General features: G+C 42.3%; 3 protein-coding genes, 5 non-coding genes and 1 pseudogene across 8 annotated transcripts; 2 read left to right on the forward strand and 7 right to left on the reverse strand.

Moving 5' to 3' along the window:
• The first annotated feature begins 194,029 nt into the window (after nucleotides 1-194,029).
• On the forward strand, nucleotides 194,030-787,053 carry LOC126225410 (prolactin-releasing peptide receptor-like). The gene is made up of 7 exons (XM_049942212.1): nucleotides 194,030-194,212; nucleotides 500,493-500,672; nucleotides 626,522-626,613; nucleotides 671,383-671,532; nucleotides 724,511-724,633; nucleotides 773,987-774,121; nucleotides 782,050-787,053. Exons 1-7 carry the CDS (start codon nucleotides 194,030-194,032, stop codon nucleotides 782,255-782,257), a joined length of 1,071 nt encoding a protein of 356 aa, XP_049798169.1. The 3' UTR covers nucleotides 782,258-787,053.
• On the reverse strand, nucleotides 516,036-516,109 carry Trnat-ugu (transfer RNA threonine (anticodon UGU)). The gene has a single exon. It is a non-coding gene; the product is annotated as a tRNA-Thr (tRNA).
• Trnat-ugu (transfer RNA threonine (anticodon UGU)) lies at nucleotides 516,142-516,215 on the reverse strand. Its single transcript has one exon. It is a non-coding gene; the product is annotated as a tRNA-Thr (tRNA).
• On the reverse strand, nucleotides 516,248-516,321 carry Trnat-ugu (transfer RNA threonine (anticodon UGU)). The gene has a single exon. It is a non-coding gene; the product is annotated as a tRNA-Thr (tRNA).
• Nucleotides 516,354-516,427, reverse strand: Trnat-ugu (transfer RNA threonine (anticodon UGU)). The gene has a single exon. It is a non-coding gene; the product is annotated as a tRNA-Thr (tRNA).
• A 31,855-nt stretch (nucleotides 787,054-818,908) lies between the features above and the next one.
• Nucleotides 818,909-919,957, reverse strand: LOC126238097 (uncharacterized). The gene is made up of 8 exons (XM_049947767.1): nucleotides 919,802-919,957; nucleotides 901,294-901,501; nucleotides 888,358-888,643; nucleotides 881,474-881,642; nucleotides 874,846-875,124; nucleotides 831,025-831,222; nucleotides 823,863-824,028; nucleotides 818,909-819,776 (listed from the first exon to the last, which is right to left on the reverse strand). The coding sequence occupies exons 1-8, from the start codon at nucleotides 919,946-919,948 to the stop codon at nucleotides 819,637-819,639; spliced, it is 1,593 nt and encodes a 530-aa protein (XP_049803724.1). The 5' UTR covers nucleotides 919,949-919,957; the 3' UTR covers nucleotides 818,909-819,636.
• LOC126212889 (5S ribosomal RNA) lies at nucleotides 887,928-888,045 on the reverse strand (annotated as a pseudogene).
• Nucleotides 919,958-1,025,458: 105,501 nt separating the features above from the next.
• LOC126225576 (luciferin 4-monooxygenase-like) lies at nucleotides 1,025,459-1,066,251 on the reverse strand. The gene is made up of 4 exons (XM_049942213.1): nucleotides 1,065,982-1,066,251; nucleotides 1,056,027-1,056,224; nucleotides 1,052,192-1,052,357; nucleotides 1,025,459-1,025,598 (listed from the first exon to the last, which is right to left on the reverse strand). The coding sequence occupies exons 1-4, from the start codon at nucleotides 1,066,249-1,066,251 to the stop codon at nucleotides 1,025,459-1,025,461; spliced, it is 774 nt and encodes a 257-aa protein (XP_049798170.1).
• Nucleotides 1,066,252-1,139,515: 73,264 nt separating this feature from the next.
• Nucleotides 1,139,516-1,139,590, forward strand: Trnas-cga (transfer RNA serine (anticodon CGA)). Its single transcript has one exon. It is a non-coding gene; the product is annotated as a tRNA-Ser (tRNA).
• The last annotated feature ends 13,843 nt before the right edge of the window (nucleotides 1,139,591-1,153,433 follow it).

The following is a 1,153,433-nucleotide window of genomic DNA, read 5'->3' on the forward strand; positions in this document are numbered from 1 at the left end:
TCGTCCGTGATGCGAAGTACAGTAAGTACTGAATATTATTTTAAATTCGATCACCAGGATAGTGAGCCAAAACCTGTATCCAAAGTGAATGAAGAGGATTTTCTATAGCAACGTAGAGCTAAATTTTTCCAGAATGACTGTGTTTAGTATTCACAATTGCAGTGCTTTACAGTGTGATAGGCTGCAATCCGCTGGTAGGATTTACTAAAATGTATCACAGTTCTTTGAATATAGCGGGTGATCAAAAAGTCAGTACAAATTTGAAAACTTTATAAAACAAGGAATAATGTAGATAGAGAGGTAAAAATTGTCACACATGCTTGGAATGACATGGGGTTTTATTAGAACAAAAATTTAAAAAAAAAGTATTGCTAGACGCGTGAAAGATCTCTTTCGCGCGTCGTTTCGTGATGATCGTGTGCTCAGCCGTCACTTTCGTAATGCTTGGCCTCCCAGGTCCCCAGACCTCAGTCCGTGCGATTATTGGCTTTGGGGTTACCTGAAGTCGCAAGTGTATCGTAATCGACCGACATCTCTAAGGAAGCTGAAAGACAATATCCGACGCCAATGCCTCACCATAATTACGGAAAGCTTTACAGTGCTGTTCACAACATTATTCCTCGGCTACAGCTATTGTTGAGGAATGATGGTGGACATATTGAGCATTTCCTGTAAAGAACATCATCTTTGCTTTGTCTTACTTCGTTAGACTAATTATTGCTATTCTGATCAGATGAAGCGCCATCTGTCGGACATTTTTTGAACGTTTGTATTTTTTTGGTTATAATAAAACCCCATGTCATTCCAAGCATGTGTGTGTATTTGTACCTCTCTCTCTACATTATTCCGTGATTCATTCAGTTTTCAAATTAAACTTACTTTTTGATCACCCGGTATGTTGCTGCACTTCCTGAATTATCAGTTGGGGCGCTATTACGAGAGCATGGGGATGTGTCTAATTAAAATCATGTGGCTAGTACACTGTTTCACTGGCGTAACCATAGAAGAAAATATACGCCAAATCCTCAATGTGAAATACTGTCCTGTCATAGTTTTTCAGTTTAGCTACTCGATGAACGTACTTCGTGCTGCGCGTCTTTCTGAAAATAAGTTCGTAGTCGATCCCACGTTTGTGCAATGTGGTCCAATTCGCCACAGATTATTTACGTCACCAGCAAAGCTCCCTTGTACAGACTTCCTTTTAGTTAAAGGTTGTAGCTCATTTTTAAAACAAAATAAGCAATCTGCAATGTAATTAACGGAAGGAGATAAATGTGTACTTACCTCAGATTCTGACATTCTATTTAATTATCATTCATTCGTTATTTACGTTCTCTTTTTACTTCTACTCAAAAAGTAAAGAAACGGAACCAGACTTGATCCTACAAGATTTCTGCCTCTTAAAAAGTAAACAATCAATTCTAGCTGTGGCGTGCACCATTTTTCGTTATTTTTTTATTGATTAAACGAGAAAAACCGAGACAAGCGAGACCACAAAATTGAAATAAAGTCTCTAACAATACACGTGAATAGGGACCACGACGAGAATACGAAGACGCTTAAGTAACACCTTCTTTTTATTGGTAAAGTTTACCGAAAGCAACGTAATAATAACGAAACATTCGTACAGAAAAGGGATTCTACAATTCATTTATCTCCTTAACCATGAAATGCCAAATACTGCATATTCACAAAAGCCTCACGACAGCGTGGCATCTTTTGCCATGTCCGTTGGACCATATACTAGTAAAAGGCACAAGGGAGCGCGTCATACTCGCTCTCCACCACGTAATGAACGTAATTACCGATAAGCAACATAACCATATTGTTCTTCGTTCTTGGAAAGAAGGTTGAATCGGGAGGCTGCCGCTTCCGTCGTCCTTGCAAGAAAAGCCAATTAGCTGAGGTGCCGACTCCAACGCCTTTGTCTGCAGGCGACCTGTCCATGACACAATGTATCCGTTTCATAGTAACGACTGCAGAAGTCTGTGTCGCTGAGGCCAATGCGAAAAGGTCGAACATTGGTGGGAAGAAGTTATCGACTACTTGGTACCACGAGGACGCCATTTTCATCGGAAAAATAAGTAGGCCGAGACTGGATCAAACAATATCCTAATCTGTCTCTGACGCACGGACTGCCCAGAGGAAGCTCGATTTGGAAACGTCCAGCGACAAACAGCATTTTGACAGAGAGATATGACTGGGAAGTAATATCAACTCCAAAATAACTGATATCAAGAAGGAACTGACAAATATACCTTAATTTATTATTTATTCTACCAACCTCTGCTGGAGGAGTAAAGTTCGCAGGTCGGAGATAAGCAAAAAGGCGATCTGTTAGTGATTAGAGGACACGAAGACACGTTGAAACAGTGCGCAAAAGATCTAAAGCAGAAGTCTTGGACTGAACATCAGGGAGGCCGAAAACTGTCATCAGCCGAGGTCTCAACTTACCCGATACTCATTGTAGCCAGAGGTTCGAGTCCTCACTCGGGCATCGGCGTGTGTATTGCTATTAGCATAAGTTAGCTTAAACTAAGTGATGTGTAAGTTTAGGGACCGACGATTTCCGCAATTTGGTCCCTTAGGAATTCACACACATTCTCTTCAATGGCTTCCTCCACACCCTCCTGTCAGATTCTGAGTGGAAGGAAGAGACTGCTATGGCTAGAAGTACCTCTGACTGTTGCTTCCCAGGGCCACTCAGATAGTCTTATCGCTGGATTCAGAATTTATGACTCCCAGTTTATCCCTCTCCCAGTTCTCTGCTGCCTCCACTACGCCCCCCCCCCCCACCCCCCGGGTACAAGTTCTCTACAGGTTACACATGCAATAATATGAAAATATACTGCCCACAATTACCTCGCGTAAAAATGTCATTAGCTACACTTGCCAAATGTAGTACTAGGGAACACTGAGGTCATGACCTAAAATATGAAAATTAATCTAACAATGTTGTTAACGTGAGAGCGTGGAGTGCTACGTCTCGATATCACTCGTGTAGCTGTTTGACAACACTGACACAGCATAGTCACTAATATCGCTAACAAGCGAAATAATTCTCTTTACATGCATCATTAGTATATCCCCATAAGTATGTACACAAATATCTTACACTTTGTAAAGACATTGCTTTTTTCTTTTGTGTATTACCTTGTCATTGTAGCTATGTATCATTTATTTCAACTACTCTTCAGTCGTTAATACGTCACATTGTTTCTTCATTCATTTTGCTACTGTTTTATATTTTATATTATACGAATATGAATGTTCTGGTGTTATATGCTTTTTTAAACTTTGGTTAGGCTAGGAGAAGTACTGTGTCAGAGAGAGAGAGCGATCGACTATCGTTAGGGAGCGTGCGAGTTGTGGTATCGTGGCCGGCTCGCGGGTAGAGAAACGTGGCAAAGTTCGGCGCGAAATACGGCCATACGCGGAGGAAAAATTAATTACAGTGCGTCCGCTGTGTTAATAGAAGATCGTGCATTATTAAGTGAACAGTAAAACCTGAAAAGTATATCGAGTGTTTGCGGTGACGATTTAACATACTGTGTGTACTTGTGACAATTAGCCTTGAACCGGACACCATTGTCGTGTGGAGACACTAACTGTTAGAATTGCGTGAAAGTGGAACGAACCAAAATGTTAAGTAAAAGAACAGTGCTGTGATTTGATCAAGAAACATTTATTATATCATCCAAACTGCCTTATAGACGACGACGTAAATTGAAATGATGTTTAACGGACTGCTATAGTGATAAACACATGTGACTGTTTTCCTGTGGCAACACGGTGAAAGAACTGTGCGAAGTATTGGCATTAACCGGCTATATATCGTAAATACGAAAGACATTGCATAATCTGACCTACCCGCACCGCGTGACTAATAAACATTTAATAATAAAACGTCGCGCGTGTAACGACAACGAACACACTGGAACTATTATTATCGCGCCAGTGCTGCCAGCTGATTCGACTTCAACGGAGACGTGGACCATCGCCGTAACTGGAATATTAATGAAACAGGAGGACCCATCATTATCTTCACGCCACGAACCAGGATTAACTTCACACATCATCCGCGCGGACCACCGCTGACGTCAACGCACTGCCTGCAGCAACAGCTAAGACATTAAAAGAAAATTATTACGCTCTGTATCATTTCAAAATTAAAGACAATTGCAGTTAAATTATCTATTTTAAAAATACCGTCACAATATCAAGGTTCAATTTTGTTTAGTTCCAATAAATATTCTTTCCGTTATTTCGTCTTGTTAACAGTTTTGAAAACCCGCCAAATTAAAGTTCAATTAAAATAATTTTCTTTCAAAATTCTTCTCAGACGTTTTGCAGCTCATCATAATTTTATTTTAATGTTTGTGTCTAACTTCTTTTGGAGGGAGTACATATTTCATGTTTTGTGGAGTAAAATTAGCTACCATAAAATTCCGTATATTACCAGCTGATGCTGTCCGTCATTACAGCTTGAAAACTGACCAATAGTACTTTTGCACCTATTTTCTCATTGGCTGCCAGCTTCACAACAAAATTACATATTTCTTGGGCATCTAGCAGATGCGCGATGTCTATGTAGGCCCCTAAAGGATATTTTTTTTACTTTTGCAGGTTTACTGGAATTATGTTGACTTTAATTGATGATTTGGCCCCCGTTAAAGTAAGAAATCACATCTATACAATAACTGTACTGAATTACCTAATTTATTTTTTTATTACATAAACATTGGCATACCATATTTAGATTAAAATTGGCATCTTATTGGCCCCACATAAGATTCTGCACGTTCTGACAAAGACTATGCCAATTTTCTTTTTCGTCCATGACTAACAGGGGTAGTCAGATTCCTTGCATAGGTCATGTTTTATTATTTAAAAGGTTTTTTTTTTCAGAAGTAGAGAACCAGTTTCTCTACAACTTGTGTTACGTTACCAACTGTCATACAATGATGCTCACGAACAGGAGCTGAGGTACTATAATCTGCAATACACGATGAGCCGAAACGTAATGGTCACCTGCTTAGTGGTGAGTCAGACCGTCTTTGAAACGCCGCCGTACAGCAGCAATTCTGCTTGCTCTGGTTTCGTCAAGTCCTCCGTAGGACTCCGGTGAAATATGGCACCAGATGTGTACACACGGGTCACGTAAATCCCCTAATTTGTAATCCTGATGGTCTCGTATCCACTGCGGATTGACGACGTCGCTGTACGAACACGGGAACGGTAAGGCGTCGTCTGCTGTGAAGGCCTGTGTTCAACAACATGTTGTGAACAATGTGTGCTCGCAAACAGGCGCTGTACTGTGTCTGCCACAGATCGCCGCCTATCCTACTTTAGTGGGTGGACAAGGCTCCGACCTCAACGTTCTGCGCTGAACCTTGGATGTAGAACACCTTGTCGTCTTCTCGTTGTTTCACCACTCTTGCACCGCCCATCCTTTGTGCTGTCGACAATAGCATGGAAACAATCGATCAAGTTGGTCGCTCGTTCCCATGTACTGGCCCACAACAATCTGATTTTCGTCAAAATTGCGTGTGTCAGTGGACATTGTCAACAGTGGACAGTATTACCCCTGGAATAATTCCTTATTCGTCTCTTACCAACGTATACAGGGTGTATTTCAGTTAAATATTAAGTATACAGTCAAGGTTATAATGCGAAAGTTTTAGAATATTTACTTATAGGTTTAGTTCCTCATCGATACGAGGTACCATCAAACAATAGTTCATAAAAATACCCCATTGCTACAAATTATTATATCATGAAGCTTTTTTGTATTTTACTGTTAGTGCATTCGTTATCGCCTTCCATCTGCTATTTATTTGGCATCAAACCACCGTTAGTTTTCTCTTTACTTAGTTTTTGGGCTTAGCTTTTGGGCTTTCGTTTGCAATGACACTATTAAATAAAGAAGATAATAGCGGATTTTCAGTTTCAGCCACACTCTGGTAAGGAATATTCAAATGGCTATAAATGTTAATGTACTAACTGATTGCCTACATAAACCTGCAGTACTGATTTTGTGCGCTTGAATAACACTGAAGCATATTTAAACGATAACTTGCTATCACTGACGGCAACAGCTTAACAAATGCTTTCGGCAAATCTCTATGAGGTTAGTCTCGTGTCTGCTCTTGCCCATGATAGGTGACGTAGCTCTACACACACACACACACACACACACACACACACACACACAGAAGGACACACGGCACACATGTACAGTTTCACAGTTAGTTAAGACAGGTACAAATATAAAACTGTGGCAATATTTCTAAATCCGATTAGATCGATAAGTCACATCTTTGTCTTAACTGTATGGTTATACACATTTGTACGTCATTAGAGATGCTTTCCTTATGAAACATTGCTAGACAATAAACTCTTATGAATTATTTAACAGTCAGTATGCAAAAATTAATATCGAATGGAAAAGGATATTATAAAGATTCATACGATCATTACTACACTGTATGGGATCATGTGTGTCAAATTCAGTTTCGTTAATACGTGACGATATGAAATGTTACATATGGTTGCGTCCAACTCGTTTTTGTAGGTCATTTTCTTGTCTCTATGTGTTCACTCCAAATTTTGCAATTGATTTTAAACTAACTTTTCGATGAGTTAGAGACTTGAAAATTTAAACATAGTTTAGAACTGAAAGACAGATCAATATTAACTCGGTTGCTTCTCAGTATGTTGGCTAGATATCCTGATTAGGGTAGAAAAGTTTGGTAACACCTGAGATAGTGGTTGGCCATTTCCTTTTCTATCTTAGACTGCATAATTTAATTTGAAAAACCAGTGAGGTTTTAGTGAATGGGATGTAATATTGTCTTGACGAGAAAAGGACTTGCATACTGTTTGGACATGAATTGTTGTGAAGGCGATTATCTCAGTGAGGAAGAAAGAACACTCTGCCATTTTTATGTAACTTGTTTATAGTCTTTTCTTGTTATCTGTTTTTATGCTTTCCTTCTTGGTTCTGTCGGTAAAGATATTTTTTCCATGGTAGTCTGTTTATTAAACAATAAGTTACGATGAGAAGGACTACATTGAATTGTGCTCCATCATATTAATCACAAGATTACGCAGTAATAGCTCATCTAACGTTGAGTTTTTGTAGTCAGAATTAGCCAGTTTGGTTGCGATCTCTGCAGCTGTCATCGTGGCCATCAGATTGAGATAATTATTACTTATATGTAGTATGTAAAATCTACTTATGTTATATTGCCGAAATCCGATTTTATAGTGCGATCATATATTGTCACACATATAATTTTAAATCTCACCCTCATTTAGTTTAGTTGAACCAAGCCCTTTCATTCAAAACGTAATATTTTTTGTTCAAGTTTCCAATTTGCTGCGTGAGAGGATATAATTTTTCGTAAGACACTTGTAATGACCAATTTCGACGTAGTATTTTCTATCATCGAAGTGATGAGCGTTTTATGTGATCTGAAACCATGCTTCGTTAATGACTTTGGGCGTTATTTAGTCAGAAATACCGTCGTCTTCTCTTCAAGCAACAGGTGTTTCTCTCATGTCTTGGTTTTCAATGACTTCTTATTCCAAGTGTCTTCAGTCTTATCTGGGCAGGTATTCTTTCACCGCTCTTTCTTTCGAGATTTTCGTTCCAGATGCCCCTACTCCCTTTTATTTTATTGAGCGTATTAGATACGTTATTCCCTGCACGCCGATCTTTATGCAGGAAGTTGCGGGATCTCGTCTGTTCAATACAGAATTTCGAATCGAAAGACCTTTCATCCGTATAAATTTCCAGTTGTTATGTTGTGGAGTAACCAGGGGCATCGTTGTGTCAAAAATCTACGAATACCAATCACTGAATGCTGGCCCCTATTTTAACTGGACCAGAGGTTGTTCCGACACGTCAGTCATGGGGAATGAAGATGACGTAATATATCGCCGGAACTTGTTGCTTGGCAAAATAACAACTGTAAATTCAGACGGATGAATGGTGTTTTGATGCGACATTCTAAATATACGAGGCGTGTTTTTTAAGTAAGTACCGTTTTGAAATTAAAAAAAGACGTGCTAAGGTATCTCAATAATTTTATTTTTACATGAAAGCCTATACCTTAATCTGCGTACTGACGCCATTACAGTGATTCTTCCTTGTTTACGTTATGTAATGAGTATTTAAGATGCCTCCGATAATCGTGAGTCCCACCGACTGTGAAATACGGGCTGTTATAAGATTTCTTAGTCCGAAAGGCCTAAAAGCGATCGATATTCATCGTGAGATCTGTGCAGTTTAGGAAGAAAACCTTATGAATTATGGAATGGTAAGAAAGTGGGTGAGAGCATTTAAAGATGGCCGCACAAATGTGCATGATGAAAAACGGAGTGGGCGTCCTTCGGTCGTTAATGAAAGTTTGGTGCCGTAAGTGGACAATAAGTTGAAAGAAAACACGCTTTACGATTTCCTCCTTGTGGGAGGACTTTCCTAATGTTTCTCGTAGTGTTTTGTATGGCATTGTGACCGAGCACTTGAATTACCGAAAATTGTGCGCACTTTGGGTACCGAAAATGTTGACGGCTGTGCGCAAAACCAAACGTTTAGACAGTGCATTTACTTTCCTTGAGCGGTACCACAACGACGGTAATGATTTCTTAAGCCAAATTGTTACTGGCGATGAAACATGGGTGGCCTACGTCACACCACAATCAAAGCAGCAGTCCATGATGAGAAAGGGCATCGTTTTGCTGCAAGACAATGCCCATTCGCATGTGACGAATCTGATCAAAGATCTCATCATATCTTTTCGATGGTAAACTCTCTGTATAGCCACGATCTTGCGCCCAGTGGCTACCATCTGCTCCTGCACTTGAAGAAACACCTGGGCGGTCAGCGTCTTCAAGACGATGACAAAGTCAAAACAGTGGTGATGCAGTGGTTAACAAGTCAGGCGGCCGACTTCTATGAGGAAGGTATTCAAAAACTGGTACAACGTTATGACAAGTGCCTCAATATTGACAGAAATTATGTAGAAAAGTAGATTAAGGTACAGGCTTTCATGTAAAAATAAAATTATTGAGATATCTTAGCATGTCTTTTTTTAATTTCAAAACGGAACTTACTTGAAAAAACACGTCTCGTATTTAGTTCTTACCTAAGTTCCTAATTTCGAAATCTGTTGTCTCTTGTGCATCTTTGACTGCTCTTAGAAATCTTATCTCCGGTGCTTCCTTCTATGCTACTTTCTTGGCGTTTATGTGTAACACACGATTCTCTTTCATAAATAAGCGTGGGAACTGCCATTGTCTTTTGAAAGTGCAATCTTGTTTCTCATCTCGTTTTATTCTTTAGACATCTGTTTATTGTTCCATATATACTATCTACCAGAATTCGCTAATATCTTCTCTATGTCTTTGTCGTGTATTCCTGTAGTCGCCTTCATTTCCCGTCAGCAATGTGACATCGTCTGTATATAAAAGGCAGTTCATGCGGTAACTTATATTAATATTAATTCCCCCTTTAAAATTCCCCTTTCAATTCCCGACTGCATCTGAATAAACGTTAACACGTGTGAGTGAAATGCTGCTCACTCGTCTTGCTCCTTTCTTTACGGTTATAGGGTGTGCCAGAGTACCATTTATGACAAGAATTTCACTTATGTATTTCTAGACACATTTTAAAACGTCCATTACGTGTCGTAGAAATTTTCTTTTTCTCATAATTCTTCACAGTTTCTATCAACATTATCGAATGCCTTAGTAAAAATCAATGAATGCTAAATGGCTTTCCACATTATACACTCTCCGTTTTTCGATTAATTGTTTAATTCTAAGTACTGCATATGTTGTTGTTCTGTCCCTCCGAAAATCCCCTTTTTCTTCGCCTAAATAATTGTAAGATGTAGCCTTTAACCCTTGTTCACTATTCTTGCATAAACTTTGTAGGCGGTGTCCAGTAAGCTCACTCCTATATACACTCCTGGAAATGGAAAAAAGAACACATTGACACCGGTGTGTCAGACCCACCATACTTGCTCCGGACACTGCGAGAGGGCTGTACAAGCAATGATCACACGCACGGCACAGCGGACACACCAGGAACCGCGGTGTTGGCCGTCGAATGGCGCTAGCTGCGCAGCATTTGTGCACCGCCGCCGTCAGTGTCAGCCAGTTTGCCGTGGCATACGGAGCTCCATCACAGTCTTTAACACTGGTAGCATGCCGCGACAGCGTGGACGTGAACCGTATGTGCAGTTGACGGACTTTGAGCGAGGGCGTATAGTGGGCATGCGGGAGGCCGGGTGGACGTACCGCCGAATTGCTCAACACGTGGGGCGTGAGGTCTCCACAGTACATCGATGTTGTCGCCAGTGGTCGGCGGAAGGTGCACGTGCCCGTCGACCTGGGACCGGTCCGCAGCGACGCACGGATGCACGCCAAGACCGTAGGATCCTACGCAGTGCCGTAGGGGACCGCACCGCCACTTCCCAGCAAATTAGGGACACTGTTGCTCCTGGGGTATCGGCGAGGACCATTCGCAACCGTCTCCATGAAGCTGGGCTACGGTCCCGCATACCGTTAGGCCGTCTTCCGCTCACGCCCCAACATCGTGCAGCCCGCCTCCAGTGGTGTCGCGACAGGCGTGAATGGAGGGACGAATGGAGACGTGTCTTCAGCGATGAGAGTCGCTTCTGCCTTGGTGCCAATGATGGTCGTATGCGTGTTTGGCGCCGTGCAGGTGAGCGCCACAATCAGGACTGCATACGACCGAGGCACACAGGGCCAACACCCGGCATCATGGTGTGGGGAGCGATCTCCTACACTGGCCGTACACCACTGGTGATCGTCGAGGGGACACTGAATAGTGCACGCTACATCCAAACCGTCATCGAACCCATCGTTCTACCATTCCTAGACCGGCAAGGGAACTTGCTGTTCCAACAGGACAATGCACGTCCGCATGTATCCCGTGCCACCCAACGTGCTCTAGAAGGTGTAAGTAAACTACCCTGGCCAGCAAGATCTCCGGATCTGTCCCCCATTGAGCATGTTTGGGACTGGATGAAGCGTCGTCTCACGCGGTCTGCACGTCCAGCACGAACGATGGTCCAACTGAGGCACCAGGTGGAAATGGCATGGCAAGCCGTTCCACAGGACTACATCCAGCATCTCTACGATCGTCTCCATGTGAGAATAGCAGCCTGCATTGCTGCGAAAGGTGGATATACACTGTACTAGTGCCGACATTGTGCATGCTCTGTTGCCTGTGTCTATGTGCCTGTGGTTCTGTCAGTGTGATCATGTGATGTATCTGACCCCAGGAATGTGTCAATAAAGTTTCGCCTTCCTGGGACAATGAATTCACGGTGTTCTTATTTCAATTTCCAGGAGTGTAGTTCTTGCACTATTGCGGTCTCCCTTTTTAAACGATGATATTGCCTTTTATTTTAACCATTCTTCACGAATAGCTCAGTTTCTGCAGCACATATAAAATAAATGTCTCTTTTTTTAGTATGGTGCTTCCAATATGTTAGCAGTTCATCGCTTCTGCCACCCATATCAGTAGCTTTGCTATTATTTGTGGAGTCGACGGATTTTGTACGTTCACCCATATATAAATCATCTACACATTCTATTTCAATTTCTTCCCCAACTGCAACTAATTCACTTTTCTTTGTTGCTTATGTCTTAAGAAAATTCGTACAATCGCGCTTCCAGTCGTACCAATCAATCTCTATTTTTATATGAATTTCGCACCAACAATGTCACGTAGAATATAACAACATATTAACAGAATCCACTGAATTCGTTTACACGTATGTAAAAAATTATGTAAAATCATTACGTATATTATTTATCGCTGAAAATGTGCTGTGTTGGTTCCTGAACCAAAAATCTTTGTCACGATATTGTCTGAGAGTGTTTAACAACTTATATGTGCTGTATTCGCAGCATTTAATCCCTCCACAATTCCCGAATCTTGCAAAACATAATTTTTGTTGCCTCCTATTTAATTATGTCGTTATGGTGTGATAAGTTAGATGACCATTTATTTTATTTTGTTTCGCTGTTTAATGCTTCCTTCCCAGAGGCCGACGATATATTCCCCAGCAAAATTATCCAATAACGTCTTACAAAAGTTATAATTTCTTTTGTCTAATAACATTTCAGACGGTTGAGACAACGCTGAAGCTCGAAGCAAAATCGGAAAATTGTTCAGGAGTATTCCACAATGCACTTTCTCAGAGAATGGTGGGAACTAGCTACGACACAATAGAAAGTTAAGCAACATGAAGTGTCTGTTCTCACTATAGTTAATTAGTGGTTCCCACGGAAACCAACATCAGCTTCTGGAGTACTTGTATAAAGCGTTCTACTAGGATCATAATGTATGGCTGGCTGTTTGTATGAAGCGTGATTCCTAAGTTCCGCGTAGGAATACACTGTTATGGAGTAACAAAAAGTTCATCGGTCGAGGTAGTTTTCCGTCGAAGTTCAGTGGCCTGAGAACCTCATTGTAATCAGAAAATATTTGCCAACGACGACTATCTGCGACCATGTTAGCATCTCTGTGCCCTACTTCACAGTAGCGGAAAAGAAAACATTCGTTTATAGCTTCGATCTAGTTCCGTTCGCTGAATGACGATGCCGATATTACATTCTAGATGTCCTCGTATCGAAAATTCTCCAGATTTCCAGCGTTTGCTACGTCTTTTATTACCTTCGAGTAAAGATTTTCTTGAGAGCTGAAGGCGTAAATGGAAGTATCTGTACAAAAGCTTTATCAATTTTTTTAATGACTATAACGTTCACGACTTACCATCCCACGTCTCATAGCAGAAATTCTTCTCTCTCTTTCTTTATTGTTGATACTAACACCTACCTGAAAATAATTCTCATTGCTAAAATCTTGGATCTCTTGCCTTCCCGTACATTTCCATGCACCGTAAGATTTCTTGTGGAGTATCTAGGCCACGTAGATGTATTTGGACCAGTGCTGCATTTTAAGTAAGTAACTACTAGCTGTCTCATTGTAAGCATCGACTGCTGTACTATATTGTAACTGGTGCGTTGCTTGATGCAGTTGACAGTTCGGATGGGAAAAATGGTTCAAATGGCTCTGAGCACTATGGGACTTAACATCTGTGGTCATCAGTCCCCTAGAACTTAGAACTACTTAAACCTAACTAACCTAAGACCCATCACACACAACCATGCCCGAGGCAGGATTCGAACCTGCGACCGGAGCGGTCACGCGGTTCCAGACTGTAGCGCCTAGACCGCACGGCCACACCGGCCGGAATCGGATGGGAAAGAGGTAAGACATTTTTATTAAAAGAAATACATTTCGTAGAAGATATCCACGATTCAGTGCATAACTACTGTAGTGAAGTATTTAACCAATGTTTCAGAAGTCACTGGTCGTGGACTGAAAAGAAGGTGACGCTATGTTAAAGACTATGGAAGTAGTGTTCTGGTAGAGTAGTGTTTGCATCCTACTTCGCTCATGCAGATTCAGTTTTTCGCCGCGATTTACTTCAAGTGAATGACAGACTGGTGCCTTCGACAGGATATGATTGCTATCCATCTACTTTCTTGTAGAAAAGGAGTTTACGCTCTGCTTCTAATCCGCAGTGTCTCTCGCTCTTAGACGGTGGGCTATACCTACCTGATAATTCTGTCAACACGTCAGTTAGAAGGGAAAGAAATTCAGACTACAGAGCTGATATGGAAGATTTTTGTTTGATTGTTCAAAGAGATGCAGCCATAGCAATTCCCATTCATACCATTACAACTCTGCATATGAAGAAACATAGAACGTGTGATGTATTACTTCGGCCGTAGGCCTAAGGAAGACATAAATGAATCACAGAATGAACAGAGTAATACCACATTAATATGAAAAATAATGATTCATAATATTCTCACTATTCATGTGCTTGTTCAATAAATGTGACGGAAAGTGGAGCCTGATGAACCATTTCAAGTGAAAATCGTAACTTATATTCACAGATGCGGGTCTAGTCAGTACGGAACATGGAACATTCATACACTTTAGCAAGACATTTCAATATACACTCCTGGAAATTGAAATAAGAACACCGTGAATTAATTGTCCCAGGAAGGGGAAACTTTATTGACACATTCCTGGGGTCAGATATATCACATGATCACACTGACAGAACCACAGGCACATAGACACAGGCAACAGAGCATGCACAATGTCGGCACTAGTACAGTGTATATCCACCTTTCGCAGCAATGCAGGCTGCTATTCTCCCGTGGAGACGATCGTAGAGATGCTGGATGTAGTCCTGTGGAACGGCTTGCCATGCCATTTCCACCTGGCGCCTCAGTTGGACCAGCGTTCGTGCTGGACGTGCAGACCGCGTGAGACGACGCTTCATCCAGTCCCAAACATGCTCAATGGGGGACAGATCCGGAGATCTTGCTGGCCAGGGTAGTTTACTTACACCTTCTAGAGCACGTTGGGTGGCACGGGATACATGCGGACGTGCATTGTCCTGTTGGAACAGCAAGTTCCCTTGCCGGTCTAGGAATAGTAGAACGATGGGTTCGATGACGGTTTGGATGTAGCGTGCACTATTCAGTGTCCCCTCGACGATCACCAGTGGTGTACGGCCAGTGTAGGAGATCGCTCCCCACACCATGATGCCGGGTGTTGGCCCTGTGTGCCTCGGTCGTATGCAGTCCTCATTGTGGCGCTCACCTGCACGGCGCCAAACACGCATACGACCATCATTGGCACCAAGGCAGAAGCGACTCTCATCGCTGAAGACGACACGTCTCCATTCGTCCCTCCATTCACGCCTGTCGCGACACCACTGGAGGCGGGCTGCACGATGTTGGGGCGTGAGCGGAAGACGGCCTAACGGTGTGCGGGACCGTAGCCCAGCTTCATGGAGACGGTTGCGAATGGTCCTCGCCGATACCCCAGGAGCAACAGTGTCCCTAATTTGCTGGGAAGTGGCGGTGCGGTCCCCTACGGCACTGCGTAGGATCCTACGGTCTTGGCGTGCATCCGTGCGTCGCTGCGGTCCGGTCCCAGGTCGACGGGCACGTGCACCTTCCGCCGACCACTGGCGACAACATCGATGTACTGTGGAGACTTCACGCCCCACGTGTTGAGCAATTCGGCGGTACATCCACCCGGCCTCCCGCATGCCCACTATACGCCCTCGCTCAAAGTCCGTCAACTGCACATACGGTTCACGTCCACGCTGTCGCGGCATGCTACCAGTGTTAAAGACTGCGATGGAGCTCCGTATGCCACGGCAAACTGGCTGACACTGACGGCGGCGGTGCACAAATGCTGCGCAGCTAGCGCCATTCGACGGCCAACACCGCGGTTCCTGGTGTGTCCGCTGTGCCGTGCGTGTGATCATTGCTTGTACAGCCCTCTCGCAGTGTCCGGAGCAAGTATGGTGGGTCTGACACACCGGTGTCAATGTGTTCTTTTTTCCATTTCCAGGAGTGTAGTTCGAAAAAAAGCTGCTAAATCACGCCGTCCGTAATTCTGCAATAAAATCACAAGTTTACTGGAAGAGAGGAAGTGCACTATCATTATTAAAACTATAATCGTGCTGGGGAGGGGGAATCAGAAGCTGATTTCTGCCCCATTAATTATGAAAAATTTCCCATTTTACATGTACGTGGCCATGTAGAAGCTGTTCTGGTTGAGTCTCACGAACTTTATCATTATGTGCAACAGAAAACTTCAGCTTACTCTAGTCATGTAGCAAAAATCAGAATGTGGCATTAACTTTCATCCACGTTCATCTGTATTACCAACTCATTAATGCGTTAAGGATTGGATAGGACCATAACGGATAACAAGCGGTTTTCTTTTAAATATACCATTCATTATTTTGTTTCCAAGGAATGACAGATTGGAATGAATCACGCAAGGAAAATACGCTTTGCAACACAATGTAGATACGTGGTCACAACTCCCCCCCCCCCCCAACCAAAAAAAAAGCAATGAATTTACTAAATTACTACAAAGAATAGTTAATATTCTATGGACAGTACGTACCGTCACATACTGTCATGTGGACTGGGAAAGCATAGATACTCACACACAAAAATAAATAAATCAATGAAAAGATAAACAACTCTACCTCCATGTTTCACAAGAGTAGGCATTGCTCTTCTCTATACATTAAGTTGCATGTAAAAGCATTTACATTTGGACGTAGGCTTTGAGTTTCCTTTTTATTGTATATGTTTAAATAGTTTTATTGCAAGTATCAGTAGATTGTTTGTAACTGCCGATTCTCATTTTGGTATAGTTAAGTGTGTATAGCGTAAGATGGGAAGGGAAGAAAAGTTCATGTACAGTCTGTTGTTCAATCTAACATGTTTATAAGTTGCAAATTGTAATTACGTATGCGTCATGCGCGATAGTACCTTAGTACTGACGCTAGACAGCGTTAACAAGCACGCTCTGTGAAATAAAACCGTACGTGACTTGAGTGTATCTTCGCCCAGGGTTGGAATTTTAAAAAAAATACTGTTTACGAAAAAACTGTATAAATTTTGTAACCGTTAATATTACTTCTATCTGTAATGACGCATCAGCCATGATGGCAGCACCACACGGCGTACACCACCTAGCGCCAAATAGTTCTCTTCAGCGGGAACGGCCGCCAGCATCACTCATCGAAAGTAGCACACACTCTGAGTTAAAATCTCATTTTGACACGTGGAACTGTGAAATTTATGTCGCTTTTGACGTTACTTGACAACATTGTTAAAGTTGTTTGTTCACTTTGTATCAAATGGTATGTTTCACGTCTTAATTGTCTTCTTCCTATATGGCGGTTTAGTGTAGGGGCTCCATTGATACACATGAATAATTTGGCAAGACTGTAACAAAATACATTTGTCACCAGGTCATCTGAAGATGGGTGGAACCCGAAACGAATAATGAACAAGAAAAACGGATCCAGAAACATCCTGCGACTATTATTTCGCCACCAAACATCTCTTTTAAAGCCATATATATTTTTGAGGAACACAGAGATTATGATAGAAAATAGCGTAATAACAAGCCCGTTCCTTCGTCAACGAAACCGCAAAGAATCTGTGTTGAGAAACGTGTACTCTCGTAACCAGTAATCTAGTACTTCTTGCCATCTTACTTCACTAATGCTGACATCAGCATACCAATTTACGTTTTCAAGCTCTCTAATTTTTCTACGCAATTAGGGGATCTAACATTACACAGCCAGACCCGTAGAATACAACATTTGTTTTCCTTTATGACAAAATGTTTCTGAGTAGCCCCCGCCCAGAAATGCAAGTAGTGGATTATTTTAGCTCCGGAATGTGATTCTCTAGAGGATGCAATCGTAATAAAACCACATACTAGAGCTGCATGCCTTCCAAAATTATAACGTACCTTGTTCTAGATGTTTCTAGTATCGACATAGCAAAGTTTTTCATAACTGACAACATCGACATGCAGCTCTATTAAAGTTTATTAGAAAGTAAATGGGAAATTTTTGTCACTGTAGGAATAATTTGTACCGCGGTTATGGATGTCCTATCTAGAGAAACAGAGCACGGTCAGTGGTGACTGTTGTATCAAACAAAGAGAACATGCAGCGGGAGAGTCACTGTTGTTCTTGTGGTCTTCAGTCCAGAGACAGGTTTGATGCAGCTCTTCATGCTACTCTATCCTGTGCAAGCTTCTTCATCTCCCAGTACCTACTGCAACCGACATCCTTCTGAATCTGTTTAGTGTATTCATCTCTTTGTCTCCCTCTACAATTTTTACCCTCCACGTTGCCCTCCAATCTAAATTGGTGATCCCTTGATGTCTCAGAATATGCCCTACCAACCGATCCCTTCTTCTAGTCAAGATGCTCCTCAAATTTCTCTTTGTTCCAATTAGTTATGTGATCTACCCATCTAATCTTCAGCTTTCTTCTGTGGCACCACATTTCGAAACGTTCTATTCTCTTCTTGTCCAAACTATTTATCGTCCACGTTTGACTTCCATACATGGCTACACTCCATACAAATACTCTGAGAAGCGACTTCCTGACACTTAAATCAATACTCGATGTTAACAAATTTCTCTTCTTCAGAAACGCTTTCCTTGCCATTGCCAGTCTACATTTTATACCCTCTCTACTTCGACCATCATCAGTTATTTTGCTCCCCATATAGCAAATTCCTTTACTACTTTAAGTATCTCATTTCCTAATCTAATTCCCTCAGCATCACCCGACTTAATTCGACTACATTCCATTATCCTTGTTTTGCTTTTGATGTTCATCATATACCCTCCTTTCAAGACACTGTCCATTCCGTTCAACTGCTCTTCCAAGTCCTTTCCTGTCTCTGACAGAATTACAATGTCATCGGTGAACCTCAAAGTTTTTATTTCTTCTCCATGGATTTTAATACCTACTCCGAACTTTTCTTTTGTTTCCTTTACTGTTTGCTCAATATACAGATTAAATAGCATCGGGGAGAGGCTACAACCCTGTCTCACTCCCTTCCCAACCACTACTTCCCTTTCATGTCCCTCGACTCTTATAACTGCCATCTGGTTTCTGTACAAATTGTAAATAGCCTTTCGCTCCCTGTATTTTACCCCTGCCACCTTCAGAATTTGAAAAAGTGTGTTCCAGTCAACATTGTCTAAAACTTTCTCTAAGTCTACAAATGCGAGAAACGTAGGTTTGCCTTTCCTCAATCTATTATCTAAGATAAGTCATATGGTGAAAATAGCCTTACGTGTTCCAACATTTCTACTGAATCCAAACTGATCTTCCCCAAGGTCAGTTTCTACCAGTTTTTTAAATCAAATGTAAAGAATTCGTATTAGTATTTCACTACTAAATAGATTTACATTGGCCGGCAGTGGGGTGCTCAACGTAGTCTACCTACTAGCACTCACCTATCCCACAAAGTTTTGTATTACGATTATATCACACAAATGTATTCTGTGGCCCATCCAAGCAAAATAGCTCTGAGAATGATGAGCCATTTGTACACTAGCTCATCGAACGAGAAGGCCATTACATAATTTGTCTGCCAGAGTGATTCATGCTAAAGTAGCTGCTTCATACTTTACATCTAGCATATTACGCATTAAAGTAACAAGTACAGTAAATACAGGGATTTATTGACATAGTTTCCAAATGGGCTTTCCACTGCATTGTATATTGAGAACGTTTCGCCAAAAAATATTTTCTTATTGCATTCAACTTATCCTTTACAAGACGCCAACATAACAATGTCAGAAGTCAATTTTACAGAGATACTTGAAATCATTGTACTAAATGTAACAGTGAATTTAAATCATGGTCTTAAAAATTTACAGTTCTTTAATTCAAATTTACAGTTATTTAATTCGTTTCCAACGATCATTTCCCATAGCCAGAATTATACAGTAAACTTTAACTTTCTAGAGATGTTGAATGAGGTTGTAGCGCCGTTAAGGTATATTGTAAGAGTGTCTTTGAAAACACGACATGCATGTAACTGCCATTGCCACTTTAAATCCTCGACAAACAAAAAATGTGGCCTTTCTTTCTCGGCCATACTTCTATGTTTAGCAAATTTTAGTTATGTAGAAGGAATGGTTAATATCATGAGATATCATATCGTTTAATATTTTGAGTTTCGGGTACCTAAGGCGCAGTGCCCTGTGGTTAATTTCTTTTCTGTTCCTTGGAATGTGACTTACGTGCACCATGATCAAATAACTCTTACTAACCTACAGTAGAGAGAAGCGATAGGACGGAACAGCAGTTAAGCAAAATACAAGAAAAACGAGTATCACTATAGTCAAAAAATCGTCTTGAGAGATTCAGAAATTGTTTAGGTATTTTAGATAATTCACGTTTACTGTTCTGTCTCAGTTGGATATTTGTAATTAGATTGCATGTTTCGATCGCTCTAAATCATCTTCAAATCTAAGTATGTGCGTCGGCTACCCGTCTTGCCTACTCAGAACCACATATCAGAGTACTGTGATACTCTGATATGTGATTCTGAGTAGACGAAACAGGTTGCTGATGCATCTACTTAGATCCGAAGATGATACAGAGTGGTCGAAACATGTGATCTAATGAAAAATTTGCAAATGAAACAGAACACTAGATGCAAATTATCTAAAAGAATAAAGTTTCTTTCCTTTATTTTAGATTTGACCGTTTTCCTAGCTCTGTCCACACAAGTGACCTCTAAAATGATATCAGATGATTCATTGTAGTTGTAGAATCGAGTGAGATTACATGTCATCAAAAAATATTTATCACTTTTTGGCCAGTACCAACCTCAGTTAGCAGTAGAATCTGCATTTAACACATCCACAACTACGTCTATATATCCGTCTACATCCACAGAAATACAGGTTCATCATTGAACTGTTATGAATAACTGAATTTCATGTACCCTTACCTTTTTGTTGTCGTTTTAGACACGCTGAAGACACTGCAGTTAATAACAGCCAGCAGCAGTCGACGTCTGTCTTTTCGTATACTACCACCAACCCCTTTGCCGAAGACTTCCTAAAGAGCAGGCGTCGAGTTCCTTGCATGATGCACACGTTGCATACATGTGACAGACTAATGGAAAATCAGTCTCAATCTTTCGAAAACTATTTAGTATTTACCATTATTCTACCTGCATGTTCAACAAGCTACTTAACAGAATACTGAAAGTTATTTGATCTCACTCGATCGATCGTTCGTTTATGAACGTTAAAATGTTTTCCTGGTTTTTACTTAAAATTGAATGTATTGTCCTCTGTTACAAAAAGGTTGAACTGAAATTACTATTGTTAACATGGAGTCTTAGGGCAAACATTTAGATAAAGATAAAACGAACTGGCGTTCACTGTGCAAGAAATTATATCAAAATTGTTACTCAAAAACCACTACCAAAATCAAGCTGTACACTGGCCAAAATATTCAAACTTAGAAATTTCGTAGAAATACTATGAAACTCACACTGTTCACTGGCCCTTTAAAAATCTGAATTACGTAGGAAATGCTTATAATCTGCACAATGAAAAATAAGATGAGAAACGGAAGAACGAACAAAAAAAGGAAAGAATCTCATCTGAAAAATTACACCATGATCAGCATCAACAGCACAGCATGAAGAAATCGCATCAGCTAAAATTTGCTAAAGAAAAACTAAGCTACTGGGAGAAAGATTGGGATGATTTTCTTTTTCTAAAAAGAATTATTACTTGAAATGAAAGTATTAATGCATTCATTATTATGACAGTGCTATGTTTTAAACCATTATTTCACAAGGACATAAAACTCAAAGAAACCCAAAAACTTACAAGTCAATGCTTCTACGATTACGTAAATTGTAACGAATTAAACTGAAATGACCTAAACTGACGTGGGGAGTTCGAATGTTATGTTGCAAGAATCGCTAGCAATATCAGTACGCACCAGCAAAATTTATTACCTTAAAACCATATCCATAACGCAAATCCATTCTCTCTATTTCATAAATTCTGCGTCTGTAAGTGCTCTCATCACATTAAAAATTACTGGAAATATTATTCAGCAAAATCCTCCTACGCTAAAAATTCTGTTAGCTTACTCCACGTCCAACACTCGACTATTCTCCTCTCTACTTCTGAGCGAAAGATACAAAAGTTCAGGGACACTACCGTCACTGCCGTAAGTCGACTATTCCACATATGCCACAAGCGACTGCTTCATTCTCGTAACATGTAATCTCCCCTCATTCTGAAACTCTCCGCAAATAAGTGTCCAGCCCACCTATACAGGGTTTTACAAAAAGGTACGGCCAAACTTTCAGGAAACATTCCTCACACACAAAGAAAGAAAATATGTTATGTGTCCGGAAACGCTTACATTCCATGTTAGAGCTCATTTTCTTACTTCTCTTCAAATCACATTAATCATGGATTGGAAACACACAGCACCAGAACGTACCAGCGTGACTTCAAATACTTTGTTACAGGAAATGTTCAAAATGTCCTCCGTTAGCGAGGGTACATGCATCCACCGTCCATCGCATGGAATCCCTGATGCGCTGATGCAGCCCTGGAGAATGGCGTATTGTATCACAGCCGTCCACAATACGAGCACGAAGAGTCTGTACATTTGGTACCGGGGTTGCGTAGACAAGAGCTTTCAAATGCCCCCATAAATGAAAGTCAAGAGGGTTGAGGTCAGGATAGCGTGGCGGCCATGGAATTGGTCCGCCTCTACCAATCCATCGGTTACAGAATCTGTTGTTGAGAAGCGTACGAACATTTCGACTGAAATGTGCAGGAGCTCCATCGTGAATGAACCACATGTTGTGTTGTAATTGTAAAGGCACATGTTCTAGTAGCACAGGTAGAGTATCCCGTGACGTGGTCGTGACGTGGTCAACGTTACCTTCTACAGCAGCAACTTCTCTGACGCTGACGTTAGGGATATCGTCAACTGCACGAAGAATTGCCTCGTCCATTGCAGGTGTCCTCGTCGTTCTAGATATTCCCCAGTCGCGAGTCATAGGATGGAATGTTCCGTGCTCCCTAAGACGCCGATCAATTGCTTCGAACGTCTTCCTGTCGGGACACCTTCGTTCAGAAAATCTGTCTCGATACTAAAGTACCGCGCCACGGCTATTGCCCGTGCTAATCCATACATCAAATGGGCATCTGCCAACTCTGCATTTGTAAACATTGCACTGACTGCAAAACCACGTTCCTGATGAACACTAACCTTTGATGCTACGTACTGATGTGCTTGATGCTAGTACTGTAGAGCAATGAGTCGCATGTCAACACAAGCACCGAAGTCAACATTATCTTCCTTCAGTTGGGCCAACTGTCGGTGAATCGAATAAGTACAGTGCATACTGCGAAACTAAAATGAGCTCTAACATGGAAATTAAGCGTTTCCGGACACATGTCCAGATAACATCTTTTCTTTATTTGTGTGTGAGGAATGTTTCCTGAAAATTTGGCCGTACCTTTTTGTAACACCCTGTATATGTCCACTCAACACTCTAAAAGCAACTGACCGATTCATATTGAAATCCTGTAACCGATTTTCGTATAGAATTTCAGTTTCGAACTGGATAAAAACAAAGCTCGAAATCGAACTTTCACTTTAGTTGTTGTGATTTAATTAATTACTTAGATTAGGATGTATTTTGTCACTCTGAGTCTGACAAAAGAGACAATTGTGCAGTGCACTGGACTTGTAACAGAGCAACAGGAGACACCTCAGCCAAGCAGGTCGGTGACTGATGGACGGGACGACGGCCTGGGTGGAGTAAGGCTCTTGAAATCGTGTAGGCCTACAAGCTACAGGAGGCTTCAGGCATTGTCCTCCCACACGACTGCTTGCGGCTAATGTCCAGCCTGAGGGGTATACGATACTATGTGTGGGAATCAATCGGGGGTACCTTTCCACGTTTCTGACTTCTTTTGAAGATAAGCATCTGCCACTTTGAGGTAGCGAGGGCCACAGGAAACAAACTCTGGCCTTGGAGCGGTCCTCTCTGAATTTATCGAACCCAGTTGCAAGACTGTGGGCACTGGTAGGATAATATGTAGTTGGTTCAGGTATGTGTCACGTTAATATGCAGCACTAAAATGGTAGTAGAAAAGAGTTTCAGGCTGAAAAATACGCCCTATTTTTGGCGGTTTCTCTGCTGGAGGGAAACTTCGTGACTGGTCCACACAGTGGTTTGTAATTTTTCGATTGGTGACTTGCACCTTGGCGGCAAGAAATAGGCAAGAAGTGAGTCCTGCGAGGGAAGCAGATCGAGGTAGGACGCGAAAGAGACCACATCGTATTCGGGTTGCTGTACCATGGTGTCCTGATCAACTTGACATAGCAGTACAGTAGAGTCTGTCACATCTTGGAGCCCTCGAAAGGTGTTAACGATTCCGTCTTTGTTAAGAGGCCAGCACGTCTGGGACACACAGCTCATTGTAGCACTGTCATGTGAGGATTGCCCAGAAAGTAATGAACCGCATTTTTTCTTAAACAGTTCTTTATTCAACATAATGAGAATTACAGACACGAAAGAAATGTGTTTTATCTACAAACCCTATTTTTCCACTTAATCTTCATCCCATTCTATGTTTTTCTCCAGCGCGAAACAAGGGCGTGTATGCCTTTTCGGTACCAATACTTGTCCTGGTTGCGGAACAAGTGGTTCTCTGTGTGACGCACCTCCTCATCGTCCTCAAAGTGTCTTTCACGAATGGCATCCTTAGGTCGGGGTTGTCTAGTGTAACAGCAATCGCGGAGTTCCGCCGAACCGCCTTATGATGATCTCATCCAACGTGCCCATCGACTAACTATACTTCTGTCGATAGCAGATGCTCCATAGACTTTGCGCAAACGTTTGTGAATGTTCCCCACAGTTTCTTTCTCTACAGTGAGAAATTCAATAACGGCACATCGCTTGTAACGTACGTCACCTGCAGACGCCGTTTAGAAACAGTCGTGCAGCTACGTTATCTGTCGGACGTGACGGAAACTTGTCGCCCTCTCTCAGGAGACTTCAAATAATACATACATAACGTTTCGCATTCGCAACATTGTTTTCGGCTAAGTAAAAATACGTGGTGCATTATTTTCTGGGCAACCCTCGTATTTATGGTGAGCATAAATCGCAGCACTGTCAGAGCAGTTCAATTTGTTCTAACACTAGTGGAATCCAGAACGATCTTCTGTTTCATCTGCTTTTGTACTGAGAATTAATGTATGGGCTTCCAGGTTTTCGCAACTAACTTCCAGTAATTTTACCGATCCAGAATTACATTATCAAATAGTTGTCAGTCATCTTTGAACTCCGGGAAGGAGTAAATTCTTAAGAGGGCAAAAAGTAATTTAATATTATAGGTTGATCCCGTGCAGGTGTTTATCAATAAACGCTAGTATTGAATCTAATCCTAGTTTCTGTTCGATCATGCACTCACTTTCAGCTGTAGGCTCCTAATCTGTATCCAGGACGATGTTAGAAATCAGATGAAAATCATATTTGATGCACTGCTCCACTCAGCAGGAGTCGAATTTTGTGCAAGTTCACCACTTTGAGTGCAGTGCCTAGAGCCGTAATTTCTGCGTTATACATTTAACTTTGCGCACTTAAATTTAGAGATTAGTTCTTAAGGACGTGACCTGCCCACAAGTAGTTCTGATTGGTTAAGAGAAATGCTTCATCACGGGATTTTTCATACGTTGTCTTGATTATTAGGAGAGCCCTTTAAAGAAGAAAAAGTGAACACCTTGAACGAATAGAGATAGGACGTTCATATTCGCGAAAGAACACATGCGGTGCACGCACAGGTGTTTCGGAGCACAACGTTCACCGTACATTGTTGAACATGGACCTCCGAAGCAGACCGTCCCTACGCGTTCACCTGTTGACCCAACGACATTGTCAGTTACGATTGCAGTGGGCACGAGAACAAGTGAATTCGACCGCCGATCAGTGGAAACATGTCGGCTCTTCAGGCGAATCACATGTTTGCTACACTAGGTTGGTGGTCATTTCCAGAAAGCCGTCACCAAACCTGCAGCGCGCCACAGTCGCAGGCTGATGGCAGCAGTATTATGCTGTGGGAGACGATCTCCTGCGCTTGCATGGAACTTGTGGTAGTAATGGAAGACCGCTTCTAACCACTTGCACCCCTTCATGCTTGAAGTCTACTTCGAGACCGATGTCATCTTTCAGCGGTGTAATTGTCCGTGTCTCGGATCCAGAACCGTACTGAAATTGTTGGAGGAGCGTTATACTGACCTCACGTTGATGCCTCGGCGACCAAACTCGCCTAATATAGATCCTATGGAACCTATCTGGGGCGCTATCGGGCACCACACCGCGTATCCAGATCAGCGGCTCGTTATTTTCCCGAATTACGTGACCTGTGCGTAGATACCTAATGCTACATACCTCCACAAACCTGCCAACAAACTGACGGATCGATGAAAAGCAGAAACAGTGAGGTATTTCATTCCAAAGACGGATAAACAAGCTATTACGCAGGTGATCATAATGTATTAGCTCATCAGTGCAAGTTTACGTTGTAAACACTCCCATGCACATGCGGAATCTACATACAGTAGTTAGATACAGGTACAACTGTATAAGACTAAAGTCACTTGAGATGCGGTTTGACATTCGATGGACTAAAAAGACTAAGACCAGTTCATGACAAAGTAAATAATATTTTGCGCAGCACGCAGGCGAAGTCTAGTAGTGTCAGGCATAGGCCTTAATATGAGGTAGCAATTTCTGAGAATGTGCGTTTGGGGCACATCAGTATACGGTAGTGACATTACAGGAATTACCCCAATTTACTTTCGTTTTATCCTGATGGTCGGTTTTCAAATGCATTCACGTGCATATACGGTAATCTGTGAGTAGTGCCTCGCTGGTACATGAGAGAAGTTAGCATTCACTGCAGTGTATGAGAGATTGTCGTTTCTCAGACCTTTTGTTGACGTGTACATTAAACTACATTTTGACTATCAGATGGCGTGAGTAGTCCACTCGCTGAAGTCATGGGTACATGGCCGCTGCCGCCACCATTTCAACTTCTTTTTGTGCTCCGCACCGGGCAGATGGTTGTCTGTGAAGCACAGCTGAACTGCAAACTTTACGCAGGGGGTTCCATGGTTTTCTTAAAGTAGTGGCAGGTGGGCAGCCTGTGTAGCCCATGACTTGGGTATTTCAGTGTTTGGAAAGCCGCGTATCTGTCTTCATGCAGATCCATGTGTGGTGCACCCCTAAACCTGGACTTTTGTAATGTGGCTTTTAGGATAAAGAATTGTTAATTCTTTACGAATTTCATTCTATTTACGTACGTCGTACTCAGCAAGAGGCTTTCTGGAGGACATACGGTTAAAGAGGATGTTTAACACATTTTAATCTATTTTAACTTTAGCATTGCATGCTTCATGAATTCACATTTTAATATACATATAGGGTTTTTTTCCAAGAATTTCTGTTAGTTCTGTTTATCTCTGCTGGTCTTAAGCATGTGATTAGGTATTTGTATTCATTTGAAAATTTTTCATATGCATCTGAAGATGGAACATACGTCCTGAAACCGGGTAGCGTTGTCGTTTTTAGGAATGAACAATTTTTACAGCTGTAGTGGATTTATCAGTGGCAGTGAATGACAGTTGTGGATGTCCTGTGAAGTGAAACTGAATAGGGGAAGGGACAGGACGACAGAACATTTGCAAACACACCAGGGATTAACTTCCACGCTACTAGAGAGATCTGTAGATTATAAAAACTGTTGTGGAGGACAGAGATGGGAATGTATCGTGCAAATAATTCAGGATGTATGTTGCAATTGCTACTCAGAGTTGAAAAGGACGGCACAGGGAAGGAATTCGTGGCGGACCGCATCAAATCAGTCAGAAGACTGATGATTCAAAAGAAAAACTGTCTGCCATTTAATGTTACGATTTATGCATACTATTTCCACTGAAACAGACGTCATTATAATGTCAATTTACGACTTTTTACAGTTTCCTCATGAGCAAAGGGTTAACGAAGACATTAGCAGGAAGGTGGAGGTGTGCCGAACTAACACTGAGTCCTTGTGTCTGCCCCCCAGATTGGAGCGTGCTAAACCCCTTTGCTAAAATGATACGGAGAGCAAACGCAGGCGAGGGAATCTAGCGAGCGCTTGTCCTCGGATTAGCAAGTTTGCCCTTAAGCCCTGCATCCGCGTGAGCCTGCTAATGCCATCTCCTCCAGCCCTTTCACTTGCCACCTCGTCGTGTGCGGGCTCTCTCACAGCAGTCGCGTCGCGGCTTTCCGACCTGCACTGCATTCAGCGCTCTTTGTCAAACGTCCGTTACAACGTCAATCTCTACAGGACTTCCGAACCGCAAACATATTCTCTTCCGCTACTGAATGCGACAACCAAGATAGCTAATACTTTATCCCGTAACTCACGTTGTATACGTAACACAAGAAGGTACAATGATAGCTCGATTTTACTGTGGTTTCTTACGGATATATACACTGAGATGCCAAGTCATGGGCTTCATCCTATTATCGTTTCGCACCTACTTTTACCCGACGTAGTGCAGAAACTCGACATGACATGGGCTAAACAAGTTTCTTGAGGTCCCACGCAGAAATACTGGGCCATACTGTCCCTACAGCCGTCCATAATTACGACAGTGTTGCTGGTGCAGAGTTTTGTGCATGAACGGACCTCCCAATTATGTCCCATTAATGTTCGAAAGGATTCAAGTCGGGCAATCTGGCAGGCCAAATGATTCGCTCAAACTGTCTATAATGAACTTAAAATCATCCACGAACAACTGGGCCTGGTGACATGGTGCACTGTCATCTACAACAGGCAATGGTTGTTTGGGAACGTCAAGAACATTAATTGCTACTAGTGGCCTAACGTAATCAGGACTCACTCCTTTCCATGTAAACATAGCCCACACCATCATGATGCCAACAATAGGTTCCACAGTCCCTGCTGACAACATGAGTCCATGGCTTCGTGGTGTCTACGCCACACTCGAACCTTCCGTCAGCTTCCACCGACTGAAACCAAGACATCTTACCAAGCCATGGTTTTCCCGTCGTGTACGGTTAAACCGACATGGTCAAAAGTCCATGGGAGGCACTGCAGGCGATGTCATGTTCCTCCTGTGCCAACCTCTTCATCTCACAAGGGAACCTCCCCATCGCACCCTCCTCAGATTTAGTTATAAGTTGGCACAGTGGATAGGCCTTGATAAACTGAACACAGATCAATTGAGAAAACAGGAAGAAGTTGTGTGGAACTGTGAAAAAATAAGCAAAATTTTCACAGTTCCACACAACTTCTTCCTGTTTTCTCAATTGATCCGTGTTCAGTTTCTCAAGGCCTATCCACTGTGCCAACTTATAACTAAATCTGAGGGGGGGGGGGGTGCGATGGGAAGGATCCCTTGTCAGAGCAGCACTTGCAATCCACGACCTCAGTTATGCCGGCCGCGGTGGTCTCGCGGTTCTAGGCGCGCAGTCCGGAACCGCGCGACTGCTACGGTCGCAGGTTCGAATCCTGCCTCGGGCATGGATGTGTGTGATGTCCTTAGATTAGTTAGGTTTAAGTAGTTCTAAGTTCTAGGGGACTGATGACCACGGCTGTTAAGTCCCATAGTGCTCAGAGCCATTTGAACCAACCTCAGTTATCTGCTTGATGTTTTCCAATCTCTGTCTTTCTCAACACCTTGCAAGTTATTCCCTTTGGTCTGAACAGATTACCTGTCATCCTGTCCCTTTTCCTTATCAGTCTTTTCCAGATATATTCCTATCCTCGCCGATGCTGCGTAGAACCCTCTCATAAATTACCTTATCAGTCCACCTGGTTTTCAACATCCGTCTGTAGATACTGTCGAAATTTGAACATAGCCCAGATCACAGCAAGACAATCCCTTTCTGTAGTTGAGTAGTTTCTCTCGGCTTTTGTAAGTGTCCTAGGAGCATAGGCTATAACCTTCCCTTTTCTATCCGAAATTAGCACCAGAACGGAACCGATCCCATACCCACTGGCATCTGTGTGTAGATCTGTAGGAGATCTCTCATCATACACACCAAGTACAGGGTCACAGGTCAGAGCTTTTCGCATGACATCGAACGAATCTTGTTGAGCACGACCCCAGATAAATTTAACATCAGATTTTAACAACACATGGAGTGGCCTGGTTTTGATACAAAAGTCTTCGATAAAACGACGGTAATAAGAACATAATCAGAGGAAGCTTCTCACATCTCTAATATTTTTAGGAATAGGAAATTCCGTTACAGATATCACCTTTTCTGGGTCTGGCCGCACACCTTCGTTTGACACAAGGTGTCAAAGTATTTTGATTTCTTTTGCTCCAAAGAGACACTTTCTTGGATTAAGTTTCAGCCCACTTTGATGAAGACACTTAAGAACGGCCCTCAGTCTTTTTATATGTTCATCAAATGTCTCTGAGAACATTATAATGTCATCTAAATAGCAAAGACACATCGTCCACTTCAGGTGGTGTAGAAGATTATCCATCATCCGCTCAAAAGTTGCTGATGCATTATACAAATGGCATTACCTTAAACTCATACAGGCCCTCAGGGGTGATGAATGCAGTTTTCTCACGATCAGCGTCATCTACTTCGATTTGCCAGTATCCTGAGTGCATGTCCATGGCCGAGAAAAACGTAGCCCCCTTCAGACAATCTAGTGTACCGTCAACTGGTGGAAGAGGGTAAACGTCGTTTTTAGATATCTTATTAAGCTTCCTGTAATCAACACAAAAGCGCCAACTTCCATCCTTCTTCCAGATGAGGACCACTGGTGACGACCATGGGCTCTGCGAAGGCTAAATGATGTACCTCGTCGCGAACTATTCGACGTTCCGTTGCTGACACACGGTATGCTCTCTGGCTTATTGGTTGATGGTCTCCAGTGCTAATCCGGTGCTTCACCGTCGATTTGTCTAATTTGCTCTTAACCTGTGGTTTGAAGCATTCAGAGAACTCTTGAAGAATGGCAAGTAGCTTCTTCTGCTGTTCCTTAGTGAGATCAGGTGATATTAGAGCTAGGAGAGCTTGTCTCGTAGTGGTAGCGCTAATTTCACCCACAGACTCGGCATGGGAGGTTTATATGACGCTCAGCTGTTCTTCAGTTAACAGCTCAGCGTTTGCTACGCACATGCGTCTTGGAAGGATCTGCGGTTCTCGGCGACAGTTAACTATCCACAATTCACCGAATCCGTTCTTAAACGAGACAACAGAGACTGGGATAACCAAGTTACTCTTCAGTGGTATGCTTCTCTTACATTCCACTACAAGATCCATGGATTGACGCATGGCATGACACTTGACAGATACCTTTCTAGCGCTGACTGCAGGAATGATCACTTCATCCAGCACACATAGTCTCCACACACTCGGATGCGCATCTTCCTGTCCACAGTATCTCGTCTCGTCCACCATAATCTTCGAGCTACCACAATCTATAATTGCTTGAGAAGCTTAAAAAAGTTCCATCCGAGAATGACGTCATGACTACACTCTTGTGATACGATAAATTCTAAGGGCTGTGTATGGCCACTTACGCCCACATGAATGGTACATATTCCTGAATATTTTACATATTTCCCATTAGCCACCTTTAGCAGAGATATTTTGTTGTCAACGAATACGGTTTTCTGCAACTGGCGGTGCTTCTCCGAAATGACTGAATATGATGCTCCAGAGTCCACAATACCTTAGGCTAGTCGGCCATCCATGAGGATATCGACGTAGTTTCCTATAATTTGTAGTGATCGATGGCGGAGGTTCTTTCTCTTCGGCGGCCTCACCTCCAAGGAAGGTCGCACCCTTTATTTTTCCAGGTTGCGGCGGCTAGGTGATCGGCTGGAGCTTCTTAACGGCGACGGAGACCTTGATCGGCGTGTTGGGGAGCGTCCTCTGCAGCGGCTAGCTTGCGGCGATGGTGACCTACGTTGTCCTGCACCTACCTCTTCATGTTCATCTTCGTCATCCCGGAGTTGGCGTCGACTAAGATCGGTCTGCAGTCTTCTGGCGCGGGCCTTCCTCAGCAATAGCGAACCACATGTCCCGGTCGTCCGCAGTAGAAACACACCGATTGGTTATCCTGGGTCCTCCAGACGTCAGTCTTCCTTGGTATCCAAACAGGTCCCTCATGCGGCATTGTAGGAACGTAACTTCGACTGGGTCTCGACTTTTTCAACGCTTTCAAGGGAAATGAAGGACGAGAGATTGGGTTTAATGTCTGTTCCACTTCCTCCCTCATGACCTCTTGAAGTGTCTCGGTTTTTTGCTCGCCGTGCAATCCAAGTGCCTTCTGAAATTCCCTCTCGTTAACTGACGAAGAAAACTTGTGAAATCAGTTGCTTCCTCCATCACAGACATCGATACGACGTTTGGAAGCTGTTAAAACTTCTTTCGTCTAATTCGTTCTCGGTACATTGCTTCGATATACTGGCACCATTTTATGAATGCTGTCGAAACTTCCTTCAGGAGTAGGGCTTGATACGTGTCTTCAGCAACACCCTTCATGAGATGTGCTACTTTGTTTTCCTCCTTCATTTTAGGATCCACTATTTTACACAGTTCCAAGACGTCTTGAATGTAGGATGCTGTTGTTTCTCCTGGACGCTGTGCCCTGCACTTTCATTTATTTTCAGTCTTGCACTTCTGTCGTGTGTCGCCGAAATACTTGCGCAGTTCCGCCTGGAATACTTCCCAGCTTGTGAACGTCTCCTCGTTGTTCTCATACAATTGTTTGGCAGTGCCTTCCAAGTAGAAAAATACGTTAGCCAAACACACGGTGTCATCCCATTTGTTAAATTTGGTTACACGCTCATATACCTTCAGCCTCTTGTTTGGATTTTGGCCGTCGTCAACAGAGAACCGGGAAGGATGTCTCATGTAGTGGTACACAGTTGCTGTCATCGTAGCGTCCTCTTCTTCTTCTGTCTCCGGGAGATTGCGATCTGTTGAATATGGCTCGAACTTGGTTTCTCGCAACGTAAACAGTGGCTCTGTTGTGGCCTGATGGAATCAACTGTGTCGTCAATAATGTGCGCTATCACAAGTTCCAATACCTAGCATCTCCACCAGAATAATGTCATGTAGAAGTCGGTGTAATTAGATGAATGACGAACACTAACTTCACTCAACGAAGGTTTATTCAGCACTTGCACATACAAGAGCGCGGAGTGAACTGCTTCCGGCCAGAACCCATACAGTATTTATACAGCTACAGAACATTCCAGTACAATGATGCTTGACATTTGTATATACTTCTAAAATGTACTCGAACCGAATATAGAAATTAAAATTGTATAGTCCAGTGGAGCTTTGAACTCATGACGCTCCATTCAACACTTCAGCACCATATCCACTACACCACGGAGCTACTCAGCTTATCAAGGGACAATATTATTCTTGTCAGGAGCTTGGATACATGAACTGTTAAGCTGACTGTGCGATAATTCTCGCAACTGTCAGCTCTCTCAGGCTTTAGAATTTGTGTATACTTTTTTCTGATAGTAAGATGGTTTGCTGCCAGAGTCATACATTCTACACAGCAACGTCGGTAATTCTTCTGCTGCCACTGCCCCCAATAATTTTAGAAATTCTGATGGAATGTTTTCTATCACTTCTGCCTTATATGATCTTAAATCGTCCAAAGCTCTCTTAAACTCTAATTCTAATGCTGGATCCCCTATCTCATCTAAATCGATCCCTGTTTCTTCTTCTATCACATTAGACAATTCCTCCCTGTTTTAGAGTTCTTCAGTGTGCTCTTTCCACTCATGAACTCTCTCTCCTCTATATTTAGCAGTGGAATTCCTGTTATGCTCTTAAGGATAATACCCTTTCTTTTAATTTCACCGAAGACTCTTTTGACTTTCGTGTATGTTGAGTCAATCCTTCCAACAATCATTTCTTTCTTGATTTCTTCAAATTTTTCATGGTGCCATTCCTTCTTAGCTTCCCTGCACTCCCTATTTATTTCATTCTTCAGTGATTTGTATTTCTGTATTTATGAACTTTCCTGGCCATTTTGTATTTCCTTCTTTCATCAATCAGCTGAAATATATCGTCTGTTACCCATTTTTTCTTCACAATTACATTCTTCGTACCTAAGTCTCTATTTTCGTCTCCTGTGATTTACTTTTTTAAGATGTCCATTCTCCTTCAGATGTACTGTTTATTGATCTATTCCTTATTGCTATATCTGCAGCCATAGATGACTTTCAATACTCAACTCCTTTCTCTATCTCTTCATCTCCAGCTTGTGACGTTGGCATGTATACCTGAACTATCGTTGCTGGTGTTGGTTTTCTGTCAATTCTTGTAACAACAACAATATCACTGAACTGTTCACAGTAAAATATTCTCAACCCTACCATTCTATTCATAACGAATACTACTCCTGTTATCCATCTTCTGCTGCTGTTAATTTTACCCTATACTCATCTGTCTATAAATCCTTGTATATCTTTCCATTTAACTTCACTGGCCCCTACTGTATCTAGATTAAGCGCTTGCATTTGGCTTTTCAGATTTTCTATCTTCCCCACCACGTTCAAGCTTCTGACCACTCCCCGACTCGTAGAACGTTACCCTTTCTTTGGTTTTTCAATCTTTCTCTCCTGGTCACCTCCACTCGGCAGTCTTATCCCAGATATCCTAATGGGGAACTATTCCGAAATCTTTTGCGAATGGAGAGATCATCATGTCACTTTTTCAATTACAGGCCACATATCCGGTCGATACATGTTATGTGTCTTCATTGCCGCGGTTTCCTCATGCCGTTGATCATTATTGATTCACCCGCATTTATTGGCAGTTTCCCACCCCAAGGACCAGAGAGTGCACTGCTCCCTTGTCCGCTCTTCCACCCTCTTTGGAAAGGCCGTTGGCAGAATGAGTTGACTTCTTATGCCGGAAGTCTTCGGCCGCCAATGCTGATTATTTGTCAATATTTAAGGGGGTTAAGCTGGTTTAGAACCCAGAACCGTTGACTTTATGATTACTAATCAAAGATACTACGCCTAGATAACGGGTCTATTAAAGCCAATATATCCCGTGCAATCCTAATGTAGATGTTCGTAATGTCTCACACAGTGTTTTCTGCGTTATTTTACACAGTGTTGTTTGTCTGTTAACACTGACAACTCTACGCAAAGGTCACTACTCTCAGCCGTTAAGTAAAGGCCGTTTCCCAATGCGTTCTCTGTGAAGAGATGTAATGCCTGAATTTTGTACATTCTGTGCACCCTTGACACTGTGCACCTAGTAATATTTAATTCCCTGACGTACGAGTAGCTCCTGCTACCACTCTGCTTTCAAAGTATATTTATAAGATTTCCCACGTGAATATGGACGCACGACGGAAATAAACATAATTTATATATAAAATCCATTCTTTAGATGTGCGTCAAATCACAATAAAAATATTTTTCAGTGTACATCTGAGGCCATAAAGTTTTCCATAAACTTGTCCCATCTCATGGAGTCCCATCTCATGGAGAAGTAATTAATAATGTTGTGAAATACTGATAAACATGAACCTAAACAAATCGTAATGTAATGAATTCAAATCAACAATAACAATAATCTGAGTGATAGCATTTTTTAAGAAAGGACAGAGCACAGTGGGACTACCAGTTTTTTATTCTCTTTGTAACAAATTGTAGGTAAAACAAATTAATAGTAAATATTATTGTTAGACAATTTTTCAAATTAAAATCAGTCTCTTTTATATCAATGTTCACCTTTATAATATTTTACCTGTAATCACTGCATTACATGTTGTGTAATTCGTTTTTTGTCCAGCTGGACATGTTTTTAAGAATTAACGTTTCGATCCAGAAAAACCGGTTATAAATTTTTAAGTTTGACCTAGTAAGTGAAAGATCTCAGATGGAAACTCAGTTCTAAGCAGAGAAGGGAAAGCAGAAAAGTTGAAGGAGTATATAGGCGGTCTATACAAGGGCGATGTACTTGAGGACCATACTATGGAAATGGAACAGGATGTAGATGAAGAGGAAATGATAGATATGATACTGTGTGAAGAGTTTGACAGAGCACTGAAAGACCTGAGTCGAAACAATGCCCCGGGAGTAGACAACATTCCATTAGAACTACTGACAGCCTTGGGAGAGCTGGCCCTGACAAAACTCTACCATCTGGTTAGCAATATGTATGAGACAGGCGAAAAATCCTCGGACTTTAAGAAGAGTATAATAATTCCAATCCCAAAGAAAGCAGGTGTTGACAGATGTGAAAATTACCGAACTACCAGTTTTTAGTCACGGCTGCAAAATACTAACACGAATTCTTTACAGACGAATGGAAAAAATGGCAGAATCCGAACTCGGGGAAAATCAGTTTGGATTCCGTAGAAATGTTGGAACACGTGAGCCAATATTGACCCTACGACTTATCTTAGAAGATAGATTAAGGAAAGAAGAATTTACGTTTCTAGCATTTGTAGACTTAGAGAAAGCTTTTGACAATGTTGACAGGGATACTCTCTTTCAAATTCTGAAGGTGGCAAAGGTAAAATATAGGGAGCGAAAGGCTATTTACAATTTGTACAGAAACCAGATGGGAGTTATAAGAGTTGAGGTGCATGGAAGGGAGGCAGTAGTTGGAATGAGACAGGGTTGTAGCCTATCCGTCATGTTACTCAATCTGTATATTGAGGAAGCAGTAAAGGAAACAATAGAAAAATTCGGAGTAGGAGTTAAAATCCATGGAGAAGAAATAAAATCTTCGTTGTTCGCCCATGACATTGTAATTCTCTCAGAGACAACAAAGGACCTGGAAGAGCAGTTGAACGGAATAGACAGCGTCTTGAAATGAGGATATGAGAAGAACATCAACAAAAGCAAAATAAGTATAATGGAATGTAGTCGATTTAAATCGGATAATGCTCAGGGAATAAGATTAGGAAATGAGACACTTAATATAGTAAATGAGTTTTGCTATTTGAGGAGCAAAGTAACTGATGATGGTCGAAGTAATGAGGATATAAAATGTAGACTGGCAAGGAAAGCGTTACTGAAGAAGAGAAATTTGTAAACATCGAGTATAGATTTAAATATCAGCAAGTCGTTTCTGAAAGTAATTGTGTGGATTGTAGCCATGTATGGAAGTGAAGCATTAACGATAAATATTTAAGACAAGAACGAATAGAAGCTTTCGAAATGTGGTGCTACAGAAGAATTCTGAAGATTAGATGGTTAGATCATATAACTAATGAGGAAGTATTGAACAGAATTGGAGAGAAGAGAAATTTGTGGCTCAACTTGACTAGAAGAAGGGATCGGTTGGTGGGACATGTTCTTAGGCTTCAAGGGATCACCAATTTAGTATTAGATGGCAGCGCGGAGGGTAAAAATCGTAGAGGGAGACCAAGAGATGAATACACTAAGCAGATTCAGAAGGATGTAGGCTGCAGTAGGTACTGGGAGATGAAGAAGCTTGCACAGGATAGAGTAGCATGGAGAGCTGCATTAAACCAATCTCTGGACTGAAGACAACAACAACAAAAATATTTAACGACTTCTGTGACCTAGTGTATCACATTGCGACGAATAAAACAGATTTAGCTGATATCATTTATTTAAATAGGATTTTTTCTTATTCTTGACGACTTTGATCTTGTATAGAGGTAGGATCTGGGAATAGTAAGGTGCTGGGCGAAAATAAAATAATGTCCGAAAGGAAATTATTTATTTATTTTCCTTAGAGGTCGATTTTTAATTTACAAAACCAAGTAAGATTTGCTCACACCCAAAATTTATCAATAATTTTGTCTAGCAACAGTTTTGGGAACACATATCAGCAGACAGCTGACACTGGAAAATATATCTATACATGTTTGAAGCAGACGGAATAGACTGTAGAAGCAATAAATGCCAAAAAACATGTCAAAGAATTAATATTACTAAAATAACATAGAAGTCTATGAAGCAGCCTGGGAAAGTTGTTGTCCCACTAATATGTACAGAAGAAAATAACATCAATAATTGGCAAAACAAATAGATATAACTGCAAGTAAAAATTTATAAATAAAAACTTGCATGCACAACTGTAATGCAACCAGAAGGCATTGTTTTCTCACTAGTTTCAACTGTCACGAAAAGTAGAAAAACTGGAATGATACACACCTCTCCGAGGTAGAATTTTACATCAACGAAGATTAATCGCATAGAAGAAAAAATTAGTATTAAAATCTTCAAACTTTATAAAAACAGCTGTGAAGCATTCAAACTGAATTTCTAGTTGACGACTATGTGTAACAACATGAAACAGAAAATCTGAAATAATATCTGAAGTAACAGCTATTTAATGACTTTCTTCACAGATACATTCTGAGTAACCATACTTGACCCATTAGTCATTAGTGACAGTTACATAATTATACATGAGAAACTATAACTCCTATGTCCTGTAGAGCAGCACATTAAATATATTATGGTATCACAAGGAAACAATTATCATCTGCACTGACACTAGCAAGGAGCAACTAACTTTCACATTATATGAACATATTTTGGTTTATTTGTAAGATATACACATTCTGTGTCACATACACATAATTTAAGGTGTACTGTAAAGACAATTAACTATAAGGGAGAATTTTTGTATACATGAGAGGTTTCTGGTGCAAGTGAACCTCGAATTGCAGTTAGCTATGTACAAATATACAGAATCCAATTGTATTTGTATAAAATCTGAGAAGGAAACATAAGGAAAAATCCTCAACATTTAATATGGTAGTTATCTTTCATATCAGACTCTTGTATCTTAAACCTGCTGCTTTCATATCAGAAGAATCTGTGGGCCACATATGGTGTTGGTGTATATTTTTTTATTTTCCAAAGATATTCTCACTATTTCTAATAGAGATAAACTATCATCTTCTATACTACAGTCTTTTATTTGGCGTGCGGTGGATAGATATTTCTTCATGTTTTTATGTAACTGTCTGTCTCCACATTCCCTGACTTTTATTTACTTCATTTAAGTACAATATTGACTCTGTTTCTTAATTCTGTCCAAGCCTTATTTTCATTCTCAGCTTTTATTTCACTCTAAAGAAGACTTTTACTGTTTGCAGCTCATGTTTCAATTTTATTGTGCCTATTACCTTCATAGGTGCTGTATGCTACCATATCCTTCTCGTTTTGTCTTTGACTCTGACATGTTCCATAATTTCTTAAGTTTCAGCTTGCTTCTGTGTACGTTTGTGTTGTTGTTGTGGTCTTCAGTCCAGAGACTGGTTTGATGCAGCTCACCATGCTACCCTATCCTGCGCAACCTTCTTCATCTCCGAGTACTTCTAAGAAGTGGAAGCTTACTGCTTCGGATACTAATTTCTAATCAATAATGGTTAGAAACTTTTCTTGTGCCACATATGCAATTTTTATGTTGACAAACTAAAACTTTTTTTTTTAATTCAAAGGTTTTTAAGACAGAAAACTATCTCCTTTGTATCTTCGAAAGTCACATCGTAGTTCCATCGTTATTTTTATCTGAGCCTGTGTCATAACCATCTGGTTGTAAATTTAAAATGATTCATTCAACGCTAATATTCATCCTCACCCCCTAAAGGTCTTCTTTCTTAAGCTTTCCAGTGTGCTGCACACGATCCGTCCATGATGAGGGGGAACTGTTGTCTATTGCATAATACACAAACTATTCACTCTCTGCTATCTTAAATCTTTTGTTTCTACCATATAGCCTTTAACTTGCACCTAAATTAATTCAGTCGGATTATACTGACATTGGTGTGGGTGTAAACATAAAACTGTTTGACCACATTTGTGTACAAGCAAGCCAAGTTCACACTTTTTGTCTCGCGACTTGTTTTAAATAACAAGATGCAGGAGTTCAGCATGAATGATAATTGGCATTGTCCTTTGCAGTCGCCGACTTGGGAAGGAGGCTAGAAACTGTCGAGAGAACCGCTTTTTGAAAGAGACAGTGTCCACGTACGAAATGCAGTCGCCGCTGTTTTTCGTGGGCACTCAGGAGCAAAACCAGAAGAAAGTTCGTATCTGTTCATTACATCTAGTTTTTAAATTTCTGTGGCAACTGAGGCTAATGTGGCCAACATCTTCCTCACTGCTGCAGGCATAGGAAGATGAAGTGACCACGTCAAGGCGGCAGAGATGATGCCAAGACCTCCCTTGACTGTAGCGAAGACATGATATTGTCACATAAAATTTCTGTTGTACCTACAATTTTGATACGAAGGACGTGATGGGACACTGGGCACCATTGTGGCATAGTGCCTCCCTTTAATTTCGTAGGACTTTTGGAGACCTCATTCCATCGGACCCTGGTTATATCCTGATGTTATAAAGGGTATCGTTGGGTGGCACCGTATCATATTTCACTGGACCAGTGTATACAGCTTCCTTGTCCAGAGTATCTATTTTCTTATTTATCTTTCATTCAACTGTGCGCTCACATACAACATAATAGTTGTCTTGTTTAAGAGGGCAAGCTTCTACATTGCTCCTATAAACCGATGTACTAGATATTCCGTATGTTGATTTTTGTTTCTATATTAATGTGTACTCTTCGTTTCATTAGACATTACGTGGGTGGCCTCATCCTGTGTCTTACTGTCTGTCGCAGTGTCTCTCTTGTTTTTAAATTTGGTGTTGCTTATGCTCTGTACCTATTTTCATAATAGGCAAGTTATGTTCTGATTTTGTGGCTCTTTTTGTATTGTATTGATGTTATACACTCATTGTTTCTGGCTATTAACTGTATCGTTTCTCATTCTTTTTCATCGTTTTCCCTACCGTGGATAATTTAATTCAGTCTGTGTGTGTATCTTGTGTTGAAGGTTTCTTTGATGTGGCATATATGATGGAGTCTGTTGCTGTTGAATTTCTGCAAACATCAAATATTTGTCAATATAAAAGATGACAGCCAAAAACAGTTGCAGAATAAAATTTTTTATTAAAATTCTTGACCAAGGTTTCGGTACATATAAATATACCTTCATCAGAAGTAAAACTTCCTGAACAGAAAGACACATTCATTAGAAAAGCCATATCAACGAAAGTGAGAAACAGAAGCTTAAGTAACGGTGAAATTACCAAAGTAATACAGGCACAAAATCTTTAGTACTTACTAAAGTTACATCATGCAATGGAGAATAATAAAACAATTATGCCAAAGGCGTCGTCAGTAATTAAGACATCATCTCCATTTGTACAACATGTGTAATGGGCACAGGGTCAAAGCGAACAGTTTAGCACCATTACTTCGCCTATGAACTATTGAGACACGAGTGTGAAAGCACTAGGGCAGATGGTTTCGCCGAGAGAGGGCACTTGCATGTGCCAGACTCGCGCATATTAAAATCCATGAATACATACATAAGCGCATAAAAAATTGTTAAAGGTTGTGTTAATTCAAACTCTGTCTTAATAAATAAAACGTATCAGGCCAATTAAAGACATTTATGTAAAATAGAAATGTAGAACCAATTTACCTGTGTCCTAGTGTCAAACGGATAAAGCTTGCGCTTGGAACATCTAACGAGAGAGGGCACTAGTGTAATGCGCGAGGGTCTCGCGTAACGTAGGCAGTGAAATACATACTAGCGAAACAACCAAAATGTTATAATAAAACGAAACCAACTGTCATTATGAATAAAACATAGTAGTCATTTAACCACACATACACATTGAAATTCATAACTAACAAACATCAAAATACGTAGAATCCCAACAAAACAGGAAAAGCGCATTTCACCGGCATCAACAAGCAAGAAAATAACTACTAGTCAGCCAGACTATATTACATTTAGGCAATGAGGGGTTTGAAATTGTCTAAAAAAATTTTGTTTCGAAGCTGCACCTGTTCATTAAGAACAAAACCATCTTTTAGAGACAGATGCTTGAAAATCTCTATTTCTTCGAGCAAGTCTAGTTTGTAACCTTTATTAGCTTCATGAAGCAGCTCTACGTCGTCCATTTCACGTGGCGTGTGCCGTAAGAGCCATAGATGTTCAGCAAAGGTGGAATTATATACGTTTTCCCCATTATGTATGTATTCATGGAATTTAATATGCGCGAGTCTGGCACATGCAAGTGCCCTCTCTCGGCGAAACCATCTGCCCTAGTGCTTTCACACTCGTGTCTCAGTAGTTCATAGGCGAAGTAATGGTGCTAAACTGTTCGCTTTGACCCTGTGGCCATTACACATGTTGTACAAATGGAGATGATGTCTTAATTACTGACGACGCCTTTGGCATAATTGTTTTATTATTCTCCATTGCATGATGTAATTTTAGTAAGTACTAAAGATTTTGTGCCTGTATTACTTTGGTAATTTCACCGTTACTTAAGCTTCTGTTTCTCACTTTCGTTGATATGGCTTTTCTAATGAATGTGTCTTTCTGTTCAGGAAGTTTTACTTCTGATGAAGGTATATTTATATGTACCGAGACCTTGGTCAAGAATTTTAATAAAAAATTTTATCCTGAAACTGTTTTTGGCTGTCATCTTTTATATTGAAGAATTTTAACAGTTGCTGTTGCAGCCATGTTTAAAATCTTGATCAAATATTTGCTTATGTTCATCTCTCTTTATTGTAACTAAACGAACACTGTTTTTACCCTCCTTTCAAAATTCAATATTGATATTTTTGCACAACCTACGTTTCAGATTATAAGCCCATTTTCAAGTACATTACTGATTTCTAAAGATGATCATGCACAGATAAACATGATGAAGAGGCAAAAATAATCATCTCAACTTCTTAAGGTATCAATGTATAGCTTAACGACCGTTTCTTAACAAATTTCATACATTATTATACAATCACCTAATACACTACAATGACTGGAATAATGTAATCCATCAGCCAAAAGCTTCTAAACTATGTAGGACTGGGGGCAAAGTTTTGTTTCTATCCTGGGGTTGTGATGTCATCTAAAGGAGATGAATAATTGAATTGGGTTTCCTCATTTAATAATAGGCGTGGGGAAACACACAACTATTTTTTTAATTTATAAAATTTCTAATTGGTTGAGTTTAGCCTCCTTTTCCTCTGTGTGTAGGACTTGCACATCTATTGTGTATTCGTCGTTATCGTTAAATCAATATTCTGCAAAGGCATAATCAGGCAGGGGGATAACGGTGAGCCCATTGCCAGACCATATGCTTACTGATAATAGCACCCTTGAAGGCAGACATAATTTTCATTTAAACAAAATTTCACTGTACTAATAATGCGCAGTTGCTCTTCTGGATTTATGCTGTGTGAATACATTGATCGTGACGCAATATCTATAAGGTCTTTCACTGGAATACACGTGAACAAACTATGCACATCAAAATAGACTAATTTTGCATTTGTTGGAATCTTAACATCTGTAACCTTGTTAACTAAATCTAAACTGTTCTTAATGCTATATTACCCTTTGAAGTTCACTTTCTTCTTCAAGATGGTGTTGATTCTCGTGGCAATCTTGTCTCCTGAAGCTTGTACTGGAGATACCACCTAGCAGACTGGAACTTTTCGTTTTTTGAGCTTTGGTAAACCATTCAGCTTCGGTGCTCCAGGGTTCATTTGCAGAATGCTCTTACAGCCATGTTCAAAAAAGATACTGCAGCACTTGTTTATTATCTGCTTAGCCTGATCGTTGTAACTAGCTGTTTTTTCTCTCTGTAGTTTTTGTAGCTGCAATGACTAGAAAAAATCCTCTACCTTGCTTGCATAATCCGTTTTGTTTAACATCATTGCAGTCCCTCCTTTTTATTGTAATTTCCAAGAAATGTTCTTGTTCTTTTGCGTCATTTCCCATGTTGAGTTAGATATTTTTAAGTATATGCTACGCAACAAAAGGTTTTTTTTTCTCTCTGTTAATTCGGTATCTGTGAGTTTGTATATTTTTGGATGGAATACATGTTGATGTGTGCGCTTTACTTTGTTGTATTTCCATTGCAAGTTGTATTTGGCAGTGACTATATTTCAGTGTTTTGAGTATGTTCTTCTTGTGATGTTTCAAATTTTCTGTGTCATTCGAATCACAAAGGTTCATATTTCTTTTAGGTGCTAGCATAATCAGTGCGTATTCATGTACAGTGATTTTTTTCATTTATTTGTTCCTCAGTTGTTGAAAGACCTCGGTGTATGTTAATGTTTTGTTGTACCATTAGGAGTTTTCATGTCCTGTTCTGTGTTAGGCGGTTCGTACCTCTGTTTCATTAGATCTTGAGCCAACGTAGAATGACTATTATTTCATTTCCAGTTCCTTATATGTTCTTCATAGAGTTTTCAAGTTGGTGCCTGTCATTCCCAGATACACTGATTTGCAATGTTGACATTTCAGCTGGTTTATACTAGCTCCTTGGTATCTGTTCGACTAAAAAAAGTAAATGGAAAAATTTAACACACGAACACAAGTCAACACAAACAGTAGCAATATACTCAAGGAACAACGATTCCACGTACCATACAGGACAAGAAACACACGACAAACACACACGCCAAACACTGACACACAGCAAACAACCGAATATGAAGCTACCCACAGACACTACAAGACAAAGAAAAGGCGAACAAACACCATGACACAGCGAACAGTAAATGTGAGCTGGTCAGAGGAAGGTGATAAGAAAACGCGGAAAATCAGACATTTTCCTATACGCAGATTAACTAAGTACAACTTCACGACAGCTCATATGGATTAATAGGATCAAAAATCGTAAATAGAAACAAAAAGTTCTGCAGCAGAATATTGTTACTCATATAGCAACAAAAATCTATATTAATGTAAAATATGTACAATTACTATGAAATGCAATTATTATACACGTAAAATAATCATGTATTACAGACCATAGGAAGTACTTCAGAAACAGGAGGAAGTGAAACGCATTTGTCACAAATGAATCTGCCTTTCCATTTAGTTGCATAGTCTCCGAAAATAGTGAAGCAACTAAGGATCTTCAGAAAACATAAAAAATGATGATACTTTAGTTGTCTATCGGATTTCGTCCGTTCTGTTTCTTTCTTACTTTCTTCTTTCCTTTTCATTTTTCTTTCCCAGTGTATGATCTGAGTTTGTAATACAGTTAGTACAATATAAACTAATTTAAAAGAAAATGTATTGCTGTAAATTGTTACGAAATGGTATTTACATGTTCATTGCCCTATTGCCTAGGTGAAGTGAAAGAACGTCTGATGACTCATATTTGGCCTCTATATATGAAGGAAAAAAACCAGAAAAATAGCCCTGGGGCTGTTTGAAAGTAGTGTAGCAGGGGCATTCTAAGCTGAACGGAAATATTACTTTTGAAAAGACTGAGAAAAGCTGCCAATTATTATGATGCCAAGAAAGTAGTGGATTCATTTCTGTTGCGTGACGCTGGAACTGGTTGACTGCAAGGACATAGTCTGGTATTTAGTGGCATTGTGCAGAGAGGGACACTCAAGTAGCACGCCATTAACCTGAACATTACAGAAATGGTGGCCCTTCCCATTAAGGTGAACTCTGCGTACATTAAATGCAAGACGTTACTTAAGGACTATTTGCAAATTCCTCCTTCGGGGAACTAACAACTTTGTGCAGCGGACAGGGTAATGATCCGGGGCACTGGAGCAAATGTTGCATTTAGCTCCCGCAACTCCTGCTAGATTTCAGTGCAGCTTCCAAGCATCCCGCGTCCGACTAGTATAATGGAAGCGGAAAACAAAAGTTTGAACTGTTTCTTACTTCAAAATCAGCACATGACACACTTGTCGTTTCTGTTTATTAATCATTTATAAATACCAGTCATTCAACATTGGTTCATTTGAAACCATTGATGGTTTATAATGCAGCTGTTTCTAACATGAACAAAACAGGTAGCGGTATGTACCTCTTTGCAGCAGCTTTGTTCTATGGCTACAAATATACATTGCAATCAATGGCAGAGTGATAAGTTTCACCTGTATACCAGCGTACTAAATTACAATACTTACGAGAGATGGGCGGTGAGTGTAGTAAAATAGTGGTGCAAATAATAATACTACAACATCCTCAACTGTATTTCGCGCAAATATCTTCTAACTTCCACCTTCAAGCGTTCCGCGATCAATAGCTCTCGCCACCTCCCCTGGAACATAATCTTTGACATGAAGGGGCGTGGCATGTTAGCTGCAAGTGCCGATTCCGGGGAGAAGCAGGGTGGGCACCAGCAAGGACAGATAAGGTCTGTGAGGCAGCGAGCCGGCTGTTTGTTTTACAAACCGTGTGACTTCCAGTTTGGTCGGCTATTATCTTACGGACACTACGGACCTGTGCTGGAAATGGAAGTGGACACATTATTCCTTTGGCTGATCACCTCTGGAGCCGAGCGATAGGTCGTTGTTATCCACACATCCTCTGGCGGTTCCAAGTTTTTCCACAGTTTCTCATCACACAGCAGCTTTGTGTGCCCGGTGAGTTATTTTTAATTCGTTCCTTCGGTGCCGAGACCTCGCGGCATTTTTAAAGTCTCTTGCTCGCCGCCGTGAGCGTGATAATTGTGACTGGCTCGTTTACTGCTCGTGTTTATGCCTTACTGCTTCTATATCGGATTCGGTTCAACCATCTTTTGTTGTCGTTCTCTGTTCCTGTCTGGCCTGGCGATTTGAGGAACGTGTCACTTATATCACAACATAATAACTTACATTTGGTAATTATCTTAGAGTTGTTATTTGATGGTGTGTTTTACATTATTGGGGTTTTGTAAATTGCTTTAATGTTTAATGCGTCATTATTTAGGAAGTTCAAACTATCTTTTTGACTTGTATGTTGTCCATTAAATCGCCAAGTCGCTTTCTTTGGTTATTAAGACCCCGTAAGCTTACGCGTCTTATCGGGGTAACTCTTGCTGCATGTGTTTTGGTGTGGTAATTAAAAAACAGTCTTGATCGCAAATATTTTTTTAATCGGAGTGATCGGTTTCAGTTGTTAAGGATCATCTTCAGACTCCAGAAAGGCAGGTGGACTTCCATGGAGCAGGCTGCATCGATCCACAACGCTGAACTGCCTGCTGAGCAGATAATGATTGCTATGAGCAAGTACATACTTATGACTGAACGCAATCGCGTTCGGTCATTGCACTTCTTCGCAACGATCTGCCGACTTCGCTGTATTATATGCAAAAAATAATGTAAATTATCCAATCTATAGGAGGTAAATTTAAAATAATTACAAAAGTTCTCAACAGATAACACATTTAAGTACTCTAAAACCAGCAAACAAAGAAAATATGTGTATTTTACAAAACTTACACAGCATGTTCGCTTGCTACGACAAACTACGAAAGAAAAACAAAGTGAGTGACAGCACGCAAATTTAAGGTAAAAAAAAGGTAACATTTTTTCGTTCTCTGTCCTGTTTCACTGACCATTTCAGTAAAGACATGTGTACTTGAGACTGTTTCTTTTCAGATATTAATGAAAACTTATGGTTCCTACAATAAATAACAGTTCATCGTCCCTGGAAGGCTTGAGGCTATTCCATTAGATGAAGAGACTTCAAGGCTTTGACCATAAAGTCGGGGATTTCATCAGTTTGAATACTATTAAAAGGCAATTTGATGAAAATAAATCTCAGTATAAGATACATAGGTAATGCTCGTTGTATAAGTACATGGTTGCTTTCCATTTAACAGTCACACAACTACAGGTAGAAAAAGAATAATATGTTCACAAGATAGTACGTAGTTAGGTAAGGCATCATGCTTTTCTTTCTGTAATATTAGTCGATTAGTGAAACTGCAGCAAGCAATGATTGTGGATAAGAAGGGTCCTTTCTTTGTTGATGTGTGTGTGTGTGTGTGTGTGTGTGTGTGTGTGTGTGTGTGTGTGCGTGCGTGCGTGCGTGCGTGCGTGTACAACAATAGATTCTGATATTTTACAGCATATGGCTTTCAAATTTGTTTTCATGTTCAAGGAATCGCTGTTCAAATATTTTCACTGTTAAGTAATAACATAAATCTAAACTCTAAAGTGGTTTTTACATCACTGAGAAATTCACAGAAATTTCACTAGATGACATATTAACTATACGTTTTTCTGATTCTCTTTGACTCTGCTATGGCAGTTATGATCACTTAGTCTTACGGAGTGAACTGGAGGTCTTCATGTTAACATAAAGTATTTTTCAAACAGTAGATTAAATGATGGTTTCATCTAACAGTTAATTCATGTGACACATTTGCCTACATATTATATCTACGTGGAGTACATAGACTTTCACGTCGTGAAATATCCCTTCATAGATCATTAAAAAACAAAAATAACACATCATATCACAGAACGATATACTAGTGTACAGTCATACAGTAAAACCTACAAAACATCATATTTAGGTAAATTCTTGTTAGTTGAGATTTACCTTACTGAATATAGATTTTTAAATCTCTGTGGTGACAGAGGCCTTAACCTTATCAGAATTAGAATAAGATGAAAGACAGAATGCTTTATGAGGGATTTTCACATCTCTGAAACGGCCACTGTACAGCAGTTTCCACTTTTTGATTTTGGACTTAGGGAGAGAACGTTTTGAATATTTCCTTAATAAAATTAAATCCCCTTCAGAAAAGGTTGGACTGCGGCCTGGCCACTTGTCATAAGCAGTCTTTCTCACTTGAGCAGAAGTCCTCGACGAAGTAACTCCTTCGCAGACATTTTCCTCTCAGGCGAGTGTCAATTGCTGCGCGAGGAAGCGGGTTTACCGATTCTTTTTTCTCTTCCTTTTTAAGCTGGAGTTCGCCAGGAGTGCGTCCTTTGAAAAGGTGCAGTAATATGAGTGATACGCTCTTTATCTGTTCAAAGGGTATAACAAAACTACAAACCAGGATTGCAGGTTAGGTGCATAAGTTTGCATGAACCTGTTGAAGTACCACAAAATCTTTCCCAGAGTAGTTCGTTTCAAGAGGAAATCGGGATACCAAAATTTGCTTCATATTACGTTCTTTTAGAAAAGATCGCCAGATATTGCCAATAAAGTTTGAGGCGTTGCTTTGGGTGTCCCACATCGAGACAAGTAATCTTCCTTCATTATTTAAACAACAGCCTCTGCTTTAGTTGACTTGGTTGTGTACAGCTGTACATGTTTGGAAAATAAACCATGCATAGCCATGAGGTATTTAGTTCCTCCTCTAACTGGACGGTATGGCCCTGTAGCGTCAGTTTTCTGGTTCAGACGTTTGTATTGAGTGCAGTGGTACATTTGTAGACAGGTTGATCCATTTCGGTCTCTGACAGACGGGGCAGGTTTGTAGTAAATGGTGCCCACATCTGTGTAGGTTTAGCAGATAAAAATAGGATGTAATTTTTCGTTTACACTTTTCCAACCCTCACCTGTACCCAAGCCATATGCGTGAGACGTTCAGGTGATCCTGATGGGTATGAGGCATGCACACGTGCCATGATCCCTATTCAGGTTTGTGCAGTGAAACAGCATATCATTATTCAAGGTGTAGAATTTTGTTAGTTATTTGAAGGTTGTTGCTGGACAATTAGTTTTACTCTCCGCCACCAGTGATCTGCATCTTGCAGTGCCCACATGTTCTTACACATCTCGAGATAACAGCCTTGAAGAGCAGAATATTTCAATAGATTTTGTAATCGCACATCTGCTATAACGCAGACTCAATGCATTCGGACAACCCCTGCGGTAGTCTTAAAGTGCATCAGCAATCACATTCTCATTGCCTCTAATATATGAGGACGTGATTTCTGAACTATATTATTTCAAGGAAAGGTGTCATCTGGTTAGTCACGGATGACCTAGCTTGCAAGTCAGAAGGGTGATTAATGCTTATGGTCACTATAAACTTTAATATCACGACTGTAAATGTAATAATTTAACATTTTAAAGATGCGATGACAGTCATGGCCTCCAATTCTTTCACCGAGTATGTACCTTTGCATTCAGATAACATTCCACTTCCAAAGCTGATGACGTTAATTTCGTTTTTTTCCATCCTTTTATACTAACTGAAACAGACTTGTTCCAAGTCCAGAACAGGACGCATCTGATGTGATGCAAAATACTCTTTCTATATCTGGTTGATGGTGTATATTTGAACACACATAAGCTTGCTTGATTTTGTTAAAAGGTGCCAGGCATTATGTTGTCTATATCCAGGGAGCATTCTTCTTTAAAACATCCAACAATTCTTGATTATTCAGGAGCTGGTTGAGAACAAATTTTCTAAAGAAAGATGTCGAACCATAGCATGCCTTCAACTATTTCTTCGTCGTAGAAGCAGGGAACAACTGTATAAATTTAGTTTTATCCGGAAGAGGAAAAATCTTGTCAGTATATATATTATGGCCCAAGAATTTTATCTGCTTCTTAACAAAGTTTGATTTTTCAAAGTTGGCAGTAACACCAGGATCTAAAAATTTCTTTAGCTCTCTCTCTCTCTCTCTCTCTCTCTAACAATATCACATGTTCCCACCATGTAGGAGCAGCAATCAGCAGATCATACATGTAAACAGTGACCTTTTCTAATAAATCACTTCGAAGATGAGGAGGCTTTGAAAACTTCCATGCATCAATGGCTTCCGAAGCAAGACCTAGCGTTTTACCACAGTGGAATAAATGCTTTTGTTAAAAGATCGATCAAACTGGGGAAAGGGACGGAAATTGTATTCAAAAGTCATAAATTAATCGTTAGTGTTGTGGCTTTCAACCTGCATTTGAAATTCTTGCCAAATAAAAAAAAAATGAAAGAAACAGGACGCACTAATTTTTGACTGACCCTCCTACTTGCCCATGCAAAACATGCAGTCAGATCAGTCAGCGGAATGGCTCAAAATCATTGAATCTTAGGCGGAAACTGTCAGTTTTCAGGCAGCCGCGTCAATGGCGTGTGGCTGTCAGACGGCGGGTAGTTTCCGACTAACAAGGGGAGGCCGCCAATTGTGAAATTCAGATTCGATTCATACTGCGCATAATAAAAGCTCATGGCCAGAGGTGGAATGTGGCAAAGCACCAAGATGCACTTCTCAGCCGTTGTCAAGAAAATCGATGGCTAAAAGAAACCGTTCCGGTGAAATACTCTCTACGATTAATAACTGTCTCCAGCGTCGTGGCGCAGCTGTAAGCGCTCGGGTTTGTGATCCAAAGGTCGCTGGATCGAATCTCGCGCCATGCAATTTTTTTCTATAATTAGTTTTTTGTAATTCAAATATATATACTATTAAGGAATGCTTATGCATGTTGGTGAAGGCGGATCGCTCTCCAATTGTACCGCCTCCATTTTTCCGTTTTTTTAACAGGGTGTACCAAAGCTCTCCCGTCCGCACTGATTTTCGACGATGTTATAAGTTGCGCCAGGGACCGCATCTACCTTCTTTCGAAGTTAGCAGGCAACTACGCTAGTTATGCGGCGGCTCGTTTCGGCCCATTCAACGTCTGTTCTTCAAGTGTAACGAGCGAGTAACGGAGTTTATATTTCATATCTGCCACAGCACATTTGTGTTAGTGGGGTCTCTATTCTAATTCGAACGTTTGACTTACGCTATACGTATTCGTTTTGGAATATCGTTTCTACGGCTTCCGTTAACTATACGTGGTTAACATTATGAAGACAATTAATAACATTTGTGAAATACAACTTTGTTTACGGAAAACATAATGATGTTCGAAGTCGCCAGTTTTTCCACGGCAAACGACTTTCAACAACTTATTATATGCATAATTGTTGCAACTGATTGCCGGGAATTATATATATTTGAATTACAAAAAACAAATACTAAAAAGAAAAAGGTTGCATGGCGCGAGATTCGATCCGGCGACCTTCGGATAACGAACCCGAGCGCTTACCGCTGCACCACGACGCTGTAGAAAGTTATTAATCATAGAGAGTATTTCACCGCAACGGTTTCTTTTAACTGTCGGTTTTCTCGACAACGGCTGAGAAGTGCATCTTGGTGCTTTGCCACATTACACCTCTGGCCATGAGCTTTTATTATGCGCAATATGAATCGAATCTGAATTTCACAATTGGCGGCCTCCCCTTGAAAGATGCAGTGGTTTAGAGGTTCCACTGAATCCTCTGACCACTTGTTATGCATTATCAACTACAACAATTTTCACACTTGTAGATGTCATTTCAACGAGCTGCAACGTCGTGAATTCAATAAACAGTAATTACAACTGAAGCGGATGTCATTCTGTTAGTAATTACATTGCTCTGCAGTAGCCCAATGAAAACCATGGGCCCGTAATATTCAGAAAATACCCTCTAATAACCTAAGAAAATTTGACGGTGGATGCCGGATTCACTGTGCACTTTCTTGTTTGTGACATCCTTTCACTAACAGTCCCCGTGCCGTCAACAGGCTGCCGCCGCCACCCCCCACTCACCCCCACTCGCGCCACCACACAAACACGCGCGCATCACGTGCAGCTTTTGTTTCAGGAGACTGGCGCTGTTGGCTGCTGGCACGGGCCCCCTGCCTGCGTAACACAAGGAGGAGAGCGAGGCTAGGCGCCATTCACGTAAGCGCAATAACACTAATGGAGGCGCTGGCTTCTGGGGCCACTTAGCCCGGCGGGCTTTCAGGCCCGACACAAAGAAACTGTCAGACACACGCGCTGCCGCTAACGCATTATCGGCCCAATATTGTATCCCACAGAGAGTGTCCAACACTGTCGAGTTTGTACCATTTTAAATCCACTTTGCATGCTTTCCATTACTTGAAATTATTTTTGAAATCATCCACTACCTCCGAAAGACGATCTTTAGGAATGGAGCATCTACTGTAGCTCGGTAAGTGTAAGCAGATAAGAAATTAACCTAGGATCTAGGGCAGGGCTTCCCAACCTTTTCAGCTGGTGGACCCCTTCTTCAGTCGAAAATCTATGCCGGACCCCTAGTCAGTCAAGAGCACAGTAACTTAAAATTTCAGAGCGAAACCCATGGGAATTGAAAGCTTCTTAATGCAAGTTCCATGTTCCCAATTACACCCCCCCCCCCCCCCCGCAAAGAATCAATAGTCTTTGGTTTAGAGATGAATGAAAACAACTTGAAGGTCAAAAATCGACTTATGAAATAGGTAGTGCACTGACAAAGCAAGTTTAACATTTAATGATGGCTTGGGGCCGCATACGTGCCAGCGAGCGCTGTAATTGGTCGACAAAGTTCGCTTCGCGCATGCGTAAAAGGTTTCACCGCATCTACTGCAGTGAGCCGAATAACAAACGACCCCTGTATTGTTGCGAAACAGTCGATCAGAATAGCCGCATTCTCCGGCACTAAACTGTGTATGCGTTCTCACATAGGGACCGCAAAGGCTGCATGGGAATACGACCTGAAGTAATACACGTTTTTCACACGAAAAAAAGTGATTAATTTGATTTTCGCATTTTTATTCAATAATTTTACTCATTATTTTACACGATTTGGTGAAGGGTGGCCACGGACCCCCTAGGGGTCCGCGGACCACACATTGGGAAGCCCTGATCTAGGGACACATCTCTCCCTTTCCTACCATTTGTCCCGTCGAACTGGATCCGCTCTTTTCCTGGTTTCACAAGTATATAGCCAAATAGTGTTTCATCTATCTAATAAAGAAAAAAAAGTAGATTAAGAATGTCGTTACAACTGTAAACCTGTATCGTTCACTTTTGCAACCTAGCAACCGAATAGCGAATCGCGTTCTTTCATCATCATGCTCAATATTGTTCTCTACAGAATAGCAAAATAGCAGTCAAAATTACGAGGGCATACTGAAAAGTAGAGCCTCGCAGTTTTTAATCTGAAAACGCTGAAAGCTTTTTAAATAAGTTGTTGTTTTTGTGGTCTTCAGTCCTGAGACTGGTCTGATGCAGCTCTCCATGCTACTCTATCCTGTGCAGGCTTCTTCATCTCCCAGTACCTCTTGCAGCCTACAGCCTTCTGAATCTACTTAGTGTATTCATCTCTTGGTCTCCCTCTACGATTTTTACCCTCCACGCTGCCCTCCAGTCCTAAATTGGTGATCCCTTGATGCCTCAGAACATGTCCTACCAACCGATCCCTTCTTCTGGTCAAGTTGTGCCACAACTTCCTCGTCTCCCCAGTTCTATTCAGTACCTCCTCATTAATTATGCGGTCTACCCATCTAATCTTCAGCATTCTTCTGTAGCACCACATTTCGAAAGCTTCTATTCTCTTCTTGTCTAAACTATTTATCGTCCATGTTTCACTTCCATACATGGGTACACTCCATAAGAATACCTTCAGAAACGAATTCCTGACACTTAAATCTATACTCGATGTTAACAAATTTCTCTTCTTCAGAAACGCTTTCCTTGCCATTGCCAGACTACATTTTATATCCTCTCTACTTCGACCATCGTCAGTTATTTTGCTCCCAAAATAGCAAAACTCCTTTACTACTTTAAGTGTCTCTTTTTAAATAAAAGAAACGTTATTGAAAATTTACGTCTTTTCATATCAGTTCTAAGGATTTGCAGCCTTCTGGCGCTAGAGAGCTTAGAATTGTAGCGTGTAACATGGCGGTGTGTAACTTAACTACGTCGATGGGTAAGGAACGACGTGTTGTAATTGAGTTTCAAATTCAGGGAATTCGTCCAAACATGGAGCATCCTCTCCATTAACACGACAACGCCAGGCACTACACGAGTGCTGTGACATCTGCAACAATCCGACACGTTGGGTTCACTGTCACCGAACATCCTCCATCAGTGTCGACTTGGCGCCGTACAACTTCCATCTGTCCCCAAATCTTAAAGAACAGCGTCGAGGACTTCAATATGATAATGATGACACAATGCGTGGCTCCTTTAAGAAAGTCAGACATTCCACAGTGAAGGTTGGAAGAGATTAGTTCACTGCTAGGGTGACGACGTTCAGAAATAAATATGTAGACATCAAAAATAAAACAGAACACCTTGAACCACTATAGATAGTACAGGGTGTTTAAAAAATGACCGGTATATTTGAAACGGCAATAAAAACTAAACGAGCAGCGATAGAAATACACCGTTTGTTGCAATATGCTTGGGACAACATTACATTTTCAGGCGGACAAACTTTCGAAATTACAGTAGTTACAATTTTCAACAACAGATGGCGCTGCAAGTGATGTGAAAGATATAGAAGACAACGCAGTCTGTGGGTGCGCCATTTTCTGCTGTAAGCGTGTGCTGTTCACAACGTGCAAGTGTGCTGTAGACAACATGGTTTATTCCTTAGAACAGAGGATTTTTCTGGTGTTGGAGTTCCACCGCCTAGAACACAGTGTTGTTGCAACAAGACGAAGTTTTCAACGGAGGTTTAATGTAACCAAAGGACCGAAAAGCGATACAATAAAGGATCTGTTTGAAAAATTTCAACGGACTGGGAACGTGACGGATGAACGTGCTGGAAAGGTAGGGCGACCATGTATGGCAACCACAGAGGGCAACGCGCAGCTAGTGCAGCAGGTGATCCAACAGCGGCCTCGGGTTTCCGTTCGCCGTGTTGCAGCTGCGGTCCAAATGACGCCAACGTCCACGTATCGTCTCATGCGCCAGAGTTTACACCTCTATCCATACAAAATTCAAACGCGGCAACCCCTCAGCGCCGCAACCACTGCTGCACGAGAGACATTCGCTAACGATATAGTGCACAGGATTGATGACGGCGATATGCATGTGGGAAGCATTTGGTTTACTGACGAAGCTTATTTTTACCTGGACGGCTTCGTCAATAAACAGAACTGGCGCATATGGGGAACCGAAAAGCCCCATGTTGCAGTCCCATCGTCCCTGCATCCTCAAAAAGTACTGGTCTGGGCCGCCATTTCTTCCAAAGGAATCATTGGCCCATTTTTCAGATCCGAAACGATTACTGCATCACGCTATCTGGACATTCTTCGTGAATTTGTGGCGGTACAAACTGCCTTAGACGATACTGCGAACACGTCGTGGTTTGTGCAAGATGGTGCCCGGCCACATCGCACGGCCGACGTCTTTAATTTCCTGAATGAATATTTCGATGATCGTGTGATTGCTTTGGGCTATCATAAACATACAGGAGGCGGCGTGGATTGGCCTCCCTATTCGCCAGACATGAAGCCCTGTGACTTCTTTCTGTGGGGACACTTGAAAGACCAGGTGTACCGCCAGAATCGAGAAACAATTGAACAGCTGAAGCAGTACATCTCATCTGCATGTGAAGCCATTCCGCCAGACACGTTGTCAAAGGTTTCGGGTAATTTCATTCAGAGACTACGTCATATTATTGCTACGCATGGTGGATATGTGGAAAATATCGTACTATAGAGTTTCCCAGACCGCAGCGCCATCTGTTGTTGAAAATTGTAACTACTGTAATTTCGAAAGTTTGTCTGCCTGAAAATGTACTGTTGTCCCAAGCATATTGCAACAAACGGTGTATTTCTATCGCTGCTCGTTTAGTTTTTATTGCCGTTTCAAATATACCGGTCATTTTTGAAACACCCTGTACATTACTATGGTCTGCAGAAATAATTAGCATTTGAATCATGTCGGTCCTAGGGTTCAAGGTCAATATCGATATCGTGGTGCTACACCATCTACTGGTAAAATGTGCCCGCACTTCTCGTTATCGCTATAAACTGAAGGTAATGGATCTTTGTGACTTCAGCAGAAATGAAAAATGCCTCGCAGACGTATGCACGAACCGTACCATCAAATCACTGAGTTTGAAAGAGGACGCATTATTGGCACGAGAGAATGTGATGCATCAATTCGAGAAATTGCTGCTTGTGTTTCGCGAAGCGTTTCGGCATTGCAACTGGTGTGTGCCGAATGGTACATGGAAGGTCGTAGAACACAACGAGATGGGTAACGCCGCACCACCCAGACCATTCCCCGAGAAGAACGACACCTCATCCGCATGGAATTGCAGATCTGCGTCCTCCTCGGCCAGGCCCCCACAACCGCACGAGTGGTCGACTGTGAAGAGCGGACAAATTGAATAGCTGGCCGGCGGCCATTAGAGTGGTAAACTGACTGGCGGAGTTCGAATGTTTATACATCGCTTTTGGTTATAAAATGCCTTCCCTTGAGTTAGGTCGCAAACATAATGCCTCATTTAAATACGTTACCACAATATACTTTTTAATTTATGAACAAACGGCAACTAGTCACTGTTTATGAATTTATATTACGTACTACATGGAATCTGCCGCAGCTAAAAGTTATGTACTGGACCCCTAGCATTTTTCGTAGTTCATTTACGATCAGATGTACGCAAAATGCGTCAAAATACTCGAAGATTTGCCCACTTTATTGATATTTACTGACTCTACCTTGCTTTAGATTTTATGACGAGAAGTGCGTTATATGTGGAATAGTGCTTTGGCAACTCACGACCAAATTATCGAGTTTCGACCTAACCTAGACCATGAAAACACTACCGATCAGCCAACTTTCTTCAAATTGATCAGAACATATAAAATGGTATTCTGTCGGTCGGAAATGTTGCCTCCTGACAGCGTGTAACCATTTTTGTAACAGCTGTGGTTTTGAGAAAGGAAACCTGCAGATAGATGCACAGACACTATGCTAATACCGTGTTACAAAAACATTTATTAAGCAAGTCCACTGACATACAAAACAACTTCAAATATTCAAATACCTGTGAAATGTAATATTCGTTCCTTTCTCGAATCTATTTGTACAATTAATCGCTGCACAACTCTTCACCATTGTACTTCTTTTGATTGGAACGTACAGACAGTAGAATTACGAGTAACAAATACTGTATGTACGCCCCAACAAATATACAACGTTGAATCAGGGTCTTCATAAACAACAATACTACACAACACATCTTTTTTTTAATCTCATTTTGTTCGTTTTCTTTTCTTTGTATTTGCTCGAGGCGGACGTCGAAACACACCCGTTTCAGTTCGTAGCTGATCCATTAACTCAGTTTTTTTATTTTATTACAGAGGGCAGCTAGCCCTCCGACCGAACACTCTGAATTACCGTGCCGGCATCAGACTACAACCACTATAATGGCTTCCAGCCGAAGGTTCAAATTATCCCGCGACTGCAGCGCTATCAGTGAGTCTAGTTATTTTTTACAAGGTCTTTGTCCTCGGCTGTGGCGACACAGCGGACCACATCGTACACGGAGGTGACAATCCGTTGCCGGTTATTACGTCACGCGTTACATGCCAGTCGTCCACTTCTCCACTTACCTTTGAAGAATGTGCAGAAACATGCTAGGTGGCAATGATGTATGTAACGACGACATTGAGGACAGTATTGGCATAAAATAGTGTTTTCGGACGAAACCAGGTTCTTTTTGTTTGAAAACGATGGCCGAATTTTGGTTCGCGGCAGACAGGGCGAGTGGCATCACAGTGTCTGAATTCGTAGAAGACATACAGCGCCAAATCAAGGCCTTATGGTGTGGTCTGTTATTGGGTACAACGACAAATCGCAGTTGATGCGTGAAAGATATTCTGCGACCCGTAGCCATATCCTTTCTGCACAGCACCCTAGATTTTTCAGCAAGACAGTGCACGGGTTCATGTCGCTGCACGAACACATGAATTCTTGGTGTCACGGAATGTCAGCCTTTTGCCCTGGCCTACCAGAGCACCAGACTTGCCGCCAGTCGAAAAGTTGTGGGATATGGTAAAACACAAGTGCAGCGCTGTGCCCCAAGGCCAACAACCACAGATGAACTTTGGAACTAGGCGAACGCAGCATGTATAGCTGCAGCACAGGTTGCCATTCACGTGTTACACGTGTCGATGCTATTACGCATCGAACAAAGTATCAGGTCCCATGGCGGACCCTGTGCCAACTAGGCAACAGGGTACAGGCTGAACTGAGAAGACTGAAACGCTTATCATTTCTGCTGAACATACTAGTCCTATACAAGTCCTATGTATAAGAACGTCCCATCTCTAGTCGTTCATGTTTCCGTTTTTTTCAGAACGTGAGTGTACTATGCGAAATAAAGCACTCATTTTTTCTCTGTCTCGGTTCATTGCTTTCAACCATTAATATTTTTAGCTACTAATTAAATGGTAACCACAAAAAACTAGACTGACATTTAAGTGAGCACTGTTGTTGGCGGAACATAGGAACACCTTTTGAACGTCTCAGAAATGTTACAATTGACACAAATTGTTTTAGTCTGAATTATTATCTACCAATAAAAACGACTTTAAAACGAGGATGCGGACTACAGCATTTCTTTTTAAGGCTCATTTCCAACCTATCCCTACTCATCAGCTATCAGCTGATTGCATTTCCGTCGGGTGTCTCATCGTTTTCCAACGTAATAGATTAGATGTGGAGACTTCTTCGCGCCACACTCACCGCATGCCATTCTCCATACCCACTTTCAGTCTCTGGTCAAGCCAGCCGGAGTGGCCGAGCGGTTCTAGGCATTCAGTTTGGAACCGCTACGGTCGCAAGTTCGAATCTTGCCTCGGGCATGGATGTGTGTGATGTCCTTAGCTTAGTTAGGTTTAAGTAGTTCTATGTTCTAGGGAACTGATGACCTCCGCTGTTAAGTCCCATAGTGCTCAGAGCCATTTAAACCATTTGAATCTCTGGTGAAAAGTATCTGGGAACCATGTCTCATGCAGGAACAGACCACTAGACATCGCGAGAGAAGGACTCGTGAGAATAAAAGAACTTTCCTTTTTTTTTTTTTTTTTTGAGTCATTAGATTTCTAACTGGTTTGATGCGGCCGGCCACGTATTCCTCTGCCGTGCCAACCTCTTCATCTCAGAGTAGCACTTGCAACCTACGTCCTCAATTATTTGCTTGATGTATTCCGATCTCTGTTTACAGTTTTTGCCCTCTACAGCTCCCACCAGTACCTTGGAAGTCATTTTCTAATATCTCAACAGATGTTCTATCCCTTCTCCTTATGTGTTTTCCACATATTCCTTTCCTCTACGATTCTATGCAGAACCTCTTCATTCCTTACCTTATCAGTCTACCTAATTTTCAGCATTCGTCTGTAGCACCACATCGCAAATACCTCGATTCTCTTTTGTCCCGGTTTTCCCACAGTCCACGTTTCACTACCATACAATGCTGTACTCCAGACGTACATTTTTAGAAATGTCTTCCTCGAACTAAGACTGGTTTGATACCAGTACACTTCTCTTGGCCAAGAATGATCTTTAGGCCAGCGCAAATCTGCTTTTGATGCCCTCCGTACTGCGTTCAACATTGGTGAATTTGCTGCCTAGTTAGCAGAATTCCTTAAAACACCTAATTCCTGACCGTCAGTCCTGACATAATTCTTCTTCACTTTCACCCAGTGAATCGTATCATTGATATCCATCACCTTTAATTCTAAATCCACTATTGAGCCTTTCTTTTCTTTGTATCATTGCTTCTTCGACGAATAGATTGAACAGTGGGAGCGAAAGACCACATCCCTGTCTTACAACCTCTTCAATCGGAGCACTTGGTTTTTTGTCGTCCACACTTATTATTCTGATTTTCCACGTTAATTCGTGTCACTGCTTTAATGATGAGAGCATACTGCAGAAATATTGAATTTAGAAAGAATGCGTAAGAGACTGTCATACTGCTGCAATGATTTGAGAGAGTGTCATTCCCTCTTGGCTCATGTACATATTGTAGATTATCCGTCTCTCCATATAGCTTGCTCCTATTTTTCTAAGAATTTCTAACTTCTTGCACCTTTTTACGCTGGCGAACGCTTTTTCCAGATAGACTACTCCTATGTACATGTTTTATTTTTCTTTAGTCTTGCTTCCATTATCAACAACAACGTCAGAATCGCCTCTCTCGTGACACCACCTTTCGTAAAGCCAAACTGATCGTCGTCTAGCACATTCTCAATTTTCTCTCCCATTCTTCTGTTCATTGTTATTGTCAGCAACCTGGGTGCACGAGCCGTTAAGCTGATTGTGCGGTTTTTCTCGCACTTGTCAGCTCTTGCTGTCTTGGGAATTGCGTGGATGATATTTTCCCGAAAGTCAGATGGTACATGGCCAGACTTTTACAATCTATACACCAACATGAATAGTCACTTTTTTTTTTCTTTTCTTGCGCTTCTCCCAATGGCTTTAGAAATTCTGAGGGAATGTTATCTGTCACTTCTGCCTTATTTGATCTTAAGTCCTCTAAAGCTCTCTTACAGTCTGATTCTAGTACTGTATCCCCTATCTCATCTAAATCGACTCCTGATTCTTTTTCTCTGACATCAGAGAAATCTTCCCCCTCATAGAGAACTTCAATGCACTCCTTCCATCAATCCATTCTCTCCTCTGCATTTACCAGCGGAATTCCATTTGCACTCTTAGTGTAACCACCTTTGCTTTTAATTCCGCATAAGGTTATTTTGACCTTCCTATATCCTGCGTCAGTCCTTCCGACAGTCATTTCTTTTTCGATTTCCCCACATTTTTCATTGAGCCGTTTCGTCTTAGTTTCCCTGCACTTCCCATTTATTTCATTCCTCCACGACTTACACTGCTGTATTCATGAATTTCCCTGAACATTTTTGTACTTCCTTATTTCATCAGACAACTGAAGTATTTCTTCTGTTACCCTTGTTTTCTTCGCAGTTACCTTCTTTCTACCTGAAATCTGGTTTCGCAGGACAAAGCGGATCAGGTTGTTGAAAGGGGCCAAGACCAGTTACTGTTTGTTACACAAGAAAACACAACTATTGCTTTTAAAACACAAACACATTCTTCTTTAAAACAACAAGGATCAATTAACGGCTGAGAACCCAAGTAACTTCTCAGTAACAAAGGGTTTAAATAATTCATTTTAAAACACAAGGATTTAGACAAACGGCTGAAGGGCTTACTTAAGTAAAATTAAAATATCTTCTCGGCTTAAGGCTCAAATAATATTCCAGATGACCAAAGCAAATTCTTTAAAAGGTAAGCATTTGCAAATTTCGGCTAAAAGCTGAAGGCCCAATAATTATTCAAAATAGTTACAGACATAACTTAAAATAAGCATTTCCACAGTGCGGCTAAAAGCCACTTTAAAAACTCAACATAATTAAAGAGAAACCTTAAGGACAGAAATTTACACATTACGGCTGAAAACCACAAATTTTAAAACAAACGCGGCTGAAGGCCTAAATACAGAGCAAACAAGAATTTTAAATAAAACACGGCTGAAGGCGTAATCTTAAAATACTTCCCATAAGGTTCGGCTGAAGGCCATACACTGGCCGGCCGGAGTGGCCGTGCGGTTCTAGGCGCTACAGTCTGGAGCCGAGCGACCGCTATGGTCGCAGGTTCGAATCCTGCCTCGGCCGTGGATGTGTGTGATGTCCTCAGGTTAGTTAGGTTTAAGTAGTTCTAAGTTCTAGGTGACTGATGACCTCAGAAGTTAAGTCGCATAGTGCTCAGAGCCATTTGAACCAGCCATATACTAAACATAGAACAGACAAAATTGATACACGGCTGAAGGCCTGGCGCAGTACTTGCGACAAAAGAAAATCACAATCACAAACAACAGAATAGTGGTGCTCAGAAGTGTTCCAAGGATTGGTCTGGGGAGGAAACTCTAACAACAGTTTAGGTGAGACAGACAGGCAGGCAGCCAAGCGTAACACTAAATAATCAGGTGGCAGCACGACCTAGGAACGGCTGAAGTACCAACCATCAACCTAATCATTCCCTCTGTCGCAACCGACCGACTGGTTGCTCCAGTGCGCAGACAACATTCATCTGCTGAGTGGAAATCACAGAAGCGACACACATTTCCACTTAAACACTTACACCAAGATATCCGATAATCCTAAAATCAATCACCATGGAACAATAACGAGAAATGACAAGTCGACACACACAAAGTTTCCGAAAGCGGCCGGCGACCAAATACACGTCGTCTGATGAGACGACCGAAGGACCGACCGACCAAGGTCATTCCCACTCAATTTATGAGGGTCGGCAAGTGTCGGGCGAGTGTGTCCGGAGTTCACTGCAGTTCCGACTCGACTCAACTCCATGTCCGTTCGGAACTATGACACGGCGACCCGGGCACACTGGCTCGGACCCAAACATGCGGAGGTAACTCTTGCCCACTGGCCACGACATCTCTGCACAGGGAAGGAACCGACCCACGTCCGTCAAGATGACCAACTGACGAGGCCAATAAACGGTCAAAAGACCAAATACACGTTGCCTGATGAGACGACCAACCGAACGAGCAACAACAGCCTTTCCCGCTCCAATCTCCTTCCGTCGGACAATTTATGTGTGTCGTCATCGGTCGGCGAGTACGGGCTGTCGGATCTCACTGCTACTAAGTCCCCACTAGCTTGATGTCCGTTCTCAACTCGGACACACGACGACCCGGAGACACTGGCTCGTACACAACCCGGCTCAGTACTTATGTTTTTCTTTGCAATTTCTGCGATTGCTCTGTTTAGAGATATCCATTCCTCTTCAACTTTACTGCCAACTGAGTGATTCCGTATTGCTGTATCTACAGCGTTAGAGAAGTTCAACCGTATCTCGTCATTTCTTGATACTTCTGCATTCGACTTCATTGCGTATTGATTCTTCCTCACTAATGTCTTAAACTTCAGCTTGCTCTTGATCACTACTAAATTGTGATACGAGTTTATATATGCTCCTGGGTACGCCTTACATTCTGATTTCGTAATCTCTGCCTGACCATGATGTAATCTTACTGAAATCTTCCAGTATTACCCAGCCTTTTCCAAGTATACCTCGTCCTCTTGTGATTCTTGAACAGAGTATTCGCTATTACTAGCTGTAATTTATTCCAAAACTCCTCTCTCATTTCTTGTCCCAGGCCCATATCCTCTTGTAATCTTTTCTTTTACTCCTTCTCCTACCATTACATTCCAGTCTCCAACGACTATTAGATTTTCATCTCCCTTTATGTATTGTATTATTCTTTCAGTACCGTTGTATACTTTCTCTAGCTCGTCATCATCAGCTTGCGTCGTCGGCATGTATATCTAAACTTCCGTTGTCGGTGTTGGTTTGCTGTCGTTTCTGATAATAACAAAGCTATCGGTAACTGTCCACAGTAAAACACTATCTGCCATACCTTCCTATTCATAACGAATCCTACTCCCGTTATACCATTTTCCGTTGCTGTTGATATTACCCTATACTCATCTGACCAGGAAGCCTTGTTTTCTTTCCATTTCACTACACTGACCCCTACCATAGTTAGCTTCAGTCTTAGCATCTCTCACCGAGCGAGGTGGCGCAGTGGTTAGCACACTGGACTCGCATTCGGGAGGACGACGGTTCAATCCCGTCTCCAGCCATCCTGATTTAGGTTTTCCGTGATTTCCCTAAATCGTTTCAGGCAAATGCCGGGATGGTTCCTTTGAAAGGGCACGGCCGATTTCCTTCCCCATCCTTCCCTAACCCGAGCTTGCGCTCCGTCTCTAATGACCTCGTTGTCGACGGGACGTTAAACACTAACATCCTCCCTCCTCCTCTTAGCATCTCTCTCTTCAGATTTTATAGTTTCCCTGCCACTTTCAAGCTTCTGACATTCCACGCCCCGACTAGTAGAGCGTTATCCTTTCGTTGGTTATCCAATCGTTTTCTCATGGTTACCTCAATTTGGCAGTCCTGTCCCGAAGATCCGAATGGGGGACTATTCCGGAATCATTGGCCAATGGACAGATCATCATAACATTTTTTTCAATTACAGGCCACATTTTCTGGATAGACGTTATGTGTTTTTGATGCAGTGGTTCCCACTGCCTTTTGCATCCTCATGACGTTGATCGTTGCTGGCTCTTCCGCCTTCATGGGCATTTTCCCACCCCACCTCTATCCACTCCTCCGCCTTCTTTGACAAGGCTGTTGGGAGAATGCTACGGTCGCAGGTTCGAATCCTGCCTCGGGCGTGGATGTGTGTGATGTCCTTAGGTTAGTAAGGTTTAAATAGTTCTAAGTTCTAGGGGACTGATGACCACAGATGTTAAGTCCCATAGTGCTCAGAGCCATTTTTTTTTTATTTGTGTCTGCATGACAATTCTCCCTGTCAGAAAGCAGCATCTGTGAGGCAAAGTGGTTTATACTCAACGAAATTTCTGAAATGGAATGACCTGTCAGATATCCCGACCTGAATCCAGCGGAACTGTTTTAGAAAGCGTTAGAAAATCGAATTTGCTCCAGGCTCCAACATCGAACATGGCTGCCTTCTCTGGCTTAAGAAGCAACGAGCTGCCGTTACACAGACACCTCACTGAGTGTCCCCATAACAGATCAAGCAGTGAAGAAAGCGAATTATGTACGCACCCTGTGTTAATAGTATGATTTTGTTTTAAAGTCGAATCAAGTTATCTGCCTCACACGAGAGTTGGGTACTGATGGATTTCTTGACAGTTTATTACAACTATATTATCAGCTAACGGATACAAAATAAAAATTGTTAATACAATTCAGAAACACATTTCACGTATAAATACATAGTTCACAATGTCCCACACATAGCGGAACGGATCAGAATTTCCTATAGTTTTACAACGAGTCAATAGACTGCGATTTTAGTAGAGATTAGCATAAACTACCTTAAGTCGGAGAGAGTATGAAACACAATAAGTGAATGTATGTAGAAATATGTGTACCTGTCTTTATGCTGCGGTTTCATTTCTGACGGATACACTGTGCGATTACCAAACGCAAGCGCGCACTGCAGGCAGTTCGTACGCCTGCGCAGCGCTCTCCGCTAATCGAAGAGTTCGCACAGTTTTGTTGTCACCAGTCTAGGTATTTCCATCGTGATCTCAAATAAATGCTGCGCTTTTATGATTTATCCTACACTGAAAAAAATAAAGTAATACATAAAATAATGGCCAAATGAGCGTATGGAATCGTTGGCCGGGACGCCCCATCCGGGGAAGTTCGGTCATCAAGTGTAAGTCTTTATTTCAGTCGACGCCACATTGGGCGACTTGCGCACCCGTGACGAGGATGAAATGATGATGAGGACAACACAATACTTAATCCATAATCCACAAGCGGAGAACATCTCTAACCAGGCCGGGAATCGAACCAGGGCCCGTTTGTATTGGAGGCGAACACGTTATCAGCCAGCTTAGTAGGCGGACAACAATACTTAAATAATTAAATAAATAAATAAAAACAGCAGGCGCGCAGATGTTTTAAAACCAACTGAAAATTCTGGAACCTTACGCTATGTAGCTTCCAAACTTCAATTCAGAAAAGCGTACAGATATTTTCTTGTACAGATCACTATGCAATTTAATTGAAGATGTGTAGGCTCTTTAATGAAGTACTGTGCGCCATCTGGCTGTCAATTGAGTAAGAACTGTTCTATGTGTTATTCTATTTTACTGTTCGTGTACCTCTCTGAGGTGGGAATTCGGGGCAAGCGCAGCATTTTTTCTAAGCAAGCGGGGAAAACTACCTGGCACTGAAACTGGCCATTGTACCCGACCAACGCCGCGAGGGCATTATCGTGGTGTGGCTCACCTCTGTCTCTCAGTCAAGAGAGATGAGTGTTAAACAATATGAGAGGATATAATTCTGAGTATGAACTGTACGAAATACGTAACTTTTTAGAGCATTTCTCACGGAGATTACTACCGGTCTGGATAAAATATTTTAAAACTGAGTTGAAAGCAATCTTGCTCTCTTGTTCTAATTTTAATCTTCTTTTTATTTTGCACATAACAATAATAATAATATTTAAGGAAATTTTTTCGTGACTGTAATTTGATAAGGAACTGTTAAAAACTATTTTACAGTATGTTACAAACAACAATTTTTAATTTAATGCTTGTAACTACTTTTATTGATTTTTCATCTCTGCCACATGTTACGGAACTGTATGCACTATTTCACAGCATCATCTACAGTTTTAACTGCTCATTTTTTTTAATTTATGGCTGCGATGATGGATTCATGACGTTTTACGACAGTATCGTGCTTGTAACTACTTTATCGAATTTTTCATGTTTTTTACGTGTTATGAAATTATAAATAATTATTTCATAGTTTTGAGACTCTTTATGTTCTTCAGTCATGGCAAACACGATCGACCCGTGACGCTTTTACTACAGTTTTGTGTCGCAATCCAGCTTGCCAACAGTTCTCGGCAGATCGGATGGTCACCCACCCAAGTGCTAGTCCAGCCCGACAGCGCTTAACTTCGTTGATCTGACGGGAACCGGTGTTACCAGCGCGGCAACGCCGTTGCCATAAACTTACCTTACTTCTTGGTAACTGTTTTGTGACGGCCTTCGTAGCTACAACACTTCGCTGTAGAAACGGCCTACGAAGTCACCGCCACACTTTTAATAGCGGGCCGACCGGTCCGCTGGAACAGTGAACAGAAAGATGAAAACCCAAACACTCGGATTAAATGAAAGTCGGTACTTATCTTTATTAACGACGATACAGAACACAGTGGTGAACATGGTCTACAGAAATCTGTCTAGTTCGAGTCGGAGCGGCTTGGTCAGCGTCGGCTGACGACAAACAACAACTCTGCTGCGATGAACACACAACTGACTAGCAGGTACACAATTCGGTGGCGAGTATACAACTGAGCGGCGAATCCAGAACTGTCCTAGCGCTCGCGACTCCAGTGCTTAAGAAGCCAGAAGCCAGCGGTGGCGCGCGCAGACTTGCGGCGATTTCCTGTCTCGCTGGCGCTGCTTATGCGGACGGCGTCCGGACTTTGATGCTGCCAACCTTTTTGGCAGCGGGCTCGGTTGGCATTACTGGCTAGGATATAACAAACTGTGTCACATGCATCTATGGTGTGTGAAATGCATTTCTACAGCTCTTTACCTGCATGCCAGTACTCCTTGACCGCTGGTCGTAGTCGCAGGTTTGAATTCATCTTCCGTTAAAATGTGCATATCTACACTTCTTCGCATGCACCATGGTAACCATCGACGTCACACATGTTTTATTTGTACTTTTACCTCTCTCTATGAGCAATATGAAAAATCTGACATGTTCCTCTGTATGCCTCCCTACATTCCAGGACTCTTAACGTCAGTCGCTGTTTTCCGCTGGATGGTCCATACCGATATTTCCATTTGGGGTGTAGATTCGTCACCCGAACGCTGTCTTTGCAGGCGTACGGTCTACTAGTTATCTGATAATCTCACAGAATGCAGTCCACATTATCAAAGCCGATTACCACTGATTGTCTCTCTTGTAAATATTTTATTACATTTCAGTGAAAGCTATGTTGTGACAGCTACGTTTTATAGTGTAATGGATGCATTTCTCCATTTGTTATTAACTTTTTGTGTAACTAGTCCGTGAACATAAGTTCTTTCCTTAAGCTTTGGCCTAATTTTGTGCACTTTATATTGAAGTAGATTCACTACATAAAAAAATAAATACAATAAAAAATAACGAATTGAGTCAACCAGGATGAAAATGAAATTCAAAATGGTTCAAATGGCTCTGAGCACTATGGGACTCAACTGCTGAGGTCATAAGTCCCCTAGAACTTAGAACTACTTAAACCTAACTAACCTAAGGACAACACACACATCCATGCCCGAGGCAGGATTCGAACCTGCGACCGTAGCGGTCGCGCGGTTCCAGACTGTAGCGCCAGAACCGCTCGGCCACTAGCGGCCGGCAAAAATGAAGTTACGATGACGTGAAATTACGTTAGTGAAAACCGTGAAGAAATGCTAAACTTGTGGTGAAATGAATGTATCATGACAAATGACAACACTTACTTTTGTATCATTGTATCTTCATTGATTTCATTCCCATTCACTAATTTCTGTTCAGTGAATTTAATTCATGTGATTTACACGATGTAACGACAATATACCTGTAGAACTTTGAAGTGCTATAGGATAGCAATCTCTATCCGGAAACGTTACCCTTTGGACGCTACAGAACACTGAAGTTGAAGGATAAATGGCCTGCTGCTAGGCCGCCCTTTTGGCAGCAAACGCCATTTGGAACGCAGGCGGACCGCAGGCCCAAATCTTCGCTGTAGGCCTGACACTGCTGTTCACGTCACGTGGCGTCCAAATAGTCCGCGGCTGTCACAAGAACACCGCCGAGACCGCTAACAGCAGACATGGAGACAGCGGCAGCATTGCAACAGACGTCTGCTTTCGCGGGCGTAGCCTTGCGATAGGTGTTTTCCTCAGTGACAAGGACAGTATGTGAAGTTGGCGGTTGACGTTGCCGGACATGAGTTCCTGTTCTCAATTCGCTCGTGAAGACGCTCTGTAAATTCCTCAGGAGCTAGCTGATATTTTTGCCTACTCCTATGCCAAAGCAATCCCCAGCGTTCCTCCAAATGGCGTTCCTTCAGTGTCGCTATTCCCACATAAGGTGTGTTCAAATAGACTAGCACCTAAAGGTGTCCGACAGCAGCTAGATCACGTCTAGCGCCAAACACAGAGCCTTCGGTTAAGCCATCAGACAGAAAAATGGCTCTGAGCACTATGGGACTTAACTTCTGAGGTCATCAGCCCCCTAGAAGAACTACTTAAACCTGACTAACCTAAGGACATCACACGCATCCAAGCTCGAGGCAGGATTCGAGCCTGTGACCGCAGCGGTCGCGCGGTTCCATACTGTAGCGCCTAGAACCGCTCGGCTACTCCGGCCGGCCATTAGACTGAAGTTCTATGGCGTGACGTTGGCATCGTTTAGTGGTTGTGTCATTATTTTCTATCATACTTCGCTAATCTACACAACTGTTGTCTGCAAAAAGCTTTCTCTAGCATTTTCACGACGCCCCTTCATCTCCTTTAGTGGTACACTCGCCTCTTTTATCATATATGAAATTGCAAATTACGACGACTAAAATAGACGTGGGAATTATTTGGACGGTCGCAATATAAACTGTGAAAACTATGAAATACTTTCCCCCTGATTGCCTTATTCCCCTAATCAAAAGCCAGAAACAGAAATTTTAATGCTCGCTAATCGATCGATGATGACTTAGATCCTTTGGCCATACATGTAAACACTATGATGGTAAATCCAATGACCGAAAAAAAGTAACAACACCCAAAAGTAATTTATGTAGACTGATGAAATTTCGGGAATACATTTGTGTAGGTAACAAGGTCAAGTAGTTAAATTTACAACGTCACAGAGTAAGGTAAGCACAAGATAAGCCATTGTAAATGTGAAATTCTGGTACATTAAAAACTTGTGTAACTGCCAAAATGTTGAATGCAAGCATACAAACGTGCAGTCATTGCGTTGTACATGTGCCGGTTGTCATTTTGTGGATGGAGTTCCATGCCAGTTGCAGTTAGTCAGTCAGTACAGGGACGGTTAAAACTGGAGTTGTTTTCTGATGATGTCTCATGTGCTCCATACCTGATGATCGAGAAGGCTGAGACAACATGTCGACACTCTGTGGAGCATGTTGAGTTACAACACTGGTATGTGGACGAGCGTTATTCTGTTAGAAAACACTTCCTGGAATACTGTTCATGAATGGCAGCACAACAGATCGAATCACCAGACTGACGTAAAAATTTTCTGTCAGGTTGCGTGGGATAATCACGAGAGCGCTTCTGCTATTGCACGAAGTCGCATCCCAGACGGTAACTCCTGGTGCAGGTCCAGTGTGTCTAGGAGGCAGACTGGTTGTTTGCATGCCCTCGACTGGTCTATTTCTAACCAACAAGGCCGTCACTGGCACAGGGGCAGAACCAGGTTACATCAGTCGGTAGACGTCCAACCTGCCCTCCAATGAGTTCTTGCCTGATACTATTGCAGTGGCAAATGGCGGTGGTTTGCAGTCAATGGAATGCAGTCTGCAGCGCGTCTGTCTGCGAGCTGTCCGTGGTGCCAAATGCTACTCAAATTGCTGCTATAAATGCAGTACGATACTCCAGAGCTCCCTTGCGTGGTAGGCGCTAACGCTACCGCAGCGCTACGGAGGCGGACAACGCTTCTACAAGTCATTCAGTTCCTCAGAGCTAGAAATCCGCTCCTTGGTCGCGGAGCCATTCGATAACCGATCTGTGAACGTCCTCGTAGTAGGAATATCTGCGACTGCTGCGAATCAGTTCTTCGACTGCCTCGACATTACAGTCTGTTGTCGATATCGATGGCCTTTATTGCTGATCAGCATTACCCACATCTGTGCGGCCTTGGTCATATTCTAACACCATTTTATCAGAATTTCGCGGGGAATAGGTGCCCAATTTAGAAATTTTCCCCAAACGAATCTTACTTATCTGCGTATTTAAAATTCGGGGCACATGTCCAGCTGCTGTGCTATTTCATACCCACACTGTGACGCACCTATTATTCGTATCGAAGCAGTACTGTGTCAGTAGGGAACCCAGAACACGTACTCTGATCATATAATGTGTGGCTTTTGTTGCGCAATGGACTTACTATGCGGAGACATGGTAACTTGCTTTTTGACGTATACTCGTGGTAATCTAAAGTCTACCACTAAAAATAAAAATGACAGACGGTCATTTTGGAGCTACTGACTCACAGGGAGTTCAGTTTTTCAAAACTAACTATTCAAAATGTATAAGCTTTAAGCAACGTATGGCCACGCACATGTGCGTGGAAAGATGCAGTAAAATTTCGACAGTTACAGTTGGTTATTTATTTACGATTTAATAAGCTGATTTCCGATATCGGACGTTATCTGACGTCTTCAGTGCTTCTTTATTTTGTCGACCTGTATGACGTCGACAACATTAAAGTACGTTGCGATTTATGTAATTTGAATCTGGCCATTACGAACAAAACTGGTAACCGACTATATTAAAGCGAAAATAACAAAAAGATAATGATTATTAAAAAGAAAAGTGTTAAAACAGCATACTGTGATGTTGTATGGTTTATTACGCCCACTTTCAGAAAAAAAGATCATGCGTTGGTCACTCTGACGTGCCCTACAATTGGCGTTGATTATCCAATGGCCGTACTGTACTGTCAGCCGCTTTCATGATTGCTGCGGATCATATAGTTGAAGGTAAACACACATCGGCAATTGTTTCAAGTTGATAATATGTCAAATGAAGGAAAAGCGACGGGAAACATACTGTGACGTCACACGTACCAGCGGTGGCAAACTATTATCGCATCAGATGTAGGTAAATTAGATTAATGAGGCTTTGAGGCTCGCGATTGTATTACTACATGAAGTAATTAGAGTGTAATTTGATTCATCGCTTTGTACGTGTTCTGAGTGCAGACGAGAGATACCAAATGGACAATAATATTGCCCCTATATAGACATATTGTTTGCTTTGTTGGCTGTAATTGCAATTAATTTAGAAGTAAGTGATTTTCACCACTATGGTATTGTCTGTTGTAAGGGAGACCTTTGTGTTACACTAGAATGCTCAATCGCGTATAAATGCACCAGAGAGGTGCCAGAGAAGCGGTTCTGGCCGCTACAAGAACTCAGTGACTGGCAACCAGATCTGACTGAGCAGTCAATAGAAGAAGACATAAACGAGCATAGGTTGGCTATCAAAAAGTGGACTCCTCTGCGCCGTCAGCTACTTTCTTCGAAACTCCAGAGCAAAAGCTGCACCTCACCGGAACCCGAGTTCTTCTGCCGCCAAGAAGTGCTACTGTCCCCTATATAGGGTAGACCACATCGTCTTGTTGGTTAAGCCTTCCTTGAGACAATTTAGCTGAGTGATACAGGCATCAGATGGTCGACAAACGATGCCGGTTAGTCAGAGAAACAGTTAATGTCTTGGTACCCACTATATGCGTTAAACAACAAATAATCTGGAGTTATTGTGTCAACTTGTAATTACGATCGCATCTGCGCAACAGACGTGAAGGAATCGTGTTTTAAAGAAGCAATGTAAAAGGGCTGTTTGCCGTTAAGATAAAAGTTACAAATCTTTGTTGGAGAAATGCTCGCGGCAACGTTATGTTGTCAGCTAAAATAAAGTGCTATGATTTATTACCATGTTCAGTGATCATACAGTACCTCTCTCATTTGCCCTCAATTACAACTTATATTTCTTCATTCAGTACGTGCACCTGATTACTTACTGGCGTTCACTTCCAGGATCTCAATCATTTTTATATAGCCCCAAAAAGGTTACCTTTCACAATCAAGTCCGTGGTAGAGGGATAGGGGTAGACAATCACCACAGTTTCGCAACAGTTATTATGACGAAAGCAGAAATGTAAATACTGTACCGTTGAGACAAGTCGGACAGCAGAATGCTATCCTATGTGACTCTGTATAAAATGAACACAACAGGCCGCGTGTGGGAAACTAAATCCCGTCAATGAGGAAACAGGTTCTCACAGTGCGGTAACAGTAACACAGGCAGTAATAAAAACACAGACCACAGTCAGCCAACACACCCAAACAGGAAACAGGGATGATGAAATAGGAACATAGAGTACCAGTGATGTGTTGAACCACTCCCATAATATAATGGACAGCATTTTGGATACTCTGGAAAAATGGGTCAAAAAAGAGCAAGAAAGCGCTATACATAATAGAGTGGGAAAGAAATTAACGGGTTTCAGTCTGATATTGACGAATATAAGGTAAAAGCGTACATCTTCGACAATGATGGCAATCTGTTGGCTAAAGTTGCATTAGAGGCAGTAGAGGCAGTTTTGCAAAGTTTTAAAGCGGAAGAATTGGTGAATGAAGGGTAGCAATAATAATGAGGTCAAGGAATCTGATAGCTGCATTGACTTGCCGCAAACTGTAAAAGCTGGCGACAGTATTATAGGTAGCAATATTGCACAGGGACGCAGTTGCTCTGAGGCAGAGAAAAGTTTAGCTGATGTGCAGCAAACGGAAGTAGAGGGACTGGTCGAGTGCTTTTATTTAAAATTGGTGGACAATTTGGGAAAGGTATCTAAAAATGTAGAGGTTTGTGAACCCAAGAATCTCAGTTTGAATGTACTCGCAACTGAAAAATTTACGTTAGCTGGGAACAGTTCGGGAATGATTTATTAGAAGATGTTTATGCGATACCTGTTCAGAGCAAAATAACTCACCCTGTTATAAAAACTATCACCTCAGGAGTAACAGTACATCGTCTTCTTGACAGTGGCAGTGAAGCAAGATTAGATTAGATTAGATTAATACTTGTTCCATAGATCATGAATACGACACTTCGTAATGATGTGGAACGTGTCAGGTTAGTAAAAGATGTCTGTACAAGATGTTACATTACACAAAATATTGCACGACACTAATGTTTAAGTTGGTTTTTTCCCCTCCCTTAATTTATATCTAAAAATTCAGCCAATGAGTAGGAGTTGTCATCTAGAAATTCTTTTAATTTATTTTTAAATGTTGGTTGGCTATCTGTCAGGCTTTTGATGCTGTTTGGTAGGTGACCAAAGACTTTTGTGGCAGCATAATTTACCCCTTTCTGTGCCATAGTCAGATTTAACCCTGCATAGTGAAGATCATCTTTTCTCCTGGTGTTATAGCTATGCACACTGCTATTACTTTCAAACTGGGTTGGATTATTAACAACAAATTTCATAAGTGAATATATATACTGTGAGATTACTGTGAGGATCCCTAGATCCTTAAATAGATGTCTACAGGATGACCATGGGTGGGCTCCAGCAATTATTCTGATTACACGTTTTTGAGCAATGAATACTTTTCTACTCAACGATGAATTACCCCAGAATATGATGTCATACGAAAGCAGTGAATGAAAGTAGGCATAGTAAGCTAATTTACTGAGATTCTTATCACCAAAATTTGCAATAACCCTAATAGCATACGTAGCTGAACTCAGACGTTTCAGCAGACCATCAATGTGTTGCTTCCAGTTTAACCTCTCATCAATGGACACACCTAAAAATTTTGAAAGTTCTACCTTAGCTACAGACTTCTGTTCAAAGTCTATATTTATTACTGGAGTTGTGCCATTTACTGTACAGAACTGTATATACTGTGTTTTATCAAAATTTAAAGAGAGTCCATTTGCTGAGAACCACTTAATAATTTTGTGAAAGACATCATTTACAATTACATCATTTAGTTCTTGGCTTCTGGATGTTATTACTATACTTGTATCATCAGCAAAAGGAACTAACTTTGCATCTTCATCAATGTGGAATGGTAAGTCATTAATGTAGTTCGAGGAATCAGCTGTTGTTTTAACATTTCATGAACCACTTATTTCAACTTTCTGCATTCTTCCAGATAAGTATGAATTAAACCACTTGTGCACTGCCCCCCTCAAACCATAATGATTTACCTTATCTAAAAGAATTCCATGATTTACACAAGTGCTTTATCCCAAGAATTTTTTTGATTCTGTTCCAAATAAGTATGAATTAATGGTCACGAAAGTAAGTGGTTCGAAAATAACAGGTGCTACTGGAAACGTTTCTAGACCAGTATAGCACGAATATTTGATACCCATTGGTATAGGTGATAATGGATCGTCCTTATTTAATCGTGCTCGGTTTAAGTGTTGATATATTAATAGGTACAGATTTTTTAACAAAGTATCAGAGGAGGATTGATTTTGACCACAACAACTTAGTTTTAAGCTTACCTGACTCTCAGGTAATAAAAGAGCCTTTTCTAGGAAGTTTTATAGGCGTTAAAATGAAACCTGGGATCTGTCTATTAGAGTGATGAAGAATAAAGAATACTTACGGGAGATATTGAATTCAGTAATAATGTGCAAGTTGCTACTGCAGAAGAGAACTATGTACTAAAAGAGATAGGTGTTAAGATACAGCCAACTAACCAAATTTCAGATAAAAGGGCTTTGAACAGAAAACGAAAACATGACGCAGAAGCTTCCCCCACGAGTTTTAGCATTGCTGAACTATTACTGGTGAAGACTAAAGAAAAATCTATAAAAATTTCAGCACAAACAAAGACGTTTATGCATGTCTATCAAGGACCATTCACAGTGACAAGAAAACCTCATGCGAACGCATACCGCTTGAAAAGCCAAAGAGTAAGAAAGAACTAGGTCTACGAAATATTGTGGATCTGAAGAAATATTGTAGATCTGAAAAAATTTAAAAATAACATTAACTAGATACTATAGGAAGTATGCCACTCTTTGGCGGATACACTGTTTGGCGTACTATACTGTCCCAGCTAGATGAAACTTTATTTCCCTTTCAAGTTTCATTCCCATCTTCTGTTCTATTGCAGAAAATAAGGAACATATGTCTTCATGTTGTACATAGGCTATTAGTTTGTTGTGTCTTCCTAGTGAATAAGAATGTTTCCCGAAAATGACTATACCAAAATGATGACTTACAAAAGAATGTGACAGGTAGGTTGCAGAAGTAAATTCTAAAGAGTAAAATAATAATGGGCCACTTTAGTGCTCCAATAATAGAAAAAGCATGGCTAAAATAAATAAATAATAACTAAGACACTATGCATTAAGAGAAGTTATTGAAGCTGGAAATGCCTAAAATCTGATCCAGTAGACTCTGCATAAAGTAATAATTTTCAATTGGGAATAACGTTGTCTGAAGGTAAGAAGAGTAAGAATGTGGTGCCCCTAGTGGAAAGCCGAAGTGTTTTAATATTAATTACAGAAGATGTGTGGAAGTTGTGTCAGGATCACACCAAATGTATAAGTAAATAATGGGGTCAGTAGGCTGATGAAGAGAAAAGGGAGAAAGAAGCGTCGAAACATATGTATAAATGAAAATGGGGATAGACAGAAGAAATGAGGTCAATAAGCTGACATATGTGGTGAAATGGTGGAAAATTGATGAGTAATTTTCTTCATAGCTCATAAAAATGTTTGAGAAACGCTTAGTCTTGCTTAAGGCAGAAGGTTAATTCAGTGATAAATACAGACAGCAAAATCCAACAAGTGTGTTAAGGAATGCAGATCGTAAAGCGTTGATATACTATAATGAAACCAGCTTTCTAATGATTTGTACAACAAAGCAAAGTAAGTGGTATCGAACGAATAACTTCTGTAGCCTACTAATCCATACGATAATTGAGCCAAATGGAGGTAAAACTTACGAAGGTGTGCCGGGACTTAACTCAGTTCACTGCTAGTAGCGCCACGTCACCATAACGCGTCTGTGCGTAGCACACCAGTATTGCACCATAATTAAGAACGAAATTAAAAGTTCAAGTTGCATTTTCAAACTTAGTCAAGATATGCTTTAGTGTAATAATGCTTAAAATGTCAAGCCTCAGATCGATTAGGTCAATATTTCTACCTAAATACATTGTTTTAAGAAAAAAAATAAGTGGCGCTAAATATTAAAGCTATGGAACCAGAAATTGGTCATAATGTGCCGATGTATGTCAAAATTAACTGGTATAAGTCTGAACGTGATTAAAGCGATATTACAGTCAGAATCCACCGTTTTAAGAAAAATTTACGGCTCTAAATATTAGACTTACAAATGTGAGAATTTGTATGACGCTTCAGTTCAACATGAAAATAATAACTGCGTGACCCCATTAACCTACTTCTAATAGTTGTCGAGTAATTTACTGAAAACTAAATTTTGAACAAAAACGTCCGTATTTGTAGTAGATTAAGTATCTGTTATATTAATGCTCATGTTTTGGTTACAGCACATGATGAAACCTGTTACATAGTAGAGCTATAACAAGTTTTAGGACCTTGGTGTTAATAAGAACCAATACAAGGTGGCTTAAAGTTGTAGTACAGAGGTGATGTTCTACTGTCAGTTACGTTCTAAGAACTCTAGAAGGCAAAGTTTTAATGCAGGAGAGCTAAAACTTATTCTGTGATTTAACTAACTTACATGCATGCAAAAATTACGAAGATTATAAGTTGATTCATAACATTGTTATTAAATATTGTGTGTCCTAGAAAGCAACCATTTAGAGACGCGCTGCCTCGGATGACGTCAGAGACAGGCTGTCACAAAACGGTTATTTTCAGTAATAATAGAAAGTGAACTCGCGAGGACTATACACCGTCCGGATCGCTTACATTACGCAAAAGTAACTGTTGGTGTGATGATCATATAGTTAACAATTCCGTGTCGCAAATGGTGACAATTATTTTCCACTTTTGTGGCGAGCGTTTATTGTGATTATCAGTAGTCAGGGCGAAAGACAATTTACTAGGAACTTTCCGTAGAAGTCGCCTCTGAACAGCTCGTAGTGCTGTTTGGGAAAGAGAGATTTTCGGTCAGTATGAACATAATGAATATTACAACGTTGTGCGTGTGAAACTTTTCCAATTGTAAGTATAAATTAGAACACAAAATCTTCCTTTACAATCGCAGTCCTGATCCCGCTCAGCAAATAGGGAAGAGAAACATTTCTTTCAGTGCGCTGGATAAGAATGTAGACCTGCACACTGGGAACTATGGCCAGTATGTTCTACACCGCTTTCTGGCTCACCACAGAAATAGTTGCCAAGCTCTCGTAAAAGACGGCGAACAATATTTACAATTTCAGTTTTCCACTATGGTTTATGACTTACGATTATTATCATTATTCTAATCAACCCGCCGCCCCACAGAGTGTTTTTCCATTAGTTTGACAGTATAGTTGATAAACTTTTCTCACAAGTTTCAGTTGATCAGATTCTTCGGTTTTGGTAAAATAAGATTTTATTTGTACAACATATGTACAAACTTAACAACACACGACACTTAACATCAGATTCCCTAAATAAGGAACGTACTGTGGTTATACCCCTTCCTTCCATAAAGTTTAGAGAGTGTATTAACAAAAACAGAAGAGTTAAGACTGTGGTTTTAATGTTTCAGGTGCTCTGCATAGCCTCCTCTCACTTGAATACAACACCCAGGATATGTATCCCTGTGGTACAGTCGAAACAGAGCTTTTTGGAAGATTATTCAATTGGTGGCTTGAATGTCGATTTGTCGTCAAACCATCAATATCTTCGTTTTGTTTTATAATAGGTTCGTATTGATAATATAAAGTTTTTTCGTCTGTGATAATTTTCTTCCAGAAAGAAATTTTCCACGTCCTGCATTCAAATAAAATCTTGGAAGACGTCCACGAACAGTGTTTTATTCCTAAGTAAAGAATGTGCTGAAAAAACTCGACACAAACGTTTCTCTTCTTAAAAACGTTATGGAGAATATAATGAACACTTGATTTAGAGATGTTGGTCCACTGCGATTTGTGACACAATGTCCTCATATTATTGCCATACGTCAATTGTTTAACACTGCTAACTCACAACTGACTGATCTGCTGCATATCTGTTGTCTACGTTTGGTAGTTGTATGCTGAAGTCATTTATACGCCTTGAATGAAACTGATCTCGACACTGTTTTGACGGACGTTGTATGCTGGAAACAGTAGCCAAGTAGAAACAGCTCTCAGGCTCCTAAGTTTATGATCAAATAATATAAAAATATCATAAACTTTATTCCGCAGCGCCTCTTAATGGAAGTGGAACGGGCGCGAGATTTCTCGATGTGCTGCAGGGCTGTAAACAGTATTGAATACTTTCCAAAGAAGCACAAGCCATTTGATTCCTGCAGAGCGAGTACAAGTGATAAGCTAGTAACTCCGAACCAGCCACATCAAGAAGTTACACCTATGTTTAAAGTTTCGAGAATCTCAGGAGGAAATAGCATTAAATCGTACCAGCGTGCGAGCTCCAATAGCACTTCAACAAGTCAGCTATAAGAACACTCATACTGATGGCAGGTATTTATAAAAACTTCTGGTCATTTTGTAAGTAAACCTAACAGTCAAAGGCGAAAATATTGTCCTTCACTAAATATTACATGACTCTAAGCACAGCGCAGTTTTTTGTGTGGGTGTTGCAAAGGACAATGATCAATGAAATGGGTTTTAAATTAGCTTATGAAAGCTGTTGACATATTGAAATATAGAGTACAAGTGTCAGCAACTTTTAATAAGCTTGAAGAAAAAATGATAGATGGAAAGAGGAAGATAACACTTAGAAATTCAATACTTCATGGACGGACTTTAACTGCGGTTGCGATTGTTGATTACAGCAGGAAGACCAACAGATGTAGACGTGGCATGAGTGAAAGAGAACTGGACTGAATCGATATTGTGGTCTTTTAGTTCCTGATTTTCTTACCAAGAGCATCCAGGATATACAGTAGTCCGTGTTTCATAGTTTTTATCATTACAACAATCTATAGTGCTCTTATTATGTTAACAATGACGTATGGAGGAGATAGTTGAACAAAACTCGATAAGTAGCGAATTTTGGTGAAACACAGCACTGGGTACAAGTGAAAAGGAAGGGGGGGGGGGGAGTATGTAATCGTTAGGAATGAAAATGAAGAATAAAATCAACTGTACTTCAAAAGCTTAAAAGAGCGGAATAGGAGGGATGTTGAAAAACTTGAAATTCACAAAAGACAAATAAGTGAGGAAGGAAACTGGAAGGGAGATATAGACCCATTGTCCATGTGACAGGAAATTTAAGGCTGTACACAAGATCAAATGGCCAAGGATTGTGAAGGTATTTGGCGGTGGTTTAGTATAACGAGCAGCCAGAGAGACTTATTTTTACGCTTCGTATAGCCTAGCGGTATTTGGAATGTCCGTTTTCCTCCCGGGGTTTTGACCTCTGAGCCATTTTGCTCTGTTGTACAGAAGAGTTATAGCTCTGTAGTATAATTTGTACATCGATGAAACTATACGGGAACCAGAGTATTTCGATCACAAATCAAATGTTATGGAGAAAAAATTACTCTTATATGTGACTCGCATATTTAGGTTCAGGAAAAGCACTGACCGAGCGAGGTGGTGCAGTGGCTAGCACACTGGACTCGCATTCGTTAGAACGACGGTTCAATCCCGCGTCCGGCCATCCTGATTTAGGTTTTCGGTGATTTCCCTAAATCGCTCCTGGCACATGCCGGGATGGTTCCTTTGAAAGGGCACGGATGGCTTCCTTCCCCGTCCTTCCTTAATCCGACGAGACCGATGACCTCGCTGTCTGATCTCCTCCCCCAAACAATCCAAATCCAATCCAAAAGCCCTGAGTGTCGTACCCGAAATTACAAAAGGAATGTTATTTTACCTACTATGTTAGCATTGAATAAAATAAGAAAACCACCATCATCACAAAGTAATGTGCTCAAATCGGTAGGATAACTCTCATACCGATTTAAAGATAAATAACGGTAGTTACAACTTTTCGAACATATATTTGGTGTACATTGCTTGCAGATTCGTGGTAGATACTTTTACATGTTCCATAGATCATGTGAACGATTCTTTTATCGAAATAAGGTGTAACGTGTGGCTTTACAAGATATGTGTACAATATTAGTGTTAACATTAATTAACCTATTTGTAGTCGTATTCATGCACCTATACATAAAAACTGGGTCATTTTCTTTTTATTTTTTTATTGAATTTATTTAGTTTTTGATGCTACCAGATTTGAAATAAAAATTCGTCCATGGAATAAAAGGACGTGTACAGCAGAAATGATTTTGGGGTAGGTTTAACCATTGCTTTCCTACATCTCAGACATTTCATGTAATTAGCTACGTTTTTGATGCTGCGTACTGAACTATAGTCTCAGCCATTGAGACATTTAGCTATTAGTAATAACGGCAATTCTTTTTACTGGTGCTGTATGTATGGACATCACCATTCTTATCAAATGATAGATTGGTTATGTCGAATTTACTGTGGATGTAGTGGACACAAGGGAAGAATGAGTACCTATTAACACTGGTCGTAATCGTCATATCTTCAGAGCTACGGTTCACTGTCACTGTTCTATTCTTCGTAACTTGTGCCCCTGCGACCGCCATCCTTTTCAGTGCAGCCTTCCAGCTTCTATCTCATGGAATCGCTCCTTCGTTGGAACACCATTAGTTACTACCGGATTGCGTTGCAGGAATTAAACACCCATTCTCGTATTGTATCCACATAATGCATGGGGACCGCACACACCAAGGTCTTTACGTGTTCCTAAAGCCAAAAAAGTACAGGGTTAATTGTAGTAGAAAGGGCAGGCCAAGGTATTTGCCCTTCCCGACCAATACATCCCTGCTGAAAACCTCGTATTAGATGTCACTTCACCCAAATTTGAAAATGAGCGGGTGCCCTATCATGCATGTACGACATTTGCAGTCGTTCATGTAATGGTACATTCTCCAGCAACACAGGTAATTGGTTCTGAAGGAAGTGACGATAGTTCTCATCAGCTAATGTATTGTGAAGAACGTAGGGTTCAAAATGGTTCAAATGGCTCTAAGCACTATGGGACTTAACATCTGAGGTTATCAGTCCCCTAGAACTTAGAGCTACTTAAACCTAACTAACCTAAGGACAGCACACACATCCACGTAGGGCCCCAGCAACCTGTCCAAGAGGACTCTTGCCCTAACGTTGTTAGCAAATGTGTGCTGGTGTCGTCTCTCTTAAAGTGCAAGCGGGATGTCATCAGCAATTTACGATGCCGTCTCCCGTGAAGCCCATCTCATCAGCTACCACCTTCGCCGTGATCTACGTTTCGTGAGCACACAGTTGGAGAAACCACTGGCAAAATTGTAACCTGTCGGGCCATACTGAGGCAGCAGAGCTTGGACTCGCTGCACATAATAGGGATACAGTAACTGTTTGCGGACGACTGACTAGACAACAGGGTCATTAAAACCTTCCGCTATGGCTCTTACTTGGGCCCTCGTTCCAGTATTGTCCTCGACATGTTCTGGTACCCTCTCATCCATATCAGGTGAGAGTTTCGGTTCTATTTCACGCCCTCCTGTGACGTGATCACGGAGGTTTGCGGCATTAACACACACGTGAATAAAACAGTCAAGGGTCTCTTCTAAGACCTCTTCAATTCGGCAATACCTCGCTGATACCATTCCTCATTAACTGAGAATTTTAATAATGTACCTTTACAAAGAAAATCTGGAAAGTAGACCTAGACACCTGGCAGGCACACGACCACTCGACATCTCTCCGACGCATTCCTGTGCATTCCTGTACTAGCCCTCATCATAGTAATCTATCAGAAAGCCACCTTTAAAACACAATTGTGCTTTGTAAGGAGGAGTAGCAGCGATAGGAGCAAATGAAGAAAATCTTCCCAACTACACCACATAAAAGTGCTCCCCCCCCCCCCCTCTATCCACGCTCATTACCACCACTATCCAAGATTCGAAAAGCCAATGATTTAATACGAATTGTACAGAATGGTGTACATAAATGAGTTTACGATAAAACAAGATTTTTACTGGTTACTGAATATTGTCTCAATAGATGAGCGTTTGGGACGAAATGGCCTACTGGTATTATTTGGAAATTTGTGGTAAGGTCTATGGGGCCAAACTGCTGAAGTCTTCGGTCCGTAGGCCTACATACTACTTAACATACTTTAAGCCCGAGGGAGGATTCGAACCTCCAACCTGCGACGGGGGGGGGGGGGGGGGGGGCGCACGAACGGTGACAGCAGGACGCCTTAGACCGCACGGCTACACCGCGTGGCGCCGCCTGGCCTGGTATAGTCTATTCCTCTCCAGTCGACTTTTATTGTTCGTAAGACGTATAACACAGCTCTATTTGCCTTTCCCGTTTGCAGATGTTACGTCGGTATCTACGGAAAAGCGAGAGACAGATCTGGTCCAGGGAAAAACCCTGTTGAATCGGTAATTAATAAAATGTTGGTACACGAAAAAGCATCGACACAACTTGTCGTGACTTTGACTGCTTTAAAATGGCACGTAAAAATGTAAAAGACAATCTTGTTTCAAAATCTTCGGAAAATTTCACTGCTTTCATTAAGGTATAAGTCAACATGTCAAATATCTTAAGGATCTGCAAAAGCGACGTTTTCGTATGAATATGAAAGAACTGCGCAGATTGGCGTATCAACTCGCAGAAAGAAACGGATGTCATTACCCTTTCTACAACGAAACCAAAATGGTTGCAGAAATTTAGTCCATGCATTTACTGCTCGCCAATCACATTTAGTTTCAGGGAGCAGGACAAGCAGTGTACTCGTAACTCGTGTGCTGAAGCTCAGCTTACCTGTAAGACTGTAAGATGTGTCGTAGACGAAAAAGAAGAAAAGAAAAAGGGAGGGGGTCTATTCTGTCCCATGGACGGGGTGGAACGTACTTAAAGACCCTTATTTAGTTTACTGATATAACAAACGAAATATGTTACATTTAGTCATCAGCATTTGCAAATGTCATTAGCGAAATGTTTGAATAAACAGTTCCTAATTTTTCTAGAAATGTTTTTTCATCATTGAGATCTCCAAAATTTGTTCCAAACGTTTGGTGGTCCTTTCCGCCGCATCTCCTCTACATACTCTCTTCTTTAGCTTCATCATCATCATCCTCCCCCTCGTTCTCGTCTGCCTCGCAGCTTTCATTTCGAACAGATTAAATAATATCTTTCTTATCTATGACCTCCGAAACTGGTTCTTCGTTGTCGACTACTACCCAACGCTTCAAGTATTCAAGAGTGGTCAAAGCAAATGCGGCGGTCAAAGTGTACATGTTTTAAGGTATTGAAAATTGTTTTGTTGCCTCTGGAAGTCAGACACGCAACTATCAACAAAGCTTGGGTGACCGTGGCCTGGGTTACGTTGCGATCACAGTGTCGGCTAGAACGGCTGTCAGACGCATCGCCAGAGGTCGCCTTAAAACTTCGGCAGTCAGCTTGGTCACAGTGCGTCCGATTACCGTCAGTTTTTGGCAGGTTCAACGAGATGAGATTAACTAAGAATCTATTCTATGTATGAAGTTGGTTAGATTTTAATCTCGTAGGGCAGGATGGTTACGACAACGCCTCTACTTATGGAGGTGAATGTTACATTGCGGCTTTTGTTATTAAAAAGACGCCGTAGGCATGTGAATAAGCTCCATCCGTCTCGAAAGACCGTGTTGAGTACAGTGCCGTCTTTCTTCGGTTATTGGAGTTATCAGATATGTTTTTGTGGTGTCACCGCCAGACACCACACTTGCTAGATGGTAGCCTTTAAATCGGCCGCGGTCCGTTAGTATACGTCGGACCCGCGTGTTGCCACTATCAGTGATTGCAGACCGAGCGCCGCCACACGGCAGGTCTAGAGAGACGTCCTAGCATTCGCCCCAGTTGTACAGCCGACTTTGCTAGCGATAGTTCACTGACAAATTACGCTCTCAATTGCCGAGACGATAGTTAGCATAGCCTTCAGCTACGTCATTCGCTACGACCTATTTATCTTGTGATGCATGTACCGTCAGACCGATGTTCATCAATTATGGATTAGTTAAGTATTCCAGAAGCTACGTACTATTTTTGCTACTATAAAGACCTTGTCCTGTTCCAGACCTCACGCCATCCTGCGTGAGCTTAAACGCGTGCCCTTCGGCCTCCCGTCCTAGTGGATTGGCTGTCTTGCCAGTCCACAAAAGTTTTTACGAACATGTGAGACGCTCAGTCCTCTTTGGCCGACTCCTGTCGTCGCCGATATTCAATAAAGTCGGACCTACTGTAACCGCAGCCTTAGCCATAAATTTCTGTTAATCATGTTTCGTCTAAATCATTTTGCAGTTCGTTTTATCTTTTGGTGACTTTACTTGACCGTAAAGTATAGCACAATCTACAGACAATCTAACAGAGCTGCTGACACTGTCCCGTAAATCGTTTATATACATCAAGAAGAGCACGGATGTACAATACTTTACTGGGGAACTCCAGATGTCGTTTCCGTTTTACTCGATGACTGTAAGTTAACCCAAGCTGTGTCCTTTGAGGCAGTAAATCACGAATCAGGTGGCGACAACTGCGATGACACCCCGCAAGAAATATGATTAGGAGCTACTTGTGACATACGGAGTCAAAAACCGTCTGGAAATCTAGTAGTATGGAAGAAGTTTGAGATCCTTTGTCGAAAGCACTCATTACTTCGAGTTAATAAAGAGCCAGATGTGTTTGAAAGAATTTGTGTTTTTTAAATCGCTGTTGACTACATGTCAATGGGCAGTTTATTTCCCGTTAATTCATAATATTCGACCCCGGTATATGTTGTAAAATCTTACTGCCAACCAACTTTAGTGGCATGGTTCTGTAGTTCAGTAGGTTACTTCTATTCCCTTTCTTGTGCACTAGTTTAAGCTGCGTACCTTTCCCATCCTTACGCACGGATACTGCATACGATTGCTAAACATGGAACTGTTACATGAGCATACTCCGAAAGGAATCTAATTGGTATACAGTCTGGACTGAAAGGCTGGCTTTTATTAAATGATTTGAGTTGTTTCGCTACACCTTGAGTTAGATGGCATGGTATCTATTCGAACTAGCTCTAGGCATCTAACCCATGAAAGTGACGGGGCCTTGATCCCGAGATGCGGCTATTATTGACACACAGTAGGTGACCTCTCCTTTGCAAACATTGTCGTGAAATGACAGTCTGAGTGTAAATGATTATCACTTATGAATAGATGTTCTAATTAGACACTCACAACGTATGTGTGCCAAACCCTGTGTCCCATTGTTAAAGATACAGGGGCGGTGACAACTTTGTGCCTTGTGTAGGGCGCAAGCGAGAGGGCTTTGAGCAACTCGTCCATTCATACGCATTAGCGCCATTATTAAATATACAGGCTCACCTGATAAGCCTTCTGCATTGATTGCGTAGCCCACTGGGTCTACTGTTTCATTTAAGATGGGTGCTGACTGGTATGCTGTTGATCGCAATCTACAGATGTTGGACAAAAAGTAGGAAACACCAAAAATACAACACATTAGCATGCCAAATACGGTGCAGAAAACCCGTTGGCGTTTAAAGCAGCTTCCAGAAGTCTTAGAACGGATAAATACAACATCTGTACGGTTTTCAAGTGTATGTCGTACCATTATTCCTGAAAAATAGTGGCAAGTTCTGGTAACCATGATGGAGATGAATAGCCACTACGCATCCTTCCCTCCGAAGTAGACCTCAAAGGCCACATAATGTGGTGATTTGGTGTGGTGGACAAGGGAGATGCGAAAATTCATCCTTGTGCTCACAAAACAAGTCATGGAGGAGGCAAGCAGTGTGTGCAGGGACCCCAACGTCGTGGTCGTCGAACATAGCACCGCCCTGGAGGAACAAACATTATACCATGGGATGGGCCTGATGAGCCAAAATAATCACATTATCGTTTGCAGTAATGCCACCTTGTAGAGTAACCACGATAGGATTTTTTAAATTGGACTACGGACCTCTTGACGATTAAGCAGTTTTATCGCCATGGGACAAATACTGCTCTCTAAACAATAACCGAACTAGATAGATGTGCCGGAAGCTGTGGTCGAGTGGTTCTAGGCGCTTCAGTCTGGAACCGTACTGCTGCTACGGTCACGGGTTCGAATCCTGCCTCGGGCATGGATGTGTGTGATGTTTAGGTTAGTTAGGTTTAAGTAGTTCTAATTCTAGGGGACTGATGACCTCAGATGTTAAGTCTCATAGTGCTTAGGGGAATTTAAACCATTTGATTTAGATAGACGTAATTACACTCAATCTTTGGTTTGTCTTGTCAACATATCAGAATAGAAGCTTTGAATACACATCTCACAGTTAAAATTACGACGTAGTCGACAAAGTGACTATGTAACAGTGCTTAGCGGTAATCGAAATGAGCACAGCCATCACGTGGATGTAAATTATTCATTCATTGTGTAGACTTCCGAGTGATTGTTTCGATGTCACAGAAACGGGAAAGCGTTTTCTGAGAATCGTAAACTAATAATTATTGATTGTGTGCAGAATGGTGAAACTACAGCAAGTTCGTCACGTGTTTCTGGTGTACCTGAATGAGCGATCAGTAATGGGTGAAAGAAAATAAACTTAGAAGTTTGGTAAACACAGTTGAAAGTAATGTGCAAAGGGACAGAAAAAGGACTAAACTAGGAAAAGACGGAGATCTTGACGAATGCCTTTCACTTTCAGAAATGAAGGTACGTCGCTTTCCAGGCCAGTTATTGAAGCCCAGACTGAAAATTTTAACTTCGATTTTCCTGGCAAAAAGGATATTATAGTTTCTGATTCGTGGAAAGTCCTCATGGAGTTCGCCAAACGACCATGGACGTAGAAGCAAGGTCTAGCGACAGTGAATCTGCTTCACAGTTTCCTGAAATTCTACATTTTTCTAGCAAGTAAAAATGTCATCATTACAGTTCAGTTATAGGCGCTGAAACAATGCTTGGATAACATGTGACATTTTCACCAACTGGATTCAAGATGAGTTTGTTCCGTCAGTGAGGAAGCACCTACAGGCACTTTGGCTGAGAGAAGTCTACTAATACATGATCACTGTCCAGCTCATCCACCTGCTGCTGTGTTGCAATCAGAAGACAAAATATAAAATCTTCCTTTTTGCCAAAAGGAAACACGATGACATTAATTCAGCCGTTGAATCAGGGCATCAAAAGAGCATTCCAGGCTCATTATCGGCATGAGCTGCTCAACTCAGTAGTAAATTCAGATGATGAAACGGAAATGTTCTTGAAATCTGAAACCTTAAGTGTGTTGCGTATTCATTAGGCCTGGTTTAGGAAAGCAACGGTCCTACCACAATCAGGAATTGCTGGGACAAGTGTTCATTGAAGAACATGTAACAGAAAAACCTATAGTGACGTAGATTTCAACAGCAGTGATATCCAGTCTGCATGTGATGCTTTATAGTGCATCATCTTGAATACTTGAAGCGTTGGGTAGTAGTCGACAACGAAGAACCAATTTCGGAGGTCATAGATAAGAAAGATATTATTTAATCTGTTCGAAATGAAAGCTGCGAGGCAGACGAGAACGAGGGGGAGGATGATGATGATGAAGCTAAAGAGGAGAGTATGTAGGGGAGATGCGGCGGAAAGGACTACCAAACGTTTGGAGCAAATTTTGGAGGTCTCAATGATGAAAAAACATTTCTAGAAAAATTAGGAACTGTTTATTCAAACATTTCGCTAATGACATTTGCAAATGCTGATGACTAAATGTAATATATTTCGTTTGTTATATCAGTAAACTAAATAAGGGTCTTTAAGTACGTTCCACCCCGTCCATGGGACAGAATAGACCCCCTCCCTTTTTCTTTTCTTCTTTTTCGTCTACGACACATCTTACAGTCTTATAGGTAAGCTGAGCTTCAGCACACGAGTTACGAGCACACTGCTTGTCCTGCTCTCTGAAACTAAATGTGATTGGCGAGCAGTAAATGCACGGACTAAATTTCTGCAGCCATTTTGGTTTCGTTGTAGAAAAGGTAATCACATCCGTTTGTTTCTGCGAGTTGATACGCTAATCTGCGCAGTTCTTTCATATTCATAGGAAAACGTCGCTTTTGCAGATCCTTAAGATATTTGATATGTTGACTTATTCCTTAATGAAGGCAGTGATATTTTCTGAAGATTTTGAAACAAGATTGTCTTTTTCATTTTTACGTGTCACTTTAAAGCAGTCAGTGTTGATGCCAATGACAGTATGGAACCAAGGATTACAGACGTTGACCATCAGTATATAGAAAAGGCTCATTTGTAATTACTAATGTGCCTACAGCCAGCCAGAATGGCCGAGCGGTTCTAGGCGCTAAGTTTGAAACCACGCGACCGCTACGGTCGCAGGTTCGAATCCTGTCTCGGGCATGGATGTGTGTGATATGCTTAGGTTAGTTGGGTTTAAGTAGTTCTAAGTTCTAGGGGACTGATGACCTCAGTAGTTAAGTCTCATAGTGCTCAGAGCCATTTGAACCACTTTTGTGGCGACATCTTCGAAAAACAAGTGGCAGTCATACATGGCTCAAATAGCGAGCTCTTGTGTTTCAGGTAATGTTTCACGTATAACATATAATGTCAAATATCTCCTCAAACAAGGAATGAAGTTTGTTAGGCCACAAGTGCCAGATAATGTTCGATAACGAAGAACAGCTAACCTCAGTTCTTAGTACACTGGATGTTTTCAAACAAGTGTCTAGTTCCTGCCTAATACGTATTTTGCAGTGATTGACATTGTCTTCATCAAAATCATCCAACACGTGTTGTGAAACAACGTGTAGACTGCGTTAATTTATTTAAATGAGCAAATTTCGGTTTCACATGAATGAGTGACGTACAATGTAAACTGCTGATAAACTGTGCTACTCTTTAAACTGGCGCAACAATAGCTCAATGTAATTCATTTTGAACCGAAATGGTGTGTTTTACAGACTTGAAGAAAAACTTAAAGTAGTGTAGGTGGACAGCAATAACTGCTAAGGCATACTTCTTGGCCGGCCGGAGTGGCCGTGCGCTACAGTCTGGAACCTAGCGACCGCTACGGTCACAGGTTGGAATCCTGTGTCGGGCATAGTTGGGTGTGATGTCCTTAGGTTAGTTAGGTTTAATTAGTTCTACGTTCTAGGGGACTAATGACCTCAGAAGTTAAGTCGCATAGTTCTCAGAGCCATTTGAACCAACCATACTTCTTGCACTTTTCCCCAAATCTCAGTGTAGGACAATCTTGGCTCTCATTTGAACTCTCATCGCACTTGACCATAGATTAAATGCTGAAATGAATATAGGGACAACAGGAGGAACTGGGCATGTGGGTTCTGGAGAGCTTCTGGTGATTGAGGTATGGCTGGTTGGGGTTTCTGGAAAATGTACGGCATTGTTTAGGCTACATAAAGCCATATTTAGATTTCAGAAGGCAGTTGTCAAGCTGTTTTTCACAAGCTATGACGGCACAAGTTATTGATGATATGATTATTGAAAGAAAATAATAAGTTAAAGCAGTAGGCTTACCTGTTGGTTGATGAAGTACGCAAACGCCCCTGAATTAAACTCCGATAGCACACAGCTATCACGGCGAGAATCTGCAATATTTTTGGAGGAGGAGCAAATATTTGAACAAAGAAGCTCGCTGGCTACAGCACATTTTCGTCGAACGGAGCGTCCGTTTATTTGCTCAGGCGCGGTACATAAGTCGTGTGCCACTACGCGGTACGCTCCGCGGAAAACTTGGCGAGGCAGCTCCCGGTTGGCGTTGCGATTTTCGTTGCAAGCCTCCATACAGCTACTACTAATTAAGCAGTAACACATTTGAAACAATATTATTAAGACTTTGGTTTCCATAAGAGGCCTAACGTACTTGTACTCTATGTCATTCTTTTTACAACTGGACATTATGTTACTGCAGTGTGAACAACTACACTACTGATTCGAAAAAGTGAAACAGCAAAATCGAGAGATGCGATAACAACGAAAATTATTCTACCGATTATGGACGTGACGTGATTAGCATTATAAGCCTGTACAGACACTGACTGTGGAGAGGCACTGCCACGTGCTGCAATGAAAGCCGCTAGACGTCCTGGTATGGAAACAAAGAGCGACTGAACATGCTGCTGGGGAATACTGCACCGCGAGGTTTGTTGGCGCATCCATAAAGCACCAACTCCGGCTGCAGGAGGATCTGAACGAATTGACACTGGGGTTTGTGGTAACTGATACGTACTCTTGCTGTCTGACCACTCACCACCAGACATCTGAGTTGAGCTTGTCTGCAGTTGTGTTTTCAGTTGAGCATTTTTACATTATGCCGTTCCCTTTTTTTTTTTCAGTCAACTGTCTTCTGACCGGTTTGACGCGTACCTCCACACGATTTCCTCTCTCCTGCCAACATTTTCGTCTCAGAGTAGCACTTGCAACCTACGTCCTCAATTATTTGCTAGATGTATTCCAATATCTGTCTTCCTCTACAGTATTTACTCTCTTCAGCTCCTTTTATTAGCATGAAAGTTATTCCGTGATGTCTTAACAGATGCCCTATAATCCTGTCCCGTCATTATGTCAGAGTTTTCCATATGTTTCTTTCCTCTCAAGCTATGCCCAGAACCTCCTCATTCCTTACCTTATCAGTCCACCTAATTTTTTACATTCGTCAGTAGCCCAGATGTACTTTATCAGAAATTTGTTACTGCAGTTAAGGCCTATGTTTGATACTAGTAGACTTATCTTGGCCAAGAGTCCCCGTTTTTGCCCAGTTCGTGGTCGTGCGGTAGCGTTCTCGCTTCCCGCGTCCGGGTTCCCGGGTTTGATTCCCGGCGGGGTCAGGGATTTTCTCTGCCTCGTGATGACTGGGTGTTGTGTGATGTCCTTAGGTTAGTTAGGTTTAAGTAGTTCTAAGTTCTAGGGGACTGATGACCATTGATGTTAAGTCCCATAGTGCTCAGAGCCATTTGAACCATTTTGAACCCGTTTTTGCCAGTGCTAGTCTAGTTCTTATGTCTTCTTTGCATCGTCCGACATGTGTCATTTTGGTGTCTAGGAAGCAGAATTCCTTAACTTCATCAACTTCGTGATCAACAATTCTGATGTTATGTTTCTCGCTATACTCATTTCTGCTAATCCCCATTACTTTCGTCTTTCTTGGGTTTATTCTCAATCCATACTCACTCATTAGACTGTTCATTCCATTGAGCAGATGTTGCAGTTTTCCTTTGCTTTTACTGAGGAAGCAATGCTATCAGCGAATCTTATCACTGATATCCTTTCTCCTTGAAGTCTAATCACACTCCTGAACATTATTTCCATTATTGTTCCATTGATGTGTAGATAAAACAGTAACCACACTCTTTTCAATCCCAGCACTTCATTCTTGATACTCCACTCTTATTATTCCCTCTTGGCCCTTATAACTGTTATATATTACCCATAGATCCCTACAGCTCACCCACATTTCCGTCACAATTTCGCACATCCTGCACCATTTGGCATTGTCGACCAGGTCAACAAATCTTATGAACGTGCCTTGATAAGTCTTGTTTCCATGATCAACCGCAACATCAGAACTACCTCTTTGGTGCCTTACATTTCCTAACACATTCGAAATGTTATTTTCTTTTTCATTCTTTTTTCATTACTCCTGTCAGCAACTTGGATGCATGATCAGTTAAGCCGAGTGTGCAATGATTGTCGCACTTGTCAGCTCTTACAGTCTATTGAAGTGATCGATAGTTTTCCGCAACACAGATGGTACATAGCCAGACATATATTTTACAAACGAATGTGAATTGTCGTTTTCTTCTCATTCCCCCAGTGATTTTAGAAATTCTGATGGAATGTTATCCATCCCTTCTGATTTATTTGATTTCAAGCCTTCCAAAGCTCTCTTAAATTCTAATTGTGGTTCAAATGGTTCAAATGGCTCTGAGCACTATGGGACTTAACATCGTAGGTCATCAGTCCCCTAGAACTTAGAACTACTTATACCTAACTAACATAAGGACGTTACGCACATCCATTCCCGAGGCAGGATTCGAACCTGCGACCGTAGTGGTCGCGCGGTTCCAGACTGAAGCGCCTAGAACCACTCGGCCACACCGACCGGCCTCTAATTCTGGAATTGGAAATTTGTGGTAAGGACTATGGGACCAAACTGTTGAGGTCATCGGTCCCTAGGCTTACACACTATGTAAACTGACTTAAATTAACCTACGCTAAGGACAACGCACACACCCATGCCCAAGGGAGGACTCGAACCTCCGAAGGAGGGAGCGGCAGGAACCGTGACAAGACGCCTCAGACCGCACGGCTACCCTACCCGGCTCTAATTCTGGATGCCCTATGTCTTCTATAGCGACTCCTGTTCCTTGTTTTGTCACATCAGACATTCTTTTCCCCTAATGGAGGCCTTCAATCTAGTCTTTCCACCTATCCGCTCTCTCTTCTGCATTTAACAATGCATCCTAATTGATACAAGCCTTGCTTTTAATTTCACCGAAGGTTGTGCTGTGTCAGCCCTTTCGATCATCATTTATTTTCCTATTTATAAACATCTTTCATGCAGTTATTTCGCCCTAGGTTCCCTGCACTTCGTCAGCGAACTGTATTTCTGTATTACTGAATTTCCCTGAACATTTTTACTTCCTTAGTTCATCAATTAACTAAGGTATTTCTTTTGTTAGCATGATCTTCATCGTAGTTATCTTCTTTGTACCTACGTTTCTTCTTTCCATCTTCTGTGATGGCCCGTTTTAGAGATATCCCTTCCCCTTCAACTGAACTGCCTGTTGAGATTTTTCTTATTGCAGAATCTATTCTCTTAGAGAACTTCAACTATATTTCTTCATTCCTTAGAAATTCCGTATCCAACTTCCTTGTTTATTGATTCTTTCTGACTAGTCTCTTATACTTCAGCCTACTCTTCATCACTGCTAAATTCTGATACATTTGCTCCTGTCTGTCCATGATGTACCCTAACTGAAACATTCCACTAGCTCCTGGCCTTTTCCAAGCGTATCTTCTTCTCATGTGATTCTTGAACATTGTATTCGATATTACTAGCTGAAATTTGTTACAGAACTCAGTCTTTCTCCTCTCCCATTCCTTGTAACAAGCCCGTATTCTCCCATACCTCTTTATTCTACTTCTTCTCTAAAAGAGTATATTCTCTAAAACAGTATATTCGTATCCTTCCACGTACTGAGGTACGCGTCACAGATACTTCTCTCCATTTCACTTCACTGACACCAACTATATCTAGATTAAGCCTCTGCATTCCCCTTCTCAGACTTTCTAGCTTGCCTACCATGCTCAAATTTCTGACATTTAACGCGCCGACTCGCTGAATGTCATCTATTTGTTGGTTATTGAATCTTTTTCTCAAGGTCACCTCCGCCTTGGCACTCCCCACCGGGAGGTCCGAACTAAACATTATTCCGGAATCTTTTGCCAATGGGGAGATCTTCGTGACACTTTTTCAACTTCAGACCACGTGTCCTGTGGATACACAGGATACTTTAATGCAGTGCTTTCCATTAACTTCTGCATCCTCACACTGTTGATCGTAGATGATTCTTCCGCGTTAAGGGACATTTTCCTACCCTAAGAGCAAGAGAAAGCCCTGAGCCTCTGTCTGCTCCTTTACCCTCTTTGGCGAGGCCGTTCGAAGGTTTAGGATGACCAAACCCCTTATAAATGCATTACTTACTCACATGACGTGCCGAGTGGACAATCAGCGATTAGTTTACAAAGCGCGTAATTAATTGAATAGATTAACGGAAAACGAAGGTAAGAAAAGAATGATCCCTCAGGATAACTATGTAGCACAACCACAGGATTAAGATCAGTTCAAACCCGTTTTATGTCGAATGGTGACCTTAAAATGGCTAATATGGAAACACATTGAAGCAAAAAGCGATGAAACAATATGTACTGCTTTTTTGTTATTAACAGTCCTCTGAGTGTTTCATGCGGCTCACCGCGGATTTCACTCCTGTGACAATCTTTTCATCTCCGAGGTGCAGTTGCAACCTACTTCATCAGTTATTTATTGGATGTATCCCAGTCTCTGTGTTCCTCAACACCTTTTACTCTCTAAAGCTCCGTTCAGTATCATGGCAATTACTACCTGAAGCCTTAAAAGGTGTCCTACCACTCTGTCTCCTCTTCTTGTCAGTGTTTTCCATAGATTCCCTTCCTCGCCGATTCTGCGGAGAACATTCTTATCCCTTACCTTACCAGGCGACCTAGTTTTCAACATTCTTCTGTAGTGCCACATCTGGAAAGTTTCGATTCTCTTCTTTTCCGATTTTCCCTCAGGCCATGTTTCACTAACATACAAGAAACATATGCTTCAAACGTAAATTCTTAGAATTTCTTCCTCAAATTAAGGCCTATGTTTGATACTTTTCTTGGGAAGGAATGCCATTTTTGATAGTTCTATTCTGCTTTTTATCACTTCCTTGCTCTCTCCGTTATGAGTTATATCGCTATCCAGGTAGCATAACTCCTTAATTTCATCTACTTCGTAGTCCTCAATTCTGACGCTAAATTTCTCGCTGTTCTCATTTCTGCTACTTCTCATTACTTTCATTTTTCTTCGATTTACTCTTAAGATTTATTCTGTAGGTGTTAGACCGTTCCATTCAATAGATCCTGTAATTCTTCTTATCCTTATAGGAATTTTATTCATCGAATCTAATAACTCATGCCGTCTCACCTTGAGCTTTAATCCAACTCTTGCACCTTTCGTTTAATTTCTTCACTGTTTCTTCCAAGCACACACTGAACATTTGGAACGAATGCGTACATACGGCCCTGCCTTAAATCCGTTTTACTCTGAGCACTTCGTTCTTGGTCTTCCAGTCCTTCCCTCTTGGTTATTGTACATACTGTATATTACACGTCTTACCCTACCACTTACACATATTTTTTTCTGACAAATTCAAACGTTCCGCACGGTTTTAGATTGTCTAACGCTTTTCACTCTTGTTTCCAGTACCAGCCGCACGTCAAAACTCTCTCTCTGGTGCCTTTACCTTTGCTAAATCCGATCGTCATCTAACAGACCATCAGTTTTCTTTTCCAGTCTTGTATGTGTTACTCTTGTCTGCAACTTGGATGCAAGAGCTGCTAAGCTTATTGTTCGATAATTCTCGCACATTTCGGCTCTTGCAGCTTTGGAAATTGTGTGAATAAGGTTTTTCTGAAAGTGTGGTGAGATATCGCCAGTGTCGTACGTTCCTCGTACCAACGTGCATAATCGTTTTGTTGACACTTCCTCCAATCCCCACAGCGGGCTCACCATTCGTAATGCGTTCGTGCTTGGCTACCATCGTTTGCAGCGTCTTTTCCCTTCCAAGCCGCATGTCTAACCTCTTGCTGTTCTTTTTCCACTCCCTAGGGGAACATATCTGGGGTGATTTTGGAAATGTTCCGTACTGTCCGTAGCTGACAAGAGAACAGCTTCACCACTGTTTCTTGTTCCCTTTAACTGTCTTCGTTCATCTTCTATTCTTCCTCCGCTTTGGCGTTTGAGGTACCTCCTTTTCTTCTTCCTCCCTGTCCGCTCCTGAAGGCCGGCCCACGTTTCTGACGCGTAACAGGTGACTGGGTAACGCCTAATTCCCAGATGGACAGGCAGGGTTCGCACGTAACACCACGCACAGGCCAGGCACAGGGAGGGGTAATTACCTGAGCTGCTACCTTCCCAAATAGCCGACTGGTCCTTCTGTCAGGTGTTCGGGAGGTGTGACCTGAGGAGTGAACAATCACCAAAGGCGGGTGGAGTGAGCACTTCATCAGAGAAGCTGCACAATCATGGAGGATTTTCTCGCAATGAGCCAATCATCTTTACACTTAACGTCTACGAAAAGTAAACGAAACGAGGCTAACGATTCAAAGACACTTCCAGCCGCACCATGATTCCTTTTGGTTTCAAGACGGTCAGTCCTTTACAACGGTAAAACCGTTTATTATTCAGAAAGTTGCTGATGCAATTGCCGGCCCTGTGAAGTCCTGCTCCCGTTTACGGAATGGCACTTTGCTTTTGAAGACTACTCCTAATTCTCAAGTATAACAACTGCTTGCTATTTCGCTTCTCCAAGGCTATCCTGCTCGTGCCAAAGCCAATAGAACTCTTTCCATTGCGTTACTTACACTCAGCTACTCGACGGTCTGACCGAGGCTGAAATCCAAACATACCTCTCTGATCAGGGTGTCACTGCCATCCACCGGGTGATGAGAAAGGTAGATACCTCCTCAGTGCCCACACGCTCTGTTTTCCTCACCTTTGATAGAGTGGTGCTTCCGTCCAAGAACAAAGCAGTCTATGACGTCATCACAGTCCGATTGCAGATTCCAAACCCCATGCGCTGCTACAACTGTCATTGTTTCAACCGCACTTTCATATCTTGTTGACACCTGGGCAAATGTGTAACCTGTGGTAGGGATGCGCATGAGGGTGATTTTCTGCCTGCTTCTCTCCGCTGCAGCAACAGCAATGGCCACCATGCCGCTCCTCTCGAGGCTGTCCCGTGTATCTCGATGAGAGGGCTATCAAGGAGATCAGGGTAAAGGAAAAAGGTCTTAACTGGTCGCTAACAAGTTATTGGCTAGTGGCAAACCCTGTGTTAGACCGTCTGGCACTTACAGTACTGTCCTTAGTACATCTCGCTCCATGAAGGACATGGCCACGAAGACATGGGACCTCAAATTCATCTCTGAGGTTGTGAAATCGCCCAGTGTCGTGGTAGCATCGCCGTTTCTTCGTCCAGCTGCGCAACAAGCCATCAAATCGCCAGCAGGCCAGAAAGGTGAGGAAGAATACTCACGTAAAGGCTTCCTACGTTACTCCAGCCAACCAAACCGGACTCTTCCTCTGGTATCTGGAAAGGCTTGAAGAAGTCCAATAAAGGCAAATTGTCTTCTCCTTCGCCAGCTCAAAGACGCTCTTCGACGGTATCTTCACGTAGTACCTTCGCGCTGCTGGCCTCCGTGTAGGCAGTGCGCACCACCAACCGTTTCTCTGCGTTGGACTGCGCAGGCCGTCGGCACAAGGAAGCCAACACTTCTGTGCACCTCACAAAGCAGGATCTTCCTGCCTCTGTGCCCTCTCGCAGCGAGTCTTCGCAGACTGGCACTTGGCAGCCGCCGAGCTGACGCCCCTTTCTTTTTTCATCATGACTCTCCTCTGGTGGAACGTTCGCGGCCTTAGATCCAAGAAAGATGATTTACAACTGCTTTTAGAATTTCAGCGTCCTTCGGGAAAAAAAGCGACGTCCTCACGATCGCTTTGAGATTTCGCATTTCTTCCCAGCCCATTTTGATATTTCCCCCGAGGTCGGCATTCCGTCTTGTGGGGAGTCATGCTGCTCATAAGGGATGACGTTCAGTGTCAGTCCACCTCCCTGACTACCCGTCTTCAAACTGTTGCAGTTCCCCTCCTCCTTCCTCAATTGTTTTTTTTCCCTTTGTACCATTTGTATCACTCCATCCAGCGTAGATTCTGTCTAGCTTCTTGGGCAGGTACCTCAACCATTTCTGCTGCTCTTTGACATTAATGTGCACTATTCCCTTTAGTATTCTCCCAGAATCTGTCAGAGAGGGTCTTGGCTGACCTCCTTAATCCACTTAACCTCTTCTGCTTTCACACAGGAGCATCCACATATCTCTCTGGCTTCTCACACCCCTATTCCCATTTGTACCTATCTTTCTACACTGCCCAGTTTGCCCATCGTCTGACTCCTTCCCCACCTGCGTGCACGCCCACATGACGCCTTGGTAAGGCCGTTTGGCGGCTCTACTCCTTTCTGGCTACCTTTGGCGAACAAGAATTCCGCAATGGTGATGACCAGATGAAATATCATACAAACGTTATCCTTACCGCTCCAGAACGTTCCATTCCTCACACTTCCTCTTTACCACTCCATGTTCCGGTCCCTTGGTGGACTGAGGCGTGCTGCGACGCAATTCGCGCGCGGAGACGTGCTCTCCGCGTTTTTAACCGTCATCCTACGAGCCAAACTGCATTCATTATAAACACATGCGTGCACGGTGTCGTTACGTTCTTCAGCATAGCAAAAAAGGTAGCTGGAATACATTCACAAGTCCCTTTAACAGCTCCACTCACTCCCCAGTCGTGTGGGCCGATCGCCGACGTCTCTCTGATCCATTCCCCATTTTCCGGCCTGACAGTAGCAAACGATGTCATTGTCTACATCTGTATCTACATCGATACTCTGCAAATCACATTTAAGTGCCAGGCAGAGGGTTCATCAAATGTTTAAATGTGTGTGAAATCTTATGGGACTTAACTGCTAAGGTCATCAGTCCCTAAGCTTACACACTACTTAATCTAAATTATCCTAAGGACAAACACACACATCCATGCCTGAGGGAGGACTCGAACCTCCACCGGACCAGAGAGGGTTCATCGAACCACCTTCACAATTCTCTATTGTTCCAATCTTTTATACCATGCGGAAGGAACGAACACCTATATCTTTCGGTACGAGCTCTGATTTCCGTTATTTTACCATGGTGATCGTTTGTTTCTCCCTATGTAGGTCACTGTCAAGAGAATGGTTTCGCATTCGGAGGAAAAAGTTGGTGATTGGAATTTCGTGAGAAGATACCGTCGCAACGAAAAGCTGCCTTTGTTTTAATGATGTCCAGCCCAAATCCTGTATCATTTCAGTGACACTCTCTCCCATATTTCGAGATAATACAAAACGTGCTGCCCTTCTTTGAACTTTTTCGATGTACTCCGTCAGTCCTATGTGGTAAGGACTCTGTTTCTATATCGATCATCTTGGGCCGCCATTTTGCGAAAATTTCGAGCTCTTCGCTCTATCACCCTGCCTTCCTCCATGGGAAACTTCTCTGAAGTGTGAGTGCTACAATGCCACCTTTACTATGAGGGAGCTAGATCATGCTCTCACTTCATCCCGATCTTCTGCCCCAGGGCCAGTCATTGTTCAAATTCAGATGTTGCAGCAACTTTCTCTTGCAGGCAATCACTTTCTGCTTAATGCTTACAACCGCATCTAGGCAGTGGGCACGTTTCCCGGACGCTGGCGTGAGGCCACTGTCATATCCATACCTAAGCCCGGTAAGGAGAAACACCCTCCTTCTAGCTACCACCCCATCTTTCTCACCAATTGTGTTTGCAATGTGGTGGAACGTATGTTTCATGCCCGGCTGGTATGGTGATTCGATTCTCGCAATTTACCAATCACTGCACAGTGTGGATTTCCAGCACGTCGTTCTGGAGTTGACCATCTCGTCACTTTTTCCACCCATGTCTTGAATATTTTTTTGCCGAAATCGCAGACTGTGACAGTGTTTTTTTCGGTTTGGAGAAAGCCTATGACACCTGCTGGAGAACTGGTATCATCCGTACTCCCTACACGTTGGGCTTCTGTGGCTGTCTGCCCGTTTTCTAGAGGAATTTTTAAAAGACCTAGTTTTCAAGAGTTTGGGTTCTGCCTTGTTGGGCACATTTATCCACTAAAACATTGTGCCTCAGGGTTCCGTCCTGAACGTCGTCCTCTTTGCTAACTCCGTTAACCCTACAATGGACTGTCTCCAGCCAGGCATCTCTGGCTCCCTTTCTGTTGAAGATTTTGCCATCTATTGCAGTTCTCCAAAGACCTCACTGAGTGGCGTCTTCAGCGATGTCTCGATCGTCTTTACTCATGGAGCATCGATAATGGCTTTCGTTTCTCCATTGACAGAACCGTTTGTATGAATTCCTGGCGGCGCATTTAGCTTCTTTCACCATCTTTCCCTATTCGGCCTGTTGCTCTTCCGTTCATTGAAACTGCGACGCTCCTGGGGGCTCATGCTCTATAGGAACCTCTCTTGGTTCTCCCACGTGTCTTACATGGCAGTCCACTGGACACAGTCCCTCAACGCGCTACGTGTCCTCAATGGTACTTCCTGGGCTGCAGATCGAACCAGCCTCCTCCGTTTGTCCCGGTCCCTTGTCCTTTCGAAACTAGACTATGTTTGCTTTGTTTATGCGTCTGCACGTCCGTCCCTCTTACGCCGTCTCGATATTATTCACCATTGTGGCATCCGTTTAGCCACTGGCGTCTTTTTTACTAGCCCGTTTGAGAGTCTGTATGTAGAAGCTGCTAAACTACCACTCTCCTACCGTCGTGACTTTCTCCTCAGAAGTTACGCATGCCCTTTGTCTGAAATGGGACGCCACTCATCCTATGCTTCCTTCTCTGATGCCTCCTTTGATCACCAGTATGGGCACCTCCCTCTTCTCTGTTACCTCTTGCAGTCGGCTTTCGGCTCTTGCTCTGACAGCTTAACTTCATATTAGCTGTAACTGCCCCGGTGGGTGTGAACCCTTGACCATCTTTGCTTCGTGTGGCGGCCCGTGTTCACCTTGGTTTCTAAAGACACTACTCCAGCCTCGCTCAGTCGCCTTCAGTTTCACGAACTTTGGATGGAACTTGGCGATAGCACCTTTGTGTACACTGATGATTCTCGGACTGACCATGGTGTTGGGTGAGCCTTCGTCACTGGCGCCGATGTTTTTCGGTGTCAGCTTCTGGTACACTGTTCAGTATTTACATCAATGCTCATCACTTTGTATCAGGCCACGGAGTATATCCGGTGACATCTGCTCAGACTCTCTCAGCGTCCTTCAAAGCCTCTGCGTGCTCTACACCGTCCACACGTTAGTGCAACGGGTCCAGAAAATCTGTCACTCACTCAACCTTGATGGAGCCATTATGCTGTTTACGTCGGTTCCTGGTCATGTCGGTCTGACAAGAAACGACACTGCTGAGTCTATTGCCAAGGCTGTAGGCGTCGTACCTCAGCCCACTAGTTCTTAAACTCCCACCGATGATCTCTGTGTTGCAGTTTGTCAGGAGGTGGTATCACTTTTCCATCGCCACTGGTCCTCCCTTTATGGGAATAAGCTCCAAGTCATTAAGCCTCTCCCGGCGGCTTGGACGACCTCCTATCGGCTCTCTCGCCGCGAGGGACTTAACTAGATTGTGTACTGGACACTGCCCTTTTAGCAATTTCCATTTGTTAAGTGGCGCTCCCCGACCACTACGTGCACATTGCAGCCAACTTTAAACTGTCAGCCATTTCTTGACGGAATGCCCATTTTTTAACCGTTTACGTTCCCGCTTGGGTTTGCCGTCTGAGTTATCGGCCGGTTTAGCGAACGAGACATGGGATGTCGATTGCGTGTTTCTTTTAATCCGTTGTAGCAATATGGCGAAGGCTATTTAACTTTAAGTTCTGGGCCTCCGTTTCCCTATGGCGTATTTTATAGACCTCTCTCCACGTCCCTGCTTTTAGCTGTCTTCTCTTCTGTCGATTGGGACTAACATGTAGTCGTTTTTATCTCCTCCCTTTGTCTTCGTGTTTCACAGTTTTGCAAGGCGCGTATGACCATAGTTGTTTTTGCGCCCTAAAACAAAACAAATACAGATACTTCCTCTAGTTATTTCATAAATTCTAATCGTTTGTTATCAATCGCTTCTACTTTATTTGATTATAAATATTCCAAAGCTCTTCTATATTCTGCTTCTAATGCTGGACCTCCCATTTATCTCTGTTTCTCCTTCTATCACGTTATCAGATAAGTTATCTCACAAAGGCCTTCTACATGTTTTATTCCCACCTATCTGCTTCCCCCTCTGCCTTTAAGAAGTAAAGGCCGTTTACACTCTCAGTGTTAACGCCATTGCTTTTAATTTCATTGAAGATTGTTTTGACTTTCGTTTATTCAGAGTCAGTCCTTCATACAATCATTTCTTTTACGCTTTCTTCATTTTTTCCATGCAGACTTTTTGCCTTCTGTCGTTCATTGACTGAAGTATTTCCTCTCTTACCCATGGTTTCTTTGCAGTTATGTTCCTGGTACTTATGTTTTTCTTTTCAACTTCAGTGGTTGCTCTTTTAAGAGATGATCGTGCCTCTCCAACTGAAATGCCTGCTGTGTTATTAATTACCACACTATCTATAACTTCAGAGAACTTCAACGGTTTGTCTTCTTCCGTTAATGTATTCGTATCCCATTTCTAGTCTCCTAGACTTCGGCCTACTTTTCACCATTACCAAATTCTGATTTGAATCTATCTCTACTCCTGCGGATACCTTGTAACGCAGTTTCTGATTTCGGAACGTTGGTCTGACCGTGATGTAATCTAACAAATTTATCGTATCTCCAGCGCTTTTCCAAGTACGTACACGTCTTCCTCTTGTGATTGTTGTGGGGATTCGCTATCATTAGCTGATATTTACTCGTATCTCTGTCCTACTACCAATCCCATTTTCTTCGTAACTGTCGACATACGAAGGCTATAGGTTTGTTGTTCTCATATTGCACAACTCACTGAGAAATCCAGCGATGCTTGAGTATTTGTGCGTTCCAATATTCTATCAGCCACTTCTACCTTTGTTTCCCACTTCTCCTGAACTCTGTCTTACCAACATCTCTTCCTCCTCTCTCTGTCATATCCTCCTCCCCCTCTGTCTGTCTTCATCATCCTAACCCTCTGTCTATCCATCCCACCTTTTTCTATCGATCTTCTCCTCCCCAGTGTCTCAGTGTACCTTATCCTCCCCCTCCCTCGCTGTCCATCTCCTAGCCCCACATCTTGCCATTTCAACACTCTCTCTTTCCATCTCCTCCTCTCTCTCTCTCTCTCTCTCTCTCTTACGTCCTGTTCCCACTCTCTCTGTCCATATCATAACCCACGTCTCTCTGTCCATCTCCTTCTCCCCTGACCTCTATCTCCCCTGTCCACCTCCTCCTTCACTCTTCACCTTTCCTCTCATTCCCTCTTAGTCCATGTCCAACTCCCCCTCTTACCAACATCTCTTCCTCCTCTCTCTGTCATCTCCTCCTCTCCCCTCTGTCCCCTCATGCTCCCTCTCTTTGTCCTCCTCTCTACCACACCCCTTCTCTGTTCATCAACCCCTTATCACCCCCACCCGGATGTGGGGCTGGTGGGTTTTAGTTGAACAGCATTCCCTTCCAAATAGTAAGTAATATGTGTACAACGTTTGATTGAAATCGATCCAGAGGCTTAAGAGAAGATGTTCAACATATCCTTATGTATCATACATTGCATACAGATATGTCATATGACTGGAAGACGGATGTTACATCTATCTATAATATTCAACCATGTGGCTCGACCTTTGGTACCGAAACACTTTAACAAAATAATTTACTCGATGCTGTGCTCATTGTCGCAACTTGATTGACACAATCATGAACTGCCCCAATACGAGGCAAACTGTTCTCCATACGAAATGTATTACGAATAAACTAAACACATTTTACGTCAGCCGCTAAGTGATCTCATTCTCAAATACTTGGATGATATTTCTGAGTATTTGCATTTATTTTTCGCCCCCAGCCCAACACATCTGAGAGTAGGGTGATTCCCACCGCCATAGTGCTTCTTTCCAGATAGCTCATTCATACGCGAAAAGCCGTTGTGTAGATACCAGTGTTGTTTTCTTCACAAAATCGTTGTTTCATTAACATATAATGTACGGGAACGAGAGAAGTCTGAAAAAAAGCTCGTATTGAGACATGTCCATTTGTAATAAGTATCACATTATTCTCTATTTAAAACCTTGCTTTCAGTTCCTGTGGTGCATATAGATAGGTTGATGTGTGAATATCTTCAGTAATCTTTACTATCATTCTCCTCTGCTATATCAACTAAACGAGGATATGTAACAGCATGTCTAGCTAAAATTCTCTCCTCCTTCTGACTGCGTTATAAACACTTCCTTAGTCCCACGTTTCTTTCTCATCTCTTCGTTAAGTCTCAACTTTTTATTTAATGTTCTTCTATATACTTAAATTTCAGCGTCTTTCAATTGGACTGTATTTCACATTGCATAAGCGACTTTCGACACTGATTTTATTAACGTTTACGCTGAATGTCGGTACAGTGTCGACTTTAGCGATGTCACTAGCGAGATTATGATACATCAGTTGTCCAAAATTGCGATTTATTTAATCAGACAAATAAGTTTTTCAAATTAAGTACATCACAGTTTGCATCATAATCTCAATAGCGACCTCGTGATAGAGTTGCACTACGGTTTCACAACAAATAATATAAATTTACCAGTTGGATAACTACCTTGTAATGAATGGCATTTAGATTTGTTAAAGAAGTGGTTGTCCCTTATGTATTCTTTGCTTTGTAGATATTAGCAATCTTTCAATTCTTCTACAGTATCATGAAATTTATTGTTCGTTGATTGCCAATAACTTCTCTCACCACCAACAATCCCCGACACCACTGATCCCTTAAAGAACCGAATCCCAAGCCATATTTAAACTTTATTGGAAGTCGCTAAGTACTCTCATTATCAAACATTAGATGATAGTAGTCTAGGTAATTTGCGCATCATTTTATGAAAAGCTAGTTTTTCATTTGTCTCAACGTCCACGTTTTGCAAGTAGCGTTAATGCTAAGGAAGTAGTCATTATCTATCATAAAAGTAAGTGTACAATGTAAGTGCCACTAAAACTCAGAAACGAGGGCCGATATGATCATGGTGTAGTAGCCCTCTATCCCCATCCATGAAGAAGGTTCCCGTTTTTACTTGAAGGGCGTGCTTTTTAAGATATAAGGTCTGGACAGAAATTTCTAGAACGTTACAGAACATTCGAGAGTATTCGAGAACATTTCAGAATATTTAAGTAGATTCGAAACATTCCACAACATTCTAGAATGTTCCACAATGATCCGGGATGTTCTGGAATGTCCGAGAATAGCATCCTGGAAGATTCCAGAATGTTCGGAAACATTCCGGACCATTCCAGATCATCTTCGAACATTCCAGAACACTTTCCAATGTAATGAAATGAGCTGGAACATTCTGTACGATTCGAATTTTTGTTATGTTCTTGAATTTGCCATTGTTGGGGCCACCCATTGGTAGAAGTATATGTAGCAAGACCCGTCTTGTGTTCGAACGTCAGTTTCTTATCAGTGACGAAGAGATAAACCAAAATTGTCATCCAGTGAGTAAATAAAAACAAAGAGTGAAGTGTGAGTGGTCAAAGCGATGCAGTGTCTGAATATAAATCGAAAATAAAGTCTGAAAAGTGTGTTATGTGTATTTTGTATATTTTGTATATTTGTTAGTAGCAGAATGATCTGATTTTTATTTTAGACAATGCCTAAACGTAAAATATGAGGAGACCTTGCCAGTTTTGAACCAAAACGGCGAAAACAAGAAGAAGAGCGAAAAAACGAAACAGACAAAGAGCGCGAAGCCCCTTTAAGTTCCCAACGAACGAAAATGAACACCATGAAAAGCAAAGAAACCGAAGAACAACAAACAGAACGGATTGAAGAATCAAGAATTGCAACACAATCCTATAATAAAAGACTGTGAATCCTTGCAAGCTATGAAAATATCACCCTACCAGAAGCGCTGGCGAGGACAAGTAAACAGCACAGCCTAATAAATGAATCAGTCCACTACGACCCGACAAAAGAACAAAAGAATATAAGAAACACAAACACGTCTTAATCGGAAAAATGGGTAACATTTGCCAGTCTTTTAACGCGAAAAAATTAAGTAGAGAAACAACGGGATTCTATTACCACCGTTGGAAACACCGCCTTAGGAAATTTTGCATTACATGAAAGTCGTATCACTAGAATAAAAACATTTTCTTCAAAATATAAAATCGTACAAGGCTTACTTCCAAATGACTTCTTTTGGTGTCACTTCGACCAACACTAATAGAGATGAAGTCGATTATGTTTTTCCCATTCAAGGATAAATCTATTACAATATATGATCATTGTTACCACTACACAACGAAGACCATAAATTTCTGCAAGTATATTTCATCGGAAATAAATAAATATAAATAAGTAATGATTCATAAATATCAGTGGATTTAGACAAGTAGTCCAGGATGTACAGAGGATCTTACAGAAATTCAGCCAACTGATACACCTGTTCAAAACAGCACTAGGACAAATGATTTCTGATGCTTATAAAGCTATAATTCAAGCCGACAGAAGACCACCTGGAAAACACGAACGTCGATTTAATGCAGTACGGTTAGACGACGTCGGTAGCGTAATTGTGCACAGTTAAAACACAAGCCTTGACATAACTGCACAACGAAGGAGATATGAACTGCAACACATTGCACACGCCGTTCATATGATGCCCTCCAATATCCATTAATATTTTTGCACGGAGGGGACTATATAATTTTAATATGAAACAAATCCAACCTGTAACAGGCATAGAAACAGACAAAAAAGTTACTTACAAGGAAATAATTGTTTACCGTTTCCTGAAACAGAGACAATGAAACATACAATCACATTCTCAACACTCACCATTTATTCCGACAATTCCTGGTAGATGTGTATGCAAAAATAGAAGCGGGACATATGCTTTACGTAAGACTGAATCAGAAGAAACTACGGACGAATACGTCCATCTTCTAGGCGCAATCATAAACGACGGAAACATTGACGACGTTGGAAGAGTGGTATTCTAACCCTCATCATAAATAGGAAGTCCGAGACACATGCACGAACACACTGAAGATGCTACGAACTACATAAGGAAATATTGGTGACCTGACCTCTTCATAACATTCACTTGAAACTCGTCGTGGCCAGGAATCAAAGAGCAGCTTGAATACTGACAAGCCCCCATACATCGACAGGACATAATAGCCCGATTTTTCCACTTGGGTTCCTACCAAAATGGATTTTTATACAAATAACTTATAGAAAACAGCATAATAATCATTATAACAAATATAGTTGTATTAATCACACTCACACTTTATAATCATATACGAATTAGAATTCCAGCACTAATTGTATCATACACCGAAAATTAGTGATCAATAAAAATAAAGTCACAAAAATTTAGATTCGTTCTTCCTATAAAAAGCAAACGAGATTTATTTAAATCATCACAAAATATCACATATTTGGAACCGTTGCATGCTGGGTGCACAGGATCGAGTAGCGAAAACGAGGACTGCCTCACTCACACAACCTCTTATGGCTACACGACAGAATTTATCCCACGGATATCGAGAATGTCAACCAACTTGAATTTCGCAATCCACAAGAAGATCCGGAACTGTACGACAGTATAGTGAAAAGTATGATTCAGGGACCATGCGGGCAATTAAAGCTCAGTTCGCCATGTATCAGTAATGGAAAATGTATAAAAAATTCCCAAAACGATTCTTGGACGACAAACCATAGTTGATGGCTATCCCAAATACAGAAGATGATCACACAAAACCGGTGGCTCCACAGCAAAAATACGAATACGAGGCAGCGACGAATTGTAAATAAATAATCAATGTTTAGTACCATATAACACTCTACTTTCGAAAATGTTCCAAGCGCCATAAAAGTACAATACAACAATTCAGTGAAATCCCTCAAATATATCCGTAAGTATGTCAACGAAGACAGCGAACAACAAAACAGAAACGATCAGATCCTCATGTACTAAATGGAAAGATAGATCAACAGTAACTAAGCAGCGTGGAGGATTTTCGGGTTTCCCATACACGAACGCGAACCAGCTGTGCAACGCATAGCAATACATTTGGGGAATGGGCGGGAAGTTTACTTCACAAAAGAAACCTTCAGAAAAATTTCAGGAAAACCACCTCAGAACACAACATTAACAGTTGTTTACCAACTGTGTCAAACGGATAAAAACAAAAAGTTCAAATGGCTCTGAGCACTATGGGACTTAACATCTGAGGTCATCAGTCCCCTAGAACTTAGAACTATTTAAACCTAACTAACCTAAGGACATCACACACATCCATGCCCGAGGCAGGATTCGAACCTGCGACCGTAGCGGTCGCGCGGTTCCAGACCGACGCGCCTAGAACCGTCGGCCTCACTGGCCGGCCAAATGGATCCATTCGGTAAAAAACATTACTACATGTCGACGTCCCTATCGTTATAAGAGACCACAACAAGAAAAATCTGTAACGACGAAAACAAGGATCTCTGGTAGAAGATTATCCGGAATTATGAAAACTGACTCCCTATGCCGGGAATACACCGTACATCCGAACAACGTCGAATGATTCTATCTCTGGATGTTGCTTCACGAAATACGGGACCAACGAGTTTCACAGATCTCAAGACTGTTGACAGTTACCCATGCAAGACGTACATGCGCCAACGCTTATGACTACTGGAAAATGACAGCCACTGGGAATTAACACTACAAGAAGCATCGCTCAAAGGCTCATCTGAACAAATGAGAGCATTCTAACAACACGTGACCCATGGAATCCAAACCTTATGGGGCTCCTTCAAATGGAGTATGAGTGATGACGTACTGTACCAAACGCGATAAGATCATTCTGGGTTGACCATCGAATTCAGCTACGAGATCTTCAATGAAACACTCATTCCCCTAGAAGATAAATGTTTAGCAATAAACAACCAGTTCTTACTAAAACCTTCGATGAAAGCACCACGAAAAGATGCTATCAGAGTCCTAAACTTGAAAATTACAAAGGAAAAAAGCTACAGCACAACGAACTATTTCAGTACGTCGCTCACAACAAAACATTCCTCAGTGACAATTAACAGGAAATTTACAACGTTATCATGGATCCACAACAACAGTGGTGAAATTATTTATTTGGACGCACCAGGCGGTACCGGTAAAATATTTCTAATAAATCCATTGTTGGTGGGAATACGTGCTAAAAGACACATTATACCTACACTGGCATCATCCGGCATTGCAGCTACACTTCTGGAAAGTGGACAAGCTACCACAACGCCTACAGCTACCGTTAAATATAACCGAAGAACAATGCCAGGCATGTAAAATCTCAATAGCATCTGCACGGGGCGAACCACTAAAGCTACCTAAAATTTTCTCATGGGGAGAATGCACAATGGCACGCATAACAAAAAAAAATCACTCGAAGCCATAGACAGAACATTACATGACTTGCGAGAAAACTCTGAAGTGATGGAATGAGCTCTGCTCATACTCTGAGGAGGCTTTCGATAAACACTTCCAGTTCTCCCCAGGTCAACACCATCAGACGAGATCAGTGCATCCTTAAGAAAATGTCATCTGTGGCCATACATACAGATGCTGCAACTGACAAAAAATGTGAGAGCTAAATTGTCGAAGGAAGAAAGAGCACCACGTTTTGCTCATTAGCTTGTACCACTAGGCGAAGGCACCTTTCTTGACGACCAGACCACCGGCCTCATTATACTCAACAGCGATTTCTGCAACATAGCCACTGCCGAAAATAAACTCATCGACCAAATTTATCCAAAAATTGTTCACAACTACAAAAATCCGGATGGGCTGTTTGAAAGGGCAAGTTTGGCAACTAAGAATAATATTGTCGACGATTTCAAAAGAAAATTCCCGGTGAAGAGAAAATGTAAAAATCGATCGACACGATGGTAAATGTCGAAGGAAGTGTAATCTTCCCTACGGAATTTTTAAACTTTTTGCAAGTGTAAATGCCATTACACTGCCTTCGTATTAAAATTGGATCTCCGATCGTACTACTCAGAAATCTGAAATTACCAAAACCTGTGTAATGTGTTTTTTACCCCTTACGGTTTTACGTTTATCCTTTTATTCCAAGTGCCACACAGTCTCATATCAACTCCTTGAGCGAAGTTGGGTAGCCCAGATAGTAGAAGTAATTACGTACTAGGCAACGCCAAGTAGTCAACTAGTAAATTACAGCGTTATGCCTAATGCTGTAGTTTCATGGTATAAACAGCGAAAATACAGTGAGTGATAAATATTTTTTTCATTATTTTGTAGATATCAGTGGGGAAGCACTTTTGAAAATGTTTCAGTTTAAGTGTAAAGATTTTTGGAAATTTTTAAGTACTCCCATTTGCATCTGTTGTATGAATAGAGTCTGGATAATTTGCGCAGAGTGAGTTTCGTTGTCTCAAGACATACACAGTGTTCAGATTTGAAACCTGACTTATTTGTTTAACCCTTTAACGTAAGGCTTAATCTCTTAATGAGTAGATTATGGCAGCATTTGAAAATTTTAAGTTTGTTTAGTACTTGTATTAAACACACAAAATAAGTTTCTTTTGCCTTTGGAAGCAGTTGAATAGGTAACATTCCACTAAAAATTTGAGACCTTTAGTCATTTGCTAATACAGATTAAATTTCAAATAACTCGAGCTAACTTCACCTTTTCTCACATGTTATGTTAACTAACCACGCAAGCAATAGCCCTAGCCCTACCACTGATCCTTGTTGCCGGCCGCTGTGGCCGAGCGGTTCTAGGCGCTTCAGTCTGGAAACACGCGACCGCTACGGTCGCAGGTTCAAATCCTGCCTCGGGCATTGATGTGCGTGATGTCCTTAGGTTAGTTAGGTTTAAGTAGTTCTAAGTTCTAGGGGACTGATGACCTCAGATGTTAAGTCCCATAGTGCTCAGAGCCATTTAATTTCTGTTATCCTTGTCCTTATGCACAGAGTGCTCCCTGTAGTAGCTCGAATGTAACTCTTGCAGGTACAGTTACATGTGTAGAGTATTGAATAGACGTCGACGCGACCGGGCGTATTGACGGGTGGTGGGTCAAGAAATATAAAATCACTTTCAAACGAACGCAGCCATGATAAACGATGTCATGTTTAGATAATGGATATGTGTTCCGTCGCAATAGGTGTACGAACAGTTATATAAATATTATTGTGGAATACGTGTGTCGTGTCGTCTAAACTAACAATCAGCCGCTTCGGGGCGATTCTTGGGAGACTTGAGTATACACGAGCGAGATGCTTTAGTGTGAAATGTCAATAGAAGAGAGAATGTACGTTAAATGATAATATTTTGCGAATGATTGAATATTCGCTTCGTTGAGGTGTCGTGAACCTACATTCATTCGCGTCGCGAGTCGTACTCGCACTCGGAGACGACGAACAGTGTGTTGCGCAATTATTATGAATTGTGCGTACCAGGACAAAAATTATATGTTTATTTCAAAACGATATCTATCGAAAATTAAAATTATGGGTAGCTATAGTCTGTGAACAGAGAAGACCGAATTTTATGAATCTTTCTGTAGTATCGATAGACTAACAGTTTTACCAGAATTTCTTGTTAGTGACTGCACAGTCGCCCTTCTCTAGCCGTGCGTATGTCAACACTTTCTGTTAGTGCACAGGATCGCGTGGTCCAGCGTCTAACGGGTCAACATAGTGTGTGTGTGTGTGTGTGTGTGTGTGTGTGTGTGTGTGTGTGTGTAGTCCATAGACTCCAGTTTTTGTTCGGTCACATACAGCCACTGAATGTCACTATCCTACTGTTTTTACGAAAGTTTGTCTGTTATGGCTTTTCAGTTTTATGATATCCATTAGGATCTTATAATACTAGAAATTACCTGCATGCTAGCTTGCTCAAGGCGCCTTCGCCTCATACAGAGTGGTTATAATTAAACTTACACTGCGTGCTGCAGTATATGTGTTGTTAATGGAGTTTATTGTCACGACTGACCTCTATGCATTACAACTGCATGCAGTCAGTACGGGTTTGGACGAGGTGAGCTAGGTTTCACCCGTAAGGCTGTTTTCAAGGCTACAGCAATGGTGCCGCAGCTACTTGTAAATGTCGACGCGTTAGTGCTGTATAGAGAGGTTTGCCTTCCACAGCAGGGTTGAACAACGTGATTGGGAAGTACGAACTAAGTGTCGATTTGGGAATTGCTCGTGCGATAGGCGCACGGCCAGTTACACTTCAAATTGCTAAGGAAGTCACGGTTGCCATAAAAAAAAAGTTCAAATGTGTGTGAAATCTTCTGGGACTTAACTGCTAAGGTCATCAGTCCGTAAGCTTACACACTACTTAACCTAAATTATCTTAAGGACAAACACACACACACATGCCCGAGGGAGGGCTCGAACCTCCGCCGGGACCAGCCGCACAGTCCATGACAGCAGCGCCATTAGACCGCTTTTTTTCATTTTGTTCGTTATTTACCGTTGTGTTTGGTCGTTGCAGACGTCGCCAAACATCCTGTTCAAGTTCAGTGGTTGATCCTTCCACTCAGTTTTTTTTATTACAGAGGCCAACTGGCTCTCTGACCGAACACGCTGAGCTACCGTGCCGGCTACCGCTCGACTAATTCCACGCGGCCCGGTTGCCATAACTCAGAATGCTGTCGCAATGTGTGATCTTCGAGCAGTGCATGGACTATGTCACAACTGCTGAAGTTCTATGGTCCATCGATACTTCATCAGTGGTAGAGCAGTCTCTAGCACTGTTCCACGCTGTCGTGGATGCAGATCGTCGTCACACTGAGCAATGTTTCTAACATGGAACGTAGACATGGTTCGAATTTAACAAATGTTGCGCTCTCATGTGAAAATTAAAGTATGTTTCTTCCAATGGTTTATTCGTTATGTTTCTTCTGCGTTTCATCACAAATGTCTCTTCAAAGTTTCGTTGTCCTACGATGGTTTTTCTCTCAAGTAGCGAAGTTTTAATTGTAAACACCCTGTATTTCTCGTCTTGTTCTTGCACACGGTACCGAAGACGTCCTGCATTTTATATATAGTATGGATGTGTCGTGATTTATTTCTCGATTATTTGTTTAATTATCAATGGGAAAAATACAAGTGCAGCCGATCTACCCCTAGGAAGACGGGCAGCTCTACTGTACAGTATATTAATGATGGCAACCTCTTGGGTAAAATTTTCCAACGGTGTGCTCTTCGAATCTCTGGCCTGGAATTAGTCACGTGGTTGCTGTCATGGGGGTAATTAGTCAAGTACGGTGGCCCCAACAATAGGATTTCTCGCACGTAAGTAAAGGGAAATGAACACAAAATCCGCTTACTCTCTAACCTGTACAATAATGACAGAGTGGCCTTCCCACTGTGTGGCTGATGCGACGCACCCCTTGGACATGCACTCAAACAGGCGCTCTTTCCCCGTTGGTCAGCACTAGCCTAGCCCAGCTCAAATGCCTCACCTGTTCAAAATGGCTCTGAGCACTATGGGACTTAAAAAATTTGAGGTCATCTGTCCCCTAGAACTTAGAACTACTTACACCTAACTAACCTAAGGATATCACACGCATCCATGCCCGGAGCAGGATTCGAAATTGCGACCGTAGCGGTCGCCTGTGGTAATGTTCTTATCACGTAGTAGGCAGCGAATCTGATAAGCGAGTCTTAGGCAAAGAAGTGATGTTGGTTTAACGTTAAAATGACATAGACTGGAAAGTTAATAAAATAGGGCTAGCTGCGAAGAAACACTTAACTGTTTGTAGGTTCTCGATACGTAAAAGCCTTTTGATTCTTTGCCCCTAGATTTTCTGCGTTACAAGCGTCAACGTTGTTTTATTTTTTCGAGTATCTTTTAAATATAGTCGTCATCAGGCGTTCTCAAATACTGGAAACTACAATCACTACAAAACAAAAAGAGATATTTGAATTTCTTTTTTTCCAAGACCAACTCATTTGGGTAAGTTTTACAATAACAAGGTAAAGCAGTTGGCAAAAAATTTCGACGTTATTAATCACATAATTAACACCAGAAAACTGCCCTCCAATTTCAGTATATGGTTACGGAAAGTGACCGACGACCACTAGGCAGATGATGATCGCATTTTGACTTGCGATAAGGGTCAGAAGCCCATCGCAGGGCAACACCTTAATTAGAAGCTGTTCCTAATGTTCTAGATTTCAGGCCATCAAGAAGCTGATAACTTTCGTAGTAACAATGACTCCCAGTCGATGTCCAACTTCTTCCACTTATAACAGCCATGTACCAAGAATAATCCTCTCTTCTTATGCCACATGAAAAATGAAAGAGTCATTCCGTCTTTTTCGGCTCTTCTTCTTTTATTCCTAAGCCTTGTGACATTGAAGACGCCCCTAGCAAATGCACTAGTCCTACTGCTTACTGAAGACGTCCAAATATTTTTCTTCTTAACGGTCAGCTGCATAACACATGTTTGACAACGACGTAATTATTTCAATAAATGCACAAAAGTAGCTGCTTATTATAACAATTATTTATTTACGACGGACTCTCGACATTTTTCCCCATTTTCAAGTACGTCTAAACTGACATGATATCCGTATTACGTCACTGAAACTTCCTGGCAGATCAAAACAGTTTGCCGGACCGAGACTGCAACTGTTTGACTTTCACGGGCAAGTCTTCTACCAACTGAGCTACCCAAGCACGACTCACGACCCGTCATCACAGCTGTACTTCAACCAGTACCTCGTCTCCTACCTTCCAAATTTCACAGAAGCTCTCCTGCGAACCTTGCAAGACTAACCGTACTGGATGAAAGGATATTGCGGAGAGCCACAGCCTGGGGGATGTTTCAAGGGTAAAATTTTCACTCTACAGCGGAGTGTGAGCTAATATCAAACTTCCTTGCCTATAAAAACTGTGTGGCTGACCGAGACTCGAACTCAGCACCTTTGCCTTTCGCAGGCTAGTGCTCTACCAAATTTTTGTTTTGTTTTTGCTGATCTCATTTTGTTGGTTGTTGGTCGTTGAATATGTTCGGGGCGGGCATCCTATGATGCTTGTTCTAGTCAATCGTTAATCGATTAACTCAGTTCTTTTTTTCTTTATTACATAAGGCAGTTAACCCTCTCACCGAACACGCTGGCGAATGAAATTTTCACTCTGCAGTGGAGTGTGCGCTGATATGAAACTTCCTGGCAGATTAAAACTGTGTCCTCTGCCGCAGTTGCCCGCGAAAAGCAAAGGTCCCGAGTCTGAGTCTCGGTCCGACACACAGTTTTATTCTGTCAGGAAGTTTCACTTCAGCGCACAATCTGCTGCAGAGTGCAAATTTCATTCTACATATTACGTCATTAATGAACTTACACCTTTCACTGTTTTAAAAAGATAGTAGATGGCTCTGAGCACTATGGGACTTAACTGCTGTGGTCATGTCCCCTAGAACTTATAAGTACTTAAACCTAACTAACATAAGGACATCACACACATCCATGCCCAAGGCAGGATTCGAACCTGCGACCGTAGCGGTCACGCGGTTCCAGACTGTAGCGCCTAGAACCGCACGGCCACTCCGGCCGGCAATAGTAGATGACGCAATATACTCAATATATTGTATAATGCAAACATATATCGTCGTAAAAGTGGAACCAGCAAGCTGCTGTCAAATCGTAATCAACGTTGTATTTTCGGTATATGAAGCCATGTATGTTCTTCTAAGAACAGTGCCACAGGACAGTTCACTAAAGACCTAATATGGATGTCACATTAGCCTACACGTATTTGACAATGGTTATAAATGCCCAAAAGAGTCCATCGTAAATAATGATTTGCTGTCACAAGGAGCTTTTTTGGTGGATCTACTGAAATAATAACGTGCGAATATAAAAGGTGTTTAAAGAAGCGTAACTTATTCCTACGGGAGATAACATTGGCCAAGACTAGAAGACACGTTCCCATAAACACACTTACGAAAACCACTACTTGTTACGATGTAGCGCATTTTATTTGTGACAATGGGTAGTGTTCCGTGGTGAAAGCCATCACAAGAGATGGCATAGTAAATGGTAGTCATGGAGATGAGACATCAGGTTCACTTCAGTATTAATGTACACTATCTGACAAAAGGTTTCCGGACACCGTTTAGTGGACATTAACACATGGGATGTTAAGCCTTGATGACGGCTTGGTGTCTGCTAGGTATGAGAAGTCTGAATGTCTGTGGAGGAACGGCGACCCATTGATAATCAAGAGCCGAAACCAAAGAGGGTAATAATGTTAGACGTCGGAGTGTGGAGGAAGTCGATGTTCTAACTCATTCCAAATGTGTTCTTTTGTGTTCAGGTCAGGACTGCGAGGAGGCTAGTCGTTTTAGGAATGTTATTGTAGTTCATATTTAGGTTTTCCATGATATGCGTAAATCCCTGAAGGCGAATGTTGGGAAGGTTCTTTCGAAAAGACACGACCAATTAACTTCCACAAGCCGAGCTTGCGCTGCGTATCTAATGACGATTTCATGCTATTTTTTACAATTACCCTCAGAAATGTTCGAACGTCCGTGTCTTTCAGTATGTGACGTCTCTCTATTTTGGATTAGCTGTTGTGGCTGTTTCTTTGCGTTTCTATTTCAGTCACAACTGCCGACTTTTTCAGCTTTAGAAGGGTTGAAATGTCTCCACTAGTTTCAAACTGATGCGAGAAAAAGTCGTGGAATAGCGACAAGCAGTTATACAGATGGTGGCAGTATCACGTACACAAGATATAAAAGGGCTGTGTGCTGGCGGAGCTGTCATTTGTATTCAGGTGATTCATGTGAAGTGGTTTCCGACATGGTTATGACCGCATGATGGCAATTTACAGATTTCGAAAGCGGAGTGATGCTTGAAGTTAGACGCAAGGGACATTCCATTTCGGAAATCGTTAGGGAAATCAGTATTCTGAGACCCATAGTGAGAAGAGTGTGCCGAGAACACCAGATTTCAGGGTTTAACTCTCACCATAGACAATGCACTGACCAACGGCCTTTATTCAACAACTGAAAGCATCGGCGTTTCAATTGAGTAGTCAACGCTAAAAGACAAGCTGTACTGCGTCAAAAACATCAGAAATCAATGTGAAACGTACGACCGACTGATCTGCTAGGACAGCGCGACGAAAATTGGCGTTAATGGGCTATGGCAGAAGACGACCGACGCGAGTGCCTTTGCTAACAGCACGACATTGCCTGTAACGTCTCTCCTGGGCTCTTGGCCTTATCCATTGGATCCTAGACTATTGCAAAGCCATGGGATACTCAGATGAGCACTGATTTCAGCTGGTAAGAGGTGATGGTATGGTTGTAGTGTGGCGCTGGTCCCACGGAGCCATGGACCTAAGTAGTCACCAAGGCATTGTGCAAACTCGTGGTGGCTCCCAAATAGTATGGACTGTATTTACGTTGAATGAATTGGGTCCTCTGGCTCAAGTGAACCGATCATCCACTGGAGATGAATACGTTCAGCTCCTTTGAGACCATATACAATCATTAATGGAGTTCATGTTCCCAAGCAGCGCTGGAACTCTTATGGATGATGGCCACCCATATCGCCGGTATGAATCACATCGAATCTTTGTAGGACGTAATCGAGAGGTCAGTGTTTGCATAACATCCTGCACCGGCCACATTTTCGCAATTATGGACGGCTATAGACGTATCAAGGCGCAGCTTTCCTGTTGGGAACTTCCAACGACTTACTGAGTCCATGCCATGCCGAGTTGCTGCCCTACGTCGGGCAAAAGGAGGTCCGACACGACAGTAGCAGGTGTCCAATGACCTCTGTCACCTCGGTGTACGGTGCTTCCTCGGTCTCTGCAACGCTGTACGTACGTCACGCCACGGAACACTCCTGGACACGTTATTCGCCTTGGGGCTTCCCAGCAATTACAGAAATGATGGGAGATTCAATGTAAAACGTTTCAGGTAGTACATGACTGAATTTTTTTCGGACTTGAGGACATCTCGCTTTTCTTAATGGAATTATTTGATGTTCGAAGTCGGAAATTCGTTTTTCGCTTTACGGACTTATTGTCAGTAGCCTGAAAACATGCAAGAAGCGTTTTTTGAGCTTTTGCTAGCCGGCCGTTGTGACCGATCGGTTCTAGGCGCTTCAGTCCGGAACCGCCCTGCTGCTACGATCGCAGGTTCGAATGTTGCCTCGGGCATGGATATGTGTGATGGCCTTAGGCTAGCTGGGTTTAAGTAGTTCTAAGTCTAGGGGACTTATGATCTCTGATGTTAAGTCAAACAGTGCTTAGAGTCATTTGCACCAGTTTTGAGCTTTTGCTGAGTTGTCGTTGAACCAGCGCCGAGCCTAACTCTAAGAAGTTGCAATCAGAAGGCACAAACCTTCACAAGTTGTGACACAGCCATACGACCTTACCAAGAGACAAATTACAACATGGTACAAGTAGCAGCTTCTCAACGTAAATTACAACTGAATGAAGACAGTAATTGCTTTGGAGGCACCTTTGCAAACGGCGACCGCCATTTACGTCTGAGAAATTTGCTGTGTGCAAACCGTATCAAGAGTTTCAACTGATTACGATTTAATTTTCCCGGGTGGCATGCTCGCGTAGTACGACATTACCGGACGCAACACTGCACAATCGCGTAACGTTGAAGGCGCTATTTTCTGTGGTTGCAGAAGAGGAAGGCAGACTTCCTGAGAGCGATTTGAATTTCTCAACGCTAGTTAATAAGAATCAATGAGATGTCACTTCAATATTTAGTGAGTCATTAATCAATGTTTAGTGCTGAGATTCCGACAAATGGGTGCTGCTCTACCTAACTGGAATCCGCTGAGTCGTGACCACCTTCAGAACAAGAGTAATTGGCCCTAGGAAGACCCGGTGTCTTTGATTACATTCACCCGTCACCGCAGTCAGAGAATATGCTGGTGCCAGGGGTAGTTGGCAGCGCCCGCAGCGGCTGTATAAACACGTCGGGACTCCCAACAGCTGTGTCCGCCTCTACTCGCGCGGACCAACTTCAGTAGCAGTCGTTACAAATCTTCAGCAATTAACAATTATCCTGTGGGTCCGGCACACTGTTTATAATCCTTTTGCAGCTTGGATTATTGTTACTGTATATTCAGCAAAAGACTACGTAGGAAACGCGTATATCTATTTTAACGTTGAGTACCTAATATTAATTGTTTTAGCGTCTGTAGTTACATTGTGATAATGAACAAAGGGACGATCATATCATTTACGGAGGAAGGTATGACGAAGGAGAGATTTATGCCGAAAGTAATTGAACAGCCTGCAGATGATTGAAAGGTTTACGTAATCTGATCAAAAAATGAATGAAAGTTTTATGCTGTTTCAAAACAAATTTACACACAAAGATAATAAAATCACGAATTTTGAAGAGCGATTGAATGATAGATTTTTAACTAGGGAAGGGAAAACGTCCGAATTTACATCTCGGATAAATGCGAGAATGGACCGCTTAGAACCAATATTAGATGTGGCGTTTAATCACTTTGCAGAGATAAACTTTTGGTGGTAGCAGAATACAGGGTGAGTCAGGAGGAAATGTACGTGCTTTGAGACGCGATAGTATTAGTGATTCTGAACAAAAAAATTAATATGGACATGTGTCCTATTGCGAATGGTTTCCGAGATATAACACGTTTAATATAACTTTTGTACTTTTTCTTTAATAACTCGAAATTCACACACTCCAACGAAAACGTATCTCAGTACACAATTAAACTAAATTAAATTTGCTACAAAAATGTCCTATTTATTTTTTGTCTAGGATTAACACTTTGCTCGGAGAGATCGCGAGGATACTGAAAATCACGCGCGACGCGCGTGCGCTGTAGCTTACGCAATTTCTGTAGGCCACTTTGAGGTAGTTTCCCGGCTTGAAAGATCACAAGTGTTCTGTATCAAAATGTTCTCTCAGGTTGCTTTAATATTACTGTGGTACAATGAATAATACAGAAAATAAATAGAAATGTATATTAAAAGTGGTCTATCTCAGAAATCATTCGGAATAGGATCTACGTCCACACCAAGTTTATGGTTGAGAATCAGTAGTGCTATCACACGTCAAAACACGTACCTTTCCTCCTGACTCATCCAGTATAAACTTGACAGCAAACTATGCACATGCAATAAAAGCCACACAAGATGATGGGCTTAAGAGGATAGATATTTTGAAGAAAGAACGTTTAAAAACTAAAGCTAATTTACAGAACTACTTTCAATACCTCACCTACGGAAATTTACATGATCTCCAGCAATTTGGAAGAGGAAAACTGTAACACGCATACAAATAACGGAGGTATCGGCTCACTGAATTCGGATTGTGTTCGTCTCGAGGAAAGAAAAGAACTTCGGTGTTGATTTAAATACGTCTAAGTCACTGTTTCATACAGACGAAGACTTTTCCGCTATGTTGAGTAGAAGATTAAAGAATAACTTGCCAAAGTTTTCCGTATCTGGTGATATACTCCAGGTGATTTCTTTGAAAGGTTCAAAGGAATACTACCTGAAGGGTGGAGTGTACATAATTGTATACGACATGTAGTCAGTTGTTTAAGAGGAAACGACGCACAACGGAGCACGCTCAAATTCCAAGATTCTGTGGAGCACCATTTCAATAAAGCTAAGCATCTAGTTGGCCACGCTAGGGAAGAACATTTGCTGGAAGTAATTATATGTCGATTACCTTGACGAGTAGAGCGAGAATCTGTGTTGAAATATATAGAATGGCCAGAAGTAAATGGTTCAAATGGCTCTAAGCACTATGAGACTTAACACTTAAGGTCATCAGCCCCTAGACTTAGAACTATTTAAACCTAACAAACCTAAGGACATCACACACATCCATGCTCGAGGCAGGATTCGAACCTGCGACCATATCAGCAGCTCGATTCAGGACTGAAGCGCCTAGAACCGCTCAGCCACCAGAAGTAAATGAACCGTCCCAGGTTCTGACGAGGAATAATATTAAAGAATTATTAATTAAAAAAGAAAAAAAGAGGAAAAATAGGTGAAAAACAGGTACTCCAACATCCTATAAGGCAAGTGACCTGGTTTTAGTGAAAAACCATAAAGTATTTCTAAGAATAATATGTTGTTAACTAAGTTTTATCCTTTGTATGGAGGAGCTTTTGCAATTACAAGACTGTTACACCCTAAAGCAACAATACTGACCGACCCAGTTACAAAAATCGTGAAAAATATGAATAATACTCAAAACTTAACCCTTTCATAACAAATAATAAGTGATTACTTGATGTCAATTTTCAAAGTGTCTTTGCCTAGAAAAAAAAGCACACAAAAGGAATTTAAAATTCTGTTTTCATATAGCTTTTAGGTAAAAGTTGATAATAGTATATAATGTGTTTTACTGCCTAAGGAATCAGGTGCCTAAGCAGACGGTCAGGGGCGAAATAAGAAGTAGTAAGCAAGGATGGGATATGGTAAAGTGTAGAAATGAGAAGATGTGCCAGGAGGCGATCTCTATAGAAGTTGGCGGGATAGTAAGATGTAGGATAAAGTAATCGAAAGTGGTTGTGAAAGTACTTGCAGTGGTACAAAATAAATAGTACTTCTGCAATGAGTAATATATATATATTCATCTGAGAGTGGCGCTTGCAACCTATGTACTCAATTATTTGCTGGATGTATTCCAATCTCTGTCTTCCTCTACAGTTTTTGCCCTCCACAGCTCCCTCTAGTAACATGGAAGTCACTCCCTCATGTCTTAACAGATGTCCTAATTCTGTCCCTTCTCCTTGTCAGTGTTTTCCACATATTCCTTTCCTCTCTGATTCTGCGCAGAACACCCTCGTTCCTTACCTTATCAGTTCACTACATTTTCAAACATTCGTCTGTAGCACCAAATCTCAAATGTTTCGATTCTCTACTCTTCCGGTTTTCCCACAGTCAATATTTCACTACCACAACGTTATGCTCCTATTCTCAGAAATTTCTTCCTCAAATTAAGACCTATGTTTGATACTAGTACACTTCTCTTGGCCAGGAATGCCATTTTTTCATTGTTAGTCTGCTTTTGATGTCTTTCTTGCTGCGTCCGCCATTGGTTATTTTGCTGCCTAGGCAGTATAATTCCTTTGTTGCATCTACTTCGTGACCAACAGTCCTGATGTTTGGTCTCTCGCGGTCCTCATTTCCACTACTTCTAACTTCTTTCATCTTTCTTCGCTTTACTCTCAAGCCATATTCTGTTCATTCCATTCACTGATATTCTTTCACCTTGAATTTTCATTCCACTGCAGAACCTTTCTTTTATTTCCATCGTTGCTTTTTCGATGTACAGATTGAACATTAGGGACGAAAGACTACATCCCATTCTTACACCCTACGTAATTCGAGCACTGCGTTCCTCTCTTATTATTCCCTCTTGGTTTTTATTCGTCTCTACCTATAGCTTACCCCTATTTTTTTGGTCCATTTTGCATTGTCGTACGCTTTTTCCAGGTCGACAAATCCTATGAACGTGTATTGATTTTTCATGAGTCTTGCTTCCCTTATCAACCGCAACGTCCGAATTGCCTCTCTTGTGCCTTTACCTTTCCTAAAGCCAAACTGATCGTCATCGTAACACATCCTCAATTTCATTCCATGTAGACTTTCACGGCCGGCGTCTTCATCAGTAAACACTTCCGGGCTAAGTTGCCGTGGTCGATCTGTAGAACGTCTTCTCCCTGACGTTTCGTTCTCAACTACGGAGAACATCTTTCGAGGTGAGTCAACGACTGACTCACCTCGGAAGATGTTCTCCGTAGTTGAGAACGAAACGTCAGGGAGAAGAAGTTCTACAGATCGACCACGGCAACTTAGCCCGGAAGTGTTTACTGATGACATCCTCAATTTTCTTTTCATTCTTTTGATATTATTATTGTAATCAACTTGGCTGCATGAGCTGTTAAGCTAATTGTGCGATAATTCTCGTACTTGTCAGCTCTTGCCGTGTTCGGAATTGTGTGGATGATATTTTTTCGAAAGTCAGGTGGTATGACCCCCCCGAATCATACATTCTAACCACCAACGTGAATGTTCGTTTTGTGTTACTTTCCGCAACGTTTTTAAAAACTCTGATAGAAGGTTATTCATCGCTTATGTCTTGTTTGCTCTTAAGTCCTCCAAACCTCTTCTAAATTCTGATTCTAATAATGGATGCCCTATCTTATCTAAATCGACTCTTGTTTCTTCTTCTATTACATCAGACGAATCTTCCGCTCATAGGGATATCATTGTACCTATCCGCTCTCTACTCTGCATTTAACAGTGGAATTCAAGTTGCACTCTTAATGTTGCCACCTTTTAATTCCACTGCAGGTTATTTTGAGTTTGCTACACTCCTGGAAATGGAAAAAAGAACACATTGACACCGGTGTGTCAGACCCACCATACTTGCTCCGGACACTGCGAGAGGGCTGTACAAGCAATGATCACACGCACGGCACAGCGGACACACCAGGAACCGCGGTGTTGGCCGTCGAATGGCGCTAGCTGCGCAGCATTTGTGCACCGCCGCCGTCAGTGTCAGCCAGTTTGCCGTGGCATACGGAGCTCCATCGCAGTCTTTAACACTGGTAGCATGCCGCGACAGCGTGGACGTGAACCGTATGTGCAGTTGACGGACTTTGAGCGAGGGCGTATAGTGGGCATGCGGGAGGCCGGGTGGACGTACCGCCGAATTGCTCAACACGTGGGGCGTGAGGTCTCCACAGTACATCGATGTTGTCGCCAGTGGTCGGCGGAAGGTGCACGTGTCCGTCGACCTGGGACCGGACCGCAGCGACGCACGGATGCACGCCAAGACCGTAGGATCCTACGCAGTGCCGTAGGGGACCGCACCGCCACTTCCCAGCAAATTAGGGACACTGTTGCTCCTGGGGTATCGGCGAGGACCATTCGCAACCGTCTCCATGAAGCTGGGCTATGGTCCCGCACACCGTTAGGCCGTCTTCCGCTCACGCCCCAACATCGTGCAGCCCGCCTCCAGTGGTGTCGCGACAGGCGTGAATGGAGGGACGAATGGAGACGTGTCGTCTTCAGCGATGAGAGTCGCTTCTGCCTTGGTGCCAATGATGGTCGTATGCGTGTTTGGCACCGTGCAGGTGAGCGCCACAATCAGGACTGCATACGACCGAGGCACACAGGGCCAACACCCGGCATCATGGTGTGGGGAGCGATCTCCTACACTGGCCGTACACCACTGGTGATCGTCGAGGGGACACTGAATAGTGCACGGTACATCCAAACCGTCATCGAACCCATCGTTCTACCATTCCTAGACCGGCAAGGGAACTTGCTGTTCCAACAGGACAATGCACGTCCGCATGTATCCCGTGCCACCCAACGTGCTCTAGAAGGTGTAAGTCAACTACCCTGGCCAGCAAGATCTCCGGATCTGTCCCCCATTGAGCATGTTTGGGACTGGATGAAGCGTCGTCTCACGCGGTCTGCACGTCCAGCACGAACGCTGGTCCAACTGAGGCGCCAGGTGGAAATGGCATGGCAAGCCGTTCCACAGGACTACATCCAGCATCTCTACGATCGTCTCCATGGGAGAATAGCAGCCTGCATTGCTGCGAAAGGTGGATATACACTGTACTAGTGCCGACATTGTGCATGCTCTGTTGCCTGTGTCTATGTGCCTGTGGTTCTGTCAGTGTGATCATGTGATGTATCTGACCCCAGGAATGTGTCAATAAAGTTTCCCCTTCCTGGGACAATGAATTCACGGTGTTCTTATTTCAATTTCCAGGAGTGTATATGCTGAGTCAGTCCTATCGACAATAATTTGTTGTCGACTTCTTCTCATTTTTTATGCAGCCATTTCGCCCTAGCTTCCCTGCTCTGTCTACTTATGTCATTCCTCAGTGACTTGTATTTCTGTATTCCTGAATTTTGCTGCGTATTTTTGTACTTCCTCCTTTCATAGATCAACTGAAGTATTTCTTCTGATACCCATGGTTTTTCGCAGTTACCTTCTTTGTACCTATGCTTTTTTCCCACTTCTACGATTGTCATTTTTAGAATTCTCCATTCCTCTTCAACTGTACTGCCTACTGAGCTATTCCTTATTGCTGTGTCTATAGTCTTAGAAAACTTCAAGCGAATCTCGTCACTCCCTAATACTTCTGTACCCCACTTCTTTGCGTAATGATTCTTCCTGCCTAATCTCGTAAGCTTCAGCCTACTCTTCATCAGTATTACATTGTAATTTGAGTCTGTATTTGCATCTGGGTACGCCTTACAATCCAGTATCTGATTTCTGAATCTCTGTCTGACCGTGATGTAATCTAACTGAAATGTTCCCGTATCACCCGGCCTTTTCCCAGAATAGTTCCTCCTCTTATGATTCTTGAGTAGAGTATTCGTTATTACTAGCTGAAGTTTATTACAGAACGCAATTAGCCTTTGTCCTCTCTCATTTCTCGTCCCAAGCCCATATTCTCCTCTAACCTTTTCTTCTATTCCTTCCCTCCAACTACATTCCAGTCCCTCATGACTATTAGATTTTCATCTCCCTTCACGTTCTTTATTACCTTTTCAATATCCTCATATACTTTCTCTATCTCTTCATCTTCAGCCTATGACGTCGACATATCGCTGACCTGTTCGCAGTAACACACTCTCTGCCCTACCTTCCCATTCATAACTAATCCTACTCCCGTTATACTATTTTCTGCTGCTGTTGATATTATGCTGTACTCATCTGACCAGAAATCCTTGTCTTTTTTCCATTTCACTTCACTGACCACAGCTATATATACACTCCTGGAAATTGAAATAAGAACACCGTGAATTCATTGTCCCAGGAAGGGGAAACTTTATTGACACATTCCTGGGGTCAGATACATCACATGATCACACTGACAGAACCATAGGCACATAGACACAGGCAACAGAGCATGCACAATGTCGGCACTAGTACAGTGTATATCCACCTTTCGCAGCAATGCAGGCTGCTATTCTCCCATGGAGACGATCGTAGAGATGCTGGATGTAGTCCTGTGGAACGGCTTGCCATGCCATTTCCACCTGGCGCCTCAGTTGGACCAGCGTTCGTGCTGGACGTGCAGACCGCGTGAGACGACGCTTCATCCAGTCCCAAACATGCTCAATGGGGGACAGATCCGGAGATCTTGCTGGCCAGGGTAGTTGACTTACACCTTCTAGAGCACGTTGGGTGGCACGGGATACATGCGGACGTGCATTGTCCTGTTGGAACAGCAAGTTCCCTTGCCGGTCTAGGAATGGTAGAACGATGGGTTCGATGACGGTTTGGATGTACCGTGCACTATTCAGTGTCCCCTCGACGATCACCAGTGGTGTACGGCCAGTGTAGGAGATCGCTCCCCACACCATGATGCCGGGTGTTGGCCCTGTGTGCCTCGGTCGTATGCAGTCCTGATTGTGGCGCTCACCTGCACGGCGCCAAACACGCATACGACCATCATTGGCACCAAGGCAGAAGCGACTCCCATCGCTGAAGACGACACGTCTCCATTCGCCCTCCATTCACGCCTGTCGCGACACCAGTGGAGGCGGGCTGCACGATGTTGGGGCGTGAGCGGAAGACGGCCTAACGGTGTGCGGGACCATAGCCCAGCTTCATGGAGACGGTTGCGAATGGTCCTCGCCGATACCCCAGGAGCAACAGTGTCCCTAATTTGCTGGGAAGTGGCGGTGCGGTCCCCTACGGCACTGCGTAGGATCCTACGGTCTTGGCGTGCATCCGTGCGTCTCTGCGGTCCGGTCCCAGGTCGACGGGCACGTGCATCTTCCGCCGACCACTGGCGACAACATCGATGTACTGTGGAGACCTCACGCCCCACGTGTTGAGCAATTCGGCGGTACGTCCACCCGGCCTCCCGCATGCCCACTATACGCCCTCGCTCAAAGTCCGTCAACTGCACATACGGTTCACGTCCACGCTGTCGCGGCATGCTACCAGTGTTAAAGACTGCGATGGAGCTCCGTATGCCACGGCAAACTGGCTGACACTGACGGCGGCGGTGCACAAATGCTGCGCAGCTAGCGCCATTCGACGGCCAACACCGCGGTTCCTGGTGTGTCCGCTGTGCCGTGCGTGTGATCATTGCTTGTACAGCCCTCTCGCAGTGTCCGGAGCAAGTATGGTGGGTCTGACACACCGGTGTCAATGTGTTCTTTTTCCATTTCCAGGAGTGTAGATTGAGCCATTGCATTTACGTATTCAGATTTTTTAGCTTCCGACATTCCACGCCCCGACTCGTAAAACGTTCTCCTTTCGTTGGTTATTCAATTCTTTTCTCGTGGTAACCTCCCCCTTGGCAGCCCCCTCCCCCCTCTCCCTATATCCTAATGGGAGACCATTCCGGACTATTTTTCAAAGGAGGTATCATTATCACACTTTCTCAATTACAGTCCACATGTCACGTGGATACACGTTATGTGAATTTAATGCAGAGGATTCCATTGCCTTCTACATCGCCATGTCGTTGATCATTCTTCGGGCTTTAGGGACAGTTTCTCACCCAAGAAGTAGAGAGTGCCTTGTACCTCTCTCTGATCCACGACCGTCTTGGACTATGCCGTTGGCTGAATGAGCATGACTTCTTATGCAGGAAGTCTTCGACCACCAGTGCTGATTATTTATCAAAGGTTAAGCAGTGGTGGGTTTGGAAGTCGGGACCGAGGACGTTTTGATGACAAATCAAATACGCTACCCCTAGACCACAGGTGCCTAGACATAAGAGAATTATTACTTTATGAGTATGTGAAGAGTACATAGTTGCTCAGTAAAATTAATTTTCTCTCTTCATAGTTAATGTAATGAATGATTGAGCTTATTAATACTTACCCTTCAATAAGTTTCTACGTTTTATTGCATTTTAGAGATTGTCCACGGTACATGACGTGTTTGCTCTCCATCTACCAAACACCTCTCAAAGTTTCACCGCACTTTGTAACAAAGTCGTAAAAATGAAACGTAGGTTAATAATCTCTGACCATTATTTATGGGATAGGAACATTCTACAGATTTTCGGGAAATATTTCTGGGTGTGGGGTTTGTGTAGTTTCACAGGGAAAAGTTGTTATGAATAGAACAGTTGGTCAGTAACCAAGAATCATGTACAGACTTTTACAGGGCACCAGTTGAACCAAAAGAGTTCCAGTCAAATAATGTTACTTCGGATGCTGTGGAGGCCTCATTAATTTCATGATCAGTTTAATTTAAGTTAGTTCTTAGGATACAGAAGATTCTGAAAAGAAAGGGCCTCCTTTCAATTAAGGGAAGAAGCTATTCTCTAGCATTGACAGTTGAAGTAAAAGTATAGAGACAAGACTCTTTCCCATTCGCCAACTCACATGCAAATATTTAATTATCGTGACATACCACAACGAAAGGGTTTAATTAGACACCTAGAAATATAGTGTAAGTTGACTCACCGGAAATGTTGTACGCTGTAGTGAAATGATGTAATGATAAAGGTCCTTACAGGACCTGTATCAACGTTCCAAGAAATCTAATGAAGAAGCTTCTATATGCACAATAAGCTACAATCACAAAAAATGGAAAGTAATAATATTTAAGAATTGAAGTGTGATGTGTTACTGAACCTCAAATGTTACAAAAATGGTTCAAACGGCTCTGGGCACTATGGGACTTAACATCAGAGGTCATCAGTCCCCTAGAAGTTAGAAGTACTTAAACCTAACTAACCTAAGGACATCACACACATCCATGCCCAAGGCAGGATTCGCACCTGCGACCGTAGCAGTCACGCGGTTCCGGACTGAAGCTCCTAGAACCGCTCGGCCACCGTGGCCGGCTCAAGTGTTACACAACTCACAATTTGATGAATACACCATAAGTACCACATACTAGTTTAAACACACTACTGGTAAAAACGACTATATTTGTGACCCAAAGTCATAATTAAAACAAGTAGTTATTATAAATGGACTATACCTATAAAGAAAAACAAATCAGAAAAGACAAATAGGAGATGTAGTGTTACCACTTCTGGTTTGTCTAATGAGTTAGTTACGTACGTAAGTACTTTAATGTTTTCCACGATTACTCAATCTTGGACGTGGCATACATGTGGGTGGACGTGGTTTTCTTTTCAACATATACGAGTCTTTGAATAGCGTTAGTACTGTCAGCGGCCTGGCATGATCTAGGAAGCGCACATATCTTCAACTAGGTTCGGCTAACACATAATTAGCGTTTGCTAGTTGAAAAATTAGCGTGATGCTGTTGTGGTTTGGTGGGAATTTTTATGTTTGAGGTACTCCTAGTGCATGGAGTGGCGGCGGGGCGTCGCCTTACTACGTGCTTGCGTGATATGATAGAACATTTTGACGTCACGCGCATTGCCAACGACTGCAGGAATAACTGTCAGCTTTCGTTAGTGTTAGATGTGGGCTTCCCTCACACGGGTGCCTGTTCATCATATTCTTAGCGGCAGAAATACACCAACTGCAAGTGCCATTGGTTTACAGGAGCACTTGTTAAATGATTGTTACCTGCGAAATCTTTGTAGCAAGGAAGAATATGGATGTTATTATTCATCGTAACGCTGGCAGCAATTTAAGCTGTCCTCTTAGATTCCTGCCGATCCACACGTTAGTAAATTGCCACATTTTCGAAAATACACAGCCAAATATTTATTTCTTCTTTCGTTCTCTAACCACATAAAAATGTTAAATAACATCGAAAATTGCATAAATATTGGTATGAGATTCACAAGAAAGACGCAGAATGTGTTAACAGTACGAAGACAAATAAAAATATTAGCATGCTGTGAGATGCGAAGCTATATCTGTCAGTTCCTAACCCACCACCTTCTCCATCAGGCTACAGCCTACTTCGGTGATGCATGTCTAAAGTCTCAGTCATCGTATTAGATCTTGCAGGCTTATATCGTTGAAGTGTTATTAACTGACATTTAGTGATAAGGGTGACATGTTTGTGATACATTTAGAATGTGCCATATGATGATGATATTTGGCTTATGAGGCGCTCAACTGCACTATCATCAGCGCCTGTTACAAAGTCCCAATTTTTACATAGTCCAATTCTTTTACACAGTCCAATCTAGCCACCGTCCCGGATAATAATGATGATGAATTGATGAGGACAACACCAGGCCGGGAATCGATTCCGGGACCCCGTGATCCAGAGGCAGCAACGCTAGCCACTAGACCACGAGCTACGGACAGAAGTTATAATACGAAACAGCTAAGTATTCCAAAACAAATATGATGCGAGCCGAATCGATTGTCGATATTGTGGTATGCCTCGCGATATTGCGCGTGACGTCAAAATGACTTCACGATTACAAAAGTGTTGCGAGACGAGTATTACCACGCCACACGACGTGTTATGGAGCTCTCCCGGAGAAATTCTTTCTCAAGCGGCTTCTCAACAATCAAAGAATAGATGAAAGAATCTATATAAAACGTTTCAATTAGTGCGGAATTGATGATGTTTCTGACTTGACAACACCTCGCTTCCGTTAATAGAATAATTGAATGTTCAAGGAATGATACATTGCATAACAAAGAGAGTCATTATTCAATATACTTTCTTAGCTTGAAAACATTGAAAGAAGAGGTTATTTTTTTTTTTTAATTTTGCTGTGTTTAGTCTGACCAGCTCCAGGGCTAACTGCAGGAAGTTTGACTTCGTCGGCACCAACTCTCTCAGTGTCTAAAGTTGTCAGAGGCTTGTCTACAGTAACCAGTTGTAAATGCATGTAAGATTCAGTAGTTATGGAGAGATGAAGTTGCTAGCACATGATTGATTAGTGTAAAGAGCTACATCGAACCTGTGGTGTCACCGCCAGACACCACACTTGCTAGGTGGTAGCCTTTAAATCGGCCGCGGTCCGTTAGTATACGTCGGACCAGCGTGTCGCCACTGTCAGTGATTGCAGACCGAGCGCCGCCACACGGCAGGTCTAGAGAGACTTCATAGCACTAGACCCAGTTGTACAGCCGACTTTGCTAACAATGGTTCACTGACAAATTACGCTCTCATTTGCCGAGACGATAGTTAGCATAGCCTTCAGCTACGTCATTTGCTACGACCTAGCAAGGCGCCATTATCATTTATTTATCTTGGGATGCATGTACAGTCAGACCGATGTTCACCAATTATGGATTAAAGTTAAGTATTTCACCATCTGCGTCCATTTTTCTAAGTTCTAATTTCCTTGTCATTTTCCAGACCTCACGCCAGCCTGCGTGAGCTTAAACGCGTGCCTTTCGGCTTCCTCCAAACCCCGTGAATTGGCTCCTGCCAATTCATAACAGAACCTGTCTTTGAAACGATTACCAGAAGAACCATAACAACATTGTCAGTCAGCGATTCACAGCGAACCACCTTGTCCCACCAACTTTTTGGCCCACTGTAGTTATAAATTTTCAGTAAATGCCAGAAAAACCATCGAGCTACTGTCTGCATCCGTTGTATGCACAGAAATTTGCAGATACTTGGATCATTCGTCAAACCCACTGACATTAATGGGACTACCCCCCATAAGTTCGTGAATAGCCTTATTAGCGAAAATGACAGATTGTGCAACGTATCGTAACACTTCATGATGTTGATTTAATTCTAGTTAGCCATAGGAATATTGAAGTTGTGTACGACATAGATGTTGCATTTTACGCTTTCACGATGACATGTCTTGGCAGCTGTTGAGTCCCTCCAGGTTGTATGGTCGTAGTCCTTGAAGCTTTGCCGTTCCTGACGTTTCGTCCAGAGCATCTTATGAGGTGCTCCTGGTGCTGTTGAGTCTTGCTGAGTGGATATTCAGCGCAGCCACGAACGAAAAAATTCCATTCACCACGACCAAACAGCCCGGAAGATCGACCAGCAATTCTGCGCCGATTTATTGTTCCTTCTGATTCACATTCTTTTCTTTAAGTTTAAAAACGGTAGTTACAAAACGTTCGATAAAATGAAAAATTGCCAACTGTTTGGCAAAGTCTCGATGGCAACATGTATACGATACGTTTCCAAAGTAAAAGAAAGTTTCAACAGAAAACGTGCTTTCGGGATTACGTTATGTGTTAAACGTTAGTTGTGAATTTTATTCTCTTACTTACATAAGAGTAAGTGACTATATATATATTGCACCGAATCAGTTTCGGAGGTTTTTTAAAGAAAAACTAACAATGGTAACTATAGTCACTATGGTCTTCTGAAACGACTAATGTATATTTTATGCTAGAAGCTTGCTGTTCATTTTCATGCACGTTGTAATTACCACCAACCTTCATAGAGGAAATTTACATTTTTTAAGCGCAACTGTTTTTCTATTAAATTTTGCTGAAAGTTTAGAATGTCTTAAAACCGAAATAAGCCGTAATAGCGTCACTCTTGAACGGTAGCATTCACATTTCTTTTATCTTTGCCCTATTAATGTACTCCATCTATTGCATCTACAAAGGAAAAAGTAATTAATGTTTGAAAATGCGACCATTCATTTGTATCCAGTCAACCGTTGGACTTCCTGTTCAGTTTAATGGGCACACGAATAACAAAGGAAAGCAATGAAACTTTTCCAATACGAGACGAACTGCGCGCTGGAGAATAATGCTGAGGATTAAAAATAGCTGAAAGGAACAGAGACATTCTCCTGAAGATGAAGATATCTTTCCAAAAGAGATGCTCACTCTGATATTTTAATATCCAGTAAAACGGACGAGGAGAGACAGTACAGAAAGACGAAGTAAAATAATTGTAAGTTTCCGTCAAATGTTAAATGCAAAATCAGCACCAGCATTAACATTTGACGATGCCACTATGGCTGCAGTACATTAGGACTTTGTTTTTATAAAACAGATCTGATGATGGTCATTATAGACCTTAACCGGTAATCTGTTAACAAAAACGTTTGGGACCATAGACGTAAATTAAAGGAAACTTTTTGTATACACGGGTCACTGTTTTATTTGCTACAGTGTCGCAGCTTGTAAAATAATTGTTTTTCAGAATGTGTTTCAAAGTATCACAGCAAATGACATACGGATTTGTGGTCCCAGCATGTGTGGCGTAAGTGTGCTTCTAAAGAAAAATCACCAACTACACTTCACATACCCACTGTGTAAGTTGAAGCTTTATTTTTTGATCTGTTAACTACAGCAAATCAAAACGGAATCCAATTATTGTGGGGAAACCTTTACCCGTCCACAGCTGCGAACTTTACATTTGCTCCTAAATTTTGTACACTGGCGTTAATTACATATAATCAGAAAATCGAGAGTGCCTAATGAGACGTGTTACGTCTCTGAAGCTCATATGCATATCGAATTAATTAAAGAAATTGGACTCGAAAAGTAATTAAAAATATCTCTTTCGTAAGTACTGACTCGTTGTTACTTCTGACGCTACGGTATGGTTGAAACTGATTTTCGTCAGATACTTCCATGTCTCCAATCACTTCTATATAATGTTGTTGAATGTACCGAAAATATCGTTGTATTCTACTTGATGCCTCGGAGAAGTTTTTAAAAGCAGCTACCACATCTACGAATCTATTAAAAGACAGTTCTGTTTCAGCCTTGGCTGTCTTGTGACCACACACATTTACTTTCACCTTATCAGCTAATATCAACGACTTTTCACATTCAAGTATTTTCCTAGCATTTACGGTATATAACTATATATTTAAAACTTATACCAGTAAATAAAGACATGTAGACGGCTGACGCCGTTACCAAAGGGCTCGAAACGTTCTTGGCCGGTTTACTTAAAATTTTTACACGGTAGCGTAATAAAAATTTGGAGGGACATACACAATATTGTCCAAAGTTGGAAGCAGAAGTTTCGAAAATTTTTGATCGTCATATATATTCTTTCACTTTACGTCCTTTTTCTTTCTCATTTTTAATAGGAAAGAGGGAAGTTGTATTACTTCACGTTTTTACACGATACTCTAACACTCATTTGGACGTGCACTATACATTTTTCAAACAATAACGTGCATAGAATGAAACTTCCAATAACGTACATGTTTTCTATTGAAACAAATTGTGAGAAAGAATATGCTGTACTGTGAAAAGTATGCCCTTGTTGTTTCCTATTGTGCAGTCGGTTTAATTTTAACGACGATAGCAGGACATTTAAATCATTAGACAAACTCTCTCATATATATTCTTTCTCTTTACGTCCTGTTTTGCTTTTCTTTTATCGTCGCAATCAGTTTTAACAGAAAACAGAGAAGTTTTATTTATGGCTTACGGGAGTGTGACTGGACTACTACTGTGGAATATGCATCGTCCGAAATTTTGTTATCATACCCGTTTGCCGACTAAGCAACGCGAAATACTGTCATTGAACCTACTGACCTCACAGATCCAGCAGCGTGACGGGTCTCTCACCTCCTGTATACCAATCACCCACACCAATTTATTGTAAGCGTCTTCAAATCCCAGTCAAGGTTTCGTCGAATATAACAACAAATAAGGCTCACGTTGCTTGAGAGAGGAGTAGGGGGAAGTGGACTTACGGCAGGGAGGCGGTGGAAATGGACATAGATGGGATGTGGAGGAGATGGGCCGAGAGAGAGGGATAGAGATGAAGAGAGATAGGAGGAGGAGAAGAGAAATGGAGTGAGAGCAGTGACTGACGGATAGAGGGGGAGAAGGAGACAAAGAGAGAGGAGGAGATGGACAGAGGGGGGGGGAGGGGGGACGGGAGCAGAAGGATATCAAAATGTATGTCCAATTCCCATGCGTATTTAGCAATTGTGAACCATTACCTGTTTCGATAGTTGCTTATATGTACATACCACATCCTCATAACTTCACGAAATCACCCTGTATAATTAACTAATGTTAATTCATCTATCTAGCATCAGGCTTTTAGCGAATGAGACCATATCTGCCAAAGGATATAAATATTTAAAAGAATTTTTAAGTGTGTTTTTAAATACACTTTAGGACACCCAATACTTACCCTATCAAAATTTAATAAAACTCTATTTTATAGGCAGATCAGGTCGCAGTGAAAATAAATGACTGTAGGGTTAATGCATGGCAGATTTCAAAATTATTATTAAATAATCAATACAAATATATATATTATGGCCTGTTTGACTGGGCAAAAACACTCAGTAAGAAGGCAAGTTAGGAAGAAATTAAGTGTCTCTCATCTCATCACTCAATGGAATTAGTTCATCATGAAGGCGTGGTTGTCAAATGTGACATCGATGTGATGGATCGCTCACCTGTTGTCTGTTTGTGTGGATGTGGGTTGACAGGCGGTAGTTTCATCTTCAGCGTTCTGTGACTTGACCCGTTCCTTCATCCACATGTGCTGATCTAAACTCTCAGGTGTTCTTGTTCTTCTGCAATAGTTGAGTTGCCTTGGCGATTAACCTGGAGAAGTACAATATCTGGAGAGTGTGCAGTCGGCTTCTTAAAGACTTGAGCATCGGAGTAGAAATGATATTCATGCACCATGAACTGGAAAATGAGTACCTCTTACATTGTCTATAGACACTGGAATGAATGCAGGGATGTGATTCGTCCGAAATCATAGTCGACAGTAGATTGACGTGCCTCCAGAAGGCCAACTGACTCTCTCTCCTCCTGTCCTATTCTCCTCTCGGCATTGCTCTCTCAGGCTGGCCGTTGGTGAACCCTATCCATTGATACTCCGATCCACCAGTTCGTATAGCTGACAGCCTGCTCGCCAACTCATTAAAAGTCCTCATTTGATTGACCACTTAATCTCACTGATTTTCTTGACTACCAGTTGTTGGCTGCTTCTGCTTCGCCATTTTGCTGCTGGTCTCTCTGCTGAATCTTCCGTCGTATTGCGTTTGTTGTTCGTGGGCATATTTCCAGTCCATGCCTCCCAATATTAGTAGTGTGTGAAAATTTCCAACCTTGCGACGGCTGACGTGTAAATTGGGATCTCCCGCCTTGTCACACTATTCCTTATTATGGTATTACCTAACGCTGGCTTCTGTCTCCTAAGTGAAATGCGCAGCATCAGACATTGACTGAAGTGCCTTCCTACATTCCTGAATCCTCAAGTAAGCATCTACTCCAAAACTAACACACTTATTTGTGATAGGAATATCTGCTGTGTGCTCAAGTGTCCCCATGTATTTTTTACTCAGTGGCAGACTCTTGCTGGGTGCCACACTTTAAGAGGGTCGGCCATTTCTGAGCGAGGCAAACACTTCAGTTAAGCCACTAATGCCGTGCCTTTGGAAAAGCCTTGCATTTTGGTTGTGACTTAAGTGTCCCTTCTTGTAATGAGCGACAGGCAACTGAGTTTTACAACTATATGGTTGACAACTGTCATGTCATGATTTTATAAAATTTTTACTTAATTTTGTGTTACACCTAAAATATAGTCACTGATGACGAATATGATGCTGCTTTGGTCTAATGGTGATGCCGGAAGCGTGTGATAATGGTCATGTTCATGATGGAAGGGGGAATGACGAGTATGAATGGAGCCTTGTGGAGGTTCAGGGAATGAATAATGGCCATTGAGTGGGAGCTAAGGGAAAGGGTGGAGGAATGGAGGGACGGTGTGTGGTGGAGAGTTGTGACTAGGGCTGGACAGAAGGGCATGTCTCAGAATAGATTTTATTATAGGATTGTGGCTAGTGGGTGTAGATTGAGGTTCTGGGGCGAAAGATGGATAAGTCAAGAAGATACATGGATGGTAGGGTAGTGGTTGTAACGGCGCAGCAGTGTACCTGAATTTGGAATTAGTGGACAGGAATTGATATATAATACACATGTTTTTTTGACATATGTCATTGCTGGCGTAGTAGATTCGAATGAGAACACCGATCTGTACTCAACAACCATTTGACTAGCATTTCACTATTATGTCATACGTAATTAATTATTAACTCATGTTACACAGAACATTGCTGTTCAACAGTTCATAATGACACTCTCCAATGTACAGTCATTAACATTTAAAGGATCTCAACAAGTTACCACTGCCCATCTGATTTAACCATTCGCTGTGTGCAGGGGACATGGTGCCTTATTATAGCTTAAGTGCTGATGGGTTTAACATTACATCATGTATGTCTTCTGCACTTCACACATAAACATACGTTCAGGTTTACGTCATTTCATGTAGTAAGTCACTCTATAAAATTGAACTCAAAATTTTAAAGACAGCTGGAGACACTGAAATTTAGAAACTTTCACAAAAGTACACCACGTTATAGTTCTGGGTGGAGATTTTAATTTGCCGGATATAGACTGGGAGACTCAAAAGTTCATAACGGGTGCCAGGGACAAAGAATCCAGTGAAATTTTTTTAAGTGCGTTATCTGAAAACTACCTTGAGCAGTTAAACAGAGAACCGACTCGTGGCGATAACATATTAGACCTTCTGGTGACAAACACACCCGAACTATTTGAAACAGTTAACGCAGAACAGGGAATCAGCGACCATAAGCGGTTACTGCATCGACGATTTCAGCCGTAAATAGAAATATTAAAAAAAGGTAGGAAGATTTTTCTGTTTAGCAAAAGTGACAAAAAGCAGATTTCAAAGTGCCTGCCGGCTCAACACAAAAGTTTTGTCTCAAGTACAAATAGTGTTGAGGATCAGTGGACAAAGTTCAAAGCCATCGTACAATATGCGTTAGATGCGTATGTGCCAAGCAAGATCGTAAGAAATGGAAAACAGCCACCGTGGTACAACAACCGAGTTAGGAAACTGCTGCGGAAGCAAAGGGAACTTCACAGCAAACATAAACATAGCCAAAGACTTACAGACAAACAAAAATTACGCGAAGTGAAATGTAGTGTGAGGAGGGCTATCCAAGAGGCGTTCAATGAATTCGAAAGTAAAGTTCTATGTACTGACTTGGCAGAAAATCCTAAGAAATTTTGGTCATATGTCAAAGCGGTAGGTGAATCAAAACAGTATGTTCAGAAACTCTGTGACCAAAATGGTACTGAAACAGAGGATGACAGACTAAAGGCCGAAATACTAAATGTATTTTTCCAAAGCTGTTTCACAGAGGAAGACTGTAGTTCTTTCTCTAGATTGTCCCACAGATGACAAAATGGTAGATATCAAAATAGACGACAGAGGGATAGAGAAAGAATTAAAATCGCTCAAAAGAGGAAAGGCCGCTGGACCTGATGGGATACCAGTTCGATTTTACACAGAGTACGCGAAGGAACTTGCCCCCCTTCTTGCAGCGGTGTACCGTAGGTCTCTAGAAGAGCGTAGCGTTCCAAAGGATTGGCAAAGGGCACAGGTCATCCCCGTTTTCAAGAAGGGACGTCGAACAGATGTGCAGAACTATAGACCTTTATCTCTAACTCGATCAGTTGTAGAATTTTGGAACACGTATTATGTTCGAGTATAATGACATTTCTGGAGACTAGAAATCGACTCTGTAGGAATCAGCATGGGTTCGAAAAAGACGATCGTGTGAAACCCGCTCGTGCCAATCGTCCACGAGACTCAGAGGGCCATAGACACGGGTTCCCAGGTAGATGCCGTGTTTCTTGACTTCCGCGAGGCGTTCTATACAGTTTCCTACAGTCGTTTAATGAACAAGTAAGAGCATATGGACTATCAGACCAATTGTGTGATTGAAGAGTTCCTAGATAACAGAACGCAGCATGTCATTCTCAATGGAGAGAAGTCTTCCGAAGTAAGAGTGATTTCAGGTGTACCGCAGGGGAGTGTCGTAGGACCGTTGGTATTCACAATATACATAAATGACCTTCTGGATGACATCGGAAGTTCACTGAGGCTTTTTGCGGATGATGCTGTGGTATATCGAAAGGTTGTAACGATGGAAAATTGTGCTGAAATGCAGAAGAATCTGCAGCGAATTGCCGTATGGTGCAGGGAATGGGAATTAAATCTCAATGTAGACAAGTGTAATGTGCTGCGAATACATAGAAAGAAAGATCCTTTATCATTTAGCTACAATATAGCACGTCAGCAACTGGAAGCAGTTAATAATATAAATTATCTGGGAGTAGGCATTAGGAGTGATTTAAAATGGAATGATCATATAAAGTTGGTCGTCGGTAAAGCAGATGCCACACTGAGATTCATTGGAAGAATCCTAAGTAAATGCAATCCGAAAACAAAGGAAATAGGTTACAGTACGCTTGTTCGCCCACTGCTTGAATACTGCTCAGCAGTGTGGGATCCGTACCAGATAGGGTTGATAGAAGAGATAGAGAAGATCCAACGGAGAGCAGCGCGCTTCGTTGCAGGATCATTTAGTAATCGCGAAAGCGTTACGGAGATGATAGATAAACTCCAGTGGAAGACTCTGCAGGAGAGACGCTCAGTAGCTCGGTACGGGCTTTTGTTGAAGTTTCGAGAACATACCTTCACCGAGAAGTCAAGCAGTATATTGCTTCCTCCTACGTATATCTCGCGAAGAGACCATGAGGATAAAATCAGACAGATTTGAGCCCACACTGAGGCATACCGACAATCCTTCTTTCCACGAACAACACGAGACAGGAATAGATGGGAGAAGCGATAGAGATACGCAAGGTACACTCCGCCACACCTCGGCCGGTGGCTTGCTGAGTATGGATGTAGATGTAGATGTAGATGTATTATAATAACACAAAAGTCGGTGTAAAATACATGGACATTTATTAGCTACGTTTAAACCGCTTCATGTCAATAAATACTCGGATAAATTTCTGTAATAAGATTATGCTATGTAATTCTGTCTGTCCGTACAATTTATTGTTCCTGTCTCACCTCGAGTACCTCCATATCTTTTCCTTTCATCTTTGTTGGTAGCATTTGTAGGTGTTTACCGACCTCTGAAATATTGCAGCTGTCTCTTTCAAACGTGTTGGCACTGTTTAATTATTGATCTGTCAATCTAGTGTGCTCTTTAAAACTGGTTTGAAATTATGTATCTCCTGTCCACGCAAAATTTTTGGTACACATCACAAGAAGATAATTTTGTAGATATTCTGACATTGAATATGTTTTGTTGTGCATCAACCTATTTAATGTATGTTCAGTACGGAGGAAGTTATTTAGGTTTCCTTAAAAATAGTGATAAAAAGGATCTAGCGCAATTCTATCCGAATTTTTACCGATGTATGGTACTAAGGCGTATTTAGTTTTACTCACTTCATCTTCTCTAATTATCTGCTAATACTCTATTTATTATATGTAGATTCAAACTGTTGCTTCGAGCTACTTCTCGCAAAATTTCCGTTGTTTATCGACCGCACGTGATAGCTTGCATTACGGAATGAAATTTGCAATGGAGAATTAAACCCGCTGGTGTAAGCTTGCTATATGTTAAAATTACGAATGTTAAGCAGCAGCCAAAGGTGAGGATTTATCATAAAAATACACAACGGATGTCAAAATCTGTACTAAATCGTTCCAACAAAACTTGCATAAAATCCATATTTCAGTTCTGACTACACCGCGTGATTAGAATTCCATTAACAAACGGCGGGCAGACAGATAATTGTTAAATGTGTGCCCCGTAGCTGAAAAAAGTGGTTTAAAACCACACATAGTAATCAGATGATTCCCATACAAATTAAAGACAATAAACAGAGGCAACCGACACGGAAATTACCGTGGCTGGAGAAGAAGTAGTGCGTAACAATATATACGCCTCGGTTCCGTAGCTTGGTAAAATCTTTTCTATTTTTATTTTATTTATTTATTTTCAGATAAAAATCAGTTTCCGTACTGACCATATACTCAGTAGATAGATACATCGCACGAAAAACAAAATGAATGCTTTGTCAAGATCAAAGCTCTACAAAATTAACTGCGATGGATGCCAAAAAACCGCTGCGGTCGCAGGTTCGAATCCTGCCTCGGGCACGGATGTGTGGGACGTGCTTAGGTTAGTTAGGTTTAAGTAGTTCTGTGTTCTAGGGGACTGATGAAATCTGAAGTTAAGTCCCATAGTGCTCAGAGCCAATTGAACCATTTGATGCCAAAAATTTTATGTAGGACAGATGGGACGTGATACATTCACCAGAGTTAAGGAGAATACTAGTTTTACTGAGACCAATATTTCCACAGAGGCAATTTTTTTTAAAGAACGAAGGAAGCAAGATTGAAGTTTAACGTCCCGTCGACAGTGTGACCATTAGTAACGGAGCACAACCACGGATTACAAAAGGATGAGGAAGGAAATCAGTCTTGCGCTTTTTAATAAGAACCTTCCCTGAGTTTGCCTGGGAAATCACGGGAAACCTTAGTCTGCACGGCCAGACGCGGATTCGAACCGTCGTCCTTCCTAATGCGAGTCCAATGTACTGACCAGTGCGCCTCATCGCTCGGTGTATTTGGCAGAGGCAGCCCACAGTACTTCAGAGGCCGACTGAGTCCTACAACTGTTACATACAATTAAAAAAGCAAGGCCTATGGATGTACTCAGGTAAAGTAGACTTTTTAACCTATTTAATTGTTTTGTTTGTTTTATTGCATGATATTATGTAAAAATAATTTTAAAAAGCAAGGCTTATGGGTGTACTCGGGTAAATTGAAATATATATATATGCATGCTAACAGAGAACTGGCCAATATGTTGAACGAGCAGAGAAAATTACGTTGCACAATTTCACCAGGATATTTAATTAAACTGAGCGTCATATGTATAGTAACAAAGTGCTCAAATTGGTTACAATGCTGTTTTTATATTTCATGCTCCTCACACCACGCGGGCTGGGGGTGGTTACAGACTGCGGGACTTTTTATACAGAATTTGAAATACAGTTTTTTAACGTTCAATTAAACTACTTTAACAATTTAAAATACAGGAAAAAATTTGAATGGCGTTAAAAATTGAATGTTTTCAAAAATTAAAATACAGATGGCGAGTTGCTTTGGTTAAAAGATTTGCTGAATGTTTAAATTAATGAGACAGAAGAATGAAGTGGAAGACTCCAGGAGTAAGGGTATTATGGTATTTGTAGGTTTTGTGTGATGTATGGTATTGATTTTACGTGAGTGGGTGTTTGGTTGAGGGACCTGGGAAGATGATGGGGGTTAGGGAGAACCATGTCTCAGGATATGGATACTGTGGTGAGGATACAAGCCCTGACAAGGAGCTTCCCGCTAGATGTGGTATGACGGGTTTATATCTGTCTGGGGTTCATGGTCGGCTAAGGAGAGGCGATTAAAGTTGCATTTTGGCAGGAGGTGTCGAGTGCGTGGGAGTAGTGCTGTGAGAACGTGTTGGTACGGGGGAGTAGCAATGTCGGAAAGCAGGGGAGCAACTACACAGAGCTTAGTGTCAAGCATTCGTAGGTGTCCAAAACGGAAGTGTGGGGAATTTGATAAAATGATAGAACATTAATACTGAAGTTGGTAAGCCGTCCGGAAAGTCTAGAAGAACTGTGTGGCATCACAGGATCTGCAGGTCTTGAGAGAATGTTGTAAGGGCACAAAACATGATACATTTGCACAGTGGACAAGAGATCGGATAGGATAATTATAGAAGTGCAAGATTGTGGAAAGGTAAAATCATCATGTTCAGCCGATTAGTAGTTTTAGCATTTTGAGTCTACTGTCGCCTTTGTGTTGCTTGTTTAGTAGGAGGTTTATAATGAGGTGGGTGCTATTACACTACAGCTTACAACTTCGATATGCTTGAGACAAACTTTAAACTTCAGTGTTCGAAAATGTTTTTGAAAACTTTGACACCAGTTTTATATAAACACAAGTTAAATGAAATCTCGCAAGCACGAACTTATTTGTGTATGCAACGTAAAAGACGTACTCGATGTAAATGTTAATGTCACAAACAAAACACTAAGAATATTAAAGGACTAACTATTCTACTTGAACGTTTCTATATCTGTGCTACCGTCTAAGTATAATAATTCAAAAGAAATTTTCTTACTTGGCACCTCAGTGAATCCTTTAGAATTTAATCTGACTGTGTATATGAGGTAATTTCATGCGGACTCTAGACTGTATATAACCGTAAACTATACTACATATGAGGCTTCTGTGTTTAATGTATCTAAAGTACCTAGCGATATGCTCACATGCAGAGGGCGGTAGTATCGCGTAGGGCACTGCATTTATACTCAAGTGTTTCATGTGAAATGGTTCCCGACGTAACCGCTGCCGCACGATGAGAATAAACATGCTTTGAACGCGGAATGGTAGTTGCAGCTACACGCATCGGACACTCTATTTCGGAAATCGTTGGGAATTCAGTTTTCCGAGATTCACAGTGCCAAGGCATTACCTTTCACTACGGAAAACTCGGTGCCAACGGACATCACTTAACGACCGACAACAGCGGCGCTTGCGTAGAGTTGTCAGCACTAACAGACAACCAACACTGCTTGAAAAAACCGGAAAAATCAGTGCGGGATGCACAACGAAATTATCCGTTAGGGCAGTGCGGCGAAATTTGACGTTAACGGGCTGTGGCAGCAAAGGACCGATGTGAGTTTCTTTGCTAACAGCTCTTAAACATATGGGACCCTAGACGATTGGGAAACCGTGGCCTGGTCAGACGAGTCACGATTTCAGTCGGTTAGTGGTGCTAGTAGAGTTTGACTGTGACGCAGACCCCACGAAGCCAAGTACTGAAGTAGTCAATGAGGCACTGTGCAAGACGGTGTGGGCAGTGTATACATGGAATGGACTCAGTCCTCTAGTCAAACTGAACCAATCACTGACGAAATTATTACGTTCGACTACTTGGGGACCATTTTGAGTCATTCATGAACTTCATGTTCCCAAACAACGATGCACCAGGTCACCAGGGCATAATTATTCACGATTGGTTTAAAGAACATCGTTGACAATTCAAACGAATGATCTGGTCACCCAGATTGTACGACATGCATCCAATCGAACATTTATGGGACATAATAGCGAGGCCAGTTACTAGACAAAATCCTGCATTGAAAGCACAACCGCAGTTATGGACGGCTATACTGGCAATATGGCTAATTTTTTCTGCAGGGGCTTCAAACGACTTGTGTGTCCGTGCCACGTCGCGCTGCTGCACTAGGCCGGATAAAAGGAGGTCCGACACCATATTAGGAGTTATCCCATGACTTTTTTCACCTCAGTCTACTGAGTACATTATGTTTAATCCTCTCTGGCCTGCCACATGTGACAACTGTATTGCTGTACAAATTTTATACGTGGTCTCAGTACTTGGAATTACAAACACATACATAATCAATGAACTAAATAACATCTTAATGTACATCGAACCACTTATTACTTCATGGAATGTTATCTGAATCGGCAACCATTGTCCGAAAGTACACAAAAAATTTTCAGTTGTGACCCTAATAATCACTTGACTTAGCTGTGTGATAACGGATAGCAGACAAATGCTTTGCAGCTGCATTACACTGCTGCAAGCTGAAATAAACTTATTTAAATGACTGTTGCCATGTCCTGTACAAGACTGCTACGCGCGATTTTCAGACAAAGTTAACAATCGGATATCGCAAGTTGCAATGCGTGTCCGCAAGTCTGTTTTTTTGGTGGATCAGCAGAGAAATTCCAAATCTCTGATATATAATATACGGCTGCCATTTACAGACATCACTGATAGCGTAGTATACACGACCGAGAGCAACATTACACACTCGTCAACCCTTTGAATATCACTGCTGCCGTGATACCGGACGTAAATATCTAATAATTGAAAGTCTTTAAAGTTACTTTTCCATATTCTTAAACCAGCTTAGAAAAAGTGGAAAGTATAAATACTTACAGACAGGTGCAGTGAATCTGAATATTGATAATATATTTCGCATTATAATGATTTGAAGCGGAGATTGTTTTACGACGAAACAACTACTTTAAAAGAGAGAGGACTGGAAGTGATCCGGTTCTTCCTTGAGTCTTTGCATATTCTGTATTACTTCAAACAACAGAACCAAGTAGCAAACAAATCGAGTTACGAAATTTACGAAGCCAAACTGAAAATGTTCCCTAAATACGACATCCAACTTTCTGCAAAGCTAGTGCAAGCAGTTGGATATTACTTTCTTCAGTTTATTCCAAGCTGCGCCAGCAGTATTCAGAAACCAGTCTCCACACCAGTACACATGTCTAAGTCAGCCAATCTCGACACCCAAATCTCTCCCTCACGGACTGAGTACTTGACTAAAACAAAAGGGGGAACCCAGAGAGTCTCCTTTATACACGTACTCAGGGAGAGAGTTTACTGTCGCCAGTATCACAGATAAAACTACTATTTCTCATAATGTAATAGCCTTTGAACTACATTACTGGCCATTAAAATTGCTACACCACGAAGATGACGTGCTACAGACGTGAAATTTAACCGACAGGAGGAAGATGCTGTGATATGCAAATGTTTAGCTTTTCAGAGCGTTCACACAAGGCTGGCGCCGGTGGGGACACCTACAACGTGCTGAGATGATGAAAGTTTCCAACCGATTTCTAACACACAAACAGCAGTTGACTGGCGTTGCCTGGTGAAACTTTGTTGTGATGTCTCGTGTAAAGAGGAAAAATGCGTACCATCACGTTTCCGACTTTGATAAAGGTCGTATTGTAGCCTATCGCGATTGCGGTTTGTCGTATCGCGACATTGCTGCTCGCGTTGGTCGAGATCCAATAACTGTTAGCAGAGTATGGAATCGGTGGGTTCAGGAGGGTAATACGGAACGCCGTGCTGGATCCCAACGGCCTCGTATCACTAGCAGTCGAGATGACGGGCATCATATGCGCATGGCTGTAACGGTGGTTCGTGCAGCCATGTCTCGACCCCTGAGTCAATAGATGGGGACGTTTGCAACACAATAACTATCTGCACGAACAGTTCGACGACGTTTGCAGCAGCATGGAGTATCAGCTCGGAGGCCATGGCTGCGGTTACCCTTGACGCTGCGTCACTGACAGGAGCATCTGAGATGGTGTACTCAACGACGAACCTCGGTGCCCAAATGGCAAAACGTCATTTTTTCTGATGAACCCAGGTGCTGTTTACAGCATCATGACGGTTGCATCCGTGTTTGGCGACATCGGGTTAACGCGCATATGAAGCGTGTATTCGTCTTCGCCATACTGGCGTATCACCCGGCGTGATGGTATGGGGTGCCATTGGTTACACGTCTCGGTCACCTCTTGTTCGCACTGACGGCACTTTGAGCAGTGGACGTTACATTTCAGCTGTACCCGTGGCTCTACCCTTCATTGTCCGCAGCTCGTGGTCTCGCGGTAGCGTTCTCGCTTCCCGAGCACGGGGTCCCGGGTTCGATTCCCGGCGGGGTCAGGGATTTTCTCTGCCTCGTGATGACTGGGTGTTGTGTGATGTCCTTAGGTTAGTTAGGTTTAAGTAGTTCTAAGTTCTAGGGGACTGATGACCATAGATGTTAAGTCCCATAGTGCTCAGAGCCATTTGAACCATTTTGAATCTACCCTTCATTCGATCCATGCCACAGCCTACATTTCAGCAGGATAATGCACGACCGCATGCTGCAGGTCCTGTACGGCCATTTCTGGATACAGAAAATGTTCGACTGCTGCCCTGGCCAGCACATTCTCCAGATCTCTCACCAATTGAAAACGTCCGGTCAATGGTAGCCGAACAACTGGCTCCTCACAATACGCCAGTCACTTCTCTTGATGAACTGTGGTATCGTGTTGAAGCTGCATGGGCAACTGTACCTGTACACGCCATCCAAGCTCAGTTTGACTCAATGCCAAGGCGTAGTAAGGCCGTTATTTCGGCCAGAGATGGTTGTTCTGGGTACTGATTTTTCAGGATCTATGCACCCAAATCGTGTGAAAATGTAATCACAAGTCACTTCTAGTATAATATATTTGTCCATTGAATACCCGTTTATCATCTGCATTTCTTCTTGGTGTAGCAATTTTAATGGCCAGTAGTGTATATTGTTGGCACACTTCGGTAAGCTCGATCCGGTGGCACTGGTAATCATTGTGAACAGATCATTGTAGTGCTATTTTTATTATAGACTGGGCAGTGTCAAATAAACTCGTAGAGAGAAATATCCTGACAGGGTAAGCGTCCCATCGCACCCCCTCGGATGTAGTGGTAAGTTGGCCCAGTGGATGGCCGGTGAAAACCTGAACACAAATCAAGCATGGAAACGGGAATAAGGTGTACTGAGCTGTGAATAAAGAAGCCAAATAGAAACAGTGAATGGTCTAGGTTCAAGATGTGCAACGTCAACAAATACTATTAGAAAAGCTGTCGTGGTTATGTAGTCACGGTGTTGGATTGCGAAGGAGGAGATTCGTGTTCAAATCTTTCTCGTCCAACTCTCCCCTTTTTTTTTCAGAAAATTATGGACTGTCCGTCAGTCATAGACGCGTCTCTTCTCTGTAGACCAACTTTGTCTGTGTCTTGTAGTAACGCCCACTCGCAACAGCGAGGTGTAAGAGATGGACCTCCAGATGTACGCACCTCCTATTTGTTCTACACAAGAAACACACGTTATGAGTTTAGCATCCCGTTTTGAGAGTGTTGACTCTTGAATTCGTTTGTTGTAAGGTTTATTTTTGTTTTCATTTCTGTGAGAGGTCTATGCGGTAATTCACCTCCTCTCACTATTCGTCACATTTACTTGCGGCGGTAATACACTCCTGGAAATTGAAATAAGAACACCGTGAATTCATTGTCCCAGGAAGGGGAAACTTTATTGACACATTCCTGGGGTCAGATACAGCACATGATCACACTGACAGAACCACAGGCACATAGACACAGGCAACAGAGCATGCACAATGTCGGCACTAGTACAGTGTATATCCACCTTTCGCAGCAATGCAGGCTGCTGTTCTCCCATGGAGACGATCGTAGAGATGCTGGATGTAGTCCTGTGGAACGGCTTGCCATGCCATTTCCACCTGGCGCCTCAGTTGGACCAGCGTTCGTGCTGGACGTGCAGACCGCGTGAGACGACGCTTCATCCAGTCCCAAACATGCTCAATGGGGGACAGATCCGGAGATCCTGCTGGCCAGGGTAGTTGACTTACACCTTCTAGAGCACGTTGGGTGGCACGGGATACATGCGGACGTGCATTTTCCTGTTGGAACAGCAAGTTCCCTTGCCGGTCTAGGAATGGTAGAACGATGGGTTCGATGACGGTTTGGATGTACTGTGCACTATTCAGTGTCCCCTCGACGATCACCAGTGGTGTACGGCCAGTGTAGGAGATCGCTCCCCACACCATGATGCCGGGTGTTGGCCCTGTGTGCCTCGGTCGTATGCAGTCCTGATTGTGGCGCTCACCTGCACGGCGCCAAACACGCATACGACCATCATTGGCACCAAGGCAGAAGCGACTCTCATCGCTGAAGACGACACGTCTCCATTCGTCCCTCCATTCACGCCTGTCGCGACACCACTGGAGGCGGCCTGCACGATGTTGGGGCGTGAGCGGAAGACGGCCTAACGGTGTGCGGGACCGTAGCCCAGCTTCATGGAGACGGTTGCGAATGGTCCTCGCCGATACCCCAGGAGCAACGGTGTCCCTAATTTGCTGGGAAGTGGCGGTGCGGTCCCCTACGGCACTGCGTAGGATCCTACGGTCTTGGCGTGCATCCGTGTGTCGCTGCGGTCCGGTCCCAGGTCGACGGGCACGTGCACCTTCCGCCGACCACTGGCGACAACATCGATGTACTGTGGAGACCTCACGCCCCTCGTGTTGAGCAATTCGGCGGTACGTCCACCCGGCCTCCCGCATGCCCACTATACGCCCTCGCTCAAAGTCCGTCAACTGCACATACGGTTCACGTCCACGCTGTCGCGGCATGCTACCAGTGTTAAAGACTGCGATGGAGCTCCGTATGCCACGGCAAACTGGCTGACACTGACGGCGGCGGTGCACAAATGCTGCGCAGCTAGCGCCATTCGACGGCCAACACCGCGGTTCCTGGTGTGTCCGCTGTGCCGTGCGTGTGATCATTGCTTGTACAGCCCTCTCGCAGTGTCCGGAGCAAGTATGGTGGGTCTGACACACCGGTGGCAATGTGTTCTTTTTTCCATTTCCAGGAGTGTATATTCTTACCACATGACTCATGTTCTATAACAAATGTGTATAGTGTGACAATTTCAAAGGCAACTTAACGGGGACAGACGCGTCAATGACTGGACTGAAAGTTCATTATTTTGTGGGAAAAAAGGGAGGGAGGGGGATGAGAGATATTTGTACACGGACATTTAGCTTTGTGGTCCAAGTCCATGACCACACAAACACAACGCCGTGATTCTTCCAAGTGGCTCGATGTTGCATATCTTAAGTTTGCACCGCTCACCGTTCCTATTTTTACTTCTTTTTTCACAGTTCAGTACGTCTTCTTGCTGTTTTCATGGTTGACTTATGTTCAGTGTTTGATGGGCCATTGTACTATTAAATATTAGGTGGGTGCGATGAGGAGTTTCCCGTGTGAGCAGTATGATATCAGTTTTAAATTTCTTTACGTTCGCTACTACGGCAAAAGTGGTATTCAAAAGGTTTACGAGGGTGGAATGTTGTTATTAGTCGTGTATACTATGCTATCAATGATACATGTAAATGGTAGCCGTATATTGTACGAGTATATCAGACGGCTGGAATTCCTCTTCTCACCAGGCGGTACAGCATGAGCTATTAGCAAGCAGCTTTGGAATCGGAAGAGCATCCTCGCCGTGATTGTCGCCCTGTGCCGTCGTTTTATCCCGACGTCTGTAACGTCACTCCGCGCCGCCGCTGCATTCATCATCTGCACCGTTGTCGCGTATCCTCACCATCTCCATCTTCAGCACTCTGGGTCTTCGTCACCGACGTTACCATCGCCTTTGTCTCTCCTATCTCACCATTCTCGTCGCCTGGTCAGCTCTTCGACTCACTGCCATCATTCCCTGTTTTCCTCTTACTACTGGTTACCTACATCGTCATCGATAGACAACCTGTAACGTAACAACTTAGAAATCCACAGCGCTGATTTCTAAATATGTTTTTTTGTTGTTGTTGTGTTCATATCGAATCTTCAGCCAGAACAACTAGTCATCTGGACACAATATTTCGGCGGTCAACGTGGCCGCCATCTTCAGGTGAGTAGGCCGTTGCAATATCTCGCCGAAATTGAAATCAAACACGCCTCGGCGGCTCCTCTATACACCGACCGTGGGTTCACCGCGCGTGGGTTCACCGCGCGTGCGCGAAAGTAACTGTCTTCTGGCGACAGGCACAACAGAGCACCGATGATGAAAGTTCACGGAAACGATAAACCGATATCAGACTGTACTGACAATTTTTGAAGATCGAGGCAAGGACCGTTGTTTATTAATGTCAACCAGAACAGGATTCCAAACTCTTACTTTAAGGATACTCCTTATCTCTGTTTATAATATTGTCAGATAGCCAGATTTCAGTGGCTTCTTTCACTAAACAATCCCAATACCGTGACGCACGGCAACCACTTGTGTCTCATCGTACAACATTTTATGTCCTTTCGTAAGACAGTGTTCCGCCACCGCAGATTTTTCTGGCTAAAATAAACGCGCGTGGCGATGATGCTCCACGCAACGATACTTGACTGTACGAATCATTTGCCCAATACAGACTTTCCCGCAATGGCCGGGAATCTTGTAGACTCCGGGCTTTCTCATATCCAAATCAGCCAAATGGACCGCCAGGTGGACCGTCACGGCATAACACGAAGGAGACTTGTACTCGGCTAGTCATCGTCATAGTTGAAAAAAAATAGAAAGATAAATAAGAAAAACCTAGCTGAAAGCTGAGACAAGTAACAGTTATTAAAGTTTCAGTTGTATGAAGCACAGTATTTAACCAAAGTGTCTACGTCTAGCAATTTGAACATTATTTACTAAAGCAGCGCTTAACAAAGTGAAAGTCAGTAAAAGACTTTTTTTTTATTTTTCCAGTAATGAAGAAGCTTTTATTTTATGCAACTGCAATCAGTCAGAAGTGTTTGTTAAGTCTTGAGTAAATAATGGTAGTAATCGTAGAAAGTGATTTTCAATAACTGTTAATGAATAACAGCGAAATTTGAAGTTATCAGAGATCAACAAGTCTGCAAAATCAATCCCAAATTTGGACGTACTTCTGCAACTGAAAATTAGCTTTGCAGATTACAATTGAAAACGTCACATCGAAGAAATCAGCTGACAGCGTAAAATAAATGACTGATACGAGTATTTACTACAACCAAGTTTGAAAAAGGCATTGTATTTCCCTGTTCCGGGTTAGGCATTTGAAACGTTGACTATACAGCCAAATATACAAAAATAGAATATCGTGTGTCACTGCTGGTACTTCCTCTGTCTTCGCAGCTGAGCCACACAGTGTGTGTCGTGCAGGATATAAGTAAAGCGAATAAAAATATTTGGGCATTAAGACTCCAGGTACACGTAGCTTCGTTGGAGAAACTGAAGCAGACTTGCTGCTGCAGTCTACAACTGTTTATTCTTTTATGATGGTGAACAGCGATCGCCCACTAGCAAAAGTAGCTGATTTTCTTTGGGAGAAGTCATTTGATCCTCAATTGCTGTAATTGTATGACATTTTGCGTTCCACTTAGAAGCGCTTAAACAACAAGTTGTCGCTGTTTGTTGTATTTATGTATTTCAGATAAATTTCTACAGCGAGACATCACTCCATATACCTTGAAATACCATGGAAGTAACTCAGTGAATAACTGAACTGTAGTATCACTTGTATTATGGAATTTTCTAAGTGATGATATAAACTCGCGCGCGGTACCTCTAAGCATTTGCAGTCATAGTTAGGGTATAATACATAGAAACTGTATATAGTTCCTGTGTATCATAGAAACTAAATACAGTTTATTGAGGTATAGACGCTTGTAGAAAAAAAGAGAACAGAGTATCCGGTGTTATAGGAGTTACTGCAAAATCCAGTCATATTTACAGAGAACTGGGTAGCATGCACCCGCTTATCACGACGCCATTGCACACGTTCGCCTGGGAAGGGTGTCATAATGCCGTTGTATCATCTACTGAAGCGAAATGTCCCACAACCATTGCAACTGTATTGTGATGTCTTGCATACAAGGATAAGTGCGGACTTGTCCTCCAAGCTGATCCCACACATTCTCTATATGGGACACGTCTGAGTATCTTGCTGGGCACGGGGGGTACCTCAACATCGCGCAGACCTGTTGACGGTGATAAGATGGGGCTATGACAGACATGGTGGGAATTGTAGACGTCAGAAGTGGTCGACGGGAGCCTTGACAACGAGTACGCATTCTGTCGTGTTCCCAGACCAATATCGGGCCAAAACTTCATCAGATTTTCCTAGTAATCTTGACACTGCACCATTCGACCAACTGGTCAAAAGGAGACACTCAATGAGTCTTCTTTCAATCTCAGATGTTGATAAAGGCGTTTCCCATGACTACGTGCGATCTTCGACATCTTCACAGTGGTCATTCAACATCTGACGCTGTTAGGTGGCCGTTCCCCCTGTCCCAGAATATTGCCACTCTAATCACTTATGGATCTGCCAGTGGGGAGTATATGTAAGAATTGACATTGGACCACGTCTTCTTGACACTTTGCTTCCTTTTCTCAGGCAGTATTTTGTAGCAAGCGGTAAAAAATTTGCTTTTACAGCGTCCTATGGATGGCATCGTTTAAATAAGGACACTTTTTGCTAAATTTTGCTGCCTTATTTGGCAGCTGTATACATTGAGCGAGATGTGTGTACAGTTCACGTCTAAAGTTCTTCCATATTCGGTTTAAACCAAATGTACTCAGTTCATCTCTTATGTGTGATATTATTGGCTACTAACTGTAGCCGGCCGGTGTAGCCGTGCGGTTCTAAGCGCTACAGTTTGGAACCGCGTGAACGCTACGGTCGCAGGTTCGAATCCTGCCTCGGGCATGGATGTGTGTGATGTCCTTAGGTTAGTTAGGTTTAAGTAGTTCTAAGTTCTAGGGGACTGATGACCTCAGATGTTAAGTCCCATATTGCTCAGAGCCATTTGAACCATACTAACTGTAGCGAACATCTCCCACTACACTCCGTACAGTCTGTAGCGGAGGGTACTTCTGGTAAAACGTACCTCTTTCACTTGTTAATCGTCCGTGCGAAAATGAGTACGGTAAACTTGCAAATGAGCTCCAATTCTGTATCTTGTCAAGATCATTTCGTGAGATATATGTGTGAGGAATTGCTGTATTGCCTGACTCCTCTTGGAACCTACAAAACAGAAATTATTCCCCACACAGACATGAAAATTCACTATATCCTCGCAGATACTGACCATTTCTCCCTGTGCTTTTTTCATATCAGGGCTCACTTCTCTTTTCTGTTTACTTCTCCCAGTTCTCCGTAAGCAAAACTTAGCCGTCATGATTCCCGCCAGTGTCCCAAATCTTATGCTTCCACAAAGCAGAACCACTCATACCGAAACACCAATTTCATCAAACACCTTGCATACTGCCTCACCTCCATAATACTGACATATCCTTTTCTGATGCAGGTTAAAATGTAAAAATGTGTGAATTACTGAGGGACCAAACTGCCGAGGTCATCGGTCCCTACTTAACTACTTAAACTACTTAAACTAACTTATCCTAAGAACAACACACACTCACCCATGCCCGAGGGAGGACTTCAACCTCCGGCGGGTGGGGCCGCACACTCCGTGACATGGGGCCTCAAACCGTGCGGCCACTCCAGGGGGCCTGATGTATGTCCCACTACTCAGTGCAGTGCGATTAAGTAGTTCATCATTATTACCTGAAATGCCTCCAGCAATTCTGTTTGAAAAGACAGCAAATATGTTTTATATTATCTTCAATATGGGAACTGTCATTATAATAACCTTTATAATAAGAATATGTTATCAATTCAGCATTTTAAACTCTGCTTGTATGTTCTGCAAATACTCTCTGCTAAAGGATCGGTAGTTGAACCGCCGACCTGCCCTCAGAGGGGATAACATTAGCTTACGACAAGGAACAGAAAAAGGAAATAAATTTCATTATAAAACCTTTGCCTTTAATAACGAAAGAAACATGATCGCTAACTTCCGGCTCTTTGACTGAATTTTGAAAATGATCTAACCTCTCTGTGCTCAGGAAGTCTTAACATATTTCTGTTGAGCGTTGTCTGTGAGACTATTTGTTTGAGGAAGTCGTCTTATAACGTGTTTACATTACGTCGCAAAACTTCTTATAGCAGTAGCCCTGGGAGTAACGTCAAATTTTCTACGCTGTAAAAACAAAAAGGTTTCGAATATGATTTAAAATGGTTCAAATGGTTCTGAGCACTATGGGACTCAACTGCTGAGGTCATTAGTCCCCTAGAACTTAGAACTAGTTAAACCTAACTAACCTAATGACATCACAAACATCCATGCCCGAGGCAGGATTCGAACCTGCGACCGTAGCGGTCTCGCGGTTCCAGGCTGCAGCGCCTTTAACCGCACGGCCACTTCGGCCGGCGAATATGATTTACTCGTGACTCCAAAACATATTTTAAATCTATTCACTGCCTACGCTTTTTGGTTAGTTTGTATATTGTGTTGCATGGTGTTAGTGGGGTGGTATGTGTTTCAGGGGATTGTCTAAGTCTGGGCTTTGTTTTAATAACAACAGTTTACAATGTTAGTGTCAGAGAGCAAGCGTAAAGAAAGAAGGCAAATACTGGCACTCGATCTTCAAATATTAAACTTCTAATGGAAAAATAAGAAAAGAAACAAATAATCACCCCGCAATACACGGAATAGTATTTAGTAGATCAGAATGGTGGTCATCAATTGTAAGAGGCGTTCAAAAAGTTTCCTTTTGAGGACGTTACTGCAGCGTATACGGGGTGGTCCATTGATAGTGACCGGGCCAAATATCTCACGAAATAAGCATCAAACGAAAAAAGTACAAAGAACGAAACTCGTCTAGCTAGAAGGGGGAAACCAGATGGCGCTATGGTTGGCCCGCTAGATGGCGCTGCCTTAGGTAAAACGGATATCAACTGCATTTTTTAAAAATAGGAACCCCCATTTTTTTATTACATATTCGTGTAGTATTTCTTTAGAAATATGAATGTTTTAGTTGGACCACTTTTTTCGCTTTGTGATAGATGGCGCTATAATGGTCACAAACATATGGTTCACAATTTGAGACTAACAGTTGGTAACAGGTAGGTTTTTTAAATTAAAATACAGAAAGTAGGTACGTTTGAACATTTTATTTCAGTTGTACCAATGTGATACATGTAACTTTGCGGACTTACCATTCTATTTAGTGACGAAGCGTGATTCACCAACAGCGGTAACGTAAACCGGCATAATATGCACTAAAGGGCAACGGAAAATCCACGATGGCTGCGAAAAGTGGAACATCAGCGACCTTGGAGGGTTAATGTATGGTGCGGCAGTATGGGACGAAGGATAATTGTCCCCCATTTTATCGATAGTTTTCTAAATGGTGCAATGTACGCTGATATCTTACGCAATGTTCTACCGATGTTACTACAAGACGTTTCACTGCATGTCAGAATGGCAACGTACTTCATACATGATGGATGTCCGGCACATAGCTCGCATGCATTTTGAGCATTTATTGCATTAATGTGGTATTTACAGGTAATTACGCTGTAACAGCATGCGTCCTCTGAAATGATAAGTCCGCAAAGTTACATGTATCACATTGGTAGAACTGAAATAAAATGTTCAAGCGTACCTACTTCCTGTATTTTAATTTAAAAAACCTACCTGTTACCAACTGTTAGTCTAAAATTGTGAGCCATATATCTGTGACTATTATAGCGCCATCTATCACAAAGCGAAAAAAGTGGTCCAACTAAAACATTCATATTTCTTTAGGTACTACACGAATATGTAAAAAAATGGGCGTTCCTATTTTTAAAAAAACGCAATTGATATCCGTTTGACCTATGGCAGCGCCATCTAGCTGGCCAAGCATAGCACCTTGTGGTTTCCCCATCCAAGCTAGACTCGTTTCGTTGTTTGTAGTTTTTTTGCTTGACGCTTATTTCGTGAGATATTTGACCTGGTCACGATCAATGGACCACACTGTATAGTACGCTCAGGCTCTAAACGTGTACAACTACACTCCTGGAAATGGAAAAAAGAACACATTGCCACCGGTGTGTCAGACCCACCATACTTGCTCCGGACACTGCGAGAGGGCTGTACAAGCAATGATCACACGCACGGCACAGCGGACACACCAGGAACCGCGGTGTTGGCCGTCGAATGGCGCTAGCTGCGCAGCATTTGTGCACCGCCGCCGTCAGTGTCAGCCAGTTTGCCGTGGCATACGGAGCTCCATCGCAGTCTTTAACACTGGTAGCATGCCGCGACAGCGTGGACGTGAACCGTATGTGCAGTTGACGGACTTTGAGCGAGGGCGTATAGTGGGCATGCGGGAGGCCGGGTGGACGTACCGCCGAATTGCTCAACACGTGGGGCGTGAGGTCTCCACAGTACATCGATGTTGTCGCCAGTGGTCGGCGGAAGGTGCACGTGCCCGTCGACCTGGGACCGGACAGCAGCGACGCACGGATGCACGCCAAGACCGTAGGATCCTACGCAGTGCCGTAGGGGACCGCACCGCCACTTCCCAGCAAATTAGTGTCTGTTGCTCCTGGGGTATCGGCGAGGACCATTCGCAACCGTCTCCATGAAGCTGGGCTACGGTCCCGCACACCGTTAGGCCGTCTTCCGCTCACGCCCCAACATCGTGCAGGCCGCCTCCAGTGGTGTCGCGACAGGCGTGAATGGAGGGACGAATGGAGACGTGTCGTCTTCAGCGATGAGAGTAGAGGTGTACAAATTCCCCTTGCAGCCTGCTTGCCCCTAGCTCCTCTGCAACCATTCATGCAGGTCAGCCTGCCGCGACGTAAACACAAGAGTACGCATGTACTGAGGCATAGTGGGTAATGCGACCGACTTGGGCTCCTGCAAGCCTGGGCTACCTGGGTTCCCGCAGGCCTGCCAAGCTTCACGGGACCCGCTCAGCTTGCTGCTCCTGATAACAAGTTTGATCTGTCAAGGTACCGTGACTAGACTAGCCAGGTAGTTAGCCCGCAGTTCATTTATCGCAACGGTGGGGGCAGCACAATGAATATTTCGAACTTTAGTGAGATTGAAGAAAAATTGACAACTGGCGAATACATGCTGGTAAGGAAACAGAGCACAAGTGCCCCATAGGAAACGTTTTCGTGTGTTTATGAGGCCGCTTCAAATAAATCGGTAGGTGTGTCTCAATGCAAACTATGTAAAAAGCTCTTAAGTACTTATTCAGGAACATCGAGTATGTTACGACATGTGTGCAAATTTGACAAGCAGTTCCCTCACTCCGTAAATATCTTGAAAGAGGACAAAGATTTAGTGGCCAAAAAGGGCGTCGAAATGTGTGCTAAGGACCTGAGACCATTTAGCAGTACAGAGGGAGAAGGATTTCATGGTAACCCGCAAACGATGTCAAAATCTTTTGTAAGGTACTCTATTCCATGCACTGTCCGAAATATTATGTAGACAGTAATGTTCCTCTTGATGGTCAAGTGTGCAAAATTTCTTCAAGATCGGAATAAAACTGTAGGTTGGTGTAGAAGTGTGTAAGTAAAGTACCCTCCGCCATGCAACATTCATAATTTTAAGAAGACAGCGCCCTTCATCCTGCTTTGAATACCAAGTATGCCAAATTTCATCAAGATCGGAATAAAAACGTACAATTTGTCGAATTCCGTTAGGTAAAGTAACCCCTGCCATGCACCCTACGAAATTTTAAGTAGACTGTGACCTTCCTCTTGGTTTCAAGGTATAGTGTGCAAAATTTCATCAAGATTGTATGCAATACAAACACACGGACACAATGAAAACACACTTTCAGTTTTTCTCAAATTTTCCAATTTTTCGGTCGATTTTCGAAAAATTTTATTTCATAAAAACCTTGTTCTGAGAATTACGAACACAGCAAAAAAAAATTTCCGAATTGGTCCAGCCGTTCTCGAGTTTTACGCTTATCAACGCATTTGGCAATTCATTTTTATTTATATAGATAATAAAACCGAAATATACGCTTAAAGGAAGAATGTACAAATAAAACCCAATATTTTTTGACCTGAAATTAATATATACATATAATGTTAGGGTTTGTCTTTTGGTGCTCAGGTAAAATAAAAACTTTTAATTAACATTCATAGTACGACAATGAAGCGCGCAGACTAAACGGCTGCGTAGCGCAGCTCAGCAGTAATATGGGCAGGCAAGCAAGTTTCCCGCAGCCTGCCCGGGTTGGGTTCTGCTTGGCTTGGCTGGGAATGAAGCAGCCTGCCCGTTCTGTTGACATCGCGCGGCGGCCTGCCCGCCTGGCCACCGGGCAAGCATGGGCGGGTTAAAAGCGGAACATGTACACCTCTGGATGAGAGTCGCTTCTGCCTTGGTGCCAGTGATGGTCGTATGCGTGTTTGGCGCTGTGCAGGTGAGCGCCACAATCAGGACTGCATACGACCGAGGCACACAGGGCCAACACCCGGCATCATGGTGTGGGGAGCGATCTCCTACACTGGCCGTACACCACTGGTGATCGTCGAGGGGACACTGAATAGTGCACGGCACATCCAAACCGTCATCGAACCCATCGTTCTACCATTCCTAGACCGGCAAGGGAACTTGCTGTTCCAACAGGACAATGCACGTCCGCATGTATCCCGTGCCACCCAACGTGCTCTAGAAGGTGTAAGTCAACTACCCTGGCCAGCAGGATCTCCGGATCTGTCGCCCATTGAGCATGTTTGGGACTGGATGAAGCGTCGTCTCACGCGGTCTGCACGTCCAGCACGAACGCTGGTCCAACTGAGGCACCAGGTGGAAATGGCATGGCAAGCCGTTCCACAGGACTACATCCAGCATCTCTACGATCGTCTCCATGGGAGAATAGCAGCCTGCATTGCTGCGAAAGGTGGATATACACTGTACTAGTGCCGACATTGTGCATGCTCTGTTGCCTGTGTCTATGTGCCTGTGGTTCTGTCAGTGTGATCATGTGATGTATCTGACCCCAGGAATGTGTCAATAAAGTTTCCCCTTCCTGGGACAATGAATTCACGGTGTTCTTATTTCAATTTCCAGGAGTGTATATACCTCCTATATGTATGTTTCCGAATACTGGTGTCACTGTACGTATGACTGTATTATCCAAACGTGATTCTTATTTTTCTCCTGTTCCGTATAAGGTATTTACAGTCCTCCTCAAATATTCAGTTCCCTGTCCGCAGTTCTTGAAATAATCTTGCAGGATATTCAAAAATTCTTTATTGTTAATTTAGATACATAGTTATTGATATAGACTGTTTTGGGAGTATCCCAAATGCGTACCAGCGGCGTTATATCATTTCTTATTGTACTGCCAGTAGGAATTTTATAGCATAGTACCTCTGTGTATCCTGTGTTACAATTTCGTCTTGTTTACTCAGTTCAGTATACCTTGGTTGTAAACCTAGTTTTATGTCACAATTAGTCTATGTAACTTAGTAACAGCCGACAACAGAAGCTAATGTAGACTCCAGATTCTGAAAACAAACTGTAATATAAAATTTCTAGTGTTGAGATGGCTGTCAGGGCACGTTTCGAAAGCCAATAAATAAAAAAAAATGAAAACACTACTTTTTTGAGCATTCCATCACACAATCTCTTCCCGTTATTACTAACTAATATTCAAGCTTACGTCATGTTTCTATTGCTGTACTACACTTCTACATCAAACTGATATATATTTCTATTACACTCAACGCAACTCCACTAACTTCTGACTGCCTCCAGTCGACTCCAACGACTAAGCGAATATCATAGACGCGCGTGTACACTCGAGACCAGAGCAACGCACTGACAACACGACATGACCACTCACTGACTCCCAGGTTATCAAAACACTTGGCCCCAGTAGACATCGCACAATTGCAGAAAACAATGGGTAATTAGAAAGAGCCAATACCAGCAGCATAACTAAGTTTTATTCTATTGTTTCGCCTGCATTCGATCTTGTGAACTCCGCGGCCGTTAATGAATCTTGGTGAGTAAAGTAACCAGGTACATATGATTTTATTTTTATTTTAGAGCTACAACCGGTTTCGGGCATTCCTGCCCATCTTCAAATGGCTAATGTTTCCAGTTACATAATTGTTGCCAACTGCAGCATGTTGGCAGTCCGTTAGTGCAGGAGACTGTATGAATGTTTAGTACCGCTTCTATATTGTTTCGATGATGCCTGGATTATTTTATACAGTAGTACACAGTTACATATGTTCCAGTGGACTGTGTTTCGTCTTCCAATTGCCCTATACTGTTGTATTGTAAACTGCACCTTTTATTTAAATTTTTTTAAATCAACTCGTAGCAGAATTTCAACGAAATAGTATAATCATCAGATAATTTATACATACATGTGCATACACATTGCTACCTCACATACAGAAATTAGGATGATAATTACAGTTTATAAGCTAACTGAAACCAACGCAAAACTAAAAAAAACGTAGATGGTCGGACGAGGTCAACATAGTTATTCTATTTTAGAGTTAGGATTTAATTTATTTCATGTTGACATCATAAGAAAATAGGCTAGAACATAAATATATGATAACTATACTTACGATTATTTTCAGATGTAAAATATAAATAATATTATTGGGTATTAAGGGTGGCTGTTTAGTGTATTTATTTAGACCTCTGCTTCTTTTCTTCCGTTGTATTTGTTATGAGCTATGTGGTGCAGATGGTTTATATTGCAGTGAGGCAATTTTTGTTTTGATTACTCATCGTTTAATTTCTGTGAACAGCTTTTCATTCAATTATAATGTTCCACTGACATTCAGTTATCAGTTGATTTATGAAAAATGTCCTGTAACCTACTTATTCTAGAACGTTCAAATAATACGTTCATTAAGTTCACTCATCGTGTAAATCCTTTTTCTGTTTTTAGCATATAGCACCTTCACCATATTTTCTTAGCTTAGTTTAGGTCTTTGCCCAATAAGAATACATTGGTATCTTTCTACAGTAGATACTCTTTGGTCTTTGCAAATAAAAATATCGAGTTAAAGAACATTCTAAGGCCCAGAGTAGCGTGGTGAATATTTTGAACTGTGTTTCATACATCACAGCCATTTGTTTAAAATATGTGTTCTGTTTACAGTACAACAGCTTGTACATTGTCCTATAAGAGTATAGACCAAAGCAAGAAGAAACACCGTCCACCGGTACATATGTAAGTGTACACTACTGTATCGTCTGATATCTATATAAATTCATCGATAATAGCGCGCTTTTTTACCATCCAAGCAACATAAAAGCGGCAGCAACCATCCACATATTCTTATAAGTGCTGGAGCTGACAAGGTGCTGCCATTGACAACACATATCTTGAAACATTAGGTATCTGAAGATGGGCATCAATGCTCAAAACGGGTTATGGTTCTAAAATAAAAGTAAAAGGATTTTTAAATAATTTGTTAGTTGCGCTGTTAACCAATATTAGGTTTCTTGCTTGACAAAAACTACAAAATTGAACTATTTTTATTTGCTTGATATTAACATGCTCTTTATTTGTCGCTACTTGAAAAGTAGGAACATCTTGTTCTGTCAAAAGCTTATTTATGTACTGAACTTCACTGCGAGTAGGGGCTAGTGTAAGGGACAGGCATACGGTTTTAAGTACCATGTCGAAAAAGTTAAGCGGCGATCTTGAAACTAAGTAATATTAGTCTTTCTCTACACAATCACCTGTCAGTGTGACACATATTTTCCCAACGACGGATAACTTGGCGGAGACCTTGATCGTAGAAGTCTACATTTTGACTGTTCGACCTCTAAAATCACAACGATTTCGTTCTGAAAGTTCCTGTTACGCAGTGCTGTTCTCATTTATGGGAAGAAGAAGAAGTCATACGATGTCATGTCACGAGAATATGTGAGAGAATGGCATATTTGTTAGCCCAGACAAGGGGAATGTGTGACTGGATCCTGCGCAGAATGAGTAGATGCACTGTCGTGGCTTAAAAGCAACACCTTGGACAGCATCAGGCGACACTTTGTCTTGACTACCTGTCGTAACCTCGTCAGGAGATTTCCGTAATAAGTGCCTGTGTGATGGTTTGATTCTTACGACTACAATCCTTTAGTACCATGCCTTGGCAATCGTAAAATAACAGGCGGCTTGGTTATGGGTCTTCACATTTTCTCGCGGTGGTGAAACCCTAGTTTTCAGTGTTTCTTTTGCACCTTGTTTGTATATATGTATTAAAACGGCGACCTAAAAATGATGGAGAGGCTTAGTCCCGCCGTAGCCATCAGTGGTTCACAACCCCACAACAGGCAATAGCAATCAACCCACCCTACTGTGGCCCCACAACGAACCCAGGGTTATTGTGCGGTTAGGCCCCCACTGGATCCCCCCCCCCTCCTCCTCCCCCCTCCCCCCGACCTCCCGGGAACGTCTCATACAAGACGAGTGTAGCCCCAATGTTTGCGTGGTAGAGTAATTATGGTGTACGCTTACGTGGAAACGGTGTATGCGCAGCAATCGCCGACACAGTGTAACTGAGGTGGAATAACGGGACCCAGCCCGCATTCGCCGAGGCAGATGGAAAGCTGCCTTAAAAACAATCCACAGGCTATTGAAAAGTGACCCACCAGTGATTTTAATTTTTTTTTTTCCACTATAGCCTCGAGTGCGATACGCTAGTTCTCAAAGAGTAGAGCCTCCATTCCTCTTGCGATTCCTGGTTCATCATAGACCAAAGGTCTGCCAGTTCGTTCTTCGTCATTTATACTTTACTCCACTGGTATGTCTTCGCCACCTAACCGCTTTGTCACACACAGTCCAGTCACTTTAATGTCATCAGTCACTTTGATGTCACCAGTCACTTTAATGTTACCAGTCACTTTGATGTCACAACGCCTATTTTCAACGTCAGTATGCAATAACCAATCACGGACTTCATGTCATGTAGCAGCAGTGGAGCTTATTTATAGAGAATGTCGGGGAACTTAGAGAACAGTACAGTCGTTGTCGTACTGAGGAAGCGGAGCAATTTGTCTGACGTCCAAAAGGGTATGTCTGATACGTCCGGCTTAACCCGCAGGACAGGAGAGTTAGTTTAAATTGTGGAAAGGGGCCAAAATAAGGGGCTGTCAGTTACACTCGAACATACAACTTCATTATTTGATCAAATATTAGAAGAGCCCAAAAAAAAATTTTTTTTTTTAAACACACAGCTGTAATCTTTGGGACTTAATTACCGCTGAAAGCCACCTTAATTTAAAAATGGCTGAAGGTCAATAACTTAAAACGCAAGCATAATCAGAAATTTAAAAGGCAAGACTTATCTTACAACAGTTCTTTATTTAGGCGGAAGGCCCAAAGAATCTGAGATTTTCAGAGCAAACAATTTGAATTCAAAATCGGCTGAAAGGCCTTATGTAAAATAGTTCTTAATTTGGCAAACCAAAACAGAAATTTAGAAAGCAAAGCCTTATCTTAAAAGAGTTCTTTATTTAGGCTGAAGGCCCAAAGTATCAGACATTTCAGGAGCAAACAAGTTAAATTAAAATCGACTGAAGGACTAACACTTAAAACTCCATAACATTAATTTTTTTGAAATACCAAAGGCCTTACTTGAAACAGTTCTTTAATTTAGACTGACGGCCTTAAGAGCAAAACAACTCAAACTGAAAATCGGCTGATGGCCCAACACTTAAAATTCAACAACATTAAAATTTTAAAGGGGGGTAGGACGTCAAACGTGACGACTTGGAGCAGGAGAGGCATCACAGGACATTTTAATTTCCAGTGTCTATACTTTTAGAAATACATTCATAAAACGTTGTCAGCATCACCAGGAAGGATTCAGGATTCACACTCATTGCCGTAGAAGTTCGAAAACATAACAAAATAATTTTTTTACGTGTGGAATTTCATCATTTTTTCACTTACTAATAGCTGCATTTGTTGCTATAGGTACACTTTTCTTCATAAGTTAGAGAGATTCTTCGATGAATTTTGTACAGCATACATACCATACTTACAGGTGTATGAAACTCTAGAATTTATTTAATTTATGAAAAAAACGAATGATCCGTTGTATTTTAAACATCATGTTTAGAAAAAACACAAATTTTGTAGTTAACTACCTCAATTTTTACCATAATTTTTAATAGATTTGGATTTTTATAGATTTGCCTTAAGGGCAAAACATCCTTAATTTAAAAACAAATATCGGCTAGACGCCATTCGAGTACAAATAACAAGAACAAATTTTAAAAAAAGTACACCCAAGACCGCTCAGATGTTCGAGGGTCGGCCTGGAATTCAAACACTAATGTTCGCTTAGGTGAGATAGGCAGTCAGGCCAACCATTCACGATCCGACGACAACCTAACCAACTGACAGTCAACAGACCCACTGACGAGATAACTTCCACTTCACCCGACCAGGGCACAACAGGGAGTTAAATGGAACAACGTAGAAGATATTGGCGCCCACAACCAATCATACATGGAGCTCTCAAACTACACACTGTGCTGGACAGCAACAACACGATGAGGAACCTACACTGACCGAAATTTACGTCAGCGGCCAGGGAAAAGTAACCGGAACGTTAATGGCCACAAGGCAGAAGATTCCGCTGGTGCGCTTCAATTCAAATGACCAAATACAGTGAAACTCCACCGGAGGGTGGCTATAATTTCTGACTTGAAAACCACATTGTTGCTCGCGGGAATATCCCAGCAGCTGATAACGAACTCCAAACAACACAATGTGAACAGTCTTGACTTGCTGGTAGATTAAATCAATACTCAACTTCCGTGTCCAGGGTCGGTGATCTTGTAGCAATGGGAACACACTCTGACACCGCGTCGAGACCGCCAGCGGCCCCGGCGAAACTACATCCCGCGGAGAAATCCTCGCTGCTCCACGCCAATCGACAGATCGCCCAGGCCCGGAAACGGTGAAAGGACCAAATATACGTCGGCCGATGAGACGACCAACCGAACGACCAACCAAGTCGTCCCTCTCCAATCTGCGTCCGTCGGACAGTTCATGTGAGGCGCCAGCAGTAGGCGAGCACTAGCTGTCGGCCCGTCACCGGCGCTCCGTCCCTGACTTCACTGCTGCTGCGTCCCGACTGCACTGCTGGTCCGTCTACAGACACACGACGACCCGGAAATACTATCGGTCGCTCCAGAGATGGTAGGACAGTGCACTTATCGATACGCACTGCTGCTGCCGCTCACAGGCAAGTAAGGCAATAAGTTAGTGATGCCAGTAAATGAAATAAGAAAATGAGGCGGCAGTACCGTAATAGAAGATGACAATGAATAAATGGCATGAACACGAGCCGTGCACGACTCAATGTCAATGGCTTTAGTGGCAAAAGTGGAAGCATTTCCGAAACGGGTAAGTTTGCAAACTTTTCGCGTGCCGCCGTGCTTGGGAAACGCCTCCCTGGTGCACCACAGGGCATAGATGACAGGGGTGAGCAACGAATGCGTAGATTTGTACAGGTGAATAGACGTGCGACTCTCGAGTAACTGACAGCCCAGTTGAACCAAGGGGCTACCAACGATCGTTCGGCGAACATTGCTGCGTATGGACCTCCGCAGAAGGCGTCTGGTTCATCAACCCATGCTAAGTGCTGTTCAAGGGGACGGAGGCTGGAATTTGCACCCCGTTACAGCAAATGGATGTCCACTGAGTGACAACAGGTGACTTTTTCATATCAATCACGTTTTACGCTCCATCGGACAGATAGCCATTGGCGTGCACGGCCCTGCAACAATCGTCGGAAATGTCGAGGCCGGATGACGGAGTGTTACGTTCTGGAGAACGTTTTTGTGACATTCTCCCGGTAATCTTGTCATAATGGATGGCACAGCGGATCAATACAAGTATGCATCTATCCTCAGGGCCATGTTGATCCCTCCACACAGTTTGTTTTTTCCTCGGCGTGACGGTATTTACCGCCATGAAAATGTAATGTGTGACACTGCCCGCTCTGTACGGGCGTGGTTTGAAGAGCACTAGGATTTATTATTTTCTTGTGTCAGAAACGTTCAGGGACATATACATACATTTTACACAGTTATGATTAAATTACTTTTGAGCGAACCTTGGCCACTTACAGCGCATTTTCTATTGCTTGTTGAAGATCAGTTTCTGTACAGGAGACTGGGCCCAATCGACACCGAATCATGTGGCGAACTGTCTGTTCTACATCTACATCAACTTCTACATCCATACTCCGCAAGCGACCTGACGGTGTGTGGCGGAGGGTACCTTGAGTGCCTCTATGTTCCAGTCTCGTATTGTACGTGGAAAGAAAGGTTGTCGGTATGCCTCTGTGTGGGCTCTAATCTCTCTGATTTTATCCTCATGGTCTCTTCGCGAGATATATAGGAGGGAGCAATATATACTGCCTGACTTCACGTTGAAGGTATGTTCTCGAAACTTCAACAAAAGCCCGTACCGAGCTACTGAGCGTCTCTCTTGCAGAGTCTTCCACTGGAGTTTATCTATCATCTCCGTAACGCTTTCGCGATTGCTAAATGATCCTTTAATGAAGCGCGCTGCTCTCCGTTGGATCTTCTCTCTCTCTTCTATCAACCCTATCTGGTACGGTGAGCAGTGCTCAAGCAGTGGGCGAACAAGTATTTGTTTTCGGACTGCATTGCCTTAGGGTTCTTCCAATGAATCTCAGTCTAGCATCTGCTTTACCGACGATTAATTTTATATGGTCATTCCATTTCAAGTCACCCCTAATGCCTATTCCCGAGATAATTTATGGAATTAACTGCTTCCAGTTGCCGACCTGCGATATTGTAGCTAAATGATAAAGGAACTTTCTTTCTATGTATTTGCAGCAGCTTACACTTGTCTACATTGAGATTCAATTGCCATTCCCTGCACCACGCGTCAATTCGTTCAGATCATCCTACATTTCAGTACGATTTTCCATTGCTACAACCTCTCGATATACTACAGGTTCATCCGCAAAAGGACTCAGTGAACTTCCGATGTTATCCACACGGTCATTTATATATATTGTGAACAGCAACGGTCCTACGACAGCCACCTGCGGCACACCTGAAATCACTCTTACTTCGGAATACTTCTCTCCATTGAGAATGACATGCTGCGATCTTTTATGTAGAATTCTTCAGTCTAGTCACACAATTGGTCTGATAGTCCATATGCTCTTACTTTGTTCATTAAACGACTGTGGGGAACTGAATCAAACACCTTGCGGAAGTCAAGAAACACGGCATCAACCTGGGAACCCGTGTGTATGGCCCTCTGGGGAGTGTTGCGGACGAATAGCGCGAGCTGGGTTGCACACCATAGTCTTTTTCGAAACCCATGCTGATTCCTACAGAGTAGTTCTTCTTCACTGTTACACCGAATATCATTTCGATCAGTGTATCCCCATCTTGCCAAGTTAACTTTTGATCCTCCAACTCCGGAACTCAGAAGTTCCGACTACTCACCACGATTCATTGCAGGAAACGTATTACCATTGAATTGCCCCCTCTGTTTATCATTTGGATAGCCACTGAATTGCTATTTATTTATTTAATGGGATAATAATAATTATTAAAAGGTGGCAATTTTATTTAAGCATTGATTTCACTCTTTCGATTGTTGCGAGTCAGCGATAGTGCAATGCTGCTCGCTTTGGAGAATACACATTTTATAAGAATTATTTGGTCCAGGAAACACTTTTGCGATCACGGTTGCGATTTAGACGGTATTCGCGTAATTGTACTGATTAAAAGTTATCGTTTCCGAAAGACGCAGGTTCGATTAAAGCTGTGTGCACTTTTGCGCGTATAATGAAAATATTCATAACACGTCGCGTAACAAAAAGAAACATGCGAATCACAACCGTGATCAAACGAAGAAAATATATGATAACATAAATGTTCTTCGCTGTTATTCAGGACAGGCTCAGATTAGACCTTGCAATTTTTAGTTATAGGAAATCACAAAGCGTTACACCTTCGAGATATTTGTTTTGAATAAACTGTATTTACCTTCTCTCTCTCTCCTTTTACAGCCTTTATACCTTCACATCGATTAAGGAACTTTTCCTTCTCTACCGACCAGTACGAGAACAAAATTCAGACTCAACCAAATGTCTTACATCGAATTATTACATGCTTAACCCTTAACAATCATATATAGTTCCGTAGTACAAACAATGCTAATTTACTCCGTGCACTGGAAAGTCTTTGATACACTGAGCACAAAAATGAAAATAATAAAATTATAATTACATTTTTAATATCATGAATACTTCTTTAAATCATGAAAATAAGGTTTGACATCGTCGTAATATTAATTTTCATCGTTGTAGTACTACAATTCCCCCTTTGGATGTACAGTCACACTTGTTTGACTGGACATCCAAGCAGGCTTATTTTCATTGTCTGTTCTGTTTAAAGTTCACTGTGTTCTTTCACTTGGAAGCATGTGCTTTGTTTACTTTTGAGTCTCAGGGATTTTGAGTTACGCTCCCCCATTCGGGCAAAGGCCAAAGGGAAAAAGCCCGGAAAAAACCACGGCGGAGCGAGCACATCTTCCACACCCTCTTTTTTTATTTTCAACATTTGAATATTCACTTCGTATGATATTTAATAATGGTACAATTTCGTGATAGTGCTGCTGGTAACGACGGCTGGCGACTTGGTGTACTGTAACACCGATGTCTCGCCCCATCAGGTAAGTCTGCGATGACGTGGCAGGGTGCGGCAGGGGATGGCGGATGATGTCACTGCAGTATGCTGTCCTCACCAACATGTGTGCTCAGCATCCCAGCCTACAGTCACATGAAATTCAAACAGCAGTATCAGTTCCTTAAATTAACATCTAAATTACATCATATTTCACGCACTCTTTCACTCAACAAGAACATTTTTTTTTTTTTTTTTTTTTTGTTGTTGTTGTGAGGTGTTCGACTGTTTGTGAGTTTCTTTATCATGATGCACGTCCATTCGTCCTTCCGACGTAACTGACTATCTGCAATTAAAGGTTCATGTAATTCCGTTCCAACATTGATACAGTTCTGCAACGGGTTTAATGATATAGTCAGTAGCAGTTCCCGACACTGTTACGACTCACCACTGTTGCTGACTGATCGATAAAAACACTTGCTCTTGAGTGTTAGTTTGCCTGGAATGTTACGTCCACGCATGTGGTCCCAATAACACTCTGAATATTTGGCATTACTAAACACTCGTAGCACAAAATTTTGAAACGAAATCATGGTAACACAACGCACTCATTGAGCGTCCAGTTTTGTGTCGAATTCCACTCTTTCGCCAGTGAAATAAAGTTCGTACGCGTAGAGGATAATGTTCACAGGAAGTCTCTGTTCATAGGTCATCTGTGACATGTTCACTCCACCACGTAGTCACTTGATCACAGTTATCAAGTCTGACAAGGTAAAGTCCTTGTGCTACCCATAAGAATGTCTTTACACAGTCTAGTTATATAATGATAAATAACTGAATGATTGTACATATCAAATGAAGTACATAATTGTAGTCATTTACAATATAAAAGCAAATCCTAAGTCATATATTTTCTCGAAAAGGTGCTCCTCGACTTACAAAGAATTGTGCAGTGATAAACACAAGTCTGTATATGTTTGTCTGTGTAATGATCTGTTCAGTCATGGACAACATCTTGTTCGACCTGGTTTATAGCTCATGCAAGTCCGAGCACCAACTTACGGGGGAAAATTTGTTAAACCTATACGTAACTCGCGTGAACTTCACATGTTGTAAGTGTATCCTGTACACAGTCTGAAAGAAAAAAAAACATAACCTGCTCACCCTAGTGAGTTCAAAATAGTTAACAATCAACAAAATGAAACGTTTATTTTTTAAAGTCACTATATCCTACTGTTGTGTGAAATATGCAGTTCTGTTCACTGTTCGTAGTTTCACACGCATAAGTTCCTGAAAGTTTACTAAATCTCAACAAGTTTGTATCATGTTTGATTAAGTGTCTTAGGGTGGAACCATCTTGAAGCAATTCTTCTTCTCCTTGCTGCAACTCGGCGTCCTCTTCTCCGTCGAACTGGAGCTGAAATTTTCTTACAACTAATTGGTATTCTGTTACTGCTTCCCTTTTCGCGCTGGGTATTGAATACGTTTGATGGCAGTAAATTTCATGGGGAAACACTTGCATGTCGTACACGTAACCTTTAATTAGTCCAGGTGTTTTTCAAAAATACTTTATGATAATTAGTAAGTGTGTCTAATAATTGCTTTTGTTGCAGACTGTCAAGACCAGAGGATTGTTGTACTTTTTCTACTATTTCAGAGAGGTGGATATTCTCCTCGTCCTTCACATCTTCCACGACCGGGAATGTACTGCAGTTGAAACTATCTTGAAACCGCCACAAATGTGCGCGAATCGGTTCTATCTTTAAAATTTGACAATAGTTGCCATGCAATTCTTTGGTCTTTACCAAGTCTAACCTGACTCTCGTGTCACCAAAACACATGCTGCATTCACCCTTTGCGAGATCGATTATAGTTTCCGTCTCTCGCAAAATGTCTAATCCGAGCAGACAGTTCACGGCTAAATTCTTTACAATAAGGAAGGTGCACTCTTTGGCTCCCATTCCAAAATTAATACAAATCCGTGTCTGTTCCCGAACTAGTTGGGCTTTCTGACTAATGGCTCCTGTAACTCGACAATTAGTGACTGGAAAAACCGGAATATTTCTAATCTTCTTTAAGTGGAGAAAGAACGATTCATTCAGCTCAGAAACAGATGCTCCAGTATCTAAAATCACCGTAGTTTGAATACCATAAATATCACAAACTATAGCTGCTTGTACAACTTCCCGTTCAAACAAATTACACTTCTTCCGAAAATCTTGACATAATTCCTCTCGTATATCGACTCCGTCATTATATCTTAACATCTGCATAGTTGTACTACGTTGCTGAGCAACATCAACAGAATTACTCCTACACACTGCATCTTTAGCGTCGTTCGACCCGGTCGCTGCTGATTCTTTGCGACACACATTGTTACTACAGCTGGTTGTCTGCACGCTTGGTTGCTCGTTATTACTAACATCATTCATGCAAGTGCCCCCTAGACACCCTGCGACTGTCACACGGGAGCAGAATGTCGTCGCATCTAGTTTGACTGACTGGTACTGGTTGATGGTTGCGGTTCACTTACCTCAATGATCTTGATATTTTGATTCGGTGGTTGCCATGGCTGCGCATTCATATGCTGCTGCAAGTTATTTGACATATTTGTATTGTACGGGGGTTGTACATGATTGTTATTGTGATATTGCGGTGGCCTAGGCTGCTGCCATTGCTGTTGTGCATAAATATGTGTTGACCAATTATGTGGTGGTTGCATGTTTTGCTGATTATTTGAAAAATTACCGTTATTGTAATTGGCGTTAGCTCTAAAATCTCGTTTCCGTTTCTTTGAAAAGTTTTGTTATTGTTTTGTCCGCTATTGTTCTGAGGATGATAATTGTGATTCGGTGCATTACTGTACCGTCCATTTGTGTTCATATAGTGTTTCTGCCATCCTGAATAATTCGGACTATTCCAATGATTTTGATTCCCATAGTAGGTGTTTTTATTACTATTGTTCTTTTGGTTTCGTCCATTGCCATTACCATTACCATTAGTCGACGAATTATTCCCAAAATGGTGTCTGTCCTCTTCGATAACCAAATCTAAAGAGTCCAGTACAGATAGAAAATGTTCCACGTTGTCTTCAGGAATGTGAAAGAATTTCTCCTTTAGATCACGCGGTAACTTCTCCTTTAATTTCTTTAAAACATCACACTCAGGAATTGGTGTGGATAAATATTTCACTTCGTCCAGATACTTTTCGAAATATTTCCGCAAAGTACCGCCTTTTCTATTAAATGGCTCAGGACTATAAACTTCTTTTCTTAATCGTACTTGTACCCCATGCGACCAATACTGTTTAGAAAAGCTTGTTCAAATTCATCGAAGGAGCTGCATTGTTCAGCTTTCTGTGTCGCGAACAACGCTGGCTCACCTTGAATATGGGTAATGGTAAAGACAATTTTCTGCCTTTCGTTCCAACTTTTTGGCATTATTCCGCGGATCTCTTTGATAAACACAATTGGATGGGATCCGTTCTTATCATTGGTAAACTTCTGAAACTGTGAATTCTTCACTAAAGCATCCTGAGTCACCAGTGATTGTGTATGGTCCTGATAAACGGATGTTACTCCACGTGTTGGATTGAAATTATTGCCCGTCTGCACCCTACTTTCAGTTAAAGGCGTTTCATAATGATCTGGGTGTGTTTCTGTGATACTAACACACTCCGGTGAACTGTTATGAGATGTTTGCATACGTGTTTCATTAAGCACTTTCTGCACGTTTTGTAATTCAGTCTGGAGTTCATGAATCTTTGTGTTGTTTTCATGTATCAGTTGTGTTCCTGCTCGTTGTAACATCACAGGTAGTTCCTTCTGTATAACAGTACTAATTTGTTTGTCTTTGTCATTTAGCCATGTGTTGAATGTGGTCAAAACGCGTTCTTCTTGTTCTTTGCATTTTTGTTCTATTACGTTTTGATTATCAACCGTAAGGTTTTCTATACGTGTACTTATGTTGCGTATTTCTGCTACCAAAGAAGTGTGTGTTTGTTGTAATTTGTCCACATCCTGGGTTACTTGCTTTACATTCTGTGGTAAGTCATGGTATGTTTGTTGCATACTTGAAATGTTGTTCTGTATAGCAGACAACTGGGCATCTATTTGTTGTCGCACCTGGCGACCGTGTTCTTTTAACAGGTTTTCAAGCTTTTGATCTATCTTTTTTGAGAACTGTGAAAAGCTTATCTGCGTACACTCGTCTAATTGACTGATGCGTTCATCCAAGGTGCTAATCCGTTCATCTACTCTGCTAATACGTTTATCTAAATTATTATTAATCTCAGTTGCAAGCTGTTTAGCAGTTTCTTGTTCACGCTGTATCTGTGATTGTTCCTGTATTTTAAACATTTGTTCCATTTTCATCATTAAGAGAGAAAATGGATCCATTACTGTTTGTTTTGGCTCTACCGGTGGTAAACCGACTGTAACTGGTGTTTCTTGTGGTTCTGCTTCAGTATGCACTTGAACTACCGTCTGTATTCTGCCTGAGTGTTCTACAACAGATGGATCACTGACTTTAATATTAGTGTCCTGTTCTATATCCTCTGTCTGATCTGAAAAAATATTATCAATCTCTACATCACTAGTTATTCCTTCCTCCTCTGAATGTTCTACAGTTACTTCCTGCTGTGTAGCTTTTATTACACGTAGCACTGTTTTCACCATGTTTGCAAATGTTTGGGGGCAAGTCTAATCGGGAAAACGTCACACGCAACACATCAATTATTCCGTCACACAAAACATAAAATAATTACTACACTGCACCAGATTGGAATCAGTACTATAAATGTTCGCTTTCGTTTGATTAAAATTCAGTTCCAATCTCGTTCAGTTAACCTGTACTGAAAACACTTGATGCTGTATTTTACTGATCCTTCTCGCAGTTATTTAAATATAATTGACTCTTATAGCTTCCTAAGAGGACACAGCCACTAAATGTAATTTTTTTTTCGTTACGTGAGTAATATACAGCACCAGGTTGAAGAGGATGTGCTTACTTTACGCAGTGATTCGTTCTGCTGCCGCTGGGATGGAATGGTACAGCTAAAATATCGTGCTTGGGGTCATCGTAGATTTCCGCCCATTACAGCATGAAACAAATACAAAAAACACTCATTAGCACACACATACAAGCTAGTCCTGTCACGGTCGCCACTGAATTGCCCCCTCTGTTTATCGTTTGGAATTTGTTGCTATTTATTATCGATTGCTATTTATTTATTTAATGGGATAATAATAATTATTAAAAGGTGGCAATTTTATTTAAGCATTGATTTCACTCTTTCGATTGTTGCGAGTCAGCGATAGTGCAATGCTGCTCGATTTGGATAATACACATTTTATAAGAATTATTTGGTTCAGGAAACACTTTAGCGATCACGGTTGCGATTTAGACGGTATTCGCGTAATTGTACTGATTAAAAGTTATCGTTTCCGAAAGACGCGGGTTCGATTAAAGCTGTGTGCACTTTTGCGCGTATAATGAAAATATTCATAACACGTCGCGTAACAAAAAGAAACATGCGAATCACAACCGTGATCAAACGAAGAAAATATATGATAACATAAATGTTCTTCGCTGTTATTCAGGACAGGCTCAGATTAGACCTTGCAATTTTTAGTTATAGGAAATCACAAAGCGTTACACCTTCGAGATATTTGTTTTGAATAAACTGTATTTACCTTCTTTCTCTCTCCTTTTTACAGCCTTTATACCTTCACATCATATTAGGGAACTTTTCCTTCTCTACCGACCAGTACGAGAACAAAATTCAGACTCAACCAAATGTCTTACATCGAATTATTACATGCTTAACCCTTAACAATCATATATAGTTCCGTAGTACAAACAATGCTAATTTATTCCGTGCACTGGAAAGTCTTTGATACACTGAGCACAAAAATGAAAATAATAAAATTATAATTACATTTTAATATCATGAATACTTCTTTAAATCATGAAAATAAGGTTTGACATCGTCGTAATATTAATTTTCATCGTTGTAGCACTACACCATACGCACGTGTATGGACGTGCTGCGCCACTATGTTTTCGCTCTTGTTTTGGCTTGCTACGGTTACGTTTCGGAATGATTTTAGTGTCCACCACAACTACATATCACGCATGTGAAAACAACAAAAATTTACTACGTAAGTTAATTCTTTCGGAGTGGTAGTTAAAAGTTTGTGGCTACCGCTGCTGCGTGACGCAGGACGCAGAAAGACGGAAAACCACTGGCATAGAACGAAATTAAAATTATATTAATAAACTCAGCTGCTAATGGGCGTTAATATATATTAACGGGGGCAGGTGAAAATGTGTGCCCCGACCGGGACTCGTACCTGGGTTCTCCTGCTTACATGGCAGACGCTCTATCCATCTTTTTTTTTTTTTTTCGTTGTAGATCGTAGTGTGTAGTCGTTGTGGACGTCACGTGACATCCGTTAATGTTCGTTTGTTAATCCTTCCACTCAGTTTTTTTCGTTACAGAGGCCAACCGGCTTCTGACCGAACACGCTGACCTACCGTGCCGGCTGCATCTGATCCACCGAAGACACAGGGGATAGTGCGACTGCAGGGACTATCTCGCGCACGCCTCCAGCGAGACACACATTCTCACCTTGAATGTCCACACACTACATTCGTAGTGTCCCACCCCAACACACTCATTACTCGTGGAAGACATTCTTACCAAGTCCCGTAAGAGTTCGGGGAATATGTGTGCATCCGCACAGAAGAAGGAGGTCATGACCGGTGTTGCCAGAACTGTATACTTATATGGATATGGTGACCGTTCTTTCAGACATGTCGGAAAGAACAGACACCATATTCATATAAGTACTGGCATAGAAAGTTGGCTCAGTCTTTTACAGAGAGAAAAGGAAAGCATGTCGTTTGCGTCTATGGTAAGGGAAACGAGATTGTGGCGTGATAGGTCCCTGAAGGCAGAGCAGAGTCATACCACGCCACACACGTACGGGGCGGGCAGAGCAGCGGCACGGCGCTTGCGCGGCGCGTGGGGCGGTGGAGGCTGCGGCGGCGGAGGCGGAGGCGGCGGCGGCGGCGGCGTGGCCAGCAGAGTCCAGTGCGCCGCCAAGTCCGCTCCCGGCGCGTCCGTGCCAGCCCAGCGCTCGCCGCCGTCGCCGAGTCGGGGTTACGACTGTCCGGAGGGCTGCCGCGCTGCTTCCAGGTACCGAGCATTACGAGCACTGCGCACACGCCCCGCCACGCCTTGCCCAATCAGCATTCGTCCCTTCCTAGCAAGTATGCCGTCCTCGGCTACTTCTGATCCACTGGACGTGTCGTATTTATTTCTCACTTCTTTGCCTTCTTCCTTCTGCAACTAGACAGCTGCACATTCCAGTTTCGCACTTTCATCACACATTGTATTTCTTCTTCGCTGCAGCAAACTATTGCAATACTTCCATCTTATCAATCGTTCGTGCCAAACGGTATTTTATTTACTGTATACAACTCTGTAAATTATTATTTGCAGTATCTATATTCTGTTGTTACCCTGTCCCCAAATTGGTACCAACCAATTAGTTCCTTCAAGAAGTTTCAATACACCTAATCATAGCTAATAATTTTGCTTTCTGTACGTTGGATTATGGGCACTGTAAGTGTAGCTTGTTTCCCTCTTTTTTTTTCCCCACACAGCCATATTTCACTTCGCTGTGTTTGCTGTTTATTCGAAATCGATCTCGAACCCTTTCGTTGTTTCATCTTCAGGCACTTAGACGCAATTAAAAAAATTAATAATTCTTGCATTTTCTGCATTAGAATTTGGTATGGTACACTTGCTCACGTATTTCATTTCGGTAACGACGCCCAGGAGGCTGGAGATTTTGCAATAAAAAGCAACAAACTCAGACTCAAATAAAGTAAACAATTAACTCAGCTGAGTTGAAAATTAGAATGAGAATAACCTTAGTACTCAACAAGAAAATATATTTCCGCTTCCTGTTCATTATTGTTATAATTATTATTATTATTACTATTATTCCTTCTGAGATGGGAGCCAGTTCCCACATCAATGTCGTACAGTAGTCGTCGCCACAGTCTTATACTGATTTAGCGATGTGTCCTTGCCGGTGTTAATATATAGCGTTAGTTATATTGTACCACATATGTATTGAATGAAATCAGTGGATCTTATTTGTTTATGTTCTAATTTTCACTGCATATTATGTCGTTCGAAACGCTTGAAAGGTTCCATATGTTCATCATAGATGCAAATCGTTGTTCTACGTTAATTTTGGGTAGTGGGTCGCATTATTAGGGAACGCTAAAACAACTAAAACGCCAACGTTTCGACCGACTTTTCAGCAGTTCTTTTCCGGGCGACTGACTGCTGTCTTATTTTTCAAACTGTCCATATTTCCTAGCAGGACATGGCTTCCGTCGTTTGTGTTGATTCTATCGTATTATGTTTTCTATACAGTAAATTCAGTTTAAGGAGTGCTCTTTGGAGATCATTTTACTTTCACATACGACTGTGTAATAGTTAGCTACCGACATCGATATTAGTATGCTATGGAGACATTTGCTCTGATTTAATTAAAGTCCCCGTATTGTTTTAGAAATCGCTCCCTGAGAATAATTCAATTTATTTATCAAGTACTGTTGTACGAAGCCTATGACTTCGCTTCTAATTTTTCTTTGATTCTGATCTTTGTGAACGTTGCTGACACAACCTTCAAGTGCTTTGGTTAGCAACTTTTATTCATTACAGAGCCTAGTTCCTTTCCGTCCCTCCGCTACTGAACCTTTTCCACATTTAATAGAGCAATCTAAGTGAGTCTCTCTTCATATTTCTTTAATTTATTCAGTATATAAGTTATACCTGTTCAATGTAGTCCATCTCCACATCCATTATTTTCATCAAATGAAACGACCTCAGTTATCGCTTAAGCTTGATTGTTTTTTGGTACAATTATTTCTACACGCCTGACGCCAGGGTAGATGAAACAAAGATAAAATTTTTTTTCGAAGGTCATAAAAGCTTAAGCCCTGCAGGGTATCAGTTACAGAATTCTGGGTACGCTTAGCGAAAATTGTAACGTATGGTGGGGCGAGATTAGTTCACAGCACTCCGATGTACAACCAATGCCGCAAAAGTAAAGAACTTCATTAGCTGCTGTGTGAATATCGGCAGCATCTTCATAATTTATTCACAAACTGTCCGGAACAGGAACAACTCAACGTCACATACCTGTCATGGCTACCTCCACCAGCACCAGTGAGATCAACAAGTGGTAGGAACGTCACTGACATTTTCTGCAACAGTCACTGCCGCAAGTGAGGAAAACTTCTTCACGGACGGGGCCACTGTAACACTGCAATTTTAAAAAACGATATTCTCAACACGTAGGCGAGGAACGCAAATGATCAAAACGGGGAATAACTGATGTCGATTCGAAACCTAGCAGTTTATTCTGTGGAATCGATAGAGGGCTCACTGTAAATGGTCTTCGTTCTCGAGCTAAACGTACGGTTGCGCCGTCAATATGATTTCTCTGATATCTCTTTCTCCCTCCTACTCACGCCACCGTTCTCCCACTCTCTCTTGCCTTTATTTTTACAGACTGCATCACATAGCGAGCTAATCATGTCAAACGATGAACCATTAGAGACTGTTGACAAAGTTCCTGCCGCCTAACGTTGCAGAGTTTCTCATAGATGCCCACGGGAATGACCTTACTGCTTCGTCAATAAGTTTTTCTTCGTGATATGTAGATCCAGTATATATGACGATAACATAGTTGTAGATGGCAAGACACAAATTGCGACAGTGCCACAGTTTAGCCTTGAATTACATCTCCCGAAAAAACTAAGAGGACTGAGGTGAATTACCTACACTTTCATCGTCACGGACGATGGCAGCTCGGCCTCTAAGATGTCAAAAGAAGGCATATTTGTGAGGTACGTTGCCGACACAACAGTCACTATTTCTTTTCAGTACAGTTCCTTGTGTTGAGAACAACTTATGGTTTATTTCAAATAGGCTCAGTTTGAACCCCAGCTTCTAACGTAGATTCTCAAACCTGCAGCTGTTGTTGGACATACTTCTCTTGTTGTCGTTGGTTGTCCAAGGTAGCAGGTCCAAGTTTCCCTTCCTTGCTTTTATTTTTTTTTTTTTTTTGAGGTGACCTTTTACATTTATGAATAACAAATAGCAACTACGAGTACGTGTAATTTTTGTTGATTTGGCTTCGAAAGCGGAAACAACAACGATAGCTGTTTGCACTAAAACCAAACTATTTCGTAGCTTCATGATTGGCCAAAACAGTACAGCACGATCTTCAAAACAGCAATTCTGCAGCAGCAGACAGCGTACCTAGGCTACGACCGCAACAACCGCCCACTGCGCAACAACCGCCCACTGAACTACCTATGTGTTACTACAGAATGCCTCCTCCTCCCCCCCCCTCCCCCCTTTGCCTTCAGCTCAGGCTGCCACTGTTAATGTTCGTGTTCTTTTAAGCAGCACTGATGAAATTCGGAGCCCGTCACCAACTGCAGGTGCTCTTCACATGCAAGTTATGTTTATAACATACCGATTGAACTGTGTATATAAAAACAAATATTGCTAGAATATCCGATATCAATAAAAATGTGAATGTTCCTTTGTTCAAGGTCTTTAATCTCGGAAAGTTCTTCACCTATTTCTTTGCATTGTTGACAGAACGTCACATTCGAATATGCGCGTGTTTTTATATACCTACTGGAGTGTACTCTTATTATACTGCTATATGACAACAATTCGTTCTTTAAGGTTGCTACCAAAAATATCGGGAAATACTTGATTGAAGTAATTCAAACTTCTGCGTGATTCTCTAATAAACGTTCGGACAGACATAAGCTACCTATTTTTAAGTATGTATGGTATGTAAATACACACAAACTATATAAAGGGGAAACGTTTTAGTTAAAGTCTGGAGACGTTATTCACCGACTTCCTTCAAATTTTGAAACATACGCTGGTAAACCGTCAGACAGAAATATTCTACAAACATAAGTAATGCATATATTTAAAATATCTACAACTGTCGTAAGACGTGTTGATAATTGTTATCAAAAATCTTGAATAGTTCTTGACCGATTTGCTTCACATTTTTTCGCAATGCTCTAATGAACATTCGGACGGACATAGGCCATATAATTTTTGTACACACACACACACACACACACACACACACACACACACACACACACACACACACACACACGCACGCACATACATACACATACACGCACGCTATGTGTGTGCGTCTGTGTGTGTGCAAAAGGGAAACATTTTTACAATTTTGGTAAACATTTTTGGAATACAGTGGTCAATAGATTATTATATTTTAACTAAAGTTCAGTCTTGAACACAACACTTATGTCTCAATAACATAGGTGACCAGTTTCGGTTATATTTATATAACCATCTTCAGACCCATGGCTCCCTTGGAGGATGATAGGCGGAGCTCTCTTCAGCTGCTATGAAGTCAACAGTTAACTTCGTAGCAGCTGAAGAGAGCTCCGCCTACCATCCTCCAAGGGAGCCATGGGTCTGAAGATGGTTATATAAATATAACCGAAACCGGTCACCTATGTTATTAAGACATAAGTGTTGTGATCAAAACTGAACTTTAGTTAAAATTCGATAATACTACTACGGATTCTGAACTTACAGTAACAATAAACAAGGTTCAAGATCATAGAGAGAAGCGGAGAAGTAGATGTACAGAGGCGGAGGAGGAGGGGAGTAAATAGACACAGAGATGGGGAAGTAGTAGACGGACAGAGAACTGGGAAGAAGGAGACATAGGTAGAGGGGGAGAAGGTCGTTGGGTGAGAGAGAGAGAGGGAGGGAGGGTTGGATGAGGAGATCCAAAGAGAAAGGGGAGGAGGACACGGACAAAGAGAGAGGGAGGAGATGGACAGAGAGAGAGAGAGGGAAAGGAGTCTGGGACATATTTCCAATTCCCACACATATTTGTCAACTGTGACGCGCTGCTATTGTGTACACCGAAGCATTACATTTGCTCCAAGGCCTACGAAACTAAAATAGGAAAATGCTCAAATGTGTGTGAATTCCTGTGGGACCAAACTGCTGAGGTCATCGGTACCTACACTTACCCACTACTTAAACTAACTTATGCTAAGAACAACACACACACCCATGCCCGAGGGAGGACTCGAACCTCTGGCGGGAGGGTGAAATACGATTTAGTGGAGACAAAGTATTACGAAAGCTCTAGCTATAACTTTATCGAAATTTTAATTAATTAATAGTAACGAAAACAACTTTTTTTGAACTAAACCCAGCTGTTAAGAGTGGAGATATCTTACCTGTTTCGACTGAAATACGTCAATTCCTTCAAAACAGCTTTTCAAAGTAAATGTCAAAATTAAGGTGAACAGTGTTTTCGTATCATGCTTCGGAGCATTAGTTGATAGAAACTATTCCACACATAACCTGTTACCTCATTGTGAATAAGAGGCGGTTCAGACTTCTTGTAAATAATGTTAGTAAAGCTGTGGAAAATTTCTGAAAGGGAAATTAAACACGTAAATTTGAACCTCACGACGAAATCCGATGAAGAATATACAAGCAAAGGAATGTAAAGTGACAGGTACATTCAAGCAATTTTGTTTAGTGTCCGAAAATGCCTCTTATGTTACATAAGACCTAAATTTTAGTAGGCAGAATTTAGGCTGGACAAAATATTATTCATCTGAAGCAATTTATGTAAAGCGTGGCGATTCGAAGAGAATTGTATCACAGAGTGCTCGCGAACCTGAGGACACCCCGTACCCTACGAAACAACGGCACAGTGTGGAGCACCGGCGATAGAGGCCGGATGCTCTGTTAAGTCTCCCAGGTAGGCACTGAAAGAAGCGATTTCAACTTTTGGTTGATTATTACGAGAATCTCTCTCAAATTACTCCTACTTGTAGTTATTAGTAGTTTTAGTGGTTTTCGGCATATTGTTTAAAGAGGGCACAAAAGCCACAAATTCATCAAATAGAGACGGAATTTTGCGCTTGGGTGGTATTTAGACCTATCCTTCGTTGTACATATATTCTCGGTTTGTCTAGCGTTTATTAGATCTGTAGGTGTTTCCGTTTCGTAGCGGTAATGGAACGCATTTTTGTTATAACTAAACAATCGACAATGGCATAAAAAGCAGAAACAAGTTGCTCGACGAAAAATAAGTATAGTCTACGTACAAATATTTGGCCTTTATTCGATATTATTCAATAACAGAAAAGGCCATTTCTCAAAACCTGAATTTATCTTAAACAAATTCATTCGTTATCGGTAAATATTACGAAGGTGATCAAGCGAGAGAGATATGCAGATTGAGACTACCTACGGTGGTGCATAATTAGCCCCTAATAATCAAGTATATATTGACAGTACAGTGAAACTGAATATATGACGTTATCACTTTACTAGTTGGCAACTGCAGCTAATATACAGGATGATTATAATTAAAGTTAATTAGAAATAATTAGAAATAACACCACTGGTCGGAATGACGTCAAATTGCAACGGAATATTATCGGAGGATGCGGAAAACGTATGGCAGAAGAAAAATAAATAGTTATAATATGTAGCAGTAGATGGGGCGCTGTAAGCATCATAATTTAATAGTGATCGACCAAAAATGACAAATGAAACATACAACAATGCCTAAGGCGTACGTCTGACGTTAAACAAACTCTACTTCTCAGTGTGCATCGGTGTGCAAGTGTGATACTGTTAGTTACATAAGCCCATCCACCACGGTAAGATCATGGGAAAACTCGGTTTACAATTGTCCTGAGGCCAGAAACCACATAAAAACATCACTCACATCGGATTTTAACTGTGGTGACGTCAGAAACCGCATAAAAAGCATAAGTCACATCGGATTTTAATTGTCCTGGGACCAAAAACCGCATCAATCAAAATCAAATCGGATTATTAATTTCCGTGTAACCGACGCAAAACATGTCCAGTATGCTGTCCACCGTTTTCTGCAAAAACTTGTAATCGAGAAACAGCATTTTCCACAACTAATCGAAGTGTTTCCGGGGTCACGTTCAGAATGTGTTGCGCAGTGCGTGCCTTCAATGCAGCTGAGCTTGCAATCGCAACACTGAACACAATATCTTACAGATAGCCCCATAGCCGTAAGTCGCACGGATTATGATCAGGTGATCGGGACGGCCAGGCTGTAGGGAAGTGGCAGCTGGTAATTCTAGCATTTCCGAAATGGGGCTCCAGCAGCTGCTTAAGTGGATTTTTAATAACCCTCTCACTCCCCGGCGTGAAGCCAGCCAAGTAAGAGAAATTAGCATACCGAATTTGTTTGGTTCACTGCTGGCGGCTCACCTCCAACTGCGCAACGCTACGCGCTGTTCACATCCAACTGGCCAACACTACAATAGCGACTATTCCAACAATGCGAACCAGCCACAGACTTCACACAGCACAGTCAGTGATTTTCATATAGAGCCCTACGTGGCGTCACCAACATAAAAACCTGAACAGCCTACTTACAGGATTTAGGTTATTTGTAATTGTAATCCCTAAGTATTTAGTTGAATTTACAGCCTTCAGATTTGTGTGACTTATCGCGCACTCTAAAGTTAGTCGATATATTTTAGTACTCATGTTAATAGCTTCACACTTTTCTTTATTCAGGGTCAATTGCCACTTTTTGCACCATACAGATATCTTTTCTAAATAATTTTGCAGATCGTTTTGGTCATCTGATGAGTTTGCAAGACGATAAATGACAGCATAATCTGCAAACAGTCTAACAGGGCTACTCAGATTGTCTCCTACGTCGTTAATATAGATCAGGAACCATATAGGGCGTATAACACTTGAGGAAAGCCAGATATTACTTCTACTTTACTAGATGACTTTCCGTCTATTAATATGGTTCAAATGGCCGTGAGCACTATGGGACTTAACATGTGAGGTTATCAATCCCCTAATACTTAGAACTACTTAAACCTACCTAACCTAAGGACATCACACACATCCATGCCCGAGGCAGGATTCGAACCTCCGACCGTAACAGTCGCCCGGTGTGACTTTCTTGACAGGGAATTACGAATCGCCGGCCGGAGTGGCCGAGCGGTTAAAGGCGCTACAGTCTGGAACCGCACGACCACTACGGTCGCAGGTTCGAATCCTGCCTCGGGCTTGGATGTGTGTGATGTCCTTAGGTTAGTTAGGTTTCAGTAGTTCTAAGTTCTAGGGGACTTATGACCACAGCAGTTGAGTCCCATAGCGCTCAGAGCCATTTGAACCATTTTTGGAATTACGAATCCAGTCGCGCAACTGAGGCGGTGTTCGACAGGCACGCAGTTTGGTTATCAGACGCTTGTGAGGAACGGTGTCGAAAACCTTCTGGAAATCTAAAAAATGTGGAATCAATTTGACATCCACTGTAAATAGCGCTCATTACTTCATGAGTATAAAGTACTAGGTGTGTTTCTCAGGAACGATATTTTCTGAATTCGTGCTTAACCTGTGTCAAAAAATCGTTTTCTTCGAGGTAATTTATAATGTTCGAACACAGTGTGTGTTCCAAACACCTACTGCGAGTCAACGTTAGTACTATGGGTCAGTAATTTTTGAGCTAGCGGTTGTATGTAATTGTTAAATATGAAGCTATTGTGTCAGCATACTCTGAAAGGAAACTGACTGCTACACAATATGGATCCTTATTTAGTGACTTCAGCTGCTTTGCTACACCGAGGATATCTACTTCGTGTGTTTCTCATCTTGGCAGTTGTTGTTGATTGGAATTCAGGATTATTTACTTCGTCTTCTTTGGTGAAGGAGTTTTGGAAAACGGTATTTAATAACTCTACTTTAGTGGCACTGTCATCAGTGACTTCACCGTTGTTATCACACATTGAAGGCATTAATTACGTCTTTCCACTGGTATGCTATATGTATGACCAAAATCTCTTTGGGTTTTCTTCGAGATTCCTAGGCAGAGTTTCGTTGTGGAAATTATTAAAAGCATCTCGTATGCATTCTAATGCATAAGAGTGTCGCCACCCGGCAATAAACTTCAACCAAACGACAACACATTTCACGAAATAATTCTATTCGTTGATGTAGAAATATACAACTGTTTTTGTAGTCGTGCCAGGTGTTCACTGATGATAACTCTCCACTCCTGGATAGGACACTGTTTCCCATCGAGAAGTTCAGGGCATCGAGGAAATGACGAGGCGACGCTTCCATAGCTGTGTCCTTTCCAAGAAGGCCCTTATGGTATCAGTGACCTCCATTACTTAGGGTTTCTACCTTCTATCTACAAATTCATATTATTTTAGTTTCAAAGATGTTTCAAGGTATGCTGTGATGATCATAAAACGGTCATCAATCAATGAAAGATGACGCTCAGCTTTCCCTTTGCACAAAAAGAACCATTTCTACCCCTTATTTCCAATCATGTAGCCTATTAAGCCAGTGGAAAAAAATGGCTCTGAGCACTATGGGACTTAACATCTATGGTCATTAGTCCCCTAGAACTTAGAACTACTTAAACCTAACTAACCTAAGGACAGCACACAACACCCAGCCATCACGAGGCAGAGAAAATCCCTGACCCCGCCGGGAATCGAACCCGGGAACCCGATTAAGCCAGTGGACTTGTGTATGAAAGAGTGAAGATTGGTGTTCAGAAGTCAGATCATTGTGTAATACTTGGAGAGTATTCACGGCACGTAACCTAATTTGGTGAACTACACTGATAGCCACTTGCAGTGCAGAGAACAGTTTTTCAGGAAAAATTTTAGAAGCTAGGGCTGGTCTGTGGATCATACGAGAGTCAATTATGATCACGATATTTTTCTTTGGCAATACTTAAGAAGCCAATACGTGAATTTAACATGGTTGGTGCTCCGTCGGTGCACATTCCAATAACTCATTCCCAAGACAAACTGTTATCAACAAAAGATTCATTTACGGCCGAAAATACATCGGAACCTTCCGATTTTGTTGACAAGTTAAAAAAAATATTTCTTCCATTATTTTCTTCTTCCACAAGTCAGTAATATACTGAGCTAGATCAGTTGAAACGTCACACCGCGGCAAAAAACGGAAATTTTCCAGTCTTTTAACTAGCTGTTCTTTCACATTCGGGGCCATTTCTTTGATCTTAGGTATCACTGTTGTTTGAGAGGGGTATCTTATCGTATTTCACCGAATGTCTTCTCCAAAAACAGTCCTGGCTGCTTTAAGAATGTAACATTTGATTAACGTTTCAACAATAGTATGACGGCTAAAGAAAAAGAAGACAAGAGAGAAATTTTATATGCCGTTTCAAAATTTTTTTCATTTTCATGCTGTAAGGTTCCAGTAGAGTCCAGTTTCATATCACTTAAAGAATTTATTTCTCGAAGGGAAGAACTCTTTTACTTTAATTTTCAATGCCGGGTGAGCTGTTGTTAGATGACCTTCAAGACACACGGGTCAGAATGTGTCGGTGCAGAAGACGTTTTCACTCAGTGGTTTCACATAATTTACATAGTATTTGTTTTTCTTTTTTATAGAGCACAACAGCCATTAAACTGAATTAAGAATGTAGAGCACGAATTGAAGAATGTGTTGAGTCAGCATTAACTTGATGACGCACGAGGCAAAACTGATGTTGCCAACTCTACAAAAGATGAACTCGCTAACTGTAATATGAGGACAAATTTCTACTTTTACTGAGCTGTCCGTGCCCGACTGCCTTCCCCCCCGCCCCCACCCTAGTAAATCTACCGCGCCTTCCCCCTCCCCCCCCCCCCGATCCAGGTTGGGGATCATTGATTCAGTGCAACAACGTAAGGCCGGCCAGTGTTAATTACCGCCTCTTTCGAAGTCGTTAAGGTCCTAGCGTACCTGGCAAGGATGAGAAATGTGTCACCCATTGACTCGTTGCAGAAAAGTGATTTGGGGAAATGCTGAAAAAACCAAAATCCGGATAAAAGACGGATGTATGAACCCTGGCTTTTTAAACAAACATTCACGTAATTTATTTCAAAGCTTCAAACAAAAAACGCATGGCACCTGCAATGAATATCTCTTATGTAGTTTCAGACAAAAATATACTCCCTTGATAAATTATTTAACGACAATGACGCGTTTCGCCCTCTTAGGGCATCATCATATTGAGTAAAAGTAGCCGGAAATGTGCACGATCAGACAAAAAACCTCATTAGTGTAAAAAAAGAAATCTCAGCCCCAACTCGAGATTGATACAAAAGTAGAATAATTAAAAGAAATAGAAGAATTACAGAATAACTGTAGGGGTACCATCTTCTCAGCGGATAGGAATACTTCCAAGAATCACAAGTGTCACAAGACGTATTTTGTGAGTTCACGCTTTAACTGTCACATATAGTGAACTGTGCGGTGAGTTCCACATAAACTACGCATGGAAGTGACATTAAAACGAAAGTATTACCTCAGTTATGTTTGCTGTGTATTGAATTCGAAAATGAGTTGTCATGGAACACTGTATACTACAGTTTCATACAGGAAATGATGTCTAAAACATAATATTTCGTTTTAAAACAAAATTATGTTACATATTATGAAAGAGCAACGAATCGCTAAACATACTTAGCGATCTCATGCTTTAAATGTCACTTCAAATGGCTCTGAGCACTATGGGACTTAACATCTGTGGTCATCAAACATCTGTGGTCATCAGTCCCCTAGAACTTAGAACTACTTAAACCTAACTAACCTAAGGACATCACAAACATCCATGCCCGAGGCAGGATTCGAACCTGCGACCGTAGCAGTCGCGCGGTTCCGGACTGAGCGCCTAGAACCGCTAGACCACCGCGGCCGGCAAATGTCACTTGTATCAAATTTTTTCGTACATACTACCTACATAAAGAGATTGCTTTGTATTGTCAGTGAAAATATATTGCACTAGGGTTTACGTTGCTTGATCCCTGTCCGAATCTTCGCTAATCTGCTAGAGTAATCAAGTCCGTTTCTTTTTTTGTTGATATAGTGACATCAAGATTCATAAGATTACAGCTTAGTTTATAGTAATCTTAGATTTGTTCATTTACGGATCGTTCGGTTTCTGGCTGCTGGTATTAAATATCTAAGTTTGTAAAATTCAAGAATTCATAAAACATTAACCTGTTGGTAAAGAAAATCTAAATTCTACTCTTAACCTAATACGTGGCAGCAGTTCAGATGCAATAACAATACTTACAGCAAATTGTTACTGCTGATGAAATTGTAATGGTCTGAATAGCATGAAGTGAAATGTAGTATTTTAGAAAAATTATGTTTCTGCAATTTTGTCTTACGCATATCATAGCTTCTTTCTAACGGAATTAGTTATATCTTCCCACTTCTCTCATTAAAATGATTTTCTTTATAGCATAAAAAAGCTTTCAATTAACTTTGGTAACTTTATTATGGACTATAGACCGCGGTCCGAGGTATATTTCTCTCGTCGGTTCCTGACGTCATTAGGTCGCTGCTCACGGAGTCGTGCCGATGTGTGCCTTGGAGCTTATAATGGGGAATACTTGCCGCTGTTTGCTTTACTTATCCCTAATACCAACAAATTGTCTAATTTCAACCCTTCTGCTTCGCTTTTAAGCTTTTTGAAAGAAATTTCCGCCCTTTCGCTGCAGATTTGTATTCATTTCTTCCACACAATTACGAATTTAGTTTCATAGTCAGTCTCAATTGCAATCTGAAATCTCAAAAAAAAAGTCCGAACTGCCTAAAAAGGCGCGTCAGAGTAACGCATACCTGGTCTTACATTGCCAGTCGTCGTATTAAAGGATTTGAGAGCACGTCAAAGGCACATAATGTGGCTGACATTGTGCGTAGCAAAGAAACATTAGCGAACTGTAATGGATACAAATCTACATCAAACTGTGGAAATTTCGTTCAAAAATTTTTGCATGACTGCTGTCCCTCTATAAGGAAAAATCATTAAAATTTTATTTTTAAATCGTTTCTGTGCTTCTAAATTTCATTGGCCTCTCTCAGTGATGGGATCTTGGTATAACCGTAGTATCGGAGAAACAAATGTTTTGGTTCCTTGGTCGGAGTGAATGAACTGTTACTGCCGACTTATCCGTGTCATGGAGGCGGCTGCCTTTGTGTTTCTTAAATCGGATGTTAATGCCTCTGCCTCTTTCTGTAGTTCCTGTAGTCCTGATGTGGCAAGTGGCGGACATATGCCCTTTGCAGTGCTAAAATGTTGGCGTACCTTTCTTGTTCGGTATAAACACACTGTCAATAACGTGTCTTCTGAGTACTCTGCTTATGCGACCTGGATGCGGTTAATTTTAAGGTAATTTTCATCAGTGAAAGGTTGTATCCTGGTATGTGGGACAAGCTTCAAGTAGCGAACCATGGAGGTAAATTCTGCAGTATCAGTTATTAGGCAGAAGCATAACAGAGTCGATAGTTAGCAAAACAAGAGAGTGACGTCCATACCATCAGACATGAATCCTATTGCTATTAATAGGTCTGACAGAGCTCTTTTTTTTCGTCAGAGGAGGAAATTATGCGGTTGCAGATTCCAGAATACCAGAGAAAGACGTTGTTGCTAACATCTAGCTGAAATACATCTTGCATGGGTACGTGTAAAGAGTGCGGCTTTCTGTGCTTGTTTGAGACTGTACATCAGGAGAGGCCAAGACCTCGGCTCGTGGGCCATGCCCGGGTCGTGTGCCTGAGTGCTCAGCCTCGTTTCACTTTTCCCCCACCGCAACGGCGCGCTGTGTGAGCGCGAGGAGAGGGAAGAGTGGAAAACAGCGAATGCGTCGCATTTAAATGGCAGTAAAGACCTACTGCATATGACTTGGTCTTGTTTTTCACATTTCTAAACACCTTGCAGTACAAACAACACAGCTTATCACTATTAATTAATTACGTTTGGCGCGCGAAAGGCATAATATAATTGCTATCTGGCACAAAGTGTCGGCATATGGACTAACGCAGATAATTACACAGGACGTTGCACTCAAGTTGTCACGTAATCATGACTTAATTAGTTTCATAATCGAAAAAAAGTATTTTACAGAAATATGTTGATCTAAATATTACTGACTTTTGCAACCTCGTTATGGAGACTTCCAATTTAAGTGAGAAAGACGTCGTGGACAGTTTTAACGTAAAACGTATTCTATCAGAAACTGTAATTACCTTGCAGATCAATCAATTACATTTGCACAGGCATAGGGCGCTTTCTAATGAAACGGCAAACGCTCTCGAAAACAGCACGAGAATAGACGTAAGGTTAAAAGTGTCCTCAAAACTTTTATAAAACTATTGTAATTCTTGTAAGGCCACAATGAATTGCTCAGAACTCGAACTTTCTTCGCCGCCAGTGACCTAAGGAAACTGGATTGTCTTAGTCACATTGTGACCCTCCTGAAACGTCTTTTTCTCTTTAAATGTATCCCCATCAAATCAGAAAGAAGTTATCTTGCAGTGTCCTACAATGGGCAATGCGGATTCAAGTCTACTTAAAACGCAAAGTCTCCAATCCATTCATCTCATTTTCGTTCCTGCACTACTTTTTCTTTCACAATCTCAACACTAGCGAGATTTAAATTGAAGAAGTTCCAGGCGTAGCCCTTGACTTAACCAACGCACTTTGCAGTAGTATGTGGAGTCTCCGTACTGTTCGTTCATTTCCACTGGTAACTGTTGCAGCCAACATTGAAATAATGAGTGCGACTTCAGAAACTTTACTATTGCTTCAAGGGCTCCATCCAGCAAATTGAGGACAAATTGCTTCTTGATGTACAGAACAATGAATCCCGTCTGCCGATCATTGCAATTGAGGAGCGCCGGAACAAAAACCCATAAATGCGCATTTGCTGTTAATATAGAAAGTAACAAATAGTGATCTCTAAATGGCTCCACAAGCTATAAAAAGAAGGAACACACCATAAAACACTTGATGTCGCGTTGTGCTGAAAATTATTTTGTGGCAGCATGTATTACTATTCCCGTATCTCCCCCCTACAGCTCAAACACGCGAATACAGCAAAAGTGGTTATATCGGGTTTTAATCCGGCGCTCCTCAATTTTTTGGTCTTTCATTGTCATCTAGAAGTTTACATTATTTCTTCATGGTACTGTGTCATTTCGTAGCAAATAAGCAGTACCCGTCGCTTATGCGAATTGACAGTTCCCATCCTTCTGTTATTCACGTTCATTTTAAAGGATTGTGGCGATATATCTCCAGAGTGCCACTTTTTGTGCAGACAGCCACTGGACCTGTGAAAGTCCATCATAGCACGAACAAATAGCGAAGGGTAAACAGCGTTGACCGCACGCTTCTGCCGAACTTAGCAAGGTGTGTCGACCGAAAAGTGCCGTACTGCAATGCTAATACACATGTCGCGCTGAGCGGGTATTTCCGAGAAGAGCCGAGTAAGGCCGAGTGAGGGGCCAGCCCTTGGCCCGCCCGTGGCCCGCGCACGCTGCACGCGTGACGTCTGGTGCGCCGTGACCGGCCCTGCTGTAAATGCTTTCTGACTCGTTGCGGTCACTGATGACGTCGCAGCACTGGATGACGTAACAGTTAGGCTTGGAAGTACGCCTTAGGTCAGGACCTAATGCCCATAAAAAAGAAATAAACAACGCGTAAATTTCCGTCGTGAAAGATTTCATTGCATGACTTCAACAAACATCTCTTTCCACTGAAGATGACGAGCTATATAAAACATATCCTAAGACTAAAGTGCCATCCATTGGATACCGATGTTGCGCAGCAAGCACTGAGTATTCAAATGTAAAGAAGTGCAGCAGTCAGTCGCGAGATACATATTTATTGTAAATCTGTATTTCGAATATAACATAGTCATCAGCGATGCATTACCAGGAAAGTAATATAGGAATCACCATGGCAGAGCGTAAACGTGTGAACTGACACTGTTCTTACATGTCAGAAACAGATAGCTTCACTTTTGTTTCAGCCATGTAAATGCTAACGTCAATTGTCTCGTGTTTATGCCGCGCGGGATTGGCCGAGCGGTCACAGGCGCTGCAGTCAAGGACTGTGCGGCTGGTCCCAGCGGAGTTGCGAGTCCTCCCTCGGGCATGGGTGTGTGTGTGTTTGGCCTTAGGATAATTTAGGTTAAGTAGTGTGAAAGCTTAGGGACTGATGACCTTAGCAATTAAGTCCCATAAGATTTCACATACATTTGAACATTTATTTTTGTTTTAATTTTTGTATTGAAGTACACATTTGAACATATTTTTGTCACGTGTTTATGCTCTCAGATGGTTATGCCTATATGACTCTTCTGGTAACGCAAGCCGGCCGCGGTGGTCTCGCGGTTCTAGGCGCGCAGTCCGGAACCGTGCGACTGCTACGGTCGCAGGTTCGAATCCTGCCTCGGGCATGGATGTGTGTGATGTCCTTAGGTTAGTTAGGTTTAAGTAGTTCTAGGTTCTAGGGGACTGATGACCACAGCAGTTGAGTCCCATAGTGCTCAGAGCCATTTGAACCATTTTGGTAACGCAAGTATGATGACTATGAAATCTGCAATCAAATACGAATTCTGCGACTGACTGCAGTACTTCTTTGCATCTGAAGATAGTAGTTTCGTTTTATGAAAAATAAACTAAATACTTATATCCTCATTTTGTTTATTGTTGTCCTATTTTCCAAAAAAATGTAAGCTATAAAATAATAATCCGTAAAGGGGCAACAAATAACTTCAACAATATCCTAGGTTACAGAGAGCAGTGGAAAGCATTATCACCCATTTGAGTGAGTAATTTTTAGCCGCCCGCGTGACCGAGTGGTTCTAGACGCTTCAGTCTGGAGCCGCGCGACTGCTACTGTCGCAGGTTCGAATGCTGCCTCGGGAATGGATGTGTGTGACGTCCTTAGGTTAGTTAGGTTTAAGTAGTTCTAAGTTCTAGGGAACTGATGACCTCAGATGTTAAGTCCCATAGTGCTCAGAGCCATAAGTAATTTTTGTCTTCAATTTTCAAACAGATTTCTATGGAATTACCTTACCATCGGTAGGTGAACAAAACTCTTGGAACAGGTATGACGAAAATTAAAATAACTAGTTCCACTCTGCACAAGACAGTGTTTGACAGCCTGTTTTCGCTCCGTACGAAAAGGTATGGTAATTAATCATACAGTAAGAAATTCAAAGCCTTCCCGCCTCACCCCATCTAGTAAAATTATTCCTGGAAAATGTCACTTCAGCATTGTCATTGTTGTATGCTTCTAACTCTTTTAACTCAAGTAGTATAGAAAAGTATTTAAAAACTCAGAATAGAGAGACATTGGCATGAGTTATGTTATCTGTTGTAGGAGGCGAAGCTGGTTTCGAGTGGTGTGGTCCACTCGAAATACGGCGACGGAGTATCGTTCCTTGGCGTCAACACCCGGCAATGGTGAGCACAGCTGGTTGGCTCGTGTGTTGGATTGACTGACTCTCTCCAGTAGTGTAGGACTTGTGAGAAAAAGAACTGCCGGCAGCGCTTGACACGCGTAAGCAATGCGGATAATTCCTTTGGATAAGTACATGCAAGTTTTCGTGTGTGTACGCTGTTGTGCGAGAGACGTACGTAAAACTGTGAAGCCGAAACAATGCAAAGATGCAATTCCAGTGGTGTAATACCCGTTTTGTGTATAACTGTAGGATGAAATAAGAAGTGGACAGAATTCAGCATCACCGGCTTGTGATCAACTAAAGTTCGTAAATGTGTTAATACCACGGTTCGCTCTAAGGAACGCAGATAGTGAGTAAAGAGTCGTGTAAAGTGTTTGACGTGACAGAATCAGACACCCGGTAACAGGAAGAAGAGGAGGGTCGCCATGGAGGATGGAGACATATGGGGGAACGGCGACTTCCTGCAGAACCTGCTGCGGCACGTGGCGAGCGCGCAGGCGGGAAGCGCAGCGCCCGACGCTGGGGGCGGCAACTCCAGCCTCGAGCTGGAGCAGGAGCAGGAGGCGGCGGCCGTGGCGTGGGCGGCGCGGCCGCAGGTGAAGGGCTCCCTGCAGGCGGCGTGGCCGGCGCTGGCGGCTCTGTACGGCCTGCTGGCGGTGGCCGGCGCCGCCCTCAACGTGGCCATGCTGGCCGCCGTGGCGTGCCGCGCGCAGCTGCACGACCGCGGCACGCGCGCCCTCTTCGCCAACCTCGCCGTCGCCAACCTGGCGCAGGCGGCCGCCGTGCTGCCCGCCACCTTCGCCGTGCTCATCCTCAACAACTGGGTCTTCGGCCGCACGCTCTGCTACTGCCTGCCCATGATGCAGGTAGGTCAGCTACTCACTTCTGTGCAAGCTGTAAGCTGCAAGCCGTGCAGCCGGCCGAGTCCGTTGGAAGTGCGAAACGTTTCGGTAAGATTCATTCACATCACCTTCAGCAGTCAGAATCTTACCGAAACTTAGTGTTTCCAGTCATGGTTTAGACTTCTAGAAATTGTGATATTCGAGCAATTTCAAGCTCTTCAAACGTCGCATGCATCACACACTTATAAACGATATCCCATTGGTTTTTACTAGGAGACCCGTGCGAATCTGTCGCACTTTACTAACCTTAATAACTGACAGTATTTGGAATAAGTAGTCTCTGAGATATTAGGAGCTGTGGGAATGAAGAGAAAACATCTTGGCGCGGGCGCAAGACAGTGTAGTTCAGCGCCCCGTCCGCGACCGTGTGTCGCTAGTGCCGGCATAGGAGAGAGAGAGAGAGAGAGAGAGAGAGAGAGAGAGAGAGAGAGAGACCGCACAGCACTGCTCTGCGTTGGACTGTCCCGCGGTCAGATCTAACGTAAAAAAAATATTCTATTTTAGAATTAATTTTATGTAAGGGATATAGAGTCTCATTCTTACTGTTAGTAGTTAGAAGTAAGTATTTTTTGTTATACTTCGTGCTACAATTTTTTGTATCCCTTTTCAGAGTTTAGAAATCGGATCCTTAGTTTGCTGTTTTGTACGTAATAATTTTAACTGACCAAGTTTGAAAACTTATTAAAATATAATTAAGGTTATAAAGCTCTTTAATTCTTACAGTCAACATTGTTAAAGAAGACAATTAACATTTTACACGTTTTTCTTTTTCGAGGAAACGATTTTGTCTAGGCTTGGTGCAATATTCCGTGAGACTGCTAACCTCAAAGAATTGGTCAAATTTTTACCGACAAGGGATGAATGGTTCTTAGTTTAAGCAAGCTTTAAAAGAGAGAAAAAGCGCTCAAAGATATACGTGGAACCAAACATTGAGACAACTTTGGCCGCGTGCTTGTGCAAAAGAGGATATTTCTCTTGGGGAAGACAACTGTAGAAGTAATCCAAACTTTTACACTTAAGAAAGCGGTCCTTCAGGCGGATATAGCACTGTAAGTCAATCAGCTCTAGTTGAAGCACTTGTGAGACGTCCTCTGCCCGAAGGGAAAAAGGGGGAACAAATATACCTATCGGCTGGCGTTCGGGCGGTCCGCACGGCCAGGTAAGCGGCCCGGCCCGGCCACTGCAGCGACATACGAATTCGCCCGGAGCGCTGGCCGCGGGCGATCGCGGGCGCTAGCGCCCCAGGGGCACAGTTTGGACGAGCCTAACATACACTATGTGATCAAAAGGATCCGGATACCCCCAAAAACATACGTCTTTCGTATTAGGTGCATTGTGCTGCCATCTACTGCCAGGTACTCCATATCAGCGACCTCAGTAGACATTGTAAAAGAGCAGAACGGGGCGCTCAGCGGAAATCATAGGACTTCGAACATGGTCAGGTCAGTGGGTGTCACTTGTGTCATATGTCTGTACGCGAGATTTCCACACTCATAAACACCCCTAGGTCCACTGTTTCCCATGTGTTACTGAAGTGGAAACGTGAAGGGACACCTACGGTACAAAAGCGTACAGGCCGACCTCGTCTGTTGTCTGACACAGACAGTCGACAGTTGAGGAGGGTCGTAATGTGTAATAGGCAGACATCTACCCAGACCATCACACAGGAACTCCAAACTGCATCAGGATCCACTGCAAGTACTATAACAGGCGGGAGGTGAAAAGCCGTGGATTTCATGGTCGAGCGACTGCTCATGAGCCACACATCACGCCGGTAAATGTCAAAACGACGACCCGCTCGATGTAAGGAGTGTAAACATTGGACGATTGAACGGTGGAAAAACGTAATGTGGAGTGACTAATCACGGTACACAATTTGGCGATCCGATGGCAAGGTGTGGCTAAGGCGAATCCACGGGGAACGTCATCTGCCAGCGTGTGTAATGCCAAGAGTGAAATTCGGAGGCGATGGTGTTACGGTGTAGTCGTGTTTTTCATGGAGGGCGCGTGACACTATCACAGCACAGGCCTACATTGATGTTTTAAGCACCTTCTTGTGTCCCACCGTTGAAGAGCAATTCGGGGATGGCGATTGCATCTTTCAACACGATCGAGCACGTGTTCACAATGCACGGCCTGTGGCCGAGTGGTTACACGACAATAAAATCCGTGTAATGGACTGGCCTGCACAGAGTCCTGACCTAATTCCTGTAGAACACCTTTGGAATGTTTTGGAACACCGACTTCGTGCCAGCCCTCACCGTTCGACATCGATACTTCTCCTCACCGCAGCACACCGTGAACAATTGGCTGCCTTCCCCCAAGAAACCTTCCAGCACCGGATTAAACGTATGCCTGCGAGAGTGAAAGCTGTCATCAAGGCTAAGCGTGGGCCAACACCAAACTGAATTCCAGTATTACCGATGGAGGGCGCCACGAACTTGTAAGTAATTTTCAGCCAGGTGTCGAGATACTTCTCATCACATAGTGTAATTTGGAGCAACATTTTTTACAGAGCACTACTATATCTCAGTGTAAACTATATTTGACATAATAGTGTAATATTTGTGCTCTTTTGTTTTCCAGTATCTTGAAGAGATAAAAATAAGGTTAGTTGATTTTGTGACCCTTAAAAAGGCTACATGTAATATTATCCATTAGTGAAGCCGGATTTGTTAAATACGATCCTGCTCTTTGAAGATTTTCTCCAAGAGTCTTCGTTATAGCGATAGGGGATGCATTTTTAGTGGTCTTTTTGTCAACTGAAAATGCATGCTTGGATCAGATGGTGTTAAGTTTCTCCATTGTATAACAACAGTTTTCCCTTTCTTAATCACCTGAGCATTGTAAAATCATTCAGTTTCGTTATAGTTATGCATTCCCCATCGACTACGCCCTTTTTAGATTTCAGGTTTCTTATCAATATGACAATAGTGTTTTCTTTATGTTACGGGAACGACGACATATCTACTGTATGTCAGAAATCTAAAGTATATATATAGGGTGATTCAAAAAGAATACCACAACTTTAAAAATGTGTATTTAATAAAAGAAACTTAATATAACCTTCCGTTACACATCATTACAAAGAGTATTTAAAACGGTTTTTTTTTCACTCAAAAACAAGTTCAGAGATGTTCAATATGGCCCCCTCCAGACACTCGAGCAATATCAACCCGATACTCCAACTCGTTCCACACTCTCTGTAGCCTCTCTGACGCCTTTGGATAGCTGCTGTTATTTCTCGTTTCAAATCATCAATGGTGGCTGGGAGAGGTGGCCGAAACACCATATCCTTAACATACCCCCATAAGAAAAAATCGCAAGGGGTAAGATCAGGGCTTCTTGGAGGCCAGTGATGAAGTGCTCTGTCACGGGCTGCCTGGCGGCCGATCCATCGCCTCGGGTAGTTGACGTTCAGGTAGTTACGGACAGATAAGTGCCAATGTGGTGGCGCTCCATCCTGCTGAAATATGAATTGTTATGCTTCTTGTTCGAGCTGAGGGAACAGCCAATTCTCTAACATCTCCAGATACAGTAGCCCAGTTACTGCTTGCTGGATGCGTGCTACATTTTCATCACTCGTTCTCGGCCGTCCAGAACTTTTCCCTTTGCACAAACACCCATTCTCTGTAAACTGTTTATACCAACGTTTAATACACCACCTATCAGGAGGTTTAACACCATACTTCGTTCGAAATGCACGCTGAACAACTGTCGTCGATTCACTTCTGCCGTACTCAATAACACAAAAAGCTTTCTGTTGAGCGGTCGCCATCTTAGCATCAACTGACGCTGACGCCTAGTCAACAGCGGCTTAAGCGAACAAATGTACAACTAAATGAAACTTTATAGCTCCCTTAATTCGCCGACAGGTAGTGCTTAGCTCTGCCTTTTGTCGTTGCAGAGTTTTAAATTCCTAAAGTTGTGGTATTCTTTTTGAATCACCCTGTATATATAAACTCCCCTCGTCGGACCGTACGGAATGAGAACGGCAATAAAGGTTTTCATTTCGCTCCATAATGTTCTTCACAATTTCTTCATTTATTTTCGTGCCCTCTTCGTTTTTGGAGACAGAATTGATGTGTTGATAACCTTGACGTTTTCGGCATTAATGGATTTAGTTGGTAATATTTTCTGAACTATGTCGTCTTGTAAACTGTAGAATTAGTTTGTAATCTTTAAGGAGTCCGGTGAGACTTAATATTCCGTATCAAGTTGTCTATTACCTATTTGTAGAGTAAATTACTATGTTCTTGAAACTTCCTGGCAGATTACAACTGTGTGCCCGACCGAGACTCGAACTCGGGACCTTTGCCTTTCGCGGGGAAGAGCAGTAACTACAACCAAATGTAGAGCAACGTTCTCCAGTGTGAATATTTAAGCTCTGTGGCCAACTTTGACTTTGACTGAATTTTTAATTTTTGTGTTTGTTCTATTATGAATCAGAAAACCACGTATAAGTGACTGTTTTCTTGTTTTTGTAGACAATCTGATGAAGCCCCAAATGAGTGAAACGCTTCATTGACATTAAATAATTTCGCATCCAAGACTGTTTCTGTCCTGAAAGAGCTGTATGCTTCGATGAGAACGCTTACATACTATATTCTGGTGCATAATATCAAACCTTGTGTTTATTGCGATGTTTCAGAATCTACAGGGTGTTAGAGAAAGGTACGGCCAAACTTTCAGGAAACGTTCCTCACACACAAATAAAGAAAAGATGTTATGTGGACATGTGTCCCGAAACGCTTAATTTCCATGTTAGTGTTCATTTTAGTTTAGTCAGTATGTACTGTACTTTCTCGATTCACCGCCAGTTGGCCCAGTTGAAGAAAGGTAATGTTGACTTCGGTGCTTGTGTTGACATGCGACTCATTGCTCTACAGTACTAGCATCAAGCACATCAATACGTGGCTCTGAGCACTATGGGACTTAACAGCTATGGTCATCAGTCCCCTAGAACTTAGAACTACTTAAACCTAACTAACCTAAGGACAGCACACAACACCCAGCCATCACGAGGCAGAGCATCAAGCACATCAGTACGTAGCATCAACGGGTTAGTGTTCATCACGAACGTGGTTTTGCAGTCAGTGCAATGTTTACAGATGCGGAGTTGGCAGATGCCCATGTGATGTATGGATTAGCACGGGGCAATAGCCGTGGCGCGGTACGTTTGTATCGAGACAGAGTTCCAGAACGAAGGTGTCCCGACAGGAAGATCTTCGAAGCAATTGATCGGCGTCTTAGGGAGCACGGAACATTCCAGCCTATGACTCGCGACTGGGGAAGACCTACAACGACGAGGACAACTGCAATGGACGACGCAATTCTTCGTGCAGTTGACAATAACCCTAATGTCAGCGTCAGAGAAATTGCTGCTGTACAACAACGCTTCTCAACAATAGATTCGGTGACCGACGGATTGGTAAGGCGGACCAATTCCATGGCATCCATGCTCTCCTGACCTCAACCCTCTTGAATTTCATTTATGGGGGCATTTGAAAGCTCTTGTCTACGCAACCCCGGTACGAAATGTAGAGACTCTTCGTGTTCGTATTGTGGACGGCTGTGATACAATACGCCATTCTCCAGGGCTGCATCAGCGCATCAGGGATTCCATGCGACGGTGGGTGGATGCATTATCCTCGCTAACGGAGGACATTTTGAACATTGCCTGTAACAAAGTGTTTGAAGTCACGCTGGTACGTTCTGTTGCTGTGTGTTTCCATTCCATGATTAATGTGATTTGAAGAGAAGTAATAAAATGAGCTCTAACACGGAAAGCAAGCGTTTCCGGACACATGTCCACATAATATATTTTCTTGCTTTGTGTGTGAGGAATGTTTGCTGAAAGTTTGGCCGTACCTTTTTGTAACCCCCTGTATAGTAAGTCCCTGCGGTAATGTGTTGAGTTTGTGAACCGTTGCATTCTAAGTGTTCCTACAGCAAAGCTTACATTGTACTCGCAATTTTGGTGGCCTGGATCTTAATTCTAAATTCAGCTAACGATGACAGACGTGTCACTCGGTAGACTACGAAACATCCCATGTCTTGTTTGAATCATAGCTGTCGCTACCCTGGCCTCTTGGTGTGATCAGACGTGAGAAATCTTCTGTCTCTCAGGAAACAGACTAGAGTTTTGAAAAGTGACTGGGGAGGACGGAAGAGCACAAAAAGTAAGTGGAATGACTTCCTGCGACTGGGCCATGACACAAGTGTATATATTGGGAAATAAACTTCTCCTTCATACGTTCATGAAGTGTCATTAACGTAGCAATACTACATAAAACAGAACAGTTGTAGGGACGTTAATTCTTGCTATTTTTGTGTATGTTTCATCTTCAAACAAGTATAGACATTTTACACATTCTTGTTAACAGAATGTGTTAGCACACTATCCGTTATCCCATTACGTCATCAAATTAATGTTGTTTCACCACATGTTCCTTTCTTTGTTGATTCTTTGGAGATATTCCTTATTTCTTATTTCATTAGTCCACTTAATTTTCAATACCCTTGAACACCAAGTCTCAAACACTTCGATTCTCTCCTTTTACGTTTTTCCCACAGTTCATATAATGTTATGCCCAGACGTATACTCACAGAAATTCCTTTCTCAAGTTACGGCCTGTGTACTTTTGATACAGTATACTTCTCTTTGTCAGTATTGTACTCGTTTCCTGTGCTAGTATATATCTTAAATCCTCCTTGCATCGTCTCATGCTTTGTTTTCCATTGAAGGTAGCAGAATTTCAGAATTCCGTAACTCTCTTTACATCTCAGTGTCCAATTTTGATATAAAATTCGTTTCTAATCTCAATTCTTTTACTCCACAATACTTTCTTCTTTCTTCCGGTTACCGTGCTCACTTGTTACTAGTCTGTTCATTCCTTTCAGCAGATTATCTAACTCTTCCTCACTTTCGTAGTGGACAAAAACATCATTGGCCTGTCTTACCACTGATGACCTTTCACGTTAAATTTCAATCACACTTCTGAATTTTTCTTTCATGTGACTAATTGTTCATATGCAGGTGAAATGGTGGTGGAGAAAGACTGTATCCATGCCTTATTCTGTTTTTAATTCGAGCATTCGTCTCTAAGTCGTCGAGTCTTACTGTTGCTTCTTCAATCTGTTACACATTCACTATTACCCATCTTCTTCCACAGCTTACACCAATTTTTCTGATGATTTAAATTATCTTACACGAATTTACAGTATCAAATTTTTTCTCAGTCAACAAAGCCTATGAAAGTCTTACTTCCATTGCCACATGTAACTTGAGAATTGCCGAGCTGATGGTTTTACCTTTCCTAAAACCAAACGGGTAAACTTATAGGAGATCTTCAATTTTCTTTTCCATTGTGTTCATTAAGTTGGATACTGATTGTTAAGTGTGTCACGCATTTCCCTACCCTCGCCCCACTCCTCGCCCCCCGCCCCTCCCCCCTCCTCTCACTTCGGAAAGATAGTCCGTTGGTACGTCCTCAGTTTTATAAATTTTACGGGCTAGTTCCCCCAGTTATTTTAGAAATCTCGAAGGAATGATACTCATCTTCAGCTTTGTTCTGTTGAAAGTTCTGTTCACTTTTAATGGTAGATCGTTCAACTGAAATCCACTTCTTTCACGTAAGAAGCTGCTTCCCTTCCATCGCAGAAGCCCCCAATGCACTGCTTTCACCTGTTCGCTCTCTCCTTTAACATTGGATTTACTTGTGCAATCTTCATGTTGCTGCACATGCTTTTAAGTTCCCTTAAAGCTCTTTTCCGTCTCTAATGACCTCGTTGTCGACGGGACGTTAAACACTAACCTAACCTAACTTAAAGCTCTTTTGAGTATTACGTACACTGAATCTGTCTTCCCGACACCTGGTCTTAGATTTCTTCATGCTTTTTTTCTGCAGTCGTTTCGTTTACTTCCTATTGATTTCATTTACATGCTAAATCCGTTTCTTTTCTTGATCAATTGGAAATTTCCTTCTTTCACTAATCACTGTTAACCACAGTTTCTTTTGGATACCTTTCCAGTCTAACATATGCGATTATTCGTATTAAAGATGTCCATTGCATATCAACTAAATTACCTAATACTGTATTCACTAACAGAGTATCTACAGCCTCAGAGGGTTTGAACACACTTCGCCATTCATCAATAATTAATTGTCCTATTTTATTGTACGTTGCTTCTTCATGATGATTCTGTTGAATTCCAGCCTACTATTCATCATTACAAAATTACTATTTGATTCTGTAGCTACTTCTCGTTACGTATAACCAATCAATATATGATTTCCGGATTTCTGTTTCGAGATAATATAAAACATCTCATATCTTCCGAGTGTCTAAATGTCTCCCTCATGTTTTTTTAAAGCCTTACTTGATATTAGAAGCTAAAATATTATGGAAGTCAAGCAGTATTTCTCCTGACATTTCCTGTTACTGATTAGCCATTTACCAAAGTGTTCTTCTAGCGTCATCACCATTTTTTTTTTAAAAAAATGCAAGCACATACGCAAAAATATCAAGAGTTAGTTCAAAACTGTTCAAACGTGTGTGGAATCTTATGGCACTTAACTGCTAAGGTCATCAGTCACTAAGCCTACACACTACTTAACCTAAATTATCCTAAGGACAAACACACACACCCAAGCCCAAGGGAAGACTCGAACCTCCGCCGGGACCAGCCGCACAGTCCATGACGGCAGCGCCCCAGACCGCTCGGCTAATCCAGCGTGGCAAGAGTTAGTGTCTGTACACATGTTCTGTTTTGTGTATTATTGCTACGTTAACGATATTTCATTAACGTATGTAGAGGAAATTTATTTTTCAATATATACACATGTGTCATGCTCGTTCGATGCATTCCCTTCACTTTTCGAAACTCTAGTCTGTTTCCTGTGAGATAGAATGCCTCTCACCACGTTTGATCACGCCAGGAGGCCAGGTTAGCTACAGCTGTGATTCACAGAAGACAGGGGATGTTAGGCAGGCCACCAAATAACACGTCTGTCATTGTTAGCTGAATTCAGAAACAAGACCCAGGCAAACTGATTTTGCGAATACAATGTTAGCCTTGTTGTAGGAATACTTAGAATGCAACGGTGCATAAACGAAACTCATCATCGCATCAAGTTATTATAGTTTCTAAAACGTCACCTTCAACACTAGGTTTGATATTAAGCATCTGAGTATGTTTATACTTTTCTTCTCGAAGCACACAGTTCTTCGTCTGCAGCAGACCTATGCATTATACACCCCACGATAATATCCTTCAGTGACTCAAGTTGTCTACAGTCTCATATGCCACATTTACGTGCGTTACTTCGTTTTATGTAGACGAATGTGGCCCGTGGGAAGATACAGTGCTGAACATGCAGCCATATTTCCTCCTCTTTGGGAATATTTGTCAAGCACGTTTCACATCGAGTACTCCTATTATCCCATGCGTCCAGCTAAACTTCCGTTTTTCATTTCCAGTCTGCCTACAATATCCCTTCCCTTTATTTTTTACCGTCCGGGAATTCATTTATTGCTCCTCTACGTCCTAAGATACGATCAAAGAGCCAAACCTTAAAATCGTCATTGGAGGGTGTCCTGGTGTTATACGGTAAGCCCCTGCTATTTGCAGTGAAACTTCTCTCGTTCACGTGGCGAAGTACTTCCTCATTATAGCCGAACCCTGGCTACATATTAAATTTCTTCTAGCAGCACGCTACAGCATCAGTCACCGTAAGCAGTTATAGCTTTACCATGCGTCCTCCCGAGCGTTCGTAACATTTTTGAACTGTTTACATCCAGTATTACTGTTTTATTGGCCAGTAACGTTAGATGTCATTATGTAGTTCGCCGGTCCGCAAAGAAGGTAATTACTAGATGGAGATGTTAAAATATAAGTAAAATAACAAGTCATTCACGAACAGTGTGCAGCAGCCGTAGGACAAACAAGCACACACCCTTCTAGATCAAACAGGATAACAGGTCTCTTAATCAACTAAGTGCAAGCGTGACCGAGTGGTCGACGGCTGCTGACCTGCCAAAGATGTCACCGGCTTACTGGTCGATCGAGCACCCTCCCAAGCGTTGCTAACGCGAAATGACATACTAGCGTTCAGCCAATATCTTTTTCGGACAACCCAAGATTACTAGCTTTAGTGTACGCCTAAACGCCAGCTTTACAGACGAGATATAAATAATTATTTTACAATTTTGCATTTTACTGAACACTACAACGAAGACGATTAAACTTATCATGTTATGTTTATCACCATTCTCTTTCGCAAATTAAGCTGTTACCAACAGAACATCCTCGGTAAGAGTCCACGGAATGCAAGGACCGAGTTCGAATCTCTACCTGCCTCACAGTCGTAGCAGAAAATTTCATAAAAGTGTACACTCCGATGTGTAGTGAGATTAAGAAGTTGACTAGTTGTTTGACAAAGACGGAAACATGAATGAAAGCTGTATCTGAGATATTACAGAACCTCGTTAAACATTGTTGACTTCGGAAACTTTTGGGCAATCTCAGAAGAGTCCGATTGGACCGATTACCTTCGCGCGTTCAATGACGGTTAGCTCCCAGATTGCTGCCATGTTCAATGATACATCTGTCTGCAATAGACTGTTCACGTGAATTGTATACACTAGCACCGTACGCCGCATCGAGCCACATCATTCGGACGTGACACATGCCGTATCTTCAAAATAAACAATTTTCTCCAAAACTTCAGTTTAATTGTCGAGGAAGTAGTTGTTGGATTAAAAACTCAGTAAACATTGCAGTAATTGTCCGCAATGCAGAATGACTACAACTCTTTTATTTTAATATACGAGATTATTCGGAATTATTGACAAGAAGGTGTTAAAATGGAAATTATAGAACAAATTAAACTGTCTCACATTATAAAATACAGCCGAGGTTGATTTGTTTGCGAGACATTGCTATGTTTTTGGCAACTTCACGCATGTATAATTCGAAACACCGACGGTAAGGGCTAGGGACATTCACTTACCTGTAGTGATGATGAACGAGTGAATAAAAACAATGGTCGTCGGTGTGTACACTGCAAGTTGTCCTGGCTCAAGACATTTCATGCCAAAGGTTATATCCTTGGACTATGTTTTCCTATTACTCTGTCCAGTCGCACTGATGTGATGACCTGTCAGAACCCTGAATAACCAACTTCTGCGAAACGTGCAGGAAGAGATATAATGACGAACTGGAAGGTACTGACAAAGTTTTAGAGCCATGCCGACTCCAGCTCCATGGTCAACTGCGTTCGGTTTCTAGGATAATTTTCAATGACGTGAAAAGCCCGATCCAGGTGGTCCCGCAGATTCTCGATTGGGTTTAAATCCTGGGAGTTTGTTGGCACTCTTCGGACCACCCACTTACAATGCGAGCTGAGTGACATTGCATTGACCTGCCGATAGCTACAATCCTGCCGAGCGGAAACAAACTACATGTCGGGGAGGACATGGCCCCCAAGAATACATGCATGCTTGTGTTGATCCATTGTGCCTTACAGAATGACGACATCACCCAGGAATGGACCCTTTCGATGATTGTTACAGGGTGTTTGCTTTCATGGTGTATACGCCAACGGCCAACGGCCATCTGCCTTATGGAGCGTAGAATGCAATTCATCAGGAAAGGCCTTCTGTCGCCAGTCAGTGAAAATTCCAGTCTTCGTCGCTGACGAATTGCGGTTATCGTAGGTGCATGAATCAGGCGCCTGCCGCGAAGGGCCATACGTAACAACTTTTGATGAGCGGTCGTTGAGGAGACACTGTTGATAGCCTCTTGATTCACGTGGGTGGCCAGTTGATCAACAGTTGCACGTCTGCTCGCCCCTACACAAGTCCGCGGCTGTCGTTCACCCGTGTCATCATCTATGGCCCATGGTGCAACATCGTTGTCACATTGCTGGTTGTTGGTAATACCATTTGCCATGCACGTTATACTTCAACCACGGCGGCACGCGAATGGTTTACAAAATCTAGCGTTGCCACGGCCCAAAAGTCAGTGATCATGTCATTTGGGACGTCATATATACACATTTCGACATTATGGCGACGACTACACTCTTTCCCGCGTTCCCTAGGTACGTTTTATATACCCTGCATTGCTGGTGCTGCCAGGTTCCATCGGTAATTGGTTAGTGGACATTAATGTCAAACATAGGCGGTAGTCACGTTCATCTGACCTGATCGTGTATATTGCCAATGGTGTTATGTATACTAGGCGAAATGATTTCAGGACGATAATAGATTGTCTGGAAAATTACGTAAAATGCTTATTAAGACTGATCAGTGTGCAAAACAGGTAGCTGTTAATGGTTCAACTTCCCACTCTAGAAAAAAAAATGGTTCAAATGTCTCTGAGCACTATGGGACTTAACATCTGAGGTCATCAGTCCCCTAGAACTTAGAACTACTTAAACCTAACTAACCTAAGGACATCACACACATCCATGCCCGAGTCAGGATTCGAACCTGCGACCGTAGCGGTCGCGCGGTTCCAGACTGTAGCGCCTAGAACCGCACGGCCACTCCGACCGGCCCCACTCTAGAGTCAAGTTAAACAAGTGACTATATTTAATATATGGAAATAGATACTTTTTCCAGTGAAATTAAGGAATTCTAAGCGATTCAATGTTGAACTGAATTAATCCTCCTCAGTTTTTCTAAAAAATCATTTTGAATCAAACGACCCATGCAGTCAGTTTATTAGTGTGCCGTTTACTCTACAAAGACATTTAGGAAACATTAATGCTAATTTAAGCACAGTTTCGAAAAAAGTGGAACATCAGAAGAATTTTCTTAATTTATCTATAGTTGCAGTTTTTGTTCCGCGGAGGACGAAACATGTAGAAGGATATGTATATAAAACGTAACTCAATACAGACGTGTATTAATAATATCATATTTCGGTTGTAAATTAGATTTATAACGATTACCAAACCACAAATTGTTCAAGAGCTTCAAACGATTAGAAAAAATGAGGACTGTTCAGTTGCTTAGAAAAGAAAAAAAAGTAATTTAACTAAACAGTTTATATATACTTATCTGATATACAATTTCTGCTGCATAAATGAGCATTGTCCCCGGAGCAAATGAATGGGACTACGAAGTTGGGGCACAACAATGGATAAAACCAGGTATTCTTTCATATAAGTAAAAAGCTAGTGATTTATCTGAAATATCTCTACACTGCGGTACGGTAAAAACAGTTTTCGAACACGCCACTAGCGATGGGAGCCCATAGACCTTCAGTAGTGCGCCATCTCTGCAAGCGATAGTACCAGGCACTTATCCTGTGAAACGAAACAAGACGCGTTCCATGTGAACCACACTTCATGCAACGTGACGAAACGAAAGATAGACGGCGTCACACGGCGTTCTATTCTAAAGAACGAAAAACGCTCTTGATATAAAAAACTAACGTAATGGAGTAAAACAGAATACTAGTGACAAGTATTTTGCATTATGTACATTCTACATATGAACGCTTAAAAGAAGGCACACATTATACATCAGAGATAAAATCATAGATTTATTCTCACATCTACGAGAAACAAATGCGGTTTTCCATTAATTTCTCTGGCTTTCGTTCCTGATTTTGTGAAAGATTTCTCTTTTTAATTTTTTTAAATACTGATGCTGCAACGTATCCTTGTAAATTCTTCTGATTTCATACGAAAGCATGTTCTTACTGCAGTCATAATGTCATCAATCATTTGACATCTCGTACTGGAAGAATTAGTCCTTATCTACACACTGTAGACTTCATCGTTACGCGCACATTTTGCTCTACCATTTTTGTTACTGTCACGCACTCAGTTTCTAATAGGGTGATCTCTCTATCTTTCCTTCTCTTCAGATCCACATATCATCGTTCAGTGTAATAATTTCTTGAGGGTTATTACTCTACCTAAAAACATTGACCCGATATTCAGAGTAACCCAGAGCGGCACAGAAGTGGATACTTGCAATTCGCGAATTATCAAGCGGTGTGGTTGCCCAGTCAGTGCGGTTACTGTAAACGAAGACTTGGATCTCTGTTGTGCATCACGACCGTTTCCTTTTGTCCAACACTTTTCTTTTCATCTCTACATCAACGACCATGAAATTCAAAATTTTCCTTATGGATGAGTTTCTATTCCTCTCGTCAGAAAAAGATTTTTCACATTCACATTACTATCCAGTACTCTAAAAGAGATCACCGGCGTTCGATTGAGCTCTGAGCAGTGAAGGAGATAACAGCAAGTTCTTCTGCGTACTTAGCAATCTACGGCCTGCCGTAACGAGCGAGAAGGTGCTGTGGTTAATGCATAGGACTCGTATTCGAGAGGGTGACGGTTAATATCCACGTCCGGACATCGGTTTTCAATAATTTCTGTAAATAGCTGAAGTCGAATGCCAAGATGGTTTCTTTGATGGGACACAGATAATCTCCGTCTCAATCCTTCCCCAGTCCGTGTTTGTGGTCTATCTTTAACGACCTTTTCGCCGATTACTCATGGGATCCTTATCTTGCCAGAACCATCTCAATGCATCGGCGCAGGACAGTGTTTGTGGCAAGCATGTCATCAAGTCAGTAAAATCTGGATCACGGTATAGTCTTTATGACATCACACCGAGGTCTCAAGACACCACGGTGCAGCATCCCCTACTGAGTTCCACAGTTACCCAGTTGTGTATTCATTCCATTCTTCTATTAGTCTGTCTCCTTCTCCTCCTCCTCCTCCCTATTTCCTCCTCCCCCTTTAAACCCCTCCTTTCCTCATCTCTATTCAGTTATTCAACCCCTCCCTCTTTTCATTTCCTCCTCTTTCCTTTCTCTGTCCATCTCCTTCTCTCTCTTTCCCTGTCAATTTCTTCTTTCCCCGTCTGTCTATCCATCTGCTACCCCCCTTCTGGCTCCAAAATATCGTCCTTAGACCAGTAGGAGGTTGCTGGTTCTTATCCCCACAGTATTTCTGTCCCGGCCGTAGGCAGTATGTGTATCCAGAGATTTCTTAGGAGTTTTCTACCTATGGCTTGCTTCCCTACGCACTTGTCACACATATTTAGCAAGAAGCTCCCATATTTGCATATCCAAACAATTCACCTACATCTCTAGCGAATTTTGTCCTGCAGTTTCGTTTTCACGCATCTGAGTGTTTATAACATGACATCTCCTGAAATGCGTGTTGAACTGTGATATACTTTTGTGGATTAATTCAGCGGCATATGTGAATACTTTATGTGAAATGTTTTGCCAATAGAGTTAGTATCAAATAAATGATAAATTGGAACGTTATGCATGATACAGCAGTTTCTCACGCATCTCAGTGGACGTCATATCACCTGAACTATTGGTCATACAATGATATATGTTTGCAGGTACATTTGATGTTTTATGTGAATACTATCCGTTAAACGTGTCGCGAATATAGTAAACAGTAAACAAGTGATAAATTAAAAGGTGACGGATTCTTGACCTTAAGTGATATCTGTACCAAATTCCGTTGAATTCGGTCCAGTGGTTTAGCAGGAGATATGAAACATAGATACTTACATATATACATACGTACTTTCACTTTTATGATATGTGGAAACATAGTGAGGAGTGCTTCGAGGAAGTGCAACATATCACAACAATAAAAATAAATTACACATATTTATAAAAGAACTGATGTTTGCTCTACATGTCCTGAGTGAGACTGAGTTAAAAAATTTGTTTTCGTTTACAGATTAATTTAAACTTTTGCCTCAAATACTTCCGGGTAAATATGCTACAGTGCATAATGTATTTCGTATACTTTTGTAGGCTAGCATCATTGAAAACAAAATGCGTTGGGAAAGTTTTCACTAATTAAGAAGTTGATCTCCACATAAGCTTTATTGGTTCCTATACTTTTTATTGGAGATAGGTTTTCTTGAACAACAGAACCACTCTTGGCAAAGCGGATGACTTTAAATACACGCGAATGTTATCCTCTTTACAGGATCTGAGGAATGTCGTGGGATACCGATAGGCACATATACAGACGGCGCTGGTATAGCATACACAATCTTTAAAAGCGAAGTTCACTGACAGAGCTGTCATTTTTACCCAGTTGATCCACGTGGAAAGGTTTCCGACTTTATTATGGCCTCAAGACAGAAATTAACAGACTTTTAACGCCAAATGGCAACTGGAGATAGGCGCATGGGGCATTCCATTTCGAAAATCGTTAGGGAATTCGATGTTCCTAGATCCATAATGCAAGAGTGTGCCGAGAGCAATGACTGGCTGCCTTCACTTAAGCCCGTATTACACAATGCGCCTAAACCATAGACCTAGTCACTAGCGCCCCAAGTGTACATATCTATAACTACAGGCTGGTTCACGTAGATCTATAACACCATTCTGTTACACCATCCTGGCGCACAAGCGCAGTGAAGAGTAATAACGCGCGAAACGCAAACTGAACTGTCTGATCTCTTGTAAAGTCGTTTGTTCTACCGGTGACATATTGGAACGTCATCCGTTCGAATTATTTATGCGACTCAGGGTTCCAATTTCAGAAGAAAATGTTTTTAATCATTATTTATTAAGTAATTGTTATTCTGTTATGTAGGTTACTACTGTTGTGAATTACAAACGGCCGGCCGGGGTGGCCGAGCGGTTCTAAGCGCTACAGTATCGAACCGCGCGACCGCTACGGTCGCAGGTTCGAATCCTGCCTCGGGCATGGGTCTGTGTGATGTCCTTAAGTAGTTCTAAGGTCTAGGGGACTGATGACCTCAGAAGTTAAGTCCCATACTGCTCAGAGCCTTTTTTTTTAAATTACAAACTCAACAGTTAGTTTTATATTACGACACTTGGTTACACAAGTATATGTATTTATACAGCATTTTTCACACGGAAGACCCACTTGTTTTGCTAGTTATTGCCCCGGCACTGACAGTAAATCTTCGGATTAAGGCAGAACGACGGCGAAAACGGAAAGTCAGACGTTGTTGAGTTCGATCCAGGCTGAAAAGTAGGGACAAGATAGGGGGTTATATTCACGGCTTATGAAAGAATTGAGTCTCGAAGATCCGCATGAATTTCGGAGCTTCGTGGTGATGGACATGGCCTGTTTCGAGAAGCTGCTGTCTGTGATAGAAGATGGAATTAGCAAGTGTGAGACAGTCATGAGGGAGGCTGTCTCACATTCTCGAAAGTAAGAGTAAAATCATATGTTTACACATTTAGTGACCATACCAGCCTAGATCACGAATAAAAGACCGGTAAATGCCCTTTAACGTTGCAAGCTAGTTGTAATGTTTCCAGCTACTGGGAAATCTTGTAAGAGACTGGATTTTAGCCACAGAATAGCACAGCCCACCATTTCAAAAATCGTTGTGGATATATGAAGGGCCAATACTTAGAGGTGCACATGTGTTATTTTTCCAAACTTGGAATATGTATTACGTGCTACTCACAGTTTTGCAGTTCTCGTCTGTCGCACTGGACCAAACTTCCTCCCTTATCACTGCCAGTTTCTCTTTTTTGGTATGCTGAAATGAAGCAAGAGATGTAGTCAAATTAAAAATGAGCTTTCGTAAACTAAGGCATTACGATACAAATCGAAAATCACCTGTAAGGTTATATGCATATTACTCAGAAAGAAAAGATTTCCGACGTACCTTATAATGATACAGCGGGTCATACATACACCTTTCCTTACTGTATGACCGAATTAAGACGCTTAACGCCTCTTTGCTCCATTTCATTCCTAGAATACGAAGCAATCAATAGAAAAAAGCTTTCACATACAGCTAGTATAAAATAGAGTCTACTGCAAAAAAGAGTTTTTTTTCTGAAGTTATGAAACCTACTTACTGAAAAAAAAACACGAACATCTGAAATTAGCCACTAGCCGACTAACAATAAGCACATAAACAAGCAGAAATCACTGTGCTGTCCCCTTGTGCGCATGCGCGAGTTATCGCTGCCTACTGCGCATGAGCGGATTGACGGCAGTTTAGAACACCTCCCTATTCTGGGGCGCGGATAATGTGTCTTCTGATTTTCATAGTTTCACCCGTTCTTCCACTAGATGGTCGTTCGCGGCGGATCGTCGCGTAATATCGGGTTTAACGACCTAGAGCACCGGCGTTTGTATAGTCAGTGCTAACGGACAGGCAACACCACGTCAAATAACCGCAGGAATGAATGTGGCACGTACGACTAACGTATCCTTTGCCACTCGATTCTTCCTAGTTGCCGGCTGGTGTGGCCGAGTGGTTCTAGGCGCTTCAGTCTGGAACCGCGTGACCGCTACGGTCGCAGGTTCGACTCCTGCCCCGGGCATGGATGTGTGTGATGTCCTTAGGTTAGTTAGGTTTAAGTAGGTCTCAGTTCTAGGGGACTGATGACCTCAGATGTTAAGTCACGTAGTGCACAGAGCCATTTGAACCATCTTCCTAGTTGCTAAAAGAGCAGTTTCTGATATGTCAATTTATACAACCTGTAACGACTGGACGGATTCAGTCGCTAGTTGTTTTTTTTTTTTTCGCGCCTATAAAACATATTGCCACACTATGTGCAGCTACGGCGTAAAGTTTAGCCAGTTTCACGATAAGCTCCAAGACAGACATTTTCGTATTTGGTTGCATTCTGTCACATTCCATCGGTTCTTATCACACCGTTACATCAATATCATTCTATACGCATTATTTAAGAGTCGATGCCTAGATGAGCGTCCTGCATGATTTATAACTCCCAAGGACGTCGCCTCCGAACTTGATGTAGCGAAACTTTGTGATCAATGTTGCGCGAAATTTTTCATTCGATGTTCATTGTGCAAGTTAAAGGCTTGTCTCTAACATTTCTTGAATATGCATTTTGTGAAATGTAATACATGCATCCCATAGAAGGATGATAAACTACATTGCTCTACATGTGCTTCAGTATCTCTTTCACTTGTTAACACGATTCGTCTGCATTGTACTCCTCATGTACATTGCCCACACAGTCGAGCGTATACGACACCGCACATCCCACTGACTCACCTTGCAGAAAAGCTAATATTCCATTTACCATTTCTTTTTCACTCTGCGAAATTCCTCATAGTTCCTTCCTGACGAGATGTCACCTTCTGCTGTACATGTAATGCAATGTTTCCTTTGTTTATCGGGGGAATTGCTCTGCTTCGTATCAACAGCACTAGAACTGTAGCAGTTCAAATGGTTCAAATGGCTCTGAGCACTATAGGACTCAACATCTGAGGTCATCAGTCCCCTAGAACTTAGAACTACTTAAACCTAACTAACCTAAGGACATAATACACATCCATGCCCGAGGCAGGATTCGAACCTGCGACCGTAGTAGTCACTCGGTTCCGGACTGAAGTGCTTAGAACCGCACGGCCACAACTGTAGCAGTGGTGTCAGCTGCACTCCGTAGCGTAATACTGTGGTCTCTACTGGATACCTCCAGTCCCATCCTATGTTGTCATTAGCAGCTAGTATTGCGGTTGCATGGTAGGTAATACGTGGCGCGTAGAATGCCATAAACATCGTTGGTGTTATGCGACGTCACATTCAGGAGGTTCGTTGTTAATACCCCCTTCCATTTTCAGGTAAGTGTTTTCCGTATATTCCTTTCCCTGTGATTCTGTGGTGAACCCAGTCTTTTCTTACTATCAGTCCATTTTTCAGTATCCTTCTATAATACAGCATCTGAAAAGTTTCAGTTACCTTCATTTCCGGTTTCTTCACAGTACGAGATTCCCTTCGTTACACTGCTGTTCTCAAGCCGTACATTCTCAAAAACTTGTAGACTGCTTGTAGTGAGAAGTGCCCTCTTTACTTCCCAGTCAGCTTCTTGTGTCTTACTTACTTTGTCTGTCATGTGTTACTTTGTTCCAAGGTAGCAAGTTTCCTTCGCTTCGTCTACCACATAGCTGTCAGTTTTGATGTTAAGTTTACCGCTAGTCTCATTTCAGTTACTCCTCATTATTTTTATGTTTCTTTTATCTGTTCTTAGTCGGTGTTACGTGTCATAAGCCGGTTTATTCCACTGAGTACGTCCTGCATTTTTTCTCTTTAATCGTGGATAGCAATTCATCAACGAATATTAATGCTGGTATCTTTCCCCTGAATCTGAATCTCACTACTGAACCTCTCATATACTTCCATTACTACTTCCTTGATATGGATGCTGAACAGTGAATGACAAGTACCGCAGTTTCACCTTACGCCTTTTTTAAACCAAGTACTTTAATCTTTGTTTCAATTTCTTATTTTCGCCATCTGCTTATTGTATGTATTACATACGGCCAGTTTTTCTGTACACTTTATGCGTATTTTTCTGTGAATTACAAATGCTTTGCAACATTTTATATTGGCGAAAAATGGGATGAAAGTATCTAGTTAAAGAAAAAATGAAATTGAGCAAAGCAATCAGCTAATATATTATTATATCACCATCACAACAAAGATTTGTTTCGGCTCCTTTCCCAAAACGGAAGAATTTTCGTAGCAGAAGAGAAATTAAAAAAAGAAAGCTGGTGGTGATTCATCTAATTACAGACACATTTATAAAGGGTTTCCATAAATAAATGAAACGTTGATGGAAGTCCAATACGACAGACGGAAAGTATTTCGGAATTAATTCAATTTCCTACATATTCTGCGAAACACAAACTTCAAAATATACGAAGGCGTACTGAATTTTTCATGCGAAGATTCTTAAAGCTTTGTAAATAAAACAAAATTTGTTAACATTATAAGGATTCATTCGTCATGTACACATATTAAATATATAAATTTTATTTCTCAACATAGTGATATTTCTCCCAACAAGAGACCAGTTTCATGGTACCGTCGCTGTAGTGTGTTTGACTTTGTTCAAAAACACCCCTATGTTATGTTATGTTAACCGAGGACCTAGAAAAGACGGAGAGGCTCCGTCCCCGCCGCAGCCGCAGTGGTCCGCAACCCCATGACGACTACCGCAATCCACTTCACTCCTCCGTCGCCCCACATCGAACCCAGGGTTATTGTGCGGTTCGGCCCCCGGTGGACCCCCCAGGGAACGTCTCACACCAGACAAGTGTAAACCCTTATGTTTGCGTGGTAGAGTAATGGTGGTGTACGCGTACGTGGAGAACTTGTTTGCGCAGCAATCGTCGACATAGTGTAGCTGAGGCGGGATAAGGGGAACCAACCCGAATTTGCCGAGGCAGATGGAAAACCGCCTAAAAACCATCCACAGAGTGGCCGGCTCACCGGACCTCGACACAGATCCGCGAGGCGGATTCGTGCCGGGGACCGGCGCTCCATCCCGCCCGGAAAGCCATGCGTTAGACCGCACGGCCAACCGTCGGGCAACAAACCTATACTTGCACCGCTTCATCACTGTCAGAGCGAAGTCCTCGAAGGCGTTGTTTAAGTTTTTGGAAACAGGTGGAAATCAGTTGTGGCCAAGTCGGAACTGTATGGAGGATGATTGATGACAGTGTAGACTGGGTGTCACACTGTGGAAGAATTCGCAGCACTCGTGTGTGGTCTGGCACTGTCATGATGAAGGAGTGGGTGTTCCATACGTGGACGAACTCTTTTAATTCGTGCTTTCAGTTTTCCGAATCTGACAGTACCATGCATTATTTATGGCGGTGTGTGTAAGCATGAATCCCAAGTGCACGACACGCTCAACATCCCAGAACGCTGTGACCTTAACTTGGCGAGATCATGGCTTGGCCTTGAACATTTTGGTGTCGGTGAAGCTTTGTGAAGGAACTCCATAGACGCTACCTTGCTTTCGGTGTGCCCGCATCTCGTGGTCGTGCGGTAGCGTTCTCGCTTCCCACGTCCGGGTTCCCGGGTTCGATTCCCGGCGGGGTCAGGGATTTTCTCTGCCTCGTGATGGCTGGGTGTTGTGTGATGTCCTTAGGTTAGTTAGGTTTAAGTAGTTCTGAGTTCTAGGGGACTGATGACCACAGATGTTAAGTCCCATAGTGCTCAGAGCCATTTTGCTTTCGGTGTCACAATGGTGAATACAGATTTCATCACCTGCCGCAGTTTTGTCAAGGAACACGTTACTCTCACGCTCGAAATGCTTTCACTCTTATACGGATTTCAAATGGAACCCCAGTTTCTGGGATAGAAACTCGGTTACAGCGCACTGTATCTCACGCACTGACGTAGTTGCGTTACACACTGCAATGTTAAACACTTCATTTCGGAGCCGTCCAGTAGCAAAAGTTTACCACTATATGATCAAAAGTATCCGGACACCTGGCTGAAAATGACTTACAAGTTCGTGGCATCCTCCATAGGTAATGCTGGAATTCAATATGGTATTGGCTCACTCTTGGCCTTGATGACAGCTTCCACTCTCGCAGGCATACGTTCAATCAGGTGCTGGAAGGTTTCTTCGGGAATGGCAGCCAAATCTTCACGGAGTGCTGCACTGAGGAGAGGTATCGATGTCGGTCGGTGAGGACTGGCACGAAGTCGGCGTTCCAAAACATCCCAAAGGTGTTCTATAGGATTCAGGTCAGGACTCTGTGCACACCCGTCCATTACAGGGACGTTATTGCCGTGTAAGCACTCCGCCACAGGCCGTGCTTTATGAACAGGTGCCTGATCGTGTTGAAAGATATAATCGCCATCCCCGAATTGCTCGTCAACAGTGGGAAGGAAGAAGGTGCTTAAAGCATCACTGTAGGCCTGTGCTTTGATAGTGTCAAGCAAAACAGCAAGGGGTGGAAGCCAATTCCACAAAAAGGACGAGCACACCGTAACACCACCGCCTCCAAATTTTACTGTTGGCACTACACAAGCTGGCACATGACGTTCACCGGGCATTCGCCATGCCCTGCTGTCGGATCGCCACATAGTGTGATTCGTCACTCCACACGTTTTTCCACTGTTCAATCGTCCAAAGTTTACGCTCCTTACACCAAGCGAGGCGTCGTTTGGCATTTACCGGCTTGATGTGTGGCTTATGAACAGCCGCTCGACCGTTAAATCCATGATTTCTCACTTCCCGCCTGTTATAGTACTTGCAGTGGATTCTGATGCATTTTGGAATTCCTGGGTGATGGTCTGGATAGATGTCTGTGTATTACGCAATTCGACCCTCTTCAACTGTCAGCGATCTCTGTCAGTCAACAGACGAGATCGGCCTGTACGCTTTTGTGCTGTAAGTGTCCCTTCACGTTTCCACTCCACTATCATATGGGAAACAGTAGACCTAGGGATGGTGAGGAGTGTGCAAATCTCGAGGAGAGACGTATTACACAAGTGATATCCAACCACATGACCACGTTCGAAGTCTGTGAGTTTCGCGGAGCGCCCCATTCTGCTCTCTCACGATGTCTAATGACTACTGAGGACGCTGAAATGGAGTACCTGGCAGTAGGTGGCAGCACAATTCACCTAATTTTAAAAACGTATGTTTTTGCGGGTATTCGGATACTTTTGATCACATAGTGTTGCTTGCATCAGTGAAGCAGGAAAATCGATCGAGTAACATGCAAGACATATAGCACATTAATAGATAATGAGAACAGGAAAAAAATTCGTCGGCATTAAATTGCGGCACCCCATTGTAGTTACAAAACAGTGACTTCCCCATTAATTATGGAAGGGGTGGTTGTATCGAAGAACAATGCAACAGAAGCATAAGCATGTAGCGCGTGAACTTCGGCAGGGATAGTTACATGTGGGTCCTCTCCCTGTTGTATGTACTGTGTATATGTAACAGAGTGAAGAGAAGTAAATGCTAAATTAAGTGTTTCTAGTCATGTTACAATATGTTTTGCTGAAGAGGTGCCTTATAGCACTGAAGTATTTGAAACGCTATGTACATAATATTTTATTCACAACAGACTCCAAGCTGCCGATCATTTTCAAGTATCTTAAAGTTCTTTTCTTTTTTGTGTATCAGCTAAAATAGCAATTCTAAAATCAGTCGAAAACCAACAAGCTTAACTGTTAATCTTCTTGTACATGTTACAATGGGTGCCACCGGTTCGTGTGGAGGCATTCTACAAACTGGCTCCTCTCAACTTGATGTATTATGAAGTAAGTAATGAGTGATGGCCTTCCGTGCTCGGTGATTAGCATGAGAATCCAGATCATAAATCTGTGTTAGCAGTAGCAACATGTAAGAATGCAAGTACGATTTTTCTCGGCAGAGTTGGCAGCTTACGATATTTCTAGACTAACACTGTTCCCCGCTCCTGTTGCCATGTGTGTGGACGGCGGCCACGGTTGGAACACAGCCAGAGCACGCCCTACCGATACGAGCAGTCATCAGAAATTAGTCATCGGCCTCCCGTCTCCGTAACCTGCCAATGCCTTCTGGCAATGTCCTCGGGATTTGTACCCACGACATCTGAATTGCGTCCCTTTCCTATTGAAGAACACAATGACAGATGTTTCAAATTAGAGTTTTAGCTGTGTTTTAAAATAATTCTGTATCCACATATTTACTCAGCAAGCCACTTAACGGGGTGTGGCGGACACTGTGTATGGCTCCTTAGTATTGTCTCCCCTCCTCTCTTCCACTTGCGAATATTGCACAGGCAGAATGACTGTTGTTAAGTCTCAGTATGAGCTCTAATTTCGTTGTTGTGCCCATTTTGCGAGCGTACTTGGGATGAGGTAATGTGTTGCTCCACAGTTCTTGGTGAATAAAATCTCGGATTTATCTATGCCGTTATTACATTCACGGCATTATTACATTTCACAATTATATAGTCTCTGTTAAATTGCATCTGGCTTCGCTAATAGCACTGGACATTAAAGTTACAATTCAAAGTAACCTGATTAAAGGTGCCATTCTCACAGGTGCTAAAGTCCAAAAGGAATAATATTATTACGCTATCTGACTGCCCTCATGAGTACTTCGGCACAAACAAGCGTATGTTAGGCAACGGAAATTGTCTTGGCATCTTAAATGATCCACTATTGATTACCGTAACTTAGGGATGTAACATCGTCACGGATCACAATGATACGACGATATAGCAGCTGTTGTCTTGGAGCTCACGAAACAATATTACCATCTGAAAATAATTTTTTAATACTAGTAGATGCTTAATACTTGAATGAATTCCTCTGAGTAGAAGTGGTTCCAACTGAACTATCGAGCGGATTGAAATACGCTAATTCTGTTATTAACTCTAAAAGTGGTTCAAATGTCTCTGAGCACTATGCGACTTAACTTCTGAGAACTAAGAACTAATTAAACCTAACTAACCTAAGGACATCACGCACATTCATGCCCGAGGCAGTATTCGAACCTGCGACCGTAGCGGGTTATTAACTCTGTAGCAGTCATTTGTGCTAGCCTTGTAGATATTCTGTTTTACTGTTGCGAGGGGTCCACTTGTACGTGGAGCCCGATTTTGTAATATATTTCATGAAAAAAGAAAAATGACATTAAATGGTTATTACAGGTAGAATCTTTGACACCACTGAACTAAAGGTGTTGCCTGAGTGGCAGAATCGTTTGTAAGTAGGGCCGCGGAGAGCGCAGTAGCAGTTGCTGCTGCACTCTGTTAAAGGTAGTATGTAGGAGATAAAGGTACTGGCTATCTGTGAGAATTTAGCTGTTGGCCTATGGCCGCACCATAATACAGTTTTGTAATAAAATTTTGTATATTTTGTTTTAAGTATGCAGCAACGCAATGTGGATCTTGCTAATTTTACAGTAGTGAATCTTCAATGCAGCAACTAAGTATTTGCAATTATGTTTTATGTATAGGTTAATTAGGTACACCTGACTTGTAATATTTTGAGTGTTTTGTAATCCCGATTCAGACAAGTTACATTTTGGAATCTATTTTATTAATCGTGTAACAATCCAAGTCTGTTTAGTTACATCAGTAAGTGAGAATTGTAGAACAATTGAAAAGTCCACTGATTTTGAAGTTAATGTAAAATGATTCGTATTAGATTTTGCGAAGGAGAAACTTTATTTTGAATACAATTTTCCAACTAAAGCATTCGGTCTTAGCATATCCCGCATCAGTACTTCATCCTCTTCCATGTTGTTTGTTTAAATCAAATGAGTAATTTTTAAAAGAAATTATTTTTCAATCAGAGTCAGAAAAATATTAATGCGACAGGCTCAGAAAAGTATTAATGTTTGTAACTGCTTCAAAGCGGACAGCATTCCACAGCGCTGAGCCAATATCCAAAATTATCACTGAACATTTACAAGGTTATTTATTAAACTAATCTGCTGACAATATTTGTATGAAGCTATTTTACGGCCGGCGTTGCACTTCGCTGAGCCATAATTGAATATTTTGTATGCCTACTGCGGAGAGAACAGAATACCAAGATTATATCCGTTGCGACTCAAGGCCTAAGTAAAATGTATCTCATTCTTTGTCTGCATAGGGAATTTTGTAAGTTGATTGCACAGGGCCATAGAACTCGATGCCCACGAGACTGAGTAAACTTCAGAGGGATTGATTTCGTTATAGGAATTACATACCGGTTTTCCAGATTAGGTGGTTCAATTTTTCTTTGGATTACAGCAATACTGATGAAGTACACCATTTGCTCAACATCACAACACAGTAAATTTGGATATCACAAATATATATATATATTTTTTTGGACGTTACACTGTCATGCAGAAGTACTTTAACAATTTTTAATTCACTTGAGGAAAGGGACGAGACTGCAATAATGACATAAAATTTTTTGATACTAAAGAAGTACGTCGGTTCTATACAGAACGATAAGATTAATGCTAGATGATTTGCGCTATGTTCTCAGCACATTCATACAAGTAGCTACTGCGTATTGTGCATTCGCAAAAAAACATACAAAATTCGAAACCATTTACCGAAAGAAATTTCGGTATGCTAAACTTGATCAAAAATAAAAAAAAACACGTAAAGAGAACGGCACCTGCGCGGCGTTGATCTTCTCTGTTATTCACTGACAACATTGCCTAAGCAACCACACTGTTCCAATATAGCTCCGCTAGTCATGAAATAAAGAAACACATTACCTCGTATCCTGGGGTTAACGTATAGAACATTATGTTCGATTCTCAACACCACCGCATGAGTAGAAACAATTGGTTGCATTTAGTTATCGTTTTCCACTTTTTCCACAAGGGGACCGTCCCCACGCGTCACCACCAATTTCGTCCAAATTTATGATACGTGCAGGGCCTAGGCAGAAATCAAAGTGACAGATGTAGGAGCTCTTTTTGGCCGCGCGTTTAGGAAAGTAGAAAAATAAGTTTTTGGCGCCTGTAGTGAGAGGCATAAGTCATTTCTGTTAACGCAGTTTACAGGCAGCAGTTGGTGCACCAGGGAATACAGAACGGTTGCTCGAGCCAGAAAGTGGAAACTATTTTGTTTTCAATTTCTTACGATACTTACACTGTAAAGAAAAAAAAATAATGCTCAGTTAATTCTCTTAACAAATACTTTCAGAAAAGGCACGGAAAGGAAAGGCGAAGGAAAATTTACGATGACAAATAAATTTCGATCAAAGGATTATAGTTACAATATCGAAACAAATTTCAAGGAAAGAATGGTAAGACGTACGCGACAGGTTCTAATACAAATCTGAAACTTTCATCATTCTTCTACAGTCAATGATTAATACGTCCTGGGCTTATATTGACCGTAAAAGAGGGAAGCAGCAACTAGCTCGGCACCTTTCACGCGTTATACAAGTTGCATTTTTACAATTATATGGTTGCTTTTAAATTTCAACAGAAAAACAAACATGGTTAACAATCATCACAGGTTCTCTCTGAAACGCGCATTTCTTGGAAATTGAGATATTATTTCAATTAAAAATTTCTCAATATGGTACCAAAATATTGCGAATGGTATGGAATGCAAGTAAGTTAAAGATTCTGGAAATGAGAAATCATTATATTTAAATATGTCAATATTAGAAAAATAAATGTGGGACCGCAGCAGGCCAGCGTGTATGTTGGGGGACGTCATTGTTTAGTGATGCGTGACCGATCAGTTGAGTACAGGTCTTAGCAGAAAAATGTATGAGATACAGGAAACGATAGGCAAATTAGTCTCAGAGGGATTGTGTCTTCGATTAAAGAAGAATTAATTGTGTGGTGCAGTTGTCTTCTGCTGTTAGCAGCTCTTGATATTACTACTTTGGCGTTTCTAATCGGTTCAGAGGCAGCAAATACACCCACGGTACAGCACCAGTGGGGCGTATCCACTGAAGTTTAAAAACGCCAAAGCGGGCAACTGCACCATAGTGTTCGGCCGTTTCATCATCCAAAAATGCGCTTCCATCTTCTCGACGTCGGCTGCCAGAATTCATCAAAATACAATGAAAATTACGTTCATGAGAATGGAAATGAGGAAAATAATTGATTGATCAATAATTAAACGCACGAATAATTAAACGTAACGAAGAAGTCAATTATTGCATCCAAATAAGAATGGAATATACAGTATATCTGATCTCTCCGATCTCACACAAAAAAGAGATGCAAAAGCAACTACAAAACAGTTGAAATTATATAAATTCGTTTGTTATAAGCAACATAAGGTATAAGTTGTATACAATCCCACAAGGTTGGCTTCTTCGATGTATGTTCGCTTCAATTATGAAGGTATAAAAAGAGAGTAGCTCTTTTGACATTTCTGACATCGTTTCACATAAATGCATTCATAGACATACATGTAGCGATTCATTACAATTTTCTCACAGACATAATGGTTTATATAGCACGCAAAAATGTAACAGTTAATCTCTCATCGTACAGTTTGGTGCAGACCACACGTAACACTGCTCGAAGGTCAAAATAAAACTAACAGAGTATCGTAGCCTTCACGCTTTAATTAGAGTACCGTCTTGGAGACTTATTTGCACGTTCCTCGTATACTCTGCATGTACAATCACTTCTAGGAAACTTATTTGCTATCCCAAATTTTAGTTTTCCTTTCCTTTTGATATTATTATATTTAAGAATTATAATATATTGAGCCTTTCGGTTTATTTGAGGTAAAAATTGAAAAAAAATAGAATTGCCCGCTAAGGGACTTGCACTCATGACCCTTCTGATTACCGATCTATACTCTTCCCCTTGCACCTATCGCTGCCTGAAACTACATTACCATAAAGGACTTATGCCGCCCCCAATTCGCACCAAAACGCATACCACGTCACACACACATAAACAACTTCACTCCAAAGCAACCCAAAAGGCATGGACTGAAACAGAGTGCCTTATTTTCCTTGCAAAGCGGAGAGCCATGTATGGCGACGACGCCCTCACTTGACAGTGGTCGAAGCCACACTAACCTCGAATACTTCAGGTAGAGAAACAGGATCCACCGTGGATATGGGGAAGCCTATCAATGAGCCACAATATGAAACAAAATTTCTCCCTAGAAAGTTACGTAAAACTAGAACATATCGAAGATCGTAGATTATTCACACTAACGGACACAAACTCAGAGTAGCATTCATAACAGAACATATGGTATAAACTAAATAGAATTATTAGCCGCATTCAGGAAGTCTCCAAACTGCCCTGAATAGGTTCATAGTAAACCTCACCGAGATAAACGAAGTCCTCAATTCATTGTTGCATTATTTCAATCCGTTTTACCTTCAATTTTTCTCCTCTGCAGCTCCATTTAGTACCATGGCCTACCATTCTTTCTCTTCTGCTTGTAGTCTTGTATGTTATCCACATAGTCCTTTTCTCGTCTATTATGCGGCGAAGCTCCTCACTTTCTTTCGTTCCATCGGACTTTCAATAATCTATTACACCACGACGTTTCCCTTCACTTTTCTTCTAGCTTTCTCACCCTCTATGACATTTTTGTTTCGCCGACTAAACGACCCCATGAAGAAATGCGCCTTTTCAATGGATGTTCTTTTTCTCTTCTATTAATCCAACTTGGTATGTGTCCGAAACCGATTAACAGTGCTGAACAATCCATAGATCATATGTTTTGTAAGGTATCTTGTTAGGAGATACATTACTTCTCTTAACCCGTTAGAAGTGTGTTGGGATGTAGTACACCTCTTACGACGAATTTCTGTAATTAGTTGCTAGATGACATGCCACACTGCATTGTGGTTCCGTATAGCTGCTACGAGATGTCATTAGAGAGGTACAAGCGTATTTTTGTAACTTTAGCTGAGAATAGGACTTTGTGAGGAGCTGTTGAAACAAGTTTGAGCATGCTGGGGTTCGTGAAACACCGACAAACCACTGTCTCCCTACAACGAGAAAACGTAAAAGTAGCTATCTCATTGGATTCTGTTCGTATTTTGCGTGAGATATGATATGTGATCGTACAGTTAACAGCAGTTATTGTTGTATATGGATGGTTGTGGGCCAGATGGAGGCAAAGTGTGAGAATTGATTCATCTCGTACTTGATGTGGATTCAATTTATTCCGATGATGGAGATGAAGAGGATGATTTTATAGTCAGTGATCACGATCATCAGAACAGGAAGGGCCGGCCGATGTGGCCGAGCGGTTCTAGGCGCTTCAGTCTGGAACCACGCGACCGCTACGGTCGCAGGTTCGAATCCTGCCACGGGCATGGATGTGTGTGATGTCCTTAGGTTAGTTAGGTTTAAGTAGTTCTAAGTTCTAGGCGACTGATGACCTGGGAAGTTAAGTCGAATAGTGCTCAGAGCCACTGGAATAACTTATAGTTGATTAAACGACTAATCTCTATGTTAAGGTATTCAAGATACTTGAAAAACTACTCCACACACTACTAGCGTTAGTATTCCAGGTCACATCACTGCCTGGTTAAGACTCTCTCAATGATTGTTGTCCTGGCCACTGCTTATCCTTCAGTTTGTTCCATGTAGTCATTTCACTTTAGGTTGCTACGTATCGTTACTCATATGTGTAAAAAAAAAATTAAAAAAATGGTTCAAATGGCTCTGAGCACTTTGGGACTCAACTTCTAAGGTCATCAGTCCCCTAGAACTTAGAACTACTTAAACCTAACTCACCTAAGGACATCACACACATCCATGAGCGAGGCAGGATTCGAACCTGCGACCGTAGCAGTCTCGCGGCTCCATGACTGCAGCGCCTACAACCGCACGGCCACCCCGGCCGGCTATAAGTTATTACTATAGTTTAATATTAGTGTATATCATTAATATGCGGACAATTATTTATTACTTTTTTGTCACATATCAGTCACAAATATTGAGTCATACGCTTTCAGTTTCTCATCCAATGTAAAATACTCACTGGCACAGAAAAGCTTCTTGCAGTTCTTGACAGACTGGACAAGAAAATCTGTAATTGGAGCCAATGTTTCTAGTTCCTTCTAGGCTGTTGGAGGTTCTTGTTCATCAGAACTGAGGACAGCGCAAGTGTAGCGCCTAGAACCGCACGGCCACTTCGGCCGGCTCCTATGTGTCCACCAGGTATTATTTAACCAGTGATTTGTTGCCAATAGCGTAATCGAACAATAATGGAATTCTTCGCCGGCTTTTGAGCGATACGATGCATTTATTTGTGTACAGGCCCAGCTGCCAATCCGTGTAGCAAATCTGAGAGACGTATCACAGTAGTCACCGACTTGATTTAGTCCCTTAGTGCAGGCCCTGAAGGATGACAGCTGTGTGATTACGCCCTCCCCACAGCTGACACCGACAACACAGGAAAAACTGTTGACATGTTCGGAGCAAGATAGCGATTCACGAATCAAGCACTGAAATACATCGTCGTGGAGCTACAGCTACAAAGTAGCAGTCAACACGAAGAAACGTGGGACTCAAGAAACTTGGAAGCCCCGATAATCACGAAACTTCAGGAATTTTTGAGAATATAAGTTAATCATTATTCGAGGATGTCGATTATGTAGCCAGAAATTTGAATCGTGAGTTGTGAAAATTTATCTTTAAAGGAACAACAACTTTTAAATCTCCGTTTATGTCATCTTTTCTACCATTGTCTTAGATCTCTGAATAACAGTTTTTGTGTACATTAGCAAAACGTAGATTTCTTTGTAAAAAATTTTTCACCTTATACTACCGCCTTACTGTGCTGCTGTTTCTGTAGTGCAGTGTATTAAAGTAATACAGTAACTTCCACAGTAACTTCTCGCGTAGCTGATTTAATAGTCAAGTTTCACATTGTAACCATGAGAGAGAACTCGCTTCTAATGAAGTCAACAGTACACAGTTATTAAAAGTTCGCGCAGGTTTGCGTGTTCATCTTAAATGTTTACCTTGACCTAATTTAAAAGCCACAGTGCTCTTTAGCACAACAACTATTGGATGGGGTAAGCTAGGTCCAACTTTGCTGACTGTCTGCCGTTTTATGCCGGAAGCTCCATAATGGTGCTTTTCCAGGAAAATTTTCCACGATTCAACATACTCAATCCCGACTTGAGAAATTAGATTCTTTCTTCCGCACCCAGTAAGTAGAAAATACCAACTGCGTGTTATAGTAAACATGTACCGAACTTGGTCGCTTATGTTTTCTACCGCATTGTATAGTGGAACGGCAAGCAGTTCCACAAATCTCGCGATAACTTCAGAACATGTTCTTCCTTTTCTTCTTTACTATTTTTTTTTTATTATTAACGGAAAGCTTTGGCTTGCACTACTCATTTCTGACGTCTTATTTAACAAAATCTGCTAGTTGATACTGGTAAAAAATCTACTTTTACCACGCGATCTTGCGCCAGCCAATAAATATCGTTCTGAAACAGTAAAAGTGTAAGCGTAATGACACAAAATTATCGGAGAATTTCTTATGACTATTTTGAGCATTTCTTACGAACAGCTTACGTCTGCTAAATCTTCTGGCTCTATGGCTCCATAGAATGATTTTTTTGGTGACTATATGGAATAGAGCCGTCGTTGCGCATTGCGAAGCCAACTATCGGGTGTAACAGGCCTAAACAAAGTAAAAGCAGAACTCATATCTCCGCAGCACTCAAATTTTCTTACAAAATCTTGCTGCATAAAATCCGGATGCAGTTAAAAATCTTTCACGTATTAAAAAAAAGGAAGGAAATTTTGTTAATGGTCATTTATCTTCTGCTTGGTTCGTTCTGGTTTGCCAGTCATTCCAAGCTTTGATACACTTTTCATTACTACATAAACACCAACTCGACATTCGCGCCGTTTTGTAATATATATTTCTTCACATGGATGGTACTGCATGCATCCCAGATATTTCGTACGTGTCTTTTAACCTGTTATGTCTCGGTTATTCCTAATTCGCCCGTCCTCTTCCGTTTCAGATTTCCAATACTTTAATTTCTTTCCAGCTTTTTCGCAACAGTCCAGCTTTTGCTTTCACATTGTTATAGGGTTGAAACTTAGGTCCACTACTCTTGTTTTTTTCCTGAAATTATCATGAACGAAAAGTTTTTAGGCGAACAACCGGATCGCTATTGCTTCTATGCGCAATATTTTCACAAAAATGAGTTCTCATCATGATCAACCGCACTGACATCCTGAGGTTGGTTTGGGTTGTTTGGGGAAGGAGACCAGACAGCGAGGTCATCGATCTCATCGGATTAGGGAAGGACGGGGAAGGAAGTCGGCCGTGACCTTTGAAAGGAACCATCCCGGCATTTGCCTGGAGCGATTTACGGAAATCACGGAAAACCTAAATCAGGATGGCTGGACGCGTGACATTCTGACGGAAGGATTATGAAGGCAACGCCTTTTCACCTTGCGTGGTCCCCCACCTCTTGCGTGCATCCGAGAACTTTACATTCACAATTTCAGAAACTACTCTCCGAATCCCACACCCATTAAATTATTTATTTTGTTCAAATAGATTCGATGTCTCGCTTCTTCTGCGCTTTGACTATGTTATCTAATCTAGTTCTTACACATTGTATTTTTTTTTTGTTTGTACAGAAACTCCACCTGCAAAAAGTGAGATAATTAGCATAGGAAAATTCCTCTTCCGTTTTTCGTTTGGCCAACGTGTTAATCAATACTTAACATCAAAGTTTTTGTTTACTGTAATAACCTTAGAAAAACTGACTGTGTCGAGAACAGGCAGCCACACACATCAGAACAAGCAGCCGAATGCGAGTTGTATGTTGATGACTTGTGTCGGATTCGTTCAAGGGAAGGTACGGAACATTCCCTCGAAGGCATCCGCCAGATAAGCGCTTCCAAGCAAGCGCGGAGCTATTGGTTGGTTCACTACTGGAATTTCATACGTCCTTCCCCCGTTGAATACCGCGGTTGGCGTCAGGTGGTATCGGGCGTTGCCGATACGTGAATGGGTAACTGCCCTGGTACGCCACGCGCTGTTGCCAGCGTATAATGGCGTGAAGTTCCTGATTTTGGGCCAGATTTTTGGATTAAATTTCATACCTCTCCATAGTGTCTCATGGGTTGACAGCATGCGACATTGTTTATTTTTATCCGTCCACGGACAGGAACAGTAAGCCCCCCCCCCCCCACACACACACACACTCTACACACAAACCTGCCCATAAACGCACGCGCGCACACACACACACACACACACACACACACACACACACACACACACACGCAGGTATTACAGAAACTACACAAGTGACATACATTTAACATACGACTCTCCCACTTTGCGAAGGTAAGGTATCAGTTTGTGCGAAGGATAAGAAAACCTGCCCCTCGGGGTCTCCCAGCCAACCATGCCACACGATTTTACATCTTTTATTAATGAAATTTTCGTGTAATTTTCGAGCATTGTCTTTCGCGTGACAAAGCAGCGCCATGAAACATTTATAATGTAATCAAAAATGTTCAGATGTCTGTGAATTCCTAAGGGACGAAACTGCTGAGGTCATCGGTCCCTAGACTTACACACTACGTAAACTAACTTATGCTAAGAATAACACACGCACCCGTGCCCGAGGGGGCATTCGAACCACCGGTGGGAGGGGCCGCTCAATCCGTGACATGGTGCTTCTAACAGAGCGGCCACTCCGCACGGCAATGTAATCATAATACATATTGCTCTAAGAGTTCTATATTCTTCTGCTTGTTGTATGTAGGCAACAGAAAAGTAGCGATATCTCAATAAATGTTGGTTTCAGTGTAAAATAGTTATGCTCAGGCATTTACTACTAGTCGCTTAATTTTATGTACGTACCTTGTTCAACTTGGTTTTCTATTTGCCACTTATGATACCCTCCATTTCTCTTCATTGTTTTAGAACTGTTAATGCTTATATGGAATTCAAATTATATGCCACGCTTTTTGCACGGAGTTATAAAACATCCTTACTTTCATTTAGAAGGCCACAGCCACTCGTAAGCCTTCTGTAGGTTCCTGATCCCGGAAGTTTCTTTCATTCTTATTTGTCGTCTTTCCATAGAGTCAACATTACTGATAAGCCACAAACGTACGCAACTCCCTGTTCAGATAACCTGAGTTTCCTAACGTGTATTATGGAATGGAAATGAAGTCCCATGCTTCTTTACAGAGCGTAGGGGAACGATGCGGGAGACCCGCACCGCCTTACTAGGCAAGGTCCTAATGGAGGTGGTTTGCCGTTGCCTTCCTCCGACCGTAATGGGGATGAATGATGATGATGAAGACGACACAACAACACCCAGTCATCTCGAGGCAGGAAAAATCCCTGACCCCGCCGGGAATCGAACCCGGGACCCCGTGCTCAGGAAGCAAGAACGCTACCGCGAGACCACGAAGGGCGGACCCAACGTGTATTATAGCTAGATCATTATTAAAGGTGTCGTGAGCCAAAAACAGAATGTCTCAAAACTGCAGAGTATCTCCTCATTCTAATTTTAGTTTGAAATATGTCACTGCTTATGATAGTTTGTTTGCAATATTTGCGCTCAAACTAAGACGATTCTCGAAGAACGCCGCTGGAATAACGCTATCTACGTTTCAAAATAACACGAGAAGCTATTTTAATTTTTGTTCTCATAATGCATTAGTACAAGGCTACTGTCCTCCTAACTTGATGTGTTTTCCTTATACTGTGCTAAATTTCCGTCCCTGTGTTACCATGTGGTTCAAATGGTTCAAATGGCTCTGAGCACTATGGAACTTAACTTCTGAGGTCATCAGTCCCCTAGAACTTAGAACTACTTAAACCTAACTAACCTAAGGATATCACACACATCCACGCCCGAAGCAGGATTCGAACCTGCCATCGTAGCGGTCGAGCGGTTCCAGACTGTAGCGCCTAGAACCGCTCGGCCACCACGGCCGGCTGTTACCATGTGGGCTCAGCCAACTATTTACAATGTAAGAAACCACCAGAATTTAAACGTTTCGAAGACCATTCCAAATCTTCAGAATAGTAGTAGTAGTAGTATGGTATTCTGCCTTACGACAGGTCTTGTCATGGGTTAAGCCTCTTCCACTTTTGTCTGTCCATAGCCAGTCTCTTCATTTCTGAATATTTGTCTCCTTTGATATTGTCCAACATTTGATATCTTCTTTTTCCTCTTTCCCTTTTCCCCCCCACCATTCCTTCTATTCCTTCCTTAATAAACAGCCCCTCCTCAAACAATGTCCAATCCATTTCCGTTTTCTCTTTCTGATGATTTTCAGCATGTTTCTTTTTCCTGCAACTCTTCTTAATACTTCTTCATTCCTTACTCGGTCTTCCCATTTCACTTTCGCCATTCTTCTCCATATCCACGTCTCTAGTCTTCTTTCATCTTCCTTCCTCAACGTCCAGGTCTCCGCGCCATATAGTGTAATTCAGCAGATGTAACATTTGGCAAGCAAGACTGGCTGAATGCGATATCAGGCTCAATGTTCTATGTTCCTCACACTTTTTGATGTACTTTTTCTTTTCTATAGGTATTAAGATGGCCGTTTTCCTGTCATGTATATTTGATTACACAATTCAATCAACTCCCTTTTCCCTTCATTCTCCAATGACTAACAGTTCTGCAGGAATCTCATCAATTCCCACTGCCTTTCCATTTTCATCTCATCGCCATCTTCAGAATAACTGTACAGGAAACATCTGAGCCACCAATATAAAATATAAACGAGAGCTGCGCCACTATAATGTCTATATGCGTGCACACGCCGTATATCTTTCTGAAAGTCACATCACATCCCAGAAGTCCCGCGACTGAAATCTTCATGAGTTTAAACATGAAATAAATGAGATCGCCTACCGAAGAAACAAAGATCAGAAATAACCTTTCAGGGTATCTAAATACGTTCAATAGTTACAGATATCAAAAGAAAAGCTGTCAAGTTATTGTGAGTTGTTCATTTTATGTATTATCATTTTCCACAATGCTTATGGTACTCTCTTATTGTTCTAGTTTCTTACTTTTATCTTGTTTACGCAAAATTTCGAGATCCTGAATTCTCAACATCGGAGGGCTAGTTTATGCTTGGCTACGGTTGACTTATCGAAATTTCGATTGTCTGTGTAGTTTGCACTGCAGGTGTTACGTCGAATTTTGTAGACACCAGTTCTCTTGTATTTGTCGGATTCATGTTTTAAATTGCTGGTCTTAAGTAAGGCATCGATTTTAAAAGTTCTGAAAAGATTATCACTTTCTGAGAAAGATTACCGAATACGGATTTGTGACTCTCCTAGTACTCGGCACGGCGTTCACCTTTACTTTCGCGCGCTGTTCCTTCCGTGTTAGTGAATTCTTGGTGTTTTCGTGATAACCGTTAGCTCTGGCTAGCTGTTTTACGACATTTAACTCAGTCTGTCGGTCCTGTTTATTTATCGGGACTCTACTTTCTCTGACATCGAAAGGTAGAAATTTTTGGCTATTTGGATGACAAAAGTTACTGTGTGTAAAATTATCTGTTTTTGTCTGTTTCCTGACTACTTTAAACGCTTGTATACCGTCTTGACATATATTACATACATCGATAAACTGTAATTCACAATTTTTCTCATTTTTTACAGTGAATTGAATTTTATTGTATAAGTTGTTAAATTTATTCACAGTTTCAGTAACTTCTTCTTACCTGCCATTGATCAGCAGCTTGTGCCATATGATTTTACCCATGGAGTGTTAAGATGATTGATGAGAGTGTCTGTTATGGTTCCAGACGTATAGCAGTCCATAGCTAGTCCGTTTTTGTAGGTATAAAATTTATTGTAAAGGAAAAATTATTACATTCGAGAACGAATTCTAGTTCAGTAAATTCGACAATATCTTGCTGAGACAGGCTTCCATACTTTAGCAAATTTGCTTTGAGGACCTTAGCGGTCTCATTAACAGGCACATTCAAATAATTTTTTTTAATGTTTAAAGAGCACTGTTTGGACTATACAGTGCTTCTGATTGATAGAGAATGAAAAGAAGCTGAGGAAATTATAAGTAAATTTAATGACTTACATAGTAAAACTGAATTCAACTTAGAGCAGGAAAAAAAGTCAATACTACAATTTCTTGATTTAAATATTATGAATCTAGATGGTAAACATGCCTTCAAGGTATTCAGGAAGCCGACTGCAACAGATGTTTTCATATGAAGTAATTCTTGTCATCCGAATAGCCTTTGGATGTTCAGTAAGTAGAGTATTTAGAGTACAGATGAATAATCAAGACAAAATGACAGGGCTAAACGTCATAAAACACTTTGTCAGGTTACCGTTTATTACTAAAACACTATGAATAAAGTAATATGCAAGAAACAGCGCAAGAATGTAAGGAAAATGCCGCCCGGATTGTTAACAGTCACAATCTCAAACTTTGGTCTTGTTTTTCAAAGCGTGTTGAATATTTTCAAATCTCTTAAAGTCGATACCGTATTTAACAACTGACTGTGAATTAAGGTAAGGGAAATTTGTCAGCCTATAGTCGACAAACGCGAAAGAACTGGTCTCTACAAAATTCATTGCCACGTTTGGATCGCGAACTACTTAAGTAAAACTGATGGGTCCATTAAGTTAAAGTACTTAGTACGTAGGCATGCATATTCACGACACTAGTGATCTTAGCCTACTGGTAGCACAAAACCTTTTTTAAGAAAGTTTGCAAATTTTTTAATATCTGTAATTATTCATCGTTTCTACAGCACGCCGTTATTCATGGCGGAATATCAAATTCCGGTATAACCGGCTCGGTTGTACATCATCTTTGTTTATTCGGTACCTCTTTGATTTCATGTATACATTCATGAAATGCACCCTTGCGTTACTTCTGTGCTTCTCTGATGTGACGGATGTCGCTTCCAGAATGATACACATGGTGTGCACGCGTTAACGTTGTTATTGTGAGACTGCAAATATCGGTGGACAATATTTGCGACTCCCTTTTCATTTTATTATTTGACGATGACGAGGATATATCATCGTTATTTCATTACTTTCTGTTGCTCTTCTTTATGTTTTAAATTGGTCCCACAGAGGTTCCTTGTACAGGAATAGTTAGGATCAAGGTTTGGTAATAGACGGTTGAATCGACATTTTAACGTGGTTTTTTTCAGCCACTATCTCATATCCACAACGGATAAAAATCAAAGTCTCTGCTTTCTCGGTCAGCTCAGTAGCGAAGGAAGAGCAGCTTGCTAGCGATGCTGTGAAGACAAAAGACAAGGATGTGGAGCGAAGCTTTGTGGAAGAATATTTCTGACGGCGGCTGAAAAAATAAATTAATTAATTAACAAATAAATATTACAGCTGTGTTTGGCGAAGCGCTGGCACAAACATTAAGTGAAACGGCAAGTGAGTTGATGAAGGAAGCTGAAACTGGTCACAGTGTAAGGGAAATATCGAAAAACAGTGCTGATAGTCCAGGAGAAGTACTTCCTTAATATTGTGAGCAGCCTCGTCTTTCTCCTACTTTTCCTCCCCTCCCTCCTCCATCCTCTCCCTCCCAATAATCCTTTGTTCGTTTCTAACAGTTGTCGTTCGTCGCTGGCGTCTGTTTAGGAACGAAAGTTACGGACAGCTGCTTTGTCAGAGTTCGCACGGGAGGCACTTTCAGTCCGTTATAGGGCTTGCCTGGAAGTTACAGAAGATCAGACAGCGCTGAAGACATATTGCTCCGCGGGGAAATCTCCAAAAGTGCTACGGTGGTCGACCTGAACCACAGGTACGACGTCTTCTTATTCATAAGAAAACTTTCCTGCGGATGGACAGCGTTAGAAACTAAACAGTAATCGATGTTTGCCTTACTGGAAATAGTAATCCGCTTTACATTAACGATAATCTGGAGTGGTATAATATTGCCTGAACCAGAAGACTGTACACGCGGGTACGGGAGTACGTTTCAGCCTGCGTAACAGGCGTAAAATAAAAGCATAGCGCCATACATTGAAATATGCTGAATTAAAAGGGGTTAACTGAGTAATGCGTGAAGCCTTCATCGACTACCGCAGAACAATATCGTTTAAAGGTCCGTCGCAAAACAAAGAAATTATGATCGTACATTAAGTGTATAACTGGCACAAAAGTTAGTTCTCATCCACTAATGAATGCGAGAGGATTTGAAATTGAGTGTAGTAAAGCAAACGCGGATTTACTGATTCTTTTCTTTCAAATGCTCCTTTAAGAATTAAAATCCACAAGTATTGCCACGGCAAAGATAGTAATTTAGCTGTTAGTGTCAGTGGCGTTGCGAAGCAGGTAAAATCTCTTAAATTGAACAAAGCTTCAGGCCCTGGCAGAATCCGTATCACATTCTATATACAATTTCCATACCGTACAGTCTTCCAACAAAAACCATGCCCAATGAGTGGAAGGTAGCATAGGTCACGCCGGTCTACAATAAGGGCGGAAAATCAGATTAATTTTTACTAAATTCTCTACAACACTGTATTCCAGTTTTACAGATCGTAAATGATACGCATTACATTAGGAAATTGAGGTACCCTTCTCAGTCGAATTGGACAGTGACTGAGCTAAGTGGGCCGGCCGGTGTGGCCGAGCGGATCTAGGCGCTTCAGTCTGGAACCTCACGAACGCCACGGTCGCAGGTTCGAGTCCTGCCTAGGGCTTGGATGTGTGTAATGTCCTTAGGTTACTTAGGTTTAAGTAGTTTTAAGTTCTAGGCGACTGATGACCTCAGATGTTAAGTCCTATAGTGATCAGAACCATTTGAGCCATGTGAGCTGAGTGAGACAGTGGTTAACACTTCTGGTCTGGCCACCCTACCTTGGATGAATGCCGGGAAGGCTCCTTCGAAAAGGAAGTGGTTGATTTTCCTCCTCATCCTTGTACTACCCAGCACTGCTCCATCTCTAATGACCTCCCTGTGGACAAGGCGATAAATCCTACTAAATGGATAATGAGCCACCCCCCCCCCCCCCCCCATAGACACACATGCCCAGGTTTCCTGCCCAGTGGTCCTGTTTCTACTCAAGGGGTGCTATTTCTGGTCATCTGGTATTTCTTGACATGACGTCTGCTATTTGACGTGCCTGGTATTTAAAAAAAGTATCCCATATACTTACTGGACATGGGAATGTCCAAACACGGTAACTCGTTTCCGCCATTCTGTCACGTCTCTATGCTGACCCGTATTACTGGGCTGCTTCCATACAACCGACAAACACACACACAACTTACTGCCAAGACTTACAGCGGTACTGGAGGGGCACGCGACCATATTTTTTTTTCTTTTTGCGTCATGAGTCTTCTGATCGACGTGGTGCGGCAAGCCACAACCTCCTTAGCTCAGAGTGGTACCTACCACGTACGCTCAACATCCTCAATAATTTGTTTCTTATATGCCGGTACATTCCAGTCTGTGTCTTCCCCTGAAGAGTTTAATCTCTAGAGCTCCGTCTAGTACCATGGAAGCTATTCCCTGGTTGTCTTAATAGATGTCCTGTCACCTTGTTCCTTCTTCCAGGCAGTGATTTCCAAATATTCGTTTTGTCGCCGATTCTGAGGAGAAGCTCCTCATCCGTTATCGTTCTATATAGTTTTCAGCATTCTTCTATTTCACCGTAGTTCAAACGCTTCGATTCTCTTCTTCTCTGACCCCCCCCCCTCCACCCCCTGTGTTGCGGACGTTCATTTTTAGAAATTTCTCCCTCTTACTAAAGCTCCACCTATAGCGCTCCAAAGGGGACGAGTGTGCTCTATCGAAGGGGTGTATTGTATTGTATTGTATTGTATTGTATGGAACTGGGGACCTAGAGACGACGGACAGGCCTCGTCCCCAGCGTAGACCGCAGTGGTACAAGACCCCACAACAGACTACAGCAGTCCACTCACCCCAACGCCGCCCCGCACCGAAAGGAGGGTTATTGTGCGGTTCGGCCCCCCCAGTAGACCCACCTGGGAACGTCTCACACCAGACGAGTCTTGGCGTGGTATAGTATTTATGGTTTACGCGTACGTGGAGAACTTGTTTGCGCAGCAATCGCCGACATAGCGTAACCAAGCTAAGGCGGAATAAGGGTAACCAGCCCGCATTCCCCGAGTCAGATGGAAAACCGCCTTAAAAACCATCCACAGACTGGCCGGCACACCGGACCTCGACACTAATCCGACGGCGGGGGGGGGGGGGGGGGGGGGGGTTCGGGGTCGTATCGGGAGGACTAGCACGCGTTCCAGCCCGGAAAGCAGTGCATTACACTGCACGGCTAACCAGGCGGGCTTCGAAGGGGTGACTAATACACTCCTGGAAATGGAAAAAAGAACACATTGACACCGGTGTGTCAGACCCACAATACTTGCTCCGGACACTGCGAGAGGGCTGTACAAGCAATGATCACACGCACGGCACAGCGGACACACCAGGAACCGCGGTGTTGGCCGTCGAATGGCGCTAGCTGCGCAGCATTTGTGCACCGCCGCCGTCAGTGTCAGCCAGTTTGCCGTGGCATACGGAGCTCCATCGCAGTCTTTAACACTGGTAGCATGCCGCGACAGCGTGGACGTGAACCGTATGTGCAGTTGACGGACTTTGAGCGAGGGCGTATAGTGGGCATGCGGGAGGCCGGGTGGACGTACCGCCGAATTGCTCAACACGTGGGGCGTGAGGTCTCCACAGTACATCGATGTTGTCGCCAGTGGTCGGCGGAAGGTGCACGTGCCCGTCGACCTGGGACCGGACCGCAGCGACGCACGGATGCACGCCAAGACCGTAGGATCCTACGCAGTGCCGTAGGGGACCGCACCGCCACTTCCCAGCAAATTAGGGACACTGTTGCTCCTGGGGTATCGGCGAGGACCATTCGCAACCATGAAGCTGGGCTACCGTCCCGCACACCGTTAGGCCGTCTTCCGCTCACGCCCCAACACCGTGCAGCCCGCCTCCAGTGGTGTCGCGACAGGCGTGAATGGAGGGACGAATGGAGACGTGTCGTCTTCAGCGATGAGAGTCGCTTCTGCCTTGGTGCCAATGATGGTCGTATGCGTGTTTGGCGCCGTGCAGGTGAGCGCCACAATCAGGACTGCATACGACCGAGGCACACAGGGCCAACACCCGGCATCATGGTGTAGGGAGCGATCTCCTACACTGGCCGTACACCACTGGTGATCGTCGAGGGGACAGTGAATAGTGCACGGTACATCCAAACCGTCATCGAACCCATCGTTCTACCATTCCTAGACCGGCAAGGGAACTTGCTGTTCCAACAGGACAATGCACGTCCGCATGTATCCCGTGCCACCCAACGTGCTCTAGACGGTGTAAGTCAACTACCCTGGCCAGCAAGATCTCCGGATCTGTCCCCCATTGAGCATGTTTGGGACTGGATGAAGCGTCGTCTCACGCGGTCTGCACGTCCAGCACGAACGCTGGTCCAACTGAGGCGCCAGGTGGAAATGGCATGGCAAGCCGTTCCACAGGACTACATCCAGCATCTCTACGATCGTCTCCATGGGAGAATAGCAGCCTGCATTGCTGCGAAAGGTGGGTATACACTGTACTAGTGCCGACATTGTGCATGCTCTGTTGCCTGTGTCTATGTGCCTGTGGTTCTGTCAGTGTGATCATGTGATGTATCTGACCCCAGGAATGTGTCAATAAAGTTTCACCTTCCTGGGACAATGAATTCACGGTGTTCTTATTTCAATTTCCAGGAGTGTATTTATGGTTTACGCGTACGTGGAGAACTTGTTTGCGCAGCAATCGCCGACATAGCGTAAGTAAGGCGGAATAAGGGTAACCAGCCCGCAGTCCCCGAGGCAGATGGAAAACCGCCTTAAAAACCATCCACAGACTGGCCGGCACACCGGACCTCGACACTAATCCGCACGGGGGGGGGGGGGGGGGGGTTCGTATCGGGGACCAGCACGCATTCCAGCCCGGAAAGCAGTGCCTTACACTGCACGGCTAACCGGGCGGGCTTCGAAGGGGTGACTAATATTTCGTTCGGCCAGCTTGTACACGGTCAGGTCATACTAATGTGATCACCATCTAGCTTCGACGTCAACATCCAGTAACCACTCACAGACAACAGGTAGCAGCAATAGCATTGGGGGTATATACAGCGCGTCGGGAGTGAGGGAGGGAGGGTTCGGGAAAACTGTGTTCTCGCTGTCGTAATGCAGAAACGGACCTATTTATCTGACCTCCAAAAGGACACTATCTTCGACGATTAGACGAAGGGCGAAAGCATTGTCGAAACGGTTAAATTACAAAATTCTTCACTAACCGTCGTGGCTAAAGTGTACTGTGCATCGCAAAATGTCATCGTCCAGATGACTGAAGTGAACGATAGCTGCGGAGTTGCGTACGGACGAATACATGTGCAGCTGTTGAACAACTGGCCGCCAAGTGTCTCCTCAAGGACCGAAAAGCGTACGTCAGTGCGTATGACCCTTTGCAGCAGGCGCCCGGCTTATACACTCTTGATGATTGTTGTTCATTGGCGACGAAGGTTGGAATTTGCACTCCAGTACCACAACCGGACGTGCACTAACAAGAGGAGGGAATAACAAGAGATTGCAGGACGTTCTATATTGAAAATAAAGAGACACGTGTTTCGGCTTTTTGGTCAGAGGTGATGGCATAAACTCGTATTGTCAGTGCTATACGCCCAAGGGTTGTCTAAAAACACATATTTTATTGATAGAATGTAGAATCCAAAGTTAATAATGTTACAGCTATAAGCGTTTCTGTATTTTGCTCTGTAGCTTGGGAACGCATCACTCTACACTTCTAGCACAACGAGGTCGGCGATCCTGATATTCAACTATCAAACACCTGGTCTGTATTCGATTCTTTGTCGTCCCTCTTTCATTCGATATCTTTTCGGTGTGTGTGATAATATTCTACTAACATTCCTTTCATTGCCTTTTTTTCTGAAAGAAAATGTCGAGAGGTGCGGTTAATAATCAAATAAGTATATATAACTTATTACAGCTAGTTTCTTTGTGATACGTGAGGCGCAACGATAGGACATTTTTAGATGATGACGCTCAAACCGCCGGCACCGTGATAGTGGTACCACCGAACCTTTTGACGTTTATTTTTTTCCGGTACAGAATTTCAACTCGTGACCTCAAAATCACACGATATCACAGAAAAGCAGAGAATTACAAAATAGGATGGATGCTATCAAAATTCTTGCATTTGTCCATAACCAGTTGTCCGCACTTTCGTTTCATGATATGCTTTGATACGCTTGGTACGATTGCAAACTGATATTGGATGGATCTGCTTTTAGCAACATGAATGAGATTTGTTTTCCCGTGAATGAGATATGTTTTCCAATGGACTGGAACACATGTCAATGCGACGAGATTTAGTTCGTCTGTTCGGCATGGTGCGAGAAATATTTATGTTTCGCATGTTTCCATGATATGTCCACCCCGCTAATTCAGAGGACGTCACGAATTGACGATCACTTTGGCTTACGCAATAAAATGCTTTAATCATATTTTTACACTACCTATGACGTTGAAAATAGCCGTCAATACATTTTCCATATTTATTTGATATTTAATCACACATCCCGATGTTTTACTTAAAAAGGCAAAGGAAAGTATTCTGATTAAAAGAATATTACCAGGTACAAATAAAAAAGCATTGAATGAACAAAAGGCGACGAGCAAGAATCGAACACGGACCAGCAGGTTGGTACTTTAGTGCTTTGATCGCTTTTTTATGTTCTATTTTTTTTTCTTTCAGTTGCACCTTTTTTATACATAATTTTACTAGCTGAACCAAAAAGTAGCAGTAGAAAAGTTATTTCTATTGTGATGTACTTTATAAGGGAAGGCTGGGAACAGGGGAAACGGTTGGGGCTATAGATCGGTCCATCGGTGGATCCTGGGGGCAGGGAGGACAGGGGTCGTAAAAGAGTCCTGGCCACAGTGCCCTCTGACCTATCTGCAATCGGATGCATGGGAGGGAAGTCCGTGGGTCAGTTAAGGCGGGGTGAGTAGACTTCCTTTTCTTTACACTGAAGAGCCAAAGAAACTGGTACACCTGCCTAATATCGTGTAGGGCCCCCGCAAGCACGAAGAAGTGCCACAGCACAATGTGGCGTGGACTCGACTAACGTCTGAAGTAGTGCTAGAGGGAATTTACACTATGAATCCGTAAGAGTACGACGGGGTGGAGTTCTCTTCTGAGCAGCACATTGCAAGGCATTCCAGATATGCTCAATAATGTTCAGGTCTGGGGAGTTAGGTGGCAAGCGGATGTGTTCCTGGAGCCATTCTGTAGTAATTATGGACGTGTTGGGTGTCGCATTGTCCTCCTGGAATTGACCAAGTCCGTCGGAATGCACAATGGACATTAATGGATGCAGGTGATAAGACAGGGTGCTTACGTACGTTTCAACTGTCACAGTCGTATTAGGGGTCCCATATCATTCCAACTGCACACGCTCTACACCATTACAGAGACTCCGACAGCTTGGAGAGTCCCCTGCTGAGATGCAGGGTCCATGGATTCATGAGGTTATCTCTATACGCGTACACGTCCATCAGCTCGATACAACTTGAAACGAGACTCGTCCGACCGGGCAACAAATTTAAAGTCATCAATAGCCCAATGTCGGAGTTGACGGGTCCAAGTTAGGCGTAAAGCTTTGTGTCATGTCATCATCAAGGGTACAAGAGAGGGCCTTCGGCTCCTAAAGCCCATATCGATGATGAACAGTTGCTGGTGACCCAGCATTCAAATCTGCTGTAATTAGCGGAAGGGTTTCACTTCTGTCACGTTGTACGATTCTCTGCAGTCCCATTCTCCGGCCACAGCTATGTCGAGGATTTGATGTTTAACCAGATTTATGACATTCGAGGTACACTCGTGAAATGGTCATACGGGAAAATCCCTACTTCATCGCCATCTCGGAGATGCTGTGTCCCATGGCTCGTGCGCCGAATATAACGCCACGTTCGAAGTCTTGATAACCTGCCATTACAGCATCAGTGGCCGATCTAAGAACAGCGCCAGACACCTATTGTCTTATATAGGCGTTGCCGCCCGCAGTACCGTATTCTACCTGTTTACATGCCTTTGGCGCATCAGTGTATTCAGTCCCAATAGAGGTGACATGGGAGCAGAGCATAAAATATTAAGTTGCTGCCTGATATGGTCTGGGTTGTCCGGTGAAGGATGCACTCACCTATGTGAAAGCCGAAACGAAACATGCAGATGCAGCGAGAAGAACGGGAGGAGAAGACATAGTAGGGGATAGGCATAACTCTCATGACGCCCCAGTTGGGCAGGGTGGACACAAATACACCACTCAAATAGTTGACAAGTAGAGTCCGGTAATTGTTTCATCGCTCAAAATCGTCTTGGGCGTTTTGTAGACTGCATCAAAAGCCGAGGCCTTATTTTTCGCCGTCGTCGTAGATATAGCTGAGCGTCCAATCTTTTAGCCAGATTATGACTTTGGTTTTGACAGCTGGAAAACATATCTCCTCAGAAAAGATGACCGCTCCACCGCTGTTCTCACTGCTCTAGGAATGTGGAAGGACGAGTACCCAAGCTATGGAATGAAAACACAAAGACGTGAATAACTCGAACATTATTATCTTTGGACCCGTTGTTATGTTAATAAAACTGTTTGTTTTAGACAATCGTTCAGTATATAGCGTTGAAAATACGATTTCCCGTCATCACTTTCGGCTTTTCTATTTTTTTAAACTAGGGAATGTCTAGAAAAACAGCCGAAACATGTTTCTTCTTAGTTTCGACATAGATCATCGTTGAAAACTTCATCAAAATCGGTGACTCACGTGTTAGACGATCCCTATACGAGTGGCGAATTGTGGCCTTTTCGCGTGAATCACGTTTCATGTGTGAACGTCGTCAATCGTCTAAAAGCAAACACCCTACAACATTCATTGGAAATGTCCAGGTCGAAGGAAGGACAGTTATGGTCTCGGAAATGTTTCCGTGGCATTCTCTATGTTATCTCGTCATTCCGGAAGGCACACTATTTCAACACAAGTATGTCCTATTCTAGGGGATCATGTTCACTCCTAAATGCGGTTAGTTTTTCCTCGGCACAATTGCATCTACCAGCAGGACAATGCAACGCGTCACGTGCGTGGTTCAGAGAACACCAGGACGAGTTTCCCGTATTCCCCTGGCTGCCAAACTCCCCGAATTTAAACCCGGACGAGAATTTTCGAGAACATCTCTATCGGGCTGTTCGGGCCATTGCTCCCTATCCAAGAAGCCTCGCGCAGCTCGCCACGACACTGGGGTCTGCATGGCTCCACAGTCCTGTCCGTACCTTCCAGAACCTCATTGGCTCTCTTTGTGCCCGTCTCGAGCGGTCCACGCTGGAAAAGGTGGATATTCTGGTTTTTGACAAATAGGGACTGGACAGAGCACATCGCCCAAAAACATGGAAGACGTAGAGGATTTCTAACATTAGGACGTCGCCTTGCAAAAGGCTGATCCCATGGTAACAAGCAAACTGGTGACCTACCTTGTGGTTCACGAGACAGCTATAGCGGGCTGGATAATTTGAATGCTCAGACGCGCTGTCTGAGGCTGATAGATCTCAACGTTCACTCATTTACGTTCTTCTATGGTCCTGCAGCCTGCCCCAGAAATGCGCCCTTAGCTGTAGGATTCCTGGGGTGAATACTTCACAGCCACTGGCATGGTTCGTGTACAGAATCGTTAGTGGGATTCCACTAAACTGTTACAATATTAGGCTTGTAATGACCTGTTGTGAAATGTTCTCGCACAGAAACTGGAAGCTTTGTTGAAAATAGTAATACCATTCGTTGGCGTGGTTAATATTGGATTCTACGTTAACAGATATAAACGATAATCTCAAGTGTACGCTAGGTACAAAACTCCGAATCAAAGAACGGTTCCGTTGGATAATGTCAGTCATTGCTGCCAGCAGCCATAGGCACTTCTTTCTTCTGTAGTGGTCAATCCAAGGATTGGTTTGAAACAGCTACTATGGCAGCTTGTCTCCATTCTCTGCGTCTTTCAGCTTTTCTCTTCATTTCTTTATAGGTGTTACAACCCACATCTTTCACAATTTAATCCATGTACCTCAGCCGTGGTCTCCCCCTTGGTCTTTTTCTCTTGACATATCCTCTATGATTGTGTTCGGGAGTCCTTTATGTCTTAATAGATGGCCTGTAAATTGCACTCTTCTTTTAACAGTGAAACTCCAGAAGCTTCTCTTCTCACCTGCTCTTTCCAGAACCACTTCGTTTGTGACCTTGTCGATACATTTTATTTTGAGTATGCGTCTATAGCACCACAATTCAAAAGAATTTAGCTTCTGGTCTTCCTCTGTCCCGAGAGCATGTTTCACACCCATAGCATGCCACACACCACACATATGATTTCAAAAATCTTTTCCTGATTTCAAGGCTGAGCCGGCCGAAGTGGCCGTGCGGTTAAAGGCGCTGCAGTGTGGAACCGCAAGACCGCTACGGTCGCAGGTTCGAATCCTGCCTCGGGCATGGATGTTTGTGATGTCCTTAGGTTAGTTAGGTTTAACTAGTTCTAAGTTCTAGGGGACTAATGACCTCAGCAGTTGAGTCCCATAGTGCTCAGAGCCATTTTTTCAAGGCTGATGCTCTTAGATGTTAAGATGTTTTTCTTCTTGTTAAAAGCAGCCTTTGCTTGAGAAATTCTGCTTCTCACTTCTGCCTTGCTCCTTCCATCCCTGGTAATATTACTGCCCAAATAAGTAAATTTATCAACTTGTTCAAGCAGTTCATTGCCTACATGAACTTGGACTTTCACTTGATCTTTTTTGTCGCATGCCATTACTTTTGTTTTTGCTTTATTAATTCTCATATTATATTCTTCTCCCATAACTTTATCCATTCTATTCAGTAGGACTACAAGATCTCCTTCACTTTCAGCTAGGACAGCTATAGGCACTATGACGGTCATATTCGCATATTCAATAAATTCATGCACTTCTAAACAGGAATCAACAATAAATAACTCTAGGAATTTTCTTTGGGAAAATGCCAAATATTCTCCATTACGAACCTATCGACCACTCTCAGCTCTCAGGAAATTGGCAGAATGGATCCAAGAGTTCTAAGATATTCAAGAATTGTAAGACAAGCAAAGAAAGTTCCGTTCAACAATAAATACAGGTTCAGTGGTACCAATAATTGATAAGGGATTCAACTAAATTTCATTACTTGCGACAAGGTTGTGGATTAAAATAGTGATCGAGGAAGTCTGGAATGAATTTCTTCTATTTCTGCCAATGATCACAAAACCATTGGTCCTTAGACTACCGGTTTCAGTCAGCAAGGATTCATCTCCAGATCTTAGGACATGTTATAATAAAACTGATCTGAAGATGGTCATCGCTGACCGAAATCGGTACCCTAAGGACCAAAAGCTTTGTGGTCATTGCCAGAAATAAAAGAAATTGGTTCATTGAAATAATGAATGAAAATGAAAACGGACTATAGCGAAACTGGAGGAAAGAAACTGAAAACATTAGAAATGTACTTGCGCAGAGGAGTGTAAAAAATTAATCCGACAGATAAAGTACGATATTAACAGGTTTACAATGCTGTGTTCTGGGTAGTAGATGTATTCCACATCATCTATACTGTCCTAATTCAGATATGTATGAAGGAACTGCTCCTGTTCGCCGGCCGCGGTGGCCGTGCGGTTCTAGGCGCTGCAGTCCGGAACCGCGGGACTGCTACGGTCGCAGGTTCGAATCCTGCCTCGGGCATGGATGTGTGTGATGTCCATAGGTTAGTTAGGTTTAAGTAGTTCTAAGTTCTAGGGGACTGATGACCTAAGATGTTAAGTCCCATAGTGCTCAGAGCCATTTGAACCATTTTTTTTTTTGCTCCTGTTCCCATTACTCATGCTTCCGTCATTGCATTAGTTGTGGTATTAATTAAACCGTATCAGTTCCGACTTGAGTAACACTGTTGCTAACTGCACCATTAAGAGCGTAAGAATTTAAATGCAGCTACATGTTTTCGAGATTTGAAGCTGGAGGAAGTACTTTACTCTGAAACAAGTGAGCCGTTTACCATTTTATCCGTAATTATTTTGTTTCTTTCATTCCCTTCCCAAGAGTACACTGCAGGCAGTTTTAGAATTACTGGTTTCCTTCAGCTAAATTCCAGACAGTTGAGAAATTCACCCCCAGTCTCTCTGGTAACGATATGAATAGAGTCTTCAAAACAGTTGACAGAAGAAGAGGCACTGTAATGGTATATGTTACAGCATGGCGTACTAGTTGAAAATCTCTCTGAAAGGATTAGATAAGGGAAAAAATAGTGAAGACAGACAAGGACCAGAACAAGTAAAACTGAAAATCGGGATTATTAGTTGTAACAGGTAAGTACAGATGAAAAAATCAGCCCAAGATGTAATAGCATTCAGCTTAGAATCCTTCAGGATGCTGACCAGAAGGGAGAACACGGGATTGCACCAGTTAGTTAATACGTTATAAATGTACTGCAGAAAATGCCTTAACCTCACATTAAAGTATATAATACGTCTACGCTCAACGCTGAGGCAGGGCAGTTTCGGTCACAATAAATTTATCTTGAAGTCTGAGCACCGCTTACGAAAAATAGTGACTATTAACCAAACTACTGAGTGAGGTTTTATAATATGCATTCAGCGTAGCCTCCTCTCGTCTTTTCTATCCACCCTTCCACCCCTTCTCATGCAGAAAGGCAAAATGTTCAATATACTGCCACAAAACGAAATGAAAAAGACTGTATGCAAGTCTCTTGGTCTGTGCTTAAAGTACTTCAATACCAATAATGCCAATATATCCGTGGAGCACCTAGTCAGTACTAGTGAACCTCTTAACACAGCAGAAGACGAAGCACGTACAGGTACTTTTTAACCAATATTACTTAATTTTTGTTGTAAAATTCTCATTGGTTGTAAAAGACACGTTACTTGGTGTGGTGTTGAAATTTTATTGATTTCACATTTTCATTACTCAGGTGCGGCAAACAAAACTGGTACACAGGGCATTCCTCATCAGAAGAGAGAAAAGCCTGTGGGCAGAGGAGAATGGCCGCCATTGTGCGTGCTGACCTGTTTCCAGAACGATCGTTAAGTGACGACACCGAGCGATCAGTTAGCGGGCCGCGCAAACATTCTGCATTCGACGTAATGGAGGAGATGCGACCACCACAGAGTACGTCAGTTCGGCTTACAGCGCAAATGCTAACATCAGAGACATGCAGTTAGCGGCTATAATCATTTGTAACTGTTTGGCTTTGAGCTGTGACAATGTAACACTTCAATGACTTGGCAGCGACAAGTGAATTAGTCTCCGTTTCTCTCTTGGAAAGTTGGACATAGTGTTGGTCCGTTACTGACATGCTACTCGTTGTGTGTAACCGGCATGTGACTACTCTCTGCAGTCCGGCAATAGCCCACAAATCAGCTTCAGTGTCTCTTCGTCGGTTTTCAAGAAACTTTCTATTTATCTGACACAAAATATATATGTGTAACGAGCTCTAGTGTTCCTCAGTCCTCGGCGGGTCTTGTTAGGGCATAACTTTCAGACCTGGATGGCAGCTAAAAGTTTGAACGATTGTTGTTTTGCCGCTCCTTTTAACTTGAATAAAAAGGATAAATAAGCCATTCTGCAATATGAGTGGATCCTAAGGTATGTTTGTAAACCGTAGTTGTATCGAAAAGCACACAGATCCGGTTACGAATAACAGGCATCATTTCAGGTTTTCACTAATGTACCTCGATGCGTCTACTGCAGCTAAGATTAGAAACATATCATGTTTCATCAATCCGATTATACCTTAAGAATTTCTGGTGGTGCAGATGAAAAATTGAAATCATTCATTGAGCTGAATGTTTTTTGCTATGAGCACAGATGATGAATTATTACGTATACAGAATGTGTTTAAAAAAGTGTCAGGTAGCTCAAAAGGTGTAGCGTTGGCTGTGACTAGAAGAAAGCGCGTATACCTATATGTCCCAAAAACAATGCTGTTGAGGTATGGCCCAACCTCTACTCTCACCCCTATCTGTCTTATTCGTAGAAGTAGACACTGTATCCAGTGCTGCACGTGGGTACCAGGCATCCTAACAGATTCCTCAGCCCTTCTTCACAGTGAATCACTCACTCTTTCAAATGCACTTTGCGCCATTCGGTTTGAGCTCCTGTAATGTCTCCACATTGTCAGTGAGTTAGGCATACATCAGTGCCCTTAAGCATTCCTATACCCAGAAATCCGAAGGATCCAGGTTGTATCAACGGTGAGATCATGCTACTGGACCTCGACGAATCCACCATTTTGTAACGTTGCGGTGAGGTAACGTCGTGGGACTCCCGGCCAACAATGTCACACCCGAATTTCATTCTGTTTCTCTGTTGCATGATCTTTAGAAACTGGGGTGGTATCCAGTCGTGCACAAACCACATTCGTTGTCTTTCTGCAACGGTCACGTTCTCCAACAGTGCTGGCAATTCACTGCGCTGAAGCCATCCTAATGCCTCACCTCCATTACTCGAGGATTTGCTTCTACCCACAGTGCGTTGTATGGTAATTTACAGTGTCATCTCTTGTGAACAGTGAGACGGACTACACATCTGAATACTACGCATTACACGTGACAAGTACCACGGCCCATATCTGAACAGGTACAGGTGACATATAATTACAGTAAACTTTCTTCTAGTTTTGACCTTTCTGTTTATGTGACACTGATTTTAAAACGCTCAGAACAGTTGAATGAATGGACTAAGATTCTCACTAATATGAAAGCGGCATTACGATAAAGTGGGTATTGCTTTACCAGCCGTCAACATGTGTCACACTACAGATGATGATGTTCAGATGTGTGTGAAATCTTATGGGACTTAACTGCTAAGGTCATCAGTCCCTAAGCTTACACACTACTTAACCTAAATTATCCTAAGGACAAACACACACACCCATGCCCGAGGGAGGAATCGAACCTGCGCCAGGACCAGCCACACAGTTGTCACACTACAAAACGTGGTGTCTGTAAAGTCACATCTAACACGTTCAGTTGCAAATTAATACTGGAAAATGCTCTACAGCTCCCAAGGATACCGCAACAAACACCAAGAACATAAAAAAATTATCGTAAAGAAACAAAGCCAGTGTCAGATATTACACTTTATCGATTTAGCTCTAGTGGAGATTGCAACACGGACTTTCGAATACATATGATAGATGCATCAGCATATAACCGAAATACTTACCACAAGAAGAATTTTAACTGTTTATAGGCAAGAACATAAAACACTTATCGTGAAAAATGACCTACAGCACAGGTGGAGAACAGGATGCACAGTACGAACTACTAAAATAGTATAGAAAGGCAAGCTAGTATCGCAAAACACTCCTCAGCTATAAAGTTCAAGTTAGTATCGCAAAATACTCTTCAGCTGTAAAGTTAAAGTGAAAACTGCGATATGCAGTATTCAGTATAGGAATGAAATATCGTAAAAAACCTGTATAGTTGTTATGGAATCCATAATAAACTTTAGGAATAAAAAATATAATTTCTCTACAAAGGAGATATTACAACTACGAGCTCTATTTAAAAAATGCAGTTTAAATTGTGCAGCAGGAAGCTTACGTCACACTAGGCATTAGCATGACGTCAATAGTCAAGCTCACGATCTACAATCGCAGATTTCTTTTGATCCTGGTATTAACGCAAATGAAATTGGCGTTTTTCCAATTGCGCTGTATTTACTTTTATTTATTCTTAGTTACACAGTACTCGTAGTGCGGGCAATTTTCGATTGTTTATATAAAAACCCATTCAACCGAAGAGCACCATGTGTACGTTAAGTTACGTTCACATCACTGTGCTTTCGTTCCGTAGCGGAAATGTATTGTGCTTTTTCTATGGTGGAACACTAGACTATGGCTTAAAATACCGATATTAATTGAAAAACGAAAAAGAGATCTTAATAAAAACGATATGAATCTAATACAGCCTACTCCTAATAAATTCGTGGCTACGGTGCCCACCATGAAGAAGTTAGTATTATCTCGTATGTTGAACCAAAACTGGCTTCAGAAATTATAATTGCATTAGAGAATTAATATTTCATCTTGCAACGGAGTGTGGGCTGATTTGAAACTTCCTGACAGATTAAAACCTCTCTCAGACACAATTTTAATGTACCTGGTGGATTCACGAACTTCCATTATTAAATGCTATCAGGAATAATTTATTTTTGCATAGGTCGGATTCAGCACAGATGTTATGAATGAAAGCAACTTACCGCTATGGCCTTCACTTCCTGGATTAATCATGCATTTATTCTGCAACTACTATTACTGTGCACTTTCGACTGAGCTGCAATTTTAAAGTGGTAGGGTAGTGTTACGTATCAAATGCACACACCTGGGTTATAATTGAATTGTTTCTAAAGTCATGTAAAATCCGGACTTTACAGTTACATATACCAAGTGTTTCCCTAATAGCTGTGATATAGCATATCACTTACACATGGAAGAGCATAAAGGACTGTGTTCAAACATTTTAAATTAGAAGAAAGCCAGTCTCGCACAAAAGGACCCAATAATCAGACTTTGTCATTAACTGGGACAGCAGCCAACGGCGTAGAGTGCCAGATTTTCATGATTAATTCGATTCTCTTATTCGTCATTTTACTCATAGTTGAGTGTCGTGATCTCATTTTCTCATTCGTTCTTACGTAGTTAAAACTTCAGACAGATTTCTCCACCCACAGCGATCTTCGGCCTTTCTTAATATGATGTGAAGAGGCAGGCTGGTAATCATCTTTGCTCAGCGACCCTGAGTTCGTTGTGGGGCGGCGGTGGGGGTTGGATTGCCATGGCCGGTTGTGTGGTTGTAAACTAATGAAGGCTATGGCGGGGAGAAGCCTCTCCGTCGTTTCTAGGGCCCCGGTTTAATACGTACATAATCTCCCTATAATACCATTTAGGAGGAATTTGCTTAACAAATGTACAGTGATACCATTATTTTAGCAATTAAATCAACTTTTGATGGCCTTCAACTCATCTTCCTGTGGGCGGCTGCCATCAAAATAGCATTTGCCACTTCAACCGCTTGTGCTGTGTTCGAATGATAAGAAGCGTCTTTGAAGCTCCCATTTGCATTTCAACTACACTTCGGCATTGGTGTGTAGCTGAACACATACAAGCAACATATCATTATAACATCAAATACCTATTCAAAACATCTTATTTACAATCCGACCACCGCTGCAATATGTTAAGACGAAACAGACAACCATGACGAAATTTTAAATAATATTTCCTTTTGACCCGTCACAAGTACCAGTTTTCATCTGCAAAAAAGTCTACTGGCATCAGTAACAGGAGTTTCTGCGAATCTTCCTTATCAGCCAGAAGGGCGTTACTTCCGTATAAGGTACGTTGTGAGTTTTGTAAATTCAGTAAATATTTATACCTGCTCCTTTACATCTCTAGTAGTCCTCGTCATCTGTTCTGACTCTATTTTTTTTCCAGGGACTATACAAGACATGGCGAGCTATTACCGCGACGTTTACTTCATCTGTGCCATCACAACTGAATTTGACGCGCCTCTGTACCCTTTAATGTCAATGACGGAAATTTTCGTATATTTTTATTTCAAGTTTTAAGACATTTGCAACAAAGCACACATAGGATTCAATATACACTCCTGGAAATGGAAAAAAGAACACATTGACACCGGTGTGTCAGACCCACCATACTTGCTCCGGACACTGCGAGAGGGCTGTACAAGCAATGATCACACGCACGGCACAGCGGACACACCAGGAACCGCGGTGTTGGTCGTCGAATGGCGCTAGCTGCGCAGCATTTGTGCACCGCCGCCGTCAGTGTCAGCCAGTTTGCCGTGGCATACGGAGCTCCATCGCAGTCTTTAACACTGGTAGCATGCCGCGACAGCGTGGACGTGAACCGTATATGCAGTTGACGGACTTTGAGCGAGGGCGTATAGTGGGCATGCGGGAGGCCGGGTGGACGTACCGCCGAATTGCACAACACGTGGGGCGTGAGGTCTCCACAGTACATCGATGTTGTCGCCAGTGGTCGGCGGAAGGTGCACGTGCCCGTCGACCTGGGACCGGACCGCAGCGACGCACGGATGCACGCCAAGACCGTAGGATCCTACGCAGTGCCGTAGGGGACCGCACCGCCACTTCCCAGCAAATTAGGGACACTGTTGCTCCTGGGGTATCGGCGAGGACCATTCGCAACCGTCTCCATGAAGCTGGGCTACGGTCCCGCACACCGTTAGGCCGTCTTCCGCTCACGCCCCAACATCGTGCAGCCCGCCTCCAGTGGTGTCGCGACAGGCGTGAATGGAGGGACGAATGGAGACGTGTCGTCTTCAGCGATGAGAGTCGCTTCTGCCTTGGTGCCAATGATGGTCGTATGCGTGTTTGGCGCCGTGCAGGTGAGCGCCACAATCAGGCCTGCATACGACCGAGGCACACAGGGCCAACACCCGGCATCATGGTGTGGGGAGCGATCTCCTACACTGGCCGTACACCACTGGTGATCGTCGAGGGGACACTGAATAGTGCACGGTACATCCAAACCGTCATCGAACCCATCGTTCTACCATTCCTAGACCGGCAAGGGAACTTGCTGTTCCAACAGGACAATGCCCGTCCGCATGTATCCTGTGCCACCCAACGTGCTCTAGAAGGTGTAAGTCAACTACCCTGGCCAGCAAGATCTCCGGATCTGTCCCCCATTGGGCATGTTTGGGACTGGATGAAGCGTCGTCTCACGCGGTCTGCACGTCCAGCACGAACGCTGGTCCAACTGAGGCGCCAGGTGGAAATGGCATGGCAAGCCGTTCCACAGGACTACATCCAGCATCTCTACGATCGTCTCCATGGGAGAATAGCAGCCTGCATTGCTGCGAAAGGTGGATATACACTGTACTAGTGCCGACATTGTGCATGCTCTGTTGCCTGTGTCTATGTGCCTGTGGTTCTGTCAGTGTGATCATGTGATGTATCTGACCCTAGGAATGTGTCAATAAAGTTTCACCTTCCTGGGACAATGAATTCACGGTGTTCTTATTTCAATTTCCAGGAGTGTATTTTGCAACAACATAACCATAAAATTACAATTTAACTATATTACAACTTGACCTGCCCTATTAACCAAAAAAGGCATATAAAAAAAGACATAATCTCGTCTTCCAAGCAGAGCAGTACTGTGACACACGTCGGCAAGCAGCAACCGATGGGGAGCAGACGCTGCAGTACATGACTTGCAGCCCTGTATCCGTACCAGCAGCCACAAAAAGATGTGGGTTGGCATCTTCTTTACCATTATGGCACCGTGGGGATGCGGCCAGAGCAATACCATGTAGATGCTTCCTGTAGTAGGCCTAGCTGAATACGAGGCGTCTTACAGTGTTCGCTAGGCTCCTAAGGAATCGATCTTTCTCGCCCCAGAGGTCAGTAATCACCACAGATTCATTTTGACATAATCTTTGCCTATGTATTTTTTGAAAACCAGACTCAATATTTTGGGTCGTAGTTGACACAAAATGTCACTGTTGAACGAATATATCCAAATTAAACTAATTACACAACACTAAAATCTTCTGTGGTGTGAAAATTAGAAATACTAACACGCCAGTGAATCAAATTTGCTTATGTTATGCAATAAAAAGACAATTTTCTAAGTTTTGATGAATCGTCTTGGCACGAGTATGACTGATGAAGGTTTCCTACGAAAAGGTTTATAATAAAATAGCAATTTACATGCCTTGGTTATGCGTGCATTATTCGGTAAAAACAACTAACGAATGTGAATTTTGGGGGGGGGGGGGGGTGGGAGGATTCTTATAAAGAAATAGATTTCCAGCGTTCTCCAAGTTTTAAAAGCTTTAAACTAATTAAATACGATGTTTTGGCGGACTATTTTCACTTTTGTAAACTCATTTTCATAATCAAACTAATACAGTACATAAAAATGTAGAGTTCTTCATCTGTTACTTTTGTACTCCGTAACCGCAAGATACATTTAAGTCCAGGGTTAAATTAAAAAGATTTAGAATTTTTAAGTGCCATTCTGCCTTATTTGATCTTAAGCTGCAAAAGCTCTTTTAAATTCTGAATCTAATACTGGATCCCCTACCTCTTCTAAATCGACTCCTGTTTCTTCTTCTATCACATCAATCAAATCTTCCGCCTCGTAGAGGCTTTCAGTATATTCTTTCCACCTATCCGCTCGCTTCTCTGCATTTAACTATGGAATTTCCGTTGCGCTCTTAATATTGCCGAGTCTGTCCTTCTAACAGTCATTTATTTCTCGATTTCTTCGCATTTCTCATGCAGCCATATCGTCATTCCTTAGTACTTCCGTATCCCATTTCTTCCTGACGTCTTATACTTCAGCCTACTCTTCATCACTACTATATTGTCATCTGAGTCTGTATCTACTCCTGAGTGCGCCTTACAATTCAGTAGCTGGTTTAGGAATCTCTGTCTGTGATGTAATATAACTGTGATCTTCTAGTATCATCCGGTCTTTTCGAAGTATGCCCCCTCGTCTTGTAATTTTTGAACAGAGTATTCGCTATTACTAGCTGAAACTTATTACAGAACTCAATTATCCTTTCTCCTGCCTCTTTATATGTCCCAACTCCACATTCTCCTGTAACCTTTTCTTCTATTCCTTCCCTCCAACTGCATTCCAATTCCCCATGACTATTAGATTTTAGTCTCCCTTTACGTATTGTATTAACCTTCCAATGTCCTTCTACACTTTCTTTGTCTCTTCATTTTCAGCTTGCGATAAGAACAACATTATCATTGAACTGTTCACGGAAACACGCTGTCTTCCCTACCTTCCTAATCCTACTCCCGTTATACCATTTTCGGCTGCTGTTTACTCATCTGACAGTAAAACCTTGCCCTCTCTCCATTTCACTTCACTGACCCCTACTCTATCTAGATTGAGCCTTTGACTATTCCTTTTCAGATCTTCTAGTTTTCCTACCACGTTCAAGCTCTTAGAACGTTATCCATTCATTGATTATTCAGTCTTTTTCTCATCGTCACCTCGCTCTTGATTTTCCCCTCCCGGAGATCAGAATGGGGAACTATCCCGGAAGCTTCTGCCAATGGAGAGATCATCATGACACTTTTTTAATTTACAACCCACATGTCCTATAGTTACGCATTATGTGTCTCTAATGCAGTGGTTTCCATTGCCTTTGCATGCTCATGCCATTGAACATTGCCGATTCTTCCGCCTTAGGGGCAGTTTCCCATCCCTATGGCGAAAGAGTGACCCGCGTGGAGTGGTCACGTGGTTTGAGGCTCCGTGTCACGGATTATGCGGCCCCTCCTGCTGAAGGCTCGAGTACTCCCTCGGGCATGGGTGGGTGTGTGTGTTGTTCTTAGCATAAGTTAGTTTAAGAAGTGTGTAAGTCTAGGGACCGATGACCTCAACAGGTTGGTCCCTTAGGAATTCACACACATTTTAACATATTTGAGCAAGAGAGTTCTCCGAACCTCTTTCCGCTCCTCCGCCCTCTTTAACAAGGCCGATGGCAGAATGATGGTGACTTCTTACGCCGGAAGTCTTCGGCCGCCAGTGGTGATCATCAATCAAAATTAAAGTTGTGCCGGGATTCAAACCTGGATCCAATGGCGTTTTGATTAGTAATTAAAGAGGCTATCCGGAGTCCACGGATGCATTTTTTTAAGCGGTCTTGAACTCTTTGGCTGTCCTGAAGCCTGTGCAGCTGTAGCCTGTGCAGGTCGTTTCCTACCAGAATTGTGTGTTTGTTTGGCAGCCATTCTGGTACCGAACATACACTGTGCCTTCTGATGCCAAGCGTTAATTTTCGTACATCGGGGATACTCGGGGCACTCTCTAAAATTAGACGGATGTCCTTATAAGCAGCGGACGCTAAAGGGAAGTGTTCATTTGTCACTCTCGTCAACGACTTGAGGCCCGGAGGAGGGTGTGTAGCATTTGTGAACTGCTAGATTGTTTACTCGTCTGAACGTGACGGAGGCAATTTAAGGGATTGATGCTCTACAGGTCTCACATACCAGTCAACAGAACAGTGCACATGATGTGTATACATAAAGTATGACCATTTCAGTGCTTTGAAGATTCTCTAATCTCTCGATTTTCCTTTACTTTCTTAACATGACTTTTGACTTGAATGATACCCATTATATCTTCATTCAACAATACAATCATTACATCTTTTATTATTATCTGGTATGGAACGTTGATATACAGGGTGAGGAATTTAACAATGTTTGTTGTAATATTTCACGGAAGACAAAAGTAATAATAACCATTGTTCACCTCGAAGAGGGACATCCATTAACATAACGCTCGACCCTCTGCACCACCCCCGAGGGCGGAAGGGGGGATTACTTTGAAATCTTAAATAGTAACCTCTATTTTTATTGCAGTTTTTGATTCTCCGTGAAAAAATATGTAACTTTTATATGAAATATTTCTTTCGTTTCATGATAGATACAGCTGGAATGGGCACACATGAATATAGGTGACAACTGTTGCAAAACGGTAATTATCCAGGAACAACGACATGGACGTGGTAGTAATGTGTTCCCTTCGGGGTGCTTGATTTTGGTGTGCCCCTTGCCTCTCACTATCTCGGGGTTTTTGATTACTGAGAGTCCTCTTGTCTCTCACAAGTGTTTCAGTGCAGCAAATGTTCTAAATGTTGTCCGTTGTTCCAAATGCACATTGCAACTCTGCGTATGAATGGCAATCCGACATGTATTTATATCTCAGCGCTAATTTTTGCACCTTCATTGCGAATTCACTGCCATATGTCTTCGGGGTTTGCCTGTACAACCATGTAAACACCCTCTTTTAGCCATTCCCACAGGAAAAAGTCGGCAGAAGTCTAATCGGGTGAACTCGTGGGCCACGTTTGAAGACTTCCCGTCCAATGCATCGACCCGGGTAGTTTCCACTCAAAAAGTCTCGAGCTAGTCGTGAATAATGCGCGGGGCATCCATCTTGATAAAACCACGTATCCAGTCTCGTTGGAAGTGGAAAATCGTTCATTACTATGGGTAAAACATTATCCACTATGTCGCTCTAAATTTGCCCAGTCAGATTACCTTCTATGAAGTATCGACCAATTACCTGCGTACCTAAAATACCGCACCAAACGTTGACAGTCCATGGGCGTTGATATTCAACTTGCCAGCTCATTGGGGATTCTCCACTGACGAATAATGCGTATTATGTCGGTTCATTTAACCACGATTCATAAAATTTGCTTCATCGGGGAAAAGTATCTGTGAAATGAAATTATAATTGACTGTCAGTTGCTTCCTGTATCCAGTTGCAGAAGCTCAGACGATTGTAAACATCGTCACTATGCAGTTCTTGATGCAGCGATAAATGAAATGGATGCCATTTGTGTGCATGCAGTGTGCGTAGAACACTTCTTTGTGAAATTCCTGAGCCTCACGCAATTTTCTGAGAACTAATGCGAGGGTCGCTCGGGGTAGCCGTTCGGTCTAGGGCGCCTTGCACGGTTCGCGAGGCTCCCCTCTGTCGGAGGTTCGAGTCCTCCCTCGGGCATGTGAGTGTGTGTTGTTCTTAGCGTAAGTTAGTTTAAGTTACATTAGGTAGTGTATAAGTCTAGGGACCGATGACCTCAGCAGTTTGGTGCCATGGGAACTTACCACTACTACAAACTAATGTGAGGTTCTGCGGCAACTACAGCTAAAACAATCATTATGTTATTTTCGTTTGTCACAAGCCGCGGTCGCACACTTTCCCTAGGTTTAACACTTCCCATTCCAGTAAACAGGTGGACAAGACTGCAAAATGTCTTGCAGACGGAACATTCCTATCGGGTAAATATGTAACTTACCTTTGACGAGCTTCGTCAATATTTCTACGAGCCTCAAGTACACAGCAATGATATCGACCCCCTCTGCAATCGTTAACATAGTGGAACAATTACCAAGAGATGTGTATTTTTCCCTTTATTGTGATTTCATTTCCGTACCCCATATGGACTGGGAAGGCTGGCAGCAGCACAATCCGTTACTCTTCAGCCAAGTGATATACACTCCTGGAAATGGAAAAAAGAACACATTGACACCGGTGTGTCAGACCCACCATACTTGCTCCGGACACTGCGAGAGGGCTGTACAAGCAATGATCACACGCATGGCACAGCGGACACACCAGGAACCGCGGTGTTGGCCGCCGAATGGCGCTAGCTGCGCAGCATTTGTGCACCGCCGCCGTCAGTGTCAGCCAGTTTGCCGTGGCATACGGAGCTCCATCGCAGTCTTTAACACTGGTAGCATGCCGCGACAGCGTGGACGTGAACCGTATATGCAGTTGACGGACTTTGAGCGAGGGCGTATAGTGTGCATGCGGGAGGCCGGGTGGACGTACCGCCGAATTGCTCAACACGTGGGGCGTGAGGTCTCCACAGTACATCGATGTTGTCGCCAGTGGTCGGCGGAAGGTGCACGTGCCCGTCGACCTGGGACCGGACCGCAGCGACGCACGGATGCACGCCAAGACCGTAGGATCCTACACAGTGCCGTAGGGGACCGCACCGCCACTTCCCAGCAAATTAGGGACACTGTTGCTCCTGGGGTATCGGCGAGGACCATTCGCAACCGTCTCCATGAAGCTGGGCTACGGTCCCGCACACCGTTAGGCCGTCTTCCGCTCACGCCCCAACATCGTGCAGCCCGCCTCCAGTGGTGTCGCGACAGGCGTGAATGGAGGGACGAATGGAGACGTGTCGTCTTCAGCGATGAGAGTCGCTTCTGCCTTGGTGCCAATGATGGTCGTATGCGTGTTTGGCGCCGTGCAGGTGAGCGCCACAATCAGGACTGCATACGACCGAGGCACACAGGGCCAACACCCGGCATCATGGTGTGGGGAGCGATCTCCTACACTGGCCGTACACCACTGGTGATCGTCGAGGGGACACTGAATAGTGCACGGTACATCCAAACCGTCATCGAACCCATCGTTCTACCATTCCTAGACCGGCAAGGGAACTTGCTGTTCCAACAGGACAATGCACGTCCGCATGTATCCCGTGCCACCCAACGTGCTCTAGAAGGTGTAAGTCAACTACCCTGGCCAGCAAGATCTCCGGATCTGTCCCCCATTGAGCATGTTTGGGACTGGATGAAGCGTCGTCTCACGCGGTCTGCACGTCCAGCACGAACGCTGGTCCAACTGAGGCGCCAGGTGGAAATGGCATGGCAAGCCGTTCCACAGGACTACATCCAGCATCTCTACGATCGTCTCCATGGGAGAATAGCAGCCTGCATTGCTGCGAAAGGTGGATATACACTGTACTAGTGCCGACATTGTGCATGCTCTGTTGCCTGTGTCTATGTGCCTGTGGTTCTGTCAGTGTGATCATGTGATGTATCTGACCCCAGGAATGTCTCAATAAAGTTTCCCCTTCCTGGGACGATGAATTCACGGTGTTCTTATTTCAATTTCCAGGAGTGTATTTAATAAGAAGATGAAAACGATACTTACAAAAGGAGATAAAAATGGGGACATAAGAACATAATAAGGGGAAACAGTGGGAGTTAAATTTCACATTTACATGGAGTCGTTGATTGTGGGACAGTTAAAAATGTCGACATAAAGTTAAAAAACAGTTAGCGATTCATGGAGCTTGTAAAATACACTGAAGTCAGATGCACAAGTTAAAAGTTGGCCATAGTATTAAAACACTCCAGAACATAAACGCTTTGAAACCACTGCACGAGATGGAATGAAGGATAAAAACCAGAAGGAAGGATAAAAACCACCAGGAGTGACCTGCAATGGGAGGGGAGGCCCAACAGGAGGGTGTGAGAGCGGTGAGGAGGGGGGACAGGAGGAGGTGATAAGGAAAGAAAGGGGGTCGGGAGGCGCACCAATAGGCAGGAGATGGGAGGGTTGGTAGATGATGAGGGAAAGCAAGTAATGAGGGAGACACAGAAGGGGCGCACTGGAAAGGGAGGAGGCTTAAGGATGAAGGAAAATACCACTCAGGGGAAGGGAAGAGGAGAGGTAGCGCTGAGAAGGGGGAGGGGGAAGGTGGGTTTAGAGTTGGTAGGAGGGGTAGATATTAGGGTGAAGCTCATCGTCCAGGAGGGATAGGCACAGAAGTTGCATTGGGAAAGGAGGTGGAAGTTGTGGAGATGGAGAGAGGGCAGGACACTACAGTAAATGCGCTGCAACAGACAGGAGCAGAGACAATAGAAGACACCAGCAGATGGGGGGACCGAGTCTGTGGATGATGTACAGGGTGTGGATGTGTTTGAGGAGAAGGAGAAGATGTGGAAGGGGATGAGGTCTTAGAGGATCTGTGTGGGAGACAGGACGTGGATAGGTAAGGTGAGGCAGAATGCGAGGCATTCAAGGATTTTAAAGGCTTTATAGAATCTGTGTGGGGCGGAAATACAGGCAATGATGGTATAACAAAGGGTGGGAGAGATTAAAGATTTGTAGGTTTGGAGGATGGTGGAGGGACGCAGTCCACATGTCCAGCTGGACAGAAGGTTCAGGAGGCAAAGTCTATTATGGGTTTTAAGTCAGATTGTAAGGAGATGAGGAGTCCAGGTGAGGTGACAATTGAAGGTGATGCCAAGGTATTTCAGATTAGAAGTTAGGTGGATAGAATGACCACAAAAGATGAGGTAAAAGTCATGGAACTAGAAAGAGCAGGTGGTATGACCTATGATGATTGCCTGGGTCTTGGAAGGGTTGATGTGAAGGAGCCACTGGCTGCGACAGGCAGTGAACGGGTCAAGGTGGGTTTGAAGGGTACGTTGGGACTATAAGGGTAGGATAAACTGCGTGGAAGGCAGTGTCATCAACAAATTGGAGGAGGTGAATAGGTGGGGGCGGTTTGAGCATATCTACTGTATAGAGGAGTTAGAGGAGAGGGGAGAGACCCTGGTCCTTGGGGCACACTGGTGGTGGGATAGAAAGTACATGAGTTGGTACTGTGAATAGTGACATAGGAGGAACGATGGGAGAGGAAGGAAGCAATGAGACAAATGAAATTGATGAGAAGAGCGTAGGCCTGGAGTTTAAAGAGAATCCCAGGAAGCGAGAGACAGTTGTAGGCGTTCTGGAGGTCAAGGGAAACAAAGATGGCAGAGCAATGGGAATTAAGTTGGAGGGAAAGGAGACTGGTAAGGTTAACGAGCTGTTTGTCAACTGAGAAAGAGGGCCACAAGCCACAATGGGTAACGGAAAGGATGTGGTGTTGGTTAAGGTAGTGATGAATATGGGGGAAGAGTATGGAAGACCTTACTGGAGGTGAGGTAGATGGGAGAGGTGTCACAGGGGTATCTCTTCGGTTTAGAGAATAGTAGGATGTGGGAAGCTTTCCACAGGACAAGGTAAAATCTGGTGGAGAGGAAGATATTATACAGGGTAGCAAGGACAGTCAGGAAGAATGGGGGATTCCTTGAGTTGGTGGTAGGTAACATCATCAGCGTTGCATTTCGAGCAGAGGATGAGTTTGATGTTGTGTCCAGTAATGGAATTGTATCTGATCGCAGTACTGGAAACTGGGGTGAGTGGCAGGACAGATTAATTGGAGCATTCAAGGGCCGTGAGGTGACAGAGTAATATAAGCTAGGATTGCATGGAATGGAGAAGACCTCGAAGAGTTGGGAAGCAAAATGGTTCGCCTTACTGAGTTTGACAGGGAAAGGCAGGTTGTCGTGGAGAAGTGAGGGTCGAGGTGGCTATCAGTAACGCAAGTAACGTAATAGAAGGCAGACCAGTAGTTGGAGGAATTGACAGGAGGTGGGGGGGGGGCGTGTTGAGATGTATACATGTCTGGCGTCAGTCCCAGCGTTTCTCTGCTGTCAGGAGATTTTGGATGTGTTGTTGTAGTTGTTGGTGGTGGAGGAGTTAATCCTGGCCACAGGTGCAGAGGAAGGAGCAGTAGAGACTGCAGGATTCATGGAGAAGAACGACGGCCTGTGGAGGAAGAGTAGGGCTGTGAGGGTGGATATGTTTGGTAGGAATGTGTGCCTCCACAGTATCAGTGACGGTCTTCTAGAGGAAGGACGAGGCATGGGTGACGTAAGCAAGATGGTGAAAGGTAACTGGGTGACTTTCGACCTGTGAGGCAATGGATTGCCAGTAGACATCCTAGTCAGCATGGCAGTAGCCATGGGTAGACTTTGGAGGGACATATGGGTGGGGGGCAGGAGGGGCCATGGGCTGAGGACATGGTGAGAAAGACTGGGTGGTTGTTTCTACCAATTGGTTCGGGGATGTCTGCAGCGATATGACCCAGAAGGTTAGGGGAAGCAAGGACGACATTTGGGGTAGAGTTATTTTTGGGACAGGTGGGCTGTGGGAGCATAACAAGGTCACTGTGAGGGTCATAAGGAACTGAAGGAGGGTGGCAGGGTCACGACTGTGCATACTGAGGTCTGCAGCAATCACATAGGTAGAGAAGGTGCAGTCAACATGGGAGATGAAGTCGTAGGGGAGAGGAGCTACAGGGCGGACTACATAATGGCACAGGTGACAGTGAGGGAGGGAAGAAAGACACTGAGGTGTTCCGTTGGGTCTTTGAGTAGGGTTTGTGTCCAGACAGGGATACGCTTGACGTGGCCAATAGCGACCCCTCCTGGTGCAAAGGGAAGAAGGTTGTCATTGCATTAAAGGATTTAGGAAGATGTGCGGACAACATGGTGAGGTTGGAGGAATGTTTTGTTAAGAATGATGGAGTCCACATGGTGCTGGGACAGGGTGTGCCTGAAGAGGTATTTGTTGGCAGGGAGAAAGTGAATGTTTGAGTATAGGAGACGATATTGTTGGCGTGACACAGGGGTTGGAGGGAAGGCACGAGATGTGTACAATTCGAGTCATTAAAATAACATGTACAGGCCGACTGCAGACAGAGTGCATGATCACTGTCTGTGCTTCATTGTGGGGGGTGTCAAATGATAGAATTACCAAAAATATCAAAGATGTACTTCAATTGTCTTTATCGAATGTGTATTTGTTTGAGATAGTACCATTTCGCAACAGTTGTCACATCATTTCAATGTTTGCCGACTACAGTGCTATGTATCATGAAATGAAAGAAATGTTTGATACAAAAGTTACATATGGTTTCATGGAGAATCCAAATCTGCAATAAAAAATAGGGGTTCCTATTTAAGATTTCAGAGTCACCCACCACCCTCCCGACACTGGAGATGGTGCCCGGGGGAGGGGGGGGGGAGGGGGGGTGGTCGAGAGTTATATTAATGCGGATATCTCTTTTCGAGGCGAACAACGTTCATTCTCAATTTTTTTTTTTTAGTTCGATGGGAGTTTGGCCAAATATTCATCACCCTGTATGTTTTTCTTCATGCACGTAACAGCATTTCGAACGGATAGATAATGTAATTTGCTAACGCTTTTTGTGATCTACAGATCCAGCTTATGTACCAGTCGACCTGAAGGAATGTGATGTAATCTCCAAAACACCTTTCTCTTTTCGCACAGCTTCTGTGATTATTATGTACTATTACACTGTTCATAGAAATTGTTACTAATGCTCGAAGCCTTTCGCTGGCGATATTCTTCGTCGTTGGTGGATATATGCGTCGCTGTGCTTGCTGCTTGTTATGAAGTTGCCTCAGGACCAGCTGTCGCTCTCACAGTTCCGTGATTGCTGCATCGGCCAGCTTCATGAAACCTTGCATGCTAGAACTGTGTTGATGACTGCCATGTCGTGATTAGAGGTTTCGTCTTCGTCATTCAGTATCGATGTATTCTTGTTCCTGATGTACCACTGCTACCACGTTAGGAACTACATCGCTTGTTGGTCTGGATCTGACGGCGGCGGTTCGCCGTTAGCTGAACCACCCTCTCCCCACAACCGCCACCGTGCATGGCGACGAACAGTATTTTATAACGGTTAAACATTGGAACAGTAACACCCGGCTAGAGTAACACAGCAGAAGACAAATTTATCTGCAAGAAACCACGTTTGTCCACAGACGCAAGGCTTCGTGAGCTCAGAGTATGATGTAGATTCCGCCATATGCTACGAGACCCGGAAGTGAACTGAAGTGAGATGTTCGCCACTAACAGTAAAATCCGACATAGTTGACAGGAAAATAGTGAAAACGTATGATGAAGAGTTAACAAATCATCAAGACAAAAAGATGACAGACGTAAAGAAATAGCGATACGGTATATAGATAGTACAATGATGGAAAGATTTGCGGGAAGAAAGAAGAAACATTATCAGTGTTACAAATAATCAGTGTTCCAATTTTAGAACCAGTTGAGAAGCGAACTAAATGGTTTTTTACTAGCGAATATGGAACAGAAAGTCAATACAAAACGTGAAAAAGTAAATAATGAATTAGATCATCTTCTGAGACCTGGAAAGACTAACAGATGTGGGAGAGAGAGGAAAAGTGCTTGAAGGAACAAATCATAAATAAGACGAAGAACAGCAGGTCGTCTGGTATTCAGTAGTTATATACATTGCTACTAGGCGTTCATAAAACACCAGAAAGCATGATAACATTTTAGTTGCAAAACTAGGTATAAATTAGAAAACCCAGTAACCATCTGTAAACGAGTTAAATTTTTTATGCTTTCAAAGAGATTTTCTTATTGTGTGTACCTAAAAAGTTCTGAAGATTAAAAAATCAGGTATTCTGAAAACTGTATTAAGTTCCAAATTGATTTGTTAGGCAACATAAAATCACAATTACTTCTAGAAGACATTATTTCTCATCCTGCTTGCGTATGTGATTGATTTAGTCTGAATGTCTTTATCATCGCTGTAATTTTTTATGCTTTCAAAGAGATTTTCTTATTATGTGTACCTAAAAAGTTCTGAAGATTAAAAAATGAGGTATTCTGAAAACTGTATCAAGTTCCAAATTAATTTGTTAGGCAACATAAAATTAAAATTACCTCTAGAAGACATTATTTCTCATCCTGCTTGCATATATGATTGATTTAGTCTGAATGTCTTTATCATCGCTGTAATTTTTGGTGTGTTTAATGTAGAGAAAGTGAAGCACTGAAAGAAGGGACATAAATGAATTATGAAGATATAAATTGTTAACTTGAGGCTTAAAAATACGCACATGTTAATGAGAAAATTGAAAGGAAGAAATAGAACTGCAGTTACCACAGTCAAGTATGGTGTTTCCATGAAATAGATGCCAACGCAATAATAAATGTCAACTAGTATTGGGGAACATAAATAATATACTTATCTTACAGAAATCTACTTATGGTAATGTATGAAAACGATGGATAGAGAATTAAATTACTCTGGAAATGTAAAATAGTGGCGGAGCTAATTAAAAATACGAAAAGACGGATAACTCAGCCACCGAAACGCGAGTAATGAGGCGGAAAATCAATTAACTCTTCCATCGCGAGAGAAAAGACAATAACGATTAAAACAAATTGCCTAGTGTCCACCATTCTCGTACAATAGCCACAGAAAACCATACTTCAAGATAATACTTCGCGACCAACAGTGCCAAGAACACAGCGATATTATGGCTCCTCAGGGAAAAAAGATTTTCTTTCTGATGGTGCACTGTAAAGTAGCTTGACCTGCATCCCTTTAAGGCACATTTTATAGGTCATGTTCCGCAACAGGTGTACCGCCATAAAGTGAAAGATGTTACGCGAACATTATTCTTTTAAATTAAGGTATATTTATTTTAGACATATCTCGAATTTTAATGAGTTTAAAGTAATTAAATGTAATATATTTCCTTTCATTTTAAGTAATGAAGTGCTTGATTATTCTTTAATTATTTAATACGACATGCTGGTAACTATTAGGCTTTCATAGATTTTGAATGTATTTTATTCACTCAGTATTTTTCTAATGCCTTGCTTATCTTAAGTTAATTGTATTTTCGCTTGTATCGCTGCACCATCTATGCCACTAGGGTGAGAATACCCTGTAACACCACGTCTTTTGTTTGGGGCTGGTTGTACTGTTTTTTCCCTAACATTCTGTGAATTAGCAAAAATGTCCCTCTCCTATTAATTTTATTGCTTGTAGTAATATATATTCCAGTTTCTAGCAGCTTCTTAATTTTTATTGCTCTTTTCTCTAGTCGCCAAAGGGTCCACACATTTTCGGACAACAATACAGTATTTCAGTTCTACAGTGTTGCTTTTATCCCATCCTGGACTCTCCACTGTTTGAACATTTCATTTCAGTTTGATCACAGCTGTGCTCTGCAGTGGTGTGGGTATTGTGGTTCCTACAAAAGTAATTTCTATTAGAGTGTTATCAGAACGCTCGTTGTCAGTATGGATAAGTTCATTGTACTGAGTGGTCGGTCGCCGACTGGGAGTGCTGAAACTATCGAACCCGAAAAGAGACACAGAAAGTAGTTCAAAGTCAATATAGCGGAATTATTTATCTGACGGATCTTTTTAGTATAGTGACAAAACGTTACTAATCCATAATAGTAGCTGAATTTGTCATAAAGGCCAAAAATCTACATACAACAGTAGGGCAGTTCTTAATGACCTTGGGTAAAGAAATGGTAAAAAAGCGCTAGCTTCAGAAGCTGATACCCAAATTTCAGAAATTGCTCTCTTTGTTGACACAGTCAGTCGCCGAGTTAGTGACATGTTCAGTGTCATAGAAGACATTTTCAAGGAGAAAATAAAGAGCGGCGGTATGTTCCTATTTCAGATGCACTATCAGGCGCAGCTTTTTTCCTACATGAGGTATGTTGGTGGGGATGTACGAAGTTGTAAGTAATTTCTTCTTTTGCAAAGAACTAACTGAACGAGCAACTGGTGTAGAAATATTTCGTGCGACTAATGAATATTTCGCCCTTAATGAATTAACGTTGGAGGATTGCGTTAGTGTTCGTACAGACAAAGCCGCTTCTAACACATGTCGAGTGAAAAGATTCTTGGGTGAACTAAATTAAGTGAATTCTAACTTACGAAGCTACAATTCTCTCCTTCACTGTGAAGCCATTACTGATGGGTCATTGCAGTCTTGTTTGAAAATTTTGAAGGATGAATTAGTATCATCCGTAACTTCAGTAAATATGCGGCTTTTTAATGTTCTGTGTCAAGAAATGGGGTCAGAGAACACTACACTTCAGCTACATACTCAAGTACGATGGTTAGCTCGAGATTCGAGCTCACAGGTAAGGTACTTGCATTTGGCTACTGAGGGGCGTAAATGTGCATATTTATTTTCAGATTAAAGATAGGTATTTATGTTGGCATATCTTTCTGATATTTTCGTATTCTTGAATGAACTAAGCAGAAAATTGCAAGGTGGAAACGAAAATATTCTGACTAGTATGGATTATATTCTAGGATTTATTAATAAGTTAAATTTGTAGATACAGGTGAAATTTGATCGTACGAGATGTTCCAAGTTGTTTGACCACTTACTAACGATAATAAGGTGTCTATGAACGTAATTAAAGGACATGTAGTATTCTTGCAGAAGAATTTCAAAAAAAGTTTTGGAGCGAGTGTTGAAGAATTTGACTGGGTTCGTGATCCATTTGTGAACCCAAAACATCTTCTATTCAGATATAGGATTAGAAGAGTAACTGGTAGATTTGAAAGCCTTTCGATGTATTCCGGTTGTCAATAAGAAGTGAATACCCGGCTACATCCAAGATGCCAGTTAATCTTCAAAATGGTTCAAATGGCTCTGAGCACTATGGGACTTAACAGATGAGGTCATCAGTCCCCTAGGACTTAGGACTACTTAAACCTAACTAACCTAACGACATCACACACATCCATGCCCGAGGCAGGATTTCAACCTGCGACCGTAGTTGTCGCGCGGTTCCAGACTGAAGCACCTAGAACCGCTCGTCCACACCTGCCGGCTCAGTTAATGTGTTACCACCATTTCCAACACCATATTTATTCGAACTGGACTTCTCGACGTTCACAAAAATTAAAACATTAACGAGAGAAAGAGAGAATCAGACGCATCAGTGACGAAATGAGGCCAGATCTGTCAGTATCCTCCGTCGAAATACGATGAGTAGTACCGTTTTCGGTATCACTCTAACGATATTCCGTCAGGTAGAATAAAATATACAGATACTGCCTTCACAGAAATTACCTCAACTTTCCTACTTAAAACGCGTAATAAATGTTCAAAGTCATATTATTCGGTGGACGGTGCTAATATCCGTCACTTGTACAATTAATTGCTGCATATAATGGCAAATCAGACGTAAAGGATCCAATTTCTTGTAACTGTGTAATTATTGAAATTGCGGTGCCCCTTTCATTCATATTTCCGTTCTAATTATTTCTCACTGCATACAAATCACATCCTTCGTTTAGGCATGCAATACTTTTAGTACATTTTGATAAATCACATTAATTTCAGGTAAGCAAGTTCTTATTACGAAATAGTTGCATTTGGGAGAGAGAGGAAAAAACAGAGAGAGAGAGAGAGAGAGAGAGAGAGAGAGAGAGAGAGAGAGAGAGAGAGACAATCACTGTATTAGCCATGTAACGCAACATCTTCTAGTAATAGCAAATTGAAACGGACGCAAAATCTCCAAGATTGTCAATCTTTTACAGAATCTTGAAATTTAGCACTGAATTCAATGCGACATGTTTACAATAATTTCCACAACGAAACATTGTCTCGAAACCTGTAAAAAAATCCAAAGAGATTCTCATCGTATGTAAAGTACGTTAACGGCACGACACAATCAGTTCCTTCTGTGCGCGATAGCAATGGAACTACTATCGACGACAGTGCTGCCAAAGCAGAGTTACTACACACTGTCCTCCGAAATTCGTTCACCAAAGAATACGAAGCAAATATTCCAGAATTCGAATCAAAAACAGCTGCCAACATGAGAAACGTAGACGTAGATATCCTCGGTGTAGTGAAACCATTTAAATCGCTTACCAAAAGCATGTCTTCCGGTCCAGACTGTATACCAGTTACGTTCCCTTCAGAGTAAGCTGATACAGTAGCTCCATACTTAACAATCATAAATAACCCTTCGTTCGACGAAAGATCAGTACTCAAAGATTGGAAAGTTGCACAGGTCCCACCAATATTCAAGAAAGGTAGTAGGAATAATCCACTAAATTACAGGCCAATATCATTAATGTCGATATGCAGCTGGATTTGGAAACATATATTTTGTCCGAACATTATGAATTAGCTCGAGGAAAACAATCTATTGACACAGAGTCAACACGGATTTAGGAAACATCGTTAGTGTGAAACAAAACAAGCTCTTTATTCATACAAAGGGTTGAATGCTATTGACAAGAAATTTCAAATTGATTCCGTTTTTCTAGGTTTCCAGAAGGCTTTTGACAGTGTACCACACGAGTGACTTGTAGTGAAATTGCGCACTAATGGAATATCATCTTAGTTACGTGATTGGATTCGTGATTTCATGTCAGAGATGTCAGAGTTCGTAGTAATTAACGGAAAATCAAGTAAATCAGAAGTGATTTCTGGGGTTCCCCAAGGTAGTGTTACAGGTCCTTTGCTGTTACTTATCTATATAAACGATTTAGAAGGCAATCTCAGTAGCTGTCTTAGGTTGTTTGCAGATGACTGTCGTTTAGACTAGTTAATTAATCAGAAGATCAAAACAAATTGCAAAACGATTTACAAAAGATATCAGTATGGTGCTAAAATTGGCAATTTAGCCTGAATAACGAAAAGAGTGAGGTCATCTACATGAGTGCCAAATGAAACCGATGGGTTTACAGTATACGATCACTAAAGCCAACAGCAAACTAAGGAATTTAAGCAGACGGCGAGGTGAGTTTTAGCTTTCTGCTTACTAAACCGAATGTAAGAAGTGCTCATAAGTTGTATTATAACACTGATCTACTCAGATATTGTAGTGTTACACAAATTTACCACGTATTTTACGTTTGCTTAACTGTTAACGCTCACAGGTTGCGCTAGTGAAACGTATACAAGTGAGGTTAGAATCAACTTTTCACAATAAACCGTATAAAAAACTGCTACCTTCAATGTATCGAGTCTAAATGACACTAATAAACGAGAATACTGAGTATTGTACACTTAACTTAAACTGATTTACCCTCGTATTTATAATGTGAACAAACGTTTGCGTACACGCGAAAAATGACCTACTAAAACGTATAAAAACTACTACCTTCAATGTATCAAGTCTAGAGGACACTAATAAACGTAAATACGGAGTATTGTACGCTACCTTAATTGGTAATCCCACATATTTAACGTCAGTTAAGAATGTAAACAAACGTTTGCGAACATCTGAAACTGCCCTAAACAGAAACTTCGCTTTTCCTATTCAGACACAAATAAAAACCGAAACCTTTAATTTATCAAATCTATCTGGCACTAATGCACGTAAATACTACACAATACACATAAAAAAACAATTAATTACTAGCTAAATTACTTATCTCGTAGCTGGCGTCAGGACTGCCAACTAGAAGGCAACTCAATGGATCGAGGCGGGCACAATCTGAGCGGAGCAGGCGAGAGGAAGCTGTTTGCTGCACCGCCCGACCTTCAGACAATACCAGGAGTTTTTCTTCGTCTGACACCGCACAAGATCTTCCCGCTGAGCACGTCTGGGAACTCTCAGAGATCTCGGCGCTAACTTAACCGAGCAAGGGTCGTTTCTGCGCCTCAGTGTTTGGCGTTCCTTGTGTCCCGACTGTTGCAATAGGAGCCCCTGTTTCGCTCGTTACTCTGTGACTTAACTTAGCGAGGTGCGTTGCCTCCCGGATTCCTGCTTCAGCTCAGCCTCCCGATGCAGAGTTTCGTGGTTGCTGCCCACGTACTGTCGCTAAATTCGAATGTAACAGCCTTCGCACACGCCGCTTCTAACCGCTTGCCAGTGGGCCACGCTGGCGTTGCATTTGCCTTAAGGTTCAACAAATTATTGTAGTTAAGTTTGTTGAAGATCATTCCTTTCGTGTTTACTTGTGTTTCATGCATTACTATTGAGCTCTTGTGAGACCTGAGTTTCTCCTTTCAAATAACTTCCGGGAATTCAGCCAGGTAATACTTTCAGCAACCGCCGATATTTCGGCGGGAGAACACCCCGCCATTTTCAAGGCAAACTGCAACGGACAGGCGGCGTACATGCAAATTTAATACCTCGGTTCTCCGACAGAAGCAGGAAAGATACACACATACACACACACACACACACACACACACACACACACACACACACACACACACACACACACACACACTGAACACTAGTGCCACCAAAAATGACCAAAGTCAGAGCTATCGATAGTGAGACTATGAATTCGCAGGTGAGGCAGCATTGACTCTGTTCCTCTGTTTTTTGACAAGGGAGAGAGCCGGATTCCAAACAGAGTTTAAACAGAAACCTCCATCCCTGTTAACGAGGTTGCTCGCTAATTTAATCTCAACTGCCTCCCTAATGACACTGTCCCAATAGCTGGACGTGCATGCCAATATCTCGGTGTTATTATATAACATGGGGTGACCAGTATCCAAGCAATGTTCGGCAATAGCAGATCTATTAGGCTGCGGTAATCGTGTGTGCCGTTTATGCTCAGTACATCTGTCCTCCACGGTCCTGATAGTTTGAACAATATATGCCATGCCGCAGCTACAAGGAATACGATATACACCCGCCTTACGCAGTCCAAGATCATCCTTAACGGAACTCAAAAGTGCTCTAATTTTAGATGGAGGTCGGAAAACACATTCTTGTCGGAGAACCGAGGTATTAAATTTGCATGTACGCCGCCTGTCCGTTGCAGTTTGCCTTGAAAATGGCGGGGTGTTCTCCCGCCGATATATCGGCGGTTGCTGAAAGTGTTACCTGGCTGAATTCCCGGAAGTTATTTGAAAGGGAATATTGAACTCTTGATTTGGTTCCCAGCTGGGGATGAGATGTGTCTAGAAACTTAACACTCACGGCGTTCCATACTAATTACTTGTGAACCATTAATCACTGCCGACCGCCAATAAAAGCTTGCTGACATAGCGCGGAGGAGTTTCTCTAGCCAACCGTTCGGTAGTATTAATGCACGCGAATTAGTCTGTCCCGCCTGCCGACATGTGCGTTCCTTTCGGTTCTGCACGAAGGGCGTAATACTTAAACTTGATTAACTGTTGCCAGTAAAATTTATTCCGGTCTACAGGAGCCAAGTGGGCGGAATCCTTTCCAACCTGCTAAATTCGTTGCCTGGTTTTAGAGGTTTTCTTATTACAAATTACTGGATGATTTTCTGTCGCTTACTTATTGCTATTATTCTTGACGGTGTCTACCAATTGTGCAGTTGGCGAAAAGCGCCCTGCAATCGCTGTGTAACTGGTAAGCAAATTTTGTGACTATCATGTCGGTCTCCGGTTATAATTTCTTGGGAGTTATAGTGCTGCCTGACGAGCCTCCTCTGCCTCCGCCACAGATTTTAACTTCTCCATTTGTTAACTATACAGGGTGTTTGCGTAAGAGCGTGCAAAAGTTTAACAGGACATAAAGCATGCTCCACTGAACAAATTGAGCCGTGCGGGATTAGCCGAGCGGTCTGGGGCGCTGCAGTCATGGACTGTGCGGCTGGTCCCGGCGGAGGTTCGAGTCCTCCCTCGGGCATGGGTGTGTGTGTTGTCCGTAGGATAATTTAGGTTAAGTAGTGTGTAAGCTTAGGAACTGATGACCGTAGCAGTTAAGTTCCATAAGATTTCACACACATTTGAACATTTTTTGAACAAATTGAGATAGGGACCTGGGTTCGGAGAATCAAGCTTCAGGAGATAATAGAAATAAATCACAGTACTGTGTACTTTTTTATTTACATTATTTACTATGATTGACGCAATGAACGTACCTTTTGTACTCTTGTCATACAAAATGTGCTGAAACTGGCGGCCATCATCCTCAATGCCAGCATGACATCGGCGAACAGGTTCAATTCTGGCAACTAATTCCATCTCCGTATCCACTGGGGTGTCACACACAGATGACTTCAGATATTCCCATAAGAAATAATCAAGGCAATTCAGGCCATGTAACCTCGCAGGCGATGGAATAGGACCTCAACGTCATGTTCAGCGACCAGGAAATACTTCCCAGTTATCAGGCTCGTCCTCTTCGCTCCCTTGCAGGAAATAAAGAATGTGCACGTAAATAAACAGCACAGTACGTGTAAATAAGCTGGCAAACAGTAATGCTAGTAAAAGCGGTAGACAAGTGTACTTCCATACCTACGTAAGCTCGCTCCCGATCCCAGGTTCCCTACCTCAAATTCTTCAGCGGAGCATTCTCTATGTCCTGTACCATTTTTGCACTGCCTTGTGGGAACACCCTGTATTTTGTAGCTGTGTAGTCACATTTGTTCACTGCGTACTTTCTACAGCGCGAGGACCAAAATTCTGAGCCATTCAATTTGTTAACTGTCCTCAATTCGAACCAGTGGTGACGGCCGCTATGGATCATTTATCTTGATTGTGTTTCTGACAGGAACTTGTAAAATTTATTCTCATGTTACTGACTTCCAGGTCCTAATAAAGGTCTTTTTTGAGCTCCTTAATCAACTTTTTGAGTCTCAGCTCTTGGTATTATTAAGTGCAATTGATCTGGGCAAACCAGTAAGTAAATGAAATGTTCCACTTTCAGCGAGCTGGCTTAAACAATTTAGGTAAATTACTCCCTCTATGCAAGATTGCAACTGTGCTGTTCAACTTCCCTACTTTAATTTACGTTTTATTTACTGTCATTAAATGTTGTTCTGAAACTTTTCAATGTCGAGGGTGATGTTCGGTACCACCCTTTCCCAGTCCTTCCACTTGCAAGCAACCGGACGCGTAATCCAGCGTTGGTAAAAAACAGGCAGTGGCACACATCGTTTAGAAATGGATTGTAATCGTAGTAACGTAATCTTGGCAAACAATAGTTTGCATGAAATGTTAACGAAGGAAAAACAGCTTTCGCTCTGAAGGCAGTTCAGCAAAGTGGTGGGGAGGAAATTTCAAGTCACATCCAGTAGCACATAAGACTGTTTACAGCTTAGTTCAAAAACTTGGAACTGATGGTTCTGGTTTGGATACAGCCCGCAGTGGGCGGCTAGGACAACACGAACTGACAATAATGAATTCAATATCTGTTTCGCTCTTGTGATTGGTCAAAATAAGTCCACAAGACGTTTATCGAATTTACAAGATTATCGCGCTTACCATTCTAAAGGGTATTACGTCAGCAGAACATCAAGGTGTACATTCCACACCTGATACGCGAATCGCTGGAAGATGATCTAGATAGGCAGCTAAAATTATGTGAAATAATGCCCGATCAGGTTCGAGTCGACTAGAAATCATTTCGCGACATTTTGTGGTCTGATGAGGTCAAATTCATGTTATCAGGACATCTGTACCGCCATAACTGTAGTTATTGGTTCACGGAAAATCGCCAGGAACTGGAAGCTTAAGATATGTGCTTGAAACTGACGTACGCATGAAATTGGCCAGTTGCACAAAAAATAAAAAGGTTGTATCCTGCTTGGACCATGTTTTCATTGTGTTGTTTCGGAGTAAGTGCTAAATGAACATGGTGTAAATGTGTTGGCTGCAATGTCGCTGCGTGGTGTAATTGAGGCGTACTTTACTGGCGTAAATTTCACTGGAGAAAAGTACTCTAAAGAGGTAACACCAACAATCATCCTGAATATGGACAGCTATCGTCAACTCCACATCCAGCATGATGGAGCGAATGCACAGTATGCCTTAGCTTATAGATCGTACCTTGGCAACATTTCAAAGAGAAGTACTTGAATTGCCATCATGATTCCCTCAGACTACCACAGGTTTTTTTTTGTTCTTTTGGTGCTTGGGTAAAAACGAACTCTTTGAACAGGTTACATTAATGGCGCTTTCCACAGTCTGGACAACAATGTTCGGTTGCGTACGCATGTGTGTCAGAATGTTTCACGATGACTGAAACGGTGCATTAATTATGAAAAGAGACGGTTTGAATATAAAAATATTGTGTAAGGGAGAAGCAGGACAAGGATTTGAACTGCATACTCCCGACTGCGATTTTGCGCCACCTCTCTCTGTGTAGCCCAACCGTCGACGCAAACAGGTGTACACCCGCTAAAGCGCTCTATCGTAGAGCCAAAACACTGGTCGAAGATCTACAGTCACATTTCGTGGTCCAGTGTCCTCACGATTTCCCACTATTCTATACAGATATTACTATCGCACCAGCACGCCCCGTGTCAAGTGAAATTTTACTTCATTTCTCGGCTTATCATACGTCCAGCGCTATCTCGGACAGTCCTGGCATTTTCTACGATCCAGGGTAACGTCCGGGGTTCCAAAAATATGCGGGACTTGAGAATTTTATGACCGGAGAGTATTTTTTTAAAATATAGATCTATATGTGCCACATGACGTTTTTAAACATGGCTTTCTCACTCGATTCTGAAGCCAGCTCTGACATTGATGAGGAGGAAATGTCAAATCAAAATGTAGGGCATACGGATGTGTTCAAGGAAAAGGAGGAGATTTGGGAAAAGGGACACGTTATAGAGGATCCTCGTAGGGGTTCGGAGATGAATATGGAAAGTGAAATGGAGCAGTGGCATTCAATGATTTGGAGGACCTTATAGCGTTAGGAGGGGAGGAGATCAAGCAACACTGGTGTAACAAAGGTTGGGATGGATCAAGGATTCGTAGGTATGAAGGATGGCAGAAGGATAAAGTCCCCAGATGGGAGCTTCAGGAGGCTGAGTCTACTGTATACTTTGCGTTGGATGGTGAGGAGATGGCGAGTCCAGGTGAGGTGATGTTCAAGGGTGAGGCCTAGGTATTTCAAGGTGGGAGTAAATTACATCAGAAGGTCGTAGATGGTGAGGTAGAAACCATGAAGCAAGAAGAAGGGTGCAGTGTGTCATATTATGAATGCTTGGGTTTTGGAAGTGTTGGTTCAAAGGAGCCCCTGGTTGTACCAAGCAATAAACTGATCTAGGTGAGTTTGGAGGAAGCACTGGAACTTTTGAGAGGAGAGAGGGAAAGGAAGGCAATGTCATCAACATGTCGAAGAAGATGTACAAGAGATAAAAGAAAGAACAACGGTTGGAGCCCTGAAGCACACCTGCAGTAGGGGTAGAAGGTATGGGAATTGGTATGTTGGATGGTGACATAGGAAGGACAGTGGGAGAGAGAGGAGGCAGGGAGACAGATGAAGTTGATAGGCAGGGTGTTGGTCTGGAGCTTGAAAAAGAGCTGACAATGCCATACACAGTCATAGGCGTTCTGGTGACAAAAATAGCTGTATGACACGAGTAATGGTGGAGACGGGTAAGGTAAAGAGCTGGTTGTCGATGGAGGAGGGCTGGAAACCACACTGGGTCAGACAGAGGAAGTGGTGTTGACTTTCGTGGCGATGGATACAACAGGAGAGGATGGACTAGAAGAACTTAGTGGACATGGGGGTGAGGCATGTGGGGCGATAGTGGGTGGGTTCTATAGGTGGGTCTTTCGTGTTTAAGGAACAACAGGATGTGGGAGGTCTTCCACAGGTCAGGATAAAGGCCAGTGGGGAGGATGGTCGTGTACAGGGTGGCAAGGGCAGCAAGGAAGGAGAGAGGGCATTCCTTGAGGGGCCAGTAGGTGATGCAATTGTGATCATATGCGACATTGCATTTAGAGTGGATGTTGAGTTTAATTCCATCTTCTGCAATAGAAGTGTTCAATTCTGAGGGCAGTAACTGGCGGAGCAAGTGGTGGGGCAGTGTTATCGGTGTGGTAAAGCACATCAGGGAAGAGTTAGTAACCAAAGTGAGGGTCGTCAGGTATGGAGAAGACTTTGGAGAGATGGGAAGCAAATAGCTAGCCTTACTGATGTTGTCAGGGAAGGGCCAGTTGTAAGGGATAAGTGGTTAATTAGTGGTGTGATGACTACCAGTAAGACAATGGAAGGTGGACCAGTACTTGAACGAGCTGACAGGGAGGATGGCGTTGAGAAGTGTGCATGTATGATTCCAGTACTGGCGTTTTTTTTCTCTCAAAAGGTTTCGAACGTGTCTTTGTAACTGCTGGTGGCAGAGGAATGTGTCCTAGTCACGAGTGCGGAGGGAGGACGGTAGAGCCAGCGGGATATACGCAGAAGGAGGACAGTCTGAGGAGGAAGAAGAAGGCTATGGCAGTAAATGTGGATAGGTTTAGTGGGAACATGGGCTGCCACAGCGTCAGAGATGGTCTTCAGGAGGAAGGACGAGGCGTGGGCAATGTGATCAGGAAGGTAGAAGGGGAGGAGGTGGCTTCTGAGCTGGCTGTTGACGGATTCCCAATAGGCATTCCAGTCAGCACGGCAGTAGTCATGAACGACTTTGGGAGGGATCAGTGGGAGGGCGAGGGACAAAGGAGATGGTGAGAGGGACTGGGAGGTGATCACTGCCAATGGGATCTAGGCCTTCCGTAGAAATATGCCCAAGGAGCTTGGGTGAACTGAGGAGAACATCGGGGCTGTTGTTACTTCAGGATAGGGAGGGGGACAAGGTCGCTTGGAGGGTGGAAAGGAACTGATTCCAAAGCCAGAGGGCGGCAATGTTGTGACTCTGGATGTTACGGTCCGTGGAAAAGTGGAGAAAGTGTGGTCATTATGGGAGAGGAAGTTACATATGGTGAGAGCTGCATGACAGACATTTTTGGTGCACCGGTGATGGTGACAGTGGCGGAAAAGACGCTGAGGATAAGATGTTCAGTGGGGACAATAAGCAGGGTTTTTGGCCTGACGGGGATATGCTTAAGGTGGCCCCACTTCCGAGTTGCAGAGAACGTGATGAGGTTGGAGGGAACATTACATTAAGGATGAAGGCATCAACATGGTGCTAGGACAGGGTATGCATGAATAGAAGTTTGCTGGCAGGGAAGGTGCGGATGTTTTCATAAAGAAGGTGATACCGTCATCACGCCAGGATGGAGATAGAAGAAGGTGAAGGACAGGGGGGACGGGGGGGTTGAGGGAGACTTAGACGAGGGTGTCGATGTAGGCAAAGATGAAGTGGGCTTGGTTGTGGAAGTAGGTGGCGTAAATGTTTGGGTGATAACCGGAATGGATGGTGAGAGGGATGTTCTGGAGAGTGTGTGGGCGTTGGAAGGGGTGAGTATTTTGAAAGAAGGCTGCAAGTTTCACTTTTTTTCTGAGTCGTCAGTGTTCTAAGTCGTTTTATGCGGCCCATTACGAACTCCTCTCCTGTGCTTATCTCGTCATCTCAGAATATCACTTGCAACCTATGTCCTCAATTATTTGCTGGGTGTATTCAAATCTCTGCCTTCCTCTGCAGTTTTTGTCTTCTATCACTATGGAAGTAATTCCTATTAAAAAAGGACTATCATCCTGTCCCTTCTCCTTGTCAGTGTTTTCCACATATTCCTTTTCTCTCCGTTTCTGCGCAGAAGCTCCTCAATCCTTACCTTATCAGTCCATCTGATTCTCAACATTCTTCTTTTGCACCACATTTCAAATACTTTGATCTCTTCTGTTGCGGTTTTTCCACAGTCCATGTATCACTCCCATATAAGACTGCGCTCCAAACATCCGTTCTCAGAAATCTCGTCCTCAAATTAAGGCCTATGTTTGATACTAGTAGACAGCGCGAGACTGTTTTTGTCGTCCTCCATGCTCCATCCGTCATTGGTTATTTTTCTGCATAGATAGCGGAATTCCTTAACACCGAGCGAGGTGGCGCAGTGGTTAGCACACTGGACTCGCATTCGGGAGGAAGACGGTTCAATCCCGCGTTCGGCCATCCTGATTTGGGTTTTCCGTGATTTCCCTAAATCGCTCCAGACAAATGCCGGGATGTTTCCTTTGAAAGGGCATGGCTGACTTCCTTCCCCGTCCGCCCCTAATCCGATGAGACCGATGACCTCGCTGTCTGGTCTCCCCCCCCCCCAAAAACAACAACAACAATTGCTTAACTTCATCAGCTTCGTGAATAAGTTTCTCGCTGGTCTCATTTATGCTGCTTGCCATTACTTTCTTCTGTCTTCGATTTGCTCTTAGTCCATTTTCTGCCCTCATTGGAGTCTTTATTCCATTCAGCAGATCGTGTAGCCTTTCATCACTTTCACTCAGGATAGCAATGTCTTCAGCGAACCGTACCATCGATCTATGGATTCAGAGAGTTCCGATAGGTGGCGACACTATTGTAGGCTTCAAAAAGGCGTCTGTAACGGAGCTGCGTTCCAACCAGAGAAATGTCAATGAGTTTCTTCTGGCGGCAAACCAGAGCATCGCAGATATTCACAGGCGCTTGCAGAATGTCTACCGAGACTGGCAGTCAACAAAAGCGCACCTCCAGCACGCCAGGCGTTCGCATGCAGCTGTGACTGCTGCAGTGTTAGAAACTGAGGACATTCTCATCGAGGTGATCCATTGATCACAATGAAACACCTCTCAACACAGCCGGCCGCCTCTTTTTATAGTACTGACACATTTGTAGACCAGTTGGGGTATTGAAAGCTATGTGCCCGCTGGGCCCCCTTCCCACATAAAAGAAGACCATGAGATTAAACGAGTTTGGCCCAATGAAGGATCCACTCTGGAGAAAGTAGTACGTAGAGAATTGAGCGGAGGGGGAAAGGGGGTGGGGGGTGGACGGGTTATTGATGCTGCAAGACGTTGCCTCTGACATCGGCCAGTAGAGCGGTACCTTACGGGCTTACAGGCCCCCTGGGTAAGAAAGCTTAAGGCCGTTCCACTGAACGGAGATTATCTTCAAAACCAGGGTGTTGTAGACAAGAGAGTGGGTAATGTATTGGAATCCAGGATAAACCCAACCTGCTTCCAGAAAAGAGAAGTGTTGACTGAACATCTCTCGTAGATAGAGCTGTTTTACGAACTGGTTGATGAGCCTACATCACACACAAATAGTTTCTGCAAAAAGTCATCTTTAATTTAAAATACAAGGAAACAAATGAAAATTGATGTTTCACTAAACTGTTACGACTTTTAAGTACTTTCAAATATAGTCCTGGGTCGGACCCAAAAAATATAGCAATACGTCCTCGGTTGAGCCAAAAAAATATATGGTGGGCCTGTTTCTTGGGGCCGATAATTTTTCCCCGTTACAGCTCATTTATTTTACGTATGCAGCCTCTGCTTTTACGTTTTGACTTTGACACCACTTCGGTGAGTTTGACGTAACACTTACCTCTCTGATTACGCTGAAAAATTATTATACTGAAAAGGTATCCAACGTCTGCATAGCCTCAGTCACACATTCTGCATATCCCTTGCATTCATCGAGCCTTTTCCTCCGCCTCCTGCAACTTTCAGAAGCGTTCGGGCCGGGAGGCCGGTGTGACACGTTGCCCAGCTGACGGGAGACTTGGCCGCTCGGGCTGAAGGGATTCCGCACACAATCGGAGGTGGACGCCTCTCGGAAATCCAGCCGGCAGCGCGGGGAGTTCTGGCAACGCCATCGGCGCTAAAAATACGCGCACCTTCCGCAGCGCTGCGCCGCCTGCGCACCCTACAAGGCCTGCCGGACATCGGTCACGCCTGCCGCTCTCACTGAAGGCACACCAGACCGCCGGTGGGCCGCTATCTCCGGTTCACTAACTGCAACAACGTGACAACTGTCTGGGTAGCCCCTCCTCTGATACTCTATAACGGGTCTCTTCTTGTCCCGTTTTTTTCTTTAATTACATTTCTGGTGTCCGATTTTATGCAGTAGGCACAAATTGCTGTGCTGCATCAAATACTTCATCTCACAGTAACACTCATACATTGTTTTCTCAATACCTGTTATAGGTCCTGAATATTTTAATCTCTGTCATCGCCTACGGTTTTTGTTATTTGCGGCTCCGTGTAGTAGAATGCTGCCTGACGTCTTATCACATTCTCTGCAACTGCTTCTCTTCCTGTACTTAGAGTTTTCCGTGTATTCGTTTCTGCCCAAAAATCTCCACATTACTTACCAGTGTACTTAATTTTCAGTATTCCCTCGTAATGTATCCAACGTTTCGGTACGGTTGCGGTTTACCGGAATTACATGACCCCTTCCTTACAATGTTGTGAACCACAGGTAGATGCTGAGAAATTGTTTTCTCACTGTAAGCGTATGTTTGATACTAGAGATTTTTCTTGTGTGAGGAGTTGTCTACATGCCCGTTCTATTCCAATTCTTATATCCTCCGTACCTCTTTCGTCAAGTGTTCTTTTCCGTCAAAGACTGTAAAATACAAACATCAAAAAATGTTTCGCATCACCTCTGTTTCGAGAGTTCCGGTACCTGTACAGAAAATTGGAATAGAGGTCAACAATAACATCATTTCCGCCATTTTTACTGCTCATGAAGACGACACGTTACATGTTGTACCACCATACAGTGAGACCTTCAGAGGTAGAAGTCCTGACTGCTGTACACGCCGGTATCTCTATTACCCAATAGCACGTCCTCTTGCATTGATGCATGCCTGTATTCGTCGTGGCATACTATCCACAAGTTCATCAAGCCACTGTTGGTCCAGATTGTCCGACTCCTCAACGGCGATTCAGCATAGATCCCTCAGTGGTTCCTGGATCCCGTAGTCCATAAACAACCGTTTTCAGTCCATCCCAGGCATGTTTGATAGGGTTCATGTCTGGAGAACATGCTGGCCACTCTAGTCGAGCGATATCGTTATCGCCGGCCGGAGTGACCGAGCGGTTATAGGCGCTACAGTCTGGAACCGCGCGACCGCTACGGTCGCAGGTTCGAGTCGTGCCTCGGGCATGGATGTGTGTAATGTCCTTCGGTTGGTTAGATTTAAGTATTTCTAAGTTCTAGGGGACTGATGACCTCAGATGTTAAGTCCCATAGTGCTCAGAACCATTTTTGATGTCGTTATCCTGAAGGAAGTCATTCACAAGATGTGCACGACGGGGGCGTGAATTGTCGTTCATGAAGACGAATGCCTAGCCAATATGCTGCCAATATGGTTGCACTGTCGGTCGGAGGATGGCATGTATCGTACAGCCGTTACGGCGCCTTCCATGAGCACCAGTGAGCGCCACATAATTCCACCCAAAAACAGCAGGTAACTTCCACTTTGCTGCACTTGCTGAACAGTGTGTCTAAGGCGTTGCCTCCAAACAGGTCTCCGACAATTGTCTGGTTGAAGGCATATGCGACACTCATCGGTGAAGGGAACGTGACGCCAATCTTGAGCGGTCCATTCGGCATGTTGTTGGGCCTATCTGTCCCGCGCTGCGTGGTGGCGTAGATGCTAAGATGGACCTCGCCGTGGATGTCGTGAGTGAAGTTGCGCATCGTGCAACCTATTGCACACAGTTTGAGTCGTAATACGACTTTCTGTGGCTGCACGAAAAGCATTAATGAATTTATGTCGTTGCTGTCAGGGATCCTCCGATCTATAATCCGTCGGTAGCGGTTATTCACTGCTGTAGTAGCCTTGGGCGGCCTGAGCGAGGCATCTGTTCGACGGTTCCTGTCCATCTGTATCTCCTCCAAGTCCGAACAACATCACTTTGGTTGACTGCTAGACACCTGGACACTTCGCTTGTTGAGAGCCCTTCCTGTCACAAAGTAACAATGCGGAGGCGATCGAATTGCTGTATTGACCGTCTAGGCATGGTTGAACTACAGGAGCCGTGTACCTCCATCCTGGTAGAATGATTTGATGTGTTCGGACACCGTCCATCTGATAGGCGCTGCTCATGCATGGTTGTTTACATCTTTGAGCGGGTTAAGTAACATCTCTGAACAGTCAAAGGGACTGTGTCTGTAACACAATATCCACAGTCAACGTCTATATTCAGCAGTTCTGATAACCGGGGTGATGTAGAAATTTTTTGATCTCTCTATCTTAACTTCATGATTTACGTGGTACTCAGATGTAATGCTAGATTTGTCACTGGTCTCATTTCTGTTTTTACGGTTCTGTACCTAAACCACTAGAAAAGGAACCGTTACTGGACCACTTAGTTGTCAGTATGTTTTTCTGTGTCTGTCCAACTGCTCAAATCTCTCCTTTTTTTTTCTTCAGGAAATGGGACACGTTTCAACCCCTTATATCCGAGGAACGGGTAGACGCACAAAGTTGAAATTAATATGATATAGTAAGGCCGGTGGTCGCTTGGCGGTATAATAAGCGTTATATTCTAAGTCAGGGCAATAAAAAGGCACGGCCATTTATGTCACTTATTTAGATTAGAAGTTGGGACATGGTAGCTTATTAAAACAGTGATCCAGGAGGCATAGAATGAATTTCTTTTATTTCCGTCATTGCTGACTAAACATGTTATAAGACGAATCTGAAGTTGGCCATTGTGACCGACACCGGTAGTCTGAAAAAAAAATAATAAGCCGGAAGTAGTTGTAATTAAATCACAAGAGAAAAATGTTTCTTTTGTCATTTGTTATCCTAATTCCAACCTGAAATTAAAATATTTGAGAAAATCTTGGAATCCCTGTGATATCTTGCCCGTACGAGTCGTTGATATTCTCGAGGCCCAGAATGGATTAACTGCCTATGTACAAAGTGCAGTTGGAACTCTCAGTGTGGGAGTCATACCTGCATCTAACCAGTTTTTCTCAATTTTTCATCTTTATTGAGTTTACTTTCATTCGATATTCTACGGTTAGTATACGATACCATTCTGCAGTTGTTGTAGTTCCCGTTTACACATAGCATAACAACGTAATTAGCAAATCAAATCATTGACATCGTTGCATCATATGCTGGGATGATGAGATGAGGAGGATCTCTGCAGAACCCGGGAAGAACTGAACATGCAGAAAACGCTTACTAGGAGAAAGTACAGGATGGTAGGACATATGTTGAAGCATCAGGAAGTTACCTCCGTGGTACTAGAGGGAGCTGTAGGGGAAGGCAGAGATTGGAATACATTCAGCAAATAATTTAGGACATACGATGCACTTGTTACTCTGAAGTGAAGAGATTGGCGTAGGATAGGGATTCGTCGCGGCCGTTGCCATTTGCCTGAATACAGTCGGGTGCACTCGATGTCGACGGTCGTCCTTACTGATTAATAATTTTGATCAATACAAACAGTGTCACTCTGAACGTGCATTACAGTCACTAAAACTGCTATGGACTACTATTTTTCTTTTTTCCGTTTGAAGATGGTAGTTAATGGTTGTGTATATTTCCAGAGAAATGCGTCGCAAAAGTGCTGATGGTTTGTTGTACTTCATTGTCAAATGGATAACAGGATGCATAACGTGAGACGGTAAAACTCTTTAAGCTCATTTTGCTTATTTTTCAATCCAGTGTCTTAGACAAGTGAAGTTTTTCAGCTCTAAAATGAATTAAAAATTCTACGTACGTAGCCTGCTTTCAACCAGGTGATCAATGAATTCACAAAAAATAGGATCTAACTTCATTACATTTAAGGTAATTTCACATTTAAAAAATTTTATTCTCACATGTACATGTACATCTTACTCGTAAAGCCACCTAATGATGTATGTCGCAGGGTACTTTCGGCACCACTATCTGATCCCTCCAAAATTGTTTCACTCGCGAATAGTGCATGGGAAGAATGATTACCGGTAAGCCTCTGTATTGGCTCTCATTTCTCGAATGTTCTCCTCGTGGCCAATACGGGATATGTATGTGATGGGAAGTAATTTGTTGTCCGACTCCTCCTGAAAAGTGCTGTCCCAAAATTTCACTAGTAGCTCTCTTCGCGATGCACAACGCCCCTCTTGTAACGGATGCCAGAGGAGTTTGTTTAGAATCTCCGTAACGCTCTTAAAGAGCATCCGACGCACGCTTTCTACTTAATCATATATACAGGGTTGTCGGAAAATGTCTGAAACGCTCGTAGGGGTGTAGCACGGCAGGTAGCACCGTGACATAAATGTTAAGAAAAAATGCGATACGTTGCACCGTTTCCGAGTTATTAAGCACTGAATGTAACCAATCGGGGCGTCGCGCGCTCACATTCAAGCGGCCTGCCAGGGGCGGTGTTACGTAACGAGTGCTTTGTTTGGTTAGCAGAAACTTGAATTCGCACGCGCAACGACCTTATTGGCTAACTTCAATGCTAAATTACTCGGAAACGGCGCAACGTATCGCATTTTTTTCTTAACATTTATGTCTCAGTACAATCTGCCCTACAACATCACGACAAGCGTTTCAGACATTTTCTGACCACCCTGTATATACAGGGTGTTACAAAAAGGTACGGCCAAACTTTCAGCAAAACATTCCTCATACACAAAGAAGGAAAATATGTTACGTGGACATGTGTCCGGAAACGCTTACTTTCCATGTTAGAGCTCATTTTATTACTTCTCTTCAAATCACATTAATCATGGAATGGAAACACACAGCAACAGAACGTTCCAGCGTGACTTCAAACACTTTGTCACAGGAAATGTTCAAAATGTCTTCCGTTAGCGAGGATACATGCATCCACCCTCCGTCGCATGGAATCCCTGATGCGCTGATGCAGCCCTGGAGAATGGCGTATTGTATCACAACCGTCCACAATACGAGCACAAAGAGTTTCTACATTTGATACCGGGGTTGCGTAGACAAGAGCTTTCAAATGCCCCCATAAATGAAAGTCAAGAGGGTTGAGGTCAGGAGAGCGTGGAGGCCATGGAATTGGTCCGCCTCTACCAATTCATCGGTCACCGAATCTGTTGTTGAGAAGCGTACGAACTCTTCGACTGAAATGTGCAGGAGCTCCATCGGGCATGAACCACATGTTGTGTCGTACTCGTAAAGGCACATGTTGTAGCAGCACAGATAGAGTATCCCGTATGAAATCAGGGCGGTGAATCGAGGAAGTACAGTACATACTGACGAAACTAAACTGAGCTCTAACATGGAAATTAAGCGTTTCCGGACAAATGTCCACATAACATCTTTTCTTTATTTGTGTGTGAGGAATGTTTCCTGATAGTTTGGCCGTACCTTTTTCCAACACCCTGTATATATTGTAAACAGGAACGGTCCTACCACACTTCCCTGTGACACTCCGGATACTGCCTTTACATCTGTCGATTTTGTTCCGTTAAGAGCGACGTGTTCAGTTCTGTCAGCAAGAAAGTTTTGAATCGAATCGCAAGTTTGCTCTGAAACTCTGTAAGCTCGTATTTTTTCACTAGACGACAAAGGTGGACGGTGTCAAATGCCTTACTGAAATCAAAGAATGCGGCATAAACCTGAGCGCCGTTGTCCACTGCGCTGTGAATCTCATGGAGGAAGAGAGCAAGCTGAGTGTTACAGAGTCTCTGTTTGCGGAATCCATATTGATTTTTATAGCGGTGATGTTCATTTTCCAAAAACGTCATCATTCTTGAGTAGGAACCATGTTCCATGAATCTACAACAGATTGACGTCAACGATATAGATCTATAGTTGTGTGGATCTGTCTTACTGCCTTTCTTAAAAACGGGAATGACCTGCGCTTTTTTTCCAGTCGTTAGGTACCTTTAGTTCCTCAAGCTATCTACGATATATTACAGGTAGAAGGGGAGCAAGTTCTTTCACATAATCTTTATAGAATCTTACAGATAACTCATCTGGCCCCGACGCCTTTCCACAACTAAGCGATTCTAAATGCCTTGCGATTCCGCGATCGGTTATCTCAATATCTGCTATTTCGACGTTCGCACGACGATTGAAAGGATGGCAGTGTTACGATCTTCCGCGTTGAAACAACTTCGGAAGATTGAATTGCGTATTTCGGCCTACATTCTGTTATCTTCTGTTTCGTTGCCGGTGTGGTCGCTGAGAGACTGATGATTTTGACCCACTTATTGATTTTAAATCATACGACCAAAATCTCTTAGGGTTTCTACTCAGGTCGGTCACAACTCCTTACTTTCAAAATCATTGAACGCTCCTTTAGTTACTCTCCTTACGCTCATTTTCGGTTCCTTCAGATTTTGTTTGTCAGCTACGTTTTTACTTCTCTTGAATCTGAGACGAAGTGCTCTTTGTTTACGTAGCACTTTTCTAGTATGTCTATTAAACCATGGTGGTTCTTTCCCATCCTTTAAAACCTTACTCGCAGCATACTTGTCTAGGGCATACTGAACGATGGTTTTCAATTTTTTCCATTTGTTCTTCACATCTTCGTCCTCATCACCGAATATTTTAATGCTGACAGCTGAGGTATTCTGAAATTTGTATCCTGTCACCCTTGCTGAGCAAATATCTCTTCCTACCTTTCTTAACATTCCTTGTAGGACCTGTCGTCATAGATGCTGTCAAAGCCTCATGATCACTGACACATTCCTCTAAGTAAACTGATTCCATATGTTCAGGTCTGTTTGTTGCCAGGGTGTCTAAGAAGTTACCCTCTCGAGTTGGTTTTCTATCTGCTCAAGATAATTTTCGTACAAGACATCCGGAACAATGCCACATGAATCCTTCTCTGGCACCAGTTTTGATGGTATAATACTCCCAATCTATACCTGGCTAGTTGAAGTCACCCCCTATTACAACGGCATGATCAGGAAAATTACTAATGATATTCGGCAAGTTCTGTATGAAGCGTTCTACAACTCTATAGATCCTGAGCCAGGTGGTCTGTAGAAGCATCCAATCACAATTTTAGACCGTTCTTTGATAGTTTCACCCAGATTAATTCGCATTCGGAATCCATGATAACCTGACTAGATTTTATCGAATTTTTTCTTCAATAGATACGCCGCCACCATTGGCGACTAACCTTACCATACGATAAACATTCCAATCTGAACTCACGATTTCGTTGTAATTTCTGTTCCCAATACTATCTGTGCATTATAACCCTCAGTAAGGGATAATAATTCTGGAACCTTTCCTTGGATACTCCTGCAGTTTACTACAATCATATTGACCTTTTCTATCTCTGATCTATGGGGACCAAGATTCCCTGACGTCACTGTGGCTCATTTAACTGGCAAATCGTCTTTGATCCTAAGGCAGTGGTTCTCTAACCTACAAAAGCCCCATCTGGACGCCACACCTACTGCGCTACCCTAGTAGCCGCATCTTACGTGTAGTGCACGCCTGACCAATTAACGGTAGCCCTACAATTCTACACCAGATAGCGGAGGTCGAGAAATTCGCATCCGACACCGTTGCAGAGTCGTCTGACCCTCTGATTCAGACCTTCCACTCTGCTCCAAACCTCGATCAACACTAGGTACGATGCCACAAATACACAGCTTAGCCTGTACCCCGCGTGCGTAGCTAGTTGCCTTCACCAAATCAGACAAAAGGCGCAGACGGCGGCCTCATAACCCAAGCGGCAGGCATCGTTCGTGCTGACATGTGCCACTACATGCAGCCGGTTGCACCCAGTGCCCTCGATAGCTGCCGGCAGGGTCTCCTCCACACCACGAATGAGACCTCCCGTCAAACATACCGATTGCACACTGGAATTCTTTCCCATCTTGTCTGCAATCTCCCTGAGGGACTCTATCACCCACCTAACATTGGAGTTTCGAATGAAAAGCATACCCACCCTCTGTAATTGTCTGCACTGGGCAGGAAGATCGACCGCTGGCCCAGGAGAGGCATCCCGTGCTGGCTCAATCATCAACACTGGGTAGCACCTCGTACCTGTTGCTATGACGTAGGGGGGGGGGGAGGGGGCAGCCGCACCGCCTGCTCCCTCTTTCGCCTTCCACCCAGTGACACGCGAACCCACCGCTGTCTGCCACCCACTCTGGAGCGATGACGAAGCAGTTAGATATTGTTTATCAGACGCCGCAGCGACATGGGTCACCAGGGCATTCCAGTGGCACCAAGGGTGACGCACGTCTCGTCAGTGGCGCCACGATGTCACCGCAACTTTGAGCATTAGCTAGAAGCTTGTCGACGGTAGCCAACGCAGCTTCCAGCTGTTTTCGGACAACAGCCAACTTGTGTCCGCTCGCAACAAGCACATTCCCTAGCCATATCGTACTCTGTCTAAAATAGATATAAGGTCTCAAATGGCGCTATTGAGTTTGAAATGGATACAAACTATATCAGAGGAGAATAAAGTAACACTAAAAGTCCCTCTGAGACCGCACGCTATTAAACAGGAATAAATTTCTCTACTGAAGTCGATTTCTTTACTGATACCTGTTACTACAAATCCTGATTACCGAAAAGTTACTGCATGAGGTGAATATTCACACTAGAATGCACTGATCTAAGCTGTATGTGGTCTACTAGCACAAAATTAAAACTTTGTTGCGTGACGAAGTTTCTGGCGACGAAAAAAGTTACACTAGGAAGCCGCCCTACACAAGGATGTTCACAAGACTTACGCAAAAACAATAACTACGATTAATTTTCTAACTAGTAATCTACACAGTAAAATACCAATGTATATTTCACTTCTTTGCAGAAGCACGTGAAAAGGAATACGAACAAACAAAGACTAAACTAATTTTCTGTATATCCGACAAGTGCTGCTGAATCTGTTGCTGCTGCGCGTCTTCTTGGCTCGGCGGCTGCTGCTACCATGCTTAACTGCTTACCTTAAAGAACGCTTCAGTAAACGCCATCGGAATTGTCTCAGAAATACATAAGACTGGATAACATATTGTAGCTGCTGCTAACTACGAATAAATTAGTACCACATGATCATGTGACTCATACTGTCGAAATCTAATGACAAACTTCCCACAAATTTAATAACTAGCAGGAAGTATAGAAAAGTGAGAACTGTATGTCAACGAAAGCTTACGTATAAAAAATAATACTTACCAACATTATTCTCTCCTCTAATCCTGGAGATGCACTTGACGCTTAAGAAAAGTCAAACGTAAAAATTTGTTAATATGTTGTGAGCAGCCTTGCTGTATTTCTCTTTGATTTTATTCTATATTTTTCACCAATTCCAGGGTGATAAGCACTACAGCACGTATCAAAAATGTACAGAATGTGAATAGAGAGCTCCTCACGTGAGGTCACTTGTGTCGGGGATTTTGTCTTACAGAAATGAAAATTCAACTAACCTAAGGACATCACACAGCACCCAGTCGTCACGAGGCAGAGAAAATCCCTGACCCCGCCGGGAATCGAACCTGGAACCGGGCGTGGGAAGCGAGAACGTACAGAAATGAACAGAACGTATTTTCAATTACAAACAACGGATGGAATAGAGGTTACATATAATTTGTACATCGTTAATTTTTGCATGTAACTATAAACGCGTTCTATTTATTCCGCAAATATGTTGCTATGTTCTGTGTAACATACGGAACGCCGTGCTGGATCCCAACGGCCTCCTATCACTAGCAGTCGAGATGACAGGCATCTTATTCGCACGGTTGTAACGGATCGTGCGGCCACGTCTCGATCACTGAGTCAACAGATGGGGACGTTTCAAGACAACATCCATCTGCACGAACAGTTCGACGACGTTTGCAGCAGCATGGTCTATCAGCTCGGAGACCATGGCTGCGGTTAGCCTTGACGCTGCATCACAGACAGGAGCGCCTGGGATGGTGTACTCAACGACGAACCTAGGTGCACGAATGGCAAAACGTCATTTTTTCGGATGAATCCAGGTTCTGTTTACAGCATCATGATGGTCGCATCCGTGTTTGGCGACATCGCGGTGAACGCACATTGGAAGCGTTTATTCGTCATCGCCATACTGGCGTATCACCCGGCGTGTTGGTATGGGGTGCCATTGGTTACACGTCTCGGTTACCTCTTGTTCGCATAGACGGCGCATTGAACAGTGGACGTTACATTTCAGATGTGTTACGACCCGTGGCTCTACCCTTAATTCGATCCCTGCGAAACCCTACATTTCAGGAGGATAATGCACGACCGCATGTTGCAGGTCCGGTACGGGCCTTTCTGGATAAAGAAAATTTTCTGCTGCTGTCCTGGCCAGCACATTCTCCGGATCTCTCACCAACTGAAAACGTCTGTTCAATGGTGGCCGAGCAACTGGCTCGTCACAATACGCCAGTCACTACTCTTGATGAACTGTGGTATCGTGTTGAAGCTGCATGGGCAGCTGTACCTGTACACGCCATCCAAACTATGCTTGACTCAATGCCCAGGCGTATCATGGCCGTTATTACGGTCAATGGTAGTTGTTCTGGGTACTGATTTCTCAGGATCTATGCTCCAAAATTGCGTGAAAATGTAATCACATGTCAGTTCTAGTATAATATCTTTGTCCAATGAAAACCCGTTTATTATCTGCATTTCTTCTTGGTGTAGCAATTTTAATGGCCAGTAGTGTAGATGTATATAACTCATGTTCTGTACGATTCCTTTGTAAATCGTAAAAGAGGATACTTTGATCTGCTAGGAGAATTTAAACTGTGCAGCTTTTGTTAAGACGGATGCGACAAATGATAACGAGTTAGTTGAATCTCAGATGTGGCTGTGTGAAGATTGACAGTAAGTACACACTGTTTTATTTGTGGCACGTTCACAGAAGGAAGACAGTTTCCATTAATATAAAAGTTGGAAGGTGCAACGTCGAAAACAGCGTCACAATAGTGAGATAGTAGAAGCACTTTTAGAGTATGGGCAATCAAATCAATCCATATATTACTGAAAAGATAAAATCCTTTGCATGTTTCAAAGCCAAACCCAGGATAAAGATATCAGAAAGAGTACTTTTTCGGTGTAGTAACATTACCAGTGCAGAATAACAAAGACTAGACAATCCTATAATATAGTTATTGAGACACAACGTGAAATTAATGGAGGACGTTATTGCCTTAGAGAGGGGATTCACTACACACCTTCTGAACCAAGTACATCAGTCAGGCAGACAGAAGGGTGAAGTTCGTAAGGTTAATACAATAGTTGTGTCTCAAGAGCGCAAGCTCCTCTGCAGCCATTTTCATATGAAACAGTTTTGCGACACCACTCATCGAGTATACGCAGACGTTTTTTCCTGTGAATCAACACTGTATTACACACACATGTTTCTCGTGCTCGTTATGAAGCAAATATTTTATTTTCTAGTACAGATAATCAGTCAGCAGTCAGTTAATAGCTTCCACAAAATGCTATATAAATAAGCTGTGTTCGACTAAAAATATTACGTTTTCTGTGTTGTTTCGTTCTTTAATGTCTTTATCAAAAGTTTTCATGACGTGTCGTTACGTTTTATATCTGTCAACTTTTCTATTCTCACTTAGATACTTGGCAGTTGCGATTAGGTGTTTTTTATGTTAGTTTTTTTACATTTTCTCTACTTCTTTCGTTGAGTTTCTTGCTCTCTTCGTCAATCGTCGAAAACGCATACGAATACTACATTGTCTAACAGCACTCTATTGGGCTTACCGCAGTTACATTTTTGATGTTGCAGTTGTCTGCCGATCCTTTTCGTTACATTAAGGGAAACGCGTGTTCCCTTCTCGTATATCTTATCTACACCTGTGGAGCTGCATAGATTGCTCCAGAGTAAACTCATTTTAGGTGTTTCACTATCAGAGGCATTTGACTGACAGATGTTGTTCGGAAGCAAACCTTTCCAGCTATACCGTAGCAACCACTTACGTTATGGCTTAATAAAACTGTCACTGCACATAGATCTTCACTTCTCTTTCACAATCATTTCTCACTTAGAACTGTTCGGTTATTCTCCATTAAATCGTTTCACATCCATAACACAAGTCTATAATAGACAGTCTACTCACACAAAAACAAGCCGACGATAATGTTTTGCACTTCGGGGTGACGCTCCGAAATGCTAAATGGGGAAGTTCTGAAGTGTGAACGTATTTTGCTTTCTTGTTACTGGAACAGATAAGGACAGAATACCCAAAAACACATTTTAAACCTACACTCCTTGGTTCCTATGCAATTCAAACTTAAGTATCCGACAGAGGATTCATCGAACTACATACACACTATATCTCCAACGTTCCACTCTCGAACTTGAAGTAGAAACAAAAATGAACATTTAAGGTTTCCGTACCAGCTCAGATTTCTCTTGACATATTACGATTCTTCCTATGCAGGTGGACATCAACAAAACATTTTCGTATTCGGACGGGTAAGTTGGTGATTCACATTTCATGAAATCCTGCAGCAACGGAGAACTCCTTTGTTTCAATGATTGCCATTCTATCTCGCGAATAATATCCCTCTTAAGCGATAATAGAAAGCGAGCTGCCCTACTTTCAACTTTTCAGATGTCTCCAGCCAAAGTTAGTTGGTAAGAGACCCATATCGCATAACAGTACTCGAGAAGGACAAATGCAGTCTCTTATGTAGAGCTGTACCATCTAAGAGTTCTGTCAATGAAACGCAGTCTTTCGTGTGCCTTCTGCTTAAAATTTTCTATGTGATCTAGTTTTAACTTTCTTACTTGTGATTTCTGAATACTCATTAGTTTAATTGACGAGCTTTAGATTTGTGTGACCTGTTGTGTAACCGATATTTAACGTATTCCTTACAGGCCTTAAGTGGATGACTGCACACATTTCATTAACTGTTAGCTTTTACTTTTGACAGAATACATAGATCTTGTCTAAATCACTTTGCAAACTGATTTTTGTCTTCTGATGACCTTGTCACTCGGTAAACGATATATGTCGCGCGCAAAAAGTTCTTGAAAAGCTCTTTTTGAGACACAGCTCTTTACGAGTGCATAATCGAACAATGGACAAAGAAGAATACAGACTTGAAACGATTAGAAAGCACCGAAATTTGTTGTTACTCTCGAGACTGCCGAAGGTCTGAGAGAGTGGTCGAGTATGGAGCTCAGATGTCAGACAAGTCAACGACAAAAAATACTAAAGGACACAACAAATCGAGAAGACGGTGCGTATTACTACATGGGTCATTAGTAGAATATGTGCCGAGAAACAGTGGCAGTAAATAATAGGAGAGGCTGTCTTAGAGTTCGTGTATAAAACAGACTGTGAGCGACGTGGAATGTGGATAGTTATAATGAAATGGAGAAGGCATCTGGAAGCCAGTAGTAACGCAGAATGGTATCTAGTCGAGCACAGGGGTGATGAATGAAACGACAATACACATATGACGGTCACTAAGATTTCTTCACTCTAAAACGTCATGTGTCTCTTTTTACTACCTTTTTTATGTAACTAACTCATTGCTTCATATATGTATGTGACACATTTCGTTGATTTCCTGTTCTTAGCAGCAGGTGTGGGTGGAGTTCCTTGAAATATTTGCGGAACGCAAACAAAGAAAAACAAATGCCCGACATCTGGACTGCACATGAGGCGGAGAAATGTATTAACTGCCGGCCAGACGCACACACGCAAAGAACACAAACAGCACACGTGTAGACGCTCCGCTAGCAAGCAAGCGTAGGCAGCTAGTCGAGTTCTGAGGTCGTGCAAAGTCTAATCGTCAGTCCTCTCTAGAGTGGTCCACCTTCATAAAAATTGGTTCAAATAGCTCTGAGCATGATAGGACCTAACTTCTAAGGTCATCACTTCCCTAGAACTTAGAAATACTTAAGCCTAACTAACCTAAGGACATCACACACATCCATGCCCGAGGTAGGTTTCGAACGTGCGACCGCAGCAGTCGCCCACCTACTTAAAAATTACGTATTATCTTTACAGGACAGGTATCGGCAATACTATGGTTATTATCTTTGCTGCACAGCTATAGTTACCTGAATCCCCTATCAGATCCGCAGCTATTCTGTATTTCGCACATTAATTGCAAGATTGCTGTGTACTGTTTGAAAAGTTGATTTATGCCCAACTGCATACAAAAATTACACATCCTGAAACTGTCTAGGCTACGTAATGTTCATAGCAATGTTAAGGAAGCTCGTACTAATAGGGTTCAAAACATGGTTCAAATGGCTCTGAGCACTATGGGACTTAACATCTGAGGTCATCAGTCCCCTAGAACTTAGAACTACTTGAACTTAACTAACCTATGGACATCACACACATCCATGCCCGAGGCAGGATTCGAACCTGCGACCGTAGCGGTCGCGCGGTTCCGGACTGAAGCACCTAGAACCGCTAGGTCACAACGGCCGGCTTCTAATAGGGAAATAATTATATTATAGCTATTGACGTTTGACGTAAAGCTCTTCGAAAAACAGTAGAGGTAGATTCTTCACATAACAGCCAATTGCACAAATTAGTTCCCCGTCATACGATGTTTGCATGCTACTGTAGATAAACACTGCAAACTGCCAGATTATCAGTCTTCGTATTTAAGAAAATACCTTTGTATTCATAGGAAAAACAATTGTGGAAATATCAACAGACGCTATTACAGTGTACAAGTCTCTTCATGAGACTCCGAAGGAAAGTGCAGCAGTATATCCAAAGATACACATTTTCAAATACCTCGCTCTGTAGAAACACCGAAAATTATAAGTATGCAAGAAAGTACTACGGCTATTTAACCATGATACATTATTATCCGACACAGAAAACCTAAAACGACATGTCCTTCTGCTGGAGAACTCTTCTTATGATGTGACAAGGGGTGACGGCTGCATCATACCTGGCAAAAAAAGCAAAAGAAAAAAAAACCAGAAATGTTCTGTATTCACATAACCTATGATACTGTACAATGTAGGGAGTCAATCTTCGTGCCCAAATCACGTTTCCAAGATTATCCGCATGGAAATTTGCAATACAAACTACTCGTCCTTTCCAAAACTTTTTTTGATATATCCAAAACCTTTTTACCCGTGGTAATTAGAACATCTTTCAATACGTACCAATCAAAATGTACCTTTAATACCCATTCTCTTTCAATACCCAGTGCCATTTAATAGCTGTTCATTTCTCTCCTTGTATGTCAACGTTGTTGATAACGTCGTTTTCTAAGAACACATTTCGACTCGTTATAGTTTCTTCAACTTGTTCCTTATCCAAGTGACAACATGTAACACGTACGATTCCTGCGACTGGAGAGGATAATGTACAAAACTGTTTCATATCATCTTCTGTAGGCTTTCAGCGACGAGTTATAAAACCTGAAATTGTTACTTGCTTTTTCATGAAGGTTTTATTTTTTTATTTGAGAAAACACTTATTCGAACGTATTTATATGTTTTTTTTTTCAGCTTCTGTTGGCTGAATAATACCCACGAGTCTCAGCACATATATCTACAGACATCAAAAAAGGTTTGCATCACCCCAGTTCACAGAACTCCTCAAGATAGACGTTGACTGTGGATATTGTATCACAGACACAGTCCCTTTGACTGTTCAGGGATGTCACTAAACCCGACCAAAAATGTAAACAATCATGCATGAGCAACGCCTATTAGGCGGAGGGTATCCGACAGCCGATGTTCCAGTCATTCCGCCAGGAAGGAGGTACACAGCTCGTGTTGTCTGTAGTTCAACCATGCCTACACACTCAAAACCGCGTCCGCAGCTCGTGGTCGTGTGGTAGCGTTCTCGCTTCACATGCCCGGGTTCCCGGGTTCGATTCCCGGCGGAGTCAGGGATTTTCTCTGCCTCGTAATGACTGGGTGTTGTGTGTTGTCCTTAGGTTAGTTAGGTTAAAGTAGTTCTAAGTTCTATGGGACTGATGACCATAGATGTTAAGTCCCATAGTGCTCAGAGCCATTCACACTCAAAACCGCAGTTCGATCGCGTCCACATTGTTACTTTGTGCCAGGAAGGGCTCTCAACAAGTGAAGTGTCCAGGCGTCTCGGAGTGAACCAAAGCGATGTTGTTCGGACGTGGAGGAGATACAGAGAGACAGGAACTGTCGATGACAAGCTCGCTGCGGCAGCGCGAGGACTACTACTGTAGTGGATGACCGCTACAATACGGATTATGGCCCGGAGGAACCGTGACAGCAAAGCCACCATGTTAAATAATGCTTTCTGTGCAGCCACATGACGTCTTTTTGCGAGTCAAACTGGGCGCAACAGACTGCACGATGCGCAACTTCACTCCCGACGTCCATGGTGAGGTCCACCTTGGCTACCACGAAACCATGTAGCGCGGTACACAAGGGCCCAACAAAATGCCGAATTGACCACTCAAGATGGGCATCACTTTCTCTTCACCGATGAATGTCGGTTATGCCTTCAGCTACTCAATCGTCGGAGACGTGTTTGCAGGCAGCCTGGTCAGGCTGAAAGTCTTAGACACACTGTCCAGCGTGTGCAGCAAAGTGGAGGTTCCCTGCTGTTTTGAGGTGGCATTATTTGAGGCCGACGTACGCCACTGGTGGTCATGGAAGGCGCCGTAACGATTGTCCGATACGTGAATGCCATCCTCCGACCGATAGTGCAACCATATCGGCAGCATACTATCGAGGCATTCGTCTTCATGGACGATAATTCGCGCCACCATCGTGCGCATCTTGTAAATGACTTTCTTCAGGTTAGCGAAATCGCTCGACTAGAGTGGTCAGCATGTTCTGCAGACATGAACCCTATTGAACATGTCTGAGATTGATTTGAAATGGCTGTTTATGGACGACAAGACCGACTAACCACTATGAGGAATGTACGCCGAATGGCCGTTGAGGAGTGGAACAGTCTGGACCAACAGTGCTTTGATGAACTTGTGTATTGTATACCACGACGGATACAGGCATGCATCAATGATACTGGGTATTAGGGGTACCGGTGTGTACAGCAGTCAGGACCACCACCTCTGAAGCTCTCGCTGTATGGTGCTACAACATTCAATGTGTTGTTTTCGTGAGCAATAAAAAGGGCAGAAATGATGTTTATGTTGATCTCTATTCCAATTTTCTGTATAAGTTCCGGGACTCTCAGAACCGACATGAAACAAAACTTTTTTGGTGTGTGCATTTGCAGGTTATTTTTTGTTATTGTTTTTTGCTGTTGTTTTTGCTTCCCCTCCTTTCAGGGTCATTTTCTAATATATACTGTGTGAAGAAAAGTATCTTAGAACAGTGTTTTGGACGTAGGCCATCTGCTTGAGTAGCACTCACAATGCGCCTCAGAAAAGATAATTCTTATGTTTTGTGCGTGGCATTAAATCAGTATCAGAAGTTTGGCCCAACAGATCGCTTGAGAGCTTTCTGTCATACTAAAGAAAACTAATTCAAATGTGTACCGCATAACTGAAATCTCATACTAGCAATATAAGGCAATGACCAGACTGACTGACCCACTGACTCATTATCGCCCAGGCCAAACCTCTGCGGATAGGAACTTGAAATTTGCAGAGGTTGTTGATCTTATACCGTATGTGTCGTTTAAGAATGGGTTTCTTGAAATTCTGCCCCTAAGGGGATAAGGGGATAAAAGGTTTTTTTGAACACATGTTGCTGTTAAGGCAACTTTGAAGCTAGAGCTATGAAGGCTGATATATCGTTTCGTGGTCAGAAATAAAGAAATACGTTTTCAAGCATTTCTGAAAATTTTTACCCCTTTGGGGACGAAATAATAAGTCAAATCTTTCTCTTTTTTAAATAAATCATTGTTAAAGAACTACTAAAGTATTTTTGAATCTGCATCTATGAAAATTGGTATTTGACTTCTCGGTTACAAATAAGAAAGTAAGTGTTCCCAATTTTTCTGGAAATTCAAACCTTAAGGAGGGGGGGGGGGGATGTAAATAGGGGATGAAAAGTTATATGAAAATATTTCATTATGAAAACAATGCTAACTGTATGAAAATTTGAGTTTGGCTTCTCGGTAAGAAATAAAAAAGGCCCCATTTCCTTCTGTTTGGAAATTCAGCTCTTGGGGGTGCTGAAATGAAGGATGAAATGTTTTGCGAAAATATTCCATTGTGTTAGCATTTTTAAAGCTAAATCTGAACGGGATGAAAGTTTCTGTGACAATATCACCACAAGAAATAAAAATCATGGGTTTCAACTAAGAGAATCGCTTTTTGGTCAGAAGTACATTCGGAAAAGACCCTGCTTCTGTGGCCTTAATTAGCGTAAAAAGTGTAGAAGGGAACAAAAATCGATTAAAGAAAAACATAAAAATCAGTACAGTCCCTACATTCCACGTGGGCGAAGCAGCGGACGCTAAGCTAGTGATTAATGGAAAACCGATCAGGTGTATTATTACATATTTATTGGGGTACGAAAGTTCTTTGAACATCTTCAAGTTTCCTACAGTTAAACAAAACTAGAAATTGGGCTAAAGCTATAGCATTTTGACGTGTAATATAATCAACTTGCCCTGCCTATAGTATTAAATTAAACCTCCGACTTGTGCCAAAATCATGATATATTATAAATGTTCTATTCTCGTATATGATGTTAAAGACCAAATTCGAAAACATACTGTTGACCGTCTGGTGGATGTATGCTGAGCAGACATGGTATTCTGTGTCTACTAGACTGTGCAGGAAGGGTCGCTCCATGTGAGATGTTAACATATAAACATAGTACTTGACCTCTGTCAAGTCCGCTAGTCGATTGTGCGATCATAATTGTTACAAGTAAAGTCAAAAATTTATATACATAACTTCTTCAGGGAGTAAAATTCAGCTACATAATTAGACCAAAAAATTACAAAAATAGATACAAACAAAGGCTAATAAAACTATAGTGCACAATAACCATGGGAACAGACCACAGTGCTTACAAAAAACTGTAACGTCACTCGACCGGTACTTCAGCAAGTGAGTGATTTTAATGTACCGTTGTAAACAGTTAGGTAAAACATGCCACAGACAATAATTGCGATATTACAGAAAGACTATAACTCATGAATAAGGTAGCTACAATTTCTGGAAACTGAAACGCAAATGTCAGTGGTTACAGAAAGATGTATCGTCGTTACGTAGATACAATTCTTCATTTGTGTGACCATGTTGTCCGTCGTGCTTTTTAATTATTGAAGGTATTTTGATTCGGTTTTTAAAACTACGAGAAAATACTCGTTCTTTTCACTAAACACCTTTAGTTTTGTTGAAATTAAACGACATCGCTGCTCTGAAATGAGAGATATTTACAAACTGGTTACCTTTCCAGATCAAAAACGGAGATCGATACAAAAGATGTTGATTTTACTTACGGTATATTATAGCTGGTTTTCGCTTGCATCAAGAAACACCGTCTCCCTGCACGGTTTTGAGATATTCCCTTGTTTGGAACTGTTGCTTTGCGGAACTATGCATTTTTTGATATTAAAGACACCATAATTTAGCACCAATACTGATGCAAACAAACAATAGTGGTGCTTGTATTGTGATGTGTTTATCGTCCACAAATGCACAGGTGTGCAAAACAGTATGGTATTAGGCCAGAATCAACAGTGCGAAATATAGGATTAACTCAAAAATGTGCACGCCGACGGAGTTTCCTGATGTGAACGAAAACCATACGTAACACACCGTAAGCAAAATCTACAGATTTTGTAACTAACTGTTTTTCGATGGGGAAAGACAGCCAATTTGTAAATAACTTTCATTATAGACAATCGATGATGTTTCATTTCAATAATGATAAACGCGTTTGGTGACGAAAATATGCACTTTCTTGTATCTGGACAGACGGAATTAAAATATCTTAAGTACACAGATGAAGCAGTGAGTGGCTGAAAACACTACCGAGAGTGAAGTAATTACATAGAGTACTACCGAGCCAGTAATGGCCATCATACAAAATGACCGTGACTACGGGATAAAAACAGTTAAAACAAACGTGTTGTTAGTTTTGTAAGCAAATTAAAAATTTGTTATAATACAGATTAGGTGGTTTTAATTAATCATTAATATTAGTGTAAATTCAGCACTGGAGCTCAGCATGTGCAAGTTTTTTTACAGCAGTAAAACGGTGCAACATCAGAAAGCTTCTCTTTGGTGCGATGAGGCTTTCAATATGCTACTTACTCGTTCCATGAAATGGCGGTGCTTTGGAGAATATCAAAGAAAGCGATTTGGGAATTCCTTTTGCCTTAAACGCTAATGGCACGGCACAGACTTAGGGGAATATTCTGACCACCAGCTTCTTGTCTATTTTGGAGGAACACTTGAGAAATGCCCACTTCATTTATTGACTCAAAAAATCGACCATTCATTCACGTTAGTTACAGCGTTTAATCATATGCTCGTCAGAATTTCTAGCATCTGATCCCAAGAGTGTTCCAACGTTTGCCTTACTCCACAAATTTAACGTAGGTATTTTGGTCGTATTATCTTCCTTCCTTAAGCCACTTAGCAAACCGCTACACATTCTTTCTGCAAACGTTATTTTTATGCTGCCCATCTTATCCTATTTCGACAGTTTTAAATGTGGCCATGTGCCACAGATTTATAACTGGCTTAGCTTGTTCTCCTCCGAATTGTTTTCAGTTGGCTTACCGTATCGTAAGACGTTGGTCATTGCTAGATTTTCCACCTTCAGACAGTTTCCCGTCACTTGGGTGAGAGGGTGCTATATCGTTTCCTTCTCTTTCACACTTTCATAAAGACGTCTTTGGCGGAATGAATTCAATATCTTCTCCCAGGGGTTTTCAATCAGAGTTTCAGTGCTAGCGCTCCCCCTGAATTACAAAGAAATGGTATGTGTATAGTTTGCGATATAAGGCGCAAACAGCACAAAGATAACAAGCAAAGTGAATAATGTATGCCAATTGCGTTATCATAGTTACAGATAATAGATATTGTAATCTGGCAAAAACAGTTACACACTGGAAGGGACAAGATGATTCGAGGCATGAAGAATTTTTTTTTTTTTTTTTCGTAGTTGGCGTCTGGGTACACTTATCTAGGTAGTTCTAAATTTACAACACTACCTTTTCTTTCCATTAACTGCATCAGTCTATCTGACATATTATAGTGTAATCTAACCCTTCACCTTTTTATTGGCAACGCTTCATCAATTGTCGTGAACCACATATCCTTGCCTCTTGTCTCCTCCCAACCCTTCCTCATCTCGCACATGCACACTCACAAACAATCTCATCGGCCTGAATTTACTATCTGTTTTTAAGCAGGAAGTTATAGAACTGTTTCGTTCAGTTTCCATCCCAGTTATAGTAAAGAAGGAAAGAAAATTATTGTTTTATTTTAAGCAGCTCCTTAAGCAGCGAGTCGCATTCCCTTCTCAGTCTAGATTTGTGGCTGACTTTCTGAATCACAACATCGTTGCAATGTGCTGACAGCATCTCATGAATTCTACGGAGATATCGTCGGTAGCAGCTATGGTTGAGTCCTACAGTGGTCCTTACAAATCACCTTTGGTTGCAGGTAGCAGTGGAGTTAGATTTTATATCTAAATTGTCAGTATACAGTACATGAGTCGATTTAAGTGTACAAGATGTCCTAGTGCTGAACACTCAGAAACAAAAAATTCTAGACAGAAGATCGCCAATCACACTTGAAACAAAAAGATTCAGAATTTTCTGATTTTACCATTGGTTGCAAAATCACTGGAACACAAGATATAATGTCAAAGAGAGCGTTTCTGTTTATTTATTTTTTAAGGATTTTACAGCATGATTGATAGAAATATTTCTGGGTGACCAACTTTAGACGCGTCGATAAATAAATAAATGAAGATCGGTGATTCCTAAATAAGAAATGATGTAGAGTAATAATAACAAGTATTTGTGTTAGAACTCATTTTCATTAGACATCAGAGGCTGACTCAGGGTGAAAAAGATCGAGGTAATTTAAATGATGGATTACACATACAGCTTCAGATTCAAAATAAGTACCGAAACATCATCCAGCTCAGGTGTTTGTAAGAATAATCAATGACGCAAATCATAAGACTACTGCGAGGTAGCAGCTGCTTAACATTAATTTAGATGTCCATCAATATCATTCCGAGATCGAAGGCCACCTAACTACACGTGGGTGAGAAGTATTTTTCTTTCTGATCAGTACGAATTTTAAGTTATTACCATGTCAAATATCGGTCTAAGATAGCTGCTCACCAAAGTACTAATCCCGGAAGAAAACAGCAATGCTTTGTTTAAAATTTTACAGTGTTAAGGACTGAAATACTTACTAAATTGATTGAATAGGCTCTAGTTCTCTTTGTGGTTAATTTAACTGCCTTTATAGTTTGACTACCTTCCAATGGTGTAATCACTTAATTTACATCTTCTATTGGAAGCATACAGATACGTCTAGCAGAAGATATCACGTACATGGCGTCAACTGCCATCTTTCGAATATGTTTTTTATGTAGTATTGCTCAATAAGGAGGATGTGTTAGGGGACGTACTATTTGAAGTAACTGAGTGATAATTTGTGTTAAGTGTTTATGTTGCGCTGTTATTTGCATTGTGCGTTTTTATAATAACTTTCTGTTTCTAATTCATAGAAGACATGTTTGTATTTAATATTCTCTGTTATTAACTGGGAACAACCATTTTGCAATCATAACAGCTTTATTTACATTCACAAGCAGACCGCGCGTACTCGTTATCATCGATTTCCTCCCAATTTGTAATCAGAAGTCGGGGCTCCACATGGTTAAACGGTTACAAAATTTTCATTTGTGGCGCGGGTTGAGTGAGGCGTGAGCCAGTTATGCTAGCGAAGTTTGCAGTCAGCGGATGGTGCAGCGTCAAGTGTGCCGATCTGTAACCGAGGTTCTTGGGCTCGAGTTCGTTTGCGGAAACTTTATTTTCGAGTTTTACGTTACTTACACTGCAAACAAAGGCAAATAATGGTCAACGCATTGTATTCATTAATATTTTCATTAAAGGGATCAAAAGGAAAGAATAATTTCGAATTGCGAAGAAATTCCCAGAAAGGATTATAAGGCGTACACGATTTACAAGTGCTGGGATGACACCCACTGTACTAACAGCGAAACAAATTTTTTAGGCATCTTTAACAGCTTATCACATATTCAACATTTTTAAAATAACACGGTTGTTTTAAAGTTTCTATACGAAAAAAATGGTTTCCGCTATTGCACAGTCTGGCAGTAAACCACTGCAAAACATCACTTCTCTAAACATTGGTGGCATTGCTGATGATATACTATGGAGTCTATTTTGATATAGTTTTCTCGGGATGTGATTCATTCGCTTCTGATGAGACAAGTGAAGTTTTGACGGTTTTTGAACTAGTTGTTTACGTCAAGACAAAAATATACATCGCAGAGTTCCAACTGGTAAGTGCTTTAGGAGGGAAATCACTTTACATCTGGACGATGGCAATACTAATTTTTTCCATATTTTATTAAAAATATTAATAAATACAATGCTGAGCATTATTTCGGTTCATTTGCAGTGGAAATAACGTAGAAATTGAAAATAAATAAAATGTTTCTGCATAGGGACAGACCAGCGGGGTGCTCCCTGTACACTTCTTTAACATAAATTACCCGTCACACCAGCATCATAAATGCAATTTTTTCTAAGCGTTTTGCCACCTCAAGCTACCTATTCCTTCACTTTTAATGTCCAGTGCTGTAGGCAAATACATTCTCTAGCACAATGGTGGGTTCTTTAGTTTGTTCCAGAACGATACATGTAAAATAACAGTCCTTTTCACTACAATATACACTCCTGGAAATGGAAAAAAGAACACATTGACACCGGTGTGTCAGACCCACCATACTTGCTCCGGACACTGCGAGAGGGCTGTACAAGCAATGATCACACGCACGGCACAGCGGACACACCAGGAACCGCGGTGTTGGCCGTCGAATGGCGCTAGCTGCGCAGCATTTGTGCACCGCCGCCGTCAGTGTCAGCCAGTTTGCCGTGGCATACGGAGCTCCATCGCAGTCTTTAACACTGGTAGCATGCCGCGACAGCGTGGACGTGAACCGTATGTGCAGTTGACGGACTTTGAGCGAGGGCGTATAGTGGGCATGCGGGAGGCTGGGTGGACGTACCGCCGAATTGCTCAACACGTGGGGCGTGAGGTCTCCACAGTACATCGATGTTGTCGCCAGTGGTCGGCGGAAGGTGCACGTGCCCGTCGACCTGGGACCGGACCGCAGCGACGCACGGATGCACGCCAAGACCGTAGGATCCTACGCAGTGCCGTAGGGGACCGCACCGCCACTTCCCAGCAAATTAGGGACACTGTTGCTCCTGGGGTATCGGCGAGGACCATTCGCAACCGTCTCCATGAAGCTGGGCTACGGTCCCGCACACCGTTAGGCCGTCTTCCGCTCACACCCCAACATCGTGCAGCCCGCCTCCAGTGGTGTCGCGACAGGCGTGAATGGAGGGACGAATGGAGACGTGTCGTCTTCAGCGATGAGAGTCGCTTCTGCCTTGGTGCCAATGATGGTCGTATGCGTGTTTGGCGCCGTGCAGGTGAGCGCCACAATCAGGACTGCATACGACCGAGGCACACAGGGCCAACACCCGGCATCATGGTGTGGGGAGCGATCTCCTACACTGGCCGTACACGACTGGTGATCGTCGAGGGGACACTGAATAGTGCACGGTACATCCAAACCGTCATCGAACCCATCGTTCTACCATTCCTAGACCGTCAAGGGAACTTGCTGTTCCAACAGGACAATGCACGTCCGCATGTATCCCGTGCCACCCAACGTGCTCTAGAAGGTGTAAGTCAACTACCCTGGCCAGCAAGATCTCCGGATCTGTCCCCCATTGAGCATGTTTGGGACTGGATGAAGCGTCGTCTCACGCGGTCTGCACGTCCAGCACGAACGCTGGTCCAACTGAGGCGCCAGGTGGAAATGGCATGGCAAGCCGTTCCACAGGACTACATCCAGCATCTCTACGATCGTCTCCATGGGAGAATAGCAGCCTGCATTGCTGCGAAAGGTGGATATACACTGTACTAGTGCCGACATTGTGCATGCTCTGTTGCCTGTGTCTATGTGCCTGTGGTTCTGTCAGTGTGATCATGTGATGTATCTGACCCCAGGAATGTGTCAATAAAGTTTCCCCTTCCTGGGACAATGAATTCACGGTGTTCTTATTTCAATTTCCAGGAGTGTATATCAAGATTTATTTAACTTTGAACAAGTCGTTTCAATAGCAGTGTTCTAAGTATGTATAATAGACTCTGAGTATTAAAGTACTACTTGACACAGACAATTTACAAAATTCTTCACTAGACCAGACAGTCGTAATGTTCATATAGAGTGTGTCTAAGACATTTAATACACTAATGGCCTATCTAAGACGATGCTGTCGTTTTGATCATTGACTGTGTACTGGGCCGAGCATTCCTCTGGTCAGGTGCAAGTAAACCACCTATCATGGTGACGTAGAGAAGCTCTAGTAGGCGTGGCTACGCCGTCGGTTTTGAGTCGTCGGTACGGCATGAGGCGTCTATACTTTTCTGCATTTTCCTTGTGATGTGCCAACCTTGCTTCGGAACATCAATCCCCGAACGACGCCACTCGCTCTGGTTATACCATAAATTTGGACAAAATCGTCGATAATGAGTAGGCGTGGTCACTCTGTCAGCCTGTTGTCATTTTGAAAGCTAGAGAGTTCGTGAATTTGCCGGCCGTGACTTCAACATAGACAAGTTCTAAGAATCTCTCACATATTATAATCTGATTGGACGCTGACCCTCCAGTTCTTCTGGAGGCTATAACGATTTCAACAATGTCTGTTATATAAGGCTTCATATTTCTATGTGGCAAAATGTGTTTTTGTAGGTCTCCACACATGCTTTGTGAGCCTTCCTCATCCGGAACTTTACACGCATGCAAAACACAATGTATGCATTTAGTAATACCGTAATAGAAAGTGCAGTGTTGCTTGTCAAAGAGTCAAGTTCCACTCGATCAATTCAGTCGTTAAGACCTCTTTTTCATTTCCTATAAATAATCGCAACAGTTCGATGTACAAAAATAGTGTTTTACTTACGTTCCAACAGCTTTTTTCTTACAAGTACTAGTCTTCCGTGTTTTATCTATTGTAGTGAGAACACGAAAACAAAACTATGGAGAGGAAAGAGACAGAACAACTCACGTGTATGATATTGGAAAGTGTTGTAAGCATCGACAGCAAATGGAAACGAAAATAAGCTCTTGAAAAGCATTTGGCTGCACCTGAAACTTAATAATTTAAATTATGAATCCTCTTCGTGTATCATAATTTATCGGCATTGTTCTTTCTCTGTCCTTGATTATGTGCTTGTGTCATATACGACATGGTTCATGAAAGACTACGAGACCAAGTGAATTATTAATGTACGTCAACTTATGTGCAAAATAAAAGCTAATACGTATGAGTACATGAAATGATGACTAATATGACGGAGCAACGCTACATCTTATTTCGATCCATGTGAGGTATGACTATACTACAAAGAACGACATCAGTACTACGAGTAATATAATATCCACGCTAAATCAGTTAATGAAAAACACGACTCGCTATTACAGTAGCATTCAATGATGATAATATAAGAGCCAACTGTCACACGCAGAAAACAGTAGCAGCAAAGATTACTTAAGGTTCTTAACACTTGGACAAAACATCTGAGTTAATAAAGGAAAACAAAATCTTATTGCCACTAACGACCAGCTATGAAAGATGTATGCATTAGCAGAAATGGTTATTGAAGATGTAGATATCACGGGAAATGTCAGTCTGTTTCGTACATTCGACGGTTTATTTAGGAAGTCTACCGATATTAGAATCTTTCCATTCCGGGGACACGAGCAATAAGTATTCTTTGGTTACCAGAAGTTATAGTACAGTATTATTGGGTATACCTCGAGCGAGCGAAGGAGTCGCAATCAGCTGCCGACCAGAGAACGAACGAGAGTACTGTTCCATGGCAGAGTGAAATACTTGGATGGTGGACACGCCACAGAGAGATTTTTCTGGAAATATTCAATGGTGTCAAATTTAAGAGTAAAGAATGATTTTTAAAAGAGGTTATACAGAGAGAGAGATAGCACCTCGAATAAAGGTAACTCATGTTGAGTTGAGAAAGAAAACTGGCGTTATACGGATCGGAGCGTGGAATGTCAGATCCCTTAATCGGGCAGGTAGGTTAGAAAATTTAAAAAGGGAAATGGATAGGTTAAAGTTAGATATAGTGGGAATTAGTGAAGTTCGGTGGCAGGAGGAACAAGACTTTTGGTCAGGTGATTACAGGGTTATAAATACAAAATCAAATAGGGGTAATACAGGAGTAGGTTTAATAATGAATAAAAAAATAGGAGTGCGGGTTAGCTGCTACAAACAGCATGGTGAACGCATTATTGTGGCCAAGATAGACACAAAGCCCATGCCTACTACAGTAGTACAAGTTTAAATGCCAACTAGCTCTGCAGATGACGAAGAAATTGAAGAAATGTATGATGAAATAAAAGAAATTATTCAGATTGTGAAGGGAGACGAAAATTTAATAGTCATGGGTGACTGGAATTCGTGTGTAGGAAAAGGGAGAGAAGGAAACATAGTAGGTGAATATGGATTGGGGCTAAGAAATGAAAGAGGAACCGCCTGGTAGAATTTTGCACAGAGCACAACATAATCATAGCTAACACTTGGTTTAAGAATCATGAAAGAAGGTTGTATACATGGAAGAACCCTGGAGATACTAAAAGGTATCAGATAGATTATATAATGGTAAGACAGAGATTTAGGAACCAGGTTTTAAATTGTAAGACATTTTCAGGGGCAGATGTGGACTCTGACCACAATCTGTTGGTTATGACCTGTAGATTAAAACTGAAGAAACTGCAAAAAGGTGGGAATTTAAGGAGATGGGACCTGGATAAACTGAAAGAACCAGAGGTTGTACAGAGTTTCAGGGAGAGCATAAGGGAACAATTGACAGGAATGGGGGAAAGAACTACAGTAGAAAAAGAATGGGTAGCTTTGAGGGATGAAGTAGCGAAGGCAGCAGAGGATCAAGTAGGTAAAAAGACGAGGGCTAGTAGAAATCCTTGGGTAACAGAAGAAATATTGAATTTAATTGATGAAAGGAGAAAATATAAAAATGTAGTAAATGAAGCAGGCAAAAAGGAATACAAACGTCTCAAAAATGAGATCGACAGGAAGTGCAAAATGGCTAAGCAGGGATGGCTAGAGGACAAATGTAACGATGTAGAGGCTTGTCTCACTTGGGGTAAGATAGATACTGCCTACAGGAAAATTAAAGAGACCTTTGGAGATAAGAGAACCACTTGTATGAATATCAAGAGCTCAGATGGAAACCCAGTTGTAAGCAAAGAAGGGAAAGCAGAAAGGTGGAAGGAGTATATAGTCTATACAAGGGCGATGTACTTGAGGACAATTTTATGGAAATGGAAGAGGATGTAGATGAAGATGAAATGGGAGATATGATACTGCGTGAAGAGTTTGACAGAGCACTGAAAGACCTGAGTCGAAACAAAGCCCCTGGAGTAGACAACATTCCATTGGAACTACTGACGGCCTTGGGAGAGCCAGTCCTGACAAAACTCTACCATCTGGTGAGCAAGATGTATGAAACAGGCGAAATACCCTCAGACTTCAAGAAGAACATAATAATTCCAATCCCAAAGAAAGCAGGTGTTGACAGACGTGAAAATTACCGAACTATCAGTTTAATAAGTCACAGCTGCAAAATACTAACACGAATTCTTTACAGACGAATGGAAAAACTAGCAGAAGCCAACCTCGGGGAAGATCAGTTTGTATTCCGTAGAAACACTGGAACACGTGAGGCAATACTGACCTTACGACGTATCTTAGAAGAAAGATTAAGGAAAGGCAAACCTACGTTTCTAGCATTTGTAGACTTAGAGAAAGCTTTTGACAATGTTGACTGGAATACTCTCTTTCAAATTCTAAAGGTGGCAGGGGTAAAATACAGGGAGCGAAAGGCTATTCACAATTTGTACAGAAACCAGATGGCAGTTATAAGAGTCGAGGGACATGAAAGGGAAGCAGTGGTTGGGAAGGGAGTAAGACAGGGTTGTAGCCTCTCCCCGATGTTGTTCAATCTGTATATTGAGCAAGCAGTAAAGGAAACAAAAGAAAAATTTGGAGCAGGTATTAAAATTCATGGAGAAGAAATAAAATCTTTGAGGTTCGCCGATGACATTGTAATTCTGTCACAGACAGCAAAGGACTTGGAAGAGCAGTTGAACGGAATGGACAGTGTCTTGAAAGGAGGATATAAGATGAACATCAACAAAAGCAAAACGAGGATAATGGAATGTAGTCTAATTAAGTCGGGTGATGCTGAGGGGATTAGATTAGGAAATGAGACACTTAAAGTAGTAAAGGAGGTTTGCTATTTGGGGAGCAAAGTAACTGATGATGGTCGAAGTAGAGAGAATATAAAATGTAGACTGGCAATGGCAAGGAAAGCGTTTCTGAAGAAGAGAAATTTGTTAACATCGAGTATAGATTTAAGTGTCAGGAAGTCATTTCTGAAAGAATTTGTATGGAGTGTAGCCATGTATGGAAGTGAAACATGGACGATAAATAGTTTGGACAAGAAGAGAATAGAAGCTTTCGAAATGTGGTGCTACAGAAGAATGCTGAAGATTAGATGGGTAGATCACATAACTAATAGCGAAGTATTGAATAGGATTGGGGAGAAGAGAAGTTTGTGGCACAACTTGACCAGAAGAAGGGATCGGTTGGTAGGATATGTTCTGAGGCATCAAGGGATCACCAATTTAGTATTGGAGGGCAGCGTGGAGGGTAAAAAATCGTAGAGGGAGACCAAGAGATGAATACACTAAGCAGATTCAGAAGGATGTAGTTTGCAGTAGGTACCGGGAGATGAAAAAGCTTGCACAGGATAAAGTAGCATGGAGAGCTGCATCAAACCAGTCTCAGGACTGAAGACCACAACAACAAACAATGTTGAGTTTAGTCGTGCATGCGCGACTTCAGTAAATATTGTAGTGTAAGGATCTCACTATGCCTAACATGTTGGTACCCAAGACGAATTATTAGTCATGTGTTCAGTATTGTAATTAGCTTTCTCTCTTCAACGTTAGTTAAAGCATTTCACTAAGAAAGGCGTAGAGTAAATACGCTCTAAGACAAAAAAAAAGGAATTATCCCAATGGGAGAAAAACCGTTAATATGACATACAGCTACAGACAAGCATATGATCATAATTTCAGAAAAATTGCATGATTTATTGAAGAGAAAGAGCCTCACAAATTCAGAAAGTCATAAACGGTTGGTAAACTTCTGATCCTTATGTAAGCAGTTGGATGTCCTGAGAGATGTCGTACCAATGTATGTCCAATTGGTGAGTTAGATGGTTAAAATTCGGAGCTAATTGGAGGACCCGCCCCATAATGCTGCAAACGTTTGTAATCGGGGTCAATTTGGGAGAGTTCTGGCGACCTTCTTGGCCAACATACGGTTTTGCAAGCAGTAGAAACTCTCACCGTGGGCGAGCAGACGTAATCTTGTTGAAATGTAAACCCAGTACGGCTTTCCGTGAAGGACAACAAAACGGGGCGCAGAATATCATCAACACACAGCTTTGCATTAAGCGTGCCACGAATGACAACCAAAGGGGACTTCCTATGAACTAAAATCTCACTCGAGACCATCACTACTGGTTGTCGGGTCGTATGGCGAGCGACAATAAGTCCTGAGCGTCTCCAGACACGATTTCGCTGGGCATCGCGGCTCAGTTCGAAGCGGGAGTCATCACTGAAGAGAAATATACTCCACTCAATCAGATTCCAAGCCGAAGAGTAAAAAGTGTTTGGAGACGCCCCGAACAGGGGTGGGATACCAACCTGACTGCATGCCGCCAGCTGTGATGGCCTGGGATGCCGCTTACTTCATATCAGGCTGCCTTTGGTAGTCATCCGCAGCAGCCTCACACTACAGCGGTACGTCGACGATATTCTACGTTCGGTTTTCTTGCTCTTCATGGCAAGCTATCCTAGCCTTAGATTTCATCAAGATAATGGCCGCATGCGTACGGGAAGAATTTCCACTGCTTTTCTTCGTACTTGCCGAATTCTACTTTGGCCAGTAAGGTCACCGGATCTGTCCACTTTTAGAACGTTTGGCTAATTATGGGCAAGGCCCTACAACCAGCTGGGTATTTTGACGATATAATGCGCCTACTGGACAGGATTTGGTACTGTATCCCTCAGCAGGATATCCAACAATTCTGTCAATCAGTGCTAAGCCGAATACCTGCTTGCATAAGGGCGACATGTGGACGAACAGCCTGCCGATGTGGCCGAGCGGTTCTAGGCTCTTCAGTCTGCAACCTCGCGACTGCTACGGTCGCAGGCTCGAATCTTGTGTCGGGCATGGATGTGTGTGATGTCCTTAGGTTAGTTAGGTTTAAGTAGTTCTAAGTTCTAGGGGACTGATAACCTCAGAGCCATTTGAACCACTTTTTTTTTTTGGACCAGCATGTAATGCTCATTTTCTGAACCTCTTTCCTTTTTATAAATCACCAAATTTTTCTAAAATTGTAATCATTTGTTTGTCTGTATTTGTACATTCACATCTGAAGATTTCCATCATATTTGGTAAATTCTTTCGTGGTGTGTCGTTTTCTTTCCACAGAGTGTGTTATAAATAACCCCCCCCCACTTTTTTTTTTTTTTTTTTTTTTTGAGAGAGAGAGGGCCTATTGTGTTGCAAAGTTCTACGTCGTAGAAAGCTGATTTCCTGGACGACAAATACCATGAAGGTCTTCTGAATTTATTTCAGTATTCCCTCCATTGTAGGGTGCAGCTTCAGAACTGCTTTACTGGTTCAAATGGTTCAAATGGCTCTGAGCGCTATGGGACTTAACTTCTGAGGTCATCAGTCCCCTACAACTTAGAACTACTTAAACCTAACTAACCTAAGGACATCACACACATCCATGCCCGAGGCAGGATTCGAACCTGCGACCGTAGCGGTCGCTCGGCTCCAGACTGTAGCGCCTAGAACCGCACGGCCACTACGGCCGGCGCTTTACTGGTAATTAGTGCAGTCAACAATGGAAAAGTAGCCGAAAAGATTCGTGTAGTCGCAAATTTTTGTGTAGCTGTAGAGGTTGAGTGTGATAGGGGGGGGAGGAGGGGGAGGGCGGAGAGGGAGTTCCATGAAGAACATACCAAAAATCCAGTCCCATGAAGTGTGAGCGCGGGGGCGCGATTGATGGAGAGCATTTAAAGGACACTAATTTGTGCTTTTCTTAAACATTACTAAAACAGCGGCTTTTAATGGAAATATTACCCACTTAAACTACATTGAATTCCTATAAGAATTTTTCTCTATCTCTAGGACTGATAGTTTCCACGGATGATAGAGAAAGCAGATTATAAAAACAGTTCTTTACAAAAATTAATTTTTATTGTTAGGTAAAATGGGTCAGGAACGAATATTAAATGTGTGTACTACATAATTATAGTAGTGCCGTATTCAGGGTTTAAATTTCTGAGAATGTAAGTGTGGTTTGGGGGGCAGGGATACAGGGGTTGGAGATTAGCAGTGAGTGGGCAGGTACTGAGCTCGATGTGCCATCCGAGGCTGATGGGGTACTTTTATCTTTTGCAAAGCCAACTGATCTTATCCTAACACATCTTCAGTATATTTGTCCATTCATCTCCACATTATTACTTTTCGTAACTTGGATGCCAAGCTCAATTGGTGATTCCGGGTTGGGGATTTTCTCTGGCCGGGGACTGGGTGTTTGTGTTGTCCTCATCATTTCATCATCGTCATCATCATTCGTGACAGTAGTTAGATTGGAATGTGTAAAAAATTAGACTGTGAAAACCTTGAGACTTTATACGGGCGCTGATGATCGCGCAATTGAGCGCTCCACAAACCAAACATCACCATCATCAGTTGCAATAGTTCTCTCATTTATCTGTCATTGACTTTCTAGACTATGACACGACAGGCAGTTGTTGTCATTTGGAGGGAGAGACGTTTGATCGCGGGTCGTGCTTTATTATCGCGCGCCCGGCGTCGGACAGCGGGCAGCGGGCAAGAGCCGGATGGAAGATGGCGGCGCGGCGAGCGAGTGGTCAGCGGCAGATCGCTCTACGTCACTTGTCAGTTTCAAATGGCTGGCGGTTACGTGACGCCACGACGTCTTACTCAGTTCCGTTGCACCGCTTTAAGAGACTGGTTTATCCACGTTTACGTTGAGTACACGCAAACGCAAATTAGTACAACAAAGTACGATACGGCAAATGAAACAGGAGTTTGAGACTAATCAGCCGAGATGCTGATACGATTCAAACGAACTTTGTATCAAAAGATTTTAAATAAAACATCTTTAGTACGTGCAATTGACTGAATAGTTTACAACCAAACCAGATACGGAGTAGAGCGAGTGCTCACTTTAAAGGCCTTGTCGAAACGCTATGACTGAAATACTAGCATTATTTCCAGCATTAATACTTCACTTTAATATACCAATTTTATTAATCTCTGACTAATAAATAATTAAAATAAAAAATGCAAGACAGATACATTAATAGCAAGTCAGTGTACGATAGCGGGTGTCGTTACACACATTTTAAAATGATTAGCTCGTGATATTTATAATTATTATTATATATTATCTTTATTTATTAATAATTTTTGCATTTTTTTGCCTATATCTGTTCAACCATTAGATATAGCGCTTCAGATCCATATGGAAAATGCTGTCTTACAAACACCTGTAATGTTATTCAGTGGCACAAATGGAGAAAAATTATTTTCGCTCTCTGTAAAGATAATTGCAAAACATTGAAACAGTACTTCTGGCTAAACCACTGCAGCTACAGATTTGTGTAATGTACATTCTTGATGAGAATTTTAGCTCGGATATAACTGTCCAAACAGAATTAAGATTGTTCTTCTATGTAAAATGTTATACAAAGTAGTGGTGATCAATGGAAAGTAGTTACGTGACGTAGCCGAGTTTCGTGTGCGTGCGCAAACGGAATTTTTCGCGAAGAATGTATACTTAGGATATTTTCGTTGTGGAACATGGATGGGACTTGGTCTTTGCATGCGTTGTGTCTTTTGGTGACTGTTTTCGTAAGGAAACGGGAACGGGACTTTGCTTCAAAGTCGTAGCTGTCGAACTCTGTTTCCATTCGAGTGTCGCCGCAGCCGCTGAAACGCTACTGTGGGACTCTGAGCTGTGTTTTGGGACACCAGCTGGACTTACTTTCTGATATGTCAGGCTGGACTCTAATTGGTTCCACTATATTTAGCTGATTGATTCTGAAACAGTGCCATGGACATTAAATGTATTTAAACTAGTCGGGACTTTGAATATTTTGTGGCATGTGACACTTAGAAATTCGCGATAGTGTCTAGTGAACTTCAGATCATCGGGATTAGGCCGTGTTCTAACGAGATGATCGCTTTGCTAAATATCAATCGATTTTCTTCGTCATTCAACAGCTTTTATTGGAATGTATGTTCAGTACCTCTATTGGGAGCTCGAGCAATAATTAAAACGTTCTGTAAATGTTTGGAAGATACCACCAGTGAATTGTATTTAGGTATGAATAAAAATTTGTGCATTTTAGGGAACTTAGCACACGCATTCGATTCGTCATTTGACTTCTGCCTCCTAGACTGTACTCTGATTAACGTTTGTACTTGTAGGTCAGCAGCAACAAGAGAGTATTTTATTCATGCACTTTAACGGGAGTTAAGGGCTCGTGTCTGGCGGTAGAAACGGTAGGAGGTCATTTCCGGGTTATACGACGAGAGCCAACGAGCAGAAGCATTGCAGCCCCATTTTATTCCGCGGACCGTCGGGTTAAGTGCAGATACAACTAATAAGAAATGGTCCAGTTCGACATGTCAGAACCTACCCAAAAAATTTTCATTTAGGAAGCATACACCGAAAGAATCCACCATCAAAAGCCACTCAATTTTGCTACTCGGGGTAGCAATTTATAACGGCGGTTTGTACAGACCTTCCTGCTTAGCGCGTGATAGGCGAGTAAGCAGACGCTGTTGTGACAAGAGAACGTACTGTCATGTAGCGCGAAGTCGTAAGCGCATACGCGTGAATTTAAGCAATTAAACCATACCGAAGATGAATAAAACTATTCAGTTTTTGAATAAGTTGCAGTTCATATCCAGAGTATAACTGCTGTAGATGTAATTGCTAGACAGGTGACTAAAAGAGGAAAGAAAGATAAAGATCAGTATGATTGTACGTTGCAAACGACTTCCATGAATCGGGACTTCAGTTTGTTGACGTAAGGTATTTTATAGCAGTTCCTGTTGCATAGTTCTTATGAGAGTTGTTGAGTAACCTATATTTTACAGCCAATAAAACTATTCTTGTCGATTCCTTGTAAATGACCAAAAATGCGAAGCGTCTGTTGAAAACAAACATTTTCCGTAAACCAGGCATTCGGGTACTTCAAATTAATTATTAGTTTTATATATACACAGCACTGCTCAAATTCGTAAAATGTTGTGATGCAAACCGACATTCTAGAAATGACTGAAACTTAACAGTATTGTTCCGCTGATAAATATGAAACGACAAAGAACTATTGGAAATTAAGCTGTGACAATTTTCTGAAAAATACTATACACTCTCGAAGAATTTTTATCGGTAGGCCGAATCATAATGTTAGTTACGGGTGGGATATGAACTATATCCTTGTAATGAGAGAGATGTCGTTATTTCAGGCACAAGAGACCAACAATGACTTATTTTTTGCAAATCATAAGACGAGGTTTCGGGTGTATCGTCAAAAGCTATTCTCCCCCACTTACCAGATCGTGTCACGAATAGTAAAAGATTTTTGCAGGTAGTTTTTTGCTGATTTGCCTTGATCTTCTAAAAGAAGGTATAAAGCTGCAGAAACTGTAAGTAACTGGTATTGTCGCATAAGAATGTGGTATAGCATTCAGCCACTCTGCAAGCGACTCTGTCATTATTTCGCTCAAAATGATAACACGTGTTATCCACGAAGTTCTTGAGCGAAACATAATTGACAGCTTTTCTACACAGCATTTCAGGGGCAAACATGAAGCTTGGTATTCACATCAGCTACAAATCTCTCTACAGTATTACGAATTAATGACACATGTTTACTTGAGGTTAACTTCGTAATTTTGCCCCTTCCTTTCCAGTATGATTTCCTGAATCTCTTTTATCAGTAAGGTTCATCTCATTTGTAATTCTGAGCTCCAGTCTCGTATATCTCCCTCGTTAATAGTCCACTGACTTTCACGGGTAGTTCTAAATATTGAGAACAATTTTTCTTTCACACTTTTGCTAGTTTCATTTTGGTATGTTTTTCGCTCTTTTCGTAAATATTTCTTCTGTTTCTACTGTTCATGTTCCGGTCTTACGAAACGAAATTGGCTTTGCAAACTTCTTAAATTTAAGTGTATTCTCCCCCATTTCATTTATTCAGAAAAAACTTTAATTATTACTGCATTTGTTTTCGTTGTGCTTGAAAGATACTGAACACATTCATGCGTGTCCGAAGAAAGTTTGCATCGTTAATCGGAATAACACGGACACTGCAACTTTGCGTTTATACGCCGACACTGTGCAAGCGACTTTGAAACAAATGTATTCCGTGTATGGGAATATACGTGATGTATGTACGTGGACAGGTTATAGACAAGTGTTTGACGACATACGGAAGTTTGGGTGTGGCTGAGACGCCTGTTCGGATACCCAAATTATAAGGCGGCTGTTCGCGATAAGATGAAATCCGGGTTTGAGTCTCAATAAGGCACAAATTTTTGTTCTCGCCATTCCATTATACAGATGGTGGTTGTCCATTCTCGCAACCGCGTACACATTTAATGAATTAATTATATATGTCTGTCTGTTCCTTCGGACATGTCCAAAAGGACAAACACCAGATAAATAGTCAAGGATATGTTCCCGCCGTGTTGCTCATGCTCTGTCTGCTTCAGCCACCGCATATGTCACATTTCTCCTGCGAGCTACGGATTTGGCAGTTTTCAGTTTGTTTCGGTATATTCTTGCCGTACAAAAAGTTACAGACCAGCTTTAGACGTGTCGGATAGGAGTTACCTTCCAACGGCGTGAATTTCCTCTTATTGCAAACACGTGCACGACGCCTCCGATTACAGTCACAGCGAGGCGTATGACGTGGACGGCGGAGGCCCTGTCTATGCCCTCCATTCCGACTTTTCGCTTCCGAGTTTCACGTGTCTGCTTTGGTCGTCAGAACCTGCTGCCAAGTTCCCCTCTGTTTGCCATTGCGCTTCCGTTCCTGAGCGCGCAGCACTCGTCTCCATTTCTGTTTGGTGACTTTGTAATTAAACAGAACTCCTATCCCTCTGATGAGGTAGCACTGCAGTTTATTCTGAAACTGAATAACACAGTTCCACTAATTATGTGTACGTCTATTTGAAATTCAATGGGCACAAGATCGGCCAATACGTACTATACAATCCAATCTATCTTGGCAGTGATAAACTAGACAGTGGGGCTGCATGAGTAAAAGTATTGCTATTTTGTCATTTTTACAAGTCAGTACGTAACTATATGTCTTAGCAGTCCGTACTGATCACGAATTATGTACTTCAAATTCAAGTTCCTTTCCGTAAATTATGTGCTGGATTTTTCACCTTAAAGTTGTGGAACTACACAGTTTATAGTCAATGTATACATGATTTGTTTGTAGAGCTACATACCGGTCATTTACAGAATAGCAAGTGACACGGTGGCCTAAATTTACTAACAGTGAACGTACTACTCTTAATCAATAGCTTTTTTTTTAGCTACTCATGTTACCAGTTTCTAATTAAAAAGTCGCCTGTTCAATGGAAGGATCCGTCCAGAAGAAGTTATTGTAGGCCTGTATAAAATTTAATTTATTAGAAGTACAATATGTTTATTGGGCAAAGTATCCGGTTTTGTTGTCGCTCATTGAACGTCATTATCAGCCACTGAGAATCTTAGAAACGATCCTTCAGTTGGCCAAACAAACTCAAATCGGATATTGATCGTTCGTAACTGTATGGGGGTTTGTGACGCCACTGTCCAGTCCTAATAATCGACGACACTGTTTTCACGATGCTGGGTTGCTAAGTAGTTTGTATGTTCCCCTATGCCATAATTGCAACCTTCCGCTATGAAATATAGCAAGTCAGGTTCACAAAACAGAAAACGTGGCAAAATGCTGACCATTTACACCATATCTTAAGTTTTTATTTTTCTCCTTTTTTTCGTGTGTACAATAATTTACACTTTCTCGAACAAAGGCCGGCACACACACACACACACACACACACACACACACACACACACACACAGAGTCAGAATTTTTTCTAAGACGTGGACGGAGCTGTTAAGCAAATTTGGTTACAATTTATGTTTGAAGTTAATATTATTATATGACTCTGTAGATTCTCAAAGATTTTTGTCGCTACATACTCACTCATTTCTATAACGCATTAAGGCGAAGTTTTGGAAAGTGTACTCGCAAACAATTTCTCTTTCTAGTTCTATATTTATGAATGTTAATGTCTTTCGATACTTTGATTGATTGTTGACAACAGACTTCTTAAGGGAGTCAACAGACTGGGCTATTGCCGTCAGCATGCTCACCTGTTTATACGTCTACACGAAGCCCTACAGTGGATACAACATATTATCCTCGTTGTACAATTGTGTGAAACAAACACTTTTTTTTTCATTGAGAACTTATCTCACAAAATGGAACCCTAAGACACTGGCGAACTAAAATAGAAGTAAGTAATTTTAATCGCATTTTTGTGCCAGAAATGTGATATTATATTTAACACAAAAGGTGTAGAGCTTAGACATTTAAGAAAGACAGCAACATGAGACTCCCGTTTCAGTAACAGTATAATAACAGGGGACGTTTAAATTTGTTTCATAAACCTCGCACATATAACGCGTGTACCTATGCTTACAGTACTGAGCTCTCGACGGAAATTATTCCGCCTCTAGAGAAAGGACAAGCCAGTTTGTTAATTTATTTTGGTTGCCTTTCCGTTATCCATTTATTGGATAAATTATGATGAATTAATGGATGGATGTCTGTATGAGTACATTTCAAATAATTTCAATGACAACCAGAGACAAAATGAATAGACGGTATGCTTTTTCAACTTAATCTACTGGAAAGATGCAGTTGAGTGCGGAAAGCAGTGGCAGTGTCAAAAATAAACGCTCGGCCCGTGGTTGGTCACACATAAGAGGATTTCTCCCCTCCTCCTGCTGGATAAGAGGAACCGTTTCTGCCAGACTCGTTTCCGCCATTCTTGCAGCGTTTTGATAAGTGGGCGGAAATGCTGTCTTGAGTAGACTTGTCTGACTGAGGATGCAGGGATTTTAAAGCGATGTTGTACCGTTTGGAATGGCTTACTCCATTTATTTCATCAACGTTACGTTAGGCTAACGTTTTATGGTCCCCTTTTCTGATGATTTTACTTAACTTCTCGCATTAGGAAAGTAATGCTCCTTTTTTTAACACCACGTGCCAGCGTTGCCGGAAGCACTGGTCATTTTGTGCTCCCCTTTTGCTACTCGATTGTCTATTATCTCTTGGACGGAGAGGCGAATTTCGTATTACGTTCATTATTTTTTAGCCGATGAACGTTTTTGTCCGTCGGAACTAATTTTGTCCGTTAGGCTCCAGGTGTTTCTGGTTTCACAGTTTCCACTGGCCTCCACAATTCATGTTGTAGACCGTGAAATTATACACTCACTCAATAACTGTACCAATTTTTCGATTCGTAACAAGATTTTTGTGACCACGCGTCGCTGACAATACAGCTCACTGCCGCCTATGGACATTCATTAGTTACCTTAATGGGAGTAAATTGTAGAAATAAACGATTCCCGCTCTCTCGCTGTGTGAATCCGTGTGTGTTAAATGGTTCTTGTTTCATCTGTTTGGTAGCTTCAAATTGCCTACTGTGGGACTGATTACGGCACAATAGATCTCCTTCGTATTCCATTTAGATATGTGTCGAGGGACCCCCTTGTGTAATGAATAGTAACGAAGTGGAAACAATTGTTAAACTTGTTATCCCTCTTTCTGTTTGGAATATTCAGTATTGCAAATGTGGTGCCTAGTGTATATTGGCGGAAATTACTTGTTTGAGTAAACTGTCACCATATATAATGTAATTAACCTTTTTACGAGACCAAAAATTAATGTTTCTTATTATTGACTTCTGTGTAAGATGTCCTGATATCATTTCGGTTAAGATGTTTCATAAATGAACAGTAAAATACTATACTTACAAAGGATAACGAGCTATTCAAATTAACCTCTGTAAACCTCTTATATAATATTAATCTTTACTAAAGAAGTCATGATTTTTTTGTATGCGTAAAATGCGACATGAATTTGTTTGCCTCTTCTCTTTTTTGGCAGGGGAACTATATACTTGTAAGACTGTTCGTTGTAAACATTTTGCTAATAATAATTGGACCATTTTATTTCAAAAATTAGTTCTGTTTTATGAAACGATCAACCTTTGAGTTCACCTGTATTAGTTGTATGAAGAAAAGTGACTTTTGGTCATTTAATTCAAGTTGGAAACAAACTGCTAGGTGACGCAAGATCGAGCGCCATAAACGCTCTGTTCTTAGTTGTTTTACCTTTTGGTAGGCGAACCTCCATGTTTATACGAAGTCCGATTAAGTTATTACAATTTACTTTGTATCAATACTAACTGCTTACACGGTTATTCACCAAGCGCGTTGTAACGATCAATGACCATTTTGGCCAGACTTCAATTTTAATTTTTAGGAATTAATTCAATAAGTTTGACTTTATCCAAAATTTTTATATTTGCCAATTTGTCATAACGTCAACTGTGAACGGCAGTAGTTGTGCCTTTCCCTTTTATACCGGCTTCGATGTGACTTCCCTTCCTTTAAGACTTTGTGAACACGTAATCTTACCATTAATATCTCAGGAACCACTTAAGTGATCAAATAGACAGGACCACCTTGAAAGATTAATGGAAATGAAACTCAGACGTGTTCTGAAAGAAAGTAAGAGTCAGGCGAACGAAAGTGACATGAAATAAATCTTAAATCAAACTCCGTTTCTCCATCTTCTATCACACTCTTGCTTATATCCAAGTTAGTCGTTGCGTAAAATAATTAGTGACACTCGCGTTCGAAAAAAAAAAAAACAGAGCATCTGGAACGACTAGAGATAGGACTTTCACATTAACAGGACATGTACATTAGTAAGTACTGCAGAAATTATTAGCAGTTGAAACATGTCTGCCCACTGGTTCAATGTCAACACTGATATGACAGCGCAGCACCACCTACGAGTAAATGTGCTTGCAGATCTCGTTGTCACTATAAATCTTAGGTAATGGAGATGCTCGACATCTCATCCGAACGGCATTTCAAGACAGGTCTGCCTCTTCCTCCGCTCTGGCACAACAGTAGAGCAGTGTATCACATGATAGACGGCAGTGTTGTATGGTACGACGTTACTGGGGATAGGAATGTCATCAGACAGTGTTTTCGGACGAATCCAAGTTAAGTCTGTCTTGGTTCGCCCCCGACAGGGGGTGTGGCATCGCAGTGACTGCATTCACACAAGACATACAGTGCCAGCTCAACATCTTATGGTGTGGGGTGGTACTGGGTACAACCACAGATCACAATTGGTGCATGTGCATGGCACTGTGACCAGTGTGACCTACGCGAATGACATCCTGCGACATGTAGCCATATCCTTTCGGTGCAACACCTCAGACGCAATTTTTCAGCAAGATAGTGCATGAGCACTTGTTACTGCATGAAAACATGCCTTCTTTGTGTCACAGGATGACAGCCTTTCACCTTGATTCACCAGATCACAAGAATTGTCACCAACCGAAAATGTGTGCGATATGGTGAAACGACAGGTGCAGCGCTGCGACCCAATTCTAACCACCAGAGATGAACTTTGTAACTAGGTGATTGCAGCATAGATGACTATACCACAGGACGCTATTCGCGCCTTACACGCGTTGATGATATCACGCATGGAACAAGTTATCAGGAACCACGGCGGATCCTGTGCCTATTTAGACGCCAGGGCAAATGATGAACAGACGTGATTCAATTGCAAAGCATTTCTACAGAAAATACTAATGTACATGTCCTGTGAATATGAACGTCCTATCTTAGTTGTTAAAGATCTGCTTTTATCTAAACATGAGTGTATAGTGTTCGTTGGGCCGAATTTAAGTACGTAAAACCATTCTTTAGCTTAACCATTATTGTTCGTGAAGGTGACGTAGAAAAAAGCCAAAGACAATCACTAACTTATGAACGATGGCACGGTAGATGTGACCTGCCGCGACGTACAAAAGTTTTTAAACGACTACCCTTTATATAGCGTCCCTGCTCAGGATATTTTTCTATCACACTCAAAAAACATACAGACGCATTTTCATAAATACCTAATAACTTAGAATATTATTTCATTTGAGGATTTACGGCCTTGAGTTATTTCTAACGATCTGATCAGTTTTTGTGTAGAATTAAACTGTGTGTAGTATTTCTTAAACAAAATAAAGTAATAGTCCTTTTTCAGGCAAGTACGTGGCTACTTATCCACAATTCCTTTATTAAGTTTTCAGTAATAATGTCTGGTGGATGATCAGGCTCATGTTCAGGTTTGGAGGAAGACTGAAGAGCGGTATAGATTCCAGCGTTACTGAGTGGTGCATGAAATTATCCATCTTCGAACAAGCGAATGTTTTTCGATTGTAAGCTTTTGAATACGAATGGTACTATGAAACAAAAGCATGGAAAATTATTTTCGACTTCTGTGAACGGACACATAGCAGATGGTGGCAGAGAAATTGGAAAGTCATAATTGTCGACTACTTGAGGCGTTATTCAGTTGTCCACTTTACTGATCATCCTGCTTCCTGTCTCAACTTTGGTCATACGTATATGCTACACCTGAAAACGTAGCTTCATCACTTTCTACTTATGAGGCCTTTGTGAGCACGAGCAATACGAGACAGTGTCCCTCTTCCTCGCTGTACAAACCTAGGTTTGCTAATTTGTGTTTCCCTTTCCATCTTTTCTGCGACTACATTGAAAATTACGATACGCAAGGAGTCAGCGCATCGGATGCCAGATATAATTTCGAACTGTCCAAAATTTTACACTAGTTTCAAAACTCCATAAAAATTCTCAAAACACATGTCTGTCACACTATTTATCGCAGTGGCGAACTGCATTACTGTTAGAATATATTATAGGATTCTGTTGTTGATGTTCTTTTGACATCTGTGAAGAATACGTGTGCGTATCGGTATCACGTTCTTACTTCCCAGCAAGTATTTTCAAGGTAAGCAGGTCCTTCACTGTTATCATTGCTTCCGATACCACACTCATATTTAGTATGGTATCCTCAGCTACTGACAGTATGTTGATGCTCGTATTTCATACTAGCGTTCTAAGGCTGAAATCTAATATACACTTAACACATTATTCTTCAATACTTGGCACGTTGTCGCCGTTTCTCAGATTTCTGTAAGCTTTTCCTTGTTCACGTTTCTGAGGTTACTGTGTAAAATGACAGCTGCACCACATTGTTGTCAGGATCCACAAACGTATTCTGTAGCCCATTTCTTCACAAAATCTAAAGCTGGTATGTAGCCAGTGAAGTATGCTGTTCCACAAAATGAAATGATCGTATGCCATTGATGGCTGGGAGTCCCCACCTGGGGAAGTTCTGCAACCAAGTTGCAAATTTTTTCAGTTGACGCCGCTTTGGCTGACTTGTATATCGGTGATAATAAAATGATGACGAGGACAATACAACACCCAGTCCCCGAGTGGAGCAAATCCCGACTTAATAGAAAATCGAAACTGAGTCCACTGAATGGCAGCCAGATGTGCTAACCTCTCACTCAAGGAGACCGAAATTTGCAAAATTTACTCTGTCCAACTTAAAACACTTTACATACAAACATAATACAAAAGCACAAATAACTCAGTCTGCAGCTCATGGTCTAGTGGCTAGCGTTGCTGCCTCTGGATCACTGGGTCCCGGGTTATATTCCCGGCCGGGTTGGGGATTTTCTCAGCCCGGAGTCTGGGTGTTTGTGTTGTCCTCATCATTTCAACTATCATCATCGTTCGTGACAGTGGCTCAACTGCACTGTGTAAAAAAAATTGACTGTGAAAAAAATTGGGACTTTGTACGAGCGCTGATGACAACACAGTTGAGCGCCCCACAAACCAAAACATCAAAACAAATAACACACGATTGGAAAATTACGTGAGAAACATGGAGTATTCAAGTACACTTCTGGCCATTAAAATGGCTACACCGCGAAGATGACGTAGTACAGACGCGAAATTTAACCGACAGGAAGAAGATGCTGTGATATGCAGATGATTAGCTTTTCAGAGAATTCACACAAGGTTGGCGCCGGTGGGTTCAGGAGGGTAATACGGAACGCCGTGCTGGATCCCAACAACGTCGTATCAGTAGCAGTCGAGATGACAGGCATTTTATCCGCTTGGCTGTAACGGATCGATCCCTGAGTCAACATATGGGGACGTTTGCAAGACAACAACCATCTGCACGAACAGTTCGACGACGTTTGCAACAGCATGGACTATCAGCTCGGAGACCATGCATCACAGACAGGAGCGCCTGGGATGGTGTACTGAATGACGAACCTGGGTGCACGAATGGCAAAAAGTCATTTTTTGGATGAATCCAGGTTCTGTTTACAGCACCATGATGGCCGCATCCGTGTTTGGCGATATGGCGGTGAACGCACATGCTGGCGTATCACCCGGCGTGATGGTATGGTGTGCCATTGTTCACAATTATCGGTCACCTCTTGTTCGCATTGACGGCACTTTGAACAGTGGACGTTACATTTCAGATGTGTTACGACCCGTGGCTCTACCCTCCATTCGATCTCTGCGAAACCCTACATTTCAGCAGGATAATGCACGACTGCATGTTGCAGGTCCTGTACGGGTCTTTTTGGATACAGAAAATGTTCGACTGCTGCCCTGGGCAGCACATTCTCCAGATCTCTCACCAATTGAAAACGTCTGGTCAATGGTGGACGACCAACTGGCTCGTCATAATACGCCACTCACTACTCGAACTGTGGTATCGTGTTGAAGCTGCATGGGAAGTTTTACCTGTACACGCCATCCAAGCTCTGTTTGACTCAATGCCCCGGCGTATCAAGGCCGTTATTACGGCTAGAGGTGGTTGTTCTGGGTATTGATTTTTCAGGATCTATGCATCCAAATTGGGTGAAAATGTAACCACGTGTCAGTTCTAGTATAATATATTTGTCCAATGAATACCCGTTTATCATCTGCATTTCTTCTTGGTGTAGCAATTTTAATGGCCAGTAGTGTACTTACAGTGTGTAACTGGTGTAATTTCAGATATTTTTACTGATGATTGAACAACATTACATCAGTATTTACTTCATTTACATATAGAAAAGTATAGCTTTTAGTAGTAGTATGGTTTTATTTTGGTTAGTACCTCCAAGTACTTGTGGCAAGATGAAGCCATTAACGCTTATTTTCAAAAATGTGTATGGATTCCTAAGGGATCAAACTACTGAAGTCATCGGTCCCTATACTTCCACACAAACTAACTTATGCTAAGAACAACAAACACATTCATGCCCGAGGGAGGACTCTAACCTTGGGCGGGAGGGGCCACGCAATCCGTGACATGGCGCTTCAAACCACGAAGCCACTCAGCGCGGCCGCTTATTTTCCTTTGGGCATCTGGTAAGGTGCTGAAGTGCGGACACGTGCATGCATAACCGATAGCCTATATTGACAAGTATTATGTAACTAATGGTGCAGTTGCGACTGTGCAGTTTTTGGGAAGACATTTCGGCACAGAGGAAAAACAACCAACACACTGATGTGTATACATATTAAGGTACCACATATTAAAATATCAGCACTTATACAAGTTGCATCCTGTATTTCTACAGTGGTATCACGAAGGGACAGCAAGTGAGCTGGTGCAGGAGTATGACACTGGATACGCCCTTGTGAGGACAGCTATTCATATCCACGTCCACCTTTTTTGTTTTGTGTGGTTTCTCTAAGTCGCTTAAAGTGGATGCTACAATGGCTCCTTTCAAAAGAGTATTGCCGATTTACATCCCTATCTTGTCTAGTGCGATCTTCTGTACCGCCTCGTCCCTAAACTCTAATCCATCCCATTTGTCCGAAGAGGAAAACCGTCGTAAAGACAGAAAGCTACAAGTTTTTCTTCGGTGTTTACATTCACAAATACGCAGAGCAGTGACAAAGGGAGACGCTTACATGCTACTGGAATGTGCTTTCAAAAAAATGGCTCTGAGCACTATGGGACTCAACTTCTGAGGTTATTAGTCCCCTAGAACCTAGAACTAGTTAAACCTAACTAACCTAAGGACGTCACACACATCCATGCCCGAGACAGGACTCGAACCTGCGACCGTAGCGGTCTCGCGGTTCCAGACTGCAGCGCCTAGAACCGCACGGCCACTTCGGTCGGCTGAAGGTGCTTTCAGCTAGTATACATAATTGAGCTAGCAGACAAAATATAGACGTATTTAGATTCACATAGTATACAGAATTGAGCTAGCAGACAGCATTATAGATGTATTTAGATTCACATGTCATTAGAGAACCGCCGGCCGGTGTGGCCGTGCGGTTCTAGGCGCTACAGTCTGGAACCGCGAGACCGCTACGTTCGCAGGTTCGAATCCTGCCTCGGGCATGGATATGTGTTGTCCTTAGGTTAGTTAGGTTTAAGTAGTTCTAAGTTCTAGGGGACTGATGACCTCAGCTGTTAAGTCCCATAGTGCTCAGAGCCATTTGAACCATTTGAGCCATTAGAGAACCCTCGAGCTCACCAGGCTTTCAACTGACCAACAATGCTGCGCAGTCAGATCCCGCCTCAGCAGCCAGCGCTAATTAGCTAAGCTGTGCAACAGTATTTAAAGAAGACATTCGGCTATTGGGTCCTGAGCATTGTATCCTGAGTGGATCTCAATCAATTTTCTATTAATTCTGCCTTTGGATGTGGGCTTTATTAACAAGGATAGGAAAATCAAGAAGTACCGTACAATATAGTCATAATTTCTTCCAGAATTGGCATCTTAAATATTGAAGGAATTAAACATTCATTATCCGCAGTTCTGTATCAAGTAATAACTAGGTGGTAAAAATTAATATATCTGAATTTTGGCAAGGCCCTGATGTGGACTGGAACCGTAATTAGATAACGCCGATTTCCTGTCATCGCTATCCTATCGTAAATTTAAACAAATATGCAATAGTTCCAAGGCTACGGATAACCGAATTCAAGCATGTTACTGGGGCAGAGCGACCAATAGAGGGTTCATGCTTCTATAAAGTCAACAAGTCAACACACCTATTCAGCCAAATTTTGCTATCGCTGCAACGTGTCCTTTCTGGAGTCAGAGGTGGCCGGCGTCGAGCAGCGGTTGTGTCTGTCTGCGTTTCAAGTCTCCTCTCGCCCTGTCTGCGTTTCAAGTTTCCTCTCGGCCAGTCTCTCTAGCCTAATTCCGTGTTCTCTTGTCTCCTCGGGCTAAATTCTCACTCCTGACTGTCTAAAAACGCAACTCGTCTTTGTTTGACGAATGTTTTCCGTGCGCCTACAATTATCCGACCAGTCACTGAAACTACAGCCAGTACTGGCCACTATTTTTATCGTTTTTCATTCTTCCTCCAGCGGCTCCATAAAATTATTCTCCCAATCAACAGCGTTGCCACTCCACACAATCTAAAAAGTTGGGCTCCGGTCCTACATCACATACCACCCCCAGTGTACGATCGTGCTTTCCGTGCCACCGTATTTTCGCCACTGTGCGATAACAATCAGGAGAAATTCGTCCTGCTCGTTTGATGTCAGCTTTGCGGGCCATCAAATATGCAATAAAGTCAAACTCGTTGGTGTTTTGGTTACGCTTTGTAGAGATGTAATCTGCAGCTGGAGCCTATTCTTCTGCAAAGCCAGAAATATCGACACCACTTCTCTGAAATTCCTCTCACCACCGGGCAAGTTCTTCACTCTAACCTCCTGTGGGCGAATGGTACAGCTGGCAAGTTATGGAGGAAGAACGGGGGGGAGGGGGGGGAGGTGAGGGGTGTGGCTTCACTCCACTCTTCCCTGGCCTTCGTCAGCTCACTGCAGGCCCCCACAACCGCACGAGTGGTCGACTGTGAAGAGCGGACAAATTGAATAGCTGGCCGGCTGCCATTAGAGTGGTAAACTGACGCGCGGAGTTCGAATGTTTATACATCGCTCTTGGTTATAAAATGCCTTCCCTTGAGCTAGGTCACAAACATAATGCCTCATTTAAATACGTTACTACAATATACTTTTTAATTTATGAACAAACAGCAACTAGTCACTGTTTATGAATTTATCTTACGTACTACATGGAATCTGCCGTAGCTAAAAATTATGTACTGGACCCCTAGCATTTTTCGTAGTTCATTTACGATAGATGTACGTACAATGCATCAAAATACTCGAAGATGTGCCCACTATATTAATAGATATTTTCTGACTCTACCTTGCTTTAGATTTTATGACGAGAAGTGCGTTATATATGGCATAGTGCTTTGGCAACTCACGACGAATTTATCAAGTTTCAACCTAACCTATACCAAGAAAACACTACCGATCATCCAACTTTCTTCAAAATAATCAGAACATATAAAATGGTATTCTGTCGGTCGGAAATCTTGCCTCCTGACAGCGTGTAACCATTTTTGTAACAGCTGTAGTTTTGAGAAAGGAAACCTGCAAATAGATGTACAGACATTAAGCTAATACCGTGTTACAAAAACATTTATTAAGCAAGTGCACTGACATACAAAACAACTTAAAATATCCACATACTTGTGAAATGTAACATTCGTTCCTTTCTCGAATTTATTTGTACAATTAATCGCTGCACAACTCTTCACCATTGTACTTCTTTTGATTGGAACGTACAGACAGTAGAATTACGAGTAACAAATACTGTATGTACGCCCCAACAAATATACAACGTTGAATCAGGGTCTTCATAAACAACAATACTACACAACACATCAGACTGCAACCACTATAATGGCGTTCAGCCGAAGGTTCAAATTATCCCGCGACTGCAGCGCCATCAGTGAGTCTAGTTATTTTTTACAAGGTCTTTGGCTCACTGTGTGGCTCGGAAGGTCAGCACCTCGTACGTCCCCAGCGCTTTCCTCCCTCTCCCTCCAGCGCTCACTCTCCCATAATCCTAGATTGTCCACCTCTAAACATAATTACTACAGAATCCAGGAAATCCACTCAGAATGTAAAGCACAGAGAGTTAATATTGCCATAGCAATCATTGTCATACCCCTCCTTTAAATTGTGAGAGCAATTGTAGAGTTTAATTGTTATGAACATGCTAGTTCGTCCCATGACCTCTCACTTGGACGAGATGTAGCTTGCTACAATATTTATCCACCTTTAAGTCATGACGATATTAATACACGGTGATCGCTAAACACCGCATCTTGTCAAATGTGTTTTCTCCCCAACGAGTAATATTCACGTAACGAGACTTATATCAAGTATCGTCCGTGGAAGTGCATAGGATATCAGAAACTGAATAAGCGTCACAGCACCGTTTCTTTTTTCATTAGATTTACGCAGTACCGTCATACGGATAACGGTAGAGAGGTGATAAGGGCAACAGGTAATGGGAAACTGTTGAGGAGTGATGGGTGAGGCGAGGTGTATGATGGTTGACAACAGATGATTGACGAATGATGGGAAGTTAAACTTGAATCGAGAAGTTAAACATTATAAATACTCACTTTCTTGTAGTCCTGAAAGGTGTCATTTCCTTCCTGTATGCGTTAAGACTATTATTCAAACGTAAAAATGAATCTACATGTTAAAGCGTAAGTAGTAAATGTGGCTATGGGCGAGAAAGAATTTGATAAGGATTTCTTCATCTTCACCGAACGCAGAATGTACTTTCGTATCAGAAAAACAGACTGCGAAGCATTTTATATGCACAAATAGTTTGTAGATAGCATTATAAGTGCGTGCTGTAGCGTATTTTATTATGCTACTTACCTCTCCCTTCCTTGTTCCGCACGCGAACCGAAAACAGTAAAGATATCCGCCTGTACGCTTCTGTTCCACCATAAGTGCCATAATAATTCTTATCTTGTTTCACTAGATGAGGTAGACTCATTTAAAAGTTTATCTCGAATATTGGCTCTCTAAACTTGGCCAACATACTTCGATGTGGAGCGTCGCTTGTACCCAAGTTTCTCATGTTAGACTTCAGTACACACTCAAAACAACGACGCACTAGGTGAGCAAGTTGCTTTCTTATCTATATAACATCCATGAATTTTTATGTTGTGTGTTTTTCTTCTTTCCTCCAACCCTAGTTTCTGAGAGTCGCAATCCCCAGTAGCACTCTTAAGATATCGCACAGTAGCTTTGCACACCGTCACGTATAGGAACAGAATATACTGTCTTCCCTAGAACTGCTTTCGTTGTAATCATCTCAGTTGTTGTTTGTTAGTTTAGTCAGAGGCGTATCACTAATGTTGTACGGTACAGCTACTGCTTTTATACTCACACTGACTGCAAATACTTACCATTTAGCAGCGTTTGATACAAGCAGCGATTCACAGCATTTCTTCTTCTTAAGTTGCCTTCTCATGGCAGAGATTCTTAGTTGACGTAGGCAGCTCTGAGCGTGACCTTGTAATATGAAAGGATCCTCTGACGTGCAGTTGTAGCATATGCGAATGTCCTTCAGCCACGAGTTCCTTCGCTTCAGGCAGATCTTTTTCGTTGTATTTTCTTTCAATGATTAGTTGTACAATCTAGTTTCCTTTCCCTCTTTTAATGTGTTTTAGATATTGAGTTTTCTTTTTTATAGTGAGCAATAGTTCGTTTTGCTTTTTCCTGTGAGAGACAACGATACAGATACATTTCAAAAGCTTCACTTCTTTTCCCAAGATACTGGTCAATGGTCCAGCTTTTCGCACCCGTAGAGAAGAAAGCAGAATTTGTAGCAACTAATCATTCATTTTCTCTGACGAAGACTGAAATCCAATATGATAAAGAGTTCTTTCATGCTAACAAATAGACTCCTGGCCTGTTATATTTCAGGTCTGATCTTCTCGCAATCATCCTGTTCATCGATCATAGTGCTCAAGTATTTCGAGGAGGATACTTGTTCTCTGTTATTTATTACACTTTTATTGACTAGGTTTCTCGGATTCTTCTCTTAGAGAAGACTGCAACTTCGGTCTCTAAAGTGTTGACAAAAAAATGACCTCTTTACTGCGCTGGATTCAATTGTCCTTGTGTGGGAGCGCAGGCAGATCATTCGCTATGACAACAGTGTCATGTACGTAGTTAATATGGTTAACTACCTTTCCATTTAATAATACCCAGTTATACTTTTTTCCTCCAGATTTTCCCGGAAAATTGCTTCGGAGTGACTGTTAAACAAGAGACGTGACACTATAAAGTCCCTACTGATCGTAATTCCTTCTGATGGTCCTTGGTCAGTGTTTACATCTGTAGTGTGATTCCAAGACATCGCATTGATAGTACGTACATCATTTTGGTCAATACCAGTTGACCTCAAAACCTGCACCACTGTTTTATGTCTCACACGCTGTTCAGTGATACATGAGTACCCATCGACAGTCATATCTGTGCTGTATTATCTCTACTGTATCTATATTGAGAGATGAGTAACCATTCCGGATAGCCACGTCTCAGCACCCAACAGATGATGGGACGAATTAGTACGTTCATAACAACAAAACTCGACAGTTGCACAATGAATTTGGAGCAGCCATAGGATAGTGATCGTACTGGCAGTACTAAATCTTTGTGCTTTCACACTGATGGAAAAGAAAATTAACGCAGAGTGCTGAAATTTCTGGAATACATTTGCCTAAGTAAGTGATTCACATTCTAAATTTGTAAATTTTCGGTAAGTTCCTATTGGACCAAACTGCTGAGGTCATCGGTCCCTAGGCTTACACAGTAATTAATATATCTCAAACTAGCTTACACTAAGGATAACACACACACCCATGCCCGAGGGAGGACTCGATTCCTCCGACCGGTGGAGCCGCGCGAACCGTGGTAAGGCACCTGGGACCGCGCGACTACCCCGCGTGGTTTAACATTCTAAAATCACAGGTAAGTGCGAGATAAGCCATTGCAGATGTGAAATTCTTGTAAAATAATAGCCGATGTAATGGCTAGAATGCAAGCATGCGTGCAAACGTACATGCACTGTATTGTACAGTTGCCGAATGTCAGTTTTTTGGGATGCATGTCACACGTGGTCTGTCAATACAGGACAGTTAATACTGTTTGTGGATGACGCTGGAGTTGTACTCTGATAACGCCCCAAATGTGCTCGACAGGACAAAGATCCGGCAATTGAGGAGGCCAAGGCAACATATTGACACCCTGTAGAGAATGTTGGGTTATAACAGCGGTATGTGGGCGAGCATTATCCCGTTGGGAAGCACTTCAGGGAATGCTGTTCATGAATGGCAGGACAACAGGTCAAATCATCAGACTGACGTACAAATTTGCAGTCAAGGTGCGTGGGACTCCACACCGTAACTCCAGGTGTAGGACCAGCGTGTCTACCAGAGAGGTTGGCTGGCTGCAGGTCACTTTCTAACCAACACACGGCCATCACTGGCACCGAAGCAGAACCAGCTGTCAGAAGAATACACAACAGACCTCCATCCTGAATTTTAATGACTTTTTGCCTGACACCACTGTAGTCGGTTGTGGCTGTGGTTTTGGAATCAGTGGAATACATGCTAGAGGTTCTCTTTCTCGGAGTTGACCTTGAAGTAACCGATTTGTAACGGTTCGTTGTGTCACTGTGATGCCAACTGATGCTCAAACTGCTGCTGCAGATGCTGTACGACGCACCAGAGCCATGTACTGAAGACGGTGGTATTTCCTCTTGGTAGTGTGACGTGGCCGTCTGGAGCACTGTCTTCTTACCGCCTTACAGCCTCGTGACCATTACTGCCTGCAATCGTGTACTACGGCTACTTTTCCGCCAAGTCTTTCTGCCGTGTCGCAAAAGGAACATCCAGATTTTCATAGCCCTGTTACACCATGTCGTTCAAACTCAGTGAGGTGTTGATAGTAGTATCTTCTTTGCCTGAAAGACATTCGCAAACATCAACTAACCAAGTCCAATCTCGAAGCTAACTAACGCTCCTGGCCGTTACAGTGTGCAGTTAAAGGAAACGTGGTTTTCATCCTAAAAGTGGCACAATTAGTGCCACAAAATTTGAATAGAGGTAGAAACACGCCAACCAAGTTTCGTTCATGTCTCACAACTTTTCTTGGTGTTTCTTTTTTTTTCGGTCTATGTATGTTCTGACTGGATTTCTAGCTAGCTGTAGTAATTACAGTATGTGTAGAGGCTGACAGGGTTGCATCAGGGAAGAGCGAGCGCTGCAGAGGGTACGAGGAATATAGGTGGCATGTCCCTTGGAGGGTATGGGGTGATGAGATATTAGCCAGAGAGGTGTAGAAGAAAGGTGCTTTGTGCGAACGACCGGGTAGTGACGAGGTCAGGGATCGCTAGTGTTTGGGGACAGTATAGAGGTACCCATCCGGACAGTTAAGGAGAAGAGTACTTCACGAGTTCCGTTTCGGAAGTCAAACTGGGCCACGTCCATTTGGAATTGAAATTTCTTGTAAATTACACAAAACTGTTGTTTTTCATTTGTGTGGCCATAGTCTCCGTAGTTGCTTTATAATTCTTGAGATTCTTTTGTTCTGTCATTGCAACTACAAAAATGCCTTTTTTTTCATCAGACACGTTTCGCTTTATTGAGGTAAAGCAACATCAGTCGTCTGTAATTAAGTTATTTACATTGTGATTTGTTTTTAGATCGATAAACAGGTTGTTAAGAATACATTAATTTGTACTAACGGTGATTTTCGGTTGATTTCTCGCTTACATTAGGAAATGCCGTCTTCCAGCACATTGTTGTTTTTCTGCGCTAGACACTGCAGAACATCTGAAAAGCAGACCAAAATGATCGTTGTTTTTCTGTGGTGGACACTGCAGAACATGTAAAAATTAGACCAACAAAATCAATGTCTAACGCAGAAAAACTACGATCCTCAAGCAGACGGCATTTCCCGATACAAGCGTGAAATCAACCGAAAATCACCGTAAGTACGAATCAATTTATTCTTAACGAACTGTTTTTCGATCTAACAGCAAATCAGAATGTAAGTAACTTAATTACAGACCACTGATGATGCTTTACCTCAATGAAGCGAAACGCGTCTGGTGTTGTTTTTCGTATGTTTTTCGGGATTTCCATCGGCGGTCGAGTAACAGTGGGCATTTCCTTTCCTGGACAGCTTACTGGATCCTCGAAGTCAAATATTTTTTCAGCCACTCACATTTCTACCTTTTCGATAAGTCAACAATGACTTTCGCTATCAAACTCATCTCTGGAGATCTAGAAATGTGGAACCTGCCTGTGCCGCCTGTGTTCAAGATTTGCGAAATAATGCAATTGAAAAGTTCAACGTTTCTAATGGCTGATGCCTCCTAAACAATTTTTGTTAAATTTTTGATTGGTGAAACGTCTCCTCCCCAATAATAATTATACCTTAATTAGGAATCGTTCTGTAAACATTTAAGGAAAAGATATTGTTTTTCAGCTTCTTCAAAAATTAATTTACTTTTTAAATTTTCATCGGTTTCTAGATTAGCCAGACTCACTTCTACTATATGGGTGACTATGAGAGGACCATTTAGCATCATTTGTTACTGATTGTAGCTTCATTACCTATTAGAAACTCTCTTGAACAGTCCCTATCTGTTATTAAGATCGGATTTGACATGGATTTCCCAATCAACCCCGTTTCCTACTCTTGTTTCATGGTTGGAAGTCAAACGTGTTGCATATATAATGTTGTTTTTCTACTTTCTTCGTGTATGAAATTTCTAGGTAGTGTTCCGCTTGTATAAAAGGACTTAAAATTCTTGTTATCAGTATTTACACGATTAGCATATAAAATAAAATCTAGCACCTGCACAGATGCGTCTTTTTCGGTCACAGTTGTCAGTATCAAAGAATAGAATGTTTTAAAACCATGCGGTGGAGATGCACTGATGTGGAAAAAGTCATGGGATAGATGCTGTTACTAACACGTACACAAGGTACGGAAGGGCAGTGCATTGGCCGTACTGTCGTTGGTACTCAGGTGATTCATATGAAGACCTTTCCCACGTGATTAAGGCCGTACGATAGCTTTAAACGCAGAATGGTAGTTGGAGTCATTTGAAATTCAATATTGTGAGATACAAAATGTTCAGATAGTGCCGAGGATACGAGTTTTCGGGCATTACAAGTCACCAAGGAAACTTTGTGGCCGACTGTCTTCAATTAAAGATCGAGAGCAGCCTGCTTTGGGTAGAGAGATCAGAACACGCCTCATATTACGGATATGCTCCGTGAATTCAAATAGGAATCCCTGGATGGAAAGCGACGTTCTTTTCGAGGAACACTACTGACAAAAAATTTAGAGAACCGTCATTTGATGCTGACTGCAGAATGATTCTAATGCTGCTAAAGTATACTTCGCGTAATGAACTGGAAGATAAGAGAAACTGGGGATCGGAAGGAGGCATATAGACAGTCGGAATTTCCTCTATCTGTTTGAGAGTGGAACGGGAAAGCAATTGACTAAAACCGCATCAAAATAAGTTTTGCATCGCTCTGGTTCCCAGAACTCCTGAAGATAGTCGTTGACTGTGGATATTGTATAACAGACGCAGTCTCTTTGACTGTTCAGAGAGGTCACTAAACCCGCCCAAAGATGTAAAAATCCATGCCTGAAAAGTGCCTCTTACACAGAGGGTCCGAAAGCCGATCCGTTCCAGTCATTCCACTAGCACGGAGGTACACGGCTCGTGTTGTCTGTAGTTCAACAATGCCTAGACGGTCAATGCCGCGGTTCGATCGCGTCCGCATTGTTAATTTGTGCCAGGAAGGGCTCTCAACAAGGGAAGTGTCCAGGAGTCTCAGAGTGAACCAAAGCGATGTTGTTTGCAGGAGATACAGAGACATGACTCGCTCAGGCCTCCCAAGGGCTCTACTACTGCAGTGGATGTCGCTACCTACGAATTATGCCTCAGAGGAACCCTGACAGCAGCGACACCATGTTGAATGATGCTTTTCTTGCAGCTACAGGACGTCGTGTTACGACTCAAACTGTGCGCATTAGGCTGCATGATGCGCAACTTCACTCTCGACGTCCGCAGCTCGTGGTCGTGCGGTAGCATTCTCGCTTCCCGCGCCCGGATTCTCGGGTTCTATTCCCGGCGGGGTCAGGGATTTTCTTTGCCTCCTGATGACTGAGTGTTGTGTGATGTCCTTAGGTTAGTAAGGTTTAAATAGTTTTAAGTTCTAGGGGACTGATGACCATAGATGTTAAGTCCCATATGGCTCAGAGCCATCTGAACAATTTTTTCACTCTCGGCGTCCAAGGCGATTTGCATCTTTGCAACCTCGACACCTTGCAGCTGGTACAGATGGGTCCAAAAACATGCCAAATGGACCGCTCAAGACTTGTATCACTTTCTCTTAGCCGATGAGTGTCGCATATGCGTTCAACTGGACAATCGTCGAATACGTGTTTGGAGGCAACCCGATCAGTCTGAACGCCTTAGACACACTGTCCAGCTACTTCAGCAAGGTGGAGGTTCCCTGACTTTTGGGGCTGCACTATTTAGTGCCGACATATGCCTCTGGTGGTCATGCAAGGCGCCTTAATGGTTGTACGACACATGAATGCCATCCTCCGATCGAAAGTTCAACCATTTAGGCAGCAAACTAGCGAGGCATTCGTCTTCATGGACGACATTTCGCGTCCCCATCGTGCACATCTTGTGAATGACTTCCTTCAGGATAACGACATCGCTCGACCAAAGCACGCTGCTCTCGATCTGTAATTGAAGACAGTCGGGCACAACGTTTCCTTGGTGACTTGTGATGCCCGAAAACTCGTATCCTCGGCACTCTGGTGGTCAGCATGTTCTCCAGGCAAGAACCCTATCGAAGATGCCTGGGATCGATTGAAAAGGGATGTCTATGGACGACGTGACCCACCAACCACTCTGAGGTATCCAAACCGAATCGCCGTTGAGGAGTGGGACAATATGGACCATTAGTGCCTTGAAGAACTGGTGGATAATATGCCACGACGAATACAGGCTTGCCTCAATGCAGGAGGACGTGCTACTGGGTATTAGGGGTACTAGTGTGTACAGCAATCTGGACCACCAACTCTGAAGGTCTCGCTGTATGGTGGTACAACATGAAATGTATGGTTTTCATGAATATTAAAGGGGGTGGAAATGTTGTTTATGTTGATCTGTGACCCAATTTTCTGTACAGGTTCTGGAACTCTCGGAACCGAAGTGACACAAAACTTTTTTGATGCGTGTGCATAGGCTTGCAGAGTAGACTTAGAGGCGGATGTACATCGCTGGGTTCAGGAAACATCATAAAACAGCCATTCAGACGCAGTAACGTGCAGATGAAGGTTTACACGTCCCACAGACAGGTGATGCATTCCACGGTCCTTCCTTGGACGATTTGACGGCAGGAACGCCATCCATCCGTGATGTTACCAACACAAAGTAACCTTTCAGTGACGTCAGGTAGAACACAAAGTAGTAGCAGCATTAGTAGTAGTAGTAGCAGTAACAGTAGCAGTAGTAAAAGAAGAAGAAGAAGGGGCAAATGAGCTGTATCAGCCGCTTTGAGGGACATAAATCGTGGTGTCAGGAAGGGCATTCTTTCATCCTCTACCAGTAACAATGGCAAACTCAGAACAACAGCCGACCTTGTGAAGAAACGGAGAAAGGCCAGGACAGAGACAAAGAAAGATGAATTATTTAATAGCTTTAGTTACAAACTTAGAACCGTGTAAGCAATGAAACTTTCTGTGCCAAAATTTTACCCAACGAAATTGTAGCGAAATCTGTGTGTGTCTGTACTTGGGTACTCTGGAAGCCACCATACAGAGTGTGGAAGAGGTTACAAATTGTATCAAAATCGTTTACTCCATCGTACCTGCATTCGGGGATAGTCGAAGTAGAATTTTCGGGACTCCAATATGTTTGATTTACTGCCCTAATTGTACCCTGGTTTTGATTAATCGAGATTGAAGAATTTAATTTGTATCATGATTAGCATTTCAACTTCAGCTGCCAGAAGTTTGAGATTAATCAATACGTAATACCGACATTATTTAATATCTTGTTGAGTTCAACGATAATTTTAAATCAAGCTTGACATCGGGACACACTTGACGACGTGTGCAGATATTCTTTGAAATATTCTTCTTTTTTATCCTAAATCTGCTTGGCAGGTGTCCAAGATCAGTTAATAATATTATCCCATTTGGGGGGGGGGGGGTTAGATTTTTTGAATGTTACTCGTTCACATGAAAGATATATCTGATATAATAATTAGATCCTAACAAAGAAAAGTCAAAGTGATATCTGAGTCTAATTTTACGATGGAAAGGTAAGAATTCCCACTTGAAGATATGCAGGTGGCGTAAATAATAAAAAGCTACAATGATGCAAAGTAGTTACAAGCCATCCTTCCAAAGATACACTATGTGACCAAAAGTATCCGGACACCTGGCTGAAAATCACTTACAACTTCGTGGCGCCCTCCATAGGTAATGCTGGAATTCAGTACGGTGTTGGCCCATACTTAGCGTTGATGACAGCTTCCATTCTCGCTGACATACGTTCAGTCAGGTGCTGGAACGTTTCCTGGAAAATGGCAGCCCATTCTTCACGGAGTACTGCACTGAGGAGAGGTATCGATGTCGGTCGGTGAGGCCTGTGAGGAAGTCGGCGTTCCAAAACATCCCAAAGGTGTTTTACAGGAACCAGGTCAGGACACTGTGCAGGCCAGTCCATTACAGGGATATGATTGTCGTGTAACCATTGCACCACGGCCTTATGAACAGCATTATGAACAGGTTCTAGATCGTTTTCAAAGATGCAATCGCCATCGCCGAATTGCTCTTCAACAGTCGGAAGCAAGAAGGTGCTTAAAACATCAATGTAGGCCTGTGCTGTGATAGTGCCACGCAAAACAACAAGGGATCCAAGCCCCCTCCATGAGAAACACAACCACACCATAACACCCCCGACTCCGAATTTTACTGTTGGCACCGGACATTCGCCATACGCACACCCTGTTACAGGACCACCACATTGTGTACCGTGATTCGTCACCCAACAGAAGGTTTTTCCACTGTTTAGTCGTCCAGTGTTTTCGCTCCTTACACTAAGCGAGGCGTCATTTGATATTTACCGTCGTGATTTGTGGATTTTGAGCAGCCGCTCTACCATGAAATGCAAGTTTTCTCACCTCCCGCCTAATTGTCATAGTACTTGCAGTGGATCCTGATGCAGTCTAGAATTCCTATGTGATGGTCTAGATATATGTCTACCCATTACACTTTACGACCCTCTTCAACTGTCGGCGGTCTCTGTCAGTCAACAGACGACGTCGGCCTGTACGATTTTGCGCTGTACGTGTCCCTTCACGTTTCCACTTCATTATCACATCGGAAACAGTGGACTTGGGGTTGTTTGGGAGTGTGGAGATCTCATGTACAGACGTATGACACAAGTGACATCCAAGTTCGAAGTCCGTGAGTTCCGCGGGGCGCCCCATTCTGCTCTCTCAATCTGTCTAACGACTTCTGAGGTCGCAGATATGGAGTACCTGGCTGTAGGTGGCAGCACAATGCACCTAATATGAAAAAAGCAAGTTTTGGGATGTCCGGATACTTTTGATCACATAGTGTAAGTCAGTTATTCCATAAGACTTAAAACATCAATGTCATATTGAGATTTTATCACGATTTAAAAATTAATAATTAGATAAGAACATTTAATTAGACTTCACTAAAGAAAAGAAGGAAATAATGAATCTAATTGAAAGGTATAGGTATTATTTCGATTACGTCAGCTGAAAGGATGCATGTAATGTGTGCAATGACTATTCGTCTGGCCGGCCGGTGTGGCCGTGCGGTTCTAAGCGCTTCAGTTTGGAACCGCGTGACCGCTACGGTCGCAGGTTCGAATCCTGCCTTGGGCATGGATGTGTGTGATGTCCTTAGGTTAGGTAGGTTTAAGTAGTTCTAAGTTCTAGGGGACTGATGGCCTCAGAAGTTAAGTCCCATAGTGCTCAGAGCCATTTGAACCATTTTGACTATTCGTCTGATGTTAATGTCATTTTTGGGTACTAATTTCGACAATGTCAATTAACTAATTTGAGCGTATGAATGTGTGAAAGATACTGACAATAGTGAATAAATCTTGGAAGAAGTAGAAACGTAACAAATTCTTTGAAGCTTTGGTGATGTTCTATTGTTTCATATAAGTCACATTTTATTGTTGTTTTAAGGTGGCATGATAAATATAGTGTTAAAATTATTCATAAATGAAAAAACAATTACCTAAGGAGTATTTACTTAGCATATAGGAGTCAGCTGAGGCTGGACTGAGCGAGAAAATATTAACTATGCCATATTTGATGTCGTAAATGGTCACATTGTTGTTTAAATACCAACTGTTGTAACTGAGATGCTGAGAAATTTCCACCAGACGGCACTTGGAGAGAGTTGATTTTGCATATCTTGATTAGCAAACTGAAGAACCGGCTATCAGATCCGAAGCCACGAATATTCGTCTGACTATTCGGCGATCTCGGAGAAACAGTGACAACAGAATTATTCAATAAACAGCTGACACAGAGATGCACCATCAAGCGTTCTTCTTTCCATCTGTCAATTAAGGTAAAGCTTGGCATATGCTAATATGACAAGTGTGCTCTGTCATACATTTTACAGCGATTCGCAGAATATAAGTATATGTCTATATTTTAGATGAAGATTTAGATATTTTCAGTTTGTGCCTAAACCTACTGCTGTGTCCTTGATGCTGGAATGACTTTCAGGAACAGCGCCTTTCCAGTGCATATCCCATCGCGCAGAACGACAGAGTGGTCATTACACAGAGCATAATTCTCCCATTTATGGAAAATTATTTCTGATATGACCCATGGCAGTGTATGTCTTCAGGTCACATTAGTTCAGTCCTTTCATACCAGCCAGAGCTGTATAAAGCGGGCATTCTTGCATAACGTATTTCAAGGTTGATACGGTCAACAAAAGAATGCAAAACAGCACGTTCCTGTCGAATGAACAGAAAAAGCTGCTCCTATATTGCGTTTCATGAAGCATTTTGCATGCAAATGGTGTTTATAAAACTGGAATACTTACATAAACAACACTTATTTTGCATATCAGATACAACGGGTTTAGCCTTCAGATGAGTTGTGTGCAACTCCGAGATGTAGAATATTTGTTATTCCTCTTCTTACAGTTTTATTCAGTACACGGGATGTCAGGGGTAGAAGTGCAGATATTGTGTTCATTGGCACCATAATTAATGTAATGAGTGCCCAATTCAGTATATTTTGTTAACAGTCTTTCCGATAGCACATCACACAATTTACTACCTGACGTATTCCGCCCGGTTGTAACTGCACCACAAAGAGCACCACGCCTCTCCGTACAGCCTAACCAATTTTAATACACAGGTCCACCCTTCCGACATCTGACCTTCTGTCAAGGGGAAAATTAGCGTTAATGACTTCCTCTTGCCATTATTCCTAATGGCTATAGTTATTATTCTGCAAATGAAATAAATACTAATGTAACGCTGTTCAATACACTGTCCTCAGTCAACAATAAAAATACGAGGGGTGTTCAATAAGAAATGCAACAAACTTTTTCTCATCCAGTTTGATTGAAAAAATACGGAATATGTTGGGCGATTTAGGAGTATTCCTGCTTCAGCCACTATAGTTTCACTAAATCCAATAGGTGACGGAGCTATACGTAGCCCTCAAAATGCCGTCGGTGACGGAGATGCATTCCAAACAGAGAAATGTTTTTGAATTTCTTTCGGAGGAAAACCAGAGCATCGGAGGTATTCATAGGCACTTGTAGAATATCTACGGGGGACCTGGCAGTGAACAAAAGCACGGTGAGTCGTTAGGCGAACTGTCTGTCATCATCACAATAACGTCGAGCAAACCTGTCCGATTTCTCGCGTGCCGGCCGGCTACATAGAATTGTGCAGCTAAATAAACAACTTCAAGGTCTTCGCCGCCATAATAATGTAAAAGAATTTCTCCTCCTCCATGACATCGTAAGGCCTCACACAAGACTGCACACCCGAGAAGAGATCATAACTTTATTTTGGACTGTTCTTCTTCATCCACCCTACAGCTCAGATCACGCGCTTTGCAGCTTCCATCTGTTTCGCCCAAATAATGATACCCTTCCCGGGAAGCAGTACGTTGATAATTGGGAGGTTATTAATGCAGCGGGATGTTCGCTCTGACGTAGACCAGTAGGGTGGTACCATAGAGGCACACAGGTCTTCCCGACAAGGTCACGTCAGGCCATCGACTTGAACGGAGATCATGTTGGAAGTAGGGTTGGAAGCCAGGAGAGTGGGGAATAAAATGGGTGTCTTGTAATCCTGAATAAAACCAACCTGCTTACAGAAAAGGAACGGGTCCCGTTCTTATTGAACGCCCCTCGTATCTACACTTGTACTCCTAACACCCTCTACAACGTAAAGAATAAAAATAAGTATATGCTACTGGATGGAACGTAGCACGAGGCTTGAATGGATCTGGAAAAGCACTCAGGCAACGCTAAAATTAAAGACATTTCGTAGTACATAATTGCTCTGTGAATCACTTAGTAGCTTACTGAGTTGCTATATATGACAATAAAGTTAACGCTCAGCGGCTTTCCGTAGATCAGAGGGCACATTAACAAAAATGAATGATTTATGCGTCCACGGAGAAGGAAATATTTAACAATAACAGTTTAGGTTGCGTACTTCTTATGAGTAACGTTAATGTGCATAAGAAATAATACTGATTGTGTATTGGAGGCTGGTAGATGAACATCACATAGTAGGAACTAGTTAGATCCCTTTAGTCATACTCATATGAGACTATATCTTTGAAGACTGAAGAGAAAAAATCCCACAGAAAATTTGATTTTAAAGAAAGGCTCATAAATAATCACAGTAAGAAACGAATCAAGTAATATTTTAATATCTGAGGAGGATGTTATAAACAGTCGAATCGATACGGCGCGTCTCATAACTTAATAAACAGATACATAATTCATAGTTATTGATACGAAGACAAATGTAGATATAACAGAATGCTCAGAGACGTGCAATCTTTGCCATAAAAAATTTTCTAGCTGAGTCAGTTTTGATACGACCCGCAAGGTTGCTATAATGGAGTTACAACCTTCTCATTGAAGTTATAGCGACATAAATTTGACACGTAGCCCGTTCCATCTAAATGAAGAGAAACCGCTGCTCTCGTATAGCGCTTTATGAAACATTTTGCACGCAAATGGTGTTCTTAAAACTGAAATACTTACAAAAACAGTTCTTATTTTGTATATAAAATATACACGCGACCATCTCCCTAAAAGGTTAATGAACAATATACTGATTATAAATAAAAACAAAGAGAAAACAGAAAAAGATACAAGGTTAAAATAGGTCACTTATTGATAGATTCATTTACAAAAGTTCACTTAACTTACCGAATTACACTATACTATGTGGATTGTAACAAAATTGTAGCATTGATGAGATTCTTGCTTTAGGACTCTGCGGTAAATTATAGTCATAGGGTGAAGCTAACCCATCCGCAAATTCTGTGAAGTTAATTTCGACCATAAATTGGTCCTCGAATGTGCCACGGGCAGTCGGTACCACCCAACAAGGAGAGAAATTCATATGCTTGAATAAAACTGCACGCTTGTTTAACTCAGCAGCCGCATATATGCAGTGGCAGCCTCTTTCGGTTACTGGAGCCAAGAGCGTCTTTCTCTGTCATTTAGATATGAATCTCTGTGTGAGTGAAACTTGTTTTACCACTTTTTGCCCTGCGCTCTACAGAAACCTTGTATATACGACATCACGTCAAGATCTTGGGATGCTTTCTGCGCCAACCAGACACAGTAACTTTTTTCGTAAAGTAGGACTACAATATTAAAATATTGACGAAGGAGACCAACTTTTTACATGTTGACTACCTGAAAAGCAGCTGAGGTGGAAGAGCTGTATTTACTCCACTTAATCTTTGCTCAAAATATACTTTATGTTAGCTACAAAAAACGACCAAGGACGTTGGAGTAATGCAGTATCGTTTTACACGATGTTGTCCTGCTTCCCTGGAAGGAGGATACGATAAAACCCCGATTGATCAATGCTACATTAGAGACGAAAGGGAAAAGAAATGGAAGAGTGCAAAGCTGTACGCTGCAACTACGTCTCCTGTACTAACCTCTTCATCCCAAGGTAGCACTTGTACCCCACGTACCCAATTAGTTGCCAGATGTACACCAATCGCTCTTTTCCCCGACAATTGTTATCCTCTACTGGCCCCTCTAGTGCCATGGAATTTGTATCCTGATTTCTTAACACACGTACTATCGTCCTGTCCCTTGGTCTCCTAAGTACTTCCCATATGGTTCTTTCTCGGCCGAGGCTGTAGAAAAAATTCGTCGTTTCTTATCGAGTCTCCGGTTTTTCGACATACTTCTGTAGCACTATATATCATACGTTTCGTTTCTCTTCTTTTCCCGTGTCCCCACAGTCCACAGCTCCCGTCGACGCATTTATTTACTCGAAAAGTACGTTCTTATAATTTTTTCCCGTAATTAAGACCTATGTTTGAAAGTAAGCGACTTCCTTTGGTCAAGAATGCTCTCTTTGCAAACGCTCCTTGTTTCGTAAATCATGTGGAAGGATTCCTTAAATTCATCTGCTTTCATTGCTAGCAGTTTTAGTTTTAAGTTTATCGCTAATCAATTTTGCTTCTCTTCTTTACTTTATTCTTCCATCAGTTTTCTGTCACTCGGTAATATGTACCCAGCACACTGTCGATTCCATTCAATAGGTCTTGTAATTGACACTAGGTGCGAAAAACAGTACCATCACATGTTTGATTCGTTGGGCCTTTTCCACATATAAATTGGAATCACTGAACTTGTATTGTGCCAAGACACATAGAGAAAGAGATACAGTCCATTAACCTCGGCGGCCAGGAACTATCAGGAGTTTGGGTGTAGCTCTGCGAATTAGCATATATAATATGTCTAAACAAGATTTAGTCTAACATGTGAAATTATTCTACATTTCATTTGTTAGATCATGGCCTCAAATTCAGAAAAGAAATTAGTACCAATTCCCATCCTTTTTATCACAAACTTTAGTTGCTGTGGTCCGTGTCCAGAGGAATGGAATCTCGAACGTGCCCACCCTTAAAGAGGTTAGGTTTTACATTATATGTTTCGGCAGGTTAAGATTTCCCTCCTCAGTCTCGTCGAACGGTGTATTTCTGCTCCCTGTCTGCATGAACGCGACTAAAAATCGCTCCACAGCTCTCTAGTCGCTGGCCTAAAGTAACACACCGAAGTTGTTAGAGAAGGTTCGCTAGTTCATTTTGGGAAATTAAACTGGCCAAAACCTCACTTTAAGAACCAGTCTAGCATTCGTCTTAACTGGTTTAGAGACAAAATGAAAATGGTTAGCGGGAAAGAAAACCAGACTCACTTCTTTCGAATACGAATTGACATTCTTATCTATTGTGCCCGATGGGAAAAAAGTCTTTCTGTCTACGCCAGCCACGCCGCAGAGATTGGATAGTCGCGAGAGAGCCGTTTCCACTGCACATTATTCCCGGCTGACTAGGATGAAAGGTTGCTCTTTGCTGTGTGGGTGTCTCGAACGAGGTGACCTTTATAGATCGAGTTATATTTACGGACCACACACGCCGCTGCGGAGACGCATAGAATACGGGAATCGATGGCAGCTTCTTCTTTATCCTGTTGCTCATATAGGCCCCGTGTCGTAGCTCTTGCATATTGTTTCTTCGTGGCTCAGTTACAGTCACATTCCCTTCTCATTAATGGCCGAGCAAATGGTCTGCAAAAGGTCTTTATGTGAAATGTAGCGCTATTGTCTGCTCTTCATCGTTTAGAACCTATCTCGCACACTACCTTGCAAATTTTGTGAAATGCATTACATGTATCCAAAGTGATTTCAGTACAGCAGAAACTGAGAGTATTTAATCACAGAATACAGGATTTGTCGGCCGGTTTCTGTGTTATTATTGATACTAGCTTTATGGGCATAACGACGTGGTCCATGGCATAATTCTATGCATAGTGTTGCTTCTTCTAATGCTGGAGACATCATCAGAAGCACAAAAAAGAACAAAAAGAAGAGCGACTAAAATTAGACAAGTAGTTCGCCTTAGTACTATATAAAATGAAGAGTGTGAACTTTTGTCCACTACAGGCTGCATAACATATGTCGGTGCGACTCCGCCATTTTAGGCAGTGGGCTGACGACATTATGAAACGACCACTGCCTTAACACATGATGATGTCTCCAGCATTAGAAGTCAAAACATTATGCAGGGAATTATGCCTTGGACTACGGCCTTCAGGCCATGAAACAAATATCAGCAGTGACGCAAATACCGGCCGTTAGATGCTACATTATATGATTCAGTATTCTCAGCAATAACGAGACTGATTAATTAGAAATTCTAGCAGTATATATTTGATGAAACACAGCGTAAAAATTCGCTATTTATCAACTCACTGAAACTGTCTCATGCACGTTTCTTGGGTTACAACTGTTTGATGTTGTAGAGTAATTGAGAAGAACAAGTACATTGTGAACTGAGTGTCCAAATATCACAGAAGGGATTATCCAATTTGATGATGTGCCGTATGTGAAGAATGAGTAACGGAGAAAAATTATGGCTCCCTGTGACGTCACTGGGTTCGACATCGCGTCGAGCAGGAAAGCGTCCTCACATGCGACTGAGAAGGCCGTAGTCCACAAGTTTAAGGTGAGTTAATAGTGTCACATTGGCTACAAATTTTACCAAAATTCTGCCCCGCGCCACCGTGATCCTGTCACACGATATGAAGGTCGTCACACACCCTCTTACCCACATTTTACTCTCCTCGCTGATGCCTCTGCGATGAACTTTGGAATAGTGATAAGCAGACTTGAAAACACGCGGAGTCCTTAAGGATGGACGAGGAAAACATTTCAGACACACCGACGCTTATAATCGACGAGGAAAGATCTCATGTGGTGGCATAAAGTGCTGAATGAAACAATCCTTTCCTTGGGGCATTGATTCCTACACTTTTAGCGGTCGGAAACGACAGTGCACAGTGCGACGAGTAACAGGTCGATGTTCTTGACAACCTTCGACACTTCTGCCACCCCCGGATGTTGCGAGCCTTATCGAAGAATATTATTAGGTTGTATCCCTATTCAAAGTGAGCGCACCCCTTCTGTGGTACCGAAGCTTTTGCTCTGGTGTGCAAGCTTGAAACTCTAGAGCCCTTTGAAAACAATTCGGTGAAATTTGTAGATAATCCGAAGCTGCGAAGGGTGCTTATGTATTTTCAACCTTTCTGTGGCGTAAGTACTTGGGGGAGAGGGAGGTGCTAACACTAATACATGCGTGATTAAAACGACAAAGGATCCCCCCAAGTCCCCCCAGTTTGTGAACACCTTCAGCGGAACCCAGCTACATTTACTGGAACTTTTGGAAGCGTACCTGTACAGAGACAACGTGCTAAGGTAGTCCTATGCGCCTGCAGGCAGGCGACCCCTCGACACGTATCCGATTCCAGATGCCCACCTGCAGGGCAACTTCCGGCTTGCTCGCCTAGGACTATTTCCCAACGCGTCTCTGTGGAAGCACATTTCCGGGATGTAGGCGAACTAGGTGGTCTTTGAGAGAAAATTCGTCGAATGGTTTTCAATAGGCTAAAGTGTTTCCAACCTGTACATGAGAGAAAAAACAGCGATACCGCTTCACCTCAAACAGGTGAAAACTCGTTGAATGGGCATTGAGCTTCACAGTGTCCCTAGAGAGGGTTTGGAACGTCCGTGGGTTTCAGCGTTGTCAAACGTTGTCAAGCACATCGTCCTGTTGCTCACCGCTAAGCGAAATGTCGTTTCCGACTACGAAACGTGTGAGAATCAACGTCGCTAGGAAAGAGGTGGTTTCATGAACACTCTTTATGGCAACCCCTGAGGCGTTCTCGTATCGATTCCGAGTGGCGGAGTGTCTGAAATGTTTTTCTTGGCTTACGCGTAGGTTCAGCACTTCACGTCTCGGTTATGACCTCCATCACAGAGGAGTAAAAAGAAGGGATGAAACGTGGGTAACACGTGGTGTGGTAAGTCAACGGTAGCGTTGGGCAGAATTGTGATGACATTTGGCGTCCATGTGACATGATAAATCCACTTCTCACGTCACATGAACTTCTGAGCTCTGGACATTTTTTCGCATGTGTCCTTGACACCTTGCTGGTTGAAACGCTATCGAATCCTGGGGTGAAAGCAGAGGGGGCCACACCTTTATACGGTTAGGGACGAGCCAAATTTCAAATTTCTACGTCGAAAAGAAAGACAACAACGGTGTTTCGAGAATCTCATACTTTAATTTGTTGCAGACGCAAGTTATGGAGCGAATCTAGAAGTGACACGTGAGCATTATTGGACTGTCAGATGTTCTGTGGACCTTGGAGCACGTCACGAGGTATTCGACTTTGAATTCTAAACGGAGCAGGATTCACGGATCCTAGGATTCTGGTTTCCGAGGTCAAGAGTGACTGTGAATGATCTTGAATATCGCAGAGACAGTGTTTACACATGCGTTAACCGTGGTTCAGCGTGAGCCTGATCGCCGCCGGTTCCCATGCGACGCGTACTTGGATAGTACGGACATGAAAGATTCAGTAGTCGACGATCGACTCTTCTTCCTTTGCTGATAGCTCGACGCAGATCTCAACGACTGGCATAGGCCCGCAGTCCTCGTCAGTGGACCATGGGACAGCCGCGGCACGTGGGATGGCCCTATGAATCCCGTTTACACACGTACCGGACGGTCGGGTGGGGAGGATTGTGGTGCATGTCCCACGAACCTGTGTATCAACAAGTTTGTGCCCAGGCAGCAGGCAGCGCAGTTACAGTCACAGTTAGGCCCCATTGTCCTGCTGCATTAACAAGCAAAGGTGCACGTTCTTCGTGATAATCAACGTCTCTTTCTATTATTGGGGTATTTTGATGGAGATATTTCAACAGGGTAAAGCGAGATGTAACCGATTTTAGGTTGCATGGAGCAGTGTTCACGATTACTCCAGTGAACTCGCGACCGTGTCTAAGACTATCCGAAATTAGTCCAGTGACACGCTGTCGATATCGTATAGATTTACTGAAAAGAAACACCAACCACGCGAAATAACTGTCGCGAGGACTGGATTATGTGTGGATCAGTTTATCTCCAGCCCATTTCCAGCACTTCACAGAGTCCGTATCTTGACATGTTACTGCAGTTTTCAGTGCTCGCAGATGACTGGCACGCTATCACCGTTGCAGTCAGTGTCTTTCCATAACACTTGGACACTCAGTGCGTATTTTATAGCCCAACGTCACCAATATTTCGATATTCCTCCGACCGGTAAAACACGACATCCTTGTAAGATCAGATATGTTTGTATCCTTACCTATTTTCTGCCTCTGAGAGTAAATCGATTACAAATTACTTTCCCCTCAGAAACTGTCACCTCCAATCGTAATTCTTTCCGTGAATAGATTTAGAAGTTGTATTTATACGCAGTTATACCATTTCCATTTTTGGCGCTGCTATGACTGGCGTAATGACACGAAATACTCGCATTTAGGAATGTGTGCCACGTAAGTAAAAATACGCAATAATTACGTAAAGGAAATAGCGCTTTGGCTACAATTTAATTAAAATCCTTTGTCAACATCGTCCATTGCTTCTTCCTTTAGGTTAAATCTGGTTTCGCGTTGACCTTTTGGAAATTTAATGCCATCGGAAATAGCACATTGAAATTATCTCCTGATTCCAATTTTTCTTTATTCCTTAAAGGACTCTATCTGTTAGGATTCTATCTGACAAAGTATTCGAAACTGTTGACGCTTCTGTCATAGTTTTTCAGACGTTGCTACATTATAGTTGCAGTATGATACTGAAATAATACTTAAAACATTTATTGCAATGAAACTGTACACTTGTCTCCTGATATCACCTAGTAATAGGGGACTGAATCAAGTGCAAGTAATTTCTTGTTAAGTGCGAATGCACAGTTCCACTGTGATATTATTCGGTAATACATCAGCTGATGCTACATAAAATGCTGTTTGCGGATATCTAGCTCACAGCGTGGACGATGGTAATTATTACATATATACAGAAAAAGGCGCGAAGAAGTTCCTTCTAAGCTTGCAGTAGCCGCTAAAGTCAATGTCTGCCACCTGTGAGTAAATCATCATGTCAGTCCAAAATGAACAAGGTACTCGGAGGAAATCTACTCGTATTATCTTTCTGCGCCCCATAGTTTTGTTATTGAATCGACTGATCTTTAAAATTCTCCAATTTCAAAATGACGCTAATTTCATCAGTTTCCTTCATTAAAGTGCATTTTATAGTTTCGTTACTTTTAACATTCTCGATATATCAGTGATTCGAGCATTGTCAATGGGAAAAATACTGTTTGTTTCTGTAAGCTTATTTTAATATGTTGTACCATTCTGTACGCAACTGTTATAGTGCAATTATTTTCTTTGACCTTCCAAAGTTATGCATGTCCACGCTGGAAGGAAAATCTGTAACAAATGAGCACACGTTGTTAATAATGACAGATCAAGTTTTAGCTGTATTCTTCTAATTTGGTCAAGAATCATTGCTCGAAAATAGTCTCTTCTTCAAATGTAGAGCGACAGAGGCAAAAATACAAGGAAGTTCTTTTGGTTGTCTTGCAATGTGCGGTTTGTTAGTGTACGACATTTAGAGCACTGTACTCCCTTTCATTCACGAGAATGTTTCCTGCTCTCCTAAGGTAATCGTTAGTAATTTCTTTCGGTAGTTACTTGTGGCATTGACCAAGAACCGGAATGGGGGCTTTAACATCAAAAAGTACTAAAGCTACGTTATTTACTTTCTAGTGATTCCATAAACAAACGGAGGGTATAGATGCGAAGTCTCGTTGGTGAAATACCTTTTATCTACTGCAGGTCCTAAACAGAGTGTTGTAACGGGACATCATCCTCTAGCATCACATTTCCTCAACAGTAGTTGTAGATATCAGTATTATTTTTCTTATTTTGGACGGGTCAGTATTATCTCAGTTGCTTTTCTGAAAACTTTTATGTCATTTTATACACAGTATTTTATATTTCAAGCTAAAATTTATGAAAATGAATAACTTTATAAAATGTTTTGGTTTTGACGTTATAATCATTAAGTACTAGTTCGGAATGTACAGTTAAAATTATTTTGTTTTTTTTCAGAAACATTTGAAATTATGAATTATTGGCACACTTACAATTTGTATTATTAATTACGCAATTCTGTATTATTTACTATGTTTGTTTGTGGATTATTTATGAAATAATAATCGAAGTTAATAATCTAACAAACACTAGTAGTATTCACATGTTAAGAAAAACTGTAAACCCCTTGGATTGTAGTTATTTCCGCAGAGGGTGTGAGTCGTAAGCATGCCTTTGATGTGTCCTGACGTATTTTTGTGTGAACGATGTAATTTAGGCTTTGTTAATGTGAAATATGAAAATACTGTATGATATACTAAAATATGAGAAATATATTTAAGTAAAAAAGAAAATGCTGCAACAACAACCTTCGGATTTATTTAGTTCAAAGAGACCATGAGGACCTGATGTGACATTTTCAGAAACGCAAAGAATCTGACCACTTGATAAGAACTGGAGCCATCTCAACACGACAAGCTAAGTAAACTAGAAAGTTTATTGTAATCTTCACTCCTCTCAACTCTTCATAAAAGAAATCGTGTAATGTGGACTGTAGATGGAAGTAGGGAAGGGGGGGTAGATTTCAGTATCCCAGGAGAAATGGTCAGTATTCAGGGAAACGATAGGAACTACCATGCGAAGCAAGGAAGTCTGATAAACCTGGTCTCTAAAATGCGCACCGGAAGAGCTATGAACACTTATTCAGTCGAAGAGATGTGTTTCACAGTAGAGAAATTGAACAACAACTAATAGCTCATAAGATATGGACTTTAGCATCCAAGTCTACAGGACTTTTTTTTCCTTGTTTTGGTCCATACAACTATCTCTCAAAATATGGAAAGCAAAGAGCTTGTAGTGTAAAAGGTTTGTCTCACAGTATCGAAGATGAAGTCCTCGTACGTCTTAGATATTCGTTTTACGCCCCACGTTTAGTATACTTTTTTGCTTCGAATGATCGTTCCTGTCATACCTGTGAATATTAATCACTCCTCTTGCGACAACATATACACTCAACAAGCGATTCAGTACTGCCTTTAAGGCCATCACCAGCTTCAATGTCTAAGTAAAATATTCTCTGAACATTTTCTTGACACTGAATTTTGTAACAGAACCATGGAGAGCGGCAAAACACAACGGTTGAGAATGGGATATTTTCACAGTTTCTTAATCTAGTCACAACATAACAATCTCTTCCATCAAAAGCTGTAGGTTTTCTTTGCTATTTTGTATAGTTTCTAACATTTATCCCCGAGGGGAAATTGAATCTACAATTTTCCATAAATGTCGTTCTTGTTTTTTGTATAACTACTGTAGCTAGAAAACTTGTCGCCTTTCCATTCAATGATGCTCGTCTTCACGCATACACGGACTAGTTTGTTTTCGTTACTCTGGTTGTACACATGCTAGTTTGGGCGTTGGAGCTAACTTCAGCGGTTGTTGTTTTGTTTGTGGCGTTTGTCTTGGAAGCGTGTCTACGTCTGAGGCTACAGGAATCTTTAGAGGCTAGAGAAATTTAAAGTTCTCCCTGATGATTAGTTACCTTCCGCTTGGACTCACACAACAAGCTACAAAGTAGTAACTAGAACAGTTAAATTAGGCAGGCACATGTGCCTAGTTTACAAATGTAATGCCATATCCCTTTCTTCATTCCGATAACGTGAATTATGTGGTAAATTACACCGTAACATTGCCGCCAATCGAATGTGTTATTGATTATCATTTTAAGAATATAAAAATTCATCTCAACTACTTAGTAATTTCACTTTATCTCCGAGAGCTCAGCGTGACTAACGTCTGCGATCGTTATGAAACAGACTGAGGCAATGGTATGAAAAAAACTGGTTTTTGTCTTCGCATCCTGAATTTAAAGAAATTAAGGACATATTTTTCCTAACAAAGCAAGTAGGTGCCTTTGAATAACTCCACAAGTAAGTCCAACATCTTACGGTTGCAAATAAAGTTGGGATTTGTCTCTAAAACAAATAGTGGAACTTGTGTCAAAAAAAGCCTTTTGAGAAGTCTCGGCATCAGGAAACTATTTATCTGATAATTTTTTCGTAATGTGGAGCCACAGTCATAATACAGGGTGGTCCACTGATAGTGACCGGGTCAAATATCTCGCGAAATAAGCATCAAACGAATAAACTACAAAGAACGAAACTCGTCTAACTTGAAGGGGGAATCCAGATGGCGCTATGGTTGGCCCGCTAGATGGCGCTGCCATAGGTCAAACGGATATCAACTGCTATTTTTAAATAGGCACCCCCGTTTTTATTACATACTCGTGTAGTACGTTAAGAAATATGAATGTTTTAGTTGGACCACTTTTTTTGCTTAGTGATAGATGGTGCTGTAATAGTCACAAACGTATAAGTACGTGGTATCACGTAAAATTCCGCCAGTGCGGACGGTATTTGCTTCGTGATACATTACCCGTGTTGTAATGGAACGTTTACCAATTGCGGAAAAGGTCGATATCGTGTTGATCTACGGCTATTGCGATCAAAATGCCCAACGGGCGTGCGCTATGTATGCTGCTCGGTATCCTGGACGACATCATCCAAGTGTCCGGAACGTTCGCCGGATAGTTACGTTATTTAAGGAAACAGGAAGTGTTCAGACACATGTGAAACGTAAACCACGACCTGCAACAAATGATGATGCCCAAGTAGGTATTTTAGCTGCTGTCGCGGATAATCCGCACATCAGTAGGAGACAAATTGCGCGAGAATGTGGAATCTCAAAAACGTCGGTGTTGAGAATGCTACATCAACATCGATTGCACCCGTACCATACCCCTATGCACCAGGAATTGCATGGCGACGACTTGGAACGTCGTGTACAGTTCGGCCACTGGGCACAAGAGAAATTACGGGACGACGATAGATTTTTTGCACGCGTTCTATTTAGCGACGAAGCGCCATTCACCAACAGCGATAACGGAAACCGGCATAATATGCACTATTGGGCAACGTAAAATCCACGATGACTGTGACAAGTGGAACATCAGCGACCTTGGCCGGTTAACGTATGGTGCGGCATTATGGGAGGAAGGATAATTGGCCCCCATTTTATCGATGGCAATCTAAATGGTGCAATGTACGCTGATTTCCTACGTAATGTTCTACCGATGTTACTACAAGATGTTTCACTGCATGACAGAATGGCGATGTACTTCAAACATGATGGATGTCCAGCACATAGCTCGCGTATGGTTTGGTCGTCGAAGCACCATACCATTGCCCGCACGTTCATCGAATCTGACGTCCCCGGATTTCTTTCTGTGGGGAAAGTTGAAACATATTTGCTATCGTGATCCACCGACAACGCCTGACAACATGCGTCAGCGCACTGTCAATGCATGTGCGAACATTACAGAAGGCGAACTACTCGCTGTTGAGAGGAATGTCGTTACACGTATTGCCAAATGCATTGAGGTTGACGGACATCATTTTGAGCATTTATTGCATTAATGTGGTATTTACAGGTAATCACGCCCCCCATGAACCATAAACCTTGCCGTTGGTGGCGAGGCTTGCGTGCCTCAGCGATACAGATGGCAGTACCGTAGGTGCAACCACAACGGAGGGGTATCTGTTGAGAGGCCAGACAAACATGTGGTTCCTGAAGAGGGGCAGCAGCCTTTTCAGTAGTTGCAGGGGTAAGTCTGGATGATTGACTGATCCGGCCTTGTAACATTAACCAAAACGGCCTTGCTGTGCTGGTACTGCGAACGGCTGAAAGCAAGGGGAAACTACAGCCGTAATTTTTCCCGAGGACATGCAACTTTACTGTATGATTAAAAGATGATGGCGTCCTCTTGTTTGAGAAAGAAAACTGGCATTCTACGGATCGGAGCGTGGAATGTCAGATCCCTTAATCGGGCAGGTAGGTTAGAAAATTTAAAAAGGGAAATGGATAGGTTAAAGTTAGATATAGTGGGAATTAGTGAAGTTCGGTGGCAGGAGGAACAAGACTTTTGGTCAGGTGATTACAGGGTTATAAATACAAAATCAAATAGGGGTAATGCAGGAGTAGGTTTAATAATGCATAAAAAAATAGGAGTGCGAGTTAGCTACTACAAACAGCATAGTGAACGCATTATTGTGGCCAAGATAGACACAAAGCCCATGCCTACTACAGTAATACAAGTTTATATGCCAACTAGCTCTGCAGATGATGAAGAAATTGATGAAATGTATGACGAGATAAAAGAAATTATTCAGGTAGTGAAGGGAGACGAAAATTTAATAGTCATGGGTGACTGGAATTCGTCAGTAGGAAAAGGGAGAGAAGGAAACATAGTAGGTGAATATGGATTGGGGGAGAGAAATGAAAGAGGAAGCCGCCTGGTAGAATTTTGCACAGAGCATAACTTAATCATAGCTAACACTTGGTTCAAGAATCATAAAAGAAGGTTGTATACCTGGAAGAATACTGGAGATACTAAAAGGTATCAGATAGATTATATAATGGTAAGACAGAGATTTAGGAACCAGGTTTTAAATTGTAAGACATTTCCAGGGGCAGATGTGGATTCTGACCACAATCTATTGGTTATGAACTGCAGATTGAAACTGAAGAAACTGCAAAAAGGTGGGAATTTAAGGAGATGGGACCTGGATAAACTGAAAGAACCAGAGGTTGTAGAGAGTTTCAGGTAGAGCATAATGGAACAATTGACAGGAATGGGGGAAAGAAATACAGTAGAAGAAGAATGGGTAGCTCTGAGGGATGAAGTAGTGAAGGCAGCAGAGGATCAAGTAGGTAAAAAGACGAGGGCTAATAGAAATCCTTGGGTAACAGAAGAAATATTGAATTTAATTGATGAAAGGAGAAAATATAAAAATGCAGTAAATGAAGCAGGCAAAAAGGAATACAAACGTCTCAAAAATGAGATCGACAGGAAGTGCAAAATGGCTAAGCAGGGATGGCTAGAGGACAAATGTAAGGATGTAGAGGCTTGTCTCACTAGGGGTAAGATAGATACTGCCTACAGGAAAATTAAAGAGACCTTTGGACAGAAGAGAACCACTTGTATGAATATCAAGAGCTCAGATGGCAACCCAGTTCTAAGCAAAGAAGGGAAAGCAGAAAGGTGGAAGGAGTATATAGAGGGTTTATACAAGGGCGATTTACTTGAGGACAATATTATGGAAATGGAAGAGGATGTAGATGAAGAAAAATGTATGAGGATAAAGATTAAGACGAAATGGGAGATATGATACTGCGTGAAGAGTTTGACAGAGCACTGAAAGACCTAAGTCGAAACAAGGCCCCGGGAGTAGACAACATTCCATTAGAACTACTGATGGCCTTGGGAGAGCCAGTCATGACAAAACTCTACCATCTGGTGAGCAAGATGTATGAGACAGGCGAAATACCCACAGACTTCAAGAAGAATATAATAATTCCAATCCCAAAGAAAGCAGGTGTTGACAGATGTGAAAATTACCGAACTATCAGTTTAATAAGTCACAGCTGCAAAATACTAACGCGAATTCTTTACAGACGAATGGAAAAACTGGTAGAAGCAGACCTCAGGGAAGATCAGTTTGGATTCCGTAGAAATGTTGGAACATGTGAGGCAATACTAACCTTACGACTTATCTTAGAAGGAAGATTAAGAAAAGGCAAACCTACGTTTCTAGCATTTGTAGACTTAGAGAAAGCTTTTGACAACGTTAACTGGAATACTCTCTTACAACTTCTGAAGGTGGCAGGGGTAAAATACAGGGAGCGAAAGGCTATTTACAATTTGTACAGAAACCAGATGGCAGTTATAAGAGTCGAGGGGCATGAAAGGGAAGCAGTGGTTGGGAAAGGAGTGAGACAGGGTTGTAGCCTCTCCCCGATGTTATTCAATCTGTATATTGAGCAAGCAGTAAAGGAAACAAAAGAAAAATTTGGAGTAGGTATTAAAATTCATGGAGAAGAAGTAAAAACTTTGAGGTTCGCCGATGACATTGTAATTCTGTCAGAGACAGCAAAGGACTTGGAAGAGCAGTTGAATGGAATGGATAGCGTCTTGAAAGGAGGATATAAGATGAACATCAACAAAAGCAAAACGAGAATAATGGAATGTAGTCAAATTAAATCGGGTGATGCTGAGGGGATTAGATTAGGAAATGAGACACTTCAAGTAGTAAAGGAGTTTTGCTATTTAGGGAGCAAAATAACTGATGATGGTCGAAGTAGAGAGGATATAAAATGTAGACTGGCAATGGCAAGGAAATCGTTTTTGAAGAAGAGAAATTTGTTAACTTCGAGTATAGATTTAAGTGTCAGGAAGTCGTTCCTGAAAGTATTTGTATGGAGTGTAGCCATGTATGGAAGTGAAACATGGACGATAACCAGTTTGGACAAGAAGAGAATAGAAGCTTTCGAAATGTGGTGCTACAGAAGAATGCTGAAGATAAGGTGGGTAGATCACGTAACTAATGAGAAGGTATTGAATAGGATTGGGGAGAAGAGAAGTTTGTGACACAACTTGACTAGAAGAAGGGATCGGTTGGTAGGACATGTTTTGAGGCATCAAGGGATCACAAATTTAGCATTGGAGGGCAGCGTGGAGGGTAAAAATCGTAGAGGGAGACCAAGAGATCAATACACTAAGCAGATTCAGAAGGATGTAGGTTGCAGTAGGTACTGGGAGATGAAGAAGCTTGCACAGGAGAGAGTAGCATGGAGAGCTGCATCAAACCAGTCTCAGGACTGAAGACCACAACAACACAACAACGCAGTAACAGCATGCGTTCTCAGAAATGTTAAGTTCACAAAGGTACATGTATCACTTTAGATCAACCGAAATAAAATGTTCAAATGTACCTACGTTCTGTATTTTAATTTATAAAACCTATCTGTTACTAACTGTTCATCTAAAATTGTGAGCCATATGTTTATTACAGCGCCATATATCAAAAAGCGAAAAAAGGGGTCCAACTAAAGCATTCATATTTCTTTACGTACTACACGAATATGTAATAAAAATGGGGGTTCCTATTTTAAAAAATGCAGTTGATATCCGTTTGACTTATGGCATCGCCATCTAGCAGACCCACCATAGCGCCTTCTGGTATCCCCCTTCAAGCTAGACAAGTTTCGTTCTTTGTAGTTTTTTCGTTTGACGCTTATTTCGGAGATATTTAGCCCGGTCACGATCAATGGACCACCCTGCATATTTCTTTAAAGTCAGTACCCCAATTAGATTGTTTTTATTTGCAGTGTTACATTTACACGATCATGATATCGGTTTTAAAGTGCCATTATCAAGTGTTTTAATGTTATACAGTGCATAAGATTTCACACTGTCGTATTTTTATCTGATTCTTTTTCTGTATAGTGCTACGAATGTACCAGCGTTCCGGTATGTGTGTGGAGCAGATAAAAAAACCTTAATAGAGGGAAGCAAAGGATAACATGAGCCTGGAAAAATTTGAAGCAACGTGACCCGAAGAGGATAGAACCTGTCAAACTAGACGAAATATGTTTCACGGGATAACGCTTAACGTTACTAATTCTGCTTCTATTTTGATATTCATGGCCACCTGAAGACTGCTGCTTACATTCGCTGGTATTTTAACACCATATCGCTGTCATTTTCGAAACATTCCAAAACTGAATACAGACAGCCCTCAATAAATGTTATTAACCTCTCTGTAAACACGTCATCTTTGCCGAAGGAGGAGTGACACATGAAACGCAAATACTTCAATATTTCACCGATTATTATTTAAATACATTCCTACAGTTTGTCACCTAAACCGAGATACTTCATTTTATCTTTAACCAGCAGTGTAGTGCAATGGTCAACATACTTACGCGCGTTGGGGAGGACAAGGGATCAAATATCAGTCTGGCTATCCAGGCTTCTACTATCCATGTTTCCCGAAATGTTTTAAGGCAAACACAAGTATGGGTACTCCAAAAAGAACATGGCCGTCATCCTCATTGTTTCTATTCCTAATATTCCTCCCTTCAGTGCTTTTGACAGTATCTTTGGACATCCTGAACGGAAACAGTCAACTAAATGCATGTACTTGAATTTATATTTCTTCTAAAATATTAATTTATGAATATTCATTTAGGAGTCCTGAAAGATAAATGTTCAGCTTCTGAAACTTGTAACGTGAGTCTTGTAATAATCTCGAATGTCCGTTCGGTAAAAACTGAACTCGGATTATTTTTAGTGCAAACTAAAATGCAAGACACACATTCAGACAGTGTAAACTTGCTTTTGGTAAGATATCTGAAATGTTAAACATAGTTTCAGTTTTGAAATAATTTGTTGCAGTCGCGTACATATGTGAACTCATACTGACATCAGCGTAACTATAACAATAAGCATAATTTTAAATGATTTAATTTTCGTATGAATTACAATAACCCTGATTCAGTTTCTGATAATCTGAATCTAATCAGCGTCATCCAGTACACGAGGGTGTGCTGAAGAATAACGCCTCCGAACGTGTTACATGGAAAGTCTTAAGGCTTTTTAAATAAAACAGGCGATATTAACATTCTACATTTTCATTCTTCATGTCTACGTATTTCCAACCGTCTGCCACTAGAGGGCTCCAAATTATTGCGTGTAACATTGCGGCGCGTAACGTAACAACGTCGGTGCGTGAGAAACAGGGTGCTGTAATAAAGTTTCGAATTCGACGAGTTTTATCAGACATGCAGCACCCTCTCCTTCAGCGCCTGACCACAAACGAGCGCTGCAATATCTGCAATAACCCGACACCTTGTGTTTACTGTGTTGCGCCCACATGTAGTAAGCATTGCTTCACGCAGTGGAAAATGGCAAAACAGAAGCACGCCAGCGAAAGGGGCGTTGTGAAGTAGGCAGGCACAGATAGCCTTGCTGACAGCAGCAGTCTTCCCACAGGCTGACACAAGGACGCACACAGACCGAGCGCCGAGTGAAGACTGGAGAGTGCTGAGTAAGGGGAAGTGAGGCCAGCACTCTAAGTTACACTGCAATATACTGCGGGAGTAATAACATAAAAGCTACCACCGAGGGTAAAAAATGTCCTCCTGCCTGATATAAATAGTGGAGTGCAGGCAGCAACAGACAGAAGCCATTAGGAAGCAGTTCGGATCTGAGGACAAACGTAGTCCGTGTCCGAATGTTCAATCTTCGTACGTGAAGATTCCAGAAGTCTGTTCCAGCTCGCAGGAGTCATCCGTTCGCTGCCAGATGCCAACTTCAGCTCTGGAGGTCGGCCCGAGCTCGGTCAGCACCATGGCTGACTAACTACAGCGAGAACTTCCAGCAGGACCAGCCGCAGCGCGGTCTTCGTCACAGGCGCCACCGGGGACTGACGCCCGGACTTCATGGCAGCTGGCCCCACAGTGCGTGGTCCGTCCATGACTAGACCTCGTGGACATCATGACTGATGGCTTCCCAGCCGCCGGTGCAGCAGGCATCGGCACCTGACCTCATGGCTATGCAACTCCGTGGGCGTGCCAGTACTGGGGCGCCGAGTGGCGACGAGTTCATCTCAACCACAGGGCATCCTGGCTTCAGCGGAGCACTGGTGGCCTGAGGCTCTCGAGTGCGATCAGCGGCGCGCGTTGCGTGCATTGTCGGGGAATATACACACCAGCATCCAGGCGGAGGGATCCGCAGGGCTGGGCAGTGACGATGAGGGAGAAATTGTAAAGAAAGTTCAATAAATAATTGTAAAACTCCACGCCGTCTCAGTGTTTGGCGCAGCCACTATGTCTGCTGCTATCAAGTGGTGCAGATGTCGTAACAACTGTCATTGATCAGCCTCGACTCGGCCCCATCCGATTTTCATGTTTCCAACACTTAAAGAACACCTTCGAGGTCTCCACCTTGATAGTGATGAAGTGTTGAAAGCAGAGCTGAGATTGTGGCTCCGACATCTAAGTCAAACACTCTACAATGACGGTATATAAATAGATCCCTCGTCGGAAGAAATGTGTTCATCGCCAGCGTGACTATGTTGCGAAATGAATATGTAGACATGAAGAATAGAGATGTACAATGTTCATAACATTTGTTTTATCTAAAAAGCTTGAGGAGATTTAACTTAAAATGTTTTCAACACTCCTTCACTATTATGCTCGTAGATACCGAGAAATATACCACGTCGCTAACTATCAGGAGGATCGAAATGTAGGTCTCCGTCCTGCCGTCTTGTGAAAAATTTTCGATGGTTCTCCTAATTCACTTAGGTGAATATCGGAATGGCTATCTTTCCCTGTCTCAGCTGCATGGTCTCAGCTGCACGGCTCTGAAGAGGTTGGTGTCGACGTGTCATTGAATTCTTAAGATCACCTCTTCCTTCCTTACATCGCTCCGTTCCCGCATATTTTGAGAACGAGGCGGCATCGTTTCTACACCTATAGCACAAAGATAGTCTTTGTTATACTCTCAGGCATAATATTGAATCAAGTTACCTTCCATTAGAAATGTATGTCCACTCAACGACTGTGATATGACTTTCAAATGGTACAGCACAGCAACCAGTCGTCCTTTTTTCAGGTTTTATTAAGCAAATGAAGATTTCGGCTGTTGCTCAGCTATTATCAATGCTAAAAAATACGAGAAGCATATAGTCAGGCGATAGCATAAAAAGTTATAACATGTGACATAAGGCTTATACATTACATAACATACCACTGTTTTATGATATCAATGCATGTCCTAGTACGTCAGGCCCCTGTTGCCAGTATTTGTATCACAGTTCGTTCAGGACTACTGTATAACGTACGTAGGCTTTGTGCAGAACACATCGGTTGGTCATAAACACCCTCTTTTATTTCTTTATTCTGATTCCATTCCTGAGCTCCATATGGATAGGAAAGGGCTGGCAGCGACACAATCCGCCGCTCTTCAGCTCAGTGGTACAGTTAATAAGAAGAGGAAAACGAGACGTATACAAGCCAATAAAGGGCACATCAGAACATACTAAGGGGAGATATGTGGGGTGAAAATTTACATGTGCACGGGCACTGTTATGTGGGACAGTTAAAAAAATTAGACACGAAGTTAAAAAAACACAGTGGGCGATGGGCATGGCACATAAAAAACACTTAAGGCAAACACATAAGTTAAAAGTTGGACACAGAATTAAAACGCTCCAGAACGACGACACTTAAAAACCTCTGTACAAGGCGGAGCACACACAACCTAGAGTAAAACCTGCCAAGAGGAATCTGCTGAGGAAGAGAAAAAAAGGGGTGAGGAAGGGTCAGCGGAGAAGGGGGGCTGGAGGGGGTGGGATGAAGAGAAAAGGGATGGGGGCGCACCAAGAAGCAGGAGACAGGCGGCATGGGAGATGGAGTGGGAAGGCAAGAGGGAGTGTGGGGACAGTGAAGAGGTCCACTGGAAGGGAATGAGTGGAGGAAGGAGGAAAAAAACACTCAGGGGAAGGGAAGAGGGAGTCCTGCAGAATGAGAGTGGGGAAGGAGTTGGTAGGACAGGTAGCTATCAGGGCAAAATCCATCATCCGGGAGGGGTAGGTGCTAGAAGTTACATCGGGAATGGAGGTGAAAGATATCGAGATGGAGAGAGAGTGGGACACCATGGTAAAGGTATGACAATGGGCTGGGGGTTGAGTGGATAGAAGACACCCGGGGGTGGGAGGGATCGATTGTACAGGTGATGTGTATGGATGTATTCAAGGAAAAGGAGAAGATATAGGAAAGGGACGAGGTCATAGTGGATCCGTGTGGGGGATAGGAGGTGGATACAATAGGTGAGGTGGAGTACATCGCATTCAAGAATCTGGAGGGCTTTATACAATCTGGGAGGGACAGAAATCCAGGTGACACTGGCATACGAAATGATGGGACGAATCAAGAATTTGTAGGTGTGAAGGATGGTGGAAGGAATGCAGTTCCCATGTCCTGCCAAACAAGACTTTCAGGAGGTGGAGTCTATTGTGGACTTTGGGTTGGATTGTAAGGAGACAGAGAGTCCAGGTGAGGAGATGGTCTAGCGTAAGGCCAAGGACTTCAGGGAGGAGTGGGGTGGATAGGATGACCATAAATGGTGACGTAAAAATCTTGGAGCTGGAGGGAGTGGGTGGTACAACCTATGATGTTTGCTTAGGTTTTGGAAGAGTAAATGCAAAGGAGCCACTAGCTACACCAGGCTGTCATCTGGTCGAGGTGGATTTCCCAGGGGTGTTTTGGGACCGTTGAAGAGTAGGATAAAGGGCCAGGAAGGCGGTGTCATCAGCAAATAGGAGAAGGTGAACAGGCAGGAAAGATTTGGGCATATCTGCAGTATACACCAGATAGAAGAGAGGGGGAAAGGATGGAGCCTTGGGCACGCTGGCGGTGGAGAAGAAAGTACAGGAATAGGTATTGTGAATAATGGCATATGAGGGACGACAAGAGAGGAAGGAATCAACTAGATGGACGAAATTGATGGGAAGAGCGTAGATCTTGAGTTTAAAGAAGATCTTGAGATGCCAGAAACAGGTGTATGCATTCTGGATATTCGAGGGATACAAAGGAGGGAAAGAAGATTGGTAAGGTTACGGAGCTGGTGATCAGCTGAGAAGGAGGGCCAGAAGCCAAACTGGGAAAGTGGAAGGAGGTGGTGCTGGTTAAGGTGGTGATAAATACAGTGAGAAAGGATGGACTCGAAGACCTTACTGAACACAGAAGTGAGGCAGATGGGACAATAGGAAAAGGTGGGTTTCAGGAATAGTAGAATGTGGGGAAGTCTTCCACAGTTCAGATTAAAAGCTAGTGGAGTGGAGGACATCATACAGGGTTGCAAGGACAGCCACAAAGGAATGGGGGATTCCTTGAGGTGGCAGTAGGTGACACCATCGTAACCAGGGGTGGTGCTATGTTTGGAGCAGAGGGTGAGTTTGATGTCGTGTTTGGTAATAGGAGTGTTAATGTGTGAGGAGGAAAATGATCCAATTATAAAAAAGTAGGGGAATGGGGGAGGACAGAGGTATCTGTGTGTTCAAGGACTGTGGGAAGAGGGAGTAATCAAAATGGGGATCGTTGGGAATGGAGAAGTAGAGGTGGGAAGCTAAATGGTTAGCCTTACTGAGGTTTCCACAGAAAGGACGGTTGTCGTGGAGAAGGGGGTAATGTGGATTGGGATGGCTGCCACTAAGGTGGTGGAAGGTAGACCAGTACTTGGAGGTTGACAGGGAGGTTGGAGTTGAGGCATATAAATGTCTGAAGCCTGTCCCAGGATTTCTCTGCTGTTAGGAGGTTCTGGATGTGCTGTAGTAAATGCTCGTGGTGGAGGAGTGTACCCCAGTCACAGGTGTGGAGGAAGAAATGGTAGAGCCGGCGAGTTTCACTGAGAAAGACAGCCTCTGGAGGAAGAGCAGAGTGGTGAGGTTGAATAAATTTGGTAAGAACATGGGCCTCTACAATGTCAGCGATGGTCTTCTGGAGGAAGGATGAGGCATGGGTGACGACAGTAGGATAGTGAAAAGTAAGTGGATGGCTTTCAGCCTGTGAGGCATCTCAGACTGTGCAGTGGTAGTCATGGATGGACTTCAGAGGGGCAGCAAGGCAGGTGGCAGGAGAGGGGCAATGGGCTGAGGAGATGGTGAGAAGGAGGTGGTTGCTACCAATGGATTCATGGACATCAGCTTTGATACGACCAAGGAGATTGGGGGAAGTGAGGATATGCTGGGTGGAGTCATTTTGGAGGAAGGTGTGCTGTTGGAGGGGAACAAAGTCACCATGGAGGATGGCCAGGAACTGATGCCACTGCTGAAGTATGGCAGGTCATGGCTGTGGATGTTGGGCCGGCCGAAGTGGCCGTGCGGTTAAAGGTGCTGCAGTCTGGAACCGCAAGACCGCTACGGTCGCAGGTTCGAATCCTGCCTCGGGCATGGATGTTTGTGATGTCCTTAGGTTAGTTAGGTTTAACTAGTTCTAAGTTCTAGGGGACTAATGACCTCAGCAGTTGAGTCCCATAGTGCTCAGAGCCATTTGAACTATTTGTGGATGTTGGGATCTGCGGCAATCACATAGGTACAGAAGGTGCAGTCAACATGGGAGATCAAGTTGTAGGGGAGAGGAGCTGAGGGCAGACATAGGTAGTGGGACAGGTGACAGTGTGGGAAGGAAAAAAGACAATGATGATCATTGAGCAGGGGTTGTGGCCAGACAGGTGTACGCTTGAGGTGGCCAATAGCGACTCCACCTTGTGTGAGGGGAAGGGGCTTGTTGGTGTGGTGAAAGAGATAGGGGGGTTGCAGACAACATGGTGATGTTGGAAGAAGGTTTCATTAAGGATGCAGGAGTCTACCTAGTGCTGGGGACAGGGTACGAATGAAGAAGTATTTGTTGGCAGGCAGATGGCGAATGGCTAGGCATAGGAGACAATACTGTTGGGCAGGATGGGGACGGAGCGGAGGGAGGAAGAGAGAGGATTACACGAGGGTGTCTAGGCGGGTGAAGTGAGCCTGGTTGTCAGAGTATGTGGCCAAAGTATTCAAACGAAAAATGAAGCAGGTGGCAAGGGAAAGCTGGTGGAGGGTGTGGGGGCATTGGAAGGGGTGGACATTCTGGAGGACGATGGTCAGGGACCGGATGATGTATTCATATGACGCCCTCTATGTGAACTACGTAATATATAACATTCAAAGAAAAGCAGCTATGGTCTCTAGTAAGAGAATTTAAATAGAAAATACACAAAATAAAATACACGTAAAGTTATTTACGGTGAAGTCTGATTACTGCCACATTTACAGTAAACGTAGAAGACGCAAAAAATTCCACACTCTTTGTGAGGCAATTGTTTTGTTATTCTTCAAAACAGATATGTAAAATCAGATTGGTAAAACATTTCAAAAAATATTTACAAAACACAAGGAGACACCGGCTGTATGCTGCGATTATTAGAATTGATTTCATTGAAATGCTTTTATCTTTTGTACTATATATCTCCTTATTTAATCATCGTGACGGGCATGTGGTTCCTCTTATTTACTAAATGATTCATAGATGGAACCAAATGTGAGAAAAATTTATAGTTGTACTTTCTGTTCCGTTATTGATGAAGAGAGTACTAAATCTGTGCCACTTCAAACAGATTTTAATTATAAATACAATACAACAAGTATGCTTAATTGCTGTTATTAACAGTGTACGTGCCTCTAAACTATAGTATCATGGAGAAAGTCCTGTAGGTTCAATGTTATGAGCATCACACTCGCAGAGTATTGTGTAATGGCTGCTACATATTGGCAAGATGGCATGAGCTATTTCGCATCCTCTGGGTGAAACTCTTTATTGCTTTCGAGCAAGCAATTTTGATAATGACCTGGTCATTAATCAGGCCATAGTTAACATTTTTGTAATGGAAAAAGATCTCCAGTTCTTCCAGGGGTCGAGGAACCTGCCTTTCTCAAATTATGCAGCAATCTCACATTTAATGTTAAAGTCGGCAAATTACGTTCCGTTATAAGTAATTGAGCAGCCCGCCATATTCGATTTCTCCATGGCATTTTTTTCTGCCCTACCCGTCGCGTTTCCCAAACCTAATTTCCAGCCCGCTTCCCGTTTGGCCAACGTAACAGACCTCACTGTCCGGGCAATCAATTTCATAAACTTCAAAAGCATTGAATAGGTTCTTTGTATCTACAGTATGTTGCAAGATATATCGTAAATTACATTTGTTTCAAAAGTCACTGTCACAGTGTACTTTTTTAAGACACTTGCATTCCTTGTACGCATTTTTCCATAGTAAGATACACAAACAGACAGTATTTTCTTTAAAGGTCTTATTATTGTTACTCGTCACCTTATTTTTGTATTCATTATCTATGTTTTATGTATACTACTTCCAAGTCATTTGGATTGTTATTCACGTTTGCAGTGTGCCTCATTATTGCCATTTCATCATCACGTTCGTCTTTGTACTAGAGACCATAGCTGCTTTTCTTTGAGTGTTATTTATTACGTACTTTATATAGAGGACGCCATACAACCAGCCATACCTTCATTATACTGTAGCCTTGAATGAACTGTGAAAGAAGCCCGAAGGACAGGAGACTGGCGCACTAGGACATGCATTGATACCATAAAATCTATGTAATCTAATGTACAAGCCATATAGGCTACGCTTCGAATTGTATCTTTTTATATTATCGTCTGACTTGGTATGTCTTGTATTTTTTAGCACTGATAATGGCTGGGTACTATCAGAAATCCAGATTTTTCCTAATAAAAACTGATTGCTGTGCTCTATCGTCTGAAAGATAATAATCAAGGTTCCACTACAACAGCACACATTTACTGTTACAGCCCCAGCAAAGCTATAAACTACCCATCTAAAAATCCCTTCCACCTCCACGCAGAATGCACAAAAGTGAGGAACAAGTAGCTATTACCTTATATGCAGCCACACTCCACAGCACAACAATGCAAAGTTTAGAAAAACTCAGCCCCTACATTCAAGGTACGTGTTGACCAAAAAACTTCTCTGGAATGGTATCGTACACTTGTGTTTTTTTTCAGCACGAAAGTTCGAGTATTGTTATATTTTTAATACACTGTCTAGTCACATTAATGTGACCACCCCCTGTGTTCGAAGTCAACGTCTGTAACTACTCGTGGAAGGCAGATGGCATCACTAGCAGTAGACGGTACATGAAGCTGGTCGGAGGTTTTAGGGTGTAGGGGAAGCGGAAAAACAGTGCAGTACTAGTCGTAGTGTGGAAACGGAGTGATTTAACTGACATCCAAATGGGTATGATCTTTGGCTTTCGGAACAAGGGTGCAGGGATTTCCGAACCGGCTAACGACGACAAAACGACGACTGAGTAGATTATGAACAGACGTGCAACTGTTGAGCAACTGAACGCTCGGGTCAACTATAGGACTACCAACAGCGTTCCCTCAACGTCCGTTCACCGAATGCGGCAGTGTGTGGGTGTCTTCAGCGGGCGCCTGGTTCATGCACCTATACTGACTGCGATTCATCGGCTACGAATGGTGGTTCAAAAAATGGCTCTGAGCACTATGGGACTCAACTGCTGAGGTCATTAGTCCCCTAGAACTTAGAACTAGTTAAACCTAACTAACCTAAGGACATCACAAACATCCATGCCCGAGGCAGGATTCGAACCTGCGACCGTAGCGGTCGCGCGGTTCCAAACTGCAGCGCCTTTAACCGCACGGCCATACGATGGTGGAATTAGCACGCCAGTACTGCAAATGGACGACCACTGCTTGGTGATGGGTGGCGTTCTCAGAAGAATTACGTACTGCCACGACATGTTCTCGGCACGATGACATCTGCCGGCAAGATAAAGCATTATGTCTCAGCGCGCAGTGTTCATGGGTGGTTCAAAGATCACCATGATGAGTTTACCGTACTCCACTGGCCATCAGTCATACCGAATTTAAACCCACTCGACCGTCTGTCGGATCACTTCGATCTGGTTGTTTACACCATGGATCCTCATGCGAGAGCTCTAGAGCAGCTGGCCGTGGCATTGGAGCTGGCATGGCTGCACATCCCTGTCGGTACCTTCCAGAAGATGACTTACTGCACATTCGCGCTGCAAGAGATGTTCGTACAGCCTGTTGACACGTGGTCTAATTAATGTAGCTGGACAGCGTAGCAGTAGCATGAGCATAGCATTACACAAGCGGAAGTCAGCAGTTACGCAGTAGTGTTAAAATACTGCATGCAGTTTAAAATTTCGCCCCTGTTTCGAGAAACTGGCGGCACAGGTTGGTCGATGAAAGCCAACGTACAATATTCCGTGCTTAACGATTAGTGGACTACTGCCATTGCAAGATTGCAGGTATACATTAGGATTGTACCTGACTGGAACAACGTGCACTTGTGCGATTTTTGTGGCCAAAAGGACTGTCCATAGACAAAGTTCATCCTAGAACGTGTTCGGTGGATGTTGGCAACTGTAGCTCACAGAAATTTGTTGTTCTATTGGATATGGAAATTCAACAAAGGACGTGAAATTTTCACAGGCAGAGAACTTCCTTTTCGCCCTGTGGAATTTACCAGTGATGTCTGGGTGCACAGTCGATAAACGGTGTATTTCCTCCGTTGTTCTCATGGAAACCTGTACAACATTATTCGTAAAATGTCAAATTACCGTAACATCTGTGTACAAAAAGGTCCCCTTTCGTCTGACTGCAGAGCATAGTTGGAAAGAATGGGCTTACACTCGCTTCACGATATGCGTTACAGTGAAAACTGAGATGATTTCCAAACGAGTATATGACAGTGGACGAGAAGTGTGGAATGGAAGCAGGAAAAACCTCAAGGCAGTCAGTCGGCACCCAGGGTTTGGTGACTTGCAACTTAATCACAGACATTCCAGTCTCAGGATAAAGCTGTCAATATAGCATCCTGATATACAACTCTGCGTGGCCTACGACAGCCCGTGTGTAGAAAACTGCCTTTATTGCATGGCAATACCTGTTTCGACACTCAAGTATTTGCAAATGTTTCGTCGAGATTAACTGAAACATCCAGCGTACAGCCTCAGCTAAGCATACAGTGAGTTTCTCCTTAGCAGGCACCTAAGAAAAAATATGCGTTCGTAATGTGTTATTTTAAATTTGTTCATGTTATCGAAAAAAGGGTATATCAGACGAAACGAAAACAAAACATGTTATCAAAAATGGTTCAAATGGCTCTGAGCACTATGGGACTTAACATCTGTGGTCATCAGTCCCCTAGAACTTAGAACTACTTAAACCTAACTCACCTAAGGACATCACACACATGCGTACCCGAGGCAGGATTCGAACCTGCGACCGTAGCAGTCGCGCGGTTCCGGACTGCGCGCCTAGAACCGCTAGACCACCGCGGCCGGCAAAAAAACATGTTATCATGCAATTAGAAAGAAGGTATTGGTTGCGTTTTCTTACCGAGAAAGAGATTATGTAGGACACTGCGAGTTTGATTTCATTCCCATGAAACAATTAGCTGCAGGGCAAGAAGTCGCCGTTGGAATGCAGAAAGCTTGGCAACAAGAAACCGTGTGTTGTTAATTTCCAATGTAAAGAAACAGTTTGCATGTAATAATCAGACTTTGTTTAAAAACATGGATTGTAATTCGACTTATAATTGTTGAAATGAGAAGACGATAGAACGCTTATGGCGTGCTAGCGTCTCGTCGCCAAACTTCTAACTAATGTAAAAAGAAAATACAAAAAAGCTCCGTTATTACAGGAACGCAGACTTATGCACTATACAAGAAAATAAAAATGAAACTGAGAGTAATTCCGCCTTATGCAAGACACTTTTTTAAGTAGAACGGAAATAAAAACAATATTCACAGGATGGTTAAAGATGAAATACTTGAAATAGTATTATGATTTCACAACGGAATTGAATAAATAGGAATAACACGACCTTCTGCGACGCTCAGCAAGGAAGAAGGAAAGTCATTATATTCTCCCATTTTCAAAAAAGATCAGAATGACATTTATAGATAAAATGTATACCAAGGCGACGTTTATTGTCAGCGATTTAGCTCTACTTTCATTTTCAGATGTTATCGGACTCAGTGACGATTGCTTCTTGGTATTGCACTTTTACTACACCGTCTTGGCTTTTGCATATTTTGTATATTATCCTCTTCCCCTATAGTTTATCCCTATTCAATTTCAAGCACTTTGAACCATTTTACATTGTCGATCGCTTTTCCCCGGTCGACAGATACTGCGAGCGTGTCTCAGTTTTTCTTCAGTTTTGCTTCCATAACCAACCACAATATCAGAACTGCCTCTCTGGTTCCCTTAAAAGCTTTTATAAATTCAGATGTCATGTTATCTATCCCTTCTGCCTTATTTGATCTTAAGTCTTCCAAAGGTCATTCAAATTCTAATTTTAGTACTTGATACCCTATCTCTTTACTGTCGACTTCTATTTGTTCTTGTATTACGTCATCAGACAATTCTCCCTCCTCGGAGAGGTATTCAGTGTACTCTTTCCACCTATCCGCTCTCTTCTTTGCATTTAAGAGTGATACGTCCAGCCGCGCGAAATGGCCGCCCAGCCGGCCGCGGTGGTCTAGCGGTTCTAGGCGCGCAGTCCGGAACCGCGCGGCTGCTACGGTCGCAGGTTCGAATCCTGCCTCGGGCATGGATGTGTGTGATGTCCTTAGGTTAGTTAGGTTTAAGTAGTTCTAAGTTCTAGGGGACTGATGACCACAGATGTTAAGTCCCATAGTGCTCAGAACCATTTGAGCCATTTTGGCCGCCCAGTTCCAGGCGCCATGTCAGGGATTGCGCGGGACCCTCCCGCCGGAGGTTCGAGTCCTCCCTCGGGCATGAGTGTGTGTGTTGTTCTTAGCACAAGTTAGTTTATGTAGAGTGTAAGTCTAGTGACCGATGACCTCAGAAGTTTGGTCCCTTAGGAATTCACACACATTTGAACATTTGGTACGTCCATTGCACCCGTGCTCAAGAGGCAGTTGCCCTTTGGCAGGCTAGAGGCACTGACGTCTTGTTTACCTCCTCCCCGCGCAGCTCTCTCGCGGAGCTGTTTACGTGATGCTGCCGTCTTATCGCGATGTACTTCCTTAGAAAGGGACTGGCTTATGCCCACAGAAAATGGACATTGAAGATCAGCTTTTCACCTGAATATGCCCTACCAAAAGCACTTGGTATCGAACATTTTTCAGAGAAGAGGTGGAAATTTGATTGTAACGACCTTGTTGGCATCCACCTGCCTGTAGTGAGCAGTGTGATATACGATAAACTGATTAACGGAGAAGTACGTAGCAAAATTCTACGTGCAACTCGAAGTGGTCTTCAGTTCCGTCACTCAGAGGGACACGTCGGTGACGTAACTGTGGAATGTGACAGCAGCGAATGCTGCTGCTCCAACCCCCGGCTGCTAATCGACAAGGTTAGTGGATGGGGATGTGCAACCTACTCGGACAAAGTTTCTGTTCGCTGCTGCTCTTCGTGCCTCCATGAGCGTCCCAGTAGTCCCAATCCCGTGACAACGTTACGGGATTTGATCCATCAATGTCAACATTATTGGCACCCCTGTCAAACTACAATTGCTCTGCGAAATCTTGAGGGCGTCGGACCTCGATGTTGCCCTTCTCCAGGAAGTTCGCCTAGTGACGTTTCCTACTGTCTATGTATATGTTTCTTGCCTCACGTCGTGTGCTGACATTGGCAGTGGGACGGCTATCCTTTTAAAGGAAGGCATTGAAGTAGATGACTTGGTTTACCTATCATCAGCTAGGGGTCTTGCTGTGACTTTCCATGTTCTCCAAATGATCAATGTTTACGCTCCCTTGGGCATGATCAAGCATAGGGAACGGTCGCGATTCTATTCATAAGAGGTCGCTCCTTTGTTTGTGGGCCTCTATGACCCTATTATTCTTGGCGGCGACTTCAATCGTATGTTATCCCAGAAGGACCAACATCCCCATTTCACAATATGCCAGGAACTCAAGCTGCTCGTGCATGAACTGAACTTCACTGATACGTGGTGCATGCACGGTGATCGACCTGGAGATACGTATGTCACCAGCCATTCAGCAAGTCGTCTTGACCTTGTCTATGTTTCTCAAGGAATCTTAACTGTCAAGCTGGACGCTATGTTGTGGCCTACTGCCTCCTCTGTCCGTATTGCCTACATTTGCACTGCTTCGCTCCAGAGATAGTGTGGCGTGGTTGAAGCCTGTGTAAGCTGCATGTCGCCTATCTCAAGGATTCAGAACGCAAGCAGGTCGTAGAGACGACGTGGAAAAACTGTGTGAGACGTCTTCCAGCGTATCCTTCAACACACCAGTTGTGGATCGACTGCGCCAGACCTGCTTTAGGTCGTTCGATAATGAATTAGGTCGCGACATAATGCTATGGCAACGACATACCATGGAATACTATTCTACAGTTCTCTGCGAAGTCTCAGGCCATACCTTCCTCTGTTCAGCGAAATTCAATCGATTAAGGTGAAGACAATTTCGATTATGCGTCTCCGCCTTGAAGGTACAATAGTACGCGCAAGATGTCACGACTAGATGCCAGGATAACCCCCGTCCATGCAGCATATCATCCGAGGGAAGCAGCGGTGTCGGAGGAAACTGGTCAACGCCCTCGACATGTCAGATGGTCGCCGATTGACGTCCCAGAATGATATTGCAGACGCATTTGTGGATCACTACAAAACGTTCTATGGAGCGGAGGACCAGCACTTCGCTGTAATGACTGATGTTTTCCGTTCATTAACGGGAACCCTTGACAGGGCCGCTGCAGGGATACTCACAGCGATGATTACGGCTGATAAAGTCGCTGATGCTCTTCATTAGGGTCCGGCGAACCAAGTCCCAGGTCCAAACGGCTTTGCGCTGGAGTTTTACCGCACATTCCACGACGTCATGGCTTCAAACTGGACTGCGGTGTATGAAGAACTAATGAACCCTGACCTTCCCCTCCCACGGAAATTTGCTTATCCTTGTCCCCAAGCCGTCGGGAGGTCGAGGAGTTGAACGTTATCCGCCGTTGGCCATGTTAAATTGTGAATTCAAGATTTTTACCTCGATTCTTTCCGCTTGCTTACGGCGTCATTTCTAAAGTAATTTTTATGGATCAATCGTGCTTTGGTTGTGACATTAAAATTGAGACTGCGCTCAGCAATTACCGTGACATCTAACCCTGGCTACAACCTGTCGCAGTCGCGGTACCTTAGTGACAGTGGACTTCGACAACGCCGTTGATTGAGTGAATAATGACTTTTTAGAAAAAGTATTCCAATGGCCTTTCCGCCCCTCACACACACACACACACAAACACACTTTTATAAACGTCGTCTTGCAACTCCAAGTTGCCACGTCGCGAGTGCTGCTCAATGGCCGTGTGACGGGCCCTACTAACACGAGGTCCGTCCGCCAGGGATGTTCGCTGTCGATGCTCCTTTTCGCCATCACCCTTGGGCCACTGTTACACCGAGCCGGTTGACAAGGATCACAATGAGGGAGCATGATGTCCTTGGTTCTATCGGAGCGTGAAGTACGAGAGACACTGGTATGGATCAGCGGTACGGGACTGTAGTGGGAAGCCGTGTGAATCTGACGAAATATAGTGCTGTTATCGTTGGTAGAGGTCTTCCAGCAGGGAATGTGGCTCCATTACCTTTAGTGGACAAGCTCAAATGATTGGGGATCACTTTCACGAGTGATATATAGCAAAGGATCTGCTTCAAACTATCCGCACGAACATTCGTGGCAACCTCCTGAGAGCACTGGACATGTTACAATGGGTGGATTTTGTTAATACTCATCTGCCCTCGGGACTACCCCATTTAATACAGATTTTACCGATGCTAAAGGCAGTGGCGCACTGTAGGCGGCATTCGCCTACTTGTAAGTGCGGGTCTCATCTCCGAAGTCCGCTTCGACACGTGGACACGTCCTCCTCGAGACGGTGGCCTCGGCCGTGTCAACGTCGAAGCGAGGGCAGTTGCCCTTTATGTAAGTACAGTGGTTAAATCGTGGACCCGCCGCCTAACCGGATTATCAGGAAGCCTCCCGAGTGGCACCCGTCACAGTAGCTCATAGTTCTTCCCCTGTCTCTCTCACATGTCAGGGCATCTTTCATCGAATACAGTCATGTCCATGCCGACTTACCTACTACCAGGAACCATAACCCAAGCGCTATTTACCACCTAATGACGATACATCATACTCGGAATGTCGTGGAAAGCCGATATCCTACGATCACATGCCCGTGGTTTGGCGTTATGTGCACCACGTCCTGCTCGATCCGAACGTTCTCACAACCTGGTATATGATTTTTAAAAAGTACATTACACAACTACGTCTATATGCCATAAACATGGCACATTTGGCGCTATGCCGTCGTTATCAGGTGCTTGATACGGACGAACATCGACTGATGTGTGGATCTTCCGCAGAGGTCTGGCAGCTGGCTCAGAAAATGCTTGCCTTACTTCTACGTGCGGCTCCCCATGCCATTACACGGAAGGCACTTCTGTTCCCCAAAGAGACGTATTTTCCACGTACGAAGACCGACACGATGAACTGGATAAAAAACCTCTCGATCTCTTATTCGTTCCATGAAGGCGATAAGAGAGTTCTGGATTTTTGTAAATTCCTGCAAGACTGCTTTACTTTTCTCATGCTCCATCCGCGATACCGTCAATACTATGCAAACTCTTTGGGTAGAGCTTTCTTCGACACCCCTACAGATGTGGTGTCCCGGATATGGGAAGGTGATCTCAGTGTGGTAGTGTAATACCAGAACTCGGTCCTGGCAAAATGGAATACTGTTCACGAACACCCCGTGCCCGGAACATGCCTGACTAACATGGGATTCAAATGGCTCTGAGAACTATGGGATTTAACATCTGAGGTCATCAGTCCCCTAGACTTAGAACCACGTAAACCTAACTAACCTAAAAACATCACACACATCCATTCCCAAGGCAGGATTCGAACATGCGACCGTAGCAAACATGGGATTCTGAGTGCGTCTAACTACACGTTGGCGGGGTGCGGATGCCATTTTGCTTGTTCTTCCAGGAGGATATTTTTTATCCCATCTATGTTTGGTTTGTCATTGATTCTAATTGCACATCCTATGTGGTCTAAACAAATGAAATAACAAAAAAAAACAACAGAAAAGGGGTGTGATACATACTCTGAAAAAAGTGATGTTGAAAAAGTATACTTATCTATGTTTTCAAGAAGTATTCCTTATTTTATGAAGAACACCGTTTAAGAGATTTTTTACTCATCTAGCAGGCGTTCAACAAGCAAAAAAAGGTTGTTAAGACAACCACTCGCATAAAGCGGGAGTCCATATTTTAAAAAAAAAAGTGGTTGCGTCTTTGACTAGTAATCGAAACGCCCTCGTCACCAGCTTCGAAACCCTCCATAGCTTATATTTTGATTATTAATCAGTACTGGCGACCGAAGACTACCATCATAAGAAGTCGCCCTCTTTCTGTCAATGGCCCTGTGAAAAACTGCGGACGGAGTTTCAGGGCACTCTATATTCCTTAGAATTGGAAACTGCCCTCAAGGTGGACGAATCAGCAATGATCACAGACGTGACGATGCAGAAGGCAATGGAAACCACTGCATTAATGACACATAATGTGTATCCACAGGATACACATTACACTGAACAGTTCAGTAATAGGATTGTTCTTGTCGAACTCGACAGCAAACCAACACCGATAACGGTACTTCAGGCATACATGCAGACGTTGCAAGCAGAAGATGAAGAGACAGAGAAAGTATATGAGGAATTGAAAGGGTAATACAGTACGTAAAGGCATATGAAAATCTAATAGTCATTGGGGACTGTAATAAAGTTTTAGGCGAAGGAGTAGAAGAGAAGGTTACCCACCATTTCATTTTAGTTCTTTAGCACCGCATATTCCTTAAGCATATTTCCCAACCTCGCGTTAACTCGAGCTCAAATCCAGTGTCTAATAGGTGTGAGATATTGAATTTCCAGACACCCATAACCCGAAATATCCTTTGCCTGGGCATATTAATTGTAGCCACAACTGCCAAATTTTCAGGAAAACTCACTGGAGGAGGTTTCAACGCTGAGAACACTAATTTTAGGTGACGAGAGGCGTAGATACGGTCTGTCCTACTCATGGAATGGTTAGTAATATAAGCGAACCATGGGTTCGCCCTTGACTGGCTTTGCCAGGTGTCGATGAGGTGCAGTCCTTCACTAAGCCTCCCAGTTCCAGGCATATGTTAGGACTTGGCGATTGGTCGGTGGCGGAAAGAACACAGTTAAAGTCACCAGCAAGGATGATGTTCTCGTTCGTGGGAGTGATTAACACAATTGTACTTTCTTGAAAGAAAATAGATCGATCCAATCGATCTTGCCAACCGAACGGAGCGTAAATATTAATAATATGAGCTGTGTCTGTTTCGACAGAAATTCCTCTTCCACTTGCTAACTTTTTAATACCTCTAGGTATAATCCTGTTCTTTAATAACGTGGCAGTGCCACTTTTGAGGTCCTATATTGAGGATACTAGTGATTATGTTAATGTTAACTGTAGCTATACTAACTATTGTTAATCAGTGCTAATACTCATTTCTGTAAAGCTTCGATTCACAGCTGTGTGTTAGTAGAATTTATCTTCCATGTCTGCATCAGTTCCACCAAGCTTCAACGGATCGCGTCCGCCACCGTGTGTTGACAGCGGATTACACTCCTCCGTATCCTCATGCCCGGGTGAGTTGTCTTGTGGTGTTTGCAGACACGTCCATACATTTTCAGTACAGCGATCACTATGTTCTGTGGCAAAAGTCGCGGATTCGCTGCTTGGCGATTTGTTACGAAACGTTTCTCCCAAGACGGTAGATTCAGTGTATGCTACTTGCTATGGGGGGGGGGGGGGGGGGGGCTCGTTTTGGACGGTGTCCCGCTCCTCCTGTTCTTCGTGCCTTGCCTTCAGGTGTTGCTGCCATTGCTCGGTTTTGATTACCGACATCCTTATCCTCCTCCCATGCCCCTAGATGATTGGCTCTCCGTGGTTCTTTTTTCCCCTTCGGTGCGTCTGTAGGTTGGTTGCTCGTGTTTACTGTACCTTTTTGAATCATTATGGTATTTGTGGATTCCTCTAATTTTTCCTGTTCCTCGATCAGACGGTACTGCTCTTCTTGATTTCTTCGACATTTGTTGATGTTCTTCCTGGCTGTCCGATGGCATGTCATGTAATTTCTGTCGTACCTGCTGCGCTTTTTCTCTCAAGATGGTCGCAATTTTTTCATTTGCTTGATGGGCAATCCTGCGATTTTTATTTTCATTTTGGTTCGTGGAGCTTGCTCGTGTTACGCCGTGTGTCATCTATGCTTCAATTTCATGTGAAGACTGCTTGTTCGGAGCTACGGCCGTGCCAGTGTCTGCCTCGCTGCCTCGTTCTGCTGTAACTGTATCTTCTAGAGTGTCTTCTGCAGTGGTCGTTCTCATTGGAGTGTCCTCTTCGTTGTGGCCTGTATCAATACCTGCCTCTGACGTCGTAACTGGCGTTCCACTAGCTGCTGCGACATACGTTACCGGCAGCTGTGACGTAATGGGTGGAACAGGTGCCTCCCCCCGTCGGTAGATGCGTCACACGGCGGTGCAGGGACACTGAGCGCGTACGTGTCCTGTGGAACCACATCCAGTATTCTAGGCTGCCCCTCATAAATAACAATGGCCCTATATCCACAGACGTTAACATAAGAGGAAACATGCTTTATCAAGTAAATTTTAACCAGCCGCTCACCATTTAAGACCGGGAATTTATGTGCACCGCCGGCCGGAGTGGCCGTGCGGTTCTAGGCGTTATAGTCTGGAACCGCGCGACCGCTACGGTCGCAGGTTCGAATCCTGCCTCGGGCATGGATGTGTGTGATGTCCTTAGGTTAGTTAGGTTTCAGTAGTTCTAAGTTCTAGGGGACTTATGACCTAAGATGTTGAGTCCCATTGTGCTCAGAGCCATTTGAACCATTTTTTTATGTGCATCGGACCACTTCTCAGCAATGTTACCTACAATGGTGCCATAAGGCTTCAATACTGCATTAATCTGCTCTGGGGTTATTTCAAATGGTAATTCGAAAACTCTAATACATCTGATTCCAAGCCCAGCGTGCATAACTTTAATGTTACCAACATTTCCGTCAGAATTTTTGAACTTTACGTTTTTCCCATATAATTCTACAATTTGGTCACACTTTTCGGGATTCCTTAACTTAAGATAGACGGGACTGCTACTCATCGACAGATAAATTCCAGTTATATCCTCAGCTGTTAACTCAACTGCTTCTTCCAGAAAGTCCTCTACTTCAAACGATTTAGGTCGTGCACAGTTATTGTCAAACATAAGCTTCCAAGTATTTTTCCTTACAGGTTCTGCCATTAGAAGTCGAATCTGGTCTGCACGAATAAGTTACGAACGCCCTGCGGCGTTACACTCACCAACAACCACAAGTAGCTAGCAGAGGAGAGGTAAACACGACTCACTTCCGCACGCCACGGCCGCCAAGAGCCGACTACTGAGCCACCGAAGACACAGAGGATAATGCAATTGCTGGCACTTATCTCTGGCAAGCTCACCGTGAGACCCATATTTCCAATTTACTGTCCACACACTACACTTTAGTGCCCCTGTCCACTATACTCATTACTTGCAGCAGTCAAAAAAATGTTCAAATGTGTGTGAAATCCTATGGGACTTAACTACTAAGGTTATCAGTCCCTAAGCTTACACACTACTAAACCTAAATTATCTTAAGGATACCCATGCCCATGCCCGAGGGAGGACTCGAACCTCCGCCGGGACCAGCCGCACAGTCCATGACTGCAGCGCCATAGACCGCTCGGCTAATCCCGCGCGGCGCAGCAGCCATCCCGTAAGAATTTGAGCAACTGAGTGCATCCGCACTGAAGAAGATCATTGGCCAGTAAGCATTATCTATATGAAGATGGTATGTGTTCTTTCGGACATACACATACCATCTTCATATATACAGGGTGAGTCACCTAACGTTACCGCTGTATATTTTTCGTAAACCACATCAAATACTGACTAACCGATTCCACAGACCGAACGTGAGGAGAGGGGCTAGTGTAATTGTTTAATACAAACCATACAAAAAGCACGGAAGTATGTTTTTAACACAAACCTACTTTTTTTTAAATGGAACCCCGTTAGTTTTGATAGCACTTCTGAACATATAAACAAATACGTAATCAGTGCCGTTTGTTGCATTGTAAAATATTAATTACATCCGGAGATATTGTAAACTAAAGTTGACGCTTGAGTACCACTCCTCCGCTGTTCGATCGTGTGTATCGGAGAGCACCGAATTACGTAGGGATCCAAAGGGAACGGTGATGGACCTTAGGTACAGAAGAGACTGGAACAGCACATTACGTCCACATGCTAACACCTTTTTATTGGTCTTTTTCACTGACGCACATGTACTTTACCATGAAGGGTGAGGTACACGTACGCACGTGGTTTCCGTTTTCAATTACGGAGTGGAATAGAGTGTTTCCCGACATGTAAGGACAATAGATGTTCAATGTGGTGGCCATCATTTGCTGCACCCAATTGTAATCTCTGGCGTAATGAATGTCGTACACGCCGCAGTACATCTTGTGAAATGTCGCCGCAGGCTGCCACAATACGTTGTTTCATATCCTCTGGGGTTGTAGGCACATCACGGTACACATTCTCCTTTAACGTACCCCACAGAAAGAAGTCCAGAGGTGTAAGATCAGGAGAACGGGCTGGCCAATTTATGCGTCCTCCACGGCCTATGAAACGCCCGTCGAACATCCTGTCAAGGGTCAGCCTAGTGTTAATTGCGGAATGTGCAGGTGCACCATCATGCTGATACCACATACGTCGACGCGTTTCCAGTGGGACATTTTCGAGCAACGTTGGCAGATCATTCTGTAGAAACGCGGTGTATGTTGCAGTGCTCTCCGATACACACGATCGAACAGCGGAGGAGAGGGTACTCAAGCGTCAACTTTAGGTTACAATATCTCCGGATGTAATAAACATTTTACAATGCAACAAACGACACCGAATACGTATTTGTTTATATGTTCAGATGTGCTAACAAAACTAACGGGGTTCCATTTGAAAAAACGTAGGTTTGTGTTAAGAAACATATTCCGTGCATTTTTGTATGGTTTGTATTAAACAATTACACTAGCCCCTCTCCTCACGTTCGGTCTGTGGAATCGGTTCGTCAGTATTTGATGTGGTTTACGAAAAATATACAGCGGTAACGTTAGGTGACTCACCCTGTATAAGGCTTACCAGCCAATGATCTTCTCGCCGGCCGGTTTGGCCGAGCGGTTCTAGGCGCTACAGTCTGGAACCGCGCGACCGCTACGGTCGCAGGTTCGAATCCTGCCTCGGGCATGGATGTGTGTGATGTCCTTAGGTTAGTTAGGTTTAAGTAGTTCTAAGTTCTAGAGGACTGATGACCTCAGATGTTAAGTTCCATACTGATCAGAGGAATTTGAACCATTTGAATGATCTTCTCCAGTACGGATGCACTCACATTGCTCAAACTCTAACTTGAATCGGTAGATTGACTGCCGCGAGTAATGAGTATAGTGGGCAGGGGCACCACAAATGTAGTGTGTGGAAAGTAAGTTGAAAATATGGGTCTCACGGGGAGCGTGCCAGAGATAAGTCCCTGCAGTCGCACTATCCTTTGTGTTCTTGGTGGTTCAGTCGGATAGAGCGTTTACCATGTAAGCCAGAGGTCCCGGGTTCGGGTTCCTGTTGGCTCATACACTTTCAACTGTCCCTGTTGATGTTAATCAACGCTTGAAAGCAGCTAATGTTCTGTATTTCATTCTTCGAGAGGTTCGAGGAATGAGGAGGTTCTGCGCAGAATCGGAGAGGAAATGAATATGGGGAAAACACTGACCAGGAGAATAGACAGGATGACTGAACATCTGTAAGACACGAGGTAATGGTTTCCTTGATACAAGAGGTAGCTGTAGAGGGCATAAAATTGTAGAGGAAGACAGAGGTTTGAATACATCCAACAAACAATTGAGGACGTAGGTTGCAAGTGCTACTACGAGAAGAAGAGATTGGCACAGGAGAGGAATTCGTGGATGGCCGCATCAAACCAGCGAGAAGACTGATGACGCAAAAAAAAAAAAGATTCAATTGAGCTCTTAATGTTACGATTCTTGCTTTTAATTTCACCGAAGGTTCATTTGACTTTTCTGTATGCTGAGTCAGTCCTACCGACAATCACATCTTTTTAGATTTTCTCACATTTTTCATGCGGCCATTTTGCCTTAGCTTGCTTGCCTGCACTTCCTATTTATTTCGTCCTTATTTCTGTAACCCTGTGTTTTCCTGAATATTTTTATCTTCCATCTTTCATCGATCAGCTGAAGCATTTCATGTGTTATCTGGGGCTTCTTCGGAATCAGCTTCCTACGATTTTCGTTCCATCTTGTGTGATTGCTCTCTTTAGAGATGTCCATTTCTCTTGAACTTACTTAGATATTCCTTATCGCACTGTCTACGGCCTGAGAGAGCTTCAAGGGTGTCTCTTCTTTCCTTAGTACTTCCCTGTCACACTTCTTTGCGCACTGAAACCTGCTGACTTGTTTCTTAAACTTCAGTCTGCTTTTCATCATTATTAATTTTTGATCTCAGTCTATATCTGCTCTTGGTACGCCTTACAGCCCAACATGCGATTTCGTAAATTTTGCCTGACAATGATGTTATCTACGTGAAATCTTTCCGTATCTCCCGATCGTTTCCAAGTGTACCTCCTCCTCTAGCAAGAGAATGTTGTCGCCCATTTTCAGCCTGCTTCGGTCGTCTTAATCTAATTCAATGCCACATGACACTTGAGTGCAAAAAAAAAAAAAAAAAAAAAAAAAAAAAAAAAAAAAAAAAAAAAAGGAAAAAGTCCAATTGAGCTCTTAATGTTACGATTCTTGCTTTTAATTTCACCGAAGGTTCATTTGACTTTGCTGTATGCTGAGTCAGTCCTACCGACAATCACATCTTTTTCGATTTTTTCACAAGTTAGAGTTTGAGCAATGTGAGTGCATCCGTACTGGAGAAGATCATTAAAATGGTTCAAATGCCTCTGATCAGTATGGAACTTAACATCTGAGGTCGTCACAGAGAGAGAGAGAGAGAGAGAGAGAGAGAGAGAGAGATGAAATGAAGTGTGCATCTTGCAGGAACAGGTTACAAATACATTAGAACCACAATTGAATATAAAAATCATTGAATTCGCCCACAGAGAAGTTTTCTTACAGTTAGCCTCTGCAGATGATCACAAGCTTGATTAAACTACTTTTACTGTTTTTAAAGGACCTGGAACTTTCTTCTAATACACATGTGACTTGAAATGATTTTTATTCTATTTCGTTTGGAAGATAAAGACGTTAGAGATAAATTCAGATAACTAGCTTATGACCTAACTGGTTAGCGTCGGCAGTGCAGGAACGTGGAATTATACGATATCTTGTCTCCACACAGCAGTTTCTAGGGGAACCAGTGAGCCACGGAAGCATCTCTCAGTTGCAGCTGGCACTCTTAGCTTATGCCAACGGCTTGTGCCAAGTGTGTGAGCAACGTGTAGCTATTAGCGACATAACCATAGTTACCGTCTGAACACTCAGTCATAAATGTGGGCAGTATTGTCCACAATTGTCACAAGCTTATCTTCAAAGTACAAGTGTATCCCTCTTCAATCGTCAGACTGGACAGTTCGTCTATTCAGTTTCCCTAGTTGCTTTATTTGGTAACTATCACTGCTTAAGACGACACTTTCTCCACTCTTCAGGTCTGGTTTATAAAACAATCCTCTCTAACAGCACTGTAAAGTGGAATTTCTTTTCTCTAAACTTTTTCCATAAGCTCTTCATGTGCCGCCACGGCCGCACGGCTTGGTCTTATACCAGTATGTAACTCCTGCTAGCCCCGAGAGTCTTGCCCCTTGCAGCACAGCGCAGGTAAGTTCCTACTTCTCACGTAGAAAACGCACCGTTCCTGAGGCTCCCAAACCAAAGAGACATTGCAACTGTATCTTCTTTTACGCGTGGCTAATTGCATTCTTTGTTTGCACGCCATTATCCCGCTTCCCCCGAAGTATGGAATTTGCAGTATTCCGCTAAGGACGGACTGTCTGCGGCACGTGTTAATATAATACGCAGAATTCACTGAGATCTAAAAACGCCAGGAATTACTAGCTTTAAAAAGGGCACCTTTCACTCCTTGTGTTTTGAAACAGAAAAATGGAACATATAGATATTTAGGGAGGGAAGTATTAACAGGGAAAAAAGCTACTGGAGCTCAGGGGATGGTTGTAATTATTAACGATCTCGAAGAGAGGGAGTTATTAAGGTAGTGGCTTTAGAAGTACTGAATGTGTGCTAATGAATACCTTGATATTACCGATTATACATTACGTCATTAAAGGTATAGTCCACACTATTTCTTACACCGTTCTAAGTGATGTTAGTCAGAACTAATGATTTTTAAAAATAATGTTACGCTATGACCTACACTGCACGTCACTAGTCCTTATAGCTCACCGAAATTAGCAAATTTCCTGCAGAAATTTCAAAATCGAGAAATTTTATGTCATATAAAACCCATGATACTGATTACAGCTAATAAGTTTTCTAGCTTTACGAAGCTTCGCTTGAAAATACCTGGTAACCTCTTCATACAGTACCGTCGCAAGACGACAAACGAATGCTAATGCTTTGAGTCGTTGACATGGAAAAGGTGGTTTTCATAATGTTTTCGAAGATGATAGTCGCTACACATGAGTATTTGGCACGTTCAAAGTAGTCAGGACATCGTCGGTAAAGTTTAATTGCGATGTTTTCACCATCAGACGAAGCCAGTACGCACTTCGATATTGACGCTACAGGTGGGAGCGGTAATTAACAAATGGCAGATTTCTCATGCTTTGATGGGCGTAAAACAGGATTTGATTGCCAGCAATGGGAATGAATGGAATCATCCCTCGCTTAACTGAAGACCAGTTACAGTGAAAAATGAGTTAAAATCGCCTGCTTTTTACGAGAAAGAATTACAGAGCTCTAATTAAAATGAAAGCTGTGACGAAGCTATGTTCACTGTGTTTATATACTAAAAATTCCATTTTATGTGTAACAATAGCGTTTTAGATGGCAAACATAACGCTGGAAAAATATCTTTTGAGTCTTTTGAGGTCATTCATTTATTTCTCTCCCTATCAACGTCGACAGAATCAATTTAAGTGACTATTCTACACAAATATTTTATCTTTGACGCCTAATTGACTTAATATATATATATATATATATATATATATATATATATATATATATATATATATATATATATATGTGTGTGTGTGTGTGTGTGTGTGTGTGTTTGTGTGTGTGTGTGTATGTGTGCGAGAGAGAGGGGAGAGTGAGAGGACGATGATGCGTAAGTACTATCGTTCATTCCTTCAGTTTTGGAGGCAAAAATTTTATATTTGTTAATGGAATGATACATTTTAATGTAATGGTTCCATTCATTTCCGTCTGAATTATATTTCTGCTTAAAAACTGCTTAATTACGACAACATGGTATAAATTGGATTTTCTCAGATATACAGGGAAATCTTCCTCAAATATCAACGTTTGCAGTTGGCTCAAAAAGACTATTTATAGCAGCGCAACCTGAGTTCAACCATACACAGTACGAACCGCTTTGCTGCTGTGTCAAGATCAATTCAATGAACAGCAGCATTATGTAATGAAGTTCACTGAATATTTTCACGCACTGAAGTTTGAGTCCAGAAGGACTTACAGAAAAGCCAACGGGCTTGCATATAAAGTAAGCGGCATACAAGTAATTGCTCAAACTGAGTGCCTTGCTCATAACTAATGTGAAGCCTGAAGTTACCCTGAACTGCTGCGGTTGTATACGGTGTCGCATTCCGGCAAGAAAAGTAACACGAGTCAAGAAACGGCAATTTTTTGTTGATGTCCCTGAAAAATATGTGTAAAGTGCGCCAACGTGCACGAAAAACCTTACATCCCTATACCACAATTTGTCCACTTCGGGGCAATTGTGTAAGTTTTGTTGTAGGTTACTTCATGATTTGCCACGGCAAGAACAGCGTTGCTTCAGCGTTGCTACTGGCAAGCGTGCATTCAAGTAGAATGACATTCTAAGTTGTGACATTCATCACGTAAGTGTTTTATGTAATTTTTAATACTACTGATTATTATAGTTACAGTGTCTGTATCTTACATTACAATGTTCTTCATACAAGAGTCCGTGACTGAAACAATACAAACTGCTTTGGTGTTTACAGCTGTTGTAAATATTAAGAAATTTTGTCCATTGCCCCATAAACAAAACAATGGAAATTTCTGTTATAAAAAAATGTACATGTCGAATCCTCTTTGTAGGGGAAAACTATTCCGACATTGCATAAGCCGATTAATGATTATGTATTCGTAAATTGTGTTCCTTAGATTATATCTGATTGATATTCCTCGTTAAATTGTGTTAATTTTCATACATTACAATTACAGGTTTGTATTTTTCTAGTACAAAATTTCTACTTTTTTTCTTTTTTTTATTGTTTGTGATGGAGGTTCGAATGTCCTGTTGTATTACAGTAAGTAAAAACAAAATACGTGATTTGGCGTAGAAAATCGGCAAGAGAGTTACATGAGGGTTCACAAGAAAAATAAAAAGATTTTAGAAAATTAATAAAAGCGACACAACTCGAAGAATTAACACCTCACATTCGATGAGAACATAGCGACATTTGTTAAAAGACGAGTCACTATTGGTTTTCGCGTGATATCTCCTCCCATGTTGCAGTGCGACATTAAAGTTGCCTAAGTAGGGCTAACAATGCTTCACTTTCAAGTGGACGTCGAGAACTAGCGTCAGAGTTAGCCACTTTACATATAAGAGCAGTCCGTCGCAAGTATCCAGAATGCAAGATTTCTTTAAGTGCAGGCTCTTGTACTGTAGCTTACAACGCACTTAGGCAGATATCCTTTACCTTCTGTCACGTATTACTGGAGAAAACTGATCACCACATTAAATCTGTAAACTACCAAAGAGGATCTGTGGAGTGCTTAATTAGCATAAATGAAAAGAAATCTTAATATTACTCTCACGCTCGTTGAGTGAAAGCATCGTCGTTTCACCTCTATGATTATTTCTCTTTCTTTCTGGAAGTAAAGTTAGTTTTGCAGTTTATAACGATATGAGATTCACTTTACGTTGTTAAACGGCTTATTTATAAAATGAGTCTAACTGCGTACGATACGCAACACTTCTCTGTACAGTAGGATTGTATGCGATACATTGAAAACACACGAATTCGAGGTTTTATTTCAAGTAAGTTGCGATAAAGGGGGAAAAAATAAAATCAGTAGAATTTCAGAATGTCATTAAGGTCGAAACTAAGTTCAAGTGGAAAAGGATGGAGGCTTTTAGCAATTCTGTACCACAGTTTTTGACAGTTTTGTCCTCAATAACCACTTTCTTTCTTGTTTCCTGCAGTTAATTAAACTGTGTCTGCCTATTGGTGTAATATTCTCCTATGCCCACACTTGTTAAATATCTAAAGCGATAATATAGATTAGCTACAAATTTCGTTCTGTCTCCTAGATACTGGCTTGAAATATAGATTCCCTTGTCCCTAAAAATCTGTTACTGAAAAATTTAACTGCTTCCAAATTTCTCACTTGTTTATGTTTGTATTTACTCAGATAGCATTCTATGTGTTAAAAACTAGTTTAATTCGGCACATTCACAGGATTTCTTTCATTTACCTGACTGCCATTGTACTCAACATTGAAATAAATGCCGCTGGCCACGATTGCGGAATATGACACAACATGGAAGGATATTTTCTCGAAGAGCGATTTAAATGGTTTAGTTTACGACACTTGAGTCAAAGACATGATCACAAGGCGCCTGGAAAGCTAAGAGTTCAGCACTGCTGCGCAGTTTATGACGGTGGTCAACAATGTCCACAGCACTGAAGCGATATTACGTACCGAAAATTCCAGAAAGGGTTATGGAGATTGTAACGTAACATAAACAGGACCGTTGACAGAATTATGAGCGTCTTCTCACAAAACACTGTTATTAAGTGTGGAGTGGGACAGCATTTCATGGAGACCGTAAAAACAAAAAGCTAAGAGAGACATTTCGTGACTGTTGCTTTGGCGAATACAAGAAAAGTGATTGCTGGATGCTATACACCAATATGTTTGCCACAAGTCGTCGTCGTACAACCACGAATTAGGCTTCCTTTCCGTTCCCCTCGCGTATGACGCGCAGGATGAACAATTTCTTAAACATCTTTGTGCTTTCCCTATTGAAGTGACAAGTAGGTGGCTAAAGTACATTACCAGATTCTTAATATGTTGTAAATATGCTTCACCAGATAATTGCAATCTTTTAAGCGTCTATCAAGTTTGGCCTTCCAGCATTCCGTGACGCTTTCCTTTTTAGTCCTACTTGGTGTGGGTTCCACCACACTTGAGCACTATTCTAAAATAGGTGGCGCATGTGTTCTGTAAACAGTCTTCTTTGTAAACTGATTGTAGTTTCCCAATATCCTACCACCACTGAATCAAGGTCTACCACCTGCTTTATCTACAACTGAGTACTCGTGGTCATTCCATTCCACATGCATAGTAACTGTTACACCCAGATATTTATAGAGTTGAGTGGTACCAGTTGTGCCTCGCTGATTTATAGTCACAAGATATTATCCTATTGCTTTTCCCGAAGTGCACCTTTTTACATTTATGTTCATGTTAAACAAGTTGTGAAACTTTGTCCTTCTTTAAAATCTTACCAAGATTTGACTGTATGTTTATGCAGATTTTAATACATAGTACTTCATTACACAGAGCTGAATCACCCCAAAATTCTGAGGTTACTATTAACATTGTCCTACAGCTCCTCAATATACAACACGAACGGCAGTGGTTCCCACGCACTTACCGGCTGTACGCCTGTAGTTATCTGTTTTGTCTTTTTCTGCCCATAACACTCCACCCAAAATGACTTGTTCTGTCCTGCTTATTAACAAATCATATACCCAGTCACAATTTTGGCTTCATAAGCAATCTCAATTAGTGATAGTACTAATTAGTCAAATGCTCTTTGGTAGTAATGAAATACTGCATCCACCAAACTGACCCATTGCTTTTGAGATGTCGATTGTGAAAAAAGCAACTGAGTGATGTGACACTCGGTGACATGGATGAGGTCATTCTGAATGAGGTTGGTTCAAATGGCTCTGAGCACTATGGGACTTAACATCTATGGTCATCAGTCCCCTAGAACTTAGAACTACTTAAACCTAACTAACCTAAGGACATCACACAACACCCAGCCATCACAAGACAGAGAAAATCCCTGACCCCGCCGGGAATCGAACCCGGGAACCCGGGCGTGGGAAGCGAGAACGCTACCGCACGACCACGAGATGCGGGCTCTGATTGAGGTACTTCATTATGTTTGAGCTCTGAATATTCTACAACTGAAGAACATCAGTGAGATCAGAAGATAACTTTGGCTCACTTATGCTACTCTCTGTGTAAAGGGGAGCACTTTCATCCAACCTCAATGCCGTTTGTTCGAGGGATTTGCGGTATAGTTAAAACAGAAGGTAAGTCTGCAGCTGGTGCCGGCGGCTCTTCGGATTTCTCGTGATAACACGATTGTACCAGTCATAGGAGGCCAAAAAATTCTGAAGATCGATTGTACATAAGCCGAAACAGGTAAATAAAGAAATATTATTACGATCTCGACTGTTCATTTTCAACTTCAAAATTGCTTCAGGTTGCTGCTTTCCTGAGACTATGTTGTCAAAATTTACATGTAGAATGTCACTTCACAGTCGCCCTATTCCACTCTGCTACTTTCCTTGCCGTTTCCGTTGTTCTGTTTAGCTTGCATACATCGTTCGCTTCCGTTGTCGCAAATTTTGTACCCCCTGCATACATACAACCCGTCTTACCCTCCGTGTCTCGCACGGCATTATTGTCACTTCCTGCATCTGCTTCTTCAATTGTCCATACGCCCCGAGCAAATTGTTGTGTTTTTCTACTTCACTAAGCACTCTGTAATTACTTTATAGCTGTTGAAAAACCTGGGAACACCTCCTCCACACGACACTCTGAGGAGAGGGACCATTGTCAGCTCCCCTCTCCCCAGCCGTCTACGAACAGCACATCTCATTAACACTAAGGATAATCCTTTCACTAACACATACAATACATTCATAATAACTTCAACACATAGAACAAAAGTAACTCACAAAAAGAAGACTACTTCACTATCCTTAACACAAACTGTGCATGGACCTCACTCTCCTTTTGCTTATCCTTCTACTTGCCTCACCATCTTCCTCGATTCTACTGGCCGCGCGTTCTAGGGCATCTTGTCACGACCCGGGTGGCTCCCCCTGTGGGAGGTTCGTGCCCTCCTTCGGCCATGGGTGTGTGTGTTGTCCTTTAGATTAGATTAGATTAGATTAGTTTTGTTTTTCGTTCCATAGATCCGTGCTGAGGAGATCCTCGTGGATGTGGAACATGTCAATTTTTTTTTAAGCTGAAATAACAATACTAATAGTATGAATATGTACAATACATCATTTGTTTCTATTAAAAAATTCGTCAATGGAGTAGAAGTACTTGGCCACTAGTAAGTCTTTCAGGCTCCTTTTAAACTGATCTTTATTTGTAACTAAATTTTTTATGTTTACTGGCAAATTATTGAAGATGAGTATTCCTGAGTAGTGGACCCCTTTTTGAACTAAAGTAAGTGCTTTTAAGTCCTTGTGCAGATCATTTTTGTTCCTGGTATTGCATGTATGAACTGAGCTGTTTGTTGGAAAAAGAGATATATTATTTAGGACAAATTTCATTAATGAGTAAATATACTGAGAGGCAGTAGTTAGTATACCCAGTTCTTTGAAGAGATTTCTACAGGACGTCCGTGAATTTACTCCACAAATACAGTAATACGTATTACACGCTTTTGGACTCTGAAAACTTTTGTTTGACTTGAAGAGTTACCCCAAAATATTATACCATATGACATTATGGAATGAAAGTAGGCAAAGTATCCAAGCTTTTTCATTTTTATGTCGCCTATGCCTGCTAACACTCGAATTGCAAATACAGATTTGTTAAGGCGTTTCTGCAGTTCTGTGGTGTGCTCTTCCCAACTGAATTTGTTATCAAGTTGTAATCCCAGGAATTTAAGACTGTCAACCTCTTCTATCTGCTCTTCTTCGTATTTTATGCATATGCTGGGTGGAAACCTCTTACAGGTTCTGAATTGCATATAGTGAGTCTTTTCGAAGTTTAATGTCAGTGAGTTGGCTTTAAACCATTTATTAATATCCATGAAAATATCATTAGCAGATCTTTCGAGGACTACACTTGACATACTATTTATTGCAATACTTGTGTCCTCTGCAAACAAAACGAACTATGCTTCTGGCAGTGTAACTGATGAGAGATCATTAATGTACACAAGAAAAAGCAATGGCCCTAAGATGGATCCTTGTGGGACACCACATGTCATTTCTTCCCATTCTGATGATGACTGATGACTTAATCCACTAGTCCCTTGCACTGACACCCTTTGTTTCCTGTTAGTGAGGTATGACTTGAACCATTTGGCAGCACTGCCCATGACACCATATAATTCTAATTTACTTAAAAGGATGTTGTGGTTCACACAATCAAATGCCTTTGACAAATCGCAGAAAATACCTGCTGCTTGTAATTTGTTATTTAATGAATTAAGTACATTTTCACTGTAGGTGTAAATAGCCTTCTCGATATCAGAACCCTTCAGAAATCCAAACTATGTTCTTGATAATGTATTTGTGGTCAGATGGTTGAGCAGCTGCCTGTACATTACTCTTTCTAAAATTTTTGAGAATGCTGGCAAAAGTGAAATCGGTCTGTAGTTTGATGGTATCTCTTTATCCCCATTCTTGAATAGAGGCTTAACATCTGCATATTTTAGCCAGTCAGGAAATGTCCCAGTTATAATTGACTGGTTACACAAGTAACTTAGAATTGTACTAAACTCACAAGAACATGCCTTAATTAACTTTGTTGATATTTCATCGTACCCACTAGAATGCTTTGTTTTTAAAGATTTTATTATGGAAGTTATTTCTTTTGGTGAAGTGAGTGATATATTCATGTACTTGAAGCTATTTGTGAAGGCTAGTTTCAGATATTCAAGGGCATTATTTACTGAGCCTGAAAGTCCCATTCTATCAGTAACGGATATAAAGTACTTGTTAAATAGATTTGCCACATTATGCCCATCAGTTACTAATGTGTTATCTACCCTTAGTGCTATTTGCTCCCGTTCCTTTCTGGTTCTACCAGTCTGCTCTTTCACTATATCCCATATTGTTTTTATTTTGTTCCCTGACATTACTATCTTCTTCTCGTAGTGCATTTGTTTAGACATCTGAATTACTTTTTTTAATGTTTTACAGTATTCCTTGTATTTAGCTAAATCATCAGCATTGGAGCTATTCTTGGTCGACAGATACATTTTCCTTTTTGTCTTACAGGAAATCTTTATTCCTTGTATAATCCATGGTTTTATTATAGACTTATGTTTAATTTGAGTAACTTTTAGAGGAAAACAGTTTTCAAACATGGTACTGACATTGTTCATGAATGTGTTATATTTTTCGTTCATGTCATGAGCATTATAAACATCTTTCCAGTTCATATCTTGGAGCAGTTTTCTGAAACACTCAATTAACGTAAGCTAGTTAAGTTAGGTTAAGTAGTGTGTAAGCTTAGGGACTGATGACCTCAGCAGTTTGGTCCGATAAGATCTTACCACAAATTTCCAATTTTTTTCGATTCTACTAACATTCTCCGCAGAAATACTTTTGGTGCCTCTTGATTGGTCCTACGCGCCTGAAGACCTAGTTGGCAAATCGATCCTCATATTCAAAGGTGACGTGTTTTCAGTTACTTGGTACAGGCTATGGTAACAAGTACCAAGTTTTTCGTCTTCCCTTTTGTGGTGTACAGACTCGATAACATCAACCAATGGCCCATTTTTATTAAGATACCGCTTCCACATGCTTCACTGCCTCCTCTTGCTTTTCCAGTGTCATGGTTTTCTGCTTGCTGGATCTTCCTCTAAACCGCTCTCATCGTTTTCGCAAATTCGCACGCACACTCTCCGCTCCTGTTCCATTTCTGCTTAATCATGTCGAATGGCGATGCCATCTTACCGTACACCGCTTCAGATGGCGATAACCCCGCGCTAAGGGCTATTTTTGAATTATATGAGGTGTGGCTAGAAAAAAACCGGACTAGTACTGGTGAAACAATAAAACGAATGCAATAAGGCTGAAAGTCGCGTGGCCTGTCACGTGCTCTCGCTCCGCCTACTGCTCGAGTTTCATCTGCCTCCTGCACTGCCGGCCGAAGTGGCCGTGCGGTGAAAGGCGCTGCAGTCTGGAACCGCGAGGCCGCTACGGTCGCAGGTTCGAATCCTGCCTCGGGCATGGATGTTTGTGATGTCCTTAGGTTAGTTAGGTTTAACTAGTTCTAAGCTCTAGGGGACTAACGACCTCAGCAGTTGAGTCCCATAGTGCTCAGAGCCATTTGAACCTCCTGCACTTAGTCTGCCCGTGGCGTCTGTTTTAAGTAGTTGACGTTTTGTCTGTGCGTCGGAAAATGTTGAGTGTACAGAAAGAACAGCGTGTTAACATCAAATTTTGTTTCAAACTAGGAAAATCTGCAAGTGAAACGTTTGTAATGTTACAACAAGTGTACGGCGATGATTGTTTATCGCGAACACAAGTGTTTGAGTGGTTTAAACGATTTAAAGATGGCCGCGAAGACACCAGTGATGACACTCGCACTGGCAGACCATTGTCAGCAAAAACTGATGCAAACATTGAAAAAATCGGTAAACTTGTTCGACACTTTCCTTGTCAACTCCTGTTAACTCAGACACTGCTCTGATTGTTAAACGGCGATCTTGTCGAACAAGTTTACCGATTTTTTCAATGTTTGCATCAGTTTTTGCTGACAATGGTCTGCCAGTGCGAGTGTCATCACTGGTGTCTTCGCGGCCATCTTTAAATCGTTTAAACCACTCAAACACTTGTGTTCGCGATAGACAATCATCGCCGTACACTTGTTGTAACATTACAAACGTTTCACTTGCAGATTTTCCTAGTTTGAAACAAAATTTGATGTTAACACGCTGTTCTTTCTGTACACTCAACATTTTCCGACGCACAGACAAAACGTCAACTACTTGAAACAGACGCCACGGGCAGACTGAGTGCAGGAGGCAGATGAAACTCGAGCAGTAGGCGGAGCGAGAGTCACGTGACAGGCCACGCGACTTTCAGCCTTATTGCATTCGTTTTATTGTTTCACCAGTACTAGTCCGGTTTTTTTCTAGCCACACCTCGTATGTGCTCACTGCAGAAGATAAATGTATATCCCAATCTCAGTGGTGGGCACTCACGTAATAGCTAAGTATTCTCTCAATCGCCAGATGAATCCTTTCCGTCGTTCCATTTCCTCGAAGCTGGAGTGGACTTGTTCTTAACTTCTTTACCTTCAACAGCCGACACAGCTCCTTCACCAGGTCCGACAAGAAGCTTGTTTGCTGATCATATTAGTGTTTCTGGCTCTCCAAACATCAATACCGGTCTATTTACCAACACTTACGAAATTGTGTTTGCGTGGGGGTCTGGCATTGGCACCATCTTGATATAATGAGAAAAATGATTAGCACAAAGCAGTTTCCTGATAGCGTTCCGTTGAACGGTTCTAACACATACATAAAAAAACTAAAAGATTCTGTTGCTTCTGGTAACCTGAGCAATAGCGCCTGTTTCCAACTAAAATCCGCATGTTGCGCACACTGCGCTATGCTTCTGTCGGAGATGTCTGTTAAACTTTCGGTCTACTCATATTTTTTAAGTTAAGGGCTGGGGAAAACGTCTACAGTGTGGCACATATAACAGACTAGGAAATATTACACTACTGACAATTAAAATTGCTACACAATGAAGATGACGTGCTACAGACGCGAAATTTCACCGACAGGAAGAAGATGCTGTGATATGCAAATGATTAGCTTTACAGAACATTCACACAAGGTTGGTGCCGGTGGCGACACCTACAACGTGCTGATATGACCAAAGATTACAACCGATTTGTCATACACAAACAGCAGCTGACCGGCGTTGCCTGGTGAAACGTTGTTGTGATGCCTCGTGTAAGGAGGAGAAACCCGTACCATCACGTTTCCGACGTTGATAAAGGCATGATTGTAGCCTATCATGATTGCGGTTTATCGTATCGCGACATTGCTGCTCGCGTTGGTCGAGATCCAATGACTGTTAGCTGAATATGGAATCGGTGGGTTCAGGAGGGTAATACGGAACGCCGTGCTGGATCCCAGCGGCCTCGTATCATTAGCAGTCGAGATGGCAGGCATCTTATCCACATGACTGTAACGGATCGTGCAGCCACATTTCGATCCCTGAGTCAACAGATGTGGACATTTGCAAGACAACAACAATCTGCACGAACAGTTCGACGACGTTTGCAGCAACATGGACTATCGGCTCGGAGACCATGGCTGCTGTTACCAGTGACACTGCATCACAGACAAGAGCGCCTACGATGGTGTACTCAACGACAAACCTGGGTGCACGAATGGCAAAACGTCATTTTTTCGGATGAATCCAGGTTCTGTTTACAGCATCATGATGGTCGCATCCGTGTTTGGCGACATCGCGGTGAACGCACATTGGAAGCATGTATTCGTCATCGTCATACTGGCGTATCACCCGACGTGATGGTATGGGGTTCCATTGGTTACACGTCTCGGTCACCTCTTGTTCGCATTGACGGCACTTTGAACAGTGGACGTTACATTTCAGATGTGTTACGACCCGTGGCTCTACCCTTCATTCGATTCCTGCGAAACCCTACATTTAGCAGGATAATGCACGACCACATGTTGCAGGCCCTGTACGGGCCTTTCTGGATACAGAAAATGTTCGACTGCTGCCCTGGCCAGCACATTCTCCAGATCTGTCAACAATTGAAAACGTCTGGTCAATGATGGCCGAGCAACTGGGTCGTCACAATACGTCAGTCACTACTCTTGATGAACTGTGGTATCGTGTTGAAGCTGCATAGGCAGCTGTACTTGTACACGCCATCCAAGCTCTGTTTGACTCCATGCAGAGGCGTATCAAGGCCGTTATTACGGCCAGAGGTGGTTGTTCTGGGTACTGATTTCTCAGGCTCTATGCACCCAAATTGCGTGAAAATGTAATCACAAGTCAGTTCTAGTATAATATACTTGTCCAATAAATACCTGTTTATCATCTGCATTTCTTCTTGGTGTAGCAATTTTAATGGCCAGTAGTGTACATAATGTCAACGTATAACAACTGATTAACTAACTACTTTCTTCAACTTTATAACTTCCTGAATAACAAAGCATTTCAAAATGCAGTTACTGGTTCGACCAATCACTAGTCATTATCAATCTGAACGCACGCTGCAAGCGGAGACGTAAGGTTTCTATTGTGTGGTCAACATAAACACTTCTAGTATTTCTGTGCATTTACACCACATGTAATAACATTGACAACGCAAAGGAAATCCTACATCATCGCTTGTAGCGGCTACAATTAAGCAATTTTGATAAGTACAGAATCATTGGCGGTTCGTTTTTAAAAGTCTGACCGTCAGCGCGTTCTAAAATCCACAGACCTCATAGGTTTCTTTGTACTTTGCAAGGCTTTACAGGTCAACGGCCTCTAATAAAGTTCGAGGTGGTTTTAAATGGTAGAAAAACAAGGCAAAGATTTGCGTAATATTTGTTTATTATCATTCAGGACGAAACAGATACATATTATTCCACTTCCACGTAACGCAGGCAGTGTTGTCACCATTCTACTTAACAGAATCGAACGATGGGAATCGCAGTGCTAGTGGCTGGCTTATATAACTGCAAACTGCCCAGAAATGTTCACAAATTCCCTCCCTCATCTGAAACGGCGTCTTTTCTTTTGGTACCTTGTAATCAAATAAGCCTGCTTCAGAATTACTGTTGTTTTATGAATCGAATGACGTGTTCTACAGTAGCGAATGGAAGTAAAGGTTAGTTTTCAGAATGATTCAGCCATCGTAATTACATTCATGGACCATCAAGGACTGCCAGTTCTGTGTACATCAAAATCATATTGATAATATATTGAATGAACCGGCCTGACATGAGGATAGTAGCGCTAACAATTCACAAAAACGAAAACCTCTACAAAAATATCAACAACCTTTTTAAACGTAATTGGGTTCATATATATAAGGCGGTACTGTTAAAAGGGTTTAAACTGCAGGAAAGAATCCTTGAGAGGATAGAAATAAATGAGAAAGAAATTAAGATGGGGGTGAAAGACCCTTGACTGTGTGTGTTTCAATGTTGAAGGACACACGGGAGTATACAACTCAAATGGGAATGTTCTGTGTGTACTAGTGTTTCAGCTCCACACTCCAGACGGCGGTGCCCTCACATATAAGTACCAGGGGGCTTCTGCATCACTGCAGTTGCAGATTCACTCTGGAGCGGACGTGTGTGTAGCAGAACTTCAGTGCTGAGAGACGATGACCTTGCATACCAACCAGAAACAGACCGAGATGATATTTCCAAAAATACAGGGAAATGGCAATGGGCGGGTGGCAGTATGGCTGTACCGAGAAAAGTGAATCCACCGACAGCAGCCGCACCGTAAAATGTTGGGCACAATACTCCATTTTTAGCGTTAGACAGACTTCTTTGACTGTGAAAGACAGATGTGCTCAGTACATACAGAGGACTGGAAGTAGCATGTGTTGACTTCTATAGAGTATGTATACCTCTGGTATCAGCATCAGGCAGCTGGGATCAGACGACCGTGTGGAAGATTTTCCATGACAAGTATCACAATCTCTATCACTTACAACGGGTGCAATCCTTTACCTAAGGATTTTTCCTCCGCAGTGACGATTTTACTGCTGTATCACCTCAGAGAGCATCGCAGAGCTGGGATTTCTACCATCCAATCTATTGGCAGATGAGGCTACCTATACGAAGGGAGATGTCGTCAACCTACACAGCAGTCAACTGTGGATTGTGGAGACTCCCCAACGTGTGGTGGAAGCAAACCATTACCGCCAGATCAGCCTCAATGTCTGGTTGGGGATTATTGGCTAGTGCCTCGTGAGGCCAGTCGCTCTTCCGCAACACCTCACAGGAAAACGTCTCTTTGATGGTAATATGGCCACTAGATAGAGGTGGTCAGGTCAGTTTTGCATATCTGTCTGAAGGCATCTAATCAATGTGTCAAAATCTACTCCGCTAATAGGTGGTCCAGTCCAATGGCCTGAGCGGTTGCCTAACCTCAACCCTTTTCATTTATACATATGGAGACATCTAAAAAAAAAAAAAAAAAAAAGAGGCAAGTGTAGAGCCTGCCGACACTGGAATTATGCACTCATAGTGCTTATGACGCCATTCAGTTGCAGTATGGCATACATGAACGTATGCTGCATCTTATTCAGACAGACCCACCTCGAACACTTTGTCTAATGGCGGTCTCACTACAGCATGTCGCGCACTGCTTTGCACTGTAGAGTAAACGCTGAATTAATGAATACCGTGATTGTATTTCAAGCATCGAGGACAAATCTAGGCCGGCTGGGGTGGCCGAGCGGTTCTAGGCGCTACATTCATGGAACCGCGCGACCGCTACGGTCGCAGGTTCGCATCCTACCTCGGGCATGGATGTGTGTGATGTCCTTAGGTTAGTTAGGTTTAAGTAGTTCTAAGTTCTAGGGGACTGATGACCACAGATGTTAAGTCCCATAGTGCTCACTTGTCAGAGCCATTTGAACCATTTGACAAATCTAGGGCAAAGTATCTCATAAGTTATCGATGCATTCCTATGAGTGATTTAATTAAATATAACATTGTTTTGCAGATAAGATAGATTACCTGTATAGAGGTATTTAGAAGTCGTTGGTCGACTGTGATACTTCGATTACTTCAGAATGCCTTTCTAAGAAACTTCCGAAAAGTAAGTTCAGCACTGCAATCGTATCAGGCTTTGCAGGATTATTGCGTGGACCTATCCCCTACGGAATCTACTATTTCACTGGGGTTATGACTTCCATTACATGTTAGTAATCGCTGATATAATTTCTGAAAGCCAAATCAAGTACAATGAGTTGACCCATACGAAGAATGTTGTTAACATAATAACACATAATAAAAATCATATGGAAACAGAAATATAATTTAAAGCTATTTTATGTAACATTCGAAATTTTAGGTTATAATGAACGAAGGGCCATCCATCTGATGCAATTGATTATGAATGGATCAAATGGTCGCTACCGATCTTTGATTTACGAAAAGATCGGAGAATTAAAGGAATTTCATCTCGATTGCAGTGATGATCGCTAGCAGATCGAAGGAGGTAACTGCATTTTGAAATGTTTTTTTGCCATTGCTACCGCAATAAAATAAGGAAGGGTATAATAGTCTAAACCACTGTATAATTTCAATCGGTCATTAAAATGCATAGAACGTAAATAGTGTATACATTGGGACCACAACGCATTTGGAATTTGTAGAACAGTGAAAAAGGCAGTCAGTAAATGGAAGTTCTTAGAGCAATTTTGAAGTGAATCTTAACCCTAGGACGCCCAAGCCTTTTTTTCTAACTTGGATGCCTAAGGGGAAGGCGGGGGGGGGGGGGGGGGGTGTGGTTCGGCGAGCCCACAAGTATTAAATAAGTTTACTGACTAAAAGTTACAACTTTCAAAATGGTTTATGTATTTTAACTAAGGTATCGGTTTATAAATGTTGTTAATTGTTATAAACATTGGATTGAGTGAATAAAAAATTGACATATTACAATACAAAATACAGATGTATTCATATACAATAGACTAGTCTGAGTCCTCAACTTCAAGGCAAGAGACACTCTCCACAATTTTTTCTGAATGTGCGTTACACACATGTTTATGACATTGTTGTACTTCTGCTTCTTTGTTGTAGCTTCTCTTACACAAATATGGCACCGACCTTTCCTTGCAGGAGGCTGACGTGCTTCTGTTATCACTTCTTTGATGTTCTTTTGTAGAATGGTCGCCATTGATTGAACAATTTGGTTAGATAACCCTCTTGCATTGGCACTTCTTTCTTCTACCTGCAATTTCACTAGTTCCATCCCAGCTTGCAGAAGATAAAGTTTCCGTTTGTTGTGTTTCTTTTCATTCCATCTTGGATGTTGCTGGATGAATGTGGTGGTTGCATTGATAGCACAAATGTCGACTAGAGAGTAAAATACAGATAGAGGTCACCTCTTTGTTCCCCTCTTGCAGGTGTACATACGCGCCATTTGATCAATGGTATTAATTCCACCTTTAGTGGAATTATAATATGCATTTATCTCGGTTTTATTTTTGTCTCCTCCAACAGTGCCTTTATCTTGGTGCATTGTTGACAACATCAGTAAGTTCTTTCTTAGTTTCGTTTTTGCTGTGTAGGACACCAAAGTTACTGGAGGCCTACGTGTTGGGAACTGCATTAACTCACTGCAAGTTGTGTAATAACAGCTGACTGACATCAACAATCACTTCCTCTGAAAGTAAACCGATTGTTGTGAATACCGAGAATACCAACCAACAAGAAACTAACTTGCATTGTTGTGGAGATGAGAAATACGAAATCCTACTAAGGGAAATTTTCTATAGCATGGAAGCCTAAGGGGGGGGGGGGGGGGCGGTTGTTGGACCCATAATAAGTTTATTTTTTCTTTCAAAGCAGGAATTTTCTATAAAATGTATTGACACTAACGTTTCATAAAATAGCCAACAAACAATAACTCAAAGGGAATACGTAGTATGAAAGTTAGTTGGGCAAAAGCAGGGGAAATAAAAAAATCGTGGGTTCAACGAACCAGCCCCTTAGGCGTCCTAGGGTTAAATCATCGGTTCAGATGTTCAGCGTGAAGCAGCTGCGCTGGTGTATGACAATCCACGTGCGCTCATTCCTTCTTCGGATACGCCTGGATTCCCAGAAGAGGCGAGAGTATTTTACCTGGCCCTCTCCGCCTCTTGCCAAACGAGAGCCCCTCATTAATCAGTAAGGTGAGGCAGGACCAGCTGCTGAGGCTGAGGGTAGCGCGGGACCCGACGTGTGGCGCCCCACGTAATCGGGTTTAGCCTGCTGAGCCGGTCGTTCGTTCACATTACGCTAATGGGCTCGTTTAACTGCTGACAGCGTAGCGCCACGCCGACGCGCAAGGTTTGTCCCAGGCCTTTAGAGATGAAACTGTGCAGACGGTAGGCTAGGAGGTGAGTAACTTATCGCGGGAAATGAATATTTAGGTTTCTGCTGACACCAGCAACTTACACCTAATATGATCACTCTAAGCTCATAGAAACTTGAAACTTCTTGATAGATTAAAACTGATTGTCGCATTCGGAGAAACTGGCAGAGGTGAGCTGTGAGAAGAGGTTGTTAGTCTTGCATGGATTTCTCAGTCTGTGAGAGCACTGCCCGCAAAAGGCCAAATTCCAGGTTTGACTCGCGGCCCGACAGATATTTTTAATTTGCCAGGAATGTTCCAAACAACTATCACTCCACAGAAAAGTTCCGAAATAATCTGATGGCAACTGTTCAGTAGTTTCTGGAGTTGTCAATGATACAGTCAGCTTCACGAGAAACTGTACGCCGTCACCATCGTACTCCGCAAGGCACCTAATGGAGTGTGGATAAATGACGTTCCTTGTCCTTCCAATTAGAAGTATGTTGATGTGACTCGGTGATAATGATAATAATAATAATAGTAATAATAATAATAATAAGTTCTGTTATTACCAAGCAACAAACTTAGGAACCAACACAACTGGATACAGATCACAAGTATACACAACATTTACTACCAGATACCCAGAATTAAAATTTTTAAAAGAACAACGACTAGCTGATCAGATTCGTGTAGTAATAAAAAATAACAGGATACCCCAGTCAGAATTAGAAAACATCAAACAACAAGTACAACAAATACTGGAACAAAATAATGTGCAATCAGAAGAAGAAGAAAATACAGTAATGGACTCAAACATCCCAGAGCAAACAAACAAAGAACACCACACATCAATTAAACAATCAGAGGAAAACGAAATCTTAAGACAGCCACCAGAACAAGCACAAATAGAACATGAAGTGACACACATGTTACACGCTAAATAATACAAATTATGGATATAATATTACTGGAACATACCCTCACAAAATCACACATTTGCTATACACGGATGATCTAAAACTACTGGCAGCAACAAATCAACAACTCAGCCAATTACTAAAGATAACAGAAGTATTCAGCAATGATATAAATATGGCTTTTGGAACAGACAAATGTAAGAAAAATAGCATAGTCAAGGGAAAACACACTAAACAAGAAGATTACATATTGGATAACCACAGCGGCTCCATAGAAGTGATGGAAAAAACAGATGCCTATAAATATTTAGGATACAGACAAAAAATAGGAATAGATAATAGAATTATTAAAGAAGAACTAAAAGAAAAATATAGACAAAGACTAACAAAAATACTGAAAACAGAATTGACAGTAAGAAACAAGACAAAAGCTATAAATACTTATGCTATACCAATATTGACCTACTCATTTGGAGTAGTGAAATGGAGTAACACAAACCTAGAAGCACTCAATACACTTACACGATCACAATGCCACAAACATAGAATACATCACATACATTCAGCAACAGAAAGATTCACATTAAGCAGAAAGGAAGGAGGAAGGGAATTTATCGACATAAAAAACCTACATTACGGACAGGTAGACAATTTAAGAAAATTCTTTATGGAACGAGCAGAAACTAGCAAAATACACAAAGCAATCACTCATATAAATACATCGGCTACATTGCAATTTCATAACCACTTCTACAACCCTTTAGATCATATAACATCAACAGATACGAAGAAAGTAAATTGGAAAAAGAAAACACTACATGGCAAGCACCCGTATCATCTAACACAGCCACACATCGATCAAGATGCATCCAACACATGGCTAAGAAAAGGCAATATATACAGTGAGACGGAAGGATTCATGATTTCAATACAGGATCAAACAGTAAACACATATTACAGCAAGCATATTATTAAAGATCCCAATACCACAACAGATAAATGCAGACTTTGCAAACAACAAATAGAAACAGTAGATCACATCACAAGCGGATGTACAATACTAGCAAATACAGAATACCCCAGAAGACATGACAATGTAGCAAAAATAATACATCAACAACGTGCCATACAACATAAAATAATAAAACAACACGTTCCCACATACAAGTATGCACCACAAAATGTACTGGAGAATGATGAATACAAATTATACTGGAACAGAACCATTATAACAGATAAAACAACACCACATAACAAACCTAACATTATACTCACCAATAAAAAGAAGAAATTAACACAACTAATCGAAATATCCATACCCAATACAACAAATATACAGAAGAAAACAGGAGAAAAAAATTGAAAAATACATCCAACTGGCTGAGGAAGTCAAGGACATGTGGCATCAGGATAAAATTGACATTATACCAATTATACTATCAACTACAGGAGTCATACCACACAATATCCACCAGTACATCAACGCAATACAGCTACATCCAAACGTATATAAACAACTACAGAAATCTGTAATTATTGATACATGTTCAATTACCCGAAAGTTCCTAAATGCAATGTAACATATACCGTACAGTTAAAAGGAAGTCACGCTTGATCAAGGTCCGCGTCACTTTACGTTTTTAAGCCGACCTAGGGTCTGAGAAAGGAAAAAAGATAATAATGATAATAGTAACCATAATGATAGTGATAGACATAAAAAGAATTACTAAGTGTACAAAACAGATATATTCTGATATAGCGACTTATGTGGAAAGGAAATTGAAGGATACTGCACCAGCTAAGCATATTGCAGAATGAGGAAGATCTGGTTGGAAAAGGGAATGTACAAGGGCAACGAGTGCATACGGAGACAATGGTAGGCCTTATTGTTGCTTCAGTAGATATTTTATTAACTGTTTTCGGAAGCTGGAAATATTATTCCGTTCTCTAACATGATAGGGAGATTATTCCAGAGTCTAGTTGCTACTACTAAGAAGAATTTCGTGGAAATGTCTGAAAGATGGAGTAGTACAGAAAGGTCTTTGCTCTCATAGGAACGAGTTGAAGCATTACATCGACAGACCCACGTTATTTCACGTAAATTGAACGTTACCAAACAGACGGAAAGCACGAAAATATGTGCTTATCTGTTTATTTACTGTACATAACTTCAAATATAAATGACATGCAAATTAATTTTGTGAAATGTGTATTTTGTTGAAATAAAAGACACTACTGTAAATACATGTTTACAAGAAAATACATGTTATTACTACCAGCACACTTACCTAATAGTTAATCCAATCACCGCCATTATCAATTGTAGCTCGGCACCTTAGCCCTATCTCTGTTAAGTCATCCACGTTTCCAACCTCTAAATATCGCTTAACCCACTAACCAACAAAAGTCTTTGACTTTCTAAGAATTTTAGCAGCAGCTCCAAATGAAAGCTTTGATCCCTTTGGACGATTTACAAGGAACACTGTGTCGTGGCGCTTCAGATATTTTACATTCATTTTAAAATGAAACTTACAAAACAAAACATTCAATTCTCACACTGTTTATCTGTACAGTGTGCAAAAGTGCACTGATTACTGATTCGAGACCACTAGCAGAGATGTTGCTGTGGATGTTACATTTAAAATTACGGGTAACACTTTCTTGTGGAACTGACTGTACATTGCAGTATAATATTTTGATGGAAGTGAACCCTAACGTCAGAATCATTTGGCTCCATTTCTAACATAGGTAGATGATAGCAATCAAACTGACACCACGCTAGTGTCCACTCATATTTTCTTTAGTATCTGCATTTGAGGAAGAGTTTCACTGGGTTATTATCAGAAAAAAAAGAAAAAGGAGAAATGCGGGCAGGACTCGCGCTCCGAGGGTTTCGTAAAAACATAATTATGTAGATTTCAAGTTCATCCATTCCGAGTATCAATAATCTCGACGTTTATTCCCTATTATCGATTTCGATACTGGTAGGATATCCTTCCGAGGGATTCCAAGACATTTGAGAATGTGTCCATTTTGAGTATTAAGTTTAAATTTTTTCTGTGATTTTGCATTAGCTATTGTAAATTATCATTTATTTTATTGATTATACAGTTATATTAACATGTTTCGCTAGTTGGCAGCTTCAGATACTTACACTTCATATGCTCTCGTCCCTTTTGCGATTACTGGTTAGATTTCCATAAATCTCCAGAGAAGAATACGGTATGGCCGGTAACTGGGCTATTGCTGTTACCCAACTGTCGAATTGCTGTGTGGAACATTTAAATTGATATTTTATGGGGTATTGAGACCTCATTCCAAACACTGGAAGTACTCCAATGTTCAGAAAAAAACAGAGCGGCTTCAACGGCTGAAGATAGGACATTCATATTCACAGGACATATACGTTAGTATGTTCTGGAGAAATGATTAGCATTTCAGTCACCTCGGTTCAGCATGCGTTCTGTTGTCCATTAGGCACAGGGTCCGCCATGCGCCCAGATAACTTGTTCAATGCGTGATGACATCGACGCAAATAAGGCGCAAATGGTGTCCTGTAGTATAGCTATCCATGTTGCTGTCACCAGGTTACATGGTTATCAGTAGTGGTTGGCATTGAGTCACAGCGCTGCCCCTGTCGTTTCACCAAATCGCACACCTTTTAGATAGACGACAGGTCTGGTGATCTGGTGGACCAGAGAAAAAGGTTGACATTGTGTGACATCAAGTAGGCACCTGTTCGTACAGCAGCATGTGGTCGTGTGTTGTCTTGCTGAAAAAATGTCGTCTGGGGGGTTGTGCAGAAAGGGTCTGGCTGCGGGTCACAGGATGTAATTCACGTAGGTCACACTGATCAGTGTCCTGGACACGCACCAACTGTGATTTGTGGTTGTATCCAATAGCGCCCCACACCATAAGGCCTTGAGTTGGCGCTGTATATGTTGTGCAGATGCAGTCACTGTGGCGCCGCTTCCCTCGTCTGCGGTGAATCAAAATGCGGCCATCATTTTAAAACAAACAGAACCTGGCTTTGTCCGTAAACACTATCTGATGCCATTCCTGACACCATTGACCTCGTTCCATAGCATGCTTCTGCACATTCAAGTCCGCAGCTCATGGTCTAGTGGCCAGTGTTGCTGCCTCTGGATCACGGGGTCCTGGGTTCGATTCCCGGCCCGGTTTGGGGATTTTCTCTGCCCAGGGACTGGGTGTTTGTGTTGTCCTCCTCACTTCATCCTCGTCATCATCATTCGTGACAGTGGCTAGATTGGACTGTGTAAAAAATTGGCCTGTGATAAAATTGGGACTTTCTACGGGCGCAAATGATCGCCCAGGTGAGCGCCCCACAAACCGAACGCCATTATTATCATCATCTGCACATTCGTCAAAGGTAGGCGGAGAAGTGAACGACTCGCACGTAACCAATGCCTCAACGAACGGCTACGGATATTCCTCATAGTGTACGATGTGTTACCCTGTTCCACTATTGCGCCAGAGCAGAGCAGGACGTAGATCAGTCCTGCAGTACGATTCGGATGAGGCGACGATCTTCTCGAGAATGGTCTGCATGGTGCGACCTGACCCATCTCGTCCTGTTCTTCGGCCTTTCGTGAACCATTCTGCTGCACACATGCGCTGCACCGCCGATGCAGTTCCTCCCACACTAGCAACGACTTCCCGGATGGCTCCATCACATTCTCTCACATCAATAATGGGCCCTCTTTCAAACTCACGAATTTTGTGGCACGGTTCGCGCATACTTTTGTGAGGCATCCTGCATGTCTGCTCATGTCACACTGATCCATTGCCTTCGGTTTTATAGCGACAATGAGAGCCGGAGGCCCATTGTACTGATAGTCGGTGTTACGCTGTGATTTCGATGATCACCTTGAACCCGCGGGCCGATATGGTTCAAATGCTAATCATTTCTGCAGAACATACGAGTACTAATGTACATGCCCTGTGAATATGAACGTTCTATCTCTAGTCGTTTTCTGTTTTTTCTGGACATGAGTGTTCAATCGTTCCTCAGTTACGGCTATTACTTTATTTTGAAACATGACAGATCCTGTAGGTGTCGTAAACATAGACTTTCAGCAAATGTTTGCAAGGAAGATGAGGCGGCGTGACGTGCAATCGGGGGGCCTTCAGGCAGTCGTTGCTAGATTGCAGATTTATTGATTTCAGAGTTGCAGGGGATTTCACATCATCGTAGCTCAGCCAGTTAGCACGAAATATCTGTACCTTATACATTCAAAGCTTCCTCCTCTGGAATCACTGTACCCATTACCGAGAACCATATCAAAATCCCTGAAAATTTGGATTTTTGCTGTGATATAGTCACAAATTAACAAATTTCGGATTTGTATTTTATTTTTTACTTTGAAACGGTCCTGCTTGCCAAATTTCATGATACTAGGTCAAAGAGAAGTACCCTAAAAGTTTTGATGAGTGAGTTTTGGGAGTATCCAAAATTGGAAATGTCTCCTTATTGCACTGACTTAGAACGTTTATCTTTTTTCATCGCCAACAGGCCGTAGACCTCAGTATGTGGCATAAACGTCAACTTCATATCGCTAAACGTTCCTGAGAAAAAGGGGTCCTAACAGTCTGATAGACAGACTGGCAGCGAAGTGATCCTATAAGATGCTGGTCATCAGTCCCTAGGCCTACACACTACTTAATCTAACTCGAAGTAATTTACGAAGAACAACACAAACACATCCATGCCCGAGGGAGGACTCGACCTACGATGGGGAGAGCCGCGCAAGCCGTGGCGAGCCACCCTAGACCACACGGCTGCCCCGCCCGACGATCCAGTAAGGATTCGGTTTATACCGACTAAGGTGTCCGCACTAAATCGGGATAGAATTTTTACAGAACCCTAAAAATGGATAGAATCCGCAGTAACAACGACGTGCCTGACAAAAGATATCTGCGTGCATTCGTTCGTCATTACGATACTGCATCCTGCTGCATCATAAATTAAATGTATTGATACAAGTTCCTGTAACTCCACCTTCTCCAACTGGTCAAGCCCGGTGAACATTCCTAAACCCCACAGTGGATAAATAAAAGACGACTGCTTATTATTTTTATAGCTGTGTCACCAAGACAATTCGGCAAGCTTTAGCAGCTTATAATTACATACCTTATACGCACTATACAATGATGTTGTCGCAACACCTTAAGCTTTCACTTTCAACCAAAACTTTCATATCTCAAAGTAATCACTTGAGGACCATGCTGCTGATCAACAAGTTTGCACCGTCTCCACAGTTTTGGTGATAGATCTGGTCAGTGTTGGAATGATTCCGTTGGTAAGGATACAATTTATTTCCCTTCGTTCCCAGACCTGATTTCATATTTCAAGTCTAATAACTGAGCCATAAAGAGGACATTACAACTTAGTCCTCCCGCTGGGGCTCATCCACATGAATTTATTGGAAAAAAGGGCAAAGATTAATTCGTTAGATCTAGTCGACATTTGAGGATGACTTGGAACCAATAAAACTGTTGTGATGGTTGGATGGAGCTCCGCTGTAGGCTAGCCTTCTTCCTCGTAACACAGGTTGCGCGGGATAGCTTACTCTTCAGGTAGACCGGGATTGCTAGCAATTCTAGAAGCCTATAAAAGAGACTGGCAGCAGAACTGGTAATACTTTGCACGTCAGTAATCACGTATAACAAGCAGAGCCCAGTTTCAGGTCACTGAGTAAACCAGCATATACTGCAAGTCTCGCTGCGCAGCTTAACGAGCAGTTCCATCGCAGCTCACCTACAGAGAAGCAGAACGGTAAGCTCGACGGTAAATCAGTAGCCGATCGACAACGCAAGGCATCGCCATCGAGTAGTGTGTACGCCAGGGAGAAAGTAATATTGACCACGCCCCAGTCCTCACAAACATGCAGCGACACGTCATAGGCTGTCGTCATTGTGCAGAAGCCACGATAGCCACCTTAACTGGCGACGAAGTAAAATTATAAAAAAAAGGCATAAGAGGAAATACCATAGTAAATTTGTGTCACTGTTGTCGTCAATACATTGCTTTGCTGTGTGTTGTGAGTGGTGATAAAAATGTAGTTCCCAGCAATAAATGTGAATTTTAAAGACTTTTTTTTTGTACCCATCTGGTGGAACTTTTATGCGCAAATTTAAACCCTAGAATTTAGTTTTATATGGAAATTTATTTACAACATAGATTGATAATTTTTCAGGATGTAAAATTCAGTACTCTAACAGTCTATTTAAGTGCAATATTTAACAGAACCACCCAAAATTATGTGCTTTTGTGTGATAAATAGTAAACGGCTTTGTTTAGTGCAATAAAATAAACTAGAAGCATTTAAACAACACTGAAATAATTTTAAAAATAAATCCTATATAGAAAAAATAAAAATTTCAAATGATTTTTGCCCTAAAAAAACTAGAAGCATTTAAACAACACTGAAATAATTTTAAAAATAAATCCTATATAGAAAAAATAAAAATTTCAAATGATTTTTGCCCTAAATTTCAGTTTAAATATACGGGTCCCAGAGATACCACCTCATGGTATACGTTACCAGAAGAGTCACTTCGCGAGTTAAGGATTAAACATCACAATATCATCAGTCTGCGTTCAGCGACATCCCCCGCCTTTAAGCTTAATCTCAAAACAATATTCGTGGAATGGTTGGCCGCCAGTCTACCAAAGTCGTTGTGTCTCTCCTCCCCCTCCCCTCCCCCTCCCATCCACTCTATCGACTGGCATACGGAGGCATACTGGATGTTTCAAGTACGACAAGCTGTCTTGTTATCAGCAATCAGTACTACGCAAGGGGCATCATTCCACAGGTTGACAATAGCAATTACATAGGCTACCGCGAGAGGTAGTGACCGTTTCCTACAACCGCCAGCTGCCTAAGAGTCACGCCGCTTTGGATCGGCGTCGCAAAGGTCTCCAGTTTTCGGGCTCTAGAGCTATGGCCACAGTGTTCGAGTCTCCAGAGTCTTCAGTTTTCGGTCTGTGTCCAATGTCAGCGTAGGTGAGATAGAGTTGCAAGTACAAGTGTAACAGACTCAGGCCTCTACTTGTTATCAGGCAGTGATTAAAGGTCAAGCAAGACTTCTTGTTAACATAGTGCCTGTATATAGCTCTGGCTGCTATTTGGTTTTATAAGAGTACATTATGTGGAATGTATATTAAATTTTTACCATTGTATGTGTTTTCTAAACTACATTTTCTGCCAAAGACCCCAACATCCTAAAGTGATGCAACTAAGGCGCAGTGAGTGGAGTTGTTCATATGCAGCCTCTGATCGTTGCATAAAATCTAACCTTACACAGTATGCTACGTGGCGTATCGGTTTTCTGCTTGAACTGCTATTAAACTTTTTATTCACGATTGCGATTTCGGACTGTTACATTATCAAGTGACAGATGTAACAACGTAACTGGTTGCCAAGCGGTTTATGTTGCCATACATGTACAGCCCGACATCACGATCGTCGAAAGCTCAATGTATATTATAAATGTAGGTGTACAACGTCCGAGTCACGCTCAGAAACGAGTCCCGCTACGATCAAGGGAGTTATACGGTGTGGTATCCGTCTATCCACAACAGACGAACAATGTTCCAGTTTTTACCTGCTTTTGCATACATAAGGGCTGGGAAGTTTCGTCCTACAGAACTTTCTAGAACTTTGCACAACATCCGAGAGCATTCCAGAAAATTCGACAGTATTCGAGAGCATTCCTCGACATTACAGAATATTCCGGAATGTTCCACAATGATCCAGGATGTTCTGGAACGCTCTGGAATAGTCTGGAATATTCTGAAAGGTTCCAGAATGTTCGGGAACATCCAGAACATCCAGGAACATCCCAGACCATTGTGGAATATTCCAGAATACTCTCGAATGTTGTGGAACGTTTGGGAACACTGGACCATTCGAAGCCTTTTTTTTTATGTTCTGGAATTCGCCACTGGTGTTGCTACCCATTGGTAGGGGTACATAAAGCAAGAGCCATCGTGTGTTCGAAGGCCTGTTTCTTATCAGTGACGAAGGGAGGAACAGGAAAAGTAGTGTAGTGAGTGAATAGAAGGAAACAGAGAAGTTTGAGTAGTCAAAGTGAAACAGTGACAATATAAATCGAAAATAAAGTGTGAAAAGTATGTGAAGGGAATTTAGTGTATTATTTTGTTAATAAAGCATTGATTTGATTTATATTTCAGACAAATGTCCAAACGGAAAGGAAGAGGATATCTTGCCAGTTCTGAAGCAAAACGGCGAAAACAAAAAGGATAGCGAAAAAACGAAACAGATGAAAAGCGCGAAACACATCTAAAATTGCAAAGAACGAAAGTGAGCACAGTGAGAAGCAGAGAAACCGAATAACAACGAAATGAACGGACTGAAGAATCAAGAACTGTGACACAATCTTATAATAAGACTGCGAACTCAAGCCAGACATGAAAATATCATCCCGCAAGAAGCGCGGACGAGGACAAGTAAACAGTACAACCTAACAAATGAAGCATTTAATTAAGACCTGACGAAAGAATATAACGAACTCACACACATCGTAATCGGAAAAATGGATAACATCTGCCAAATTTGCAACGTGAAAATTTCTGTGGAGAAGGATTCTCTATCATGAATGGAATATTCGATTACCACCAGTGCAAACACTCCACAGGAATTTTTAGATTACGTGACCGAGGAAACTCTAGAATCAAAACATATTCTTAAAAACATAAAATCGTACAATGAGTACTTTTGGTATCACTTCGGTCAACACTAACTGAGACGAAAACGATTATATTTTTCCTGTCCAAGGATAAATGTATCACAACATGGGACCATTATCAACCACTACCCAACGAAGAACATAAATTTTTGCAAGTATGTATCAACACAAGTGAAGAAACAGCAATTGATCAACGAAGCACAAATATCAGTGGACTGAGACGAAAGTAGTCCAAGATGTACAGGGGATCTTACACGAATACAATCAACTGATTCACATATTCAAAACAGCAGCAGACCGAATGATTTCTGATGATTATAAAGTTACAATTCGAGGCGACGAAAGACCACATGGACAACACGAACTTCTATTTGATGCACCTCAGATAGAAGTCACCATACCAGCTTTGGGCAATGAAATTGCAAGCCGTGGCATAATTGTGCAAGGAAGAAGAGAAGGACTACAGCGCACTGCAAACACACCGCTCACATGACGCGCTCCAGTACCCATTAATATATCTTCACCGAGAGAATGGATATGATTTTAATGTGAAAGAATCCACCCTGAAACAGGCGTAGAAGCAAACAGAAAGGTCACTTTCAAGGAGTTCTAGGCGTATCGCTTAGTGCTCAGTGACAATGAAACAAACCATGACATTCTCAACATTCGACGTCTATTTCAACATTTTCTGGTAGGTACGTAGGCAAAAACATGAGCGAAACGGAAGCTTTACATAATGCTAAATCAGAAGAAACTACGCACGGCAGAATACATACACCTTCGAGATGCAATCATAAATGACGGAAACATTGGCGACATTGGAACAATGGTAATCTTACCCTCATCCTATATAGAAAGTCCGGGACAAATGCAGTAATACCCTCAAGAATTCTTTACCTTCATAAGAAAATATGGACGGCCTGAATTCTTTATAACATTTACATGCAGCTCGTCGCAGCTAGAAATCAAAGAGCAACTAAGATACTGACGAGCCCCGATACATCAACACGACATACTAGCCCGAATTTTCCGAGAAAAACAAAAGAGATTTATTGAATTCATCACAAAATACCATGTCTTTGGAACCGTTAGATGTTGGATGTACTCATACAGTCTCATATAGCTATACGACAGAATTTATCCCACAGATATCGACAAAATCATCCAAGCTGAATTTCCCAGGCCATACGAAGATCTGGAACTGTACGACATAGTAGTGGAAAACGTGAATCAGGACTATGTGAGCCATTAAATCCGAATTTGCTATTTATCAGTGATGAAAAAGGTACAAAAAATCCCCAGGATCATACTTGGACTGCACACTAACCGGAGTTGATTGTTATTCAAATACAGAAGACGATAACCGAAAAACGGTTCCTTCACAGCAAATATACTAACACGAGACAGAGTTGAACTGGAAATAGATAATCAAAGGCTACTACCATATAACACACTATTTTTCCAAATGTTCCAAGTACACATATACGTAGAATACTGAAATACAGGGAAATCCATCGAATATTTTGTAAATGTGTGAACAAAGGTAGGGATATGGCAGTATTTCAAATATCCAAAGACAGTGTACAACAAACGTGGAGCGAAGAGATCCTCATACACCAGATGGCAAGATACATCAACAGTGGAATGCAGCCTGGCGGATTTTCGGCTTTCCCAAACAAGAACGCGAACCAACTGTGCAACATCTAACCGCACGTTTGGAGAATGGACAGAGAGTTTACTTCGCAAAAGACACTGCTAGAAATATTGCAAGCAAACCACCCCAGAATACAACGTTAACAGTGTTTTACCAACTGTGCCAAACGGATCCATTCGCGAAAACATAACTTTAAGTCGACATCCCTACCTAATAAAAGTGTAACACAACATGAAAAATCTTTCAACCACTAACACACGGAGTTCCAGTAGTAGATCTTCCAGGACTCATGAAAACTGGCGTCCTATGCCGAGTATACACCTACACCCGAATAATGCCGAATTACAAGGGCCTCAAGACTATTGACGGCTACCTGCGCCAGACGTACAGAGAAGCATGCCAACGATTAGGACTACTGGGAAACGACCACCACGGGGAATTATCTCTGCAAGAAGCCTCACCCAGTGCCTCAGCGGAACAAATGATAGACGTGTGCGTCATAAATCTAACAACATGCAACCCAAAGAATCCAAAACAGCTACGGGACTCCTTCAAACACAGTGTGAGTGATGACATACTGTACCGAATCCGACAAACTCACTCTGAATTGACCATCGAATTAAACGACGACATCTTCAGTGAAACACTCATTCGCCAAGAAGATAAACGTTTAGCAATAAACAACCAGATCTTACTACAAACTGGGATGTAAGCACCACGAAAACATGCTACCGCTGTACTAAACTTCGAAATCACAAAGTAAAAAAGCTAGAACTATTTCAATACATTGTTCATAAAAATCACTCCTTAATGACAATCAAACAGAAATTTACAACGTTATCATGGACCGGATCGACAACACTGGCCGAATTATTTACTCGGACGCACCGGGCGGCACCGGGAGAACGTTTCTAATAAATCTATTGTTGGCGAAAATACGTGCTAAACAACACATCGCACTTGCACCGGCAGTCTGTGGCATTGCAGCCACACTTATGGAAGGAGGACATACTTCTCATTCTGCCGAATACAGCCGAAGAACAAGTCCCCGTATGTAAAATCTCAAGAGCATCTTGACAAGGTGAACTTCTAAAGCGAGCTAAAATTATCTTCTTGGAGGAATGCACAATGGCACATAAAAATCATTCAAAGCCATGCACAGAACATTACAAGAGTTGCGAGGAAACTCTGAAGTGCTGGTAGGAGCTCTGTTCATACTCTGAGATTTTCGACGAACACTTAACAGTTAGCCCAAGAAAACACCAGCAGACGAGATCAATGCATGCTTAAAAAATCACATCTCTGGCGACACATACAAATTCTGCTACTAACAAAAAATATGAATGTTGAACTACCGAAATACGGAACAAGAGCGCATTTTTCTCAATCACTTCTACAAATTGTCGAAGGCATATATCCTACTGCCCAGGCCACCGGCCTCATTAAACTTAACAGTGACAGCTACAACATAGCCACTGCCGAAAACAAATTCATCTACCAACTTTATCCAAACGTTCTTCACAATTATACCATTCCGTAATGGTTATTTGAAAGGACAAGTTTGGCAACTAAAAATAATATTTTCCATGATATGTATTCTAATATTCAAAAAGAAATTTCCGGTTTCCTACAGAATTTCTAAACTCTTTGCAAGTACCAGGAATGCCATTACAATGTCTCCGAGTTGAAACTGAAACTCGGATCATACTACTCAAAAATCTCAGCTCACCAAAACTATGTAATGGAAGAAGGATGATGGTCAAACAGTCATCGATGCCGAACTTATGACCCGAAAGTACAAAGGAAATACATTATTTACCTCCAGAACTCCACTGATCTCTACTTAATTGTCATTCCAATTCAAAAACTGGAATTTCCAATCAAATTAGCCTACAGTTTTAAAACTAACAAAGCGAAAGGAAAACTTTAAAATATTCCGGCATCAACTTTAATGACTCCTGCTTCTCCTACGGTTAACTTTACGCAGCTTTCTCTCGAGTAGGAAATTCTAAACATTTGTACATATATTCCCCCGATAATGAAATGAAAGATATTGTTTATAAACAAGTATTATAAATATGTTGCCAGTATTTTTTAACTCTTATTCTGTAACAAGTATTCTAAATAGAATACGTTTTAAATATTTTTTTATCTCTTGTACTATAAAGTTTATCCTTTTTTTCCAACTATCGCACAATCTATATCAACTCCATGGGCAAATCCGAGTACACCAGCTACTTAAATTATAATAATAAATATTATTATTGTCATTATTATAATTTAATATGTTGTCAACAACAAGCATATCGTTTAACAATTCGACGAGGAGTTTGAATAAGATTTTACGGATGGATGAAAGCCGGCGTTTCTAATCATGCCTGTGTTACCATGAACGCTACTATGTTATCAACAACGATGATTTGTTTAAGCTTCAGTCACTTTTCTCAATTCATGTTGATCGCTGCGTTCTCCGTCTCCTGTATTAATATTACGTCATACTGATAAACGAATAACATATTATGTTTCGATGTGCTCCTTTCACATACTAGAAACACATAACCTAGTGTATAGGAATAATCATAGTATAGGTAAGTTCTTAACCTCAAACAGAAAAGGTTAAGACCTCTCTGTGACGTGAACAGCAGTAATGAAACTGGGATGGATTAAACAAAGCTGTGTCCTCCGAGCAGTAGAACAGAATTAATTAAATTTCAGATTTGCTTTCCGCTTTACTGAGAGCCGTCCTGCAGTGTTGTAAAATATAAAATGGAGGAACGCTCTTGTAGTTACCGTACTGATCTACCAGCAGCCTTCCTCTCGTGAAAACCACGCCTCTCACAGAGCGAGAAAATAAAATCTTACTATTTTATTCCATTTATCTTTGTTTGTGGAAGCTGATATTTCCTCATTATAAGACAGAAACTTTAAAAAGGAAAGGCAAACAAACATGGAATGAGTCTTCCTTTTTTTGCAATTTTACTTTGAGCAGAAGCTTTTCGTAAGAAACAAAAGGCTCGGGTTTCGCGTTAACGATCAAAATGCTAAGTTACTTACCTAAGAACAAATAAAATTTCTGTGCTGTAAATATTTCTAATCTATTAATGTTGTTATCTACATATCTTATTTTTAATGCTACTGTTCTTGGAAGCAGCTGACCTCAGCAGTGATTTCACATCCACAAGGAATTCAATTTGCAGAACATGAAGGCGTATTTTTAAATTTCCACGAAAAAGCATTCCCACAAACCAAATATACCAGCCAGTATACACCTTGGATTTTAATTACAGCCCAGGATCATGCTAAGGAGGCAGAGGGGTATGTAGAGAGGCTGGGGAGGGGAGGGAACAACTTGAAATTGACGTAAATATAGCGTTGAATGACTGAATTGTTTAATGACAGCGACAAATGGCTCTGTGTACATTTGCTACAGGTAGATACCCATCGCATATATGTGCTTTCTTCAAACTGATAATGTTTCACAGCGTGAGTTCGTTACCTTCTTGGAAGTGGGCAGAGGAGAGGGCAGTGTTTATCAGCAGTTCATGCTCCTCTGCAGACACACGTTCATGTTGTGGTGTCAGTGGCTATCTACGCACGGTAATTCCCTATTCCAGTGCTGTTAGTCTCCGACCAACGGTGTGGGATGAAACAGTATATTGAGCGGAGTTCATTACTTGTTCTCGGATGGCAGCCGCCGATGTGAAGCGCTTACAGTGTCCTTGATGTGGCAGTCGTGGTCCACTGGTACCTTGACGACGAGTGACCACAACTGGATTTCCAATAAATTTGGACATGGGACGATTCGATCCAGCCAAATGGAGGCCCACGATAAGACCCCTTTCAACTGTGTTAAGTGCTGATTGTCTCAATCGAATACGTGGCACCTGTATGTCCTTCACAGCGGTCATTTAACAACTGACTCTGTTCACGCCTCTTACGTATCCTACCAGGCTTGGCAACAACAGTAAACACTAATAAAACAAATGCACTCTGTTGGCTGTTCTACCTGTCACAGAGAATTGCAACACTAATCGTTTACATACCTGTGTTTGAAATTTTTAATGGTTAGGAAGATACGTTATGGATACTAAAATGAGCTTATTAAGGAACATGAAGTCTGTTAAGGCAGGGGATTTTGGCTAGGAGAGGGAGGGGGGGGGGGAGATGAGGAAAGACGAGGGGGTAGGAAGTGAATGGAGGAATAAGACTTACATAAGTAACACACAAAAGGTACCTATTAAGTTACTATCACACAAAATCTTTAATTAATCGTTAACAATCTACAGTGCGGGTAGCGTATCAGCAAAGCCGTAATACAATAACTAAGAACACGTTGCACACATATAGCAGCGTTAAGCCAATACTTTTTAATGCTATTGTAGTAACTATAGCAGACAGTAAGGATACAGTCAACTTTAGCATTGGATGTACTTACTTAGCTGACTGCTTTAGAGAAAGCAGGGATGCGCGATAGTATACTATAATACGCTGTGCTTGTAATAACATTTGCAAACACCTAAGTATTCAACTCAAAATTTTATAAAGGTGTATCATCACAATTGTAACAAATATATATGTCCAGAAAAAATTATTTTACATAAACAAATTTTAGGAACGGAAAGAAACAGATGTCATTTATATAGAGCTGTGTATTATAAGCTGTGTATTTATACACCTGCCACATACGGGGTAACTAATTATTCCAATAATGCATACGAAATTGACTACATACCTACTTTTCTGCCTCTATGCTGCCTGTGCGTTTGACGTCGACGAAGGCGGTCTACACTGAGATCCAACTGGCCCGCGCCCCCAGTGTGAAGATGTACCCGCACTACAGGTGTCCGAGAGGTTCTAGGCGCTACAGTCTGGAACCGCGCTGCTGCTACGGTAGCAGTTTCGAGTCATTCCTCGCGCATGGATGTGTGTGATGTTCTTAGGTCAGGTTTAAGTAGTTCTAAGTCTACGGGACTTATGACCTCAGATGTTAAGTTCCATAGTGCTTAGGGCAATTTGATCCATTTGTACTACAGGTGTCACAACATATGGCTTGTGGTGAACGATCCTTTACCTTGACATTACTGTAATGCCTGAGTGGTATGTTACGGTCAAGGGGAAACAGCCCAGTCTTTTCGCCTCCATCAAGTTCACCTCTCCAAATCTCCACTTTACGTCGCTTGTGGGATGCTGGACACGGACGATCATCGCTTATTTTGTGGGCCAGCCGTTGGCGACTGGCACTTGGTCCAGTGATCTCTGTCCATCCACGCAGGTGCCACTGCTAACCGAATTATACCGCACTTGATGTTGTTCCAGGATGACGTGTATTACCCGCGGACGAGTACTCACTATGTGAAATGGTTACCTAGCTTTGCAGTTCGATATTTTCTTACAACTAGCGACAAGAGTGTTCTGAAAATATGAACTTACGTGAACGAACGACATTCCAACATTGCCCATAATCCGAAATACACCCAAAACCATTCCAACTTCCTTCGGAGTGTTTTCTACTACCCGCCACGTGGGTGGAATGACCCTGCAGTGACCATTTGGTTTGATCTGATGCACTGTTTTTGGATTTCTAGTATTATGATCTCTAGCGGTATTCCCCTTTATTTTCGAGATGACGTACGTGGATTTCTCCACTGCTATGGGCGGCTTCGTACTTCACCCCACAGTTTAAGAAGTAAATAGCAATGGAGATGCTATCGAAGACATTGCCACCAAAGCAGAGTTATTAAACACAGCCTTCCAAAATGTCTTCACGAAAGAAGACTAAGAAAATATTCCAGAATTCGAATCAAGAACAGCTGCCAACATGTATAACGTAGAAGTAAATATCCTCAGAGTAGTGAAGAAACGTAAATCACTTAATAAAAGCAAGTCTTCTGGTCCAGACTGTATACCAATTAGGTTCCTTTCAGAGTATGCTGATGCATTAGCTCCATACTTTACAATCATATACAGCCGTTCGCTTGACCAAAGATTCGTAGCCAAATACTGGAAAATGGCAATGGTCACACCAACATTCAAGAAAGGTAGTAGGAGTAATCCACTTAATTACAGGCCCATATCATTAACGTCGATATGCAGCAGGATTTTGGAACATATATTGTGTTCTAACATTATGAATTATCTGGAAGAAAACGGTCTATTGACACACAGTCAACAAAGGTTTGGAAAACATCGTTCTTGTGAAACGCAACTAGCGCTTTACTCGCATGAAGTGTTGAGTGCTACTGACAATGGATTTCAAATTGATTCCGTATTTCTGGATTTCCAGAGGGTTTTTGCACTGTACCACACAAGATGCTTGCAGTGAAATTGCATGTTTATGGAATATCGTGTCAGATATGTGACTGGATTAGTGATTTCCTGTCAGGGAGGTCACAGTTCGCAGTAACTGACGAATAGTCATCGAGTAAAATAGAAGTGAATTCTGGCGTTCCCCAAGGTAATGTTATAGGCCGTTTGCTGTTCCTTATCTATATAAACTTCATCTATATAAACATCATCAGAAGATCAAAACAAATTGCAAAACGATTTAGAAAAGTATCTGAATGGTACGAAATTGGCAGTTGGCCCTAAATAATGAATAGTGTGAGGCATCCACATGAGTTCTAAAAGGAATTCCTTAAATTTCAGTTACACGATAAATCAGTCAAATCTAAAGACCGTTAATTCAACTAAATACATAGGAATTACAATTATGAACATCTTAAGTTGGAAGGAACACACAGATAATGTTGTGGGGAAGGCTAACCAAATACATCGTTTTATTGGCAGGACACTTAGAAAAAGTAACAGATCTACTAAGGAGACTGCCTACACTACGCTTGTCCGTCGTGTTTTAGAATACTGCTGCGCGGTGTGGGATCCTTACCAGATAAGACTGACGGAGTAAATCGAAAAGTTCAAAGAAGGGCAGCACGTTTTGTATTAGCGCGAAATATGGGAGATTGTGTCACTTAAATGACATAGGATTTGGGTTGGAGACCATTAAAGAAAGGCGTTTTTCGTTGCGACGGGATATTCTCACGAAATTACAATCACCAACTTTCTGCTCCGAATGCGAAAATAATTTATTGACACCGACCTACATATGGATAAACGATCACCACGATAAAATAAGGCAAATCAGAGCTCGTACGGAAATATATAGCTGTTCGTTCCTTCCGCGCGCTATACAAAATTGGAATAATAGAGAATTGTGAGGGTGGTTCGACGAAGCCTCTGCCAGGCACTTAAATGTGATTGGCAGAGTATTCATGTTGATATAGATGTAGAAATAAACTATAGAACGAAATTTTAAAAAATTCCTAAAACACTACATGATCACTCAGAAAAAAGCATTCTTTACTGTTACGTAAGTATCCCTTTTCCTTCCCTCATTTCTTAGCTTAGATAGCACTATTGGGGTAGTTGTAGTTAGGGAACGATACGTGAGGTGGCGCAGATATTATTCTTTATAGGTCAAAGTGGTGGTGGCACTTAGACCCAGAACTACGTACAGAATTAGCTCTCCATGAAGAAAAGATACTGCGGAGAATATTGCTTAGCCACAGACTCTCAAAGGCAAAGGTCCCGAGCTCGAGTCTCGTCCGGCACACAGTTTTAATCTGCCAGGTTGCATCATATCAGCGCACTCTTCGCTGCAGAGTGAAAATTTTATTCTGGAAACATCCCTAAGGTTGTGGCTAAGCCATGTTGTCCGCAATATCCTTTCTTCCAAGAGTGCTAGCTCTGCAAGGTCTGGAAGAGAGATAATGTGATGTTCGGAAGGTACTTATTGTGGTCGCCATTCTCGCCCACTCGTTGATGCAAGTGTTCTATTATTCTAATGGTACTAGAATTAATGCAGCTCATATGTTACAGGGGGCTAACGGTCATTCCATAAATACTATTGCACTGAATTCAAGAGGGAGCCAGACAGTGGATCTTGCTCTAATGTTCTTCGGGCAGAAATACACAGCTAATATTTCACTTCTGTATTGGCAAATGATTTTTTGCTATAATATCTAGCAGGCTCACCGTTAAATTTATAACTTTCTTAACAACCTGAATGACTGGCACCAAGCTTAATCTAAGTTAATTTTTCAAGGCCGTTGATACCAAATCTTCCTGCTAAACTAATTTGTGAAAATGCTTAATACCACCAGCGAGAGGTGTCTCTTGGTATATTACTGCATTTGCTGATGGCAGACTATTTTAAAATTTAAATTCACTTTCACGTTCACAGTCATCTCTACCAGTACTCGGTGTATGTTTAACATGTAGATAAATCTCACTCATCGCAAACATTTGATTGGCCACGGGCCAGTAATTTGCTTGTTTGTTAAAAAAATTATAGCCTGTAGGCAACACATAATTTGAATGAATATCATTGGTGAGCCTTCTTATATTCTAGGGTATTATTCTGTTACAACGTGGTTAGGCCTAAGCCGCTAATCTGCTGTGTGTGTGTGTGTGTGTGTGTGTGTGTGTGTGTGTGTGTGTGTGTGTGTGTGTGTGTACGTGTCTATGTCTGTGTGAGCCAGAAGCCATGCAAATATAATTCAAAGATTATCAATCGCATTAGCCGCATTTTGGCATTGAAATGACTCAATAACAATCAGTGAAAAATTATGCTCGACAGGGTCTGAAATCCAGACCTCCCTGCATAATACGAGTGGTTCTTTTACTCCCTTTAGATATCCTGCTTAATTTTTTTTCGCTTTTTCTTCTCTCTTTCCCTCACCTTTCCGTGATCCCTTGTGAGTTTGCTAGTGGGTGCGTCTTGGACCAGGAAGATCACCGGGGATGCCATCTTGACTACCTTCTAAGGTCCTACAAACCGTGGCAACATCTTACAAGTGACTTTCTGTCCCCCTTTGCTTAGCGCACACATGTTCTTCAGGAGACTAAGTCTCCCAGCCATAGCAAGTTTAGACGCTTACCCTTGTTGTATCGACAGTCTCACTGTGATGTGCATCTTACGTTATTCCTGTCAGCTTCCCTATTTTTCGTGATGACGTTGGCATCATTATGGTAAGGCAGGAGGAGGCCAATGGATCACAAATTCGGCAGTGTTTCATTAACAGGCACGGAACAAATCATCTTGGTGAATCGAAAAAAATACACACACCATTTTTGCATCACCTCGGTTCTTAGAGTTCCAGAACCTGTATAGAAAATTGGAACACAGATCAACATAAACATCATTTCGCTCTTTTTACTGCTCATGAAAACCACACATTGCATGTTGTACCAACATACAGCGAGATGTTCAGAGATGGTGGTCCTGTATACACCGGTACTTCTAATACCCAGTAGTACGTCCTCTTGCATTGATGCATGCCACTGTTTGCCACTGTTCATGATGGCATGCTTTCCACAAGTTCATCAGGGCTCTGTTGGCCCAGATTGTCCCACTCCTCAACGGCGATTCGGCGTAAGTCCCTCAGAGTGGTTGGTGGGTCACGTCGTCCATAAACAGCCCTTTTCAATCCATCCCAGGCATGTTCGATAGGGTTCATATCTAGAGAACATGCTGGCCACTCAAGTTGAGCGGTGTCGTTATCCTGAAAGAAGTAATTGACAAGATGTGCACGTTGGGGGCGCGAATTGTCGTCCATGAAGACGAATGTCTCGCCAATATGTTGCCGAGGTGGTTGCACTATCGGTCGGAGGATGGCAGTCACGTATCGTAAAGCTGCTACTGCGCCTTCCATGACCACCAGCGGCATACGTGCACCTACATAATGCCATCCCAAAACATCAGGGAACCTCCACCATACTGCCCTCGCTGAACAGTGTGTCTAAGGCGTTCAGCCTGACCGAGTTGCCTCCAAGTACGTGTCCCACGATTGTCTGTGTCGCATATGCGACACTCATCGGTGAAGAGAACTTGATGCCAATCCTGAGCGGTCCATTTGGCATGTTGTTGGGCCCATCTGTACCGCGCTGCATGTTGTCATTGTGTAGTCGCTGCAAATATGGACCTTGACATGGAAGTAGGGAGAGAAGTTGCGCATCATGCAGCCGATTGAGCACAGTTTGAGTCGTAACACGACTGCACGAAAAGCATTATTCAACATGGTGGCGTTGCAGTTTCCATAATCCGTAGGTAGCGGTCATCTACTGCAGTAGTAGCCCTTGGGCGGCCTGAGCGAGGCATGTCATGGACAGTTCCCGTCTCTCTGTACCTCCTCCAGTCCGAAGAACATCGCTTTGGTTCACTCAGAGACGCCTGGACTCTTCCCTTGTTTAGAGCCCTTCCTGGCACAAAGTAACAATGCGGAAGCGATCGAACCGCGGTATTGAATTTCTGGGCATGTTTGAACTATAGACAACACGACCCGTGTACCTTATTCCTGGTGGAATGACTGGAACTGATCGTCTGTCGTACCAATTCCGTGTAATAAGCGCTGCTCATGCATGGTTGTTTACATCTTTAGGCGGTTTTAGTGATATCTGGCTCTGAGCACTATGGGACTCAACATCTTAGGTCATAAGTCCCCTAGAACTTAGAACTACTTAAACCTAACTAACCTAAGGAAATCACACACACCCATGCCCGAGGCAGGATTCGAACCTGCGACCGTAGCAGTCCCGCGGTTCCGGACTGCAGCGCCAGAACCGCACGGCCACCGCGGCCGGCTAGTGATATCTCTGAACAGTAAAAGAGACTGTGTCTGTAATACAATATCCACACTCAACTGTCTTCAGGAGTTGTGGGAACCGGGGTGATGCAAACTATTTTTTTTTAATCTGTGTAGGAAAAAGAAATCTGACTAACACGCTTAATACTTAAGCTACGGTACGTGACCTGCTTATCACTAGGAAAACGCAAACGATAAAGGCGTGCACCATCACTTACAAGTTCCTTTTGCGTTGTTTAGGAGACCTAGGCAATCGATGTAAACTTCATCCATTTCGTGTTTTGCCTTATAAGAGCTGTTTCCCTATCCAGATGTTGAGACTAGGAATATCTCTCATCCATTCTCGACACGGCTAAACGTATTTTCGGACATAATACTTTAATGAAGACGAAATGAGATGTTCCTTAATCTTCTTTATAGTTTTAAATACTCCTAAGTTTCCTCCAATAAGGAATGATGAAGATGTATAAATACGGGAGATCTCAGCTCCTAGGACACGTAGATTTTGTTCTTTCTGTCATAGCACGTGTGATAGCACATCACCCTTTTGTTGACTGAGTACTTCGGCACCTCTTTACCCTCTCTGAAGTTGTTGTATGTCCTGTAACTGTGGTTTCCTTGCCAAATCTCCAAAAAGTCCGCAGATCTCTCCGATGACCCCACGCAAGCACATTTTTGGGCGTTTTTCAGAAAGAACTCTACCTGATCCTTGTGCTGAAAAATTCGACTAAGAGCGTCAATCATATGGTTATCCTCCTATTTTCTACGTCACGTGTCAAAATAGGTGGAGATCCTCACAGCCCATCCAGCTATTCCTCCCGACTTCCATGATTTACTTAACACCAATGGAAATTCCTGCATGACCATTTCTAGAACGAACAGCATATGCTCCAAATAAAACTTGAAACGCTCCAAGCCAAATAAGACAGCCAGCACCTCTAATTCGTGGGCTACTTGCTCTCCGTAGCCAATAATGATGTGGAGGCGTACATGGTATGTTTTTGTTCTTCTTCACTGTCTTGGTGAAGCAGGGCTGTGGCACACTATTAGACTAATCTGCTAAACAAACAAACAAATTCTCAGTCGAAATCTAGCACAGCCAGGACGGTGCACTAGCTGCTTTCAAGGCATTGAAGGACACCTGTCGCAGCTGGTTAAGGGGGAGACCAGCTGGACAACACCGGGAATGAATTTACGAGAGCAATTTACTGCGCCTTTGTACCTAGCTATATCCTTCTTGTACTTACACTATGTGATCATAAGTATCCGAACACTCCAAAAAAAGATGTCTTTCGTATTTGGTGTATTGTGCTGCCACCTACTGCCAGGTACTCCATACCAGCGGCCTCAGTAGTCATTAGACATCGTGAGAAAACAGAATGGGGCCATCTGAGGAACTCACGGACTTCGAACGTGATCAGGTGACTGGATGTCATTTGTGTCATACGTCAGTAGGTGAGATTTCCACACTCCTACACATCCCTAGGTCCACTGTTTCCGATGTTATAGTGAAGTGGGAACGTGAAGGGGCACGTACAGCACAAAAGCTTACAGTCCGAGCTCGTCTGTTGACCGACAGAGACCGCCGACAGTTGAAGAGGGTCGTAATGTGTAATAGGCATACATCTATCCAGACCATCACACAGGAATTCCCAACTGCATCATGACCCACTGGCAGTACTGTGACTGGCGGGAGGTGAAAAGACTTGGATTTCATGGTCGAGCGGCTGCTCGTAAGCCACACACCACGCCGGTAAATGCCAAACGATGCCTCGCTTTGTGTAAGGAGCGTAAACATTGGACGATTGAACATTGGAGAAACGTTGTGTGGAGTGATGAATCACAGTACAGAATGTGCCGATCCGATAGCAAGGTCTGGGTATGGCGAAAGCCCGGTCAACGTGATCTGTCAAAGTGTGTAGTACCAACAGTAAAATTCAGAGGCGGTGGTGATATGGTATGGTCGTGTTTTTCATGGACGGGGTTTCGAACCATAGTCATTATGCGTGGCACTATCACAGCCCAGGCCTAAATTGATGTTTTAAGCACCTTCTTGCTCCCCACTGTTGAAGAGCAATTCGGGGATGGCGATTGCATCTTCCAGTACGATCGACCACCTGTTCCTAACGCACGGCCTGTGGCGGAGTGGTTACACGACAATAGCATCCCTCTAATGCACTGGCCTGCGCAGAGTCCTGATCTGAATCCTAAAGAACACCTTTGTGGTGTTTTGGAACGTAGACTTCGTGCCAGGCCTCACCAACCGACATCAGTACTTCTCCTCAATGCAGCACTCCGGGAAGAACAGGCTGCCATACCTCAAGAAACCTTCCACTGTTGAATGTATGACTGGGAGAGTGAAAGCTGTCATCAAGGCTGAGGAAGGGCTAACACCATATTGAATTCCACCATTACCGATGGAGGGCGCCACGAACATGTAAGTCATTTTCAGCCAGGTGTCCAGATACTTCTGATCACATAATCTAAGTCTGGAGAACAGGCCAATGGCCTTGGTTCAATCTTGGCCCACTCTCACATCTTCCCCAGATACTGTATGACCCAGAAAAGAAATCTCCATTTGAGCCAGGTTGACTTTATAAAGATTTATTGTCGCCCTCGTTTGACACAGATGGCGAAGAACATGCCACGCATGGTCCAAGTAACTGTCAAAAGTTTTGCTATAAACAATCACATCGTCCAAAGGGGCGTGTAATTTTTGTTTCCCCCCCCCCCCAGACAGAATCAAACAGCAACGACAGTAAGGGTGCCCCAATAGCCAACCCGAACGGAACACATGTTACAAGAGCTTCGAATCTGTGGAAAACTCTGTCATTAGGCTAAACTCTTACACGGGAGTCGCCTGGTAGTAGACTGGATTAGGTCGAGTATGGTTAAGTACTGAGTTCTAGAACAGCATGTGAAGCAATGATGCAGATCGAGAAACGGTACTGATTGCGGAAAACCTTCTGATTGAGGGCCCAATGGTCAACCACAACACGATATCCTTCCCCACAGGGTTTGCGTACCAAGTAAGTCTGTGATGCAAAGGGGATATTGAAGGCCGATTATTCGAGCAGCTAAAAGTTGTTCAATAATTTTCCTCAGTTTCCTCATCATGGGCAGTGACAAGCGGTATGGAGACTGTCCATGAGAAAACTCTGGCACTGTACTTTATGGATCACACCCAGTTTATTGGCCAGTATGGCCAGTACCTCCAGATATCCTCCTAAGATCTCCAACAAAGCCCATCCACGCTCTGCGCCTATTAGAGATATATCAAATGGTGACCACTCAGCCTCCACAGAACACACCCCAACATGTACTGCAGTGTTCTTCACACGTTCCCAGAGTAGTCTGCTCAATGCTATCGTCTTCTGATGTCACCAAGGAGTAAAATTATCTTCTGATGATCCTATTAGAGTTCGAAACCGGTTGCCAAATGAAATAAATAACTTACATGCGATTGAGATTGCTTTTGTTGATATAATTTTATTATAGTTTTATTGATACCCGTTTTTTGCATGGACAACGTTCGTAAAACTTCTACGATTAAATAAATTAAATCTGTGAGAGCATGGGCTGCCATTAACGTTACAATTAAAAGGTAGGTTTATTTCCCCGACCATCCACAGTCTGTGTCGGTGGTCTGTCTACGGTAACCTTGTTGTGGACAGAACTTTAAACACTAAATTAATTCCTTTCTTGACAATCAGCATTTCATTTCAGCGTCGACTGTCCATATAGAAGTTTGAATGTACAGTATGTTGCTGCTAGCCCGCCTGGCTAGCTGCACAGTCTAACGCGCTGCTTCCCAAGTGGGAAGGCGTGCTGGTGCCCGGCACGAATCCGCCCGGTGGATTAGCGTCGAGGTCCGGTCTTCTGGCAAGCCTGTAGATGGTTTTTAAGACGGTTTTCCATCTACCTCGGCGAATGCGGGCTGGTTACCCTTATTCCGACTCAGTTACACTGTGTCGACGATTTTTGCGCAAACTATCCACGTACACACACACCACCACGCAAATATTTGCGGTTGCACTCGTCTGGTATGAGACTGTCCCGGCGGTATCCACTGGGGCCCAAACCGCACAATAACCCTGGGTCCGGTGTGGGCCGGCGGTGGGGTGGGTGGACTTCTGTGGCCTGTTGTGGGGTTGTGAACCACTGAGGGATGCGGCGAGGCGAAGCCTCTCCGTCGTTTCTAGGTCCCCGCTTTAATACAGTGTAGTACAACATAGCTGTTTCTCCTTTAGTAAGTGCCTTAGCTCGGACAAAAAGAAATGGATCTAGAATGAGATATTCACTCTGCAGCGGAGTGTGCGCTGATATGAAACTTCCTGGCAGATTAAAACTGTGTGCCGGGCCGAGACTCGAGCTCTGGACCTTTGCCTTTCGCGGGCAAGTGCTCTACCATCTGAGCTACCCAAGCACGACTCACGCCCCGTTCACAGAAGAGCTTCTGTAAAGTTTGGAAGGTAGGAGACGAGGTACTGGCAGAAGTAAAGCTGTGAGGACGTGGCGTGAGTCGTGCATGGGTAGCTCAGATGGTAGAGCACTTGTCCGCGAAAGACAAAAGTCCCGAGTTCGAGTCTCAGCCCGGCACACAGTTTTAATCTGCCAGGAAGTTTCAGAAATGGATCTACTTCTCATCCTTACATGACTTCCTACCATGCTGTAAAGTCTGCAACATGCAATCCAGCAATAATGGAATAATGCATAAAATACACGGACCATTTTGCTCATTATGAAGCTGTAGCCGCTACTTCGATTTATGGGCAATTACATCTTAAGTAATCCTACTTAGGCTACGTGTACCCGTTTGGGTTTGAGGAGAAATGCTTGGTGCAACTGGCATTACAAGTAGAGTCATCGTTGCAGAAATCAAATGCCGTCATCAACAAAGATACAATTTAACCTTACGAACTGTCTGTTACTTTTCGATTCAATTACTCGATTTTAGTTGTAACCTAGCAGCCTCATTGCATTAAACTTATCACAAATACCGAAGTGCATATATAAAATTATCCAGCGTGTTAGCGACTGGTGAGACCCAACTTCGCCATACCTGTAGAAGTGAAGCAGGGGAATAAAAATATCCAGAGTGGACTGATGAACCACAGTCCCTTTAGTGCTACCGTTACCATTCTCTATACTTTTTGTTTCGGAGTACACAGATTATTTTAACTCTGATTTTCCATATGTCGGGGTTCGTTGTTTATAATATTAGGACTCGATTTCGAAGCCAATTGTGGCTTTATCCTGGAGCACATATGCACATAGGTTGAAAATAATTACACTCACACTTTGGTTGCTGAGTGTTAGTGCTTGAAGGCGAAGCCATCAATTGATTCTAAATCGACTGAAAGCAAATAACAAATATAGCTGAATGTAAAATTTGTTTCAATATCCAGTGTGCTCCGAAACAAAATTATTTGCCTTGAAGCGCCAAGGAAGGAACAAGATACTTTCAGACGTCGTATGATTCGTTCCAATGGCATAATTTGAATGCAAGTACCGCCGCAGACTTTAATTGAGTTCTAACGAGCTAGAAGTGCTTATTACTTGACACATGACCTTAGCGAAAACTGATGAACTTCAGTCACATCCAACTCCTGAATTTAGATGCAAAATTACGAAATGTTGTATTATTAATGAATTCTGAATATCACTCGGTCTCATTTGGAGAGGGGCGGGGGCTAGTAACAACATACGGTCACTCAGCAGTGGCGGTGTTGTGTTAGCCAGCAACCGATCCCAGCCGCTGAGTACGCCTCTCAGCAGGCTGCGCCGGCCGCGGGCAAACAGGAAAAAAATATGGAACGCTCTCAGTTCTAATTATACTCCACCGTTGAAAGACAAACATCTGTCAGCAGTGTCAACTAAGTCAGCAGCTGCCGTGAGTCAAGTGGGGGCTCCCTATAATACGCTTCTTTATACGCCCGCACGCAGTCATGTTTTCATGTACAGCGAGATGAATGATGCCACTGTCCACACTTCGCGTACAAAAAGCACCATGCAGCTCAAACGATGTCTACACATAACAAATTATTTTGCCTGATCGCTATGAACAGCATTTGTGCAACACATTTGCCAGATAACATCTGGTCACAGTTCACGCACGGAAGAAATTCCCAAAGTGATTCAAAATATTCATGCCCTGTAGTACCGTGCAAATGATAAAGATCATAATCTAGATGAAACACCACTGGTAATGTGTCTCGATTTCAAGATGGGTAAGAACCTTGAATTGAATCTTCATGTGTACAAGCTAATCAAAGTACTGTGAAGTTACATGTTTGTTCAGCTGCGTTAATAAACAGATAAGACTCTAAGTGCTTATGAACATTTTCACTTACTGCGGAATCAATTTCTTCGGTACTGTAGTTAAAATCAATATGCTGTTTTTTCCGCTAGTAAACAACAAAAATATTCTGCAAAACACACAGTCTAATACAGTATCTTACGTAAGTAACTTCAAACGTTTAATAATTCTAATACCGAATTACGGAGGCTGGCTTAGGGGTACCAAGCTAAGAGGGACACTAGAGGCACCACAACTATAAGATTATCACACAGGGTATAATACGAGTAGTGGCGGCCGACTGGAGCGCCAAGCTGTGGGGGACACCAGTGGCGTCCCAACGCAGGATTTGTATACATTTGTATCACAGTTAGTACGGAGAACTGACACGAATAAAACTGTGCGCGAGGGGGGGGGGGGGGGGAGAAAAGGGGAGATGTGGCAACTTCTTGAGTTGCTTGTGTGGCAACACTGGCGACTCACAACGCTGCACCTGATTAACAACCGGTGTTGACAACCCGCCCCAACCGTACTTTAGTCGAGCATCGTGTGTGTTCCGTGTTAGAGACCTCTTGGACCAAGTGCTTGTTTAGTCCGTTGGTTCTGAACTGAGAACAGGCCAATGAACGATCAAAGGATCAATTTAAAGTTTTGTTTTAAGCCTGGCGAGACACCAAAAGGAAAGCATGCAATGCTTGTACATGTTTATGGGGATCAAGCAATGCCCATGAAATGTGTGTACAAGTGGTTCGCCCGGTTTCAACGAGGCCGGGAAATTGTTTCTGACAATCCCGTAGCAGAAGACCGGCGACCACCACCAGTTACGAAAACATTGAGAAAGTGAGGACATCAATCACGAATTAACTCTACTGATGAGCCTTCACAGGATTTTGTCGAAACGGAGGGCGCGGTCTCAATTTCTTGAACAGTATTCCGAGAATGAAACCTGATGTCTCCGGTATGACCCTGAAACGAAACGGCAAAGAGTGGAATGGCGTTCTCTGACATCACCTCGTCGGAAAAAAGTCAGAGCCGAAAAATCACGCATCACGCATGCTCATCACCTTTTCCGATAGTCAGGGCATTACCCACAAGGAATTTCTACCTGATTGAATGACGTTGAACGCAGCACGGTACGTTGAAATTTTGACCCGTTTCATACAACGTCTACGCAGTGTAAGACCTAAAAAAATTGGTTCAAATGGCTCTGAGCACTATGAGACTTAACTTCTGAGGTCATTAGTCCCCTAGAACTTAGAACTAATTAAACCTAACTAACCTAAGGACATCACACATATCCATGCCCGAGGCAGGATTCGAACCTGCGACCGTAGCGGTCGCTCGGTTCCAGACTGTAGCGCTTAGAACAGCACGGCCACTCCGGCCGGCTGTAAGCCCTCAGTACGCACAACAGAGTTCCTGATTTCTTGTTCACGACAACGCTCGCCCACACACAGCCAATATCGTCAAACAACTCCTGGCAAAAAAGTGGGTGGAGCAACTTGAACATCCGCCATATTCGCCGGATCTCAATCCTTCACACGTCTCCCTATTCCCACGACTCAAACTCGTCTTGAAAGTAAAGAGATTTGAAGAAATTCCTGACATCCAAAGAACGTGACGCGTCTTTTGAACACCATCGCAAGGGAAGACTTCGTGCAAAGTTTCCAGGCCATGTATCGCAGAGCTCAGCAGTGTATTGTTATGGGAAGTGACTATTTCGAAGAACAGTAAGATAACTGTAGTTCTAGTTCATCTATGTTAATGTTACAGGACTATTCACCGAACTTTGTAGTCAGTTGTTGTATGTTCTCAGACTGGTCCTGTTCCAAGTACGTATATTACTTGATGTCATTTGGAGCTAGTAAGACAATTTGAAGAAGAAAACACTAAATTGTTGATGGAGAACAATAGAACATACACAATTGGTGCCTTTGAGATATAATTGTAGTTCTCTCAAGACGAAACAACGGTATCAGTTAATACACAAACACCAGATGCTTGTGGTGCATATTATTAATTTCAGCTTATTCCTTTCTCATATACCAGGCTTAAAATTGTACTCTGTTTGTTGGCATATTGTAACTGATGTTGGATTTCAGTAAAATGGGTGGCAGTTTGGACACAACTACTATCAAACTATACGCCCGTTTGAGGCTGGCAGTAGAACATGTTGTGGCATCACAATATGAAGCAATCAACAAAATTTATTAACATTGGTAACTGTTTGATATATGGCACTTGATGTCCTGTACCCAATACAATGACATCTAAATAACTTTGCTTTCTCTTGGCAGTCTTTAATTTAGTCACTATGACTGAAAGTAATTCTGCAGATACTCATTTGACTGTCTTAGTTCCCTTGTAAATAGTGACTGCTAAGTGGCAGTGTAGCCTTCAGGACGGAACTCGTGGAAGTGTGCTCCGTAGCGTAGTGAAAGTAATGCTCGGTCCTGTAGGAAAACCTGAACTGTAGGAACTGAACTGAGAGGATGTCTGCGGCGAGTTTTGTCTTCTGCCTGTCGGCGGAAGAATCTCCATCTCTGCCTGTACTAATCGGAAGCGAAGCAGAACCCAGCTGACAGCGCTGTCTTTGGCGGCTACCAACACTATCGGTGGAGTATACAACAAGCTGATGGATATTCCGCGGAAGGAGAAAGTGGTCCTGATTAGTGAGCGCCATCTGGAGGCTACGCTCAGGACTGAGAGGATGTGTAGCTTCCACATGTGGAGAAAGTCAGCACAGAATATTTATAACAGAAGTAGAGAAAACTATTGGATACAAGGACACCAAGAAGAAAAATATTGGATGCTTTGAATATTTCTAAATTTTTCAGAATACGTGAGTAGAGACAGAAAAAATGTTGGTAAGTGTTTCTTTTCAGCTCTCTATTATTATAACCACGAGGACTGCAGGGTGAGGTGAAATTACAACAGAATTACCGATTTGGTTATCCTAATCACAATACTCTTTTTTATTCAGAGCCTCATCAGCGCCGACAAGTTCTGAAAGCTCCTGCGTTCCTCGTATTGTTCAAAAGTTACGTATAGCCTTTTATGGCACAATATGGCAAACTGACTAATTCAGCAGCAATAATCGTGTAGTCCTATAAGGAGTTTTTAACATGCAACTAGCGATAAGACAGAATAAATAGTTACGAAAATTATAAATTATGTGATTTGTAAAGTATTCCAGTTTGTATAATGGATTGTTGGAAACCGGAAAAAATGTCTAACATACTCTTGACATAAAAATATACACGTAATTTGATGATTCTTTCATTGTAAAGGTGCATCAATGACCAATAACGATGAAGTATCAGCGGCAGCATGCATTATAATTTATTACAAGCTATTTCAAAGCATACTGTGTCTATGCTTGTTCAGTAAAGAATCGACAATAAGGTCACCGACTGCTTCGCAAGACGGAAGAGTCAAATTAACAAAATGGTGCATGTGAAGGGTTGCATGTGCTAATTCATATTCTGGCTTACGAAACACGTTAGTTTTTGTTGTGTTGCCAAGCTAACTCTGTCGCTGGATCTGCAATTGTCTATCCCCAGTTTTAAAACGGAAATAGCTCCTAACACAATGTAAAATCAGAGTGTGAGTGTAAAAGACTTTCCAAACCATGTATGAAAGATCTAAAAGTATCTCAGTTCCTCATGGCAAGCAAACTTAGCTTCAAATGTGGCCCGCCATAGCTCGTAGTCTCCAGCTGCAAGTGCAACATGTTTGACAGTTGCTGTTCCATGATTTCTAGGGGTGGTAGAGAGGTAAAGGTTTGATAAGGAACCTATCCCTAGAAACATACCATTCGGGTGTAAAATAAGTTTGAAGATCGAATCATTTTCAAATTTCCCACTTAACGGTAGGCACCCAATAGAGGCAATAAGATGTGAACTGTTTGTTCTACAGGAGCCCATGGTGTGGTCAATGTTTCTAAAACTCGCCATTCTATTTGATGATTGATGTTTTCTACAAAGACAAGAGTGCAGTGCATTAGTGGGGTACCACGGGCAACTATCCTACAGTCCAGTCAGTGTAGGGAGTTTCCTGACAGCTGCGGTGGGCTGGGTGTGGAAGCTTCGCGTGCCTACCGCAACTGTTATGTGGGCTAACGTGGTCTTGTAAACGTCTCCTTGGCAACGCCTCAACGTTCTCATAGCCCGATAGACAGTTACGGTATCGTTTCACCTGCAGCCGTCTGCACTTTGTAGTTCAGTTGGCAATGGCACTACCAACTGTAACGGACATTCTTGCGCCGACTCCACTACTGTTCTCACAGACATTGTGGCAGTCAGACAAAATGATATGTGACGTCGTGATTACGACAGGGACTGACAATGGCGCACACTTCTCTGTTTATACCGATAAAAAAAATGGTTCAAAATGGCTCTAAGCACTATTCGACTTAACTGCTGAGGTCATCAGTCGCCTAGAACTCAGAACTAATTAAACCTAACTAACCTAAGGACATCACCCACATCCATGCCCGAGGCAGGATTCGAACCTGCGACCATAGCGGTCACGCGGTTCCAAACTGAAGCGCCTACATGGCTCTGAGCACTATGGGACTTAACATCTATGGTCATCAGTCCCCTAGAACTTAGAACTACTTAAACCTAACTAACCTGACATCACACAACACCCAGTCATCACGAGGCAGAGAAAATCCCTGACCCCGCCGGGAATCGAACCCGGCTGAAGTGCCTAGAACCGCTCGGCCACACCGGCCGGCTTTATACCGATACTGTGAAGAGGGAATCCTGAAAGTAATACAATATCCAAACTCCTTTCTACATTCAAATGGTACCATTCCTAATTAGTACAGTAACTTTATCTTCTAAGCCCCTGCTACAAGTCCTCGAAACCTGTAACTGGAATTGTGAAATATCGATTTGAGCTTTTGATTTTGTTTGAGATTTGATACTTAGAGCTAGAAAAAAGTTTCAGTGTATTAGCTGCAACACAGCAATGTATGACCTGAAATGAACCAAACATAAACTGGTCAGTAACTACATTTTTCAGTGTGAACGCATCTAAATATGTGTGCAGAATTACTTACTTTGTAATTATTATTATAATTATGAATAAAAACTAAAGAAATCCGATCATTATGAAGCTGCACTGTGAGACTATGAGACATAAAATAATCAAATCCTTTAATAGAATAATTCCCGCCAGATCAAATGAGAAAGACAGCATTTCGGAGAATATGCTCAAATCAAGAAATCGTGATTTTTAACTTTTATGTGAAAACAAAGATTTTCACAGAGAAACTAATTACAAAGATGGATGTAGTTTTTTTTATATGTATATCAAGTTTCACACTGTGTTCTGCTACGCAGTGTGCTGTGTGGTTACAGGATTCTGATTCCTGTCACGGTAAGATATTCCACTCATGTGATCCACCTGCTACTGCCGTTACTATCTGTGTCGACGATAACTGATTTCTTAATAGAACAATCTGTGTAAATACTACAATGCCGTGAAGGAATCTTCAGATGTGAATGAAATTTAGAGGAAAAAAACGTGCTAGAGAACTTTTGCTTTATGATTTTAGACATTTGGCTAATGGGCAATGTCCAGTGGGTTAAACGATAACTCGTCAAAACGGTGTGCAGGATACCAGTCTTCTGCAGGGAAGCGATGCCTCAGGTCAGTCAGATGAATTCATCTCATGGAGCCAATTGTAACGTCAGCTCGAATAGAAAAGTTCAGTGTTTGTGTACCAATCCCTTCCTGGGAGGGGTCACACTAAAGTTATTCAAACATGGCATGAGTAATGGTAAGTTTTCAACAGATTATAAACCAGGTCTAATGTTTCTAAATCATCATAATATAAGACGTCTCACGTACATCTCAAGTGCTGTGTCATTCGTGGCATGGTGACTAACTCCAGGCAACCGGGTTCTGATCGCCGCAGTTGCGCCTGACCGTTCCTCAAACTCTGACAAGTGACGTTTCAGCTTTAATAGAGCTAGAAGAGTTAGGAGCAGTCTTGGAAAGAAGTTGAAAAGAAAATCACTCCATTTAGCATTTAAGACCGGAGAGCCAGTGCCGTATTTTCACACAGCTGGAATCAAGACAAACTTAAAACTTACAAAACACCGGCATTGTAATTAGTGCAACATAAATAGGAATTATTCTATTAACAAAAAGACATAATGATACTGACAGAGGCACTGTTGGTACATGTCTTCAGCTGTTCTCCGGGAAAGCCTACAGTCACATATAATAACCTAATCGAGTATATTGTTCACATACCGATCAGAAGATATGGTACTTTATAGCACTAATTGCACATCAAACATTTGTTTTCACATAGTAATGAGACTCTTCATGTAGCCAGCGTCAATTGTCAGGATTCTAATGTTTGTTTGCGAGTTCAAGCCCCCTGATAAATGCATTCGCACTTCCGGGATAAAAGGAGTATTTGGCGATCGACCTCTCTGCACGCACAAACTCCGATAGCCAGTTGCATGTTCAAAGTGCATCGATGGTTGGGTTGATTGGTTGGTTGATTTGGGGGAAGGGACCAAACAGCCAAGTCATCGGTTGCATCGGATTAGTGAAGGATGGAGAAGGAAATCGACTGGGCCTTTCGAAGGAACCGTCCTGGCTTTTGCCTTGAATGATTTAGGGAAATCACGGAAAACCTAAATCAGGATGGCCGGACACGCGTTTGAACCGTCGTTAGTTTTTTCTTGGACAAAGACTTTTGGTAAATGCTACCGAGACACCAATCTGAAGTCAGCCTTCTCAGGAACTATCCAGTTTCGCCTGATTCGGTTAAAATCCGTTCTTCTCCTGCCAAAGCCCGAGGAATGGGTAGGAACACATATTGCAAATGGAATTCTCCGATGCAGGACGAAAAGCTTCCGTCGTATGTGAGGATCCCTACATATTTAACAAGACCCTTCGCCTACTTTTCAATCCAAATAGACGTCGATCGACTTACGATTCTGACGCTAGGGACATTATTTTATTTTTAGCGATCTAGTAAACTTCCACATTCAGTGCCACAAAAATCAATTTGGGCCTTAGATCACCTCTTTGTGGAATGAAAAACAATCATTAAAATCAGGATTCGACCATCTTCGCGGCGATCCTCTTGAGGACGATAAAACCGTTGATTCCGGGTAATGATCTTCTTATTCCGGTTCGCAAGTGTCATTCCACTATACTGGAACGTCACTGGACAGTTAAGAACCAAGATCCTGTATAGGTAGACTTACACACAACACTGTTTGCCAGTACTCCTCAGCTAGAACCGAGCTATTTGTAGCAGTGGTTAGCACACTGGACTCGTATTCGGTAGGACGACGTTTCAAACCCGCTTCCAGCGATCCCAATTTAGGTTTTCCGTGGATTTCCTAAATCATTCAAGGCAAAAGCCAGGTTTGTTCCTTTAAAAGGGCACGGCCGATTTCCTTACCCAACCTTCACGCTATCCGAGATTGTACTCAGTCTCAAATGACCTCTACGTCGACGGGATGTTAAACCCAAATTTCCTTCTTCCTTCCTCAACTAGATGACTAGCAGGCAACAGCAAAACGCAGCTTCTAGCAAGGGACTGTGTTTTCCTGCGCTGAGACGTTGATGCCGCACAACATTTCACTTGAGGCCATTTGTTTGTCCTGATGAAGTAGGATCTTATGGAGCAACTGGCTCGCAGAGAGCATAGACACCAGCTGACATCGAATTCATTTGAATGGGCTGCGTGGGTTTTGCCACACACAATTTCATCAGTATAAATACGCAGCCTCAGGAGAACTGCAGTGTACTATCGACTTTGCGCTGCAGGACAAAATGGTCCTGTATATGAGCTGCCGATTTTATTTTGACTGCCCATCATCTACTACAGCAGGACGGGGAAGTAGCCTCCTCTACAACCATCCCACCGTAGGAACTTTGATTTTGAACTGACAATTGACACAACAGTATAGTAACGTGGGTTGGCAAGTGATATATACTGTGTGTCTCTCCCAGAAGTCGTCAGGCACATCTTCTCTATTGTTCCGACAGACATTTGCATTTTCCTTTTCGTTTTGTTTGGTGGAAGAAGCCCAAAAATTTCTTGGTGTCACTTCTCTCATGACAGCAGAAAGCGTCAGTCTATTACAACCAGAATCATTTTTAAAGCTGAAATTTACGCACCCATTCGATAGAGCGCTCGCAGATTACTCTCTTCCGAAATTAGTTTTATCGGTATGTATTAACAGGGACAGTGAAACACGAAAACTAAACAGCAATCCAGACGCGACTTAATAGCTCTGCATGCTTGGCGGAAGTGGTTAGACCACGACAGCGCTATCACTGCTGGAGTGCTAGCTATTCTTCGTGTTTCCTGTCACTGTTAATACGTATCGAAAAAGTAAATATCGCACTAGACTAATTTCGGCTTAAATATCATTTTGCATGAATGGGAAATCAACCGACGCTTTCCTTTGACAGTGGACGTCGCATGAAAGACGTGATGAATAATATAAGAACATCCGTAGAGGCAAGCAGATACGCCCTCCTGAGGAAGACCGTTTCAAAGATTAAAGGTGACGGTGGCTAATGATCATAAGGATTTTATTGAAATGTGAAAAATTATCCACTTTTGTACAACCGACTGAGCCTCCATTTGAAATGTACTATAAATAAAATTTGAAGGTCGAATATTTTTATTAGAATTTTTTTCACAAAATTATTATAATGCAGATGATACGGGTTAATACGAAACACTGTGACATACTTTCCTAAAACCCTCTACCAAACCAGCTCCTGTAAATGATGACAAGTAGCAGCACCTTATAGCAAGTACTATGAGCGTCAGCAGGTAACTACACGTGAAAGTATCTCAGTTCTGCTCTGGACGTCGACAGGCTGCATGTCTTGTAGGTTAAAATAATTTCTTGGCATTCTCGAAATCGCGAGTCGACAGGCAGTAGGAGCGGAGTCGTGGACGCTGTAGAACTGAACTGTGGTCTTGTGTCTGTGTGTCTGTATGACGTTGACAATGAGTGATCCTAAGAGCTCGATAAAGTTGTTTTTATGCTGCGGAAAACTGAAAGAGACTGCAGATTTTACCGTGTATTGGTGTGAATGACTCAGCTGTATTCCCGTTCTTCCGAGAAAGGGTTCGACTTAATGAGCGAGCACTTCCTGGGTGGACAGTAGTCGCATATCAGAACGGCTCCATTTGCTGGAGACAGAGTTTGATAACAACGACGTGGATTTGCATTTGTTCCTGTGCCAACATAGGTGTTCTTTTGCACATCCTTCTCCTTCTTAACTGGAAACTACTGCTCCGGTTTGTTTATACAGAAGATGCTAGTATCTAATAGCAGTATAGGCGTGGCGACATATAGAAAGAATCCACGTCCACCAATAAGCTCTTTCGAGAAAATATGCGGGACAATATGTCGTGTAATTTTTTTTGCGTGCTGCGCATCGCCTAGAGTACGTGGATTTTAGTCGCAGTCGTAAGGGTGACTTAACATAACGCCACGGAAGCTCTGAGAAACGCATTAAATTCCACATCTCATACTAACACACAGCTTGGGGAATGTATCAGCGAAATAATAATACAGGAAACCAAATCAACACCATGTGATGAAAAGTATCCGGACACTTCTATGTAATGCCGAATTGATCACCATGTGTCAGGAAAGGTGGACCGGCTAGTACAAAAGGAGGCGGGCAGTATTTTTTTGCCAGTACGGAAACAGAAAGAGCAGAATGAGTCGTTCAGGACAGCTCACTGATCTCGAACGTGGATTAGTAAATGGTTGTCACCCGGGCTACAAATCTGTCAGGGACATTACGACGCTTATAAATCTGTCCATGCCGGCCGCTGGTGATCTGACTGAGAAGCATAAATCCGAAGGAACAAACACAGCTAAACCAAATCCAAGTAGACCTCATGCACTGATTGATGGTTCAAATGGCTCTGAGCACTATGGGACTCAACTGCTGAGGTCATTAGGCCCCTAGAACTTAGAACTAGTTAAACCTAACTAACCTAAGGACATCACACACATCCATGCCAGAGGCAGGATTCGAACCTGCAACCGGAGCGGTCTCGCGGTTCCAGACTGCAGCGCCAGAACCGCGCGGCCACTTCGGCCGGCTGCACTGATTGACAGGACCTGTCGACCATTGGGGAGGTTGGCTGTAAAAAAAAGCATCAAATCAGCGAAAGGAATCATTCGTGAATCGTAAAGTATGACTAGCAGCAAAGGTAGCTCGTTGACTTTACACAGAAATTAAAAGGAATGGGTACAGTGGTCAGCGGCTCCTCATGAGCCACACGTTTCTATAGTCAATGCTATGTGACGTTTCACGTGGTGTAAAGAGCGACGGAAGTGGACAATGGATGACTCAAAGCGAATGGTTTGGCACGATGAATCGAAATACATCCTGCAGCAATCTGATGGAGAGGTCTGGATTAGGTGAATGCCTGAAGATCGTTACCTGCTATCATGTGTACTGCCAACAACGAAGCACAGAGGCGTGTTTCCCGTACTTAACGGTTGGTCCCATTATTGTTCTAAAGAAAGCGCTAAATGTGGAAAGATATGAATAGGTTTTACAGCATTGTGTCCTGTGTACAGTAGAGTAACTGTTCGGAGACGATGATTGTTTGTATCACTATGACAGTACACTCTGTCATAAAGCAGAGTGACTGAGGCAGTAGTTTGTGGGCAGAAACATACTAAACGGCGCTGTCCGACTCAGAGTCTCAACCCGAACCCAGTGGAATATTTGTGCATTGAGACAGGACCTCTACTTCGCTTGAATTCCCAATGTCCAACAAGTAACCTTCTCTGGTTTAGCGCTTAAGGAAGAATGTTATTCCGTAACTGACCTTCATACATCTCCTTGAAAATGATCTCTGCAGAGTTCGTCGAAAAGTCAATGGTAGAGACATCCTACATTATGTCCACTTATGGGTGTCTGGATACTTTTCCTCAGATAGTGTGCTACAGAAGCTCTGTTAATACTAACAAAGAATACATTACGTGGTGCATAATAGACACAAATTATCCTGTGGTTGCTAGTAACACAACAGAAAGCGGCTACCGTAAACAAAGCAAAGCTAAAGAATGAAAGTCACAATAAATAATCCGGACAGTTGCATTTTAAAGAAATAAGAAAGTTATTGCCATAAAAAGGAAAATCCAGTTGAGCCGCTACGACTCGGTATTTTATTTTTATTTTTTTATTTTTTTACTACCCGCCCCGCCTTCTCAGTACTCGCCACGTTGTCGATATCGAGACGATTGGAAATGTTCAAATGTGTGTGAATTCCTAAGGGACCAAACTGCTGAGGTCACCGGTCCCTAGACTTACGCACTGCTTAAACTAACTTAACGCTAAGGACAATACTCACCCCCACGCCCGAGGGAGGACTCGAACCCCCGGCGGGAGGGGCCGCACGCTTAGTGACACGGCGCCTCTAAATGCGCGGCCACTCCGCGCGGCCAGACGATTGGAGTCTCTGGTCGCCGCATATCTTGGGCGAGTTGGCTTCCCGTGCGCCGCGAGGCGGACATAACGAAAAAGAAGGGTGTTGCCGGGAGTTAGCGCTGACTGTGCTTGAGAAGCGGAGCCGGTGTCGGAGGGCAAGGCAACTTGGTTAGTGGGCCCCGCGGAAGCAGTTGGTTGGGACAGAACGCCATGGGCTCGAAGATCCCAGTGTCTCGAGGGCCAGTGTTGTCCCGATGGCGATCACCGTGTGGTCATTCAACTGCTGGGAAGTGATTACGGCAAGTTTGGTGTATGATGTGAACAGAAGATTCTAAAAATGAGCCTGTTTGTGGTGCGTATATCAGACGTGAGTGGTGTAAGCTTTGCTTGGGTACTGCAGTCCCCAGTTCGAGCGCTGCTTGAGAGGAGAGCGTTCATATCGGCATTGTCATATGTTCAGCTGCTTTAAGGTAAATGACAGTTTTGGATCCAAGGTGGATCCAAGTGAAGGACCGAATCATTGCTTCTCTTATTAAGAACCCTAAGTGTGCTCCCGGTGTATTAAACTTGTTATCTGCAACTTTGGAGGTACTGTTAAGTGTTTTTAGTAAGGTAAAAATTGACTGTGGAGTTTTTCAGTCGGACGCTTATGAATTGTGTTAATTACAGTTCACTTTTTATAGTATTTTACGGTTCTACTTGTAGTTGACTTCTTATGGTATTTTACGGTTCTACTTGTCGTGCGAAATCGCAGATAGTATTTTCATAATTTAGGTTTGGACGTCATTCTGTGGTTTGATGTGGTCCTCGCAAGCGTTTAAAGTCAGATATATTTTGTTAATACCTTCCTGAGGTTGCCTTGCAATAGTTGTTGATTTGTCTCTTGTCTACCCCACCGCTCTGCTGTTTGCTGAGGTGCGGTATAGTCGAAGTGTTCAGTAGTACCGCACATTCTCCCTCGCCCGTTTTAAGATTTGCGAGCCACATCCAAATCGACGTATAATCCTAGAATGCAAATTGTGCAGGTTGGTTCCGCCCTGTTAGCGTTTTATCCAACGTGGAAAATGTTTCCCATGACCGTGTGATTCTGAAGCACAGCACGGTGCACAACAGCGCATAGCCACGACGAAATCAAAAGGTATGTATTGTATATTTTTTTAACGGACTTAGCCACTGTGCTTAAGAGTCGATTTCTGTTTTTCGATTTTGAAATGAAAGGTTGTATATACCTGGTTAAATGTAACATTTATGCTTAATTATTTATCATAATTCGTTGGCGGTAGTGTGCATCACATGTAAGCTTGTTTACGATGTAAAATGGTTAAAAGGATGGAAAATATTTTGTGATAAGGTGCGTATCGTAGAGGCTACAGGGTTTGTGTGTCGTTGGTCTTAATCAGATTTCATTTAAGTTATTTTAATTAAAAATCTTGTGATCAATATTTTATGGCCTTTAGAGATCACAGGTCACATCTAACAAAATTTTGGTATTGCCATGTGGCGTTAAAATCTTTTATTTAACCTTGCATTATGCAATTTGTATTTTATTTCCTTTGCTTAAAAAAGGGATTTCGAGTTTTAAGCGTTGTAAATTGATTGACAGCTTTTTATTGATCAGTTAAAATACTTGAGGAGCTTCATTGAGGATCTTGTTGCTCATAATAACGAATGTTCACTCACTATTTTAAAATCAGTCAGTAAAGTTGTAAAATTTTAAAGGTGAAAAAAGGGTTATATTATAGATACGGTGCCTGCCAGTACCTCCCGCAACTTCCACCCGCGGTATCTATCCCACCCAACGCCTGCGGGGCAATGTCACCTATAGATTTCATGTAAACGAATGTTAGCCGGCGCCACGTATTCAGAAAGAAGAAATACAAGTCAGAGGAAGGCGCAGGCAATCCGTGCGGCCCTGTGCCGGAGGTGGGTTTGTTGAGGGACGAGTGGCGCACGCAGGCCGGCCGATCGAAGAACTCTGGGAGTGGAGGCCGACACGCCGCCGTGCCGCCACAGTCGGGCGCGCAGTTCCAAGAGAGCGAGGCGTCGTGTGGCGTCGTGGGAGCAGACGAAGTTGGCTGGCACGCTGCGGGCCTGATGTTAACTGCTAATGCCTCCAACCATCTGTTCATGAATTTCGGCAATCCTTACCGGTTTCTATTGTCAGAATTTAAGTGTTAGCCAAATGGTTCAAATGGCTCTGAGCACTATGGGACTCAACTGCTGAGGTTATTAGTCCCCTAGAACTTAGAACTAGTTAAACCTAACTAACCTAAGGACATCACAAACATCCATGCCCGAGGCGGGATTCGAACCTGCGACCGTAGCGGTCTTATTTGCGATGAACATGAACTCTACCAATAAAACTTCGGCGATCGCTCAGGAGCGTTTCGGTGTAAATTACCCACAGTCTCTGATGGCTCTTTCCAGATTGATTACCCATTCATTTCATTTGCTTTCCTACTCCTTTACCTTTGCACAAGGCGTATCCCAAAGCCAAAGTCCAATAACCAATTTTTAACAGATGGCAGGCTGGTGAATTGAATAAAAATTTAGTTTCTAAAGGAAATCTTTTAACTCTCTTGGCAAATGCCTTTCCGAGATTGATGTCTGAAATACTCCTCTGTGATAAGACAAGAGGGAGACTGTATCAATAATTAAATCACTGAAGGCTAGGGACTCTCTTGGTTATGATGGAGTGTCTAGAAGAATATTAAAGTACTGTGCTGGACATTTTAGCCTTGTATTTAGTCATATTTGTAATTTTTCCTTTGGGAATGGTCAGTTTCCTGAGCGATTAAGGTACTCAGTAGTAAAGCCTCTATATAAAAAGGGAGAAAGGGATAATATAGATAATTTTAGACCTATTTCTATGCCATCAGTGTTTGCAACAGTTATTGAATAGGCTATGTATTTAAGGATAATTGATCATTTTATATCATACGATTTGCTATCAAATGTACAGATCGGCTTTAGACGTCGTTTAACAAGTGAAAATGCTATACTTTATTTTCTCTGCGAGGTACTGGATGGGCTAAACAAAAAGTTTCGAACGCTTGGCGCGTTTTGTGATTTAACTAAGGTATTTGATTGTGTTGATTACAGAACATTGCTCCAGAAGTTGGACCATTACGGAATACGGGGAGTAGCTCACAATTGGTTCACCTCTTACTTTAGCAACAGGAAGCAAAAGGTCATTATTTACAATGTTGATAACGGCTGTGATGTGGGATCTGATTGCGGTACTGTCAAGTGGGCGGTGCCCCAGGGATCAGTGTTGGGGCCACTCCTGTTCCTTATTTATATAAGTGACATGCCCTCTAGTATGACAGATAACTCTAAAATATTTATGTTTGCTGATGAGCCTAGCTTGGTAGTAAAGGATGTTGTATGCAACACTGGGTCGGTTTCAAATAGTGCAGTACATGACCTCAGTTCATGCCTCGTAGAAAATAAACTAACGTTAAATCACAGTAAGACTCAGTTTTTATGGGTCCTAACACACAATTCAAAAATAACCTGACGTTTTAATTTTACAGAACGGGCATATGATTATTGAAACTGGACAGTTCTAATTTCTAGGTGTTCAGGTAGATAGTAAGCTGTCGTGGAAATCCCACGTTCAGGATCTTGTTCAAATACTTAACACTGCCATGTTTACTATTCGAACGGTATCAGAAGTGAGTGATACTTCGACACGAAAATTAATCTACTTTGATTATTTTCATTCGCTTATGTCGTATAGTATTATATTTTGGGGTAACTCTTCCCATTCTACAAGGATATTTTTGGCTCAGAAACGGGCGGTTCGGGCAATAAGTGGTGTGACTTCACGAACCTCTTGTCGACCTCTGTTCACGAGTCTGGGTATTTTGACATTGGCCTCTCAATATGTATATTCCTTACTGTCGTTTCTTGTTACCAATATTAGTTTATTCCCAAGAATAAGCAGTTAATAGTCGGCAGAAATCAAGCCTGCATTTGGATCGAACTTCCTTAACTATTGTGCAAAAAGGTGTGCAGTATACTGCTGCATCAATTTTCAATAAGCTGCCACTCGAATTCAAAAATCTTAGTAGTAATCCACGCTCTTTCAAATCGAAACCGAAGAGTTTCCTCATGGGTCATTCCTTCTATTCTGTCGAGGTTCCTTGAAAAATTAAGCTGATTCTTATTGTATTGCTGATAGAGTTTACTTAAACTTATGGATTGACTTTTTGAGGTTCATGAACATTTATTTTTATCTGTTACGAATTTTATGTTGTAATTTCATGTACTGACACTTTCCATGACTTTGGAGATTTGCTCCTCAATTTGGTCCTATGGAACTTGACGTGTAAATAAGAAATATTAAAATAAAATGAATAGTTTCACGCAATTAGCGCTGTCCACAGACTCTTTCGGAAACTGCTGCAGTGTCGGTTTGATTTAGTAATCGTTTGGCAGCCGGTAAGAGCAGACTGCAATGGCCGAGACAACCGTAGATCCCGCCAGTTGTGAGGCGCGCGGTGTGATTTGATTTTTGCTGGCAAAAGCATCTTTCGCTGCTGAAACCCATCGTTAGTTATGCCTAGTGTACGGACCTGAACAATTAACCGCAAAAAAGTTGTAAAATGGTTTCGAGAATTTCAAAATGGCTGCACAAAAGTACACGATGAACGGCGAAGTGCCAGGCTCAGTCTTCGTACCGACGACGTCGTTGGTCAAGTGAATCAAGAACTTTGAAGTGTACGGCGATTGACGATTAGTGGTCTATCTAAGAAATTGCAAAATGTTGCTCCAACTCCAGTTTATAGGATTACCACCGAGCAGCTTGGATATCACAAATTGAGTGCGAGATGGTTCACAAAAATGCTAACTAATCAGCACAAAGATTAATAAGGAATGCATAGTGCACGACAGTTCTTGGAGCGAAATACACAAGACGAAGATGATTTGTTTTCCCACATTGTTACAGACGAATAGAAATGGATTTCATACACCAACACAGAATCGATACAATAGTCAATTCTGTGGCGTCATTCAAGTTACCCAAATGAAAAAGTTTGAGCGATATCAGTTTTCAAATCGAAAAATGATGGCTTCGGTTTTTTGGGGCGAGAAGGGAGTCCCTTTACTTGATCTCTTGGACCGTGGGTCAATCATTGCAGCTGACATATACTGTGAAACGCTGGCGAAACTGACACGTGCGATCTAAAATCGACGCCACGGAAAACTCCTCCACGACAGCGCACGCCCTCAAACCGTTGTCTAAATGAAGGAGATGATTCAAGATTTTCGTTGGGAACTTTCTGATCACTCTCCGTATATTTCTGACCTTGCACCAAGAGACTGTTTCCTTTTCTTGCATTTGGAAAAGTGGCTGACTGGACAATGATTTCAAAACGACGATGAACTTAAGACTAGCATTACCAGCTGATTCAGTTCCCAGGTTGGACACTTGTATACAGAAGGATTAAAGAAGCTGCATAAAGTAACCGTATAGAGAAGTGAACAGCGATTATGTGGAAAGGTAAAGTAGATTGTTGTTGTTGTGGTCTTCAGTCCTGAGACTGGTTTGATGCAGCTCTCCATGCTACTCTATCCTGTGCAAGCTTCTTCATCTCCCAGTACCTACTGGTACCTACATCCTTTTGAATCTGCTTAGTGTATTCATCTCTTTGTCTCCGTCTGCGATTTTTACCCTCCACGCTACCCTCCAATATTAAATTAGTGATCCCTTGATGCCTCAGAACATGTCCTACCAAACGATCCCTTCTTCTAGTCAAGTTGTGCCACAAACTTCTCTTCTCCCCAATCCTATCCAATACCTCCTCATTAGTTACATGGTCTACCCATCTAATCTTCAGCATTCTTCTGTAGCACCACATTTCGAAAGCTTCTATTCTCTTCTTGTCCAAACTGGTTATCGTCCATGTTTCACTTCCATACATGGCTACACTCCATACAAATACTTTCAGAAACGACTTCCTGACACTTAAATCTATATTCGATGTTAACAAATTTCTCTTCTTCAGAAACGCTTTCCTTGCCATTGCCAGTCTACATTTTTTATCCGCTCTACTTCGACCATCATCAGTTACTTTGCTCCCCAAATAGCAAAACTCCTTTACTAATTTAAGTGTCTCATTTCCTAATCTAATTCCCTCAGCATCACCCGATTTAATTTGACTACATTCCATTATCCTCGTTTTGCTTTTGTTGATGTTCATCTTATATCCTCCTTTCAAGACACTGTCCATTCCGTTCAACTGCTCTTCCAGGTCCTTTGCTGTCTCCATTGATTCTAATTCCTACTTCAAATTTTTCTTTTGTTTCCTTTACTGCTTATTTAGAATACAGATTGAATAACATCGGGGATAGGCTACAACCCTGTCTCACTCCCTTCCCAACCACTGCTTCCCTTTCATGCCCCTCGCCTCTTATAACTGCCATCTGGTTTCTGTACAAATTGTAAATAGCCTTTCGCTCCCTGTATTTTACCCCTGCCACCTTCAGAATTTGAAAGAGAGTATTCCAGTCAACATTGTCAATTGCTTTCCCTACGTCTACAAATGCTAGAAACGTAGGTTTGCCTTTCCTTAATCTAGCTTCTAAGATAAGTCGTAGGGTCAGTATTGCCTCACGTGTTCCTATATTTCTATGGAATCCAAACTGATCTCCCCCAAGGTCGGCTTCTACTAGTTTTTCCATTCGTCTGTAAAGAATTCACGTTAGCATTTTGCAGCTGTGGCTTATTAAACTGATTGTTCGGTAATTTTCACATCTCTCAACAGCTGCTTCCTTTGGGATTGGAATTATTATGTTCTTCTTGAAGTCTGAGGGTATTTCGCCTGTCTCATACATCTTGCTCACCAGATGGTAGAGTTTTGTTAGGACTGGCTCTCCCAAGGCTGTCAGTAGATCTAATGGAATGTTGTGTACTCCGGGGGCCTTGTTTCAACCCAAGTCTTTCAGTGCTCTGTCAAACTCTTCACGCAGGATCATATCTCCCATTTCATCTTCATCTACACTCTCTTCCATTTCCGTAATATTGTCCTCAAGTACATCGCCCTTGTATAGACCCTCTATATGCTCCTTCCACCTTTGTGCTTTCCCTTCTTTGCTTAGAACTGGGTATCCATCAAAGCTCTTGATATTCATTCAAGTGGCTCTCCATTCTCCAAAGGTCTCTTTCATTTTCTTGTAGGCAGTATTTATCTTACCCTTAGTGAGATAAGCCTCTACATCCTTACATTTGTCCTCTAGCCATCCCTGCTTAGCCATTTTGCATTTCCTGTCGATCTCATTTTTGAGACGTTTGTATTCCTTTTTGCCTGCTTCATTTACTGCATTTTTATATTTTCTCATTTCATCAATTAAATTCAATATTTCTTCTGTTACCCAAGGAGTTCTACTAGCTCTCGTCTTTTTACCTACTTGATCCTCTGCTGCCTTCACTACTTCATCGCTCAACGCTACCCATTCTTCTTCTACTGTATTTCTTTCTCCCATTCCTGTCAATTGTTCCCTTATGCTCTCCCTGAAACTCTGTACAACCTCTGGTTCTTTAAGTTTATCCAGGTCCCATCTACTTAAATTCCCACCTTTATGCAGTTTCTTCAGTTTTAATCTACAGTTCATAAGCAATAGATTGTGGTCAGAGTCCGCATCTGCCCCTGCAAATGTCTTACAATTTAAAACATAGTTCCTAAATCTCTGTCTTACCATTATATAATCTATCTGAAACCTTTTAGTATCTCCAGGGTTTTTCCATGTATACAACCTTCTTTCATGATTCTTGAACCTAGTGTTACCTATGACTAAGTTATGCTCTGTGCAAAATTCTACCAGGCGGCTACCTCTTTCATTTCTTAGCCCCAATCCATATTCACCTACTACGTTTCCTTCTCTTCCTTTCCCTACTGTCGAATTCCAGTCACCCATGACTATTAGATTTTCGTCTCCGTTCACTACCTGAATAATTTCTTTTATCTCATCACACATTTCATCAATTTCTTCATCATCTGCAGAGCTAGTTGGCATATAAACTTGTACTACTGTAGTAGGCGTGGGCTTCGTGTCTATCGTGGCCACAATAATGCGTTCACTATGCTGTTTGTAGTAGCTTACCCGCACTACTATTTTTTTATTCGTTATTAAACCTACTCCTGCATTACCCCTATATGATTTTGTATTTATAACCCTGTATTCACCTGACCAAAAGTCTTGTTATTCCTGCCACCGAACTTCACTAATTCCCACTATATCTAACTTTAACCTACTCATTTCCCTTTTTAAATTTTCTAACCTACCTGCCCGATTAAGGGATCTGACATTCCACGCTCCGATCGTAGAACGCCAGTTTTCTTTCTCCTGATAACGACGTCCTCCTGAGTAGTCCCCGCCCGGAGATCCGAATGGGGGACTATTTTACCTCCGGAATATTTTACCCAAGAGGACCCCATCATCATTTAATCATACAGAAAAGCTGCATGCCCTTGGGAAAAATTGCGGCTGTAGTTTCCCCATGCTTTCAGCCGTTCGCAGTACCAGCACAGCAAGGCCGTTTTGGTTAGTGTTACAAGGCCATAGCAGTCAATCATCCAGACTGTTGCCCCTGCAACTACTGAAAAGGCTGCTGCCCCTCTTCAGGAACGACACGTTTGTCTGGCCTCTCAACAGATACCCCTCCGTTGTGGTTGCACCTACGGTACGGCCATCTGTATCGCTGAGGCACGCAAGCCTCCCCACCAACGGGAAGGTCCATGGTTCACGGAGGGGGAGGGGGGTTAAGTAGATATGTAAATTAGATATGTAGTACAATATTATATTCGACAAAAATCTTTTCTCTTGAGCTTATTTTTTATGACTGAACGGACCTTAGTTCCGCAACACGCCTCATAGTGCCCATAAAATATTTTCACTAAAATTCTTCTTCGAAAACAAACTTGTTCCATTTGCTCACGGGCTTTGCTGTTGAGAACAGTAATGTCCACTTTCTCCATGGGGCCTCAAGACTGTATTCCCTAATACTCCGTTCTGTTTCATGTTTTTTCTGCGACATCGTCAGTTGTAAATTATAAGGGATACAGAGCAGTATGGATAGGTTTAGTTATTGAAAAGCCATTGCTATGTAGCGAGCTCCTTCCAAACATCGCGCAACTGCGCTAGGCGTGAGTCACTTCATTCACTGTCACTACTCGTCGCTGTTCGCGAGAAAGTCTTATCTTTGCCAAGGCAGGGAAGTGCAGTGCTATCTCTCACTGTAAGATCAAAACCTTGGCAGGATGCGGCCAATCAGTGCGCTAGGGACTCCTCTCTTCCCATCGGCATGGTCAGTACATAGTAACAGTCTTGTTCAGCCATTTGTCTTGTGTATTTGATATTGACGCATTTGACCAGCAGCCTTCGGTATGATGGCGAGATTACAGTAAGCAGTGAGGTTTTCAGTCATACGAGTTTGAAATTAGGAAAGATTGTGGCCATGTCGTGTTATCTTTTGCTTGCTGACCTGCAGTACATAGTGTTGGACGTTTGTTCTCGTTTTTCATTTGATTCAGAATACGTCGTTGTAAGACGCCTGGGGATTAAAATTGCTATTAAGAAATGTTCTTTCTCGGTTTGTATACTGCACAAAGTTCGTAAACACAGGGACGAGGGTTAGATATTTTACGACCGCATGTCTAACTCTTACTTACGTGGCGACTGTTCTCTTCCTTCTCTCTCTGGAAGCTAATTTCGGAATACTGTAATGTTTATCATTTCAAAGGCCGCAAGGAGCAGATGACTGACGTAATCGTTTATTGGCACTTCAATCACATGGAGAGTTGGAATGTACTAAAACCCACGATCGTAACGTAAATCACTCATTTCAGACACTTGGAACACAAACACACAAAATCTACGGTTAAAACAGATTGTTGTAAGTCTGAAAGAGGACACAGTTTTTGCAATTGATGTTAGTCCGTTCTAGTGCTGTTACTACAATCAAGCTCATAAATTAAGGATAATGCTGATACATGGTGAAACAACGCTCTGGTGGGCAGTTTGTGGGTTTAAATCACCTCGGGGTATGACCATGCGGTGCATTTGACCTGCGGTCGTCGCACAGTGGCGCTGGCAGCACTCCACATACGCAGAGGTGTGTTGCTGCACTTCAGAGTACGGTGCACCGAGTAAGTGTGCAAACGTTTTCAGACGCTCATGGTGACTCTGTGTTGAAAATGGCTCAAAGAACATATGTTGATGACGTTATGAGGGGTAGAATCCTAGGGCGACTGGAGGCTGGTCAAACACAGCAGGTTGTAATACGGGCCCTCCGTGTGCCACAAAGTGTGATCTCAAGATTATGGCAACGATTCCAGCAGATAGGAAATGTGTCCAGGCTCTACAGTACGGGGCGTCCACAGTGCACAACACCACAAGAAGACCGATATCCCATCATCAGTGGCCGCAGACGGCCACGGAGTACTGCAGGTAGCCTTGCTCGGGACCTTACCGCAGCCATTGAAACAGTTGTCTCCAGACACCCAGTCTACAGACGACTGAACAGACATGGCTTATTCGCCCGGAGACCTGCAGGGTGCATTCCACAGATCCCTGGCCACAGGAGAGCCCGTAAAATCTGGTGTCAAGAACTCAGTACTTGGTCACTGGAACAGTGGTCCCAATTTATGTTCACGGAAGAGTCCAGGTATAGTCTGAACAGTGATTTTCGCCTTCATCGTGCATGAACCAGGAACCAACCCCTTAATATTCTTGAAAGGGACCTGTATGGAGGTCGTGGTTTGATAGTGTGGGGTGGTATTATGATTGGTGCATGTACACCCCTGCATGTCTTTGACAGAGGAACTGTAACAGGTCAGGTGTATCTGACGTCATTTTGCACCAGTATGTCCGCCTTTTCAGGGGTGTAGTGTGTCCCACCTTCCTCCTGATGGATGACAACGCGCGGCCTCACCGAGGTGCCATCGTGGAGGAGTACCTTGAAACAGAAGATGTCAGATGAAAGGAGTGGCCTGCCTGTTCTCCAGACCTAAACCCCATCGAGCACGTCAGGGATGCTCTCGGTCGACGCATCGCTGCATGTCTTCAAACCTCCACAACACTTCAGGAGCTCCGACAGGCTCTTGTGCAAGAACAGGAGGCTATTTCCCAGCAGCTGCTCGATCACCTGATCCAGAGTATGCCATCCCGTTGTGCTGCCTGCGCACATGTGCATGGTGATCATATCTCATATTGATGTCGGGGTACATGCGCAAGAAAGAGTGGCATTTTGTTGCACATGTGTTTAGGGTCGGTTTTCTCAACTTATCACCAATATCGTGGACTTACAGATCTTTGTTGTGTGTGTTTCGTATGTGGCTATGCTATTAACTCCAGTTTTGTGTTGTGCCACGTTATGTGGCACCACATTCTGCAATTATGCTCGATTTATGAGCATGAGTGTAGTTATGTTCAACGAGCATACGCGTAAGCGATCGCGATGCGCCTGTTTGTAGTCTTTGGCGGTACAGTATCCGAAAGAAAAGTATCTACGCTCGGAACATTTGGTCAAACCGATTATGTATCTCTCTCTCATATTTAACGTTCATGCAGATAAGTAAGTGTCTAGCAACACGTTACTTGGCCCGTAACTGTCCCTACGCGGTTGATTGCTGTTCACGAGACATGATACACGATTTCAGAAATGTCACTCTTAATGAATCGCCGACACTTAACCGTCAGCACTGGTATGAATTACACACTTCCGTGGCAAAAATTTTAGTTACTTCCACGGAACTACAGTAAATTGCGTTCTTCAGCCGCGGTATCGACACCGCGTGATAACTCATCATGGAAGCTAAGCCTGCGGTTACCAGAGAGGTGAACCGATATCAGCGTGCGAGAGAGGCACCGATACTACAATACGCTTACACGCTGATCGGAATCCTCTGTATTAAGTATATGTAAATTTGGGTAACTTACAAACAGGTTTCTGACTCACAGGTATGTTTCTAAACTGTACGTTAAGTTATTTTGTTTTGATTCTGTGATTTGAAGTTTGGGATGAATGTTAAATGTTCTACCTCAGTGTTTGTTCATAGCCACAACGGCTAAATTGTGTATCTGATCTGTTTGTGTATTATTTTCGGTTTCTCTTACGTGTTGACTTGCCTAATTCATTACCTCACAACTCTTCATTGGTCTACCAATGCTACGACGTGTGTCTGGCCTCCAAACTTAAATACGTAATATTGGGTTCATGAGCACTTACTTTGCATTTTGCTCAAGGGCTACATTGCACTTGCGTGTGGTGCTCACATTTATACTGGAGAGAATCTTCAGAAGTCCAGGCAAGTTGATGCTGATGCAGTTATTCGAGATATCTGGCGGTGGAGGCCTTGTACCTGTAAATCAGCGCTATTACCAAACAATTTCTCTATTCACACGTAATTGAGCATTGTAGGCAACAGTCGACAAAAACAAATGTCCTTCCACAAATTGTGCCTATAATGACGCATTTATATTACTTTGACGCTACGTAGTTAGAGTTTGCTGTTCAAGTTCAGTATTCGGTTGAGTTATTTTCGAGTAACTTCCCTAAAATTTTATTCTTCAAGAAGACTACCAATATTCCAGTATTAATATATTGTTCCAATGTTTGCTTTTTTAGTGATCATTATTTTGACTGGTTTGATGCGACCAATTACGAGTTTGTATCCTGTGTCAACCTCTGTATCTCGGAATAACACTTACAGCTAAATTCTCTAATTATTTGTTGGACATATTCAAATTTCTGTCATCTCCTACTGATATCACTCACTGCTGCTACTTCTTTTACTACAGAAGATCGGCCCACTTAATTTTTAACATTTTTTCCTTACGCCTACACATCTCAATCGCTTCGATTATCTCCTCTTTCAGTTTTCCCAAAACCATGTTTTACGCCCATACAACACTGTGTTACACTCATGCATTGTTAGAAACATCTTCATCAAATTAAAGTCTACGTTGATAGAAGTCGATTTTTTGGACCAGAGGTGGCTTCTTTGTCTGCTTCTTCTGTCAAGTAGCACGGTACTCAGACAGTTGTTACCAATTAACAACAAATAAAAAGTAAAATAAGTTACTGGGTTCTCGTGTTCCACTCGAAAGCGAATTCTCATGTGGCTTTCAACAATGAACCACACTTAGGTGTAGTTACAGGTTTGGTTGGAAGACAAGAGTTGCAACAATTGGGAGCTGTTGTTAACACATAGAAGATGAACTGCAAATAAAATGCAAAAAGGTCTGTACCATCATAACTGTACTCTAGATAAACCGGCAGTGTGATTATTATTGCCCCTTCATTAGACACATAAGGCCCTCTCAAAATTTTTCATCGGCGAACCCTTTCGTAAACCCTCATTTCTTCGCGAACCCTAGTCATAAATTTAATTAATACAAAGATGTTCGACAGCTAATCCATAAGCTAGTTTCTACGAGTATTTTTCTGCATTACCCCTGCTCCAAAGACTGTTTTCGCAGAAACTCATATCGAGTAAGTTCTTAGAGAAAGCTTACTTGAACTAAAAAGAATAGATCGTTGAAGAATTATGATTAAATGGTGGATTAAAACATTGACAGTTCAAACGAACTATTCATGGAGTTAATAAAATTTGAAAGAAATCATTATTCCTTAACCACGTTATTCGAATATAACAGTAGATATTTTACTGACAGTAGGAAGAAGATAAAAAATAATAATATTATGAACGTGTGTGTGTATTCTGACAGTAGCTCGAAGTGTATGTTGATGTTTCTTACTGCTTGTCGTGTGACAATCTCGACGTTCTGTAGACCAGCTATAGCTTGATTTAACGGCCACCGCTATTGAAAATGATAGTTCACACAAGCAATCGGTAACAAATATCAGAGGAGCTGACATTGCCTAAATCCGATAATACCAGTAATTCTGCTTCAACACCAAGCCAAAATCGATTAGTCTCTTTTCTTATAAAAGCCTGTGATTTGAATCGCAAGACTGTTCTACTAATTCCTCTTGAGATTTTAGTGATAGATGTTTCTAATTTTCATTCCTCAGGTAAAAGGATTTTGGATCAAATCAAACTTATTCTTGTCTGGTGTTGGTACAAAATACTATGGAAATTATTTTAGAAACATACCAAGTGATGAATTATGGTATTTTTAACCAACTTAGTAATGGTAGTAACGTCGTCTACACATTAAAGTATTTCAGGCATGCTGTACGGCTTTTAATTCTTATCGAAAGTGAATGATAAGATTAAGAATTAAAACACGTATTTTATTCACACACCCCACAGAGGTCTCTAACCCTTGTCTGACACCAAAACCTCCAGATGTCAGACACTCAGATGGGTAACAAACGTAGTATGTCGATAGAGTATCAACCAAAACTCCAGTTCAGTTCGTACTGGGTGCTTTCGTTCAGCATAATGGGCATAAACGTTAACTAAAAGTACGAGGGCAGTTCAATAAGTAATGCAACACATTTTTTTTCTGAAACAGGGGTTGTTTTATTCAGCATTGAAATACACCAGGTTATTCCCCAATCTTTTAGCTACACAACACTATTTTTCAACGTAATCTCCATTCAATGCTACGGCCTTACGCCACCTTGAAATGAGGGCCTGTATGCCTGCACGGTACCATTCCACTGGTCGATGTCGGAGCCAACGTCGTACTGCATCAATAACTTCTTCATCATCCGCGTAGTGCCTCCCACGGATTGCGTCCTTCATTGGGCCAAACATATGGAAATCCGACGGTGCGAGATCGGGGCTGTAGGGTGCATGAGGAAGAACAGTCCACTGAAGTTTTGTGAGCTCCTCTCGGGTGCGAAGACTTGTGTGAGGTCTTGCGTTGTCATGAAGAAGGAGAAGTTCGTTCAGATTTTTGTGTCTACGAACACGCTGAAGTCGTTTCTTCAATTTCTGAAGAGTAGCACAATACACTTCAGAGTTGATCGTTTGACCATGGGGAAGGACATCGAACAGAATAACCCCTTCAGCGTCCCAGAAGACTGTAACCATGACTTTACCGTCTGAGGGTATGGCTTTAAACTTTTTCTTGGTAGGGGAGTGGGTGTGGCGCCACTCCATTGATTGCCGTTTTGTTTCAGGTTCGAAGTGATGAACCCATGTTTCATCGCCTGTAACAATCTTTGACAAGAAATTGTCACCCTCAGCCACATGACGAGCAAGCAATTCCGCACAGATGGTTCTCCTTTGCTCTTTATGGTGTTCGGTTAGACAACGAGGGACCCAGCGGGAACAAACCTTTGAATATCCCAACTGGTGAACAATTGTGACAGCAGTACCAACAGAGATGTCAAGTTGAGCACTGAGTTGTTTGATGGTGATCCGTCGATCATCTCGAACGAGTGTGTTCGCACGCTCCGCCATTGCAGGAGTCACAGCTGTGCACGGCCGGCCCGCACGCGGGAGATCAGACAGTCTTGCTTGACCTTGCGGCGATGATGACACACGCTTTGCCCAACGACTCACCGTGCTTTTGTCCACTGCCAGATCACCGTAGACATTCTGCAAGCGCCTATGAATATCTGAGATGCCCTGGTTTTCCGCCAAAAGAAACTCGATCACTGCCCATTGTTTGCAACGCACATCCGTTACAGACGCCATTTTAACAGCTCTGTACAGCGCTGCCACCTGTCGGAAGTCAATGAAACTATACGAGACGAAGCGGGAATGTTTGAAAATATTCCACAAGAAATTTCCGGTTTTTTTCAACCAAAATTGGCCGAGAAAAAAAAATGTGTTGCATTACTTATTGAACTGCCCTCGTAACACCATAACTACGGAGCACAGGAAAAGCTTAACTGTGAGAAACTGATATTTATAACTTCTGGAGGGAAGTTGGTAGAGCGTTCCATCGTCTTATGAAGTGTCCTGGGTTCATACCCCAATGAAGACAATATTTTTACTGTGCTATGCGAAAAGGTGTTGTCTGGGACTCTTTAATACTTCCGCAAGTGTGACGCAATTGTTTCTGTATTATACTCTTCCATTTGTTTTTGTCTATTCTGTGGAACTACAAGTGTAGTCGTGGTAGCCAACTCATCATAAGTGGTGTCTATTCTGTGGCACATGTCCGACAGAACGTCTCACCTTGTTATACACATGTAGTCTATAGTTTTGTTGCTTTCAACTAACGAAGACAAAGCAGACTGCCAAAAGAAATTTGCTACAAACTCCGAAAAGTCCTTTTACATGTCAGAAAAATGGTCTCTCATGCAAGAGATCCACGTATAAACAGTTAAGACAAATTGTAATCAGTGGGGATTTAACACGGGATATTTGGCAGGACGATCTCAAGCTCTGTGCACTCACCCATACGAGATCTATGAAACTATCATTCACGGATGCAGCTTCCCTGTGCTCCGTGTTTCCGTTGTAGTTTTAACTGCCATTTACCCTTGTTCTACTCGACGACAACACATAGAAGGAAAAAATCGGTGTTTTGTTTGATGTTCCATATACATACATCAAAAAAAGTTTTGCATCACCCTGGTTCCCGGAACTCCTGAAGATAGACGTTGACTGTGGATATTGTACCACAGACACAGTCCCTTTCACTGTTTAGAGATGTCATTAAACCCGCCCGGAGATGTAAAAAACCATGTATGAGCAGCGCCTATTAGACGGAAGGGGTTCGATAGCCGATCAGTTCCAGTCATTCCACCAGGAAGAAGGTACACGGCTCGTGTTGTCTGTAGTTCAATCATGCCTAGACGGTCAATACCGCGGTCCGATCCCGTCCGCATTGTTACTTTGTGCGAGGAAGGGCTCTCAACAAGGGAAGTGTCCATGCGTCTCTGAGTGAACAAAAGCAATGTTGTTCGGACAGGGAGGAGATACAAAGAGTAGGAACTGCCGATGACATGCCTCAGTCAGGCCGCTCAATGGCTACTAATACACTGGATGACCGCTATCTACGGATTATGGCTCGGAGGAACCTTGACAGCGACGATACCATGTTGAATAATGCTTTTCGTGCTGCCACGGGACGTCGTGTTATGACTCAAACTGTGCGCAATAGGCTGCATGATGCGCAACTTCATTCCCGACGTCCATGGCGAGGTCCATCTCTGCAACCACGGCAGCACGCAGCGCGGTACAGGTGGGCCCAACAACATGCCAAAAAGACCGCTCAGGATTGGCATCACGTTCTCTTCACCGATGAGTATCGCATATGCCTTTAATCAGACAGTCGTCGGAGACGTGTTTGGAGGCAACCCCATCAGGCTGAACGCCTTACACAAAAATGGTTCAAATGGCTCTGAGCACTATGGGACTCAACTGCTGTGGTCATAAGTCCCCTAGAACTTAGAACTACTTAAACCTAACTAACCTAAGGACAGCACACAACACCCAGCCATCACGAGGCAGAGAAAATCCCTGACCCCGCCGGGAATCGAACCCGGGAACCCGGGCGTGGGAAGCGAGAACGCTACCGCCTTACACACACTGTGTAGCAAGGTGGAGGGAGGTTCCCTGATGTTTTGAGGTGGCATTATGTGAGGCCTTAACGGCTGCAAGGTACGTGAATGCCATCTTCCGACCGATATCGGCAGCAAATTCGCGAAGCATTCGTCTTGATGGACGACAGTTCGCGCTACCATCGTGCACATATTGTGAACGACTTCCTTCAGGACAACGACATCGCTCGAATAGAGTGGCCAGCACGTTCTCCTGACTTGAACCCTATTGAACATGCCTGGGATTGATTGAAAAGGGCTGTTTATGGACGATGTGACCCACCAACTACTCTGAGGGATCTACGCCGAATCGCCGTTGAGGAGTCGGACAATCCAGACCAACAGTGCCTTGATGTATCTGTGGATAGTACGCCACGACGAAAACTAGCATACATCAGTACAAAAGGACGTGTTTCTGGGTACTTAGGGGTACTTAGGGGTACCGGTGTGTACAGCAAACTGGAGCACCACCTCTGAACGTCTCGCTGTATGGTGGTACAACATGCAATGTGTGGTTTTCATGAGCAATAAAAATGGCGGAAATGATGTTTATGTTGATCTTTATTCCAAATTTCTGTACAGGTTCGGAATTCTCGTAACCGAGGCGATGAAAAACTTTTTTTGATGTGTGTATATAAAACTTTTGGTACTGACCTGAGTGTCTGACACCTGGATGTTTGGGTGAAGTACAGGTGTAGATCAATCTCAGAATTAATGTGTTCTTAAATAAGATGGGGACTATTGGTGATTCTAAAAAGCAACCAGAGCATCGTGTACAGAAATCTTACATTGAATGTAAGTCTTTTTATAACAGTTTGACAACAGAGAGATTGGAAAAACGTATGTGCGTTTATGTGTGGGATTGTGGTATTTATATTACGAAGATTAAGTTGGACGATGTGGACGGCGGCGACGACAACGGATGGGAGTAGACTCCTGCGCGCAGGCTGTCGTATATCCCGCCCACACCGGCATCGGGGTCTAAGTTTGTTTCGCTGCTGCCGATTATAGCTGGAAGGCTATTTATTCCGGCCGCGTCCATATAATTTTCGGAGGCGCCTCGGGAACTTATTTTAGCCGCCGGTGGCTTTGTCGATAGCTCCGCAGGCGCAACCTGATGCCGTGGGGTGAGGCGAGCCGGTGCGGTGTATACACGGCGCGTACCGCAAAAACCTCTCCGGACAAGCAACGAGGCTCTGCTTACTCCGCTGCGCCTGCCGGCTGACTGCGGCGTAAACAGCCACGCTACCGGCGCACACCGGCAGCTGCCGGCAGTGTATCACCTCTCGCTGCTACTGTCGGAGGACCGAAAATGATCTCCCTGTAAATTTTATCTTTATTCGCTCTTACGAACGACGATAAAATAAACGCTGCACAATACTGCCCATTATTTTCTTCATCGTAACCGTATTTTATTTTCTGCTTGCGGAAGTATATCGTTCTCGCGGACGAGGAACAGCGGCTAGTGATAGAAAAAAGAGAACATAACCACAAAACTGCATTTGCAAAGAAATTTATTCCAAACGACTAGTTTCGGCGCAACACTTACGTCATCTTCAGGTCCACTACAAAAAAAGAGTTCTTTCATTCCTTGCCCCATGTGCTGTAGAACCCATATAAAACTAGTTACGGTGGATTGCATACACTAGGAGTGTATACACTACAACGTGTTGTCACCACTGTCACCACATGGACACTCATGATGTATGCAATCCGTGACACCTACTATTATATGGGTTCTGCTACACACGGATCCACAAGTGAATGTACTCTTTTCGTTCGTAGTCACTTCATATAAATTTCTTTCATGACACGGCTTTGGTACATCATTCTCTTTATCTACACTCTATGTTGTCTTCAAAAGAATATAAATTTTTAAATATTTCTCGTTCTACCTTCCTCAATTGCTTATAATTTTACGTTGATAATTATTTCATTAGAACCATCTCATCACAACTAAATAAAACTTTTTTTTCTTTCCACGCGCGTTTCGCCTTTTTTATCTGGAAGGCATCTTCAGTGTATCTCTAAGAAAATCACATTTGTGTTAATTTTTTTTTAGCTTATAGATTTATCTTTTTTTTTTTTTTTTCATCAGTCAACTGACTGGTTTGATGCGGCCCGCCACGAATTCCTTTCCTGTGCTAACCTCTTCATCTCATAGTAGCACTTGCAACCTACGTCCTCAATTATTTGCTTGACGTATTCCAAACTCTGTCATCCTCTACAGTTTTTGCCCTCTACAGCTCCCTCTAGTACCATGGAAGTCATTCCCTCATGTCTTAGCAGCTGTCCTATCATCCTGTCCCTTCTCCTTTCTTCTCCGATTCTGCGTAGAACTTCCTCATACCTTACCTTATCAGTCCACCTAATTTTCAACATTCGTCTATAGCACCACATCTCAAATTTTTCGATTCTCTTCTCCTCCGGTTTTCCCACAGTCCATGTTTCACTACCATACAATGCTGTACTCCAGACGTACATCCTCAGAAATTTCTTCCTCAAATTAAGGCCGGTATTTGATATTAGAAGACTTCTGTTGGCCAGAAATGCCTTTTTTGCCATAGCGAATCTGCTTTTGATGTCCTCCTTGCTCCGTCCGTCATTGGTTATTTTACTGCCTAGGTAGCAGAATTCCTTAACTTCATTGACTTCGTGACCATCAATCCTGATGTTAAGTTTCTCGCTGTTCTCATTTCTACTACTTCTCATTACCTTCGTCTTTCTCCGATTTACTCTCACACCATACTGTGTACTCATTAGACTGTTCACTTCGTAAAGCAGATCATTTAATTCTTCTTCACTTTCACTCAGGATAGCAATGTCATCAGCGAATCGTATTATTGATATCCTTTCACCTTGTATTTTAATTCCACTCCTGAACCTTTCTTTTATTTCCATCATTGCTTCCTCGATGTACAGATTGAAGAGTAGGGGCGAAAGGCTGCAGCCTTGTCTTACACCCTTCTTAATACGAGCACTTCGTTCTTGATCGTCCACTCTTATTATTCCCTCTTGGTTGTTGTACATATTGTATATGATCCGTCTCTCCCTATAGCTTACCCCTACTTTTTTCAGAATCTCGAACAGCTTGCACCATTTTATATTGACGAACGCTTTTTCCAGGTCGACGAATCCTGTGAAAGTGTCTTGATTTTTCTTTAGCCTTGCTTCTATTATTAGCCGGAACGTCAGAATTGCCTTTCTCGTCCCTTTACTTTTCCTAAAGCCAAACTGATCGTCACCTAGCGCATTCTCAATTTTCTTTTCCAATCTTCTGTATATTATTCTTGTAAGCAGTTTCGATGCATGAGCTGTTAAGCTGATTGTGCGATAATTCTCGCACTTGTCAGCTCTTGCCGTCTTCGGAATTGTGTGGATGATGCTTTTCCGAAAGTCAGATGGTATATCGCCAGACTCATATATTCTACACACCAACGTGAATAGTCGTTTTGTTGCCACTTCCCCCAATGATTTTAGAAATTCTGATGGAATGTTATCTATCCCTTCTGCCTTATTTGACCGTAAGTCCTCCAAAGCTCTTTTAAATTCCGATTCTAATACTGGATCCCCTATCTCTTCTAAATCGACTCCTATTTCTTCTTCTATCACATCCGCCAAACCTTCACCCTCATAGAAGCTTTCAATGTATTCTTTCCACCTGTCTGCTCTCTCCTCTGCATTTAACAGTGGAATTCCCGTTGCACTCTTAATGTTACCACCGTTGCTTTTAATGTCACCAAAGGTTGTTTTGACTTTCCTGTATGCTGAGTCTGTCCTTCCGACAGTCATATCTTTTTCGATGGTTTCACATTTTTCCTGCAACCATTTCTTCTTAGCTTCCCTGCACTTCCTATTTATTTCATTCCTCAACGACTTGTACTTCTGCATTCCTGATTTTCCCGGAACATGTTTGTACTTCCTCCTTTCATCAATCAACTGAAGTATTTCTTCTGTTACCCATGGTTTCTTCGCAGCTACCTTCTTTGTACCTATGTTTTCCTTCCCAACTTCTGTGATGGCCCTTTTTAGAGATGTCCATTCCTCTTCAACTGTACTGCCTACTGCGCTATTCCTTATTGCTGTATCTATAGCGTTAGAGAACTTCAAACGTATCTCGTCATTCCTTAGTACTTCCGTATCCCACTTCTTTGCGTATTGATTCTTCCTGACTAATGTCTTGAACTTCAGCCTACTCTTCATCACTACTACATTGTGATCTGAGTCTATATCTGCTCCTGGGTACGCCTTACTATCCAGTATCTGATTTCGGAATCTCTGTCTGACCATGATGTAATCTAATTGAAATCTTCCCGTATCTCCCGGCCTTTTCCAAGTATACCTCCTCCTCTTGTGATTCTTGAACAAGGTATTCGCTATTACTAGCTGAAACTTGTTACAGAACTCAATTAGTCTTTCTCCTCTTTCATTCCTTGTCCCAAGCCCATATTCTCCTGTAACCTTTTCTTCTACACCTTCCCCTACGACTCCATTCCAGTCGCCCATGACTATTAGATTTTCGTCCCCCTTTACATACTGCATTACCCTTTCAATACCCTCATACACTTTCTCTATCTGTCCATCTTCAGCTTGCGACTTCGGCATGTATACCTGAACTATCGTTGTCGGTGTTGGTCTGTTGTCGATTCTGATTAGAACAACCTGGTCACTGAACTGTTCAAAGTAACACACCCTCTGCCCTGCCTTCCTACACCTGTTATACTATTTTCTGCTGCTGTTGATATTACCCGATACTCATCTGACCAGAAATCCTTGTCTTCCTTCCACTTCACTTCACTGACCCCTACTATATCTAGATTGAACCTTTGAATTTCCCTTTTCAGATTTTCTAGTTTCCCTACCACGTTCAAGCTTCTGACATTCCACGCCCCGACTCGTAGAACGTTATCCTTTCGTTGATTATTCAATCTTTTTTTCGTGGTAACCTCCCCCTTGGCAGTCCCCTCCCGGAGACATTGTATATTGAGGTTATAAAGAGGTCTAGCACTTTCTGCTTATGTGCTATGATGTAGTGATAGTCAGTATTTCTACTTACAAATTACATGACGTTATGTCTTGGGTGAGGTTGGAAACTGTTGAATCTTATTACAAGCTGTTGAATGTGTGTTTGCGATACCTTTGTGACGTATTTCTCTCTCTCTCTTTCTGTGTGTGTTTGTGTGTGTGTGCATGTGCGCATACGCACTCGTACATAAAGCGATTCATGAAATCATGTTAACACACACCACCACAGACACAAATAATAAGGCGCGCGAGCGCGCGCGCATACGCACACTGAAACGCCCTGCTAAACCCGCAGGCCACGACAGGTAGTTGGAAAGGTGGAAAGGGGCCAAAATGAGCGGCTGTCAGTTACACTCGAAAACATATAACTTTGTTTATTTGACCAAACATTACAGTACTAATTCTTGAATTTAGTTATTGGCTGAATACGCCACACTATCCTATATCTTAAGGGCACAGCAACTTCAATTTTTTTTTCAAAAAACGGCTGAAAGCCATTAACTCAAACTTCAGACGCCAAAGAGAATATTTAGAGGGCAGAAGGCCTTACGTTAAGTAAGTTCTACAATTTGGCTGAAGGCCCAAAATCTAACACTTAAAAAGCAACAACCTTAATTTAAAGATGGCTGAAGGCCCATGATTTAAGACTAAAGGTAAAATTAAATAATAAAAAAAAACACAAGGCAGAAGGCCTTATTTTCAATTAGGCTGAAGGTCCCAAGCAATCTAATACTTCACAAGCAAGGAATTTTAATTTTAAAGCGGCTGAAGGCCCATTACTAAAAAAACCACTAAAAACAATTAAACTTTAATTCAAAACCATTGGTTATGAGCCATACAAATACACACCACATAAAATACGAAAAGGCAGTGCAGCTAACGGCGCTCAGAAGTTTCGGGGGTCGACCAGCACTTGAAATACTAACGGTCACTTAGGTGAGACACCCCCTCCCCCATCTGCCTTTGGCTCGGGAGTGTCATCTTTGTGCCGCCTTTTCGTGCAGTGTTCTACAGTGAGTGTTCTCCAGTGCGTGTTTTACAGTGAGTGTTCCGTGTTGTGTTTTTTTGGGAAGTGTTGCGAACGGCCATCATACTGTCGCTGGGTGTGCCTTTTATCTCTTGCGAACAGAAACCAGACTGTCGCCGTGTTTTTTTTAATTGTGTGTGTACTATGTTGCTTGTCTGATTCCTGTGTCTTTTATTAACGTTGCCAACCCCTTTTGCTTTCTGTTTTAACTTTCCACATTTTCCGCCATTTTTCTCTTGACTTCACCGTTTTATTGCCTGTTTTTCTTGTTTCTTTTCTTCTTCCGTTCTTTAAAATAAAAGTCTGTAGGCTGTAGAGCAGCGTACTAAGCTGCTGCCCGCCCCCCCCCCCTTCGGGGGGAATTGAAAGTCAATAAAGGAAAAAAAAATTTGGTGAGACAGGCAGTCGGCCAAACCATTCTCGATCCGATGACAACCCAACCAACAGACAGTCAACGGACCCACCGACAAGGTAACTTGCGCTCCACTCGACCAGCACACAACCAGGAGTTCAAATGGCTCTGAGCACTATGGGACTCAACTGCTGTGGTTATCAGTCCCCTAGAACTTAGAACTACTTAAACCTAACTAACCTAAGGACATCACACACATCCATGCCCGAGGCAGGATTCGAACCTGCGACCGTAGCAGTCGCACGGTTCCGGACTGCGCGCCTAGAACCGCGAGACCACCGCGGCCGGCCAACCAGGAGTTCAATGCAAAACGTAAAAGGCATGGACGCACACAGCCGAGCACACATTAAGCAGTCACACTACACCACGTGCTGGACAGGGACAACGCGGTGAGGAAAGGACAGTGCCTGAAAGTACGTCAACGGCCGTTGCAGGTAACCGGAACGTTGACGGCAACAAGGCAGAAAATTCCGCTGGTGCACTTCAATTGCAAACAACCAAATACAGTTAAATCCACCGGAAAGTGGCTAAATCTTCGCCAACTCGAACACACACGTTGTTGTTCACGAGAATGTCCCAACAGCCAACAACGAGAACCAGATGGCACAAAGTGAAGAGTCTTGACTTGTTGATAAATTAAATCCAGACTAAACTTTCGTGTCCAGGGTCGGTGAGCCAAGGATCTCGTAGCAATGGGAACAGCCCCACACACTCCGACACGGCGTAGAGACCGCTGAAACATCCCCTTTTGAAAATTATAAATTACTGTGCTGGTAAACCTCTTACGTTATTTGATTTTCAAAAAGATGAGCAAAACTGAACCTACACAGACATTTCTCTCTTTACTTATTCGTACCATCACTAAACTGACACACAATATTTTTAGCGCAACGCAGTCTGACTTTCAGTAATCCACACAAAAGAATGGCCCTGACTAACAATAACCTATACCTTTCATGAATCACTTACCTCACAAAAATCTTCGTTGCTCGAACTACTGCAATACAGAGAGCGCCAATACTGCCAGTTAAATAAAAGATTCTAACTACTGAAGGCACTAACTACTGATAGGCATAGTTATAAAATAAAAGATTTTGATAGAGAACAAACAATGTTTTTACCTTAATAATGTGCAAATGTCATCACTCACAGACAAATATGTTTTCACAAACCATATAATATTGTTTCTCCCAGAGGTGACAATTGTTTTTTGGCTCGTGTGTTATAGGTTTTGTGGGGATTTCGTCGATTAAATGTTATTATGTAAATGTGCTGTTCTAAGCGTAAGCACTCAATACGCTTAAAAATACAACTAAATCGAAACCTACTCTGTTAACAATACTCCGTTATAGGCTAAAGCTAGTAAAGCTGACGAGGGTAGGAGAGAGAATGCACTTCCCCTTTTCGTTCTTGTCGGTATGTGGCAGCATCAGTGTGTTAGTAGCCAGTTATTAGCTGTAAAAGACAAGAGTGCTGCCAATTCTGTACAAATGGTAGCACATTCATAAGTTTTAGGGGGAAACTAGCTCAGAAACTAACTGAGGTAAATGACTGAAATCTAACGAACATAGTGAAACATTCCAGAATGAGATTTTCACTCTGCAGCGGAGTGTGCGCTGATATGAAACTTCCTGGCAGATTAAAACTGTGTGCCGGACCGAGACTCGAACTCGGGACTTTTGCCTTTCGCGGGCAAGTCCTCTACGATCTGAGCTACCGAAACACGACTCACGGCCGGTCCCCACAGCTTTACTTCTGCCAGTATCTCGTCTCCTACCTTCCAAACTTTACAGAAGCTCTCCTGCGAACCTTGCAGAACTAGCACTCCTGGAAGAAAGGATATTGCGGAGACATGGCTTAGCCACAGCCTGGGGGGATGTTTCCAGAATGAGATTTTCTCTCTGCAGCGGAGTGTGCGCTGATATGAAACTTCCTGGCAGATTAAAACTGTGTGCCGGACCGAGACTCGAACTCGGGTCCTTTGCCTTTCGCGTAGAGCACTTGCCCGCCAAAGGCAAAAGTCCCGAGTTCGAGTCTCGGTCGGGCACACAGTTTTAATCTGCCAAGAAGTTTCATATCAGCGCGCACTCCGCTGCAGAATGAAAATCTCATTCTTGAAACATCCCCCAGGCTGTGGCTAAGTCATGTCCCCCCAGTATCCTTTCTTCCAAGAGTGCTAGTTCTGCAAGGTTCGCAGGAGAGCTTCTGTAAAGTTTGGAAGGTAGGAGACGAGATACTGGCAGAAGTAAAGCTGTGAGGACCGGGCGTGAGTCGTGTTTCGGTAGCTCAGATGGTAGAGCACTTGCCCGCGTAATGCAAAAGTCCCGAGTTCGAGTCTCGGTCCGGCACACAGTTTTAATCTGCCAGGAAGTTTCATAGTGAAACATTTTTGCAGATGGTGATCAGAAACGAGCTGAAGAGCTTGTACATATGTGTGTAGCAGGGTAGGTTATGTTGCGAATAAATTCTTAAGAAAAATATCGGATGCGTCTCGATATTCCTGAGTTGATTAGCAATGGAGTTAGCCAATTAGGAGCAGATTCAAGTGGCTCGCCAGATTCAATCAATGCCAGTTGTCCTCATGACGCAGATATCGCGCGAGACTGCTGAGCCCTTGGGTAGCGGTCGATCCTTACTAGCGTCCCATGAACAATTGTTGCATCGCTCACTTGTTCGATCTTAGCAGACCAAACGAAGAACGAGTTTGGCGACACCGCCTCTCGCGGGCCGCTTTAATCTGCGTTATTGACGGCCTGATTGTCTTGTTAACTCGGAAACAACGCAACGTACCGAATTTTCCCTTAAGTACTGATTCTCAGCACAACCTACCCTATAACACCCTTACAAGCTTTTCGAGCTGTTTCTCACCACACTCTATTATTGTCATGTAAAGGAATTAATGAAACACCGAATGCTGCAAGCGATAGATAGGTTACTGATAATACTCTTTACATACGGGCAGCGAGCAAGCTGTTTAGTATACATTAAGAAATTCTAATCAGTACAACAAAAAACAGTAATTTCAGCGAAGGAGGACTCTGACCTCCCGCACAATTAGGACTTCACGTAAAAAAGTGTTAAAACATGTTCTTGAGCTTCAGACTGTAGGATTTGCTGCATGAAGAAGAGCTATTAAGGATGTAACCTACAATACGGAGGACCTCATTTAATAAAGATGAGAATATGGTGGGAAAGTATATCTAATCCTCAGCTCTGGAAAAGAAAACGTGAAGGTTGTTCTCAACGAAGAACAAAAGGCATGCAAAGAAGAGAAGTATCTGATTACTTTGAACTTCTGTCCAAACTGCAGAGAGAAAATATTCTTCTTGACAAACCTGAATTCGTATGAAATGCTGATGAAACTGAACACCTGATGAATAATGTTACTGGACAAGTGATTGGTGGAAAAGGTAGCGGAGTAACTTAAGTTTTGACATCGTCAGAGAAAGGTGAGACGGGTACTGTTTTGTTGGGATGTAACGCAGAATTCCCTCTATTACCTACTTCCTGCATAATTAAGGGCGCGTGCAGCAAACCAGAATTCTATATGGTGACCCTCGAGGGGCAGTTATCAAAATGAAGCCTGAATCAGCCTAGAGTAACGCTGATTTGTTCATGGTTTAGTTGCTAAACCGTCTCAATGCCAGAAAGTCTTCGTGGAAAACTCTTCTTATGTTGGGTGACCGTATTTCGCATATGAACAATGCCACTTTGTAGAAGTAGCCTGGAATAATATCAGTATGATATGCCTGCCGAGTCGCACCACACATTATCTTCAGCCATTGGAGCGACTAGCTTTTAAATCATTACAAACATATTGGAAAGACGCTTGCCAGATATTTATAAGGGAGAACAACGGAATCAAAGATACTCGTATTTCCTGATCTCAATGAATTCGTGTATTCGATTTGATGACGATCGAAATGGAATTTCAGCATTTAGAGTTACAGGTATCTATCCAGTTTAAGGACTATATTCCAGATTACGCTTATCTTTTATCCTAGCGCCAAAATTATTCTGCATATTTTTCTCCAAGCACATCTTACTCATCTCACCTTTCTGTTGCCATTCCTCTTGAATAATCTAGTTTCCGCATCTCATTTTGCTGTTCCTATTTCTATCCAGCAAGGTGCAAGTACATCAAATTCTGCTAATGAGTTTTGTTAAATGAATCCTTATTCCCCGTCTCTGCATCCAATACAAATCGGAATGTGCAATTAATACTGTCCAAGGCTCTGAGGCCCTTCTGGCCTATTCCCTCAGACTTAAAACCATCAGGTTGAAGAAAGAAACAAAGTGCCACTTACAACAATCGGATTAAAAAACGAACCTTCGACTGGGGTGGGGGAGGCGGGGGGGGGGGGGAGCCGCAAGAACCGTCGCAAGGCGTCCTTGACCGCGCGGTGATATGTTCACCAAGCTCCTTGGGACCTTGGGATATTAAATTGGAACAGGACCACACATAACACAGATGGTTCAGATGGCTCTGAGGTCATCAGTCCTCTAGAACTTAGAACTACTGAAACCTAACTAACCTAAGGACATCACACACATCCATGCCCGATGCAGGATTCGAACCTGCGACCGTAGGTCACGCGGTTCCAGACTGAAGCGCCTAGAACCGCACGGCCACTCCGGCCGGCACACATAACACAAAATTACCATACTCATTGTCGCCTATCGTGATGAAGACTCCCACGCAAAGTCCTGGCGGAGGCTATCAGAGGTTGCTAAACTGTTGCATCAGCAGACGTTTACATCCGCCGCCGGGAATGCTATTGGTGCCCATTTTTCCCAGCTGTCCAGAATTCGAATTGTGATTTCTTAGCGGTGGCATCTGCAGAAACACTTTGCCTCCTCAGGTGATATCGTGGTACTGCATCCAGTTACCCATTTGTTTATCGTTATTGAGCATTGCATGTTTCCTCTTAGCTCCCTCTTGTCATAGTAGAGAAGCACACTAGATTCCATGCAGTGTAGTTTGTACCAGGTTCTGACCAACAACTCTGTCAAGTGAAGACCATTTACATGTTTGGTTTATGTTAATACACATGATAGTTCTTGATACAAATTTGTGATCAATTTTGCGTTCCATTTACGGAATAAGAATATAGCTGTAGATTTTTAACAGAGCATTTTTCTTTTTAGAAGTCACTCTCAAGTGACATGGTCCTGTAATCATTTTGGGCAGCAACTCATATCATTAATTTAAAGATAAATTAATGAGAGGCTAGCCACCCAAAGTAGGATTTATATCAGGGCCATTATACACTGAGATGCCAGAGATACTGGTATAGGCATGCGTACTAAAATACAGAGATGTGTAAACAGGCGGAATACGGCGCTGCGGTCGGCAACGCCTGTATAAGACAAGTGTCGGCCACTGGTATTACAGTGGCAGATTATCAAGATTTAAGTGAGTTTGAAAGTGGTGATACAGTCGGCGTACGAGCGATAGGACACACCATCTCCGAGGCAGCGATGAAGAGGGGCTTTTCCGGTAGGACCATTTCACAGTGCATCGTGAATATCAAATCTCCGATATCGCTGCGGTTCGAAAAAGATCCTGCAAGAACGGAACCAATGACGACTGAAGAGAATCGTTCAACGAGACAGAAGTGAAACCCTTCCGCAAATTGCTGTCAGCGTGCGAATCATTCAACGAAACATTATCGATATGGGCTTTCAAAACCGAAAGCCTACTTGTGTACCATTGATGACTGCACGACACAAAGATTTACGTCTCGCTTGGGTCCATCAACACCGATATTGGACTGTTGATGACGGGAAACATGTTGCCAGGACAGACTAGCTCGTTTCAAATTGTATCGAGCGACGTGTAGGGGTATGGAGACAACCTCATGAACCCATGGACCCTGCATGTCAGCAGGGAACTATTAAAGCTGGTGGAGGCTCTGTAATGGTGTGGGGGTTTGCAGTTCGAGTGATATAGGGACCCTGATACATCTAGATACGACTCTGACAGGTGACGCGTACGTAAGCATCCTGTCTGATCACCTGCATCCATTCATGCCCTTTGTGCATTCCGATAGGCAATTCCAGGAGGACAATGTGACATCCCACATGTCCAGAATTGCTACAGAGTGGCTCCATGGGCACTCCTCTGGGTTTAAACATTTTCGCAGGCCAGCAAACTAACCAGCCATGAACATTATTGAGCATATCTGCGATGCCTTGCAACATCCTGTTCAGGAGTAATCTCTGCCACCTCGTATTCTTACGGATTTATAGACAGCCCTGCAGGATTCATTGTGCCAGTTCCCTCCAGCACTACTTCAGACATTAGCCGAGTCCATACCACGTCGTTTTGCGGCACTTCTGGGTGCTTGCGGGGATCCTACACGATATTAGGCGGGTGTAACAGTTTCTTTGCCTCTGCAGTGTAAGATTCCGTTGCACACCTTGTGCAGATTCAATATAAATCCATTTGGATGTGATTTTCATAACATCATGATTCTGCTCCCTAGTCTGCGCATCTTTGAAGGGCCCTACGACAGCAAGCAAGCAACTGCTTTCCAGTGTGATCGTAACACAGGTCTAAACAGAGCAAATAAGGTTACAGGTGTATCTAAACTCGCTAATATACACCTATGTATTTCGCTCTTTATGCAAATGGTAAAGATACACAGCCATTCGCGTTTCTTATTTCATTATGCCACTACTTCCCAGTAAACGTTCTATCCAACAGCTCTGTCGAGAAAGACGTCGTTGCCATATTGGTATTACTCATTTAAATTCTTAACTTTTGGTTGAATTATTATGGTTTACACACTCTCAGTATTGTTGCTAATAGTGTTTACATTTATACGAAGTCATAACGGCCGCAAACATTGTGTCGTCCCTTCTTCGTCTCCTTTGTAGTTCTGGTTCAGTTTTATTTTGGTTTTTAATGGCAAATTTATGTGACGAGTGATAAAAAAGTTTCCGTTTGAAGGTCTTACAATCCAGAATCGGTATGGGAATCAGGAAAAATCGACTTGAGTATTGAGACAATCATCCGATCGACGCAACAGGTTTGAAGATACCCGTTAGGTGAAACACCATGTCCTGTTGCGTTAAGAGGTCCGTAAGTGCCTGCTTCACATCCTTCTCCCTCTATAATCGTCGACACTTCATAGCCTTTTGTAACGGACCAAAGGTAGTGATAACCGCATGGAGAGAGATCAGGATTACAATGTCTTCCATTTGTCCGTAATGGATGAGGCTGAGATCCACCGGTGTCTCGTGTCGAACCGTGACTAACAGGGAACTTCGTGCAACGTTTCGTAACATTGGTTTTCAACAGATATGCTGTTCCGTACATATTTTCCGATGGATGTCTACTGGTGTTCGTCCTTCGGCTGCCAAGGAAAGAATAACAGCTGTTTGGATTCATTTTGTAATAACCTCGACACAGTTCACGATTTCGCATTTACCTAACGCACCACGGTAACACAAGAAGCCACACTAAACTGTTATCTACATGTCGGGGCTTATACACCAGCATAGGAGTCAACGCTACTTGCATATATACTGCAGCAACGCCGTTTAACAGTAACTGTTTGATCTCCCCTTGTATGTTGTTGTTGTTGTTGTTGTTGTGGTCTTCAGTCCTGAGATTGGTTTGATGCAGCTCTCCATGCTACTCTATCCTGTGCAAGCTTCTTCATCTCCCAGTACCTACTGCAACCTACATCCTTCTGAATCTGCTTAGTGTATTCATCTCTTGGTCTCCCTCTACGATTTTTACCCTCCACGCTGCCCTCCAATGCTAAATTTGTGATCCCTTGATGCCTCAAAACATGTCCTACCAACCGATCCCTTCTTCTAGTCAAGTTGTGCCACAAACTTCTCTTCTCCCCAATCCTATTCAATACCTCCTCATTAGTTACGTGATCTACCCACCTTATCTTCAGCATTCTTCTGTAGCACCACATTTCGAAAGCTTCTATTCTCTTCTTGTCCAAACTGGTTATCGTCCATGTTTCACTTCCATACATGGCTACACTCCATACGAATACTTTCAGAAACGACTTCCTGACACTTAAATCTATACTCGATGTTAACAAATTTCTCTTCTTCAGAAACGATTTCCTTGCCATTGCCAGTCTACATTTTATATCCTCTCTACTTCGACCATCATCAGTTATTTTACTCCCTAAATACCAAAACTCCTTTACTACTTTAAGTGGCTCATTTCCTAATCTAATCCCCTCAGCATCACCCGATTTAATTTGACTACATTCCATTATCCTCGTTTTGCTTTTGTTGATGTTCATCTTATATCCTCCTTTCAAGACACTGTCCATTCCGTTCAACTGCTCTTCCAAGTCCTTTGCTGTCTCTGACAGAATTACAATGTCATCGGCGAACCTCAAAGTTTTTACTTCTTCTCCATGAATTTTAATCCCTACTCCGAATTATTTGTATGTAGCACATCAGAAGTAAAGTTCTCTACAGTTTAGGATTTGGTCTGCAGACGTGAAATACCGAGTGATCAAAAAGTCAGTATAAATTTGAAAACTGAACAAATCACGGAATAATGTAGATAGAGAGGTACAAATTGACACACATGCTTGGAATGACATGGGGTTTTATTAGAACCAAAAAAATACAAACGTTAAAAAATGTCCGACAGATGGCGCTTCATCTGATCAGAATAGCAGTACTTAGCATAACAAAGTAAGACAAAGCAAAGATGATGTTCTTTACAGGAAATGCTCAATATGTCCATCATAATTCCTCAACAATAGCTGTAGTCGAGGAATAATGTTGTGAACAGCACTGTAAAGCATATCCGGAGTTATGGTGAGGCGTTGGCATCGGATGTTGTCTTTCAGCATCCCTAGAGATGTCGGTCGATCACGATACACTTGCGACTTCAGGTAACCCCAAATCCAATAATCGCACGAACTGCGGTCTGGGGACCTGGAAGGCCAAGCATGACGAAAGTGGCGGCTGAGCACACGATCATCACCAAACGACGCGCGTAAGAGATCTTTCACGTGTCTAGCAATACTTTGCTTTTTTTTGGTTCTAATAAAACCCCATGTCATTCCAAGCATGTGCGTCTATTTTTACCTCTCTATCTACATTATTCCGTCGTTTATTAAGTTTTCAAATTTATACTGACTTTTTGATCACCCAGTATATTCTACTTGCGGAGTGCGTACAGTCCAGTTATAGTTTGTAAGTTTATGGACACTTTCTCTTTAATTACTGTTTATTCGTTTGGTACGAGAGTGGACTTAAAAGACGTCTTCCTTGATTTTATTATTTTTTAAGCTGGGTGTTCGAGACGTGACATACGTTCCCATGTTCAGCAATAATCAAAACCACCCTCTACAAACAGTCCTAACTGTAAGACAGGAAGCAGTATGGTACTTCACAATATCATACCTCACGTGTATCGTTAGTGGGTAGACGATGTACAAATTGTAAGCCCCTAGTTTATAAGCAGATTCCATTCAAGAACAATTATTCATTGGCTGTAGGTCTTACAATGAATTTTCAAAGAATTTTTTTATTATACAAATTGGATTCTGTGGACGTTACTCAAAAATCTGGCAAGTATCGACGCAATCCTGTTTGCTTGTGATCAGCCTGGAAATCAAAATGTTTGCACATGAACAGCTGCACTAACAACATGAATGATACGTGTAGCATAATCTATAGAACCATAACACTCGTCTCCTGACCTCATTTACGTACGTGTGTCAGGCGGAGAAAAATCGCAGACAACGCGAGAGATGCTGGACGCGCTCCAGGAAAATTGTGGCTGCCATCCAAATGCCCTGACGGCAGTGCACTTTTGATCACTCAGCACCGCTGTGTGATAAACTCCAGTATCTGACGGCAATGTGGGTTATTGCTGCAGAGCTGGCACGTAAATATTGACTCTACTGTCAAGCATAGAGGAGGGAAACGTTGAACAATATTTCCAACAAACGTTAGCGTTGCGCTTTCTTAACTGACAGCAGTACACAAGCAGGTATTCTTGTTTTATTATATTTTAAGACAACATCAAATACTTTGAACTTTCAAAAGGTTTGTTCTCGCTTTCCACCTCATCCTTCAGTTAACTACTACAACTAATAACCACTTCACTCCCACTCCATCTGTTTTGATTATTCTGCTTTTTGTCTGTTCTTTCGATGTTCCTTTCTATAGCTGCTTACCTGATGCTGTGGGGAATATCTCTGTAAACTGCAAGAATCAGTTTGTCACCGTGATTTTTCGTATCATACCTGTCCATTTCATTTTTAAAACTACTCGAAAGAAATGTATTCAGTTTCTCTGCGGATTACTTGTGCGTCATATTTTACTTTCATAATAACATTTCACTACCGTATAATGGTTCACTTCCAGAGCTACCTAATCGATAATCAGCTTCTTTAGCCAGATGAATGTTCCTCATATTTCTTGCCATGCACACTGAAACACAACCCACTGAAACACCCTTGCTGCCATTGTTCCTGGAATTTATAAAGTTCCTTGTGAATGCGGTAGTAGTTACATCTGTCACTTTATACACACTAATTCCGAACACTGCACATAGCATCGACGGCAACATTATACAAAAAGAAAACCATTAGTATCCTGTGGCCCGTTGGCTCGTCCATTATAAAACATGTCTGAGTGCGTTTGTGTATGTTTTCTGTGACTTAGCGAAAATAAAAGGATGAAGAAGCGCCTGCTTGGTAGCCCGATGTGGAAGACGTATACAGAGCATTCATTGTTTCAGTTGGTTCATTGGCGCACGTTCTTAAGAAGCAGCGCTTTGATATGATACGTTTAAAAAAATTTTTCTTTATATTCTCCAACCTTTCAGAGTGATTTAGCTACAACAACCAAAAGAAAAGTTAATGCCCTTAGCTCGACACATTTTCTTCAAAGGAAGGGGTGGTTGCGATGAAGAAAGAGATCTCGAATCTTCATGCGAATAGATACAAAAGAAAGAACTCAAAATATGCCACAAAAGCTTAAAAAGTTCTAAAAAAAGATAAAATAAAAAAGTAAGATACGAAGCTTCCTTTCCCGTACTTAGTTAGTGCGCAGCCGAAGTTATTTTTAAAGTACTTTTGCCGGCCGCAGTAGCCGTGCGGTTCTAGGCGCTCCAGTCCAGAGCCGCGCTGCTGCTACGGTCGCAGGTTCGAATCCTGCCTCGGGCATGGGTGTGTGTGATGTCCTTAGGTTAGTTAGGTTTAAGTAGTTCTAAGTTCTAGGGGACTGATGACCACAGCAGTTGAGTCCCATAGTGCTCAGAGCCATTTGAACCATTTTTTAAAGTACTTTTCTTTTCTATTTTCATGGAAATTCATGTTTTCTACGTCTACATCTACAACTAACTTTCTCAATCTATAGCACAAGCATCCTTAGAACGTGTGATGGAGAGTATTCCTATTTCCACCAATGTTACCTCTCCACAAAATTGTACAGGCAGAACCAGACGCCTTTCTTTTGTTGAATGATTTTAGCTGATTTTCTGTTTTGTGACCACTTAACTAAATATCAACCATTCCGACATTTGTGCGATAGTTGAAAGGGGGAACTGTATTCACTCTTCTTCAAGATCGAATTCAGTACTTAGGCCTGCTGTCTCGCTACTTCCGTTTCGGTGCCAGTGTAATCACTTTGTGTAAATGTTTTTATCGCTTTACCATCTTGAAGAAAGAGTAATGAATTTAATTCTTGCGTAGTGTAATCAGTACGCTAAGCGATCATTTTGTTTGTCAGAAAGATTTCAACTTTTTTTAAATCTAGAATTCTGCTACCTCTGCTTTTGTATCAACTTTCTAAGATGTTGCCCATTTCCGCATTTCAGAATAGTGCTCAACAAATGGATGTCAAACGCATATTGCTCACTGTTTCGAACTTTTACTTTAGTGCTTCACATTTTCGTCCCTAGAGATGACTCTTTGCTACCGATCGCTCAGATAATCTAAAGAATACCACAGCTAAGTGAAGATATTTTTCTATATTTATTAAAATTCCTTTTAACATCTATAGTCACCCATATGACCAATGACCACTAACACCTTCCACTTCGTTAAATGATTGGAAAACATATATTTTAGTTGACAGAAGATCTAAGACATTACCTTCATGATATGATTCTCTAACTGGTCAAAGAAATGTTCATAATACATCTTAAAAACATTCTCTCGCGAATTCCAAAGAAAAATTGTACGGGAAAGTGAAGATATTTTTCTATATTTATTAAAATTCCTTTTAAGAACTATAGTCACCCTTATGACCAATGACCACTAACACCTTCCACTTCGTTAAATGATTGGAAAACATATATTTTAGTTGACAGAAGATCTAAGACATTACCTTCATGATATGATTCTCTAACTGGTCAAAGAAATGTTCATAATACATCTTAAAAACATTCTCTCGCGAATTCCAAAGAAAAATTGTACGGGAAAGCTTACTAGGATTTGAAAATTGTCACATACAACTAAAACTTAAATCGTTAAACATATTAATGAATTATAGGCATATGAGGGGAACCGAGAGCTGCAGAGGTGTACAGTAGTCCACTGGAGAAGCCATAACTTTCCAAAAGCTTAGTTGGCATTTTTAGGGCCGCAGGAGGCATGAAATCTGTAGTGTGGGAACATTACTTTACTCATGGTACCGTTTAAACTAGATCAGTGGCAGCACAAGAGAGACGTTTCACACTATGTTTGTTTAACCTACTATAAATCATTTTATAACAATTTAGAACCCTTGTAATCGCGTTCACTCAAACTATCATAAGTGGCGCATGTGCAGTGTAAGGATAAACATATAACATTCATGGAAGTATAATGAAATTTATTGCAATTTGGCTAAGTTCAATATTTCTTTATTTCGCTAAACTAAATCGGACATGGCGCCCATCATCATTGGCAGATTTTTAGTTCAGCTATATAAAGAGACAGTTGAGTAACTCAACCTTTGCCGTTAAACGCATCACAATGATTTTTTTAAAAATATGTCCAGGAGGCAGACGAACTTGCTAACTAAATGAGTAAAATAACTTTCACTAGTTAGGAGCATTTTGAATAGAATGTCTCCGTTTCGTTAATACAGAGTTAGGCAGTTACATCGTTTCCTTAATTTCTGTCTGTTTCAAAAGCCACACCATCTCTACATAAGGACCGTATCTGCCAAACAGGTGCCCCAACATACGTCCCCCACTGGCATTAGATTTACTAAGACATCATCTCTTCCTCCTTCCCGTGACCTACGAGCAGCTTCAAGTAATTTTTATGAATTAATCAGTGGTGGGATTTTTTTTCAGATGGCACAAACTAGTTCCTACTCTCCGAGGTTTTTCAAAGGAAGCTAGTCTCTGCCCTCTCTCCTACTGTTACTTGACCATCTCCCTGTTATCTTGAAAATTGTTAGGGGTCTGGCGTTAGAATATTTTAGAGTCTCAGGCGACATACTGGCAGCCTTACAATTATAAGATCATGTGCCCAGAGAGATAGAGAGTAGCCCCCAATGATAATACCAAATCAGTTGCTCAACGATGAATGGAATGATTCACACTACGATTTCTATATGGACATTGTCACTGGCAACACTGGTTCGCGGGTGTTCCTAAGCCCCGTACTGACATTCAGTACTGTAGAACTTCTCGTCTGATCGCTGAAGCTTTTCCAACAACTACATTTGTTCTAGTCTGCAATGTTTGTATTCTAAGGAATTATTATGTTGGTGACAGGCCTCAGTGTGGTGTGAGTAAGCGTGCCTCGCGAAAATATATATGGCTTTCTTCAAATGGTTCAAATGGCTCTAACCACTACGGGACTTAACAGCTCAGGTCATCGGTCCCCTAGAAATAAAACTACTTAAACCCAACTAACCAAGGGACATCACACACATCCATGGCCAAGGCAGGAATCGAACCTGCGACCTTAGCAGCAACGCGGATCCGGACTGAAGCGCCTAGAACCTCTCGGCCACTACGGCCGGCTAGGTTTTCTTCACAGTCACAATCATTGATATCTTCAGCGATTGTGCAGAATACATGTTCTAATTTGCATGGAAAGATGCCCACATCAAATGTGAACCTACGGTAAATTTTCAAATGACGCCGATTTTTCATGCGCGTTTTTACTACCGATCTCACCATACAACTTATGTATATGCCAATAAAAACTAAAGTGTACATTTTTGTATAGAAATGGCAGTTCAAAAACTTTTATAACGATTTAGGTCTCTTGTCATACCACTTCTTTCTGTGTTTGCGAGGAAAACTCGAGCCGTTGAGACTGCGGCCGCGCATTAGTCTGCGAACACACGCCTTTGTTACACTGAGCCAAATATGGATCGCCTGAGGCTATGCAAGCGGACGCGTCGTTGTCCTTTGTGGGGAGATCTCCCAGCGAATTTAGTGGAGCTGTGGCGTCATACTGAGAATGGAACACGTTGTTGTTGCCACAGGCAACCGGACCGCACTCAAAATACGTCGCTCCATTCGTAAACGTTACCATCTCCAGCCAAGTTATCGTCCCAGTAATTACTAAAATTATCTCATTTTTGTTCTTCACTGATTTCGGATTAATATATTAGTACGATTTATTATTCAAGCTTACCAGATGTAGTCTGAAATGTTACTAAAATTTCTTGAAATTTTTCCGGCGAAAATGTGATCCATTAAGTTTCGGGATTGCAGCTGGATGACGTCGACTTCTTGCCGCGATATCTCGCCTGTCAACCATTTAGCCATCTTCAGGCGAGTTTTCAGCACTGGAGATTGCTAGTCCTCACAGCTAACTTTATACCGACTTTTGACGCGGAGACCCATGCGCAGAGGCATCCGCTACATGAGCGATCGCTATCGAGTTTCGCGCTCTCTTAGAACATTAATCCACCTATGAATTTCTAGCTTATGTGTAATGGTGATAACACGTTAGCGCTCTCTGTCGGAGTGCCGGCTTCTTTTTCCTTTCGAATAATCAGTCTTCTGACTGCTTTGATGCGGCCCGCCACGAATTGAATTCCTCTCCTGTGCCAACATCTTCATCCCAGAGTCGCAGTTGCAACCAACGTCCTCAATTATTTGCTGAATGCGTTCCAATCTCTGTCTTCTTCTATACATTTTGCCCTCTACAGCTCCGTCTAGTACCATAGAAGTTAATCCCAGATGTCTTAACAGATGTCCTATCATCCCGTCCCTTCTCCTTCTCAGAGTTTTCACATATTCCTTTCCTCTCCGATTCTCCACATAACCTCCTCATTCCTTACCTTACCAGTTCACTAATTTTCAACATTCGTCAGCGGTAACACATCTCAAATGCTTCGATTCTCTTCCTGTTTTCCCACACCACACTACCATACAATTCTGTGCTCCAAACGTGCGCTCTCAGAAACTCCTTCTTCAAATTGGCCTATGCTATGTATCAATAGACTGCCCTGGGCCAGGAATGCCCTTCTTGCCAGAGATAGTCTGATTTTGATGTCGTCCTTTCTCTGTCCGTTACTGGTTATTTTGCTACCTAGACAGTAGAATTCCTTAACATCATCTACATCGTGACCATCAATAATGATGTTTTCTCGCTATTCTCATTTCTGCTACTTCCAATTACTTTCGTGTTTCTTCGATTTAGACTCATTCCATATTCTGAACTCATTAGACCATTAATTCCATTCAGCAGATCTTCAATTCCACTCAGGATAGCAATTCATCAGAGAATCATATCACTGATATCCTTTCAACTTGAATATTAATTCCACTCCTGAACCTTTCTTCTGATTCTATCATTGCTTCTTCGATCAGCAGATTGAACGGTAGGGGCGAAGATTACATCCCTGTCTTACACCCATTTTTATCTGAGCACTTCGTTCTTGGTCGTCCACTCTTACTATTCTCTTGGCTCTCTCTATAGCTTACCCCTATTTTTCTCAGAACTTCAAACATCTTGCACCATTTTACATTGTCGAACGCTTTATCCAGGTCGACAAATCCTGTGAACGTGCCTTGATTTTTCTTTACTGTTACTTCCATTACCAACCGCAACTTCAGAATTGCCAGTCTTGTGCCTTTACCTTTCCTAAAGCCAAACTGATAATCATCTTACACATCCTCAATTTTCTTTTCCATTCCTAAAGTGTATTATTCTTGAAAGCAACTTAGATGCATTAGTTGTTAAGTTGATTGGGTGCATGTCGGTTCTTGAAGTCTTCGCAATCGTGTCTACGATTTCTTTTCGCGAAAGTCAGATGGGTTGTCGCCAGACTCATACATTCTACACACCAACGTGAATATTAGTTTTGTTGGCACTTTCCCCAATGATTTCTCAAATTCTGATGGAATGTTATCTATTTGATTTTGTGGAATTAAAATTAAAGTTCATTGTCACTAGACGTGTCGCTAGTCATAAAGTGTTTCGTTTCGGCAGATATTAAAGATATCAGCGAGTTCCGCGCCTTATGCAGTTGAAACCTGCCATCAAGGTTAATAACATCTGGATAAGGCGCGAGTCCCGGTGATTTCTTTAATATCTTCAGAAAGGAAGTATCTTATGACTATATAACTAGTGACACACCTAGTGAAACCTAATTTTATTGTTATGACGTGTGTATTTTAGCTCCGGAAGCCCACTTTCTGACTGAGTGCGTGCATGTAGCATCATCACTGTGCATGCGTCTGCATGCCATGTATGGAGCAATATTCGAAGAGGGCGCGAAACTCTGTAGAGGTCACCCATATAGCGGATGGCTTTGCACACGCGTCTCCGCGCCACGTTTCTAGGTATGAAGTTAGCGATGTGAGCTAGCCATCACCGCACTCGCGACAGGGATACAATCCAACGCCACCGGAAAATACAGCGACACGCATGGAACCTCATTACAGCAAAGAAACGCCGGGAATGGTGCCAAACCTGCAGACGACTCAACACCACCCTTCCTATCAACTCCTCAAAGCACTGTACAGCCTTCCATCGCCTTACTGGTTCCCATTCCGCACCCCATTAGCCCCTCCTCCATAACCACCGCCCCTTCCTGACAACCTCAGTAAGGCCAACCACTTCGCTTCCCACCTTTCCGAGATCTTCTCCGTCCCTGATGACCCCCACTTTGACTATTCCCTTTTCCCCAGCGTCATGGAACGCGCCGAATACTCGGTCGCTCCACTTGCTCCCAGTCTCCAGTACTTGGGGCAGTTGCCCCTCTCCGACATAAACACTCCACAGCACACGACATTAAGCTTATCCTCCAGTTAAAACGCAACAAGGGCCCTGGTCACGACTGTGTCACCTACCGCCACCTCTGAGAATGCCACTTCTACTTCCTGAATGTCCTTGCCAATTTATACAACGTCATCTTCTCTACCGGCTTCTACCCCGACCTGTGGAAGACTTCCTGCTTCCTCTTATTCCTCAAACCCAACAAAACCCGCTTCCATCCTCTCTTCCTATCGTCCCTTCTGCCTCACCTCCATCTTCAGTAAGGTCCTCAAATCAATCCTCTCCCGTCTTATCCATCACCACCTCAATCACCAGCACCTCCTCCCCCTTACTCAGTGTGGCTTTCGACCCTTCTTCTCTGCCGAAGACCAACTCCTTAACCTTGTCCATCTTCTCTCCCTCCACTTAACTCCGCCATTTTTGTTTCCCTCGAGCCTGCCGTTGTGGCCGAGCGGTTCTAGGCGCTAGAGTCTGGAACCGCGCGACCGCTACGGTCACAGGTTCGAATCCTGCCTCGGGCATGGATGTGTGTGATGTCCTTAAGTTAGTTAGGTTTAAGTAGTTCTACGTTCTAGGTGACTGATGACCTCAGCTGTTAAGTCCCATAGTGCTCAGAGCCATTTGAACCATTTGAACCAAAACTCGACTTCCAAAATGCCTTCGAACATGTATGGCATCCTGGTCTCCTCTTTAAAGTTCAAACCTGTGCCCTGCCTATCAGTTTTGTCAGTCTGGTCACTTCCTTCCTCTCATGCCGTTCTTCCTATGTCACACTCCATGATACCAACTCCCGTATCTTTTATCCCACTTATGACGTCCCCCAGGGCCACTTCGTCTCCCCTCTCCTCTATCTCCTGTACACTTCCGATATGCCCAAGCCACCCCCACCTGCCCACCTCCTCCAATAAGCTTATGACACTGCCTTCATGGCTCTCTATCCTACCCTATAACAGTCCCAACACACCTTCCAAACCCACCTCGACCAGCTCACAACATGGTGTAACCAGTGGTTCCTTTGTATCAACCACTCCAAAGACCAGGCAGTCATCGTAGGTCGCAATACCCACACCCAATCCTGATCACCCCCATCTTGAGATACCTTGACCTCACTCTTGACCATCACCTGATCTGGACCCTTCATCTCCTGACCATCCAGCAAAAAGACCATTCCCACCTCTGCCTCCTGAAACTCCTGTCTGGCTGGACATGGGGACTGATTCCTTCCACCATCCTCCATACCTACAAATCCCTCATCTGTCCTATCCTCTGTTATGCCAGTTAAGAGGAAATTTGAATGCCTACATCCTTTATGTATGACATTGTATTATGCCGCCGCTACAGCAGTTCTGGCCCCATGAACTCCGTCAAACCCAGTCACCTCAGTGCCGGAAGACTACACCTGCGCCCTTAATGGTGGGGGGGGGGGCATTTCCCTCCCTGTTGCTCCTGCACCACCTACTTTGGGAGCAACACAACTCAAACCATTGGGAATGTGAGTCCCCTCTTATGCACCAGAGAAGCGTAAGTCTTCTTCAGATTCTGTCACTAGGAAGGGGTCCCTTGGGTCATTCCCTTAACCAGGTTTCTGCTAGTGGAAAAGACGACATCCACCAGTCTCTGAGAAGCCCAAAAGCAGCTGGTTGTAAGACTTCACACGCATCCTGAGTCCTGGAGACTGATTCAGTGAAGTCCTCCCAGCCAGGGAAACACCAGGAGCAGCAAGAGAAATCCAACAAGAAGATCCCCCAGACCAAGGGGCCTGCAGTGGCACCCAGTCCACTGCTACCTACAAGCTCTGCATCTGCAGTTGAGGACCTAGATCTCGCCGGACCCTCAGACACAAAGGATATAGACTGTTCAGGCAATAATTCGGTGGCAGCAGATGACCCTGAATGTTCCATGCCTTCCCAGTCTCAAGATGACCTCATCCTGCAGTGGAACTGCGGTGGTTTTTTCCACAGCCTGGCTGAGCTATAGTAACTGTTAAGCTTTACACATGCTTTCTGCATTGCCCTCCAGAAAACCTGGTTCCTGGCAATGTGGACCCCTGCTCTCCATGCCTATAAGGAGTATTACAGGAACCGCAGCAACTATAATCGAGTGTCAGTTGGAGTTTGTGTTTATGTCCTAAACTCCATGTGTAGTTATCCAGTGCCCCTTCAAACCCCTCTTGAAGCTGTGGTTGTCAGAATAAAGACGATGCAGGAAATAACTGTTTGCAATGCATATTTTCCTCGTGATGGTGCAGCACCCCTGAATGTATTAGCTGCACTGATTGATCAACTCCCTAAACCTTTCCTACTTCTGGGAGATTTTAATGCTTACTGGCCGAGGCTGATATGTCGAAACTTTGCTGTTGCATTTCGACCTCTGCCTCTTAAATACTGGGGCCACCATACCTTTCAGTGTGGCTCATGGTATTTACTCGGATATTGATTTATCAATCTGCAGCCAAGGACTTCTCCCATCTATCCACTGGAGAACACTGTGTGGTAGAGACCACTTCCCCATCTTCCTGTCACTGCCCCAGCGTCAGGCCCACAGACGCATGCCCAGATGGGCTTTAAATGAGGCAGACTGAGAAACGTTCATCCCTGCTCTCACAATTGAATCCCCCCCACATGGGAACATCGAAGTGATGGTTGAGCAGATGAGTACAACAATCCTTTCTGCGACAGAATACGTGATCCCTCGCTCTTTAGGGTGCCTCTGGTGAAAGGCAGTCCCTTGGTGGTCGCAGGAAGTCGCTGAAGCAATTAAGGAGCGTCACGAGTTCTACAATGGCATAAGCGGCACCTATCCCTGGAGCTTTAAATGGCTCCGTGCCCACGTTCACCAACTTGTCAAACGACAGAAGCAGGAATGTTGGGAAAGATACATCTCGACCATTGGGTGCCATACGTCACCTTCCCAATTCTGGGCAAGGATCAAATATGTTTGTGGGTACGAGATCCAAACAGGTGTTAACATAAAACGCATGTTATCTACCGACACAATCTGGATTGCTGAGCACTATGCTCGAGCCTCTGCATTGGAGAATAACCCCCAGCCTTTCGCACTCACAAATGGTGGCTGGAAGGGAAAGTTCTCTCGTTCACTACACGCCACAGTGAATCCCATAACTCCCCATTTACAGAGTGGGAGCTCCTCAGTGCTCTTGCACATCGACCCGACACTGCTCCTGGGCCAGATCAGATCCACAGTCAAATGATTAAACATCTCTCATCTGACTACAAGCGACATCTTCAACCGGATCTGGTGGGATGGCGTCCTCCATCGCAATGGCGGCAGAGCATCATCATTCCGGTGCTCAAACCCGGTGAAACCCGCTTGATGTAGATAGCTATCGGCCCATCAGCCTCACCAACGTTCTTTGTAAGCTGCTCGAATGTATGGTGTGTTGGCAGTTGGGTTGGGTCCTGGAGTCACGTGGCCTATTGGCTCCATGTCAGGGCAGCTTCCGCCAGGGTCGCTCTACCACTGATAATCTTGTGTTCCTCGCGTCTGCCATCCAAAAAGAAGTTTCCAGTCACCAACACCTGATTGCCGTCTTTTTTGATTTACGAAAAGTTTATGACATGACCTGGTGACATCATACCCTTGCCACATTATACGAGTGGGATCTCCAAGGCCTCCTCCTGATTTTTATCCAAAATTTCCTGTCGCTTCGTACTTTCCTTGTCCAAGTTGGTGGCTCCCGTAGTTCCCCCCATATCCAGGAAATGGGGTCCATCAGGGTTCTGTATTGAGTCTATCTCTAATTTTAGTAGTTATTAATGGTCTAGCAGCAGCTGTAGGGCCGTCTGTCTCATCTTCTCTGTATGTAGACGACTTCTGCACTTAGTACTGCTCCACCAGTACTGGTGTAGCTGAGTGGCGCCTACAGGGAGCCATCCACAAGGCGCAGTCATGGGCTCTAACCCAGGACTTCCTGTTTTCGGCCGCCAAGTCGTGTGTTATGCACTTCTGTCGGCGTCGTTCCGTTCATCCAGAACCAGAACTTTACCTTAATAACTATCCACTCACTGTAGTGGAGCCAAATGGATTCTTAGGACTGGTTGTCGACCCCCAATTGACTTGACTTCCTCACCTTCGTCAGCTTAGACAGAAGTGCTGGCAGCACCTTAATGTCCTCCACTGCCTGAGCAACACCAACTGGGGTGCAGAGTGCTCTAAGCTACTGCAGCTCTACAGAGATGTTGTTCAATTCCGCCTTGACTATAGCAGTCTGGTTTACAGTTCGGCTGCGCCCTCAGTGCACCACTGTGGCGTTCGCCTAGCGACTTGAGCCTTTACGATGAGTCTGGTGACCAGCATCCTGGTGGAGGCTGGAGTCCCTCCATTGCAGGTTAGGCATCCACAGCAGCTGGCCAGTTACGTTGGACACGTTCATAGTTCTCCTGCGGATCCGAATTACAGTCTCCTTTTCCCACTCTTGGTGGTTCATCTCCCACATCGGCGACCCAGGTCAGGGCTTCCAATTGCAGTTCGTGTTTGATCCCTTCTTTTTTAACTGGAGTCTTAGTCTTTACCACCTATACTTGAGGTCCATTCACGTACACCTCCATGTACACCTAGGCCGCGGCTTCGCTGGACCTTTCACCTGGACCTAAGGGCTCAGTCAATCCTGTGGCTCTCTGCTGCCACTTCCTCTTAACTCTTGACATGTACTAAGGCCATGAAGTGGTTTACACCGATGGTTCATGGCTGACGATCACGTCGGCTTCGCTTATGTCCATGAAGGATATATTGAACAGCATTCCTTGCCCGATGGCTGCAGTGTTTTCACTGCAGAGCTGGTGGCTATATCTCGTGCTCTTGAGCACACCTGTTCATGCCCTGGGCAGTCGTTTCGTCTGTGTATTGACTCCTTGAGCAGCCTAGAAGCTATCGACCAGCGCTACCCTTATCATCCTTTGGTGGCGACCATCCAGGAGTCCATCTATGCGCTGGAAAGGTCCAGTCGTTCAGTGGTGTTAGTCTGAACCCCAGGTCACGTCCCAGGCAACGAACTTGCCGACGGGCTGGCCAAAAAGGCTACGCGGAAACCGCTCATGGAGATCGGCTTTTCTGTAACTGACCTGCATTCAGTATTACGCCGCAAGGTTTTGCGGATTTGGGAGACGGTGTGCCATAACCTCAGTATGGACAACTAACTGCGCGCCATTAAGGAGACTACGAATGTGTGGAAGACTTCCACGCGAGCCTCTCGCAGGGACTCTGTGGTTCTCTGTTGGCTCTGCACTGGCCACGTTTGGGTGACACACGGCTAACTCCTGCGCCGTGATGAGCCACCTCAGTGTCGGTACGGTGCCTGGCTGACAGTGGCCCATATCTTGGTGAGCTGTCCTTCTTTGGCTGCCCTGCGACGGACTGTTCAGTTACCAGACTGGTTGCCATTAATTTTAGCTGATAATGCCTCATTGGCTATTTTAGTTTTACGTTTCATGTGTGACAGTGGGTTTTATCATTGTGTATAAGTTTTCGCACAGGTCCTTTAGCCCTTAGTGTTCTCCACTCTAATGCATTTAGACGGCTGTTTTAATGTGTCGCAGAGTGGCTGACTTTTCCTTTTTATTCTCATGGTCGGCCAACAATGGTCATCTGCTCTCTTGTTTTTATCCCTTCTACCTCTTTCTTGCTTCTCTCTGTTGTTTTCTTTTCCTGTTTTGTCCATAGTAGTGTTGGTTGTCCTTCTGTCGTTCTTCTGGTTCTTCCATTCTCCTGTTATTGTGCTGTAAGTCTCCATTCTTCTCTTCTTTCCCTTGTGTATTTATTTTACCCGGAACAAGGGACCGATGACCTTGCAGTTTGGTCCTTTCCCCTCTCTCCTTTAAACCAACCAACCAACTTACGATGTCCTTTCTTGCAGGAGTGCTCCTCCTGCAATATGTGCTGAAGAACTACTGAGACATTTGAAAAGTAGGTGAGAGGTACTGGTAGTTTGACATGTCTTGAGACGAACGTGGATTGCACGCAAAAGGCAAGGTTTTTGATTCGAGTGCAAGTGCGGCACGTAACTAACATTTCATGAACTTGTACCATTGAAATATCAGGCGTTTCAAAATGAATATACGGGTTTTAGGGCTTTTCTAGGATTTATTACATTCAGCTAACAATTATAAGTAATACCTCGAAGGAAGGAGCAACTCACTTACATTTGTATACCGCCGGCCGGGGTGGCTTAGCGGTTCTAGGCGTTACAGTCTGGAGCCGCGCGACCGCTACGGTCGCAGGTTCGAGTCCTGCCTCGGGCATGGATGTTTGTGATGTCCTTAGGTTAGTTAGGTTTAAATAGTTCTAAGTTCTAGGCCACCGATGACCTCAGAAGTTAAGTCACATAGTGCTCAGAGCCATTTGAACCATTTGATTTGTATACCTATCAAAGGGAAGAGTATGAATCGACGAAGACTGGCTGAAAAAAGCGAGTATTTCACGCTTGACCCCAAGAAATCAGTTCGAAAGGCTAGTCGTGAATTAGTTATTCCAGTGATGTCTGAGTGGACACTTTTAAGGAGTCGCTTGCAACTATGTCCTTATCATTTACGGTTGTTACAAGCTCTATAGCCTATAGTCTACAGATTACGTGCAAAATTTGCAAACGACATATTACTGCATGATACTGAAGATTTTCTTAATTTTGTTGTATTCCGTGATTAATCGACATTTTACCATAGTGGGAATGCGAACGCACGTGATGTGTGCATCCACACGAGATGGTACAGCGGGAATGAGGCTCCCCTAAATTGGATGTTTTTTGTGGCATATCCCGATGGAAAGCTAATGGGTCTTTCTTTTCCGATAAAGCAATGGTACCTGATGTTTCTTATCTTGATGCCTAAGAGCTTCATCAGTTGGAAGAAGATGAACCACAGGACGCTATTTTGCAGCAAGGTGGTGGGCCGCCGTACCGGCTTCATTCTGTACACGGTTGCTTAAACGCCGTTGTACCCGACCGCTAGAATGGCCGCAAGGAAGAGAGAGTGAGTTTTGCCTCACCTCCACGCTCACACACGATCTTGTGCCATGAAATTTTTACCTTTGGGTGTTCATAAAGGATCATTTGTTTGTGCCTCGGCTACCAGCTGACGTACTCGATCTTAGAAACGTCATTGTTGCAACATTTACTCCGGACACACTGCAAAATTTAGGAAGAACTCGCCTGTCGACTCGATGTGGAATGATTGGTGTCCGCTTTGAACACTTGTAAGAAAAAGTGAATGAGTTGCTCTTTCGTCTGATGTGTTATTTGTAACTGTAGTATATTAAAGACATTCTGACCAGTGGGCGGTCTGTAGATTGTTATATTTGAAGAGATCGCATTTAAATATTTATTTTGAACTAGTGACCGGTTTCAACAGTACTTTCCTGTCAACTTCGGAAAAGGATGAGCTCTGACGATGACAGGAAATTGCTATTCAAACCAGTCATCAGTTCAAAATAAATATTGGGATCTTGGTTATGAAGTACTTCTTTAAATATTATAAGTTGAAGACTGGTTTGATGTGGACCGTCACGAATTCCTCTCTTATGCTAACCTCTTCATCAGAGAGTCGGCAGCAGGTTCGAATCCTGCCCCGGGCATGGATGTGTGTGATGTCCTTAGGTTAGTTAGGTTTAAGTAGTTCTAAGTTCTAGGGGACTGATGACCTCAGAAGTTAAGTCCCATAGTGCCCAGAGCCATTTGAACCATCAAAGAGTAGCACATGCAACGAACGTCCTCAATTATATTTGGATGTATTCCAATCTTCGTCTCAGTCCACAGCTTCATCTAGTACCAGGAAGTCAGTCCTGATGTCTTAACTGATGTCCTGCCATCCTGTACTGTAGTCAAATATTGGAGGAAAAGAAACTGAAAACATCTGAAATATACTTGTGCAGAAGAACGTAGAAATTTAATTAGACAGTGAAGTACGAAACATTCTATCTGGCACCGACAAGACTTGTTTCATGCGCCCATCTCCTTTGAAACCTCTTCATCCCAGAGTAGCACTTGCAACCTACGTCCTCAGTTATTTGCTGGATATATTCCAATGTCTGTCTACAGTTTTTACCCTCTACAGCTCCCTCTAGTACCATAGAAGTTATCCCCAGATGTCTTGACAGATGTCCTATCAACCTGTACCTTCTCCTTACCAGTGTTTCCATATATTCCTTTCTTACCGATTCTGCGGAGAACCTCCCCATTCCTTACATTATCAGCCTACCTAATTTTCACGTCTCAAATGGTCCCGGCTTTCTCACAAACTTTGTGTCACTACCATACAATGCCGCGCTCCAAATTTAGATTCTCAGAAACATGTTCCTCAAATTAATGTCTATGTTTGGTACCTGTCTTGGCCAGGAACACCCTTTTTGCCAATGCTTGTCTACTTTTTATGTCCTTCCTTCCACCGTCCGTTATGGGTTACTTTGATCCCTTGTTAGCAAAATTCCTTAACTTCATCTACGTCGTGATTACCAATGCTGATGTTTAGTTTCTCATTGCTCTCATTTCTGCTACTTCTCATTACTTTCATACTTCATCATTTACCATCAGTCCACATTTCCTGTCCAGTAGACTGTTCATTTGATTCAGCAGAACATATAATCCTTCTTCGCTTTCATTGAGGACAGCAATGTCATCAGCGAATCATATCTTTGATATCTTTTCACCCTGAATTGTAATTTCACTCCCAACCTTTCTGTCATTTCAGTCATTGCTGCTCCAATTACAGATTCAACAGTAGGGGTGAAAAGATACAGCCCTCTCTTACAACACTTTTAATCCGAGCACTCCGTACTTAGTCTTTCATTCTTATTATTCTTTCTTGGTTTTTGCACATACCGGCTATTACCCGTCTCTCCCTATTGCTGTTTCTCAGAATTTCGAACATCTTGCATCATTTAACATTATCGAACGGGTTTTGCAAGTCGACAAATACTATGAACATGTCTTGATTTTTCTTTAGTCTAGCTTCCGTTATCAATCGCAACGTCAGAACTGCCTCTCTGGTGGCTTTACGTTTTCGAAACCCAAACTGGTCTTCATCTAACAAACCTTCAATTTTAATTTCCATTATTCTGCATATTATTCTTCTCAGCAACTTGGATACATGAGATGTTAAACTGATTTTGCGATAATTCTCGCACTTGTCGGCTCTTGATGTCTTCGGAATTGTGTGTAATATTTTTCCGCAAGTCGGATGGTATATCGTCAGATTCATGCTTTCTAGGCACTAACGTGAATAGTCGTTTCATTGCCACTTCCATTAATGATTTTAAAAATTCTAGGGAAATGTTGTCTATCCCTACTGCCTTATCTGATTGTAGGTCTTCCAGAGCTAAAATTAATGCAATAACAGCCCTCGGTCGTAAAAAAGGAGTCTTTTGACCTACGTTTCGGCACTACTATGAGTGCCTTCATCAGAAGTAAAACACTAAACCTGGCCTATAACATGAGAACAAAACTACAGGAAATTTTTTTTAAATTGTAAATAGTGACTAACAGAACAAGAAAGAAACAGTACTTATATGTCACGTGTAAAATAAATATCAAGCGTTAAAGCTTTAGTCCCAAAATTTTTGAAATACAATACACGGAAGTCGAGCCACTATGGGCTGCTTACACATGTCGAGCTACAGGTAGCATCAGACTAAGGCACCCGCATTAGCAATTACGAGCAGGTGAACATTACACCAAGAGTGCCATCTGGAAGTCGCAAATACAAAGTCTATATAACATTCAAACTATAGGCAGATAAATATTATGATCAACATTATTTAGCACATGAAGTCAAAGGCAATATTTTATCTGACAGCAGCAGATAAGGTAACATTTTGTCTTCATAAGGGCTTAGAAGTACAGTTTAAAGGCTGAAAACGCCATTATAGAATTACAAAGTGAGCTGAATAACTCAGCGAGTAGAAAAACGGGATAACACGAAATGCAGACAGTATAAACAATTCAATAAACAAAAAATTATGAGTCGACTTAGGTAAAAAAATATTTCGGTAACTGCACGAGGGAACACGAAATAAAATCACAAGTAACGTCTTTATACCGTTGAAGGAGCTTTTATTACGTAATTGTAGCTGCTCACTAAGAAAGACGTCTTCACTTCGAGAACTATGTTTGAAAATTTCTAATTCTACGAGTACATTTAATCTACGCCCTTTCTTCTCAGTGCGCAAAATGTTGATCGTGAACAGCTTTAGGTGCGTAATCTGCAATCGGAAGGTGGTCGGCAAAAGACGAATTTCGGGTGCTATTGCCGTTCTTTCTTAAAAGATGTTCTTTGTATCTGGCACGTCCTGTTTGTCCTATGAACTGAGTCACAAAAAATCTGATAGACACCAGAGTTTCCTAAAGGGGAACGGTTCAAATTTAAATTATGGTTCAAATGGTTCTGAGCACTATGGGACTTAACATATGAGGTCATCAGTCCCCTAGAACTTAGAACTACTTAAACCTAACTAACCTAAGGACATCACACACATCCATGCCCGAGGCAGGATTCGAACCTGCGACCGTTGCGGTTGCGCGGTTCCAGACTTTTAAATTAAGAATAAAAAAATTTTCAGTCTGTTATTGGCTGAAAAGGCGACTTTACACCTGTATTTATTACGAAGATGGCGTTGAATCTGATAGGAGATGGGCACCGAGAAAGGAATAGAAAAAAAACTCTTTAGACTGGATTCAATGATAGAGGTGCCGAGTGTGGTAACTCTTTCAACAGTTTTCTTTTTAAGGATGTCATGTACGATGGCAAGTTCGTATTCGCTATTAACTGCTATCGTTTTGATTAAATTAATTTCTTCCTCGAATTTTTCCCTCGAAAGTGGAATAGAAGTAACTCTGTGAATAGCAGAGTGAAAGAAAGCGTCTGTATGAGATTGTGGGTGCATGGAAGACGCATTTTTCTTTATGAAAAACAAGATATTTCCTTTTCTTCTGCTGTAAGCGTCAAGTCAAGGAAGTTCAACTGACGGGTCTCGTTTTCGAATTCACTGGTCAAGGACACTTTTTTTGCTGAAGTTCATTGAAGAGATTGAAAAAACGATCAATGCCTTCAACAGGTCTTTGTAGCTGACTAGAATATCATCAACATATCTGAAATAGGAGAGAATGCCTATCGCTGTATCTGAGAAACAGTTGAAAAACTTTTATTGTAGAGAGCTAATGACAATTTCAGCAAGGATACCGGCTAACGGATTTCCCATAGCGAAACCATCGTATTGCTGAAACAATTATATATTACATTCAGAATAGTTGTATTCGGTTACGACTGTGATTAGATTCATATAGCCCGTGATTTGCTCATCTGAAAGTTATTTTTAGAAATGACCTAATTTTTTTCTTCTACGATCCTAAGCGTTTCTTGTACGGGATACGGGAACGTTTGTATAAAGGTTTTTGATGTGTAGTGCAAGGAACTTGGTATCTGGGCTGCATCTAAATCTTTTATTTTGTGGACTAAGGCGTGAATATTGGGGATGGAATAATTGTTCTCGAAGACGAATGATTTTTTTCAGAGTTTCATACAGAAATTTGGCTAAATCAATGTACGCGCTATTCATACTATTGGAAATTGGGCGTATCGGATGGTTAGGATTGTGACTTTTAAATTGAGAACCAAGTTTTGGGGGCTGAGGGATCATGTTGATAAGCATTTTCTTATGAAAAGGTTTGATAAAAAATGTTGAGTCGTTTATAGCTGAGCTGACTTATTTTTCTTATTCCGGAGTCGGATACTCATGCAGTTCCGAAATATTATTTTCGTTAAAAGAATCTAAGTTTTGAGAAATGTATTTAGAATTGTAGACAATAACTAAAGAACAAACTTTGTCAGACTTAATTGTTAAAGCATCAGCTGCTTTAAGTTTGTTATTAGTAATCTGAACCAACTTCCTATCGTTATGCGTAACATTTTGAAAACAGGCTGTGTTTTTACTGAGAGTGTTAGCTACGTCAAAAGCAATTCTAGTTTGACATGAATTATCCATGTTTATACAATCAAGTACAATTTTTAGGTCGGTAAGCATGTTTTGTAATACAATTTTTCTCTGCCAAGTTGGGCATGACATTGTACTTTAGGCCTTTTTCAAGTAAGACAATTTTATTCTTTTTAAAAGTTACGGATCGCAGAGTGGAATGTGAGATTCCTTAATCGGGCAGTAGGTTAGAAAATTTGAAAAAGGAAATGGATAGGTTAATGTTAGATATAGGTGGAATTAGTGACGTTCGGTGGCAGTAGGAACCAGACTTCTGGTCAGGTGAATATATGGTTATTAATACAAAATCAAATAGGGGTAATGCAATAGTAGGTTTCATAAAGAAATAAAAAATTAGGAGCGCGGGTAAGTTACAACGAACAGCACAGTAACGCATTATTGTAAGCAAGATAGACACGAAGCCCACGTCCACCATGGTAGTACAGAGATTATGTGCCAACTAGCTCCGCATATGACGTAGAGATTGAAGAAATGTATGATGAGATAGAAGAAATTATTCAGATAGTGAAGGGAGACGAAAATTTAATAGCCATCGGGGACTGGAACTCAGCAGTAAGAAAAGGAAGCAAAGGAAAAGTAGTAGGTGAATATGGAATGGAGATAAGGAATGAAAGAGGAAGGCGTCTGGTAGAATTTTGCACAGAGCATAACATAATCATAGCTAACATTTGGTTTAAGAATCATGAAAGAAGGGTCTATATGTGGAAGAGGCCTGGACAGAATGGAAGATTTTAGATAGTTTATATAATGGTAAGACATAGATTTAGGAACCAGGTTTTAAACTGTAAGACATTTACAGGGGTATATGTAGACTCTGACCACAATCTATTGATTGTGAACTGTAAATTAAAACTGAGGAAACTGCAAAAAGGTGGAAATTTAAGGAGATGGGATCTGGATAATCTGAAAGAACCAGAGGTTGTAGAGAGTTTCAGAAAGAGCATTAAGTGAACGATTGAGGAGAATGGAATAAAGAAATACAGTACGAGAACTATGGGTAGCTTTGAGAGATGAATTAGTAAAAGCAGCAGAGGATCAAGTAGGTAAAAAGACAACGGCTAGCAGAAATCCTTGGGTAACAGATGAGATATGAATTTAATTGATGAAAGGAGAAAATATAAAAATTAAGTAAATAAAGTAGGCAAAAAGGAATACAAACGTCTCAAAAATGAGATAGAAAGGAAGTGTAAAGCGGCTAAGCAGGGATGGGTAGAAGACAAATGTAAGAATTTAGAGGCATATATCACCAGGGGTAAAATAGACACTGCCAACAGGAAAATAAAACAGACCTTTGCAGCAAAAAGAATCCCTTGTATGAATATCAAGAGCTGAGATGGAAAATCAGTTCTAAGCAAAGAAGGGAAAGCAGAAAGGTGGTAGTAGTATATAAAGGGTCTACGCAAGGGATATGTACTTGAGGGAAGTATTATGAAAATGTAGGAGGATAAAGATTAAGACGAAATGGGAGATAGGATACTGCGTGAAGAATTTGACAGAACACTGAAAGACCTAAATCGAAACAAGGCCCCGGGAGAAGACAACAGTCCATTTGAACTACTGATTGCCTTGGGAGAGCTAACCATGATAAAACTCTACCATGTGGTGAGCAAGATGTATGAGACAGGCGAAATAACCTCAGACTTCAAGGAGGATATAATAACTACAATCCCAAAGGAAGCCGGTGTGTACAGTTGTGAAAATTACCGAACTATCAGTTTAATAAGTCACGGCTGCAAAATACTGTCAAGAATTCTTTAAAACGAATGGAAGAAGTGATAGAAGCCAACCTCGGGGTAAGTCAATTTGGTTTCCGTAGAAATTTTGGAACACGCGAGGCGATACTGACCTTACGACCTATCTTAGACTAAGGAAAGGCAAACCTACTTTTCTAGCGTTTGTAGTCTTAGATAAAGCTTTTGATAAAGTTCACTGGAATACTCTCAGATTCTGAAGATAACAGGGGTCCAATACATGGAGCGAAACGCTGTTTTCAATTTTTACAGAAACCAGATGGCTGTTATAAGAGTTGATTGGCATGAAAGGGAGCAGTGGTTGGGAAGGGAGTGAGACAGGGTTGTAGCCTATCCCCGATTTTGTTCACTCTGTATACTGAGCAAGCAGTAACGAAAACAAAAGAAATATTTGGAGCAGCGCGAAGTAGCCGCGCGGTTAGAGGCGCCAAGTCACTGACTGCGCGGCCCCTCCCGCCGGAGGTTCGAGTCCTCTCTCGGGCATGAGTGTGTTGGTCTTAGCATAAGTTAACTTAAGTAGTGTGCAAGACTAGAGACCGATGACATAAGCAGTCTGGTCCCTTAGAAATTCACACACATTTCAGCATTTGAACAAAAATTTGGAGTAGGAATTAAAATCCATAGACAATAAATAAAAGCCTTGAGCTTTGCCGATGACAGTGTAATTCTGTTAGACAATGTTACTTATAATCCGTCTTGCCTGCAAAAATGTTTATTCACATAACGGGTTTCGGGTCCTCTAGAAGCATCTTCAGGCCGGCCGGGTGTGGCCGTGCGGTCTAGGCGCTTCAGTCTGGAACCGCGTGCCGCTCCGGTTGCAGGTTCGAATCCTGCTTCGGGCATGGATGTGTGTGATGTCCTTAGGTTAGTTAGGTTTAAGTATTTCTAAGTTCTAGGGGACTGATGACCACAGCAGTTAAGTCCCATAGTGCTCAGAGCCATTTGAACCATTTGAACCATCTTCAGATCTGCAATTTCGGTTACAGGAGTAACCCGTCCACACACAGCAAACTTCACATGCTGCGTCACACACTTTTTTTTTGTGACGTTGCATGTGAAGGTTGCTGTGTGTGAACGGGTTACTCCTGTAACCGAAATTGCAGATCTGAAGATGGTTCTAGAGGAACCGAAAACGGTCATGTGAATAAGTATTTTTGCAATCGAGGCGGATTGTAAGTAACATTGTATAACCAGTGATTGCGGTATCTCATCAGACATTATGTCAGTTTTTGCAAAATTCTGTTAGAGACAGCAAAGGACCTGGAAGAGCAGTTGAAAGAAATGAACAGTGTCTTGAAAGGAGGATACAAGATGAACATCAACAAAAGCAAAGTGAGGATAATTGAATGTAGTCGAATTAAATCACGTGATGCTGAGGGAATTAGATTAGGAAATGAGACACTTAAAGTAGTAGATGAGTTTTGCTAATTGGGGAGCAAAATAACAGATGATGGTCGAAAAAGAGAGGATATAAAATGTAGACTAGAAATGGCAAGAAAACAGTTTATGAAGAATAGAAATATAACATAGAATATAGATTTAAGTATCAGGAAGTCTTTTCGGGAAATATTTGTATTGAGTGTAGCCATGTATGGAAGTGAAACATGGATGATAAATAGTTTGGACAAGAAGAGAATAGAAGCTTTCGAAATGTGGTGCTACAGAAGAATGCTGAAGATTAGATGGATATATCACGTAACTAATGAGGAGGAACTGAAAAGAATTGAGGAGAAGAGGAATTTGAGGGACAACGTAACTAGAAGAAGGGACCGGTTGGTAGGACATTTTCTGAGGCATCAAGGAATTACCAGTTTAGTATTGGAGGGCAGAGTGGAGGGTAAAAATCGTAGAGGGAGACCAAGAGATGATTACACTAAGCAGGTTCAGAAGGATGTAGGTTGCTGCAGTTACTTGGAGATGAAGAAGCTTGCTCGGAATAGAATAGCATGGAGAACTACATCAAACCAGTCTCTGGATTGAAGACAACAACACAGTCTTATTTTAATTTCTTTTATGAAACACATGACTGCTGCTCTTAAAGGTACCTTGAGAACATGTTTCTGCAGGAAACAGACAAAAAAAATTACTAAGCTTCGTTTTGTGTTTACGGAATATGCCTTGTGTACAAATTTCTAAATTTTCGTTAATCTGTATCCAGAAATCGTAACGTTAAAATTAAAATTGATACGGATGATATTTGTGAGCTCTAATTATAGATAATATGCTTCTTCACTGAGAACATCTTTTTTAGCACATTGCTTTTTAACAGTATCAGGAATGAGATTTTTAACTGCAGGTCTAAAACCTTGGTATCTTTCTTACAAGTCGTGAATTTAATATATGCTTTCACATAATTAAGGACTAGCCCCCTTTTTTCACATTGCTTACTGAATTAAACGGCCATACCTGTACTTAGCAATTTCTTCGTTAAATCCTTATATTTAGAGGCAGCATTGAATGCTTGAGTATGCAGAGATCTTATTTTGAACATGGCTGCCTGATCAGCGACCGTTTACAAAGAAAAAGTAAAGCAATAACAGCCCTCACACGAAAAAAAGAAGCTTTCTTTTTGTGACAGAGGGCTGTTATTGCTTTCATTTTACTTTGTAAACGGTCGCTGAGCATGCAGCCGTGTTAGAAATATCTTCCGGAGCTTTTTCTTTTTTTTAAAAAAAAAAAAAAAAGGTGTGAGAGATCTTATGGGACTTAACTGCTAAGGTCATCAGTCCCTAAGCTTACACACTACTTAGCCTAAATTATCCTAAGGACAAACACACACACCCATGCCCCAGGGAGGACTCGAACCTCCGCCGGGACCAGCCGCACAGACCATGACTGCAGCGCCGTAGACCGCTCGAGAGCTTTTTCAATTCTGAATCTAATACTGGATCCGCTATCTCTTCTTGATCGACTACTATTTGCATTGTTTTCAGTCCCGTTTATTCGCTTTGAAATACCTGTACTTTGAACCATCTCTTCCAGAATACGTATACAGCGTATCAATACCTGTTTCCTGTCGCGCACTGCCGTCCTCCACCTCTCATGCCTTTGATGTTTCCGGTGACGAGATGATAACGCCCACTCTGTGTGTGTGTGTGTGTGTGTGTGTGTGTGTGTGTGTGTGTGTGTGTGCGCGCATGTGTATGTGTGTGTACAGACGTGCCCGCGTGTTGCAGGACATCCCGCTGCACGTGACGATGCTGACGTTCGTGCTGCTGGCGACGGACCGCTACCGGCTGGTGCTGTACCCGTACAAGCCGCGGGTGCCGCTCTGCATCTGCGCCATGGGCTCGTGGCTGCTCGCCGTCTGCATAGTCGTGCCCTACCCCTTCTACCTCACATACCTCGACCTGGGGGTGAGTACCGCTTCACGTCTGACTGCCGAAAGTGAACATTTCAAATCTTCTGCGGATTCCGTTTTGTTGCGTCGATGGAACATCCATTACATTGCATCACAGTGCTCATTCTGAAGGTGACACCTCGGGATGCATTTCCTTTAAGTGGGGTAGGACGTCAAACGGGCCGACTTGGAGCAGGAGAGTCACCACAGGACATTTTAATTTCTGCTGTCTATACTTTTACAAATAAATTCATAAAACTTTGTCACCATAACCAGGAAGGATTGAGGACTCACACTCATTGCAGTGGAAGTTCAAAAGCTTAGCAAAACACCTTGTTTTACATGTGAAATTTCGTCATTTTTTCACTTATTACTGGCTGCATTTGTTGCTATGGGTACACTTTTATTCCTAAGTAAGATAGATTCTTCGATGAATTTTTCATAGCATACAAACAGAGTTACAGGCGTATAAAACTCTAGAATTTTCCAAATCTATTAAAAAATGTGGAAAAATTGAGATAATTAACTATAAAACTTGAATCTTTTCTAAACATGAAGTTTAAAATGTAACAGTTCATTCATTTTTCATAAATTAAATATCTTCTAGAGTTTCATACACCTGTAACTATTGTTTGTATGGTGTGCAAAAGTTATTGAAGAATCTCTCTTACTTAGGATGAAAAGTCTACCTATAGCAACAAATGCAGCAAGTAGTAAGTGAAAAAATGATGAAATTTCACATGTAAAAAAATGTGTTTTGTTACGTTTTTGAGCTTCCACTGCTACGAGTATGAATCCTGAATCCTTCCTGATCATGCTGTTAAAGTTTTGTGAATTTATTTGTAAAAGTATAGACAGTGGAAATTAAAATGTCCTGTGGTGCGTCTCCTGCTCCAAGTCGGCCCGTTTGACATCCTACTCCCCTTAAGTCCTAATTAATGTTTTGATGCTTTCCTTCATCTTTCCCTATCTTGTGTTAATCCTTTCATCTCAACGTAACTACTGTACTCAACAACCTGTATAATCATTGGAAAAAATAACGTACATTCTACAAATAAATAAAAAAGCAAAATAAAATATAAAAAGAAGCGAAACACTACTAAGGTATTATTGGAATGGGACGGATATTGGTAGGTGTAATGTATATGTTCGGAAAAACAAATTATCACAATCTCAGAAAAAAATGGATGATTTATTCGAGAGACGGAGCTTGGCAGTTTAAGCAAGTGACGAACGCGCTGCTCCACTGCTGCCCCCTATGCAAATAGAAGTAACTCTCGCCGTGTGCGGGTTGGCATTATACAGGGTGAAAAGTATTTAAACCGACAAACTCTAGGAGGCTGTAGGGGACATCAAAACAAATATTTTTCCCTAATGTCATTATTTCCGATGGGGATTATTTAAACCAGTGGAGGCCGTATTACGCTCTACAGTTGTTAGACGCCGTATTACGATCTTTAGTTGTTAGAGGGCGTATTACGCTCTTCAGTTGTAGGCAACTGCTGTCCATCAGTGTAGTAGTGCATTGTCTCTGTTTAGTAATGGAGCGATACACCTGGAGTGACGACACTAATATGGTTGGTGCGTACTACGTAGCGCACCACAACGGACGAGCTGCACAGCGGGTTTTTCAACAACAATATCCTAATCGCCGTATCCCGCATCATACGACCTTCGTAGCTATGTACCAACATCTGCGTGAGACCGCGTCATTTAGTAGATTACCTACAGAGGGACGCCGTCGGACGGTAAGAGCGCTGCAACTTGAGGAAGCTGTCATGCAGCATATGGAGCGGGATCCTTCAATCAGCACTCGTGCAATTGCACGTAACATAGGGACGAATCAGATGCATGGAAGAACAGTCCTTCGAGAGCAATTGTAACGTCCATTTCACTTACAGCGTGTCCATAACCTGGAACCAGTTGATTATCCACCCAGACCACAATTTTCGCAGTGGTACCTGGAACAGTGTGAAATGCATCCTACATTCCCATCTTCTGTGTTGTTTACCGATAAATCAACGTTCGGGCGTGATGGCGTCTTCAACATGCACAATTCGCATGTTTTGAGTGAGGATAACCCACATGGCACAGTTACTAGCGCTCATCAAGTGCGAAATGGCTCTGACCACTATGCGACTTAACGTCTGAGGTCATCAGTCGCCTAGAACTTAGAACTAATTAAATCTAACTAACCTAAGGACATCACACACACCCATGCCCGAGGCAGGATTCGAACCTGCGACCGGAGCGGTCACGCGGTTCCAGACTGAAGCGCCTAGAACCGCACGGCCACACCGGCCGGCCCATCAAGTGCGGTTCTTCGTTAATGTGTGGGTCGGTGTTGTTGGGGACTGTTTAATTGGGCCGTATCTGCTACCTAGGTCATTAAACGGCAGGCACTATTACAATTTTCTCGCCAGAGCATTGCCAGAATTGCTGGAAGACGTCCCGCTCCCTACAAGACAACACATGTGGTTCCTACATGACGGGGCGCCAGCACATTTCAGTCGTCGTGTTCGTCGATTCCTGGACCGACGGTTCCCAGAAACGTGGATTGGCAGAGGTGGTCCTGCACCATGGCTTGCTCGATCCCCAGATATGTCCCCTCTGGACTTTTTTGTGCCGGGAGAGATGCGCAACCTTGTTTTCGCAACTCCTGTTGCATCAGAAGAGGATCTGGCTGCCCGGATAGTAGCAGCAGCAGGAACAATTCAGGATACTCCTGGGGTTTTTGCCCGTGTCAGACAAAACATGATCCAATGGTGTAACCTTTGTTTACGTGTCAATGGAGGCATTTTTGAAAATCTACTGTAATTGAAATTGGGTTGTCTCTTGACCATTATTTGTTGGTTTAATTAATTTGCCGCCAGAGAAATCTTCCTCTACCGGTTTAAATTCTCTTCATAGGAAAAAATGACAATAGGGAAAAATATTTGTTTTGATGTCCCCTACAACCTCCCAGAGTTTGTCGGTTTAAATACTTTTCACCCTGTATTGCCGAAAAGGAAGCCCAGTATTGCTTGCCATGAAGGGCAACAGAACAGGGCACAGAATATCGTCGACGTATTGCTGTGTCGTGAGTGTGCCGCAGATGACAACCTTTCCTGCTGTGAAAGGGAAATGGCAGAAAAGGCACCCCAGACCGTGACCCCTATTTGTAGTGCCGTAAGGCGCGTGGCGGTCAGGTTGGTATCTCACAGCTGCCTGCGGCGTCACCAGACACGTATTTGGCCTGGAATCTCATTGACTAGAGTGGAATTTGTCGTTGGGATGAGTCCTTCTTCGAAATGAGCCCCGGTAACCAGCGAAAACGTATATGGAGACGCCCCAGACTGCAGTGGGATATCAACCGTACTCTCAACCGCCAACCAGGAGTGGTGATCTTGGTTGCCATTTTTTTTTTTTAACAGCAGGGCTCCTTCCGTTGTCGTGCGCGACACTATTACAACAGAGAGGTATGTCGACAATATTCTACGTTCCGTTTTGTTGTTGTTCGTGGCCTGCCACCTTGGGATTACGTTTCAGAAAGATAATTCCCGCCCGCACACGGCGACTGATTCTACTGCTCGTCTTCGTACTAGCCAATCGTAATGACAACTAAACTGTCGTAAGCGCAGCACCTTTGTTGACTTGTTGAATGTTGATGGTAACTGTGAGCAACGAAAGTCTTTACTGCTATAAAATAAGAGACAATCAGAAAGTATTTGTGGTTAGAGAAATCATATTAGCCATGGATCACATTGACCCGAATGTATAACACTAGCGGTAGCGTTCTAGCTTCCCGCGCACGGGGCCCCGGGTTCGATTCCCAGCGGGGTTAAGGATCTTTCGTGCCTCAAGATGACTGGTTGTTGTTGTGTCGTCTTCATCATCATCATTCATCCACATTACGGTCGGAGGAAGCCAATGGCAAACCACCTCCAGTGTACGGTGGTGCGGGTCTCCCGCATCGTCCCCTACGCTCCTCGGAGTATGGGACATCATCATCATCATCATCATCATCAAGGTTTATGACCATATGACTTAAAATATTTGGAAACTTATTAACGACGTACTGCCCTTGCATCTACAGACGAAGTCACCAATTTTCAAAAAGTTATTTTAATATTTAAATAACAAGAAAAGAAATTTATAACCGTTCGGGTCATATAGACCTGAACAGGACAGCAGGATTAATGTCAAAAATCAAATATAGTCTTTATTCAAGTACAGAACTCACTTTCCACTTTATCGTACTCCTTCTCCTACCTACCCTTTTTTGTTGTCGGTGAACTTTTTCTTTGTGAAGTCTGTAATCAAATTCAATACCAAAAAAGTGATCAGCTCTTAATTATACGAAAGAAAAAAAGAACATGTGATGGCTGTTGATTACTAAGTAACTCCTGCGATACTATACAACAGAGAGAGAGAGAGAGAGAGAGAGAGAGAAAATGATTCTAGGGGGTAATTCTATGTTACTGATTTCATTTGGCTTCCCTCAACATATATCCACTATCGCTTGCAAAAAGAAAATAGAATGAGGATACAGCGGTTTCCCTTACTGGTACATTACTAAAGTAACAGTTAAATATATTTGTCTCTCAGGACAATGTCTCAGTGAATTAGACAGCCAACTCGGAACATTTGTCATTCCACATCTTTTTTCTATGTAGGCGGGACATAAAACGTTTATGGACAACAAAGGACAACACTACATCTACATCTACGTGACTACTCTGCAATTCATTCTTAAGTGCCTGGCAGTTGGTTCATCGAACCGCTTTCACGATATTTCTCTACCGTTCCACACTGCAACAGCCCGCGAAAAATACGAACACTTCAATCTTTCTGCCCGAGATCTGATTTCTCTTATTTTCGTTCTCATTTCTCCGCTTGTATGTTCATGCCAACAAAATATTTCCACATTTGGAGAAGAAAGTTGGAGATCGAAGTTTCGTAAAAAGATCTCGCCGCAACGAAACACGCTTTTGTTTCAATGACTGCCACCCAAATTCGCGTAGCACATCCGTAACATTCTTCTCCTCTATTCCGCGATAATACAAAGCGAGATGCTCTCCCTTGAACTTTTCCGATGCTCTCCGTCAATCCAATCTGGTAAGGATCCGCCGGCCGCGGTGGTCTAGCGGTTCTGGCGCTGCAGTCCGGAACCGCGGGACTGCTACGGTAGCAGGTTCGAATCCGGCCTCGGGCATGGTTGTGTGTGATGTCCTTAGGTTAGTTAGGTTTAAGTAGTTCTGAGTTCTAGGGGACTTATGACCTAAGATGTTGAGTCCCATAGTGCTCAGAGCCATTTGAACCATTTTTTGGTAAGGATCCCATACTTCATAGCAGTACTGCAGCAGAGCACCGTGAAGCGTTGTGCAGGCAATTTCTTTATTAGATCTGTTGCATTTTCTAAATATCCCACCAATAAAACACAGACTTGGTTTAGCCCTCCCCACAGCATTATCTGTGTGGTCGTTTCAGTACAAGTCGTTCGTAATAGCAATTTCTGGGTATTTAGTTGAACTGACATTTGTATGGTTTATCATGTAACCTATATTTCAGGGGTTCTTTTCAACACTCATGTGGATGACGTTACACTTTTCATTATTTAGGGTCAATCTGCCACTTTTCGCACCATACTGATATTTTATCTAAATCATTTTCCAACTTATCTTCTGATGCTTTTGCTAGACGTTAAATGACTGCATCTTCTGCAGAAAATATACGAATGATGCTCAGACTGGCTCCTGAATCGTTTATATAGATTAAGGACAGCAGAGGGACGTACGGCACAGCATTTCCTAGGGGAACGCTACGTATCACTTCTAGTTCACTCGACGCCATGCTGTCAGTTACTACGAACAGGAACTCAAGAATACAGTCGCACAACTGACACGATGCTCCATAGGCACGCAGTTTGATTCGAAGACGCTTGTGAGGAACGGTGTCAAAAGCCTTCTGGAAATCTAAAAATACAGTATCTATTTCGATCCCCTGTCGACAGCATTCATTACTTCGCGGCTATAAAGAGCTACTTGTGTTTCACAAGAACGATATTTTCAGACTCTGTGCTGACTACGTGTCAACAGATCATTTTCCTCGAGATAATTCGTAATGTTCGATCACAGCATATGTTTAAAAATCCAAGTGCAAATCGACCTCAGCGATATGGGTCTACAATTCATCAGATTACTCCTATTTCTTTTCTTGGCCATTTACTTTCTTGGGTAATGGTGCGACCTGCGCAACTTTCCTGTCTCTGGATACGGATGTTTCGTCAAGCGAACGGTTGTAGATGATGTTTAAGCACGGAATTATTTTCTAAGCATATTCTAGAAGGAATCTAGTTGATACACAATCTGGATCGGACGACTTGCGTTTATTAAATGATTTAAACTGCTCTATGCCGAGGATATCTACTTTTAAGCTAATCCTCTTGGCAGCAGTTCTTGATACGAAATTTTTGTGAAGAAATTTCAGAAAACTATGTTGAGTAACTCTGCTTTAGTGGCACTGTCATCGGTAACATCACAATCACTATCTTGCAGTAAAGATACTGATAGTGTCTTGCCGCAGGTTTACGTCAAATACGACGAAATTGTCTGTATTTTTCGCAAGATTTCGAGACAAAATTTTGCTATGGATACTATTAAAAGTATTTCACAATGAAGTTCGTGTTTATTTCAGATATTCTCTAAAACTTTGCCAATATTAGGGTTTTACGTTCTTTTCATTTCGAAATGCGCTCTTCGTTGCTTGTGCAGCAGTGTTCTGATCTGTTTTTTGTACGATGTGGAGTCAGTTCTGTCTAATATTAATTTATTTCGTATAAATCTATCCATTCCAGTCGATACTATTTCATTAAGTCTAAACCACATCTGGTCTACCCTTTCATAGCTATGCCGGAAGGAATGACGACTGCCTCTTAACAAGGTGTCAAGAGAATTTTTATCTGCTTATTTTTCGTAAAAATTATGAGTTGTTTAAAAGTTATGATTTTATAGGAAGATGAAAGAGTAACTTTCTTAATATCCGTCCTAGGCAATACAAAGTTGTGTACGAAAAGGGAAAAAAAAACAATTATCTCACTAGGAAATAAGAGTGCATAGGAGAGCACAAACAAGAAGTACATCAGAAACAGATTGATGCTGGCTAGGAAGTCTCTCTTCAACGAAAAACATATCTAATAGTATCAGATGTTGAGCTATGTCGATAAAAAGTTCATAAATACGACTCTGACATCACGTACAAACAATAACAATGAACTAATTCTGAAATTTTATATGTCGTGTAAGAGATAATTTCACTTGGTGCACTGTTCCTTTGTGTAAAGGGTGATAAACGGACAACATTGACAGAAATGGAAAATGTTACATCGTGAGGTAGCTGTCCGATATTTAATAAGCTTTGTGGATATGTTCATCACTCAACGGGTATTAAATTATTTCACTTTCATTTAATACAGTACTGATGTCCACTATCAGTTTCAGTATAAAGTATGATCCCCAATGCCATGAATACACTCTTGTATTCGTTGTGGTATGGAAACAAATATCCTCTGCAATTAATCTTCTGGAAGTTGTTGCCTTACTTGCCACGAATTCTGCGTCACATAATTAAAACTGATGTCTGGATGCTGGCATGAAAATTTACATCTCTAAGTGTCTTGCAGACATACTTAATACGTTGCCTATCAAATACTGGGTATCATAGGTCTGCACATTCTTCAGTGAGCTTTTGATCTGAAAATTTGGGCTGGATATGTTAGAACACGGTCCAATATGTTGTATACGTCCACCAAACGAATATGGTGAAATCCAAAAAAGCAGAACTTGCCCATGTTCCCTACGTTTGAAATAATATGAAATTAATAACAATGGCCCGCATCTCGTGGTCGTGCGGTAGCGTTCTCGCTTCCCACGCCCGGGTTCCCGGGTTCGATTCCCGGCGGGGTCAGGGATTTTCTCTGCCTCGTGATGGCTGGGTGTTGTGTGCTGTCCTTAGGTTAGTTAGGTTTAAGTAGTTCTAAGTTCTAGGGGACTCATGACCAAAGATGTTAAGTCCCATAGTGCTCAGAGCCATTTGAACCATTTTTTAATAACAATGATGGGAAATTCGAAATAGTCCACCTTTGTAAGAGTGAAACTGTGGGAAATTAAAAAATAAATGATGTATCTGGAGCTATAAGCACAGTCCGATGAACGTCACAATCCAAGATGATGATCCAAGATGGCGGACTCTAGTGCACGTGTAAGTACATGCGACCACAATAATATGAATATGCATCAGCTTATGAAATCATTAGAGCAGAACAGTATTCAACTAAAATGTGTGTAAAGGAGCAATAACATTTCTGATATCACATGTATATGCTGCACTTACAAATGCACAATAGTTTTCACAAAATACGTTATTTTGTACTCGCAGTGGGCTGATCGAATATCACTGAAATCGGAAGAAAACTAGTCCACACTTAGAAACAACTGTGCAGATAAATATATAAGCATTACCACCCCTGATATTAAATATACATACAGCACTTACAGAAAAATAAACACGTAGAGGTGGCGTGGTTCAGCCACAACACATCATCTTTAAAGCCAACATTTTAGTCAATGGTGTTATCTGCATTTGTACACATAAGTGAACCAGTACCGTCTCAATTCACAATTGCATACACAACAGAAAAATTGCTGAACACTAATACTGCATCGACTGTGAGAACCTTCATGTGTACAATCATAATACAGCACTTCATCTTGACACTCAATGCAGTGGGCTGAATAAACTGTCCACAGAGATGAGGCCTTATATGCTGACAGCACTGAGGTAGTGAGGCAATCTAGAAGCCATTACTACTCAATTTAGACCGCGGTGGCTGCTACACTTTCAAACCTTCGGACCCTATCAAACCCGTAGACGACCGTAACTCTAGTTTACTGTGACATTCACAACAATGGGAATCTGAAACCTCAGCAGACGCCACTACCCCTAAGTTCGCAAACAGGGGAAAGCACCATTGAATAGAACACAGCTTACACATCTCACTAGCAGCCATTAGCATTACAGCCAGCGCGTCTGCGATGCTTTGGAACAATGCGAACCTTTTAGTCAACGATGGCGATGGTACAATTTTTTTTTGGGGAAGGGTCATCAGTCTTGTGACTGGTTTGATGCGGCCCGCCAAGAATTCCTCTCCTGTGCCAATGTCTTCATCTCAGAGTAGCACGTGCAACCTACGTCCTCAAATATTTGCTGGATGTATTGTAATCTCTGTCTTCCTCTACAGTTTTTGTCATGCACAGCTTCCTCTAGTACCAAGGAAGTCATTCCCTCATTTCTTAACAGACGTCCTATCATCCTGCCGCTTCTCCTTATCAATGTTTTGTACATATTCCTTTTCTCTTCGATTCTGCGCAGAACCTCCTCATCCCTTACATTCTCAGTTCACATTATTTTAAATATTCGTATGTAACACATCTCAGATCCTTCGATTCTCTCTTGTTCCGGTTTTCCCACAGTCCATGTTTCACTACCATGCAATACTGTACTCCAGACGTACATTCTAAGAAATTTTTTCCTCTTATTAAGGCCTGTGTTAGATACTAGTAGACTTCTCTTGGCCAGGAATGCTCTTCTCGACATTGCTAGTCAGCTTTTGATGTGCTCCTTGTTTCATCCGTCATTGGTTATTTTACTGCCTACGAAGCAGAATTCCTTAACTTCATCTACTTCGTGAGCATCAATCGTGATGTTAAGTTTCTCACTGTTCTCATTCTGCTACTTCTCATTACTTTAGTGTTTCTTCGATTTACTCTCAATCAGTATTCTGTATCCATTACACTGTCCATACCACTCAGCAGATCATGTACTTCTTCTTCATTTTCATCAGAGAATCGTATCATTGATATCTTTCCAACTTGAAATTTAATTCCACTCATTAATATTTCTTTTATTTCCATCATTGCTTCTTCGATGTACAGATTGAACAGTAGGGGCGAAAGACTGAATCCCTGTCTTACACCCTTTGTAACTCTAGCACTTCGATCTTCGTCGCCACTCTTATTATTTCCTCTTGGCTCTTCTACATGTTGCATATTACTCGTCTCTCCACCATATTTTTCTCAGAATTTGGAACATCTTTCACCATTTTACACTGTTGAACGTTTTTTATTGGTCGACAAGTCCTATGGACGTGTCTTGATTTTTCTTTAGTCTTGTGTCCATTATAACCGCAACGTCAGAATTGCCTCACTCGTGGCTTTACTTTTCCTAATACCAAACTAATCGCAATCTAGCACATCCTCAATTTTCTTCTTCATTCTTTTGTGTAATATTCTTGTCAGTAACTTGGATGTATGAGCTGTTAAGCTAACTGTGCGATAATTCTTACACATGTCAACTCTTGCAGTCTTCGGAATTTTGTTGATGATATTTTTCCGAAAGTCAGATGGTATGTCACCAGACTCATACATTCTACACACCAACGTGAGCAGTCGTTTTGTTGCCACTTCTCCAAATGATTACAGGAATTCTGATGGAATGTTGTCTATCCTTTCTGCCTCATTTGATCTTGAAGTCTGATTCTAATACACGATCAACTATCTCTTGTAAATCGACTCCTGTTTCTTCTTCTACCACATCCGTAAATCTTCCTCCTCATAACGGCTTGTAATGTATTCCTTCCACCCATCCGCTCTCTCCTTTGTATTTAACAGTGGTATTCTCGTTGCAATCTTAATGTTACCACCATCTCTTTTAATATTACCGAAGGTTTTTTTGACTTTCCTGTATGCTGAGACTGTCCTTCCGACAATCATTTCTATTTCGATTTCTTCGCATTCTTCATGCAGCCGTTTCGCCTTAGCTTCCCTGCACTTCGTATTTATTTCATTCTTCAACGACTTGAATTTGCAAATTTAACTTCATCATTTACTAAGATAAATCAAATCTGTGCACATCGTTACCAGAGTGAATTAGCGCTCATCACAGCAGTTAGCTATAGAGGTACATTTATTACAGTTGGCTATAAGACACTAAATACATAATTTCAGCGGCGCGGGGTAGAAGCGCATTCTGAGGCGTCCTGCCACGGTTCAAGCGGCTCCCCCCGTTGGAGGTTCGACTCCTCCCTCGGGTATGGGTATGTGAGTTTTCCTTAGCTTAACTTAGTTTAAGTTAGATTTAGTAGTGTCTAAGTCTGAGGACCGATGATCTCAGCAGTTTGGTCCTGTAGGAACTTACCACAAATTTCCAAAAACTTAATTTCATAACGGGTATCAAAAAGTATGGCTCTAGTCTCTGATGCATATTATATTAAAACAGCAAATAACAAACTCAGATACACACATATTATCAAAGCACAATGATACAGTCATAGTGCTAAGTGCTAGTAGGAAATATTAAAACTCAAACTATTGAGACTCATATTTCAGCAAATGCTTTAAACTGAATATCTGTGAAAAAAAAGACTTTAACGGAACATGAACGAATTATCCATATGGGATAGAAATCGGTAGATGTGCAGACAAACAAATGTTCAAAATTTCTGAAAAATTGAAACAATGATTCAGGGTGAAAGAGCATCACCAACTGAGCAAGTCAATATTACATTGGTTCACCTCCGGTCCTGATGCAAGCAGCTATTCCGTTTATCATCGATTGAAAGGTTTCTTAGAGTCATCCTGAACGTTATCGTGCCAAATTCTATCCAACTGATACATTAAATCGTCTAAATCCTGAGCTGTCTAAATCCTGAGCTGGAGGGCCCTGACCATAATGTTCCAAACATTCACAATTGGGGAGAGATCCAGAGACCTTGCAGGCCAAGGAAGGGTTCAGTAAGCACGAAGACACGCAGCAGAAACTCCTGCCGTGCGAGCGAGCATTATCTTGCTGAAACGTAAGCCCAGAATGGCTTGCCATGCAGGGCAACAAAGCGGGCCATAGAATATTGCTGTGCTGTAAGGTAGCCATGGCAGATAACCAAAGGGTTCCTGCTGTGACAAGAAATTCCACTGCAGACCACCACTCCTGGGTCTCAAGCCACATGGCAGGTGACAGCCAGGTTGATACCCAACCGCTGTCTGTGATGTCTCCAGACATGTCTTCGCTGCTCATCAGGGCTCGATTCGAAGTGGGACTAATCACTGGAGACAATAATACTACAGTCAATTAGAGATCAGTTGACGCTAATGCACAGCAGAGGTATGTAGTTAACAAGTGGACTGTCAGATTGAAGCGCCCTATGCCTCCACTCAGAAGCCAAATGTGATAAAGTATCTGAATTGCTTGCAATATCGAAAATTTTATCAACTATGTTTGTACTACTGACTTTAAGGACTGGCTCGTCAGTCACATTGATATACTTTATTTGAAGCTATCTCTAGATATCTCTACATCTCTATAAATAATTCAAAATCAACATTTACTTCTAAAATAGAAATAACGAATTAAGAATTCGTGTTTATTGAAAATTAGTTATACCCTAAATACTATCCCGCAAACCCAGAAAACGTGAAAGAAATAAAGTTCTGTTTCACAGCCCAGTACCTCCTGTCACCAGCACGTCCCTGCTCTCTAGAAAATGAATGTTCCTGTCACCAGTAGATGGCTGCAATTTAGAAAACGATGATGGTTCGATGCTTTACCAAGACTTTCTTTGAGGTTACTATTGTCACCAAAAAATAGCTTCACTGTAGAAAATGTGAATTCTTCGTTCGTTCGCTCGTTGTACCATGATTAGTTCCTCCTGTCAGTAATAGGTAGCTGCACTGTCAAAAAAACACTGAAGTCGTAAATTAATTGTTTCCCACAGACAATATGTTGCAGAATACTAAAATGTCTGTAAATATATGTCTAAAAAGTAAATAAAATGCAAGTTAATTTCCACATTTACAGATGTTCGCCAAATTAGTGTCCAAAGTTATCAAGTATGTATTCCAGTGCTAGTTTTAATCTCTAATAACAGCTAACATTTTTGAATGTAGACCTACGGAATCAATGTCGTAAAACTAACTTGACCAGGCCTGTAATTGCAGAAAAAGCACGTGTGAGCTCAAATACAACACTAAGTGGGAAGGCATGCAACCAAGTTGACAGTGTCAATGTAAATAATTATACCTGGGGCCTACTCTTGATATAAGTCACAATACACTCTGATATTAAATATGTCCGCATTCATATTGTTCTCAGTCATCATTTTATGAGGAATGCAGAAACTGCGCCGTGATATTCATTAGTAAAAACGTAATCGATCTTACTGAATGATAATTATTGCAAATGACGAAGACCTATTTGCGCCGAAGTTTGTAACCAGAACTATGGTGTCAAGGCTCTGTAAAAGCTTTATGGACTGTATTACCTTCCACAAGCAAGATGTAACAATAATCTAAACCAGTGTGCAAAATACGTCAGTAAAACGAAAAGTGCGACGTTTACATAGATCATGAAGGGGTTAATTGAGTGTAATAACAAATAAAAAAAAACCTGTAACGCTCAAATCAACTTCTGTGATGTCACAATATTCTAAACACACACACACACACACACACACACACACACACACACACACACACACACATATATATATATATATATATATATATATATATATATATATATATATATATATATATATATATATCAATTGTCGCATTAGAGAAGGAAGGACTAAGGTTGTTTATTACGATGTGTAAACTGCAGATTGAAAGGAACTTCCTATAAACGCTCGACCAGAGACGGTGGCAGTGACACATGTAACGTTTCCACAGACAGTGTCATATCCGATAACACACAAATAAATAAAATTACTGACGAGCTATTGTGAGACTTCTCGTAGCTTACTAGCACAGCGAAGGTCCAACATTTAAGTATAGTCACACCTAAATTGTCATCATGACACATTAAAATGCACACCTATTGGAATATAAGCCATACATCTAAAAAAATAAAGTTGTATTATATGTAAGCACAATGAGGTGTTAAATATGCCCAGTGCCTAACGTCTAACACAAAGCTTTAGCCGGCCGCGGTGGCCGTGCGGTTCTGGCGCTGCAGTCCGGAACCGCGGGACTGCTACGGTCGCAGGTTCGAATCCTGCCTTGGGCATGGGTGTGTGTGATGTCCTTAGGTTAGTTAGGTTTAAGTAGTTCTAAGTTCTAGGGGACTTATGACATAAGATGTTGAGTCCCATAGTGCTCAGAGCCATTTGGACCATTTGGACAAAGCTTTATATGGCCTACATCGCGGTCGGTGGTACGAGTCCTTCCTTGGGCATGGGGGTGTGTCCTGTCCTTAGCGTAAGTTACTTAGATTAAGTAGTGTGTAAGCCTTGGGACCGAGAACCTCAGCAGTTTGGTCCCATTGTAACTTACCACAAATTTCCAAAAAACGTAATACATTGATGTTATTCTTCATAATTTATAGATACGTAGATGAAGATGCTGCTGTAATTGCGTTAAAATTTAGTGGATCGCAACTGGAAATGACGTCAGAGATTTTACCAACACTTAATACTGCCCAGCTGAAGCATACGGTTAATCAGTTCCTCAACCACATCATGTTCGGACCTCTAACAGGCAAAGCTTCAAAATAACTGTAAATATTGCGAGGTACAGTACTTTAACGTTGCAGTTTGATAGCATGACATTGACGGTTTGAGTAGACGAAGATATTTGAGTGATAATACACAGAAAACAGAGACGAAATAATACTATAATTTCAGATATTTCCTTTACGTAATTGTGGTGAGAGCTCAGGTACTTATTTTGATGTGCTGCATATTTTAGAAGACTGACTGCGGAATTTTCATAGCAATATCAACATTCAAATCCTAATTTTAGTGTCTCTTAAAAAAATTGTAGTCATTTGAGAATTTTTTGGTTGAACACCCATGAAAGGGGAGAAGACTAGAGTTTAATATCCCACTGACAACGGGGTTATTACAGTTATAGCGTACTCTAGAGCTGCTGTAAGCTGATGAAGAAACTCTACCGCATCCTCTTTCACAGCATTCAGCCCAGAATGTGCATCAAAACAGTCGTCTGTTGTTTCTTCTGTCCGAAAGAACAGATACCATCGGTGACCATGCAGCTCGTTAGAATGAAATTACAATGAAATGAACACCCTTAGCTGCTTACAGGCGTTGACATACGTCAAAGGGGACAGATGAAAATGTGTGCCCCGACCGGGACTCGAACCCGGGATCTCCTGCTTACATGGCAGATGCTCTATCCATCTGAGCCACCGAGGACACAGAGGACAACGGGGACAGATGAAAATGTGTTCACCGACCGAGACTCGAACCCGGGATCTCCTGCTTACATGGCAGATGCTCTATCCATCTGAGCCACCGAGGACACAGAGGACAACGGGGACAGATGAAAATGTGTTCCCCGACCGGGACTCGAACCCGGGATCTCCTGCTTACATGGCAGATGCTCTATCCATCTGAGCCACCGAGGACACAGAGGACAACGGGGACAGATGAAAATGTGTTCCCCGACCGGGACTCGAACCCGGGATCTCCTGCTTACATGGCAGATGCTCTATCCATCTGAGCCACCGAGGACACAGAGGACAACGGGGACAGATGAAAATGTGTTCCCCGACCGGGACTCGAACCCGGGATCTCCTGCTTACATGGCAGATGCTCTATCCATCTGAGCCACCGAGGACACAGAGGACAACGGGGACAGATGAAAATGTGTTCCCCGACCGGGACTCGAACCCGGGATCTCCTGCTTACATGGCAGATGCTCTATCCATCTGAGCCACCGAGGACACAGAGGACAACGGGGACAGATGAAAATGTGTTCCCCGACCGGGACTCTAACCCGGGATCTCATGCTTACATGGCAGATGCTATATCCATCTGAGCCACCGAGGACACAGAGGATAGCACGACTGCAGGGATTTATCTCTGGGACGCCACCAGTCCGAAAGAACAGATACCACCTTAGTATATATGTAGTTAAGGCTCACCGGCCACTTGACCATCTTCTTCTTCTGTGCGAATGCACAAACAGTGCCCGAACTCTTACGGGAATCGGCAACGCGCCGCGAGTAATGAGTATAATAGGCAGGGGCACTACGAATGTAGTGCTGGACAATACGTTGAGAATGTGGGTTTCGCGGGAGGCGTGCCAAATCCCTGCAGTCGCGCTGTGTCCTCGGTGGCTCAGATGGATGCCGGCACGGTAGCTCAGCGTGTTCGGTCAGAGGATTGGCTACCCTCTGTTATAAAAAAAAAAACGGAGTTAATGGTTCAACATCGAACTGAATCGGGTGTCTTTCTACGTCCGCCCCGAGGAGATACAACCATGTAAGGAGGAGATCCCGGGTTCGAGTCCCGGTCGGGGTACACATATGTCAACGCCTGTAAGCAGCTAAGGGTGTTCATTTCACTGTATTTTTTTCTTAGATTCGTGACTGTTTCACATTATTTAGCTGTTTTATTCACTTGATGAAAGTTACAGCATGCTTTGTGTGGTGTTGAGATGTTCAATTTGTTTTTAAATTGAGGAACATAATTTTCTTGTTGAAGATATGCTTCCCATTGAGCAGTTTGGAGCAGGAGGCATTTCCTAAGAAATCCGCCGAAACACCTGTACCTCATCGGAACGTGTTTCGTCACCTTATTGGGAAATTTCGATGTTACATGCCGAACGACTACAGTACGACCTAAGACAGAGGAACAGAAGTTGTTGAATATTTCTGGATCCATGCAGAGAGCCGAGAAAATGTATTGCGTAAGTTGGAACAGGAAAATGTATCAGTCTAATATAGCCGCCCGTGAACGTCTTTTCCAACATACGTTGAAGCTGCACAGTAGCTTCGGAACAACAGGCAATTTCTTCAATTGGTGTTTACATTGGGGAAGAGGCTCAGCTGATTTCCAAAGAATGCGGAGCATGGGAGTCATCGTGCGTAATGAAAATTGTAAAAGGTAGTATCGCTCTCCTTCATAGAGGAGGCATAAACGTAAATGTCAGAAACACTGCATTCGCTTCAGGGTACAGCGGCAGTAGAGCCAGCACAAAACAGGAGCCGGCCGCTGGTGGCCGAGCGGTTTTGGCGCTACAGTCTGGAACCGCGCGACCGCTACGGTCGCAGGTTCGAATCCTGCCTCGGGCATGGATGTGAGTGTTGTCCTTAGGTTAGTTAGGTTTAAGTAGTTCTAAGTTCTAGGGGACTTATGACCTCAGCAGTTGAGTCCCATAGTGCTCAGAGCCATTTGAACCATTTTTGAACAAAACAGGACTGGAGAGAAATGAATAAGCTGTTGATACAATTGTCCACATGCCAAGCGCTGAACTGAGCAGTGTAACTTCAGTTGCACATCTGCATCTAAAGAGACGTAAAGCCGCGCTTCCTCTTAATTGCGTCGTGGAAATTCGCAGCGCTGTGTGAATGTGCGCTAGCGAACACACTTGTTCCTCGAGAGAATCTCGGTCGACACACACGAGCGCCGCTGGCCAAGGATGATGGCCACATGCACACCTGCATCTATATAGTTACTCCGCAATTCACACTTAAGTGCCTGGCAGAGGGTTCATCGAACTGTTTTCATACTACTTCCCTACTATTCCACTCTCTTGGAAAAAGGAACACCTAAATCGTTCCGTTCGAACTCCGATTTCTCTTATTTTGTTATGATGATCATTTCTCTCTACGTAGATGGGTGTGAACAAAATATTTTCGCATTCGGAAGAGAAAGTTTGAAATTTCGTAAATAGATCTCGTCGTAAAGAGAACCGCCTTATATCAGTGACTGCCACCCGAACTCGCGTATCGTATCAGTGACAGTCTCACCCCTATTGCGTGATAACACGAAACGAGCTGCCCTTCTTTGCACTTTTCCGGTGTCCTCCGTCAACCCTACCTGGAAATGATCCCATACCGCGCAGCAATATTCAATGCAGACCACGATGTTGAGTGCCTCACAAACCTATCTCATTTCTTTATAGTCGTCTACATCCTGATTACCATCTGAGATGTTAAGTTTCTCGCTCTCCTTATTACTGCTACTTCTCATTAGTTCTTTCTTTCATTGATTTACTCTCAATCCATGTGTTGTACTCATTCGAATGTTCACTCCACTCAACACATCCTGTAATTCTTTTTCACTTTCACTGAGGATAGCAATATCATCAGCGACTCCTGTTCTTGATATCCTTTCAGCACAAATTTTAATCCCGCTTTGAACCTTTCTTTTATTTCCCCCATTGCTGCTTTGGTGTACAGACTGAACAGTAATGTCAAAACATTTGATCCCTATTCCAGACCCGTTTTAATTCGTGCATTTCATTCTTAGTCTTCGAGTTATGATATGCAGCATTTTAAATAGGTTATCTAACCTCGCTCTTGTTCGCTAAATGTTAACATACAGGTCCATTTACGAAAAATGTAGGTGAATACGTCTCATCCTATAGCAGTAACCTCGGCGTATCTTCTAGCTGCATACAGTGCGCACAGCCCTGTTTAGCACTGTTTACAAGGCTGTAGTCCATGCCGAGAGCCGTATCTCTCACGTTTAGTACATTTCTCCGGTATTTATCGGAAAATTTTCAAGACATTATCGACAATTGTTAGATTACTGTATTCGTCTTTTCACGAGATTTGAATATCGTTCCACTTAAAAATCATTACTTAGTTCAATTTCTCGATTGGTACATCAGTGAACAGCATTAAAAGAAAGTATCCAAAACAGGACACGTCATCATCAACAACTGTTAGATCACCGTATTCGTCTTTTCATTGTAATATCGTTTCATTTAAAACCCATACTTAGTTCAATCTCTCGCTTGAGTGAAATATAAATAATATTAGAGGAAAGTACCCAAAACCAGACACTTATTTTGTTTTTGTTTTAAAAAATAAAAAAAATAATAAAAATTTCTCTTGAAAGCATTTCATTTTTACTGTAAAATGTAATCCACAATTTATGTTTTACTCTCAGAAAATGTAACTAAAAGTCAATATAAAGAAATAGTCTCCAAAAGATTGCACTTATCTACTTCGTAAAGTAGTTACCAAAACGTAAAAAAAATAATCAAAATAACACTAAACAAAATTAGAAGGAGGTATTAACTCATAGAAAACTTAATATAATTTCAATGAAAATGTATAATATAACATTTTCCAGAAATTTCAAAATTTCTTTGTGTTTTCCTTTCTGAACACGAGATCCCTGCTATATGATGTAGTTGTACACTTTCTCTCTGATAGCTTGGCTTGGGACGATTAAGAAAAAGACAAACCCACATTTTCCCAGAAAACTCCTTTTTGAAAAGGGATCCAATGTTATTTCTCTCTTCTAATTTTAGGACTGTTAATCACAAGTCATTACGAGCAGGCCCAAATAAAGAATCTTTATAGGGAGACAACAGTAAACCAGCTCTTCTACAAGATTTTTCCGAATACTGTAGGTCTGCCTCTTTATGTGTTTGCTGCTGCCTTTGGTGCAGTATACCTCATGATGGAAAACCTCACACCTGTAGTTTCTGGAACAGTAAATAGTTTAAATAAAACATTACATTTTCACTGTAAAAATAATATATGTATATTTATAAATACTTAAAAGTAAAAATACTTCCTTAACTGTTGCCTCGTTGAGTGGCAGCGTGGTTAGAGGCGCCATGTCACGGACTGCGCGGCCCCTCCCGCCGGAGATTAGAGTCCTCCCTCGGGGTTAGGGGTGCGTGTGTGTTGTTACTTTAAGTAGTGTGTAAATCTAGGGACCGATGACCTCAACAATTTCGTCCCTTAGGACTTCACACACATTTGAACAGTACACTCTTTACTTGCATCCTTCCAAACAGCGTTCATTTTGTGAACTGGATCGATAGGTTCAGTCATTTTAGATGGAATCCCTTTCTTGAATCAACCTTGTCTTTGAATCTGCAAGAGAACTCCAAGAGAGCATGTGCACAGAAACTAATACATCCAGACTGAAAACATAACAAGTAAAGACTCTAATTTAAGCAAGTGAAGGGGGTCAAGTTTGCGCTACTATAGCCTGCATGTTGTTAAACAAATAATATTTTAACCAAAAAGTTGAACGAAAGATAAAGTGTACCAAAACATGAAAACTTTTCCCATTCGCAAAAAAATAAAATAAAATAAAATAAATGGCGAAATGATAAGCAACAGGCGAAGTGGGCGATTTGTGCACTCCGCTGCAGAGTGGCAGAAGCGTCAACTACTATTTACAGTTGTCCCCGACTACAGTTCGGAAGACTAGGCCGTCCGCCTTAGGGGGACAGTCCAGTTTAAAGTACCTTCCTCTAACCATTTAATTAATTACGTAACCGTCTGCCTGTAATTGTCTGCCAAAATGACTTTTCCGTATCTTGAACCGTTCAGAAAACGCTACTTCATGAAAATCACGAAGGAAGTGAAATGCCTCTGTCTTGAAAATAAATATGAATACGAGAAAGTATATTGTTTGTAGCAAAGTGAAATGATATTGCAAGAAAGGAGCAGCAGCCTCATTGCTTTATTTTTCGGCATATAGAATTTTGAGAAGGCTATATTACACTCTATTTAATAACGAGTAATGAAATGCAGATGGAAGTTTCTGCTATCTATGAGGTTATTCAGTTACGTTACGCATCGAGGTGGTCTTAAGATTACTGATATGTCGCGGCCTCCTGAAACACGGCGAGATGGCGCTTGCAATAAGACTCTACACTGATATTGACGAAGGAGCGGTGCCTTCCTCTTACAAGATTTAGATTAGATTTGCCTTGTTGTTCTATATAAAATGACATGAATACTTACTAGATGTTTCAATGAAAATTGCTACGGCTTATTTCTTTTTTGTTTTATTCCTTTGCATATGACGATGACATTAGCCCATCATAATTCAAATTCAATTATTCTTCCACAAATTAAATGCTTGGAGAAGTATGAACCATGATGAACGGTATAAACGAAGTAGGACAGGGTTTAATGTACTGTCGATGAGGAGGTAATTAGAGACGAAGCACATTTTCGAACAGAGCAAGGGAGTGGGGAACTAAGCCGCTGGAGTCGCTTTACTAGGAGTAGTTTTGGAATACCTGGGCACTTAATAGAAGAATTTGCGTCTCTTTCTGGCCATCATTAAACATTGCTTTCACCTACCATTATAGTTCATACCCCATAAAAAATTTTATGTATTGTATCGCTCATAAGACTTTCCCTTCCATTGAACGTGCTATCACAAGAGAGTAAATATTACACTGACTGTTGAATCCAATGTAGCAAATGATCCTACGTGTGGAGAAATTTCACACTGATGGCTTGCTCCGATTTAAGGAAGAAATGTGAAATTTACGTTATAATTAACGAATATGATTCCTATATCAACTCTACTGGTACATATGGTAACGTTATTTCGTCTACCTTGCCTCATTCAGTTGCCATATTTTAATAAAATTTTGAGAATAATGAGTTATTTTTTGCTGTGACAAAGTACGTTGGGAAACATGACGTGCTCTGACGAGAACTAAACCTACGAAGTTAAACTTTACCAGCAGCAGAGGACGGCCATTCGCTAACTGAGACAGTTCCCTGAGATTGTTGCCTTACCGGCTGACAAAGACAGAGTTGCTGTTGTTCTTTCCCATTAGAACTACACTGAGAAGATGCAGCGCCTGCTAGATGACGACGCCTACATGAAAATCAACGCTGACCCCACAAAGAATGTGGAGAACAAGACAATGGCTTTCAAATAGCTTCGGGGAATTCAGCCAGGTAACACTTTCAGCGACCGCCGATATTTCGGTGAGAGAACACCCTGCCATTTTCGAGGCAAACTGCAACGGACAAGTGACGTACATCCAAATTTAAAACCTCGGTTCTCGGACTGATGCAGGAAAGATAACACACACACTGAACCCTAAAGCCGAAATATCGGCGCTCGCTAAAAGTGTTACCTGGCCGAATTCGCGGAAGTTATTTGAAAATTGTATACGCCAGGATAAACTCAGGTCTCACCTTTTTTACCTCTACGGGGAGGAAATGTATCGGTGTTTACGTAAGCTGAATAAACTTCGTAGCTGTCGAGTTAGACTGCAAAGCGCTTTGTATTTTTTATTGAGGTGTCATGATGAAAATCATGTCCGAACATTTACCAAGGCTGTGCACCATAATAATTATGCTGCTGCCAATCGCACCAAGCAGCTTCCTGGTTTGGCTCTTGTTCGTGAAAGGATTCGTTTTACTCGTCGACGTCTGGTTTCTGTTTCCAAAGAATTGTTTCGTTTTCATTTAATGGTTGCATCGGAATTTTCTGATTTTACTTGGGATTGCCGGCCGCGGTGGCCGTGCGGTTCTGGCGCTGCAGTCCGGAACCGCGGGACTGCTACGGTCGCAGGTTCGCATCCTGCCTCTGGCACGGGTGTGTGTGATGTCCTTAGGTTAGTTAGGTTTAAGTAGTTCTAAGTTCTAGGGGACTTATGACCTAAGATGTTGAGTCCCATAGTGCTCAGACCCATTTGAACCATTTCACTTGGGATTGGTTGGACGGTGCCTCGTGGACTCAAGCTGACTGGGAATACAATTCCGTTACTGGCCGGCATTTGGAAAAGTTTGAACGTTTTCATCGCGCGGAGTCTGATATTATATCTCGACGTTCTGTGATAAATCTCACAGAGAAATCTTTTGACGACGCAGCCTTATCCGTGCTTGGGAAGGGTTTAAATTCTGCATTCACTCCGAAGAGTTTGCCGGTAGCTGATTTTATTAGTTCAATTGAACAGGCAGTTTACAAACTACCTCCTGACGCTCCAGAGGAGGTTAGGAGGGAGGCATGCCGTGTGTTGACTAGGGCTCGTCCACCGAAGAGTAATGTATCAGCAGCAGAAAGGGCTGGTTTACGCTCTCTTAAAATTGATCCATATATTGTTATTTTACCTGCGGACAACGGCAATGCCACCGTCGTTTTAAATAAACAGGATTATGTACAAAAGATGCAACGTTTATTATCTGATTCAGCGTATCGCAGAAACGACGCTGACCCCACAAAAGGTTTTGAGAGGAATACCAACAGCATCATGAAGGAGAGTGGTTTGTCGCAGGACGCTATCAAGAGTCTTAACACCTATAGTGCTGTTCCCCCTAGGTTATATGGCCTTCCGAAGTTTCACAAGAAAGGGTTCCCTTTCCATCCTATAACCAGTAATATCGGCGCTTCGACATATCATGTAGCCAAGTATCTTGCTTCCCTGTTGAGTCCACAAGTAGGTCGGTGTGAACATCATATCAGAAACTCAGCTGATTTCTTACGTCGTTTGGAGGGACTGCAGTTGAATGACTGATATTTTAGTGAGTTTCGATGTGGTCTCTCTCTTCACTCGTGTACCTCTGTCTGAATCGTTGCGGTTAATTGAGGCTAGGTTTGTTGCTGAATTAATTAACCTCGTTCGCCATATGTTGACATCCACTTATTTTTTATTCAATGACCAGTATTACGAGCAGACAGTTGGGTAGTCCCTTGTCTCCTGTGATCGCAAAATTTGTTTATGGAGGACTTCGAGGAACGTGCATTGGAGTCGGCGCCTTTGAAACCCGCCTGTTTCTTTAGATATGTTGACGATACCTTTGTCATTTGGTCTCATGGTAGGGAGAGTTTGAATGATTTTCTAGAACATCTGAACTCGATCCACCCGAACATTCGTTTTACGATGGAGGTGGAAGAGGATGGTTGCCTTCCCTTTTTTGACGTGTTGGTTAGGAGGAGGGATGATGGATCATTGGGACATGCAGTCTACAGGAAACGTACTCACACCGACTTGTACTCACAGGCTAATGGCTGTCACCATCTGGCTCAGCGTGAAGGGGTACTTCGTATCTTGGTACACAGGGCACATGTCGTTTCTGACGCTGAGACTTTGCCAGCTGAGCTGCCCGATCTTGTTGTTACTTTTTGTCAAAATGTTTATAGTGATTGACTGATTGAACGAGCGTTGCGCTATCGACCAACTGTAAATCGGGCGATTGATGATAATTCTGAGTCGACAACTAAATGTACTACCTTTTTACCTTACGTAGGGAACACGTCCAACAAGATTGGTCGTATTTTACGGAAATACGATGTGAAATGTGTTTTCCGACTTCCATCTAAAATTAGAGTCCTTTTGAGTTCTGTTAAGGATGATCTTGTCCTGCGTAAGGAGGGTGTATATCACATTCCTTGCAGCAGCGGCATGGCATATATTGATCAAACTATCGGGACCGTGGAGGACCCATGTACTGAGCATAAACGGCACACACAATTACAGCAGCCAAGTTGATCTACTGTTGCCAAATATTGCTTGGATACTGGTCACCCTATGTTATATAATGACACCGAGATATTGGCGTGCACGTCCAGCTATTTTGACTGTATTATTAAGGAGGCAGTTGAGATTAAATTAGCGAACAACCTCGTTAACAGGGATGGAGGTTTTTGTTTGAACTCTGTTGGGAATCCGGCTCTCTCCCTTGTCAATAAACAGAGGGACAGAGTCTATGCTACCTCACCTGCGAGTTCGTAGTCTCACTATCGATATTTCTGACTTTTGTCATCTTTGATGGCACTGGGGTTCAGGTCGTGTGTTATCTTTCCTGCATCAGTCCGAGAACTGAGGTTTTAAATTTGCATGTACGTCACCTGTCCGTTGCAGTTTGCCTTGAGAATGGCAGGGTGTTCTCCCGCCGAAATATCGGCGGTTGCTGAAAGTGTTACCTGGCTAAATTCCCGGAAGTTATATCAAAGTTGTATAGGCCAGGAGAAACTCAGGTCTCAAGACAATGGCTCTTCTCAAGGACGTGGATTTACAAGAGTGGGGTCGCCAAGATATTGTCATCTCAAAGACCTGCACCCCAAGACTTTATGGACTCTGTAAAGTCCACAAAGAGGGGGTGCCGTTAAACCAGATTGTCACCAATATTTGGGCACCTACATATTTACTGGCAAAATACCTGGAGGAAATATTAAGTCCTTATGTTGATAAATGCCCTCATCGCATCCACAAATCTTTGAATTTTGTAAAACGTTCGACAGTTTCAGGCTGCAAGACTCAGATATCTTGGTGAACTTTGACGTTGTTTCTTTAATCACCAGGGTGCCTCTGTGAAAGTCAGACAAAAGCTATTGGGCAGAAATTTGACGCGAGAAGGCCACCGATCTTTTCAAGCATGTGTTGATCACCACGTATTTTCTGTTCAGTGGGCAATACTATGAACAAACGGAAGGAGTCGCAATGGGCAGCCCACTCTCACTTGTGGTTGCGAATTTGTGTATGGGGTACTTTGAGGAGGAAGCCTTGGCGTCATCCAAAAGAAAACCTACTTGTTTTTTCGTTATGTGGATGACACGTTCGTCGTCTGATCCCATGGAAGGGACAAGCTCCTGGACTTTCTTACACATCTGAACTCCATACATCCGAACATCCAATTCACAAAAGACACTGAAGCAGAAGGACGATTACCTTTCCTGGACGTCACCGTCAAGAGAAGAGCTGATTGCACGTTGGGTCACAATGTGTAGAGGAAGAAAACGCACACTGTTGTGTATTTGCAGGCGGACAAGCTGTCACCACCCTTCTCAGAGAAATGGGGTTCTAAAAACACTGGTACACAGGGCACGCAACGTAGATGCCGGGAGCCTGTCCCAGGAGCTGGAACACCTCAGAACCGTTTTCCGAAAGAACAGGTACCCAAAACGCCAGATTAGACGCGCTCTCCGCCTAGCCACTACAGTACAAGCTTTGGAGACGGAAGAAGTCACGGAGGAAGAAGTAGCCACTGCTTTGATTCCGTACACTGGCGCACTATTGGGGAAAATCGGACGCATATTATTGAGACACCGAGTTAAAACTGCCATTTTCCCGCCCAAGAAAACACGAGCGTTATTGGGAAGTGTGGAAGATTATCTCGGCTTGCGGAATGCCGGCGGATACCAGATTCCCTGTCAGTGTGGTAAGACTTATATTGGGCCAATAGTGCGCACCATCAAATATCGGTGCCCAGAACATCAAAGGCACACACGACGGTCGCAGAGTACTCTTTGTCGGCGGAAAACACGAGATGAGTTACGAGTGTAGGCTACCAAGATCTTAGCCTAGACTTGTAGATATTGTGAAATCGTTCTCAGAGAGGTCATCGAAATTCGCACCAGGTACGAGCTCATCAACCGAGACTGCAGTTATAATTTTAGCAAGGCTTGGGAACCAGCTCTGAGTATAATTAAGAAGACACTCAACAACGAAAACGATCTGACGAGCTGAGTGGACTTAGCTACTACACCGACGCTGCCATAGACGCCGACCCCTGCGTCCCTGCGACTGCCGAGGCGCGCCGGCGGTTGTGGACCGCGGAGGGAGCGGCCCGTGGTGGGAGGGGATATAAGACGACCGTCCGCCCTCAGGAGCTCAGTTCGTCAGCACATCTGACGATGGCGACATGTCTCATCGCCGAAATATTGTGGTCGTTGGACACTATAGACCTGCAGTACAACCGTGCACTCTTCGATAAGTTATTTTGTTTTTCTATGCTCTGCTACACAGCAGAGTAGTTTAAGCAAATTTCTGCTCTCGCTTCATATCTGGCTTAAAATAATCCAGTACGAACTAGATGACATACCATATAAGTTGTTTCCACAACAAGATGCTTTCAGTTTTCAAACTCTTCCCAGAGTACGAGAAGAGTAATATTGTCTGTAAAGTAATTACAAGTGTGCTCCAGTCTCGTGCTCGACATGACATTTTAAATGGTAGAGGAGCCAAGTTTTGACATTCTTCCCATTTTCGGTAGTTCGCTTGAGTTGTGCTGATTAGTCCAAAAGGGACTGCTTAAATGATTTGTGATGCATTGCTGGATTTCTCCTAGCTGTGTATAGAGTTGCTTCTCTATATAGGTTTGTAGCATCATTCTGTTTGATAAGTCACATAAACTGACACACATGAGACAGTCATATTGCCCTGCAAAATGCCTCCACAAATTCTTGAAACAGGTGACACATACGTATTAAGATTTATGTTTCCGTTAACTTCCCTCCATCCCTCCATGACCGAAACTCAAGAAGCCTTCATTAATATGCTAAATAAATGCATGCTAAATAAATCGTATGCCAGCTTTCATAAATTACAGGTATTTTATTCGACAGAATAGTAAGTAGTGGCCGAATATAAAATGGAAAAATTTATATGTTGACGACATTGTCTCACTAACAAAGAATTCAGATTTTAAAAAAATCATTTGTTTCATAGTCTGCAGTATTTTTTTCCGGGAATCACATTAACGTTGGGACGGCTAATTGTGTTCACCTGACTGGTGGCACATGGTGATGCATTTACTGTTGCGCGTTCTCGCCATTGCTAAGGACTTTTCCTATCTTTTGATGAGCTTTCTGACGAGTGAAACAATGACAGATATCCTCTTTGCAGGTGGAAGAAAACATACTTTCAGGGATATGAACACTGTGATTTCCACATTTCTATAAGCAAACTGTGTAAAGCGGTGTTTTTGTTAGTAAAGGTTTTTCTTACTGAAAATAAAAACAGCAAGGGACCACTGTTGATTAACCTACTATTTACTATTATTTATTCCTCCAATATTAATGCTTGTCTCCCTATCATGAACGTCATCAGATCTGTAGTCATAGTCTGGTGGGATGCCGCCGCCAACGTTTTATCGACCGTATAACGAGCATTAATTAGGTCCAGGTTCGAGTATAGTGTACTGTAATACTAGTGTTAAGTATATTCATAAATTATATACTTTCCAATACAGCTTTATGCGGAGTTGTTCTGAGACGATGAGGTGTACCCCTAAAAATGCAATATTAGTAGAGGAACTGGAAATGCCTATCAATTTGAATTGACTTGCCAGCAGTTTCATATGGGCAGGATAATGTTAACGACTCATACAGACATCACGGAATGTGACACCCGTTGCACACTCTTCCGGGTAATTAGATCGATGTTGAGATTTTATAGACATTCTCAGTCGTTGAAAAATCCATCCAAAAGAATCAAAACAACGAGGACGTGTGCTACATATGAATAACCTTTTCGCCTCTGCACGCCTTCTGCTCCACTGTTTTTCTTGCATTTTAATGAAAACACTAACAGGGAACTCATCTTGGTAACCAGAATGTATCCCGTGAAAGAAAAACAAAAAACATAAAAACAAAAAGAGTGTAGATAATCATACGTACAGAAATGTTTCAAGAATCGTGTCAGAAGCTGACGATATATGTTCCTTCTTGTGTCTATGAACGGGTCTCTATAGGGGTATAGGCTTCCGTCAGTAGCCTCTTCTTACGCAGTGGAAGCAGCGGCAAAAATGATGGCCAGTAAGTACTCCTTAACTCCAAACAACGAAAATATTTTGGTTAGCTCTTATTTGGAAAGCTTACTTCGTGCAATAGAAATTTGAAGCTGGTAGGGCACAGTAGTAAATTTTCCGTCGACGTAGCCCATGAAGTAACTGTATGTTCGCGAAGAGATAAATGTATTAATTTCGTTTGGACGAAAGCTCATTGAGGAACTCTGTAAAACGAAACAGTAAACCAACCGGCCAAGAAAGCCGCTATATCTAGATCTTATCCAGTTACAGTCCGCGGGTCGTGGTCTTGGGGGTAGCGATCTCGCTTCCCGCGCACGGGGTCCAGGGTTCGATTCCCGGCGGGGTCAGGGATTTTCTCTGCTTCTAGATGACTGGGTGTTGTGTGTATTTCACCCTCATTCACTCGCAAGTCACCGTAGTGGGGTTAAAGAACTTGTGGAGCGGCGGCCGAACCGCCCCACGAGGGGTCTCCCAGCCACCAATGCCATACGCTCATTATTATTATTTTTATTATCCAGTTACCTTCCAGCGACTTATTTTAAGTGCATCAAATAAAAATATGATTCAGGTTGCAGTAAGAATAGGAATGCGTAACATCAAATGCAAATAAAAAAGTATTTACCTGGGTGCTAACACATATACCTCATAATATGCGAATTCGCCGCAGAACCGTCCCTGAATTCATTTGTATCGCCTGCAACTACGCTCATTATTATTATTATTATTATTATTATTATTATTATTATTATTATTATCCAGTTACCTTCCAGCGACTTGTTATAAGTACATCAAATAAAAATATGGTTCAGGTTCCAGTAAGAATAGGAATGCGTAACATCAAATGAAAATAAAAAAGTATTTACCTGGGCGCTAACACATATACCTCATAATATGCGAATTCGCCGCAGAACCGTCCCTGAATTCATTTGTATCGCCTGCAACTACGAAATTCTAACACTTGTGATTGCAGTAATTCAGACGATAGATATATTTATAATGAAGTCATCGTAAGTTCTAAATTACAGCAACAGACAGAACCATCCCCTGCAGAATTGAGAAAGCTGGAGGCACCATTATCTAAAAACTTTACTGACTTCATAATCCAGTACATTACTATAAGTTTTAAGGGTAAAATGAAATAGATGATAGCTGCGTTGTTTACTCATGCTGAAAGCCAAATACAAAAAATACTCTGCTAATTCATCGTAGGACAATTAGCAGTTTAAATCCGTTAGGTTCACATTCGTACAGCTGCACAAGTTTAATTTCAAGAATTTTACATTTTTTAGACAATGATATGGTACTACCTACTGCTGTTGAAGTATCCTGTCTTCGTGAGTCGTAAAATAACGTGCGCTGATTTCCTCATGCTGCATGGAATTATACAAGAAACGACACTGTTGTTACATGTACGTTTTGAAAACAAAATCGGTAAAGGACCTCATAAAGACCTTAATAAATGGCGGTCACCATAGAACACTGCTTGAACTGGTATAACAAAAAAAATCGTGTTCCAAGGAAAATATACTAGTGTATGAAGATAGCCAGCTGCTGCTGAAACAATTCTAAATTATGTTTGGTAATAAACGAAACTGAGGCAATAAGTATCCAAAGTTATATAAACTTCCTGAGACAGTAGTGATCAATTTCATTATGCTGTGAATAAACTGGTATAGATTAGTAATAAATACACGTTATTTTTATGTTCGTAACGGGGTGAGACAGTGGAAGACAGTAACAGCTAAACACTCGTTCGATGCGCAGGGCACAATGTCACACAATGATTATCCCCAACGAGCCGCGAAGCCGTCCCAGAGCAGTGACGAGAACGCAGTTACGTGACGTTATTACCACATCGACCTGTGCCGTAATTTCATTATGCCGAGGCCATGTGGTTCGCAATGGGCGTTCCGTGTTACGTGATTACAAGCGTATTTCCGCAAACTACCGGTGAAACCAGCTGTTGGTGCGCGTTTAGCATCTAATAAGCGTCATAGTTGAGCACGCTGTAATGTATTGTCTGCTCCTTCAAAGCGTGGAACACTACGTTCCGATTTCTCCTGCGTCAGTCCTCATTAGAGTTGGCAAGCGTTAACCACAGAGCGACATTTTGCGTGTACGTGAAAATCGTAACAACTGAGGACATTCCTCGATCGAATTCGATCCTCAGGTTTTTGTATCTCTAGATGAGAGCTGCTTCAGCTTCCTTCGGTACGGGAGCAGACAGAACACGCGCCAGTACGCATCATGCATTCCTCATCACTACATTGTGCAGCAGGCACATACTAGATGGTGCACAATTTCCGGGTTAGTTTTTGGCCACAGTGGCAAGAGGACATGCTACCCATCAGCCTACAGCCTGATCCAGACGTCAAGAAAAAGAATTTTTTTAGATTAGAACTGATTGCTTGCGCTGTTTCCTTACGTGGGTGGCAGATATAGGTAAATATGGTACATCCACTATTACTCTATTACGGTTGTAAAATGCTTTTCCGTAATGTATGCCACTGGAATAAAAAAAATTTATAATTTCGTGTTTTAGACAGCTAAATGTTTAGTGAACTGCATATAAACAGCGTGCTAGTTATTAGACATAACTTAGGAAATTCGTAGAATAAAATATAAAAAATAACGTTAGGAAAGAAATGGAAAGGTAGACGGGAGACACCTGAAGAACGGTATTCGAGAAGTAACTTCATGAGTTATACCAAAAAGAAAACGACCGAACAGAATTTCGTTTCACTTAAAATGACCAAAGAAAATACTGGAGGGAAGAAACAAAATAAAAAACATGAAGTCCACAAGAGGAACAATGTCACACTGCAGGAAATATGTTATGCTATCCTCCAGCAGACAAAACGAATCCTAAGACGAGACAAGAGGAATTACAACAATATGATAAGAGAAACAGAGGATGATTTCAAGCATCACAGGGCGAGGCAAATGTATCAAAATACAAAAAAGTATTCCGACAAATTAACTAAAATGGAACAGTTAATTAAAGATCAAGGGAGGGAAATGGTGATCAACAAGAGTGTCATACAATGAACATGGAAGACACACTTTTCGCAGCTACTCAACTGCAGTGACGGACAGTCTTACTTTAAATTTGAAAGACATGGTACAGAACATACAGGTCAAAACATCACCAGTAAATGAAATACAACAAGCATCAGATACACGCTCAGCTATAAAAAAAACTTGAGGATCAGAGCTAGGATTAGAACTATGTAATAAAAGCCCGTTGGAAGACGAAATCCTATACGCAGATTGGAAAACCGCAATTGTATGCCGCATATTTAAGAAGAATGATCCCCTTGTCTGCAATTACTACAGAAGAACAGCGTTAATGGTAGTCACTTGTAATATCCCTCCGATTTGGAGATCCTTATAACTGAAAAACTACTTTGGCATTACCAATGCGGTTTCCGCTGAAGCAGAGCCACATTATATCATTTATCCACTCTAAGACAAGTAACTGAGGAGGGGTGGGAACGCATTGTAGATGCCAACACACTGTTTCTAGATTTCAAAATGATCTATGACAGCAGACACCAACAGATACTCATAAATACAATGAGGAAATCAGAAACACCCTCAAAGTCAGATTACTTAAAATGTGTACAGACGAGTTTTTGTGTCATATAAGGACTTGTGTAGGAGAAACTAAAAATTTTAAGTTTTAATCTTGCCATATATACATTGAAGTCTAAATAAGTAATGATATTTTTTATGCAAGATTTATTCTCGCTAACCGTTACCATTTTCTAGATTCTATATATTATATTAAGTAAGTAGCAATGACAACAGAAAAATGGTTTGATATTTGGGATGTGGTGGAATGGAAAAAAAAGAAAAACCTTAAGACAATAACAGTACAGTAACAATGCAGACATAAAATAAATAAAGAAAGAACTAAAGCAGGAAATAGAACGTATTATGTAGTCTTAAAACTTACCTACACCAAAGTCCTTAGTAGAATGGCAGCGACATACAATGTTGATAAAACAAGAAGCAGTACACTTCCACAGGAAAAGCTTGAGCTCTGACAAAATCCTGTGAGCACAATTCAGAGGTTTTCGATTGGTAAATGAGAAAAAATATATGACTCGATTAATGAAGAAAATACATGGCGTCTGAACACAAATGAACAAATAAGTAATTTTTGGGAAATGCATATTATATCAGATATGCAACATATCAGACATTAAGATGGCTACGGAGAATAACAGACTGGCGTCTGCCCAGAGTTATACTATGAATGAAGATATAGAGTATAAAAGTAGGTCAGTTGAAGAAAAAGACTTAGAGGTAATGAATTTGTTTACCATAAGCAGGAAGCTACCAACAGAGAAGAGCAAATGGAGACAAAACTCCAGGACCCCAATACGAAGTATAACAGCGCGACAGGCTGTTAAGTTCACAAAATATATGAATTTGTTACTATTTTTAAATTTATATCGCTAACTTTTAATTAAATAATTTGGCACTTTACTGCAGGAAATTATTTCGTACTTAAAATTTACTTTGTTATATAACGTTCTATTCCAGAGACAGACTCTTACTTCTCGATTATTCCAAACGCAGAACACTAAGGTAATAACCAAATAAAATAAACTTACGTCATATGTTCATAATTAGATCATAATATTTACATATAAAAGAGGCAGTGTGAGAGGGTGTTATCTTGATTTGGAAGCAGGATTCCAACGTGTTCCCTGCCTCTGCCGAATCAGCAGGTTCCGTGATTAAGTTAGTCTACAGTAGCTCCGTCCTGCTCTGGTATCGGGTCCCGGAGCGGTGCAGACAACGGCCTGTTAGCTCGTTCTCGTTGCGGCAGCAGTCGGAGAATGCCTCTGGGAATTCCAGGCCGAAATGAAGCGCGGCGGCGCCGAGACCGAAACTCACCCCCACCCACACCCCCAACCCCGCCGCACACCCCACAACATGGCCGCTCTCACGAAATGATAGTCACTCAGGCAGCGAGAGCGAGGAGTCGAGCGGAGGCGAGTTCTTGCCACCTCGAGTAACTTTATTTGTATGCAGATTTGCATAATCCGCTGCCGCGCCAGAGAGTTTCCGCTACTATACCGTCGGCACCAGCTTAAAAGCTGGTCGAAAAAGTCGAAAAAGGTGACAAGTTTATTTACACTGAAATATTCAGCAGTTCCGTTTCCTTACAGAATGCAGGTGTGCTTTCATTTTAAAGGCTTATATTCGAAGGAGTTTCGTAGGCGTATACGTAATTATTAACTTCCACTGTAAAGTCAGACTGAAACACTCACCAAAAAATTCTGAGAAAAGATAATTGTATTGGTGTTGACTTTTAATTGATTCGCAGTGCTTATACAAATTGTTGTAACCGTGCTGCACAGCATATTGTGAAATGTGTGCCAATGGAAACTCTGTTTTGTAACACATATTTACTTTCCTTTCATTATAAAACTCACATAACGTGGAAACAGTAACTGTTAACTCGCATGTGAGTGAGCCAGTGTTTGTTCTTAAAGGAGTCGGTGCGTTTCTTAAAATTCTCGCCCTTTCAGTTTTTTCAATTCTCCTATGAGTTCATACGACCCTGTGACCATTCGTGCTACGTTACTTCCAGTACTTTCAATCCTCTTCATTAGTCCTGTCTGAGAGACACCACACATGTGTATGTCGTTGACATATCAATTATGCAAGTTTTTTATAAACGAAACTTTCTTAGCAATTTGACAGCAGGCTGTAAATGAATTGACGTTTTCCATTTCCTTTCCCCTCGTTGACCTCATGTAATCGATCAACTTTATAACATGAAGCCTTGCTTCCTCCAGACGGAACATGACTGACTCAAATTTGTCTATTATTAACACTTTCATTGATAATGTTTCTCACAAGCAAATTGATTCGCGCAGACCTACGATCAACCAGACCACTAATACGTTTTTAGCCACATTTTCAGTAATTCATTGGCTGCAAAAACCTTGGAAAATTTTGTCTCCGGATAACGCATGCAAGCTTTGTCTGTTCACTTCTGTACAACATATACAGGCATATTTACACTGCATTACACTAAATTAATAATATTTTACCTTCTGCAATGAGCTTATTGCACTAAAATCAAAGAAAATGAATTCATACACACTCTTTACCTCCTTTTACTGAAAAAGGCACTAAAATCATTTTTTTCTGGAAATTTTAATGTAGTGTCAAATACAGACAAAGGCTACTGCACACAAATCCATTTCGAAACTAATCTCCCCAAGAGTCTCTCAGATTCTCGCAACACTTTGTGACATGGCGACAGTGATATAAATGAACACTAACACAACAACATTCAGTTTGCCATCATCCTTTGTGGGCAAAGTCTGCAGTATAGCAGTTCTATCTGCAAACTGTGTGCTTTTAGTACAGTCATTGAGGTGTGGCAAACATCTGCTGTGCATGCTGAGTGTAGGGGCACACAGAAAGGAAATGGGTTACTTGCACAGGAGGGGCCCAGCACGGGGCAGATTGAACCAGAGCGCAAAATATCCCCTTGCTGCGTAATAAGGCAGTACCCAATGGCAGCCAGGTGGTGGTGCTGACTGTCCTGATACCGTACCTGCCAGTAAGCTGGACTGAATGAGACATTCTTTGCCCACTTTTGGTACTCGAAAAGTTTGTAGTAATAAACATGGGTCGTTAAGAATTTGCGTTTGGTGCATATTACACTACATATTACAGCATATGAAATTTTGCTAATTATTGCATTTTTTCGTAACTCTGAAGCTGTGAACACACAGAAGACTTGCAGAATTTTGTCAGTTATTGTAAGAAGTCAGTATCACTGCTGACGAAAAGATACTTGTAGTCAGACGATTCCACTCACTCACCCTGTACAGGTATAGGACCAGAAATATGGTACCCTATTTGCTGTAGTTTTTCACACGTCAAATGTAACTGAAGTGTGGATATAAAACCCTCTGGTAAGTTTCAGTCCCAACCGTTCATTGTCAGAGAGCCATCGCATTACAGTGTTCCACTGGAATTGCAACAGAATTAAGCTTCATTTGCCAAAATCTCGTTTTGATATCTCAAATTGTTTAGGAGATATGATGAGTGTTACAAGTATTTCACCTCAGGCCATGATGTCGAACGTAAGCATGCTACATAAAATCCAATTTCACAAGATTGCAGGCATATAGAGACCTCCTCTGAAGACTAAAGAACAATTGGGTGTGTTAACTGAATTTTGTATGCAGAAATGTGTGGTGTAATATGCGCAAAACACATAATTATAGCGACCCATATTTTTCGTTGAATTTTACAGACCATCTTACATATATGCGAATATCGCAATAAATATGACTGTTTAGGGAGCTGATGGTGACTTCACTATGAAGCTGACATATAAAGCTATGCATAATGTAAAAATCAAACTTTTAATGAACAATTTCTCTAAAACTTCATGACAAAGATTGTAGAGCCGACAAGGTGCACGTGACGTCCTACTCAAAATGATCCTGCTGCACTTTGGCTAGCAGGCTAACCAGCGTTTTGCGTGTGCACCTGTGGGCATGTATAGCTGCGCTGGACAGCACAACGAGTCGTCATGTAGATTACCGGATTTCCTTCTGTTCTAAGGGAACGTTGGTTGCAAGATGGCAGGGCGTAAATACACTCCTGGAAATTGAAATAAGAACACCGTGAATTCATTGTCCCAGGAAGGGGGAACTTTATTGACACATTCCTGGGGTCAGATACATCACATGATCACACTGACAGAACCACAGGCACATAGACACAGGCAACAGAGCATGCACAATGTCGGCACTAGTACAGTGTATATCCACCTTTCGCAGCAATGCAGGCTGCTATTCTCCCATGGAGACGATCGTAGAGATGCTGGATGTAGTCCTGTGGAACGGCTTGCCATGCCATTTCCACCTGGCGCCTCAGTTGGACCAGCGTTCGTGCTGGACATGCAGACCGCGTGAGACGACGCTTCATCCAGTCCCAAACATGCTCAATGGGGGACAGATCTGGAGATCTTGCTGGCCAGGGTAGTTGACTTACACCTTCTAGAGCACGTTGGGTGGCACGGGATACATGCGGACGTGCATTGTCCTGTTGGAACAGCAAGTTCCCTTGCCAGTCTAGGAATGGTAGAACGATGGGTTCGATGACGGTTTGGATGTACCGTGCACTATTCAGTGTCCCCTCGACGATCACCAGTGGTGTACGGCCAGTGTAGGAGATCGCTCCCCACACCATGATGCCGGGTGTTGACCCTGTGTGCCTCGGTCGTATGCAGTCCTGATTGTGGCGCTCACCTGCACGGCGCCAAACACGCATACGACCATCATTGGCACCAAGGCAGAAGCGACTCTCATCGCTGAAGACGACACGTCTCCATTCGTCCCTCCATTCACGCCTGTCGCGACACCACTGGAGGCGGGCTGCACGATGTTGGGGCATGAGCGGAAGACGGCCTAACGGTGTGCGGGACCGTAGCCCAGCTTCATGGAGACGGTTGCGAATGGTCCTCGCCGATACCCCAGGAGCAACAGTGTCCCTAATTTGCTGGGAAGTGGCAGTGCGGTCCCCTACGGCACTGCGTAGGATCCTACGGTCTTGGCGTGCATCCGTGCGTCGCTGCGGTCCGGTCCCAGGTCGACGGGCACGTGCACCTTCCGCCGACCACTGGCGACAACATCGATGTACTGTGGAGACCTCACGCCCCACGTGTTGAGCAATTCGGCAGTACGTCCACCCGGCCTCCCGCATGCCCACTATACACCCTCGCTCAAAGTCCGTCAACTGCACATACGGTTCACGTCCACGCTGTCGCGGCATGCTACCAGTGTTAAAGACTGCGATGGAGCTCCGTATGCCACGGCAAACTGGCTGACACTGACGGCGGCGGTGCACAAATGCTGCACAGCTAGCGCCATTCGACGGCCAACACCGCGGTTCCTGGTGTGTCCGCTGTGCCGTGCGTGTGATCATCGCTTGTACAGCCCTCTCGCAGTGTCCGGAGCAAGTATGGTGGGTCTGACACACCGGTGTCAATGTGTTCTTTTTTCCATTTCCAGGAGTGTATTTTCAAACAGTGCGTGTGGCCGGGAAAGTGATAGTTTGCAGGTGGACTGCTGCCAATGGAAAGGAATCTGGGAGTTCAGTGGCTCCCAAAGTGTCATTTCATGACCATGGGGAAGATTTCAGGAGAAAGAAAACATTCGGTATCAATGTGAGCCAAACCGACTAATGGCAGAATTCCAGAGTCCTTGACAGTACTGTATTGCATTTCCTTTTACTATGTTTCTACCTCCCCCCCCCCCCTCTCTCCCGCTATCTCGCTCTCTCTCTCTCTCTCTCTCTCCCATACACACACACACACACACACACACACACACACACACACACACACACACACACACACACAAACACACACATAAAGTAACATAGTGAAAAGTTGAAGACAGGGGCCAGAGGAGGGAGAGAGAAAATAACCAAAATAATGCACACCCAGTCTCACGAGTCTCAAATTGTATCGAGCGCGTGGATATGAACGGGTATGGAGACAACCTCATAAATCCATGGACTCTGCATGTCTTCAGGGGACTGTTCAAGCTGGAGGAGGTTCTGTAATGGTGTGCGGTGTATGCATTTTGTGTGACATGGGACCCCTGACATATCCAGATGCTACTCTGACTGGTAACAAGTACGCAAGTATCCTCTATGATCAGCAGCAACCATTCATGTCCAGTCCGACTGCCTTGGGCAGTTCCAGCAGGACAATGCGATACCCTACACGTCCAGAACTGCTACAGTTCGTCCAGGGACACTCTTCTTAGTTTAAACGCTTCAGCTGTGCACGAAACTCTCCAGACACGGACATTATAGAGCATACCAGGGAAGCGTTGAAATGGGGTTCTTTAGAAGACATCTCCACCCTCTCGTACTATTACGGATTTATAGACAGCCCTGCACGATTCATAGTGTCAATTTCTTGCAGCACTGCCTCAGACATCAGTAGAGTCCATGTCATGTCGTGTTGTGGCACATCTCCGTACTCGCGAGGGCCTTACACGATATTAGGCAGGTGGACCAGTTTCCTTGGCTCTTCAGTGTAAATAAAAATATAAATATTCTTTGGTACATAGCCTAAAATCTCCAAAGAATCATTACCAATTCCTTCTAAATATTTTTGTTACCAACAAATGTGAAAGAGTTCTCGATTGGTTTACTTCAGATTTTTGCTTGTTACTGTAATAAGCTTTTGGACACAAATAGTTTAACGTTGGTAGCAAATAGGAAACTTGTAATTATGCCTTATCGGCTTATTAGAATACTATTACAGAATTTGAATGTACAGTAACAATAAACTAGGCTGAAGGATAGAGAGAGGGGTGGGGGGAAGGGGAGATGCACAGAGGGGTGATAGGAATTAGACGTACAAAGTGGAGGAAAGGAGATGGACAGAGAGAGGGGCAGGAGGTGATGTACAGAGAGAGGATATATATATATATTAAATGGACACATTGTGTTATTTCTTACCCAGTCAGTAACACGAAAAACCACAAAAACAATGGCGTTGGTTGCATCACAAAGCCAGCTGTAGAAGTACGGAACCGGAGTTAGGTTGCAATAATTACACGTCTGTATTTTGAAACTGTTTAATAATATTTTATGCAAAATAATCTCCATTGCTGTTCATACATTCCTCCCACCAATCGAACCAGTTAGCAAGCCATTTTCGTACATTTTCATACGAATTGAAGTTCAGAGACAGCGTGTCCCAGCAATGCAAACAGATGATAATCGGACGGTGGCAAGTCTGGAGAATAAGCCGCATGCCCTGGCATTTCCCAACTGAACGCCTCGATCGTTTCCCTGACCCGTAATCCTGTGTTTGTAGGGGCGTCGTCATGAACCAATATCACTTTGTGTTGCCTTTTTCCATATTCCTGTAGTTTTTAAATAATGGACAATTTGAATGGATTATTTGCTGTTGGTAGCGATCAGTGTTAACGGTTTCATCAGGTTTTCGTAGCTCATAATAGATTATACCCCTCTGATTCCACCAAACACAGAGCACTGTCTTGCAGCCTCCATTCACCCACGATTTACGACGCTTAGGATTCTCAAAATATATCCATTTTTCATCACCTGTTACTATTCGATGGAGAAACGACTTTCTTTTATATCTGACGAGCAGCATTTCACAAGTGTTTCCATTAGCTTGCTGTCTTTTATTCAGTTCATGCGGAACCCATTTTCCCACTTTATGTATCTTTCCGATAGCTTTCAACCGAAGTGAAAGGACTTTCAGCGTCACAGTCAATTGTTTTGTTAGTTCCTGTTGAGTTTGAGTCTCATCTTCATCCAATAAGGCCTGCAATTCGTTGCCTTGGAACTTTTTCGGTAGTTTCCCGCGCTCGTCATTTCTCACGTTAAAATCACCACTTTTGAATTTTTTTAACTACACTAAACACTGTTTTTTCCCAAGAGAAGGTTCGCCGAAAGCTTTGACAAGCATTCGATGCGATTCTGCAGCAGTTTTCTTCAAATGATAACAGGAAAACCAATGCTGTTCGCAATTCGTAGTTCATAGGCACAAAACGTGGCATGGTTAAGGGTTTGAACCAGATACCGATGTGTGGAACTTGGGTTACTGTGTGTTGACATTCGTCGTCAGCCGCTGCAGGAATCAGAAGGCGCTGCAGATGCTGTCTCACGGGCCGTACACTGACGGCTAGCACCATCTACAGGGAAATTCTGGCTTCATAATTCTAGACTTGGTAAGTCAATAGATCCCAGAAATTTCGAAGCAGAGTTAACGCTTGAAATAAATGAAACGAACCGCTATTGCACATTCCCGAGGTTCAAGTGTGAACCTCACATTGCCCATAATCGCGATGTGATTTTCTTACTACGATCCGACAAACGCTGTGCTTAATGCTATTTACCTGCTGTTAAGTGATGTACAGTCACACACAATGAAAAATCAGGAAAGTGTTTACTTGTTGATGCTTTATTTACTGCAGTACTAGAATGGATATAACTGTAACGAAATACTCAATATCACCTGCCAGATAAACGTGATTAAAGGATGACGAAGGATCTAACGGAGGGGTAAATGCTAGCTGTATGCAGTTGTACATCAATTACATAATGGTACATGACATTGAGCTTATTTAATGACTACGTTAACAAAACAATAATACGGCCTCTCAGAAACGCACAATGTACGGCAGTATGCGGTCACATGTCTCACGGTAGGAAAGCTATGTGTGTTCGAAGAGATAGCATTTACATGTCAACACCACTGTGCAAGCTCCAGTACTGATCGACCCATTGCTGTCAGGTTTTAGAAATTATTGCAACACGTGCAGCGGTCACACGGGCTTCCATATTGTCCATTGTTGTTGACACCTGCTGATGCACCACATCTTCCACATGGTCTCAGACAAAAAGTCCATGTGAGCGAAATTCGGCGACCACGCTCCTAGTACACAACTGCAGAGGTGAGGGGCTATATTGATAGTTAATGTAAGCGGTCGGCGAACGTTGGCGAGCACCTTTCCGTAGTGTACACGTAGATAAATAAAACACGCAAGAGGGAAACTGTCATGCACATATTAGTGTTTGAGGCAGGAAATCCTGTTATTATTGTCGGCCATCGTGATAATAGTGGAAGTGAGATTACGTACGTCAATCACAACGCGATTACAAGCAACGTGAAGTTCACGCAATAGCGGCTGATTTCGTTTATTTCACGCATCATCTTCGCTTTGTAATTTCTCGTGCTGTAATTGACGTATTTCGATGCCACAAACGCCATTATTTTCGTGATTTTTCGTATTACTGATTACGTAAGAAACAATACGAGGTGCCCATTTAACAAACAAAACAAAAGTTTGTGTTGAAACTAATATACAGGGTGGTACATTGATAGTGACCGGGACAAATATCTCACGAAATAAGCATCAAACGAAAGAAATACAAAAAAGAAACTCGTCTACCTTGAAGTGGAAAACCAGATGGCGCTATGGTTGGCCCGCTAGATGGCACTGCCATAGGTCAAACCGATATCAACGGCGTTTTTTTTTGTTTTTTTTTTTTTAAATAGGAACCCCCATTTTTATTACATATTCGTGTAGTACGTAAAGACATATGAATGTTTTAGTTGGACCACTTTTTTTCGCTTTGTGATAGATGGCGTTGTAATAGTCACAAACGTATAAGTACGTGGTATCACGTAACATTCTACCAGTGCGGTCGGTATTTGCTTCGTGATACATTACCCGTGATAAAATGGACCGTTTACCAATTGCGGAAAACGTCGATACCCTGTTGATGTATGGCTATAGTCATCAAAATGCCCAACGGGCGTGTGCTATGTATGCTGCTCGGTATCCTAAACGACATCATCCAAGTGTGCGGATCGTTCGCCGGATAGTTATGTTATTTAAGGGAACAGGAAGTGTTCAGCGACATGTGAAACGTCAACCACGACCTGCAACAAATGATGACGCCCAAGAAGGTGTTTTAGCTGCTGTCGCGGCTAATCCGCACATCAGTAGCAGACAAACTGTGCGAGAATCGGGAATCTCAAAAACGTCGGTGTTGAGAATGTTACATCAACATCGATTGCACCTGTACCACATTTCTTTGCACCAGGAATTGCATGGTGACGACTTCGAACGTCGTGTACAGTTCTGCCACTGGGCACAAGAGAAATTACGGGACGTTGACAGATTTTTTGCATGCGTTCTATTTAGCGACGAAGTGTCATTCACCAGCAGCGGTAACGTAAACCGGCATAATATGCACTATTGGGCAATGGAGAATCCACGATGGCTGTGACAAGTGGAACATCAGCGACCTTGGCGGGTTACTGCATGGTGCGGCATTATGGGAGGAAGGATAATTGGCCCCCATTTATCGATGGCAATCTAAATGGTGTTATGTATGCTGATTTCCTACGTAATGTTGTACCGATGTTACTACAAGATGTTTCACTGCATGACAGAATGGTGATGTACTTCCAACATGATGGATGTCCGGCACATAGCTCGCGTGCGGTTGGAGCGGTACTGAATAGCATATCTCATGACAGGAGCATTCGTCGTCGAAGCACCATACCATGGCCCGCACGTTCACCGAATCCGACGTCCCCGGATTTCTTTCTGTGTGGAAAGTCAAAGGACTTTTGCTATCGTGATCCATCGACAACGCCTGACAACATGCGTCAGCGCATTGTCAATGCATGTGCGAACATTACGGATAGCGAACTACTCGCTGTTGAGAGGAATGTCTTTACATTTTTGCCAAATGTATTGCATTAATGTGGTATTTACAGGTAATCACGCTGTAAGAGCATGCGTTCTCAGAAATGATAAGTTCACAAAGCTACATGTATCACATTGGCACAACCGAATTAAAATGTTCTAACCTACCCACGTTCGGTATTTTAATTTAAAAATCCTACCTGTTACCAACTGTTCGTCTAAAATTGTGAGCCATATGTTTGTTACTATTACAGCGCCATCCATCACAAAGCGAAAAAAGTAGTCCAACTAAAACACTCATATTTCTTTACGTACTACACGATCAATGATCCACCCTGTATTTTCTTAAATTTTAGAATGTATCATAGTTTTACTTTCATGAGCCTCTGCCTTACATTTGTGCCTGTCGAAGTCACCTTTTTATATCTTTTTGTTGTTCCAGAGATATTTGCTCGGAAATGTTTAAGTGGACTATCCCATATATTTTTCTCTCTCTTCCCTCTTAAAGAGAGAGCTTAAACAAAATCAATTTTCATGATATTTCTCTCTCTTTTTTCTTCCAAAACACCACTCATATATTCACTGTGTTTCTTCTCCCTCTCTTCTTTCATTCCTGTTTTCTTCTCCTACAGTCCTGTTTTGACTGAGATTTCAAGTATTGCAACTACAGTTTCCTTGGATTATTTCCTGTTATTTGTCATGATGCAGGATCATCGGCAAAGGCCAGACGTCTTATGTTGACGATTCTATCCGTCTCTCCTCATCTTTACGCCTTTGTCTCCTTTGTTCCACGCCCTTATTATTTTCTCCGAAACCGAGTTAAACAGAATGGGTGACAGGCCATTTCTCTCGTTCACTCCTGTCTTGATTTCGAATGGTTCTGAAATCTCTCCCATAAACTTCACTTTGTCTGCTGTATTTGTTAATGGTTCCTGGATTAATTCTCAGGTCTTATGTTCGTTTCGTCCAGTGTGTTGGAGAGTGTTTCTCTAACCTTGGAATCGTAGGTCTTGAAGTCGACGAATGATACTGTTGTGGTCCTGGACTTTCTTGTTCTTAATATCATCCTCAGGCACAAGATCTGTTCAGTGGTTGATCTTCCCTCTCTAAATCCTTCTTGGTAATCTCCTGTGCGTGGATCTATTTGAGGCTCTAGCCTACTTATCAGGGCTTTGAATAGAAGTTTGTACGCCACAAGCAATAGTGAAATCCCTCCGTAGTTATTAGGGTCTGTCTTATCTCCTTTCTTGTGGAGGAAGTATTTTAGGGCAGACTTACATTCTTGCGGCAACTTTTCTCTTTCTCATATGTCTTCGATGATTTTGTGTAATTCGAATATGATGTTTTCGTGGTCCAATTTCCTGATTTTTACAATCAGCCCATCTTCTACAGGCGCTCTGTTATTTTTCATTGATTTTATTATTTTCACATTCTCATCATTCATGGGGAGTTTGGAATCAAGGTTAGGTTCTGACTTGTCGAACTGCAGACTCTGCGTCGATTTATCACAGTTTAGTAGTGTGTCGAAGAACTGCGCTACGGGTTTGCCTCCAATGCTCCGTCTTGTCTTTAGTAGCATAAGCACTGTGGTTGACGCTCTGTCATATTGTCTCTGAATATTCTGTAACAATTTCTTGTGTAGGTTTTGTTGAAGTCCTCTCCTATCTCTTTCAATCCGTTGTTTTCGTAACCTCATTTTTCTCTACGGATTATTTCCCAAGTGGTCTTTTCTATACTGTTGAATTCTTCCCATTTTTGGGATGTACTATGACTGCTAGACTTTTTTCAGACTTGTGTTCCGTCTTCTGTGGCTCTGTCATATGTCATGTTCCACCATCTGTGTTCAGTTTTTCTCGGTGGTTGTCCCCATCTTATCGGTTCCTCAATTTTCTCTGACAGTTTTGTCTACTCATTACCGTCGAGTTTCTTAATTTTTACTGTTATTTCTTTCTAGAGTGTGGTTATAAGTGCTGTATCTCTGTTATGAAATTTCTGTTGGCTCTCTTGATTTGTCTGTTGGGTACAAGTTTCGTTTTTCTTTCGAGTAGCTGATGATCGGTTTCTAAAATTCTCTTCTTTGTTATCTTTTGGTGCTTTTCTTGGATATCGCTATGTGGTCTATCGGAAAACCTTCTTGAATATTGTTGGGGGATTTCCAATTCCGTAGTTTCTTGTATAGTTTCTGGAATTGCGTTGACATGATTTCGAGGTCGAAATTCCTTCAAAAGTTTATCAGGTTACCTCCATTCTTATTTGTCCTGTTATGGGCCGTGTATTTTCCTGTTGTGGCCTTGAATTTTCTTTTCCTATCGAATTGCGCGTTAAAATCTTCTGGTACCACTTTCACATACTTCGTGGCGATTTTGTCCGTGGATTCTTCCAGATCTTCCCAGAAATTCTCCATCATCTGTGTGTTTACTTTGTTATGGTTATTCATGGGGGTGTGGGTGGAGAGGGGTGTGGGATGGAGAGGGGGGCATGTGCATTGATTGGTGTATAGGCTTTGTTTGAAGATCATATCATGAGTGTTCGCATATTGTAATTTTGAAGTGAGATCTGGCTGATTTACACTTGACTACTCTGTATTTTCTTAGCCGAAGCGGGTCTCTTCTGAGATTCGTGTCTCCTGTATTGGCAGAATTTTGATATTTAATTTATCCATGGTGTTTTTTCAGCTGTTTCATTTTACCTGGTTTTAGTAGGGTGTTCGTGTTGAGCGTTCCCATGTAAAATATTATCTTAGTCTTAAGGGGTTTTGAGAAGCTCCTGTTCTTCTCCTCATGACATGTATGGTCCCAAATCTTACTGACTGGCACCCAGAGTAGTGGATTCTTTCACATTGTTCCGTGTGAGTATTGGTTTCTGTTGAGCTTTTGTTGGTGAAATTGCAAAGGATCTCGACTGGAGTTTTGAGTTCAAGAAAATTCTGTCACAGTCGAGCTCCCAGGGCCAACAGATACTGACCATAGAACTGGTGGCTGCCACATGGACGTGTCTGGATTTTGTGGTCTCGCCTGTAATACTAGGCAGGACCCTCGCACAGTGCTACCAACCGGAGTCAGAGGGATCCAGGCTTTTAATAACGAGATTGTTTGTCCTCCTCCTTCCCCATCACTTGCAAAATGGTGAAATGGGACCCTGGACCTGAGATCGGCAATGGATGTTCCTCAACTCCTTCTAAACTACTGGTTCGATTTCAACCAAATCTGATACACACAACACTTAGCGGCTGAAAGGAATCATCTAGTTGCCCACTTAGTTGGACGTGGTAGGAGGAGAGAGGCACAGAGATGTGGGAGAAGAGGAGGACAGAGAGGGGGGAGAAGGAGTGGGACAAGAGAGGGGAGGAGGAGATGGGCAGGGGGAAAGGAGCAGATGGACAGGAAAAGGGAGTGGACGAGACTGAGTTAGAGCGATAGGATGTACAGACATAGGAGGAGATGGCGAGAGAGGTGGGGTAGGAAGAGAGAGACAGAGAGAGAGAAAGGAGGAGATGGACAGAGCATATTACCACAATACATCCGTGTGAGCAGAGGCAGATCCTTGAGCCGTCATGGAGATGATGGAACGAGATCGCTTCGTTGTCAATGTACGGGTAGGAATTGTCGGTGACTGACTCACGTAGCCATATACTTTAACACACAGATTAAAAGGTGTTGTGCATCACATATTTCTGCGAGATCGATTACCGTCAGTATTGGAAAATATTACCATTGGAGAAAGAGAACGACTGAGGTTTGTGCTCGACGAGGCATCACCCCATTTTCTATGCATCATTAGACGGTACCTCACCGCAACGTTACATGAGCGATGGATTGGTCAAGGAGGTCCTGCAGTAAGGCTCCGTGCTCATCGGAACTGAATCTGTTGGATTTCCGGCCACGGAGGTATTTAGAGGCACTGACGTATGCTCATTTCATTGACAAATGAAGATCATGTCACCAATGCATGTGAAGCAATCCGAATGGAGCCAAGTCCGTCTGAAAGAGTGTGTGACTGAACCTGAAGAATGGCTAAGTAACGTGTCAGAAGGCATGATAATTACAAACAGCACTGACTATAGTGTCTACTTCTACGTAACAGACAGATGGGAATGAGAAGACAGAATGGCGCACATCTCAGTAAGTACTGGTTTGTGGAGATATCATTGTAGGAACTTTCTTTTATAATTCACCAGTATTGCGAACTGCCAGTTAAAAATGTTTATATACTCGTATTATGGGGACTTGGAAGTAGTGTAATTTCTGTGCATGTCGATATTTGTTTGTCATTTATCAGCTGTGTACTCAAGGTCATTCCAACGACATTTACCGATAGAATGACTTGCTTACTCGTAGATAAGTAAATATTACGGTGAAATGGGCGAGCCAAATACCAGAACAGTTACACATACGGCATTGTACGCTTCTTGAGCTCGCAAGGATGGTAACGCTATAGCTGCTGTCAAAAACATCTGCAATGTTTATCCAAGGGCTTTAGACGTTCGTAGATCCCTAAGCTCGTTATCTAGGATCAAATCCAGTAGTTTGTATCTTTCAGACTCGTATCGATCAGGAAGACCAACAAGTTTAGACAACGACACGTTAAGGGTGGAAATGGAAGAAAATCCGTGTCAGATAATCCAGGAATTGTCAAACACCGTTGAATAAACTTGCATTTGCAGCAGCAGCAGAGTGGTAAAGAGAAAGAAAGCTACTGCTTCGGCAGCACAATAGAGAAGCGGTTTTTCATTGTTTGATTCCTGGAGTACGGCTAAGCGATATTTACACCCCATAACGTCTTTCATTTGAGGTGCTGAAATGTAGACAACCTGAATGCAGACCTTTACTGGGAACAGCTCGACTGGGTAAATCAATGTTTAATAGAAAAGATCCCAGCGACTGTGAACAGAAAAGGCGTTATTCTGCAACATGATCATGCAAATCAGACTGCGCAAGACTAACCCCGAAAAAATTTACTAAATTGAAGTAGGAGGTACTGTCTCAACCACCATACTCAAAGGACATTGACCACAGGATTTCCATTTATTCCGATCGCTACAACCTTTTCTAAGTGGCAAAAAGTTTTAAAATATGCATGATGTCTAAAATTCCACCTCCAAACATTCTGCTCAAAAATCATTTTCATAGAACCGGGATTGAAATTTTGTGCACTAGGTGGCAAAACGTTTCAACCGCACATGGTACACATATTATTTACTGTCTGGAAAGAATCGCTGAAGGTGTAAGTACCACCTACCTATCATAGGGGATAGGGAATGATAAAGCAATGTAGCCCACAACGTGCTAATAACCAAACTCTAGTCATCGATTATTTAAGAAAGAGAGCACTTAGTGACTCGCAACCAACTCTGCACTTAACAAATGACAAACGGGTGCTTTTCATTTATTATAATGTTGTTCTTCCAAGAACCGACGGAAGATTCTGTTAACTCTGCACTTAATTTCAAATATTTACAAAACTTCTTCTCGCTGACTGCCTCTACAAAATGATGGAAGGAAACAGCTTTTATCGCTTACTACAATGTTATTTTTTCTTCAATAAAACTGTCGCGTCAGTATAGACGTTTTAATTTATTACTGCTTTGCTACTAACTGTTTTCGCGACACATTTTGCAGACAATGTTTAAATTAACCTGTAAAATCATATTACGTTACGACACGCAGTACTGTCATAAATACCGAGATAAGTGAAAAACTGCCCATTACGCAAGCCATTTATTTTTATCACTTCCTTGCTTGTTACTGTACTTCCGAAAAAATTTCGCTGACAGCATCCACACATTCCATTGAATGTGTCTACAAAACTATATAATTTTACAAGACGTAGTTCGGGAGATATAACGTCAAAAGCATTGATTTTGTGAAAACGAAACTTCTGGACGAAATTCGCAAGATAAACAGGAGAAATATTTGTGCAAATGTGTTAAAAATATGTGACATGTTTATACGAGGGCAAACCCACGGGTAAAAGAGATTTCGTAAATCCCTGAATCGATTTCAACCAAACTTGGTAAACATAATAGTTATCATTTGGAAAGAAATACTATTGGGTCATAGTCAACAACAACCTCCTATTAGTTACCAATAAAATTCGACAACAGCTATGTAATTGAGATGTTATTTATTTCATTTTGACTACCTGTTTCGGCATTCCACTAAGCCTTCTTCACTAAGCCTTCTTCAGGCTCCATTTGCCTCTCTCAAAAATAAACGGCATTGTCATACACTACCATATATTCCTGGATGTCGTGAATTCGAAACCGTATCCCAGGTACTTCATTTGAAGCAATCCAGTCTTAGAATGAAGCACTTGGGATACGGTTTTGAATTCACGAGATCCAGGAATATACGGCAGTGTACGACAATATCGTTTATTTTTGAGAGATGCATATGAGGCCTGAAGATGGCACAGTGGAATACCGAAACTGGTAGTCAAAATAAAATAACATTTCAATTACTCGGCTGTTGGTGACTTTCATTCATAATTACTTGACCAGCAGATGTCCCCTGTCCGTGATGGATCAACAGAGACCTTCTATTACGGTGAGTGTCATATTGACGACTGACAAAGGGAAAGAGGTGGACAGAGAGAGGAAGGAGGGGGAGGACAGAGACACGAAAGAGAAGAAGACAGACAGAGGGGGAGGAATACAGAGAGTGAGGAAGGAGGAGATGGACTAATAATTCTGAAATGAATACATATCAGGTACATATATAGCTAGTATATGCTATAATAGTAGTGAAAACGTTCCTGTAAACATGGGTCCGCAAAGGAGCCGTTTTGCGAATTTTGGTTGCAAGTCAGCTCTGACTTCAGTGTAAAATATTCTCCTAGTCAGTTAAGTCTCCCTTTAGTTTCCTTAAATTTCTCCTATAGTCTACCATAATAAGAAATCCTATACTTCTTCCGTGTGTTGTATGTACTACTGTGCAGTCGAACCAGTTACAGCGAATGTCCCACGTGTGGCCCTCGCATTTGTCCATTTCTTCAACTTTGTTAACGTCAGTGCTGTACACTTCACTTTTGTGACGGCCCCAGACAGAGAAATGACGATTGCGCTCAGGCGATCTTGGAGACAGACCCTGCAACATCCGTCCACCATGCATCGTATTGGCACATTACATGTCTAACATCAGCAGGAAATTTGTTTCTGCCTATGGCGCGTGTGCCACATTCCCCAAGTATTAACTATGGTTGAAATACACCCCATGGATATTTTCTCGAAAGACAATGTTGTATGTAGTTTAACTGCTCACTGGGCTCGGGATGTATAAGTATTGCTATAATTTGTGCTAACAGTTCCGGGAGAGTCTCTTTCGTTTAACGCTCTGTTTCAGATAAATTATGAATTATTTCTTGTCTTTTTTGGTCACTGTTGTGTGCATTGGTCCATTTATTTATGTATTTAAATAACCGGCAGTTGTAATAAACGTATATTATGCTTTTAACATCTTGCTCTCCACCCTTTCTTATTTTTTCAGCGCCTCCATTCGCCTACATTTTTCAGAGCCTCCATTCGCCTACAGCTTCAGACATTTTCTCGGTGCTTTATCCAGATATTCAATCTTCGTAGGGCAGGTCGCTTCCTGCAACATTGCCGGCCGCTGTGGCAGATCGGTTCTAGGCGTTCCAGCCCGTAACCGCGCTGCTGCCACGGTCGCAGCTTCGAATCCTGCCTCGGGCATGGATGTGTGTGATGTCCTTAGATTAGATAGGTTTAAGTAGTTCTAGGGGACTGATGACCTCAGATGTTAGGTGCCATTGTGCTTAGAGCCATTTGAACCATTTTGAACCTACGACATTTAGAGCATATAGTCGCATTCGTAATAAACTCAAGGACCAAAGTAACTGGTACACCTTCCTAAGATCGTGTAGGATCCCCCCCTGAGCAAGCGAAAGAGCCGCAAAATGAAATGGCATGGACTCGACTAATGTCTGAAGTAATGCTGGAGGGAACTGACACCGTGAGTACTGCAGAACTGTCCATTAATCTGTAATGGTACGATGGGGTGGAGATCTCGTCTGAACAGCGCTCAATAATGTTCATGTATGGGGGGCTTGGTGGCAAGCGGAAATGTTGAAACTCAGATGAGTGTACCTGGAGCCACTCTGTAGCAATCTGGATGTGTGGTGTATCACATTGTCCTGCTGGAATTGCCCAAGTCCGTTGGTATGCACAATGGACATGGATGGATGCAGGTGGTCAGACATGATGCTTACGTACCTTTCAACAGTCAGAGTCGTATCTAGACGTAATAGGGGTCCCATATCACTCCAGCCCCATAACATTACAGAGCCTTCAACAGCTTGAATGACCCTTGCTGACATGCATGGTACACGGATTCATGAGGTTGTCTCCATACACGTATGTGTCCATACACGTCCATCTGCTCGATATAATTTGTAACGAGACTCTTCGACCAGGCAACATGTTCCCAGTCATCAACAATCCAATGTCGGTGTTGGCGGGCCCAGGCGAGGCGTAAACCTTTGTATCGTGCAGTCATCAAGGGTACACGAAATCGCCTTTGGCTCCGAAAGCCCGTATCTATGATGGTTCGCACGCTGACACTTTCTGGTGGCCTAGAATTGAAATCTGCAGCAATTTGCGGAACAGTTGCACTTCTGTCAAGTTGAACGATTCTCTTCAGTCGTCGTTGGTCCCATTCTTGCAGCATATTTTCCCGGCCGCAGCGATGTCGTAGATTAGATGTTTTACCAGATTGCTGACATTCACGGCACACTCGTGAAATGGTCGCACGGGAAAATCCCCATCTCGGAGATGCTGTGTCCTATCGCTCGTGCGACGGCTATAACACCACGTTCAAATTCACTTAAATCTTGATAATATGCCGTTGTAGCAGCAGTAACAGGTCTAACAAGTGCCCAGACAAATGTTGTCTTATGTGGGCCTTGCCGACCATAGTGTTGTATTCTGCCTGTTTACATTTCCCTGTATGTGAATACGCATACCTATACCAGTTTCTTTGGCGCTCCAGTGTACTACCTCCATGGAATTTTTTCCGATCTGCAGACGATGCTTCTCCAGCAACAGATAGCTTTATCTGATTCCGAGTATGAGAAGTCATTCAGCGTTACGTATTGTCATGTGAGAGTACTATGTATACAACAGACATTCTGTAGGCTACGGACAGGCCATAATATACATGTACCTTTCCCATATGACCTATTCTCTGGTATGCCTTTTTTCATATCACTATCTCACGTGTCATAATGTTAATTCAATAAAATTTTAATGCATCTATTCACGAATTACACATTGGAGTATGTTACGTATAAATGTAATTGGTCCATGAGACCCAATGGAAAACACTTCAACACTGATAGTAGGTCGACCTGAAGAAACCCTGATATTAGAATTAACTCAACGCACTGAGTCATTAAGAGACAATATGAATAGTCATTTATTACATTGCTCCATTCTCGTCCGGAATTATCTATTTGGCTCTTGAAAAATAACCGAGCACATCTTAGCAACTGGTCTTAAGTGACCACATTTTTGTTATAAGCTACTGCACGACTTCTGTCGTAACCGTCAACAAATACTCTAACGGGAAAAAAGTTAGTACACCGGGAATGACGTCGATTTTAATCCAATGACGGTATTTTCCACCTAGGGGGTAGTGTATGTACTGATAATGGTTTAAACGACGTCGGCCAGCAGATAGCGCAGTTGCATAGCTACCAGAGCGCCACTTGTGTCAACACTTTAGTAAGGGATGCTTGCAGCCAGAATATTCTGTGTGGTGCAGGCGTTTGGAGTAAGCAGGCAACAATGCCAAGGAGCTGCATTTGTGCTTCCTACGGCCAACTGAGACACGTGAACATTCTCACACGCAATGACGAGCTTTTGGACGTCCACGCAGTACATTCGCCCGCTAGGATCGTCGTATTGTAAGTACAGCAGTAGATCGTAGCTACCGGAGCTCAGATAAAGGGGGTTGTGAACACAGACATGTTAATTTTAAGGCTAATGGGTTTGAGATGATCATCAGTACGTACAGGAGGCTGGCGCAGGGGGTGAAGACTGCTGGTCTCTCGCGTAGGGTGCAAGCAGAGCTCGCAATTTGCAGCATTGTGCCTAGAGTTCCCTTGATCCTTTGGTTAAGAATCGAGTACACGGTCTCAACCAAAGGCATCCTCCACACTGTGACGGCCTTGGCTGCAGATTTCTAGACCTGCGTTCTAGTGTGGTAGAGAGGCCAGGGGTGCACTTCTCAAAGGAAGCAGCTACTATGATAGCAGAGTAGTTGTGGAGTGCACTTGGTCTTTGCGGCTAAGCTGTAGTTTTAGGTGCTCTGATGAACACTCGCCAGTCGGTATGCAGCAGGGGAAGTCAAACGGCGTTCAGAATAAAGACGCAACGACTGTGATAATTTTATCAGTAAACTGTCGAAGTATTCGTAATAAAGGTCCCGAATTTAAAGTCCTCCTGGATAGTTCTCGCACTCAAATTACTCTAGCGGAAAGCTCTGCGATATTTTGTGGGTCTTGGAACGTATATCGGCAAGAGAGATTGGAGAACATAGGAGGGGTAGTGTTCACGGCAATTACAAAGATATTGTCTCTAGTGACGTCGAAGTTAAGTGTGACTTTGATGTTATCTGATCGCGTATTACGGTGTAGCTGAAACCAAATTCATTGTTGGATCTTTTTACCGGCCACCCGATTCTGCTGTGACAGTTCTAGAGCCATTAAAAGGCAGTCTACGGTCAATAGCTCGTAAATACCCAGATCATTCCATACCAGTTGGAAGCGACTTTAATGGGATGTCTCTGGATCCACTGCATGGTGTTCAGACAGACATCATGTGAAACACTTTTAAACACGTTTTCTGAAATCTGCCTTGAGCAGCTAGCTCGGCAGCCCACACGCAATGGGCTACAAATAACCCGGACTTTATCGACAATGTCAGTTTAGAAACGGGGATTAACGATCATGGTGCCATTACAGCAACCACGCTTACGAATGTTAAAAGTCGGTCAAGAATACTGGGAGAGTGTTCCTGCTATATATATAGCAGATAAGCAGCTACTAGTATCTCGCTTAAAGTTCCACTGAGATGCACGTAGAGTAATTATGGGCGAAGTACATCGTGGTCTGGAACGCTATACACCTAGTAAGTGGATAAAGGATGGAAAAGACCCACCATGGTTATTAACTAAATCCGGATATTGATGAGGAAGCAGAGGCTGTTATCCTCTCGGTTGAAAAGGGGACGCACAAATGATGAGAAGCCTAGGCTAGTAGAGATTCATGCGTCTGTGAACAGGATAGAGTAGCGTGGAGAGCTGCATCAAACCAGTCTCAGGACTGAAGACCACAACAACAACAACGTGAAAATATCTATGCGCGAAGCATACAACAACTACCATCGTCACACCTTAATGAAAGGTTGGCACAGAACCCGAGGTATTTCTCGTCCTATATAAAAACGCTAACCGGGTTTAAGGCTCCCATTGAGTCCCTTGTTCCACTCTGGCGTGGTGGTTGAAGATAGCGAAAATAAAAGCCGAAGTCTTAAATTTCACTTTCAAAAAATCTTTCACACGGGACGACAGTACAAACATAACGTCATTTGACCATTTAATAGACTCTCGTATGGACGCTATAGTAATAAGTATCCCTGGCGTACAAAAAACGTTTAAAAGACATGAAAGCAAGTAAATCAGATCCGAATGCAATCCCAGGTCTATTTTACAACGATTACTCTACGACATTGCCCCATACCTAGTTTGCATTTGCTGCTAATCTCTCGCCCACCACAAAGTCCCAAGCGACTGGAAAAAGGCCCAGGTGACTCCAGTATACAAGAAGGGTAAAAGAACCGACCCGCAAAATTACAAACTGCGTAAATACCAATATCACTAATTTATGTTTGAACCAGTGGCGGATACAGAAGAACCTCAAGGAAGGGGCGCTAAAGATATCTTGAGCTACCTTCACTTTTACCGTAATAAAAAATAATAGTCACATGCAAAGTTTAAAAAAGTTTTATTTAAAATTATTATACACATATAGAAAACAATGACATCTTATGATATAAAAAAGTTACAATTGTGGTTCTCTTCCTTAAATGGTGAATTCTATGCGCCTATTCTTCCTGGAAAATTGGTTAATTATATCGTCAATAGGACACTCAATGTCAGGGTGAGTGTTCAACAGAGCTATGCCATTAAGTCGATCCTTCTTCATTGTCGGCCTCAGCCACATCTTTGTACGCCGCAATGTTGAAAAACTTCTTTCTACTGTAGCAGGAAGACAAGCAAATATTTTTTACAGCGTGTGCAAAATAAGATATCAGATCTAAGACAAACAGACAACGCTTGCGTGACAGAATCACTATCATTAAGGGCGTTTATGTTCGTTTACTTGCATTGAAGAATCTCTCCCTGTAGTTGAATTTTAAATGATAAATATTTTCTTCAGCAAAAAGTTGTCTCATGTCAGTCGTAACATGGTCCAGTGTTGGAAGGAAAACAGTTCTTTCCCAATATGTCATAGCAGTTTTACCTGTGTACTTGTCTGCCTGTAAAACGAGGAACACTCATCTCCATCTTCCATAACTGCCTTCGCCTCTTCAACAATATTAGCAAAGTGGGTATCAGCAATAGCTCTCATTCCGTCGTACACCTTGAGCTCAGAATCTAATTTTACTTTTGCCATAGCGACGTCCAAGCTTGGGTCTTGTAAGATTTTGCTGACTGGATACGTTATGCTCATAATGTCACTCAGTGTAAGCAGAGTTACGATAAACTCGCAATTAGACAGAGCTCTAATGAAAATATTGGCTTTGGCAGCCGTTGTTCTATACCTCCAGCACTTTATTTCTTTAAGAACTTTGCAAACTGTTCCGAGATCAGTTGCTATTTTGCAATGCGCCCGACGAGCGGAGGGGTTAGGCGCACCGTGCGCCCCCCCCCCCCCCCCCACCCTCTTGCACTCACCACTAGTTTGAACGTATTCTCAGTTCAAATATGATAAAATTTCTTGAGACTAAGAAGCTTATCTCCATGAATCAGTATGGTTTTAGGAGACGTCGCTCGTGTGAAACTCAGCTTGCATGGAAGGCAACAGGCAGATTCCATATGCCTAGATTTCTGGAAAGGACTTGACACGGTGCCCCTCTGCAGGCTGTAAAAGAAGGTAGGAGTATATGGAATAAGTTCACGGATTTGTGAGTGACTTGAAGACATCTTAAGTGATAGAACCCAGTATGTTGTTTTCGACGGCGAGTGTATATCCGAGACAAGGGTATCGTCAGGAGCGCGCTAGGGAAGTGGGACAGGACCCCTGTTGCTCTCTATGTATATGAATGATTTGGCGCAGCTATCTGCGATTATTCAGCAATCTGCGGTTATTTGCTGATGATGCCATGATGTGCGGTAAGGTGCCCAAGGTGAATGAGTGTAGGAGGATACAAGACGACTTAGACAAAATTCCTATTTGGTGTGATGAATGACAGATAGCCCTAAATGTAGAAAAACGTAAGTTAATGCGGATGAATAGAGGAAACCTCTAATGTTTGGATACAGTATTACTAGTGTCTTGCTTCACACAGTCAAGTCTTTTAAATATCTGGACGTATCATTGCAAAGTGATTTGAGATGGAACGAGCTTGTGAGAACTGTGGTAGGGAAGGCGAATCGTCGACTTTGGTTAATGGGAGATTCTTAGGAATTAGTGGTTCACCTGAACCCATGTAGGCGATGATACGACCTATTCTTGAGTACTGCTTGAGACTTTGGGATCCGCACCAGGTCGGATTCAAGGAAGACAGCGAAGCAATTCAGAGGCGGGCTACTATATTTCTTACACGTAGGTTTGAAACAACAAGTGAGTGTTATGGAGAAGCTTCGGGAACCCAAATGGGAGTCCCTGGAGAGAGGGAGGCGTTCTTTCCGAGAAACACTGTTGAGAAAATTTAGAGAACCAGCATTTGAAGCTGACTTCCGAAGGATTCTACTGCTGCAAACACACGTAGATAAGAGAAACTAGGACTCATAGGGAGACATATAGACAGTTGCTTTTCCCTCGCTCTATTTGCGAGTCGAACAGGAAGGGAAATGGCTAATAGTGGTACAAGATACCCCCCGGCACGCACCGTACGGTGCCTTGTGGAGTGTCTATGTAGGTGGAATTGCGGGAACATGACGAGGGCAAGGAAAATACGAGGGTCGAACAGAAAGTTTTTAGGGTATTGCTATAGAGTGTATGCAATGTAGCATAGCTCCATCGCAGATATATGAACACCGACGTGTAGAATTCGAGCCAAATGCATCCAAACAGGAGCAACGTGCCATTATTCTTTTCTTGGCTGTCTACGGACAAATAGAGATAGACATTCCTCCGATAATGAAGAGAGTGTACGGAGCAGCATGTCTGTCGAAAACCATAGGTCTGGAATGCTGCGACACAAAGGGTGCTCTCATTCTTAGGAATTAGTGGTTCACCTGAACCCATATAGGCGATGATACGGCCTATTTTTGAGCACTGCTTGAGTCTTTGGGATCCGCACCAGGTCGGATTCAAGGAAGACAAACAGGCAAACAAAGGCAAACAGTGAAGTTGGTCGGCTGTTTGCGTGCTATTGTCGTGCCATCTGTGGAATGTGGTTGACGAATGCTGTAGCCACAATTCAGCGACTGTCTCATCACTGCTTCATGATAACTCACGTCCCCTACCGCAAAAGTCATAATGCTGAAGTTACGCCAAGTGGGCAACTGTCACAGATCCGCCGTAGCGTCATGATCTCTCCTCATTCGATTGTCATGCCTTCGGTCCCCTAAAAGAGTCCTTGAAGGATCAACGATTTCTGTAGGAGGAGGATGTGCAGCAGGCAGTTACGAACTTCTTCACGCAGTAGGACGCGGTGTTTTACCAAAGGAGTATCTTCAATCTAGTGCGTCGTTGGGATAATTGCCTCAATGCTCACGACGATTTTGTCTGATTGGCATACCAATTCTGGACTATACGGCCTCGAACTGGGTCTTTTTAATCGCTCCTTGTGTATAACCGGAGTAAGAGATAAATCGAGAACCGTTCTGGCGACGATATGAATTGCAAATGGAAAAATAAGTGATTTTTCGAAAGAGCGGATTGTTCTGTCCCAGACCCTGGGAACGAAGACCCAGGAAACAGTGAAGTTGGTCGGCTGTTTGCGTGCTACTGTCGTGCCATCTGTGGAATGTGGTTGACGAATGCTGAAGCCACAATTCAGCGAATGTCTCATCACACAACGTGAAAGGGCGACTCGTCGGCTCTGTAAAACAGGGTAGGTGGCAACCTGTGGCACATATGATGACACACTACAATACTGGTGAAGGCATTCGCATTTCAGAGCATACCGTTAAACGCATATGGCTGAAAAAGGGATACCGCAGCAGGTGACACCCACATGCTCCCAATTGACCCAACGACACTGTCATTTAACATTGTAGTGCGACGGAATCGTCGAGACTAGACAGTGGAACAATGTAAACTTATCGTCTAGTCCGATGAATCACGTATCTTGGTGCACCAGGTCAATAGTCCTGTCCAGATACGCCATCATCCAGACGAACAAATCCTCAAAATATATATTGTAGTACAGTCGCAGACCAGTCGGAGCAATGATATGCTATGGGCTGGGGGTTTGGGGGAGGTGTAGGTACCATACCATGGTGCGGTGGTAATCGAATGGCCCATGACAGCTGTGGTCAAAGTAGACATTATTGTGGACCACCTGTGTTTCTTCGTATGTGACATCTTACGGCAAGATTCCGCCTCTTGTCACAAGACCAGAATTGTGCTTTACTGGTTTGAGGAACACAATTTTGATTACACCACGCGTAAGTCGCCAACAAATTGCCTGGTTTGAGCTCAATAGAGCGCCAGCTCCAGTCCCAGAACGTCCGTCCTGAACCGTGCAATAGTGGCGTTACCTGTGCATAGACATCTCTTACCACATACTTCTGCAAACCAAGCAAGGACTCGTCGAATCTGTGCTATGGAGAATCGCTGCTGTAAGCCATTCCAAAGTTAGAGCAACTCTCTATTAAGCGCGTGGATAATTTTTCGGCTCTTTAGTGTACGACAGCTGTTCGTTTGTTAAGGTCCGAACGGTCGGGAAACGGAAACCGCAACTAAAATCAAAAATGTTTTATTTGCAACAGCTACCAACATCTTTCCAGTACTACTCCGACTTAGATATACGTCGTAGCGCTACACCAACTTTCCAATACCCTTCTGCTAATTCTCTGAGCTGATCTGTACCTCTTTGTCTCTGCCAAAATATTGTCTTGATAGCCAGCGGTCCGTGTGAGTAGAGATGAATAACAGAGGGAGCCCATCCAGGCTGTATGGTGGGTAATCAAACACTTCCCACCTAAAACGCTGCAGAGGTGTCTTTATTGCTCCTTCAGTGTGGGGCTGAGGGAAATGCATGACACGTACTTTATGTGGGCTGGATGAAATGAGGTGAAATTCCTCAGCAGCCCTTATGCTTGGCGAGCCTGAAGAGAAGATGAAGCTGAAGTATTCTGTGTATTAACATCAGACAAGGAAGTCGAAATTTAACATACAGGCATGTCTATGAGAGCTCCTGTGGGAGACTGTCAGGGCGTAGATAGACCGCTGATTATTTTTGCATCTGCACACGCAAGTGATCTCTGCCAAGAAAATGACGTGATAGATAAACGATGTACGAGAAGAGTTTAATAAGTAATGCAACACTTCCTTTCTCGGACAGTTTCCGTTGAAAAAATACAGAATCTGTTGAGCATCGTGGCATAGTCTCGTTTCAGCTCTTATGGTTTGATGAAGTTCCGAAAGGAGGCGGAGCTTTACATACCGATAGCCCTCAGAACGGTTTCTATAAGGTAAGTACGTTCCAACAAGAGAACTGTCATTGAGTTTCTTCTGGCGGAACACCACAGCATGACAGATGTCCGTAGGTGCATGCAGAATGTCTACGGAGACCTGGCAGTGAACAAAAGCGAGGTGAGTCGTTGGGCGCAGTTTCTGTCATCACGGCAACAAGGTCACGCAAACCTGTCCGGTCTCCCGCGTGGAGACCGACCGTGCACAACTGTGGCTCCTGTAATATTGGAACGTGCAGACAGTCTCGTTCGAGGTGATCCACGGATCACAATGGAACACCTCGCTACACACCTGGACATCTCTTTATTGCTGGCTGATTCGTCTATGAGTTGTTGTAATCGAAGGTGCGTTCCCACTGGGTTCCTCGCCGCCTAACAGAAGACCATAAAGAGAGATATGCGGAATTTGTTGGACCTGACGAGGCTGACCGTAGCAAGTTTTTGTCGAACGTCGTCACAGGCGTTGAAACTGGGTTTCATCACTTCGAACTGGAAGCAAAACAATATCATGGAGTAGTGCCACACCACCTCTCCTCGGAAGAAAAAGTTCAAAGCCGCACCGTCAGCCTGTAAAGCGATGGCGATGATCTTCTGGGACTCTGAAGAGGTCATTCCGTTTGCTTTACATCCTCGTGGAGTAACGATCAACTCTGAAGTGTAACGTGCTGCCCTGAGAAAATTGAACAAACAACTTCAGCGCGTATGTCACCACAAAAATGCAAAGGAACTCTCCTTTTCCGTGACAACACAAGGCCTCACACAAATCTGCGCACCACAGAGCATTTCATGAAACTCCTTTGGACTCTTCTTCCTCATCCACTGTACCGCCTGAATCTCTCTCCTTCCGAATTCCAAGTGTTTGGCCCAACTGCTCAGGTCATCGTTCCCTTGACTTACTCAACTCTTAAACTAACTTATGCTAAGAACAACACACACACACACACACACACACACACACATGTCCAAGGAAGAACTCGAACCTCCGGCGGGAGCGGCCGCACAATCCGTGACATGGCGCCACAAATCGCGCGGCCACTTCGCGCGCGTCGAACTCCCCTCGTACATCACAGTAAGTAGTCCTAATTCTGGAATGATGCACTTATTGTCTCAAAAGTCTGAAGTGTCGGAAACTAACTTCCTTAAAAGTGGTGGACACGACTGTCTTGCCTTTCGTGACATATCAGACGTGGGTCAGGGACGGAGGAGAAAACGCGTCCAACTCGGGTTCCGCCTTGTTGCAAGCCGGCTCTATCGATCCCAAAGGCGGCTGGCCCTAAATATGAAAGCCTACAGTCCGGCCCTGCCCTGAGGCACCTGAGGGCCCGTCCGTTGAGCGGACGAGCTGAGGCGAGGCAGCCGAGGCCATCCGAGCACCAGCGCGCAAAACTGGATCACTTTCTCATTTCTCCCAACTCGCGGTGTGGGTTGATTACAAGTTGAGTTGTTTACTACACCCAAGATTTACATTCCCGACAAAGATTTGCTGAACCGATGTAACGACGTGCAAATAAATTTTTCTGTCCTTTCGATCTGTGGTTATTGATCTCCTTACTGAGGACCTCCTGAGAAGTCTTGCGTTCTCGTAATAACTAGGGGAGACCGAGGCAAGCTGACGATGGTACCATACATAAAGGACATTTAATTAAGAAGGTGACAAAAACTTGATTTTGGACTAAACCACATCCTTGTCAGCTTTGACGTCTTTTTTTCTTAAAAAAATAAATCATGTAGAATTTCGGGATTACCATTGAAGTACGCAAACCTGTCAATGAGAGTAGACTTAATGAATTAGTCAATGCCGCACATGATTCAGTACCCTGTAAATCTAAAGGTGAAGAACTAGCAGATTTGTACACAGGTTAATGCCTCCTTTTCCTGTTCCCGCGGAGATTATTAAGAAACGATTGTATTAACTTAATTGCGGGAGTGAATAATTTATTTTTTTTTTCTTCGTACATCCATATTAAAACTGGATGAAGGTAGGACACAGTTAGTACAATTTTTATTGAAAATGAAACTCCTCCAGCTGTACTTAAGATTTTATATTTACTTCGCTACTAGTTTCGACGTTGCTTCAACGCCATCTTCAGGCCCGTACACTTTGATGAAATCAGTTGTGTGTGGCACGTGTTGGTCTACCACGAACTTCTAGAGTGAGCCATTTTTCATTTAAACTATTTATCGTCCATGTTTCACTTCCATACATGGCTACACACAAAACAAATACTTTCAAAAAGACTTCCAAACGCTTAACTCTATACTCGATGTGAACAAATTTCACTTCTTCAGAATCACTTTTCTTGCCTTTGTCAGTCTGCATTTTATATCCTCTCTACTTCGGCCATCATCAGTTATTTTGATCCCCAAATAACAGAACTCATCTACTACTTTAAATGTCTTACTTCCTAAACTAATTCCCTCAGCATCACCTGATTTAATTTAACTGCATTAAATTATCCTCATTTTGTTTTTGTTGTTTAATCTAACTGCATTCCATTATACACGTTTTGTTTTTGTTGTTCATCTTATTTCATAATTTCAAGACATTGTCCATTATGTTCAATTTCTCTTCCAGGTCCTTTGCTGTGTCTATCAGAATTGCAATGTCATCAGCAAACGTCAAAGTTTTTATTTCTTCACAATGGATTTTAATTAATACTCCAAATTTTTCTTTTATATCCTTTACTGCTTGCTCAATATACACTCCTGGAAATTGAAATAAGAACACCGTGAATTCATTGTCCCAGGAAGGGGAAACTTTATTGACACATTCCTGGGGTCAGATACATCACATGATTACACTGACAGAACCACAGGCACATAGACACAGGCAACAGAGCATGCACAATGTCGGCACTAGTACAGTGTATATCCACCTTTCGCAGCAATGCAGGCTGCTATTCTCCCATGGAGACGATCGTAGAGATGCTGGATGTAGTCCTGTGGAACGGCTTGCCATGCCATTTCCACCTGGCGCCTCAGTTGGACCAGCGTTCGTGCTGGACGTGCAGACCGCGTGAGACGACGCTTCATCCATTCCCAAACATGCTCAATGGGGGACAGATCCGGAAATCTTGCTGGCCAGGGTAGTTGACTTACACCTTCTAGAGCACGTTGGGTGGCACGGGATACATGCGGACGTGCATTGTCCTGTTGGAACAGCAAGTTCCCTTGCCGGTCTAGGAATGGTAGAACGATGGGTTCGATGACGGTTTGGATGTACCGTGCACTCTTCAGTGTCCCCTCGACGATCACCAGTGGTGTACGGCCAGTGTAGGAGATCGCTCCCCACACCATGATGCCGGGTGTTGGCCCTGTGTGCCTCGGTCGTATGCAGTCCTGATTGTGGCGCTCACCTGCACGGCGCCAAACACGCATACGACCATCATTGGCACCAAGGCAGAAGCGACTCTCATCGCTGAAGACGACACGTCTCCATTCGTCCCTCCATTCACGCCTGTCGCGACACCACTGGAGGCGGGCTGCACGATGTTGGGGCGTGAGCGGAAGACGGCCTAACGGTGTGCGGGACCGTAGCCCAGCTTCATGGAGACGGTTGCGAATGGTCCTCGACGATACCCCAGGAGCAACAGTGTCCCTAATTTGCTGGGAAGTGGCGGTGCGGTCCCCTACGGCACTGCGTAGGATCCTACGGTCTTGGCGTGCATCCGTGCGTCGCTGCGGTCCGGTCCCAGGTCGACGGGCACGTGCACCTTCCGCCGACCACTGGCGACAACATCGATGTACTGTGGAGACCTCACGCCCCACGTGTTGAGCAATTCGGCGGTACGTCCACCCGGCCTCCCGCATGCCCACTATACGCCCTCGCTCGAAGTCCGTCAACTGCACATACGGTTCACGTCCACGCTGTCGCGGCATGCTACCAGTGTTAAAGACTGCGATGGAGCTCCGTATGCCACGGCAAACTGGCTGACACTGACGGCGGCGGTGCACAAATGCTGCGCAGCTAGCGCCATTCGACGGCCAACACCGCGGTTCCTGGTGTGTCCGCTGTGCCGTGCGTGTGATCATTGCTTGTACAGCCCTCTCGCAGTGTCCGGAGCAAGTATGGTGGGTCTGACACACCGGTGTCAATGTGTTCTTTTTTCCATTTCCAGGAGTGTACATATTGAATAAAATTGGGGATAGGCTACAACACTGTCTCACGCCTTTCCCAACAACTACTTCCCTTTCATACCTCTTGACTCTTGTAACTGCCATCTAGTATCTGTAAAAATCGTAAATAGCCTTTCGCTCACAGTATTTGACCCCTGTCATTTTCAGAATTTGAAAGAGAGCACTCAAGTCAACGTTATCAAAAGCTTTCTCTAAGTCTACATATGCTAGAAAAAGTAGGTTTGTCTTTCCTTAATCTATCTTTTAAGATAAGTCGTAGGGTCATTATTGCCTCGCATGTTCCAACATTTCTATGGAATCCATATTGATCTTCCACGAGGTTGGCTTCTACCAGTTTTTCCATTCGTCTATAAAGAATTCGTGTGAGCATTTTGCATGCGTGATTCATTAAACTGACAGTTCAGTAATTTTCACACCTGTGAACACCGGCTTGCTTTGTGATGTGAATTATTATATTATTCTTGAAGTCTGAGGGTATTTTGCCCGTCTCATACATCTTGCTCAACTGATCGTAGAGCTTTGTCAATGTTGGCTCTCCCCAGTAGTTCCAATGGAGGTTGTCTACTACCGGGGCCTTGTTTCGTCTTAGACATCCCAGTGCTCTGTCAAACTCTTCACGCAGTATATATCTCCCATTTCATCTACATCAACGTCCTCCTCCATTTCCATAATATTTCCTCAAGTACATCGCCCTTGCGTAGACTCTCTAATCCTTCCACCTTTCTGCTTTCCTTTCTTTGCTTAGAACTGGTTTTCCATTTGAGCTCTTGATATTCATACAAATAGTTCTCTTTTCTCCAAAGGTCACTTTAATTTTCCTGTAGGCGCTTTCTATCTTATCCCTAGTGACATATGCCTCCACATCCTTACATTTATCTCGTAGCCATCCCTGTTTAGCCATATTGCACTTCCTACTTCATTTACTGCATTTTTACATTTTCTTCTTACTTCATTTAAATTCAATATCTCTTCTGTTGCCCAAGGATTCCTACTAGCCTTCCTCTTTTTACCTACGTCATCCTCTGCTGCCTTCATTATTTCATCTCTAAAAGCTACACATTCATCTTCTACTTTATTTCTTTCCCCCGTTCTTGTCAATCGTATGCTATGCTCTCTCTGAAACTCTCTGCAACTTCTGGTTCTTTCAGTTTATCCAGGTCCCATCTTCTTAAATTCTCACCTTTCTGCAGTTTCTTCAGTTTTAATCTTCAGTTCACAATGAATAGATTGTTGTCAGTATCCACATCTGTTCCAGGAAATGTCTTATATTTCAGAATCTAGTTCCTAAACTCATGTCTAAATATTATATAATCTATCTGAAATCTTTCAGCGTCTATAGGCCTCTTCCACGTATACAGCCTTCTTTCATGCTTCTTGAACCAAGTGTTAGCTGTGATTAAGTTTTGCTCTGTGCAAAATTCTACCAGGCGACATCCTCTGACACCCCTTACCCCCATTCCATATTCACCTTCTACTTCTCTACTTTTTCCTACTATCGGATTGAAGTCTCCCATGACTATTAAATTTTCGTCTCCCTTCACTATCTGAATAATTTCTTTTATAGCATCATAGATTTCTTCAATCTCTTTTATCATCTGCGGAACTAGCTGGCATACAAACTTGTACACTGTGGTAGGTGTGATCTTCGCCTCCATCTTGGCGACAATAATGCGTTCACTATGGTGTTTGTGGTAGCTTACGTATGCTCCTATCTTTTTGTTCATTATTAAAGCTACTCCGGCATTACCCCTATTCGATTTTGTGTTTATTACCCTGTATTCACCTGGCCAGGAGTCTTGTTCCTCTCGCCACCGAACTTCACTAATTCCCACTATATTTTACTTTAACCTATCCATTTCCCTTTTTAAATTTTCTAACCTACCTGCCCAATTAAGGGATATGACATTCCATTCTCTGATTCGTAGAGCACCAGTTTAGTTTCTCTTGATAACGACGTCCTCCTGAGTATTCCGCGCCCGGAGATCCGTGTGAGGGACTATTTTACCTCCGGAATATTTTACCCAGGAGTACGCCATCCTCATTTAACCGTATACTAAATCTGCATGCCCTAGGGAAAAATTACGGCTGCAGTTTCCCCTTGTTTTCAGCCGTTCGCAGTACCAGCACAGCAAGATCGTTTTGGTTAGTGTTACAAAGCCAGGTCAGTGAACTATCCAAACTATTTCCCCTTCAACTACTGAAAAGTCTTCTGCCCATCTTCAGGAACCACACGTTTGTTCCGCTTCTCAACAGATAACCCTCCATTGAGGTTTCACCCACGGTACGGCTATCTGTATCGCTGAGACACGCAAGCCTCCCCCCATATGGCTGTGTCCATGGTTCATGGAGGGGACTGCGGGTAGGGGGAGGGACTATACATTAGGTATTCCGGCTCCTCATCATTGTGGTGGTAACCGGTACTACCCAGAAGTGCCAGTCAGATCACCAAATCGGCTGTAATTCTGTCTATAATGGCAAAAGACTTTGTATGAGCAGTTGAACTGAGTGGATACTGTCATGGAAAGAGATTATAAGAATCAACAAAATGTTATAATAAGGATATGAAATGTGGTTGTTTGTGTGAGTGTGTGTGTGTGTGTGTGTGTGTGTGTGTGTGTGTGTGTGTGTGTGTCGGGGGGGGGGGGGGGGGGGGGGGGGAGAATGAAAGGAGGAAGACGAACGTCTGAACATAGTAAGCAGGTCCAAGTGGTTACATGTTGCAGTAGTTATATAAAGAGAATATATATATTCGATAAACATGAAACCAATTTTCGGACTCAAAACCACAACTACATAAGCACCACCATATGTATAATCATTCACATGTACTACCCGGTTTCAGTTGAATGATGCATATGTTCCACTCTGTCTTAGCCCAGGGCTTTTTCCATCTACATCTCTCTGCAGTACCGTGGATGCATTTTTCTGAAATCTGAACACGTTTCCATCACCTTGCTGCAGTTAATAATATTTCACATGTATTCCTTTCGTCATAGATTCATCAGCGAGATTCCATTTTTTATCACGTCAGACAGCATCCAACAATATTTTGTAAAACCACACCTATAAAAAATCTTTTCTCTTACTTTTTAAATGAAAATATCATTGTTGAATGTAGAGGTTCCTATGGAAATATCAATAATGAGCCATTCCGATACAATACGTTAGTTATTTGTCTGGTATGACCAGACATTCAGTACCAGCAAGTATCTAGGCTTTCGGCGCATGTTTTCAGCGTTGAGAGGCGCTAACTTGTGATTTCGAGGTAGTGGCCCTAAAGCGAGCTATAGACGGGAATGAGTGTACATAAATGCACTGTACTCTGTAGAACTTTCATGCAGGATACACTAGCTTTCAGTAAAGTTCTCAACCATGGACGATTAGTGGCAGTGAAGTGATTATATTTCAAATTGTAACATGTAGAACACATGCAGTTACCGTCATTTCACTTGTGTAATACAACGATAAGATTTGCTATGAAAACACCAGTGGAATTAGCACAGTAACTGCAGCAAGCAACGAATTACCGTACTGAGCAACAAGTTAGGCGAAGAGAGTATCCTGTACAACAATGAAGAACTTTGCACATATCTGCAAACAGTTCTGGTACTCATCCGGAACAACACTTTCTTGGCGTCTTTCACAAGGCACGCAACACTACTTTCAGAGCAGTTCGGAACCTATTCTGGACATCGTCAGCAGGTGAACGTCAGCAAGTGAACTGAAACTAAAAATAGCGTCACCGACTGAGTCACATTCAGCTACAAGTAAAGTACTGTTGAACGCAGCATCCTGTTTTAACAATTTTGCATTGATAATAATGATCATATGCAGTTTCTGATAGCCTAGGTGCTTCGCTACTAAAAGACCATTAATAACTAAGCGAAGAACAAACGTCGCCGTTTGCGAGGTGCTGCTCCACTCCACGCTCATCTTGATGGTCTTCTTACTGATATTCTGGGTTCCTTCTGTCTGAAGGGTACTGAAGGTTGACACACTCAGTCATCATAAATATTTCGCTTTAATTGGCAAAGAAATATCAGAGAGTTTATTGTAATCACTTCTAGGAAACGATAGTATTCGTTCTTTTGATTATTGCAGACTGAATGGCAGTATTGCGTAATGAAGACGTATTCCAGACAATACTGACAGCGTTTTGTGTTCCTTTTTACATGTGTTCATGTCAGCAGCTTCTACTTCCTTTCTAGGCAATAATCAAATGTGTACTCCAGTTACTCGCAGGGTTCATTTCTTTGCGAGGGTCTGAATCCACTTAACTTTCTTGATGTTAAACATTATGTTATACGTATCTTTCAAGATAGCGCTATGAAAGTGTCCTTAAGAAAAAATCTTTTTTATGTTCATATTGATCAAAAGAACATAAAATGTAACCTAATCATAACATTTATAATTTGACCGGTGCTGATGTTAGAAAAAAAAAAAAAAAAAGACACACACACCCAAGAAAGGAAACCCCCGTTTAGGCACTGAAGACCACGTGGTAGTCCAGAATAAGTTCCGAACTGCTCTGAAAGTAGTGTTGTGTGCCTTTTGAAAGACGGCAAGAAAGTGTTGTGGCTGAATATCAGAACTGTGTCACCTTCCGCCATTCATTAGCGGATGTGGTATGGAGGATCATCGGGTCATCTCACCACACTCCCGACTATTGTCCACGTATCGACCTTGTATCTGCTACTTCTCAGTCAGATGGCTCCTCAATAGACATCTAGATACTGAGTGCTTCCCAATCCAGTCCTCGCACCAAGGAAAAATCCCTGGTGGTACCGGGAATCGAACCCCGGTGCCCCACATTAGAGTCCATCCCGTTGAAGAGTCCGCTACAGAGGCGGACACTGATGACTAAGAGCGTTTAGGTAATTCTGGTTTCTCTTTACTTAATGATGTTTGAGTTACAGCTGTCGTGTAAGAAATTTTACATTGTATCCAGCTGTAGTAAGAGCAGACCAAACCACAGGTGACAATAATTCAGTTTTTGATGGCTCTTGTGTACTTTCAAGAGCAATGATTGGTGCCGATTTCATCTCCCTGTCAGACATAGAATTTTTTACCATACCGTTTCTGGTTAAAAGGAATTAATGTCCGTGTGCAGTCAACAACGATTACATATGTAGGGTTCGACTCTTCGGCATAGCAGAAATTTTCGTCACTTTATTTACACTGCAGGCTTGTGCACACGTCGCTAATGGTGAAGTAAACCAATATTTAACGTCTGTTCATGACTAGAAAACGACGATAAGAGTTAGGATCTAGTTCCAAGGCAAAACTTCTCGTCTCGTCACTGCCGTTTCAGTCACCTACCTATCGGTAAAAATTTCGTTATCTAGTATGTGATTGTGCTTAATTAACACTCCGATTATCTGGTGGGTTCTATTCTTCGCCCAACATCAAACTTTGCGGCACTTTAATTCTAATTTAACAAGTGCACACTTTGTTACTTGTGAATGAAATCTTAACATGTGCTGAAACGTTACGGTTTGTATTACCATATGGTGGTTGCGCGTATTGTCGTACCAATAACTAGAGCGCAGCGTGGTAATACAGCCAACGCATCGTATCGGCGTGAAGCTGAGATTGCAACGTATAAGGGAAGTTAACCACCATCTAAAACTTTTAACTGTTTGTGCGACAGCCAAACACCCGAACTGCAAAAATATCAGACGAACGAAATTAGTCCAGCGATTAGATATGAAGTTTCAGGAGTCGATACATTCACGTAAATGTTCAAATTTAAAGTGAAGGCGCAGGTGCATCGTTTACAATTATTTCGCAAACTTTTCACACATACAAAATAGAATGAAATAAAAAGTAATAATTCAGAACACACTTATCTCCTTTTGACTGAGATATTAACATGTGCACATTTTTTGCATTGTGCCTGTAATCGTATTTCAGTATTTCTGACCTTCGTGGGTGGTTACCAGCGACAATAGTTAGTGGATTTGAGTCCTTGGTCCTGTTTCAGTACAAAAATTTTTGTCATGTAATTTGACTTTGGCATCTGATTTTTGAAGAGTCATTTGTTGTAATTAATTTGAGTTTACAGACTGTAAAGAATGCGTTATCTCTAATAAACTGTTTTATGACGTATGCATTATCGCGGTATTAATTTGCATACAGGGCACATTTCTTTAGTGGCCCGTTATTGCAACCATTTTGTATAGTCACACGACAGTACCGAAAGAGAGCAGATGATCTGCAAAAAGTTAAGTTATATAGGGTACATGCAAATCAGGTAAAATACAAGTCAGGTAGTTCAGATACTTTTGAGCATTGTAGTACTAGGAAGTTACTTAACCCACTCTGAACTGATGCTTTGAATGTGTGAGTTTTTGATGTCTCACCGTGTGAACTTAAATTGATTACACGTGTTATCCCTCTTGTCAACTTTGTTCTGTCTCCCCCACGTCATGCTATTGAGAGGACTGTTGCTGTGAGCCGACTCCACGGCATGCAAAGCTGCTGAGAGATTATCCAAGCACTTCGACGTCAACAACGGTGCTCTGATAAATTCCCATCTCCCTCCTGGTGGCCTCGGCTCTCCAACGAGCTACGCCGTTCGCCTCCGAAACCTGCCACCCGCACGACGCCGTGATTACACAGTCTGCGCCCCGCCCACCTGAAGTTCGCTGAGACAGCATCAGTAACTTTGCGAAACTGTGATGCTCACACCGCCATTGGCCTGGGCGCCAACACAGAGGAGAACATACGACTGTAAAATTTAATGAAATAATTCTTGTTCCGCTAATGTAGCGACACCAACGCCCAATGCGCCACCTGGTCTTCTTCACTGCACCCCAGACTCCGTCATTGCAACTGTAGAGGTCTCAATCCAGGCCACATTCTTTTGAACCTGCTAACTGTGTTCAATATTGCACTCCTTCTATAATTTTTACCATCACTTCCTTTTATTACAAAATTTACTATTCCTCGATGCTCCAGTATGTGTCCTACAAACATTTTATTGTCAATTTGACCCATTCATTTCTTTTCTCCTTAGTGCGATTCAGTACCCTTTCGTTAGTTCTTCGATCTACCCATCTAATCTTCAGCAGTATTCTATAGCGCCACATTTCAAAAGCTACTACTGTCTGCTTGTGTGAACTACTAATCGTCCACGTTTCACTTCCGTACAACTCTACTCTCAGTGCAAATACCTTCAGAAAAAAAACCTTTTAAGGCCTAAATTTGTCTTGAATGTACACAAATTCCTCTTTTTCTGAACACTTTTCTTGCTATATCCAGTCTTCATTTTATATCTTTTTTACATCGGCTATCATGAGTTATTTTCTCCACGAATAGCAAAACTCATCAATTACTTTTAGTGTTTCATTTCGCAAGATAATACCTTCAGCTTCCCTTATTTAACGACTAAATTCCATGTTACTTCTTGTACTTTCGTTGTTTTCATCTTATAATCTTTCAAGACGCTATCCATTCCATTCAACTACTCTTCCTAGTCCTTTACCCTGTATGATAGTATTACGTCATAGAAAAACGGCAAAGTTTTTATTTTCTTATTTCCTTGAACTTTAATTCCCTTTCCAAATTTCTCCTTGCTTTTCTTTCCTGCTTTCTCAGTGTACGGATTGAACAGTATCGGAGATACGCTACAGCACTGTCTCACTACCTTCTCAATCACTGCTTCCCTTATACGCGTTTCTAACGTTATAACCGCAGTCTCATTTCTGTAAAATTGTAAATAATCTTTATCAACGGTTATAATTCCAGTCTGGTTGCTGAAAAAGTTGTGAATAACCTTTCGCTTCCTGTATCTTATCCCTGTTATCTTTGGAATCAGAAAGAGCGAACTGCAGTTAACATTATTAATAACAGCTTTCCCTAAATCAGTAAATGCTATTGACCGCGCTTTGTGTTTCATCAATCCGTCCCCTAAGATAAATCACGTGTTACTACGTTTCTAAGGAACCAAAAGTGATCATCCTTGAGATCGGCGTGCTTTTCTATTCTTGTGTAAACGATTCATGCGAGTATTTTGCAACCGTGAGTTATTAGAAATATGGTTCGGTAGTATTGACACTGATTACTCCTTTCTTTGGAATTGGATTTAGTACGTTCACCTTGAAGTTTGAGGGTAGTTCACCTGTGTGGTATATCTTGCACGTCAGGTTCAATAGTTTCTTAGGGCATGTTTTCCTAAGGATCTCACCAATTCTGAGGGACTGCCGCCTACTTCACAGGGCTTGTTTCAATTTCGATCCTTCAGTGATCTCTACTGCACCGAAAGTCGATATATGCGCTGTACTTGTTCCATTTGTTGACGGTATTTCCTGTAGACAAATCATTCCCACACTACTCTTCACCCTCAAGCGTGCATGCAGAACTATTCTATTCTGTCTCAGGTTCGTTTTTCCGGCAGTGTTAGTTGTATGTTATCAGGATTGACAGCAATATAAATTGGTTTTCAGACGAAGAGCTGCCGACATGCACCTCGTGTTTAGGTTTTCTGAATGCGGCGGAATTGCGGCACCACGTCCATATGCTGGGTTGTCCCCGCGTTGGTCGTAAGCGCATCACATAACTCTTTCATTTGTAGGGTTTGCATTACTATGTGCTTTGTGTTGTACGTTTCAGTGATCTCTTATACCGGCTCTTTCACTGTTGTGAATGTAATGTCACATAAACAAGGAGAATTGAGAAAACATACAGAATAAATCATAGCTCTGTACATTATTACTCCGAAATGAAACACTGTAGACCATGGTTCCTCCTTGCCAACATGTTGTTGTTGTTGTTGTGGTCTTCAGTCCTGAGACTGGTTTGATGCAGCTCTCCATGCTACTCTATCCTGTGCAAGCTTCTTCATCTCCCAGTACCTACTGCAACCTACATCCTTCTGAATCTGCTTAGTGTATTCATCTCTTGGTCTCCCTCTACGATTTTTACCCTCCACGCTGCCCTCCAATACTAAATTGGTGATCCCTTGATGCCTCAGAACATGTCCTACCAACCGATCCCTTCTTCTGGTCAAGTTGTGCCGCAAACTCCTCTTCTCCCCAATCCTATTCAGTACCTCCTCATTAGTTATGTGATCTACCCATCTAATCTTCAGCATTCTTCTGTAGCACCACATTTCGAAAGCTTCTATTCTCTTCTTGTCCAAACTATTTACCGTCCATGTTTCACTTCCATACATGGCTACACTCCATACAAATACTTTCAGAAATGACTTCCTGTCACTTAAATCTATACTCTTCAGAAACGCTTTCCTTGCCATTGCCAGTCTACATTTTATATCCTCTCTACTTCGACCATCATCAGGTATTTTACTCCCCAAATAGCAAAACTCCTTTACTACTTTAAGTGTCTCATTTCCTAATATAATACCCTCAACATCACCCGACTTAATTCGACTACATTCCATTATCCTCGTTTTGCTTTTGTTGATGTTCATCTTATATCCTCCCTTCAAGACACCATCCATTCTGTTCAACTGCTCTTCCAAGTCCTTTGCTGTCTCTGACAGAATTACAATGTCATCGGCGAACCTCAAAGTTTTTATTTCTTCTCCATGGATTTTAATACCTACTTCGAATTTTTCTTTTGTTTCCTTTACTGCTTGCTCAATATACAGATTGAATAACATCGGGGAGAGGCTACAACCCTGTCTTACTCCCTTCCCAACCACTGCTTCCCTTTCATGTCCCTCGACTCTTATAACTGCCATCTGGTTTCTGTACAAATTGTAAATAGCCTTTCGCTCCCTGTATTTTACCCCTGCCACCTTTAGAATTTGAAAGAGAGTATTCCAGTCAACATTGTCAAAAGCTTTCTCTAAGTCTACAAATGCTAGAAACGTACTTGCCAACATATTAGGAAAATATTCTTGCACAACGTCCGAAATTTTGTTGGCTTTCGGGTCTGACAGTTCAGTACCTCTATAGGCATCGGGTAGTGCATTGGCTAGCACAACGGACTTACATACGAGAAAATTTAGGTATCAGAGGTTTATATCTCAGAAGTCTCAGTCCAGTCATCCAGATGTGTGTTTGCCGTGGTTTCCCAAAATCTCTCAAGTCAAATACTTTGAAAAAAACTCAGTCCATTTTCTTCCTCATATTACCCTCAATATCAACGTCTGCTTCGTCACACGTTGTCAACGAGAATTTAATGATAATTTCAGGATATGCCGCCATCTAGGTGAAAGGTTCACCGCGTGATGATGGCTCAGGCCGGTGAGGGCAGTATTACGTCACATGGGCCTGACTGCTGACGTAACACGGAGACAAAATCTGGCGAACGCGGTGCTGCAAGACTCTTCGAATCGTTCTGTGCTTAAGTCGTTACGCCTCTTACACCGTATTTTCGTGACCTTACTATTTGTTGGAGTTCAACTCGTGACCTTTGATGGACCCACGCGGTGACGTTAATGTAAACAAGTACAGTGCTGACTAAGATAAGCACACTGCACTGTGAATGATTGTAAAACATTTGTGCATACACTACCAAGTGATTCAGCGATTCCTCTTGAAATATTACGAAAAAGCTCACGATAAGGCCACCGCAGAGCCCTCTGTCTCAGGTGAAATATTGTTGTGGAAGACTAATATGTTCAGGACTGTTGTTCTATGGATCATTGACGAACTGACTTGCTCGTCCAGATTATTTCCTTGGCGTGTTCTACAATTAACGAGGATCTGACACAGGCTGTAATTGTGAACTATCAAGTTATTACATTGCATCCATGTTTTTTGTGTAGTAATTAATGCGTTGTACCGAAGCAGATGTAATACGGAAGACATTCACCTGGGCTTCCGTGGGACCTACGGTAGTAATAGAAGAAACTATGACACCTGCAGAGTGCGTGAAAATTATTACGAAACAGCTGAATCTCTTCATGCTTGATATCTTTCCCGACGGCGATGCGATCTTCCAGCAGAATAATTGTCAGTGATACAAGGATAGAATATTGCAGCAGTGGTTTGAAGGGTATGATAGTGAAGGCACATGGATGTCTTGGTCATCAAATTCGCCTGATCTCAACTGGATGGGACGCTCTGGACGCCTTCGGGCGCCAGCTTCCCGCCCACGAAACATCGGCTCTTAATTTTCGGAAATAGCCTGTCCAGATGCCACTGGAAATCTACCAAATATTTCTCGAAGCCATACCACGACCAATTGTCAAGCAGGTGGTCGTAATTGATCCCCAGCCATCCAGGTTAATAGGAATTCACGAAAGAGCTAGGCCCCAGATTATGACATCATTCATTCTTTCCTAAGTGACTGACGTTTATTAAACAATTTTTTACAAAAGCAACATAGTAAAACACGATTATAGGATGTTTTAGAAATCAGTAGTTCTTAAAATAATGAGTGGAACGCTTTATTTTCAAAGGACCACAGTGGCTTAATCAATTTAACAACGAGAGCAAAACGTTAACACAAATATGTTAACTTAATGTCCCAGGGTAACACAATGGTTTTAAATAATAACCCCAAGATTTAACACGATCCTTTAAGAGACCTGACAAACGTAAAGCAAAGTTTTTGAAGGTCAACTGGACCAACGACTGGGACAAATTCAGTAACAGGTAAAAATGTTTAAGCAAATTTAAATGTACAAGCTAACAGAATGATTTTCAATTACTGGCCAAAATTTAACTCTGTCCTTTAAGAGACTTGAGGAATTTAACCAAATACAAGGTCCAGCAGATGGTGCGGCTGACTATGGAAAACCTGATGCACAAAGGGCACGGCACCAAAAGGGTTCCAAGCCAAGAGGCAAAAAATAGGCGAACTCTGGAAGATTTATGCCCAAGCAAACTGTGAAGAAAAGACTTAAGCAGCAGTCGCCGTACCGTAGAGCAGCTTCACACGAGGTCAGGGCAGGGGTGAATCCAAAATGTCGGCCAGTAATATCATGTCGCCGGTGTGGTCAGCCTTGTCAGGCAGGACCAGTTGCACGTGTAGATTGCAGAGACAGTAGCTGACCCGTCAGGCAACAGCAACACGCCTGTGAAATAAGCGGCAAGCACAAGAAGAGCTTAGAAACACCAACTGGTCAGTTAGTAGGTTCACACTTTTAACGAACAGCTGCCTGAAGAAGCAACTACAACAGCCGGAAAACGGCGAATGACAAACTTAGCTAAGAATTTCAAGAACAGTACAACACTGGACCCAAGAATAAGTACATTAATATAACCAAGCTACAAACATAATTTAAGTAGATTTCAAACAACAATTTTGAACTTCCTTTCCGGGTTAAAATGCTGGTTCTATTAATAACGGTCAGGTAACAGTACAGGACGGTCCGCAGACCCAATCAGGCTCCAAGAACCAAGTGAAGAATCTCGCCTTACCACAAGGGTGCCAACACAGGAAATTTCACAGCTCACTAGCAGTTCACCCGATATTCTAATAGATCTGACCAGATGAGAATCTAAAACATAATTTAAAGAGCACATTAATCACAAAATGTTCATGACAGCCCCTGTGACCGTCGTCACACTCTCACCTCTTGCACTGACGCAGACAGTAATAACGTTAGATATCACTTGGCAAGGAGAAAGACTATTAGGAGAGAAGGTTCGCCGTGGCGAAAATAACTCCGCTGCCAGACGTATCTTAAAACCAAATAGTAAAAAACTATCACCGCTATAGTTACAATCACATCTAAGTTACTTTTTGGAAAACAACAAAGGGAGCTCAGCAAAAACACAGAGGTGGGCAGGCTTAAACAGTTTATGTAAGTGATACAGACCACACTTCCTGCTGATTCAAATTTCGCGGAAAGCACAAAATCACAACTCAGGGAAGAATCGCATAGGGAAGGGCACTAACAACAGACCCCGCTAACGCAGCCAAAGTACAACACGGTTCGACAAGAGGAAAGAGGTGCCCTTTCAGCGCACCGGAATCAGCTATTCATTATCAAAGTCGTTTCCGTTGCGACGGTTCCCTCAGAGCGAATAGGTGGAGACACGTATCACTGGCGCCTGTCAACGCACGTTTCGTTCAATCGACTTTCTTCCTCCTCGTCATCGGTGACTGTTCGTTCCGCGATCACCGGCCTCGCAGACATTTCATATCGGAAGATGTGGCGCAAGAGCGCCGTCCGGCGACCATAGGGAAAACGACCCAGAGATTCCATCCACAGACCGCAATCGATACGAGCCAACACGTCTCAATAACGTTGTGATCTTCAGGCATCAGTGTATATATAAAACGATGCGCTCCATTAAGGAAATTGTACAGATAAATTGTGAGTACCCTGGAATTGCGTGTACCGATTTGATAGTCATGCGATGTGCCGTAAGTTCTTCAGTTTTGCATAAAGGCCTCGAAAGGCTCCTTGATGGTTTCATGCATACCACATTTCTCGTTCCCTTTACGGAAAAGTTTTCTTTTTCCCCCGCCATTCTCTCATATGTTGGCAAGAAATTTGGAAATTTGTGGGAAGGTCTTATGGGACTAAACTGCTGAGGTCATCGGCCCCTAAGCTTACACATTACTTAATCTAACTTAAACTAACTTACGCTAAGGACAGGACACACACACCCGTGCCCGAGAGAGGATTCGAACCTCCGCCGGGGGGAGCCACTCGGACCGTGTGAAGGCGCCCTAGCCCGCTCGGATACCCCGCGCGGCGTATGTTGGCAGGCTCGGGACAGTTATTAACACTTTGCCGTCCGCACGTCTCCTAAAAATTTATTCGCTTGGCGCCGGCAGCGCTAATTCGGATTACTTGGCTTGTCGCCGGCCGCTTGTCACCTTTCCGTTGATATCAGCTTCAAACACATTGACTTTTTCTCGCTTTAATTTTTCCGGAAGTCCTCTATTTTGCCGTATCTTTCCACAAACTAGAATTTTCTTTTCAAGTAACTTCTCTGCAAGTTCTACACTGTTATATTAATTATCCACGTAGAGGTGATATCACTTTCCATAAGAAGGTGTCAGTAGTTCCATCACTGTTTTTGCTAAAGGATGTCCAGCGCCAGAATATATCTTGAATGAGGAAATGTATCCCGTTCTCGAATCACACAGAATCCGAATGAGTATTCCATGTTTCGTAATTTTCGACGGATTGAAAACTTTAAAATTTTACTGTCGACGTCACGGTATCATTCCTTCACCAATTGAGATGATTTGACTTAGATTAGTTTCTTTGAACTTGTTGGGAAAATAATCAATTACGAATTGCTCTTTGAAAAGCCGGTAGGCATTATCATTTAAGACTGATTATGCCTTTCCGCGTTCAGTCTGGAGCACAGTCCCCCTTATAAAATTCCTCCATGATCCCCTATTCAGTGCTAACATTGGTACCTCTTGTGATGTTAAGCCTATTACTTCAAAATCATTCTTAACCGAATCCAGGTACCTTCTCCTACCCTCTACTGCTGAACCCATGAGTCTCTTGGGTAACCTTGCTTCTCCCATGCGTGTAACATGACCCCACCATCTAAGCCTGTTCGCCCTGACTGCTGCGTCTATAGAGTTCATTCCCAGTTTTTCTTTGATTTCTTCATTGTGGACACCCTCCTGCCATTGTTCCCATCTACTAGTACCTGCAATCATCCTAGCTACTTTCATATCCGTAACCTCAACCTTGTTGATAAGGTAACCTGAATCCACCCAGCTTTCGCTCCCATACAACAAAGTTGGTCGAAAGATTGAACGGTGCACAGATAACTTAGTCTTGGTACTGACTTCTTTCTTGCAGAAGAGAGTAGATCGTAGCTGAGCGCTTACTGCATTAGCTTTGCTACACCTCGCTTCCAGTTCTTTCACTATGTTACCATCCTGTGAGAATATGCATCCTAAGTACTTGAAACCATCCACCTGTTCTAGCTTTGTTCCTCCTATTTGGCACTCAATTCGTTTATATCTCTTTCCCACTGCCATTACTTTCGTTTTGGAGATGCTAATCTTCATACCATAGTCCTTACATTTCTGATCTAGCTCTGAAATATTACTTTGCAGACTTTCAATCGAATCTTCCAGTCATCGGCATATGCAAGACTGCTTATTTTGTGTTCACATATCTTAATCTCACCCAGCCAGTCTATTGTTTTCAACATATGATCCATAAATAACATGAACATCAGCGGAGACAGGTTGCAGCCTTGTCTTACCCCTGAAACTACTCTGAACCACGAACTCAATTTACTGTCAACTCTAACTGCTGCCTGACTATCCATGTAAAGACCTTAAATTGCTTGCAAAAGTTTGCCTCCTATTCCATAATCTCGTAGAACAGACAATAACAGCCTCTTAGGAACCCGGTCATATGCCTTTCCTAGATCTATAAAGCATAGATACAGTTCCCTGTTCCACTCATAGCACTTCTCCATTATTTGCCGTAAGCTAAAGATATGGTCCTGACAACCTCTAAGAGGCCTAAACCCACACAGATTTTCATCCAATTGGTCCTCAAATAATACTCGAACTTTCCTTTCAACAATACCTGAGAAGATTTTACCCACAACGCTGCTTAAAGAAATACCTCTGTAGTTGTTACAATCTTTTCTGTTTCCATGTTTAAAGATTGGTGTGATTACTGTTTTTGTCCAGTCTGATGGAACCTGTCCCGACTCCCAGGCCATTTCAATTATCCTGTGTAGCCATTTAAGACCTGACATTCCACTGTATTTGATGAGTTCCGACTTAATTTCATCAACCCCAGCTGCTTTATTGCACTGCAATCTATTGACCATTTTCTCCACTTCCTCAAATGTGATCCTATTTCCATCATCATTCCTATCCCATTGTACCTCGAAATCTGAAACATTACTCGTCGTATTTTTACCTACATTGAGCAACTCTTCAAAATATTCCCCCCATCTGGCCAAGCAATCCACACGGTTCACCAGCAGTTTTCCTGACCTGTCCAAAATACACTCCTGGAAATTGAAATAAGAACACCGTGAATTCATTGTCGCAGGAAGGGGAAACTTTATTGACACATTCCTGGGGTCAGATACATCACATGATCACACTGACAGAACCACAGGCACATAGACACAGGCAACAGAGCATGCACAATGTCGGCACTAGTACAGTGTATATCCACCTTTCGCAGCAATGCAGGCTGCTATTCTCCCATGGAGACGATCGTAGAGATGCTGGATGTAGTCCTGTGGAACGGCTTGCCATGCCATTTCCACCTGGCGCCTCAGTTGGACCAGCGTTCGTGCTGGACGTGCAGACCGCGTGAGACGACGCTTCATCCAGTCCCAAACATGCTCAATGGGGGACAGATCCGGAGATCTTGCTGGCCAGGGTAGTTGACTTACACCTTCTAGAGCACGTTGGGTGCCACGGGATACATGCGGACGTGCATTGTCCTGTTGGAACAGCAAGTTCCCTTGCCGGTCTAGGAATGGTAGAACGATGGGTTCGATGACGGTTTGGATGTACCGTGCACTATTCAGTGTCCCCTCGACGATCACCAGTGGTGTACGGCCAGTGTAGGAGATCGCTCCCCACACCATGATGCCGGGTGTTGGCTCTGTGTGCCTCGGTCGTATGCAGTCCTGACTGTGGTGCTCACCTGCACGGCGCCAAACACGCATACGACCATCATTGGCACCAAGGCAGAAGCGACTCTCATCGCTCAAGACGACACGTCTCCATTCGTCCCTCCATTCACGCCTGTCGCGACACCACTGGAGGCGGGCTGCACGATGTTGGGGCGTGAGCGGAAGACGGCCTAACGGTGTGCGGGACCGGAGCCCAGCTTCATGGAGACGGTTGCGAATGGTCCTCGCCGATACCCCAGGAGCAACAGTGTCCCTCATTTGCTGGGAAGTGGCGGTGCGGTCCCCTACGGCACTGCGTAGGATCCTACGGTCTTGGCGTGCATCCGTGCGTCGCTGCGGTCCGGTCCCAGGTCGACGGGCACGTGCACCTTCCGCCGACCACTGGCGACAACATCGATGTACTGTGGAGACCTCACGCCCCACGTGTTGAGCAATTCGGCGGTACGTCCACCCGGCCTCCCGCATGCCCACTATACGCCCTCGCTCAAAGTCCGTCAACTGCACATACGGTTCACGTCCACGCTGTCGCGGCATGCTACCAGTGTTAAAGACTGCGATGGAGCTCCGTATGCCACGGCAAACTGGCTGACACTGACGGCGGCGGTGCACAAATGCTGCGCAGCTAGCGCCATTCGACGGCCAACACCGCGGTTCCTGGTGTGTCCGCTGTGCCGTGCGTGTGATCATTGCTTGTACAGCCCTCTCGCAGTGTCCGGAGCAAGTATGGTGGGTCTGACACACCGGTGTCAATGTGTTCTTTTTTCCATTTCCAGGAGTGTACTTGTCATTTCCTTCTTACCTCCCTTTCGAAGACTGCTAATTACACTCTAGAATGGTTTTCCAGCAGCATGACCCAAAGTCTCCAACCTGTTTCCAAAGTCTACCCAAGATTTCTTCTTGGATGCTGCAATTATCTGTTTGGCTTTGTTTCTTTCTTCAATGTAACTTTCTCTGTCTACCTGAGTTCGAGTATGTAGCCATTTTTGATACGCCTTCTTTTTCCTTTTACAGGCTGCCTTGACTGTGTCATTCCACCAAGCTGTTCGCTTCATCCTACCTTTACACACTACTGTTCCAAGACATTCTTTGGCCACTTCTAGTACTGTGTCCCTGTACCTTGTCCATTCCTTTTCCAGTGACTGCAATTGACTACATTCAACTAACTGGTACCTTTCTGAGATCACTGTTATGTACCTTTGTCTGATTTCCTTATCCTGAAGTTTCTCCACTCTTATCCTCTTACATATGGACCTGACCTCCTGAAATTTCGGCCTCACAATCCCTATTTCACTGCAGATTAAATAATGATCAGTGTCATCAAAGAATCCCCTGAATACACGTGTGTCCCTCACAGCCTTCCTGAATTTCTGATCCGTTATTATATAGTCAATGACAGATCTGGTTCCCCTGCCTTCCCAAGTATACCGGTGAATGTTCTTATTTTTAAAAAAGGAGTTTGTGATTACTAAGCCCATACTGGCACAGAAATCCAAGAGTTGTTTCCCGTTCCTGTTGGCCTCCATATCCTCTCCAAATTTACCCATAATCTTTTCATAGCCTTCTGTTCGATTTCCAATTCTGGCATTAACAACTACATCACTGAGTGCCTCATAAAAACTATCCATCTTTTCTTGATCAGTCTCTTCACAGTGCGAATATGCTGACACAATCCTAACTTTCTTACTAGACACTGTCAAATCTATCCACAACAGTCGTTCGTTTACATACCTTATTGCAGCTACGCTGGGTTCCATTTCTTTCCTGATGAGAAGCCCTACACCCCATTGTGCTATTGCTGCTTTGACTCCTGACTGGTAGACCTTGTATTCTCCCACTTCGTCTTCTTTCTCATCCCCTACCGAATGTCACTAACAGCTAAAACGTCCAGCCCCAGCTTACTTCCAGCCTCTGCCAGCTCTACCTTCTTCCCAGAGTAGCCCCCATTGATATTAATAGCTCCCCATCTCATTACCATTTGTTTGCCAAGTCGTATCTTAGGAGTCCCTGGTTTGTCAGTTAGAGGTGGGACTCCGTCACCTCCAAAGGTCCGAGGCATTTTGCTCTGATTGTTGCCAGCATCATATTTAAAGTACCAGGGAAGCAGGTTGCTAGCCTTACTTGCCCCGAGTCCCATTGAGATTTACCCCTAATGGTTGAGGGACTAACCGGTGGATTTGGTAGTCTTTGCCGTATGAGCACAAAGGTGACCACGCCTCAGAATATGTCCGAGATGCCCAGCCGTATTCCAAAGTAACTGGTATCCCGACTGTCGGGACCACTTTCTTGGCCACTCATACGTTGCCCGTGGTTCATGAACTAGGACATGACTACAGGAACCCACACCATGAACCACGACGCTCTATGTATCTTTGGGAAATATGTGTGCACCCGGACATCCTTCAAATTTGTTATTGGTCCTCAGTAAATCAGAGTCTGTCTTCTTCGTCTGATTCATCCGAATCAGTTGGCAACCGTGGCGTTCGCCGAATTCTTCTTGGACGTATTTCACTATCTTCCGACGATTCTGCTTCCCTTTCATTTTTTTCATATCCAGTGTCTTTTTCCCAATCGGCCAAGTCGTCCGGAACGTCAGACAAACCGTCCGCGCATTCATCGTAAATAATCGTATCGTCTCTTTCGTTTGCCATGATGAAAATGCGCAAGTACTTATTAAAACAAAAAACTTGTTGACGAGTGGAACTTATTGTTACCCAAACAAAACAGCAGAATGAGAAAGATACTAAAGTGCTGCCACTGGCCACTGCGCGATACTATGCACACTACACCACTGTGGTGTCGCCGGACGGCAAAGTGTTAACAGGTTTGACGTGGATAAATAAAGAGTTGACCGGATGCTCTTCCTGTCGCCATACCGTTACACACCGGGACGGAATATGTGCACCACAACGGTCTGCATGTAGTGTTATTCATGAAAATGTGCAAAAGTTTCCACACTCTTGAGAATCTTGTGACTGAGGCGGGGCTTAGGTAACAACCCGATATTCACCTAATCGGATGTGAGACTGCCTACAAAATACTTGAAGGCTGGCCGACAAGCTGAGTCTAGTCTTTAATCCGTTGGGAAGATTCGATCCGACGCTAGCGCACCACCTTGTCCCGGAAGCGGCTGTTTCACATACGTGACGTGAGGTCAGCGTGAGATCAATGTGACCTGACCGCAAAGTGGGGTCGGCCACGCCACGCGAGGCAGCTGAAGGAACAGGAAAAGACAGTGTGTGTCGATCAGCGAGCAGTTACAGTGCACAGTGGTCGTGTTCTTCACTTGCCTAACACCATAAAATATCTGGCAGGTAGCGAAGCTATTTTTAAATCTAATTTACAATCGTTTCTCATGGTTAACTTCTTCTGTTCCATTTTGAATTTCTATTTAAAAACTGGTAGCCCGGAAAAAATTTACATGTCGTTGCATAAGTAGGACTGATAATAATAATGTAATTATTAATATTAATATATGTTCCACATCACTTCGATAAAAGAGTCGTTCAAATTATATGCGTCACATGTAACAATTTAGCTAACTAAACATTACTACATGACCCGGAGATGACATCTGGATGACTTCTCTTTTTACCTACTTGATCCTCTGCTGCCTTCACTATTTCATCAATCATAGCTACCAGTTCTCCTTCAGCTGTATTTCTCTCCCCCGTTTTTGTAAATCGTTCCCTAATGCTCTCTCTGAAACTCTCTAAAACCTTTGGTTCTTTCAGTTTATCCATGTCCCATCTCCTTAAATTCCCACCTTTTTGCAGTTTCTTCAGTTTTATCTCAGCTATTAATGAATAGATTGTGGTCAGAGTCCACATCCGCCCCTGGAAATGTCTTACAGTTTGCAATTTGGTTCCTAAATCTCTGTCTTACCATAATATAATCTATCTGAAACCTTCCAGTGTCTCCAAACGTTTTCTATGTATACAATCTTCTTCCATGAATCCTCATCAACTATTAGCTGTGATTAAGTTATGCTGTATGTAAAACTCTGCCAGGTGGCTTCCTCTTTCATTTCTTACCCACATTCCCCCCCCCCCCCCCCCCCGCCACGCATGACTATTAAATTATCGTCTCTCTTCCCTATCAGAATAATTTCTTTTATCACATCATAGATTTCTTCAATATCTTCATCATCTGCGGAACTAGTTGGTATATAATCTTGTACTACTGGAATAGGTGTGGGCTTCGTATCAACCTTGGCCATAAGAATACGTTGAATATGCTGTTTGTAGTAGCTTACCCGCGCTCCTATCTTTTTATTCATTATTAAACCCTGTTTATAGCCCTGTATTCACCTGACCTCTCGCCACCAAACTTCACTAATTCCACTATATCTACCTTTAACCTATCCATTTCCCTTTTTAAATTTTCTAACCTACCTGCCCGATTAAGGGATCTGACTTTCCATGCTCCGATCCATAGAACGCTAGTTTTGTTTCTCCTGATAACGACGTCCTCCTGAGTAGTCCGCGCCCGGAGATCCGAATGGTGGACTATTTTACCTCTAGAATATTTTACCCAAGAGTACACCGTCATCATTTAATCATACATTAAAGCTGCATGCCCTATGGAAAAGTTATGGTTGTAGTTTCCCCTTGCTTTCAGCCGTTCGCAGTACCAGCACAGCAAGACCGTTTTGATTAATATTGCAAAATGGTTCAAATGGTTCTGAGCACTATGCGACTTAACTTCTGAGGTCATCAGTCGCCTAGAACTTAGAACTACTTAAACATAACTAACCTAAGGACATCACACACATCCATGCCCGAGACAGGATTCGAACCTGCGACCGTAGTGGTCGCTCGGCTCCAGACTGTAGCGCCTAGGACCGCACGGCCACTCCGGCCGGCAATTAATATTGCAAGGCCAAATCAGTCAATCATTTAGACTGTCGCCCCTGTAACTACTAAAAAGACAGCTGCCCCTCTTCAGGAACCACACGTTTTTCTGTCCTCTCGACAGATGGCCCTCCGTTGTGGTTTCACCTACAGTACGGCTGTCTGTATCGCTGAGGCTCAAGACTCGCCACCAACGGTAAGGTTCGTGGTTCATTGGAGGAGAAGAGCTAACTATAGACAGGAGCAACGTGCCGTAATTGTGTTTTTTTTCTTTTTTTTTTATTACTTTCGACCAAATATTTTACATGATGGCTCGAGAACTACAGACTGTGAGATTAGATTAGAAGTATTTCATACATTATGTCCTACCTGGAGTGCACTAGTTACACAAAAGCAGGTCTGCGCTGAAACAAATGTTAAGCTTACTTTATGCTGCAAATTCAGTTGGCAAGAACTTAATTGGACACACTTGCATCAGTATGTCTGGGGAAATTTACTTGTTCAGGCTGATTTTGATTGGGTCATTCTGGAAGAGGCTTGTTTGGCATCAAAATTAAATAAATTGTAGAATTATCTGGCTCGCCTCAGGGAGAAGCGGTTTTCTGCTGCTTCGTAGGTGCAGCATTTTACCATGGTATCATTAATGAGGAAGTTCATAGATTCCGATTGGTGAGGTGACTGGAAATACTATATGACCTGTGTTAAGAAAATGATACCGTTCTTCCATTCTAGGGGTCGCTTTCAGTATGCAAAAGTGCCCATTTTAACGTGCAAGACGTGATAGCATTAACAACTAGCCACACACATGTATTCAAGGATTTTACAGATTATGGTTATTTCACTATAAATCGAACTGCTTCACCATGGGCATGCGTTTGGACAGACATGACCATAGTGCAGACTGTACTGCACTCCACTAAATACTGAAGTGGTCTGACACGAGGAAGTGGCGTAACTGATTCCGTTTTAGCGAGGTGGGCTGCAGGATCCCCTGGAGCAATCACCACTTGCTCGTCATTAGAGGAGTTAACTGGTGTGACTTCTCAAGTGGGAGCGGCATGTTGATCTATGGTATCTTAACAAAATAAGGAGGGACAAGATTGGACAAAAATTTGAGTGGTTCAATGACCATCCTTCTTTGAATTGACTTATATCTCTGTCAACAGAGATAATCGATAACTCGAAAGTAAATAGCCACCAAGACCTAGAAGTTGGTAACAGAACCACGCAAAGTTACGTTGGATGCTATTTTCGTGACGTAAAACAATTTGAGAAGAATGTGGTGTCATCTTTGGCTAGTGTGAACAACGCCACAAAACTGCACGGTCAAACAGTAACTGTATACGTCTGATAATTTTCCAAAGAACAGACATTGCGAAAAGGAGTGATCATGTCGCAAAGCTTATGGAATACGAATTCAAGCAGAGCAGAAGACAAGGGTCCTTGCGAAAAGTTCAGTAGATGCATGACTGCCACAGCTCAACAAGGACATTTTCTTGCAAACGAAAAGAACAAAACCAGGCCTATATAACTTCACAGGGACAAAATGACAGCGAGGAGAACAGAAACAATAGCAAGTACAGGCGATGCTGAGGTTCAAAATGGTTCAAAGGGCTCTACGCACTATGGGACTCAACTTCTGAGGTCATCAGTCCCCTAGAACTTAGAACTACTTAAACCTAACTAACCTAAGGACATCACACGTATCCATGCCCGAGGCAAGATTCGAACCTGCGACCGTAGCGGTAGCGCGTTTCAAGACTGTAGCGCCTAGAACCACTCGGCCACCCCAGCCGGCGCGATGCTGAGGGTCCTATAGTGAAATGTGCTTTAGAGAAAGCTGCCCTGTATCACACTATCACAATGACCACAATCACAATGATAGGTGAGGATGTCGAGTGTTTTACTCACTACTTTTACACGAGCAGGCACTAACATATACTTCATGAGGTCTGGTACAGGCAAGGTTGAATTCAAATCATTTTCAACAGACAAACTCCAACAACTTCCTTTTGCTAAAATTATCCTCCTCCTCGACCGACCTCAGCCAGTTACAAAAAATGCAGAGGAGGAATGGTTAAACTGTTTGTTAAAATTCCTAGAAAATGAGGCCTGTGTCCGATATCTTCACTAACCCCTGGACACCATCAGAGAAGGTCGGGCAGGCTGTCAGAAAATGTTTCTGGAAATTTACCAAGCACTTGAATATCAGCAAGATCTAAATAAACTCCTGTATGCTGCATTCTTAAAATCATCAACAAAGCTCAATCCAGACCTCGCCCCATTATCGTCAACTAGACGAGATGCGCACCAGCGCTCTTTTAGAGTTTACTCACAGGTATATTAATTTTATCAATCTTCTCTAATTCTATAATACTTTTTGCAGTGTCATTTCTTGTTACTGACGCGTGTTTGGTTACTTATTTACTCATACAAGAATGGTTCAATACCCCTCTACTGCAGACCGAGTGGATTCGGAACCGAGAGAAGGTGGCCTGACGATCGAAGACCCATTAGCATCTGAAGCTATACTGAGCAACATTTAGTGCCGATGTTCTGCTGGATGTGTGACGATGTGTATGCCGGAAAGCCGGCATTACATGTTCCTTGATTGGTGGTACGTGCCATGCTATGCGTACGAGAGACGCGCCGTTACTCGTCCTGGAAGGTGGTGGTGGTGGTGATGATGATACAATTGTTGATGTTTGAATTGTATCCACTCAAGATAAGATGTTATTTTATAACAACTAATGTACTTTTTCTGTTATTTCAAAGTTCAATGGGCATTAAACGTTAATTTTATACCATTAAAACCTTAATTTGAACAATTTTCGATTTTTGCATCACCTGCAACACGCAAGATACACTGAAGTGAAAAAAAAAGTGAAGAGGATAGCGATATGCACATTAACAGATGGCTTCAGTATAGCATAAACAAGGTACAAAAGGGCAGTGCATTGACGGAGCTGTCATCTTTATTCAGGGGGTTCATGTACAAAGGTGCCCGACCTGATTATGGCCACACGACGTGAACTGACAGGCGTTGATTACGGGACAGTAGTTGGAGCTTGAGACATGGCACGTTCTGTTTCAGAAATCGTTAGGGAATTTAATGTTCTGAGACCCACAGTGTCCAGAATGTGCCAACAATACCATATTTCTTACCTCTCACCACGAACAACGCAGAGGCATATGACCTGCACTTAACGACAAAGAGCAGCGGCATTTGCGTAGGGCTGTCAGTGCTAAAAGACAGGGAGCCTGCGTGAAATAACCGCAGAAATCAATGTCAGACGTATGACGACCGTTCCCGTTCGGACAGCGCTTCGAAATTTTGCATTAATTTGCTTTGGCAGCAGGCGACTGACGCGAATACCTTTGCTAAGAGCTCGACATTGCCTGCATCGCCTGCATATCGGCTGGATCCGAAACTAGTCAGGTGAGTCTCGATTGTAATTGGTCACCTACATCCATCTTGCAACCTACATCCATCTGAAACTGTTCATTCGTTCTTCTCTCGGTTTCCTTCTCCGATTTCTACCCCAAACAGTTTCCTCCAATACAAAATTGGCTATATCACGATGGTTCACAATGTGTCCTATCAACATATCCCTTTTTTTAGTTAATTTGTGCCACAAACTTGTTTTCTCTCAGTTTCTGTTCAGTACGTACTCACCATCTAATCCTCAGCATTATTCCGTAGCACAATATTTCAACCTAAACTGTTTATCTTAACGATTTCACATTCATACATCGCTACATTCCATACAAATAACTTCAGAAAAGACCTCCTAACACTTAAATCTATTATCAATGTAAACAAATTTTTCTCCAGGAACGCCATTGGAAATCTGCATTTTATATCTTCTCTCTTTGGCCATCATGAGTTATATTGCTCCCCAAATAGTAAAACACCACTTTAAGTGTCTCGTTTACTGATGGTATTCCCTCAGCATCACCTGATGTTATACGCTTACATTCCTTTATCCCAGTTTTGCTTTTGTTGATGTTCGTCTTATATCCTCCTTTCAACACACAGACCATCCCCTCCAACTCCTCTTCAAAGCACTTTGCTGCCTCTGACGGAATTACAATGTCATCGGCAAACAACAAAGTTTCAATTTCTTCTCCCTGATTTTCTTAACATTAGTTCCTAGTCCAGATTTTTCTTTGCTTTCCTTTACAGCTTGCTCAGTGACAGATTGAACAACATTTGGGATATGCTGCAAGCCAGTCGCCTTCCCTTCTCAACCACTGTTTCCCTTTCATGCCTCTCGACTCTTATAAGACTACAAATGCTATAAACGTAGGTTTGCCTTTCTTTAACCTATCTTCTAAAGTGAGTCTTAGTGACACAACTGCCTCGCGTGTTCGTGCCTTTCTCTGGAATCCAAAGTTGCTTTCCCACAGTCAGCTCCCACCAGATTTTCCATACTTTTGTAAATAACTCGCGTTAGTACTTTGCAGTTATGACTTATTAAACTGGTAGTTCGGTAATATTCAGACCAGTCAGCACTCGCTTTCCTTGGAACCGGAATTATTACATTGTTCTTGACGTGTGACGGTATTTATCCTCTTTCATACATCTTGCACACCAGAAAGAATATCTCTATCATGACTGGCTCTGCCAAGGCTCTCAACAGTTTTGACGGAATGTCTTCTACTCCATGGGCCTTGTTTCGAGATAGGTTTTTCAGTTTTTGTCAAATTCTTTTCGCAGTATCACACCTCTCAACTCATCTTCATCTGCGTCCTCCTTCTTTTCTATAATACCGCCTTCAACTTCATCTTCTTTGCATAGAACCTCTATATACTCGTTTTACATTTCATTCCCTTCTTAGTTTAGAACTGGTTTTCCATATAGCTCTTTCTCTGTCATCCAAATGCGTCTTTAATTTTTTTTGTAGGCGGTATCTATCTTATACCTACTGATCTATGCTTCTAAATTTTGCTGCTTAGCCGTTTTGCACTTCCAATTAATGTTATTTGCCGGCCGCTGTGGACGAAAGCTTCTAGGCGCATCAGTCCGGAACCGCGCTGCTGCTACGGTCGCAGGTTCGAATCCTGCCTCGGGTATGGATGTGTGTGATGTCCTTAGGATGGTTAGGTTTAAGTAGTTCCTAGTTCTAGGGAACTGATGACCTCAGATGCTGTCCCATAGTGCTCAGAGCTATTTGAACCATTTTTTGGAACAATCTTCAGAGTTTAAACACTTCCGCTTGGCACCAAACTTTCCAGACAAGAACATTACTGAGCATGTCTGGGATGCCTTGCAATGTGCTGCTCAGAAGAGCTCTCCACCTCCTGGTACTCTTACGAATTTAGGGATTTCGGATATGGACAGCCCTCCTGGCTCCATGGTGTCAATTCCCTCCAGCACTACTTCTGACATTAGTCGAGTCCGTGCCACATCGTGTTGCGGCGCTTCTGCATACTCGCGGTGGCCCTTCAAGGTATTAGACGGGTGAACCAGTTTCCTTGGCTCTTCAGTGTAGTATTCTTTGCTATAGTCATTACGGCTGAAAAATATGAATCGGAGCAAACCGTATTATATACACCACAGCTAACGGTTTAAAGTGTTCAACCTATGTTCCCAGCTTGCAATATTAGCCCCCTCTATTACTGGCTGTTCTGTTGGCGCTTGGTGTGGTGTTCGCATGACTGCATACTATCAATCATCATGAAGGGTTATTTACCCATGAGAGAGTGATCGAAAGGACGTAGAATGAGAATTAGAGTTGTGAAAACTTGAAAAAAATGGCTCTGAGCACTATGGGACTCAACTTCTCAGGTCATCAGTCCCCTAGAACTTAGAACTACTTAAACCTAACTAACCTGAGGACATCACACACATCCATGCCCGAGGCAGGATTCGAACCTGCGACCGTAGCGGTCTCGCGGTTCCGGACTGTAGCGCCTAGAGCCGCACGGCCACTCCGGCCGGCTTGAAAACTTGAAGACGGCCTTAAAAGGTAGCTCAGTAAGTAATAGCACTTGATGTACTTATTGAATGATCATTCTTCAGCGTAATTTGTATTGTCGGTGCACGGTGAATCGTAAGGGAAAGATTTCATAAATGCATGTTTGTATATTTTGACTGGGCTTTACCATCTGTAGTTAGGACGTGAGCAGACGTATTTCGATTTAGATGATTCAATCGACAGCCGCGTTGTAATCACAAAGTGTGGAAGCATCACAGTATTCTTCCTGGCGAAAGCCAAAAATAAAGTTTGCAGCATAACGAATAAAGTGAAACAAGTTCACAGACTCAGTTATATAACAAAAAAAAATTGAAATGAACATTTCCAAGTCATATTAGGTAGAAAATTATTTTATCAAAACATATTTTCTTCAGTAAATTGGTTCAAAACGTATTAAATGCAATTCAAAATTAATATCGCACCTTTATGCATTGAAAAATGACTTCAACCATGATTAATTCTGAAACATAATCTAAATATCTATGTGCTGCCGTCGAAAATTTTGATATATTTCGTTTGGTTAAGAAGTGAAACGTTTCTTTCTCTTCCCGTAAGATTACGATCTGTTCACTTAATGCATAGACCGACCCATTCGGCTTCTACCGTATTCCTTTCTCATTTTCTAGTCAATCGTTGCCTAATGCCCCCACCGAAACTTTCAGAAAGCTCTAATTCTTTCAACTTTTACAGAATCCATCTCCTTAATTTTCTACGTTTTAAAAAATTCTTCAGTTTTAATTTACAGCTCATCAACAAAAAATTGTGGTCAGACTCTCAGACTCCTCATCTGTCTCTGTAAAAATCTTACAGTTTAAAATCTGGTCCCAAAAGCTCTATGTTACCATTATGCAGGCCCGAATCCTGCGTTTGGGTATGGGGGAGGGAGGAAGGGAGGGGGGGGGGCAAACCTGGGTATCTGCCTTTTCAAGGGGCGCCACATTCAAATTCTCTCCGCAATATCATTTCTTTCAGGAGTACTGATTCTTCAAGTTTCGCAGGAGAGCTTCTGTAAAGTTTGTAAGGTAGAAGACGAGGTACTGGCAGAAGTAAAACTGTGAGGATGGGCCGTGAGTCATGCTTGGGTAGCGCAGTTGGTGGAGCACTTGCCCGCGAAAGGCAAAGGTCCCGAGTTCGAGTCTCGGTCCGTCACACAGTTTTAATCTGCCAGGAAGTTTCAATTGCTGTTTGTTTATGTGGTTGATTGGTTCAGTGAACGACCAGCGTTGTTATAATTACTAGCGGAATCCAGAGATTCAGATTTCCAGAGTGGAAATAAACGTCTAACAGAAATAACAGGTAAGAAAAATTACATATTATCATATGACAGATCGCTACACTATCAGTTGAAGAGTAGCAGCCGCTTTAAGTTCAATTCCAGGAACAGCGCGGAGCACGCGTCGCACGCCTAGCCGGAGAATAAGCGGGGGATAAGTAAACTGGTGATTTTGGCAGGGTTAGTGAAGTTAATCGGAGAATAAATTTTGACAATAGCAGGAATAGTTTCAAAATTAGTGACAACAAGATTGCTTGTTAGAATGAGGAAGGAGATGAAGCTGGGACATCACACAATTTATATGGAAAATATGACGATTCCAAATTTATATAAAAATTTCGTACTACTACTTTTCGATCTCATGCTTGAGAAACTGGAGCGTATGAATGAAATCTGAAACTATTTCCCAACATGAAACTTTTTGCTATTAGTAGGCCTAATAGGCATTTGATACTGGTATTTCGTAAGTTATGTTCTGTCTTGTTATTTATGTAAATGAGGTGCAAAAGAATGACCTTTTGTCCCAAAATAAGCTCGCATATTTTGCATGTAGTAAAATTTCTGCAAAATTAGAAAGGCCTATTTCGTTTTATCTAGTAGACAGTGACAAAGTAGGCGTAATCAAGTCCTGGAACCACACCAGTCTTGGGTACTTCTCGTATTAACAACTTTTTCAATATTAGACAACTACATTTTGATTTTTAGTGTAGCAAAACATTTGAAGAACTTTGAGGTAACCGATTCCTTCGCAGAAAGGAAAGCTTGAGCCCGATTACAGACAAAAAAATTACTACTTGCTTGTCTCTTGTCTTTCTTCGTTTCTTGTTTCCTATATTTAATTTTATGTCACGAAAAGGAGAAAGTTATTAGCTAATAGGCAATAAAGAATGCAAATTTTCTGATTAGTTCTTATTCGCCCGGTCACAAATAATCCCATGCAGTTTAATTGCGAGTCTTTGTATTTAAGGGGCATAGGGGAAGTTGGGAAGGAAAACATAGGTACAAAGAAGGTACCTGCGAAGAAACCATGGGTAACAGAAGAAATGCTTCAGTTGATTGATGAAAGGAGGAAGTACAAACATGTTCCGGGAAAATCAGGAATACAGAAATACAAGTCGCTGAGGAATGAAATAAATAGGAAGACGAAATGGCTGCAGGAAAAATGTGAAGACATCGAAAAAGATATGATTGTCGGAAGGACAGACTCAGCATACAGGAAAGTCAAAACAACCTTTGGTGACATTAAAAGCAACGGTGGTAACATTAAGAGTGCAACGGGAATTCCACTGTTAAATGCAGAGGAGAGAACAGATAGGTGGAAAGAATACATTGAAAGCCTCTATGAGGGTGAAGATTTGTCTGATGTGATAGAAGAAGAAACAGGAGTCGATTTAGAAGAGATAGGGGATCCAGAATTAGAATCGGAATTTAAAAGAGCTTTGGAGGACTTACGGTCAAATAAGGCAGAAGGGATAGATAAAATTCCATCAGAATTTCTAAAATCATTGGGGGAAGTGGCAACAAAACGACTATTCACGTTGGTGTGTAGAATATATGAGTCTGGCAACATACCATCTGACTTTCGGAAAAGCATCATCCACACAATTCCGAAGACGGTAAGAGCTCACAAGTGCGAGAATTATCGCACAATCAGCTTAACAGCTCATGCATCGAAGCTGCTTACAAGAATAATATACAGAAGAATGGAAAAGAAAAATGAGAATGCGCTAGGTGACGATCATTTGGCTTTAGGAAAAGTAAAGGGACGAGAGAGGCAATTCTGACGTTACGGCTAATAATGGAAGCAAGGCTAAAGAAAAATCAAGACACTTTCATAGGATCTGTCGACCTGGAAAAACCGTTCGACAATATAAAATGGTGCAAGCTGTTCGAGATTCTGAAAAAAGTAGGGGTCATATACAATACGTACAACAACTAAGAAGGAATAATAAGAGTGGACGATCAAGAACTAAGTGCTCGTATTAAGAAGGGTGTAAGACAAGGCTGTAGCCTTTCGCTCCTACTCTTCAATCTGTACATCGAGGAAGCAATGATGGAAATAAAAGAAAGGTTCAGGAGTGGAATTAAAATACAAGGTGAAAGGATATCAATGATACGATTCGCTGATGACATTGCTATCCTGAGTGAAAGTGAAGAAGAATTAAATGATCTGCTGAACGGAATGAACAGTCTAATGAGTACACAGTATGGTTTGAGAGTAAATCGGAGAAAGACGAAGGTAATGAGAAGTAGTAGAAATGAGAACAGCGAGAAACTTAACATCGGGATTGATGGTCACGAAGTCAATGAAGTTAAGGAATTCTGCTACCTTGGCAGTAAAATAACCAATGACGGACGGAGCAAGGAGGACATCAAAAGCAGACTCGCTGTGGCAAAAAAGGCATTTCTGGCCAACAGAAGTCTACTAATATCAAATACTGGCCTTAATTTGAGGAAGAAATTTCTGAGGATGTACGTCTGAAGTACAGCATTGTATGGTAGTGAAACATGGACTGTGGGAAAACCGGAACAGAAGAGAATCGAAACATCTGAGATGTGGTGCTATAGACAAATGTTGAAAATTTGGTGGACTGATAAGGTAAGGAATGAGGAGGTTCTGCGCAGAATCGGAGAGGAAAGGAATATGTGGAAAACACTGATAAGGAGAAGGGACAGGATGATAGGACATCTGCTAAGACATGAGGGAATGACTTCCATGGTACTAGAGGGAGCTGTAGAGGGCAAAAACTGTAGAGGAAGACAGAGATTGGAATACGTCAAGCAAATAATTGAGGACGTAGGTTGCCAGTGCTACTCTGAGATGAAGAGGTTAGCACAGGAAAGGAATTCGTGGCGGGCCGCATCAAACCAGTCAGTAGACTGATGACCAAAAAAAAAGGATGTCAAACCAGCCAACTGGCACCAGGAGAGGCACCACAGGACATGCCCTGAATATAGGTTTCAGTGCTTCCACTACCAAATACACACTTTTGAAATACAGTGACGTGCGGTAGAAGAATGCTGTGTAAAGAGGCGTATCACTGCACTTTGAACAGGTATGACCGAATAACGTGTCTTACTTCTCCTCGAACATATATTTTTATACATTAAACTCTTCAGAAATACATGCGCTACAAAATGAACATATTTCTAAAAATCCTATTTTTATTTTTGACGTCCTATCTCAAATTCTCGATTGGCGGGTAGGGAGGGGGATGGGGGGCACTATCAAGTTTTTTCCTTGTTCGGATATATCGTAATCCGGGGCTACCATTATATAACCAATGTGAAACATTCAAGTGTTTCCAAGTCTCTTCCACGTATGAAACCTTCCTTGATGGTTCTTAAACCAGGTGTTAGCGACGATTAAATTGTGCTTTATGCAGAATTCTACCACCTAGCTTCCTCTTTCTTTCGTTTCACCCCAGTCCACATTCATCTACTATTTTTTCCATCTGTTCATTTTACTACTATCGAATTCTAGTCCCCCATCATATCTAAATATTCGTTTTCCTTAACCATTTGAATAATTTCTTTTACCTCTTCATGTATTTTTTTCAATCTTTTCATCATACATTGAGCTAGTTGGCATGTTGTGGATGTCGGCTTCGTGTCTGTCTTGCCTACAATAACGCGTTCACTATGCTGTTCATAGTAGCTTACCCGCAACCGTATTTTCTTATTCATTATTAAACTTATTGCTACTTTACCCTTATTTGAGTTGTATTTATAACCCTGTACGTAACTGATTAGAAGTTCTGTTCTTCCTGCCGCCGAATTATATGTACTATATTATAATCATATGTAGTGTAAAACCTGTAGAATATATTAATAAAGCTCCACTGAACCATTTATTCAGCTGTCATTTTTTTCTCTTGTGCAACATGTCAGGCTGAAAAACAAAATAGTATTCTCACTATAGCTTTTATGACTGATGACTGATAACAGAAATAAATTTTAATAGTGTTATAAACGTTCTGTTAGTAGGCTTTTGCAACTTACGTATTACATAGCTGGAAGTAAGGCTCCAAAGAATGAGGGAATTTATTCCTTCCATTTGTCCTCCATTTCCGGCTCTTTCTCTCCTTTTGCTTGTCTTTGAAGCTTGAAGTTCGAGAGGAAGCTCCTTTTCTTCTATTGCCAGCGGAATTTGATTGGTTCAGTTGACTGTCTGCAGATTTCCCCGATGCAGCAATCTCAGAGAGCAGATAAAAGGTGAACTTTCCCCTCAATCCGCCCAACTTTATTACTTTTACCGTTCTGTTAACGTCAGAGTCACTGGTTGCCGACGGGAAGGAATCGGAGACATAACTTCAACTTCGGCTTTTGCTGAAAACACAGATCCCAAATGATCTCAGAACTTCTTCTACGCCGTTTTATGTATTTGTTTCAAAGTAGAAGTTCTGCGCATCATAAAGCCGGTGACTTTTGGTACGTATTTAAATGAGACAATTTCATACGCGAATAAATACCCATACCACTGTTGTGCACATGGGTAGCAACTTTTAAAGTACTGATGCTTTCTTTTTAGGATTAGCTTTACGAAAACACAATAACTTTTATTTTACGAATTATTAAATCAAAGTAAAACTTATTTCTATTGCTTATGTACTCATCAGATGTCTTTACTTGCGTTGTTTGCCGTGCAAAATATGGACTATTGTTAAGAAAGGTGTACATAGTACTTGGAGCTATCTAACTGACAATATGTTGTACATGAAATGATAACCTCAACTATATTATCTCCTAACAAACAATACTATTCGTATTCCAAGGAAACTATTTGGAAGTATTGCATCAATATGTGTTTTTCCGGTTTAGACAGCAGTCATACTCTGTGACATATTTCATTAAAATCGTTCCACTTGGTGGCAGTGACCGAACACTTCAGTGGCTTGTTCTAGAGACCTGCTAGAAGATAAAAATAGCGGTCTTACGCAGCTTTGCAAGAAAGTACGTGTAAAAATTATTTTCAGTAGTGGAATAACGTGACACAGACGAAATCTAACGTGAAGGCAAATACCACTTATTAAACACATACGATTCAATCCCATTAATGTGACCAAGTCTTACGTTCGACGTCAATGTTCAACAACCACTCACAGACGCAGATGGCAGCCCGTTAAGAGTCTTCACAAGTTTCAGGAAAGTAGTCAAGACTAAAAATGTCTCAGTTCTATTCACTGGAGCTCTGTAGGAAAATTTCTAGTATTCCTCTAGAAGAGCCTACATTTCCCTTACAAAGTTTTTCCACTGCCAGCAGATAATTTAACAGCAGCAGAATACTTATGTCGTCATGAAACTTTATACATTTACGGAATGTTGAAAACATGTTTTCTTATTTTATAGCTGTGAAAGACTATGTCAGAAAATATCAATAATCATCTTTTAAAGGCTATGCTTTCCCGTTGCAAACATAGTTATCTCTCCTTAGCTGAGTGTTTCAGTTCAAATTACTATTTTAATTTAATTCCATCAGTCACAGAATCGAGATGACATTACGTGCCCTTCCTTTCTTCTCTAAAATCTTTCCTTTCCGGTTTTAAGAATTCGCTGTGACGCATAGTGTGGTCAATTAATTTTGTTTTCTTCTTTTCTATAATAGTGGTCAATTCGCTCGTTTGGTCCACTTCCGCGAGGATCCTCTCCGACTTTCTCTCTCTCTCTCTCTCTCTCTCTCTCTCTCTCTCTCTCTCTCCCTCTCTTGCTTATTTTCAACATTCTTCTTCACAGCCAATTTTTTGTTGCTCTCAGGCGTTGTATATCCTGTTTAATTGCGATAAATAACCAATCATTAAATACTTTCCTCCCATAAGAACGAACTAATCCTCTATTTCGTTTCACCGAAACAATAGCAGCTGCTACTGCAGAACACATTTCCGTGCCACGCTGCAGTCGCAGGAAGCCACTTACAACGTCAACAGTTTACGAGTGCTCTAGAGATTTCTTAGGGGCAACTCTAGAACCTGATAGTCTGTAACAAGAGCGACCGACATGGAAAATTCCACAGAGAAACCCTGGTTCAGTTAGACGCACATTTATCTATGCTAAAACAACGTAAATTCAGGAAAATAGTTTACAGTGTCCGTTACACGTATCTGTAAAATAAACCCTTGTGTCAGGCAAATGTCCAGATTCATTATACAGGAGTTGGCCCATAACATAATAGCATAAATCGGGGTATTTATGAAAATCGAATAACAGATGCCACTGATAGATGATTTTGTACCTTGAATAGCTCGATGCTTCATGCACGATCCAGAAAAATGGAGGACTGACAAATCTTTACATCCGCCACATCTCTCTCTCGCGGAGAAAGGAACAAAAATAGTATATGCTGAAAATAAATATTTTCTTGGCAGTAACCTGTTTCTTCCTTTGTATTCCTTACTTAGTATTCATCATTTGTTTGACGTAACTGAGAAGTTTTGTACACAAAGTAGGTGATACCATTCCACATAAAATCATGCAGTGAACAATGCCTACTTTCTTACATACCTTAAACGTCAATCTCATTGCTGCGTATAGGAAGAAGCGAAAGAAACAAGGCACGATACGCGAAAAACGTCGGTCCCCTCTCCGTAAACTACAAGGAATTTACATAAATATCACCAAGCTTTTAACTCAGTTTTAACGAAATATGAACTAACAGCCATTGAGAAACAAGTTATTATCTCAGTCGATATTAGTATAAAGAAGAGCATTTTCAGGAATGCTGCAGCCTTCATCGAAGTAGCCGAAATATCTCAATTGAAAGAAGAGACAGGAGCGACGGTTATTTGCCACAAAAATGTGATATACTTCAATTAATGGATGACAGAAGGCAGTACAAATATGTTCAGGGAATAACAGGAATACAGATATTTAGATCACTTAAGTATGAAATTTCATTGGGAGGTCTGACTCAACATATGTTGTTGTAGTTGTGGTCTTCAGTCCTGAGACTGGTTTGATGCAGCTCTCCATGCTACTCTATCCTGTGCACACTTCTTCATCTCCCAGGACTTACTGCAACCTACATCCTTCTGAATCTGCTTAGTGTATTGATCTCTTGGTCTCCCTCTACGATGTTTACCCTCCACGCTGCCCTCCAATGCTAATTTTCAGATCCCCTTATGCCTCAGAACATGTCCCACCAACCGGTCCCTTCTTCTTGTCAAGTTGTGCCACAAACTCCTCTTCTCCCCAATTCTATTCAATACCTCCTCATTAGTTATGTGATCTACCCGTCTAATCTTCAGCATTCTTCTGTAGCACCGCATTTCGAAAGCTTTTTTTCTCTTCTTGTCCTAACTATTTATCGTCCATGTTTCACTTCCATACATGGCTACACTCCATACAAATACTTTCAGAAACGACTTCCTGACACTTAAATCTGTACTCGATGTTAACAAATTTCTCTTCTTCAGAAACGCTTTCCTGGCCAATGCCAGTCTACATTTCATATCCTCTTTACTTCGGCCATCGTCAGTTATTTTGCTCCCCAAATAGCAAAACTCCTTTACTACTTTAAGCGTCTCATTTCCTAATCTAATTCCCTCAGCGTCACCCGACTTAATTCGAGTACATTCCATTATCCTCGTTTTCCTTTTGTTGATGTTCATCTTATTTCCCCCTTTCAAGACACTGTCCATTCCGTTCAACTGCTCTTCCAAGTTCTGTGCTGTCTCTGGCAGAATTATAATGTCATCAGAAACCTCAAAGTTTTTATTTCTTCTTCATGGGTTTTAAGACATACACCAAATTTTTCTTTTGTTTCCTTTACTGCTTGCTCAATATACGGATTGAATAATATCGGGGTGAGGCTACAACCCTGTCTCACTCCCTTCCCAACCACTGCTTCCCTTTCGTGCCCCTCGACTCTTATAACAGCCATCTGGTTTCTGTACAAATTGTAAATAGCCTTTCGCTCCCTGTATTTTACCTATGCCACCTTTACAATTTGGAAGAGAGTATTCCAGTCAACAATGTCAAAAGCTTTCTCTAAGTCTACAAATGCTAGAAACGTAGGTTTGCCTTTCTTTAACTTTCTTTAGTCGTGAGGTCAGTATTGCCTCACGTGTTCCAACATTTCTACGAAATCCAAACTGATCTTCCCCGAGGTCGGCTTCTACACTTTTTTCCATTCGTCTGTAAAGAATTCGCGTTAGTATTTTGCAGCTGTGATTTATTAAACTGATAGTTCGGTAATTTTCACATCTGTCAACAGCTGCTTTCTTTGGGATTGGAATTATTATATTCTTCTTGAAGTCTGAGGGAATTTCGCCAGTCTCATACATCTTGCTCACCAGATGGTACAGTTTTGTCAGGACTGGCTCTCCCAAGGCCGTCAGTAATTCTAATGGAATGCTGTCTACTCCCTGGGCCTTGTTTAGACTCAGGTCTTTCAGTGCTCTGTCAAACTCTTCACGCAATATTCCTGTCAACATTGTCAAAAGCTTTCTCTAAGTCTACAAATGCTAGAAACGTAAGTAGTTTGGAAGGTAGGAGTCGAGATACATACAGAAGTAAAGCTGTGAGGACCGGGCGTGAGTCGTGCTTCATTAGCTTATTTGGTAGAGCACTTGTCCGCGAAAGGCAAAGGTCCGAGTTCGAGTCTCGGTCGGGCACACAGTTTTTATCTGCCAGGAAGTTTCATATCAGCGCATACTCCGCTGCAGAGTGAAAATCTCATTCTGGAAACATCCCCCAGGCTGTGGCTAATCCATGTCTCCGCAGTATCCTTTCTTTCAGGAGTGCTAGTTCTGCAATGTTCGCAGGAGATCTTCTGTAAAGTTTGGAAGGTAGGAGTCGAGATACTGGCAGAAGTAAAGCTGTGAGTACCGGGCGTGAGTCTTGCTTCGGTAGCTCAGTTGGTAGAGCACTTGTCCGCGAAAGGCAAATGTCCCGAGTTCGAGTCTCGGTCGGGCACACAGTTTTAATCTGCCAGGAAGGTTCATATCAGCGCACATTCCGCTGCAGGGTGAAAATCTCATTCTGAAAACATCGCCCAGGCTGTGGCTAAGCCATGTCTCCGCAGTATCCTTTCTTTCAGGAGTGCTAGTTCTGCAAGGTTCGCAGGAGAGCTTCTGTAAAGTTTGGAAGGGAGGAGTCGAGATACTGGCAGAAGTAAAGCTGAGAGTACCGGGCGTGAGTCTTGCTTCGGTAGCTCAGTTGGTAGAGCACTTGTCCGCGAAAGGCAAATGTCCCGAGTTCAAGTCTCGGTCGGGCAAACAGTTTTAATCTGCCAAGAAGTTTCTCCACGTAGTATCGTATCTCCCATTTCATCTTCATCTACATCCTCTTCCATTTCTATAATATTGTCCTAAAGTACATCGCCCTTGTATAGACCCTCTACATACTCCTTCCACCTTTCTGCTTTCCCTTCTTTGCTTAGAACTGGTTTTCCATCAAAGCTCTTGATATTCATACAAGTGGCTCTCTTTTCTCCAAAGGTCTCTCTAATTTTTCTGTAGGCAGTATCTATCTTGCCCCTAGTGAGATAAGGCACTAAATCCTTACATTTGTCCTCTAGCCATCCCTGCTTAGCCATTTTGCACTTCCTGTCGATCTCATTTTTGAGACGTTTGTATTCCTCTTTTGCCTGCTTCATTTACTGCATTTTTATATTTTCTCCTTTCATCAATTAAATTCAATATTTCTTCTGTTACCCAAGGAGTTCTACTAGCCCTCGTCTTTTTACCTACTTGATCCTCTGCTGCCTTTAGTACTTCATACCTCAGAGCTACCCATTCTGCTTCTACTGTATTACTTTCCCCATTCCTGTCAATTGTTCCATTATGCTCTCCCTGAAGCTCTGTACAGCCTTTGGTTTAGTTAGTTTATCCAGATCCCATCTCCTTAAATTACCACCTTTTTTGCAGTTTCTTCAGTTTTAATCTACAGTTCATGACCAATAGATTGTGGTCAGAGCCCACATCTGCCCCTGGAAATGTCTTACAATTTAAAATCTGGTTCTTAAATCTCTGTCTTACCATTATATACATTCCTGGAAATTGAAATAAGAACACCGTGAATTCATTGTCCCAGGAAGGGGAAACTTTATTGACACATTCCTGGGGTCAGATACATCACATGATCACACTGACAGAACCACAGGCACATAGACACAGGCAACAGAGCATGCACAATGTCGGCACTAGTACAGTGTATATCCACCTTTCGCAGCAATGCAGGCTGCTATTCTCCCATGGAGACGATCGTAGAGATGCTGGATGTAGTCCTGCGGAACGGCTTGCCATGCCATTTCCACCTGGCGCCTCAGTTGGACCAGCGTTCGTGCTGGACGTGCAGACCGCGTGAGACGACGCTTCATCCAGTCCCAAACATGCTCAATGGGGGACAGATCCGGAGATCTTGCTGGCCAGGGTAGTTGACTTACACCTTCTAGAGCACGTTGGGTGGCACGGGATACATGCGGACGTGCATTGTCCTGTTGGAACAGCAAGTTCCCTTGCCGGTCTAGGAATGGTAGAACGATGGGTTCGATGACGGTTTGGATGTACCGTGCACTATTCAGTGTCTCCTCGACGATCACCAGTGGTGTACGGCCAGTGTAGGAGATCGCTCCCCACACCATGATGCCGGGTGTTGGCCCTGTGTGCCTCGGTCGTATGCAGTCCTGATTGTGGCGCTCACCTGCACGGCGCCAAACACGCATACAACCATCATTGGCACCAAGGCAGAAGCGACTCTCATCGCTGAAGACGACACGTCTCCATTCGGCTGCACGATGTTGGGGCGTGAGCGGAAGACGGCCTAACGGTGTGCGGGACCGTAGCCCAGCTTCATGGAGACGGTTGCGATGGTCCTCGCCGATACCCCAGGAGCAACAGTGTCCCTAATTTGCTGGGAAGTGGCGGTGCGGTCCCCTACGGCACTGCGTAGGATCCTACGGTCTTGGCGTGCATCCGTGCGTCGCTGCGGTCCGGTCCCAGGTCGACGGGCACGTGCACCTTCCGCCGACCACTGGCGACAACATCGATGTACTGTGGAGACCTCACGCCCCACGTGTTGAGCAATTCGGCGGTACGTCCACCCGGCCTCCCGCATGCCCACTATACGCCCTCGCTCAAAGTCCGTCAACTGCACATACGGTTCACGTCCACGCTGTTGCGGCATGCTACCAGTGTTAAAGACTGCGGTGGAGCTCCGTATGCCACGGCAAACTGGCTGACACTGACGGCGGCGGTGCACAAATGCTGCGCAGCTAGCGCCATTCGACGGCCAACACCGCGGTTCCTGGTGTGTCCGCTGTGCCGTGCGTGTGATTATTGCTTGTACAGCCCTCTCGCAGTGTCCGGAGCAAGTATGGTGGGTCTGACACACCGGTGTCAATGTGTTCTTTTTTCCATTTCCAGGAGTGTAATCTATCTGATACCTAATAGTATCTCCAGGATTCTTCCATGTATACAACCTTCTTTCATGATTCTTGAACCAAGTGTTAGCTATGATTATGTTATGCTCTGTGCAAAATTCTACCAGGCGGCTTCCTCTTTCATTTCTTAACCCAAATCCATATTCACCTACTATGTTTCCTTCTCTCTCTTTTCCTACTCTCGAATTCCAGTCACCCATGACTATTAAATTTTCGTCTCCCTTCACTACCTGTATAATTTCTTTTATCTCATCATACATTTCATCAATGTCTTCATCCTCTGAAGAGCTAGGTGGCATATAAACTTGTACTACTGTAATAGGCATGGGCTTCGTGTCTATCTTAGCCACAATAATGCGTTCACTACGCTGTTTGCAGTAGCTTACCCGCACTCCAATTTTTTTATTCATTATTAAACCTACTCCTACGTTACCTCTATTTGATTTTGTATTTATAACCCTGTATTCACCTGACCAAAAGTCATGTTCCTCCTGCCACCGAACTTCACTAATTCCCACTATATCTAACTTTAACCTATTCATTTCCGTTTTTAAATTTTCTAACCTACCTGCCCGATTAAGGGATCTGACATTCCACGCTCCGATCCGTAGAACGCCAGTTTTCTTTCTCCTGATAACGACGTCCTCTTGAGTAGCCCCCGGCCGGAGATCCGAATGGGGGACTATTTTATCTCCGGACTATTTTACCCAAGGGGACGCCATCATCATTTAACCATACAGTAGAGCTGCATGCCCTCGGGAAAAATTACGGCTATAGTTTCCCCTTGCTTTCAGCCGTTCGCAGCACCAGCACAGCAAGGCCGTTTTGGTTAGTGTTACAAGGCAAGATCAATCATCCAGACTGTTGCCCCTGCAACTACTGAAAAGGCTGCTGCCCCTCTTCAGGAACCAAACGTTTGTCTGGCCTCTCAACAGATACCCCTCCATTGCGGTTGCACCTACAGTATGGCCATCTGTATCGGTGAGGCGCGCAAGCCTCGCCGCCATCGGCAAGGTCCATGGTTCATGGGGGGAGGACTCAACATATAGGAAAGTCAAACTCCCTTCGTGAGATTAATAGCGAGGGCAGAAATTTTAAGAGTGCAATGGGAATTCCGCTATTAAACGCAGAGAAGAGAGCGATGGATGGAAAGAGTTCGTTGTACTCCTCTATGGTGGTGAGGGTTATCTGATGACCCGATACAAGAAGATATTGAAGTCGATATGGAAGACATGAGAAATCCAGTACAACAGTCAGAATTTGAAAGTGCTATGGGAGACTTGATATCAAATCGCGTATAATGGATGGATAAAATTACATCAAAATATCTCATAGCAGTGGTGAAGTGGCAACCTGACCTCTATTCAAGCTGGTGTGAAGGATCTAAGAGACTGGCGCCGCACCATCAGACTTTCTGACAAATATCATTCACGTAATACCGAAAACAACAAGCATAGAAAGGTATGAAAACTATCCCACAACCAATTTAACATCTGATGCATCCAAGTTGATGAAAATAACATTCTACGGAAAAATGGTAACGGAAAATTGAGGATCTGTTAGGTGACGACCCGTTTGGCTTCAGGAAAGGTAAAGTCACAAGAGAGGTAACGCAAGCGAGACTGAAGAGAAGTAAAGATATGCTCATAGGATTTGTCGAGCTAGAAAAAGCGTTCCACATAAAAAATGAAACAATATATTAGAAATTCCGAGAAAAATAGGTTTAAGCTGTACACTGATGAGCCAAAACGTCATGACCAGCCGCTTAATAGCTTATTTGTCCGGATTTGGAACTTAATAGATCACTGATTCTGCGTATCACGGATCCAACAGTTTATTGGTAGATTTGTTGGGGTATGTGGCGTTAGATGTCGCTGAAATAATGGGCGGCTGATTTGCGTACAGGGTGGAGGCGCCCCAGATAGGATTTACATTAGACGAATTGGGTATCCCGAGACATCAACATGAGTTGGCTATAACGCTCTTTAATATAGCGTACCACGGTTCTGGCTCCGAGACACGGACAGTTATACTGCTGAAAGATGAGTTCCACAGAGCGCCCCATTCTGCTCTCTCACGATATGTAACAACTACTGAGGTCGATGATATCGAGTACCTGGCAGTAGGTAGCAGCACTATGCACCTAATAACAAAAATGTATGTTTTTGGGGATGTCCGGATACTTTTGATCACATTGTATATATCGTTACTGGCGATGAGAAATGGCGTCTTAATGCTAACATAAGGGAAATAGGGGAGTGGTTGAGCCCAAACGAAGTAGCTAATTCCGATACAATAAGTAGTAGGACTGAATTAATTTAAATTTTTTTATTGAACTAACTGGTACAAATCCTTAGTATTCCTCTAAGTAGCACCTTTGCCTTCTGCAACTCGCTTTCCGTGATTCTTTTTAGAGACGCCGTCACGGCGTTCACGTCGTTTTGAACGTCTTCTACAGAGCCGATTCTGTGTCCCTTGAGGTCCCGCTAGAGCCGGGGAAAGAGAAAGAAGTCCCCCAGTGACGGACCTGGACTGAAGGGAGGGTGAGGCAACATGGCAACCCTGTGCTTGGCCAGGTGTTGCAACACCCACAGAGCACAGTGGCACGGCGCGTTGTCGTGGTGCAGCTTCCAACAAGCGGCGATATCTGGCCGCACTCGGAGGACGTTTTTGCGCAACCTTTCAAGCATTTCCACGTAAAATTTCTCAGTTTGTCAAGGGGCACAAAATACCAGTAAACCGCAGCACGATGCTCAAAAAAGCAGATGAGCATTCTTTTGACCCTTGACCTGCTAATTTTGGCTTTCTTCAGACGCGGGGAATTGGTAGTGTGCCCTCAGCGCTCTGGCGTTTGATCTCAGGATCGTACTCAAAACACTACGATTTGTCACCGGTAAGCACATTGTAAAGAAAATTTGTGTTTTCTTGGACTAGTTCAGAATTACCTAGGTAATTTGCACACGATTCAGTTTTTTTTTTTTTGGTCACTCAGGACTTTTGGCACAAAGTTGGCGCACACCTTTCACGTGGCCAAATCCTCGTTACCATTTTTTTTTTTTTTGGATGGTGCCGTACGAAATCCGCAACTCATCAGCTACCAGACAAATGTTTAAGCGCCGGTCGGAGTCCAGGAGCGCCTTCGCTTTGGCCACATTTTCATCAGTCCACAAAGTTGATGGGCGACTGGCGCGCAGTAACGAAGTTATATTGTTGTGGAACTTGCTGGCAGATTAAAACTGTGTGCCCGACTGAGACTCGAACTCGGGACCTTTGCCTTTCGCGGGCAAGTGCTCTACCGTCTGAGCTACCGAAGCACGACTCACGCCCGGTACTCACAGCTTTACTTCTTCCAGTATCTCGTCTCCTACCTTCCAAACTTTACAGAAGCTCTCCTGCGAACCTTGCAGAACTAGCACTCCTGAAAGAAAGGATACTGTGGAGACATGGCTTAGCCACAGCCTGGGGGATGTTTCCAGAATGAGATTTTCACTCTGTGTGCTACAGGTATTTATCGACTACTTCAATTTTATAATTAAATCTTAAAATGAAGCAGGCAACTGCAGTGAATTTATCAAGTGACTTTATTTAAGTACCTCTCAGTCAGGTATACAATCATATCATAAATTCACAGGTGCGTCACGAAACAACCGTGATGGATAGGAGAAAGTGACATCACAGAAAGTCTTGAAATATCACACTTTTTCCAGTCAGCGAAATACGGCCTGATACACGAAGCGAAAGAAGCGCGCAGTGACGTGCAGATCTCTGCTTGTTGAGTAGTTTATGTTCGCAGCTACCATTACGGGTCGTTCTGCTCCATTTACGTGCACAACTAAAAGCACTGGCTAGTTTTAGCACCCGTTATTCGCACCTCATTTATAGTTGCCGCACGTAAATTTCGCTATAAACTTGATGATAATAAAACTATATGTCGCTGTTAAGCTACCGGGTCTTCACAGCTAAGCTAGGCATTACGAACATAGACCTGGCAATACACTCATGCAAACGTATATAGGGTGAATCACCTGAAACTTGCACAGCTAATAATGCGAAAATGGGAAATGCGTTTAATGCGCGGCGTTCACAGAATGGGTTGGTAGTCTGTGGCACGTATTGTTAGCCAATAAACAAACTGGGGCATAACGCGTAAATTTCTGAATTTCAGTAGTAAGTTTGCACGAAGTCAGTAGTATTTTCTAGCAATGAATATATTTTCACCGAAAAGTTGTATGAAAAGTGACTCAATATTGTGCTTTCATCAAGACGTACCGTGTAAAGAAAATTATGCTAGTTAAACGATGCGCTTACTCTTACATGTTCAAACAGACAAAATGGTTCAAATGGCTCTGAGCACTATGGGACTTAACATCTGAGGTCATCAGTCCCCTATAACTTAGAACTACTTAAACCTAACGAACCTAAGGACATCACACACATCCATGCCCGAGGCAGGATTCGAACCTGCGACCGTAGCAGTCGCACGGTTCCGGACTGAAGAGACTAGAACAGCTCGGCCACCACGGCCTGCTGAAACAGACATATCACTTATTATTCTAACAAAAAATTTAAGTTTTTTGAAGTACTAATTATAAATTCTTTTAAATTGCTACAAAAGACCCGATACGCCCTATATGTCCAGCCCATTTATCTTAATATCAACAAGTACTTTTCTTTAAAAAAATGCTTTCTTCTTGACAATGGTTTAGGAAGAGTACCAGATTTTATGTATCATTTTTTGTAGATTAAAGATACGTTACATTACATGGCCTTCTTATGAGTACTGAAATAAAACACTGCTGTCTTATGGTCGTAGACAGTATATCACACAATCTTTGCTTTGTGTTCATAGGTTAAAAATGTTGCCACGCCTCCTTACTGGAGCCCGTCTATGTGGTGGTCACATGCTATCACAAACCATCGCCACCCAGCAATACGAAAATCGTAAGTCTCTCAATTGCTGCTGGACACACCCCTGGTTTCTGCCTGCATATGCCCTGGGTTAGCTGCCATGACATCAGTTCTTTGTATTGTGTCTTTGCTGTCGTCTCCTCCTGTTATGAGTCTAATTTTATATGTGAAAAAGCATTGAGGTTTGCTATGAAACAGATTAGCAACTATGGTGGATATTTCTAACCAAATCTCGGCTAATCGCTAGCACAGACTCATTTACCATTTAATCGACGTGTACATTCTGTCCTTTCTTTCTTCGAACTTTCGAACTTAACACTAGGACAAAAAAAAAAAAAAAAAAAAAAAAAAAAAAAAAAAAAAAAAACACTCATAGAACAGAAATCAATCATTTCTGTCATACTCGTTCCCTAAATTGTTTTTCATAAAAGGGAATTCGTTTATGAAATGATCTTCGTCACCATATCAGAGAACTGAAACGAATCCCAAGCTTCAAAAGACATCTAATGAACAACAGTCTTGAAAAACAATAATCTCGGCCAATGATTTTCAGCGCATAGTCTACCCCACTGCAACTGTTCTTCCCAATAGACCTTCGTAAATCCCTAAGCCCCTAGCTTTGACAGTCTACCTCTACTTCTTTTAGGAACCTCTACACCATAAGTCCCTGACAGCCAATCATTACGACCACCTGTTCAACAGCTTATTGGTCCTCCTTTCTAATGTAGTGCAGCAGAGATTGAACGTGACAGGCATTCTGCATTTCCATGATAGTATAAGAATGCAGAGTCTCGCGGGAGTAACACTGAATAAGGATTCCCCCGGTTTCTAGACATTTCAAGTGATTAAAGTTACACAAGCTTTCGGCGAAGCAATCTAGGGCGTTGTTAAGTGGTATGGCTGTTGGTACGCCTTTAAATCCACTAGCTTCCGGCTGTGATGTCACCGGTGCTTGCTGCATCGCCACATATGGACGCCGTGACGGATAGCCTCGAGTTCTAGGGCGCCTTGCCACGGTTCGTGCGATTCCCCCCCGTCGGTGGCTCGAGTCCTCCCTCGGGCATGGGTGTGTGTGTTGTCCTGTGGGTAAGTTAGTTTAAGTTAGGTTAAGTAGTGTGTAAGCCTAGGGACCTACGACCTCAGCAGTTTGGTCCCACAGGAACTTACCACAAATTTCCAAATTTCACATACGGACATACGTTGACTTGGCGTTCGATGTGCCCGCTTTAACTTCGCGATGGCTGGATCCCATGCCGCGCTAAACTCCTGTCAAGGATATTGTCGGTGACTTTTATTTCAGTGGGTTAATTACTCAGTCCCAGAAGCCCTTAGCGCAAAACACGACAAAGGTTCCGTCAAATTTTATTCGTTCCCAGTTTTTCCAAAACATGCTCAGCTAAAGCGGATTTCTCGGGATAGCGTAGGCTATAAAATCTCTCTCGCTCCTTCCTGCATTGATTCATGGTGTGTACAGTGTGTGCAAGTTAAGGATGACCACACTCCCAAGGTCTTTCCTAGACACCAGCTGTTCTGAGAAGGGCTGCGACTATAACTGGTCTCTGACGTATTTTTGTTGCAAGTCTAAAGGTCGATTTTATCTGTAGCCGACTTATCTTCCCCAATATGGAGGCAAAGAAATGCAAGAAAGCAAGTTTTCTTTCCTACCCCTCGTCGTTGTTCTTCTTGTCTTGCCTAAAATCACTTTTTTTTATGAACGTTACGGCAATAATTCCTGGAGAACTTGCGCGGGTGGCTTGCGGTGCAGGCTATCAGCGTTGGTATCATTCTTGCGCGATGCAACAATCTTTTTTACACAGTGCGTTGCTGTGTCGTTTGTTGATGGCTGACGGTGTGCAATTACAAGTCGTTGTGAGCTGGCATTCTATAGACGCTGTGGCCAAGGCCTGCATTCCGTTTGCGGCAGACGAGGACGTCTAGGATGGGTAATACACGGTCTTTTTCTATCTCCATGGTTCAAATGGTTCAAATGGCTCTGAGCACTATGGGACTCAACTGTTGTGGTCATAAGTCCCCTAGAACTTAGAACTACTTAAACCTAACTAACCTAAGGACAGCACACAACACCCAGCCATCACGAGGCAGAGAAAATCCCTGACCCCGCCGGGAATCGAACCCGGGAACCCGGGCGTGGGAAGCGAGAACGCTACCGCACGACCACGAGATGCTATCTCCATGGTGAACTGGATGTTACTGTTAATGAGTTTGAGATGTGAAGTGAATTCAAGCACGAATCACTATAAGACCACCGACTAGGAGCAGGAAAAGAAACTCGCTTTCTTGCCTTTCTGTGACTACTTGTCGAGGAAGATAAGTAGACTGCTGAAAAGATAAAAGATCAAATCGATATTCAGGCCTCCAACAAAAATCCGACATTTACTGACGCCAGTTAAAGTCGTAGCGGTCTCAGAACACTTGGTGTCTACTACATAACTTGGGAATGTGGCCATTCTTACGTCAGGCTAACAGTACGCACTACGCACTAACGCTGGAACGAGTATGAGAGGTTTTATCACGTACTCTATTTCGGGAAATCTGCATCAGCGGAGCGTGCTTTGGAGAAAGGGCATCGCTTAAAATTGAACGAAACTTTTGTCGTGGCTCGCACTAGCGTCTTCTGAGACTGTGTAATGAAAGAAGTTGAAAATGAAATGTGTGTGAAATCTTATGGGACTTAACTGGTAAGGTCATCAGTCCCTAAGCTTACACACTACTTAACCTAAATGACCCTAAGGACAAACACACACACACACCCATGCCCGAGGGAGGACTCGAACCTCCGCCGGGACCAGCCTCACAGTCTCTGACTGCAGTGCCTGAGACCGCTCGGCTAATCCCGCGCGGCTAATGAAAGAAGTCATTTAAATAAAAATCACTCTAATACCCTAAACTGAGATGGTTGCCGTCAGCTCAGCGTGGTATGGAATCCGTCGAAAGCGTGGTTGAAGCAGCGGTATCAAACGCCGAGTTAACGTATGCCTATACATGGCAATGCAGCGACGGCCCGTGACGTCACAAAGGGCATCCTTGTATATAGGAGCGTACCAGCAAGCCATTGACAGTCATAGCATTTGACAATGGCCAAGCTTTGCGTGACGGAAGGCTCGTGGAATTTTAGTCAGTTGGTGTGTCTGCAAACCTTAGAACTTTTTATCACAGCAAAAGATGCTTAATAAACGTAAACATGGTCCGTAGCAGGCCGTAACGTGATTTTAATTTCATCATGCGATTAGCTTATTTCGACTACTTGTCATTGTAAGGCACTTGTAAAACCAACATGGAAAAACACTACATTGTCTGCATGCACTGCACGTATAACTAACACTTTAGACATCACACGTTAAGATGAAACATTACTGCTCAAATTTCCTACAATCACATGGTAACTACAGCCTAGCCATAGCAAATGCAGTTTGTCAAAGTCATTTGTGTCACTGGTTGTCCCAATCTGAAGAAAGAATGATTCACCAATCGTGTCTGCGCGGCTTACATACAGGGCGAGCATGAGGTTTTTCCCCGATTTCAGTAATTTGTTTCTAAGGTAGTGTGTTAGATACAGTTACGCGTTTTGTTGCAAATGGCAGCTTGATTCTTAGAAAATTTTTATTGATTTGCTTCCACATGTGCTCCGTTTGTTATCCGTAGGATATCTAGGACATAATCAGTCCAGCCTCGTCCGCAGCCCTTGGTCGTGCGGTAGCGTTCTCGCTTCCCGCGCCCGTGTTCCCGGGTTCGATTCCCGGCGGGGTCAGGGATTTTCTCTGCCTCGCGATGACTGGTTGTTGTGTAATGTCCTTAGGTTAGTTAGATTTAAGTAGTTCTAAGTTCTAGGGGACTGATGACCATAGCTGTCGAGTCCCATAGTGCTCAGAGCCATTTGAACCATTAGTTCCCCTCACTTTTTCTGCCAACATCTCTCCCATCATCATCTAGACGGTATCTCGTATTCGTGCGGTAACTAAATGCACATATTTTCGTAAACCCACGAACAATTCATGGCGAACATAATTTCGGGCAGTCTCTGCCGATCCATGTATCGCGAAGGTTACGTCCAGGAACTGACGGACAAATGTGACGGTGTACAATGTTGTTAAAACATTTCCCATGTTTGAAATTCCTGTAACTGAGATGCAACGGAAAGGCCAGCACATCTAGGTTACGTGTTATCGTGATGGAAGATTTAGTGAAAAAGAACGGCCCAATATCTGTGGTGTACATTAAGCCACACCACACATGCAATTTCGCGCTTCTCCGAAATCCAGAATCGGGCCTCATGTCTGTTTACTTTTCTGGAGATGAGAAATGTCGCTTCCTCGGGAAAAAATTCATTATGGTAGTTACTGTCCGCACCGGTTCATTTTAGAATGTTTCTAGCAAATTCAGCACGCCTGGGTACAAATCTTGCAGGACTGGCACATTTTACGCAAGGAAATGCTGTAGTTGTAAAATCTTCAGCATAATGCTGTGAGGTGAGTCTATTCCCCTAGGTATCCGTGCGGTCTCACGCGGCTTTTCACGGTTCGTGCGGCTCACCCCGTCGGTGGTTCGAGTCCTCCCTCGGGCATGGGTGTGTGTGTTGTACATAGTGTAACTTAGTTTAAGTTACATTAAGCAGTGTGTAGGCTTAGGGACCGATGACCTCTGCAGTTTGGTCCCGTAGGACCTTATCACAAATTTTCCAATTTTATTCCTCCGGAAACATGACGCGTCGTTTACCGCTGACCGCTTTGAAATGTTGCGCTCATGGTATCAAAAGCATCGTCACTCGCTCCAGTTCTACCGCTTCTTGTCTTGTCGCCAACAATACCAGTCTCTTCGGGATTTTCATACTATACTTTGATACCCTTTACATCTCGCAGATCTCGACTAAATGACTTCGGAACCGTCCCTGAACCGTGATTGCCTAGTGTATTTTATGAAATCGCGTATCAGATTGCGATTTATCCTGAAAAGACACAAATGTAACAGCATCCTGTATTGGGCTCCCTGTAACAAGAGAGAGAGAGAGAGAGAGAGAGAGAGACAGACAGACAGAGAAGAAGTCAGATGCTGTCAGTACACATGTAGAAGCGTATATACCCAAGTCACATTAATGACACCACCTCTCAAAAGCCTGAACAAACACCTTTTGCAACGCGGACATCTGCGAGACGTGCAGGAAGAGCCACTGATGTTCCGGAAGGTACCGACAGGGATGCGAAGGCATGCCAACTGAAGTGCCGTGGCCTGTTGCTCAAGGGAGTCGTACAGATTCTCGACTGATTTATGGGTTGGCTTAGGTTGTATGGGGGAGGAGACCTAACAGTGAGGTCATCGGTCTCATCGGATTAGGGAAGGACGAGGAAGGAAGTCGACCGTGGTCTTTCGAAGGAAATATCCTGGCATTTTCCTGGAGCGATTTACCGCCCGTGGTCTATCAAAATTGCCTCGGGGCCGTTTTTGGATACCATCGGCCAGACGCGGGATTGAACCGTCGTCCTCCCGAATGCGAGTCTAGTGTGCTAGCCACTGCGCCACCTCGCTCGGTGACTGGTTTATATCAGAGGTGTTTCGTACCGAAGGGAGTACGATAAACTCATCCCCGTGCTCTTCAAAACACTCACTTCTATTGCGAGCTGTGTGACACGTTGCGTTATCCTGCTGGTAGATGCCATCGTGCCGAGGAAAACCAAACTGTCTGTGGGGGTGGACATGTGGACATGGTCCAAAAGGACCGATACCAACTTGTGTCGATCCGTTGTGCGTTCCAGAATGACGAGATTACTCAGGGAATGCCAAGAATACATTCCCCAGACCATTACGTTCCCTCATACGGTCTGAAACCTTCCCATAATTGTTGGAGAGTGTTTGCCTTTAATTGTTTCACGCCGTCTACGCCGTCGGCCATTTGTCATCTGAAAAGGCTACACATTACCACTCATTGGACGTTCAGTTGCGTTACTAGCTTTCAAATGCCAGCCTTCGTCGCCGATGAACTGCAGTCCGCAAGGGTACATGAACAAGGCGCTTGCTGAACGATCCTTGAGGAGACACTGTTGATATCCACTTGGTTCATTTGGGCTGTCGGTTACTCAAACGTTACATGTGTGTCCTCCCGTATACGTGTCCGCAGCCGTCGTTAACCTATGCTATTTACCGCCCGTGGTGTACCATAGTTGCCTCGGGGCCGGTTTTGGATACCATCGTTTTGCCGTGCACGGTACACTTTAATCACAAAGGCAGGTGAATAGTTTAGAGACAGCCGTTTCGCCGGCCGGAGTGGCCGAGCGGTTCTAGGCGCTATAGTCTGGAACAGCGCGACCGCTACGGTCGCAGGTTCAAATCCTGCCTCGGGCATGGATGTGTGTGATGTCCTTAGCTTAGTTAGGCTTAAGTAGTTCTAAGTTCTAGGGGACTGATGACCTCAGCAGTTGAGCCATAGTGCTCAGAGCCATTTGAACCATTTTGAACTTAGCCGTTTCGAAAGTGTTCCCATTCTCATCACGAAAGACAAAGGTGATGTCGTTTCGGAAGGTCAGATACATCGCTCCCTTTGTGTATTGTGACAATGACTGCACTGTTTTTCGCGTTCCCTTCCAACGTGTTTCATACACCTGCTGTTGCTAGTGATGTCATCTACCGTCTGTATTGTGTTCCTGTCAATGAAACAGGACTACGAATTCTTCAGTTTATTTCAAGGTTGGTAGTCTCCTCCAAACGTCACAAGCTACCGCATTGTGATTATTATTATTGTTATTATTACTGCTTTTATTCATCATTTCGTTTTTCCCCTTTTGTACTGACCCTGTTGGCACATAAAAATTATTGGATGTAAGTTACGCCTGTTACGCAAAACACTATTTCTTCATATAGCTCCAAACATGTTTCAGCGACTTTGTCCCATCTTCAGTGGGGCTTCTTTATTTGAACATGTTTTAAGTCAATAGAACGGAAAAACAGCCATGTCGCATATTTCATCTAGGCTGCTTTTCCGTTGTACTGATTAACAGAAGTTGCTTTCCTGCAATTATTCCATCACGCTGCATATTCGTCATGTTTAAAGAGATAATTACTCTAAGAAAACTAAGCCCAAAACAGTTTTTGTTTGTTATTGTAATTGTCTTTTTTTCTTTTGCATTATAGTTTATGCCTGACATATACATGATAAATTGCAGAAGGTCCTGCATAACTCTATAATTTAAAAAAAAAGAGGAACAGAGAAAAAGACAATTACAACTACAGACAAGAACTCTGTGAGCTTTAATTTTCGTTGATTAGTTATTACCTAAAACATGTTCAACTTTTATAGATTTAAATAAAGAAAACCCGCTGAAGACGGCACAAAATTGCTGAAACATTTTTTTGTTTGTATAAGAAAACAGTTTTTCGCATAACACTCGGATCTTATATTCAATAAATTCCTATTACTGTTTATTCTCAGTCTGTCTTGCCATTCAAAATGACGTTGATGGTAATGTTTGGTTTGTGGAACGCTCAACTGCGCAGTCATCTTCGCCCGTACGAAGTCCAAATATTTACATTGTGCAGTCTAGACACTGTTAAGCATGATCATGATGAAATAATGAGGACAACACAAACACCCAGTACCCGGGCACAGGAAATCCCAACCCGGGTCGGGAATTGAATCCGAGACCTCGCGATCCAGAGGAAGCAACGCTAGCCACTAGACCACGAGCTGCAAACCAGTATGACGTTAATTACCTCGCCGACATTGCTAGAACTATTTGTACCATCGATATAGCTGTTTCAAATAGTTTTTCCACTCTTTAAGTAAGATGCTTTAAATATGTGAAAGCCTAATCCGAAATAAGAGAGAACCAAAACGAGCAGTCTCATAAGGCTGAAAAAATGATACGAGAAAACAAGTGGTGAAGAAGGATAGCAGCATTTTAATGAGTTTAAGTGCTTAGTATTGCTGAAACTGCTGTTCTCTTGAGGACGAGTCGTAGTTACGCGTCCTGGAAATATCCCCAGAGGCGGAGCGCGTCTTCAGTTGAAATTACGTTAGGACACGTTTCTCCCGGCACAGGCGCGACCTGCTCCTCCTTCTGCTAACTCTATTGCTATTCCTGTTATCTCGATGCGTTCCCACCACACCATGCGCCGTCCACAGCTTTCCATCTCCTGCATTGGCCTCTGCTCAAATGGAAAAAACGTTTTGCTCGTGAAAAAGGTGTTGACGCTGCGAGGAGGTCTCAAGAAGTACTTTTGAACGGAGAACAAAGAGAAAAATCCGAAGTGACAAATTGTGTGTGTGTGTGTGTGTGTGTGTGTGTGTGTGTGTGTGGGTGGGTGGGTGGTTAGGTGGTTCGGTGTGTGTGTCTGCTTCCCTCTGAGAGAGACAGAAAGAGAGAATTTGTGGACATCTCGATCAAAGGAAGAGAAAAAGGCACAATGCAAAGTGCAACGCGAAGTAACTCCTAAAGCAATTTGCAGGGAGCAATCTCACTACTGCTGGCTGTGAAGACTTTGATGATGAGTAGAATAAACAGTCGAAGATTCCGAACATCGTGTAAGATTACAGTACTAGGACGCTTCATCTACGCCAGGCAGTGCAGTAACTGTTCCACATTTAGAGGTGCGTGTAGTAGTGAAAAAGACATATTGTTCAAATGTTCAAATGTGTGTGAAATCTTATGGGACTTAACTGCTAAGGTCATCAGTCCTTAAGCTTACACACTACTTAACCTAAATTATCCTAAGGCCAAACACACACACCCATGCCCGAGGGAGGGCTCGAACCTCCGCCGGGAGCAGGCGCACAGTCTATGACTGCAGCGCCCGAGACCGTTCGGCTAATCCCGCGCGGCAGACATATTGTGAAGGGCGCAATCTACGGTTATTTATTTCCCATTCAACCTCCTTTTGACTCGACTTCATATCCTTTGCAAATTACAGTGTTATAGGAACTACTTACAGATATTCTATGATGCTGTAACATTGTAGCTACATTGTAGACGAATATTATACCGCTATACTAGTTGCCATGACACTGACGAGTAATACTCTATGTTAGATATTCGAGAAATCAAATCGCAAATGCTACATGAACATGTATTCATTCATCCGAGGATTTCAGCGTGTTATGGCTTTTAGACTTAGTTTCCACTGATCTTAGTTACACGAGCAATTTAGTTATACCTCTCACAGTCTAAGTCTACTATTACAATTCAGTACTCACGACTTTAGAAACATATTAACCTACACTGATCAGCCAGTATATTATGACCACCGACCTACTCGACCTACTATCGATATAACCCGTGCAGACGATAGCAGCGTCACCTGGCGAGGAATAACTACTAGTCAGACACACGCACGGTGCATGTACTATCAGTGAGCGTACTTTCCATGTGTAGACTGGGGAAGCAGCGCTGTCTACCTGAATTCGAACGAGAGCAGATTGTGACGATCCGAAAGCTCACCGAAAGCATTTCGCAAACTGCATGACTTTTCGGGTGTTCGAGAAGAGCTGTGGCGAGTGTCTTCAACAAGTGGCGAAACCAAGGTAATACCAACGTCCATACGTCGTGGAGTTGGACGGCCATCTCTCGTTACAGATGCCGGATGTTGTAAGACAGGAAGACTGGTAAACCACGACATGTGGCGAACTGTGGTAGAACTGACATCAGACTTTAATTCTGGGCAGAGTACAGATGTGTTTGAACACACAGTGCACCAAAGACTCCTAACGATGGACCTAGACAGCCGACGACGCATGAATGTGCCAGCGTTAACACCACGACATCGGCAGCTACGACTGAAATGGGCACATGGCAATCGGCACTGAACGTTTACCAAGTGGCAGGGCATTGCATGGTCTGATGAATCCAGATTCCTTCTTCAGCACGCCGTTGAGAGGGCGCGAATCCTTTGCGTTCCACGAGAATGGCTCCTTTACTACTGTAATCCGGGAGGGAGGCAAGCTGGCGGCGACTACATTTATGCACTGAGGAACATTCACGTGGGCGTCCATGGGTCCAGTCGAGCTCAGGCAAGGCACCATAATAGCTAAGGAGTATCGTACAGTGGTTCCAGACCATGTACACTCCTTAATGACGATCTTGTGTTCAGACGACAGTGATATTTTTCAGCAAGATAATGCGCCATACCACAAGGCCATCAGTGTGATGGAATGGTTCAAGGAACACGGTGGCGAGTTCCATTTGATGTACTGCCCATCCCCCGCTCCCCCAACTCTCCATATCTGAATCTGATCGAACATATTTGGGATGTGACTGAACGTCTCGTCAGAGCTCATCGCCCTCTTCCCCCAAATTTGACGGGAATCAGGTGCGCATGTGGTGTCACCTCCATCCAGCGATCTACCAAGGCCTCATTGCTTCCATGACACGACGAGCCACAGCTGTTACCCTTGCCAAAGGTGGGGGCATACCTGCTATTACATAGTTGCTGATAATGTTCTGTACGAAGACTTATATGACCCTACATCCAAATCTACTCCGCAAGCAATCTAACGGCATGTGGCGGAGGGTGCGTCTGATACCACTAACTGATCCATCCTTCCCTGTTCCACTCGAGAATGGTGCCTGGGATGAATGATCGTTGGTAAGCCCCTGTATTAGCTCTAATTTCTAAAATTTTTTCGTCATAGTCACTTCGCTAGTTCTGTGCGAGGTGCAATACGTTGTCCGACTCTTCCCGGAAAGTTCTCTCTTCAAATTTCAATAAACCTCTCCAGGTGCACAACGCCTCTCTTGTTACGTCTGTCACTACAATTTGTCGAGCGGCTCTGTAACGCTCTCGCGCCGACTAAATGATCGCGTGACGGAACGCGCTGCTTCTCGTTGGATCTTCTCTATTAGTTCTACCCGGTAACGGTCCCACACTGATGAACAATACCCAATTATCGGTCATACAACCGCACTGTTAGCTACTTACTTCGTGGATGAGTTGCATTTCACGAACATTCTTCCTACGACTCGCAGTCTGGGATCTGATTTTCCTACGATTTGTTTTATGTGGTCTTTCCAGTTAAGGTCCCTCTGGAAAGTCCTATGTACGTGTACACTATTCCCATTAGTTTATCATCAGTAGTGTAGTTGTACAACAGTTTATTTCTTTTCCTATGTAGGCGAAATATGACGCATTTATTTGCGTTCAGGCTCATCTGCCTCAGTCTGCACCATTCATCAATCCTCGAAAGGATATTCTGCAAATCGATACTGTCTTCTGGCGTCGCTATTTTATTATAGACAACCCCATCATTTGCGAACGCTCTTAAAGGGCTTCCGACGCTTTCTACAAGATCATTTACGTATGTCGTAAAGAGTCACGCTCGTACCAAACTTCCTCGGAACACCCCACAAACTACCTTTACACCTGTCGACTTTGTTCCGTATGAGCTCTGTTGTCTCTCACGGAGGAACAGAGCGATGTCAGTTTCGCGAGAACACTCTTTGCGCAATCCTTGTTGATTTTTGTAAAGCAGGTTTTCGTTCCCCAGTTCGATAGCAGAGATTTAAAATACCACTTCAGTTATAAATTACTTCATTTTCACACGACCGGTTTCGGACTGTTACAACCCTGTCATATGGTGTCGTAGGTGTGCTGTGGTCCCCGAGCGCCGCGTGTGCCAAGCACGCGGTGCTCCGGGACCAAGCACACCTACGACACCTGAGGATGGGCTTATAACAGTCCGAAACCGGTAGCGTTAAAATGAAGAAATTTACAACTGAAGCGGTATTTTCAACCTCTGCTATAATGCTCAGTTGCGGATGTTCTGCCAACAGGATTGTTTGTGGCCCCAGAAACATCATAATTCTTGAGCATAAAACATGTTCCATAAGTCTACAACAGATTGACGTAAACGATGTGGGCCTTTAATTATGTGTATCTGCCCTAGGGCCCTTCTTGAAAACGGGACGACCCTTGCTTTCTTCCATTTGCTAGGTGCCGTCCGTTTCTCCTGAGATTGACCTGATGCCTTTCCATTTCTAAGCGACTGTAGTTTCGAGATCGGTGACCTCATTGAGTAAACGTAGAAGTTTTTGGTCGTTCTGTAGGGGGAAACACGTGTGTAATGTCTGTCTGAGATGGTGTAAACATTCGGAGTGTGTGTTACAGCTGATTGTGTGTTGTGATTCTAATGCCAAGAATAGGAAATAGCCCTCCATTTGGTTTGCCTAATATGGAAAACCACCTTGAAACACAGTCAGACTTACTCTACCTTCCTTCTGAGCGATGTGACGTATTGGTGAAACAATGTCTCGCACTCGGAAGAACGAAGGTCAAGACATCCAAGAAAATTGATTTTTTCCATGGTTTACTCATCAATGAAGATAAATGCCGGAATAGTTCTTGTGAAAAGCCTATGACCGATGTTAGAGAGTAGCCTTTTCTAGTGTGTGCTTTATCGTGAATACAAACCTGGGAAGGCCGGCCGCGGTGGTCTCGCGGTTAAGGCGCTCAGTCCGGAACCGCGCGACTGCTACGGTCGCAGGTTCGAATCCTGCCTCGGGCATGGATGTGTGTGATGTCCTTAGGTTAGTTAGGTTTAAGTAGTTCTAAGTTCTAGGGGACTGATGACCACAGATGTTAAGTCCCATAGTGCTCAGAGCCATTTGAACCATTTGAACAAACCTGGGAATGTCAACCGACAACCAAAACGTGCTACTGAGCTCAAAGCTACATCACTTACATGAAATTGAAAAGAATCCTCTTTGTGTGGAAATCGATCTCATTCATAAGCGAATAAATAAGCAGACCAATAACTTCGCGCTCAGTAGACTTGGTCAGTGGGAACTGTTTAAGAGACGTAACTGTATAAAAAACAAATGTCGACCTGTATAAGAATGTGAGCTGAAACACACGAAATTTTCTGCACTAGCATATGGCCCTGTTAAATAAAGCAACCAACAGAACCTACATTGTACAAAGGAAATGAAACAACCATTTACTATGAATATCACCGGCCACATAAAGTACTGGCAGAAACAGCAACACAGCAAGACTCCACAAAAGCTAAAAATAACCTGATAAATACTGGTAACTGTTGGTCCATAGAAATTGGGCTCATAATCTTGACACAGAATGGCAATGAAACACATACCTCGACGTTAAGTTCTGCAATTTCAGTTAGGAAGAAACTTATCAAAGAAAACTGTTATAGACTATAACATGAAAATTAATTTAATCTAATAACTTCCACGGTATGGCGAATTAACTAAGAAGGTCAATCAATAGAAAAATGATCAAGAACGCGACTGTGACGAAGGTGAAGTGGAACAACAATACAAGTCTACAAAAATAAAAATAAACCTTCACCTCATCAAATAATACCTTGTTATTCATTTGACAACCCTATCCAACCAGTGCTCTGCGTTATCATTCCTTCCCGTAATAAATCTGCAACTCCAAACGTTCGTCCATCCAATATACTGTACAGTCAACGAACCCCCTCCTGCTGCCACTGCTGTTAACATTGCAGACACAGATACTGTTGCCTAACAACTGTTTCTCTGACCGCAGTTCTTCAAATATATCACTTTTCTTTACAAATATTAACATATGCAATAATATCATCAAAAAATAACCATCTTACACCCTTTCCATTCGCCATAAAACCTCCGTACAAACTGAGGTTTTCCGTGGTTTTCTCAAATCAGTTACGATAAATGTTGGAATGATTCTTGTGAAAATGACATGACCGACTTCGTTCCCCATCGTTCCAGAATCGTAACTTGTGTTCCACCTCTAATAGCAGCATCGGCGACACTAATTTAAAGTCTGATCTTACTTTTTCCTTGGTTATAAAGCAGACCACCTGTCATTAACGATACCCACGAATTTAACCTACGGTCTGTGTAAATAACCTGCCTATTCAAATAGTATTTTCAGCAATTGTTTTGAGCAAAACAACAACCCTGCCCTTGAACCCGTTAATGGAAAAAGAATCCCTACCATAACACTAGACCAGCCCTCTTGATAAGTTGTGGGCTAACGGCATAAGAGCCTGACTGCAACATGTTCTTTACGATACCGTAGACAGAAGAATAAAACCGAGACAAAATTAGCGTTTTCGCTTTTGCAGCAGCGTACCGCAAAATCTGTACACTAATGGAAAATTGAGTTACAAACGCCTGCCTAGTAGTTGTGATTCTATTGTTCTTCAGCTGTCTTTGAAACTCCACATTTGCACTACTATAAGAAGTAAGGCAATTTCTGTTTTCGAGAAAATTTCGACCTTTTTGCCAATTAATACGACATTGTGATTCTTGCGAATCTTCAGGCCACAATCGTCTTTTGTGTGGAGTCACTTATTCAGCGACTTGTGCTCCTTTTGTTAGTAGATTCGTTGACCTCCAAACATTGACTGCACACATACGCAAAGTTTTACAGATAAATGATCTTTAAGAGTAGTATAGGAGGCTCATCTCCCTATTTTACGATCATTTCTATTCGGCTTTACTCGTTCGAGGTGGGGTTTCCTTGTTGGCCACACCTGTCACTGCATGATGATGAAAGTGAATACAGCATCTTTATCGTCGTGGAGACTAAAGACTCCATTGAATGAACTTTTAAAAAAACAACGTAACGATTACATTAATTACAAAACAGCAACACTCAGTTTCGTTTCTTTTCATACATCTGAAGATTATAGATGCCCGACGGTATTCTCATGAAATAATTTTTGTCTTTGGTCGTAAAATGAACATAGTATTTTCAGTCTGAGTTCAGTGATGTACCTTTTCAGGTATGTGCCTTACATGCTTCCGACCACTGCCAAACCGATCTTTTTGGAGTATTAACTGCTTGTGTCATGATTTTCATCTTCACTGTCTTCGCTAAGTCCATCTAGAGATGCATTGCACTTCTTCATTTGCATGTTAAACATTTAATTCAGACTCGCAATTACCCTCCCAAACGATGAAGTGTGTATGCCCTAAAAGACATCTGCTTGTGGGGCAGCTACAGCTGTACAAGCTCATGTTGTAAACTGAAAGAACTTGCTGAATCAACAATATCTTTATTGTTTACACAACTGGTTTCCCAATACTAAAATTCAATTATCGGATGAAAACTATGAGGATTAAAAGAATTTATTACAACACTAGAGCAAGCAACCCTCAAAAAATTAAAAATGTAACGGATAAGCACCTATAAACACTTAAGGAAAAAGGAAACTGGATGTTATTCACATAAAAACCACTTCACTGACTGAAGTCATCTTCCACCCCAGTGTTATCAAGGAACATAAGTTTCGTGTCTCAGTTATAAAAAGGGGAACATAGGCATTTACCAAAACGACATTAAAACAACAAAAGTCCTTAAGTGTGTACAGTTGCTTAACTGTTACGTTTTTTATTTTTTAAGGATTGGTTGCTCTACTCTTGTAATATATCCTTTAGATCCCTGCAGTTTACACCCGATAATGGTAATGGAATTTTAATATTCCGGTGCCGCTCGTGTAAGCAATAAGAACATTGTAGATTTAGCAACTGTTGTACGGTTCCTTCAGTTTAAGAAAAGGTGTGTGATTGAGACCCCTCCCCATTGAAGCGTTGTACAAGATCCACGCACTCAGACTTAATAGCGTAATTCCTTGTACACTGGCAAGCAAAATATCGGCAATAATATTTCGTTCTATAAAAAACTGTGGTCAGACGATGGCAGTCTCGAAACATACTAACCATAAGCACTATTAGTATCTTTACTCGGTGCGGTGTAATGGTGTTGTCTGGTTATTGCAACATGAATAGTTCTGGGTTCTTTTCCTGCAATTACTGGTCTAGGCGTATTTGTTTTGGTTCACTGATTTTATTTTGCATATTACGGCATAGGGCTTCCTAAAGTTATCCGGCACTTACAGCATATCTTGAACTCGTCACGCGAACTATATCAAAAGTGGCGCAGAATATGGAATGCAATAGGATTTAATATAGCAATTTTAAAGACCTATTTATTCTTTGAGCAATTTCCTACTTTACTTATTCTGGAGCACTGAATTCTTACTTTTGCGACAAGAAGCGTAGTCACACAATTGAAGTGAATAGTTTCGCTCCACTTTACCCCGTCACATTTCAGTGCTGATTATAATGTTTTGAATGAAGGTGCCTGTCGTACATGTGACCACAGTGTTGCCATATTACCACTATTCGACCTCAATTTCGTACCAAACAAACGATAACTATATGACTAATCCCTTATCTTCCAGATTTCTAACAAGAATGTGTACTAAATTTACAGTGCATTTCAGTGTCAACTTACGTTTAGGTAGCGACATTATACGAATTGATAAATATATGGCGTCTCTCAGACCCCACTAGCGTGGTTAAGGGACTAAGGGAAGCAATTACAGTTGAAATGATATTATATATGCATTTCAATATAAAAATGAAGGAAGAAGTCTCATTGATCAGGGACGCTAATATGCCGTCCGGAGTTCTACACAACTGCGCGTGCAAACCACAAAGGCAGGCACTGGGGTGTCGTTAACGCCGAATTGTAAGGAACTAAACGTGAATTTCAGACAGAAACAATACAAAGGATATGTATCAAACTGAAATGAAGACCGAAAGTGAATGTCGTGGGTACGACGATAGGATGCCAATACCTTAGGAATGTAGAGATCAAACTGCAGAATGACCAGTCGCGTTTGTGGAAAACATATGTACAATTCGACGCCCTGCGCTTTCAGGAAATAATCGGCACTCCATTTGTGACACCCTCAGCGCCAATAAAAATTAGAATTCCTCTGGCAAAAAAAAAAAGAACAGACAGAGAGGATTAAAAGGGAAATATCAAAATCTGATAGTAAATACCCCGAATCTAAAACAAATTTGCGTAAAGTATATTCTCGGCTTTGCTGCACACCCCGCATAATTACTAGCGCAAGTGTCAGATTATCTCGGCAGTCAAACCAGAGTGCTAATTCCGAAAACTAGTATTTTCATTGAACAACAAGAAGGTGTAAACGTGCAGAATGATATATTGAGGGTAGGGCTGCGAAAAAATCTACATTGGAACAGCCCGCCATCTTGTTCTATTGGAAGATAGTAATTCGACTCTCTTTCATTAACAGTGAACATTAGACACACCCGTAACAGTTTTGCGCTATGCAACTAGTTGACTGATTTGCGAGCGCCGTAATCGCCCAGGCACCGTCGTTCTCTCGTTGGTGGGAGCTCAAGCAGCTTTGCTCGTGTTGTCCACAGGGGAACCCGCACCGGCCGTGCTATTCCTGACTACACATCTCTGTTGTTTGCGTACACTGCTGCGCAACATGTGCGTCAGCAGAGTACCTTCTCAACCCCCCACCCCCTCTCCCCGTCCCCCCTCGCACACACGTCAGTAGGATCGGGCCTAACAGTTGGTCGTTGTCTGTTGCAGTTGCTGTGGAAGCCGCTCGAAGGTACTGGCTTCTGCATCGTCAACCTCGTGGCCAGCATGCAAGACTATATGCGTGGTCTCTTCCTATTCACGTAAGTATACAATCCCTGAAGGCATTTACTTCAAACCTAACTTAGTATAAAACAACCACTGTTTCATTACTATCCTATGAATTACAGAGTTACTTAGCAGAATGTTTCTATGAACATGCAATGAAAGACCGAGAACGAAGTGCTCATTTTAGAAGGAGTACCGCGCAGGGAGGTCGTCAGTCACCTCTACTGTTCAGTACATACATCGAACAACCAAAAACAGAAATAAAACAAACGTTCAAGAGTGGAATTAAAAGTCAGGGTCAAACGATATGAATGATGAGATTCTTTGATGACATTGCTACCTTTAGTGAAAGTGACAGATAAACCCAGGACCTTTCAAATCTAAGAAACAGTTAAATAAGCCCACGCAATGGATAGAGAGTAAACCAAACCTAGACAAAAGTAATAAGAATTATCAGAAATTAGCTCAGCAATAAACTAATCAACTTGTGGACTATCGAAGTAGACGAAGTAAACGACCCCTGTTATCTTGGAAGCAAAATAACACATTACGACTGAAAGAAGGAGAACATACGAAGCAGACTAGCACAAATAAATAAGACAAAAAGACTATTAATATCAAACATTGCTTTAATTGAAACTTCCTGACAGATTAAAACTTTGTGCCTCACCGAGACTCGAACTCGAGACCTTTGCCTTTCATGGGCAAGTTCTCTACCATCTGGGCTACCCAAGCACGACTCATGACACGTCTTCACAGTTTCAATTCTGCTAGTGCCTCGTCTCCTAACGTCTTAACTTCACAGAAGCACTTCTGCGAACCTTCATTTTGAACAATTACACATGAATATGCTGCCGAGCTGTACCGTCTTTGATTAGTATTCATAAGTCATGGGTCCCGGGTTCTAACAGAGCGTCTGTTAAATTTCTGAATAAAAATCATCAGCAATGACGGTCGAAGACTTCCGTTATAAGAAATGCAAGAGGGCCGAGGAATGGACTCAGTTGCCCTTGCGGTGGAAACGGCCATTAGTAGCCGGAATAATCAGCAATAGTCAACGGCATGGGGCGCAGAAGACAATGGAAACCGCTGCATTAAAGACACATAGGAGATACGGCCTATCAGTGGAAAAATCTCGTGAAGATCTCTCCGTTGGCAAATGATTCCGGATTAGTCCCCCACTCGGATTACTGGGAGCAGCTGACAAGGGGATGGTGGTAATGGCAAAAAGATGGAATAACTAAGAACGCAATAACTTTCTACGAGTCGCAGCATGGTATGTTAGGTGTTTGAACTATGTAGGAAAGACACAAATGCTGAAAATGGAAATGCAAAGGCTCAGTATAGATAAAGTGGAGTTTTCTGAATGAAATGGAAAGAAGGTAACGATTTCAGCTTAAGATGAATATAGGTTAATATCAACTGAAGCAGAAAATGGTATAGCGGGAGTAGGCTTCGTTTGGAATGGGAAGGTAGGGTAGCATGCAGGCCATTACAACCATTTCAGTGATAAGGTTGTTTTCGTCAGATTCAGCATCAAAGTAACGTCGACAACAATAATTCAGCTATATATGAAAACAACACAAGCAGAAGATGAAGAGAGACAGAAAGTATATGACGTTATTGAACAGATAATTCAGTATTTAAAGGGAGATCAAAAACTAATAATCATGGGGAAGGGGGTCTGGAACACAGTTGTAAAGAAAGGAATAGAATAAAGAATTACGGTAGAATACGATGTTGGCAGTAAGAATGAAAGAGTAGAAAGAAAAGTTGAGTTTAGCAACAAATTTCAGTTGGTAATAGCGAATACTCTGTTCAAAAATCATCAGAAGATGAGATATACTTGAAAACGGCCTGGAGATACGAGAAGATTTCAGTTAGATTACATCATGGTCAGACAGAGATTCCAAAATCAGATATTGAATAGTAAGGCATACCGAGGAGCAGATACATACTCAGATCGCAATTAGGTAAAGATGAAGAGTAGGCTGGAATTTAAGAGAATCACGGGGAATGTGTTGGTGGAAATGGGGCAATGAAGTACAGAGGAATGACGAGACCCGTCTGAAATTCGTTAAGGATGTGGATATTGCGATACTGATATCTCATTACGCAGTTCAGTTGAAGAGGAGCGGACATTTATCGAAAAGGCAGTCACAGATGTTTATCAGTCAGATATAGGTAGAAGGAAAGTAACTCCAAAGAAACTTAGCCTGACAGAAGAAATAATTTAGCTAATCGACGAAAGGATGAAAATTTTCAGGGAAAGAGAGGAATCCAAAATTATAAATCACTTAGGAGTCAAATAAGTAGGGAGTGCACGGCAGCCAAGAAAAATGGATGTAGGAAAAAAATGTAGAACTCGAAAAAGAAATGGTCATCGAAAGAACTGACTCAGCACTAGGAGCAGTCAAAACAACCTTGTGTGAGATTAAAAGCAAGAGTGATAACATTAACAGTGCAATGGAAATTTTGCTCTAATATATAAGCAACAGTCGATAGGTGGAAAGAGCACATTGGATGCCTATATAAGGGGTAGGACATGTCTGATAATATGATAGAAGAAGAAATTGTAGTCGATAAGGAAGACACAGGAGATCTACTATTAGCGAGAGAATTTGAAAGAAATGTGGCGGACGTGAGGTCAAATTAGGCAGAAACGATACATAGTGATTTTTCGGAATTTCTAAAATCATTGGGGAAAGGCGAAGGGGCACTGGAAACCAAACGACTATTCAAATTGCTTATAGATGACGATCAGTCTGGATTTCGCACCAGTGAGTCAGTTCGGATTTTGCGCTTGATAGTGGAAAGAACACTAAAGAAAAATCAAGACTCGCTCATACGATTTGTCGATCTAGAAAGGAGGTTCGATAGTGTGAAATGGTACAAGATGTTCGAAACACTGAGAAAAATAGAAGTAAGCTACAGAACACGACTGTTTGAATACAGTTTGAGCAATAACAATAAAACTGGAAGACGAAGGAAGATGTGCTGGGACTAGAAAGGATGTAAGACAGAAATGCACCGTTTTGCCCCTACCTTTTTAGTCGTGGTGGGACACGAGACCGAAGGCTGACAAAACAAACACAAACACACACAGAGCGAGAGAGAGAGAGAGAGAGAGAGAAGAGGAAGAGAAAGGAGGAGGAGGAGGAGTAGTAGGAGGAGAAAAGTTTTCAATATCTTCTATGGATAATTAAGTGGAGTACTTGTCAGATATTGATGACATTATCATCACCACTTGAAGTACAGAGCTATTCAGATATTCGTGGGGGTTCAAATAGCACAAGACACAGGGGAATTGATGTACGAATTCAAATCTTCTTTTATATACCGAAATTCATAAAGTTTCAGATTGTTTCTTGTTTACTTACATTTCGAATGCTGAGTACGTACACCACGCTGTCACTCAGCACACACGTGCGAGATATTCCACACTCCTCAGACACGCCCTCTGTACAGGAATACATGTTAGAGCGGTAAATTTCACCATGTTTCTCATGTAGATCAATGAGGTGAAAATTTAGAGTTCCTTAGCTTTGGTGTTGGCTAGAAACTTTCGTTGATTTGATTAGCCGTTCATTTTAAACGTATCGCGCAGTGAATTGCTGACCTTTTGGGATCTCGATGCAGCGTGTGTCTGAGAAGAAACGCATTTGGTGTATGACTACCAGCAGGTGTGACAGATATAGGCATCTCAGGTGTCCGCGTGGCAGTTTTTCTTTTTTTTTAATGTTCTTCTGTACGATCTGGAAAATGGTTTTGGTCTTTTTGTTCTGTTACTCGGATGTAATATGTTACTTTGCCAACAATGGAGGGTTGCAAGATGTGCTATTACACATAAGTATCTTCTGATTTGAATATTGCAATATATTGTTAAGTTTTTTGGCGGACTCACAAGAGTATGCAAGCGCACCAGGGCACACGGTTCCAAGATGGTCAAATAGTAACTTGTGCGTATCTATCTGTTGATTTCTGGTAATCATGCGATAGAAACTGGGCAGCAAGACTGCTGCTCGATAATTCAACATTTGTGGGGACAGTAGTATTGCTAAGTTTGTGAACTTTGATTGTAGCAGCATGTCGGGACACAAACATTTGCGATGGCAACACTATGAGCCAAGGTGGAACATAGAATTGTTTTTGGTTAGTATAAAAGACTTTATTATTACTTACTGATATTTGTGCTTCATTTAACGAGCTATTGAACTTTAATTGTATGTTACTTTTTGTAAGGACGCTATACCGTTTGTTGGATTTTTCACTGATAAATAAATAATCAAGTTATAAAAAATTCGTGTTCCCTGTCATTATTAATACAAAGGTATTTGTCATAATTGTGAATAATAAATTTCATTTATGTTTCATTTGAAGACTTGCCATATTTATAATTTCGAACGGAGGATCAATTAAGTAACCTATTTAGTTCCGGCTAGCATAGTTATGGAACAAATGTGACACACTCCTAATGAGTAACCATTAATGAGGATCTTACGTTTGCCCAACTTCCATAGGCCGGTAATCGGTCCCTTTTGTTGGCTGAGGTCATCGGATACGGTTACTCGAGCGATTTTGTATTGTGTGTCAGAAGGCGATAGATCTCAAGCCGTTGTCGTTCAAGTTCCTACTTCTACCCAGGACAGGGGTGATCCACTTCAGTACCATACTTCTGCGGATGCCTAGCTGGTGAAGTACCGGGATAGGCTGTAGTTGCATTCTAAAATTTATGGAGCATCCAAATGTGCTCACTCTAGGTCAAAAAGCAAATGTAAAGGGAAAGGAATGCAGTAGGTGCTCGTAACTGTGGTTGGTCTTAAAAGCTAATGGGATTTCGTAAACAGTGAGAGAGGAACATTGGCACACAATGTATTTATGGCTCTGATATGGCAGAATTTGTGGGGAGAGATTTTCACCTGTCTTGAAACAAGTAGCCTCACGCAGCGATTGGCACACCACAGTCGTCGTGTATCTTATATTAGAGCTCACTTTAACAACTTAATGAAAATACGAAGGTTGGAACTTAAATAGTGGAAACTATTTATTTACAGCTCGTACAGAATAGATACGTGTTTCAAAGTTTTACTGACCTACAGAGTAGTCACCAGCATTGTGTATAGCCCGTTGCCAGCGATGTGGAAGTCTTATGATACTCTTAGCAGTGCCAGTTGTGTTGACAGTTCGAGCGGCGCGCTCTATTTCCAGACGAATTTGTAGCAGTTCTGAAGCGAATGCCGTGAAGTGTTTCCTTCACTTCAGAAATCGAGTTGAACTTACGAGTGCTTAAGCCAGGGGAGTGCAGTAAGTGGTATAGCACTTAGCAGCCCCCTCAGTCAAACAAATCAGTAACAGCTTGCACTGCACGTGCTTGAGTATTGTCCTGCAAAATGATGGTCAGGTCTGCAGAAAGTGTCATCACTTCTGTCTCTAAGCTGGTCGTAGTTTGTGTTCCAAAAATGAATAGTGAAAGCTGTTACTGATTTGTTTGAGTGATGGGGTTGCTAAGTGCTATGCCACCTACTGTACTGCCCTGACTTAAGCCCTCGTAAGCTCAACTCGATTTCTAAACTGAAGGAAACACTTCACGGCATTCGCTTCAGAACTGCTACAAATTCGTCGGGCAATAGAGCGCACCGCTCGAACTGTCAACACAACTAACACTGCTAAGAGTACCCTACGAGTTCCACATCGCTGTAAATGGGCTATGCACAATACTGGTGACTACTTTGAAGGTCAGGAAAACTTTACCACTTATCTATTTTGTACGAGCTGTATATAAATATTTGCCACTATTAAAGTTCCTACCCTCGTATTTGCTACTCATATATAGAATTTAACCAGTGTTTTAGTGGAACTATCTTCCCATGTGTTTATATACGTGGGTTGCACAAGACTATGTAAACACCAACAGTGTGATACATTACCATGCCTAATACGGTGTAGCAAACACAGTGACATTCAAAACAGGTTCCAGTCGTCTCGGAATGAATAGATTTTCAGAGGCATATTATACCTTTCTTTGCCGGACAGAGTGGCCGAGCGGTTCTAGGCGCTACAGTCATGAACCGCGAGACCGCTACGGTCGCAGGTTTGAATCCTGCCTCGGGCATTGGTGTGTGTGATATCCTTAGGTTAGTTAGGTTTAAGTAGTTCTAAGTTCTAGGGGACTGATGACCTCAGCAGTTAAGTCCCATAGTGCTCAGAGCCATTTGAACCATACCTTTCATTCTTCAAAGTAATGGCAAGTTCAGAACGGTAAAGGACGTGTATAGTGATCACGCACGATACTCTCAAACGTAGACCACAAAGGCTCAAATATTGTAATCTGGTGACTGTGTTGCCTAGAGGCGATGCGACAATTCACCGCCCTGCTCACAAAAACAATCCCGACGACGCGAGCTGTGTCAACAGTGGCCCAGACGTCTTGGGATTAATACAGTACCAAGAGATACACCTGATCAGCCGAATTGTTACATAATCCTTGGCACTAATGTGTCCTTGTAACGTAACCGTCAGGCCCATAGAGTGCCACGATAAGCCTGCACAAATCGTCACCGAACCCACTTTCAGCCGTAAACTCGTCCATCATTTGGAAACAGCGTGAAACAAGGCTCATCCCATAAAATGACTTTCTTTCATTGCATCACAGTCCAGGTTAAATGACTCGGCCGCGAGGTTTTCCTCTTACGGCCATACGCTCAGCCTGTAATTCACAACTTACGGAGCTAACTTTTTCTAACAACACGGTTCTCAACTACGGCATTGATGTGTGGAGAGACTTTTGCATGTGTCCTCTTGGTCTTATTACAATCGTCTTCAATGACCCTCTGTCACGATCACTCAACGTACGCTTTCGTCCGCGTTGTGACTCAGCAGCTTTCCCTGTGGTTCAAATGGCTCAGAGCACTAAGGGACTTAACATCTTAGGTCATCAGTCCCCTAAAACTTAGAACTAATTAAACCTACCTAACCTAAGGACATCACAAACATCGATGCCCGAGGCAGGATTCGAACCTGCGACCGTAGCGGTCGCGCGGTTCCAGACTGAAGCACCTAGAACCTCTCGGCCACACCGGCCGGCAACTTTCCCTGTATGCAGTATAACTCCGACATAATGCACACTGGTCCACACAACACTGTTCCGACCAGGAATGACACTTGAAACGTATTGAGGACATTGCGCAGATACTGTTCGTGGTCAGATACAACAGCGCATTCTGTAGGCTGGTTTCTCATCTGAATTTATATCCAAGGATGTATTGTCACTGTATTTGCAATTTATGTCCAATCCCTGTAATGAATCTATCAGTTCTATGTCGTTGCTTCATGAACGTTAATTTTATCCTTTTCGTAGCTCACTTTCTTGCTTTTTTGTTATTTCTTTTAATTTTTGTCTTCAAACAAATGCGCTCTACTATAAGCACATTTTTGGCGATATAGATGCAAGATGTTTGTGAACGACCTCGTTTCAAGCTAGTCTCTGTCATTAACAGTAAACACGATCTTCTCAAAATGAAATATCGCAGAGATTTTGTGACGATATCCAGCTACACAGCTGGGAGGCTGAGCGGTGTTTATTAAGTCTGGCAAACGTTTATACACACACGCATATACACACACACACACACACACACACACACACACACACACACACACACAAATGGCTCTGAGCACTATGGGACTTAACATCTTAGGTCATTAGTCCCCTAGAACTTAGAACTACTTAAATCTAACTAACCTAAGGACATCACACACATCCATGCCCGAGGCAGGATTCGAACCTGCGACCGTAGCAGTCCCGCGGTTCCGGACTGCAGCGCCTAGAACCGCACGGCCACCGCGGCCGGCTACACACACACACACACACACACACACACACACATATATATATATATATATATATATATATATATATATATATATGGCAACAAAATGAAATAAATACACGGTCTTCCATCGACTGGCAGCAATCATCATCACATCGAAGCACCGTTTGCGGGAACCTGCGTACTTGCAATGTCATCATGATTTTCGAGCCGCTATTTGTGTAAAAAGTACTTGAGTCAGGGATTGCAGAAACGTCAGTTAAACTAAGTAGACGCTGGTATTAAGTTATGAGTCAGTTTCACGTGATTTGTTTAACCCCACGTCGGCACCGTCTGAGCCAGCAGCGTGTGCTAGACAGTGAATTACGCCTGACGCTGCTGCGGAAGCGACTTAAAGAGTCTCTGGAGATGGAGAGACGGTGGTTGATGTAGTTTCATAGAGATCGGTAATTACAACTAATGATTATCCAGTGTCTATCTGAGCCGATAGGCATTAGCAGCGTCTGACATGAGTACGGTTTATTTCGTCTTGTCTCACTATCTACACCTACATAAATACTTTTCAATATCTTGTACAATGCAAGACAAAGGGTACATCCTACCTACATTATATTATGTTTCTGTTTCATTCGCATACTGATCAAGAGAAAAGTAATTGTGAGAATGTTTGTATAAGCGCTCTAATATCTCTTGTTTCTCTCACGATCCCTACAAGAGATATACTATCGTGGCAGCATAATGGTTGAAAGTCATCTTCGAAATCAAATTCTCTAAATTTACCGAATAGGGTCTCGCCAGAACAACTCAGTCTTTATTCCAGGGACTGTAGCCTACATTAAGTTCTCCGAACTTTTCTGTTACACTTTCATGTTGGCTACCTGCTACGAACCTAGCAGTTTGTCTCTGTATTAGTTCGATGTCTATTATCATGCTTTGACCATATCTAAAGCCCACTTTAGCTTCTTTGCTTGACTCCTGACGGCCTTGACGGTCTGCATTAGCGTCCCGCCAGGGGGCACTCATGGGGATTCTCAGCTCGACTTAACGCTGCCACGCATCTACTCGGTCTCACTTCTAGTTCATGGATAACAGGAAAGCAGCCATGCGCCAACAGCTCCTGGCGATTATATGGGACATGGACGCTACAAGCCGCTGCTTAAATTGAGTTCCACTACGAGAAAGGCTAAATCGCCAGCTTGTCAGTTCCATGCCTGACAAATACGACGCTGGATTATGGTGGAAGACGGCCTTGGTACTGTGTCTGCTGTATTGTATCTCCAGAAATTACATACAGGATGAACTGGCCGAGCCGTATGGTCTACTTTGGTGAGCATCTTAATTTGTAGACCGTAGGTGGAGCTATTTGTTGTGCCGTGTGGGTTCTTAAACTGTGCATTTTAGGCTTCAGTTAAATTCAGTGTTGTATTTACCGGTAGCTATATTAATAAAGTTGCCTTTACTTCAAACTTAATTATTTTTGTTGCCTATGTGCTCTTTTGGTAATTTATGAATATTACAAGTGATTCCTGTAATACGTACTCAGGAAAAGGAAAGTTCAGTTTTTCTGTAGTAGTTGAAACTGTGCGGGCGCTTTGGTCCAAATTTTATTTATATACACTTCGGTGGAATTTGCAATCAAGCCATGCTAATGGTCTGTGTCTGTTAATATTACAAATATTCCAGTTTATTGGGTGCGAGCCCAGTTCTTAATTAAGCAGTGTTATTTACGCTGGCTTGGGCGTGCAGGGTTAAAATATTGCCTTCCGTTGAAGCCAACAGAGCGATTTGTCTTAAACCTTACTTAAACATATTTTATCGTTGCTCATTTGTTTTACAAATGAGCTGATAGCTAAATTTCATTAACGTTAGTTTCACTGCTATGTAATGTTTTCTATTGGAAAATTTTTAATCTCTGTTTTAATTCATATGTGCCTGTTTAATCTATGTTGGAACAGAACTTCTTTTGCACTTCACGGCTTTGCCAGTGTGGCTGTTCCAACCTGACATGGTTAACTTCATCTCCTTCTTGGGCGTCCTACATTTCTTCTCTCTGACAGCTTGTGCGTGTTTACAATGAGTGGAATTCTGTCTTCACCCTTCTGCTTTACGTGTTGTCTCCGTTCTTCTCCGTATTCTTCAGCCTTTCTATTTCAGTTATTAAATGCCAGTTCTGCCTGGATGTCATTGATTTTTATGTGGTTCCTCCTTCGGGAACCTTTGACACTTCTTAAAAAAATCATTTGTGCTGACTGTATGTTGATTTTATATCATTTTCTTTCTATCCAGGATCCGCTGCCATGAAGAATCACGGGCACAGCCATAGATTTTAGCAGGTTCAGTTTTATGGATTTTCTAACTTTATTTTTTAAAGTTTTGTTTAGTTGCCCATATATGTTGTAATTTGTCGTTTTTCTTTTCTGTTTCTTTCTCTGTGTCCAGACTGGTGTCGCTGTCAGAGTAACTGCAACTAGAGACTTGCTTAAATACATTGTTTTCGACAACAATCTTAGATCGAAATGGGAATTTTCCATAGTGGGCCAATACGTTTGTTTTAGTGGCAGATGTTTTTGGATTGTAAAGTTTTCTTCCCAATTCATATAACCTGTACACCGAGTGTTGTAAGTCTGCTTCTGTCCTTTGTAGCGCAGTTACATCATCTGCATTCAGCATAACACTTAGATTGAATTTCCTTGTTAGCCTGAAGCCTTCATAGACCTCCTTCTTCCGATTTTCTTGTGAGCTCTTCACCAAAAATGATAAATGATCGAATCAAAGGAACAGACTTGCTAAAATGATTGAGTTCAACAAACAGTTGGCTCTCCCAAGTTAAGTCATTCAGTTTATAATTCTAAAACTGTATGATCCTTTCCCGGAATTTACTCAAGTTTCTCTTACTATAGACGCGCTAAATAAACTCATAAACATTTGAACTTCGATTTTTTCAGTAAATTGTATTTTCTAGTTCAAATGTTATTTTCTGGAACCTGGAATCTAACCTCGTCCAGTTCCATGCTAGCTACAATATTTCATTCCTATCTGGTAAGAAATCCAAACACCGGAACGCATCTCTTAGGTACTTCCTTTGCTAGTGTTGTACACTTTTCCAGAACCCTTCCAACAAACCTCTCATCCACCAGCCTCCGCTGATATTAATCTTTCATGGAGGTCCAATTTCACATCCTTTCTATGCATTATGCGAAGTGATGTTTTCATGACGTTAAGTGCCAATCTCCTGTGTATCACTCAACATGGATTCCGAAAACACCGATTGTGTGACGTCCAGCTCGTTCTGTTCGTCCACGAGCACTGGAGGCTGTAGATACCGGTCCCAAAGCAGATGATGTGTTCCTTGACTTCCGTAAGACATTCGATACGGCTGCGCACTGCCGTCTAGTAAACAAAAGACGTACATATGCAGCACCGGATCAGCCACGTAATTCGATAGAAGAGTTCCTAGCAAAGAGAGAGAAGCCTTCAAATGTAAAAATGGTTTCCGGCGAACCCCAAGGGAGTGCTATAGGTCAACTAATTTTCACGATTTATATAAATGAAATAGACTAGTAGTCAAGATCGAAAGTTTCAAGCAGCTTATCACGGATGATGTTGTTTTGAACAGAAAAATTGTAGTGGTATAAAATTATTACGAAACGTAGAAAAACCTATACAGAATTGAGGCTTGATGCAAGGAGTGGCAATTGGCCCTCAACATAAACAAATGTAACGTATTTCTTATACATAGACGGAAAGACCAATTACTGTATGATTACAAGATTGCAGACCAATCACTGGAAGCAGTGGGTTCCATAAAATATCTATGCTTACGGAGGGATTTAAATTGGAACGATCACATCCCAAAAAAATGGTCCAGATGGCACTGAGCACTATGGGACTTAACGTTTGAGGTCATCACTCCCCTGGAACTTAGAACTAATTAAACCTAACTAACCTAAGGACTTCACACACATCCATGCCCGAGGCAGGATTCGAACCTACGAACGTAGCGGTCGCGCGACTCCAGACTGTAGCGCCTAGAACCGCTCGGCCACCACGGCCGGCGACCACATCCCAGAAAAGGCAGATGCCAGACTGAAATTCATTGGTAGAGCCCCCAGGAAATGTAGTCCGTAAACAAAAGAGGTAACTTACAAAATCCTCGTTCAACCTGTACTTGAATACTGCTCGTTGAATATGGGGTTCATACCACAGATAGAATTGATACAGAAAATAGAGAAGATACAAAGAAAAGCAGCGTGTTTCGCCACAGGTTTATTTAATAAGAGCGAAACCGTCACAGAAATGATAAACCAATTCCAGTGGCAGACGCTGCAAGAGAGGCGTCCCGCATCACGGTGTGGTTTACTGTTAAAGTTGCGAGAGCGTACATTCCAACAAGAGTCAACAAATACAAATATAGTGCTTCCTCCAACCTATCTTTCAGCAAAGTGGCTTGTGGAGTGTATAAGCAACTGTAGATGGAGATGTAATCAGGTACTGTACCGATCTCTTCCTGTGTTACGAGCACTATCTCATATTTAATCACACTAAGGAGGGACGTTTTTCATTACACTAACAAGAGGAAACGTTACTCACGTCTTCGCGCACTTCCTCACGATCGTCTACAATGATACTTTTCAAGCACCTAGACAGCGAACAATCTTACTGTTGATACTACTTAATAAACGGTTTATATATACTGACACACTGCACTTCCTCGGGACACGCCCGCAGTTACTTTCGCTTCTGTGGAACACTCACCGCCCATGGGATCCGTTAGTCAAATATTGCTCCATCCAGTCACGTATTCGCCAAGATACACCTCATGACCGTATCGTTACGGAAATCGGGGAGGATGCAATTTCACTTAACACCACAACACCATCCGTTTAGCTACTAATCTTTCCAGTAACCTGCCGACGACTACAGTCATACAATAGATAATGTGATAACGTCTATAAGCCGCAAAGAAAAATGAATGCATATTTACCAGAAAAATTGTAGGTCGTACCGGAAAGCAATGGCTGCAATTTTTTTTTGTATGAAAACTCTTAAATCTTTTTAAAATACAGCAAACGTTATTAACAGTGCACATCTTTATTTTCGTGTCTATATGCCGGGTGAATCACCTACAAGTTGCAACACTAATATTGTGGAAGTGGAAAGTGCTATTGATGAGGTTTCATTCACAGAATGCATTGGCAGTCAGGATACAGTATTGTTAGCCAATAAACAGATTGTAAAAGTAGAAAGTGTAATCTTTGCACAAACATACGCTTTTATAAATGAGCAATGCCTAGTGACACTAACAAACCAAAAGTAGCGTAAATCAGAATGTCAGTGATGTTTGTTGCAGGATTGTAATGCGAGTCGTTTACGAGATATAGCATTTTGACGTTTCCACAGCAATCCTTGCTTGTGCCTTCAACCTGCGTAGTTGCTAGGAATGATGTAGTTATGTTTTCTAACGGTGTGCTTGTGTCTTCCTTGAGTGTATGCGACTTGCTACTCAGTATGTGACAATGCAAGCCGTGTGCGATGGCATTTACCAATGCAGGAAAAGCCAACATGCTCACGGTGTATGGAAAGTGTAGGAAGAATACTGTTCGTTCTCGCACAGTGTATTCGCCAAGTGGCAGTTTTATCCATCTCTTCAGCCAGTTACGTGACAGTGGTAGTTTAACAACTATACAACGTAACAGAAGGAAAAAGTGACGACAGAAGAGGGGGGAAATTAATGATCTAGCTATTGCTCCAGTTGATCCGCACGTTACCTCCTGCGCAATCGCACGAGGAAGCGTCATGAGTCAGGCAAGCGTCCTAGTCTTCATCGACGTAGGTCCCATCCCTACCGTACCTGGCTGCGTCGAGGGCTGCTTGGAACGATTATGAGAATCGTATTAACTTTTGTACATGGACATTAAAGACAGGATAGCTCTAGATGTATCATGTATCTTGTGTAGTGATGAAGCCATATTTACGAATCATGGCCAGGTAAACCGCCGAAACTTGCACTCCTAGTAGTCTGATGACGATCCACGGTGGCTTCGTCAGGTGGAGCGACCGTGTCCATGAAGTGTAAACACGTGCTGTGGGATAGCGGACCGTGAGCTCATAGGCCCGTGTTTCATAGATGGAACACTGAACTCGCATAAGTATCACAGCCTCCTAAAAGACCATCTTCCACAGGTGCTAGAAGGCATTCCTCTGCAGACTACGAGGAACCTGTGGTACCAACATGATGGCTGTCCAGCCCATACTGCACGAAGTACCAGCATGTATCACGAATTGTTTTCAAATGATAGGACTGGACGCGGATAATCTGTACCTTGGTCGTCCCTAACCCCAGATTTGACGCCTGTAGAGTTTTCTCTGTGGGGAAAGCTGGAAGACGCTGTCTACAAGGACATACCAACTACAATCGATGGTATGCAACGACGTATTTGTACAGCCTGCTCTCATATCTCCGCTGAAATGCTAGCACGTTCCAACAAGAGTGGAAGCGTACGAGTATACTACCGCTGCCAGTGGTCATTTTGACGGTCAGTTGTTTAGTTACTGATCGGAATTCACGTAACTAGTGTATGCATTGTTCTTTAGTGTGTGCTACCACAGGTATTTTACAAGGGTCGTTGTGGGAACGTTTTTAAAATACGATATCTCGTAAACGTTTTGCACTAGAATCCTGCAATAAATACTTCGGGTATTCTAATTTACCCTACATTTAGTCTGTTAATGTCAATGGGCATCATTCCATTTAAGAGAGTGTGTGCTTGCACAAAAATACACTTCGAAATTGTTATTACATGCTGTTCATTGTCTAACAACAACAAAAATGGTTCAAATGGCTCTGAGCACTATGGGACTTAACATCTGTGGTCACCAGTCCCCTAGAACTTACAAGGGAACCTCCCCATCGCACCCCCCTCAGATTTAGTTATAAGTTGGCACAGTGGATAGGCCTTGAAAAACTAAACACAGATCAATCGAGAAAACAGGAAGAAGTTGTGTGGAACTATGAAAAAAATTAGTAAAATATACAAACTGAGTAGTCCATGCGAAGATATGCAACATCAATGACTATAGAACTCAAGGAGCGCCGTGGTCCCGTGGGTCGCGTGAGTGGCTGCGAAATGAGAGGTCCTAGGTTCAGTTCTTCCCTCGACTGAAAATTTTAGTATCTTTATTTTCGCAAAGTTATGATCTGTCCGTTCGTTCATTGACGTCTCTGTTCACTGTAATAAGTTTAGTGTCTGTGTTTTGCGACCGTACCGCAAAACCGTGCGATTAGTAGACGAAAGGACGTGCCTCTCCAATGGGAACCGAAAACATTTGATCGCAAGGTTATAGGTCAACCGATTCCTCCACAAGAAAACACGTCTGATATATTCTATACGACACTGGTGACGGCATGTGTGTCACATGACAGGAATATGTTGTCTACCCACCTAACTTGTACACGTGGCGAATGGGTAAAAAGATTCTTCTACCTTGCCCGATTTAGATTTTCTTGTGGATGTGATAATCACTCCCAAAAACTGATGAAAATATAAGCGTTTGTTACATAAACTGAAAATAAAAAGTTAAACTTTTCACCCCATGGTAGGTTTGAATCAAGGACCTCTCGTTCCGCAGCTACTCACGCTAACCACGGGACCACGGCGCTCCTGAGCTCAAGTGAGTCTTGATGTTGCCTATCATAGGTATGGACTAATCAGTTGGTATATTTTACTTATTTTTTCATAGTTCCATACAACTTCTTCCTGTTTTCTCGATTGATCTGTGTTCAGTTTTTCAAGGCCTATCCACTGTGCCAACTTATAACTAAATCTGAGGGGGGTGCGATGAGGAGGTTTCCTTGTTAGAACTACTTAAACCTAACTAACCTAAGGACATTACACACATCCATGCCCGAGGCAGGATTCGAACCTGCGACCGTAGCAGTCGCACGGTTCCGGACTGAAGCGCCTAGAACCGCTCGGCCAAGGCGTCCGGCATTGTCTAACAACACGAACCCCTGACTACCAATCGATTCTGTTGAAACCGCACATCAATAGCACTTTCCATTTCCGCAATGTTTGCAGTGCAAGTTTCAGGTAATTCAACCTCTGTTTGCTGCCCTCTGCTGCTAAATGGTTCGGAATTGTAGTCTGTAAATAGCGGTGTTTCACGAAACTAATTATTACTGTCTAAAGTCAGCTCACACAATGCTAATCCTCACAAAGTACATTAACAGCTGTGAGCAACGAAATTTACTGTGCTTCAGCATCAGCAGGGACAGTCTGAAGGCGCCGGATGTAGCGAGACAGTATATTTGAATGGACCCCCGTCTCGCTGCTATTTCTAAAAGGTAACATGGTGTCACCTGCAGGGATCATTGCCTCGGATTGGAATTGGAATCATATTTTCTTCAAGAAGCTTGTAAGCCCGCAGCTCGTGGTCGTGCGGTAGCGTTCTCGCTTCCCACGCCCGGGTTCCCGGGTTCGATTCCCGGCGGGGTCAGGGATTTTCTGTGCCTCGTGGTGGCTGGATGTTGCGTGATGTCCTTAGGTTAGTTAGGTTTAAGTAGTTCTAAGTTCTACGGGACTGATGACCATAGATGTTAAGTCCCATAGTGCTCAGAGCCATTTGAACCATTTTTTTGAAGCTTGTAACAGACGTCCTCATCTGAACAGCAATGTCCAACTCAAGTACAGCACTATATTCAAAGCAACCCTCCTCGGTTTTTACTAGTTTCCATCACACGTATGCATGGAGCTTACAACATTTCAATAGTTTGCAAAACGTCAGCCAACAAGTTGCAAACCAAAGGTTTATTTAGTCATTGACCTAGGTCATATATAAATGATCAATTTTATATATGACGAGAGTCGCTCGGCTTCAGCTACTGTAATTTACCACCATATGATGTAACAAGAGTCACACCGTCAGAAGAAGATATTTTTATAGATACCAGTATTTAAACTTACGTCAGGGGCTAAATAAACTTTTGGTTTGCAACTGGTTGGCTGATTTTTTCAACCTCTTCAAATTTATCAGCGATGAAAGAAGATTCTGCTTGCACGCAATTGATGGTCATTTGCGCGACTGACGTAGATCTAGTGAGTGCCATCTTATAGACTGCATTCACCCAAGGTACGGTGGCCCCACTCCGTGTCCTATGGTTTGGTGTGCGATTAGTCACAATTCTCGTTCACTTTTGCTAAGCAGCGCTCGGTACGTGCGGAATGTTGTAAGACTTCATGTGCTGTTCTTGCAAAGGAAGGTGACATGTATTTCCAACAGGATAACGCTCACACACACACTGCAAGCGAAACAACGTGCTCTACAAGACATGCGGTAACCTTCTTGCTCAGCACGATCTCCGGACTTGTCTCCAACCGTGAGCGAGTGTGGTATGATAGGACGAGATGTGACTCGTGCAACTCGTCAACCACCAACTCTTACAGATCTGTGTGAACAAGTCGAGCAGGCGCGGCATGACGTATCCCAGGGCAGCATTCGCAATCTGTATGCTCGGCTGGATGCCAGAGTCAGCACCTGCACTGCTGCCTGTGGGGGCTACAACACGTACTAATATGGGTGTTTCATCAAGGGTTGATGCCTGATACCTCAGAAACGGTTGTGCTACTAAAATGAAAATGTAGCCATTTCTGTTGAATTCCTCTCGGTTAATCAGCCATAAACCAATGGTGTTCTATAGATACGTAGACGACACTTTTGCAGTGTGGCCCTATGGCAAGGAAAAACTACTAGATTTCCTACGCCATCTCAATGGCATGCATTACAGCATCAAATTCAACATGCAGGTAGAAGAGAATGGCTGCTTTCCCTTCTTAGATATTTTGATCAAGAAAAATCTGGACGGTATGTTGGGACACTCGGTCTACAGGAAGAAGACGCACTCGGACTTACATCTCAATGCTCGGAGCTGCCATCATCCAGCTCAACGTAGCTCAGTACTGAACAGCTTAGTACAAAGAGCCAGGTCGATCTGTAACAGTGAGAGTTTGCCGCGTGAGTTGGCACATCTGCGGGAAACCTTCCGAAAGAACGGCCACACCGAGACACAAATAAGACACGCCTTGCGTGCAGACAAGAGGCGGGAGGAGAAACCAGAAGAAGACGAAGCAAAACGTGTGTCGTTTCTGCCGTTTGCTGGACCGCCAACGGACAAGATCGCAAGAATATTAAAGAAGCACGAAAATAACAACCATCTTTCGCGCACCGAAAAAAGTCAAAGATATACTTGGCTCAACCAAAGACCAGCTGGGGTTACAGGACGGGCATTTACAGTATTGAGTGTGAATGTGGGATGGAATATATCGGGCAGACACAACGATGTATCTCCCATGGCTGTACTGAACACATCATGAACGTAAGACTAGGACAGACAAACAAGTCCGCGATAGCAGAACATAGCATTATCGAGGGACACAGCTTAGAGTTCGGAAAAACAAAGAAGTGGAGATACGTCTGCAGTGGAGATACGTCTGCACAACAATTTAGTAAACAGGGATAGCTGTTGTCAGCTCAGTGCAGCGAGGAATCCCACAATTGACAAAATATGTTAGAAATGCTCCGATCTGAAGGCAGCGGCGTCCGCAGACAGATTGGATAGCCACCGAATCTCGACGCCGGGCCCCGCCAACAGGCTACAAACTCCTCTATAAACTTACGCAAGGAGGGGAAAGTAAAAGGTGAGAGAGCATCTCACAACGCACATTGTGGAGTAAAAGCCAACAGGCTACAAACTCCTCTAGACACTTCCCAAGGAGGGGAAAGTAAAAGGTGACAGAGCATCCCGACACTTCGCCAGAAGGTGATGGGTACGAAACTCATTGAAACGTTGCGACAAGACGACGCCACCACTCGGCTGATAACTCGAGAAGAATTCGTCAGTGGAATAGGCCGAGAAAGACTGCAATCGCATGCAGCCATTTCATTTACTCCATACGCACTGTTGAAGTAATAAATGTTGAGTGAATAAGAAACCTCTAAAAAGCTGCAATAATTTTTTTCAGGCAATGTATTTCACTAAATCAGGCGACGCACTAAACTACCTCTTTCTCGAGTATGTAATGAAATACATACATGACTCCAAGTCTCTGTAACTGAGTAAAGTAGAACTAAATGACTAAACTACACTGCAGGAACAGCAAAGAAAACTTGGGTTTTGTTAATGTATAGGTGATGGCTCGAATGGTACATTTGAAGTCAAATAAAGTGTGGAAATAATGTACGCTGTTGGATATGTGGTTAACGGTAGCCAAATAATCTAAACAGGAGTATAAACGTGGAGTATGAAATACACTTCATTACTTATCGCGACCTTTAACTATCATGCTGGAGAGGCAATGAAGAAAGTGAAAGAAATTATCCAAAAAGAACTGAGCATCCTTCAAGAACTAAAAAATCTATATCAATCTGTTTTGATGACTACCTTTTAGTATCAGAGAATGTAATTCCATTTCCCGGTAAAAAAATGGGTACAGTCTACTACAATGTTAAATGTCATTGCTTAGTAGTAAAGTCAACGTCATCGTTTTCATTAACAATTCGACATCTGGCGGACAAGATCTCCTCGTGACTTCAGCTTTTGAAATCTAACGTAATTTCGAACCATCCATTAGCTCTTCAAATTCTTGTTCGGCCTTCAGCCGGATCAAACTGTCATCTGCACACATTATTTCTGCGGTCCACCTGACCAACAACTGATTCAGTCCGTGGACGACGGAACCTTCATATGCAGCTAAAATACGAAAGCGCATGCGATAAGGTAAAATGCGCAAGCGCTTAATGGTTGGTGCCGTGGTTCAAGAACACTTGCAGCGTCTCCAGTGGTGAATACTGTCGAAAAACGATACAAATATCGTTAAAAATTAATACTCACGGCCGCCGATTCAGATGCTGTTGTTTCTTCACCTCGGATGAAAGACGATCCCAAGTTTCACTTATCACGGTTAATGATATTATCTGTTAGTCTGATTTCGACAGATTCTTTTAAAACACAATCTTAGCAACGCGAGGCGTTTGCAACGATTTGTGTCTTATTGTATAGTATCCTATGTCCCTCTGTAATACAGTGCACAGTCATCGCAGATTTGTCAGTTTATAATAATCGCGTACGTCGATAATATTCAGCACGTCTGTCATTGACGGTACGAATAGTTTGGCCAGTGTATATCTTACCGCACTCACATATTATTTTGTAAACGCCAGGCTTCCTCAAACCTAAATCGTGCTCAACAGAGCGAAGAGGTGCTCTACTCTTAGCTGGCAGACGGAAAACACATCTGATTTCTTGTTTCTTCAAAACGCCACCTATCTTGGCAGACACGTTCCCAATATGTGGAAGAAAAGCCACCGTGGCTGCAGTTGGTTTAGGCAGTGATCCAAACTCAAAAGCACGTCGAATCTGTCTCTCCATATAGCCGTTATCATTAAACACGTCCTTAACGTATTGTAGCTCATATAATAAATTCTCAGCATCCGAGGAAGCATATGCTCTTTTGACCAAGGTCCGTACAACATCTGTACGTTGAAACGGTGGGTGACACAGTCACATTCCATTGGCTCATCTTCTCGATATTTGCTAATCACCTAAAATCTAACAATTTCCTTGCTACACCTTTCGTCATTTGGTATAGCTACATGTCTGACGGAGCTACATTTTAATTCGCTAACACAATATATTTTTTGTTTTTAATCAGATCTTCACGGGCTTCCAGTTGCATCAGATGGCTGAAATCCTACGAGCTTTCGACTAAGGTCTCCTCTGTAATTATTATGTAGTAAATGACTCCCGTGTCGCTGTGGGTGTATTGAGTGGTCATAGACGGTCTGAAAAGCTTGTAAGGGCGTTTCGGGGTATGTTGTGCTGAGAAGTAATTGTTAGGAAAAAAATTCCGAGACAATTAGCATTGAAATTAGCCTATCCGGCCCTTGGGCGAAAAAATTCAAGCGGCCCCCAGAAAGAGTTTTCGCAGATCGTAGTGCGCACGAGACTGCTCAGCCTTTTTTGTCTCGTACTCGATCTTACTACCACCCCACATCGAATTTTTTATCGCTGTCTTGCTCAGTTTTAGGAAAGCAAACGAAGAACATGTTTTGCGCCCCCGTCTCTCGGCGGATCGCTTTAATTCACGCTCGCAACTGCGTGACTGGCTAGCTTCAATGCATATTAACTCGGAAACGCTGCAACGCATAGAATTTTTTTTAACAGTTATTTCACGGCATAAACTACCTTGCAACGAATTGTGGTACCTGGTGGTGGTTGTAGCCACTATTCCGGAAGACTATCCGGGTATCACTTGGGGACAGGATTTAAGCGTCTAAAATTACCTTAGCACGATGGACGAGTGTGTTCAGAACGCCACGGTTTTTGTTTTCTAAGCTCTGCTTGTAATTGCGAACATGCAAATCTCCATTTTTCACAGATAACCATTCATTCTGTTATTCTAAAATAATCGGACACACTATTTATAAAATTTCCGCTGAAACGCATTGGAAGCTATGTTTTAAGAATTTTCATTTTAGCAAAAACACTCCATCTCATTTTTGCTACTTTGTTTTCCCGCCGTCAATGCAATCGTTATCGTCAACTGTCCTAAGTATAACAACTCCTGAAAGTTTTCTACGATGTGCCGGCCGCGGTGGTCTAGCGGTTCTGGCGCTGCAGTCCGGAACCGCGGGACTGCTACGGTCGCAGGTTCGAATCCTGCCTCTGGCATGGGTGTGTGTGATGTCCTTAGGTTAGTTAGGTTTAAGTAGTTCTAAGTTCTAGGGGACTTATGACCTAAGATGTTGAGTCCCATAGTGCTCAGAGCCATTTGAACCATTTTTTTTTTCTACGATGTCAGTGTTACTTTTTACTATATATCAACCACCGCAGTAATCAAGGTTGCTAACTCATGTCTGCGCAGTGTCTCTCAACTCTAAGATAGTAAGTGCGATTCTTGATGGTGAAATAAATTATTAGAACCGGTATTCGTCCATATAGTGGCGCAAATTTCCTGAACACCAGACTTTGTCCAAAAAGCTGAATTAAATTTGAAATCAAAGAGGACGACTGTGCACAGAGGATGGAAACCTTTCCCGATCAGGCGACTGAACCAAAGCATCCGCGCCATCCAGTCAACAGTTCCATTACGACAAACTTTTTATGTTGTACTGTCTTCGTTTTGGTGCAAATTTTACTTGTTGTGAACAGAACAGCGTAATTTCCGAGGACGACTAGTAATAAACACGTGATGCCGAACATGAGATCATTAGAGTAGAAACTAGTCTTCCACAAGGTACTTGGTTGTCCACAGAAATTCCCTCTTTATTCTCCTTCCACACTCTCCTTCTGTGTGAGGCGGTTTACGGTAACCACGGAAAACCTGCAGCATGTCAGGAAGTCCGAAAAGCGATTTTTAGTATTTACCCTGATTGTTGAGTCTCTTACTTTCTCGTGAAATTCTTTATTCAAACCAAAAAATTCAGTCAGGATATTCAAACGGAGATTAGAGTTTACGGTCCTTCTTCTTGACTATCATTCTTTGCTGTAAAATGAGTTTGCGAAAGTATGCAGATTTTAGGCAGGATGTCGGAACGAGGATTTGCACCTCTGAATTTCATTCTTTCACTGATAGTAGCTGAAGAAACCAAATGCCTGATTCCGAGACACAGGCCGCGTAAAGGCACAGCAGAATACTCTCCTATGCAGATTGAAGGATTTATCTTGGGAACTAATCTTCAGTCCTTCTTTCCCATCCGCAGGTGCTACAGAGAGATGGAAGAGGAAGCGCTGATAATACTACACAATGGCAGAAACTTCATCTTGGTCCGCTTCTCTCTCTCTCTCTCTGTCTCTCTCTCATTCCCAGCTTTTATCTGTTCTTCGGTGACCACTGTTTTCATTACGGCAATTTATTTTATCTCTATAGCTGGACACCCTTTCTGACGCCACGGCCATCAGTTAACCTGAGAGAGGGAAGCCTTATTCGACATCTGTCTCTGAATCGTGTCATAGTATTTTCTATTACCATGTAATACATTTCCTGAGACTAGCCGGTTTACCAAGGCTACGCCCGTTAATCCGAAGTGCAGTTTCGATCCGGATCTGACCCACCACCCAGCCTCATAAAGCGCTCGTTAAACTATACGAGCATATCTCCTGATTCGCTGCTGACTCCCATCAAAAGTTCCATTCGGGTTATTGCAGAACTCATGCTCGCTTCTGCCACATCGTGTGGTGGAGTGCTCAGGTAGGTTATTACGACAGCCCTATCATTTGTAAATATAAGGATCCAACACGCCGACCGTAGTACACAATTAGTCAACGCATTTCCAAATCTATTATCATAATAAATAATATCTTAAAACGTATTTAATCTGACAACTCTAATCACGCTGACTGGCGCAGTCTCAAATATCTCTAAGTCTTTTAAATCATCAACGATGGTTACAATGTCTGCGGTCATACATTGTCAGTATCTACAAATTTTGACATGTTTGTAGGTCTGAAGAAGATGGTAGCGTGAAGACAGAGACATTGCATAGACCCAGACATTGTAACAATCATTGACGTATTCGTGTCTCGAATGGCTAAAAAATGACAATAAAATATTTGTCTCTCCCTGCGTGGAAATCACGAAATGTGTGATAGTGTCGAATGTGGGCTTCGTGACGTACGGAAGATTGGGTCGGCCCTAGAGGCGAGCTCAAATGGCCGATGTGGTCAGACGTCTTCCAGCTGTGACACTGTGCTGACGGACTCGGCGCACCAATCAACGCTCCGCAGGCGTGTTGTTGAAATGCGAACGCTGCCATGCGTCGTTGTATTTATTCACAGTGCCGATACCGACCTGCCACGGTGATATCATACCGACAAGCTACAATCAAACCAACGTTCAACGCATCGTACGGAAGACCGAAGACCCATGAAATACACACATCAAAAAAAGGTTTGCATCACGTCTCTTCCGAGAGTTCCGGAACGTGTACAAAAATTTGGAATAGAGATCAAAATAAACACCATTTCCGCCCTTTTTTTATTGCTCATGAAAACCACACATTGCATGTTGTACCACTATACAGCCTGACTTTCAGAGGTTGTGGTCCAGACTGCCGTATAGCGGTGCCTCTAATACTCAGTAGCACGTGCTCTTGTATTGATTGATGCATGCCTGTATTCATCGTAGCATACTATACAGAAGTTCATCAAGGCACCGTTGGTTCAGATTGTCCCACTCCTCAACGGTGATTCGGCGTAGATCTCTCACAGTGGTAGGTGGGTCAAGTCGTCCACAAACAGCCCTTTTACAATCTATCCCACGCATGTTCAATAGGGTTCATGTCTGGAGAACATGCTGGCCCCTCTAGTTGAGCGACGTCGTTTTACTGAAGGAATTCATTCACAACATGTGCACGAGGTGTGCGCTTATTGTCGTCCATGAAAACAACTGCCTCGCCAGAATGTTGCCATATGATTGCAGTATCGGCCGGAGGATGGCATTCACGGATCGTGCAGCCGTTATGGCGCCTTCCATGACTACCAGCGGTGTACGTCGGTCCCACATAATGCCACCCCAAAACAACAGGGAACCTCCACCTTGCTGCAATCGCTGGACAGTGTGTTTAAGGCGTTCAGTCTGACCGGGTTGCCTCCAAACACGTCTCCGACGATGGTCTCGTTGAAGGCATATGCGACACTCATCGGTGAAGAGAACGTGATGCCAACAGTAAGCGGTCCATTCGGCATGTTGTTGGGCTAATCTGTACCTCTCTGGAGTGAAGTTGCGCATCATGCAGCCTATTGCGCACAGTTTGAGTCGTAACACGACGTCGTGTGGCTGCACGAAAAGCGTCATTCAACATGGTGGCGTTGCTGTCAGGGTTCCTCCGAGCCATAATCGTTAAGTAGAGGTCATCCACTGCAGTAGTAGAGCCCTTGCGCGGCCTGAGCGAGGCATGTCATCAAGGCATGTCTCTCTGTATCTCTTCCATGTCCGAAAAACATCGCTTTGGTTCACCCCGAGATGCCTGGACACTTGCCTTGTTGAAAGCCCTTCCTGGCTCAAAGTAACGAAGAGGACGCGATCTAACGGCGATATTTACCGTCTAGGCATGGCTGAACTACAGACAACACGAGCCGTGGACCTCATTCCTGGTGGAATTACTGTAGGACCCCTTCCGTCTAATAGGCACTGCTCATGCATCGTTGTTTATATCTTTGGGCGGTTTAGTAACAACTCTGCAAAGTCAAAGGGACTGTGTCTGTCATGAAATATTAACAGTCGACGTCTATCTTCAGAAATTTTTGGAACCAGGGTGATGAAAAACATTTTTTGACGTGTTTAGAACGATTTCTTCGAGGCGTCATGCCCTTAGAATCGGAAGAAGTAATACGCATCCATTTGTCTATTGTATCCAGCACCGTATACCTCAAACTGATTGACGAAGAGGTCTGTGACAGAGGCGGTACGATGTGATGGATGATCGAAATATGATTCAAACGAGAGGACAACTGCAAAAAAGCGGTTACGGCGACCACTCGCTATACGCCGGAAATCTGACTTCGCGTCACTGTCCACCACAAATTTTCCTTTGTAACAAAAAGCTGACGTCAGTCCAGATTCACAAAATGGGAATACATTTCTTAATATTTTAAAACAAATGCAGATATAAGATAAGGAGGTGGTTTATCTCAATTCTTCTTCATTGTTCAATAAAGAACACAGTAAGAATATGGAATGAAAAATTAAAATAATGTTATGTTTCTCCATTACAATTGGGGTAACGTTGCAGTGTATTGAGGTAAACTACCTGACATTTTGGATGATTTTCCTGTACTACCTGAAATGCCAGTAGACGCAAAATTCAAGACTATCTTTAGAAACATATAGCCATTACAGCAAGTATAACGAAATAAACACCAAAAATTAAATTTTTTTGTTAATACAAAATATCAGCCGAAAACGTAAGCGACAATATGTAAAAGCCAAAAGTTTCATAAGTTCAACTAGCTAAGGGAGGTTCCGATAAATCAAGGAAATTGATTAAAAAAATCGGAAGTTGAGGAAAGTATACATAAAACGTGAAATAATTAAGAATATATGTAGTAGGCAGACAGCTGTTGAGATGGGAGTAGGTGAGTGGCTTGCCTGCCTCGCAAGTCACACAGAGCAAGCTGTAAAGGAAAACAATTGTTAATTTTGAAAGGGGTTAGAAATTCAGAGAGAAGAGAACTCTGTAGTTTTGTTGACACGGCAAGAGACTTAGAATATCACTTGAATGGGATGGATAGTGAATTGAAAATAGGTTGTAAGATGATCTGCAGAAGCAAAACTATGGTAACAGAGTGTAATCGAATGAAACCTGGCGACCCTGAGCGACGCACATCAGGAAGTGAGACTCTCAAACCGGTAGATGAGTTTTGCCGTGGGTAAAAAAATAACTGACGATGGAAAATCTAGAGAGGGCATAGAACGCAAACTGCAAAAGAAAGAAACGCATTTCATAAAAAGAGAATTCTGTTAATATTGAATACAGATTAAAGTGTTAGTGACTCCTGAAAGTATTTATAAGAAGTTTAGCCTTCTACAGAAGTGAAATTTAGACTATAAGCGCTGTAGAAAAGAATAGAATAGAAACTTCTGAAATGTAGTGCTACAGAACAATTCTAAAGGTTAAATCGTATATTAGTTAACTGATGCAGAGATATGTTATCGAACAGAAAATAAATATATGGCATTATCTGACTGCAAGAAGGGTTGAGTTGATAGGATACATGTGAGGCATCACGCAAATGTCAATTTGGTAGTAGAGTGGAATGTCGAGATTTAAATTGTAAAGGAAAATCAAGGTTTGAATAGAATCAGCAGATAGTTGTGGATTGCAGTAGTTATGGAGTGATGAAGGCACTTGCACAAGATGTATTAGCGTGTAAACCTGCACCAGACCAGTTCAAATGGCTCTGAGCACTATGGGACTCAACTGCTGTGGTTATCAGTCCCCTAGAACTTAGAACTACTTAAACCTAACTAACCTAAGGACATCACACACATCCATGCCCGAGGCAGGATTCGAACCTGCGACCGTACCAGTCGCACCAGACCAGTATTCGAACGGAAGACTGAAACAACAGCATCAACATATCCGATAAAAATTTAATGGCGACAAAAGTACATTTTCATTCACTGTTTCAATTTCGTTGAGTGTTGTAGTAGCCACTTGAAATTTTGGTTTTAGCTACTAAATTTTGTGAAGCGTTGTTGGTATTGGAATTAGTTGTGATTTAGTAGTATTGATAAAAATTGTTGCTTTCTTAGTAGAGAGAGAATTTCGAGACAGCTAAAGTTAGTTCTATAAATAGTTCTACTGGTTTAACTGAAATTAGCTAACGTAGACGTTTAGTTTTTTTCAGTAACTGTAAAATTTTACCATGAGTGAGATGTGTAGGCTTTGTCGTAGGTTTGTCAGAAGTGGGTTACGGTGTGCATTTGTTCAAAGTATTTTCATTGGATTAGGGGGAGGGAGGGGGCAATCAGTGAGGAAGCCAGTGGGCATTCTAGGGAGATCCTCTCCAGGGAATGAAGAATCTGTAGTTGATAGAGTAGCAAGAGTTGTGTCCTTCAGGCGCAGTTACAATACGCAAAGGAGGAATTAGATTGTTTAAGGAGGTGAAGGGTGCTGAGGAATTGTAAGTGGCAGTTGGCAAGAAGGCAGCTAGGAGGAGGAGAATGTATTCAGACTGTTGTACTTTGCGTATATGCAGTAGATTTGATCAACTGTCACAGCTGACTGGAGAGGAGCCTCTTGAAGCTGTAGGTGTAGGAAACTTGCAGCAGTCCTCAGCAGTTGCAAAGTGTAACATAAAGAAGAAGGTTCTGCTGCTAGGTAGTTCACACGGTAGAGGTGTGGACCAGCAGCTACAGGAAGTGTTGGGGAGTGAGTACCAGGTCGCCAGCATTGTGAAGCGTAGTACAGGGTTGTCTCTGGTGGCTGACAGCATAGGGGAGTTATGTAGGGATTTTACGGAGGATCATCAGGTAGTGATAGTGGGTGGAGCAAGCAATAGTCTTGATAGGGATGGGGAATATGATGTAGGTGGTGATCTGGTAAAGATAGCTATTCAAACTGGTGGAACTAATGTGCATTTCGTGCAACTGTTTCAGCGTCATGATCGGCCTCTTCATAATGCAGCTGTTAGGCGTGTTAACATGGAGCTGGAGAGGGCACTGATGGCGGAGGGTACGGGTCAAATTGCAGTGGTGTCAGTTGAGTCTATCAGTAGATTGGGCTTCACTAGGCATGGCCTGCACCTCAGTAGGTATGGGAAGGGGAAGCTGGCAAAACTTATAGGTGACACTGTAGTGGGTGGGGGAGGGACTACTTATGGAAAAAATCCTGTAGTAGTTGGTTTTAGATTGAAGTCAGTTGATAGGTTTAAAGGAAGTCCCTCTAACTAAGGAATTACCTTCAGAGGACGTCAATTTCCAAGTAGAGAATGAATGAGCATATTTCATCAAAATATAAGAGGTATTAGAGATAAAGTTAGTGAACTGCTTAGAGATGTTGACTCTGACTTTATTGGTATATCGGAGCACCGCTTAAGTAACTTGTCAGTTCAGAGGCTTCCTTTACCAGGATACAGACTAGCTGGTTGTCTTCAAGGAGTTCCTTGCGGAATGGTGGAGGGGCCATGTACATAAAAACAGTGTTCCGTTTGAGTCCATAGATTATCACGGCACTGCACTGAACTGATATTTAAATGTTGTGCAAGGGCAGTTGAATTTAGTGAAACTAAACTAATAATTGTTGTTTACTGGTCCTCTAACTCTGACTTCAGAGCAGTTCTGCTCAATCTAGAGAGGTTTCTTTGATCATTTTATAGGAAGTACCAGAAATTACTTGTATGTGGTGACTTCAATATTAATTTCGTATGTGATTCTGCCAGAAAAAGGATGTTTGTAGATCTCCTAAATTCATATGATCGGTTGCAGACTGTGTTCTTTTTTTTTTCAACTAGGGTGCAGGGGAACACTAGCACAGCCATAAACTAATTTTTATTCATTCTTCACTTCCAGATGGACATTCTGTTAGTAAAAGAGTGAATGACCTCTCAGAAACGATGCACAAATTTTTTACAGCAAAAGGCTTTTGTACTAAAACAAATGTCACATACAATTACAAACTATGTAAGAAAGATAATCCAATGGCAATAGAGAGTTTTTGAAACCTTGTCAAGGAACAAGAGTGACAGGATGTTTATACTGCCGATAACTTAGACGAAAAATATAATGCTTTCCTTAACACATTTCTCTTTCACATTGAGAGTTGATTTCCATTAGAACTATCTAAACGGATTACTAGCAGTAAAAAGCAGCCTGGGTGGCTAGCTAGTGGGGTAATGACGTCATGTAGAACAAAGTGAAAAATTATATCAAAATGTTAGAAACAGTTACAATCAAGCTACAGTAGCCAGTCAGTTACAAACAGCATTGGAAGGTGCTTAAAATGTTATTAGGAAGGCAAAGAGTATATGGTACGCAAACATAATAGCTAATTCACAGGATAAAATTAAAACCATATGGTCAGTTGTGAAGAAAGTGTCTGGTCAGCAGCAGAAGGTCGACAGTATAAAGTCGGTTCGTAGCAAAAATATTTCTGTTACTGATAAATCAGATATATGTGCAGTATTTAACATTCATTTTCTGGGCATTACTAGTGAATTAAATAAAAATTTAGTTTCTACAAGAAATTATATATCTCTCTTAAAAAATGTCTTCCCGTGATTGATGTCTGAAATACTCCTCTGTGTTCGAGACAGTGGGGAGATTGAGTCAATAATTAAGTCACTGAAGACTAAGGACTGTCATGGATATGATGGAGTGCCTAGCAGATTATTAAAGTACTGTGCTGCACGTGTTTTCCGCGTACTTAGCCATATTTGTAATTTTTCCTTTAGGAATGGTCAGTTTCCTGAACGATTATAGTACTCACTAGTAAAGCCGCTTAACAATGTAGACAATTTTATATCTATTTGTATGCCATCAGTGTTTGCACAAGTTATTGAAAATGCTATGTGTGTAAGGTAATTGATCATTTTATGTCACATAATTTGCTATAAATGTACAGTTCAGCTTTAAAAGACGATTGACAACTGAAAATGCTATGTTCTCTTTTCTCTGTGAGATACTGGATGGGCACATTTATTTAACTAAGGCGTTTGATTGTTTTGATCACAAAATATTGTTCCTGAAGTTGGAACGTTACGGAATACACGGAGTAACTCACAATTGGTTCACAGACAGCAAAAGGTCCTTATTCACAGTGATGAGAATGCCTGTTATGTGGGGGTCTGGATGGAATATGGTCAAATGAGGGAGGCCCCAGGGATAAGTGTTGGGACCACTCCTGTTCCTTATTTATGTAAATGGTGTGCCCTTTAGAATTATGTTTAACTCTAAAATTTTTCTGTTTTCTGATGACACTAGCTTGGTAGTAAAGGATGTTGTGTGCAACATTGACTCTGTGTCAAATTGTGCAGTTCATGACATAACTTCATGGTTTGTAGAAAATAAACTAACACTAAATCACAGTAAGACTCAGTTCTTACAATTTTTGACACACAATTCAACAAAACTCGATCTTCTAATTTCACGGAATGGACAAATGATTATTGAAACTGAAAAGTACAAATTTCTGTGTCTTCAGACAGATAGTAAACTGTTGTGGAAAGCATATGTTCAGGATCTTGTTCAGAGACTTAATGCTCCCATTTTTACTGTTCGAACTGTATCTGAAGTAAGTGAACGCACGACACGAAAACTAGTCTACTTTGTTTATTTTCATTCGCTTACGTCGTATGGTATTATATTTTGGGGTAACTCTTCTCATTCTAAAAAGGTATCTTTTGCTCATAAATTGGCGGTTCGGGCAATACGTGGAGTCAGTTCACGAACCTCTTGTCTCTCAATATATATATTCTTACTGTCTTTTCTTGTAAACAATATTAGCTTATTCCCAAAAATAAGCAGCTTTCACTCAGTTAATACTTGACAGAAATCCAACCTGCATTTGTATCAGACTTCCTTAACCCTTGTGCAGGGAGGTGAGCAGTATACTTCTGCATCTATTTTCAATAAGCTACCACAAAATTTCAAAAATCTTAGCAGTAATTCAAGCTCTTGCAAATCGAAACTGAAGAGTTTCCTCATGATTCAGACATTCTGTTCTGTTGAGGAGTTCCTCGAAAATTTAAGTTGATCCTTATGTTACGCTGTTGATAGCGTTTACTTAAACTTATGGCTTGACTTTTTTTGGGTTCATAAACATTTTATTTTTATCTGTTATTACTTTTATATTGTAATTTCATGTAGTGACACGTTTCATGACCTTGGAGATTTGCTCCTCAATTTGGTCCTACGGAACTTGACATGTAAATAAATAAACACAGGATGACAATTATTGAACAATGCTAAAAAACCTTAGATTAGATACAAACTACGGGGTGCACGCACTTTATTCGACATGTAAACCTCACTACACATATTCAGATTTAGGTTATGACATGTTCGATATGCCTGCCATTATTGACGATGATGTGGCGCAGACGAATAGGTAAATTCTATATGACCCGCTAAAGTATCGAAACATCTATGCTGTCGACGACGTGCTGAATGCCTATTTATCAGCTCAGCAATGGTTTTGGTGTTATTGCTATACACATTGTCTTTAAAATAGCCCTACAAAAAGGAGTCACATGTGCTTCCCGAAGAATACGGCGGCCAATCGAGGCCCATGCCAGCGGCCTCTGGTAACCCAGACCCAGAATGCGGTCCCCAGAGTGGTCCTCCAGGACATCACACTCTCGGGTTTCGATGGGGTCGAGCTCCGTCTTGCATGAACCACATCTTGTCGAAATCAGGGTGGATAACGGGGATGAAATCATCTCCCAAAACTTTCGCGTACCGTCCGGTAGTCACCGTGATATCAAAGAATATCGCATCGATTATTCCTTGACAGTACGTTGCACCCCACACAGTCACCTGTTGAGGTTGGAGAGACTTCGCGAAATGCGGATTCTTTGTCCCCCAAACGCGGAACCTATCCAAATGAAAGTGGGCTTCGTTGCTGAACGAAACCATACATGACCATACTAATTCCCGACATGCCCCGCGGCCAGCAGTGCAGTTTGAATGTCCCAGTGCAAACCGTTCAGAAGTTATGAAGATTGTATTTCTCATAGTTCAGTAATTGTCACCCTGTAAAACCAATAAGTCACAAGTCGATAATGAAACAGTAATGGTTTTATTCAAGCATGTGTCTGGACTAAACTGTAAACTGGATAAACGAAGCATGGTATAGTCCGAAGAGGAGACTGCCAAAGCAAGGTTGGCATGTTGCAACGAGTATATTAGCTGCATGCCACACAGACGAATGACAGACCCCGGCGTAGCCACACGTTCTAGAATTTTGCCACAGCGCCACAATGAATGGTCTATTTACGGTTGAGCAGAGGGACGCTCAACCTGTTCGCAGTCAGTGATCAAGACGACAGCATCGACCTAGACAGACTTCATATCGACAGGGTGTTCGAAAATTCCCGTTCTATGCTTCTCGTTCTATGCTTCTAGGAGAGTGAGTAGATAACATTTTGAATTGGAACTCATGTTCGGAAACATACCGTTTCCGTGCAATAGTCATTTGAAAATACGTTGTTAATACGACCACTTTTACAAGTAATTTATTAGGTGTGACTCTGTTCATCACCTATTTGGCAATTTCACTTATTAATAGCCAAAGAAACACGCGTCGTCGCTCGTGTATCGTCGACGGGTTCTCTTCAACGTGATGCAGTACGGCGTCATCCAATTCGGGTGCGCGGCGTCTCCTTGGAGCACCACTGTCACGCCTGCTGGCGGTGAAAGCACTTTTTCTCGCCGTATTGTTTGATTGTGTGTATAGTATGGAGTCGGAAGTTGTGGGTCTCGATCTTAATCAAGGCGACGAGCAGTTCTTCCACTACCGTGAGCTACAGCATTTCGGTGTATTCTGCAAACGTCTACTCAACAATATTGCTCTAACACTCACAGACACGTGGATGATGCTCCAACCAATCAAATGACATCAGCCGATCAGACATAAGCGCTCACCACCATGAGTACCCTGTTACACACAACCCTAACAAACAAGTTTTCAGTACCTCCTGATTCAAGGAATGGCGCTGCAAGCAACGCGGGATAGAAACTACATCTACGGAAGTAGAGGTCACCACTTCACTACGCGCCATATCGCTGTTGCTACGACGTATTCCAGTCAATCAGAGACTGTCCTTTTCCATATAAAAGTGGGAGCCTCGCTAGTTCACGTCAGTTAAAAAATGGTTCAAATGGTTCTGAGCACTATGGGACTTAACATCTATGGTCATCAGTCCGCTAGAACTTAGAACTACTTAAACCTAACTAACCTAAGGACATCACACACATCCATGCCCGAGGCAGGATTCGAACCTGCGACCGTAGCAGTCGCGCGGCTCCGGACTGAGCGCCTAGAACCGCTAGACCACCGCGGCCGGCTACGTCAGTTAGTTTTAGCCCTGACAACGACCATGGAGGTAGTGGTCGAAAGCTTGGAGTTTCATCCTGAATTGACACGGCATGTACACCGAGAGTTTTTTATTCAAGAAAGACTTCGCAGCCAAGTTTTCAGGCGTCTGTACCATGGAAACGGTACTTTGCTGGACGTGGGTTTCAGTTCAAAAGATTATATACTCAATGCCCTCTAGAAGTCCTAGAAGTTGTAATGGGAATTACCGAACTCCTTGTATATTTTAATAAAGTGAACTAATATTTTATATGTTATATTTCCACTTCATCTTCTCCAGGAGCAAAGCAAAAATCACACCGGTGAGCAAGTGAAGGTACTTTCGTACGGCATAACACAAAGTATTAGAAATAGGAAATATGGGAAAAATTTTGGGTCCAGTTGGAAACATTGTGTCCTAGAAACCATGAAGTAGTAAAGGAATGTTTCGAAACACCCAGCAAATAACAGCAACAATAAGATAAAAAGGACTAATATTTTTTAGGACATTTGAAAATAATCAAGGACAATCGGCTAACAAAATAGACCTTCTTGTATCTCTGTGGTAAGATATTAACAAGAAGTTGCATTCGAGAAGTTAAAATTTAGACAAACGTAACGAAAAGTGTGTAAGAAGATAAGAAACAAATTTTTTTAAGACGGAAAAAGTTTAAATTCAGTTCCATGGAAACAGCGATGAGGAAACAGAAGTAAGTTGGCCTGAAGAGAGAAAGAAAATTAGTGAAGATATGAAATAAAATTGAAGAAAGAGAAAACAGTAAATGAAAATTTAGTACCTTTGGCACATATACCACAACAGACTACAACGAAAAGAAAGAAAATTTGCTGTCGCGAAGAATAAACAACTGGCTACTAGACAGAATGTCTGTACCTAAGGAGGTCGCTCTGGAACTGACTTGCGTGCCACCACCGGAGTGTCGCATTCCGTAAGGCAGTACTCGCTTCTCCTAACTGGGTCCGTATCCCAAACACACTTGCGCAGCGCTCTTCCCGCTACGCTCGTTCCATTTGGGCCAGAAGGCGATGGAAGGGGGACGCAGCGCAAGCAGGGAGGGACTTTACGGCCGCCGGAACCCCGCGAGACGTTTTAACAGCGGAGCGATAGCGCGGCCCAACTCCGGCCCAGCGGGAAGGACTCGCCTCTGACGAGGCTGCGCGCCTCCGGAAACTTCACCTGCCGCCGCTTAGCCAACTTCCAAACAGCTCCGAATTTGTTTCACGCCACGCGAGCTCGTTTCGCCCAACTGACACTTACAGCTGCGGCTCGTAGAGGCCCCAGATAGATTCGGCGTTAATTCAAGTAGTGTATTAGTAATGTACACTCGTATGGAACATTATGAAAGAGCTGCGAATAGGTGAATCTCCTTTATATTTTAAGACTCTCTCAGTCATAAGAATAAGAAATTTATGAATCTTAAGAGAAAAGAAACTCAGAGAGTGCCGACACCAATGAAGTTTTGTCGTCGCGTATTAGGTTCGAGTGGTTCGAATGCAATCTGTAGACAAATTTTTGTTTTTTAGTAATCGTGCTGAGTACGCTTATTTCAAATAGATACATTGGAATCCAGTTGCCAATTAAAATCATTCGCCTCTTCAAATTAGTCGTCAGCAAAAATTTGTCCAAAGGTCTTTCTTTTCTACTGGATGGCCCAGTCTCAACCGTCACAGAAGAAGAATCCGAGAATCTGAGCCATATGGTACAGCAGGAGCGGCGATTAAACAGGTAGGAAGTAATGGACGTCAGATGCATGTAAGAACAAACAGCATGCTACATTTTACGCAAACAATCAATGACAAAAGACTATTGAAGATGGACAGGTCATTCCGAAAGCTGAATACAAATTCTACAGAATTTCTGAGCAGTATTCAGACTATGTTAGAAATACTCCAACTTTATCCTTCGCTGCAATCTGTTACTCTGATGAGAAATGTAAGCACTGCAAAAGGAAAGATAGTTATTTCATCTATCCCGAACCTAATGAATGACATTTTTAGCACATAACAGGTAATTTTCTTAATGAATACGTTACATTGGGTAAGACAATAACTTTGTAATGCTACTCAGGTACTCTGAACCAAATAGATATGACAATTCCTACTGCTGAAGGACATTATTCATCTCGTTTGATGCTTTGAGATTTGGAAAACAGCTACCAGATTAGCACCCTCTGGTCGCCATTTATTTCTGTCACTAAGAAACTGGTAGGTGAAAGACATTTTGACAGCAACCAGAAGATTATGTCAGAAATAAATGAATATTTTGCAAACTGTCCAACTTGGAAATCGAAGAACAGAAATGCATAACAGTACTGAATATACATTAGACCAAGTACCATGACCTGGAAGGGGACTGCCTTGTAGAAGAAAAGTAAAATTCAGTATTTTTTTCCATGGATGATTCTTTTAATAATACTGTAATTGTTACGATAATCGTCACGCAGTAAAAGCATTTAAAGCGGAGTAAGGTAGGAAGTAAAGAATACAGGAGCTGCATAAACTGGAAGATTCGGAGGTTGTTCAGAGTTCTAAAGAAAGCATAACGCAACGACTGAGAAACATGCGAAAGAAATGCAATAGGGGAATATCGGATAGGTTTGACATACAGAATAGTGAAGACAGATGTGGACCAAACAGAAAAAGACAAGGCTCAGTTGAAATCGTAGGAGAATACGTGAGATTGCGCATTTTATTGACGAAAGGAGATAATATGCAACTGCAGCAAATGCATCTGGGACACCGGCTGAGAATAAAGGTGAACTACCCAGAAGAGGAGAAGGAGACGAAATTAAATGTATCAAAGTGATATCATATGAGAGTTAACGAGAGCATACAGAATGACACTGCCTCGCCGCGGCGCCGTCACAGCTCCCTCAAATACTACTAGCCGTGATCTGAGGTCATACCCGATAGCTGCGCATACCATGACGTTAGAAGTGATAGACTGACTCACCGTGGTGCCGTCAGAGTTCCTTCAAATACTACTAGCCGTGGTCTGAGGTCATACCCTATAGGTCCGCATATCATGACGTCAGGAGTGATAGCGCTATGCCCACCGGTAGTACTGGGAGAACGGGACCTAATACCCGGGTCGCGAACGTATTAGCCAATAATGGTAATCCGGGTAGTGCAAAACTATGATTTACTGCTGATCACAATGCGAGGACGTTCTTCAGCGGTCATGGCACCATTCCAAACGTAACCCTTAATGTTATGTTGTTAACGGAGTTTAGGCCTAGAACAAATGTTCAGATGTGTGGGAATTACTATGGGACCAAATGCCGAGGTCATCGGTCCCTAGACTTACACACTACTTAAACTAACTTATGCTAAGAACAACCTATGCCCGAGGTAGGACGCGAACCTCCGGCGGGAGGGGCTGCGCAATCAGTGACATGCCGCCTCTAACCACGCGGCCACTCCACGCGGCAGGCATAGAACAAGAATCCCCTCGTAAGACAGTTGGTAGTCTCCGACCCATGGCGCGAGACGACACAGAATGTCGCCGGGAGTCCCTCACTTTTTCTCAGATGGCACCCAGTACGGCAGTCCTCCGTTGTTGTCAGACGCAGTCGACCACAATCTTAGAAAACAGTATGCTTGCTCTCACGTTCTCGTGGATTACACCATCGGGCAATTGTTACTTTCCAATCCCCAGAAAAGCAGTATATTGGACGAAACTAAGAGCCGATCAAACGGAGACCCACGACGATACCCATTTCAATTCTGTCAGATCCTGATAATGCTGTCTCAAACGATTACGTTGCATCTTCGTGTCATTCACAGTGATCTGTCATTCTACTACACTGTTTACGCTCCTTATATAACCCACCAGGTCTGATAAAAACACCAAACAAGAAAAAAACCAATCCACTGTGGTGCCATTTTGCCTGCCCCAGAGAACTACGACTCTAATGATTTACATACGTACCGATGTTGTGCACGTTTATAAAACTAAGATACGGCGATGTCTTATGGGGGCTTAATTAGTACCTTTTCTTCGTTTTCAGGCTGCACAAATAGGCTAAAGATGTCTAAGAAATGAGATTAACAGAAATACAAGTTGACAAAGAGTGAATGGTTATAGGACAAATGGAAAGTTGTAGTAAGCTGCAAGACTGTGGGAAAGATAAATGCCGCAGATAGGAACTTCGGAGGAAAGAGAAGCAATGTATGTATACCGAGAGCTTAGATATTAAGCCAGTCTTAAGCAAAGAATAGGATGTTATCAGGTGGAAGGAATACTTAGAAGGGGTATTCACGAGAAATGAATTTGAAGACACTGTTTTACAACCGAAATGGGAAGAAGATGCTGAATGGCCAGCCATGACAGAACTATTCCATTTGGTGTATAAGATATATGAGACTGGCGAAATACCCTCTGACTCGTAGAATAATGTAACAATAGAAATTCCAAAAAATACCGGTGCTGGCAGGTGTATTACCGAACTATGAGTCTAATAAGTCATGGCTGCTAAATACTGATACTAACTCCTTACGTAAGAATGGAAAAACTGATAGAGGCTAATTCCAGGGAATATCTGTTTGGGTTACGGAGAAATGAAAACATGAGGCAATGCTCAGTGAGTGACGAGTCTCAGAAGATAGGTTTCATAAATTCAAAATTTAAGTTCATCGTATTTTTAGGTTTAGGGACAGCTTTTGACAATGTTGACTTTATTGCATTCTTTGAAATTGAGAAACTAGAAGATAATAAAAGGAGCAAGGGAAAAGTTATTCACAACTTGTACAGAAAACACAGTGCAGTTATAAGCACCTAAGGACGTCAAAAGTAAACAATAGTAGATAAGTGAGACAATATTGCAGCCTATCTCCGAAGTAATTCAATCTGTACTTCGTCTAGCTGTGTAGAAATTCATGAAGAGAATTAAAGTCCAGGTAGAAGAAATAAAAACTTACCATGTTCCCTGATGGCACTGAAATTCTATCAGACAAGGAAAAGTATTTCGAACAACAGTTGATCGGAACGTATAGTGTCTTGAAAACAGGTTGTAAGATGAATATCAACGACAGTAAACGAAGGGCAATAGAGTGTAGTCGAATTAAATCAAAGGACCCTGAGGACAGCGATTACAAAATGAGATACTAAAAGAAACCGATACGTTTTGCTATTTCGGCAGCAAAATAACAGACGATGAGTGCAATGCAGAAAATATTAAATGCACGCTGCCGAAACTCAACTACGTTTGGCGTCTTATTTCTTAATCTAATCCCTTGCATCGCCTAATTTAATTCGACTAAATTTCATTGTCTTTGTTTCGTTTATGACGATATTCATTTCATCAACTCTTTTCTATGCATTCCGTTCAATAGATCTTAGAAGGGTTTTTTTTTTTTTTTTTTTTTTTTTTTTTTTTTTTTTTTTTTTTTTCTCCGTGTATCAGAATTTCAATGTCATCAGCAAACGATCCGTTTTATCTCTTCTCCCTGAACTTTACTAGGCCTTTTCAAATTTTTCATTAGTTTCCTTTACTGCTTCCTCAATGTGCGCACTGGATAACAAGGAAACTACACAGTGTCTCCCTCCTCTCTCCTGGCTCCTTTCTCGTTCTTTCGACCCATTAACACGCATTTTGATTTCTTGTGTACGAACTTCGTTCCGTGTATTTTATCCCCCATAATTTCAGGGTTTTATAGAATGTTTCCAGCCAAGATTGTGAAATGCTTCCCCTAGATCTATAATTGCTATAATCGTAGGTTTTCCTTACTTCAGCCAATAGCATTAAGATCAGTATTTTCTTCGGGTGCTACTAAATTTCTTCGGACCCCAACTGACTTTTTCCCAGTTCCGATTCTGACAGTTATTCCATCTTTTCATAGATAATGTATGTCACAATTTTCCAACAGTAACTTGTTAAACTGGTGATTCGGTAATACGCCTTTCAACACATAAATTGTTTACCATTGGAATTGTTAAATTCTTGTTGAGCTTGAAGGGTCGCATTCAGAATATCAAATGGAACAATATTGTCATTGTTGGTTCTGCCAATGTTGGTTTACTCCAGAAGCCTTGTCAAATTCTTCTAGCAGTATTAACCATCCATCTCACCTATATCCACTTCCTCTTCTCTTTGCATAAAACTGTCATCAAGATTCTTTCCATTATATAGCTCTTCTATAAACTGTCCTTTCCTTCACAATCTTAAGCTCTCAGCATTTTACTGGATTATTATCTGAGGTATTGATGTTCACACACTCTTTTCTCCACATGTTTCTTTAGCTTTCCTTTAACGGCTAACTGTAATATAGTGATGCGTGATTCTTATTTAGCCATTCCGCCTTTTCCACTCTGTACCTCCTATCAATATTTAGGCGCCCATATTCCATTTAGTGTTTAGCTTGCTACATAATCTTCTTTGTTTTCTAAGGATTTCTTCTAGGCTTCTCCTTGCTGCCATTTTCTCTGTTGCCTTCACTAATTCATCTCTCAAAGCGTCCCATTCATCTCCTGCTGCGTTCCTTTCCTTGTTTTGGTTAGTAATTACCTCACGTTCTCTTTTAAACTTTCAGCAAACCCTGTTTGTGGCAACTTATCCAAGGCCAGTCACATCAATTTCCTATATTTCTAGCAATTCCTCATCCTCAGTCTGGGATTCCTAACCAATGAATTATGAACAGAATCCAGGCCTTATTCTGGAAATCTTCTAAACACCTATCTTACCATTACGTTACATAAAGTCTTATGACTTCGCACATACTTTCCACAGATACAGTTACCATTCATTTTTTTAAAATCAAGCCTCTTCTGTATTTCAATCGTGCGCTCCGGAAAACTCGACCAGGTTGAATCCGCTTTCATTCCTTTCCCCAGACCACATATTTTTCTTACCGCTGCTTTTCTTCGTTTCCTATTATCTAATTGGAATTCACATTCAAAACTATATCTTTTTGTAAGTTTACAAGGTCTTCCTGTCACTATTGCTCTTGTCCCTCCTTCATTTTCGTAATTTACAACACTGAATGAACAACCAAGGAGCCAGCATTTCCATTCATTTTCCTACTGAAGTTTTTGTGTGTCTTGTATCCTAATTGGTGAAACTATACTTCGTCATTCCTGTGTAATTACGAAGAGGTCATTAGATATAAGAAACCGATCTAATAATAATCATGTGTTTAGTTGTTGCATATAAATCAGAAAAACAGTTACACCCGAGATAAATGTAAACGTCCGTGCAACGAACAGCAATAGATTGAGAGCGAGGTGCGTTCATTTCATTGGAAATATAAATGGAAGAAATCAATGTCATCATTCGGTGTATCCCGTGTGGAATTCGGAGGACAGCGATTGATTACAAAAACCAATTATTAGCAATATTGACTTATGGAAGAAAAGGCGAAGCAGAAGCTCTAAGTCTTGCGTCTGTTGAGGCGCATTGAGAACACTGGCTAGGTAAACGATTTAGAACAGTGTTGTTGAAAAGGACATGCATCTCCTTGGGAGAAAAGTTAATCACTATAATTGTTTGCGAAAGTTTGTGATTATCATCTGGAATTACACAAGCTTGGACTTAGGAGGAAGCCCTTAGTGACGAAACAGTCAAAGTTAATGTTCACTTGCAACCAGAACGAAATGACTTAGTGAATGCAGACAACCGGTACCAAGTTCATGATGAAGAGAGAAAGTCATGATGATTCTGAAGGACGACACTGGCGGCTCCCTCAGTCAGTGGTGACCGCTTCTGCACGGGATTGTATGTGGTGAGGATTCCTGTCGAGAGACTGACTGAAGAACTGAGTGTGCAGCCAGCGCCTGGCCTCGAATTCGATGAAAGATGCTCGGAGTCGCTTTGTGTCATACTAAATACCCAGGTGGCCCACAAAGGCAAACAGATCTTCGGGGCCATCAACCTGTCGCTGCACTTGCTCAGCCGGCTGTTGGCCTACGAGGCAGCATGCATGGTCGAAATCCCTTCAAGGTTAGGCCGTTGGTATACCATTGCTGTTTGAAGGGTAGCCGGACTCTAGGACGTACAATCCACGCACAGCAAAAAGTGTAAAAGTAAGAGCAAGAGCCGGCCGCGGTGGTCTCGCGGTTCTAGGCGCGCAGTCCGGAACCGTGCGACTGCTACGGTCGCAGGTTCGAATCCTGCCTCGCGCATGGATGTTTGTGATGTCCTTAGGGTTAGGTTTAAGTAGCTCTAAGTTCTAGGGGACTAATGACCACAGCAGTTGAGTCCCATAGTGCTCAGAGCCATTTGAACCAAGAGCAAGAAACTCAAAAGACCTCTCTAATTATTTCGTAGATATTGTATTACATGGCTGCTGAATGTCGACGGATGTTTCTCATCTCTCATGCCTCACTCGGCATTAGGAGTGTTATCATACAATAGTTTGGAGCTTTACCCATATGTGCTCCACATCTCCGTCCTTGAGCTGAACGTACACAAGTCGGAAAAAAACAATGAGCACAACTCACTGCGAAATCGATTGCCAGATACTGGCGCTGTGGTCACGTGAACTTCCAAGGAAAGTATATAAGTTGAGCTGAGCTGATTGGAGATTCTTTGAGTACTATAAGGGTCAGAAATGAGGTAATCCAAGTATATCAAAGACTTCACCAAAGGAGCATACTGGGAACGAGAAGATATTGGCTGTTCGTGTACCACCTTCTTGCCATGTACAGAACTGGTTGAAGATCGAGAAACCATGAGTAGGTGATAAGGTGTTAGACGACCATGCTTCATCATGCAGCATGGAGGTCGGAGGGTTGCCCGCCCCACAAAGCAACATAGGCGATGATCCGTGGCCGACCCGACAGGAACTGGGTGTTGTGTTGTCTCTATATTAATGTCATCCTTATCGATACGCAAGTCGCCGGAGTGGCATCAACTAAAAAGACTTGCACCAGGCGACCGTACTACCCGACGGGAGGCCCTAGCCACACGACATTTCAGTTTCATTTCAGTGCTTCAAAGCGCGCCGTTCAGTGTTCATTGTTGAAAATGGGTCTCTGCATTGAAAGGCTGACATCATCAATACACAATTAAAGTGGGCTTGGGATCACCGAGATTTGAAACTTCCTGCCAGATTAAAACTGTGTGCCGGACCGAGACTCGAACTCGGGACCTTTGCCTTTCGCTGGCAAGTGCTCTAGGTTGTAGCTAGGCCATGTCTCCGCAATATCCTTTCTTTAAGGAGTGCTAATTCTGCAAGGTTCGTAGGAGAGCTTCTGTTAAGTTTGGAAGGTAGGAGACGAGGTACTGGCAGATGTAAAGCTGTGGGGACGGGGCGTGCGTCGTGCTTGGGTAGCTCAGTTGGTAGAGCACTTGCCCTCGAAAGGCAAAGGTCCCGAGTTCGAGTGTCGGTCCAGTACACAGTTTTAATCTGCCAGGAAGTTTCATATCAGCGCACACTCCGCTGCAGAGTGACAACCTCATTCTGGAAACATCGAGATTTGATCACATATCAATGAAAACGAGCCACTTGGTCGGAAGAAGAACATTCCTTGTTGCACTGAACAGAGAATCATGTCCGCGAATGCCAGAAAACAGCTGAACGGCTGCTCAGAAGATGCCTCATGGTACAGGCGGAGGCCGGTGTGGGCAGTATTATGGTATGGAGGGAACTCACTTCCGTTTGCATATGACCTACGGCAGTAATACAAGACACCATAACAACTGCGGACATCATTATGGTTATTACAGAACATTTGCATCTATTCATGCTTCATGTCTTTCTCGACATCTTACAGCAGGATAACTATTTGTGTCGCAAGGGTAGAATAAAAATAAATCTAAATCGTCGTGTAATTCACGGGGAACTGCGTAAACTATAAATACACTCCTGGAAATTGAAATAAGAACACCGTGAATTCATTGTCCCAGGAAGGGGAAACTTTATTGACACATTCCTGGGGTCAGATACATCACATGATCACACTGACAGAACCACAGGCACATAGACACAGGCAACAGAGCATGCACAATGTCGGCACTAGTACAGTGTATATCCACCTTTCGCAGCAATGCAGGCTGCTATTCTCCCATGGAGACGATCGTAGAGATGCTGGATGTAGTCCTGTGGAACGGCTTGCCATGCCATTTCCACCTGGCGCCTCAGTTGGACCAGCGTTCGTGCTGGACGTGCAGACCGCGTGAGACGACGCTTCATCCAGTCACAAACATGCTCAATGGGGGACAGATCCGGAGATCTTGCTGGCCAGGGTAGTTGACTTACACCTTCTAGAGCACGTTGGGTGGCACGGGATACATGCGGACGTGCATTGTCCTGTTGGAACAGCAAGTTCCCTTGCCGGTCTAGGAATGGTAGAACGATGGGTTCGATGACGGTTTGGATGTACCGTGCACTATTCAGTGTCCCCTCGACGATCACCAGTGGTGTACGGCCAGTGTAGGAGATCGCTCCCCACACCATGATGCCGGGTGTTGGCCCTGTGTGCCTCGGTCGTATGCAGTCCTGATTGTGGCGCTCACCTGCACGGCGCCAAACACGCATACGACCATCATTGGCACCAAGGCAGAAGCGACTCTCATCGCTGAAGACGACACGTCTCCATTCGTCCCTCCATTCACGCCTGTCGCGACACCACTGGAGGCCGGCTGCACGATGTTGGGGCGTGAGCGGAAGACGGCCTAACGGTGTGCGAGACCGTAGCCCAGCTTCATGGAGACGGTTGCGAATGGTCCTCGCCGATACCCCAGGAGCAACAGTGTCCCTAATTTGCTGGAAAGTGGCGGTGCGGTCCCCTACGGCACTGCGTAGGATCCTACGGTCTTGGCGTGCATCCGTGCGTCGCTGCGGTCCGGTTCCAGGTCGACGGGCACGTGCACCTTCCGCCGACCACTGGCGACAACATCGATGTACTGTGGAGACCTCACGCCTCCCGCATGCCCACTATAGGCCCTCGCTCAAAGTCCGTCAACTGCACATACGGTTCACGTCCACACTGTCGCGGCATGCTACCAGTGTTAAAGACTGCGATGGAGCTCCGTATGCCACGGCAAACTGGCTGACACTGACGGCGGCGGTGCACAAATGCTGCGCAGCTAGCGCCATTCGACGGCCAACACCGCGGTTCCTGGTGTGTCCGCTGTGCCGTGCGTGTGATCATTGCTTGTACAGCCCTCTCGCAGTGTCCGGAGCAAGTATGGTGGGTCTGACACACCGGTGTCAATGTGTTCTTTTTTCCATTTCCAGGAGTGTAGATGTCTTGTGCGTCATACGTCAAAAACCTACCGAGGACGTCGAATCCCTGGTGTATTGCGATGCAAATCAGCGTGAACATGGTATAAATCAGGTCATAATGTTTTCGCTAGTCATTGTACTTTACTGGCTCGTCAGGTACCCTGGAGCTTTTTTCCTTTCACTGTAGGGGTAATGCTGGACGCCGGTACGCACGTGTTGCAGGTACGTGCTGCCGCTGTCGACGATGGCGTACCTGTTCGTGCGGGTGTCTCAGGAGCTGAAGACCCAGGGCGGCCCGCTGGCCGTCATGATGTACGAGGCTCGCGGCCGCGACGAGCACGGCCGTAGCCACTCGGCCTGCCACAGCTACAGGTGAGGCGCGCCGGCATGGGCGGCGCTCAGCAGCGGAAAATCCTACTGCACGACACTCCCAATCACAAATACAGGCAAACACAATGTTTACGCCAGTGACTGTTAAACCTTTTATTTCCACTGTTGCAATTTCGGCCTTAGGCCTTCATCGAGTGCAGATGTTTTGACTTTAAGCCAAAACATCTGCACTTGATAATGGCCTAAGGACGAAATTGCAACAGTGGAAATAAAAAGTTCAACATCCACTGTTATGAACATGATGTCTTTCAAGAAATTTCACATGACTGTGAATCCCAGTTATGAAATACAGGAAATGTGCGAGGCTGTAATTTGCTTTCCTGCTGGTAAACCTTTCGGGTGTAAGGTCATGGTCCACGAAACGCTTCTATTCCTAACGTTTCGTCCAGTACTTGCGCTGAACATCTTCAGAGGCGTTGCTCCTTCGTTGAATCTTGCCGATTGGTACGCCTCTGAAGATATCGAGCGCAGTTCTTTACGACACGTTAGGAACGGATAAATTTCGTGGATCACGACCTTGTACCCCGAGAGGTTTATTCGCAGCAATATCATCCGTTCGTGAAAGCCTTCATTGTGTTATTTGCTTTCGTTGCAATCTCCTAACACTCCTTACCTGTCGCATCTCAAACACGACGACCTCCTCCATGTCAACCTGCACGTATTCCAAAAAGTTCGGTAATAGGAAACTCAAATTGCGCTCTTTTCGCATGACAACCTGAAATCCATGGATCGAGGCAGTCAGACAGTTGCACCTTTCCTTGTGTCCCGGTAATCACGTAGCTCGTTTCCACAACAAGTTAAATTTGTCACTGGAAGGGACCAAGCAGCATGTTATCGACAGATCTAGGAGCAATTTCTGGAGTGCGCAACGGAAGTATGTTGAGACCCTTCCGGTCGGTGCTATGTATTCATTACCTGTCAGGAAATGCTGCATTAATCCCAGGTTTCTTTAAAAAAATGTGATTATCTACAATAACCTGCCTCCGTGCCAGGGGTCGCTAAGACACTCGTGTGCAGTAGTGCTCAGTTCGGAGGTAAGCCGGTTACAATAATGGTGGTGAATGAAATTTTCTTGCCAGTATTTGGCTGGTAAGAGGAGGACAGTTGGTGGCGTAAAGTTTCTGATCACCAGTCTTTGTGCCAATATCCTGGATTCAGTGTCAAACTTCTCCGCAGTGTCTCATGAAGAAAGAGCATGCGATACTGTTAATGGTGATCTTTCCGTCGGATGAGGAAGTTAAACTTGACGGCCCCCTCGGTGCTCTTCGAGAGGAATAGGCTATGTGCCGGCATCAGATTTCACGCTTTACCGTCGCTTCATTTCCAACACGAACTTGGCATTGCGTTGTACACATACTCCTTACGGTCACCTACACTTAACAAATAGACTTACGCGTACAGTTCTCGTACTTCATGAAGGAAAGGTGCCTGCGGATGCGAATAATACAGAAAAAATTTTCCAATAAGGAGATTAAACTCCCTTCTGGGTTTCCCAGCCATTCATGCAATACTGATTTACTACTTTACAATCTACAGGCTGGTCCATTGATTGTGACCAGGCCAAATATCTCACGAAATAAGCATCAAACAAAAAAACTGCGAAGAACTAAACTCTTCTAGCTTGAAGGGGGAAACCAGATGGCGCTATGGTTGGCCCGCTAGATGGCGCGGAGGCAGAATCTGCAGTGTCATCCGACATGCATAGTGGTTAAACCTAGAAACATTAGGGAACTGAATTCAAAACTAACATGTTTCGTTTTATATTGGTTTTGTATCTCCTGCTGATAGACGAATGAACTACAACTCCAAATACTTCTGAAATGATGTGCAGTTTTCACAGAAATAGAGTTTAACCACAGCTGAAGCAGACACTTACGGTTTTCCAGCCAATAGAATGTATTTATTGTTGAAAATATTTTCTAATGAAAAAATGTTCGTTGTCATAAACTAATTTGAATGACATTGATGCTTTTTTCAAGACTTTTGTACATACAGTTGAACCAAAAGCAATTCGAAAATTGTAAGTAGTGACATGTAGGCTGCCCCATGTGTCAACACTAAATTAAAGATAACAAGTTAATAAACAAATCCTCCGAAAGATGAGAGAGAATTGACCTTGAAAGGGACGTTCAACATGTCGACCGCCAGCTTCAACACAGCCTTCAGTCTGTTATGCTGATGAACACATTCCAATATTTCATCAGAAATTTAAGCTTGGGGAACAGTAATACACCTTTTCGTATCATCTGGTACTCGTTATCTCCTTGTAAAGCATGTCTCTTAGTTTTTTCTGGAAAAAACCAAGGGGGTCAAATTTGATGTATGAAGGAGCCGAGGTAGAGACCTCCTGCGTCTGCTCCAACGATTTGAAAGAGGACGATGCTTTGCGCTGGACAGCCTTCATGCTCATATCGCTACTGCTCTCCCAATCTAACTGCGCTTATTAAGCTCTCAGGAGCTGATTTCAGCAAGTAATAAACTACCAAGATCTGTCATTATACTCTACCAAAATTAATTTCTGTTAAATGGACAAAGAAAGAGTATCTGAAACACACAACTATCTCTCTGCTGGCAAGAGGAGAAACAATGGCTTCTTTCGTTAATACGGACTTCGACGTGCAACAATCTTGGTAGGTGATTTTGCGACCCGGTTGTCAGTCACGTTAACCGACTTTCTCCTTGGTTCTATGAAGCTTTCACGAAGGCTAAAATCAGTTCAGGGACGAGGTAATCTTTCTCTTCTGACTAGCTACCAGAATACGTCGACCAAGCTCGCCATGTCACCAGAGTAGCGAACTAGTGATAGCTTTGCGAGTTATAACTTTTTCGATATGAGCTATAGGTAACTGGTACACATAACTGGAGTTAGATTCCTCTTTTAGACTGGAACATAGCCGTCTGGGAGCAAAAACATTACTACGCATACTGTGTGTAAAACGTAATTTCAAGTTGTATGACTAAATAAGGAATAACGACAGATATGACGGGCGATCAAAAAACTTCAGTTCTAGGTCGTACAATCCAGAATCGGTATACCAATAAGGCAAAATCGCCGTGAGCATTAAGGCATCATGTCACCGACGCACGCGATTGAAGACACCTGTTTGGTAATACACCGTGTTCTGCTGCGTGAAGAAGTTCGTAACTGCCTGCTGCACAACTTCGTCCGATAGGAATAGCCAACCCTGTAAGGCATCTTTTAAGAAATCGAAGGCGTGATAATCGTATGGGCAGAGGTGAGGACTACACGTACAGTGCTCGAATGTCTCCCACTTGTCCGTAATGGATGAGATTGGCCTCTCAGATCGATTATTGTATTGTGACGAACGGCAACCAGCACTGAGCTTGACCCACCATTCCATAGTGGTTGTTTCCAACTGAAATACTGCTTATAAACATTCTTCATTCTCTGAAGGATGTCTACTGTTGTTTGTTCTTTGGCAGACAAGATAAGAATAACAGCACATTGATGCTGTTTGGACGTATCTGATAATAGTAGTTTATAGTATTTCGTATTTCCACATTTACCGTAATGGCATCGGAAAGACATAAATGCCACACTAATCCCTTGTCTACCTGTCTGTGCTTATATACTCGCATCGGAAATGCGATTCGTTGCTTATGCGCTGCATAAGCGCTCTCAAACCGAAACTTTCTGATATGCTTTTATAAGCCACATAGAAAATTTATGAGATGTTCGTATAAACGCAGGACAAAACATAAATTTGTGTAGCCATGCATTCACTATCTAAGACGTACACACAGTCCAGCTGACTTCAGCACTCGTATCGCACCCAAGATGCCGTCAAAACGTGAAGTTAATTTTGTATTTGGTCGTGATGTATTAGATCGGCGATCGTCGTGTTACTAAAAACCATTGAAAAATATTTATACAGTGTTAGCCAAATGGAATATTCGTCTGCTGTCGGTTGCCAAAAATGGTCACATGACCTTTTGGTAGTACTGTCAACTATTTATTTTGTGTGAGCCGGCCGCGGTGGTCTCGCGGTTCTAGGCGCGCAGTCCGGAACCGTGCGACTGCTACGGTCGCAGGTTCGAATCCTGCCTCGGGCATGGATGTGTGTGATGTCCTTAGGTTAGTTAGGTTTAAGTAGTTCTAAGTTCTAGGGGACTTATGACCACAGCAGTTGAGTCCCATAGTGCTCAGAGCCATTTGAACCATTTTTTATTTATTTTGTGTAAAATGGATCAGGGATTTTGTATTAAATTTTGCTAAAAAAACGGAATGTGGTGTAGCACAGTCTTAGAGATATTAAATTTGCTGTTCGTGAGACTATTGTCAGTAAAATAAGAGACTACTATAAGCGTTTCGAAGAAGGTCGCGAAGGTATTAAAAATGGAGAGCACCCTAGACGCCCCAGCTGACCGTCGCCCGATGAAACAGTGAATGTAATGAGAGATATGTCAGTAAAGATTTAAAGATTCACTTAATCAAACTCATAGTGGTCGCTGATGATGTTGGCTTCTCAATTGCATCACAGCATATATATATATATATATATATATATATATATATATATATATATATATATATTCTTCGGCATGGAACGGGTGATAGCAAAATTTGTTCAAAAATTCTTCAGTTTCGAACAAAACCGTCGATGAATTCAGGTTGCTCAGGAATTACTAGATCAACAATGAAAAGCCACTGCAACACGTCATAACAGGTGATGAATCATGGGTTTACCGATATTGAGACGAAACTAAGGTTCATTCGTCTCAGTAGAAGCGTTGTGGATCTTTAACACCAAATATAGCTTGAAGTAGCCGATCCAATGTGAAGTTTATGGATTTTAGATTTTATCACCATAACCTTTTTCGACGAGATCGAACGATCAAATTAAAAGTTCAACGGCGTTTTCAAGAAGCATTCAAAGAACAAAATTACATTTGTGCACAAGCATGTAATGGATTTTCTACCGCGACAATGCAACAACCTACACTTCGTACACCGTTCTTGAATTTTTGGCAAAAAACAGTACTGTGATGATGCCCTGCATCCATATTCGCCAGCCAATATCCCAAGGGTCGTCGCTTTGCAATCACAAATGAGGTAAAACATGCATATCTGAGACAGCTAAAAGCTACGCCAAAGACAGTTACAGAAGTGTTTCGGGGACTGGAAAAAGCGCTGGTATAAGTGTATAATATCTTTTGGGGACTACTTTCAAGAAACCATCTCTGATGTAGACGAACAAATAAAATTCTTTCAAAAAAAAAAAATTTCTCGTTATTTATTTAACAAAAGTCATACCTAAATACCATTGCTACAGCTATAACGGACATTTAAACGAAAGACGTGTTGCACTGGTGAACGTCTGTCCCGTAATTGCGGAGAGTCTTGGGTATCCCAGAGATTCTCTAAAACTTTTCAGCCAATTGCTAGTGTAGTTTCCACAACAAAACGATAAGCAGTTTCTAGTAAACGTGTCATCAGTAATCATCTCGACTTCAGAGATACCTCAAATCACCTAGCAACGACTCTTCTATGCGTAAAGAAATATTTACGGTGCAAACGCGAGACAGCATAGTCGGCAGCACACTATAATGCTGATATATCGATAGTATTATTGCCGCTGGGAAGGCGAAATGACGCCGCTATTGTTTGGAGCATCGCGAGATCTGGCCAGTAGAGACGCGAATACGGAACATCGTTCACTAGCAGTACAGTTGATACGCACGACATCCCCTCTAGATCCGCTTCCTTAATTACAGGTCTTGCTAGAGGCGTTGATTAACGCTGGAGAAGGAGAGAAGCAGCACGATGGCACAAGATGATCTGTATTCTTACACATCGAAGAATGCATTAACGAAAGAAACCAGACTCTCTTGTCTTGACTACTATGAGTCGTCGTCACTTATGTTAGGCACTCAAGCTTTTTCACAGGAATTTTTAATTTTGGTAAAATGTAATCTTGCTATAGATAAGCAAAATGATAAGTTTGAAATATATTAAATCACATCATAATTTCCTTTCATTGCATTTTAGACAGTGATAAGCTACAAATAATTTAACTACTGCCAGACGTGGGACTGCATGCCGCCAGGTGTCGTTGCGCATATGAGATTGTTGTTCTTGTTGTCGTCTTCAGTTCAGAGACTGGTTTGATGCAGCTCTCCATGCTACTCTATTCTGTGCAAGAGTCTTCATCTCCCAAAACCTACGGTAACCTACATCCTTCTGAATCTGCTTAGTGTATTCATCTCTTGGTCTCCCTCTGCGACTTTTACCCTCCAAGCTGCCCTCCAGTACTAAATTGTTGATCGCTTGCCTCAGAACATGTCCTACAAACCGATCGCTTCTTCTAGCCAAGTTGTGCCACAAACTGCTCTTCTCCCCAATCCTATTCAATACTTCCTCATTAGTTATGTGATCTACCCATCTAATCTTCAGCATTCTTCTGTAGCACCACATTTCGAAAGCTTCTATTCTCTTCTTGTCCGAACTATTTATCGTCCATGTTTCACTTCCATACATGGCTACACTACATACAAATACTTTCAGAAACGACTTCCTGACACTTAAATCTATACTCGATGTTAACAAATTTTTCTTCTTCAGAAACGCTTTCTTTGCCATTGCCAGTCTACATTTTATATCCTCTCTACTTCGACCATCATCAGTTACTTTGCTCCCGAAATAGCAAAACTCCTTTACTACTTTAAGTGTCTCATTTCCTAATCTAATTCCCTCAGCATCACCCGACTTAATTCGACTACATTCCATTATACTCGTTTTGCTTTTGGTGATGTTCATCTTATATCCTCCTTTCAAGACGCTATCCATTCCATTCAACTGCTCTTCCAAGTCCTTTGCTGTCTCTGACAGAATTACAATGTCATCGGCGAACCTCAAAGTTTTTGTTTCTTTTCCATGGATTTTAATACCTACTCCGAATTTTTCTTTTCTTTCCTTTACTGCTTGCTCACAATACAGATTGAACAACATCTGGAATAGGCTACAACCCAGTCTCACTCCCTTCCCAACCACTTGTTCCCTTTCACGCCCCTTGACTCTTATAACTGCCATCTGGTTTCTCTACAAATTGTAGATAGCCTTTCGCTCCATGTATCTTACCCCTGCCACCTTCAGAATTTGAAGGAGAGTATTCCAGTCAACATTGTCAAAAGCTTTCTCTAAGTCTACAAATGCTAGTACCGTAGGTTTGCCTTTCCTTAAACTATCTTCTAAGATAAGTCGTAGGGTCAGTATTACCTCACGTGTTCCAACATTTCTACGGAATCCAAGCTGATCTTCCCCGAGGTCTGCTTCTACCAGTTTTTCCATTCGTCTGTAAAGAATTCGTGTTAGTATTTTGCAGGCATGAATTATTAAACTAATAGTTCGGTAATTTTCACATCTGTCAACACCTGCGTTCTTTGGGATTGGATTTATTATCTTCTTCTTGAAGTCTGAGGGTATTTCGCCTGCCACATACATCTTGCTCACCAGGTGGTAGAGTTTTGTCAGATCATGCTCTCCCAAGGCTGTCAGTAGTTCTAATGGAATGTTGTCTACTACCGGGGCTTTGTTTGGACTTAGGTCTTCCAGTGCTCAGTCAAACTCTTCACGCAGTATCATACCTCACATTTCATCTTCATCTACATCCTCTTCCATTTCCATAATATTGTCTTCAAGCACATCGCCTTTGTATAGACCCTCTATATACTGCTTCCACCTTTATGCTTTCCCTTTTTTGCTTAGAAGTGGGTTCCCATCTGAGCTCTTGATATTCATACAAGTGGTTCTCTTTTCTCCAAAGGCCTCTTTAATTTTTCTCTAGGCAGTATCTATCTTACCCCAAGATACATATGCATCTACATCCTTACATTTGTCCTCTAGCCATCGCTGCTGAGCAATTTTGCACTTCCTGTCGATCTCATTCTTGAGACGTTTGTATTCCTTTCTAGCTGCTTCATTTGCTGCATTTTTATATTTTCTACTTTCATCAGTTAATACGAGATGCGATAAGGAAATTAGGAAAGCGAGTCAGAGACGAATGGGGAGTCATTCTACTGACAATGGAAGCTGCACATAGAGAAATCTAATGAAGCCTCCTTGACAAATAGCTGAAAGACATGGATAGACACCTGGAGACTAACTTCTTGGAAACGGCGATACCGGTCGGTTGTTTACGTGCTACTGTCGTATCTACCAAATGTGAAATCACTCGTAGGAGACAAGGTGTTAAGGTTAACGCTTCACCTCATGACGTGGAAGTCGGAGGCTTGCCCGCTCGACAGGGCAGAACAAGCGACGATGTGTGGCAGATGTGACGACAGAGTACACTTCCAGTGCAGGCTGGTGAAGCCACAACTGTATCGAGGCACACGGTTCAGCGCGTGGCGCTCCATAGCGGACGACCTCTAATTGTCCCAGTGTTGAGGAACTATATCGACAATTACAGTGCTTGGGGCACAGGATCATCGAGACTGTACCATGGACCGTAGGAAACGTGTCGATAAATTGGATGATACATGTTTCTTGTTACACCAGGTGCGTGATCACGTATGGATGTCCCGTCAGCCAGGCGAACAGCTTCTCGACACATCAACTACACTGCGGCCGCTGGCCAGTGAGGGCAGTGTTAAGCAGTGTGAAACACCCACCTGCGTTTCCGCATGACCTAAACAATAGGCAAAGGCACCATGGCAGCTGTGGACTATGTGAGCTTCATTGTAGACGACCTGCATGTCTTCATGTTTGACATCTTCCCCTACGACGATAAAATCTTCCAGTAGTGTAAACGTTGTCTCAAAACGTCACAATCGTGCAATAGTGATTTGAGATGCATGATACCGAACTCACGGTGATGTCTTGGCCAGCCAATTCTCGTGATCCCAACACCAACGAAAGACATCTTGGAAGCTGTTGGGTGACAGTTACAGGCCCACCAACTCCCGGTCGGTAATGCTTGGGAGTAACGTGACCTGTGCGTAGAAATCTAGTGCCACAGACTTCCGGAAGTCCGCTAAGGAAATGTTGGATCAGTGCCATACTAAACTGCTACTGTGCTGGTTTCCAAACGCCATTAAGCAAGTAATCATAATGTTTTGGCTCGTCAGTATATGTCTGTTCCGGCAGGGCAAGAAACTGTCCTCCACCGACCCAGTTCCCCTACCAGGACTAGTCAGCCACACCCTCTGAAATTACAGCTGGTAATGGTGTTCGGAAGCCACAGGTGGAAAGAAAGACTAATGGTTACTTCGCATTCCTCACAATAAGTGCGAAACGCGAATTCGAGTCTCAATGTGTCACAGATTTCTAACACTCATTACATTTTCATTCCACTTTCTTGTATCATGCCATGTATCCAAGAATATCAACTTTTTTTTCACTTAGAATGACATCTTTATTTACCCCTCATGTTTGTTATCCAACTAGTTTCAACATAGAGATCTACTATTTTTATAGCTAACCACTTGAAACTACTTCCCTAAGTAAGCAATAAACATTATGGATCTTGTGGCAGCTGCATACATGTGTGTGAAATGTGTGTGAAAATCTTATGGGACTTAACTGCTATGGTCATCAGTCCCTAACTTACACACTACTTAACCTAAATTATCCTAAGTACAAACACACACACCCATGCCCGAGGGAGGAGTCCAACCTCCGCCGGGACCAGCCGCACAGTCCATGACTGCAGCGCCTAAGGTCGCTCGGCTAACCCGCGCGGTGCAGTTGCACACATCCAGTGTTGCCACCTCCGTGTTTATACACTAAAGTACCAGAGTAACTGGTAGAAGCATGAGTATTCAAATACAGAGACATGTAAACAGGCAGAATACTGCGCTGCGGTCGGCAACGCCTATAAAACACGACACCTGTATGGCGCCGATGTCACACCGGTTACTGTTGCTACAATAGCAGCTTAAAAAGATTTAAGTGAGCTTGAACATGTTGTACGCCGACTATGGCGCACAAGCGACGGGACACACCATCTTTCAGGTAGGGGTGATATGGAGATTTTCCTCTACGACCATTTCACGAGTCTACCATGAACATCAGGAATCCCCCTAAACTTCAAATCTCCGACATCGCTGCGGCAGGAAAAAGAGTCTCCATGAACGGGACCAACGACGACTGAAGAAAATCGTTCAGTATTGTGACAGAAGTACAACCCTTCTGCAAATTGCTGCAGATTTCAATGCTGGGCAATCAACAAGTGTCAGCGTGCGAACCATTCAAAGAAATATCATTTATACGGGCTTTCAGAGTCTAAGGCGCACTTGTGTATCCTTGAAGACTGCACGACACAAAGCTTTAGGCCTCGTCTGGGTCCGTCAATGTCTACATTGGACTGTTGATGACTAGAAACATGTTGCCTGGTCGGACGAGTCTCGTTTCAAATTGTATCGAGCGGATGGACGGGTATGAGTGACAACCTGATATATTCATGGACCCTGCGTGCCAGTAGGAACTGTTAAAGCTGGTGTAGCCTCTGTAATGGTGTAGGACGTGAGCAGTTGGAATGATATGAGACGCCGGATACGTCTAGATACAACTCTGACAGGTGACATGTGCGTAAGCTTCCTGTCTCATCACCTGCATCGATTCGCGTTAATTGGGCAATTCCAGCAGGACATTGCGACACCATATACGTCCAGAGTTGCTACAGAGTGGCTCAAGGAACACCCTTCTTTGTTTAAACACTTCCGTTGGCCGCCAAACTCCCCAAATATGAACATCATTGAGCATATTTGGGATGTCTTGCAACGTGCTGTTCATAAGACATTTACACCCCTTCGTATTCTTAGGGATTTAAGGACAGCCCTGCAGAACTCATGCTGTTGATTCCCTACAGCACTACTTCAGACATTAGTCGAATACATATCACGCCGTGTGGCGGCACTTCTGCGTGCTCGCAAGGCCCTACACGATATTACGTAGGTGCACCAGTTTCTTTTACTCTTCAGTGTATAATGATACTTGTCTTCCACGGTACGTTATTGACGGGAAATCTCTCCGATTAATTAATAACTATTGCTCAAGTTTTTTCTTAGAGTTCGTCTACATCTCAGCTAGACTTATCTTCACAGGAAGATAAAAACCATATTCCTTCACCAGCGCTTACACCTTATTAAACCTCGTTTGGTATTCTACAGGCTTTAGATTCGACAAACTTTGGGTGCTGTCGCGCTGTAATGGATCAGATAGTCTTGTCTGTACCTACAGACAGAAATTTCATCTGCGAATGGTTCGCAGTGGAAGGTATGCGCTGTGTTTTGTTGTGGCACCCATTGGGCCAGCAATCACAATTGGCGCCAAATGTAGCTGCGCTGTCGGAATCAAAATTAATTGACTGTTCAAGAAATATAGACGCCATGAAACTCATATTGGCAACAACAACAAAAACTGTTATGAAAGCGAGAAAGAGGTTGGATCAAAAATAAATATCGATTTTATGAAGTATTTTCAGAAATAATTTTTTTGGAATGTACCCATGTATGGAAATAAAACGTGGGCGACAAACAGTACAGGGAAGATGTGAATATATTTTTTTTTAAATTCTGATTTTACAAAAGCATACTTAAGATCAGATGATTATATCAGGTAACCAGAAAGGGACACTAATTCGAATATGATGAAAAATGAATTTTATGGTACAATTTGACTAAAAGAATCAATACTTTGATTGGACCCATCCTGATGTCTTAAGCTGTAGTTAATTTCCTGAGTTGGGATGGCAGTCACACAGTGCTGTATTTCAAGCCTAAAATTGTCAGTTTATTCTCAGGATGCCACATAACTACCAATGACGGTCTCACTACAATCCACGTCTTTATTAAAGTCACAGTGCATACAGTTTAGCTGAAGTGTAAAGTCTGAATATTTATTACCGTAGTTTATGAATCTTGAAGAATACACAAATCCGAAGAGTAAAGTCAAATGATCACTTTTTTTACAAAAAATCCAAATTAAGAGAGGTAAATGACCCTCTGAATGCGAAGTCCAAACTAAGAAAGTTAAATGATCACTTAGACGCAAAACAAGCACTTATTGCCGGGGAGAGCTGGATGTTCGACAAATGGCGTCCCGATGATCAAGGCTTGTCTGTTCGGTGAAGTCTGACGTAACTCGCTGAAGTGGAGCTGTAACCGGAACTGGAGCTCTGGTGCTTCTAAAATATCGGATCTGCGCAAGGTTACGTGTCGCGCTCACTTGCTGTCACGTGGTAAGCGCTGGGAAATAGTATTTTGTGTGCCGGCTCGTAAAGATGGTATTTTTATTGCTGTCGTCTGCGAGATTGGGCAACCCGGCAGACCCGACTGTACTGCGGTATGGCCTAAATTCAAGGGTACAGGTAAAAAGAGACTGTCTTGTTTCAGGGATGACGTTCAAGTGAATGGAAGCTGCGGTAGTTATTCGGAGGCGAAGATGTGCATTATAAAATAGCTTGAAGAGTGGCATGAAACCATTTTTCATTCCGAAGAGTTGAAAAGCAACTTTTCTTACCTGGGATTACTTTGCCAGAGAAACAAGAAACTCGTGAACTACAGCATTGTAACTATGGTTATTGCAGTTTATCTGTTGTCTGTGAGTGGACTGTAATATGGAGTGCAATTTTTCTAACTCGTTAACTCTGTGCTGCATTGGGGAAAACGGAAAACCACGAAATTTTGGCACTTTTCGAAGTTTTTCTCCATAAATATTTTCCCCTGCACTGTACGACGTAAAGTATTTAGGTCGTTCTTGTGGATCGTTTAATTTTCGACAACTTGCACTAGTTGAACGTCTTTTTACATAATATAATTGCCAAGACAGAGAGCTTTAACGGAGCACAGATTCCTTCATCATCAAAAAACTGCATAAATGGAACCTTATAGCAATATAACTTTAATGTTATAACATTTATTAAAAGCATAATAACGAAATTCTAACGATTAACGTTTAGCAGCTACATGAGGATTCCTCCCAGCCCCCTCCCCCACACATAGATTGGAGAGCTGGGTGGCCAGGTACGGAGGTGCCCTTAGGAGACGCAAGCAGTCGGTGTCATCCACCTCCAGCCACCGCTTACCATGTCTGCCTGAGCTATTGTTAAAATTTGGACTTCTGCTCTATGAATTCAGTACTCCCTTATGCGTAGCCTATGGAGACTTCATCAAAGCTTAACAGGAGGAAAATCTAATAGGAAAATCTAAACAACACGAACATATGGCGACTTCCTGTGTTGTATCCAGTGTTGTCTAAACATCCATCAATCGTTGAGTGTAAGGAGATAGTGTCACGTAGTACCGGAAAAACTGGTCACCATGAGATGAACATTGATTTAGCTCTATGAATTAATGACGTTGGCCTCCGTCAATTGAATCCCGTTCCGGCTGTACAGGAAGTACTCTAGGGCATTGGCTTTATACGTAGCTTGCATCTATTGCGTATATTGCGTTCAGCACAAAGACACAAGAGACTGAGAAAAAGCTCAGGTAACTACGTATAGAACGAAGGATAAAAGAATTAACACGCAGAATTACAGACCAATATCCTTACCATCGTTTGTTGCGGAGTTCTTACATTCTTAGTTAAAATTAAAAAAAAGTTCCTTTGGACAGAAAACTGTATGTCCAAAAATCAGCAAGAATTTAGAAAGCTTCGCTAGTGAGAAACTCAGCCTCCCCTATTTTTATATGAACCATGTATCAAGGGCAACAGGCAGATTCCTATTGCTAGGTTCCCGGAAAAGGTTTACCTGGAGACTGTTAACGAATGTACGAGCATGTGAGTGACTCTAAGACTTCTTAAGTAACAAAAGCCAATAATTTGTCCTCAACGACGAGTGTTTATCAGATGAGTGTATCGTCAGCAGTGCCCCAGGGAAATACGATAGAATTGCTCTTATTCTCTGTGTTCATAAGTGATCTGATGGGCAGGGTGAGCACCAACCGGCAGTTGTTTGTTTATGGAGTTGTCGTGTGCTGGAAGACGTCGTCGTTGAGTAATTGTTGGTGTATAGTAGGTGACTTAGACAAAATATCTAGTTAGTGTGATTAATGGCAGTTTGTTCTAAATGTAGTATGATATAAGTTAATGCAGATGAGTAGGTAAAACAAATCGGTAATGTTCGAATACAACATTAATAGTGTGCTGCTCAAAACAGTCATATCGATAAAATATCTAGGCTTAACACTGCAAAGCTGTATGAAATGGACGAGCATGTAAGGATTGTGGCAGGGAAGGTGAATGGTCGACCTCAGTTGATTGGGCTTCTGAATTACTGCTACGGTGTTTGGGATACCCTCGAGGTCAGAGTAAAGGAAGATATCGAAGAAATTCAGAGGCTGGCTGCTAGATTTGTCACTGATCGGTTCTATCAACAAACTGGTATTGTCTAGATGGTTCGTGAACTCAAGTGGGGATCCCTGACAGGAAAACGAACTTCTTTTCGCGAAACAATATTAAGAAAATTTAGAGAACAGGCATTTGAAGCTGAATATAGAACATATTGCGAAAAGGCCATGGATAAAAGGAATTAGGGTTCGTACCGAGGCATTTATATAATCGTTTTTCCCTTACTCTATTTGTGATTGGACCAGGAGAGGAAGTTAAAAAAAATGGCTCTGAGCACTATGGGACTTAACATCCGAGGTCATCAGTCCCCTAGAACCTACAACTACTTAAACCTAACTAAGGACATCACACACATCCATGCCCGAGGCAGGATTCGAACCTGCGACCGTAGCAGTCACGCGGTTCCAGATTGAAGCTCCTAGAGCCGCTCGGTCACAGCGGCCGGCAGGAAAGAAAGTGACTGGTAGTGATACAAGGAACCCACTGACGTGTACTGTTCGGTAGCTTGCGGAGTATGTGTGTATATTTGTATATGTAGAAAGCTGCAGATGCAGAAGAAAGCGCTAATTATCAATTCAGTAAGGCTTACTCTGATCACATTATCTGTTGTGTTTTCGAATGCTCCGTGTGCTGATAAAAAGTTATTCCAAATGTACTACATAACTTGTTTTGTCTTATTGAATTTATGTTCTTACCCACGAATGTAAGAAAACATATAGAATGCAACAAATCAAAATACGTTTTCGACGGTTAGCACTTTCCTTCACAGTCATCTCTATTAGCATCAGCTGCATAAAAGTGCAACGAGAAGATTTTGAGGGATGTTGTTGCTCTAGTATCAGTTGCATGTAGCAGGAAAATTGTAGACGAGAAGTGCACAATCGATACTCTTACTTTCTTTCGACGAATTTCCATTGCCGAACAATCTAAATGTAACCGTACCAAATGCACCTCTCGACTGAGGATGATATCAGGAACGACACAAATTCAGCGTTTTATGCAGCTTTCGCTCCTATAAAAAAGTAGACCCTGGGATGAACACATGTGCATTAATGGACGGTGAGTAGCTACTGTATAATTTTTTATGCTATACGACAGCTACGTTCGAGTCAGTGTTCCAAATCTAAGTGGACTATGTGGACTTCTGATGTAATATCAGCGTTGTTGACAGATATCCTAATGGCATACGTTATCATAGCGCTAAAACAGTGGGCTTCACTGGAGTCGTCCACAAAAGTAGTTTTCTCAGCAAGTGCCGTTAGAGCCCCACAGCAAAAGCAACTTCGTTTCGACGGTTATCACTAAAGTGGCTACACAGAGCACTGTGGTAAAGCAGGCAATAGCAGATTCCAATGTGACGACAGTGAACACTGTTGTATCAAAGGCTGATATTTGTGACAGTCTAGCTGACACATATGCCACGAAGATATCGTGGTACTCATAGCATTATATTGTTCGCTTTGGATAAAGGAAGAAGAAAGACAGCACGATGCACAAGAAAAATCCATTATTATTTTCTAACAGCCAAATTTATGAAACGTGGAAATAGTTTCTTGTGATATTGTACGGTCTACACTGGACAACCTTGGCCACTCGCAAATCTCTAAATCTGCAGCAGGCGCCAAATTTCGACTTCAGAGGTTACCGCCTACTCGAAACACTTCTGGTACCTACCTGCAAGAGTAACGAAAATATTCAACCTTTTTGATTCTTGACGGAAACAAGAGCCGGGGTAGTTACGTCTAAAACAACGAAAAATGTAGTTCGAGACTTATTATTGACTGTCAGTTCCTGGAATGTACGAAAGAATGGAAACACGGAGGCCTGCAGCTTCAAAAAGCAGCCGCTGTACTCTGCTGTTGGCGAAGTCTATTGCGGCCGTATATGCGCAAATTATCCGTGCTGGACTTCAATGGGAAGCATGCTTTATTGTTCGATTCTGTATTCTGCTACATATTTTCGTTTCTAAACATACATTTATCTCAGAAGAAATGTCGTTCTATGTGAAGGGGTGAAGTGTTATTGACGTTGTTAAGCTTTGTCATTTAGAAGCACGTTCCACGAAAAACCTGATTTTTTCCGTTTTGACGCACCTTTTTTACAGATGAGCATCCCACTGAAGTAGGGATGTGATGGGGGCGGGCATAATCAATACCTATTCTTTTTGCTGTTTATATGAATAATTTGGATGTTTTCCTTTGAAGCTTAGTATTTGGTGCAAAGGTATATTCGGCCAGTGCAAACTGTAGAAAATTTTACACTCTGCAAAAATGGTGCAAGTGTTTTCTGTCGTAGGAAGCAGAAGAAAGAATTCATAGAGCGGTTTTTCAGTCATCTTAAGTTATCACAAAATTGTCAAAGAATCTAAGTTTCCAACTAATATAACCTAAGTACATAAGGTGCTGTGTACTTGCCGGCTAGACTTTGTAAGCTGTGAAATAGTCTTGAGTGAACTACTCACTATTATTGTCCCCACTATATCTCTTGAGAACCGAAATTACCACCGTGAAGCTAAATTATAATCTTCCTTTCCCCTTTTCGAGCATACTTTCGTTTTTATTTCATTATTTGCACACATTGCGGTTAGTCGCAGCGAAGACACTTTGCGCAGATTTATCTAGTTTTGCATGTAGAGCGTTCGAACATAATAGTAAAGTTGATTATAGTGTTTTCCAAGTCATCGAATGCCCTTCCTTCTTACAAATGAAGTGAATTTCACGCTAAATTAAATGTCCAGTTTGTAGCGTTTTCGCACATTAGTCGCCAGTGAGCGCTAATTAAACGTCAGGGTATCGCAGTTGTTCCGCCAGAGAGCGCCAGCTAATCATATCAACCAGCCTGTTCGGTGGCTGCACACGAATTGTGTTCCGTGGTCGAACAATCCAATCTGGAGTAAACTGGGACAATTAGTGGTATCACAGGGCTAATTGCGCGGGACGGCTGGCCCCCTAATCTCAGTGCTCTCTGACTCACGAGCTCAAGGCATCTTGACTCACCCCATGATAGATGTGTCGGTGATAAGCTGAGTACGGGTATGGTTCAAAATTCAAAGATGCGGTAAGATAAAATCGCTCCTAAAGTATTTGTAGCTGGCTGCAGTGTTCCTTGCAAAGGGAAGATCATTTTTCTGACTACAATTTTACAGCGCGTTCACATTATTCAGCATTTACCTTGAAAGGTGTGTATTTGATATACACTATGATAGTTTTAGTTAGATACATCGCAAAACTTCTTAAGAGATTACAGAGATTCTTAAGTATCAGTTCGAAACTTCTCTGATGTTATGCTTAACACATTGCATTCATACACATAAAAATAGGTGTATTTACGTCTGTATGTTCGGAATCTTCCTGCTAAACCATTGGACTGACTTCTACCAAACTTTATACGTATGTCACTTATTGTCTGGAAGGAATCGCCGTGCGGATAAGAACTATATGCCTTTCAGAAGGGTGGGGGCACAGATGAAACAGGAATGTAGCCCATGATGCACGAATTGCCAGATTTGATTCATCCAGTACTGAAGAAAGAGAGCACTTATTGACTTGCAACTTACTTCACACAGTGTCAAACCGTTACGAAAATTTCTCTTGCTCACAACCCCAACAAAATGAAAGAAAAAAAAAGTTTATCGCTTACTATATTTTCACTATTTATACTGTAAAACTGCCGCATTAAGCGTGGTGTTTTAATTTATTACTTCTTTTCTACTAACTCTATTTGCAAGACCTTTCACAGACAGTATTCACATGCACCGCTGAATAAATCTCCAGGAGTAGTTGGATCGAGAGTGGGAGGTTCAGGAGGTAGAGAGAGGGGAAGAAGGAGATGGGAACAGATGTGGGACAGGAGGAAATGAATAGAGAAAGAGTAGAGGGAAATGGGCAGAGGAAGCCTAGAGGGGGAATGGACAGAGGAAGGAGAGGTGAGGAGATGGACAGACAGGGTGGAAGGAGAAGATGGACTGGGAGATGAAGAGGAGGAAGTGGACTGAGAGAAGCAAGAGGTGATGGACAGACGGGGAGAGGAAATGGGCAGAGAAAGGGGCAGATGGAAAAGGTGAAATGAGAGAGAGGGGAACAGGAGAGAGTGAGGAGAGGAGAAGATAGAGCTGATGAAGAGAAAGAGAGGAGCAAGAGAAGATGGACTGAGACTGGTAATTGAGGAGGTAGACAGAGAAACGGGAGGCAGAGATAAATACCGATATGGGGGAGGAGGAGGTGGTGGAGAGAAGGGGGAAGAGGAGATGTACAGAGATGGGGAGGAGAAAATGGGCAGAAAGAGAAGGAAGAAACAGCTGGGTTAGTAGAATTGGAATAAATACAACCAGGGAAACCCTGAGTACTGAGCTAGTTGTATGTGCATTGATTTGGTTATACGCTGCCTGGCGGCGCTGAAGCACATTATGCGGTAAGAGAAGTATATGAGCGCAGTGGAGACGAATGCGGAAGCTTTCCAGCGACGGCAGGTGGCGCAAATGCGAAATCCACCGACTTAAGAGAATTGGACAAAAGCCAGATTGATGTGGCGCAGTGCCTGTGAGCGAGCATCTCGCAGACGGCGAAGCTGGTCGGCTGTTTGCGTGCTGCTGTTGTGAGCGTCTATATAAAGTAGTTGAAGACTGCTGAAATCACGAGTAGGCGAATAAAAATTGGACGTCCGTACTTCATCACAGCACATAGGAACCGGAGGCTTGGCCGTTCTCTACAGCAAGATAGGCGTCGATCTTTGGCAGATCTGATGGCAGAGTAAAATGCTGGCACAGCCTCAAGTGTTTTGGTGGACACCGTTCAGTAAACAGAGTTGAACATGGTGTGCATCAGCAGAGCACCCCTACGTGTTTCCATGTTGAACCGACAACATCGTCAGGTATGATTACTGTGGGCGTGGGATCACCAAGCCGGACGGGGTGGCCGAGCGGTTCTAGTCACTTCAGTCCGGAACCGCGCGACCGCCACGGTCGCAGGTTCGAATCCTGCCTCGGGCATGGATGTGTGTGATGTCCTTAGGTTAGTTAGGTTTAAGTAGTTCTAAGTTCTAGGGGACTGATGACCTCAGATGTTGAGTCCCATAGTGCTCAGAGCCATTTGAACCAAGCGATCGTGTAAGTAAATACTAGCAACGAGCTCAAGACCGGAAAGACGAAACTGTTTGTCGCAATGAACAGAAAATTTTAATTATTTCTTTTTTGTCAAATATGTAAATTGTAAGAAAAAAGTATTTTACAAAATTATAAATACTCTGACTGATGTCTCATATCTGACGGCCCACAAAAGGAAATTTACACTGCCTGCTGTAAGCGTAAGAAATTTATTGATTGCCTAACTTGTGGTAAGAAAAGTACAAACAAAATAAGAAATAACAAATAATATAAATGCATTTTCTCTGACAACCTGTCTGTTATTTGCTTAGTACCTAAGTAATTTCCTTTCTTCTCCTTCTTGTTCATCATCACTGGTAGTTTCACTTTCGACGTGATTTTATTGTGAAGAATCACAGAAACCACCCATCATCGTTTATTTTATGGTGGCAGACATAATGTGTATCGATACATGCTGGAAATTTATGACGGACTATTTATTACAAAATTTTTAAGTAATACATTTAAATACTGTTTCTGGCAGTTAGGGACCATCGTAAGGGAAAGGAGGTTAACTTGGACAAAGTTTTCGCGTAAAGTTATAAATGTCAACTATTTTTAAATTTGATTAAATGTCAGACAACGCCTGTGATAAAGAGACAATTCAAAGGAGTATGTAAAAACAAGATTGCAGACAAAGAACTTGACCCCACCACACCGTATTAGTATTTAGGGGTAATACTAACAGGATGCATGAAAGAAGACGATCACGTAAAATCAGTATTAGTAAAGGCAAAAGGAAGAACAGGATTTATTGGAAGGGTTCTGGGAAACTTCAGGGCATTATAAAGAAAATCACGTACAAGAAGCTAGTGTGACCAGTCCTTATGTACTGTTCGAGGTTTTGGTTTATTATGAAGTTGGTATGACAACAGAAATCGGATTCAGAGCCACACAGCTAGACAGTAGCAGGCCAGCATGGTCCATACGGAAACTTAACAAAAATGCTGAAGAGCTTAAATTAGAGTCGGAAGAAAAAGGACGTACTCCTCACGAGAGTCTATACGGTTCACTTAGAGACCCTGCATTCGAAGAAGACCGTGCGAACATTATATAATCATATAATCGCTTAGAGATCATGAGAATAAGGTCAGAGAGTTTAAGGTTCAAAATGGCTCTGAGCACTATGCGACTTAACTTCTGAGGTCATCAGTCGCCTAGAACTTAGAACTAATTAAACCTAACTAACCTAAGGACATCACACACATCCATGCCCAAGGCAGGATTCGAACCTGCGACCATAGCGGTCACCCGGTTTCAGACTGTAGCGCCTAGAACCGCACGGCCACTACGGCCGGCGAGAGTTTAAGGTAGTGACAGATGCTTATATGTATATACACGCTGATGATCCTAATCATTAAGACCACCAGGTTAATAGCGTGCCGGTCTGCCTTTGTAACACAATACAGCAGCGATTCAGAGTAGCATGGATCGATAAGTCCATCGATAAGTCCTTGAAGTGTTCGACGTATGTGGCACTAAATGTCTATGCACGGGTTACGCAACTCCCGTAAATTGCGGGCCGCTGCTTTCAGGACGCGGAGCTGGCGTCATATCGTCTCTGATGGTTACAATCGGGTTCATATAAGGCGAATTTTGTTGCCAATCCTACGTGAGTTCAATATCGTGCTCCTCAGTTCACAAAAGGGTGAATCTGGCCTAATGACATGGGTAGGTACGCTGCTGGAAGATCCATCAGGGAGACATCAAATATGAATGGTTGCAGATGGTCCTCAGTAACGTTCGCACGTTCTACAGATATCATAGTGCCTTCAATTACTATCACTGATATCGTGTAAGCACAAGTGAATGTTCCCGATAGCTGGAAGGCATTGCTCCACCGACCAGTGACCATGGTGTGATGCACGTCCCGAGCAGCTGTTCACCTGGATGACAGCGTATCTCAACACGACCTTTGTCTTCCTGAAACAAAAACTGTAATTATTCCTATCGGGTGACACGATTCCGTTGATACCATGCCATACCTCGTTGATGACGTACCAAATTCAGTTGTAATTGACGATTTCGTTGAGTCAACATTGTGACATATAGGGCTCGTGTGCTGCGGTTCCCCTTGTTCAACAACGTGCGCTGAAGAATGTGCTTCAAAACGCTTGTTAAAAAACCAGAACTGTACTCTGTGTCGGATGATCATGGTTTTAGGCTCAGTAGCATTTACACTACTGGCCATTAAAATTGTTACACCAAGAAGAAATGCAGATGATAAACGGGTATTCATTGGACAAATATACTATACTAGAACTGACATGTGATTACATTTTCACGCAATTTGGGTGCTTAGATCCTGAGAAATCAGTACCCAGAACAACCACCTCTGGCCGTAATAACGGCCTTGATACGCCTGGTCATTGAGTCAAACAGAGCTTGGATGGCGTGTACAGGTACAGCTGCCCATGCAGCTTCAACACGATACCACAGTTCATCAAGAGTAGTCACTGGCGTTTTGTGACGAGAGCGTTGCTCGGCCACCATTGACGAGACGTTTTCAATTGGTGAGAGATCTGGAGAATATGCTGACCAGGGCAGCAATCGAACATTTTCTGTATCCAGAAAGGCCCGTACAGGACCTGCAACATGGGGTCGTGCATTATCCTGCTGAAATGTAGGGTTTCTCAGGGATCGAATGAAGGGTAGAGCCACGGGTCGTAACACATCTGAAATGTAACGTCCACTGTTCAAAGTGCCGTCAATGAGAACGAGAGGTGACCGAGACGTGTAACCAATGGCACCCCATACCATCACGCCTGGTGATGACGAATACACGCTTCCAATGTGTGTTCACCGCGATGTCGCCAAACACGAATGCGATCAATATGATGCTGTAAACAGAACCTGCATTCATCCGAAAAAAAGACGTTTTGCCATTCGTGCACCCAGGTTCGTCGTTGAGTACACCATCGCAGGCGCTCTGTCAGTGATGCAGCGCCAAGGGTAACCGCAGCCATGGTCTCCGAGCTGATAGTCCATGCTGCTGCAAACGTCGTCGAACTGTTCGTGCAAATGGTTGTTGTCTTGCAAACGTCGCCATCTGTTGACTCGGGGATCGAGACGTGGCTCCACGATCCGTTACAGCCATGCGGATAAGATGCCTGTCATCTCGACTGCTAGTGATACGAGGTCGTTGGGATCCAGTACGGCGTTCCGTATTACCCTCCTGAACCCACCGATTCCATATTCTGCTAACAGTCCTTGGATCTCGACCAACGCGAGCAGCAATGTCGCGTTACGATAAACCGCAATCGCGATAGGCTACAATCCGACCTTTATCAAAGTCGGAAACGTGATGGTACGCATTTCTCCTCCTTACACGAGGTATCACAACAATGTTTCACCAGGAAACGCCGGTCAACTGCTGTTTGTGTATGAGAAATGGGTTGGAAACTTTCCTCATGTCAGCACGTTGTAGGTGTCGCCACCGGCGCCAACCTTGTGTGAATGCTCTGAAAAGCCAATCATTTGCATATCACAGCATCTTCTTCCTGTCGGTTAAATTTCGCGTCTGTAGCACGACATCTTCGTGGTGTAGCAATTTTAATGGCCAGTAGTGCATTATACTCACGTTGCAATTATAATTACTAGATCGAGTGAAAGAGCTGCTCAAACACTTTTTCTTACATGTGATCAATATGAGTACCATTCGTCACACAGCATACGGAGAGCTTCCCCCACCTTGATCAGTGCGTCTGAAGTAACTGTTGCTACAACTGCTTCATCTTGTTTCATATGTCTGGGACATCAGCAATCAATACCTTCACTGCGCGATAACAACGGTGAAGTCACTGAGGACAGTGCCACTAAAGCTGAGTTATTAAACACCGCTTTCCGAAATTCCTTCTCCAAAGAAGACGAAGTAAACATTCCTGAATTCCAACCAAGCACAACTGCCAAGATGAGAAACATAGAAGTAAATATCCTTGCTGTAACAAAGCAGCTTAAATCACTTAATAAAGGCAAGACCTCCGGTCCAGATTTTATATCAGTCAGGTTCCTTTCAGAGTATGCTGATACAATAGCTCCATATTTAGCAATTATATAGAACCGCTCGATCACAGAGAGTTCCGTACTTAAAGACTGGAAAATTACTCAAGTCACACCAATACTCAAAATGGGAAAAACCGCTGAATTGCAACCCATATCACTAATGTTAATTTGAAGAAGGGTTTTGGAACATATACTGTGTTCGAACATTATGAAGTACCTCGAAGTAAACGATTCATTGAAGCATAGTCAGCACGAATTCAGAAAATATTGTTCTTGCGAAACACAGCTAGCTCTTTATACTCATGAAGTAATGAGTGCTATTGACAGGGGGGTGTCAAATTGATTCCATATTTTTAGATTTCCAGAAGGCTTTCGACGCCGTTCCTCACAAGCGTCTTCTTATCAAACTGCGTGCCTATCCAATATCGCGTCAATTGCGCGACTAGATTCGTGATTTCCTGTCAGAAAGGTCACAGTTCGTAGTGATAGACGGAAAGTCATCAAGAAGAACAGAAGTAATATCTGGCGTTCCCCAAGGAAGTGTTATAGGCCGTTTATTGTTCCTGATCAATATTAACGACACAGGAGATTACGCGATAAGTCACACAAATCTGAAGGCTTTAGATTCTACAAAATACTTAGGGATTACAATGATAAATAACCTAAACTGGAAAAATCACATAGATAATGTTGTGGTTAGAGCAAACCATAGACTGCTATTCATTGGCAGAACACTTAGAAGGTGCAACAGGTCTACTAAAGAGACTGCTTACATCACATTTGTCCGCCCTATTCTGGAGTACTGCTGTGCGATGTGGGATCCGTATCAGGTGGGACTGTCGTATGATATCGAAAAAGTTTAAAGAAGGGTGGCTTGTTTTGTATTATCGCGAATAGCGGTGGTAGTGCCACAGACATGGTATACGAATTGGAGTGGCAATCATTAAAACAAAGGCGTTTTTCGTTGCGACGATATCTTTACATGAAATTTCAATCACCAGTTTTCGGCTCCGATTGCGAAAAATTTCTGCTGGCACCCACCTGAATAGGGAGAAATGATCATCACGATAAAATAAAAGAAATCAGGGCTCGCACAGAAAAATCTAAGTGCTGGTTTTTCCCTCGCGCCTTTCGAGAGTGGAACAGCAGAGAGACAGCTTGGAAGTGGTTCATTGAAGCCTCTTCCAGGAAATTTATTCTGAACAGCAGAGTAATCACGTGGATGTAGATGTAGTACCGCAGCTACACACACATAATCCTTTATGAACCCCCAAAAGGACTGGGTGAAAATGGAGGCTGTGCGAAACAAGCTCTGTCATCCGGCACCGAGTAGCCAATCTAGCGGTCGATTACAACGTCGTTTAACCAGTCGAACACTGCGTTAAGCCAATGAGGCGGCGCACCATCTTACTGCCACATGAAGTTCTGTGATTCAGTTCCTTCCAGGTTAAGGAAAGAGCCATAGTTCCAACACGTCAAGATAAGAAACACTAGTTATAAATTCTCATCGAAATAGAAAGGCCTATAAATCTTCCACCTAGATATGGCATAAGAAACATTAAATTTAGAAGAGTCTCTTTGCAACTGTGCCATCTCGTGAGGATTTGCTGAACGCCAGAGGTGCACCTCATGTCTGTTCACATTTCCACTTAGACGAAATGTCGATTCATCACTGAAGACGACACGATCCTGAAACTAATCATCGTAATGCAGCAACGTTTAGTTTGCAAAGGTCGCATATGAATCGTAGTCTGCAATTTTTACACCATGTAACACCTTCAGACGTTAAGTTCTTCAGTCACTCTTTGTCGTTACTTACTCTTCCGCCTGCAAAGACAGCGTGTGTCTTCAAACTGATGATAGCATCTACAGATGTCATTATAACTTGGAGACTCACGATGAAACTTGGTACGGTACGGACGTTGAAATGTAACAATAGATTCAGTCGTTGCAAACTGTAAAACGCAAAAGGCATTCTTTTCAGCAGTGGCCATCTTTGCTATTAGCGCATTATAAAAGAAGACACATTCAGCAATACACGCGCTTGAGCACAGATATACAATCAAAACTATTTGAACTGCTCTGTCACTTGATGTACTATTTATGTAATAAACGCAGCAAAACCTTAAAACCCCATTTTCAAGTATCCGGTATTTTCCGTAGACGACAACAAGGACATAATGTGCGATTTCGTCTCATTATCGGTTCCTGCATGAGAATAATTTTCAAAAGGTTTAGTTTGATTCTTGTTGTACGACGTTCCATAATTTTGGCCTGATGGTTGAGGCGCCAAGAAATGTGCAAATATTGGAATTATTGCCTAGCTAGGCTATTGGTAATATACTGCAACGCCAGACTAAAAATATAAATTAGTACTTGAAGATAGCGAGTATTCCGATATCGATTTTGGAATGGAACTATGCGTTATATCTCTAAATTTGTCTGGTAAGAATGGCGTTATTTCACAAATTCGTTCGGAAATATTCGTTCATGATGGAATATCCAAACGCCATTGCGGATTGTGTGACCACTTAACAGTCCGATTGTTGTAGTTTCCAAGCATTCCTCAGTCTCTTTGACTTGAAAATATGTTTATAGCTCAAGGAGAAACTTTTGGCAACACCTCGATTTTGCAGTATTATACACCCGCAGCAGACGTGTCACACAGCTCCTCTCTGTACGGTGATGTGATTGTTGAGTCCCATGGTTTTCCTCAGTTCGACTGGCCGCATCTGTTTCTGCGCTTGAGCCATATCCACCGAAACTTATTCTGTTTCTCTTTTATTGGTTGAAATTTCACTCTGTAACATTACTCCCTCATTCGCGAAAGCGAAAGGATTTGAAAAGTGAATTACACATTGTTATAGCAGACCTGATTATGTTTATTGAAAGCTGCATTACATTTCATAGTGACATAGATGCATGACACTACATTTAAACATTGTCACCATGTCGACGTAAACAACAGTTAGAATTTTCTATAAGTCCTTCAATCTCTCGACAGTTGGAAACAGCGCTTTGGCCATGGAGCCATGCGAGAATTGCTGTACGAACGTCCTCACCGTTGGAAAATCTCTAACTGCTGCGATTTGTTTTCTCGATTAGTTAAACATTATGGTCTGTCGCTTTCTTTCCTGATCTTCATTACTCACGTCTGTGCGGCCTTGGTGAAACTGTTGGCAGCATTTGTCTATGGCCGGAATCGACATTGAATTTAGTCTGTATACTGTCAGTTTATCAGGCTGAGTCTCTGTGCAATGTCCGTGCGGCCTTGGTGAAACGTCAGCATTTCTCTATGGCCGGAATCGCCATTGGATTTAGTCCATATACTGTCAGTTTATCAGGCTGAGTCTCTGTGCAATGTAGGTATTTTCCCCACAAAAGCTGTCCTCTCTTGCATACTTTAACTGACGTTTTCAGTTGCCGCACCTGTTAACTCCCACACTGTGATTCACCTATTGTCCACACCCCAGCAGAGATATGTCAGCACTAAATCCAGAACATATAGTCGCTTCTAAAAATGCGCCACTCTCGTTGCGCAATGCTCTTAGAGTAGGACCGAGCGAGGTGGCGCAGTGGTTAGCACACTGGACTCGCATTCGGGAGGGCGACGGTTCAATCCCGCGTCCGGCCATCCTGATTTAGGTTTTCCGTGATTTCCCTAAATCGCTCCAGGAAAATGCCGGGATGGTTCCTTTGAAAGGGCACGGCCGACTTCCTTCCCTAATCCGATGAGACCGATGACCTCGTAGTTTGGTCTCTTCCCTCAAAACAACCCCACTCTTAGAGTGAGACGACATGTGAAACTTACTTTGTGAAATTCTCTGGTACATCCACTGTGTTCTGGGGGAAAGCTCCTAGTTTATTTGAGGCTTCAGGTTCAGAGATGATAGGCTGAATATCGTATCCTGTGCTGATGTGTATCTCTCACTCATATCGACAGCGCGGCCATGACAGTCCACAGTACAGCAGCGTCGGCTCGTGTATCCGCATGTATTTGTGTCGACATGACCGTAACCTGCTGCAGATCATCTCTCGCAAAATTAGCGGGCAATGTGTTTGTCACAGTTAATAGGAAGATACTCCTCCTTACGTTTTTAGAATTTCCCGCATCGTAAAAGTTTCTCCTGTCTACCGTCTGTGCCTCTGATGCGGCGATACACATGTTACACTCCACCGCATTCTGTCTCCAGAGTACCGATCCTGATCCAACCAATACAAAAGCACTTCCTCCTGCAGCCGTGAACTCTAATTTTTCAAAGCTGAAATGCGTGAGAACAGGTTAAGTCAACTTCTAGTAATATCAACAGCAATTCACAGAATTGACAGACAAGAACAATACTACCGGAAGGGATATTCACCGTGAACGACAAATTATCAAAACTAAAGCGAAAAATGAACATCCATCGTCGTATAAAATTAGTTAAAGTAATGCATGCACATACATATACATAAAAATCAAAATTGTCTGCAAGCTAGCCTGGTACACGGAAGCGGAAACATACGAATACTAATGCCCCTTACACACGTGCGATTTCCGGCAGCGCTGCTGGGCAGCACTGCGGTAGAGGTCAGCGTTCCATAGTGCAAATAGATGCGACATTTACACACGTGGGGATTCGTACGCCAGCGGCAGGGGCAACCGCACGACAATCTGTGCACGAGCAGCTGCCCGCTGCTGGCAGCGGCATTTTCACACCTGTTACCTTTCACACGTGGCGTTTCATTAGCGTATCCATCGTTCTCACACCACCATGAGTTTCGATACTCAGCGCTCCATTTGTGAGGTAGAAATGCGTCCTGCTATTTGAGACTCAAGATGTAGCGAACACAACAACAGGATTGTGAAACGCAGAACATGGGAAGAGTTGTGTAAACTGTTTATTCCAGGGTTTTAAAATGAAACAACAGAGTCCAAAAACCAAAAAGGTATGTATTTAGAATTATATGTACAATATGTTACATTATTATGAACAAATATTAGAATTCCCCACATCAAATTCTGTTCAATTGCCAACTCACTGCACCTTCTTCACTTGCAAAGAATTCAGCAAATTTATCTCTAATAACAGTGGCTTGTTCTCGGCATTAGAGCTTCCTCAACTCGATGAACTCCAACGATGTTCAGTGTGTCTTCAAATGTATACCCATATATACGACGAACGAAATTGTGTAATATGCAGCATGCTTTCATTATTCTGAGGCCAAATCAATTGAAACATCGAGTGGACGACGGAATATTCTCCATTTGTTCAAAAAATGGTTCAAATGGCTCTGAGCACTATGGAACGTCCCAGGTCATCAGTCTCCTAGAACTTAGAACTACTTAAACCTAACTAACTCAGACACATCCATGCCAGAGGCAGGATTAGAACCTGCGACCGTAGCAGTCGCGCGCTTCCAGACTGAAGCGACTAGAACCGCTCGGCCACACCGGCCGGCTCTCCATTTGTTGCTCAGTATTCCGAATTCACTCTCTATGAAACGTCTCGCTCGTAATAAACGATAATTACATATCTTTTGATGACTGGCAAATTAATTCCGCCATAGGGTCTTTGCATATATTCTGCCAAACCAAATGCTTCATCACCAATGAATTTAAATGGCAGTGGCCCTCCTCCAGCACATATTGGTGCCGATATAGGAATGTTCAGTTTGTTGTCTCTTATTTTATTAAAAAGCGTACTGTTTTTATGTGAATCTGACCTTGTGCCATAAGATCCGACATCTATGTAAACGAAATTATTATTTGCATCACAATCTGCTAATAACACAATTGAGAAAAAGTGTTTGTAGTTAAAGTGAGCCACTAGGTCGGGGCTTAATCAAACGCATGTGTCTACCATCTATTGCCCCTATACAGTTTTGAAAGTTTGCATTTATCTTGAAACCTTCTGCAATATTCAACCAGTCCTGTTCAGTAAGCATTGGAAATGTAGACTCTTTCAGAACATTCCAAATATTTTCACAAGTGTCCTTTACTATGCTTGAGATGGTAGAAACTGCACATTTATATGTTTAATGTAGATCTGTGAATTTATTTGCTGATGCAAGATACCTGAAATCAGAAAAGAAATATTTTTATTTCAGCAACACAGTTGCACAGTTACAAAAGAGGTGGAAAAAGTAAGAGATTAAAAGAAAAAGAAAAAAAAAGATCGCGGGGGCCGTAGCACGCTGTTCAGCAGCGCTGCTGAAATTCTCCCGTGTGTAAGACGCCTAATACATGAAAATTCCTTGTTACGCTACACTTATGATGATACATCTCCCATCGTTACTAAATGCATATAAAAAAGGTACGTACAAACGTTCTAAGTATATGCACTATAGAAATGATGAAACCTTCTTTAAATAATATATCTTACAAACGTCTAGACATACTGAAATAGACGTGTCAAGCGTTGAGATTTATAATAAAATAAAATGTAAGATATTGGGGGTTATATATCATATTTAAACCATAAAAAACTTTTACATTCATGATAAATGATTCAGAATTAATCTCTGAATCTACATCGGATTGTACACCACTTTTCCATTTGGTTACAGAATAACCCATACCGAGCGTGTTGAAGCTTTTGTTGCACTGATGGAATGGCCCTTGTTTCTTATTTCAGTACTAGCTGAGTAACCAGCGTTGCCCAGGTGTATGTATACATTCTAATCTATTAGTCCGTCTCCTCCTTCCCTTCCTCTCTGTCCATCTACTCCTTCATCCCATGTATGTCCATCTCCTACACCCTCTCTCTCCAACCATTCCTCCATCCCAAGCCTTACCTGTCCATCACCTCTTCCCCATTCTGCCCGTCCATTTGCTCCTCTCCTCTGTCCACCTGCTCCTTTCCCCTCTGTCTATATCCTCCACCTCTTCCCTTCCCTCTTTATGTTATCACACTCAGCACAAAAGGAAACTGGTGGTTCTTCCAGATCGTAGCTAAAGTGTGAACGAAATTTGGTTGAAAAACAGCTTATAGCCTTGGCTTTGTCCGCGTACACACATATCAAATATAGTTCACATGTATTTCACAAACTCCACACACACTTGTACAGAAATTTCACCTGAATCTCAAGCGAATTCACCCTGCAGTTTCATTTTCATGAAGCTCAATGTTTATGTCGTCGTATCTCCTGAACTGTGTGCATGTGTACTCTGTGTGATCAAAAGTATCCGGACACCTGGATGAAAATAACTTGCAAGTTCGTGGCGACCCCCATCGGTAATGCTGGAATTAAATATGGCGTTGGCCCACCCTCAGCCTTGATGACAGCTTCCACTCTCGCACGCGTACGTTTAATCAGGTGCTGGTAGGTTCACTAAGGAGTTCGAAGGTTTCTTGGGCAACGGCAGCCCATTTTTCACGGAGTGCTGCACTGAGGAGAGGTATCGATGTCGTTCGGTGTGGCCTGGCACAAAGTCGGCGTTCCAAAACATCCCATAGGCGTACTGCAGGGTTACGGTCAGGACTCTGTGTAGGCCAGTCCATTACAGCGATGTTATTGTCGTGTAACTATTCCGCCACACGCCGTGCATTGTGAACAGGTGCTCGATCGTGTTGAAAGGTGCAATCGCCATCGGCGGCCGAGGTGGCCGAGCAGTTCTAAGCGCTACAGTCTGGAACCGTGCGACTGCTCCGGTCGCAGGCTCAAATCCTGCCTCGGGCATGGATGTGTATGATATCCTTAGGTTAGTTAGGTTTAAGTAGTTCTAAGTTATAGGGGACTGATGACCTCTCCAGTTAAGTCCCATAGTGCTCAGAGCCATTTTTTTTTGCAATCGTCATCTCCGAATTGCTCGTCAACAGTGAGAAGCAAGAAGGTGCTTAAAACATCACTGTAGTCCTGTGCTGTGATGGTGCCACGCAAAACAACAAGGGGTGCAGGCCCCTTCCATGAAAAACATGACCACACCATAAAATCACCGTCTACGAATTTTCCGTTGGCACTACACACGCTGGCAGACGACATTCACCGGTCATTCGCCATACCCACACCCTGCCATCGGATCGCCACATTGTGTACCGTGATTCGTTACTCCACACAACGTTTTTCCACTGTTGAATCTACCAATTTTTACTCTTCTTACAGGAAGCGAGGCGTCGTTTGGCATTTACCGGCGTGTTGTGTGGCTTATGAGCAGCAGCTCTACCATGAAATTAACGTCTTCTCACCTCCCGCCTAACTGTCATAGTAATTGCAATCGATCCTGATGCAGTTTGGAATTCCTTTGTGATGCTCTGGATAGATGTCTGCCTATTATACATTACGTCCCTCTTCAACTGTCGGCGGGCTCTGTCAGTCAACAGACAAGCTCGGCCTGTACGCTCTTATACTGTACGGGTCCCTTCATATTTCCACTTCACTCTCACATCGGAAACAGTGGACCTAGGGATGTACAGGAGTGTGGAAATCTCGCGTACAGACGTATGACACAAGTGACACGCGATCACCTGCTGTCTCACCTAATATGAAAAACGTATGCTTTTATGGGTGCCCGGATACTTTTGATGACATAGTGTATGCCGGAGAAATGTGTTGTGAACAATATGGTAGTCAAGACGTGATAAATTAAAATGCCATCCATGATGCGGTAGTCTTCACGCATCTCAGTATTTGACATCATATCTCCTAAACTGTGTGTCGTAAAATAATATACTCTTGTAGGGGAATTCAGCGGCCTATATGCGCTCAGTTCGGAGCCGCGCGACTGCTACGGTCGCAGGTTCGAATCCTGCCTCGGGCATGGATGTGTGTGATGTCCTTAGGTTAGTTAGGTTTAAGTAGTTCTAAGTTCTAGGGGACTGATGACCATAAGTCCCATAGTGCTCAGAGCCATTTGAACCAAGCGGCCTATATGGATATTGCCTACAAATTGTGCAGCGATCAGACGTAGTAGCAGTGAAGTAACAAATTTAAATATCCTGCTTGATGCCTCATTTTCCACGCATTTAAATGTTTATGACGTCACATGTCTGTGTCAGACAGGGATATAATTAGCAGATACATTCAGTGGTATATGTGATATGTGAAACCCACTGTGTCGAAAATATGTCGTGGATACAACTCACAGTAAAGAAGTAATAAATGAAAACGAAATACTTCATTCTGCAGTTCTATTCCATGAACAACGAAAATGTAGTAACCGTTAAACTTACTTCCTTTCATCATTTTGTGGTAGCTGTCAGCGAGAAAAATTCCATCAAGCTTTGAAATTGTGTGTACAGTTTGTTGCAAACTGGTCGGATTTTTAAAAAAATCCATATCCAGAAAAATGGTTCAAATGGCTCTGAGCACTATGGGAATTAACATCTGAGGTCATCAGTCCCCTAGAATTTAGAACTACTTAAGCCTAACTAACCTAAGGACATCACACACATCCATGCCCGAGGCAGGATTCGAACCTGCGACCGTAGTGGTTGCCCGGATCCAGACTGAAGCGCCTAGAACCGCTCGACCACAACGGCCGGCCCATATCCAGAAACTCACGGCTTCGGCACTGGTGAACGTCGATGTCTGAGAACGAACGGTTGTGACGGTTTGTTCAGACTTGTTTTGGTGTCTGAATAAGGCTGCAACCCTTTAGTGATCCGTGTACTGCGGCTGGACGACCTGCGCATAATAACATACGTCTACATGCGTCACATTTCTCCATCCAGCCCTTGTGTGCATCCAACTGCGGATCTTGTGTGGTCTGCGAGTGCAGTAACGTTGATGACAGTAGAGCGACTTGTACCAGTATACAGCTGCAGAAACGATCGACATGGTACTTGCATACGGCAAAGAGGATTGCAGCGAGGAAGCTGCTACAGCATTGTACGTGGAACGTTTCCCAAACAGACATAACACACATCAATCCAACGTTCGCGGCAATCGGGAGACGTCTCAGAGAAGCCGTAAAGCACTTATGTTTTTTCTGCCAGAGGCGTGTCCATTATACACTAAATTAACAGCACTTTGTACTTGTTACTTATAAATACTATCAGCAGTCTATTGTTTGCTCTTGGGTAGGTGCCGAAACGTGTAGCGGTTCGTCCATGCTTGGCTGGAACACTGCAGTTTGAGGAGGGCGTTTTGACTGTGTTCGAAGAGAACCTATCCACCAACACTTGGCAGGTGGCATAGGTGCTGTACAGGATAAATGCGTCGTGTCGGATGTTAACCATGAACACCGGCCCCATCAGTACTATTTGTAGATAGTACAGACATTACGGGAGGAGCACTATCCACGCAGTGTGATTTATAACGTTGTCTATCCCAGCCACAATTCCCGAGCTTGGTGCTGTTCACGGATGAACGCTCATTTACTAGAGATAGCATGTTAACCTTGCACAACACTCCTGTTTGAGTGGACGAAAACCAGTGTGTGCAGATGATTCAAAGTTACCAACACAAGGTGGGTATTAACACGTGGGTAGGGTTATCCAGGCACCGCTGTCGATCTGCCCTCGTGGCATCAATCCTCCTAGTATGCCCTCCTATTTCCAGACTTCACAGAAACTGCCCTGCATGGCTTGCTGGACTGGCACTCCTGGAAGAAATTATGTCGCAGAGAAATTGCTTAGCCATAGTATACTATACTATTATGTGGTTTGTTTACAATATGCTATTTCAGCATGGTGTGTAAGAAACATTCTGTGGAGTTAGTAGAGTAGGAGACACGAACAAGCAGAACTGCAGCTTCTACTAGTATTAGTAAAAAGGATTACAAACGCATTTTCTTTCGGGTGCCAGAGAAACCTGAATGAAAACAAAGACATTATTTTGTAAAATGACTAACTATTGAATGACTACTAATTTCTTCACACATTTGGCCGGCCGAAGTGGCCGTGCGGTTAAAGGCGCTGCAGTCTGGAACCGCAAGACCGCTACGGTCGCAGGTTCGAATCCTGCCTCGGGTATGGATGTTTGTGATGTCCTTAGGTTAGTTAGGTTTAACTAGTTCTAAGTTCTAGGGGACTAATGACCTCAGCAGTTGAGTCCCATAGTGCTCAGAGCCATTTGAACCATTTTTTCACACATTTGACCACGCCAAACTGAGAAGTAAATGCTGACACTCATTGCAAATATGATCAGTTATTGCGCTCTTGTAATGCTACTTGGAACGCGGTAGATCCTAGGTTCTATTATCAGTGTTGGAATTCCGTCAAAATTTTGTCCCTGTTTCCTACCTAGTTCGGAGGGAACACAGTCCGTTCATAGAACACTTCAGGAATTCCCACCTGTTTGTAAGCGAAGTGTATGCCTAAAAAATTAATTCTGATGTGCACTGCTTCTGTAAAGCCTATGTACATTGTGCTGATCGCTCTTGGAATTAGTATTCTTTGAGGGTCCCAAATCAATAAGATATATTGGAACAGCTCGGTAAAGAGTTAATTGATAATTTACAGAAGCTGGTATGGAACAAACTAACAACACATTCGTTCATTCTACGTTTACTTACAGTTCTTTCTGACAACCAGCTTATAACGTACGCTATAACGTCTCTAGAAGTGCTCAGAACCTACAGTACACGTGCGTCAATATTGGAGTCGTAGAACCTCAGCGACCGTCCTCGACAAAGTGTCGCTATCTATGTAGAGGATACAATAAATTGGGTATAAAACCACTGGAAGTATTAAAGGTTTTATATCTGCTGTGACTATCGAATACGGAGGTCATGGGATACATTGGTCCACGAAAAGCAAAAGTAACTCTTTTATAGAGTGTGTGTGTGTGTGTGTGTGTGTGTGTGTGTGTGTGTGTGTGTGTGTGTGTGAGAGAGAGAGAGAGAGAGAGAGAGAGAGAGAGAGAAGGTTTCTTAATGCGACTGTCATGTCATCACTCGCAGTAAACCGAAAAGTGACTGCTAGCTAAACGCATGTCCAGGAAGCGCACTGCAGTGGGAACTATGTAATCGAAACATTCGTGTTACACCTGCTATTACGAAACGTGTTGTAAACCAGATGGCACCATGGAGGGTGTTCAATAGTTCAAGGAGCGCATAATGTGGGAGACTGATCAATGAGAAGATGTAATATGATACCGAGAGTGTGTTTTTGGGCCGGAGCATACCATACGACGTATATACCACATGAAGGGAGAAGAGCAGTATCCAAAGTGTCATCTTCCAGTAATGCGCTGCGTATTAAGTCCCCGAACACTCACCCAGAAATTTTGAGATTTATATCATATTTAGGCGAATAGGTTTAGGGTCTCTGTTGCTTCTGAAAGTCAACCTCATTCTTGTTCAGAGACTGCCTTATCCAATCTTGTACTCTGTCTGCAATCGTCACAACTGCACGTTGTACCCAATGTTCCTCCATACGAAATATCAGGTATTACAGACCGTATTGTGGCCATTAGTGAATTCTACTAGTACGGCCTATGAGTAAATTTCGGGCGATCATGTCACTCCAATGATGAAAACATCATTCGCAGCAGAGGGCGGTACAATCTAAACTAATAATGCGCTATCAAAGCTAGAACCATGCTACATTTACAAGATTTCAGGATGTATAGATGCATCGCGAATAAAATAACTGCCGCCAACATTACGGTTCCGACTTAATAATAACAACTGAAGAAATTGATTCCAATAATTGTATCCAGGAGAAAATTGTTTCCAGGGTAACTAGGTGCATAGCAGTTAATAGTGGTATTAGAAAAAGTGATTCTTTGAGCGCACTACTTTTTAATATAGTGATGGACGAGGTGATTAAGAAGGTATTGGCTGGTAATGGTTGTAGAATAGGGGATGAAGAAATAAAAATTATTTGATATGCTGAAGATCCAGTTCTGCTGGCAAATAGCTGATATAATATACAGAAACTTTTATACATATTTAACGTTGCAGCCAAGATAGTAAATATGGTCAGATTCACTCAAAAAACCAAAAGTATGACTACATCTCTGGAGCCACTGAGATGCAAACTGGAAGTGGGTCCAAAAATTATTCTACAGGTAATGATCTTCGTATTGGATTGTCCAGCAGAGGAAATGTCGAAAAGGAATTTTAGAAAACAAGTGGCAAAAGGAAATAAAGTGGCAGGATCTTTAGGAGATACTGTTTGGAAGAAAAAGCATAAAGGAAAAAAATGCAAAAACAAGAATGAACAAAACAATAGTGAAACCATTTGTCACATACAGTCTAGACAAGATCGTTAACGTCAAAAACAAAAATACTTCTGGAAACCACGCAAATGAAAATTCTGCGAAGAATTACAGGGATGACGCTGCGAGATAGAGAGAGAAGCGAAAGCGCTAGAAAAGAATGTAAAGCGAACTCCGTTAATTAGGGAGCACATAAGAGGAAGAACGAATGGAACGAACACACAGACAGGATGAATGAAGGAAGATTGTGAGAATCTTAACAAAGAAATTACCAGCTGGTAAAAGAAATGTTAGCCGTCCAAGGATAAGATGGCGCGACAACCTCAGGGTAGACTGAGGGTTACTGAAGGAAACGGGCTTTTGCCTAGGAAGAAATGAAGAAGAGCAGAACATCTCGTCGGTGGTTGCGTTAGCGTTCCTCTGGCACTACTGCAACGTTCTCTGTTGTCCACTTACATATGAACTGAGGAAGAAGACTCCAGTAACGACTTAACTTCAGAAATACACACGTGTACTAAAAGAGTAACTGACACAGTATCTAAGGACACTTACAGATGTTCGATGTGGGCTGATTTCTATCCGATTCTGAATTTCCTGGCAGACTAGTTCCAGTGCACCTCGAACAACGTAATTAATCACGCCGACTATCTGACGTTACGTTCTGCAGAAATGGGGGTGCCACAACGAGAACGGCACATCATTCGACCGAGCATGACCAATCCAGCGCTGTGGAAGACGTTCGTTGAGGGGACTACGTATAAAGTTATGTCAATGTGGTGAGGCTCCATCCTGTAGCAAAACGAAGTGAACTGAGATATCAACCAGAGAGAAAGTATATCGGGATGGATCTCATGTGCAAAGGTAGATTCTGAGAAGAAGAAAGGGCCAGACTCTGTGGTAGTTTGTGGTGCAGAATACATTAAATTTCAGAGAATCACGTTCATGTTCCAAAGAGGCAGGCACGTTTTCTGTACCCCATCTTCTCAAATCCCGCTTGTTCACTTTGCTACTTAAGTGAAAGGCGGGTTCGTTGTAGAACACAAGTCTGTCTACGAAACCTCCACCTCCATCTATGCTTGAAAATCAGTAAATCAGTTTTGGTTTATCCGCTGGTTTTAGCGCACGCAACCCTTAAATTCTGTAAGCCTTGAATTAGAGATACTTTCACAAGATTTTTTGGGACTTTTTTTATAGATCGAATAAATTAATTCTGCCATTTCATCCTCGACCAATGGCCATCCCGTGGTTTTCTTGTTGCGTGTACATCCTGTCTAGTCAAAGTGCTTTGCCCATTTAGCATTATTGTGACAGTGTGGTGCCACTTTACCAAACTTTGTCCGAAAATGTCTTTCAAGAACGGTTGATGATGATGTTTTGCCGAATTCTATGACATAAACGCCTTTCCTATCGCTCACATGCCGCCATTTTGAATACTAAAGCGAACTATGAACAATTTCATTGTTACCAACCTTAGCTCTGAGAGTTAAACTTGCATTCTGTATGTGTGATGATGAAGTCCCATACTCCGTGACGGAGCGTAGGGGAACGATGCGGGAGACCCGCACCGCCGTACTAGGCAAGGTCCGAATAGAGGTGGTATGCCGTTGCCTTCCTCCGACCGTAATGGGGATGAACGATGATGATGAAGACGACACAACAACACCCAGTCATCTCGAGGCAGGAAAAATCCCTGACCCCGCTGGGAATCGAACCCGGGACCCCGTGCTCGGGAAGCGAGAACGCTACCGCGAGACCACGAGCAGCGCACTTCTGTATGTGTATTTCTACAATAAAGTAATATTTCTAAAATGAAGTAATGTTTCTAAAATAAAGTAATTACAGTAGTTACAGGAATACTTTCGTTCCATTGCCTGCATTTTGAGTCATCCTGTACTTCAGTAAGTCCACTCTACTGGGCTTGATATTACGTCATAATATAATATTCATTAATTATTCATATGATTGAACTCATTTGCGGCTGGTCCCGGCGGAGGTTCGAGTCCTCCCTCGGGCATGGGTGTGTGTGTTTGTCCTTAGGATAATTTAGGTTAAGTAGTGTGTAAGCTTAGGGACTGATGACATTTGCAGTTAAGTCCCATCTGATTACACGCACATCTGAACTTTTTGGTCTCATTTGTCGGAAGTTTTTCGCCCCCTCCAGAATTGTGACGTAATATTAACCCACTAGCGGGATTACGACGAAATTGTACGACAGTAGACCCATAAGAAGCAACTGCAACCGCGTCCGAAACATCGGTGGCAGGTGTTTTGTTGCAACATGATGCGACCGTGCACTGACAAAACTTTTATGACAGCTGACTCTCTCCACGAAAGTGGCACACTTATACCCTAGTTTTGTTTAATGAACATAAGCATGAAGCAACATGGAGTCTACAGTCATAAGATTTGAATATCAGTAACAACTATCGCTTTTATTAAAATAATAATAAGAAAACAGTTAAGAGACCACTGTCCTGCAAAACAGTGTCCCAAAGAATGGGAATAAATTCTTCGCGTGTAATGTTATGAAATTCCATTGAATATCATTAATTATGTCCACCTACTTTCTTAGGGATTCACGATGATTCGGATTCTAAAAATGGTCAACCACAGTATCAACCTTTGTACGTGTGAAAATCGAGCAAACAGGCATTTTGGTATTGTGACATTGTAAGAAAAAACTGCGAACGGATGTTCCGCCACTCTCTTCGTAGAAGAAATTGCAGCACTATTACGAATCACGCCAGATTATGTTGCACTGGGAGATATTGGGCAGAAGCATTCCCGACCGCTTGCGTTCAGGGCCCGCCTCGAGGCGCTCCTCCGAGGCTGAATTAGTGGCGCAGCACGCGCCATTAGCGCGACACCGCGCAGCCCGCAGCCCGCAGGCCGCAGCGAGTGCCGCCTGATCCCCGCCTGCGTGATACTGGCGCTGATCCGGCAGGCGGCTGCCGTAAGTCGCTAGCAGCAGCCTCGGCAAACCCTCAGGATCACACGGCACTCCTCACCACCCCTGCGTGTGCTCTCAGTCGTTGCAACAGCCTTCAGCTCACAAGGCTGCAAAGACTACGTCGTGTTCAGTGCACAGTAAATTGGCTGGTTCAAATGGCTCTGAGCACTATGGGACTTAACTTTTGAGGTCATCAGTCCCCTAGAACTTAGAATTACTTAAACCTAACTAACCTAAGAACATCACACACGTCCATGCCCGAGACAGGATTCGAACCTGCGACCGTAGCGGTCACGCGGTTCCAGACTGTAGCGCCTAGAACCGCTTGGCTACAGTAAATTAGGCTTGTGCATAAGTTCCTGGCGTTTTTACTTTGCATGTTGGTATTCCGGTTACTATGAGTCTGTTTATCGATTGTCATTTACATTTATAGTTCACTGTTGCTGTTTGAGTCTGTCTATTATCACTTTGTCATCTGAAGATAGTGAGTGGATCTGTGGACGCTAGAAAATGGAGTATCAAGTGGAGAAATCGGAACATTTCCGACAGATATTTCCGTTTCAGATCAGTAGATGCGTGACAGCAGAGGAGGGAGCCTGAAACATATGCGCCGTGTATGACGGTAATTCCATTGGACAGAGCACGGTAAGAAAATGGTTCTCTTGTTTTAAGGAGGGTCGTTTTGGCATTAGTGACCCTCCACGTTGAGGAAGACATTGGGAGTTTGATGAAGCGCCTCAATCCACAATGATCCACATCATTTCACTCGATAACTGGCAGAAAAAAATGTTCAAATGTGTGTGAAATCTTATGGGACTTAACTGCTAAGGTCATCAGTCCCTAAGCTTACACACTACTTAACCTAAATTATGCTAAGGACAAACACACACAACCATACCCGAGGGAGGACTCGAACCTCCTCCGGGATCAGCCGCACAGTCCGTGACTGCAGCGCCTGAGACCGCTCTGCTAATCCCGGGCGGCTAACTGGCAGACGTGATGAATTCTGTTCATTCCACCACCGTCCGACATTTACATGCAATAAGGAAGGTTCAAAAAAAGGGTGCGTGGTTACCGCAGGCTCTAATCCAAAATCGATAAGATCGCCAATTGGCTCGTGAACTACACCGACCATTCTTATACTGTACCGTCACTGGTGACGAGAAATTATGTCATGATGCTAACGTAATGAACAGAAAGGAATGGCTGAGGCCAAACAAAACAGCAACTCCCTGGAAAATACCTGCGCTCATCCACAAAAGATAGTGTTACGCATCTGGCGGAACAACGACAGGGTGGTGTACTACAGGTTCTTCCCAGAGATCTAATCATCACTGCTGATATTTTTTTCCAACAACTGAGACGTCTTGCAGGCGCAGCTCACCAACAACGACCACAAAGACTTTGTGAAGTGATGTCACATGGCAATAAACCCGCCCGCATTCTGATGCACTGACAAAAAACACTACACTTGCCATTAGAGGTCATTCCGCACCCACTTACCCACCTTATTCACCTAATCTAGTGGCCTCAGATTTTCCCCTTCTCCGCTCTCTATCGAATAACCTTCAGGAACTTCCTTTCTGGATCAAAACGAGCTCCGAACATGGCTCGACGAGTCCTTCACCGCAAAACATATAATTTCTACATTCCCGAAAACGGAAACCTACTCGAACGTTGGCAAACTATTCTAATGAGTCAAGAAGAATATATTATTGATGACCCAAGTCCGTTATGTATAACAGTTGTCTTTATTAAACTACGGACTTACGCTCCAATGTAACAACTTCCAGTGTGGCTTCTGCTATTTTTGTCATTGTGGTGTGAAACATGAGCAGCACGTCGCTTTAGAAGTGTTACACAACAAATTACGGGGAAATTCCAACAAAAAATATTATATTTGACTGAAACGAGCCTAATATGCACAATGGTAAATAAATTAGTTACAGGAGACATCACGGTGATAGTGTAGCACAGACTCTCTTCTTGATAGCAGCCCCAATCCCGCAAAGAAAAGTGTCCACAGGCGTCTTCACTCATTCATTGATGATGACATACCATCGTTCCCCAATTTCGAGTGTGTTAATGGATACATTTCACGTGCTGTTCCAGAGAATGCGAAGCTTCTTCTGCAGAAGTAAGACAACGTGATTTAGCGAGAAAATTGATGTGCGACAGGGTGTCAGACTGTTTGTTAAACTTTGCCTGCAGCCCTGCGAACACTGATGCTGTTATCTTGAGAGAAAGATGGAGTGTCCACAGCAGACTCATCATGAAGATTTACAAGAAAGTGTAACACTTCCTCATAGAGAACAAAGGAATAGACGCAGTGGTTCATGGTCACAGTAAAATGAATGGAGTAGCTGTGACATATTCGTGATATGGAAAACATACTCAAAATATTATAGAAAGACCCCTGCCTAACAGTTTTGCCACAACGCTCTATCTAACATCTTACTGGCCAATCGTGCTCTCGAAGCCTTATGATACGTGACTGATCTGATCAAAATTTCCATGGATCACACACCAACTCCATTAAATTAATAAATCCAGCTAATCTAAATTAATTTCGGTCAAGAATTGGGAATATGTGTACTGATAAAATTAGCATCGTTGATTTCCACATCCAACCACTAAAATTCCAAGCTGATTTCTTCTTGTGGAAGATTATTTAAATGAGTAGTTGAGAGTCATATCGAATGTATGTTGAACAAAACTTCGCAGAACAGAGACAGGATGGCCAGTGTCGCGCCATTAGTCCTTATACCTACATGTCCTTTTCAGATAGGAAGTCGGTGGGCCTTTTGTATTGTGCGTGAGGAGAGGCACGATGGACGTGTGCCATCATCACTTTCTTGGTTGGCAATAGTGCGCGCATCTTAAGCGAAGAGAGCCTACTGAGTAATGAAGAACTTTTTTCCACAAGATAGCAGGGACAGGGAGCGCAAAACTGTAAAGACCTAAGCCCTGCAGGAGTTCAACATTCTGGAAAACGCTAGGCAGGGAACAGCTTGGTGATAATGTCAATGAGATGGAATGAGAAGTTGTCACCTGCACATTCGTGAGCTTGAAAGCGTGGCATCAGCTAAGAGCAACTACCATACGTTAACACAATTAATATCTGGAGTGGGAGAAAGCAGTCACCTGTGTGTACATGGAGGAGGCCATATAGGGTGGAACATGAAATAGGACAGACAGGGGGGATTTCTGAGTCCAAGCATTAAAAATGCCCACTATTTGTTAATCATTTTAAAACTGACCATGGAAGGGAGATGCTGCCTTATTAGAATATATCTGATTGGTCGAACCTATGAAGAACCACTGTCATTGGTGATCACAATCATGCAAAAAAAAAGAATGGTTCAAATGGCTCTGAGCACTATGGGACTTAACTACTTTGGTCATCAGTCCCCTAAAACATAGAACTACTTAAACCTAACTAACCTAAGGACATCACACACATCCATGCCCGAGGCAGGATTCGAACCTGCGACCGTAGCGGTCGCACGGTTCCAGACTCTAGAATCATGCAGAAGCTCACATGCACTAAGTAAGAGTAAAAATTCGTTTTTACTGACAGCGCTATGTACAAGACTTCACCTGGCAAAATTAATACGGGAGACAGAGGATCATTCCGCGCTCCGATGGGGAGCAGCCTTCGTTGCTGGACAGACAACTTTGCAGACACCACAGTAATGACTCGTGGGCACTGGCAACACCAAGTATGGTGTGCAACAGCAGAGTTCGCAACTCTCAATCAGGGCAATAGGTGCTTGCATGATTCCTTCGATTGTGCTTCCCTGCTTTCTCAATTAACAATCGGCAATCACTCTGTGGCTTGGGCAACTTAGTTGCCCTCCAAAATACGTGCTATTTCTAATTTGTTGACTCCAGATCCTTTATCCAACATTTGTCGAGATGTTAATATTTTAGTTCAATTATAACATGTGTTGACACTTCATGAACGTAATTGTTCTTTGTTATTTGCTCACACTGTAATTAACTTGAAATCTCTAGGGAGCTGCAATAAATAAGGCTTAATGGTGACCACTTTTTTGTTCATGGTTTGACGAATTGCGTATCTTTATCATACACCCGTGGTCTTAGGGTAGTGTCTTTGATTCATGGCCTGGGTTTGAATCCCGCCGCTGCTTACATGTTGATTAATAATAAGCATTGGCGGCCGAAGACTACTGGCATAAGAAGTCTCCCTCAATCTACCAACGGCCTTGTCAAAGAGGGTGGAGGAGCGCACAGACGTTCAGGGCACTCTCATGTCCGAGGGGTGGAAATCTATACCTAAAGGCGGAAGAATCAACTAAGTTCAATGGCATGAGGATGCAGAAGGCAATGGAAGCCACTGCATTAGAAACACGTAACATGTATCCACAGGACATGTGGCCTGTAACTGAAGAAGTGTCATGATGATTTCTCCTTTAGAAAAAGATTCCGGAATAGTCCCGCATTCGAATCTCCAGGAGGGGACTGCCAAGGGGGAGGTTACCATGATGGAAATATGGAATAATCAACGAAATAATAACGTTCTACGAGTCGGGGCATCGAATGTCATTAGCTATAACGTGGTAGGGAAAAAAGAAAATCTGAAAAGGGAAATGCAAAGGCTCAATCTAGATATAGTAGCGGTCAGTAAAGTGAAGTGGAAAGAAGACAAGCATTTCTAGTCAGATGAGTATAGTGTAATATCAACAGCAACAGAAAATGGTATAAGGGGAGTAGGATTCGATATGAATAGAAGGTCGGGCAGAGAGGGTGTTACTCTGAACAGTTCAGTGATACGGTTATTCTTATCACAATCGACAGCGAACCAACACCGACAACGATAGTTCAGGTATGCATGCCGACGTCACAAGCTAAGGATGAAATGATAGAGAAAGTGTATGAGGATCTTGAAAGGGTAATAGAGTATGTAAAGGGGTATGAAAATCAAATATTCATGGGGGACTGGAATGCAGTTCTAGGGGAAGAAATAGAAGAAAATGTTACAGGAGAATATGGGCTTGGGACAAGGAATGAGAGAGGAAAAAGATTAATTGAATTCGGTAATAAAATTCAGCTAGTAATAGCGAATACTCTGATCAAGAATCACAAGAGGAGGAAGTATACTTGGAACAGGCAAGATGATACGGGAAGATTTCAGTTAGATTACATTACAGTCAGTCAGTGGTTCCGAAATCAGATATTGGATTTTAAGGCGTACCCAGGAGCAGATATAGACTCAGATCACAACATAGTAATGATGAAGAGTAGACTGAGTGAGGTTTAAGACATTAATCAGGAGGAATCATCATGCAAAGAAGTGGGAAACGGAAGTACTAAGAAATGATGCGATACGCTTGAAGATCTCTAAGGCTATAGATATAGCTCAGTAGGCAGTACATTTGAAGATGAATGGACGCCCCTAAAAGGGGCGATAACAGAAGTGGGCAAGGAAAACATCGGTACAAAAAAGAAACCATGGGTAACACAAGAAATCCTACAATTGATCGATGAAAGGAGGAAGTACAAACAAGTTCCGGGAAACTCAGGAATACAGAAATACATCTCGCTGAGGAATATAATAAGCAGGAAGTACAGGGAAGTTAAGCGAAACAGACACATGAAAATTGTGAAGAAATCTAAAAACAAATGATTGACGGTAGGACCGACTCACCATACAGGAAACTCGAAACAACCTTCGGTGACATTAAAATCAAGGGTGATAACATTGAGTGTGCAATGGGAATTCCACTGTTAAATCAAGAGGAGCGAACGGATAGGTGGAAAGAATACATTGAAAGCCTCTATGAGGGCGAAGATATATCTGATATATTACAAGAAGAAACAGGAGTCGATTTAGAAGAGATAGGGGACCCAGGATTAGAATCAGCATTTAAAAGACCTTTGGAGGACTCAAGATCAAATAAGGCAGAAGGGGTAGATAACATTCCATCAGAATTTTTAAAATCGCTGGGGGAAGTGGCAACAAAACGACTACTCACGTTGGTGTGTAGAATGTATGAGTCTGGCGACATACGATCTGACTTTCGGAAAAGCATCATCCACACAGTTCCGAAGACGGCAAGAGCTGACAAGTGCTAAAATTGTCACACAATCAGCTTAACAAGTCATGCATCCAAGTTGCTGACAAGAATAATATACATATTAATGGAAAAGAAAATTGAGGATGTGCTAGATGACGATCAGTTTGGCTTTAGGAAAGGCACGAGAGAGGCAATTCTGACGTTTCGGTTGATAATGGAAGCAAGACTAAAGAAAAATCAAGACACATTCATAGGATTTGTCGACCTGCAAAAAGCGCTCGACAATGTAAAATAGTGCAAGAGGTTTGAAATTCTGAGAAAAATAGGTGTAAGCTATAGGGAGAGAGGGGACATATACAGTATGTTCAACATCCAAGAGGGAATATTGAGAGTGGACGACCAAGAACCAAGCACTCTTTTTAAAATGGGTATAAGACAAGGATGAAGTCTTTCGGCCCTACTGTTCAATCTGTACATCGAGGAATCAATGACGGAAATAAAAGGATGGTTCAGGAGTGGAATTAAAAACCAAGGTGAAAGGATATCATGATACGATTTGCTGATGACATTGCTATCCTCAGTGAAAGTAAAGAAGTATTACATGATCTGCTCAATGGAATGAACAGTCTGATGTGTACAGAGTATGGATTGAGAGTAAACCGAAGAAAGACGAAGGTAATTAGAAGTAGTAGAAATGAGAACAGCGAGAAACTTATCAGGATCGATGGTCACGGAGTAGATGAAGTTAAGTAATTCTGCTACCAAGGCAGTAAAATAACCAGTAACGGACGGAGTAAGGACATCAAAACCAGACTAGCAACGGCAAAAATAGGATTCCTGGCCAAGAGAAGTCTACTAACATCAAATATCGCCCATAATTTGAGGAAGAAATTTCTGAGAACATATGACTGGAGTACAGCATTGTATGGTAGTGAAACATGGACTCTGGAAAAACAGGAACGGAAGAAGATCGAAGCATTTGAGATGTGGTGCTACAGACGAATGTTGGAAATTAGGCTGAGTGATAAGGTAAGGAATGAGGAGGTTCTGTGTAGAATTGGAGAGGAAAGGAATATGTCGGAAACACTGAGAAGGAGAAGGGACAGGACGATAGGACATCTGTTAAGACACAGAGAAAGACTCCCGTGGTACTAGACGGTGTTGTAGAAGGCAAAAACTGTAGACAGAGATTGGAATTCACACAGCAAATAATACAGGACTTGCAAGTGCTACTCTGAATTGAAGAGATTAGCACAGGAGAGGAATTCGTGGCGGGCCGCATCAAACCAGTCAGAAGACTGATGACCCAAAAAAATCATCTTAGTGAATTACAACATCCTTGTTTGTTAGGGCCATCCCTGGTTACTTACCATACTTCAGTTCACTGAGTTATAGCTGTACTTAAATACATGTGATCCTGTGGGTAGCGATCTGTTTATTGGTAAGGGCACCCAATGTAGGCCATTCTGACAGTCACAGGGATATGTCGATTGCTTAGTCCTAACAACACATTTGCGTGATTTGAAAAGGGCAGAATCGCGACTCCTCGGACCTCATTACACGACTCCAGTTAGCTATTGCCTGTAGTCTGCCATATTCTGTTAGTAAAAGGGTGAATGGCCTTAACACGTTTCTCATGCTCTCTGAGAGTTGCTTTCCATTAGAACGTTCTAAACTGGGTACTAGCAGAAAAAGACAGCCCAGGTGGCTAACCAGTGGGATAAGGATATCATATAGAACAAAGCGGGAATTACGAGTATATCACAATGTTATAAATAGTCACAATCAAGCTACAGTAGCTCATTACAAACAGTATTGAAGGTACTTAAAATGTTATTAGGAAGGCTAGAAGTATGTGGTATGCAAATAGAATACCTAATTCACAGGATTAAACTAAAACCATATCGTCAGTTGTGAAGGAAATGTCTGGCTTGCAGCTCAAGGTAATTGATACAAAGTCGGTTCGTAGTAACAATATTTCTGTTACTGATAAATCAGGTATATGTACAGTATTTAACAATCATTTTCTGAGCACTGCTGCTGAATTAAATAAAAATTTGGTTCCTACAGGGAACTGCCTTTCGGTGACTGAAATACTCCTCTGTGGTACAGATACGGGACAGATTGAGTCAATAATTAAATCACTGAAGACTGAGGACTCTCATGGATATGATGAAGTGCCTAGCAGAATATTAAATTACTGTGCTGCATATGTTAGCTCTGTATTTAACCATATTTTTAACTTTTCCTTTAGGGATGGTCAGTTTCCCGAAGGATTCAAGTACTCAGCAGTAAAGGCGCTTCTTAAAAATGGAGGAATGGATAGTGTGGACAATTTTAGACGTATTTCTATGCCATCATTGTTTGCTAAATTTATTTAAAAGGCTGTGTATGTAAGGATAATTGATCTTTTTTTTCACACGATTTGCTATCAAATATAAAGTTCGGCTTTAGAAGTCGTTTAACAACTGAAAATGCTATATTCTCTTTTCTCTGTGACGTACAGGATAGGTTAAACAAAAGGTTTCCAACGCTAGGCATATTTCTTGATTTGCTGGCTGAAGTGGCCGAGCGGTTCTAAGCGCTACAGTCTTGAACCGCGCGACCGCTACAGTCGCAGGTACGAATGCTGCCTCGGGCATGGATGTGTGTGATATCCTTAGGTTAGTTAGGTTTAAGTAGTTCTAAATTCTAGGGGACTGATGACTTTAGAAGTTAAGTCCCATAGTGATCAGAGCCGTTTGAACCATTTATTGATTTAACTAAGGCGTTTGATTGTGTTGATCACGAAATATTGCTCCTGAGGGTGGACTATTACAGGATACGGGGAGTACCTCACAACTGGTTCAGCTCTTACATTAGCAACAGACAGCAAAATGTCATTATTCACAATGTTGAGAATGGCTGTAATGTGGGGTCTGAGTGGGGTACAGTCAAGTGGGGGGTGCCCCAGGGATCAGTGCTGGGGATACTCTTTTTCGTTATTTATAAAAATGATATAACCTCTTGTATGACGTGTAACTCTATAATATTTCTGTTTGCTGATAACACTAGCTTGGTAGTAAAGGATGTTGTGTGCAACATTGGCTCGTTTTCAAATCGTCCAGTTCATGACTTAATTTCACGGCTTGTAGAAAATAAACTAACGCCAAATCACTATAATACTCAGCTTTTACAGTCTGCAACACACAATTCAACAAATTCTGACGTTTTAATTTCACAGAATGGGCATATGATTAGTGAAACTGAACAGTTCACATTTCTATGTCTTCAGATAGATAGTAAACTGTCGTGGAAGGCCCACGTTCAGGATCTTGTTATAAGTCTTAATGCTGCCATTTTTACTATTCGAAAGGTATCTGAAGTGAGTGAACGTTCGACACGAAAATTAGTGTACTTTGCTTATTTTCATTCGCACATGTCGTATGGTATTATATTTTGGGGCAACTCTTCCCATTCTAAAAAGATATTTTTGGCTCAGAAACGGCCGATTCGGGGAATAAGGGGTGTATAAGTTCATGAACGAGTCTGGGTATTTTGACATTCGCCTCTCAATACATATAATCCTTACTGTCATCTCTTTTTAACGATATTAGCTTATTCCCAAGAATAAGCAGCTTTCACTCAGTTAATACGGGCAGAAATCAAACCTGCATTTGGATCAAACTTCCTTAACTCCTGTGTAGAAAGGTATAGAGTATACTGCTGCATCCATTTTCAATAAGCTACCACTCGAATTCTAAAATATTAGCAGTAATTCACGCGCTTTCAAATAGAAACTGAAGAGTTTCCTCATGGTTCACTCCTTCTATTGTGTCGAGGAGTTCCTTGAAAAATTAAGCTGATTCTTGTTGTATTGTTGATTGCGTTTACTTAAACTTGAGGATTGACTCTTTTCGGGTTCATAAATATTTTAATTTTATCTGTTATTACTTTTATGTTGTAATTTCATGTACTGACACGTTCCATGACCTTGGAGATTTGCTCCTCAATTTGGTCCTGCGGAACGTGACGAGTAAATAAATAAAAATAAATTAACGACTTGAACGTTAGTTTTCCGCTCTGCAGGATGGTATTCAGCGATGTACCTGATCCCCAAGTGTCCGTTTTATGCAGTTCCTTTCGCAATCTTCGATCAGTATCCGGTTAAGATGAACGTACAGTGTCTGACAGCAGTAGCTACTGATGATTTCGAAAACGATTGTCATTACACAGTGTGGCAGTAGTTTCTGGTCATTTTCGGTTACGATCTTTTTGCAACCATCCCCCTACGTCGTTTTACATGGCTGCAAGTGGTACACCATTCCGTGAGACACATTGGACAGGCAGCGTTGATACACCAATAAATCGGTCGACCTGATATGTGGTGTGGTCATGCATTCATCTAAACATGGTATCGCCTTTCTAGCTAAGTGCCACGTACTCACATGGTTCCATCTTTCTGCGTTGATTCCATAGAGCCAATTGGCACATAGAAACCACTGCACCGGCATGTCTTACGTCAACGGTGGAGGGTCGCATGACCGACGTTGCAATGCCACGCTATCTAAAGCACTGCAAAGCGATGGGTGTGTTCTTTCACAGAAATGAATAATAATCTGTTCTGTGAATCTATCGTGGAGTAGGTACGAGTTAAAACAGAATTTCCATAAATGTCTGGCCGGCGCGCCATTCTAACTGCCGGAGGAAAAGTACGAAACAGCCAATGTTCAAAGTGCTTTCCCTTGGTAATTTCTTGTCTTGTCTACATAATAGTTATATCAATTAATTTTTCTGATGAATAACTGCTGTTCTCGAGATAATTTAAAAAAATAATGATTTTATAATTGTTTGAATGTCGTTGACATTTTTCTTCTTGCTGAAGCAGATGGTCCTTGAGGCACCGAATAGCCTTGTCTGAATAACTTTATCTTAAAAGCCAAATTGACGCGAAGTTTTTGAGGAATATTTTCCGAATATTTTGATTTAAGGGACCCGCAGTCCCCGGTGACTAGTCAGAGACAAATAAAAGTAATCAGATTTTCCAGTATTTTAGCCCGGTACCTTTCTTCATTTGCAAAAATTTCAGGAAGTTAAAAAAAGTGTATTCGTACTATCACCAAAATGTACAACACAAACCATAGCCAATGCATAAATACAAAAGTACTGTCGAGTGGTTACAGTAGTTGCAGGAGCTGCCCAGCGTAGAAATACATGAGGTATTTATCAGTTAACTCATAGTCGTTAATCCACCTTTCTGTGTTCCACTGTTAACACAAAACTGACTCTTCTGGGAAAAACAAACCCGAGCAGTACTGAATGCAAACTTGAGGGTTGAAGACTAAAGTGGACAAAACTGTTGTCTACACTAAGTGTCGTCTGTGAATGAAACTACACTAATGCTCATTAATTAAGGATAATGGTCATACATGGTGAAACAACGCTTTGGTGGGCGGTTGTCTGGTTTAAATCACCTCGTAGTGTGACCACGCGGTACATTTGATCTGCGGTCGTCGCACAGTGGCCTTGACAGCAGTCCACAAACGCAGAGGTTTACTGGTACATGTCAGAGTACGGTGCAGCGAGTAAGTGTGCAGACGTTTTCAGGCGTGCTAGTGGTGACTGTGTGTTGAAAATGACTCAGAGAACACATATTGATGACCCAGAATGAGATTTGCACTCTGCAGCGGAGTGTGCGCTGATATGAAACATCCTGGTAGATTAAAACTGTGTGCCGGACCGAGACTAGAACTCGGGACCTTTGCCTTTCGCGGACAAGTGCTCTGCCAACTGAGCTACCCAAGCACGACTCACGCCCCGTCCTCACAGCTTTACTTCTGCCAGTACCTCGAGGTACTGGCAGAAGTGAAGTTGTGAGGACGGGGCGTGAAAGGCAAAGGTCCCGAGTTCGAGTCTCGGTCCGGCACACAGTTTTAATCTGCCAGGAAGTTTCACATATTGATGACGGTATGAGAGGTAGAATACTAGGGCGACTAGAGGCAGGTCGTAGCATGCGCCCTCCGTGTGCCACAAAGTGTGATCTCAAGCTTATGGCAACGATTCCAGCAGACAGGAAACGTGTCCAGGCGCTACAGTACGAGACGTCCACAGTGTAATACACCACAAGAAGACCGATAACTCACCATCAGTGCCCGCAGACGGCCACGGAGTACTGCAAGTAGCCTTGCTCGGGACCTCACCGCAGCCACTGGAACAATTGTCTCCAGACACACAGTCTAAAGACGACTGAACAGACATCGTTTATTCACCCGGAGACCTGCAAGGTGCGTTCCACTGACCTCTGGTCACAGGAAAACCCGTAAAGCCTGGTGTCAAGAACACAATACATCGTCATTGGAACAGTGGTCCCATGTTATGTTCACGGACGAGTCCAGGTATAGCCTGAACAGTGATTCTCACCGGGTTTTCATCTGACGTGAACCAGGAACCAGATACCAACCCCTTAATGTCCTTGAAAGGGATCTGTGTGTGGAGGTCGTGGTTTGATGGTATGGGGTGGGATTGTGATTGGTGCACGTACATCCCTGCACCATCTTTGACAGAGGAACTGTAACATGTCAGGTGTATCGTGACGTCACTTTGCACCAATATGTCTGCCTTTTCAGGGATGCAGTGAGTCCCACCTTCCTCCTGATGGATGTTAACGCACGGCCCTACCGAGCTGCCATCGTGGAGGAGTACCTTGAAACAGAAGATATCAGGCGAATGGAGTGGCCTGCCTGTTCTCCAGACCTAAACCCCATCGAGCACGTCTGGGATGCTCTCGGTCGACGTATCCCTGCACGTATTCAAACCCCTACAACACTTCAGGAGCTCCAACAGGCACTGGTGCAAGAATGGGAGGCTATACCCCAGCAGATGCTCGACCATCTGGTCCAAAGTATGCCAACCCGTTGTGCGGCCTGTGTACGTGTGGATGGTGATCATATCCCATATTGATGTCGGGGTACATGCGCAGGAAACAGTGGTGTTTTGTAGCACATGTGTTTCATGGCGGTTTTCTCAACTTCTCACCAATACTGATCCGTGCCGTGTGTGTTCCCTATGTGCCTATGCTATTAGCGCCAGTTTTGTGTAGTGCCACGTTGTGTGGCACCACAGTCTGCAATTATCCTTAATTTATGAGCATGAGTGTAGTTTGTCTCAAAACAAGACCAACAGCAGTGACATTTACACTGCCGTACAGATATTTTAATGCAATATAAACACGAAATGAGATTGAGGTAATAAAATAAATTGCATTATTTTGTAAAGAGTCGTAGATCACTTGTCCCTTATAAAGGAATACTAAGAAAATATCCCTGGGCAGCTTCTGAAATTTTGACGAAATCGTGTTGGCTCTTGCTGTATATGAACAGTCCAGTTACCATTTGCAGGAAACAAAGCAGCCTCAACAGGATAGCGACAGTTGTTTGTTCGTGTTACAGGAGCGACCGCTGCGGCCTGTACGACGCAGAGCTGGACGTGGTGGAGGAGAAGCGCGCGCACAAGTACCTGGTGCTCATGGTGAGCGCCTTCGGCTTCTGGCTGTGCCCCCTCATGGTACTGCGGTGAGTCACCTGCTGTGGACACTTATTGCCTTTTTCTCAGTGCGGCTCTACATCTGGGTTTGAGGAGACGATGAACAAAGATGTGTTCGAATGAGTATGCTAACTGTAAGTGTCCGACCAAATCCACGACGTCAGTAAGCCTTGTACAGCTACCATTTTGGATAAGAAATACTTTGATGCAGACTTTCATTCCCAGTGAATCAGTGTAAATTACTCACATCTAAGATGTTTATCGACGCCGATGTACTGTTGGTCCTCATGGAGGAGTGTAGGCTTTCGCGATTATTGTCCATGTCAAAGAACTACTTCTGGATGTGTGACCACCAAGTCACATGTGACTTATTGTTTGACACGATAAAGGGGCAGGGGTATCAAATGCCTATTGCTAACGATATTTGATATTAATTTTTGTTGACTGTCATCGGCGAATAGGGTGATAGCTGCAGTCGTGACAGTACGTAATAGGTGGTGGCGCCTGTGGACTGTCAACACTCCTTGTCGCAGGCCACTTCTTTCACCCTATTCCTGGTGTGGTTCAAGACTTTGTGCCGTTCCCCCTCCGTCGGATATTGTAAGCGTCAGCCATTCCCAAACTCCATCCTCCGATACTTCCTGCATTACACTGCCGACATCGCCAAACACTTCACAAACTCCATCCTCCCATACTCCCTGCATTACACTGCCGACATCACCAAACACTCTCTCCCGCTATAATATGCAACCCTCCAACGATACTTGAATATCCTGATGAACTGGTACGAAAACTTCAAGAAAATCCTCATAAAAACCAAGTCGCCATTTTTGGCTAAACCACTCGATGATTCTGTTGTCTCGATTTCCACATCAGCTCCTATAACCGACCCATTCCTCTCATTTATTTCTAGTCCATGGAATATGCTACTCATCAACATAAAACGGAAAGCCCGAATTCTAGTAAAACTACTGGCAGTACTTGACTAGGTTCAAAAAAAAAAAAAAAAAAAAGGTTCAAATTGCTCTGAGCACTATGGGACTCAACTGCTGACGTCATAAGTCCCCTAGAACTTAGAACTACTTAAACCTAACTAACCTAAGGACAACACACACATCCATGCCCGAGGCAGGATTCGAACCTGCGACCGTAGCGGTCGCGCGGTTCCAGACTCTAGCGCCAGAACCGCTCGGCCACCAGCGGCCGGCTGACTAGGTTCAACATCCTTCTACCATTGCCCTCACCTGCAAATATCTCATCCTGATTCATGCTAATTTTGCCTGGATTTCTGTCTTTCTAAATCTGTACTAATCCCTTGAGAGACATACACTCCGTCTTACATTTAGCACCAACCTATCTTCCGCGCTTCACATCCTATATTAACTAGTCTGTTGCACACATCTTCTTCTCTTTTTGGAGAAATTTCGGATCCAATGCACCAATCTGAGAACCAGTCTCAGCACGCAATATCTTATCCACTAATGACTAATACAGGACAAGCAAATAAATCGAGAGTGAAACAACAGAAAACTATTATTCCCCGATCTGGTGTATTTTCATTCCGTATTAGTTTTTCAGTGTTGCACAGAAGTTTACTTGTGGGTATGGTGACCAATGACTCGTTTACTCATTTAGTTCGTGACATTTTTACTGCCAACTGTTTCCTTTAAGTGACAATCTATTTGTAATTACGTTTACCATCACCATTTTTGCATGTGTGGCAAATCCAGTCATGGATGACAGACATTTTTGTGATCCATGATTACATTTATAGCAATACAAATATTTGCTGGATCGCTGTGAAACATTATTGCGAATATGTCGCAACTCGTTTACTATTACCTTGTTCATTATTTGTTGAAGGTTTTTGATCAGTACTTCCGATATGTTCCTTTAGGGTTTCACATCTCGAACTGGTCACCAGAACATTTACTTTCTATACTTCCAATTTAACTGCAACTGTTGTCATTAATTTACGTCATTTCTGTCGCTGAAACATCGAACCTCTCCCCTCTCACGACGCATTCGACGACATACCTGACTGTTGCGTGGAAATCCCTCAATTACGCCGTGTAACATGTGATAGGCAGAAGATCAGCATCCAAATCACAAACTAGAAAATACACAAGCATGTGTTTTCCACTTACACACAGTCACCAAAAGCAAACTGAATATTAAATGGAAAGAATGGGAAATTCAGCACTACGACACCCTAAAATACATGAGAATTGTTCTATTCTGCATACTATGCTTTAGAATACGTTGTATGGACTTGAAAGGAGAAGTCTGCAACAGGAACATTGCCTTACGAGGGCACAAATCGCCAGTTTCTCTTGTCAACTGTACTAAAAGTGTGTTTTTCTGTGGGACATTATGGAATACCGGTTTGCGGAGCATCGGCTCACAAAAGTCATGTCGACGTGGTCTTAAACGAGTAAATTCGCTCACTTACTGGGTGCCTTAGAACAACCTTAGTCCAGAACATCTACCCCTTGGTTGGTAGTGCTTCTCCACCAATAAGACGCTAAGTGGCGGGAGAAACAGAACAGAAGAAGCTAAATGAAGACTCAAATCACTTGCTGTACAATTACGCAGCTGCTAGACGTCGGCTGAAGTCCAGGAAATTTTTTCGCAACGAACGTTTCCATTAGGTGTCAAGCCAGATGTCGAAGTGTTTCACCATGGCAAGTAAGTGCTCAAAATGGCTCTGAGCACTATGGGACTCAACTGCTGAGGTCATTAGTCCCCTAGAACTTAGAACTAGTTAAACCTAACTAACCTAAGGACATCACAAACATCCATGCCCGAGGCAGGATTCGAACCTGCGACCGTAGCGGTCGTGCGGTTCCAGACTGCAGCGCCTTTAACCGCACGGCCACTTCGGCCGGCAAAGTAAGTGCTCCTAAGGACGTTACCCTGCACTACTTGGAGAACCTTTGAAATAATAACAGGATTTTCGATGTGAAGGACAAATGTTGTCTCATGGGAGTGTGAGCAGGACATTACGCGCAACTGCGGAGCAGTCCAGACACCGAATCACCTACTGGTATGTCAAAACATGGACGAATCCCATTCTCTGGGAGATGTTTTACATGCCACTATTAGGGCACAAGTACTGCAGAATTCTAGCCAAAAAAATTGTAACCTCTTTCTTCCGGACGCGAAAAGTAAAGTGAGTAAGCAGAAGCTACACCCTACACGAAACATAAACCTTGGTATCAACATCTCGTTTCCCGCAATAACCTATCCGAATCGAGGTACAAACAGTTCACACTGACAGAATAACACAGAAAGAACCGAGTTCGTGCACAATACTGGGTACGGCAGCGATCAAATGCACTGTAATCACGAATCTTACCATTATGCTTCGGTCTGTCAAGCCGACGACCAGTACAGCGTCTGCGACAGTGTAGCCACATCACCCTCCAACCTCCTCCGTTGTCCATGAATATATGTGTAACACGCCTTATTTACAGGTAGTACTCAACAAATGCATCCGAATCGGCGACTAACTTCACCTACATTTCACATCCAACTTTCAACAAATCAGTTGCAATTACCTGGCTTGGTGGCCCAGTCGTAAAAGTTACGGAATATCTTTCAAATTCTTTCATGTTTCTCATTGATAAAAATTCGTAGTGTTCGACGCCGATGTTAATTTGTAGGTCATCCTTTAACTGGCTGCATGAGTCCAGTGGTTGGAGGAAGACATCAGCATACCACATCAATAGGACCCTCTATAGTAAACCGTTTTGGTATTCAGACTGAACCTAGGCTAGATGACAGTTCCACCTATACATCTGAAATCAGGTAAATAATTAGCCGACAGTGTTGCAATTTTCACGTGAATAGCTTGTACTGAGCTGAATAGATAGACGGTATTCAGTGCAAAAGATGTGGCCAAAACCTGTCACTGAATTGAAAATGCCGCAATGAAGGTTTCCCAAACTGATTGTTTCTTAGTTAAATTTTCTGCGCCCTATCTCTAGACATATTTTAAGTAAATTGCCACACGCCGCAACAAAATTAATGGATCACACTTTCGAAAGCCCGTAATTATCTCCAATTCCGGCACATCAATTTGGCTCAAGGATGACGACAACGTTCTTCTGTGCAGCGAGGTGACAGAAGTAAATGGAGACATCCTAATGTCGTTTCGGACTTCCTTTTCCCCGGCTTAGTGGAGCGTCTCTACAAGGCATAGACTCAACACGTCGTTCAACGTCCCTTGCAGCCATGCTGCCTCTATAGACGTCCATAAATGCGAGAATGTTGCTGGTGTAGGATTTTGTACACGAAATGGCCTCTCGATTACGCCCCACAAATGTTTGATGAGATTCATGTCGGACGGTCTGGGTGGACACATCATTCGTTCGACTTGCTTGGAATGTTCTTCAAACCAATCGCGAGCAACTGTGGCCCACTGACATGGTACATTGTCATCCATACAATTTCCATCCCTTTTTAGGAATATGATGTCCATATATGGCTCACAATGGTGTCCAAGTAACCGAACATGTTCATTTCCTCTGAATGATCTGTTTTATAGAAGCACAGCCCACACCGCTAAAGAGCCAGCAATAGCTTGCACATTCCCTTGTTGACGACTTCTTCGCATCGCTTCATGGGGTCTGCACCATACTCCAACCCTACCATCAGCTCTTACCAACTGTCCAGTTGTCTAGAGTACAACCGAAGTGGTCGCGAGCCCAGTAGAGGCATTGCGGTCTTCTGCGCCCAGAAGCCATTAACACCAAATTTCGTCGCACTTTCCTAACGGGTACGTTCGTCACATGTCCCTTATTGTTTTCTGCAGACATGCCACGCAATGTTCTTCATTTCTGCAGACATTCCACGCAATGTTCCTTGTTAGTTAACAGTGACAGTTCTACTCAAAGACCGCTACTCTCTGCCGTTAAGTGAAGGTCGTCTTCCACCGTATTGTCCGTGGTGAGAGGTAATGCCTGAAATTTGGTACTTTCGGCCACTCTTGACACTGTGGATCTCGGAATATTGAATTCCCTAACCGTTTCCGGAATGGAATGTCCCATCTGTCTAACTCCAACTACCATTCCGGGTTTAGAGTCTGTTAATTCCCGTCGTGAGGCCTTAATCACATCGGAAACCTTCTCACATGAATAACCTGAGTACAAACATAGCTCCATCAATTTACTGCCCTTTTATACCTTGTGTACGCGATTGTACCGTCCTCTGCACCTCGCTATCCAGAGGCTTCTATTATACCAGTGTCATGCTGCATTCATGTGAACTGTAAGGTGGGTTACTGATGTCACATTGTCACCAAACTTTGCTATAATTCTATCAAAGCGTACTCGCACCTGTCACACGATGAGAATGTCGTCACACACCTTCTTACCCACATTTCACACTTTCGACGCCTCAGCGATGGAGGTCGGAACCGTCCAGCGTTAAAATCACGCTGTTTCCTTATGGTAGCCGAGGAAAACATTTCAGACATACCTCTGCTCAGTATCGATACGAAAAGGTCTCAGCGGGTGCCATAAAGGGCGTCAACGAAACCATGTCTTCCATTGTGGTGGTTGATTCCCACACATTTGGCGGTCGAAAACGAGAGTCTACAATGTGATAAAGGAGCAGGGCGATTTCTTGACAACGTTCGACACTGCCGCCACACACTGTGTCGTTTTAACCCTGCTCTCAGAGTATCGTAGGACTACAACACACTGAACATCATCTGACCCCTTTGGAGTGTAGTGTGACTGCAGTTTTTGCTCCGGTATACGTTACGGAACCACTAGAAGCGAAAACTATTCAACGAAATCTGAAGTAGCAATACGTTATTATGCATTTTCATTACTTTCTTTTTTGAGTACCATGGGGTGCTCACGGTGAGGTGCAACATTATAATGTGCGTGATGAATAAAACGGCAAAGAGTCCCTCTAAGTCACCTCCCCCTCCCCCCAAACTTTCACTACAGCCTAGGTCCCGGCCACACACACCCCCTTGAGCCCGTTACATACTCGTATGTACCTCTCTCAAACTTCGACAAATATTGGGCCTTGCGGCCCCTCTAGCACCTGGAGGCAGGCAAACACCATCTGAGGGATGTCGAAGGTGTTGCCTAAGAGTCAGGTAGTAGAGCAGCGATGAGGTTGAATGTGTGACGAGGTTTCTGACAGGTATATTTGCTTCGTGCTGATCTAAGTTGTGTGGGTGTTATCGAGAGTGTTGCCAACTGTTGGGTCTTAGAAGGGCGCTTTCACGCACATCTTATTGTTTAAGCCCATTCCATACGCTCGCCTAACGAGGGAGCAAAAAGGAAGGCATGAAGAACCATGTGAAACCTTTGCTATATCGGATCACGTACAGATTTCGTCGAATGATTTTTTACAGCCCCTAGGTCTTCCAAGCTGTATAGCAGCGCCCAAATTGAGATTGCGCTACACTCCAGTGTCGTCAGATCACGTTCAGTGGGTGCGCATTCCTATGATGCCCTTAGATCAGGGTTTAAAGGCCCAGGGGTTGGTAGCAGTGTCGAAAGTATCAAGAACATCGTCCTAATGCTCATCACACCGCGAACTGTCGCTTCCGACCGCGAAATGTGTGGGAATCAATATCCCAAGGGAAGGGGTGGCTACATTGACACCAACAATGCCATCGTCTGAGTGCAAGTGTCACCACCTTGTTGTTTGAAGCGTCAAAGAACCCGAGAGTGACGTCGCAGGTCGCCACGCGTTCACACCATTACAGAGGAAAGGTTTAGGTAACTTTGAGTCAAATTTCAAACTTATGCGTCTGAATAGGAGACAGTTATGGTGTTTCGGAAAGGTGAAGCCTTTAAATTCTTGTGCAATGATCGCATGTTTATTGATAATGAAGAATTAAGCGACTTGTGATATACTGATAACGAATGGAATGTAGGAGATAAAATGAGCAGAAAATAAATGTCTTGTTGTACCTAAATTCAAATGTGATTTTTCTTGAATAAATAATCAGAGGCATAAATTGGGCTTTGCATCTTTTCATTCCGTTTCTGTACTGAAATTTTTAAGCCAAATTTGCAGATTATGCAATAGTGTGGCCTGCTACAGCACAAACTAAGATAGTGCAGTTGCTGACGATTTATACAGTTTATAGATGAGAGAAACCAAATTAAAATCACTCATAATGCCAGTGATGTTGTTATGAGAACAGGAACGTGAAAATAATCCTAAATTTGAACTTCACTTCACCATTTTAGGAACATATCGACAGGTAGTTCCTGAAAATTACTGGTTGTCTCGTACCCTAACAGTCGCCGCTGTTGACTAATGATGTAGAAGAGATTGAGTTTCTGATTCTGTGTAAAAAGCGTTACATCAAATCGCTTGTCCAAAGAGTTCAGTATATGAAACTTTGTCTCAGTTTTCGTTACATGATGGGAAAGTGTGGATTTCATGGATTCGTTAATCGTATAAATTTTTGAATTGAAGTTCTTCTTCTTAAATTAAGGTCACTAAATTAGTTTGGGAATTAGGAAAGTAACGGCTCCTGTCAACTACAGAAATGTGTTCATGAATTACGGTTAAATTAATAAATATCTTACTTGTACAAAAGTGAATATGGTGAATTGTTCTTATCTTTATCGTTCAGTAAACAGCCAGGAGGTACCTAAGCCGTGAACATGGATAACATCTTGTTTAAACCTTTCTACTCAACAAATAACATTTCTGTTTTTTTCTTCCGACGCCGGCCAAGGTGGCCGAGTGGTTCTAGGCGCTACAGTCTGGAACCGCGCGACCGCTACGGTCGCAGGTTCGAATCCTGCCTCGGGTATGGATGTGTGTGCTATCCTTAGGTTAGTTAAGTTTAAGTAGTTTTAAGTTCTAGGGGACTGATGACCTCAGAAGTTAAGTCCAATAGTGCTCAGAGCCATTTGAACCATTTTTCTTCCAACTTGTTTTGAAGCAATAGGTCGATATCCGTATTCAGGCAAAGGTCAATGGATTTCAACCTACGGGAGGAAAAAAAGCAGCAAATTCTTAAAAAGTAAAAATGATCGAGGTTGCAAAAAACGGTATGCGACAATATCAAATAAATGTAGACAAAGCCGCTCTTGTAATTGAGGACGCACACCACTGAAATCTTTCAGTCTGAAATTTCATTGCGTAATTGTTTCACGTAGATTTGGTTCTACTGTTTAATTTAGCTTCCATTGTGTGATTTAATGGCTATCGGTGATATAACTGTAAAAATGTACAACCTGTGGAAAGAATTCACTTAAACTCTCTTTTGTTGTATAGCCAGTATCACTTAGTATGGTCGAAAGGCATTAAGAATGACTGGTTTCAGAAAATTATCTAATAAGAAAAGAAACTAAGATTTTTTGCGGGTCACAGTGAAACGTAATATTTTCTCTACAACGTCAGGAAAAACAAGGTGTTCGATAAATACAACTAAATGTTGTTACAAATTTCGGTGTGTACTGCATCTGATACCTGTAATTTGTAGAACAGAATCAACATTATTGATCTTTATTAGGATTGCCCAAAGTGCAATAATGGCTTTTCCATGCCTGTTTGTGGGTAGTTGCAAATGTATATAATACCACAGCGTCACTGTAGACAGTATTAAACCGTGTTTATCAAAATAAATAGAAACTGGAAAAGCACTTTGAAAACGCGTTGATTTCCATATTTTCATCAAACAAAGTGTTTGAATATGATTAGAATCAACCGAAATATGATAAGTTTGTGGTTATTACTAATATTAGCAATGATTTACCTGTGTGAGGTCCTCTAAAAGTATCAGGTGCACAACGACACTGCACTTCGTATTATTAGGTTAATTCTCCACATCAAAACGATGTTTCAAGAAATATGTCGGCTCTCAAAAAAGTACTTCAGTAACACCGAAATTGAAATGGACTTGCATAGTGTTTAAAGAAAGGAAAAGCGAATCACACAATGCTTACAAGTAATGTTCAAAGAAAGGAATGGTGACTTACATAACACTGACAACGGAGTGTCCCATGTGTCTAGCTCCAACTATCATTCTGCGTTCAGAGTCTGTTACTCTCGTCGTGTGCCCAAACTCACGTTGGAAATATTTTCACATGAGTCACCTGAGCACAAATGACAGCTCCGCCAATGCAGTGCCATTTATTTCTCGTGTACGCAATACTAACGCTACCTGTGTATGTGCATATCACTACCCCATTACTTTCGTCACCTCATTGTCTGCTGCACCATTAGAAATTTTCTGCAATTAAGAGGAGACTACGATGACTGAAAGTTTGCAAGTAGTACTGTGTAGTCCTTATGTTTCCAAAAATGTGGCGTGTACGTGCAACAAACTGTGTTTGTTACGTTGGCGTGCACGTACGGTTGTGCTATTTGACACTAAGGAGTTTACTATATGTATCGCGATTTTCTGAATGCTGTATCACTTATTTCTCTATACTGTTCGGTAATAGATGTCAAAAATGGTTTCCGCAAGTCCACGCTTGTTTAAAGAACCTCCCGCAGGAAGCAACCTTATGGAACACTTCGAAAAGAACTGTGCACTGGCACACGGCAAATGGAGAAAGCACTCGCCAAGTGGAGCAAGCGTACTAACGCATAAGCTACATTCTGTGGACGAGAATTACATGTTTATCATATGCAGAAAAGCCAGGCAATAATATTGGAGCACTGTTCACTAGATGCAGCAATGTGAACTTGGTCAGACGCCAATCCGCCATATTCACTTTTGTACAAGTAAGATATTTATTAATTTAACCGTAATTCATGAACACATTTCTGTAGTTGACAGGAGCCGTTACTTTCCTAATTCCCAAACTAATTTAGTGACCTTCATTTAAGAACAAGAACTTCTGTTCAAAAATTTATACGATTAACGAAGTGCGAGGTAACCAATACAGGTTATGTGTGAACGCATGGCTTGGATAATTTGTGATCGTATCATTGAGTCGTATTTAATGCCAATGAGACGAAGACCATCTACCTAATCTTTCTCAGAGACGTTCTTCCTACCCTATTGCACGAGGTTCAAAATGGTTCAAATGACTCTGAGCACTATGGGACTTAGCATCTGAGGTTATCAGTCCCCTAGACTTGGAACTACTTAAACCTAACTAACCAAAGGACAGCACACACATCCATGCCCGAGGCAGGATTCGAACCCAGCGCGGTTCCGGACTGAAGCGCCTAGAACCGCACCGTCACAACGGCCCGCTTGGACGAGGTGCCACTACGGGTGCACCAGATAATGTGCCTGCAAAATGACGGCGCTCAAGCTGATCTTCGTGGAACTATACGACACCATTGGACAGCACATAAAAAAGTCGATGACTGTTCTGATCTTCGTGGAACTATACGACGCCATTGGACAGCACATAAAAAAAGGCGATGACTGTTAAAGAGGGCCTCTTCCACTACACTTCGACTTACTTAAGTTAATGGCGTATGTTGCACCCGTAACATCAGTCACTATCTATACATTTAATGTGCACTCTGCAACGAAGTTGGAGGTGAAAATTTCGGGCACCTTTCGTAGTACTGCTACGTGTGTCGTTCTTGCAAGGTTCCTAAAATATATGTGGCACGCAGTCTCATCACCATATCCGAACTCTTCTCTAGCTTCGTCATGCCACAGGGCAAGCCATGAATTTCCGGACATGTGAAAGCCTTACACTACCTTATACTTCAACCTGTGAGTTCGTAAGAGACTGATATCGGTTTTTACAGTCCTGAAACAGTAACAGTGAACCATTTGTGAATAAACACAATCTAATTTTCTTTTTAGGTTTAGTAGCCTCGATAACTTTCTTATAGCGCTACAGAATAATAAATGTGTGTTTAACAAGAGTTGACCAAGAAAAAGGCGAAAATATAAACCTTTTAACAGACCTGATGCAATTACTCACTAACCATGTGCCTGAATTACATCTCATAGGTGTAATTCGTGCGTCTCAAATAGTTTTGCACTCTGTATTTTACAACACTTAATAAATTAGAAGGATGCGATTTAGGAAGATAGCTGATTTGTAAAGTCTTCTTTTCCACTAGAAGTTCCACAGTAACACAAACTTACCTGACTTGCTGCAAGTGTAAGACAGTTTGTTCCCTCCCGGTTTTAAATATATTTAAAGTGAACTTGAGACGTTCCAATTCGTAGTTCTCAAGGGAGCAGGTATGACGCTATGGGTTAAGGCTCAGAGGAGTGAAAACTAAGTAATTCGTAATCCCCATCTTGAAACTTCCTGGTAGATTAAAACTGTGTACCGGAACGATACTCAAACTCGGGATCTTTGCCTTTCGCGCGCAAGTGCTCTACCATCTGAGCTACCCAAGCAAGAATCACGCCTCCTCCTCACAGCCTTACCTCTGACGCTACCTCATCTCCTACCTTTCAAACTTCACAGAAGCTCTTCTGCGAACTTTGCAGAACTAGCCCTCCTGAAAGGAAGGATATTGCGGAGACATGGCTTAGCCACAGCCTGGGGGATGTTTCCAGAATAAAATTTTCACTCTGCAGCGGAATGTGCGCTGATATGAAACTTCCTGCCTGATTAAAACTGTGTGTCGGACCGAGACTCGAACTCGGGACTTTTGCCTTTCGTGCAGAAGTAAGAAAGTGGCAGAAGTAAGGCTATGACGAGGAGGCGTGATTCGTGCTTGGGTACTCAGGTGGCAGTTGGATTTCAGCCTTGATCCGTGCGGACGGGCTCGGCGCGCCGGGCAGCGCTCCGCAGGTGTTGTTTACCCGCTAGCGCGCGGTTGCGTCATTGTATTGCTTTATAGCACCGGTACCGACCAGCCACAGCGTTCTCATATCGACAAACTACAATCAGACTAACGTTCAACGTATCGTACACGAGGCCGAAGGTCCATGAAATTGAACGGTTTCTTCGAGACATCATGCACATAGAACCGCAAGAACTGATAGGCATTCATTTGTGTATTGCATCCAGCACAGTGTACCTCAAACTGATTGAGGAAGCTGCCTGCGACAGACTACTCCAACGATCTGCAAACGGCTTTCGCTTCTGTCACGCAGACGGTAACGTGAGCGTGGTCGGGGTTGACCATGCTGGTCTGGGATTGCGTACCGTTCGCATCTTTGAACTACCGTTCGATGTTCCTGCCAACTTGTCGTTGATGGGCTGTATCCTTATGGCACAGTTCTGAGCCACACAGAGGATAAATGGAATACATTCGAAACGTACAGGGTACGACAAGTGCGCATAGAACTTAAAAAGCTCATTCTACATATGTTTTCGTTGGCGGCTGCCGTGCCATTTTTATATATGATGGCCAACCGAGGACCTGCTCGGGCTGCGGCCAGGAGGCCATGTTAAGAACTGAGTGTCTGCAGCTCCGCATCGTTCAAAAAATGGCTCTGAGCACTATGGGACTCAACTGCTGAGGTTATTAGTCCCCTAGAACTTAGAACTAGTTAAACCTAACTAACCTAAGGACATCACAAACATCCATGCCCGAGGCAGGATTCGAACCTGCGACCGTAGCGGCCTTGCGGTTCCAGACTGCAGCGCCTTTAACCGCACGGCCACTTCGGCCGGCTCCGCATCGTTCAGTTGCCCCCTATTGAACTTCCCCAACGGTCCACGATGACCTCTCTCCCGCTAACGTATGTGGAGGCGGCACGACATGATGTGATGGATCAACAAAATCTGCTACCGCTTCAAGCCGCTGCGAGCTCCGTTGGAGAGTCAGCGCCGCCGCCGCCGCCGCCGCCACCGCCACCGCCACCGCCACCGCCGCCGCCGCCGACGACGACGACGACGGCACCACAGCCAAACGGTGCTGAGGTTCCTGCAGCCTCTGCCCACCGCGGCGTCGTGGGCATCCGGCAGCCATTACTGTCGGCATCGGAGACAGGGATTCCCGATGACCGAGACCGTGTCAAGCCCCGCCCTCCAGTGGATGTCGAATCTCGGACCCGCAAGCAAAAATCACCCAAGCGACACAAGAAGAGGCGATTGTAGGTTGCAGAACGAGACAGGGATGTGAGGCTAGCGGAAGAAATCGTTGACGCGTCCAAAGTTGCAACGGTTTCCAGTGGCCCCATTCACCACAACGCGCCGTAAGATAAGGAACACTCTCCTGCATCTGGTGCCCCTGGAAACGAGGCGCATCGCGTCGACCCCCAGAATGTGGGCTCCTGTGAAAGCGACCAGCCACCACTAACCTCCCAATCCTCTCTTGGTGATTGGGCAGACGATATGGAGGCCGATGATGCACAGCACACATCGATACCTCCACCAGAGCCCGTGGCTGACATTGAGCTTGGAGGGCTCTGCGAGTCAGGGGATCATACGGCACAGGAATGCTCGGGACGGACCTCCTGGAGAAGGGCAATGTCCTAGTCTGCCGCTCTGATCATGTCGTGTAACACGCGGGTCTTGATAGTGGTGTGGACGCCGTCGACTTCAAATAGGAAAGGGTGTGGATTTCATAGTGTAGGAACCGTTCGAGAAACTTTTGTGCGAAATTTCACTCTTAAGCGGTGAAATAGGGGATGAAGGGCTTTTTGAAAGTACGTCGCTATTAGTACAATGTTCCAGCTGGAATTACGAAAACTGGTATTTGGTCTCTCAGTGAGAAATTAAAGAATACGTGTTTCAGCATTTTAGTAAATTCAGTCCCTGAGGGGGTAAAATGTAGTGGATCAAAGCTTTTTTGAAAATAAATTTAGCATTTTTAAAGCTATATCTATGTAAATTGATATTTGGCTCCTCGGTTAAAAATTTAAAAAAAAATGCTTGTTTCAGTGTTCCTGGAAATTCAACCCCTAAGGGGATTACATAGAGGATGAAAGTTTTTGAGAAACATCTTAAACGTAAATCTATGATTTTTCATTTCTCCGTTGGATACAAACATATATTTGTTACATGATGAAAGTTCCTGTGAAAATCTCTCCACAAAAACGAAAGGACATGATTAATAAATATTTTGGACTCCAGCTGCCACAATGGCGTTTTGGTCAGAAGTATATTCGGAAAAGATCATGCTTATAAGGCCCTAATTAGCGTAGAAGATATAGAAGGAGTTGCAATTAGTGAACAGCATAAAAATTCTATAAAATAAAAACAAAAATCTATGCAGGTCATGCGCTCCACGCGAGCGAAGGTATAGGCGCTAAGTTAGTCGCCCTACCCTCATAATATTATTTTATGAGTGGAAAAGCAACGAGATGAGCATTTTGCAAGCTAGGATGACTGAATAAAAATTGGATATTGATACTCGTGTTTTCTAACAAAGTGGTGACCTGTCTTTGCCCATGCCTCATATCAATGCAAATTATCTTGACCAAATAGTTTTGTTTTTTCCATAAAATATAATTATGCAAATGCAGCGTAAGCAATAGAAGGGGCAACCTTCTCGTCACGAACCAGAAGGAAGTCACTCTAACGTGCCCACTTCATTATCATAAGATAAAGCGTCTATACGTAACGAATTAACACAGCCTCTTGGTTCCAAGCGATAAAACAGACTGTGTCCTGTTGCCCGCAGACACGGTGCCTTGCGAACTGATTCTGCTGCAAAGCCTTCCAGCTGGCTCAGCTCAAGGTTTAGGCGACTTAAAACGACACACCTCACAGTTTCCCCCAAAGACAAGACACGCTTGCAGACGGTTAAGCATCAGTAAGTTTCCTGGAACAGACAAGTGCTTATCGATGTACGCATAATTAGACAGCATGAAGGTGCCTAATAGCAAATGACTTTCACGTGAGTTCCATCAGTGGCAGTACACATGCAACATAAGTCGCAGTCGTGTGTTCACTTTAGATTGGTGGCTAATGGGTTGCGTGATTGATTAGAATTCGGAAACCAATCTGAAGAATCTTTGTCACCAAATATTTGAAACAGTGACACCGTCAACGCCGCAACTAAGGGTTATGTAATATACGGTACTCCCAGCTTGAAGAAAGATGTAATTTTCGTCCTTCAGGGCGAAGTAAACTTTGCCTTTATTTTTAGACATCCTATACAGCGCAAGATCGCGAAACGTATTATGTGAACAGGAGGCCACCAATTTTCTCACGTTGAAAGTCTGGTACTGAGTAGTTTGGAAACAGGTCTGATATAACTATAACAGACAATCTTTTGGTAGTTGTCCAAAGATAACACAGTCCAACGCTTTTTTTTATTTTTTCTTTGATAGCTGATCTTCATATATTTTTATGAGCTGAATCCAAATGTAGCCTTAGTTTTTTTGTATCAGCCACAGTTTTCGAGCAAGATCCTTTTTATTATATGGTGTAAAAATCCTATGCTATACGGTAAACAGGGAAATTAACGAAACGCTTTGTTACAATATAAGCATGGTTTGTGGTTTGTATTTACAGTAAGCTACTTAAAACAATGATATATGTTAATAGAGGTTTCACTTGTCAGCTGGAATTGGTTTGCATTTTCTTTCTCTTTTTCCTTTGAAGTTTCTTGGGTAGCTTTTTCTATGATGAGTCGCTTGCTGAACTTCTCTGTGATGTGACCAACAGTAGCCCCCATCATGTTGGTGTTCCAGCAACCTTGGTAGCGTTTTACCATCACTTTAATGTCCAGGTGAAAACGCTCTCCCTGCTCCTCACAAACATCTCCTATATTGTCCGCGAAGTAATCAAGGTGACTGTTCAAAAAGTGAACTTTCAGGCTCATTAAACCTTCATAAAGTTTTAAACTTCTTTAACATTGTAGCTACAATAGATACATTTTCTGGCTCTTTTTCATGTCCTAAGAACTCTGTAACGACTTGCTTGATTGATACCTATGCTCCTTTCTCATTTAAGGTCATTTCAGATTCAAAGTTAACATCAAACATCAATTTTATAACGTCAGGTCCGACAAAGACGCCTTCTGTTAGTTTAGCTTCTTAAACGTGTGGAAACTTTTGGCAGAGATACTTAAAACATAGTCCATCTTTAGGCAGAGCCTTTGCAAACAGTTTCATTAGGCCTATATTTTATATGTAGAGGTGGTAGGAGTATGGTTTTTGGATCTACAAGGTTTTTGCGTAGAATGTTCTACTCACCAGGTTTTAAAGACTACCTCACAGGCCAGTTCTTTCTGCACCAGTTTTGATCCCTAGCCCTACTGTCCCACTCACACAAGAAACATGAAAATTTGGTAAAGCCACCTTGCTAACCAAGGAGTATGCGTGTTATTTCTAGTTCGCCACATATCATCCAACCATGAGCAGAATAGCCTATTTTATTTAGTACTGTTTCTAGGTTTTCATACTTTCTTTCATATCTATAGAACGTCCAACAGGTATAGATGCATACATGTTACCATTATGTAATAAAACAGTCTTTAAACTAGTTTTGGATGAATCAATAAACAGCCTCCACTCTTCCTTTTTGTATTCAATACCGATCTCATTCATCAGACCGGGAATGTCTGAGCAGTACACTAAATCACCTTCTTGTTGACAAAACTTGGAAAATTGCTGCTCTCTCTTTGTAAACATGTATATGCTCGTTCCAACTGCCAATAAGTTCTTTTCATTTAATCTAGAGCCAAGCAGTTCAGATTTTCCTTTCGTTAAGCCAAGATCCCTAACCAAATTGACAAGCTCGGTCTTAGTAAACAATCTGGGCTCTAGAATTTCTGCATTATAATGGAGTTTATCATCATCTGGTTCATCTAACTCAGATTGTACATCAGAAAATACTTCTGTTGGAATAGAATTTAAATCATCTGGTGGTTCAGGAACTGGAAAATTTACGCCATGCCCTACCGGTCGGATGGTGGACGGAAGGTTAGGGTAGCTTATTACCTTCTTGTTTTCCGAATTAGGACACTGAAAAAGGAGCAATCATCGGAATGATTTCTTGGCTCCCTCCATATCAGAGGAACAGCAAACTTAAAGGCTTCTTTCACCTTTTTGGATCATTTTCTCAGATCTTCAACACACACATAACATACCTTATGTGGCGTCCAAGATTTATCTTTATCGCCAAGTATAGATCAAAAGTATGATAGATAAACCTTTTTCACAAAGTGTGTAATGTCTTTTTGGTGTTTTTTAATCACAAATTCACCACAAGTCTAACAAAAACTGTCAGCAGAGCTTTTACCACGACGATTAGACATTGTAGTGAGCACATGTATAGGAAATGGGAAAGTGAGGTTAGACTCACAGTAAACAAAACACCATCTGCTAACACAAATATAGAATCGACCTTTTTTGCCAGCAAATGTTTTTCAGCAGTGCTACCAACGTCATCTACATTCACTACATCTCATTTTTAAATAATTTTAACTATACAAATGCTCATAAATTATTTAAAAATCGCTTAATTTAATAAATGTAATTATAAAATGTGATGAAATGGTCGGTGATGCAGTTTTTTAAGTATCATATTTGGATTACGTAGCCTAAAAATCATAAGAATAAGGTATTTTCGGCAAAGAAGTTTTCCCATCGTTGGACTGAGTAATCGGTGAGAACTAAAGTTGCGCTTTACCATTACTAAATTTCGGTAATTTTGGTACAGCACATAAATGACGCAGTAAATGGTAGGAAAAAGGGTAGTATTCCTAACGCTGGTAGCAACATAAATGAATGTATAAAATAGAAACTGGAAATTGACGACTTTTTCTTTAGCATATAATTAGAACTGCACGTTATTCAGAGTAAATCCATGTGTATTTTATATTCTTACAGAATAAAAACTGCTTTTTGTAAGTCATAAAAATTAGTTGGCCGCGTAACTTTACGAAAAAAAAGGAATTACTTTTGATGCAAGTGCAGATGACATGTGCAAATATAGAAAATATATATAATTACTGTCGTTATTTTTATACTCAATAGAAAATTCATTGTCATGATCAAAGGCAAGTCTTTTCTGCTATTATTGATGAATACGATAGTTTTTAATGAATAACGGAAACGAGTTTTATGTAAGAGTCACGAAGTACTCAAAACATGTTCAAATGTGTGTAAATCTTATGGGACTTAACTGCTAAGGTCATCAGTCCCTAACCTTACACACTACTTAACCTAAATTATCCTAAGGACTAACACACACACACACACACACACACACACACACCGATGCCCGAGGGAGGACTCGAACCTCCGCCGGGACCAGCCGCACAGCCCATGAGTGCAGCGCCATAGACCGCTCGGCTAATCCCGCGCGGCCCACGAAGTACTGAAACGATGTTTGACATATTTTTGTTTTGCGTTTTTCAATTGTACCTTTTTTTTAAGAAATTTCATTTTCTTCGTTCTTACTATAACATCCCTCTGTTTCAAGTTACAAATAAACTCCTTTCAAACAAAACCTAAATTAAACGTTGACAGTTCCGATTTTGTTATAAATACTACTTATTTTTAAGTAAGTGACAGGAGGAAAACTATGTAGAAGAAAAATCCTCCGTAGGCCGTTTATATACCCCATTCAGTTTCTAGACGGTTCACCACTTCCAGTTACTAGGGAAATCTAGTAGGCATATGTAAAGAAAGTGCTCGTTAAGATGTAATGCCCGATAGGTACGCAACGCACCTAACACACAGGTAATGCAGGTACGAACTTGACTGACGAAAGCTAATAGGAAAACTACCACAGTCCAAGCTGCGGCAGCCTACGGCAGTTGTACAGTATTAGTGGGAACTAATACATCAATCCGAGATGATTTAGAAGAAATACACGAATTGGGAAAGCTGACATAAAGAATGAATGTTAGGAATCGATCACTAAGAAACTTTAATTTATTCAGTCAACCAAGTATTTACTACATGCTAAGAACCCAAAACATAACAATTTTGTACTGTAACGTTGAGAAAACAGTTGATTCAATGCGAAAATTTTATCTGTTCTAATAGTTTGTTACGACTGTATTCGAAGACGTGTTGGAAGTTAGTTTATAGGGAATTTGCAATAAGCTCAAATTCAATTACATTGAGCTGTTTAACGACAACGGTGTCTTAGTGACGTAAAACTCTCCAGCGTCCCTGACCCAGCTTCCTGGGGCGTTTCTTCGTGGCTGGTCGTCTCTGTAGGCTGCAAGATAAAGAGCCGAGGCAGGGCGAACCATAAGGCTCCAAGCCTCCCGGGCAGCGGCAGGCGTGCCATGAATACGAAACTTGTGGAGTCGAGTCACGAACCCACTGAATGTCACGCGAGCAGGTGTGATATAGCAGGAGACACACACACACACACACACACACACGCACACACATCTTATAGCTTTGGGATCCAGAGCCAGCAGTGCAGAATCAGTAAGCAGCTCCGATAGCAACTGCAGGCTTCAGAAGTACTTTTACTGTATTAAGCGCATACTGCGGCAAACCATTTTTTTCTGTCGTGAAGATCTGGGTAAATACTATAAATAAAACTTCACAAGTACTTCACACTCTGTGATCTTCAGCTGACTGATGTCCTTTGTTTTTCCATTGTATGTCTGTGTAAGTGAGAAGAAGTTGTGAGGGATATAGCGCTGCAGCTGGGTTGCTGGAGTTACTGTTTGTTGATACCACAGGCACTGTGGTTAAACTTCCTGACTGCAAAAGTACCAGTCTTTCTCTGCTGCACCAGATTCTAAGCTTTCCTGGTTTGTTTACAGGACATTCATATCGTCGTCAAGAAACCTTCGCTCGTGACATTTCTAAACAATTTCGTTGCACGTACGTACCGACAAAAATGACCGTTCGACGTAACAATGAATTTCGTCACTACACGGATATTTCATTAAATCTGTTTTTATAATCCAGGAAATAACTTTTAGATACCTGCCATTTATGATTAATGAGGTTTCTCCCCTCCCCTCCCCTCCCCTCCCCTCCCCCCTCTCTCTCCCCCCCCCCCCTCTCTCTCTCTCTCCCTCTCTCTCTCACTCAGTCCCTCTATCAAACTATCTATATCTCTCCCTATTTACCTTACGTTCCGGGTAAACATTTATGTAATACAAATTAAAACACACCCGCGGTTTTTCTGACTAGGAATTTAACGTGTGGTAAGCGGACTATTCGTAAGTACGCTACAAGTGACCAGCGACCATGTGGTAAATACTCTTAAATTTACTACTATTCGGGTAACGAAATCTAAATCTAATAAGGACTGAAGTGCCGGCCGCGGTGGTCTCGCGGTTCTAGGCGCGCAGTCCGGAACCGTGCGACTGCTACGGTCGCAGGTTCGAATCCTGCCTCGGGCATGGGTGTGTGTGATGTCCTTAGGTTAGTTAGGTTTAAGTAGTTCTAAGTTCTAGGAGACTGATGACCACAGCAGTTGAGTCCCATAGTGCTCAGAGCCATTTGAACCATTTTTGAGGACTGAAGTAAGTGACTTTCTAGAGGGAAAACTGCTTAATGAAATGCGAGCTAAGTGCGCGAGAAGAGACGTGTCATGGTTTACGCTGACAATGAGTAAGTAACACGGGTTTCTAATGACACTGCACTTAGTACATTGGCAACAACATTCAAATACATTATACAAATTAATGAGATACAGAATATAAAACACAGGAGGTTACAGTAAGGCATTCTGATTTTACATAAATTGTACTGCCATGAATTTGCGAACTGGATTGACGATAATTGTCCTTTCGAAACTAACTCGCTTCCTGCATTATTCTCAATCTCAACATTAAACGATGCGTTCCGGAGAGAACGTTGTGGTGTTTCATTCACACTACATAATTTTGTAATACACGAGTATAAACTCGAAATCAACCAACTACTTCAAGTTATCTTCGCAAGCATTGAAATCAAGATTGTGTTCCATGATGTGCTTATGTCAGCCAGTCAGAGCACAGGGATCGTGATCCCGTCATCCAATCACCGCACAGAGTCGTAGCGTAGTAGTCACCCAGTGTACCATTACTTTTTTGTTGCCTCAACACGCAAATACGAATGATTAATGTTTCAAGTTAATATGCAAAAGGTATGGTAACAGCCAAAGCTACGCCTTCGCATACAATCTTGGTAGTCATAAATATTTTGCTCCTGAGGGTGCGGTTGGGCAGGAACCTACGAGCATAGCTGTAATTGCGGCTTCGTTTTTCGCGGATATGTAGCAAGTTTCGATGGTGTTGTTAGGCAGGGACATAAGAGCATAGCCGGCCGCGGTGGTCTAGCGGTTCTAGGCGCTCAGTCCGGAACCGAGCGACTGCTATGGTCGCAGGTTCGAATCGTGCCTCGGGCATGGATATGTGTGATGTCCTTAGGTTAGTTAGGTTTAAGTAGTTCTACGTTCTAGGGGACTGATGACCACAGATGTTAAGTCCATAGTGCTCAGAGCCATTTGAACTATAAGAGCATAGCTTAAATTGCTGCGAGTCAAATGACTGTATGTTAAATGAAATACATGTTGACGGGAAAATAATCGCAACATCAAGAAGGAGTTGTGAGACATAAACGGAAGCTGGTAGGCCTGTTTCTATATCTGAAATATGATGTCTATTCAGGTTTCTCGCCAGTAGTATAAGAGTGGCGTTAGTAGCTCCACTATGAGCATGCAAATCAGATTTTCTTTAAGTACACCCTGTGACGTTCGTGTGCGTTAGTTACCTTTGGGATTTCTAGTGGTGAGTTGATGTTAGTAACAAAGCCTTTGAGGTGACAATGACACCATTACCAACATCTCAGTGAGTTTGAACGACGTCGTGTAATATGGCTACGTGAAGCCGGATGTTCCTTCTGCGATACTGCAAGAAGACTTGGCAGGAATGTAGATACTGTACGTGGTTGCTGGCAGCGGTGGTCACGAAAATGTACGGTTGAGAGAGGTCGGGGCTCCGGACGGCTACATGGCACTACCGAGAGGGAGGACCATCGTGTTCGGCGTATGGCTTTGGCGCACCGTACTGCATCTGCAGCAATAATTTTGATTAGACCGAGACCAGTCGAAGGCCTGTAACAACAGGTCCAAACGCTAGACGCACCGGACAAACACCTGGACTTATGGTCTGGGGAGTGAGCAGAGGGGAAGTAAAACAAACAACTTCAGCTCGAAAGTTCATAGCAACTGTGTTTTGGTATAGAAAAGAGATTTTTGTATTGAATTTTATGCCGAGAGACAGAGAGCTCAATTCTGATGCGTATTGTGTGGGGTTGGGCAAACGTATTTGCGTTCAAATGGGTTCGAGATTTTCCGATAGGCCGCAGCGCTCGATGCAGTATCGAGCGTGCTGGAACGGTTATCTGACGCTTGACTCACTCGGCACGAGTACAAGGGATAAGTGACAAATCATGAACTGGGCAACAACAAGCTATACCTCTACTTCAAATATGACCCTTTCGTAAAGCTCAATAGCATATAGCATTAAACCTTATCACTGCACAAACTGCTCTCTTGTATTTGAACAAATCCTTAATAAGAGTTCTCATACAGTTATAGCATATCTGTATATACAAACATTGATGCAGATTTTTATATAAAGGTGATAGTCAAAGCTGAAAATGTTGTGCTCCAAATACACTACTTTACTTATACCGATTGAAGTACCTCATTTATTTATGAGATACTAATAATTTACCAAGTCGATTTCAACACACGAGGTATATCATTCCAGAAAACAAGATGGCAACTTCCAAATGAAACAAGGGAGAAAATTAATAATTAAACGCCTATCGTGGTAAATTCACTGTAGTAATAATGTCGCGAGACTAAATTACAGCAGCAAGAGCCATCTTGGAAACACTATCGGTCAACATTAGAAGGCTTGAGAATCGGACAGACGGATGTTTAAAATCTTTTATTTATTTATTAGATGTCGTTGTTACACGTGACGATCACCCTATAAGATATTTCACTCGACGCTTCATAGCTACTTTTACAATAAAAATCGACAGTGCATTAAAAACGCTAATACAGATAGCAGACAAATTGTTGTACCATTAGAAGCCACTGGACTGCGGGCCGATCGAAAGATCCAATAGCACCAGAAATTCCCCGTACTGTGACGTAAATTGTTTTAAGAGTTCGAGTCGTGCTCAGACACAGCCCTGGTACTGTGTGGCTTTGAGAAAACTGTCTTCCAGTGCGATGTTGCACCAGGCCAATGCAAGGCCACATTTTTCCGTACCAGTACAAGGTGCGATCACATCTCTTGGATGAGAACAAGTGGACCACCTACGTTACAATTCAGATCTTGTACCCACTGTTTTTCACTTGTTTCTGTACGTAAAAGAGTTCCTTGGTGGCCGAGGGTTCAGCGACGACGAAAAAGTTCGACTTCAGTCAAACGTGTGGTTTCTTCACAGGCGGCAGATTTATTTGGCGAGAAAATTCAAAACCTTGTTGAGCGATATGAGTAATGTTCGAACAACAATGAAAAAATGTAGAAAAGTAGATAAAAGAATGTAGGATACGGACAAAAATATGCTTAATCATATTTACGAAAAATGTGCATTATTTAAGAAAGAACCCTCATAGTTTTAACATTTCGACCAACAATTTCACAGGTAGATTTTTGTAAACGAGGCAGATCAGAACTTTTAGAATAGATCGTCGGTTCAAAATCACGAACATATTTCTTTGTTTATATTTTATTCGCCTGTAACAAATAAAAAAAATTTTAAATGTGAAACACAGACACGAATTGGTAACTGTAGCGAACTTTTCTTTGCCACATAGTACGATATATCGGTGGAGCTGCAGCACTTGCTTTATCTGTATGCAGTTTTAATCCGAGTCGAAACTACACTTTGGTGATGTATAGGATTCCCTGTAAATCATCATAGCTTGCTGCAGTAGCCAATGCATATGATTCCCCAGATAAACAACGCTTCAGTATTAATGATTCTGAGACAGAGAATCTGAGACGTAAGGTAAGCATTATGGAAGTAGACTTTCTTCTATTTACTGCACAATTTTTCTTTCTTATGTGGCCTACATAACTATGGAACTGAAAGTCAGTTTTTTATGTATCCTTTACTGCATCCGCAAGGAAATCTTTTTTCCTTTCAAAATTCGATACAAAGAGGCACTTAAAAAACACAAATATCGGTTTCACAGCATTCTGGATGCTCCTCCATAATATGGTGACTCTACCAAAGGCCTTTACGATGATATTACAAACTCCTTCGAGATAGCTCTCAAATTTAGTTCTGAGCAAGCTGGTGCCGTTGACAAGTCTGTTTTCGCTGCTATATTTTGTTGATCCTTCGTTATATGTCGCCTTATACATTTCTGTCGAGGCCACATTGTTCGATTTTTGATGTCCACTTCGTGAATCATCCGTGGCAATAATCACAAAACAACTAATTTCACAACAAAGTTCGCAGTACGTGATACAACACCGTCCAACTGTAAAGCTATTAATGTTCAGAACTACACTATTTGAAACACTGCTGTACTAACTTTTCTCAATTTCACTATAGATTTTGTCAAAGACAGACCAACCTCGACTCATAAAGATATACACTGCAAGGGTTCATATTTCGTACATCACATGTCGTACTAAATAGAACGTTTCAAAAATGATAAGTTATTGCAGTTGTTGAATCCACAGTTGAAAACACCTTTTATTATCCGAGACTGGTCTCAATGTATCCGAAATCGATGGCCAAGGTAAAAACATAAAAACAGCTGTGTGATGCATTTCCTAACACTTATGAAAGACGTGCAACACAGACCACATTAAGTAAATCTTTAATACAGGCGGCAACCTGTTACAGAATTATGGAATACATTAAACGCTTGTATAGTAAAAGAAATGCTTTGCTAAGCATTGCCCTAAGCGTTACTGCCGTAAAGCTAGCGCGGCTCCCACTTTCAAACCTTGAGAACAGTATCTGTGGGGTCGGATTACGACATGATGACGTCACGGAGTTGGCATATACATATAACCTCGTCGTTGCAGAATGCAGACAACCACACGTATCAGGTGGCGTTCTACGTGAAGTCAACTTCTACGATCTTTCTTTGTCAGGTGCACTCTTGCGTTGCTCCGTGCACAGACGGTTCACCAATTGAAACTGCAATCGCACAGTCAGAGTTCTGTGGCTTCCATAATGGCAGAAACCCAACTGCTGGAAGATTGACAGTCAAGGAGCATCTATAATTACGTAACATAGTTACGTTCTGCATATAAAAATGAGATACTTCTGTTTTCTATTGTACAGGATGCCCCCATGTATTCAATAATTTCACGTTATGAGAATGTCTTGCGTAATTGTTCAGTAGTGGTAATTGCTGCATAACACATGCTGGTGAAAACAGCTCATTCGTGGTACCATAGCCTGTTTGGAATAAGCGTGGATAAGCTAGGACAAAACAACGCGCTTGGAAACAGCGAGGGCGTTAAGTGGCGGCATTCCAGTGTATGTGGCACAGTCTGAGCGTAGCGCCTGCGGATGGCCGTCACGCGCAACAGCTGCCGCCATTTCGCATTCCACTTCTGAAAATTCCGTTGCCAGAACCGTTGGCCACCAACCAGCCTCATGAAACTGGCGTTCTTAGAGATTTATTTGAATGATGTTTGATATATAAATATCAAAAGAAACGTTGTTTACTTTTGCTTTTAGTCGTAAACGTGATACATGATGTAACACAGGACAGGAGATCATATAAAGAAGCTACAAAAACACAACAATAAACCACGTGGCGGAATTTTTAGAATTTCTGACCCTCAGCTTCTCTTTGGTAGCAGACTACAAGGGAAACACGCCGGTGACACAGCCACGACGCTCCAAGCTATGTAAGTGAATCACTTTTCGTGAAGAAACTGGTACTTGGCGGACCCCAATCAACTGTTAGTTGGAGACTTTTTGGTAAAGGTCACCAGTCTCGGACTGACCAGCGAGGCAAGCTTAACAGTCACTACTTTAACCGTAAATACTGTGACCTTTTTATTCTATCCTATGGACAATATCAGGTAATCCCACCTCTGTCATTGTTAGAATAGAAACTATCTACATAAGTGAGTGAAGCATTCATCTGACTGAAAATAGCATGTTAGTGGATTAAAGCGATTAGTCAAAAATAGTTTGGGCCAGGAGGAAGTTCAGCAGGAGCATCGTCATGGGGATGTCTAGCAGCAGGCACGCTCGTCTCAGTGTAGACTCAGAATGCGACGCTACAAGGTAAATAAATGTTTATATCTCACAGTACACTGCAACTCCAAATATTTACAGTAACAGCATTCCTCCCCATTAGACATAGGGCATAAAAACACTGTAACAACATCATGATTTCTACCGTAACTGAAAAAACTCAGTAATTTAATTTTGCGACACACTTGTCCTCAGAAGTGGCAATATGTAGACTGTTGACATAAACGTTCGTAAATGTTCAAATAAACAGACCATTCAATACGCAATTATTTTTATTTTTAAGGTGAATTTCCCTAATTTTACCCTTGGCACAGTAGGGCTACATCCACTGTGACATCATAGATGTGTGGGAAATCCCTTAGAGCCTCTCTGGCTTTACTTTGAGGTCTGGTTCCACCATCTTGGCTTTACAGTCCAATACGGCACTTCTCATACCTTGACATGGCTGGTACCTTGAACTTCATGGCTAGTGAAATTAATGATCTCAGACGTTACTGTGCTGACACCTGCCTCCTGTCTCCTTCACCTTGAAGACTATTTCAGCCATCTTGGAAAACACCTGGCAACCATGCATGTTGTGCCAACATCCTCAACCAGTAGGACAATTGCCCTTGCATTTTCCACCATTAAAACAAGTGGTCGACAGACTACAGGAGAGGAGGGGAGGGGGGGTAGGGGATGAGGGCGAGCGGGGTCGGTAGGGGTCAGGGTTGGGAGGGGGGGTCAAAGCTGTGCAATAAATGGCAGAAGCGGCTTACTGATTTGTGGTGTGGAATCTCTCTGTGGATCTGCACTGCAACTCCTAGACGTAGCCAGTGACGAGCTTAGTTTCGAAGCTAACACTTAATACACCAAACAGATTATCCTTGTAACGCCACAGAAAATCAGAGGAGAAGTGCCAGATATTGTACTTGGGTCACTCAGATCAATCTCCAACAGTTGTGATTGAATTATTTCCAACTGAGAAAGTAATGTGAGTCTTTTGCGCATCCATACATCTAACGCAAGCGGAGTAGTAGTGCTGCTTAATTCTGTAATAAATTTTCTGTACATTTGAATGAATGAAGCTCAGTTAATATGCAGGATCGCGTCCCCAGTAGCAACACCACAAACGTCGTGATTATGTCCTCACATTTTTGTCTTGATATTTTCCAAACTCTTACCATTATATATCTGTTATCTTTTCTCTTGTAGCAGATTATCAGTATCATACTAAAGTGAACTGTATCATTTGCGCAGTTTTAAAATTCACGACTTCAAGTGCTCATTGTTAAAGAAAATCAGGTCTGAATCTGTTAAGTTGATTAGAGCCTTTGCCAGAGTTATTACATCCTCAAATATTTTTTTTATTTTCTTGCAGAATTACTAATGGAATCTGGACATTGCATTTCTTTCCCGTAGACAATGAAAATCTGCAAACTTTTTTTTTAAATCTCGGATACTTGGCAAAAAGTTATTGCATGAATGAAAATTCCTAGTTGAAAATATTTTACATCCACAGATCGGTTTCTCTGTTCGAGATTTATTTACATAAGTATTCACACAGGTATGCAATAACTTCGTATAACATATACAGTCAATGAAGACTTCAGGTGAATCCTTCAAGAAATTAAACGGAATTGTAAATATTTCATTTACATAGTAGTTTCATTTCAGTATAATAATGTGCACTGACATTCTTGCCAATGCGATCATGGATCTCTGCCGGGCGCTGATGGCGGCTGACGCCTTTCAGTGACTGGGACTGCCGCACACCGCCTCAGTAGGTGACCACCGCACCGCCCTGACATGAGCTCGTGCATTCGACTTGTACCAAACAGAAAATACACACTTCTATACGCACTTATTACTATACTGAAAATAGGTATTTGTTCCATCAGCTGCACAATTGTATATTTCTTCTGTAACAGTTTCAGTTATAACAACTACGTTCACAGGAGAAAAACAATATACATCAAAGGTTTAAAAATACTTACATGTAGTCAAATACGACACAAACAAATTTGGAACAGACATAACTATCATAAAATCTGTCCGAACATAATTTATACAAACCTGCTATGGATTAGCACAATTACAATTATGACATTACTGTAATTGTGCTCACGCACAGCACGTTTGTTTGCATTATGTTGAGACAGATTCTTATGACAATCATGCACATTTCACATGCGGTTGTGTGATGTCTGATGACAATGTACCACTAATCTCTTGATGAGTTGATGGACGACTACAATACAATCACAGAGCTTTACAATACGATGACACAAAGTAGCAAGGTACCACACCTACCATTCCAGTACCTCTCCCACCAACACTACAAAGGTCACTGACAATATCATACTTACAATTCATAGACATCACATTATTGTTTACAGGAAAGTAGTTTACGTAAAAAGCTCCCTTAACAGCTGCAAATAAGTACCAATTTAATGAGCTGGAAATAACACCACTTTACAAACACGAAGTCACTGTAGCTATTTCGTCTACTCGCGTAAGAGAACTGGCAAGGAAATTCTGAGGAGATATTTTCTGTCTGAAAAATGTAGAGCGAGCATCGCTCGTGGTGAAAGAAGTTGCTTTTCCCGGAAGAACGCTACGGCTAACTTGCAGTATGCCCAAGAATGTTCAAATGTGTGTGAATTCCTAAGGGACCAAACTGCTGAGGTCATCGGTCCCTAGACTTACACACTACTAAAACTAACTTATGCTAAGAACAACACACACCCATGTCTGAGCGAGGACTCCAACCTCCAGCAGGAAGGGGCCCAAGCATGAATTGGCCCTCTAGTTCTGTTGAATTGTGTGCAGAAATTTGTGTAGATTCTTCCCATTGCTATTCTTGCATTGGTTCTATTAGTAGTTCATATCTGTATTCCGTGTAATGTTAATGCACTTTGTGGAAAGTAAACGTCCCCGCACATGTCTGCTCAAAGCGTCTCCAGTGATTCATTAGGTGCGATGTGGAGTGTCGTTGTCACTTTGTGAAACACCCTGCAGTTACTTATTTTGACACAGTGGGCTAGATGCAATGTGTAATCACCCACTCGATCTTCATTTTGCAGACCTATGAAGGAGGCAAGTGCATGAACCATCCAGCGACTTACCTCTCCTCGTGATTCTTCTTTTCACCACCACACCCTTCAACCTGTTACAGCCCCATCAGGCAACTTACGCCTTAATATGGCTCTACTGCACTTAGACGTGGAATACATTTAATAACTATTCTTAATCCATTTTATTTAATAATAAGCATTAAATTTACATCATTAAAATACTATTTTAAAAATATGGGATCATTCCATTCCCTAAAATGTAATAACTATTAATCCTAGCTAGAAAAATAGAATAAGACCTTTTTTTGGAGGAAATTTAATCTATTAAACATTTTCGGCTTGAAACATTCTTCCTAGAAGCCTCATTATTCGAGTTATTTAAGAAAAACGTATAGATATTACGTTTAAAGGCACCCCCTACTCCCATGCTCACACTCCACCGGTGGGGAATTTTAATATGTTGTCCATGACACTCTCTGCTACCAGTGTATCAAAATTTAAGACTACATGATTTTTCCCCTAATTTTCCTTCGTTGACAGGACTATTACTTTCTTATCCTAACTATATGACGGCCCATTCTGGTGCCTTGTGGATGTTGGGACAGGGTTTCACTAAGTTCACCATCCGGGAGCTCCCATCGAGTAGTCGAGGGGCTATCTATTGAACTGACTCTGTGGAATGATTTAATTAAGAGAACCGGATTGTTCCCGAATTAGGCTCAAGATCGCTTCGACTTCCAGTTGTGCAGAAATAGGACATTTTCATTTTGCCTTCAATCTGAATCGCCGGTAACGGTGTTACAGCAGAGGCAAGGGGTAGGTGGTCTGGTACAATTAGGGCACTTACTAATCAGTGAGGAGGAACAAATACAGCAGTTGAAAAGCAGACTTGTTGATGTGCTCATGCAAAGATGAAGGCTAACTAATTAGTTACTGTTCTGTATTAAAGGCAGTGAGGAGACCGCCGCTTCACCTGCCGCCACTGCTCATGAAGGAACTGAAAGGTCTAACGGAAGAGGTATTGCAGCACTTTTAAATCACCGTATTCCGCAACCACATTTCTTGCGCATAATCCATCTGTCAAACAGAGAATGGTGGTGGATTACACAGAACTTAATAAGAAAGTGGTCATCTGTTCCATTAATCTGCCAGACTTGTATACCCGTTTTGCATGTTTCGCAGGTTCCAGTACTTTTACTACCTTCGTTTTGAACCAGAAATATTATCAAATTCCGTTCAATGAGGAATCAAAGCATGTCATGGCGCTTCTGATTCATAGGAATTTTTTTGCTTTTAATAAGATGCCTTTTAGGCTCACCACTCACCAGAACGGTTATCGCTTGACATTTAGTTTTGAGGTAAAAAGTTGAAGTTCGTGTTGCATTACCTGGATGATGTGGTGATTTTTATCAAAAATTGACAGGAGTATCTGCAAAATTTGGAGGAAATATTTATGTGTCTTAGGAAGTTAGGACTTACAATCAAATATGAAAAAGTGTGGGAGGAATTAACTGACATGTCGTTTCTAGGGTATATCGTGTTGCCGGTGCTAAATCAAAACTGATCTTGAACGTAAAAGAACTGTTGCAGATTGCCTCTCACCAAGAGGTTCTAGTAAATAGCAAGATTTGCGGGAGTGGTCAATTATTTTTTAGGAAATTTGTACCGTATTTCGCGCAGTCGATCAAGCTGTAAAGTGAGATAACGGAAAAGGTTACAGCCCAGGCTGCAGCGTTATAGGCTTTGAAGGCGGCCTTGATAGACGTCCCTCTGTCACGATTCCGGACTTTGATAAATAATTCGTTGTGGAAATTGATGCCATAATAGTCGGTGAGTCAGCTGTATTATTTTAAGACTACCAAAGGCTGGTATCGTATGCTTGTAGAGGATTAACACCACTGGAAAATAAGTACTCCGTTTACCAACTTGAGGCATTGGCAGTAATGTTAGACTTGGAAAAATTCAGGTTCTATATGGATCGTAAACCCTTTCAATTGTAGACCAACAATTAGACGCTGAACTGGGGCCTGAGGTGGCGGTGGTGCACGAGCTGCATCGCTACGTGCGTCAGACGAATTTTGGCTTTCCTTTCCCAACTGAGGCATGCCAGGGGAACTGAAAATCTTATTGCAAAGGTGTTGAGCCATATATTTCGAAGGGATTCTGAAGAAACTGAGATCAGTGGGTTGAATTAAGATAGCAAGATACAGGGAATAAATCATGTTTGGAGGAATTTCCTGCATTGTTTAATGGTATTGCCAAATATCAGAAAGAGGATGAATCCTTGAGAGAAATTAATCGAAAAATAGAAAGAAGATAAGTTATTAGGCCGTACTCTATGAGGAAAAGTATCGAGTATTGTTCTATTCGACGTAGCAATAGGCCAAGAATGGTAGCACAAACGGAAGTTTTACCTACGTTATTCACTTACTACCAGTAACCTTCAGGAAGGGGGTGGGTGTTTTCAAAACGTTTGCCAAGATCCGGAAAGACGAAAATATTAGGATTATGGTTCCAGCACGCGAAATTTCTTGCCTTAGTGTGTCCGTTCGTCATGTCATGCTGTGGTATGCATGGCTGCTTACTTGAGGTTCTCTTGGTTCCTTCCTACTACATCAGTGATCACATAATCTGCAACATACTGTCTGAAGAGAGATTTCGGTGCCTTTGATCCTTGCCCAGTTTTAGTTTCTAATAATGCCACGGCCTTTACTTCCAGGATTTTCAAGGACTTCGTTTTTGGACTGGGAATTAAGCATTCCAGCACCACGCTGTAGTACACGATCCAGTCATTCGTGCAGAGCCTAAACTCTAACTAGAATGTAGCCTCCGTTGCTTATCACTACTCTGACCACACTTAGTGTCACAAAACTCTTGAATAGTTAATGTATGCCTTTAACACAGCTAGATGTGAAACACTTAGAACTACCCATTGAGTAACTTGTGGTTTTATGTGCATTTTTTGCCCAAAAAGATTCCCCTACGGAGAAGACATTCCCTAAAGATATAAAGGAGAGGTGACATTGGGGCCCAAAAACATGCTGGTAGCCTATGAGCAAAGGGCTCCGTCTTACAATACTCAAAACCTACTCGCAAAGAATATTTATATTTTTTATTATTTCACGGGCGTCTCCGATATAAGGTAGCCGCTGATTCCTTTCGAGCTTGCACCATCTACTCTCTGATTTCACTCAGGTCGATTGTCAATGGTATTTCTTTCCAGTTCTTGCCACTCACAACAGATCTCACTAACCACATATATTGCTGAATATTCCTTTCTCCAGAGGATATAAATATATTTTTGCAGCATAAATTTTGTAGATATTTTACTTGAATTGCAGCTTCATTTGGGTGTTGATAAAAATATCTGCATTTGTTTGTGTGAAAGGCACGCATCCTGCTGATGGAATTCTCTAACTCTGCCAAAGAAGAATCGGTACCAAAAGCAGTTATCTTACAACGTTAAACCGTACACTTCTTTCAAGCATATAGGCTTTCCTATGGCTGTTGCTCATTCATGGGCATTCGGCGGCCCCATATTTTGTTGTTGTGTTACCTCCACCCTGCCGCCCCCCCCCCCCCTCGCCCCCATTCTACTCTACTTGACAAACAGGAGGAGCTACGTGTAAGTTGTGCTCGATAGTAAAAATGTCGCGTACGAGTTTCTGTACATTCTGATCTCGGAATATACGAGCATTTGTTAAATGTAATATTCTCAGACTTAGTCCCTGAAAAAGTTTTGTTGTAAGAACTACATAATACAGTCACAGAATCCAACGAATTCAAGCAAGATGGATAAATTTAAGTTGAGAACTATTGTACAGGAGTAGATGACTAACAAAACCTTTATTAATTCCAACACAATCATGAGTGTAGCTGTGTTAACTATAATAACGAAACCTACAACGCCACTGTCAGCACCGAATGTGTACTACATATTATGTGAAAATCACATCCTTATTTTTGTTGTCTTCATTCCAGTGACCGGCTTGATGCAGTTCTCCACGCTAGTGGAGTGCTTCCGGTATCACTAACTGATCATTCCTTCTCTGTTCCACTCAAGAATGGCGAGTGAGTGGAATGATTGACGGTTAGCCTCTATCAGCTCTAATGTCTCGAATTTTCTAGTCGTGGTTATTCTGCAACAAGTCTATGGGAGGAAGTAACGTATTGTCCAATTCTTCTCCAGAAGTGGTCTCTTGAAATTTCGATAGTAAAGCTCTCCGTGATGCAAAACGCTGCTCTTGTAACATCTGACACTGCAGTTTGTTGAGCATCCCTCAAACAGTCTCGAGCCGACTAATCAGTCCGGTGACGAAACGTGGCGCTCTTCGTTGGATCTTCTCTATCTCTTCTATCATTCCTACCTGGTAAGGATCCCACAATGATGAACAGTACTCAAGAATCGGTGAAACAAACACCTTGAAGGCCGCTTCTTTCGAGGGTTAGTTACATTTCCTTAAGGTTATTCCTATGAAACTCAGTCTGGCGTCATATTTCCCTTCCATTTATTTTATGTGGTCATTCCACTTAATTTCGCACTGGATTGTTCCTCCTAGATATTTTACGATAGATATTGTTTTCAGAAATTTGTCATCATCAGTGTAGCTGTGGATTTCCTTCCTTATACATGCTCAACATGTTGCAGGTCTTTCGGCAAATCGATACTGCCTTTGCTAATTTCTTACGGACAACCGTATCATCTGCGAGCAGTCTTTACCTTCACGTCTGTAGATTTTGTTCCGTTAAAAGCAACTTGTTGAATTCTACCTGTAACACTGCTTTCAAGCTCCTTTAATGATTCTCCATTTTCCTTTTTGTTTCGCCTAGAAATTAACGGTGATACTTAAATGTAACCTGCAGCACATAGCGGTTGAGTTGCTCGTTTTTTGTAAACTACTTACTGCTACTTTACACATTTTAAATGCGCTTGGTGGTTTAGAATATCTTAAGAAGTTGCGTATATGTCCAGCAAAAACAAATTCCCCTGAATTTACTCTAAAGACGTTACTTGGAACTAGAAGCGTAGACGTTCCACTACGCACGGCGTCTTTCTTTTAGCGATATAATTTCACGCTACAGTGGTTCATAGGCTCTGCGTCACATAACGTTATAACGGCTGCACATTAACAACGATAAAAACCGACTGTTGTTCTCTCTCGTCTTTTTATAAGACCTCGTGACCTGTAAGCTATACCTGACATTTGCCAAGTTTGGCGTTTATATAGATTCTGTGAGGACCAAGAGGATTGAAAAAGATCCAGCACGGTGTTGGTGTCAGAAGAAACCCATTATGCAAGGCGAGAACTAAACAGACTACAGAATCTTGCTTCCACTTCATATGAGTATCTGTCTGTCAGCGGAAACCTGGGAGTGAGTGTACAGTGCTACGTGGTCGCTTTCGGATTTGATGCGCCAGCAATTCGTGGCGCGTAGAACTTCCAAGATTCATCGCCTTACGCATCAGTCATCGCAAGAAGATGAACTACGCAGACTCTTATGCACAGATCCACCACTGAATGACGCTGTGATATCATTGTCGGAAGAGGGACTAAATTTTGCGTCCGTTCTAAAGACTTTGCCAATCAAGTATTTTGGTAGAGCTGTTGAGCACTGTGTCTTGAAACTTCCCAGTGAGGCTGTTGAAGAAGTAAGGTGAGAGACTTGCTACGTCATAACTAGGATGTCCGAACCCAAACAGGACATCATTAGAAAAGAAAATCGCTTTGTTCTTTAAGAGAAGACACAGAAATAGTATTTTTACCTGCTGTCAAGGGAAACCGCTACTGTTCTTCTGCCTGCAACATCTTACTTTGTCAAGATGACAATTAGTGTAGGACTCAGAGCATCGTCATTTACATATGGATCCAAGGGATGAAGTACAGTGGAAGACGTCCGGTCTCCTGAAATGCAGCCAGTTTCCTGACTATCTGAGAAAGAGCATGAGGGTATAAAAATAGTTGCATCACGACGTTAGCCCTGCTCAAGATACATAAGGAAGGGTTTCCACTTTGCTGCATTACGAGCAGTACAGGAGCATCAACATATTATCTAGCAAACTATCTGCCTTCCCTTTTGAGCTCTTTGGTAGAAACAAAATGGTTCAAATGGCTCTGAGCACTATGGGACTTAACATCTATGGTCATCAGTCCCCTAGAACTTAGAACTACCTAAACCTAACTAACCTAAGGACTGCACACAACACCCAGCCATCACGAGGCAGAGAAAATCCCTGACCCCGCCGGGAATCGAACCCGGGAACCCGGGCGTGGCAAGCGAGAACGCTACCGCACGACCACGAGATGCGGGCTTTGGTAGAAACATGTGAACACCAAATTCAAAACCTAGAAGATATTGTACGACGACTGAAGATTTTTCGCCCTGAACCAAAGGGCGCATTAGTGCGTTTCGACGGCACAGCTTTCCAAATATGTGCTTACTTTTACTTATTTTTTATTTAACGAAGAGTATTTTGAGCAAACTGCTGTGGGTAGCGCTCTGTTTCCCGTACTAGATAAACTTCTTGTGGAAGACGTCGAGAACAATGCATCAGCTGGCCGGAGTGGCCGAGCGGTTCTAGGCGCTACAGTGTGGAACCGCGTGACCGCTGCGGTCGCAGGTTCGAATCCTGCCTCGGGCATGGGTGTTTGTCATGTCCTTAGGTTAGTTAGATTTAAGTAGTTCTAAGTTCTGGCGGACAGATGGCCACAGCAGTTAAGTCCAATACTGCTCAGAGCCAACAATGCATCATAGTCGGCGGTTTTGTAACCTAAATGTTTTTGGACATGTGTGGTCTACATCTTTGCGACATGGCTACAGGAGACAGCAACGCTCCCTACATTTTTGGAACATTTTAACTTCCTCCATCTGACCATGACCATGGAATTGAAGAAAAATGGAGACCTCGCATTTTTAGACGTCGTGGTTCATCGAAGAGAAGGCAGTTCCTTGCATCATAGGGTGTCCAATTAACCAACTCACACCGACTTACATCTACGAGCTGCGAGATATCACCTACCATCCCAACGCAGTTCTGTATTACGGAATTTTTTGCATGGGGCTGGAGTTTTCTCGGATCGAGAAAGCTTACCAGCAGAGGTTAACCACTTCACTCTGTGTTCATCCAGAACGAGTACTATGATTATCAGACTCGAAATGCATTTCAACCAGCATACATTATACCTCAAGAATGCAAGAAAGAACGGAGGACTTCAGAAGCGTCGCTGATCCGGTGGGTGACGTCGCAAAGCGCAGCGGTTACGCATCATTACGAAACAGCTAGGCTGGATTGAGAAAACTTTCAAACTCCCACGTTGCAGTGGCAGACAATTAGGAGCGTTCTGAGAAGTGACGCTTTGTGGTCTCAGTGCAGATTGAGGCATTATCCGCAAAAATGCTGAGCGACCTGTTAACATTATCTACCAGGTCATTAATACACCGGTTCAAGGCGCTTCAGTCCAGAACCGCGCTACTGCTACGGTCGCAGCTTCGAATCCTGACTCGGTATGGATGTGTATGATGTACTTAGTTAAGTTGAAGTAGTTCTAAGTCTAGGGGACTGATGATCTCAGATGTTAAGTCCCATAGTGCTCCGAGCCATTAATACACATCATTAAGAGAAAGGGTTCCATAACAGTTTCATTGGGCTCTTAAGTTACTCTAAATCCGTAGATGACTCATCCAAGATAACACGTTAGCTTCATTCGACCATACAATTACAAATTTTGTTTGTCGTCCCACATCAACGCACTTCCGGCAATGTGCACTGGTGTAGTACCGAGTCAGATGCTTTTCGGAAGTCGAGAAGTACTGCATCTAACTTGATCCATATCTTTCAGTATATCTTGTGAGCAAAGAGTGAGTCGGGCTCCACATGACCAATGTTTTAGGAATCTGTGTTGACTGGCATGGATGACAGTGTCCTGTTCGAGATAACTTATTAAGGCTAAACTCAGGATATGTTCTAAGATTCTACAGCAGATCTATGTTAAAGACATACAACAGTAGTTCTCTCAATGGCTTTTGCTACCCTTCTTGTAGACGGATGTGAATTGTGCCTTCTTCCAACTATTAGAGAGATATTTGCTCCAGACATTTACGGCATGTTATGGTTAAAGGAGAGGCTGACTCAGCTGAAAATTCTATGAACTATCTGTTTCAGATGCCATGGGGCTCAGGATGTTTTTTGTGGGTTAGTGATTTCGTCATTACCACTGATATCAGTTCTGAAATCAAATCGAAAAGGTAATTCTGGATGAGCTAGTTGCTCATCGGATTATTTGTATAGCGATTAGTAGGCAAGTAAATTTATTGCATGTTGGCCATCTACATGCTGTGACAAACAGAGGCAGTTGCAATGTGCATTCTCATAGTCATTGCGATGCCCATGGCAGTGTCTGGCGACGTCGTCGGTTTTTTCCCTTATCGAAACACTTGAGGTAGTGGCGCTTGAGTAATTCAAAAGCTTGAAATCAGAGAAGAAGCTTCTCTTTCATCGCTCATCGATGTCCTGACCGCAACCAGTACTCTAATATGTGCCCATCCTCTACTTATGTAGCTGTGACGTCGAGGTCCAGTACCAGGTGGACGACGACGCACTGAAGTTAGCAAGCAGAACCACCACCACTGTCCTACAGTGATAGGACTGATGTGCAGCCTACACAGACGGTATATCTAATTGAATAGCTTATGATTGACGGACTAAGCAAAGAAGACATAAAAAGCAGAGTATCACGGTCACAGAGGCTTTTCTGCCCAAAAGAAGCATTGGTATTAAGGAAGGTATTTCCGAGTATGAAGTTCGGACTCTAGCACTTTTCGGAAGTGAGTAATGAACAGCGGGAAAACCGGAAAAGAACGAAGCGTTAATGTGGTACAATAGAAGAGGTCGAGACTTTGGTGGATTGATAAGTAATGAGGAGATTCTCCGCACCACAGACGAAGCGCCCGCATCTCGTGGTCGTGCGGTAGCGTTCTCGCTTCCCACGCCCGGGTTCCCGGGTTAGATTCCCGGCGGGGTCAGGGATTTTCTCTGCCTCGTGATGGCTGGGTGTTGTGTGCTGTCCTTAGGTTAGTTAGGTTTAAGTAGTTCTAAGTTCTAGGGGACTTATGACCACAGCAGTTGAGTCCCATAGTGCTCAGAGCCATTTGAACCACAGACGAAGTGAGAAACATGTGGTCAACTTTGATAAGACGAAGAGATGGGATATAGGGCAAGTTGTAAGACATCAAGGAATAGGTTCTATGGTACCACGAGGAGCTGAAAGGGTACATACTGTAAAGGAAGGCAGAGACTGGAACACATCTAACAAATAATTGAGAACGTGGGAGGCAAGTCCTGATCAGAGATGAAGAGAGTGTTACAGGCGAGGAATTCGTGACTGGCAGCATCAGACTAGTCAGAAGACTTCGACCGCTTAAAGGAAAGAAAGAATAGTTAGTCAGAATACAGACTGAATGTGTTTGGCGATAACGAAAAGTACTATAATAAATTTTTGGGTTTCAAAATGAAAGCAGAACCTTCAAACGATTAAGACATGAGACAGCGTTTTCAGGACACAACAAAGGCTGAGAACAAATGAAGAAGGTTGAAACTGCCATTTATCATGAACGGTGATAAATTGTGTTTTTTGCAGTCCATTAGGAAGAACGATGGGGTGAGTATTCCAGTAACATCAGTTGACATCATGTATATGGAAAGAGTGTGACAAAAAAGAGAAAAGTGTTAAGCACAGGCCATTAGGAGGCGTGAACTGATTATGTTGTGACACGAAATGCAAGTTTAAAATCTGCGAATATGAACTATATGTAAGTGTTATTAAATTCACACTCCGTATAAGAAAAATGTGGAATACTGTACTTTGTCCACACGTGAGCAATCGGAATATTTAAATTACTTTTGAATGCATTATGGGAACAGCAGTGATCAATGTCTTATAAATAATTACTACTAAAAACAGTCTTGATCACGATTTATTTAACAAGGTGACCGGTTTCGACCACTACTGTGGTCATCTTCAGACCATTGAGTAGGAACCTCTTTCTGTTGGAGAACAGAAAGAGGTTCCTACTCAATGGTCTGAAGATGACCACAGTAGTGGTCGAAACCGGTCACCTTGTTAAATAAATCATGATCAAGACTGTTTTTAGTAGTAATTATTTAATCGGAATATTGCTTTGTATCGAGGAAGTAATTGATACTAAGGAGATATTCACCAGAGAGAGCCATGATGGAAATGACACGCAATTACTAATAGAGTACATGCAGGTTGGGGCAACACTTAATAATATTAGTTCCAGTTCGCTATAGTCTGAAGAAGAAAGTTGCAACGGACTATGGACCCACCGGTCTTTTGACAGTGGTACAAAAAACGTTTAACTAACATTATTTTGCTATTTAGAAACTAAAAGTGGGATCTGCTTAGCAGCGAACTAGCTGGTCGATAAGGCAGTAATGGACCTTCAAATTGTGAGCTGCGGTGTAGGTCAGTTAACATACTATCGACTTCTTTGGTAGTTACAGACTTCAGTGAAGCACTGCATAATGTATGGATAACAACTCTCCGGACAACATTTGAATAACAAGTAATTCAATCAGCAAGTAAATTTTCTTTCAGATTCTATTTGCACTTTGAGCAAAGGAAGAGCGACTGTTTGACCTATTTTAATGCTTTTATATTACCCTGAGAATCTCTAACTTAGGTAATGTTTATGGCAATGTAATTGCCACAGATTTTTTTTTTCTTTTTCTTTTTTTTACATACACACTGCCTGACAAAGAACTTGACGCACCCAGGGAAAACAGCGGGATGTCAGTTTAACTTCGCACACCTACACACCATTGGCAGGTATGTAAAGCATTAGAGTTGAAATTCTCTGTGATAGGCAAAACGGCCACCATAGTGCGTTAGGGTTGTTTATGATTAGGCTTCTTGGCAGTTCTTGTAGGGTATATTAGGGGCGTGAACTGCGTCGGAAGTGATCATTTTGAAGGATACGGAGGAGATGCCACGAAATCGTATGAGACAGCGTTATCACTTTGCAAGAGGGCTGATTGGGGTATCCATTTTGTCATCTGGTCGAATCGTGCATTCTCCAGAATTCTGGGCCATCTGGAGTCACAGCGGCGCGATGTTGGACTGCATGAGAACGTCTTGGCAAGCACACTCATTATCAAGGTTCCAGTCGAACATGCCTAACCGTCACAAGGAAGACTCGCCGTACTGTTCACCAAGCACATCGTAAGCTCTTTATATTCGTGGCTGCCATCCGAGGACAGGTTATGGACTCCCTGAAACATTCTGAGTCGTCGCGCATCTTCGGTCGGAGAGTGGCTGTAGCTGGGATAGGAAATTACCGTTCCCTGCATAGGCTGCCGTTAACACCGCAACGCAAACTGAAGCGTCAGAAGTCGTGCCATAACCGGGTTATGCTTAGCCATGAAGCGTGGTTCTACACTAATCTGGATAACCATCGTTGGCGACTATGGCGGTGAGCTACGGAAAGGTACCGTTCTTCCAACGTTTTGGAGAAGCACAACGGTATTACTCCTGGCGTAATGGTGTGGAGAGGATTTCGGGTACGACTCCAGGTTACAGCTGTTAGTGGTTGATGGAACCCTGATGGCGTGACGGTACGTCACTTTCCACCCGCATCTTCTCGTGTTATCTCTCAATCGACGGTATCACGGTGCCGCTTTTCTACAGGCTGATGCTCGTACACACATGAAATGTGTATCTGTCGACTATCTCCGTGGTTTTGAGGTACTCCTGTGGCCATCAAAATCCACAGTCTGTACCCAATAGAACGTGTTTGGGCCCAGCTCGGGCATCATTCTCGCATTCGGGAGGACGACGGTTCAAACCAGCTTCCAGCCATCCAGATTTTGGTTTGCCGTGATTTCCTTAAATCGCTCCAGGAAAATGTCGGAATGGTTCCTTTCAAACAGCACTGCCGATTTCCTTCCCCATCCTTGCCAGAACCCGAGGTTGTGCTCTATCGCTAATGAGCTCTATGTCGAAGGGACGTTAAACCAAAACTTCCTTCCTTCCTTCCTTCGGACATCATCTCCGTTACAGGGCGAGTCTCTATGGTATGGTGAGTGTACAGAATTTTCGTGTACTTAAATTTGAGCTCTCCTGCGAAGTTTGGAAGGTAGGAGACGAGATACTGGCAGAAGTAAAGCTGTGAGTACCGGGCGTGAGTCGTGCTTCGGTGGCTCAGATGGTAGAGCACTTGCCCGCGAAAGGCAAAGGTCCCGAGTTCGAGTCTCGGTCGGGCACACAGTTTTAATCTGCCAGGAAGTTTCATATCAGCACACACTCCGCTGCAGAGTGAAAATCTCATTCTGGAAACATCCCCCAGGCTGTGGCTAAGCCATGTCTCCGCAGTATCCTTTCTTTCAGGAGTGCTAGTTCTGCAGGTTCGCAGGAGAGCTTCTGTAAAATTTGGAAGGTAGGAGACGAGATACTGGCAGAAGTAAAGCTGTGAGTACCGGGCGTGAGTCGTGCTTCGGTAGCTCAGATGGTAGATCACTTGCCCGCGTAAGGCAAAGGTCCCGAGTTCGAGTCTCGGTCGGGCACACAGTTTTAATCTGCCAGGAAGTTTCAATGTATTTATCCGTTTCTTTAGAAGCTTTTAAAGAATGGCTACCGCTTCAGTTTCAGTATATCAGTACATGAAGAGAGGTAATTTGTATGAGAAACATGTGAAGCCACAACAATGACCTAGACGACGGCGTAATGCAAGATGACAACGAGACATCAGAAAAAAAATGGATGCACTTAGACGGTTCTTATGTGTCCTCTCGGTAAAAAGGTGCTTACACGAAAATCTAATGAGATATGAGTGCTACATGTGAGGAAACAAGGTTTTTAAATGTGCTGAAGTCTGCAAGTCTCCTTTATCCAACAATGAATTGAAATCCTCTTGGTGCTGTTGGTGAACTTGACAAGCCGCGAGCAGTGAGGTCAACGGAGTTCTCGGTTAGAGTAACGGGTACAGCCTTGTCGAAGCGTCTACCCCGCCGATAAACTGAAATGGTCTACGGAAACTGAGTAAATCCTTATCATGCTGACCGGACAACTAACTGGACTAGTGTATTCCAGTATAAGAGTTCAGTTCCTCAACTACGTTACCACCTCATCTGGGATTTCTTTTTAAGTTGTATCTGAGCATTTGTTGCAGTCTGACGTCTCATGGAAATTAAATTTTGAGCTTCTAATTATGTTGGAAACGATCGATAACCTGAATATTACGCAGCAATTTCATTTCAAAATGAAGAGTTATTTTATTGTATCCTTTTTTCCCTCAATAACCTAAAAAAGTATATGTTTACTCGGTTGTACATCTTCAAATGGTTCAAATGGCTCTGAGCACTATGGGACTTAACATCTGTGATCATCAGTCCCCTAGAACTTAGAACTACTTAAACATAACTAACCTAAGGACATCACACACATCCATGCCCGAGGCAGGATTCGAACCTGCGACCGTAGCAGTCGCGCGGTTCCGGACTGAGTGCCTAGAACCGCGAGACCACCGCGGCCGGCATACATCTTCCACAACAGCTATATTACTTTTTGCTGTGTTACACATACTGCAGTATTCGAGAGTGTTTTTTCACAGTCAGTGATTCACTTCTTACAGTACTCTGCTCCTGATGTAGTCTCAGAAATTGCATTCTCAAATTGAAGACTATTTTTAATACTAGTAGATTCTTTTTTGCAAGGAAGACTCTCTTTGTTCTTTGCGTATGCTGCTCTGCATCTCACGAGTATGTTAACTTTGCTTCGTCCACAGCGTGTATTTTGTGCTTCGAAGATAGCAGAACTACCTAATTTTGCCTGTCGATTGTCCCCTAACTTGGTGTTAAGAGTATCGCTAATTTCATTCTATCGGCTACTAAAAGCTTTTGCTTTTCGCTTTTGTTTACAAAGAATTATCAGTGGCTACTCTGTAGATAGAGAATATATGGTACTTTTCAAAAGACCACGTGGAAAAATATTTTAACCTGTAGACATAAAACAACTTTGTTTCATTGTAGCTCAACCGGTTTTGATCTTCTTTGTCATTGTTAAGGATCCAAGTGCAAGAAATATACATGAATACAAAGCTTCATTTTAGCTGCTGTATATACAACAAATTGCTCGCAGGGTAAAGGACTGTATCGGTACAACTCACCATGTGGGTTCTACGCAGTTGCTATTATCGATAACCACCTCTGATGATGTTTTGTAAATAAACAAAACGCGTCTTGTGCAGCTCTCTCTTAAACCTGATTGTGTTTAAGTGGAAAAAGAGTCTATTAATTCGCTGCCTGACAAAAAAGATAAGAACCAAAAAGAGGAGGAGAATACGAAATGAAATTCCGCTGACCGAGGAATTTGTGCCGTTGTTGCACCAATAACAAAATAAAGTCCAGTTTGCAAAGAACTTGGCAGTATGACTATCAGTATGACATTGCACCCTGTACAAGCTCACTTATCAGTATGACGTTACACCCTCTGGTCTATATGTTTGTATTGATTCAGTTGGAAAGTATGTTATCAGGCCATTGTGCCATTTCCTGCGGCAAAATGGTCCACAAGGTTTCTTAACTAGTCCTTGACACTTCATAAGGACAGGTGCCATTTGTGTATGAGCATTAGACTGTTGGAAAATGACGTGACATGAGAGATAAAACTGTCGCATGAGAGGTAACACATGCGGACGTAGTTTGTCTGTAACATGCCGTTGTTCCGTCAGAATTTCCTAAACCACTACCAGCCGTGACGTGATGTCATATCCATGCTCCCCCACATCATGAGGCCAAAAGGAGCAGCATTGCGGCTCTTAAAAACACAGAAGAGTGATGGGACGTCTCCCCAGGTCGCCGCCATACCCGCTGATGATGGTCATCCGGACTGAATCGCTAACACAACGCGACGTCATTCACCAGTAGTCCAAAAATGCTGCAGCAGAGAGAAAAAAACAATAATACTAATAATAAGAGACAACCCTCCACGTGGCGGAACTTGAGCTACGATATGTGCGGAGGTGGGCTCTGGAAGTAGGTGTAATCAGTTTCCGGAAGATCCATCATAAGGTATCAGGGGATAAACGAAATCCTCAAGGGAAGAGCTTTTTACAGTAATGCCGTTTACGCCACTTCCTTAAGCCCTTTCGTGTCGATTCTGAGAGGCGGTTAGTCTGAAATGATTTCCTCGCACAACCATAGAGAATAGCGTCCTTTCAACGTTGAGCCTTGGGATTCCGACCTCGCTCGCAAAGATGTCAAGAGCCTAAGTGAGATGTGGGTAAAGGGGGCTGTAACGAGCTCCTCATCGCTTGACACGTCCAGGTTGGAGATGCTGTCTGAACCGTCGCTTAGCCCACGGGTGAAGTTGCAGGGCGCCGAGCTTTCGCACCGTTACGGAGGAAGGTTGTAGGCACATTTGAGCCAAATTTCAAGCTTATGCATCGCAATTGGCAATTGGCGGGGGGTGGGGGGGGGGGTGTATGGGGTAGGGGGGGGGTAAGAGTGGGAGGAGGGATGGTGGTGTTCCAAAGGAATGAATAATTCTTTTGCCCTCTGAGTCTCGTGGACGAATAGCGCGAGTTGGGTTTCACACTATCGTCTTTTTCGAAACCCTTGCTGACGCCTACATGGATTTCTAGTCTCTCGACGTGCTCCAAAATTCTACAACTGATCGGCTTTAGAGATATAGGACTATAGCTCTGCACATCTGTTCAACGTCCTAGCTTGAAAACGGGGATGACCTGTGCCCTTTTCCAATCTTTTGGAACGCTAAGCTCTTCTAAAGACCTACGGTACACCTCTGCAGGAAGGGGGGCAAGTTCCTTCGCGTATTCTGTGTAAAATCGAACTAGTATCCCATCAGGTCCAGCGGCCTTTCCTCTTTTGAGCTATTTTAATTGTTTTTCTATCCCTCTGTCATCTATTTCGGTATCTACCATTTTGTCATCTGTGCGAAAATCTAGAGAAGGTACTACAGTGTAGTCTTCCTTTGTGAAACAGCTTTGGAAAAAGAAATTTAGTATTACGGCCTTTAGTCTGTCATCCTTGGTTTAAGTACATTTGGTACAGAGCATCTGGACATTTTGTTTTGATCCACCTACCGTTTTGACATAAAACCAAAATTTCTTAGGATTTTCTGCCAAGTCAATACATAGAACTTTACTTTCGAATTCATTGAACGCCTCTCGCATAGCTCTCCTCACACCACATTTCGCTTCGTGTAATTTTTGTTTGTCTGCAAGGATTTGACTATGTTTATGTTTGCTGTGAAGTTCCCTTTGCTTCCGTAGCAGTTTTCTTACTTGGTTGTTGTACCACGGTGGCTCTTTTCCATCTCTTACGATCTTGCTTGGCACATACTCATCTAATGCATATTGTACGATGGTTTTGAACTTTGTCCACTGATCCTCAACACTATCTGTACTTGAGATAAAACTTCTGTGTTGAGCCGTCAAGTACTCTGAAACCTACTTTTTGTCACTTTTGCTAAACAGAAAAATCATCCAACCTTTTTTAATATCTCTATTTACGGCTGAAATCACCTATGCTGTAACCGCTTTATGATCGCTGATTCGCTGTTCTGCGTTAACTGTTTCAAATAGTTAAAGTTTGTTTGTCACCAGAAGGTCTAATATGTTATCGCCACGAGTCGGTTCTCTGTTTAACTGCTCAAGGTAGTTTTCAGATAATGCACTTAAGAAAATTACACTGGATTCTTTGTCCCTGCCACCCGTTACAAACGTTTGAGTCTCTCAGTCTATATCTGGTAAATTAAAATCTCCACCCAAAACTATAACATGGTCGTGAAATCTACTCGAAATATTTTCCAAATTTTCCTTCAGGTGTTCTGCCACAACAGCTGCTGAGCCAGGGGGACTATAGAGACATCCAATTACAATATTTGAACCTGCTTTGACCGTGACCTTCACCCAAATTATTTCACATTTCGGATCTCGGTCAAATTCTTTCGATGCTATTGCACTTTTTGTCGTTATAAACACGCCTCCACCTTCACTGTCCAGCCTGTCTCTGCGGTATACATTCCAATCTGAGTTTAGAATTTCATTACTGTTTACATCTGGTTTCAGCCAACTTTCCGTCCCTAGTACTACGTGGGCATTGCGACCGTTTATTAATGAGAGCATTTCTGGGACCTTTCTATAGACGCTCCTGCAGTTTACTATTATCACATTAATATTGTCATTCCCTGTTGCATTTTACCTACTGCTACCTTGTCACGTCTCAGGAGGTGTCTTGTCGGGCCTAGGGAAGGAATTCTCTAACCTAAAAAAACCCACATGTGCACTCCACAGGTACTCCGCTACCCTTGTAGCCGCTTCCTGCGTGTAGTGCTCGCCTGACCTTTTCAGGGGGACCCTACATTCCTCCATCCGATAGCGGAGGTCGAGAAATTTGCACCCCAGATCCCTGCAGAATCGTCTGAGCCTCTGGTTTAATCCTTCCACTCAGCCTCAAACCAGAGGGCCGCGATCGGTTCTGGCAACGACACTACAAATAGTTAGCTCAGATTCCACCCCGCGAGCGAGGCTTTCCGTCTTCACCAACTCCGCCAACCGCCTATATGAACTGAGGATGACCTCTGAACCCAGACGGCAGGAGTCTTCACCAACTCCGCCAACCGCCTATATGTACTGAGGATGACCTCTGAACCCAGACGGCAGGAGTCATTGGTGCCGACATGAGCAACAATTTGCAGTCGGGTGCACCCAGTGCTCTCTATCGCAGTCGACATGGCCTCCTCCACATCTCGGATGAGACCCCCCAGCAAGCAGACAGAGTGAACACTGGCCTTCTTCCCCGACCTTTCCGCTATTTCCCTAAGGGGCTCCATCGCCGGCCTAACGTTGGAGCTCCCAATAACTAATAAACCCCTCCCCCCGTGTGCCTGCTCGGACCTTGCTGAAGGAGCGGCCACATGTCCACTCACAGGCAGAGCGGGCGATGCCACACGGCCAGCTTCCACATTGACCCTCCGCCTCGTGCGACGCGAACGCCTCTGAACCCGCCACTCCCCTTGGGGAGAAGGAGGCCGAACCGCGCCCGGTACCCGCGAAGATGTCTCGACAGCAGGGACCGTGGGTGAAGCATGTAACACCCGGGGTGTACCAAGCGACGAACCAGACTCCGCACTGCCGCTACACTCCAAGACAGCAGCCTGAAGACGGCTGACCGAGGCCATCAGCACGTTCAGCCGTTCGCGAACAGTGGCCAGCTCCTTCTGCGTCCGTACACAACAGTCACACATTCTATCCTATCTATCCTAAGAAATCAACAACGAACTTTTAACTAGACTGCTAATTCACTAAAGGCGACTGATAGCTAGACACTTCTTGTTGGAAACAATGAAAATAAGCACTATCTGTCTCTGGACTGTATTCAAAACAAACACGAAATCTATGGAACACTATTACTAGTACTCGAAAATTAAAGCTTGCTAAAAGCAAAAACCACACGGAAAAAGAAGTGACAAGTAAGAAAAACACAGTTGATACTTAAATTTACGTAGCTTGTGGCACAGGAGATGTGAAGCACTATGTGGTGTCAGGTAACCTTCTGGTTCATGACAACTTTACCTTTACCAGCTAACTATATGGTTTTAATAACCTCATGCACTTTCCTTTTACCACCGAATGCTCCACATGTGTTATTATAAGCTTATCTGATCGAAATATACACTATCTATATATACTTGTAAAAGCAATGGAATCGACGTAACCGTTTGAAGGCCGATGTAGTTGTCAGATTCCTGCCTTTCAAAAGTTTGAACCAGGCTTCGTAATAAAGTTTTAGCAAAATGTGTCTCCCAGAATGAAGTGTAATTTACGCATAAGCGGATTATCGGTGTGATAAAGACTCACATTAAGACACTTTCCATTACTGAGCGGTATTCTTTCCAGTAGAGATACTGAGCTGCATTACACTGTATGGCTCGAAGCTTCAGTATCTCTCCGTGTTTCATTTTTCAGAGAGAGTGACCTCCTAATCATGCTACATACCTTTGGAATGCTTACAGTGAATCACTTCGCAAAAATTACCATATAGAACATCGAAGACCTATTCGCTGCACAAAACACATTTGGCGTACTAATTGGAGTCGGTGTGCATCAGGCGATATTTATGTGGCAGGAAAGGTTTCACGTGTAACAAAATGTTCGGTAATATTAATGAAACATCAATCTACACAGATGTTCTATCAGAGAACTCTTATATGCTATCCTTCATAGTATTAGGGTTCATTTAAGTAATAAAAATATTTTTGGGACGATATTTTACTATACGTACCAAACAGCAACACTGACATTTGTTAACACCCTCACTACGCTGTATCATTTCAATTTGTAACCTATAATGGATGGTATATAATGAGGTACACGTGGATACGTACAAGGATGCTCATTAAATTATGGTGTAGTTACTACACTGACTAAAACAAAGTGTGTGAGATTACGCAGATACTGAAACTTCGTTCATAACTATAACTGCATCTCGCCGCGGAACTGAGATAAATATCCAGAATGAGATTTTCACTCTGCAGCGGAGTGTGCGCTGATATGAAACTTCCTGGCAGATTAAAACTGTGTGCCCGACCGAGACTCGAACTCGGGACCTTTGCCTTTCGCAGGCAAGTGCTCTACCAGCTGAGCTACCGAAGCACGACTCACGCTCCGTCTCACAGCTTTACTTCTGCCAGTATCTCGTCTCCTACCTTCCAAACTTTACAGAAGCTCTCAAGCTTCGGTAGCTCAGGTGGTAGAGCACTTGTCCGCGAAAGGCAAAGGTCCCGAGTTCGAGTCTCGGTCGGGCACACAGTTTTAATCTGCCAGGAAGTTTCATATCAGCGCACACTCAGCTGCAGAGTGAAAATCTCATCCTGGAAACATCCCCCAGGCTGTGGTTAAGCCATGTCTCCGCAGTATCCTTTCTTTCAGGGGTGCTAGTTCTGCATGGTTCGCAGGAGAGCTTCTGTAAAGTTTGGAAGGTAGGTGACGAGATACTGGCATAAGTAAAGCTGTGAGGCCGTGCGTAAGTCGTGCTTCGGTGGCTCAGATGGTAGAGCACTTGCCGGCGAAAGGCAAAGGCCCCCAGTTCGAGTCTCGGTCGGGCACACAGTTTTAATCTGCCAGTAAGTTTCAGATAAATATGTTTATACCCCCGTAGACTGTTTTATAGCTTACGAGTTATCCAGGCTTGACTGGAAATTTATTGAGTCCTTCATAATATCCAAACTTCAGATGTATTACCGCTCAGCTGTTACCACTGAACCATCTGCTGACGACGTGTTTGTTTCTTGCCGCAGTGTCGTGCGACAAGTGCTCCCAGAGACGTACGAGAACGATGCGCACCTCGACGTGACCTACACGGTGTTCGTGTGGTTCGCCTTCCTGCACACGTGCAGCACTCCAGCACTGTACGCCTCGTGGACTCTCAGTCCGTAAGTACATTCTCTACTTCTGTGTGTGTAATAAAGCCGGGTGACGCACTGGCCGTAGTTCACCTTTTCTTTTTATCGCAGCTCTGAGCTCACTGCTACGAAACAAAGCCATTTAATATATCGCTTCAGGACGGAAGCGCGAGAAGTTAATATTTAATATTGCAAGGAATATTCATTCTCAGAGGGACGCTGCGTTATTGCAGTATTCATAGGATCCGTCTTAGAAGCACAGTTGCCAGGTTCATTTTCATACTGTAGGTAATATACCGGGAGGTTATAATTAAACTTTCGCTGCCTGAGAGGGCCTCCGTGAAAAACGAGTGATCGTAGGATAATGAAACTTTTTGGAAACATTGTAGGGACATGTGGAAGATAAATAATGAAGAAACTATTGGAGGAAACACATTTTAATTTCGGCACGAGAGGGTAACATTTATTTATTGTGTACCTTGACGTTTCACATGTGGCTGAACACTTCCTCTTTCCTTAAATAACGTAACTATCCGGCGAACGGTCCGGACACTTGGATGATGTTGTCCAGGATACCGAGCAGCATACATAGCACACGCCCGTTGGGCATTTTGATCACAATAGCCACACATCAACACCGTATCGACCATTGCCGCAATTGGTAAACGGTCCGTTTTAACACTGGTAATGTATCACGAAGCGAATACCGTCCGCACTGGCGGAATGTTACATGATACCACCTACTTATACGTTTGTGACAATTACATCGCTATCTGTCACAAAGCGAAAAAAGTGGTCCAACTAAAACATTCATATTTTTTACGTACTAACGAATATGTAATAAAAAATTGGGGTTCCTATTTAAAAAAAAACGCAGTTAATATCCGTGTGACCCATGGCAGAACCATCTAGCGGGCCAACCATAGCGCCATCTGGTTTCCCCCATCAAGATAGACAAGTGTAGTTCTTTGTAGTTTTTTCGTTTGACGATTATTTCGTGAGATATTTGGCCCGGTCACGATCAATGGACCACCCTGCATATATACCAATTGTCGTTATTTTGTACTAATACAAAGCTCTTTGTCATGATCCAAGCCAGTAATTTCCTGTTATTATTGATAAGGGTGAAAGTTGTTTAGGAATAACAGAAGCACGTTTTACGTATGATCGATGAACTACTGAAGCGGTGTTTGATATATCTTTGTTTTGCGATTTATTTTTAATTTACCATTTTGTTGAGGAAATTGCGTTTCCAAGCGTTATATGATAAATCTGAATTATTTTCTTTATTTTTACAACAACATCCCTCAGTTTCATGTTGCAAATAAACAATTTTTGGAATAACACTAGAATTATACAATAACAGGTTCTATTTTGCTATAAGCACTGTTTATGGTTAAGTAACAAACTACAATAACTGTTCAAAAACGGTTCAAATGGCTCTGAGCGCTATGGGACTTAAACTTCTGAGGTCATCACTCCTCTAGAACTTAGAACTACTTAAACCTAACGACATCACACACATCCATGCCCGAGACAGGATTCGAACTGCGACCGTAGCGGTCGCGCGGTTCCGGAATGTAGCGCCTAGAATCGCTCGGAGAATAACTGTGTAGAATAAAATTGTTTCATAGGTTACACAGCGTTTTTTTTATATGAGCCTATTCTCAGATTCTAGACAGTATACTGCTACCACTTTTTAGGAGAATTACTAAGACATTGATGGCATACATAAAGAAAGTGATCCTTATGTGGTAGCGTCCAGTGGGTATGCGACACACCTAATGTTCAGGTAATATAGGTACGCCTTAACTGACCAAACCTACTACGAAAACTACCATAACCTACACTTGCTTATGACGTCTGCGGAATACTTGTAACTCTACACACGACGCTAGCTACTGCAGATGCTTGAATTTCAAGCACGTTTCTACAAGAAGTAGAGGCGATCGACGGGGAGCCCTGAATACATTCTCCAATGGATGAGTACTGAGCGCGTCGCGAAGACGCAGACTGACAAAGGAGGAGCATCTGACACCACAGTGCCATCTACGATCTCCAGGTCCACCGTAAAGACCGATAGGGGCTGACGAAGCTGTCATAACTGCAAGACAATAGCGGAACTGAACAGCCATAGATCGACCTCGGAACGTGGTAGGGTTGCAGGACGTGTCAGCACGCACGAACTAAACACAGCATGCCCAGACACGCTTACCAACAACACTTTCAAGGGCAACAGAAGACAACAAACAAAACACGAAATCGGGGCTGGCTCCAGCTCTCAGGAAAACGTCACCAGTGATGACTGTGTTAATAATTTGAAACGTTAGTATGACTTCCATCTTAGCAAATAATTTAAAGCTCTGTTAATAGACCGTACTAATCTACTGATTTGTGTATATTTAGCGGGACTGCTACGGTCGCAGGTTCGAATCCTGCCTCGGGCATGGATGTGTGTGATGTCCTTAGGTTCGTTAGGTTTAAGTAGTTCTAAGTTCTAGGGGACTGATGACCTAAGATGTTAAGTCCCATAGTTCTCAGAGCCATTTGAACCATTTTTTTTTTTTTGTGTGTATTTACCGCCACCTTAACTGGACTGCCATCTCTGTGCCCAAAATTGATTGGTATTTCAGTATTTATACTGCTAAACGAAATTGCTGTATTTGCAATATATTTACTACTTTACTTCCATCTGTCATCGATCAAATAACCTTAAGTGGTTGATCTGCCTCTCATTTTTCAGGTTGACAATTCAGGTGTGAATATACATTCACACTACTATCCCATGCATACAAACCACAAATATAAAATAATAATAATAGTATGCAGTTCATCTGAGAATTTTCTGTCTATATTTAATGGTTTGCTGTCTCCTAAGAAATTCTATTATCTATACGTTTGTTGTTATTTTATGACGTCGAAGGTAAATCACGGACAGTAAAATCAGTCTATGTCGCCTAACATAAATCATTCATGAAAAGTGTTGTAACTGTCTTCATAATTCTCATGATTAACGTTTATTTGCCTTGCCGCAGTGGTAACACCGGTTCCACACCGAAGTTAAGCGCTTTCGGGTTGGGCTAGCCCTTGGATTGGTGACCATCGGGTCTGCCTAGCGTTGTTGGCATTTGGGGTGCATTCAGCCCTTGTCAGGCAAACCGAGGAGCCACTTGATTGAGTAATAGCGGCTCCGGTCACGGAAACTTATATGCGGCAGGGAGAGCGGTGTGCTGACAATATGCCCCTCCATGTCCGCATCCAGTGACACCTATGGACTGAGGATGACACGGCGGCCGGTCGGTAGCGTTGGGCCTTCATGGCCTGTTCGGGAGTCGTTACTTACGTTAAAGTTTCTTTATTGGAAATAAATTCGCTGATGTCAGATCTTGGCTTCAACAGTATTAGCATAGATATACTACCTATTAGTAACATATAAATACTTCTCCCGGACTGGGACTTCTACCCAGGTATCTCGTTTATCGCGAGCGGCCACCTTAACAACTTCGGCTATCCGTGCACGCCTCCCGGCCCGACCCAAACTTCCATATGTCACGCTATCCACATCTGTTAACTGATAGCTATGCTCTTGTTATTTGTTTCGGCTGCCATCAAAAATCGGTTTCTGAGACGCCCTACGGCTGGCTGAAGACAGTTGTCTGTAGCAGTATATTGCTGGAGTGCTCTGTTATCGCTTCTGAGATGGCTGCAGAGTGACAAAATCTCCCGTTCAAATTTCATAAATCCTGTGAAATCTTTACAAATAAGTCTCCAGTCCAGCAAATAGTTCGATATTCATTAAACGTCTTGAATAAGCAGAGGGATCAGGATGGATATAGTTGAGATATTTTAACTGGTCACGAAGGTCCTATCATACGTATTAGTGTGTTTTGGTGAAAGTACAAAGTGTTTTTACGACCTTATATGTGAAAATACGTGTTATACTTACGTGTGCATCTGGACACCTCACCATGATGCTAAGAATAAAAGGGCTTGCCACACAAAAACATGATAACCTATCTGTAATAAATAATACAAAAGTGGTCCTGAAAAATCATGCACACGAAGTGCACAGATTAAATAAAAAGGAAACCCACTGATGGTGGCACAGTGGTGCTGAAACATGTTTGGGAACATGGAACAAACGGTGTTTTGCATAAACGGCGGACCTTACATCCTAAAGTTTTAACTGCAAACATGGTAAACACAAGGAGCTGCAAATCCAAATGATGACCATTTCATTGATTCATTGAAATGGGAATAAAGAAATATGTTTGGGGAGTGGTAGCATCAGCCCTTCACGTAAAGGTCATTCGCACCAACAAAATAACACTGAGCAAAAAAAAATTAATAACACAATAAAATACCAACAAGTGCCAGTTAATTTGTCTTTACAATGATCGCACGGTGGAAAGACTCAAATCCAGTATTAGTTCACAACACTGAACGCGTTGTTCTACCGGATATGGTTTCTAGAAAACAGAGAATTGAAATACATTTAGCAAACACACAGCAACCATTTCACAAGGTGGGTGGCTCTTTCAGATTCCCCCAAAAATATATATTCCATAGCCTGTACGCAGCAGTATTTTAGAATTAACTTTCAAGACACAAGTAACTAATTGAAACCCCACATTCTCACGAATATGAGTTCGTTGACGAAAAATTACCAGAATTAACATTCTACTGTGTGTGCGGAAGATAGTGGATAAATATCCAGCTTCACCCGTCGCGGTTAAATGTATGGAGATGCATGCATTAAGGCACCAGTTGTGGAAAACTCCTTTCTAGCACATTACAAAAGGCCATGCGAAACGTCGATTCTGCATACTGATGCCAGGACCAGTAAAATGTCAAAACCAGGACTCACGAACTTCAAACGTGGTCAGGTGATTGGGTGTCACTTATGTCATACGATTGTAGGCAAGATTTTCAGATTCCCAAACATCCCTAGGTCCACTATTTCCGATGAGATACTGGATTGGAAGCGTTAAGGGATACGTACTGCACAAAAGCGTACTCGCCGACCTCGTCTGTCGACGGACAGAGACTGCCAACAGTTGAAGAGAGTTGTAACGTGTAATAGGCAGACATCTATCCAGACAATCACGCAGGAATTCCAAACTGCATCAGGATCCACTGCAAGTACTATGACAGGCGGAGGTCAGAAAACTAGGATTTCATGGTCAAGCGGCTGCTCAGAACCACACATCACACCGGTAAATACCAAACGACGCTTCGCTTGGAGTAAGGAGCGTAAACATTGGACGGTTGAACAGCGAAAAATCATTGTGTGGAGTGGCGGATCACGATACACAAAGTGGGGGTCCAATGGCAGTGTGTGATCGTCATCTGCCAGCGCATGTAGTGCCAACAGTAAAATTCGGAGGCGGTGGTGTTATGGTGTGGTCGTGTTTTTCGTGGAGGGGGCTTGTACCTCTTGTTGTTTTGCGTGGAATTTCATGGAGGGGGCTTGCACCTCTTGTTGTTTTGCGTGCCACTATCACAGCATAGGCCTACATTGATGTTTTAAGCACCTTCTTGCTTCCCACTATTGAAGAGCAATTCGGGGATGGCGATAGCATCCTTCAACACGATCGAGCATCTGTTCATAATCCACGGCCTGTGGCGGAGTGGTTACACTACGATAACATCCCTGTAATGGATAGGCCTGCAATGAGCCCTGACCTGAATCCTGTAGAACAACTTTGGCGTGTTTTGGAACGCCAACTTCGTGCCAGGCGTCACCGACCGACATCGATACCTCTCCTCAGTGCAGCACTCTGTGAAGAATGGGCTGCCGTTCCCCAAGAAACATGCCAACACCTGATTGAACGTATACCTGCGAGAGTTGAAGCTGTCATCAAGGCTAAGAGGGGGCCAACACCATATTGAATTCCAGCGTTACCGATGGATCATTTTCAGCCAGGTGTCCGGATAGTTTGGATCACGTAGTATATTTATACCTTTATTTTTCAATTTAATATTTATCTGCATTTATACTACCACAAACATCATCCATTATTATGCTACATATTAACAGTTTAATTTAGTTTCTTATGTCATCTGGTAGCATCACACATTATTTATTTCCATAAAATTCCCGTCTCATGTATACCATGTTAGTTGCTGAACTGCTTGTGTTACATTCTCTCTCATTTATAACCACGTTATAATATAACACCTTGACCTTCTACAGCTACCCTTTCTCGCAAAGCTTGACTTCTTTCTTTGTTATGGATCGTTCGCATCTCGCTGTCGTTCTATTTTTACATTTAATACTGTCAATTTGCCGCGTCTCCTGATTCTTTCACGGGCCTGTGCTTCTTTAGGCGTCGACGTTCCAGAGTAGCTATCGCGTTCCTGTAGACCCTTCCTAAACAAAAACAACACCAATATTTTATATATACCAACGATGACAGTACCAGAATTAACATTTGAGTGGTGCTATTATTGTAAGTTCCTCCCGATAATTCATTGACTAGCCCGTACAGTGGTCTCTATTCCCTGGACGTTTGATCATGCAGTCCTCTTTAAATTTCCTGATAGCCGTCAGTGAATTCGTGTGCAGTGCCTCTGCTTCCTCCGTCCTCCTCAGATCCTCTTTTTCTCGTTGGTGTATCTAGGGCGATCATTGCGAGAAGCTGCAAAGGAACTGCTATTCACCTTTCATCACAGTTTCAGAAAATACCATCCCTACAACCCGAAGATAGTGAGAGCGAGATGTGAGGATTGTACAATCAGTCTGACAGTCAATGCATCCTAGTTGGTGATCAGCACAGCACATGACAGCACAGAGAGAAAACTGTGCATCTGTTAAATGACGATCATCTTGGCTTAAGACAGAGTAAGGCACAAGCTTTGATATTATGCCTCAAAAAGGAAGCAAACCTTCAGAAAAATCAAGACACTTTCCTAGGTAGGCATTTCCACATTTTCATCCTTATAGGATCGCTTTGTTGTTAAGACCCCTTTTCATTAGGAACGGTAGAAACATCAAACTGAAATTTATGTCAAATAACGGCTGGTTATAGCTGAAGTGCAGCTATTCACAGAGGTCCGTTGTGGTATGTAATTATCATGCGGCAGCGAAACATGGTAGATATTTTAATGCGATAATGCAGAACCAATTTACGCTGGAAAAATTTATTTCCAATTTTGGTCACCAGATGACAATCTGGCTCTATGAATTCAAGAACGACAAATAGAAATTTTTCTAAACGTTGTGCGTTAGGAATGGGACGTGGGCAGGAAAGGTCAGACAAGGGAGAAAGCCATGATGCTGATTTTACTGTTAACCACTGCTCTATTTGTTTAATATGACGAGACGTCGACGAGATGCTGTTCAGCGCCAGATTTGCACCTGTTGGCTAAAAATTGAACCATTTTTTCCAGTGCAAATCAGTTGCGCATTCATACTTGAGCATATCTACGAAGTACAGCCGTCATACGATAATTACAGCCTCACTGGACACTTGAAACTAGCTGCGCTTGAATTATAACCACACAGCGCTGGGGTCTACGGTCCCGTGGCCAAGTAGAAAACTGAAGCTTCGAAGTCAGTGAAATTTGAAAATACTGCCCTTCATGTCACATATTTCGATACTCGCAAATTCACTCATCGAAACCTATATGGCACTTTTCTTTGACCTAGAATCACGAAATTTGGCTAAAAACAAGGTTTCACAATATAAATAAAGAAAAAATCCGAAAACTGTTGCTTTGTAATTACATCGCAGTGGAACATATATATATTATTTCATTTATTGCCCATTTGTCTGTCTGTCCGTCTGTTAAGAACCCTGAGAATGCGACTTCCCTGTCGCACTTGCCCTGTAATGATGTCACTCGTGGAGTCGCAACTTTAATGGGTATCAGTACACCTCGGTACTTTGGGATTGTTCCGTTGACTTGGTTCTGTTCCGGAGGACGCAGCTCTTAGTGACGGTCCCTTGTTACAGGTTGGAGAAGGAGCGGCTGCGGCTGTACTTCCGCTTCGGCGAACGCCGGCGGCTGCGGAACCGCAGCCAGTCGGCCTTGGGGGCGGTGGTGCAGCAGCAGCAGCAGCAGCCGCCGCCGGAAGCCGGTCTGGAGTCTCCGGAGGATGAGGAGGAGGATGGGGAGGAGCCGGAGGAGGAGGTGGAGGAGGAGCCGGAGGGCAAGTCCTGAGGGCAGGCCACCGTGGGCTCCCCCACCTCCACCAGCAGTCGCAGGGCCCGAGTCTGAGGAACCGCACTCAGCTTCCTGGCAGGAAGGCCGTGTGCGCGGCTCCTTGGAGAGGACCCACTGCCGACCGACCACGCCCTCGGTGTTCTGCCCACGGTTCAAGTGCTACGGGAACCCTGGCGGCGTCTGTTTACCAAGCTGGAAACATTCACAGAGTACTTATTCCATTGTTACAGGTTATCCTCCGGCAGCCTTCGTTCTACTACTGGAGATTCGAAAACTACGGTTTGTGTGGACAGATGAATAAATTTTGTTTCAGCAGCTGAAAAGTGCACATCAAAATAGTCGTCAAATGCGTAAAGAAAGACCCAAACATACAGTTCACTACTATTACAATTATTTCGAATCAAACTGCTGAAGATATAGAATAAATATAGTGTTCCGAATATTTTGTGTCAAACTATTGAACGACGAATGTGGCAAAAGGCAGTCTATGAACGATACAAAATAAGCCTTATATTCCAAACATAAGATAGAGAAATTCCCTCTTCAGTGACTTCAGTGAGGTCTTTAAATATGCAGTAGGTACGGCGGAATTGGCACATACTCTGAATGGTTCGTAGTTCCTTACAGCCACAATCGTTTACTGATTTCCCAGAGAACATCTCTTAAAGTTGTTACTGTATTTACCATATCATTTTGCAGTTCACTGTCTTCCTGGTTATCCGTTCTAGATGCTTCGGTTGGAACAGAGATTTGAGAAGGCATCGACTGCTTTGATGCATTTTATCTTACTGCTATCTGTGATTGACAGAGAGTACTCGAATTACAGAAGAAATTTATTTTGAACATAACTATTCTACGTGAATGACGATGTCCACCATTTCCGATATTAACCGTTGTTCGCTCGTACGTAGTAGCTATATCGCACCCTTTGTGTCAGGGCGAAAACCAGGCAGGAAGTAAAATGCGTGTTACTTTGACGCAGAAAGTAATCACTGCATGTTTCACTTAAGCGGCGTGTCCACCCAGTTTGTATTGACCGAGATGAGCACACCCTCTCTAGAAGAGAAATAGGTTGCTCTTGGATAATTTTTTTATATTTTTTGCAGCCTGAGACCTTCTAACACAGTGTTTCGTGTTTCTTAAGGACCGTGACTAGATGACTTGCAGGAACGTGAAAATCTCCTATCTCTCGCGGAACAATAATTACTTACCAAGCATATCGTCTACTTTCTGTTAATGCTGCTGTCAGTATAAAGACAGCGACATTTATAGTGATAGTTCCACACGTACCTATTCTGATTATTGTTCTAAGAAGCACTGAATATCCATCAAGCTCTCAAACTCACTGTACAGAATACCACCAGTTAGGGCCCTGAGTTGATGTGTTCAGTATGTCACTATTATAATAACTTTAAAAAGAAAGCCATTTCATGTGCGGACGTAGGAACTGTATGTCATATCATGGCTGTAAGGAGAGTATTTGTCAAATTTCAAAGTGAAGTTCGGAACTTTGTGAACAAGGTCGGTAGCAGTATGTGGGCCTCGCTTTCCGCATACGTACTTCGTTGTGAATCGCATGTCTCTGTTACGAAGTAGTTGGACTCTTCATTTCACACGTCGCTCATATTTTTGGCTGTATACTATCGACCAATAGCACAAGCTTTCGGGCGCAAACCGCACCTACCAGTTTCTCTTCGAACGTTTCCCGCTTCACTGGAAAAAAGTTCTTGCTTTTATTACTGTTTCCCATGATCACTAACTAAATAATTATAATATTTATCCCTGTACCTCCGGTAGTGACCCATTCAGACATGTATAAAAATTTCAGCCTTCGTGTTTTGTGACCGCTTGTTAGCATTCCGAAACTCCTCTTGCACAAAGTTTCCAATAATTTCGCTTCTCAGTATTGATTCGGCCTAGCGTCGCTGGAACATCTGTGGAAAATCTGTAGTGTGTTGACAAATTATGAACATACTATTTTCCAGTAATTATTCACGCACATTTTCTACACGGTACCACAACTTAATACTAAGCTTAACAGATCTCATTCATTTCTTCACATTTCTTTGACTTATTGCTGACAGCCTGAGTAGGTTTAAATATCACACCGTTGAAGTAAAAATTTAATTTCGTTATGTTGTTTCCCATTGTGATATCCAAATACTGATCGTAATCGACAAGCTGTGGAAATGTTTCTCTTCCTGACCTTTTCAACTCGGTATCACAAATGGAAGAGAACTCAAGTGAATTTCACACGGAAGGTGTGTACTATCGTAAATGCGTGAACTGAAAGCTGTAAAAAATCGTACTCGTGTCGATCATACCAGAATTAAACGCCGTTATCAAATGGCAGTTTGTATGAATCGTCAGTGACAAGCAACTACTTCTTACAGTTTGTACAGATATATTCAAAACGAGTAGACGTAACGATGAGACAGCGCGATTCCCTGAGATTAGTCTTCTGTTATGTTCACTCTGAGAGGTATCTATGTACGACGTAGCTAACCAACTACACCTTTTCCTTTTACTTTTTTTAATATAAATGGAATCTGGCTGCCGATACTACTCCTGAACACCTCTCTTGATTTTTATTCACCCACCTTACCATGGGTTGAAAGCAGTCCAGATCACGCAGCTTCTCTCATACTTTCAGCTTAAAATAAATATTTTATTGTTTCATGACTGATGTGACATGATGAGGAGACATTAACTTACAGCCGCGTCCGTCAAATTTTATAAGTAAATTCAAAGTAACCATCAATGGGCTTGGGCTTCTCAAAGTAAGCAAGAGTCATTAGTAACATCAGAGTGTCTGTTTTGACACAAGAGTTGAGGGGATAACACAGCATCAGAAGAACTATAAACACGCATTTTTCCAAGAACTACACCAGAAATACCAGGGAATAAAATTTTCATGTGACTCCATCACTAGAAGTGCAGTGCCCAAATAAGCGGCTGTGAATTTGTTAAAGTCGCTACTAGGCAGCGATTAAATAACACTAGGCCGTTTTTTATGAACTCAAATAATTAGAGCCTTCGTAATCCGAATGAAGCTTAGCGAGCGAAACATTATGGTGAGTTATCAACCATTATGCTTCACAGGTCGCAGTGGGTGAAGCGGAAATTCCTTCCGAAATGCTGCTGCTAGCCACGATAGGAAGCAGACAGGATGGTAATCGGAAATCTGAGCAGTCAGGTGAACTTATCGTGATCAGCTACACGTCTGCAGTTTCGACAGCTGTTAAGGAATCCAATGGCTGCTATGCTAACTGTTGTTCCTATGTCTCCAGTCAATAGGTTTCCCATGAGCAGAAGCCTCGAAACGTGACTTGCACATTGCCATACCTCAGATCATGGTAGCTTAAAAAATCTCCGGTTTCCTTTATACGTAAACATTAGCGCTTCACGGCCCCAGGCACCCAGAGTGCTATTAGAGATCAGCAGTCTCTTTGCCACAATGAGGCCTCATCCCCTTCTCCTATTCACCTCAACCGACGCAAGTGTAAGGCACCCACAACAATTGCGTCTAAAAGATATTATATCAACTTCAGGAAGAAGATAAACCAACGGCGCAAGAGGTGGTTAACTTCTCAACGCGGCGTCTGCACAAGGCCAACGTCCTCAGTATCTTCCATGCTCTTACTTGCATCGAAACTTTCACAACATCTACATCAATAAAGTACATCTAGAGATTCGTCGAAATCTTATGTTTTTTGGTCATTATGCATTCCTCAAAGGTATCTATTGTCCGGGCTGTGTTAATGTGGGAGGAAAAATTTACGTTATGTAGAATACTGCAACTGCGGAAATGTAAAAACTTATGCTGTCTAAGGCAAGGAGTGCAAAGTAATGACTGAAAAAGTTGAAAAAGTGAATTTTGAATCTTAATAAGTGAATGTTACGTCACTGAACTTCTTTCGATCGGAAATATACTCCTAGGATCAAGAGGAAGAAAAAAATGAATGTTGTGTACGTTGCCACGAACGCATAACGCTTTCATCTCAGTTCTCCGCCGCTTTCTTCATAAGCAGTACATCCATCATCATGCCATTGGAAACTATTGCTGTAACTAACGTGCTTCAGTATCGATGAGACAGTGTGGAAATTTACGAACTTACTTTATACAGTGCGAAAATGCAGCTTATTTAAATAAGGTGACACTTTCATGATTCGAACGTTTTTAACATTCTCATCAGAATAATAGTTGGTAATATGTGTATATCTGACATGTAAACATGGAGCAACATTTACAATAAGATTTTATATTAACTTCTTAAAAATTATTCTCAGAAAGTTCATATTTATCAGCATCAGAGGAATAATACTGGTATAAAGCTTTACTCCACAGGCGCAAATCTATGCGAACAAGATATTATTATATGCGAATTATATGTAAGTGTGAAATGTTGTGTCAAAAAGTTGTTGTATTTACATACATCTTTCTAAGTGTGTGCTTTACGAAGCTTTCCAAAATGTGTCCTCATTAAAGAGTGTACCAGCTTTATTCTTTTGTCACTCGTAGTTAAGTGCAGCTGATTTTTTGTGGGAGCTGCGTAATATGTTTACTTGATGTATGATTGTTTATGTGCTAAATGTTGACCTGCGAATGTACCAGGAAACAAAAATAAAGGGTTTGAAATGAGGAGTACACCAGTCAGCATATCCATAATATGGAACCACCACAACAGCAAGACTATGCTGTCCTTTCATCCAATTCTGACAAGTCTTTAGATATGCCAAACACTGCTCACACTAATGATAAGTGTTTCGGTTGTTTGAGAAACTGCACGCACTGCTTGTTGGTAAACCAAGGAGAACGAGAAGTCACAAGCATGTAACATAGTGATCGTAACCTGGCCAAATATCTCACGAAATAAGCGTCAAACGAAAAAACTACAAATAACGAAACTTGCTAGCTTGAAGGGGGAAACCAGATGGCGCTATGGTTGCCCTGCTAGATGGCGCTGCCATAGGTCAAACGGATATCAACTGCGTTTTTTAAAATAGGAACCCCCAATTTTTATTACATATTCATGTAGTACGTAAAGAAAGATGAATGTTTTAGTTGGACCACTTTTTTCGCTTTGTGATAGATGGCGCTGTAATAGCCACAAACATATGGCTCACAATTTCAGACGAACAGTTGGTAACTGGTAGGTTTTTAAAATTAAAATACAGAACGTAGGTACGTTTGAACATTTTATTTCGGTTGTTCCAATGTGACACATGTACCTTTGTGAACTTACCATTTCTGAGAACGCATGCTGTTACAGCGTGATTACCTGTAAATACCACATTAATGGAATAAATACACCAAAATGGTGTCCGTCAACCTCAATGCATTTGGCAATACGTGTAACGACATTCCTCTCAACAGCGAGTAGTTCGCCTTCCGTAATGTTCGCACGTGCATTGACAATGCGCTGACGCATGTTGTCAGGCGTTGTCGGTGGGTCATGATAGCAAATATCCTTCAACCTTCCCCACAGAAAGAAATCCGATGACGTCAGATCCGGTGAACGTGCGGACCATGGTATGGTGCTTCGACGACCAATCCACCTGTCATGAAATATGCTATTCAATACCGCTTCAACCGCACGCGAGCTATGTGCCAGACATCCATCATGTTGGAAGTACATCGCCATTCTGTCAAGCAGTGAAACATCTTGTTGTAACGCCGGCCGTGGTGGCCGAGCGGTTCTAGGCGCTTCAGTCTGGAACCGCGCGACCGCTTCGGTCGCAGGTTCGAGTCCTACCTCGAGCATGGATGTGTGTATTGTCCTTAGGTTAGTTAGGTTTAAGTAGTTCAAAGTTGTAGGGGACTGAAGACCTCAGCTGTTAAGTCCCATAACGCTCAGAACCATTTGAACAAATCTTATAGTAACATCGGTAGAACATTACGTAGGAAATCAGCATACATTGCACCATTTAGATTGTCATCGATAAAATGGGGGCTAATTATCCTTCCTCCCATAATGCCGCACCAAACATTCACCCGCCAAGGTCGCTGATGTTCCACTTGTCGCAGCCATCGTGGATTTCCCGTTGCCCAATAGTGCATACAACGCCGGTTTACGTTATCGCTAAATAGAACGCGTACAGAATATCTGTCATCGTCACGTAATTTCTCTTGTGCCCAGTAGCAGAACTGTACACACGTTCAAAGTCGTCGCCATGCAATTCCTGGTGCATAGAAATATGGTACGGGTGCAATCGATATTGATGTAGCATTCTCAACTCCGACGTTTTTGAGATTCCCGATTCTCGCGCGATTTGTCTGCTACTAATGTGCGGATTAGCCGCGACAGCAGCTAAAACACCTACTTGGGCATCATCATTTGTTGCAGGTAGTGGTTGACGTTTCACATGTGGCTGAACACTTCCTGTTTCCTTAAATAACGTAACTATCTGGCGAACGGACACTTGGATGATGCCGTCCAGGATACCGAGCAGCATACATAGCACACGCCGTTGGGCATTTTGATCACAATAGTGATACACCAACATGATATCGACCTCTTCCGTAATTGGTAAACTGTCTATTTTAACACGGGTAATGTATGACGAAGCAAATACCGTCCGCACTGGCGGAATGTTACGTGATACAACGTACTTATACGCTTGTGACTATTAGAGCGCCATCTATCACACAGCGAAAAAAGTGGTTCAATTAAAACATTCATATTTCTTTATGTACTACAAGCATATGTAATAAAAATGGGGGTTCCTATTTAGAAAAACGCGATTGATATACGTTTGACCTATGGCAGCGCCATCTAGCGGGCCAACCATAGCGCCATCTTGTTTCCCCCTTCAAGCTAGACGAGTTTCGTTCTTTGTAGTTTTTCGTTTGATGCTTATTTCGTGAGATATTTGGCCTGGTCGCTATCAATGGACCAAAATAAAAAATTATGCTCTGAATATTCAGCCAGTAACACACGAATTTTGGAGAATCAGAAATGTTAATTTCTTAATTATATTCAATTTCATGCTGGAATTGGGTATACGATTTTTTCCTTTTCATGGTGTCAGTTTGAGCAGATACTGGTCCATGATTATGTAAACATCTTCAGTCAAAAAAAATTAATTTAATTGTGTACACACTTAGAACTTAATATAAATCCAAAAGAATATCACAAGAAAATGCATTGTGCTCAAAAATGAACATACAAATTGTGGTATCATTTCATAGCCTAAGCAGTTCAAATCACGTACAAATGGAGATATGGCAAAATAAAAAAAATCATTTGAACTGTATTTTTACCTTGAAATAATAGTGCAGCAATAGTACTACAATGATCCGCTCCAGACTGCAACCAACCACCAATTCTTTGTCACAATTGCCTTGTCCTCATTAACGTAATGATCGACAGTCCCTGAAAAGTTCTACTTAGAAAAATGTCTCATTTAACAGGGTGGGCAGGGGGTTGGGGAGATGAGAGCCAATGTGGATTCTTGAACTTTGGTAAAGTGTGATGGAGTGTGTGGCTGGAGTGTGTGGCTGGTCCCGGCGGAGGTTCGAGTCCTCCCTCGGGCGGGGATGTGTGTGTTTGTCCTTAGCATAATTTGGGTTAAGTAGTGTGTAAGCTTAGGGACTGATGACCTTAGCAGCTAAGTCCCATAAGATTTCACACACATTTGAACATTTGAACAATCAAACCTCAAAATTTATAGACATGTATTGCCTGAAAGATACGGACTTTCCAGTGTTTACCGAAAACAAACGGCTTACAGACGCTAAAAGATACGAAATAGTCGTTCTTCACGCAAATTAATATTTTTGTACTTACTACAACTTTTCTGTAGTTCAAAACATAAAAATGTTTCATGTATGTTGTAGTACAAATTTTACAGATTGAAATCTTTGCCTTGACAAAAGAAGTTGGTCGTAAGATTAACGAAACGTTTCGACAACAGACAGTTTCTACAGGCGGTTTCTGTAAACAAATAAAAATGATGGTAATTATTAACTGAATTATGGGACAAACAGAAACATGGAAGAAAAGTTCTTGTATGCAGAGTGTGTACGCTTACTACATGAAGAGTTTCTGAATGCACTGCAATGTCACCTAGTAAAATAATTCGCTCATTGAAACCTTAAAGCTATAAAAATTGCAATTATGAAATACCTTAATAGGTTGTGTTTAGTTTCATACCTCAGGTATCAAGAACTTGTCACAAAGAGAAAATTAGCCATAAAATAAATTTAAATAAACCTGCAATCGGTCATAAAATATGGATGCCTTCATTAATAAAAGTTTAGAATAATTGAAAAAAGATAAAAAGTCTTATAAAAGTGAAGAAGGTGAACAACAAGAGACCAAAAATATAAAATAACGACGAAGTTAGAAAGCAAGTGCCAAAAATTGCATTTAAAAGCAGAAAAAGTATTTCACTTTCTTATTCGTCCCAAAATTGTGAAGAGAAAAATTGTGTTTTAAAAGTTAAAGCTAAAAACTTGGTTCAAATGGTTCAAAGGCTCTGAGCAGTATGCGACTTAACTTCTGAGGTCATCAGTCGCCTAAAACTTGGAACTACTTAAACCTAACTAACCTAAGGACATCACACACATCTATGCCCGAGGCAGGATTCAAACCTGCGACCGTAGCAGTCGCTTGGCTCCAGTCTGTTACGCCTAGAACCGCACGGCCACTCCGGCCGGAGCTAAAACCTTGCTGGCTTCAAAAAGAATATGAGTGTCTGAGGGTTACCGGCTTAATTAGTAAGAAATTGAATCAAGACGAAATTTTAAGAAATTGAATATTTATAAGATAATACAATTCGAAGCTCACCAGGAAGAAAATTAACAACAGAAGAGATGAACGAAAAGCATTTATTCATGAATCACGACATACTCTAACATTTTTCTCATTTTTTCCTATCTTGCCCTGTCACACTATCTTTCCTGCTGCTGAGGGAGGAACCACGTGGGTAGTCAACTTCTGACTAACTTTGCTTGAAATTTTATGATACACAGAAGAACAAAAATCTCTGAAATCATTGTTCTCAGCCGCACAGTTACAAAAGCTTAATTCCCAATATTCATGGTGTGCTTCGAAACACATGCGAGACACTAGAATGGCGGAATGAGCACCTATGGTTGATATATCCTATCCTTGCAACTGCACATTGCTTCAATAATTGTCTCCACACACATGTCTCTTTCAATAACATTACACTAATATACTGAATCAAAATTAAGAAGCTCATTTCAAAAGCAGAACAACTGTAAAATGTTATGAACATTATGTGTTATACATAGCAATGTTGACAGCACCCACTATGATATGTGATGAAATACAATGATGCAGAAAATGGACAGCTTTTTTTAGAAAAAATTCTTCACTGGAGTGGTAATATGTAACTTGAAACTGCTTTCTGTGGCTGCTACTGTGTTGTACTAGTGAACATAATTTTCACACGTTTTAGTTAAGTTCGAAACGCTTCAGTGAAAGCCAGATTATATCGTCCTGTGTTCTATGAAATATTAGATTAAATTTGTTAAAGTAGGTTTAATTTGTTGTACCTTTGGTATCAGAGTTTATCAAAATTTTTGTATTTATTTTACTTATCTCGACTTAGGTTGATCTATAAATAACTGGTAGTTAATGTATCATAACTATTGTTAAGCTATTCATAGAAATGAAACGTTAATTGTTCACTAATATATCCAGTTTCTTCAGAAGAAAATGGTTTTGTTGATATTAATTGTATGCACTTAATTTTTAAATGCAAATATTAACTTATTTATGCTTAAGGAATAAGCTTTAAAGCAATTAACTTGTAATTTACTTATTTTAGAATATAATAGTAGACTTGGAAGCAGCTATCTTTAAGATAACATTTTAATTAATTATTTTAGAATTTGATTTTGTAATTAGTTTAGGTTTTGTATTTTTAAAGATCCTTGTTTTAAGTAATCTTTGCAATAATTATAGAATTAGTATATTTATTTTGTATTAAAAGTTTTTGTTGTTAACTGATTGTAAGGAACTAGGCAAAATTCATTTCCACCTGTTTCTCAAAAATATCTCCTTTTTAAAATATTTTGAGGTCCAGTCTGCTCACATAGTGAGTTGTTAAAGAGACGTGGTGTTTTACCATGCAAGGGTAGCATAATAATTAGTCTCTTAATTAGTGGCTGGAATGGATGGCTTGATTATAAATCAACTGTCTCTCACTAAATTTTTGAATTTAAGTTTTAAGTCAAAAGGCTTAAATTACCTTTAGGATGAGAAGAACCCTATAGAGTTTAACATTTTAATTCTATGTAGTTTTTTGTATATTTGATGATATTTTTTTGTTGGGGTGACATGAAGAATAAATAAACTATTCATTATTATTTCACTATTTCACTATATCCTTAATTTATAAACATAAGATTAAATCACCTTAGGGACAACAGTGTTTTTTTTTAGCTCATATTGACAAAGGAGATTGTGATGTCAATGTTCTATTGAGAAACGTTTTAGGTTCAGGAGCCCAGTAATAAGGGCTGTTTGACCTTTAAATTCTTACATTATCTGACTTCAGACTGACATGAGCCAGGTCAGTTTCTGTCCTAAGAGTATTTACCCATATTAGACCCAAGGGACCATTATGGTAAAAAAATTATTTTATTGATAATATTAATTGATTCCTATTTCGACAGATAATTGTGTTGAATTTAGCATTCATTAATTTAGATCTTTTCTACACATAGGATTGATAGTTTAACATTTATTTACATTTGTTTTACATTTTCTTCTATTGATTATTTGTGTTTTAATTAATGTGGTTCTTTTAAATTAGCTAGAATTTGTTGGTATCTGTCAACCTTTCGGTGATGCTATTAAGTTAATTTGTAAGGAGCAGCCTCATTATTAACTGTGTTATTTTTCTCATGTTCGCAATTTAATAATTTCTTTGTGTGTTTGGGTGATTTTTCCTTATTTGACTTACATGTATTCCTTTTTGTATGGATTTTTATTTTTTTATGTTGTACCAAATTAGGTGTCTATACTGTAATGACTGCTGGCTGATCTTAAAATTCAAATTGTTTTTTGTTAGGTTCTTTACATTCTGCTGCTCTAATCATTTCATATGTGGTTGATTAGATTTGAGTTTACTATATTTAATTATTTTAATTGGTAGTTTTAATATAGTTCATTTTATGAGTTATCAACTTTATTGTTGATTTACTATTATATCTTTTCCTTTAGCTTTAGCTTGCTTTGTTTCTTGCTTAGCTGAAACTAAATGAACACCCTTTGATTTTGCTCAGGGTGAGTCTAAATTAGTTTCAGATTTTAATATAGAATGTGATGCAGGTGTTTTTAGATTAATGTTTTTGGCAGAATATAGTAGAATTGTTTTTATAAGTATGTTATTAGCTTTAACTTTTTTAGGAAGTAATGTTTATTTTTTATATTTTTTATTGATCTTTCTATCATATCTTTTGAATTTATACGAGTTTGGGGTACTTTACCATGATTTTGTTATGATAGCTGATGAATTTAGCTTGAAAAAGTTTTTTACCTTTGTCTTTAAATTTTTAATTTTCTGTATTGGTTTGAAGACTTTATTTACTTTATTTATTTAACGAAATTTCTTAAGAAAAGTTAATAGAAGAGTTTTGCTTCCTAAACAAATGAACTTATTTTAGTTTTATCCTTAAATAGGTTACCTCTTGCATTTGCAATATGTATGTTAATTGGGAAGTATATAAAGTAAATAATTGTTAAGATTTGTCCTGTTATGATGTATGTTTCTCCAACTGGTCATTTATCAATTCATGTTAGTAAACATACAACAAGTGCTATGATCCAGAATAAGACTTGATTAATAGGTCAGAATTTAATATCTCAAAATAGCGTTTTATTGTAAAATGATAGGGTTATTAAGATCCTAATTGATAATAACAATGCAACATCACCTCCTGTTTTATTATAAATTGATCATAAAGTTGCGGAAGTTAATATAAAATATCATTCTGTTTGAAAGTGGACTGGTGGTACTAGTAAGTTAGCTGGCACAAAGTTACCAGGGTCTCCTAGAAGGTGAAGATAAATTAGACACAGTATCGTTAATAATGATGCTATTAATACAAATGCGACAGAATCCTTGAATGTGAAATATGGGTGGAATGGGAATATTTCCACGGATTATTAATAATAGAACTCCAAAAGTTAGACGTATGAGCCACCATTTTTGTCTCATTTTAATTCATGGCCTGACCAGTGGAAATACAGTCTTCGGCGATGGCAGACTGACAAGAAGGCGAGTATGCTGCTGATGTTCTATAATGCGATCCTGCACAGTATACGTCGTTTGCCCTATACAAGATTTGTTGCATTCACACGGAATCCTGTAAACACCTGCCTTGCGCAGCTCTAGATCGTCTTTTACAGATCCCAAGAGAAACGATATTTTTGCAGGAGGGCGAAAGATGGCTTTCACTTTATATTTTCTTAGTATTCTGCCTATTTGAGCTGAAATATTATCAGTACATGGTAAATAGGCAGTCGTTTTAAAGGCCTCTTCCTCTTCTTTGTTCCGTCGTTTACAGGTCTGCAGCGCTCTCTCCACTTGCTGGGGCGAGTACCCATTCTTCAGAAATACCGTCTGTAGGTGCTCCAGTTCCGTTTGAAAACTATCGGTGTCTGAGATAACGTGGGCTCGGTGAATCAATGTTTTCAAAACACCCATCGTTTGTGCCGGATGGTGGCACTAGCGGTTTCCAAGTAAAGGTCTATGTGAGTGGGCTTTTTATATACCGAATGACCAAGTGTGCCATCGCTCTTACGCCGCACCAATACGTCTAAAAACGGCAGGCAGCCCTCTTTCTCTAACTCCTTAGTAAGTTTATATTTTCGTGTATGGAGTTCAAATGTTATAGGAACTCTCTCAGACGATCCAAACCATGAGGCCAAACTATAAAAGTACCATCAACATATCGCCAAAATACTATTGGTTTAAACGTGGATCAGGCGAGTGCTCGCTCCTCAAAATCTTCCACAAAAATGTTGGCCACCAGGGGAGATAAAGGACTCCCCATGGCGACACAGTCTGATTGCTCATAAAACTCGTTGTTAAATAAAAAATATGTAGAGGAGAGAGTGTGCTCTAACAGTGCTGTAATGTCAGCTCCAAACCTATTGCCAATGAGATGTAGTGAGTCCACAACACGTACATTTGTGAAAAGTAAAACTACGACAAAACTGACCATCAAGTCACAAATTTGCAGCTGCACTAACTTAAGTCTGCTGATAAAATCAGTAGAATTCTTTGTGTGGTGTGGACACTTCCCTACCATTGATCTGAGCAAAGACGTCAAAAACTTTTCTAAGTCGTAAGTGGCTGCTCCAATATTACTCACAATTGGGCGTAATGGCACGTTATCCTTGTGGATCTTCGACAATCCATGTAGCATAGGTGGAACTGAACTATTTGGTTTTAGTTTCCTAATTATCTCCTTTGGTGAGGAACTGTTAGTCAGGAGATCTGCTGTTTTCCGCACCAGTCGGGTAGTAGGATCCTTATCGATTTTGCAATATGCTGAGTCGCTTAATAAAACATTAATCTCCCGTAGCATTAAAACAGTAGCAATACGTTTATCCGATTTAAGTACCAGTGTATCCGGGTATGCTCCCAAGTTCCGGAGGGCTGCCCTCAGTATAGGCGAGAAGTTGCTCTTCGATGGTGTAACTCTTGTCAACACACGACAATCCCGGTGCACTTCCTCAGCTTCATCTGTAGCAAGATGACGCACAGCTTCTTCGATGGAACTAACGAAGTCCAGTAGAGGTGGTGAAACAGGTGTAGGAACAAAATTGAGACCCCTTGCTAACGCAGACCATCTATAGGTTTCCCAGTCAAGTTAATAACGGATCGTCGAGTAGGAACTTCCTCCAGAATCTGTGTCGAAAGTCGGTCGAACTTCGCTATTTGCCTCGTCGTAGCTTTGTCATGGCTCCAGATTGCTTTGGCCCATATCGCACCATCCACCAAGTCCCAAGACAACGCAGACAGTCTTGCTGACAATCCTAAAGGAAGATAATACATGTCCTTCCATACGGAATCCAGTTCACGCCGACTGAAACGAATCCTTTCAGTCACTAATGCCATACTTGCTTTACGTTTGATGTTATGTGCAGCGTCGCTGTTAGTAAACTGCACAATTTTTGCAAACTTTGGAATAATGCCCTTGTCTCTGAAATTTAATAAAAAATATCAGAGAGCTCAGTAGCGTTGCTCTTTTTTCCGTTAACTTATCGGACCTTCGGATACACTGCAACAGTTCCTCCACGTAGAGATGATTGATGTGAGATTTAAAACTTTCCCGGCGTACATATTGTTCCACAGAATTTTGGTCGAACTGCCGGTTGTCTGGCAATGAATCTCTTATTAATCGTGACGGCGGTTACCAATTGAATTTGGCATGGAATCCAACGTCGAAAAACTTCGTGTCGTCCGTAGCCGGCGTAGGTCTGTGACGGAACCGCAGGAAGACAATCGAATTGATATCGATGCGGCGAGTTTTCGCCACGGAGGATACGCGGCACAGTAGGATCGAACGCGCTCAAGTAGCGCACCCGCAACGCCAAGCGAATCCACCATGGATGTGCCGGAGGGGCCTTAAATACCAGAGCTCAGGAAGTTTTCGCCAGTATCACCAGAAGATGGCCAGAAGAGTCTGCTCCAAAATATTATGGCAGGAAGTTGCAAACATCTGGCAGTTCTCCCGAAATTTTGTGGAACAGTATGTACGCCGGAAAAGTTTTAATTTTCACATGTAGCCTTATAGCTTGGCTACATTCTAATCTCATTTATTTTGAAGCTGGTCAATCAGTTGTGGTTACGAACGACCCTAAGTACTGGCTGACAGTAATCAGTGAACGAACGTTCTTTCAAGAAGTGAACGAAGCCGTTTATTGCGAACTGCCTAATATTTAACTGCTGTGGCAAACATTTATTTATGTTTTGATTTCTTTGCTGTTCAAAAAATTTTAGTCAATAAAGGTTAATCAAGTTTTTTTGTACTTTATTAATTCAGTTCCCGCCCCCACTAACAACTTATGATACATAAGTCGTAGCAGAGCACTCCACATCAACAAGCTCCCTCAGGAATGACCCCAGTGCCTACTAAGTTGCGTCGGCAATGACTGTAACCAACTCGGAATGGAGGCAGATAGACACGATCTAATTCACTTGCTCAAGCCAAAACACGAGGAATGTAGAAGCAAACAGTCGGAACGCAGTGGCAGTTCCAAGTCAACATGTCATAGGGAGCTGACCCACCCGAGAGGGGTGTACACAGTTGATAATACTGAGGACGCGCGGGGCTCACACTGTCAACTCCTGCAGTCAGTTTACCATCACCTCAGGTGCTCCCTCGTCGTAGCCTCACAACCCGCCCCATTCACGGCCGCTGCGGCTTGCCTCTTCGACTTTGGCACGCAGGGGTCCCCACGGCACTGAGACAGAGGCCACTGGGCTCGCATCAACGACAATGTGCCTCTAACCAATTGGCCAGGATGGAGTTTACCAAAGAAGATAATTTGAACATAGAGGTAGAACCATAAGAAGTATCAGATCATAAAGGGATCATTTTGATGAATCAGGACCAACGACTTGTCAAACAATGCACGATAGTCTGTTGTGAGCGGTCAGATACCAGAATGAATCTAATTAGTAGGTTCCAAAATTCAGACTGCGGATGATGAGTTAAGGCTGGAAATGAGTTGTGTAAAATCAGAAATGAGTAGATTAATTTCTGAAATGGATTCCAGCAGTGATGAATCAAAGTCACAAATAAGTAGTGTACAGTCAAAAATGGTTAGCGTGAATCAAGAAACCAAGGGAAAGTTTGATTCAACTTCAAGCTGCTTTGTTGAGTTTTAAATAGAAGCAGGGCACCAAATACATAAGGAAGAAAAAAGTTAAAGCCCGATGTCGCCAAGGTCATCAAGAATGTCCAAAGGACATTGAAGTGTTAGAAAGAAGGCTAACAGGAGTAACGGACCAAATGTCCCAACTCTCAGAGACATGCAAAAATATATAATAAAGTCATTACTTTGCAGAAAGAGATGTTGAAGATAGAAACAGATTTTACCAATAAATCTGAAAAATTAGATTAAAATATTTATTGTTAATCAGAGAGACCGAAAAAAATATTTATTGTTAATCAGAGAGACCGAAAAGTTGGCTAAAAAAGTAGAATATGTAGGCTGATAATATAAAAAGTAAAGTGCAATTAATAGATAGTTAGATTGTATCTGAGCTGTGATAAAACTAATATCAAAGAGAAAATATGTTATCGTAGTTTGTCTAGGATCTCTGATCATGAGACTTTCATCCGATGACGGAATTTTTACGGTTTGGTCCAATCAAGTACACCCCTCGAAATTCAGGAATGATTTTGAGGACCTGTTGATGAGTGTGTGGTCCGAGCATGAGAAAAAATTCATTTATATGAGTTCTTTTGTTAGTTCATGCGTTGCTATGGTCACCCGACGCAACGTAGTGGTGTAAAATGCGTATTTAAACAAATATTGGTAACACATTAAACAAAATGATATGTTTACAGATTTCTGGAATGGGTTAAAGCTTACGCCAGGTCGAGAGTCAGTTACAGAGTTTGGAAGGTGTTGGTTTCACTTCTGTCTCATTTGACAGAAAACATGAAACCAGGAGTTATAATGGCTTTAGAAGGTAGACAGCCCTGTAAATGACTGAAGACAACCTTACCGCCTACAGATATAATCCATATAAAGCTATTGGGTATTTGGAAACAGTAGAAAGAGTGTGTGTTACTGAAGAGCAAACACATAACAGTAGACAGGTAGACCAGGATGTAAATTCCGAGGGGTCTGATTTTAAAACTGGAATGTAAACTCTGCGGGTGTCGCAGTAACATCAGGGTGCCCTCGGAAATAATGACTGGGGAACCTTATGACTATTAAATGAGATACGAATCACAGTTACTTTGATTTATTTCGATAAAATTAGTGACGAAACAAATTACGACCAGTGAAACCATTAGTATAGTAGCGCTTTGACGCATCTGACATACGAATAGGGAAGAACATATGCTATTGTCCTTAGGTTAGTTAGGTTTAAGTAGTTCTAAGTTCTAGGGGCTAATGACCATAGATGTTAAGTCCCATAGTGCTCAGAGCCGTTTTTGCTATTGTGGCGCAAGTGCATTAATTGTAATTGCAAAGTGTCCGGCGATTATCGCGACATTAATTGAAAACAGATAGTACTACAGAAGGGAATATGTTATATCTGGTTTCGGTGTTGAAAGCAGATTGTTTACTGGCGTTAAAATATAATTCTTCTGAGTGAAGCTTGTTTTAATCACATTACTATAAAATGACTGATGTCCCTACACGTCGTCTCACTGTTGTACCTTCTTAGCACACTACTACTGCAGGGGACGCTGATCTGACTCCAGAATCAGTCATTAGCAGAGCCAAAGAACCTCCTCAATATTTTCTAAGTGCATTTCAAAAATGTTCAAATGTGTGTGAAATCTTATGGGGCTTAACTGCTAAGGTCATCAGTCCCTAAGCTTACACACTACATAATCTAAATTATCCTAAGGACAAACACACACACCCATGCGCGAGGGAGGACTCAAACCTCCGCCGGGACCAGCCGCACAGTCCATGACTGAAGCGCCTGAGACCGCTCGGCTAATCCCGCGCGGCTATGTGCAGTCCAGTCCGAAATTTTTCCATGTTCTCAATACATCGCTTAAGGCGGGGCAGCAAGCCGACGCAGTCGATGTCAACTCTCAGCATGAAAATCTGAAATGATTTCTCGTCAAAACCTCGAATTCCCACGTTTTGCATCTCTTACTAAATTCATTTTGGGTCTGCTCAGATCTTACCATCGTCAACCGGTAAAAAATGCTCCTTAGAAAACTCTAGTCGCTTCCCTCTAGCTGGTTAACCAATGGCCTACATCCTACCATCATCCAAAGAACAAAATCACTTCACTCTCTCTCTATGGACAACGAGGCGGTCTTCATCATGTCTGTCCCATTTCTTTCTCCAGCTTGTAGTTTAAATATGTTAGTCAATTCTGGCTGTTTATATGTTGTATTAACATTTGTTTTTGCTGAATCAATATGTTCAGTGGTGCCTTACGTTTTCAAAGGCCATGACTGTGGCACCACAATATGTCTTCCATGTGTTTATCTCTGGCGTCTGGTGCATTCTGGAAAAACATTTGACTTTCTATATTTGAGCACAATAGTGCCTTCCTCTAAAACACGAACCTTCTCACTCTACTCCCAGGCTTTCAGACGTTTTGGCCAGGATTTTACGCTACAGGAGATAGTATCTGTGTTCGATAAGAACAAAAGTGGACGTCGAGGCGCGGTGCTACAAAAGCATGGCTCATGTCTGGTTGTCGTACTGACTCGTCGCTCGTCAGCTCTACTGTCGTCGGCGATCCACGCTTTTTCCACTGTTTAGAATGCTTTTAATGTTCTCTCACTTCTACGAGAAATGCAAATCCAATCAAGAGTAAAAGCGCAAGGCAGTAAGATACCGACAATCACTAGTACTCCCGTCTACCACATTCCTCGACGGCAGTTAAATATTCCGATCAAATGGGTCTTTCATTATCAATTTGTATTCGTTGCGTGATTGTTTTTTAAAAAACCAGCACATAATAAATCATAAATGTTAGGAGGCTAGTATTCAGAAATACTGGTAGTAATTATTGTGGCAGAGGTAACAGAAGAGCAGGTCAACGGCCACTAAGACTTCAGAGATTTAATGGGGAACGGAAAGGAATTTTATACCCCTAAGAACAATAAAGGAGCAAATTACTATCAGTCAGCAACCAATTGCAATTGAGAATAGTGTTCGAAGAGCAAAACTAATTCCCATCTATGAGAATGCTGAGGCCCATAGGTGGAAGTGAAAGTAAAGGCAGTAATTAGCCACTAACCGGCTCTAACTAGTAAAGATATTTTGAGTGCATATGAGTGGTATCTAGTAATATAAATATTTTGTTTGACAATGCTTATAACCAACCGAGGTGGCGCAGTCGTTAGGCACACTGGACTCGCATTCGGGAGGACGACTGTTCAATCCCGCGTCCGGCCATCCTGCTTTATGATGAAAGGGCACGGCCGACTTCTTTCCCCATCTTCCCCTAATCCGATGAGACCGATAACCTCGCTGTTTGGTTTTCTCCACGAGATCGACCCCCCCCCCCCCCCCCGCCAACCTTGCTTATAAATCTGCTGACAGTTTATTAAGCTTCAGGAAGTGAGATAAAGAAGAAAAGTAAAACATTACTAAATGTAAAATAGACAATACTGAAAATTCGTCTTCGTGTGCTGTGTTGACACTGAGGAGGAGGAGTTCAGACTTGTACATTTGACAATTGTGGCGAATTATACGCTTAAGTATCTGCTGCATGAAGTATATAGAGAGTACAGTGACTTTTAAGATGAGAAATTGGACGTAAAACTGAAACTAAAGATGTCAAAGAAATTGTATGTGGAGATAAACTGCCGAAGGAGACAGTACAGAAGAGGGTATATGTAACAAAGCGGTGAAGGATGACTATTGCACTATGGAAGGCTGAAATTATTATGAAATGATGTATAGCTTGTCAACAGCAAGTGAAAAGTGATGAAGTTATTAATTGTATTCATTTGAAGTTAGTAGCAGGTAACAGAAGAAATAAAAACCCTGTTATTTAAATGCTACTGCTGCTGAAAGAGATCATTTCAGTTGGGACAGGTCCAGAAGGATCTATGAAACAAGGATAATGAAGTAACATTCATGATAAGTTGAGAAACCCTGTGATAGAACCCAGTATATCTGGAGAAACCGTGCATCGCCTTCTATACAGTACCATTGCAGCAAGTGCTTCATGTTATGCACTTTTTAATTCAATCCCGAATAAAAGTAAGTTAACGGTAGTGGCAGTGACTGGATTACCAATAATAGGTGTTTCTGGAAAGCTGTCAAGACTAATAAAACAAGAGGTTTTAATATCAATGACAGTCGTTGGGATAAATTTCTTGTCAAAATTCAAGACCAAATTAATGTAACCACAGCAGCTTAATGCCGACATTAGAAAATCAACGTGTGCTCGTAGTGCCTTTTATAGGTAAATAAAGAGTTAATGTAAGTAAGCATGGGAAACAACAGAATAATGGGAAGTACTGGGAGACACAGAATTTAAAATTCAGTCTGCAGTCGTATGTGGCTGTCAGACACTTCCGCATTCAGTAGAAGTCGACAGACTCCCGACAGATGCTTCTTAGTTATTCGTTAATTAGTAACTCTACAATAGGAGCAGTCCAATGAGTTGAAGATAAATGCACGATTTAATTTTTTTTAACATAGAATGATTGACTTTTACGGAGCCTAACATTTTAGCGATCAAATGAATGCCACTACAAAAAAAAATCTATGTAGTGTATATTATTCTGCTTTGCACGTTTGGGGTGTCGATTTTCCTTGGAGAAGCTTACAGCACAGATTCCGCTTTGCTGTGCCTGTGATGGCATCAGGAACAACGCAACTGCACTCGGCGCCACACAAAGTCCAAAAGAAATACCTCAGACAGACAGAGCAACAGCAAAACAAATCTATAGTAACATTGATTTCAAATAGAAATACGTGTCATACTTGAAAATGTGATATTATCCTACTACCCATTAATGCGTGATTAGTCACTCTTGTTTATTTATAGACTGCTACAGTATAGTTGTTTCTTATCAGTCCACCAACATTAATCAGAATTATTACTGATATAAACGTGGTATATATCATACCGCCTCAAGTCCATAGATCCAGAACAAAGAAAAGAGCTGACAGGAATGTTTGTCAAGCATTGTTGTAAGAGACTGTAGATGCAATTTTGAAATTTCAAATGAAAAACTTGGGAAAATTTTTCAAGAAAGAATAATCAGTACTGGTAACTCTCCATGAAGACGTTAAAAAATAAATTCACAAATATTAGATGGGGGAGAGGTTAATAGAGCAGGCAATAATAGTGTTTAATAAACGTCTGGTGGTACTATCAAACGTGTTAGAAGTGTAAGAATGGTACTGGATCTCACAGTATAAATGAAACTGTAATGAGGGAAGTGGCCACTAACAAAATAAAGATGAAACATTGCAGAAATTCAAAGGAGCTACCTTTATCGCAACAGTAGACGTAATTGGTGATTATTTGAATTTACAACCAGCATATGAACCAAGGATTTATGCAGCCTTTTTGTATGGGGAGTTCGATATTAGTACCAGGTGGTACTTTTGACTTGAATATCACGGCACCTTTCTTTGTAAGCGCTATTGCTAAGATACTGAGGAAAGATCCATTAAAAACAGATGACAGTTTATGTAGACAGTATACTACTGGCAAGTCCCACATGGGAAGGAGATGTTTCATTGGACAAATTGTTAGAGGTAAAAGAAAAATCGAGCATGAAATTGAAATTAGAAGAACGGAAAGCGTTAAAAATCAGATCAATTTCTTGGGCCATATACGCAGCAGAAAAGTTGTATTACCAGACCTCTTTAATGGGCAGTTTCAACAACCCTAGAATAAGAAACCTCTTAAAGACATGTTTGCCCCATTTAAGTGTTTTCGGCTATATAGATCCATCACTCTATTCCTCATGCTATGAAGACTTGCTAAAAAAATACCCCCTGTGTTTGAACTGAATAATGCCAGCCCAAATTTGGAAAAGTGAAAAATGACTTCGTCAATAGCTCGCTGCTGCATCGGCCAGATTTGGGAAAACTTTTATATGTTGACGAACTCAGGTGGGAACGGAGATGAAGCTGAGGTGTTTCAAATGAAAAAAGATGGAGGTACTGAAGTACGTAAGGAAATAAAGTTTTCGAGTCGATCATTGCAACTACCAGAGTGAAATTAATGGGTATCAAACAAGAGACACAGTATCTGGAATACAGAAATTCGAACATTTGTGGGCAACGTACTTTTAGCAGATCAGCATTGAAATTAAACATGTACAAGTGAAGAATAATTTGCTAGGTGATGTATCATCTAGATGTGCTAAGTTATCAAAGGCATCCGAAATCCCGTTAACAAAAAAAAGGCGAGGCACACTTTTTTCCTTAAACTAAATAATGCAAGAAACTGCCCTAAAGAAAATATGAGAAAATTTGCGAAGCTAAAAATAGGTTATTGTCATCCAAAGTCAGTAAATTGTTACTTAGGAGACCCCAATCATCATAAGATGACCAATATTATTGCCTGCATTAGGCAGTCTTCTTTCGGAGAAGGAAATTTTATACTGCAGAATAGAAATTATGTTTCCCATCCCAGCATTTGGGATTGCTGGTAAACTACATATATCTACAATATTATCATTGTAGAGCTGAGAAATGAGTGGCAGAACTGAGTGGCAAAGACATTGACGTCTTGTGTTGTGTGTCAAGGAGTAAGGTAAGTAAACAGCACTGTGCAGCGGGATATTCGTCTAGTGGAATCTAGCGAGCCACTGGAATTATTACGAATAGCAACAGTTTTTGGACTTTTGCCTACTTCGAGAAGTGGGTGTACGCAAGTTTGCATCTTGGTTGATGGACTCGGAAGATGTGGAAGTTATATTTCATCAAAGGAGCTAATGCCAGAACGCTTATAAGAAAGATGGGGAAAGGTTTATACATCCATTCAGGCAAGCTTAAGAGTAGTCTTTCGGTAATGCTCCACAGTCTGTTTCTGACAAAATACAGGGTGTTACAAAAAGTTACGGCCAAACTTTCAAGAAACATTCCTCACGCTCAAATAAAGAATAGATGTTATGTGGACATGTGTCCGGAAACGCTTAATTTCCATGTTAGAGCTCATTTTAGTTTCGTCACCTACGCTTCCACCTACGCTCAATGGAGCACGTTATCATGATTTCATACGGGATACTCTACCTGTGCTGCTAGAACATGTGCCTTTACAAGTACGACACAACATGTGGTTCATGCACGATGGAGCTCCTGCATACTTCAGTCGAAGTGTTCGTACGCTTCTCAACAACGGATTCGGTGACCGATGGATTGGTAGAGGCGGACCAATTCCATGGCCTCCACGCTCTCCTGACCTCAACCATCTTGATTTTCATTTATGGGGGCATTTGAAAGCTCTTGTCTACGCAACCCCGGTACAAAATGTAGAGACTATTCGTGCTCGTATTGTGGACGGCTGTGATACAATACGCCATTCTCCAGGGCTGCATCAGCGCATCAGGGATTCCATGCGACGGAGGGTGGATGCATGTATCCTCGCTAACGGAGGACATTTTGAACATTTCCTGTAACAAAGTGTTTGAAGTCACGCTGGTACGTTCTGTTGCTGTGTGTTTCCATTCCATGATTAATGTGATTTGAAGAGAAGTAAGCGTTTCCGGTCGCATTTCCACATAACATATTTTCTTTCTTTGTGTGTGAGGAATGTTTCCTGAAAGTTTGGCCGCACCTTTCTGTAACACCCTGTATAAGAAATAAGCAGAAACTGCAGGGATAGGACACATAAAATTCTCTGTGTATCTCCATCAAGGATTATGCGAGAGTTAAATAGCTTGAGTCATACTTAATGAAAGCGTACTGATGTGTGTAACCAGGAAGCACATAATATAATTTCTAAGCTAATGAAAAAAAGAAAGACGCAAAGGCACCCCCTGCTACTTTCAAAACAGAATTACTGTTACTCATAAGGACGAAAGAGAAACCAGAAATAATAACAGCAGAGACTAAAACGTTTGTTCCTGTACATCGTGGACCATACAGAATTGTAGCAAATCATATACAAATGTCTATCGACTTGAATAGGCGAATAGCAGGAAGGCATTGTCACCCAAGAAAGTTATTGACCAGAGACACATAAATCTAATAAGTAACAGTACGGCTATAAATTGCATTTTAAAATATATAACTGCACCTCTGCTTTTCATAGAAAACAATCGATTTCGGTCGAACATTAGACCACGCTCCTGTCTAAAAAGCAATTCACTGTGCGTTCTAACAGTTCCAATACTAACTGCAACTTATACACTATTCCATTAACTATTATGCATTGTTTGTATGTAATCCTTATGCCCATTTAGCTGTTGGCTGGACCAATTTCACTCACAGACAGTTTACAATAGCTACAATAGCTATAAGCTACAATTGGTATTGGAACCGTGAAAACGCCTATCTGAATTGCCCTGGAGAACGGAAAATAGTCTAATGTTGGATCGAAATGGATATTATGAATGCGAAAGTAACTCTGCCTGTTACGCTTTCACGACTGAACCGATTTTGATGGAATTTGACACGGAGATAACTTGAACACTGACGAAGAACATAGGATATTCAACAAAGTGTATATTACACCATATTTATTGGTTCGAAAGATATAACGCGAAATATTGAATAATAATTACTCTTTGAAAAAACTATTTTCTCCCTGAATTTTGAACTTTATCATATTTCTGAAAATGTATTTAGTTTTTGATATTGTTGTTGTTGTGGTCTTCAGTCCTGAGACTGGTTTGATGCAGCTCTCCATGCTACTCTATCCTGTGCAAGCTTCTTCATCTCCCAGTACCTACTGCAACCTACATCCTTCTGAATCTGCTTAGAGTATTCATCTTTTGGTCTCCCCCTACGATTTTTACCCTTCACGCTGCCCTCCAATGCTAAATTTGTGATCCCTTGATGCCTCAAAACATGTCCTACCAACCGATCGCTTCTTCTAGTCAAGTTGTGCCACAAACTTCTCTTCTCCCCAATCCTATTCAATACCTCCGCATTAGTTACGTGATCTACCCACCTTAACTTCAGCATTCTTCTGTAGCACCACATTTCGACAGCTTCTATTCTCTTCTTGTCCAAACTGGTTATCGTCCATGTTTCACTTCCATACATGGCTACACTCCATACAAATACTTTCAGAAACGAATTCCTGACACTTAAATCTATACTCGATGTTAACAAATTTCTCTTCTTCACAAACGCTTTCCTTGCCATTGCCAGTCTACGTTTTATATCGTCTCTACTTCGACCATGGCGAGTTATTTTGCTCCCCAAATAGCAAAACTCCTTTACTACTTTAAGCGTCTCATTTCCTAATCTAATTACCGCAGCATCACCCGATTTAATTTGACTACATTCCATTATCCTCGTTTTGCTTTTGTTGATGTTCATCTTATATCCTCCTTTCAAGACAGTGTCCATTCCGTTCAACTGCTCTTCCAAGTCCTTTGCTGTCTCTGACAGAATTACAATGTCATCGGCGAACCTCAAAGTTTTTATTTCTTCTCCATGAATTTTAATACCTACTCCGAATTTTTCTTTTGTTTCCTTTACTGCTTGCTCAATATACAGATTGAATAACATCGGGGAGAGGCTACAACCCTGTCTCACTCCTTTCCCAACCACTGCTTCCCTTTCATACCCCTCGACTCTTATAACTGCCATCTGGTTTCTGTACAAATTGTAAATAGCCTTTCGCTCTCTGTATTTTACCCCTGCCACCTTCAGAATTTGAAAGAGAGTACTCCAGCTAACGTTGTCAAAAGCTTTCTCTAAGTCTACAAATGCTAGAAACGTAGGTTTGCCTTTTCTTAATCTTTCTTCTAAGATAAGTCGTAAGGTTAGTATTGCCTCACGTGTTCCAACATTTCTACGGAATCCAAACTGATCTTCCCCGAGGTTCGCTTCTACCAGTTTTTCCATTCGTCTGTAAAGAATTCGCGTTAGTATTTTGCAGCTGTGACTTATTAAACTGATAGTTCGGTAATTTTCACATCTGTCAACACCTGCTTTCTTTGGGATTGGAATTATTATATTCTTCTAGAAGTCTGAGGGTATTTCGCCTGTCTCATACATCTTGCTCACCAGATGGTAGAGTTTTGTCATGACTGGCTCTCCCAAGGCCATCAGTAGTTCTAATGGAATGTTGTCTACTCCCGGGGCCTTGTTTCGACTCAGGTCTTTCAGTGCTCTATCAAACTCTTCACGCAGTATCTTATCTCCCATTTCATCTTCATCTACATCCTCTTCCATTTCCATAATATTATCCTCAAGTACATCGCCCTTGTATAAACCCTCTATATACTCCTTCCACCTTTCTGCCGTCCCTTCTTTGCTTAGAACTGGGTTGCCATCTGAGCTCTTGATATTCATACAAGTGGTTATCTTCTCTCCAAAGGTCTCTTTAATTTTCCTGTAGGCAGTATCTATCTTACCCCTAGTGAGATAAGCCTCTACATCCTTACATTTGTCCTCTAGCCATCCCTGCTTAGCCATTTTGCACTTCCTGTCGATCTCATTTTTGAGACGTTTGTATGCCTTTTTGCCTGCTTCATTTACTGCATTTTTATATTTTCTCCTTTCATCAATTAAATTCAATATTTCTTCTGTTACCCAAGGATTTCTATTAGCCATCGTCTTTTTACCTACTTGATCCTCTGCTGCCTTCACTACTTCATCCCTCAGAGCTACCCATTCTTCTTCTACTGTATTTCTTTCCCCCATTCCTGTCAATTGTTCCCTTATGCTCTCCCTGAAACTCTCTACAACCTCTGGTTCTTTCAGTTTATCCAGGTCCCATCTCCTTAAATTACCACCTTTTTGCAGTTTCTTCAGTTTCAACCTGCAGTTCATAACCAATAGATTGTGGTCAGAGTCCACATCTGCCCCTGGAAATGTCCTATAATTTAAAACCTGGTTCCTAAATCTCTGTCTTACCATTATATAATCTATCTGATACCTTTTAGTATCTCCAGGATTCTTCCAGGTATACAACCTTCTTTTATGATTCTTGAACCAAGTGTTAGCTATGATTAAGTTATGCTCCGTGCAAAATTCTACCAGGCGGCTTCCTCTTTCATTTCTTCCCCCCAATCCATATTCACCTACTATGTTTCCTTCCCTCCCTTTTCCTACTGACGAATTCCAGTCACCCATGACTATTAAATTTTCGTCTCCCTTCACCACCTGAATAATTTCTTTTATCTCGTCATACATTTCATCAATTTCTTCATCATCTGCAGAGCTAGTTGGCATATAAACTTGTACTACTGTAGTAGGCATGGGCTTTGTGTCTATCTTGGCCACAATAATGCGTTAACTATGCTGTTTGTAGTAGCTAACCCGCACTCCTATTTTTTTATTCATTATTAAACCTACTCCTGCATTACCCCTATTTGATTTTGTATTTATAACCCTGTAATCACCTGACCAAAAGTCTTGTTCCTCCTGCCACCGAACTTCACTAATTCCCACTATATCTAACTTTAACCTATCCATTTCCCTTTTTAAATTTTCTAACCTACCTGCCCGATTAAGGGATCTGACAATCCACGCTCGGATCCGTAGAATGCCAGTTTTCTTTCTCCTGATAACGACGTCCTCTTGAGTAGTCCCCGCCTGGAGATCCGAATGGGGGACTATTTTACCTCCGGAATATTTTACCCAAGAGGACGCCAACATCATTTAGTCATACAGTAAAGCTACATGTCCTCGGGAAAAATTACGGCTGTAGTTTCCCCTTGCTTTCAGCCGTTCGCAGTACCAGCACAGCAAGGCCGTTTTGATTAATGTTACAAGGCCAGATCAGTCAATCATCCAGACTGTTGCCCCTGCAACTACTGAAAAGTCTGCTGCCCCTCTTCAGGAACCACATGTTTGTCTGGCCTCTCAACAGATACCCCTCCGTTGTGGTTGCACCTACGGTATGGCCATCTGTATCGCTGAGCCACGCAAGCCTCCCCACCAACGGCAAGGTCCATGGTTCATGGGGGGGGGGGGGGGGGGTAATAACAGTCAGAACCCAGTTGCAATTTATCAGCTGAGCTTCGCGCACAGGATTCTAAGGAACTCGAACTGCCGAAGTTTCTCGAATACAACAAACCTCGGAGCAAACTCAGGTCCACCGAAAGCAGGATGCAGAACGTCAGACGGCCTTACGAGCTACAGAGACATTAAACCAATCACAGGTGAGTTGCATTTGAGACGCTGAGAGTCACGCGTCACTTGCAGCTTCCGAGACGCTTGAGATCTCCCGACGACTGCGTCATTCAAAGGCTGGACGAAAAACAGAGAATAGTCGTACCTCTACATGTGGAGCGTTGGAGGCTTTCGGTGAGGCTGCATTTGATTATGATCTGTTAATTGACTATGTCGTTCATAAATTAGTCATCTTAGGGGAACGGATCAAAAAGGTCGGCACTATAATATATTGAAATGAAAGTAAGTAACGGTTGGTATGTGTTTCTCTGGTGCTTCCAGTACTAGGTGAGCCAGAGAACCCCCTAAACACTGTACTTCTGTACGAATGTAATGGATCGAGGCATCTGTACTTTCATGTGTGTTTTGAGATTCTTCGTTCGGGACATAGTAAAATTATGTGCTGCATTCCTTATGGAAGTTTGCTGTGCTTGATAAACTTACGGCTTATCAATTTATATCAGCCATACTGTCGTTGTGCAACAGCAGGACACATTCCAAGAATTCTTGGCAATATTTATCCTGGTGTAGTTTTTATCCATGCTACTCTAGAACATGGAATGAACGTTTGGGCAAGCATGGGCATAACTTGTAGTGACTTTGTTGTGCCACCATTGCCTGGTTTCCTTACTTCTCGTAATTTTTGTAAAATGTATGGTCATAATTCTCATTAAATATTCTGCAACTGTTGTTTTACATTTGAAAATGACGACGTAGTTCGATGAAACCAATAACGTAACCATTTTTTAAAGAAAAAAATTTTATATTCTGTGACTATGGCTTCACTACAGTAGCGGAAAATAAACATTAAATTTACTTTTCAAGATCGTGAGCACGCAAAGGAGTGACTGCCAGGAGATAGTATTTGTTAATAATTAATACATTTTTTTAATAATAACATAAACTCACGGAAGCTACTTGTAAGTGTAAAGAGGAAAACACCTTTATGTAAATAAAAAATCCACACTGGTCAGCACGTTGACAAAAATTAGCGGTTGTATTGCAAAAAAGTAAAAGGAAGCATTGATATGAAAATAAGCTCGCAAGAAGAATATCGTAAGAGTAGGAATAACCTGATAAAACAATTTCATCATGTATTTATTTAAGGAAACAGTATAGTAATTGACTTATAATGAAGGGCAAAGTTTGTGATAAGTAGCAGTCCAGTTTTGTTACGGAGTGAATACTAATATCATGGAATAATAAAGAATGAGTGATATAATCCTGAGAAAGATTTTTGGAAAAATTACTAAAATTTGCGAGCTAAATAATATTTACGTCAAACGTTCGTTCAGTTTGTTTCTTTCACATTAGTTACAATTTTCATGGTCGTATTAGTGCAAATAGCGTAATTTTGAAGCTGTAGAATATGGTTGCATCTTACCCTTCCTATACAGGGTAAACACTGACGAAACAGCCAAATTGCAGGGACGGATTACTGACTGGAAATGACGGAAAGAAGGTCCCATGTACATGTGTCCGCAAACGAACGTTTCGCGTGCATCGACAGCAAATCGTCCCGGAACACAGAACAGAGCTGCGTCGCATCTACGTCACAACCCATGCTCAAAGTGGCCTCTAAGGGACGCAGTATTATGCAGGATACACATAATCGTACTTTTCCTTAGGGTTCGTCTTAATGCCTTGTAGAAATTGCTCCTCCAAATCTGATGTACGCAAACTTCGCCGCCTCCCCGCACTTTCGTCTGTCTAAAAGGTCGCATGACCACACAAACGCTCATAAAGGGCTTGAAATGTTGTGGTTGGTGCCTGTGAGAATACTTGTTTTCTTACAGCCGTACTGCCTCTCGATCGTTTCCACCTGCTTGGGGTACACAGAGACCCATTTTGGCCTGTTCCATACATGAATACCGAACCATTCTTCTGCTTACAGTGCACTGCGTCCATCACACACCCTGCAACTCACAAGGAACACACGGCACGTAGTCAGAGAAATTATCATTCGTCGGCGCCATCGAACATGCCAACGATGCATTTCCGGACACATGTTCATATGACCCTTTTTTCTCAATTCCCCCTCAGGAATCCATCCCTATAGTTTATCGGTTTTATTAACGTTCAGTCTGTATATAACAAGACTACCTGAAGAGCTGCATGGCCAACGTGGTTGACGGTCACGCAGAGAACATGCGTCCGATTCCCAATTCTCCCAGGGATGTTTGCCTGTTGGGCGGACTGGAACGGCTGAGGTCTGCTTCGTAATCCCAACTGAGGAGCTACTTGAATGACATGTAGCGATTCCAGATCTGTTAAACCCGACAGCGGCCGGGAGACCGGTGTGCTGGCGTCAAGTTAGATTTTATCACATACAGCTAATGCCACTGCCTCAGCACAACACGGCGGTCGGTTAGGCCCGACTCGCCCGTCTGTAGTCAGAAAGTCACAGCCTTATTATTTAACACGCAATATCAGCAAATACTTAAACGTTGTAATATCTTGGCACGAACTTCGATACCATATGTACATGCAAGCTGAATGCTGTTCCTTGGAGCATCCTGTACTGGCTCTTTTATGATAAATGTGTACAAATTTTCAAGGAGATTAGTGATTTGTTAAAGGAGTTCAGAGGTCAAGGACCACTCACAGTTCTATTTAAAAAATCATGCCAGCTCTGTTTATTGGAATCGAGAATCAAAACTTAGCTTCCATATTATTTAATCATTTATATGCCGTAGAAAAGAATCAGGAAGAATATGTATTGACAGCTTCATCAGAAATTTAATTGAGTCAGAAGGTTCCTTTTGAAGCAAACTTTTGGGTACACTGATGGGATAGAGAAGCGTCTGTACAAAACAGTCCCAGAAGCACATTGAGGAACAGTGTACTGCACACAGACATTGAGTGTCAGTGTATTAGAGGCTCTTGCTATACGGAGGAACTAAGAGGTGGTGAGAGGGACTGTCATTATTCTTGATCCAAGTGCATAAAATACCCGCTTCCTGTGAGCATTCCTTGTCTCATCTGTCTCACTTTAGCGGATTTTGTTTGTGTAGCTCTCGTATTCAATAACCGGGTGGCGAGTTAACTAATAAAGTTCCTATTTTTAAGGCGACGTAATCTATTTTGGATTAGTCTGGCTGTTGTCTGTTAGAGACAGAATTTGTGCAACTGTCAACAGAATTTTAATTCTTAACTGTACTAGGACCTGTACCGTTTTCCTGAAAAGTTACTACTTTGTGCGGGTGAAAAGATGGAAATTTTAATGTGCGCAAACTGGATGGGATGCAGACTGGGGGTACACTTTTCGACTATTTCCAGGTTACTTACCTATAGGCCCTTGTTGTGTGGTGCATAAAATATTAGAACAGAACCGAATAGACTAAAAGGAAATCTAAGCACTTACCCTGACATATGTGCTTCTAAATCTTCTACATCATCATCTCCGTTGTATCACAAAATTGTGATAGCTGATTGGAAATATTCAGCATGTATAATGTACCTAAAGATTACTTCTCTATAGCACCTTCAATTTCGTTCAGATTCAATACCCTTGTTCCAGCTTACTTTTCATCTTTCCAGTAGAATTTCGTAGTATAATCCTCTGTAATTACTCAAACTAGAAGCCATTGATGCACATTGGGGACCATTTTAATGTCCAAAAATGTTCAAACGTGTGTGAAATCTTATGGAACTTAACTGCTAAGGTCATCAGTCCCTAAGCTTACACACTACTTAACCTAAATTATCCTAAGAACAAACACATTCACCCATGCCCGAGGGAGGACTCGAACCTCCGCCGGGACCAGCCGCACAGGACCATTTTAATCAACGAATTATTTGCACTGTACTTCTGAATGTAGCAATAAAAACTGAGCAAAAAAATCGTGATGATGTGCCCCATTTTGAAAGATACAAATGCATTGGCACCAATTTTTGCTGCCATGTTGGTTACATCTCTTATGACTTCCTAATGGGGGACGCATTGCAGGTCAGTATATGTGATGGATAGTAGTAGAGAGCTAGAAAAAGAGCTTAGCGGACGAGGAACCTCGTAGATGCCAAAGGTCTTCAGTGCCTTTTCTTAGGAATATTATAGTAGTCACAAATTCATTTAAGTCCCATTCTCTCCATTGCTATGTCGTTTGTGGATAATAGTTGTCCTCAGCTGTTGGGAATTATTGTCCATATTTCCCGTAATATATTCAGCACTTCTTCCCTCCAGCTGTCACGCAAGCTTACATGGGAAAATCGCATACACTGAAATTTACTGTTAATGTAACAAAGCACTCACATCACAGGGTGCCAATTCGATGCAGACATCTAGAAAACGAACCGTCATTGAATTTCATCCATATTTGTTTGTGTCTCTTGTTTCCTCTGACCGGCATACACCGTCATATTGGGAGAATATCAATCCGTGTCTTTTAGGAACATTAATATCTTACTTTTTGAATTATTTTACCTTTATTACAACTCTTGAAAAGACGTCGTTTTCATGAACCTAACCATTTAATTTCGTCTCAGATTAAATTCACGTGTCCATGGTATGTTTACCGCCCTTTTTTAAACCATTTCGCTTCGTCCTCTGTTATTAATTATTAGTTACTCCAAAACAGCCAATTTTTAGCTCTGAATGTAATACATTGGCCGATGTTGCGTTCCACCTGCGTACCAGGTAATCACTGACGTTACTTAATGATTACAATGCCACGTTTTACTACTCATCATATCGACATACGAACAATCATGGGATGTTTTCGCCTATGAGCTATTCATGTCGACCATCACTGATTGTTACCTTCACTATCAATGAGTCATAGTACACGGACTCCAGTAAGCTGATTATGTCACACACTATTTTCAGATGTAAAAGATATTCATGTTTGTCGTCACTTAGGTTTCTCAACGGTCAGAACAAAACTTCAACCATGTGCCCCAGTCCATCCACTTCCTCACCCCTGTGCCATTTAATACTGCTATTCCTACACCTGCAGTTTGCAGGCTTGCTTAGATTACAAATATTGATTCGCTGTCACTGCTCTTTCTGAGTTCACTGATGTCACATTCTCGATTGGCGTCTTCCCCAATGTCACCAAACTGTCCACGATGTCTTCCATGACGCCAACTCTTAGCTAGAAATAATGTTCTAACTTTTTATTTCAGGACAGAAACAATTCATACACTGTCGCACTGAGCCCTACCATGGACAAGTTCCTGCAGTCCGTTCAGCGACATGTAACCCTCCCGCTATATTGTGTGATCCCTTATAATCTTTCACTTGTCGCCAGGCTAACTCTTATAACACTGATATTACCCATGTTCGACGGTAGCCTCATGAAAGAATTTCCATAGCTGGAAAGTAGCGTATCAAGGCAATATGTCTCGTCTTTGGGTTTTTTCCGTGTGTTTGTGTGGAAAGCAAACATTTTCACATTTTCTGTTCTCAAGTCCTGCCGTGCCTTTCAAATAATGAAGCATTTCTTCTTTTAGAGAACATTTTGCTGATGATTGATCGCTCTCTTTCCCACGATTTGAAGCGTTCTCTATAATTACAACACATTGTTTTACAGTATGGCGAAATTGGGAACAATATTAATAGAGAGATTCCAGGAGTTCAGTCAATGTTTTGTTTCCATTTTCTGCAGATAATGGAAACAACAACTCGGTTAAACACCCGTAAGCTCACTATTAATCAATCACGCCGATAGAACCTGGGTTCAACCTTCCCCACTACCACATCTCATAATTAGCAGAGTTCGTCCGCCCATGCGATCGTCAGTAACTGTTTCCATGTCGGAATTTAATTCACACACTTACTCCAAGATGTACAGCAACCACCCTGTTTGGCGCACGTAAGTTGCTTTTCACTACTACTACTACTAATTCACTACGTTCCAGTATTTTCTGAAAGTCATATTTCAATCAAGTCAAATCTCATCACCATAAAATACTGACGTAAAGTCTCTTAACTTTCTTGCCTCCTGCAAATAGACTGTTCTCCAGTTTACAATATTTTATTTTTCTATTGACAACTGTCTTCCTGATACACATTATTTTCCATCCAAACCCCTTTTTTCTGTAGAACACGTCTAACTATTGTGCTTTTCGACTGGAAATTAATTTTCTCTTTGACAACAGGCAGATGTTTGGTACGTATAGAAATAACCTACTGTCTGCCATAAAAATCTTTAACTATGTCCTTCGTAACACACGACCGAAACTGTCAAAGTGAACATTCTTCTCCAAAATCCCGTTTCTGTCTGGGAGTTGGCAAGAAACTGTTTTCTTCATTATAGCAAAGAAACTTTCTTTCACTGAATCCGCTGGTACTTCATACAACAATCCTTTATTTTTGGTACAGTAAGATGATTTTATTAGGCTTGAATTCGACTCTCGACAGATAATTACTATTACCCTTCCACAAACGGACAGGTCCTTAACGTTGGATTAACAGTTACAAAAATTTCATGAAATCAGTGTTCCGTTGTCCATTGATGTCACAATACATTGTGACCAATGCAGCTGGCTTCGGTTTAGCGACAACACGTCGTTTTCTTGATTTCTGATCACAGAAATCGGTAATTTTAAGTGTCAGGGGAAGAAACGAGGTATGTCAGTTTTTATGAAACGTGAGAAAATGCGATTTTAGTGTTTCAACTGTGATTACTGCAATATATAAGTACATACATGTTAGACTTATCGGATGTGGAAATAGCGTTATTGGCGACCAGTTTGTTTCCACAATGAAATAATATCCCAAAATGTAGTCAAACGTCGCTCTGTAAGAGAAAAGAAACAGGTAAGTAAAATGAAAAAGACGCAATAATGTCATTAATAATTACGACTAAACAACTTCTCTTTGTGATAATACAGTGACAGTACTCACATCACGAATATTTAGATATGAGGTAACTGTCTGAAGAACTTCACAGGATCAGGATGGCAAAACTTTATCGGGCTTTAAAAACCTTCATATTTTAGCCTGTGAATTGGAATGAGATCTAGAATAAATGACGGCATTGTTCGAGTTACATTATAGTGAACAGTAAATAACTGCAAAGCTAGACTATTGTGCAGAAGACAACTAAAGAATTCCGAAGTTAAACATTCAGTTAAAAGCAGGTATGGGTATTTCAAGCAGCCCACCGATTGGTCGCCGTTCTTGTGATGTCCCTATGATGACAGTTTGCATTTCTCTCTGATAAGTTTTTTGACATTTCAGCCTAAGGCAGTGACTGGACTCAGATGATATTATCTTAACAGGCAGAATTTTGCAGCGCACTTTGACTCCAACAGTACTTTCTAATCTTGCAAGATTTTTTATTAACACCGACCACAGTGAAAGGGGATGGCTTACGCCTGGATGCTTCGACTATTTCGCTCAAATTTTCGGCTATTTCCATCAGTGCCTTTGCGTTCCATAATCAAAAATTTTTTGTTGACTTACCTGGCTCTTACAACAAAACTTTGGATGCTGTCTCTCGACTCGCTAGATTTTTTACACTTTCATTCTCTCAACAGATGTGTATGATCAAACTGAATCGAGCTGTAGCAATAACTCAATTTCGAAAAAACTGACTTACCTAGATTTTTCCCCTGACTCATCAATTGTTCGGCTTATGATCTTTAATCAATATGGATTGTCTTTTTTCGTGTCACTCAGAATTGCACCATGGCGAGAGCCAAAACTGGACCTCTTCTGTGTTATTATAAGTCGCAAAAATTATAATACGTCGTTGCTGCAGATCACACACTGACAATGAGACGGCTATGTTTCCTTCAAGGAGATTGCTCTGTGTATTCTTCATGTGCACAGGGTTGTTTCCCCTTTCAGTACGTCTCCCTCATCTGACAGCGGTCTTCTCCTTACGTGGGGACAGCACAGTGCCGTGTAGCCCATCAACTACACACTAATACTGGAAGTGCGTGGGAGCCCTGTTGCAGCAGTGTGCGATTAGAAGCTGACTGTCGTTCCTAGTGGTAGTAATTTGTGGAGAAACTTACTTTAAGATGAGTTCACAGTCATGAAATTGTGTTTTGACATACTTAACCGCAATCTGAAGCAATGTCACATAAATCACTGTCCTTTGAATGGCTGCCTATGACAAAATTTCCAGTGCATTACTATGCTAACCACCGCACAAGCTCGTCTCGTAAGGATCACCAGCGAAGAACAATAGAAAATTCGAATTTTGAACAACTCCCGTTTACAGTCAAGTCCCACGGTTCTCTGTGAGCTGTTAGCCTTTACTTTCTCTCTATAGTGACACCTGTTAGCGCCCTAAAGAACGATGCCTTCAAGTCTGATCGTCTGGGCAGCAAACTTTTCATACAGAAAATTCACGAAAGTGCTAGATGCAAACAATACGAGCATACTTCCCCAGATTCGTCTCGAAAGCCTTGAAGCCTGCAAGATAAGTGGTATTCATAAAACAAAACAGCTCCTCTTCTTCCTATTTTATTTTACGTCACAATTTCAGTAACATAAGAAGGTTAATAGAAGAAGAGGAATGATTTGTGGGACATTTAGGAATTCGTAAATTGCCACTGGAGAGGCTGTATTCAAAGATGAAAATATACAAAACTGATTATACAGGATGTACCAGGTATGTGCACATCAAAAAGTTAACACAAAAGATGGCGAACAGCGTCAAACCAGTCAAAAGAGCGATGATTTAAAAGACAAATTATAATTTTCTTTTCAATGTTAACATACTGAATATCGAAAACTTATTTTAACTACATAGATCACATAATTTAGTTACACGCCTACGCAGGCGATTCATTTGATTAAATGCTACCATTAAAGTCATTACCTATGGATAATGTATGTATTTTCCACGCACATTATGCTTCACGCGACAACAGGGGACCTGGCATATCCCACCGTGCCCTCACCACACATCAGCTTGGCCGTAGCATAAGGCTTCCGTACCATTTTCCGCATCAGAACAATGCAATCATGGGAAAAATATGCAGCCACTTATACACAGCACATTAGACAATTGGGATGAAGCGAAAATTATACAGTTACATCAATAAAATGCAGGGATAAAGATGAAGCAATATTAAGACATGTCACACGCTGACATATTGCAGTTATCTTCGTCTTACATACCTTACTCGTCCTAGGATGCAGTGGAATGTATCGATTGATGCCCTAATTGTAGTTACCAGCATATAGTAGTAAACATTTTGTACATATTTCCTGTACTGGAGAACTGTCTGTCTTTTGATTGTGATTAACTGAAAAACTCACAGTTCTTATTCTGCAAGGCTTGTGAACTTTATTACAGAGGTAATGTTACACCAGCGAACAGAAATGTACAGCGGATAGCAAGTGGGTTACTGTGTAGCCTGCTGTCGTTTGAAAGGTACCCGTTGCTCTGTGAGACGGCAGCGAACCCCAGAAGACGTCAGCTGCTATTTCTGAGAGTGTGCTTAGGCCCTTCCTGTGACCCTCTCCAGGAGAGCGCGCCGCAGCTGCCCCCTGCTGACCTTCCCAGTGGCCACGCGAGGGATGGACTCCACCAGGAACACGCCCCCGTGTAGCAGCTTCTCCTCGCTGCCGCACGCTTTCTCTAAAAGCAACAACAAGTGACGATCTTTATTGCACTATCTTTATTTCACTGCGATGGGCAGTGGGTGGACTAGCCTAGATTAGATAGACTGCAATGGTGTAGCATATAAGGTGTACATTTCTCAGGGCAGGGATAAAAACACACCATGCGTAGGGGTAGCTGGTCACTGTCAGTTCAAACTCTCCCGTGAGGAATGTCATTATGAAGCACCATGTATGGTCCGAATGTCAATAACCATAATGACAAGTCATACCGAGCAAATTTGAGAGCTGCTGGAACAATATCAGCGATTCTATCTGATTGTGATGCTGTAGAAATTAATGGGGATATGTTATCGTCAACATTAAAAAAGATTCGAACGAGCGAAATTTTATTCTTAATTTATGCCCCCCCCCCCATCGCACACATACTCAGATAAGGAAAAGGGAAAACGTATGGAATTTGTTCAATCACGAGATCTATCTTCATTAGGGATGCGACGTGGTTCTGTATGTTTGATCTAAGGTAAGACAGGAAACCTTTATAATCATAGGACACTGTTGTCCGCTTACTATTTCAACGTAAAAGCAAAGAAGTTCACCATCAATGCTCTTATCGTTTTCAAAATAAGTCTTCGTTAGCACTTCCCAAAAATTTTAGAAATATCACCAAAACTGTCTGTGATACGTAAAGATGTCAGGTGCAGATTGAGGCTGTTGGTGTCGCAGATACATCACTATAGTTCCTTTAGCTTCGTACAGGTTTATCATCTGCAGTCTCACTAGCCTCTCAGTTTTTCTTCGTTTGTTTACTTTTTCTTGGTGCGGTGATCCATATACTGACTCAATACAATTGTTGAGTTATATGTTTTGCCAACATTGCGGAAACTGATTTCCCTCGCTAGGATGCTCTATGCGGGACTCCTAATGACCTATGATGTATAGAATAATCCCGTGATGAAGTAGACAAACTATCAGGGATGATGGAGAAGGGTAACTGTAGCACTTTAAGGTAAGGGGCCCCCTAATCATTGAACGAAAGCAAGAAAAAATGTCTACCAAACACAGGCCCCAACTGCATAACCTGAGACCTATGAACGCTTGCTCACGTTCGATACTGTCAAATACATCACTCCTACTGCAAGCTCCTTGGTTTCTAAATTTCCGGAATGGACAATGTGGGCCAGATTGGCTGGAAGAAACTGAATAACAAACCAGTAGGAAGATTTTAGGATCCACTACAAACAGCATCACCATCAAGACAAAAAGCTGAATCATTCCTGAAGATCACATACATAGATTCCTCTGAATATTACAGACTCCTTTGTTCGTAAACTAGTTATCACTGGATTTCCTTTTACCGAATTTCTTGATGTATGACATTATTAGCACTTATTGTATACTAATGAATATCTAGACATACACAAATCTTTAGCACATTGTCAACAAACAAACTTTCAGTAAGTCATAAATTAAACAGTGCACAAAACAGATGTCAAACAACAGCAAAGACGGTCATCTTCAGACGTTGTAAAACAGCAGTGTTGCCAACGTAAACAACATATCCCAAACAGAATCGCTGAAAGCAAATGTTTCCCTGTTATTTTGCGACATACTAATGGTTTCCTCTAATTTAAGTAATTGGGGCTTTCAGGAAAAACTACAGACTTTAACAAAATTATAAAAAGAATTTCGCTTTTGTTCATCGTCGTAAAGCACCCCATGTCCTTAAGGACTGCAGTAGAGGTTTGTTTGTGTGTGTGTGTGTGTGTGTGTGTGTGTGTGTGTGTGTGTGTGAGTATGCAATGACGGAAAAAACTGCAACACAATGAAGTAGTTTTGTAGGCATGTTTCTACATCTGAAAGACAATGTCTGCTCGAATTTGGCATCAGTCGCATACGAGTAGCGCTAGTAGCACCACTATGAGAATTAAAATAAGGTTTGCTTTAAATACAAGCTGTAATGGTCATGATCGTTAGTTGCCTTTGAGATTGTACGTGCTGAGTTGATGTTAGTCAAGTAAGTCTTTAAGGTGACAAAGACGCCATTATCAACACGTAGGTCCTGTAATAATGCTATGACAAGTTAGATATTCCTTCTGCGATATTTCAGACAGACTTGACAGGAACATAGCCACTGTACACGATTGCTCGCAGCGGTGACCACCATAATGTATGGTCGCAAGGAGACTAGCATGCTCTGAATGGCCATGCATGACTACTGAGAGGGTAGATCATTGTGTTTAATGTATGGATCTGGTGCATTGTACTGAATCTGCAGTAGCAGTTTACAACGAAGAGCCAAAGAATCTAGGACACTTGCCTAATATAGTGTAGGGCCCCTGCGAGGACGCAGAAATGCTGCAACACAAGGTGGCATGGACTTGACTAATGTCTGTAGTAGTGCTGGAGGAATTAACACCATGAATCCTGCAAAGCTGTCCAAAAATCCGTAAGAGTACGAGGGGGCTGAGATCTCTTCTGAAAAGCACATTTGCAAAGCATCCCAGATATGCTCAATAATGTTCATGTCTGGGGAGTTTGGTGGCCATCGGAAGTGTTTAAACTCAGAAGAGGGTTCCATGAGCCACTCTGTAGCAATTCCATGGTCGTGTAGGTTGTCGCATTGTCCTGCCGGAATTGCCCAAGCCCATCGGAATGCACAATGGACATGAATGGATGCAGGTGATCAGAGATAAAGCTTACAAACGTGTCACCCGTCAGAGTCGTATCTAGACGTATCAGGGGTCCCTATCACTCCAACTGCACAAGCCTTACATCATTACAGAACCTCTACCAGCTTGAATAGACCCCTGTTGACATGCAAGGTCCGTGGATTCATGAGACTGTCTCCATACCCGTACACGTCCATCCGCTTGACACAATTTGAAACGAAACTCGTCCGACTAGCCAACATGTTTCCAGTAATCAACAATACAAAGTCGGTGCTCAAGGGCTCGGACGAAGCGTAAGGCTTTGTTTCGTGCTGTCATCAAGGGTACACGAGTGGACCTTCGGCTCCAAAACTCCATATCGATGATATTTCGTTGAATGGTTCACACGCTGAAACTTGTTGGTGGCCCACCATTGAAATCTGCAGAAATTTGCAGAAGGGTTGCACTTCTGTCACGTTGAACGATTTTCTTCGAAAATCGATGGTCCCGTTCTTGCAGGATCTTTTCCCCGGAGATTTGATATTTTAGCGGATTCCTGATATTCACGGTACACTCATCAAATCGTCATATGGAAAAAACCCCGCTTCATCGCTATCTCGGAGATGCTGTGACCCATTCAAACTCACTTAAATCTTGATGACATGCCATTGTAACGGCAGTAACCGATTTAACAACTACGCCAGACACTTGTCTTATATAGGCGTTGTCGACCACAGCGTCGTATTCTGGCTGTTTACATATCTCCAGTTTTGAATACGCATGCCTGTACAAGTTTTTTGTGGCGATTCATTGTAGCAGGAGTGACACAACGAAGTTACAAATCGTTTACTTTAAGGACAGCTCCAACCCAGATTTCCTGTAATGTGCATTCCACTGACCCCAAACCAACGCCATTTGTAGCTCCAGTGGTGACAAGCGAGAGCTTACTGGAGGGCAGGGTGGAGGGCAGTTGTGTTTCCAGATGTAAGATGAGTCCTTCTCCCCGACAGTGACAGCTATGTGTTCGTTAGGAGGCCAGTTGAGGACCTGTACTCAACCTGTCTAAGTGCCAGACGCTCTGGGCTACCTAATCGTCTCGGGTGCTTTCTCGTAGTTACCCTGACTGCAAATCCGTACATCAATCTGGCGTTTCAACCTGTTGTGCTGACATTTATGAATATCATTACAGTGGGTGTTTTCCATATGGGTGACGCTCACCCACACACCACCGTCGTCGACCAATATTCTCTACAGACTGTTGACATGTTGCCTTGGCTTCCTCGATCACTGCATTTCACATTTCCAATGAATTATCTCGTGCTTCTATTAACCTGTGATCTTGCAATATTAATATGTTTCTTAGAAAATCTCGTTACTCTATTAGACACTATTGGCTTTAAGACAGCAAATGTTAAGTTATTAATGTAAGATACCGAAAGGGGGTTTTGCCTCACCTTTGACCAGTTGCTTCAACTCGTCAGGAGTGACGGTAGCGCCTTGGGCCAGCACGACGAAGGCAGCTGGGTGCTCCTGGTCCTCGTCATGTGGCAGGCCCACCACCACTGCCTCCGACACTTGCGGGTGTCCCAGCAGCCAGGCCTCCAGCTCTGATGGTGACACCTACCAACACAGTCACTCCCCTCACCACCGCAAAATACTTGCAGTACTCAGTAGAAAACAATGCTTATTGAGATAAAATGGGCTTAACGGTAGCGTCTTTGATTCATACCCAAAACATCTTCGGTCCTGGGATCGAATCCTCTCGCTGCTTAAATTATTATTAATAATCAGCATTGGCGGCCGAAGACTTCCGGCTTAAGAAGTCACCCTCATTCTGACAACGGCCTTGTCAAAGAGGGCGGAGGAGGGGACAGAGGTTTAGGGCAGCCTCTTGTCCCAGGGGTTGGAAACTGCCCCCAAAGGCGGAAGAATCAGCACTGATCAACAACATGAGGATGCAGAAGGATTGGAAAACCACTGCATTAAAGGCACGTAACATGTATCCACAGGCATGTGGCCTGTAATTGAAGAAGTGTCATGATGATCTATCCATTGGCAAAATATTCTTGAATAGTCCCACATTCGGATATCCCGGAGGGGACGGTCAAGAAGGAGGATACCATGGGTAAAAGATTGAATAATCACCGGAAGGACAATGCTCTCCGAGTCGGGGTCTCGAATGTCAGAAGCTTGAACGTGGTAGCGAAACTAGAAAATCTGAAAACGGAAATGCAAAGGATCAATCTAGGTATAGTAGGGATCAGTCAAGTGAAGTGGAAAGAAGACAAGGATTTCAGGTCAGATGAGTATAGCGTAATATCAACAGCAGCAGAAAATCGTATAACGGGAGTACGATTCGTTATGAATAGGAACACAGGGCAGAGAGTGTGTTACTGTGAACATATTAGTGACAGGTTTGTTCTTATCAGATTCGACAGCAAACCAACACCGAGAACGATAGTTCAGGTATACATGCCGACCTCGCATGCTGAAGATTAAGTGACAGAGAAAATGTTAGAGGATATTGAAGAGGTAATACAGTATGTAAATGGATATGAAAATCTAATAGTCATGGGGGCCTGGAGTACACTTGTAGGGCAAGGAGTAGAAGAAAAGGTTACCGGAGAATATGGACTTGGGACAAGGAATGGGAGAGGAGAAAAACTAATTGGGTTTTGTAACAAATTCCTGCTAGTAATAGCGAATACTCCGTTCAAGAATCACAAGAGGAGGATGTGTACTTGGAAAAGGCCGGGTGATACGAGAAGATTTCTGTTAGATTACATCATGATCAGACAGAGATTCCGAAATCAGGTACTGGAATGTAAGGCGTACCCAGGAGCAGACGTATATATATATATATATATATATATATATATATATATATATATATATATATATATATATAGTATTGATGAAGAGTAGGCTGAAGTTCAAGACATTAGTCAGGAAGATTCAATTCGCAAAGAAGCGGGATGCGTAAGTACTAAGGAATTATGAGATATGGCTGAAATTACCTAAGGCTATAGATGCAGCAATAACGAACAGCTCAGTAGGCAATACAGTTTAATGTATATCTTTAAAAAGGGCCATCACAGAAGTTGGGAAGGAAAACATAGGTACAAAGAGGGTAAATGCAAAGAAACCATGGGTAACAGAAGTAATACTACAATTGATCGATGAAAGGAAGAAGTACAAAAATGTTCCGGGAAACTCAGGCATAGAGAAAAACAAGTCGCTGAGGAATGAAATAAATAGGAACTGCCGGGAAACTAAGACGAAATTGCTGCTGGAAAAATGTGAAGACATCAAAAAAGAAATTATTGTCATAAGGACAGACTCAGCGTACAGGAAAGTCAAAACAACCTTCCGTGACACTAAGAGAAACGGTGATAATATTAAGAGTGCAACGGGAATTCCACTGTTAAATGCAGACGAGAGAGCGGATTGGTGGAAAGGATACATTGAATGCCTCTATGAGGGGGAACATTTGTCTGATGTAGTAGAAGAAGAAACAGGAGTCGATTTAGAAGAAATGGGGGATCCAGTATTAGTATCGGAATTTAAAAGAGCTTTGATGGATTTAAGATCAAATAGCACAGAAGGTATAGATAGCGTTTCATCGGAATTTCTAAAATCATTGGGGGAAGTGGCAACAAAACGACTATTCACGTTGGTGTGTAGAATGTATGAGTCTGGCGATATAGAATCTGACTTTCGGGAAAACATCATCCACACAATTCCGAAGACGGTAAGAGCTGAGAAGTGCGAGAATTAGCGCACAAACAGCTTAACAGCTCATGCATCCAAGTTGTTGACAAGAATAATATACAGAAGAACTGAAAAGAAAATTGAGGATGCGCTAGATGACGATTAGTTTGGATTCAAGAAAGGTAAAGGCACGGGAGATGCAATTCCGACGTTGCAGTTAATAATGGAAGCAAGACTAAAGAAAAATCAAGACACGTCCATAGAATTTTTCGACCTGGAAAAGTCGTTCGACAGTGTAAAATGGTACAAGATATTTGAAATTTTGAGAAAAGTAGGGGTAAGCTATAGGGAGAGACGGGTCATATACAATATGTACAAGAGCCAAGAGGGAACAACAAGAACGGACGACCAAGGACGAAGTGGTCGTATTAAAAAGGGTGTAACACAAGGATGTAGCCTTTGGCCCCTACTGTTAAATCTGTACATCGACGAAGCAACGATGGAAGTAATAGAAAGGTCTAGTAGTGGAATTAAAATTCAAGGTGAAAGGATATCAATGATACAATTCGCCGATCATATTGCTATCCTGAGTGAAAGTGAAAAAGAATTACATGCTTGGGTAGCTCAGTTGGTAGAGCACTTGCCCGCGAAAGGCAAAGGTCCCGAATTCGAGTCTCGGTCCGGCACACAGTTTTAATCTGCCAGGAAGTTTCAAGGATTACATGATCTGCTGGACAGAATGAACAGTCTAATGAGTACAGAGCATGGATTGAAAGTAATCAAAGAAAGACTAACGTAATGAGAATTAGAAGAAATGAGCACAGCTACAAACTTGGCATCACGATTGATGGTCATGAAGTAGATAAAGTTAAGGAATTCTGCTACCTAGGCAATAAAATAACCAATGACAGACAGAGAAAGGGGGACATCAAAAGCAGACTAGCAATGACAAAAAGGGCATTCCTGGCCAAGAGAAGTCCAGTAATATCAAATATAGGCCTCAATTCTAGAAAAGGGAATCGAAGCATTTGAGATGTGATACTATAGACGAATGTTGGAAATTACTGGACTGATAAGGTAAGGAATGAGGAGTTTCTGCACAGAGTCGTAGCGGAGAGAAATATATGGAAAACACTGATAAGGAGAAGGGACAGGATGATAGGACATCGGTTAAGACATGATGGAATGACTACGATGGTACTAGAGGGAACTGTAGAGAGCAAAAACTGTAGAGGAAACAGATTTTGGAATTCATCCAGCAAATAATTGAAGACGTAGGCTGCAAGTGCTACTCCGAGATGAAGACGTTAGCACAGGAGAGGAATTCGTAGCGGGCCATATCAAATCAGTCTGATGACTGATGACAAAATAAAAAAAAAAGGATAAGATGGACAGCAAAGAAACAGTACTTGGGGAGACCATGTTCGCTGCTTCCGTGAGATTGGATAAGGTCCTTGGTCATGCCAAATGACGAGAAACTCAATGACTGCAGCCTTCATTTTCTGTGACGAACCAGGTTTCCTTAGCTGGGGTCTGGTGATCACCTCATATCTTACGTCATCTTTAGGCATGCTTGACTGACCACTGTGCAGTGTGACAGGGTACATCGTGTGTCTAGATCTTATAGATAGTATACACTTCTATAATGAATCACTGAATCTCAAGGTGTGCTTTGTGCCCATAACATGGATGGTGCTTGCGATGGAGCAGCTGTTGATGGGTAACTTTTGAGAAAACTCTTGCACTCCAATGGAATAAGCTTTACACCGGCAAGCAGAGCTGTGTCTTTGTGGATACTTATATTCCTAGCTCCTTGTGGGATGTCAGTGAAGTCTACATCAGTTTCAAGCAGTTGCTGTGGTTTGGATGATCTCTTAAGCAGCATTAACAGACAAACCGCAAGATGACCTAGCATGGATAGTCCATCTGAGACGTCTGTTAATATAACATACCGCAGTTATAGTAACAGACCATATCCTGTACTGAATAATTTGTTCAACGTTATTAAGAGTGCGTAAGGTTCGTTTGATTACTTTCAAATTTTCTCTCTCCGGCTTCAGGCCACGAGTGACCTACCGGGACCATCCGACAGCCGTGTCATCCTCGGTGGAGGATGCGGATAGGAGGGGCATGGGGTCAGTACACCGCTCTCCCGGTTGTAAGATGGTATTCTTGACCGAAGCCGCTACTATTCGGTCGAGTAGCTCCTCAATTGGCATCACGAGACAGTGCATCCCGAAAAATGGCAACAGCGCATGGCGGCCTGGGTGAATTTCAAATTTTCTACGTTAATAAAACTTTAGGACTTATAAGACAACAGAAACCCAAGAAGAGACAAAGTAATTATGGACTTCTGATAGTGGTAATGACAGCTAACCAAGTAAACAAGGTGTTACAAGCTCAAACAATTGGAGAGTATTCCATCAACAGTGGGTAGCACACAGCTTTATATTAGTGAAAGGTTTTGTAATCTACCGCATCATGATGCCTGCAGATGAACTACAACATAAATGAATAAGCAAAGGTGTCATCTATGAAAATCATCTTATGAAAACTGAAAATAGTGAGCTCGAGAAGACAGCTATCATTCTTAATTTCTAATTACCACAGTTAACCGAGCACATACAACAGGTTTTATCTGCTTTAAAGTTAGGAAATACGTTCCTAACATTGAGAGCTGCTTTAACTGCCAAAGCTTTGATGATAGGCAAAAGTTAGACTCCGTGCCGAAGATGCAGTCTAGAAGGAGATACTAGTCGTACAACGTATTTATCAACCGCAAGTGACACAATTTCCACATAAATAAAGAAGTTTACCAGTATTGTTTCGGAAGTATCATACCTCAGAAGAGACAGTAGGTGGGCTAATGCATTTACTTCGCTTGAACTTCATCATGTCAATCACAGAAATTTTGAAATAACAGAATCGCTGAACTTGTCGTTAGAAAGGCGAGTACTGTTCTGTTGCAGCGTTCGTCACAATGTACTTCAAAAACGCTGTCTCATTCATGTGTCATGCAGTCTTGTCAGTGGCAGACTTGTTCACAACATGGTAGTTGAAGATGCACAAAAAATATTTTAGCGTTTATGTATTTGGGTAACACAGGTTACAGTGAAATACGGAACAAGGGCCTCAACTAGTTCCAAGACATAGTGTTGTCTTCCTAGGAACAGAATTCCTTACTTGCGTTATTCAACAGTTGTTTTATAGCTGTAGCGCAATGTTTCTGAGACGGAAGTTGTCATTGAGTGTTTATTTCAAATGTTTCAGATGGCTCTGAGCACTATGGGACTTAACTTCTGAGGTCATCAGTCCCCTAGAACTTAGAACTACTTAAACCTAACTAACCTAAGGACATCACACACATCCATGCCCGAGGCAGGATTCGAACCTGCGACCGTAGCGGTCGCGCGGTTCCAGACTGTAGCGCCTAGAACCGCTCGGCCACTCAGGCCGGCGAGTGTTTATTTACTTACGTATTTTTAAATTAACGCTATTTGTGTGCAATTTTATGCTTACCTTACGAAATGTGGTTTTCAAATGTTCCCAGGTATTCAATCAAGTAGCGTCGTCCAGATAGTGCCATCAAACTGAGTTTCCAGCAAGTTATCCTATCGAAAAATCGCTCAATCTGGACCACGCTACTCGGTTTAATAACTGAGATTTCAAAAACGTTATTTATGTTATCTGATATATGTAAATTTCATATAAACGTGTGAATTGTTTACGTTTATTAATTTTTTACTCAAGTAGTATGGCTAGAGAAAATAATATCAATGTGAAATCATAAAAACAAGGCAAACCCCCACAGGTGATTCAGACAGCAGAAGAACAGTAGTAAGGGAAGAAACGTATAATTGTGTTCGTTGGACTGATCAAAGCTTCGATTCATGAGGGAGACAGAAAAAGTCATGGTAATGCACACTAATAACTGATCGTATGTGTGGACTTTGGATTGAAGTGAAGGTAGTGAGTTGAACGAAAGTGTCACACTTGACACTTGCTTTCATTTGGCAGGTTGGTGACATGTTGAGCGGGAGATATGTGGAGGCTCTATAGAAGATGTCAGAAATTAATCAATGCTGAAAGTAGTTTTAAGTGAATCTATGTTGTTTATGAGTTAAAATTTAATAGGAATAGTTAAAGAGCTTGTGTACCCAGCGTGATGTTCTTATGCAAGTAAATATGTTATTTAAAAGGGCAATGATACAGTGTTGTAGAAGAAAAAAAGATGTGGCACAAGATAATGTATAAGGATTTCGTATGCTTCGTAATGAATAAATGATCGTCCATTTGTTCATATAAAATTTTGGTGAATTTACCATCTACTACAACTGAACTTCCTGCTATAAACTACATTACCAGATTTTCCAAGTTACTGCCATCATCATTCATTTAACAAGTATCTTTAATTTTAAAAGCTAATTTCGATGTATTTGTGAAGGAGAAGTTGCCATATTGTATACAGTCGTCACACGGGAAGTGCTAGGCACATCTTACTTGCATATATCTCTGAGCACAAAAAAAAAGACTGGCAGTAGAGGTGAAGCAAAAGTAGACTGATATACATGTGCATTAAGAGTGTAGCAATCATTTATACTTCCATACAATACACGAATTAAAGACTTCCTTCCTATACTTATTGAAACAAGTTATTTTAAAAAATATTCTGAAACAATTCTGTCTTGAAATTGTGAGAACTATACAAGCGACAATCTTGTGTATTTTAATGAAGTTTATATATATTTTTAATTCAATTTTACGCTGAAGTATGCTTTAGAAGCAAGAGGATAGTTTTACATGAAGTAATGTGGAAAACTGTTGCAGTTATTACTCACAACGGGTAAATCTAATGTACGTAGCAGAGAATAGGATAGGATTCTAGTCTCCAGAACTAGAACTCACGTGGACACCGCGGTATTTGACGAGTTCCTTTACTCTGTCGACGACGTAGAAGTTGCCATCCGCATCATAGTGGCCCACGTCTCCAGTGTGGACCCAGCCTTCCTTGTCCGTGTACTCCTCTGACAAGCCCCATCCTTTGAAGCACAGCTCGCCGTCGACTCCTGGACCGAGACGCTTCCCGGTCTGTAAGTCCAATACCTGCGGACAGAGCAGTCCAAAATCTTAGGGGCGCACAGAGCCAACACTTCAATTAACGCCTTGCACTGAGTCCAGGACAAATACCTGGAGAAATTTCTCCCGTGAAACCCAGCAGGCTTTCATTTTAGTCGTTTGTTCTGGTAAACACCACGATTACCCGTGCTATCGGTTCCTGCCCATGTGAGAAATGGATTTACTTTACCATGCGCTAACTTCATAAACCGCAAGACCAACTTGCATCAATTCTCTGGTAGGAATACGGCAGAGACATAACACGTAGGAGAGAACAACGTTTTTTCAGATGACCAGAACATCCTTAAACCAAGAATTGCTCTTTTTTTTTTTAACTGTGTAGTAATGTGAACATATACATGGTGAGTCACCTAACGTTACCGCTGGATATATTTCGTAAACCACATCACTGACGAACCGATTCCACAGACCGAACGAGAGGAGAGGGGCTAGTGTAATTGTTTAATACAAACCATACAAAAATGCACGAAAGAATGTTTTTTAACACAAACCTACGTTCTTTTAAATGGAACCACGTTAGTTTTGTTAGCACATCTGAACATATAAACAAATACGTAATCAGTGCCGTTTGTTGCATTGTAAAATGTTAATTACATCCGGAGATATTGTAACCTAAAGTTGACGCTTGAGTACCACTCCTCCGCTGTTCGATCGTGTGTATCGGAGAGCACCGAATTACGTAGGGATCCAAAGGGATTGGAACAGCACATTACATCCACATGCTAACACCTTTTTATTGGTCTTTTTCACTGACGCACATGTACATTACCATGAGGGGTGAGGTACACGTACACACGTGGATTCCGTTTTCAATTACGGAGTGGAATAGAGTGTGTCCCGACATGTCAGGCCAATAGATGTTCAATGTGGTGGCCATCATTTGCTGCATACAATTGCAATCTCTGGCGTAATGAATGTCGTACACGCCGCAGTACATTCGGTGTAACGTAGCCGCAGGCTGCCACAATACGTTGTTTCATATCCTCTGGGGTTGTAGGCACATCACGGTACATATTCTCCTTTAACGTACTCCACAGAAAGAAGTCCGGAGGTGTAAGATCAGGAGAACGCGATGGCCAATTTATGCGTCCTCCACGTCCTATGAAACGCCCGTCGAACATCCTGTCAAGGGTCAGCCTAGTGTTAATTGCGGAATGTGCAGGTGCACCATCATGCTGATACCACATACGTCGACTCGTTTCCAGTGGGACATTTTCGAGCAACGTTGGCAGATCATTCTGTAGAAACTCGATGTATGTTGCAGTGCTCTCCGATATACCCGATCGAACAGCGGAGGAGTGGTACTCAAGCGTCAACTTTAGGTTACAATATCTCCGGATGTAATTAACATTTTACAATGCAACAAACGGCACTGATTACGTACTTGTTTATACGTTCAGATGTGCTAACAAAACTAACGGGGTTCCATTTAGAAAAACGTAGGTTTGTGTTAAATAACATACCTCCGTGCATTTTTTTATGGTTTGTATTAACCAATTACACCAGCCCCTCTCCTCACGTTCAGTCTGTGGAATCGATTCGTCAGTATTTGATGTGGTTTACAAAATATATCCAGCGGTAACGTTAGGTGACTCACCCTGTATGTTCTCAGATTTGAGAATCTGTGATATTATTAGTAATTCAGGAAACATACTGCAGGATATGATCTTAGCGTATCGTGTTCTTATTGACACAGTTGACTTGTTAGATCTTTCGCATGACGAAAACATTTTAGCTAAAGCCATATGGAAAGAAGTGGATGATTACTAGTATTAAAAATACCAAATTTGAATTGGAACAGCTTCACTGAAAATTTAGCCAGATTAAAAAATTTCCTTGATATCTAAAATTGTTCATTCTATACACACATTATAATCTGATCGTGTAAATTTATCGTATTTACCTCGTTTTGTGCAGTTCCTTGAAGTGGCTAACGTAATCTGTGAAGTATTGGATCACAGTAGGGTATACTATGCACCAAATAAGTTAGTTTACTTAAATGAGAACTGGTGCACAATAAGAGTCGAAACCGGATGGTAGCTGCATATTGCAAATTTTTGTACATCTATTTTAAGCTTATTTTTGACTGCAGTTGGAGCTAATAACAACCAAAAACTCTACACAAGCCCAACAATGTGAACAAGATACATTTATGAATTAGGTAATGTTTTTCTTCACTTACATCACTAACGATTTCTTATTGAGTCTGACTGGAAGAGTTGGTGGCGAAAAAGTGTTTCCACTATCGGGACTGGGAGGAGGAGACAAGGTCTCTAACGAGTCCTGCATGACTGAATTTCGGAGTGGGAAAAAAAGTGAGGCCTTTGGAAAAGACTGATATTTCTACGTGGCTAAGACTTTTGAGCGAAAAGTTCATGATTGTGCGTCGGATCTGTTAATGTTCTGCATTCTGTGTGGTGGTGGCAACTAGTTTTGGCGGGTGAGGTAAATGTAGTAGGTCTGCGAGACAGGGTTTGTGGGCTATGAGGGGACGTGCCCAAGGTTTAGAGGTTGTTGTAGAGGTGGTGGACAGTGGTGCTCCAAGGCGGGAGTACGAAGTGAGCAGGGTGGAGAGTTTCTTCAGGTGTTCTTATTGAGTTTGAATTTTGGTTGTATTTACTGGAAAATATAACTGATGTGCTCAAAATTAATCGTTGATGTTGTTTTTGACAAGACTATGCTTACTTTAGAGTTTTAAATTCATAATCTCTCTAAGGAAGGACAGTTTGATTCCGAAATGAGAGAAATACAGTACTGGCAATTACAGAGTACATAAAAGTGATACTTGAAGCTCTTGACAGGGATGATTGTGTTACGGACATATTCTTACACTTGTCGAAGGGTTTTGATACTCGTGAACATTAAATGCTATGGAGCAAGCTAGAAGCGCTATGTATAGGAGTTCAGTCTTACTTTGCAAAACAGGGTGCAAAAAGCAGAGATAGTTTACAAGACTGCTGATGGTAAATTTTTAGTAAACCAACCGTCAGACATGAAATGAATAAACATAGGTATACGTCATGCTAGTGTATTGGTTCAGTTTAGTTCTTAGTATACATATCAATAACTTTCCAGACGACGCAAGTCATGGAGAAAAGGTTCTCACTGCCGATGACACAAAGATCATATTAACTGATGAAACCCTCAAGTGAAACCCTCAAGAATGTTTGCAACTGGGCAATACGTAATAAATTGACTTTGGACATTAGGAAAATGGTCATTATTTACTATACCATAAAGGAGAAGCAACTCTGTCATTCTAAGCATAAATGATAAATCTATAGACTATGTAGCAAACACAAAGTTTTTATCGATCAGCATCGGTTGGCAGATAACGTGGAACAAACATACAAATATACTGATCAAAGTGTATGTCACCAGTATGTTATGCTCTTAGAATGTTAGCTGGCCGATGTGGCTTCAGTCTGGAACCGCGTGACCTTGCACCTCAACAGGTATGGGAAGGGGAGGTTGGCAAAACTTATAGGTGACAGCATAGGTGGGGGTGGTGGGATCACTCATGGAAAAATTCCGGTAGTTGTGGGTGTTAGAGCTGTACCTTTTTTAGATTGAAGTCAGCTGATAGGTATTCCTGCTTAAGGGAAGTCTCTCTAACAAAGAAACCACTTTCTACAAAGCTTGGGTATCCGATTAATGAGGGAATTAGTATATTTCATCAAAATATACAAGGTATTAGAGATAAGGTTAGTGAACTGCTTATAGATGTTGCTCTGAAATTATTGGTTTATCTGAACACTTCTTAAATAAGGAGATAATTCAGAGGCTTCCTTTACCAGGATACAGGTTGGCTGGCAGCTTTTCTAGGAGCTCTTTGCGGTGTGGGGGAGTAGCCATGTATGTGAAAAACGGTATCCCATTTGAGTCAACTGATGTTTCAAAGTACTGCACTGAAAAGGTGTTTGAATGTTGTGCAGGTGTGGTTAAATTTAGTGGAGCTAAACTTCTTACTGTTGTTATTTATAGATCCCCAGACTCCGATTTCACAACATTTTTGCTAAAGCTAGAGGAGGTTCTTGGTTCACTTTATAGGAAATACAAAAAGTTAGTTATATGTGGTGACTTCAATATTAATTGTATAAGTGATTGTGCAAGGAAAAGGATGCTGGTAGACCTCCTTAATTCATATAATCTTACGCAAACCGTATTCTTTCCAACGAGAGTGCAAGGGAACAGTAGAACAACCATAGACAATATTTTTGTTCATTCGTCATTATTAGAAGGGCATTCTGTTAGCAAAAAGGTGAATGGCCTTTCAGATCATGATGCACAAATTTTAAGTCTAAAAGATTTTTGTGCTGCAACACATGTTAAATATAGTTACCAACTTTTTAGGAAAGCTGATCCAGTTGCGGTACAGACTTTTGTAAACCTTATCAAGGAACAAGAGTGGCAAGATGTTTATAGTGCTGATACAGTAGATGATAAATATAATGCTTTCCTCAAGACTTTTCTCGTGCTCTTTGAAAGTTGCTTTCCGTTAGAACGTTCAAAACAGGGTACTAGCACAAACAGGCAGCCTGGGTGGCTGACTAATGGGATAAGAATATCTTGTAGAACAAAGTGGCAATTATATCAAAACGTTAGAAACAGTCAAAATCTAAATGCAGCAGCCCATTACAAACAGTATTGTAAGGTGCTTAAAAAAGTTATTAGGAAGGCAAAAAGTATGTGGTATGCAGATAGAATAGCTAAGTCTCAGGATAAAATTAAAACCATGTGGTCAGTCGTAAAGGAAGTGGCTGGTCTGCAGAGACAGGTCGAGAATATAGAATCAGTGCGTAGTGGGGATGTCCGTGTTACTGATAAGTCGCATATATGTACAGTACTTAATAATCACTTTCTGAATATAGCAGGTGAACTAAATAGAAACCTAGTCCCAACAGGAAATCATATAGCGCTCTTAGAAAAAAGTGTTCCGAGACTGTTACCTGAAATGCTCCTCCATGATACTGACAAGAGGGAGATTGAGTTAATAATTAAATCACTAAAGACCAAGAACTCTCATGGATATGACGGGGTATCTAGCAGAATACTGAAGTATTGTTCCACGTATGTTAGCTCAGTACTTAGCCATATCTGTAACTTTTCCTTTAGGAGTGGTCGGTTTCCTGACCGATTAAAGTACTCGGTAGTGAAGCCACTTTATAAAAAGGGAGACAGGGATAATGTTGACAATTATAGACCTATTTCTATGCCATCGGTGTTTGCTAAAGTTATCGAGAGGGTTGTATATACAAGGTTACTGCAGCATTTAAATTCACATAATTTGCTGTCAAATGTACAGTTTGGTTTTAGAAATGGCTTAACAACTGAAAATGCTATAGTCTCTTTTCTCTGTGAGGTTTTGGACGGATTAAATAAAAGGTTGCGAACGTTAGGTGTTTTCTTTGACTTAACGAAGGCTTTTGACTGTGTTGACCACAAAATATTACTGCAGAATTTGGAACATTATGGAGTAAGGGGAGTAGCTTACAATTGGTTCGCCTCCTACTTTAAGAACAGAAAGCAGAAGGTAATCCTCCGCAATACTGAGAGTGGTAATGATGTTCAGTCCCAATGGGGCACTGTTAAATGGGGCGTTCCCCAGGGGTCGGTGTTGGGGCCACTGCTGTTTCTTGTTTATATAAATGATATGCCTTCTAGTATTACAGGTGATTCAAAAATATTTCTGTTTGCTGATGACACCACCTTGGTAGTGAAGGATCTTGTGTGTAATATTGAAACATTATCAAATAATGTAGTTCATGATATAAGTTCGTGGCTTGTGGAAAATAATTTGATGCTAAATCACAGTAAGACTCAGTTTTTACAGTTTCTAACTCACAATTCAACAAGAACTGACATTTTAATCAGACAGAATTGGCATGTTATAAGCGAGACGGAACAGTTCAAGTTCCTAGGCGTACGGATAGATAGTAAGCTGTTGTGGAAAGCCCATGTTCAGGATCTTGTTCAGAAACTAAATGCCGCTTTATTTACCATTAGAACAGTATCTGAAATAAGTGACATTTCAACACGAAAAGTAGTATACTTCGGATATTTTCATACGCTTATGTCATATAGTATTATTTTTTGGGGTAATTCTTCTGATTCAAAAAGGGTATTTTTGGCTCAAAAACGGGCTGTTCGAGCTATGTATGGCGTAAGTTCGAAAACCTCTTGTCGACCCCTATTCAATAGTCTGGGGATTTTGACATTGCCCTCACAGTATGTATTTTCTTTAATGTCGTTTGTTGTTAGCAATATTAGCTTATTCCCAAGAGTTAGCAGCTTTCACTCAGTTAATACTAGGCAGAAATCAAATCTGCATGTGGAGTGCACTTCCTTGACTCTTGTGCAGAAAGGAGTGCAATATTCTGCTGCATCCATTTTCAATAAGCTACCACAAGAACTCAAAAATCTTAGCAGTAGCCCAAACACTTTTAAGTCTAAACTGAAGAGTTTCCTCATGGCTCACTCCTTCTATTCTGTCGAGGAGCTCCGGGAAGAGCTAAAAAATTAAGCAAATTCCAGTGTTACATTCTTGATTTTCTTTATTTAAACTAACGACTTGTCGCCTGAATATGTTTCTTATATTTCATTTTATCTGTTTCTACAATCGTGTTATAATTTCATGTATTGACTCGTTCCATGACCATGGAGACTTCTCCTAAATGTGGTCCCACGGAACAATAAATAAATAAATAAAAAATAAAATAAATCCGGTCGCAGGTTCGAATCCTGCCTCGGGCATGGATGTGTGTGATGTCCTTAGGTTAGTTAGGTTTAAGTAGTTCTAAGTTCTAGGGGACTGATGACCACAGACGTTAAGTCCCATAGTGCTCAGAGCAATTTTTTTCTTAGAATGTTAGCATTAGTTTGCACTAGCTGATGTCTTGTGGTGACATACTATGTCCACGTCTTAACTATGGGATTCTTTTCTGGGGATCGAAGGCACGAAACATAGCCATGATTTTAAGTGCAGAAAATGGCCACAAGAATAATAATTGGAAGTAGTAGTCGAGATCATTGTAAAGAGCCATTTAAGAAACTGATCATCATTATTGCAGCAAGTGATTACATCTACCACTTGTGGTGCATATCAGGGGGAATATGACTAAGTACTGCACTGAGAATTCTGTACATAATCCTAGAAAAAGGGCCAGTTTAGAGTTACAAGAACCCAGGAAAAAGAAACAAAAATTCATGGTCTAGAAGTCATCGGTGGGTATCCTGTGAGCAACAATGAAGAACGAAACTATGTTTTTTATTGCAAGTTACCTGAACTAAGTTGTGTGTAAATAAAGGAATATTATGCAACAGAGATTCACCGCATGACGCAGTGTATCTGTCAAGACGCTGACCACATATTCACGAATCTGCTCTTTCTGGCCATCCTGATTGGGTTTTCTGTGGTTTCCCTAGACAGGCAGGGTAAATGTCGGTGGTTTATTAATCAGGGCCACCACCTTCCTTATCCCCATAGACTAAATGTTTTATTTATTTTTGAGAACATTACTAGAAAAATCAGTGAGCTCAATATAATATTTGAAATTAATTATAACAGTCTGGATCAAGTAAATTAAAAGGTGATGAGCATAATCACTCTGAAGCTTGCATTTCTAGCAATACGAAAATTTTACGTAATGCACCTAAAGGACTATTTCTTCATACGTTTGAAGAAATCGAAATTTACTCACATCATAGGCCTCACCTATTATAAACGAAAATCTAGACTTCACAGACAAACATTTCCTAGAGCTTTTCGACGTTCTGCTTTAAAATACTTTCTCTGTTGTTTTGATTTGACGAATGTGCAAATCTGTTTTACACTTTTCTTCGCTCTCTTTTTACTATAACCAATATTATTGTTCTTCTTTGTTATTTTATTTAAATGTTCTGGTTCATGACATATTTTCTTCAATTTTATGTTGTTTACATATTTTTTATAATTAGATTTACAAATTACTGACCGCATATGCCAGCCATAGCACTGCGTTTTTAATTTATATTTATTCTTCAACGAGTCATTTCAGTTTATTACTTTTTGACATTACAAATTTCACTAGTTCATTTTAGAAATACGGGAACGTATGTTCCTTTAATACTGCTAGCCTCTCATACCACTATTGTTACTGCTTACTAGCACACTACGATCTGCAACTGTTGTTATAGATCGCTACGAACGGCTTATTTCTATACTGGAGCTACATCGATGGAGCGTTCTCTACTTCATTTATCGATGTTTGTGGTGCTTCGATGGAAACCACTCAAGATCCGCGTGTGCCATCTCCACAACAATCAACAACTTCGTGCATCTATGGAAGGTCTTCTGCTGGACATCAGTTATCGATACTGAAAGCCATCTCTTTGGAAATCGCCTTGCTGCTACATCTTTGGAATGGCGTCCACCATCTCCATAGACCCCAATAAGACTGTAGTAATTTTTTCAGGTAGCCTGTAAAGGGCGGGGTATACACAACGAATGTGATTTGTATCTTTTTTTCCTTTTTAAAGCTCTTAGTATATTTATTTTACAATAGCTGTGTTAACAAGCTGTTTACTTTTTATTGCAAAATCATTTTACGTAATTTTGACGTTCTATTCACAATAATTACATCTTTTTGTATATAACTCTCTCGACGTATGCGTGACTAGCTAATGCTTACATCATGCTGTCAAATGCAGGCAGTATTTAAGAAATGGGTGCAACGCTCTGTCCAGAATTTGACTATCGTCGTTCAGTGGTTATATGCTCCACGCACTGCTATTGTTCATCAATATAGATAATTTGTGTTTTATAATTTTGTTCATTTTAGCCTATTTATTTGCAGCGTATTACCTTGACAAATCCTATATTATTGTGAGATGTTCCTTTCATGAATAAAGATAAGTAAATAAATAAAAATATGTGTTCCTCCCACTTTTCTGCCTATCCCTTTACTCCTTATCATCATCTGACCTTTTCATATTCATAGAACCACTAAACTTCACTTCAAAAATCTTTTCAATTTTCCCATAGGCATCATCCCTCTTTCTGCTAATCACGGATACTTCTATACCACTGCAATTATTTCCTAGCTGTTCCTGCTTCAGCAGTTTGCATTTTCTCACAAGCTAATTTTTTAGACCCCTCTACTCTCTTAGAGGTTGCTTCATTTGCTGAATTCTTGTACCCTCTAAGACAAAAAAAGAGCCGAAACACTACGAAACAATGCGGAAGAAATTGGTTGATATCATGTACTTGAAGAGACAGAAAAATCATTACAACTTCCGAAAATTTGGATGATTAATTTACAAGAATTGGTAGATATCATGTACTTGAAGAGACAGAAAAATCATTACAACTTCCGAAAATTTGGATGATTAATTCCTCCTGAGAAATATCGTGCCAAATTCTGGCCAATTGCCGTGTTAGATGATTAAAATCTCGAACTGGTTGGAGGGCCCTGTCCATAATGCCCGAAACATTCTAATTTGTGGAGAAAACCGGCGGCCTGTCTTACCAATGTAGGATTTGGAAAGTACGAAAAAATCAGTAGAAAATCTCGACGTGTGCGGGCAGACATTATCTTGCTGAAATGTAAACCTAGGATGTGACGCTATGAAGGTTAACAAAACGGGGTGTAGAATATCGTTGACGTACTGCAGTGCTGTAACTGCAGTGCTGTAACGATGCCGTGTATGCAACCACAGGGGTCCTGCTATGAAATAAGACGGCATCCCAAACCATCAGTCCTGGTTGTCGGACCGTAATGCGGGCTACGGTCAGGCTAGTATGTCAGCGCTGCCCAGAGCGTTTCCAAACCCGTTTGTGTATCCTGTGTTACATTTTCGTCTGGTTCACTCCTTTCACTATACTGTGGATGTAACGTCGGAATCTGTCCTTTGTTAAGGCTATTTAATTTCGCGCCGGAGTACCACTTAAACCGATGTATACCCTGAATTGTCAAAATAAATTCTAATGCAACATTTCCGCGGTTGTACGTGTACGTTCCGAAAGTCAATAAATTAAAAACAAATTCTATTGCATCTACATGAACCCATACTTGCGGCTCATGTCCACCATCATCTTCATCAGGAATGCTAACCAAAGTACTGCTGTGTATGACTATTAACGCCCACCTAACGCTGTCGAAAAACATAAGTCTAGACAAAACCAAGCAGTACCTACGCATATCTTCCGGGCAACGACTTATAGAGGGCATCCTTCATATCGATAGCAGGTACCGTGAGGGAATGGAAACAAGACGCATATTTCATGTCGTCGACATTTGTACTGCCATGAATTAATTTCAGTGTAATGCAGTTACAAAGTTAACTGCAGAAAGAAACCAAACTAAATCCAAAAATCTCCACGAGCCGCCGGAGACCGTGGGTCGCATGTAGCAAAGTACTCGGAAGGTATCCCTCAACATGTGCCAAAGTTTTTCGGTGTAGATCTGGATCAGCGTATGTGGAGCGTGTCCCTCCTAAGAGTAGTCAGCAGCATTTTTCCTGCTGTATCGGCAAATATTACCAATTTCGTTTTTACAATGTGTAACTTGCGTCGGTTCATACAAACACTGCTCAGTACATCTTTTAACCGACGTTTTGTAACGACGTGAATCTTCGGTTTGATTCCCGTTACAAACAAAATGAGTTTTAAAGCGGAATTTTCCGTGCCCATTCCATAGAGCGACTCCAAATTTGTCCACAGTGATATTCTTTTTATCGATCTGTATTAGTAGGGAGAGTAAAAGACGAAGGATAGCCAGTACTGCAGCAGCCACAAATCAGCGCTCCTGCATGAAGGTAGCAGTCAGCCCGGGCGAGGGCCATGCTGTCGCTCCTGCGCTACTTCTTGTTTTACAGTCGCTATTAATACGTATCGAAAAAACGAATATCGCATCAGACTAATTTGGGACCACTCCATCTAATGGACACGGAAAATTCCGCTTTAAAAATAACTTCGTTTTTAACGGGATACAAACCGAGGGTTTCCGACGATACTGGGTGTTGCATGAGAAGTTATGAGCAGTATTTGTTTGGTGTGACTCCAGTTACACGTCACAAATTTCTGCCGAAACACCAGAGAAAATGCGCCTGATGACTCTTAGGAAACACACTATACATTCATTTCTGAAAATATCGTTGGTTCAGAAACGACGAACAAACAAAAAAGTCGTCTCTTTATTTACCGACACCAGTGCTTGCACACTTCATCACTGTCAAAGAGAACTGCTGGAAGATGTTCTGCTCTGCAGTTCACCTTGTTCTTTATTTTTTTGTTAGTTTCACACAATGCTGACAAACTGCTCTTCGCCGCACCAGACAGCGCAGATTGAAACAGGAAGTAAGTAAATAAAAACTTGTGGTCCAGATAGTGTTTCTGTATTTATTACAACAAATGGATCTCTGTTCCCGAGACATGGCGTCAATTATGAACTTTAGAAAGAAGTTGAATATGCAGCCACAAATTTTTTAACATTAGAGCAATAATATTAAATATGTAACAGACGGCAAGGCAAATTTTAGATCTACCCTGAAATCATTTGTATTGGACAAGAATTTCTCTTCCTTAGATGATTATTTGATTAGCCATTGGTAGCACGTGTTAGGTAGTAGAAAATTGTTGACTTCATCGTTAAATTGATACCCCGGATCTGACAAGTGAGAAACTAGTAAGTATATTACTTTTCAATACATTATGGGAGAGGCAGTGATCAATGTCTTACAAATATTTACTATTAAAAACAGTCTTGATCACGATTTATTTATCAAGGTGACCGGTTTCGACCACTACTGTGGTCATCTTCAGTTTATTTTTTTTTTATTCTCCAACAGAAAGAGGTTCCTACTCAATAGTCTGAAGATGACCACAGTTGTGGTCGAAACCGGTCACCTTCATAAATAAATCGTGATCAAGACTGTTTTTAATAGTAAATATTAGTAAGTATATATTTATTCACTTTAAGCCACTCTGCTGTTTAGTGGTGGTGTGCACACAACAACATGCTCTGCTTATGTACCGGGGCTCATACCTCGGGCTCTATTGATGACAGAAGGGTAGGGTCGAGTGTTTCGGGCAACTGGCGACTATTTGTACACCAAACAGAAGGATTTTTTACTGTATCCATCCTACAATACAGGATAGAAGTTAGAATATTAGACACTTCCTCGAACATAGGAAAATGGAGCAATTCGGCTGGTTATTTTCGTATTAAATGCGGTCTACGATGCACTGTAAGTGATTAATGGAGGCATCATTTCGTTCGCGGGAGTTTCCTGTGAAAACCAGGAAAACATGGTTTTTGGGTACCAAAACCGAGCCGCGGATTCCAATATGAAATGAACAGTAAAATGGCTGCAATTTTTACTGTCTATTCCTGTGATCCCCATTTCTAACGATCTTGGAAATGTTCATGATATCTTCATCCGTTTCCGAAATACACAGGTTCGAAGTTACCCTACTTGTACACATTAAATCCGGTATCAGGCGAAAACGTTGGTTATTAAATGACTTAGCACGGACAAATAAGCTGTATTAAATGTCTACATTATCATTAGAAGGCGTCTGGGAATCCCATGTTGTTGTGCTGAACCACATGAAAAATTTTTACGCACATAAAGTCCGATCTAAGGTGTAAAATAAAGTACCTTTGCATTACGTCAATTCCACATACGTAAATTATCAAAATTTTCCCGACATATGAAGTACTTTTCGTATGTGTGACCTGCCTGCTGTCACAAAAATTAACTGCAGGGCTTTCATGTTTGCAGTAGTAGCACACAAGGAAATATTATGTCTTGGAAGCGTATATTTCATTTCCTATTCTCATAACGCCGTTGTTTTAGTATGAAGTGAGAAAATAAAACACGAAAAACTAAAGCTCCTGAGAAGCATATAAGTCATTTTCTCTTCTCATATCACAACATTTGTTTTAGTGTAAAATAAAAAAAATAAACAGTTTAGGGTTGTGAAGCATAATATGACACCAGATTCTTATCGTAGACGCTATCGGAAACGCAAAAAGCAAGGAGCTGTCCATTCTTTTGTTCAACAGCCTGTTTCCTTTGATGGATTACTCCCGCTAGAAGATTCTTATTTAAGGACGTGTGGGCATCAAGTTCTTCAGCAGAAGAAGCCTTATGTTATTGTGCTAATTACGGTATGGAAAAAATGCAATAAAGACGAGTTCCCCTAGAGCAGTGAGGATATTTGCACATGTCTATATTCGGCAGTGACTGCCAGCTGCCACAACACTTCCCAGAATCCATGCGGCAGGCAACACAAGTGTGCATGCACTTCATACTTCATTCAGTGAGACGTCAGGAGATGGATGGAAACGTCAAATTAACGTCGCTTTCCGAGTCGTATTCAACCCAGAATGAGGTGCTATTAAGGCACTTGAGCTTTCTAGCAATTACACTTCTATAATTCCCATATGAGTATTCCGATAGTCCAAAGAATCCGTTAGTGTGAAACCATCGGGAACTGCATTAATATCAAAATGCAAGAACTTGAGACAATACGCGGACTCTTCTCTTCGCTGGGTGACCTATTACTGTTATTTACGATTCTCTCCGTCCTAGGCGTAATGCAAAAGGAACTTCAGAGACGCTTCCCGCTATTCTTGACAAACATCAGCAACTATTTGACTAAATATGACATGGGTTAGCGCCGGCACAAGGCAATGACTAAGGATTGGATGACGTTGAAGTCCCGTTACATTGATGGCAAGACAAATGTTCGGGAATCAACCCTGTTGCCTCAAAAAACAACTGCATCTTAAATATCGAAGGACGACGTCCACACTGTCACAGCGCGTTGAAATACAGCAACGACGGCAGATGTAAATTTGTGACCGACTGGGCTTTGAACTTGGACTTCCTGCTTACTAGACAGACGTGCTGACTACTGCAGTATTACTTTTTTTTTAAAGTTTGAGAAGACTTTCAGCACCAGGTAGGCGGAGGCAAAGAGGGCAGGGGTCGAAGATCCGAGGCCTGGCCACAATGCCTCCCCCATACCTGTCACTGAGCAGCTGCATTGTTCCCATGTATTCCATGTTTGCACCCGTATATTCCTTTAAATTGTAGAACAAAATTGAAGTAGTAATTAAGGTAAAATAAATTACAGATTGCCGCCTCCAATGGCGTGCATTCCTTGTAGAACATAACTTATAACAGTGAAAAGGGTGACGGAAAGATACACAACAAACATACATTCAGAAATATATTCAAAATTTAAGTTATTGTGCACTGGATGCATATGAGGTCTGTAAGGAAGCCATATGTTTTTCAACAAATGAAAACAATTTCGGAGCCGGAGGGGTTTTGCCAAATTACATCAGTTCTGATTTTAGAACCAACGTAAAAGAATATTCCAGGAATTAAAAAAAGTGAAAGAATAGTATTATGCTTCTAATCAATAAAACTGTCCACCTCTCTGTAGTCCACATAAAGCAATACATAAAAAATTTGGAAACCATTCCTTATATTTGTTATTGTTCTTCAGCTTAAAATGTTCTTCTGTAATACAGAACATGTACTCTTCTAAGTATTGTTTGTTACGACGTAAAACACAAACTGTCCAGTCGGGTTGTAAAGTTTCAGTTATCGGTATTTGACTTTCTGAGGTTCTGTTGATAGTGCTAATTTCTTCCTAGTCCAGTTCCAAATTCTGATTCTATTTTCACATAAGAATATGTGCTCTACAGTTTCTACAAGCCGCCGGCCGGAGTGGCCGTGCGGTTCTAGGCGCTACAGTCCTGAGCCGAGCGACCGCTACGGTCGCAGGTTCGAATCCTGCCTCGGGCATGGATGTGTGTGATGTATTTAGGTTAGTTAGGTTTAATTAGTTCTAAGTTCTAGGCGACTGATGACCTCAAAAGTTAAGTCGCATAGTGCTCAGAGCCATTTGAACCATTTTTCTACAAGCCGACATTTGTCGCAGTATGGAGATGGTCTCAATTTGATTTTCCATAATCGTTCCGCTGTGCGTATGGTTTCGTTTACAACGTCGCACTATACGGCACTGACTGTAGTTGGTAGAATTTTATTGTTGATATTTTTCCAGACGTTCGTCCAGTTTTTTGTAGGTCAATTTATCGGAATTGGTTTGTGAAGCGATGTCTGGTAATATAATCATAGGCGGTTCTAGTGTTGGTTTTTGCTGGTGGAAGTCTTATGCAGCTCCAATCGTCATAGTACTTTCGGACGTAATCTAGGCTGGCGTGCTACATTAACAGGAGCGTTCCTATCCCCAGGATCTAACGAGAGGAACAGAAGTTTCGTGATGCCTGTCTTAGTGACATGTATTAGTTTAAAAGCACGTCTTTAATTCCAAGTCCTCCGTTTTGCCTCCGCAAAGTCGCCATGTGGAAGGATACTTTGAAGATATTTTGCTTCCACACATACCAAGAGGCTACAGCTAATATTTTATGTGCAGTGACCTGCAGTATCGGTTCAAATGGTTCAAATGGCTCTGAGCACTATGGGACTTAACATCTGTGGTCATCAGTCCCCTAGAACTTAGAACTACTTAAACCTAACTAACCTAATGACATCACACACATCCATGCCCGAGGCAGGATTCGAACCTGCGACCGTAGCAGTCGCGCGGTTCGCAGTATCGGTAAAACTGCTGCGACATGATATATTTTGCTAAGTATGTATGTATTTATAAACTGAACTTTCTGCAGTCGGTCTAACGATCGCATGCCATGGTCCTTCAACAAGGTTCCGATGACATTAAGTTTCCGCTCCCAATTGTTCGTGGCCATACGCTTGGGATTCGCCCTTAACCACAATCCGAGTTGGAATCTCTCTTCAGTTGCATCTAAACAGTGTGCATCTATTGCACTATTGTAAGATCCGAGATGCAGTATTTTGGATTTAAAATTTTGTACATTTGTGGTAAGAACTTATGAGACCATGCTGCTTAGGTCATCGGTCCCTAAGATTACTCACTACTTAATCTAACTTAAACTAACTTACGCTATGGACAACACACACACCCATGCCGGAGGGAGGACTCGAACCTCCGACGGTGGGCACTGTCGCGACACAGCAGCCAACCTCTCTGCAGCAACTATCTTCACACGCTCCTCGTCAGACGTGAATCCCCAAATTTGCCGCATACCACATGCACGGTACCCCCCGCCCCCGCACCCCCCACCCCCCCTCCCCTACCCAACCATTTTTCCACTCGCTTGCGGCCACACTATTCTCGCGAGGGTTCGGACGATGTCGTGCGTCTAGCACTGAAAACTTTCGAAGACCCGTCGAGACCTATATAATTATACAGTATGTTTCAGGAGGAATAGTAAATGTTGGAGGAGGTGGTAGTATAGACAAATTGCAGAAAAAATGCCATATAACACCCTGTATATGGATATATGTGTGGTGTCTGTTCTTTCGGAAATGTCCGAAAGGAAAGACATTACGAATGCGAACCTGGTCAGGCACAAATTTTCATCTGACACCGTTGTTCTATTTTAATGCCCTTGACAGCCTGCACATCTGTCCTTCAATCTTTAATTGATTAACTAGGCTGTCTATTTCGATTCGTAGTGTCTGTTCTTTCGGAAATATCCGAAAGAACAGACACACACCCACACACACGCACACACATTTTTACCTTAGTGCTATTTGGAAAATTTTTGGCAACTCGGTGATAGTGCCGGACTAGAGCTGCAATTGTTTTTTGAGGCAATAGAGGTGATTCCCGAACATTTGTCTTGCCATCAATGTAACGGGATTTCAACGGCATCCAACCCTTAGTCATTGCCTTGTGCCGGCGCTAACCCATGTCATATATATGCGAATCAGATTGTAGTTCGTATTTAGTCAAATAACGAATGGTCAGTATACAAGTATGACGGCCGGGGTGGCCGAGCGGTTTTACACGCTACAGTCTGGAACCGCGCGACCGCTACGGTCGCAGGTACGAATCCTGTCTGGGGCATGGATGTGTTTGATGTCCTTAGGTTAGTTTGGTTTAAGTAGTTCTAAGTTCTAGGGGACTGATGACCTCAGAAGTTAAGTCCCATGCTGCTCAGAGCCATTTGAACCATTTTTGAACTATACGAGTATTTACGAACAGTACAAGCAAGCCAAATAAAGAGAAGCGACGACGCCACAACACTATCTTTACTTAAGTAGGTAGTCAGCGCTAAATTATTTGCGCCACCATTAACGTTACTGTAAGCAGTTTGACAACATAACATCACCACAACTACTGACAACCTAAACCATCATCAACACGCAGTTGTAACTCGCAGTGATTACAAGTTGCTGATGTTTGTCAAGAATAGCGGGAAGCGTCTCTGAATTCCTTTTTGGATTAAGTCTAGGACGGTGAGAATCCTAAATAACAGTAATAGCTCACCCAGCGAAGAGAAGAGTCCGCGTATTGTCTCAAGTTCTTGCATTTTGATATTAATGCAGTTCCCGATGGTTTCACACTAACGGATTCTTTGGGCTATCGGAATACTCATATGGGAATTATAGAAGTGTAATTGCTAGAACGCTCAAGTGCCTTAATAGCACCTCATTCTGGGTTGAATACGACTCGGAAAGCGACGTTAATTTGACGTTTCCATCCATCTCCTGACGTCTCACTGAATGAAGTATGAAGTGCATGCACACTTGTGTTGCCTGCGCATGGATTCTGGGAAGTGTTGTGGCAGCTGGCAGTCACTGCCGAATATAGACATGTGCAAATATCCTCATTGCTCTAGGGGAACTCGTCTTTATTGCATTTTTTCCATACCGTAATTAGCACAATAACATAAGGCTTCTTCTGCTGAAGAACTTGATGCCCACACGTCCTTAAATAAGAATCTCCTAGCGGGAGTAATCCATCAAAGGAAACAGGCTGTTGAACAAAAGAATGGACAGCTCCTTGCTTTTTGCGTTTCCGATAGCGTCTACGATAAGAATCTGGTGTCATATTATGCTTCACAACCCTAAACTGTTTATTTTTTTTTATTTTATACTAAAACAAATGTTGTGATATGAGAAGAGAAAATGACTTATATGCTTCTCAGGAGCTTTAGTTTTCGTGTTTTATTTTCTCACTTCATACTAAAACAACGGCGTTATGAGAATAGGAAACGAAATATACGCTTCCAAGACATAATATTTCCTTGTGTGCTACTACTGCAAACATGAAAGCCCTGCAGTTAATTTTTGTATGTTGGATAAATTTTGATATCACTTCACATTGCTTTGTGAGAAGGTTCCTATTTTTTTGGGATTCAAATAGAGTGGACACTTCATCACTGGTTACTATTCTGATGACTAATGACAAGATACCCGTAGCAACTGCTCCATGGCACCTGTGAGTAGAGTCTCACGTTGGTTACTATAAGAACACGCAGGCAGGGATATCCGCTCACTGCAGTCAGAGCCAAGGTGATTTCTTTCTGTTTAGGGCGAAGCGTCTGCTGCAGTGTCCACGCTCAGCCAACATAAACAAATCGCGGCGGCATTGGGCACTGATAATCGCTGCACTCGTCGCGAGCCTCGACAACAAGAGCACTCTGTTTCTGCTAACGATACTATGGAGTTAATACATCTTACTTAACGTAATATCCAGGACGTGGGTTGGGTAAATTTCAGTTTGTAACTTCCCATCGCATTAAAATACTTTACAGTCATATTTGATGAAATATTTATTGTTGGTTGTCTCTCTAATGTTAATAGTATTGATTCAGATTGTGCGTGAACACGAAAACACACACACACACACAAACAGTCATTGATTCCATTGAGGGTGACAACTACTGTGTGTTGAACAACACATGCACCAGTCAATTCCTCACTTGGCGTCGAGTGGATGAGATTTTTCAATTAGCTTGCATTGCAAGAATTGTAAGGAGGAGACTGAAAGTAAATGAACTTGTATGCTAAAGAGCTGCGACAAGGCAAAGCTTGACCGATTATCAGATAATTGTCCACATGGGTTTTGTGGACGAGTATACTTTTAGTAACCAACCTACCCACGATCATTACGTAAGATTTCTCGAAGGCGTAGGGGCATTGATTTCATTAATTCGTCGACACTGTAGCGTGATGGTTTACTTCCCACCATACGTTTTCTATATTCGTCCAATGGTCGCTTGCATTTGTAGGTTCACATGGCAATGACCTTGTTACCTCTGCCCACTTATTCTCTATTTGCTTGATGTTCGGTGATCGTGGAACAAACGGCAACAGCTTTATCCTCTCTTGGCCCTGAAACCAACCTCGCAGTTCTCTGCTATAATGCCGGCCGGAGTGGCCTGGGATTCTAGGCGCTACATTCTGGAACCGTGAGGCCGCTACGGTCGCAGGTTCGAATCCTGCCTCGGGCATGGATGTGTGTGTTGTCCTTAGGTTAGGTAGGTTTAAGTAGTTCTAAGTTCTAGGGGACTGATGACCTTAGAAGTTGAGTCCCATAGTGCTCAGAGCCACTTGAACCTTTTTTTTCTGCTATAATGGATGGGGCTCTGCTCCTGTAAATAAACTGTTAGCTCATTAGTTTATATATTTATATTTAAATAACGTATTTGTAATAAGCACATTGTATTATTATTTGACACAGTGTTTAAGAATTCAGGCCCTGTCATAGAGAAGAGATCTAGATTCAACAGTCCGATTAAGAATGTAGTTTACCCAGTCTATCATATGATGAGAGTCGTAGTCGGACATCTGCAATAAGACTGACTGGCTGAATCCGATTAGGACGATCTGGTAACGACATGAAATTACAGAAACCGGATAAATTGAAAGTCTGTATAGTAGCAATGCTGCGCACATAAATTCCTATGATGGAGTAACCCATATTTATGTGATGGAAATACTGAATCGAACAATACATATCTATTTCAGTGGTGGGAAGATACACCATATCGGATTTGCTGATGACATAATGACAATAATAATAATAATAACAATAATAATCCCCTGTGGCGGATAGGGGAAACCCTCCCCAATATGGGTGGTACCGATGAAATCAGATACTTGGGGTGAACCAAATACTAACACAATCCTGAACGGCTACTCAATCCGTTGATCCCAAAATCGAGATACATCTGAGAGAATATCACCGCTACTCTCGTCACTCTAGCTCAATGAGCTTGGCTGAAAATATTTGCTTCCAAAGGCTTCAACACCCTCTGGTTCTGTCCAGTCCCGGAATCACCCGAGCCAAACCAATGAAACACAAACAAACATGAACTGTGCAAGCAAAGTCAACTTTACCCCAGGTGGTACACAACCCGCCTGTCGACAGAGGGCAGTTGGATTTTCGGATTCCGGGGAGCCCAGGTTAGCACAGCAGAGATTATCGGAGATCTCTGGTAAATTTCCCTACAAGGAGAAAACATGCATTTGAAAACTAAACATCGATATATTGACCCAGATTCGAAAACTAAATAATCTCACATAAGAAATTGACCGACAAAAAATTCTCATCCTTGCTATTCAAGAACCACGAATAACTGACAATGAAACCTTGCATTACGGAAACCATTGCATCTTCAAGGGCAAAATAGAACAAAAGGTAGCCAAAGGAGTACCAATCTTCGGTTTTGCATTTCTCGAACACAGATCTAACATCATCTCTGTCAAAGAAATCACACTCATCAACAATCATATGGTTCAAATGGCTCTGAGCACTGTGGGACTTAACAGCAGAGGTCATGAGTCCCCTAGAACTTAAAGTTACTTTAACCTAACTAACCTAAGAACATCACACACATCCATGCCGAAGGTAGGATTAGAACCATGCGACCGTAGCAGTCGCGCGGTACCGTACTGAAGCACCTAGAACCGCTCTGCCACCGCGGCCGGCCCATCAACAATCGACTTATGACTATGCTCATTCAGAGCCCCAGTAAAAAATATACACTCATCAATGCACATGCCCCCACCAACATCGAAAATAGGAAAAACACCGAAAATGTTGAAAAATTCTGGAACACACTCGAAAATACTATGACCAAAATTCATCAAGATGACGTGAAAATACTAATGTGAGACTTCAACTCTCTATTTCGGACAGAAAAAACCTGTAGAAAAATCATTGGTACAAATTGAACACACCGAAACGCTTACACCAACGGCACATGTCAGACTGACATTTGCCAACAATTCAACAACAAAAGGATGTCTTCCCACTTTAGGAAAAAAACCAGTTCCCAGGTAACATGCTTGGCTACCAGGTGCAAGCTGCTTTCGTTCGCCTTTCGAGACTCACTGAAAGCCAGATTTTTAATTTTTTTGTAGCAGAGCTACAAGCAGGCAGATACAAACTCAATAAGGGAATCGTAAGACAACGCTCGAGCAAAATTCGTCTTGCTACTTTCAGTAACCCTTAGTGTCAGAGCGAAAACCTTAGGGTACTGCTAATTTCATAATGGTACTTTTGTTTCCTGCCGACATATATTTTGTTGTCGTGAATGCATAATTGCATCTATGAATTGCCACATTTTCATAATACATGGGAATGATACAGGGAGTGAAGTAAATACAGATCTTTTCGAATTCAAAAGTCAGTAATATCCTACTAATTCGTGTCAAAATAGGCTCAATCGTCTTACAGACACTTAATGCTTTATTAAGATAGACTGCCGTCGTGATGTTTCTGTGGTAAGCTGAATTTAATTTGTATTAGTACAGTGAATATTTTAATTGCATTTTCCATTAGTTTACTAAATGCAACAGTAATCATCAAAGAGAAATTAATCAGCAGCAGAAGTTTTTTTCACAATATCTAAAACAATCTGACAATGCTAAAGTTGTTTACAAATTCTACGCCCGTAGATATCTACTGGTTCTAAAGATGTCATTAAACGAGAGTAGTTTTTGACTGTTTTCGTCTAGAAATGAATTGCCTTGACGATTGATCGATAAAGAGTGGGAAAGGTAAAATTTTACCAATATATGACGAGAGGGACAAGTGCGTGAGAAAGGACTTCCCTATCAATACAAGTGCCTGAGAGACAACTTTCCTATCAATCTCCTGGATAATTTTGTTTCTCAAATCAACATAGTGCGTTATCATGCAGTAGCATAGGTGATGTAGTTTTGTTGCTAGATTTTCTTACACTGCGATCGAAAGGTGTCTCAGTTGTTGGCAACAATTTCCAGCTGTGTTGCACACACCCCTTGGGGCAGAATTCGTAGCCCAAAACACACTTTTGGAGCTATCAGATGTAAAATATTATGTTCACACTACTCTTTGCTCGAGTTCACATCTTTTGGTGGGGCTCAGCCTTTCATTTCTTCTTAGGAAGTTAACGTTAAAGGCATCATAACACGCCACCAGTAACAGTACTGCATCGGAATGCTCAATGAGCGACCTGATGACGTTCAATAATAGTCACTCCGTTGATTTTTGTTGTTTCGAATTAGAACATGCTGTACTCCTATACCAGACTTCTGAACATTACCTGTTGAATGCAAATGCCGCATGATGCTAAAATGGTAATCTGTCACATATATCAGTAGTCGAGACTTCCTTAACGTGGAAAATCATTCATGCCAGAAAGATCTTTGTTGAAACAAGAATATCTTTTTCTGGCGTATTTTTCCCGAAAGCACTCGCTTCAAACACTGTTCAAATCTTTCTATCTGCCTCCTCTGTATTCACCCCTCTGTTATACCAAAAGTAAACGATGTGTTGCAGATGTTACACCTTTTTCCACTTGCGACTCAATTTTACAATGCTTAGCTGTAGTTCATGATTTTCAAGTATGCAAATTCCAATGCTTAGTTGCATGATGATAACTAGAAGTTCAAATTCGAAAATGACAGTTGATACATACACTGACAGCGTGGCGCCGCGTTCACATGTCAGGCGCAGGATTTCAGGCGGCGGGTGGCGTATGGCTGGTGGACGGTAGCCGCTGCAGCGCGAGGAAACGTTCGAGCGTAAGCTGTTATGATCACACCGCAGCCACGAGCTGTCCTACGGAATTGTTTCTGGAATACTTGTTATTGCTGGTGGGTAGAATGTTAAGCGAACTATCTGCGATGTTCAATCAGACTCATAACTGTAGACCGAAATGGGGTAAAAAAAATATACAGTTGGACGCGAACCGGCGACTATAAGTTTAGAATGCACGACGGTTACCACCAGACCACGGCCTCACTCAATCGTAGAATATCTCGGAAGTAGGCAACACTTCCTTCTAAAACTTCCGCATCTTACAGTGTTGCCAGATTGTGCAGATGGCCGGACTTAGAGTTGTCAGGGGCGGTCAGTTTCATTGGCCACCTTAAGTGAACGACTCAGACTTTGTCTCTGTGGCGGCCGGCTGGCGGTCAGTTTTTATGTCTAAGACTGTACATTATGTGCCTTTTACCAGACAATTTCCTCAGACAGAATGGTGAATATGAGTAGATGGGGAATGTATGTTCTGGACCAATTACCAAAATCAGCTATTTAAACCCTATTTTATAGCTATTTTTAGACCATTTTACATCGAAATCAGCTATTGTTCATATTTTTACAATGATACAACCACAAAATTAGGGAAATGCATAAAGTGTCTCTTTTAGATAGTACTATATACATATATACAACATTTATAATGGTGTTGAATAATCTAAATATATACATATATACAATTATAGATGGTGTTGGTTATTCTAAACATTTACTTATATACAATTGCTAATAATGATGTTTATATAGTAAATACATATATACAATGAATGATGATGAAACAATAATCTAAATATATACAATACATACATTAATAAATATAATATATACAACATATATACAAATATACAACTAGTGATTATATACAATATTTTCAATAAACTATAATGTCCAAGTGGTAATGTATTTATTCCATCATTCAGAATGTGTCTTTTATCGTCATTTGCACTTAGTGCTATTTTATTTAATTTTACTGTATATATTTCATGTTTATAGCTTCTAATTAAATTTATTGATCTATATAATTCGCTATTATTGAATAAGCAGTCTTTATAGTCATCTATTGATATTTTATTCATTACTACTGATTTCTTAACACCTTTAGATTTTTTATTTTCTTTTTCACCAACACAATATGCATACATTTTAGCTCTCAAACCAACAAATTCAGTCATTATTTTACCATTACATTCATCTTTCATTTTACCTAATACCTTTTTGTTCATTTGTGGTATATTGTACACATTATTTGTTGCATAATCACTTGTATCAAAATGTTCAATCATATTTTTCATATCTTCATAAAAGTCATCTGTTTTTATATTGTATATATAACTATCAGTATCTTGATAACATAACTCAATATTTGTACCATATTTAGGTTTCATTACATCATAATGGAAACTATACATTAATTCTTTTGATAAATCTAATATACTCATTCCAACATAAATTGGTTTATTAGATTTAATTTCAGTTTTATTCTTATGAATAGCTACCAGATTTTCATTAAATATTGTTCTATGTTTGAAATTTGGTTTAGCTATTAATTTATCACATTTTTTACCATCTGATACTAATTTTATATTAACTCTGTTTCTTATATTTTCCATTGTTTTTCCAAACACACTATTATTCATTAGTTTAAAGAAATCTTTTTCAAAATCATTTTTAGCTTTTGTTCTCATTTCTGTATTTAAGTCAATGTACTTTTTCAACCAATCACTTTGTCTGAATTTTAGTGCACGATGTATTTTTGTTAATTTCAATCCTAATTTTAGACATTGTTTTAGGTTTCTATAATGTACAACATATTTATATTTATTGTTTAATGTTGTTAATAATTTATGTCCATTTTCTGGTGCTAATGGTAAATCTTTATGTTTGTCATGTAATTCAATTGGATATTGTAAATCAACTACTAATATATATATCCATATTCAGATTTATCTGGAATGTTCATTACATCAATATTTAAATTATTTTCCCATTCAAATCCACCATATGGTAAATATTGTGACATTGCATATCCATATAAATTATTAGCATCTAAATACATTAAATAATTTGGTTCTTTATTTTTATTGTAATCTTTCATGTATTTATTATTTGCTTTAACATATCTTTTACAACATTGTGCCATACCACCTCTAATGCCTGTTTCAACCATTAATATCATATCATAATCATGTAATAATTCAAGTGGTTGTTTAGTCATTTTTAACATTGCATCCCAAGATAAACCAGGTGCCGTATAATACCATGCTGGATCTAAATCATATGATTTCATACATGTATCTCTAAAGTTCTCAAATACATCAGCTAATAATAACACATCTGTTTTCAAATATAAATCATGGTATTCACCCATGTTTTTTATATTAAATTTATTCCATACTAATTGTGCATGTGTTAACTGTTTCATTGGTTCTATTTGTGAATATATATGTCCTATTTGTTCAACTTCATTTTTAATCATCTCAATAAATTTAGTTTTAGCATTTGGTCCTCTATAAACAACAGGATCTTTATAATGATTATGAATGTATTTCACATAGTAACAAAATCCAGATGGTTCATGTTTTTGATATTTCATTGTGACGATTCATTTGGATTTGGTTCACATGTGTCCATTTTCAATAATAAGCTTTCAAAATCAGCATATATGACAAATGGAACAGGCATTGTATGTTTATAATTCTTAAATGTTATGTATTCACCTTCATTTGGTACTCTAATTTTAACTGATTCATTTTTAGAACAATCTTCTTTATGTACATTTAGTTTACTTTCTGAATTAAAGTGTTGTAGACACATTTTACATAGATGAATATTTTCAGTATGTTTTGTACATTGAGATCTAATTAATCGAGATAGATTTTTAAACCAACAATAATGTGATTTATTACTGTTTTTCATGTATAATAAATCAATGTGTACTTCTTTTTCATCTTTAGATATCTTTAATAGATATATTTCATATTTTTCATCATAAGCATACACATTAATCGATATATTAAGTTTACATTCATATTTAGGTATATTATCAATTTTAACTGGATATTCAATTTGACCAATTTTAGTTTCTAATTGTTTGACACATTCTATATAGTTACTAGTTTGATCAACATGTTTATCAGCTGGATTTAATGCTGATGCTATAGACCACAAGAAACATTTTTCATCATTATTCTTAACATTTATACACGCTTTTTTATCTTTTATTGTTTTTGGGAGTTCAATATATGATGAACCATTAAGTGGTGTATATTTGTTAATTCCTAATTGTAAACCAATTACACTATTTAACATCCAGCCTGATCCTCTATCTTGAAAATTTTGCATGTATGTTAATATTTGTTGTTTACCTTTTGTATAAAATTTATTTAGATCTTTTTCATTTGTGATTGTATAGTTGTGTGTTGAGAATCTAAATTCTTCTATTTCATTAGTCGTATTTAATTTGAATTCACAGTACAATACTAGATTAACTTTTAATCCATTGTATATTTTAAGATTATCTTTTATTAACTGACATACAATAGGTTTTGCTGATGTCATAATGTGTTGTGGATCTTTAATTTTTAAGTTGTTTTCAATATTGTATGTTTGTAATCTATTTTGGAATGCTTTTTCAATTAATGATAAATATGAATTTTTCGTACATTAGGTTATTCAAATATATCTGTAGCAAATGGAAATAGTTATTGAGTATTTTGAATCAACTGTAACAAATCACTTTTACTAATTTAGAATATCCACTAAGATTTAAATGTTTAGCTAATGTTTTAAGTTCATTAACATTCATTTTTGATGGATCTTTATCTTCTATATTAGCAATAGATACATTTTTTGGTGTTCTTTTTCTTTTATTAGATTCCTTAGCAATATCAATTGTATGTGGAAATAATATATCCATTAATTCACTTTTACGCATTTTAGAGTAACCTTTAATCTTTATGCTTTTAGCTATTGCTTTAAGTTCATTAAGCTTCATCGATTGTAACTCCATTTATTAGGATTAAAAACTATTATTATCGCTGTCTGTATTTGTTGTCTATGTATAGACAATATTTAACAACTAGATACAGTTAGATGTATCTAATTATTATTCACAAATAGATACAGATATATCTATTTATTAGGATTAAAAACTATTATTTTTGTTGTCTGTATTTGTTGTCTATTTATGTATATATTTATTATTAAGAATATTTGGTAACTGTATTTTTTACAAATAGATACAGATATATCTATTTATTAGGGATAAAAAGTAAACTAATTGTTGTCTGTATGTGTTGTCTCTTTTGTGTTTTTTTATATTACATAACTGATATTTATTTGCCTTATTTTGATAACTAGATACAGTTAGATGTATCTATTTACTTATATAATTATTATTCAGAATATTATACTCTATACAACATATGGTTATATAATTGATAAAAAATATATTATAAGAATTAGTAGATATTTATAGATTTTTTTCTTTTATAAGATCATTATGAATTTGTGATTTTTCATGCCATTTAAGGTTATGTTTAACTAAACTTCTACCACATTCACATGTTATATTTTCAAATAACTTATCTTTGTTTGCTTCATAATATCTATTAGTATAATAACATGCACACTGATTACATACATTACGATGACCATCTTTTCTAAATTATCAATATGAAATTCATTAATATTTTTTTCATTTTGACATCGACTACACTTTTTGATAGTATCCATTTATTACACACAAAAACTATAATTTATTGTTGTCTAAATTCTAATACATGCACTTTTTTATCTGATCTTTCAATCATTCCTTTATAAACAATATTCCAACCAATCATAATTCTACAATCTTCCCAACCAATCATTTTTGCATATCTATCTGGTAATATTATATTAAATTCATTATTAAGTTCAATAAATGTTTTAAAACCTAATTTAGTATTTTTGATTTCTACATTTGTAATATGATACACTGTATCCACTTCAATGTCACATAATTTCACCAATGGTGTATTTTTATTAACACTATTAAGTTTAGTAATTAGATCCATTTATATAGAAGAAAAATGTTTTAATTGTTGGATTTTATTGTTTAGTACAATTATTAGTTCTGGTTTTGATTATCTGGAATATGTAAATATCCATAATCACTTAAATACTTTATTGCTTTACTCTTATCATTGGCATATATAATTTTAAACAACAATAATAATATTATTGTTTTCATTTATATAGACTTAAAAAATTCAATCTTATTATTCTCATTCTTATCACTAAAATATAAATCAATAATATTGTCATCTATTGTTGAAGTAAATTCCCAACCATCATAATCATCAGATGAAGTAACTGATTCTTTAAAATTTAGAAATATTTATTCATCATAGTTATAAATAATGATTCTATAAGTGGTATACAACATTTTTTCCTGTTTTATATAACCGATTCTAAGATTATTATGTAAATAAAAATCATTGTTGAATTGTTCAAGTTTAGATATGACTTCTATCAGCCTCATTTATTATATAAAAAATTATTAAAGTGTAACCAGCAGTTACACTTACATCCACACACAAATTTCATTAATGAACCTGGACTATATATGTTGGTTTTTAAGTCAAATATTAATTTGTACCAATAGACAACTCTTCATAATAAATTTTTTATATATAAATGGAGTCAATTGTAGATATCATAAACAACAAACTATCTTATAATAATAAACAAGTGTGTATTATTATTGATACAAACATTGAACCATTGTTTAAAGCTAAAGATATAGCTGAAATATTAGAATATTCAAATACTAAGAAAGCTATTAAATATCATGTTAAAGCAAAACATAAATTTTCATATAAAAATTTAAAGGGTAACAAAATGCTACCCCTATTAAATATACATCCAGATACAATATTTATTACTGAAGCAGGATTATATTCTTTAATTTTAAAATCCAATATGAAAGAAGCTGAAAAATTTCAAGATTGGGTTACTGAGGAAATGTTACCATCAATTAGAAAACATGGTGAATATAAACTGTACTCAACAATCAAATATTTACAAGAACAAATTGATGATTTACAAATTGATAAAGAAATGGCTATGTGTATTCTTAAGAAAAAAAGAGAAATCATTAAAAATTAAAAAAAGATATTAATGAGAAACATGAAATAATTAGAGAAATACAACCACATGTAATTAAACCAACTGAAGATATTAATTTGAGACATATGTTTGTTCTTTTAAAATTATTTGATTATGAATGTGAATTTAATTATTATGTGATTAGAACACAAAGAAGAAATTTAAAAAAACAATTGTATGGAATTTTAGATAGGCATCCAAATAGTGAAGAAATGTTAAGATTTGAGTATAATCCTAACTCTATAAATTTATACCAAAGAATGAAAGAAAATTTGAAGATAGTTTTCCATATGAACTATTTTAATATTATGGATAACTATACACAAAATGAATTAATTAATGATATAATTACACTTTATCAGAATGAATTATTATAGAATTACGTTATTCTTACTAACCCAACTATTATGTGAATTATCAAATCCTAACCATTTTACATATACTTTATCACCTTTTTTCCTTAATACTTTATCAATAAGATATACATCTGGATATTTTGTTTTCTGTATTTCATGTTCATAAAAATTACCTTTAATATCTTTTAATTTATATGTAAATGGATCTGAATAAATAACATCTTCAATTACAAATAATTCTGTTGACCAATTAGCAGTATTTCCTTTTTCAAATATTCCTTTTAATTTACTTATTGTAACTTGATGCCAATCGAATATTTAGCTTTATATGGATATATTACAGTAGCAGATGGTTTATAATTTTTATCATTAACATCTATTGGTTTCATTTTTATAGTTCGATGTATCGTATTATTATAGTCATTTACTAGTTTTTGTAATATATCAACCCATTTATAGTTACCTTGAATATCAAATTGTTTCCACATTTTTTCTTTTAGTGTTCTATTAAATCGTTCTACAACTCATGCTTTAATTTCAGTAAATGTAGAATAGTGATTAACATTATATATTTTCATTAGTTTATTAAAATATTTATTATAAAATTCTTTTCCATTATCTGTTTGTAAATGTTTTGGTGATCTAATTTTAAATATATTATCAAATGCATTTGCTACATTTTCACCTGATTTATCCTTAATTGGAATAGCCCATGCATATATAGAATATACATCAATAACAGTTAACATATATTTATATCCTTTATTTATTTTTGATATACCTTTTAAATTACCTGAATCCATTTCAACTAAATCAGCCTGCCATAAATCATCTATTCCAAATGATACTACTTTTCTTCTATTGTAATTTTTTCTCATCGGTTTATGTAATTCATTTATTATATTTTCTCTTGTTACAATTAAATTTTTTTTAAAAACTTACTCTTTTTTGTTTTACATATTGCACATATAGCCTCAATTCTATTACGTCCATTTTTAGTTATTGATCTATGTAGGTCATGTGTATCTGTAAATGTTTTACACTTTAAACAATATATGTGATCATTCATTTATATAGCTTAAAATTGTTATTAAACATAAGGGAATGTAAATAAATCGCCAAATACATAAACCTTTGCTCTATATGGCTTAAATTGAATTGGTCCATCATAATGTATACATAAACTTTAATTACTTTTTATCAACTGTGGGAAATCAGTGAAAGGTGTAGTTGATTTAGGAAATATAGACATTTCAAAGCTTTTAGGATTAACAATTACATCTTCAACAGTATATGCATTTATTATAACTTTCTTGACCATAAGCCAATATGGAATTACACATTTCTGACATTCATTAGAATCGTTAAAAGTAATGTCAAAAACCAATTTATCATGTATCTTATTTTCATGATTATTTATTTTATTTATGTATGGCGATAAATCTGACTTTGAGAAATAATCTGAAAAAGCCTTTTCAATCTCCTTTTTTGTAAAGTAATTTGTTAAATCTGGTACTTTTTCATTAAATTCCGTTTTATTGACATAATTATTAAATTGTGTTAAAATAGACATGTATTCAGGTTTTGTAACATATTCTTTTTCTAAATATTGTTTTGTAACAGCATCATAACCACTAACTGGATCTTTTATATTTACTAAACGTTTTCCTTTAAAACTAATATAACTTTTTGTAACCCCAAACATCTTATGTAATTCTTTCTGAAATTGCTTAACTATATTATTAATTTTTTCTTCTATTTCATTTATGTTAATTTTTCTATTATTTTGGTCATTTTTCGGCCGCAGTTTGTTTCCAAAAATGTCCATTTATTAGATTCAAAATATCACTGAATTTATAACCATTTGATAATAGCTTTAACACAAATATACATAAATGCCCACATATTACTTCATCATAATTTTGTATTCTCATTGCATTATAGTATAAGTTATTTTGACCTAAATAATTAACTAGTTGATATGGTATATTACCACCAAATGAATCAAACACAAATTTACCATCATTATTCTTATAATAACATATCCAATGTGTACCAACATGATCAGATGTGTCTAAATTTACTATTCCACATTCATTAATTTTAGGTTTTTTATTAGATAACTCATCTATCATAAAAACTATATTTTCTAAATCAAAATTACTTAATGCTTTTGGATACATTTTCATTATTTTTTGCATCGTTTTTTTAACCCTGTACCTTTTTTCTCCATTTCCATATTATGCCTCTTTAATTCAGCTAATTCAGCATCATTTTTCTTTTTATTCATAACTGAACTAGCAACAGCTGCAGCAACACCGGCTATTGTACCAATTGATGCTAAATATGGTAATGCAGCCAATAATAATGGTAAAAATCCACCTTCATGTTGATTTAAACCAGAACCATGTTTCTTTTTTGTTAGATATTCAATAATCTTTTTCACAACTGGAATACCTAGTGTAATAAGTAAATTACCACCAATTTTTTATCTCTTTTTCTTTTTTGAGCATTAGTTAAAAAATTATCAATACTATTTAACTGTTCAGTATTCAGTTTAATTTTAATACCTTTAGCTTTAATTTTACCATTAGGTAGTGTTTTATAATCAACTGTAAAGTTATTCATTTATATAGATTAAAAATCCCATCTACCTCATCAAGATAAAGTCCCATTCCTAATTTCCGTTTTCCATACATAATTCCTCTAACAGCAGTAGAAGCTAATTTTTCACCTAATGATGCATCTGAACTATACATTCTCTCTTTTGCTACATTTTGTAATATTTTATCAGCTATATGTCTTTTTTCTATATCTTTATTATCCCTATATGCAATATCATGCTGTTTACATGCTTCATCTAATGGATTTATACCTTTATCACCTCTAGATAACCTTTCATCTAATTTTGTACCTGGTCCACAATAATTATAACCAGGTAGATGCATTTCAAATGTTAATTCATTAATTAATGTATTTATCAAGCCTTTACCATATTTTTCATTCTTCCAAAATATATGTGGTATATTATTCAAGAACCTAATTAAATATGGAGTACCTTTTGGATCATTAATTATAAAATCATTAAATTTATTAGTTAACATTTTAGTTATTCCTACTTTTTCATTGTAATAATTATTATTACCAGCCATTTCCTCACCATGAATTACCATTAATCTATCAATTAGTTGTCTAACATCATTCATCCATATATATTCAACTGGTTTTTCACTATATTTTTTAACAAATCCTGTACCTGATTTGGTTGGGGACACATCTGAATAATCTGATGAATCTATAGTTCGTTTTCTTTTTTGGGGGAAATAAATATCAACAATTTCTTTTATCAAATTATTGTATTTAACACCTTTACTTGATTTTATTTTATTTGGATTTTTATCAGAATATAATGCATCTGAATTGTATAATATATCTGCATAATTTGATAGATCAACCAGATAAAATTTATCATTCAAATCATCCATAGTAACATGTTTTTTAGTTAAAAGTGTCATCAATCCATCTGTCCCTTTATATTCCTTTCCAGCAATAATTAATTTATTTCCATTAAATTTTACAGGTAATTTACCAATGTACTTAAACATTCCAACAGGTCTTAATCCAAAAACAGTATCTTCACTATTATTGATATATTTTAACATTCTTTCACTTACATCTAGAAGCATTCTTTTATTTTTTATCATCATTCTGATTAAGCATTTTTTTATTTTTTATTTCTTCATCATATTGAGTTAAAGTATCTCGTATTTCAGATTCACTTAATGTAAAATCATTAATTGGTGCTATGTCATGATGGTGATGATATGGAATTATTTGTTTTTCTACCTCTCTATTTTCTTCAATAGCTTTCAAAACATTATCACCTATTCCTTCAAGCCCTTGTTTTACTTGTTCTATAGCATCAATAACAGGTTGATCCTCTTTTTTATATTTTTCATATTCTGTTCTTGGTTGTTTTTTCCATGTTTTAAATTGTTCTTTTAATTTTTCTACTTTTTTTCTATTACATTTAGCTTGTTTATAGCTGGATCATATTTTGTAAACATTTATTTAGAATGAAAATGTGTTTATGTTGATGTTTGTGTTGACATTTAACGTTAACGTTAACGTTTATCTTTATGTTTAATGTTTATGTTTTATGTTAAGATTTATGTTTATGTTTATGTTGACATTTAACGTTTATGTTTATGTTAACATTTATGTTTATAATGTTGATGTTTATGTTGACATTTAACGTTTATGTTTATGTTAACATTTATGTTCAAGGGTAGCGATTTGTTACCCTTATGTTCTTATGAAATGTTGTATTTTATTTCTATATTTTCCATCATTACATTTTCTTGTAATATCTATTGTTATAAACCAAATTCATCGTTCCAACATTTACTACATATTTCTTTAAATTCGTTAAATTTTAAATCACCACCAACAAATTCATTATAAACATGATGTAGATTTGTATCATCCTGTCTAAATATATTTAAGAAATTCAGATTATCTCTGACTAACTGTTTAGGTTTTTTTGAGTATGTTTGAGCTAAATAAAAACAATCAATTCCTTTATGTCTACCTCTAGTAAAATATTCTCTTACTATATCTTGATTTTCTAGTATAAAATCATCAAATATTACAATTGAATTATCATCACAATCATCTAATGGTACAATGTCATCATTGCTACTAATAAATGATGCTAATGAATCACCTGTTATATCTTCAATTTTATTACATTAGTTGTTGATATTTTGATTGATCTAAGCTTTTAGAATAAATATATACATGTTTTATTTTATCCCAATTTAACCAACCTGGTGCTAATAAATAGTTATCAATCATTAATGTTGTTTTACCACATCCACTAGGTCCAATTATAGCACATCTAATTGAATTAGGTAACAGTTTACCATGCTTATTTTTTACCTTTTTCTCTGGTATTCTAATTTTTGGTTCCCAATCAATTTTGTTCATTTAATTAATAATAAATGAGTAGATTATTTCAATTGAGTGGTAATTCATCAGTACTTAAAAAAAGATTAAATGTACCTATTACAGATAACTTTGATAGTGTAGCATTAGTTGGTTTTTATACAACATTTTTAACACCTAATATAACATCTAAAAATAATAAATTATATTGTGATGGTGAAACAATTGTATTTCCTATTGGTCAATATAATTTAAAAAATATAGAAAAATTTATTCATACAAAAAACCCTAATATAAATATTAAAGCAGATGAAATTTTAAATAGAGTTGTTATTGAGAGTGATAAAAAAATATATATGGATATACTAAAAGAAGATAATATAGCACCTCTGTTAGGTTTTAGTAATCAAACAATTAATCCAAAACAAAGAACTGTTGCTAATGATGTACCTAAAATTATACCATTTGAATTAATTAATAGTAATTTTAATTTAGCTGATGGTATGTATATAAAGCATAATGATCATTTTCATAGAGAAACTAATATTATTGCTTCTTTTATACCAAATATTGAATTTGGTGCACCAATAATATATGAACCATCTCATCCATTATTTGTTCCTATTCATGATAAAATATATGATTTAGAAGTAACTATAACTGATGACAATGATAATTTAATTGATTTCAATGGGGCACAAATAACAGTTATATTGGAGATGAAATGACACATTTTTCTTCTTAATAAATGAAGAAGATTGAAAGCTATCAATTTCAATCATTTCCAGTGAATGACAAAACAAAAAATTACCTAAATATTCCCAATAAGGATACAGAAATTAATATACATGTTGGTGATGGATGGTTGCATCCTAATATGGCTCAATTGTACATGAATTTTAGTATTATTAAAAATGATGGAACTGATTATCCAACATATGATGGAAAATCCAATAAGATGCTAATTGATAACTATGTAGCAAAACTATTTGACATTATAACCATAAGAAAGGGTAATCATGTTTTATCTAGAATTGAACATCCATTTATTTCATCATCAGTTCTGTTGCATTTAACATCATGTGTTACTGATAAAATAAGTATGGAAGGACATATAGTTAACAATGGAAAATTAAGAAAGAAGAAAAATGAATTATTATATCCATTGGAAATGTTAGGTGGATTTTTAAAGATTATGAAGAAATGATGTTTGAAGGTGATCTTACTGTATGTTTCACATGGTCATAAAGTGCAAATGATTGTATTTTGAGATGGGCTGATTATAATGATGCCAGAGTTGAAATTAAAGATACACTTCCAAGTGAAGGTAAAATCATAGTTGAGAATATGGAAATTCGTGTACCTGTTGTTAAATTTGAACCTAATTATGAACTTGAACTACGAGAAAATATACTGAAAAATCCTAAAATACCAATATCATTCTATGAAATACAGACTATAGAAATTGCTGGATTAAATGGTAAGACAAATTTCGAATTAGACATCACAAATTATTATAACTCAATGGAATTTGATATGCCTTACTTTATATTTGTTGTATTTCAAACTAATCGTAAAAATAATCAATTGCTTGATTCATCATTATACGATCATGTTATGTTACAAAACCTATATCTGAAAAATGGAAGAAATGAATTATTTCCTCAAGAAATGTGGAATTTAGATCCACCATACGAATATTTGAAAGCTTATGATTCATTTCGTGATTTTAAAAGGCTAAAACAAATTGGAGATGGAAATGTTGATATTAATCCATATAATTATATAACAAATTACCCTATTTATGTAATTAATATGGCACATAGAAAAAATACAGTAGTTACACAAAAAACAAGTATGAAGTTATGTGCTACTTTTAAGGATAAAATACCTGATAATACACTAGCCTACATAGTCATGTATGGAAAGAAAAATCTCACTTATGATGTACAACACAGAATACTGACAGAGAACTTTTAATCCCATATATCAATATCTTCATCTTCATCTTCTTGTTTCTTATTCTCATTTTCTTCATGTTTCTTTTTCTCATTTAAAAATTGTTCCCATATACTAATATTACGTTTTGTGTTTTGTATTTTTATTTGATGTTCAATATTTAATAGTTCAGCTATTTTTGCAATTATATATTTGTATGGTAATGCCTTACCTTTGTAATAGTAATTAAACATCTCAAATAACTCTATAATACGATCCTTTTCAGTAAACATATCAACTATTGCACCATTTTCTATAGTTATACGTAAGTTCATTAAATGTTTAATAAAATATTTAAATCTATATTTTTTATTATTATGAACACTTACTTTATCCGGATTACAATTATAGCATCTTGTACCATCACTACTCCATTGTGAACAATTTTGACAATATTCAGGTGCATAATATTCAGATGGATAATGTATATTATCAGGTATATCATTTTGAACTGCTTTTTCGAATTGTTGAACTAGTCTACTATCATCATTTTTTACATTATTCTGAATGTTACTGGTTTCCTTTGTATGATATCTATTTTTTCTATCTTGATTAATACATTTCTTACATATAGATCTTGGTTTACCTAATTTCATTCCATATTCTGATATATCTTTTATCATCTCACATTTAGTACATTTTTGTACTGTTTCATTTTGAATGTTACTGGTTTTCTTTGGCTGATATCTGTTTTTTCTATCTTGATTTATACATTTCTTACATATTGACCTTGGTTTACCTAATTTAAGTCCATATGCAGATATATCTTTTACCATATCACATTTGGTACACTTCTTTGACATGTTGTCCATTTATTATATAAAAAAATGTAAGTATTTGCTGTCCACTATTTGTTGTCTATGTTTTATATATGTAAATATATTGTATATATTATTGTTTCATCATCATTCATTGTATATATGTATATATTATATAAACATCATTATTAGTAGTTGTATATAAGTAAATATTTAGAATAACCAACACCATCTATAATTGTATATATGTATATATGTTGTATATGTTATATTTATTAATATATGTATTGTATGTATTGTATATTATTGTTTCATCATCACTCATTGTATATATGTATATATTATATAAACATCATTATTAGTAGTTGTATATAAGTAAATAATTAGAATAACCAACGCCATCTATAATTGTATATATGTATATAGTACTATCTAAAAGAGACACTTTATGCATTTCCCTAATTTTGTGGTTGTATCATTGTAAAAATATGAACAATAGCTGATTTCGATGTAAAATGGTCTAAAAATAGCTATAAAATAGGGTTTAAATAGCTGATTTTGGTAATTGGTCCAGAACATACATTCCCCATTTACTAATATGCGGTCAGCATCGCGCTACCTCTGTCACTGGTATCGATAGTCACCTCCTTTGTGACTTATCTTTGGTTTTCCTGGTGGAGGTAGGGAGGATCGGAGTGGCGACAGTGAGTTGTGAACGGCACATGACGGAAAGAGAAGGGCTGGAGCAGCAGTGCCTGGCGGCGGTATCTGGTTGGGCAGATTTGAGTTGAACATCGCATGTACCCAGCCGGATACCAGAGCGACTTGTCGAATGTTGGGCAGCCGCTAAAGGAGGTGACGAAGGAGTTCTGGTGACGGGGACCTCCTACCGTTATTTTAAAACGCGTTAAAAGGATAACTGACTGTGGTGAGAGTGCACCGTAACATACTGCCTGTTGATATTCTGCTTTACCTTGGTTTGAGAGTGTTAGTGCGTCTTTTTTGAAGCCACGTGATTCTGTTAATTGGTAAACCGCTTGTGTCCGCTTGGGGTGCGATGTTGGATGCGATGTTACGAATTGAAGTGGTCACACCGGTGATTGCCACTGTACCCGGTGGCAATGTTACTGTATTGTGTCAGGTACTAAGTATGAATCTGAAACCTAATTGTGATTTAGTAAGTTGATGTGTTTCAGTCATAACTGAATTTCGTAGGGCCATCACAGAGTAAAATTTTCTGCTTTGCTTAAGCTCACGTTAACGAGTGTTTGTTGAGACTTTTTTTAACAATAGTTATTCATGCCTCATGCGGTTTAACTGCAACTGCTCTGTTTGTACTGCACCTTCTCAGTTACATGTACTTTCTTATCATCTTACCTAGACAGAGGCGTATGTTTTCACTGTGCACCACAAAGTGCATTCTAAGTATCTCTGTCAATTTTAGTGAGTTTCCCTGATCTTATTAAAAGACTTGTGAAGAGGTTTATACAGGGTGGTCCATTGATAGCGACCGGGCCAAATATCTCACGAAATAAGCGTCAACGTAAAAACTACAAAGTCCGAAACTTGTCTAGCTTGAAGGGGGAAAGCAGATGGCGCTATGGTTGGCCCGCTAGGTGGCGCTGCCATAGGTGAAACGGATATCAAATGCGGTTTTTTTAAATAGGAACCCCCATTTTTTATTACATATTCGTGTAGTACGTAAAGAAATATGAATGTTTTAGTTGGACCACTTTTTTCGCTTTGTGATAGATGGCGCTGTAATAGTCACAAACGTATAAGTACGTGGTATCACGTAACATTCCACCAGTGCGGACGGTATCTGCATCGTGATACATTACCCGTGTTGAAATGGACCGTTTACCAATTGCGGAAAACGTCGATATCGTGTTGATGTATGGCTATTGAGATGAAAATGCCCAACAGGCGTGTGCTATGTATGCTGCTTGGTATCCTGGACGACAACATCCAAGTGTCCGGACCGTTCGTCGGATAGTTACGTTATTTAAGGAAACAGGAAGTGTTCAGCCACATGTGAAACGTCAACCACGACCTGCAACAAATGATGGTGCCCAAGTAGGTGTTTTAGCTGCTGTCGCGGCTAATCCGCACATCAGTAGTAGACAAATTGCGCGAGAATCGCTAATCTCAAAAACGTAGGTGTTGAGAGTGCTACAACAACATCGACTGCACCCGTACCATATTTCTATGCACCAGGAATTGCATGGCGACGAATTTGGACGTCGTGTACAGTTCTGCCACTGGGCACAAGAGAAATTACCGGACGATGGCAGATTTATTGCACGCCTTCTCTTTAGCGACAAAGCGTCATTCACCAACAGCGGTAACGTAAACCGGCATAAGATTCACTATTGGGCAACGGAAAATCCACGATGGCTGCGGCAAGTGGAACATCAGCGACCTTGCCGGGTTAATGTATGGCGCCGCATTATGGGAGGAAGGATAATTGGCCCCATTTTATCGATGGCAATCTAAATGGTGCAACTTATGCTGATTTCCTACTTAATGTTCTACCGATGTTACTACAAGATGTTTCACTGCATGACAGAATGGCGATGTACTTCCAATATATAGGATGTCCGGCACATAGCTCGCATGCAGTTGAAGCGGTATTGAGTAGCATATTTCATGACAGGTGGATTGGTCGTCGAAGCACCATACCATGGCCCGCACGTTCACCGGATCTGACGTCTCCGGGTTTCTTTCTGTGGGGAAAGTTGAAGGATATTTGCTATGCGACAACGCCTGACAACATGCGTCAGCGCATTGTCAATGCAAGTGCCAACATTACGGAAGCCAAACTACTCGCTGTTGAGAAGAATGTCGTTCCACGTATTGCCAAATGCATTGAGGTTGACGGACATTGTTTTGAGTATTTATTGTATTAATGTGGTATTTACAGGTAATCACGCAGTAACAGCATGGGTTCTCAGAAATGATAAGTTCACAAAGCTACAAGTATCACATTGGAGCAACCGAAATAAAATGTTCAAACGAACCTATGTTCTGTATTTTAATTTAAGAAACCTACCTATTACCAACTGTTCGTCTAAAATTGTGAGCCATATGTTTTTGACTATTACAGCGCCATCTATCACAAAGCGAAAAAAGTGGTTCAATTAAAACACTCATATTTCTTTACGTACTATACGAATATGTAATAAAAATGGGGGTCCCTATTTAAAAAACCGCATTTGATATCCGTTTCACCTATGGCAGCGCCACCTAGTGGGCCAACCATAGCGCCATCTGCTTTCCCCCTTCAAGCTAGACAAGTTTCGGACTTTGTAGTTTTTACGTTGACGCTTATTTCGTGAGATATGTGGCCCGGTCACGATCAATGGACCATCCTGTGTACTACATTAGTTTATGTATTTAAGTTTGGCTTTAACTAATTGCTTTATCGAAGGTTACGAATTGTATTTGTCGTGTGAAGCGGGTCTCATCATTTGTTAGTGTATAGTCTGCTATTACGGTGCTGTATCACTTGTGATTTATGTTCACAGCTGATTGCGAAACACTCTAGTCTACCTTGGTGTTTGCAGCCGTGAGTTCTGGGCCGCTACCTTGGCGGCATCCTGCCCATCGCCCTAGGTCTAAGCTATTGCCGCGAGAGCGTTTTGCCCCGTCGTCTGTTATACCTGGCGTAAGTTGAGTAGACGTCTTGTTCCATGGAGCTATACCTGGGTTGAGTGACTGCTGCGAGGGTTGTAGGCTGTAGAGTTTAGCGAGATTAACTCAGGAACCTTTGCAAATTATCCTCTTACTGTTCATAAAAGAAGAGTGTTCAAACCCACTAGTAACTGTTCTTCATAAAATCGGATGTGCTCTGTATTTGGTAAATGTAGTTTCCCTTTACTGTACGATTCAAATTTAATTCTTACTGTTCACAAAGTAAGATGTTTTGGGTTTATTGAATACTGTTCCCTTTTGCTTACATTGGTTAGCTTCACTAGTTTGTCATTTTATATGTCACTATAATTCTGGTGGTTTTCATATTATTAATCTGAAATTTCACTGCTTAGTATGTTTTTCTTAAATAAATGTTTATTTGGTGAAAAGAATGAGCAATTTGATGGGTCTCCCTTCCAACTGTTGATGTTTGATCCTTTCTTACCATGAACCTGTTACCTGGGTTTCGATATTAATCATAAAATCACAACTGGATTTCACGAAAAATATTACATATTTACTATATAATATATTTGTTTATGATATGCTTAGGGCTTAAAACCCTTTTCAATTCTCATGTCTGATGTTTCATTGTCATATCGATACTTCAATTATTTATTATATTTTTTCATATTTTTGTTCTTCATGAAGATTTGGTACATTCCCTTGGATGACACCGGTTGCAGACACATTCGAAATACAGGTATTCCGAACAGTACGAGCATAGCGTGAAAGCAGGTTTGCCACAGTGACATTTCATGGTGTGAATTTCATTCGGGAAAGAACTGCCGTTAACATTCGCGAAAATCGTGAGTAACGTCTCATTTTTTTTACAAAAATGGCGCTTGTAACTGATTATGAATCAAGATACCCTACATTAATTTCACCAAAAACAATCGCAAAGTTTTTTTTTCTTTTTTAATTCATTCATCTGACATTGAAATAGTAGACGAATAAGGACACCGTTATATCAATATACAGTGGGAAACATTCGTGTAGTAATAATCTACATACATGGGTACGTAGATAAAAACCAAAATAAAAGTAATAATCGGGTTTCGAACATAGGGCGTAAAATTAAGAAGCTGCTACTCTAACTACTCTAGCACCATTTCGTCTAGTACATCACGCGGTAAAAGAGTATAAACTTCTCCCAAATGTGTCGAAAACTTTGACCTCGTGTTTCTCAGAAACGGTCGAGTATCTACGTATAAGCTGATCCATGAGTTCACTTATACTACTGGCCATTAAAATTGATACACCAAGAAGAAATGCAGATAATAAACGGGTATTCAGTGGACAAATATATTATACTAGAACTGACATGTGATTACATTTTAACGCGGTTTGCGTGCATAGATCCTGAGAAATCAGTACCCAGAACAACCACCTCTCGCCGTAATAACGGCCTCGATACCCCTGGGCATTGAGTCAAACTGAGCTTGGATGGCGCCTACAGGTACAGCTGCCCATGCAGCTTCAACACGATACCACCGACATTCAAGAGTAGTGACTGGCGTATTGTGACAAGCCAGTTGCTCGGACACCATTGACCATACATTTTCAATTGGTGAGAGATCTGGAGAATGTGCTGGCCAGGGCAGCAGTAGAACATTTTCTGTCTCCAGAACGGCCCGTACAGGACCTGCAACATGCGTTCGTGCATTATCCTGCTGAAATGTATGGTTTCGCAGGGATCGAATGAAGGGTAGAGCCACGGGTCGTAACACATCTGAAATGTAACGTCACTGTTCAAAGTGCCGTCAATGCGAACAAGAGGTGACCGAAACGTGTAACCAATGGCACCCCATACCATCACGCCGGGTGATACGCCAGTATGGCGATGACGAATACACGCTTCCAATGTGCATTCACCACGATGTCGCCAAACACGGATGTGACCATCATGATGCTGTAAACAGAACCTGGATTCATCCGAAAAAATGCGTTTTGCCATTCGTGCACCCAGGTTCGTAGTTGAGTACACCATCGCAGGCGCTCCTGTCTGTGATGCAGCGTCAAGGGTAACCGCAACCATGATCTCAGAGCTGATAGTCCATGCTGCTGAAAACGTCTTCGCAGTGTTCGTGCAGATGGTTATTGTCATGCAAACGTCCCCATCTGTTGACTCAGGGATCGAGACGTAGCTGCACGATCCGTTACAGCCATGCGGATAAGATGCCTGTCATCTCGACTCCTAGTGATACGAGGCCTTTGGAATCCAGCACGGCGTTCCGTATTACTCTCCTGAACCCACCGATTGCATATTCTGCTAACAGTCACTGGACCTCGACAAACGCGAGCAGCAGTGTGGCGATACGATCAACCGCAATCGCGATAGGCTACAATCCGACCTTTATCACAATCGGAAACGTGATGGTACGCATTTGTCCTCCTTACACGAGGCATCACAACGACGTTTCACGAGGCAACGCCGGTCAACTGCTCTTTGTGTATGAGAAATTGGTTGGAAACTTTCCTCATGTCAGCACGTTGTAGGTGTCGCCACCAGTGCCATCCTTGTGTGAATGCTCTGAAAAGCTAATCATTTGCATGTCACAGCATCTTCTTCGTGTCGGTTAAATTTCGCGTCTGTAGCACGTCATCTTCGTGGTGTAACAATTTTAATGGGCAGTAGTGTATTTTGACCCCACGTCTACTGAGCAAAGTCTCTGGGACACTTGCCGTGATCTCTTCGTAAATAATGTTAAGCGAAACTCTGAGTTGTCACTCGCGTGGCCGGCGTGTAGCTGTGTGCTGCACGTACCTTGGCTTGCATCCCGGCGCTGACGCGGCCCACGGAGCCATGGGGCGCCGGCGCTTGGCGGCTCATGACCATGCAGAGCGGGAAGGCCTCCGTCTGGCCGTACCACTGTGTCAGCGGGCGGCCCGTGCGCCCCTCTATCCAGGCGTGCGCCTCCGCCTTGAGCGCGGCGCCCCCCGTCATGCAGACGCGCACCTGCTGCAGCGCTGGCCGCAGTCGTTCCTCCGGACAATGTCGGGCCAGCGAGACCCACTGGTTCGGCGGCATGAACATAACGGTGGGCTGTAAAACAACTTTCCTGTTATTCTTCGTGCTAGATGGCCAAAGTGTAGCCAAATTAAGAAAAGACCAATATTTCGAAAGCTTTGCACAACAAGAAACAAGATTAAGTTTAACCGCAACAAATTTTGCATACAGCAGAGTGTAAAATACGTAATTCATAAAGCTGTACTACAAGAAAATCAATAACTGAAAACTGTCTTCCACAACATAAATCTGGAAAAATTGATGGTAAATTCCTAAGGGGCCAAATTGCCGAGGTGGTTAGCACACTGGACTCGCATTCGGGAGGACGATGGTTCAATCCCGCGTCCGGCCATCCTGATTTAGGTTTTCCATGATTTCCCTAAATCGCTCCAGGCAAATGCTGGGATGGTTCCTTTGAAAGGGCACGGCCGACTTCCTTCCCCGTCCTTCCTTAATCCGATGAGACCGATGACCTCGCCGTTTGGTCTCTTCCCCAAAACAATCCAATCCATAAATTTCGAAGCTGATAAGCTATGACTATGGACACTTCGGTTAACTGATGAAGGGTAACTGAACTGAATCGGGGGGAAATAAAATTTATGTCACTGACTTATAAAAGTAGATTTACTACTGCAAAACACAGATTTTCACTATCACTCAATTAAATTCCTGATTACATACTACGAAGTTTTGCAACAACACGTTTATTCTGTCACATCCCGCATACAACACTATTACTGCTTGCAGATGGAACCAGATCGAAGATTCTGTGTTGACTCTGTGCCGTAAGGTGTAAGTTAACGTTCGTGGGGCTACACAGGGTAGATGGCTGTAAGTTGTGTTCCTTGGTGTGTTGGGTATCTCCGTGTATACAGTCGGAAGTTAAACACACATAGCACCGTAAAATGAGGACTGGTACATTTCGTGCAGGTACATATTGAAGAATAGTGTCGCAAGTTTACAGGTTAATGCAGAATTGAGTGAAAAAGTGTATTTAAGAGACACCAATGATCATGAAAAAGAAATGTCTACGGTTACTGAAGCACTTGTTACGCAGAATAATTGCAAAACAAAGCGTGTGAACGCTCACTTCAAACCCAACAAGATAAAGCCAGCATAATTATCTAGGTGAGCTAGCTATGAAATACAGAGAAAGAAGACAGCTAGTTTTCGTTTATCATTATAAAGAACCCGAAGGAAACAGATACCTACTTATTCCTGCACTGCAAAGGACGCACCAGAGCAGTTAAAAGTTTATATACCTTAACAAATCTAAAGGTTCTACTTCATAGATATGGAAAATAATACGGTATTTTTCACTTGCGAACAAAATGTGCTATTTCTGTGTAGTAGTTTTATTATTAGTGGTTGGGTCATTTTACGTTTCACCAAAAAACTTCCATCACCATTACTTGTCACATACATATGAAGCAGCGAAAAACACTTCAACCATCCTGTTTTCTACCACCCTGTGGCGCGATCTTGCGGGAGTGCAGCATTAACATGTGAATGAATAAAGCGGCAGTGTCCCTCTAGGACTTCCCAGTTCGGCACCACCATCAATGCCATCCACGCACCTTTGCTGAGCACGTTAGAAATATATCACCAGTTATTTCGACAGCAAATCGTCCTGATGGCTGCTCTAGCGTCTGACAATTAGGCAACACCTTCAACACCACTGGAGTTGAATTTTCCTACCTTCAGGAGCTGCAGCAGCCACCGGTCTGAACTGGTGTCGAAATTCCCGACAGGTGCACTTGTAAGGTGCTCAACAAAGTTGAGGACTTAGCTCTGAGGTTGTTACCAAACTGTGTTAGTGGACTTAGCTTGACTCTTGGCCGTTTCAATCACACACATGTTAATGGGGCCACAGGAGGCAAAAAAACAGGAGAGTGGGAAACAAGAGAACTGAAAAATCTTAAGTACCCAGTGCTGATTCGGATCGCGTCCAACTTACGTTGAATGGTTTTGAATGGTCCCTAGTGGCTCCAGCCTTTCACGAGAGCAAAAGCGGCAGTAGCTTCGCGCTCCGAAGAGGGTGCGACGACGTTCAGTGGGGATGTAGTCTGTAATGGTTCTTTATTTACGTGACCATTGCGGCACTCCAACCCCAGTTATCGATACCAGTAATACCGTACTACCTTTCTGCGAAGTAACAGACATATTTTTGTGACAATATTCGCATTTGGTTTTATTTGCTGTACGATGTGTCGATATATTACAGTGATATGGTTCTTGTGTGTATTCATTTCTGTGAGACGGTCATAATCTTTGACTTACTTGTAACCCTTTTGGCGCGAATGTGCACAGAGCAGTCTTTGTTTCACTTTGCAGAAGTTGCTATTTCGCTTTGTAAAAGAACAGTCAACTCTTGTGTTTGGTTAAAGTGGAAATTAAATATATGAAGATTGATACAAAACTGTTTTCTTGATGATGTCACAATTAAGAAGAAGAATATGTGAATTTACAAGAAGTTTAATAAAAATGTGGATCGTTAACACCAAGTCAAAAAGTATTTCTACCATACCATTGTTCTGATCTGGGATTGTTTGACCATTAAGAATTTCCTGAAAAACGCATTTGTTAGGTCTTCAAATATTGCTAAAATACAGATCTGGACCTTCTAGCAGTCAACGTGTAATCACCCTAGAATCAACAAGATGAGCCATAGCAACTTCGACGAAATCTACGTGGGAATCCATTCAAGATAAGTGCCAAAATTAATGACTTTTTTACAGTGACTTCACTATTTCCATTCTGACGATACCATCCACAGTCAATAACTTTGTTGTTGCCCGATAAAACGAACATATACTGCGTGAGCAACATTATTAATCTGATTTCTAACCTACTTTGCAAGTGGTGGTATTGTTAGAAGTCTCAGAATAAGAGAAAGGTTGAAACGACCTTCCAGTCGCGCGACATGTGCACGGTGACGATGGGCAGACTTGTGGTGAAATTTGATGCCAATGTGACAACATTTACCCACTTTACAACTCAAATGAATTTCTGAGCTATGGCCTTTTTTTTTCGCATTTGTGAACACCTTGCTGTACGAAGCGCCGCCGAGACCAAAGGTGAAGTTGCAGGGCGTTACGCTTCCGCTCCATTACAGAGGAAGGATGTAGGTACCTTTGCGACAACTTTGAAAGTCAGCATCGCAATGCGAGACAGTTACGAGGTTTCGAAAAAGTGATCGTTTAACTTTGTTGTGCAGTGTACTACCAGTCGATTTTTGTTTAATGTTATGAAATACTTTTCTTATGTGACTGTCCACGGCTATTAAGTATTTTAAAAAATCACATTTGGGCCATCAGCTACACCACTGTATATTTATTATACGAGTGCATGTGCGAAAAAACAGACACCACGCGGAATCCGCAGTTGTGATACAAATCACGCAAATGGAAAGTGGAACGGGGATAAAGGAAAGGAAAGACGAGGAGGTAATGACACCAGAGGAATCGGAACTTCATGAATAGTCCACAGCGACGAGTAAAAATGAATGCCAGCTCGGGAGCCGAACCCGGAATCTCTTATTTACTAGTCAGTTGCGTTAACTACTGCGGCATCTGGACACCGCGTTTATCACCAATGTGCGGTCTATCTCGACTCTCTTCCCAGTCGACCCACACTTCCACCAAGCACCACGTACCTGCAGCTCCCGACCATGTCCTCCTTACTCGCTAATTGTAGATTCCTGCACGAGGTGGAACGCAAATGTGCATTGGCACCGAAGATTGTGGATTTATTGCTCGTTGAGACGAATTAATTATGCGAATATGTGGTGAGTGTTCTTTCGGTCATGCCTTCCTGATACGCATTTTTTTGTAGTTTGAGTAAATCTATCACGATGAATTCCGTGGTCGTTCCTATTAAAGAGACAAAAGGTCCTTTCTCATCCTTGTACTACCAGAGACCGTTCTCTGACTTCAACTGTATGTTAAACCGTATTCATCCTTTTTCAACTGAAGTTAACAGTCACGAGACAAAATACTAATTTTTATTAGATAACAGTAAAATAAAAGTATTTAAAAAGATTTTCCTGTACACCCAACTGACTGACTCATGATACAGAAAACAGGAAGATGCCAGTCACTCTGGTATAAGTCCATTCTTCGTCGTAACAACCTGCTATTACAGGGTGCTTACGATTAATCTTTCTCTACCTGAGAGGGCCCACGTGTAAAACAAGAACTCGTACGACCACGAAGTTTTGTGGAAATTTGTAAGAACATGCGGAAGAGAAATTGGCAACAAACCACTGAAAGAAACACGTTTTAATTTCCACATGAGAGGGTAAAATTTGTTAATTACGTACCGTGTTTATATTCCTGGTTACAAACGTTGCTGAGTATGACGACCATTTGCATCCACGACAGCCTGGAACAGCATACAACAGGACAATTGTTCGCGGTACTTTTGAAACGGTACCTGCTGTGACACAGATCATGCACTGCTTGGAAATAGTACTCTGTGTCCAGCATTCCCAACCAAGGTAACGGTAATTCCTTCAACAATTTGTAGCGCAATTGGCCGTTGGGAATTTCCAGAAGTAATTCCCAAATGGCCAGTTAATTCGAACTTCCAAATCACGTCTTCAATCCTGATAAAGAAAGATCTCTCTGTGTTCCTTTAATGCGTCGATATCGCGAAGAGCAGCAGACTATTGCTGTTGTTTTGGTAAAACAGTTTTACGGGTACAGCCCTGCTCACCTTTTCCAGACCCATGTTGACTATCTGCAACTGTAATGCACACTGATGCTTCTGCTTCAACCCTACGTCGCCCTACCAGCACCGGTGCCTAAGGACAAGTCGTGACACTGATACTATTAGCGACGCAAATATTGCAGCATACAGTGTAGACATCACTTCTATAACGATGAGTACCTGAAGGTAATTAGTTTTCCGCCTACACTGGCCCAGATAGCTAAATTTAATTCTAACACATTTGTACTTGTGCATTCGTCCCCTGAAATGTTAAAATCAAAGATATCTGTTACAGTCTCTGCACTTTCAAGTCCAATACGTGGTTCTTATTCAGTCCACAGCACAGTGCTTTTAAACATTACCCTTATGTCCACCTATTGGTGAATGATTTAGCGCTCCCCTTTTACAAAGATTCGTTTTTCATTTCTTGTCATTCTTTACGCATGATAAGCTTAGAAATCACTTCTTTCAGGAAGTTTTTCAAGGTTTGCAGCGGCTTTACGACTACCATCGAACAAATTCTAACACTAATTTCAATCTATAGAGATCCACCCTATATTTCTACTTTACAAGCTGCACATGGGACAGAAGTACGAAAAGCACAGAATCTGTAAACTATGACTCACTAGATTAAATAACGACTGCTATTGATATTAATTATAATTTCTGTCATTATTGTGCTAAATGTGATCCAAATTTCAACTTCCCCTCTGTCTTGTCGTGACGAGAGATAAATGGAAAGGCTACGAACTATTAGGAATTCAAGATAATTCAGTTTAAAACAAACCTGTGTACAAGGGAGTCAGATTTATATTCTGTGTGACAAGAGATGACCGCTGAAACCTTTCGAGCCCTCTGGACTACGTCACTTGTTACGCCAATATTTGTGTCAAATTACGAATCTGATAAATGTTTTGATTCACATTCATCGTTAACGAGAGGTATTAAATAGTTTGAAATTTACGCGTAAATATTTTTTCATGCGTGATTCATCCGCAATAGACCAATTAACAGAAGCACTGCACGCAACGAGCACTTCAGCAGAACTTCACAACACGAGCGGTGTAAGGACTACGCTACGAGCTGATAGTGTGTGTTACGTATCTTAGGATAGCGTCCGTTGCACTTGGGCCGAGAATGGCGTTGTTCGGTGCAACAGGAAGCACTGTTCTTAACAAGTCACCGTATGATTGTGATCGGCACCAACTCCATAACTGTTAATCTAAAATAGGAGACGGACACTTTTTGCTTGCATTTTATTCAGTCCTCAATAACGTATTTCCGAATGATTTTTTTTTTTTTTTTTTTTTTTTTTTGTTACTGATCTACAATCCAAGCGTGTTTCACCGCATGCAATTATATATTAGCAGGTCTGCTTCGAAACGCGTAAGTGAATGGAATGTATTTACTGTTTGTAAAAACTAGCACTTATCCGAAATATACTGACAACTGCCTTTTATTTACAATCTCAATGCCAAAAATAATATTAAATAAAATACATCTGAAACACCTACGGGTATCGAAAGGTCAGTCCACAAAAAAGCGGGAAAAAGGCGTTTACTAATATTTTATTTAGATTACGTATGAGACTGAAATGGTGAGTATGGTTGCATTACATAGTACGTGCTAATAACCGTACTTGAAACTTAGACTGTCTCTTTAATTGGTGTCTAACCTTAGACATCTCGATGTGTTCCAGCAGAGTTTGAGGACTGAACTCAGGCGTCACGACGAACTTCATGCCGGTGTCGATACTCCAGAGCGTGAACAGCGTTCCACTGACCCAGAAGAACCCCGTTGTGAACAAAACGATGTCGTCTCCTCCAAAAATAGCATCGCTTCGCCTGAAATCACAAACGACGACTGCTCAGTTGAACTATTCCAAGTTCTTCTAAACGCTGAAATGTAAAAATTTCGTTTTTACTGTTTGTAAAAACTAGCACCTATCCGAAATATACTGACAACTGCCTTTTATTTACAATCTCAATGCCAAAAATAATATTAAATAAAATTCATCTGAAACACCTACGGGTATCGAAAGGTCAGTCCACAATATTCAGACATTTGTTAAAGGCATGTGGTAACACACGTAAGTCTAGCTATAAAGTACATCATACTAATTAAGATTAAAGGTAATACTATACCTGTAATACATTTTTCAACAAATTATAACTATCTTGACAGTGAGTAATGATAACGAATCGACACAGGATGAGTGGCCAAACTCTGATTATCTGCGCCATCGCAAACAACAAGACCATAACGCCCAGCTCAACACGGCCTATGTCATTGCGTCAGAGATAAATGATTGTATCTGTTTTGTCTCGTATTGAACCACTTCCCTTTTACGAAAACTGGTCTCATTTAATACAGGATACATCACTATATTCTGCTACATTATCATGTTTTTGAAGTATAAGGTGCGTCGGAAGAACTCTATAATTCTATAAATGGTCTGAAACTTGAATTGGACAAAAAGTTTAAATATCTGAGTACATACGCAGGTGGAGAGACATGTTAAGAGGCTGCACAAACCACAAACAAATGAAGCAGAATTTTTTGCTGCATGCAGTCTGCCTTATAGGAGTGTTATGGTACCATGCAAAACATATTGCTTGAAATCAGGTATTCCAGAGTAGATCTATTTTGTTACAAATGAGAGTATAAAAAGTAAACAGATAGCTTTAACGGGTTACAAATGACTTTTATTAACTCTGCACGGCTCATTTCAACATAGTACGAAATTGATTCGAAAATTATGAATTCAGTTTTGACGGCACTGTACTACTTGTAAATTAAACAGGAAAACTTGTGCTGGACTGGGACAAGAAGTCGCATTTCCAAATTATCGCAAACGGTCACCTTTACAGTTTCGGCTATCTGTGCGTACTCCTTGCACCAATCCAAACCTCCATATGCCATGGACGCTGATGACCTCGATGTTGAGCGCCCATAAACCCCAACACACACACACACACACACACACACACACACACACATATGCCACACTGTTCGAGAAACGTGTACGGCTAGCCAAATGACGCAGTCTGCTTTCGGTAGTGTGGCGTATGGTCATCCTGTTTATGTTCCTGCCATGATAGTGCTCAGATGGTATTTTGTGGCTAGCACTCACATCCTTCTCCATGCAACTTACTTCTTCGACACACCGTGACATTTTCACAACGAGAACCGACACTAAGGTTCTGTTTTACGTCCGAGTAGTAGCAACCGAAAGGTGAAGAATTTTTTATGTGATGATGCTCGCATCAGTCATCATTAGCTAGTAGGTATTCACCTCCTTGTATATGAGCAATAAGGTCTACGCTAAGCTGGTGGATGAAGCGGCTTGTGAAAAGATTCTCAGTAAGATGAACTACGTTCAGTTCAGACATTCGAACGGATCATTTGGCCCCACGAAACTGGGACATGCAGGTGTTGGCCAGAGGATGATACGTCTGTTCGAAATGCTGTTGAGGTGCCAGAACAGGTGGTGAGTACAGCGCTGACCCTATGACACTCTGATACCTTGTACATCGTAAAAATGAATGGGCTGCGCCAGATGTGCGTAGAAGCCTTACTGAACATGTCCTGTACTGTTTGCATATAGGCAAATTCCATGCCATCATAATTTATGACAGTCAGCTGAAGATGTGTTCGGGTTGTGAGCAAAAGGGACATTTCAGATCAATGTGTAGGCAACGTCACATCACGTAGTTGCTGCTCAGGAGAGAAGAAGATGTCGCCCAGTCCAATGGTGTACCCATTAACATACAATGGGGGGGGGGGGGGAATTCACCAATCTGTACTGTGTGAGCACTGACTGTTGACAGAAGTGACGTCTTCAGTCTAACCTTGGCAGCCTGTGACACAATGGCAGGGCACTGCAGACGGACAGTAAGCACTGTCCGAATATACCCAGCACCAATCTTGCAATACAAAAGGTAAACAGCCCCAAAGGAGAGGTTGGCCACCACAGACTTGCTGATGAGGACTGAAGCTTTTGTCCACAATTTCTACCCCTAGTCATTGTTTAACATTCATGTTCATGTCCTAAAACGATGGACACCATAGTTGTGGAAGAGACTTCAAGTGGCTCCATGTGATAGTTGCTGGACAATGTCTGCAGAGGATGTGGACCCTGATTAGGGTGGCCACCCACAGCATGAAGATAATGTTGTTGGTTCCTTAATTGGTATTTGATCGGCAGTGGACTCACAGGAGACCTCTCACAGCACCATGCTTTTGGACAATGGACCACTGAGATTTAGTCGTTGCACCCATCACAGATGTGCTGAAACCTTCAGCCACCCTTTTAATTCTGCTAGATAATTACAGCCCAAGCATGATTGTGTCATGATTTCGAGCACATTATGCTTCTTCCTCCAGCTAAAAGAGTTGCAGCTGCATCACTTCATTATAGTTAAATGATATTGGAGAGAACTCATTGTCGATGGTGGGATCTTCTTCAGGTCCCCTACAACCTCCACCCCACTCAACGGTGCCAATGATATTGCCTCCGCATGCCAGGATACTGGATGCCCCATCAACCTGCTCAAGAAGCAAGCTGCAGATGTTTCGTGCCACATTGTGGTGGCGAATCCTGACATCACACTCCTGCAGAAAGTATACAGCGACCAGTTCCCAGCTAGTAATCGATACGAGGTTTACCAGGGTCCATGCATGGAAAAAGGCAAAGGTATGGCCATTCTCATGCAGGAACACATTATGGTCAGTGGTGTGACCTACCTCCCATAAGCAGGATGACTTGGGCGTCAGGATCTGAATATGTACACCCTCACTGTTACAGACAAAAGGAGATACCATTCAAGGTTTTATGCAAAGGTAGCTGCGCTGTTATTAGAGGGGAGCTACGACCATATCATACCAGGAGGCGAATCAATTGTGTCCTTTCTGTGCAGGATCAAATGCCGCATTCTAGCAAGTGCTGGTAACAGCAAAGTCTAGTGCAGAACCTACACCTCGTCGATACCTGGCGGAATATTTATAGCGTCAGACAGGGAAATACCTGCATTACCAGACAATCAACAAGTCACCTTAACCGGATATAGGTCTCCCAGTTACTTATGGCAGATATGCTGAGGTATGGCCGACAGTCTTTGTCGATAATTACGCCTACCTGCTCGCTATCTCCCCATAAGACACAGTATGTGGCAGAGCAGGAGACTGTGAAAGATGAATGTCACGCTCCTTGAAGATCTGGAGTGCTGGTAGAAGACAGTAGAGACATGGATAAATGTGAGAGGTGGCATAAGAGTTTTCCTTCCACGTCCTGGCGGTGTCCTGATTTCGAAAAACCCGCTCTGCAGTTCGCTATGAATCACCATGATCGACACAGTACTGGTAATGGTACATTATGCATTGTCAGTTTATGTCACACCGGGAGATATCCCCCCAACCACTGTCACTAGGACGTTATTTTCAGGTTCGACTACTACAAGCGAAGATCACTACACTACACGATGCCATCTTGAGGGCACACTTGCGCAAGTGCGTAGCTAGGACGGAATTAGGAGTGAACAGCTGGCCATCCATCACATGATCCATGAACACTACAGATCTCACAGAATGCTGCCAGCCCAAAAGGATATCGCCAACACCTGTTTGGATCATTACCAGCGGTTCTACACCATAGAAGACCACGATGCTGGAGACTGATGAAGTCCTCCGCTCGCTGCCTCAGGCGCTCAATGAACATGTGGAGGCAATCCTCATGGACCTCATATCAGAGGAGGATGTCTGATGCCCTCCGAAAAGAGGCGACACACAAATCGCCAAGCTCAGATGGTCTCCTGACAGTGTTTTATCATATGTTGCACGGTGTTACGATGCCCCAGTGAGTTACAATATAGCAAGATCCCTACAGTGCAGATGACATCTGCCTCTGTAGACACCATCCTTATATCAGTCAATCTGCAAGAAAGGAAATTGCTGATTACTGGCCCCCTACGCTACTCAACAGCAAATTCAAGATCTTTACGAGGATTTTGGCTGCCTAAATTTTGAGTACCCTGCCCCAAGACGTGTTTATGGACCAGACGTGTCTTGGTGGTAACAGCAACATACAGATGGCACTCAGTGTTTACAACAAAGCCATCACACTGGCAGAGGCTTATCCTGTGCACAGCTGCTTGCCATTGGTGGACTTCATCAAGCTTTTGATGGCGTACGTCATTAATATCTTGAGAAGGTGATGTGGTGGCTGCCCTTCTCCCAGTCTTTCATTGACACTGTGATGCGCCTTCTGAATGATGTGTCTTCACAGGTTATGATCAATGGACTTACAGCAGACACAATGACCGTTACTCTCTCTCTGAAGCACGATTGTTCCCTGTCAGTGCTTTTCTATGATACTCCCATAGAGTCGCTGTTGCACAGACTTTGTTGTCGCCTGCAGGGCTTAACGATGCACACTCTGCTGCAGAGTGAAAATCTCATTCTGGAAACATCCCCCAGGCTGTGGCTAAGCCATTTCTCCGCAATATCCTTTCTTCCGGGAGTGCTATTTCTGCAAGGTTCGGCCGGCCGAAGTGGCCGTGCGGTTAAAGGCGCTGCAGTCTGGAACCTCAAGGCCGCTACGGTCGCAGGTTCGAATCCTGCCTAGGGCATGGATGTTTGTGATGTCCTTAGGTTAGTTAGGTTTAACTAGTTCTAAGTTCTAGGGGACTAATGACCTCAGCAGTTGAGTCCCATAGTGCTCAGAGCCATTTGAACCATTTTTGCAAGGTTCGCAGAAGTGCGTCGGTGAAGTTTCTAAGGTAGGAGACGAAGTACTAGCAGAATTCAAGCTGTGAGGACGTCTCCTGAGCCGTGCAGGGATAGCTCAGATAGTAGAGCAGTTATCCCCGAAAGGTAAAGGTCCCGAGTTCGAGTCTCAGTCCGGCACAAATTTTTAATCTGCCAGAAAGTTTCATATTGACACAATCTTTGTGAAGACATCATGGCGCCAATGGCGGGTCAGAAGGATCAGTCGGCGTCTTGCCGCTAGTAACCGTGACTGTAGTGTCTAAAGTTGGTTTCGCTCTAAGGTCGGTCTTTGTGTCGTACTTATGCCTTAATTTTGTTTTCGTTGTTTAGCTTTGACACTATAATTGCACAGTTCTACGAATAAAGATCCTTTGTTTAATCTGCCTTCCTCTTCTACAAAAAATGAAACAGGGGCAAACAATATTGGTATGTATGGGATAGAAGATAAGAATAATTTAAAAACTCTTTAAAGAATTCTGGACAGAAAGCAATGTGATGTCGATTTATTATGTTCAGTTCAACGATCAACAGATATTATGAAAAATGATATAAAGTATTAGTGATAGATAACAGTTGAAAATTAGCGACTTTTTATGAAATTAAAACTGCATTCAGCAGTACTGCAGTAACTGCAGTAACTGCAGTAACTGCATTCAGCAGAAGCAATTTTGTCAAAAAGTATATTTGTGCTACATAAACTAACCAATGAAGATAAAATAAATTAGATAGTACATCATATTTCAGTAACACGTTATATGAGATTCATCTTTAGCGCAAACCACAGCCGCAGGAACGAGACGTGATGCTGCGTGTTGATCAGTAAAGGCATTCAGGAGAACCGGTTTCCAAATTTCGGTCTAACACAGATTTGGGTTTCCTTTTGTCTCCCTAAATCAGGCAAGGCCAATTCCAGGATGGGTTCTTTAAAGAGCCCACCTCTCATTCTCTTCCTCATCTCTCCTTGTAACGAGCTTATGTCCCATATCCACGCTTTCACCGGCGATGGGTCGTTTCACTTTAATTTCCTTTACTATTTAAGAGTAAGGCAGGCAGCCACCACTGCATCAGAGACTCTTTACGTAGCTGTTGTCTCAAATTTCAGTAGATAACCAAATATATTCGCAACACAACACTTTGAGCAGTCTGGGGACAAATATTCACTACCACTCCGTCGTCAGGCCACGAGTGGTCTACCGGGACCATCCGACCGCCGTGTCATCCTCAGTCGAGGATGCTGATAGGAGGGGCGTGGGGTCAGCACAACGCTCTCCCGGTTGTTATGATGGTATTCTTGACCGAAGCCGCTACTATTCGGTCGAGTAGCTTCTCAGTTGGCATGACGAGCCTGAGTGCACCCCGAAAAATGACAACAGCGCATGGCGGCCAGGATGGTCACCCATCCAAGTGCCGGCCACGCCCGACAGCGCTTAACTTCGGTGATCTCACGGGAACCGGTGTAGCCACTGCGGCAAGGCCGTTGCCCAAAATATTCACTAACATATTGCAATTTTATTGACGTTGTAAAGTATGTGTTGCTTCACAGTTAAATTAGGATATTTTGCTTGTGTATTCTGTTTTCTTTGGTTTATGATCCAAAGTGGCAAACTCTTCCAATTCACACTTACTATCTTATAATTAGGACAGTAGAGCAAATTAAAAAATTATCTTTAAATAATATTTGATACTTCGATTAATTCACCTAGCTTATGCCACCACTGTAGTATTCAGAGTACTGTATGATAGGCTTGTTAAGATTGTTGACAACTATTAAAACGCTAAATTTATTCGCCTTACGCGAGTAAGCGCATCGTTACGGCCAAGGTGCGGCGAGGTATGCGGATGGTCTTGGGGTGTCCCGTGGTACCAGAACTGAGCAGAGCGACGGCGGGGGCCGTGTTGTCCGCCTGCAGCCCCTGGGCGCTCCCCATCAGCAGCTGCTGAGCGTCAGCTACCGACTCAGCAGACCCCAGCACCTGCAGCGGGCAGTCGGTCGGTTTGGCGTCTGATGCGGACTTCTCGAACTGTGGCTGGCACAGCACCGCTACCGGCTTCAGCTCGTGTAGCACTCGGTGCAGGCTCTCTGCAGTGAAAACAATCGCCAAGACTTTCATTTCAAAAAGCTCCGTACTTATTTAAGGATCTACCAGATAAAGGCCAAAAGCGCCATTACTAACAATATTTAGCATCTTAAAGAGCAAAATAGAGGTATTATACACTCCTGGAAATGGAAAAAAGAACACATTGACACCGGTGTGTCAGACCCACCATACTTGCTCCGGACACTGCGAGAGGGCTGTACAAGCAATGATCACACGCACGGCACAGCGGACACACCAGGAACCGCGGTGTTGGCCGTCGAATGGCGCTAGCTGCGCAGCATTTGTGCACCGCCGCCGTCAATGTCAGCCAGTTTGCCGTGGCATACGGAGCTCCATCGCAGTCTTTAACACTGGTAGCATGCCGCGACAGCGTGGACGTGAACCGTATGTGCAGTTGACGGACTTTGAGCGAGGGCGTATAGTGGGCATGCGGGAGGCCGGGTGGACGTACCGCCGATTGCTCAACACGTGGGGCGTGAGGTCTCCACAGTACATCGATGTTGTCGCCAGTGGTCGGCGGAAGGTGCACGTGCCCGTCGACCTGGGACCGGACCGCAGCGACGCACGGATGCACGCCAAGACCGTAGGATCCTACGCAGTGCCGTAGGGGACCGCACCGCCACTTCCCAGCAAATTAGGGACACTGTTGCTCCTGGGGTATCGGCGAGGACCATTCGCAACCGTCTCCATGAAGCTGGGCTGCGGTCCCGCACACCGTTAGGCCGTCTTCCGCTCACGCCCCAACATCGTGCAGCCCGCCTCCAGTGGTGTCGCGACAGGCGTGAATGGAGGGACGAATGGAGACGTGTCGTCTTCAGCGATGAGAGTCGCTTCTGCCTTGGTGCCAATGATGGTCGTATGCGTGTTTGGCGCCGTGCAGGTGAGCGCCACAATCAGGACTGCATACGACCGAGGCACACAGGGCCAACATCCGGCATCATGGTGTGGGGAGCGATCTCCTACACTGGCCGTACACCACTGGTGATCGTCGAGGGGACACTGAATAGTGCACGGTACATCCAAACCGTCATCGAACCCATCGTTCTACCATTCCTAGACCGGCAAGGGAACTTGCTGTTCCAACAGGACAATGCACGTCCGCATGTATCCCGTACCACCCAACGTGCTCTAGAAGGTGTAAGTCAACTACCCTGGCCAGCAAGATCTCCGGATCTGTCCCCCATTGAGCATGTTTGGGACTGGATGAAGCGTCGTCTCACGCGGTCTGCACGTCCAGCACGAACGCTGGTCCAACTGAGGCGCCAGGTGGAAATGGCATGGCAAGCCGTTCCACAGGACTACATCCAGCATCTCTACGATCGTCTCCATGGGAGAATAGCAGCCTGCATTGCTGCGAAAGGTGGATATACACTGTACTAGTGCCGACATTGTGCATGCTCTGTTGCCTGTGTCTATGTGCCTGTGGTTCTGTCAGTGTGATCATGTGATGTATCTGACCCCAGGAATGTGTCAATAAAGTTTCCCCTTCCTGGGACAATGAATTCACGGTGTTCTTATTTCAATTTCCAGGAGTGTAATAAGGAAGAGATGCTACCGAGAGAGTTACAGATATTCACTGCAGGATGGAGGAAAAGTTGTATGAGCTAAACATAGCTGAAAATTGGATCATTAAAAAGACTGAAGCATAGATCTTGCCCCTTTGCTCTGTGACAGTATCACTTAATGCCATTTCAATAAATGGACAATAGGTCGAGCAATACAAAATAAGTGGGAATTGTTAATATTTGAAACTGTAGCCAGATCATGTACCAATTGTTACTTCTCACCCATAAAATTCACGATATGGTGAAATACATCAAGAATTGATAGTGAAACTCTAAAACAACTTATCCCTTAAGTAAAAGATTTATTTCTTTATTTACAATATGATAATCTTAAACAAGAGCACTCTTATATGTAAACGTAAAAGTGTAATTAACATGTTGTTGTTGTTGTGGTCTTCAGTCCTGAGACTGGTTTGATGCGGCTCTCCATGCTACTCTATCCTGTGCAAGCTTCTTCATCTCCCAGTACCTACTGCAACCTACATCCTTCTGAATCTGTTAAGTGTATTCATCTCTTGGTCTCCCTCTACGATTTTTATCCTCCACGCTGTCCTCCAGTACTAAATTGGTAATCCCTTGCTGCCTCAGAACATGTCCTACCAATCGATCCCTTCTTCTAGCCAAGTTGTGCCACAAACTTCTCTTCTCCCCAATCCTGTTCAATACCTCCTCATTAGTTATATGATCTACCCAGCTAATCTTCAGCATTCTTCTGTAGCACCACATTTCGAAAGCTTCTATTCTCTTCTTGTCCAAACTACTTATTGTCCATGTTTCACTTCCATACATGGCTACACTCCATACAAATACTTTCAGAAACGACTTCCTGACACTTAAATCTATACTCGATGTTAACAAATTTCTCTTCTTCAGAAACGCTTCCCTTGTCATTGCCATTCTATATTTTGTATTCTCTCTACTTCGTCCATCATCAGTTATTTTGCTCCCCAAATAGCAAAACTCCTTTACTACTTTAAGTGTCTCATTTCCTAATCTAATTCCCTCAGTATCACCCGATTTTATTCGACTACATTCCATTATCCTCGTTTTGCTTTTCTTGATGTTCATCTTATATCCTCCTTTCAAGACACTTTACATTCCGTTCAACTGCTATTCCAAGTCCTTTGATGTCTCTGACAGAATTACAATATCATCGGCAAACCTCAACGTTTTTATTTCTTCTCCATGGATTTCAATACCCTCTCCTAATTTTTCTTTTGTTTCCTTCACTGCTTGCCCAATATACAGATTGAATAACATTGGGGAGAGGCAACAACCCTGTCTCACTTCCTTCCCAACCACTGCTTCCCTTTCATGTCCTTCGACTCTTATAACTGCCATCTGGTTTCTATACAAATTGTAAATAGTCTTTCGCTCCCTGTATTTTACCCCTGCCACTCAGAATTTGAAAGAGAATATTCCAGTCAACATTGTCAAAAGCTTTCTCTAAGTCTACAAATGCTAGAAACGTAGGTTTGCCTTTCCTTAATCTAGCTTCTAAGATAAGTCGTAGGGTCAGTATTGCCTCACGTGTTCCAATATTTCTACGGAATCCAAACTGATCTTCCCCGAGGTCGGCTTCTACCAGTTTTTCCATTCGTCTGTAAAGAAGTCGCGTTATTATTTTGCATCCGTGATTTATTAAACTGATTGTTCGATAATTTTCACATCTGTCAGCACCTGCTTTCTTTGGGATTGGAATTATTATATTCTTCTTGAAGTCTGAGGGTATTTCGCCTGTCTCATACATCTAAAATAGACTACAGCACAATATGAAAAAGATCAGTACTTCCTACACCACGTCTGAGCCACCATCAGAGTTCCACATCCAAGGACTGCAGCCAGAGTCGCATTGATAAAATCTCCCAAAGAATGGAACTTTAAGAAAGCTAAATGGACGCAGTTTACCACACAAGTGGACAATAGTCTGAGCTGTTTACCTCCAAAAGCAGAGAAAACGTGGGAAGATTACTATTTGTTTGACAATAAAACATTCAAACAAATTTGTGATAATGAAGGCTAACAGCAACTTCTGAGATATCGATAAGCATTAAGAGTCAAATAAACTCCGTGCCACGAAGATGGCAGTTACAATTCATACTTCCCTGGGTGTTTAATTGCAATCTTCTACAGTTCTTGTAAGCCACTAGTCTAAGTAAATTGGTTTCAGTGAACCTGAACTCTCTCCTCAGAGACGTATTATCGATCCAGATTACCTCTGTCAATGTATAAAAACCTATAACGGCTGCAAAACTGTCTGTCTTGCGGCAAGTGTTGAGGACGAATGTGCCTAAGCATACCTGCTTCATCCTAATGGAATGACACCCTAGACAGGTCGAGGCTGTGACAAAACTGACAAGTGGAGTCATGTCATAGGGACTTAAGTCGCTTGGCAGTGGCAGCCGCCGAGCCGAGAGGACGCGCAGCAGAGCAACAGCAGCACTTGTGTGATAAACTGTAAATTAATTTAGTCTTTGTTTTATGTTCACGTGCTTCTGCAAAGTAGTGAACTGTGTATTTCACTGTGTAGATAGTGGTTAGAAAATTAATAGTAGTTTCTGTTTTTGTCTTGTGAATATCCTTGTGTAGGGCGGCTTCCTAATGTAAATTTTCCGTGTAGAGAAATTTATTTCTTTTTAATAGCTTGCGGTCTCAGAGTTCAGTAAGAAATCTGCACACCCAATTTTAGTGTTACTTTATTCTCCTTTGTATATTTTCAAAGTCAGTAGCATCATGTGAGACCTTATATCTATTTCATACACAGTACCATATGGCTAGGGACTGTGCTTGTTGTGAGCGGACACAAGGAGAGTGGGCTGCTGTCCGTAAACAGCTGGAAGCTGCGTTGGCTACCGTCGACAAGCTATAGCTAACGCTCGAAGTTGCTGTGACGTCGGGGCGCCAGTGAAGAGACCTGCGACACCTTTGGTGTCACTGGAATCCCCTGGTGGACCAGATGTCACTGCTGCTCCCGATACGCAATCAGTCCGTCGTCACTCCAGAGTGAGTGACAGACTTGGATGGGTTCGCGTGTCACTGGGCGTAAGGCGAAAGAGGAAGCAGGCCGTGCGGCTGGCTCCCTATGTCTTAGGTACGAGGTGCTTCCCAGTGTTGATGATAACTCTGAGCCAGCACGGGACGCCTCTCCTGTTGGGCCAGCGGTCGATTTTCCTGTCCAGTCCGGACAAGCACACAGGGTGGGTATGCTAGTCATTGGGAGCTCCATTGTTAGGCTGGTGATGGAGCCCCTAAGAGAGATAGCTGGTAAGAGGAGTGTGCATTCCAGTTTTCCGGGAGGTCTCATTTGTGATGTGTAAGAGGCCGTGCCGGCGGGTATCGAGCGCAATGGGTGCAACCGGCTGCACCTAGTGGCACATGTCACCGCGAATAACGCCTGCCGCTGGGGTTCTCAGGTCCTCCTCGGCTGCTTACGGCGGCTAGCTGATTCGGTGAAGGCAACTTGCAACTCACGCGGGATGCAGGCTAAGCTGTTTATTTGTAGCATCGTACCCAGGGCTGTTCGCAGTAATCTGGTTTAGAGCAGAATTGAAGATCTAAACCAGAGGTTTAGACGGCTCTGCGGCGGTATCGAATTTCTCGACCGCCGCTATCGGGTGCAGAACTGCAAGCCTCCCCTTAATAGGTCAGGCATACACTACACGCAGGAAGCGGTGTGTCATGCTCACAGGGCTTTTTTAGTTTAGATGACCCCTCCCTTGGGAACAAAGCCACAGCGACCTCAGAGAATTTTTGGTCCTCGCACATCAGAGCTAGAAAAGATTAATATTACTTGAGTAAACTGCAGCAGCATCCAAGGAAGGGTCCCAGAATTAGTATCGCTTATTGAATGTTATAATGCACAGATAGTATGGGGAACAGAAATCTGGTTGAAGCCAGAAGTCAACGACAACGAAATGCTAAATACAGACTGGAGTGTTTATCGCAAGGATAGGTTAGTCGCCAATGGTGGCGGCGTGTTCATTGCACTAAAAAATCCGATAAAATCTAGTGAGGTTATCACAGATTCCGAATGTCAATTAATCTGTTTGAAACTGAGTATCAAAGGGTGGTCAAAAATGGTGATCAGGTGCTTTTATAGGACACCTGGGTCAGGATCTGTAGTTGTAGAGCGCTTCACACAGTGCTTGCAGAATATCATTGGTAATTTTCCTGATCATGCTGTTGTTAGGGGGTGACTTCAACTTGCCAGGAAGAGATTGGGAGTGTTATGCCATCAAAACTGGTGCCAGAGAGAGGGAATGGTGTGGCATTGTTCTGGATGTCTTGTCCGAAAATTACCTTGAGCAGATAGCTAGGGAACCAACTCGTGAGGGTAACGTCTTAGACCTCCTGGCAACAAACAGACCTGAACGTATCGTATCGGTTAACGTAGAGGAAGGTATCAGTGATCGTAATCTATGATAGCATCTATGAAGACGGGTCCTACAAGGAATATCAAGAAATGAAGGAAGATATATTTGCTCAGCAAGGGTGACAGAATACTCAGCAGTCAGCATCAAATCAGCATTAGGACCCAGATGTGGAGAACAAATGGAAAAAATTCAAAGGCATCGTTCAATATGCCCTCGACAAGTATGTTACGAGTAAGTTTTTAAGGGATGGGAAAGATCCACCATGGTTTAACAGCCGTGTTATAAAAGCGCTACGTAAACAAAGCTCATGTCATCTCAGATTCAAGAGAAGTAAAAACCTAGCTGACAAACAAAAGCTGAACGAAACGAAAATGAGCGTAAGGAGAGCAATGAGAGAAGCATTCAATTATTTCGAAAGTACGACGTTGTCAACCAACCTGAGTAAAAACCCTAAGAGATTTTGGTCGTTTGTAAAATCAGTAAGTGGGTCAAAATCATCTATTCATTCTCTCAGTGACCACACCGGCACCGAAACGGACAGTAACAGAGAGAAGGCCGAAATACTTCATTCGGTCTTCCGAAGATGTTTCACAGCGGAAGACCATGACACTGCCCCTCCTCTCAATCGTCGTGCGATCGTCGAAATAGCAGATATTGAGATAAACGATCGAAAGGCTTCAAGACCAGGTAAGATACCTATAAGATTCTATAAAGATCATGCGAAAGAACTTGCTCCCCTTCTAGCAGCAATTTATCGTAGATCGCTTGAGCAACGAAAGGTACCTAACGACTGGAAAATATCGCAGGTCATTCCTGTTTTTAAGAAAGACCGTAAGATAGATCCACACAATTGTAGACCTATATCATTGACGTCAATCTTTTGTAGAATTATGGAACATGTTTTATGCTCAAGAATTATGACGTTCTTGGAAATTGAACAGCTCCTCTGTAAAAATCAACAAGAATTCCGCGAACAGAGATCCTGCGAAACTCAGCTCGCTCTGTTCCTCCATGAGATCCGCAGCGCAGTGGACAACGGCGCTCAGGCTGATGCCGTGTTCCTTGATTTCAGGAAAGGCGTTTGACACCGGCCCGCATTGCCGTTTGATGAAAAACATACGAGCTTACGGAGTATGGGAGCAGACCTGCGACTGGATTCAAGACTTTCTTGCAGATAGATCTCGACACTTCGCTCTTAACGGAATTAAATGGACAGATGTAAAGGTAATATCCGGAGTACCACAGGTAAGGGTGATAGGACCGTTGATGTTCACAGTATACTAAATTACCTAGTAGAAAGAGGCCGACGCTCTTTAAGGCTATTCACAGATGATGCAATTGTTTAACCAAAGTAGCAACGAAAGAAGAAAGTAAGAATTTACAGAATGACCTCCAGAGAATTGATGAATGGTGCAGAATCTGGCAGTTGACCTCGATCGTAAATAAATGTAACGCATTGCGCATAAGTAGGAAAAGAAATCCACTACTGTACAGCTACACTATTGATGACAAACAGCTGGAGAGAGCTTCTGCCGTAAAATATCTAGGCGTAGCTATCCAGAGCGACCTTTAAGTGGAATGACCACACAAAACAGATAGTGGGAAAAGGGAGACATACGACTCAGATTCATAGGAAGAATCTTAAGGAAATGTAACTCATCTAAGAAAGAAGTGGCTCATAACGCTCTTGTTCGCCCGATGCTAGAGTATTGTTCATCTATCTGGGATCCCTAGCAGGTAGGACTGATAGAGGAGATAGAGGAGATCCAACGAAGAGCGGCGCGTTTCGTCGCGGGATCGCTTAGCTGGTGAGGGATCGTTACCGAGATGCTAAACAAACTCCACTGGCAGATGTTACAAGAGAGACAGTATACATCACGGAGAGATTTACTATTGAAATTGAGGGACAGAACTTTTCAGGGGGAGTTGGATAACATATTACTTCCCTCCACATACATTTCGCGTATTGACCACAAGGAGAAAATTCGAGAAATTAGAGCCAATACAGAGGCTTACCGACAATCATTCTTCCCACGCACTATTCGCGAGTGGAACAGGGTTGTAGGGATCAGATAGTGGTACCGTAGGTACCCTCCGCCACACACCATTAGTTGGCTTGCGGAGTATCATGTAGATGTAGGTGTTAGTATCATATCCGTCAAAAGTCATGATGGATTTGTCTGTATACATAAATTCGCTGTAGGATTGTAGTTAAAATATCATTGCACATTAATTACCAGTTCATGAATATATTTCGAAGTAAACGTTGACGTACGTGATTACATTAACTTCAGGTCATGACAATGTGTAATACACCGTGACTGCCAGACTGAGATTCGTTCTGTTGCCTCGAAGATCATAACCTAACGGCAGACCAGAACTCAGTAAACTGTAGTTTTATCTCACTGCGAGACGCAAATTGTCGAATACGCCACGATATGACCTATTGTCTGTTGTAGAATTTTACAGTCTGAAAATGTTGTGATAACGCCTTTTGAACTGAAATTGGCACAAAGAGTGTAGAGGTACAATGGAAATGCATATAATCAGTCGTTAACTGGTTGTTCCATCTTTTGCTGTACGCAGTATACCTGCATACCTGTATACCTGTCAGTCATCATCCAGAGAATTTTCTAACTTGTCTTAAAGTCTTTAACATTCCGTTAAAATTATCACTGCATATTCTAAGGAATCACATGAAAAGAAGGAGGAAAAAAGTAAACAAAACAGTAATTTCACCGAAAAAATATTAGTCATCCACAGTTACGCCATAAAGTCATGGCATGGAAGGGTGTGCAAGTCTCAGTCCATTTCATGGAATCAGCGCAAGAAGTCAAGTCGATGTGGATATTATGATATGGCAGAATGGATCTATCTTGTTTGGAAATGCCCATGACCACATCGTGAATCAAGTTGCTGGATTTGTTGGTTTATCAGTGCTGACTGTCCACCACGTCAAATTGTAGTGGTTTATCATACGCTACCATGTGACACTGTGGACGTAAAATGATCCTAATCGACAGCGACTGGACGAGTGCACGTCTTTCTTTGATAATCGATTCGAACCCCTAGTAGACTTGATAAGGTTAGTGAATGTAGTTCCATGTCAACCAGTTTCTGGGTGAATATTGCGAAGAGAACTGTAGGCAATGGACATTTGGAGTGGAATATCTTGCAAAACACGATACCATATAAAGATGCACAACCTCACCGTGAGAAACAACAAAAAAACCGGACGGTCGAGGACTGGAGGTGCGTATTTTTGACTGACGAGTCGCAATTTTGCCTCTTTTTCAAACGATGAAAAGCTTCGAGTACACCGCCGACTCAGTGAGGTATTGCCCCCTAGTGGTTGGCTGGTGTATGAGGGGTGTTCGTACCATAATTCATTCACATTACAGTTAACATAAATCCGCATGTTTATTTTATTATTCTAGTTGATAAAGTGCTGCTTTTTCTACTACTTATTCATTATGAGTATGTTGTGGATGGTCCAGTCTACCAGATGATAACATCCGTGTTCACGAATTAGATTCTATTTGGCGAGCACGTTATCATTTTCGACTGGCCCATAACGCCACTCGATCGTAGTCTAAAGCCTAGTTTACTGCCGTAACCCGCCACTGCGCATGCGCGCCGCTCGTTTGCGTAAGTCATAGGTGAAACTAAACACTTTCGGCGTCTTCCAACTTCGGCGACACTAGTTGCATGAGTTTTGAGGTTACGTGCGCTCGCAGGATGTACACAAACTGAAATATGAAGTAGGGAACGGAAAATAATGTTCGCTTTTTGGAGGTCTATGCTTTGCATAAGTGTTTGTGGGATTTCAGTAATGCTGATTACAAAAATAAGCAATATATTGCTCATCCTAAGACCATCACGTGCGATAGTTGGACAATATCTGAGCTGCAGGGCAAAATTTGTTGAATTAGGAGCACATATACAACTGAATTAAGAAAAATACGAGCAAATTTAATTCTAGATGTGGAAATGCTCTCGTATACAAGACTAACATCGAGTTGGCTGACTCTTTCTTTTTTTTTTTTTTAAGGGATATTGTTAACAGGAGACAAGGCTACAGAAATCAAGAAGCTGCATTCTTTATTCAATATTTATCTATTTAAAACGTCGCAGCAGTGCTCCCCAGTGACATGTTTGAATTTTGAAATATTGCCACTGAACACATCTATCTTCAAGAGAGTAGTTTGCAAACCATTCTCTTCTTAATGCGGCCTGCTTCGAATAATTACTGCTGTCAATGATAATAACTGTTACTGTTAATGTTAATACTTATTGGTGTTAATGAAAAAGCGTTATCAGCAACTAAAACCGCATCTTATGCCATGCCCAGTATTCTCGATTGTAATGCACGCAATGTGATATGCAATTTCAGTTCTTGTGACAGTGATTCATGCATTACAGTATTTTTATTCCTTATCGCATAATTAACTCTATTTAGAAGAAACGTGATCAGTTCTGGTGACGTTCTAAGATAATTAAAAGAACTTCTTGAGTCTTCCATTATAAATTATTTCAGCAAGGATGCTGAGCAACCCAGCTGACGTCTTTTCTTCATCCTGTTTCTTATTTTTTTCTTATGCAGCGATTCCAAGCAACAAGCTTTAACCCGTCACAACTCATGCGACGTGGAGCTGCCAAAACTTTTATTTCAGACACAACTCAGGAACCCATAAAACGACGAAACTGAAGTGTATACTGGTTTCGCTGTGTCTACAGTCAAATATGAAACCATTTGCGAGGAACTCATTCCACACAACGAGTGGCGTAATCCAATGACGTTGTGTAAACTAGGCTTAACTCTTTCGAACATCGGGTGAATCGTAACACTCAATATCTTCCCCGTTTGGTCCCTGTACGAGAGCTGGTCAACAACGAGTAGTTTCAGCTGGATATAGAGTACGTGCAAACACTTGAGAACTCTCATCCTCGCAAACATGACATCATTGTCGAGGTTACGGGCAGAATGGGATGGTATTTTCGTAGTGACTCCTGGGGACGGCTTCACTTTTTGTTCAGTGGGCTTATTTACACTGCTGGGCATTAAAATTGCTACACCACGAAGATGACGTGCTACAGACGTGAAATTTAGCCGACAGGAAGAAGATGCTGTGATATGCAAATGATTAGGTTGTCAGAGAATTCACACAAGGTTGGCGCCGGTGGCGACACCTACAACGTGCTGACATGAGGAAAGTTTCCAGGCGACTTCTCATACACAAACAGCAGTTGACCGGCGTTGCCTGGTGAAAAGTTGTTGTGATGCCTCGTGTAAGGAGGAGAAATGCTTACCATCAAGTTACCGACTTCGATAAAGGTCTGATTGTAGACTATCGCGATTGAGGTTTATCGTATCGCGACATTGCTGCTCGCGTTCATCGAGATCCAATTACTGTTAGTAGAATATGGAATCGGTGGCTTCAGGAGGGTAATACGGAACGCCGTGCTAGATCCCAGCGGCCTCGTATCACTAGCTGTCGAGATGACAGGCATCTTATCCGCATGGCTCGATCCTTGAGTCAACACATGGGGACGTTCGCAAGACAACACCCATCTGCACGAACAGTTCGACGACGTTTGCAGCAGCATGGACTGTCAGCTCGAAGACCATGGCTGCGGTTACCCTTGACGCTGCATCACAGGAGCGCCTGCGATGGTGTACTCAACGACGAACCTGGGTGAACGAATGGACAAACGTCATTTTTCGGATGAATCCAGGTTCTGTTTACAGCATCATGATGGTCGCATCAGTGTTCGGCGAAATTGCGGTGAACGCACATTGGAAACGTGTATTCGTCATCGCCATACTGGCGTATCATCCGGAGTGATGATATGGGGTGCCATTGGTTACACGTCTCGGTCACCTCATTGACGGCACTTTGAACAGTGGACGTTACATGTCAGATGTGTTACGACCTGTGGCTCTATCCTTTATTAGACCCCTGCGAAACCCAACATTTCATCAGGATAATGCACGACCGCATGTTGCAGGTCCTGTACGGGCCCTTCTGGATACAGAAAATGTTTGACTGCTGCCCTGGCCAGCACATTCTCCAGATTTCTCACTAATTGAAAACGTGTGGTCAATGGTGGCCGGGCAACTGGCTCGTCACAATACGCCAGTCACTACTCTTGATGAACGGTGGTATCTTTATGAAGCTGCATGGGCAGCTATACCTGTACACGCCATCCAAGCTCTCTTTGACTCAATGCCCAGGTGTATCAAGGCCGTTATTACTGCCAGAGGTGGTTGTTCTGGGTACTGATTTCTTAGGATCTCTGCACCAAATTGCGAGAAAATGTAATCACATGTCAGTACTAGTATAATATATTTGTCCAATGAGTACCCGTTTATCATCTGCATTTCTTTTTGGTGTAGCAATTTTAATGGCCAATAGTGTATGAAGGATCTAACAGAACCAAAGAGAGAGAGAGAGAGAGAGAGTACTAGAAGTTCCTCACCATGGCCGGCCGCGGTGGTCTCGCGGTTCTAGGCGCGCAGTCCGGAACCGTGCGACTGCTACAGTCGCAGGTTCGAATCCTGCCTCGGGCATGGCTGTGTGTGATGTCCTTAGGTTAGTTAGGTTTAAGTAGTTCTAAGTTCTAGGGGACTGATGACCACAGCAGTTGAGTCCCATAGTGCTCAGAGCCATTTGAACCATTTTTTTTCCTCACCATGAGGCAGGGTGGCGTTGACGACGGCGCAGACGGCCCCAGAGCAGAGCGCGGCCAGCAGGGCCGGCGCGAAGAGCGCGGAGCGCCCGATGCAGACGGCCACGGTGTCCCCCTCCCGCAGGCCGGGCACCGCCCTCCGCAGGGCCGACAGCTCCGCCGCCGCCTGCCGCAGCATCCAGTCCGCCCGCCACTCCTGGCCCAACACCACCTGCACCGCACGACACACACAGTCACAGTCACAGTCAGAGCCAGCAGACATAATCACTAAACACACAGCTATTTCTGGATGATATTAACGTCTAGGAGACCCAACGGGGTCCTCTGTTGAAGAGCAATCCGGATGGTGTAGTGTTAGTACACTGAAATGGCGCGCTCCAGAAGACAGTAATCCAAATTCTCTTCGATCCGTGCAGATTTAGATTTCCCACAATCGCTCAACGCAAATTCGGGGTTGTCCCTTTCGACTGTGTGTGTGTGTGTGTGTGTGTGTGTGTGTGTGTGTGTGTGTGTGCGAAACTGAGGCCCAACGCAGAGGTTATCGGCGTCCTTACACATATTAAAAGAAAAGCGTGTGAGTAAAATGACTGAAACTGACTCGTCACATGGTGAGGAGAAAACGTACAAAATGACACTCATTCATTCACTCCCAAATCCCCGTTGAACCGCACAATCCCTCTATCTGACAGGTCTTAATACAACGGCGAAAGGTGCAATACACGAAATTAAAAGAGACGTAAAACCGCAGAAGAGGTGCACTACTGACTATTAAAATTGCTACAACAAGAAGAAATGCAGATGACAAACGGGTATTCATTGGACAAATATATTATACTAGAGCTGAAATGTGATTACATTTTCACGCAATTTGGGTGCATTGATCCCGAGAAATCTGTACCCAGAACAACCACCTCTGGCCGTCATAACGGCCTTGATGCTCCTGGGCATTGAGTCAAACAGAGCTTGGATGGCGTGTACAGGTACAGCTGCCCATGCAGCTTCAACACGATACCACAGTTCATCAAGATTAGTGACTGTCGTATTGTGACGAGCCAGTTGCTCGTCCGCCATTTACCAGACGTTTTCAAATGGTGAGAGAGCTGGAGAATGAGCTGGACAGGGCAGCAGTCGAACATGTTCTGTATCCAGAAAGGCTCGTACACGACCTGCAACATCTGGTCGTGCATTATCCTGCTGAAATGTAGGGTTTCGCAGAGATCGAATGAAGGGTAGAGCCGCGGGTCGTAACTCATCTGAAATGTAACGTCCACTGTTCAAGGGCCGTCAATGTGAACAAGAGGTGACCGAGACGTGTAACCAATGGCACCCCATACCATCACGCCAGGTGATACGCCAGTATGGCGATGACAAATACACGCTGCCAATGTGCGTTCACCGCGATGTCGCCAAACACGGGTGCGACCATCATGATGCTGTAAACAGAGTCAAAAAATGACGTTTTGCCACTCGTGCACCCAGGTTCGGCGTTGAGTACACCATCGCAGGCGCTCCTGTCTGTGATGCAGCGTCAAGCGTAACTGCAGCCATGGTCTCCGAGCTGTTAGTCCATGCTGCTGCAATCGTCGTCGAACTGTTCGTGCTGATTGTTGTTGTCCTTTAAACGTCACCATCTGTTGACTCCGGGATCGAGACGTGGCTGCACGAACCGTTACAGCCATGCGGATAAGATGCTTGTCATCTCTACTGCTTGTGATATGAGGCCGTTGGGATCCAGCACGGCGTTCCGTATTACCCTCCTGAACCCACCGACTCCATATTCTGCTAACAGTCATTGGATCTCGACCAACGCGAGCAGCAATGTCGCGAAACGATAAACCGCAATCGCGATAGGCTACAATCCGACCTTTATCATAGTCGGAAACGTGATGGTACGCATTTCTCCTCCTCACACGAGGCATCACAACAACGTTCCACCAGGCAAAGCCGGTCAACTGCTGCTTGTGTATGAGAAATCGATTTGAAACTTTCGTCATATCAGCACGTTGTAGGTGTCGCCACCGGCGCCAACCTTGTGTGAATGCTCTGAAAAGCTAATCATTTGCATATCACAGCATCTTCTTCCTGTCGGTGAAATTTCGTGTTTGTAGCACGTCATCGTTGGGGTGTAGCAATTTTAATGGCGAGTAGTGCAAAAGAAAGTCGCAGGGTAATTTGATTGGTTGACTACTGACGAAAAAACATAGGTGAACCATTCACTCTGTTAACACGTTAAGAATATCTCCCAAAAATTTGCGTAAACCATTTGGACAGATCACAAAACCTTAAAATTCCAACCGCATTCGTTTCAGTGTCACATCAAGTAGAGGGCTGATATGATGGGAAATCTCCTTCTGCCCCCTGGTTCGAAAATAAACAACGATAATAATACGTGGCGCATAGTTATCCGTATGCCACAAAACACATATTTGAGGGTCGTGTTACTTTAGAAAGGTTGAGGTCGATTTCCTTACCAAACCCACTCGCAATTCGAATTTCTGCTCAGACCCTAATGACTTCGACGTGGACAGCAATTTACACCCTGACCTTCCTGTCCATCTGAATTTTTCATTCAATTTAAAACAAATCAGTAAACCACTGATCCCTTAAAGAAAGCAATTCTCACGTATAAAGCAGATCCAAACGTCTGATTGTTTTAAAAACGAGTTAGTGTTAAATATTTGACATATAGTATATTGGCGAGAATAAAATTGTGTAAGATTTGAAATTATACTTAATGTTTGCTGGATATCGCCAAGTGTTCTCATTGTGAAACATAGTCACAATATAATCTGAGTAATTCGCGCTCTTATTTAAATTATCCATCATCAGCTGTTATGCCACAACAACCTTTTTCTAACTGAAGGAAATGATTTCTTTTGTGAATTAAATACTGAAAAACAGCACCGGTCTCTGCTCTTCCACGCTTAGCACATGACATTTTGCAGAATTTATTCTCATTTACAGGTGTGTTCCTTTACATAAATATTTTCTGTAGTGGTTTTATGTGAGCTTTTCTGCCTATCTTCCACTGCACTGTCTTCCTGAAGTTATACTGCAATCAGAAAATCGGATACATGAGTCTTGGAATGCTTCAATATGTTAATGTTGGCGTTAGTATTTTTTTCTACATACAAGTATTGTGACTCTTCCATTACACATAATGTCACACAGATGCTGACCACCACTTACCCTGCCTCTTCCTCTAATCAAAACATGGTACAGAAATATTACGACACTGTTGTTTCACAAAATATATGTATACATTCAGAGGTCGGAGGATCATCAGAAAATGTATCATCTCTGACTGTATACAAACTGTTTGTGAAACCATATTATTGTAATATCTCTGTACCATCTTTTGATTACAATAACAAACAGTGTAAGTGATTATTTGCAAATGTATAAATGTATAAATGTAATATTATGTGTAATGGAGGAGACGCACTACTTGTACGTAGAAATACAAAAAATACTATCTCTAACGTTAGCATATTAAAAACATTCCATGATTCATTTGTCCGATTTTCCGATGGCAGCATAACCTGAAAAAGACAATAACACTGTGAGAGAGGTAGAAAATCACAAAATCTAAAAGTATTTATGTAAACAAATGTGCTTGAAAATGATAATAAATTCGCGATACGCATTGGGCTAAGTATTGAAAAAGTAAGTAACCGACGCAGTTTTTCATTATTTCTGTCACGAGTGACACTTTCAGGCTTTCCAAAAACACCGATTACGATGAGCGTTATTAAGATTTCTTTTGTCTTGCAAGTTGCTGTCTTTTTGATTATTAAACATAACCCTTTAATACTGGTGTTTTGTGATGAGTGCATGTTGAGTTCAGTATATTGTTTCCACTGTTGATAGGAAAGAAGTATAAAAGAGATACTTGGAGAACCGAGGTGCTGACAAATAGACGGCACCTTTCAAATACAACGATAGGTGTCCGAACAAGATATCTCCATCACCATTTTCACACCTTCCTTTTTTTACCTTCGTGTTGTCCAGTCAGTCAGCTAACAACATCAGTAGCTCTTCTTTCTTCATTGTTTCCTGTTTTTACAGTATTTCATCTTCTCCCCATGATGTCTTTTCATTTGTTCTTTACGTTTCGTTGCGGATTTCTTGTCTCTTCTTTCTTGAAACCCTTGTACATTTAGTACTATATTCTTAAAAAGGTTTTTTCTGTTATTTCCTATTCCTTGATGTAGTTTCTTTCCGGTTAATTTCTGATACCTGTATTCTATGATACTGGCGATTTCTTTCACCAGCACCACAGCAATATTTGTTTCGCTACCTTATGCTCATTCATTCGGTAAACGTGTCCAAAGAATGTTAATCGTCACTTTGTCATTACCTCTTATTGTCTCTATAATTTCTCTGATCTCCACCTTACTCTCAGGTTCCATTGTCCGTAGTTTGTATTGTACCCATCACTTCCCTCGTAAGGACCTCAATTCGGTCTAGCTCGTAGTTCATCGTTATGATTCAAATGCATATAAATATCCTGGCCATGCCATTGTGGAATAGCGTTATGGTGTTGTTTTCTAGATATGTATTTCTTATTGCAAACATTTTTGTCAAACCATATGCTGTTATCATTTTGTTAACTCTTGTAGCCATTGTAAATATTTCTATTTCACTCCAATGCATAGTTTCTCCGAGATATTTAAATCTACTAACTCGCTCCAACTTATAAAGTTACGTTTCCAGGTACTTTCATGCATTTTTGTATATTTGTCGAGAATTTAGTTTCCCCACATAAGATTTTGAGATCAGTATGTTTGCTATTTTCCTTTTAAATTCATAAGATCTGTCTGTATGAGGTGACCAGGTTGTTGTTTTTGTGGTCATCAGTCCAGAGACTGTTTTGATGCAGCTCTCCATGCTACTCTATCCTGTGCAAGCTTCTTCATCTCCCAGTACCTACTGCAACCTACATCCTTCTCAATCTGTTTAGTGTATTCATCTCTTGGTGACCCTCTACGATTTTTACCCTCGGCGCTGTCCTCCAATACTAAATTGGTGATCCCTTGATGCCTCAGAATATGTCCTACCAAGCGATCCCTTCTACTAGTCAAGTTGTGCCACAAATTTCTCTTCTCCCCAATTCTATTCAATACCTCCTCATTAGTTATGTGATCTACCCATCTAATCTTCAGCATTCTTCTGTAGCACCACATTTCGAAAGCTTCTATTCTATTCTTGTCTAAACTATTTATCGTCCACGTTTCACTTCCATACGTGGCTACACTCCATACAAATACTTTCAGAAACGACTTCCTGACACTTAAATCTATACTCTATGTTAACAAATTTCTCTTCTTCAGGAACGCTTTCCGTTATCATTCATAAAATTGTATGGCGTTGTTCAACTGATCGTATGAAGATAATGATTATATTCCCTTTCTCTACGGATACGAATGGAATATGAAGAAGGCAGATAATAACTGCCCTCGTCATAGATTGATGGTCCAAACCACATTGTATTTTATGTCCTCATGTCAAATTCACTGTTGGGAAGGAATTACTAGTTACTGTGGCTGGAGACAGAGAACGTTTCTTGTCCACTTTTCACCTAAAAATTTCATTTAGCCAGTAGTTAATAGCGACTGGGTCTTGTTCCTAAGTATATCTGCGATCGGGAAGAGATTTCTGCAACACTTAATGGCTTATTTTCAATATCATAGCGTTTCAATAAACTCAACAGTATTTTCTCTTATCATTAGATAGGATATGAAACCATCAATAGTCCGTCTGGAGATAACGTTAAGGAAAAAGTGTAATCAGAGTGAGAGGCGACAGCACTAGTGGGATTATGTGTCACTGAGCCAAACGACAAGCAATCCACAAATAACGGCAGTGCTGACTTACATAAAACCACGACTGTCAGATAATTTTCACAAGTGACTTGTGACTCTGCGAGGATTAAACGGATGCCACACTGAGTGTACTCAACAGCACTGCACGTCCACCTGTAAAAAGAGAGCAAGTGACTATATTTTGCGATTTCTGATTTCAAAGATATTTGTGTGATACTAAGGGACAGATGGCTCTCTGTTTCACAGTCTAAATGGAACGCTACCTCATTTCGGAGATGATCGCTGGTGTGTAGAGTGCATACTAATCAACGGACCATGAATTTTCTGAAAGCTGTTATATGGCAACGGACGATTAATTTTGGGAATTTAGTAATGGCGTAGGCTGATCTGAGTACTTAATTAATTATGATACTTTCAACAACGTGGTATTTATACAGTGGCGTAAAACGGGCTGCTTTGCATCGAATGGCCATGTGGGAAATAGCAAAAAATGTAAATACTTTATTGTTGTGCTCTTCAGTCCGAACATTGGTCTAATACAGTTCTCCACGACAGTGTCCTCATCTGTGCATAATTGAAGCAACTAATGTAACTTACATCTGCCTGAGCTACTTGCCCTAGTAAACACTCGATCTCCCTCTAAATAAAATTTGTGCTCTCCCATCTCCTCCACCACCAAATTAACTATTCCTAGATGCCTCAGGATGTCTTTTAGCAACCGACCTCTTCTTTCATTCAAGTATCCCTAGAAATTTCTTTTCTCTGCAATTCATTCCGTACCTCTTCAATAGAAATCTTATCTATCTTTGTAACCTTCAGGATTCAACTGAAGCCCCATGTTTAAGCTTCTATTCTTTCTTGTGTGAACAGCTAACGTCTGCTATTTTACTTCCCTTTAAGCTACAGTGTACAAAAATACCCTCAGGTACGATGTCCTAACACTTTAATTTATATTCCATGTTGTCAAATTTCTATTTTTCAGAAACGATTCTCTTGGTACTGGCAGTCTGAATTCAGTGTCCTATTTACTTCAACGATTGTCACTTATTATTTCCCCAAATAGCAACATTGATCTCCTTCCAATTTCTCATTTCCTAATCTAATTCACTCAGTATCCCCTGATTCAGTTCGACAACATCCCGTCAACACGGATTTAGAAAACATCTTTCTTGCGAAACACAACTAGCTCTTTACTCACACGAAGTGATGAGTTTTATTGAGCAGGAATTTAAAATTGATTCTGTATTTCTACATTTCCGGAAGGCTTTGAAACCTCACAATTTTCTTGTAGTTAAATTGCGTGCTTATGGAATATCGCCTCAGTTATGCGGCTGGATTCGTGATTTCCTGTCGGCGACGTCACAGTTCGTAGTAACTGACGGAAAAGTAATCGAGTAAAACAGAAGTGATTTCTGGCTTTCCGCATGGTTGTCCTATAGGCCCTCTGCTGTTCATTATCTATATAAGCGATTTAGGAGACAAGCTGAGCAACTGTCTTAGATTATTTACAGATAATGCTGCCATTTATCGCCTAGTAAAGATCAAAACAAATCGCAAAACAATTTAAGAAAGATATCTGTAAGGTGCGGAAATTGGCAGTTGACCCTAAATAGTGAAAAATGTGATGTTACCCATAAGAGCGCTAAAAGGAATCCGTTATACTTGGGTTATACGATAAATTAGTTAAATCCAAAGGCCGTAAATTCAACTATATACCTAGGAATTACAATCACGAATAACTGAAATCGGAAAGAACACACAAAAAATGTTGTGGGGAAGACGAACCAAAGAGTGCATTTTATTGGCAGAACACTTATAAAATATAACAGATCTACTAAAGAGACTGCATACATTAGGCTTGTCCGTCATCTTTTGGAGTACTGCTGCGCGCTCGGGGATCCTCACCAGATAGGATAAACGGAGTGGTTCAAATGGCTCTGGGCACTATGGGACTCAACATCTTAGGTCATAAGTCCCCTAGAACTTAGAACTACGTAAACCTAACTAACCTAAGGACATCACACATACCCATGCCCGAGGCAGGATTCGAACCGGCGACCGTAGCAGTTCCGCGGTTCCGGACTGCAGCGCCAGAACCGCACGGCCACCGCGGCCGGCTAAACGGGGTGCATCGAGAAAGTTCAAAGGAGAGCAGCACGTTTTGTTCTATCGAGAAATCGGGTAGAGGATGTCACTGACATGAGACAGGATTTGGGGTGGATATCGTTAAAGCAAAGGCGTCTTTCGTTGTGCAGGAATCCTCTCACGAAATTTCAGTCATCACCTTTTATCTCCGAATGAGAAAATATTTGGCTGTCGCCGATCTACATAGGGAGAAACGGTTGTTGTTGTTGTTGTCTTCAGTCCTGAGACTGGTTTGATGCAGCTCTCCATGCTACTCTGTCCTGTGCAAGCTTCTTCATCTCCCTGCACTTACTGCAACCTACATCCTTCTGACTCTGCTTAGTGTATTCATCTCTTGGTCTCCCTCTACGATTTTTACCCTCCAATGCTAAATTTGTGATCCCTTGATGCCTCAGAACATGTCCTACCAACCGGTCCCTTCTTCAAGTTGTGCCACGAACTCCTCTTCCCCCAATTCTATTCAATACCTCCTCATTAGTTATGTGATCTACCCATCTAACCTTCAGCATTCTTCTGTAGCACCACATTTCGAAAGCTTCTATTCTCTTCTTGTCCAAACTATTTATCGTCCATGTTTCACTTCCATACATGGCTACACTCCATACAAATACTTTCAGAAACGACTTCCTGATACTTTAATCTATACTCGATGTTAACAAATTTCTCTTCCTCAGAAACGCTTTCCTTGCCATTGCCAGTCTACATTTTATATCCTCTCTACTTCGACCATCGTCAGTTATTTTGCTCCCCAAATAGCAAAACTCCTTTACTGCTTTAAGTGTCTCATTTCCTAATCTAATCCCCTCAGCATCACCTGACTTAATTCGACTACATTCTATTATCCTCGTTTTGCTTTTGTTGATATTCAACTTATATCCTCCTTTCAACACACTGTCCATTCCGGTCAACAGCTCTTCCAAGTCCTTTGATGTCTCTGACAGAATTACAATGTCATCGGCGAACCTCAACGTTTTTATTTTTTCTCCGTGCACTTTAATACCTACTCCGAATTTTTCTTTTGTTTCCTTTACAATATACAGATTGAATAACACCGGGGACAGGCTACAACCCTGTCTCACTCCCTTCCCAACCGCTGCTTCCCTTTCATTTCCCTCGACTCTTATAACTGCCATCTGGTTTCTGTACAAATTGTAAACAGTCTTTCGTTCCCTGTATTTTACCCCTGCCACCTTTAGAATTTGAAAGAGAGTATTCCAGTCAATATTGTCAAAAGCTTTCTCTAAGTCTACAATTGCTAGAAATGTAGGTTTGCCTTTTCTTAATCTATTTTCTAAGATAAGTCGTAGAGTCAGTATTGCCTCGCGTGTCCCAACATTTCTGCGGAATCCAAACTGATTATTATATTCTTCTTGAAGCCTGAGGGAATTTCGCCTGTCTCATACATCTTGCTGACCAGATGGTAGAGTTTTGTCAGGACTGGCTCTCCCAAGGCTGTCAGTAGTTCTATGGAATGTTGTCTACTCCCAGGGCCTTGTTACGACTCAGGTCTTTCAGTGCTCTGTCAAAATCTTCACGCAGTATCGTATCTCCCATTTCATCTTCATCTACATCCTCTTCCATTTCCATAATATTGTCCTCAAGTACATCGCCCTTGTATAAACTATATACTCCTTCCACCTTTCTGCCTTCCCTACTTTGCTTAGAGCTGGGTCTCCATCTGAGCTCTTGATATTCATACAAGTGGCTCTGTTTTCTCCAAAGGTCGCTTTAATTTTACTGTAAGCAGTATCTATCTTACCCCTAGTGAGATAAGCCTCTACATCCTTACATTTGTCCTCTAGCCATCCCTGCTTAGCCATTTTGCGCTTCCTGTCGATCTCATTTTTGAGACGCTTGTATTCCTTTTTGCCTACTTCATTTACTGCGTTTTTATATTTTCTCCTTTCATCAATTAAATTCAATATTTCTTCGGTTACCCAAGTATTTTTACTAGCCCTCATATTTTTACCTACTTGATCCTCTGCTGCCATCACTATTTCATCCCTCAGAGCTACCCATTCTTCTTCTACTGTATTTCTTTCCCCCATTCCTGTCAATTGTTCCCTTATGCTCTCCCTGGAGAAACGGTAATCATAATAAAATAAAGAAAATCAGAGCTCGCACGTAAAGATATATGTGTTCGTAATTTTTTTCCGTGCGTTGTTCGAGATTGGAATAATAGAAAATTTATGTGAAGGTAATTCGATGAAACTCCTGCAAGGCACTCAAGTGTGATTTGCACAGAATCCATGTAGACGTAGATTTAGATGTAATTTACCTTTGTTTTACTTTGGTGGACTACCAGCTTATAATCTCTTTTCCACACACTATCCATATCGTTCAACTGATTTTCCAAGTTCTTCGTCGTCTCATACTGAAATAGAAAACTATCGACAAACTTCTTTTCCCTGAACTTTTGTTCCCAAAAATTTATCCTTATCCACGGTATAGAAAAGGAAGATGGTATAGAGTTGATGCTATTTCCAATGAAAGAAAGGAACGATTTTAGTAAATACAGGTCTATTTCAGTGATTACAAAGTTTCCTGATAGTTTTAAGAGAGGAATGTAACCCAGGCTAAACCCTTCAGTTGATAATAATAGCCGGCCGGAGTGGCCGAGCGGTTCTAGGCGCTATAGTCTGGAACAGCGCGACTGCTACGGTCGCAGGTTGGAATCCTGCCTCGGGCATGGATGTGTGTGATGTCCTTAGGTTAGTTAGGTTTAAGTAGTTCTAAGTTCTAGGGGACTGATGACCTCAGAAGTTAAGTCCCATAGTGCTCAGAGCCATTTGAACCATTTTTTACTGGTTACAGAAGGCAGGAAAGTCACTCTTGTAGGAAACATCATAGAATTCTGACGGTATGATTTAAAGGACTCATGGACTTGAATTTCCGCCGTAAGTATACAATATGTTAATCATTGCAGGGACTACGCAGTTGCAGATTCGTAGCTGCGAAGTCACACATCCTAAACGAGTTCAGATGGTCCTCAAGGTTTCGTATAGCAGCTAGCAGTTACCGGAAACACGTGTACTGTACGACTGCATCTATATCTATACGCCGAAAACTATGTTGGGTGTTTGGTGGCGGGTACACCGTCTATCGCTGTCACTCTCCCCCTCTTCTGTTCCAGTCGTGAATGGTCACCGGTAAGACTCCGTGTGAGCACAAATGTCTTTTATTTTGTCTTCATGGCCTCATCGCGAGATATACTTAGATAGAAAAAATATACCTTTTGATTCTTGTAGGAACGTATGGTATCGTAACTCTAACATTAAAGAGCGCCGTGAAGCAGAATGGCCCTCTTGGAGCATCAACCATTGGAGTTGGCTGATCGTCGCCATGATGCTTTCATGCTAACTAAATGAACCGGTAACACAACAAACTGCTGGTCTTTAGATATTCCATTATATCTATTAATTCTATCTGGCATGAGGCCAAATCCAAGTACTTGTCGAGTGAGTGTTTTGTAAGCTACCTTCTACATTTCCTGAGGATTCTTCCAACTAATGTGTATAAATCTGCCTTTCTGAAGTGTTTCTCTTTATTCTTTTTATCTGTTTATTGTCTGACTGACGAAAAGGACAAACTGGTTAATGGAAAATTGTATGCTGAGTGATGAGATATGATACAGCGAGATGGTGATGGAGCATCGCCAGAATCAGGTACTACACGTGAAGCTATTCGGAGTGATTTAGAAAATACAAGGCATGCGCTAAACCACGACATTCCCGAATGGCATGACAGCATCTCGATCAGTTAACTTTCCTGCATCGCGAGGACACGGATATAAAAGAACCAGCACATGATGAATCACCAGTTCCTACTTGTACAAATGAAATGTGTGAGGCTACCAGCCCCTACTACCAAACCTATCACGATGAGGTGGGGCACGTTACTCCTCAAGCAGACTGTACTACTGAATCAGTGGAGTGGCATCCACATTTATGGCAATACTATTAAAAAAAACTTCATAAAACTTCATTGAAGATGGCCAGTTCTAGGTATTTTCACGAGAAAATAAGTCTGCTTACCCAGCTGGTTCTGTAAAGGATCGTACGAGTGTACTAGACAAGTCTTGGAGCGCAAGGCAGTAGATTCAGTTCGCCATAGCATATATATACAGAGTAAGACAGCCACATGGGCGACTGAAATTGCTGAGAATGGTATGACGTACGATTAGTTTGAGGAAACATTCCTGACCAAGTACTGTTCAGGATACGTGCAAGGACGACTGAGGAAAGAGGCTTTTATCCCGTAAAAATACAATCCAGAGAGCATGCGGAAATACCTAGAATGCAATATTAACAAATCTCGCTACTGGGACGATCCTGCAGCACAAAAGTATGGGCTGCAGAATTTGAAGGCTAAGTTACCCATCAACATTTGTGAAAAGTTAATTAAATACCAGACCATAACCCGAAGCATTTCGTGTCAGTCCTGAATTTGATTGATTTGATCCAGGGGGATTTTAAATGCGCTAGCGGCAAAGGTGGAATGTGGCCTATAAATTTCACCGCGCAAGTAATTAATCTTGGGGACAGCAACGGTTATCATGGTAAAAGCGCGCCGCCGCAGGCCAATCGTGGAATTCAAAATAATAAAGCAAAATCGCAGAATTCTCCACATTGCTACAGGCTGAATGTGGAATATCATACAAACAGAAATGGGCCCTACCATCACTACCAATCGAAATACGGCAACCACTGGCCCCCAACGTAGAGAATCCGCGACTGCCGCAACATCCCAACTTCGACAACAGATTGACTACCGAGGCGAGACCTCCACCGAATTGGCCACTGCCGGAAAATCAAAACATTTGCATAGTTGAAGTGCAGAGAAACGCCCCTCATCAACGAACGAAGCGTCAAACTAGATGTCTGATGACAATCTTGAGATGGGATCGGAGTAGGATGTGATTCCAGTTTACACTGGACAGCTTTATATGTTGATATTAGGCAAGGGCTTGGTCATGATTCTGAAATGGGTACGGAATATGCGTAAGACCTTGTACAGGTAGCGGTTAACACCACTGCGGGCAGAATTCTCACCATTGTTGTACTTGAAACAAGTGCTAGTATGATTGCCCTGGTTGGTAATTTCTTTAAGAGAATTAGCGACACTCTGAATGTGCCCATTCTGCCACAGCAAATTTTTTGGCGTCTGGTGCTACTGGGGCCAGATGTGAGAGTGTGCATATGCAAGCACAGATTAATGTTCAATTTGAGGATAGAGCCATTATTTGCACATTTCTCACTGTGAACGCTTAACTGTACATTGCTTGATGGTTATGGACTCCCTGTGAGGAAGAAATGCGAAGACCGACCTTCCAGGAGGCCAGCAACATTTGATAGTGTATGTTAGAAATGTTGTTATAAATTTAATTAAAACTGAGGAGCGTCACGGCAGATTCTGTCAAGGGGATGGAATAAAAACCATTCAATGTCGATTTCTGCACACGCACATCACTGTGAGTCATCGAGTACTGCAACTGTCTCGGCATCTTGTGAATGTGTGATGTGCGAACCTGCCCGCATGTACGAGAAAACTGAGGAATCCGGCAGTTTGTCAAAGGAACAGATATTCGAGTTAGCAGGATTGTTATCACGTTATTGTAATTTCGTCTCTAGAAGACCTGGAGTAATTAATGGGCATCAGTATCATTCTGACATGGTTCCCCATAAAAAAAAAATGTGACACGACAAATTCCATCCGAAGGCTAGAAGGAAGGCGTTAAAGGAGAGAGACCTAAACAAATACATACAACAGAGATTTTGTACATCAAATATTATCTGTGAATACTTCAGTTCTTTCCATGTTTTTATCTGCATGTTTCATTATCTAGCTATATTTAGAATGTTAAGTCTTGTCTGCTGTTTGGATATGTGGAGTATTGTTTGCTCCAGAATTACAGGTAATAGTTGTTTTTCATTTCTCACTGTGTACATTGTGTAGCAACAGTACACTAAGATAAAGTTATACAGAATATAGGTGATTTATAATTGGCTTAGAGAAGTTATCTTTCAATGATTTACTATGGTTGTAAACTCCCTAACGGAACAGTTGTCAAACATTTTTATATCTTATCCACACATTCTAAATCTAATTCATGTCTGAGTTGGTTTATTGTAAAAGACCGGTAAAGTATCACTAAAAATATCTGATAAAATGTGTCATTATCTCCAAACCCTGAAAACACGTTTGTAATTCCAGTGAACATTTACACTGGAAGAATCTCTCAGAATGCCACATAAGTTAAAACAACGTCACTAATAAAAAAGAACTGAGACAGCTTCACTTGTTTCAGCACTTTCATTTTGTCTTTCGTTTATGACAGTTTGTGCGGAAAAGATGTAATTTGAATTGATTGTAATTTTGCTGTCTTAATAATTATCTATTTCACCATAATTAGTCGGGTTCATTATTTCACAAGGACCTTCCTCCTACATCCATATAATTTTCCATTTTATATTGTATTCTTAAATGTGTTTTGGTTAAACAATAAGAGAGAACTGGATTTTTCGGAGGTAGACGACCGAACACTATCCGTGTTCTTTCGTTAACTGATTTGCAACAGTGAGTCATAACGCAACAGATATATTATCCGATCATTTCCCTTGCAGAACGTAACATCTTATTGTGAGAAATACGTCGATCCGATCGGTTATCTCTTATGCAGGCACTTTATTGTGAATAGCAGAGTAATCATGTAGATGTAGATGTAGATGTAGATGTAGATGTAGATGAACAATGACGCACGGCAGCCTGCTCACTGACCTGATACAATCCCAACTAAAAGAAAACGTTATCACGATGGATCCTGATAAGGCAATGTTTCAGTTACAGCAAGAGAAGGTTTAACGAGCTGCACTGCGTGATGCTATCTATAGAGATTGTCCATCATCAATTTGGGTTGCCTCCATGTCGCGACTGTTGAGTATCAAACTCACATGGCTTGTTATCTTCTAATTAATGTCGCCCCTTTGAGAAATTTTCCTAGTGAATATATCATTGAGCGACAGTAAGTAACGTCGCATTTCCATATGATTAGTTTCACTTTAAATCGATCTATCTGTACGCAGTAGGTTACGTTTCTTTATGCTGAAAGTCAGTTTGCCATTCCCTGCACCAATCGTCAGCCTTTTGCTGATCTCTCTGTACTTTGGTTCTGTTTTCTAGACTACCATCTTCTCTGAGTACAAAAGCATAATCCACGTAAACCCCGCAGAACTTCCAATTTTGTCTAGTATGTCATTTATATACATTGCGAAAAGTAATGGACCTATAACACCCGTGGTATCCCTAAGTTACTTTTACATCTGGAGACTTCTCTCTTCAGTCCAGTCACAAAACTGGTCTGCTATACCGTACACTGGTATTGTGTTCATTAGGTGGGTCGAATGCTTTAAGGAAGTGAAGGACGCGAAATCTACCTCGGTGCCTATACCTGCCGTTTTCTTCTCTCCTGGGCAAACAGAGCCAGCTATTTTTGTCACCCATAGTTTTCGGTACCTGCATTGACTTTTACAGAGGAAATTTTCGGTCTCCAGAAATTTCATAATACGCGAGCATAAAAGGCGTTCCAAACTCTTCAACAGACGGACGAAGGAGATAAAGGTTTATAGTTTTGTGTGTCTGTTCGATAATGCTTGCAGAAAACGTGAATGATGTGTTTTACTCCAATCATCAGGAACATTTCTCTTCTAGAAGCGTACGGTACACTGGTGTCAAAAGAGGAGTAAGTTGTTTTGCATACACTGTGCGCAATAGTACTGACACCCTATGAGCTCCAGTAGCCTTTTCTCTATTGGGAGATTTCAGTTATTTCGATATCAGCCATTTTGTCCTTCGTGCGGTGATTGAAAGAGGTGTTACGAAGTGATCTTCTTCTGTGAAGCAGTTTTGGACATAGACGTTTAGTATGAGAGGCGATCAACAAGTTTCCGTACAGTCCAGCTTTGGTATGCTGCTTTGGCAAAATCACATGGAGCACTGAGGCAATCATCCCACCGCAGCATCTGTTTGAAGATACTAGTTAGGTAAAACACCGTGTCCTGCTGCGTGAAGAAGTCCGTAACTGCCTGAAGTACATCTTCGTCCAACAAGAATTGTCGACCCTTCACGGTCTTCTTCATGGAAGTGAAGCCGTTTTAATCGCATGGGGAGAGAGCAGGACTATGGAGTTCGACCAGTGTGTTGTGTCGAATCCTGACCAGTTGACGCGCTTCTCCACAACGGTGGTTTTCGTCAAACATTCTGCCCTATACATATTCTTCATTCCCCGGCGGATATGTACCAGTCCTTGTGCTTCAGTAGGAGAAACCGGAATAACAGCACGTTGCTCCGTTTGGTACTAACGTTGCCATAGTTCACGTTTTCACATTTACCGCATGCTCGTCGAGAATACACTAATCCCTTGCCTACATGTCAGCGTTTAAATAGCCACATCGGAATTGCGCTACGTTGCATATACACCATGTGATCAAAAGTATCCGGACACCACTAAAACATACGTTTTTCATATTAGATGCATTATGCTACCACCTACTGCCAGGTACTCCGCATCAGCGACCTCAGTAGTCATTAGACATCCAGAATGAGACCCTCCGCGGAACTCACTGACTTCGAACGTGGTCAGGTGATTGGGTGTCACTTGTGTCATACGTTTGCGAGCGAGATATCCATACTCCTAAACATACCTAGGTCCACTATTTCCGCTGCAGTAGTAAAGTGGAAACGTGAAGGGATACGTACAGCACAAAAGCGTTCAGGCCGACATCGTCTGTTGTCTGACAGGGACCGCCGACAGTTGAAGACGGTCGTGATGTGTAATAGGCAGACATCTATCCAGGCCATCACACAGCAATTACAGACTGCATCAAGGTCCACTGCAAGTACTAAAACTTGGTTTTCATGGTCGAGCGGCTGCTCATAAGCCTCACATCATTCCGGTAAAGGCCAAACGAAGCCTCGCTTGTCGTAAGGAGCGTAAACATTGGACGAATTAATTGTGGAAAAACGCTGTGTGGAGTGACGAATCACGATACACAATGTGGCAATCCGATGGCCGGGTGTGGGTAAGGCCAATGCCTCATCTGCCAGCGTATGTAGTGCCAACTGTAAAATTCGGAGGCAGTGGTGTTATGCTGCGGTCGTGTTTTGCGTGGCACAATCACAGCTCTGGCCTACATTGATGTTTTAAGCACCTTCTTGCTTCCCACTGTTGAAGAGCAATTCGGGGATGGCGGTTGCATCTTTCAACACGATCGAGCACCTGTTCATAATGCACGGTCTGTGGCGGAGTGGTTACACCACAACTACATCACTGTAATGGACTGGCCTGCACGGGGTCCTGACCTGAAACCTATAGAACAGCTTTGGGATATTTAGGAACGCAGACTTCGTGCCAGGCCTCACCGACCGACATCAGAACCTCTTCTCAGTGCACCACTTCGTGAAGAATGGACTGCCATTCCCCAAGAAAACTTCCAGCACCTCACTGAACGTATTCATGCGAGAGTGGAATCTGTGTGGGTGGGTCAACACCATATTGAATTCCAGCAGTACCGATGAAGGACGCCACGAACTTGTAAGTCATTTTCAGCTAGGTGTCCGGATAATTTTGATCATATAGTGTATGCTACTAGTAACGCCCTCAGAAGGAAATATTTTGATCGTCCCTCACATTTAGGCGTCTTTGTGTTGTCCTTTATTAAGGTCACAGCCCTGATTAAGGTCACAGTGAGATAGATATCTTTCATTCGTCTTCTGATTTAAAGTAAGATCAAAATTTCTCAGGATTTTCTTTCCAGTGGGTAGACTGAATTTTACATTTGATTTCGTTGAATACTTCGTGTGTGACTTTTGTTAAGCTATTTTTCGTTTAATTTTTGTTTGTTTTGGGAGCTTTGTCTCCGTTTAAATTTGCTGTGAAAGTCTCTTTACTTTCGTAGTAGCTTTCTAAGACGGCCAACGAACCACGGTAGTCTTTTCCATCCCCCACAACTTTTCTCGCCACGTACCTGTCTACAACGTATTGTGCAATGCTCTTGAACATATGTATTGAGACTCAACGTCCCTAGTGCTGGAGATGGAATTTTGATGCTGCCTGCTGAGATAATCTGAAACGTCGCTCATGCTAAGCAGGTCTTCCTATCTTTCTTTGTCTTCCTATTTACAGCCCTACTCAGAGATGCCGTCACGGCCTAATGATGACTGATTCTCTTTTCTGCGCTAATTAAGACGAAAGTGCGGGTCACTTTGTCACCAGCAGGTCTAAAATGTTACATTCACGAGTTGGTTCTCTGGTTAAATGCTTAAAGAAATTTTCGGATTAGCATTTAGACAAATTTCGCACATTCCATGACGCTACTAGCCGCCCTAAGGACTTGAGCCACCCGTCACTCTACCAGACCACACACCTACTAAGCTGAAGTCTAAACTTAGTATTACAACATGACCAGGGAATTTACGCCAGCTATTCTACAGGAGTCCCCTAAACTGTTGCGCCTCTACCGCTGCTGTGGAGCACACGCACCGACCTGCAGAACGCGGTCTCCGTGGGCGGCCAACTTCTGGACGAGGTAGGACGCCAGGGGCAGATCCGCCCCCGCCACCTCGGCCTCAGTCAGCGGCGGGCCGCTCAGCACGTACCGGCTCTGCTTCTCGCCGTCCCTGATCGTCGCCATGGTGGACTACGATAGCGCAGGCTCACCCTCCTGGCTATGTCTGTCGTCTTATCTTGTGCGGTCAACAGCTACGCCGATAAAGCAAGTGAGCTTAGGATAACTGTAGCAGAGGCAAAATAACGATGTTTCTGCACTGTTGGAAGTGAGGCTTGCTTCTGCGAAACGTGGAACCACGTTGCCAGCTGTGCGGCTTGGACCCGCCCACCCACTATCCTACTCACTTGCCTGACCATGCCGAAACCCACGACTTCATCACCTGCTACAAACGTGACACGACTTTACCTCCGCACTCACAGCGGAGTACATCAGGCGTGATGAACGATTAAGGACGGAAGGGGTCACTCAAGTCTATTTGAATAACACATGAGAACGCACTAAATGAAATTATGTTTTGATCAAAGACCCTCAGATACAGTCAATGAAAAAGTCACAACACCAAGAAGGAACTGTGCGACGTAAACGAGAGTTGGTAGGCGTGTTTCTACACAGGAAAGAACATGTCTATTAAACTTACACACCAAGAATCACGCCGGCCGCGGTGGTCTTGCGGTTCTAGGCGCGCAGTCCGGAACCGTGGGACTGCTACGGTCGCAGGTTCGAATCCTGCCTCGGGCATGGATGTGTGTGATGTCCTTAGGTTAGTTAGGTTTAAGTAGTTCTAAGTTCTAGGGGACTGATAACCACAGCAGTTGCGTCCCATAGTGCTCAGAGCCAAGAATCACGCTAGTCGCGCCATTATGAGTATGCAAATCAGATTCGCATTAAATACAAACTGGAAAAGTCGTGGGTCGCAGTTACCTTCGAGATAGGACGTGGGGGGTTGATGTTAGTCAAGAATGCGTTTAAGGCGACAAAGACGCCTTTATCAACACGTCATTCAGTTTGAATTAGGTTGTCTAATAGAACTACGAGAATGTGGGTGTCCCTTCCGTGATACTGCAGACAGATTTCGCAGGAATATAGGCAATGTACATGATTTTGTATGTCCATCATTTTAGCAGGTGGTCTCTGGGACGACGGCCGTTTATTATAGTGACAAAAAATAAAAACACCTACAGCCGTCCTTATGATTTGATTTTATTTTGCCTCTACCAGTTCCAACGCTTCAATGCGTCATCTTCAGACTTTTGATGCGGTACAGGTTGATGCGATCGCCATGCATAACCCATCTGTTGCCATCATTACTGGATTCGCAGATAATGTGTCAGCACTCCAACCATCAACTGCCCTGGTTGGAGTGCTGACACACTATCTGCGAATCCAGTAATGATGGCAACTGATGGGTTATGCATGGCGATCGTATCAACCTCTAACGCATCAAAACAGCCTGAAGATGACGCAATGAAGCGTTGGAACCGGTAGCGACAAAATAAAATAAAATCATAAGTACGGCTGTTGGTGTTTTTATTTTTTGTCACGAATGTACATGATTGCTGGCAGTGATGAGCATGAGAATGTACCGTCGCAAGAAGACCGGGCTCTGGATGGCCACGTGGCATTAACGATAGGGAATACCATCGTGTTCACGCATGGCTCTGGCGCATCGATTTGCATCTGCAGCAGCAGTTTGACCAGAAGTTGGCACCACAGTAACACAACGATGTGTTAAAAATCAGTTACTTCCAGGACAGCTCCGAGTGGGACGCCCTGTAACGTGCATTCCACTGACCCGAAACCAGCGCCATTTGCAACTTCCCTGGTGCAGGACAGGGTGGAGGTCTGCTCGTCTTCTGATGAAAGCTGGTTGTGCCTCGGTGCAAGTGATGGCCGTGTGTGGGTTAGGAGGCGGCCAGAAGAGGGCCAGCAGCCGACCTATCTGTGCGCTAGAAACACTTGACCTGTACCTGGAGTTATGGTCTGGGGTGCGTTTTCATATGAGAACTGGAGCACTCTCGTGGTTGACCTACGGAGCCTGACTGCAAATTTGTACGTCAGTCTGGTGATTCGACCTGCGAACCGCAACAACCCTATGTGCTCGATTGGAGACAGATCTGGTGATCTACCAGGCAACATTTTGTCACACTGAAGAGCATGTTGGGTTGCAACAGAGGTATTGTAGGAGAGAGTTATCCTGTTGGAACACAGCTCCTGGAATACTGTTCACGCTTTCATTCGACATTCTGGCTGTTACACTGGTGTTAATGTACCAGAATTTCATATTTGCAATAGCTTATCTCACACTTAAAAAAGGGGACCACACTCTGCCTATCTAACCCATGTTAATTTAGGCAAGTATGTGACCCATTTCTGAGAAAACTATATGATGCAGAACCGTAATATTTTTACTGCATGTTACATGATGCTAATAGAGTCAACTGTGCTAAAATCTACTTTATCCATTTTATATTGTTTAAGAAATACTTTTTTTAATCTATTAACAAAAAATATTAAGTTTTTTCTGCAGAAAATACTTTTTTGTGAACTTCCTAATGGGGGAATATTAGTGAATGTAGTACCAGAGGTGGCTTTTTTTGTTATGCAGAGTCTCTGAAAATTTCATTCATTTATCTATGTAGTTTCTGATGTAAGGGGCATATGAACTGAACATTTTAGTTTGAAGGAAACTGACTTGAAAGAAAAAGCTTTTGAAATTTGTTACTTACAGTTAACTAAAACTGTCCTGCTGCATTTGATGGCCCTTCTTTGGCCTCTATCAGATCTTCCAGCTTCTTTTTCACCTTCCTGGATGTTTGTCTTGCTTTCTTGGCCATATTAGATGCAGACCTGTCTGCATCGGCTATCCTCAGTTTTTCGCAGTGTTGCAGCCCAGTGATCATATTTTCACCAGGATTAATTCCCAGCTTTTTCAGTACCCAACACCTCCCAATATTACCACAATTGAATGTAATAACAGCATCATTAACTCCTGGTTTCATTGCATGCATGCCTACAAATACAGTTTTAGGAAGGCGGTTCCAAATTATGCTGCTAAAACATTCATTTGGGTTCTTTGTATGCTCATGCATACATTTACGTAGAAGGTCACGCTGGGTCAAGTCTCTGAAAATAGGTTTAACTGCTGTAATAACAGCAGCAGGAAGAGAATGCTGGTGAGAATAAGATTCTCCAGTTGCCTGAGCCCTATTGTATTTGCACCACGAATTTTCTCCTGATGGACACAATCCATGACATGGCTTATCATCAGTAGAGGACTTATGGAAGAATATGGCCCAAAAATCTCTCTCTATTGCCTCCAGATTTTCTTTATTTCTCCTAATTGCCTGCCCACAGTATACCTGCAAGTTTTCTATTTTAGTTTTAGTATACCGACCCTGTCCAGTCAAGAATTTTCCATCTTCTAATTTTTTTCCCCTCATATCAACAGTTAGTTTTCTCAGCCTTGTTCCCAAACGTTTTTGAACATGGCCTACACATTCTATTTTGCTAATAATGGCATCTCCATATGGCTTAGAGTTGACAGTGGGTGGGTTGACAGTGGGTGACAGAAAAGTGGGCATGGAAGATAAACACACGTGGTAGGAAAATACTCTATAAATACTTCAAAAAATTTTTTCAGCAAAATCATTTTCAGAGTACTTAAATAAAACCTTAATCTATCGAAATACACTCCTGGAAATTGAAATAAGAACACCGTGAATTCATTTCCCAGGAAGGGGAAACTTTATTGACACATTCCTGGGGTCAGATACATCACATGATCACACTGACAGAACCACAGGCACATAGACACAGGCAACAGAGCATGCACAATGTCGGCACTAGTACAGTGTATATCCACCTTTCGCAGCAATGCAGGCTGCTATTCTCCCATGGAGACGATAGTAGAGATGCTGGATGTAGTCCTGTGGAACGGCTTGCCATGCCATTTCCACCTGGCGCCTCAGTTGGACCAGCGTTCGTGCTGGACGTGCAGACCGCGTGAGACGACGCTTCATCCAGTCCCAAACATGCTCAATGGGGGACACATCCGGAGATCTTGCTGGCCAGGGTAGTTGACTTACACCTTCTAGAGCACGTTGGGTGGCACGGGATACATGCGGACGTGCATTGTCCTGTTGGAACAGCAAGTTCCCTTGCCGGTCTAGGAATGGTAGAACGATGGGATCGATGACGGTTTGGATGTACCGTGCACTATTCAGTGTCCCCTCGACGATCACCAGTGGTGTACGGCCAGTGTAGGAGATCGCTCCCCACACCATGATGCCTGGTGTTGGCCCTGTGTGCCTCGGTCGTATGCAGTCCTGATTGTGGCGCTCACCTGCACGGCGCCAAACACGCATACGACCATCATTGGCACCAAGGCAGAAGCGACTCTCATCGCTGAAGACGACACGTCTCCATTCGTCCCTCCATTCACGCCTGTCGCGACACCACTGGAGGCGGGCTGCACGATGTTGGGGCGTGAGCGGAAGAAGGCCTAACGGTGTGCGGGACCGTAGCCCAGCTTCATGGAGACGGTTGCGAATGGTCCTCGCCGATACCCCAGGAGCAACAGTGTCCCTAATTTGCTGGGAAGTGGCGGTGCGGTCCCCTACGGCACTGCGTAGGATCCTACGGTCTTGGCGTGCATCCGTGCGTCGCTGCGGTCCGGTCCCAGGTCGACGGGCACGTGCACCTTCCGCCGACCACTGGCGACAACATCGATGTACTGTGGAGACCTCACGCCCCACGTGTTGAGCAATTCGGCGGTACGTCCACCCGGCCTCCCGCATGCCCACTATACGCCCTCGCTCAAAGTCCGTCAACTGCACATACGGTTCACGTCCACGCTGTCGCGGCATGCTACCAGTGTTAAAGACTGCGATGGAGCTCCGTATGCCACGGCAAACTGGCTGACACTGACGGCGGCGGTGCACAAATGCTGCGCAGCTAGCGCCATTTGACGGCCAACACCGCGGTTCCTGGTGTGTCCGCTGTGCCGTGCGTGTGATCATTGCTTGTACAGCCCTCTCGCAGTGTCCGGAGCAAGTATGGTGGGTCTGACACACCGGTGTCAATGTGTTCTTTTTTCCATTTCCAGGAGTGTATGATGAAAACTGAAAACCGATTTTTTTCGACCTGAACCACGGTGTGGTCCCCTTAGCCTGTGAGCTACTCGTTTTAATCACTTAAATAGGATATCTAGATAAATTTATTCTCTAAACTTCATTACTCTACAGTCATTATTTTTTCGTTTTGCGATTTTTTTCCGTCAATGCCGTTAATAAAGAATATCTAACGACTAAACAAAGGAAAAGAGGCATTGAAATAGGCAACGAAAGTTCTTGGATACGAAGTTTTTATTACCGGACCAGGAAGAAACGACTGATCCATCAATAAGAACATAAGTGTAAGTTATGTTTCACGTTCAGGCCCTGGTTGGGCCACTCTGTCCCGACCGACCGTCTTGTCATCTTCCGATAGTGGCTGCTTTCTGTCTGAGATCCAGGGGAATGTGACCAGCACACTGCTCTCACGGCTGTCACCCGGTTTCTGGAACTGGGAACCGCCACTAATCGGTCAAGTAGTTCCTCATTTGGCCTCACGAGCTTGAGTGCAGCTCGTTCCGGTCGTCCCACCAAGGAAAAATCCATGGGAGCACCGGGAATCGAACCCGGGTCCTCCACACGACAGTCAGCCGCGCTGGCAAAAGGTAGGCAAGAAAAACCATACACATAAATAACGAAACACATACAAGCTGAGGAAATAAAACTGGTAATTGAGCGCCAGCAAGAGAGGTACTGCCTAATACTTGTACACGGCAGTAGAATCTGGCAGTTTAGTTTATCGGTTGCGTGCGGGCGTTGGTGGTCGTAATGCAGTCGTAATTACGATTTCCCATCGTAATTATGGATGATAAGGTTGTCGCAACTAGAGCGCATTAAGACTATTTATTGCTTCTCCAACTAACTGGCATTCTTTTATCTTCCTTTGAGTGCCTGTAAACTGTCTCAACCCGACTCCTAAATGTTAGCATGCCGCTACTGCAGAAATCCTCGGGTCCCAGTGGGGCAGAGCTCTTGCTGTCGGAATTGTTTAAAACCTCTGTTATTTCGGAAAAAAATAGCCCACTGCACGGAGGCTCTGCTTTTCATAGCCGACACAGCTGTACCGATCTGCATTTTTTTTTGTCAAACTACTCAATTAGGCTACTGGTCACTGGCGTCTATTAACGGCCAGAGACGCTTCTCTGGTGCCTCTACACTCAGCGCAAAAACCTTCATTAGAAAGGAAAAAGACACTTTGGCAAAAATTACAAGCTTCTGAATTAATTCCAATTACGACCTGCCAAATTATTGACAATACCTCTATACCGGGGAACAGTTACTGTATATTTGTTAAGTTTCATCTGTTCTTGCAATAGAAAAAATCACGACTTACAGTCAAAATTACTTACTCCATATGTTTATGTAACGTAATTGTGTACTATATATTACGTATGTAATCATTAACTACTTCATATTGAAATAGATTGTTTACGTTTCGTTAACATAGTTCTGATGTGGCGAAAATTGTTTGGCATGCCTCGAGAGGATGGCACTACACATATAGTTAGCAAAGTAATTCTGAATAATATAAATGTGGAAAGACAGAGTTGCATTTGGAAAAAGACACACAAGAAGAGAGAAGGACAAAATTACTCAATGAGGCTTAGTCGATGATACCACTGAAACATGTTTTCGGTTTTAAGACTTTGTCTGGCATACAACGTTAACCTGTGAAGGAATTTGAAAACAGTGGCACACTCCGCTACTAATTAAAGGACAAACTGAAAACAGCCTACATGGAAAGACGACAATGAACATTTTTGCTGGACCAGTACTCAAATCCGGATTTCCCGCTTATCGCTGGCTGTCGGGTCGCATCTACGATACGCACTCGTACACCCATTATGTATATTCTAGTACAGGGGAGACATATTAATGGAAAGTCACTTGCCCGGTGTCGGCGGATTGATCGATATTACAGTGTCTGTACCGTTCAGATTTCAGATGCAGTGCTCCTTCGGACACGCATACAAGTTCAAATGAACAGGCATTGCGGCGACAATAGCCGTTATGTAACATATGGATTATACTCGCAGTTGCAAATATAGACAAACATCAGTTGTATAATAGAATGATGCAATATCGTATATATCCGCCGACACAGGGCAAACGATTTTCAGTTAAAATGTCTTCCCTTTGAGGGAATATATACTGTAAAACGGATGCACGAATGCAGGTTGTAGATACATGGTTGATGACATGTGCACGTTTGGGCAGGGCAAACGATTTTCATTTAAAATATCTCCCCTTTGAGGGAATATATACTGTAAAAGGGATGCACGAATGCAGGTTTTAGATATATGGTTGACGACATATGGAAGTTTGGGTCTGGGCGTAAAACGTTTTCGGATAGCCTAATGGTAATGGACTCCGGATGACGCTAGGAAGGATCGAGAAATATGGGGGAATGCGGCGGGCATCAACATCAACGTGATCAAGTCAAGTGCAGTGGAAATCGGCAGAGTGTACTCCCCCTACAGACGATGGATACACTTCAGTGTTTGGGCATCGTATTTACGAAAGATGTCCGCCGTACGACTGCGCTGAACTACAAATGACTGTTGCAAGCTCTCCACACAGGCGTCCGAGGCCATCTTCTCCGAGCTTTAGACATGGTAAAGAAGGGTCGCCTTCATTACAACCCACTTGGCGTTCCAGATATTTCATTTGGGGCGGGTCCTAACAATGACTCCATTGATGGCACAGCAGATCCAGGTGGCCTTTGGTTACTTCTCTTAGTAATAAGCTTTTCTTCAAGATACGGTATGATGCTCTCATCCTCCCCCCTCACAGAGGAGGACTGGGACTCATCAACATTCGAGCTCATGCGGTCCGTTACATCAACCCATCGTCGACAGCTTCACCGGTATCCTCATTGATGAAATGGCACCTCCGTCCTGCCTGCCCCATGTTTCATTCGCTCACATCGCTCTCATGCTCTCCCATACCAAAACATTCGACGTTGATTGTAGCTACGTACACACTAATCTCCCCTGCCCCAGGGCACCTACACAGTGTGATGTGTACGGCCAGGACGATCATTCTCGGAATGTAATTGAAAGACGTCACCCTGGAGTTGCGTGGCCTGCTGCGGTGTGGCGTGCGATTCACCAAAAGCTTTTTACCCCGGAGATCCGCGCCACCTGGTACCTCTTCATTGTCAAAGAGTTTCTGACAAGAAGCAGACTGCACAACATAGCTCTAGCGTCCCTAGTGTGTACGCGGTGTCGTGAGATTGACACGGATGAACATTGCCTGGAATGTGAATCTTCAGCGGGTGTGTGGCTTCTAATTTAAAAGATGCTTGCCCCGTATTTTCGAGTTCCGCCCCACACGATCGAGCCAGGAATGCTCCTTTGTTCGGCGAAGAACTATTATCCCAATACGATTAGCCAAATCAAAGGACTTTCTGTGCACTAAGTTTTTCGGAGTAGTCTCAAGAGTTTTGGACTCTCGTACAGGAATGATACGATCAATTACAGAGCACTTCCAGTGTCTTCAAGGATCCTCCCTGAACCCTGGGTAATACCGGGTAAGAGAAGCTGATTTAAGCTCTGAATCTCGATATCGTAAGTTGAACAAGTCTGTATTCCGACAAGAAGTACCCGAGTCCCAGCTGTGGAGAGCTGGAACCAGACGGCGTTTATTTTCTGACACTTTCGAGTGGTCGTCCTTCTTACATTCTGCTACCGGAATGGTATCCTCAGCTTGGATGTATTCTGCTTTATACTGTTTAGTAATAAAATACAATGCTGTCCACCAGGTGTCATTTTGTACTACAGTTTTACTACAAATACTATTTTTGGGACCATGTGGGTCCATTAACCTATAAGAAAACGTAGAAAAATGTTATAGCTCAACTTTTAAAAGAAAATAACAGTATACAACCTGAGTAACGAAAGAAAAAATACAAACAACATAAGAGTATGGTAATCGGAAAGTCTTAGATTCTAATCTCCCACAGAGCAAAACATTTACCTTTACTTTTTAAATTCTATATTTTTTGTCAATCGGAAATTATAATATACGAATATTGAATCTTATAAATTTTCGAAGGAAATTAACATCATTTTATTTTCAATTACGCGTCAAAAATTGCGCTTGTTCTCTTGAAAACAAAGGAAGTATAATAATTAAAAGAGAAAAAATGGTATGGCGACCGCTTGCGATAAGCTGGAAATCCGATTTCAAGTCCTGGTTCGGCACAAATTTTCATTGTCGTCTTTGCCTTATACAGCTGACGGTTTGTCCATATTCGCAACTGCAAATACATTCCATGTACTTCATAATGGCTGTAGTCGCCGCAATGTCTGTCCTTTCGGACGTGTATGCATGTCTGAAGGAACACTGCATCGTATTTCCGAACAACGCTGACACTGTAATACCGAATTTTTATATTGATTATGAAGTATATCCATAAACACACTATCAAGTATCCTATGTAGGCACTGCTACATTTCCTATAAGTTCCATTCCTTTGTCTCAAAATAATATACAGGTATCATTTATGTCACAATTGACAGAGGGTAAATCACAATTTCTTGATTTTGACTACGTTGTCTACACCGATAGCAAAGAAGGAACCCACTCGAGAGGCCGGCCGAGGTGGCCGAGCGGTTCTAGTCGCTACAGTCTGGAACCGCGCGGCCGCTACGGTCGCAGGTTCAAATCCTGCCTCGGGCATGGATGTGTGTGATGTCCTTAGGTTGGTTACTTTTAAGTAGTTCTAAGTTCTAGGGGACTGATGACCTCAGAAGTTAAGTCCCATAGTGCTCAGAGACATGTGAACCCACTCGAGATTGTGTGTAAGTAAAATGTGAAATGGGACGCCAAATTATTTCAACGTTTCATTAAAATAAAGTACGTATGTGATTTCTTATAACGTCTGAAAGGCAAACTTTTCATTTGAACGCTATTGCTAGCCTATATTTGCTTACCGTGGATAATCTCTTCTTATTCCATGCTAGGAGTTTATGATTTTACTGTTAGATCCTATATTTACAGAAGCCAAGGAGATGCCGACCAAAGCAGCTTTCCTTCATGATTTACGTAATGAAAACTGTAACAGTTACTTATTTTTTCATGCATAGAGCAACGTGTTTCGGGAATTTTATTCTCATTTTCTTCAACTGCATTTCCGCATTTTTTTTTACATGAATGTTTTAGATGATATTTGCATGTGTGATTTTCTGAGTCTCTTGCGTCTCCTTGAGGTCATACCCCAAAACGGAAAATCGGACGAAATAAAACTTTGAGTATTTAAAATGCTAATGTTAGGACTGGTATTTTTGTTTGTCTGCTTGCATGTATTGTGCCTCCTCCATTATACAGAATATCACAAACGCGCAGCTCATGATCTGTCGTACATGAATAATTCATACCTTCAGCCGTGGAGTTATCCCGAGGAGAGATGGGGTTTTGGGGGGGGGGGGGGGGGGAGGCAGATTCTAAAATCGCCTTTTTTTGTATAATATACATGAGCTGATCAGTTTCGAGATGTGTCGCGCAACGAGAACTAAATATTGTAGGCTGCAACAGCTCTGTTGAGTCTTAGGCATATCGCCATTTCGTGCATGGTAACTGGCCAAGTACAAATAATCTGTTCAACGTCATGGGCCCTATAGAATTAGAACAAAAGGCCCACCCCTATGCATATTAAATTTATTCATCAAATCTAGGGAAGTGGATACCGTATCTGTAAGTTAACGGAAGTGTGGAAGTTCAAATAGCTCATCATTTATTAAGTGCAGATTACATATGCTAAATCTCATTCTTAGCAGTATAAACTCCGAACTTTCTATTCATTTCACAAGGAAATACTTGGCTTAACGTGATACAGTTAACAATTGTTCACGTATGGGACAAAGAATGAAGAATGACACATGGGAAAAGTTTGTTTGCACAGTTCGATTTGTCATACATTTTCATAGAAATAACTTTCTCCAATCATTCTGCGGGGGAGGGGGGATGGGGGGTGAGTAACAGGCAGGAGTGATTAATAGCGAGTGTGCACTACTGGTATCGGTTGGGTACCAGCCTCCTTCTTACCCACGTGGAAGGCCACGTAATGCAAACATCACGAAAATCACATCAGTTTTTTTCTGCGATTTAGCGCGAGTGATCCCTCGTGGTCCCAAGAAATTTAGGATAGAGATACAAAGCAACGGCTTAGCATCTACAAGTCACACGCTATACGTGTCCACTTAGCATCACGTGTGCCGATTCAACAAAAGGCTTTCACCAAAATTTAAAATAATGCACCAAAAGATCTCTAACGTTTTTAACCACTCACAGGAACGGTGGGTCATCCACATGGTATTCTACGCTCATTGAAATTCTATCTAATGTTGTGTTTAACTTTTCACAAAGATCACTAAGTTAGAAAGTACCTCCGAAATAATTTAAATTCAGGAAGTGGGCGGGGGATAGGTTTTTTTTTTTTTTTTTTTTTTTTTTTCATCAGTCTACTGACTGGTTTGATGTGGCCCGCCACGAATTCCTTTCCTGTGCTAACCTCTTCATCTCAGAGTAGCACTTGCAACCTACGTCCTCAATTATTTGCTTGACGTATTCCAATCTCTGTCTTCCTCTACAGTTTTTGCCCTCTACAGCTCCCTCTAGTACCATGGAAGTCATTCCCTCATGTCTTAGCAGATGTCCTATCATCCTGTCCCTTCTCCTTATCAGTGTTTTCCACATATTCCTTTCCTCTCCGATTCTGCGTAGAACCTCCTCATTCCTTACCTTATCAGTCCACCTAATTTTCAACATTCGTCTATAGCACCACATCTCAAATGCTTCGATTCTCTTCTGTTCCGGTTTTCCCACAGTCCATGTTTCACTGCCATACAATGCTGTACTCCAGACGTACATCCTCAGAAATTTCTTCCTCAAATTAAGGCCGGTATTTGATATTAGTAGACTTCTCTTGGCCAGAAATGCCTTTTTTGCCATAGCGAGTCTGCTTTTGATGTCCTCCTTGCTCCGTCCGTCATTGGTTATTTTACTGCCTAGGTAGCAGAATTCCTTAACTTCATTGACTTTGTGGCCATCAATCGTGATGTTAAGTTTCTCGCTGTTCTCATTTCTACTACTTCTCATTACCTTCGTCTTTCTCCGATTTACTCTCAAACCATACTGTGTACTCATTAGACTGTTCATTCCGTTCCGCAGATCATTTAATTCTTCTTCACTTTCACTCAGGATAGCAATGTCATCAGCGAATCGTATCATTGATATCCTTTCACCTTGTATTTTAATTCCACTCCTGAACCTTTCTTTTACTTCCGTCATTGCTTCCTCGATGTACAGATTGAAGAGTAGGGGCGAAAGGCTACAGCCTTGTCTTACACCCTTCTTAATACGAGCACTTCGTTCTTGATCGTCCACTCTTATTATTCCCTCTTGATTGTTGTACATATTGTATATGACCCGTCTCTCCCTATAGCTTACCCCTACTTTTTTCAGAATCTCGAACAGCTTGTACCATTTTATATTGTCGAACGCTTTTTCCAGGTCGACAAATCCTATGGAAGTGTCTTGATTTTTCTTTAGCCTTGCTTCCCTTATTAGCCGTAACGTCAGAATTGCCTCTCTCGTCCCTTTACTTTTCCTAAAGCCAAACTGATCGTCACCTAGCGCATTCTCAATTTTCTTTTCCATTCTTCTGTATATTATTCTTGTAAGCAGCTTCGATGCATGAGCTGTTAAGCTGATTGTGCGATAATTCTCGCACTTGTCAGCTCTTGCCGTCTTCGGAATTATGTGGATGATGCTTTTCCGAAAGTCAGATGGTATGTCGCCAGACTCATATATTCTACACACCAACGTGAATAGTCGTTTTGTTGCCACTTCCCCCAATGATTTTAGAAATTCTGATGGAATGTTATCTATCCCTTCTGCCTTATTTGACCGTAAGTCCTCCAAAGCTCTTTTAAATTCCGATTCCAATACTGGATCCCCTATCTCTTCTAAATCGACTCCTGGTTCTTCTTCTATCACATCAGACAAATCTTCACCCTCATAGAGGCTTTCAATGTATTCTTTCCACCTATCTGCTCTCTCCTCTGCATTTAACAGTGGAATTCCCGTTGCACTCTTAATGTTACCACCGTTGCTTTTAATGTCACCAAAGGTTGTTTTGACTTTCCTGTATGCTGAGGCTGTCCTTCCGACAATCATATCTTTTTCAATGTCTTCACATTTTTCCTGCAGCCATTTCGTCTTAGCTTCCCTGCACTTCCTATTTATTTCATTCCTCAGCGACTTGTATTTCTGTATTTCTGATTTTCCCGGAACATGTTTGCACTTCCTCCTTTCATCAATCAACTGAAGTATTTCTTCTGTTACCCATGGTTTCTTCGCAGCTACCTTCTTTGTACCTATGTTTTCCTTCCCAACTTCTGTGATGGCCCCTTTTAGAGATGTCCATTCCTCTTCAACTGTACTGCCTACTGCGCTATTCCTTATTGCTGTATATATAGCGTTAGAGAACTTCAGACGTATCTCGTCATTCCTTAGTACTTCCGTATCCCACTTCTTTGTGTATTGATTCTTCCTGACTAATGTCTTGAACTTCAGCCTACTCTTCATCACTACTATATTGTGATGTGAGTCTATATCTGCTCCTGGGTACGCCTTACAATCCAGTATCTGATTTCGGAATCTCTGTCTGACCATGATGTAATCTAATTGAAATCTTCCTGTATCTCCCGGCCTTTTCCAAGTATACCTCCTCCTCTTGTGATTCTTGAACAGGGTATTCGCTATTACCAGCTGAAACTTGTTACAGAACTCAATTAGTCTTTCTCCTCTTTCATTCCTTGTCCCAAACCCATATTCTCCTGTAACCTTTTCTTCTACTCCTTCCCCTACAACTGCATTCCAGTCGCCCATGACTATTAGATTTTCGTCCCCCTTTACATACTGCATTACCCTTTCAATATCCTCATACACTTTCTTTATCTGTTCATCTTCAGCTTGCGACGTCGGCATGTATACCTGAACTATCGTTGTCGGAGTTGGTCTGCTGTCGATTCTGATTAGAACAACCCGGTCACTGAACTGTTCACAGTAACACACCCTCTGCCCTACCTTCCTATTCATAACGAATCCTACACCTGTTATACCATTTTCTGCTGCTGTTGATATTACCCGATACTCATCTGACCAGAAATCCTTGTCTTCCTTCCACTTCACTTCACTGACCCCTACTATATCTAGATTGAGCCTTTTCATTTCCCTTTTCAGATTTTCTAGTTTCCCTACCACGTTCAAGCTTCTGACATTCCACGCCCCGACTCGTAGAACGTTATCCTTTCGTTGATTATTCAATCTTTTTCTCATGGTAACCTCCCCCTTGGCAGTCCCCTCCCGGAGATCCTAAAGGGGGACTATTCCGGAATCTTTTGCCAATGGAGAGATCATCATGACACTTCTTCAATTACAGGCCACATGTCCTGTGGATACACGTTACGTGTCTTTAATGCAGTGGTTTCCATTGCCTTCTGCATCCTCATGTCGTTGATCATTGCTGATTCTTCCGCCTTTAGGGGCAATTTCCCACCCCTAGGACAAGAGAGTGCCCTGATCCTCTATCCGCTCCTCCGCCCTCTTTGACAAGGCCGTTGGCAGAATGAGGCTGACTTCTTATGCCGGAAGTCTTCGGTCGCCAATGCTGATTATTTATCAAAATTTAGGCAGTGGCCGGGATCGAATCCGGGACCGAAGACGTTTTTGATTATGAATCAAAGACGCTACCCCTAGACCACGGGACAGTTTAACCGTCCTCAATTACGTAAGACTCTGGTTAGAACCATATAGCACCAAGTGCAGTAAAATAACATAGAAAAATTGGCTTGAATGCAAAAAAAAAGATTGCAAAAAATTAGAAAACTCGTACAAACGTTAGTTAAATGAACATTTCGAGTGTGAAGCACCCCATAATCCTACTTCAGACTATCAGACATCTCAAAACGTATGTGGCCACATGCGGTCGCAATCACATAGACCTATTGAAAAATACAGAAGAAAATCAATAAACAGAATAAAATTACCCCAGAACTTTGATTACGCGGATTTAAAACGGAAAAGACTACAAAATAATTGACTGCATTTATCTAACCTCGTACCCATAAATTGTCAGTTCTGATGAACCTTCATAACGAAGCAGCAACGTGACCGTTTGATTTTATCTCTACCTCTAATAAGCCTGAAGAGACAAGTGCCTAATCGCTTTTCTAACTGCCTGCGACCCCGCACCACAGAGCGCCAATGTCTCAATGGTGTGCCACAGCGCACCAGTTTCTAAACCGTTACAGCAAAACACGTGATCCCTGCCAACCTCTGCTCCTTAGAGAAAAAGCCGTGGGATCCTTCTGGTCAATGATCTCTCTGCCTACACCAAAAACCAAAGATCACGCGTGGTTTAACAGCCACTGACAAGTCAGCCAACATGTGACGGACGCGTTTCAAGGTGACGCAATACATTCCGGATATTTGACGGTTATCTAATGACTATTTTCATAGGTAGATGCTCTAATGAATAAAAGTTCTGTACTCCAGGTTCCACGAGGGAGGGAGAAGAAAAAGTGCTCTCCCTTGTCCCTCCCCACAGCAACTGCAGACACCACCACGGACACTTATGTTTGGTGAGTGTAGAAAAATAACAGTTTAGCTTATAGTAGATAAAAGTGCTACTGTGCTATTTTACAACATCTACACGTATTTCTGTGCACACTGTACAAAATTTTCACTCTTTTCCAACGTAAGTAACAACTACTCCCCGGACTAGAACCAAATAACGATCCCTACCAGGAACGCAGCTTAAATGTAGCAACGAATAAGAAATGAATTACAAAAGAGCTCTGGGCGTTGCAGAAGAGAGGATAATTATTTTAATTGGTACAGGACGTTGCAAATGTGAATGGAAGTGGATGTTCCACGTAACAGGAATATCAGTAACATGAACCATGTTGGTGGGGAGGCTTCCATGCCTCAGCGATACAGATATCCGTACTGTAGGTGCAACCTCAACGGAGGGATATCTGTTGAGAGGCCAGGAAAACGTGTGGTTCCTGAAGAGGGGCGGAAACCTTTTCAGTAGTTGCAGGCGCAACAGTCTGGATGATTGATAGATCTGGCGTTGTAACACTAACCAAAACGGCCTTGCTGTGCTGGTACTGCGAACGGCTGACAGCAAGGGGAAACTATATCAACAATTTTTCCCGACGGCATGCAGCTTTACAGTATGGTTAAATTATGTTAGCGTACTCTTGGGTAAAATATTCCGGAGATAAAATAGTCCCCCATTCGGATCTGCGGGCGGGGACTCCTCGGGAGAATGTCGTTATCAGGAGAAAGAAAACTGACGTTCTACGGATCGGAGAGTGGACTGCCAGATCCCTTAATCGGGCAGGTATTAGATAATATCAAAAAGGAAATGTATAGGTTAAAATTCGGTATAGTAGTAATTAGTGAAGTTCGGTTGCAGGAGGAACAGAACTTCTGGTCAGGTGAATACAGGGTTATAAGTACAAAATCAAATAGGGGTAATGCAGGAGTAGGCTTAATAATAAATAAATAAAAATAGGAGCGCGGGTCAGCTATTACGAACAGCATAGTGAACGCGTTATTGTAGCCAGGATATACACGAAGCTCACGCCTACAACAGTAGACAACAGTAGTAGGTGGATATGGAATGGAAGTAAGGAATGAAAGAGGAAGCCGCCTGGTAGAATTTTGCACAGTGCATAACTTAATCATTGGTTTAAGAATCATGAAAAAAGGTTGTATACGTGGAAGAGGCGTAGAGACAATGAAAGGTTTTAGATAGATTATATAATGATACGACAGAGATTTAGGAACCAGGTTTTAAATTGTAAGACATTTCCAGGTGCTTTCAGGTGCAGATGTTGTGATATTATTGGATTTCAGACATTTTGCATATGAGAAAAGGACAGCCATTGAGCTGTAGTTTGTAATGATACTAAGCATGACAACGCGAGAGTAAAGAAACGAAATCTGTTTATAACGTGCGCCTATAACAAGACGCGCGGCCAGCGTTTAAAAGGTACTTTTAAACACTATGACTCGCTGGGCGCAGATATTTAAAATCATTGCCGCAGCGCTTGATAGCAAGAAGCTGCGAAACAGAAGAAAGAACAATTTATCATTTGTTACGAAAATTCTAGAGTCTTTATAGTTAGTTGTACTTCTGGTCGCCGATATGTTAACATGTACTTCATTACCTTTGATGTTTGGTCGCCGACTTGTTAAGTAGCACCGCTACAAGTTATATTTCATTTAGGGTGAAAGACCACGTTATCACCAAGAAAAAAGAAACGCTTTTGTAAACCTTGTGACGATAAAAAATACTTACGCGCAAGCCAGGACATTTAATTTTTACAAAATATCGCACATACAAAAACAGCGATTGTTGGACTGTTCCATGTATGAGAAAAACATAAAAATGTAAGTTTTGTATTCATTGTAAATTTGTTAATGTTTATAGTTTAACGCCTTTGTTCTTTGAGAATATATTGATGCTTCACTGTACAGAAAATCTATGCTTATTCTTTTCTTTAAATTAACCACAAATAATGTTTATGTTTAAATGAACTTTGTTACAGGTTCGCTCTTTATCGCGGTGTCTCGATTGTATTTGGGAGACCATTAATGTGTTCAATTTCCGATCTGACAACTTTTTTTTTACAAAATTTCACTGTTTTGCATTTTTTTTATTATTATTCAAATAGGTCCCTTAGGTAATTTCATTGAAGAGTCTGATTGCCTGAAAGGAATCCGGGTTAAGAGGTCATTTGAGAAACTATTTTCACGCAATCAATCTGTACGTCTCCTGAACACAATCGAGAACCGACGCATCGTCGATCATTCATTAATTTTTCTCTCTTTCCAAGTCGTACAAAAAAAAAAACGGCCAAGGAGAACTGCCGTGAGTACGCAATCTAGTGTTAAAAGGTTGAATTCTTTATCTTGTCGGCAAACATTGCCATAAATTATCATCATCAATGTTATATTTGGTTAAATGTGAAAAGCCAAAAAACCTTTTAACGCTAGATGTGGCGCCCGAACAGGGACCTAACTAAAAAACTAATTTGTTCCTTTTATTTTCATGCTACCATCTGGAGAAATATGGAAGCCAAAACCAGTGATTAAAAAAAAAGGACGCATATGCAGAAAATCGGAGTAAGAATCCACAACAGCAATAAATAGCAGCGCGCAAGACAACTAATGTGAGTACGATTTTTCATTACGTTTGAAGCTTTGCGTACCGAGCATTCAGTCGGCTCGTGACATTCAGTCTCTAGGCTTTTTTCCTTTTCCTCAAGCAATTTAATTTCCAAATTTCTGTTTCCTTTTGCTATTAGATCCGCCTCTATCTCGTCATTTCGCTTACAATAGTTAGAAATAGTTAGCAAGAATTTCCATTGTTGTGCATTTTAGTAAATCACAATGGCCGCTATCTGTGCCAGTTTCAGTACTCTATAAGTGTCTTTCATTTATTTTATGACTCCCGTTGCTATATTGGCATTTTCGTGTGTCAGTGTTTCAATTGTTTATAACGCGCAAGCAATATCTGTGAAATCAGGACGCGAAATCCTTGGCGCACCTGACAAGTGAAAATCAATTAAAAAAAAAAAATATCTTTTCTAGCTCGTGCAGTGTAACTACTTTAAATTTACGATGGCTGATGAGCAACCAAGGCAACTTAGACCGCGCGCGGGTGTAAACAAACCTGAATCTCGTAGTGAGGGAACAACAGTCGACGAAGCGACACGTGAGCTGTCGGCGCCACAGACAGCGTCGCAGTCACGTGAATGCTCGCTGTCAGATATACTAAAATTGTTTGCTGATATGAAAACCAGTTTTGAAGCAAACATGGCACAGCTTACAAACCAAAGTGACAATCTTGGAACGCAAATCAGTCAGTTAGCAAATCAAAGTGACAGCAGGTTCAACAGTTTAGAATCAAGGATAGAGGACATCCAAGCAAAAATCAAAAATTCGAATGACACCATGGAGGAAAAAATTAAAGCCATTACCACTGCTTACGCAAGCGAGCTAAACGCACCCGTACACGCAAAATTTGATAGTGTTCTTTCGATGGTGGAATCCGCTGAGACCAATATTGGTAGCAAGTTCATAGATATGCAGGCCCAAATAGATGTGTGTAAATCAACTGCGAGTGACTTTTTGAAACATTACAGTGATGTTTCAAAGAGAGTAAGCCAATTGACAGAAAGTGTCAACCACGTTGGCGAGCGAGTCGAAGACCTTGCTCAGCAAATATCCGATGTCAATATTGACAAAAAGATCGCAGATGTTAAAAAATGGTTCAAATGGCTCTGAGCACTATGGGACTCAACTGCTGTGGTCATAAGTCCCCTAGAACTTAGAACTACTTAAACCTAACTAACCTAAGGACAGCACACAACACCCAGCCATCACGAGGCAGAGAAAATCCCTGACCCCGCCGGGAATCGAACCCGGGAACCCGGGCGTGGGAAGCGAGAACGCTACCGCACGACCACGAGATGCGGGCGCAGATGTTAACACCGGTATAAGCAATACACTTAATAGGGAATTTGAAGAGTGGATGCAATCCAAAGAACAGTACATTGTCAGCAAGGTACACGCTGAACTAAAGGGTACGGTTAAATCTGCTACAGCAGAAATCTTAACCGCTCCCGGTACTTCTGGTGACACTTTAACCAGTGAATTAGGTGAAATCAGACGAGCATTTAGCCACGATCTTCCGGAATGGAAACGTCAGCTAAGCAATGATATAGATCAACTGAAACGACAAGTTACGGAATTGCAAGGTGACAATCAAAGTGAGTATTCGCTACCGCCAGAACACGATAATCGTCAATATCCCGAGTGTCAGGTACAATTCTCACCAACAGTAAATAATACGCGTGACGAAACTTCTACGTCACGTAGTCATGCCGATCAACTAACACTCGTTGAACTAATGCGAGACGAGAGTGTGCTAAAACACAGAGTTTTTCAGCCTTTTATACCTGAAAAACGAAATATACATCCAATGGTATTTCTAAAATCATTCACAGGCGCTTTTCCAGAATCATGGAACGACAGGCAGCGGATACAGTTCATCTTAGGCTATGTACACAGTGAAGGATCAATTTGGGGTACAGAAATAATAGACAAATGTCACACCTATGCAGATTTTGAAAAGCATTTTTTGAATAAATTCTGGAGTTCAGGTATACAACAAAGACTCCGAAAGGAGTTTTACAACGCCGAACCTTTCAACACCAAAGGAGGAGGTTTGAGACGTTATTTTGAAAAATATCTACGTAAAATTCAGTATTGGGACACGCCCATTTCAACCAAAGATGTAATCATGATCTTAAAGTCAAAACTTCCTGTGTCAATAAGAGAAAAACTAGTTAATGTGAGTGAAGAAGACCTAGAAGCCTTTCTTTCTGTTCTTGACAATTTGGATATGATCTATGAGGATGTGCGTGCGAGCGCGCGGAATAATTATAATAATGGACCGCCCGCTCCGCAGCAGCACATAACAAATTGCGTCAATGGAATGTCGTACCAACATAACACGGGACAACCAAACGCTCAGCCTTACGGCAATCGTAACAGTTTCAACCGCCGTAATGGAAAACAATATAACAAATATCCACCCAGAATAGATACAATCCGATTTATCAAAACACACAGCAACAATACGGTAATTCACAAGGGAAAGAAATGGAACAATTATAACGGACCACAACAGTACAGTCAGCCGAGTCACTTCACTCCCTCTCACCAAATGAATTTTTCACAGCCGAAAAATGCGACATTTTCTCACCAACCCAACCAACAGTTCAGGAACAATAGTCAGGACAATTCGTCGCATGCTTTTCCTGACACCGCCGGTCATAATAGCCAAGGAAATCCGACCATTTTCTACACACAGGAGAACCAAGCACCAAACGCGTTGTCAAATAACACGCAATCAAGAGATGCACAAGTCGTATGGGGTACGAACGCAGATTTTCGACCTGGTAGGTCGCAAAATACTAGTCAAGTAAAAATAACTGACATTTCAGCTCCAACCCAGTCGGAAAACCATTAGTAGCTTCTTTATGCCTCCACGGAGAAGCTGCGGACCGAAATTACAACACCCTGAAATAACATTAGACGACAAGTTAAGACAAACTCTCATATCTTTAACCACTCATGCCAATCTAAGAAAAGAGGCGCATGACAAACACATTAGCAAAGTCTTATCGTATCGTATAAATGAACGAGTGCTATTAAAGACCCACTTCAAACCATCTTTGATTCATCATAAGAATCGCAAGTGGCTGCACTTGTATGAAGGACCATATATTATCTTAAGAAAGCCGCACATTGGTTGCTATCTATTAGCTGACCCTGTATCTGGACGAATGAAAGGATTGTTTCATCACGCAGACTTGAAGAAATACAGAGTCAACCATTGAAAATATCTGTTAAGATGAGCTGCTAAAATAAAATATACACACACTATCAGTTGTCATACTATGTGTGAAGTACCAACGTATGTAAGAGTAATGCACAGGACTAACAACCTGTTGACCTGCCACAGCAAGATAAGTAATTTATACGAGCACCTTAAGTAAAACACATTTATTGTAGGAGAGAAAGATTTGCCTTAGATGTAAGTTAGTTTTAAGTTAATTGAGCCATGAACGGCCACGGCCGAAAGAGCTGACAAATAAATATTATAGTAGGGACGTGCTAAGTGCCACCTGCTATCACTAGTTTTAAGTATAGCAAAGCTCTCTCCTCTTGAATGAAATAAATTAAAATGATCATTCAGACAGAATGATTGCTCGTAGGTAAAAAAAAAATTGATTAAGGTCGCTTACTCTAATGAAGTAAATGTTATGCTATGCATAAGGAGTGTGTGACAACAAATTTTATGAGACCACCTATGAAACGCAGCAGGCAAAAAGCAGCAGCTTAGCATATAAGAATCAAGTAATTCAATAACGATCCAGGTAGCAGGAAAGAAGTGCGCAACTCAATTATTTTATTATAATACGGAGAAAACCGTATACGCTCATAACAATTTTACGGCACAGTGCAGCTGAAATACCTACAAAGATCATTTATAAATAAACTAATTTAGTACTAGAAATATCTATTTCAGGTCCTCGAGATACGACGGTTTTTTATTTTTTTTAGAAAACCAATTTTACGATACATGGAACAGAAGATAGTTAACAGACACAGTTCACTGCTAATGCATGGTTTAAGTAATTTTAGATATGCATAGAAAATTGTTTAGAGAGCTGGATCAGACGACACTGAAACTACTGTATCGATTTAATTATACTATTTGTTATGAAAAACTAAGGTGATAATAATCTATGTTAAGCTCGTCATATCATACGTCATTAACACTGTGTCTTCAAATCTCTTCACTCCATAAAAGTCTTTTGTGTTTTCCTCTAACCAGTATCCTTACCATCCTACCTTATCCAGTAGAGAAGTGAATTTTACGAGCTGGTTGCATGATTGATACATACAGGCTATACGAGTGGATAGTCGTGACACATTGGTTGTCGACGGGCTATGCTTACTCACCGCAAATTGCGAGTTCAATTAAGATTTGTTATGTGCAATTGCACGACAGGGAACACCAAGCTTCTCAATTTCTCTAATAGTACGAGGGCAGTTCAATAAGTAATGCAACACATTTTTTTTCTGAAACAGGGGTTGTTTTATTCAGCATTGAAATACACCAGGTTATTCCCCAATCTTTTAGCTACACAACACTATTTTTCAACGTAATCTCCATTCAATGCTACAGCCTTACGCCACCTTGAAATGAGGGCCTGTATGCCTGCACGGTACCATTCCACTGGTCGATGTCGGAGCCAACGTCGTACTGCATCAATAACTTCTTCATCATCCGCGTAGTGCCTCCCACGGATTGCGTCCTTCATTGGGCCAAACATATGGAAATCCGACGGTGCGAGATCGGGGCTGTAGGGTGCATGAGGAAGAACAGTCCACTGAAGTTTTGTGAGCTCCTCTCGGGTGTGAAGACTTGTGTGAGGTCTTGCGTTGTCATGAAGAAGGAGAAGTTCGTTCAGATTTTTGTGCCTACGAACACGCTGAAGTCGTTTCTTCAATTTCTGAAGAGTAGCACAATACACTTCAGAGTTGATCGTTTGACCGTGGGGAAGGACATCGAACAGAATAACCCCTTCAGCGTCCCAGAAGACTGTAACCATGACTTTACCGGCTGAGGGTATGGCTTTAAACTTTTTCTTGGTAGGGGAGTGGGTGTGGCGCCACTCCATTGATTGCCGTTTTGTTTCAGGTTCGAAGTGATGAACCCATGTTTCATCGCCTGTAACAATCTTTGACAAGAAATTGTCACCCTCAGCCACATGACGAGCAAGCAATTCCGCACAGATGGTTCTCCTTTGCTCTTTATGGTGTTCGGTTAGACAACGAGGGACCCAGCGGGAACAAACCTTTGAATATCCCAACTGGTGAACAATTGTGACAGCACTACCAACAGAGATGTCAAGTTGAGCACTGAGTTGTTTGATGGTGATCCGTCGATCATCTCGAACGAGTGTGTTCGCACGCTCCGCCATTGCAGGAGTCACAGCTGTGCACGGCCGGCCCGCACGCGGGAGATCAGACAGTCTTGCTTGACCTTGCGGCGATGATGACACACGCTTTGCCCAACGACTCACCGTGCTTTTGTCCACTGCCAGATCACCGTAGACATTCTGCAAGCGCCTATGAATATCTGAGATGCCTGGATTTCCGCAAAAGAAACTCGATCACTGCCCGTTGTTTGCAACGCACATCCGTTACAGACGCCATTTTAACAGCTCCGTACAGCGCTGCCACCTGTCGGAAGTGAATGAAACTATACGACACAAAGCGGGAATGTTTGAAAATATTCCACAAGAAATTACCGGTTTTTTCAACTAAAATTGGCCGAGAAAAAAAATGTGTTGCATTACTTATTGAACTGCCCTCGTAGTTTGAACACGAACTGTTCATCACGTAAACGAAGCCAAACTAACGACGTAATAGAAAATAAAAGAGCTGAACCTGAGAAAAGAGTAACTATTCTAAAAGGAAAAGAATAACAAGATTTCGAACAAAGTGTAAACCTAAAGTGCCTAGGAAGCACAAACTACGAACAAGAGACAGGCTTTTCGTCAGGCCTTGCAGTCACAGAGACTAAATATTTCTTTGTAAATAATTTTTAGACATGATATGTATACTAGATGTTAACTGTACTTTGTAGTAATAATGCAGTCAGTAATAAATGGACACGTGTATGCTGCTGCGTGTGAACCTTAACATGACGACCAAATAAATGTGAACACGAATTAATAATAGCGTGTGAACTGGAAAGGTGATAACTCCAAGGACACGTGTGAAATACCGCGTGTGAAGTAATGTTATAAGTACTTGTACCACGATGTAGAAAGCCGAAGAGTGAAAGTGAATAAGTGTTGTACTTACCACAAACGGTACTGTACGCCTTTCCACGGACACATTCTTCGAAACAGCTGCGGGAGTCGCCGCACCTAGCTGCTTCCGTAATCCAGAGTCGATGAAAAACTGTGTAAAAACTCACACCACTACCAGTAGACACCAAACGCTCTGCTTCTCGCAGAATACTGCTGCTAGCGTTGTGGAACTGTCAAGTTATTATCACGTGATTGTGACCAACGGACATAACGATGTGTACGCTGAGCGCTCAACAATCAATTTTTCTTTGCACAACGAGCGCGGATGCCAAATGTGTTTGAACTGCGTTCAAAATAAAATATGATAAAGCAATGAATTTAGCACTCATGTACCTTGTGAAATTATAAAGACACTAATCGGAAGAGTCTTAAGCTCGATTTTGACAATTGCTACCGAATTTACTGACCAGGCCGAGTAATGACGAAAACGTGTCGAACCAAATAAAACCAGAAAAATAGATAAATATGAGAACTAAGCATTCCTAAGAGAATGAGACCTTATGTATATAAGCAATTGTTATCCTTAACTAATCCAATTTTCTTTTAGACTAAGTTATTAGTAAGTAAGCACATTCTAATACAGATTGTTTTCTGTATTTTTCATGTACGAAAACATTAATGGAAGCACGGACATGTGTCAAGTGAAATAGAGACCGCCACCATACGGCTCAACATGTTGCAGAACCAATCTTCCAGTTCCTGACCCACGACGTATTTCCAACGCAACATCACACCCCGACAACTACTCTAACTTCCACAGTGAAAGTGATGCCCTACTTTTCCTCCACTGTGAAAGTGTAATCAATTTCCCCACTCAAGTGCAGTGCTATCATTTATACCCGAGGTTCTACCACTCCCAGTGCAACTCATACCTACCCAAGTGTAGTGAAACATTTTTTTTGCCGGTCATGAAAGCCACAAATAAGTAAAGTGCTACGTATTTACTGCAAGAAATCTCCGACGAAACAACGACAAAAATATTCCTGTAATATGTCATTGTAAAACAAGAATGTCTATTTTCTGTAACATATTTTTTCCACGAGTGCACACAGTACCCAGACTTCCTGCGAAGTCGAGTAATTTATTTCTTTGTTATTTTTTAATATTTATTATGCCATGTGTAATGTATCTATGTATGTGTATCTTCATCTTAATTTCATTATCTTTCACCAAGAAATGAACATTTGTTATCCTTGTACAATACATTAGAAAGAGCACAGTTCAATTGTCATGTAGTTACCCTATGGACAAATTACTATCAATTTCAGTCGTACGAATATACTTACCTGATACTCTGTATGTTAACCACTTTGCCTGATGTAGTGTGTAAAATCTATTGTAAAGAATTTTTGCAAGTAATACTAACTTGTTTCACGAAAGCAATAATATCACGACTACGCGTGAGTCGCGATGTTCCTGACGGAGTCATCGCTCCTCACGCGGGAAGCAATGTGATATTATTGGATTTCAGACATTTTGCATATGAGAAAAGGACAGCCATTGAGCTGTAGTTTGTAATGATACTAAGCATGACAACGCGAGAGTAAAGAAACGAAATCTGTTTATAACGTGCGCCTATAACAAGACGCGCGGCCAGCGTTTAAAAGGTACTTTTAAACACTATGACTCGCTGGGCGCAGATATTTAAAATCATTGCCGCAGCGCTTGATAGCAAGAAGCTGCGAAACAGAAGAAAGAACAATTTATCATTTGTTACGAAAATTCTAGAGTCTTTATAGTTAGTTGTACTTCTGGTCGCCGATATGTTAACATGTACTTCATTACCTTTGATGTTTGGTCGCCGACTTGTTAAGTAGCACCGCTACAAGTTATATTTCATTTAGGGTGAAAGACCACGTTATCACCAAGAAAAAAGAAACGCTTTTGTAAACCTTGTGACGATAAAAAATACTTACGCGCAAGCCAGGACATTTAATTTTTACAAAATATCGCACATACAAAAACAGCGATTGTTGGACTGTTCCATGTATGAGAAAAACATAAAAATGTAAGTTTTGTATTCATTGTAAATTTGTTAATGTTTATAGTTTAACGCCTTTGTTCTTTGAGAATATATTGATGCTTCACTGTACAGAAAATCTATGCTTATTCTTTTCTTTAAATTAACCACAAATAATGTTTATGTTTAAATGAACTTTGTTACAGGTTCGCTCTTTATCGCGGTGTCTCGATTGTATTTGGGAGACCATTAATGTGTTCAATTTCCGATCTGACAACTTTTTTTTTACAAAATTTCACTGTTTTGCATTTTTTTTATTATTATTCAAATAGGTCCCTTAGGTAATTTCATTGAAGAGTCTGATTGCCTGAAAGGAATCCGGGTTAAGAGGTCATTTGAGAAACTATTTTCACGCAATCAATCTGTACGTCTCCTGAACACAATCGAGAACCGACGCATCGTCGATCATTCATTAATTTTTCTCTCTTTCCAAGTCGTACAAAAAAAAAAAAAAAAAAAAAAAAAAAAAAACGGCGAGGAGAACTGCCGTGAGTACGCAATCTAGTGTTAAAAGGTTGAATTCTTTATCTTGTCGGCAAACATTGCCATAAATTATCATCATCAATGTTATATTTGGTTAAATGTGAAAAGCCAAAAAACCTTTTAACGCTAGAATGTGGACACTGACGACAGTCTATTGGTAACGAACTGTAGTTTAAAACTGAAGAAACTGCAAAAAAGTAGGAATTTAAGGAGATGGGACCTGGATAAATTGAAAGAACCGGAGGTTGTAGAATGTTTCAGAGAGAGCATTAGGGAACGATTGACAGGAACAGGGGAAAGAAATACAGTATCTACAGGAAGTGCAAAATGAATAAGCAGGGATGGCTAGAGGACAAATTTAAGGATGTAGATGCATATATCACTAGGGGTAAGGTAGATACTTCCTACAGGGAATTTAAAGAGACCTTTGGAGAAAAGAGAACCAGTTGTATGAATATCAAGAGCCGCGTGGTCTAATAAGGCGTCTTGTCACGGTCCGCGCGGCTCCCCCCGTCGGAGGTTCGAGTCCTCCCTCGGGCATGTGTGTGTGTGTTGTTCTTAGCGTAAGTTAGTTTAAGTTAGATTGAGTAGTGTATAAGCTTGGAGACCGATGACCTCAGCAGTTTGGTCCCGTAAGTCCTTACCACAAATTTCCAATTTTTTTTTCGAGTGAAAAGCCAGTTCTAAGCAAGGAAGGGAATGCAGAAAGGTGGAAGGAGTATATGGAGGGTCTATATAAGGGCCATGTACTTGAGGGCAATATTATGGATATGGAAGAGGACTAGCTGAAGATGAAATGGGAGATATGATACTGCGTGAAGAATTCGACAGAACACCGAAACAACTAAGTCGAAACAAGGCCCTGGGAGTAGACAACATTAGAACTATTGATAGCCTTGGGAGAGCCAGCCCTGACCAAATTCTACCATCTGGTAAGCGAGATGTATGAGACAGGCTAAATAACCTCAGACTTCAAAAAGAACATAATAATTCCAATCCCAAAGAAAGCAAGTTTTGACAGGTGTGAAAAATTACGGAACTAACAGCTTAATAACTCACGGCTGCAAAATACTGATACAGGCTAATAGAACAACTGGTAGAAGCCGACCTTGGGGAAGATCAGTTTGGATTCCGTAGAAATGTTGGAACATGTGAAGCAATATTAACACTACGACTTATCTTAGAAGAAAGATTAAGGAAAGGTATACCTATGTTTCTAGCATTTGTAGACTTAGAGAAAGCTTTTGACATTGTTGACTGGAATACTCTCTTTCAAATTCTGAAGTTGGTAGAGGTCAAATACAGGGAGCGAAAGACTATTTGAAATTTGTACAGAAACCAGATTGCAGTTATGAGAGTCGAGGGGCATGAAAGCGAAGCAGCGGCCGGGAATGGAGTTGTAGCCTATCCCAGAAGTTATTCAAATTATTGAGCAAGCAGAAAGGAAACAAAGGAAAAATGTGGAGTGGAAATTAAAATCCATGGAGAAGAAATAGAAACATTGCGGTTTGCCGATGACACGTAATTCTGTCAAAGACAGCAAAAGACCTGGAAGAGCAGTTGAACGGAAGGGTCAGTGTCTTGAAAGGAGGATATAAGATGAACGTCAACAAAAGCAAAACGAGGATAATAGAACGTAGCCTAATTAAATCAGGTGATGCTGAAGGAATTAGATTAGGAAATGATACACTTAAAGCAGTAGACGAGTTTTGCTATTTGCGAAGCAAAATAACTAATGATGGCCGAAGCAGAGAGGATATAAAATGTAGACTGGCAATGGCAAGGAAAGCGTTTCTGAAGAATAGAAATTTTTTAACATCGAGTACAGATGTAAGTGTCAGGAAGTCGTTTCTAAAAGTAGTTGTTTGTAGTGTAGCCATGTCTGGTTGTGAACCATGGACGATAAATAGTTAGACAAGAAGAGAATTGAAGCTTTCGAAATATGGTGGTACAGTGGAATGCAGAAGTTTAGATGGGTAGATCACGTAACTACTGAGGACGCACTGAACAGAACTGGGGTTGCCAGAAGAAGGGATCGGTTGGTAGGACATGTTCTGAGACATCAAGCAATCACCAGTTCAGTATTGGAGGGCAGCGTGGAATCGTAGAGGGACCCCAAGAGATGAATACGCTAAACAGATTCAGAAGGGTGTAGGGTGCAATAATTACTCGGAGATGAAGAAGTCTGCACAGGATAGAGTAGTATAGATAGCTGCTTCAAAACAGTCTCTGGACTGACGACAACAACAACAGCAACCATAATTTTTCTGACAGTACACGCCACAGACATTGACTGGACCCTGCTTAAAATACTTGAAAAAATTCAGAAAACTTGTACAAAAGTTAGCCAAATGAATATTTCAAGTTTGAAGCACCCCATAAACCTACTTCACACTATCAGATATCTCAAAGATAACGTGGCCACATGCGGTCGCAATCACATACAGCTATTGAAAAATACAGATAAATTCAATAAATACGACAAAATTACCCTACAACTTTGACTAAGCGGATTTAAAACGGAGAAGACTACAAAATCATTGACTGCATTGTGTTAATAGTTGAAAAATTGTGCTATTAATATGGTTGTCATCGACTGCTGTCGTGCAAATCACGTTGCTAGGAACTCGATGACATGGCTGTAACTATAATTACAAATAGAAAAGGTCTAAATCGTGATTTCCTATATTTATAATTGTGCTGACTGCTTAGAGTTTTCGTAATCATAATTTGATCAAAAATAATTCCAGTAATACATAATGGCTCCGAGCATTGACTGATCATGTTGAGTAAATTTTCTGTGGTCAAATCATGGTTGCGATAGCAAAGGCGTTATTTTTGGGTGATTGCTAGTTATTACTATGTAAGCCAAAAATCATAGATTCCCTATCGCCAAAGTTTAGTCACTGCGTTGTCACAAAACATTTCAATAATTCTACATTGCAAGAAACGTAATTAAAAGCTAACCACCTATTGTTGATTCTTTTCTAACGTATTATAGGTCGGTATCTGAGATTATCACCTCAACAATCAATGTGTATGGGACATTTAAATAGATTAAATAGTGTGTGCGCTAACATTTAGAAACGTATTCTGCATCAGGTGCTATTTTAGTAGTAGCCAAATAGAGTTACAATACTGAATAAAAATCTACAAATGGTAACACGCGATGCATGTCAAAGAGGAAACAGACTGGTCTAAATGTACAGATAGAACTTAAGGTTCTAAATTAAGTGGACCGTGGCGCAAAGAAACAGAAGTTTCAGAGCAGTCTGGAGGTCCCAAATCTACTTTACCTACGATAATTAAGAACCGAGAAAAAAAATCATTAACGCTGCTGCATCAGGTTCCGGAAACAAATCTAAAAGACTTCGTAGTGCAAAGCATGAAGACATCGAGACGTTACTCCTAGGGTGGTTCAATCATATGTGTGCATCTAACATACTAAAAAGTAGTCATATGACTCAGTCAAAAGCAAATGAGATTGTCGAAGCCGTAGGCATCAGAGACTTTAGTTGATTTCCTGATTAGCCGTATCGGTTCCAGAAGAGATATTCAGGTTCACCAGTAAAAATCTGTGGTCAAGCATGTAATGTTGCTGAAGGAAGTGCCAAAAAATGGTTAGATAAACTCGACCCATTGAGTGAAGATTATGCCTCGTGTGATATTTTCAACTGGACTTTCCTACAAACTTTTCCCAAATCGCCCCCTTTGGGTAAAAGGTGACAACGTTTTGGCTTTGTATGTAACGCGGACGGCAGTGATCCGTTTAGTCCCTCTATTATCGGCAAATCGGAGAAACCGCGTTCCTTTAAAAGTATAAATATGGTCACCTTACCTTGATTTACTGTCACCATAAGAATGCTTGGATCGACGGCACATAATTTCGAAAGTGGCCTCTTCGTTTCAACAGTCGAATAGTTGCACAAAACAGACATGTTCTTCTTACAACGTAGAGTCACCGAGATCTGAAGGCTGTAAATTCAACTAAATATTTAGGTATTACAATTACAAATAACCTAAATTGGAACGATCACATAGATAATGTTGTAGATAGAGCAAACCAAAGACTGTGATTCATTGGAGAAACACTTAGAAGGTGCAACAGGTCTACTAAAGAGACTGCTTACACCAGCTTGTCCAACTTATTCTGGAGGATTGCTGTGCGGTGTGGGATCCGCATCAAGTGGGACTGCTGGATGACATCGAGAAAGTACAAATAAGGGCAGCTCGTTTTGTATTATCGCGAAATAGGGGAGATAGTGAATTGGAGTGGCAATCATTAAAACAAAGGCGTTTTTCGTTGCGAGGGGATCTTCTCATGAAATTTCAATCAGCAGTTTTTTCTCCGATTGCGACAACATTCTGTTGGCACCCACTTACATAGGGAGAAATGATCATCACGATAAAATAAGAGAAATCAGGGCTGGCACAGAAAAATTTAAGTGCTTATTTTCCCGCCTTCCGTTCGAGAGTGGAACGGTAAAGAAACAGCTTGAATGTGGTTCATCAAACCCTCTGCCCGACACTTTATTGTGAACAGAAGGGTAATCACGTAGATGTAGATGTACTGCCCATTACGTACAGGATTTGAACCTAACCGACATGAAGGTTCAGTTTTTTTCCACTAAACGCGACAAGCTGCCTTAAGCTCTTGGACCAAGGCATCATTTCTCTCTGGAAGAGAGCTTATGCAAGCGACTTGTAAGGACTGCAGTTCGTGCTGCTGAAAACAATACTACAGCCCCAAATTGGAATCTGCCTGGTCGCGCGGGATTAGCCGAGCCGGCTGAGGCGCTGCAGTCATGGACTGTGCGGCTGGTCCCGGCGAAGGTTCGAGTCCTCCCTCGGGCATGGGTGTGTGTGTGTTTGTCCTTAGTATAATTTAGGCTAAGTACTGTGTAAGCTTAGGGACTGATGACCTTAGCAGTTAAGTCCCATAAGATTTCACACACATTTGAACATTTTTTGAATCTGCCTGACTCAATAAAAGCCATCGTGGATGCTTGGAACTCCTTGTCGTCACATCATATACAGAAGTGCTTTAATAGAGCCTGGACACATAGCAACACTGAATACGTCGGCGAGACAGACGACTACGCTTCACTCGATGAATGGACAGTTCTGCAAGACTTTGCGAACCGTAGGATTAGTTCTGAGGAATTCGTTGGTGTAGACGACGGTGTTGCCTTATCTGCTTCTATGGAATCAGATGTGCCGAAAGCTGTGACCAAGGCGCAGGAAGGGTCGTCAGAAGAAACTGAGTAGGAGAAGAATACAGATACCATTCCACCTACCCGTCAGGAGACGTTTACGGTCTTGAATAGTTAGACCGATTTTCTTCAGCATCCGATATCACCGCAGGGTTTACGGTCGCTACAGTCACAAGATATTTTCGTTTCGGTGAACGTCAGCAAACCATGCTTGAATTTTTCCCAAGACAATAGTGTAATTTGTGAGTAGCCGTACTTTTACAGTCACTTTACATTGTTATAAGTCTACAGCAAAGGAAAGTGATTGATACTGTAGTGTATTGCGCATTACTGTACTACCGTACAGGGATACGTTTTACAAATTTGCATTTTTAATTTAACACGAATTTTAATAACGTATACAGGGATACGTTTTAAAAATTTGTATTTTTCATTTAACACGAACTTTAATAACGTATACTCTTGTTTTTGGGTACGTTCGGATTCGTGTTAACGAGGTTATTGTGTGAATGATAAGCCTTTCATGGAGAAGATTTTACATAATACCTTTTTAATAACATGCTTTCTTATATCTGACCACATATTGATAGACTGAGGAAGTGAATTTAAGAATGTCACGGAATACTCAATGTGAACATATGCGAATGCTATAAGACAAAACTGAATATTATGCTGATAGTTTAATGCCCCCTACTGACACGTGCGTATGAACTTTTTGCAACGACAGTACATAACCGTGCACTGACAGAGAGGGTTTTAGTTCTATAGATCCCCAACACCCTTCTTGCAGTACGGACAAGGATCTGAAATTTGGAAATTTTTTGTAAGTTCCTAAGGCACCAAACTGCTGAGGTCATCGGTTTCTAAGCTTACACACTACTTAATCCAATATACAATAGCTTACGCTAAGGACAACCCCCGAGGGACGGCTCGAACCTCCGACGGGGAGAGCCGCTCTAACCGTGACATGACTCCTAAGACCGCGCGGATCTGTGGTCAGAAAGAATCGCGGCTCACCACTTGGTACTGATCTGAATAATACAGGTGTGACTGCTTCCATGGCCAATGGCAACAATATATCCTCTCAGCACCACACTGAGTCATTATGAGTTCCAAAGTGACCTGGCTTAATGCCCAAAAAGATTCTATTAAAATTGACTGAGTGATTACGATCAGAAACTTCCATTCTTTTGACAGAGAGTGCCTTTGTGGGACCATGACAGTTCTTTCAGAGCACAGTTCTGTAACACATTTTATCACCATCATCTTACATTTCTGCAATGATTCACACAGTGTTAGAGGAAACCACTATAGCTGAGTTTAATCCTAAATGTACTATGCTCTGATTATAGGACTCCTGGTTGATTCCAATCTGCAAAACTTTAAAAGTGCTTCATTCGTATAAGATGGTTCATGTTAGTAAGTTTTACCGTTGATGTATAATGATATTTATTGTTAGAGGAATGAAGAAGAGTCGGCTGTTACTGCGCTACACGGTCTGAAATGCAACTTCCACCCACAAATTCGTCTACAATATCTTGTAACCAAAGAAAGTTTATTTAAAATGAAAGAGAAAAATATTGATGACTAATGGCTCTTGAATAAATTATATGTGCCAGATATAGCATCTCTGGCGCATATGCAGTTCGTTATTGGCTTTTGTCATAGTGGTTATACATGAGCACAGAACCTATTCCATAGCGTGAAGCATATACCGCTGAGACTGTTGTCTGGCTGAAAAGTTGCCAGCCACTGATCTGGCCTTCGGTAATAATCTAAAGAATGAATCATGATACAAACTGTTTATAAATTAGATGTACAAAAGTAACCTTTAATTGTCAAAATGTAAACAACTTACAGAAATATTTGATACGGCACTGAATGTAGAAAATCTCCAAGTTTTATTTACAAATTTTCAATGCTGCTATCTTTATAACACTACAGATGTCTCACCTGCAATTAATTTCCTGCTAGTCCTATGAAGCAAGTCTTGATGTATTGTGGAAACTGCTTGTGTTATCCCTTGTAGAAGTTCGTTGACGTGTCTTTCTAATGTGACAGCATACACAGAATTCCATTGGGGTTAAATCATATGATCGTGGTGGCCATGATACTGATCCTCCACGTCCAATCCATATCGACACATTCCTAATGAGATATGCACCTGCTTCACTATGATAGTGTGGTGGCGCGCCATCTTGCTGGAAAATAAAGTCTGTGCCAATATCCTGTTGTAACTGAGGCATTAGATGATGTTCAAGCGTGTCCAAGTATGAGAAACTAGTTACAGTTCTCGGAAAAAACAAAAAGGCGGTAAATCTTCTTACAGGTTACAGCCCAAAAATAAACATTTCCCTTAGGTGAGATCCGTACATGTTCGATTACGTGATGTGGTTTCTTCTCACCTCATATCTGAGCATTATGGCGATTCATTTTACCGCAGGTATTGAAAAAGGCTTCGTAACTGAAAATAATTTTATTAAGAAAAGTATCTCCACTCTACAGTTTATTGAACATTTCTACACAATACTCAGCTCGTTTTACTTTGTCACTCATTCTTAAAGCTTGGAACAATTCTCATTTGTAGGGTTCAGATGACAGGTGTTTCCGTAATACCTTCCACACCGTAACACTAAGCATTTTCAATTCTAAGCCGACACGTTTCATTGATTTACCTGGACTTGTTCAATTTCTGCGTCTGCGACTGCTAGCCAACCCTGACCCAGCATCGTATGTGACACACACTCAATTTTGTTGAAACGATTGTATACCAGTTAATAACAGTATGTCTTTGAGATGATGGCCTGCGATGTTTAGTCTTGAACTGTCTCTGAACTGTAGGTGCGGATTTGGGTTCATTAAAGTAGAAACGACACTGCGCACGCTCTGCGCCATTATATGATTCCATGATGACGATTGTAATAGCTCATTTGCTCGTGCCACCTAGCAGGAACATCAGGAACTAATGGCGTTAGGTGGAAATAAAACTTCAAGATATACTGCATTCAGTGCTGTATCAAACATATCTGTAACATATTTATGCCTTTCACAATCAAAGAGTAGTTTTGTATAACTACTTTATAAATATAATGTGATCTGGGGACCATTTACACGGAATACCTTTACACCTATACTAATTTAGTGGATTCATAATACCAGCTGTATGTGAAAAAAAAATATATTTCAGAAAAGCTTGTAAGTATATCTGGTTCAAATGGTTCAAATGTCTCTGAGCACTATGGGACTTAACATCTAAGATCATCATTCTCCTAGAACTTAGAACTACTTAAACCTAACTGACCTAAGGACATCACACACATCCATGCCCGAGGCAGGATTTGAACCTGCGACCGTTGCGGTTGGGCGGTTCCAGACTGAAGCTTCCTAGAACAGCTTGGCCACCACGCCCGGTTTACAGGTGTTCGTAATATGTTGATGACTTCCAAATGTTCTTGAGGTGATGGTATTGTGTTTGAACTGAGAAATCGCTGAAGATATTCAATTTCTTGTTGAAAAAGATACATTTTTTTAAGATGTAATTTTGTGGATGAATCCTTGAACCTAACGAAAACTATTCAAAAGTAATTTAAAACTTTTCCCTAATTCATACCAGTGACATAAGTATCATCTACCTTGTTTTGCACATCCTAATATGTAACCATCTGTTACATTTGTGTTAGAAACATGTTGTGTTCGGAATGGGAATGGATGTGTAACGTGTTGGACATCTTTTCTTTCCGTGCTCAATCGATTTATGCATCAGCGGCGCTGGTTAGAGCTAGATGGAGTGAGCGGTACATTCGCCAACGGAAGGAAGGTCGTATAATGTCACGAGCGACTTAAGGGCGGACGCTCAGTTCCGGGCCAGCATTGGGCCACAGGCAAGGGCTGTGTCTTCGGGACCGGCGGTAGGCTTGGGAAGCAGGTATGCTTCAAACGCTAGTATTTGCTGTGTCCGATGTGCCAGTTTTTGCTGTTTGGCCAGTGAATATCGCTCGCTGGTAAATTTTGTTCTGCCATGACTGTTGGGCCTTGGCTTATGCTCAGCATTTGAATAGCTGAAGAAACTCTGTGTCAGATGTGAAGGCGGATTTCCTACCTCTCTGTGATTCTGATTATAGAATGCCTGTGGTTGACAGCCAGTTCCTTCCTGAACTACAGCTGTCAGCGAAAGCTAGCTTTCTCGGCTGCTGATGATTTTCACAACCATCCTTAGAAATTACGCTGAGCATCTTATTTTTACCACTACACTTCCGTTATGCGATCTGCCCGTCTGTGTGCTAGCCTCTCAGGTTACGCAAAAAATGGTCAAAATCACAGTAGCGCAAATGGAGTAGATTTTAAACATGGCTGAAACAGCAACTGTTGAAATTCGTCACTGTAAATGATGACAGCCAAAACAGTTGCAGGATAAAGATTTATTAAAATTCTTGACCACGGTTTCGGTATATCAATATATACCTTCATCAGAAGTAAAGTACCTAAAATTACATCCTGCAATGGAGATTAATAAAACAATTGTGCCAAAGGCGTCGTCAGTAGTATAAATGGAGATGGTGTTTCAATTACTGACGACGCCTTTGGCACAACTGTTTTATTAATCTCCGTTGCAAGATGTAATTTTAGGTATTTTACTTCTGATGAAGGTATATATTAATATACCGAAACCGTGGTCAAGAATTTTAATAAATCTTTATCCTGCAACTGTTTTGGCTGTCATGATTTACCGTGAAGCAAATGGAGTAGTTAGGTAGGGTAGGCTACTAAGAGATTTCCTACCGATAGTTTGGTATTAGCCTCATAGTACCGGTGGAGCTCCTATGTGAATTCGGGTCTTGTTGTGGGCCCATTTCTAATGGCAATGCTATACGAAATTTAAGTCGTTTCTGTGACATAGTAGATGCGGTTTCTTAACCTCAAGGTAATCTGTTCTCTGTATGTATATGCTGTAACAAGTTTGATTGTTCATGGGTGTTTCGTGTGTTATGCAAAGTGGCACTCGTAAATTTGTCTCTTCATTTTGTGAGCTCATTGACCCCAATTCGGCACTAGCATATCTTAATTTGTATCTGAAAACCTGGTGGGCAGTTGCTATTTAAGTAGTCGGACCATTTTATTAAATTCTGCCCCCAGCTGCCATCTGTAAGTTTTAATTGTTTATCTGGTGAACAGTTGTTATTTAGTTCATTCCTTCTTTTTTATTAAATTCTATCACCAGGCTGTTTCCGTAACTTATAACGATAAACCCGGAAGGCAGTTGCTGTTCAATACATTAGATCATTTTGTTAAATTCTGCTACCAGTGGCATTATGAGAGCGAACCTGATGGCTAGCTGTTTAATTAATCGGATTATTTCCATAAATTATGCCAGCAGTTGTTTTCCATAGTTTGTAACTGTTAATCTGGTTGACAGCTGTTGTTTAACTCACTGCATCATTTTATTAAATTCTGCCACCAGCTGATTTTCATAAATTATAATAATAAAATTCGTGGGTGGCTGCTGTTTCATTGGGATCATTTTTTTTCTTAAATTCTGCCATCAGTTATTTTCAGTAAGACGTAATAGTAAACGTGGTGAGCAGGTGATGGTGTTGCTCGTGGGGTATATTATTTTATTAAGTTCTGACAGCAGTTACCCGGTTTACTTACAACAGTAAATCTGGTGGGCAGTTGCTGTTTGACTCAGCAGAATGAATCATTTACATAACGCTGTAAATGGTTTCTTTCTTTAACGTGTAACAGTATATCCGGTTTACAATTTCCGTTTAGCTCGTTGGATGATTTATCAAACCCTGCCAACAGGTGCTTTTCTTACAATGCGATAGTGAGTCGTATTGGCAACTGTTTTTTAAGGTTCATATTATTAAAATTCTGCCAACAGCTAAGCTGTAATGGGAAATTTAGTTGGAAGTGTCACTTATTATTGATGCCCTTAAATTGGTAGGTTCAGATTTTGTTTAGAAAATTCTGCGGTCAGTTTTCTTCGGTAAAATCACGTTACAATTTTTTACAGGTACGACCTGTGCTTTGATATATTTTACACTTGTGAAATAATCTGCTTGAATTTAGCCCGTCAGGCCGTTGTGCGCGCAGATTGAAGCAGCCGGCCGGAGGCAATGGCACCAAACATGTTCTGCGTTGCGTTTCCTAAAACCGAACAAGACAGAGATACAAAAATTGGACAGCGGTAAGAATCTATCCCGAGCCAAGAACTAAGCTTTCTTGTGCGCTACTGTCTACGCTGTGAGAACAGCTGTCACTAATTGTATCTACATCCACATCTACATTTATACTCCGGAAGCCACCCAACGGTGTGTGGCGGAGGGCACTTTACGTGCCACTGTCATTACCTCCCTTTCTTGTTCCGGTAGCGTATGGTTCGCGGGAAGAACGACTGCCGGAAAGCCTCCGTGCGCGCTCGAATCTCTCTAATTTTATATTCGTGATCTCCTCGGGAGGTATAAGTAGGCGGAAGAAATATATTCGATACCTCATCCAGGAACGCACCCTCTCGAAACCTGGACAGCAAGCTACACCGGGATGCAGAGCGCCTCTCTTGCAGAGTCTGCTACTTGAGTTTGCTAAACATCTCCGTAACGCTATCACGCTTACCAAATAACCCTGTGACGAAACGCGCCGCTCTTCTTTGGATCTTCTCTATCTCCTCTGTCAACCCGACCTGGTACGGATCCCACACTGGTGAGCAATACTCAAGTACAGGTCGAACGAGCGTTTTGTAAGCCACCTCCTTTGTTGATGGACTACATTTTCTAAGGACTGTCCCACTGAATCAACCTGGCACCCGCCTTACCAACAATTAATTTTATATGATCATTCCACTTCAAATCGTTCCGTACGCATACTCCCCGATATTTTACAGAAATAACTGCTACCAGTGTTTGTTCCGCTATCATATAATCATACAATAAAGGATCCTTCTTTCTATGTATTCGCAATACATTACATTTGTCTCTGTTAGGGATCAGTTGCAACTCCGTGCACCAAGTGCCTATCCGCTGCAAATCTTCCTGCATTTCGCTGCAATTTTCTAATGCTGCAACTTCTCTGTATACTACAGCATCATCCGCCAAAATCCGCATGGAACTTCCGACACTATCTACTAGGTCATTTATATATACTGTGAAAAGCAATGGCCCCATAACACTCCCCTGTCGCACGCCAGAGGTTACTTTAACGTCTGTAGACGTCTCTCCATTGAGAACAACACGCTGTGTTCTGTTTGCTAAAAACTCATCAATCCAGCCACAAAGCTGGTCTGATGTTCCGAAGGCTCTTACTTTGTTTATCAGGCGACAGTGCGGAACTGTATCGAACGCCTTCCAGAAGTCAAGGAAAATGGCATTTACCTGGGAGCCTGTATCTAATATTTTCTGGGTCTCATGAACAAATAAAGCGAGTTGGGTCTCACACGATCGCTGTTTCCGGAATCCTTGTTGATTCCTACAGAGTAGATTCTGGGTTTCCAAAAACGACATGATACACGAGCAAAAAACTTGTTCTAAAATTCTACAACAGATCGATGTCAGAGATATAGGCTTGTAGTTTTGCGCGTCTGCTCGACGACCCTTCTTGAAAACTGGAACTACCTGTGCTCTTTTCCAATCATTTGGAACCTTCCGTTCCTCTAGAAACTTGCGATACACGGCTGTTAGACGGGGGGTGTTTGAATTTGCACGCACAATTGCCCCATTGACTAACTTCAATTTTAATTAGCTAGGAAACGACACAACGTATAGAATTATTTTCTTAAGAGTCATTTCTCAGCACAGTTTTCCCTTCAACGTCCTTATAAGCCTTACATACTGTTCCCGACCACCCAGTATACGTGTGGTGTTCCTTCTTGGTCGGACATGTCAGACTGAACAGTCAACGCGCTTATGTGAGTAATATACTTCATATTACTGGTATTAAATGCATTGTTGGTTGCGCACTGTTTCTCGGCGCTCAGTCTGGAACCGCGCGACCGCAACGGTCGTAGGTTCGAATACTGCATCGAGCATGGATGTGTGTGATGTCCTTAGGTTAGTTAGGTTTAAGTAGTTCTAAGTTCTAGGGGACTGATGACCACAGATGTTAAGTCCCATAGTGCTCAGAGCCATTTGAACCATTTGATTTGGTTGCGCACTGCGGAGTGGGAACATCTCTACTCGTGTTTCGTAAGGTAAGAAGGGCCTGATTCATGAACAATACTTTTTGCGATCATCTAAATGGGTGCCACGTACTTAAATTCTTAAATCTGCAAGAAAAACAACAGAATCAACAGCAACAGTAACTAGCGTAACACGAAGAACGCTGTGAGAAATGATAAAAACGTCATGCTGCAGATCAGCATCTGAAACAACAGCAAGAACAAGCAATGATGTTTCCAGCATCCCCACAGTCCCTATTACAGCAAACCTAGTATTTATATCTTTCAAAAGGCTCTAAGTAAACCGGTAGTCAACCATCTGTTGTACTCAAGGCCAGATGTTTCCTGTTTATCGTGAAAACTGATACCTCTAATAAGAATTTGTGACCTCCTGAATACGTAATTTTAGAATCAAACCTATCTTGTTACTTTGTGCTCATTTTCAATCAGTGAAGAAGTAGAACAAGTATTGACATGTGGGTTGCAGTACTCTCCACTAAGTAGCATTTGTATGCCATAAATACAAGGAATTTTATGCAAGTATTGATTACGTCATTTTATGGTTTGGCTAAAATAAGTAAGTCCAGTAAGAGATACCATGAAACCTGGCAGATTAAAACTGTGTGCCGAACCGAGACTCGAACTCGGGACCTTTGCCTTTCGCGGGCAAGTGCTTTACCGACTGAAAGGTCCCGAGTTCGAGTCTCGGTCCGGCACAAAGTTTTAATCTGCCAGGAAGTTTCATATCAGCGCACACTCCGCTGTAGAGTGAAAATTTCATTCAAGAGATACCATATCGGACCATATTATATCTGACCCATCATTAGACCATGTGCTACATGGTGTAAGACATACGTTCGAAAAAGAAGAGGAAATTTGTGAAGTGTACCACACGGTAAAGCAACTGCTACTATATTTATAATATTGACTTTTTTGTTTTTCGTGTGGTCAATGAAATTATGTACTTATTCTATCTTTAAGGATATGGACAAATTGTATGACACATGTAACATATTGTTTGAATTTGGTCTATAATATTCTGTTCATTTCAAAGTCCACTTTAAAATGGCACAATTCTGCCGAATGGGCTAATTTTAATGCTAATTAACTCGGGAACACTGTGTCGTATCGAATCTTTTCCTTAACAATCCTTTCTTAGCTTCATCCACCCTGCAACACCCATACAAGCTTTTCAGGCTGTTGCTGACCGCCCTGAATACATAGTATATCTGTAGGTGTGACCGCTTGGTAACTTCAGTGCGGATACACAAAAGGGTCTGCGCATCTTGCAGGAATATAGGACTCGATGCAGGCAACTAGGTGAACAGTCAGTGCACGACTCAAGCATGTGACTAGCTGAGAATTTGGTCGGACGGGTAGCGTGTCTGGATGCTCGAGGCGCTTAAGCCAAGAGCTTGTATTTAGCGCGAGGTTCCGGGATCGCCATAAATTTTCAACTTACACCATCGAATTATTTCGATGCCCGGTTGTGGCTATGTCATTCTTTCCTTCACAGCAACTGTAAGCAGTTAATTCCATAAATTATCTGGGAGTACGTATTAGTAGTGATTTAAAATGGAATGATTATATAAAGTTGATGGTAAATCAGATGCCAGAATGAGATTCATTGGAAGAATCCTAAGGAAATGCAATCCGAAAACAAAGGAAGTAGGTTACAGTACGCTTGTTCGCCCACTGCTTGAATACTGCTCAGCAGTTTGGGATCCGTACCAGATAGGGTTGATAGAAGAGATAGAGAAGGTCCAACGGAGAGCAGAGCGCTTCGTTACAGGATCATTTAGTAATTGCGAAAGCGTTACGGCGATGATAGATAAACTCCAGTGGAAGACTCTGCAGGAGAGACGCTCAGTAGCTCGGTACGGGCTTTTGTTGAAGTTTCGAGAACATACCTTCACCGAGGAGTCAAGCAGTATATTGCTCCCTCCTACGTATATCTCGCGAGGAGACCATGAGGATACAGTCAGAGAGATTAGAGCCCCCACAGAGGCATACCGACAATCCTTCTTTCCACGAACAATACGAGACTGGAATAGAAGGGAGAAACAATAGAGGTACTCAAGGTACCCTCCGACACACACCGTCAGGTGGCTTGCGGAGTATGGATGTAGATGTAGATATGGAGTATGGTGTCGCACAGTCCCACGTTATCCCTAACGTTTTTTAAATGCAGACCTCGCAATTTTCCGTAGTGTGTCGGCAAACAAATTCCAGCAACTTCATAGAGTAATCCAGCTGAAAAAGAAAATGGTAGATTACAAAAGAAAGATGAACAGTGTCCTCAACAAAAGCAGATATCATGGAATGAAATAGCCAGTCTGCATTTTGTTTTTCAATACAAGTGTGTGTTATACATAGTGGCTGTAATCATGGATTGCGGCGAGTGGAAAGTGACTTGAGGTTGTGTGGGCGTAAATTCTTAACAATATTGAAATCAACTTATTCAGCAATACAAACAACTTCGAGCACACACAGAAAAGGAGGAAAAAAGGAATCAGCACATAGTCCTCAAAAGTCCACTTCCTACCTAGTGCAATACAGTGCAGTTTTATACATGGTGTTCGGAAATTCCCACTACAGACTTTTAACACTTGCAGAGGGGAGTGAGTACATAACATTCTGAAGGGGAACCCATGAACCCATGTCCGCTATCATTATCCAACGATGTTACAGAGCGCCAAACTAATTTCTGTCTGCTGCAGAATCCTTGAACACATTCTCGGTTCGAATATAATAGACTTTTTTCAGGCTAAGCAGTTTATGGCCACGAATCAACTTGGTTTTAGAAAGGATCGCTCCTACGAAACTCACCTTGCCCTGTTCTCACATGATATACCGAGAACTACGGATGAAGTGTAACATGCAGAATACGTATTTCTAGATTTCCGAAAAGCGTTTGACACGGTGCACCATTGCTGTCTGTAAACGAAAGTTCGATCATGTGGAATACGTTCAAAGATGTGTCAGTCGCTCGAAGACTTCTGAAATAATGGAACCCAGTATGTTGTCGTCGACGGCTAATGTTCATCACAGGCAGGGATATCGCCAGGAGTGCCCCAGGGAAGCGTGACAGGACCGCTGTTGTTCTCTGTACACACAAATGATTTGGCGGACAGTGTGGGCAGCAGTCTGCGGTTGTTTGCTGATGATGCCGTGTTGTACGCTAAGGTGTCGAAGTTGAGTGACTGTAGGAAGATACAAGACGACTTAGACAAAATTTCTAGTTGGTGGGAAAACGTGAATTAATGCCGATGAGTAGGAAGAATGAACCTGTAATTTTCGGATATAGTATTACTAGTGTCCAGCTTGACACAGACATGTCGTTTAAATATCTGGGCGTAACGTTGCAAAGCGATATGAGGTGGAATGAGCATGCGAAAACTGTGGTAAGGAAGGCAACTGGTCAACTTCGTTTTATTGGGAGAGTTTTAGGAAAGAGTGGTTTACCTGTTACGACCTATTCTTGAGTACTGCTCGAGTGTTTGGGAACCGTACCAGTCGGATTGAAGGGAGACATCGAAACTGTTCAAAAGTGGGCTGCTAGATTTGTTACCGATAAGCTCGAACAAAACATAAGTGTTATGAAGATGCTTCGGGAACTCAAGCGGGAATCCATAGACAGAAGGTGGCGTTCTTTGCGGGAAACACTTTTAAGAAAATTTAGGGAACCGCCATTTGAAGCTGACCTCCGAACGATTCTGCTCCCGCCAGCATACATCGCGAGTAAGCATCACGAAGATAAGATACGAGAAATTAGTGCTCGTACGGAGGCGTACAGACAGTCGTTTTCGCCTCGCTCCATTTGCAGGTGGAATAGGAGAGGAAACAACATGTAGTGTTACAGGGTACCCTCCGCCACTCACCTTTACGGTGGTTTGCGGTGTATCTACGTAGATGTAGATTTATAGGCACTGGCGCTAGTAAATGTGAGTATATACAGGGTGATTCCGCGATGAAGTTACAAACTTTCAAGGATGATGGAGACCGGTAAGTGTAACAAATTGAGGTAATGGTCTCTGGTTCGGAAACGAACGAGTCGTACGTTACAAGCGAAAATCGTTCTGACACCTCTGGCAGTGGAATACATATACCGACACTGTTGTGGCTAAACATTTGGGGTATGCCAGGCCTGAGAAAGAATTCCTTGTGTTTAACAAACGTAGTCATTTGGTAACTAGATTTGGACAGTCCAACCACAACCATCTGCAATACAATTCTCCCCTAACTGTCGTAACGGAAGAAACTCCAAAACTAACAACACTTGCTTCCCAACCTCCCTCCATTCCTTGGATCAGAAAAGAAACACCGTCCTGGACTAGGCATGCCAAGACACACACAAGCTTGGTCAGTGCACCACACACGATCCCTGCGCCACACCGCTCCAACAGGTTGTTGCAGCTACGCTTCCTGTCACCGGGCTCCTTTCTGCTATCCCACAAAGCCGCAACCCACCTCAAAGTGCGGCTGCGTCCGCCAACTAGCCAATATGCATCGACCCAGCGATGGCAGGGATACAACAGCCGCACTGGCAACGCCAGATAGGCGAGGCAGGAATTCAGCTGCATTATTAATTGCTATTTCACGACACAAACTGTATTCTGCTAATGCGTGTACCACCTGCAGTGCACATGTCGGTGCCAAAGCCACTGGAATACCCTATATTTAAAAACGAGACAATGGAAAATCCGGGATGGAATGTAACAGTATTGTGAAAGGAATAGTTGTTACTCATCATTTATTGGAGATTCGTGTCGCAGATAGGCACAATAAAACTACTGTCAGAGAGTGAGCGTTTTGCCAACAAGGCCTTTTTCGAAAGTAGACAACATACACACACACACACACACGTACAACCACTCACACAAACTCAACTCACACACACGTGACCACAGTCTCTGACAGCTGAAGCCCGACTGTGAGCAGCAGAATGATGGGAAAGGTGAGTGGGTGGTGAGGGTAAGGAGGAGGCTGGGGCAGAGAGGGGGAGGGATAGCATGGTAGTGCTGCATATGGGAGCGTACAGGGATGAGGTAGGGAGAAGGCAGGGCAGCTAGGTGCAGTCAGGAGGTTAGAAGGAGGGCGTGGCGTAGCAGAAAAGCAGACTGTGGATGCATTTGTGGAATAGAGGGGAATAGGGGTGGGGGGCTACATGGGTAGGGGCAATGACTAACAAAGGTTGAGGCCAGCAGGGTTACGAGAATGCATGATATGTAGCAGGGAGTGTTCCCACCTGCACAATTCAGAAAAGCTGATGTTCGTGGGAAGGATCCAGATGGCCCAGGGCAGGAAGCAGTCACTGAAATGAAGAATGTCTTGTTGGGCGGTGTTCTCAGCAACGGAACAGTCGAGCTGTGGCTAGCCATTCATTCGGACAGACAGATTGTTGGTCACTCATTCGGACAGCCGGCCGGTGTGGCCGTGCGGTTCTAAGCGCTTCAGTTTGGAACCGCGTGACCGCTACGGTCGCAGGTTCGAATCCTGCCTCGGGCATGGATGTGTGTGATGTCCTTAGGTTAGTTAGGTTTAAGTAGTTCTAAGTACTAGGGGACTGATGACCTCAGTAGTTAAGTCCCATAGTGCTCAGAGCCATTTGAACCATTCGGACAGACAGATTGTTAGTAAATAACGAAACAGACCTAGGCTACGGAACAGGAATCCACGAGCTGGAAACAAGAAACGGGATTTCACATTCTGGACATGGAACATTCGTAGACTTAATAAAACAGCTGGGACAGCGACATTGATATCTGAACTAAAAAAATGCAAGTCAGACATGGTAGCTCTAGAGGAAATTAAGTGGCGTGGAGAAGTGGTACACATTGAGAATGATTGTGTCATTTCTACGGGGGAGATGAAAACGTCATGAATTTGGTACTGACTTTGCTGTCAAGAAAAAGATTGTTAGTATGGCTAAAGAATTCCATCCCATTAACAAAATAATGTCTTACATCACAGTCAAACTCCTGTGGTTCGATATAACATTCATAAATATTCATGCACTGACTGAAGGTTAACTGAGGATGAGAAAGATGAGTACTATGAAGAATTAGATAGGGTATTGGAAAGTATTCCAGTAAGAAATATGAGATTTATGCTAGGAGACTTAATGGAAAAATAGGTAAAGAGGATACGTTCACCCCTACAATAGAAAAACATGGCAAGCACTCCACCACAAACTAAAATGTATTAAAAACGATCATCTTCGCAATGTCAAGAAATATGAGAATTTTCTCCACGATGCTCCCTCACAAAGAAATTCTCAAAGGTATATAGTGTTCTCCAGGTGACAAAACTGTAGATCAGATTGACCACGTTATGGCAGACCAAAGATACACTTCATCCATAAGAGATGTCAGAACGTACAGAGAAGCAGATTGTAGCTCAGATCACTTCATAGTGGTAGGAAAGATGAAAATCAAGACGATTAGTAATCATCAATCTAAATACACGCTAAATATAATCAACAGTCTAAATACACGCTAAATATAAGTTCGGTGCAGAACGACTGAAGGAACTGTCTGTTAAAAAGAAAGCTACGTGATTGAAATTAATAACCGGTTTACAGCACTGCAAGACGTTGGGGAGGAAAATAGTGTTGGGAAGGCTTAAAAAAGGATACTGACGGTAGTAACAAATGCAACAGAGAAACCACTGGGCAAGAAAAAGAAACTCAAGAAACGGAAATGGTTCGGCGAAAAGTGTCAGAGAGCAGTGGAAAAGAGAAACGAAGCCAGGATTCTGTGGTTGCATAATATTGAGAGTGAATACAGGTGAGAGGCCTTCAACGGAGTGAGAAGAGAGACAGCAAAAGTTCTACACACATAGGAAAGGAAATCAGTTAGGTATCTACACAAGTGAAGAGCAGGAACAGAGACTAAACGAAGCTGTTTCAGTATACACAGAACAGTCAGAGAGGTTATCAAAGTGAAAACCTATTCATAAATGATAAAAATCAAACAATGCTAACACAGCTGGAAAATATTCTAGAAAGATGGAAAGAGTGTTTCTCAATAATGTTAAATTGCTCTGACCCTCAGATAACCTTCAAATACGGAATGGTCGAGAGTAACAGCAGTAATACTAACGAACAGAACAGAACAGAATGGGCTACCCACCAATCAAAAGCTGCAAAACAAAAAGCCTGCAGGCGAGGACCAGACATCAGCAGAGAGTTAAAAGAGGGTGGAAACCGAGCGAGTTGGCGCAGTGGTTAGCACACTGGACTCGCATTCGGGAGGACGACGGTTCAGACCAGTGTCCGGCCAACCTGATTTAGGTTTTCCGTGATTCCCCTAAATCGCTTCAGGCTAACGTCGGGATGATTTCTTTGAAAGGGCACGGCCGACTTCCTTCCTCATCCTTCGCTAATGCGATGAGACCGATGACCTCGCTGTCTGGTTCCCTCCCCGCAAATCTACCAACCAACCAAGAGGTTAAAACAAACTAGTGAAACTTATAAACTTATCACAATGGCCTGGAAAATTGAAACACTACTTGAAGACTAAAAAGCTCCAATAAATTGCTTCATACACAGGAAAGGAAATAAAATGGAATTTGTAAATTACAGAGGAAACAGTTTGCTGAAAGTAACGTATGAAGAAGTTCTGTCAATGGCCATCCTCGCCAAAATTAAGCCCTACGCGGAAAACAAACCGTTCCACAAATTATAATCAGTTTACTCTATGACAGGTCCTTGAGAAATACTGAGAATTCAACAAAACCATCCACTGCCTGTTCATCATTTCCAGCGAGCCTAGAAACCAGTTTACATTAAGCGAATACAATAAATATCTGTTTCTGCCACCGACGCACAAAAAAGACAAGCACTGTGATAATTTTGACGTAAGTAAGGGCCATTGACCTTGCACTATTTTGCTCTTGCTAGGTCCCTAACAGAGGATGAGGTAACGTAGCTAACTGTTTAGCCCACTACCCTGTCTCTGTATTTTGGACTGGCAATTCCCTAATCTGACAACAATTGTTTCCTACAACATACCTATATTCAAGCAACTGCCTGAGAATAACTTTTCTGACAGCATGTCATTTAGTATTAATTGTACGTGCGCAGCCTGTGCCAGCAACCTTCATTGTTTACTGAATCCTTAGCCTAACACGTGTGCTTACAAAACTGAAGGGCGAAAGTAACTTTCGCATCATAGGTCACTGCCAAGTAATGTATACCAATGGCAAGTAACGTAGCTCGATGAAACTTTGACCATACAAAAAAGGCTTCAAATGGCTCTGAACACTATGGGAGTCAACTTCTAAGGTCATCAGTCCCCTAGAACTTAGAACTACTTAAACCTAACTAACCTAAGGACATCACACACATCCATGCCCGAGGCAGGATCCGAACCTGCGACGGTAGCGGTCACGCGGTTCCAGACTGTAGCGCCTAGATCAGCTCGGCCACCACGGTCGGCCTTTGACCATACGTAGGGAAAGCTGTTACAGTAATGTACAGAAGGTAATTGAACGATATATGCTTAAAGACGGACAGAAATGACACTTTTATTCAAAGACATAATACACTGAAATCAGTACGATTCATGATAGTCTCCTTAACGTTACAAAAGGCGGAACACAGTTCTTAATATGGTGTGAGATGACCACGGACGACAGAGCATGCCCTGCAACGTACTCCCATGCTTTCAGAGTCGGTAAGGATCCTATGGTAGGCCGTTCCATTCCTCCAACAACAAGGTTGACTAGCGCTGAATGGTCATTGGAGCAATGGGAAGTGCTGGGATACGTCTTCCCAGCGCATCCCTTACGTGCTCGATGGGATCGGAGAATGGGCAGGCAAGTCCTTTTGCAGACCACTCCTACACAGCTGCCATCAGACTGCAGAGCGTGGTACAGCGTGTCTTGTGGTTACATTTACACACGGTGTTTGGCGAAGGTCCCTTGTTGCCTGCTTCACCATGCAGTGATCATTTTCAAGTCACTAAAACGTTGCTCCTGGATCATATTGTAATGAAGCACACCACCTCAGTGAACTGTAACAGCTAGCCGATTGACATACAACGGATTTTCCCGTTCCTTAAACTACCTCGTGTTGTGGGGCCAGCTTGATTCGGCACTATAATCACGCAGATCTTACGCAATGTGACGTTCTGCTTTCTGCGCACGACAGAAAGACATCTGGCAACATCATCTCGCAAATCCATTCACATCCACTGAGTTGTTAATATGTTATGCTACCTCATCTATTTGTTCCTATTTGTTTGTAAATTAAAGCATTCAAATGATTCACATAGTGAACTATATTGGCCTGCGACCTTTTTAACTATGAGTGGGAGGGTGCCTCGCCTTACAACAACTTAATCAGTACTTCAGTTTCAGTCAAGGTGAACTGGATCGTAGCAGATCCGATAGTCATTTACTACTACTCGCCTGATGTTAACCGCACTGCTTCTCTCACCTCCTGGCGAAGCCTACCAGCATAACGTTACCAAAGTTCCTGTGAGGGTACCTGTAATGGCAGCTTCATGGGCCAACTCGTCCTTCCTGAACCAGCTTACACCAGGGACATCCCTAGCTACTATACCTGCAACATACGAATGGAAAATGTTTGTGGGTTGTGTGGACATAATTCTAAACAATACTGAAGTCAATTCGTTAATGAGTATTAGCAACGTCAAGTGCATACACAGGAAATAACATAAAAAGGAGTCAGCACCCAGTTCTCAAAATCTGATAAACAGCAAATATAATATAGCACATAACTATATAACTTGCCCCGAAAAACTCAACCAAGTTTGCAGAATAGAGGCACGAAAAAAAATTATCCAAATGATAACCCTATGTGAAAGGAACGTGAGAAAAATCATAATAAGTTATTTTACCCTGCAATATACCCAACGACACAAAACCAAATTAACTCTAGGACGCCCAAGCCTTCTTTTCTAACTTTGATGCCTAAGGGGGGGGGGGGGGGGGGTTCGGCGAGCCCACAGGTATTAAATAAGTTTACTGACAAAAAATTACAACTTTCAAAATGGTTTATGTATTTTAACTAAGGCATCGGTTTATAAATGTTTTTAATTTTTATAAATATTGGATTGAGTGAATAAAAACTTTACGTATTACAATACAAAATACAGATGTGTTCATATACAATAGACTACTCTGAGTCCTCAACTTCAAGGCAAGAGACACACTTCACAATTTTTTCTGAATGTTGTTACACACATGTTTATGACACTGTCCACAATACTGTTTTGATTTACTTAGATTGTTGTACTTCTGCGTCTTTGTTTTAGCTTTTCTTACACAAATATGGCACCGACCTTTTCCTGCAGGAGGCTGACGTGCTTCTGTTGTCACTTCATTGATTTTCTTTTGTAGAATAGTCTCCATTGATTGAAAAACCCTCTTGCATTGGCACTTCTTTCTTCTACCTGCAGTTTCACTAGTTCCAACCCAGCTTGCAGAAGATAAAGTTTCCGTTTGTTGTGTTTCTTTTCATTCCATCTTGTTTGTTGCTGGATGAATATGTTGGTTGCATTGAAAGCACAAATGTTGATGAGAGAGTAAAATACAGATAGAGGCCATCTGTTAGTTCCCCTCTTGCAGGTGTACATACGCGCCATTTGTTCAAAAGGTATCAATTCCACCTTTATTGGAATTATAATATGCATTTACCTCGGTTTTATTCTTCTCTCCTCCAACAGTGCCTTTTTCTTGGTGTATTGTTGACAACATCAGTAAGTTTTTATTTGGTTTCGTTTTTGCTGTGTAGGACACCAAAGTTTCTGGAGGCCTACGTGTTGAAAACTGCACTAACTCACTGCAAGTTTACAGGATAAATAACAGCTGACTGACATCAACAATCACTTCCTCTGAAAGTAAACAGATTGTTGTGAATATCAAGAATACCAACCAACAAGAAACTAACTTGCATTGTTGTAGAGATGAGAAATATGAAATTCTACTAATGGAAATTTTCTATAGCATGGATGCCTAAGGGGGGGGGGTTGGCCCCATAATAAGTTTATTTACTTTTTCTTTCAAAGCAGGAATTTTCTATAAAATATATAGACACTAGCGTTTCATAAAATAGCCAACAAACAATAACTCAAAGGGAATATGTAGTATGTAAGTTACTTGGGCAAAAGCAGGGGACATAAGAAAATTGTGGGTTCAACGAACCCCCCCCCCCCCTTAGGCTTCCTAGGGTTAATTCTAAACAGGCAATACAAGAGAATGCATATCAGCAGTAACACCCTTGATCTAATTGCATCCTGTTGGCCACAAGGAACTAGAAAATAAAACAATACAAGCCAGCAACAATGACATAAAAATTTCACTGAACACACTATAACCAGTGCTGCACATCCAACTTGAATACTTCAGGCCTGACAACAACCTCGTTGTGTGTAACAAACATGGTGACTAGATTTGGAGAGCCCAGATACAGTCGCCAGCTTTCCAAAGCAGCAGTGTCACTCCAGACACAGCCTCATTTAACTGTCGTTACCGAAGACACACTAAAAGTAACAAAACTTAACTCTAGCCCCCACTGAGTTTCCTGGACCAGCAAAGGAAAGCACTGTCGGCTGCTCCAGACCAGAACTAAAACACCCGCAAACTCCGCCTGCAAATCAGCCTGGCTGTCCCACTGCATTCTGCATGATTCCTGCTTCATTGGTCCAGCCGACTGCCTTTTTCCAATCTGCTAGCAGTATTGCTTCTTCGCTGGTCTTCCAGAAAAGCTCTGTCTCCTCCACTAAGGACGTCCGCACCCGGTGGCAACAGCAATCGAATCGTCACCCGTGTGGAGTGAGCTGTGCTGACTCTGGCCACTTCCTGGACCACCATTGCTTCAGCGCCACATCAATGAGTTGTTTGCCACTGTCCATGGCATACGAGCCTGATTCGAAGATGTTGCCACTACTCTTCCAGTCACCATATTCCTGGCGCTGCGTCTGCAAACTAACCGATATGCGCCCCCACGGCGGAGGGGGCCACACAAAAGCTTCCCTGGCTAGCCAGCTACTCGAAGCAGGTATTCAACCAGGCCTTTAATTGCTAATTCTTGACACAGTATTTTATTTCAGAGCAAATCGTTGAGTTGTGATACTTAAAGGAGGAAATATGAAATAGAAACTAAAGCAGTACTACCAGTATCAATTAAAATGATAGCAAAGAAATAAAAATGTAAGAAATATCATTATGAGATTAAGACATACAGAAATCTCATGCAATGGACAAGATATTCATCTGCTATGTTTATGGAGTGTCTTTAATTGCTGAGCATTCTTCTTCTTTGTGAGCCTGGGTAGCTGCGTGGTCAGCGAGGCAGATTGCTAACTGAATACACCCGGGTCGATTCCTGGCCTTGTCAGTGAATTTCTCTTTTCAGAGCTGGATGTTGTGTTGTACTCACCTTCGTATCACGATAAATGGAATTATACAGTTTAGAGGGCTCTATGGGCACGTTCTAAAAGCCAATAATTTTAAAAATAGTTCTTCTTCTTGTAATGTTCCTTTAATACTAGCTGTCCACACTCACAGACCTTATTAACTGAGATTCCACCTCATCCATTTTACTCCTTCCCTTAACCTTACCCAACAGTTACCTTGTTTTGGTAAAAGAAAGCCTTGCTCTCGAGTAGTTTGTTGTACAATTGTTCAGTAATTCATCTGGTTTGGTATCCAAAATAAACATTATAACTGAATCGGGCTGAGAAATATTCATACTACACGAAATGCAACTAAACAGAATGCATGTCGGTTTTGCGAAGTTCACACGGTACTCACTTGCGTTTGTTGTTGTCCCTTGTACCCCATATGTTTTTTCTGTATTACTCAGTCTTGCTTCGATTTTCTGTCAGTACCAGTTGTACGTAACTAGTGGACAACGTATATGAAAAACATGCCCCTTGTATTCATGATAGCCCGTGTTGCAATATTTTGCAATCTCTGAACGGCTGCCGTAAAGAAATTCTTCCGTACTGTTACGACTGCACGATTCAAGAGTAGTTGCATTACTCTGCGGTCTGGACATTTTCATTGTTTTGTCCAGTATACATGATAGACACGAGTTGGTATCTCTCTGTGTTGCCAACTTCCAGTACAATAAGTCCAAGAAAAAGTTATCTTTACCCATGAAATGTTGTTGTTTGTTGTGGTGGTCTTCAGTCCTGAGACTGGCTTGATGCAGCTCTCCATGCTACTCTATCCTGTGCTAGCTTCTTCATCTCCCAGTACCTACTTCAGCCTACATCCTTCTGAATCTGCTTAGTGTATTCATCTCTTGGTCTCCCTCTACGATTATTACCCTCCACGCTACCCTCCAGTACTAAATTTGTGATCCCTTGATGCCTCAGAACATGTCCCACCAACCGATCCCTTCTTCTAGTCAAGTTGTGCCACAAATTTCTCTTCTCCCCAATTCTGTTCAATACATCCGCATTAGTTATGTGATCTACCCATCTAATCTTCAGCATTCTTCTGTAGCACCACATTTCGAAAGCTTCTATTCTCTTCTTGTCTAAACTATTTATCGTCCACGTTTCGCTTCCATACATGGCTACACTCCATACAAATACTTTCAGAAACGATTTCCTAACACTTAAATCAATGCTCGATGTTAACAAATTTCTCTTCTTCAGAAACGCTTTCCTTGCCATTGCCAGTCTACATTTTATATCCTCTCTACTTCGACCATCATCAGTTATTTTGCTCCCCAAATAGCAAAACTCCTTTACTACTTTAAGTGTCTCATTTCCTAATCTAATTCCCTCAGCATCACCCGACTTAATTCGACTACATTCCATTATCCTTGTTTTGCTTTTGATGATGTTCATCTTATACCCTCCTTTCATGACACTGTCCATTCCGTTCAACTGCTCTTCCAAGTCCTTTGCTGTTTCTGACAGAATTACAATATCATCGGCGAACCTCAAAGTTTTTATTTCTTCTCCATGGATTTTAATACCTACTCCGAACTTTTCTTTTGTTTCCTTTACTGCTTGCTCAATATACATATTGAATAGCATCTGGGAGAGCCTACAACCCTGTCTCACTCGTTTCCCAACCACTGCTTCCCTTTCATGTCCCTCGACACTTATAACTGCCATCTGGTTTCTGTACAAATTGTAAATAGCCTTTCGCTCCCTGCATTTTACCCCTGCCACCTTCAGAATTTGAAAGAGAGTATTCCAGACAACATTGTCAAAAGCTTTCTCTAAATCTACAAATGCTAGAAACGTAGGTTTGCCTTTCCTTAATCTATTTTCTAAGATAAGTCGTAGGGTCAGTATTTCCTCACGTGTTCCATGAAGTACTCATGAAATACACATAAAATACGCTAACTGAAATACAAGTATTTCCATATTCTTGTATTATTCTCAGAATAGTAATGGCATAAAGACACAGCGACAACAAAGCGAATTACTCTGTAACCGGCAGTTAAATATCATTCATTTCTCGTGCTGAAACAACCAAATTTTGACTGCATCCAACTGAAGGCTCAAGGGACATGCTATAACCCCCAATGTTTCGTTCGCAGGGGGATCTTGAGGGGAAGGAAGAATAATTAAAGCACCCACAGAGATATTGAAACAGTAATTCTTCCCACGCTCCATACTGGAATGTAACGGGAATAAATCCTAAATACTGGTACAAAGTGATATATCCTCTGCCATGCACTTCATTGTGGTTTGCAATGTGTGGATGTAGATGTGGATGTAGATCCACCAAATAATCTTGACGAAGTTCTGGAATTTTGTTGGTACATTATTATGTACGTTCTAAGTGAAATAACTTTATTGAAATCTTCTGGCATTCAGCTCCTCCTCCTACAATGGCCCGGATAAACCCATTAATGTGTAGTCCGTTAGGCCACTGCTCTTCACACTAGTGAGCGTAACCTGTGTCGAAGCAAAGGGAAAGTTGTCATGGCATTCTGATTGAAGGACCTGTAGGAAGCGCCCACTGACGTGTTGGAAGCATCTGCCCACGCACTAGAGAGAGCCTCACTCCCAAATGTTCAGCCAGCGTTGCTGTTAATGGCGCATGAACACTGTTCAAAGAGCACAGTTCCGGCGCAATGGTGATACAAACTATGCCGCCACCAAGCGTTGTACCGCGGCGCTTCCAGCGGCTATATAACCAAAATTTATGTCCTATTAAAATGACAGTATCGAGGGACGATAAATACGATATATTCCAGCTATACATTATCTCTCTTCGTTCATAGCTAGGTACGAGAGGTACTCCACGACAGTCGACGACATGATATGGTTCATACAGACTAATGTTGCTAGAGATCTGCGCTCGGCTTCAGGGTGCCAACCCATTGGTCCAGGATTTGCACCATCCTTCATCTACCTCCACCTGCCCTACTTGCACACATTCTGCTACCGAGGATTTGCGTCCGCTGGTCATTGTCGTTGTATCCCATTCTGGGTTCTTTGGTTCCTCTTTGTGTTTAGGTGGTCCATACTCATCTGCGCCAACAGCATGACCAACCTACTACAGAGCCTGCCACCTTTCTGGATCAGACGTGGCACTACACTAGACAAAATGGTGACGTGCTTCCTCATGGCTTCTGCCTGCTTGGCTTTGTATTTCTGTGGTCCGATCGCCTCCTGAGGTCGCCACATAAGGAGCCACCAATAACCAAGACCAGCCTGTGCCACTGGGTGCTATCCATAGCACGATGTTGTGTCAATTGCTGCACTGTATTTAAAGTATCAAATGGGCAAGGTTTTGCTCAATGTATGACGGCTGTCCATTTGTCTCTATGTACTGGCTGCTTCGCAAAACATGATGCATCATCACGACCTGCAGCGAGGTCTCTAAGTTACCAAGCCATCTTGAACTCGTTGCATGTTTAATGAATAGTGCTAATAGTCATACCTTTTGCTGTTTTTTTTTTTTTGCAATACATAGATGAATATTTTGTTCCATATTAATAATAATATCAGATATAGAGATTGCATTTAAAAATATGCTAAAGGAATGTGTTGTGCAGTGTAAGACCACCTTCTACGTTTCATATCCACACATGGTCATTATTACACAGTTATAAATGTCAAAAATGTTTATGAAATACTGACAAACTGTAAATAAGTGCAACAATTTACACCTGCCTGACCATTGGCCACATTCTCAGGCTTGAGGATCGCCCTCACTGCCGATGTGGAGCCCATATGACAGTGGCTCACCCTTGCTCATAGACGTCTCTAATTTAACTGCTTCGAGGAAGCGTTTTAATCTTCCTCAGATGCTACATCTTGTGCTAGCAGATGACGCCAACTCGGTGGACCTGGCTTTACAATCTACCAGCAAAGGTGGCTTCTATTCATCCCTCTAATGTAGGGCTTTACTGCGTCATTGATTGCCTATGGGGTTGGTTCGGCACCCCTAAGCGGCTGCCCCTCCACACACCCTTGCTGGGTGGCCCAACCTGGCCTTTGCCCATTCCGCCCTTTTTACTCTCTTTATTCTTTTTCATTTCTGGGTTTTAATGCCTCATATTGACTGATCTTTTAACGATTTCTCTATTCTGTCTTGCTTCTGGGCTTTATCTCTGTTTTTCAGTGTGCTGGAACAGGTAGGTCTCCTTCCTTTGACGACTACTCCGGACTTGGCTCTTAACGGATGAACGGTCTGAAGACCTTGCAGTTTAGTTGTTTTCATTCCAAACCAACCAAATAGTCGAGGGACAGTATTGTCGACATCAGTGTACAGCATATATGTAGACATGATGACAATCTGTCGTTGGACGTTATCTTGTAGCATACCTAATGAGTTCAGACGATCGCGGTAGACTTCATTCTGGTGAACCCTCAACCAGTAATCACACAGACTGAGGTCTGGAAAGCAGGGAGACCAAACATGATGCAAATGGCGGCATAACACGCGATTCTCAACAAACTATATGCAGAAGAAATCTTTCACACATGTACCAACATAGGGTAGAGCGTCGTTCTGTAAAAAGTTGTACCTTCCAGTAGTTGTTTTATCAGCCAGGGTAGAGGTGATGTGATTCTGTAATATACCAGCATACCTGGCACCCGTCAAGCTGACAGTCTGAAAAGCAGCGCCCTGAATTTTCTCAAAGAAAAATGGTCTGATCGTGACGGATGTGGTGAATATGCATCACCCTGTGACCTCCTCGTCATGCAATGGGGTTTTCACGACAGCTCTAGGATTTTTGGTAGCCCATATTCTGAAGCTGTGAGTGTTAACAGACGCTAGGAGTGTGAAATGGGCGTCGTCGGTCCACAAAACCACAAAACATTACACAACAAATCGACATCTTCCTCCACTTTTTGAAGTGCCCACACTGCACATTCTCTCCGCATCACGAACAGTATAAGGATCTTACGTCAAATAAACTTGGCACACTGGCACGTGTGCCTCTAAATGTTATACTGACAAACAAGTCAGATGGACCTGATAACAGCGACAAATATCCCACTCGTGAAACGCTGTTATCTGTGTTGCACTTCGTTTCCCACTCCGGAATAAGGCATAAGAAAGCAGTTTTGACCTTGTGCGGGTTATGTCTTATAAAATGTTGGAAATGCAAGTGTTCTGCATTATGCCTTGCCTCATAGAGCACGGAAATCGCCTCGCCTGCGATGTAACCTAGTTAACCTATCGTGCAGTAGTCATCTCGTTACAAGCTTGCGACTATTAGTGCTACCTATGCAAGCACTTGCAAGATACTTACACGAATTCTTTACAGACGAATGAAAAAACTGGTGGAAGCCGACCTCGGGGAAGATCAGTTTGGATTTCGTAGAAATGTTGGAACACGTGAGGCATTACTGACCCTACGACTTATCTTAGAGAATAGATTAAGGAAAGGCAAGCCTACGTTTCTAGCATTTGTAGACTTAGAGAAAGCTTTTGACGACGTTGATTGGAATACTCTCTTTCCTATTCTGAAGGTGGCAGGGGTAAAATACAGAGAGCGAAAGGCTATTTACAATTTGTACAGAAACCAGATGGCAGTTATAAGAGTCGAGGGGCATGAAAGGCAAGCAGTGGTCGAAAAGGGAGTGAGACAGGGTTGTAACCTATCCCCGATGTTATTCAATCTGTATATTGAGCAAGCAGTAAAGGAAACAAAAGAAAAATTCGGAGTAGGGATTAAAATCTACGGAGAAGAAGTAAAAATGAGGTTCGCCGATGGCATTGTAATTCTGTCAGAGACAGCAAAGGACCTGGAAGAGCAGCTGAACGGAATGGAGGATGTAAGATGAACATCAACAAAAGCAAAACGAGGATAATGAAATGTAGTCGAAATAAATCGGATGATGCTGCGGTAATTAGATTAGGAAATGAGACGCTTAAAGTAGTAAAGGAGTTTTGCTATTTGTGGAGCAAAATAACTCGCCATGGTCGAAGTAGAGAGGATATAAAACGTAGACTGGCAATGGCAAGGAAAGCGTTTGCGAAGAAGAGAAATTTGTTAACATCGAGCATTGATTTAAGTGTTAGGAAGTCGTTTCTGAAAGTATTTGTATGGAGTGTAGCCATGTATGGAAGCGAAACGTGGACGATAAATAGTTTAGACAAGAAGAGAATAGAAGCTTTCGAAATGTGGTGCTACAGAAGAATGCTGAAGATTAGATGGGTAGATCACATAACTAATGAGGAGGTATTGAACAGAATTGGGGAGAAGAGAAATTTGTGGCACAACTTGACTAGAAGAAGTGATCGGTTGGTAGGGCATATTCTGAGGCATCAAGGGATCACCAATTTAGTATTGGAGGGCGGCGTGGAGGGTAAAAATCGTAGAGGGAGACCAAGAGATGAATACACTAAACAGACTCAGAAAGATGTAGGTTGCAATAGGCACTGGGAGAAGAAGACGCTTGCACAGGATAGAGTAGCATGGAGAGGTGCATCAAACCAGTCTCTGGACTGAAGACCACAACATGCAAGCACTATAAAAGACACTCCTGCGAATATCTGGGTTAGTTACCAGTCGCCTCCATGGAACTCCGCTATTGCTACTTCAGTCCCTAAAGATAACTCGGGGTGGTGGCGGTTCTTCGCTCAGGTTCTTTCATTAGCAATTCTGGGTCCAGAAATTCTGTGGTGATGTCCGAGATGGAAAAAAAAAAGAGGAGCAGAATTCAAAGGAGGAAAAGATAGAAATTGTCCGTAATGTAAGACAACAAATTCTGCTCCATAAATGAAACACTATATAGGATATCTATAGACTTGATATTTTAGAAAGTAAGGTCACGTTAGAGAATATCAGAGGGAAAAAACCAGCAGATTTTAACTTCTTAACCTGAAGAATGTGAAGATTACACGCAGTTCCTTTGATACTAGTAGAGATAATTACTTTCTTAAGTAAGCACAAAACATGATGGATTCAGTTTAACGACACAATTAATTTGCAAATGCCATACTTGATTTCCCTTTACAAATTATGTGTAATACTTCCTAATGGACGTTTTACTTATGGGCAACCAAGCTTACGAGCGCCGTAACTCGCTTTGAATCGATAGCTTTTCTTGTCTCCAAAACCAGCAAACATTAGGCGAAAGAGACCTGGCAGCCCGTATCATCAACTAAAAATTTTAAGAGTACTGATAGCAAAATATTCCGATAGGGACTAGGAAAGAGGTGCCAATTAAATAAGGTTTCTTAGCATTACCGTCCCTATCTTTTCTCTCCTTTTCATCCCTATCAAGCCATTTGGCGATGGGTGGGCTGTCAACCTGCTCTTTAATCAAATCGTTTACAGATACGTTAGTGTCCGCGAGCGGTTCTAGGCGCTTCAGTGTAGAACCGCACCACCGCTACGGTTGCAGGTTCGAATCCTGCCTCGGGCATGGATGTGTGTGATGTCCTTAGGTTAGTTGGGTTTAAGTAGTTATAAGTTCTAGGGGACTGATGACCTCAGATGTTAAGTCCCATAGTGCTCAGAGCCATTTGAACCATTTTACCCATACGTAAGACGAAAAATAATTGAAAGGTGAAATATTTACAAATGGTTTTAAAATTTGTAATAGGATTACTTTCATGACGATTTTTACATAAAAAAATTGATATGGTCGTATATTGGGAGGAATTTGATTGTCTGGGAGAGGAAGGCATTTGAAATTTCTTTAGGGGAGGCTGTGCAACGTGCGTAGATTATGGTTGGTGGAATATGCCGGTATCGGCGAGGCAACGTAAAGGGTTTGGAAATTACTATAGAGAGACACCAAGAATTCTAGAGTCTTTTTCCGATCGTGTAGTGGTGCTAAGTTGTTCTACGTTACTGCGAAGAGATGGTTAAGGATCCGTGTGGAGAAAGGTAGATAACGAGGAAAGTGAGGAAGATTACATGCCTTCCAAACATTTTGAGGGACTGTTAGAACTTAGGTGGAGTAGATATCCATGCAAAAACTATCTTGGAGAGGACAGGCCTGATCAAGGATTTGTAGGGGTGGAGGATGGTATAAAGGCATTACCCTTATGTTCAACAAATTTCTGGTAGTTGTTGTACTCTATTGTGGGCCTCATGCTGGGGGTTTCTAGGTTAGTTGCCGGTCGAATGTTAGTTTCCGATATTTTAGTGTTTGGGTGAGTAGGAGAGGATCATCATAAATTGATTTGAAAGACCCACTGTTTTGCTTTCGTGTTTTATACGTTTTGGTAACCAGCGTATGTGTTCCAGTACAGACTCGACTGAATTTTAATGAATTTAAATTTCTATTCAGATTATCAATTTGATATATCTTTTTGTAACTGACGTTGTAACTTTATCACTGTTAACGTAATGACAATTTATTCTGTTTTGATCTTAAATATTCGACTGTATACCTTGTGCACTACCTGTTATTTGTAATTTTTTTTCTGGTCAAATACTCTAGCAGACATCTTCTGGTCAGACTATACATATTTTCACAGCTTACTTATAAGAACAGTTTAATAGTGGTTAACTCTGCCTGCTTTGAAGTACTTTTTTTTTTTTTTTTTGCTATGAAGTATTTCGTTTTATTTTATTTAACCTCCTAACCTTTCAAAAATTTGTATGTATCACAATGTTTTCGAAGTTTCTACGTTTGTTAGAGCATTGAGGGGTATATTTTGTTTCTTTCCTACAAATGGAGATGATTGTTGGCCTGCTAATATGTTTTATCTAGTTACTGTTGGTTATGAGACGAAGACTATTAAAATTTGTGCAGACTTTCTGGTACTGAAGCCTTATGCCACTCACCTTCTGGTGCCATCGCGTTCATGTACACACCCTCTATTTTCGGCAGGAGATATTCAGCCGTCTCGTGGGCACGATATTACACTGATCGGCTAGTATCAGGGCATCCCTGCTCTAACCTGAGCACCCAAACGCGCACATTGCACCAGACGCTATGAAAGGGATCTGATAGGGCGCTGCGCAGGGCACTGTTCATTCTGCGTGCTGTGGTACAGGATTCATCTCCCTTGTGGAGTCAAACATAGATCTGTTATACACTCCTGGAAATGGAAAAAAGAACACATTGACACCGGTGTGTCACACCCACCATACTTGCTCCGGACACTGCGAGAGGGCTGTACAAGCAATGATCACACGCACGGCACAGCGGACACACCAGGAACCGCGGTGTTGGCCGTCGAATGGCGCTAGCTGCGCAGCATTTGTGCACCGCCGCCGTCAGTGTCAGCCAGTTTGCCGTGGCATACGGAGCTCCATCGCAGTCTTTAACACTGGTAGCATGCCGCGACAGCGTGGACGTGAACCGTATGTGCAGTTGACGGACTTTGAGCGAGGGCGTATAGTGGGCATGCGGGAGGCCGGGTGGACGTACCGCCGAATTGCTCAACACGTGGGGCGTGAGGTCTCCACAGTACATCGATGTTGTCGCCAGTGGTCGGCGGACGGTGCACGTGCCCGTCGACCTGGGACCGGACCGCAGCGACGCACGGATGCACGCCAAGACCGTAGGATCCTACGCAGTGCCTAGGGGACCGCACCGCCACTTCCCAGCAAATTAGGGACACTGTTGCTCCTGGGGTATCGGCGAGGACCATTCACAACCGTCTCCATGAAGCTGGGCTACGGTCCCGCACACCGTTAGGCCGTCTTCCGCTCACGCCCCAACATCGTGCAGCCCGCCTCCAGTGGTGTCGCGACAGGCGTGAATGGAGGGACGAATGGAGACGTGTCGTCTTCAGCGATGAGAGTCGCTTCTGCCTTGGTGCCAATGATGGTCGTATGCGTGTTTGGCGCCGTGCAGGTGAGCGCCACAATCAGGACTGCATACGACCGAGGCACACAGGGCCAACACCCGGCATCATGGTGTGGGGAGCGATCTCCTACACTGGCCGTACACCACTGGTGATCGTCGAGGGGACACTGAATAGTGCACGGTACATCCAAACCGTCATCGAACCCATCGTTCTACCATTCCTAGACCGGCAAGGGAACTTGCTGTTCCAACAGGACAATGCACGTCCGCTTGTATCCCGTGCCACCCAACGTGCTCTAGAAGGTGTAAGTCAACTACCCTGGCCAGCAAGATCTCCGGATCTGTCCCCCATTGAGCATGTTTGGGACTGGATGAAGCGTCGTCTCACGCGGTCTGCACGTCCAGCACGAACGCTGATCCAACTGAGGCGCCAGGTGGAAATGGCATGGCAAGCCGTTCCACAGGACTACATCCAGCATCTCTACGATCGTCACCATGGGAGAATAGCAGCCTGCATTGCTGCGAAAGGTGGATATACACTGTACTAGTGCCGACATTGTGCATGCTCTGTTGCCTGTGTCTATGTGCCTGTGGTTGTGTCAGTGTGATCATGTGATGTATCTGACCCCAGGAATGTGTCAATAAAGTTTCCCCTTCCTGGGACAATGAATTCACGGTGTTCTTATTTCAATTTCCAGGAGTGTAGGTACGTCTTGCACGTCTTGCACTTCTTCTTACATGTCAGCAGCACGAAATTTACTGTAATTTGTAACAACAATTTGTCATCAGTTGTTGCCTGGTATCAGGGGTCAACGTTGGCAGAAATATTAGACACCGTACGCAAAGCATAATTACTAAAATGGACTTCTCTGCTGTTGCTGAGCAAGATGGCGCAGTAGTGATGCAATGGAATCGCGTTTAGTACAACTGGAACGAAATACCGTCTTGGCCATCTAGAATTATATACTCTGTGGGCGCCTTAAATCGTTTAGGGCTAGCGCTGGACTGGTTCCTCTGAAACATATGCTGCAGACTTCCCGCAGCACCTTTTCACAATCCGTGACTGCGCTCAGTATCTAATGACCTTATCTTTCACCGTTTTGTACTGCCATTATGTGGATCAGAAAAGTTATTACGTGAGATGACGTAACAAGAGATGCGCTGGAGTTGTAAACTGCCATGCTACAAATATATAACACGTCATCCAGAAAAGGTGTCTCATAAAGTTTTAATATCGCCTTTTTTTACTTTTAAATATATGAACTTCAACAATTGCGAAATATTTAGTTAATATCTGAAAACACTTTAACAATCGGAATTAAACGTAAGAAAATAACATAAAATGTAATAACTGAAAATTGAGAAACCTTCTGTTGAATTTTTAAAACGTTAAAAGTTTTACTATTAAAAACAGTCTTGATCACGATTTATTTAACAAGGTGACCGGTTTCGACCACTACTGTGGTCATCTTCAGACCTTTGAGTAGGAACCTCTTTCTGTTGGAGAATCAACAGAAAGAGGTTCCTACTCAATGGTCTGAAGATGACCACAGTAGTGGTCGAAACCGGTCACCTTGTTAAATAAATCGTGATCAAGACTGTTTTTAATAGTAATTATTTATAAGACATTGATCACTGCTGTTCCCGTAATGCATTCAAAAATAATTAAAAGTTTCCTTAAAATTTCAAAAACAAGAAAAAATGAATTAACAAAGGATTGAGAAACTTTCACCTGTTGTTTCTAAGGATAAGATCATGTTGACCTTCTATTAAAACTATTTCAACTACAGCAGAGTGAAAATCGAAAATAAATGTTTAGCTAACTCAACGAAATATTACTTAAACTCTTTGTGTTCAACAGAAATAACTGATGATGTTTGCATAAAAAAAATGGTTCAAATGGCTCTGAGCACTATGGGACTCAACTGCTGAGGTCATTAGTCCCCTAGAACTTAGAACTAGTTAAACCTAACTAACCTAAGGACATCACAAACATCCATGCCCGAGGCAGGATTCGAACCTGCGACCGTAGCGGTCTTGCGGTTCCAGACTGCAGCGCCTTTAACCGCACGGCCACTTCGGCCGGCTTTGCATAAAAAATTGAATAAATAAAATTTAATGAGCAGCGTGCACCAGGCTTCCATTGATACAACAAGCATTTAAATTAATCCTGAGTACAAAATTAATTCGCACACGAGCATATAGAATATTGATAAATTAAAAATATGGCTCAATCATCGTTAAACAAAATGACTGTGTCATGAAGAGACAGAAACCTTTAACAGTGTAGGTTGGCAGAAGAACACCTTTCATATAAAATCGAATTAACTCTTACCCAAAACAATATAATGACCCCTACGACCCAGCGGATATCGCCTAATGTAGAGTTGTACAGGTTACTCATACTGTCCTCACCAAGACATTCCAACAGACGTCAGTGCCTACGATTCAACAATTCCACATAGCCTGGAATTCACGTTCGCAGGACCTACATCTCCAGCGATCAGAGAAAGGGACCCACACCTCTCGGACCCTTAAAGAGTGAGCCTGAGGCACAGGGTCCACGCCTCCCAAGGTCAGGGAAGAGACTCAGTCTTCCTCCTTAAAGCATGTAGCAACTTACATACTTCTAGTTGACTCTGTAAAATATTCTTCGCATCTGTCGTTAGTAATAAGGAAAAACGGCTCTGAGTATCCTGCATATCGGGATCAAGAGAAAATGAGCCTATAATGTTGAAGTATGAATTAGTAGCTCTCGTATCAGTTAAAGTATGAATTAGTAGTTCTCGTATCAGTTCGTTTAGCGTTACCCAGGTTGTACGATAAGGAGGCGAACTGTTTCAGAGTCCAAAATATATTTGTAAATTTACCTTTTTCGTTATTTTTAATATATGTATAAATTCATGAATTTTCAAAAAATTATAACTTTACAAATTTGTTATATTAGCCAACTGTGTATGCCCATTATTCATTCTAGTTTGCACTTCCAGGTTTTGGAAAGTAATTTCACATATAGCTTTGTTGTAATTTTTCCACCTTGAAGTTCGTTGCTTCATGGATTTTAAAGTTGCACAAGGCCTTTTTTTTTTTTTTTTTTTTTGAGGAATTGATTACAATTTTCGTGTCGAGTTCAATTTACTTCAGCTCCTCGAGAAACTTCTATATATCTAGACTTGTAGGAGTAGAACTGACTGTTGTACTTGCTGTGGAAACTTTTACAAGCATCAGTGGTTTTCTGTCTGTTGCAAGGAAGTTCTGTCCAAATAGATGGAGGAAAGAGTGCGTTTTCATCCGTGTAAGCATCCACTAAGTAGTCGTAAGACTTTTGTTGTTTTTTAGACACAAGCATCGCTGACGTTATATCCTCGACACAACAGTCACCAAACATATCACGATCCAGCATATGGAAACAAAATATACAGGGTGTTACAAAAAGGTACGGCCAAACTTTCAGAAAACATTCCTCACACACAAATAAAGAAAATATGTTATGTAGACATGTGTCCGGAAACGCTTAATTTCCGTGTTAGAGCTCATTTTAGTTTCGTCAGTATATACTGTACTTCCTCGATTCACCGCCAGTTGGCCCAATTGAAGGAAGGTAATGTTGACTTCGGTGCTTGTGTTGACATGCGACTCATTGCTCTACAGTACTAGCATCAAGCACATGAGTACGTAGCATCAACAGGTTAGTGTTCACCACTAACGTGGTTTTGCAGTCAGTGCAATGTTTACAAATGCGGAGTTGGCAGATGCCCATTTGATGTATGGATTAGCACGGGGCAATAGCCGTGGCGCGGTACGTTTGTATCGAGACAGATTTCCAGAACGAAGGTGTCTCGACAGGAAGACGTTCGAAGCAACTGATCGGAGTCTTAGGGAGCACGGAACATTCCAGCCTATGACTCGCGACTGGGGAAGACGTAGAACGACGAGGACACCTGCAATGGACGAGGCAGTTCTTCGTGCAGTTGACGATAACCCTAATGTCAGCGTCAGAGAAGTTGCTGCTGTACATGGTAACGTTGACCACGTCACTTTATGGAGAGTGCTACGGAAGAACCAGTTGTTTCCGTACCATGTACAGCGTGTGCAGGTACTATCAGCGGCTGATTTGCCTCCACGGGTACACTTCTGCGAATGGTTCATCCAACAATGTGTCAATCCTCATTTCAGTGCAAATGTTCTCTTTACGGATGAGGCTTCATTCCAACGTGATCAAATTGTAAATTTTCACAATCAGCATGTGTGGGCTGACGAGAATCCACACGCAATTGTGCAATCACGTCATCAACACAGAATTTCTGTGAACGTTTGGGCAGGCATTGTTGGTGATGTCTTGATTGGGCCCCATGTCCTTCCACCTACGCTCAATGGAGCACGTTATCATGATTTCATACGGGATACTCTACCTGTGCTGCTAGAATATGTGCCTTTACAAGTACGACACAACATGTGGGTCATGCGCGATGGAGCTCCTGCACATTTCAATCGAAGTGTTCGTACGCTTCTCTACAACAGATTCGGTGACCGATGGATTGGTAGAGGCGGACCAATTCCATGGCCTCCACGCTCTCCTGACATCAACCCTCTTGACTTTCTTTTATGGGGGCATTTGAAAGCTCTTGTCTACGCAACCCCGGTACCAAATGTAGAGACTCTTCGTGCTCGTATTGTGGACGGCTCTGATACAATACGCCATTCTCCAGGGCTGCATCAGCGTATCAGGGATTCCATGCAACGGAGGGTGGATGCATGTATCCTCGCTAACGGAGGACATTTTGAACATTTCCTGTAATAAAATGTTTGAAGTCACGCTGGTACGTTCTGTTGCTGTGTGTTTCCAATCCATGATTAATGTGATTTGAAGAGAAGTAATAAAATGAGCCCTAACATGGAAAGTAACCGTTTCCGGACACATGTCCACATAACATATTTTCTTTCTTTGTGTGTGAGGAATGTTTCCTGAAAGTTTGGACGTACCTTTTTGTAACACCCTGTATAAAACAGAAACTTCCCGATTTAATTTCTGGAACTGGAGTCAGATATACACTCCTGGAAATGGAAAAAAGAACACATTGACACCGGTGTGTCACACCCACCATACTTGCTCCGGACACTGCGAGAGGGCTGTACAAGCAATGATCACACGCACGGCACAGCGGACACACCAGGAACCGCGGTGTTGGCCGTCGAATGGCGCTAGCTGCGCAGCATTTGTGCACCGCCGCCGTCAGTGTCAGCCAGTTTGCCGTGGCATACGGAGCTCCATCGCAGTCTTTAACACTGGTAGCATGCCGCGACAGCGTGGACGTGAACCGTATGTGCAGTTGACGGACTTTGAGCGAGGGCGTATAGTGGGCATGCGGGAGGCCGGGTGGACGTACCGCCGAATTGCTCAACACGTGGGGCGTGAGGTCTCCACAGTACATCGATGTTGTCGCCAGTGGTCGGCGGACGGTGCACGTGCCCGTCGACCTGGGACCGGACCGCAGCGACGCACGGATGCACGCCAAGACCGTAGGATCCTACGCAGTGCCTAGGGGACCGCACCGCCACTTCCCAGCAAATTAGGGACACTGTTGCTCCTGGGGTATCGGCGAGGACCATTCGCAACCGTCTCCATGAAGCTGGGCTACGGTCCCGCACACCGTTAGGCCGTCTTCCGCTCACGCCCCAACATCGTGCAGCCCGCCTCCAGTGGTGTCGCGACAGGCGTGAATGGAGGGACGAATGGAGACGTGTCGTCTTCAGCGATGAGAGTCGCTTCTGCCTTGGTGCCAATGATGGTCGTATGCGTGTTTGGCGCCGTGCAGGTGAGCGCCACAATCAGGACTGCATACGACCGAGGCACACAGGGCCAACACCCGGCATCATGGTGTGGGGAGCGATCTCCTACACTGGCCGTACACCACTGGTGATCGTCGAGGGGACACTGAATAGTGCACGGTACATCCAAACCGTCATCGAACCCATCGTTCTACCATTCCTAGACCGGCAAGGGAACTTGCTGTTCCAACAGGACAATGCACGTCCGCATGTATCCCGTGCCACCCAACGTGCTCTAGAAGGTGTAAGTCAACTACCCTGGCCAGCAAGATCTCCGGATCTGTCCCCCATTGAGCATGTTTGGGACTGGATGAAGCGTCGTCTCACGCGGTCTGCACGTCCAGCACGAACGCTGGTCCAACAGAGGCGCCAGGTGGAAATGGCATGGCAAGCCGTTCCACAGGACTACATCCAGCATCTCTACGATCGTCTCCATGGGAGAATAGCAGCCTGCATTGCTGCGAAAGGTGGATATACACTGTACTAGTGCCGACATTGTGCATGCTCTGTTGCCTGTGTCTATGTGCCTGTGGTTCTGTCAGTGTGATCATGTGATGTATCTGACCCCAGGAATGTGTCAATAAAGTTTCCCCTTCCTGGGACAATGAATTCACGGTGTTCTTATTTCAATTTCCAGGAGTGTAACTCCTAACGTTTGTGTCTTTTGCCACTAGTTTTGTGTTGGAGAAATTTAAACTCGCGTTCTTACATCAATCCACAGTTCACTTCCATCTTTCATCAAAGTCCAAAAAATTGTTGACGGATATAATTTACGACCTAGATTATCACGTTTATCCACAATTTCTGACCTAGATTATCAGAAGCATAATCCATTGGAATGTAATGTCCATTAAAAAACGCATGGGTCATAAATAATTGAAAAAAATTCTTGGTGAAATACTCGAAAGTGCCATCAAAATATATTGTGTCACTCTGAGTAAGTATTTAACGTTTTCAGCTTCAGAGAATATTACACTGTTCTTATCAGCATCATTATGTTAACAACAAATCCGGCCCATGTGTGACTTTCAAACTTAATGTATTAACAACAACGTAAGTGTCTTGACTACTTGTAGGTAATTTCGACGAAACTTTCCGAGTAGCTTGAAAGGTGGCTACACTGAGCCACAGCGCCAGAGATCGCGCTAGAGAGTATTGTTCCGCCGCCTCTACTGGCAGTGATTATTGAGAACTCGTAGTGGGCAGTGCTTTGGGAGAACTCGTGGTAGTCAGTGCTGAGATGTCGTAGTGAGGAGTGTTTGTTGAGATGAGCTAGTAGGCAGTGTTTGCTGAGATGTGATACTGAAAAGTTCTTGTTGAGATGTGATAGTAGCGAGTCGGTGTGGAGAGATTGTAATGTCTAGAGTGCTTTTCATCAATATAAATTTAGGTAACAAACTACTTTTCTTTTCTTTCTCATTATTTCAATGTCCTGAATAATGCGTCATTACAGGTTCAGTCAACAAAGCATCTGGCTTGTGTTCTTGTATTAGAGTGTAATTCTGGTTTTCTTGAGTAATTATGGTATTTCTATTTTCTTTAATTAGTTCAGTATAAATGATATTTAAAATTTCTTGTGTTGTTGAAGAAGAACCGTGCCAGATGCGTACGTTGAGTCTTACTTACACACACAGAACAGTTACACTTGTGCTTTGGTTTCGTAGGTTTTATAGTTGCTGGGGACTTAATTAATTAATTGTGTTAATGAAAATTTCCATTTAATTCTTTGTTGTTGTTCTATGCAGTCAGATTGCGTAATAATAGTAGTCAGGGCCAACCGTTACGAGACTGCGTAAACGGACAGACAGCTACTAAAGCAAAAAATTAAAAATTATTTTCATTATATTTTAATTAAGCCCCCATGCACGTGGCGACCGCTGCTTCGGATCGTCCCTTGGAAATCTTCTGATTATAAAAATAGTAGACAGTAGCATTGTTGTAGTAATTTGTAGTTTAGTAATTATAGTCTATTTTGCATGTGTAGATTTGGTAATTGTCATTCTTAGAATGGTATTTTTTCTCTGAATTTGATTTGTTGTTTTGTATACGCGTTGACGATTTAGCGCGATTATTTCAATTGTTCGTTAATCGTGTTTGAGGGAAACATTTCGAGTGAATGGTATTGTTGATGATAAAGAGTCATTGTGTGTAATTTTCGTACTGTGACGAGTTTTGTATGTTTTGTAAATGATTACGCGATCGATGAAAAAGGCAAAAATGATGGATAGTCAGAATGACGAAATTGTTGACATGGTGAACTCGCCAACACAGGAGAACAGTATGATGAATAATGAAGGGGAAAACAATGTAATAAGTCGGGAAAATAGTCCGGAACCATTTCAAAATTTTTCTCAATCAGAAAATTCACAGAATATGAGATTAACGATAGAAGATTCTGAAATAGTATCGAACACAAATAGCTTTACAGCCATGACGAAGGAAACTGGATTTGTGGGAAATGTTAGGGGCGAAAGGAATTTCGAACCAGTTACTATGGAGCAGTTGATGAGTGCAATATTAAATTTGGGATCTGAATTAAAAACAGAGATAGGAAGAATTAACACGAAGAGTGAAATTATGACAACACGGATATGCTCAAAAATAGAAACAATTAAAACCGAATTAAAAACAGTGGGATCACAGTTACGATCTGAAATTAAAACAGAGATGGAAACAATGGAAACACGGTTAGGTTCACGAATAGGGACGTGTTTCAAAAATATGAAAGATGAATTAAAGAAAGAAATCAGAGAAGAAGTACAACCGATTTTGAATTCTCACAATAATAGATTAATTGCAGTAGAGATTAGGCAAAGGGAACAGGATAGAGAACAGGAAGAAAGAGATCGCGCGATAGTACAAAAATTTTCAGAGTTAAATTTACAACGTGCACACGATAAGGAAGAAATATTTGAGAGAATCGAGGAATCCGTATCAAATGACAGAATAAATAACCTAACACAACAATATGAAGTTGACTACCAAATGTGTTAATACTGAAACCCGAGTCGCGACACTTACGGAAGACGTAAATAAACAGAAAGAAAAAATAGGTGACTTATCGGAAAGAGTTGAGGAAATTTCAGATAAATTGACAAATATTAGTTTACATGGGGACAGAGATTCGGATGATACAGCTCCACTGCCATTTGCGGAAACTGAAGAGTACCAGAACATAAATAAACATGTTGAAAATCAGGGAAAATTTAATGAACGCGTTAAAAGGGAAGTTGAGGCATTACGGAAGCAAGTCAAACAAATTGAAGGCGAAATCGTAGGAAAAGACAGCAAGAGAAATTTAGAATCACAGATACCAGGGGGGTTTGAAGAAAATAATTTGTTTCATTTACGGGAGGCAACAAGAGAGCGCCAGGCGCGCGAACTTGACAATAATCAACATTGGGACTGGGACAGACGCGGTAGGTCTTTGTCGCCACGAGGCGAAAACTTTGACTATAAACACTTTTTGACTGTTCGGAAATTTAAGATCTTCCGCAATTCTAGGAATGACATACATCCATGTTCATAGTTAGATCAATTTATGTACGCACTCCCACAAAATTGGCCACTGAGTCACAAACTGGAATTTATGTGCGGATATTTAGAAAACGAACCGGCGACGCGGATGCGCGCACTCATTAGAGATTGTAATAATCTGAATGATTTGTATCATGCATTTCTATCGGCATATTGGTCCGAAAACACACAAGACAGAGTCAAACATAGTGTGATTATGCAGCGTAATTTTAAACAGTCTGAGTTCCGCACGCCGGCAGAATACTTTGAAGACATGATTCGAAAGAATCAGTTCCTGTCCAACCCTTATAGCCCGACTGAATTAATTCGCATTTGTTTAACTAAGCTGCCATAATCCATAAGACAAATTGCTTTAGCCGGAAGATGTAAAGATGATATTGAGACTTTTAAGACTTTGTTACAAGAACTTGAGTATGACAACGACGACGGGACTTCTTGTAACTTTTTCAGTAACAGTAATTACGATAGATTTTCAGAGAAAAGGGATAGTGATCGGAACGGGCGTTATATGGGTAATTTTGAGAATGACAGACGTAACAGACAGGACAATAGATACCAGCCTTATGACAATAACAGACGTTCTAACAGAAATTACACAGACAATTATAATAAAGGTAATTCTTACCGGATTGATCAATCATACGGAAACAGTAATCGGTATCATCAAGACAGAAATTATTCATACAATAATAGAAACTCTTACTACAGAAATAACCAGGGTAGTAGGTCTAACAATAATTTCAGAAGTGACAGTCGAAATTATACAAGAACTAGTTATGCAGACAGACAGGAAAACAGAAATTTTAATAACAGACACAACCAAGAATTTGCATCTAACAGACAGGAAGGACCTAATTGGCATCCTCCGCGTGACAGAAGTTCAGAGAGACAAGTGGAAATAGTAGAAATTGATCCGCGAAATGACGGGAATAATCAAAGACGTGACACAAACAATCGACAATGACTTGCAGCTTCGGCTTCTGGCAGCAATATAGACGGTTCAGAAAGTAATGACACTACAACTTTACACTACGTACGCCTGGAAGATATGAGAGACATTTTGCTAGGCGAAAAGGAAAATAATGTAGACGCATTTTTACATCCTGTTATTGAAGTATGTGTGGGTAAGAATAAGTTCACTGCAGTTTTACATTCTGGGAGCCCATTGAACGTCGTTAGTGAATCAATTTTTCGTATATGTGAAAGAACTATTGCCTGTCCTGTGTTACCTATTTCTAAAACTACAATTCGAGGAGTGATTTCTGGAAAAGGTGTGGAAGTTAAACAACAGACCAACCTAAATTTCATTTGTCAAGGATACGAATTGTCGGCTAATTTTATTATTGTTCCATTACTCAGTACACAGATTATATTAGGTATGGAGTTTCTTAACACACATAAGGCAATTTTGAACTTTAAAGAAGGAAGTGTGAATTTGACTGTTACCGGAATGCCGAAATGTTTGAAATTTTTCGAGTGTTTAGCCAAGATCTGAATCAGATACAAAATGTTTAAGGTTTCTTACTTCTGATGTTTTCGTTGAGCATTATGACGACAGTGTGTTTATTCATGACAATGACAATAGATACAGTGACGCGATGGAGGATATAATTATTAGCGAAGAATTAATTAATGAAAAGGTTAAAAAAGCTGAAGTGCCAGATGACGTTGCAAGAGAAGAGCTGCACCATATTTTGACTTCACATGCTACAGTGTTTAGTCATCACACAGGAACTATACAAGGCTTACAATATTTATTTAAAGTAAAAGAACACACACCATTTCGCGGAAAAACGTACGCTATTCCTTTGGCTTACAGAGACAAGGTTAAGAATGAACTTCAATACATGTTAGATCAGGGCATTATTGAGCCAGCAGTCAGCCCTTATACCAGCCCATTACACGTTGTTCTTAAAAAGGATGGGTCAATTCGTTTGGTTCTGGATTCCAGACAGATAAATAATATTATTATTCCTGAAACTGACCGTCCACAAAATTTAGATGAACTTCTTCAACATTTCCATGGAATTAAAGTTTTATCCACGATTGATATGCGCGCAAGTTTTTGGCAAATAGAACTCCACCCTGATTGTAGAAAATATACTGCCTTTTTAGCCTTTGGTAACTGTTACCAGTTTCGGAAATTACCGTTTGGACTTACTGTATCTTCTGCAGCATTCATTCGTAGTTTAAACGAAATTTTACCTGTTTATCTTCGTGACAATATTACTTCATATGTTGACGATATTCTTATTGCTAAACGTTCTTGGAGTGAGCATAACAAAATTTTGGATTCATTATTACGTATTTTTGCACGGGTTGGCATGACAGTGAACTTGGAAAAATCTGAATTTGGTCGTTCTCAGGTGAAATTTCTCGGTCACATTATTTCTACAGAAGGTATTCTTCCTGATCCAGAAAAGCTAGACGCAATTCGTAATTATGCTGTTCCTACTACAAAACGTGATGTTCGTAGTTTCCTTGGTGTCTGTAATTTTCTTAGACGCTTTGTTAGATTGGACAATTTGGCCACACCTCGTTTATGTGAACTATCTGGAAAAAATTCTAATTGGTGTTGGGATGAGGAAGCTCAGTCAGAATTTGAACAACTTCGTGATGCTTTAGTTGCTGCTCCACTTCTTTCACATCCAGATTTATCTAAAGATTTTTGTTTGGCGACGGACTCATCATACAAAGGCCTAGGTGCACATTTATTTCAAGAGATAGAAGAAAACGGCGTTGTAGTACAGAAGACTATTGCATTTGGAAGTCGTGTTCTCTCTAAATCCGAAAAGAATTATTCGATTACGGAACTTGAAGCTTTGGCTGTTGTTTGGGCTTTCACAAAATTTCGCACATTTTTGTTCGGTAGACATACTAAGGTTTACACTGATCATCGAGCTTTGGAATTTCTTATGTCGACAAAATTAACTCATGGCAGATTGTCACGATGGGCGTTGTACCTACAGGAATTTGATTTTAGTATTGTTTACATACAGGGATCTTCAAATATTGTTGCTGATGCTTTATCACGTGCACCTATGGGTTTGAAACAAAGTGCTGAAGAGGACTGCAAAGAAAACCATTATTGTTTGATGTACATTCAAGGTGTTGCGTTTGAGAATTTTATTTCTTCTTCGCTCCAGGACATCGCTAAGGAGCAAAATAAGGATCCCATCTGGAAGGACATTAAGAAGAAGTGGAGGAGAAAGGAAAGCGTAGCGATCAGACAGTATTATTTAGTTCGCAATGACATTCTTTTCAAACGAAAATCGGTCGACAACTCTGTTTGGTTAGTTTGTATTCCTGATGAGTGGGTCAATAAATTGATTTGGTACACACATTTTAGTTATGCGCACTTTGGTCCCAGAAAATGCTTTCATAAATTACGAGAAAATTGCTACTTCAGTAATATGGAGAAACGTATTCGTTCTGTTCTTGCCAAATGCAAATTATGTCAAAAGGCTAAGCCGCCAACTGTTTCTCACAGAGCACCGTTGTTTCCTATCATTCCAGCGAAATTAAAGGACATGGCTGCAGTCGATTTGTTCGGTCCAGTGGTTCGTTCTACTAATGGTTTTGCGTACATTTTCGTAGCAGTGGAATTGACATCAAAATATGTGTGTTTTACACCTATACGCAAAGCTACAGCTCGTTCAGTATCTAACGCTTTCATCAAACATTTTCTTAAAGAAGTGGGTCATGTTGATAAGGTTATATCAGATAATGGATCACAGTTTCGCTCTAAAATTTGGCTTCGTACTCTACGGCGTCGTAAGATTAAACCAATTTTTATTTCACTTTTTCACCCTCAATCTAATGCTTCAGAGAGATGGATGAAGGAAATCAATAAATTGTGCCGTCTTTATTGTCATCAGAATCACAGAACTTGGGATCAGTATCTTCATATTTTTCAAAACATTCTGAATGAACTTCCTAATGGCTCAAATGGTTCAAATGGCTCTGAGCACTATGGGACTCAACATCTTAGGTCATAAGTCCCCTAGAACTTAGAACTACTTAAACCTAACTAACCTAAGGACATCACACACACCCATGCCCGAGGCAGGATTCGAACCTGCGACCGTAGCAGTCCCGCGGTTCCGGACCGCAGCGCCAGAACCGCACGGCCACCGCGGCCGGCGAACTTCCTAATGACTCAACTTCTTTACCGCCTATACTGATATTAAAAAATAAAGTACCAACAAATCGCATTTCTGAAATCGTTCCTTTTCCGCCTTCACGGAAACTGCGGCATTCTGAAGTTGTCAACCTGGCTCTACGAAATATTGCGTCTGCGGCTGCAAGAAGAGAGAAATCAGCTAAACGTCCTGGTCGTTTAAAAAATTTTGTCAGTTGGTCAAAAGATGTTAATTAAGTCTCATCGTTTGTCTCATAAAGGAAAAGGCTTATGTCGCAAATTTTTTCTGCTTTATAACGGTCCATATAGGATTCGCAAAATTATTCATGATAACACTGTTGAAGTAGAAACTCTTAAATCTCGGCGCTCTAAGGGAATACATCATATATCGAAAGTAAAAATTTTTGTGGAATGACATACTTTAGAGAAACTAACAGCTACATGTAAACATGCAGAGAATACAAGGATACCGCGCCGTGTTCTGGCGGCAGCGCGTACTCAAAGCAACAGTGAAGTCTGCGCGCCGCACAAGGCAGTCGTTGACCGCAAACAATCACTTTCTACGTCACGCGCCTACAGCTGATCGAGCGCTCAGTGCGAATGCACTGACAGACGTAAACAAATACACAGTCTAATTTCTCCGACTAAATTCTGTATAAAGCTATGGTGACTTTATAAATTATGTTATTAACGTTCAGTATTTTTCAGGATACGGTTGTGTAAAATATTTAAGACCTTCAGGTAAATTCTGTGCGTGTCCGACGTTAAGACGACTTGCTATGGAGAAAATTTCAGGAAGAATGTAATTTCGAAGAAAAAAAAGTAATAAACTAAAAAGGGTAACTATTAATTGAGTTTATATTTCAGGTAACATATTTCCACTTAGGTACTTACTTTAGACGTAATTTGCTGCTTGCGATTACGTGATTCATACTTTGTGCTAATTTCATGTTCTATGAATTTACTTGTGAAGCGACGTGCTTGTGTACATTTACTGATTTTGACAATTATTGATTAATGAACAGTGGTGTTACTTATATATATTATGCATCGCTTGGCTGCTATGCCTTTTCACTGCTGTCATATTTTTTTATTATGTGCCTGCTGTGTTTATTTATTTAAATTATAATTGTCACCTGATTAGTTGTGCTGATATGTATGTAGGTTACACTTTGTAATTTATCTGCTTGCGCCTTCATGTTTACTAATTAAGATTACATATGAACATTTATTTGCTTATGCTGAATGATGCTAATGATTTGTTTATTACGTAAGATATATGTTTGCTGCTGTGCGTATGGATTGCATATTTACACATTTCTGTTTTGTTGTCATAACTACTCTTCAATTTAGAATATAGAAATGCTGATATACTGTGTACGAACATAGAGTTTAGGTTACACTGTGGTATTAATTATAGATTGTTCGCTTGGCAGAGCCTCGTTGTAGGAATTGTGCTGCATCCACTTGTTGACATTCAGTTCTCTACTGGTATATTTACTCGCTATTTCATGTTTTGCTTATGCTCAGTGCCTTATATTTTTAAGATAAGAAAATGAACTGCTATAATTCGACGAACGACATGAGTACAAGAAACTTCATAGAAGTCACATGAGCTGAGGTTTTATGGAAGCTGTATAAATTTATGCTAATAGGAAGGAAGCTAACGACATGACATACCAAAACTAGGTTTAGACCATTGACTGTTATTACACTGCATTTTTCGTGAGCAATTGAAATAGGAAGTGACACTTGACACAAAAAATACTCCACATGTTTGCTTCTGCCATGATTCTTGAAGTGGTGTACACACTGTGAAATATTATGATCATTCACACTCCGTAATCGTAATTAATTACTGAGAGTTATTCGAACTAAGTCTGTTAGAGGTCATGTACGCATTTCTTTTATTTAATGATGGACAAGGTAAACAAAATGTATCTTAGAATTTATAATGAGTAGCAGATTTGGATCAGATGGATTACACGAGAGGTTGTGTGTTGACATTGTGTCTTCGGATTGTATGAGATGATGAATTGAGGTTTGCATTAGGATTTTGTCTGCACTTGTTCGAGGAGACTGACTAGAGGAAAGAGTTGTTATGGAAGTGAAATGATATTGGCAATGAGGTTATATATATCGACGTATTGAAGAGGTATTATTGAAGTATTAAGATTAAGTGATGATTATTGGAGTTTTCGTGGACAAGAGGTAAGGTAAATGATATTGATGATAAGGTTTATATGTATCGACGTATTGAAGAGGTATTAGTGAAGTATTGAGATTATGTGATGCTGATGATTATTGGAGTTTTGGTGGATAAGAGGTGAAGTAAGTGAGGAACATATTTTTTTTGGTTGGTCTATATGGAACAAGGAGGATGAAGATGGCAAACTAGAACACTCAAGTAGAAAGAAGATTGTCTACACACACACTTTGTTAAATCGCTAAGCAGTATATACTTTTTTTTTGGAGAGAGGAAGTAATTGCATATCTTGGCTCACTGACAGTTGTTCAGCAACCGTACATTTTGATCTGGCTTGGCAAACATTGGTCTTGACATGATGACTATGACGTTGACTAACTATTATTGACGGTTATACATTGCTGCCACTACTACTTGATACACATGATGAACATAAAATTTTGACAGAATTGCATTTACACAGTTAACACTATTCAACTACACAGTAGCACTAGATGTGGATGAAAGATGAGTGAGTGTGTTTTGTGTGTTTTCCTTTTATAATCCCAGAGAAGTGATCCCAACCTATCTCCTAAATATTATTTTACTTGTTTGTTGTGGCTTGCACTGACACCCATAAATATTATAGGTTTACTGCTATTTGTGTATTGTAATAGTTAATATGACAATTATCTGATATCATTTGTGTGTTTATTATTATTTGTATGATGAACTGTCTAATTAGTGATAGGGAATATTTTGGACTGTTATTTGCACTTTTTCTACATGATTGGTGCCACTAGGACATCTTTAATTTCTGCTGATGAACTGTGTGATTAGTGATAGGGAATAGTATGGACTGTTATTTGCACTTTTTCTACATGATTGGTGCCACTAGGACATGTTTAATTTCTGCTGATGAACAGTGTGATTAGTGATAGTGAATTTTATGGACTGCGGTCAGCACCTGGTCAACATTACTGGGTGCCACTGATGGACTGCTTCTACCAAAATGATGTCACTTGTTGGTGTCGGCACCTGCTCAAGATTGCTGGGTGCCACTGATGGACTGCTTCTACTGAAAAGCTGTCACCTGTTGATATCTGCACCTGTTCAACATTGCTGGTGCCACTAATGGAACTGCTTATACTGAAATGGTGTTACTTGTTGGTGTCTGCACCTGTTCAACATTGCTGGTGCCACTAATGGAACTGCTTATACTGAAATGGTGTTACTTGTTGGTGTCTGCACCTATTCAACATTACTGGGTGCCACTGATGGACTGCTTCTACCGAAATGATGTCACTTGTTGGTGTCGGCACCTGCTCAACATTGCTGGGTGCCACTGATGGACGTCTTCTACTGAAAAGATGTCACCTGTTGATATCTGCACCTGTTCAACATTGCTGGTGCCACTAATGGAACTGCTTATACTGAAATGGTGTTACTTGTTGGTGTCTGCACCTATTCAACATTACTGGGTGCCACTGATGGACTGCTTCTACTGAAAAGATGTTACTTGTGGGTGTCTGCACCTGTTCAACATTGCTGGTGCCACTAATGGAACTGCTTATACTGAAATGGTGTTACTTGTTGGTGTCTGCACCTATTCAACATTACTGGGTGCCACTGATGGACTGTTTCTACTGAAAAAATGTCACTTGTTGGTTTTTGCACCTGTTGACCATTGCTGGGTGCTACTGCTGGAACTGTCAACTGCTTATTCTTGAGCTATGGAAAGCGTTTATGTGAATATTTGTATAAACTGATTTTTTGTGTATTACTGTTTGTAAAAAGTTATGAGGCTCTTACCTGCACATATTCGTCATTGCTGACGCTATTGATTGAACTGTTTAACCACATAATACTTGTGTAAACAGTTATGTAAAGTCACATGTATGAAGGAATTTGTATTGCTTACTGTATTTTATATATTAGGTTATTGAAAGGTCAGTGCAAAGCCAAAATTTTATCTAGTTATATGATATTTACGCATTAATATTATCTTTTATTTTTGTCTGTATTTTTTTGACGAATTTGGTGGTATTTTCACCACCAATGCTGGCAAAAATACCATCAAATTCTAGCCTGTGGAGGAAGGGCATATGAAAGGTGGCTACACTGAGCCACAGCGCCAGAGATCGCGCTAGAGAGTATTGTTCCGCCGCCTCTACTGGCAGTGATTATTGAGAACTCGTAGTGGGCAGTGCTTTGGGAGAACTCGTGGTAGTCAGTGCTGAGATGTCGTAGTGAGGAGTGTTTGTTGAGATGAGCTAGTAGGCAGTGTTTGCTGAGATGTGATACTGAAAAGTTCTTGTTGAGATGTGATAGTAGCGAGTCGGTGTGGAGAGATTGTAATGTCTAGAGTGCTTTTCATCAATATAAATTAAGGTAACAAACTACTTTTCTTTTCTTTCTCATTATTTCAATGTCCTGAATAATGCGTCATTACAGGTTCAGTCAACAAAGCATCTGGCTTGTGTTCTTGTATTAGAGTGTAATTCTGGTTTTCTTCAGTAATTATGGTGCTTCTATTTTCTTTAATTAATTCAGTATAAATGATATTTAAAATTTCTTGTGTTGTTGAAGAAGAACCGTGCCCGATGCGTACGTTGAGTCATACTTCCACACACAGAACAGTTACACTTGTGCTTTGGTTTCGTAGGTTTTATAGTTGCTGGGGACTTAATTAATTAATTGTGTTAATGAAAATTTCCATTTCATTCTTTGTTGTTGTTCTATGCAGTCAGATTGCGTGATAATACTAGTCAGGGCCAACCGTTACGAGACTGCGTAAACGGACAGACAGCTACTAAAGAAAAAAATTAAAAATTATTTTCATTATATTTTAATTAAGCCCCCATGCAAGCTTTGTAAATGGATTTACGAAAATTGGCGATTATAGTTATTTCTTTCGTGTATTTTCCTTTGAGTTGATCATATACAGGGTGAGCATTGACAAAACTAACAAACTGCAAGGACCGATTCCTGACTGGAATGGAAGAAGAAGGTCAGATGAACAAATGTCCAGAAACGCGTCGTTGCCACAGTAGATGGCGCTGATGAATGAAAGTTCCTCTGACCGCTTCCTGTGTGTTCCTTGTGTGTTTCGGGCTGTAAGCAGCAGAATGGTCAGGTTTTCATGTCGGGAACAAACCGATATGGTGTTTGTGAACAGCCAAGCAGATGGAAACGATCGAGAGGCAGCACCTGTTGCTCCAAATCTAGTTTACGCACCGTCTGCCGCCCACCTTCATGCTACGTCTGAAAGTACCTGTGATCACACAAACGCCCAAAACGACAATGCAGTACTGTGTGGCTGGTATCTGTGAAAGCATGTGTAATTGTATAGCCGTGCCGCCTCCCACCGTTTCCCTCTGCTTGGCAGTATATGAACAATCTCGACTTGTTCCCTACATGAAACCGAACCTTTCTGTTGCGTCAACCACACAGCCTGAAACGCAGAAGGAACACACAGCACGTGGTCAGAGGAACTTTCTTCAGTCAGCGCCAATTACTGTGAAAACGATGCGTTTCCGGGCACGCGTTCGTAGGACTTTTTTCCTCTATTATCAGTCAGTCATTTGTCCCTGATAGAATGGGATTGTCAGGATCAGTATATAATGTCCTTGAATATCTGAAACTAGCCTTTACAAGTAGCTTCAGGTACATGAATATGTCACTCACTTCACCAAAAGAAATAACTTCCATAGTAAAATCTTTAGAAACAAAGCATTCTAGTGGCTAGGATCAAATATCAAAAAAGTTAATTAAGGCATATTCTTGTGAGTTTAGTACAATTCTAAGTTACTTGTGTAACCAGTCAATTATAACTGGGACATTTCCTGACTGGCTAAAATATGCAGATGTTAAGCCTCTATTCAAGAAATGGGATAAAGAGATACCATCAAACTACAGACCGATTTCACTTTTGCCAGCAATCTCAAAAATTTTAGAAAAAGTAATGTACAGGCAGCTTCTCAACCATCTGACCACAAATAACATATTATCAAGAACACAGTTTGGATTTCTGAAGGGTTCTGATACCGAGAAGGCTATTTACACCTACAGTGAAAATGTACTCAATTCTTTAAACAACAATTACGAGCAGCGGGTATTTTCTGTCATTTGTCAAAGACATTTGATTATGTGAACCACAACATCCTTTTAAATAAATTAGAATTCTATGGTGTCACGGGCAGTGCTGCAAAATGGTTCGAGTCATACCTCGCTAACAGGAAACAAGGGTGTCATTGCAAGGGACTAGTGAATTAAGTCATCAGTCATCATCAGAATGGGAAGTAATTACATGTGGTGTCCCACAAGGATCCATCTTAGGGCCATGGCTTTTTCTTGTGCAAATTAATGATCTCTCATCAGTTACACTGCCAGAAACAGAGTTCGTTTTGTTTGCAGATGACACAATTATTGCAATAAATAGTATGTCGAGTGCAGTTCTAGAAATATCTGCTAATGATATTTTCATGGATATTAATAAATGGTTTAAAGCCAACTCACTGACATGAAACTTCGAAAAGACTCACTATATGCAATTCAGAACCTGTAAGAGGTTTCCACCCAGCATATGCATAAAGTATGAAGAAGAGCAGATAGAAGAGGTTGACAGTCTTAAATTCTTGGGATTACAACTTGATAATAAATTCAGTTGGGCAGAGTACACCACAGAACTGCAGAAACGCCTTAACAAATCTGTATTTGCAAGTTGAGTGTTAGCAGACATAGGCGACATAAAAATGAAAAAGCTTGCATACTTTGCCTTCTTTCATTCCATAATGTCACATGGTATAATATTTTGGGGTAACTCTACAAGTCAACCAAAAGTTTTCAGAGTCCAAAAGCGTGTAATACGTATTATTTGTGGAGTAAATTCACGGACGTCTTGTAGAAACCTCTTCAAAGAACTGGGTATACTAACTACTGCCTCTCAGTATACTTACTCCTTAATGAAATTTCTCCTAAATAATGTATCTCTTTTTCCAACAAACAGCTCAGTTCATACATACGATACCAGGAACAAAAATTATCTGCACAAGGACTTAAAAGCACTTACTTGATTCCAAAAAGGGGTCCATTACTCAGGAACACTTATCTTCAATAATTTGCCAGCACACATAAAAAATTTAGTTACAAATAAAGATCAGTTCAAAAGGAGTCTAAAAGACTTACTTGTGGCCAACTTCTTCTACTCCATTGACGAATTTTTTAATAGAAACAAATGATGTATTGTATATACTCATACCATTAGTATTGTTATTTCAGCTATAAAAAATATTGACATGTTCCACATCCACGAGGATCTCCTCAGAACGGATCTATTGAACGAAAAATTAATCTAATCTAATCTAATCCCTGCAGTTTGTCGGTTTTGCTAATGTTTACCCTGTACTGTCTTTCGCAGATGTCTTCTGTAGCTTTTCTCTTAAGATCAAAAACTATTTTCTGACTATGAATTTTGCCACCCGCTTTTTCTGCATGGTTGTGGCCATCTTGACTCTCGAGCACATCTGTGTCTTCTGTGGCTCATCTTCAGACCTTCATGCATATTGATGGACAATGGCTGTACATAGAACAGGTACCACTAAATGACGATAGTCAGTTTATTAATAATACCACAGTTCAGCCACAGGTTATAAAGAAATAATTCATTTCCACAACACTTTTACAATAACTAATATCCTCATTAATACGTAATGCTTCACAACCTTCTTTACAACAAACAAAATATTCCTCTTCATCGTCTATCACTGAGTCACCATAGCCATCATCGTACCTAATACCACGAACATCATCAACATATTCTCTCCTCACTCTGACAAAGTACACTGCATGTCCACCCAATTCGATTTATACCTTCTTCAATTAACACATCTAACTCAATTGGTTCTTTCATCACTCCTTCAATTCGTAAGCACAGTAATCGTGCAAATCAGTTATCTGCTTACTTTCTTATAAGTGTCAAGCTCCTACCAAATAACAATAGTCTGATAAGTTATTTACTTCTTCATGTGTTTCATTTATGCATGTATGTTCCTCGTCCTTTCCTGCAACTTTCAGTTTAATTGATATTATGTTGGTAGGATAACAAACATTCTTAAAATTATTACTGGTTATGCTTTTCCATTACGGATATTTTAGAACCGTGACTGTATATTGAATGTAAATAAGTTATACAGAACTGCAACCAGTCACTTTTTGAATAATTATGTTTTATTCCATGAACCGGTTTTCGAACCTTTTCAGATTCATCCTCAGATGGAGTTACATCATTACTGGTAGCATAATGCTGGGTGCTGGCTCTATGGCAGAAAGATGGGTCACATTTTAATGTATCGCCATGACTACAGCTTATCTGTCGATATGGATGTAAATTTAGTTTTTACATTGCACCATTTAGATTGTCATCGATGAAATAGGGGCCAATTATCCTTCCTCCATAATGGCGCAACATACATTAACCCGCCAAGATCGCTGATGTTCCACTTGTCGCAGTCATCGTGGATTTTCCTTTGCCCAGTAGTGCATATTATGCCGGTTTACGTTACAACTGTTGGCGAATGACGCTTCGACGCCAAATAGAACGCGTGCAAAAATCTGTCATTGTACGGTAATTTCTCTTATGCCCAGTGGCAGAACTGTACACGACGTTCAAAGTCGTCGCCATGCAATTCCTGGTGCATAGAAATATGGTACGGGTGCAATCGATGTTGATGTAGCATTCTCAACACCGACATTTTTGAGATTCCTGATTCTCGCGCAGTTTGTGTGCTACTGATGTGCGGATTACCCGTGACTGCAGCTAAAACACCCACTTGGGCATCATCATTTGTTGCAGGTCGTAGGTGACGTTTCACACGTGACTGAACACTTCCTATTTCCTTAAATAACGTAACTATCCGCCGAACGGTCCGGACACTTGGATGATGTCTTCCAGGATACCGAGCAGCGTAAATAGCACACTCCCGTTGATTTTGATCACAATAGCCATACATCAAAACGATATCGACCTTTTCCGCAATTGGTAAACGGTCAATTTTAAAACGGGTAATGTATCCCGAAGCAAATACCGTCCGCACTAGCGGAATGTTGCGTGATACCACGTACTTATACGTTTGCGACTATTACAGCGCCATCAATAACAAAGCGAAAAAAGTGGTCCAACTAAAACATTCATATTCCTTTACGTACTACACGAATATGTGATAAAAATGGGGGTTCCTATTTAAAAAACGCAGTTGATATCCGTTTGACCTATTTCAGCGCCATCTAGCGGGCCAACCATAGCGCCATCTGGTTTCCCCCTTGAAGCTAGACAAGTTTCGTTGTTTGTAGTTTTTTCGTTCGCTGCATGTTTTGTGAGATATTTGGCCCGGTCACTATCGATGGACCGTCCTGTATAACAGATTCGCCCCGATGGGCAATGAATCCACCACCTTCAATGCGGATGCACAAGTACGTTCGACTTCCTAGGAAGTCTCATAGCAGCGAGCGTGGAGGGCATGGACGGAGACTGCGGATTGGTCTACTGGGTGCGAATGAGGGTCAGCCGAGAGGCATGCCCAGATAGTCCGTGCAGTGCGATAAACAGCGTGTCCGGCATTAACGCAACTGCCTAGTCAGAATTAGATCTCAAGTTCGTATCCCGATCCAGCGTCAATTTTCATTTGTCGCCGCTCATTACGCATAAAGTCCCAATATATCGGATATCAATAGTTCCTTGTCTTTCTTTCCTTCCCCTTCCACATTCAATTTCCGTAATACAAACAGATACATGGAGAGACTCAAGCAAAACGCACGAGCGTCTTAGTTTTATAGTGTCCGCGCAGGTACTACTAGCAGAGGCGTTTCGAGCTGACTAAAACTCGTATAGTTGATGAGTGTACCTTGCAAACATAGCCGGCGTCCGTGCCTGAAACACTAGATAGCCCGCCGTTACGCAGAACACTCGCATACGCAGCAGATACAGGACCCATCCCGCACAAGGTCAGGCTTGCTTCGTCATGGCACGCCCAAGCCTGCAGGAGCGATGCACAGCACAGATAACATCTGTGCTCGAGTGGGATGTTTTTCGCTGTTATCAGGACCAGGTGACTTGATTATCAGCGTAACCAACAGAGGGCGTGCCAAGGTAGTTAGACGTAACATTCGTTTATTTCTAGAAATTTACACTGTTTACTGCTACCACTGCCTTAGTTATCTCATTCTTGAATTCTTCCAAGCGGCATCAAGTAAGAACTTAGCGAGATGGCGTCGTGATAGGACACTGACTGGTGTCGCACTGTGGATGGCAGCGGTTCAAATCCTCTTTCGTCCATCCAAATATAGGTTTAGCGTGGTTTAACTGAGTGGGAAAGGAAAGTGCCGGAATGGTTCGTTTGAAAATGGCGCAATCGAATTCCTTCTCCATCCTCGCGCATTAAGAGCTTGTGCGTCGACTCCAATGACCTCATCGTCAACGGTGCGTTAAACGCATACCATTTCTCAGGAAAGAGAAAAATCGACGACTTTCGCTAGCCCCGTAAGAAATGTTAAAAAAAAGAACAACAAGGAAAAAGGCGTCGCGATCGGAGGTCGCAGAAACAACTTATTAAGAAAGTCTCTTCGACCTAAGCAAAGCTCCAAATGATAGTAAACACTTAAAAATTACAACAATATCATCGTTATTATTACTTTTCAGTGTATTTAAATAATTATATACTCAAAGTAATGAAATGTTACATGATCATGTGTATTCTTTAGAAGTAAATATAGGTAAATGAAAACATAGTCAAAAAGATTCTCTACCGTAAAAAAGCCAGAAAAGCACGCACAGGCACCTGTAGTGAGAATATAAATTATAACTGGATTTTCATTAACGTCAATTGTGCATCCTCCAAGCGCGATAAGAATTAATGCTATCAGAGTTTCGATATACATTGATGTGCCAAACATTATAGCGAACGCTTAATACCGTGTTGTTACGATGAGTCTCCAGAAAAAATTTTGCCATTATTATCTCAGGCCAAGTTACTTTTATGGAATACCTGTAAGTGCCACTCATACATGCCACTATTTTTTTCAAAATTATTAGATAGTCTCTATAAATAACGGTCGGAACGTTACACCGATCGTTCAATTTGGAAGTCGTTCATCAGAATGTCAACTTCTAAGTTGATTACTCTTATGGGAATTCTGAATCGCAAGTCTGTTGCAAGTCAGTACTCTGGTTATTGACTTCTCAGGTGAAACTATGTCAAGTGGGCAAACATTAGACACATTGTGTATCACTGAACCAACCAGAGGTCCTTGCCGACCGTGCAGCACGGTTGCAGCGGTGCGAAAAGCTTTCATTCTGATTTTCTCTCCCTTCTCGTCTAGACCCTTCCTCGTGTTGTATTCGATGGTTACGGACGACGCGTGTCGCATTTCGTTTCTTATGGATGCTGGGTATTTGAAGTGAGGTTATTTTCTGATGTCCATTCTCATGCAACGACAGAATTACGTTGAGGTGGCAGCGTGAATTTGCAGCTTGGCGTAATATTCCATTTTGCAAACATTTCAGGTCCCTAAACATACCTTCATACGTATTCGGACTTAACGCCGTTCGAAAAGGTAGATCGTTCCATGGCCGTTTCATTTCTTCATTCGTGAAGTTTGCATACTTACTCCAACACATTTGCGCTAAATGAAATGTGTTTGGGATTTGCTGATGTGCATTTTCTTCGCTTTTACATAATTTTTCATAAACCGTAGATTTTCATATCACGTCATCCGTCATAGGACAAGAGTAACTTTTTTTTTGTTACTGCGTTTGAATTGAATTTTAATAAAGAGAAATATAACTAAAACATCTACATGCTTTTTCCTTTCCCAGTCACCCTGGTAGTAAATTTCGAATGCACACTTTGTTTTATACTAATCTAATAGTTTGAACTTAATACGAGCACACGCGTTTTTTCAGTTCTTTCTTCAGTGGGGATATTATTGAATATGAAAGAAAACAGCAGTAAACAGGAAATTCTTCAAAACTGGAATCAGCATATGATTTCCCATTCCTTTGCATGTCGTGGTAACTGAGGTCTCTGAGACCACGAGACTGATTCTTGTTTTGCAAATAATGCTTGACAAGACTGTTATATTTCATGTTCCCGTATGGATAAAAGTTAAGGAATTGAGTATGACGTTCACATCCTTGTTGCGCGTGGTCTCCTTAGAAGGACAATCAAGTATATATTCACTAAATCAGATTACGGAATTCCGAGAAGTACTCGTTACTTGAAATACATTCAGATAATCATTCATGCCATCGTTTCGATTCGTTCCGTTACGTAATATAAGCGTCTCCTACTAAATGGTTCAAATGGCTCTGAGCACTATAAGACTTACCATCTGAGATCATCAGACCCCTAGAACTTCGAACTACTTAAACCTAACTAACCTAAGGACATCACACACATCCATGCCCGAGTCAGGATTCGAACCTGCGACCGTAGCGGTCGCGCAGTTCCTGACTGAAACGGCTAGAACCGCTCGGCCACAGCGGCCGGCGTCTCCTACTCATGAATATGTTTATAATACTGTGGTCAGATGGCTATAACAATTATTTCTTGGTGTCAAAATTTTGTATAAAAAAATGACACATTTTCATGGCATCGCACTGAAGTCAATACAATATACAAATGTCCCTGTTGTGGGTACTGTCTGCCTCAGGTAGACCGGTCACCTAGTGCAGGCCATGAATTACATTGAATTTGCAGCTTGACTTCACTCCGGCGACTTGTGTGTCGATGAGAATGACATGATGATGAAAACAATACAACACCAATCCCCGAGTGAAAAATTCGCCGACCCGGCCGGGAGTCGAACCTAGTCCCCTGGCGTGACATTCTGTGGCTCTGACCACTCACGTGGAGAACGCAGGAAGTGTCTCAACTCGAGTACCCATCAACTTCGCTCGGCGGAAAAGGTGGCAAAAGAAGCGAACACGTGTCTCGGCTTATCTGTAGATACTCGACTTTTTCTGAGAAAACCACTGTCAAAGTCTTCAAGATTACTTGTGTGCCTTTTAACGAGTAGATAGTTAAAGTGAAGAAGTGACACACTTGACGGCGTCGCGGCTTTGCACTTTTGCGTCCCCCGTTTAAAACCCGATTATTATTTTCATTTTTGTTTCCATTTATCTACCAGCGTCCGTGGATTACTAAACGAATGTTTTCCCACGTGCACTGAAATAACGTTGTCCTTATTCCACTAAGTGTATGTACGTTAAATGAATTTTTTCAATGAGAAAATTATTTAAAACTGCTTTCTGTGCAATTCCTGTAGTGTGTTTTGATTGATAATCAATTGCAAGCAACTGTTTTTCGAAAAGTGATTCATTTTGCGCAGTTTCCCACGAAATTATTGCCAACGTGTCACAACGTTTATTTCCCCGCGTGAGATTCGTACTAAGAAATGTCACTATAGAAAACCTGTCTTCGAGCAATGCTTTTGGTAATTGGAATTTCTATGTGTAGAATGTTTCTACGGTCGGTATTATTCAAAGGAATGTTCCAAATCTTACTGAAGAATAAGCATGAGAATAAGATGTAAGAATTGGATTAAGATTTGATGTAAGACTGACATATATGAATATGAAAACTTAAAAAGACTTTAACAGCTGAAAATAGCACACACACACATATGTAACAAATGCGAAGCGCAGTTGTAGTATTTACAATTAATACCACTCCCATGTATCTCCTAACTCGATAAGAAACATACGTGTAGTAAGCTTCTACAGACGTAGGTAGATAAATGAAAATAAAAATGAAATAAATAAAAACAATAATCAGGTTTCATAACGGAGCCCAAAAGTGAGAGCCCGAGATGCTAATGAATGTGCCACCATTCCTACCGAGATTATTGGAGGCTGTAAGAAATCTAAATTACGTCGCAGTCTTTGACGGTATTTACTCAGACAGGGTCAAGTGTCTACGGATAAGCCGAGACTCGTGTTCGTTTATTTTGACACTTCATCAATTGAATGCAATTTCTGGGAAATCTCAAATGCTTCAAATGACTCTGAGCACTATGGGACTTAACATCTGAGGTCATCAGTCCCCTAGCACTTAGAACTACTTAAACCTAACTAACCTAAGGACATCACACACATCCATGCACGAGGCAGGATTCGAACCTGCATCCGTAGCGGTCGCGCGGTTCCAGACTGAAGCGCCTAGAACCGCTCGGCCACACCAGCCGGCTGGAAATCTCATTATGGCACTCTCCTCGTCTCACGACATTCTGCAGTGCTAACCATTCCGCAGGTGAGGTGGACTAGATACGCAAGAAAGTGTAGGAGGTTCAGAAATTCCTCGGCTACACATACACGCTCCTTGGACACAGGGCCACCCAAGAACCGATGTGTGAACCTCAACGGAGGCGGAGAATCTGTGATTTCTTAGAACTAGCTCGCTCATAACCTGTGCATTGTCGTCTGTGGTCGACGTCGATGGGCTTCGCGACCAAGATCACCGTCTTCTGTGCGGCTTTGGTCGCATTGTAGAAGCCCTTTCACCAAGCCTGTACGTCGGACATGGTCCACATAACGTCAGAATTTCGCGGTGACTGTGGTTTCCCATTAAGAATCGTGTTATCCCGTGTACTTTAACTTTGGAATGCGTTTCCAGCTGCCGCGCCATTTCGCTCTCTCACTGCGATCCGCCTGTTATCCTCATCGTAACAGAATTGTATCTGCAGGGAACCGAAGACATAAGAACTTCATCCACAGTTCACCTGCGATGATTCCACCTCCACTGCAATCGTAAAAAGAAGTCGTTGGGTGACTGTGGGAACATTTAGGGAGCGTGTGGTGCGGAGCTTCCTAAGCAACGATGTACTCTGAAACGTGTGCTCCAAAATACTTGTGCCTTCACCAGCGTTCTACTTTGACGTCAGATCTGCCACATATCACCGCCTATCGTATGTTACAGAGTCGGATAAACTACGACCTCCACGTTCTGCGATGAGGCGTGGACGCCCTTTCCTCGTCGTCTACAAGTGGTTTCATTGTGCAGCCACATTCTGTAGACGCCCACGACTGTAGGACGCGAACAGCCAACCATCTTCGCCGTTTCCGATATCCACATTCCCAAAGACCCAGCCACAACAATCTGCTCTTTGTCAAAGCCACTTATGTCACTGTATTTCTCCATTTGCGGCCCTCGCCGGCGCTAAAATGATTCCCCACTAGAACTCTGCTATGCATATAAACGTTGCCACAAAGCCACCAGGTGGCATTCTGTTTCGCGGAATTGCAATGGTTGTAATGTTTTGACACACAGGTATATATACGAGGAGACGTACATTACTTTATACCTACAAACACTTATCTCTAGATATTTTACGTAAAATTCTCCATTTTACAAATGCAATGTAATAGAATTTCACTATAGTGTCCTTCCTGATACTTTTTGCAACACATTCCTGTTTCTAATTCTGTTTCATCTATTTTCACATTATATGTTCTACTTTACTACCAGAACCAGTACTCAGGTGCTTAGTAGCGACACGCATTTTATGAGAATTAAATTTTTCAGGCAATTCGAGCCCATTCGCACGTCTTTGATGTGTAGCCCTCAAACAGAGATCTACACTACTGGCCATTAAAATTGCTACACCAAGATGAAATGCAGATGATAAACGGGTATTCATTGGATAAATATATTATACTAGAACTGACACGTGATTACAAATGGTTCAAATGGCTCTGAGCACTATGGGACTCAACTGCTGAGGTCATAAGTCCCCTAGAACTTAGAACTACTTAAACCTAACTAACCTAAGGACAGCACACACATCCATGCCCGAGGCAGGATTCGAACCTGCGACCGTAGCGATCGCGCGGTTCCAGACTGTAGCGCCAGAACCGCTCGGCCACCAGCGGCCGGCACACGTGATTACATTTTCAGGCAATTTGGGTGCACAGATCCTGAGAAATCAGTAGCCAGAACAACCACCTCTGGCCGTAATAACGGCCTTGATACGCCTGGGCATTCAGTCAAACAGAGCTTGGATGGCGTGTACAGGTACAGCTGCCCATGCAGATTCAACACGATACCACAGTTCACCAAGAGTAGTCACTGTCGTATTCTGACGAGCCAGTTGCTCGGCCACCATTGACCAGATATCTGGAGAATGTGCTGACCAAGGCAGCAGTCGAACATTTTCTGTATCCAGGAAGGCCCGTACAAAAACTGCAACATGCCGTCGTGCATTATCCTGCTGAAATGTAGGGTTTCGCTGGGATCGAATGAAGGGTAGAGCCACGAGTCGTAACACATCTGAAATGTAACGTCCACTGTTCAAAGTGCCGTCACTGCGAACGAGAGTTGACCGAGACGTGTAACCAATGGCACCCCATACCATCACGCCGGGTGATACGCCAGTATGGCGATGACGAATACACGCTTCCAATGTGCGTTTACCGCGATGTCGCCAAACACGGATGCGACCATCATGATGCTGTAAACAGAACCTGGATTCATCCGAAAAAATGACGTTTTGCCATTTGTGCACCCAGGTTCGTCGTAGAGTACACCATCGCAGGCGCTCATGTCTGTGATGCAGCGTCAAGGGTAACCGCAGTCATGGTCTCCGAGCTGATAGTCCATGCTGCTGCAAACGGCGTCGAATTGTTCGTGCAGATGGTTATCTCGCAAAAGTCCCCAACTGTTGACTCAGGGATCGAGACGTGGCTGCACGTTCCGTTACAGTCATGCGGATAAGACGCCTGTCATCTCGACTGCTAGTGATACGAGGCCGTTGGGATCCAGCACGGCGTTCCGTATTACCCTCCTGAACAGACCGATTCCATATTCTGCTAAAAGTCATTGGATCTCGACCAACGCGAGCAGCAATGTCGCGATACGATAAACCGCAATCGCAATAGGCTACAATCCGACCTTTATCAAAGTCGGAAACGTGATGGTACGCATTTCTCCTCCTTACACGAGGCATCACAACAATAACGCCTGTCAACTGCTGTTTGTGTATGAGAAATCGGTTGGAAACTTTCCCCATGTCAGCACGTTGTAGGTGTCGCCACCGGCGCCAACCTGGTGTGGATTCTCTGAAAAGCCAATCATTTGCATATCACAGTATCTTCTTTCAGTCGGTTAAATTTCGCGTTTGTAGCATGTCATCTTCGTGGTGTAGCAATTTTAATGGCCAGTAGTGTAGGTCATCTCACCAACCGCTCTTTACCTACACGTCTTGCGTCAAGCAGCATTTACGTGACTATTTGAGTAAGAAATGTATTTTGCAATGCGTCTGAGAGGACCGAGCAGATCTTGATGCCCTTGGGTAACATGTAATCTCCCACGTCATATGACTGATATTCTCAATCCAGGTACCGCCAGAGACAGCTCGCGATTATGTGACACAGCGCAAGTAAGAAAACTGTCGTGTTAATTTGGAATGAGTGTACCGCTGGACGGCATGAATTCCTCCGCCTTTCATTCCTAGGATTGTTATCATATTCACGCGTCAATCCTTCCGGCCCTTGTATTTTTTATTCCATGAGGACTATTGATTAACACTTTCAGTTGATACCCTTTAGATCAAAGTTGAAACAATTGATTCTCCGTCGAAAAGTAAATAAATTAAGTGCAGAGGTAAACGATAAGGACATTTTTCGCCTTTGCTGCTGCAGCGACTCAGTAATAACCGACTTCGGTAGACCGAAAACTTTCCCACACTGTGGTTTTATGTATGTCACTATCCACTGTGCAGACGAGCAGAAATAAAACATCGGCATGCTTTTCTCTGATACTGATGTCAACTCGTGCGTTTAAAAAGCTTTCTGCTAACATGAACAAGTATTGCTTGCTTGCCTTTCTAAAGTACTAAACGTTTCTGATGGTTATGTTAGTAAACACAAATGGAAACGGAAGAATTAATAATAAACTTCCGCCATCTAATATAATATTGAAAAGTACATGAAAAAGTAGACTGTTTTATTCATGGTCAGTATGTTAGTGATTTTATGAACCTTTCTGCAGTTCATAATCGTGTGAATATGAAAAGGTGAAAGGTGGTGTTACAACACTCGAGCGAATTCTTTAGCTTACATTCAAATGTCATAACTATACCTGACACTATTCTTAATATGGAAGAATATTTTCACCTATGCTTTATAAAACAATATAAAAGGTGTAACTAGCAATTCCTTCCATTAGAGCTGCAACAGGGATACCACGTCTTGAGTGCTTATAGACCTCACTGCAGATAGCAGCGGTGATGTACGATATTCGGCGGAGCAGCGCGTACGTACAACCAAGTGAATGGCCGGCGTATTCATAGAAAAACTGAGAAAATAATTTCCCCCGTATTTATTACAAGCAGTGCGGCACTCGATACGAAGTGTTTTTGCGATCAGCGTCCTATGGGGCGGGTTGGCCCTGGAGAGTGATGTTTGCTTAGTTCATCTCGCGGCCTCTGCTTGCGGCCAAACCACGGAGTCCTCAAGCCGAGCTGGTAGTAGTTACGAGAGTAAACATTATAGCTATATAGAGTATTGTCAGGCAGGAGACAGAACGGCCCATCAGTGTGCATGATACCGTAACAACGTATCTTCATGACGATGTTGTGTTGCTAGTACTTTCAACGATCACTTTCAAAATGCAGCAGAACAGGAATAAATGGCTCGTTTGAAGCAGTAAGAGAATACATTAAAAATGTAAGTCCACAAACATTTAAGCAACTGTAAGTAGTGTCAATGTCATTCACTGACATTAACAGAATTATAAAAACTCTGAAAAAAACGAAATGTCATAGTAATGGTGTTGACGAAATTTATATAAAATTCTCAAAAGTTATTCCAACCAAATACGTAATGTCGTTCGTGATATACGGAATCCATCACTGGCAAGAAATTTACCAGACTAAAACATGCAGTTAATGAATCTCCCCGTGAGAAACGTGTCAAGAAAGAATTAAGTAATTATTGCCCAGTTTCTTCACTTACATCTTTTTCCAGAATTTTCGTAAAATTAATTTACTCAATACTAGCGTCACATTTATGAAGAAGCAATTTACTTAGCGTATCTCTCATCAAATTCACTCATCTAATAATATAAGCCTTAACTAATTGTTATAACAACAAAATGTAATCATAACAATAAAACGTAGCCAGATGGCATGTTTGCGATATTTCCAATGTTTTTGGCTTTGTGGACATGGAGTGGTTTTACTACATTCGTGGTACGGTCAATAGATGAAACTGCATTGAATGCGGGTATTACAAACAAGTTCACATGAAGTCAATAGGTGTCGCTATTTTCCTGTCCTGTATCCATGTGTATCATCGATGAATACCAGAGATTTTATTTCATCTCTGGTCCTTGGGAACAATTTAGATATGGTGCAGTCAGCATAATCACAATTATCGCTTTTATTGCAAATGACTCAGGCCTAGTAGAGGCTATGTACAACTAGCGACAAATGTGACAATATTCACCAATTGGGATATTGTGCCAAGGCTCTTTGAATGTCAGTAGACTGTGTTTCCTAAAATCGATTTCTAACTAACACCATCGTCTAAGATAACCACGTGACGGAAACAAACACAAACACATACACACACACAGATGTCAACAAATATTCGAGCGAAATAAAATTGTATTATTTCTCGAAGTATGTAATATTTCATACACTTTACAAACACAGTGAGTTTTCAAATTAATATTTCCACATCTAAATTTTCTGTATTTGGTATTAAAACACTGGCAAATTGTTTGTTGGCACAATAACAACCGCCATAACCCATTACTTACAACCTGCCTCCGTGGCCGAGGACGCCGGCACAGTAGTTCAGCGTGTTCGGTCAGAAGGATGGCTGCCCTCCGTAGTAAAAAAAAAAAAAAACTGGGTAATACCTCACGCTTGTGTGGCGGCTTTCGACCCGGGAATCCTGCTGGTTCAAAAATTTTTCAATACCAGTATTTGGCTGGCAGTGGGGGAAGAGGTAGTGGTGTAAAGTTCCTGAGCACTAGACTTTTCCCCAGTGTCCTGGATTAAAAACCGAACCTCTCTGCAGTGTCTCATGAAATGAAGGATTCTGACACTGTTGATGGTGATACTTTTGGCTGTTGGGGAGTTAAGCCGGCCGGAGTGGCCGTGCGGTTCTAGGCGCTACAGTCTGGAGCCGAGCAGCCGCTCCGGTCGCAGGTTCGAATCCTGCCTCGGGCATGGATGTGTGATGTCCTTAGGTTAGTTACGTTTAATTAGTTCTAAGTTCTAGGCGACTGATGACCTCAGAAGTTAAGTCGCATAGTGCTCAGAGCCAATTGAATTTTTTTTTTTTTTTTTTTTTTTTTTTTTTTTTTTTTTTTTTTTTTTGTTGGGTAGCTAAACTTGGCGACCCCTTCGCTGCCATTCGTGAGTGAATAGGCTTTGTGCCACCACATGGTTCTGCCCTCTCCCTTCTCTCACCATCAACATCATACAACACAAATATTGCACACACAATACACACATGTATTCGTAGTATTTTAGATATTGTAATAGAGCATGTCGCAAATAAATAAACAAAGAAACCTATAACTGTAATTAGTAATTAAATCGTCGATTATATTTTCCTGTTTTTTAACAGGCATTATCCGCTTTCCCATTAAAATGGTGCTTGAGAGCTGTCTATTTTCTTGTGTGCTTGCCTGCTTAGCTTATTATTTTAGCTAACACAAATTTTGTGTAGTTATAAGCCTGGTCAGGTTATTTCTACGGTATCGAACACTTAGACCTAATTTCTAATGTCAAAGGTTATTTTTAACTACACTCCTGGAAATTGAAATAAGAACACCGTGAATTCATTGTCCCAGGAAGGGGAAACTTTATTGACACATTCCTGGGGTCAGATACATCACATGATCACACTGACACAACCACAGGCACATAGACACAGGCAACAGAGCATGCACAATGTCGGCACTAGTACAGTGTATATCCACCTTTCGCAGCAATGCAGGCTGCTATTCTCCCATGGAGACGATCGTAGAGATGCTGGATGTAGTCCTGTGGAACGGCTTGCCATGCCATTTCCACCTGGCGCCTCAGTTGGACCAGCGTTCGTGCTGGACGTGCAGACCGCGTGAGACGACGCTTCATCCAGTCCCAAACATGCTCAATGGGGGACAGATCCGGAGATCTTGCTGGCCAGGGTAGTTGACTTACACCTTCTAGAGCACGTTGGGTGGCACGGGATACATGCGGACGTGCATTGTCCTGTTGGAACAGCAAGTTCCCTTGCCGGTCTAGGAATGGTAGAACGATGGGTTCGATGACGGTTTGGATGTACCGTGCACTATTCAGTGTCCCCTCGACGATCACCAGTGGTGTACGGCCAGTGTAGGAGATCGCTCCCCACACCATGATGCCGGGTGTTGGCCCCCTGTGCCTCGGTCGTATGCAGTCCTGATTGTGGCGCTCACCTGCACGGCGCCAAACACGCATACGACCATCATTGTCACCAAGACAGAAGCGACTCTCATCGCTGAAGACGACACGTCTCCATTCGTCCCTCCATTCACGCCTGTCGCGACACCACTGGAGGCGGGCTGCACGATGTTGGGGCGTGAGCGGAAGACGGCCTAACGGTGTGCGGGACCGTAGCCCAGCTTCATGGAGACGGTTGCGAATGGTCCTCGCCGATACCCCAGGAGCAACAGTGTCCCTAATTTGCTGGGAAGTGGCGGTGCGGTCCCCTACGGCACTGCGTAGAATCCTACGGTCTTGGCGTGCATCCGTGCTTCGCTGCGGTCCGGTCCCAGGTCGACGGGCACGTGCACCTTCCGCCGACCACTGGCGACAACATCGATGTACTGTGGAGACCTTACGCCCCACGTGTTGAGCAATTCGGCGGTACGTCCACCCGGCCTCCCGCATGCCCACTATACGCCCTCGCTCAAAGTCCGTCAACTGCACATACGGTTCACGTCCACGCTGTCGCGGCATGCAACCAGTGTTAAAGACTGCGATGGAGCTCCGTATGCCACGGCAAACTGGCTGACACTGACGGCGGCGGTGCACAAATGCTGCGCAGCTAGCGCCATTCGACAGCCAACACCGCGGTTCCTGGTGTGTCCGCTGTGCCGTGCGTGTGATCATTGCTTGTACAGCCCTCTCGCAGTTTCCGGAGCAAGTATGGTGGGTCTGACACACCGGTGTCAATGTGTTCTTTTTTCCATTTCCAGGAGTGTATTTAGGAATCGAAATATGATTGGAGTACTTCCTTTCCAGCTGACAGTTACCTTTTACCCACTAATTTGACTGATACGTGTGCATGCGGAAAATAATATTGTGACACTTGATGTAAACATTGCAATTTTTTTGTACTGGTGAGTATCCTTCCTGACATTTTAGACTTGTAAGGAAAATATAACACTTGACAAACATAATAGGTGCGGTAAATAATAGTACTGGGGCTTCGTTTACTCTTAAAACAAAGTATAGTACTCATATTGAACCATGAACGTCACCATCTGTTGGCGATCACAAGCTTAAAGCAGCAGCTGATTCTGTTTAGAGTTTTTGAGGTTTTTTGGAGTAGTATTTAAAATAAAACTCAACTTGCAGACTTGATAACAATATTGAGTCATTAAACAAGAATCACAGTTGCTAAAAGCAATTACTTTGAGATTTTGTTGTGTGTTACGCTGTAGCACGCCTATCGTACTTTGAGCGTACTACCAGTGCAGCCATTTGTTGATGAAGACTACCAGCACGACCGTAAAGACGGCGTTCATTTTTCTTTCATGTTTTCAAAGATTTGTGGAATAGTCTTTAAAGTAAAACTCATGTTCGACAGCTGCGTAGATCTAATATGTTAATTACATTAGAGAAGCAGACATTGATTTTTAACTGTTTATGTTATACGCTCGATCTGATAACATATAGATTTCAGTGAAATTTACCGATGCACCTGGTGAGCCAATCTGCAAACAATTTTTTGAAGTCGGTAATGAAAGGAGAGAAGACAATACTTTCGTCATCGTGTGCAATTAACATATGTTTTTAGTATTTTTAAATGTGTAATGTATTTTGACAAAAGATACACGTCGTTCGGATACATATGAACACAGCCCAGTTGGGTTACATTGCAACTGCCTATTTCATTATAATGGTGGCTAAAACACTAGACTCTGACGAGAGGAGATGTGTGTAACACATTTTTAAGTGAATCATTCTGCTCGTGTAGGTACTTTTGAGCACATCCCAGTCGAAGTTACATTGCGACTGGCTCTTTCATTTTAATGGTGACTAAAACACTATGCTCCGATTTGAAAATGGAGAGGCCTGTAATTTTTCTTTTTTAAAATATTCACATCATTCAAATACTTTTTAGTGCAGTGCACGTGAAGCTACATTGTAATTGTTCTTCCATTTTAATGTTGACTAAAATACTAGACTGACTAATGGAGAAAAGAGACAGATGCATCAAGCTGTGTGTGACTGCGTGAGTATGTGTGTGTGCTTATGTAGTATCTTTGCTATTTTACGTGAATTTATCTTTCTACACATAATTTTAGTATTATGCTGTGATTGGCTGGAGAGGGGAGACGGCGGGGGAAAGGAGGTATGGTTTGTTTTTCTTTAAATTTTCGTCCTAGTACAATAGGGTTAGTTCAGCAGTGTTATTTATCACTGGTTGTTTCAATTTAATGAAACACTCTAATTGGCTGGAGAAAGTGAGGGAGTGTAGTTCTTTTTTTTTTTCAGTAACACAGTTGGACTAGATCCATCATATGCGATTTTGATAGTTTTAGTTTAATATTACGCCGTGATCAGCTGGAGAGACATGGGGAAGGGCAGTGGGTGGGAGGGAGAGTGGAGAGGCTGAGGGCAGAGTGGGGAGGGAGGGAACTTGGCTTGTGATCTCATAGGTAAGTTGACCCATGGAGAAGTCAGTAGCCTGAGTCATGTGACGTAAAATAGTGGGCCAGAAAATACACTGCAAACGAAACGGCCTGGAGTTCACACAGCCAAAGTACATTTATTACATACAATTGACGGAGGATACTGAATAACTTCAAAGAAATGTACTTCGTTTTATATTACCACGAAATAGGAGAGAGGGTGTCGTGGATATGATACGTGAGTTGATGTGGCGATCGTGAAAACACAGGCGTCCTAATTTGCAGGGAGATCTTTTCAAGAACTCTGTCACCAACTTTCTCCCCTGAAAGCTAGATATGAAGAAATGATCATCGTAGTACCTATGGTAAGAGAAATCACGATTTAAGTATCCGCTATTACTGCACGCTGTTCGAGAGTGGAACGTTAGAGAAATAGTTTGAATCGATGAACACTCTGGGAAACACTGAAGTGTAAATGTGAGAGCAGTCATGTAGATGTAGATGTGGAAGTGCGTGGAAGCCTGTTCCAGTGGGCTAATGGTCGTCCCTCGAGGCAGTAATTTGTGGAGAAACTTATTGAAAGACAAGCTCACAGTCCTAAAACGTTCTGACTTATTTCGCTATTAATGCAATGTCGGACCAATCACTGTCATAGGAACGACTGTCCATGACAGAGATTTCTATAAATGTCGACGTTAAGCCATTGCATGACCTTGCCTCATACCGATCACCAGCTCAAAACGCCAGCATGTCTGATACTTGAACAAACCCCACTTACCGGTTAAACGTACTGTAAATCCTTGAGTAGGTAGTCTTTCCTTTCTGCCTGCCTTCACACCAGTTAGGTTCCTATGGTACTATGTCTTAACGTTGCGCCGTCTGGGCAACAAATCGTTCACAGAAAAAGTACAGTGTAGTGTGCAAACAGCTCTAGCATACCCGTCATGACCCGTCACAAAGCACTTAATACCGATGCTTTTGTGAAATGATAATGTTTATTATTTTTTTTCCTTCACAATTTCGGTAACATAAAATGATTACTAAAGATGGGGCTTAGTCGTGCTGCATCCAGCAATAGTTAACATACCGTTAGAATGGGTCGACGGGTAAAGTGAAAGGTGTATTCAACGATTATAATATGTTCATCAGATTATAGACGATCTGGAAGGTACATACAGTTTAAACAATATTAACACAAAAGATGGGAGAAAGTATCAAACCAATCAAAAGAGTAATGACGTGGAAGGGAAGAAGTCATAATTCGTTTCCGTTTTTCTTAGCAATATTAGCATGCTGCACACCGGAAATAGATTTTAACTACATTAAACACATAATGCACTTATTTACAGACCTACACAAGGAATTCCTTTGAATAAAGTTACCACAAAAAGATTTATGTTTGGGTAAATCACATATATTTACCAAGCACATTACGCATCACATGGCATTAGAAAACTGACATATACCCCCATGAACCCCCTCCCTCTCTACACACACACACACACACACACACACACACACACACACACACACACACACACACACACAGACTGCTACGGTCGCAGGTTCGAATCCTGCCTCAGCCATGGGTGTGTGTGATGTCCTTAGGTTAGTTAGGTTTAAGTAGTTCTAGGTTCTAGGGGACTGATGACCACAGAAGTCCCATAGTGCTCAGAGCCATTTGAACCATTTTTTGAATACACACACACACACACACACATATATATATATATATATATATATATATATATATATATATATATATATATATATACGGTCTAGGATGTCCCAAATAACTTCTAGACCACTTTTAGCACCCGACCCCTGCTAGCGTGGGAAACATCTGACCAACTTTCACACAATAACCTAGATAACGGCAAAGTAGCAAACATTTCGTCCATAAGATAATCTAAAGGAGATCGAAACGTGAAATAATAAAGCCTATTAAATTCCCTTCAACGTTGACAGACTGAAATTCGGAATGTTGTTCGACATCATTCGGTTGATCTGCTAACTGTTAGAACTAATATATGAAGGGCTCGGAGAGATATAGTCATAAGCCACAACTTTCACGAAATTGAGTTTTTCATGTTGCGGCATTCTTAACAATGTCTTCTTCGCAATATGTTCAAAACTTTCCGTGTTACTGCAACAGATGGCAGGCTATGACGGAGTGCAGTTCTATGCTGTGCCATATGGTGGTAGTTTCAGAAGATACAGAGTCACAAGCCACGGCAAAATGGCAGGTTGGTCAGGAACGTCTGAAGTGTCTTTGGGTCTTCAACGCATATTTGACACAGACAGTAGTGGAAATGAAGAGCTTTACCCTTTGGATCCTGACAGGGATGAATCTTGGCATCCATCGACCAGCAGTTGCAGCTCAGATGATGTTTCGGGAAGTATACAAAACGGTTTATTTCTGGTGATTAATTTCCTGTGGCTTGTGACTTTGTTTCTCTCAACATTGCCAACGCATTTGACATCCATCCTGTGTGTTAATGATGAAACTTGATGGGCACATTTATATTACTGCTTAATGGTGCAATACTGTAGTTTCAAAGACAAAAGATGTGTAAAAAATATATTCTCATTAATGTGATTTTAGCGAAATTTAATGTTTTGTGTGGCTTGTGACTATATCTCACGCAAATTCTTAGACTATTTTGCTCTTCATATTATAGCTTGAAATAAGTAGAATAAATGAAGAATCACCCGAAAAACCAAAGCCATCACGGAAAAAAAAGCGAAATATTGATCAGTGGAAGAAAAATAAAGCAAAACGTCGATGAAATGCTGATCAGCAGTATAAGTCTTTAAAAACCCACAAGGCTGTTCAGGCTGCTACTATAGGAAGTCCCTGTTCCTGTTTAAATAAATGCTTCACAAAACTGCTTGGAGAGGAAGAAAACATTTTTCATTCATTTTGGGTCATAGGAAACTTTAATGCCCAGAATACTAACCTGATTAACTGTATGAAAATGGAACCGAAAATGCGGAGGTTTGTTCACTATTTAAATACAAATGGTTTAATATTTTGTATATTTATTTCATTTTGTTATATTTGTCATAATTTCTTTCAAAGCTATCCAAAAGAGATTTCCAAGAAAATATCATCCAGGGATGTTACATTTTCTTATAATGTGAGGGTATGCGGAATAGAAGTCATGATCTGCAAGGAAGCTTTCCTAAGGGTTCATGGCTTACAGATACATGCACGAAGAGTGAGGAAATTGCAACATCAAATTAAGCTGGAATTTGCAGTGCCAAAAGAAGATGGAAGAGGTTTGTTTGTTACTCTGTGCTATAAGTTAGGGATGTACTCAAACTGAGTACTATACAAATATTTCTATTAGGAATTGGATATAAGCTCATCTTTTTTTCTTTCAGGAAAATATGGAAACTACCCATATAAATTTCAAGACGAAGCTGTACAAAGTGTTAGAGAATTTCTCAACGCCATACCGAAATATAACAGTCATTACAGTAGGCAACAGAACCCCAATAAAGTGTATTTGGATTGTGATCTCATAATTGCTTGCTTATACTCAGAATACTGCAAGGAAAAGCAGGTTCCTGCAGTATCTGAAAGTAAATTCAGAGAAATTTTCGCATCTGAATTTAACATAGGGTTCAAACTACCAGAAAGTGACACCTGTTCAAAATGTGATGGATTTCTAATTGCAATAAATAGCCCAGAATTATGTGCAGAAGAAGTCACAGAAAAGAAACAGCAATATGAACTGCATCTCAAAAAGGCTGACCGAGGACAAAATATGATTGCGTCTTTAACTGCTCTGGCTAAAGCAAATTCGAAAGAGCATCATGTGATAGCACATAAACTAACAGTTGGCCCAGCATTTTACTAGAGGAAAATATGGACATCCAACTATGGTATCCACGACTGTGGATCAAATAAGGGTTATATGTTTCTGTGGAGCGAGAAAGATGGAGGACGGGGTTCAGACGAGGTTGGGAGCTGCTTATTGAAGTACTTGGAGATAACTAATCCTCAGACAAAACATCTCCACATAATCACAGACAACTGCAAGGGTCAGGCAAAGAATTGGACTATTATTGCTTTGGAAAGGTCCCTTGTTGCTACCAAAAGATTTGATTCTGTCCAGCATTACTTCCCTGTGGTAGGTCACACCATGCTACCTTGCGATCGTGATTTTGGTCTCATTGAACGGTATGCAAGAAACAGACGTCCAATAGCGTACACTCCAAATGAATGGACAGAAATAATAAAATCTGCGAGTCCAAAATATTTCATTGTAACTAAAATGGAAAGGGAAGATTTCAGAAGTTTGGAAAGCCTGAAGACATTGATCTCAGAACGTACAGAATCCACGTCTGGAGATCCCCACTATTTCAGTGAAGCTACTCAATTTAAATTTGAGTCTGAAGATCCCTTCAAGCTCAGTGTAAAGCACTCTTATTCAGACATAGGAGCTTTCATGTCAGTGGATATTCGTGTCAAAAAGAAAGGAAGGCTAGTTGAACCAAATCTATATCAGCTGCCAATAAAGTACAGAAAGCCACTACCAATTAACCAGAAAGAAATTGATGATGTACTATCTCTTATGCCATACATACCTGCAGCAAATCAAGATTTCTTTCGGTCATGTACTGGAAATAACGTGTACAATGATGAGGTAGAGGCACTTCTTTGATGTAACTGTATCAATGAAAAAGTAATTTATACATCTCAGATACCTGATATGTATATATTAATGTGTAAAAATTATATATTCTGCTTGGTGTGTAAGAGTAGTTAAAATAAATCCTTACAAATTCATACTTCATGTTTTAAACAATTTTTTGGGAGATATAGTCATAAGCCACCTTTGACTACATCTTAATTAGAATCATTCTAAAATTAATATTTTATAGCATGCAGAGAGTTGACTATTTAACAACATGCTTCGCAAGTATTAAGCAATTGTTTTCAGTAGAAATAAGGTTTCTATTTTGTATTAAACATTTTCAGACCTCCGTGGAACTTTAAACTCGCTGTATCTCAAAACTAGTTCGATGTGGCTTATGACTACATCTCTCCGACCCCCTCATATGTTATTAAATACTGTATTTTGCACACTTTTTCCGTGCTGGAGAACTACATTTGACAGCTTGTCTCGTGATTGATATTAATTCATTTTGACTGAGCTCTTATTAAAGTAAAGCTCGTTCAATTTATTACAGAAGTAATACTACACCAGTTAACAAAGATGCACATGAGATACCAAGTGAGTTATTATGTAGACCAAAGCCGTACGGAAGATGCTGCGCGTAATACTCGTTGCCATGTGAGACTGCAGTGAAGCGCAGAAGACGTCAGTTGCTATTCCTGAGAGTGTACTTAGGCCCTTCCTTTGATCCTCTCCAGGAGAGAGTGCCGCAGTTGCCCCCTGCTGACCTTTCCAGTGGCCATGCGAGGGATGGAGTCTACTAGGAAGACACCCCCATGTAGCAGCTTCTCCTCGCTGCCCCGGGCTTTCTCTGAAATGCAACACATGCCGCGTCTTCATTTCTCTGCAGTGAGAACTGTGGGTTATGTAGACAACAGTGGTGTAGCACATAAGGTGTTCCCTCTTAATGATAGGTATAACAACACACCAGATGTGGGGGTAACTTGCAGTAATGTTAGATGATAATAATAATGGTAAAACCCACACCATGATATGTAAAAATAGTGACTAATGTTTTATTATAACTTTAAATTTCACCAACGTAGTTCTCAGGGGATGACTTATATCTACATGACAACATCTCTGAAAAATGCGTTACAGAAGTAGCTTTGAACACACTAAGCTGTTGCAGATAATTTTCTGCGAGAGTCAAGCGTAGTGCCTGTGAATAGCTTTGTAACAGCCATTAGAGCATCGTAGAAACACAATGCTATGTAACAGTTTGTCAAAAACAATCAATAGAGATAGATGAGATGCTGATGTAAATGTACACATCAGAAGTTGTTGGCAGTGATAAATGTTTCCACTATACGTTCAGACTTCATCGTGAGAAACGTTATGATGAAGCACCACCATTGGTCCGGATGTCAACAACCGTTTTACACGAACAAGTGTGACGTTAATAAAGGTTTGCATGAGTGAAATGTTTTTCTTAATTTGTACCTCTCCTCCCTCCCCGCCCGCCCGCGCGCGCGCACACACACACACACACACACACACACACACAAACAAAGCGAATGGAAAAACGTATGGGATCTGTTTTTTCACAAGATCCATCTTCACATGGGGTTCAACTTGGTGTTGTAAGTTTGACGTCAGTTAGGATAAGACAGCCAATAATCACAGAGCACTGTTTTCTGCATATCGTTTCAACGGACATCCAAATAAGTGTGCTGTCAACGCTTAAATTGTTTCCAAGTGTTGTCTTCGGCGACACCTTCCAAAAATGTTAGAAACGTTGCCAACATTGCATTTTTCGTTAGCATACGTAGTCAGTGTAACCTGTCAGGACTGCAAGTAAGGCTCTTGGTGCAACGTATGTCGATCACTCAAAACTACACAGGTGTGAGCAGAAATTTGGAAGCACCATAAACATAACATATTACCATGTTTAATATGGTGTAGGAAATCTGCTGCCATTCGAAACAGCTTCCAGTCGTGTCGGAATAGACAAATACGGGTCCTGTATGTTTTCGAAGAAAATCTTATATCATTAATTCTGTATAATAGTGGCAAGTTCAGGTAACGATAACCCAGGTAAATAGCGGTCTAGCACCGTTCTCTGCAAAGTAGACCACGAAGGCTCAATAACATTCAGATCTGGTGATGGTGGTGCCCGCAAGAGATGCAACAATTTATCTTGTGCACACAAATCCAGGCCTGGATGCTCCTAGCTGTGTGATGCGGGGCACTGTAGTGTTGTAACACAGCATGACCATTAGGGAACCAACACTGTAGCATCTGCCAAAATCGACAATATTTCACTCTTGTGACGTAAACTCGACCAGAAGATGGAAACACTGTGAAACAAGAAACATCAGATGAAATGACATTTTTGCATAATTGCTTCATAGACCAGGTTTTAAGCCTTCGGTATCAAGTTATCTTGTTACTGGTATTTTCGTCAATGATGACTGGTTTTGGAACTCCAACACGCCCTCAGTTCCCTGATTACGGAGCTCCCTACGTCTTGTTTCGGTGTGACAGTGTTCGAGAGTGCGGGCATTCGCTTGTGCGATGGCTTTTGCAGTTGCCCTCGTATTTCTCGTTACAATCCTCTTTAATAACGGTCAGTCACGACCACTGAACCTACACTTTCGTTCGCGTTGTGACTTAGAGGTTGATGCTTTTCCGTTTTCCCTGCAGGCGGTATAAATGGTCGATGTGGCGCCTCTAGAAACACCAAACAATTCGACTACCCTACTTACGGAAGGACCCAGCGACGATCACCAATAATTTGCCCACTTTAGAAGGCACTGAGCTCCGAGGTAATGCATTCACGACTACTCAGAATATTTTTATGACTACGAGTGATACATTCAACGCGTCGAGGACATTGCATAGGTGCCGTTTGCGGTCAAATACAAAGGCGCAGCCTGCAAGCTTGGATAGCATCGGTAGTTCCGTTCATGCGTTTCTTTCTCATGGTGTCGCATATTTTTGTCCAACCCCTATACATTACACATGTCTAACGTACCAAGCCGTGGTAGGTGAAAATCACCACCAGAAGCGTGGATGGTAAATCGAAAGGGTTGCAAAGAAACGACGGGTCCCCTTACAGACAGATGTATCGGTTTGCTACGGAGCGACCTCCCTTGCGACCGGAATACAAATTGAACAAATCACAGGCCAGCGCTTAGTTGTGGATGTACTCTTTCCTGCAGAAAGCGTAGCTGGCTTCATTTCAAATAGACAAAGAGAGCCTATGTTCCAGAATGTCACCTAGGGAGATTTTTTTCCCTTATTCAACATACAGCTGATAGAAAATTAATACTGAAGGTCTGAGTAAGGTCGATGAAGCTGCCGGCTCATAACTAGATAACGCAACCAAAGCTGTGCGAATATGTCTGCAGAGGAAGGGTTCGAAAAGACAGTTGTTGCTGGGACCTCGAGAACTGCAGATGCATAGAGGCAACATCAGATTTGAGTGACGTTCCACACTGCCTAGATGTGTCTCTTCCAATACTTTAGTCGTACAGCGTTGTGGCTTCCTCTTAACTTTCAATTTGTTGTTTAGTTAATTTTCAAAGAGGAAATTAGTAGAAGCTGAGACTTCTGATTTTCCACCGCTAGTCAATGGTTTAATTGTGTTAAAATATTAGCCTAATAGTTAACTTACGCATCTTGTATGATTAGAAAGGGAGTTTTACGTGTGATACGCTGAAGTAGCTGTAAATGGATCATGCTCATAGCAATAAAAATCCCATTTACATTACTTTCATGAATTTATTTCAGGATGACAATGTGCAACTAATATATACAGAGTGTTAAATGTATCCGTTGTGCACAGGGCACAGAGATGACAGTTTGGGTTGGGACTGACGCCACACCGCTTTTTTTGTTTTAATTTTGTCCTTCATTACACATACGCAACAGACATTCGCTCCATATGTACCATTTCGGCTCTTACGGAATTTGTGAAGAGAGTTCATCAAAATGCTACTGATAATAAAACACACACACACACACACACACACACACACACACACACACACACACACACACAGCCGGCCGGTGTGGCCGAGCGGTTCTAGGCGCTTCATCTGGAGCCGCGCGACCGCTACGGTCGCAGGTTCGAATCCTGCCTCGGGCACGGATGTTTGTGATGTCCTTAGGTTAGTTAGGTTTAAGTAGTTCTAAGTTCTAGGCGACTGATGACCTCAGATGTTAAGTCCCATAGTGCTCAGAGCCATTGGAACACACACACAAAATGTTTGATACTTCACTTGTTAGCGTAGTCATTTCTAAGAATATGAGGTTCCTTATGTGATTGTGCGCGATTCAACAGCAAAGGTTTTTAGTTGAGCAGCTGTGTACACTGTATTTGTTATTAAATCCCAGAACCTTATAGATGGCCGTTATGAGTAATGAAGTGTAGCAAGTCAACGACTCGTAGCGCCCCACAGGGCGGCGCTGCAGTAACTGTCTTCGCTGCCGTACCGTCTATGGGGACGCAGCACTCCTGTTGTACTGTGGCTGGTGCCCTCTGAATGCTCGAAGTCTGAGAGCATTCCCTGTGCTGGCAGTTAAGTGACAGTTCCCTTAAAATGGTAGATTTTAGCTAATGTACGAAGGTCGTAGCGCCACTGTGAGCCAAGTAGTGTAAGCCCAGCCGAGCCAACAAAATGGTTCAAATAGGTCTAATCACTATGGGACTTAACATCTGAGGTCATCAGTCCCCTCCGAGCCAACAGAGTGCCGTGCTAACGACTGTCTCTTGAGATGCACAGATAGCCGAAAAAACATAGTAGGTATTAGAAGGCTGCGCTTTCAAATAGCATTTACAGTCAATATTCTCACAAAATACTTCTTACTTTTATGTAATTAAAGCTTAAAAATCGTTGGCTATAAAGATTCAGTCACGTGATCGAAAACGCTCTGTTATTGGCTGAAGCTCTGATCACGTTACCGACTAGGAGTAAGACGAAGTTACACGTGTGTTACATGTGTGTTAGCGGAAGTTACAAGGATTTTACATACTTTTTCGGCATACGGTTTATCTATTTAGTGATGGAAAACGCAGTTAAACTTTCACGTGACAATAGATAGGAAGGTTGTAAACGCTGATAGTGGAATCCTTGTGAAAGTTGATCCGTTTATGCTCCATTTGTTTAGAGCGGCGATATGTGCAACGGTGGAAATTCTCTTCCCTGCTCCCTGGAACATCATTAAACTCGCTCGAAACTATGGAATGAGAGAACTTTTGCAAATGGTTTCGTATATTGTAACTAGATTGTCGACTACCAGTCATGAGCTAGGAGCCAAAGTACAAAAAAGTTATTCTTGCCAAATCTTAGTGCTGAAACGCAAGAAATTCAGTAGACACACACATCCTAGCAGGCGCTTTCTGCCATAATGGATAGTGTATCTACCAGCGTTGCAAGACGTCACATGTTCGACTCCAGGAACTGTCATTTACTATTAAAAATTTCACACGAAATACAAAAATAGCCTTAGCAAGACTGATTGTAGCGGTATTTTCGATGGTAGGATGTGTCATATATAGCTTCACATTAATCTTAATCTATGAAATGGACAACAGAGGATAAATACATGCCGGCCGGAGTGGAAGAGCGGTTCTAGGCGCTACAGTCTGGAACGGCGCGACCGCTACAGTCGCGGGTTCGAATCCTGAATTGGGCTTGGATGTGTGTGATGTCCTTAGGTTAGTTATATGTAAGTAGTTCTAAGATCTAGAAGACTGATGACCTCAGCAGTTAAGTCCCATAGTGCTCAGAACCATTTGATAAATACATTTACTACCCGAACAAACAATTCGCAATTTTGGAAAGCATTGCTAGTAGTGTAGATACCGTCATACGCCCACAGTATAACGAAGTTTAGGACGTTGAGGTTTTTTGTACGGAGAGAAACAAAGCGAGCACAGCACGCACATAACACCAACATAAGGGCTGTGATGTTCGTGAGTGTCAACTAACGTCAGTGTCTGAAGCAGACTTACTCCATCTTTATGTAAGATAACGAAACTTTAAAAGTTTAAACAATAAGGACCCTAGCTGGACAGTACGAAGATAAAAAGAACTTAGTTCCTCATAAAGTAAAACCTGTGTGGTCACATTAACTACAAAATATCTTTTTGAACGTGACGTGTGTGAACATCAATTGCAATCGTAAGTGCAAGTTATCAACAAGGAATACACAGCAATAATTTGTTTCTCATCGGTGTGGTGAAGTGTTGTACTTCTGAATATGAGAGGATTGTCGAGTCGCTTGACAAATAAAATTACGAGCGTGATATTGGATATAACGACAATTTTCACTGAGATTTTTCTTTCGCTGAATGGCACTGTCCTTCCTTGTAACAGAGGGAAAGCATATCTCTAACGTAAACATATTTTTAATTAACTTAGTGAACGTGCATGGAAGCGGTAGTAATTTGCCGGTAGAGTGCAACCACATTTTGCGAATATTCTCATACTCCGTAACATTCAAAAACAACTTTTCAGCTGTTTTTATATACTGGGTGGAGAAAAATTGTCTCACGAAATTTTAACCCTGGATAGCTGATGCCAGTAGCAACCAAAATTACTGATGCTTTGTAGGTCGACAACGCGCTCTGTTTGGCCGTGAGATTGCCCTGTTGCCGTTCGTCGGTTGACGGGCAGCGTTATGGTTGTCGGTTCACACATACACTCCTGGAAATGGAAAAAAGAACACATTGACACCGGTGTGTCAGACCCACCATACTTGCTCCGGACACTGCGAGAGGGCTGTACAAGCAATGATCACACGCACGGCACAGCGGACACACCAGGACCCGCGGTGTTGGCCGTCGAATGGCGCTAGCTGCGCAGCATTTGTGCACCGCCGCCGTCAGTGTCAGCCAGTTTGCCGTGGCATACGGAGCTCCATCGCAGTCTTTAACACTGGTAGCATGCCGCGACAGCGTGGACGTGAACCGTATGTGCAGTTGACGGACTTTGAGCGAGGGCGTATAGTGGGCATGCGGGAGGCCGGGTGGACGTACCGCCGAATTGCTCAACACGTGGGGCGTGAGGTCTCCACAGTACATCGATGTTGTCGCCAGTGGTCGGCGGAAGGTGCACGTGCCCGTCGACCTGGGACCGGACCGCAGCGACGCACGGATGCACGCCAAGACCGTAGGATCCTACGCAGTGCCGTAGGGGACCGCACCGCCACTTCCCAGCAAATTAGGGACACTGTTGCTCCTGGGGTATCGGCGAGGACCATTCGCAACCGTCTCCATGAAGCTGGGCTACGGTCCCGCACACCGTTAGGCCGTCTTCCGCTCACGCCCCAACATCGTGCAGCCTGCCTCCAGTGGTGTCGCGACAGGCGTGAATGGAGGGACGAATGGAGGAGACGTGTCGTCTTCAGCGATGAGAGTCGCTTCTGCCTTGGTGCCAATGATGGTCGTATGCGTGTTTGGCGCCGTGCAGGTGAGCGCCACAATCAGGACTGCATACGACCGAGGCACAGGGGGCCAACACCCGGCATCATGGTGTGGGGAGCGATCTCCTACACTGGCCGTACACCACTGGTGATCGTCGAGGGGACACTGAATAGTGCACGGTACATCCAAACCGTCATCGAACCCATCGTTCTACCATTCCTAGACCGGCAAGGGAACTTGCTGTTCCAACAGGACAATGCACGTCCGCATGTATCCCGTGCCACCCAACGTGCTCTAGAAGGTGTAAGTCAACTACCCTGGCCAGCAAGATCTCCGGATCTGTCCCCCATTGAGCATGTTTGGGACTGGATGAAGCGTTGTCTCACGCGGTCTGCACGTCCAGCACGAACGCTGGTCCAACTGAGGCGCCAGGTGGAAATGGCATGGCAAGCCGTTCCACAGGACTACATCCAGCATCTCTACGATCGTCTCCATGGGAGAATAGCAGCCTGCATTGCTGCGAAAGGTGGATATACACTGTACTAGTGCCGACATTGTGCATGCTCTGTTGCCTGTGTCTATGTGCCTGTGGTTGTGTCAGTGTGATCATGTGATGTATCTGACCCCAGGAATGTGTCAATAAAGTTTCCCCTTCCTGGGACAATGAATTCACGGTGTTCTTATTTCAATTTCCAGGAGTGTACAAACGTCCCTCACCCCATCGCCGTCCAAACGTGATACGTGCAAGTGTCGAAAAGGTCTTCCTGTTTGTCTCCACCTCACGTCAGAGGCATTCACACATAAGCTTCGCTTCGGAGCACACACACACGTGACCTGCGATTTAGTCATACAGTAAGCATGGCGGCACAGTATTCGTTTGAAGAACGAGATATGGTTTTTGTTTATGGACTAGCTGACGGTAATGTGCATGAAGCTCGACGTTTGTACGAGGAACGGTACCCAGCAAGACGCCACACACACCGGCAAATGTTTACAGCAGTTCACCGACGACTTGGCGAACCAGGCTCGTTAGCGGGATATCATGGTGAGGGGTGATGCTGGTTGACCTCAACACGTCGGTGTGGGGAAGCAGCCTACTCACGCCTTATAAAATTCTCATCAGTCTTTCCATTGTGTGCCAGCCTAGTCCGCTGTAACTAGCTCTGACGTCATAAATGTTGCGCAATACTTTAAAAATCAAGTAAATAACCTGAAACGTTTCTAGCATGTCAGGAATAATACTAAATCAATATGTGTTGAATATCAGTTCGATAACTTTAACCATTTTCAAAATTTGGACGTTTTTCTGTAAAAATCATTGGCGCAACAGAAAAGAGCTAGAGACTTAAAATTTATATTTAGATTCCTTTTTCATAATAATTTAATAGAAACAGTACTTTGGATCTCACAAATGAAAATTTTAGTTGAAATTCATGATTTTCTGGTTTTTGCCTTAAAAATTAAGGAAGCAAGATAGATAAAGTAGGCTAATAAATAAGGCTAGGATGTTTATATTTAAGTAGAAGGGAGATCCGCTATAATCATAAAGATGTGAGTAGTTTCAATTGAATAACTATAAAACTATAGCGATAGCGTATCTCCAAAGGGCAAGTTCAGAGCTCGTGTACTGCGTGTAGTGTAATTAAATTAATTCTCTCGCCCAAAATAATTGACTTAGCCACGTCAGACTTTTATTATGATTACTTACCTGTGTGCTGAATGCACATTTAAATTGAGAGCTTCATCGGCCATCAGCAAAAGAAGTTATGATTTATTCAGTAACTTAAAGTGGTGCATTACTAGCCCAGCGGCTAGTTGGGAGAGCCGATTTGATCAGGTGCTCCCTTAGCCGTCCGCACCGCGGCTTTATATATAAGAACGCTGCGCGAGAGAAGAAGGCCCCAGTTCTCTCCAGACGCTGAATAGCACACCATCTGTGTCGGGACTCGCCTCGCGTCGCGTCGCGTCGGTATCATTGCTAATAACAGCCTCGGGTGCCGTAATAAGTTACTCGGGATACGCGTAACCATGAAATCATTTTCAAGTGAAGTGTTAATTCTGGGATGACTTTAATGATCTATATTCAGTTTGCGTATGTCGTATTTTCACGTGCCGCCGCGGGACAGACATTCTACCATTATTTAGCGTGGCGTTTGATGAACATTATCATCGAATTATGGCGAGCATTCATTTAAACATTTAATTTGGACAGTTATAGTTGCATCAGTGCATTAGACTCTGAACTGCTCTGGTAGTTGGATTGTGTTGTGTGTTTTTTTTTTTTTTTTTTTTTTCATCCGTGACTTTCAGAATATAGCGAAAGTTTTTACACGATCGTTTTTGATTATGAATCCCAGACAATTTCCTAATTCCTCAGAGCTTTAAGCTGTAGCTGTAAGTGTATTTCTCAGATGAAGTGGGCACTAGGAATTCTAATTACAGGCTTCATGTTTTGCTAATCACTTTCTGGTTGCCAATATTGTAGTTAGAGAGCCAGTGTTGAGAACGGAAAAAGACAGCATAAATAATAGGAACATTTTTATAACAATTAATTCCACCCGCCGCCCCACATATGGTTAATCGGTCGGGAAATGCATTCTTTACTACATTGCATTCTACAACATTTTATACAACAAATAACAATTAATTCCACCCGCCGCCCCACAACGGGATGCTGCATTTGAAGAGACTGTTCTTGAGCGCTTCGAGGAAGCACCTACGACAAGCGGGTCACTCATAGGTTAGTCTGGGAGGTTTTGAGGGATGACGGCCATCTTCCATTTAGTTTCCAGCCTGTTCAAGATCTAAATCCTGTGGCGGACTATGAACACCGGCTAGAGTTTTGCCGGTGGTTTCTACGGCGTGTTGCACGAGATCCCGACTTCCCCGCCATTGTGTTGTTTACCGACGAGTGCAAAAAAATGTTCAAATGTGTGTGAAATCTTATGGGACTCAAGTGCTAAGGTCATCAGTCCCTAAGCTTACACACTACTTAACCTAAATTATCCTACGGACAAACACAGAGACACCCATGCCCGAGGGTGAACTCGAACCTCCGCCGGGACCAGCCGCAAAGTCAATGACTGCAGCGTCCAAACCGCTCGGCTAATCCCGCGCGGCCCGACGAGTGCACCTTCCATCGGGATCGCCCTTACAACACTCGTAACGTTCATTACTGGGCAAGCGGAAATCCTCACGTCACGTATGTCCATGGACACCAGGAACGATTTTTGCTCAACATTTCGGTAGGCATTGTGGGTGACCATCTGATTGGGCCGGTCCGTCTACCTCCTCGACTTACCAGGGTAAATTACCTAAGTTTTTGCCAGAAACTCTACCCAGCCTGCTGGAAGATATTCCACTAGACATACTTCTGTGCAAGTGGTTGCAGCATGTTGGGGCGCCGGCACATAACAGTCGTGCTGTGTGCTGATATTTAAATGAACTTCTCGACGGCCGGGTAATTGGCAGGAATGCTCGTAGGACATGACCCCCGCGATCACCAGAGCTCACGCCACCGGACTCTTTCCTGTGGGGATTGTTCCACGTCCTAGTTCACCCACTCGGATGAGAACCACCTAGAACCGACGAGAAATTAACGGATCGCATTCAGCATGCCACCAATCACATCAGGGCAATGCCAGGAATCTTTGAAACAGTTCGACGAAACACCGTTCGACGTTACCATGCTTTTGTCGCGTCAGAGGGTCACCAGTTCGAGCATCTGCTTTAGGTTAACAATACCCTAGTTACAAAAAAGGCCCTTTTCAGGGCCGACATAATTAGTAAGAGACTAACAGTTGTTGACGGGTTTGCTACCGGTACGCCTTATCATGAAACTACAATGGATGTGTCCGGCCCACGGTGGATTCTCCCCCAGAGTGAAAGGCTGGTGCACTACCACCGAGCGAGCGGGCCGCCTTCGATACATCGCGATCTGCGGCAGGCAAAGCATTCGCGGTCTTGCGTTGTCCAGAGCATCCGGCCACAGGGCAATCCCGCAGCCAATCGGAGCGCGTGGCGCCAAGTTTCCGTAGTTTACAAATTGTGCGGTATCTACCTACACAACATTAGTAATTTTGATTCCTACTGGCATCAGCTATCCAGAGTTAAAATTCGTAACACAGTTTTTCTCCACCCTGTATGTATTTGTACAATGTGATACTACACAACATTTGTAAACCATTTTCCGAAACATATATTCGAAAGCAAGACGTCATTGAACTAACATAAGGCAGTAGGAGCAGCGAGCTAGACAATGACGTTACAGGCATCACATGACTCGAATGGAGCGTTTTAGGCGGTCTTCAAATTACTGATTTTCTTTTTCGTTTCTGAGGAAAAAAGCATGTTAGGAGCCTACAATGAAATAATAATTTAAGACAGTTTTCAGAAAGCAGCTAAATACCCTATTGCCGTGCGCCAAAGGTTGTTTGTAGGCACTGTTACAACACTGGCGATTGTTTAGTTTGTTGAATTTTGTTTGTTCCTCCTTTGGTTAGTGGTGAGACAACTGTCGCCAAATGCTGTATTGTGCACGCACAGTTCTTGTCTTCGTTTATCATTGTAACTAACAACTATGAAGGACAGAACTAATCGATGTCACAACATTTATTACAAACAGTGCGAATACAATTCTAACTTTTCTGAATGGTGTCCAAGCAAAAGTCACTCGGTCACAAAGATCTAAACTAAACAGTTAGCTTGTCCCAGATTCCAAGTGCATTCGAGATATGCTAGCTTGTACGATATCGTCCAGTATGTAAACACACTGTAACGTAGCAGATTATTACGGAATAACATTTATTGCAGTAAGATACGCAGGCTTGGAGCCGTTGGCTGAAAGGAGGCTGCAGAATTGTGTCTTAGCTATGACTCATTACACAGCTATCGCTACGAGACAGCGTGAGAACGGACTACTGTGTCGTCTAGTACGAACGTATATACATACTCCCTACGAATGTAAATAAACCATAGTAAATATTATCCAATTCCTTTCAAACTTGGTATACTAGTTTTTTGTTATTCAGTAGATCTCATCCAAATTTCGACTTTTTCTAAAAAATGGCTCTAAGCACTATAGGACGTAACATCTGAGGTCATCAGTCCCCTAGACTTAAACCTAACTAACCTAAGGACATCAAACACATCCATTCCCGAGGCAGGATTCGAACCTGCGACCGTAGCAGCAGCGCGGTTTCGGACTGAAGCGCCTAGAACAGTTCGGTCACAGCGGCCGGCTTCGGCTTTTTATCTGTTATAGTTTCGGAGACTGAAAAAATTACTTAAGCCATAAAACCGACAATCAGTTCACAAAAGTTTGTTAGGAATAATAACAGTTGGTCTTTTGTTATCATTTGAAATCATTACCAGAATTTTCAGGATATAACATAACTTAATTGGATTTTTTCTTTTCAGAAACTTTAGTTACTTTGCATTTTTTAGTATAAAATTAATGAAATGTTAATATTTGGTTATCATGTTGTGTGAATAAGCTGGAATGAATGAGAGTGTGTATGTGGGACATACATCAAAATTCAATATTGTTTTCTGTAAAACTTGTCGAAATTGGACCGTGGGAAAGGTGTATTGTACCCACGTTGCTGATGACGTATGTCGAGGTGTGCGTACTTTTATAAAAGAGCAGCCAGAATATCAGTTGAAAGTGTAATCGGTTTCTAAATTAATTTCAAGATTATTTTTTCATTTCGATCTTTTTTATTAAACATTATATTAATATCTCCATTTTGGAATGACGTAAATAACTTTCTGAAGAGTGATTGGCTTAGGCAAGTTTTGCCGCAAGAATGATATAAAAGGATCCTTCTGATTGGTCAGTCAGACTGATCAGCCAATCAGAATTAAGAGGTTGCCACATACAGAAAGTTAGATATGCAGAGAGTGGAGTAGCATCGAGATAGTCGCTCGCTAGCTATCGGATGTATAAGGTCATGTTAGATGTCACGGTGCGCATTATGTGTAAAATGAAGGAATATTGAGTTCCTCGCATTTTGTACGAATCATGACTAAAGCTGTTGCAGTTATGCACATTTTGATGAAACGGGACATTTCTGGATTGATTTGTTGGAAAGTTATGAGTTTGTGAAATTTCGGCCTTCAGTGAAAAATTCACGTGGCATTTTCTGCGTTCATTATGGAACACTTGGCGAACACTTCTATTATAGAAAACCACTGATAAGACCGAATGTGAAACTCACTTATAGTAGAGGATCAGTGATTGCTAGTTAGTGTGTTCCACCGGGTCAGACTGGAAATCGATTTCTGGCTGCTTTTCCGTGTGAAATTAGTTGGTTTGTCTTTGAACTGAGAATGATATAGTAGTATCTCACTAAATGTGGACTTGATAGCCATTCCCAATTGTTGCCTAAACAATAAAAAGCCTTGTCTTGGAATTTTCGGACACTTATTAAAATCAAAGTACATTATACCACCGCCCGAAATATTGGAAAAAATTAACTTGCAGGAACTGTTTCGCAGCTAGAGTTACGCGGCCTCTGGATGGTAGGTATTAGGCCTGTTTTCTTCAACGCTGTTTTTTCGCTGTCTAGTAAGTACGTACAATTGCAGAGTGAAGGGACGTAGAACGGAAGCCGTACTGAGGTAGGTGGACATTTAATAAGAGAAGTACGAGGTACGAACCGACCCCGCCCCACCGCACCTCGCAGACCACTGCAGAACTCCAAGTGACTCTCGTAGTCAACTTGCATAGTACTCGTAGACAACTAACTGTAACTGGGCAGTGCGACCCCCAAAATACGCTGTGAGAGGAAGGATTCTATCAGGCTCTAGTTCAGTGCACGTGACTGACGTCCCACAGTACTTCGGTCACGTTGGTGCCCTTTGGCAAAGTTGGTGTCCCCCGCGGGTCTGACGAGAACTATAATGTGGCTATACTGCTTACGTCTGCTGAGGAGGCAACCCCGCAGACAGGGCCATACTGCGGGAGGTCGCTTCGCTTACTCGGCCGTTGAGATCTCGTGAAGAGGTTTTCTGTGCTGTGGGCGCCGCGGAGAGCAAATTGTCGTGCGTTGTTTTCACAACGCGTGCAAATTGTCGTGTTCCGCGCCTCGCAGCATGGGAAAGAAGGGTGCGCAGAGGAAACCTGCCGCTACGAAGGGGCCTTCGGTTGTGCAACTCACTGAATCTGCCGACCGTGCAAGGAACTCCCGAGAAGACGAGTCGCGGCCTGTCCCCCTTTTGTACGTCAAGTGCAAAGGCGGGTGGACAGCGCTGTTCGACACCATGACGAATTGCGCTCGGAACGAGGTGGTCTACGAGTCTGTCGATACAGACTCGCTGATCTGCGTTCGAGCCGCAAACGTGGCCGACCACAGGGCGATCAAGGTCGCAGTGGCCGACCACATCGTCGACGCGCCGCCGGCGCGTGAGAAGGCACCTTCCGTAGGAAGGATGAAGACGACTAAGGCACTCCTCAGGGGGTTACCTTGGTGCTGTGATGAGGCAGCGGTCCGGGAAGGGCTGCTGCGAGCCGGGTTTGGTAATGCAGCCGCAAGGTCGCATAACCGGACCAACAGGAAGAGGGCGCCGCTCTATGCCGTGACCGTGCAAACGGTCGACGGCGGGAGCGACATCTTCGACTTGCGGAAGTTGCTGGGCTTCCCGGTTACGACGGAGGCTCTCCCGACCGCCATGGACCCTCAGCCCCAGTGCTTCAGTTGCCAGGGCGAGGGCCATGTTGCGAAGTATTGCCGCAACTCGGCGCGGTGCGTCAAGTGCACAAGGTGAGCACGACAGCCGCGCCTGCGACAGCGGCAGCAACGCTCTGCTGACTTGTGTCCGGTGTGGCGGCCCGCACGTCGCCAGTTGGCGCGGTTGTGCGGCTTTCTCAAGCCGCAACCGTGCCGGGGACGGCGAAGCGGCCGCGGCCGCACCGACGCAGCAGCAGAAGCGAAGACGACGTCGGAAACGGCGTAGGGCGCAGAACAGCCCGGCGCAGCTGAGGGACGGCGCAGCAGCAGATCCACCTGCCAGGGGCAGGGACGGCCGCTCGGAAACGGGCAGCCAGGACGCAGCTCGCTCTCCCGTGAAGAGATATGACCTCGAACTCGGCACCGCCGTGAAGGAGGCCACAGCAGCCCTCAAAGCCGTCATAGCGGCGGAGAGGGCTGCCTTCGCAGCCGCCGTGGCTGCAGAGAAGGAAGAGGCCTTGAGGCAACTGCGCGCAGTCTTCGCCCAAGGCCTCAGCGCAGTCGTACCTGCGAACACTCCTGCGACCTCGCAGAAGAACGTTCGCGCGCCTATCCCAGCGGTTGCCCCAGCAGCACCGCAGGTGAGAGGCGCAAAGAAGACAACCGCCGCCCCAGCGGAACCGGTGGCAACGCCGACTGCTGCGGGACCGGGCCCCGCAAGGGATCGAGAAGCCAAAAGGGCGGTCTTCATCGCACAAGTGCGAGCGAACGGTAATACCTTTTCCTCCGACGCTGAATTGGCGCAGCTCTCTGAACAAGCGGAGCTCATGGAAGATACATTACGGAAGGGCTGCGGCGTCCAGTAGAGGAGGACGCTGAACGGTAGCCGACCGCCGCCGTTATGCACCAGCCTGATGAAGCTGCACCAAGTCACTGACGACAAGGCGCAGCAGAGGGCCTAACAGCAACGCATGCGTTGCCGCGCCGACCTCTTATGTTACAGGGAGGAAGCCACTGCGGCCGGCCCAGGAGACTACAAGCGAGCCCAGCCGCAGCACCCAGACTGACCCAGCTAACGAACACGCAGCACATAGGTAACGATGCACGATACCTCACGCTAACCCTACCTCACCTTGCATGCTCTGTCGCAGCTAGCAAGCCGCCACTGCCCTTACTACCCGTCCTACTGTCGCAGAGGTTTTTTTTCCCTTGGCGCTGGCCTTGGCACTTTTTTTCGTCTGCTCTTACAACCGCTACCCTTCAATCGTTTTCGACCACTTCTATCTCCTGATGGACCATGTTAATGAGTAATCTTACCCAGACGCATGGATAACATCACAGCCCGCATCCTGTGACGCCTGATTCAAAAACTAACATGTTTACGGAGGTGACAGTAGAACTTTTGGTTTGGTCACCACGTTGGTGTGGGCGTGGAGGGGCCCCATCCTTATTTGCGCAACTTGCATACAGCAGACGCAATCTCATAACATCTTAGTCTTGAGTGTTTAAAGAATTTCTTCCTGGTTGTTGGTAGTTGCCTGGATTGTATACACTTTTGCCTCCTAGAATGATGTAAAATTGTAACAATTATTAGAGCTTAGTTAGACCTGTAGAATTCGTGGTGTACGCGATTCCTTACGACGACGTAAACCATATGTCGAACATGTTAACCTAAAATTGATGTTCTGTGTAGGTACAAGGTTATAACAACCTTCAGGTTGGTAAAGAAACCTTTTCATAACTCCGACTATTTAATTACATTTATACCTTTAATATCAGCAGCTGATAAAACTTAAATCTTTTTTTACACTAGAAACTTACAAATGAAGTGAGATAGTGCTACAGATTACTCCAAAGTCGCAACATTCCATTTGCATTCTGTATACATCCACATATTCACCTGACAAAGGAAGTTCATGCTTTCAAAATGCGTCGTGGAGATAAATAGTGACTGGTAACAGTAAACTTGTTGTTTCATTTGATATCAGAAACAGTCATGTTCTCACTTAAAGTTCGTAATGTACATTTTTGTCTTTTTTAAGGAGAACTGAAAAGTAATATTCCAGGAGATTACCTGATGCATATTTTTGAAAACTGTTTTAACATCGGCAACTGTTAAATTAATATGTTGCAAGAGAAAGTATGAATGGTCTTACATTGTAGTTAATGCATTGAAGTTATTTTTTTAAGCGATAGGAGAGGGGAACACAGTCAACGTAAATTGCAGATACTTCTCCTCCAAATTCTACTATAAATAGCGAAGGTAACATTTTTTTAATAATATAAGCTGGGAGTAGAAAGATCAGTAAGCTGTACTTCCCAAACCCGTCTCCCTTGTCTCTAATAATTCATAAAGAAAATAGTCCTAGACAAAGAAACCTATGTTTGATCAATTTTTGGTCAAAGTTTGTCGGCGAAGCCATACCAAATGAATTCGAAAAAAGTCTCTGAAAGCTTACGAAGTGCCTTACTCGAAAATTACGTAACCATATTACGTACCAAAACAATACCACTACTCCGAGAGAGAAAAGTTTTTGTACTTGATTTCGTGCTTTTTCGGCACCTGTGAGTTGATAACAAGCAGGAATTCTAGAACTTTTAGGATCAAATGATTTAGTCTTGTTAAAGAAAACGTGCAGTGATGCTAAATGTGTTTGGGGAAGACATCATCATCATCTAGAAGCAAAGACAAAGCTAACGTATAGAACTCACGTAAATTTCTGTTAAACATACACACTCGACGAGTGTTATCAGAAGTCAACACTCATCACTCAATGTGACTTGCTTGTCAGCCTACTCTTTTGCGGACTGTCTATCAATGAAGAAATTAAACACATAAATTCCTTTCTAAATTATTTGCTACTATCAAATGTAATGAATTCACCAGGAACTAAAATTTTGGACATAATTTTCAAAACGATTTCTTTATTTGTTGGAGTATGAGAGTTCATGACTATAAATACTAGCTAATTTTTAATTAAATTACTGTCAACGGTTTATCGTAGGTCAAAGTTAGTAAGATAGAAAGAGAGAAAGGTAGGGAGACGACTGATAAAGGAAAACTCAGTTGCCGGCCGGAGTGACCGAGCGGTTCTAGGCGCTACAGTCTGTAACAGCGTGAACAGCTACGGTCGCAGGTTCGAATCCTGCCTCGGGCATGGATGTGTGTGATGTCCTTAGGTTGGTTAGGTTTAAGTAGTTCTAAGTTCTAGGGGACTGATGACCTCAAAAGTTAAGTAACATAGTGCTCAGAGCCATTTGAACCATTTGAAAACTCAGTTATCCAAAATAAGGAATTGAATCTTGTCCTTCAGTTAAGCAGTTATAATTTCCACTTGCATACAGTAAGGTCTTGATATGTGTGCAGGATGTAGTCAAGTGAATAAGAAAATTTTATAAACTTGGTTACGTGATATATTTGAGCTTTTTCCCTTGTATTTTGGTGTCTTGTGCTCCTTTCGTTCCAGTCAGAGAATACCTTGACAACCATTGTAACTATGAGCTGTTTCATTATGTTGCTTGCCGTTTTTAGGGTTCCGTACATGAATCCGTAAAAACATAACCCTCACGGGATCACCTTATTCTCCGCATGCCTGTCTGTTGTCTATCCGACTAATAAGGCCCTTATTTCTCAGGAACGGGTATTTGCAACAAGTTTAAATTTAAGTCACGTACTAAGGCATACCTTCCCGTTGTGGACTGAAAAATTTAATTTCTCTTTAACGGGTATAAATAAATTTGAAATACTAAGTTCTACGAGCTCCTGGCGGTGAACAAAATTTAAGGTTATAATTCATTACGATGAAAAGATACGGCAATATGTGACACATACTCTGATACCCTAAACTCACTCGTCCAGATCATGTAAATGAACTACGAGGCCTGTTCAGAAAGTAAGCTCCGATTGATTGCCAAATTGAAACCACAGTGAACATCAGAAATGTTTTACTTGTAACAATTAGCTACACCTTTCAGCTACTTCTCTACGTAGTCGCCGTTCTGACTTAGACTTTTGTCATAGCGTTGTACCAACTTTTCAATAGCCTCATCATAGAAGGCAGCCGCCAGTGCTTTCCGCCAATTCTCCACGCTGGCCTACACCTCGTTGTCTGTGTCAAAATGTTGTCTTCAAAGACAGCGGTTCATGTGACCAGAGATGAAACTCAGGGGGAGACAATTGCGGACTGTATTGTGGGTAATCTCACATTTCCATTTGAAAACGATGCAGTAGCATCTTCATTGCCCCTGCAGAATGCGGCTGAGAATTGTCTTGAAGAAGAAACAGCACGACAGTTATGTAATGTTAGCTGCATAGCTTCAGGCGAAATTTCTCACCAGGCCCTCGTACTTGGCGGCAGACACTATTTTCTAGACATCTTTACGCACTCACTGCGAGCTCAGAAATGAGAAGAGCGACGTGATGCTAACTGGGGTTATACTAGAGACACTACCCAACACATCTGTGCAAAGCTTTATCGGATTTTCATAGTCGTTTCCATTTCGCGACCGATCGGAGCTTACTTTCTGAACGCCCCTCGTATATGTACGAAGGGCGTTGAATAAGTAACGGAACATTTTGTTGCTCGGCCAGTTTCGGTTGACAAAATTTGAAATTTGGTGCGGGCCATAGAGGAATATTTCCTCTTCAGGCCCTAGTTTCATGAAGTTTCAATAGATGGCGGCGCTATACATGCTGTAATTGGTATGCCTTCCAAGCAGAGAGCTGTCATTGATTTGTTTTTGGCGGAAAACCAGAGTGTCATTAATATTCATGTGCGCTTGCAGATGTCTACGGAGACGTCCCAGCGAACAAAAGCAGAGCGAGTCGTTGGGCAACAACGTCGCGGAAACCTGTCAGAATTCCATCATGCCGTGTGGAACGTGCGGACACAGTCATTCGAGATGACCAATAGCTCACAATCAAACACTTCGCTGGTCAAAATGGTTCAAATGGCTCTGAGCACTATGGGACCTAACTTCTGAGGTCATCAGTCCGCTAGTACTTAGAACTACGACCGTAGCGGTCGCGCGGTTCCAGACTGTAGCGCCTAGAACCTCTCGGCCACCCCGGCCGGTACTTCGCTGGTCAACTGGATGTCTTTGTAGTGCTGACCTATTCGTGCACTAATTGGGGTACTCAATGGTGTGAGACCGCTGTGTTCCTCACCGCCTAACAGAAGACTATAAACGGTATCGAAGGAATTGGTTGCGCGTTACGAGACTGAGCGTGCAATCTTTTATCGAACATCTGCACATGAGATAAAACACGAGTTCATAATGGCGAGCGGGAAACAAAACGCTAATCCATGGATTGACACCATATTGCCTGCCCTCCGCAGAAAGTTCAAAGTCGGAACTGAACAGTTCGTTATAACGACGGTCTTCTGAGACTCTGGTTGGATTACTCAGTTTCATAAGCTCTCTCGTTACGCAACGATGAAGAGTATTGTGCTACCCACAACAAATATGATGAAATGACTTCAGTGTGTTCGTCGTCACAAAGACACAAAAGAACTTCTCTCTCTCCATGCCAGCGCAAGGGCTCGTACAAGTCTGCGCACCTGAGAATTGCTCACACAGCTTCTTTGGACTGCTCTTTCTCATCCACCTTACACGTCGGTTCTCGAGCCTTCCGTCTATTTGGCCGAATGAAGGATGTGCTCTTCAGGAAGCAGCACATGGATGATAGGGAGATTACTGATGCAACAAGACGTTGGCTTCGACATCGACCAGTGATAGTGACATGCGGGAATACAGGCCCTCCGAGTAAAGTGGCATAAGGCCGTCGTAGTGAACCGAGGTTATGTTGAAAAATAGTGGTGGTGGTGGTTGTTGGGATGTTGAAGGGGGACTAAACAGCTAAGGTCATCAGTCCCCCTGAAAAATAGTCTTTTGTGGCAAAAAGAGTGGAGAATAACACGGTATGTTGGAATCTTGAAGGAGACCAACCTTGCTTTCAGATACAGATGCGTTGCAGTAAATATTGACCGCCTCTCATACGTGTCAGACCTGATAGTCTAGCGCTGCACCGAGCATCTGGAAACCGAGAAGTCGAGGGATCGAATGTCGATTGGTCGATAGATTTTTCAGCCTTCATTTTGACATAGCCTTCACTTCTCGACGATGTGAGGAGGCGGCAGAAACAACACTAAGCCGTGGCTGGCTCATGGTATGCGCTGGATTAAACCTTCGTTACGATTCTGTGTTTGGTCTCCCGCGGTTATCGCGATTATGCTGTTATCCTTTCCTGCCGCGGGTGGCAGCAGAGGTGTGTATGAATACTCGCAGCTTGAACTATCTTTGACCTGGCGCTTATAGTTTCCGGCTGGGCGGTGTGCGACCAGTCGGTCGGTTGGCGTGGAGCAGCGAGGAATTCTCCCCGGGACGTAGTTTGGCCGGGGGCCGCTAGCTGTCTCTACGCGGTGTCGGAGTGTGTGGGGCTGTCCCCATTGCTACGAGGTCCGTGGCTCACCGATCCTGGACATGAAAGTTGAGTTTTGATTTAATCTACCAGCAAGTCAAGACCATACTGTGTCGTTTGGAGTTCGTTGTCGGCTGTTGGGATATTCAAAAGTGGCTCAAATGGCTCTGAGAACTATGGGACATAACTTCTGAGTCATAAGTCCCCAAGAACTTAGAACTATTTAAACCTAACTAACCTAGGACATCACACACATCCATGCCCGAAGCAGGATTCGAATCTGCGACCTTAGCGGTTGCGCGGCTCCAGACTGTAGCGCCTACAACCGCTCGGCCACTCCGGGCGGCTGTTGGGATATTCCCGCAGCAACAAAGTGGTTTTCAAGTTGGAAAATTCTAGCCACCCTCTGGTGGAGTTTCACTGCATTTGGTTATTTGAATTGCAGCGCACCAGTGGAATCTACTGACTTGTGGCCGTTAAAGTTCCGGTTACCTGTCCTAATCGTTGACGTAAATTTCAGGCAGTGTTGTTTCCTCATCGTGTTGTTGCTGTCCAGCACGGTGTGTAGTTTGACAGCTCCATGTATGATTGGTTGTGGGCGCCAATCAATATCTTCTTCGTTGTTCCCTTGAACTTGCTGTTGTGCACTGGACGGGTGAAGTGGAAGTTATATTGTCGGTGGGTCCGTTGACTGTCGGTCGGTTGGGTTGTCGTCGGATCTTGAATCGTTGTCCCGACTGCCTGTCCCACCCAAGCGAGCGTTAGTGTTTGAATTCCACGTCGACTCTCGAACACCTGAACGCCCTTGGGTGTACTGCCTTTTTTCATTTGTTCTTGTTGTTTGTACTTGTATGGCTCCCAGCCGATTTCTTTAAATTAATATTGTTTTGCCCTTAAGGCGTAAAATTCTTTAGGCCTTCAGCCTAATTTAAAGAACTGTTTCACGTAAGATCTTTGGCATTTTAAAGATCTAAATGTTGCTGAATTTTAAGTGTTAGTTGAAGTTTCTGATTCTTTGAGCCTTCAGCTTAACTAAAGAACTGTTTTAAGATAAGGCTTTGCCTTTTAAATTTCTGTTTTGGTTGAGTTTTACCTAATTAAGAACTGTTTTACGTAAGGCCCTGTTTTTTTTAATTAATGTTGTTTAGCCTGAATTGTTGGGCTTTCAGCAGATTTTGAATTCAAATTGTTTGCTCTGAAAATCTCAGATTCTTTGGGCTTCAGCCTAAAAAAGAACTGTTTTAAGATAAGGCTTGCCTTTTAAATTTACGATTATGCTTGCGTTTTAAGTTATCGGCCTTCAGCCGTTTTTAAATTAAAGTGGCTTTCAACCGGTAATTGTGGAAAGCCGCCAAAATAAGGGGCTGTCAGTTACACTCGAACATACAACTTATTTTGGCGCCTTTCCACAATTTAAACTACCTGTCCTATCCTGGGTGCGGGCTAGCTTCTGAAATGTCTGTCACACAAGAATCTTGGCGATTATATCGAATAACTAACAAATATCTGGGGAAAAATATTTTGGTAAAATAGAAATACATGGTCAGACTTCATTAAAAGGAAGTATCTGTTGATACAATACATCCTTAGGCGCCTAGGAGCTTTAATAGAATAATAGTAGGAAGGTGGGGTGAAGGGGGTGGGGGAGGGAGGAGGAATGATAATGTAGACCAGCACTTGACTACAGTAAGTAGATGCTAATGGATGATGAATTAAGTTGTGGTTGTTATGCAGCGATCAAGAAGCTTGCAAGGGACAGACCGGTATGGATAGCTGCATCATATCAGTGTGCAGAATGAAGAGCTCACAAACAACCAGGAAAAAATTACTGATGCCTGGTAAATGAGAGCAGTGTAACATTAATTTCGTGTGGACAATAGCCTGGAGCAGTTCTCCAATTAGACGATACTTCAGTGACTTTTGCCTCTAACCGACGCCGTTAATCGTACTAGGTAAGGCGGCTACAATTTGTGACGTGAAATCTGAAGCAGGTGTCGTTCATGGCGAATTTTCATGTTTTGAGAACTGAAGGCTAGGTTAACGGAAGACTGGAAAATCTCCATAATTCGAAAAGTATTCGACTCTAAGAGCTTTCAGTTCTAGTTACGCATTTTACCACTACATACCAGCCCAGCACAGATGCGAGAGGTATTACGAGTATTGACTTAGTAATGGTACAGAAGTTTAGATTTTTCTTCTCGGATACTAACGTCTCATCTACTTCAATTCTACCCGTAACCATCAGTTTTCTGCATTGTCTCCCTCTGACTGTTAGATAAGGCGGGTGATTTTCTCCCACGCACGAGAAACATATCACATTCACATGGAGGTGGCCTAGCAGTTGGGCAGTAATTTTAACGTCCAGAAATTGCATGCTCTGTCTGTGGGGTAAGGGACTGCCCGATGGGTGCGTCACCCCCCTTCGAGTAAGTGACATGGTACACTTATCTGCAGCGCTCGATAGCCATCAACTACAGGCGTCTATTAAAACAGGTCAAAGCAGCGCTAACCGATAACTGTGTTAGGACACGAAACATCCTGCAACGGACGTGCTATGCCAACGTTGATTTGACGTCGCGCATTCCCTGTGTGGCGTAGACGCTTCAAATCACGACATTTCTGGCCTGCCGCATGCTCTCCGCTATGGGACTCCCTATTAGTATGGGAATGCTGTTTAATATCTGCCTCGAGCACCTCACCTTCCCAAGGGTCAGAGGGTTCTTGCACCTTTTTGATGTTCAGAGCAGAGAGAAGGCCCATTTTGTAGGCTCTAGCGTGAAAATGTGGCCACGTCATCCGATATGTCTTACAAGCTTGTTGCTGGATGCATTAATGAGAATCTCTCTCGCTCCAATGATGCTGTCATCGGACATGCCAGCGCCATTATTCTACATTGACCAATTCTTCCTTGAATTGTTACATACGCACCTTGCTATTTTCTACATGCTTAACACCGGCATGTGCAATGTACACCAGTATGCAACAGAACAGGGCGCCGAACGTGACAGAAAGGAAATAACCCATATAGAGTGGTGTTTTATGTGGCTGGCGGTGAACGACGTTTGACACATAATGATTAACGGAAAGTAGGTGTGTCAGTCTCGCCTACAGCAAATTCACCTCGCAGACGCTCCACAGTGTGTTACCTGCGAAGGATACGGATGACCATCCCATTGTCTGCGGATCGGCGAAGGATATTTGGCATTTCGTGCGCAAGATGTTGGCTTTCCACACACTCGTGGTCCCTACCGGATAACTGCAAAATCGCTCCTCTTCCCGGATGAAGTGTGATTTCCGAGAGAAAACAACGACGTGGATATACAGCCACGCCGTCCAACCCTTGTTCGGTGACAATGAGCTGACAGTCCGCGATTTTTGGCACTATTCAAACGATCGACACTATGCGATTGCACACAACCCCAGGTACCGACAACACTTCTCAAATTTTCTCTTGAGCGACTTCCGTAACCTGTCTCCCAGATGGACTATCCGTGACAGGAAAAGTTGAACCACGAACCCTTTTTTGTTAGAATTGAATTACCTGCGAGGAAGGCATTGCTATGGTACGAGAACACAACGCATCAACAATCCATCAATAATTTCGCAGCGGGAACATTTGGTAGCCATTAGGGACTGGCTTTCATTTACCTTCCTCTCGGTACTATGAGTCGTATCATAGCACACTGGTGATGGTACGAATAAAACATACAGTAGAGGACGTTTTTGGAAACCGAGAGGACGCGGGGTTGAATCCCTGTCGGAAAATAGATTTTTCAGTCTGTGTTTTAACATACCCTTCATCTCACAACTACATGGGAATTCGCCAGAAACGACGCATGGTTCGGACTCCACGTTAAACTGTAGGTCTCCTTTCCTGGTAGGATAACTGGGTAAGGTGAAGTCGCTGAAATGTAAAATTGAAAGACTCGACGCGGCCATTGAGCCACACGAAATAATTATTATACACTCAGAGAGTGTGTCTCCTACCAATGCTAGTTCCTGATGATATGTAAATACGAACTGCCACCAGGTGCAACGTATCATATAGATAGTAGTTTTTCCCTCGCTGAATATGCGAATAGGACACGGCCGCAATTCCCTAACACTGAGGTAATGTATTATCCACTACGGGCTCTACAGTGGCATCAGGAATATGTATGTAAATATAAAAGTGCTTTTCCTTCTGTCTTGATACCATCTGCTGCAGATGAATACCGAGACAGTATTATCCCACAGTCATAAACACACCACCTTGCTTTATTTGGATCTTCTATGAAAGGTAATGAACTGGAACATTAATAGACACTGTGTTTAATTGATCAGAAACCTCGTTCTCAACAGTGTTTTCACAAGAGGAAATCGTGCAGTCATCTTTACAATGGAAGTAAAAGTAAGCCACCACCAGTTCAGCAGAGCGCACAATTTTCCCACTCGTTAAAGGGGGAATGCGGCTTGTGTATAGTGTCAGTCTGTCACCGTCTCAACTTTAAACGAGCACACAAGAAGAGCTGTCAGTTTTGGAAGTTGCCCAATGAACTGGCGTACACCACAAAGACACCGCTCGATCGTTCAATCGTGAAACAACACACGAGACGTTTCGTCGAGGTCGTTCTCTGTCAGTAACACCAGCAGCCATGGAAGGATGCTGAGGAGAATGGAACAGATCTGCGCAAACGGGAGAGCTCTGTCGGTCCGAACAGTGGACAACCGCCTCCACACGTTCAGTTTAGCATCTGTGCGTCAGTTACGAAAATCGGTACAAATTTCCCTGTCCCCTGTTGCTCAAAGCGGACAAGGGAACGGCTGGAATAGAACCTGGATCATTTTCGATGGATTTTCTTCACCGAGGAGTGCACTGATTTGCGTGATGTCTGATGTTTTCGTATAAGAGTGTGGAGGTGGCCAAGAATCAATGCACAGATTCAGCTCAGAGGTGGGGCAGTCACGTTTTGCGCTGGTATCATGTCCGATGCCCCTCATCATTCTCCAGCGTAATTAAGGACTGTGCATTATAGGTTAAGAATCATCCCACCTTCTCTCCACTGCTAAAATCATAAAGCACGAGCACACTGACCGTCCAGGAGCAAGGAATCAACTGAACTGCCCGTGATATCTGCTAACGCGAACCTGTTTGATTATGGATGGAACCACTAGAGACCTGCACTGCACCATCAGAAACTCTTCTCACAGATTGGATGATATCAAGAGTCAAAGACTAGCACAGTATTTACCAACAGGTTTCAATCACCTTGTGAACATCATACAAAGGAACAACGAAACACATTACAATGCACAGGATGGAGGTTCTGAGCGCTACCTAGCAAATGATTTTTATTTCACAGTCGAGCAAAGCGTTGCATTTTTGAAGAGACTGCTTCTATTTTGTTATTTTTTCTGTTTATTTCAAAGCAAAATTATTATTTTTAAAATTTAATGAGGCTTCTTGTTTCGTTCTCTGCAGTCGTTGAACCTAAGCCTGCCGTTCGCTCCCTCCCTCTCCATAGACACAGACCCAAACATTTGCAAATATGCAGTGGCGCAATACTTCTGAACAGGGGCGATCAAAATGTTTTAATTTACGCGCGTTGCTGCAGCGTACATATAACGCAGCACGACTCTGATGCGGTTATATAAGCACAGACATTAAGGCAAGGGACTAGTGTGACATTAATTTCTTTCCGAAGTGCATGCGATAAGTGCGTAAACTATGTCGACTATTATGTTTCCTTTTTCTTCTCTTTTGCCCACCGAAGGACAAAAAACGATCGACATCTAACGGAGAATGAAGAATGTTTAAAGGGTACAAATCATTTCGTTTGTAACGGACGTCGCATGAAAGACGTGGTGAGCTCCATTTTATATATCGATCGTTATTACTAATTTTAAGGCAGTAAATGCTAAGTCCTTGTTGTGAGTCATCCACCTCTCCTCGCCTCACCTTTTACCAGCTGCCTCAGTTCGTCAGTAGTGACGGTAGCGCCCTGGGCCAGTACGACGAAGGCTGCTGGATGCTCCTGGTCCTCGTCGTGCGGCAGGCCCACCACCACTGCCTCAGACACCTGCGGGTGTCCCAGCAGCCACGCCTCCAGCTCTGAAGGCGATACCTGCCGAAACATTCACTCCTCTGCACACCATCGCAAAATACATATAGCATGCAGTTACAGACATTGCTTCGAGGTTGAGGTGGAGAACGAGGAAATACTACTTTTGGAGATAATGTTCGCCACGTTTGTGCCACCGCACGTCGCTCCTAGATTGTGCCAAATGGCAAGAGCCTCAGGAAGCGCAGCCTGTGTTGTCTGGGTACAGGTTTGGTGAATCCAGGTGTCTTGTGCTGGGTTCTCGTAATCACCTCCACTACTGTCTGACTGTAAGCTCTGGACAAACAAAAACTCAGTATCAAGGTGTGCTGCGTACTAATGAGATGAATGGCAGTTGAGGCGGAACAGTCTCTCGCACTTCAGCTGAATAATCATTACCCGGGCAAGATGAGCTCTGTCTGCGTTGACCCTTATTTCTCTAGCTCTTCGTGGGACGTCCGCGAAGATTACATCAATTTCAAACAGTTTCAGTAGTGGGTGTGGTCTGCTGGACAGTGTTGACACCCAAATACCAAAGATATCTCGAAGTGTCTAATCACCTGAGACTCCGTCAACATAAGAGACAGCAGGGCTAGTAACAGACCACATTCTAAGGTAAATAACTTCCTCGTTGCTATCAAACGTGTGACAGGTTCGTTTGAAAAATTGAAGAATTTCTACCTTAACGAAGCCTTAGAAGGATTTGCTGGGCAACTGAAACCTAACAAGAGGCTATGTAATTGAAAACTTTCTGTTCGTGACAGTGAAGGCTACTAGCTAAGTAAACAAGGTATTAAATACCAAATCAATTGGGGGGTATGCCATCCACAGGGAGTTAGTTTTAAATTTTGTAACCCTTAAATTTTCTAACCTTCGAGTACAATGGCTATATGTGGCAAAGGAGTGCAACAGGAATAAGAAAGGAAAGATACCATCGACGTAAAGAAACTCATGAAAAGCATAAAGGGTAAGCTCGAGAAGTTACCATTATTTATTCTGACTTTCTGCTTACCATAGTTAGCCGACCACATTTCCGGAAGCTTTATTTGCCTTGAAGTTAGGCTATTTAACTCGTAACCTCTGCGCTGCTTTAAGCACCAACGCTGTGTCGCGCCACCGTCCTATTCAAGAGTTAGTCTACGTGTGGAAGTTGTACTTTGTCAGCAGACGAAGATTACGAAACGCATTTATGCAACAGAAAGTGGTACCATATACACACAAATAAAGAATTACAACAATATTGTTTTTGGAGTACCATAAATACAAAGAGGTGGGCTGCTGTGCTTACGTCGCTAGAACATCGTCATGGCAGTCCCAGCTACAGTTTTGACATAGTAGAATACGTGAAAATGCTTTTATAAATATATGTACTATTCTGCTCCAGTGCACAGTTTACCTCCTGCTCGCTACCTCCTGCATGCCTCCCGCATTCTTCTGAGTGGCGGACTTCATGTTCACAAATATTTTGGTAGCAGATAATGTCGATTACGGTAAGATATCAAACGTAGGTCTCAAATATTTACGAAACAGAGTGTTGTCATTATAGGAACATCACTCCTCTTTTGTAGCAGAAGCATAACGCGATTTAGACGGAAATTTTTTTCGAGATTTCATTCATTCATATAATTTTAAATTACCGTTATTTATGTGATATTTTATGCGTTCCTGTCTTATGATGATTTTGAAATTTTTTCGGGTATTCTAACTGTTGGCATCCGGCATAACACCTGGGATTTTGGAATCGTAATGTTTTCTGAAACACGCAAATTTTACTTGTTCTTGTAAATGTTTTAAATTTATATTTTTATTTAAATACAACGCTTAGAGAAATTCATACCACCGTTAATTCAGAAAAACCAGAAGAAAAGAGAGGTTAAGGATACTAGTGTGTGGAGAAACATTTAATGGCGTTTGTTGGACTTATTAGTAGTTCTGTTCATGAGAGAGACACAAAAAGTCATAGCAGAGAACGGTAATCATTAGTTACACAGAGTGTGACGGGTACAAATGTAGATATTTTTATTCGTGACATACAACCGTGTACTGAACAATGTTACATCAGTATTTACTTCATTTGTAGACTAGTAACTGTGGCTACTAGGAGTAGTAGGTCTTTATGTTGGTTGTATCTCCAAGTACAAGTGGCAAGCCATAATGCCTATTTTCTCCCGGGCCAGGAGGGCAGATGCTTAAGTGTGGATGTCTGGACTCAACACAGTTTATACTGAAAGACGCAGTCCACTTAGTGTGGAGTTACAATCATACAGAAACATCAGGCAGTAACTTATATGACGCTTCTGTGGGAAGATTGCTCAAAACAAAAAGAAAACAATTAACAACCACAACCCTGTGTATCCGGTGTGCTAGTTTTACACGAGAAAATTCGTCATTTAAAGGTGCATTTGTACAAAGAGTGTTGTAGAAGAAAAACGATGCAGTGGAAGATGAAGTGTGATTCGTAATGAATAAGCGATCGCCCTTTTCTCTAGATAAAAGCTGAGTGAAACCGGAATTTATTTTTCAGACCAAAAGAAAATCCTGCCATATATTACATTTCACATTTTTTTTCCAAACTACTGCGATTATCAGCGATCTAAAACGTTAATAGCGAATTTCGTTGTACTTGTGAAGGAGAGATTTCAATGCTGGATGCAGCTGAACTACAGATTGCAGTATCACACGTCGAAGGCTAGACTCAGCTCTCTTGTATTCACTTTGATCACTAATACGAGGGTTATTCGGAAAGGAAGGAACGATCGGTCGCGAAGTGGAAACCACAGTGTGTTGGGCAGTGTCTCTAGTATGCTCATGGATCGCGTTACGCCATTCTTTTTAGTTTATGAGCACACAGGGAGCACATACAGATACCTAGAACAATAGCGTCTCCCGCCAATTACGAGGGCCTGGTGAGAAATTTTTCCTGAAGCTATGAAGCCAACATTACATAACTGTCGTACGTTTTCTTCTTCAAGACAATCCTCAGCCGCATTCTGCAGGGCCAATGAAGATGCTCCTGCATCGTTTTCAGTTGGAACTGTTTGATTACCCACAGTACAGCCCCTAATTGTCTCCCTCTGAGTTTCATCTCTGCTCACATGAACCGCTGGCTATGAAGACAACATTTTGGCACAGACAATGAGCTGTAGGCCAGCGTACAGAATCGGTGGAAAGCACTGGCTGCTGCTTTCTATAACGAGGGTATTGGGAAGTTGGTACAACGCTAAGACAAACGTCCAATTCGGATCGGCGACTATGGAGATAAGTAGCTGGAAGTTGTAGCTAATTGTTGCAAATAAAACAGTTTTGATTTTCACTGTGCTTTCCATTTCGTGACCTATCGTTCCTTGCTTTCCGAATAGCCCTCGTAACATGGCATTCAGAGTGTAGCAATCACTGATATTTTGAAAACTGGAAAATATTATTTTAAAAGCTTTCTAAAAAAATTTATGGCATTTATGCTAACAGAAATTGTCTCAGAATTATGAAAATTCCGTAGACGACGTGAAGTTTATACCTAAGTTCTGAATACGATTTTACGCCGAAGTAGAGACCGGTGGTGGGAGGACAATTTTATAAGTAGTAAGGAAGAATACTAGTGCAGGTACAATTCACAATGATTAAATGTAATGTCCACAGCAGAGACTAGGAACGAGTTTTATTCCCAAGAATAATGACTTAACTTTAAGAACTCACGTGAACACCACGGTATTTGACGAGTTCCTTTACTCTGTCGACGACGTAAAAGTTGCCATCAGCGTCGTAGTGCCCCACGTCTCCGGTGTGGATCCAACCCTCTTTGTCCACGAACTCCTCCATGATGGCCCATCCTTTGAAGAACAGCTCGCCATCGACTCCTGGACCGAGACACTTCCCAGTCTCTAAGTCCAATACCTGCAGTTAGAGCAGTCGCAAACTTTACGGATACACAGATCCTACACTAACACTAAGACCATGCACTGAGTCCAGAACACATAGAAAGACAGCTATCTTCAGTGAAACGCATGGATAAAAAAGATAGGCAAAGCGGAGGAGGAATATCATCAGTACCTACTCATATACAGTGGAGCCGAGAAGGAGACAAGAGCTAAACGCAGCAGAAGGGATACGTATCCACAAGAAATACAAAAATTTTGTGAAAAGTGCCAATACATCTCTGACTAAAGTAAAAATGGCTCATCAGAAATTGAACATTATCTCTATGTATAGACCAGAGGAATGTAGACCTAGAACGGAAAGAGAAGCCTTCTATGAACAATGACAAGAAGTTATCAGTCAGATTCTTTCAAACGAACTTACAGTGATAATGGGGCATTTCAATGCTCGAATTGCAAATAATTTCATTACAGGAGTTAAACAGCGATTTAATGATGACTTTCTAAATGATAATGGTTAGATTATCAACAGCTTTTGGTCAAGTAACGAACTGAGAATAAATAATATCCTCTGTGACCACAAGAGGCGTTATAAGAATGCTTTCCAGAATTCAAGAGCTCGTAAATCCACAAGAGATCACACTGCTACATATAATGACATCAATTTTCAGTCATAGCGACTCAATGTTAGAGTTGCTATGGAAATAATTTACAAAGATTTTATATCATAAACGATAAGCAAAAAAAATAAAAGAGATCAACATTGAAGAGGATAACGTTGGAAGAAAATCAGGACATTTCGAAGCAGCAGATCACTAGTTATACAGCATAACAGAAAAACAAACAGAAGACCATGGTTTCACAAAGAAGTTCAAGAAATATATAAAAGAGGTGCGCCTGTTTGAACTACGAATTACTCAAACCACAAAAATCTTATGAAGAGTTCAAAAGACTTCATAATGAGACAAATTCACTAGTGAATCATTTTGAGAAGGAACACTGGAAAATATTTTCTAAAAATACATAACTTGAGTTCTGTGGGATGCAGAAACAAATTTGTAGAATAATATCAATACAGAGGAAAGAGTTAAATTAATTTTGGAAGTGAATGACATAAATGAGGCATCATTGGTTGAATATTTAACAGAGTTTCTTAAAAGTAAAACACTACTCGAGAACAGGAAGGTTTCGGAGACCAGCATACAAGTAAACGATGATGTAACTGCTTCACATGCAGAGTTAGCAGAAGCCATAAGTCTACTAAAAATAGTAACTCTCCAGAGAAAGATAGGATTCCCAATGAATTATTAAAGTATGGCATCCACTAGCAGCAAAGTTAACCAAATTAAATAACAAGCTCTCAATCTGTATAAAAATTCCAAATGAATGTAGAAATAGTATCATTATTCTCATGCAAAAGAAAGGAGATAAGAAAGATAGTCCAAGTGCATGCTGATAAATCTACTCATTTCAGCTCTTAAACTCATAACAATAATAATAAGAAATGAAGTAAAAGCCATTACAACCCTTGCAGAGGAGTAGCGTGGTTTCATATCTTGTAGGTGACAGACAGATGGAGTATTCATTCTTAGGCTGTAGAGAACTCCGTTTACAACACACCAGCTTATCTTTGTTTTATTGGTTTACAGTGTTGTTAGCCAAGGCGACTGTCTGAGCCCGCAACTTTTTGACTTAGTCATGGAAGAGGTGATCAGGTATTGGCTGATAGTGATTATAGAATTTTGGATGAAGGAATAAAAATCGTTTGTTAACATGACAATATAGTTCTGCTAGAAAACAACGAAGGTAACATGCAGAAAAATTTACATATAAGGCAGCCAAAAACCTAAATATCATCATACAGATTCAAAAAATCATATTTCTGACGACATCTGTGTAACCAATTAGATTCGAACTGGAAGTGGATGGAAAAAGTTTTCAGCAGGTAATTACATTTAAATATCTTGGCATTGAATTTTCCACCAGTGAAATGTCGAAAAGAAGGTTGGAGAACAAGTAGCAAATGCTAATATAGTGACAGGGTGATTAAACGATTCAATTTGGTAAAACAAACGTCTAAAAAAATATACAAAGACAAGAATATACAAAACAATAATGAGACGAGTTATGACATACAAAACTAAGACCTGAACCATTAAAAACTAGAAGACTTTTCAAAAGCAAGAACACGAAAATTCTTCAGAGGATTGCAGGGGAGACAGCGAAAAAGACAGAAGAGAAAGTATGAATTTAACGAACACATAAGCAAATTTGATAAATGAAAGATTCTGAAAATCGAAAGAAATATATCACCAGCTTGTGAAAGAAGTAGAGGCCGTTCAAGGAAAAGAAGCGAGTGACAACCTCGAGGCACATTGAGTCGTAGTGAAGGACACAGACCCTTGCCAAGGAAGAACGAAAGAGGAATAAGAAGAATGATTAAAATTCTTCAGTAAACGTACATACAAAAGAGAGACTTTTCATTATTTGCCTAGTGTAGTATTACATAACTATTAGGTGTTACAGAGTGTAATGCATTTTATATGCTTGTCATTTATACAGTTCTTGTGATACTTGTGCTTCGTAATTGACTTGCATTATAGTTTTGTACCAAATGATTTTCATACTTTCATATTTTCAGATTTTAAATTACATAACGTTTCGATTTTTCGCTTGTTCTCAACATCTGCATTTTTCAGAACAATTGAGGGTATGGATTTGAAACCACCGTTATCGATATCCTGCCTATGAGTATCAGCACGTATTACCAAGTGAGCCTTACCTATCAGAATTTTCTGTACCTTCGCGCCTTTTCCGGCGGACAGAGTATTGTCGATGCACGCCAACAATGCTACTAGTAGAGAGTGCCCGAAGTAAGTACTAGGTTTGAGTCGATCGAGTGAATATCTAATGAAAGAGTCGCGAGTGATGGATATGTGAAATTAAAGTGGAGAGCGTTTACTAGCTGCACTGAGGGATCTATTTAATTTATACAGGGTGTTTCAAAATTGACCGGTATATTTGAAACGGCAATAAAAACTAAACGAGCAGCGATAGAAATACACCGTTTGTTGCAATATGCTTGGGACAACAGTACATTTTCAGGCGGACAAACTTTCGAACTTACAGTAGTTACAATTTTCAACAACAGATGGCGCTGCAAGTGATGTGAAAGATATAGAAGACAACGCAGTCTGTGGGTGCGCCATTCTGTACGTCGTCTTTCTGCTGTAAGCGTGTGCTGTTCACAACGTGCAAGTGTGCTGTAGACAACATGGTTTATTCCTTAGAACAGAGGATTTTTCTGGTGTTGGAATTCCACCGCCTAGAACACAGTGTTGTTGCAACAAGACGAAGTTTTCAACGGAGGTTTAATGTAACCAAAGGACCGAAAAGCGATACAATAAAGGATCTGTTTGAAAAATTTCAACGGACTGGGAACGTGACGGATGAACGTGCTGGAAAGGTAGGGCGACCGCGTACGGCAACCACAGAGGGCAACGCGCAGCTAGTGCAGCAGGTGATCCAACAGCGGCCTCGGGTTTCCGTTCGCCGTGTTGCAGCTGCGGTCCAAATGACGCCAACGTCCACGTATCGTCTCATGCGCCGGAGTTTACACCTCTATCCATACAAAATTCAAACGCGGCATCCCCTCAGCGCCGCTACCATTGCTGCACGAGAGACATTCGCTAACGATATAGTGCACAGGATTGATGACGGCGATATGCATGTGGGCAGCATTTGGTTTACTGACGAAGCTTTTTTTACCTGGACGGCTTCGTCAATAAACAGAACTGGCGCATATGGGGAACCGAGAAGCCCCATGTTGCAGTCCCATCATCCCTGCATCCTCAAAAAGTACTGGTCTGGGCCGCCATTTCTTCCAAAGGAATCATTGGCCCATTTTTCAGATCCGAAACGATTACTGCATCACGCTATCTGGACATTCTTCGTGAATCTGTGGCGGTACAAACTGCCTTAGACGACACTGCGAACACCTCGTGGTTTATGCAAGATGGTGCCCGGCCACATCGCACGGCCGACGTCTTTAATTTCCTGAATGAATATTTCGATGATCGTGTGATTGCTTTGGGCTATCCGAAACATACAGGAGGCGGCGTGGATTGGCCTCCCTATTCGCCAGACATGAACCCCTGTGACTTCTTTCTGTGGGGACACTTGAAAGACCAGGTGTACCGCCAGAATCCAGAAACAATTGAACAGCTGAAGCAGTACATCTCATCTGCATGTGAAGCCATTCCGCCAGACACGTTGTCAAAGGTTTCGGGTAATTTCATTCAGAGACTACGCCATATTATTGCTACGCATGGTGGATATGTGGAAAATATCGTACTATAGAGTTTCCCAGACCGCAGCGCCATCTGTTGTTGAAAATTGTAACTACTGTAATTTCGAAAGTTTGTCTGCCTGAAAATGTACTGTTGTCCCAAGCATATTGCAACAAACGGTGTATTTCTATCGCTGCTCGTTTAGTTTTTATTGCCGTTTCAAATATACCGGTCATTTTTGAAACACCCTGTAGATGAAGATCAGCGAGAAGACGTGAATTCGGGAGTATTTCGTATCGAGCAGAAATTACGAAACCAAATGCGAATCTGTGCGACTCCTGTGAGCAGTTATTGTTATCGTGGAACACTGGCGCGCGGACTCAGCTACAGGTGAGAGTATAGATTTAGAAATGAGATAATGTGAACGAGCTGAGACTTCTTCGGACTGATTGTACTAGGATTTCACAACCAGATTGTAAACGGTAATAGATTTCCAGGAACAGGTACGAATGCTGGCTATTATGTAAGTTATTTGAAACCTTCCTATTTCTCCACGTGCCTGCCATATACATATATATACAACCTTCGTTCAAGATTTTTGAACTAAATGTCTTTCCCTGTCATTCTTCTCCTCCATTCCATGTTGCCCTACTATTTTTCCTTCTTTTCCTTTACCTGCTATCGAAGTCTACTGCCCCATCATAAATTAACTTTGTCTCCCGTAACAATCTCAACAATTTCTCTTATCTTGGACTAAATTCTTTCAATCCCTTCACCACCTCTGGAGCTATTATGCACGTAAACTTCGTTGTTGACTTGGTATCAATCTTGACTATTATGATGTGTTCACTGTGCTGTTCATAGTAGCTTTCCCGTATTCCTATTTTCTTCTCTTTTATTACAACCGTTCCAGCATCACTCCTGTTTAATTTTATGCTGGTAACGCTGTATTGAGTTGAATCGAAGTCCTGTTCTTTGTGCCAAACTCCTTCAGCAACAACCACAACATCTAACTTTAGCTACTCGTTTACACTGTCTTACCTACTTACCGGATTTAAGGAACTAAGGACCAAAACTTCGCCGAAAAAACTTTCAGAGGTTGTTCAGGGATACCTTCTGAATATTTTCGTATCAGGATCACAAGGAATATTGCGGCACTTTACAGAGTAATAATGTAATCATTATTAGTCATTTTGTTAACCCACCTATACTTGTTTATGGGAAAAGGTCTGTAGTATTTACTTGCCGAAACGTACAGCATAAAACACACGATTTCGTTTCTCGAAGGGGACTATGTACAGCTCACGTGTCCGCCGTCACTGTGGAATAGCTCAACTTCGCGTCGCTGTGCCGCTCTTCCATTGTGTTCAATGGGTCCATACACGAGGTGGATATCGGCCAACTCTTCATTAGTAAATCTGTCCATTGTACTGTTAACGCACGAATAGCACTGCCGGAAAACAAAACCCTACACTGAACAGAGCAGTACTGAATGCAAATATGAGAACAACGATTCAAATACGGCATTACTGTTGTCAACAAAAGGTACCGTAAGCGAATCGAAACAAGACGCACAGAGCATTATCGACGACTTTTGCACTGACGTGCACTATGTCCAGTGACATACGGAAAGAAAGCTAATTGGAGGTCCGCCTCGGATCCGCGCGGTCAGCGTGGCGGATTCCTAACCGAAGGGGCGCTGGTTCTGTTCCTGGCTGGGTGCCGGCCGGTGTCGTGCGGTTCTAGGCACTTCAGTCTGGAACCGCGCGACCGCTATGGTCGCAGGTTCGAATCCTGCCTCGGGCATGGATGTGTGTGATGTCCTTATGTTAGTTAGGTTTAAGTAGTTCTAAGTTCTAGGGGACTGATGACCTCAGCTGTTAAGTCCCGTAGTGCTCAGACCCATTTGAACCATTTTGAACCATAAAACCAATCCTGGAAGGTGCCAGCTGTGTGAGCAACTGCGCTGTTTTCTTGAAACAAAGCATCATCGTTGAGAAACAAACGCTGTAGTTTTGTTATGGACCTGATCATCACATTTGGTAGCAATGTGACTTTGGAGAATAAGCATGAGGTCCACGGATTACCACGATGTCACTGCCCAAATCATCACCAAATCCTGCCCATGTTTCACTATTGTGATGTAAACAGTGTGAAACAAGATACATCCGGCGAAATGACTTTCTTCCATCGCTCCATAGTCCACGCTTTACGACTTCTGCGCCACCTTTCCCTGTTATGGCCATTTGCGTCACTGATGTGTAGTTTTTGAATTCCAGTTCAAAAATTCAAATGGCTCTGAGCACTATGGGACTTAACATCTATGGTCATCAGTCCCCTAGAACTTAGAACTACTTAAACCTAACTAACCTAAGGACAGCACACAACACCCAGCCATCACGAGGCAGAGAAAATCCCTGACCCCGCCGGGAACCGAACCCGGGAACCCGGGCGTGGGAAGCGAGAACGCTACCGCACGACCACGAGATGCGGGCGAATTCCAGTTCACCAGTCTTATTCCTCTTCACAATCCTCTTCAATGACCATCCGTCACGATCACTCAACACGCGCTTTCGTCCGCATTGTGACATATCAGATGATGGCTTTACGCTATCTCTTTACGGAGTATAAGTCTTCGATACAGCGCCAAACATTTTCGTTACCTTAGTTAAAGAAGCATCCACCATACAGAGGACCTCCGCCCGCATTCCAATTCACTTAGAGCCGAGATAATGCCCTCACAGCTATACAAAACATAGTCCTGACGACGACTGAAACTTGCTACGTATTGAAAACATTGTGCAGATGCTGTTCGTGGTCAAAATAGAACAGTGCAACCAGCAGGCTTGACTAGCTCGTGCATTTACGTTAAAGAATGTTCTCGTTGTGTTTCCATATTTTAGTCCAAAACACACACGCACAGATATATATACTGAACAGCCAAATAAACCGGTACACCTGCCTACTGGCGTAGGGCCCCCACGAGCACGCAGGAGTGCCGCAACACGATGTGGGATGGAGTCGACTAATGTCTGAGGTAGTGCTGGAGGGAATTGAAACCATGAGTCCTGCTGGGATATCCACAAATCCGTAAGAGTACGAGGGGGTGGAGATCTTTTCTGAACGGCATGTCGCAAGGCAGCCCAGATATGCTCAACGATGTTCATGTCTGGGGAGTCTGGTGGCCATCGGAAGTTGTTAAACTCAGAAGAAGTTTCCTAAAGACACTCAATAGGAAATAAGGACGTTTGCGGTTTCGAATTGTCCTGCTAGAATTGCCCAAGTCCGTCGGAATGCACAATGGACATAAATGGATGCAGGTGATCAGACGGGATGCTTATGTACGTGTCACCTCTCAGAGTCGTAGTTAGACGTATCAGGGAACCCATATCGCTCCAACTGCACACACCCCACACTATTACAGAGCCTCCACCAGTTTGAACGGTCCCCTTCCGACACGCAGGGCCCATGGATTCATGAGGTTGTCTCCATACCCGTGCATCCGCTCGATACAATTTGAAACGAGACTCCTCCGAATAGCTAACATGTTTTCAGTCATCAACAGTCCAATGTCGGTGTTGACAGGCCCCAGCGAGGCTTAAAGCCTAGTGTCGTGCAGTCATTAACGGTACAAGCGTGGGCCTTCGGCTCCGAAATCCGTACTTATGATTTTTCGTTGAAAGATTCGCACGCTGACAGTTGCTGATCGCCCAACATTGAAATCTGCAGAAATTCGTCGAAGAGTTGCACTTCTGTTACGTCGATCGACTCTCTTCAGTCGTCATTTGTCCCGTTCTTGCAGGATTTTTTTCCGGCCGCAGCGATGTCAGACACTTGATATTTCATCAGACTCCTGATATTCACGGTACACTCGTGAAATGATCGTACGGGAAAATCCCCTCTTCTTCGCTGCTTCTGAGATGCTGTGCCCCATCGCTCTTGCGCCCACTGTAACACCACGTTCAACCTCACTTAAATCTTGATAACCTGCCATTGTAGCACCAGTAACCGATCTCACAACTGCGCCAGACACCCTTTGTCTTACACAGGAGTTGACAACCGCTGCTTATATATCTCTGTATTTGAATACACAAGTTATACCAGCTTCTTTGATGCTTCAATATGTATACGTTGCAGTAAAGATTAGAAGTTTTGTGTCCATGTGTCCACACTTCAAAGCCCCAACTTCTGCCGAGGGGCAGATACGTGTTAATGGCATACTCTTGGTATTCGTACTTTGAGGTAGTAACCAACCTGAAAACACACTACTCCTAATAGGTGTAATTATTACTCTCGAAATGAGACAAATACTGATATGATGTAGTTCAAAACACTGACCTCACTCATCTGCATTTACACACCTAAAACTCGTCATAAATGATTCATTGTAGTACGTATAGATAAATTATATTCACAGTTACAGTAGTAAAGAAAAATATAGCCTTTATTTCTCTGTATTGAAGTTATCAATGGCTGAAAACAGTTGAATTTACAATTTTTGGAACATAAATGTCTTATCATTTCTCCAATAACATAAAATATCTAACAGTAAAGCGAAATTTTAATCTGATGTGGAATCATTTCTTCTGGACAAGAGTTTCTCTTCATCAGACATTTATTTATCTTGTCACTGGAAGTATGTGTGATGCAGAATAAAAATATATTTACTTCATTGTTACGTTTGTGCCTGAAACGCGATGTATGTACAGGTACATACTACTGTAATGTAGCGCTTGACACAGTCACGTCGATTAAATATTTGGGCGTAACATTGCAGAGCGATATGAAGTGGGACGGGCATGTAATGGCAGTTGTGGGGCAGGCGGATAGTCGTCTTCGGTTCATTGGTAGAATTTTGGGAAGATGTGGTTCATCTCTAAAGGAGACCGCTTATAAAACACTAATACGACCTATTCTTGAGTACTGCTCGAGCGTTTGGGATTCCTATCAGGTCGGATTGAGGGAGGACATAGAAGCAATTCAGAGGCGGGCTGCTAGATTTGTTACTGGTAGGTTTGATCATCACGCGAGTGTTACGGAAATGCTTCAGAAACTCGGGCGGGAGTCTCTGGAGGAAAGGAGGCGTTCTTTTAGTGAATCGCTACTGAGGAAATTTAGAGAACCAGCATTTGAGGCTGACTGCAGTACAATTTTACTGCAGCCAACTTATATTTTGCGGAAAGACCAAAAAAATAAGATAAGAGAGATTAGGGCTCGTACAGAGGCATGTAGGCAGTCATTTTTCCCACGTTATGTTTAGGATTGGAACAGGGAGAGAAGATGCTAGTTGTGGTACGAGGTACCCTCCGCCACGCACCGTATGGTGGATTGCGGAGTATGTATGTAGACGTAGATGTACTGCAGGTGAAGTACACGTCCATTCGAAGGCAACTATGTTAATGGTCTATGGAATATGTAAGTAACTAAGTACTGCTAAACGACACTAAGGACTCACACGCCCGGCCAGTGTGTAGCAGTATGCAGTACCTTGGCTTGCACCCCGTCATTGACCCGGCCCACGGAGCCAGGTGGCACTGGGGGGCGACGGTTGAGCGCCATGCACAGGTGGAAGGCCTCTGTCTGGCCGTACCACTGTATCAGCGGCCGGCCCGTGCGTGCCTCGATCCAGGCGTGCGCCTCCGCCTTGAGCGCCGCCCCTGCTGTCACGCCCACGCGCAGCCGCTGCAGCGCAGACCGCAGCCGGCCCTCCGGAGCCTGGCGCAGCAGCGACAGCCACTGGTTCGGCGGCATGAACATCACGGTGGGCTGCCGAAGATCACTCTGACAACACCTCTGACCTTCCTGTGACCCCTCACCCTACTCTAATGGCCAAAGTAAGCCATTCCTGAATAGGACGTCAGAAACTTTACACAACAAGAATAAGCTTAATCGCAAGACATTTGGCATCTAACAGCATGGGAATATGTAACTTGAAAAGCTATTAACTTAACGAAATGATAATACGGCATTTTTCACCAAGAGTCCTCTTCTGGGGATTTCAGCCCACTGGTGCAAGTCTTTATTTGACGTCGCTTCGACGACTTGCGCGTCGATGATCATGAAAGTATGATCATCACAACAGAGACACACAAACACAAACATGCACACGCGCAGAGTCTCGAGTGAGCAAAATCCCCAACCTGGCCGGGAATCGAACCCAGGACCCAGAATCAGCAAAGCTAACAAAAGACTTCGTACTGCTCACTATGAAACGTGACGATACACATTTAAAAAGTATTAAAAGTAATTGAAAATAGTCTTGTACATACAACCCCAAAAATATCTCTAAGGGAACTGATTCGGTGAGAAATGAAATTTATGGCTCAGTTCTACTTATGGAACGAGTCGGTTGATAGGCTACATCATAAGGCAACAATATACAGTTAGGAAGTGCAAGGAGAGCTTCAGCACGTTCAGATGGATGTACTATCATGCTCAAATGTATGCGAATGACCTAAATTTCTTTTCACCTCATCTGCATGCACCTCATTATCATAACTTTGCCGGCCCGGGTGGCCGAGCGGTTCTAGGCGCTGCAGTCTGGAACCGCGCGACCGCCACGGTCGCAGGTTCGAATCTTGCCTCGGGCATGGATGTGTGTGATGTCCTTAGGTTAGTTAGGTTTAAGTAGCACTAGGTTCTAGGGGACTGATGACCTCAGAATTTAAGTCCCATAGTGCTCAGAGTCATTTGAACCATCATAACTTTCATGAATGTCCTCTCATCTCTTTTTGATACACTCGTTTGGCTGTACAGATTGGTTATGACAAACAGCTAGAAAACAGTGCTCTATATGGCAATTAATCCATATATGAAACCTGAGTTTCTTCCGGCGTATAAAAATAATTTACAGGGGTCATCCGCATGCATTCATCGACAGCCACAGATATTTCGAAACGTGACCACCCTCTCATTTGCGTGGTAAAACTGTAGCAAGTAGGCGCTGTGCAAGTGAATTCAAAACCTCAATTTACAAAGCAATTCTGGAAAGATAAAACAAACACACACACATAGTGTAAACACTAGCGCCACCACACAACCAAAGATGACCGACGCCAGGAGTTATCGGTAGTGAAAATTAATAAACAGTTGGTGAGTTAGCATTTTGTCCCTCTATTTCCTTTTCTTTTATTTTTTTAATTGAATAGAGAGAGAGGAGGATTCCTCGACTAATTTAGGCAAAAACCTCCATCTCTATTTACGAGGTTACATGCTAATTTAATCTCAACTAATCCTTAGTAATACTATCCCAATAGTTAGAAGTGCCTGCAAGAATTTCCACGTTGTTATATTCCTTACACTGACCTACTGCAATAGTCGATGTGCTTCGCTGTTTAAGCGTGTGTGACGCTTATGCTCACTACACCCCGCCGGCCGGGGTGGCTGAGCGGTTCTAGGCGCTACAGTCTGGAACCGCCCTACCGCTACGGTCGCAGGTTCGAATCCTGCCTCGGGAATTGATGTGTGTGATGTCCTTCGGTTAGTTAGGTTTAAGTAGTTTTTTTTACGAGACTGATGACCTCAGAAGTTAAATCCCATAGTGCTCAGAGTCATTTGAACCATTACACTACACCCGTCCTCCACGGACCTGATAGTCTGACCAATATATGACATCTCACAATTGCAAGAAATACGACAGACACCTGGCTTACGCAAATCCTGATAATCCTAAACGGAACCTAAGAGGACCTTAATCTTAAATGGCAGTTTGAAAACATATTTCACATCATATTACGGCAAAATAAGACCAGGCTTGTTAGAGATACTCCCAGCGTATGGCAGAAAGGTCTTAGACTTTGCTGCCAACTCGATGTTATCGTCACTCGCCCAGTGCACGGTTGGTCGATAGCGCAACGCATGCCTGATCTGCCTTTCACTACATCCATTCTGACGGAAGATGACCTCAAGGAGGATTAACTCAGGGACTGGAATGGCGTGGGCCCTTTGAACCAAGCTACGTAGTATCCCTTCAGCGGAATCAACTATAAGCCTGTAGCCACCACTCACTGTGAGTAGGCTTACTATATACGGCATGTCCCGATGTACCATCAACCTCCCTCATCACCAACACATCACGGAAGGGAAGACAGTCATCCTTTTTACCTCCATCGTGAAACGAATACTGGGATGGACAGAGTTGGATATTCTAAAAAGTCGTTCAAATTTTTACTGCCGTGAGGCCAAACAACAAAAACATCGTCTATACATCTGAAAAAAGCATGCAGGTCACAAAGCCATCGACTCCAAGGCACGTCCCTCGAAGTCTTTTATAAATACACTCCTGGAAATGGAAAAAAGAACACATTGACACCGGTGTGTCAGACCAACCATACTTGCTCCGGACACTGCGAGAGGGCTGTACAAGCAATGATCACACGCACGGCACAGCGGACACACCAGGAACCGCGGTGTTGGCCGTCGAATGGCGCTAGCTGCGCAGCATTTGTGCACCGCCGCCGTCAGTGTCAGCCAGTTTGCCGTGGCATACGGAGCTCCATCGCAGTCTTTAACACTGGTAGCATGCCGCGACAGCGTGGACGTGAACCGTATGTGCAGTTGACGGACTTTGAGCGAGGGCGTATAGTGGGCATGCGGGAGGCCGGGTGGACGTACCGCCGAATTGCTCAACACGTGGGGTGTGAGGTCTCCACAGTACATCGATGTTGTCGCCAGTGGTCGGCGGAAGGTGCACGTGCCCGTCGACCTGGGACCGGACCGCAGCGACGCACGGATGCACGCCAAGACCGTAGCATCCTACGCAGTGCCGTAGGGGACCGCACCGCCACTTCCCAGCAAATTAGGGACACTGTTGCTCCTGGGGTATCGGCGAGGACCATTCGCAACCGTCTCCATGAAGCTGGGCTACGGTCCCGCACACCGTTAGGCCGTCTTCCGCTCACGCCCCAACATCGTGCAGCCCGCCTCCAGTGGTGTCGCGACAGGCGTGAATGGAGGGACGAATGGAGACGTGTCGTCTTCAGCGATGAGAGTCGCTTCTGCCTTGGTGACAATGATGGTCGTATGCGTGTTTGGCGCCGTGCAGGTGAGCGCCACAATCAGGACTGCATACGACCGAGGCACACAGGGCCAACACCCGGCATCATGGTGTGGGGAGCGATCTCCTACACTGGCCGTACACCACTGGTGATCGTCGAGGGGACACTGAATAGTGCACGGTACATCCAAACCGTCATCGAACCCATCGTTCTACCATTCCTAGACCGGCAAGGGAACTTGCTGTTCCAACAGGACAATGCACGTCCGCATGTATCCCGTGCCACCCAACGTGCTCTAGAAGGTGTAAGTCAACTACCCTGGCCAGCAACATCTCCGGATCTGTCCCCCATTGAGCATGTTTGGGACTGAATGAAGCGTCGTCTCACGCGGTCTGCACGTCCAGCACGAACGCTGGTCCAACTGAGGCGCCAGGTGGAAATGGCATGGCAAGCCGTTCCACAGGACTACATCCAGCATCTCTACGATCGTCTCCATGGGAGAATAGCAGCCTGCATTGCTGCGAAAGGTGGATATACACTGTACTAGTGCCGACATTGTGCATGCTCTGTTGCCTGTGTCTATGTGCCTGTGGTTCTGTCAGTGTGATCATGTGATGTATCTGACCCCAGGAATGTGTCAATAAAGTTTCCCCTTCCTGGGACAATGAATTCACGGTGTTCTTATTTCAGTTTCCAGGAGTGTAAATGTACAACAATAAGTCACAACGTCCTCCCAGAAGAAGAGCCTCTCGTCGAAATCGTGGGAGGCAGACAAAGTAGGGTATGACCTAAAGGGGTGAAATACAGTCGAGATTTCGAGTGCCGGAGGAGCGATATAGTAGCTATGAAGATCCTTTAGGACCTCTGAAAAATGGTGGCTAACGGTACTGAGGTGAAGATAAATTGAAGAAGATAGCAGAGGCAGAAGAAAAATACTATATGGAGTAGTCAGAAGTAAGAGGAGAGATTTGAGAGAGGATGCAACAATGACAGAAATGGGGATGATGTTAATAACATAGAGAAACTGAAAATAGCCTGGAAGCAGTACTTAAAATGCTAAAGGAGGTAAAGTGAACTCTGACTCGCGGGCGTGGGGCGGGCGGGGGGGGGGGGGGGGCAGGAAAGCATCTGCTAAAATGGAAAGAAATATGGAAATGAAACTGGGACAAGACGAAAGGAGAAAAGGCATCAGGTATGGACGAATTACGTATCGAAATGGTGAAGGCAGCAGGGGAGGTTGCAAAACCGTGACTGTATCGTGCGATGAGGGTGATGTGGAAGAAGACGACTCAAGGAGATTGGAAGGGGGCAGTAATTGTCCCTATAATAAAGAAATGGAGTAGGAAAGATTATGAAAACTACAGGAAATTCACCCTTATACTACACTGGGCCGAGGTATATAAAGAAATCCTGGAGCGCAGAATCCAAGCAAGCGTAAAATAATTGGGAGAGGATCAGCAAGGCTTCAGACCTGGGACGTCAACTATTAACCACCACTATAAAGAAGAGAGTGAAAAAAGAGAAAATAAGAAGTGTGTAGGACACACAAAGTACAAGTCAATTATTTGAAAGTGGAAAATGAAAGAATGGATTGAATCCAGCAAACAAGCAGTGATACATGGCAGTGTATTGTTACCTCTCTTCTTCATTGTGATCTTTGATGAGATAATGACTAAAGTGGCAGAAGAAACTGGAGAAGACGAGATGAAAGCAATGGTGTCCGCAGTAGACTTGACGATCTGGGGAAACAGGAAGGAGGAGATTCAGGAACAGCTTGATGCTTTGAAAGAAGCTGTGCGACAGTATGGGTTGATATTTAATATAAACAAATGTGAGATCCTGGTTACAGCTAGAACGAAAGATAGACCAGCTAGCAGAGATGACTGAAGGTCAAAAATTGATGAAGGTGGAAGATAAGTATTCGGGAGTGTGAATAAGGAAAATGGAAGAAATGAGAAACAGTTCAATGAAAGTGGCAAACATGCAGCAGCATTCCTGAGAGGTGTTGAGAGCCATGTTTGGAACAAAGGTGTCCCACAAAAAGCAAGGATGATGATGATGATTTGGGTTCAGGGGGCGCTCGACATCTTGGTCATCAGCACCCTGACGAAAAGGCAACATGAAATCTCATGGGTGGGGACGAAGGCTGTTCCCAGATGTGGAGCAGTTTATAATGTACAAAAGTCTGCCACCCTTCCCCACCAGTTTAGTGATGAGGCCTGACAGTTCACAAGGAGGATGGTGGGCAGATCTCCAGCGAGACCGCCGGCCGCGGTGGCCGAGCGGTTCTAGGTGCTTCAGTCCGGAACCACGCGACTGCTACGGTCGCAGGTTCGAATCCTGCCTCGGGCATGGATGTGTGTGATGTCCTTAGGTAAGTTAGGTTTAAGTAGTTCTAAGTTCTAGGGGACTGATGACCTCAGATGTCCCATACTGCTCAGAGCCATATGAACCATCCAGCGGGACCGAGGGCTGCCCTAATATCAGTATACAGGACACACGTAGCCAAAATATGCTGAACTGAAAGCGGCACGCCTCAAACTTCACAGAATGGTGGATCCTGCCCCCCCTCCTTCCAACGGCGAGGCTGACACGAAGTCCGCCAAGCTTTTGTGGTCGATTTGAGCGACCGCAGTTTGTTGTCTGACACCTGGAACCATTCGTTCTCCCACTGACGCATGATGCATCTATCAGAAAATGAGATAATGGCGTGCTGCTGGATGGAATATTGATGGACAGCTCCATCCCAACATGCTTCCCTGGCTTTGTCAGCCATGTCGTTACCCTGTATCCCAATGTAGCCAGGTACCCAGCAAAAGATCACCTCCTTGACACGGCGTTGGAGCTGCTGTAAGGGGTCATGGATGAGCTGAATTAGCGGGTCTACCGGGTACATTTGGTGAAGTGCTTGCAGTGCGCTAAGAGAGTCGGAACAGACAAGAAAACTGGTATGGAGATGACTGTGAACCATCTCCAGTGCCATCAGAATGTCATATAACTCCGCATCATAATTTGTAAATTGTTCTGGAAGACGCACATTAAAAACCCTATCAGGGAAAACCACAGAACAACTGAGAGCATTCTCCTGCTGGGATCCATCTGTATAAATAACGATAAAACTATGGTACATACTTAAAATAGTTGTAAAAACCATATCTGGAGTACAACTTTTCGTGTACTGTGTCAAGCTTAAAATCACTTTGGGCCTCTGAAGACACCAAGGCGGCAGTGCGTTCCATCCTTGGGTGTCTGTTTTCATGCCTGAGAGATCCAGATCCTTGAGACAGACCGTAGCATATATAGCAAATGGCTAGGTCGCTTGAGGCCGATTCACTGAACTAAATGCCAATGACTGAGGTGACGCTGAGATTTTCAGCGTCTGATGAGCCAAAAGGAAACGTCGCCGAATCCGGAGTGGTGGCTCACCAGCCTGTGCACACAGACTCTGGACTGGGCTGGTCCAAAAGGCTCCAGTCTATATCCAAATGCCCTCATGGTGGACAGCATCTAACATCCGGAGGTAGGAAGGACGAGCCGATCCGTAGACCAGCTGCCATTGTTCAAGCGTGGTCAAACAAATGCCCTATAAAACTGCAGAAGCCGCGACATGTCAGCTCCCGATGTTTTTCCGCCAAGGCATTTCAAAATGTTCAACAACCGGAATCCTTTTGTTCGCAGGTCTTTCAGATGTGGGCGCCATGTTAATTTCGAGTCAAATAACAAACCCAAAAAGCGCACAGTGCTTTGAAAACGTAAAATTCGGTTCCCCATTGTAAGCTCTGGTTTGATAAAACTCCGACGAGCACGAGTAAAATTGACACACAGTCTTCTCAGGTAAGAACCGAGAACCAATTGTCTGGGCCCAGGTTTTGTAGCCTCCTAATGGTCAGCTGTAGCTGCCTCGTCGTCGTCTTAAGATCAGAGGAAGAGCAGAAGATTGCAAAGTCAACCACAAACAAAGAGTATTTGACAGGGCTCCTGACTGCAGAGGAAATGCCATTGATAGTGATGGCAAACAATGTGACACTGAGGACACTGCCTTGGGGCACACAATTCTCCTGAACAAAGCAACCAGACATGGCACCGCCAATGCGATAACGAAAACGCCTGGCCTCGAGAAACGATTGGATCAGAAGCGGCAGGCGCCCACATAGTTCCCATTCATGAAATTTTCGAAGGATGTTGTACCTCCAAGTAGTGTCATTTGTCTTTTCGATGTCAAAATACACACAAACTAAATGGTTTCGGCGTAAGAAGGACTCATCGCCGTCTCCAGTAGAATTAAGTTGTCAAGAGTTGTTTTTTTGTGGGGTTTTAGGGCGCTCAACTACTATAGTCATTAGCGCCCAGTCACAAATGGTTCAAATGGTTCAAATGGCTCTGAGCACTATGGGACTTAACAGCTATGGTCATCAGTCCCCTAGAACTTAGAACTACTTAAACCTAACTAACCTAAGGACAGCACACAACACCCAGCCATCACGAGGCAGAGAAAATCCCTGACCCCGCCGGGAATCGAACCCGGGAACCCGGGCGTGGGAAGTCACAAATGTAAGTGCACATATAATCTGGTAAAACTCAAGGGGGGAACACCAGAAAGTTCTTACAAAGACGCAGTTAAAATAATTAAAAGAGTTAGATGTCTTTCGACAAGTCCGTCAAAGTAATAAAACGAAGAACACGAGCAGCTGCTCGAGTGGCATCAGCTAAAATTTCCTATAGGATACATGGCAGAGACAAGACAACACGAGATTGATTAAAACGGGTACACGACAATAAAACATGGCCAAAATGACCTCCTCTCGCCGAGAGGGTCGGGAGGAGGTTGTCCAAGTTGTTGGGAACGGTTTTATGGCGCAGAGCTTATTTTCTTGAAGTGACGACCAAGTATCCCACCATAATGATACAAACCTCTTACAAACAACCCCACTAATGTCAGACGATGGGACACAAAGGAAGGCTGGCAGAGGCAGGAGGACTGTAGCCTTGGCCGCAGCATTAGCAGCCTCATTTCCAGGCACTCCTACATGGCCTGGAACCCACATAAAGCTAACAGTAGAGCGATCATCAGCAAAATAATGGAGGGATTGCTGGATCCGTTGCACCAAGGGATGGACCGGATATGGAGCTCCAAGGCTCTGAAGAGCACTGAGTGAATCAGAGCAGAGTACATACGGAGAATGGCGGTGGCGGCGGACATACTGAACAGCCTGAGAGAGAGCAAAAAGCTCGGCCGTAAAGCTGGAACACTGGTCAAGGAGCTGGTATTTAAAGGTGACATCCCCGACGACATAGGCACAGCCGACACCATCGTCAGTTTTGGAGCCATCAGTGTAAATAAAGGTGTTACCGGCGAGTCGTGCACGAAGTTCGACAAACCGTGAGCAACACACTGCATCCAGAGTACCCTCTTTCGGGAGCGAGCTGAGGTCAAGATGAATGTGAACCGGAGCCTGGAGCCAAGGTGGTGTCGGGCTCTCACCCTCTCTGAAGGTGGTAGGGAGGGCAAAATCCAATTGTCGAAGCAGGCGACGAAAGCGGACTCCAGGGGGCAGCAGGACAGACACATACAACCCATACTGACGGTCGAGAGAATCGTCGAATAAGGACTGATAAGAGGGGTGGTCGAGCATTGACAACAGCCGGCAGGCATACCGACAAAGCAGTATGTCGCGCCGGTAGGTCAATGGTAATTCGGCAGCTTCAGCATAAAGACTCTCGACGGGACTAGTATAGAATGCTCCGGTCGCAAGACGTAACCCCCGATGATGGATGGAGTTGAAACAGCGTAAGAGAGATGGCTGAGCAGACGAGTAGACGAGGCTCCCATAATCCAGCTTTGAGCGGACTATGGACCGATATAAACGAAGCAGGACAGTGCGATCCTCTCCCCAAGATGAACCACTAAGAACACGGAGGACATTAAGGGAACGTGTACAATTGGCAGCCAAATAAGAGACATGCAGAGACCAACGAAGTTTTCTGTCCAGTGTGAGCCCTAAAAATTTCGTTGTCTCCACGAATGGGAGAACAACGGGACCGAGATGTAAGGATGGTGGAAGGAATGCTTTATATCGCCAAAAGTTGACACAAACTATCTTCTCTTCAGAGAACCGGAAGCCATTAGCCACACTCCATGAGTATAGGCTGTCAAGACAACGCTGAAGGCAGCGCTCCAGGAGGCATGTTCTCTGGGCACTGCAGTAGATCGCGAAGTCATCGACGAAAAGAGAGCCGGAGACGTTAGGTAGAATGCAATCAATAATTGGATTGATCGCTATAGCAAAAAGAGCTACGCTCAAAACGGAGCCCTGAGGCACTCCGTTCTCCTGGAGGAAGACGCCAGAAAATACGGAACCCACACATACCCCAAACTTTCGATCTGTTAAAAAACAATCAATAAAAAGGGGCAGGCGACCACGTAGACCCCACCTGTGTACAGTGCGGAGGGTACCTCCTCTCCAACAGGTATCGTAAGCCTTCTCCAAATCGAAGAACACAGCTACCGTTTGACGCTTTCGCAAAAAGTTGTTCATGATGAATGTCGACAAGGTCACAAGGTGGTCAACAGCGGAGCGGCGTCGACGAAAGCCGCATTGAACATTGGTAAGTAGCCATCGAGATTCAAGAATCCAAACCAACCTAGTGTTAACCATGCGCTCCATCACCTTACAGACACAGCTTGTAAGAGAAATGGGGCAGTAATTAGAAGGAAGGTGTCTATCCTTCCCGGGTTTGGGTATGGGAACAACGACGCCTCACGCCAACGCATGGGGACCTGACCTTCGGTCCAGACGCGATTATAGGTACGAAGAAGAAAGCATTTGCCTGCCGGAGAAAGGTGTGTCAGCATCTGAACGTGAATGGGATCTGGCCCTGAGGCAGAGGACCGGGACAGTGCAAGTGCACGTTCGACTTCCCGCATGGCAAAGGGGGCATTATAATCTTCCAGATTCAGCGAGTGGAAGGAAGGTCGCCGAGCCTCTTCTGCCTCTTTTCTGGGAAGGAAGGCAGGGTGGTAATGGGCGGAGCTTGAAATCTCCGCGAAAAAGCGGCCGAAGGCGTTGGAGACATCCACAGGGTCCACAAGTACATCATTACCAGAAGTCAGGCAAGGTATCAAGGAGTGGGCCTTAATGCCCGACAGCCGGCTCAGGCCACCCCAGACGACAGAAGAGGGAGTAAAACTGTTAAAGGAGCTTGTGAAAGAGGCCCAACAAGCTTTTTTGCTGTCTTTGATGACTCGACGACATTGCGCTCGGAGTCGTTTGTAATGAATACAATTCGCCAGGCGGCGAAAGGTGCGTAAAGCACGTCGTCGTGCATGGATAGCGTCTCTGCAAGCCTCATTCCACTAGGGGACTGAAACGCGACTTGAAGGAGAGGTATTACGAGGAATGGAACGTTCGGCCGCATTGATGATAACAACAGTGGAGTATTCGACCTGACTGTCACAGCTGAGAAAATCTTGGCCCGGAAAGGTCGCCAGGGAGGAGTAAAGTCCCCAGTCAGCTTTCGGAATGTTCCAGCTTGAGGGACATGGGGATGGGGTGTGGTGCAGGAGACGAATGACACAGGGGAAATGGTCGCTCGAATAGGTGTCAGAAAGGACATACCACTCGAACCGATGGGCAAGAGTGGTAGAACAGATCGAGAGGTCCAAGTGGGAGTAGGTATGTGTAGAGTCCGAGAGGAAAGTCGGGGCGCCAGTATTGAGGCAGACAAGATTGAGATGATTGAAAGCATCCACCAAGAGGGAGCCTCTCTGACAGGATGCAGGAGAACCCCAAAGGGGATGATGGGCATTAAAGTCGCCAAATAATAAAAACGGCGGAGGAAGCTGAGCAATCTGGTGCATCATGTCAGCCCGACTAACTGCAGATGATGATGGAGTGTAGACAGTACAAACAGAAAAAATAAAGGCAGAAAGAGTAATACCGACAGCTATTGCTTGGAGTGGGGTGGTCAATAGGATGGGATGGTAATAGACATCGTGGTGGTGGTGGTGGTTACTGTTTAACGTCCCGTCGACAACGAGGTCATTAGAGACGAGCGCAAGCTCGGGTTAGTGAAGGATTGGGAAGGAAATCGGCCGTGCCCTTTCAAAGGAACCATCCCGGCATTTGCCTGAAACGATTTAGGAAAATCACGGAAAACCTAAATCAGGATGGCCGGAGACGGGATTGAACCGTCGTCCTTCCGAATGCGAGTCCAGTGTGCTAACTACTGCGCCACCTCGCTCGGTAAAATAATAGACATCGTCCCGAACGAGCAACATGACCCCACCATGAGATGGAATACCATCCACAGGGGTTAGGTCAGATCGCTCGGAGGTATAGTAGATAAAAGCAATACGATCAGTTGGGCGTATCTTCGTTTCCTGGAGACCAATGATGAGCAGACAGTGCAGGCGGAGGAGCAGTTGTAATTCCTCCCGATTAGATCGAATACCTCTTATATTCCAAAGTAACAGAGCCATTGCGAATCAGAGAAAGGGGGAACGAAACGGGTGAAGAGCTGGTCACCTCGACGACCGCGGAGGGCCAGGTTTCGAAGGAACATCGCTACAACTGTCGGGAGGCGGATCCTGTTCCATCGAGTCGTCACCAGCTGCAGCCACATTCCTCGGTTGCACAGGAGGGGCAGCATCGTTCGCCACTGACAGGCCAGCTGAGCGCCTGGCAGCAGAGCATCCCGGCGACTCTGAGAACGGCCAGGAGCAGCGACTGTCGGATGGAGCATCAGACGAGGCGCGCCGGGGTGGAGAGGGGGATAAAGGGATGGTGGGCTGTGGGGGCTGGATCCGAAGAAAGTCCTCACGCTTGGGGTCCTTTTTTGAACGCCGGACCTTGGTAACTGGGGTCTGTAACGTTTCCCCGATGAACGCCTGAGAAGAGGATCGCTTCTCAGGCGGCGGAGGAGGAGGAGGAGGAGGCGGAGGAGGGAGGGTGGCCCCTGGGGCAGAGAGGGCAGGGGCCGCGATGGAGGAGGATGTAGAAGGGAGGTATTTGGAGGCAGAAGCATAGACCCTGGATGGGGTGAGGAGGTGGAGGGGGGACAGGATAGGGGTGAGGATACTGCGGAAGGAGTGGATATGACCGAAGCAAACAACATTGTCAACATCACGGGATGGAGGTGGTCATATTTCTTCCTGGCCTCAGAATAAGACAGACGGTCCAAGGTTTTTAATTCTTGTATCTTCTTCTTCTTCTGATATGCGAGGCAGTCAAAAGATCTAGGCGAGTGGAGGCCAGGACAATTGACACACCGAGATGGTGGGGTGCATGTATGTCCCTCACGAAGAGGACATCCACAATCGCCACAAAGGGGCTCACCTTCCCACCATGGCGACATGTGCCCAAAGCGCAAACATCGAAAGCATCGCATAGGAGGCAGGACGTAAGGTCGCACGTCGCACCAGTAGCACATCACCTTTACCTTCTCCGGGAGAACATCCCCCTCGAAGGCGAGGAGAAAGGCCCCAGTGTCGACGTGATGATCTTTGTGGCTGCGCTGCACTCGCCGTACGAAATGCACGCCACGGCGCTCCAGGTTGGACCTGAGCTACTCATCAGATTGCAGCAGGAGGTCCCGATGGAAAATAATCCCCTGTGTCCTATTGAGCGCCAGATGTGGGACAATGGACACTGGGATGTCCCCTAGTCGATCGCATGCCTGGAGCGCCGCCGACTGTGTAGCGGAGGTGGTCATTATGAGAATGGACCCCGAACGCATTTCACTAAGAGCCTCAATTTCTCTGAAGATATCCTCCATATGCTGTAAAAAGAACATGGGCTTGTAGGTGGCGAACGTCCCCCCATCGGTCCGAGAACAGACTAAATAGTGGGGGAAGTATTTCGCCCCAAGCCGGCTGGCCTGTCCATCCTCCCAGGGAGAAGACGCGGCCACAGAGTGACCTGATGCATGTTGACGTTTCATCTGCGAAACGTCCGCCCCGATACCACCCACTCCGACCAGGGGCTCTCCCCACGGGCGCAACCCAGCCTCAGCAAGGGCCACCTGGCAGGATGACCGTTGCCGGGAGTCCTGATGCCCCAGGTAGACGGGCATCTACTCCTTACGTGGGGAGGGTGCAGCTCAGGTATTGGCAGTACGATCCCTGTGTTGTCAGGGGGCTACAACCTAGAGGGTACATGACGACCACACCACAACGGGCTGGCTACCGTGCTGGATTTCAGGTGCCATGGAAAGTCCATCATGATTGTAGGTACAGATGGGGACGCACTATGGGCGTAACTTGTGCAACCCATCAGGTGTTTAGGCCCAAATTGATGAACAGTGGATGCAGTTAGGCACCGTCACGATGATGAGTGCCAAGGTCTTAGTGCACTGAGGACCGGTGATACAACACATAAGGTGTCCTTCCCCAAAAGGCTCTTACTTCTGTGGAATTTTGAAAAACGGAGGTCAAACCCCAATGGGGATCATCACATTGAAGGCCGAAATGGTTAAAACTCCTTTTAATCGCCTCTTATGACAGGCAGGGATACCTTGGGCCTATTCTTACCCCAGACCTGCAGGGGGGGGGGGGGGGGGGCAGGTTGTCAAGAGTGGAACAGTAGCGCCTGAAACCGCTCTGGGAGCGGCTTAGGTGACCTCGGGACTCGATCAGCCAGATGAGGCGGTGGTTGACCATGTGTTCAATAGTCTTGCCCACACAGCTGGTAATGGCCACACTCCAATAACTGTTGGGCCCGCTACAGACCTTGCCTCGTTTCCAGAATGGGATTAATATTGCCTCTTTCCAGGTCATGGGGTACTGTTCATCAAAGCAGATCTGATTGAAACAAGAGACGAGTTGACCTTTCGCTTCATGGCACAGATGACAAAACATGGTATAATGGATCTCATCAGGTCCTGCAGCAGTGTCTCTGGCTGCACATAAAGCTGATTCCTGTTCCCACATGGAGAATGGAAGGTTGTAGACTTCCTCATTACGCGAGAAGAAATTGAGCTTCCTCATCTCTGCAGTCCGACGGAATACCTGAACAGCAGGAACTTGTCTGGATGACTTAGTAACAGTAAAGAAGTGTTCAGCTAAAATGCGAGCCATGTTTTCTGGCGTGTCCACCAAGACCACATTATTTGACAAGGCCAAAAGGGGATGTGGAATACCCTTGCCTGAAATCCGTCTCATTGATTCCCAAACGTGCACAACGGAAGTGGACCGAATTATGGAAGTCGTGAATTCCCTCCAGGAAGTCCTCTTTCGTTCTCTGATCACTCGTCTTGCATGTGCTCTCACAGACCTGAAGGCATAAAGATTGTCTGTAGTTGCCGGCCGAAGTGGCCAAGCGGTTCTAGGCGCTACAGTCTGGAACCGCGCGACCGATACGGTCGCAGTTTCGAATCCTGCCTCGGGCATGGATATGTGTGATGTGTGTGATGTCCTTAGGTTAGTTAGGTTTACGTAGTTCTAAGTTCTAGGGGACTGATGACCTCAGAAGTTAAGTCCCATAGAGCTCAGAGCCATTTGAACCTTTGTTGGACACTGTATGAAGTTCTGCAGAGCTGTCCGTCTAGCCCTGATTGCCAATCGACAGTCGTCATTCCACCAAGGTACAGGCCGTCGTCTGACGTGGTTACTAGACCTGGGGATGGACCCTGCGGCAGCCCTTTGGATCTCATAAGTGATATGGGCCACCGCCTCCTGTGCACAATCTTTTCTTTCAAAAATAGCCCGTCGACTGTACTGCAACCAATTTGCCGTTTGTATCAGACACCTGTGTGGTCTCCTGCTGGCCACCATTCTAGGCGGCAGACGAATCCACACTGGAAAGTGGTCACTGGAATGCAAATCTGAAGCCTCTTCCCACTGAAACGAGTCTGCAGTAGCTGGGGAACAATAACAAAGATCAATAGTTGAAAAACACGCTGTAGCTGTGGAAAAGTGGTTCATCTGACCCGCGTTCAGAAGGCAGATATTCTCAGAATGGACAAGTCGCTCGATCATCCGGCCCCTGTAGCAAGTAGTAGCCGAGCCCCACGGCGCACTGTGGGCACTGAAGTTCCCCACGAGGAGGCGTGGGAGTGCGTGGAAGAGGTCTGCCAGTGCTTCCGTATCCAAAGAGTCATTGGGGGGCAAGTACAAAGAACATATTGTGACAGTAAAGGGTGCGAGAACTTGCACAGCAATTGCTTGCATGGTCGTGGTAAGAGGGACAGGAGAGGAGTGGCATCCGTCGTCAAGGAAGATAGTCACACCACCTTTAGCCCTGTATCCAGTAGCATCGTCCTTCCTGTATATGAGGTAGCCGCGTAATGCAGGAATATCTGTGACTGTAAGCTGCGTCTCTTGTAAGCAGACACAGAAATGTTTATCCTGGACCAGCAGCTGCAGTTTTTCCAAATGTGAGCGATATCCATTCAAATTCCAAATTCCACTGCAACACAAAAGTCCCTATGGAAGACATTGGTTAGCAATGGCGGGTCTTTTATTTCTCCCTCGGCGGCGGTGATTTACCAGGGAGGTCAGGGGGAACGTTAGCCGTTTCCGTGCAATCTGGTTCCCCAGACTGGAAGTCCGTATCCTCAAGAGCATAGTTGCCATCAGAAAGTGAGAGAGCTCGTCGATCTGAAGGTTTACTTACCGCTTTCTTGGACTTAAACTACTTTTCGAAGGACGATTTTCTTTACTGACAGGAGGAGGCGGCTGCTTGGGTTGCGGGGATGGCTTAGTTGGCTTCTGTTGTTGGGGAGTGGTATGTGGCTTAGGTGGTAAGCCTACTGTTGGGAGCTTCCGAACGACATCAGTTGCAAGTGAAGTGTTTCCCCCACAGGTAGATCGACAGGTGAATGTGCTCGTACTGGAATCTGTGGTCTGAGTTTGTGTGGAGGCATCACACTTATCTATTGGTGTCCTAAGGGCTGATGCAAAATAAGTAGCAAAAACCGGTAGTTGTATGGCTTTAGAAGTGTTTTTAACTTCACCGTAGTGTATGCGTATCTTTACTTTCAACTCTAGAACTTTCTTTTCCTCGTTGTAAACCCCACACTTTCTGCTCCACACCGGATGATCCCCATAGCAGTTTACACATTACGGAGGAGTTTACAAGAAGTGCCTCACTCGTCAGCGGAGTCTCCACAATTGCCACATATAGCCTTCCCGTTACATCCTATAGTGGTATGGCCAAATCTTTGACATTTATAGCATCGCATGGGATTAGGCACAAACGGGTGAACCTTAAGGCGGATATAGCCTGCAAGGATATGTTCCGGTAATTCCGGAGTACTAAACGTTAGAATAAACGTTGCCGATATTTTCAATTTTCCATTGACTCTCCTCATATAATTCTCCACCTCCGTGACGTCCACATTCTTCCACTCTTCCCGTAACTCCTCGGGGTCCACCTCCATTATATCGGAGCAGGTAACCACGCCCTTACTATAGTTAAGGGTGTTATGCAATTCAGCCGAGATTGGATAGTCACCTAAGGCCTTACATCCCAGAAGCTTAGATATTTGGTTGGAATCAGCAGTTTCAACTAAAAGCGTTCCATTACGAAGTCGTTTGACACTTTTCAGAGACCCAGCAATATCTTCCAGTGCCTTGTGAATATAGAAAAGGGATATCTTCTCAAAGCTTCCCCCCTTTCGCTTGACTAAAATGAAAGTGTTATGGCACACCAATGCCCTGTTACTATTATTCTAAGGCTTCTTTTCGGGAGGACTGACCAACCGAGGAGTGGGTGTAGGTGATGCCTGACGGTACACCCATTCAATCAGGAGTAGTAGTTTCATGAGACAGTTCTATAGGGATCCCACGAGATGCTAGGGAAACAACCGTCGACCCAGGCAGAGCCCTGCATGCCTGAGGAAGCCTGATACAACTGGGGGAGGGGGGGGGGTGTGGCAGGTGCCCCAGAGGTTGCCCGCTAAAGACTTTTTTACCTAAACAGCCATTCACCTCCTCAGCATGTAGCACACCTTGAGATTGAGGGGTGTTTTATAGAGGTGTGTACCTTCCTCGCGGTCCAGGCGGTGAAGCCAAGACCCCCGTTCTACGAAACACACAACATTCCACCGCTGTCTCCTACGGTGGTCCTTGAAGTATGACAAGAGCTTACGGTGACAGAGGACTAGTGGCGCTTAGCAGTCCCCAGCTCAGGAACCCCGGGGTCGCTAAGCCTGTACTCAGCAAACGAATGCTGAGCCCTTGAGGGGGAAAAGCAAGGAAGCAGTATATAGAAGTTGCTACATCCATTATTGCCTATGCATCTGAAACATGGGTAATAAAGAAAAGAGATATAAGTAGATTACAGGAATGTGAAATGAAGTTCTTCAGAAATAGGTTAGGAGTAGCAAGGCAAGGCAGAACAAAGAATGAAAAAGTGAAGAAAATAGTGAAAAAAGTTCTCTTAGAGCAGGATGGGCACTTAAAGAGAATGTAAAACAAGAGGAATCCCAAGAAGATACACGAAATGAGAATGCGAAGGAAACGAGAAAGAGACGATTAAGCCATTGATGACTAAAAGGTGTGGAGGAGTGTGTGAAAAATCTGACGAGGACTTGACCAGAGTGTACACAGAAAGACAGCAGGAAAACAGGACTAGATGGCGAAGCTTATGTGTTAAACAGGGTAATCTACAGGGTGGTTATAATTAAACTCTCAAACCGCTGTAGAAATAACAGCACTGGTTAGAATGACGCCAAATTGCAACGGAATATATCGGAGAAAGAGGGAAAACGTTTGGTAGAAGGAAAAAATAGTGTGAAAATTGATCAATAGATGGCGCTGTAAGTGTCAGAATACGTAAATGAAAACACCTTTCATGTGCACGACCCATTGAAGTTGGTATAAACACTTCGGGTACACGACTTTTCCTCCTTTCACCTCTGCGACGTTCGCCGTGACTGTCTCATTGCAGGATGGCGCTCTGCTTGTAAAGCTGTATTTCAAGAATGATAACTGTGCACACGTCGCTCTGCAGAAGTTCCGGGCACTGAATTGTTTGGACAAAGGCGTTGGTCCGATGACTGCTGTGGTTCTGGAGAAAATGATTCGGAAATTCGAAAAGACGGGTTCTATTGGTGTGCAACCTGGTAGAGGGAGGAAACGAATTGATTCGAAGTCAGAGGAAGCAATGGCCACAGAAATGCAGGAGGAGACGAGTGGTGGTGTGCAAACGTCTAGTGTACGGAGAATTTCCCGAACATTCGACATACCCGAGAGCACGGTACCTAAAATCCTACGAAGCATCCTCCTTTGCTATCCATTCAAAATTACCATCTACACGAGTAGAGACACCATTTGTTTATATTTCATTCAAGCCTCAAGGGCATATTTCCTGCTGATATGTTTTGTTGCATAGTAAGAGTCCATGGGCATTGTACGTAAGCGTCCCCAAAGTAGCACACCTGCTTGCAAAATGACGGGTAATGTACAAATGAATGGATTGCTTTCTTTTTGGAAACGATTTCTACCGGACGCTGAGCTAGACTAGTGTGAAATCTACTGTAGGACTTGAAATGAAACAAAAATAAAAGGGAACACTCATATTTTATGTAGATCATCTAGGAGAGTGAAAAGGTGACTGTGATTGTCTTACGTATTACGTGTTAGTAAGCGCACTAGAGCCTGCTACTGTTTCGTTCATTGGTGGCTAACCTCGGATCTCTCGATGTGGTCCAGTACAGTTTGAGGACTGAAGTCGGGCGTCACGACGAATTTCATCCCGGTGTCGATACTCCAGAGCGTGAACAGCGTTCCAGTAATCCAGGAGAATCCGGTTGTGCACAATAAGATGTCGTCGTCTCCGAACAGTGCATCGCTTCGCCTGAAATCACAGACGACGACTGCTAAGTGCCGAATTGAGCTACTTCAACTCTTTCCAACTGCTGCAATATAAAAATTTCGTTTTCGGTCTTTGTGAAAGTTATTACTTGTAAAGCAAACATAAAAAAGATGTAAATATATTATACCAAAGAACAGCAGCCTTCTATTTGCCATCTCACTGAAGATAATAATACTAAATGAAATTCACATGAGCCATTATCGATTTCGAAACATCAGTCCATAATATTCAGATCTGTTGAACAGATACTGTAGTGCAGATATGTCTAGCCATAAAGTAAGTGAAACAAATTAAGATGAAAACTAATACCATTATAGTGAGACATTTTACAAGAAATTTCAACTCACATGAGAGTAAATAATGGTAACGAAATGCGATGGGTTACCAACCTTCGATTATCTGGGTCACTGCACATGGAAGCACATTGCACCCAGTTCAACTTATCAGACAACATTGTATCTGACGTCATTGATTGTATCCAGTTTGAATGGTTCTGAACCACTTTACTAGCAGCTAAACTAGTCTCATGTCTTGAGTCCCATAGTCAATAAATACAGAATATCTACATTATATATTCCATTACATTACACTGTTTTTTGAAATACAAGACTCGTCTGAGGAATTCAGTGAATGGCTTGATATCTAGATTTACGAAAAGTTTAAACATTTCAAGGCATATGCACTTGCATGTGCATGTGCATATGCATGTAAAAGGAAGGACAGGTATATGCACTTGTAGAGGCATATCAAGAAGACCAAACCACCATGTAAGACGTGAAGCAAGATTTTGTGCTTCATATAGTCGTATGTAGTGAGTGCAAATCGTTATAGTACACTTAGGTACGAGCGAAACATTTTGTATGGAAGTAGATGTTTTAGCATGGGCCTACTTTGAAACAAATGCTAATAGAGGGAAAAATTGACAACTATAACCAGTTACAAACGATTTTATGAAAACTGTCCGACACATTTTAAGGTTTCAAAGTCCACTTTGCACTACAACTGGTCTACGTTTGCACCTGTGTTGGTGATCATCTGACTGACATTATTGTGTTATTTTGTTTGGAAGTTGATGTTTTAGCATTGGCCCACTTTGCAACAAATGTTATTAGAGGAAAAAAATTTACATCTGTAACAAGCTACAAACGATTTTATGAAAACTGATCGACATATTTTAAGGTTTCAAAATCCACCTTGAAGTACAACTGGTCTACATTTACATCTGTGTTGGCGATCATCTGAGTGATATTACTGTGTATTACGACAGAACACTGTTGTTTATCGTTAACTGCACCAAGATAAAGAAAAATCACAATTACAACTTCCATTCTTTCGCAATATTTCGGAAAATATTTTATAATAATTGTGAAAAAAGGCGTCTCACTCGCAGGTGAATTTGGTATAAGTTTATGGAACAGAAGCTATAACGAAAAAAAAAGCCAACAGTTAGTATTATCAGTAGAAAGCAAACTGATAATGATTCACCACGTCAGATGAACCATCAACAAACATAATGAAAAAGTATGTAATGCAGTTGTGACATATAATGATGTAAAATTACCGAATGTTTGTGAGATTAGATTTTAATTGTGGTTAACTGCTACAAAATTGTCAAAAAATATGATCAGCATAAGATCTGTTAACAGTTTGTGCAGCCTAAGCACATTGGATGTCTTCACCGGCGATGAGTCGTTTCATCTGAATTTTCCTTACTATTTAAGAGTAGCGCACTTAACCATCACTTCATCACTGAATGTTTGCACAGGTGTTGTGTCAAATTTCGGTAGACATCCAAACATCTCGTAATACCCTGACCAGTCTGGGAAGAAATATTCACTAAGAGTTTACAACAATTTTAAGGATGTTGTAAAATTGTTCTTCTGGAACAGGTAAATTAAGATATTTTGCTTTTATGTTTAATTGTTTTGGCTTGTGATAAAATTTAGCGAACTATTTGGACTCACAATTTTATCTTATAATTAGAATAACAGAATAAATTAAAATAGTGTCTTTAAATTAGTTATGATACCTAGCTTAATTACCATACTTCATTTCACCACTGTAGTATTGAGAGAACTGTGTGACAAGTTTACTAAGACCAAGTTTTAAAACGCTAAATACATTCGCCTTACGCTAGTAAGCGCATCGATAAGGCCAAGTTGAGGCGAGGTATACGGATGGTCTTGGGGTGCCCCGTGGTACCAGAACTAAGGAGAGCGACGGCGGGGGCGGTGTTGTCCGCCTGCAGCTGCTGGGCGCTCCCCATCAGCAGCTGCTGAGCGTCAGCTACCGACTCAGCAGACCCCAGCACCTGCAGCGGGCAGTCTGCCGGTTTGGCATCCGATGCGGACTCGGCGGACTCTGGTTGGCACAGCACTGCTGCGGGCTTCAGCTCGTGTAGCACTCGGCGCAGGCTATCTGCAGTGACAAAATGACCACCATGCTTTTTATTTCCACTAACCTGCATCATCACTTTATACAGCTCCATGCATTTATAAGACCAGGGTTTTTTAACTTAACCTGACCCAAATAACCATGTGTCTTTTTAACCCACCCATCTAAAAAATGTGAGGAAACTGTAAAACCTAACTATACTAAATTAAGAAACTTTAATTAACCTACAAAATGTTGCCTACACAAATTAAAAAGCGACGTCATATTTATTGATGCCAACAAAATTGTTTATTTTATTAATATTATGCTTTAACTTTTCTTGAGATGTAAGAAATTTAGTTAGATACCATTTGCAGTTCGTGAAAAAAAAAGAAACTTTGTAATGTTGTGTGAGCCTCACTGCCCTTTTCTTAACTAATTTGTGCCTAATTATATTCTGAGAAGCTCAGAAATGTATGTAAATACCAACTGAAGCGCAGTTGGACAGCAAGAAACTCTTTAGCGCGCAATCCCCGCAACGATAGTAGTTGTGAATCTTTGAGTACGGACTCTAAAAGAAATTGGTTTATTAAAAAAAAGAGGACTGTTAATCTGTATTTTGTGGAAAGAGGACGTGTTGTTACGCCGTGGCTCAGACCGTATTGTTACATGTAATGACAATTGCTGTTGTAGTGATAAAACTGAGTAAAATATGTGTAAGAGTTGTCAAACATTTATGTATACAAATTTTCTGGGAGAGAAGAGTAGAAATATCTTGTTTTTGAAAAAGGAGGTGAACTTCATTGTCGTCGCCGGCTATCAATCAACAGAACTGTATGTGTACAAAGTTCACTTAAATACAGGAAAGGAAATGCATTCCCTATTCTATTTTTCATTCAGTACGTAACAACTTCTCATAATTTCTTAGTTAGAGTAATCGGATTATGATTTTGTACAATAGTATGGTGCTGAACTGCAATGACGAATTTTGATATAGCAGAACGTGTAGTTTGAACGAAGTTGTGAGCCAAGCAATCTCCTTTTCTCACGAAAAGCAGATTACTGTTTCATTGTATTTACTTACAACAGTGGTCCCTTAGACGAAAACTTGGGCTCAAAGCTATCGGCAATACGGCCAAGTAACCAACAGAGTCGTACTTTAAATCTTAAAGAACAATAACTTCCTCCAAATCATACTACATCACCAACTAATGCAGGAGCTGATCACTTAAGGAGGCAGCAACCAAAATTCAGGTACCAGTTACGACTTAAAGTCTCAATCAAAATCAATCTCTCTCTCTCTCCAAACACATATATAAATATTCATATTATTAAGATAAAAGTCATTTTATAACTTTAACTTAATGAAGATTCCCTCAGTGGATGCAGTGCTTGCAGGGCAATAAATGATGCACTAATAAAATAGTTGTAAGAATGAGTTAGTGGTTTGATAAATTTATCACAGTAATTTAAACTGAACTCTTTAATCGTCAATAAGAACATTTTCAAAAAAGACAATAGAAAACGCATTTTACCTACTGGCTTTTTCCTTCCTTTTTTAATTCCACAATTTCTCTCAACCCTGTCCAAGAGACAAAAAGTAACCGTGATAACAGAAATCACCATTTCAAAGGACGAAATTAAAATATGTAAATCATGAAGACACACTACTGAGGAACTGACGGATACTCGTTGCATGGAATAGATGCAGTAGAATACCTGATTATTACTTTTGAACACACGTGAGCTACACGTAATGTTGACAACCGCAGCACTGAAACAGACCGACGCACATTGCCCTCCCTGTACGCCCTGTGACCATATCACAAAACGTCACTTCAGAATATCGACAACACATGGAGCAATAAAAGTAAACCGACAGTTATTAACAGACAAAACTACTGTAAAATTGTACGTCAATTATTACTTTACACGCTACCAAATTCATGATATGCTGGAATATTAGAAAGTTCGGATAGTTGTATACCAAAACAACTTATTCTCTAACTGAAAGATTTGTTTATTGATTCACCATATGGGAACATAAAATAACAGCTGCATTATATATAAATGTCGATTAATAATATTATATAAAGTAGAATACTATACAACACAATATAAATAAGAGCACCATCTGTTATGGGTTCGTCAGAGCTCCCCATCCAAGGACTGCAGTCACTCCAATGCAGAGGGAGTCGCATTGACAGTATCTCTTAAAGGAACAGTGACTTCCTTAAAGAGCGTTCCTAGGCAACGTGCTCACGGTTTGGTCACCGAAACCTCAGTCGGAATCGGTCGGCACACAACAAACTGTGATAAGTTAAAATGCCAAGGACAAATCTTGACCTATCCACTACCTTTGGATCACTTGAGAAAAGCTCGAAAACATTTTTGGAGAAACGAACATCATCCCATAAAAATTACCATTGGTACTGAAAAAAGGATACGAAATCCATCAATAATCCCAGACGGAAGGTTAAGAAAGCTGACTAGACATAAATTCACTGGAAGTGGAGAGCAGTGCGCACTGGATTCCTCCAAAAAGGGAAAATATTTGAAGACCTTTTTATGGTTAACTGTAAAACGCCCTCAAAACTTTATTATGATGAAGGACAAGGGCAAATATTAATGGGAAACTTATACACACAACGTTTAACATTCAGCTTGTGAGCTGTTGGGAAGGATTAGTATCAAATCAACTCTGTGTATGTTGAAATTTCTGCTTAGCTGGAGCGTTAAATGGTGATAGTCTTATAGTTCTTGTAAGCCAGTTACTTGAAGAAATCGGATTCTGTAAACTTGAATTCTCTCCTTTGAACCTTAATATCAATCCTACTTATCTCTGTAGCTAGCAATCAATATGCAGGGTGGTCCATTGATAGTGACTGGGCCAAATATCTCACCAAATAAGTATCAAACGAAAAAACTACAAAGAACGAAACTCGTCTAGCTTGAAGGGTGAAACCAGGTGGTGCTATGGTTGGCCAGCTAGATGGCACTGCCATAGGTCAAACTGATATCAACTGCGTTTTTTTAAATAGGGACCCCCATTTTTTATTACCTATTCGTGTAGTACGTAAAGAAATATGAATGTTTTAGCTGGACCACTTTTTTCGCTTTATGATAGATGGCGCTGTAATAGTCACAAGCTTATAAGTACCTGGTATCACGTAGCATTCCGCCAGTGCGGACGGTATTTGCTTCGTGATACATTACCCGTGTTAAAATGGACCGTTTATCAATTCCGGAAAAGGTCGATATCATGATGATGTATGGCTATTGTGATTAAAATGCCCAACGGGCGTGTGCTATGTATGCTGCTCGGTATCCTGGACGACATAATCCAAGTGCCCGGACCGTTCGCCGGATAGTTACGTTATTTAAGGAAACAGGAAGCGTTCAGCCACATGTGAAACGTCAACCATGGCCTGCAACAAATGATGATGCCCAAGTAAGTGTTTTAGATGCTGTCGCGGCTAATCCGCACATCAGTAACAGACAAATAGCGCGAGAATCGGGAATCTCAAAAACGTCGGTGTTGAGAATGCTACATCAACATCGATTGCACTCGTACCATATTTCTATGCACCAGGAATTGCATGGCGATGACTTTGAACGTCATGTACAGTTCTGCAACTGGGCACAAGAGAAATTACGGGACGATGACAGATTTTTTACACGCGTTCTATTTAGCTACGAAGCATCATTCACCAATAGCGGTAACGTAAACCGGCATAATATGCACTATTGGGCAACGGAAAATCCACGATGGCTGCGACAAGTGGAACATGAGGGACCTTGACGGGTTAAATTATGATGCGGCATTATGGGAGGAAGGATATTTGGCCCCATTTTATCGATGGCAATCTAAATGGTGCAATGTATGCTGGTTTCCTACGTAATGTTCTACCGATGTTACTACAAAATGTTTCACTGCATGACAGAATGGCGATGCACTTCGAAAATGATGGATGTCCGGCACATAGCTCGCGTGCAGTTGAAGCGGTATTGAATAGCATATTTCATGACAGGTGGATTGGTCGTCGAAGAACCATACTATGGCCCGCACGTTCACCGGATCTGACGTCCCCGGATTTCTTTCTGTGGGAAAAGTTGAAGGGTATTTGCTGCCGTGATCCACCGATAACACCTGACAACATGCGTCAACGCATTGTCAATGCATGTGCGAACATTACGGCAGGCGAACTACATGTATCACATTGGAACAACCGAAATAAAATGTTCAAACGTACCTACGTTCTGTATTTTAATTTAAAAAACCTACCTGTTACCAACTGTACATCTAAAATTGTGAGCCGTATGTTTGTGACTATTACAGCGCCATCTATCACATAGCTAGAAAAGTGGTCAAACTAAAACATTCATATTTCTTTACGTACTGAAAGAATATGTAATAAAAAGGGGGGGGTCCCTATTTAAAAATAACGCAATTGATACCCGTTTGACGTTTGACCTATGGCAGCGCCATCTAGCTGGCCAACCATAACGCCATCTGGTTTCCTCCTTCAAGCGAGACGAGTTTCGTTCTTTGTAGTTTTTTCGTTTGACGCTTATTTCGCGAGATATTTGGCCCGGTCACGATCAATGGACCACCCCGTATAAGACACTATAATGGATTTCCAGTATGCTGGATTAATTGCAGGACACCAACTTTTGTTAACCAGTTCAATATAGAAACAGCAAATGGTGCAAGAACTGATAGTGAAGTCTGGAACTTTAGCTGTTTCTACACTGTCCAGCCAAATTAATGCGACCACCTGTCAAAAGTCTGAACGTCCACATTTCATAACACGGACCGCAGCGAGACGTGCAGGAAGAGAGTTGGTGAGGTTCTGGAGGGTAGCGACAGGGACGTGGAGTCAGGGCGACTACAGTTCACTCGTGACCAGCTGTGATGGGTTTAATGAGTGAAGATCGATAGTGCAAAGAGCCCAATCGAGGTGGTCCCTCAGATTCTGCTTTTGGTTTAAATCTGGGAATCTGTTAGCTTGTACGGTAGACTCATCCTGGTGCTATTCAAACCACGCACATACACCACGAGCTGTGCGATAGGTTGCATTGCCCTGCTGATAGATGCCACCGTGCTGAGGAAAGACAAACTGCATGTAGGAGTGATCATGGTTCCCAAGGATAGACGCGTACTTATATTGGTCCTTTGCTCCGTCCAGAATGACGAGATAGCCAAGGAAATGCCACGAAAACATTGTTCAGTCCAGACGATGGTTGTAGGGTGTATGCTTTGGACGTTTCACGGCGGTGCAGCACAAAACGTAATTCAATTGAAACGGCCACCTGTCGCCACTCTGTAGATTCCAGTTTCGATAATGGCGTGCAAATTCCAGCCAATGAACAGCAGTCAGTACGGCTGCATGAACCAGGCGGCTGCTGCAGAGGCCCATACACAGCAACTTAACGATGAATGGTCGTTAAAGAGACTGTTGGTAGCAAGGTCAGTCGCTCAACAGTTGCATGTCTACTCACTCGTACAAATCTTCGAAGCCGTTGTTCACCACTATCATCTATGGCCCGTGGTGCACCACAGTTGCTTCAGCTCCACTTTCGGATAGCGCCATTTTGCCAAGCGCGGTATAGTTTAACCATGGTGGCATGCAAACAGTTTACAAACGTAGCCGTTTGGGAAATGCTTCCAATCATGGCCCGAAAGCCAATGATTATGCCCTTTTTAAATCAAATAAAACCCTCCGTTTCCACATTACGACAACGATTGCACTCTTATCCGCGTTCCCCGAACTCGATTTGTATGCCACCCACTGCTCTTGCTGCCACCTGCCACCTAAGATTAGTTGTCGCCCGTTGACATCGAACATAGGCGGCAATTACGTTAATGCGACCGTACCGTGTATATTGAACTGAATCCCTGTAAGAGCTACAGAACTGGTCATCTCACTGCAGGTGTAAGGGAAAAATGTACCTGAAGCTGCATGCATCATCTTAATGCAATCATACCCTAGACAGGTCGACAGTATTGAAATATGGAATAATGTCACACCGTCTTTTGTAGGATACCAGCAGAAAGGAACTATTTTGCTTGGACATGCTCATGACCAGAAAGTGAATCAAGTTACCGTATTTTTTATCGAGGTGGACTGTCCAACATGTCTGCAGGTAATGGTATACCACACGCTGCGTTGTAAGATTTGTCGTACGTTCTCATCGACAGAGACTTAACTAGTGCTCGCCTTTCTTTGGTAATCGATCCCAACCCCCACAGGATTTACTAAGTTCATTGAACGCATTTCCATCTCAACCGGTCTCTGACAGAAACGTTTAGAAGGGAACTACATACACCAGACATTCGTATTCAAGTATCTGGCAAAACAGCATTGTTGACAACGCCACAAAACCTGCACACCTTCAATGCACAAAAAAGTGGGCAGTAGCTGATTGGAGTGGTGTAGTGTCGACCGACGTGTCGGGGGTTTGCCTCTTTGCGAATGATGTTACCGTATTTTTTATCGAGGTGGACTGTCCAACATGTCTGCAGGTAATGGTATACCACACGCTGCGTTGTAAGATTTGTCGTACGTTCTCATCGACAGAGACTTAACTAGTGCCCGCCTTTCTTTGCTGTCCTAGCGAGGCCCCATCCAGTGGTGTGTGTAGGGTGTTTCAGGGGTCTTTCGCATCATGACCAGTTCTCTTCACTGTTTACCTAAAGCCGGATGTTTATTTCATTATTGTTATGGAACAGGGTTCAAAAATGGTTCAAATGGCTCTGAGCGCTATGGGACTTAACTTCTGAGGTCATCAGTCCCCTAGAACTTAGAACTACTTAAACCTAACCAACCTAAGGACATCACACACATCCATACCCGAGGCAGGATTCGAACCTGCGACCGTCGAGGTCGCGCGGTTCCATGCTGTAGCGCCTAGAACCGCTGGGCCACACCGGCCGGCCAGGGAATAGGGGTTCCTCTTTCTACTACATCTTCATGATGAGCACGCCGTGGTTCTTCACAAATGAGCTGGCCGCTGTGGCCGAGCGGTTCTAGGCGTTTCAATCCGGAAACGCGCTGCTGCCACGGTCGCAGGTTCGAATCCTGTCTCGGGCATGGATATGTGTGGTGTCCTTAGGTTAGTTAGGTTTAAGTAGTTCTAAGTCTGGGGGACTGATGACCTCAGATGTTAAGTCCCATAGTGCTCAGAAGTGACTGCATCTGTGTTCACAGCGTGGAGCGAATTCGATGCTCGTTTCATAAACACCTTATGGAACCTGGACCGTCTCGCTTAATCACTCGATCCTAATACAGTAGATTTGTTTGGAATTCTTTGGAACAGTGGGCGAAATGTGATAAACAACGTGGTCGTAGTTGGGTAGCTGTAACGTATCCTATTAGTAACAGCTGAAGGCTGGTTCAACTTGTGGACTGTCATCCATGCCGATTTGAGGCCATTGTCGAGTCTGGAGGTGTTATTGGGCGGTATTTGCGTGACGCCACCTGGAGACGGCTAAACTTTTTGTCCGGTGTTCTTATTTACTAAGGATGCAACAGACTCCGTCAGAGTCATAACAGAGAGGCAGGTGTCCGTACCATGAGGCAGGGTGGCATTGACGACGGCGCAGACGGCCCCAGAGCAGAGCGCGGCCAGCAGGGCCGGCGCGAAGAGCGCGGAGCGGCCGATGCAAACGGCCACGGTGTCCCCCTCCCGCAGACCGGGCACAGCCCTCTGCAGGGCCGACAGCTCCGCCGCCGCCTGCCGCAGCATCCAGTCCGCCCGCCATTCCTGGCCTAACACCACCTGCACCACACGACACACACGTAGTCACAATCAGCAGGAAATACACTCCTGGAAATTGAAATAAGAACACCGTGAATTCATTGTCCCAGGAAGGGGAAACTTTATTGACACATTCCTGGGGTCAGATACATCACATGATCACACTGACAGAACCACAGGCACATAGACACAGGCAACAGAGCATGCACAATGTCGGCACTAGTACAGTGTATATCCACCTTTCGCAGCAATGCAGGCTGCTATTCTCCCATGGAGACGATCGTAGAGATGCTGGATGTAGTCCTGTAGAACGGCTTGCCATGCCATTTCCACCTGGCGCCTCAGTTGGACCAGCGTTCGTGCTAGACGTGCAGACCGCGTGAGACGACGCTTCATCCAGTCCCAAACATGCTCAATGGGGGACAGATCCGGAGATCTTGCTGGCCAGGGTAGTTGACTTTCACCTTCTAGAGCACGTTGGTTGGCACGGGATACATGCGGACGTGCATTGTCCTGTTGGAACAGCAAGTTCCCTTGCCGGTCTAGGAATGGTAGAACGATGGGTTCGATGACGGTTTGGATGTACCGTGCACTATTCAGTGTCCCCTCGACGATCACCAGTGGTGTACGGCCAGTGTAGGAGATCGCTCCCCACACCATGCTGCCGGGTGTTGGCCCTGTGTGCCTCGGTCGTATGCAGTCCTGATTGTGGCGCTCACCTGCACGGCGCCAAACACGCATACGACCATCATTGGCACCAAGGCAGAAGCGACTCTCATCGCTGAAGACGACACGTCTCCATTCGTCCCTCCATTCACGCCTGTCGCGACACCACTGGAGGCGGGCTGCACGATGTTGGGGCGTGAGCGGAAGACGGCCTAACGGTGTGCGGGACCGTAGCCCAGCTTCATGCAGACGGTTGCGAATGGTCCTCGCCGATACCCCAGGAGCAACAGTGTCCCTAATTTGCTGGAAAGTGGCGGTGCGGTCCCCTACGGCACTGCGTAGGATCCTACGGTCTTGGCGTGCATCCGTGCGTTGCTGCGGTCCGGTCCCAGGTCGACGGGCACGTGCACCTTCCGCCGACCACTGGCGACAACATCGATGTACTGTGGAGACCTCACGCCCCACGTGTTGAGCAATTCGGCGGTACGTCCACCCGGCCTCCCGCATGCCCACTATACGCCCTCGCTCAAAGTCCGTCAACTGCACATACGGTTCACGTCCACGCTGTCGCGGCCTGCTACCAGTGTTAAAGACTACGGTGGAGCTCCGTATGCCACGGCAAACTGGCTGACACTGACGGCGGCGGTGCACAAATGCTGCGCAGCTAGCGCCATTCGACGGCCAACACCGCGGTTCCTGGTGTGTCCGCTGTGCCGTGCGTGTGATCATTGCTTGTACAGCCCTCTCGCAGTGTCCGGAGCAAGTATGGTGGGTCTGACACACCAGTGTCAATGTGTTCTTTTTTCCATTTCCAGGAGTGTAGATACTATTACCGTATGGGAGGGACAACGTGATCGTGCAGAACCTGTACTAAGGTTTAAGCATGGTAGTAGACTGGTTAACACGCTTGGCTCACACGTTCCGGAGGACGTAACTTCAAATGTCCATCTAAATTGCGAGGAACTCTTAAAGTTTACTAAATGAAACAAACTTTATTGTCATTCTACAACGTTAATCTTAAGTTTTGCATATTTGGAGCCCTGTGCCACTAGAGGGTTCTTAATAGTAGCGTGTAGCATGATGACGTGTAAGGTAACTACGTCGGCGAGTGAGGAACAGCGTGCTGTAGTCGAGTTTCCACCCCGTAGCATTCATCCACACATCGAGAAGCCTCTCCTTCTGCATGACAGTGCCACAGCTCATGGTTGCGCTGCGTCACTCCTTGGATTCACTGTCATCGGTCCCATTTTCATCTGTTTTCATATGCTAAACAACACCTTCGACGACTTCACTTAGTGACGAAGCGGTGCAAACAGAGGCAAGGATGTGGCTCCGTCAACGAAGTGAAACTGTGGTGTCACCGCTAGACACCACACCTGCTAGGTGGTAACTTAAATCGGCCGCGGTCCTGTAGTACATGTCGGACCCGCGTGTCGCCACTGTGTAATCGCAATCCTAGCGCCACCACATGGCAGGTCACAAGACACGGACATGACCTCGCCCCAGTTGTACGGACGACATAGCTTGCGACCAGACCTACCAAGTCATCCTCTCATTTGCCGAGAGACTGATAGAATAGCCTTCAGCTTATTCCATAGCTACTACCTAGCAAGGCGCCCTGTGTATCAGTGCTTATAGCTTACTACTATTCAAGAGATGTATTCCAACAAGAGAATAAAGTTAAGTATATTATTCCAGCTACGTACTGTTCTTCTTATTCATTAATAAGTCTCATGTTCCAGTACTTCAAGCCCGTCTGCGTTAGTTTAGCGTGCACTTCAGCCACTTCATTCTACAAGGTGTTGGCCCAGCTGCCGACACATCAGAAACATTCTACGTACAATGACGATTGGAAAAAAAAAACAAAAAACTGATCTGTCCTTAGGAGAAATCTGTTCGTTGCCAGGGTGACTATGTTGAGAAAGTAATTACTAGACACGAAGAATAAAGATGGAGAATGTTAATAAAGTTTGTTTTATTTAAAAATCTTTAGCAGTTTTCACATGAAAAATTCGTTAGTATTAATTTTCAGTGCACAGTCGTACATTTTCTATGGATTCCCTTAATCGTTTAGGGTGCATTTAGAGATGGTACCTTCGGCAAGGGTGAGGCCGATATCCTTTCCCAACCTGCTCTCAAGTCGAATTTTGTGCTCACTCCCTGCTCACCTCGTCACTGACGGCACGTTACACACTAATCTTTCTTTGCACAGAAGATTTTTCATTCAGTTTAAAATAAACTGGTAAACTCTTGATTCTTCAAAAAATTTAACCCTGATGTATAAAACAATTTCAAAATTTTATAACTTTACAAATGGGTTAATGTGTTAAATATTTGACGTTAAGCACGTAAGCGAGAAAAAATTTGGACAAGATTTGAAATTAAGCTTAACGTTTGTTGGAAAGTGCCAAGTGTTCTGGTTGTGAAATACTGGATGAAACACTCCGATTAATTTGCGATTCATTTTCACCAAAGCCAGTTTGTCAAGAATCTCAATGTTTATGAACGTTTTCATACTTGTTTGGTCAGCTCTGAAGAATACCATGTGAGGGACCCAGGTTCGATTCTTGGCTGGGTCGGAAAATTTCTCCTCTTTAGGTCTGGGTATCGTGCTATCTTCGTCATCATTTGATTCTCATCACGAGCAAGTCACCGAAGAGGCGACAACCAAAGAAGACTTGCACCAGGCTATCGGTCTAACGAACGGGAGGCCCTAGTCACCCGACATCTCGTTTCCTGAACTATGTTTCCTACAACGACTTAACTTTGCAGGTACACTCAGTCATGTATGTAGATACTGTATCCAAAGTTAGTTACTAATTGTGTTTGTAGTAAATAAGTAATAAATGATAATGTCCTTTCACATGCTGAAGTTTTACTGCATGAACAGCGAAAGTGTTGTAAGTGATCAACTTTTTTCCTTCCATCATTCTGCAGAGGACGTCAGCGAGAAAATGTTTCTTAAAGGTTTGAAATTATGTATAACGATAGTTGGAAGTCGCTAAGTGCTCTCATTCTTAAGTACTGGATAAATGAAGTTCGCTGCCTCAAGACAAACACACAGTTTCTAACCGTAGTACTTGTCTTATCGTGTTAAACTTTTGACACAAGAGTATACCTCTTAAAGAGTAGATTATGACAGCATTTTAAACTTTTCAGTTCGGTTGGTGATTATACGAAATACTGAAAATGAAAAGCCATTACATAGGCAACCTGCAACTGATATTTGGCTACGTGTTCTGGAATAATAATCTCTTAGTAGTATAGATACTTCTATATATTCCTAATTTTCACAAGTAATCGGCGAGTCCATCTGTAGTGGGCTCCAGAGATAGGGTAAACTGAAGTGGATCCTTGGTAACTGTAATCAGTCTCAACGATCCTTCCAGAACGGTGCTAGGTGCCCTACCCATTCGCCATAACCTGGCAGCTGTGTCTTTGAATAAGGATGCCTGCACCCCTCAAGCTTACCGCCAATCTTTCCATCACCATTCGTGGTCACAGAGCAACATTTTTATGGCTGAAAAATTATTTGTTTCCTTTTGCAAGTTGGTATCTCGTTTTGTATTAAATATAAATGTTTAAAACTGGTGTTTTGCGATGGATGTATATAGAGTTTAATGTCTCATTTACGCTGCTTACGGTGAAGAAAAAAAAAACAGACTTCAAGAACTCACAAATAGGCTGCTTCTTTCAACTATTACCAAACAGGACTCCAAACATAATGTCGATATTTGAAGGCTCGATCATGACCAACATTTTTTTCCTTCCTTTTTATGTTCTTATTGACAAATTAGGACCACCTAACAACCTTATCTCCACTACTTTGTTATTGTTTCCTATTTTTCCGGTACTCCTTCGTCTTCAACTCATGATGTCTTTTCTACAGTAAAATTGTAGGTTGTTCGAACAATGAAATGAGAGAAGTAAGTAGTACCCAGATTCAAAGGCTATAAGCAAACCTCAACCTTAGTTCTAGAATACGTATTTACATTAAATGAAACGTTTCTGATCAGCTACTGCGTCACCTACCTCTTTCTGCAACCTGTTCTTGGCTGTAGTTTACAACAAACAGGAAAGAAAACAAACAGCTCTTCCATAAATAACAAAACAACACAATATTCTGAGTCCTGTTCACTTATTTAGTAACGTGGGAGGATTCCCAAAAAATACTGGAAAGATGAATAAATTCTTGAGTGTCTCACATCATGAAACCAACTCAAGACAAACCTGCTATAATGAAGCCTCAAGATTGAGAAGGCAAATCAGTCTTGATAGCAGGCATAAGAAGTGTATGACATAGAACATATTTAGAAATGGAAATACGATATCCTACATACATGAATCTTAAATGAGTTGCCGCAGTCATAGCTTTGACAGGCCATTATTGACTTTAGAACATACTGATAAAGATGGTGTCTGGTTTCAAAAACTATGAATTCATCTTACGGTGATTTGCTGAAAAGCATCTAAATAATCTCCACAAACATCAATATCTTCTTTTTTTCCTCTGCAGGTTCTTTCCATCTTGTTCTAAATAAATCAATTAATCAAATTCAAGGGCTAAATAGGAATGTTTTCTGGATAAATGACATGTAAAATGGACGAACGAAGCATCAACGGGTCAACGTTTTCAAAATACCACGGAACTGCGTGTATTTTAGCTCAATAATTTACAACTTAATAATAATAATTAAACTATTCGTCATCAGTATGGCTAGTGAAAGAAGTAAATTTTGGCTTTCGTTTTCCATGTTTGGAGATGTCACACAAACTTGAATTGGATGAGGGTAGAGTACGGTAGTGAAGTGTTCTCAATTTACTTTGAAAATCCACCCAGGAATTTGTCCTTACACCTTTTGCTAAAATACTGGAAATCTAAATCTCAGCACATGTAAACAGTAGGTTATTGTGTCTTCACTATCATAAGTTAATGAAATGAATTAACTTGTTATTAATAAATTCCATACCATATACTCGGGCAAAGTGATGGCCCACAGAAGAGAGACTTTCTCTTGTGATCGCCCCAACATTCAGTATCACAGTTTCTAGTGCTCAGCATCTGGCTGAGCATTTGTGATATTTGAAGGGAAATAGAGACCCAATGGCTAACTGAAGCTGTGGCTCAACAGGAATGGTTCCCACGGTGATTAATGTATCCAAATAAATATACGGTTTTCACTTGTCACACATGACTTTGAGCTCAGTACGAACTATCATCAATATGAAATAACAAATTTAATGGCCGAAAAAGTTAATCTTATAGAGCTTTATTTGATCAAGGCGAAGTGGGGAAGAAATGAAAGATGGAAAGGAGAAGTTTACGTTACAACTTTGCACTGATTACTAGTGACAGCATCACCTCTGGAGGACTCGTAGATGAGAAATTCCACTTTTGCAGGGTACTTCAGAGAACTCAATAGATATTATTTGAGGAACTAAAGGACGGGGATGCGGACCAGGTTCTTTTTTTTAAAAAAAAAAAAAAGTAAAGAAAAGAAACGACGTCAGTATCTTAACCTTTTGGAGGACTACTTCTAAGTTCATGCTGGTGGCTATAAACTCACCATTCCTGAAAGTGTTCTGACGGTCCCGATAATTTCATATACCATGTAGCAGTTTCCTGAAACACATACACTGTAAATGCTGGATTTACCAGGGCTATTCGTTTATTAAGGCACAATCGGCCATTAAAATCCTATGAAGCTTTGCACAGATGTGTTGGACAGTGTTTCCAGTATCCCCGTCGATCACTTCACGTCTCTTTGTTCAGTTCTGAGCACGCAAAGATGTCTAGAAAATAATCTAGCCCGTCAAACATGAGTGACTGCTGAAAGATTTCACCTGATTTTCATGCGGGCCCAAATAACGCAGCTAACATGCATTTCCTTTTTCATGACAATTCTCGGCTGCACACTATAGATACATTGAAGACGTCCTACAGCGTTTTCGATGGGGAGTGTTTGATCACCCACCATACAACCTTGACTTGGGTCCTCAGATTTTCATCTCTTTACTCACATGAATCGCTGGCTATGAATACGACCTATTGGCAGACCAGCGTAAAAGAATTAGCGTAAAGCACAGGTGGCAGCCTTCTGTGACAGGGATGTTGGAAAACTGATACAATGCTAAGACTGAGTCAAGCTGCGACTATGTAAAGAAGTAGCTGCAAGGTGTAGCTAACTATTGCAAATAAAAAACTTTTGTTTTTCACTGTGTTTTCCGCTTCGCGACAAATTGGCCCTTAGTAAATGAACAGCCCTTTCAGACGTGCGCGTGTGGTTCGTCCGCGGACCGACCTGCAGGACGCGGTCTCCGTGGGCGGCCAGCTTCTGGACGAGGTAGGGCGCCAGGGGCAGCTCGGCCCGCGCCACCTCCTCCTCCGTCAGCGGCGGACCGCTCAGCACGTACCGGCTATCCTGCTCGCCGCTGCCTGGCGTGGCCATGGTGGACTACTGGCGACAGCGCAACGCTCACCCTACTGGCTGCAGTTGTCGTCTTATCTCGTGCAGTGCACACATGCATTGATAACGCAAGTGAGCTAGGATTAATTGCTGCAGGGGCCAAATTTCTCGAGTTTCTGCGCTGTCGTGAGTGGAAAAGAAAAGAAAGAAATGAAATCACGTTGCCAGCTGTGTGAGCTGAACACGAAGATACACTACTGGCCATTAAAATTGCTACACTAACAAGAAATGCAGATGATAAATGGGTATTCATTGAACAAATATATTATACTAGAACTGACATGTGATTGCATTTTCACGCAGTCTGGGTGCATAGATCCTGAGAAATCAGTACTCAGAACCACCACCTCTGGCCGTAACAACGGCCTTGAGACGCCTGGGCATTGAGTCAAACAGAGCTTGGATGGCGTGTACAGGTACAGCTCCCCTTGCAGATTCCAAACGATACCACAGTTCATCAAGAGTAGTGACTGGCGTATTGTGACGAGCCAGTTGCTCGGCCACCATTGACCAGACTTTTTCAATTGATGAGAGATCTGGAGAATGTGCTGGCCAAGGCAGCAGTCGAACATTTTCTGTATCCAGAAAGGCCCGAACAGGACCTGCAACATGCGGTCGTGCATTATGTTGTGGCGTAACAAGCTAGCTACGCCACACGGAGAAGGAAGCCGAAAGGCACGCGTACACACACGCCGACTGGCGTCAAGTCTGGAACAGGATACGTTATGACTGCTATAAAGGAAATACGTAGCTTTGGAATATGCTTAACTTTTAATCACTCCTTGTGATACATCTCTCTTGACTATACAAATGAGACTCATTGATACATGCAACGGTACAAATGGCGCCTTGCTAGGTCGTAGCCATTAACTTAACTGAAGGCTATTCTAACTCTCTCTCGGCAAATGAGAGAAAAGGCTTCGTCCGTATAGTCGCTAGCAACGTCGTCGTACAACTGGGGCGAGTTCTCGTACGTCTCTCGAGACCTGCCGTGTGGTGGCGCTCGGTCTGCGATCACACAGTGGCGACACGCGGGTCCGACATGTACTAATGGACCGCGGCCGATTTAAGCTACCACCTAGCAAGTGTGGTGTCTAGCGGTGACACCACACATTATCCTGCTGAAATGTAGGGTTTAGCAGGGATCGAATGAAGGGTAGAGCCACAGGTCGTAACACATCTGAAATGTAACGCCCACTGTTCAAAGTGCCGGCAATGCGAACAAAAGGTGACCGAGACGTGTAACCAATGGCACCCCATACCATCACGCCGGGTCATACGCCAGTATGGCGATGACGAATACACGCTTCCAATGTGCGTTCACCGCGATGTCGCCAAACACGGATGCGACCATCATTATGCTGTAAACAGAACCTGGATTTATCCGAAAAAAATGACGTTTTGCCATTCGTGCACCCAGATTCGTCGTTGAGTACACCATCGCAGGCCCTCCTGTCTGTGATGCAGCGTCAAGGGTAACCGCAGCTATGGTCTCCGAGCTAATAGTCCATGCGGCTGGAAACGTTACCGAACTATTCGTGCAGATGGTTGTTGTCTTGCAAACTTCCCCATCTGTTGACTCAGGGATCGAGACGTGGCTGCACGACCCGTTACAGTCATGCGGATAAGATGCATGTCATTTCGACTGCTAGTGATACTATGCCGTTGGGATCCAACACGGCGTTCCGTATTACCCCCCCTGAACCCACCGATTCCATATTCTGCTAATAGTCATTGGATCTCGACCAACGCTGCAGCAATGTCACGATACGATAAACCGCAATCGCCATAGTGTACAATCCGACCTTTATCAAAGTCGGAAACGTGATGGTACGCATTTCTCCTCCGTACACGAGGCACCACATCAACGTTTCACCAGGCAACGCTGGTCAACTGCTGTTTGTGTCTGAGAAATCGGTTGGAAACTTTCCTCATGTCAGCACGTTGTAGGTGTCGCCACCGGCGCCACCTTGTGTGAATGCTCTGAAAAGCTAATCGTTTGCATATCACCGCGTCTTATTCCTGTCGGTTAAATTTCGCGTCCTTAGCACGTCATTTTCGTGGTGTAGCAAATTTAATGGCCAGTAGTGTAAAGATGTTTGTGATGTGACAATAATGCGACAGACATCATCAATGTTTTAAGACACAATGGAATAACAGACATTGGCTGTGAATCTGCACTGATTTGTCAGTGGGGAAAGTTTGAAAATTCGGGATTCTAACCTGGGTCTCCCGATTACCAGGAAGATGCGCTGACCACTGCGGAATGTAGTGGCCCTCGCCCACTATTATTACTTGCTGCATTTCGCCTCTTCCGTAAAAGGTCAGGCCTAGTGTGCATCCACACCGAAGAGATCAATGGCTGTCCTCGCCTCAAATGTGTGTGTGTGTGTGTGTGTGTGTGTGTGTGCGTGTGTGTGTGTGTGTGTGGTGTTATATGTGGTGCCTATATATATATACATAATCATTTTTCCTTACATGCTTTAAATTCTTTTAAGTATGCACCGTCTATGCAACAAATTGAAGGCAGTTTGTTTGTTGCAATACGCGTTTCGCACATACGGTTGATGTACTATGCTGCTGTATTACATTTTGTCGTGTATTTCTATTGTTTCTTAGGTTAAAATCAACTTTTGGAGCACTAAGTTCGTAATGTGAACTTATCGTTCGGTATTACTTACGATTTCCAGTGCTGTTAACTCAAGTGTGCGGTCCTGGAGATGTATTCTCTGGTTTCCATACTCAAACTGGCCGATTTCTGGCGCTCTTTCACCCACATTTCTCACATTGCATATCTCACTTGCACACAACCAGTACCAAGTGACTGACTCGTTTTGTAATACAAATGCTGTAGCGTAACTGTTAGTAGAGAGAAGTACCATCAGTCATGCGGGAACTGCACAACTGCCGCCTTTAGTCGCCTAGGAGATGTGTGATATCTGTTGATGCGAAGAGCACGATATGTGACATAGCGGAAAATGATGGAAAATCCGTTGTAACTGAAAAAAGCGTACTTTCGAGCATTGGCGACTGAATAAAGGTAGCCTGGGGAGGGAAAATGGTGGAGTGGGGTGCACAGTATAAAATCGTGATCTTTGGTATAAATGATTTTTTCAGTTTAGATGCGTCTCTTGCAACAACAATTAAATTTTGTAGGTTGCAAAAGGTCGGTTGCGCCTTGGCCTTATCGCCATACTGTGCATGATACTAGTTGCATTGTACAGTAACCAGTACGCTCCCCACTACCACAGTAATCAAATTTTAAGTGTCTTTTTAACTTTGTAGGCCATATGTTAGCACGATAATGGGTCTGTTCCTTTACATAGTTTATTCATGAAATCAAGGGAAGTGGTCACGCTATCTGTAACTTAATGGAATTGCCGAGGTCCAAGAAATTTAACATTTATTCTAGTGCAGATTACATACGCTAAATCCCATTCTTAGTATTGTAACCTACGAACTCCCTGTTTATCTCACAAGGAAACACCAGGCTTAAACAATACAGCTTACAGTCATTCGTGCGTCGGAGAGCGGATGGCAGATGCCTAAAGGTTCGTTATATGACTCAATTACTCACACATTTCCATAGACATAACTACTCTGATCACTTTGCAAGTAAATGTTTACATCCAGGAGTGATAGTAGTACACTACTGGCAGTCGGTTGGTTATGATGAGGGGGAGGGGGGGGACGTAAGTGCCCTCTCTTATTTCAAGTCACCCGTCCCCACCCACCCGCGCTTATGCCTTCAATGAGATTTCATCATATTTTCATAACGTATTTCTGTACTGCTTCTGCAAACACACCATCCGAAACTATGTTTGGTCAATGGAGAAAAGTATCAGGTTTGTTCTTAATAAATAAATAAGTTGCTGCGCTATTTCATATAGTTTCTGTGCACATTGCACAAGTTTAAGATCTCTTCTACAGAAAGTAAGCATTACCCACTGCACTACTGTCTCACAGTGAACTTGGTCACAACTGAGGTTGAAATGAACTAATGAACATTGACGTATTGTAAACAGAATTGCGACGTCATAAATCAGTTAAACTGATTTTTTTTTCTCTCTAAGTGGGTAGAAGTGTATGTTCCAACTAACAGGAAAATCACCAACAAGGCAACTATAATTTTTCAGTTTCATTGTCCGTCTTGATCGCTATGATATCTTTATTTTTTTTAAAAAAAATAGGTCTTAACGCGTTTCGATCACAGTCATCATCAGAATCTGTCAAATGAACGGAACAAATGAGAAGTAATGTAAATGGAATGAAGACGTATCACATTTAAAATCTCAATACAGCGCATATCATCAGTTAAACGCACTCTTTGGACCGTAACTAGTGTTGTTCAGTGCGGCACCTGGACTTATCTGACAGATTCTGATGATACAAGTGTCCTAAATGCGTTCAGATGTCCATTTTTTTAAAAAAATACCAGCGATTAAGACGGACAACTACATTGAGTACTGGTACGATGATTTTATGTCATTTATAGACAAAACTATAATTTTCCCATAGTCATTGACGGGCCACTACTTAAAATACTAAAATAAGAGAGAATATTCTGTTGATAGTTGCGATGTTTCTATTATAAATAAGTTTGTCGTCCGAGACGTGGTTGTAACCACTGTATATGAATAAACAGTGACAGCCTAAATCGCAATTTCATTTATTTGCATTTGTGGCGACAATTTTTCGTTTTCATAACCAAAATTGGGTCACAATAGTTTACTGTAGTACATTGTGGCTCCGGACAAAAACTCCTTGTATAGGCTGGGTACATTAACTTTGGTGAGATGCTGGTTTGACAACCAAAATCGGTCACTATCAATCAAAATAAAATTCATATTTACACTGTTAGTATTTAGTCTTTTGTAAATCAAAACCACCAAACTTCCGTGTTGCTTTCTCTACTGCAGTATCACAAACTACTTGAACTGTTATACAATGTTAGTTTTCTCGTTTGTCTCTTACTAGCAGTCAGTTGTCTACTGAATGTAAGTGCACCCAGAGAGGCATCAAACGAAAAATGCAGGATATGTATCTTTTAAAGTTTCGTCTCTTTGTATCTCTCTTACTCCATTGCAGGCTATGATGGAACTGCTGTACCTGGTCATGTCGCCAGAGTGACGTCTGAGCGTGGAGCAGTGGTTCAAGTGTACACAACTGTTGGCCGTCCAACATTTACGTCATACTGGCGGCCCGCCGTACCTTCACAAGTTTTCAGAAAATGGTGATAGTCTTCTCAAGGGATGATGATTCTATAACAATCTTGAACATTTAAGAATTGATTGACCTAACAAGACGCTCAGGTTACTAAGCACGATGTATGTAGAATGAGGTTGTTGTAAGGTGTAAAATATCATATTAATGACAAAATGTCTTACGCGAGAGCTCTGTGAACTGTAACACATTCCAAACCTTCAGTGATGAAGCTCTCAAATCACACATTTACAATGGCATGTTTTCTTATATTTGACCTCATACTAAGAGTAAGAAGAAGTGAATTTAAGAATGGCCCAGAACACCCAAAGTGAACATAGCCGTATGCTGTGAAACAGAACTGATTATTATCCTGATTTTGGTACACTCCTGGCATGTGCATATCAACTTTTCCATGACATTAGATAATTCTGTACTCTAATCATGAAGATAGACAAGGTTTTAGTTCCATGTGTCCCCATTACCCTTCTTGCAAGAGGGACAGAATCTGAGGTCAGGAGCAATTCTGGATCACCACTTGGTGCTGATCTGACTAAATGATAAAACTGTGAATCTTCATATCCATTGTTAATTTGAATAATATCCTCTCGGGCATCAGGTTTCATCATTTTCAATCCAGATTCAAAATTATGTAGCTTAGTGTCCAAAAAGATCTTACTGAAGTTGACTGAGTAATTACGATCAAAAACTACTGTTCTTTCAACAGTTTGTGTCTTTGCAGAAAGAAAGTCCACAGTGAAAGATTATTGAAATTTATTTCGTATCACAGTTTTCTAATCCATGCTATCTGCATCAACACGGATCACGTTAGAGTTTTGTGATGATCTGTGCAGTGTTAAAGGACAATTATGTTTCTTAATTTAATCATAATCCTGTTATACTCAGTGTTGCTTCCAGTCCCTAATCGAGAACATTCTTCTGTTACCATTTTTCGAGTTAATGAACAATGAAAGAAATTGTTACAGGCATGAGGAGAGGTCAGTTGTTGCTGAAGGCACTTCATCAAACGTTCTGCGCCAATCGCAAAGAGGGCTACATTGCCTTCTGATCAATGACCCCGTTTCTTTAGAACAGTTAAGGGCTAATTTAATAAATTATTTGCACCTGGTTCAGTATGTTTGATGAATATGCAATTGGTTGCTGGCTTTTATTGAAGTTGTTATGTATGAGCACAAGGTCTGTTCCATAGCATGACTCATCTGCTGCTCAGGCTGTTAACCTGGCTTATAACTGTCATCTACGGATCAGATCTGACGGCCGTTTTCAGTGTAAAGAGCTCTGCATCATATGCTTAGGTCCATTAACCCAGAACACGTTTACATCTAAAGTGATTTAGTGGGTTCATAATGGAGTACTTGGAAAATTTGCCTTAATAGTTAATACTATTCAGAAAAGCTTGTATCTGTGTCTGGTTGAAAGGTGTTAGTAACACTCGTATGTTAATGTTTCAAATGTCCCTGAGTTGGTGATATTGCTTAAACTGAGGTGATGCTGAAGACATTTAATTTTTTCTCGATTAAGAATGTATTTGTTATCTTTTTGTAGCTGAATCGTATAGCCAAACAAAAACTGTTCAGATGTTATTTAAACCCTCTTTCTATTTTATGGCAGTAGCATAAAAGTCGTATAGCTGGTTCTGTACACGTTGGTGTGTGCGAAGTTAATTGTTAATTTTTGGTACTGACTGCACATCTCAAACTTAGAAGCCCTGCTTTCCAAAAATTAATCACAATCTGCTACATTTGTGAAAACGCAGAAATGTGTTCACAGGGGACGTGGATGCCTACTCTTTGACCAAAACTACTTAAGAAAATGTTTCGCACTACATAATATCAATGGCATCTTTCAAGTCAAGAAAGCAAGTACTTGTTAAACTATGAAAACCTTTATTGAATCTAATCTATCATTTCTCAAGACCGAAATGACTGGTAGGGGACTAGCCTGAAAACATTAACGGATGTCGATTGGCCTCACTTTAGTGGCGACTTTGAAGCGAACTGTATATTCTGCAATTTGGTACAATTTTTCCCTGCCCTTATAGAGAAAAGTAAATGGATACGCTCACTGATCACAAACACTACAAAAGAATTAGTATTTTAAGCAGTATTGTAAGCACAGTTTCATCTACTCCGAAGACTATTAAAATCATAGCTCAGGAGAGAAATTCATGTCTGGACTCCAATTGTGTCTTGTTTTTGACCATGACAACTGTTTGTTCACAGCTAGACTCCCTATCATCGTAACCCACCATGTGGAGTGGAGTGTCCTGGCATAGGACAGAGGCAGCGTATTGGAACTTAAAGCGGTAAAGAGGCGTTAAGTCAGTCTACAATTTCCGACAGCTTAGGAGAGAATGCAGAAAGGCAACTTCAAATGAAAGGTGATTGCTCCGATCAGCGCCAACACTCTCACAGTCTACCTACGAGAAGTGTCGATTGTGGGACACGATAAGGATACTTACAGGAAGCACAAGGAACTCAGTGGCCTGAGATAAACTTGTTTGTTGCCTTCAGACTAATTAGTACACAAAAGGCTATATTTCATCATTATCTAGAAGCAACAACCCAAGTCAGTGTCTGAGCGTGAGGGGCGATAGCTAAAAGAAGTGGTAATCACAAGCAGTATCGTAAAATGATAAAACGGACATAAATCTGAGCATACCCGTGGCTGGCGTCGAGCGGCATGATGTGGGCGTCCTAACTATCTGGCTAAAAACTCTTCTGAATAAGAATTTTCGGAGTTTTTAAAGGATTGTGGTTTCACTCTGTCCTCGCCATCTACAGCCTATCCTCCAGTCCAGCAGTACTTTACAGGCATCGGCAAATCTGGCATGTGGCCTTGCATCTTCGTGGTGCCTCTCCAACCGATGAAGATCCTTTCTCTTCTCCCACTCTGTAGTTAATGATGTTCCTGACCTTTACACTAACAAAGTCCGAATTTGGTAGCAACGGCTTTCATCTAAAAGCTAAACGTCTCTACCCTTCCTATAATCACTAGCAACAACAGTGTGTCACATCACTTTGCCCCATCCTAAGGGTGGAGACTCTCTCTGAAGTGGATATCGAGTTCCAGTAGTTCTACTCATTTCCAATATCACTCTAAAGTGTGTGAATCCACTGATATTACCTTTCTTAATACAGTGCAGTAGTTTTTATAATGTTTCACTGTTTCAGGATCATTACTCCCCTAGTTATAAGATACATTTCCCTTTTCTGTTTACAAGGTACTTTTATCCCTTTATTAAGCCATGGTTTTTACATGGTTTCTTACAGTTATATCTCACTGTTTTCTTAGGGAAACTGTTTTCAAATATACCCACAAAGATATGAAACAGGTTAAATTTTAAATTAGCATCATGTTCCCTGTACACCTCATCCCAGTCTAACTGTTGCAAGCTTTCCCTAAAATTTTGAATTGTTAAATCGTTAGTTGAATGCACTATTTTGGAGGACTGTTTTGCATTACTGTATGGAACTGTGTCATATACTGTAACTAACTGTGAGTCATGATCAGACAGACCATTCTTAACAGGAAAAGTTTTTATTTGATTAAATTTATCTTGGTCTATGAATACATTATCTATCAGTGTGCTGCTTTCCTGTACCACCCGAATACGAAAATCAATAACTGATGTAGAATTGAAAGAACCAAGTAATACTTCAGGGTCAAGCTTTCTATCGGACTCTTTCATAAAATCTACATTGATATCCCCACAAACAATAATTTGCTTTCCTCTGTGTGACAGATATAGCAACAAAAAATCCAAGTTTTTCAAAAATACTTGAAAATTTCCCAATGGGGCCTATACACGGCTACAGTTATAACAGTGGCATTATTTAGTTTAAGCTCACATGCACATGCTTCTGTATGTTGCCCTACAAAAATTTTTTTAGTTTCCAAATTTTGCATACTGTGACAGATTTTAACATATATGGCAACTCCTCCTCTCTCCATAGTGTCTCCACTTACATGTGCTGAAAACTTATATCCACTTACACTTATCATTTCCATACCTGTGTTCAGACAGGCATAGTACATCTATTTCACTCTCAGTTTCTAAATCTTCTAAACAAACAAGAAGCTATTCTACTTTATTATTTAATACCCTGATATTCTGTTGCAATATGTCAACATTACTTTTCATTGTGTTTTATGTGAATCTTGTGACATACTAACATTATTTTTGACTGTACTGTTATGTCTATCTAATGATAGATTCGCATCTCTAGTACCTGCCTCTGAACTTCCCATTAAGCTTAATTTCAATCAATATAGGATGATTGGACACTGATCTTAATCTAAAAAAGTACTCCTGTGAGATTCAGTGCCCCACCTTCAAGATTTTGGTATTATCTCAGCCAGTTTACCCTTCCCTTTCCTACTGAATGTAGGCCATGTCTTGTGAAGTCCCATCTACCAATACCATCAACAGGAACCAAACCTATGCCCGGCAAAGTAGCTGCCCGAAGCAGCTGATCTAGCTCCATATTGACCCTCCTGACAGAGGTGTTCAATTGGGGCCGATCATATCACATGAAAGCAGGGACCAAGCCAACATTTGTATGGTTCGATGCAGATGCTAGTTTTAGCAGGTCACACTCAATATTGTAGCCCTGATCCCTGTCAATACTGTTTCCCACTCCACCAACTACCACAACATGATCCTGCTTTGTAAAACATTGCACAATGATCCTACATCCTCTATCACTTGACTAAGATATGCACTGGGCTTGAAAATACTTGTGACCTGGTAGCTGCCATCTAACTTTTCCTGAAAGATCTGGCCCACATCTCTTCCATGTCTACTACCTAACAACAGAACTTTCCTCCTACTTTATAGTTTTTTTGCAACAGTTGGTTTCCTAGTGAAAGTCTGTTGAGTGCTGACTACACTTACATCTACCTGAGCCTCTTCCTTGGTTGACTGAGGTAGCAAGGCAAATCTATTGTTTGTGCTAAAGATGAAACTGTCAGATACTGTTCTCTTTCTGTGGCCCCTGTTCCTTGCTACCACTTCCCACCTGCCTTTACCCTTCTCCCCCCTTAACCTCACCAGTTCCTCCCTAGCACTATCCAATTCGCCTGAAGGGCTCTAATCTTCCCTTCCTGTTCCGCTTTTTTCTATCCCTTGAACATAATCTGCAATACCGTGAAAGAGACCCATTTACTTCCCTGATTCCCATGCCACTACATTCACCCCAATGTAACAATCTGCCACAACAGCTGCACAGAATCCCATAACTGACTTTCCTACAGCAGCTCAAACACTTCTCGCACATGATCGTTTACAATATTTTCACAAAATTTATCTAGGCAATAGCGGTAATATTCCATTGACTACAGATCACAAGAGTCACTAAAGTTATGTGGAACACTAATATATGTGTATACTACTAATACAGTAACGTAATGCAGTTAAACTAACGTTAAAAAATCAAAACTTGTATACCTGAAAAATTAGGCCTAAGATCGTGCGATACGTACTTTACACGTTTTGAAAGGAAATAACGGATAGTACTTAAAACCTTTAATTACCCGACTAGATACGACACTGCTGACTATATGTGTAATTAAGACAACCTAAGTTCTTCACTTAATACTTAAAGAAATATCTTAAATTTGTATGTAAACCTACGTCTAAAGTACGCGGAAACCAGTCCTTAGGGATTTTTTTTTTTCGAGAAATACATTGAAACGAGTGAAACCTTCAATAGGTAATATAAAACAGACTCTAATTAAGTTAATTGACAGTTATGATAGAATTTATTACTTATCTTCACGAGCTTAATATTCAAGCGTGTGCGAACTGCGCCGGTGTTGCCAACACACAATAAATGAACAATTAATGCTGAAATCGTGGAAATTTCTTTCAAAAAAATTCTATACGACTGTGATCTCCTAAGAAGGAAAGATCATCTTCTAGATTCTGACATCTATCAAAGTACTTCTTATCCTTCTCATTACAATGTTTATTATAATCCCTGATGCACTGGTGCATTACAATGTTTATTATAATCCCTGATGCACTGGTGCATTACAATGTTTATTATAATCCCTGATGCACTGGTGCATGTGTCTCATTTTCTCATTTAATTTGATCACGTGATCATTAGAATTATAAGTAACACTTGTGGGATCTCTTCATAGCATACCTGGTGCGCTACATTCTATACCGAAAAACAACTCATGGGGTGTATAACTACTTGCACTACGGGGTATGGCATTATACAGAAATATCACAACTCAGAGCCATTGGTCCCTATCTGATTGCGCCCTTTAATACAAAATTTCACGAATACCATTGTAGTTCGGTGTGATCTTCCGAAAGCTCCATTCGACTCACCGTGGTAACAGGTCTGTACCCTACCAGACGTTAACAATCTGCATACTCCCTTTAGTCACTCAAAAAACTGCCGCCATTGTCACTCAGTATTATTATCTCAATCTCCAAATAACCCTTTCCACCAGGACACAAGCCACTGCATCTGCATCGTCCTTTTCTTTCCGCTCTGCTACCATGAACTTCGTTAGAGCATCCTAGAAAGTTAGTTTATACTTACTATTTCTATCTATTACCATCAACAGAACGGTGATATAACACCTCTCAAACAACCCGTCTAGTAATCATGCCATAACCAACAGCATTTTTTGTCTTTATATATTAATTTTGATCGTATGTTCTCACGATTCTTTGATGAACACGTATGGATGCGTCACGGAATTGCAGCAAATTTCCGCTTTTTCTCAGCAGTTATCTCCTGATGTTCGTCTTCCTTGACTATCGACTTTTCCTCAGTTTCATTTGCTCCAGTTTAGGTACCAGTTGACTTTATGTCCCTCATCGTCGGCAGTGCATGAGTTACCTCAATGTTTTTTGCACTTCTTTCGCACTATTTCGCAGTCATTCTTCTCCAGTTGAAGTCGGTTATTTATATCTGATAACACTTTATAGTATCTTTTAGCGAAGTCGAATGTTGAAAAATATTTTCCCTTACGTAATTCATCCAGAATTTTATTGATGCGTGGAAGTGGGAAGATCGTGTTGACAGTAATGTCACTTAGCTTCCTGTAATCAGCTACCACTCTTCATTTCATTTTACTAGTCGCATTCATGGTTTCTGGAATCACAATTAACAGGAAACTCCAGGCGCTTGTCGATGGCACTACTATACCGTCCTCTAACATCTGATTTATCTTCCCTCGCAATACTTCTTTCTGCACTTGTGGTATTCTGTATAAACAAGAACAAATTACTCATTCCTCTGCTTTGGGTATTAATTTTATTTGTGCCAAATTGAATGTGTATATGCCAACTTATATCCTGTCAGATGAAATATATCATCATATTATTCTATTTTAGATTTCTTTCGTAAGCAATTTAAATTGTCTGATCGTAAATTCTCTTTTAATAAACTGACTCGATTTTTTCTCACTCCAAACCTCTCCTGCCCGACACACAGTCTGCCTTAGATTTGTGATAAATTGTGGCACTTTATCCACATTAATACGAGATATCTCAGCAGAAACTGCCTCCTTCTCTTAGTCTGGTACCTGCAACCTTTATCCTCAATATACTCTTCTCATGAGGACCTAACTTTGTTTTAGCCACCTGACCTGCCTTGGGCTCTGTATCTTCAGTTTCCTGGTGACACATCCGCCTACCAGTAATTTGTTTACTTTCCCATTATTTCAGCTTACTTTTGTTTACTAGGTTCTCCGAGAGAGAAAACTATGACTTCTACTGCATCTGCTCTTTGCAGTTTCAAAACCTGTTTGTGATTTTCTAAGCCCTTGCCACTGTGTATTTGCGCCTTCCTGTTCTATCTCCATACACAATCCACAACTTTCCTTTGGCATAATCAACTACTATACCATGATTCTCAAATAAGTCTCTATTTATTGTGCCAGCAAAAGGAATATCAAGTTCCCCTCCTACCACATGAAATTTCTATTCTCCATACATATATACGACTGGATTTGTTATACGTCCAATTTTTCTACTTTCTTCAGGTCTATGCCTGACATGGCTACACAGATATATCACATCAGATAAGCTCTCACTATCTAGAAGAAATGAATTTTTAAAAATTCATGAGAAGAAATAATTGGGCATTCAGTCGTACATGAGGTATGCAGACGATATTTTGATTATATGCAGTGGAACGATGGAGAAGACTAGTTCTTCGAAATATTCATGAGAAAATTAATTTCATTTCCGTGTTGCAAAATGAAAATAGTGAGCAAAAGATCTGGCTCTCAATCTGGCCCTAGTATATGATATAATAACTTCTGATATTTTCCATAAAACAACAACAACCGACCAAATACTACCTTCTGGTTCAACACACCCTCAGTCCTACACGACACCTTTCTTTCATTCAGCTATTCATCACGCTATAATTAATCCTTTATTAGAGGCTTAACTAAAAAAGGAATTAATTTAATTCAAACAGTAGCTTGCAATAACGATTATGAACCTCATTAGTGAAAGTATTTTTGAAGCTAAAACGAATAAAAGAGTCAATAACCTAGGAATCTGTCATGATAAAGATATTGATAAAGGATAGAATTGCTTTCTCCACAAATAAAATATACAAAATATTTAATCCATAATTTTATAACTTCAAGGAATCCTTTACATAGCTCAGGAGTTCACAAAACTGCTTGCAGTATATTTCCGGTGTTTTATGTCATAGAGAATGGTAAGACCTGTAACAAAACGTACAAGGACCACCTGTTAAGAAATAATGGTACCACTTTCGCAGAACGTTTCTTAGTATTGGGACACAATAAAAGGAGGAGACGTCATAATTACTCTACGTAGAGAAAAGAAAGGGTGGAAGCTTGACGTCTTGGAAGAGCTTGACATCTTTAGACACACGATCAGTAAAGATTGCCTCATATTAGATGAAAAATTACAGTTGAGAAACAAAAATTGCCTTAAAACTATTAAGCCATTTGTCGCAACTGCATGGTGTTTTGGCACATGTTTATTTTCACTTCCGTTACGGAAATTTTGGTTTTCCCCATACTTAGCAGACAGACTCTGTGTTACCACAAAGACAACATGCCAGATGACACTATATTCTGGTTATGAAGGTTTCACATAAAGAATATTTTTCATTTTTCCTGTTAAAATCCTTCTGTAATACATTCTTTATTACTTTTCATCAGCAAATATTTTTGTAATTAACCATCTTTTTAATTGTTGTGCTATGTGCTACTGTGGTCATGTTTTAATTTATCTTATCCCTTTTATATTCTCTTTTATAATGCCCTTGCTTTCACTCTATGTACAATCTGATCTATTTAAACATTCAAATGTACTTATACTGACATATTACTGTTTCAATAGCGTATTTCATATGGTTGAGTGTTTACCACGCTACTAGCACCCAGCACTCCATTCTGCTCTGACTAGGCATTGTAACCAGTTGCCACACATTTATTTCAGTGCATACTCTTATAATAAGCTGTAAGTGTGGAGTAATTCTTTTTATCGAGGATGTAATTCATAATTTTTCCTATTTAACTTGGGCATTTAGCTCTGAATATATGATTATACTTTTATCGCAATGTAATCGATGGAAGTACATATGTTCCATGTACTACTTCAATTCATTTTTGCTAACGTATTACCTATTTTATACGTTTATTTTGTACTATTTTTAAAATATTTTAGGTGAATATATTCCTTCTGAAGAAGATAGCCCCAGTAGCAGCAAAACCGAGCGGTTCTAGGCGCTTCAGTCTAGAACCGCGCGACCGCTACGATCAAAGGTTCGAATCCTGCCTCGGGCATGGATGTGTGTGATGTCTTTAGGTTAGTTAGGTTTAAGTAGTTCTAAGTCCCATAGTGATCAAAGCCATTTGAAACATCTACCAAACAACCTTGACTTATTTCTCGAACACAGTGTTCCAGAAATATGACTGCTTGTTTTCTCACTGCCTCCACGACAGTCATCCATCTGGTTCTACGTACATGCTATCCCGCCAAATATACATCATCAATGCGACCTTCAGTGAGCTTTAAAAACACTCATACTGTCGTAAGTCCATTACAAGTCTAATGAAAAATACTCCTCGTTATGCAGTTTGCATTAGTTGACAAAGCATGGGTTAAATTATTCTTCTGTGTTTGGAATAATTTCGGGTATAGATATTCAATTCAAATACACTGAAGAGCCAAAAAAACTGGTTCACCTACCAAACATCATGTAAGGCCCCCGTGATCACGCAGAAGTGCCGCAACACGACGTGACATGGACTCGAATAAAGTCTAAAGTAGTGCTGGAGGGGAGTGACACCATGAAACCTGACAGGCTGTCCATATATCCATAAGAGTAAGGTGGAGATCTCTTCTCAACAGCACTTTGCAAGGGAACCCAGATACGCTCAATGACGTTCATGTCTGGGGAGTTTGGTGGACAGCGGATGTGTTTAACCTCAGAATAATGCTGCTGGAGCCACTCTACAGCAATTCTGGATGTGTAGGCTGTGGAATGGCCCAAGCCCGTCGGAATGCGCAATGTACATGAATAGAAGTCGCTGATCAGACAAGATGCTCACGTACTTTTCAACTGACAGAGTCGTATCTAGATTCATCAAGGGTCCCATCTCACTCCAACTGCACACACACCAAACCATTAAAGAGCCTCCACCTGCTTGAACAGTCCCCTGCTAATATACAAGGCCCATGGATTCACAAGGTTGTCTCCATACCCGTACACGTCCATCCGCTTGATACAATTTAAAACGAGACTCGTCCCATCTTCTAGTCATCAACATTCCAACGTCGGTGTTGACTGGCCCAAGCGAGGCGTAGAGCTTTGTGTCGTGCAGTCATCACGAGTACTCGAGTTGGTCTTCGGCATACCGATGTTGTTTCATTCAGTGGTTCGAACGCTGTTGATGGCCCAGCACTGAAATCTGCATCAATTTGCTGAAGGCTTTCACTTTGTCACGTTGAACGTTCCCGTTCTTGCAGGATCTTTTTCCGGCTGCAGCGACGTCGGAGATTTGACGTTTTGCCGGGTTCCTGTTATTCACGGTACATCCGTGAAATGGTCGTACAGGAAAATACCCACTTCGTCGCCACCGCGGAGATGCTCTGTCTCATCGCTCGTGCGCCGCCTGAAGTACCGTGTTCAAACTCACTTAAATCTTGATCCTGCCATTGTAGCAGCAGTAACCGACCTAACAACTGTCCCAGATACTGTCCCAGATACTTGTTGTCTTATATAGGCGTTGTCGACAGCAGCGACGCATTCTGCCTGTTTATAGACCTCTGTAATTGAATACGCATGCCCATACTAGTTTCTTTGGTGTACGTGTTGAAGAACTGGCTCGTGTGCTGTAGTGGCGCTTTTTGTATCCACATAAGGTACGTTAGTACAGTTTATATATATAGTGTCTTGTCTTTCGAACATAACCAAAAGAACAGACGGCACATACATGACAAAAGAGAAATTCTGATTTCAACTACAATCAGGCACTGAATTAAATGTAATGGCGCGAAGTGAAAATTTCCCACTTACTGCGAGCAGTAGCCTTAACCACTTTTCTTTTTTTTTAATTGAAATACACAATAAACGATTCCAAATATGCTTCAAATTTTAACAGAGATCTGTCACATATCACTCTAAAAAATAATTCTGTTACACGCATTACACTTAAGAAAATTCTAGTTTCAGTAGCAACCACTTGACTCTCATAACAAAAGTAATATTTAAAAGTAACGCTATTCTCATAGAACATAAGGAAACAAATACTCAGCATAATAAAGGTTCAAATGGCTCTGAGCACTATGGGACTTAACATCTAAGTCATCAGTCCTCTAGAACTTAGAACTACTTAAACCTAACTAACCTAAGGACATCACACACATCCATGCACGAGGCAGGATTCGAGCCTGCGACCGTGGCGGTCGAGCGGTTCCAGACTGAAGCGCCTACAACTGCTCGGCCACTCCGGCCGGCGCATAATAAAGAATTTGATTTTCGGTCCCACCGATGCTCCTTTATGTCTTCTTACAAAGAGTGGAGAAAAACTGTCTAATGAAATTTTAACCCTGGATAGTTCATGACAGTAGGAACCAAAATTACTAATGTTGTGTATGTCGACTACGGAAACGTAGCGCCACGCGCAACTATTAGGCGTGGAATTGGCCTGTTGCCGTTCGTCGGTTGAGAGGCACCGCTATGGTTGTCGGTTCACACATACAAACGTCCCTCACACCGTCACTGGTCCAACGTGATAACGCACACGTGTCGAATAGGTCTTGCTGTTTGTCAGCACCTCACGTCAGAGGCATTCCCACGTAAGCTTCGCTTCGGAGAACACACACGTCACCTGCAATTTAGTCCTACAGTAAACATGGCAGCACAGTATTCGTTTGAAAAACAACGAGACATGGTTTTTATTTATGTTCTAGCAAACGGTAATGCGCATGAAGCTCACACACCCGTAAAGGTTTAGAGCAATTCACCGGCGACTTCACGAAACAGGCTTGTTATCGGGATATCGTGGTGATGGGTGATGCTGGGAGACCTCGAACACAAAGGGATGCTGCATTTGAAGAGACTGTTCTCGAGCGCTTCGAGGAAGCACCTACGACAAGTAGTCGAGCGGTTGGACACGACATGGCGGTCGCTCATCGGTTAGTTTAGATGGCTCTGAGCACTATGGGACTTAACATCTGAGGTCATCAGTCCCCTAGAACTTGAACTACTTAAACCTAACCAACTTAAGGACATCACACACATCCATGCCCGAGGCAGGATTCGAAACTGCGACCGTAGCAGTCGAACGGTTCCGGACTGAAGCGCCTAGAACCGCTCGGCTACCATTAGTTAGTCTGGGAGTTTTTGAGGGATGATACCCAGCATCCATTTAGTTTCTTAGCTGTCCAAAACCTAAATCTTGTGGCGGACTATGAACACAGGCTAGGGTTTTGCCGGTGGTTTCTGCGCCGTGTTGCACGAGATTCCGACTTCCCCAAATGTTCAAATGTGTGTGAAATCTTATGGGACTTAACTGCTAAGGTCATCAGTCCCTAAGCTTACACACTACTTAACCTTAATTATCCTAAGGACAAACACACACACCCATGCCCGAGGGAGGACTCGAACCTCCGCCGGGACCAGTCTGAAAGGACAACAACGAAGAAGAACCTTATTGTTTGTAGTGACAACTGTGCTACACCAAACAAGAACTGAATTATGGTATTTCTTTTGCTTTTTCTGGTGGCAAATGGGTTGTTCAGGCGAATAGAACAAAACTTTTAGTGGGCACAGCTTCTCCTCTGAGACTCTATGTTTGCCTTGATAGAGATACGTTTGCCTCGATAGAGAGAAAGAAGTCGGTGACGAAGGCATTTGTACCCAGCGACCCATGCAAAATGGTCGAGGAAGCAAAGGTTGTTAGATCTTTCAAAATAATGTCTACGAATACTTCCAATTTTTTAAGTGTTCAAGCTGTTGCTCTCTACAAAGAAAGATGAACATTTCAAAAGATGTATCATGTGTAGCAATAAGAGAATGTCACGGAGACATGGAAAGGATCTGTGAGGTGAATGTGCTCAAGAAAGGGAAAATGCAAGAAACGTTCTACCTGCTACCTTTGAATCTATTTCCTCAAAACATTCAATTACAGATGAAAAGAAGAAAAATTTAAAGGCTATGATAACTTACCTGGAAAAGAACGAGCATAAATAATATTATATGTAGATGTGCGGAGAGTGACAAAGAACATAGAACCTAGAATAATTTGATGGTACTTAGCACCTTTCATAAATGTTTCTGTTTTAGTTGCCTTCAGCGCCAAGCAATTCCAGCTGTGTCATGAAACCACCACTAACATATGAAGGGCTTATTTCAATAGTGGTACAAGTCCATTTTTGTTCATATTGAGATACAGAGTCCTAAAGTTAAATGAGCGCTGAAAAATCTGCAGTTGAGATACCAGAAATATTCAAGCATATGGCTTCTTGCTAGAGATGAACCTTTCTTTATGTTTGTTTGGCTCATTAATTTCAGAAGCATTATAGACAGAAAAGTGGAGGAAATGGACTTGTGCCACTATTGAAATAAGCCCTTCATATGATTACTCCGATTTCTGACATGGAAAAGTTTGAGGAATAAATAATTTAAACACTGCACTACAGACAGTTTGAATGCAATAACTTCAGTTCATCAACTTGGCACTTTGCACCTTTATACAATTAAGTATTATTCCGTTTCCACTTCTGATCACCAATGTAGCAATCAAAGACGTTTATCACTGTTCAAAGCCAAGCAAATACAATTTGTTAACGTCCACAGAAAGCATTCTAAGCACATAAGTTGAAACCAGTATTAGATAATAATGTGTTGCGATGTTCCATTTCTTCTCGCCTCCATATTGTATAAACGCTACACATGTAAAATCATAGCATGGGGCAGTTTTGGAAGGACTGCCGTCGATTATCACAGATCCAGTGTTGCACCAAAGGCGAAAAGAATCCTTGTCGTTTACTCTCATACTTAATTTCTTTAGTTTTCGACGGAGGATGAATTCAACAAGATATTAGCTAAAAACATTGACCAATAACAACAGTAACAAGAGTTATGTATGAGATAACCCAGTAACAATCCTAGGAATGAAAGGCAGAGTTATGTAACACATGCGGCACTTATTGAAACTGTTAGTAAAGCGGTACATTCTTGTGGAATTAACATGACCATTTCTTTCCATGCGCTGTGGCGTATTATCTCGGGTTGTCTCCGGCGGTACCTGGAATGACAACATCAGTCACGCGATGCGGGAGATAAAATTTGTCACAAAGTCGCCAAGGTCTGCTGGATTTTCTCAGGCGCATTACATAATGCATTTCTCATTCACGTCGTGGCGAAATGCCATTCGACGCACGGCCTCTGTGCAAAGAGCGGTTGGAATGGCCTTTGTTGGTGAAATAACCTTCATCTTCATTTCAGGTGACAAATGAACAACGGGAGGGTCGGCTCGAATTCCTACACTTCTCGCAGACCAAGCGTGTCGGTTCGTTCTGATAATAAAGTAATATGAGAAGTTAACAGGCTCTTATTTCTGAATTTCGAACATCATTTGCCCACGAAATAGACAAACAAAACGTGTTGCAAAAAGAACTGGGAACGACTCTCTAGTAAAATTGTATAAGATTGTAGTGGTAACGTGGGAACGATTAAGTGAAATATTCACAGATAGATGTTAATAAGTATAATGTAATTTAAGGCTGCTCGCTTGCTTTCTGAAATATACAATGATGTGCCAAAACATCGTGATCGCTGCCACACCGCATAACACAATGCGCCTGATGGAGATGTGTGGATTCAAAAAATGGTTCAAATGGCTCTGAGCACTATGGGACTTAACATCTGTGGTCATCAGTCCCCTAGAACTTAGAACTACTTAAACCTAACTAACCTAAGGACATCACACACATCCATGCCCGAGGCAGGATTCGAACCTGCGACCGTAGCGGTCACGCGGTTCCAGACTGAAGCGCCTAGAACCGCACGACCACATCGGCCGGCGAGATGTGTGGATGTGACGCGCTCAGGAAGATATATATGTGCTATAAGGACCATTTGGTGAAACACTCTAACGAGAAAACTAGTCGCAAATGGTGAAATCCACTGACATAAGTGACTTTGACAAAGGGCACATCGTTATAGCGCAGTGCCTGAGAACAAGCAACTCGGCAAAACCGGCAACCTGTTCGAGTACTAATGTCGTGACCATCAACGGAAAGTAGTTGATTGTTGAAATCACGAGTAGGCGACAAGGTGTTGCACATCAGTGCCTCATCACAGAACGTGGAGGTCGAAGGCTAGCCCATTCTGCTAAGTACTCTGTACCAGATCTTACGACACCGTATAGTACTGGTGAAAGGACAAGTATTTCGGAGCACACATTTCAACCCAAGTTGCTGTACATAAGGTTCCGCAGAAGACGGGCATTACGTGTTCCCGTGATGATCCAAGGACATCGCTAATTATGACTGCAGTGAGCTGCGAGATCAGAGACCGAACCGCGGATCGATGGGAACGTGTCGTCTCGGCGGATAAATCACTTTTCTTGTTACACCATGACGATGGTCATGTCATCCAGGCAAACGGCCACTCGAAACATGTACGGCGTCACAGATTCAAGCCGGTGGGAGCAATATAGGGCCATGGGAGATATTAACGAGGACTTCAAAGGGACTTGTGATAGCAATCGACGGCACGAAGACAATTGAAGGCTACGTGAACATTACTGTGGGCTACCTGTATCCGTAGATGCTTGAAGTCTTCCCCAACGGCGATTGCATCTCCGAGCAGTGTAACTCTCCTGTCTTGTCAAAAGTGCACCAAATTTGCTTTATCTGGACCCAATATAACACGTCTGGGACGTTATCGAGCGCCAGCTACCCATCTAAAAACCACCGTCCCGTAATTTATGCATTTGTCGACCACATACCGTGCAAACGTTCCGCTGTATCACGTTCCTAAGAGTTACAAGGGAAAAAGTATGTTGAACGTGCCGTCCCTTATTAAGGCCATTGCACAACAAGAGTGGCGCATTCTCAGAAAATAGTACTTGTTCTCGGTTTCCTGTAGGTACAGTTCGGTTGCGGTACGGACTACAATTCCATCTCAGAATGAGATTGAAATGATGCGGCAGCTTGTAGCACCTATTTTCAACCTGTTTTGTATCTGTATCGATATTTCTATGTCATTTTCTAGTGTTGCATATGTAGAGTGTTGTACCTATCTTGGATATTCTTTGACTATGTATACAAATTTCAGTTATATCAACTTTTTGAACGACGTTGTTTAAACTATGCTGGGATTTAAGTAACCACTGGATTGATTGTTTTATAATGTACTGTAAAAGACTTGGTCCATAGTTAGGGAACGTAGGGTGAAATGTAAAAGGTGTGGGGAAGCATCACAGCTACGGAAGTAGCCTGGCAGAGTGGGAAAAGTGTGATTGATGCACAAGTGGCAACCCATTCTTTGTGACAGGTAAGGAGTCTCGGCGGAGCACTTGCTGTGGTTAACATCTCGCTAGCAGTAGCGGATCACTGTCACTCATGTGACTCATATTCTTGGAGTTTTAAGGCCAGACGAGCTTCAGAGCAGTATTTATGGGCCTCGGATGCTCCGTGATACTATTATCATGGCATGGTTTTTTGGCCCTGTAAAAATATAATTCCTACGACAAGAAGATTTGTAACAGGGCGAGGCCAACAGTACTGCCACGATAGTATAGCCGTCATGCTAACAGTCACTGAATTTAATATACCAGCACCACCAGCCTTCCACTAAATTGATAATATTTGGCACTCTGTAAATGGACCAGGTATTTGTGAAATTTGGTTTATTTTAATAATAATCGTGGTGTTGCTAAAAGCTATGTCTTACACCTGTGATTATCCCAATTCACAAACCTGAACAGGAATCCTATCCCACTGAATTTAATTCCGAGTGCCTTGATTCATTATGGACACTTATTCGGCAGATATAAAAATAATTGTGATTGCTTTCTAATGTGTGGAGCTATAGTGTTTAAAGTCTCATTTTATAATTTGAGAAGTACTCCACTCCCAGTTCGTTTTTAAATCAATCTGCAATAACTTTCTTAAATAATTTGCCTCACTTGAAAAATAGTAAAGTTATTAGCTAAAGGAACAATAACATCGATCTGAAGTAAAAAGATTATTAATTGTTGCATTTATGAACTTTGACCGGAATTACAAAGTATTATCGGTGTTGATTTCATGAGAAAGTGTTTGAACTTGAATTTAGTGTTGTGTTTGCATTTGCACAGTCAACTATATTTTGAGTAGGTTAAAAGCCTATTTATCAAAGCACATTTGTTATTTGAAGAGTTATAGTTTTGCTGATTTACTTTATAATTATTGATGAGAATACTTACCATTTCTCATAAATACTTGTGTTGTTTTGTTAATGGTCATGGTTTTTGAAACCATGAAAGTTTAAGGGCCCTCATGTGCTAGGCTAGTTGGTCAACGAAGCAAAGCTAAGGCTCCTTTAGAGCCAGTGTAGCTAGACTTGCATTCTGTCTAATTGCTTCAAACAGAGCTTAAGAAAGAAATATTTACTGTCTTAGTTATTCTATTGCTAGTTGGTTAATGTACAGGGACAGAGACCCTGTAGTCTACAATGATGTTATATAGTATGACCATTAATAGACCCCGTGATTTATGTCACAATCATTTCTTGTTTTTCCCTGTTAGTATGGCTATTAGTTTCATGTGTGTTGGCGATTGGTTCTATCAACTACAGCATGTAGTTCATTTAAGGTACGTTTTGTGGAGAGGCATATGTTGCTGTTTGTTATCTCATTGGCCATTTGTTTGCTGACGTCAAAGCTAGCAGTCCATTTAACTGCAAGGTTAGATTACTGTGCTGTGGTGTGACCAGTTATAAAGAAAGAGTTTAGTGTGTGTTCAAGGAAGGTTAGGTTAGCCTTAGCACTGCCTTCTGCTTTATTATATTGCTTGACAAAAGAATGCCTAATTAGGTTGGCGACCGATATCAATAAGTAATATTATAACTTTCTTTTGTCCTGGGAGAACGTCTGTTCCTGACCCCCTTGTTTACTGTCGGTTATACTCCGCTGAAGTGTTTCGTAAACAAATCCTAGTTTGACTGTTCTGTTCCTATTAGGTTATGTTACGACCACAACGTTCTTAAAAATTCCTCGCAGAGCTTCAAGGTTAGCATCGATCGCCGTTTAAGGTGATTGGTGTTACCGCTACACTTGAAGTCACGTGATTAACATTTATTGTATTCAATCATAAAATACAATAAGTACCTAGTGAAAATTAGTGTGGTTCGAGCAGTGAATGTCCAGGGGCGTGAGGGTGCAATCAAGTCAAGTACAGTGAACACCAGTAGACGCTGCATGCAAAATTTTAATATACATTCAGAATGGACAAAGGTGTGAATGCAGTATCTGCACCGAGTGAACGAAAAGAAATTGTGCCGGGTACCATGGGAAATGCTGTCAGCAGAAGTAGTAATTCACGTGGGAAGATAAAATATGTGCTAGTGATAGGCAGCTAGCCTACGCGCAATATCAGGAACACGTAAATGAATAATCGATATGCTGCGACTGTCAAACAAGAAAAAATAGAGGACACAAATTATGAGGTCCTTACAGATAATAGCGACCAAACAAACGAATCATTTGACATGTTCTATTCGCCACAAATAAAGAAAGAACCGAAAGAAGCATATGAGGTAGGGTCAAAGCACGAAAGTTCGGTAGAATATGAAAGTAGACAACGGCGAGTGTGACTATTTAAGAACGTTGCCTGTTCAAATGAAAACACAGATCAGTGGCCTCAACAAGCAAATTGCAGCCCAAGTTAGCAATATTGAAAGCCAGCTTAAAACACAGATTAGTGATCTCAAAAGTCAAATGAATTTTCATAACACAAAAATAAGTCAACAGATTGAACAGGTAGACCAAAAAGTAGCTACTTTAAGTTCTATGGTAACTGAAATAAAAAATGAAATTAATTCCACGTATGAAAACATGGATAATATTCAGAGACAAATTAACGATATTAATGGAAGGTTTGATGTCGAAATCATTAACATCCAGGAAAAAATAGTAGTGACGAAAGTGGACAAAAGAACTTTTAGTCCGAAAACTGAAATAGTAGGCGAGTGAAAGAACGAAATCTCACATTTGAGTAGAATAGTTTCAGACACAAAAAAATTTAAGAAAATAAGTTGTCGAATGCCAGCAGAAGTGTACAATAATGAGAACACTTCGCAAACTCAAGGAAATATTCCTGACATTAAATGTAAAATATGAGGCAGGATTGGTGTTATTAGTAACAGAACACTACTTAACAAGTTGCTGGAAGGCGAGGAAAGATTCGATCCCGCCAAGAAGCTTAACAGATGGCATGTGTTACACTTCGTAAAGAATTGCGAAAGAATTTTTCCTAACTATTTGTCTGATCAACAAAAGATAAATGTGATGATTAGAGCCTTGGCAGGTGGTGCTAACCGCTGGGGAAATGACTTTTGACGAATTTAAACAAAAATTCACAGAACAATACTGGTCTGAACAAAAGCAGGATTGCTTATGGCGGAAGTTTACACGGGTAAAGTCCATCACAATAGGGGCAGGAATTCTCTAAAATATTTCTGCTAATATTGGTACTACAAGTTGACACACTTAAGAAGTAGACGATCGCAATCCGAAATTGTCTGGGAACTATGGAAAAAGCTCCCAGAATATTCTAAAATATACATAGGAAGCAACCACCGAAGCTTCATAGCATTCTTAGAAAGGGTGAAAGACAAAGTCCTCTGGCAAGAAAACGGTGATAACTGCTAGAATAGTACTAACAGAACCAAACAAAATCATAACGAACAAAATGATGGCGATGTTTATTGCGTCAATGTGATTCAAAGAGGTAGAGATAGCTGCTGAGGAAGAGGAAACTATGCTGGTCGCAGTAGTGGTTTTTTCGCAATAAAATGAACACCAGAGCGATGCGAAACACTAAATACCGCCGAAGCTGGGGGCCAGACTGACGCGGACAGAATTTACCGGCCCAGACGAAGTAATAGTCACCGAACAGTGAAACCGGAAATCGGTCGCATAGCACAGCGCGATGCCGGATGTACATCCACAGGTGCACGCTCGGGCGATTCCCCGGCAAAAGGCAGCAGGTTGGAGATAGCAAACCATGCTTTCAGAGAGCAATGACCGGTGCAAATGTTCCAAGTGTTCAAAGAGAAGCCGAGCGCGAGGCGCCAGAGAACAATGTAAACGTCACAGCAGATAGAAGCGAAACTGCTACGGCAAATGGTAGTTCCGTAGTCGAGGAAAGAGTGACCGGATTTGTAGACATCTACATCTACGCCTACATGGATACTCTGAAAATCACATTTAAGTGTCTGGCAGGGGCTTCATCGAACCACCTTCACAATTCTTTATTATTCCAATCTCGTATAGCGCGCGGAAAGAACGAACACCTATATCTTTCCATAAGAGCTCTGATTTCCCTTATTAAATCATGGTGATCCTTTCTCCCTATGTAGGTCGGCGTCAACAATATATTTTCACATTCGGAGGAGAAAGTTGGTGATTGGAATTTCGTGAGAAGATTCCGTCTCAACGAAAAACGCCTTTCTTTTAATAGTGTCCAACCCAAATCCTATATCATTTAAGTGACACACTCTCCCATATTTCGCTACAATACAAAACGTGCTGCCCTTCTTTGAACTTTTTCGATGTACTGCGTCAGTCATACCTGGTAAGGATCCCGCACCGAGCAGCAGTATTCTAAAAGAGGACGGACAAGCGTACTGTAGGCAGTCTCCTTGGTAGATTTGTTACTTTTCCTAAGTGTCCTTCCAATGAAACGCAGTCTTTGGTTAGCCTTCCCCACAATATTTTCTATGTGTTTCTTCCATTTCACGTTGTTCGTAAATGTAATTCCTAGGTATTTAGTTGAATTTACAGCCTTTAGATTTGACTGATTTATAATGTAACCGAAGTTTAACGAATTCCTTTTACCACTCATGTGGATGATCTCATACTTTTCGTTATTTAGAGTCAACTGACACTTTTCGCACCATTCAGATATCTTTACTAAATCGCTTTGCAATTTGTTTTGATCTTCTGATAACTTTATTAGTCGAAAAACGACAGCGTCATCTGCAAGCAACTAAAGACGGCTGCTGAAATTGCCTCCCAAATCGTTCATATAGATAAGGAACAGCAAAGGACCTATAACACTACCTTGGGCAACGCCAGAAATCACTTCTGTTTTACTCGATGACTTTCCGTCAATTACTACGAACTGTGACCTCTCTGACAAGAAATCACAAACCCAGTCACATAACTGGAACAATATTCCGTAAGCACGCAATTTCACTACAAGCCGCTTGTGTGGTACAGTGTCAAAAGCCTTCCGAAAATCCAGAAATACGGAATCGATCTCAAATCCCTTGTCAATAGCGCTCAACACTTCATGCGAATTAAGAACTGGTTGTGTTTCACAAGAACGATGTTTTCTAAACCAATGTTGACTGTGTGTCAATAGCCCGTTTTCTTCGAGGTAATTCATTGTCTTGGGGCGACTTTATGGTCGACCAAGATCTATTATGAGAGAAACAAGATGGTGATAATAATTTAACCAACGAGCAGACCACAATCCCAGTTGACATTTATAACGTCAGAATACAAGTATTTCTGGGTACTGGCCCACAGATAAGCGCCATGTCTCATTCATTTTTCGAATACATCTGTAATAAACCTGGATCATGATGTCAGTTAGTGGCGTAAAGATCATAGGTGCCACAGGTAAATCTAGTAATCCAATAAAGAACCTTGGACACAGCGCATTCGCCGGGAAAGCCTGAGATCTCATAAAGCACCAGGAGTTTGAACACGACTTCTTGGTCGTACTAGACTTAAATACTGATATGATCTTAGGAATAGATTGGTTGCAAAAAGAAAAAGTAATAATCGATTGTAGTCAGGAAATGATTGGAAATGTTTTTTTTGTTTTTTTTCCTTTATTGATTTTCGATTCCCCCCCCCCTCCCCCCTCCCCCTCCCCTTCAAAAAACGCGTCTCCACATTCCTCAGTACTCCAGTACTCTTTCCACACTGATTATTCCACACGATTCTGTTAAACTTCAGTCTACTCTTCATCATTACTGAATTGTGATCTGAGTCTATATCTGCTCCCGGGCATGCGTTATAGTCCAATATCTGATTTCGGAATCACTCTCTCACCGTTATATAATTCATCCGGAACCTTCTCGTGTCTCCGGGTCTCTACCAAGTATATTTCCTCCTCTTGTGATTATTGAACAGAGTGTTCGCTGTAACTGTCTGAAATTTGTTGCAGAGATCAATTAATCATTCTCCTCTCTCATCCAAGCTGCCAAGCCAATATTATCCAGTAAGCCTTTTTTCTATTGCTTCCAGTATAACCGCTTTCCAAACCTCACGATTACTAAATTTTCTTCTCCCTTTACATACTGAATTACCCGGTCAGTGTCCACATATACTTTCTCTATCTTTTCATCTTCTGCTTGCGACGTGGCACGTGCACCTGGTTTGCTGATGAATCTGAAGAGAACAACCTTACCACTGAACTGTTCACAGCAGCCCACTCTCTACCCTCCTTTCTTATTCATAACGAATCCTACTCCCGCATACCATTTACTACTGCTGTATTCTTTTGACCACAAGTTCTTATTTTCTTTCCGTTCCACTTCACTGATACCCACTTTGTCTAGAGCAGCCCTTGTCATTTCCCTTTGCAGCTTTTCCAACTTTCCTACTACGTTCAGACTTCTTAAATTCCATGCTCCGATCTTAGAATGTTATTCTGTCGCTAGTTATTTCGTCTTTTTCTCATGGTCACCTCCCGCTCCGTAGTTCTCTCTCGGAGATCCGAATGGGAACTAGTCTGGACTATTTTGGCATTGGGGAGCTCATCATCACACTTTCTCAATTACATGCCTTATGTCCTGTGAATACACACTGTGTGTCTTTAATGCAGTGGTTTCCATTCCCTTCTGCTTCCTCATGCCGTTGATCATTGCAAGTTCTCCCGCCTATTCCTGATAGCTTTCCACCCAAAAGGGAAAGGGAGTGCCCTGAACGGCTGTCTATTCTTCCGCCCTCTGTTACAAGAATTTTGGCCAAACGATGGTGACTTCTGATGCCAGAAGTGTTCGGCCACCATTGCTGATGAATTTTATTCATAATTTAAGCAATTTCTCGATTGGATCCAACGATGTGAGACGTTTTGGTAACCGACCAAAGAAGCTACTCTTAGACCATGGTGCAGTATACTGGGGCTACAACTTTGCTTCCGCCATTTTCTCTCAAAGTTCGAGGCTTTATCGTGAGCATCTTACAAAAAAATTACCTTTAAAATTAGTGGCCATCGCTGGCCGCTAGTTTCTCCCATCTTTCGGGCAGCATACGAATCCCGCGGCGGAAGAACTGGGCGTCTTTCGAGAAGATACAATTTTGCAATTGTTCATAGGTAGCGCTGGGCAGCCAGGTCGTGTGCCATTGAACTAAAAAGTTGGTTATCAAAGGGAACAATATCTGGAGCATACGGCGGGTGGGGTAGGACTTCTCATTTCAACCTTTCCAGGTATGTTTTGGCGGGTTTTGCGACATGGGGTCGAGCACTGTCATGCTGCAAAATCACCTTATCGTGTCTATCACTGTACTGTGGCCGTTTGTCTTTCAGTGATCGGCTCAAACACATCAGCTGCTTTCGATAACGATCTCCTCTGATTGTTCCCGTCGGTTGCAGTAGTATCGAAAGCTTTCTGTTTTTCATCATCATGCCGGTCGTCAACGTCAAAATCAGCGTTCTTGAAGCATGGAAACCATTTTCGGTAAAGTTCTGTCACTAAGAGCTTTTTATGAGCCTCTGTCGCAGATTTCTTCATATCAAAGCAGAAAATTATAACCTCCCGCAGATGACGAGAATTGGGATCGTAAGTTGACATATTCAGCCGAGAATAACTTCAAGATGCAATCAAAAATCGACTAATATTTTGATGGCGTTATGTTCTCAAATGTCTAAGCTTACAATATGACACGACCTACGACTTGCGCTCCTACTTTCCACTAATGCCGTCTACTGCAAAACGGCGGAAGGAAAGTTGTAGACCTAATAGTAATTTTTTAATTATGTCACGAATCAGAAAGGTTTCATTTATTAATTTTTTGTATGTTTTTGACGAACACGTATGATCATGTAACAGCTCAATACTTATATTAACAGTTATTTAAATACACTTAACATTAATAATATTGATTATAATAACAGGACTACATAAGACGTAATTTTAAGCTTTGATTATCTTTTGGTACGTTGCCTAGGTCAATAAGATTCTCTTAATGTAATGTTTTCCGGAATTGCACTAAGGACGCCTGTTTCTTCGTCGTTTATTACCTTTCACATTAAAAATAACTATCGTCGATTTTCTTAATATTGAAGGGAGATTCGTATTTCAACATCTGACGAGTCGTCACACAAGGTCTTGAAGTGAGATGATGGAGAAGGAATTCTGTCGTGTCATTTTCACAAGAGCTATTCTGGCGTTTTCCTTAAGCTATTTAGTTAAACTATGCTAAACCTAAATTTTGGTGGGAAAACGAGAATTTCAGTCGCCATCCCTACGAATGCTAAACAAGTCACCACCTTATCAGGACGTCATCCCGATCAGTTCTTAATTACTGGTGTTTGAAAGGAATCAAGGATGAGAAAACAAAGGCAGTGATAGCAGGAAACAGCGTTATTGCTATAAAGATAAGAATGTTACGCCTAACAACCTTGGCACGCGGGCACGTGTGCCCTCTGAGCGGTATACTGGTAAACAAGTTAGCAAGACCTGATAACAGCGAAAGAGATCCCGCTCGTGCAAAAATGTTATCTAGAAACTCGAGCGTGCCACGAGGAAGTAAGTTTCATCTTGTGCGGAGTATGTCTTATAACTGCTGCGTATGCAAAGTTCTGCGTAGCGCCGGGCTGTCTAGTGCTTCAGGCACTTCCAAGTCGACCGTGTTCGTGAAGAAGGCTTCTCAACTAGCGGCGTTGTAGTCCGCTCGCTGCAGGTCTTCGAGAAGCACCTGCCCAAACACTACAAAACTGAGACTGTCCTGCTCTTATCTGGATTAGCTGCCGGTCGCCTCCTTGGAATTCCGGTGTTTTTAGTTAAGTCTCTCTCCGTATATCTAGGTGGTGGTTGTAGTTTTGAAACATCCCCTTGGAAAAAATTCATGAATTACTGTGCTGATAAACCTCTACGTTGTTTGATTTTCAAACAGCTGAGCAAAACTGAACGTACTCAGACATTCACTAAACTGACACACAATACTTTTAGCGCAACGCAATCTCACTTTCAGTAATCCCTACAAAAGAATGGCCCTGACTAACAATAACCTATACCTTTCATGAATCACTTACCTCACAAAAATCTTCGTTACTCGAACTACTGCAATACAGCGAGTGCCAACACTGCCAGCTAAATAAAAGATTCTAACTACTGAAGGCACTAACTACTGATAGGCATACTTAGTAAATGAAAGATTTTGATAGAGAACAAACAATGAACTGGGTGATCAAAAAGTCAGTAGAAATTTGAAAACTTAATAAACCACGGAATAATGTAGATAGAGAGGTAAAAATTGATACACATGCTTGGAATGACATGGGGTTTTATTAGAACAAAAAAAAACAAAGTTCACAAAATGTCCGACCTATGCGTGTCGTTTGGTGCTGATCGTGTGCTCAGCCACCACTTCCGTCATGGTTGGCCTCCCAGGTCCCCAGACCTCAGTCCGTGTGATTATTGGCTTTGGGGTTACCTGAAGTCGCAAGTCTATCGTGATCGATCGACATCTCTAGGGATGCTGAAAGACAACATCCGACGCCAATTCCTCACCATAACTCCGGACATGCTTTACAGTGCTTTTCACAACATTATTCCTCGACTACAGCTATTGTTGAGGAATGATGGTGGACATATTGAGCATTTCCTGTAAAGAACATCATCTTTGCTTTGTCTTACTTTGTTATGCTAATTATTGCTATTCTGATCAGATGAAGCGGCATCTGTCGGACATTGTTTAACTTTTGTATTTTTTTGGTTTTAATAAAACCCCATGTCATTTCAAGCATGTGTGTCAATTTGTACCTCTCTATCTACATTATTCCGTGATTTATTCAGTTTTCAAATTTATACTAACTTTTTGATCACCCGGTATTTACCTTAATAATGTTCAAAAGTCAGTATATATATCAGTTCATGATATCCAATATTACAAATTTACTCTTTCTGATGGACACACTTCCAGATCGTCCGCTACCAAAACTCCGCCATCTCTCTCCCCACATCCAACACTGCTGGTGGTTCACCTCCAACTGCGCAGCGCTACGCGCTGTTCACATCCAACTGCCCAACACTACAATGGCAAATATTCCAACAATGCAAATCAGCCACAGACTGCACACAGCACAGTGAGTGATTTTCATACAGAGCGCTACGTGGCGTAACCAATATAAAAACCTAAACAGCCTACTTTCAGTTTTTCGTTTAGTCAGTTTCGTTAGCAGTTCTGGACTTAGAAATCGTATGGTGATGTCCGAGATGGAAACAGATAAGGGAAAGGGGAATTGTATGGATGAAAACTGTTTCTAATGTAAGACGAAAAATTCCAGTCAGTGAGTGAAACACCACATAGGGAATCTGTAGACCTAATATTTTATGACGTACGATCACATTAGAGAATATCAGAGGGAACAAACCTAAAGTTTTCACATGTTAACTTGAAGCACGTGAAGATTACACGTAGTTCCTTTATACTCGTACGTATAAATACTTTGTTAAAAAAGAACAGCATGTAAATGTAAATGTCGTTTGACTAGGGCCTCCCGTCGGGTAGACCGTTCGCCGGGCGTAAGTCTTTCGATCTGACGCCACTTCGGCGGCTTGCGCGTCGAGGTGGACGAAATGATGATGATTAGGACAACACAACACCCAGTCTCTGAGCGGAGAGAATCTCCGACGCAGCCGGGTATCGAACCCGGGCCCTTAGGATTGACATTCTGTCGCGCTGACCACTCAGCTACCGGGGGGGTCAGAACAGCATCTCATGGAACTTCCTGGCGGCATGGCAGATTAAAACTGTGTGCCGGACCGAGACTCGAACTCGGGACCTTTGCCTTTTTTCTTTTCAAACAGTACATTTTTGCAATTGGTGCAGTAGTTTCATGAGCATTAATGATAATTCATGTCTGTTCTTAAATTCCTAATTGTGTACGCTTGTGCGCCACCTGTTTGTTGTACACTCAATAACATCTTTATTTGTGTTTTGTGCGGCCTTTCACAGTCATTAAACTGCATGTGAAGGCTTATTAATTTAATACGTAATATAAAGTAAAAACTCTCACGTCTTTACATTCTTAGATCTGTAAGAAAGATACAAATACTGGACGTGTAGCAACGGGAACTGTGCAGCTGTTGGAATCATCATTGTGGTTTCTACTGTTGTTTCAGAAACTGATTAGCAGCGGCAACTGTGGCATTATTATTATACATCACACGTCATTCTCATTCTGCTAGTTACCACAGCTTTTGATTTTAACATCCTACATTATTACGTCCACGTTCAATTGTCATTAGGGAAGACGTAGCACAACCAACGACTCACGACATGCAGAAACCTGCCTATAAGCAGTAAGTGGGATTTGTATGCCATAAATATAAGGAATTTTAATCGGTGGTGTCAGATTACGGCTTGACTCGGCTAAGAAAGGATTCCAAGAGATATATCTACGAGATCCGTCCTCAGACCATGTGCCACAAATTGTAAGATGTGCAGCTATAAGATGAATAGGAAATTTCTGCAGCGTACCACGCACCACAGTGTCACGTGTGAAGTGCCTTCTCAGACTTCAGAAGGTCTCAGAGTCATTGCAGCTGTGCTTACAATACTGATTCTTTTGTATTGTGTGACGTCAATGAACATGTCCGTTTATTCCTTCTATTAAGAACACGGACAACTTGTTCTAAGCATTTACTGTGTTCTTTGCATTTGGGATAGAATATGTAATTCATCTCAGAGCCCACATCACATTAGTAACAATAATCATCCTTAAACGTTTTCGGGGAAGTCACATGCAACATACCACTCACAGTAAGATTCTGTCTCCAGAAAGAACTCGATAGGTTACAAGAAATGCGTTTTATGAAAACGTTCCTTGCCGCAAAAGAAGGTCACCTTAAAATTAGCTAGTAGGAAACAACTTTCTCTTGAAGTAGCGTCGGTGCATGTCTAATTGCTTGTGCTACTAGTCAGAGAGTATCCACAATTAACTTGATGCGTAACAAGACGTAAAAACTAGATAGATAGCTGACATAAATTGCGAAAATATTATAAGTAACTCCTGAACAACTTTGTTCGCCCAAACAATTGAGTCACAAAATAAAATCTTAAACCGGCCGGAGTGGCCGAGCGTTTCTAGGCGCTACAGTCTGGAACCGCGCGACCGCTACGGTCGCAGGTTCGAATCCTGCCGTGGGCATGGATGTGTGTGATGTGCTTAGGTTAGTTAGGTTTAAGTAGTTCTAAGTTCTAGGGGACTGATGACCTCAGAAGTTAAGTCGCATAGTGCTCAGAGCCACTTGAACCGTTTTTTAAAAATCTTAAGAAATACATATTTTTCCGAGAAGGAATTGAATATCTTCAACATCACCTCAGTTCAGACACGGTATCATCCACTCAGGGACGTTTGGAAGCCATTGACATGTTACCAACATATTTGAACCAGACACATGTCCTTACCGATCTATATCAGCTATTGTGGTATATTTATTCCAAATACATCTCACATTAAGAACCCACCAAATCAGTTTAGATGTAAAAGTGTTCCAAGTAAATGGTCTCCAGGATGTCATGCTGCATTCTTTAAGCAGAAAACGACGGTCAGATGCGCTACATGGTTGGCAACTTTTAAGCCATGCTTTATGCTATGGAATAGCCTCTGTGTTTTTTCATTCGAAACTCTGTTAGGAGCCACCAACCAATTGTATATGCATCAGATACGCACACATTAATCCTGACACTGTGGCCGAGCGGTTCTAGGCGCTTCACTCCTGAAACGCGCTGCTGCTGCGGTCACTCTACATTTAATACCCTCTCTAGCTTGGCCATTGTCCGTTATTTTGTTTCCGAAGTGACAAAAGTCATCTACTACTATCAGTGCCTCTTTTCCTAATCTAATTCTCTCAGCATCACCTGATTTAATTCCACTACATTCTATTATCTTTCTTTTCATTTTAATTGTCCGTCTTATATCCTCATTTCAAAATGCTGTCTGTGCCTCTCAGCTGTTTTACCAAATCCTTTGCCGTCTCTGACAGTTTTTGTTTCTTGTCCCTGAAATTTAATTCCTACTCCAAATTTTTGTTTGGTTTCCTTTACTGCTTGCTCAGTGTACGGACTGAATAACATGATAGGCTACAAACATGTATCTTGTCTCTCTCCCTTCTCAAACACTGCCTTCCTTTCATGAACCTCGATTCTTCTAACAACCGTCTGGTTTCTGTACAACTTATAGCCTTTCGCTCCCTGTATTTTACCCCTGTTGTATTCAGAATTTCAAAAAGAATGTCCCAGTCAATACTGACAAAAGCTTTCTCTACCTTTACAAAACCTATAATCGTAGGCTTACCTTTGTTTAACCGTCTCCTAATATAAGTCCTAACGTCAGTATTCTTCGGGTGTTCACGTAGGCCGGCCGCTGTGGCCGACCGGTTCTAGGCACTTCAGTTCGGAACCGCCCTGCTACTACGGTCGTAGGTTCGAATCCTGCCTCGGGCATGGATGTGTGTGATGTCCTTGGGTTGGTTAGGTTTAAGTAGTTCTAAGTCTAGGGGACTGATGACCTTTGATGTTAAGTCGCATAGTGCTTAGAGCCATTTGAACCATTTTGAACACACTAAAGACACTTCTATTAGTAACGCAGCTCTCTCGGTGCGTCATTGTGATGATTGGGCGCCGTCGGAAACGCTGTTCATGGACCGCTGTTCGACTGTGTGGTAGCGCAGTGCGATCTGAAACTATGAGACCTGGAGCCACCACCACATCGGGCCAACATCGGTCCTGAGAAGCAGCTTGCCGACCATCAACGGGGGCACTGGGTCACTGGCGTTAAGGCATTGCCTGCCGCCTGCTGGACTGCGCTGAATGCACTAGCCATGGCACAACATAAGTGGCTGCACCTAGCCGAAACCACCCGGACCTGGATTCGTCGATGACTGACTCAGTTGCGTCATAAGCCACTGCCCGGCCGACACTGTGCTCTGTCAGCATTACGGGGTGGTAACATTTAGAAGGCCACTTCCAGAATTGAGCCACGGTGGGGAGCCTTAATAAGCCAATATTCAAGCTGTTTGATTGGCACTGCATGACGTCTCCCTGCACCCACAACCCCCAGCTGTTACAACTGGTGTCACAACACTAGCGTCGACTTTTCAGTGCAATGTCTGTCCGTGTAACGAGTCAAGAAATTTAATTGTTATTGTCGGAGTGTCATTGGCATGGAAAATAAACTTTTTGTAAGGTGAATTTTGTTGCAAGTAAAGAACCAGTGGATTTGTTACGTTTCAGAAGTAATGAAGAAATGACTACTACATCAGACGTACGATGTGTAAGTTGGAACATCACTCAGCACTATATAGAGAATTAGTATCAGCAGTATGTTTCACATGTAAGCATTACGGGCATATTGCTAGACACTGCTGAGAATCAAAATTGATGAAGATTAGATGTAACAAATAAGTTAACGTATTTTATTTTATTTGTCTCGTTATTGTTGGTGATTCACAACGAATGTAAAGAAGGGCCAGGGTTTGGTGGTGTCAGGAATGCAAAGAGCATCAGAACCAAAGGCTATTCATATATTGTAGTGCCAATAACAGCAGTTAAAGGGAAACTGCATGGTGTATTAGAAGTGCAGTCACAGCAACCAAAAATAAATTTGTCAAGCACAATTTAATTCTTCCTGGCAGATTAAAACTGTGTGCCGGACCGAGACTCGAAGTCGGGACCTTTGCCTTTCGAGGGCAAGTGCTCTACCAACTGAGCTACCCAAGCACGACTCACGGCCCGTCCTTGCTTGGGTAGCTCAGTTGGTAGAGCACTTGCCCGCGAAAGGCAAAGGTCCCGAGTTCGAGTCTCGGCCCGGCACACAGTTTTAATCTACCTGGAAGTTTCATATCAGCGCACACTCCACTACAGAGTGAAAATCTCATTCTACAATTTAATTCCCTCCTTTTTCTGGTAAATCAACTAAGGATGTGCAAGCGTTTGTGGAGGATCTAGGTATTTTGCGGAAGTGGAAGGGTACTATGACGCAGAACTTTCTAGGATAACAAAATTAAGATTAACCGGAGGAGCAAAACATATGTAGCTTATATCGAGGTGCCCAAGGGCGCTAGAATATTTTAAGAATTTAAAAAAGGGTTGATTCAAAAGTCTACAAAGCAGGAGAGGACGAGGTGTTTTAATGAACAGCTGGGCATGGTAAGAAAGAAGGGTACGGAATCAGTAGAAGAATTTTTGGATAGAATAAGGAAGATGAAGTACAAGTTGGGACAGAATTTTATAGTGGATGAAGTAATTTTGTGAGAGGATGAGCTGAGGGCACTTGGCGCATTTTTAATAGGTTTGCCTTCAAAAATGTACATGAGAGTACGAACAGCGTTATCGATTGATACGCGTGCAGCTGTTAACGCAGTAGAATGCGAGGTTTGTTGCAAGTTACATGGGCAGTGATATCGGTCAGTATTAGGTGTTGCAGACTGCAAGAGCTGACAGGTACGGGAATTACCGCACAATCAACTTAAAAGCTTATGCATACAAGGTTCTGACAAGAATAATACACAGAAGAATAGAAAATAAAATCCAGGATGTGTTAGATGACGATCAGTTTGGATTTATGAAAGGTAAAGGCACGAGAGAGGCAGTTCTGATGTTGGCGGTGATAGTGGAAACAAGACTAATGAAAAATCAAGATACGTTCAACGGTCGATTTGCAAAAAGCGTTCGACAATATCAAGTGGAACAGGGTGTGCAAGGCTAATACCAGGGCACAAGAAAAACACAAAGAAGCAGTGAGTCGTGCAGCGAGAATGTTGCAATACTAAACTGACGTAAGAAAATCGCAACACTAAGAAGTTGTGCGACGTAAGCTGAAGTAGGTAGGCGTGTAGCGTTTGAAAGATGCTGTCTATTCAAATTTCCTGTCAGTCGCGTAAGTGGCGCTAGTGGCAACACTATTGAACATGCAAATCAGGTTTGTATTAAGTACACGCTATAATGGTCCTGACAGTAAGTTATCTTTGTTTTTGGACGTGGTGCGTTGAGGTCAGTCAAGAAAGCCTTGAAGGAAACAAAGATGCCATCATCAATATCTTATTGACTTTGAACAAGGTCGTCAAACATGGCTTCGAGAAGCTGGATGTTACTTCTGCGATATTATAGAGACTTGACAGGAATGTACCCACTGTACATGATTGTTTGCAGTGGTGGTCACGAGATTGCGCTGTCGCAACAAGACTGGGATCCAGATGGCTACGTGGCACTACCGAGAGGGAAGACCATCGCGTTCGATATACAGGGTGTTACAGAAAGGTACGGCCAAACTTTCAGGAAACATTCCTCACACACAAAGAAAGAAAATATGTTATGTGGACATGGGTCCGGAAACGCTTACTTTCCATGTTAGAGTTCATTTTATTTCTTCTCTTCAAATCACATTAATCATGGAATGGAAACACACAGCAACAGAACGTACCAGCGTGACTTCAAACACTTTGTTACAGGAAATGTTCAAAATGTCCTCCGTTAGTGAGGATACATGCATCCACACTCCGTCGCATGGAATCCCAGATGCGCTGATGCAGCCCTGGAGAATGGCGTATTGTATCACAGCCGTCCACAATACGAGCACGAAGAGTCTCTACATTTGGTACCGGGGTTGCGTAGAGAAGAGCTTTCAAATGCCCCCATAAATGAAAGTCAAGAGGGTTGAGGGCAGGAGAGCGTGGAGGCCATGGAATTGGTCCGCCTCTTCCAATCCATCGGTCACCGAATCTGTTGTTGCGAAGCGTACGAACACTTCGACTGAAATGTCCAGGAGCTCCATCGTGCATGAACCACATGTTGTGTCGTACTTGTAAAGGAACATGTTCTAGCAGCACAGGTAGAGTATCCCGTATGAAATCATGATAACGTGCTCCATTGAGCGTAGGTGGAAGAGCATGGGCTCAATCAAGACATCACCAACAATACCTGTCCAAACGTTCACAGAAAATTTGTGTTGATGACGTGATTGCACAATTGTGTGCGGATTCTCGTCAGCCCACACATGTTGATTGTGAAAATTTACAATTTGATCACGTTGGAATGAAGCCTCATCCGTAAAGAGAACATTTGCACTGAAATGAGGATTGACACATTGTTGGATGTACCATTCGCATAAGTGTACCCGTGGAGGCCAATCAGCTACTGATAGTGCCTCCACACGCTGTACATGGTACGGAAACAACTGGTTCTCCCGTAGCACTCTCCATACAGTGACGTGGTCAACGTTACCTTGTACAGCAGCAACTTCTCTGACGCTGACATTAGGGCTATCGTCAACTGCACGAAGAATTGCCTCCTCCATTGCAGGTGTCCTCGTCGTTCTAGGTCTTCCCCAGTCGCGAGCCATAGGCTGGAATGTTCCGTGCTGCCAACTCCGCATTTGTAAATATTGCACTGACTGCAAAACCACGTTCGTGATGAACACTAACCTGTTGATGCTAAGTACTGATGTGCTTGATGCTAGTACTGTAGAGCAATGAGTCGCATGTCAACACAAGCACCGAAGTCAACATTACCGTCCTTCAATTGGGCCAACTGGCGGTGAATCGAGGAAGTACAGTACATACTGACGAAACTAAAATGAGCTTTAACATGGAAATTAAGCGTTTCCGGACACTTGTCCACATAACATCTTGTCTTTATTTGTGTGTGAGGAATGTTTCCTGAAAATTTGGCTGTACCTTTTTGTAACACCCTGTATAGCTGTGTCGCATCGTACTGCTTCTGCAGCAGCAATCTGAGCAGCAGTTGGCATTACAGTGACACAACGAACTGTTACAAATCGGTTACTCTAAGGACAGCTCCAAGCCAGACAACCTGTAGTGTGCATTCCATTGACCCCACATCAGCACCATTTGCGGCTTCAGTGGTTTCAAGTGAAAGCTCATGGGAGGGAAGGATGGAGGCCTGTTGTATTTTCTAATGAAAGCTGTTTCTCCCTTGGTGTCAGCGATGACCGTGTTTTGGTTAGAAGGAGGCCAGCTGAGGACCTGCACACAACCTGTCTGTGTGCTAAGCACACTGGACCTACACGTGGAGTTATGGCCTCTGGCACGATTTCTTATGACAGGAGGAGCGGTCCCATGGTTATCCCACGCACCCTGACTGCAAAACTGTACGTCAGTCTGGTTATTCGATCTGTTGTGCTTCCATTCATGAACAGCATTCCAAGGAGTGTTTTCCAATAGTACACCGCTAGCCCAGAAACGGCTGCTGTAACCCAGCATGCTCTACACAGTGTCGACATGTTGCCTGGGTCTGCTTGATCAGCAGATCTGTCTCCTATCGGGCACTTCTGAGATCTAATCGGATTACAACTCCAGTGTCATCCATAAAAAGAATTAAACGTCTCTGTATTCAGTGATCAAGAGCAACAGGCATCGAATTCCATCCCATAAAGTGACATCCAGCGCATGCTTGCATGCTTGCATTCAACATTCTGGCAGCTACACCGGTTATATTAATGTAGTAGTATTTCATATTTGGAGTGGCTTATCTCGCATTTTCATTAACCTGTGACCTTTTCATTAACCTGTGACCCTGCAATGTCAGTCACTTACATATGTTACCTAGACAAACATATTCCTGAAATTTTGTTACGCTACATTAATTATTTTTTGATACTGCAACTTTTCTTTGGTTAGTGTATTGTGGCCAATGATTAATGTTATTTACTTCTTATACCTCAAAGTGGAAGTCGAAGGAATTGTTCGTAGAATATCGAGGGCGACCTCAAGTTGTGGAAACTAAGTCACCAGTGAATGTAAAGATCCAGTTACCGAGGAAGACGACCTGTTAAACGCTCGAAACCGGTTCGTGAGAGTCTGGAAGTAATTCCAGGAATTGTGAGGTTATAACGAAGAGGAAATGAGAAAATCAAGAGCGAGGGGAGTAATGAGCGAGAGGGTTGGACGAACAATGGAGCAGAAGTCCACAAACGTTAGGCACTAGGAGATAAGAGTGGATTTATGGTTTTCGGTTGTTAGGTATAAGTATAGAATGTTGCACAGTGCACGCACGATGAACTGCTGTGGGGCAGGAGGGAAATTTTAGGGGGAACAAAGAGTAATAGGTACGACTGTCCTCAGTTTAGTTACATCAGCACACAGTATGGAGAAGGAGCGGACCATAGGCTCAGCCATCTTCAGATTAAAAGCATTACAGAACTAGCACCTGGAAGGTGGAGTGCTGTTCGTGAAGTAAGAATATGTGGTGATTACCAGTCACCGATGGGTAATGCAGGTGGTATTTAACACGTGGGAAATGCGGAGCAAGGTGAGACGACTAGAGGAACGGTTCGGCAGTTTCCAGCAGAATCAAAGACTCCTTAGAGGAGTTATGCCATACATGGAACTTATGAGAAACTGAGGGTAGACATGACGCAGGTTCTGGGGATTATACTGCGTATAAGGAGAAAGAGAAGGTGTACTGACAGGGGAGGCCGACTTCTGAATACTGTGATTGGAACAGATGACAAGGAGGACATCAGGAGGATGAACGACACGGCAAATGTAGTAAAGTAATTGGTAAAAGGAAACAAGGCACCAAGTAGTGGCACATAATACAGATCGCAAATTTGGAGAAAGATGTTTTAAACATTACTCAATTATTACGCCAGCTGTCTCCGGAGGTAATGGACTATGAGGAAACTGTGGTAGATCTGTAAACCAGTACATTAAGATCTAACAATCAAAAATAGAAGTACTGGATAGGGACGCATTTATAACGAAGTGATTACTGTCCTTGAAGAACAGTGTGTGGAACGTAGCAGAGAGGTATAGCAATTGCAGGAAGTTACGTAACAGGCTGTGCGAGGACGACTGAAATTAAACTTGTTGTTACCATATCAGTGCCTGGAAGTGCTACGGAAAGAAACTTGTCATAAAAACTTGCCTTTCTATTTTAGCCTAGTCACAGTGGAAGCAAGGACCCCTGGAACAAAGGTCTGCATTGAAATTTCCATTCCAGTAGCAGGAGAGCGATACCAATGTTTTGTAGTCCACGCATATCCTGTGGAGCGGGAGACACTGAGGAAACTTGTCAGGATAAGAATGCTGCGGTTGTTACTAATTGCAGAGGACAAGAGTAGGCATGAGAAAATCGAAGAAGTGGACTTACTAAGGTGTTACAGAGGTCAAGTTACGCTTTGTCCAAACAGGGTAGTGAGAGAGGGACAGAACTCTTCCACAGTAAGTTATTTCTGGGCAAGAAAACGGAAAAGGATGACAAGAAAGAAGTGATTAGGCGTGAACTGGACTTCCAGCAGGTTGAGGCACATGAATGTACTATAACTTAGATAAAGTGATGGTATTAACTAGTTGCTACGAATAGGGAAGGCTCATGGCAGCAAAAGAGCTAGAGCCAGACAGAAGTGAATTTCTAATAAATAAGACATCACATTATTTCGTGGGAACCACTTTCCGTCTACCTCTCGCAATTTCAGGAATAGCACAGCATTCCGCAGTCTCGGTTGTATTGGCGAGAGGAACCTATGGAAATGTTACCAGCCACGAAATCGATTATGCTTAACCAGACTTTAGGATTCAACCCAATTTAATCGATATACGAACTAGTAAACGTCTATCTCCGTGGAGACATTGATGCAGTATGTGAATCTTCATCAGGTTATCTTCCATTAGGAACGTGGATGCACTCAGCGACTGTGATATGACTTACAAATGATAGAACACAGTAGTCAGTCCTCCTTTTCTTGCACATTTTATTCGGAAAATCTAGATTTCTGCTAATGCCTAGCCATTATCAATGCTACGCACTTGACCAGGCCCAGCAGTTCCATCCTGGAGCGACAGTATGGGCGTGGCCTTCAGAGAGCATCCGGAGAAGAGCATCTACGGTGGAGAAAGAGAGAGAAAGATATAAACAAAATATTAAATTATATCCAGGTGTTTTAGCTTACTCCTTTTCTGGGTGCATCTTATATTTAGTATGTGACTTCGTTCCGAAGTTTTTACTTCTAGTTCAGCCGTTTTCTTTCAGACATTACTAAAAAGCAAACAAGAACACTAACAATGAAACCTGCAATATAAGGACGACTAATTGTTGTGCTCTATCATTTGTAAGTATGTGAATCTACTGGAAAACCAGTACCAGAGAGAAACAACCTTGACCAATTTCATACCAGGTATCACAGCGTCACTTACTCTGCTAAGCGTAGTCCTTGTTTATATGCACAAGAAGCGTAACACAAGACGAAGTCCAGGCCCAGCAACAGTGCAAATCCCGGTGGATTGGATTCCCATAGCCTAAGAGACAGTACATGAACTCTAAACGTAAGTGAAGCTAAGCTAACTAACGGAGCTTAGGATAAGTAGGACATATGGGAATACTGGTAAAAGCAATCTTGAATAATGAGCAGACTAAAGCTAGCTGGGCCACTACTAGGGAAATAGTTATCTTGTTTTGCATAAGGGTATTCTAGTTTAGGGCGGGCAGAGCGACCAGGTCTTGTTAACGAGGAGTATGTTGTAGGCACCAACCATATTTGATCAGAAATGCTTAAGGAGGAAGTGGTTGCAATAGTTCCAGTAGCAGGCAGCTTCAAAATTTGGGAATTAACCGTTGTAACAAGTCACTTAGCTTCCTCAACACAGCTGAATTTTTCGTGGGTGTTACGCCTTACAAAATGTAATACAGCCACGCCAACGCTGTGATGCGAGCAAGCCTGGCAAGGTGTGGAAACAGGTGACACACCTGTGCCTAAGTGGAAGAAGATAGAAGCCTTTCCACACCAGCAGCTGCCAAAATGCTTAGTACATGTGCTACAAGGCGTTACAAAGCCTAAGCAAGCCCAGTTCGGATGTATGTAAATACCTAGCTTTTTACACTAAAGTCACTTCTGTTAGTATTGTAGCTTTACTGCTTGCCGGCCCTCAATGCGGGGCAGTGAGGCACTGCCGATTATGTCACTTGCCCATCGCCTGCTGGACAGCGCACGATGCATGAGCCGTTCTACAACAAATGCTACCGCAGCTGGCCGAGGCTGCTCAGACCCTGCGTCGCCAATGACTGAGCCAGTTCCATCGCCTCAGTCATACTGTCGCTCCCTGCATTCTGCCACAGCGGAGAGTCACAATAAAGCAATTTTAAATGGTTCAAATGACTCTAAGCACTGTGGGACTTACCATCTGCGGTCATCAGTCCCCTAGACTTAAAACTACTTAAACCTAACTAACCTAAGGGCATCACACACATCCACGCCCGAGGCAGGATTCGAAACTGCGACTGTAGCAGCAGCGCAGTTCCGGACTGAAGCGCCAAGAACCGCTCGGCCACAGCGACCGGTAGCAGTTTTAATATTGGCACCTCACAGCGTCCCTGCATACCGCATCCACCGCCTATCACAAGTAATAATAAGTGTAACTATACTCAACTTATTAACATATTGACATGAACAACCTCTAAAGATTACAGATTGAAACCAACTACACTCCTGGAAATGGAAAAAAGAACACATTGACACCGGTGTGTCAGACCCACCATACTTGCTCCGGACACTGCGAGAGGGCTGTACAAGCAATGATCACACGCACGGCACAGCGGACACACCAGGAACCGCGGTGTTGGCCGTCGAATGGCGCTAGCTGCGCAGCATTTGTGCACCGCCGCCGTCAGTGTCAGCCAGTTTGCCGTGGCATACGGAGCTCCATCTCAGTCTTTAACACTGGTAGCATGCCGCGACAGCGTGGACGTGAACCGTATGTGCAGTTGACGGACTTTGAGCGAGGGCGTATAGTGGGCATGCGGGAGGCCGGGTGGACGTACCGCCGAATTGCTCAACACGTGGGGCGTGAGGTCTCCACAGTACATCGATGTTGTCGCCAGTGGTCGGCGGAAGGTGCACGTGCCCGTCGACCTGGGACCGGACCGCAGCGACGCACGGATGCACGCCAAGACCGTAGGATCCTACGCAGTGCCGTAGGGGACCGCACCGCCACTTCCCAGCAAATTAGGGACACTGTTGCTCCTGGGGTATCGGCGAGGACCATTCGCAACCGTCTCCATGAAGCTGGGCTACGGTCCCGCACACCGTTAGGCCGTCTTCCGCTCACGCCCCAACATCGTACAGCCCGTCTCCAGTGGTGTCGCGACAGGCGTGAATGGAGGGACGAATGGAGACGTGTCGTCTTCAGCGATGAGAATCGCTTCTGCCTTGGTGCCAATGATGGTCGTATGCGTGTTTGGCGCCGTGCAGGTGAGCGCCACAATCAGGACTGCATACGACCGAGGCACACAGGGCCAACACCCGGCATCATGGTGTGGGGAGCGATCTCCTACACTGGCCGTACACCACTGGTGATCGTCGAGGGGACACTGAATAGTGCACGGTACATCCAAACCGTCATCGAACCCATCGTTCTACCATTCCTAGACCGGCAAGGGAACTTGCTGTTCCAACAGGACAATGCACGTCCGCATGTATCCCGTGCCACCCAACGTGCTCTAGAAGGTGTAAGTCAACTACCCTGGCCAGCAAGATCTCCGGATCTGTCCCCCATTGAGCATGTTTGGGACTGGATGAAGCGTCGTCTCACGCGGTCTGCACGTCCAGCACGAACGCTGGTCCAACTGAGGCGCCAGGTGGAAATGGCATGGCAAGCCGTTCCACAGGACTACATCCAGCATCTCTACGATCGTCTCCATGGGAGAATAGCAGCCTGCATTGCTGCGAAAGGTGGATATACACTGTACTAGTGCCGACATTGTGCATGCTCTGTTGCCTGTGTCTATGTGCCTGTGGTTCTGTCAGTGTGATCATGTGATGTATCTGACCACAGGGATGTGTCAATAAAGTTTCCCCTTCCTGGGACAATGAATTCACGGTGTTCTTATTTCAATTTCCAGGAGTGTATGATTGCGATAAGCACTACAGGCTATATTTAAAACAAGATTACGATTATGCTCAGCAATAGTGTACAAATCATTGTAAAACTCTAATGATGCAGACGACATGTATTTGGGAACTGTGGTCTGAAGAACTCTCAGTGATCCTGCATTGGGGATTTTCTTTCCTTAAAGCAACGCACTGTGTAATAACAGTAATTTATGATCATAGTCATGTCAGTTTTGTCTCTTAGCTTACAGCTTCGTTCACATTGAGCATTCTGGGCCATTCTAAAATTCACTTCCTGATTGTAGAAAAATACAAGAAAACATGCCATTATAAAAGAGTTACCTAAAATCTTAGCGTTCATTGCTGCAATTAACGGAACTCTCACATAAGGCGTTTAGTCAATAATATGAAACGTTCCACCTTACGACAACCCCATGAAACATTCAGTGTGTTGGGAAGCTGAGTGACTTGTTACAACGGTTAATTCCAAAATTTTCGAAGCTGCCAGAGGATCACCACTTCCTGAGGAGGCTTTCGCCGTTTTCCATAATGCATGTAAAAGTGCGTCGGCTGCAAGTATGGCGTAAATGTTGCACAGCTGACAGCATGAAACTCTGCTGCACCCTCAGAGGTCATACTGGCGACTTGACCAGACCTAGCAGTTCCATCCTGGAGCGGCAGTATGGCCGAGGCCTTCAGGGAGCGTCTAGAGAAGAGCATGTACGATGGAGAAAGAGAGACAAAGATACAAACAAAATATTAAATTATGGACTAGTTTTTTTAGTGTTCTCCTTTTCTGGGTGCGTCTTATATTTACTATGTGGCTGAGTCCCGAAGTTTTTCTTTCCAGTTCAGCCGTTTCCTTCCAGACATTACTTAAAAGCAAATAAGAACACTAACAATGTAGAACAGTTACAATGGTTTGTGCCACTACAGGGCCAACAGTTACAGAGTAGAAACTTTGACAAGGAATTTCAGTGATTTCGGTTAACACACGACTAAATAGTACCAGTCTATATCATTAGCTTATAATAACCATCATCTGATCACCAACAACTTACCCAAACCACATGAGGAGCCAGCGCTTGGAGTCACTGTGTGCTACTGTAAATTACTTGTAATCGAATAATGTTTTTGAAATCCAAAACGGGTCACCATCACTCTCCTCTCATTCTGGTAGATGAAGTTGAGAGCTTACATTTATTTTTTACAGAATCTACCTACAACATACACTCCTGGAAATTGAAATAAGAACACCGTGAATTCATTGTCCCAGGAAGGGGAAACTTTATTGACACATTCCTGGGGTCAGATACATCACATGATCACACTGACAGAACCACAGGCACATAGACACAGGCAACAGAGCATGCACAATGTCGGCACTAGTACAGTGTATATCCACCTTTCGCAGCAATGCAGGCTGCTATTCTCCCATGGAGACGATCGTAGAGATGCTGGATGTAGTCCTGTGGAACGGCTTGCCATGCCATTTCCACCTGGCGCCTCAGTTGGACCAGAGTTCGTGCCGGACGTGCAGACCGCGTGAGACGACGCTTCATCCAGTCCCAAACATGCTCAATGGGGGACAGATCCGGAGATCTTGCTGGCCAGAGTAGTTGACTTACACCTTCTAGAGCACGTTGGGTGGCACGGGATACATGCGGACGTGCATTGTCCTGTTGGAACAGCAAGTTCCCTTGCCGGTCTAGGAATGGTAGAACGATGGGTTCGATGACGGTTTGGATGTGCCGTGCACTATTCAGTGTCCCCTCGACGATCACCAGTGGTGTACGGCCAGTGTCGGAGATCGCTCCCCACACCATGATGCCGGGTGTTGGCCCTGTGTGCCTCGGTCGTATGCAGTCCTGATTGTGGCGCTCACCTGCACGGCGCCAAACACGCATACGACCATCATTGGCACCAAGGCCGAAGCGACTCTCATCGCTGAAGACGACACGTCTCCATTCGTCCCTCCATTCACGCCTGTCGCGACGCCACTGGAGGCGGGCTGCACGATGTTGGGGCGTGAGCGTAAGACGGCCTAACGGTGTGCGGGACCGTAGCCCAGCTTCATGGAGACGGTTGCGAATGGTCCTCGCCGATACCCCAGGAGCAACAGTGTCCCTAATTTGTTGGGAAGTGGCGGTGCGGTCCTCTACGACACTGCGTAGGATCCTACGGTCTTGGCGTGCATCCGTGCGTCGCTGCGGTCCGGTCCCAGGTCGACGGGCACGTGCACCTTCCGCCGACCACTGGCGACAACATCGATGTACTGTGGAGACCTCACGCCCCACGTGTTGAGCAATTCGGCGGTACGTCCACCCGGCCTCCCGCATGCCCACTATACGCCCTCGCTCAAAGTCCGTCAACTGCACATACGGTTCACGTCCACGCTGTCGCGGCATGCTACCAGTGTTAAAGACTGCGATGGAGCTCCGTATGCCACGGCAAACTGGCTGACACTGACGGCGGCGGTGCACAAATGCTGCGCAGCTAGCGCCATTCGACGGCCAACACCGCGGTTCCTGGTGTGTCCGCTGTGCCGTGCGTGTGATCATTGCTTGTACAGCCCTCTCGCAGTGTCCAGAGCAAGTATGGTGGGTCTGACACACCGGTGTCAATGTGTTCTTTTTTCCATTTCCAGGAGTGTATATTTAGTAAATAACCAAAACTTCTCTGGAACATAATAAACTTCTTGTCGTCTATAAAATTTCATTCTTGTGACGCTACACCATTCTCACATCACATGGTATTTCTGTTTGCTGAAACAGTGACACTAAGGCATCTGTATCACTAAATAGAAAGATTTAAAAAATTATTTTCATTTCATATAATGACTAACCTAATTAAATGTATGAAATTCTGTTATAATCATTAAGGGGTATAAGATTACGTCAAAAGCTTATCACAATAAGGCTATCATTAAAGAAAAGGTCTTGAGGCAGTGTACCTAACAGCGAGTTAATCATCTAGAATATATTCGTCCAGCATCTGAGAAAGAGAGCTCTTTGTGACTACCAAAAATTGCTACAAATAGTTTCAAACTTTTCGAAGCATTTATTGCTGATACCAACAAAATAATGATAGCAAAAAACCGTATCGGATAATACATTTTTTTATATCCATGCAGTAAAAACAATCAGGCATAACCTTTTAACTTATTATTTCTTCACTAACTATATTCACAATACAATGTGCACACAGTATACACACACGTTACTGATAGTACTGCCTCCTGCCCAATATGCATGCGTCCCACGTAGTGTAACATTCTTCTAGGTCCTCTAATCACGTTTAACTAAAGAAACTGCATAACGCAAGAGGCCACTAGAGAACACTGCTCTTGATGGCAAGTAATCAAGATGCAAATTAATATTACCATATTGCAAGTGTCAGGAAACACATTAATAAAGATGAGACTTGTTTTGACGCTCGTAAACTCAAATTTATTACACTGTGTGTCACTTAAGAAAGCTATTCTCAACTTCCAAAGACGCGACGAAATATATTTACTGGAGTGGTACTTCGGATTCCTATGCGACAGCTATTGTCACTATTAACTAACCTCGAAAGGTCTTAAACGTGTTTTCATGCACAAATGATAAAATGTATTCATGTATAAACTTAAAATGACGTGACGTAAAATTTTTTGTTGGGTGGGGATTCAATACCAACACCAAATCGGATTCTTAATTAAGCACAGTCAAATTACAGGAATTGAAAGTTTTCACCATTACCATGATGACTGATACGGAAATGACGAGAAGAAAAAATTTTGTCTTACCAAGATCTGAACCAAGCACCTATAGTTGTTCCATAGTCATGAATAGCCCTTAAATATCGGTTTATCTCATCAGCAGCGAGATGTGCACGTGCATAAACTAGGAAAAACATGACGACAAGCTCTAAAGCTGACTGGGAGTCGAAACCGTGTTACCGATTGTTATTGTTGACAACAAACGATGACACATTAGAAATCATAATCATTTTTCGACAGCAGTTTTGTGTGCGCATACTACAGTTTGAAATTACTACAGGCAAAATTTTGTGCCAGACAAGAATTCGACTCAAGAAAGGCACCTTTGATGGAGAACGTGAGGAGATTGGAATCTCGAGAAAACAAAGAAACGACTAAAATGCATCATCCTGAAGGCGTCAAACCCTGCTAAAGGGGAAATCGCAGTTCAAATCTCAGTCCAGCACAATTTTTTTCAATATCTAAAGCGCAAATATAATAATAAAAAAGGCTTTTTACACGGCGCGACTGACATGGCCCAACCTACACCGACTCTCCTCCCGTCGGTAGCGAAGGATACCACATTTAATATAGATTTGGTACAGCTCTAAGCCGTAGGTTGTAAAAATGACGTTACCACACGTGAAAAGTGTATATTAAAAGCAATTACATGAACTATTAATCGAACCGAGTTCTTAGGCATACTGTGCTAGAATCATTCCAACATACCACCAAACTGCTCATACGGCTAGCTCACGATTTTGTCGCAACGTAAGAAGCGGTGCACTGTATGACAATTCTGACTCTCTAAACTTGGAGAACAGCCTGTTGAATACATTCACTTCGTTGTTCAACAGCAGTGGCATTCATCAAAGGACTCGGATACCCAATGCTGTATTTTGAATTTGATTTTTCTGTCGCTGACTTAAATTCAGATATAGGCCATATTATGCGTTGATGAGGCTGTAGGAAGTGGAAATTGCTACAGGAAGCGTTGCTTTCCACTTCAGCTGTATCTCATGGCAGGGCGCGGGACAAACGTTTCAAGAAGCTATAATCTGCTGCATCCACTCC

This window comes from Schistocerca nitens, chromosome 1, assembly GCF_023898315.1.
Source record: "Schistocerca nitens isolate TAMUIC-IGC-003100 chromosome 1, iqSchNite1.1, whole genome shotgun sequence".
Classification (NCBI taxonomy): Eukaryota; Metazoa; Arthropoda; class Insecta; order Orthoptera; family Acrididae; genus Schistocerca; species Schistocerca nitens.

Coding starts and splice junctions, on each gene's coding strand:
- LOC126225410 (XM_049942212.1), top strand. CDS start 194,030: ATGCTGGCCGCCGTGGCGTGCCGCGCGCAGCTGCACGACCGCGGCACG. Junction 194,213..500,492: donor ACTGCCTGCCCATGATGCAG/GTAGGTCAGCTA, acceptor CGCGTGTTGCAG/GACATCCCGCTGCACGTGAC. Junction 671,533..724,510: donor TCGGCCTGCCACAGCTACAG/GTGAGGCGCGCC, acceptor TTCGTGTTACAG/GAGCGACCGCTGCGGCCTGT.
- LOC126238097 (XM_049947767.1), bottom strand. CDS start 919,948: ATGGCGACGATCAGGGACGGCGAGAAGCAGAGCCGGTACGTGCTGAGC. Junction 875,125..881,473: donor AACACATCGAGATGTCTAAG/GTTAGACACCAA, acceptor GTTGTTTTACAG/CCCACCGTTATGTTCATGCC. Junction 831,223..874,845: donor GCGCCGGGATGCAAGCCAAG/GTACGTGCAGCA, acceptor CTCTGTCCGCAG/GTATTGGACTTACAGACCGG.
- LOC126225576 (XM_049942213.1), bottom strand. CDS start 1,066,251: ATGTTCATGCCGCCGAACCAGTGGCTGTCGCTGCTGCGCCAGGCTCCG. Junction 1,056,225..1,065,981: donor ATGACGGGGTGCAAGCCAAG/GTACTGCATACT, acceptor CTCTAACTGCAG/GTATTGGACTTAGAGACTGG. Junction 1,025,599..1,052,191: donor ACTGAGGCAGCTGGTAAAAG/GTGAGGCGAGGA, acceptor GTTGCATTTCAG/AGAAAGCCCGGGGCAGCGAG.